Raw genomic sequence first — 1,153,433 nt, 5'->3', positions numbered from 1 at the left:
GCATTGCAGGTGGATTCTTTACCAGCTGAACCACAAGGGAAGCCCAAGAATACTGGAGTAGGTAGCTTATCCCTTCTCCCTGGATCTTCCCAGGCCAGGAATTGAACTAGAGTTTCCTGCATTGCAGGCAGATTCTTTACCTACTGATCTATGAGGGAAGTAAGCAACATAACTAGGACTTAAATGCAGTTATTTTTACCCTAAACTTGGATTTTTCTTTCTTCCCAGTATTAAAAGAATAATCCAATTGTTACACTTTTCTTTCATACTTATATATAGAAAACACAATTGGCTGATATAGCTTCTAACATGCAATGTTGTGATCCCAATACATACAGATTCATTTTCTCAATCTTCTATTCAATGTTAATAAGTGCCCCCCACCACTTCCTCATGGTCTTTTAATGTTCCTAGGTAAGAAAGCATGACTCTGAGTTATTAGAATCTCATGCTGTGTTGCACTTATTATGAATTATAGTTATTAAAACTAACTAAAGCATGAGAAAAGTTTTTATTTATACAGCTATAATTATTTTCAACTTTATAAACATTAAGATATTTTAATTATCCTTCAAAGAATTTGGATATTTAGAAATGATAGACTTATAGGTTTGTTAAGCAAAAACTCTTAGAGCAAGAATTTTTTTCAGTCACTTTCAAGTTCATTTCTGGTCTGTTATCTGAAGAAGTCACCATCAGCATTTTGTTTGTTCTCTAAAATGCTGAATGTGTTAATTACAAGTCACCTACATAAGGTAAAATAATTTTGACTGTGTTTTGAAAAGTTTTGTTATGTGGGTCTTGTGGGATTTTAGAAAAATTAGAAACATGTTGTAGTGAAATGTACATTGATTTTATGTTCCAGGCCTTGGCTTTAGCATGTGGCTTTACCAATGTGACTAGATGACCTTAAGCTTTATTTACTCATAGGAGAGATTTATTTTGGAGAAGGAAATGGCAACCCACTCCAATATTCTTGCCTGGGAAACCCCATGGACAGAGAAGCCTGGCCAGCTACAATCCATGGGGTCAGAAAAGAGTCGGATACAACTTCATGACAACAACAGCAAGATTTATTTACTAAGTTTCATTTACTCGTAGGTAAGATTTCTAAATCTAGCTAAGATAAACATTTATAAATAAGTATGAAAATGAAAGCAACACATCCCATCAATATAGAACTGTTGGTATCTTTTGCTTTACACAGCCATCGTGATCTTGGCATTACCATATGCCACTCAGTGTATAGTGTAGAAGATAGTGATACAACTTCAAGAGTGCCATGCCAACCTACACTTTCAGCCGATGTCACCTGATGACTAGAAATCATTAGAGTTTCGTATTTTTGTCTTATATTTGCTTCCCAGTTAAAATGCAGTTAAATAGAGAATGTTAAGCTGTTATAAGTCATTTATGCCACTGTGTGAAGGCAGAAAGGGAGAAATCTATTTTTGAAGAAGAAGTGAACTACTTTGGATCTTATTGTCCCAAGTTGGAACATGTGTATTGAGATTAGATATCACCAATGATGTTAAAGACTTTTTTTGGTCTTTGGTTATAAGAAACTTATATAGAGGAAAAATTTGACAAAAAACTTTCCAACAAATAATGACTCTATAAATTGAATGGCACTGAAAAATTTAACTTTAATAAAAGCTATGCATGCATGCTAAGTCATGTCAGTCATGTCCAACTCTTCGAGACCCCATGGACTATAGCCCACCAGTCTCTTCTGTCCTTGGGGTTCTCCAGGCAAGAATACTGGAGTGGGTTGCCATTCCATCCTCCAGGGGATCTTCCCCACCCAGCTAGTGAACCCACATCTCTTATATCTCTTGCCTTGGCAGGTGGGTTCTTTACCACTAGCGCCACCTGGGAAGAGCCCCAAATAAAAGATAAATTTGACATCAAAACTACATCATAGGAAAGAGTGCAAAAATCATATTAATATTTGGATGTTATAGCAACATCCCTGTGATATGGAAAAGATTCCTCTTAAAGGGAGGTTCAGATGTCAAAATATGACAGGTATCCTTTGGGACAATCAGTGGACAAATTATTTTGATTCACAAGAATGGGATATCCCATGACCAGGGGCAAAGGATGGGAAGACATCAGGAAAGCAAGCCAGCAAAATATGCAGTCATTTCTGGAGGAAAATCTTGCTGCTGGAGGAACTGAAAAATTTCATATTTGGCACCAAATGTAAAAGAAACAGCAACATAGCATAAATGCTTGTATGTGTTTATGTGGATGTATAGTGAATAGCGAAAGGTACTCAGTCATGTCCAACTCTTTGTGACTGTACAGTCCATGGAATTCTTCAGGCCAGAGTACTGGAGTGGGTAGCCTTTCCCTTCTCCAGAGGATCTTCCCAACTCAGGGATCAAACCTGTATCTCCTGCATTGCAGGCGGATTCTTTACCAGCTGAGCCACAAGAGAAGCCCAAGAATGCTGGAGTGGGTAGCCTATCCCTTCTCCAGCAGATCTTCCCAACCCAGAAATCAAACTGGGGCCTCTTGCATTGCAGGCGGATTCTTTACCAACTGAGCTATCAGGGAATATCAGGTATTTAATATTCCTACATGGGTGTAGGGGGCTTTCTCAGAAAACTAGAGAGATGATGGGCCAGGATATAGAGAGGAAATGAAGCTTAAAGTTTGCTGGTTGAATCAGTTCTAATGCGATGGATGAAACTGGAGCCCATTATACAGAGTGAAATAAGCCAGAAAGATAAAGACCAATACAGTATACTAAAGCATATATATGGAATTTAGAAAGATGGTAATGATAACCCTATATGCAAGACAGAAAAAGAGACACAGATGTACAGAACAGACTTTTGGACTCTGTGGGAGAAGGCGAGGGTAGGGTGTTTTGAGAGAACAGTATCAAAACATGTATATTATCAAGGGTGAAACAGATCACCAGCCCAGGTTGGATGCATGAGACAAGTGCTCGGGCCTGGTGCACTGGGAAGACCCAGAAGGATGGGGTGGGGAGGGAGGTGGGAGCGGGGATCGAGATGGGGAACACATGTAAATCCATGGCTGATTCATGTCAATGTATGGCAAAAACCACTACAATATTGTAAAGTAATTAGCCTCCAACTAATAAAAATAATTGGAAAAAAATAAAATAAAATGGAAAAAAAAAAGTTTGCTGGTACTAAATCAAGAAGTCAGTTGTTCAGTCAGTGGGGATCCTAAAATGTTCCTTTGGTCTCTGTATGCATATTTTAATTATAATGATACTATTACTAATTTGATAAAATTAATAGCAATAGCATTACATATTTAATCAAAAGAAAGCAAACGCAGTGGTGCACCATTCAGATTATAAAGCTGAAACTTGCTTATATCTTAGAAATATTCTGTTTGCCTCTTCTTCCACTGCCCAGTATAAATCACTGAGTTCTGTGTTTATTTAGTTTTGCTTATTGTATCTTCAGTATATAAGTATATTAATATCCATCTCTATGAATTCCATATAATGGTACAATATTGCATGCATAGAAGCTCATTTCCCTTAACGTTATGTTTTTTGAGTTTCAAACACAGTGATACGTGCAGTGATAACTATAGCTTATTTATGTCTTTGGTATATACTATTCCACTGTGAGGAGGGCGTGGCAACTCACTCCAGTACCCTTGCCTGGAGAATCCCGTGGACAGAGGAGCCTGGCAGGCTGCAGTCCATAGGGTCTCACAGGATTGGACATGGAGAAGCAACTTAGCATGCACGCATGCACATTCCACTGCACAAATACATGGGGATTTGTTTACTCATTCTGAACTTGAAGAACTCTTGTATTGTTTTCAGTTTTAACCTATTTCCTGTACAGGTTATCACACGTTGTTTTATATGATTTCCTGTGCTATACAATAGATCCTTGCTGTTTATTTTTTAAATTAATCAATTTATCTTAATTGGAAGATAATTACTTTACAAAATTGTGATGATTTTTGCCATATATCAACATAAATCGGCCACAGGTATAATGTCCTCCCCATCCTGAACACCCACCCAATCCCTCTGGGTTGTCCCAGAGCACTGATATAGTGAAAATGTTTATCAATTTTTTACATAGTAGCTTTTATCTGCTAATCCCAAACTCCTTATTTATTCCTCTATCCACCCTTTCTCCTTTGGGAACCATAAATTAGTTTCCTACCTCTGTGAATCTATTTCTGCTTTTTAAATATGTCCATTTGTATTACTTTTTTTTTTAAGATTCCGCATATAAGTGATATCATATGATAGCCGTCTTTTTCTGTCTGACTTACTATGCTTGATATGATAATCTCTAGGTCCATCCATAGCCTCAAACACTATGCAAATGAATAAAGTTGCTATATATTTGTCTTTCAAATGACACTTCTCTCTTGATCCTGTCTGTTCAGATAAGGAAATCTAATTAGGCAGGACTAGACAGTGTCCATCTAATAACTGCTTCATATCACAAATGAATAGTATTTTGTTCTTTAATTAATTTTATGTTGCCATATATGTCCATCTTTTAACAGTTTTTATTCAATTGCTTCTGAATTTAGGAGGGTATTTCCCCACCAAAATTGTAACATTAATTTTCTTTCTTTCCTTTTTGGGTATGCTATTTAAAGTTGTTGCTACATTTGTAATTTATTTTATTGTAGAAGTAAAGTGAAGTTCTCATTCTTTTTCAAAACTGCTGGTATGAAAGGATAATGTTATACTACCAGACTCATGTTTTGACCCATTCTTCTTATCATAGTAAAGTAAAACAAAAATAAAGGGACTGACAGATAAGAGGAAAGGGTACAGTTGCAGTTTCCTTAATCACATGGGAGTCATTGTCCTTTTTCTGGCTTTTTGACTTTCCTTAGATTTAAAGTTTGTAACTTACTGTTCACTTAAATTTTAGCAGTAAGGATCTTTAATTAGTAGAAAAAAATCCCTGGAATTCTAAAGAGGATTAAACAGAAAGATTATTTAAGAGTAGAAAACACCCCTCTGGTGCAGGAATATTTATTGATTAAAAAAAGTTGCAAGCGAATGTATTAGTGAATTTGTTTTGAAGACCTGAACTTTAGGAATTGGTGTTAGGTAATGTGCCCATGAAGTCTGTCAGTCAAGGAGGGACACTATTGGGAGTGAAATGTGTTATTACTTTGAACTTGGACACTTTATATCCAAGAAACTAAAACACATGGTTATTCTTTTTTAAGAGGATGACTTTGACCTTGCAAGCTTTAAAGGAAGTCATTTGTTCTCGGTACACAGCACAATGCCTGTGGGATAGAAGGTACTTAAACATTTGTTGAAAAAAATAATGTTGCCACAGGATTCAGACATTCTATGCATCTCCAAAAGAAATGAGAGCAGTGACTCAGACAGGTATTTGTACACCCATGATCATAGGAGCACTATTCACAATAGTCAGAGGGTAGAAGCAACCTTGGTTTTATGGACTGCGAGCCTGGCTCCTCCCCAAATGTCGTGTATTGAATCCTTTAACCTTCTGTGTGTCTGTATTTGAAGATGAGTCCTCTAAGGAGGATGACTAACGTTAATAGAGGCCATAAGTGTGGGACCCTAATCCAATAGGATTCATGAATATGTGTGTGTGTGTCTATATATATATATATATAGAGAGAGAGAGAGAGAGAAGCTTTCTCCCTGTTTCCCTATGCATAATCTGAGGAAAGGATACATGAGGCATCACAAAAAGATAGCCATCTATAAGCCAGGAAGAGAGCTCTCTTCAGGAACCAAATTGACCAGCACCTTGATCTCAGACTTCCATCTTCTAGAACTGTGAAAAAATAAATTTCTGTGTGTTTGCCCACCCAGTCTAAGATATTTATTTATACTTTAACAAATACCTTAAAAAGTGGAGGTGACTTTCAACAGGCTGATGGGTTGAGACTAGAAGAGTTTTGAGATGTCTATATAAAACAGCCTAGATTACCTGAAGGGACTGTTCACAGAAATGTGGACATCAAAGACAATTCTGTTGAGGGCCTAGGGTAAAAAGAAGAGAGCCATAGAGAAAGCCTCTATAATTTTAGAGAATACATATATTATTATGAAGAAATATGAACATTAAAGGCCTTTTTTTTGGTGAGGTTTCAGATGGAAATGAGTAATAGGTTATTGGAAACTGGAGGGAAGGTGATCCTTGATATAAAGTGGCTATGAACTTGTCTAAATTCTGTTCTACTATTGTATAGAAGGTAAAACTTGCAAAACAGAAGATTGTATATTTAGCTAAGACTATTTCTAAGCAAAATTTATAGGAGCAACCTGGTTTGTCCTTACAACTTACAGAAAGAAGTGAGAAGAGAAAAATAAATTGAAGGAATTCTTTGTCAAAAAGAACAAGAACATAAAGATTTGAAAGTTATGTTATAAAAAAAATGAGAAAGTGTGTTGTGAAAGCATTAAGAGTGTGACTTATCAACCATTTGATAAAGAGATCTGTATGAATGTGAACTGAAATTTTAATCTGCTGTGTCAGCGGAAGCTAGGGGTAGAGATGGGATTATACCAGCAGAAACACTGTTAGGTGGGAACAGAGGAATCAGAATGGGACAAAATAAAGGCAAGTTGCTAACATACTTCATCCTTCAAAAAAGGAAAGAATGACCCAGAAGGTGATTGAGAGATCAATAGAGCTGTCACCGCCACTGCAGGCCCAGGGAGCAAGGTTGCTTCAGTCTCAATTTCAGAGGGCAAGGCCTTTGAAGGCAGTTTTAAAAGAGGGGCTGCCCTGAAGAGTACTGGGGGATATTGCTGCTGGCCCTGTGGGCCTGGAGAGCAGAGCATGGAACAAAAAAATTATTCTCCAGCCTTAAAATCAGTTGAATCTTAATCAGATAAATCTTAGTGAACCTAAATCCTAAAAGCAGCAAGTGATCCATTTGAAGGATTGTAATCAGATTAGACAGACAGGTAAAATTTCCCTCTTCTATAAGAAGGGAATATAAGTTTGCCACAAAGGAACCAATTCCATTGCAAGTGTTTTTAAGTCCATTTTGTTTTAAGTCCAACAAAGTTAGCCTAGATACCCAGCTAACACAATAGGCTATATAGTTCTGTACTGTGATGAGTTTATAATGCTTTTCACACAAATAATACTAAAAACAAATATTTTTTTTAAATGTTTAATTTTACAGTAAAGTGCTTTGAAAAGTACAGTAGTACAGTACAACACTTGGCATACAGGAGATGGCATTGAGTGAACAGGCAAGAAGAGTTCCTGATTGGAGGAGGGAGAGGAGATGGGAGATGGTAGAGCTGAAGGATCCTTAGCAACAGGACACAGAGGGCAAGCCTCAATTTCACTCGTGCCTGACGCTGATGGCACAGGTTCTGGTTCCTCGGTGGAACCAGGTGCATGTTCACGTCTTTGAAAATTCGCAATTGAATGTTTGTATGTAGGGGACTTACTGTACAGAATTGAAGGGAAATGTTCTGTTCAGACTGAAATGTACTCAGTCCCTGTATTGCTGAGAAAAATGAACAAACTGTCTTCATGGAAAAAAATCTTTTTTCTTTAAGTGTTAGGTTTTGGATTTGCATAGGATCCTTTTCTTCCTGAATTGTTACATATCCAAAGATTTTTATGATTTGTCTCCCCGGTCTTACAGTTAATAAATACAAATCACATGTTCATGCCTACTATCCATAAGACAGAGAGGGATAAGTAGGCTATCTGCCTGGAAAATGGAGAAATAGGAACTGGAGAAAGGCACTGATAAATAACTCTATGGGTTTGGAAGGAAAGGAGATGGACTTGTGAGATCATCTGTCATATTTCACTGATCAACCCTATCAATCCATCACATTTAAATGAATGATTAGTATTCATGATCTTACACATAGAGAAATAGAGTCTCTACAAGGTTATATAATTGAAAAGATCACAAGACAGTGGCAGTTTGTTAAGTACTATCAAGTAATTTCTCAACTCCATCCTCTTGTTCATTGTCTACTGCTCCCAACTCACTCCAAATAATTATAATCTCTTCAGAGACTAGCAGGTAACTTCTGAACCATGTTCATTACCATCATGTTGTATCCCCTCCACATTTTGAAAACATGTAGGTTATGTAACGTTAGCCCACTTCGGTATTACAGACTGGGAAATCACACAGACAGGAGCCTGTCGGGCTGCAGCCGGCAGGGTCTCAAAGTGTCAGACCCGACTGAGCACACACGTACTAGGTACTCTTGTGGCTTAAGTCCATTTCGTGACTTAACTGACATTTTAGGACTGAGACCAGTACCCTGCCTGGACTGCACTCTGACTGCCTCTAAACTTCATGTTGTATAACTTACTGTTCCCATTCCCTGATCTTTTAGTTTGTCATGTTCTCATAACAGAATATTTACATGTAAAGTTCATATTCTCAGTAGAGTTTTTCTCCCTCATTCTTTGCTCATTTAATTTCTTTCTCATCCTTCAGATTTCATGTCAAGGGTTGCTTTCAAAGGCATCTTATCTGAGCCTCTTCCCAGGGTAGATTAGATTCCTCTGTGTATCTACATAAATTTATTAGTTTTGTGTTTTTCCTTTCATTATGTTGTTATTTAATTAATCTCTCTCACACATGCTGTATAGTAAACTATAGGACTAGGACTGTTTACTAATCACGTATCGTCTATAAACTGGAATTGAAATTACCCTTATCTTTTGTAAAATGTTTAATATGTAATGGATACTCAATAATCTATTGCTAAATGAATACCAGAGCCAAAAGAGAAAGTACATGTCAGTGCTTATTATTATGCTATATCTAGTGCAGAGTACTTCCCCAGAATAAAAATGAGGGCAAGTGGAAATCTAAAAAATAAAATATTTTATCAGTACCATATTAAAATTTGGAATAAAATACCACATTCTCATTATTTCATAGTCTTATTTTAATCTGTTATCATATATCAGTGGTATAGAATCTATAAAAACAAGATCCCTTTCAAGTTACATAAAAATGTTTATGTAATAGCATGATTTATAGGGGCATTGGAATATAATTTTTTGGACAACAATCTCTATACTACCTGAGGTATTTTAGCCATTAACTGATTGTTTTATATTTGTGATGTATCTGAAAATAATTATAATTGAAATTACATTATTTCCTAGATAAAAATCAAAGTACATTCTTGAGAACATCATTGAATGTTCATAAATGTTTTTCTTGCTCAATGTATCTGTCTCAGTGGGATAGACAAATAGAAAGATTGAAAGAAGTTTAAATTGTACTGTCCTTTTGTCATTAAATGTTATTTTAATATGCCCCTCCCTTACTTATGTCTCATCAGCATAGACATAACGAAGCTTTAGGTTTGTTTTTGATGTCACAGAAACCCTGCAGGACAAAGAATAATGTGGACTTTAAAAACAAGCTTTTTTTTTTTTCCAAAAAGCCAGAATATTACAACAGCATTCATTTGTTTTGTATCAAAACAAAGGTTGTTGTGATTTAAACTGAATTGTGTGTGAGAAATATATATAGTGTCCCTTGGAAAGGAAAGAACTACGTAATTTTCAAATCTAGTAACAAGCTATGTCACCTATTTGGAAAATGTGTCATTTCTATGATGAGTTTATGTCAGCACAAGGTGTCAGATGGGTAGCTCTGGGGAGTGAAATACTGTTTGTCCACCTACTTTACATCCTATTTTTGATCTTTAAAAACAGACTGAAGTGATATGCATGTGTTGTGATTCTGTGGCTCTGTTATCTCTGACACCTTCCCTCATATGCACTTCTTAATATTATAAGGATGTCAGAAAAGGAAACTTTACATCAGCAGCAGCAGCGCCTCTACAAATGCTACAGGGAAATATTAAAAAAAAAACAAAACCTGGACTTCTTACACAAGCCTTTATTTCCCAGACATTTACATTTCTTCTGCTTTGCCTAGAGATAACAGATGGCTAGATGGTGATTTGGGATGCTAATTAGGCTGCTGAGTTTTTCAGCTAACCTTAGGTAGACACAGTCCTTTGAGGGCTGATTACCACTATGCCATTTTAAAATGCTAGCAGATAACCATTAAACACCCTTTCATAATGAACTTTTTATAAACAATAAAGAAAACCATGATTAACTCTAGAATAAAAATATATATCAGCAAGATAGTAATGAAATGTGCTATAGCATTATAAGAGTGATTTTGAAGTTTATTTAAGCTCCAGAACCAGTAGGTTAAAAAAAAAAAAAAAAACCTAGTATGTAGTATTTTTATGTGATTCAGACTCTCTATAATATGGTAACATATTGATGTCCACTGGCAGTGGACAGACTCTCCAGGGGAAGAGTTAAGGGATGGGAAAATTGAGTCTAACTTAGTTACCTTGAATAAAACATTAAAAGCTGGAGGGAAAAAATGTGCACATTATTTTTGGTAGGATGTGTTAGGAAAGAACTAAGATTAGATTCATGAATAGGTAATGATATTCTATACAAAGGAACATTTATATTCAATTAGAGTATTCAAGTTATTAATATACCACCAGGATTGTAAATTATATTTACATCAATATTTATTATATAGCATCTTAATTTTATTAATTGATCAAAATATCCATGTTATATATGGAAAACATACTTAATTCAAAAATTGCTACATATTGAAATAGACTGCCTTTTTGTGAGCCCAAAACAATATTTTTAATAAATATGAGCAATTTTTTTCAAGGATTGTGATAAAATTATTTAAAATTTAAGTTTGAACTCAGGTCTGAAATATTTATATATGCACAGTTTTTGCAAGGTTAACACTGGAGGTAAGCCTGATATCTGAATCACTGCTGAACTTAGTTGCAGTGTAAAACGACCTCAAGTCTGCCATACAATGTACTTATCTGTACAGAAGCAAGAGCAGAGTAAAGAAGTTAAGAGAAAACCTTCTGGAATTAAAATCCCTGGTTCAAATTCTGTTTCCACCATTTATCATCCATGTGAAATTGCTCAAATTCTGTAACCTACGTTAACTTCACTGTCCTCAAGTGACTTAACTTGATATGGCCTCTGTGAAAACTAAATAAGACAATTTACATTAAATATTTAGCACTCAGCCTAAAACATGGTAAATACTCTCTAGATGATTCTAGGTATTATTATTATTATCATCATTTTTGGAGGTATGTGAGAGGTAAAGTTATGTGTAAGTGTAATATGTGTTCTAATAGCAAGCACAGATTAGAAAAATAATGTTTTCTAGGATAGGAATTTTACAAAAAAATTCCTCCGATGATTTATATATTTAAGTTTACGTGTTTGGTGGTGGTGTTCAAGAAAAATTAAAAAGAACTAGAAAATTTCAAAGGTACATTAACCGGATTTGAATTAGGAAAAATCTTTCTTCTCAATATACCTAGAAAACAGGATATGTTTTAGTAAACTGAATCAGACATAATGTGTTTCCAATATATGGAAAATTTCTGTGGAAAGATGTTTTAATTTATATTTCCCACCTTTGTTAATATGTTCTCCTTCTAATATTTGTGTTTCTATATCAAGTATAGTTTAAGCAATATCCAGTGAAGCAGAAACCTCGGGGATCAAATAGTGTTGATAAATAGCTTATCTTTTTATAACTTTGGAATAAATTCATCAAAATTAGAATATTGGGGATTCAGTTCTACTTAGCACCAGTATTTTGCCTGTGGAGTTTAAAAGAGAATTATATGACAATATATAAATCATATATATGTAAGCATGCAAATATAGTAAATACATTAATATGTTTCCTATTTTAAGTTAAATTAGTATATGCTACCAAAGAATTTCATTATTTCAAGTAAAATTTCACATGTGATCTCATCTTGTTTTCCAAAGGATCATTACCTGTGTTCTATTTTACAGATTAGATTTCTCTCAGAGGTGTAGTTTCCGTTCTAAGATCATTGATGCTCAGAGGAGCTAAATGACTTGTTCTTAGAAACACAGTAAATTACGGGCAGACCCGCAATGACAGTCCAAATATTTTTAGTTCCCATGTAATGTACTTTCTACCACCTGCTGTTCGTTGACTGTGTGTGTGTGCATGTGAGCATGCATGAATTCTTACAAGGGATGTATTTCAAGTCTCAACTGATGTACATTTGTCATACTATTATACTGTGAAATCATATTCGTGAAATACCCTAAAGCTTGAGAAGATTGCCCACCTTCTCTTTATGAGTCACTTGATTACTCTCTATGCACCATCCACACTTCTTGATATTTGTCTATTTCGATGACAAGAAACTTACTAATTTACTTCCTTTAATAAAGAGAAAAATTTTTTTAAAAATAGCCACAGACTGATATTCATTTTAATCCAGGATTCTGAGTTAGCTAGTAACACCAAGAAATAATTGAAGAGTATGTTGTTTTTTAGGAAAATATTCAAAGCTCTTTAATTTCAACTTTTTATGAAATTAGCATAATATGAATTTATCGTGTCTCTGTTGCCATGTGTTGTGACTGTATTTATAGTAAGAATGTATGAAATGCTTAGAAATAAATGACTACTCACTTTGGCTTACTTTAAGATGGCTTTTACCATTTTAAAAAGTACCCTCCCAGTTAGTTAGACCTGAGGTTTGGTGAGTATGACAATTAGTAAGACTTAAACGGCAACCCACTCCAGTGTTCTTGCCTGGAGAATCCCAGGGACAGAGGAGCCTGGTGGGCCGCCGTCTAGGGGGTCGCACAGAGTCGGCCACGACTGAAGCGACGCGGCAGCAGCAGCAGCGATCTTCTAAAAGTCTTCTTCTGACTTTTAGGGGCTTAAATCTAGTGCAGCTGGGGAGATTTAGACATCTTTTTGTGATTCAATGATTTAGGAAAATGAATGAGGAGTGTAGTAAATTTGGCGTTAGGAACACTAATTAGTAGACTGCCATACAAGAGAAGATAAGATTCAAACTCTATCTGTGGTTGTGCAATGAAAAAAGAAGGATCACACTAAGGGTCATTTTAGATACATTCTAATCTGGCTCACTCATGTTTAATTAAGCCTTGTTTATTTCTTGCTTGTCTGTTCCCTGAGAGGGACGTATATTCTAGCTTTCCCCCCCATATTACAGAAAATAATAATAATAACCATTAGATATAAAGGGAAAAAATGGCTGATTTCCAATTGTTTCATTTTTTAATTTTTAATTTCAATAATTCCAGACTTACATTAAAATTATAATAGTATAGAAATTCATAATTCCCAAATATTTCCCAAATTACCCTTTATCACATTTACATTATCATTCTACTCCTTACACACACACACTTGCAAACACAAACCCATGTATAGACACACAAACACAATTTTTTGGAGAACTTTTTGGGTGTGAAGTGTAGATATGGTGTCCCTTTATCCCTGGGTTGAGAAGATGCCCCGGAGAAGGGAATGGCTACCTACTCCAGTATTCTAGCCTGGAAAATTCCATATAATTACTTGTCTGTGTGTTTCCTTAAAACTAGGACAGTATCACACAGGGGGCTCTACTCAATACTCTGTAATGGCCTGTATGGGAAAAGGATCAACAAAAAGGCTAGATGTGTGTGTGTGTGTTTGTGTGTGTGTGTGTGTGTATACATATATATACATAACTGATTCATTTTGCTGTACATGAGAAACTAACACAACATTGTTAATCAACTAGACTCCAAAAAAAAAGGACAGCATCCTACCTAACTGCATACAATTATCATTTTTGGGACCAGCCCAACAATGAACCGACCAGAGGGAGCAGTGCTGCAGAAGAATAAAGAAAAACAAGACTAAGAAATAAAGTGGGGGTTGGGGGGCTGATGCCATTTGCAGGCAAAAGCCCAGATCCTAATCCTTGCATGCCTTTTATTGTTAACTTCTACCTCCTTATTCCTGCTCTAGCTATATCTGTTCTTTACAATCTCAGATGAGGGATAAAGATATACAACGCACAGTCCTCAATGTCAAAGGTTCAGGCCTTTCACGACTTTGTTTAGCCCTTTGGCTAGTGATGCCCTTTCTCAGCGATTCCCTCAGGGCTCTGGTTACCGGAACAGTCACTAATGGTTCTCCATCAGTCACATCAGTACCTCAACATCTTGTTTTCAAGATGTCTTTCCATGATGCACTTTTTACTGCTCCCAGCCCTTTGCCTGGGGGTGATGAGAGAGTCATTCTTATTTTCAAAGAAGCCCCGTTAATTATAGTACAGGCCTTTGCATAGCATGTTCCCTACAATCAAATTTCCTCATGTTTCTGTGTTTCCAATCCAGTCTTCAGCCACTTAATAGTCATTCCCAGGACAAGTACTTTTTATCATCTTTTCTGTGCTTACCCATTTATTTACCATTTCATAAGTTGGATTTCCAAGCACAAGCTTCTACATAACTTCCAGCAAATGATGCCTGGCCCTAAATAGGATGCTAACCGCACCTAACACATTCCACAGAAAAAAATCTACCCTGACAAGTAGAGTCTCTGAGCTCTCCATCCAAGACAATGACATGAAACTAATAGTCATCTGGCCAGAAATGATGCTTCAGCCTTCATGAGTCTCATCTGTCTTAAGGAGGAAAACCTTTCCTATACCAACGTCCATGAAGAGGAACTATGCTAAAGCCTGTGCCCTTGAGCACAAAAATGGGAAGTAAGAAAGGTGATTTATTCAATACAAGTCTAACTTCTGCCATAGGAAGAAGTTTCTTGTGGAAGAGAGTATGGTAAATCAACTTCATTTTTATTCTCTCTCTCCTTCCACACACCCCCAACCTTGAGAATTTTTTTCATAATAAAACCAAAGGAAAATATTGCAAATACAAACAGTAATGCTCTCTTAAAAAAGTTCCTTTAAAAATACAAGTACAAAATATAGCTATTTACATATATATAAAGCACATATTCTCAATAATCTGTAACATGCATCAGTTCAGTTCAGTCGCTGAGTCGTGTCCGACTCTTTGCGACCCCATGAATCGCAGCACACCAGGCCTCCCTGTCCATCACCAACTCCCGGAGTTTACTCAAGCTCATGCCCATCGAGTAGATGATGCCATCCAGCCATCTCATCCTCTGTCGTCCCCTTCTCCTCCTGCCCCCAATCCCTCCCATAATTATACTTTAATTATGCACCTTATATAAATGTATTCTTCAGTAACAGAATATGTATCTTTCTCTCTCTAACCACGATATAACTATTCACATAATTTATGCAGGATACATTCCAAACACTGTGTAGTTGAATAATTGTACACTAAATATGTACTTTACATAAATATTTCCCACTGGTAAAACACCTTTCCCATATAAAAATGAGTGTACTGCCCTTTCTCATAAAATTATACTTAAATTCTTATTTGTTTTTAAGGTAGGAGAGAGTACTTATGGAACTGGTTCTAGTCAGAAATCAGTTCATGCATTATGTCTATTGTTCTGGGTGTCTCAGTTTACTAATTTGACTCTAATATCTGACTTGTTGGAATATCTTAGAAACTGGCCATCTCACTCCCAATTTACATGCCATTAATTGGTAGTTACATTTCATTGCAAGAAATAAAATCAAGATCTCAAGTGTGATGCTGCTTTGGATATTCTTCCTGTTTGGGTTCACAAGTTTAATTCACCAATTTATGGCTACATTGGTGATAAAGTCGATAGGGAAGCTATTTTCTTTTCTGGTTTCTAGATAAATAAATAAAGCATTTCATATACTTTTACTTTAAAAATACCTCCTATGGAAAAAATAAATAAATAAATAAAAATTTAAAAAAATAAAAATAAAAATACCTCCTATGTATGGTGTTGAATGTGTTCAGAATCCTGACAGTAGTGGTGGATATAAAAACCTACACATAATAAAATTGCATAGAACACAGTAAACACACGCACGCAGATACATAGAAAAATGACTACAAGTAAAATGGAGCAAATCTGAATAGATCAGAATATTGTATCACTATCAATACTTTGGTTTTGATATTACACTAAAGGATTACAGTGTTACCCATTTAGGGAAACAGAAAAATGTATAATGGATCTCCTTGTACTAGTCTTAAAACTGCATGAAAATCTAAAATTATTCCAATGAAAGTTTCAATTAAAAAAAAACTTCATATTACTCTTAAAAATTTTTCTTCCTGTTGAATGTAACTACGAATAATTTTTGACATTACATACATATTTATTCTTTGTCATTTTGAAGTCCATCTCAAGGCATTTTATTAAATGTATCTAGTTTGCAGTGAGACTCTAGGCAAATGAATATCATAAAATATTTAAATTTAATATCTGATTATTTAAAATAAAGCACAACTATTATTTATTATATTTTGGGAGAAAAAATATATATATTTTGCCTTTAGCTTTAAAGGAATTTATTACGTTGCTATTTGGGCTTGTTTTGGGAGAAGAAATATGGACATTTTCTTTCTTATATTTTAGTCTCATTTCTCTTGCATTTTCCCCCTTTTCTTTACTCCCAACTTCTGTACCTCCATTTTAACCCATTCTCCACAGCACATCTAAAGTAGTCTTCATTTTTTTTTGTTTTTTTAAAATGCAAACTCTGCCGCTCCTACTCCATGCCAAATTTATCAGCAAGTTTTATGGCAAGAAGCAGATTTGCCATGAAGCTAAGTCAGTTTAAGCTTCAAGGTCTCTCAAATGCATGGATTTCTCCCACAGCTTCATGCTTATTTTTACGTCTGTAATTTTCTATTCTGTTCTTAAAGAGAGAAAAATATGATTATACTTCAAGTCTCATGAAGCTGCAAGTCAATGTTGTCTGTCATTTTAATTTCTAGGCTACTTATCCCACTTTTTAACTTCTCTATATTGCTTGTGGTTTAATTTCTCTATATTGCTACCCTCCCAGTCTCTCATTTTCTTTTTTGCCTGGATTGCATAACTGACCAAATTATCTTATCTTCCCATGCCAAATAGACCAAACCTCCCTCAGATTTCTAGTTCTAAACCTGTGGTTTTATTTGCATCCACAGCCATTTCCTATTTCCCTTCCTTAAAATTGGAGAAGCCCCTTTTTCTCTAAAGGTAATGACTTCAATCTTCTCACTTTCTCCTCTCCCTTAGTCAATTTGCTCATTAATCATCTATGTGTTCTGATTTTCCTTCAATTTAAAAATTTTTATGTCTATTGAAACTTATTCTGGTTTGTTTCTTCTCAAACGCTGTAGCAGCAATACAACAATGAAGTGCAAACAAAAAGTTCTTAGAATTCCTGTCCTTCATGCACGAAGAACCCAATTACTGTTCATGTCACAGACTTTCCAAACTAAACTGTGAACAATTCATATTTCTCAGTTCTCACCTCTCCCATTAATCTCTGATTCACTCCCAAGATTATTAATAATCTCTCTATGTTAAATGCAATGATTTTTCATCAACCCTAGTTTACCCTTTGTCATGACTGATTTCTCCTTCAAATGCTCTTCCTTTGGCTTCTGTGACAGCATCATCCTGGTTTCCTTACTGGCCTGAGCATTCCTTTGGGTTCCTGTTTCATTGTTCATCACTGAAATGTCCCCATACTCATATTTTTAACAGACATTATTTTTAGAGCAGTTTTAAGTTTATAAAAATACGGAGAGGAAAATACAGAGATATACTCTCTCTCTACATAGCCTGAGCCTCCTCTATCATCAACATCCTCCACCAGAGTGCCACATTAGTAACAATTAATGAACTTAACATGGACACATCATTATCAAATGTCCCTAGATTACCTTAGAGTTCACTCTTGGTCGTGTACATTCTATGAATGTGGCCCTATTTATAACGACGCATACACACCATCATAGCTTTATACTTAATGCTTTCACTGGCCTAAAAATCCTCTGTGCTCTGCCTACTCATCCCATTCTTCTCCCTAACCTCTGGCAACCACTGATCTTTTTACTGTCTTCATAGTTCTTTCCTTTTACAGAATGTCATGTAGTGGGAATCATGCAGTATGTAGTCTTTTCAGATTGGTTTCTTTCACTTAGTAAAGTGGACTTACAGATTTCCCATGTCTTTTTATGGCTTGACAACTCATTTCTTTTTAGTGTTGCAAAATATTCTATTGTCTGGATATATCACAATTTATTCATTCACCTACTGAAGTGCATCTTGGTTGCTTACAAGTTTTGCAAATTATGAGCAAAGCTGGTATAAACATTTGTGTGCAGGTTTTTTGTGAATATGTTTTCAAATCCAAATTGAGCAAATACCAGGGAACATGACTGGGATCATATGGTCAGAGTATGTTTAATTTTGTAAGAAACTACCTCACGGTCTCTGAGTGTCAATGAATGAGGGCTCCTGTTGCTCCTTGTCCTCGTCAGCATCTGGCATTGCCAGTGTTCTAGGTTTGGGCCATTCTAATAGATATATAGTCGTATCTTAATGTTTTAATTTTTATTTCTCTGATGACATATGATAGGGTGTCTTTATATGCTTATTTGCCTTCTGTATATCTTTTTTTTTTTTTGGTAAAGAATGTGTTAAGGTCTTTTATCCATCTTTAATGAGGTTGTGCTCTTACTGTTGACTTTTAAGAGTCCTCTGTATAGTTTAGAAAACAGTGCCTTGTCAGATATGTCTTTTACAAATATTTTCTCCTCTTTGTGGCTTGTCTTCTCATTCTCTTACGCAGAGCATACGTTTTTCATTTTAGTGAAGTCCAACTTACTAGTCCTTTCTTTTGTGGATCTTATATCTAAAAAGCAATTACCAAACTCAGGGTCATCTAGGTTCTCTCATATGTTATCTTCCAGAAGTTTTATAGTTTGCGTTTTACATTTAGGTCAGTGATACTTGGGGGATAAACGTTTTTGGAAGGGCATAAGGTTTGTGCCCCGATTCTTTCTTTCTTTCTCTGTGTGTGTGTGGATGTGCAGTGTTCCTGTACCGTTTGTTGAAAAGACCATCTTTGCTCTTCTGCTTTCGTTCCTTTATCAAAGATCAGCTAACTATATTGGCCTAATTCTGAGCTCTCTATTTTGTTCTGCTGTTCTTTCAACAATACCACACTGTCTTGCTTACTTGATTCCATTCACCCTCATGATATCAAAGAGCAACTACATGCTTATTCATTTATTCAGCTAGTGTATGTTGAAGACCTGCTTCGTGAGAGGTACTATGTTTGGTACTTGGAATACAATTTGGAAAAATAAAAGTGATATACTCGTTGTGGTTGTTCAGTTGCTAAGTCATATCCAACTCTTTTTGACTGCATGGACTGCAGCATGCCAAGCTTTCCTGTACTCCACTATCTCCAAGATTTTGCTCAAGTTCAAGTCCATTGAGTCAGTGATGCTATCTAAGCATCTCATCCTCTGTTACCCTCTTCTCCTTTTGCCCTCGATCTTTCCCAACACCAGGGTCTTTTCCAGTGAGTCAGCTCTTTGCATCAGGTGGCCAAAGTATTGGAGTTTCAGCTTCAGCATCAGTCCTTCCAATGAATATTCAGGACTGATTTCCATTAAGATGGACTGGCTGTATGTCCTTGCAGTCCAAAGGACTCTCAAGAGTCTTCTCCAGAGCATTCAAAAGCTTCAATTCTTCAGCACTCAGCCTTTTTGATGGTCCAACTCATTAACCTTAATCAAATAAATATAAGAGTAAATTGCTAAGTGCAATCTGTGATCATTGTTATACAGGAAAATTACACTAGACCCAGTGAATATATATGAAAGTTAGAATTAATATGGGAAGGGTTTCACTGGGAACATATATTTGATATTAATACAAGCAAAAGTGGGAATTTACTTATTAAAAGGAAGATAGAATATTTCAGGCAGTGATGGCAGCAGAATAAAGGTCCTGAGCCAGTATATAGGGTTTTAAAATTTTGGCCGTCTACCATGAATTGCAGACTCTTTTGTAATAACCCTTTAATTTACTTATGGAGAGTTATCATGTCTCCTCCGTAAGGTGCCAGCAGTGTTGTTGATCAAGGGTCCTGCCTTTCACTTGCCAGGGAATTTGTATATAATCCGAGTTAGGCCAGTCATATGTTCCCTTCTGGAAACATGAATTTTGAACAGAATTTTTAAAATATGAAAGTAAAATGGAAGCTCCTTCATTTTTGTAAGGATGCTGATATGAAACTGTTGAATTGATTATGCTGTGTAGATTCCAGGCAACCACATTACTCTGTTTTATCCTGTACCTGTTTCTCTGGCCTTTCTGTTAGTTCTATGAATGCTCCCATATAATTCCTGATAATTTCTTTTTCTACTGAAGGTAGCTCAATTCAGTTTCAATTTTTTACGTTGAAAGATACCTATCTATCTATTTACTGCCTGTGTATTCATACTCAATTGGGTTGGACTCTTTGCAACCTCATGGACTGTAGCCCACCAGGCTCCTCTGTCCATGGAATTTTGGGGGCAAGATTACTGGAGCAGGTTGCCATTTCCTACTTCAGCGGTTCTTCCAGACCCAGACATTGAACCTGCATCTCTTGTGTCTCATGCACTTGCAGGTGGTTTCTTTACTGCTACATCACCTGAGAAGTTCTAGTGATTATATATATATATATATATAAAGGGAGCATCGAAGTTTTGAATTAAAAATTGGTCATTGTGAGTGAAATGAAAGAAAGGAGAAGTGAATCAAGATAAAGTAGGGTCACAGGAAGGGATAGATATTACCCATTTTCAGTCCAGTTTAAGAATTAAGTAGTATTCTTGCCTGGAGAATCCCAGGGATGGGAGCCTGGTGGGCTGCCATCTATGGGGTTGCACAGAGTCAGACATGACTGATGTGACTTAGCAGCAGCAGCAGCAGCATTTATCCTAAGATCACAGGTAAGGCATTGTTATAAAATTTTGTAAGTATTATAGGATTCCATAAGTATTTAGATGGCAAAGCTCTCAGATCAGTCTTTCATGGTAGCACAAAGGAGAAGCAAACATGTAGGAGGACCCTTGAGTGTTTGAAACCCCAGAGTGTCAGAAATGGCTTTCAGGCAAGAACTCCTTAAGTCCCTGGCCTATAGACCAGATGATTAGAAATGCCATTTGGTAATGAAATGGTGAATAATGGTTTGCAGGTTTAGGTAATGGCATATTTGGGGTTAGGTATTGAATCTGCTAAATTATTAGGTTTTTTTTGAAATGTAAAAAATGTTCATAGGGCATTGACTATTTGTACCTGAGAGCTGAGAAATAGTTTTGGGGATTATCTCCAGCCTAGACTCTTTGGAGTCCCAGATCTAAGGAACCAACTTCTTATTTGGCATCTCCAAGTGGAGTCCTCCAGTACACCTAAACTCTATGTATTAAAAAGAAAAATGAACTCTGTTTGCACACCTCTCAAAAAGCACACTCTATTCTTCCTTCATTACTGCTCATCTCAGTGCAATTTATTACTATTCACTTAGTTGCCAAAGCTAGTAACCTAGGGAATATAATTATTTGTTCTTTCTTCTACAGTTCTCATTTAAAAAACAATCAACAAAATCTCTCTACATTGAAAACTGCTCTTAAATTAAGTTTGATTTTATATCCTTATGTCATACCATAATTCTTTGCATTTATTATGTAATTGTGAACATTATAATTTGCATTTTATTTGGAAGTCGAATAGGTTCCAAAGAGTGATATGTGTTCTCCTTTTATGTCAGTCATTATTCTCTCTGGTTTTACTATTGTTATTAGGTTGCTATATTTAAATTTAATGAAGCATTTATTCTCAATCAAGGAGACCATTGAGATGATACAATTCTATAAGTCTGTGGTGTGAAATCAGAGTAATAAACTTTATTTGGTGTGAGATGAGAAATGATTGAATATGCTTTCTATTCATTAAAGTTCTTTTATTCTTCCTCTATGATATTTATAAGTGAGGTAAATAATAAAAGGTGTTAGATTTTTTCCCCAGTCTTCTCTTTGAACTTCTGATAAAGTGTTGAAGACAAAACTTCCTGGACAAGGACAATCTGTTCTCTTTTATGATTCCAAGGCTGCAACAATATAATACAGGGTTCACTCCTGACATCCCATTGTAAAGTAAGTCTTCATCAAATAAGTCTTCTCCTAAATATGTTCTTTTTTTTAAAGAATAGAGTAAGAAACAAAATGAGAAAAATTACCATATGTTGTTTAATAAAGCCTAGGTTTTGAAATAGTTACATCAAATACCAACATAGGAAATTCAGAAATTTTGTAACCAAATGAAGTAAAAAACTAGTGCATTATTTGTAATATGTAAGATCCATGTGACATTTATTCTATTGTTCCTGAATTACCTAGGATAATTAAAAAAACAAAGAAACAGGGACTTCCCTGGTGGTCCAGTGGTTAAGAATTTGCCTTGCAATTCAGGGCACATGGGTTTGATCCCCTGGTCTGGTCAGGAAACCAAGATCCCACATGCTGTGGAGCAACTAAGCCTGCATGCCCCAACTAAGACCTAATACAGCCAAATAAATAAATAACAGCAACAAACAAACAAAAAAGCCTGAAGAGGCAAACAAAAAATATTTTTTATGCAACTGTTTTTCATTTTCTCTAAGCACACAAGCAAAAGCTATCCATAGTTTGAAAATTATTCACCCAGTGAACTATTTTTCGGTTAAACAGCCTTGGGTATTTCACCTTTTAAAGTATCTTTCACATGCTAAGTATTTCTTAGATTTGATCCATGAACCACTATACCTACTTAAAAAAATAAAATCAGATTTCTGATTCTTGCCCCAAACATACTTTAGTAGAATTTATAGATATGGAACCTAAGAATGCATTTAAATAGTACTGTTGACCAATGCTTGTAGTCTTCTAGAAATGCTGAGAAGACTCAGAAAAGGTTATTGTTTGGTCATTCAGAGAGTAAGACATAGAGTAACCAACAAGCAAGAAAAAGTTATCAAGTTTACATTGAAAGTGAAAGTGAAGTCGCTCAGTCGTGTCTGACTCTTTGTGACCCAATGGACCGTAGCCCACCAGGCTCTTCCGTCCATTGGATTTTCCAGGCAAGAATACTGGAGTGGGTTGCCATTTCCTTCTCCAGGAGACCTTCCTGAGCCAAGGACTGAACCCAGGTCTCCCTCATTGTAGGCAGACACTTTACCATCTACATTACTAAGAAGTAAAACTGATAAATGCTTGCTCCTTGGAAGAAAAGTTTTGACCAACCTGGACAGCATATTAAAAAGCAGAGACATTACTTTGCCAAAAAGGTCCATCTAGTCAAAGCTATTGTTTTTCCAGTAGTCATGCCATTTTTGTAAATCAAGTTTTATTGGAAAGTAGACACACCCATTTGTGAATGTATTGTCCCTGGCTAGCTTCACGATACAACTCCAGAACTGAGTAGTTGTTACAGATACAGTATGTCTAGCGAAACTATCTAGCTCTTCGTAGAAAAGTTTTCTAAGCTCTGTGGAGTGTACCTAGAGTATTGTACAACTGAAGCAGATCAATTTGTATTTCTTCCTATTATGAAAGTTTATATACAGTAATACCTGTGAAATGAACTGAAAATAATGGCTAGAAAGGAAGTGCAGGCAGTGAAATTTTTCTTTTGTTGCATTTTATTTTTATATTAGTACCAGTAGAAAAATAATTAAGTAAAATTTTTTTGAACAATGAAATAATATATCATAATTCAAAAAAAGAAAAGAGTACTACTTCTACATTCAATTAATTTGTTTTGAAATGAGAAAGTATCTACCTGCCATCAATCCATTACAGCCATCAGTAATAGTTTCACAATATCATAATAACTCATTCTGAACGAACCCTGCTTCTTAGGGCTTCCCAGGTGGTACTAGGGGTAAAGAACCTGCCTGCCAATGCTAGAGATGCAGGTTCAATCCCTGGGTCAGAAAGATCCCCTGGGGGAGGGCATGGCAACCCACTCTAGTGTTCTTGCCTGGAGAATCCCCTGGAGCCGGGTGGGCTACAATCCATGGGGTCACAGAGAGCCAGACATCACTGAAGCAACTCAGCACAGCATACACAATAACTTATAAGTGAATTTTAATAAAACTGGAGTATCTCTGAAATATATATTTTAGGCATATAGCAAATTGTACCACTGATGCACATTTTCTTAGTTTTACCAAACACAAAGAGTATAAAGAGGAAGGAGTTTAAATATTAAAGAAATTACTAAAATAATCTGTAGTAAAGGAAAATTATTGCATCCACAATTTCCACTCACTGCTTTAAATTTTAAACACAAGTTAAAACCTTCATGTAGACTCATGAAGGACTTAATGAAAATTAAGAAACACAGATTTTGTCTCATTGTCTTTACAATCACTGTATGATCATTGTTTATTTCTAATCTATTATTTAAACACTAGAATGTGAATTACTACAGGAGCTTGAGACACAAACTGTGCCCACAGCAACACTGAATGACTTTGAACTGTTGTGAATTTGTTCTTTAATGAGTGTACATATTCTTCCAGATAGAATACAAAGTTTTTTAAGGTAATAAAAATCTGTTGTTTTAAGCTTCCATATATTTTGAAACTCAGCAGCTACTTTAGCAATTATGTAGCAGTTGTTAAAGTTCTCTATACACTGCACCTTCTCACGGCCTACACTGCTGCTGCTTATTCTTGCCTCCTTTGGCCCTGTCTATTCTTGAATCTTTGCAAGTGTCTATAATTCCTTATCATTTACCTGTTTAGCTGTTTAATTTTTATTTTTTACCTACAACGTAAACCTGCCACAAATCCTAAATATTCTTCCTTTCCATTCTACTTTTCATTCCATGCCCTTTCCTTTCCCACTTGCTTTTCAAATTTCAAGCCCCAACACATGTCATTTCATTTATTTGGTTCTTTATCCACCCTCATAGGCAGAACTAACAGCTCTCTCCTGTTCCTCCAACACCTCTTTCACACTGCAAACCTACAAGTTGTCATATTAAGACCATTCTCTCTCTCTCTCTCTCTCTCTGACTTCCGAGGCTAGATAATGTACTATGATCATATGACCTTCACCAGATGAAGTGAAGTGCTCAGATGATACATAAACATTTGGGACATTTTCTGGAGATAAATGGAATCAGTCTATATAAAGACTGCTGGTATATCTTATGGTGGCAATTACACCTCTGTAATTTGCAGTATTGAATCTTTAATTTTATAGCATTAGAAGGTGCTACATATTTGAAAAGATAATGTACCTCTTGAATTCTGAAGAATAAGAAACAGCACAAACCAAAAAAAAAATAATAAATAAAACAGATAAAAGAAATTTCTTAGTTTCTTATCCAAGTTTGCTATCCTCCAATTTTCATTTTTTCACCAGCTGAGAAATTTATATGAAAGCTTTTGCCATGAACACTTATATTTAGACTTTTCTTTATTTGCTTAATTATTATTATTATTACTGAATGTTAACATTATGTTTATTATGTATGTAAGTGGCTGCATTCATTTTTAAATAATTTAAAATTATTAAGGTAACTTTACTTAATGCATACTTTGTCATTCTATGAACAAATGGGAAGAAAGTAATTACTTGCTACAAGAAATTATATATCATTAAAATAGAACAGATTCATTATGTGTATTAGGAACATAGAATAAAATAGATTCTTACTATGGAAAAAATAAAGGAAAAATACTATTTCCATATTATTTCAGAAGCTTATAGTTTACTTGATTTTTTCTTTTTCTGGAATTCATTTTGTCCAATTCTCTATTCTCATCTCCTTTATTATCCTTGATTTTTCTTGGAGAATGAAGTGAAGTATTTTCTTTTAGATGGTAAATATGAAAAGAGATAAGAATATTCTGTTAGCATTGGAATCCTGGCCCTAGTCTAGTTGTGAAAACTACTTTATAATAATGTCTTATCATTTGGTCTAAAATATATATATTTTTTTCTTTCTGAAATATACATCTATCTCAATCTAAAGAAAGTAGAAACAAACAAAAACAGATCTGTCTTTCAATTATACTATTAATAGAATATTAGGGAACTATACCAATTTAATGCTCAAAACTATTCATTTCCTTGAATTATACTTTGGTGTTTTTTCCACAGTTTGTACTGAAGGTAATGTGTTTTCATGTTTTCCCTTTATGAATATGGTGGAAGATTCAGCAGGTAGAAAATCAGGGAGGGCATAGTGGAACTCAACAATATCATCAATCAACAGTGTATAATTGACATCTCTAGAGTACAACAGCATGATACGCATGCTTCTCAAGCTTACATAACATTCACCAAGATATACCACATTTTAGGACATAAAACATGTCTTAACAAACTGAAAAAAAGAAAGAAATACAAAGTCTGCTCTCACATGTTCTCTTAGTGGCAATACTTCCTAACTCATTACGTGAGGCCAGTGTTAGCCAAATATCAGAAACAAAGATATTTACAAGAAAACTAAAGACTAAGATCTTTCTTGAACATGCATGAAAAATTCTGAAAAATTCTTAGTAAACTGAATCCAACAACATATAAAAAGAATTATACACCATGACCATGTGGCTTTTATCCCAGGTGTGCAAGGTTACTTCAACATTGATTATTGTGATGTATCACATCAATAAGATAAAAAAGAAAATCACACAGTCATATCCATAGATGCAGAAAAAGCACTGGGCACATTCCAACCCCCATTTGTGATAAAAACTCTCACTAAACTAGGAATAAAGGGAAACTTCCTCAACTCAATAAAGAATATGCACCAAGATGACTCAGATAGTAAAGAAACCACCTGCAATGTCAGAGGCTTGGGCTTGATTCCTAGGTTGGGGAGATCCCCTGGAGAAGGGAATGGCAACCTACTCCAATATTCTTGCCTGTAAATATCCCAAGGACAGAGGAGCCTGGTGGGCTACATGGGGTCACAAAGAGGTGGACATGACTGAGCAACTAACACCTTCACACTAAGATCAGGTGAGAATGTATTTTCTTGCTGCTTCTTTTCAACACTGTGCTGGAAATTCTAGCTAACACAGTAAGAAAAAAGGAAATAAAAGGCATACATATTGGGAAGAAAGAAATAAAACTGTCCTTGTTTGAAGATAAGATCATCTACGCAGAAAATCCCAAAGAACTCACCAAAAAAAAGTCCTGGAATTAATAAGCAATTATACCAAGATTGTATGATACAAGGTCAGCAAGGGAAAGTCAATTGCTTTTCTATATATCAGTAATGAACAAGAACACAATACCATTTACATTAACACTCCCCCAAATAAGTACTTCAGTGTAAATCTAATCTGATGCTTGGTGCATCTCTTCAAATTGTGTTATTTATTTATTTATTTTGCTATGCCTTGTAATTTTTCTTGATCAGCTGACATGAACTGGTAGGTAAAAATAGCTGCTGCAAATAGGCCTTTCCTAAGGTGGTAGTAAGATGTGGAGGGAGGGGAAGCAGTCTATAGTCCTATAATTAAATCTCACCTTTTACTTAAGCCTCAGCCTCTGGACTGTATCATGAATGGATATCATGAATGTTTTCAATTTTTTCCCTCTTCCTTTTTAGGTGGGATAGGATGGCTAGAGCAGGCTAGAGATGGGTATTTCCTTTCCCCAGATCAGTTAGCTTGTTGTGTTGTTATTGGTGGTTTAGTCACTAAGTCATGTCTGATTTTTTGTGACCCCATAGATGGTAGCCCTTGAGGTTCCTCTGTCCATGGGATTTCTCAGGCAAGAATGTTGGAGTGGGTTGCCGTTTCCCTCCCTACAGGGGATCTTCCTGGCCAAGGGATTAAACCCTCCTCTCCTGCTTGCAGGCAGATTCTTTACCACTGAGCCACCTTGGAAGCCCAGGCGTTGGTTCATTAGTTTCCCTGGAGGAAATTCCTTGTTAAGAACAGAATGCTCTGGCATATTTTAAAATGGTTCCTTTCCACTCCACTGCTGGAAGACTGAGGGAATTTTACTCTGATATCTACTGTGGAGTCAGTGGAAGCAGTACAAGGCAAATCTCACAAAATTGTAGGGGCTCCCCTGTTAATTGGGTACCCCAGAGTTTTGACTGAGGTGTCTATGCTGAATCTCCAGCAATTATAGTTCAGGTTTTCCTAACTCTATGTGGATTCCTGTGATGGCTTTCATGCGGGTAAGTCATGACTTTCCTGTATTTGCTGGTCTGTCTCACCAGTGTTGGGGGCAGCAATTTGCCTTATGTTCAACTCTTTCTTGTGGATCCAAGAATTGTTGATATTTCAGTTTGTTCAGCTTTTTACTTGTTAGGAGAGAGTGGCAGCTTTCAAGCTTCTTACATGTGGAAACAAAAAAATGAAAGTTTAATTTCTTCTTGAGATGTTAATAATGTATAACTTAGGAAAAGAGAATTTTGGTACAGTGTATGTTGAAAAGTAACAAAGATAGCAGACATTATTCAGTGAGCACTATTTTAAAGCAGGCACTGGAGTAAGTGCTTTCCCTGGGATTTCCTATTAACAGAAACAGTAATAACACCTGCTCTGAGAGTTAATTCATTTCAGGTTAAAGTATACAAACTTTTTAATACAATTTTGCCATATTGTAATATGAAATCATAAAATCAAAATTTAACTTCATTAATAAGGGAGGAACCATCTTATAGAGAGTTACACATAGTTTTTCTGAAAATGTCAAACTTGTTCCAGATCATTTCATTTAAAGTAGATTGTTCAACATTGAAACCTTGATACCTAGCTCATGGCAATGCATTTGTCATACTATGTTCTTATTAAAATATTTTCCTAGCAAGATAAATGTGTCACTTAGAAGATAAATATCAGAATCAATCTTTGCCCTCAAACCTAAAACACTTTTTCTTAAAGTAGAATGTAACTGGAAAATACCACTGTGGAAAAAACAAACAAGAACAAATATCTCCTAGAATACTTGCTTCTGACCACATTTTTAAAATGCCTCTTAACAACATTTGTAAATATTATAAGCTTTGATAATATACCATGGTGATTTCTTAACGAAAGTGATTTTTTAATTTCAGTGTCATTGAAAATCATATATTTAACTCAGATCACATTCATTTCGTTGATAAAAATATCTCTTTCCATAAAAGCTGGCAATCTTGGGGGGGAAGAGAATTCATAGAACCATTTCTATACTTTTCTTTCTTTATGTATGTTTAAATACATTATAGAGCTCACATAAATGATTCCAATAATTTGCAATAATAGAAAGTGTTTGGTGTACTTTAGTGGGTAATATATGCCTGTGGAGATAATTTTCTGAACCCTAAAATGATATACTTTGTTGGTATCCAAAGGCAAATGTTTGTCTTTCATTCTTTTCATATAATAAAAGATGTTTAAAATAACCAACACTTAAGTTTAACAATAGTTTAGATTTATAAATATTTATCTTGCTCTTGCCATATTGCCCAATATCACCACCTACCCAACAAACAAGAACACTGCCCAAAATGTTGGGGAAAAAACACAAAGGATTGAAAATATGATGATAATAGGCAAAAATAGCCAATAACTTATTTTCAACCCCCCAAAATAGCCAGCAATGATCAAAATAAATAAGAGTGATGTGACTAGCCTTCTTTTCAACTATTCCTTTTATATATATAGTGTAGAGTTGCTTTACAATATTGTGTTAATTTCTGCTGAATCACAAAGTGAATCAGCTGTATGTATAGTATACATATATCCCTCCCTCCTGGACCTCCCTCCCACCCTCCTGCCCACCTCCCCATCCCACCAATCCAGGTTACCACAGAGCGCTGAGCAGAGCTCCCTGTGCTATATAGCAGGTTGCCACTAGCTATCTATTTTAAACATCAGTTCAGTTCAGTCGTTCAGTCATGTCCGACTCTTTCCAACTCCATGGATTGCAGCACGCCAGGCTTCCCTGTCCATCACCAACTCCCAGAGCCTGCTCAGACTCATGTCCATCGAGTCAGTGATGCCATCCAACCATCTCATCCTCTGTCGTCTCCTACTCCTCCTGCCCTCAATCTTTCCCAGCATCAGAGTCTTTTCCAATGAGTCAGCTCTTCGCATCAGGTGGCCAAAGTATTGGAACTTCAGCTTCAGCATCAGTCCTTCCAGTGAATATTCAGGACTGATTTCTTTTAGGATTGACTGGTTTGATCTCCTTGCAGTCCAAAGGACTGTCAAGATTCTTCTCCAACCACAGTTCAAAAGAATCAATTCTTTGGTGCTCCGCTTTCTTTATGGTCCAAATCTCACATCCATACATGACTACTGGAAAAACCATAGCTTTGACTAGATGGACTTTTGTCAGCAAAGTAATGTCTCTGCTTTTTAATAAAAGATGGTATATATGTCAGTCCCAATCTCTCAGTTCCTCCCAGTCCCCTTTCCCCTCACTCTGTGTACATACATCTGTTCTCTATGTCTGTGTCTCTATTCCTGCCCTGCAAATAGGATTCTCTGTACCATTTTTGTAAATTCCCCATGTATGCATTAATGTATTTGCGGTTCTCTTTCTGACTCACTTCACTCTGTGTAACAGTCTCTAAGCCCATCCACATCTCTGCAGATAACCAGATTTTGTTCCTTTTAATGGCTGAGTAATAGTCCATGGTTTATATGTACCACATCTTTATCCATTCATCTGTCAATGGACATTTAGGTTTCTTCCAAGTCCTGGCCAGTGTAATACAGTAGTGCAGTGAGCATTGGGGTGCAGGTGTCTTTTTGAATTGTGGTTTTCTCAGGGTATATGCCCAGTAGTGGAATTCCTGGGTCATATTCTTCCCTGGTGGCTCAGAGGTTAAAGCGTCTGCCTGCAACGCGGGAGACCTGGGTTCGATCCCTGGGTCAGGAAGATCCCATGGTGAAGGAAATGGCAACCCACTCCAGTATTCTTGCCTAGAGAATCCCATGGATGGAGGAGCCTGGTGGGCTACATTAGTCCATGGGGTTGCAAAGAGTCTGACACGACTGAGCGACTTCACTTTCACTTTCATGGTAGTTCTATTTCTAGTTTTTTAAGGCACCTACATACTGTTCCCCATAGTGGCTCTATCAATTCACCTTCCCACACCTTCTCCAGCATTTACTGTTTGTAGATTTTTTGATGATGGCCATTTTGACAAGTGGAAAATGGTGTCTCATTGAAGTTTTAATTTGCATTTCACTAATAATTGGTGATGTTAATAAGCATCTTTTCATGTGCCTCTTGGCTATCTGTATGTCTTTCTTGAAGAAATGTCTGTTTAGGTTTTCCTCCCATTTTTTCCTCCCATTTTTTGTTGTTGTTATTGAACTGTTTGTATATTTTAGAGATGAATCCCTGGTCATTTGCCTCATTTGAAAATATTTTCCTTCATTCTGAAGGTTGTCTTTTCATCTTGTTTATGGTTTACTTTGCTGTACAAAAAGTTTTAAATTTCATTAGTTCCATTTGTTTATTTTTGTTTTTATTTTCATTACTCTAGGAGGTGAGTCAAAAAAGATCTTGCTGTGATTCATGTCAAAGAATGTTCTTCCTATGTTTTCTTCTAAGAGTTTTATAGTGGTCATTTAGTTATTTAATCCTTTTTGAGTTTCTCTGTGTGTGTATGTGTGGTGTTAGTGAGTATTCTAATTTCATTCTTTTAAATGTAGCTTAATAAAACAAACAAATGGCTACTTTATGTGCTTTGAAGATGATTCAGTAGTGGCTCACAGGCAGAGCAGATAGCTATCACTAGGACACAGGTGTATACACTGATTTCTTATTTGCCTGCAGTCCTCAAGTATTTAAGTAAATAAATATCTTAGAATTAAATTTTTACATCACACAGAGATACATGCAATTTTTATTATCCCATATTTCAACATTGTCAGCTATTTGGCTAAAATAATTAGAAAGAATACATTGTTTTTTTTTTTTTGAAAGAATACATTGTTGAAATAAGCAGACATTAAAAAAAATCACTTCTACAGTGTGAGTGTTCACTTGTACAACCATATGCATTTATTTCCATTTTGTCCAGCTCTGTGCATGCTATGATTTTCTAGGTCAAAAATCTTTTCACAATGTAGTTTTCAAAACACGCAAACCACATTTTTGTGCCTGGAAGCTAGATGCTGATCTTCTAGCTTCATATCTTTTTCATTCCTCACCCTAATCACAATCAAATTCTTCACTTGGTTCCATGATTGGCTTGAGAACGATTTGGATTGAAATCAGATGAGCAACACAGATGGTATCTAATATTGCATCTCAGTTTTTGGCTTTACTCTGTAAGCTGCTTACTCAGTGGTAGAGGAGAAGGGGAAGGCTGCTGACAAATGACACTGTTATGACCATCATAGCCAAGCTAGACTGGCACCATTAGAGTGCTCAACAATCTGTTTTATATCTCTATGTTTCTAAGCCCATATTCTTAAACAAAGGTGTTCTTTCCTCATGTAACATAATACCTGGGACTGGGGACACTTTTTCCTCTTGAAATGGCTTATTAAGCATAATGATTTTTAAGGATGTTTATATTGAGAGGCTGTATCCTTTGGAGATTAACTCTATGTTGTAGTAATATATTAACTTCTACTAACTTGTCTCATTTTCTCATTTAAATCTATAATATACATTTATTTGACATATTTTGAAGAAAAAAAACTTTGTTATAAACTCATGAAAGCTAAGGGTGGGCATATAATATCAATAGTTGACTATTGATTTTAAATAAATATGCATTATGATTTAAGTGAAAGTGTTAGTCACCCAGTCGTGTCCAACTCTTGTGACCCCAAGGACTGTAGCCCGCCAGGCTCCTCTGTCCTTGGAATTCTCCAGGCAAGAAACTGGAGTGGGTTGCCATTTCCTTCTCCAGGGGATCTTCCTGACCAAGGGATTGAACTCAGGTCTCCCACATTGCAGGCAGATTCTTTACCATCTGAGCCACCAGGAAAGTCCTATGATTTAACATGGATATTATTTTGAGAAAATGATATGCATTTCAAAAGGGTATTTCTTTTAAGTAAATTATAATTAAAGTCTCTTTTCTGATTATTAGATTTGTGTATATGCCATGAAGAATATGCTTTTAAATAAAAAATACAGAAAAGAAAATGCAAGTCAATCATATTTCAATCATAGTGTTAATTTAATGATATAGTTCCTTTTGTATTTTATGCCTATTTCTCAATATGTATGACATACAATTTACACTGTTTAGGAATATTATCTCTAATTTTATTTGTAAGATAAGTTAGAAAATGAGAGAATTTGGTTGTGAAAATGTAGCAATTTATGCATAATAACAGTTGCAACCAGAGTTGTGAGGTTCTGCATATAAAAGAGTAAGATGTCAACAGTTGTGTTTATCATTTACTAAGAAATTTTTCGTATTCATATCATCTGATTTTTTTAAAATGTTTATTTTTAGCTCTGCTGGGTCTTTGTGGGGGCTCAGGCTTTTTCCCTAGTGGTGGTGCAGGCATCTCATTATGGTGGCTTCTCTTGTTGCAGAGCATGGGCTCTAGGGCACGCGGGCTTCGGTAGTTGTGGCCTGCGGGCTCAGTAGTTGTGACCCAGGCCCCAGAGCACAGGCTCAGTACTTGAGGTACACAGGCTTAGTTCCTCTGTGGCATGTGGGGTCTCCCCAGATCAGGGAGGGAACCCATGTCTCCTGCATTGGCAGGTGGATTCTTTACCACTCAGCCACCAGGGAAGCCCTTCATCTCATCTGGTTTTGATAGCCACTTTCTGAGATGAGCATCCCATTTTTCACTTTTAACTCGAGAAGACTCTTTTCAGAAAAGATAAAGGAATTTACCCAACTTGATGTAGCCTGGAAATAATGAAGTCAGAACATGATGCTGGTTTTTCCAAATTTAAATACTGTATTCTATCTCTACACTTTGGTGTAGAAGAAATGAATAATAATTTGTGAATTTAATAAATAATAATAATTTGTGAATTTTGAAGAATACATCAGCAGAATGAACTAACCAGTAATATTTTAGGGAGTGCATTAAAGACAAAGAAATGTGTCTAATTTTGTGTCTGGGAACTCTACAGTTGCTTGGGGTGACTGAAGATTGTAGGTACAATCCAGACTTGATTACCTTCTATTCCACAGAAGAGCTCCTCCAAACTTTCCCTAAGCTAGATTATTACAATTGTTTGTAATAAATTTTCTGCTTTAGCCAATGAACAGTCAGCATAAGTTGCTTTAATTAGCCATCTTTCAGAATGAAAATGATGAAAACTCAATGACCCAGTCTGCCACACAATAATCATGTGTGTGCTGTCCCTCCAGTCATGTCCAATTCTTTGTGACCCTGACCGAAGCCCGCCAGGATCCTCAGCCCATGGGATTCTCCAGGCAAGAATACTGGAGTGGGCTGCCATTTCTATCTCGAGGGATTCTTCTAGACCCAGGGATGGAGTCTGCGTCCCTTACATCTCCTGCTTTGGCAGTCAGGTTCTTTACCACTAGCACCACCTGAAAAGCCCAGAAAAATTTTAGTCTGCTTAAATGCTGAATTTAATGTTTTCTGTTGGATATAGAAAATTATATAAAAACCTGATAATATGTGATGCCTGTTTCAATATATCTTGAAGCTAAAGTTTGATTTTCCCTCCTCATGAACATGTTAATGCTACTTTAAAGAAATATTTCAAAGCAAGTTTTCAGTGGCACATGAAATGAAACCTTATTCTCACATAGAAGCTGATGTTGTTGGAATATTTGTACTTTTTAATAAGGTTTCCATTTACTTATTTCATTGATTCTATTTTCATATAATTACAAAGTGAATAATTGGAGCAATTATTTGTATAATAGATAAAAGTCTTTTTATCTGTGCAATGTATACATTTTATTTTAAAAAGTAAAATTAGAGGATTATATCATTATTAGTAATAACTATCAAAACTAAAATACTATTATAAATTTATTCTTAAAGGTTTGTCTTCATGAAGCCCTAGGAAGGAGTAGGACATAGTTTTTATTAAAGATACTTCAGAGGAATTCCCAGCAGATGATTCTGAGCATATAGACTTAAATAAGATGCTCCACATCATACTTAACATCAAAACATGTACAACTTTCCCCTGCTTTCCAAAAGAGGACCTTCCTATGAAATCTTTTGCAAACCAAAATGGTGTAAAACAAACAATTGACTTTTATTATGAAAGTGAAAATCCTCTTGGAATTATTTCAGTTAGCAAAAACAAGTACTAATATAGGTCTTGTAAAAGCCTGGTGCTAAAAAAAATAAATAAATTAAAAAAAAAAAAAAAAAAAAAAAGCCTGGTGCTATAAAGTGAACTTTCAAAAAGTGGAGGATACCTGTAACTGCAAATTAAAACATCCAGGAGCTGTGACTACACACTTATAAGAATGGCTAAAAGTAACACCACCAGATGTTGGTGATGTGGAGCAATAGGAATTTTCATTCATTTTTGGTGGTGATGCAAAACAGTACAGCCACTTTGGAAAACTCCCAGTTTCTACAAAACTAAGTATGCTCTTACTTTAAGAGCCAAAAATCATGCTCCTTGGTATTTTAAAAAAGGAACTGAATGTTCATGCCCACATAAAAAGCTGTACAAGAATGTTTATAGCATGTTTACTTACAATTGCCAAAACTTGACAGCGATAACAATGTCCTTTAATAGGTGAGTGCTAAGTCACTTCAGTCATGGTCAACTCTTTGCAGCCCTGTGGACTGTAGGCTCCTCTGTCCATGGTATTCTCCAGGCAAGAGTGCTGGAATGGTTGCCATTTCCTCCTCCAGGGAATCTTCCCCACCCCAGGATCAAACCCGCATCTCTTTTGTCTCCTGCATTGGCAGGCAGATTCTTTACTGCAAGCATCACCTGGGAAGCCCATTTAATAATAAATGAGTAGATACATAAAAGGAGGTACATCCACTTAGTGGAATAGTTAAATATACATGAGCCACGAAGTTACAAAAAGATAGGGAAGAACTTCAAATGCTAAGCAAAGGAAGCCAATCTGAAAAGGCTGCATATGTAATTCCAACTCAATGATATTCTGGCAAAGGCAAAAGTATGGAGACAGTTTAAAGATCAGTGGTTGCTAGGAACAGAGTAAAAGGGATGGAGGGGTGAATAAGTGGACCATGGGAGATTTGAGGACACTGAAGTGTCCTGTATGATGCTATAATTGTGTATACATATTACACATTTATCAAAAGCCATGGAATGCAAAACAATGAATGAACCCTAATGTAGACTGTGGACTTTAATTAATAATAACTGACATCAATTGTAACAAATGTCTAACTACTGCAAAATGTTATTAATAATATCAGAAAATGTGTGTGGAATGGGCAGTAGGAGAATGTATGGATTTTTTGCATTTTCTGCCCAATTTTTCTATAAACCTAAGACTGTTCTAAAATATTGTTAAATTGTGTAGTAAGAAAAATTGGGGGAAACATCATTTTAGGTTAGAGTTGGGTCATAAATTCAGTGATCTAGATATTTGAAAAAGTTTTCTCTTTATACTCCACATCATGTTTCAACAACCATTGATTGCTCATTTTTTCTTTTTTAAAAAATTGAAATATAGTTGGTTTATAATGTTTCAGTTATACAGCAAAGTGATTCAGTCAGACTTAGAACCTACACAGTTGTAAGCAACCAAATTTTTGTTGCTTTATGTCACAAAGTTATATATATTTTTATATATATATATTTCAGATTCTTTAAAATTATAGGTTACTATAAGATATTGAATATAATTTCCTGTGCTAAAGAGTATGTCCTTGTTATTTATCTATGTAATACATTCTAGTGTATATCTGTTAATCCCATTGTTAATTTATCCCTTCTCCTCCCATCCCTTTGGGTAACCATAAATTTGCTTTATGTGTTTGTGAGTCTATTTCTTTTTTGTACATAAATTCATTTGTGTCTCCTCTTTTAGACTGCACATAAGACAAACAAGTGATATTTGTATCACTTAATAATAAGTAATCACTTAATCACTTAATAAGTCTTCCACTGTCTGACTTAATTCACTTAGTATGATAATCCCTAGGTCCAACTATGTTGCTGGAAATAGCATTCTTTCATTCTTTAAATGGCTACTATTCCATTTTATATACATATTATAAAACACACCTTTAGCCATTCACCTGGCAGCAGGCATTTATATAGCTTCCATGTCCTGGCTACTGTATATAGTGTTGTAGTGAACATTGGGGTGCATATTTCTTTTCGAATTAGAGTTTTTGTCTTTTTCGGATATATGCCTAGGAGTGGGATTGCTAGATCATGTGGTAACTTTATTTATAGTTTTTTAAGGAGTCTCCATTGGAGAAGGAAATGGCAGCCCACTCCAGTGTTCTTGCTTGGAGAATCCCAGGGATGGGGGAGCCTGGTGGGCTGCCGTCCATGGGGTCACACAGAGTCGGACACGACTGAAGTGACTTAGCAGTAGCAGTAGCAAGGAGTCTCCATGCTGTTTTCCATAGTGCCTGTACCAGTCTATGTTCCTACCAAAAGTGCAGGAAGGTTCCCTTTTTGCACATCCTCTCCATCCATATGGACTGACCATCATAAATGTCTACAAATAACAAACCCTATGTATGGATGTGAGAGTTGGACTGTGAAGAAAGCTGAGCACCAAAAAATTGATGCTTTTGAACTGCAGTGTAGGAGAAGACTCTTGAGAGTCCCTTGGACTGCAAGGAGATCCAACCAGTCCATCCTAGAGGAGATCAGTCCTGGGTGTCCATTGGAAGGACTGATGCTGAAGCTGAAACTCCTATACTTTGGCCACTTCATGTGAAGAGTTGACTCATTGGAAAAGTCCCTGATTCTGGGAGGGATTGGGGGCAGGAGGAGAAGGGGATGACAGAGGATGAGATGGCTGGATGGCATCACCGACTCAATGGACATGAGTTTGAGTAAACTCTGGGAGTTGGTGATGGACAGGGAGGCCTGGCGTGCTGCGATTCATGGGGTCGCAAAGAGTCGGACACAACTGAGTGACTGAACTGACTGATGATGGTCAATTTACTTCACTTAGCTCATCCAAGGGATTCCAGAGCTCATTTCAGATCATAGTTGGGTGAGGTGGAGGGCCTGTTCTTGACACGGTTGAGTATGGTCCTGGTTGTCCTAAAGCTCGTGTTGGTCTGCAAGTGTGGAGTGCGTGTGCCTTGCTCGTTCCAGGTTAGGGTCTGGCCTGCTGTGGGCAGTCTGGGTCCCAGGCTGCAGGATTCTGGTTTTCTTATGTCTGATGTCTGACCCCTACTGGGCAGAGATGGTCTAGGAACCGTTGCAGGCTTCCTCGAGGGAGGGGGCTGGTGCCTGTCCCCTGGTGGGCGGGTCTGTATCTTGGCCCTCTGGTGGGCAGGGCTGTGTGAAGTGGCATGTCTTGAAGTGGCTGTGGGCTCAGGAAGACTTTAGCCAGCCTGTCTCCTGATGGTTGGGACTGTGTCCTTACTTGGTTGTTTGGCCTGAGATGTGCCAGCACTGGTGTCTATGGGCTCTTTTGTGGGGCCAGGTCTTGGTGCTATGGAGCCAACACAGCAGCTGCCAGGAGTGTTCACACATTCGAGTGTTCCCCACTCTGTCTGCCACCAGCGTCTATGTCCCCAGGTGAGCCAGAGCAGAACCCCACCTGTCCAGTACACTCTCCACGACCAGCAGGTAGTCTGGCCCAAGCTCCTATCAAATTACTGCTCTTACCCTGGGTCCTAGTGTGTATGAAATCTTATGTGTGCTCTCTAATCTGTGTTCAGTTGCTGAGTCGTGTCCAACTCTTTGCGACCCCATGGACTTCAGCATGCCAGGCTTCCCTGTCCATCACCAACTCCTGGAGCCTGCTCGAACTCATGTCCATTGAGTCGGTGATGTCATTTATTAGGTAGTTAGAATAGGAAAAAGGAGTCTAGAATGGTGGAGGCTAAAAGACAAGGAAGGGAAAAGCCTGTGAAAATAGAACAAAGGAGGGTCCAAGGACCAGAGTGAGGACCTCAGGTCAAACAAACAGTGCTCCTGGCTAGCCCAATTTACATAGGACAGGCCCAGGAGGAGAGAAAAAACATAAAAAGAGGAGCCAAAATTGGGCTGGGGGGCCTCTCCTCTCTTCGCATCTTTTGGGTCGGCATGCCCTCACACCTCGAGGATGTATTTTCCTTTACTTTCTAAAGAAACTGAGCTGTAACAGAGCTGTAACACTGGTCCATCCATCACTTCAATTTCTGTTGCAAGAAGACAGAATCGAGGAAATTACAAACTCCCCCGACACATGCAACCATCTCATCCTCTGTCATCCTCTTCTCTTCCCGTCTTCATCCTTTCCTAGCATCAGGGTCCTTTCCAATGAGTCAGTTCTTCACATCAGGTGGCCAAAGGATTGGAATTTCAGCTTCAGTGTCAGTCCTTCCAATGAATATTCAGGACTGATCTCCTTTAGGATGGACTTGTTGGATCTCCTTGCAGTCCAAGGGACTCTCAAGAGTCTTCTCCAACACCACAGTTCAAAAGCATCAATTGTTCAGCGCTCAGCTTTCTTTATATTTCAATTCTCACATCCATACATAACTACTGGAAAAACCATAGCTTTGACTAGATGGACCTTTGTTTGCAAAGTAATGTCTCAGCTTTTTAATATGCTGTCTAGGTTGGTCATAGCTTTTCTTTCAAGGAGCAAGTGTCTTTTAATTTCATGGCTGCAGTCACCACCTGCAGTGATTTTGGAGCCCCCCAAAATAAAGTCTGTCACTGTTTCCACTGTTTCCCCATCTATTTGCCATGAAGTAATGAGACCAGATTCCATGATAGTTTTATGAATGTTGAGTTTTAAGCCAGATTTTTCACTTTCCTATTTCACTTTCATCAAGAGGCTCTCTAGTTCTTCTTCACTTTCTGCTCTCTAATAGTGAAGTGTCTTTTCCCCCGTTTTTTGTGGCTCCTGCAGTTAAGCCCTATTTTGTCAAAGCCAAATATTCTAGGGGCTTCTCTTCCCAGTGCCAGACCCCTGGGCTGGGGAACCTGAGATGGGACTCAGAACCCTTACTCCTGTGGCAGAACACCTCTGCAATAGAGATAGTTGCTATCCTGACACCACCTCCTCTACCTATTTTTCCTACTAGCAAAACTCCCAGAGAAAGTTATCACTATTCACTATCTCCATTCTTTCTCTGTTTCTCTCTTTAACCCATTTCATTTATAACACTTAACCAAAGCTTACCAAAATCTTTGATAATTATAGACTGCAAAATACATTGACCGATTTTTAGATCTCTTCTGAACTATTTGACACAGAGCATCATTCCTGATTCCCTAAATTTTTTCTCTTACTTTCCACCCACAAATTTCTGCTTTTCTTCCTTCCTCACTAGTGTGATCTTCTCAGTTCCATTCACTGGTTTTCTCTCATGTCTCTGACCACTAAGGTTAAGAGTGCACTGGGGCAGTGCTTCAGAATTGCTATCCTTCTCTTTCCAAGTTCATTCATTCATTCTGTGAGCTTTATATCCCACTTACAGGCTAATGAGTCACAAAAGTGTAATACTCAGCCCCTGTCTTACTTCTGAAAAATAGATAATTTATCCAAATTTTTACTCAAGATTTTCAATCTTACCATGTCTCAAACTGAATCCTTACATGAAATCTGCTCCCCTTCGGGCCCTCTCCATCTCAGTAATTGACACATTCTTTCAGTTGCCTGAACTGCCTGAACTGAAACCATAGGCCTTTCTTCATAATGCACTTTCAAAATATCCACAAATATCATTGGCTCCACCCTCAAAATGCATGCAAAATATGAATACTTCTCACCACCTCTATTTGTTACTGAGAGGGTAACAGGCAGGAAGGCCAGGGGTCTCCAAACGGAGGAAATAGGCTGCAAGTGCCAGACATTTTTATCTCTCTTAAGCAGCAGGAGGAAACAAACCAGCGATATTTTTTTCTTCTCTATACAAATTTAAAAGGAGGTTTCTCTTAAAATGCTGTGTTTGCCATGACACCTGGTTTCACCTGAAGCTAACTATTCTCAAACCTTGAGCTAACCAATACATTTTTTTCTTATGGAAATGTTTGTCTTAAGATATGTTAATTTACCCCAGACTCTGTAAATTCTGTCAAATGGCCCAACCTACTTACTCAGATATTGTTCCCCTAATCTATGTAAATGAAATTATTTGTTTGGTAATCTGCCCTTCTACAAGATTCAAGTCAATCGTTTTATGGCTGGGGATGAATTATCTGATGCCATTCTGAGTTTTAAGACATTCCTTTCTTTTCATTAACAGACTGCGAGTGACTATATAACATCCAGCTGAACACTAGAAGCGGGGTACTCTTTCTGCCCCCTTCTGATGCCTGTGTCAGAAGCTTTCTCTATCTCCTTTATACTTTAATAAAACTTTATTACACAACAGCTCTGAGCGATCCAGCCTCGTCTCTGGCCCCGGATTGAATTCATCTCCTCCGGAGGCCAAGAATCCCGGTGTCTTATTGTTCAGCAACAACCTTTCATTACCTTCTTTCTATTCCAATTATCTGTCATCTTTTGACATATAACACATATTATCATTTCAACATGTAATTAGCATGAAATTTATTGAGATATTAACATTTATTTTTTCATTCTAAGTCTTCAAAATTTGTGATACATGTTATATTACCATAACATCACACGTTGAACTAGCTGTATTGCAAGAGCTCAGTATTATCTAACTTATCGGTCAATACGTTATAGAATCTGTCACAGTACTCTTCACAGCAACTCATTGCCTCTTTGCTCTCAGCCTTTATTACACTTCTTACTTACTTTTTTCTGTGGGTTTTCTGCGGTTTGAACAGATCAGACCTTAATTTAAGCCTACTAAACTTGCCATTTCTTCTTCTTGAGCCTGTTTTCTTATCAGCTACAAAGCTCACTACTTTATCTGCCTCAAGTGTTTGCTTGAATTTACAGTGATTGTGCTGCCTCCCTAATTCCCCCATAGCATCTCAATTGCATTGGGTATAATTCTACATTTCACCGTGTGAGGTTATAAGTCAGTAATTTTCCTACATGTGCATATGTATATATCATATGTGTATATGATGTGTTTGTGAGGGTAGATTTGTATTGTTTGTCATTAAGCCCTAGAAGTTAAACTGCATGAAGGAACGTATTTTTGTCTGTGCAACTCTGTATCACCAGCATCCGATGCTGGGATGGTTTATGATAGGTACTCAATAATGAAACATTTGTTTAACAGATTGTTGTAAAATCCAAAAGTCTAGATTTATTATAAATTAGAAATAACAAGACAATGTAATATTATATTTAATGGAAGCAACGATTTCTGGAAATATATATAAATGAATATATTTACTTATTCCTGGGCAACAGTTCACCTCAAAACATAGTGGCTTAAAATAGGGGTCAGCAAATATCAAAACATAGTGGCTTAAAATAGGGGTCAGCAAATATTTTCTGTAAACGACTAACTAGTTGGTGATTATTTTAGGCTTTTAAGGTCATAAGATCCCTGTTGTAATTAGTTGACTCTACTGTTATCGTGAGAAAACAGCTTCAGACAATATATAAACAAATGGATGGGGCTGTGTTCTATTAAAATTTCATTTATAAAAACAGAGGCCAACTGGTAGGCCATAGTTTTCCAAACCTTAAGGCAACAATCATTGGTATCACTCATGAGTCTGTGGGGCAGGTGGATAGCTCTGCACATCTAGACCAGACTTGGCTGACATAAGTTTTCAATGTGTCTGAGATCAGTTGGCAGGTTTCCTGAGCTGACTGTCTACTCTGGCCTCGCTCATATGCCTGGTGTTTGTCTGTGGGCTGAGGCAATGTGAGTAACTGGGCCAAGTGTCTTCCATCTTCCAAAAGTCTAGGCTGGAAATGTTCGTATGGAGTATTGGCAGTGAACCAGGGAAGAGAATGGGACCAAAGGAGGCCTCTTGAGAACACATTTGACCAAAGTCACAAGGCCATCCCAAATTTAATGACTAGTCTATTATGTTCACTCTTATTGGAAGAGAAGCAGAGTAAAACTGCAAAGAGGTATGGATACATAGAAGTGAAAAATGACATCCTATTTGCATGCGACCTACCATTACAGGAGTTTCATATTTTAAGCCAAACAAACTAAATCCCTATGAAGTGGTTCATTATCAGAAATGTTCTATTGTGTCAAGTAAATAAATATGAACCCAAGATGTTTTCCTACTTAAAACAGCATTGTCCTAGCTTAGAGCATTGTTTGAATTTGGTGAATATTTATCTTTGCCAATACTTATAGTTATCTCTGCACTGCTTTAATCATACTTCCCCTATTCTGAACATTATTTGACTCATCAGAACCATCTGGACCTGTACTGTGACTTTCGCTTTGTCATTTCAGCTAATGATTGTTAGGATTTCTGTTTTATTATTTACATTACGATAGCTGAAACCCTTCTCATATTAAGTACGTTAGTTAATTCTCTTATTTTGGTAAAGAATGCTGATTTTTCAACTTCTGAAAATAAATAATTCTAGATTTTGATCTCTAGTGTTAAGCCCAAATATCACCACAGCGCCTTTTTATTTTGGTGGTACCCTAGAGGTACTGATTCAGTCAAATATTTTATTACCTGCTTATCTCTGTTTGCCTCACCAGGCTGTTTGGAAAATGAAAGCAGATGGAGCTGGCCAGAAGTGTAGTTCATAAACGCAGTTACTTGCTCATTAAAGTTTGTAATAGATCTAAACAGGCAGTGCAGAAAGGACTTGTTTTTTATGGCAGCAATTGATTTTTTCAAACATACACTATCTTATCCCCAAAGTAAATACTCTCCAAAATTATCTTCAGAGTAATTTACTTTTCATAAATATGTGTAAAAGTTATAAAAGGTAAGATCTACTAAATTTACATTTTAATCACAGGAAAAAAAATCACAATATATTATTTTTAAATGAAAGATATTAATCCAATTAACAGAAAGTTGCCTAGCCTATATTCACTCAAGGCACATCTATATTAGGAGAAGTAGAATTAAGGTGAAATGGAAATAGAAATTAATTATGCAAATAATTCTAACTGATCAAGGCCTTTTTTCTCAATAATCTAAATATTTTGAATAACTTGTTTTGAAAACTGTCACATTTCTCCTTATGATTTTGAGTTAAATTTATATTTCTTTCAATTTGGTGAATTGATATGAATATTGAGATGTACTTTGGTATGCTTGAATGGTGAGTGATGATTATAACAGTTATTTATGGAAACATGCAAAATTAATTTAACCTGAAAGCATTTCTGATTCAAGGAAGCCACAGTAGGGACAAATAGTGATTAGAACTGAATGTAGTGTTAAAAAATTTACATATGTATTTTCCATTAAAAAAAAAAGTCTGAGAATTCAATCCTGAAAATGTGTATGGCTTAGAATATTCCTCAAAGTTTCTTTTATATGTGTTGTATCATTAGTAAAATGAGAAACTTTACATTAGGACATTTTCCCTAGGAATAAATGGTTACAAATTATTGAGAACATAAATTCCCCGTTTATTCTTTATTCAGCAACAGCGGCTTTAGCTTCAAAAGTACTCAGGCACTCCTATGTTCATACATATATAAGCACACACATGCACACACACATAAACCACACACATACATACCTATATACCTATATACCTGGCATATATTGTGTTTATAAGTTACTTTTGCGGTTTTGAATTTGAAAGAATAGAGTTCCTTAGACAGTAATTTTAATTCTAGTATTTTTAGCTTCTCAGTCTATCTAAAATGATCATATGACTTTATTGAAAGAGTTAATTGGCTTATTTAAAGTTGATCCATATTATTACAATAAGAGAAAAGGAACATAATCATGAAATATTATACTATAATAATGTTTACTCTGCATTTTCTTTGTTTCTTTTTCCTTCGTAAACTTAAAGACAAATCTTACCTGATTATTATTTTTATGTTAAAATTCCTCTTACTTTAGATCTTGGGGGGATTGGATTCCACTGAAAAGGATTTTATCTTCTTTAGCTTGGGTTAGCTAGTTACTCCCTAACTTAGCAAAAGCAAAACAAATAGCAAGCTCACATTAAAATGTAGAAATAAAAAGAGAAGCTTTCCAAGATCTTGTTTGCTTTCACCACATCCTATTAGCAATAAACCATATGAGAAGAATATGTTACATATTATTTCTGCTTATCAGTTATTAAAACTCTGAGACAGTCTTTTCCATGTAAAATGCCACATTTCATGTCATGGTGCAGAAAACTTCCAATTTTTATTAGATATCTCTCTATTTCATTTCACTTTGTGTTAGCTGTTACTGATTTAACTATAAAAAACTATAGGTTTTAAAGGATTTCTGGATTAAAACCTCTGCAACTGATTTGTTTAAAGTGAAGTGTTTAAGTCTCTTTCAATAGAATATAATTCACTGTTAAAAAGTAAAACAATAACTTAATATCCTGAAATCAAATAATCATCTCACATTTAATTAACCTCTATATATCTTACAGAAATATCTATGTATGATCTCATAAGTAATAATATAAGCAATCTTTTAGGTAGTTTGAACTTTCAGAAACTGAAAATTTTTAATTCTCATTATTGTTGTCCTGCCTTTCCATGATTTCTATTAGTTTTTATATCATTTAATGTCCATGAAACTAAAAAAGCCAATGTCTATGCATTATCACATAATTTAAATTATGAATATATTGTTCAGACATTTGAGTCAACATCTAGGAAGACTTCTATAATAGTTTTAAGCAAAATGGTTACTGAAGAGACAGAGACACAAACAAAATTGGAGAAAAGTTACAAGAAAGGCTATGGAAATCTTGTCTTTGATTATGCCATTCCTGGAGTATCTGCCAGTGGCAAACAGACACTCAATTGCCATTTATGACTTGCTGAGCAGGAAGCCATGATGCTCGGTAGGTGTTCAGTGAGTGCTGGAAGACTGCCGTGCTGTGAATTAGTTTCATCCTCTTACTAAACGAAGGCAAAAGAGTACATAGTATGAGGGAGAGAAATGAGAGAAAGAGGTTGTGAATATTAGTGAATATTGCTACATAGGATTCATGAACACTTGTTATTTTAAACATATGGATTATTTTGCATACATTATTTTATATTCATACATTATTTTAGATACATTTGTGATATTTTTCCATATAGACCATGTTTTATTTTGTCATTTGCCTACTGTTATATTATTTTATAATGGGCTATAAAGGGAATTTAGGACTATACTGTTCCACTTTAAAGATGCTATTGCATTTCAGAGTTATGATACTATAAAATGTAAGCATTATTTTTTCTAGTGAGATGGAATCTCATGAACTTGACAAAATAGAGTCCAATGAAATCTAGAACAAGAGAGATGGGCAGTAGATTTGAAGAAGAAAGGAAGACAGCAGAGGGACTTTCTGGTTAACTATCCTAAATGCCCATTCTAAGGGAAGGTGAGTCAGATGACTATTCTCAAACACCATTTTACCTACAGAAAACACAGAAAACCTAATCAAAAAGACACTCAGTAAATAGACAAAACAGAAGAGCTGGAGTCAAAAGTATCAGGGAAGTCTGCCTTTCTCCTTCACAGAGTGACTGCAGCGTTTATCCAGCTGTTGTTTTTGTTTCTTTTCCTGCTCAACTCAATAATCTTTTCCTTTTTATTTCCTGTCCTTTTAAAATAATCTATTAAGGGCCTCTGCTCACTTTATATCATCCAGTTTTTTTTTCATTTTTATGTATAATTTACCTAGTTTTCTTCTCCATCTTTAAATATTGCCTGTTCCTTTTTTTTATTCCTCCTCCAACATACAAAATAAAAATAGCGAACTATGTTGTTTTATAGGTAATATTTTCCCAAAGTGTATGAATGAATTTAGAAAAAGTTTCCCTAATTCTGGTTAACAATTTCATATTATGATGCTTAATATGAGATGTAATCTACAATATTTGAAATTCTACATCAGAAAGACTTCCGAGAAAAGACATACTTCTTGTATATTGAAATTTTTGAGATCTAGCACATCATTATTTATAGAGTAGTGCCATATATTAATAAATTGTCTCTGTAATTTAATATTTTTTCTCCTAAGATGTACGTTTTCATAGTAATACCAGGGCATAGAAGTACTTAAATGAAGAAAATACATCATCTTTATTAGTATTTTGATTATAATGGTTAGTTGCTGTCTTGATTAGCATTATTAAAAATATTGGTAAGCTACAGCTTACCTTTTCTCTCTGGATATCATATACAGCATAAAAATTTGCAATAACTTATTTTATTTGATGTTGCCTGAGGCAATTTATAAAATAACTTGGAATTCTTTAAAAACAGTAAAGGTGATAGTCTAAAAGAAAAATGGATGTGATTCAACACAAAAGTAAACTGATGTCAAGGGCTAAGGGAAAAAATACATTGTCTGCTTAACACATAATAAGTACTTCATAAATGTTGAGAGTAATGATTATTATGAAGATAATGATGATCAAAGACCCACTAACTTGATGGATGTTCAAGTAAATCACCCTTAAAGGTGATGGAATAATGTGTGATGAAATATATCCTGTTAGATGAAGAATATAATCTAAGTAAATAAATGGCATACCTATAAAAGGAAGTAATATCAGAAAGTTTGAGAATTTAACACAGTCCTGGACTACATTTTGCTGTTGTTTTATTTTTGAAGTGCCATGGTTTGCTTTTAAAATTAATGTATATGCACACACATCTATTTTTTTGTCATTTGTTCCACACGTTTCAGTCAGAGATTTTTTTTCCCTCTCATTTATTTAGAAAAACTGTGTTATAGTAATGAAAGTCTGGATCTATTTTTTTTTTGACATTATAAAAATGATATAAGCTTTAGTATTAAAATAATAGTCCCAACATTTAAAAACTCATACAACTGCTGAATTTAATATGTGAAATAAAGGACAAGCAGATATTACTAATCATCATTTTACTATGCATGCTTAGAATGCTAATACTCATAAATCATTTCAAATAGAGAATTCTCTACTGTTTCTTCTTCCAAATAGAAGGAATCTAATTTAATTCTGTTTCATAAACTAGCATCTTGTTGATTTTTCTCTAATCAGACCAAGCATTATCTGTAGTTACTTCTATTTAAAGCCTTAATATGCTTTCTACTGACCAATCTTTATCATTAATTATTGAGTAAATTGTATTTTTTTTCTAATTAGTTTTAACATTAATAGTCAGGAAAATACATGTTTGTAGATCTTCGGAGTCGAATTCATAGAATGGCTTGATGAACATTTATTTCAAACTATACAGTGCCTTAGAAGTTAAGATTATATTCTAGTATGTGTAGTTCAAAATCATGACATTCCTTGAAGCAATTACTTCCGATGGAATAATATGTATGACTGGAAAATGTCTATTACAGTAATGAGACAAATTTTAAACAATGCTGGAAGTATTTGTGTTTATTTTGTGTGGCAACATCTTTCAGATTTGCCTTCCAAATTTAAATTTTGCTGGATGTTGGCTCTTATCTAGCTTTCAATGGATGCTGTTTATGTGAACCAATTAACCTGGAGTCCATATAAAATTACTATTCTTTGCTTTTTTTTATATGAATCACGCTTCTGTGTTACCTAAGAAGCATTCTGAAATATCAGGTCTGACACTTTCTCCAAGTTAATGAAGATAATTCAGTATATAGGAGGCATGTATTTTATAGTTCTAAGTTCATAGATTTAAAAACTAAGAGAAAACATCAGTTAAAACTATAACTTGTATAACTTATTACCATTTGTGACAGACCCATTGGAATAAGCATATTGGAGGAGGCTGTCAAAAACATAAATTACTTTCTGAGAACAAGTCTTTCACTAAGGAGTTTTAACTACTGTAGTTCTCTAGAAAAGCACTTACTAAATTAGTATTGTAACGTTCGGGTCTAAAACACCAATGTGTTGGCTATATTCTGACACTTGATCTTTTTTCATCTAGCACATAGGGGTTGAAAATATTTCTTCTCTGAAGGTTTTGCTCTATCAAGATGTAACTGTATTTAGTCAAGAATATCCTTGAAAAGCCTCTTGGATTTAGAACTCCTAAAGTTTTATATTTCTGAGAGTTTTGAGTCTTCATGAAACCCCAGGTTAGTCACATAACTTCTCTGTACCTAGATTTATTCTATGTTGAACTAGTAGTGTTGTATTAAAATGTCTTGAAATTCACAAATTTAAAAGTTTTTACAGAGTAAAACCCTCGTAGTTTACTTACAGGCAAGAGAAAGTTTAGACTCGTTAATATGAAATAAGTCAGTTCTGTGTGCTTGCCAGCAATATCAAACCAGGCCTCTGCAGTGACTGGGCCCCTGGCTAACTTTCTTGTTCTGTTCTAGTTCATGACTTCTATCTCTGGCATGAGTATAGATTCTCAATAAATATTTTCTAAATAAAATAATTCACTACTCATCCATTTATTCGAAAGATATTTATCAAGTGGCAAACATCAGCCCATTGATAGCAGAATGTTATATTCCATTAATTCTGAGGGTTATTTTTTCCCAGTTTTTTAAAAGGTGAATTAATAACTTTATTTTTTACTGAAGTATAGTTGACTTATTATATTCAAGTGCACAATTTTGTGATTCAAAATTTTTATAAATTATATTCAATATTAAGTTATTATAAAACATTTGCCATATTCTCTGTACTTTACATTAAATCCTTCTAATTAGCTATCTACAAACAGAACATTTGGAGAAGGCAATGGCACCCCACTCCAGTACTCTTGCCTGGAAAATCCCATGGAAGGAGGAGGCTGGTAGGCTGTAGTCCATGGGGTCGCAGAGTCGGGCACGACTGAGCAACTTCACTTTCACTTTTCACTTTCACACATTGAAGGAAATGGCAACCCACTCCAGTGTTCTTGCTTTGAGAATCCCAGGAACGGGGGAGCCTGGTGGGCTGCCGTCTATGGGGTCTCACAGGGTCGGACATGACTGAAGTGACTTAGCAAACAGAACATTTGTTCATTAAATTATTCAAAACATTATTTATGATAATTCAAATAAAATATACCTACTTCTTCAACAGAGGCATAGTATTCATTAGTTATTTAAAGGGATTATAATAGTCCACACCTGGTGTCCTGCAGTAAATGGGTGTGCTGAGTGACTGAACAACAACTGCCAATTGAAAGGTATATTAATCAGGGGTTTTTATTCACTTTGGAAGATTTTTTGGAAAAATATACAACAGTGCAGTGTCTTCGTAGTATATATTCAATGTATAGAAGAGTTTTGAACCTGACATCTGAAATATGATTTCTATGAGTGATGGTATTACAGGCAAGCTGTTCTTTACTTTTTAAATTGAAGTATACTTTATTTACAATATTACATTAGTTTCGAGTGTCCAATGTACTGATTTGATATTTTTATAGATTATACTTCATACAAAGTTGTTATAAAATTTTCGCTATATTTCCTATGCTATACATTACATTCTTGTATCTTATTTTATGCGTAGTTGTTTGTAACTATTAATCCCTTTCTCCTATTTTGCCCCACCCTTCTCTCTCTTCTCATTCAATTCAGTTCTATCGCTCAGTTGTGTCCGACTCTTTGTGGCCCCATGGACTGCAGTACGTCAGGCTTCCCTGTCCATCACCAAATCCTAGAGCTTGCTCAAATTCATGTCCATCAGTGATGCCATCCAACCATCTCATCCTCTGTCGTTCACTTCTCCTCCTGCCTTCTATATTTCCCAGCATCAGGGTCTTTTCCAGTGAGTCAGTTTGTCACATCAGGAGGCCAAAGTATTGGAATTTCAGCATCAGTCCTTACAATGAATAGTCAGGACTGATTTCCTTTAAGATGGACTGGTTGGATCTCCTTGCACTCAAGGGACTCTCAAGAATCTTCTCCAACACCACAGTTCAAAAGCATCAATTTTTTGGTGCTCAGCTTTCTTTTATAGTCCAACTCCTACATCCACACATGACTACAGGAAAAACCATAGCTTTGACTAGATGGACCTTTGTCAGCAAAGTAATGTCTCTGCTTTTTAATGTGTTTTCTAGGTTGATCATAGCTTTTCTTCCAAGCAGCAAGCATCTTTTAATTTCATGGCTGCAGTCACCATCTGCAGTGATTTTGGAGCCCCCCAAAATAAAGCCTCTCACTGTTTCCATTGTTTCCCTGTCTATTTGCAATGAAGTGATGAGACCAGATGCCATGATCTTAGTTTTCTGAATGTTGAGTTTTAATCCAACATTTTCACTCTCCTTTTTCACTTTCGTCAAGAGACTCTTTAGTTCTTCGCTTTCAGACATGAGGGTGGTGTCATCTGCCTATCTGAGGTTATTGATATTTCTCCTGGCTGTCTTGATTATAGATTGGGCATCATCCAGCCCAGCGTTTCTCATGAAGTACTCTGCATATGAGTTAAGTAAGCAGGGTGACAATATACAGCCTTGAGGTACTCCTTTTCCAGTTTGTTGTTCCCATGTCGAGTTCTAACCGTTGCTTCCTGGCCTGCATACAGATTTCTCAGGAGGCAGGTAAGGTGGTCTGGTGTTCCCATCTCTTGAAGAATTTTCAACAGTTTGTTGTGATCCACACACTCAAAGACTTTAGTGGTCAATAAAGCTGAAGTAGATGTTTTTCTGGAAATCTCTTGCTTTTTCGATGATCCAACAGATGTTGGCAATTTGATCTCTGGTTCCTCTGCCTTTTCTAAATCCAGCTTGAACATCTGGAAGTTCACAGTTCAGATTCTGTTGAAGCCTGGCTTGGAGAATTTTGAGCATCACTTTGCTAGCTTGTGAGATGAGTGCAGTTGTGCAGTAGTTTGAACATTCTTTGACATTGTCTTTTTGAGATTGGAATGAAAACTGACCTTTTCCTGTCCTACTGTGTTCTCTGTATGTGTGAGTCTGTTTGTTTTATTTTTTATATTTTATATTCAACATATAAGTGAAAATATACTGTATTCATCTTTCTCTATCTGACTTATTTCTCTAAGTATAATACTTTACAGATCCATCTGCATTGTTGCAAATGGCAAGATTTTGTTCTTTTTCTATGGCTGAGTAATATTCCAGTATGTGACTGTCTGAATATAACATTCATATAACACATCTTTATTGATTCATCTGATGAACATTTAGGTAATTTCATATCTTGGCTTTCATAAATCATTCACTATAAACATTAGGGTGCACATATATATTTCAATTAGTGTTTTTGTTTTCTTTGGGTATATACCCAGGAGTGGATATGCAGGATTGAATGATAGTTCTATTTTTAGCTTTTTGAGGAAACTACATACCATTTTCATTGTGCTATACTGATTTATGCTCCCACCAACAGTATGGTAGTGTTCTCTTTTCTCCACATCCTTGCCACCACTTATTTCTTGTCTTTTTGACAATAGCTATTTTGACAGATGTGAAGTAACCTCTCATTTGTATTTGTCTGATGATTAGTGGTACTCAGCATCTTTTTCTATGCCTGTTGACTATCTAAAAGTCTTTTGGGAAAAATGCTTATTCAGATCTTATACCCATTTTTAACATTTTTTATAATGAATTGTATGAGTTCTTTATATATTTTGAATATTTACCCCTTATAAGATATAACACTTGCAGAAATCTGCCATTCAGTAGGTTGCCTTTTCACTTAGTTAATGGTTTCCCCAATGTGCAAAATTTTTAAGTTTTATTATACATTACACCCATTTGTTCATTTTTGCTCTTATTTCCCTTGCCTGAAGAAAATGGAAAGAAATATTGCTAAGACTTATGCAAAAGAGTGTACTGCCTGTGTTTTCTTCTAGGAGTTTTATTGTTTCAGGTCTTAGATTTAGGTTTTTAATCCATTTTAGGTTTATTTTTGTATGTGGCATGAGAAAATATTTTTATTCCATTCTTTTATATGTAGTTTTCTGGCTTTTCCAGACCCAATTTTTGAAGAGACTGGCTTTCCCTCATTGTATATTCTTGCCTCCTTTGATCTAGATTAATTGACCAGATGTTCATGGGCTTATTTCTGGTTTCTATATTCTGTTCCATTGATCTCTGTGTCTGCTTTTTTTGCCAGCACTGTTCTGTTTTATTACAGAAGCTTTGTTGTATAGTCTGAAGTCTGGAAGCATGATATCACCCACTTTATTCTTACTCTCAACATTGCTTTGGCTACTCAGGGTATTTTGTGTTTCCGTACAAACTTGAGTATTTGTTCTAGCACTGTGAAAAAGTTATGGATATTTTGATAGGGATTATATTACATTTGTAGATTGCTTGGGGAAATATGGACATTTTAACAATTATTCCAATCTATGAGCATGAAATATCTTTCCATTTCTTTGTGTCAGCTTCAATTTCCTTCTTCAGTGTTTTATAGTTTTCAGAATATAGATCTTTCACCTTCTTGATTAAATGCATTCCTAGATAGTTTATTTGTTTTTATGAGATCCTTAAATAAGAGGGTTTTTTTTTCCTTTCTCTTTGTGATATTTTATTTATACTATATAGAAAAGCTACAGATTTATCTATATTAATCCTGAATCCTACAACTATATTGAATTACTTTGTTATCTCTAAGAGTTTTATGGAAGAGTCATTAGGGTTTTCTATATAATATCACATCATCTGCAAATACTGACAGTTGTATTTCTTCTTTTCAATTTGAATGCATTTTCTTTATCTTTTTTTTTTTTCTGATTATAGTGGTGGGGATTTCCAATACTATGCTAAGTAGAAATGGTGAAAGTAGGCATTGTTTTATTTTTTAATATTAGAGAAAAACTTTCCAGTTTTTCACCCTTGAGATACTAGCAGTGGGTTTATCATATACAGCCTTTGTTATGTTGAAGTATGTGTCCTCTACATCCACTTTGTTGAGAATTTTTATTAATGGATGTTGAAATTTGTCAAGTACTCTTTCTTCATATATTGAGATGACCATATGATTTTTATTCCTCACTTTCTTAATGTGATCTATCACGATGATTGATTTGGGGATATTAAGTCATCCTTGTATCACTCAAATAAACTGTACTGGATCATCATGCATGATCACTTTAATATATTGTTGGATTTAATTTGATAATATTTTGCATCTTTATCACTGATATTGGTCTGTAATTTTGTGTGTGTGTGGTGTTTTTCAGAGTGAGTTTGGGAGTGTTCCCTGCTCTTCAATGTTTTGGAATAGTTTGAGGAGGATAGGTATCAACTCTTCTTTAAATGTTTGATAGAATTACCTTGTGGAGCCATCTAGCCCTGGACTTTTGTTTATTGGGAGCTGATTACTGACTCCATGTCAATACTAGCAATTGATCTCATCAAATTATCTGTTCTTCTTGATTAAGTCTTGGAAAATCACATATTTCTAGTAATTTATCCATTTCTTCAAGGCTGTCCATTTTGTTGGCATATAACTGTTCAAAGGTTGTTATAATTGTTTATATTTCTGTGAAATCAGTTTCAATATCTTCTCTTTCAAATCCTATTTATATGAATTCTTTTTTTTCTTGATTCTGGCTAAAGGTTTATCAAATTCATCTTTTCAAAGAATTAGCTTTTCAATGAATCAGTTTTGTTAATCTTTTCTGTTATTTTTTGGTATCTATATTATTTATTTCCACTCTTTTTTTTTTTCCCCTTGTAATTCATTTAGGTGAAAAGTTAGGTTGCTTCTTTGAGATTTTTCTTATTTCTTGAGGTCGACCTGTAGAGCTATAAACATATCTTAGAACTACATTTGCTGTATGCTACATATTTTGGAAAATTGTTTATATTTTCCATTTTGGCTCAACATATTTTCTGACTTCCTCTGTGATATTCTCTTTGGCCCATTGGTTTATCTGCAGATTGTTTAATTTTCACATGTGTGTTTTTTCCCCATTTTTATTACTGTATTTGATTTCTAGCTTCATACCATTGTGGTAAGAAAAGATGCTTGATATTAGTTCAGTCTTCTTAAATTTACTGAGACTTGTTTAGTGGTTTAGCAGGTGATCTATCCTGGAGAAAGTTCCATGTGCACTTGAAAAGTTGAAAAGAATGCTTATTCTGTTGTTTTTAGATGGAATGTCCTATGGACATATATTAAGTACACCTGGCCTGATGTGCCATTTAGGCCATGTTTCCTTACTGGTCTTCTGTCTGGATGATCAATCCATTGATGCAGTATTTTAAACAGCCATACTTATTATTGGATTACTGTCAATTTCTTCATGTCTGTTAATATGTGCTTTACATATTTAGGTGCTTCTATAATAAGTGCATATGTTTGTAAATGTTATATCCTCTTCTTGAATTCACCCTTTAATAATTATAATGTCCTTTATATTCTTTGATTATAAACTTTAAAGTTTAGCTTGTCTAATATGAGTATTGCTAACCTTTCTTCCTTGTCACTTCTATTTGCATGAAATATCTTCTCCATTCCCTCACTTTCAGTCTGTGTGTGTCTTAGCTCTGAAGTGAGTCTTTTATAGGGAGCATGTAGATGGATCTTTTATCCAATAAGCCACCCTATGGCTTTTGATTGGAGCATTTAGTACATGGACTTTTAAAATGATTATTGATAGGTAGGTTTTTATTGCCATTTTGTTACTTGTTTTCTGGTTGTTTTTATAGTTCTTCTCTGTCCCTTTTTTTCTTCTATTAGTCTCTTCCCTTAATGATTTTCTGTAACATTATACTTGGGTGCTTTTCTCTGTAGTATTTGTATATTTATTGTAGGTTTTTGATCTGTGGGGTTACCATGAAGTTTATATATGGTGAACTATATCTATTTGTCTTAAACTGATGGCCATTTAAGTCTAAACACATTCTCAAGATCTACACTTTTTACTTCCTCTCCATGTTTTGCATTTCTGGTGCCATATTTTACATACTCATATCTATCCCTTAACTATTTATTGTAATTATAGTAGGTTTTACAATTTCTTTTAGCTTTCATACTAGCTTTTTTCAATGGTTGATTCACTGCTTTTACTATATAATTGCCTTTATCAGTATTTTCATGTTATTGCCTTTCATTTTTCAATTAAATAAGATATTTGAATATTTCTGATAAAAATATGGTGATAACTTCGTTTTTGCTTCTCTGGAAAACTTCATCTCTCCTTAAATTCTAAATCATAACCTTGCTAGGTAGAGTTTTTGGTTTTTTTTTTTTTTTTTTTTGCTTTCAGCACTTTAAATACATCATGCCATTGCCTTCTGGCCTGCAAAATGTTTTGCTGAAAAATCACTTCATAGCCTTCTGGGGTTCCCCTTGTATATGACTTTTGTTTTTCTCTTGCTACCTTTAGGAGTCTCTATTTATCTTTGAGTTTTGACATTCTACGTCTTATTTTGGATCTTTTTGGGTTCATTTTGTTTAGAACCCTCTGCGCTTCCTGTACCTGGATGTTTGGTTCCTTCCCCGTGTTAGGGAAGTTTTCAGTCATTATTATTCAAAGTACGTTTTCTGTCCCTTCCCTTTTCTTTTTTCTGAGACCCCTATAATGTTAGTATGCTTAATGTAGTCCCTCAGGTCCCTTAAATTCTCATTTAAAAAATCTTTTTGCTATTGTGATTGGGTGATTTCCACTATTTTATCTTCCAGGTTGCATATACATTCTTTTTGTATCACTTAGTAAAGTAAGTAAGTAAAGTCACTCAAAGAGTTGCGTCCGACTCTTTGCGACCCCATGGACTGTAGCCCACCAGGCTCCTCTGTCCATGGGATTTTCCAGGCAAGAGTACTGGAGTGGGTTGCCATTTCCTTCTCCAGGGGATCTTCCCGACCCAGGGATCAAACCTGGGTCTCCCACATTGCAGACAGATGCTTTACCATCTGAGCCACCAGGGAAGATACAATCACTTAATCCACTCTTAATTCCTTCTAGTATATTTTTCATTTCCGTTATTGTATTATTCAGCTATGGTTGGTTCTTTTTATATTGTCTACTTCCGTGTTGAAGTTCTTGCTGAGCTCTTCTGTTCTCTTCCAGAGTTCAGTTAGCATTTTTGTTACTGTTGTCTTGAACTCTTTATCCAGGTAAGTTATCTCCATTTCATTAGTGTTCCCCCCCTCCTCCCCAGGTTTTATGTTGTTCTTTTATTTGAAACATATTTCTCGGTTTTCTTTGTTTGACTTTCTTTGCTTCTGTGGATTTTGGTAAAACAGTTACCTGGTCTTAAAAGTTTTATATGAGAATGCCCCTATGCAATCTGTGTATGCCGAGTAGCTTTGGTGGATGACTTGCATCTGAAGTTTGCAGAGGCTGCATCTTCTCCCAGGGTACAATGGCAGCCACTGCCTTGGTAGAAAGTAAGACTGGGAGTTGAAGGGGCAAGAACTAGAGTCAGGAGCTAGCTGGGGTTTCTCTTGGGGATAGAGGTGGTTGCAGCACTATTGGGTAATGGGCCTGAGGGGCTGGAGCAGGAACGCTGAGAGAGTTGGGCTTCTCCCCAGCATGATGGTAGTTTCTGCCTGGTCAGAGCATGGCCAGAGCCTGTGGTCTTGGAGCTGTACCTTTGAGTTGGTTCTTCTTCTGAGTGTGTGTACCTTGGTTAGGGGTAGAGTTTGGGCCCAAGGGATTGGGTATGCACTACTGAGTGTGTTGGTTCTGGGTTCCTGCTTTGGACAGAGGCAGAAAGGGACAGGGCTGGAGCTTGAGCTGGTGCTACTCCTTCCCTAGTGTGTGGATGTATTGACGATATTGGCCTCTGCACTAGCAAGGAGCAGTGATAGAGCAGGTGGGACTGGAGCAGGATCCTAGTGTGGCCTGGGGTGCACACTAGTGTGCTGATGCCAGACAGACTTGAGCACCAGAAAGTTTTCAGTTGGCTGCTTCCATCCTGCAACTTGGAGCAAGCAAATCTATGTGCGTTCTCAAGAGCTCAGCCTGTTTCTTCCATCCCTCTGGTATATGCCACTGGTTTTGAAACCACCTAAGGTGAAGGGGGAGCATCTTCCTCAGTATTGGACCCCAGGACTGAGGTGGGTCTCCAACCCTTTGCTCTTTAGGGCGGATCACCTACTTTCTGATATTCCCCTCCTCTTATGGGTTATCTGCTAGGGGCATAGGTCATATCTAGATCATTTCTCCTTCCTTCCTACCAGATTCTGTGTAATTCTTTGTGGCTTTTGTTGTATAACAGCCATTGTTCTAGTCTATAGGTTGTTTTCAGCGAGAGTTGCTCTGTATGTGTTTGTAGTTTTGATGGGTTTATGGTGGGAGGTGAGCTCAAGATCTTCCTGCTCTGCCATCTTGATCCTGCTGCCTCCTAAAATCAATAATTTTTTTTTAGTTGATATTGAATACTATTGACAGATACCACACAGAAACAGATTTCGTGATTTCCAAAAAGATCAATAGTAAAGTAATATGTTTTGTCCCTTTATTAAATACAAAACCCCATAATTAATGACCTAAACATATTGACACCATATCTGTATAAGATGCCTTTATGAACTATTTACAGATGAAGGAAATGAGAACAAAAGGAGTTAAGCAATGAACTAACTTCATACATGTGTAACATTAGAATTGGTAATCAGTGGTCATAATATAGACTACAAGTTCTCAAAAAATCATAGTTGGGAAAATATTTCCATTCCTAGAATTTTTTTTTACTATTTATGTGTGTATTATTATCTATAATCACTCTCTCCTTCTAATAAATGGGCAGGTAATGTAGAATATACTTCAGCCTGACTGGTTAATAGACCAGAGTTCTCCTGTTAGCCAAAAATTTTAAACTTTACCCTTTAGCAAGAAGATTGTAATTATAATCAATTGGAGGTAAAATTTTTCAAGTTTGGAAAAGCAAGATTTAATAATTTACTGGGTTAGAGTTGAGTAAGGAATCTTTAAAAAGATCAAATTAAAGAGTTTTGGGGGAATGAAACAATGTTTTTCTTTTTTCACAATTTTATACTGAAGCTGTCTCAAATTTTATTAGATAAAGCAAAATGTTTTCTTCCAGTTGATTAATACAAAGATGGAGTTAAACGTCCAAATGGCGGCTCTAACTACTAGTGTGCGTCAGTCAGAATCGGTAATTTGTTACTTTAATAAAAGTTCTTCAGAGATTATAGTTTATAATAACAGCAGTACTACTAGTTATACAGATTTATTTCTGGATCACTCTGCTCTACCTTATTCTGAGTCAAGGATGAAGGCTAAGGAGAATGCACCTCAGTGTTCGCATGACTGCTGAGGCAGAAGAAAGAAGAAACAAACCACAATCTGGCTTCTAAAAATCTCTTCTGGGAAGGGCCATATATCATTGCCAATCATGTTCTATTTGCCAAAGGAAGAAACACTGCTGTTACAAACTTCAAAAGTCACAGGTAAGAGAAATCCTACCATACACTTAGGAGAGAGAAAACAGAGAATGTCTGGAGAACAGTGCAAATACCTCATGGTGCCATTTCCAAAGAGAATGAGTGAACAAAAGAATTCAACAGGAGAAAAAAAAGAAAAACTTCTCAAGGTCAACTGAGGAGAAAAGTTTTGCTTAGCCAAGGCATCTAGGATGCCACTAGGTCCATATTTTATAGTTTTTAGAGGAACCTGGATGTTAGTTTCTAAGAAATGACTTTTATTAAAAAAAAGTTCAGTTTCACAAAACTATCAAAACAAGAATCTGTCATTTTTCAACTGTGCTGCAAACTTGTTTCTAACACCACCCTACCCCCAGCCCAAGAGCACACTCCTTCACATATATGTAGATTATCATTGTAAAGAAGTCAATGATTTAAGGTGCTTGTCAAATTATATACAACATGAAGGTACTAATTATTTCCAGTCATATTTCACAACTGATGGCTGTACATTGTTTATTTTCTCTTGCCCAAGAACTGCTGGTCAGTGAAATTCCTCCAAAGACAGCTTTTGAATATTTTAATAGTAACAATTCTTGAATTCTTTAATCAATATAATATTTTTTATTGTTTTTAGAGTCTATGCTAGTGTTATTCTTCTCCAGACATAAAATTCTACAAAAGTCAATAGACTTACTTGAAATTGTTTCTCATAATTCCCCAAATAGCTAAGGGCGAAAGTCCATTTTTGAAAATTTGCTTTCGGCTTATGGAAAACTTGAGCAGACTGTTCAGAGAGTTCCAGTACTCTCTCTGTCCCCTACCAAATCTCCCAACATATGTAGTTTCTCTTGTAATGAATGTCTTGCCTTGGTGTGGCATATTTGTTAACAAACCAATAGTGACACACTATTATTAACTAAATAGCATAGTTTATATTATAGTTCATTTTTACAGTTTATGGTTTTGATTGATTTATTATGCCACGTAGTCACTATTAGAGTATTGACATGGATGGTGTCCCCTCAAAATTCTATATTTCAAAGTCCTAACTCCTCATGTGGTAGCATTTGAAAGTGGGGCCTTTGGGAGGGTTACATGATGTCATGAGGGTGGGGACCTCATGATAGGATTAATGCCCTTATAAAAAGACAACGAAAATTTCCACCCCGCCCCCCCCCCCCAGTCTTTCTCTCCATCTCTCTCTCTCTCTCTCTCTCTCCCCTTGCCTACACTAGGGATAGCTGTGTGAGGATATAAACAGTCAGAGTGTCCTCACCAAAACCCAACCATGCTCTCATCCTGACCTCAGACTTCCACCCTCCAGTACTGTGAACAATAAATATTTGTTGTTTAAGTCATCCAGTCTAAGGTGAGTGTTAGCAGCCCAAGTAGACTGAGTACCATAACACCTGTGATGTTCCACCTATTCATCCTGTCCTCCCTTCCCCAAACTCCCAGCGACCAGGATTTGCCTCCATAGTTTTGCCTTTTCAAAAACTGTTGTGCAGTTGAAATCATGTAGTAGGTAGCCTTTTCAGACTGCCTTCTTTTATTTAGCAAAATAGACCTAGAAGTCACTCATCTATTGATATGGTTTGGTAGTTCATGCCTTTATATTACTTATGAGAACACCATGGTATGAATCTATAACAGCTTATTCATCCATTCGCCTATTAAAGCCTTTCTATTTGCTTCCAGTTTGTATTTGTTATGAATAACACTGACATTAACATTTGTGCAAAGTTTATCTAGAGATAAATTTTCAAATCAGTTGGGTAATACCTAGGAACAAGAATGCTAGATTCTATAGCACTAGTATGCTTAGCTTTGTATGAAACTGCTATAAACTGTCTTCCAAAGTGGTTGTAACATTTTGTATCCCACCAAAAATGGACGAGTCACTGTTGTTCTGCATGTTGTCCAAAATTGGCATCTGTTCTTTCGTTTTTGGATTTGTACATTCAAATTGGTATGTAATTATATCTCATTTTTGTTTTAATTTGCATCTTCACAATGACAAATGGTGTTGAGCACTTATAAAATGCTTAGTTGACATTTACAAACCTTCTTTGATATAGCATCTTTTGAGGTCTTTTTCCCATTTCTTGGCTGTTTTCTGTTTTTATTTTGAATTTTAGGAGTTCATGTATTTAGGATAAAAGTAATTTAACTGATCTGCATTTTGCAAATATTTTCTCTCAATTGGTATCTTGTCTTTCATTCTGTCAAGAATATATTTTGTGGAATAGAACATTTTCATTCTGTAATTTCTATAAGTAGAAATAAACTAAAAATTGTCTCCTTAAGTTGTTCAGAACAAACAACTGCAGTGGTTGCTTGCTCTTTTCTGCTGAGAAAGCTATCTTCCAGGATGGTATTAATTCTATGAGTATTATAAGGGAAGGGGATGAAGAAAGTCACATCACAACTGGAATTCTAGTATGGCCTTCATGCCTGGTCTGCTGATTATCTTTATTTAAATATGAATTAATATGGTTATAGTGCTTCATCATAAACTTGATATGTGGTGTGCAAGCATACCTTGTTATCATCACTTACCTTAAGTGGGTGGTTTGGGATAATAATTCTCTCATATGAATCTTATGATAAATTTTAATTCTGAAAAAATGTTAACATTCAAAATTTTTAAAAAATCAAATAGATTTTGTGTATTTATTGTTTAGCTTGGACTTATGGATAGACTAGAAAACCAAAAAAGCAGATAATTATGAGTACAGACGGTTTGCAACTCATTTCTGCCACTTAATAGCTGTCTGACCTTGAATACCTCTTTTAGCCTCTCTGAAACTCAGTTCCACAGTCTGAAATATAGAATTAAGAATAAAACATACATTATGTCTAAAATGGGGATAAGTTACCAGTGATAAAGTGTTTAGTGGCATATAGTAATTTACCAATAAATTGTAAAGATTACTGCAGAATATATATACTAGTCATTATTTAAATAAAATTTTCTATTTTTATTTCTCACTATTTATTGATGAGTGTAAACAGGAAAATTTGGGCTTTGTTTAATTATGTCTCCATCCACTCATTCAGGTTCTCCTGTTAATTCTAACAGGTTTTATTTTTTTATTGGAGTATAATTTTTCCAGGTGTAGAATTATGATTTAAGTGATTATTTTAGCCCATCTGCTAGAAACCCCAGAAATCCACTGAAGTGTAATGACCAAAAAGTGAATCTCTCTGATGTTCATAATATTAATTTTAAGATGTCTGATATTTAAACTGCTTCTCCTATAGCCTTCTATTCACATTTTACTTTAAAAATGACTGTACAACTTGAGGAATGCCTTTTAATCACCAATTAGCAAGGTCTTTTCATTGGGTCATTATTTTTCTTTGTAATAAATAATGATATATTATTTCTGATATTTAGCAATCTTTTATACTGTAATATTTCATATGTAAAATAACCTCCTAATAATATATTCACTCATTGTTTCACTCTGTTTATGGTTTTGTGGTATTAAAATTGTGTAGGATTCAGAAAATTAAACATGAAGCTCTCAGATTTCCTGCCCTCTCTCCTTGCCATGGAATAATTTCAAATGTAAGTTTTTTGTTTTTTTTTTATTAACTGGAGGCTAATTACTTCACAACATTTCAGTGGGTTTTGTCATACATTGACATGAATCAGCCATAGATTTACACGTATTCCCCATCCCGATCCCCCCTCCCACCTCCCTCTCCACCCGATTCCTCTGGGTCTTCCCAGTGCACCAGGCCCGAGCACTTGTCTCATGCATCCCACCTGGGCTGGTGATCTGTTTCACCATAGATAGTATACATGCTCTTCTTTTGAAATATCCCACCCTCACATTCTCCCACAGAGTTCAAAAGTCTGTTCTGTATTTCTGTGTCTCTTTTTCTGTTTTGCATATAGGGTTATCGTTACCATCTTTCTAAATTCCATATATATGTGTTAGTATGCTGTAACACCATGGAATATTACTCAGCTGTTAAAAAGAATTCATTTGAACCAGTCCTAATGAGATGGATGAAACTGGAGCCCCTTATACAGACTGAAGTAAGCCAGAAAGATAAAGAACATTACAAATGTAAGTTTTATTAGAGAAGGATCCTTGGTTTATTTTTCACTGCAACATTCCCATCACCTCAAGTGGCTGACAGCAAAATGCTAAACAAATATTAGTTAAAATAATTAGCATTAAAATCTTAGATATATTTTGGCTAGAACTCACTTGTGAAAGATTCTAAACCTGTTTTTTTTTAATTTTTTTTTAAGGTATCACTTTACTTTTCTAGGCCAGTTTATGGTAATTGGCCTTTTTTTAAAACTTGGATCAGTTTTGGTATTTTGCCAGAGAAAGTATCTATTTCTCTAGGTGATACATAAAGTGCCATGTATCTTTGAAGTACTTTTCAATGTAACAGTTTAACAGGTATTTTCCTATTTTCACAATATTTCTGAATACCTCATGAAAAAGTACTTTTGTAATTTTCATATATAATGCTAACACACTACTACACTTTTACTATAGTTTAATAAAATATTATAAATGTTTTATTTGATGATTGTGCCCTAAAGTCTAAAATGAGGAATCATTTTATTTTTTGAAGCCTACATGTACTTCCTCACATTCATTCCTTTTCTTTTTCAAAGACAAAGAGAAAAGAGAAACAAGACAAAGTCTGCCTTTACTGAGTTGCCTGAGTGTGTGTGTAGTGTATGCATGTGCTGTTATAAAGAGAGATAACTGTCATCTACAATTTATTATTATAAATAAGTTTAACATTTAAGCATATTTTTCTCTCTTCATCCTAAGCTAGGATTTTCCTAGGCACCCATTTCTAGGCACCTAGGTTTTCCTAGGTTAACCTGTTATGCCCGCTGGGGGCAGCAGGAAAAGAGAAGACCTCCAGGACAATGCAACACGCAAAGGAAGGGAAATTTATTGCAGACTCGAGTCTGGGCCCCTGCTGCAACCAACGCAGTGGTGCAAAGTCAGAGAGCCCCGAGCCCCAGTTTCCACGCACGTTTATAAGGTGCTCGATTTCAAACATAAGCAGTGGGTAGTGGGCGCAAGCGGATTGGTTACATGTTTGCAAAGCAATTTTATTGATACAAACTTTCCTGTGTGCGGGACTTTCCAGGGGACCTTCTCTGAGGTTTACTGGGTACGTACTGATTAGCTGGTCTCTGGTGGCCTGTTGAGGGCAGATAATTACCCTACCCTCGGGAGAAACTGAAACTTACTCCTAGTTCAGGGCGCCTGTCATGGTGCTAGTCTTGACAGTCTCACAAACCCATCTTAGGCACGTGGATTTTCATTGGCTTTCTCTATCAAAAAATTAGCACAGAAACTCAATAATAAAATAGTAAAAAAATTCCTATATAAAAAGTCTGCCTGAATGGAAGCATCTTTTAAAAATGTTGACAGCCCATTGAATAGCCAATTGTAACAAAAACCTTTGAAAAATGTTGACAGAAGAGATATTTCACATATACCAGTGTAGCTTTTACATTTCTTTGATAAAATGGAAAATTTTATTTTCATATTTCTTTTATTATTATTAGAAATTATTGATTTACCAATTTTAGGATTAAAAGTGGGCCATTTAGTTAAATGTGTAATTTACATGAGATTTTGTAACAAAGCCCAAATATGCATTTGATCTTACAGCTTTGTAAAAAGGGATTTTCATTTTGATGTCATAGTATTACATGTAGGAATTATTTATTCCCTTTCCTTCTGAAGAGTTTTCAGAAAGCATCAGTGATTTAGCATTTTATGCCCTTTGATCATTTTGAACTGTGAAACTATCTCTTCTGATGAGATGCATTTTATTTTAGTTTAGTTTTATCAAAGTAACGTTATATATCCACATCATTTTACAGTCAAAGAGTACCATAGAACTCATGACCATTAAAAAAAAAAAAACAAAACTTATTCTCTCTACTCCCTGGTTTTATTTCTCAGAAACAATCATTTTCAGTGCTTATATACTTGATTCATGGTATTTGTTTTCTATTTATGTAGTTTTGCATCTATTTATTGGTTTATTCACTTCAGATAACTACTGACTTCTGATTTTTACTTCTACTAACCAGTAATAATTTGTGTTTTTTATAACATATACTTCCATCCTTTCATATATCCATGTTACAGTGTATGATTGGTTTCATATAATTGTGTTTATTTTTAGTGTGAGATGTATTTTGAAATTTTGCCCATGTCAGTAATAACCTGCTAAGATTATTTAATTACTGTATAGTATTTCACCATGTGGCTGCTTCACATTTTTAAAATAATCTAGTGTTGTTAATTTATACTTCATTCTATTCAATTATTTTTCATTCAGTTACAGTGATACATATCTGTCCATCAATGTGCTGAAAAATTTAATTATTCAGATCATAGCCAAGAAACTGAAACTATTCAAAAAAGCCCCCCCTCTCTACCTATACCCACAACACATCATAGAATCTATGTTAGGACACTCATCTTTGTTTTAAAGGTAAAGCCTAGCAGACACTCAGAGCTTAATTATTCATATGAATTACAAGGCCTCCACAAATGCTGTGTTAAGAGGATGCCTTTCAAAAGTAGATAGCCTAGTTGTTAATTTTGGCTGTTATCTAATACCAAGAGGAAAAACAAGTTGAGACAGATAAGACCTAACACCAAACAGATACACCAAGACAGATACACTAAACACCAACAAATTCGATGGTAAAACCATATGATCATCTCAATAGTTGCAGAAAAAGGTTTTGACAAAATTCAACATCCATGTATGATAAAAACTCCAAGAATAAGATAAAGTTGTCTACTTTCATCACTTTTATTCAACATAGCTTTGGAATACATAGCCCCTGCAATCAGAGAAGGAAAAGAAGTAAAAAGAATCCAAATTGAAAAATAAGAAAAACTGTCATTGCTTGAAGATGACATGATACTATACATAAAAAATCTTAAGGATGCCACCAGAAAATTACCAGAACTCATCAATGAATTTGTTGAAGTTGCAGGATAAACACAATTAATACATCAAAATCTGTTGCATTTTTCTACACTGACAATGAAAGATCAGGAAGAGAAATTAAAGAAACAACCTCATTTACCATGTCATCAAAAAGAATAAAATACCCAGGAGTAAACCTCCCTAAGGAAGCAAAGGACCTGTTCTCTGAAACCTGTATGATGAACAAAATCAATGACACAGATACATGGAAACATATACTATGTTCTTGGATTGGAATAATCAATATTATCAAAGTGACTACAACACCCAAGGCAAGCTACAGATTCAATGCAATCCCTATTAAATTATCAGTGGCATTTTTCACAGAACTGGTAACAAAAAAATAACTTTTTTGTATGGAAACAAAAAAGACCCAGAATAGCCAAAGTAATCCTGAGAGAGAAAAAGAGAGCGGGAGAGCTGGAGGCTCCCTGAGCTCACACAATATTGCAAAGCCACGGTCATCAAAACACTATGGTTTTGGCAAGCAACAGTCAGAGAGATCAATGGAACAAGACAGAAAGCTGAGAACCAACCCCACACACCTGTGGTCAATTAATCTGTAATACAATAAGAGAGTCAAGAATATACAATGGAGAATGTCTCTTCAGTAAACTGTGCTGGGAAAACTGGACAGCTACTTATAAAAGAATAAAACTAGAGCATCCTCTAACACCATATACAAAAATAAATTCAAGGTGGATTAAAGACCTAAAAGCAAAACTGGATACTATAAAACTCTTAGAAGAAAACACTGGGAGAACTCTCTTTTGACATAAATTGCTATGTGCTAAGTCGTTTCAGTCTTGTCCTACTCTTTACCACGCGATGGACTGTAGCCCGCCAGGCTCCTCTGTCCGTGGGATTCTCCAGGCAAGAATACTGGAGTGGGTTGCTACGCCCTCCTCCAGGGGACCTTCCTGACCGGGATTTAACCCTTGTCTCACATCTCCTGCATTTTCAGGTGGGTTCTTCACCACTAGCACCACCTGGGAAGCCCTTGACATAAATTGCAGCAATATCTTTTTGGGTCTACCTCTTAGAATAATGAAAATAAACAACTTGATCCTAATTAAATTTAAAATCTTTTGGATAGCAAAGGAAACCATAAACAAACAAAAGACAGTCTACAGAACAGGAAAGATATTTGCAAATGAAGTGACTGACAAGAGATTAATCTCCAAAATATACAAACAGTTCATGTGGCTCTATATCAAAAAAAGAAAACACACAGAAAATAGCAATCCAATCAAAAAATGGGAAGAAGCTCTAAATAGACATTTCTCCAGAGAATACATAACAGATGTCCATGTAAAAGAATAAAAGAATAGAACATGGAAAATAAATAGAAAATAAAATAGAATAAATTAAATAAATAGAATAAATTAAATAGAAAATAAAAAGCACATGGAAAGATGCTTAACATCACTAATTATTAGAGAATCATGAATCAAAGCTACAATAAGGTGTAGTCAGAATGGTCATCAAAAAGTCTATAAAAAATAAATGCTGGAGAGGGTGTGGAGCAAACGAAACTCTCTTTTCTCTTGGTGGAATTGTAAGTTGGTACAGCCGCTATCGAGAACAGAAGGAAGATTCCTTTAACAACTAAAACAAGAGCTACCATATGATCTAGCAATCCCACTCCGGGGAATATTTACAGGAAAAAAAAAACAAACAAAAAAACGACAAACATGATTTGAGTAGTACATGCACTCCAATGTTCACTGCATGCCTGTGTATATGTTCGGTCCTGTCCAACTCTTTGTGACCCCAGGGACTGTCAGGTGTCAAGGCTCCTTTGTCTATGGGATTCTCCAGGCAAGAATACTGGAGCAGGTTGTATTTTCTCCTTCAGGGGATATTCCCGACCCAGGGATCAAGCTCATGTCTCTAGCATCTCCTGCATTTGCAGGCAGATTCTTTACCAGCTGAGCCACCGTGCTGTGCTGTTTATAATAGCCAAGACATGGAAGCAACCTAAATGTTCATCAACAGAGGAACTGATAAAGAAGATGGTACATATATATAATGGAATATTACTCAGCCTGAAAAACAAATGCAGTAACTCCATTTGCAGCAAAATGGATGGGACCTAGAAATTATCATACTAACTGAAGTAAGACAGACAAGTATAAATAACACATGATATGACTTATTGTGGACTTAAAAAAAAAGATACAGATGAATTTATACATAAAACAGACTTTGAAAACAAATTTAGGGTTACCAAAAGGGAAAGGTGAGGGGAGGGATAAATTAAGAGCTTGGGATTAACATATACATACTACTATATATAAAATAGATCATTAACAAGGATCTACTGCATAGCAAAGGGAACTCTGCTCAATGATCTCTAATAAACTATACAGGAAAATAATCTGAAATAGGATGGATATATGTATAACCAAATCACTTTGCTGTATATCTGCAACTAATGCAACATTGTAAACCCACTATAATATAAAATAAAAAATTATAAAAAGAATAAAAGGAATTATAAAATAAAATACAGAGAGATAGGAGAATGATAGGAAAGTCTGCCATAGAACTTCTAAATCCCTGGAATTTCCTGGGTGATAGAAGTTTCCTTTATTTGCATGATGTGACACTTTGTGGGCTCCTTGATAGGGGCTGGTTACCAGGAGAAGCAAGACATGGTTAGAAGCTTGGAAATATCAGCCCTGCCTCCTATTCTTTGGAGAGGGGACAGGGGCTAGAAGTTAACAGCCAATCATACCTATGTGATGAAACCTCCATAAAAATCCCTAAAGTACAGAGTTTAGTGATCTTCAGGGTTGGTAGCCATATCCACATGATGGGAAGGGCCACGTTCCAATTCAACAAAGACTAAACTCATGAGCTCAGGACACTTCCAGACCTTCTACTATGTATATTTTATCTGTATTCTTTAACATATTCTTTATAATAAATTGGCATAAATAGTTAAACTGTTTTCTTGGGTTCTGTAAGCCAGTCTAGCAAATTCTTCAACTCAGAGAGTCTTGGGCCGCTCTGATTTGTAGCTAATTTGAGGTGAAGTTGTGGGTAACCTGGGGACACACTCGTTATTGGAAGCTGAAGGAGAAGCTCATCTTGTGGGACTAAGACCTTAGCCTGTGTCTCTTATGCTTACTTTGAACAATGTGAGAAGTGAACTGTAGGACACCTAGCTGATGGCAGAGAACTGATTGATGTGGAAAATCTCCCATACATCTGGTTAATGAAGCATTCTGTGTGAGTTGTATAGGAGAAACAGGGCTCCCCCCACCCCACTGACAATGTAAAAAAAGAAAAGAGCAGAGACTGAAAAAGTTAGGTTTGCTTTTGAATCAGATGTCCACTGTGTAATATTGTGCACAAAAATGAGTGTCCTAAATTTCAATCTTTTCCAAATTAGAATGAGCATATTATATTGAGAAATATGGGTATTGTAAAAAAAAAAAAGTCCTGGCCTATAGTAAACATTTAGTGAATGAATCCTATCATAATTATTCACTAATATTGCATTTTTCACACTCTGATGACAGTGGAATAAATGTAAAGCTACAGCAGAAAGAAAAAAAATGTTAAAACTTTCCATTCACCTCATACAGGATAGACATGTCTTCATAAATGATTCTTACCAAATTGTTCTTTAAAATATTTTTTCAATTACTTCTACCTGGAGCTAGACTATCTATTCCTCTAAGGCTGAAGTAAATCACTATATTTAATTATGTCAAGCAATTCAAAAACTCTTCAAAGTGTTCACTTCTACTTAGCATTTTGTTGTCCATATCAGATAAACTTCTATTTGGTCCTGAAAGTGAAAGTGAAGTTGCTCAGTTGTGTCCAACACTTTGCGACCCCATGGAGCATAGCCCACCAGGCTTCTCCATCCATGAGATTTTCCTGGCAATAATACTAGAGTTGGTTGTCATTTCCTACTTCAGGGGATCTTCCCAACCCAGAGACCGAACCCAGGTCTCCCACATTGCAGGCACTCTCTTTACCATCTGAGCCACCAGGGGATCCCTATTTGGTCCTGCAACCTAACAATAAAATCAGAGACCAATCTGCAGTGCTTTCAGACTGGAGAGTTCCCTTCAGAGACTGTTCACATGAGCATTCTGCCTAAACGGTATGAGGATAAATGCAGCTGGCGTGTCCACAAGGATATGAGATCATGAAGTCGGTGGTTTAATTATACCAAGAAGAGAATTGGAGCCAGTTTCCAATGGACTGTATGGACTGTGGCCCCCCAGACTCTTCTGTCCATGGGATTCTCCCCATATTTGCCAAATAATTCCTATAGAGTGTAGGGAAGCTGTGAATTAGATGTGTAAAAGCTATTTCATTGAAAACCCTATAAATTTATGAGGAAACAAGCAGTGCAGTTTGGATAAGAGCACAAAGACATGGTTCTTCTCAGTCACCCTGTCTGTTGCCTCAGATATTTGTCACATTAGCAAATACTGATACTCAACAATTATGAACTTATTCATGACCACAAGAGAGATGCCTTCAGCAAAGTACCAGGTATGTGAGGAAGGCTGTTCTAAATAATATACACAAAATTTCAGTCAAATCTGATTCCCCATAAACCAATTAGCATTACTGGACTGGCAAGAATTAGGGAAACATAAATTTGGAAATGGAATGTGTTATACCTTAAATCTAAACAAAATAAACAGGACCACATTGTAAACTTTAGATTGAGTTCTAGTGTTTAAAAGAATGAAGCATATAACCTTATGAGATCCTTCCAAATTTATGTCTGTGTTTGAAAAAAGCTAATATACACATGAATTATAAAAAGCTAAAAATGGCATAATTTTGAACTTGTTAATACAAAATCATCATAGCATGACTGAGATGCATAGGAACATGCAATATACATTTAAATGAGAAGATATCAGTACAAATTATTCCTAATGTTCTCCCAAATGGCTAGTCTAAACTCATGAGGATTATAACAAAAATGGTATGCTCCTTTACATGTTGAAGTGAAGTGAAAGTCATTCAATCGTGTCCTGTATAGTCCATGGAATTCTCCAGGCCAGAATACTGGAGTGGGTAGCCTTTCCCTTCTCCAGGGGATCTTCCCAACCCAGGGATTGAATCCAGGTCTCCTGCATTGCAGACAGATTCTTTACCAGCTGAACCACAAGGGAAGCCCTTACATGTTATTTGGTTTTATTATAAATCTGCATAATCTTTAGACTATACGAATCTAACATTTAGGGAGAAATGTAACTAGCTAGAGAAAATCACAAATAACTTTTAAATTATCTTCTTAAATTTCTGGATTCATAAATTTAACCAAAAGCTAGTTGATAAAGTTGTAAGGGGACGATGTTTTCTCCTAAAGTTTCATTTCATTATAATCTGTCAGAGAAAAATGGCTTTCATTTATTCTTTACAAAGATTGAACCTTTATGTATGGCGTTCTCTATTCCTTCCTAGCCAGGAGATCAGAGGCACAAAGTGAAACTAAAGCTTCTGAGGAAAGCATTTCAAAGTTTATTATTATTACCTGTGGATTTATATTACAGTTGTTTCCTAAGAGTTTATTCCCATATTCTTTTGAGTGAATTATCTATCCAAATGCTTGAATGAGGGAAACTAAGATACAAAAAGTACAAGGAAGGGAAAACTTAGGGAAGATCTTCCTCATAAAATAGAACAATCCCCTTTTTTCATGAGTGGCCATCCCTAACATGGTGATTTTCCCAGGAAGTAGTAAAATGGAATCACCCAAATGTAGACACATGTGATCTGCTGTTTGGTTAACTGCCATTTTCCTTCACCTCAAATGTTACTTTCCTAGGAAATCCTTTCCTGCTCTCTGTGACAATATCAGTTCAGTTCAGTCACTCAGTCATGTCCGACTCTTTGCGACCCCATGGACTGCAGGACGCCAAGCATCCCTGTTCATCACCAACTCCTGGAGCCTGCTCAAACTCACGTCTATCAAGTCTGTAATGCCATCCAGCCATCTCCTCCTCTGTCATCCTCTCCACCTCACTATTATTCTCCAAGAATCCTGTGTTCTTCTTTTTAGAAGCACTTATCACAGCAATGAATGACATGGAGTGTGAGATCCTTTGGTGTCCATCTCCCCCGTAAACTTCAGCCTCAAAAAGACTGGCTAGTGTATATATCTGCTCCACTTGCGTCTGTATCTCTTAGTATAAAACCAGGGCCCTGTTAGTTGAATAAATATAAGAATGAATGATTTAATATGTCTCAAGTTTTCCATCCAGTACTTGTACTACTCACTTGATACAGACAAAATAGATATCAGACCATGCATAATTATTCAATGAAAACATCTAGTACACACACAAATACATACACACACACAGTGCATTTATCAATTCACCTGCAGAAACTCCCTGACTGATTGGAGCCTGGTGGCCCTACAGTCTATGGGTTCACAAAGAGTCAGACACAACTGAAGTGATCTGGTATGCTCGCATGTATGTATGACATATCTAAATAAAACAACACAGTCACTCAAAATCACCTTACTGCCTGGTGCGTTCTTTCCTGGGTCCAGCTCACCCCACTGATTCCTGCTTTCTTTAAGATGAATCTTTCAAAGAGGCTCTTTGATCTTGCAGATAAAAAAGTGAGGTTACCCACTAGTTAATCTGACATACTCAAACATGTTTGAATTCTAGTGTGGGCTACCTGAGACTTTCACCAAATGCCTACTATGTTTTGGAAACCACGTCTGACCTGAAAATTCAGAAATATGAGATATGGCATCTATCCTAAAGTAACTTAAAATCTATCTGGAAATATAATCATGCAAGTAATTCCAATGGCTTCCCAAAAATGGAAGTGGTAAAGAATCACCCGCCAGTGCAGGAGATCCCTGGGTCAGGAGGATCCCCTGGAGGAGGAAATGACTCTCCACTCTAGTATTCTTGCCTGGGAAATCCCATGGACAGTGGAGCCTGATGGGCTTCAGTCAGTGAGGCCTCAAAAGAGTCGGACACTACTTAGTGAGTAAGCAACCACATGAAAGTCACACCAATATAAATACCATGTGCTATGGGTGTGCAAAGAAGCTGATCACTACCTTTTTCATAATTATTTCCAGACTTAACTTGGGGGAGGTTATTATTTTGTCTGATATGTGATTTGCTTCATCTAGGAGTCTCACAAAATCTTAAATGAAATTGATGGATCAGTTTATTTATGAAAGAGAAATCCGATTTGTGCAACAAAAACAAATAAGTATGTGTGTGAGAGAGAGAAAGAGAGGGAATAGACTTAGTGTGTACTGTGTTAAATAGTGTTCCCTCAAAACCCATGTCCACCGAGAACCTTAGAATGTGACCTTATTTGGAAATGGGGGCTTTGTAATGTCAAAGAGAACCAGAGCTATGCACTAAAGTGGTAAAAAGAGATTTTATTCCATAACTATTGTAATAGTGGGAAAGGGAATTTAATATAGAAAAGAGATCAATTCTGGTATACAGCCAAGGAGCCTCAATTGGGATGTATCGCCAAAGAGCAGGGAGAGGGGTTCGGTGGATGGAAGTTTACTGAGTGGGAGACATCAAAGGTAATGGATTCTTGAAAAACATGATTAACAGGATTTTTCATCCTTGATATCTGGCCGCAGCAATCAGATATCAAGGATGATCATATACAAAGGGTGGGAGGGTTGACTTAGCACAATTATTTTCTAAGCCTGGATTGTGCAGGCCGCAGACAGGATTGGGGCCAAGGAGGAGGCTCAGTGATAAAGAATCAGCCTGACAAGGTAGGAGAGATGCAGGTTCCATGCCTGGGTGGGGAAGATCCCCTGGAGGAGGAAATGACCAGCCACTCCAGTATTTTTGCCTGGAGAATCCCATGGACAGAGGAGCGTGGTGGGCTACAGTCGTGGGGTCACAAAAAGTCAGACACAACTGATACAGAGTATGCACTCACAGAGACCTTGTCCAGAAAAGATCTCAGAGGAACCTGACTGAAGTTTGCTCAAGGAGAGAGTTGTTTTTTTTTGTTTTTTTTTTTAATCAGATGCAATTAATTAAGATGAGGTCATACAGGGTTAGGGTGGGCCTTAATTCCACTGGGACTGAAGACCTTAAAAGACCACAGAGCCACAAACACCCAGGGAAGAACTTGTGATTATGGATGCAGAAACTGGAATGACTCATCTACAAGCCAAAGAATTCACAAGGACTGCTGAAGACCATGAGACACCATGAGAAAGCAAGCAAGTTTCTTCCCTAGAGCCTTCAGGGGAAGCACGATCCATCTGACACCTTAATCTTGGATTTCTCACCTCCATAACTATAAAAGGCTAAATTCTGTTGTTTTAAACCTCCCAACATGTGGTACCCTCCCAACTTGTGGTACTAGAAACCCAACATAGGGTCCTGTATCTACAAGAGCCCAGGGACAGCAAAGATTAAGAATATGAACCATCATAGCAACAAGGCTTTCTGTTTGGTGAGGAAGGTTGGAATGAGGAGTAAAGGAGGTGGTTTCACATTGTACATTTTCTGTAATTCTTTTACATGGTGGACTCATATGTGCTTTATCCTTTCAGAAGTATGTGTAAAGCATTACCAACAAAGAAAAAAAGAATTTATGCAATGGATATGGGAAAAATTTAAAACTTTTCTCTGAGGAAGGCTAAGGACATCTACATATGCATTAGTTTAGTGAATATTACCATGTTAGGATGCCTTGGTTTTACCTCTTTACAATTACCACAGACAGACCCTGAGATATCATGAATATATGGATCTGGTAGCTTTTTGTTTTCTATTTTAAAATCCTGTTATTTTGTGTTCCTAATGTAAAGTGACTCTGCATATTTTGGCACCAACCTGACAATTCCCATCAGAAGGGAAAAAGGCCAGTTTTCTTTCTTTGATTTTGTGGCTTATATCTGGTATCTTATTCACCACATACTTATATGGGTTATGATGAAAATACAGAAAATAAATATTTGAACCTTTAGCTTCAGAGAGAAAACTATAAAATTGCATGTTATGTGAAGACAAGAATTGTTATCCATTTTGTTTACTGCTGTATACTCAGCACATTGAACACATTTTTGCACATAGTTGCATTTGATAGCTGTTGATGAATGAAAGAATATAAGTTGTTATCTTTGCTTTTTATTGAGAGTGCGAGGGAAATGATATAAATGACATTGACCCAGATATTCAAACAGAAGCAAAATATCTGCATAAAAGCATTCAGGTAAGATCCTAGATTGAGAACATCAAACTTTAGGATGATTTACTTGTTAATTATACCATGTAGTGTGATCAAAGACACACGGGTCATGGTAGAGAGTTCTGACAAAACATGGTCCACTGGAGAAGGGAATGGCAAACCACTTCAGTATTCTTCCCTTGAGAACCCCATGAACAGTATGAAAAGGCAAAAAGATAGGACACTGAAAGATGAACTCTCCAGGTCAGTTGGTGCCCAATATGCTACTGGAGAAGAGTGGAGAAATAACTCCAGAAAGAATGAAGAGATGGAACCAAAGCAAAAACGACAAGTGATGGATGTGACTGGTGATGCAAGTAAAGTTCGATGCTGTAAAAAACAATATTGCATAGGAACCTGGAATGTTAGGTCTATGAATCAAGCTAAATTCAAAGTAGTCAAACAGGAGATGGCAAGAGTGAACGTCTACATTTTAGAAATCAGTGCACTAAAATGGACAGGAATGGGTGAATTTAATTCAGATGACTGTTATATCAACTACTGTGGGTAAGAATCTCAGAAGAAATGGAGTAGCCCTCATAGTCAACAAAAGAGTCCAAAATGCAGTACTTGGGTGCAATTAAAAACGACAGTCAGTGATGGCATCAGTGAGTCAATGGACATGAGTTTGAGTAAACTCCGGGAGTTGGTGATGGAGAGGGAGGCCTGGTGTGCTGCAGTCCATGAGGTTGCAAAGAGTTGGTCATGACTAAGTGACTGAACTTAACTGGAAAATGACAGAATGATCTCCGTTTCAAAGGCAAGCCATTCAATATCACAGTAATCCAAGCCTATGCTCTGACCAGTAATGCTGAAAATGCTGAAGTCACACATTTCTATGAAGACCTACAAGACCTTCTAGAACTAATGCCCAAAGAAGATGTCCTTTGCATCACAGGGGACTGGAATGCAAAAGTAGGAAGTCAAGAGATACCTGAAGTAGCAGGCAAATTTGGCCTTGGAGTACAGAATGAAGCAGGGCAAAGGCTAACAGAGTTTTGCCTTGAGAATGCACCAGTCATAGCAAACACCCTCTTCCAACAACACAAGAGAAGACTACACATGGACATCACCAGATGGTAAATACTGAAATAATATTGATTATATTTTATGCAGCCAAAAATGGAGAAGCTCTATATAGTCAGAAAATACAAGACCGGGAGCTGACTATGGCTCAGATCATGAACTCCTTCTTGCCAAATTCAGACGTAAAGTGAAGAAAGTAGGGATAACCACTAGACCTGTCAGGCATGACCTAAACAAAATCTCTTAGGATTATACTGTGGAAGTGACAAATAAATTCAAAGGACTAGATCTGATACACAGACTGCCTGAGGAACTGTGGGTGGAGGTTCATGACATTGTATAGGACGCAGTGATCAAGATCATCTCCGAGAAAAAGAAATGCAAAAAGGCAAAATGATTGTCTGAGGAGGCCTTGTAAATAGCTGAGAAAGAAGAGAAGCAAAAGGCAAAGGAGAAAAGGTAAGATAAACCTATTTTTATGCAGAGTTCAAAAAAAAAATAAAGGAGAATTAACAAAAGCATTCCTCAGTAATCAGTGCAAAGTAATAGAGGAAAAAAACAGAATGGAAAAGACTAATTTTCTTCAAGAAAATTAGCGATTCCAAGGAAAGATTTCACGCAAAGATGGACACAATAACGGACAGAAATGGTATGGACCTAACAGAAGCAGAAGACATTAAGAAGAGGTGGCAAGAATACACAGAAGAACCATACAAAAAAGATCTTCATGACCCAGATAACCATGATGGTGTGACCACTCACCTAGAGCCAGACATCCTGGAATGCAAAGTCAAGTGGGCCTTAGGAAGCATGACAACAAACAAAGCTAGTGGAGGTGATGGAATTTCAGTTGAGCTATTTCAAATCCTGAAAGATGGTGCTGTGAAAGTGCTGCACTCAATATGCCAGCATATTTGGAAAACTCAGCAGTGGCCACAGGACTGGAAAAGGTCAGTTTTCATTCCAATCCCTAAGAAAGGCAATCCCAAAGAATGCTCAAACTACTGCACAATTGCACTCATCTCATATGCTAGCAAACTAATGCTCAAAATTCTCCAAGTTAGGCTTCAAAAGTATGTGAACCATGAGCTTCCAGATGTTCAAACTGGATTTAGAAAAGGCAGAGGAACCAGAGATCAAGTTGCCAACACTGTTGGATCATCAAAAAAGCAACAGAGTTCCAGTAAAACATCTACTTATGGTTTATTGACTACGCAAAAGCCTTTGACTGTGTGGATCACAGCAAACTGGAAAATTCTTCAAGAGGGGGATACCAGACCATTTTACCTGCCTTCTGGGAAATCTGCATGCATGTCAAGAAGCAGCATTTAGAACCAGACATGGAACAACAGACTGGATCTATATAGGTAAAGAAGTATGTCAAGGCTGTATACTGTCACCCTGCTTATTTAACTTATATGCAGAGTACATCATGTGAAGTGCTGGACTGGATGAAGCACAAACTGGAATCAAGATAGCCAGGATAAATATCAATAACCTCAGATAGGCAGGTGATACCACCCTCAAGGCAGAAAGCAAAGAAGAACTAAAGAGCCTCTTGATGAAAGTGAAAGAAAGAGTGAAAAAGTTGGCTTAAAACTCAACGTTCAAAAAACGAAGATGATGGCATATGGTTCCATAACTTCATGGCAAATAGATGAGGAAACAATGGAAACAGTGACAGACTTTATTTTCTTGGGCTCCAAAATCACTGCAGATGGTGACTGCAGCCATGAAATTAAAAGATGCTTGCTCCTTGGAAGAAAAGCTATTGACCAACCTAGACAGCATATTAAAAAGCAGAGACATTACTTTGCAAAAATGGTCTATCTAGTCAAGGCTATGGTTTTTCCAGTAGTTATGTATGGATGTGAGAATTTGACTCTAAAGAAAGTGGAGCATTGAAGGATTGATGCTTTTGAACTGTGGTGTTGGAAAAGATTCTTGGGAGTCCCCTGGACTGCAAGGAAATCACACCAGTCAATCCTAAAGGAAATCAGTCCTGAATATTTGTAGGAAGGACTAAGGCTGAAGCTGCAAGTCCAATACTTTGGCCACCTGATGGGAAGAACTGACTCATTGGAAAAGACCCTGATGCTGGGAAAGATTGAGGGCAGGAGGAAAGGGGATGACAGGATAAGTTGGTTGGATGGCATCACCTGACTCAATGGACATGAGTTTGAGTAAACTGCAAGAGTTGGTGATGGACAGGGAGTCCTGGAGTGCTGCAGTCCATGGGGTTGCAAAGAGCTGGACATGATTGAGAGACTGAACTGCCTTATTAATTGGTATTTTACAAGTGTTTCTTATTTAACTCACTAGTTTATCTATCTAAAATATGTTACTATAATAGGTAAAATAGGTTACTATACTAATAAATCATCATAATTTGAAAATCTCCAATTAACCTTATGAATTATTAAGGGTGTGATATTCTACAGAGGCATAATTGCACTAAAATAATCTCTCCATCTCCAAAAGACTACTTTCAGTGACTTGCAGTTTTTCAACCTTTTAGCACGCCTATTTTATTGGAAATTACTTGCTCTATATTCTATTTTATTGTTCTTATAGCTTGATTATATTTTACTACAAACGATTAAGAATCCTAAATACTTATTAAATCAATGGTGCTTTGAAAGACATTTTTTTAGATTCACAGAAGAATGCAAATACATTTGAAAAAGCCCTCATTTTAAGCATTCTTATTCATATGTACATATATGTATATGCATGTGTGCATGCATGCTAAATTGCTTCAGTTGTGTCCAGCTCTTTGCGACCCTATGAACTATAGCCTACCAGACTCCTCTGTCTATGGAGATTCTCCAGGCAAGAATACTGGAGTGAGTTGCCATACCCTCCTCCAGGGGATTCTCTAGACCCAGGGATGGAACCCACATTTTTTATGTCTCCTGCAATGGAAGGCGGGTTCTTTACCACTAGCACCACTGAGAAGCCCATATACATGTATCAGTTCAGTTCAGTTCAGTTCAGTCGCTCAGTCATGTCCGACTCTTTGCGAGCCCATGAATCACAGCATGCCAGGCCTCCCTGTCCATCACAAACTCCCAGAGTTTACTCAAACTCATGCCCATTGAGTCGGTGATGCCATCCAGCCATCTCATCCTTTGTCATCCCCTTTCCTCCTGCCCTCAATCTTTCCCAGCATCAGGGTCTTTTCCAATGAGTCAGCTCTTTGCATCAGGTGGCCAAAGTATTGGAGTTTCAGCTTCAGTATCAGTCCTTCCAATGAACACCCAGGACTTATCTCCTTCAGGATGGACTGGTTGGATCTCCTTGCTGTCCAAGGGACTCTCAAGAGTCTTCTTCAACACCACAGTTCAAAAGCATCAATTTTTCAGCACTCAGCTTTCTTCACAGTCCAACTCTCACATCCATACATGACCATTGAAAAAACCATAGCCTTGACCAGATAGACCTTTGTTGGCAAAGTAATGTCTCTGCTTTTTAATATGCTGTCTAGGTTGGTCATAACTTTCCTTCCAAGGAGTAAGTGTCTTTTAATTTTATGGTGGCAGTCACCATCCACAGTGATTTTGGAGTCCCCCAAAAATAAAGTCTGACACTGTTTTCACTGTCTCCCCATCTATTTGCCATGAAGTGATGGGACCAGATGCCATGATCTTAGTTTTCTGAATGTTGAGCTTCAAGCCAACTTTTTCACTCTCCTCTTTCACTTTCATCAAGAGGCTTTTTAGTTCCTCTTCACCTTCTGCCATAAGGGTGGTGTCATGTGCATATCTGAGGTTATTGATATTTTTCCTGGCAATCTTGATTCCAGCTTGTGCTTCTTCCAGCCCAGCGTTTCTCATGATGTACGTATAGTGAGGTCTTATTGATTGCTAGTTTTTAAATAGAAAGAAAACATGGCATCTTTTATATAATTCCATATTTCATAACTAGTTATATACTTTTATGTGTCACATTAGAAGATACAGATTTTGGGGGACTACAGTGTGTATCATGAGGTCTCATTAGAAAATAAATTCCTTCTTTAACAAAACAAGAACATGTAATAGGAAAACTTCAGTGCTCAGAATGATTTCTCCCATTGCAGTAAAGACTGGCTCAATGATAATTAGTTAACTTACATTTCAATAGTTTCTGATTAGGGCTACAATGAGTTTTTCATGAGAGATCAAATATTAAAAACAAGGTGTAATAAAGAACAAATCTGACTCCACATTGGATCTGTTTCTTTTATTTTAACCTTTATATTCTGTTAGATTTTGCTACAAGTTAATCACCAAAGGGATATTTCCTATAAGCTTAAAGTATACATAATGGCCCATCTCAGGGAATTCTGCCATTGGTGCTTAAGTTTTAACCTAAGATATCTTTGTTTAAGCTCACAGGGAACATCTTGACCAGACCCCCCAGTGAAATGCTGCAGGAAAGAAGAAATTAACACATTCTCGCCAGAGACTAGCCAGAACAAGGAGACATTTGCAAAAATGTGTCACTGTTCTTTTTTTATGTTGCTTCCTCACCTCCCCCATTTTGTTCTCTGAAAGAAATTATCATCCAAACCTAGGCAAGATGGTTCTTTGAGATAGTCCACCATCTTCTTGGTCTGCTGGCTTTCTGAATAAAGGCACTATTCCTTGCTCCAACAACTCATCTCTTAATTTATTGGCCCGTCATACGGCAAGTGCTATAAACTTGGACCCAGTAAGAAAACAAAAGTACATGATGTTCATCCTAATTTTTTTCAAGGAAAGCAAACATTCTTGCTAGCCTCATAGCATATGGAAACCTCAAGTCAAAGACCAATGCATTGTTGTTGGACTATTTCTCCTTTGATTGAGTGGAAAAGTCCTGGCTTGTTCACAACATGTGGTAGAAGAATGTTGCCACAGTCTGAGAATGAGGTTGTGGATCACAAATACCTATTGTTTCTGTCCTCAGTTAATGGTTATTGAGCTCTAAATGCAGTAGAGAGCATATAATTAGGGATGGTTTCTGACCATGGATATTAACAACCAATGTTCAAGGGAAACTGTCTAGGCGCTAAAACTATTTATTCTCCTTATCTTTGGTAACCTTAAAGCATATCAAATTAGGTGCCTATGAATAATAAATTTTTTTCAAAAGGTTTTAAAGAGTTCATAGGGCTTCAGAATCAGACTTTATCGAATGACCTCAATCTGGCTGTCAAACACCATTAAAACTAAAATATCACATTACTTGGATTAAAGTTGATTCTATTTTAATTACAGAGTATAAATTTCTTCATTGGTTAGCCTCCATAAAAAGTTCAAGATATCCCTTGGGCATTTATCAGTCAATATATCTCCTTTGTCTTAATACATTGGGAAAGAACTAATACATATTAGCTAAAGACTATGGACCACCTTATATTTTTCTAGTATGGCCAAATGTAACAGAAGATAGAGGTGACAGCTGGGTAGACAGTAGTCAAAAGAGGTACTTTCTTACCATAAAAGATTGACTATTTGTACACGGGAAAAATAATGCAAAAATATATAAACAAGTTTTAAAATTTAAAAACTATATATAGTAAAAATTCCATCCCTAACTTTTAAGATACAATAATATGAAATTTTAAAAAATCAGAGGATTTAACAGCAGTATGTAATGCAAATTATAAATATTAAATTATAGAATATATTTTTCTAAGAGGAAATAAATACATGTATGTTGATTTATAGTCATTTGTCAATCTTTATATCATCTATTTCCTAGAATAAACTTCAGTTAATCACACCTCTGTCAGCATGTATAGTGGAGGCTGAAACTGCCAGTATAGAAGCTATTGCAGGCAATAACTGAAGCTGAATATGATAATAAAACATATCCATCATACAATAATTTGGCTTCTAAGAATTGTCTCTCATAGTCCCTTTGCATACTTAATAAATCTTATATCTAATTTCTTGCCTTTGTTTTACTAGCTTGAAATTTTTCAAAAACATTTTGCAATTTTTAACACAGTGTATGATGTACTGATGCTAAATAACAGTTTTAATTACTTTTTACCTTAGAAATAGGAATACAAACCCCAATAGAAGTAAAGTAATAGAAATAATTTAAAGTCAATTAAATGAAAGCATGTTTTGGACACTTCAATGATAATACTTGTTTCCTGAGTTTAATTAGACTTAATTTGCTTCTTCTACTAGATCAAAATTCACTTAAAGATACTTAAATTGATTTTTTTTTTTTTTTACTAAGTTCAATTCTGGGAAACCCGAAGATTTACCTGCAATTGGGACAATAAAATAGGGTTTTGAGTTTAATGCTAATAACACAATCTATATTAAATTTTAAATGACGGTTAAAGCCAAAATATGTGTCAAAAACCTGTATCAGGTAAAAGTACCCACTATTAGAAAAAGTAAGAAATAACAAAACAAAACAAAAAAAAAACAGTGGAGTCATTACAAAAAGTGGATTCTTACAAAATTTAAATAAGTATACTAGAAAAAGAACTTCCCCCAAGGGACAAACTATTTTATTTTAACAAAAAGTTCCTCATGTATCAGTGTGGAACAGGTGGGAAAAATCTGAAATAATGTGAGACTTTGTTGAAGACTAAATTATCAGAGTGACATACAACTTCAGTCCAGAATTACACAATTTTTATAGTTTTTAGAATTTAAGAGAATTAATGTTCATTGAGAACATATTATTGACCAGAATTTATGATACACAATTTCCTTTGGAGTTACCACGGTGATTTTCTTTTTAAAAATGCAAGTATGCCTGGTAGTGACAACGTATTTAAGTAATTATCAGATCACTTTTCCTTAGATAGGTGACTGATAGAGTTGGAGTTTCCTGGGGAGAAATATGGGGGAACCAAATAAAGAAATAAAAGGCACAGTCAAATTTTGAGCTTGATTGTCACAGATTCAGTGGATTAAGAATCTAGTATTCTGTGTCAATGCAACAATGCCCTATAAATATACAACTTATTCAGTGGTATCACTAAAAGGTGAGGGAAGTTTGTGAACAATATTAATTTCTTATCACAATAATAATTTCATGCATTTTAATTGTTCTTGAAATTATGCCCATTTTCTACTTTTACCATTTTGAAATGTATTAAATAAACAAATATTTTGTTTTAGGTATTAGAATCTTCCCCAGAAATATGGGACCTAATAGATGAGATTCCAGGAATAAGCAGCCTACAAAATAAAGCCCACTCATGTTAATGGATGGAGAGGATAGAATAAAGGGTTAAGATGACTTTGAAATTGCAGACACAGCCCAAAGATATACTCCATATAGGTCATTTATAAAAGCTAAATAAAATAAAATAAAGCAAATAAATGCATGTTTAGTGTTGAATAGTGGGAAAGCTAAGTTCTGGATAATGAATAGAAGGTGGATTTGAGGTTCTCATTTTCTAAGATATCATTAGTTTATCTTATCTCCTGTATTGCTAAAAGCAAAATCAAAGAGGGAGTTGCCTTTGTGATAATTTTAAGTGCTAGAAATATTTTCATATTTATATTTTGTTCTGATATATAGTTATATGGACCTGGACAAATTTTTGAGTCTTTTAAAAATGAGTTTATTAATTAAAACAAGAACATACCACTTAGTGTTCCTAAGAGAGTTATATAAATGCTTATAAAGTGTTTAGCACAGTGCCTGGAACCGAGGGAAAAAATGTTAAGCGGTTATTATGTCACATTACAGATTGTTCCATTCGCTATAATCTGGTTCTGTAATCAGACTTAATTTATATAACAAAACTTTATCCTAGACCTCTTAATTTCAGATACATTGAGATTTGTGCTAACTTTATGGGCAGTTTAACTGTAATTTGCTTCTGTCTACAAATAAAAGGTTTAATTTTTTTCTTCATCTTTTAAAAAATAACACATTTAAGTGCATATTTATGCTAGTGTTAATACACTTAAATTGACATACTAATTAAAGAAGGTTGACAAATGTTTCCTTGTAACATTAGAAAATGTCATTAAATAATACTTGTCAAACACCTGACTCCCTAAGATTTTATTTTAGAGAGAATGATGGGTTTTTACTTGCATCTTTTGTTTCTTCCCTAAGATGAGCCATCAGGGCACTTTGATTGCAATTCAATTCTAGCAGAAATTTTGAAAAATGACACTGCAGAGTTTGGATTATGTAGAGCTGTGGCTCTGCAGATGGCTTATCAAAACATTCTTAAGTTATTTTAGGCTTTTCTCAAAAAATATTTTTGGATTAACATATCATTTGTTAACTAACCACTGCCAAACCACTCGAGGGAGGGAAAAAAAGCACTATCATTCATTCAAGGAAATAGATCAATAAAGAAATATAATCTTTATGTAAACACTTGTTGTTATACAGGAAACAAAGGAAGCCTTATGGATAGTTATTATGGAAACTGTTTGAAAACTGCAGTTGCCCTAAATTTATAGCTTTGCTGTTTTCTATATCACTTTGCAGTTTGCAGCTCAAGAGAAAATACTGTTGCTTAATGACAGAGAGAGTTTTGTTAGGGCTGCATTTTCTTGGTGGAACAGAATTAGCACTATAGGAAATATGAAATTATATTTGCTTTAAACTGGCAGCTTCAAAAACATAGGAAAAACAGAAGATTAAAGTACAAAGGAAAGGTAATGTAGGGAAAATAACAGGTTTGTATGTAAGTAAACCTTCACAAACTTAAGATGTCCATTTAAAGACAAAGGATGTATTTTATGTCTGAAGTGCCTTACTCAAATAAGCTGTCTACAAAACTTCTGCACCTAGATATCTATCACCTTAATTTATTGAAAGCTAAAACTATCAATGTCTTTAAAAAATAATTTCAATCTCTGGAGCAATTCATTTCTGAGCACTCATTTTCATGATCTTTTTAATTTGTGAAATGTGCTTATTTGCTAACATTCATACAGAAATTTTATTAGCAATGTTATGTGTACTTTTTCTCAAAAAGTTATTTTTATTTTAGTCAATTTTCAAAGGGAATTTTCCTCCAAGACAACTCTATGTTTGTCATTGCACAAAACTTGAAAAAACAATAATAAAAATAAAATGATCTTCAAGACGACCACAACAGTTACTGTTTTGCTCCTAACATTTTAGAAATTATCAATAATCTGTTGCAGTGGTTGACAATTTTTTTTTCTATAAAGGTGAAATACTAAATTTAGACTTCTTGCACCATATGGTTGATCTCAACTCTCAATTATGCTACAGCAGTGCAAGAGCAGCCATAGACAATATATAAATAATGGTGTGGCTGTGTTACAATAAACATTTAATTATAAAAACAGAACATAATTTTGTCTGATCTATACTATGAAGTATTTATCCCAGGTATCAGAAGCTGCCTCTTTATTATGTGAGATATCTGTTTGAAATAATTTTTCTGTGGATAGTGATAAGTTGGTGTGTATGTATATAATGGATAAATGTCACTGCTTTTTGTTGCTCTGCATCTGAACTCTCTTCCAGTTTGGATTCTTTTCCACTTTGAATATTGACTGGATACACTTCTTCTTATAGGAAAATGAGATCCTCTCTTTCCCACTCTTGCACCTGAGACACCAGTGTTTAAACTTAGGTATATCTGGCAGTGAAATTGAATATACAATTATCAACATAAAGAAGCAAATTTCAGGGAGAGTTCATTTTAGCTGAGTCTGGTATCAGAGACTCAATGGCACAACATTGAGTTTCCAAGTAAGAAATTATTGAGGTACAGCAGTTGATTCCAAAGACTGGGGCTGTCATAGCAGTATAATTTGAGGTGTGCTCTGTTAAGCAATGGAAACATTAATGTATTCAGCAGATTTGATTTATGCTAAATCCTTGTTTGTTTTGCAAATCTCATGCTGTCATTTACCTTGCAAGTGTGCTCACTATCAAATTTTCCTCAAGGAATTACTTTGAGATAATTATTCAGTGGAAGATCTTGTTGTTTGAAACCAATTTCTATGATACAGAAATTTGTAATCTGAGAAGTTGTGGTGAGTCAAGGAATGATAGATTAGTGAATTGGAATCAAGGCTAGTAAATTCACACTAATAAGCTAAGAAATTTGTCTCTGAAATCTCAAAGTTTTTAAAAATTGTAATAGGTCAAATTGTTACGTATTGTGACCTAAAATGAATTAACCAGCAAAGATAAAATTTATCAAGAACTTGTAGCTGCTGTTATAGAATACAATGAACATAGGACTAATTTGGCATCACTGTGGTGGAGTAGTTATTGCTAATTCCAAGACTGAGGAGGAGAAGGGCAACTTTAACTTTCTAATTCCAAAATTTTATCCCATAGTACAAACTTCCCATTATTTTAGGCAATTTCTTATATATGAACCTAGAATGCCATAATATCAAAAAGAAAAAAAAATTCTGTACGCTTCCAAATTATACTATTAATCAGATTGACAATCTCATGAATTATCTCACATGAAATTCAGGGAATTGATAGAGAAAGGGTGGGACCCAAAGAACAGGAATGCACTATATGGAAGGGTCAGAGAACTCAGGTTTATCTGAATTCATTAACCCATTAAGTTTCTCTTGCCCACTGTGTAAGTTGTCATATCTTTGTCTATTGTGGCAGTCCCCTCTTCCTTAAAATACTGACTGTCCTCACTTAAGGGAATTGTCTAATAAAAGGAAGTCAATATGCCTAATGTAACCACCTAAACACATACTGTTTTAACACAGTTTCTAACTATAATCAGTTTCCATCAAGTGCATGGAAACATTTGCAAGATTTGGCCTTTTACCGTGGAATATTGTATTATTTTTAAAAATGATTTGGTCGTTCCAAATGACGAGAATTACACATCATCATACGAAACTTCTTTCCTCACCTTATTGTTAGGCATGGACACATGACTTGTTTTGCTCAATACAAAATGAGAAAACCCAAAGTGTACCATATCAAGTAGAACCATTTAATGCATATGACTGAGCTTCATACATTGACTCTGTCCACTGCCATAAGAACAGAAAGTATTGACTACTGATTCCTGCTTCAGTCTTGGTCCTAGAATCGGTCTGTACATGGAGCAGAGACACAGCTGACCCACAGTCCATGAAGAATATGATCGTGTTTTTGAACATGAGTATTGATAATTATTTTTGTTGTAAGCTACTGAATTGTAGGGATTTTTTTCTTACTGTAGCAGCATTGATAAAAAATACGAGGAATAGATTTCAGGAACAGATTATAAGTGTGATTCCAAAGACAGAAGTGTGTAATGTTAACTTGGATTGAAATTATCAATGTGTGTTCAGTTTCTACTTATTCTAGACTGTCTTTTCTAGAGTAGCAAATTTGAACTATTAACCTAGTATGTTGACAGAAAGTAGTTTAAATACTAAAGCTGTCTTTAAGTAACTAACACTGTCCAAGCAAAGTGGTCATGTATAACCTGTTAACCTGTTTATAAATACGTCTTCCAGGAAGGTCCAGAAGATAGTATTTTCTCTAAAGCCTTAAATGCATTGGAGAGATGATCACTAGCATTCATTAGATACATATACATACATTTAATATACAATGTATATTAATTTCAGGGAGTGAGGGACACAACATATGCCTATTGACATCAATACAGATACTAGGATCTTGAGGTGACAGAAGATAAGTAATGATTTAACTATGGTTACAAGGTGGGCAAGGTTACCATAACGGGTAACTTATCCAAAATTTCCCCCATTGTACATAGATGAGCATTCCATTAAAGTCTTAATGATTTGTATAAAGAAAAACACTACGCCTAATTTAAGCTGTACTATGGAGAGTCAAGGAACCATTTTTTTCTTTGCAGTCTTGAGTTTGTCCAATACCCAGAGCTCCTTGACAGAAGGGATATAATGTACATAATATAGAAGCGCATAAGAAGCAACTGATAAAATACAGCGTATAAAATGATTAGGTATTTCGCATTTCTGGAGGGGAAAAGCAAAAGGAGCAAAACTTATAAAAGATAAATTATTTAAGATGGGAAAAGCTTGAACACAATAGAAATGACTTGGTCTAAATACTTAAAGAGTCATTATGAGCAGTGGTTTAAACTATCAGCTTCAAGAACAGTGAAAAAATATTTTTATTAGGTTGGTGTAAAAGTAATTGTGGTTTAGCATTGCTGAACTTCACCTTGATCTTGGAATACATTCTTAAATGTGGTTATGTTATACATCATTTTAATGCACATTTCTCACTTTGTTTTTTTGCTAACGACTTACTACTTGCTGTGCATTTTATATCAATTTTAAACTATGGAAATGATGTTAGACTAAAAAGCAAATCCAAGCGATTTTCTTATTTGAGTTCAAAATGGGACATAAAGCAGCAAAGACAACTTGCAACATCGACAAATTTGGTCCAGAAACTGCTAACAAATATACAGTGTAGTGTTCATTTTGAAAAGCAGACAACAGCCTTGAAGATGAGGAGCATAGTGGCCAGCCATTGGAAGTTGACAAAGACCAATTGAGAGCCATCATTGAAGCTGATCCTCTTACAACAACATAAGAAGTTGCTAAAGAACTCTACAGCAACCATTCCATGGCTGCTTGTCATTTGAAACAAACTGGAAAGGTGAAAAATCGAAAAGTGAGTGCCTCATTAGCTGACCGAAAATCAAAAATAGTTGTTGTTTTGAAGAGTTGTCTTCATTTACTCTATGCAACAACAAAGGACCACTTCTTAATGGGATTGTAACGTGCAAAAAAAATATATTTTATACAACAACCTGAGATGACCAGTTCAGTGGCTGGACGAAGAAGAAGCTCCGAACCACTTCCCAAAGCCAAACTTGCATCTAAAAAAGGTCATGGTCACTGTTTGGTGGTCTGTTGCCCATCTGACCCACTGCAGATTTCTGAGTCCCAGCGAAACCATTATAATTGAGAAGTATGCTCAGCAAACCAGTGAGATGCCCCGAGAACTGCAGCGCAGCCAACATTGGTCAACAGAAAGGGCCCAATTCTGCAGGACAGTACCTGACAGCTTGTCACACAACCAATGCTTCAGAAGCTGAGTGAATTGGACTAAGAAGTTTTGCTTCATCTCCCAAATTCACCTGACCTCTTGCCAACCAATTACCGCTTCTTCAAGGATCTCAACAATTTTTTGCAGAGAAAATGCTTCCACAACCAGCCGGAGGCAGAAAATGCTTTCCAAGAGTTTGTCAAATCCTAAAGCGCGTATTTTTACGCTACAAGAATAAACAAAATTATTTCTTGTTGGCAAACATGTTGATTGTAATGGTTCCTATTTTGATTTATAAAGATGTGTTTGAACCTAGTTGTGATTTAAAATTCATGGTCCAAAAGCGCAATTATGTTTGCACCAACCTAATAAAATGCTAAATTGTTATTTACATGAAGGATTTTGTCCACTTATCTACTAGACAATTTAGCAAATTGAAATAATCGAAATAGGAACAACATTTTTAATTAGTAATGGATAGAACTAACTTGCCTTAAACTACATAGATAATTTTAGAAATTATGGATGGTGGTGTGAATATTGAATGATTCACATTATTATACTGATATAATTACTGTTTTAATTATTTAAATCCATAGAGCAAATCCATTTTTAATCTTCTTAAGTTAATAAATCCCATTTAATATGGAGAAACAATGTTTAAGATACATTTTTTGGCTAAGATTGAGATTTATGAATTGCTGCCCTTTTTGGTAAGATTTATGCCCTTTATTGTGGGGCTTCCCTGGTGACTCAGAGGTTAAAGTGTCTGCCTGCAATATGGGAGACCTGGGTCAATCCCTGGGTCGGGAAGATCTGCTGGAGAAGGAAATGGCAACCCACTCCAGTATTCTTGCCTGGAGCATCCCATGAACGGAGGAGCCTGGTGGGATACAGTCCATGGGGTCACAAAGAGTCAGACACGACTGAGCAACTTTGTAAGAACTAGATAAAATATCTTTTACTGGTATCAGTATATAAGATCGTATGTTTCCTTGTTTGCATGTTATCATATGTGTTTTAATCTTAAATCCAGTGGATAGTTTCAAATGAAAGGAAATTATTTTATGACAAATAGTCTTTCAAGTCATACATTAATAATCAAGTTAAGAATTTAATAACCTATGTAAAATTGGTTTTATTTAAACATTGCAACCTTGATTCTTTTCTGTTAACGTAAGAAAGCACTTTGCTAAAGTTGAAAGGAGACCTTTGGTTGGATGGCAACAATATCACACCATGGGTAAGGACAGTAAGTCTGGCAACAAAATGTCTAAGTTTGCATTTTATACATACATATTACATATCTGTACATATTATAAATGTATTATAAATATTTGTAACCAGATCATTTGAAGGCTTGATAAAATTTTATCAAAGTTTGTACATATTTTATGAAAGTTACCAGTTATGCTTTACTAACTAGTGCAATGGATTCTCAGAGAAGGCAATGGCAACCCACTCCAGTACTCTTGCCTGGAAAATCCCATGGACAGGGGAGCCTGGTAGGCTGCAGTCGATGGGGTCGCTAAGAGTTGGACATGACTGAGCGACTTCACTTTCACTTTTCACTTTCATGCATTGGAGAAGGAAACGGCAACCCACTCCAGTGTTCTTGCCTGGAGAATCCCAAGAATGGGGGAGCCTGGTGGGCTGCCATCTATGGGGTCGCACAGAGTCAGACACGACTGAAGTGACTTAGCAGCAGCAGCAATGGATTTTTACTTTTAATCCCTGTGCCCAATTTTGGAGTTAAGAAGATTGTTGGTAATAAATGTATGATGTACACTTAAGAAAAAATAAAAACCTGCTTACTCTTCCCTGATATATTTACATTTAACTCCCTCACAGTGTTGCTGTCATTGTTAAGTTTGCAATGCATCTAAAATGCTTATAGAAGTACCCAGTACATATTAAGACTATATATGCTATAAGCTAAATCTCGATCTTAATCTTGGCAAGAAAGGTATGTGCAACTAAGACATACTTGGTAAATTCAGGTATTAATTTTTACATTCAGAAATACTAAAGGCTTGAGCAGCATCAAAATACCAGAGTGATTCCTGTGGTGTGTAGAGAAGTCTAGTTTAGGATTAGAATAAATAAATTCTCATGACACTATTTACATAATATACAATTTAAAAAATCATAAGCCCTTCATTACTCTAAATAAAAATATGAATAATGACCCTAAACCATATAATTAGGAGAATCTGATGAAATAACCACGTGTTTTATAAACTTCTGGTTATTCATTCTTGAAATGGGAGCTCAGGAGCCAGTTTTCTGCAGCGGGATTCTAATATTTAGGGTTGGATATCCGAGTGCAGGGGCTTCCCTGGTGGCTCAGAGGTTAAAGCGTCTGCCTTCAATGCGGAAGACTCAGGTTCAATCCCTGGGTCAGGAAAATCCCCTGGAGAAGGAAATGGCAACCCACTCCAGTATTTTTGCCTGGAGAATCCCATGGACGGAGGAGCCTGGTTGCAAAGAGTCAGACACGACTGAGCGACTTCACTTATCAGAGTGCAGGACCTGGCCCTGCTCTTGGGATAAAAAGGATGGCAAGGTTGGTTTGAAGCCACAGGAGAGGCAGGTGGAAGGAAAGCACAGGATCAGAAAAGATGGGTCTGTAAAAGGCAGACAAAGTGAAATGTACAGGTTCAATGACTATTCTGGAGACACTAAGAAGGGAAAGACTTTTTAAAATCCATGAATAGAAAGAGAATACTTTAGTGTACTCAATTGGATCAACCTGAACACTCTAAACCATGAAGTATAAGTCATATGTATTAAATAGCAGCTCCCCACCCCATTCAATGGTGTCTTAAGCAGACTCTTATTCTCTTCCCTAGTAGCTCATTGGTAAAGAATATACCTGCCAAGCAGGAGATACAGGTTCAATCCCTGGTTTGGGAAGATCCCCTGGAGGAAAAAAATGGCAACACACTCCACCATTCTTCCTTGGGAAATCCCATGGATAGAGGAGTTTGGTGGGCTACAGTCCTTGGGGTTGCAAAAGAGCCAGACACAACTTAGCAACTAAATAATAATTATTATTTTCACAGAAGGGAAGCATCTACTGTCTTCCCCCATTAGTTAATCCACATGAAACAATACATTTAAGGTAGAAGATTGCTTCAGCTCTCTGCTGTGGATCCCCTGTTTTTTAAGGCTAGCTCCTCTTCAAGGCATGTAGACACAAGGCATACAAGCGAAGCGGGTATCAGTGCTGTTTTTCAGTGAATTCTGGGTAATTCCCATCACAGTAGACTATCAAAACCTTCCTGGACCTGCCATACTTTCAATTAGGGGCTTCCATTTGTGACCTAGTGCTGATCCTGATCGTCTTATTTTCTCCTTTAGACTAGGTTGCATTTACATTATGTATATTTTTTTTCTTCTTCTTCTTTCAGCATCTATCTTTTCTACTTTGGAGCTTAAGACAGATGATATTTTCTAAAAATGTACACAGTAACAAATATATATATATGTATTTTTCTTATCATTTCATGTTAATACCCTTCTTTTGAGAGATGAAGGTCTCCATCGTCTATTCTTGAAACAGGTAGACCCTGTAACTCTTTTGATCAATATATGATAATGAAAGTGATGCTATGTGACACCTACGGTTTCTGCTTGACTCTCCTTTAAAAAGTTTTTTTTGTTTGTTTAATTTATTTTAAATTGGAGAATAATTGCTTTACAATATTCTGTTGGTTTCTGTCATACAAGTGGAACCGGCCCTAAGTATGCGTATGTTCCTTCCATCTTAAACCTCCCTCCCACCCCACTCCCCACCCTGCCCCTCGAGGTTGTCTCAGAGACGGGTTGAGCTCCCTCTTATGCACAGTACATTCTACTTGTTATCTATTTTACATATGGTGACATATACATTTCAATGCTGCTCTCTCAAGTCATCCCACCATCTCCTTCCCCTGCTGTGTCCACAGTTCTGTTCTCAGTGTCTGTGTCTCTATTCTTGCCTTGCATCTCGGCCTCTCTCTTGAAGAAGAGTTTGAGGAGCCGTGAGTTGGAATATAAGAAATGTGATGACATTGATATCACTATCCTGGACAGCCCCCATGAGGAGGCCACACAGAGTCGGAGCTGCTGAGGAAATCCAAGAGTTCTGTCCCCCAGGTGTTCCCTATGTTCTCAGCACGCCTTCAGATGATTCTAGTCCCATTCTCCAAGACACCTTAGGTTATACAGAGTACTGTCCTAAGCAAAATGGCTTTTGTTGTGTTAAGCCACTAAGTTATCGAGTGATTTGTATACAGCCCTAATAACTGGGACTGGGCTTTTTAGAAATTGATTTGTAGAATGAATAATGAGTGCCTGTTTATATTTGTGACAGCATAATACTGCATTTTCCACTCTGATTTGGCTCTCTTTTTTGGGTCATTGAGCAAAAAGACCTTACTATTAAAGCTTGTTTAACTTAAGGTGACATTTGGATGTTAACTGTACTTATCTTACATCTAAACTTTGTTCTCTCCCTTTTATGACCATCGTATGAAGAGGTGTTTACCAAGCATATTTAAATTTTTCACACGTATTTATGAAAAATCTAGTAGAACTTTTCTAGGATATTGTGAGCAGTAGCACTGTTCAGATCATTCTAATTTGAATAGGATGACAGTCCTGTCCAACTGTTAAAGTAAATATAGCTAAAATAATACCATGTATCTAACAAAATGATATATTTAACATGACCTGCATTTTCTTATGGATTAGGTCCAGCAATTTATCAATTGCCTTCTGGCTAGCAACGCTTAGTGCAATTGAAAGCTTTGACAAAATTCCAAAACTAAATCTGAATTTAATATAATTCAGCAGCAATATATCACTTCTATTAAAGAATAAGATATTAAAATTTAATTCAAAATTGTATACCAATTATATTTTATTTTCTATATATTTCATGGTTATATTAAACACATATATAAATCTATTTATATATATATAATTCTATTTGATAAAATATTATATTAACAAACTCTCAAATAATAAAGTGTGAGGTTGTGTATGCTTTGATAAATTGACCAAATCAAGTGAAGAGATAAACATCAAGACGATGTGTAGAAGTAAAGTTAATTGTGGTTTTGTCAAGGGTGAACTTCCCTTTGGTGAGTTATGTGTATTAGTTGCAGCTCAGTGAATGGACTTAGGAAGTAGGCACTTTTACATCTGGACACAGGTATGTTTCTTTGAAAGAAGAGGCAGGTGAAGTTGGACAGGGTTGTACTACAAACAGAAAATAAAATCAGTTCTTATCCTTATTTAAACTCTGATAAGTCTCAGATATTGAAGCAGAATTTTAAGACTACAACACAAGAAAGAATGTGTAAATGTAGGAGACTTTTGTGGTTAAAAATTTTCAAATACATACTTTACTAAGAAATATCATTTGTCTTCAATGTCAGAAAAATAATTTGCTATATAGTCAAATGGTAGAATGGTAGACATAATATAATATCAGATTTATCTTATTCTTAAAATATCTTTCATTTGATGCATCTATGTATATAATGCATCCATGTATTTATCTATGTGTTACTTGATATTCATAAGAGAAATAGTTCAGTGATATAAAATACCTTTAAATTTCTGTACCATCTCAGTTTGTCACTAACTTAAATAATAAAATATAGTAATAAATAAAAACTGATAAAAGTACTACAAGTATTTAACATAGAAAATTAAAATACAAAGGAGTTAAATGACTTTGCAAAATTTATGCATTGCTGCATGCAAAATCCAGTGTCTGAACAAGTGTTTTAATTCAATATTTATTTGTTCATTTATTAAATAAGTATTTACTGTGATCTGGGAGAATATATTTGCAAGATACATATCAAAACAGATTAGTATCAGACTAGTATCAAATGTATGACAAAATTAAATAAATAACTAAGAAAATTATAAATATTCCAAGAAAAAGTGGCATTAAATATCTATGTTGACATGCACATATCTGTATCTATCTATCTATTTGGGACATGCACATGGCCAAGAACATATGAAGACATGTTCAAGCTCATTAGTGTTTAAGGAAATAAAAATCACAGCAATGTTAGTATAATATTGTATACTCATGTTATTAGCAAAAATTGAAAGATTATAATGAAAAATAAACCTGATGAAAACACATTTGAAGAGAATATATATCCACTGGAATCCATTCTTAATGAGAGAGTTATATAGCCACTTTTAAAATGTTCAGTGCTACAGTGTAACATGTTCCTATAATTATGACTCTATACATGCCCTTCTCTGGAGGAATGTAACTGAAAGGTGTCTGGGTGCCTGTCCAGGGGAACTATTTCCCACATGCTCCATGCCACAAGCACAAGGATTTCCATAGATTACTACTCTCAAAAGTGAATTCCTGGGGACAATGTCAAACATTCACAAACATTCATGAGAAAGTAATGTAAAATAATAAAAAACAGGTGTGCATTCACACAACTGAATATATCAAAATATCAAAAATACAGAGGATTCTTAGCAATAAAGTGAATAGTTCTCAAATACATAGAAATGTGATACCAAGAATACAAAGTTCCTTGTGAAAAATTAGCCTATAGCTGAAAGTAACTGTAACACTGAAGAAAAGATATGAGGTAACAGTTCCAGGCACGATACAGGGAGAACTGAGGAAGTTTTACCATTGAAAGAAGGGAAATGCCCAAGGTAAGCCTGAGGGAGATTATGACCGCTGTGTTTCTCTCCAGGGACACTTCCTGGGGTACAGAGTGAGGAATAAGGAAGTGGTGATTTGATCTTGTGATAAACAAGCTCTAGTATAAGACCCTCTGCTTAAGAGTGGGCTAGCTCTCTTGAATTGCTTTTGTGGGATAGTATACAGAAAATGTGATGATGTCTTTTCTGAGATTAGGTTAAAAAGAATGACTTCCATTTTGCAGCCAACTCACTGTACAGCCTTGCTGGCTTGCACAGTTTGATGAAGCAATCTGCTATATTGGAAAGATGCATGGGACAATATATTGATGGCAGCATCTGGCCAAAACCCAGCAAGGAACACAGGTCCTCAGTCTAACTGCCTGATTAGCATTTCATTCTGCCAATAACCACATGAGCTTGAACGTGATTCTTGAGATTCAGATGACTGCAATGAAATGACATTTTGATTGCAACTTGTGACAGATCCTGAGATAGAAAACCCTGCTAAGTTTTGCCTGGCTACCTGACCCATAAAAACTATGAGAAAATCGGTGTATGTTTTAAGTTTCACGGTAATTTGATATGTAGCAAAATATAACTAATACACCTCTTAAGTATTACAGTGGATATTCACTAAGGTATATCATATTCAGAGTCATAAAACAAGCCTCATGATATTTAAAAGAACAAAAATTATACCAAGTATGTTTACAGAGCATAATGAAATTAAACTAGAGATTAGTAACAGAAAGATATATAATAATACACATATATCTGACAATTGAGCATCACATGGAACAAAGGAGAACTATGCAGGCAAATTGAAACACATTTTGAATTAAAATCAAAATTCATTGTACAGAGATTTGTGGAAAGAAAGGATCAGCCAAGCCAGTGGAGTAGAAAGACCCCAAGTTCTCCTCTCAACAACCACAGCAAAACCATAACTACTTGCAGAGAAACATCTAAGAAAAAGACTGAAACCGGTGAAAACAAACTGCCACAGCTAGATATAAAGAGAGAACCATAGTGAGACAGGTAAGAAGGGTGTACTCTCGATTTAATGAAGCCCCCTCAGGTGGGTTACCCACAAACTGGAGAATAATTTAAAGCACAGAAACTCTCCCACAGGAGTAAGTGTTCTGAGCTTCAGACTCAGTTCCCCAGCTCAGGAGTCCTGCACTGAAAGAAGAGCTCCCAGAGCATTTTAAGGTCAGGAGGGCTTAATTTTGGGGCGGGGGGTACCAAAAAACTATCAGAAATAGAAACTTTACTCATAAAGGGTGTATACAAAATCCCATGTGTACTGGGACCTCAGGCAAAAGTAATTTGAGAAGAACCTAGGTACTTACCTGCTGGTCTCAAAGAGTCCTCAGGTCAGACAGCTAACTGGATGGGGACACAGCCCCAGTCATCATCAGACAGGTGCCTAAAAACTTCCTAAGTCCTCCAGACATGCCTCCTCACACAGCCCTGTGCACCAGAGGGCCAAATCCCAACTCCACCCACCAGTGGGCAGGCTCTGCCCTGCCCTCAGCCTCTAGACTAGCCTTACCACCAGGGGGCTGACAACAGATGGGAGGAAACCAAAGTCCAGCAGCCTGGGACCCAGACTACACAGCAGGCTACACCCTAACCTGGGACCAGTGGGGCACTGGCCTTGTCCACTAGCAGACCAACACAAGCCTTGTGACAACCATGGCCTCATACCCAGCTATGCCAGAAATAGGCCCTCCCCTCCTCAAAGATCTAATATGTGCTCTGGACCCCAGAGCCCCGCGGCCAGACTCTAGGACCTGACTCTGTCTGCAAGTAGTCCGGCACTAACCCCAGGACCTTGTTTCACCTGCACGCGGTGGAAGGGAATAGCACCAGAGTCTTCTGAACCCTGACTCTACCCACTAGCTAGCCAGCACTAGCCTCAGAGCCCCCTGGGGTCCTTCAGTCAGCAGTCTCATGACCAGACCCCTCTAACAAGCAGCCAGCACCATCCACACGAGGCATCCACCTGGCAACCAATCAGGATAAGGGTCAACTAAGCCTGTCAAGACTGACCACATAGCTCCCCAAAACAGAAGTACCCACACAACCCTCTGAGGGGGAATCCCTAGAGCATATACCTTGGGTGATGACAGAGGAGTGTGCTGCAGGGACACATACATACACAAAGATGTAGGGTGCCTCTTATATACAAAAAAATACCAATAGCAACTTAGACAAAACGAATCAGCTGAGGAACATGTTTTAGATTAAAGAATAAGATAAAACCTCAGAAGAAGAACTTAGTGAAGAAAGATAGTTTACCCAGGCAAAGAGTTTAGAATCATGATTGTAAAGATGATCAAAGAACTTGGGAAAATAATGGATGCACAGAATGATAAGCTAGAAGTTTTCAACTGATAGTTAGAAAATATAAAGAATAACTAATCAGAGATGCAAAATACAATAACTGAAATTAAAAATATACTAGAAGGGATCAATAGTAGACTAAATGATAAAGAAGAATGGATCAGTGAACTGGAAGACAATATAGAAATCATTGCCACTGAACAGAAAAAAGAATGAAAAGAAAGACATGAGACACCTATGGCAACATCAAACACACTAATATTTGCATTATAGGGTTCCAGATGGAGATGAGAAAGAAAAAAAACAAAAAGGGCTAAGAATATATCTGAAAATATAATAGCTGATATTTTTCCTAACCTGGGAAAGGGACAGTTACCCAAGTCTAAAAAGCACAGATACTCCCATACAGGATGAATCCAAAGAGCAAGACTCCAACATGCACTGTAATTAGAATGACAAAAATTAAAGATAAAGAATAGTAAAACCAACAACAAAAAAAAAGTAACAAATGATAAACAAGAAAACTCCCGTAAGGTTATTTAGCTGATTTTTTGGCAGAAACTCTGCAGGATAGAAGGGACTGACATTGATATATTCAAAGTAATGAAAGGGAAAAACCTGTGACCAGGGACTCTACCCAGCAAAGTTCAAAGTTTGGTGGAAGGAAAGAAATAAAAATCAGAGCAGGAATTAATAAGATAGCAAGTAGAAGACAATAGAAAAGATTAATGAAATTAAAAGCTAGTCCTTTTGAAAAGATAAATAAAACTGATAAGCTTTCAGCCAGAATCATCAAAAAAAAAAGAAAGAAAGAAAGAAAGAAATAAAGGGAGAGGGTCCAAATCAATAAAATTGGAAATAAAAATGGATAAGTTACAGCTGACATCACAGAAATACAAAGAATCACAAGGGACTACTATGAGCAACTATGTGCCAATAAAATTGGCAACACAAAAGAAATTGATGGATACTTGAAAAGTACACTATCCCAAGACTGAGCCAGGAAGAAATAGAAAATATGAACACCTCAATTACCACTGCTGAATTTGAATCAGTAGTTTGAAAACTCCCAACAAAAATCCAGGAACAGATGACTTCATGGGTGAGTTCAACCGAATGTTTAGAATCAAAATAACACGCATCCTTCAGAAACTATTCCAAAAAATAATTTCAGAGAAAGGAACACTCCCAAACTCATTCTGTGAGGCCACCATCATCTTGACACCAAAACTAGACAAAGATGTCATAAAAACGTTATAGACTAATATCACTGATGAACATAGATGCAAAAATCCTCAACAAAATAATAGTAAACTGAATCCAACCATACTTTGAAAGGATCACACACCACAATCAAGTGTAATTTATCCAAAATATGCAAGCATTTTTTCAGTACTTTCAAATTAATTAATAGGATTAACCTCATTAACACATTGAAGAATAAAAACCATATGATTATATAAATAGATGCAGAAAAAGCTTTTGATAAAATTCAACTTTTCTTTATGATAAAAGGTATCCAGAAAGCAGGCATAGAGGGAACATACTGCAACATAAAGTCAATATATGACAAAGCTGCAGCTAACATCATACTTAATTTTGAAAAGCTGAAAGCATTCTAAGATCAGGAATGCCCACTCTAGCCACTTATACTAAATATAATTTTTGAAGTCTACCAACAACATATAGAGAAGAAAAACAAATGAAAGGAATCCAAATTGGAAAGGAAGAAGTAAAACTGTCACTGCAGATGAAATGATAATATATATATATAATCCTAAAGATGTCACCAGAAAAGTCCTAGAGCTAAGCAATATATTCCGTAAAGTTACAGGATACACAATTAATATGCATATATATGTTGCTTATCTATACACGAACAACAAAATAACAGAAAGAGAAATTAAGGAAATAATGCCCCTTTACCACTGAATCAAGAAGAATAATATACCTTGGAATAAACCTACCTGAGGAGGCAAAAGACCTGTATTCTGAAAACTATAAGATGCTGGTGAAATAAATTGAAGACAAGATAAATGCATGGAAATGTATTACTGTATTCTTGGATTGTAATAATCAATATTGTTAAGATGACCATATTACCCAAGGCAATCTACAGATTTAATGCACTACATATCAAGTTACCAATAGCGTTTTTCATAGAATGGGAACAAAAAAAAAATAATTTGTATAGAAACACAAAAGATACTGAATAGCCAAAACAATATGGAGGAATCATGCTCTCTGACTTCAGACTATACTGCAAAGCAAAAGTAAGCAAAACAGTATGAGACTGGCATAAAAACAGACACATAGATTGGTGGAAGAGAATAGAGAGCCCAGAGATAACCTCACACACATATGGTCAATTCATCTACAACAAAGGAGGCAAGAATATACAAAGTAGAAAAGAAAATTTCTTCAATAAGTGGTGCTGGGAAAACTGGACAGCTACATGCTAAATAATGAAATTATAACATTCCCTAACACCATATACAAAAACAAACTCAAAATGGATTAAAGACCTAAATGCAAGACTGGATAGTATAAAACTCCTAGAGGAAAATATAGGCAGAACAGTCTGACATAAACCACAGCAATATTTTTTTAATCCATCCCTTAGAATAATAGAAACAAAAGCAAAAATAAACAAATGGGACCGAATTGAACTTAAATGTGTTTCATTAGCAAAGGAAGCCATAAACAAAGTGAAAAAATAACCTATACAAAGGGAACAAACATTTGCAAGTGATGTGACTGATAAGGGCTTAATTGCCAAAATAAAATATATGAACAGCTCACAGCTCATATGACTCAATAACAAACAACCCAAACAAAGAATGGGGAGAGGAACTAAACATTGATTTCTCCAAAGAAGGAATACAAATGGCCAGCAGGCACATAAAAAGATGCACAGAATTGCTAATTATTAGAGAAATGCAAACCAAAACTACAGGGTATCATATCACATCAGCAGTCTGGCTAACATCAAAACATCTGCAAATTATAAGTGTTGGAGGGAGTGTGGAGAAAGGGGAACTCTCCTACACTGTTGATGGGAATGTAAGCTGCTGAAGCCTCTATAGAGAACAGTATGGAGGCTCCTTAGAAAACTAAAAATTGATTTACTATATGATCCAGTCATCCCACTCCTAGTCATACATCTGGAAAAGATAGAAACTCTTAATACAAAAAGAATATTGCACCCCAATATTCACAGCAGCACTGTTTACAATAGCCGAGACATGGAAATAATCTAAATACCTAAATGTTCATTGACAGATGAATGGATTCACAAGATGTGGCATACACCCCCACACTCACCAATACACATATATATAATTAAATTCTGTTTAGTTGTTAAGTCGTGTCTGACTCTTTTACAACCCTATGGGCTGTAGCCCTCCAGGCACCCTCTGTCCATGGGATTTCCCAGGCAAGAGTACTGGAGTGGGTTGTCATTTCCTTCTCTAGGGGATCTTAGAGAACCCACATCTCCCATGCTGGCAGGCAGATTCTTTATCACTGAGCCACTGGGAACCCCTGAAGGAAATGTTATTCAACCATAAAACAGAATGAAATAATGCAATTTGGATGGACCTAGAGATCATCATACTAGGTGACAAGTCAGGCAGAGAAAACCAAACATATGATATCACTTATATGTGGAATCTAAAAAAAGATACAGGTGAACTTATTTATTGGAGAAGGCAACGGCACCCCACTCCAGTACTCTTGCCTGGAAAATCCCATGGACGGAGGAGCCTGGTGGGCCGCCATCTATGGGGTCGCACAGAGTCAGACACGACTGAAGTGACTTAGCAGCAGCAGCAGCTGCCATTTCTGAGCCCTCCAGGATCAGAGCAAAAATAAGAAAAATGATACATAAAATTCCTAATGATGGCTACTTTCATGAAAGAGCTTAAAATATTCTGTTCTTTACTAATCATTAAAGCTCACTCCTTTTCTCCTTTATTCATTCTGGTCCCATCTACATAAGCAGCACTGACTTAATATTGACCATGCATTCCTTTCCCTGGGAATTCTTTTCCAGAGTCTAACTTTCCAGCAGTACACTCCATACAATTTTTTTTTTTCCATTAGGACAATTCTCTTGACCTGGACAGGACTTAACCCCATCCTGGTTATCTGCCAAATGAACGATACGTGGTCCACAAGAAATATTTCTATGGTCTTTGGCCTGATTAAAAATAAGAGTAGCATCTAAATCCAACCCAGAAGCAACTTGCTCCTTACTCCAATCACTGGAACACCTAGTCAAACTAGCTCATCCTCTTAGGTTTCCTCTGTGAAATTTCTTATCTCAACTAATGAAAATATCTTTGTTTCTTCGGTCTGACACAGCAGAAAAACACAAACTGAGCAACTGAAAACAGTAAGAAATTTGTCTCACTGTTCCGAATGCTAGAATTCAGAAATCTTAGGGAGAAATGGTTTTGTGCTTTTTTCTAGCTTCTAGTGGCTTGCCAGCAATCCTTGTATTCCTAGGCTTACAATGGCAGCACATCAATCTCTATCTCTGCCTCTTATCATGCCATGGCATTCCCCTTGTGTGTCTTTTCCTCTTCTAAGGACAATGGTTATACCGAATCAGACTACCTTAATAACCTCATCTTAATTTGGCTACATCTGCAAAGACCCTGTTTTCATGTAGGTCACATTCATAACTACCTGGGACTAACATTGCAATGTATCTTTTTGGAGGACACAGTCTAGCCGATAACAACATCTGACCAAGCTCTCTAAATGGTCCCTCTCACGTTGCATTTAAAGATCTCTCCACCCATTCTCTCCTTAGAGTACAGATGTGATAGTAGTAGTAGTGGGGTTTAAGGGAAGGACATGAAAGTGAAAGTTGCTCAGTTGTGTCTGACTCTATGCAACCCCTTGGACTATACAGTCCATGGAATTCTCCAGGCCAGAATACTGGAGTGGGTAGCCATTCCCTTCTCCAGGGGATCTTCCCAACTCAGGAATGGAACCCAGGTATCCCGCATTGCAGGCTGATTCTTTACCAGAAGAGCCACCAGCAAAGCCCAAGAATACTGGAGTGGGTAGCCTATCCCTTCTCCAGCGGATCTTCTCAACACACTGGAGAAGGGATGGGCAGGCATCAGTTCAGTTCAGTTCAGTTGCTGAGTTGTGTCCAACTGTTTGCGACTCCATGGACTGCAGCACACCAGGCTTCCCTGTCCATCAACCAACTCCCAGAGCTTACTCAAACTCATGTCTATTGAGATGGTGATGCCATCCAACAATCTCATCCTCTGTCATCCCGTTCTCCTCCCACCTTCAATCCTTCCCAGCATCAGGGTCTTTTCCAGTGAGTTAGTTCTTTGCATAAGGTGGCCAAAATATTGGAGTTTCAGGACTGATTTCCTTTAGGATTGACTGGTTGGATGTCCTTGCAGTCCAAAGGACCCTCAAGAGTCTTCTCCAATACCACATTTCAAAAGAATCAATTCTTTGGCACTCGGGTTTCTTTATAGTCCAACTCTCACATCCATATATGACTACTGGAAAAACCAAAGCTTTGACTAGACAGAACTTTGTGGGCAAAGTAATGTCTCTGCTTTTTTTTTTTTTTTATGTCTCTGCTTTTTAATAAGCTGTCTAGGTTGGTCATAGCTTTTCTTCCAAGGAGCAACTGTCTTTTAATTTCATGGCTGCAGTCACCATCTGCAGTGATTTTGGAGCCCCCCCAAAATAAAGTCTCTCACGGTTTCCATTGTTTACCCATCTATTTGCCATGAAATGATGGGACTGGATGCCATGATCTTAGTTTTCTGAATGCTGAGTTTTAATTCAGCTTTTTCCTCTCCTCTTTCACCTTCATCAAGATACTCTTTAGTTCCTCTTTGTTTTCTGCCGTAAGAGTGGTGTCATCTGCATATCTGAGGTTATTGATATTTGTCCCAGCAATCTTGATTCTGGGTTGTGCTTCATCCAGCCTGGAATTTTGCATGATGTACTCTGCATATAAGTTAAATGTGCAGGGTGGCAATATACAGCCTTGACATATTCCTTTCCCAATTTTGAACCAGTCTGTTGTTCTATGTCCAGTTCTAACTGTTGCTTCTTGACCTACTTACAGATTTCTCAGGAGACAGGTGAGGTGATCAGGTATTCCCATCTCTTAAAAATTTTTTCACAGTTTTCGTGATCCACACAGTAAAAGGCTTTGGTGTAGTTAATAAAGCAGAAATAGATATTTTTTTCTGAAACTCTCTTGCTTTTTTGATGATACAACAGGTTTTCGATCTCATTCCAATTTGATCTCTGGTTCTTTTGCCTTTTCTAAATCCAGCTTGAACATCTGGAAGTTTGTGGTTCATGTACTGTTGAAGCCTGGCTTAGAGAATTTTGAGCATTACTTTGCTAGCATGTGAGATGAGTGCAATTGTGCAGTAGTTTGAACATTCTTTGGCATTGCCTTTCTGTGGGACTGGAGTGAAAACTGACCTTTTCCAGTCCTGTGGCCACTGCTGAGTTTTCCAAATTTGCTGGCATATTGAGTGCAGCACTTTCACAGCATCATCTTTCAGGATTTGAAATAGCTCAACTGGAATTCCATCACCCCCACTAGCTTTGTTTATAGTGATGCTTCCAAAGGCCCACTTGACTTCACATTCCAGGATGTCTGGTTCTAGGTGAGTGATCACTCCATCATGGTTATCTGGATCATAAAGATCTTTTTTGTATAGTTCTTCTGTGTATTCTTGCCACCTCTTCTTAATATCTTCTGCTTCTGTTATGTCCATACCATTTCTGTCCTTTATTGTGTCCATCTTTCCATGAAATGTTCCCTTGGTATCTCTGATTTTTTTGAAGAGATCTCTAGTCTTTCCCATTCGGTGGGAAAGGATTCTTTGCATTGAATCCTGAGGAAGGTTTTCTTATCTCCCCTTGCTATTCTTTGGAACTCTGCATTCAAATGAGTATATCTTTCCTTTTTCCTCTGCTTTTTGCTTCTCTTCTTTTCACAGCTATTTGTAAGGCCTCCTCCAACAACAATTATTTTGCCTTTTTTGCATTTCTTTATCCTGGGGATGATCTTGATCCCTGTCTCCTGTACAATGACACAAACCTCCATCCATAGTTCTTCAGGCACTCTGTCTATCAGATCTAATGAATTTATTTGTCACTTCCACTGTATAATCATAAAGGATTTGATTTAGATCATACCTAAATGGCCTAGTGGTTTTCCCTACTTTCTTAAGTCTGAATTTTGCTATAAGGATTTCATTATCTGAGTCACAGTCAGCTCCCGGTCTTGTTTTTGTTGATGCTTTTGAGCTGTGGTGTTGGAGAAGACCCTTGAGAGTCCCTTGAACTGCAAGGAGATCCAACCAGTCCATCCTAAAGGAGATCAGTCCTGAGTGTTCATTGGAAGCACTGATGTTGAAGCTGAAACTTCAATACTTTGGCCACCTGATGCAAAGTGCTGACTCATTTGAAAAGACCCTGATGCTAGGAAAGATTGAAGGCAGAAGGAGACGGGAACAACAGAGGATGAGATGGTTGGATGGCATCACTGACTCAATGGACATGAGTTTGGGTAAACTCCAGGAGTTGGTGATGGATAGGGAGACCTGGCATGCTGTGGTCCATGGGGTTGCAAAGAGTCGGACACAACTGAGCGACTGAACTGAACTGGACTGATAGAGCCTCTCCATCTTTGGTTGCAAAGAATATAATCAATCTAAATAATTTTCTGATTAAAACTCCTTTCTTAAATATATGTAACCTTGTCCTGTATTTTCCAAGTCTCTAGTAAATGGGTTGTCATACTTTCATAATTTAAATAAGTAAAAAGAGAAAAATAATTTTTTTAATTTAAATAATTAAAAAGGAAGTAAAAAGAATTTACTCTTCTCTGTATTTTTTCCAGTCTTTTTTTTTCTTTTTTAGAGTGGTGAAATTTTGCATTTCAAAAGTTTTAATACTGAATCTTTTGAAAACATTCAGTGAGATTTGGTCACAGTTTGGCATTTTATACAGGTAACATTGTTTAAGTCAAATAAACCCATTTCATGTAAGTATATGTGTGTATGTGTGTGTGTGTGTGTGGTAGTGACATACTTATATACCCAAGTAACTACTAAAGAAGAAATAAAGCTGAAACCAAGCCTTTAACCCAAATATTTAATATTTCTCAACCATTTCAAGAGTACGTCCCAAAACCATCACCACCACCACCCCTTTGTTGTCCCACCACTCGCTTGGCCCAGGAGAGTAGTAATCTCATTTCTGTTATTAAAAAGATTAGTTTTGGTAGTTTTACAATTTCATATCAGTGGACTTATCTACTATATATTCATTTTTATGGGCATATATTTTCATTTCTTCTTTATAAATATCAGTAGGATTACTAGGTTTTATGGTCAAAGTCATCCTTTTTTTAAAAGACACTTCTAATTTTTAAATGTTTGTCATTCTAATGGGTTTATATTGATATTTCATTTTAGTTTTAATTTGTGTCCCTGACTAGTTATATGGAATATCTTTCTATAAATATTAGCTATTGTATACATACTTTTGCCAAATATCTGTTCAAATATTTGCCTATATATAACTGGCTTAGTTGTGCTATTAGTACATTGTAAGATTATTCTAGATACAAGTTTGAATATATGTATACACACACATACATAGACATACATAAAAGAACATTCTCAAGTAGAAGAGGTTTTAAATTTTGATGACAAAATTTTAACAGTTTTTTAATAGTTCATGCTTTTTGTGGTCTGGTTAAATGTAATCTTTTCATAACCTAATATGTCAAAAGATTTCACCACTGTTTTCCCCTAGAAATATTATAGTTTTAGCTTTTAAATTTAGTTCTCTGATCTATTTTCAAGCTAATTTTGGTGTATGTTTTGATGTGTGTTTCAAGGTTTATTTTGTCTATATGAATGCCAGTTGTTCCAACACAATTTACTGAAAAGTGGAGCCTTTCCTTCTTTGAATTGCTTGTTTAAAGTCAATTGACTGTATAAGTGTGGGAGTGTGGGTCTATTTCTGGACTATCTATTGTGTTTCATTGATCCATTTCTATCTTTATACCAGTAATGCACTGTCTTGATTATTGTAGTTTTATAGTATGCCAGTGAATTAGATAGTGTTAGTTCTTTAAATTTGTTCTGTTTTCAAAACTGTTTTGACTAAGCTGTGTCCTTAGAATTTCCATACACATTTTGGAGTAATCTTGTTGATTTCTACAGACTTTGATGGAATTTTTGTTGGCATATCAGATAATATATAGATTATCCATGTGAGGATAAATTACATTGTAACCATATTGAGTCTTCCAATCAAGCAACAAGGTATAGCTCTTGGCCTATTTCAGCATTTGTTACTTTCTGTCAACAGAATTTCATAGTTGTCAGTTTAGGGAGTTTGCACATATATGTTGTTAAAATGAAAGAAAGTGAAAGTCGCTCAGTCGTATGTCTGACTCTATGAGACCCCATGGACTATACAGTTAATGGAATTCTCTAAGCCAGAATAAACTGGAGTGGGTAGTCTTTCCCTTCTCCAGGGGATCCTCCCAACCCACAGATTGAACTCAGGTCTCCTGTGTGGCAGGCGGATTCTTTACCAGCTGAGCCACAGGGAAGCATGTGTTGTTAAATTTATTCCTAAATACTTCATGTCATTAAAATCTAAGTAATAGTTTACTTTTTCAATATTAAGTTCTAATCATTTGTATATATAATTGCTTTTCATAAGTTTACTTATCATTTTATGACATGATAAACCATGTTACAGTGTATTAGGTCCAGTAACTTTTCATAGATGCCTTAGAATTTTTCACATACTTCATCACATCTTCTGTAAACAAAAGAGGTTTGCTCTTGTGTTCCAATCTGTCTCTGTCTCCCTTACCCTCTACCATTCTCTCTCTCCCTCTCCCTCTCTTCCTCCCAGTCTCCTCACTCACTCTGGTTTACTCATTGCCTAGGATCATGGTGGGGTTCCCTGGTGGCGGAGACAGTGAAGAACCTGCCTGCAATGCAGGAGACCTGGGTTCAATCCCTGAGTCAGGAAGATCCCCTTCAGGAAGGAATGGCTACCCAGTCCAGTATTCTTGCCTGGAGAATTCCATGGACTGAGGAGTCTGGTGGGCACCGTCCATGGAATTGCAAACAGTTGGACACAACTGAGTGATTAACACTAACAAGATCATAATACAACACTGATTAGAGATAGTGATATCCATCCTTGACTTGTTCCTGATTTTAAGCAGAAAACATTTCATATTTATCATTAAGTATACTGCTAGCTTTATTTATTTAATCTTTTTAGTTATACCTCATTAGGTTGAAGGAGTTCCTCTTATCTGAGTTTTCTGAGAATTCTTATTACGTATACTTAATTTTGTCAGATAATTTATCTGCATTTAGTGAAATGATTGCTTTTGTTCTGATTTATTAACATGACGTGTTTCACTGATTAGTTTTCAAAGTTAAAACAATCTTGAATTCCAGGAATAAATTCTACTTTGTCATGTTGTAATCTTCTATACTGTAATTTAGAAGTGGGTTCTAAATACTGTTTTATGAAATATTTTACAGATATATTCATATATATGTAAATATATATATATATGTGCATGTACACAGACACACACATATTGAGCTGCAGTTTCCTGGTACTATCAGTCTGGTTTTGTTCTATCAATATCTGAAATCAGCATTATTAAATCTCCAACTGTGATTGTAGATTCTCTAAATTTCTTCTTTTAGTTTTGTCAGTTTTTACCTCATTTATTTTAAAAATCTTCCTAAAAATGATATTTATTTTATAATATTACCATACATATTGCCAGCTAGTGTTAATAACTTTTAGAGTTTAAGACAAAACTTCTTTGGAAGTTTTCAGTCACATATGTCAAAGAAATATGAAAATTTTATAATATTCTTCCTTCAAACATAAAATGTGTTTATTAAAGCTATATAGAAATATGAGATAGAGTTTGTCACCACAACTCTTTACAATGTTGTCTTCAATAATAAATAAGCCATTTGGTAAGTGAAAGTCACATATATCCTGGTATGGGAGTAATAGAAAAGCAGCATGGGTTGAGTTTAGGTGAAATTGAAATTAATTTTCACAGTTTAGTTGATGGGTGGTCTCAGATGACATGGTTGTTTAATCTTAGCTAGTGCAGGTGTGAAAGTCATAATATGAAAACTGACACATTCAAATAGAAAAAGAGACAATATTATAATTAGACTTCATACTCATAGTAAAGTGTGAAAACAAAAACTTTTATTAAAAATAATTTCTCTGTATTGTAGAAAAGCTACAGAACTTTTTGTAAGATAAATATGGACATTATGTAGCTTTTATTCTCTGCATTACCCATAATAAAAAGCATTGTTTGGCCAATGTTTATGTTGAAGAACTTTCATTTTACTAGTGCCTCAAATCAGTTTTTTGAGCCCTTGCAGCAATGGAAATATGCCTAATTGCCCCGTGCAAGATCTTTCCCCCCCACTGTGGAGAGTGCTGTTTTTAAATTAGAGCACATTCTGTCCCTTTCTCTATCTAATTAAGACACAAGTTTGATTTGGCCTACTCACCACAAGGCTGGATGAGGATATATATCTATTAGTTGCTCTTACTTTGTTACTTAGTTACTTTGATAAGCCTTTACAAACAAAGTTATATAAATGATATTTATAAAGTAATATACAGTGAACAGCATGCTATATATTAGACATGCTGAGTATTGGAAGTATGTATTAGTGGCTGTGTAGATGACACTGTGCTTCAAGAACATTCATAACAGTTTGCCTTGAAGTACATATACAAGTGTATTGAGTTTTTCTCTATGAACAAAGTTATATTACATAACAGAAAAGTATATTGTTATTTTGACTAAAATATCACATTTTAAAATTCTACTACAAAAAAAAAAAAAAAAAAAAAACTCTACTGAAAAGGCTGCCGTTAAAACCATTGTTTTCATCTATCCCAGGTTCATTTCTACACATATAATACGTTGTAAGCTTATTATTTCTCATGGAAAAAACCCACATTATGTAATTCCCTAAGCCATAAATTTCTTAAATTGAAGGCTGTATCAATGGTAACTTAGTATAAATTACCTTTGAATTGGTAGAAGACTCATCTATGATTAGGTAAATTTGCAGGCTAAAAATAGCATTCAAGTATACAAAATAATCCTAATTCTTCATTATTAATGATGCTAAATTGAAAATATATCAAAAGTGTTTCCAAGACTGCCTACTATGATTTAATTCATTTATTCAAATTATGAGAGTAACAGGAAGTTTTATATTTGCTCTTTATTTTATATGATCCTTAAAATGACCTCTAAATGTTTATATTCACTAAAATTTACTTAAAGTATCATAGCTAGTGGAGGTGATGGAATTCCAGCTGATCTATTTCAAATCCTAAAAGATGATGCTGTGAAAGTGCTGCACTCAATATGCCTGCAAATTTGGAAAACTCAGCAGTGGCCACAGGACTGGAAAAGGTCAGTTTTCATTCCAATCACAAAGAAAGGCAATGCCAAAGAATGCTCAAACTACCACACAATTGCACTCATCTCACACACTAGCAAAGTAATGCTCAAAATTCTCCAAGCAAGGCTTCAATAGTACGTGAACTGAGAACTTCCAGATGTTCAAGCTGGATTTAGAAAAGGCAGAGGAACAAGAGAGCAAAATGCCAACATCTACTGGATCATCAAAAAAGCAAGAGAGCTCCAGAAAAACATCTATTTCTGCTTTATTGACTACACCAAAGCCTTTGACTGTTTGGTTCACAATAAACTGTGGAAAATTCTTCAAGAGATGGGAATACCAGACCACTTTACCTGATGCCTGAGACATCTGTATGCAGGTCAAGAAGCAACAGTTACAGCTGGACATGGAACAACAGATTGGTTCAAAATTGGGAGGGGAGTACGTCAAGGCTGTATAATGTCACCATGTTTATTTAACTTATATGCAGAGTACATCATGGGAAATGCCGGGCTGGATGAATCCTAAGCTTGAATCAAGATTGCCAGGAGATATATCAACCATCTCAGATATGCAGATGACACCACTCTTAGGGCAGAAAACAAAGAGTAACTAAAGAGCTTCTTGGTGAAAGTGAAAGGAGAGTGAAAAAGTTGGCTTAAAACTCAACATTCAAAAAACAAAGATCATGGCATCCAGTCTCATCACTTCATGGCAAATAGATGGGAAAACAAAACAGTATAAGACTTTATTTTGGGGGGCTCCAAAATCACTGTAGATGGTGACTGCAGCCATGAAATTAGAAGACACTTGCTCCTTGGAAGAAAAGCAAACCTAGACAGCAAATCTAGATGACAAACATATACAGCATGTTATAAAGTAGAGACATTATTTTGATGACAAAGGTCCGTATAGTCAAAGGTATGGTTTTTCCAGTAGTCATGTATGGATATGAGAATTGGACCATACAGAAGGCTGGGCACTGGAGAACTGATGCTTTCCAACTGTGGTGTTGGAAATGATTCTTAATAGTCCCTTGGCCGGCAAGGAGATGCAACCAGTCCATCCTAAAGGAGATCATTCCTGAATATTCATTGGAAGTACTGATGCTGACACTGAAGTGCTGATACTTTGGTCACATGATACAAGGCGCCAACTCATTGAAAAGGATCCTGATGCTGGGAAAGATATGAGGCAGGAGGAGAAGGGGACGACAGAGGACGCGATGGTTGGATGGCATGACCAACTCAATGGACATGAGTTTGAACAAGCTTCAGGAGTTGGTGAAGGACAGGGAAGCTGGCATGCTGCAGTCCAAGGGGTCGCAAAGAGTCGGACATGACTAGGCGACTGAATAACAGTGAGGTTATATAGACTTTGGATACATAATGCTAGTTGTTGTATTAAAAGATCAAATTCTCAGTGAATTAACACTGAAAATTGATTATTCAACTGTCAGTATTAATTCAATGTCATATGGTTACCATTAGAAAGCAAATCCTTTCTATCTGTTCTTTTTGTTCTATAGATCTCCTTTTGCATGGTCCGGGAAATAGCAGCAGAGGAGCCAAGACAGAAAATGGAGGATTGTGTGAGAGAGAGTACAGTCCAAAATTGACTGTGGTATATCCCTTCTCACATTTTAAATGCGAAATGAAATTGGTCACAAACTAACACCTAACTTTATGCAAAGGATGGAGACTGTAAAATGTCACACTCTCATGGGATTTCTAAGGCAGCAGTATCTGTGCAGATACTAGATATGTTTAGAAAGAATAACGAGAATAGCTAATTGATAAACCACAGTGCTCTATTCACTTACTTTTCTTCAGGAAATAAAAATTAACTTCTTAAAAAGTGAGAGCTTCTTCTTCTACTTTTCAAAATAGTGTTATGTATTCATTATTACTACAAAGTAATTCATTTTGATTTTTTTTCATTTTTACTAGTTTGGTATTTATTCAATGAAAAATTATCTTTTTAAATTGGAAATGTAATTTTCTTTTATTGTGGATAAAAATCTGATTAAAAACACACTTCAATCAAAAGTTAATGGGTTCTAATAAAGTGTCACTAAACAATTACAGTTAGAAATACTGTGTTAAGTATTTTCATACATCTTTTTAATATACATGTGATATTTATACTGAAATGGATTTCTATTATTAAAGGAAATAAAAAGATCATTTTACAGTTAATAAGGCCCAATTTACAAACTTATACTGTCATGAACTACAAGAATAAAACAATAATTATTCTTTATTGAAAAATATTTTACCACGTAATTAATTTGCCATAATTTTCCATGGTGATACATTATATTCTTCATTCAGAGTACTCGAGTCTTGCATTATGGTTGTTTAATAACCACTATAATGTTCAAAAAGTATAAAAATATTTTCCCCATTATTTTATTTACTGATTTTTATAAAATCTTAAAAGCAAAAAAAAAAAAAAATCTTGAAAGCAAAAGACATACTAAAACTTGCTGGATGCACTCTTATACTATCTATAAGACTGCATATTTCTATAGAATACCCATTAGGGTTATTTATATAAAACTATTTATGATATTTACTTGAATCATAGATATTTTTCTAGTAACATAGCACTAAAGTAGAAGTAGCATCTCCATGAAACAAATGGAAGCTAGAACTCCAAAGATTATAAAAGATTTTTCAAATGAACTACCAAGCTACTGAAATGAGATGAAAATTAAAAATAAATATTTGGTTATTACAGTTTTCTTCTATATGCAATGTATGGTTACCCAAAACTTCAACTTTTCTGGATATTTTTTGAGTAATATTGCACTGCATATGATTGAATCAGAATATAAAAGGGAGGTAGAAGGACTTGTGCTCACCTTCCCCAGCCAGAGCACCAAAATCACAACTAGCTGTTGAACAACCATTGACAGGAACATACTGGAACCAACCAAAAAAATATACCTCACATCCAGGGACAAAGTAGAAGCCATGACAAAACAGTAGGAAGATCACAATCGTGATAAGATCAAATTTTATACCCACCAGTTGGGTGACCTGCAAACTGGAGAACAAAAATACCAAAGAAGTTCTCACACTGTTGTGAAGGTTCTAGACCTCACATCAGGCTCCTTAGCCTGGGGATCTAGTCAAGGGACTGGGAATCCCCAAGGAATTTTACTTTGAAGGCTAGTAGGATTTGACCGCAGGACTTCCACAAGACTGGGGTAAACAGACTCCACACTTGGAGGGCACAAACAAAATTTTGTGTGCACCAGGATCTAGGGGAAAGGAACAGTGGCCCCACAGGAGACTGAGCCAAAACCTGTGTGTAAGTGTCTGAGGGTCTCCTACAGAGGCTTGTGTTGGCAGTGGTCCACCATGGGGATGGGGAACTGGCAGCAAGAGTCCCTGGAGATATGTCTCAGCTAAGTCCTCTTGTAGGTCATCAATAGCCCTACCATAGAGCCTGTGGACTCTGGGAGTGGGTCACTGAGGCCAAACAACTAATGGGAATCAGACAATTGAATTCAAATTTCACTGAGCCCTGCCCACCAGAGCAAGATCTAGTTTTCCCCACAGCCAATCCCTCCCATCAGGAAGGTTGCACAAGCCTCAACCTCATCCACAAAAGCACAGACAGAAGAATTAATAACTACAATCCAAGCAGCCTCTAGAACTAATACCACAATCACAGAAAGCTAATCAAAATGAGAAAAATAGAATTATATCCCAGATGAAGGAACAAAATAAATCTCCAGAAATGGAGATAGGCAACTTCCCAGAAAAAAATTCAGAATAATGATAGTGAAAATGATCCTTGATCTCTGAAAAAGAATGGGAAAAGATACAAGAAATGTTTATCAAAGACCTAGAAATTTTAAAGCACTAATAAACACAGATGAACAAAATAAATCAATAGCAGAATAACTAAAGCAGAAGGATGGATAAATGACCTGGAAGACAAAGGTGGAAATCAAGGCTGCAAAACAGAATGCAAAAAAAAGAATGAGAAGAAATGAAGACAATCTATGAGACCTTTGGGACAAGAGCAAATACACCAATATCCACATTATAGTGGTCCCAGAAGGAGAAGAGAGAAAGGACCTGAGAAATATTTGAAGATATAATAGCTAAAATTTCCCATCATGGGTAAGGAAATAGTCAAGCAAGTCCAGGAAGTTCAGAAAGGCTCATGCAGGATCAGCCCAAGCAGGAACACACTGAGACACATAGTAATCACACTTATTAAAAGCAATAAGGAAAAAAAAAGAAAAAAACACACACAAATAATATACAAGGGAAATTCCATAAGCTTATCAACTGATTTAAAATAGAAACTCTACAAGCCAGAATGGAATGCATGCATGATATATGTAAAGTTATGAAAGGGAAGAATCTACAACCTACAAGAATGCTCTACCCAGCAAAACTCTCACTGAGATTTGGTGAGAAAATCAAAACTTTTCCAGAAAGCAGAAATTAAGAGAATTCAGCACCATGAAACCAGTTTTACAACAAATGTTAAAGGAACTTCTCTATGCAGGAAATACAAGAGAAGGAAAAGAACTACAAAAATCAACCCGAAACAATTAACAAAATGGTAATAGGATCATATATATAGATAATTACCTTAAATGTAAATGGATTAAACGCACCAACCAGAAAACATATGTTATCTGCAAGAGACTCACCTCAGACCTACAGACACTTACAGACTGAAAGTCAGACGATGGGAGAAGGTATTTCATGCAAATGGAAATCATAAGGAATCTGGAATAGCAATGCTATCAGACAAAATAGACTTTAAAACAAAGACTATTATAAGAGTCAAAGAATGACATTACATAATGATCAAGGATTCATCCCAAGAAGATATAACAATTGTAAATATATATATGCACCCTACATTGGGAGCACCTTGATACATAAGGCAACCACTAACAAACAAAAAGGGAGAGATCAACAGTAACACAGTAATAGTGGGGAACTTTAATATCCCACTTTCATGAATGGACAGATCATCTAGACAAAAAATCAAAAAGGAAACGCAGGCCCTAAATGACACTTTAGATGAGTTGGACTTAATTGATATTTATAGAGCATTCCACCTAAAAGCAGCAGACTACACATTCTTCTAAAGTGCTCACAGAACATTCTCCAGGATTGATCACATGCTTGGCAAATTTAAGAAATCAAAATCATAATTTTTCTGATCACAATGCTATGAGATTAGAAATAAATTGCAAGAGAAAAATTAAGGAATACAAACATGTGGCAGCTAAACAATATGCTAATAAACAACCGTTGGATCACTGAAGAAATCAAAGAAGAAATTAAAAAAAAAAATACCCAGAAGCAAATGAAAATGAAAGCACAACGGTCCAAAACTTATGAGATACTGCAAAAGCAGTTCTAAGAGGGAAGCTTATAGCAATACAATCTTACCTCAAGAACGAGAAAAGTCTCAAGTAAAAAGCCTAACCTTATATCTAAAACAACTAGAGAAAGAAGAACAAACAAAACCTAATGTTAGTAAAAGAAAAGAAATCATAAAGATCAGAGCAGAAATAAAAGAAACAGACAGAAAACAATTGCAGGGATGAAAGAAACTCAAAGCTGGTTCTTTGAAAAGATAAACAAAATTGATAAACCTTTAGCCAGACTGATCAAGCAAAAGAGAGAGAGGACTCAAATCAGGAAAATTAGAAATGAAAAAAGGGAAATTACAACTGACTCCACAGAAATACAGAGGATCATAAGAGACTACTATCAACAACTGTGTGCCAATAAAATGAGCAAACTGTAAGAAATGGGCAAGTTCTTAGAAAGGTACAGTCTCCCTGGACTGAACCATGAAGAAATAGAAAATATGAACAGACCAATCACAAGACTGAAATTGAAACCATGATTAAAAAACTCCCAACAACATAAAAAAAAACCTCCTAACAAACAAAAGCCCAGGACCTGATGGCTTCACAAGCAAATTTTATCAAACATTTAGAGAAGAGTTAACACCTATCCTTCTGAAAGTTCCCAAAAGTCACAGAGGAAGGAAAATCCCAGCTCATTTTATGAGGCTACTCTCACCCTTATAACAAAACCAGACAAAGATACAACCAAAAAATAAAATGACAGGCCAATATCACTAATGAACATAGACGCAAAAATCCTCAACAAAATATTAGCAATCTGTATCCTACAATACATTTAAAAGATCATACACCATGACCAAGTGGGGTTCATCCCAGGGATGCAAGAAATTTTCAACATCCACAAATAAATCAATGTGATACACCACATCAACAAACTGAATAATAAAAACCATACAATCATTTCAGTAGGTGCAGAAAAATCTTTTGGCAAAATTCAGCACACATTTATGATTTAAAAAAAAAAGCTTCCAGAAAGTGGTCATAAAGTGTACATACCTCAAAATAAAAAAGGCCATATATTACAAAATTATAGCTAGCATCACACTCAATGGTGAAAAGCTGAAAGAGTTCCCTCTAAGATCAGGAACAAGACAAGAATGTCCACTCTCCCCACTTTTATTCAACATGGTTTTGGAAGTCCTAGCTACAGCAATAAGAGAAGAGAAAGAAGTAAAGTGAATCCAAATCGGAAAAGAAGAGGTTAAACTGTCTCTGTTTGCAGATGACATGACGCTATACATGGAAGATCCTAAAGATGCTACCAGAAAACTACTAAAGCTCATCAATGAATTTGGTAAAGCTTCAGGTTACAAAGTTAATACACAGAAATCTGTTGCATTTCTATATACTAACAATGAAAGACCAGAAAGAGAAATTCAAGAAGCAACTCCATTTACCATTGCATCACAAAGAATAAAATACCTAGAAATAAACCTACCTAAGGAGACAAAAGACATGTACTCGGAATACTATAAGATGCTGATGAAAGAAATCAAGGACATAAACCGATGGAAAGATATACTATGTGGATTGGAAGAATCAATATTGTCAAATAACTATACTACCCAAGACAATCTACAGATTCAATACAATCCTTATCAAATTACCAATGGAATTTTTCACAGAACTGGAATAACTCCAAAGAGCCAAAGCAATCTTGAAACCGAAAAATGGAATTGGCAAATCAGGTTCCCTGACTTCAGACTATAACACAAAGCTAAAGTCATCTAAACAATATGGCACGGGCACAAAAATAGAAACACAGATCAGTGAAACAGATAGAAAACCCCAAAATAAGCCCATGCACCTATGGTTGATTCAGTTCAGTTGCTCATTCATGTCCAACTCTTTGCGACCACATGGACTGCAGCACGCCAGGCCTCCCTGTCCATCACCAGCTCCCAGAGTTTACTCAAACTCATGTGCATTGAGTTAGTGATGCCACCCAACCATCTCATCCTCTGTCACCCCCTTCTCCTCCCACTTTCAATCTTTCCCAGCAGCAGGTCATTCTTTGCATCAGGTGGCCAAAATACTGGAGTTTCAGCTTCAGCATCAGTCCTTCCAATGAATATTCAGGACTGACTCCTTTTAGAATTGACTCATTGGATCTCCTTGCAGTCCGAGAGACTCTCAAGAGTCTCCTCCAACACCACAGTTCAACAGCATCAGTTCTTTTTTTTGCGGGGGGGGGCAGGTTATACTATTAGCTTTATTATTTTTTTTTCATTTATTTTTATTAGTTGGAGGCTAATTACTTTACAGTGTTGTAGTGGTTTTTGCCATACATTGACATGAATCAGTCATGGATTTACATGTATTCCCCATCCCGATCTCTCTGGGTCTTCCCAGTGCACCAGGCCCGAGCGCTTGTCTCATGCATCCAGCCTGGGCTGGTGATCTGTTTCACCCTAGATAATATACATGTTTCGATGCTGTTCTCTCGAAACATCCCACCCTTGCCTTCTCCCACAGAGTCCAAAAGTCTGTTCTGTACAACTGTGTCTCTTTTTTTGTTTTGCATATAGGGTTATTGTTACCATCTTTCTAAATTCCATATATATATGTGTTAGTATACTATAATGGTCTTTATCTTTCTGGCTTACTTCACTCTGTATAATGGGCTCCAGTTTCATCCATCTCATTAGAACTGATTCAATGAATTCTTTTTAATGGCTGAGTAATATTCCATGGAGTATATGTACCACAGCTTCCTTGTCCATTCCTCTGCTGATGGGCATCTAGGTTGCTTCCATGTCCTGGCTATTATAAACAGTGCTGCGATGAACATTGGGGTGCACGTGTCTCTTTCAGATCTGGTTTCCTCGGTGTGTATGCCCAGGAGTGGGATTGCTGGGTCATATGGCAGTTCTATTTCCAGTTTTTTAAGAAATCTCCACACTGTTTTCCATAGCGGCTGTACTACTTTGCATTCCCAACAGTGTAAGAGGGTTCCCTTTTCTCCACACCCTCTCCAGCATTTATTGCTTGTAGACTTTTGGATAGCAGCCATCCTAACTGGCATGTAATGGCACCTCATTGTGGTTTTGATTTGCATTTCTCTGATAATGAGTGATGTTGAGCATCTTTTCATGTGTTTGTTGGCCATCTGTATGTCTTCTTTGGAGAAATGTCTGTTTAGTTCTTTGGCCCATTTTTTGATTGGGTAATTTATTTTTCTGGAATTGAGCTTCAGGAGTTGCTTGTATATTTTTGAGATTAATCCTTTGTTGCTTCATTTGCTATTATTTTCTCCCATTCTGAGGGCTGTCTTTTCACCTTGCTTATAGTTTCCTTTGTAGTGCAAAAGCTTTTAAGTTTAATTAGGTCCCATTTGTTTATTTTTGCTTTTACTTCCAATATTCTGGGTGGTGGGTCATAAAGGATCCTGCTGTGATTTATGTCGGAGAGTGTTTTGCCTATGTTCTCCTCTAAGAGTTTTATAGTTTCTGGTCTTACATTTCTTCAGCGCTCAGCTTCTTTATAGTCCAACTCTCACATCCATCCATACATGACTACTGGAAAAACCATAGCTTTGACTAGATGGACCTTTGTGGGCAAAGTAATGTCTCTGCTTTTAAATATTCTGTCTAGGTTAGTCATAACTTTTCTTCAAAGGAGTAAGAGTCTTTTAATTTCATGGCTACAGTCACCATCTGTAGTGATTTTGGAGGCCCTCAAAATAAAGTCTGTCACTGTTGCCATTGTTTCCCCATCTATTTGCCATGAAGTGATAGGATCAGATGATGTAATCTTAGTTTTCTGGATGTTGAGTTTTAAGCCAACTTTTTCACTCTCCTCTTTCACTTTCATCAAGAGGCTCTTTAGTTCCTCTTTGCTTTCTGCCATAAGGGTGGTGTCATCTGCATATCTGAGGTTACTGATATTTCTCCTGGCAGCAGAAAATTGGATTAAATATTTACTGGGCATGGCCCCACCCATCAGAACAAGACCCAGTTTCCCCCTCAGTCAGTCTATCCCATCAAGAAGCTTCCATAAGCCTCTTATCCTTATCCATCAGAGGGCAGACAGACTGAAAACCACAATCACAGAAAGCTAACCAATCTGATCTCATGGACTACAACCTTGTCTAACTCAATGAAACTATGAGCCATGCCATGTAGGGCCATCCAAGACTGAATGGGTCATGGTGGAGAGTTCTGACAACGCATGGTCCACTGGAGAAGGGAATGGCAAACCACTTTAGTATTCTTGCCTTGAGAACCCCATGAACAGTATGGTCAATTAATCTATGACAAAGGAGGCAAGACTACACAGTGTGGGAAGACAATTTCTTCAACAAATGGTTATAGGAAAACTGAGCAGCCATATGTAAAAAGATGAAATTAAATCGATCCTTAACTCCATACACAAAAAGAAACTCAAAATGGATTAAAGCCCTAAATGTGAGGCTGGACACTCTAAAACACTTAGAGGAAAACACATAACTCTCTGATATAAATCATAGCAACAACTTTTTCAATCCATTTCCCAGAATAACGGATATAAAATAAAAAATAAACAAATTTAAACTCAAAAGCTTTTTCACACCAAAGGAAACAATGAACAAAATGAAAAGAAAATCCACAGACTGGGGGAAAACATTTGCAAATGATATGACCAATAAGGGACTGCTGCTGCTGCTGCTGCTAAGTTGCTTCAGTTGTGTCTGACTCTGTGCGACCCCATAGACGGCAGCCCACCAGGCTCCCCCGTCCCTGGGATTCTCCAGGCAAGAACACTGGAGTGGGTTGCCATTTCCTTCGCCAATGCATGAAAGTGAAAAGTGAAAGTGAAGTCGCTCAGTCGTGCCCAACTCTTAGCGACCCCATGGACTGCAGCCTACCAGGCTCCTCCGTCCATGGGATTTTCCAGACAAGAGTACTGGAGTGGGTTGCCATTGTATTCTCCACAATAAGGGATTAGTCTCCAACATTTACAAACATCATATGATGCTTAATAGCATCAAAATAAATAACTCACTAAAAAAAATGGGCAGAATAATTGAACATACATTTCTCCAAAGAGGACATACAGACAGTCAATAGGCACATGAAAAGATGTTCAGCATTGCTTGTTACAAACTGAAAGTCACTTAGTTGTGTCTGATTCTTTGTGACCCCATAGACTATACAGTCCATGAAATTCTCTGGCCACAATACTGGAGTGGGTTAGCCTTTCCCTTCTCCAGAGGATCTTTCCAACCCAGGTGGCCCACATTGCAGGCATATTATTTTACCAGCTGAGTCACAAGGGAAGCCCAAGAATACTGGAATGGGTAGCCTATCTCTTCTCCAGCGAATCTTCCTGACCCAGGAATTGAACTGGGGTCTCCTGGATTGTAGGCAGATTCTTTACCAATGGAGTTATTAGAGAAATGCAAATTAAAACTACAATGAGATATCACTTCACATAGGTCAGAATGGCTATCATCAAAATATCCACAAACAACAAATGTTGAAGAGGATTTGGAGAGAAGGGAACCCTCCTGCACTGTTGGTGGTAATGAAAATTGGTACAGCCACTATGAAGTACAGTATTGGGGTTCTTTAGAAAACTAAAGCCTTCCTCAGTGATCAATGCAAAGAAATAGAGGATAACAACAGAATGGGAAAGACTAGAGATCTCTTCAAGAAAATTAGAGATACCAAGGGAACATTCCATGCAAAGATGGGTTTGATAAAGGACAGAAATGGTATGGACCTAACAGAAGCAGAAGATATTAAGAAGAGGTGACAAGAATACACAGAAGAACTGTACAAAAAATATCTTCATGATGCAGATAACCACAATGGTGTGATCACTCACCTAGAGCAAGACATCCTGGAATATGAAGTCAAGTGGGCCTTAGAAAGCATCACTATGAACAAAGCTAGTGGAGGTGATGGAATTCCAGTTGACCTATTTCAAATTCTGAAAGATGATGCTGTGAAAGTGCTGCACTCAATATGCCAGCAAATTTGGAAAACTCAGCAGTGGCCACAGGACTGGAAACGGTCAGTCATCATTCTAATCCCTATGAAAGGCAATCCCAAAGAATGCTCAAACTACCGAACAGTTGCACTCATCTCACATGCTAGTAAATTTTCTCAAAATTCTCCAAGCCAGGCTTCAGCAATACGTGAACTGTGAACTTCCAGATGTTTAAGCTGGTTTTAGAAAAGGTCGAGGAACCAGAGATCAAATTGCCAACATCCGCTGGATCATCAAAAAAGCAAGAGAGTTCCAGAAAAACTATTCTGTTTTATTGACTATTTCTGTTTTATTGACTATGCCAAAGCCTTTGACTGTGTGGATCACAATAAACTGTGGAAACTTCTGAAAGAAATGGGAATACCAGACCACCTGACCTGCCTCTTTAGAAACCTATATGCAGGTCAGGAAGCAACAGTTAGAACTGGACATGGAACAACAGACTGGTTCCAAATAGGAAAAGGAGTACATCGAGGCTGTATATTGTCCCCCTGCTTATTTAACTTATATTCAGAGTACATCATGAGAAACTCTGGTCTGGAAGAAGCACAAGCTGGAATCAAGACTGCTGGGAGAAATGCCAATAACCTCAGATATGCAGATGACACCACCCTTATGGCAGAAAGTGAAGAGGAACTAAAAAGCCTCTTGATGAAAGTGAAAGAGGAGAGTGAAAAATTTGACTTAAAGCTCAACATCTAGAAAATTAAGATCATGGCCTCTGGTCCCATCACTTCATGGCAAAAATCGGGAAACAGTGGAAACAATGACTGACTTTATTTTTTGGGCTCCAAAATCACTGCAGATGGTGATTGCAGCCATGAAATTAAGAAATGCTTACTCCTTGGAAGAAAAGTTATGACCAAGCTGGATAGCATATTTAAAAGCAGAGACATTACTTTGCCAACAAAGGTTCGTCTGGTCAAGGCCATGGTTTTTCCAGTAGTTAGGTATGGATGTGAGAGTTGAATGGTCAATAAAGCTGAGCGCTGAAGAATTGATGCTTTTGAACTGTGATGTTGGAGAAGACTCTTGAGAGTCTCTTGGACTGCAAGGAAATCCAACCAGTCCATCCTAAAGGAGATCAGTCCTGAGTGTTCATTGGAAGCACTGATGTTGAAGCTGAAACTGCAATACTTTGGTCACCTGATGTGAAGAGCTGACTCATTGGAAAAGACCCTGATGCTGGGAAAGATTGAGGGCAGGAGGAGAAGGGGATGACAGAGAATGAGATGGCTGGATGGCATCACTGACTCAATGGACATGAGTTTGGGTAGACTCCGGGAGTTGTTAATGGACAGGGAGACCTGGTGTACTGCGATTCATGGGGTCGTGAAGAGTCGGAGACAACTGAGCGACTGAACTAAAGGCATTAGGATGGAAAGGACAGCTCACCCTGTTTCAAAAATTAATTGATAATAATGAGAACTTATTTTTAATTAAAGAAGACCATGAGATGAAATTTAGCTTTACTACAAGAAATAAAACAAGGTCATGATCATCATGTGATCCATTGTGTGAAACTGGAGATGGGTTAAGACAGTGACTGACTTTTTCTCTCCATTATACTCTTATCTGGTTTGTGCCTCTGCACAATGATCATTTTAGGAAGACATTGCTTAAAAGTAAGTACACATTATAAGAAATGCTCAAGAACCCAATACTAGCAATATATACTCTCATTTAAAATGAGTAAGGTTATGTTGCCAATATGAAGATATTTGCTGCATTTCATCTACTGTATATCTATCTACACAGCTAATATTTTCAGTTTATTTTTATTTCAAAAAACAAATCATTTGGCTTTCTGGTTCAATTTCTAATCTATATTTGAATTTATTGTATAAAACTTAAGGTTTTCTACTAGAATTCTAAACAATATGAACAAGTTAAAATACTTTTTGCCTGTTTTTCTGCTAAATCTTCCTATAGTAAATAAATACCATGCAAGATTACATTCTTAACCAAGTTTTTTTTAAATACTTCAAGTACCTTCAACTGGAAATCTCATGTTGATTTGAATTTCTCTTCAAGATATTTTGGGACGTACAAACTAACTATAATTACAGAATACCTTTCAAACTTATGTAATGAATGTGAAATCTGTAATAAAATATCCTTTATGTATTACCACTGCACTAGAGTAATAAGATAAGTTCACTCAGGAATATTACTGTGATGCTGCCCTCTCTCTATTGATTAAGTTACTTAAATGTAACAGAGGCAAGCAAGGTAGTACCAGTCCAGAGTAATGTAGTACAATAGATACAAAAACAATTTTAAGTTTAATAATTTTATACAATAATCAAAATGATTTAGCATAAAAATCTTCAAAAATCACAATGTTGACTCTAATTTTTAATGTGGAGAAATTCTTAATTTAAATAGCAGGGTATTCACTAAACAGCTGAAATCACAGTTTATTTTAGGAAAAATTATTTCATTCAGAAATATTTAACTTGGCTTTTTTTCTATTGTTATTTCATTTAATCTGATGCCTTACTTTATGGTATCATAGCCTCACAATTTTATTCACTTCAGCAAGGAACACCACATAAAAAGAACTGCTTGAAAGGGTAACTGCATCACTAATGTGAATGGCATCAACTGCATTACTAATCTGTTCTTTCAACCACTGATTAGCATTGAAATTGATTTTGAACTTCTTGTGACTAAAATGACATTAATCTAGCATTTGCTGTTAGAAACATAACACCTATTTCATGTTTGCAGGTGATGACACATCATTAATTTGATAACTTGATGTCGAAACTCTTTACAAGCCATTGGAAATGTTAGTCCAAAAGAACTCTATAAGATAAAGTAACTGTAAATGTCTTTGAATACTAAGAAGTGAAAGTGTCTTTTTTTTTTTTTTTTTGGAAAGTGGACTAGGCAGTTCTGGAATTTACATTAGTATTTCCTTTATTATAAGTCGGGAATTCTCAGCTGTAGCTGTGTGTTGTCATCACCTAAAGAAACTTTCACATATTAATATATTGACTGCAAGCTCAGTGGTTCTGCTTCATTTGGTCAGGTAAGAGACCAAAGCATCAGGATCATTTTAAGCTTCCCAGATTAATTTAACTTGAAAGCCAGTTATAAGAATCAGTTTTAATCCAGCATTCAAATATCCACACTAATTTATACCTATTATCATGCAAATACTCATGCATATTCCAGAATCTTTTTTAAACATCAAGTATAAATATTTTCAATCTCGATTCTTATGAAAAACTCTTGTGCAAGTGAAGAGTACAGTAATATCTATAGTTACATTATAATATCCATAACAAAGAATGCTTTACTTTAATGCTAAAGATTTTCAATACTTTCAGTACAACTTTTATTCATGTGGGGGAAAATACCACCATAAAATATTTTAAATCTCTAAAAATATTTTTAAAACATAGAATTATATTAAAAATATTTTTTTCAAAAATATGAATCTCTGGCGTTTGAATGAAATGCAAGAGAGATGTGCATGCGAGTTCAGTCGCGTCAACTCTTTACGACCTCATGGACCCATCAGTCTCCTCTGTCCATAAAATTCTTCAGTCAAGAATACTGGAGTGGGTTGCTATTTCTTCCTCCAAGGGATCTTCCCGACCCAGGGATTGAACCCACAACTCTGGCATCTCCTGCATTTCAGGCAGATTCTTTAACACTTGAGTCATTGGGGAAGCCCATTTGAATGAAATATTGATTTTCAATATTTCTTCCATTGTTCTTTACAACTATTCATGTTTTATTCTATTAGAAAAAACTTAGGAATAACTATTCCTGAAATAATAATTGTACATACAAACAACTATTTCTTAAAAGAAAATATTGCCCTAGATATTCGAGGCCAGGCTTCTAGGGATGGCTCTGATGCTTGTTTACTTTAAGGCCTAGGTAAACTATTAACTCTCCCTCTCTCCACTTGTATAAAACATGAGGTTCACACTAGGTTAATTTTAATATTTTTTAGAGGCATTTATCCCCCTTCCAGTTCTATTCCTAATACATAAGGAACATTTAACTGACTTTTCCCAGGTAACTCAGCAGTAAAGAATCCGCCTGCCAAGCAGGGGATAGGGGTTTCATCCCTGGGACAGGAAGATACACTGGTGGATGAACGGTCAGCACACTCCAGTATTCTTGCCTCAGAAATCCCGTGGACAGAGGAGCCTGGAAGGCTACAGTTCATGGGATTGCAAAAGAATTGGGCATAACTTAGCAACTAAACAACGTTAGATCAACAGCCGAACCAAATTTGATCGGCACTTGAATGGTGCTCAAAAATATTCAAAATAAATGAATGAATGCTTTCCTCTCTCTGAATATTTTACTTTAAAACCCACACATTTTCCAAAAGTTAGGGTTTCATCTTTAGCTTCTACTAGTAAAATCTAAAATATTGCTTGGCAAGCTCCTTATTCAAATCTCATCCCATATATGTCACTTCAATAATACTATTAGACTATTAAATATACTGCTAACACAACAATAGCAATCTTGCTAATTTCACTTTATATGGTACTTATGCTGCTAACATGTTTTCATGATGTTGTCAAGGAAAGTTATTTTGATCCCACCTAACAGGTGAGAAAACAGTCTTGTTTGCAAGTTGGGAAGTGGTTGAACTTTCTTCCCTTTCTCTCTCCATCTCTTATAACTTGCTTGCTCTTTCTTTCTGGTAACCATGTGGTGAGTTACCTTATAAAAAGGTCATTTGGCAAGGAGTGAAAGGCAATCTCTGGCTAACAGGCAGAAAGGAATTAAGGCCCTTGTGACAGCACATAAACTGAACCCAGCCAACAACCAGGTAAGTGACCCTAGATGCAGAGCGTTACTTAGGGTTTAAGAGGCCTGTAGCCCAGCTGACTTGTCTATTGAAGAGAGAGATCCTAAGCCAAAAGACATAGCTAAACCACACCCAGATTCTTGGGAAGAAAAATAGAAACTGATATAACAAATATTGTTATTTTATGACACTAAGTTTTGGGTAATTTTATATGCAGGAATAGATCACTAATACAACCAATCTGAGTCCGAGCTTAAATTATTTTCACTATGGCTATAATTTCTGTGTTTCATTTAGACACTCACATGATACTCCTTAACTATTATTTGAGTGTCCACTTTCTATTGTAAATAATGGCACATAATTTTTCAAGTGTCAATATAATAGAAAATAAGAGTGTTTTTCAGAAATTATATCCTTGGTACTATTAAGAGTAACCATTCTTCTAATGCAAGAGTTGGACCATAAAGAAGGCTGAGTGCCAAAGAATTGATGCTTTCAAACCATGGTGCTGGAGAATACTCTTGAGAGTGCCTTGGACAGCAAGGAGATCAAACCAGTCAATCCTAAGGGAAATCAACCCTGAATATTCATTTGGAGGGCTGGAAGCTGAAGCTGAACCTCTAATACTTTGGCCACCTGATTCAAAGAGCTGACTCATTGGAAAATACCCTGATGCTAGGAAAGATTGAAAGCAGGAGAAGGGGGCAAAGAAGATGAGATGGTTGAATGGCATCACCAATTCAATGGACATGAGTTTGAGCAAACTCTTGAGAGACAGTGAAGGACAGAGAAGCCTGTCTTGCTGCACTTCATGGGGTCATAGAGAGTTGGACACAACTTAGCAACTGAACAACAACAACCAGTGTAGAGGGTCATTGAACTGCTTGACACACAACAGTCAAAGAACATGTCTTTGACTCTCTGGATTGTCGTATCTGATATGTGAATGCATGAGTTAGAGAAGTCGCTATCTGATCCCTGTTAGCAGGTAGTGTGCACTTTGGGGGAAGTCTCAGGTCTCAAAATGTAGACACGCTGTTCTTTCTCACATACTCTCTTTGGAAGGTAACATTATGCAAATCTGAGATACTATATGAAGACGTCTTGTATTGTGAATTCTGAAACTGCATGGAGTCAAGTTTCTCCACATGCAGTCCTCAAGTCTCGATTTGAGGCCTCTGGTAGGAAAACCTCATCTGACCCTAGCTTGAATTTGTGCACTGTATCTTATATTTAATAATGAGTAAGAAAATTTGAGCTATTGAGTCACTATTATAAAGTTAGATAACCATACCAATCTGTTTGTTTGTTTTTTAAATATTGTTTCTAAGAGTAGAAACCAGTGATCAAGGGAGTTAAGATTCTGAACAAAGAATCTCCCACACATTCCATATGTACTGTTTATTTCTTAATGTTAGGTAAGTCATAACTCCTTATCTCCTCATCTATAAAATTCACGGACACATTTATTTTTAGAATTGCAGAGCCATTGTCATGGCTAAGAGAATAATATATGCTATTTTTGATACTTAAATTATTACATAGTGCTCCAAGAAAAATTAATAATCGATATGAATGAACAGATAACATTCATGTAGTATTTTAAAAGATCTCAAACTCACATCTCTGAAATGAGAATTAAAAATGTCATTTACATCTATTTGATTTCAAGTATTTTCTTCCCAAAGGAAGGCAATGCAAAAGGATGTTCAAATTACCATACAACTGCACTCATTTCACATGCCAGCAAGGCGACGCTCAAAAATCTTTCAAGGTAGGATTCAGACATCAAATCTGTATATTGTCACCCTACATATTTAATTTGTATGCAGAGAACATCATGCAAAATGCCAGACTGGATGAAGCAAAAGTTGGAATCAAGATTGCCAGGAGAAATATCAATAACCTCAGATATACAGATGACACCACCCTAATGGCAGAAAGCAAAGAGATACTAAAGAGCTTCATGATGAAACTGAAAGAGGAGAGTGGAAAAGCTGGCTTAAAACTCAACATTCAAAAAATGAAAATCATGGCTGCTGCTGCTGCTACGTCACTTCAGTCATGTCCGACTCTGTGCGACCCCACAGATGGCAGCCCGCCAGGCTCCTCCATCCCTGGGATTCTCCAGGCAAGAGCACTGGAGTGGGTTGCCATTTCCTTCTCCAACGCATGCATGCATGCAAAGTTGCTTCAGTCGTGTCCGACTCTGGGCGACCCCATGGACAGCAGCCCACCAGGCTCCTCTGTCCACGGGATTCTCTAGGCAAGAACACTGGAGTGGGTTGCCATGTCCTTCTCTGGAAAATCATGGCATCTGGTCCCATCACTTCAGGCAAATCATAGGGAAACTTAATTTTCTTGGGCTCCAAAATCACTGCAGATGGTGACTGCCGCCATGAAAATAAAAGACACTTACTTGCTCCTTGGAAGAAAAGCTGTGACAAACCTAGACAGCATTATTAAAAAGCAGAAACATTACTATGTCAATAAAGGTCCAGCTAGTCAAAGCTATGTATGGATGGAGTCATGTATGGATGCAAGAGTTGAATCATAAAGAAGGCTGAGTGGCAGAGAATTGATGCTTTTGAACTGTGGTGTTGGAGAAGACTCTTGAGAGTTCCTTATACTGCAAGGATAACAAACCAGCCAATCCTAAAGGAAATCAATTCTGAATAGTCATTGGAAGGACTAATGCTAAAGCTCCAATACTTTGGCCACCTGATGAGAAGAGCTGACTCATTAGAAAATGCCCTGATGCTGGGAAAAATTGAAGGCAGGAGAGAAGGGGACAACAGAGGGTGAGGTGGTTGGATGGCTTCACCAACACTATGGACTTGAGTTTGAGCAACTTTTGGGAGATGGTGAAGGACAGGGAAGACTGACATGCTGCAGTTCATGGTGTCACAAATAGTAGGACACTACTGAGTGACTGAACAACAATAAAAAGGATAATGCAGTCAAGGTGTTGCATTCAATATGTCAGCAAATCTGGAAGACCAAGCAGTGGCCACAGAACTGGAAAAGGTCAATCCTCATCCCAATTCCCAAGAAAGGTAGTACCAAAGAATGTGTGAACCATCAGACTATTATACTCATATCCCATGCTAGTAAGGACATGCTTAAAATCTTGCATGCTAGACTTCAGCATTATGCAACCCAAGAACTTCCAGATGTCCAAGCTGGGTTTAGAAAAGGAAGAAGAGCCATCAAGTTGCCAACATTCCCTGGATCATAGAGGATGATAAAGAATTCCAAGAAAATATCTATCTCTGTTTCATTGACTATGGCAAAGCCTTTGACTGTGTGGACCATTTAAAAAAAAAACAAACCAACTATGGATAGCTTTTAAAGAGATGGAAGTAGCAGGCCATCTTACCTTTCTCCTTAGAAACCTGTGTGTGGGTCAAGAAGCAACATTTAGAACCCTGTATGGAAAAACTGAATGGTTCAAGACTGAACAAGGGATATGACCAGGCTGTATGCTGTCACCCTGTTTGTTTAACCTATATGCTGAGCACATCATGAGAAATGCCAGGTTGGATGAGTTAAAGCTGGAATCAAGATGGGCGGGAGAAACATCAACAACCTCAGATATGCAGATGATACCACTCTAATGGCAGAAAGTGAAGAGGAACTAAAGAGCTTCTTGATGAGGGTGAAGGAGGAGAGGGAAAGAGCAGGCTTAAAACTAAATATTAAAAAAAACAACAACTAAAATCATGGTATCAAGCCCCATTACTTTATGGCAAAGAGAGGGGGAAAAGGTGGAAGTAGTGACAGATTTCCTTTTGTTGGGCTCTAAAAATCACCGTGGATGGTGATGGCAGCCATGAAATCAGGTGTTTGCTTCTTGGCAGGAAAGCACGACAAACATAGATGGTGTGTTGAAAAACAGAGACATTATTCTGCAAATTAAGTGGGGTTTTTTTTTGCCAATTAATATAGTCATTTTTCTGCCATTTTTCTGCCAATTAATATAGTCAAATCTATGGTCTTCCCAGTGGTCATGTACAGTTATGAGGGCTGGACTGTAAAGAAGGCTGAACACTGAACAACTGATGCCTTCAAACAGTGATGCTGGAGAAGACTCCTGAGAGTCCCTTGGACAAGGAGATCAAGCCAATCAGTCTTAAAGGCAATCAACCCTGAATATTCCTTGGAAAGACTGATGTTGAAGCTGAAACTCCAGTATTTTTGTCACCTGATGCAATCAGCTGACTCATTGGAAAAGTCCCTGATACTGTGAAAGATTGAGGGCAGAAGGAGAAGAGGACATCAGAGGATGAGATGGCTGGATGGCATCCCCAAAGCAATGGACATGAACTTGGGGCAAACCTCGGGAGATGGTGAGGGACAGGGAGGCCCGGCATGCTGCAGTCCATGAGGTCACAAAGAGTAGGACAGAACTGGGCGACTGAACAACAACAACAAAGTATATCTTATCTCCAGCTATCGAGTTCCTCTGAACCGCAAAGTCAAACCAGAAGAGAGTTGGTTTAGCAATTACTAGGTGGAGATATAAACTGGCACCAGAAAATTGGCTTTGCAATTCTGCATCCTAATAAACTGATAGGTGTTAAAAAAAGGATGAATAAAGGTGTTAAAATAAGGTGTTAAATAAAGGTGTTAAAAAAGGTCTGATATTAAGGTAGTGATGTTAGTCAATAGTCAAGAAGAATATAAAGACACTGTCATATAACATATGACAGAATTTAAAACCGCATGATACATGGGTAAGCAAAAAGGTATAGAGGGCAACAGGATACAAAGGCCCTCTGAAGAAACTCAAGGGACTTCAGAAAGTTTTAGAAGGACAAGGGTAAGAGAGCAAACATTAGGGACAACAGGAAACAGAGGGAATGCCATTACTGCCAGGTAAAATCTATTTATCTTTAGTAGCTATTGAACAAAGTACTCCCTATCTCTTAGTGACCCACCATATCTGGGTATTTTGATACCCCAAATACCAAGATTTGGTGCTATTTCATTTTAAACCAACAAACCTTGTCCATCTAAAATCAAACTACTCACAGGCACTTTTAGCTCTTCCTGAACCCCAGTCATTGACACTGTTTGACATACAAGAGATGCTCAACAAATGTGGACTTGAATGATAGGCACAATTCATTTACTTCTGATCCTAGAAGAGCTTCACTTCTTTCCTAAGAAGGTATTTAAGCTTTTTTTTTTTTTTTAAGAGTAGAAGAATTAACAGAATGGAACTGTACTAAAGATTAAAGTCTTTTTAGGAAAAAAGGATTCAAGACAGACTTGTTTTTCAAATAAACCATCAGAAAAGTTTAATCCTTTTTATTAAACAGGACATTTACATTCTTTAATCTCCTCATATAATCCAGAAATTTCACAATGCTAATGTGGGTTCAATTTGAAAATAAAAAGACTGAAATGCTACCTTACTCTGAAAATGATCATTCTGACAATGCTTTTGTTACATTCAAGGTGAAAATAATAGCAAGGGTCTATAGTACTGCCATTTTAAAATAAGTAAACTAGTAAAAAATAATGAAAGAATCCTATGAAACAACTTGGTGATCATAAAAGTGGGAAAGCAACAATAAAAACCTCAAGAAGACAAACATGTAAGATATGTTAGAAAACAAAATGGAACCCAAGAAAAATCTGATATGGCCATGAACTTTAAAAGTAGCTATAAAATGAATAAAATAAATAACAATAAGAACATATACTATTAAATATGTGACTCCCTTCCAAAAAGTGCATGTGGGGGTGTGGGGGGAAGGTTCTCATGCACAAATGCAAGTATACCAGAAAATAGCTTCCCACTTACCACCATGTGGTGCAAGACACAATCATTGTAGCAGAAGCTTGCATGATACTTCAATAGTTAGAAATTTACTATAAAAATAAAGGACTGATTTGGAATTTCCAGCTAAGTATAATATTCTATACGTTACGATATGTAATCACTTCCTGATACTGAATATATAGATGAAGGCCGAGATGCACTTTCTGTACTGAGAGTCTAGTATTTGGAACAAAGCACATAGTTTAATGGAATAAAAATGAGTTTTTTCACAACAATTGTACTGACATGTATCTTGATTATGGCAAACAGCTTGGCCCTAAAGACCTATGATCAGGACCATCTTACCTGTAGTTACTCAGCTAATGATTATAATATATTTGTAATTTAAAGGATGATATAATAAAGAGAAACTGTTCTCTATAAAATATTTTTTCTTGAAAGGAAGGGAAGACTTCTGAAATATTTCAAAATAAGCAAAATAAATATTAAATGATGAGTCAGTTCAGTTGCTCAGTCGTGTCCGACTCTTTGTGACCCCATGAATCGCAGCACGCCAGGCCTCCCTGTCCATCACCAACTCCCGGAGTTTACCCAAGCTCATGTCCATCGAGTCAGTGATGCCATCCAGCCATCTCATCCTCTGTCGTCCCCTTCTCCTTCTGCCCACAATCCCTCCCAGCATCAGGGTCTTTTCCAATGAGCCAACTCATCGCATGAGGTGGCCAAAGTATTGGAGTTTCAGCTTCAGCATCAGTCCTTCCAATGAACACCCAGGGCTGATCTCCTTTAGGATGGACTGCTTGGATCTAATGATGAGTAAATGTAAGTTATATAAATGCTGAAAATATAGACTATTAATCAAGAAAAGTATACAATTAAGTACAATTAAACATGAGATGATAAAATAAAGACTGAATTGCGAAAAACAAAGATTACTGCTGAATATCAAGGCTAGAATCCCGGGGAGGTCACTAAGCTTTGAGTTTAGGCAAACACAGTACCTTAAGAGCAGAAGCTTATTCAAGTGTTAGCCTTTTTAAAAAATACTTAGAATTACTTTTCCATTTACTTGGAATTCTGGAAATTAAAGCTCTCATAAACTTTTCCTTTATGCTTATTTTTGCCTAGTATTTTTTTAAAATAAAATCAAATTGATATTTTTCATACTGATGTTGGATTTTGAGTCATGACTGGAAGTCCCCATACTCCTTGGCTAGAAAGAAATTCACTCATTTTATTGTCTTAATTTTATGGTACATTTTATACATTTACATAGTTGATCCAAAGAGAAAAGATTTGGAATTCAACTTCTTATAAAATGGGGAAATATTCAATTTTCCCCCCAACATTGGTTATTAAAATGTCATTCGTTCTCTGCTAATTTAAGATGATATATTTAGGGTGAATATTTTCATTGACTGATGCTGAAGCTGAAACTCCAATACTTTGGCCAGCTGATGCGAAGAACTGACTCATTTGAAAAGGCCCTGATGCTGGGAAAGATTGAGGGCAGGAATAGAAGGAGACGACAGAGGATGAGATGGTTGGATGGCTTCACTGACTCGATGGACATGAGTCTGAGTAAGCTCCAGGAGTCCGTGATGGACAGGGAGGTCTGGCCGCACTGCAGCCCAGGGGGTCGCAACAAGTCAGACACGACTGAGTGACTGAACTGAACTGATTTTCATTAGTCTCTGTTTATGTGCCATTCTCCTTGTTCTTTTCCCAGGGTTTCCTGGAAAGTCTCACTTATTTGTTCTTCAGAGTACATTTTCTAATCAAAGTTGCCTAGCTCAAAGTTGGAGGCAGGGACTTGACACTACTTTAGTTGAAATTTTAAAACACTCAAAAATTAAGGAATACCTATTTTTTATTTTGAACTTTTCTATCCAAGTAAATGATATCTTTTCCATTTTTAAGTCTAGTTTTGTGTCTTTAAATATGTGTTTTACAGCTATCTGTTGGTTCTTCAGTATTACTATTTATGCATAAGAATATTTAATTTTTGCTAATAAAATACCTTCTCTTTTAATATTTTAATATTAATATTAATTATTAATTAAAATTATTTTTAATATTATATTTTAATATTTCCTCCTACTCATTTTTTTTTGTTTTTGGTTTGCATTACTGATGGTTATTTGTTTTTGGAATGTTGATTATAAAGCCATAGGTTTGACTGAATTATCTTGATACTTGTTTTCACTTTGTAATTGATTTCGGGGGAGATTCCCAGACATATTTTTTCAGGTTATATGCAGAGAGATATGAGGCTGTTTTCCTTTCCAATTCTAATTATGCTCATTGTCTTGTTTCATCTCATTGCAATAGCTAATATCTCCGAAACCATGTATCATTAACTGTGAAATGTCTGATAATTTACCCTACTTGCAAGCTAACAAATTAGACTGACACACTCCCAGGGATGTTGACAGAAGGCATGCAATTCCTGGGTCAGACACAAAGGAATTTACAACTCACAACAAAGCAGACAGCATAGGTTTCATATATCTAGTGGTTTTCCTTGCTCTCTGAGTTTTACAAGGATGATATGGAGCAGGCTAAGTGGATGCTGGACATGCAGTGGGTCTGTGTTACAATTGTTTAACTTCCAGCTTGGAATACCCCCAAGAACATAAGGCTTTCCTAGTAGCTCAGTTGGTAAAGAATTTGCCTGCAATGCAGGAGCCCTGGGTTAGGAAGATACCCTGGAGAAAGAAATGGCAACCCACTCCAGTATTTTTGCCTGGAAAATCTCATGGGTAGAGGAGCCTGGCAGGCTACAGTCCCCGGGGTATTAAGAATCAGACACAACTTAGCTAAACCACAACAACATAAAGAGAAAAAAAGCAAAACTATTAACCCTTTCATCTCAGAGGAAGACATATTATCTTTATTCACCTGGTTAGTAAACAAATCTGGCCCCCAGCTCTGCGATGAGACATTGTGTCTATATTCCAAGCCTGCTTACTCTACAAATGCAATTGAGAGTATGTTCTGGAACAAAAGTTGATATAAGATCTGCAGGAAGACCATGGACAACTTTTTCCAAACACAAGGTTTAGTGAAGTTAAAACATATATTTTCTTGTTTCTGACTAATAGAAAAATTCTCAATATTTCTCTATTATCTGGCTTCAATACTGAGATATATTGAGTATATAACATACGAGATATGTTAAATGCATATCTGCTGATCCAAAATGACTCTCTTAAAAAAAAAAGGAAGTAATATTTTGTCAATTAACTTTTAAGAATATGCAGAAGATCACATGCTATTTTATGTCAATTAATATATAATAATGCATAAATGAAAGGCTCAATGGAGAAATTAATGAATTTTAATATATTTCTATTATTATTATAGATATTATATATTGGGTTGGCCAAAAGTTTGTTCCATAACACAGAAAATCTTGAAAGAATTTTTTGGCCAACCCTATGTTATAGAAAGAAATCTATGACCCACAATCATCCATGCCCTGTTCAATCCCTTCAAGTTGATTATATCCGGGACCTGTAACTTCACTCTAACCAACAGAATATTGTAAAGGTAATGGAATATTCATCAAGTGATTGCATTCCATTATATGAAATTTTCAAAAGGGATTTTGTAGACACAAGATCCTAATAAGTTTATATTAATTAAAAGGGAGGTCATCTTGGGTAGGCCTGATCTAATCATGGTAGTCATTTAAAAGAGTGTGTAGAGGTCAAAAACAGGAGTAGAAACTAAAAGCAACACAGATGTTCTCTTTCTGGCCATGAAGATGCTAACAGTCTTGGTACAAATTACCTGTTGAGAGAGGTGGCCTCTTGGAACTAAAGCCTCAGTTCTACCACTGTGAGCAAGTGAATAACATCAGCAATCATGTGATCTTAGGATAGAACCCTGGAAATCACATGCGACATTTCAACTGCAGCCATGAGAGACCCTGAACAGAGGAATTGATTAAGCTGTGTTTGAACTTCTGAGTCATGAAGCTTCGAGATAATAAATGTACATTGCTTTAAGATGCTAAGCTTGTGATAATTTGTTGTGCAGTGTGTGATAGATGTATTAAAGGACTTAAAGTACATAATGGATTTTTATGACTCCTGAAATAAACCATATTTTAAAATATTTTTGAGGATGTTGGTTTTGGTGGATAATATTTTATTTCAGGCTTTTACATACATTTTCATAAGTGAGTTTGGCCTGTAGTACTTTTTAATGGATAGAACATGCATATATTAGAGATGGATAGAGCTCTCAATAAATTTGATAAGCATTTTACTTGTATTACCTATTGCCATATTTATATTTCCTTTGCAGCAAGAGACAAGGTTTGCTGTCATTTGCCCAAGAGTAATAGCCTGATATATATTTTTTTTTATTCATAAGAAAAACATAAGATTTAACATTGATTTCAGAAGATAGTTAACTTCTCATTCTTTTCTTTTGGGGGCTTTACATTTTTGTCCATCTGAATATATAGTCTAATAATTCTTTCAACTTAGACTATGCTTGATAAATCTCCTGACTTTCTGAATGCTAAAAAAAAGATATTTATTTTACACTGCCACTTGAATGCTCATTTGGTCATTGGCAGTTAGGTTCAAAATGACTGATGATAGAGGGCAGGTAGGAACATTTTTTCTGTTTTCTTTATAGATATATTTCAAGCACTTGGAACCATGACTGAAAAATAATAGTTGCTCCATTAAGTGTTTTGATGATGGAGTGGCTATTTCATTATCGCTTTTTAAGAGCCTTATACATGATTTTACTATCTTTATTCTTTTACCATGTTCTCCATTTAGCATGTGCATATGCATGTATTTACTTGTTTTTATTGTAGTTTCTTTTTTTTTTTTGTAGTTTCTCTTTTTAAGAAATACTTAGAGTTGTATACCTAAGGCCTTTGTATTCTTTCCATTCAGTACTTGGATATTATTGGATGGTATTTAATACTTTTCATATGAAACATAAATTTCTTCACCTCTGGAGAATACTTCTTGTTGTTTCTTTGATAACATTATTTTTCCTCTTTGCTGTCATTGTTGTAGCTTATATTTATATCTTATATTTTTAAAGTTCCCTTCATATTTTCATGTCTTTGTCCTCTATTTTACTACCTTTAAAAAAAAAAAATCTAGCTCATTATTTCTAATACATTCCATTCTGCTATTAAGCCCATATATATTTAGTTTTATTACTATGATTATTAGATATATTTCAAGTAACTCTAGTGGTCCCATCTTATGTTTGGTTTGAACTATTTTAGTTTTTAAGATGAGGTGTCTGCTACACACCTTGTCTATTAACACATACTATTTATCAATGTTAATTCAACAATTATATATTGATGAACCAGTACATTTCAGACTTTCCTAGCACTTGGTTACTGTGATTCACTAGAAAAAAATAATTCTAATATTTGTGTTATGCAGCTTAATTTTACTGAGGAAATATTATTTAAAAAAAAACTTATGTGTTTGTGTATGCATGATACACACAGAGAGAGGGAGACACACACAGATGTTTGAAGGGAATATTGTTAAGTAATGAGGAAAAAAATAGGTGTAATCCTTGAGGAAGAACCAGAGAAAGTGAAAAAGCAAGTCATGCAGAAATTAGACAAAGAGATTTTTGAGGAGGAGGAACAGTATGTAAAAAGGTCTTTTTGGTGTATTTAGCATTACTGATCTTGTACAGAAAATGTTAATAACATTTCCCCCTTGGTATACCTGTTAACTATTTCTAAGTTAAGTTTATTTACATACATGATAACTTAAAACAGCAACTGGCTCTTGTTTTTCATGAATTAGATTATCCTACTGATTTGAGGGAGGCTCAGTTTACCATGTCTAACGTTATGTGTTTGGGAAGAGCTGGTGGATTAGTTAGAGGCTGGTTACCTTAAGATATCTCCATCTGGGATATTTTCCTGTTCTTCCTGATCCTACTTTAGTGTACTTTTGTCTTCATGGTAGTGGCACAGTTTTAAGAGAGAAAGTAAAAATAAGTATTTTCTCAAGACTCTAAGTGTATCAAATTTGCTACTCTTTCATTGCGCAAAGTAAGTTACATGGCTGGACCCAAAGTCAAAGTGAAAACATGATACAAAATTATAGAAGGGCATACATACAGGGAAACTCCTTAATTAGGGCCCATAATACAATTAAACACAATGTCTTAATTTGTGAAATAGAACTTTTTTCAACTATCATTAACTGGGTCATTCTAGGCTTTGTTATCCCAGATTGTTTGGACACCAATGTGTAGATGTTGGGTTTGTGTTATCATAGTAAAACTGTTAATTATAGAGAGAACATGCTTCTTTATAATATGAATGCATTCTACATCTTAAGTTCATTTTTGAAAATACTTTTCAAAGTCTTCCAGTTTTAGCTGATGGATTAGCTTATATTGGACTGGCTTTTCTGTTAAAAATAATTATAAATATAGACAAAATATGCAAAATACTTTTTAAAGTTTTGGAAAAGAGTCAATAGAAGGAGGATCTGTGCATCTACAATCATTAAGAAAGCATATAAAGCATGTGAAATAAGCCATGCTTACATTTTTTCCATAAGGGTAGGTTTATTTTTCCCTAAATTATTTTGCACAGAAATAGAATACAAGCTAAACATACCAGTATTACTGGCTTGAGGAGACAGATATTGGAGCTCTGGGTGGCCAAAGACACTTTGAAAGGAGAAGGACCATGCATAAGAAATGAGTCACAGCCTAGGAGTTAGAACTACACTTTATAAGTAAGAGGAAAACTAAAATAAACCCAATTCAGCAAAGCGTTGAGGATGAAAATGTTTTCACACATTTAAGCAAAGACTGATTATTTTGTAGTCATTATAAATAGTCATCAGAATTTGTTGTTTAATCCATCACTGGAAACTCAGTGAACACACGCAAGCAAACCAATCTGTGTCAGCCTCTCACTTGGGACAGTCAGCTAATCAAGGGCAGATGATTCCAGTAAAGGTATATCGGCTTAGAAAGAAAGTGAAGTCGCTCAGTCGTGTCCGACTCTTTGCAGCCCCATGGACTGTAGCCTTTCAGGCTCCTCCCTTCTTGGAATTTTTCAGGCAAGAGCACTGGAGTGGGTTGCCTTTTCCTTCTCCAGGGGATCTTCCAACCCAGGGATGGAACCCAGGTCTCCTGCATTGCAGGCAAACACTTTACCGTCTGAGCCGCCAGGGAAGCCGAGCTTGGTAAGTAATAAATAACCTGCTTCTGAGTAGTCAGACTTTTACATTTGATGTGGGTCTACTCATACCTCTGAAAGCCTACCAATCTATAAATGTTTCTCTCAGATTTATTTGTAAAGAGTGTGCCTAACAAGCAAATTCTCCCTTAATATTGTAAATAATAATTTCAACTTTGTCTTTTTAATTCAGATTATCAGTGGTGGCATCGTGGTCCTCTGACACTAGAACCAAGCCAAGATAGTACCAGGATGATCCACTATTTACTTGGTAGGAGAAAAATTAACCTTGCATTAAAAATAACATCACCCAGATCTTCTAAAATGTTTTTATCCACAATAGCTGGGATACTATTGAAAATGCAAAGGCCTGAAGAAATCTATAGCTAGATGACTGAAAAACAATACAAGAGACTGGAAATAGATCCTTGGGTGATGCATAGAGAAATCAAACAATTAATTTTAAAATATTGATAATATATTTCAGAAAAGACCTAAAAGGACAAATTTTAAATGTGGAGGTTTTTAATAGAATTTCAATCTACAAAAAAGTGTTGAAAGGACATTTAAAAACTACAAACACACAATATCTGAAATTAAAAACTTTCTAGATGAAATGTGCAGCTTGGAGACTGAAGTTAGAATTAATAAACTTGAAGAAACCTATTGTAATAGAATAACTGTAATAGCAAAAGATTGGTAAATTGACGATATATACTAAAATTAAACAAAGTAATTCCATTTCTAGGTATATACCTATAAAAACGAGTGAATATATCCAACAAAATATATGCCTTAAAACATTCATAGCAGCTTTATTTTAATTTATTTATGCGCTGTGCTCAGTCGCTTCAGCTGTGTCTGACTCTTTGCGGCCCCATGGACTGTAGCCCGCCAGGCTCCTCTGCCCATGGGATTCTCCAGACAAGCATGCTGGAGTGGGTTGCCATTCCTTTCTCCAATTTATTTATAATTGCAAAAATATAAGAAAAAATCCAAATACTGCAAAAGCAGTTTATATATTACATAAAATGAAAACTATGAACTAATGCAAAGTACCAAAATACAAATATGCTAAATAAAAGAGGGTATATGCAGTTAGGTTTTACTTATACTACATTTAAAAACAGAATCAATGTATGATGAAAAGTGACATGTATTAAAGGAGAAAATGGAGTTACATGACTGCTGCTAAATTCATTCCAAAGTCTGAAACAAAAGTAAAAACACGTATCTAATCCTTCTTGTGTGAAAAAAAATGCAAAACAAACACAAGAATTCTAAAAAGAAAAGGAAAGAGAATTAAAGTAGCCAGCAAGAAACTACCCTTTTCTCTAACTCTATTTTTTTTTTAAGTGCTTAACCTCTTTTCTTCTAGGACCCAATTAAATGAGAGTCAAAGGTACATCTAGATTATAATATTCTGAAAATTATCTATTTTACAATTTTATTTTACATATTTTCATTAAAGACTTTGGGTAATGCTGTTTTCTTCCTTAAAATGAATTCTTTGCAAATGGTATTTAAGAACTCTGATAACAAACAATGAACTAATTCTGAACAGTTGAGAAAGAGGTGATGTCCCAGGTAACATCTCAAAGGGACAGAAAATGAAGCAGCTATTTCCCATTATCACTCACCTTTGAGGTACAATAGTGATATTTCTTCACCATCCAAAGATCTAAGGTGATAATTAGATGGTATGGTCTCTCTCCTTTTATCATAGACAGCATAGCCTATAGAGAGGACTGATTCAACCTTGTTGACTATATTACTTTCAGCTATTAAAATGGCAAAGTATTTTCTGAAATGACTTACTACACATCTGGGTTTGGTAGATTAAATTATAAGCTCATCTGAACTTTGTATGCATAAATTAGAAATACTGATAGATGAAACTGTACCCTTAAAAGCATTTTATATTTTTTTCTATGAAAACTTTTTTGAAAAATCAGGTACTGTGAATGAATGATACTTTAACACAATTGACATTGAAATAGTTCCCATTCCAGTAGCATCACTCTGACTGTAGTTTTTCACGGTAGTTTTCGTCAGGATGTTTGCATTCTGTGTGCTACGCTCATCCCTGTCTGAGTCACTCAGTCATGTCTAACTGTAGGCTCTTCTGTCCAGGGAATTCTCTAGGCAAGAATACTGGAGTGGAACACCATTCCCTTCTCCAGGGGATCTTCCTGACTCAGGGATCATACCTGGGTCTTCTGTATGGCAGGCAGACTCTTTACCATCTGAGCCACCGGGGAAGCCCCCTACCCTGTCTATAATGATACTTAAATGAACGTATCCAAGGTTTTATATTTTTTAAATGTATATCCAGTAGAAATTAATGAAAAAAACAGATGAGGTATTACAGAATAGTCTATACATTTTATTAAAAAATAAGAAAAGGTATTCTATTTTTATTTCATTATATATAGAGTATAAAATCAAAATTTTCAAAAAAATTTTGGAAAAGAGTTCTAAAATTTCCTTCTAAATATGACATTTTACACTTAAATATTTTGAAGCAATGAGGATGACTTTTGTGGCTGTTTTAGTTGCATGCATGTGTTTGTGTAAGACAACAATTGTTGGATGATTAATAAAAAAAGTTTATAATTGCAGATAATGTGTGAATTAAAACAGGAGTACAAGAGTAAAATAACTAATAATTGTCTAAAGAATCAATTCCCATAGGAAGAAAATACCTCTTGAAATAGAAATTTGGTATTTATATTCATTAAAAAGCTGAGAGACATTAATATTCACTGGCAATGCTATTCTCTTTAGTTGGAAAGATTTTCCTCATGTGACTTTAAAAATCACCACTTAGAAGCTTTTTATTCTCATAGAAATTAAATTTATATTTGGTTATGGTAGATATACTGTAACATCAAGATTTCAAAAGGCATGTTCAAGGGAATAGTCCCATCTCTTCACCAGTTCTAATTTACATGTAAAACCCCAGAAAAGCACCCATTTTAGCTAATGCCTAAGAGTCAGATGTGTTAAGTAATTTTCAAATAAAATATGAAAAGGAAAGATAAATTCTTACAACTGATCATCTTCTGATTGACCTGCTAGAAAAGGTGGTTTTCTTCTTCAAAATATTACTGAAAATGACTTAGGCTCATGGCTTATGATAACTCAATCTGATCAATTGAAAGTAAGGGGCAATAAGACTCGATTCCCACCTCTTTTTTAAAAGGGAATGTTTGATTCTTTAAGAAATAAGAAGCTGATATGGTCACGCCTTTGCACCAGGTAGGCTATTCCCACCAGGTGTGAAGAACTGACTCATCAGAAGGGACCCTGACATTGGGAAGGGTTGAGGGTGGGAAGAGAAGGGGGCGACAGGGGGTTAGGTGGTTAATGGCATCAATGGATATCAATTTGAGAAAATTCCAGGAGATGGTAAAGGACAGCAGAGTCTAGCATGCTACAGTCCATGGGGTTGCAAAGAGTCAGACATGACTTAGTGACTGAAGAGCAACATGGTGACATCTGCCACTTGTGACTCCATCATATAGATGCAGCCATAAAAGATTGAACACTAATCCCTTGATAATGTCATAAAAGTGACTGGTTCTTCCACTAAGCACTAATTCTGACCTTTCAGGATGAAGCTGGAGCCAATATTCTGAGGAGTCACATTGCTAATATATCCTGGTCCCTACCACAGGAGGCAGGGGACCAGTACGTAACAGTCAGTACAAAATTCCTTACAAGTTGGGTCCAGTTTTAAAAATCTTAGAATTTACTGAGAAACCTTTTTTTATTTTTTCTTTTTCATGATCTGTCAAATATCTTGATATTAACATTTATTAGAGGCTCCTTATGTAAGTAGCTTTGCAAAAATATCATCATATACTCAAACTTGAAAAAAATACATTCAAAAAAAAATAAGACCAGTTACCATATCATTGATACATTTAATACTATTTTATCAATTTGAATTAACTATAATTTTAATAATGAAAACCATTTCCTAGATGCCCTATTGCTGTCAGTTCATCTTTAATGTATATTGATATATATTGATACATGTGTATATATGTTTATAGTTACATATAATATGTAGTATTCACTATTGACTCCTCTTTGTCTTTATAAATAAAACAGACTTAGTTTCTATAGCGCTAGGACAGATATTTCCAGAACACCTAGCTAAAAGAAAAATAAAATAGATTTTTTCAGCCAAGCACTGTTTTATTATTCCAGACAACACTTTGTATTGATCCTCTCCTATTTATTTCTAATTTTGTTGCCACTGATTGAGTTGAGCTCTAAATCTTGTGATGGCTTACATGCTGTTAGGATGCTGCATTGCTACCAAAAGAACAGGGTAGCAATGTTCTCATTTTAAACTCTAATTTAGTCTTATTTTCAGCCAATTAAGGCACCTGATGCAGCATTTTAAAACTAAAATTGTTTTATTTTATGTCTTTCTTTACTCACCTTCACAGAAAACAGAGTGTACACAATCAATAGCAATTTGTGCATTACATACCCCGCATTGAAATTGTGAAGCAGATAAACACAGAAAATTTTCAGCAATCTACCAATATACATGGCAGATAATGTGTGCCTATATGGCTATATTTCAAGTTTTCTGTTTAAAGTTGTCAGAAAAGTAAAATGTGATATGAAAAGGGTTGCTGCTGCTGCTAAGTCGCTTCAGTCGTGTCTGACTCTGTGCAGCCCCACAGATGGTGGCCCACCAGGCTCCTCTGTCCCTGGGATTCTTCAGGCAGGAACACTGGAGTGGGTTGCCATTTCTTCCTCCAATGCATGAATGCATGCTAAGTCACTTCAGTCGTGTCCGACTCTTAACGACCCCATGGACTGCAGCCCACCAGGCTCCTCCGTCCATGGGATTCTCCAGGCAAGAATACTGCAGTGGGTTGCCATTTCCTTCTCCAGAAAAGGGTTGAAAGACACACTAATCTAAAGATTTCCTTCTCTCTTAGACTGTAAACTCTCTCAGTGAAAGACTGCATCTGTGGTATATTTATTCATCAGTACACATTGAGGGTATTGATTTCTCATACTAGCAAGTTTCAGAATATACAAAATTGAGGTAGTAAAATTTGTAAACAATATAATGATAAAGAAAAGGAATCTAGGAAGAAGACAGAATGTAGGCTATTGCTATAAGCATTTGAGTAAGGTTCCCTGCAAAAAATACAGTATAGGTTTTTGTTTGTTTGTTTGTTTGTTTGTTTTTGCTACAAGGAAACAACACAAAATAGAAAAAAAAAGTAGACTTTTATAATTATAGAAAATATAGTTAAATATATATTATAAAAACTGGTTTTACATTTTGCCTTCTGATGTGCGATATTACAAGTGCAGCATTGACTTTTTTTCCTTTTAACTTCACTTCTTGTTTTCCTTTTAGATGGCCTTATTAATCTTTCGTACAATTTTATCAAATGCTACTTCATTGAGGCTAGGGGTCAGAATTCAGCCATTTTATTTCATGAAAACTAATAAAATAATTAATAGGAAAAAAGTAAATCAGAGATCAAGTTGTTAGCATCTGCTGGATCATAGAAAAAGAATCATAGATCACAGAAAAAGCATAAGAATCCCAGAAAAACACCAACTTCTGCTTCATTGACTACACTAACACCTTTGACTGTGTGGATCACAATAAACTGGAAAATTCTAAGACACAGGAATATATAACCACCTAACTTGCCTCCTGCAATATTTCTATGCAGGTCAAGAAGCAACAGTTAGAACCAGACATGGAACAATGGACTGGTTAAAAATTGGGAAAGGAGTACTACAAGGGTGTATATTGTCACCCTGCTTATTATATGCAGAGTACATCACGTGAAATGCCAGACTAGATGAATCACAAGCTGAAATAAAGATTGCTTGGAGAAATATCAATAACCTCAGATATGCAGATGATAAGACCCAACCGGCAGAAATGAAGAGGAACTAAAGAGCCTCTTGATGAAGGTGAAAGAGGAGAGTGAAAAATCTGGCTCAAATGTCAACCTTCAAAAAACTTAAGCTTCCCTTGTGGCTCTGGTAAAGAATCTGCCCACAATGCAGGAGACCTGGGTTCAATCCCTGGGTTGGGAAGATCCCCTGGAGAAGGGAAAGACTACCCACTCCAGTATTTTGGCCTAGAGAATTCCATGGACTGTACAGTCCATGGGGTCGCAAAGAGTTGGACACGACTGAATGACTTTCACTTCAAAAAACTAAGATCATGGCATCCAGTCCCATCACTTCATGCCAAATAGATGGGGAAACAAAGGAAACAGTGACAGCCTTTATTTTCTTGGGCTCCGAAAGCAATGTGGATGGTGACTGAAGCCATGAAATTAAAAGACATTTGCTCCTTGGAAGAAAAGCTATGACAAACCTAGACAGCATATTAAAAAGCAGAGACATCACTTTGCTGAGAAAGATTTGTATATTCAAAACTGTGGTTTTTCCAATAATCATGTATGGATGTGAAAGTTGGACCCCAAAAGAAGGCTTAGTACTGAACAATTGATGCTTTCAAGCTGTGGTGCTGGAGAAGACTCTTGAGAGTCCCTTGGACACCAAGGAAATCAAACTAGTCAACCCTAAGGAGATCAACCCTGCATATTCATTGGAAGGACTGATGCTGAAGTTTCAATACTTTGGCCATCTGATGTGAAGAGCTGACTCATTGGAAAAGAACCTGATGCTAGGAAAGATTGAGGTCAGAATGAGAAGGGGTGGCAGAGGAAAAGACGGTTGGATGGCATCACTGACTCAATGGACATGAGTTTGAGAAAACTCTGGGAGATCGTGAAGGACAGAGAAGCCTGGCATGCTGCAGTTCATGGGGTCGCAAAGAGTTGGGCATGACTGAGCAACCGAACAACGGCAACAAAGCAAAACAATTATTAGACCAAATTTACATCTCTTGACAATCGAGACAGAGTCTCTTGATCTTTTATAAGGAAATTAAAACCCAGACATAATGTTTGTTAAACATTTTTCTAATTACATTTAAAAAATGTCATGGGAGAATGGCATTGAAACATCTAAATTATCATATGAGAAACGAATTGCCAGTCCAAGTTCGATGCATGATACAGGGTGCTAGGGGCTGGTGCACTGGAATGACCCAGAGGGATGGGGTGGGGAGGGAGGTGGGAGGGGGGTTCAGGATGGGGAACACATGTACACTCATGGCAGATTCATGTCAGTGTATGGCAAAACCAATACAATATTGTAAAGTAAATAAATAAATAAAACTGAAAAAAAAAAGTCTCAAGCAAACAAAATTATTCCATATTTACTATCCCAGAATAGTGAAGAGCAAATGACTTTTGCCACAAAGGGTAACACATGACACATGACCTTCAGCAACAGGAGACTTCATAGCATTTTTACATGACACTCTCCTGTGGCTTTTGTCATCATGCCATGTTATAGCTGTGGGAACTTAAGTGCAGAGAGGGCCAAAATCCAAAACTAATTTTTCCATTACTCTTACTTTTAGCCCCAAATCTCACATTCACTTCTACCATCATTGTATTATCTTCAGTGTCCTATTGACTGATTCCAATGATCAAAACCTATGTGAATTTGCATACCAACTAGTAACCCCTGGGATGCATTATTCTTAAAGATAAGTGAAGAATTACGATTTTAAAATCATCCTTTAAAAGATGAAAGATTTATCTATGTTTACAGCTGGGCCATTAAATATTAAATGGTACAAAGAGAATTGCTAAACAAATGCAAATATTCAAAGTAAAATAAAATGACCAGTTTATATTAATCAGACTTAAAAAGTATAAGATCTATTTGTGACAAGAATTTATACATTATTGTTGGTAGAATTGTGATTTTTATAGCTTATTTGGAAAGCTACCCTCAGTTATTCTCCTGGTTATATCCTACCAAAGCAGAAGTAAGGCAAGTTTCCAGGACGTTTTGAAGAATGGATTGTAGGGCTAAAACATGGAAATAGAGGATATATTCTTAAATAGAGAAAATGCTTTAAAAATGATGGTATCATATATTCTCATGTGGCTACTAAAAAGGTTAAAGGAGATGTATATTAGTTGATTGATTCTATAAGGTCTTCTTGAGAAAACAGACTCAGCATGTAATCGGATATAGTCCCATATGCATTTGCTTATAATTATGTAACCATGGATAAATACATTTACAACACATTCCAGGAGTGAAAAGAAGTAGATGGTGGTAATATTGAGAGATGAAAAGTGAAGAGGCTAATGGACAGACAATAAAGAAAGGAAAATTAAGGAAGTAAACTGTACATGAAAACTGCACAACCTAATCCCATTTATGGAATTTTAAAATACATAGACTGTAAATTTAAGAACGATCCCAAAGTTTAAGGTGTAATGCATCACATTTTATAACTCAACATGAAATAGTTTACATTTTCAATTAAATTGCCATCATACACATATTAGGAGGCAAAAGGTATAATGGATGTCTGTATATATAGCCAATAAATAGTAAGGAAACCTACAAATAGTTCTTTTTTAAGACAGAGGAGGGAAAAAGAAAAATAATCCATTAACTCACTTATTAATCATACAATGAAGTCTGGCTCATAGACAAAGCTGGAAACTACATTAGTTGAATGTTTCTTATTTTTCAGACATTTTATTCAATATTTCTTGGCTTCTACTGTTTCCCATGTGCCAAGTTCAGCATAAGACATGTGGAACATAGCAGTGAACTGGATAGGCATAATCTCTATCCTGAAGGGAAGTGTAGGACACAGGAAATAAAAATAGACAAAAAAGGTCACAAATATAAAGGCAATAAACATAGTTACTGAGACTTATAACAGTGGAAAGTTATATATGGAAGTCAGAAAAAATTTACATAGGCCTGCAATCTTCAGGTACAAGGAGGAAGAGGCAAAATGTTTCAGGCATTCAGTTAAAGAGTTGTGATGGTCAGTTCTATGTGTCCATTTGTTCAGGCTACTCAACCAAACACCAGTTATTTGACCACTCACTAATCTAAGTCTTGCTGTGAAGTTATTTAGTACATGTGATTAACACCTACTATCAGTTTACTTTAAGGAGAATATCTTCAATTTTTTTGGTGGACCTGATCCAAGTAGTTGAAAGACCTTTAGTACAGAACTGAAGTTCCTTCTGCAAGGAAGAAACTCCACCTATGAACTGCAGAGTCAGCACATGCCCAGGACTTTCCAGCCTGCCCTTCCTAGTGACCTGTCCTACAAGTTTTGGAATTGCATAGCCAGACTTCAGGCTTGTAAACCAATTATTTGCAATAAAATGTGTATTTTATATATTATCCTTATGAACCTGTTTCCCTGATGGAACCTTAATTGATACAGAGATGCAAAGGCTTTGATGTTAATAAATAAATATTTTCAAGGACTTGAAATATTTTCAAGGAATTTTCAAGGAATTGAAATATAGCACAAGGCTGGAGCAGAGTGTGAAAGGGAGAGGGCTAAGGATAAGATGGGCCAATCCATCATTTTGTTAAGTCCACATGATGCTCTTGAAGTATTATAATTGCCATTTCAAAGAAGAAGAAAGTACACTTAGTGAAATTGCATAATCTTACCACTAATTAAATGTCAGGCAAATGATATAGAACGGGGATTTGAAGCCAGGTTTTTCTAGCTCCACAGCTCATGGATTTCCCATTTATTCTGTTACCTTCTCATTCATACATAGGGGAAATGATAACGTGCCAATGATAGACTGAAATATAACCAATGTAGTTGGTTCATAAACCTAATCTTAAAGTTGGTTTTCAAACCTATACGTTTCTCCATCTCTATTTTTTTAAGGGTCATTTCTCTCTTGATTATTTCTACTATTGTTTAATGTCTATCCTTTATCAAACTGTTTTCCTACAGATTATAAACTTATAATCTTAAGTGACCTCATCATCCAAATTGTTTTCTGTCCTCAGCTATATTGCCTTGACTGAACTCCAGTGAACCTACAAATCTACATCCACTTCCGGCATACCCTGAGCTTGTCTGCAACAAGAACAATGCCACCTGTGAAATCTTAAAGTTTCCTCACTCTGACTACTATCTTTCTAGTTTCTTCTCTGTTATTTAGCCTCATCAAATGCCAAAGTCCTTGGCATCTTTAAGCGTCGCTAATGCATCAATGCTTTCCAATTCTCATCTCTCTATATGCAGACTAGGCTTTACAAGACACATTTTTGCTTTGTTTTAGCATCCATCTCCTGTTCTGCCCAGGGGAGCATAATGGCAGGCCTGGAGCCACTTAAAAGAATGCACTCTCAGCCTTTGCTCCTGGGTTGCTGAACACCATTGCAGACAAATGACCCAACTCGAATCAGACTGATCAGTAGAATTTTCTGCAGTGATGGAAATGTCCCATATCTGTGATGCCCAACAGAGAACACACCAGTCACTGGTAAGCAGTAGGTATGTGACTAGTGCGCCTAAGGAACTGAATTATTACTTTATTTAAAAATTTAATTTAATAAACATTGATGGCTACTGGCTACTGTATTGGACAGTACAGCTCTAGACTGCTATTATTACACATCTGTGGCTCCAAACTTACATCGACTTTCAATACAGCCCAGAAATCTTGCTGCTTCCCTTCTGAGCGTTCCCTCTCAATCTTTACAGCTGTAGCTCAGAGTTGGGCTTCCCTAAGTTCTTTCAACATAACCTCCAGTTTCTTCCTCATTTTCAGTAAATGACTTAGACTTTTCAACACAACAAATATTTCATTAAATTATTGCCACAAACACCATGGACTTACTTATAGACACCAGTCATTTTTATCTATCTAGGCATACCAGATAGTGTCCTAAATATTCTTCAAAAAATAATTATCCCATATGTGGTTTGGGGCTCTTTGAACATTTTTCACTTCAGCTAGTTCCCCTTCCCTCTGTATCTTTAACATATTCCTTTATTCTGGATATTTCCCGTAATGTTTTAATATACTCGATTTTCCTGATAATTGACCTGAAAAAAACTTTTTTCACTCCAACCCATATTCCACTCTAACATTCTTTCTCATTTTAAAATGCAGTCAAAAACTTGCAAAATAAAACAGTTGCCCCATAAATCAGTATTTTTCAATCCCTGCACTTTTAAATTTTGAATGAAACTCCAAAATTTACCTTGAAAAACCCCCAAACTTCTAATCTTCTCGCTCTACACTTCAGACTCTGCATCCTCTGTTGGTGCGGTGTTTCCTCAGGGCTCCTTTATTAGCTCGCTCCTGCTCAGCTTTCTTGTGCAACGTCAAATCATGATTCCCAGCTGAGGAAGAGAGATGCCCTACTCCAATCCCTTTTCAGAGGCAGACTTTTAGCCCAACTGTGGGGAGTACACTCATGAGATATACTCCAGGTCCGCTACCTCAGGATCCGCCCCAGCTGCAGAGAAGCCCCCGTCTGAGGTCCAATCCCAGGCAGACCTGCTGAGCTCCCGACCAGCTAGGCTGAGGCGTTGTCAGGCCTGCATCACAGCACAGTTGCTGCTTCTACCCAGTCCTACTTCCTTCACAAGCAGTTACAAGATAAAATGGAAGAGGAAAACACATTGTAAAAACAGTAAAAATATATGATGCCAAAGAATCAGTATTTTAAAAATGTGCCAGTTTTTATTTCTTTCATCAGTACCTTATAGTTTTCTGAGTACATGTCTTTTTGCCTCTTTAGGTAGATTTATTCCTAGGTAATTATTATTTTTGTTGCAATGGTAAATGGGATTGTTTCCTTAATTTCTCTTTCTGATTTTTTGTTGTTAGTGTATAAGAATGCAAGAGATTTCTGAGCATTAATTTTGTATCCTGCAACTTTACCAAATTCATTGATTAGTTTTCTGGTGGCATCTTTAGGGTTTTCTATGTACAGCATCTATGACACGTACTGTGTACAGTATCATGTCCTCTGCAAATAGTGATAGCTTTACTCTTTTCCAATTGAGACTGTCATACAGAATGAAGTACGTCAGTAAGAAAAACAAATATTGTATATTAATGTATAAATATGTAATCTAGAATAAATGGTACAGATGAGCCTATTTGCAAAGCAGAAATAGAGACACAATATAGATAAAAAATGTTTTGGACACCAAAGAGGAAAGGGGAGTGGGACGAATCAGGAGGTAGAGGTTGGCATGTATACACTGTGTGTGTGCTCAGTCGCTTCAATGTGTCCAACTCTTTGCGACCCCATGGACTGTAGCCCGCCAGGCTCCTCTGTCTGTGGGGTTTTTCCAGGCAAGAATACTGGAGTGGGTGGCCATGCCCTCCTCCAGGGGATCTTCCTGACCCAGGGACTGAACTCCCATCTCTTGGGTGTCCTGCTGGTGGATTCTTTACTGCCGAGCCATCAGGGAAGCCCCATGTATACACTACTATGTATAAAATAGATAACCGGTGAGAACCTACAGTATAACACAGGGAACTCTCCCCAATGCTCTGCGTGACCTAAATGGAAAGACAACCCAAAAAAGAAGGGATATATGTATGCATAGAGCTGATTCACTTTGCTATGCAGCAGAAACTAACACAACATGGAAAAGAAACTATATTCCAATAATTTTTTTAAATGTGCAAAATCTGTAAGAAAAATATTACTGAAAGTCTTATGAGTATATTCAAACAAATGGGAAGTCATCCTACGTGCACAGAAAAGTTTATTGAACATCTTAAAGATGTAAAGATAAAATAATAATAATAATAAAAAGATTTAAAGATGTATCTGATTAATTTATTTTTTCTGGTATATCTAATCATCTCTGGTATAGATATATCATATCCACTGATCCCAGAAACAGCCTAAGTACAAAAGTACAGTTTACTTAAGAAAATATATGAATCTATCAAAATCAACACAATCTCAAGACAAAAGTCTCTTGCGTCACGGTTTTATGTATTTTTACATATAATTTACCCTGGAGGAGGGCCCAGAAACCCACTCCAGTGTTTTTGCCTGGAGAATCCCATTGACAGAGGAGCCTGGCAGACTACAGTTCATTGGGTTGCAAAGAGTCAGACAGGACTGAAGCAACTTAGCACACACATATATAATTTAACCCAAGTACAAATGTCAACAACCAAAATTAGGATTTTTCTAGAACAACAAATATTAGTAGTGAAGCTCCTATGGGAAAATAAACACTCAAGAAGTTAATACCTTAAAAAAGAAGAGCTATAGCAGGTACTGGACAGTCTAGACATCACAACATGCTATTACTGTCTGTATAAGATTACGGCTATATCATTGATTTGTATCTTGACCTCATATCCTAGGTTAACAGGTTTAAATGCATTAGCCTTTGTAGATAATTTGGAATTATTTATATAAAAGGAGATCTGTGAATAGATTTAAATTTTCTTTACAATCTGTATTTTTTCCTTTTTTTCTCACTGCCCTGGCTTGGACTTCCAGTACGATGTTGAATAGCAGTGGTAACAGTGAACATCTTGTCTTCTTCCTGAACTTAGGGAAAAAGTATATTCTTTATTATGTTAAAGTCATTCTCTTATTGTTTGCTAAGAATAATTGTCATAAATGAGTGTGGAATTTTTTCAAATGTTTTTTCTTCATTAATTGAATGACATTCTTCTTTAATTATTAGTATGGAGAATTACATTTTTTTTTTTTTTTCACTGATGAGCCTGTTTTGCATTCCTGGAATGCATCATCCTTGGTGGTAATGTTTTATCCCTTATACATGGTATTGAATTTAATATGTTAATATTTTGGTGAGGATTTTTACATCTATTTTCATAAGGTAAATTGGTCTGTAGTTTCCTTTCATTTTAATGGTTCTGTTTGGTTTTGGTATTAAAAAAATATTGGCACTTTAGAGAAGTTGAGATTGTTTAATTCCCTTCTATTTCTGGAAGATATTGCTTAGAGTTGGTATAATACCTTCCCTTCAATCCACTGTAGTGAGTTTCTGAAACTGCCTTAAGGCAGCAGATTTTTTTGCTTTCTCTTTGCAGATGAAATCATTTATTCTGATTGGGAAATAGAGGAGGTGGGATCTGGATTAGGCTTCAGGAGTCAGTGCTGTTCTACATTCCCAACCAGTACCAGAAAAATAACTCGCTTGGATTCTCTCTGATTTTTTTTATTGAGATCTCCCGTTTGAGTTCAAGGAGGTAGAATCTGCAAAATGTTGTGACTCCTCAGGTCTTCCTTTCCACACTGGTCTAGCCCACACTTGGTCTTTAGCAATTTGTTTAAATTTTTAACTTGTATTTCTTATCCATTCCAAGTAAGCAAATGAGAGAGTTCTGTTTCGCTCTCTTTCCCAAGGCTTCAGATTACTTAATTGCCCTGAAATTTTAGTTCTGTGCTGGGTGCAAGAAAAGTAATTATTGTGCCCTTTGTCCAGCTTTATCAACGTTGTAAGGACGAGGATAATTCTCTTTCAGTTCTCTACATCTCTGAGCTGAAACCAAATAGACTATTTTCACAGAAAATAAATCTAGCCTTTAAATTTGTCTTGACAATTTATTTAACGAAATATGTTAAGAACTCATCAAAATCAACACAATCTCCATGTGAATATTTTCTGCTTCTCTGATTAATCCTTTATAAAAATCACCAAATTAAGCTTTCCTTTAATATTGAACTAGGATTTTTCAACCTATTAAATTTCAAGTTAACTGAAATAATAAAACTTTGTGTTTTCAAAGATATTTTATTTAATACTTATTTTAATATTCTATAAGACATGGCACATGTATTCAAAAACTTAATTTTAAAAGCTGATTATGAATATTAGAATAAGCTTTGTTTATTAGAAACAAAACTTTCACTAAACATAATTTTGCTTATGCATTCATTTTTTAAAATATTCTTGGAAGCTCATTATTTATAAAAATTGAGAATAGCCTAATACATGCCTAAAATGTTTTTTATTCAGATACATTAGCCTAGTGTAGACAATATTTTGAGACAGTAATTTATTATTTTTTTATATCTACATTGTATCATACTACATTATAGTATATTAGCATTTTTCTTTTCCAAATTCATGAATTTAAGTGACAAGTAGCAAAAACAGCTTGTCATTCTTCCTGCCTTTTTTTTCCCCTAAAAGCCAAAACTTGTGTCTAGGAAGAAGTACTTGAATAGGAAAAAATATCTGTATCTACATCTATCTATCAATTTATATCTATCTATTATCTGTCTGTCTCCATGAGGAGGCATAGCAAGTGTAGGTTCAATCCTGGATTAGAAGATTCCTCAATTTGAATTCAGAGATGGCAAGGAAGCCATGAGAAGATGGGTGAAAAAAGAATAACTGGACCATGCTTCCTGGAAGTGCTAAGTGAATTCAACAATACCCTTTGGTTAACTGGATAAGATGGAGTTTCACAATGCCAGTGAATTGAAAGGGTTCAAAGAGGAATGATGTATGTTTTAACACTAGACAAAACCACAGGTGATCTTATGAAGTTTTCCCTGTGGTCTCTTGAAACTGAGGCCTTAGACAGGTGCTGAATCTGAACATTCATTTGACTGAGGGGTGTTCCAAATGATATTTTCTATAGATAATGGTCTTTGCCCATGTCTCAGCTCTCTGAAATGTCTCTCTGAACTTTGACACCAGCCTGCCTGTGGAACCCTGAGACGCTGGAGTTATACAATAGAGTAGGTGTTGAAAATAGTTATTACCTTGAACTTTATAAAATATAGCTTTTATATAGATATTCACATGGTTCATATGAGATGGTTTATTCTGGACTACTAAAATCCCAATGTTTTGATTGACTCTCATCTTTGAAGAGACTAAGAGATATTACAAATGACTAAAATTATGTTTCTCAGCAGGCAGGAAAGATGGGAGCTCAAAATTAGAATTAATTTGAGTTTTAGGATACTGCCACAGTTCTTGCTCCTGTGTTTCAATATTATTGCTTTATTAAAATAAAATTTATTTTGGTTTATATAATTCAGCTAACGAATTCTTCTATATTTTTCCCCACAGGATTTCCTTTTTTTATTCCAAATGAATACTTTAAGAGAACTGAAAGAAAATAAAAGAAAAATCAAGTATTTGTCACTTTCCCAATGGTATTGTCAAGTTTCTCCTTATTCTTATTACTATACTAAGGCATTTAAACATTTTTCTAAAATTCTCACAGTGACAGAAATAGTTTTTTTAAAGGGCTGTCATTGCCTTTCCTAATATAGATTGATAGCAATGTTTTTATTAATCTTCATATTTTTAAAATGAGCATTATTTTTATACTTCTCAATGTATGTACCTTAACTGGCAGTTTGAGATATTAATGTTAATAATTGGTGGCTGATTTGTGCTTTTTATGGCCCAATAAAACATTGGAAGTATATAGATGAGAATCAAATAACTTAAACATATTATTTAAAAATAATTCTTAAAATTCTGGTTTCCAACAAAGTAAAAATACAGACCCAGCTCTTGGTTGAAAAGGCATTTACATTAATGGTAAATATTTTATTTTTTATATATTAAAAGTCTTGGAATGATTAGAACAATTTGCTAAAGTTTTTTTTAAAATATAGTAATGGAATCATAGAGCTTTTGATGTATTAGTTTTTGAAGTGTTTGGTGTTTTAATTTCTTTAAAATGTTGAAGGTACCATAAACTAGTGAGAAGGTATATAGAACTTTGAATGCTACATACCATGTATTTCTCCCCTGTTGCAAATCCTGATTTTAACTAGTTTTTTAGTTGTCTGATCATCCACCAAACTTCTTTCCCTCAATTTTTTACAGCATCTTAATTGACATGTAATTCATATATCACAGAGTTAATCCTTTTAAAGTGTAGCAGGTATCAAGACTTCATCCCCCCAAACCTTATTGTTTTGGGAATTCAGTGTTTCTTTAAAGAAAATGCATTCACAGTTATGCAACCATCACTTCTAATTTTAAAACATCTTTCATCACTCTCTTCCTCCAGCAAGCATTTACCTACTCGTAGTCTGCATACCGTATTTGACTTACTGTGACTGGCTTCTTTAAATTAGCATAATGTTTTATGGAATAGTTCAAATAATTCATGTTGTAGCAGGTAATAATACTTCACCCCCCGGACCCTGTTGTCTTGGGAATCATGGTCCAAATATAGATACTCAAAGCAGGACATAGTCAAATACATGAGCAAGTTCATCTTCACTATCAGAGATACAACACAGCTAAAAGGTAGTCACAAAGACCATCCATTACCTGTGTTGTTGGTTAAGTAGTGGTTCCTCCCACAATTTGGCACTCATCATTTACTTTAGTCCTTTATTCTTGGGGATGGGGGTAAGGAAATAGGCTGAAGGTTGGAACCACTGGAGTAGTTTCTTGTATTTTTGTCACTTATATTACTTCTAATAGTTTTTGTATTTCTTCCCTCTCCCTGTTCTCTAGATATCATTGAATATGTACTTAAATGTAGGCAGATCTGTGATCTCTATCAATATTATAGTTGTATTCATTACCTTTTCGTCTTCATTTTATATTTCCCTACTTTAACATCATCTATAAAATGAATCTACTAAAAAAAAAAAATGAATCTACTCATATCAGAACCTGTTTCTATGCTACAGTGAAATGAAGTTTTCATTTAAATTTATTCTTTAAATTTGTATTTTATGTCAACTATGTGGCCAGGTATGGAGTAAGATTCAATACAATATCTGGGGACATTGTGATCAATGAAATGTAGTATCTGACTTCCTCAGAACCGGAACTGTCTGAAGGAGCTATACATGTAAATTCGTAATTTTAACAGTGTGATAAGTGCCATAATAAACAATTGACCAGCACATGATAGGAGACCATTGTAAAGGATGATATTGAATTGTGTTTCAAAGGATAAGTAGAGTTTTGCTAAATGAATGTATGGAAGACAATTTTGGAGAAAAGATCACTTAAGGATGGAGAGATATTCTGAGAACTTGAAGTCTCTGTGTCTGAATTATGTCCCAAACTCCTAGGAGAGTGACATTATACTAAAAAGAGAAAGTTAGAGAAAGACAATAATCTATTAAACTTGTGCTAAAACATGCCCAGAGGCACAGTCATTAAATTGATCCATTCAACTCTCCAGGTTTGACTAAATTTGAAACAACTTTCATTCTCACCTTGTCTGCTCTGGCCCCCTAATACAGGCATTCTATAATTTTTTTCTTCAGAGATTTTCTTGGTATTTTTGAAGTCTATTTTCCATAATATAAACATGCTTGCTTTGTTAAATTTTAAATGCTGCTATTATGCTAGGCTCCAAAATAAGTATTTTACACTCATTATTTCAGTCAGCTGTTAGTCTGATGTTGGACTGGCTACATCAGACCTCTGTGAAAGCTTAAAGAAAAACAGAACTATTCCTTTCTAACCTTATGTTATATGCACACTTCATTTATTAACCATCTTCAGGGTACCAAGCTTTTCTTCATGGGATTTTATGGACTGTAGCCCACCAGGCTCCTGTCCATGGAATTCTCCAGGCAAGAATACTGGTGTGGGTAGCCAATCCTTTCTCCAGGGGATCTTCCTACCCAGGGATCAAACCCAGATCTTCATTGCAGGTGGATTCTTTACCATCTGAGCTACCAGGGAAACCCCATATTGAAACACATTTGAAATAAATATAACTAGGGAGTAGTTCATGATTAGAGATTAAGCTGTACTTAGTCATAAATGTTTTATTGTAGCATTTATGCACCTGTTAAGTATAAGCTAGTGTTCTTTGTAAGGATGAGAAGACCTACAAGCTGTTGAAATTAGCTCAACTGTGCCCATACATAATGTAATGCATTACGTTTTGCTGAGGTCACAGACTCCAGCTATGTCTCTCCCCCCTCTTCCCTCCTTTCCTTGATTTTATTTCTTTTTTCCCCTGAGAATAATTTGAGAGCCAAATGAGATGTGGGGCTTAGAAGGACTGAATCAGTGAATTCTAGGCATTTATAGCAGGACATTATATATTCTGAAGTGAAAATCAGTATGCTTTTTTAATTGTTTCTTGCCACTATGGAAAGATTCAAATTTTCACAGTAGCACTGCTACATACCTGCCTTACCTGCAGAATGTATCTGAAAACTGACTATTCCTTATGTTTGAAAAAATATTTAAATGTGTGTCTGTTGGTTGACTTGTCAATTTTTAATCAACTTTTATTATATCTCCTAAAAATCTATAGTGCAAAAATAGAAAGTCTTTATTTATAGATATAGATGGATAAAGAATAAGTAGCCAAATGAAAGAAAAAGTATCCATGACGGCTTATGAATTGGGCTTTACAATGTGAAGACTTGAGGCTAGAAGAGTGACAAAGGGCATGTGGTGATGGGGATTCCTAGAAAGTAGTTGGTTAAATAGACCAAGAGAGGTACCACTCTGAATAACTACATATTTTGAGGAGTTGCATTGGGTAGTGGTCTTTACCTGACTAGGAGCTTTCATCCTTCAATTCTTTACTCCAGCTATCAGCCAGTTTATCACGCCACATACCTCAAAGTGAAATTCCATTCCTTTGCTACCAAAGTCACAACTCCGACCGACCAGCAATAAGGGATGGTCACTTCCCTGCCTATTCTGATGGCAGTTCACCAGAATCTTGCTCAATATCCATGTGACTACTATAGATGCTGCCTTCCCAATACTTCTTAAGACATATGTAAACCCCAAGTGATCCCTGAATTTCTAGCAGAATGTTGGGGAGGAACTTTTTCCTGATCTCAGAGGTTTATAATGGAACAGACTCCAGACTCTGAAGTCAGGATGAGACATAGCATTGTATAACTAGTGTCAGCTTCACAATGCTGGCCCTGCCTTTGGCCACCATGTATATCATAAAACAGTCATGGTAGAAAAAATGGGTCGTCTTGTTGTCTGAGGCACTTGGGTTAGAATTCAGAAAGCATTAACATGGCAACGAGGGGGGAAAATGTTTTTCAGTAATTCACAGGCACTGAGATTACCATTAAGATCCAAACATAATTTTAAAATAGCTAATGTTCTTCTCTAGATCTTCCAGTCTCAGAAACTTCTCACATTTCTCTTTTGAAAAAGCATTTGAAATACTAACTTGCTTTGAAAATTCAGTAATGTAATAAACATAGCTAGTCCCATACCATTTCAATACATGGTAGCTTTTACTACTAATGATATATTATTATTGGAGAAGGAAATGGCAACCCACTCCATTATTCTTGCCTGGAGAATCCATGGACAGAGGAGTTGGCAGGAAACAGTCCATAAAGAGTTGGACAGTGAGCAATTAAGAACCAGCAGCATATATTATTATATAGTGACATGGGTGATCAGTTGTGCTTGACTCTTTGTGACCCCATGGATTGTAGGCCACCAGGCTCCTTTGTCCATGGAATTTTCAGGCAAGAATACTGGAGCAGGTTGCCATTTCCTACTCCAGGGTGTCTTCCTGACCCAGAGATCATACAGAATCTATACATACAGCTTACAAAATCTGTACACACTCATCTACTAGAAAAACAACTTTGTTATATCAAGTGATTTGCAACTATGAGTGGCTTGAAAAAAATGTATACTGTCACTTCTTACTGTTGGGGGTCTTTTTTCCTTTTCTTGCCTTCCAAACCTTCAAAGATACTAATCCTGGACGTTAGAATCTATAAACTATGATACTCAACCATATCCTTTCATTTCTATGAGTAGCTATATACCCCCATTGCTTGATAAGATACTTATTGAAAACTACATGCTAGAATGTGTAAATGTGAGTAAAGATCTTATTGAAGACAAGAAAATTATATTGAAGATCTTCATAAATAAGAGTACATGTGTTGTGGTTTCAGACTGTTTCCCTTCTGATCTATTTTCCATTCTGGAGTCAGCATGATCAATTATGAGTAAAGCTGGAACACCATGACCATCTCAAAGCCAAAAGGCCACATTCATTTGCTGCTCTCTAAGCATGAGTATAGTTTTGGTGCATTCTGAGCGTTGTGATATTTAAAGTTACAGTTCTTTCCCAACTGTCTTTGTTGTTCTTTCCTTGTTCTTGCTGTCGTGATCACTCTACCCTTTCCATTAATCAGAAGGCTTTTGTATATTTATAGCCAACCCCATTCTGAGGAACTAGTTTATTCTTGGCAAATATTCATATTTAGCATCTAGCTCAATGTCACATTTTATATGTATTCTTTAAATTACTTATCATTTTGGAATATCAATAAATAAATAACCATGGGGCAGCTGGAACTATGGTTAGAATTCAAAATCACCTGATGTGCCTCTTACTACATCCAGATCTAGACATGAAAGTTAGTGAAAAATCTTCAACTCCATAATGGCAAGACTATTGAAACTCAGGCCTTTGGGAATGTGGGTTTGAGTAACACAGTCAACTAAAGACCTCTGACCAAAAAAATGCAGGTTGAAGGAAAAGTGACATAAAATGGGTAAGAAAGACAGCAGAAATATTTGGAACCAGTCTCTTCTGATCACTTGTCCTGGCACATTATTTCTTTTTACATTCTACACTTGTCCTAATATGTTATATAAGGAGAAGTGACTTTTTCTTTTTTGCAACTTAGTTTATGGCTATAGAATATCCAGATGGGGGTGTGACTACAACAGTCAAAAATTATGATTATCTTGTGATATCCAGTGTACTGAGGATTTCTAGCTTCTATCAGCTTGATGCTTTAATATTTGCCCTATAAGCCCGTGTCAAGTAGACCTGGTTTTAGACAACTTGATATGCATCACCATGCTTTGGTTTCCTGACTCTTTCATGTCACCCCTGTTCTTGAAGAGAAGTCCTCTTTCTTGGGGTTTTTCAAATACTAACCAACCCATCCAGAATCCACACTCCCAATCACTTCTTTTATTGGGCTCTCACATTCTTGGTTACTATAAACCTGCCCTAATCACCTCAAAACCAGGTACCAGACAATTAGGGACAGCCTCTATGTATCAAAGCCTGAAAGCCAATTCTAAGCCTATTTATCCTTGTCCGTTACTTCCTGAGGAAAACAACGCTCTTTCCATCTGCTTAGTGACCAACCCAGGCACTTTCCCAGGCCCGTGACTCACCATTCCCTTTTATCTTGGGAACTGTAACGAACTATCTTTCCAATGGCAACCATTTCCCAATCTTTCGACCTTACTCTACTTCACGTTTTCCAGTAATACATTATATTTTAAAACATTCATGTTGGGAGACGGTCAGATATCTTTAGTTGCATAAAAGAATGGTTGCATCATGTAATGAAGAAGATGCTGTTATCATTACTGTCTAATGTATGGGTAGAAGAGAGAGAAAGAGAGAGAATACTGGGGAGCCAAGCGATGGACGTTCTATCACTTATCTGTAGGTGCTCAGTCCACAGATACACTTTTCTATGCTAATACCATCACTTAACTTAACTTAACTTAACACTTAACTTAACTTAACTTAACACTTAACTTAACTTAAAAAGCAGTTGGCTTTGATCTCTGGGGCACTTTATGTGCATTGAAGATAACTGATGAATTAAGATATAATTTATATTATGAATTACATTATTTTAAAATCAACAGTTGAAACAATAGGACCTTAACTTAACTTAACTTAACTTAACACTTAACTTAAAAAGCAGTTGGCTTTGATCTCTGGGGCACTTTATGTGCATTGAAGATAACTGATGAATTAAGATATAGTTTATATTATGAATTACATTATTTTAAAATCAACAGTTGAAACAATAGGACCTAAAGTCACAGAGAGACATTAAATAATTTCACCAAGTCTACAAGCAAATCATTTTGGAAGTCAGGATTTGAACATAGGCAATCTGATCCCAACTTTCATATTCTTAGCAGAGTCTACAATATATTAAAAGCATTTTACATGCTTTAATTGTTTTCTTAACGTACTTATGAACAGTATATGATTGCATTATTTTTATCATATTGTCACATTACTCAACAGTTATTTTCAAAACTGCAAACAAAAATGCCACAGGGACAGCACAGTTGGACATACTATGAAAAATACATTCACTTGTATTCTTTTATAATTTATCTACCACTACTAAGTTTGTTTTTTTAACAAAAAAATAGAAGTTTATTCTTTTATGGTCCCACTGGTTGATATAGTAACTATTGGCAGGCTATAGTAATGTATGGTATAGCAACTATTTAAAAATATTCATGAGACTTCCCTATAAAACAGTATTTGTACCATTTATATATTGAAAATACTCATTACAACTATTCATACAACTTTATGATGTAATTCAAGTAATTATTTTTTACTTAATTTTTTAAAATTTCACTATGGATCTGATAGGTCACTTTACATTTTTGATACTGGACTATTACAATGTTGTGTATAACACTTTATTCCTTAGCACTAAAATATTTTTTATAATTTCTGCAATAGCCCTTTTAAGATTTAAAGTAATAATTTTTAATCACCATAACTATATGAAAGATATATATTTGGCTGAAACACAAAATCGATTACTTTATGTAAAAAGATGCTTTTAAAGAAGAATTAATTGAGTCATGACAGATTGAGTTAAAGGAAAAATTACCTGCTTTTATAATATTTTCTTTTCTGTTATCCTCATAGGATTGAGAGGGATCATTAATAGGAAAACAGGTAAACAGGAAAATAGAGTACTATGCATATGTCATAAACTTAAACACATTTTTGCTAGAGTGAGATTATACCAGACTGAAAGGCATTTCAGGGTGACTCATATTCCCAGTTTTGAAAAAGTACCTCAGAAAAATGACCCAAAATCAGAATAATCTCCATTAACAGCTCCTCAGACAGAGACATGAAGATACATCAGAAGAAGCTAAGCAAAGAAACAGAAATGTGACTTCCATCTCCAGTGAATAGTGATTTGTGAGAAGCTAATGTAGCGAAGATTTCTCTAAGGCTAGTTGAGCAGGGAAAGTAAAAATCTGTAGGCAGGATTTTAAAAAACAGGAAAGAATTGCAGAACACCAAAGTACAATGATTGCCTCTAACAGAAATTAGAGACAACAGCTTTCCTAGAAAGGATACTCATAAAACAAGAAGTATTCTGAATATATCAAAGCAAATATCATTCTGATATATTTATTGTAACTTACTCTTTCTATCCTTCTGGAGTTTTAAATACCTTTCCTCTTTTTGTAATCGGTGCTATACTCAGTATATTTTGTGCCCTGGACCAATCTACATATTCTTAACCACAGATCAGGCAAGAAATAAATATAGAAAATAGAGGAAGCACTTAGAAATGTTTAAAGCAAATTGGCATTCCTATGACATTATTATTGTAATTCATTCTTATGGTTAGAATTCAATAGTTTAGAATTGTGTGACCCTCACATTCATAAGTTGATGGCCTAACCATCAGTAACTCATAATGTGATCTTTTCTGGAAATAAGACCTTTGAAAATGTAATTTATTAGGATGAGGTCAGTGAGCCCTAAAGCAATAATACTGGTAATCTTATAGGAGGGGAAATTTGGACCCAGAGCACACACATAGGGAAAAAGCCATGTGAGGATGAAGGAAGAGATCAAGCTGGACTTTTGTACACCAAGGAACATCAAAGATTGCCAGCAAACCACCTGAAGCTGGGATGGAACAGATTCCCCATTACAACCCTCAGAAGCCAAACCTGCCAAGAAATACCCTGGTCTCAGATTTCCAGCCTTCATAATTGTGAGGCAAAAATTTTCTGTTTAAGACACTTAATTTGTGGTACTTTGTTACAGCAGCTTTAGAAATCTAATATATTTATTAAACTGCAAATTTTAATGTGAAATTAAACCTATATGTATATTATCTATCTATCTATCTATCTATATATATATATATTACAAAATGGGGCTTGTTCCTTCATCAAGATATTTTGATAGGATTTGTTCTCAAGTATGTTACATTCACAAATCAAATGCATGTAATTTGGATTTCCCAATGCTTCATAGCAAATAGAAGGGGAAAAAGAGGAAGCGGTGACAGATTTTATTTTCTTGGGCTCCAAAATCACTGCAGATTGTGACTGGAGCTATGAAATTGAAAGATCCTTGCTCTTTGGAAGGAAAGTCAAGACAAACCTAGACAGCATGTTAAAAAGAAAAGATACAACTTTGCTGACAAAGGGCCATATAGTCAAAACTATGGTTTTTCCAGTAGTCATGCACAGATGTGAGAGTTGGACCAGAGAGAAGGCTGAGCACTGAAGAACTGATGCTTTTAATCTGTGGTGCTGGAGAAGACTTGAGAGTCCCTTGGACAGTAAGGAGATCAAACCAGTCAATCCAAAATGAAAACAACCTGGAATATTCATTGGAAGGATTGATGCTGAAGCTGAAACTCCAACACTGTGGCCATGTGATGGGAAGAGTCAAATCATTGGAAAAGACCCTGATGCTGGGAAAGACTGAAGACAAAAGAAGGGCGGCAGAGGATGAAACATTTAGATAGCATTACTGATTCAATGAGATAGAGACTGGTGGCTCAGTCTCTATCTGGTGTCTGTCTGCAATGCTGGAGACTCGGCTTCCATCCCTGGGTCGGGAAGATCCCCTGGAGAAGGAAATGGCAACACATTGCAGTATTCTTGCCTAGAAAATCCCATGGATTGATTCAATGGACATGAACTTGAGCAAACTCCAGGAAATAGTGAAGGACTGGGAAGTCTGGCATGCTGCTCTCCATGGGGTTGCAAAGATTCAGGAACAACTTAGCAACTGAAAAAGAACAAGTCCTAAGACTATCTGTTGTTTTCATCTTAAGCAAGGCTTAAGAACCGAAGTAACTTCAGTAGACATGCAGATAACATAAATTAGTGAAGGCAATCATGGTAAGACAACAAATGAGTGGGAAAACCTACTAACTGGAGAATATAAGCCATACCTAAAATCAAACATGTTGATTTTTTATTCTTTTTTTTTTCTTTTTTAAATTTTTTTTAATTTATTTATTTTTTTGTCATACATTGATATGAACCAGCCATAGATTTACACGTATATATTACATTAAGCAAATAAAACACAAGTGCAGAACCACCAGTTTGAGATCACTGTTACATTTTTTTTCTAATTATCTCAAATATAGCTTTTATTTCACTTATTTTGTTCCCTCAAATATTTACCTAAGTCCTGATTTCTAAACTATGCAGTCAGCTTCTTCATTTGATTGTACTAGAGGTAGAGATATAGAGTTCTACAGAGGTACAGAGGTTCATGTCCCAAAAGAAAACAATGTTCAACTCCATAAAATCAATTGGGTTCTACCTTGTACCAGAGACTAACGCCTATGGAGAAGCTGTGAAGCAATCTGCCATACATGACTACTGGAAAAACCACAGCTTTGACTAGATAGACTTTGTTGGCAAAGTAATGTCCCTTTTCCTGTCATGGACTACTGAATTCAATGTTATGTGATTGATATTTTGGGGGGAAAGTCTATGGTGAATAATGATGAGTTTATTTTCTTGTGAAATATTCATAATTATGTTCTATCTCTTCCTGATTAAGAGCATCTAATATCAATTCAGTTCAATTCAGTCGCTCAGTCGAGTCTGACTCTTTGCGACCCCATGGACTGCAACACACCAGGCCTCCCAATCTATCTCCAACTACCAAAGTTTATTTAAGCTCATGTCCATTGATGCCATCCAACCATCCCATCCTCTGTTGTCCCCTTCTCCTCCCTTATTCAATCTTTCCCAGTATCAGGATCTTTTCCAATGAGTCAGTTCTTCGCATCAGGTGGCCAAAGTATTTGAGTTTCAGCTTCAGCATCAGTCCTTCCAATGAATATTCAGGACTGATTTTCTTTAGGATGGACTAGCTGGATCTCCTTGCTGTGCAAGGGACTCTCAAGAGTCTTCTCCAACATCTTAGTACAAAAGCATCAATTCTTTGGCACTCAGCTTTCTTTATAGTCCAACTCACATCCATACATGACTACTGGAAAAACCATAGCTTTGGCTAGATAGACTTCATTGGCAAAGGAATGTCTCCGCTTTTTAATATGCTGTCTAGGTTGGTCATAGCTTTTCTTCCAAGGAGCAAGCGTCTTTTATTTTCATGGCTGCAGTCACCATCTGCAGTGATTTTGGAGCCCACAAATATAAAGTCTGTTACTGTTTCCACTGTTTCCCCATCTATTTGCCATTAAGTGATGATCTTAGTTTTCTGAATATTGAGTTTTAAGCCAGATTTTTCAATCTCCTCTTTCACTTACATCAAGTGCCCCTTTTAGTTCTTCACTTTCTGCCATAAGTGTGGTATTATCTACATATCTGAGGTTATTGATATTTGTCCCGGCAATCTTGATTCCAGCTTGTGCTTCATCCAGCCCAGCATTTATTGTGATGTACTCTGCATATAAGTTAAATAAGCAAGGTACAATATATAGCCTTGACATACTCCTTTCATGATTTAGAACCAGTCTGTTGTTCCATGTCCAGTTCTAACTGTTCTTTCTTGACCTGTGTACAGATTTCTCAGGAGGCAGGTCACGTGGTCTGGTATTCCCATCTCTTTATGAATTGTGCACAGTTTCTTGTGATCCACACAGTCTAACTCAATAAAGCATAAATAGATGTTTTTCTGGAACTCCCTTGTTTTTCCATGATCCAATGGATGTTGGCCATTTGATCTCTGGTTCCTGTGCTTTTTCTAAATCCAGCTTGAACATCTGGAAGTTCACAGTTCACATACTGTTGAAACCTGGCTTAGAGAATTTTGAGCATTACTTTGCTAGCATGTGAGATGAATGCAATTGTGCAGTAGCTTGAACATTCTTTGGCATTTCCTTTCTTTGGGATTGGAATGAAAACGGACCTTCTCCAGTCCTGTGGCCACTGCTGAATTTTCCAAGTTTGCTGGCATATTGAGTGCAGCACTTTCACAGTATCATCTTTTAGGATATGAAATAGCTCAACTGGAATTCCATCACATCCACTAACTTTGTTTGTAGGGATGCTTCCTAAGGCCCACTTGACTTTGCATTCCAGATGTCTGGCTCTAGATGAGTGATCACACCATGTGATCTGGGTTGTGAAAATCTTTTTTTATAGTTCTTCTGTGTATTCTTGCCACCTCTTCTTAATATCTTCTGCTTCTGTTAGATCCATACCATTTCTGTCCTTTATTGTGCCCTTCTTTGCATGAAATGTTCCCTTGGTATCTCTAATTTTCTTGAAGAGATCTCTAGTCTTTCCCATTCTATTGTTTTCCTCTATTTCTTTGCATTGGTCACTGAGGAAGGCTTTCTTATCTCTCCTTGCTATTCTTTGGAACTCTGCATTCATATGGGTATATCTTTCCTTTTCTCCTTTGCTTTCCACTTCTTTTCTTTTCACAGCTATTTGTAAGGTCTCTTCAGACAGGCATTTTGCTTTCTTACATTTCTTTTTCCTGGGGATGGCCTTGATCCCTGTCTCCTGAAAAATTTCACAAACCTCCATCCATAGTTCTTCTGGCACTCTGTCTATTAAATAATCCCTTGAATCTATTTGTCACTTCCACGGCATAATCATAAGGGATTTGATTTAGGTCTACCTGAATGGTCTAGTGGTTTCCCCCACTTTCTTCACTTTAAGTCTGAATTTGGCAATAAGGAGTTCATGATCTGAGCCACAGTCAGCTACCGGTCTTGTTTTTCCTGACTGTCTAGAGCTTCTCCATCTTTGGTTTCAAAGAATATAATCAATTTGATTTTGGAATTGACCATCTGGTGATGTTCATGTGTAGAGTCTCTTCTTGTGTTGTTGGAAGAGGGTATTTGCTACGACCAGTGTGTTCTCTTAGTAAAACTCTATTAGCCTTTGCCCTGCTTCATTCTGTACTCCAAGGACAAATTTGCCTGTTACTCCAGGTGTTTCTTGACTTCCTACTTTTGCATTTCAGTCCCCTATAATGAAAGGACATCTTTTTGGGGTGTTAGTTCTAGAAGGCCTTGTAGGTCTTCACGAATCGTTCAACTTCAGCTTCTTTAGCATTACTGGTTGGGGCATAGACTTTGATTACTGTAATATTGAATGTTTGCCTTGGAAACAACAGAGATCATTCTGTCATATTTGAGATTGCATCCAAGTACTGAACTTAGAACTCTTTTGTTGACTGTGAGGGCTACTCCTTTTCTTCTAAGGGATTCTTGCCCACAGTAGTTGATATAATGGTCATCTCAGTTAAATTCACCCATACCAGTCCATTTGAGTTCGTTGATTCCTAAAATGTCGACGTTCACTCTTGCCTTCTCCTGTTTGATCACTTCCAATTTGCCTTGATTCATAGAGCTAACATTCCAGGTTCCTATGCAATATTGCTCTTTATAGCATCAGACTTTACTTCCATCACCAGTCACATCCACAACTAGGTGTTGTTTTTGCTGCGGCTCCATCTCTTCATTCGTTCTGGAGTTATTTCTCCACTGATCTCCAGTAGCATATTGAGCACCTACCATCCTGGGGGGTTCATCTTTCAGTGTCCTATTTTTTTGCCTTTTCATAGTCTTCTTTTGGTTCTCAAGGCAAGATACTGAAGTTTTTTGCCATTCCCTTCTCTAGTGGACCAGGTTTTGTCAGAACTCTCCACCATGACCCACCAGTCTTGGGTGACCCTACACGGCATGGCTCATAGTTTCACTGAGATAGACAAGGCTGTGATTGTGGCTTTCAGTCTCTCTGCCTTCAGATGCAGAAGGATAAGAGGCTGCTGGAAGCTTCCTGATAGGGGAGACTGATTGAGGGGGAAACTGGGTCATGTTCTGATGGGCAGAGCCATGCTCAGTAAATCTTTAATCCAACTAATATACTTGTTGTTGATCAGTCACCCAGTCATGTCCTACTCTTTACCACCCCGTGGACTGCAGTTTGCCAGGCTTTCCTGTCCCGCACTATCTCCCAGAGTTTGCTCAAGTTCATATTCATTGCATCAGTGATGCCATCTAGCCATTTCATCCTATGGCACCCTCTTCTCCTTCCGCCCTTGATCTTACCCAGCATCAGGGACTATTCTGATGAGTTGTCTGTTTGCATCAGATGACCAAAATACTGTAGCTTCAGCTTTAGCATCAGTCCTTCCAGTGAATATTCTGGGTTGATCTCCCTTAAGATGAATCGGTTTGATCTCCTTGCTGTCCAAGGGACTCTCGAGAGTCTTCTCCAGCACCACAGTTCAAAGGCATCAATTCTTGGGCATTCCACTTTGTTTATGGTCTAGCTCTCACAACAGTATGTGACTACTGGGGAGACCATAGCCTTGTCTATACAGACCTTTGTCGGCAGAGTCACGCCTTAGCTTTTCAACACACTGTCTAGGTTTGTCATCACTTTCCTGCCAAGAAGCAGTCATCTTTTGATTTCATGGCTTCAGTCACCATTTGCAGTGATTTTGGAGCCCAAGTTGAGGAAATTTGTCACAACTTCCACTCTTTCCCCTTGTATTTGCCATGCAGTAATGGGTCCAGATGTCATGATCTTAGTTTTCTTCTCTCTCTCTCTTTTTTTAATATTTAGTTTTAAGCCAGCTCTTTTACTCTTCTCCTTCACCCTCATCAAAAGGCTGCCTGTCTTGATTCCAGATTGCAACCCAGCCAGCCCAGGATTTCTCATGATGTACTCAGCATATAAGTTAAACAAACAGGGTGACAGCAGACAGCCCTGTCATACTCCTTTCTTGATCTTGAAACAATCAGTGGCTCCACATAGGGTTGAAACTGTTGATTCTTGACCTGCATACAGGTTTCTCAGGAGACAGGTAAGATGGTCTGGTATTCCCATCTCTCTAGGTGTTTTCCACAGTTTGTCATGATCTATGATGTCAAAGTCAAGTCAAAGTCTACTCAAGGCTATGTATGGTTTTTCCACTGGTCATGTATGGATGTGAGAGTTGGACTGTGAAGAAGGCTGAGCGCCGAAGAATTGATGCTTTTGAACTGTGGTGTTGGAGAAGACTCTTGAGAGTCCCTTGGACTGTAAGGAGATCCAATCAATCCATCCTAAAGGAGATCAGTCCTGGGTGTTCATTGGAAGGACTGATGCTGAAGCTGAAACTCCAATACTTTAGCCACCTCATGCGAAGAGTTGACTCATTGAAAAGACCCTGATGCTGGAAGGGATTGGGGGCAGGAGGAGAAGGGGACGACAGAGGATGAGATGGCTGGATGGCATCCACCGACTCCATGGACATGAGTTTGAGTGGACTCCAGGAGTTGGTGATGGACAGGGAGGCTTGGCTTGCTGCAGCTCATGGAGTCGCCAAGAGTCGGACACGACTGAGCGACTGAACTGAACTGAGGCAGTCAGAGGCTTTTGTGTAGTTGATGAAACAGAGATAGATGTTTTTCTGAAATTCCCTTGCTTTTTCTATAATCCAGCGAATGTTGGCAATTTAATCTCTATTTTCTCTTCCTTTTCTAAACCCAGCTTGGACATCTGGAAGTTCTTGGTTCACATAATGCTGAAGCCTAGCATGCAAGATTTTATGCATGACCTTACTAGCATGGGAGATCAGTGCAACTGTCCAATGGTTAGCACATTCTTTGGTACCACCCTTCTTGGGAATTGGGCTGAGGATTGACTTTCTCCAGTCCTGTGGCCACTGCTGGATCTTCCAGATTTGCTGATATAATGAATGCAAAACCTTGATGGCATCATCCTTTGGGGATTTGAATAGTTTGCTAGAATTTCATCGCATCCACTAGCTTTATTAACAGCGGTGCTTCTTAAGGCCCACTTGACTTCATTCTCTAGAATGTCTGGTTCTGGGTGACTAACCACACCGTTGTAGTTAGTCACACCACACTAGTGCAGCTCCTTAAGACATTTTTAATACAGTTCTTCCATGTATTCTTTCCATCTCTTCTAGATCTCTTCAGCATCTACTAGGTCTTTCCCATTTTTACCCTTTATTGTGCCCATCTTTGGGTGGAAATCTCCCTTGATGTTTCCAATTTTCCTGACGAGATCTCTAGTCTTTACCCTTTTTTCTTTTCTTTTATTATTAAGTGATGTTTATTGAAGAAGGCTTTCCTATATCGTCTAGCTATTCTTTGAAACTCTGTATTTAATTGGATGTACCTTTCCCTCTCTCCCTAGCTTTTTGTACCTCTTCATTCTTTCACTATTCATAAAGCCTTCTCAGGTAACCACTTTGCCTTCTTGCTTTTCTTTTTCTTTGGGATGGCTTTGTTCATCACCTCCTGTATAATATTACATACCTCTGTCTAATATGTATGTAGTTATAAATTTTTTGTTCTATATAGGGTGCGAGATATTTATAGCAAGTTAGGTCTTTAATAAACATTAAGTAATTCAGCATTCCTACACCTCACTTCATTGTGTCTATGCTGATAGAGCAAAGTTCATTAGTTTGTTTATAGAATATATTTTGCAAGCTATTTTATGATCTATTATCAACAAAGAGGCATACAGTCCAATTTAATGGCAAAAGGGTCAGCCTCAGGACCTAGTCTTTGTATCCTAATAGAAAGTTGCAACATAAGTAACAAAGTGACCAAAGATGATAAAATAACTGATGCATATTTGAGAAATATTTAACATAAATGAGCCAATGACGATTTATGATGAAATCAATGGTACAAAATTTAATATAATTCAAGTCTTCACATATTAACAAGCTTATAGTAGGAAAAAGAAAGAATGACATTTGTGATTAATAAAGATTCATTTAAAATTTCCCCATCATAATTACTAAAAAAAGTGTGAAATTACAACTTTTCATCTTGCTAATTTTTCAATATATGTCAAATTTTAATTTTCATATGCATAGATATCTTTTATGGATATTCTCCTCGTTGTAAACAACCAGAAATTCTCAGAATGACTTGGATTCAAATATTCGTATATTAATTCCATTTATAATGGTGACCATGAAAAATGCAAGATATGAAGAAGTTTATTCCTGGCCTTTTAAAACCTTCGCCAACCTATGAGTCACAATGTTTTTATGTCAAAATCACAATGCCAGGCCTCAAACCTGATTTTTTTTTAACATGATGTCTATATTCCTGGATGTTTTCCTTCCACAAATGCTTATGAGAATCCCAAGGGTGTGATTTAGTCTTGGTCATCTTCAGGCATGTCAATAGAGAGGGAAAAAAAGAAATATTCCAACATGAGAATGGTTATTTTTACTGGGTTTTAGTTTGGTTGGTTATTATTTAGCATTTTTTTTTATTTCCTAATCTTTTCAAATTGAATAAATATTTCTAATATCAATGAAAATAAAAGATGCTATTTAAAAAGTATAATCAAATACATATAGTAGACAAATTACTTTTAATATGTACCTATTTCACAAAAGTTGTTCAATTTATGTACTTGGTTTTAAGCCTCTAAACTTTAGTTTCTTGTTCTACTTTTTCTTTAATATTCTGTTAGTTGGCCTAAAATTAATGGTGCAAGAAACAACAATCACTGTGTGACAGATATGGAGTTCTGCAAGAATCTTACTTAAATGGATCTGTCCTTATTATAAGGAAAAAGCTTAGCTCTGACATAAATGAGAACTAATCATGTTAAATTTCTCAGCCTACAGAATTCTAACACTGACTTGTCTTATCAAAGGGATAGCTGTAAACAGACATCCAGTCATGAATAACACTACTGAAATTCCACACACTATTATCTCTTATTTATAATATGAAATTGAAAAGTAAGAAAATGCATAGCTTTTTAATCTTAATGAAAATCATTTAAAATGATATATAATTATGTGTTTGCTTGTTTAATAAGATTGTAAAAAATAGTATTATGTTAAATAATTAAATAGTGTTAAATAATTAAATATGTTAAATAATGTTAAACCACTGAGGTTCAGAGCAAGATCTATTTATTTCTAGAATCATTATTTAATCCAGTATCATGTTAAAAGCTGTGTAATTAATTGTACAATTAGAATTGTAATAAGTATATATTGTACTTATAAATATGTATTTTCTTTCATGGACAGAGTAATACAACTTGTAACCCAGATGAGTTCAAGAATCATCTAAAATGCACATGGGAAAAATAAAGTGGAAATTAGCATAATGGCTGTCACAACATATTGGGTTAGCCAAAAAGTTTGTTCGAGTTTTTCCATATGAAGTTACAGAAAAACTCAGATGAACTTTTTGGCCAACCCAATATATTGTACAGTAATACTTGATTCATTTGGTTAATTCAACCAATATTTATTTAATGACCATTGTTTATGTGGTACCTGATAGGAGTTGTGGGCATATGCAAAAAAGAAAAAGACACAAAAATATCCCTAACTTCATGGAGCTAATTTTCAAGAGAGGAAAATTGTAAGAAAAAATGAATATAGAATCCAGTAAATATCTGTCACCTGCAAATTGTTAAAGGTGATTAGAAGGAAATAAACAGAATGTATAAGCAGAAAATGAGGGATCAAAATACCTCAAATAATCTGGTCAGTTCCTTGGAGGATATGATAAGAAAGCTAAAATCTTAAGACTAAGGACTGAGGCACATGAAGAGGGAAAATCATTCAGACCAAGTGAACAGCAGCTGTTGAGAAGATGATGGAGGAAATAGCTTTATGTCCACATAAAGCAGAGATCTGCTTCTGTTTGTGGTTCATGTGACTTTTTAGTGGCCTCCAAGACAGGTGCAAGGTGATGCCTTTAGCAATGCATATGCTCTTCACAAATCAGAGCTTCAGAATTATTTGGAAATATTTGAAAAATGTTCAAGGACTGTTTTCATTATTATTAGAAATGTTAGAATGAGATAGTTGCCAATAAAAGAAAAGGATAATTCTGAGGATTTTAAAAATAAAACTTTAAGCTTTGTCTTCAGAATTTCCCAGCCAAGCTTTATATGATTCTCCTTCTCACAGAGGTTCAAAATCTGAAAAATATATTGAAGGGATTCTGGCCATGTGCTAGAGTCTAGCTGCTTCCCCCCGGGAGGATTTTGTTTGTTAACACCCAGGATGGCAGGGACATTTCAGTCTATCTTTCAGAAAATTTCTCTTAACTCCCCAGACTCCCACGTGGTCCCAGAACTCAGAAGACATCCTATGGAGAGAACTGGTCAAGCATTTGAGTCCCCTCAATTTTCTGCTTTGTTATTTTAATACTGCATGTCAACTGAAAATGTTCTGGTTTCTCCTTCCTCCAGCAGAGTCTCTCTGCTTGAGATAAGTCTCAGTTAAGCCTGTGCCCAGAGTCAGTGAATTATCTACAGGGGACTAAAAAAGACTGCAGTTTATCAGCTCATCCAAGAAAAGTTAGCACCTCCCAGGAATTTTTTAAGTCTAGATTTTCTTTCCTTGATAGCTGTCTCATTACTTTGAAAATATTATTTTTGTGATACATACAATTTTTGCTAGTTTTTGAAGCAGAATCATGGCCTGCTGCTACCTACCTAGAACCTACATAGAAACAGAAGTATTCAGTACTGTTTTAACTTACTATTTTGATGTGAGAGGGTGAGGTTCTATAGTCTTGCACTTGGTTATCTTTTTTGTAATAGCTCTCAAAATGTAGTCTGAGAGTCAACGTTGCTTTTCTGCTAAGGTTGCATATTTCTATTCTAATTAATCTCTTAAGAACTGAGGAAAGAACCAAAAGGCATATATATTGACATACATTGTAACAATGAAATGGATTCAAGCAAAATTTTTAGTTATCACCTGATCCCCGTAAAGCTTTTTCCCTCTCTTTTAGTATTTGTATTCAACAGGGGTTTGTGATTGCTAGGTATCAGTGTTCCAAAGTCTGAAGAATGACCACGTATTTCATTTCCCCTAATGTACCATTACTGTTTAATGCCTGTAAGTCTTTTTAGGGGAGATAAAGAGGGAAATACAAACTATGTACTTCACATGTATGTCTCCCTCGATGTATCAGTCTTACACTCAATGAAGAGACTTTAGGTCTTTGAACTGACCCAAGTCTGGGAATTACTCAGGGACCATAACTACGGGTGCTTCAGTTCACACTGGCCACATTAGATGCATGTTGTTGTTGTTATTGTTAATATTTGTTATTGTTGTTGATGATATTGTTTTAGTTTTATAGTCCAAACAAGGCCTTAGTGTATAGCGCATCCATTTTATTCCTGGAGACCTCATAAACAGCTAACTATTGAAGATCTGTGTGGGTAAAACCATTCAGATTACCAGACTTAATAAAATGTTACTGCAAGAGCTGTCAGATTGTTATGGCAGTGGAAAAGAAATGCAAGAGCAGTGGTCATTAAACAGAGTAAGTGCTATGACAACTGTAGATTTTACAGTGGAGGGAGCACATAAATATATGGAGAGAGAAGAATATTTATTTCTAATTTGTGGGTGGGAAAATGGCTGAAGATTATATTTTTATGGAAATTAGAAGATACAGTCCAGTTTCCATGACTATTTGAATTATAGTTCTGTCATCTGTCCCTGGAAAAGCAAGAGGGTATAACCAAACTACAGTGTAGAAGCCTGAGGTCACATCTTTTTCAGATCATCTATACTCTGTTTTCCAGTTGCAGAGACACGAGACCTTCATTGAAATGTTACAGAATGGAGGTAAAGATGACAAAAATTTGCCCTGGCTCCACCTTCAACAGAAAGTGGAAGAATACTTTGTAGATAAGTGGCAGAAGATAAAATGACAAAACAAGGTAAGAGAATAGTGATCAAATATGTGAATGGGAAAAGGACTGTTAGCAAAAATAAGACATTGTATTTCTTCACTGACCTTCCTGAAAAGAGCGCCCAGAGGGAAAACTAGTTCCAAGCTAAGGTTTATAATAGTGAGTAAATCTATTTTAAAATCTGTGCTATGTTTATTTGTTTAGGTAGCATTGACCTTGAGATTCTATTTGTGCATATGTATTAGGAATGAATTGAGTTAGTATTCAAAGGTTAACGAGTTTACATAAGTGAGAACATATTTCCAAAGGTAAATTGGTAGGCAAATTATTTATGATGCTTAAATGATAACAAGTTTGTGTGTTTACAAACATAATCTTGAGTAGATTTTTAAAAATAAGTTTTATTATTTCCAAGGTAGTCCATAATTTCTTAGTGATTAAATTAAAATAGGCTTATAGCAATTAAACAATAACCATAAATTTAATTACGCTACTGTGGCAGATTACATGATGGTTCCCAATTATGCATGCCTCCCTGTAGCCACACTCTTTACATAGGGGTTGTTTTAACCAAAGGGATGGTAGCAGATGCAATGGCAGAGGAACTTTAAGAGTGTCTGAGTAGATGAGCTTGGGCCCTATCATTTCTGATTCTGCATGAGAAGAGCTTCTCTCAAACAGCTAAGAACCATTTTACCCTCATCCTCAGAATGAATACTTTTGGGGCCTATCTGAGCCCAACATAGTCAAAATCTCAGCCTATTTAGAGCTATAGTTTGAAGAAGAGCCACTCTGTGAAGGCTCACTTGGTTAGCTGATTCACAACAGTATTGGAGACCCGTGATGTGGGAATAAATGCTTATCATTGTTTTATGTAACTGAGGTTTGGGAATCCTTGTTACTAAGCATTTTTGAGTCAGTAGCTGACAGATCAAGACATTGGCACCTAGAAGAAGTAGCCATAACAAAAGTTTAAGATATACGGCACATAGGCTTTGGGACCGGAGAGCAGGAGTTATGAAAACTGTTATAAGAGATTTAACAAGGAACAGGCTAGTTTACAAATAGAATTAAGAAGTATTACTATGAACTTAGAAAGGCTGACACACGATAGATTTGAAAATAAGTAATAAAGCTTATTTTTTTCATCTTTGTTCTCTCCAGCCAAAATAATTCAAAACTTGAGATACATCCAGACTTGGGGCAAAGCTCAAAAACTATATACCCTTAAAATACTTCCTGTGGGTAAAAGCAAACAAAACCTAGGGGTTGGCTGCTCCACTGCTTGTGAAGACTTCTGATTTACATAGGGTGGCGCCTATTAAATGCTCATAACTAGGTAAACAGACATCCAGTAAGGTGAAGTATATGGTCCCACAAAACATGATAAGAAAAACACCTCTAAAGGATTTGTGGGTGAGGCTTTAGCACGTATTGCTTACTGGTTTTGAATCTATTTTAAAAAAACCCAAATTTTGAGAGATCTATATTTGTGAGAAGATCACCTGTTTGTCCAGCATATTACAAACAAACAAGAGAAGCAAAGAGCTCTGGTCCTGCCTTAACTATAGGCAGAGAATAATAGAAAATGCCCAGGAGGCAAAAGAAAAGATTCATAGAGAAGAGCCTCTTTGAGGAAGTAGATCCAGGCTCTGGTCAAGAAAATTTTCTGCCCCAAGATTGGGAGTACATGATAAAGCTTGCCCAGCGGGATTTCAGAATTCCTAGATCAGAGGCTCCTGTCTGTCTCCCATTTCTCTTTTCAGAGTAAAGTGCTAATTGCAGCTTTTCTGTCCCTAGTCCACAGTCATATGCTGGATATGTGGGTGGAGAATAATGTGTCTTTTTAGTTAATAGGTTAATAATAATAACTAATTCCAGACATGATATAGACTTGAGATCCTAAGCAACAATAAGTAAATCTTGAAAAGAGCAGATGAGTGAACTTTGTGTGTGGAAGGATCATAAATAATTATGATGAAGAGAGTAGGCAATGGTCGATTTAATTAATTTTGGCAATTCCTAAAGCCTGTCTCTGAATCTGTGTTCCATGCCATGTAACTTTGGCCAACTGAGTTTTAATAACAACATGCCTGACAGAGTAAGGGGTTAGAAACATGCTTCGATGAACGGGCTTTCTTTCTTGCCCCACTGGCTTCCCTTGAGTTAATATAACACAGGCAAAGTCTAACTTAGCTGAACCTGTAAGGAAAAAGCCCAGCCCTGTCAACCTCTGGTATGAAGAAGAGCTTTACAACTGAGCTCAACTTAAATGTGCTATCCTGTAGCTGCATTCAGATTCATGAATATAGGTATAGAGGCTTATTGACGCATGAATCTTTGTTTTGGAGTAGCTTCTATGCGATAGCATTGTGACAATAGCTGACTGACACAGTTAAAACCATAACTAAAATTTTATATTGGAGGCACAACTAATTTTAGAGAAAGATAAAGCTTTTTGACTTTAAAATAGATAAAAAAGACACTTTTATGTTAATATAATCAAATATGATAATCAAAATGTTTTCCCCCAGAGCTCAACACTTTGAAAAAAGTGTTTTTTTTTCCCTTGGGTTATTTTAGAAAATTAGCTTTAGGCCATGGATGGGAGAAATAAAAACTCAAAGAATCTATCTTTCTATGAAAATAATTTGTCTCTTCTTAGTACTCCCAGTGTTAAAATTTTTTAAAGTAAAAATTTAGTGATGGAAGTATATAAAGTTTATAGAATAAAACTGAAGAAATCAATATATCTTAGTTTTGATTTCCCTACCTGATACCACAGCTTGAAGAGAAATGTTTTTTGGTATAGTAGGTTATTATGAGAAGTTTAAGTTTGTCAGGTTGGCTCTGTATTCTAAATTTCATGTCCTTGAAATTACCTCAGAAAGCAAATAATAATGATCATCTTCCTCCTCATCATATATTTCTTTTAAAATTTTCTATAGCTATATTAAATACTTTCTGTATTCATACCATATGTGTATCAAAGATTTAAGGGCATTTATTTTATATGGACATTATCTAAACATAATGTAAGTTTATAATTGAAAATTACGTAATTGAAGACTATTTTGGACAAACAAAAAGTGAGGGAGCTCATTTCCATCAGACATACCCTGCAAGAAATATATAAGAAAGTTCTTCAGTTAAGAAGGGAAACTCTACTGGGTATTTTAGTGCATTAATAGTTTCCTCAAAGGAGTATGTCCAAATGCTAAACCCTGGTACATGTGACTGTGGTCTTATCTGAAAATATGATCTTGACTATGTCATTAAGTTAAGGATGTTGAGATGAGATCATTCTGGATTAAGCATGGGGCCTAAAACCAATGGCTTTTTTCATAAGTTAAAGGACACAGAAACTAAAATGATACATCTAAAAACAGGAAAATCAAGACAGGCTGACAGTCACCAGAATCTAGGAGAGAGGCCCAGAACAGACTATTCCTAAGAGTCCCCAAAAGGAACCATCCCTATTGACACATTGATTTTGGACTTATGGCCTCCAAAATTATGAGAAGATAAATTTGTGTTGTTTTAAGTCACCGTTTACAGTAATTTATTATGACTGCCCTAGGAAACTAATGCACATTCTGTCACTAGTAAGTGAAGTGCTACCACAACAAAGTTTTATCAATCTGTAAATGGCTTTGGAATTGGATAATGAGAAGAGACCGAGAGACTTTAGATGCACATGATGGGAAAAGTCTAGGTTGTCCTGAAGAGATGGCTGGTTAAAAACATGATCACTGAAGATGACTGGTGAGAGTTCACAAAGAGATGATAAATGTGTTACTAGAGACAGCAGGAATGGCAATTCCTGTTATGAAGCAGCATTAAACTTGGTTGATTTTATTTTACTCTTAAATGGTAAACAGAATTTGTAATAGATAAAATTAGCTGAGGAGATTTCCAAGAAAAATGTTGAAATCATCAACCTGGTTTCTCCCTGTGCTTATAGTAAAATGTGAGAGCAAGTTAAATTGAGGAAGGAATTTCCCAACAAAAAGAAACATCTGGTGACTTGGGAAATTCTCAATCTACCCAGATTGCAAAGGAAATGAGGAAATTTAAATTTCCTAGCTAAAACTATGAAATTTAGCCTTGGAAAAGCATGCTCTGGAGGGAAGGCAAGGGTATAACTGGAAAGATTTTTACCGAAAGATTAAGTATATCATGTTTGTCTCTAATAAACCATTTCAGCAGAAGGAAGGATTAAAGATTGGATTATCCAGGAAGGATCTGTAGAGAACTCTTGCCTAATGATGTGGCCCTTCATGTATTACACGGGTGACCAACAAGGTTCCTGGGAATATTATGCAGGCTGAAACACTGCTAGAAAGAGACTAAGACTGGAAAAAATCATATATTTTTAGACTCCTGAAATTCTACTTCATCTCTGTGAAAGACACTGTTAACAGAATAAAAATTACAATCCACAGACTGAGAGAAAAAACTTTCAAAATATATATTAATAAAGGACTTTTGTCTAAGATATACAAAAATGCTCTTGAAAATTAACAATAACATTTTTAATAACAGGAAAATATTAGTACAGACACCTCACCAAAAAAATTGAAAGGTCAAATAAACCTGTGAAATACTAAGTCAACATCATTTTTTCATTAGGGAATTTTCAATCAAAATAACAATGAACTATTACTACATATCTAGTAATAAGACAAAAAAAAAACACACAAAAAAACCTGATAGTACCAATTGCTAGCAAGGATGCAGAACACCAAGAACTCATTGCTGGTGAGAGTGACAAAAGACAGACCCTTTGGAAGACAGTTTGGTAATTTCTTATAGAGGAAAACATAGTTTATATCATAATTTACTTTAGAGGTAAACATAGTAAACACAGGGCTTCCCTTGTGGCTCAACTGGCAAAGAATCCGCCTGCAATGCGGGAGACCTGGGTTCGATCCCTGGGTTGGGAAGATCCCCTAGAGAAGGGAAAGGCTACCCACTCCAGTATTCTGGCCTGGAGAATTCCATGGACTGTATAGTCCATGGGGTTGCAAAAAATCAGACACAACTGAGTGACTTTCACATTCACTTTCACACATAGTTTTGTCATAGGATCTAGCACACCTAGGTATTTACCCAATTATTTTTGAAAGCTTACTATTCACACAAAGACCAAGACATGAATGTTTATGGCAACTTCAGTGGTAATTGCCAAAAAGTGGTAGCAACCAACATGCTTTTCAATAGGTGAATGGGTAATTTGATACATCTATACAATAGAATCAGGAAATCAGTCCTGAATGTTCACTGGAAGGACTGATGTTGAAGCTGAAACTCCAATACTTTGGCCAACTGATGTGAAGAACTGACTCATTTGAAAAGACCTTGATGCTGGGAAAGATTGAGGGCAAGAGGAGAGGGGGACAACAGAGGATGAGATGGTTGGATGGCATCACCAAATCAATGGACATGAGTTTGGGTAAGCTCTGGGATTTGGTGATGGACAGGGAGGCCTGGCATGCTGCAGTCCATGGGTCACAAAGAGTTGGACATGACTGAGCCACTGAAATGAACTGATACAATAGGATATTATTCAGTAAAAACAGGAAATGAGCTATCAAATCACAAAATGACATACATGAATATTAAATGCATATTTAATACAAAGTGAAGAAAGCAAATGTGAAAAGACTACCTACTGTATGATTTCAAATATATGACATCCTGAAAAAGATGAAACTATAGACATGGTAAAAAGATCAGTAGTAACCAGGTTTGTGGGTAGAGAAGGAGAGGATGATTAGTAGGTGATGTAAAGGGGATTTTTAGGGTGTTTTAACTCATGAGAAACGCTAGGCTGGATGAAGCACAAGCTGGATCAAGATTGCCAGGAGAATATCAATAACCTCAGATATGCAGATGACACCACCCTTATGGCAGAAAGCGAAGAAGAACTAAAGAACCTGTTGATGAAAATGAAAGAGGAGAGTGAAAAAGTTGGCTTAAAACTCAACATTCAGAAAACTAAGATCATGGCATTTGATCCCATTTCTTCATGGCAAATAGATGGGGAAGCAATGGAAACAGTGATAGACTTTATTTTGGGGGGCTCCAAAATCACTGCAGGTGATGACTGCAGTCATGAAATTAAAAGATGCTTGCTCCTTGGAGGAAAAATTATGACCAACCTAGACAGCATATTAAAAAGCAGAGACATTACTTTGCAACAAAGGTACATCTAGATGAAGCTATGGATTTTCCAGTAGTCATGTATGGATGTGAGAGTTGGACTATAAAGAAAGCTGAGCACCAAAGAATTGATGTTTTTGAACTGTGTTGTTGGAGAAGACTCTTGAGAGTCCCTTGGACTGCAAGAACATCCAAACAGTCCATCCTAGATGAGATCAATCCTGGGTGTTCATTGGAAGGAGTGATGTTGAAGCTGAAACTCCAATACTTTGGCCACCTGATGCAAAGAACTGACTCATTTGAAGAGACCCTGATGCTTGGAAAAATTGAGGGCAGGAGGAGAAGGGGACAACAGAGGATAAGATGGTTGGATGGCATCACTGAATCAATGGACATGCATTTGAGTAAGTCTGGGAGTTGGTGATGGACAGAGAGGCCTGGTGTGTTGCAGTCCATGGGGTTACAAAGAGTCGGACACAACTGAGCAACTGAACTGAACTGAAAGTATTATCATTCATTTTTAAGGACATATATAATGTTATAGTAGAAATAGCAACTCTCTGTGTATTCAATGACTTGAGGTATGCCTGGAAGAGATGAAAGAATGGAATGAAGAATGTGAAAAAAGTGGTATAACTATACTGCAAATATGTGAATCCACCTCACTGACCTAAGTAACTTTGAAAAATGTAGATTTTTTTAAACCAACACCCAAAACTGTACAAAACCACTATATTCTGGTTAACAAGCTTGTTTCATGTAGTGGTAAAATTCCAAACTGATATACATATTAGAGTTAAACAATTATGTACAAAATGGTGATGGTGGGAACCAGGTTTTTCACATTTGCTGGAGGGAGATTAACAAGAATAGAAGGTAAGATTTATTCATTTGGTGACAGATTAGAATTGGCAACAAGAGTGGAAGGCTAGATTAGAATTGGCAAGCAAAACTGGAACATTAGATTTATTCATGTGGTAACAGATTAGAACTGGCAACATTAGTATAAACTCATGAGAGGCATAAGGTAGATACAAATGATAATGTGTATGTGTTTATGTGTGTGTGCTTAAACAAGTGACTATCCATTTATAGGTTTCCTTTCTCTTTCGCTGAGTTAATTTAGCAGTAATGACACCCCAGTATCCATGAGTACATCTAAAACCAGATCTTGATTCCTGATAGAATTTTCCAACAAAAGAAATGAGGAATCTTTGGGGAAATGGCTGATTCTGGTAGTAAAAAAAATGCACCATATGAGTGCAAAGCATATTGTAGTACCAGAAGTGCATGCAAAGAAAAACAGAAAAAGACCAGAAAAGAAAGGAAAAGAATAAAACACCAATGTAAGTCTATGTCAAAGGGGCAAATGAGCCTACTGAAAAAACTACCAATGGGAAAAACTAGAAGCATTTAAGCATAAAATTAAGAAGCTTTGGATTATAACCTAAAATATAAAATGAAAATCTATTAATCCAAGCCGATCTCAGATATCTGCAATGAATAAAAAATCCAAATTAATCATATATTTTAGAAAACTAATTATGATAACACTTATTATTTATACAGTTTTGACACTACAATTTGTTTATCCTAACTAAACCTCTCCTTGGAATGTAACTAACTCCAAACTAAGCAACTCTGATCCACTTCACCAATACCACATGTTCTCTCACCTATGCTTCCTGTTGCTCAGATTAAAATCCTTGGAGATATGTCTTACTTTTCACTTTTATTATATTGCATATTCACTATATCTGCAAATTTTATTGCTTGTACCCTCAGAATATAATCAGAATATCATCATGTATTTACTCATCTGTATTAATATTCAGTTCAGTTCAGTCACTCAGTTGTGTCTGACTCTTTGTGACCCCATGAATCGCAGCACGCCAGGCCTCCCTGTCTATCACGAGCTCCCGGAGTACACCCAAACCCATGTCCATTGAGTCGGTGATGCTTCCAACAATCTCATTCTCTGTTGTCCCCTTCTCCTCCTGCCTTCAATCTTTCCCAGCATCAGGGTCCTTTCAAATAGTTAGCTCTTCACATCAAGTGGCCAAAGTATTGGAGTTTCAGCTTCAACATCAGTCCTTCCAATGAACACCCAGGACTGATCTCCTCTAGGATGGACTGGTTGGATCTCCTTGCAGTCCAAGGGACTCTCAAGAGTCTTCTCCAACACCACAGTTCAAAAGCATCGATTCTTTGGCGCTTAGTTTTCTTTATAGTCCAACTCTCACATCCATACATGACTACTGTAAAAACCATAGCCTTGACTAGACAGACCTTTGTTGACAAAGTAATGTCTCTGCTTTTTAATGTGCTGTCTAGGTGGGTCATAACTTTCCTTCCAAGGGGTAAGCGTCTTTTAATTTCATGACTGCAGTCACCATCTGCAGTGATTTTGGAGCCCCCCCAGAATAAAGTCAACCACTGTTTCCACATCTACTTGGCATGAATCGATGGGACCGGATCCCATGACCTTAGTTTTCTGAATGTTGAACTTTAAGTCAACTTTTTCACTCTCCTCTTTCACTTTCATCAAGAGGCTTTTTAGTTCCTCTTCACTTTCTGCCATAAGGGTGGTGTCATCTGCATATCTGAGGTTATTGATATTTCTCCCAGCAATCTTGATTCCAGCTTGTGCTTCATCCAGCCCAGCGTTTCTCATGATGTACTCTGCATATAAGTTAAATAAGCAGGGTGACAGTATATAGCCTTGACGTACTCCTTTTCCTATTTAGAACCAGTCTGTTGTTCCATGTCCAGTTTTAACTGTTGCTTCCTGACCTGCATACAGGTTTCTCAAGAGGCAGGTCAGGTGGTCTGGTATTCCCATCTCTTTCAGAATTTTCCACAGTTTATTGTGATCCACACAGTCAAACACTTTGGCATAGTCACTAAAACAGAAATAGATGTTTTTCTGGAACTCTCTTGCTTTTTCAGTGATCCAGCAGATGTCGGCAATTTGATCTCTGGTTCCTCTGCCTTTTCTAAAACCAGCCTGAACATCTGGAAGTTCACGGTTCATGAATTGCTGAAGCCTGGCTTGGAGAATTTTGAGTATTACTTTATTAGCATGTGAGATGAGTGCAACTGTGTGGTAGTTTGAGCATTCTTTGGCATTGCCTTTCTTTGGGGTTGGAATGAAAACTGACCTTTTCCAGTCCTGTGGCCACTGCTGAGTTTTCCAAATTTGCTGACATATTGAGTGCAGCACTTTCACAGCATCATCTTTCAGGATTTGAAATAGCTCAACTGGTATTCCATCACCTCCACTTGCTTTGTTCCTAATGATATTTTCTAAGGCCCACTTGACTTCACATTCCAGAATGTCTGGCTCTAGGTGAGTGATCACACCATTGTGATTATCTTGGTCATGAAGATCTTTTTTGTACAGTTCTTCTGTGTATTCTTGCCAACTCTTCTTAATATCTTCTGCTTCTATTAGGTCCATACCATTTCTGTCCTTTATTGAGCCCATCTTTGCATAAAATGTTCCCTTGGTATCTCTAATTTTCTTGAAAGATCTCTAGTCTTTCCCATTCTATTGTTTTCCTCTATTTCTTTGCATTGATCGCTGAGGAAGGCTTTCCTGTCTCTCCTTGCTATTCTTTGGAACTCTGCATTCAAATGGGAATATCTTTCCTTTTCTCCTTTGCTCTTTGCTTCTCTTCTTTTCACAGCTATTTGTAAGGCCTCCTCAGACAGCCATTTTGCCTTTTTGCATTTCTTTTCCATGGGGATGGTCTTGATCCCTGTCTCTTGTACAATGTCATGAACCTCCGTCCATAGTTCATCAGGCACTCTGTCTATCAGATCTAGTCCCTTAAATCTATTTTCACTTTCACTGTATAGTCATAAGGGATAGGTCATACCTGAATGGTCTAGTGGTTTTCCCCACTTTCTTCAATTTAAGTCTGAATTTGTCAATACAGTGTTCATGATCTGAGCAACAGTCAGCTCCCGATCTTGTTTTTGCTGACTGTATAGAGCTTGTCCATCTTTGGCTGCAAAGAATATAAAATACAAAGGTATTAATATTACCATGCTACAAATCACCATCTTATACTTCTTTGGTTATCCTAAAGCTTCCTAAATGCTCTCCTATAATATGTCCCAGTCCTTATTCAGTTTATTTTTAACAAGGAATCAGTGTTATATTTTTATAGTCATATATGTGTTCAGTTTCCCCATTCAAAACCATCAACTGCTATAACTTTATAATAAAATATAATATCTAATATATAATCTCTTCTTTGTTCTTCAGTATTTTCTTAACTAATTTTGTCAATTGGCATCTCAATATAAATTTTAAAAAGATTTTGAAAATTTTCACTGTATACCAAATTTTATACAGTCATTAGGAATGTGACACTTTTAGCAACATTCAATCGTTGTGTAGGAGAATTTTGTTGGAAATAGAAAGATTTTATGTATTTCAGACTAGGTTTTAATGAACATCATTTTGCAGTTACATTCTCTATGACCCTACAAAAATGTGAATATTCTTTTATTGTTCCATTAATAGTATAGCTTAAATAAGTTTACTGGTTGCAAGAAGTAATGTGACCTTTCCATATACCTTTCATTCCTGCAGAAGATAATTTCTATTAAATAAAAATGAAAATAATCAGAATAAGTAAGTGCTCACTATAGGTATCTCTTCATCATTCATCATTATGATACAATTAAAGGATTACATGAAGATTAGTCTTTGATTTTAATTTAAATGGATTTTACTGGTAAATTGGATTTTGTTATGCTTCATAAAGATATATTTCCTGTAGTAAACTGAGTTGCCTACCTTACAAATTGATATGAATCATGGAAGAAACATCATTTCATGCAAACTTTTTAATATCTAGGCAGAAATGTAAAATTTACTCTTGCAATCATTTGTGGTTCTACTGCATTAAGAATTCTATTTATCCAAGCAAATGGAATAGCTTGTATTTAGGCATGCTCCTCTGTGCTTTTCTTCAGTATTACATGTTAATATATTTACTCTATTCAACATCTTTGGATGTTTTAATCATAATCACATGCATTTATGCTAGAGCCTTAGCATACTTTTACTACTTGTAATGAATTTGACCTATCAGCAAAAGCTCTGTAAGCTTTTGTCTAGTAATATACATAGATTAGCATTAAACACATTGTTTTCTTGGAAATTTGCATTTTCAGTTTTTCTTCATGTTATATATACAGTATTTTAAACAATTTTTATGGAAGTCTAAGTCACTGTTTTATTGTAAAATCTCTAGCTCTTTCTCCTCTTAAAATAGCAATTAGCTATTAAAAATTATGTTTCCACATTGATTACAATTAATATGGCATTAAAATTAATTGGATATAAAAGTATATAATCTTACTTTACAAATAAAAATTACACAGAAATGCTGTTGATACTACATTTACCAAATAATTAACATTCAGCTCTTCTATAGAATCTGCTCACTGCAAAAACTAATTCTTAGTTTTATTTAAAAACTAACTTCTTTTACTGTTTCAAAGTTTGGAAACCAAATAATAAACATAAATAACAATGGCTACTATTTGGGTTAATAATAATAAAAAAATAATAGCTAACATTTATTATACAATTGTTATGGTTCTAGTCCTTTTGCATAGGTTATGTCCTGTAATCAGCATAATAATCATATACATAATTTCTTATATCTGCTTTACAGATGAAGAAAAGAAGGCATAGAGAGGTAGATAAAGTTAACACAGACTAGAAACTGCACATTGTTATCTAAGCAGTCACACTCTAGAGCTCCAACTCCTTGACAAAGCTAAATACTATGTGATTTCATTTACATAAGAATCTAAAAAACAAAACAAATGAGCAAATATAACAAAGCAGAAACAGAGTCACATATACAGAGAACAAACAGGTGGTTGTCAGAGGAGATGGGGAGGAAGGGATGAGTGAAATAGGTGAGGGAAATTATACCTCTGTATAAACTTCCAGTTACAAAATAAATGAGTCATGAGGATGAAATGTGCAGCACAGGAATACTGTCAATAATAAAGTAATATACTTGGATGGTGATAGATGGTAACTAGACTTACAGTGGTGATCACTTTGTAGTATAGAGAACTATTGAATCACTATGTTGTGTCCCAGAAACGAACACAATGCTGTAGTTCAATTATACTTCAAAACACAATCTTGTAGAAAAAGAGATCTGCCTTGTCGTTTTCAGAGGTGGGAGGTTGGGAAGGAAAGAGAATTGGATGGAGGTGGTCAGACTTCCAGTTGTGAGGTAAAAACGTCCTAGGGATGCAAGTTACATGATCAATATAATTAACACTTCTGTATGTTATATTCGAAAGTTGTAAAGAGAGTAAATCCTGAGTTCCATCACAAGTAAAATGTTTTTCTTTTCTTTTGTATCTGCATAAAATGATATATATTTACTAAAAGTATTGTAGTAATCAGTTCTTGATGTATGTAAGTCAAAGAATCATGGTACACCTTAAACTTATACGGTGTTGTATGTCAACTATATCTCATTAAAACTGGAAGGGAAAATTAATGCAAAATAAAGTTGGAAGGTTATATTTTGTAACATTTTCTATTGCTATTACCTCTTGCAATGTATATACTAGATATTTCACTTCAGTTAATGTAGTTTAGGCATAGATGTTTAAAAATAATTTAATGTGACTTTTGCTTTTTTTGTGCGTGTTTATGTGACATTTATTTTTACCCAGTATGACTTCCTCTAACAAAGGATAAACCATCTGTATTATTTTTCTTTTTTTCTCCCAGTTTTATTGAGAAATAATTGACATGCCTCACTGTATAAGCCTGAGGTGTATAGCATGATGATTTGATTTACCTGTATTGTGAAATGATTACCATAAGAGGTTCTTAAGATGTTAATTCATCTTCTCATAAAACAAAGCCAAAAGAAAAACAAAGAGGAAGGAAATGTTTTTCCTTGTGATGAGAACTCTGAGGATTTATTCTCTTAACAACTTTCCTATTTACCATACAGAGGTGTTAGTTATAGTCATCTATTTTTTATTTCTTTCATGAAACATTTTAATAGGCATTAGAGAAACCTTGAAATGCTACTTACTGCAATACTTAAGTAAACTTGAATCTGTGATTCACTATACCTCTGGGATCCATTCCTTCAAGAAACATGTCATAATAATGACATATTCAAAATATGGAATTAGAAGACATATTTACCACTGGTTAAGGAATATATAATGCTAAGTCCCTAAACCAAATTTCATGACTTCAGCTTCACAAAGAATGAATGAAATAAGAACAACTTGATTTATTTCTTATTTCCTCATAGACTAGAGTTCTATTTACTAAGATATTATAGGAAAGAAAACACGTGGGTCACTTTCCTAATGCCTGAGATAGTACAAAGAGCATACTACACAGTTCATCTATACAACTGTGAATTTTAAAATATAATCTCCCCAGATCCTGCTGCTGTAGTAGATAACTCTGAACTTTTTATCCGGTGATCTTACATTTTATCATGTAACAGACAATCTTCATTCCCTTTTCCATTTCTCCCGGGAAAATTAGTGTCTGTTTCTTTTTATGGTTCTAGTCTTCCCCTCTTCAGCTAATCCTATGTTGATGCTATACTTTTATAATAATTTTATAATATAATAATTTATAAGCAAATTAAAGAATAATGTGATTCTTACATTATTCTTATCATGTGATCGAGTTGTTTAACTATATATTTCTGAGTATTTTCAGCATATATTAAAAGTAATGTTTTTACTGACTACTCAGTTTGATTACACATTTCATATTTAGTTTTAATGATAACTGTGCTGCCAAAATCACTACTGGATGGAAAGAAATTTTGAACCATATATGAAATTGTTTGCACAGCATACATAGTATTTTCATTTACAGAATTCTGCCATTTTGAAAGCATGGCTTGATAATAAAATATGATAGCTCAAAACAGATTGAGGGAATGCTTTTTGGGACCACACAGAATTGCATTTATGGTCAACAAAAACACTTTCAGGTCATTGCTTAGCAACCTACATGCAAGGAACAATTTGCATTAGTGCTTAAAGAATAAAGGTTGATAATATTAAATTATTTCACATTGTTATTTTTAGTCTTTAAAGTTCACCAACAGTGTTAACTTGGCTGGTTTTCTAAATTCATTTGTAACTCTCAACTTAAGTATTAACTTTTACATGAAAGCACAATAAGACATATGCCTATAAAACTTTGGAGAGAGACAAGAGGGAGAAAAAGAGGGGAAAGGAGGAAGGAGAGAGTGGAGAGGGAAGGAAAGAAGCAATAAAAGATGGGAGGAAGGAAAGGAAACAAGGAGGAAGGGATGGAGGGACAGGGAAGGATAGAAGACAAAGGATCTCATCTTCAGAAGCAAACAGCCGTTTGATTATCTCTTAGGGAAAGCAAACTCTGGTTATAGTTACTATAACTGGAAGGTACTATTTTGCCCTCTTTTTTTTGACTCTATTTTATAGTAAACACCAGTATAGCAATATCTCTTTAGTGAGTTTCATGTAAGATAATTCAAAACAACAAGATAAGAAGAAATACCTACAACTAGAAGTTGTGAATATTGGCTCCTTTAACACACTTCCTCTTCTACTGGGATAGGAGGTCAAAGATGAGCTATATGTTTCTATTTGCAACACGTGAGAAACAACGGTAGCAGTGTTAGAGAATAAAAATGAATCACTTTTATTTTTATTTTCTCCTTAAGGTTTTTAAAGAAATCATAGAAGCCAAACCAAGTAAAATACAATATAAGCAATATTACAAAATCATGATAGTTGTTAACTCATTAATACCATAGATGATTTCTTTACATAAAAGTAAGATTTGCACATTCCAGTGCCTCTCATTATCTCTACTGTTATCAATGGCCCCAAGATGATGTTGGCTAAGTCTGAAATCTCTTGTTGTTCACTTACATGTTTCTGCTGCTCATACATAATAGGCAACTGAATCTTGCTTAATTCTAGTACCTGTATTTTCCCTCAAATCCAAACTATTTTTCCCAAACTTACTGCACTTTTTTTTTTTCAGTTAAATCCTCCACCAATCTCAGAATTGGTTCTAAATTGGTCTTTCTATCCTAATCTCTGCTCTCCATCATGTAGATACTGCCAACAGAGTACTCTTTTTACATTAATTTTCATATCACTACATTATTTAAAACCTAGCAAAGACTTTCTATTACCTGCACAGAAAAGTCAATACATTTAGCATGACATAACACATGACCAAGAAGATCCCCTGGAGGGGTTCATGGCAACCCACTCTAGTATTCTTGCTGGAGAATCCCATGGACAGAGGAGGTTGGGGGGCTACGGTCCATGGGATCGCAAAGAGTTGGACATGACTTAAGCGATAGTACGCAAGAAGTATAGCCTCTGATTACCTTAGCTGCATATCCAATAAGTAATTTCTCTCTCATTATGTGCTACATCCAAACCCTATTGAGAGAACTACAGTTTTCTAAATGTGTTTAATGTTTTAAATCATTTTTTCCATTACCTTAAGCATATAATCCCTATGTATATATTTTATTTTCCCTCCTTATTTTAAAAACAACCAATTTTTTACTATCAAATTTACCAGTGATTCTCCCCAAAGCTTCTGTTTAACTCTCCTTCACAGTGGACTTGAATATTCCCTCATCATTGTTAATTCTAGTCACAAACATCTGCTTCTACTTCATATTATATTCATTTACAGGTCAACAGCCAACATTTTTTCTACACTTAGGGCCTACACCAGTACGTTTTAGGTTCTAGAACTTGATGTTTAACAAATATTCAGTTGCTCAATTATGTGATGTTGAATAAATGAATCAATTCATCTATTAAAAATATGATTTAAGTGGTAGGGTAAATCTTAAAAGATAATGTCTATGGAGATTTTTGATTTCTGAAACACTTGGGATATGTTTTTCAGTGAAAAGAATAGTTGAGTGAGTTTCTCTGAATCAAAGCCAATTAGCCATTTATGTTTACTCAATAAATACTTATTGACTACAAAGTCTATACCCTGCACACGACTGTAATGGTTTTTCCTTAACATGTTTACAATCTCATAGACAACGGTTTCTAATAGAGGAGAAATGTACTGATATTAGCTCATGAACCAGTTCATGAGCCTGAAAAGAGAGCTAGTTACCCTAAACTTGCAAAGTTGACGCATGCCTCAAGGAAAAGGTACATCCTGATATGTTTAGATAATGAAAAAGTCTGGCCTAAATGCAAAAAGATATGGAGGACATTTCAAGATGAGCTAGTAGTAGGGACAGAGGCTTAGGAGTAATAGTGAATAACACTTGAGGAAAATGTCAGGTACCAAACATGTCCTTAGGTTTTTCCCATGGCAAGAAAGCCACAGATCCAGATAAATCAAGGTAAAAGGAACTTATTGTAAGAATACATGTAGAAGCAAAGAAGTATTCATTAATTCCTTAAATATTTATTGACAACCAATAATGCAACACACACTAAGATCTAGGGATATAATGTTACCCACAACAGCAATCAGCCTTGAGTTTATCACCTTCCATTCCAGTGAGAGAGAGAGAGAGAGTTATATATCTAGTAATCACAAGCAGAGATAGCAGTGCTGTGACAGAAAAGGGTGGGGTATGATTAACAAATGTAATAAGGGAAACTAAAGCATAAACAATTTATCTGGTAGTGAAAAGCAAGCCTTCATGGATACTTGATATTCACTCAAAATTCAACAGCAAGCTTAACAGATCATTGCCATGCTGAAATTCTAGAACAGGACACCGGGAGAATGAGTAACTGAGTTCCGGACCAGAGGTATAAGTTTGATTTGCCTGTGGGGACTTGCAACATGATACTCCAGAGTGAGTTCTCAGCTGAAATATTTTCAACAAGATATAGATGACAGGTAAGACCATGAGAATGAATGAAGACAGAAGAACAAAATCTTTAAAATACATACTGGCAAATAAAATTGAATGGTTGACTTCCATTGTTTCTATTATAAATCATAGATTTTACCAGTATATTTGCTATCCTTTTGAAGATGATATTTATATTTTCTTTTCCACTTGTTTCTTTTAAAATTCTTAGTTTCTGTGTTGTTCTTTACAGTTTACTCGAAGGTGTCATTATGGGCTATTCTTTATATTCATTCACCTTGCTATAGATGACTTTGTCCTTGAATGTATAGGTTAATATTTTAATTTTCTTTTTCTTTTTTAAAGCTGTTAGCTTTTTGCTACTGTCACAATATTATAGGACATAATATTTTATGGAGCTTCAATTAAAAATAGGTTAGACTTTTGTATTTATATTTTTCAGTATTTATCTATTTTTCCTGTGTGCTTTAATTTGGATATTTCCTTTGAATTTGATTTAAAATGTTCTAATATTATCCTGAATTTATTATTTTATTAAAATCAAATATTGAGTCTAATTTAATTCATTCTATTTTTCAGATCTAGAATGTGAAGAATATTCACTTAATATAAATATTATTATTTTTTTTTTGGTTCTAGTAAATTTTTGATGTTTTCTATTTTCATTCCCCATTAATTTTTCCCCTTAATGGATCACAGCTTTGTCATAGAAAATGGGCTTGTATAACTCGATGAAGCTATGAGCCACGGCTCTGCATGAGCCCTGCAGATTCACACAAGATGGTGGATCATAGGGGAGAGATCTGAAAAAACGAGGTCCACTGGAGGAGGAAATGGCAAACCACTTCAGTATTCTTGCCTCGAGAACCTCATGAACAGTATGAAAAGGGAAAACTATATGACACTGGAAGATAAACACCCCCAGGTCATAAGCTGTCCACTATGCTACCAGGGAAGTTCAGTTCAGTTCAGTCACTCAATCGTATCTGACTCTTTACAACCCCATGGACTGCAGTATGCCAGGCCTCCCTGTTGATCACCAACTCCTGGAGTTTACTCAAACTCATATCCATTGAGTCACTGATGTCATCCAATGATCTCGTCCTCTGTCATTCCGTTCTCCTCCCACCTTCAATCTTTTCCAGCATCAGGGTCTTTTCCAGTGAGTCATTTCTTTGCATCAGGTGGCCAAACCAGGGAAGAACAGAAGGCAATTACTAATAGCTCCAGAAAGAATTAAGTTGCTGGGCCAAGCGGAAACAACGCTCGGTTGTAGACGTATCTGGTGGTGAAAGTAATGTCCAGTGCTATAAAGAACAATATTGAATAGGATCCTGGAGTGTTCAGTCCATGAATCAAGGTAAACTGGAGGTAGTCAAGCAGGAGATTGCAAGAGTGAATATTGACATCTTAGGAATCTGTGAATGAAAATGGACAAGAATGGGCAAATTTAATTCAGATGATCATTACATCTACTACTGTGTGCAAGAATACCTTAAAAGAAATGGAGTAGCCCTCAAAGTCAACAAAAAAGCCTGAAATACAGTATTTGGGTGCAGTCTCAAAAAAGACAGAATAATCAGTTTCATTTCCAAGGCAAACCATTCAACATCAACAGTAATCCAAGTCTATGCCCCAACCATTAATGCCAAAGAAGCTGAAGCTAACTGGTTTGATGAAGTCCTACAACACCTAGAACTAATACCAAAAAAAGATGTCCTTTTCTTCATAGGGGATTGGAATGAAAAGTAGGAAGTCAGCAGATATCTGGAATAACAGGTAAGTTTGGCCTTGGAGTACACAATAAAGCAGGAAAAAGGCAAACACACTTTTGTCAAGAGAACATCCTGGTCCCGGCAAACACTTTTCCAACAACCCGAGAGACACTCTACATGTGAACATCACCAGATGGTATATACCAAAACTGGATTGATTATGTTCTTTGTAGCCAAAGATGGAGAAGCTGTATACAGTCAGCAAAAACAAAACCTGGAACTGACTGTAGCTCAGATCATGAGCTTCATATTGAAAAATTCATGCTTAAATGGAAGAAAGTAGGGAAAACCACTAGGCCATTCAGGTATGACCTATATCAAACCCCATATTATTATACTGTGGAGGTGATCAATAAATTCAAGGGATCAGATCTAGTAGACAGAATGTCTGAGGGATGAGGGATAGTGGTTCATAACACTGTACAAAACCATCTCAAAGAAAAAGTAATGTAAGAAGGCAAACTGGTTGTCTGAGGAGGCTTTAAAAATAGCTGAGGAAAGAAGAAAAGTGAAAAGTAAAGGAGAAAGGGAATCATATACTGAAGTTAATGCAGAGTTCCAGAGATGAGCAAGGAGAAGGCCTTCTTAAATGAACAAAGCAAAGAAATAGAGGAAAACAATAGAATGGGGGAAGACCAGAGATCTCTTCAAGAAAACTGGGGAACATTTCATGGAATGATGGGCACAATACAGGACAGAAATGATAAGGACCTAACAGAAGAAGAGATTAAGAAAAGGTGGCAATAATACACAGGAGAATTATACTAAAAGGTCTTAATGACATAGATAACTGGGTGATGGTGTGGGGTCACTCATCTAGAGCTGAACATCCTGGAGTGTAAAGTCAATGGGCCACTCACTACAAACAAAGTGAGCGGGGGTGAAATTCCAGCTGGTTATTTTAAAACCTCAAAGATGATGATGTTAAAGTGCTGCACTCAATATTAGAGCAAATTTGGGAATCTCAATAGTGGGCACAAGACTGGAAAAGGTCAGTTTTCATTCCAATTCTAAAGAAGGGCAATGCCAAAGAATGTTCAAACTACCATACAATTTGTTCATTTCACATGCTAGCAAGGTTATGCTCAAAATCCTCCAAGCTAGGTTTTAGCAGTATGTGAACTGAGAACTTTCAGAAATACCAGTTGGGTTTCAAAGAGGTAGAGGAACCAGAGATCAAACTGTCAACAATTCGTTGGATTGAAGAGAAAGCAAGGGAGTTCCAGAAAGAATATCTGCTTCACTGACTACAGTAAAGCCCTTAGCTGTGTGGATCACAACAAACTGTGAAAATTATTAAGGAGATGGGACTACCAGACCACCATACCTGTCTCCTGAGAAACCTACATGAAGGTCAAGGAGCAACAGTTAGAACTAGACATGAAAAAACAGACTGGATCAAAACTGGGACAGGGGTACAAAAAGGTGGTATACTGTCACCCTTATCAATTATCTTCTATGTAGAGGACATCATGCTAAATGCTGGGCTGGATGAATCAAAAGTTGGAATCAAGATTCCCAGGAGAAATATCAACAACCTCAGGTATGCAGTTGATATCATCCAAATGGCAGAAAATGAAGAGGCACTAAAGAGTTTCTTGATGAGGGTGAAAGAGGAGAGTACAAAAAGCTGGCTTAAAACTCAGTATTCAAAAAACTAACATCATGGCATCTAGTTATATCACTTCATGGCAAATAAAAGGGGAAAAAGTGGAAACAGTGACAGATTTTATTCTCCTGGGCTCCAAAATCACTTTCGACGGTGACTGCAGCATGAAATTAAAAGATACTTGCTCCTTGGAAGGAAAGCTATGACAAACATAGGCAGCATATTAAAAAACAGAGACATCAATTTTCTGGCAAAAGTCTGTCTAGTCAAAGCTGTGGTTTTTCCAGTAGTCATATACAGTTGTTAGTGTTGGACCAGAAAGAAGACTGAGCACCAAAGAATTGATGATTTTCAAACTGTAGTGTTGGAGAAGACTCTTGAGTCACTTGGACTACAAGGAGCAAAAACCAGTCAATCCTAAAGGAAATCAACTCTGAATATTCATTGGAAGGACTGATGCTGAAGTTGAAGCTCCAATACTTTGGCCATCTGATGCAAAGAACTGACTCACTGGAAAAAACCCTGATGCTGGGAAAGATTGAGGGCAGGAGGAGAAGAGGAAGACAGAGGATGAAATGGTTGGATGGCATCAATGACTGAATGGACATGAGTGTGAGCAAATTCCAGGAGATAGTGAAGGATGGGGAAGCCTGGCTTGCTATAGTCCATGGAGTTGCAAAGAGTAGGACATGACCTAGTGACCTAACAACAGCAACAGCAAGGCCCTAGAACTGGCTCACATTGAAAGTTCTATGTCTAATATTTTCCTATTCCTGCTTTTGTTTTCCTTAAAAGAAGAGGGAATAATTGGCTATCGACATTTATAAAAAAGACTGATTTTAGTTTTATGTATAATTCATGGAGGAGAACATACTGTGAAATGGAAACACTAGCTGAGTTCAGGATAAATGTTTCTTCTTTGCAGTAAATCTTAATGTTTAAATGATTCCTATAATTTTAAGAAAAATGTAAAATATTCACTGTAGAGGTAGTTTTTTTTAATTACATATTTTAATTTCAGATAGAATTTATTGTCCTCTTATATCACACATTATCCCACTTACCCTTCTTTCTAATTGATCTAATTCTTTCCTCATTCTGGCTTAATATAAATATTTATATGTAGTAAGTTGTTTATTTAAGTATTGCATTTATAACAACAAAACATTTATTTAGTAAAGAGAAAAATTGTATACCATTTCAGAAGACAATCTGTTTATTTCAGATTGTTATGTCAAATAACATAAAGCAATAATCTTTTCACTTGAGATTTTTCCCTAGAACTTTATTTGGGGTGGATGTTAGGTAGAAGGAATCAGAATGTACCATATCATTTTTTGAATAGCTTTATCACTAAAGGCTTAACATCTTTGGTTAAATAGGTGGCTTTATATTTCAATCATCTATTATTGAGTTGTGAGGCATAAAATACATTGTTACTTCTTGAAAAAATTATCTATCTAAAATTTTATGCTTAGGATATTATTTGGCAGTTATTTAATAACATCATAAACATCAAATTTCTGAGTTATATTATTAGAATTTCTAAAATGTTGTTACATGATCAAAGATAACCTATCACAAATATCATCATTAATCAACATTTGAATGCACATATTAGAATTGTCCTTAAAATACTTTGATCTTATATACTTATGTAATTTTAATGAAATCAAATGTTTAAAAAGAAGATTTAAAGCATATTTTAGTCTGAGAGTAACATGCTTTCTCTGTGATTTTGTAGATTTCTTAGGATAACAGAAAAATAGCAGATAAAAGTAGCCCATAGAAAAGGCAATTGGAGTATAAAATGACTCCCAAAATATAAGAGTTTTGATCTTCCCTTGGAGAACATGTCAACTTAATAATGGATCAAATAATTTTCTTCCCTTAAGTTGATAACAAAACAAAATCTACTTAGTTACAAAAAAGCAGAGCTGCATATTTCTAAACATAAAATTTGCCTGTTAGCCAAAAAAATGAAAAAAAAGTTTTAAATTTAAAACTGAACATTACGAATAGATTTAGTAATTCACCAAGACATTGAAATAAAAATAAGCTACCCATCATCTAAAAAGGAAAGTGTGACTTATTCATCTTCATAACATTTAAATGCCTACTCTATCTGCCACACAGTAGACAATTATTAAATATTTGCTCAAATGGTAATAACATTTTCTCTGTTTTTGAGGAAAAATACAATATTCATACCATCTGTTTCTGGATTTGATATTTCCATTTCCCATAATGTTATCTTTTAATACATTATCTTATATATAATTGCAGCCATTCTGTTTAACATAATCTGAATTAAATTATGCACTATAAATTAATAATATAATTTTATTGTACTAGTTATTTAGTTTTGAAAAACACTTTTGGATCCTGTATGATAAATTACTATGGGCTGTATAGAAAAGACAGGACATTGATAATTCAAGAATCTCACAATTAAGTAGGTTATCAATTGACTATAATATAATATATTTTTCAGTGTTCTTTACCAAATTATAAACTGAGAGCTGGGAATGTAGTAGTAGCCCTTTAAAAAAGAAAAAAGCCTTATGATCTCCTCCGCATATAGTTTAAGAACAAAGTAGCAAGAGCAGCCTCCCTCCCCACCCCAATCTAAGAAATTAAAAGTATGTGCTCCAATACTGGTAAATTTTTCAATAATAAAATGCCATACTATTTTATCTATGGAGTCTATTATGTAACAAACATCATTACTTATTTGAAAAACAAGCAAAAAGTAATCTAATTACTTGGCCCAAATTCTATATACTGGCTACAGGTTTTTTTTGTTTTGTTTTTATTCTCATAATCAGCATGCAACAGGTTAAAGAAATACTAGAAAAATGGAGAAGGAGAAAGAGAAGAAGAGGGGAAGGGAGGCAGGCAAGAGAGAGAAAGGGGAGAAGGAAAAACCCCAGAAATAAATAGCTAATAGAATCAGAGTCTGGAATGATAAAGATGTTGGAAATGATCATTCAGAGATTAAGATCACTACAGATAACATCTTAAAAGACCTAGTGGAAAATGTAGAGAACATGAAATGCTGAATTTAGTAGACATATAAGTCTAAAAAAGAAGAGTAAAAAGGAAGTCTCACAAGTAAAAAGACAAATTAGAGAGGAGAATTTCCTTTGAGAGTTCTATCACAATATTGGACACTGCATGGGTGTGTGTGGGGGGGAGATAAATTAAGATAAATCATTGAAAATTATCCAAATAAAATGTAAAGAGGGAAAAAGAGAGAGGACAGAATTTTTTAGCCAATATTCAAGTTTTTAGCCAATATTAAAAATGTGCACTAGATTTATACTCCCTCCTTAAACAACTAAAAATGCATAAAATATATGAAACAGAAATTTTCAAACATTGTACAAAACTCAGTATAGGACAGGAATTTCTGAAAGAGGGAAAAAAAAAATGAGCTGAGCACAGTCATATCCCCAACATCCTGCCTGTAGAAAATCCCAATGGCCTAGAGCAAGAAGGTGGAATCAAAGTAGAGTTGACTGGTTTCCCTGAGTGGAGGAGACAGAGAGGGAATTCCAAGAAATTGGAAAGTTGGGAGGTCGAGAAAATTAGAGTGTGCAGAACAGAACCAGAGAGGAGAGAACTGCAAGGAGAGATAGTTCTTGGGTTCTTTACAAGGTCACCCTTATATCTACAAATGAGCAAAAAGTAGCAACATGGGTGAAGAAACTACACAAGGCTTTGGCGGTGGTTGGGAGCAGGGGTGTGGCGGGGAATGGAAGCACAAGGACCAGTCAATGCAGTCAGTGGAGTTTTCAAAGAGCCATCAATAGTTTAGTTCCACAGTGAGAGAGCCATAGCGAAAACAGTCAGTGGGGACGGGGTAGTGGACTCGGAAGACACTCAGCAGTGGGACAAAATTAGCTCTAGAATAAAGGTTGCTGAGATCCTACCTGAGAAACAGAGATGTATATATCCTTTCTTCTCACCATGGACAAAAGTTAATTCAGAATGGATCATGAACCTAAATGGAATATAAATGTCTGTTCTGTGTTTTGCAAAAGCACAGATAACTACGTAAAGTGACAAGTATTATTAGCCTTTGCCCCCATAGGGAATCTATTCTGAGCACTGTTTTAAACCATATGCTTAGTAAACATAGATTTTTATTATGTCCCTCAAACAGAGAGTAAAGTATTCCTATCAAAGAACAACTTGGGAATAATTAAATGAGGAGGAGTGACCTGATATCTGATTCCAAAATAGTCTACCTTATAACTTAAGACAAAAATTATATATCATGCAGAAGAATGAGTATAGTGTATGCATATTCATTGTAAAATCCTGAATAAATAGGTTTTGTCTCTGACACTTTTTAGAACTGCTGAATCTTCTGCTCTAAGCCTAGGAAATATTTTTTTTTTTCCTCCTTGAGGAAACTTTTTTCCTCATATCCCTTTTTCTACCAAACTTTAAGATCTTGAGAACCAAACTGGGGTGAGAACCTAAAGAAATTGGTCAAGGGGGAAGTGACTCTACCTGATTCTAGTTTCATCCAGAGATTAAATATCCAAGTTAAGTCTGTGTGTTCCAACTACAGTCACCATTTTGGGCAGCTACAAAGAAGTTTGAGGCCAAAGCTCAGCTTGTAATAAAGATAGTGCATTTATTTAGTCCTCCACTGGTTCATCTGTCTCCCTCAGGGACTTTGCAAAGTGCCTAAAGGAAGCAGGTGAGTTTTACTTCACCTTGTATCCATCATTCTTTTTCTACTGAACATGGCTGAACAGAATCATATTATGTCCATTAAAATGTAATTTAGTTTCCAGCCAGTAATTTGTTTTACATGAAAAGTAATGATTTAGGATTTTTCACCTCTTTACGAACAGTTTCACATATGACTGTCTGCCACAGGAATGACATAGCTTTTTCAGCAGAGTTAAGATTTGAGAGTCTTTCATAAAGTGAGAGAGGTTTTATTAAGCACTTCTTTTATTAAGCTCATTCTTAAATAAGCTAAATGAATCTTAGCTCTTTCTATGAAGACACTAAAAGGATTAAAATTTGTTTTATCCTGACTGCATTTTACTTATCACTGTCTCTTGACAGTATTCTAAAGTCACATCCATTTCAGTGAAGATGTTGGTATAACTAAACCCTGGATAGCTTTGTTTCAGAGCAATCTCCTCCCTAATTATGTCATATTAACCATGACCTCAGTGGACCCAGTAGTCTTTTTCACTGTTTTAAAAATACAGTTTACCTATATCACTTCTAATTTTAAATAGAATTTTCTTAATATAGAGCCAGTTCAGTTCAGTCACTCAGTTGTGTCTGACTCCTTGCAACCCCATGGACTGCAGCATGCCAGACTTCCCTCTCCATCACCAATGCCCAGAGCATGCTCACACTCATGTCCATTGAGTTGGTGTTGCCATCCAACCATCTCGTCCTCTGTTGACCGTTCTCCTGCAGCCTTCAATCTTTCCCAGCATCAGGGACTTTTCCAAGGAGTCAGTTCTTTGCATCAGGTGGCCAAAGTATTGGAGTTTGAGCTTCAGAATCAGTCCTTTCAATGAATACTCAGGACTGATTTCCTTTAGGATGGACTGGCTGGATCTCCTTACAGGCCAAGAGACTCTCAAGTGTCTTCTCCAACAACACAGCTCAAAAGCATCAATTCTTCAGCACTCAGCTTTCTTTAAAGTTCAACTCTCACATCCATATGTAATAATGGAAACACCGTAGCTTTGACTAGACGAACCTTTGTTGGCAAAGTAATATCTCTGCATTTCAGTATGCTGTCTAGGTTGGTCATAGCTTATCTTCCAAGAAGCAAGCATCTTTTAATTTCATGACTGTAGTCACCATCTGCAGTGATTTTGGAGTCCCAAAAAATAAAGTCTCTCACTGTTTCCATTGTTTCCCCATCTATTTCCTATAAAATTATGGGATCAGATGCCATGATCTTAGTTTATGAATGTTGAGATTTAAGCCAACTTTTTCACTCTCCTCTTTCACTTTCACAAGAGGCTCTTTAGTTCTTCTTCACTTTCTGCCATAAGAGTGGTGTCATCTGCATATCCGAGGTTATTGATATTTCTCCCAGCCCACGAAGCTATGCTTCATCCAGCCCAGCATTTCTCATGATGTACTCTGCATAGAAGATAAATACGTAGGGTGACAAGACAGCCTTGACATATTCCTTTCCCGATTTACAACCAGCCTGTTGTCCCATGTCCAGTACTAACTGTTGCTTCTTGACCTGCATACAGGTTTCGCAGGAGGAAGATAAGGTGGTCTGTTATTCCCATCACTTTCAGAATTTTCCACAGTTTGTTGTGATCCAAAGGCTTTGGTGTAGTCAGTAAAGCAGAAATAGATGTTTTTCTGGAACTCTCTTGCTTTTTCGATGATCCAACGAATGTTGGCAATTTGAACTTTGATTCCTCTGCCTTTTCTAAATCCAGCTTGAACATCTGGAAGTTCATGGTTCACGTACTATTAAAGCCTGGCCTGGAGAATGTTAAGCATTACTTTACTAGCATGTGAGATGAGCGTGTGAAACTACTGCAATTGTGTGGTAGTTTGAACATTCTTTGGCATTGCCTTTCTTAGGGATTGGAATGGAAGCTGACCTTTTTCAGTCCTGTGGCCACTGCTAAGTTTTCCAAACTTGCTGGCATGTTGAGTGCAGCACTTTCACAGCACCATCTTTTAGGATTTGAAATAGCTCAACTGGAATTCCATCACCTCCACTAGTTTTATCTGTAGTGATGATTACTAAAGCCCACTTGACTTCACATTCCAGGATGTCTGGCCCTACGTGAGTGGTCACACCATCATAATTATCTGGATCATTAAGATCTTTTTTGTATAGTTCTTCTGTGTATTCTTGCCACCTCTTCTTAATATTCTGCTTCTGTTAGGGCCATACCATTATTGTCCTTTATTGTGCCTATCTTTGCATGAAATGTTCCCTTGGTATCTCTAATTTTCTTGAAGAGATCTCCAGTCTTTCCCATTCTATTATTTTCCTCTATTACTTTGCACCTGATCACTGAGGAAGGCTTTCTTATCTCTCCTTGCTTTTCTTTGGAACTCTGCATTCAAATGGGTATATCTTTCCTTCTCTCCTCTGTCTTTAGCTTCTCTTTTCTCAACTATTTGTAAAGCCTCCTCAGACAACTATCTTTCCTTTTTGCATTTCTTTTTCTTGGGGATGGTCTTGGTCACTGTCTCCTGTACAATGTCATGAACCTCTGTTCATAGTTCTTCATGCACTCTGTCTACCAGATCTAATCCCTTGAATCTATTTGTCACTTCCACTGTATAATTGTAAGGGATGTGATTTAGGTCATACCTGAATGGTCTAGGGCTTTCCAATATGGGAGATCAGTGGAGAAATAACTCCAGAAACAGGGCAAAACAAAAACAACACCCAGTTGTTGATGTGACTGGTGATGGGAGTAAAGTCTGATGCTATAAAGAGCAATATTGCATAGGAACCTGGAATGTTAGCTCCATGAATCAAGGCAAATTGGAAGCAGTCAAACAGGAGATGGAAAGAGTTAACATGGACATCTTAGGAATCAGCAAACTAAAACGGATTGGAATGGGTGAATTTAACTCAGATGACCATTATATCTACTACTGTGGGCAAGAATCCTTTTGAAGAAATGGAGTAGCCCTCACAGTAGACAAAAGAATCCAGAATGCAGTACTTGGATTCAGTCTCATAAATGACAGAATGATCTCTGTTCATTTCCAAGGCAAACCATTCAATATCACAGTAATCCAAGTAATCTATGCCCTGACCAGTAATACTGAAGAAGCTGAAGTTGAATGGTTCTGTGAAGATCTACAAGACCCTCTAGAACTAACACCCCCAAAAAGATGCCTTTTTCATTATAGGAGACTGGAATGTAAAAGTAGGAAGTCAAGAGATACCTCGAGTAACAGGCAAATTTGGCCTTGGAATACAAAATGAAGCAGGCCAAAGGCTAACAGAGTTTTGCCAAGAGAACACACTGGTCATAGTAAACACCCTCTTCCAACAACACAAAAGAAGACTCTACACATGGACATCACCAGATGGTCAATACCGAAATCAGATTGATTATATTCTTTACAGCCAAAGATGGAGAAGCTCTATACAGTCAGCAAAAACAAGACCAGGAGCTGACTATGGCTCAGATCATGAACTCCTTATTGTCAAAATAGAGCCAAAGACATGATAAATATTCTTTACAGTGAAAAACAGGATGATATGACTTTTTAAAAAAATTAAATAAATTAGAGACTCCTTTGTGATATAACATTTACCCATGTGCTACCTTAACTTAGAGAAGGCAAATCTTCTTCCCCCACTACTTTCATTTTAACTTACAGGCCAATAACTCCAAATTGAATTAACTTAGTTTTCAATAAGATTGTTGATGCAATTGAATAATTATGCTAAGTTGCTTCATCATTATTCTTCTCAGCTCTGCATATATAACAATGATTGAGCTAAAACTTCTATTTACATATTATAATCTGTGGTAATCTAGACTGTCATATTTTTAATTTTGAGGTAACATTAATTAAAAGACACCTAAGAGATGTCTTTTAAATTAAAATTCACCTAAGAGATCAGCCTAGAGAAACTACATTTTATATATTTATATACACATAAAGTACATGTGTATAACTACTTTCTTTGGAGTAACTGAGCTTTCCAAATAATACTAAGAAGAGTTATCCTTTTTTTTTTAATAATGTTCAGCACTATATTTTGAAATTCCTTCAATAGGTCAATAGTTCCAATTAGCAAATAGTATACAACAAAGTACAAGTTAGTTTCTAAACTTGATCTAAATAGTTGCTCTTGCCTCAAAAACTATTCACCCTCTTCCACACAAAGTACTGTGGTTCTGATTGTAAAATTAATACATCTGATGCAGTCGTGTTCTTTGGAATCATCTGTACCAAGGTCCTGAACAGCCTTTGATCCTATTCTGACTCATCATAATCTTTATCCAGTGTTTAATGCCCTTTTTTCATCAACTAACCACATATACATTTTTATTAAACACATGGCTTGCAGGATACAATAATTTAACTTGAATTGGAAATTTTCTGTGTGCCATCCATTGAGACACTTGGTGAAGGCTTAGAGAGTAACAGGGCATAGTCAATTTATGGACAGAACATGGCATCCAGTCTTGTTCAGATAAATAAACAAATGGCAAAGTCAAGTGTGATGAATGCAAAGCAGGAAAAGCATACAGAGACTGCACAGAGAGAGAGTGATTATTGCTGCTTGGAGAATATCTGGGAAGACTTTGCAGAGGAAGTGATACGTGATTTGGGGCTAAAGAATAAATAAAGTATCCATCAGGTGGATAAATGGACATTTTAAATAATGGAACTTAGATACTCAAAGAAATAACAGTTTACTATACTTCCCAAGTATAAAGAAAGCTGAGCACCAAAGAATTGATGCTTTTGAACTGTGGTATTGGAGAAGACTCTTGAGAGTTCCTTGGACAGCAAGGAGATCCAACCAGTCCATCCTAAAGGAGATCAGTCCTGGATATTCACTGGAAGGACTGATGCTGAAGCTGAAACTCCAATACTTTGGCCACCTGATGCAAAGAACTGACTCATTTGAAAGGACCCTGATGCTGGGAAAGATTGAAGGTGGAGGAGAAGGGGATGACAGAGGATGAGATGACTGGATTGCATCACTGACTCAATGGATTTGAGTTTGAGTAAGTCCAAGAGTTGGTGATGGACAGGGAGGCCTGGCGTGCTGCAGTCCATGGGGTCGCAAAGAGTCAGACATGACTGAGTGACTGAACTGAACTGATACTTCCCAAAATAGAACTCAACTCCCTTTCCTAACAGACCCCATGCTAGTACTACTAGTGGATTATTCAAACCCTTATTCCAGTTTATATTACACCTCTTCAGAGCTCCTACATGGACTGTGTTTTGTGATAGTAGTCAGGAAGTATATAAACATTTATTACTTCTGGATAAATGCTAGGATTGCACTCACCTCATTTAATGGTAACTCTGAACAAGTAAGTTTCTTTGAGTGCTGAAATAAGAATGGAAGTGGCATGTATTATATTAGGCAACTGGTTTTGAGATTTGACATTTTACTTGATAGACATCAGATCCTTTCCCCCTGTCATGGATGTACGTATTGAGAGGGAATCTGTGTAAGCCTGAGTTCTTGACTGGCAATGACAAGGAGATCCCCAACCTGCTCCTGGATTGACCTTTCATATGAGGGAATAAGGAACTTTTAGTCTTATATCTTGATAAGATTTTAGGTTGTTACCACAACATAACCTATTCTGCCCAATAATGGTTTTAGATGCTTTAAAATTAAGACTTTGGTACCAAAATAGAGTGGGTAAATGGGTGAGAAGTTGCTTATATATATATATAAAATATACATTGTTTTATAGAGTATCTCCATATTGTAATGATTCTCCTCATAGTAGGCACTACTCATAGATCATTTATTTATCCCTGGGCATGCGTAGCCATTATTAGTCCCCTGATTTTATATGCTTTCTTGGCATTCTGCATTGTGTTTTCATAGTACTTACTGTAATTTATAATTATGAAATTACTGATATAATTATTTCATTATTGTTTGCCTCTTATGTATATATATTGTGATCCCAAGTAGATAATGTCATGTCTGTATACCCTAGTTAATAGAAAACATACTGGATCAGGGTGAGTATCTAAGTAAGTGAAAGTAAAGTGAATGAATGCATGAGTGTATGAATGCATAAATGATGTAGAAAGTTAAAATTATTGACTTACAATAGATAAAAAGAGTATCCACATGATATAATATGATTTTCTCATTTTACAGATTAGAAAACTGCAATCTATACTGGCTTGTGATTCAATAATGACAACAGAGAGAATCAGTAACATGACTTTCAATTTTATATTTTTTATTTTTAGAATGCAATTTCCATAATTTTTGTAAAGACTTAGAATGAATAGCTGCCATTAGATAGCTGTATCACCTTGAACAAATACTTAACACTGTCATACCACAATGCTCTTATCTCTAAAGGCAAAATAATATTATCTACTGTGGGGTAAAGGAAGCAATATATGTAAAATAAGTAAGAAGATATCTTGCATACTATTTACATGTAGACATGCAGACTTACACTATACAAAATGAATACTATATATGTGCATACACACATATTTACTCTGATGTGATGATGTTGATGATGAATGTATATAATCGAGTAACAAAATGTGGAATCTTTAACAAGTTTCAAATTCTAATTATTCTTCATACATTCTAAGTCTCTTGAATAGTCATGCATTTAGCTGAAATTTCTGAAACTGAATAATTTTATGAAATAGGGTAGAGGAATTACATGTATTATGAGTAGCTTCATAATTGATTTTATACATTTTAATTTTTATAGTTATATCTCTATGATATTTTTGAGTTATAATTTCAAAAATTACAGGCTTTTTTCCAGTTGCAGCAAGCAGGGGCTACTTTCTAGTTGCAGTGCATGGTCTCATTGTGGTGGCTTCTCTTATTGCTGAGCATGGGCTCTAGGATATGCGGGCTTCAGTAGTTGTGGCTCCTGGGCTTTAGATCACTGGCTCCATAGTTCTAGCATTCGGGTTTAGTAGCTCCAAGGCTTGTGGGATCTTCCTGGACTAGGGATCAAACCCACATCTCCTGCACTGGCAGGTGGATTCTTTACCACTGAGTCACCAGGGAAGCCCTCTTTCCTAGTTCTTAATTTTTAAATTGAAATTTTCAATGCTTGAGAAAAGTCCATTTTCAATTAAAATGCTTCTGATTAATTTTTACTTTAAAACACATTCAGTATGTCTTGATTTAAAGTTCTTGATAGAGATTCATATCTACATATATATTATTTTCTTTTAAAAACTCTTATCTTTAAGCATTGCATATTAAGTGTTCAACATTGAGAGTTTGTGAAATGAATAAGTGCTGGAACATTCATTACATATTTTGAAATTTGCATAATTTGAGATTAATATCCCTAAGGGAATAAAGATATATTTGAGGCAATGCATTCTTAGATATTATAAATCTATTATAATGAATGTGTTTATTTTGTTCATAATGCTGTTCTTTATTTTCTCACCACTATCAGTATGTAATTTATTAAGAGGCCCCTATTAAATTATGAGTATTCTTTATTCTTTTAGCCATAAGACTATGTAAATTTGCCCAAATTTTTTATTTTGCTCTTTTGATATATTTCTTCTTTAGCTCTTGATGTGAAAGCACCATCACATAATAGATGCTTGGATAACATTAATTTACCTTTGGTTCAGTTCCTTTGTATTACTGCTACTTTTGCATACTGATAGTAGACTCACATTAAATAATGAGATGAAAGCCCCATTAAAAAGTATAAAACAATATACATGTAAAATTTGAAAATAATGTGCATTTCCATATACTTATTTACTACATAGACACAACCTATTTGCTTGAAGGGATAAAATTCATAGGAGCAAGAAAGCAAAGAGAAATGAAGAATTAATAAGTACTTCTGACATTCAAAAGAGGAAAAAAGTCATGTGTAGAAGAGAGAATCCATAGTTCTACCAAAGGTAGCCCTATCTCCAACATCACAAGGGTATAAAAGTCTCTGATTCTTTCATATATTTTCTAAATAAATGGGAGGAATAAAAGACAAAATTTTTGTTTAAATAATTATACAGAAATGTATTGCTGGAAATATTTTAAGGGATCAAACATTTTATATTTGACTAAAACTTTTCCCACTGCCATTCCATAGATAAGAACTTATGAGAAAGAAAAGGAAGTTTTATCTTCTTTGGGTATGGTCCAGTATGTTAATAATCATTGAGGAATAGTATATTTTGGCATGCTTAGAAATAATAATTACTATATTTCTTGGTATTTTAAAATAAATATGACATTAAAGTAATAAGTTTGAGCTATCTACCCTCTATGACAGAACACTACAGAGATGCCCAAGGACATTTGCATATATGTGGCTGATGGCATGAGAAAACTATAACAGTGAACCAGAAATTCATAGAAAACATTTTACCATAATGATCAATGATTATGAAAATTGTTTCATTGATAAGAACTTATCAAATCAATTTATTTTATATACCCACTAAAGTGTTTTTATATTTAATAAAAAAGACAAAAATACCAATTTCCAAGATAGAAAATCCACGATGAATATGAATTTTCATAACCCAGCGTTTACCATCATTTAAGATATGAAAATATCTCAGTCCATCAATTGCTATTTTATTATTGTAAAATTGTTATTGCTTTTATTTAAAAAGATACATGGTACTTATGCAATTAAAATTTAATAGAAAACTAAGCTGAATAAATTTTGATCTTTATGTATATATAACCATGCTTAATAACATGAATAGAACCCTCATGCTTGTGTTGAGTCCATCCTAAAATTTTTTGATGGATAGAGGTGACTTTGAAAATTAACCCTGCTTATCCTCTCTGCCTTATTTTGTTGTTATTCAGTTGCTAAGCCGGGTCCAACTGTTTGTGAACCCATGGACTGCAGCACGCCAGTCTTCCCTAGTCCTTCACTATCTACTGGAGTTTGCCCAAACTCATGTCCATTGAGTCAATGATGCCATCCAACCATTTCATCCTCTGTCACCCACTTCTCCTCCTGCCCTCAATTTTCCCCAGCATCAGGGTCTGTTCCAGAGAGTCAACACTTCCCATCAGGTGGCCAAAGTATTGGAGCTTCAGCATCAGTCCTTCCAAAGAATATTCCGGGCTGATTTCCTTTAGGATTGACTGTCTTGACCTCTTTGCTGTCCAGAGGACTCTCAATAGTCTTCTCCAACACCACATTTCATAAGCATCAATTCTTCAGCTCTCAGCCTTCTTTATGGTTCAACTCTCACATCCATGCATGACTACTGGAAAAACCACAGTCCTGACTATATGGACCTTTTTTGGAAAAGTGTTGTCTCTGCTTTTTAATATGCTGTCTAGGTTTGTCATAGCTTTTCTTCCAAGGAGCAAGCGTCTTTTACTTTCATGACTGTGGTCACCATCCACAGTAATTTTAGAGCCCAGGAAAATAAAAATCAGTCAGTTTCCACTTTTTATTCATGTATTTGCCATGAAGTTATGGAACTGACTGTCATGATCTTAGGGTTTCAAATATTGAGTTTTAAGCCAGCTTTCTCACTCTCCTCCTTCATCCTCATTAAGAGGCTCATTAGTTCTTCACTTTCTGCCTTTAGATTGGTATCATCTGCATATATGAGGTTGTTGATATTTCTCCAGGAAATCTTGATTCCAGCTTGTGATTCATCCAGTCTGGCATTTCACACCTCTGCATATAAGTTAAATAAGCAGGGTGACAGTATACAGCCTTGATGTTTGACACAGGTTTCTAAGGAGACAGGTAAGATGATCTGGCATTCCCATCCCTTTAAGAATTTGCCACAGTTTTTTGTGATTCACACAGTGAAAGACTTTAGTGTAGTCAGTGAAGCAGATATTTTTCTGGAATTTCTGCATGATCCAACAGAAGTTGGCAATTTAATCTCTGGTTCTTCTGCCTATTTTAAATCCAGTTTGTACATGTGGAAGTCTTCAATTCACATACTGCTGGAGCCTTGCAGTAAACTCTAATTGAGCATTTCCATGCACGTATGGATATTAAATGAGAACAATTGTAAGGTAGTTTGAATATTCTTTGGCATTGCCTTTCTTTGGGATTGGAATGAAAAAATGACCTTTTCCAGTCCTGTGGCCACTGCTGAGTTTTCCAAATTTGCTGACATACTGAGTGCAGCACTTTAGCAGCATAACCTTTTAGGATTTCAAATGGCTGAGCTGGAATTCCATCATCTTCACTAGCTTTGTGCATAGTGATGCTTCCTATGGCCCACTTGATTTCACATTGCAGGGTGTCTGGCTCTAGGTTGATAATCTTCTATTTTTTTTTTAATGCTGTCCATGGTTTGAAGGTTTTCGTATTTATGTGTCTCAATGAATAATGGATTCTGCTGGTGAATACCTTTGCTGATATTAAATATTTTGATTAAATTAGTAAAAAGAAATACCATGAGAATTTCTGAAATGTCTGTGATATCCACTTTATAGCTGTTTAATAAAAATTTCCTTTCAGAAGCTAGACAGATTTTCATTTCTTTTTTTTTAACTTTCAGGATTCTAAAAAGTCAAAGATTTTTATTTTTCTTTTTGTTTTATTGTGACATGTATCATAGACATGAAAAATAGTAACGTTTTACAGATATGAAAAGCACAGTAGAGATACTTACTACCTTTTTCTATTTCAATTGATACTTTAAAAGAAAAAGTTTTCTAATATCCCTTTTCCCTTCCCATGTTGCCTTTTTACTTTGTTTCTATTTCCCTTTTTATAAAGGCTTTTTGAAATAATATTTTCCACAGAGTGGAAATAGTCTCTCATAGCCTGGCTGACACTTCTCTGGGGGGGGTTCCTGTTCTTGGAATATAGCCTTGAGATTATTAAACCAACAAATAAAACATTTTAAGACATCCCATAAATTGTTGGCCCAAACCCAGAAGTAGTTGCATTGTTTCTGGTCAGGCTGACATTCTGAAGGATAGGTGTGAGAATTGCTCCAAGCAGAAGGAAATTGTCATGCGGAGTCAGTTTGTTTTGTTTATTTTCCACTCAGCCATTAGTAGCATGAAATGTGGTCTTTTCAACACAATTTCAACCTGAATACCTCTCTGTTCTAGTGCTTAACCTAGAGAACTTAATGAAGCAGTTTTTTTTTTTTTTTCTTTTTCATTTGGTGAAAGTTCCCTTTATAAGCACTTTTAAACAGAATAGATAATTCTGACATACTATTTGTAAAGTATTTGAAAATTCAAATTCCATCATTTAAATCTCAAGCATATCTATTATATAGTTTAAGTAGAGAAGAAGGTTAGAAAATTTGAAGAATTTCATGTCCATTATCAAGTGGGAGACTCCTATTGTATCATCTTAATTACCTTTTACAGATTTTTCAGAAAACTGCACTTTTGCTTTAAGCTCAAGAGAAGAAACAAGTCAGAAAACTTCCAACTTGACCTATTTTGCTTAAATCTACAATTTTTAAATTGGTCATTCAAATGTCACAGGTTTTATCTAGTGTTTCCTGAACCTAAAGTGAACTAATCCTTTATTTGACTTTCAACTGCACTTGTCTATTACTCCCTTTCAGCAACGATTGCCTTCAACTATAATCATTTGGAATGTTTTAATATTTCCCAATCACTCTAATTATACATTTTATCTTTTTCATGAAAAACTGAAAAGGACAGAGTTTTAGGAAAGTGAGACAAAGTATTATATTACTAATAAGAAAAATAAAAATCATTTGATACTGTATATTAGTTTTCTGAGAATTAATCATCACAATGATCCCCTTTCCTAACAACTCTCTCAGTAGGTAGATATTATTAATATACCATCTTATCTCTGAGGAAATTGAATTGCATAGGTTCAGTAACCGTCCCAAGGCCATATACTTAGTGAATGGTAGTGCTGTGAATTCAGTCAGGCAAGCTTACTTTTAAAACCAGTTTTTCTGTATGAAATGTTTTATTAGAAAGTGCCAGAGTTGACACTAGAAGCATGTTTAATCAGAATTGGAAAAGAATAATAATAAAAAAATTCTTAAGTTTTTGATTGATTATGCTAAAATCGATACATTAATTATTATGTGTGCTGTAGTCCATGGGATCTCAGAGAGACATGACTGAGTGACTGAACAACCAACGTTTTATACATATATAAATAAAGAAAAGATCTCTTTTAAAAACAACTTAGAAAGATCAATCTCTAGAGGAATAACATGCATGAAGAAGTGTACAAGTTCTATGCGAAGAAAAAAAAAACTCTTGTAGGCTGTATAAGTAGAATGGACAAGCAGAATGCTATATGATGGTTTTAGATAGAAAGGCACAATAGTTTAAATATATTGTCTCCCTAGACTTAGTATTGCTGACACTGTTGTTTGCTTGCCCAGCAAATCTTCATTGAAAATAGAAACATAAATAAACATATGAAAAATGCTCCATATCACATGGCATCAAGGGAAAATTAATACCCATTTAAGCAACAATGAAATATCAGTACACACCTATTGTTGTTGTTCAGTCGCAAAGTCATGTCTGACTCTTTGTGACCACGCGGACTGAAGCACACCAGGCTTCCATGTCCTTCACAGTCTCCTGGATTTTCTCAAACTCATGTCCATTGAGTCAGTGATATCATCCAACTATCTCACCCTCTGTCACTCCCCTTTTCCTCCTGCCTTCGATCTTTCCCAGCATCAGGGCTTTTTCAAATGAGTTGGCACTTCACATCAGGTGGCCAAAGCATTGTAGCTTCAGCTTCAGCATCAGTCATTCCAATGAATATTCAGGGCTGATTTTCTTTAGGATTGACTGATTTGATCTCTTTGCTGTCCAAGGGACTTTCAAGATCCTTCTCCAGCACCATAGTTCGAAGGCCTCAGTTCTTCGCCGCTCAACGTTTTTTATTGTCCAATTCTCACATCCATACACAACTTCTGGAAAAGCCATAGCTTTGACTATATGGATGTTTGTCAGCAAAGTAATGTCTAGGCTTTTTAATATGCTGTCTAGTATTGCCATAGCTTTTCTTCTAAGGAGCAAGCGTCTTTTACTTTCATGGTTTCAGTCACTGTGCACAGTGTTTTTGTAGCCCAAGAAAATGAAGTCTCACTGTTTCCAGTGTTTCTCCATCTGTTTGACATGAAGGGATGGGAACAGATGCCATGATCTTAGTTTTCTGATGTTGAGCTTTAAGCCAGCTTTTTCACTCTCCTCTTTCACTTTAATCAAGAGGCTCTTTAGTTCCTCTTCACTTTCTGCCATAAGGGTGGTGTCATATACATATCTGAGGTTATTGATATTTTCCCGCTCACTCTTGATTTCAGCTTATGCTTCATCCAGCCTGGCATTTCACATGATGTACTCTGCATATAAGTTAAATAAGCAGGGTGACAATATACAGCCTTGACATGCTCCTTTCCCAATTTTGAACCAGTCCATTGTTCCATGTCCAGTTCTAACTGTTGTTTCTTGACCTAGAATCACCAAAATCTGGAACTCTGCAACGTCAGACACAAGAATATTGAACAATGGGAACATTCATTGCCGATGGGAATGCAAAATAGTATGGGCACTTTGGAGGATAATTTAGCCAATTTTTACAAAACTCTTACCATGTAGTCCAGCAATCCTAGTCCTTATTATTGACATAAACAAGTTGCAAACTTATGTCCACCCCCAAATTTGTACACATATGTTTACAGAAGCTTTATTCATTATTGCCAAAACTTGGAAGCAATCAAGAATAAGCCCTTCAGTAGATGAATGGATAAATAAATGTGATACATACAAACTATGGAATATTACACAGCATTAAAAAGAAACGAGTATAACTTGGAATAAAAGTTGACAACATTTATAAAAATTTTAAGTGTCTACATTCTTTGAGTCAGACTTTCTCCTTCTAGCAATTTTCTTGCAAACACATTTGTAAATGTGCCCAATGACATACTGAAGAAACAACGGTGCTCATTTATTCTATATGTAGTCATATGGTACAGTCCAGAGTATAACCTAGAAGATGTACTGTTACATGAATAAAACATGGTATCTAATAGTAAGAAGATACTGTGGACTGTAGTCAACCAGAAAGCATGAAATTTACCAGAGAAAAAATTACTTAACAGCATAGAAGGGAAAAAAAATAGTCTCATTAATAATCCCATGGTTTTAGGAAACACATCAGGGCAAACAGAAAGAAGAGGAAGAGTACAGCTCTTTCCATCATTTCTATATTTCTTTTTATTATCTTTGTCTCTTCATTACCTTTTGATTTTTATGCTGAAATCTATAGCCTGGAAAGCTGTTGCAAATGACCGTTCATACGCTGGAAAGAAAACTTAGTTTTAATTTTAATGTAATGTGGTATGTGTGTGTGTTTGCAGAACTCTAGACTGAGGATCTCCTGAGAATAGCAGTCTATCACCAATATAATGAAGGCATTGGAATGGAACAGTGGACACTTTATGTTTGCCATGCTGAAGAGAAAATTTTTAGAAAAAGAAAAAACACAAGTTCTGTCTGTTTATAACATTCTACTTTCATTTGCCTTTGCTGCAGAAGGCCTAAGCATGGGAATCTTTTAAAATTAAGTTATCTAAGCCTCAGCCTACACATGAGTCGTTTTGATGGAATACTGATTAAACTTCAGTATAGCAATCTTGTTTGAAAACTTCAGAGCAAGAAGCACTTTATTTTCCAGGTATCAAGAATAAACACTTTGAACTCTTTAGCACTGTAATAATTCTCTGAAAATGTCAAGTTCTGGTTTCCAAATTCGCTATGCTCCTAAGAGGATGAGAAGTTACAGTGTGCACAAATGGCCTTCTCCCTAAGCTACATTAGTAGCTTATTCAGCACGGTGACCTTCCCATCCACAGACGTTTCTATCAGTCAATGATGAAGATGTCAGGTCCAAGTTCAGAGTTCACTGTCACCATTTTCTCTTCTTAATGGAAGAGCCTAAACACTGTGACTCCTACGTTTTCCGTCAAATTGAATATCCTTGCTATCTAACACAATGAAACATGTTTTTACTCCTTGTTATAGTTGATGTTTGTCCTCTGTTAACCACCGAGAAGTGACAGAGATTCTCTCTCTCTCTTTCCCACTACATATCAATCCATGTTTTAAAACACATAACACAGTCAGGTGGTTGGGACAGGAGGAAAAGAAGATAAAAATTTCTAAATATGTTAAGACATTTTAGAATAAGGTAACTACATTATGTTGAATTTAATTTACCTTACTGTAATTACCTTTTATCCATCACTGACTAATGAGTACTAAGATATAGAGATGACCTCAGACTTTATAAGGAAAGATTGTGACCCTCAAAGCAAATCAAAAGGTTGTAATGATTAGCTAACAGATGAGGGAGAATTTTCATGTTTACATCCTATCCTATTATGATGATTATAAAGTAGAGTCCATTATCGCACTGAGGAGTGTCTAAATATTTCCAGCCTTTGTAAAAAGGAAGGTTTGTTGGTATAATTCACCAGTCCTAATTTGCAAGGGAAGAGTTTAGTATGTAAAATACTTAAACATGCGTACATTTTACTAAGACTACTTTTGATTTTTTTCTTTTAGTTTCTGATTATTTGTGGGTAATATTTGAAGATATACTATTTAACTTATTTAGACAGCTCTATTTTTAACTTGTATTTTGAAAATCACTAAGTCTAAATGAATGAACATGATAAAAACTAGAGAAAGTACTTTATATAAATAAAAGTTGCATTTGCTGACACTATGGTATATAGAAATTATAACTGTCAATGAAGCACAAATTTTCTTAATATTTTCTCTAAATGTCATAATCCTCATCAATTTTATTGCTATACTCTTTACAATTGTAAAAGCTATAATTTTGTCTTACAATAATTTTCCTTTCATTTTAATTACTTTATTAACTTTTAAAAGTAATGTCATTGTTATAAATAGCTTTAAATATATAGAAAAGTACATATAAAACAAAACTTCATGATTCTAATGCTGAAAGGAAATCACTGCCATGATAGTTATTTTTTTCTAATATTTCTTATTAGCAAACACCAGTATACTATCTTTGGATACTAAATTGGATCAGATTTCATATAAAAATGTGTATTTGCTTTTCAAAATTAACATTAGATATTTAATCATTTTCTGTGGCATTAAGGAATCTAGAAAACACCATTATATTTCCCATATAATATATACCTTACCCATTCTATTTTTTGTTGATTGTTTATAAAATATGCCCTCATGAATATTTGAAACCCAATAGTTTTATTAGTTTATTCTTTATTTCCTACATTCTTATTATTAATCCTGAGATGAACATCTTTGTATTTAGATTGCCATATGAATCTCTAGAAATATTAGCTTCTTCTATGCCTACTAATCATGTATTATGGTGTTTCCGTTTCACTGCAGCCAACAAGTGTTGGACAATATCATTTTCAGACTTCTGTTTATTCTATAAGGTGGGAGTGTGATATTTTAATATGGATCACCAACCTTAGCTTGTGTTATTTTAACATCTGTGGTTTACACATATGCATATAAATTCAATGAAATAATTGGGAATACAAGCCCTTAAGAGTCTATCTACAGGGAAACATGTATGAGAGATGATTCTGCTTAGGGAAGAAGAAAATTTGAGGAAGAAAAAGGAAATGAGAAGAAAAGTACATGTCTTTATTTAATACTGATCTAAGGCACAGCCAAATACATCTATTTAAGAGGGGTAATGCCAGTACCTTTACTGATGATATTTGAGATAAATTATTTAAAATTTAATAGCAAGGATGCATTTTTGAGGGGCCTAGGGCTTCCCAGGTGGCACTGGTGTAAAGAACTGGCCTGCCAGTTTTTCTCTTATACAGGAGATATGAGGCACAGGTTCCATCACTGGGTTGGGAAGATTCCCTGGAGGAGGGCATGGCAACCCACTCCAGTATTCTTGCCTGGAGAATCCCATGGACAGAGGAGTCTGGCAGGCTACAGTCCATGGGTTTATAAAGAGTTGGACATGACTGAAGCAATTTAGCACACATGCAGGAAATAAATGGCCAGTTGATACAGAAAGACATTAACTTTTCTAAGAATGTAGAAACTTCTATTAACTTATCCTCATACACCACAATTTGAATTCATATGATATGTATCATCTTCCCTTAATTTATATATTTAATATTGTCTGTTTATGGGTTTGTTGATGAGTTCTCTTTATTCATCTATTTTTGCAGCAATACCAGCTAGTATTAAAAAGCTTTCCCTAGGGTTTTATGAAAATAGAGAAGGAATTTTCACATTTATCCTGCCCAGTGAGCTTAAGAAAACAATTTTATTTTAAAATTAATATGAGGAAGATAAAAAATTAAGTAGAATAAACTATATATATTGACAGGTAATTTCTGTATCACTACATATCCCAGCCCTTTCTTCCTTTCACAAGATTTGCTTCCAGTATTATATCTATCCTTCATAAAATATTCTATGTATGTGCAAGTAAATATATGTATTTATTCTAATGCATATGCATATGTAAATATGATGATACAGATTTTTTTAACACATTAGATATTTTCATATCTTCTTCTTCCCTTTTGTTTACTTGTACAGTATTAAATATGAAAGTTAATTTCCTCGGTGAACTCACATCTTGATTAATTTATCTAAATCTTGTTTTTAAAAAATTTTTCTGCCAAATATTTTGGTGTTTCCTTGAAAAATTCTACTATATTTTGCTAAAACACTATTCAAAGAAATGTAAACACTATAAATTCATATGGTTATACTTAAATTCTTCTTAGAGCTACATTAATAACTGCAAAGAAGAGATTTTAACGTTTCTTTGAATTCAGTCTCTCGTTATTCGGGGTACACTGGAGATTAAATTCTCTTACTGCCTGCACCGAGAAAAATAAAGGCAGCAGCCCTGAGACTGCTCTCCTTGGAGTGGATTGCTCACAGGGCTGGACCTGGGCCAGGAGCCATCAAACTTGGCTCTCGGTGTGCCTAACCAGCAACTAACAGATAAGGATGATTTGCTGTTTAGGTTTTTAAGTAAACAATATGATTTTATGCTGAACCCTTCCTTTTCCTTTCTGAGTCTGGAATTTTGATATCTTCTAAGGAGTGGGTACCTGTGTGACCACCCGAACAAAAACTCTGAACACTGAGCCCCTCATTAACTTCCCTGGTAGACGATAGTTCACATGTGTCATTGAAGCTCATGGTTGGGGGAATTAAATGTGTCTTATGTAACTCCACCGAGGAAGGACTCTTGGAAGCTTGTGCAGGACTTCGCCCCATGCATCCTTTCATTTTGATGATTTTACTTTGTATCCTTTCATGATAATAAATATTAGCCATGAATACAACTATATGCTGAGTTCTGTGCATCTTGAATTACCAAGGCCAAGAATGATCTTGGGAAACTGAACGCATTCTCCCTTGCACTGGGTAGGGTCATGTAACTAGAGCTGACCACTATGTTGTTGGGAGTAGTATGGATCATCCTGGGCTGGAACATTAAATTATTGGTGTGAACACCACTTTGTTTCTTTCTCTCTCAGATAGTGAAAAACAATATCCCAGAGAGTGAAGATTCTTTAAAGCTGATGTTGAGAATGAGGATGATGTATAGCAAAGTGTCCAACTGACCCAAGGTGGAATGTGCATTGTTAAAAATGAAACTGTTTTCAATAACTGAAATTTTAGAGTTTTATGTTATTACCACACAAGCAGGACAATACTGAATGATATAAATACTAATAAGATTTTTATTACCCTGAAAATAAGGTTACATAGCATGAAGGGTATTTATATCACAGATTAATAGCAATAATTACTTGTCATGCATGTAAAATTGTACTACCTGTCACTCATACTTAAAATTTTAATGGCCATAGTTTATTAGAACAGATTATCCTCTACTGCATATTTTGCCATTTTGTGACAAATAATATTGATAGCCTGGACTAATTATTATAAAGAGTATACATAGATCAAAATACACTATAATTTATTGAGTTTTTTAAGAGTTGAGAAAATTTTCAAAATTAAGCATAGGCAGATATTTACAGTCAGTCACTTAATAAAATGATGAACTGAAGTGGCATGGAAGAATATGTTTTTATCACTAATTCACATATTTTTCAAATGTAATAAGTGAAATTAAATTTTACATGAATATTTTTGTTATGATATAAACACTATGCTTAGGATGTGCATTTAGGTCATAAACATGTAATTGATAATGACAGCTTTTCCTAATTCATGTCTAAGGAATGTGATGTTTTCTGACTCATTGGGAAAATTTGCTGAATGTAAAGTTCTCCCTATGTTATAATTTTATAAGCAGGTTTCATTTAAAATTAACATGAATTTATTACAATGCCTTTATTCTATTTTTATATCATAGAAAATTATGGTTCTATTTATGCAAAAGCTACAGAGATATATATTTAATTAACTTAGTAAATAATGTTTTTAAAATAACAGAGTAGGTTTAGATTTACAAAAAATTATGAAGATAGAACAGAGAATGCCTATATATTTGCATTATTTCTCCTATTATTAACATCTTATATTAGTATCCCTGATAGTTCAGTTGGTAATGAATCCACCTGCAATGCAGGAGACCCGGTTCAATTCCTAGGTTGGGAAGATTTGCTGGAGAAGGGATAGGCTACCCACTCCAGTATTCTTGGTCTTCCCTTGTGGCTCAGATGGTAAAGAATCCATCTGCAATGCAGGAGACCCGGTTCAATTCCTAGGTTGGGAAGATTTGCTGGAGAAGGGATAGGCTACCCACTCCAGTATTCTTGGTCTTCCCTTGTGGCTCAGATGGTAAAGAATCCATCTGCAATGCAGGAGACCTGTGTTCTATCCCTGGGTTGGGAAGATCCCCTGGAGAAGGGAAAGGCTACCCGCTCCAGATTCTTGCCTAGAGAATTCCATGGACCGTATAATCCATGGGATCTCAAAGAGTCGGACACAGCTGAGTGACTTTCACTTCACTTCATTAGTATAATATGTTTATTATAGTTAATGATATTGATACTGTATTCAGCTTTCCTTAGTGATTATCTAGTGTTCTGTACCTGGATCCCATTATCAGATATTATATTATTCATTATGTCTTCTTAGGCTACTTACGCAGTGATAGTATCTCAGAATTGGTGTCTTACAATATCAATAGTTTGGGAGACTCCTGGTCAGTAGAATGCCCTTGAATTGGGATTTCTTTGATGTTTCTTGCAGTTAGACTGGGGTTATGGCTTATTTTTTTTTTACTTTTTTTTTTTGAGGAGAGGGGAGAAATATCACAGGGGTAAAGTATCAGTTTCATCACATCATTATCTTCATATAAAGCTACATACTATTAACATATCATTGCTTGTATTCACAGTTGCTTGGGGTAGTGTCGGTGAGGTTTCTCCACTGCAGTTTTTTTTCTCCTTTACATGCCATACCGTTTTAGAATGAAGTCACTAAGCATAGTCCTCACTTGAGTGGGAGTTATGCTGCACCTCATCAAGGCTAGGGTAGCTAAATATATCATTAAGTAATATTTTAACTACAACAAAATACTTGGAACAAGTATTTGCAGTCATTGCATAGTTGTTTTGACTACTAAAATGATTCCTTTAAGTTAATTTCTAAAGATAATAGTCTACTAGTAACTGTTCACATTTCCATTGTTGGGAATATTTTTCCAGACACTGAAATCCAATCCAGAGTTCTCTATACAAGACGGTATCGGACAAGTATGCAAAAAAATCAATATGCCTGATGTTTTCCCACGGGGGTGGGGCTGGGTACAGCAGAATTTGGATGCTCTCTGATGCTAGGAGAGAAGTAGACAAGCATCTGAGATTCGAAGCTTGAGACGGGAGATTGGTGTGCTCTGAATGTGTGTGTGTGTGTGTGTGTGTGTAACAGCTTCAGTTATGTCTGCCTGTTTGCAACTCCATGGACTGTAACCCACCAGGTTCCTCTGTCCATGGAATTCTCCAGGCATACTGGAGTGGGTTCCCATGGCCTCCTCCAGGGATCTTCCCTACCCAGGGATCGAATCTACATCTCTATGTCTCCTGTATTGGCAGGCATGTTCTTTACCACTAGCGCCATTGGGAAGCCCACTGTGCTCTGAATACATCTGATGACAGCTCTAAGGAAGAGCCATATTGAGCATGAATAAATTAAGCTCATTTTGTTTCTGGAATTAGAAAAATGTTCTTATTATATGTGACATAGAATGATGGATTTGTAACCAAACAGTTCCATAAGATTCTGGAAACTAATTCTAAGTTAAAGAAACAAATTGTACACACATGCACATGTCATGTATGTGAGAATGTGTGCAAATGCACACACATACCATCTACATAGAGATTAGTCCATAATTAAGAAAATAAATTATTTCTTAAAGCTTGTGACAAAATTCCACAAAATTTTTCTCATGAACCAATGAAATGTTCTGACTTTACTTATCTGATACAAATTATTGGTACTCAAGGTTAATTATTATTGATTGAAAATCATGAATCCCATGTATTCACATCTGGATAACAATATCTGCTATCTGAAAGACAGCTGCATATTGATATGTAGGCTATGAAAAGACTGTCTGGATTTCACACATAACCTTTACCTGTTAATCCACCTCAGTGTTTGCATTATCCTTCCATTAGGCATCCATTTTTCTGGCAGTCATTTTCCCCCATATGTTTCAAATGCTGGAATAATCACATTGGCAGGGTATCCTCTCACCGGGATGCTTTCACAGGTCACCAAATGATGAAATCTTTAGCTTTTGGACTACCACCTTGAGACAGAGATTACCCATGTCTCACATGCACTTGGAACATGACCAATGGGGTCATAAGTCAGCCACTCTTAAAATCCATTTCTCTAAACATTCTCAGAACTAGCTGTGCCACTTCGTGTTATCTGTAAGCCAATACTGAAACAGGGTGAATATGATAGATCTTTCTGGTAGGAATGCCTATAAAGGATGAATTATAACAAAATGAGCAGTGCAGATTGCCTTCAGAACACAATATAAATATGAAGTTGGTGAAAGGAGAGGAAAAGGAAGGAATGGGTAGGAAGTAATTCAGATAGCTGCAGAGTTCTAAGAATGTTGCAGGCAGACCAATGTGGGGTATTTAAGCAAATCGTGCTCATTTCAGAAATCCCACATCTGGCAGAAAGAGACCAGTACTAAAGAACCTGTATGCTTAATCAGTAGCTGAGAACAGCCCAGAGGGAAATGTGACTTTGGTAGGAACTCGATAGTAGATCCGCAGGTATGTGTAGTTGCCATCTGGAGCTCTCAACTATTCTACATCGCAGTTTCTCTTAAGTAGAACACTGAGCAGTGCATGTATCATGACCCTCTCTCTTTATGAGGTATAACCCGCTTTTAAGATTCAACTTAGGTATAACTTCCTATAAGGTCATCTCGAACATCTTCCACAAACTACATCATCTAGGTTAGGAATCTTTCTTCTATTCACTCTATATGTGATCTTGTCCTAATGTCTTATTTTATTTTCAGATAATCATTTACTTATACTGTAGTCATACACTACTGAATGTAAATGCTTTGAGGCCAGGAGTTATTTTCTCTTTATCTTATATTCTACAGAATCAGACAAAGTTTATTACTGAAAGGAGAAATGAAAGATACACAGAGTGGGAGATTTTATTCCCACTAGATCATTCGGGCGTCCCTGGTGGCTCAAACAATAAAGAATCTGCCTGTTAAGGCAGGCAATCTGGGGTTCAATCCCTGAGTTGGGAACATTCCCTTGAGAAAGAAATGGCAACTCACTTCAGTATTCTTGCCTGGAGAAATCCATGGACAGAGGAGCCTGGTAGGCCACCATCCAGGGGGCTACAGAGTCAGACAGGACGGAACAGCTAACACACACATGCAATCACTTAGAATATACTTAAACCTGGAGATAATTGATACCCTCAATGCGATAATTGTGGCATCTGTGATGTGAAAGCAGTTCTGCCATGGAGCCAGATGATGACTCTAGATTAGACATATACTGATATGATGCAGTTAAGTGGAATTCTACCCATCACAGTTTCCTCATATAGGAATATTAACATGCATTTTGATTCACTGCCATTAAAATAAATAATCTTGGTTGCCGGGGTCCAGCCTAGGCAGGATCCAGGGGGTACCCTCAGGATGAACTGCGTCGGCGAGAGAGAGAGAAGACACGTGAGACTAGCCTTGATAGGGCCAAGTCTGCGAGGGGGAGAGAGAGAGAGAGAGAGAGAGAGAGAGAGAATGACCAGACGGGAGTGCGGGAGTGCAGAGAGTCTGGCAGAGTCTGGCAATGCTTTATTTTTTACCATAGCTTTTATACCCTAAGTTAGTACATTTCTAAGGAGAAGATAGTTTAACATTACGTCAGCTTGTCCGTCACGAAACCAGGGTGTTTTCTGCATACTTCTTTGTTTATGAGGGTCTTGTACATTATCTTCTGGCCTTGGGGCCTATTAACATTTTTGCAGGTCAGGTGAATGTAAACCTATTTTCTGTTTTTATGTTGACCTTAACTGAAAGGTAACAGTGTCACAGGGAAATAGTACAGAGTAGAATTATATCCTTGTTAATACAAAAATTAATCTTTCTGCAAAAGTTGTCAGTTGCGTTTATCTAAGAAGTTTACCCCATACTGACTCTGAGACTTTGGTGAGGCAGATTCTGCCTAGCACTCCTGACTGACAATTAACAACCATCTCATTGTTACCACACTAGGGCTAAGTTGTTATTTCTCTAGATCTTTAACTATATTAACAATGGTTTCTATAACACAACCTTAGCACATTAAAGGCAAAAACACAGCAAGCAAATCACATCCCAATAACCACCTATAGAATAATTTTTCTTATGTTTTCTAATAGGACTCCTTTACCCCTTAAAAGGGCTCTATATCTATTAGGGCTTTTATATAATCAGGTTCTTTATGCTATTTTATGATTAGGATATTATAAGCAATCATGCATATTAGTACCAAGTGCATAAATGCATTTGGCTAACAAACTACCAACAAAGGAGTTTGAATTAAAACACTCCTTTCACCCTGGATAATCTCATAAAATACCACCACCTGGGAAACTTATTGATTAAAGTTCTAAATTGATTCTTATTTGGGAAGAGATTGGGGAAGGCCTTCCTGCCTGTGTCAGAGAAATTAGGGAGTAGTCCATTGAGGCAGGCATCAGAAAGACAGATATCATCTTTAAGGTGAGAGCCGGGGGCAGCTTTTCGAAATCCCTGAAAACCTGATCTGCCTTGCCTGTCAGGCTTTCTCCTCGTGACCTTCTCATGGGTGGGATCTCGTGAGCTGGCCTTTTCGAAAACCCCTGAAAACCCGATCCACCTTGCCCATCAGGTTTTCTCCCTTATGGCCTTTTTAGGGGTAGGGTCTCATGTGTTGGCTCCCGGCACTTGGTTAGAGATAACAAAGATAATAAAGAAAGCCTATAGCCAAAACTCCATAAATGTGCTTGAATATATACTATTAGTGTTAAAAACAAGGCAATAGGTCCAAAATGGAGTTACTTATGCTAAGACCCATGTCACCAAAAGGGAGACTTAAGAGTTTTGGCTCTCTCAGAAATGGAACCTTAAAAAGGTCAATCAGGAATCACCTTGGGGAGGTCATCTGCCTGACGGACTCCTGCCATTCCCTAAAAGAAAGCAACTTTGTAATAAACAACCCAGTTTTTGACTCCTTTATTTTCCTTCTGTTTCATTTTGAACAGCTCCCTGGAGCCCCTTCTATCTGCTAAAGTGGATGTTGCCTGATTCAAATAGATTTTTGCTCAGTCTTAAAAAGGTAATATACCTCAGTTTATTTCAATGGTTGTTAGTAACAACAGGAAGCGGGAACGGAAGGAGGCCCCCACCCCCACCACAGCCCCGAGAGCAATGAGCCATCCGAGGCGGTGCCTGCTGACCCCTGCGGTCCTGGCCTCTTCCGCCTCAGGAGGGGCTGGGTGCGACCCTCTCCAATCCCCTGCTGCTTTTTACCTAGGACAAGGGCTGATGCTGAAGCTGAAACTCCAATACTCTGGCCACCTCATGTGAAGAGTTGACTCATTGGAAAAGACCCTGATGCTGGGAGGGGTTGGGCGCAGGAGGAGAAGGGCGACAGAGGATGAGATGGCTGGATGGCATCACCGACTCGATGGACAAGAGTTTAAGTAAACTCCGGGAGCTGGTGACGGACAGGGAGGCCTGGCGTGCTGTGATTCATGGGGTCGGAAAGAGTCGGACACGACTGAGCGACTGAACTGAACTGACTGACTGATGGCTTTACTCAAGCGTTTCTTTTCCAGACTCGGTACAGAAACTGGCCGGAGTTGAACTGGGTCCAACTTTAAAAAGAGACGGGGCCTAAGGGTGGACCAAGTCCGATTTAGCAAGTGGACCGGGTGCTCCTTCAGACCGCAGACAAGTTAGAAACAGGCCTGGTTCCGACTGACGCTGCAGTGAACCCACCGTGCGGCGTCAAGTGAGCCTAATTTTGTTTTGAGGCCGAACAAGCACTTAAACCTTGCCTACGATAATCCTGAATTACAGTGGCCACAGCGGAGAACGGTTAACGGAGCTGTTTAGCTGTTTACGAGACGCCTCAAAGATAAAGGGGTCCCAGCTGAGCACTCACGAATAAAGCGTAGAGGGAAAACTTACTTTCCTCCTCTTCAGTTACTTGTGACCAGGATGAACCCCGGCACACCCCATTCGCGCCGGAGTGTGCAGAATCCTTGGGAGGCTGGGAGAAGACAGCGAAGGGTAAGGATTCTTATCAAAGTCAGCTGTCCTAGGTCTCTGCCTCTGATGCCTGGTTGAGAGAAGGGAAATCTTCACGTTGTCCTTTCCTTTCAGATTGGCAGGCAGAAGGCCTGTGTAAGAATTCAGTGTTTGAATCCTGACTTGTGAATTTGCTTCCGGGTACCCACTGGGGGTCGACCTGTTCTCTCCCAAGGGCAGACATCGCCTTCGGGTCTCGTTTTGTGTCCAGAGAGCTTAACTTTCTCCCTACCCGGGGCACTCGGTTGCTGTGTGTGCGGGTAGCTCCACTGTCTGGTTGGGGACCCCCCAAAATATGGTCAGACAGAAATGTGGGTTTCACTGCTTTGGCGGCCAGGGTCATTTTGCTGGCAGCCCTGGCAGAATCGTCTGAGTCTTTCAGTTGTCTTTTGGTTGCTCTGGATCTTGGGGGAGGGTAATGTCATATGAGCCTCTTTGGGAGTGCCTCTTCTGTCTGTGGGGTTGTGGAATACTGCCATGGAATATGTGCTGTTTATTCCTGCTGACACCTGATGAAGTATTTGAAAGATATTCTTAAAATTCTTAATATGCTTCAGTTTATCTTTTAACAATAGATAAGAGAGAGCGGAAAGGAGAGGGCAGAGAGAGAAAGGGAAAAAGAGAAGGCAGAGAGAAGAGAGAGAGAGAGATTACATGTACATATACCCTTTCAAGAAAGAAAGAGGTGTCTCGGGTCAGAATCAAATAAGAATCTGAAAAGGAAGGTGGTAGAAACATGGACAAATGTAATGGCTGCCCTGTGGCTGTTACCAAAACCTGTACCCCAGAGAACTCAGTCATATATAGTTTGTTGATACTCAGTAACTTCCCGTTCATTCAAAGCACTTCCTATAATCATAAAGGCTAAAAAAAAGTGAACTCCATTTCCTTCCTAGGGGGATTCTAGATAGATTCTTACAAGTAAAGGAAATAATTTGGAGCATGAAGATATACATGGATGTTAAGTATTCCTACTACTTTTGGGACCCTCAGAAGTATATTCTACCTCTTCCAACATGTGTGAAAACCTTCTGTTTTCTGAACTAAATCTCTCTTTAAAAAATGTCTGCATTGGTTTGTGTTTTCCTGCTTCATAAATTATATAGCATTTGGTATAAGAAATAGTTGCCTAGAAAATTAACCACAAGATAGAAATCAGAGATTATTTACTTAATTGTGTATATGTGTGCTCAGTCATGTCCTACTCATTGCGACCCCATGGACTGTAGCCCGCCAGGCTCCTATGTGCATGGGATTTTCCAGACAAGAACTCTGGAATGGTTTGCCATTTCCTCCTCCAGGGTATTTTCCGGACCCAGAGATTGAACCCGTGTCTCTTGCATCTCCTACATTGGCAGGTACATTCTTTACCACTAGCGCCACCTGGGAAGCCCATGGATTAAATTAGGTTTAGATTGGAAGGTGTAATAAATATATTGCTAACAGACAATGGTATACTGATCATTTATTGGATGTAGTTTCTATTATGAAACTAATTATTTAACTTATCACCTTTCAAGGCAGCACTTTGGAAAGCAAACTGGCTTTTTTATTGGTATAATATGAAAGAAATAATAAACATGAGCACAAGTTTGATGGCCATCTTTCTGTACTAGCGAGTGTGCAAAAAGAAAATTAAACACTCAAGATTAGAAATACACAAATCAGAGATCAGAGAATTTCTTTACTACTGAATAGTATATCTTATCCACTGTAATCACAGGGAACAATGATCTGAACACCAGACTCAGGACTTGATCTTGTGGTTTACGGAATTAACAACACATTGAATTCAAAGTATCACTGGGTCTCTTATTTGAAAAATCAGAACCTTTTTGTAGAGAAAGTAAGAGCTGAAATTTGGAATGAGAGAATTTGAGAAAATCATAATGACTAAATAATTTGAAGTCTCAAGACACTGAGTCCCCTTGTCAACAAAAGCAAGCTTTCCTTCTGTTTTTGTGGAGGTTAGCTTCTTCATATTCAGTAAAGACAACTTAGGACAGATACTGACCTTGGAGAAGGGTGGCAAAACTTTGAGATTATGAATGATCATGTATCTTAACGTTGTTAGAACAGGAAATAAATATCACAACACTGTTAACGATAAATTAACGATAAAGATAAATGAATGATAGTGGCTTACATTCAATAAAGATACAAGGCAGTAATGTGAAAGAATTAATTCAAAATCTTAGGCAGCTAGGAATTGTTTGTCATGTGTGACAGGCTCAGTCACACCCTACCTATATAAATTTGAGTACTCATAAGACATATCTTCATCACTGAAGTAGTAAATATATCTCAGTGAGGAGAGCCCCAGCATTGTAGAAAAATCTGTAGTGGCTGTATTATGAAAGCTAAAGATTGCAGTGGTAGATGATGTTGTTTAGTCACTAAGTCCTGTCTGATTCTTTGTGACCCCATGGACTGTAGCCTGCCAGGTTCCTCTGTCCATGGGATTTTCCAGGCAAGAATACTGGAGTGGGGTGCCATTTCCTTCTCCAATAGTAGTAGATGTCAGCATTGAAATGAGTTTTCTGTGGTTTGTGGGGCGATGATGTGACCCTGGAATCCCAGAGTTCGAGTAACAGAGCTTACACATCAGAGAAAAAGTATGCAAATTGCATAATATACAGCAGAGCAAATTGAGGCATTCAGTGATGTAATGTGTTGACCTTGTTGTCACTGAACTGTCTAGTAAAATGTTGTTTAGTCTGTCTAGATCTAGATCTGTTGGAAGAAATCTAAAATGAATTTCTAAATTCATCTAAAATGAGTTTAGATGAATTTCCAAATTCATCTAAAATGAATTTCCATAATGGAAAAATCAGTGTCCCACATTAAATTTCCAGATTTGAGCCAGTTCACACATGCAGTTTGCCTTAAAAGATGTAAAGACTGAATCTCCTTTACGGACTGTGTTGCAGTTTTGCAGCAAGTATGTGCTCCAACTATTTCTCCTCAGCTTCCTTAAAGAAATACTTAGCACTTAAGATGATGACTGTGCTTCAGGTGAATTCAGGACAAAACAGGCTGAGGCTATACATTTACAATAATCCCTGGGTACCCCAAACACCAAGGTGATCTGTTGTCAAAGAGGAAAATTATGAAGGTCTAATGATCAATAGAGTTGTGAGCTGAATCCATTTTACAATAAGTCTAGATGGTCTTTGATTTACCCCTAGTTCCTGAATACATAGTCTTACTCACCAACTTGCTGAAGGGGCAGTTGGCTTTCAGACACATACAATAAAGCCAATGTCATAGGGAAACACAGGTGGAAACCACTAGATCTTCCATTACATAGCAAGATAGCTAAAATCAAATATTACACTTTTTGGTACTGGCTGAGTATAGTACCACCATGGTATAATTACAAAATAGTAAAGAGTCTGCCTGCAATGCAAGAGACCTGGGTTCAATCCCTGGGTCAGGAAGATCCCTTGGAGAAGGAATGGCAACCCACTCCAGTATTCTTGCCTGGGGAATTTCATGAACAGAGGACCCTGGTGGGCTACAGTCCATGGGGTTGCAGAGTTGGACACGACTGACCAGCTGACACTTTCACAATCATAAATATAGATTTTAAACAATGAAAGAGAGGAGACAGATTTTATTCTAAGTAATGACAATTAGATTTATACAGACTTAATACCTTAGCCATAAGCCAAAAATTATTACTAAGGTAAATAATACCTTAAAAGCACTAAGTGGAAATAAATATCTATCTAAAATTAGACATGTGGTTAAATATTGAAAAATAGAAATGAGTATTTTAAGTAAAAAAAAAAAAAAATTGAATGTGTTTATTACCAAAATGCCTTAACAAAAGCTATTTCTAAAGAATGGCATTCAATCAGATAGAAAAAAGACCAGAAGAAAACTATAGATACAAAAGGCACTGGTAAGCAAATAACTTGAGGAAGGGCAAGTTACAGTAATGGCCTAAGGCTGCAAAATAACTCTCTTTTAAATGCTAAAATCTGTTACCTTGTGAACAATTGGTGTAGAATGAGTATGTAAATAAGAGCCATCTTGTCTCATCCAATATAATATCCAACATTAAGCAATCTGTTTTGGTTTCATTCTCTATACAATTTTTTCAGTTACTACTGAGTCTGGCATTTTCATACCTGTGAACTGTCATTGAACACTTCAAATTTCAAGTAAAATGCTTTTATTTCCTTAAAGATCTTGTTTGTGTTTTTCCTTAAATTATCAAGGTCTAATTTTCTTTCTTGGTTTACTTGTTCCAGGTTTAAATGCAACTTGATAATTTTACTTTTACTCTCTATTTGTTATGGACTTTTTTTTCATGCAAACAAAAGATAGTAAGATATTTTGCACATTTAACAGCTTTACAATATGTATGTTAAATAGGCCTTTTTCTGTTCTCCCAATCTAACTCACTTTGCAGGGTATTCATTTCTCATCACCTTTCCAAATTTATTTGCCAAAATTGGTTTAAATGAAGAAAAAAAAAAATCACAACTCAGTATTACTTAGGTCAGAACTGGTACTCAGAAAGAGGAAAAATATGCACATAGGTCCTAGGCATAATGGAATATAGCATCATTGGAAAGAATACTGTATGATTGATAGGGCCCTTGGGCTAAGAACAGTTTAAAAGTAGGAGTGAGGGAAGAAAATCTGACCTAAGAATTTATATCTGAAAATATGTCTAGTTCTGTCATTTCAAAGATTACAAATAAGCAGTGAAAATTTGTCACTATTTCAATAAAAAAAGAAGAAAATGTATGCTCTACTGTTAAAAGGTCAATGTTATTGTCCTTTTAACAAAGGGATCGTATGTTTGTAAACTGAAGGAGACCTTATTACATAAAGTTTCGGTTGGATACACAAAGTATGAGTTTTCAGTAATTTGATACTATAGGTGCATAATTATAATAATGCCTTGAGTTGATTGCTTTGGAAGATGGATTATGATGTAACTAATTGAGTTGGATCCTTTAGATAAATTCCATTAATTTGAATTACTGAATGCTAAAGATTGTGTAACTCGGGATTAAAAAGGTATTATTATACCAGTTATTATAATTTATTCCAAGACGTATATCATTTCATTTACTGGAGAGTGAAATACTAACCAGGACAAAAGATCAAAGGTACAATAGAAGCAATTACTTTCTCTTGGACAAGAGTTAGTGAGAATATGAACGTAACTATCACACTTCATTCCCTAGATACACTGAGCTACAGGGCCATGGTTGTATATCTGAAATGAAGCATTGCCAGATATTTCACACAGTAAGGTCTTACATGACCTGATAAGTTATTAAGGAAACCTCATAAACTTCTTACATGAAAGATATATTGAGCAGTCCATCTTTCATGTAGAGTATTTGGAATTGAAATATCAGCATGCATTCCGATCCCTCATCTATGGACAGGCTATCAATTATATAATCCAGATAATATTTTTCCCACATGTGCAACAGGGCAAGTTGTTTTTTTTTTTCCTCCCCCTAATCAGAGAAGTGTTACTAAATGACAATATTTGAATAGCATATAATTATATAAATCTTTGTAAAATCATACCCTGGAAATGGCAGCTCTTTCTTCAATGCCAATTTCATAAAGAGACAAGAACAGATTTAATCTTGAAAGTTTTAATCAAATCTGTGGGATGTCCTTAACCAGGCTTCTTTACTTGTCAAATTACAGTCCTTCTCTACTATTCTTGGAGAGCAAAGTACTTGATTCCTGTGGTTCTTAATTGTCTCTTTCCAAACTTCAAAGGAAAATTAAAGCCTTTTCATATCAGTTGAGAAATATAAAATGTAGGCTAGATGAACTAATAAATATTAATACCATAAAAAGAACAGCAGCAGGAATAAAACACTCATTTAGACTGTGCACCATTTAAATGCCATTTTTTATTTTTAATTTATTTTTTTTATTGAAGGATAATTGTTTACAGAATTTTGTTTTCTGTCAAACCTCAGCATGAATCAGTCATAGATACACATATATCCCCTCCCTTTTGAACCTCCCTCCCATTTCCTTCCCCATCCCACCCCTAAATGCCATTTTTTAATATGTGTGCTTTAATATGTTGCAAAAAGTCATCTTATATGTGAAATAAATTATCTTCATATGAGAACCATAGGCATTTCTGCAAATGCTCTAAAATATTATTTTGTGAGGACTTGGCTTCCCTAAATAAAGTATTAGCTGTTTTATTAGCATAGTTTATGAAAGTTTACATTTTGAATGTGTGCAAATCTGAATATTATGAGTCCAGTATCCTCTATGGTCAATGACAATGGCTAATAAGAATAACATAAAGGCAGTGCGATTAATATGTGATTGGCTTTTGCCAGTTTTATCAAGATTACTTCCAGTATAACATATATAAAATCACTTTTGCTCTTTTGGTTAAGACAAATGCCATGTGATTTTTTCAAGGTAAATATATTTGATTTTTATTTTATGAACCTTTACTGTTTTTTATTCTGGTATAAAAAATCCATTCCTTCATAGAAATAATATTTACTTCACTGACAGTGAACAAGTTAGATACAATTCCTTATCTTGTGGAAATTATACTTGGGTGGAAATAAGAAACAATAAACAAAGAAGACATAATAAGACATGACATGAAACAGTATTTGAAAAGAAAATAAGTGGATAGAGAAATTCAAAGGTACAATAGATATCTCTTGGATGATAGACACAGAAGATATCTGTTAATATTTAACCAGAAAACTTGAAAATGAAAAATCATACAACACTTAGACTAGTCCAGGCAGAGGAAGTGACAACTGCAATTTCTGCAAGATAGAAAAACACTTAGAATGAATAAAGAAGAGCAAAGAAGTCAGTGTGTCTGAAAAGTAAATGAAAGAAGAAGAAAAGGAAATTAGATACAGGAATAACAAGAGGCCAGATTTTCTAGGATGCTATAGGCCGTGTTAAGGAATTTGAATGTTATTTGGAATGAGATAAAGAAGCAGTGGAAGTTTTTGAGCAAAACAGTAACATTATCCAACACACATTTTAATGCATATTTGCTTTATATGGTGGCAGTAGAAGTCAAGAAAGGAATCAGGGATAAGAATTAGAAGGCTTCTGGGTTAATCTAAACCAAAAGTATGGTGGTTTATAACATGAAATTAATGATAGAAATGGGAAACTTGAATTGAGGTATATTTTGAGTTAATAACAGTGGGATTCACTGATGTGCTGAGTATGAGGTGTGAATGTGGGATGATGAGAGGCATAACATACCAAAATAGCTTTCAAATTCACCAAGCCAGTTATATGCATAACCAGCTTTGAACACAGGTAGCCTGGCTTCAGAATACATGATTAAATTATACTTACTTAAGTGACCCAGAAACACTAAGTATTTAATTATAGCTCATAGTTTTGTAGCTCAAGAATTATAGAAGTTCTTATTTGAATGATTTTTCTGCTTCATGTAGCACTGAATGGTATCTGTCAATGATTTCAGTTAGTTCATTGTTTGGTGTGGAAAGTCCAACATGACTAAAATTTTCATATACCTAGTCCGTTATTTGATGACAGGAAGACTGGGGTTCCAAGAAGCTCTCTCCCTCTTCAGATGATCTCCAAGTTTCATGGCATCTCTGCACAAATGTAGTTAGGATCCTTAAACGGAGATACAGGGCTTCAAGAATAGTTTTAAGAAACAGGAAGAGGAAGCTGCTGTTCCAAGGTAGATATTGGCATATCTTTATTTCTGCTTTATCTCACTGGTCTAAGAAGATACAGAGCATGTCCCAGACTCACAGATTCAATGAAAAAATATCAAAGAATTAGTAGACGTCTTCCAAATACACAAGTATTTAAAAATATTAAAATTTTTTCAGAAACAATGATGGCTACTTTGCTTCCATGTTGCTTAACTGAGTGGGTATAAATTCCTCTAAATTATGAAAGAAAATTTGGAAAGATATAAGTTTTAGGGTGGATAGGGGAAATTACTTTAAAATTAACATAATTTGAAATCACTTCAAAGGCCATTATATCCAGTATTTAAGTTTACTATTTTATGGAATATGGAAATGTGACTATATAGAAAAAAAATGCAAATCAGGATGTTTCTTTAGTTTATCTATTCCTCGCAAATATATCATTTTGTATCTATTAAAAAAATAGTTGCACCAATGTCTTATCAGATGTTGCATTGCTAAATTAAAGATAGAATAGTGTGAAATCAGTTTATGATCTCATTTTCATCACTAAATAACTGTGTGACTTTGGATAACTTATTTAACTTTCCTAAAGGTGAAGTCCCACTTTTATAAAAAAGGCAATAGTAATTGTGCCTAAAATGCAATGCTGTAACAAAATTTAAGTGATGTAATAAATTCCAAGTATTAAATCCAGTACTTGGCTCTGACTGAGGGCCTAACAATAGTGACTATTATTATTCACACATTCACACTATCCCTGTAATCAGTTCAGTATGAAGAATAAATAGTTTACTTGACAAAGAATGAATTTGACAAATTCATTAAAAAGTGAATGAAATAATTTTATAAAAAAAAAAGTCTATCATTAAGTCCGGCGCTCACCAAAATCTCCTGTTGAAATATATACGTATATCACAAACACAGATTTCTACAGCAGAAAAGATTATTATTTGTTTATAGTAAGTAATCATTCTAGCTCCTCAGACCCCAGTTTCCTCTTTTGGTGAAATGATGTGAGGCAGATTATAAATCACTATGCAGGCATGGGATTTTGTATTACAGGCAAGTAATTCTTAAAAGATTAATCTAAGTAGTTAAATAGGAGAGAAACAGCTGTTTCTTCTTTTTTTCTTGAGGAAGACAGAGAAACCTTTTCTCCCTAGTATAAACAATGTAGCTTGGGAAGATAAGACTAGTTTCACTAGCTTTACAATTTAGGGGATGTCCACATAGTTTCAAATCTCATCCCTACTTGAATAAAGGCACATGTCTCTGGAGTGGTAAATGTCTATGAAATAGGTATTCCATCATAGTATAATTTATAAGGCTTTTCTCTCAGCCCAGGTCCCAAGGTTTACTAAAATTTGTTCAGAAGAAAAGCCCTGAACAGAAGCACAGAAATATTTCTAGTACAGTACCATAATATGTTAATTTGCCATGGGTATTCTGCTAATTTACAAAGGAATAGCCTAGATATTCTCAGTATGTTTTAATTCTTGCAAAAACAAGTGAATATTATAAATTTTAGCTCTAACTGGTAACATTGGTAAATCCTTTCATTTTCCCTTTTATTTGTATCTTCTAAATTTTCTTCAATGGCTGTTATTGTTAACTTTGAAATAACTAAGAAATACTTATTATTTTCTGGGTATTGCATAATATTTTTTTCTGCCAACTTTTTTTCCTAGAATCTAAGAAAAATAATTTGTATACTTAATTGCTAAATATTTTTATGAAATTTCTTTGTTCTTTAATAATTCATCAATTTTCTATGCACAGATATGAAAACTTTCAGCATTTTCTTCAATAGCTGTAAACATTGTTACATGCACTTTAATATTTTCATACGTATCTGTTCATCCCAATATGTTCAGGTTGGGTAGTAAATGACTGCTCCTTCATTCAGGCTCATGTTAGCAGAGTTGCTTCTCACCAAACAAGAGTCTCTACTATTAAAAGCTGACATTGTATGATACAGTCCATGCAGTTTTCAGAAGACTAAGGAAAGGGGAAACACTTCAGTAATTCAAAACCTGCGTGACTAAAATTGAACACTGACTTTGGAGACTTTTTAAAAGTTAATTTATATTTAGACTCTTCCCATACACCCCTTTTGGGGGTTATTTCCACATAAAGAGATATTTTCAAATTAGATAGAAAAGTCAAAGTTTACATACATGTGTTTTTGCCAAAAATCTTGTGGAACATACAAATTGGAACTTATCAACATTAGTCTGACAGCATCCTTTTAGAGTACCATTTGATCCAGCCCTGTACCAAGTAGTGGATGAAAATATTCATAGCCTAAGTAATTATTCATTGTATACAATCTATTCTTGAGGTAACAAGGCGTAGTTATTGTCTGTGGCCTTAGTGTACAAAGCTCTCTATATGACATCACACGTCATCAAAGATACTATGTGAAAGGTAAATCCAGGCCTTCTTCTGCAAAAGCAGTCTCTCAGTTGTCCTTGCTTCGAAGAGCTTTCACAATTTTTTCATTGAGTTTTACAAAATTGAGAACACTTTGCAAGCATTTTAGTTTTTACTGTCAATTGTGGACTTAATCCAAAACTATTTAGGCAGCAAATTCCAGACATAATCCCAACTCTGACATAGACTCTAAAATGAATAAAGAAATACCCCTAAATTTGTTTTGAGTAGAGATTATGCATGCTTGATCATCATTCTTACAAATTAATAGCAGAGCAATTTTAATTTCTTGTTCTTTGACCTTCACTAATATGCATCTGAAATTATTCAGAAAACTCTCTTTAGTAAGGAACTTGGGAAGCTATACTGTAGCTGTCAGATGACCAACTGCATGGAAAATTGAAATAGATGAGGAAAAGTGTTTCCACTGAATGATTTTGCACCAGAGTGTGGTAATCACCTTGGTAATGTTAGGCTAATGCCCTTCTTTTCTCCATTACCTTCCATCAACTTCCATCATGCTTCACTTCCTTTCCTGGACTCAGGGTGGCTCTCACTCCTCCCTACACCAATTTCATTTGGTAGCAGCCCATTTCACACCATTTCAACACTTTGTTCTCATCGGTTTATGCTCACTCTCTTTTCAAATATCTTACAAGTGAGCTATACCACTATTTCACTTCCTCATTCATGTACTTAAAGCACCCTCAAAATTCATGAACAAGTAAGGAGTATATAATAAAAGAGATCTTAAGATGAATAGAAAAATCAGAAATGCCTGTTAAAATAACAGACCAAGTCAAAAGGGAAAATTTTACCTATCCTACTTAATACTTACAAAATCAGGTTATATTAGAGAGTAGATGGCAGCCTATTGATCATTTAGACCTGTGTTCAGACTACTTAGTTTATCCTCTCTAGTCCATAGGAGATCTAATAGAGTATTTCAATCCTTACCCAAATCTTGTAATTTTAAAAAACCTCTAAAGGAGAAGCTAGAAGACTGTTTTAAATTTATAGTACCAATAAACAAGTCTTATTCACTACATGGATTTATTAATCAGTCATCTAATGAGTACCTAAATGTGTCAGAGAAATATATTTGACTTGAGAATACAAAGATGAATAAAACATAATCCTTATCCCTTTATCTTAAAGTCTAGTCTAGGATTAAAATGTTATTGAAATATACTACATTTGCATTTATTTGCACTATCTGATTGTTAAATTTAATAGTTTATGTTTATCTCATGTTTTCTCAACCAGATTGTAAACGTCAAAAATATATAATTTTAAATTACATATGTGTTACTGATACCATGACATACTTCCACTGCATCCTACTACTAGGATAATGTAGTAAGGCCAGAGAAAGTTGCTGGAGACTCTTATGGGAAATATAGAGCCAATGAAAATGATAGGAGTAGGTAATATGATCTTCTAAATCAGAAATTAAAATATATTCTCTATATTTACCTATTCTAGGCTTTTCTTCATGTGGCAATAATTTCTCAGTACCTTATAATTAAGGATATATATTTAAGAAAACAATCTGTATTTCATAACCATAAATTAGAAGCTGTTTTTCAGTGTTTAAGAGACAAAATTCTCATTTACCTTATCTAGTGATTTTTCTTTCCATGTATATTCTTTGTATTTTGTGATCTCTAGTGTAGACTGATTAACAATGAAAGATTTTCCATCTGGTTATGGATGTTTTGGCATATTAAATCCAAGGATGTCTCAAAAACACAGTATCATCTTCAACAGCCTACATACATATGTCTTATGTATTAATAGAAGAAATTAAAAATGATATCAATTATATACAGGTGATATACAGTAGGTGAAAGACATACACATTTATACCCTAATTTCAAAGGAAAGTATAACATTCTCTAAAATAAAATAAAACCAGGTATCAGTGGGGAGTATATAACCCAATGAAAAGACCTATCCAATAACAGACACTAAAATAATGTGGAAAATACAGAGGAAATAATAATGCAAAAGAAGCCAGAATAGCAGATATGAGATTAAGTACTTCACCCTAATTTTCTTTTACTCTACTTTTTAAGCTTCTTATGCTGGATTATGAGTTACCAACTCAGTATCACCCCACTTCTATATTATCTACGAAACTATGGAAGAAAGTGAGAAATTTTTTTAGAATCTCTTTTCCTAGAATCTGGATTAGTTTCCTAAGAGAGGAAATTCCCAGAGAATTAGAAGGCATTACAAAAGAAGGGGTCATTTTTTTTTCCTTCTTCTTTTTTTTTTTTTCCTGTGGTATTAGTAAACTTACTTCTGAGCAGAGATGAGATTCACAAGAGCAATCTAGTGAGGATTTGAGGACCTGCAGTTTGAGAGGATTGTTATTAGTTTCCTAGAGATTCGCTGGACTAGCAATGGCCTTTCACAGCATCTGGTCAAACACAATTCTTGGTGCTGTAAACTGACTGTTGGTATCTGATTGCTTTCTTTGCTTTTCCTAGGACTTTCCTTACATTAGAATATTTAATACATAGAGAATATCAGTGGCTTCTGTTTTCCTTACGGAACTGTGATTGAAGAAATCATGATTGGTGGATAATAAACTATTACTGATGGAAAACAGGAGCTATCAAGAGAGAAAAAGGCATGGTTAGACCTTATATGCATATTTCTAAGTGAAAGAAGTAAGACTCAAAGTGCTCCATACTATATGATTCCAACTAGAGTATAAAATTCTGGAAAAAGTATAGATGATGAAAAGGTCAGTGGTTGCGAAGGATTTGAGATAAAAGAAGGAAAGTTTGAATAGATAACGTTTAGGGAATTTTTTAGGGTATAGTAATACCCTTTATGATACTTTATGATATTGTAATAGTGGTTATATGATGATAGGCATTATAGCCATAGAATTTTATGCTTTGAAAGCTATGGTTTTTCCAGTAGTCATGTATGGATGTGAGAGTTGGACTATAAAGAAAGCTGAGTGCCTAAGAATCGATGTTCTTGATCTGTGGTGTTGAAGACTCTTGAGAGTCCCTTGGACTGCAAGGAGATCCAACCAATCAATCCTAAAGGAGATCAGTCCTGAATATTCATTGGAAGGACTGATGTTGAAGCTGAAACTCCAGTACTTTGGCCACCTGATGCGAATAACCAACTCATTGGAAAAGACCCTGATTCTGGGAAAGATTGAAGGTGGGAGGAGAAGGGGATGACAGAGGATGAGGTGATTGGAAGGCATCACCAATGTGATCAACATGAGTTTGAGTGGTATCTGGGAGTTGGTGATGGACAGGGAAGCCTGGCGTGCTGCAGTCCATGGGGTCGCAAAGAGTTGGACATGACTGAGCGACTGACCTGAACTGATAGAATCTTACAGCATAAAGAGTGAACCTTAATGTATGCAAATTTAAAAAATAGTTTTGGAGATTGGAGGATTCCAGGATAGTGTGAAGAATGTGACTCATCAATCTGTATTATAAATGTATGAAACACGTCACAGAAGTAGTTAGGGGACATATGCACTGGTCTACGTATTTATGAAACAAGTGGAATCTGTAAAGCTAAAGACAAAAAAATTAGCATCAGCAATAAAAACTGCACATAACCATTGCAGTTGCTGTAATTATTTTTCGTGGTGTATGGGGTTAAGAATTCTGATACTGCTATTTACATACTTTAGATTTGAACAATTAAGCTAATGGTTGGTATATGGCAGAAGTAAAGTGTCTCACACAGTGGAATTTCCAGATAAGCATGGGGAAGTGGGTAGAATGATTCATGTGGTAATGGATTCAAGTTGGAGGCTTCAGTGTTAAATTATACAGATTGTTACATGTAGAAGTATTTATAGATATCTGTATATACCCTAGTTAGTGTACACAAGCAAGTGTATTTCCTTTCTTTCAGCTGAGAAGACTTAAAACAAAGACGCCTCAGTGGCCCAAGAGTATTCACCACGCTAATGTTTCTAATTCCATTCTCAAATAAAAGGAACAAGGCTTCTTAGAGAAACAGCCAATTCTATGTAAAGTCTATTTAGGAGATAAGCCTGGAGTATCCTAGAGTGTCAAAACATAAGAAGATACTAAACAAAGGAACCGTTTGAACAATGATGGGATTAACAAAGGGACACTGGAGGCAATAGCAGAGCTCCCAACAGCCAACAGCATGGGAAACACAATGAATAATATAATATTGCATTGTAATCACACTCTAAAATAAATATCTATGAGCTCCTATTGATATACCTAAAGAAATAAAAATAATAAATGGAGGAAAAGAAACAAATCTGTTGAGAATTCCAAGTAGTTTCTGCAGATACACTACCCTCAAGGAGGAGTGTAACTCCCTCCCAGTAAGTACCAGCTATGCATAGTGACTTCCGTACAGACTGCAGCTTAAATTGGTCTAAAAAAGAGTTAACTCTGCAGCGACAAATCTGACAAACACGGTTTCGGCTGCGTGATCAAGGTCCACATCAGACTAATAAGTCATTTTGATAATGTACTTCCCAGGTGGTGCTAGTGGTAAAGAACTATCCTGTCATTGCAGGAGACTTAAAATACAAGGACGGGGTCAATCCCTGGGTTGGAAAGATCCCCTGGAGGAGGGCATGGCAACCCACTCCAGTATTCTTGCTTGGAGAATCCCATGGACAGAGGAGCCTGGTGGACTATATATAGTCCATAGAATCACAAAGGGTCGGATACAACTGAAGTGACTTAGCATGCATGCACCCCCTTTTTATTCCACTTTTTCTTTTAATACTCCAGTACCCATGGTTTAATTATTTTAACTTCATAAAATGCTGTAATACCTAGCAATGGCAGTGGTTTTACACCCACATTCCTTTGTTTTAAAAAATGTCCTGAACTATATTTCCTAATTTAAAGAAATAAACCAAAAACCCCATTGAAATTATTAAAATTTCAAAGTTGAGGTCATCTACATCTTCAGGGCTCTGTCACCTAACTAACCTCATATTTAATGCTATTTGCTTTCCTTTCAAAAAAAATCAGTTTGGCAAGGATTGACATCTTGCAATGTGTGACGCTTCATCCGGGACATTAGCATTTCTGCCCATTGAGTCAGTTTCAGTTCAGTATGGTTATTTAACACCCACTACGCCAAGTCCTGTGCTTTACGCTTGAGGTATTCTGAGTCACTCAGGAGAGTTGGGTTTTTTTCTTTTTGTTTGTTTTGACCCTTAACATACGATGTGATGAAATGGCACTTTGATTCCAGTCCCAGGTGGTTCAGTGGTAAAGAATTCACCCATCAGTTCAGGAGAAGACACAAGAGATGTGAATTCCATCCCTGGATCAGGAAGATCTCCTGGAGGAGGGCATGGCAACCCACTCCAGGGTTCTTGCCTAGAAAATCCATGGACAGAGGAGCCTGGCAGGCTGTAGTCTATGACTGAGCATGCACACCCAACTAATCAAAATGGTAAATAGGTGACAATTCCAGATGGAGGATAGTCTATTATTTACCTGGCCAATACTCCTTGAAAATTGAGAAGCCATCAAGAGCAAGGAAATTTAGAAATTGCCAAAGCCAAAAGATGCTTAAGGAGACATGATTAATACATGTGGATATACTGGATAAGATCCTGACACAGAAAAAGGACATTAGCTCAAAACAAACAAAAAGAAGTCCAAGTATTTCATTAGTAATAATATATTATTACTGGTTCTTTAATTCTAACAAATGTACCATACACGTGTAAGATGTTAATAATTCTCTGTACTGTCCTATGATTTTTTCTATTTAAAGCTGCTCTAAAATTGAAATTTTATTTCAAAAACACAGATACTAAACTGACAAGTATGTAGTCAAGTATGTAGGACTACTTCATATATGACATTTTTAATACTTCTTTGCTTAAGTATCTTTGGTCTCAATAAGCATGTGACTAAAATGCATGTTCAACAATATACATAGCCTATCACTTTAAGATAACACAAAATTTACAGATCAAACTTAAGTATGGGAGATGGTGAAATCCACTTTATTTTATTTTTTTATTTTTTAATTTATTTATTTATTTATTTTTTTTTTTTGAAATCCACTTTAAATGAAATTAGAAATACATATCCAGAGGAGAATAATACAAAGCAGATGGTATTAAAGAACAAAACAAGTTTCAGATCATTGGCATATTTAACAATACAACATTTTCAAATTACTTTATTGTTTAGATTACCCATCATATACAGCACATAACTTTCCAAAAGCTTTTTCTAGAAGAAGCAAGTCTTATGTAACATTATATGGTTGAGTACTTTAGGGAAATAAAAACTGTTACCATTCTATACCCTACTTTTGAAAGGTTGGTATATGCATTGGTTTAATACCATTTCTGATAAATTTGACAATTAAGTACTGCATTGAATAACTATGCTATTTTTCCCGTACTTCCTAGAAATATTTGATCATGTGGATCTGATTTTTTTTCGTAAAACCTACAGATTTCTTACAAAATTAATATATCCATAAATATATGGCAAACATAAAAATCCTACAGATTTTTTTCTTGAACAAAATGATTTGATCCTATTAAATCAAAATTTAAATATGAAACATCTCAACTTAGCATCATATTGGTTCTTGTATTTTCAACATAAAAGATGAAGACTTCTGAGAAACAAACACAAAAATAAGCATTGACCAATGTTTTAAAACCTTGAAGCAGTTCCAGTTTGAATGAAAGCAACATGTTATTTAGAAAATTATCTGTGTTAAATCAATTTTATAATTTGTTTCCATTTTAATGTTCTGTGAAATTATTGCATCTCTAGAAAAATGTGATTTCTGAAATAAATGATAGATGAATAAGACTTTATGTCCTGTAATTACAACTGTTATTACCAATCCTCAATACTAAATAATCAAGTTTACTCCATTCACAGTAAGTTAGCCTGAGGCTATAAGAAAAAATTAAACGGGGCAGCAAATTGCTGTGCTTTTTGTAAGATAATATGTTTCAGAATTCCTCTAAGAAACTATTGATCTATTCCTGGAAAAGCAGAATGGAAAAACCCTCAAAATCTGAAACTAATATACTAATGCAGATTTATGTGGAACAGAAATCAAATTTCCCTCAGGCTAGACCTAATCACCTTGGGAAGAAAAAAACATATAAAAAGGATATTCATAAAATATTTTTCAGTACTTTTCCCCCCGTGTGGAATTGTTCAAAATGTTTAATGCTTTTATATGTTGCTTTATAGTTTTAATAAAACATTTTCCAAATGTCTTCCTAACTTTACATTGTGTAAGATAATACAAATTTCTACTGAATGAGTGAATTCTTAAGATTTGGCCTTTACTGAACACTTGAGTACCTGCTGTATTTGACCCCAATAGTCCTGCAATCCTGAAAACCCAAAGTGCCATTTTGGCAAATGGTAAAAAACAAATGAACTGTTTTTCTGACTAGTGAAAACAAACCCTTTTTGAGGAATATGCATCTCTTTGGGATGGTCAAAAAGGTCAAGAAAAGGATTTCACTGTTAATTCCCAAAGAATGTTGATAATGAAGCAGGATATAAATGTGCAGGGTAGGGAACATGATGGGAGCTCTCTGAGACTTCCACTCAATTTTCCTGTGAACCTAAAACTGCTTTAAAAAATAAAGTCTATTAAAAAAACAAAAGAGTCATCCTATACCAAGATGTATGATAATACATATTGAACCTTGGATTAAGATTAATTCAATTTTGAGTAATTAAGCTTCATTTTTAAAAACTATCAGAATAATTGATTAAATTATAAATTGAAAAATAAAAATAAAATTATTATTTTTAAAAATGCAGAACTTGTAGCAATTCCACTTCATTTTAAGAACCTGAATTTTAAAAGCAAAACTTAAAAATATTCGAAAGAATATAAGTACAGACCAGGGAAGATATATTGAAAAGAAGCAAATAGGACACATCTAAAATAAAATATGAATAAATTTAACATTATGATAATTTTTCTACATAAAGTTTTTATTATTAAAGATCAAAACAAAAGCTGAAGTCTTAGCAAAGATATTTACAATGAATCCAGTAACAGAACATTAATTTCCTAAATAGAATAATCACTGAGATCAATAAAGGCAAATGGCTCAAAAGAGAGAGCAAGCAATGAATACGTTTATTTTTTTAAAAAGACTACAAATATAGTAGGAAAGGAAATGAAAATCCAACCACAGTTAGATACTATCCTACATCTAGCAAACTGAAAAAAAAATTAAAATCTGACATTTCCTTTTGCTGCCAAGAGTGTTGAGTAATTGAACGTGGTTTCCGCAGATCTAGAGAGTATACCAGTCTGAAGAGCAATTTGGCAAGATCTGGTGAATTTTAACAACATGCATAAAGCAATTCTTGGAGGATGGCAGTGTGACAGTTTTTTTAACGCCTTTGATCTCCTTTGTTGAAAGGAGAGTATAAAAAAGAAAATATGACTCCACCTCAAAATTTTTGGACATCAAAAATAAAAGCTAACTGAAAATGTATACCCATAAACCCCAAAATACAATAGAGAGAAATCACCTACAGCTTTAAGGTATATGTTATATTACCAGGGAGAAGATAAATGCATCTGCCAGAACAGAGAACATAAAGTCAAATGTACTCCCTAAAGAGTGCAGAAGGCCAATTAATGGAGAAGAGTAGTTGAGGCTGAAAAAGCTTTGCATATCCACATGTAATTGAAAGGGGTTCTGAGGCAGTATATGAAGGAGCTTGTATTTGTTATCTACTGCTGCTTAACAAATTGCTGTGGTCTTAGTAGCTTAAAATAACTAAGATTTATTATCTATAAGCTCTCCTGGGTTTAAGAGGTTAGGAGTTGAAACATTATCAAATCATTGGCTCTCAGATAGTCTTTGTGGCATATTTCTGTTTATTCCCCACAAAATCCATTCTCTCCTTCTCCTGTACCAAAGTATATTTAAATGTACTTGACTTCCAAGCTAAATAAGGTATTCCCTAGCCTTCCTCCTAACTAGGCGTGGCCATGTGATTAGGTGGAATCAATGGAATATGATAAGAGTGAGGTAGACGACTTCTCCATTATTTTGTGTAAATGGTTTGTTTATTCTCCATTTCACATTTTTTTCTATTCTAATACACTAAAATGTTAATATGATGATTGATACCCCATTTGCTGTGAGAAAACAAGAAAAAGAACAAAAGAACAATCAAAGTAACTACAGCTTTATAAATTGGTCTTAGGGGTGTAATATTGGCAAAACCATTTGGGAAAACTGCAGACATTTTGCAACAGGGTCTGTTCATACCACTTATCCTGTTTTATGAAAGGCAAATGCCAAATCACTGTAGCTTGCTGGGGACTCTCTTTCATACCAAATTAGTTTGGTACCCTAAGACATCCAATAATATCACTTACAAATTGGTTAAAAATAAAAATAATATTTCATAGGGCAAAAGCGGGCTAATTATATAATAGATACCAGATAGCATAGGACATTTTATGCTACACTCTATTGTCAGGGCAACAACCTTAACTCTGTGATTTTTCTGTGCTGTTAGTGAAAAGTTTGGTTTAAAAAAATTTAATACATACGAAAATTTGTAAAGTGGGAAGCATCAAAATTGTGAATCTGTTTTCTAAGAAGAAATGAAAGCTCCAATGTGTTGGACCTGAGAACTCAAAACAATAATGTGATAACAAAAATCCTAAATGCTTTTACATTCTAGGCAGCAGAACTGGTCGGTAGGTCCATATCTGAGTGTTTCCACTGGTCATTATTGTATCTAAAAGTTGTTATGCAGTGTCTCTTTCATCCATAGTTACCAGTCTAAATTGTACCCAGATTTCCTTATGTGAGCCAGATAATCATAGAAAATATTTTAAAGATCTTTGACAATTTTAATGTGTATCTTCCGCAGTAATTCAGCTACGTCTGGGCATAAGAGTATCTCTCATTTATGTCTAGAAGCAGCCAAATTGTATTAAGTATGCTTCATTAATGACTCATTCAACACAAGACATTAAGCACCTAAAAAATTCATATTAATAGAGAAAAACCTGTAATTATAAAGATAATGAGTTCTCCAGGTAGTTCAAGCCATGTCTCCAATATTTTCAGGTGTATCAAATAGAAGATTTATAACCATTTTGGGAATAGGCTGGTTTTTCTCCTTGTTTACATTCCATCATCATGCCTGGAAATGCATCAAAATATAGATTGCTTTTCCTTCACAGAAAGACTAAATAAAGATGAATGTATTTTGCCCTTTTCAAATGTTATAAGTCCCCCTCCTAATTTGTATATTTACTCCTTTGTGAACTCCTTTGGATGCTTTTGCACGGATGATATTATTTCAAATGTTATCTTTACATAATGTTTTCTTCCTCTGTGGCCCCCACATCGAAACACATTTGTGGAATCCAGCCATGCATATGAACAACAATTTTTCAAATCCCTGAATCACAGAAAAAAGAAAAAAACAAAACCAAAATCAGTATCTGGTTCTTCCTTAGCACTATGTCGCACTAAGTTGCTGTTAAAATCATCTTTTAAATGATAACCAAAGCATGGATGAAACTGACAACATGAAGAAAACACAAAAGAAACACAAATAAATGAAAGAGACCAGCTATGGAACACGTGCAGATACATGTAGCTTTTTGTTTTTTAAAGAATGTAATGGTAAATCATAGAGACTCTGACTTTTTAAATAGCTGCTTTCTTTTCTATTTTTCTTTAAATGCTTTTATTCTCTTGGCCCAAAGAACAATAAATTCTCTCCATTTTTCTATCTCATGGCTTCTCTCGCTCCTTCTCTATCCCTGCATCTTCATCCTTCAACACTCCTAAGTATTGAAGTATCTCAAAACTTGTTTTTCAGACCCCCTCCCCCTTCTTTTTTTCCTTTACTTGTTCTCTGGGCTATTTGTGGCTTGAAATGTTATCTATAAACTGATGTCTTTTAAATTAACATCTCTGTCAATGACCTCTCTCCTAAGCTGTAGAATCTATATCCAGTTACCTAGTTGCTATGGAGGTTACTTGGATCCTGAATAAATAGTGTAAATTTAACAATATTCCAAGCAAATTACTAATTTCTATGCCTTCCTTTAACCTATCCCTGCCCTATCTTTCTTAAATCAGTAAATGGCACTTCCAATAAGTAATTTGCTCATGTCTAAAACTTTATTTACTTAATTTTATTTGTAGTGAAATATAATTGACTTACGATGTTGTATTAGCTTCAGGTTGCAGCAAAGTAATATATTGGGATGCATATAAGATTGTTTCTGAATCAAGGCTGTGTTTTCTGACACAGGTAATTTAGAATTTTCTACCACCTAGGAGGATTCTGAGAAATCATATCGTTTGCCCCAGTTTTTATCCAGGGGCAGAGGAGATACCTACAGAACAATTTTTGAAGAATGTGGTAGAACAAAAATATTCTGCTGTGATCATATTTCATGGGTTTTAATTGTTTATACACAACTCTTAGAGGCAAAACTCAAATAATCAGGAGTTGTTTGTTGGATCATGACATGATGAGAATGCGTCTGAGAATAATAGACTAGTGGGTGATTTTCAACTCCATCAGATACTTTTTTTGGAGGAATTTAAATGTGAGATGCAAAAAATGAGACTCAGTAGTGTGGTAAGAGAGACATAGATAAGATAATGGAAAAATCAAAAGATAATTACAGTTATTAGCAAGCAGAATCTGTACATAGAGAGATAGAGATGAAAGTTGATAATTGCATTTGAATACCTCAAATCTCTCCACTGTCTTTGTGTCTGTTAGAATAAGTAGCAACTGATTTCTTTAAAGTTTCGAATACCATATTTCTTATTGGGAAACAGTTGTCTTTGTATTCTGGATAACAACAATAATCACTGTCAGGAGACCCAAGGTTTATTATCAAGGAAAATATTTTTGTATTTCTTTACCATCCTGTGTTTTCTTAATTATCAGCTCTCTTCCAAAGACATAATCTCCAGAGATGGCCCAGGTTTCTGAAATTTTATGTACATAATTAACTACTTATGATAAACAACATATAACCAACATATTTATATTGGTCATTAATTTTTTTCTACTCTCTCTACATGCACTCACACCTTTAGCAATGATGATAACTGCACAATATCAGCATTTTGATATATGACCATTTAATTAACTTTCATTTTGATGAACATTTAAATTATTTCCAGCTCCTTTGTCATTATCAACAATTTTTCATGGATACTTATATGTAAATATTTGTACCTGTCACTTTTTTATGATGTATTTTTATATACCTATATACTGTATTACTCAAAAAAAAAATTCTCACAGATAATTGAATCAATTTATACACACTCTAGTGTATTCTTTTTCTCTAAAGCCCTTTTTTTCTTGGGTGTGAGCTAGATAAAATTGACTCAGTATAAAAATTATATAAATTATATTCTATAATCAATGTGATGACAGTTTTGGCCTAAAAATTCCAACTCAGTCACTGTTTTGATACAATGAACTACATTTGTTTAAAATTTTAGGCAACTTTCATATTTTGCAGTAGCATTTGAATATATATATATGAATATAAATGATTAGCTCATCTTTAATGCATGTTTGACAAAAAGTTTGTAAATATAAGTGTACAGAGTTAAGATTTTATACTCTTAGATAATTTGAATGCAAATTCATTTACTTTTTAGGTAGAGGGACTAAAAATTAGAAACTTTTGAGAGTATCCTTAAAATGTGTGGTGAGTAGAAATGTCATATATACACACAACTGTGCAAATGATAGTCAAACAAACAGAAAAAAAGGTAACACTCACATAAAGATAAATATTTTCTTTACTCTTCAGTGACTAATAAGGCAGGCATAATGCTTGCAAGTGGGTATTTTAAGTATAAGCATACCTTGGATGTCTTATGAGTTTGGTTCCAGACCACTGAAATACACTGAATATTGCAATAAAATAAGTCACAAAACTTTTTTGGTTTCCCAATGCATATAAAAATTATATTTATATGATACTAGAGTATTAAGTATGTCTATAGGATGTATATAAATAAATACCAAACCAATTACAATAGTAACATAAAATATTACTGATCACAGGTCACCATAGCAAATATAATACTAATGAAAGAACTTGGAGTACTTTATGTGCCTCAGAAACATGAAGCAAGAAACTATTGAAAAACTGGTGCTGATAGACTTGCTTGATATAGGGTGGTGACAAACTTTGAATTTGTAAAAAATTACAGTGTCAATAAAATACAGTAAAGAGAAGCACAATAAAATGAAGTATGTCTGTATTAACATTATGCATTTCTCCTGTAAATATTTACTAGCTTTTATCCTAGGAATCCTTTTAGAAAAAGGAGAAAAGGAGATGACAGAAGACTGACTTGTTACATCTTAAGGTATCCATTCATAGAAAAATATATTGCAGTATGAATTATAGACAAACACAAGTGGATACAAACTTATGTACATGACATCTTAAAGTTATCATTTTTCATTCTTTAACCTTTTTCTGGGCAAGATGTAGGTTATGTAATTGAAAGAAGACTTTAAAAGAAGTTGAGTTATTTAGCTGCAGTAAGTAGAGGTTTAAGTATAATGTCATAATACTGCCTAGATAGAAACTCCTGGGATTCTTTCTTACCTAACATAAATGTGACTCCAACAGTAGGATTTTATTACTGGAAGAACATTCTTGAAATATTTTAAAAATGAGCCTAATAAGAAAAGATCCAGCTATTTTTAAGAAGCTATTATAGTCGGCTTCTATTATATTACAATAGTTAAAGTGCTCTTTCTCAAAATGTGTGGGTGAGGGTAACTGAGGAAACGCAGTTAAGTCTGCTAGTTTTCTGGTTCCTATGAGATCAGAGAAGGGAATGGCAGCCCATTCCAGTATTCTCGCCTGGTGAATCCCATGGACAGAGGAGCCTGGCAGGCTATAGTCCCTGGGGTCGCAAGAGTTGGTTGGACACGATTGAGTGATTCAACCACCACCACCATGAGATCAGAAATTTTGCTCTCTTTTTACTAACCCATACAAATGAGGGTTTGTTTCCTAAACCTTGCCCAGGCTCTTCTCTTCTTCAGAAAAGAAGACAGGAATTTGATGCTATCAGTCTGAATCTCTGACTGGTATTTGCTCCTAGTTTCCTTTTAAGAGCCTCCATCTCTTATTCTACTTATTGGAAGCCTACCCATTATAAAGGCTTATTTCTTCTGGATGCTAAAATCTGCATTGATATCTCTTAATGACCTGCAAACACATCATCTCCATTCTGGGTTCTATATATGTATAAACTTTATCCAGTAACATGATGATGAATTCTTGATAAGTATCTACCTCATGCTCATCAACATATCTGATTTCTAGTTTACCCATCCTATTACTTATTGAACTCTAAGCCCCCTCTTTTCTTAGTTCTACTCCTTGGGTTTTGCAAGAAACTAGTAAATAAACTGTTACCTAAGTCATATCATGCGAGAAAACGTGGCTAGATTGTGGGAATATGGAATAGGTGTAGCTGGAACATAGAAAAAAGAAAGTGGAAAAACAATTCAGATGTTAAAAAGGGGGAACTAATTCATGCTTCCAGGAAAGTGAGGTATGTTAACAGGTAATAGCGATGTGCTTAGTAAGTGGTTATCACCATAGTCGAACCCAGAGTATGGATAAAAGTTAGAGCCCTACCAAAATTTAAAATCAACGTTTATAAAATGTTGATTTAAAAATCTGCCTCAACCAATTTGAACCATGCAAGAGTTCTAGTAACAGTTTCTTGGAGGGAGTACGGATAGACTAAGAGTGGAACTTAGACTTGTAATTCTCATAATAAGTAGCCATGGGCTGAGAGAAGAGTGACCTCATGATTCTTCTCACTGTAGACAGTGCCGGCACTGGCATGATCAGAGGACCACCTCCAGGACCCCCCAGCCAGAAGGTACCAGGGAACATGTCAGAGAGAACAGGAGAAAACATCCAGGCAATTTTCATCCTTTTCTGAAATGACAATTTCATTGGATTTGTAATCCCTAAGTTTATGAAAGTGGATGATAAGCTATAGAAATCTAGAGAAATGAAATTTTGATTGCTTTGTTACCCCAAACTAGGAGTCCTAGGAACATCTGCTGCAATTCAGCCTATATGAATTGAGCATTTTCTAAGTGCTTTCCTTTTACATATTATAATGAGAACCAAGTACAAAGAGGACTCATGGTAAACCAAAATAAAGAGAAGTCTAATGCTTTCTGGTAAATGTAGATTGTCTTTTAGTAGACAATTAACAAAAATATAAAATACTTAAGACCTTATTCACATTCAAACTAGCATTTCTTTTTTATAGTAAAGCTTAACTCAAAGTGGTGAAACCTTAAAGTTTGATCCCTGAAGTATTTTTAGCTTTCAGAGGTACCTTATACATAAAGTAAAATTCACCCTTTTTAACTATAGAATACGCTTCTAATCATCGCTTCCAATCATGTAACCTCTACCACAAACGTGTTATAAAGTTTTCATTACCCTAAAAAGTTTTCCCTTATCCCTTTGAAATTGATTCCCCCAGTTAATAGGCGGAATGTTGAAGTCTTAACCCCCTCCAGTCCCTCAGAATGTGACTGTATTGGAGATAAGACTTTTAAATAGGCAATTAGGTTAAAATGAGGTCATATATATGAGCCCTAATCAAATATGACTGGTGTGTTTAAAAGAAGAGGTGATTAGGAGAAAGAAACACTCAGAGAGAAAACCTTGTGCATATAAAGGGAGAAGGTGGATGTCTATAAACCAAGGTGAGAGGCCTCAGAAGAAATGAGCTCTGCCAGTGATGCCTTAATCTCCGACATCTAGCTTCCAGAACTGTGAGAAAATAACTTCTGTTCTTTAAGCCTCCCAACCTGTGGTACTTTGTTATGGCAACCCTCAGTTCAGTTCAGTTCAGTCGCTCAGTCGTGTCCGACTCTCTGTGACCCCATGAATCGCAGAACACCAGGCCTCCCTGTCCATCACCAACTCCCGGAGTTTACTCAAACTCATGTCCATCGAGTCAGTGATGCCATCCAACCATCTCATCCTCTGTTGTCCCCTTTTCCTCCTGCCCCCAATCCCTCCCAGCATCAGGGTCTTTTCCAATGAGTCAACACTTCGCATGAGCTGGCCAAAGTACTGGAGTTTCAGTTTCAGCGTCAGTCTTTCCAATGAACACCCAGGACTGATCTCCTTTAGGATGGACTGGTTGGATCTCCTTGCAGTCCAAGGGACTCTCAAGAGTCTTCTCCAACACCATGGCAACCCTAGCAGACTGTTAATAGTATATTCACTCTCACTCTCAAGCCCAAGCAATCAATGGGATCTACACGGTGTCATAATGTTGACCTTTCTTGAATTTTATGTAAATGAAATGATAACAATATGTAGCATTAAACAGTTAACTGTTTTTATTTATGATGGTTTGAGATTAGTTCATGCTGTGGCTCTGTTCATATTTTCTTTTTTTCGGTGAAGAGATTTTATATTATGTAACAATGTTGTCATCTATTCTCCACTGGTTGGATAGAGCTGTTACAAAATTATGCCCTTGTGAACATTAATTTTTGTTGACATGTGGACGTATTTCACTTAGAAAAATGCCTAGAAGTGGGGTTTCTAGATTCTATAACATACACTTAATCCTAGAAGATATCTCCAAACTGTTTTCAGAAGTTGGTATCTGTGTCATTTTGTGTTCCTACAGCAAAACATAACAATTACTGTTGTCCCCCATTCTTGTAAACACTAGGTAGGTCAGTCGCTTTATCTTTATTCTAGTGGGTGTTTTGTGATTATAATTTTGATTTGAATTTCTCTGAGCAGTGATATTGACCATCATTTCATATACTGATTTGCCTGATTATATCTTTTATTGTGAAGTGTCTAAGTTGTTTGTCCTTTTAAAATTGTTTTCTTATTAATGAGTTCTGAGATTTCTTTATATATTCTATATATAAATCCTTTATCTGGAATGTATATTTCAAATTTTTTTTTTTTTTTTTTTTGCAAATGGATTGGAGAGTACATGAGTGAAAACAGTTATACAACTTAGGTGATAAATGCAGTGATCAAGGTAAGATGTCTTCTGTTAGTCTAAGAAAATGGTTTTGAATTGAAGAGATCTGAATTGGTTTGAAAGATATTAATAGGCAAAATCAGTAAGGTTTAAAGATTGTTGGCAATGTGGACAAAGAGGAGAAGTAATTGTTGAGGATACATTTAATGTAAAAATTTGGGTGGTAGCACTTGTCTAAGCTAAATACTGAAGTATGACTCTTTGAGGAGTGATAGAATAATTATAGTTTTGGATATATGGATTCCAAGCTAAATAAAAATATGAATATCTTAATAAAATATGAAATGAACAATTGGCTATATATATATATGGAACTCAGGTGAGAAATAAGTGAGTATAGCATGTTGAGAATTATTGGTATAACAGTGTAAAGCTTTGATAAAGAAAAAAATATTTTCCTCTTTTGAATCTCTTTTTGCCTTAACTGAGCTCGTGTTATTTTTATTCCTACTTTATAAGCCACACTTACAAAATAGGTTAATTTTGTCCTTAGCAGCTCTTGGACCCTTTTCCTTGTATTACTTTTTTTTCCTTTTTCCTTTTCCTTGATCCAACTATCCCATTTCCCCACTGATTCTCTTAGAACCTTAACTCTTGTATAGAAAACATAGATTTGGCAAGCTTCTTTTGTAAAAGACCAGAGACTAAATATTTTAGATATTTTGTGCCACAGAATATCTCTATTCTTCTATTTTTTTGATAGTCTTTAAAAATGTAAAAATTAGTTCATGGATCAATATAAAAACAGTTCACAGACTAGACTTGACCAATGGGCTATAAAAAATTAATAAACCAAAACCTCAGTTACATAGAGTTGATATACCAGAAGGGGGAACTCTCACAATCTGCTCCAACAGGAGAACTCAATAGGAAGAAGACTCCTAACCCCACCTCCAAGGGCTTAGCCAATGAAAGGTTATGCACTCTATGTTATAGTTCTCCCAAACTCCTTTTTGTCTCAATGTAAGTGTTCTTCCCTTGCTGTGTGTGGAAATTCGCATGTGGCTTGCCCATGGTTGCAGACCCCAGAATGCAATTCTTTGCTGATCTTGACTGAATCCATCTTTGCTGGAGAAATAACTATTTGTTTCAGATCATTAGGGTCATAATTCTCCAATTCCTGCTATAAAGCATCACATTACTGGATGCTGCCCTCTTGGGTGGCATGTTATACTTTGTAGACTTTTGCCTATCTTCTTCTCATTTCCAGTAACCAGTTCTGAGTACTGTTTCCTTCTGAGCATGTTTTCCCCTCCATTACCTCAAATTTTATTTACTCTCTAATAGTGACCTTTAAAGACTTTATTGACCCTACCCTCAAACCAAGTTAATCATGCTCTTCTCTATGCTTCCAATGTGCTTTTGGCGCATTCCTTTTATTTAAGCATGTCTATGGTAAGTTTTGTAAATATCAAATGAATGGAATTGAATCTTTCTGAATCTCTTTACACTGACCCTTGAACAATGCAAGGGTTAGGGGTGCCAACCCTCTACACAGATGAAGACCCCTAACTTATAGGATCATGTAGTACTGTAGCATTTACTAACAAAAAATAATTGCATATAAGTAGACCTGTGCAGTTACAACTTGTTAAAGGGGAAATTCTGTTTGTGACTAATGCTGATATATAGAGCTAATGATGTCATTAAATTGTGAGAGGCAGCATAACATACGTATAGTCGGCCTTCCTCATCTGCAGCTTCCACATCTGCAGATTCAGCCAACCTCAGATCAAAAATATTTTTAAAAAATCCATAAATTTCCTAAAACCAAAACTTGAATTTGTTTCATACTGGTAACTGTTTATATAGCTTTAACTCGATATTATAAGTAATTGAGAGATGATTTAAGGGCTTCCCTGATGGCTCAGACAGTAAAGAATCTGCCTGCAATGCAGGAGATCTGGGTTTGACGCCTGGGTCAGGAAGATCCCCTGGAGAAGAAAATCCCGCTCCAGTATTCTTTTCCTGGAGAATTTCGTGGACAGAGGAATCTGTCGGGCTACAGTTCAAGGGGTCGCAAAGAGTCGAACACCACTGAGCGACTAACACTTTCAGCTTTCAGGGATGATTTAAAGCCTGTGGGAAGATATGCATAGGTTACATGTAAGTACTACACCATTTTATATAAGGGACTTGAGCATCTGTGGATTTTGGTATTCACTATGGACCTGGAACCAATCCCCTACAGATACCAAGGGGCATAGGGTCTACTGCTGTGATTTGAAACATGAAAGAAGCTTTATTTCTTGAAAGAAGCTTGACAGAAGCTTTATTTCTTGTGTTGTATAAACCTCAGCCTTTGTTCTTTGCCTATTAAATACAGATAGTTATATTTTCATCTTCATGGTGTGATTAAAAAGAGTATTGTTGTTATATTTGTCTTAAGTATCCTTTTATCCAAAAGATATTTGCATTTTTAACTAGGATTTTCAATGGCTTAGCTCAAATGCATTATGCAATTAAGCACTATGGTTAGTCACTCACAACCATATTTTTGGTCAGAACATTTCCTCCCCTCCACAATCTTAAAATTTAAATGTTCTCGATTTTCCTAATTTTGAGACAACCCTTAGTGTCACATTGATAGTAAACAAGTGACAGCTAAGCTTATTGTCAACTTCATGGGGAATTGATTACTCTACAATAAAACTGTAAAAATGAAATATTGCTTAGTCTAAAAATACAAGAGTAATTTAATTCCGGGAGCTTTAAATTTTTAAAGAACTCTTCAATCTCTGCTGACCTACGATACACTCAATACCTACTCCTTGGGGAGGGTTAGTAGTGAAAAACTATAAAAAGTCTGAAATCTGTAAGGTTAAATTAGATTGGGAAAAGCTACAAAATTCTCAAGTGTTCAGGTGATATAGTTATTCCAGAAACAAACTTGATTGTATCTAATAACACAGAGATTTCTTTATATGATGTTTCTGGCACTGGAGATATTATATCACTATAAAAGTTCTTTTTCAAACCCATCCAAGTAAATTACTTTAGAAAAGATTTAGTAGTTGTTTAATTTAACTCATAAAAAGCCATAAATAAGTATCAGCTTATGGAGAATAAAATGTCCACAACCAATAATAACATTTAATGCATTGTGAAATGTAATGCCATGAAAAATACAGTATAATTACATTTACTTACATGCTGCAGTTTAACTAGGGTTACTTAAAATTGAACTATTGGCAATTTTTGCTTATTTTCTTTGTTTAAAAAGATCACTATGATTTAAAGTTTAATTGCAGAATATATAAGATAATAAAATTGCTTCTCCATCAACTATTTTTCATATAAATACAGATGGATAATTTTGTCACTCTAAATAAATTTGTGGATTTATTATTTAACATCATGCATTGAATGTAATGGCAAGACAGTGAATATATATGTTTATTTTAAACTAATGATTGCTATATTGCTCTTTCCTTTGATTCAGAGAGATAATTCTTAAAGTTCAGGAGGGTGGTCTTTTATGGCTATGGAGCCTTCTTTTGGGACTATTCTATTAATATCACTTATGATAACATTTCACTTATATCTGTTTTTATTTAGCTTTTGTATGTTCTCCAATTCATTGATTTGTTTGAAAACTCTTTACCTTACTTTCTGAGATTTCAAACCAAAGTCCTAAACTTCATCATGTTCATTGGCTACTGTCAATTCTTTTATAAAACTGCTGCTTCTCTAATGTGCACCTGTATTCTTTACAAATTATCAGCTCCACTGTTGCATGTTTCACCAGCATTTCATCACCTCTAAACAGCATGACCTACTCCTTAAGTCATGTATTTTTCCAAAACTTTAGAAAACAGAGATCCATTCCAACTACTAGTAGAGAATAAGGATGAAAATTGCACACCAGTTCAGGATGTCTGAGTTTGAATGGTAACTCTCCCATTTATCAGCTCTATGGGCTGATACTTATACTGATATTTGGGCAATATACTCAGGAGCTCTAATCCTCACTTCCTTCAAATGTAAATAAGAGTAATGATAATATTTAAAGATTCAATGAGATCATGCAACTAGCTAATGCTCTAATTCATATTAGCTAATATTTGTATAACAGGCTTTGGTCTTCTGTGGTTAGCTTCTCAGTCAATTCTACATATTTATTATCCTCATATTTATCATATTATCATCTTATTTATTATCATTGTCAACCTGTCCATTCTGTATGCAGATACACAGAACAATGACTGATGTCACATCTCAAAGTCTATTTTAAATAAATGTGTTTAAGGAAGGGGAAGACAATGTCTTTTTGGCCCGAAAGGCAAGTTAGATAATTACCAATTATGAAGATGTATTTACTTTTTACTTTTTCTCTGTTTTTCCTCTGAAGTCATGACCATTTGATTTCGTGCAGCTGTAGCTCAGGCAAATGGTCAGTTATGGTTACAAGAACACAAGTTCAGAGCCTGGATGAAAATTATATAGATTTAGCATTCAAACTATTGAATATTGAAGCAATGCTTCTCTTCAGCAATGCCACAATAAAACCAAGTGATTTTATATGAAGAGACTGCGCAAACCATTATAATATTAGCTGTCTCTGGTCAGAGACTAAGTATTTTCAAAAAAAATGTGATTGAATGAAGTAGCTAATGACTTTTGGGATAGAGAACCTAATTATGATCATTTAAAAAAATATGAATTGGATTTTTTTTCTACAGTCAGTATATTACATACAGTATAAAACCCAAGCTCATATTTTCATTTTTTAGCCTATAATCATGTGTCCTTGAATAGAAAACTTAATACTGACAAATAGACAGCTAAATGTTACAGTGCATTTTTCAATAATGATAAGGCAAAAATCTCATATTCCATGTCTTGAGATTTTGTTTTACAGTCCTTATAAATTAAAGTGTTTTAAAAATACATTGGCAAGATTTTCACTGGAAAGATAATCATTTCAGTTCATATCATCTTTTAATGATGCACTTAAAATTTCTAGCATTATAATGTGATTTTAGATACTGCTCATTCATTCTGTGATTTACAGATATAAAAATACTATTGAAATAATCACAAACATATAAGATGCTGAAATGATTCTTTTAAAAATATTTTCTTTAGAATGTATTAGAGATCATGAATATATATTTATATAATTAATATAATACTGAAGTTGTATCTGCTTAATACTGTCACTAATAGTAATTGTAATTTTTCCTTTGCTGTTTCACTAGAAGATGTGAGTACATTAACAATGAAAAGCAAACAATTAACAGTGTTTGAAATAGAATTTCTTCTTGAAAATCCGTTTCTCCTTGGGAAAGGACATGATGATTTACAAATTATTCATATGGCTTGTGTGTCTGAATAATTTACCCTAGTAAAATTATGTTTTACAGTTGAACTTGATACAGCACATTTATTCACAGGTACATATGTGGGTATGTACTTAGACACATTTACCTAGAATGACACAAAGTGTATTAAAAACATGAAAACGTTTTGCAACTTCTGTTTAAATAATGCAAATGTAGAAAATTTCAACTTTCCAGTATACCATAGATATTTTAGTGCAGCTCCCAGTTTTAAAATAGCCTGAAGTGATTAATATTCATCAAAAAGAAGTGGGAAGATAGGCATTATTTAATTTTCAATTAATAGAAAACACAGCATTGTCTGTTTTTCGTCACCTAGCTATTTATCCATTCCCTATGGAAGGGAACAGGCTGCCACACTCTTGTCTGTTTTCTTGCTGAGAGTGCTTGCCTGTGCTGCCAAGCTCACCACACAGTTTCTGTCTGGCGTTGAAGCACTATCTTTTTCAGCCATGCAAGTCTGTGTTTTGTGATAAAGTACAGTTATGGGCAGCCTTGCGGACTTGACTCTGCTACAGAAAGAACTCTCCTGCTGCAGTATTCCATTTGAAAACTCTCTTCTGATGCTTGATTTTCTTCTGAAACTGGACTTGCAGTCATAATGGTTCTTTCTTTAATATTTTAACAAATTTTACCTGTTTAATATGAGCCAGATATTCTAAATTGAACAGCAAGGGAGTTTTTAAGGCTGAAAGTAAATTTTATGGTGAATAAATCACAATTTATATACTTGATCTAACATTGCTGCTGCTGTAAGTCACTTCAGTCATGTCCGACTCTGTGCGACCCCAGAGACGGAAGCTCACCAGGCTCCCCCATCCCTGGGATTCTGCAGGCAAGAACACTGGAGTGGGTTGCCATTTCCTTTTCCAATGCAGGAAAGTGAAAAGTGAAAGTGAAGTCATTCAGTCGTGCGGGACTTGTAGCGACTCCACGGACCGCAGCCCACCAGGCTCCTCCGTCCATGGGATTTTCCAGGCAAGAGGACTGGAGTGGGTCGGCATTGCCTTCTCTGATTTAACACTGTGCATATCACTTAAAAATGTGGGAATTTATAGAGTTTCCATGCTACTGTGGAGGTGATCTGATTTGTGATATGTTGATCTGTTCATTTCAATTTCTACAAGATCTACAATGATTATTTCAGTCTCTAAGATGGCACAGTAGTACTATGCCATTTATTTAGTGTGTGAATAGGTATCACCTTCAAGCATCCATTTCTGGTATTTTTGTAGGAATCGCTGTGATTCGGACACCTAGAAATAAATTTTAATGCACATCTGAGTTAAGATGTACATTAAAATTTAGGAAGTATCAAAGTATAGGTAACAGAATTAAACAGCATTATCTCAGTAACTTATTGAGCAGTGTTAAATTAAATTAAAAAAATAACATAATCAAAGGAAACAATTCTGCAGAAGTCCTAGAAGTCCCAGGATTGTGCATTTTACAGGATGGATGAAAGTAGGATTTGTGCTTTACTGACCATATATATAGAGAAAAAAAGGCCTTGACAAAGTGCCTGCATATTAGGAGAGCATTAGAAACGAGATCTTCAACATAGCCAAGTCCTTCTGAAGACTATAACCTCAAAGAAAGCGTTACCGTGTATGGGGAGGCAGGTCAAAGAGGACCCTTCCTCATGGGCCTCAGTTCTTGGTAAGGACACGAAGAAGAATCTGAGGTCTTACCTGTGGCATAAATAAGTTTTTTAAGGAAAGAAAAGAATACCTCAAGGGAGAGATGGGCCGAGTCCAGAGAGGCACTGACACAGGAATGATGAGGTATGGGGTTTTCAAGGGTTTTTTACTTATTCATCTAGGTGGACACAGACTGATAGTTTGAATTGACAGTTGCAAATGACAGAACAACAGGCTCTGTTCAGCAAGTCTTCCTATAATTCAGTCTGTCATAATCAGATATATGTATGTATAAGATGTGTGAACCTATAATGGGCTCCCGGCTGCCTAAGGTCACTTGAGGGCACAGCTGCCCCTCAAGGGCACATGTGCCAGAGTTGGACAAGCCTTTGTGGTTAGTTTGTATCCATTGTGTGTCTAGGGCATACACGTCAATGTTGGAAAAGTTTCTGTGGTTTTTTGGTAGCATATCTGTGAGCTCTCCTGGGCTGCATTGGGAAGTGTCTGGGGTGGGGTTTAGAGATCAGCGTGAAACATTTTTGGCTAGGCCACCCCTCCTTTTTCATGTCTAACTTCATACCTAACAGAAAGTGTGGATTAGAAATAAAATTCAATCACCAAAGCAAGTAGATGTCAGGAAACCTTTCATAAATTGGCCTGGCCTTTGACAAAAAAAATGAAAAAATAAATGAGTCCCCTCATAACATTGATCCATTGTCAAGTGGGTTTAACTATTTGAATTACATAATATATGGAGGGTTTGACAATGTGAGCTGAAATTATCAGTATGAGTATTCCCTCACCAGTGATCTACTGGGTGCTCAGTAGAAGCAAAATTATAGTTGGATATTTGAACCCTAATCCAACATTATACAGCATTTCCAGAGATTAAACATAAACTGAAGTATCAATAGAATTATACTTATAGTACAGTATTTAAAACCATATGATTGATGATTCAGTCATTAAGGAGATATAGCAGAAAAAAATACAGAAAGGGGTATCTGAACTTCATGTATTTCAACTAATGAAATTATCAGATAAAAACTATAATATAATTATAATAAAATTAGATAATAACACTAAGTTATAGGTAAACATAAAATAAAATGTTTTTGTTTATAAAAACAAAATAGTTTACAATAATGTTGTAAATATCCCAGAGATTATTATTTATGAGATTACCTCGATTAAAAAACTTCTTTTTTGAGACTTTGGAGAGCTGCTATGGCAATCAGGACTTAAAGGTCAAAATCTGCATAGAGGGGGACTTACTGAGACCCAACTTTACCTTTCTGGGCTGGGGAGGCCAACTTAATGCTAATGGAAACAGCATAATTTCAGTTGCAGAAGAACCAGTATAGATTCTGTAAATTTCACAGAACTCAGGATACAGAATTTAGAAGTCTAATCTCTAAAGGCAGTAGGACTTGAAAGCTCAATATATAGGGGGAAAAAAGGCAGTTAAGAGAAATGATCATGACCCTCAGTAATTATATATTCATTTAGACATTTGTTGATTAAATTGTCCAGTGCAGTAGCCCAGAAAGCATAAAAAGGGCCTCTTAAAGCCAGGCCTTTTCAAGAATGCAGTTTCATGGAGCTAAAAAAAAAAACTTAAATGAATTCAGAATTTTCAAATTTGATAGAATACTAGAAAATACCTCTAGTCTTAAACAGCAATATATGGTTAATGGTAAAATATTGAAAGCTTTGCCCTGATATTGAGAAAATATGGGTGTGCTAATTAAAACTATTTCCATTAACAATTATATTGAAATCCCAAATGAATAAAATAAGGCAAGAAAAAATAATAATTAAACAAGTAAAACTATGATTGTTATCAGAGTCCCTGATTAGTCATATTAACAGTATAAAGCTCATAAGCAATGTGAACAAGATTAGGCTTCTATACAACAATAGATTCCGTATTTAAATGATTAAATCAGAAAAAGGTCACAGGATACAAGAGCAAATATAAAAATCAAATTTTTTCTATAAGTTAAATCTGTGAACTTTTTTGAAATGTATCTCTCTCAATTAATAAAAGTAAAATAATAAAGGCAGTTAAAAGATATTGTCTAGAGGTGTCTACTGCATTTTCAGACTGCTTAAAAAGTTTCGAGGCACATTATCAGCAATAAAGAGAACTGCTACTTAATAGGAAAAAGTCTCTAGGAAGATATTCTAATACCAAAATTACATGCACTAGGATGAACGTCTTTTGCATATTCAAATATTTCAATGCAAAAGTAAATGCATAAAATTAATCCTGTATATATTAAATTTAATTAATGGTATTATTTGAATGTTTATGGAAACTAATAATTTTGTATATTAAATTTTTACTCAAGTTATTAACTTATTAATATAATATGGTAAGAATCTTTAAGTTCAACTTATGAAATTCATTTTATAGTTTTCTTACATACCAAATAATTCTTCCAGCAAGACTTTTAAATGTTATAATTTTAACTGAACAGAATAGAATACTTTAAAAAATTCTACTTATAATTTTTAAATGTTTTTCCTGTTGTAAAAGTCATTTATAAATTTAAGTAACAGGTTTTTTAAACTATTTTACTTGCATTTATGTATTAGGTATATTTAGTCTTCTTGTTTAGGTATCTAACAATCATGACAGAGAAAACTCAGAAGTTAACAGAAAAATCTCTCCCAAAACCTCTTAAAAATTTTTTATATAACAAACTTTAATTTTAGCAAGTTAAATCCCTTTAGCATTCTAATAATGTTAACAGAAACCCAAATTATCATAGATATTTTAACTAAAAATAAAATTAAAATAGACCATACCCCCCTAAATATCACAAGCACTTTCATTAAAAAAAAGACACTGATTTTTCTAAACTTAATAATGGAGTATTAGTGATTTTTACTTCTCTGTCTTCATTATATCTTAATTATCTTACCTTACTAGTGGGCATACTGAGGTTACTTGGTGGAAAATTAAAAACCACTATACTGTTTGCTCTAGTAAGTTCATTGTAATTATTAATATATCCATTTATCATTCATAAATTTGAAATCACTTAACAAGAACTGGGTATATGCCTGGGTTCCTCCCAGGTCACTGATTAGACAGGTGGGACCATTTTTAAAGCTGCCTGATTTGGTAGATGGAATTTCCCATTTTTATTTATTGCCTAGTTGAATTCAGCCTTCTTGCTGTGGTCTTATCTAGTTATGATTTTAAGAACATTCTTTAGCACTGCCACAATTTAAAATATGTTTTAATATCATTCATTGGATTTCAGAATTCTTCATATGGCTTTATCTTCTGTAGCTATAATTCTGATGTCAGGTTAATAACATTTCAGAAACAAAAAGGAAAGAAGGTTATGATTAGTAGAAAAGAAGATATTTCTTCCCCCTCTAATACAGACTTTTTCTTTCCAATTGCTTTATCAAGTTGGTTTTCAACTCCTTATTGGATAGTAGCAAGTTCAATATGTTATTCATGTAGGGAAAAGGTAATGTCAGCTAGCCTTTAACACTTAAGCAATACCAGTGTTCAACTGAGACCCTGAAGTTACAGTGTAGACTGGGATAAAGAACTTGGCTTTTAATGTTAGATCTGAGTGCTAATCAATCATCACCTGTATGACTTTGAATATGCTAGGTACTTGTTAATATCAGTTTCCATATCTTTACATCTGGGTAACTAAATGTACCACACCATTTCTGGTGAAAATAAAGTCACCTTTCATCTCTAAAGTACATTTTAAAGTGCTTGACCCATAGATAATTATTAAATTGTAGTTGCAATTAGTTAATCTATCAAAATGATCTTCTATATGCTAGGGTGGAGTGGTTCATTAATGATATTAAATGTAGTTTCTAAAATAGATTTTACATTTAAGCTCACTAGAGCAAAGAATTTACTTTTACATCTGCCATCTTTCATACCAACATCAGGATCTGTGAAGGGTCTGAGATTTTACCCTATGTGTAAGCTGATAAGTTAGTCTGCCAAAAGTTCATGTGTACCAGCAAAAAGGCAAGCTGATGTATACTGGTGGACTGCATGAGACAGTGGAGAAGCAATGGTACCCGCTCCAGTGCTCTTGATGGAAAATCCCATGGGCGGAGGAGCCTGGTGGGCTGCAGTCCATGGGGGCACTAAGAGTCGGACACTTCACTTTCACTTTTCACTTTCATGCATTGGAGAAGGAAATGGCAACCCACTCCAGTGCTCTTGCCTGGAGAATCCCAGGGACGGGGGAGCCTGGTGGGCTGCCGTCTATGGGGTCGCACAGAGTTGGACACGACTAAAGCGGCTTAGCAGCAGAAGCAGCATGAGACAAAGGGAAATTTATGATTCACAACACCAGCAGTGGTCATTGTTATATCATTTATCAGAAATTCCCCAAACCCTAATTCCCACACACTTACATGACAAGGTCCAGGTGATGCCGGTGGACACAGTGCTTCGTGTTAGAGGGAAAAACTGAGTGTAGGAAAATGCCAGTCATTTACAAGGAGGCTTCTAGAAAACTTATCCAAACTTTGCCCTAGGAAGAGGCACTGTCATTATTAATGTGAGCAGCAAACTAATATGCCCTCAGTTCTGGAAGATTCTAATGTCCAAGGCTATTTGCTTTATAAAGAATTTTGAAATATGAAGCTAAACTGGTAATGCTTCTACACAGAAAAGAGACAGAAACAAGAAGTTCATAGGGATTTGTCTCCTTACAGCAAATGGAAACTTTGCACTTCTGGAATAAAAAAAAAAGGACAAAAGATTCAGAAACATAATTTTGACACAGTTGTTTTAAAGCATTTGGAGTTTTAAATTCTACCAAAACAATGTGTTGAAAGATAAGGTAAATGAGATCAATTACTTGTAAATGTCATAATAGTGTTTCAGAGTGGCGACAGGCAAAATTGAGATATTTATGAGGTTTGGGGGTCCCATGGCTCAAGGCATGCATTTTAATAGGAGAGGTGGTTTAGTGTTAGCTCATGACATAATAGTTACAGATTAGTGGATAGGGCAAATCTAAGGTTTTGAGAAAAAGGTTCCAATGTCAGTGTATTTATTAAAGGTTAGCTGTCTGATGTTTATCTTAAAGAGTTTTTCATCCCTTTCATTCTGAAAGGAATAGTAATGTTATTTGCAAAGGTTTCGCTGGTGGCTCAGATGGTAAAGAATCTGCCTGCAATTTAGGAGACCTGGGTTCAGTCCCTGTGTTGGGAAGATCCCCTGGAGAAAGGAATGGCAACCCACTGTGGTATTCTTGCCTGGAGAATCCCAGGGACAGAAGAGCCTGGCCGGTTACAGTCCACGGGGTCTCAAAGAGTTGGACAGGACTGAGAGGCTACACTTTCACTTTCTTTTCATCTTTCTGGGCAAGTTTTCTGGAATACAAGAGTAAGTATAAGACTAGTGAAGTCATGATAATGTGGACTTAAGCTATGAGCATAAATTATTTTGGTTCTTCAAACCAAGTAAATTGTAGCCAGAACCTGTTATTATTTGTATATGAGATTGGTCTGGTGGCAGAGAGGGGTCTCCTCATTTTTAGTAGATTAGATTTGCATCTTGAAAAAAATAGTGGGAAAAGTGGTTAAACAGAATATATCAAGTAGAGAAATAAATTGACCATAGTGTCAAGAAATAGCTGATTTAAGATTTTAAATAGAGGGGAAAATAAATAGGGAAGGAATATTAAACAGAAAAAATGTTAGCAAAATATTGGAATCTGCTATAAGGATGAATATAAGGATGGAGTCACCTTAATATAAAGAAACTTTCTCAGATTTAGGGCAATGAAGAAAATTCTAGTCCTAATACTTTATCTTAGTATTTATACATATTTAATATTATTATAGAAAATACCTGTTTAAATAATATTTTAAGAAGGCAATTACATTGGTTCATAGTTTTAGACAGTTGAGTGTTAACTCATGTCTCTACAGGTATTCTTACTTTTATTTCTTTTCCTATTTTTCTTTTAGTATAGATCTGATTTTTTCAAAGTCAAAAGTTGCAAAATCCCCATAGACAAAGGTGATTTATAAGCAAAGAGGGACATCAAGATTAGGGTAGAGTTCAAGAGAAGCAATAAGAAAGAAACCACTTGAGAAAACATAAGTCATTTTATGTTCCAATGAGAGTTCCCCAAGCCTATCATTTTCAAAGCAGGCTGTCTAGAAAATAAAATCTTTTCTTAAAAACAAACTTTCAGATTTGAAAAATAATTCTTGTTGCTTGTGACAAAATTAGAACTCTATGACCTGATGGGCTTCCATTTTCCTGAGATAATTATTAAAATGAGAAAACAAGGCAGCAAAAATAGGTATAGATTTAATATATTTAGTTTCTCCCAAACAGAAAATTGGCAGCTATTCATATAGTTTGGTGGACAGCTCAACTTACATTCTGATTTATATCTCAGTTTCTGTATTGAAATAGTGGTCTAGTGTATTACTAGGAAACTCATTATTAAAACACACAAAAGTTGCATCCTTCAAATTCACTAATATCTGTAATAAAGGTGTTTTATCTCTATCATTCTAACTCTCATCAGACATTTTTTCTGAATTTGGACCTGTTAGAAATGCAGAAATGCAGACCTAACAAAGGACACAGAAGCTGAAAGAGCAAACTGGGATAATTTCTTCAGAGGGAGCTGAGATCCAGGAGAAAAGGGAGGTGAAACCTCATTGTAGCAGATTGAGATCCAGTAACAACAGCAGTTGAGCAGCAACTATTTAAATACCATCACAGCTGTGTCACAGAACGTCTAGACAGACTTTAGGGTGGATGACTAAACATATCAATGCAAAAACTTTAAAAAGGATCATGTGAGTCTCAAGATAAACTTTTATTCTGGGTAGAGAAGCAAGAACGTCCTTGTTTCTGTTACTGAACACAAGTTCATGTGTCTGATGCACAGTGAGGCCACACAAACGGAAACTTTGGAGTTTGGAGCAGAGATAGCTTTATTTTAGGACCATGCAAGGGGAATGAGTAGCTCATGCCCAGAAGAACCCTGCACTCCCTGATGGGTTTCTGCAAAGCATTTTTAAAGGCAAGATGAGGAAGAGTGTCCAGGATATGTGATCAACTTAGGCACGATTCTCTGATCGGTAGGTGTTGAGGTAACAGGGTGATTTACATTATCAGTCCTTAGGTTCCAGAAGTTCTGGGGGTTGTTTGTTCATGATCATCAAGTAGTTAATTTTTTTCCCACTTGGTAGTGGTTTTTAGCATCTGAAAAATTCAAGAAATGTCCATGAGATACTATTGTCTGGGTACTTCAGAGGGGAATTACAGCAGAGGATACAGGGGAGAGGTCTGTCACAGGAAGGCTCCATCGGTTTCTGCTCAGTTATATTTCCTTATGAATTAAGTCTGATAAATGAACACAAATCATCCTCTAAGGAGTGATGCAGCCAAAATGACACATTAAATGTTCCACAGCTCAAGGTCCACCCTGGAAACAGAACCTGAGTCAAAGCTAGTTTGGTCAAATAAACTCGTGAGGCTAGTACATTTCAGAGTGTGATGTAGAGGGCATGGAGACCGAAACAGGGAGGAAGAGCTAACCGGAGGGTGTGGCATTGACTTGGTTGCTTTGCAGGCAACTGTGATCCATTTCCACTGGGACCGTCTGAGGAACTTTATAAAATGGACCACAGAATTGTCCACCTAAGAAAACACAGAATGTTTGTCAGATACTCTTTATTCCCCCTTGGGCCAGGATGTCTCTGCTAACATTGATTCCTTTTACTTCCAGGCTACTAGGGCAATCTGACTAGATGGGAGTCCACACAAGGGTATCAGAAAAGCTCTAGGGAGGACTCGTCGTAAGATCCTCAGTCCAAGGCAAGGCTCTCAATGCAAAAGCTGTTTGATGTTTGCATGGATTTGGTTATTGCAACCAGACCGCTTTAAAATAGATACAAGTCATGTCCAATATAGAGAATGTTCTAATTAGACTGGGGTTAGATGTTGTTTAAGAAAAGATAATTTGGGGAGAAGATTTAATGATTTTAACAATCCAAAAGGCAGCAGCATACTAGTGTATCTGATTCCCAGAACCAATCTCATTTTAATACACTTTCCTTCATGATAAAATTATTTTCTGAAATAATTATGAAATTAAATAAGTAATAATGATCCTAAAAAGAGCACACAGTGAATTTTTTCCTTAATTGAATTTTATATTTATAATAATACCAGTAAAATAACACAAATATTAATAATATAAAATAAACATTACAACACAAAGAGGAAAACAAAATGACCTTTTATTTTAAAGTGAATAAAACACTTAAGAATCTGTTTTTATAAAAGATAATTTAAAACTCCCAGTTTATGTCTACCTAGTGATCTATCACAGTAATTAATGATAACATATTTTAGTTTTGAGTCTTATGGTCTGCAAGCTTAGCAGTTAAAATATGTACTTTACATAATAATGTTTAGTAAATAGTATAGCCAGATCAATTTATTCATGACAGAAGTATTTTTGTAAATTTTTATTTTCAATGAGTTTCACTTGTATATGACTATTATCCAAATGAAAAATTCTTAAATGCAATAATTAGTTTAGCAGAGATTCATAAAAAGATAAATTTCGCAATAAAATACAGACATCTCCACAATATCTGTATTCATTTCTTCAGAATTGACTCTGGCATATTTTCAGTATCTATAGTCCAAAAATATCTTTGCCACATAATTTATCATGCAATTCTATTACATTTGGTAAAAATATGTTTGAAATTTTTTTCAGAGACAAATCACTACATGTTAGTGTACATCGACTTCATTTGATCCACTGACTTAAAACAGTTATCTAGTTGGTAGTAGAAACAATTGAGGCATTCAAATACCGTCTATCTGATTTTTCTGATGACATAAGTCTACTATCCTTTACCATTTCTTTTGACATGTTTCTTCTAAATTTGATTTTTTTCCCCACAAAACACATTCATTTCCTTGTATTTTCTTGCTGCAAATTTAACAGCTTTCTCTGTGTTTTTCTGTGAGCCAGTCTTCAAGGATTAATTTCAAAGTTTGATATTTCCCCATCAGTGACTCAAGTTTTATTCTGGCTGTTTGCTATACATATGTCTTTTTAATATTTATATCTCAAATTTCACCTTCAGTTGAAAGAATACTCAGAAGAGACACATACAGCAGAAAGTAACATCTGAGCTGAGTGTGGGCACAGCAGAAGTGCGCCCCCGTTTTCCTTTTGCTAACTTGGTTCATCATAGGTTTAATTAACTTTCAAAATTTATCTTTCCTGTACACACAGCTCCACAATGAGCACTCTGCTTTTTAAGAAAGTCTTTGGTAATTATATCTACATTCTGTAGCATTTTCTATTGATAAAATGGAACTGGAAAATATGGATTTACTTCTCACAATTCCAGGAATATCACCAGAGGAAATCCCTGTAAAGGAGTGAATTCTGTTAAGCTTTAGAGAACAATGTGTTCAAGGGACAAATGAGAATTTTAAACTTTTTTTTTTTGACACTTTTCTTCATTATCATCATGCATGTTGGCCACAGTTAGAGCATTGTCATATCCTTGACAATTGTGTACTTGTTTCAGGCAATTGCTGGGAAATAGAATGAAAGCTCAAAATTAATCCCTTTATTTCATCTTGACCATCTTCAAGATTGATGTGTCTGATCAGCTTGCATAAATGGTCAAAGTATAAAGCTTTATACTATTAAGAATTTCAAACTACTATGCATTTTTAATATCTTTAACTATCTGTTTTTTGAGGTAATTTCCCAGAAGATGAACATAATTATTTGGATCAATCTCTATTCAGAAAAAAATAACATACTAATTCTTACAAAATGTTCTTTCAACTTTGGGTTATAATTTAAGAGCAAGTCTTCCAACATCAACACAATGTCCTTTATTTGCTGATGATATATAGTTTTTGTGAATAGGGAAAGGAATTTTTTTTGCCTGAAAGCATAATTAAGTCTAAATAAGATGTACAAAGTCATTTTTTTTTACCCACTTACATATAGTTTTCAGTTCTGTTGCCAGAATCTATTTTGTAAGAAGATAGATATTCAGATATCTCAAGATTGGAGATTTTAGGGTACACTTTTAATCAGATGTTGCTCTGATTTTTTTAATGTCTACGTTCAGTCTTTTGTCTCATTACCTACAAATGGATTAAAAAACCAATATTTTAGTTTCAAGCAGTTCATACATAAAAACTGTGAACATTTTCCACCATATGGAAAATATATGTAAGTAAACACTATAGAAACCATGAAGCTGACAAGATTTGACTTCTTTCTTTTGTTCTTTTCATTAGTGTTCAACTGTATAATAGTCTATTACGAGGTGATTTACAGCTTTTAACCAGGTTAACTCTCAATCACCTCAAACCATTATTAATCAACTAATGGCATCATCATACACTAAAATTTCACTTACCATATCTTTTCATTAGCCTTGATCTTTGAAAATATCTCTATTTTTATTATCACTATAGCATTAGTATTGACTCAGTAATACTTCTTTTCTCTTAAACATTATCAAGGTTTAGAGAAAATGATTCATTGTCATCTTTCACCTGTATCATTTAAATAGTGTTTCTTGTATGGATACTTGGAATTTGCAAGCCTGAATTTCCTACAAATTTTCACTAACTATATGCAGTATTTCATGTATTACACTTTGCAAGATAGATTCAGAAATGATTCAGTTACCTCTGTTTTTTTTTTCTTTGTTGTACTCCAGTAGAATGGTGTCCTTTCATATTGATGATGGTAGGTACCTGATCTACAAATTCTTTACAAAACTTAGAGTAATTATAAACTAGTTATTGGTTTCAGAATAATACTACAAATGAATTCAGTCTTCTCCAAATTCCTGTAGGAAATGAAAAAAAAATGATGTCAGTTTTATATTAAGTAAACATCGTGAAATTTGACCCTTTGGCTACAACTTATATAAAGATCACTTATTTTTAATAAGTTACTAAATATATTTTATTGTTCAAATATATTTAATATGGGTAACTATTGAATTATTCCAGGGGTCTGAAATTTTCTTTTCATAGTTTGTTTTAGGTTTTAAACAAAATAATAACAAAACAGAAGAACACCTTTCAATTTTAAACATTATTGAAATTGATAAAGTATGATATATGTGAACTAATTTAAGTTTACTAAACAGGGCTTCCCTGGTGGCTCAGATAGTAAAGAATCTGCCTGCAGTGTGGGAGACCTGGGTTTGATCCCTGGGTTGGGAAGATCCCCTGGAGGAGGACATGGCAGCCCACTCCAGTATTCTTGCCTGGAGAATCCCCATGGACAGAGGAGCCTGGTGGGCTACAGTCCACGGGATCGCAAACAGCTGGACATAACCAAACACACACAAAAACAAAAGTTGTATACTTCAGAGTTTACAGATTATTTTCCTCTAATTATGTCTTAAGATAAAAAACAAAACTTCCAGCAGTCATGTATGAGAGACTTGAAATAATTTGTTTCATGATCAATGCAATCACTGTGCTATCACTTTATTTTGAATCTACATTTGAAAAACAGTCATATGTAGTACCCTATTTATTGGCAACACAATAAACCCAAGGGAATTCAAATGATCACAGACCCTTACAAACTTATTTTAGGAAATGACTGTATCTGAGTACACTGTATAACTGGAAGTTCTCTGAATTAACATCAGTAGAGTATACATTATTTAATAGAAGACAAATGATAAAATATATGAATTGGTAGCTTATACACATTTTTTAAACTTGACTGGAACCACAAAAATTTTTTGTACTTAACTAAAAGCAGGTTTTTACAGGGAAAATTATTTTGTTATTGCCATTATTTAAAACTGTTAGATCATGGTGACAATAAAAAATATAGTTTAATTTATTGTTTTATTTTATTATTTAAATTAAAATTTTTAATTTAATTTTTTATTATTAATGGTTTTAATTTAATTATTTTTATAAATAATGAACAGTCATGCACCCCTTCACTGTCTGCACCACAGCAGAATGCTGGGTCTGTGTCCTCCATCATATGATAAAATGGAAAGTGACATGGAGTAGGGTTTTCTTTAATAATCATTGCTTTAGCAAGCTTACTACTGATTAACTTCACATCTCAATTTTAGGCTGACTTTAGAGAAAGTTAGGAAAAATAAATATCTGGGTCAGAAATTAATGGGTAAAAGAATGGAAAGATAATATTCAGATCCAGCTAACATAATGAACAATTTAAGTAGACTACTAATTTAAGAAGCATATTTAAGGTCATGAACTAATCGCTTCTTGTACAATAAGAAAGAGGCAAAGAAAGAAAATAATTGGTGGATGTTTTTTGATTACAGTAAAAAGATAAAGAACAAATTGCCCTAGAAATTTCAAAATCTATGGAAACCAATGCTTTGGGATTATATGTCAGAGATGCTGGTTTTAAGCATAGCTTCAGATATGATGAATTCTCTAGTGTAGGAAACAGGAAGCAGAAAACCGTCTTCCCAGGCCTAAAGCAATTCCACAGTAAGAGCTAATGATGGTAGGCCTCATTTTACCCAAATTTGAGTAGGCAATTTTGTTTTTTCTCTTGTATCAAAAGTACTTCAAATGACAATTACCAAATAGAATGCCCGTAACCTGCTAGGTGTTCTTAAATGGTAAACATAAGCCCCACGATTATTATTACTGATACTATCTTTCAACAGATTCTACATTGTATCAAGACATTCAGAAGATTTAATCAGTTTAAGCTCCAGGATCAAATAGGTTATAATATATGTTTACTAACAACTTCCTGATACTTCCAGGGTCTTCCCTGGTGGCTGAGATGGTAAAGAATCTGCCTGCAATGTAGGAGACCTCAGTTTGATCCTAGGGTTGGGAAGATCTCCTGGAGAAGTGAATGGCTACCCACTCCAGTATTCTTGCCTGGAGAATTCCATGGACAGTGTAGCCTAGTGGGCCACAGTCCACGACGTTGCAAAGAGTCAGACATGACTGAGCAACTAACATTTTCACTTTCACTTAGCCATTTATTATTTTAGCTGTGGTTCTCATTTTCAAGTATGTTGATGAATTGAACACAGATATATGGTCAAATCTTTTTTATTTCCCCTTCTTCATATCCCAGTCTTCATTGCAATGCAGTGAGATGCATGCTTGATATGTGCCTAGTAGTAGCTAGTGCGTTTCTGACTCTGTTCACTGAGCTTAAACAGCTCTCCTTGAAATTGGGTTGCCTTTTCTGAGGACTGTTGACTTTGTTCTTAACTAGTGTATTCTTTCAAAGCCTTCTTACAATCTACATGTTGCTGACATAGAAAATGAAAGTTAAGCTACAAATTTGGAAGTTTGCCATCCTTACTTATGAGAAATAGAGGAAGATTTCAAAAAGCTGTTCCTGCGAAGGAATGCTGTGAAAATGGTATATTTTAATAATCTGTTACAAGATTATAGCCTTTCAATAGATGACATTCAGCAAAAAATATTCAGAGGATATATAGATGTCTATTATTTCACAGTTATTGGCAGGATTGTTGTATTACTAAGCCAAGGAATCCCTTCATTTACAATGTTTGAATTACTTTTTACTCTTCCATTCTTTTAGGATTTATTTTTAAATCTTAAGAAAATGAAAACTTATGAAATTGTTCACGATAAACTTTTAGAAAAAAGTACTACAGTACTTTTTCCTTTTTTTCCCTCTCTCTTGATGATCATCTCTCTTGATGATCAGGTCCCTCAGTAGAAACTGTAGTATAAGACAACATTCTTCTGAATTGTAAGAACTCAGAAGAGTGTTTAAAACAATGTCTCTAATAGCCTGGGTTTATCAGGAGGAAAGTTAAATTTGTAGTTAAACTCGTAGTTGAAGTTTTCTGCACTGTAGACTTTATAATCTCATTGTCCATGCATGAACCATGCGCTTTCTGATTTTCAACCCACAGCATTTTGGATCTCTTTAGTTCTGTAGATTTCTGTTCCCCACTCTTGAATTGAAAGTTCATTAGAAATAGTTCTCTTGAAAGTCTTCCAGAGCTCTTAGACTCTTAGATTTCTCCCTATTTTGTGCTTCTGATTTACCCTGCCTTTTTCTGTAGTTGTTCAAACATTTTAAAATGGTCACTTCTGAGAACTTACAAGCAGCCTCTCTGGTCTTGCCTCCTTTCTGCTCCATGTTTCCCCACCACCAAGAACAACATCTGATAATAAGGTGTCAATATTTGTTGAACAAGTATTTAAATGGATGAATAATAAGGGAGCAAACATGTTGAGTGGGATGACAAGGGCAGTATCCTGGAGTCCAGTTTACAGAAAAAAGAACTGCTTATGCAACTAATACTAGCCAAGAATAAAGCCATAATAAGAAACTAGGTTTTCTGTTTTTAGTCCAATTCTGATTCTACCACAGTAGACTGCCTTAATTAATCTTGATATTCTGATTATATATTATGGAAGCTGAAAGCAAAAAAATAATAATTATTTAATAAACATTTTCTTTAAAGTCAACTTTGGGGTTAATATCTATGTTCATTTTTACTCACTTTAGTAATTCAGATGAGTAAAACTTGATCCAGAACTATAACTCATTGGTTCTAATTTACATCTATGAAGAGCAAGAATTCTACTACCAATGAATAATGAATCACAGCAGCTGGACTTTTACAGCTGAAGAGATATATATAGTGCTATAAATAAATTAATATTTTTAGTTGTGTGTTATGGCCAAAGTGGTTTTATTTTTCCTTTTAAATTAAGCCTTAATGGATTATGTAAGTGATCTTGGATTTCAATGAAAAGTTCATCTGTAAACCATAAAGGTATTGCTTTGTGAGATATTAAAATAGAAATATAGCAAAATTAGATAGCCTGCCTAGGAGAAAAGTACCTAGATTTTAAAGACCCAATTTGATTTTACTCTCTGATTATTCTTCCAGAAAATTTGTGAGCTAAAAATAGAATAGCTCATTGTAATGGTAGAGTGAACAGTGATGGATGTGAGATCAGGGAAATAGCACAGCATCCTTCCACATGGAGAAAGGAAAGATCTCTTACAACACCTTTTGGTGACACGTATGCCAGCTAATAAGTATTTCTTTAAATTTCCAACTTCTCTCATGAAGAGAAAATAAAAATAACACAGACCAAGAAAAAGAGGTCAGAAAGGAGATTTTTTTTTCTCTCCTGAGTTCTTCCTTTCAAAGGAAATATGTAAAAAACTTGTAAATACACTTCTTAAAAGATACTTAACTACTAAGCTGCTTAGAAATGATTCCTTTCTGAAAGAATCACTGTATAAGAGAGAAACAAGTAATGTTTTTTCTTCATTACCTTGTAGTTGGAATATATTCTGTAGGTGGCATATGCTATTTTACATCATTAGACTATCAAAAATAAATCCCAGTGTGGTACTTTTTCATACTAATTAAATTTTCTTACAAGTCATTTGATTACATACCTATATTAATTTATTATTGTACACCTGTTTTATAGACAAAAAAATGAAAATCAGAGTAATACCTAACCACAGTCCCTTTTTTCCTTTTATTAAAAAAAACACAAAAATTTGTTAACGGTATCTAGGCAGAAAACAGATGTTACTTACAAAGGATCTAATATTAGTTTCATGTCAACATTTTTCTGAAATTATTTTAACAAAATCAGTAAACTAATTTCCACAGAATTTGTGGGAAAATATTTTTCTTCAGTACATATATACCCATTTCTAGTCTTGTTTGAAAGAATAGAATGGACTCAGGCTAGTAACAACCACAGAATTGATTGAATTCTAATTAAACACTGTATCTTTTTCAAATCACTCTAATATTTTATTATAATTTTAATGGTGATTGGATTTTTATTGAATCATTCAATTAGATTTTTAAAGGAGAAGCTTGATTTTAATGCTAACATCTTATTTTTAATAGTGAGAGCAAATTAACTGCATTGAAATATTCTTTTTGATTTCCCAATAGTCAACTAGTCATCTCTTTTTAAAATTTAACCATTGGAACAAACTAACAGCATGAATTGAGTTTGTTACTAAACCCTGAATTGCTTCTTGCTAGGACCCCAGGAGACTAGAGTTTTCAGTTTGACAAAGTAATATGTGCCCTGTATATCTTAACCGTATCTCCATTAATGTAGGAAGAAAGAGTTATCTAAATTAGTGTGGAAAAAATGCTCAGCTCTCCATGGTGTCCTGTCTATAATGAAGGCAATGTGAACGTTCTGACTTTGTTTACCTCTTTTTGCCACTCATATTTTTCTGAAGTGCCATGAGCTTCTCTTAAGACTTGATCATCTAGAACACTTTACTACCCTCCTACATAATCTTTTAGAGATGAATGGAAATACTAAACTGAATTTGTTACTTCAAACATATTTCTTCAAATATGTGTGAATATATACTCTATACCAGGCATACTGAAGTATTAATGAGAACTAGTTTGCTTTTTTTCTATGTGAAAAAACATATCAAATAAATAATTACATGGAGCAATTGAAAATTTTAGTAAGAGCTACCCCATAAAGGATGTAAGAGGGAAACAGATTTGGAAAGAGCAAGGTGAAAGGGAAGAAAGAACCTATGACTGTTGTAATTATGTAGACACATCAAAGTTTGAAGTGAAATAGAAGAGAGAGGGAAAAAAAGGAAAATGTTTCTTTACGTGCCTGATAGAGAAATGGGAAAATCTATATTTAATTTGCATATTTAGAATATTTTTAAGCATTTGATAGCAAGGGGTGCCCAAATAAACATGGCTTTGGGTTTTAAATTATTTGAACACTGACCCCCTCTTATTTTATGGGATCTTTATTGTGCTATGATAATATTCTCTTCTCACACTAAAGACAGATATGTCATTTTTGCTAAAAATCTGAGTTTATGTCAGAGTTTGTTTATGTTCCAAAAAGATTATTCATTTTGTATTAATAGAATGTATTGGATCTTGGACAAAACAGCCTCAGAAGGCCTATCTAAATTTGACAAACTAAATTGTTTTAAGTTGCTGGATGCATTAAGAACATCCAAGTTTATAATGTTTGTGTGTCTTTTGAAAAGAAATTCTATATTATGTTTTAGTTTGATAATTGAACATTTTTATTTAGTATAATATATACTTGCATTCTAATCTCTGTCTCCCTCTGTCTCACACACACTTGCATACATCTATGCACCTGCAGGCCTCAGATGAGATTATTTTGGCCATTATGTTGGATTATTCATGAAGGTGCAGTTGGAATCACCAATTTGATTTTTCTTATTAGTCATCATCATCAGTGTCACTGTCTTTCAAGCCAATTCCTTAAAGTCATTTTACACTGTGCTTCTACCTAAGTCTTTTTAAAAAATATTTCTTGAGTTGGCTATATTATACTATTAATTTCATATTATTTTTGTGACATTTCTACAACTTTTCTCTTTAATGGATGACTTAAAAATTTCTTGACTGAAATAAACCAAGAATGTGACTAATTTTGATGGAGATTATGAAATAAAATATTGTTGCAGATTTTCACAAATGAAAGAAGCAGTGTGGTAGAGTGAAGAGAACATTGGGTTTGTGATAAGGTCTCATTTTTTGTTTCTGATTTCTTACTTATTAAGACCTTTATGACCTTGGACAAAGCACAGTATACATTGATTCCCACAGTATTGTGGTGAAGGGAATGTGATAAGATTACGGTGGAGCATAAAGAGTTTTACAATACAAGGTTGTAAAAATGAAAAAAAGTGATTTTATATTAAATACTCATAACAAAGTTCCTCAGAAAGCATTTTCTTATCTGGGATTAGGGCAGTGGATGGTTATGATTGGTGAGAATCACTTACATTGCTATAGTGATGGCTCTTATTTATTCCCTAGTGGCTCAGATGGTAAAGTGTCTGCCTGCAATGTGGGAGACCCAGGTTCGATCCCTGGGTCAGGAAGATCCCCTGGAGGAGGAAATGGCAACCCACTCCAGTACTCTTGCCTGGAAAATCCCACAGACAGAGGAACCTGGTAGGTTAAGGTCCACAGGGTTACAAAGAGTCAGATGTGACTGAATGACTTCACTTTTTTTATTACAGGTTGTTCTAACTTCCATAAAATCATTTATTTTTGATCATTAAGGATATAGCATATATGAGTTCGTATTTCAAAAGCTGATCAGGGTTCAGATAACACAGAATAAAATGACTAACATCTAAGACTCCAAATCAGGCTACTGAAATTTGAATGCTGCTTTATCACTAACAAACTGTACCTTTGGCCATATTACTGCATGTAATTTGATCATAATCAGTAAAAAGCAGGATATGGCACGTTTGATGATATGTGATACATTTTAAAATTGAAATAGTGTCTGTCATAGAGAAGGAGTCAAATTTCAGCTATAGCAATTAATGTTGGTTTTGTTGTTGGTTTTATTACATTTTTTAAAAGACAAAACAATGTAGACTTGAAAATGACCTTCTTTGGAACTTTAGGAAGCCATACATCTTTGTTCTACAGCTTATCAATTAATAAATCACATTAAAATGAATTAAATCCTTTAACAACTGCTTATCTCATTGAATTCTAAAGATTAGCTTATTACTTGCTACAGCATGACTAAATGTGAAACATTTTCCAAGTTTCAAGTGGATAATGGAGAAAGGATAAAAGAGAAGATATTTAGAGTGTTTTATAGATCCTTTGGGATTTTATTTGAAGGAATAATTAATTCAGTATTCACTTAACTATGTCCAGAACTTAAAATACTTTGATCATTCTTGGATTTAATGAAGGCTCATTTGGCTGTACTACATTCAACTGTATTATGAAGTAGAGTATCTTTAAATTTCTAATTAGACAATAGTGCAGATAATTACCCTTTAAAAGCTTATATGAATACAGAATATGAGTATTTGATTCTAATTCCCAAGTTTTCAAATCAAATTTTATTACATGTAGGATAGCCATTTATCAATAAATTAGGCACAATTTTTTTTTTTAATTTAAAAGTTGTTTTTCTTAGTTAATGTTTATTGTGTTTGAGGCTGCTTTTTGAAATGAAAATATATAACTTTCTACCCAAAGGAATATGTTTGGATTCCATTTTGTCTTTGTAGAAAGTCCTATACTTCTGTTTCCTGTGCTAGCAAAGATAATAGTAGATGAAGGGAGTTGAAAGTGTTAGGTTTACACATGGCCTTCCCTGATAGCTCAGTTGGTGAAGAATCTGCCTGCCATGCAGGAGACTCCGGTTTGATTCCTGGGTCAGGAAGATCTGCTGGAGAAGGGATAGGCTACCCACTCCAGTATTCTGACCTAGAGAATTCCCAGGAGTGTATAGTGTATGGGGTCGCAAAGAGCTGGACACAATAGAATGACTTTCGCTTTCACTTTCTTTCAAGTTTACATGTATAAGTTGAAGTTTAGGTTTCTTTTTTTAATATTGGAGTATAATTGATTTACAATGTTGTGTTAGGTTCAGATATACTGCAAAATTAATCAGTTATAATATACATATATCCACTTTTCTTTTTTTTTAGATTCTTTTCCCTTTAGGCCTTTCTAGAGCGTTGAGTAGAGTTCCCTGTGCTATACAGTAGGTTCCTATTAGTTATCTGTGTATATGTCAATCCCAATCTTCCAGTTTATCCACCCCCTCATTATGTCTTGGTGAACAGAAATTTCTTTTCAACATCTGTGACTCTGCTTCTGTTTTGTAAATAAGTTCATTTGTACCCTTTCTTTAAATTCCACAAATTGGTGATATCATATGATATTTGTCTTTCTGTGTCTGCCTTACTTCACTCAGTATGACAATCTCTAGGTCTATCCATGTTGCTGCAAATGGCATTATTTTGTACTTTTTATGACTGACTAATATTCCATTGTGTAATGTAACACATCTTTTTTTTTTTTTTCTCTTAAAGCATATTTTATTGACAAATTTGTTCTGTTGAATCAGCAGGACTAGGGGCTTGAAGGCAATAGGGGATCACTATAGAAATTAAATAAAGCTGTCTTTTCTTCACCTGCCACAACTCCTTCCCCAGTGAAACATTTGTGTTACAGTGAGTAAAATCTGATTCTACTATATGTAACTTATTGATCTCCTCTCACACTTATCCTGGAGTTTCATTTTTGGGTCAGAAGGATCTTGCCATATTGACAGACTCACATTTTCTTTTCCAGCTGTTGAATTACATATCAGCTGCTGAGCTAGAAGAAAATCAGTTAGTTTACACAAAGCAGGTGGACAGTATTCCAGTGGTTCATCAATTTCTATGGGTATTTATCTGGCTTGTATTTTCGGCCTCTGGTCCGGTGCTTGGTTGTTGTGGGATTGTCTGTGGCTTTCAAGATTCATTTAATCACTTACTGTTTATATTAAATGCTGGGAAGGAAATGGTGAATCAAACCCTAGTTTAGTTTTGTTTTTTTTAACAACTTGTTTTCTTTTTTCTGATTGAATTCTAAGTCTATAGGGAAACAGGCAAATATAATAATTTTGACAGGATTTTTAAATTTATTTTTCTTAGTTTTTTATTGAAGTATAGTTGATGTATAATATTGTGTTAATTGCTACTATACAGGGAAGTGATTTAGTTATATATATACACACACACACACACATATAAAAATTACTTTTTAATTATTTTTTCCATTACTGTTTATCATATCATAAACACTGCTATACAGTGTTTATCTCTTCTATATATAAAAACTTACATCTGCTAACCCCAACATCCCACTCCATTCCTTTCTCAGTCCCCTCCCTTCCTGACATCCCACTCCATTTCTTTCCAAATACCCTCCCTCTTGGCAACCACCAGGCTGTCCTCTATGTCCATGGTTCTGTTTCCATTTCACAGAGAGGTTCATTTGTGTCATTTTTTTCTTTTTTCTTTTAATTGAAGTAGACTTGCTTTGAGTAGAGTTCCCTCTGATATGCATTAGGTTTCAATAGTTATGTATTTTATACGTACTAGTGTATATAGGTCAGTCCAAGTCTCCCAACTAATGCATCCCACTCTTCCCTCCCTTGGGGACCATAAGTTTGTCTTGGACATCTGTGACTCCATTTCTGCTTTGCAAATAAATTCATCTGTACCATTTTTCTAAATTCCATGTATAAGTGATACCACATGATATTTGTTTTTCTCTCTTTGACTTCACTCTTTATGACCATTTCTAGGTCCATCTGCAATTCTACAAATGGCACTATTTAATTCTTTTTTCTGGCTGAGTAATATTCCATTTTCTATATGTACTATGGCTTTTTTTATCCATTCTACTTGTCAGTAGACATTTAGGCTGCTTTCATGTCCTGGCTATTGTAAATAGTGCTGTAATGAAAATTGAGGTACATGTATCTTTTTGAATTATGGCTTTCTCAGGGTATGTGCCCAGTCGTGGGATTTCTGGGTCATTTGTAGTGATGTGCATGAACCTAGAGTCTGTCACACAGAGTGAAGTTACAGAAAGACATATCATATATTAATACTTATAAATGGAATCTAGAAAAATGCTACTGATGAACCTATCTGCAGAGCAGGAATAGACATGCAGACATAGAGAATGGACCTGTGGACACAGGGAGGGAAGAGGAGGGTGGCATGAACTGAGAGAGTAGCGTTGACATGAGTACGTTACTGTATGTAAAATAGGTAGCTAGTAGGATGCTGCTATCGGAGAAGGCAATGGCACCCCACTCCAGTACTCTTGCCTGGAAAATCCCATGGATGGAGGAGCCTGGTAGGCTGCAGTCCATGGGGTCGCGAAGAGTCAGACACGACTGAAGTGACTTAGCAGCAGGATGCTGCTATAAAACACAGGGAGCTCAGCCTGGTGCCCTGTGATGACATAGAGAGGTGGGATGACCAGGTGGGAGGGCGGCTCAAGAAGGAGGAGATGTATATATACATACAGGTGATTGACATTGCTGTACAGTAGAAATTAAACAACATTGTAAAGCAATTATACTACAATTAAAAAATAAATTAAAAAAGACCTTCCTGCATGGTTAGAAATTAAAATAATTCTTCATAGAAAAAACTTAATTACATTTGGTCATTTTTCATACAATATGTATATTTGCTTATATGTCAATGGCATAAATGTATACATTTATGTACATTTTAAAAATTATGCTTATTTTCATATATCCACCAGAATTTTAGCTATAAATTCACTTGATTTTTAATAAAATTTCAAATATATAGTTGAATATGAATAAAGATATTTCACTTTAAATAGTACTTAAATATAAAGTGTACTTATATGTCAAATATAAGTATATGAAGTTATATAAACATTCTCTTATAGTTAATTTGTAGCCATTTAGTGTGTACTAAGTGTAAGAATTATTGGTATATAAAGGTATATAGACACATAGAGTTTAGTATAAGAGTTCAGTTTAGTTTAGTCACTCAGTCATGTCCAACTCTTTGCAACCCCATGGACTGCAGCACGCCAGGCCTCCCTGTCCATCACCAACTCCCAGAGTTTACCCAAACTCATGTCCATTGAGGTGGTGATGCCATCCAACCATCTCATTCTCTGTCATCCCCGTCTCCTCCTGCCTTCAATCTTTCCCAGTATCAGGGTCTTTTCTAATGAGTCAGCTCTTTGCATCAGGTGGCCAAAGTATTGGAGTTTCAGCTTCAGCATCACCATCCTTGAGGATGGACTGGTTGGATCTCCTTGCAATCCAAGGGACCCTCAAGAGTCTTCTCCAACACCACAGTTCAAAAGCATCAATTCTTTGGTGCTCAGCTTTCTTTATAGTCCAACTCTCACATCCATACATGACTACTGGAAAAACCATAGCTTTGAGTAGACGGACCTTTGTTGGCAATGTAATGTTTCTGCTTTTTAATATGTTGTCTAGATTGGTCATAACTTTTCCTTCAAGAAGCAAGCATCTTTTAATATCATGGCTGCAGTAACCACCTGCAGTGATATTGGAACCCCCCAAAATAAAGTATTTCACTGTTTCCATTGTTTCCTCATTTATTTGCCGTGAAGTGATGGGACTGGATGCCATGATCTTAGTTTTCTGAATGTTGAGTTTAAGCCAACTTTTTCACTCTCCTCTTTCACTTTCATCAAGAGGCTCTTTAGTTCTTCTTTGCTTTCTGCTATAAGGGTGGTGTCAACTGCACATTGGATGTTATTGATATTTCTCCCAGCAATCTTTATTCCAGCTTGTGCTTCAACCAGCACAGCATTTCACATGATGTACACTGCATATAAGTTAAATAAGCAGGGTGACAATACACCTTGATGTACTCCTTTCCCAATTTTGAACCAGTCTGTTCCATGTCCAGATCTAACTGTTGCTTCTTGATCTGCATATCGACCTCTCAGGAGGCAGGTCAGGTGGTCTGGTATTCCTATCTCTTTCAGAATTTTCTACAGTTTGTTGCGATCCACACAGTCAAAGGCTTTAGTGTATTCAATAAATCAGAAGTAGATGTTTTTCTGGAAATCTCTTGCTTTTTCCATGATCCTACGGATGTTGGCAATTTGACCTCTGATACTTCTGCCTTTTCTAAATTCAGCTTGAGCATCTGGAATTTCTTGATTCATGTTCTGTTGAAGCCTTTCTTGGAGAATTTTGAGCATTACTTTCCTAGCATGAGATTAGTGCAATTGTGCAGTAGTTGGAACATTCTTTGGCATTGCCTTTTTTGAGATTGGAATGAAAACAGACCTTTTCCAGTCCTGTGGCCACTGCTGAGTTTTCCAAATGTGCTGGCATATTGAGTGCAGCACTTTCACAGCATCATCTTTTAGGATTTGAAATAGCTCAACTGGAGTTCTATCATCTCCACTAGCTTTCTTCATAGTGATGCTTCCTAAGGCCCACTTGACTTTGCATTCCAGGATATCTGGTTCTAGGTGAGTGGTCACACCATCATGGTTCTCTGGATCATGAAGATCTTTTTTGTATCATTCTTCTGTGTATTCTTGCCACCTTTTCTTAAGATCTTCTGCTTCTGTTACGTCCATACCATTTCTTTCCTTTATTGTGCCTATCTTTGCATGAAGTGTTCCCTTGGTATCTCTAATTTTCCTGAAGAGATCTCTAGTTTGTCCCATTCTATTATTTTCCCCTATTTCTTTGCATTGATCACTGAGGAAGGCTTTCTTATCTCTCCCTGTTAGTCTTTGGAACTCTGCATTCATATGGATATCTTTCCATTTCTTCTTTCCCTTTTGCTTCTCTTCTTTTCTCAGCTATTTGTAAGGCCTCCTCAGACAACCATTTTGCCTTTTTGCATTTCTTTTTCTTGGAGATTGTCTTGATCACTGCCTCCTGTACAATGTCAGGAACCTCTGTCAATGGTTCTTCATGCACTCTGTCTATCAGATCTAATCCCTTGAATCTATTTGTCACTTTCACTGTATAATCGTAAGGGATTTGATTTTGGTCATACCTGAATGGTCTAGTGGTTTTCCCGACTTTCTTCAATTTAAGTCTGAATCTGGCAATAGGGAATTCATGATCTGAGCCACAGTCAGCTCGTGGTCTTGTTTTTGTTGACTGCAATTTCTATCGGCTCTATGGTGGGGTTAATGGCTTCCTCCTCCAAGAGGTCTTACGTCACACTCACTTCTGCTGCATCCAGAGCCCCTACCCCTGCGGCAGGGCACTGCTGACCCGCACCTTCACAGGGGACAGTCAAACACTGAAAGGCGGGTCCTACTCAGAACTGTGGGGTCTCCTGGTGCACATGAGGTTTGGTTTGAGCCCCCCTATCATCTCTGGTGGGTATGAGGTTTGATACTAAATGTGATTTCACCCCTCCTAACATCTTGCTGGGGCTTCTCCTTTGCCCTTGGGCATGGGGTATCTTTTTTTGGTGGGATCTAGCATTATCCACTGGAGTGGTTAGGCTATCCCTTCTCCAGAAGATCTTCCTGACCCAGGATTGAATCAGGGTCTCCTGCATTGCAGGCAGATTCTTTACCAACTGAATTGTCAGGGAAGCCCCTCACTTCAATAAAAAGAACAGTGTATCCATTATTTTTCTTGAGACAAGGAAAGATGTCATTATAATTTAAGGAATAATCAATTTTGATTATAAACAAGTTTTCACTGTAACTTTGGAAATGTATGATTATTTTATTTATGTATGGGTATCTAACAAAAAATCCTCTAACCTATTCATATATTTTTCTTTAGTGAAATAGTCATAGATTTAGATAAAGTTGCTCTACTTAAATAATTAAATTTGGGGCTAGAAATCTGACTTGGGTTCTAAAGAAATTATTAGAAATGAAGCAGGATAAATCAGATGGACTAACGCACTGTTTGAGAAAACTGCCATGTGAACTCCCACGAAACAATATGTCATGCTGACTTTCATGAACGAAGTTATCTGGGCTTTGTGGGTGGCAGTTGTGGGGGTGGATAGAGGAAACAGTTTTCAAAATATTACATGTTCTAGCAATAAAATTGTTCTACATGTGCTAAGGAATCCTTCTGGATATAGTAATACAATTTGACGTAACAAATCACTGTGCATGAGAAGGAATGCACACACACAGTTTATTTCCTTAGACTGATATGTAGACCACATTTGTTAGGAATCATACATGCTAGATGTCTGCAGTGCCAAATGATGTACTTTCAAAGGTAAAACTATGTGCTATTTCACTGGTGGAAAAATAAGCCTCTTACTCTATGTTGGCTCCTATCTATATGGCTCTTCCTTAGCACAGTAGTAGCAGGATTGTAGGACTGTGTTTACTACAAGCATGGATACTATAGTAATAGGACTTTTTATTGTTTTTTAGTCACTAAGTTGTGTCCAACACTTTTGCAACCCCATGGACTGTAGGCCAGCAGGCTGTGCTCTCCTAGGCAAGAATACTGGAGTGGGTTGCATTTCTGGAGTGGGTTGCATTTCCTTCTCCAGGAGATCTTCCTGACCCAGGGATTGAACCCACATCTCCTGCATTGGCAGGTGGATTCTTTACAACTCAGCAACCTGGGAAACCCAGGAATAAGATTAGAGTGATTGAATGTTGAATTTTTGTATCACTGCCAATACTTTAGTGAAAACTTACAAAATTGCTATAAATTATGTTTAATAAGGGAGTGCTTTTATGGGGTGTAACTTGTTTAAAGGAGCTTTTGAACATTGCCTATCTCTGTTATTCTGTGAATCTCATTTTGCGATACTGCACTTCTCACCTTGTCCTCTCCAATGTTTCTCTAACCTGTGAGAAGCCCTGCTAGAGAAAGCAACTAATTACACTCCAGATATACAGACCTAGTTGAGAAAGGGCAATCCAGACTTCTCTCATAAGTATAAGTGGAAAAAATGTCTGTAAAAGTCAGAATTAGCACAAAAACAGTTTTTATTAGTGTCCTCCCCCACCATCACATGCTTTTTAAATGCTTTTAATGAAATTAAGGGAAAAAGCTTTAGAGCTTATAAAGAATAACAGTATGGGATATGAGTGTTTGGCTGTTGTTGTTCAGTGGCTAGGTCATGTCTGACTCTGAGACCCCATGGGCTGCAGCACACCAGGCCCCTCTGTCCTCCACTATATTCTGGAATTTGCTCAGATTCATGTCCATTGATTTGGTGAGGCTATCTAACCATGTCATCCTCTGTCCCCCCTTCTCTTGCCCTCAATATTTTCCAGCATCAGGGTCTTTTCCAATGAGTTGGGTCTTTGCATCAGGTGACCAAAGTATTGGAGCTTCAACTTCAGCCTCAGTCTTTCCAACTCAGGGTTGATTTCCTTTAGGATTGACTGGTTTGACCTCCTTGCTGTCCAAGGGACTCTCAAGAGGCTTCTCCAGCACCACAATTTGAAAGCATCAAATCTTTGGTGCTCAGCCTTCTTTATGGTCCATAAAGATCTAAAAATCTAAGCCTATTTTTAAGGGCTTCCCTGGTGGCTCAGACAGTAAAGAATCTGTCTGTAATGCAGGAGACCTGGGTTCAATCCCTGGGTTGGGAAGATCCCCTGGAGAAGGGAATGAAAACCCATTCCAGTATTCTTGCCTGGAGATTCCCATGGACAGAAGAGCCTGGCAGGCTACAGTCCATGTGGTCGCAAAGAGTTGACACAACTGAGCAGCTAATGCTAACATATCCTTAAGAATTAATGAATCATATTATAAAAGAAATATTTATTTTTTAGCAGCAGTGCTATACTTAGCAAAATGCATGATAAAAATATACACAATAATGATATTTGGTTTGAAAAAAAGAGTAATGATTTAAAATATAAGTTAAACTTACCACCAAATGTAACATTATATCTGATGGAAAGGTGCTTTCAGGAACAACTTGGAGTTTAAGTGATAAAAATAATTTGGATGTTAATTTAATGTATGTTGCTGTTTTAATCTCTAAGTTGTGTCCAACTCTTTTGTGACCCCAGGGACTGTAGCCCACTAGGCCTTTCTGTCCATGGAATTTCCCAGGTAAGAACGCTGGAATGGGTTGCCATTTCCTTCTCTAGGGTACCTTCCTGACCCAGGGATTGAACCCATGTCTCCTACATTGGCAGGTGGGTTCCTTACCACTGAGCCACCAGGAAAAGCCCAGTTTAATATATTTTTACCCACTTTAATAAAATAAAATACTTTTAGAATTACATGTTTAGTCAACTAGAGGTGAATCCTGACGTCATAGGTGAAATTCAATATATCAAATATTAACTGTATATATAGTTGAATTTTCTATACATGTAAATATGCATAAATATATATAAATGCACTCTTACATGTGTCCATATGATACTGACAGCTACTGTAATACAGTTACTATATACTTCTAAATAATACAAGTTTTGTCTATGTAAAATCTAGTACTTACTAGAAATATAATTATTTCTGACATGTGATCTTAAAATACTTCAGTAAGTTTCATAATCTTGTGACTTGTAAGATTCTTTTATATATATACAGTTATAATCATGTGATGCCACCTAGATATATTCACATATAATTTATCAAAAACATCACATGCCATATATTGGTTTTAAAATTATTTTTGGGAAAAAAATTATTTTTGAGCAGCACAGGATTAAATTTTGAAGGATGATTCTGATGAAACTGAAAAATAATATACTTTTAAAAACAATGATTTTTTTTCTGTATATGATTAGCACTATGCTTAATTGATTGTTATAAAAAACTAGGGCATTCAGAGGCATGATTTGAGAAGAGGTATGAGACATGAGATGAAATACTTCTAATATTCAGCAATGAGTGTTGTGCTAATTAAACTGCATAATCAAGTAATGTCAAGGATTTAAAGATTATTATGCAGCTGCTTCAGAATGAGTGTGGAAAATAAGTGAGGATTAGTTACTCTTTATTCCTTTTAACTCCTTTAAAACTTACATGCTTTCAAGCTGGAGGTGGTAAGCAGGAGTGTAAGAAGAAAGGAGTACAGCGTAACCCATCTTTGCACTTGAAAACTCCTCTTTCCATCATAATCCAGTCTTGTTTGGTCTATTTGAATTTGCTTTTCTTAGTATCAATCTATTATTTCACTAAATATTGTGGTTTATATTTAATCACTCCTTTAGTTTCAAACTCCAAAAATATGCCTATTCCAAGGTACCTCAGCTCCTCATCCCATTTAAGACCTAGAAGTTCACCACAAGCCCACAGCACAAAATTCCTTTACATATATAGAGTGAAAAAACAAATGCATGGGATACCATTTGACTGCAATCATCTCTCTTCATTCACATTAGATGTTTAACTGAACTTTCATTTTTATTTGGCATCCTTATAGTGAAAGCATTATATTTTAAATACAAAATTTAAGCAAATTTGCTTTATTTGCATTTAAAGTAAAATTTTTTTACGATTTGAAGTCAGAAAAATAGTGGGTACATCCTGCTGTAGCCACTTCAGCACTGAATATCTTAGTTCCAAAACCTTTGTTACACACATTTATGAAAAGGTGGACTAGAGACAAGATTGAATTCCACCTCATGTTTCTTCCTGAGAATGACTGGATGCTAGAAATTAGCTGTAAACAATTTTTGCAACGTAAAGAAGGCTAATATTCGATGAGAAGAGAATTTGTCTACACTGGAGTATAAACTATGTGAGAAAAGGTTATTTTTGTCTTATTTAATGCTGAGAAGTTGTGCATAACCTATTACATGGAACATAGTTATCACTCGCTATGCACATAAATGGGCTTCCCTGGTGACTTGGTGGTAAAGAACCCACCTGCAATGTGGGAGACACAGGAGACTCAAGTTCCATCCTTGAGTTGGGAAGATTCCTTGGAGGAGAACATGGCAATCCACTCCAGTTTTCTTGCTCAGAGAATCCCATGGATAGAGGACCCTAGCTGGCTACAGTCCATAGGGTTGCCGAGAGTCAGGCATGATGAAGCCGCTGATCACGCAGTCACAAATACTTAATAAAAGGTGATATTAGGTAGAAGTTTGATTTAAGTGACAATAACTTATTTCTGGAGAACTTTTTGACATGATGTTCTTATTGTTAGTGATGACGGTAGCAAATAACACTAGTATCTTAGAGTATTTTAACAAGAGTTATGCACCAACCATGTACAGTGCATTATGCTAGTGCCCTGTTGCTTACTGATAACTATACCTCTGCACGGGCTGTGACTTAAAGGGAAGTGTGCAAAATGTGTGTGTCTGAGAGTTCCATGTGTACATATTTACAATGACCATGCTCTTTGCATCTTATATAATTTGCTTAGCAGATAATTATAGTATATATGTAGAATTACATATTGATGCAGTTTTTCATACAGATCAAAACAAAACATGACTGATCTTTTTGAAATCATTTTCTTTAACAGACTAATGTCTATTTTACTGTATGGGCTATGACTCATGTTACCATGAGAACATAAAATGAAAATAATGATTGACAAAACAGGGTGAGTTACCTTGCATAGAAAAATTATTACCATATATAATTTTTTTTAATTCAAATCACATTCTTAGAATTTGTAACCATTCCTTCTCTTATTATTTTACCTCTTATGACTCCTTTGCTTTTTATTGTGTCATAAATTTTTAAAATCTCAGTACAGAGAGATTTTATTCTGATATTGCACTCTAGCAACAATTCTATAATCTGAAATCTAAAGCATGTATTTAATAATTTAAAGCATTTTAGTGACTAAAAAAAAAAAAAATGGAAGGACTTACAGTTTCAGCTCCAACATGCAAAGATCTTGAAAGCTATCACCCCTGTCTTTAAACAACAAAAACTGAACAAAATGGGAATGAAGAACTTTCATTGAATCTTCTGATAAATGAGACTGTAGGACACACCACCACCCTGAAATGTGAAGAGGGAGTAAATGTTGAGATCATAGCCAAGGTTAACTTCCCTTTGGAGCTATAAGTGAATAGGACCATGTAGATGGCAATTTTGATGAGCTGTTGGAGGCTGAAGGTAAACAAGCTTGAGCTGTGAAAAAAACATGGGACCACAGGTTTGGGAGGCAGTGTCTATAGCTTTTGCCCTCAGGTACACCACCAGGTTCTCATGGTGAAGAGCCAATAAAAATTCTCTTGAGACTTTGACAGGACTAGAGAAATATAGAACTTGATATTAGCCTAATCGCCTTACTTCCCATTACCCCCTTATATCATAATTGTATTTTACCAAATATTACAAGGCATGCTAAATGGCAAGAAAAATATAATCTGCAAGATAAAAGATATACAGATTAATCAGTGAGATTTTAGCTTATAACACCAAAAAGTATAATCTGTGGAAGAATAAATGATAAGTTGTTATTATTAATATTAAATACGTATATGCTCTGAGGAATACACTGTTAAAATAATAAAACAACAAAGCAAACATTGGGAGAAAATATTTTCAAAACACATATCTGATAATTTGTAGCCAAAATATGTAAAGAACTCCTAAAAATTCACAGTAAGAAGATAAACAGCCCAATTTAAAAATGGGCGGAAGATCTGAGCAGACATCTTCAGCAAAGAAGATACACAGATGGCAAACAGGCCCATTAGAAAAATGCTTGCTATTGTTTGTCATTAGGGCATTGCCAAAGCAACAGTGAGGTACTACCACACAAATACTAGGATGACTAAAATTCAAAAAATTAAAAAATGCTAATGAGGATGTAAACAGCAGAAATTCATTCTTTCATTGCTAGTGGCTACTTTGGAAGACTGTACTACAGTTTCTTGCAAAGCTAAGCATAATTTTACTATATAATCGATCAATCATACTTCTTGGTATTTACCTAACTGATTTGAAAAATTATATCCTAAGAAAACTGTTACATAAATCTTTATAGAAGTTTTATTCATAATCAACACAAACTGGAAGCAACCAGTATGTCCTCTAATAGGTATTGAATGGATAAGCATATTGTGAGTGGCTCAATATATTGAAATATTATTCTCAGTAGAAAGGAATGAACTGTTAAACCATGAAAAGACATTAATGAATTTTAGAAGCATACTGCAAAATGAAATGTGCTAGTAACAGAAGGATGTGTGCCATAGGTTTCTAATTATTTGATATTTTGGGAAAGGCAAAATTATAGACTGTAGAAACAGCATAGTTTCTTGGTTTTCAAGGGGAACTATAGAGTTGAAGAGATGCAGCAGTATTTCTGGGCTGTTAAACTATTTTTTATAAGTAGTTAATGATGGATACATGTTACTATATATTTCCAAAGCACATAGAAATTTACTACACAGAATGAAGCCTAATATATGCAAACATAAAATTTGTGAGGAAGGTCAAACATCCCAGGATGGATTGAGAAAGTGATAAACACTCTTAACTCATTACAAATGCATGTAACAGTCTCACAGAAAGAGAGGTGGAGCAAAAAGATGCTGACCTAATTAACTTCAGAGGTGATTAGAATTTGTGTATAAGCACTGTACTTTAGATAATAAATTTGTTTCTATAGGGAGTGCATGTTAATAATTCTGATACCACTACTCATGTGTAATGGATTTAAACAATTTAGTATGTGGTTGACTCATGGTAGGTACCAAAATTTTCATGACTAGAATTGGAGTTGACAGATAAACAAAGATTTCATTACTTGGAACAGGTGTAAGTGTGATAGAATAAGGTAATAGAGAGAGGAGGGAATCAGTATAAAGTTATCTGTAGCAAATATAGATTGTTACATATAGAAATATTTATCAATATTTGTTTATACATGGGTTAGTAGACACGCACATATTTCCTCGTTTATCAGCTCAGGGAGCTAAGAAACAAGAAAACCCCGGTAACAGTGAGCACCCTTAGAATCTAGATATTGGTTTCTTAATACCAATCTCAATAAACAGAACCAGCAATCCTTGGGTAAATGGCTGACTGTAGGATGGAGTAGGAAATATGTAAATTAGTCTAGGGCATTTTGTATTTCCAAAAAATAAGTCCTCAGAAAAAACCCAACAAAACAAAAAACCTCAACAATGGGAGTGTGACAGGACACAGAAGGCCTACTAAAATGTTCCCAATGTTCAAAGCTGGACAGTTTGATCAACAAAATAAAGTGGTATTGGATTATAGCCCAAGCTTTAAAACATATTTATAAGTCTATACTGATAAAAATGATTAGGTAAATAAACAGAGACAGCTGAATAAACAGAAAATTTCCAAATAATTTGTGTACTCTAATTTCAAGCTAGGGAAGAGTAGCACCTCATTCCCTAAGTATGAGCTGACCATAGTAACTTCATTCCAAAGAGTACAATATGAAAAGAAGCATTATTAAAAAATTAACTCTATAGTGAAGAAACTTGACTAACATTATCTGCCAATTGATCAAATTCAACGTCAACAGTGATAAGTCATGTCTATCCTATGCACTCTTGGTATGAAAAACCCATAAGTCAAGGCGTATCATGAGAAAAAACATTAGACAAATCCCAGTTGAAGGACATTGTTCAAAACATCTGACCAATACACCACAAAACCTTTAAGATCATCAAAATCAAAGAAAATAGGAGAAACCGTCACAATCAGAAGGAGCCTAAAAAGACACAAAAAACATGTGAAGTGTGGTATTTCAGGAAAAGAAAATTAGTTTAAAAATGAAAGAAGTCTAAATAGATTATGCAATTTAGTTAATGTATCAATATTGGTTTCTTAATTTTGAAGATCATACTATATTAATATAAGATTTTAATTATGATGAAATTAGTTGAGAAGGTATATGGAAACTAAAATCTTTACAATTTTTCTAAAAATGTAAAACTCTTCTACAATATAAAGTATATACTATGTTATATTATGTATATTCATAATCATCTATCTTTTTAAAAACTTAGGAAGTAACCTTATAATTTTAATATTTTGCATAGATTAGTAACAAATTAAGTAATATCCATTGGTTCTAGATATCTGTAAGGTGGCTTTTGAATGTGGCTTACCTTCCCAATTTTTTTTGTTATGGCTATATCATATTTATTTAATTTTTAAAGATAAAAGTATTTATTCCTTGAGAGAACAATGTTAATTAGGATGTTTTGGAAAACTTCAACTAATAACAGGCTTAGTGTATATTGCCAACAAAATTGAATTTGAAATTATTAGGATAATAATTGAACTACCTGTAAACATATTCAAACATTTAGAATGATAACTTGGTAGTGTACTCATAGTTAAAATGAAGAATCTAGAGAGCGTAAACTCCTTGTATGCCATGTACTCTTTTTCATTAGATATCTTTTAAAATTGGCATGGTGATTCTAGGTTTGGCATATTTCATTAAACCAACTATGTGATTCAAAGTTGATTGTGTTGTGAAGTTGCAAAGTGTTGCGTGTGGTCACTGGCATATCCAATTGTATAATTTCTAAAAATAGCTCCCATATTTGAGAACTTTTATATAGCTTTCTAAAGGCCTTTTAATATTGTTCATCGCCTGTTGGATTTTGAAAATATGCTGGAGAACTAGAAGCATTTTAATAGTTTCCATGCCATTGTGTGTTTTACATGGCTATTTTCAAGAGATTGAATAAGATTTTTCCTAATATACAGTGTTTCTTCACTCTACTGGTGCTGAAGAATAGATTTGACCTTACTCTTTTAAGTAGAATATAACCGTCTATCGTTATGAAGTGATTCTAATTTCTTATCAGATTTGCTTCTTCACAATATATTTGGTGACTACCAAATCCCTGCTATAGATTCTTAATTGTTCTTTGTGTATTTTATTTTTTTTTATCTTAAGACAAGCAACAAATTAGAGATTTTATTTTCAGAAGACTTGCAAGTAGAACTTTTTTTTGGTTGTTGTTTGGTCTGAGGTCCTCATTTTATTATTATTTCTTCTTTTTTTAATATTATAGTTAATTCAAAATGTGTTACTTTTAGATGTACAGCAAAGTAAATCATATATTATGATTCATAATAATGCATATCATATTATATACATATATTTTTCATATATGCATTCATATCATGCATATCATATTATGCAGATTCATGTATACATCCACTCTTTTTTGTTGTTTAGGTTCTTTCTCATATAGGTCATTACAGTTAATTGAGTAGAGTTCCCTGTGCTATACAGCAGGTTCTTAATAGTTATGCATTTTCTATATAGTAGTGAGTATGTGTCAACCCCAGTCTCCCAGATTTTTTTGTAAATAAAGTCATTTGTGGGAATGTAAATTGGTATAGCCACTGTGGAAACAATATGGGCCCTCCTTTAAAAACTAAAAACAGAATTACCATATGACCCAGCAATCCCACTCTAGGCATACATCCAGAGAAAACCATAATTCAGAAAGATAGATGCAACTCAGTGTTCACTGCAGTACTATTTACAGTAGCCAAGACATGGAAGCAACCTGAATGTCCATCAACAGAGGAATGGGTAAAGAAGATGTGGTACATATATACAATGGACTATAACTGAGCCATAAAAAGGACAAAGTAATGCCATTTGCAGCAACAGGGATGGACCGAGAGTTGTCTTACTGAGTGAAATAAGTTGGACACAGAAAGACAAATATGATATTGCTTATACATGATATCTAAAAAAGGATACAAATGAGCTGATTTACCGAACAGGAGTCACAGATGTTCTTTGTTTATAACTCTCTTATGTCATGGCATGCTTTGCCTTGAGTACAAACTTTTTTTTGTCTCCTTTGATCAGTTTTAAGCATTCCTACTGATTTGTGTCTATGGTCTTAGAGGAATGGGGCTTCTCTGGTGGTTCAGATGGTAAAGAACCATCTCTTCTGTGCAAGAGAGCCAGGTTTGGTCCCTGGGTAGAGATGATCCCCTGGAGAAGGAAATGGCTACCTGCTCCAGTATTCTTGCCTGGAGAATTCCAAGGATATAGGAGCCTGGCAGGCTGCAGTCAATGGAGTCTGGAAGAGTTGGACATGGTTGAGTGACTAACACTTTCACCTTTTTATACATATAGTATTTTTCTTACTTTGTCACCTGGATTGCTTTACACAGTGATTCAGTATAATTACTAAAATTTTTGTCTGGCTGGAAAATACTATGTAAATATATTAATATTTCCAGGTTTTTCATAGATGAAGGCATAGAATGATATGGTGGAATAAGTATTGAACTAAAAATATTCATTCTAGATCCTCTATCACTGACTTCAGAGAAGAAAACAAACTAGGGAATAAAGAAGAAAGGTTTGAAGTACATGATCTCTACAGTTCTTTCATAAATTTAAATGTATACTATGTTAGATTGCACCCCACAAAAGATATCACATGTCCCAGATTTCACTGGAGCCTTACAAACATGCCAAAATGTTAGAAAGTACTATGAAATAGTTGTCTGGAAACCCTTCGTACAGTTATTTCTCAAGAGGGCAGAATATATTGTTTTCTATTATCACACTTAGCTTTCTCACCAGTCTGGGAGAAGATCCAATAAAGTTGGCTTATTGGTGTATAATTTTTAATATTTTCTCCACTCTCCATAGAAAAATAAACTTTTGCATCTTTCCCAAATTTTCTGCTCTATAATAACAAGACATCATTCCAAGTCTCTTGGCCTTGAGCATGGCCTTGACATACTTTTATTTGAAATTGTATTATTTTCTCTGCATGAAGTTCATAGTTCTCTCTTATACATTGTATTATTTTAACTTTGAAAATTGACTCAAATACTTTTTGAATCATTAAAGAACATAGATCATAAAAATATTAAATTTTAAAGGTTTACTGTAGAGTGTTCACGGTTTTGACAACAAATCTGATGACATATGTTGTAATTGTCACTTTAGAGTTAAAAATCTAGCTGAATATCTTTCATAATTGATTTTAAAGCTTTCATCTAACACAAGGCTTATTGATACATAAAATATTTCAAGTAGTTTATTTGTACCCAGAAATATATCAAAGTGTTCCTATATGACATATATGCAGACAGCAATTCTGAAGGCTGGAATCAGCTCAGATCATTTGGACTGGAAATTGATTGCCACAATTTCCTGTATATATTTATTCTAATTGAAGAATTATGCTGTTTATTTTTTATTTGGTGCTTTAATAAAGCTTGGGTACCTGCAAAGGAGTATTATTTCTCAGTGCAGTTTAAATGAACTCTTAAGCTGTGTTTTACTTTATAAAATATTTAACACTGATTTAAAAATGCTTTCAAGTAGCTTAACAATTTTAAAATAATATTTTCTGACAGAACAGTTTATTTTTTATAATAAAATCGAATTCCCTTGAATCAGAGATGTCAGTTCTAATAGGATTAGGATTACATTTTTCTCAAATCATTTTTAAGTACTCTATTTTCATGGAAATCAGTAATAACTTTTGACTAGGAAACTGGGCTGAAGGTCTTTAGTGTTTGACTATAAAGAATAAATGAGGAACTAATTTATTTTTGAAGAAACAAAATGTAGTTTGCTAATCCTATTGAAATTTTTTTTCAAAGTCAGGGTTCACATGTTTAAAGAAACTTGAGACATCTCCCGTGTCTTTTGCCTTAAGCTACTTGTGAGGTTCCTATCATTGGATCTCTTGATGGGGTCTTTGAAATATTCATATTTCAGCTTTCTTGAATACTCCAGGTACTTGAATTTATGCTCTTCAGGTTATAATGTATAACATAAAATACTGCCAAATTTAGTATAATTATCAAGAACATTTTACTTTGAATTAAAAAAAAGTTAATAAAAGTTAACTCATTTTTACTTGGTAAAATTACTTTGAATTTACAAAAGAAAAAGATGCTTACTTGTAGGAAATAGCTGAATTAAATTTCTTTCACATGGATTTTAATTTACCGTATTAATATGAATTGACTCTTGTTCTTTAAATACATTATCACATATTTTGGTAATAATTTTTAAAATTCATTTTTCCACAGGAAACATTCTTTAAGATGTATTTATTATTATTTTTAAATTGCAACAACATAAAATTACCACCTTAGTCATTTTTAGTATATACTTCAGTAGTGTTAAGTACATTCAGATAATTGAGTGATCAATCGCTAGAACTCATTTCATCTTGAAAAGCTGAGATTCTGTGTGTGTATGCATACGCTCCTTGTATATATACAAAGAACTTATATATGTATACAAAGTGAGCAAGTGAAATCTCTCAGTCATGTCTGACTCTTTGTGACCCCGTGGACTGTAGGCCACCAGGCTCCCCCGTCCATGGGATTCTCATGTCAAGAATACTGGAGTGGGTTGCCATTTCCTTCTCCAGGGGATCTTCCTGACCCAGGGATTGAACCCAGGTCTCCCACATTGCAGACAGATGCTTTAACCTCTGAGTCACCAAACAAAGGAATTTATAAATGTATGTATATATAAATCCTTATATGTGTATGCATATTTCATGCATATGTTTTTCTCAATAGAGATTGGAAGGAAAGATAAATCTTAAAATGTTAACAATGGAGAATTTATGTATATTATTCTTCTTAACATTTGTATTCAGATTTTTCTACAATTTTTTTTCTAAGAAGCAATACAACTTATGTTTGTTTAGATATCTACATTGTTAACCCAAGAAAATTAATGTTTTTATTCCACTATTTTAAGATAAAGAGTAATATATTCATCTCCAGAACTTCTTAATCTTCACAATGAAGCTGCATACTCAATATAGTCCATATTCCTACCTCCTCCAGTTCTGACAACCACAATACTACTTTGTATCTCTATGAATTAGACTAATTTAAGTACCTCATATGGGAAGAATCTCAGAATTTGTCCTTTTGTGACTGGCTTGTTTTTTATATATTATTTTTTATGTGATGACATTTTGTGTGTGTCTGTGTGATGACATTTTGTGTCATCTTTTTTTCTTTTCTTGCCATGCCGCAGAGCATGCGGGATCCTTTGTTGTTGTCCTCAGTTGTGTCCTACTCTCTATTACTCCACGGACTGCAGCATGCCAGGTCTCCCTGTCTCCCACCATCTCCCAGAGTCAACCATACTCAAGTCCATTGAGTTGGTGATGCCATCCAACCATCTCATCCTCTGCCACCCCTTTTTCTCCTGCCTTCAATCTTTCCAGCATCAGGGTCTTTTCCAATGAGTCAGCTCTTTGTATCAGGTGGAGCCTTAGCATCAGTCCTTCCAATGAATATTCAGGGCTGGTTTCCTTTAGGATTGACTGGTTTGATCTCCTTGCAGTCCAAGGGACTCTGAACAGTCTTCTCCAACACCACAGTTCAAAAGCATCAATTCTTCAGCACTCATTATTCTTTATGGTCAAACTCTCATTATCGGTACAAAACTACTGGAAAAACTATAGTGTTCACTATACCAACCTTTGCTGGCAAAGAAATGTCTCTGCTTTTTAATATGCTGTCTAAATTTGTCCTAACCTTTCTTCCAAGAAGCGTTTTTTAATTTCATGGTTGCAGTCACCGTGTGCAGTGATTTTGAAGCCCATGAAAATAAAGTCTCACTGCTTCCATTTTTTTCCACATCTATTTGCCATGAAGTGATAGGACCAGATGCCATGATCTTAGTTTTTTGAATGTTGGTCTTTAAGAAGCTTTTTCACTCTCCTCTTTCACCTTTATCAAGAGGCTTTTTAGTTCCTTGTTGTTTTCTGCCATTATGGTGATATCATCTGCATATCTGAGATTATGGATATTTCTCCCAGCAAATTAATTTCAGCTTGAGCTTCATCCAGTCCAATATTTCACATGATGTACTCTGCATATAGGTTAATTATGCAGAGTGACAACATACAGCCTTAACATACTCCTTTCCCGATTTTGAACCAGTTTGTTATCTGGGAACTAGGATCCCAATAACAAATTGGATTTGGAAGTAAAGAAAGAGGAGATGAATCCTTTGACTACTAAGAAAGGTGTTCCCAGGTAGTACTACTGGTAAAGAAGCCCCTGCGAGTGCAGACCACGCACTGCACAAGATGTAAGATCCCCTGGAGGAGGACATGGCAGCCCACTCCAGTATTCTTTTTTTTTTATTAGCAAATTATCTTATTTTTTAAATTTTCATTTATTTTTACTAGTTGGAGGCTAGTTATTTTACAATATTGTAGTGGTTTTTGCCTGGAGAATCCCGTAGACAGAGGAGCTTGGTAGACTACAGTCCATCAGGTCACAAAGAGTTGAACACAGCAGAAGCAACTTAGCACGCACACACTGAGGGTCTAGCTTGGCTAACTAGGTGTGTGGTTTCATTCCAATCCCAAAGAAAGGCAATGCCAAAGAATGCTCAAACTAACACATAATTCACTCATCTCAGATGCTCAAAGTAATGCTCAAAATTCTCCAAGCCAGGCTTCAACAGTATGTGAACCGTGAACTTCCAGATGTTCAAGCTGGATTTAGAAAAGGCAGAGTAACCAGAGATCAAACTGCCAATATCCGTTGGATCATCAAAAAAGCAAGAGAGTTCCAGAAAAACATCTACTTCTACTTTACTGACTATGCCAAAGCCTTTGACTGTGTGGATCACAACCAACTGTGGAAAATTCTGAAAGAGATGGGAAAAGCAGACCACCTGAACTGCCTCTTGAGAAATCTGTATGCAGGTCAAGAAGCAACAATTAGAACTGGAATTGGAACAACAGACTGGTTCCAAATAGGGAAAGGAGCACATCAAGTTTGCATATTGTCACCCTACTTATTTAACTTATATGCAGAGTTCATCATGAGAAACATTGGGCTGGATGAAGCACAAGCTGGAATCAAGATTGCTGGGAGAAATATCAGTAACCTTAGATATAAAGATGACACCATGCTTATGGCAGAAAGAGAAGAACTAAAGAGCCTCTTGATGGAAGTGAAAGGGGAGAGTGAAAAAGTTGGCATAAAACTCAACATTTGGAAAATAAGATCATGGAATCTGGTCCCATCACTTCATGGCAAATAAATGGAGAAACAGTGGCAGACTTTATTTTATTTGGGCTTCAAAATCACTGCAGATGTTGACTGCAGCCATGAAATTAAAAGATGCTTGCTCCTTGGCAGGAATCTTATGACCAAACTAGACAGCATATTAAAAAGCAGAGACATTACTTTCTCAACAAAGATGTGTCTAGTCAAAGCTATGTTTTTTCCATTAGTCATGTATGGATGTGAGAGTTGGTCTCTAAAGAAGTATTGATGCTTTTCAACTCTGGTGTTGGAGAAGACTCTTGAAAGTCCCTTGGACTGCAAGGAGATCCAACCAGTCCATCCTAAAGAAAATCAGTCCTGAATATTCATTGGAAGGACTGATGCTGAAGCTGAAACTCCAATACTTTGGCCACCTGATGCAAAGAACTGACTCATTTGAAAATACCCTGATGCTGGGAGGGATTGGGGGCAGGAGGAGGAGGATGAGATGGTTGGATTGAGTTGGCATCACCACCTCAATGGACATGAGTTTGGGTAAACTCTGGGACTTGGTGATGGACAGGGAGGCCTGACATGCTGCAGTCCATTTGGTTGCAAAGAGTCGGACATGACTGAGCAACTGCACTAAACTGAATACTTTTTACCTGACTAGTGTGATATGAAAGTAATCTTTTTGTAATGTATTGATCATTTATCCTTCCCACTTTGGAACTGTCAAAGAGAAGTCCAGACTCCTTTATATAGTATAAAGGACGCATCTCCTGCCATGTCCTTCATACCTCACTCTACACTCCAGCCAAACTGAATTGTTTCACTTATCCAAATGTGATATGCGTATTTCCCTTTGGGCTTTGTTCTCAGTGCCTGGAAATATTCCTTAACTTTTTAACCAAGGCTCTCTTGCCCCTTTCTAAATATTACTTCCTATAAGAGCCAATTCGTAATATTCCAAGAATAGTTTAGGCATCACTCATATTTAACTGTTTATAACCCTGAATTTATCACTGCAATATATTGCTAGTAAAATGGGCAGTTTCTAAGTGTAGAGAGACATCTGAATTTCTTAAAAGCATGTGCCTACTTTTTACTATAATTATCTATTACATTAGTTGGAATGAGCACACATTTGTGCGTAGTAGTTGGATTTTCGATCAACCATTGGTTATTGGAGATCTTAACTTTTATCCTTTTTTCATTTGCTTTATGTATATTGAGCACTAAACACCTTAGTTATTTTAAAAATGGCAATTAAAAGTCATAAAGAGTCTTCTTCCTTCCATTCTTCTCTCCCTTCATCTCTCCCTTCTCTCCCTTGCTTTTTTCCCATGGTCTTTGAAAATCTGCTACATACCTATATTTCCTAACTGGGATGCTGAGGCTGCTTCTTTCCAACTCCCCTATGCTTTCTCCTCAGAAATATCTAGAGTTTCTACTTCTGAAGAGAGCGAAGGGCTTGGGGGCATTTTCTTTGTGGTGTTTTATGTTGTTCCTCCCGTTTCTTCTCCTTTCCACCTTCCTGAGTAAAGTGATCAGCTGTAGCTACAGGGTGGGCGTAGAAAAAATAAAAATGTTCATTTACTTCTTCCGTTGGTTCCCAGGTGATTATATTGTCATTGCCTTCCTTACTATATATATATATATATATATATATATATATATGTGTGTATGTATATATGTACACCCTATTCTTGCTGTGGAAGCAACAATTTGGTTATCTATCAAATAATTGGACATAGAGCATTAGAGAATGCCATGTAGAAAGTTAGAGAAAAATGAGGTTCTATATTTTAGCCAACATTTTAAAAGACATCCATATATCAGTGGATTATGATGCTTTTTAAATGCTTTTTTAAAATATGAATATTGTTTCATACAGAGATTCTGAATAAGGAAATGGAACTGAAAATTCCGATGATCCTTCCTCTTATGCTTTGTGTGTTGCTAATATTCCAAATAAAGTGTTCTATCTCTCAATTCCAGAATATTATTAAAATTCTAAAATAATTTTGTAATTTACAAGGAATTGTCATATCACAACATATCATTCAACTGAAACAGAATTCAAAAATGACTTGCTTTTATTTAGAAGGGAATAATTCATGCAACTTGGTTTTATTTGGAACATCTTATTTCCTTTAGGAGGATATTCAAAGTCAATATTTATGCCTGTGGTCACATATTAGGGATCTACATTCCCTTTGTTTATTTTTATCTAACTTCTGCATTTTAACTAATGTTTAAAAATGATATACTTCTACATTGCAACAAGTAATAAGTGTTAATAAAAATACATTTATCTATCTTCAGAACTGTAACTTAAAACCAAACCATCTACATATTATAAAATTCAATACAGTGGTTTTAGGACATAAAGAGGAACTTCCCTATACATGAATGATTCTTAAAACTGCAAAAAGGGATATGATTTAATATGTTAGCTAAAAACTTTACATGTTTCTCTCAGAAATGTATATATGAGGATAGTATGGATTCCAGACTGTAGTTTGAAAGAAAGCAATAGTGAAAATGAATTTCATGCCAGTAGACACTTTAAAAACTAGATTTAGCAGCAGTCACATTAGCTTAGATAATGGGAGGATTTTTCTTCATTGAAAATGTTCTGTGTCGCTTAAGAAGAACTTACTGAGGCAGCCTGCCATCTAGCTTTTTCACAGAAAAACAGGCTTACAGACTGCAGATGAGAGAGTCTGGAGCAGAGACAGTTTTAACTTAGCCATTCCTAATTTATCTCAAGCATATTCAATTCATCTTCACTGCTCTATGCACACAGGAACACCAGATTGTCATCCCTAGGGAACAGAATGCAACCGGAGATCTAGAGAGCTGTCACATTCCAAGAAATATTTAAATTGTGCTGATTTTCTTCTGGAGAACTGAGCCCAGGGAATGAAACTCTCCATCAAGTCATAGCTTTGCGGGCAATAGATCAGAGGATATTGCCAGTTTTCTAATGGATTATTGTTATCGGGCAGGTTTTCTCTGAAGGTACGTAGTTATTTTCTCAATTCATTACCCTTTTCCTGTTTATCAGGTAATGATCTAATGAGCTGGGGAGCCAACCCTGTGAAAAAGAGAAAGATCTTAGTCTGTATTGACTAAAGAATGACACTTCATGGCTGCATGTTTATAGGTGAATTATCTGATTGCTGTAGTAAAGATTAGTAGGGTATAGTTAGAATTGCATTATCAGCAAAAACAGGCAAAACAAAACCAAACCGTGCTGCAGGCTGCATTATCATAAGTTCATATGAATTCTCTTGAGGATTTTCTTTTATAGCTGCACTATATAATAAAGGGAAATACAGACTTTGGAAACTTACTTAACCTTATACATGTTTTATTCATTTTATATAATCAGGATATTTTATCTATATATTCCAAAATACAAAACTTTGTCTCAAATGCTGTTATTGATTTTGATGTCATTGATGCTTATGACATTTGAATATATGAATGGCAAGAGTATTTAAAGAAACTCTAGTAGAAGTATTCCTGAGGATATTATATCAGTGTACTTTGTTGACTTACAGCTCTATATTTTTGAGTTTGGAATCATCATACTAAGATAAATTGCTCTAATTTTAGTTAAATACACATACTATAAAGATTTATTATCCAACTTTGTTCTGTGAAGTAGAAACCTCAATACATTTATAGAAAACATGAAACTAGCACAGTAAAATTTTAAAAGCCGACAAACTTCTGAATATTTATTAAACTAATAAAAATAGAGAAAACCTTATCCTAAACTAGAATCTAACTGTGAAATATTAAAACAGAAAGGGGTGACTTCTATGCATGGTTCCTAAAAGTTAAAGATGTATATGTAGGGGTTGTTCTGTGTCAAGAGTGGGTGGGAGTGTAAGACAGAAAGTAAGCACGTAGTAGTGACAGTGAGTTTATGAAAACTGAAGAAATATTTTAAAATATTGTATGAGGGCTTTTGATGTGTCTAAGTACTTTATTGTTGTGTGAATTCATTCAATGAAACTTACTGTGGCTTTGATATTTTTATATGTCAGAAATGACTATTAGGGTAGGTAGAGTAGTCGGTGCATGTGACCTGCAGCATAGCATTGTGGACCGTTTCACAGACTTTGTGGACCCATCAATGGGTTAATCACAGACTTGAGAGAGGAAATGGTGGCTGAGCTTCATGAAAGCACTTGTTAAATGTGTTCTAATTTGTTTGGGGCATTGGAGAGACTATTAGAAGCTTAAAGGAGACAGTGAAGGAATGAGTCACCCAAACAGTAACTTTAAGTTCATTCTCTCTTATCCTCAGAGGGATTGTAAAAAGCCAAAAGTGTAAATGAAGGAGATTGAGTCCTCAAAGAGTACTTTTAAGTGCTTCTTTTTTCATGAATCTTACAAGAATTGAGAAATAGGGGCTTAAATTAAAGTTTCCCTATGATCCCTCCATTTTACAAGTTTTCTCTTTCTTTTATGGAACGTTTTTGCTCCACTCACTTAAGAAAAAAAGTGAGCTTGCTTCCAGCCTGATTTCTGCCCAATAGCTTGCATCTCTAATTTAGCACTCCACAAATGTGCTCTCTGAAACTGCATACACTCCTGAGTCTCAATTTGATCATTCATTGAATTATATATGCCAAAGGAAAATGTACTTAACATTTTTTAACATTCTTTTTAAATTATTATCACAATTAGCATTTCTGAAAATCTCAGACTGTGTGCAAAAGAGGGCATAAGTAGGGGAAAAAATAAATAAGGTAACATACTTTATGTTCTTTTAGAGTAAGATAATACCAATAGATAATGAAATATATTCACTTCATGTTTGAGTATGGGGCAGAAATGACAACAGCTTAGAAATATACCCCTTAATTTACATTTAGATGTTAGATGAATATAACAAATCTGAAAATTAGGAGGAGTAGTTTCAGTTTTCAGATTGGAATGTTGTTTTTTTTTTTTTTTTCCAACCTCATGTTAACTTTTTCTACCACAACATGTTAATGTCTTTTACCTCCCTAGAGGGATCATTCACTTACCCAGCTATCTAAATCTGCTCATCTTCCAGGTCTTGTTTTTTATTTCATCTTATGGTGAGTTAATTGTAAAATATATTGCCATAATTTCATTTTATTAGCTGCTGTTAAATATTTAATATTTATTGAGTGCCCATGATATGTTTGGTGCTTAAAAGCAATATGTAGGAAGAAAATACATACTGATATTTCTCACAAATCAGCCAGTTTATTAATATTTCAAGATTTCTAATTGGTGCCCACAGAGGAAAGCAATTATGCCTGACTCTTTAGTAGCTACTTACATGCACATAAGGCATGGATAGTCCTATATTCAGTCAATAATTTGCATCCACCTTTACTGAAGATTCCAGACTAGTCATCCGGATGCTTTCAAATTCTCCCCTAACTCTGTTTAATACGTTAAAGTATCACTGAAGACAGAACACTGAATTGTAGATAAGATAAACTAGGTTTAAATCTGTTAAGCAAATTTGTGTAGGTTAATCATCTCCTCCATACCTCTGTCTCATCGGTGGTATAATGGTATCTACTTTTTAGATTCTTGTCGGTAGTAAAGATCAAACACATTAAGTAACAGAGAGTTTGTGCACAACATATGCTTGATAAACAGTACCTGCTTTTAAACCCATTTTATTATAATTTCACATACAGAATGTTCCATTTGAAATCATCTTGACTCTTTCTTCAATGATGTGTGTATATGCATGTGTTCATTTGTTATACAGTTTTAGTAATCAAAATAATGCATTGGTTATGTGGTTATTACTTAGCACTAAAGTTCTCTATAAAGTTACTAAAGCAAGATTACTAAATTCAAGATTAGTTTGAGAAATTAGTTGGCATATTCCCCATGGCTTTCAAATAGCTAAATTATCAACCATGATTTACCAGGGAAAAAAGATAGAACTATATTTCATTTGCCCACTTTTCCCTTCTCCCAAAAGATATGGAAATAGAAGACAAAACACTAAATCCTCTTGCTCATTTTAATGTGCCCTTTGCCCCTTTCATTTGCATTTACTTTGCTATAATGATTTGTCTAGTGAGATGGCCTCAAATTCCAATTGCATATGGTAGTTCAAGCATACAAATCCACCCCTCACTGAACAAAGCAAATATATGAAAACTTTTATTCAAATAAAAGAGAGTTTTTGCTTTGAAAAAAATGCTAACCATTTTTTAATGAGAATGAAACTGTTAAAATGCAAATATTAAATCCAGCCAGATGTTGACCTTAACTGTGAGTCTGAATCTTTACAGAAATAGTATGCAAATCCAAGCTAGAAGCTGTTTTCTTTAGGTGACAAGACTGCTGGAAAATCCTGAGTCTGAATTTCTCAGATACATTTCATATTGAATTAAGCATGTACAGAAAGCCTACTTTAATATCCTAAGTTATATAGAGAGGGAGATTAAGCATAATATAAGTTGGTCTTATATATCTGTATGTATCTGGATTTGTATTGGAATTTGGAAATAGATACATGAAAGTCTTCTTATAAAAAGGAACCACCAAGTAATTATTTTCAAAGTGCATGACAGCATTCTAACTAGATCAAAATGTGGACGCAAAAGCAAGTACCTGCTGAGAAACTATTCTTTCTTCTTTTTTTTTTTTGGTCAAGGTCTGTTGTCAGTACCAATTCTGTTTTATATCTGTGAATTTACTTACTCGTCAGTAAGGAGAAGGTGAAGGTTTGGGTATCTGACTTCATTTTCCAGATGACCCTTGAAGTTCTATTGTTTTTTGATCACCAACTTCAGATATTTTGGCCCAGTACTTAAAGGAGACTAGAATCTATATTCTAATTTCAACTCAGTTTTCTAATTTGTATGTGTGTGTGTAAGAATAATAATAATGGTCACATGGTGGTGTAGAATAAATGACAATGTTGTAAAATAGTATTACAGGGGCTTGTTCATAAGTGTGGAGTTGATCCTCAAACCACGGATTTGAACTACACAGGTCCACTTATATGTAGATATATTTTTATTAGTAAACACTACAGTACTACATAATCCATGGTTTGTTAAATCCAAGGAAGTGGGACTGAGGATATGAAGGAAATTTCCTCCATGTATACGAAGGCTTAACTGTAAGTTATATGCATATTTTTTATTGTTTTAGATTGGTGTTTCTAGGCCCCAAGTTATTCAAGGGTCAGCTATGCTAATAAATGCTAATAAGTATTATTGTTTCTCTTATGACATCACCATCTGCACACCCACTCCTGATATTAGGTTTCCAGTTATTCAGTTAGATTATCAGGCTACCTTTGGTCAGGGGGAGGGGCGCAAGGGGGAGGGATCCAAATTCATGTTCACCTACGTATTTCTCCTACATCTAGCTTTTCTAAGTAAATATTCTTGTTTACTAAGCCCTGCTCCTTTGACCTAACCTTAAAAAGCTTAGCCACAGTCCGTTGAGGTGTTTTTTCCCTAGTAAGTTCTTAAGCTTAGTAATTCTCTCCTGATGTCTATTTTGTATAAAGGAAGCAGAAAGAAAATATGGTTATCTTGTGGCAGATACAACTTCCACAGGCTTCTCTATGGCTTCTTCTTTCTTCTATGCTGCTGCTGCTGCTAAGTCACTTCAGTCGTGTTCAACTCTGTGTGACCCCATAGATGGCAGCCCACCAGGCTCCTCTGTCCCTGGGATTCTCCAGGCAAGAACACTGGAGTGGGTTGCCATTTCCTTCTCCAATGCATGAAAGTGAAAAGTGAAAGTGAAGTTGCTCAGTCGTGTCTGACTCTTCGCGACCCCATGGACTGCAGCCTACCATGCTCCTCCGTCCATGGGATTTTCCAGGCAAGGGTTCTTCTATGAAAGGTGTACTAATAAGAATTATGAACTGAATTGTCTCTCCCTAAAATTCATAATGGCAACCCACTCCAGTATTCTTGCCTGGAGAATTCCATGGACAGGGGAGTCTGGCAGGCTGCAGTCCATGGGTTCAAAAAGGTCAAACATGACTGAGCGACTTTCAAAATTCATATGCTTACGTACTAACTCCCAGTACCTTGGAATGTGGCTATATTTGGAGATAGGATTTTTAGAGATATAATTAAGTTAAAGTCAGGTCACTAGGGTGATTCCTAATCCAATATGACTGGTGTCTCTATAAGAAGAGGAAATTTGGATATAGATTCATACAAGACACTGGGAAAAGATGGCCATCTATAAGCCAAGGAGAGAAGCCCCAGAAGAAATCAACCCCCCTGACACTTGATCTCAACTTCTATCTTGCATAATTGTGAGAGAAAAAACTACTCTGTTCCTTTAGCCACCCAGTCTATGGTGCACAGTACTTTGTTATGGCAACACTAGTAAATTAATACAGATAAACATTTTAGACTTTGTGGACCTCATGAAGTTTCTGTCACATGTCCTTCCTTTTCCTCCTTCCCTTCTTCTCCTTATTCACCCTTTAAAAATGTAATGCAAAACAGAAAACCAATAAAAACAAATGTTCTTAGGGGCCATATTTGCCCATTTGCATAGTTTCCCAACCCTTGTTCTAGAAAACAAGAGATCTTTCAAAGCCTTCCAAAGTTTGGGCAGAAGATAGTCCTAACTTCCATGTTCTTGCGTCTGATAGTTTACTTTATTGAGGGCATCACTGATTTTTAGCCTAAAAATGTAACTTGGCCCTTTCCTTCTGCTAAAATTCTTCCAAATGCTTCAATTTAATGAAAAGTATTTTGATTAGAGATTTTTACCTTCACTCTGAAATGACCCTTTCAAGTCCTAGTGGTAGAACAGCATCTGAAAAAATATATATATATAATAACAATAGCAGTTTGCACTCGTCGAGTACATCTGTAAGCTATTCTAAACACTTAACATACATTTCTTCATGATTATCCTACCAACAACCTTGCAAAGTAACTGCTGTTATAATCATTTTACAGATAAAGAAATTGGAACACATAGAGATGAAACAACTGCCATGGGTATTTAGCATAAATGGCTTAGATGACTTGTAAATGTTTGGGTATAGGATCTGTGGCCCAGAGTCTGTCATGTAATCACTCTACCATGATGGCTGTCAGATCATGGCAGAGTTTCACGTTTACTCTAGAAACAGCTATGAAAATGTTGGGAAAGTATTTACCAAGTAGCAATTCAGGTGAAAGAGAGGGGGAATGATACAGTGTTTATTTTAATCCTACATGTTATGTGAATGAGGTAGGTATGGTGGTTCTCTCATTAATTATGTTATTTCTGTGTGCCTTTTCTTATAGAAAATATGATTTAGGACTTTTTTTCTCCTTAGAATATATAGTAAGAGAGTATGGATTTAAAAAACCTAGTTTTATTGTAGGCAAATCTAATGAACAAAATGGTACAATTTTGAAACACACAGGAAATTCACATTTAATTTCACATGTAAATATGTTAATATGCTTATTTTAATAATCCCTGTTAGATGCAGAAATCCATGAAAAACTAAACCAATAAATGGTTATAAATGCTCCATTATTTCTGGTTATTTTAACAGTTATCAACAGGTAGTAGATTTGAATGTGTTTGTATAAGAACCTGTTGGAGTGAAAACTTTGCCAGGTGGCAATTCTGCTTTAATTTTAAGAAACATATGTTGTGTACCTAGGTTGTCCTTTTTAATTTCATCAATACATGTGATATATTTTCAGTGTTTTGTGTAGAACTGAATTGTATTTTCTAGCCAAATTTGAATTGATAGAACATCTTTGAAAAGAAAAGTAGGCCAGCACTCCCTTGTGATGTAAGGACAGCTGACCTATTTCATAAATTATTCTTCCATCACCCCATTTGCATAACTGAATCCTTGTTGTTTATGTTCCTATTCCTACTAAAGAAATATAACCAAATTAAGTGGAAGGTTGTCAGTCACATGCCAAAGTGAATCAATGTTAAAAAAAAAAAAAAGCTGTTTCCAGCTTTTAGCTATAATTTCTAGTAATTAAAGTATATATTTCTATACATGAAGAACATTAATAAAACACTTATTGTTTAGGAATTTATTATAATAAGCCCTGTTATTTTAGGCTCTGGTAGATTCCTAGTTACTGTAGAGCAAACCTAAAATAAAATACCTTCACATATTTTCATTGGGACTGGTGGATAACTGTGGGCCTTCTCTTTTTTGGGAATTATTTTTTAAGTATGAATTTATATTTAGTCTCTATAAAAACGGTTTTATTTATCTTTAAGAAGTATGTGAGTAGACATATAAATATATGTATGAGGGTATTTGTGTGCATGTCTGTGATTGTCATGTTTGTCTGCATTTTTTTAAATGGAGCTGTCCACAGAAGACTTGAAATACAGATCTTCAGGTCAAAGCAATGTATTGAGAAGCATCTTCTCACTAGTAAGTGGACCCTGAAATATATAGGAATTAGAGCAATAAATCCCACCCTGGATTATTTTACAACTCTCTCCCACCCTCCTTTTACTGAAAGTTACTCCTTACAGAAAATCCTTGTGTTAGAAAATATCACACCAGGGATTTGTTTCCCCCCTTGGATTATGCTCTTGAGGTCAAAATGGGGAATATTCTAAAAGGAAATCTTTAGGAGCATTGGTGGAATTTATCTGAAGAAATGAAGACTACCACTGAAAAGAAAATAATTATTTCTAGGTTGTCAGTGGGAATAAGGATGGGCTAGATATTGAGAATAATGTTGGGAACTGGGTTACACCAACAGGAATTCTCTGAAGGGTTTATGTTATTTTGTAATCTCATTTGATAAGGAGAACAGTTGTATTTATTTTCAGCTTCAATTCTTGTTTTCCTTTTGAGACCCCTAATAGCTATCCCCAAACCTTTGGTAAATACCCACATACACCATAGGGTAGAGTATAGACTAAATCTACACTAAAGGGAAAAACCCGTACATATAGACAGCAAGGGGATCAAACCAGTCAGTCTTAAAGGAAATCAACCCTGAATACTTACTGGCAGAACTGATGCTGAGCTGATTCTCCAGCATTTTGGTGACCCAGGGTGAACGGCTGACTCATTGGAAAAGTCCCTGTTGCTGGCAAAGATTGAGGGCAGAAGGAGAAGAGGGATGAGATGGCTGGATGGCATCACTGATGCAATGGACGTGAACCTGGGCAAACTTCAGGAGATGGTGAGGGACAGAGAAGCCTGGCGTGCTGCAGTCCTTGAGGTCACAAAGAGTCAGACACTCCTGGGCGACTGAACACCACCACCACCAAACAGACAGAGTCATGGGTAGATAGAATGCCTTCAAAGCAATATGTACAGTCCAACAGGTAGGCAAGTAGGAACAGGCTGACAGACAAAGACAGGCTGACAGATAAGAACTGGCAATGAGACAGGGGTGGTAGACCCATATACAGGGACAGGCAAACTGACAGCCAGCCAGAAACATACCTCAGTGAGAACTGGATGAATACACAGGATGGTAAGCCCACACTGGCAGATACAGACACAGAGATACTGAACAGACCGGAAAAGTCTGAGGCTCAGACCCATGTCTAACATGGACGGGTAGGTCTGGCCACTGAAAGCCACAGATGTAAACATAGTTGTATGGTGTATACATACACTGTACTCTAGAATGTTGCCTTTACATTCATGAGGCAAAATTCAGGAATAAGCCGTTTTTATTGCTTATTAAAGGATATTTTTGAAGAGTATTCATCTATGCATCTTTTCCCATTACAGAGATGAATCATAGATACCTATGTGAACAGTTTTGTCATTCCCTTTATCTGATATTTCTTTATTTGGGTAAGAGAAACAAATAAAAATAGTCAAGTTATTTTGAGGTTCCTGTTGAAAGGTTACCTTAAGCTCTTTTTGAGCTCTGTAATATAATAGACAAGTCAGAATTCAGATTAGAAAATGATCAATTTTCTTTCTCTAGAGGAAGCGACAACAATTATAACAAACAAACAAAAGAATAAAACACTTGTGCCTGAAAAACATTATTAATGCCAAGCAATTATTTTAGTCTCAGTCTTTTGCTTTGGGTCACTGAAATTACTTCTAAATTATAAATGCAGTTGATAATTTTTGCAGCAATAAATTGAGAAAAGCAAGGGAAATATAATGCTTCCATGATTGAAGGGAATGTTAATAGCTTGAATGAACATGTGTCAACATTTTAAAGTCTTGTAGAAAATTCTGATTATCACATGATATTTAATTGTTGATTTATTTGAAATATTAATAGCTACTCAATTCAAAATATTTTAAAATTGTAAGAATGTTTCAAGAATGGCAAAGTCTGCTAATTTAGCAGTTTCTTTTAGAGGCTTGGAAGGATACACACACACACTCACACACACACACACATAGGCTATATATTTAAATGCATGTTTTAGAATATTATTGTTAAATAAATACCTTGTATGCAATATCTTGCTGATATTTGTAACTGTTCTTTAGTTTCAGAAGTAGGTGGGCATAATAAATTAGCTTGAATGTTAAACAGTCTTTTATATTATTTTAAAGCTACCATTGTGTACCACATCTGGTACTTTACAAGTTAATACAAACAAAATTGAGATTTGTGTTTTCCTATGAGGTTGCTTTTGGTGGGGAGGTATTTTCCTTTTTATTTTAATCTCTGAAAAGCACACATAGCTATATGATAAAACCATTTTAAACATCTTTATTGAGGTATAATTTATATACCCCCAAGCCAGGCTTCAATAAGACGTGAACCATGAACTTCCATATGTTCAAGCTGGTTTTAGAAAAGGCGGAGGAACCAGAGATCAAATTGCCAGTATCTGCTGGATCATCAAAAAAACAAGAGAGTTCCAGAAAAACATCTATTTCTGCTTTATTGACTATGCCAAAGCCTTTGATTGTGTGGATCACAACAAACTATGGAAAATTATGGAAGAGATAGGAATACCAGACCACCTGACCTGCCTCTTAAGAAACCTACATGCAGGTCAGGAAGCAACAGAACTGGACATGGAACAACAGACTGGTTCCAAATAGGAAAAGGAATACGTCAAGGCTGTATATTGTCACCCTGCTTATTTAACTTATATGCAGAGTACATCATGAGAAACGCTGGGCTGGAAGAAGCACAAGCTGGAATCAAGATAGCTGGGAGAAATATCAATAACCTCAGATATGCAGATGACATCACCCTTATGGCAGGAAGTGAAGAACTAAAGAGCCTCTTGATGAAAGTGAAAGAGGAGAGTGAAAAAGTTGGCTTAAAACTCAACATTCAGAAAACTAAGATCATGGCATCTGGTCCCATCACTTCATGGCAAACAGATAAGGAAACAGTGGCAGGCATTATTTTTCTGGGCTCCAAAATCACTGCAGATGGTGACTGCAGCCATGAAATTAAAAGACGCCTATTCCTTGGCAGGAAAGTTATGACTGACCTAGACAGCATATTAAAAAACAGCGACATTACTTTGCCAACAAAGGTCCATCTAGTCAAAAAAAAAAACACTGTTATGGTTTTTCCAGTAGTCATGTATGGATATAAGAGTTGGACTATAAAGAAAGTTGAGCACTGAAGAATTGATGCTTTTGAACTGTGATGTTGGAGAAGACTCTTGAGAGTCCCTTGGACTGCCAGGAGATCCAACCAGTTCATCCTCAGGGAGATCAGTCCTGACTGTTCATTGGAAGGACTGATGTTGAAGCTGAAACTCCAATACTTTGGCCACCTGATGTGAAGAGCTAATTCATTTGAAAAGACCCTGCTGCTGGGAGGGATTGGGGGCAGGAGAAGAAGGGGATGACAGAGCATGAGATGGTTGGATGGCATCACCAGCTTAATGGACATGAGTTTGGGTAGACACCAGGAGTTGGTGATGGACAGGGAGGCCTGGGATGCTTCAGTCCATGGGGTCTCAGAGAGTTGGAGAAGACTGAGTGACTGAACTGGGCTGAATTTATATACCATGAAATTCATCCGTTTTAAGTGTTCGGTTGCTTTTTGCACATTTACTGTTATGTGCATCTATCACCACAATCCAGTTTTAGAACATTTCCATCACCATAAAGAGAAATCTTGTTGTGTACTTAGAGTCACTCTCCTTTCTTACCCCAATGCAAGACAACTTCAACTCTGTTTTCTGTCTCTACATTTGCTTATTCTGGAAATTTCACATAAATGGAATTAGACACAGTCTTATGTGTCTGGCTTCTTTCACTTAGCCTATTGTTTTTGAGGTTCATCCACGTTGCAGCTCCTTTTCATTGCCAAATAATAGCTTGCTGCTTGGGCATACCATGATTGGATTTCTTTTTTAACCAGATAATGTATATATGGATTGTTTCTGAGTTTAGTTTTTGGAGTTGTTCACTATCAAAGAGTGAAGATTGTGTATAATTTTCTAGAGTCTCTATTCATATCATGAATGATGAATATGTGCTTAGAAACTAATGTTCAGCTTAATTTATTCTGTGTTGAAGTTTACAGGGCTTTTTTTCTAAAAACCATGAATGAACCAAAGCTAACACATTTCATAAAAAGTTTGTATTTAGACGTGTATTTCACTTCAGTTGTAAGGCCTCCTCAGACAGCCATTTTGCTTTTTTGCATTTCCTTTTCTTGGGATGGTCTTGATCCATTTCTCCTGTAGAATGTCACGAACCTCCGTCCATAGTTCATCAGTCACTCTGTCTATCAGATATAATCCTGTAAATTTATTTCTCACTTCCACTGTATAATTGTAAGGGATTTGATTTAGGTCATACCTGAATGGTCTACTGGTTTTCCCTACTTTCTTCAATTTAAGTCTGAATTTGGCAATAAGGAGTTCATGATCTGAGCCACAGTCAGCTTCTGGCCTTGCTTTTGCTGACTGTATATAGCTCCTCCACCGTTGGCTGCAAAGAATATAATCAATCTGATTTCAGTGTTGACCATCTGGTGATGTCCATGTGTAGAGCCTTCTCTTGTGTTGTTGGAAGAGGGTGTTTGCTATGACCAGTGTGTTCTCTTGGCAAAACTCTATTAGCCTTCGTCCTGCTTCATTCTGTACTCCAAGGCCAAATTTGCCTGTTACTCCAGGTGTTTCTTGACTTCCTACTTTGCATTCCAGTCTCCTATAATGAAAATGACATCTTTTTGGGTTGTTAGTTCTAAAAGGTCTTGTAGGTCTTCATAAAACCGTTCAACTTCAGCTTCTTCAGCGTTACTGGTTGGGTCATAGGCTTGGATTACCGTGACATTGTATGGTTTGCCTTGAAAACAAACAGAGATCATTCTGTCGTTTTTGAGATTGTCTCCAAATACTGCATTTCGGACTCTTTTGTTGACTATGATGGCTACTCCATTTCTTCTAAGGGATTCTTGCCCACAGTAGTAGATATAATGGTAATCTGAGTTAAATGCACCCATTCCAGTCCATTTTAGTTAGCTAATTCCTAAAATGTCGATATTTAGGCAATGCAAAATGACATATTCTCTCCCCCCAAACCTAAGGTACTTGTTTCAAATATACATAATCTATTTACTTGCCAATACACAAACTAATTTTTAAAAATTATTAGGTAGGTAGTTCAGTCACTCAGTCATGTCTGACTCTTTGTGACCCCATGGACTGCAGCACGCCAGGCTTCCCTGTCCATCACCAATACCTGGAGCTTGCTCAAACTCATGTCCATCAAGTCAGTGATGCCATCTAACCATCTCATCCTGGCACTCATTGTTTGGCACTCAGCTTTCTTTATAGTTCAACTCTCACATCCATACATGACTACTGGAAAACCATAGCTTTGACTAGATAGACCTTTTTTGGCAAAGTAATGTCTCTGCTTTTTAATATGCTGTTTAGGTTGGTCATAACTTTTCTTCCAAGGAGCAAGTGTCTTTTAATTTCATTGCTGCAGTCACCATCTGCAGTGATTTTGGAACCCCCAAAATAAAGTCTGTCACTGTTTCCATTGTTTCCCCATTTATTTGCCAAGAAGTGATGGCGCTCAACTGAGTGCCGAAGAATTGATGCTTTTGAATTGTGGTGTTGGAGAAGACTCTTGAGAGTCCCGTGGACTGCAAGGAGATCCAACCAGTCCATCCTAAAGGAAATCAGTCCTGGGTGTTCATTGGAAGGACTTATGTTGATGCTGAAACTCCAATACTTTGGCCACCTGATACGAAAAGCTGACTCATTTGAAAAGACCCTGATGCTGGGAAAGATTTAGGGCAGGAGAAGAAGGGGATGACAGAGGATGAGATGGTTGAATGGCATAACCGACTCGATGGACATGGATTTGGGTTGACTCCAGGAGTTGGTGATGGACAGGGAGGCCTGGCATGCTGTGGTTCATGGGGTCACAAAGAGTCAGACACGACTGAGCGACTGAACTAAACTGGTGGACTAGGTGCCATGATCTTAGTTTTCTGAATATTAAATTTTAAGCCAACTATTTTACTCTCCTTTTTCACTTTAACCAACAGATTCTTCTGAACAGATTAGTTCTTCTTCGCTTTCTGCCATAAGAGTGGCATCATTTGCGTATCTGAAGTTATTGATATTTCTCCCAGTAATCTTGATTCCAGCTTGTCCTTCATTCAGCCCAGCATTTTGTATGATGTACTCTGCATATAAATTAAATAAGCAAGGTGACCATATTGAGCCTTGACGTACCCCTTTCCCTATTTGGAACCAGTCTGTTGTTCCATGTCCAGTTCTAACTGTTGCTTCCTGACCCGCATACAGATTTCTCAGGAGGCTGGTACAGTGGTCTGGTATCCCTGTCTCTTTAAGAACTTTCCACCATTTGTTGTGATCTACACAGTCAAAGGCTTTGGCATAGTCAATAAAGCGGAAGTAGATGTTTTTCTGGAACTCCCTTGCTTTTTTGGTGATCCAGCGGATATTGGCACTTTGATCTCTGGTTCCTCTGCCTTTTCTAAATCCAGCTTATTGCTTGTTATATTCCTACTGAAGATTAAAAAAAAGTTCTTGTAAAAGTTTAAATGTTTTCTGAATGAATAAGCTATTATAGAAATATAAAGTGTGTAGATAATTAGTTTTAATGAACCTTTTGTTGGTAACATATTTTCCATTTTAAATGAATTTTTTCTATTGCAAGAATTTTTTAAATCTTTTAATCTTGACTACCATGAATCACTATGTGAACGCTGTTTAAGTTTTGATATTTAGAGCTTGCTAACTTAATGAAAACAGTTTAGATATCAATTTCCAAGTCACATGGCTGACTGAGGCCACCTATAGGTTAGCCTGATTATCTCTATGGTTCCTGTCATTATCTAAATTCTCCCGTGTTCCAGAGAGCTTGCGAATCTTAGGAGGCTTATACTTCATGATGAGATTTCTAAGTCATTTATCTGTGACCCATTGACATGGGGCCCTGTCTTTATTTTGAAATAGTTATCTTAGATATGAAGCAAAATTTATTTGCTTTTAAATGGATTTTTTTTTCCTGCTACTCACCATGAGTCAGAAAACCAAACATATGGTTTACTACAATACTTTCTATTAGTTTTAGTGTGTGAAATTCACATTGTCCCAAGATACTTTTCTTTTTTCATCTTTTAAGTTTTATTTTTGCCTTCACATTTTTGTTCTGTACTTACTCAGACTGGGTGGTTTTATACTTTGCTACACCTTCAACTCTGACTAGTAGGACTGTAGTCATGGCTGCTTTTCTTTGATTCTGACATGGTAGGTTGTTGAAGCTTCAATATCCTAGTAATTTCTACTTACATAAAACCCTGTAAAATGTTTATTCAATAAAATATAAAGAAATATGCATATGTTATTTAAGAGAATGCAAATATTTTTCTATTTTATAAGATTTTGGGCCACGTCTCTGATTGCATCATGAGCCTCCCGTATGGCACAGTGGTAAAGATTCTGTATGCCAGTGCAGGAGACACTGAATTTGCAGGTTCAATCGCTGGGTCAGGGAGATCTCCTGGAGTAGGAAATGGCAACCCACTCCAGTATTCTTGCCTGGAAAATCCCATGGACAGTGGAGTCTGGCAGGATATAGTCTGAGAATACTGGAGTGCGTAGCCTATCCCTTCTCCAGCAGATCTTCCTGACCCAGGAATCGAACCAGGGTCTCTTGCATTGCACGTGGATTCTTTACCAACTGAGCTATCAGGGAAGCCCAGGTACAGTCCATGTGTTTGCAAAGAGTTGGAAATGACTGAGTGAGCACATAATTGCACCAGAATGCAAATTTTGGATGTAATGCTCTGATTTTCATCATTATTCTCCTGGATACTGTAAATGCAACTTAGGCTCTTTCTGCTTTCAAAATGGCCTAGACTGTAAATGCAACTTAGGCTCTTTCTGCTTTCAAAATGGCCTAGACTTTCAAAATGGCCTAGTGCTCTCATACCCAACTAGTTTTCCAATAAGTAAATAAATGTCTTGTATATTTTAATTTATTACCATGAAATATTTTTTTAGTTCTATGAATTATATTGTTAAGTTTTGTCATCTACTATAATTTTAACGGCTTTTCTAAAAAAAGTACCATATTCTCTTGGTTATCATAGAAATGCAGAGAATTCATAACAGAGATGACTAGAGTTTCTTTGCTTGGCTTTGGACTTTTTCTTTTTGAACTGAAATGGAAATTTTATTGTGCCTTACATTTTAGAAAAAATAAACATTGGCTAAATTATAAAACTACAAAATTAACATTTGACTTGAGATTTGGCAGACCATACCCCTCTCAGTATGTTTCAGTTTAACTCAGTTGCTGATCTCCAGAAACAAACTGTAATTGTTGTAATACATTGACCTAAGGAGAGCTCCACATATTCTCACAGGAACTGTCCCATTCTGACCCATGCCCACTACCACAAAATGCTATTTCTGAGAGATTCTTTTCGTTATGATCCTTAGGTATCCATGGAGGGGTCGAAAATGGAATGAAGTGTTTGGGTAGAAAAGACATTGTTAGGTTTTACTCCTCAGGCATCATTTAAACAAACACCATTGCAATGACATTATTGAAGGCATGGATAGATCAAGAATACTCTGGGCATACTTTTAAAAGTTCACTTGAATAAGTAGCTTAAATTACCAAACGTCCAAGATGTGAGATACTTGCAGTAGAATTTTGAGGTTCCTCAATTATACCCATTCTTTTTTTTTTTTTTTTTTTGGAAAGCTGATCCTGCCTTGTATCCCACCAGACTAGTATGGGGTAAACATGACCTCATGACCTGAATTATAGAAACAAGATTCTCTTTCCCTAGAACCTAGGGTAGAGTTATCCAAATTCTAATTAATTTTAATTTGGTGTCAAAGCTGGGTAGTCGAGTACAGTGGAGTTTGCCAGCCATAAGTTGGCTACGTGCAAATGGGACTGAGCAAAGCACTTTGCAGAGAGCAGGATGAGAGAATGAAGCCCAGGAGATGGAGGCCCAATAGTCACAGTAAGAGAAAGACATAGTGATAATCTGGGTAACTTCTCTGGCTCACTTTCTGTGCCTGGATTCTTGGAACCATCAAGAAACCTCGTATCGTTTCAACTGACCTGAAGTAGTCTCTCAGTACTGTTGCCAATCACACTAACCTCCTCATTAGTGCAGTCTATTGCTCTCTCAGAAAAATGTTTCAATAGTTGTTGTTGTTGTTTTTCTGTTAAACCTCCAACAGCTCTCATTTCTGGTTTTAATCAGAAAAGAGATTTTCATCTCCTCTTCGGGTCATGTTAGTAGCACACTATAGGATGCAGATAAAGAGCTTATTCTCTGGAGCCAGTGATGATGCATTTGAGACTCAGCTCCACCATTTATTAAAACAATATATAATTTATACTTTAAGTATTCTGTGTTCCTTTGATATGTTAAAGGTCAAGAGAGGTGAAATTAAATATTCTCTAATAGTGTATTTTTTCTCCTTGTATTCCCTATAGATTTGTGTATGCATTTCAAACTGCTTGTTTTATATGTAGATACTCATAACTGTTTGATCCAGTGTTACTTATACCCTTGAATGTTATAAAGACCCCTGATCTGTCTCTGTAGATGCTCTGTGGCCAGAATTTACACTTGTTTATTATTCATATAATGGACTCTGCTTCTTTATGTTTGAATTGCCTACATTTCTGCATATTTAAGAAATCTTTATGAATCACTTTGCTGCAGGTTTATCTCATATACAGCAGAAAGGATACTTTTACATTTAAATTCCAATGTGAAAAATTTCCTCTTTTAAAATTTTAGTTTAGCCAATTTATTTATTTTAATTACTTTTATTGGAGCTTAATTGCTTTACAGTGTTGTGTTATCCAATTTAAATGTAATAATTTGAGAAATGTTTATGAGTTCTATCTTTTTGATATAAACTATTATCAGAAAAGTGAAGAATGAGTATACCTCCTGCTTTCTTTATTATCTTTCCTCCACTTTGCTGTTTATTTCATTTCTTCATTGAACATACTTTTTAATTCTTCACTCCAAAGTCCCCACATTTGTTTTAATCTTATATCAGTAGATTAATATGTAAAATACCTCCACAGTTGCTGACTACCTGGGGTTTTCCTAATAATCTTTTGATTGGCTGATTAGTACCTATATCGGAAACAATTCATAGAAAATATTTTATTGCTTTTGTTCTGAAATATTATTTGACTCAAATGCCTTGATTCATAATTTATTTCCTTGAGTATTTTTACATATTACTCTCACAATAAAGACTCTTCAAAAGAATTCCGAGATTAACCTATTTTTTCAGTAATCAATTTAAGAGATTGTTTTTTTTTTTGTCCTGACTGCCTATAGCATCTTTTTATGGGATTTTTATGTTTGATGTCAAGTAATTTTACTAGTGCCTGCCAATCCAGGAGGCATAACAAGATGCTGCTTCCGTCCCAGGTTGGATCCCTGGGTTGGAAAGATCCTCTGGAGGAAGGCATGCCAACCCACGCTAGTATTCTTGCCTGGAAGAGCCCACAGACAGAAGAGCCTGGTGGGCCACAGTCCATAGGGTCTCAAAAAGCTGGACACAGCTAAAATGACTTAGCATGCACGCATGCAATTTTATTAGGATTTCTCAGTTTTTTCAGTGGTAAAAAATCCACTTGCCAATGCAGGAGTGGCAGGAGACAGGAGTTTGATACCTGGGTCAGGAAGATCCCATGGAGAAGGCAGCAGTGACCCCCTACAGTATTCTTGCCAGGATAATCTCATGGACAGAGGAACCTGGCGAACTACAAACCATGGGGTCACAGAAGAGTTGGACATGATTGAGCACCTGAGTGTAGTTAGTGCTTCATACAATTCATACAGTTTTACTAGGGTACACCTCAGTGTTGACAATTTGGGATGATTTTTTTTCCCTTAATATGTGATACCTTCTTTTTAATATGTAGTTTCAAGCCCTCTTTGCATAATATGTTAGCCTTGTTCCATTATTTCTATTTTTTAATGGGGATCAACTTATACAGCTATTGGCTCTCTTATGTAAGAGCATCCCCTGTGTACACTGTGTGTTCTGGCAGCTTTGGCAGAAAGACCGGAACTAGAGTGGGTGCAGGTCAGGAAGTATCAGGGCACTCACCGTGTCAGGGCTACTTTGGCTGGATGGCTGGGGCTGGGTGGGCATGGCCTGGGGTGATTTATGGGGGTGCTGCCAGGGCTGCCTTTTGGGGAATGGCTGAGGTTGATATAGGCCAGGGGCTTGGGGTATCTCTGGCAGGCCAGCTAGACTATTTGGGCCATATTCTCACCCATGCCATCAAGAGAGAGCGGTACACCCAAAATGGTGGGGTTTCACCACCCCCGCTCTTGTTTGGCAGATGCTCTGGGGTTCGTGTAATGATTTCCTTCATGTATTGGTTAGGTGCCCTTTAAACCTAAAACCTGTACTTTCCTTTTCTTTTTCTTGGCTGTTTTTTGCCCCAGTGTGGGTGAGTTTACACACAGGCCCCTCAGTGATGTTTCCGCACTGCAGGTCTCCATTCAGTACTGGGGTCGGTATGGATACCACGCCTTCCTCTTTTCTACCCAATTCTGTTGTTTGCTATATAAAAGCTGTTCTGGCAGATCGCAGTGCTTCTTCAGGAGGAAGCATTCTGCACATAGGTATAAATTCTCTGTGTCCGTAGAGGAGGTGAGTTCAAGATCTTGCATCTTGTACTGTGAGCCTGAAATGCTTGTTTTTATATTTTGTACTCTCTCCCTTATTTCAGTGTAAGTTCTATGAGTGCAGTGATTTTTTTTCCTCGTCTTTCATGTTAGTTTATAGAATAATGTCTGACCTTTATAGATATATAATGTTGGAAATAAGATATGCTATTGGACATTTTTACTGTTTTTGTTTATTAAAATAGCATTCTTTCTGACATACTAATAATCAGTTAATAATTTATGCTATTTACAAGGTATTCTTCTAAGAATGTTAAAAAGTACTTATTTATCTTTAAAACTCACTTGTTAGTTAGTTAATATAATTATGTTTATTTTACAAGTAAAGGAATTGGGGAAAGAGAAATTAAGTACTGTTTATAAGTGATGGAGAATGATTTAATGTAGAACTGTGAGTCTTAACCAGTTTAATATATATCTATATATCTCTCTATATAATCAGACTGATTGAAGCATAGCCTGTCCTTTTCAACTTTTATGTTTTTGCTCACACAGCTGGATCCACCTAGAATCTCAGATTTTTTAAAAATCACATTTCTGCAAAGATCTTTCTAAGTGCAAGTCAATAATACCTCTTTAATAACCATGTTAAAGTCTTCTCTATCACAAAATTATCTTCTGTTACTCTGATACTGGTGTTGCTTCTTTTATTCATTTATTTCAAATAATTTTTTAAACTGCATTTCAAAAGCTGTATCATGGTTAGCAGGCTTTTTAACTCTGCTCTGGACCTAAGATTCCATTTTTTGTTGTTTTTCAGTCACTAAGTTATGACTGACTCTTTGTAACCCCAAGGACTGCAGCATGCCAGGCTCCCACATACTTCACTGTCTCCCAGAGTTTGCTCAAACTCATGTCCACTGAGTGCATCATTCTATCTAAACATCTCATCCTTTGCTGCCCTCTTCTCCTTCTGCCTTTATCAAGGTCTTTTCCAGTGAGTCAGCTCTTTGCATCAGGTGGCCAAAGCATTGGAGCTTCAGCATCAGTCCTTCAGTCCTTCCAATGAATATTCAGGGTTGATCTCCATGTAGTCCAAGGGACTCTTAAGAATCTTCTCCAGCAACACAATTTGAAAGTATCAGTTCTTTTGGCACTCAGCGTTATTTATGATCCAACTCTCATATCTGTACATGACTACTGGAAAAAGCATAGATACCATAGCTTTGACTATATGGACCTTTGTCAGCAAAGTGATGACTTTGCTTTTTAATATACTGTCTAGGTGTGTCCTCGTTTTCCCTCCGAGGAGCAAGCATCTTAATTTCATGGCTACAGTCATTGTCTGCAGTGATTTTTGAGCCCCACTAAAGAAAATCTTTCACTGCTTCCACATTTCCCCCTTCTATTTGTCATGAAGTAATGGGACTGGATGCCATGATCTTCATTTTTTGAATGTTGAGTTTTAAGCCAGCTTTTTCACTCTCCTCTTTCACATTCATCAAGAAACATTTTAGTTTCTCTTCACTTTCTGACATTATAGTGATATCATCTGCATATCTTGTTGTTGATATTTCTCTCAGCAGTCTTAATTCCAACTTGTAATTCATCCAGCCTGGTATTACACATCATATACTCTGCATATCAGTTAAATAAGCAAGGTGTCAGTGTACAACTTTGTCATATTCCTTTACCAACTTTGAACCAGTCAATTGTTCTATGTAAGATCCTAACTGTGGCTTCCTGACCTGCGTACAGGTTTCTCAGGAGACAGGTAAGGTGGCCTGGTATTCTCATATCTTTAAGAATTTCCCACAATTTGGATTGAGAGGTCAACCAGGAAGAAGATAGGCGGTAAAGCTGTCAAGTCTGTCTCCTGGATCCAGGGTTCAGTGTGAGATAGATTGAGGGCTTCTGCAGAGGACAAGAGGCACTCCAGGAACATTGTGGGGTCACACTGCCTGCCACATCCTCCTAGGATGCTGAACCCCACAACAATCCAGCCTTGGGACCCAAGCCTGCCCAGTCTCCAGAGATGTGATTCCAGCCAAGGAAACCAACAGGTATGCAAAGCCATTGCCAACATAATCACGATCTGCTGTGTGGGGCCTTAAGTGCCTCAGGGAAAAATAACTCTGAATTAGAATTCTTCACAAAAGCAGACTTCATTAATGCTTTGACAACTGAGCACTCTGTGAAGAACTAGGAGATAGTTCCAATCTGTGCTTTGCTGCTGATGAAGCTGAGGTTTAGCAACATTAAGCAATTTGCTCAAGATCACATAGCAGAGATAAAGCCCTGGGCATTGGAGTGGGATCACTGACTCCAAGACCCTAGACTACCAGAGAACTAATCCTAGGAAGTATCAAATAGTGAGAACTCACCCAAGGGAAACTACTTGACTACAAGACCCGGCATCACCCAGCCACCAGTAGCACCCTCTGCAGGATAACTCATCTAAACAACAAACAAAACAAAAATACAAACCCAATAATCAGCAAACAGGATTACCACCTCACTCAGCCTTACCCATCAGAGGAAAAACAAACAAATAAACAAGCAAAAAAAAAAAAAAAACACTCAGCACAGATCTCACCCTATGCAAAGCTCACATAAACCACTGGACCAACCTTAGGAGGGAAGAAACCAAAAGGAAGAAAGAATTCAACCTTCCTCAAGGAAAGAATTCAACTTTCCTTGAAGCCTGGGATAAGGAGACCTCAAACACAATAACTTCAAAAAAAAAATGAAAAGGCAGAGAAATACTGCACAAATGAAGAAACTAACTAGGAACACAGAAGTCCAAATAAATGAAGAGAAAATAGACAAACTACCTGAAAAAGAATTCAGAATGATGACAGTAAAGATAATCAAAAACCTTGAAAACATAATGGAAAAAATGCAAGAATCAATTAACAAAGACCTAGAAGAATTAAGGAATAAACATATAGAGACAAACAACACAATTACTGAAATTAAAAATACTCTAGAAGGAATCAATAGCAGAGTATCTGAAGCTGAAGAACAAATCAGTGAGCTGGAAGTGAAAATGGTAGAAATAACTTCTGAAGAGCAGAATAAAGTAAAAAGAATGAAAAGAACTGAGGACAGTCTCAGAGACCCCTGGGACCATATCAAATGCACTAACATTCGAATTATAGGAGTCCCAGAAGAAGAAGAGAAAAAGAAAGTGTATGAGAAAATTTTTGAAGAGATTATAGTTGAAAATTTCCCCAACATGGTAAAAGAAATAGTCAATCAAGTCCAAGAGGCACAAAGAGTCCCATACAGGATAAACCCAAGGAAAAACATGCCAAGACACATACTAATCAAACTAACAAAGATTAAACACAAAGAAAGAATATTAAAAGCAGCAAGGGAGAAGCAACAAGTAACACACAAGGGAAACCCCATACGCTTAACAGCTTATCTTTCAGCAGAAACCTGTGGGCCAGAATGGAATGGCAAGATATATTTACAGTACTAAAAGGAAAAAAAATCTACCACCAAGATTACTGTACCTGGCAAGGATCTCATTCAAAATTGATGGAGAAATAAAAAGATTTATAGACAAGCAAAAGTTAAGAGAATTCAGTACCACCAAACCAGCTTTACAACAAATATTAAAGGGACTTACATAGTCAAGAAATACAAGAGAAGAAAAGGTCTACAAAATCAACCCCAAACAATTAAGAAAATGGCTATAGGAACATATATATCAATAATTGCTTTGAATGTAAATGGATTAAATGCTCCAACCAAAAGACACAGACTGGCTGAATGGATACAAAAATAAGACTCCTATATATGCTGTCTACAAGGAAACCACTCCAGACCTAAAACACTGAACATGAGAGGATAGAAAAATATATTCCATGCAAACTGGAAGCAAAAATGCTGGAGTAGCAATCCTCAAATCAGACAAAATAGACCTTTAAATAAAGAAGGTTACATGAAATAAGGAAGGACACTACATGATGATCAAGGGATCAATCCAAGAGGAAGACATAACAATTGTAAATATCTATGTACCCACCATAGGAGCACCTCAATACATAAGACAAATACTAACAGATGTAAAAGGAGAAATTGACATTAACACACTAATAGTTCAGTTCAGTTCAGTTCAGTCACTCAGTTGTGTCTGACTCTTTGCGACCCCATGAACCACAGCACACCAGGCATAGGAGACTTTTAACACCCCACTCACACCAGTGGACAGATCATCAAAACAGAAAATTAAAAGGGAAACACAAGTCTTAAATGATACATTAGATGAGATGGATCTCATTGATGTCTTCAGGACATTCCATCCAAATACAGAAGAGTACACCTTCTTCTCAAGTGCACATGGAACATTCTCCAGCATAGACCACATCTTGGATCACAAGTTAAACCTCAATAAATTTAGGAAAATTGAAATCATATCAAGCTTCTTCTCTGAGCACAATGCTATGAGACTAGATATCAATTACAAGAAAAAAAGAGTAAGAAACACGAACACATGGAGATTAAACATGTTTCTAAATAACCAACAGATTCCTAAAGAAATCAAAAGGGAAATCAAATATAATCTAGAAACAAATGACAATGCAAACACAGCAACTCAAAACCTATGGGATACAGCAAAAACAGTTCTAAGAGGGAAGTTTATAGCAATACAATCCTACCTCAGAAACAAGAGAAACATCAAATAGACAACCTAACTTTACACCTAAAGCAACTGGAAAAAGAAGAAGAACAAAAACAACAAAAAATCCCAAAATTAGTAGAAGGAAAGAAATAATAAAGATCTGAGCAGAAATACATGAAAAACAAATGAAAGAATCAATAGTAAAGATTAATAAAACTAAAAGCTGGTTCTTTGAGAAGATAAACAAAATTGACAAACCTTTAGCCAGACTCATCAAGGAAAAAAGAGAATTATAAATGAAAAAGGAGAGGTTACAACAGACAATGCAGAGATACAAAGGAGTATAAGAGACTATTATGAAAAACTATATGGCAATAAAATAGATAACCTGAAAGAAATGGGCAGATTCTTAGAAAAGTGCAATCTTCCATGACTGAACCAGGAAGAAAAAGAAATTATGAACAACCCAATTACAAGCATGGATATTGAAGCTGTGATCAAAAATCTCCCAAAAAACAAAAGCCCAGGACCAGATGGCTTCACAAGAGAATTCTGTCAAACATTTAGAGAAGAGCTAATGGCTATCCTTCTAAAACTCTTTCAAAAAATTGCAGAGGAAGGAACACTTCCGAATTCATTCTATGAGGTCACCATCACCCTGATACCAAAATCAAATAAAGACAACACACAAAAAAGAAAACTACAGGCCAATATCACTGATAAACATAGATGCAAAAATGCTCAACAAAATTTTAGCTAACAAAATTTAGCAACAAAACCTAACACCACGATCAAGTTAGGCTTATTCCAGGGATGCAAGGACTTTTCAATATATGCAAATCAATCGATGTGATATACCATACTAACAAATTGATAGATAAAACCCATATGATAATCTCAATAGATGCAGAAAAAGCCTTTGACAAAATTCAGCACCCATTTATGATTAAAACTCTTCAAAAAATGGGCATAGAAGGAGCCTACCTCAACATAGTAAAGGCCATATATGATAAGCTACAGCAAACACTATTCTCAATGGTGAAAAACTGAAAGCATTCCCCCTAAGATCAGGAACAAGACAAGAGTGTCCACTTTCACCACTGTTATTCAACATAATTCTGGAAGTCCTAGCTACAGCAATCAGAGAAGAAAATAAAAGGAATCCAGAAGAAAAGAAGTAAAGCTCACACTGTTTGCAGATGACATGATGCTGTACATAGGAAACCCTAGAGATAGTTACTAGAGCTAATAGTTACTAGAGTTATCAGAAAGTTACTAGAACTAATCAATGAATATAGCAAGGTTTCAGGATACAAAATCAACACACAGAAATCACTTGCATTTCTATATTCTAACAATGAAAAATCAGAGAAATTAAGGAATCAATCCCATTCACCATTGCAACAATAAGAATTACATATCTAGGAATAAACTTACCTAAGGAGACAAAAGAACTGTACACAGAAAAGTATAAGACACTAATGAAAGAAATCAAAGATGATGTAAATAGATGGAGAGATATACCATGTTCCTGAGTAGGAAGAGTCAATATTGTGAAAATGACTATATTACCAAATGCAATCTGCAGATTTAATGCATTCCCTGTCAAATTACCAACGGCATTTTTCACAGAACTAGAACAAAAAATGTCATGATTCAGATGTAAACACAAAAGACTCTGAATAGCAAAAGCAGTCTTGAGAAAGAAGAATGGAGCTGGAGGAGTCAACCTTCCTGACCTCAGATCATACTACAAAGCTGCAGTCATCAAGACAGTATGGTACTGGCACAAAAACAGAAACATAGACCAGTGGAACAAGATAGAAAGCCCAGAAATAAGCCCAGGTGCCTATGGGTACCTTATTTTTTACAAAGGAGGCAAGAATGCACAATGGGGCAAAGACGCCTCTTCAATAAATGGTGCTGTGAAAACTGAACAGCTACTTGTAAAAGTATGAAATAGAACACCTCCTAACATCATATAGAAAGATAAACTCAAAATGTATTAAAGACCTAAATGTAAGACCAGAACCTGTAAAACTGTTAGAGGAAGACATAGGCAGAACATGTCTTCTGTTGATGACATAAATCAAAGCAAGATCCTCTGTGACCCATCTGCTAGAGTAATGGAAGTAAAAACAAAAGTAAACAAGTGGGACCTGATTAAACTTAAAAGCTTGTTCACAGCAAAGGAAACTATAAGCAAGATGAAAAGGCATCCCTCAGAGTGGAAGAAAATAACAGCAAATGAAACAACTGACAGATGATTAATTTCCAAAATATACAAGTGGCTTATACAACTCAATACCAGAAAAGCAAACAACCCAATCAAAAATTGGGAAAAAGACCTAAAGAGACATTTCTCCAAAGAAGACATACAGATGGCTAACAAACACATGAAAAGATGCTCAACAATACTCATTATTAGAGAAATGCAAATCAAATCTACAATGAGATATCACCTCACTCATCAGAATGGCCATCATCAAAAAGTCTACAAACAATAAATGCTGGAGATGGTGTGGATAAAAGGGAATGCTCTTGCATGTTGGTGGAAATGTAAATTGATACAGGCACTATGGAAGACAGCATAGTGATTCCTTAAAAAACTAGGAATAAAACCAGCATATGACCCAGTAATCCCACTCCTAGGCATATACCCTGAGGAAACCAAAATTGAAAGAGACACATGTATCCCATTGTTCATTACAGCACTATTTACAATAGCTAGAAAATGGAAGCAACCTAGATGTCCATTGACAGATGAATGGATTAAGAAGATGTGGTATATATACACAATGGAATATTACTCAGCCATGAAAAGGAACACATTTGAGTTAGTTCTAATGAGGTTGATAAACCTAGAACCTATTACATGGAGTGAAATGAGTCAGAAAGAGAAAGATAAATACTGTGTTCTAACACATATATATGAAATCTAGAAATATAGTACTGAAGAATTTGTTTACAGGGCAACAGTGGAGAAATAGACATAGAGAATAGGCTTATGGACATGGGGTGAGGGGAGGAGAGGGTGAGATGTAAAGAAAGAGTACCATGGAAACTTACATTACCATATGTAAAATCGATAGCCAATGGGAATTTGCTGTCTGGCTCAGGAAACTCAAACAGGGGCTCTGTATCAATCTAGAGGGGTGGGATGGGGCGGGAGACGGGAGGGAGGGTCAAAAGGGAGGGGATATATGTGTATCTATGGCTGATTCATGTTGAGGTTTGACAGAAAACAGCAAAATTCTGTAAAGCAATTATCCTTCAATAAAACATGAATAAATTATAAAAAAATAGAAAAGAATTTCCCACAGTTTGTGGTGATCCACACAGCATCCATTATTCTTCTACATTAATGACCCATCAACTGAATGTTGTCTTTTGTTTATCCCACATTTTCTCAATTGAATTGTTGGTCTGTGCAGATTCCATTCTTGTTGATGTCCTTCTATCCATCTTACCTCAGTTGCATTCTGCTTTATTGAAATACACAAACTAAGTATCCCTATATGTGTGTAAATACACACACACACACAATGTAGTGGAGTATTATTCATCCATGACAAAGAAAATACTGATTTTACAGAGAAAGACACATAGTGCCTGGTATTTATGTGTGGAATCTTAAAAAAGTTGAGTTCATTGAAATAGAGAGAATTATGGTTACCAGAGAGAAAGGGATTAGGGGAAAAGCTTGGCAAAGTGTACATACTTGTAGTTGAAGATGAATAAGTTCTGGGGATCTATTCTTTCTCCATTCATCTGTTAGCTAATGCATTAGACCATTTCCATATCTCAGCTCTTGTGAATAATACAGCAATAAACATGGGAGTGCATATATCTTTTTGATATCCTATTTTCATTTGCTATAGATATATACCCAGAAATAAGACAGCTGAATCATATGGTAGGTCTATTTTTAATTTTTTATAGAATCTCCGTAGTATTTCTCATAATGACTGATTGAACCATTTTACTTTCCTACCAACAGTGCACCAGGGTTTTAAAATTTAAATTAAAATTTAAAATTTTTGTCAGTTTAAAAATTGACAGAAGAACCAAACAGACTTTTTTTTCCAAACAAAACATACAGATGGCCAACTGGCACTTACAAAGTGGTCAACATCAGTAATCATCATGGAAATGCAAACCAGAATCACAGTAAGATATATCCTCACACCTATTAGAACGTTTGTCATTAAAAAGACAAGAGAGAAAAAGTATTGGCCAAATTGTAGACAAAAAAGAACCATGGGTACCTGCTTCTTTTTGTAAAAGATACCTAAATACATATGTTGCATCTGCTTATGGACCAGAATCAGTGAAAAGATTTAGGTTAATAATCTATATTCCCTAGTGTCCTAGTCAGCTTGGGCTGCCGTAAGAAAATACAATAAACTGGGTGGCTTAGACAACAGAAATGTTTTTCTCTCAGTTCTGGAGCCTGAAAATCCAAAATCAGGATGCCAGTTGGAGGCTAGATGAAAGCTTTCTTCCTGACTTGCAGATGATTGCCTTCTCACTGTGTCCTCATATGGCAAAGAGAGAGAAAGAATGAGAGGCCAAATGAGGGGCAGGCTACTCTCTGAAGTCTCTTCTTATAAAGGAACTAATCCCATGATGAGTGCCTCACCCCTGTGGTCTCACCTAAACCTAATTACCTCCCAGCCTCCACCTTCAAATGTCATCAGTAGGGGTTAGGGCTTCCACATATAAATTCTGCAAAGACATAGTTCATTACGTAGCACCCTAGCTTTGGCCCACCTAGACACAATAATTTTAAGAAAGGCAAAGGATCAAAAATTTTTATGAATCTGTGTTATAAGAGATTCATTTATATCTGTTTTTGTGAGTGTGATAAAATTCTATACTAGAAACTATATAGAGAGGCATTCTGACTATAGTGATCCATGAATATTTATATTGTTCATACTAGTTATTACTGATATTATTTATTTCTTTAATTATTTCTTCATGTCTATTAGATAAAGCAGTTCAAATTCTTCCCAGTATGGGGTAGCTTCATACCAGATATAGCTCAGAAAATCTTTAGAGCCTTACAACATCCCACAACCATTCTATAGCCAAAGTGTATTTGTAATGATTCTAATACTTGTAGATCTATGTTATATCTTTATACGCTGTCAGCAGCAATCATACAAAGCAACAAATATTTATTGAAAACTAATTATTGAGAATACAAAATAGTGTCTAGCCCCTGCCCTTCTGGTGCCTATAAGGAGTGACACGTAATATACTAGGCAGTGGTGCAGAAATATAAATCGGCAGAGCCACAATAGGAGTATATAGTAGGGACACGTAGTTCAACCTATTAGAAAGTAAATTAGGGGAAACTTCCTTTTGTAAATGATGGCTGAGCTTAGTGCAGTTTCTTTTGAAATAGCAACTCCACTTCTAAGATTTTATACTAAGGAGGTATCACACAAATATGGAAAGATGTGTGTCCAAGTAGCTTCATTGTTATATTAACAGAAACTTTGGAATTAACCTAAATGTTCATTACCATAATGGAGGGTAAGTAAATTATGTGCTCAATGTAATACTATAAACCAATGCTAATTGAAAAGCCATAATTTTCAGGATACAGTTGGAGGAAAAATATTACAGAATATATGTGAGCTGCCTTTTGTGGGAAATGGAATAATAATAAAGTGTAACCACTCTGTGTGGTATGGTTTCTGATCATTTTTTATTTTTCTTTTGTTATATTTGCATTGTTCAGGGTTTAGTTATTTTGCAAATCTAAAAGTTACTTAAAATGTATAGAAATAATAGATATTTTTAAGAAAATACATAATATTATCTAACATTCATTCTAGTAACTAAAAGCAGTATTTGAAAGACTTTTAAAATCCTCACTGATTATTGTAGATAAATTCATGAAGGAAAACTTAATTAATACTATTAATAATTTATATACATGAATAATGATTATTATGATTGTATAAAAATAGAATTTTATTGCCAACATTACCAGAATAAGAATTAATTTTGCCAAGATGATCTAAAGCATTCAATATTTAAAGAATTAAAAACTCTAATTCTATTTTTTATACTTTTATTTTCATGTATTCAAAAATAAGAATAGCATATCTATTTTGTGGTGGCTTCCCTGATAGCTCAGTTGGTAAAGAATCTGCCTGCAATGCAGGAGACCCCAGTTTGATTCCTGGATCGGGAAGAGCTGCTGAGGAAGGAATAGGCTGCCCACTCCAGTATTCTTGGGCTTCATTTGGGGGTCAGCTGGTAAAGACTCCTCCTTCAATGTGGGAGACCGGGATTTGATCCCTGGGTTGGAAAGAGCCCCTGGAAAAGAGAAAGGCTACCCACTCCAGTATTCTGGCCTGGAGAATTCCATGAACTATAGTCCATGGGGTCATAAAGAGTCGGATGTGACTAAGCTACTTTCACTTTTTCACTTCACATCTGTTTTACAACTAATATGAAATGCCTTGAAATTTACTTTGTGGCTATTACAAAACAATTTGAATGGATTTTTTTTTATCAAAGAACATTTAAAGCAAATGTAAATTTGAAAGGTTGGTGTGTTCAAAGCATTGGCATTTCTCTGAGTTAAATAGTTAAAACTTCACATGCAGTAAGTTAAATTTGAAATAGGTTATTCCTTGTACACTAAGAAATATAATTTTGTTATTCTTAAAAGCTTTTTTGTTTGGCTCACATGAACAGTATTGTCCTCAATTTGCAAGTAGAAAACAATATGTAATAGATGGTCATCTAGTTCTTTGATTCATTAATAAAAAATATTAAATTTCTTTTTCTGCTCTATTTGGAGTTGTGGCATGAGAAATCAACTTATCTCCTCTTCTTAAGAAATTCAGTCAGTTTAAAAATTTTCTTTTGTTCTCTTGTTCCTTTGTATTTTCTGCACCTCAGGATAGCCTGGCTAATTTCTAATTCTCTTTTAGTCTCAACTCCAGCACCACCTTTTGTTTAAAGTGTTTCTTGATGTTCCTGCCTTGCTCCATATATAAAACTGAGTTAGGAAATTCCTCCATGTGCAGCAAACGTCATGGGCCCCCATCTTCTGTAACAGCAATCTTTCTAGATTTTATGTGTAACTTGTTGACTTATTATTTTACTCTAACTTTCCACTCGACATCTCATTATTTGCTCAAAAGGGCTGCCCATTCTTACAGATTCTTAGGGCATCCACTTCTCTTTCTGCTGCCTTTTACTTCTCTAACTTCCCCTTCTTCCTTTTGAAACCCCTTTTATTTAACTTAAGATGAAAGTCAGTCTTTCACAAGTTATATCCTCTTTGAATTGCTGAATGGCAGATGAGAGAGATTATCAAAATAATAACTATCCCTTTTTTCCTCTTTTAGGATTTTTAAAAATATGAAAACAGTAAAAATAAAAGCAAGTGCTCATATTCCAATTTCCCAGGTCTATCCACAGATATTATTTTGACATATTTATTCCTTGTCTTTTCCTGTGTATGCATTAATACTGCATTGATAGAACATGGCTGTATTTCTCTTTAAAATGTATAATATTCTTAAATTATCCCAGGTGCATGAAGCAGTCAGATTCTCTCCTCATTTTCCAGATATGAAGTTTCTGTCCATTTTTAAACATTCATATTCATATAGGAGTGGCAATAGATCTTATTTAATATTACTTTGTGTGTTTAAAAAAATATTAGCTTTCCTTAAATAATATTATGAGATAGGAACAATATTATATTTTTGATTTAGTATTTTCCCAAGGATTCTTCTGAATTATTACACATTGTTTTATTTTCTCTAATTTTGATAGCATATTTCAGTCAATAGATATTTCGTAATTCATTATTCCTTGCTCTTATTTATATACATGTAGAGTGTGTCCTGTTTTTCACTATTATAAACAATGTTTTAGTAAAGTTCCTTTTAATATTTTGTCATATCTTAGTTTCCAGAGATGTTTTGCTGAGAGGGATACTTAGAATTAATTAATTTTTTGAACATAGTGAATATGCTTTTTCAAACTACTATTTTCCCCAAGTTAGATCAGTTTATATTCCTGTTCAATGCCTGATTTTTCAGCTCTTTTTCAAAGCTTTCCTTTTCTCTTCATCTCCTAAAGTAATTCGTAAGCTATAATAGAAGTTTATTTTTCCTATAAAGTAAGAAGATCATATGAGAAAGACTTTATAGAGAAGATACCACAGGGTTGATCATTCTTAAGGAATATGTATGGGAAATTCCAGGAAGTACAAATTGTATCTGCTTGGCAAATTGCGAGTTTACATACATACTACTCCATGTATCATTTTAATAAATACTTATTCAGCAAAAATATATTTTTGTGTCTACTATAAGAAGGGCTGTGAGCTATGTGAGTAGGAGGGGAAAGACAAGGTATGCAGACTGTGGATAGAGATAGATTTTGGTCATCTAGAGCTTTTTTTATCTTGTAGCTAATTCTGTTAGCAGCACAATTTATGTCTAGGCAGAGGTCTGTCTCTTATAGCACCAAATATCCAGGCTAACACCTTGCCCTCCCTTTGCAGCTTAATTTGATTCTACCGCAAATGTCTTATCTTCCCAGGACCTTGAGCATCATCACTAAAATTTGCTGAGCCTTAAAAATAGCATTGACTGAGCCAGAGGATGAGATGGTTGGATGGCATCACCAACTCGAAGGACATGGGTTTGGGTGGACTCCGGGAGTTGGTGATGGACAGGAAGGCCTGGCGTGCTGCAGTTCATGGGGTCACAAAGAGTCGGACACGACTGAGTGACTGAACTGAACTGAACTGAGCCAGGGGTCCCCTGGTGAAAATGAACATATACATAATTCAATCAAGTTTGTAAATTTCAAAGCCATTTTCATATTCTGCTTGCTTTTCTACACACCCACTATTAAACAAAATGGAGATTTTCTTGCTAGCATTTAATTCTATTTGCTTTCTTATCTACATATAATATATACCATTTTGCTCTTTATGTTTATACATGATAGCTGAAATGAGTAGATAATGTAATTGCAAGAATGTACCAGTTGCCTTCTTCATTATATCTTAAAATCAAAGCCAGAAATTTAAAACTTTTTTTTCAATGCTTCTTTTAAACTCTCTTCAAATATTTATTAGGCACTAGGCTAAATCAGCCACTGGGCTAAATGCCAGTAGCTCTAAACACTCGCTCACATTGCAGTTTTCTATTACTATAAACAGGAAAATAGCCTAAACCTATAATAAGATCTTCCCTACCGCATTTAAAATCGTTACTTTATTTTGTCCTCAGGGGTTCACCCATTCCTTATTCATTCATCAGCATAGCCCATGCACATTTACAAGGTGCCTGGTCAAGCACTTTTAAACTGGCTGGGACTTCATCACTATCGAAGAACAAATTTCAAACTCTTTGAGGACTATAGGGATCTTTCCCATTATTAAAATTTTATTTTCATGTATTGCTTATTTATTCATTTTTAATGCATGTTAGATAAGTAATTTTTTCTTGAATGTCTTATTTCTTCATGTTTAACCTCATTTAAGATTTACCACAGAGAATACATGGCTTAAAGAAAGATTTCCCATATGGACTGAGAATTGCTGCTTGTTTCTTGTCTCCTTTAAAGCTCTAATGTAACTGGGGATATGTCACCATTGGATATTTCCATATTTTTCTTCACTGAACCGAACATGCTTGGAGTTCTGTTTAATGTTCTATGAAAATATTCTGAATTAGTGCTAAGTTAATCCTTGTGGTTCATCCAGAAAAGAAAATACATTCTTTGTAGTAAAATACAAATAAGATTTGCTGCTTACTATATGTTGTGTTCATTAATTAGCATGAGGAAGTTTTAGAAATCTAACAAAAAAGAAAGTATCTTTTATACTGTTTACCTTGGTTTTTCCTAAATAGATTGGTCACAGTACCCTTTTATTCACACACCACCTGTTGACAGCCTAAGAAACTAGTATTTTGCACTGGATAATTTGAGAAATTTTAGTATTATAAATTTATACAGAAAGAATAAATTCACATAATTTTTAGTGTAGTGAGTTTTATGTATTTTGGGTTCTTTGAAACCTGAGAAAAATGTGCAGCTGTTGAAATTTGATTAAATATAAAACTGTATACCTTGTCACAGTTAAAGTTCATATCATGTCTGTACCACTTTCCTACCATGAGGACTTGGGAATTCTTTTGACTCTAATTTTGACTTTCTTTTTTAAATGGAAGTTGCTGTGGGTAATAAAACATATTGAGTTAATAAATATTTGAGGCCTTTTGATAACTTGTAGTAAGTCTGAAATATGAAATATGCATTTCCTCATCTATTCAGAAAAAGACACTAACCGTGTAAATCTAAGTTTTCTGTTTTCCAAAGTCATTGTATCATTTTACATTCACACCTGCAGTGTGTGAGTTTACAGTTCCAGTATATTCTTGCCAGCACTATTTTCAGAAGTTTTAGTTTCAGCAGTTCTAGTGGGTGTGAAGTTGGATCCAACTGTGGTGTTAATTTGCATTTCTTCAGTGAGCATTTATTCATATTCTTATTTGCCATTCATATAATTATTTTGGTGTGGTGTCTATTCAAATATTTTGTTCATTTTTAAGAGTGTTGTTTGGAATGATATTATCATTATTGTATTGCGATAATTCATTATGTTTTCTTTATTCAGGTCCTTTATCAGATCTGTGTTTTGCTACTATTTTCTCTCAGTCATATTTTACTCATTTTCTTCAATAGATTTTAAATTCTAGAATGGGCCTTTCAACTCCTGAGGATAATTGTTCCATTTATTTTGAATTTCTGAAAATCCAGTTGTTTCTGCTCTTTTGAATGTAGTATTTTGTTTTTCTCTTCAGCTTTAAGACTTTTTATTTGTTTGAGATTTACCATTTCCTATTATGTGTCTAGCTGTAGATATATTCTACTCAGGAGCTGTTGTGTTTCTTAACATGACTAGGCAATAATTTTATCAATTCTTGCATATCTGTGATTGTTACCTTTATCAAAATTACCTTACCCCATTTTTTCTAATTCCTGTTTTGTCAGGCCTTCTCATTCTAGTTTCCATGCATTTTCATGATTTATTTTTATTTTTTATCCCTCTATGATTTTTCATAGCTGTTTAGTTTACTAAATTAGCTTTGTAAGCTGTGCTAAACTTACTTTTATCTATAAATTATTTAAATATACTTTCTTAAATTTCCTTGTAATGCTTAAAAATTATAACTTTTGACTTGTTATTATACAGTTTTGCTTATAAAATATTTTCTATGGTCTTGATTATGGTTCTCTTACTAATCTTGGGTTGCTTCCTAAATGGCTCAGTGGTAAAAAATCCGCCTGCAATACAGGAGATGCAGGTTTGATCCCTGGGTTTGAAAGATCCCTCAGAGAAGGAAATGGCAACCCACACCAGTATTCTTGCCTGAGAAAGTCCTATAGACATAGAAGACTGACAGGTTACAACCTATGCAGTCACAAAGAGTTTGACATGACTTAACAGCTAACAGTAGCAACAACACATTATATGTATTACCTGTTAATTCTTAAAATTGTCTCTCTGCTCTTTACTCTCCCTACTAGGGAGCTTACATTTTCAGTTTTTTGTTAGATTTTTATTTCTTTCTTTCCTTCTTTGTTTTGCTACTAGTGTAGACTCAGGAAGTACCCAAAACTAGTTGTTCAGTAAATATTCACTGAGGAACTAAATGACTCACTTTCCTTTTCTCTTCTTGTTTCTCATAGTCATGGTCTGAATTTTGCATTCTTGTATGCCACACACACACACACACACACACTAGTAATGATCTGCATCCAAGTGTGTATTGTAAATTATCTGAATTAAAATTTTAATAGGACATCAACAATTTGAGAAATGTCTGGTATGTTTGATACAGTCTTTTAAAAAGATCACTTTGTTGAGTCTCCATAGTGTGAGATAAAAGCCAAAGAGATCATGCTGGTAATTTAAATATAGTAATCTAAAAAAATAAAATGAAACTTTTTGAAATTGAACCCTTATGGGACATATTTACTTTCAATATAATATTAAAATATGCACCGAATATAAATTATGCATAATGAAATTCAGTAAGTGAGTAAATATGTCTCCTGGTTCTCATACCGAACACTTCTTTGAATAATAATAACAAAAATATTCTTCTGATTTCAATAGTGCTTTAAGGCCTCAGACCTAGAAAGAATATTCTCTGAAAAGCATTTAGTACATGGATATTGCAGAGGTTTCAGTTAAAAATACTTGCCACCTCACAGATGTTCTTTAAGTTATCATTTTATCAGTTTTCTTTTAAAACATTATTTATGTTGCAGACATAGCTTTTATAATTTAAAGAGTGTCTCAGATGAGAGAACAATACTAGACTCTACTTTAAGAGTGAAGAATATATTATATGTGATCTTTCCTATAACTTAGGTTTGCCCATAATGTAGATACATGTGTTAAGAATGTTACAAATATTACTGCATGTAACTTAAATGACCAGCATGGTTGCATTTTGTTTTAAATTATCATATATTGTGGGAACTCAACTAAGTGATCTTTTAAAAATTTTATATCAGATAGTACCAAAAAAAAGTACAAAAAAAAGTACATTAATCTTTGATTAATGTAAATACAAAAATTCTCAAAAAATATTAGCAAACTGAATCCAGCAACACATAAAAAAATCATGTGCCATGATCAAGTTGGAATTATCCAGGGTAACAAGAATGTTTCAACATATGCAAATCAAACAATGTCATAAACCACATCAACAAAAGACAAAAACTACATGATCATCTCAATGGAAGTAGAAAAAGCATTTGATAAAATTCAACATCCTTTCATGATAAAAACTTACCAAAGTGGGTATCGAGGAAACATTCAACATAATAAAAACTGCTCATGATAAACCTACAGCCAGTATATAACTCAACAGTGAAAAGTTGAAAGCTTTCCTGCAAAATCTGGAATGAGACAATATGCCCAGTCTCAGCACTTTTATTCAAACTAATATTATAAGTCCTAGACACAGCAAACAGACAAAAAAAGAAGTGAAAGTAAAGTATCCATATTGGAAGATTCAGTTCAGTTGCTCAGTTGTGTCTGACTCTTTGCCACCCAATGGACTGTAGCATGTCAGGCTTCCCGGTCCATCACCAACTCCCAGAGCTTGCTCAAATTCATCTTCATTGTGTTGGTGATGCTATCCAACCATTTCAGCCTCTGTCATCCCCTCCTCCTCCTGGCTTCAATCTTTCCCAGCATCTAAGGAGTCAGTTCTTCACATCAGGTGACCACAGTATTGGAGCTTCAGCTTTAGCATCAGTCCTTCCAATGAATAGTCGGGACTGATTTTTGTTTTGTTTTGTTTTTTTTTTTTTTTGATTGACTGCTTTGATCTCCTTGCAGTCTAAGGGACTCTCAAGAATCTTCTCCAACACCACAGTTCAAAAGCATCAATTCTTTAGTGCTCAGCTTTCATAAAGAAACTGAGCAACTCTAACATCTATACATGACTACTGGAAAAACCATAGTTATGACTAGATGGACTTTTGTTGGCAAAATAATGTCTTTTTTTTAATATGCTATCTAGGTTTGTCATAGCTTTTCTCCCAAAGAGCAAGTGTCTTTTAATTTCATTGCTGTAGTCACCATCTGCAGTGATTCTGGAGCCCAAGAAAATAAAGTCTGTCACTGTTTCCATTGTTTCCCCATCTATTTGCCATGAAATGAAGTCCTGGACACAGCAAGCAGACAAGAAAAGAAAAAAGTATCTCAAGTGGAAGAGAAGAGGTAAAAGTGTTATTATATGCAGATGACATAAATTATATACAGAAAACCCTGAAGACTCCAACACAAACTCCTAAAACTGATAAACGAATTCAGTAAGGTAACATGATAAAAGATTAACATACAGAAATCTGTTGCATTTCTTTACACCAACAATAGAATATCAGAAAAGGAATGTGAAGATACTCCTCTTAATATCATGTCAAGAGAGAGAGAGAAATAAAACACTTATGAATAAACCTGACCAAGGAGGTGAAATATTAACATGCCAGGAGCTATAAGATATTGATAAAGGAAACTCTGGTGGTGGTGGTTTAGTCGCTAAGTCATGTCCAACTCTCACGACTCTGTGGACTGTAGCCCGCTGAGCTCCTCTGTCCATGGAGTTTTCCAAGCAAGAATATTGGAATGGGTTGTCATTTCCTTCTCCAGGGGATCTTCCCAACCCAGGGATTGAACCCGTATCTCCTGCATTATAGGTGGTCTCCTGCATTGAAGGCAGATACTTTACTGGTGAACCACCAGGGAAGCCTTGAAGATGATTCAAGAAAATGGAAAGATCTCTCATGCCCCTGGATTGGGAGAATAAATACCATTATAATGACCATACTAACTGAAGCAATGTAATGTTTTATGTGATCCCTGTAAAATCCCCATGACATTTTTCACAGAACTAGAACAAATAATCATATGTAACCATAAAAACCCCAAATTACCAAAGCAGTCCTGAAGAGGAAGAACAAAGCTTAAAGGCATAATACACCAGGTCTTCAGACAATACTACAAATCTACAATAATCAAAACATCATGGTATCGGCCAAAAACAAACATATGGATCAGTGAAATGGAATAGAGAGTGCAGAAGTAAGTCCACACACCTATGGTGAATTAATCTTTGACAAAAGTGGCAGGAATATACAAGGTCTCTTGTCTCTTCAACAAGTGGTGTTGGGAAAGCTGGACAGCTGCATTTGAATCAAAGAAGTTAGACCACACCTTTACCCCATACGCAAAAGTAAACTATAAATGATTTGAATACTTAAATATAAGACACATATTTAAACCTCCATAAACCTCCTAGAAGAGAATAAGGCAAAACATTCTCTGATGTAAATGACAGCAATGTTTTCTTAATTAGTGACCCAAGGCAATAGAAATAAAAGCAAAAATAAATAAATGGGAACTAATCAAACTTATAAGCTTTTGCACAACAAAGGAAACCAGAAACAAACTGAAAAGACAGTCTACAGACTGGGAGAAAATATTCACAAATGATGCAACTGGCTAGGGATTAATTTCCAAAATATCTAAGAAGCTTCTACAACTCAATGCAAAAACGTCAAACAACCCAGTCAAAAAAGAGGCAGAAATCCTGAATAGACATTTCTCCAAAGAAAATATAGAGAAGGCCAGTGGGAACATGAGAAGATGCACAACAATGCTAATTATTAGAGAGATACAAATCAAAACTACAATGAGGTACTACCTCACACCAGCCAGAATGACCGTCATTAAAACATCTACAAATAACAAATGATGGAGATGGTGTGAAAAAAAAGTAACCCTCCTGCAGTGTTGGTGGGAAAGTAAATTGGTGCAGCCATTATGGAAAATATTATGGAGGTTCCTTGAGAAACTAAAAATAGAGCTGACAAATGATCTAGCAATCCTACTCCTGGGCATATATTCAGAGAAAACTATAATTAGAAAGATACATGCATACCAATATTCACAGCGCACTATTTACAATAGCCAAGACATGGAAGCAATCTAAATGTTCATCAACAGATGAATTGATGAAGAAGATGTATATGTACACACACACACACGCACACACACACACAGTGGGATACTACTCAGCTATAAAAAATAAATGCCATTTGCAGCAACATGGATGGACCTAGAGATTTTCATGCTGCTGCTGCTGCTGCTGCTAAGTCGCTTCAGTCGTGTCCGACTCTGTGCGACCCCATAGACGGCAGCCCACCAGGCTGCCCTGTCCCTGGGATTCTCCAGGCAAGAACACTGGAGTGGGTTGCCATTTCCTTCTCCAACGCATGAAAGTGAAAAGTGAAAGTGAAGTCGCTCACTCATGTCCGACTCTTCGAGACCCCATGGACTGCAGCCTACCAGGCTCCTCCGTCCATGGGATTTTCCAGGCAAGAGGACTGGAGTGGGTGCCATTGCCGTCTCCAGATGATCATGCTAAATGAAGTAAATCAAAGGACGACAAACACCATAGAATATCACTTATATGTGGAATCTGAACTATGATACAAATGAACTTATTTATGAAACAGAAATAGACTCACAGACATAGTAAATAATTTACGGTTATGATAGGGGAAAGGGAAGTTGTGGAGGAGTAAATTAGGAGTTTGGGATTAGCAAGTACAAGCTACTACATATAAATATATATAAAACAAGGTCCTAGTATAGTACGGGGAACTATATCCAATATAGTATAATAAACCATAATGAAAAGAGTATGTGTGCATGTGAATAACTGAATCACTTTGCTGTACACCAGAAACTAACCACAGTGTAAATAAACTATACTTCAATTTAAAAAAATGTTTATAGCAAACAATGTAACAGACATTTCTTCAAATTTTGCTGTGGTTATACTCAAATTTGAATTCAGGTGAGTTACATGATGCAATGATTATGTGCAGATTATAGCAAGCAGAAATCATTTTTAAGAAAAGTAAAAGAACAATTCATGTTGATCATGCTGGTGAGGGCAAAACAAGGAGTTGTCAGGGATGATAAAAGATAAGCATTCTAAATATCTAGGCTACATTTATGAAAATCAAATCTAATAATTTTATACCTATTGATTTTCATATTCTAAACTTCTTAATATACTTCAAACTTTGTTAATTAATTAGTCACTGGTTCTTTGAATTGTTGCATAAATTCTGCTGGGCAAATTGAATTATTTAAACACAGATCTTTCCTTTAAAGTGATTCTGGTTTAACACAGGTTGTGCTTTTCCTGCTAAAGTTTTTCAAGCTTTAGCAGCACCTAGATCACTTGGTTCTTTTTTTTTTTTTTTTAATTTATTTATTTATGTATTTGGCTGCCCTGGGTCTCAGTTGCAGCACGCAGGATCATTAGTTGCCGCATGTGGGATCTAGTTCCCTGACCAGGGATCGAACCCGGGCCCCCTGTATTGGGAGCACAGAGTCTTAGCCACTGAACCGCCAGGGAAGGCCCCCACTTGGTTCTTATACATTAGAAAATTTAAGTTGCTAAATAAATTGCTAAATTTAAATTACTAAATTTAAACTTAAACTTAAATTGCTAAATTTAAGTTAATAAAATAACTTGACTTTTATAAAACATTCAATTTAATTCTTCAAGACTTGATATCTATAACCAATTGGTAACATGATGACCAATTAATGTAAAATAAGGTATATATTTTTTAAATGCCAGGGAATAACCAGTGTTTTAAGTTCCCACCACTCAGCCTTTATTACAATGGTATACTTTATGCATTTTTTCACTTTCCCTGAAAGAAAGCAAGACAATTGTGCCAGCCTTTCTATACATGTTGCTTATATTTAGGAGCCCTATATATATATGTTGAACAACTGCTATGCAGGAAGAAAAAGAAAGATAAATAATGTTAAATCACTGCAACCAGAGGAATTCAGAGTATACTAGGAAATACTCTCATATAAAATTATAGACTTTAGAAGTGAATGAAAAAAAGAAATGCTCTTAGTTAATCCTGGGCAATATCTAGGTTTATTCAGTTTGTATAAGGAGGAGGGGGAGTGTGAACTGGTTTCTCAGGCAATGACACCTGCCATATTTTAATGTAGAACATTAATTAGGAAGTATACTCATCAAGGAGGGTAGAAAGAACATTCCTTGCAGATGAAACAATGGAAATTAAGAAAAGAATGGAGTACAGTCAGAATTGTGAATAAAAATTAAAAAGATTAAATAATGTGTGCATTATGGTTAATACAGGCAGTTTTGTGTTTCATCATAGCATGTTAGCAGCGCTGGCTTCATGGGCATGTAGTGTGTGATGGTTTCCTGTGTCATGCAAAGGATCTAGTCAGTTATCCCGACAGAGGAAGCCACTAAGTTGTTACGGTATAGAGAAAAGATATTGTTATGGTCTGTATGTTTATATTACCTCACAATTCACATGCTGAAACTCTAATGCCCAATGTGTTGATATTAAGAAGTGGGGCCTCTGGGAGAAGCTTAGGTCATGAGAGTGGATCCCTCATGAATGGGACTAGTGCTCTTATAAAAGAGACCCCACAGGGATCCCTTAATCCTTTCATCATAATAAGATACATAAGAAAGAGTCTGCAATTCTAAAGTTCTCACCTGTCCATGCTGGCACCCTGATCTTGAACTTCTAGTTTCAAGAAAATTGAAAAATAAATTTCTGTTTGTAAGTCACCCAGTTCTTGATATATTTTTTATAGTGCCCAAACAGACTACAATAGATATGATGCAATTTATACCTTGGCAGCTATTAGAGAGAGAGTTATAGTTATGAGTAAGTTATGTACACATTCAAATGATAAAGAGAATATAAATAAATGGCATGGTGATAAAGATGAATAAATCTATTCAAAACTGTGTAAGAGGTAAATATATGTGAATTGAGCAATCAATAGGTTGTAAGATTGAATAAAGACTTCAACAGATTGAAGCATCTTGATTCCCCAAGATCTACTTTGAGTGACTTGGTTATCAGTAACCACAATAAAGAACATCAGAGGATGAGAGGTTATACAAGGATCAAGGATTTCAAACTTGAACTTTTGTTAATAAAGTGCTTTATTTCAATGGACAATATATTATAAGCTTGTTTTCATTAATCAAAATCAAGAGAACAGTTTAAATTTTCTAAAGAATTAAAAGAGGGTTAGAGGGCATACTTACAGATGTGTAAATAAAGATAAGAAATATCCAAAGGAAAGCAGATAAACTAGGAAGTGATAAGAGCCGGCAGCTCCATAGCAGCAATGGATGTATGAAAAATACGTTTAAAAAGCACAGCCAGTGATTCTGGGATAGTTAGTAAATTCACCTGAAAGAAGTATCTGTGGCATTTGGCTATTGTTGACTTTCATGTGTGTGAAAGTGAAAGTGAGAGTCGCTCAGTCGTGTCCAACTCTTTGCAACCCCATGAACTACATAGGCCAGAACACTGGAGTGGGCAGCCGTTCCCTCCTCCAGGGGGTCTTCCCAAGCCAGAGATGGGACCCAGGTCTCCTGCATTGCAGACAGATTCTTTACCAGCTGAGCCACCAGTGAAAAAATAGTAATATGATGAATATAGAAGCCAGAGGTAGTGAAATGAAAATTGAATGAGATGTAAGGAAGTATAAATTGTAAGAAAATTTGTGAGATAGCTGTAAGAATATATAATCGTTGTTGTATTAGGCTGTAGTATTATAGGCCAGCTTTTTATTTATTTATTTTTTTTTTCATTTTGGAGGCACTTGAGAATGCTCAGAGCCTATGGGGGAGAAGTCAATAGATAAGAAGGGACAAAACATGTAGAAGAAAGGGGGTTAAACAGATGAGATGAATGACAGAGAAAGAGAAGAACCAGTGTCAATAGCTGTAATTTTTCTCAGCCTGCACTTTCTTCCCTTTACCAAGAAGAGCGATCTCAGGTAATGATACCAAACCATGGTTGGGATTTTCACTCACTTCATTAGACAAAAAGAGAAGTCTTTTTTTTTTGCTGCCCAGAAGCCAAACACTTCTTCATTTCCTTTCCACATTCCTCATGATTAGGCCATGAATCCTGCTTCTGCCAACAATGTGAGGGTGTGTTTTGTATCTATTTCTCACTATTCCATGAGTACTAGAAATGGCATTTAGTATGTGCTCATTAAGCATAAAGGCAGAAATGGAAAGGAAGAAAGAAGATAATGAAATCACAGGGTAATAGAGTTATTAGCATGTATGACTGTAATTTAGCGTGACTGGTAGTACACCAAGTATGAGACTGCAGAGATGAGAAAAAATGCAAAATACAGAGCAGCTTAAAGGTCAGGTTAGTTAACAGACACATTTTCCTATATAAAAGTAATTGTACTCAAAACCAAGTAATTCAACTGGCAAACTTGCACATTTATTTTTTCCCTCATGCTCAGGGTCAGCATATCGTATTTTTTTTTAAAAGTTCACATGAAGATCTGTTTTTTGATGTTCTTAAAAATAGCAAGGTCTCATATGATTCTGCTTATAATTTTCCATATGGCAATATATGATTCTGCCTTCAAACTTGGTTTTGAGGAGTTTTGGAGGCTTCATGTGAAGATCTCCAACAGACTGTGGTTTAAATCTAGGCCAGGAATACCTGTGAAATTCTATATAGCCCAAATATTTATAAAAGCAGGCACCAAATTTTTTAAGATGAATGTAGGAATTCCTAGAGAAGTCTTGTGGGGCAGTGGAGGGTTAGAAGCTGGCTTATATCAAGCAATGATTTATATAATCAGGGATGATTCAGCTGTATCCAGTCTCTTTCTCCCTCCTCTCCAAATCCCTCCATCCCTATCTCAAACATACTTAATTCCCAAATATTTTGACTCACTACTATATTTAAGCTTGTGTCTACAAATTAAAAAGGAAATTAAGTTGAATTTTAAAAATTGAATATCAATTTAGGGGGCTATGATTAATATAATGCTAAAGATTAGATGAAAGAAGTTTCATTATACTATCTATACCTGATACTGTAGATATAACTTGTGTTATTTTTGTGGAGAAGGCACTAGAATGTCGTTGGGAAATACTCTAGCAGAATTTCACAAATTTAAGTCTAATGAAAGTGTAACTTTTCAATGGCACGCAGTTTATTTCTTCTCCATCTTTTCTTGTTATGAAAGTGAAAGTGAAGTCGCTCAGTCATGTCCGAATCTTTGCAACCCCATCGACTGTAGCCTACCAGGCTCCTCTGTCCATGGGATTTTCCAGGCAAGAGTACTTAGTGGGTTGCCATTTTCTTCTCCAGGGGATCTTCCCAACCCAGGGACTGAACCTGGATCTTCCACATTGCAGGCAGACACTTCACCGTCTGAGCCACCAGGGAAGCCCAAATTCATTATTCTTACATTAAATGAAAACCATAACAAACAAAGCGAAATTAGAAAATAATCATGTGGAGTTTCTATTAGAAAATAATTCTCTTAATTATAAAGGAAACACAGATTTTAAAAAAATTAAATGGTTTATATATTTTGAAAACAGTAATATGTTAAATAATGTTATATTTTTGCACAAAATTCTATTATAACTCTAAGAATGCAAATAAATAGTCACTTTCTACTGTTGCAAATTTTTTACTTTATCATTTTTATTATGGCAAATAATGACATAATTTCTATAGTTATTTATCTGTATAAATGTGCATACATTCTTCAATATTTGTTTGAGTTTATGATGTTATATCTAAATGGAAATATAAACCCAAACATTCATGCTTCTCTCACTTTCCTATTCATTTAATTTTTTCAAATTTTTTTTTACTGTTAATGATATGTGGAAGTTTTCCAACTCTGTAACATTTGCCTATTCTTCATGTTTTAGTTTTTAATTCAGCTTAATCTATAAAAAATAATAGACACCAACTAAGCTGAAAATTATGACAGGGAGAAGGGGTGCAAATATTTGCATTGTTAACCACTTAATGAGTAGAAAATGAAATTAATAAAATTATGACCATTTGTATGTTGTATCAATACAGATTTACTGTTATATATTTATAGAAAACATTGACAGGTAGGTAAATGTGTACTCAGAAGAGTGTTAACTGAAAGTAAATGAGGGTGTATATAATTTTAAATCATTATTTTATTCAGAGTTTTAAAATCATCCAATATTTTTTCTGTCACTATGCCTAATTTCAGTGAAAATACTCATATTTTAAGTGTCTTTTACTTTTTCTTAGAAAGCAAACATAAATTTAAAACTAACGAAAATATTTAGTAAAACCCAACAGGATTAGAAGTACTAATAGTAGCAAGATAAATTGTCTTTCACATTTAAGAAAGATTGCAGAACTCAGACCAAGTTACTATTCACTTATAATTTGCATTGAGTTGGTATAGATTTAGTTTGCTTTAATTACTCAATAAATCACTTCCTTTCTGAGTAATGATACACTCCTCTGAACAGCAGTAGCATCTTTGGATAACACTGAGCAAAATTAAACTAAAAAATGAACTTCTGAGTAATTACCTTTAAAACAATTGTTAATCAAATCCAGATTTGACCAGGCAATTAAATATGTCAAATTTTAAAGTTTGAAGACAAATGTAAGTTATTTTCTAACAGATAAATGATAGACTGTGTTGTGAAACCTGAAGTAACTGCAATGTTGGAGAAATGGAATATCCTTAGACTGTCATTATTAATTAGTTTTCCCAGGCAATTAAATTTTAGTCAGAAAAAAAAGTATTTCAGCCATTTTTCTAAAATGCACAAACTTGTACATTGTGTGAGTTTGTATATTTGTTCAAAAAATGTTTTTAATTATGACTTAGTATTTTGTTAATGATCTGACTTCTGCATATGGATATATTAGGAGAATAATATGTTTATATGGAAATACCAGGGGTGTTTGTTTACTCTTTTCTGATGAAATCCATGATAGCAGCCTATTACCTAGTAAATCTGAGTGTATGTTGGATCATCTTTCTGTGCAAGTGCCTCATTCATCTCTCAACATTTTGCTCAAGAATCAGTTCAGTTCAGTTCAGTAACTCAGTCATGTCTGACTCTTTGCGACCCCATGAACCGCAGCATGCCAGGCCTCCCTGTCCATCACCAACTCCCAGAGTTTACCCAAACTCATGTCCATTGAGTCAGTGATGCTATCTAACCATCCCATCCTCTGTTGTCCCCTTCTCCTCCTGTCCTCAATCTGTCCCAACATCAGGGTCTTTTCAAATGAGTCAGCTCTTCGCATCAGGTGGCCAAAATATTGGAGTTTCAGCTTCAACATCAGTCCCTGCAATGAACACCCAGGACTGATTTCCTTTAGGATGGACTGGTTGGATCTCCTTGCAGTCCAAGGGACTCTCAAGAGTCTTCTCTAACACCACAGTTCAAAAGCATCAATTCTTCAGTACTCTGCTTTATAGTCCAAATCTCACATCCATACATGACCACAGGAAAAACCATAACCTTGACTAGACGGACCTTTGTTGACAAAGTAATGTCTCTGCTTTTTAATATGCTGTCTCAGTTGGGTCATAACTTTCCTTCCAAGGAGTAAGCATCTTTTAATTTCATGGCTGCAATATATTTTATTATATTGTTGTTGCTTAGTCACTAAGTCATGTCTGACTCTTTGCGACCCCATGGACTGTAGCCCATCTGGCTCCTCTGTAGCCCATCAAGCTCCTCCTTGCCATTGGATTTCCCAGGCAAGAATACTGGAGTGGATTGTTATTTCCTTCTCCATGGGATCTTCCTGACCTAGGGATCAAACCTGTGTCTCCTGCTTGGCATGTGAATTCTTTACCACTGAGCCACCTGGGAAGCCCTTTGTTATTATATACTTAATGTTTTAAACAATCAATGGTTATTGAAGATCTTAGTGAATATTATGAACTTAGTCCATCAATGTAAAATTATGTTTTCTGTGGTAGATATGAATAGTACCTAGATGTATAATGAACAGAATTTTACTTTCTTTAAATTGATCTCATTTTAACTGGGCTGTTGAGCCTACCAGACCAGACAGAATTACTGCCTTGGTTGCCTATGAGACCTTCGCTAGATCTGGAAATTTGGGGCTCTTTCCCTGTCAACTGTGTATATAGGAATCTTTGTCAACACTTGCAAGCACAAGTTACTATATAGCTCACTTTCTTTGTAAGCACTGTTCATCTGGGTGTTTTGGCCCCTCTTCACTATGCTGATAAGTATCTCCAAAACCTACCTCTCCCTTCCCTCTCTACTTGCAGTTCATGCATGCTCTTTTCCCAGCCTGAGATCAACCTCCTCTCAATTAGGCAAATTCTCCTCTTGATGTCTCATTCAAAGGTGCTTCTCTCTCTTTATAGTTTCCTCAGAGGCACTTTGTAAAATCCCCTCTGTGGGTTTAAACTTCTGGAAATAATAGCTGAAAAAAGGATGTGTTTATCTGCAAATTTGCTTTCGTTCTAGTTGTAAACCTATCCATGGCATAGAAATCACTAATTTCTAAAATGGAGAAGAAAAAGTGAAAAATCCAGAGAGGTAAAAAAGAACTTTTAAAATTATATAAACTGAACAAAATATGGACATATTTCCATTTAAAAGAGAACAGGAAATAAAGTGTTTTATTATCTGTAAAAAGTGATGTTTCAAGACTTTCACCCTGATAGCTAAAAAAAGAAAAATACATTCACCTGGTATGTAAAAAAAGAAAAATAACAAAAAAAACTTATTAAAGTACCATTGTTTAAGCTTAAAAATTCTCATATTTGTAAATGCTCAAGTGCTCAACTTTCATGATGTTCTGTTCCTTTCAAGATCATGTTGGATCTCAAGATACATATGATATTCTGAATATTTGTTGGGGAGTGACTCTTCTGTTCTTGAACCTGGATTGACCTTGGCAGAATTCTTATCCTCTCTGGGTTTTCAGAGTGATTTTCCCACACCTCTTATTGCTGTCTACCTATGGTCCTGATCATTTCTCTTATTTATTAAACCCCCAAATTCAGAGGTCATTTGGTCCTACCCCCACTCTTGACTTATTCTTTAGACCTCCCAACACCTAACGAGCACACAGGGACTTCTGGATCCTTGTAGACTGTGTTTAAGCTATAAAGTTAGAAGAATTTCCTCAGACTCATCTCCCTGACAACTTCCGAGTAATGTTGTTGCCTACTTGCTATGGTAATTTGTTATGCAATATTTTTTTTTCTAGAGCAATCTTTATCAACACTGACTTAACATTAAAAGAAAAAAAAAAACAGTAACTATTAAAAACATATGGATGCTTAGAACTCATTACTAAAGGTTGAATCTAATTATCATGTAGCAGATTCTTGTATTGACACTCTTGGGCTTGCCATTACCTCTCGCCCTGTGGCATGGATTTCTCTACATCACACATAACTTCTTCTCAGTCAGTATTAATAGTGTTGGGAATTATGTCACTATTCATAATGTCCCTTCAAAGTTATGGAACAAAATTGAGGATTTATTTTGCAAAGATTGGTTCTTGATATGTGAATCAAAGCTCATGGAACATAACTTTATCTTTTTTTTTTTAATAGAGTCCATATTTCAAGATCATTGTCTTACTATCCATTTAAAAGGAAGCAGAAACAACATAAAAATACCCATCGAAACTTAAATCTAGCTGATTACTGGTTTTTTTTTTTTTTTTTCAGTCAGCACTGTCCCACTGTCTTATCCCTGGGTTGGGAGACTTATGAAAAGTCATAGACTATTAGGGAACATGATTAATGGAAGATATAAAATTCCATCAAGGTAATGCACTCCAAATTTCTGGCTAACTTAGCTGTGTAGAAGTACATTTAATAGCAGTAATAACATGATTTACATAGTCCAGTAATTAGGACTTCCAACTCTGCCATCAGATCAATCTAGTCTGAATTTTAGCTCAACCATTGACTGGTTAGTCACTTCAGAACAGTTGTTTAGTGTTTTTGTACCTCAGTTTTCTTACCTTCTGGAAAATGGCACCTCAGGTTTTCTATATTACTACTTTCATCATATTGGTTAGCAAAAGAGTGTCCTTATTATCCTCTCCTTGGAGGATATGAGTGTACAGTACAATTGACCCTTGAGCCCCAGAGTTTGAGCCACACAGGTCCACTTAAAAGTAGATTATTTTCAATACTAAATACTACAGGGCTATATGATACACATTATTTGAAACCTTGGATGAGGAATTGAGGATATGGAGGAGCAACCTATAAGGAGGACTGTCAGTTACACGTGGATTTTCAACTATGCATAGTGTCAGCACCCTTAACCTGCAGTGTTCAAGGGTCAACTTGTTTAATGGCTGCTTTGTATGCTTTGGGGCCTGACAACTTCTTTTTTATTGAAGTACAGTCAGTCTACAATATTGTGTTAGTTTCAAATGTTGAGCAAAGTGATTCAGTTACGTATATATCATTTTTTAGATTATTTTTCATTGTAGATTATTGTGTGTATGCTCATGTTCAGTCGTGACTGACTCTTTGTGATCCCACAGACAGTAGCCCACCAGGCTCCTCTGTCCATGGGATTTTCCAGGCAAGAATACTGGAGTGGGTTGCCATTTCCTCCTCCAGAGGATCTTCCTGACCAAGGGATTGAACCCGTGTCTCCTGTGTCTCTGCATTGGCATATGGGCTGTATCACTGGTGCCACCTAGGAAGCCCTGTAGATGATTAAAGTACATTAAATATTGTCCCCTGTGCTGTATAGTAAATCCTTGTTGTTTCTATATTTTATATATGGTGGTATGTATCTGTTAATCCCATACTCCTAATTTGTCCCTTCACCACTTCCCTTTCTCCTTTGATAACCATAAGTATTTTTACTTTGTGTTTTCTTTGTGTGTGAGTCTATATCTATTTTATCGTTCTGATTTCAATATGTCTTTCTGATTGTGTCAGGAATGAATACCATTCAATTTAGACAATGAGATTCAAGTCAAGACATTAACATGTTGAAGGGTAAGAAGTTACTCTTTCCCTTAGACTTTGAGTTCGCAGAGTGTCCAGCTGGACTTATGTAGCCATCCTATGATCATGAAAGGTTACGATGACAACTAGTAAAAGTGAGGAGGTTAAAGGTGAGAAGCTGAAACTAATTTTTTTTAATAGGCTTTAAGTCCATGAATTTGCCTCTTAGGCCAAACTTCCAGAAAATTCTGCATATGTGAGCAGAATGTCCTATTTGGTAAACGACTGTGGATCAGGTTATCTGTTCATATGTGATCAGAATCCTAGGAATTAAAAAGCATAACCCATAGCAGTCTTCTCAAACATAAATAGGAGAGTGCACGTAGTGTTTAGAATAGACTCTGCTACAGTTTCTAAATACTTTTAAACTGTTATTAGTAGTAAAAGTTGTTGTAGTTTAATGTGACAGGTTTGATGGATACCCGACATATAAAACATTTTAATTTATGAAAATTTTTTATCCTGAAAATTTTTATTGCTTTTATCCTGAGTCTGCCCTGCTTTTAGTTTTTACTCTTAACCTTTTATTCTTTTACACAAAACTACATGAATGTGAATGCTTTTTTTTTTTTTTGCCAGCTACACATTTTCAAGTAATTGAAAATATCTTCTTCAAGCTCTCCAAGGATAACCTAATTCTGGCTTGCTTAATATAAATTGTTGATTTTATGGACTGGCTACAAAGTCATGGGGGATTTATTCTTTCAGAAATACTTTCCAAGTTACAATTACTTTGTACACAGATTTATGATGTGTTTCAAAATATAGCACAGTTTTACATAATAATGCCTTGAAATAACATCAGTACTACAGTTACTCTTTCACTGGACAGATCTTTTGATTTTTCATTCTTTCTTTGAAAACTACCTATGTGAAACAAAATGTTTTCATCAGACTTTTATGTGAGAGGCTTGTATAATATAATTCTGTTGGTTTCTGAATAAAGGTACTTTGCTTTTAAGTAACAGAAGTCAACCCTAGCCTACTTAGGGGAAACCAGCAATTTATTGAAAGAATTCATAGTAATTCATAGGCCAAAAGGAAAAGCAAAACCACCAGCTCGTGGAAAAACAGAACACAGGAAGTGTAAAGAAATGAGAGAATACTCTGTCCATGACACTGTGATTGGTGAGCTTCAGCTCTTCCCATTTACTGTCCTGTGTCATTGATTAACATTGAGTTTCTTGGGATAGAGGTCACAATGGCCCTTCATGAAAAGGGATATTTTCAGAAGACATTCTAGCATGATCTTACACAAAAGGAAAAATAAAAAAAGAATCAACTAATATAAAAACTGGCAAGGGATCCCAAAACAAGAGTTAAAATACCTAACAAATCTTCAGTCTGATGCATTAAGTTCTTGTTCCTTCATAAGCCTAATCTTTTCTTTAATCCTCATCATATTTAATGTATCTACCCATCATGCATACTCAGTCCAAACTGCAGATCATTCTTCATTTTAAGCACAAGCAATCCCACCTTGGCAACTTTGGTAGCTTTTATAGAATTTTCCTATCCCTTGAATGAGCCATATGATCTATTGAAATTCTTCCTTTCAAGTTTCAGCTTGAATTCCTTTTTCTTCACAGTTCTTTTCCCATTCTTACTTAAACTTCTTGAGAGCATGACCTATATTTACCTAAAATTTTTCATAACAAGTAGTATTGTGCCTAGAGCAAACACATTATTGAATGATTAGTCAATCGTGGGCACGTGCATATTAAGTTTCTACAGTCGTGTCCAACTCTTTGCGACCCTATGGGGTGTAGTCCACTAGGCTCCTTTGTCCATGGGATTCTCCAACAAGAATATTGGAGTTAGTTGCCATGGTCTCCTTCAGGGGATCTTCCTGACCCAGGGATAGAATCCACATCTCTTATGTCTCCTGCTTGGCAGGCGGCTTCTTTACCACTAGCACTGCCTGAGAAGCCTGAATAGTAGATCAGTTCAGTTCACTCACTCAGTCGTGTCCGACTCTTTGCAACCCCATGAACCACAGCACACCAGGCCTCCCTGTCCATCACCAACTCCCGGGATTCACCCTAACCCATGTCCGTCAAGTCGGTGAAGCCATCCAGCCATCTCATTCTCTGTCGTCCCATTCTCCTCCTGCCCTCAATCTTCCCCAGCATCAGGGTCTTTTCAGATCAGTCAGCTCTTCACAACAGGTGGCCACAGTATTGGAGTTTCAGCTTCAGTATCAGTCCTTCCAATGAGCACCCAGGACTGATCTCCTTTAGGATGGACTGGTTGGATCTCCTTGCAGTCCAAGGGACTCTCAAGAGTCTTCTCCAACACCACAGTTCAAAAGCATCAATTCTTCTGTGCTCAGCTTTCTTTATAGTCCACCCCTCACATCCATACATGACCACTGGAAAAACCATAGACTTGACTAGACACCTTTGTTGGCAAAGTAATGTCTATGCTTTTTAATATGCTGTCCAGGTTGGCCATAACTTTCCTTCCAAAGAGTAAGAGTTTTTTAATTTCATGGCTGCAATCACCATCTGCAGTGATTTTGCAGCCCAGAAAAATAAAGTCTGACACTGTTTCCACTGTTTCCCCATCTATCTGCCAGGTAGTGATGGGACCAGATGCCATGATCTTAGTTTTTTGAATGTTGAGTTGTAAGCCAACATTTTCACTTTCCTCTTTCACTTTCATCAAGAAGCTCTTTAGTTCCTCTTCACTTTCTGCCATAAGGGTGTTGTCATCTGCATATCTGAGGTTATTGATATTTCTCCCGGCAATCTTGATTCCAGCTTGTGCTTCTTCCAGCCCAGTGTTTCTCAGGATGTACTCTGCATATAAGTTAAATAAGCAGGGTGACAATGTACAGCCTTGATGTACTCCTTTTCCTATTTGGAACCAGTCTGTTGTTCCATGTCCAGTTCTAACTGCTGCTTTCTTACCTGCATACAGGTTTCTCAAGAGGCAGGTCAGGTGGTCTGGTATGCCCATCTCTTTCAGAATTTTCCACAGTTTATTGTGATCCACACAGTCAAAGGCTTTGGCATAGGCAATAAAGCAGAAATAGATGTTTTTCTGGAACTCTCTTGCTTTTTTGATGATCCAGCGGATGTTGGAAATTTGATCTCTGGTTCCTCGACCTTTTCTAAAACCAGCTTGAACATCTGGAAGTTCACAGTTCACGTATTGCTGAAGCGTGGCCTGGAGAATTTTAATAATCACTTTACTAGCGTGTGAGATGAGTGCAACTGTGCAATAGTTTGAGCATTCTTTGGGATTGCCTTTCTTTGGGACTGGAATGAAAACTGACCTTTGCCAGTCCTGTGGCCACTGCTGAGTTTTCCAAATTTGCTGGCATATTGAGTGCAGCACTTTTCACAGCATCATCTTTCAGGATTTGAAATAGCTCAACTGGAATCCCATCACCTCCACTAGCTTTGTTCATAGTGATGCTTCCTAAGTCCCACTTGACTTCACATTCCAGGATGTCTGGCTCCAGGTGAGTGATCACACCATCGTGATTATCTGAGTCGTGAAGATCTTTTTTTGTACAGTTCTTCTGTGTATTCTTGCCACCTCTTCTTAATATCTTCTGCTTCTGTTAAGTCTCTATCATTTCTGTCCTTTATTGAGCCCATCTTTGCATGAAATGTTCCCTTGGTATCTCTAATTTTCTTGAAGAGATCTATAGTCTTTCCCATTCTATTGTTTTCCTCTGTTTCTTTGCATTGATCACTGAGGAAGGCTTTCTTATTTCTCCTTGCTATTCTTTGGAACTCTGCATTCAAATGGATTTATCTCCTTTTCTCCTTTGCTTTTCGCTTCTGGATCAGAGTTGCCAAATCTTTATAGTTCAGCCTTTACAAGCCCTCCTGTATCTGTCTTCTCTGATATCCCAGTCTTACTCTGTCAGTCCACATCCTGTATTATTTCTCCTACTAGTCTCTATGCACATAGATTCTTCCCACTGTAGTCTTTATTAAGTACATCAATGCCTCACTCAAAATTTTATCTTCCTCTTACTAATTAATTGAGAAACTGACTTTAATCACACAAATTTCAAGAGTCTCATGCTCTAATAATAGTCTGGATTTCTAGTTCTGTTTACTAATTATTTCTGTAATGTATTCATTTATAAATTATTTCACTCATTTCTTAACTATTTTATTAAGCCTACATTCCAGCATAGCAGAACTCCTTTCTACCCTCTATTATAAACAATGTTTTCCTACATTTTCAACTGCATTTTGTTGTTTCCTGTATCTAGAATAGCTTTTGAATCAGCACATTCAAATTATAGCCATGTGTTTCAAGGGCTTTCTAGAAAAAACAATATATATATATTCATTTTTTTAAAGAAAAAACTTAAGCATTACTGCAAATGAATATTTAGGGATACAAAAATAAACAGTCTTCAGTCTGTTTTCCTAAATTGAGACAAGAAAGTAGGAAGAGAATTGTAATGTGGAGTCTTAAGTGCCCTGACAGAGGTGTATTATTAATACAGTTATATATAAACATTGAAGTGTGATATCTGATGGATGTTAGGGGATAGGGAGATTTATGGGAAGAAAAACATGTCTAAATTAATGTTTGATAAACTCCTAGGACTGGGTCAGACTGTTGGAAGTAAGGGTATAGAAGGCTAGGACAGGAACGTGTGCCAGGATTGGGGGGGGTGGATGGGAAGAGAGAAACACACATAGACAGACAGTTTTTCACAAGCATGCATTTTCGTAGGTCTAAGGTTTAGAGCTGAGAATTATAATTCTAAGGTGAATGTACTGTTTATGAAAAAGAGAAAAAGACTTAAATGCAAAAATATTTGTTTAGAACTTCTCTGTGCATAGCATTTTACATAATATTTTTAAATATCAGTGTTTTTACTGACTAATTAGGGATATATGACAGAGTGCAAGCTGAGGAATATATGGACAGGGTTAATATAAGTAATTCAGAAGACTGTTGCTTAGAAATGCAGAGAGTGTGGGGGCAGTGGCGCTCAGAGATAAGATCTTTAAAAGGGCACCAGGCTAACAGGTGTTTCCAGCTGATTTGGATTTGAGACAGACTTTTGGGGTGAATTTGTAAATGGTATTTCAGGAAAAAAAAGAGTTTGTGCAGAATATTGAAGGTAAAAAAAAACCTACTGTATTTTGTGAAAAACGAAACCCTTGACCAATCAGAATAGGTATTCCAATCACACCAAGATATGTAGTTACTTGGCATCTTCACCTCGTTCTTTTTCCTGAAACAAAAGAAAAAAAAAATATTAAAACCTAATTCTTTTATTAAAAGTTATTCTTGACCATATACTGCATTCCCTACAAAATCAGTCACTTCCTTATCTGTGTCACTTTATACATTATTTTTCATAGAATGTACCATGTAGAATTTAGTTTACTATTTTCCTATCAGTCTTCACCTACTGCTTTTCTGACTATTCAAAATGCAAGGATAATGTTCTATTCATCCTTTTTCATCATAACATGCAACATTTGACTGCCTATAACAGGTGTGAATGTTGATTATAAATCTTAAAGGGCTGTAAGGGGAGAATTATAGTGCTACAGATAGAGAAAGCAGAGAAGCAGTTTGTCAGATGTTGGAGGTCTTTGCTAAATGATCTGAAAAGCCTGAAAAATAAGAATTTAAGTTGCATACTGATTCTTAAGTGTTAATACTCCTTGGTCATTTTGTAATGTACTTTCAATCACCAGAGGGAAGGAGAGAAAATTGGAGTACTTCAAATAGTCCAAGCTTTTTTTCAATGCTATATTGTATCATGGTGATAGATCATAATTTATGTGAATTAGCAGACAATTTTAGTATCAGTTATTGAAATAATAGCACCCTTACTTAATATTGTGATAATAAAATAACATTTTATTTTATATATATCACCTTAGTCACTTTTTATTGAATAACAAATATTATTTTCATTAAAACATAAAAATAAATTATCTTAATAGATTACATTTGATATTTCATTTTACATTTGATATTTCAAAAAATTGTGTGTGTGACTTACATATCCTATGTATAATTTTCATAGCATCTGTACTTTTCTGCATAGAATTTGATTTTCTCTGAAGATTTAAAATTAATCCTTAATAGTATTTATCTAATTTTTATGCATGAACTTAACATATGTATATGCTAAGTGTTGTCTTACCCTCTAAATATAAGAAACTTGGGATGCTATAGGAACTATACCATGTGTTTATACCATGGGTGGTATAAACAACAAACATTTATTATCATAGTTCTAGAGTCTGAGAAGTTCAAGATCAAGGTGCTAGCAAATGTAATGTCTGGTGAGGGCCCTCTTCTTAGTTTGAAGAAAACCATTTTCTCGTCGTATCTACATCTGGCTGAGGAAGAGAAAGAAAGCAAGCTCTTTTCTGCCTCTTCTTACAAGGACTAATCCCATCCTGAAGGCTCTAAACTTACTGTCTAATTACTTCTCATGTCCCCCATCTTCAAATATACTACTACTGTGGGGATAAGGGTATTAGCATGGATTTCACAGGGATACCAACATTCAGTTCATAGTAATTGTATTAGCATTTTCTATAGATTTTACTTTTTGAAATACTTCAATGTTTCTTATTGAACTATCAATTTGGTAGTTATTAAGTAACAGAGAAAATGCACAAAAATAAAGAATAGCTATTTTGGGTTTGGACGGAGGGAATATTGCTGTTTATTATCTTGGAATCAATATACTGCATTCATTTCCCAAGCAATAGAGAAAGACATTTATGATAGCTTAGTTTTCTCATATTTAAATGATAAACAGTACATGAAATAGCTGTAAATTTAGCCACTGTATTTGTAAAGTTATTAGTAGCAGCTAATACTACTTTACCTGTAAAGAAGGGCAGAAAAATTATTTTAGCATTTAATGAACAATTATCCCAAATCCATATGATGCATTGAGTAGACAACCCAGATCTGAGTAATTCCAATTGCTTAATAACTGTTTTCCCATACCCACCTAAGTCTCTACACTCCCTTCACCTAAGTTTCCCTTTCTCTACAGCGCTGCATGAACTGTTTTTTCAAAACACAAATTTTGTATTCCCCCTTCTCTCTTGGGTTTCCCCTGTGACTCAGCTGGAAAGAATTCGCCTACAATGCGGGAGACCTGGGCTCAATTCCCAGGTGGGGAAGACCCCCTGGAGAAGGGAAAGGCTACCCACTCCAGTATTCTGGCCTGGAGAATTCCATGGACTGTATAGTCCATGGGGTCACAAAGAGTTGGACACCACTGAGTGACTTTCACTTTCCCTTTCCCTTCTCTTTTACACTTTATGATCCCTTCTCTCTTACACTTTGTGATGTACCCCTTACACCTCAAGGTGTGTGAACAGACACTGACCTCAAATGCTTTCCTTTTTTTCAAGGTTCAGTTAGAAACTTGATTTAAACTTCAATTTAAACTCAGTCTCTGCTTACTCTTATAGCCTCCTACAGGGTCAGTCCACTCCAACTCAACTAGCCTACTTTGAGTCTCTTTCACCCACTGTTACATTCATTGATTCATTTATTCACTCATTTAATGAAAGTTTTTGCCCATGCTATTGCCTCTGTCATCATAAATGTTGATATGTTGCAGTTCCACTTCCCTTTAGAAGTATGTGATTATTTTTCCCCTTCTTGGTTAGAATGTGCATTTCTTGAAATCGTGCATGGCATCTCTTTTGCTTACTATTTTACATTCTCTGTATTGAGCCCAATTGTCAATACACAGACAACACTTTTTGTTTTCAAGAGTAGTGAATTGATTAATAAATCCTTTGGGTTCCATGTGCTCTGCATACTGGTTGTGATAGAATGATCTAGTCACAGAAATTCTCTCTTGTCATCTCTTCCCAAACTTCTCTGGAGACAGTTCTTGTGGTTGTTAGCTGGTAGGAAAAGTTGCTACAGAATAAGTCTGTTCCTAATGTCGTAGAAGATGGACTATAGCATCATTTAATTGTGATGAATGTCCTGGCTAGGCAATTAAGCACCATCAGGAATCTTGCAGTTGAATATTGGAAAGGAAGTAAAAGTGGGGACAAAGATCAAGACCTGCATTACAGTTATTGTCTGTCGCCCTATCACCAGGCTGTCATCAAATTTGATAAGGTATGGAATCACCTCAAGGAATGGTTCATAGCATTGGAATCATCTCTCCTGCATTAAAAGGAATTTTGATAAAGCCTTTTACCCTTACAATATTAAAGAACAACTTTATACTCCAAAGAATTCGACAATCAGTACTGCTAATTTATTCCTAGCCAGTTTGAAGACTAGATTGATTGTCTTTAACATAGTATTTGAATTTCATAAGTGTATCTATTTTTACTCATAAATGATTAAGGTGAATGCCATTTGATACTACTTTCATTATGAAAGAAAATGAATGAAGCTTCTCAGTTCATTCTCCATAACATAAAACTGCCAGGACCAATGGAAGATAGAGAAGTTAGGTATTTAGAATAGTTTACATTTAGTTTACATTAAAAAATTGTTTTTTTAATTTGGATGCAATGGAAAGAAAACAGAGAAATTAAGTCTGGATCTTGTCTAATGGTGAGACAGGCAATAATGAAAGAATCATGTGAATAATAATAAAATGGTAATTGTAGTTTTCTTGAAGGGAAGATATATAAGAAACTTGGAGAAAAAAATAGGATGTTTATGTGAATATTTTTATGACTTTCTCTAGGTTTGGGGATATAATTGAGATATGCATGTGACATTACTCTCTTTCATTTATGCTAAACTATATGAATATATGACATTCATAATAATTATTTGCCTTTTGTCAATCAGATTTTCTTTATGTGCCTGCTTCTGGATTCATACTGTCTTCTAATCTTGCGGCCTCTCTTTACACGTTAAAAAACTGTATATGTAACTATAACATCACAAAAGATTGGTATCTTTACTTTTGTGGTAAAAGTCAAGATGATCATGAAGTCAAAGGTTTCTCTGGTTAATACAGTGTACTCTAAATTATTGATATATTACCAGTATTCTTAATATTACAATTGATATGTTAACAGGATTCGTGAAACTTATTTCCATTTCACATCTAAAATAGATCGTATTAAGATAACAGATCATTCAGAAGAATATAAAAGCGCAGTCCTTAGCTGGTCTGTTGTAAATTAGACTTCTTGGCCTAGAGACCTGGTGAGTTAAACAAGAAATTAAGTTTTTTCACTATTCTGGAAACTGGAAGTCTACTATCAAGATGCTGGTTTCTGGTGAGACCCCTCTTCCTGACTTTTAGATAACCATCTTCTCTCTGTGTCCTCAATTGACTTTTCCTTTGTGTGCATGCAAAAGGAGAGGGGAATATCTGGTGTCTCTTCATTTTCTAAATAGGATACCAGTCTTATCAAATTAGGGACCCACCCATATGATTTCATTTAAACTTAATAACTGCTTTAAAGGGCACAACTCTAGATTTATCTCATAGGAAGAGAAGAATGTGGGATGTAAACTATTGAATATTGAGAAGTATACTGTCTAAGATTATATCATGAGAATGGAATTTCCATAAGGACAGGGTTGTGGTTTTTTTTTTTTTTTTTGACCACTGTATTTTAAGAGCCTGAAACAATGCCTTGTTCAAAATAAAGTCCTCTAAAGTGTTTGTCAAATGAAAAAATAGCACATCATTTAGTCACACCAACTTAATTTCCTATAAGGACTTTACAATTCAACTGAATAGTTACCGTAATACCGTGAGGTAAAGAGAAATATGGTTTTGAAAATCTGTACAGTTTATTGGAACAGACACTTTCATGCTGTCATCGGTTTTCTTTGTTATTGTCGTTTTTCTAAGCTAAGGATGTTATTAAGATGTTAACATCTTAATACTCTGTCTATTTTTTAACATTTCTGATGATGACCTAAGATTCAACATTCTTGACTTCTTACTTAGAGAACTGTTAACGTATCCTAACTTTAGGGCTTCCCTGGTGGCGCAGGGGGTAAAGAATTTGCCTGCAATGCAGGAGACCTGGATTTGATCCCTGGATCAGGAAGATCCTCTGGAGAAGGGATTTAATGTTAACATTGAAGTCTTAGGCAACACAAAAATGAATACATTATTGTTTGAGAAACATTTATTTTACAGTTTTGAGGCCATATATAATCAGGTAATAAATAAATGGAGAATTGGCATTTGTTTTATCTGTTTTCTAAGAAAAACTCTATAGTATTAATTTGAGCACACAATAAAAAAAAGCCATTGCCTTTTATTAAAACCATTCTATTTATTTTGATGATCTGTATTGAAAGGTGGTTTATTAGTTTCCACAAAATTCGCAAGGAAATTGCTTCAATTGTGATTGTTTTCCTTCACCTTTTTAAATCATTTTATAATTTGTCTTCTATATGAGGTAATCAGAATGCAGAATAATGTAGAGACAAAAGCCTTGATTTTAGAAATAAGCATGACTACATCGTAATCCCTGACAGCTAAACTGCTTCTTAGCTGTGTGTTCTCTGGAAATGTATACATACTTTTTTTTTTCCTCTCCAGGCTATATGAGAAATAAAAAAGGCTCCCACTCTGTTCTTTTAACAGAGGTTCTTTTTGTTTCATTTAGTTTTTGTTTTGCAGTAATAACTGTTTTATATTGAACTATTTAGACATTTATATATTGATCTTTGTATTTTATTAAAATCAATTTAGATTTTATTGACTAGAAAATGAATAGTATCAGTGTATGTTTCTGTAAATAATACAGTCTGCTGCATACTATGCAGGAGAATTTTTAAAGTTTTGAAAATAAAAAAATAAAAGACCTGTGTTTGGTAGGAAAGAAGCCTCCTAGAGATCTTGTACTCTACATTGGTAAATGTGTATTTTCAAAACTAGGCTGACTCAAATCACGTAAGGTTGCGACCTTTCCCTTGTTATCTGTCACTAACAAGCTTAACAGCAGTGAGGATGTTAGTGACAAATGTAAGAAAATAGGTCACCTTTGCTCATTTTGAATATAGTGGGTGCCGCTTTTCATATGTGGTTGTCAAATTAACCCTGGGAATATTTTTCAGGTGTCAAGTTTACATTGTTAAATTTTGATGTATGAATATTTGGCTTTATTTTGATGCCAACAAATTTAGTGTTTCTTAAATTTATTCAAGTCTCTCTTCCACCAGCTTTTATTCAATTAAATTTTAGTACAGAGATATTTAACGAAGAAGAATATACTATAGTCTTTGCTGTCTTTTGTAAAATGCATGCTGTGTGTTTTCTAAAATAGGCATCTTTTCTGTCTTTATGCAGGTTATCTCTTTTACTGTCTGACTCTCATTTTTTTCCTCTCACACACGTTGCATGTACACACAAACCCACACTTGTGTTATGATAGAAAATTGCAAATACTCTTCGAATTAGAACTTTTGACATTGATCTTGAGGATGTACATACATTTTCTTTATCCTTCAACTCTTCTGTGAGGATGGTATTATCCTCATTTTACTATGGTAAAAAGATATTTTGTGAGAGAAGGAGGTTTGATTCCGTTTTCTTGATGAATAAGTTTTGGACCTGGGATTTGAATCTTAGTTCATCTGGATTCGCAGGCTGTACTCATCCTATTTTCCTCCCTGTAGAGGTGAAAGGATAAGAAAAGATATACAGGGGTTATTTTAAAAGAAATCATTACTATAGAGGCTGGTTGCTGAGTATTATTTCAAAATTCAAAATTTTGAGTAACACATAGAGAATTTATTTTAAAATATTTTGGAGACTAACATCTCAGTAAAACCATTTTTTCCCTAATTTTATCAGTGTTTCTTTTATGACTTAAGGTCGTTCTCTTATTTCAAATACACAGAAAGCAGTTGAAAGTATATTTCAAAGAACCTTTGGAGTGGACCAGTAATAGGAGAAACCAAAAATTTTGCATTTATTCTTAAAATGAAAGGTACAAGCTTTCTTCACTACATAGTCCTCTTCTGATGGCCCCCAATCCCAGTTCCCTGGCTTTCCAAAGCTAACACCCTTGATTAAGAGGACATCTGTGCCAAAGACTGCTTGGAACTTTTCCAGTCACAAAATTCACAGGCTCTGGCTGCTTTTTATTCATTATCTCTTACATATCCATCAATGACTCAAGCCAGACACCAAGCAAGCCAGCACACTTTTTGATCTGCCAAAACAACCCATGAAAGAGGTAAATCAGTCCAAGTCTGATAAATTATCTGTGAGCAAATTAGATATTCTTCTAGCAAGTGTCAACACTGTAACCAAGCAGAGATGACAATTCACAGGCTCCTCATTGGAATACATCAGCAAGAACATTTTTGTAACCATGGTAAATGTACTAAACTATTTTTGAAACGTTAAACTAAGCTTATATCTGAATTTAATAAGAGGGATTGGGCCACATCACTAAACACAAAGCAAAATTGTGATTTGACAATTTGCCATTGAATTTCATATGTTAATCTTACAGAACTAGTTAGGTTAATCCTCTAAAATTATATATTTATATGAAAACCAAGATAAACAAACAAACAAACAAAAAACCAAGATAACTTCTAGGTATAATTTTAGTTGGCTATGTTTTTTAGTTAGTCGAGTAGGCAAGTTTTAAAATATAATTTGTTTTATATGGATAATGACCAGTCAGGAAAAAACTGTATCTTTTCATAATTGATATTTTTGGCTGTGTCTTAATAATCATCTTTCTAAAAAGATATTCATGTGTCTCACTTGATTTAGACACAAAAGAAGAGTGGGAGGGAAGTAATCGAACATGTGTAAAACTCTGTGTTGGGAATTTGCATATATATGTTCAGCTATTTAGTTCTGGAAAATAATTATTATTCATATTTTATATATGGTAAAACTTAGGCTTATAAAATTATGTGATCATGAATTAGCAAATGGATCTTATTCTGTTCAGTAGTTTGAATTCTCTCCTATATCATATAAGGCTCTGCTAAAGCTACTGATTAAAATGACTATTTAGAAACTTACTTCAATATTTTGCATAAGTTTTACTTCCCATCTTAAGCTATAAAACACTTTGGGGGGGTAAGAGATCTTAAATAAACGTATCCTCCATGTCAGCTAATAAAAGACATTGTACCTGGAAATAGTTATCTGAATATAAACTACAAACCAATATAGATTAATATAAGTGTTCTTACACATCCATAACTTTTAGTACCATTAAATTAGTATAATATTTTGTAAGTAGCCACTTAAATGCAATATATCCAAAATTAAAGTTTTTTGTGAGTTTTCTATTTCTGTCCTCTGAAACTGTTTCCCAGTATTTTCTACTGTGGTAGTTGTTTCTATTGCCTACTTGGTCCCTGAGCTAAGAAACTTTTAATTATGCTACACTACTCCTTTTGCTCAACTCCTATACGTAATCAGTCATCAAGTACTATAGATTCTACCCTATTAATATTCCCAAATCTGTCTTACATTCTCATGTTTATAACAGACACTCAACAATACGTTTTCATTAAATTGTTAAATAAAGTGCTGGTTTGTGAATATGTATAGATTATTTTATATCACACATTGCTATATCTGATATATGAATTACTTATAGTGTATGGATAATTGTTGCATATGCTAATTATACATATGAATGAAACAGCGAACGGATGCTTTTACCATTATCCACACTTCAGTTCAGTTGCTCAGTCATGTCTGACTCTTAGTGACCCCATGGAATGTAGCACGCCAGGCTTCAATCTCCATCACCAACTCCTGGAGTTCACCCTAACGCATGTCCATAGAGTCGGTGATGCCATCCAGCCATCTCATCCTCTGTCGTCCCCTTCTCCTCCTGCCTTCAATCTTTCCCAGCATCAGGGTCTTTTCCAGTAAGTCAGTTCTTCCCATCAGGTGGCCAAAGTATTGGAGTTTCAGCTTCAGCACCAGTACTTCCAATGAATATTCAGGACTGATTTCTTTTAGGATTGACTGGTTTGATCCTCTTGCAGTCCAACGGACTCTCAAGAATCTTCTCCAGCACCAGTTCAAAAGTGTTAATTCTTTGGTACTCAGCTTTCTTTATAGTCCAACTTTCACATCTATACATGACTACTGGAAAAAACATAGCTTTGACTAGATGGACGTTTGTTGGCAAAGTAATGTCTCTGCTTTTTAATATGCTGTCTAGGTTGGTCATAGCTTTTCTTCCAAGGAGCAAGTGCCTTTTAATTTCATGTCTGCAGCCACCATCTGCAGTGATTTTGGGGCCCAGAAAAATAAAGTCAGCTACCGTTTCCACTGTTTCCCCATCTATTTGGTGTGAAGTGATGGGACCAGATGCCATGATCTTAGTTTTCTGAATGTTGAGTTTTAAGCCTACTTTTTCACTCTCCTCTTTCACTTTCATCAAGAGGCTCTTTAGTTCTTCTTTGCTTTCTGCCATAAGGGTGGTGTCATGGTTTTTCCACATATTTTTGTGTTAAATTGCATGGTTTATGGCTCAGATGGTAAAGCGTCTGCCTACAATGCGGGAGACCTGGGTTCAATCCCTGGGTCGGGAAGATCTCCTGGAGAAGGAAATGGCAACCCACTCCAGTACTCTTACCTGGAATATCCCATGGATGCAGAAGCCTGGTAGGCTTACAGTCCATGGCGTCGCAAAGAATCAGACAAGACTGAGTGACTTCACTTTCACTTTTCACTTTCACATGGTTTATCCACATGGTTTTGTGTTAAATTACATAGTTCTCGCTATGTTTGGTAGAATAGTTAAGTTCATTCTAAACATTCCCCAGTTAGGGAGACAGAGAGGTGACTAACCAGTTTGCTAATCCACAAGAGGAATGTTTGAGCAAACTATTTTAGAGAGTTATTTGCAACTCTTTACTAAACAGACATCTGTTTATGTTAAGGATTTCCCAGATGGCTCAGTGGTAAAGAATCTGCCTGCAATGCAGGAGACCCAGGTTCCATCCCTGGGTCCGAAAGATCTCCTAGAGAAGGAAATGGCTACCCACTCCAGTAGTCAAAACTGGGAGAAGTACATGGACAAATGAGCCTGGTGGGCTACAGTCCATGGAGTTCCAAAGAGTTCATGTTAAAGGCCTACTGTCTTTCATAATTAAGTGTATGATTTTTATAAGTTAAGGTTTTGGTGTATTTATACCAAATTTTGAAGTAAATTAAAAAATTAAACACCAAAAATTATTTCTGTTTAAGTTCACTTGACATACAGATAAGCTATTATGTTGATTCTTTTCTCATCAGTATTTCTCTTATTTCCCAGAATTGTTTGTATTTCGGGTATTACTTTATTACAAAGTTATGTACTCATGAGACTTCATTATATATCCAACTTTATTTTCAGTCATCAAATTAATGTTTTTATTAAGATAAAGCATCATATTGCCTGAATAGTTACTTTCTACAAAATGTGTCTTGAAATATTTAAAACTCTTTAAAATAAAAAATGAAACTTTTGTAGTAATAAAGAATGATATTTTAGGTTAAGGAAAGCTAATTGGAATTAAATTGATATATGTAGTGAATTATTTCAGATACAAACAGAATAGATGCAAACATGATTTTTTTTCAAAAGGAGAGAAACATGAGAATAGCGTAATTATAAATATTTGAAAATAGAGTCAAGCCCAACTGTGAGGTGTATAACTTTTCAAGGAAGTATATCAAATGCCTCTGTATTTATGTATTTGTTTGTTTCCCTTCTCTTATGTTTAGTTGCCTGGATAAGAGTTAAGAGTTGAACAAACAAAAAAAAAGCACTTTAGAAGTTGTTTTTATTTAACTTGGATGTTTTAAACTATTATGTTTTGGCAAAATCAAGTTAAAAGTCTAATATAAATTAATTAGTATATATTTAATTATTTATTTTATTCAAACATGAAATACTGTATATGCATATTATTATAATATGCTATATTATGTATAAATATAAGTAAGGGTTTAAAAAGTTCTTCCCCTGAAGAAGCTCAAAATCTATTCAAAGGATATGTGCCTATACAATTTCTATTATAAAAGATGTGAATAAATATTATTAGATTTATTATACAGTAGAACCACAAGGCCCACTGTGCTTGTAAATGGCTGAATTCACTGTTTCTTTTTCCTACTCAATAATAGGGAACATTTTAGGAAGTGTTTGAGTTAGTTGTCTTATCTGTTTTCTGGTGCCACCATAACAGCGTATAACAGACTGAATGGATTAAACAAGAGACATTTATTTTGTTACATCTCCAGAGATTCTAAACCCAGAATCAAAGTGTCAGCTGGGTTGCTTCTTTCTGGTAGGCAAAAGGGAAGGCTCATATTCCAGGCCTCCATCCTTGGCTTGTAGATGGCTGTCTTCTCCCTGTATCTTCACATCATCTTCCCTCTATACACGTCTGTTCAAATTTCCTATTCCTAACCCTATTATGTTAGGGTTTACAAAAATATCCCATTTTAATTTAAATACCTCTGTTATCTCCAAATATGGTCACATTCTGAGGCATTAGAAGTTAGAACTTCAGCAAAGGAATTTTAGAGGGATACAGTTAAGTCTACCGTACTCCACCCTTTGACACCTTAAATGTTACACCTTCTCAAATACTAAGCACGTTTACCTCATCCCAAAAGACCCCAGAGTCTTAACCCATTCCACAAACAAATCTAAGTCCAAAATCTCCTCTAAATATCATGCACATCAGATATGACTGAGACTTGAGGTCTGATTCATCCCGAAGGAAAATGTCTCCTCACCTGTGATACTGTGAACCAGATAAGGTCTTCATTATTAAAATACAGTGCTGAGATAGGCATAAGATACACATTTTCACTTCAAATTGAAGAAATCAGAAAGGAAAAAAGGGTTAATGATCCCAAGGAAGACCAGAAAGCTGAAAGTGTCTCAGTCACATCTGACTCTGCAGCCCTATGAACTGTCGCCCATCAGGTTCCTCTATCCATTGAATTTTCCAGGCAAGAAGACTGGAGTCACTTACCATTTCCTTTTCCAGGTGATCTTCCCAATCCAGGGTCAGAACTAAAGGCTCCTGCCTTGCAGGCAGATTCTTTACCTTCTGAGCCACCAGGAAAGACCCAGAACTATGAGGGGAATTTCCATTAGATATTAAGGGTCTGGAATAACTCCTTGGATCAGTGCTCTGACCTCTCAGCACGCTGGGGTGGCAGTCATGTCTTTATCCCACCAGGGTGGTGTCCCCCCTCACCCCCATGACCTTGAGTGGGAAATAAAATATGTAATTACTGTAAACCATAAATATTTTCTCAGAGAGTTTAAAGTTTGTATCAATATAAATTTCTCATAAAGGTACATTAATGTAGTTACTTTTTGATGTACACACTATTGTTATCATCATACATTGAAATTTATAATGAAACTGTGCTTTATTTCCCCCTCTGCTTATAGGAAACTAATGGGCTACAAAAATTTTTGCTTTTTTTTGGGAATATAGACGAATTTATTCTCTTTAGATCATTAAAAAAAAAACACCACCAACTGCTAAACACAGTATTCAACAGGATGTAGCAAATAACTCCATTATTCTTACTGTGTTTTAGATTTAAAAACCTTAATTAAATCCTAGGTGAGTTGATCTTTAAGTATAATTATAGTTGCCAATTATAGAGCAATTACTATATGCATGCATTTTGCAGATGTACCATTTGTTGTTGTTTAGTTGTTAACTCACATCGTACTCTTTTGTGACCTCATGGACTGTGGCCTGCCAGTCTCCTCTGTCCATGGGATATCCTGGAAAGAAGGCAAGAATACTGGAGTGGGTTGCCATTTCCTTCTCCAGAAGATACACCATATATAACACACATAAACATATTTATGTGTATTATTGACTGCAAGTTGGTATGTCTGACCCTCTATCAATGAAAATGTGTGCCTATATTACAAAATGCTTAAAACTGTGTGAAATAATAAAATTTATTGAAATTGTCTACAGAATCATTATATATTATTTTTGGTAGTATTCAGAGCAGGTATATAGACACTAGTGAAAAAACAAATATAATTTCTCCCTTTAGTTCATAATTTATTTTGACATGTAATATATATGTAAAATAGTAATTAAAATCCAGTAGAGCATATAAATGAGATATCAAATAAGGCCTATATTCAATCAGTATAGATTTAAATATGGTTGTGATTAAAAAAAATCTATATAAGAATACAGGTCTGAAAGAAGTAGATTGTAGAGTTATTATCCTATCTAGCTTCCAATAAACCTTTAAAGGCAGAAGTTAATTAAAATTGAGAGAATAGATTCATCATTTTGTGTGGTAGCCAGAGAGAGAGCTCACTTTTGTTGTTTCCCCTTATTATTTATATACAAATTTGTGTTTTGAATCATGCTTGATGTTTTTCTCTTGATAATTTCTCTTTGTGGTTTCAGTAAAATTGAACATGAACATGAGGATGTATTTCATTATGCTTTTTTTGAACCAATGACAATGACTTAAGATAAGCTTATTTTGTCATGTTTTATCCATTCTTCTCAAAGTATCAGAAAATTCAATAATGTACATTTTGTAACAAAGTGTCCTGAAGAAGCATAAATTCTATAGAGAACAGAAACATATGAGTATTTTATTTATACTGAACACCTGCAGACTAGGCTTTTTTCCACTTGCTTTTCATTTGGAAATGGGAGAAAAGAGCTCTGAGCATCATCAGTGTCTCTTATTTGTCTACTTTGAACCTGCTACTGCTTTATGCTGGTGGGCTTTTTCCACTTTGGAAACATTTTCATTGTTTATTTGTTAGCATGTGTGGAGACTTTAAACAAGAGATTAACATATTTAAATGTTGAAAGTACCTTACAAAAGGCTTCTGATTTTTCCTAAAATATATAATGAAATATTCAAAGGGTTTTTTCATAACGTACTTAACTGAGGGAAAATGCTGAGTACCACAGAACTAAGGTGATGTAAGTTACCAACCATCATAATAATAGAAAAAGTTTTCTCTTGCTGGTTTCAAAAACTGAGCTGCCTCATGTGAGGGTAGTCATGATGCCAGGTCACAAGGATGGCCTCTAGCTGCTGATACTGACTCCCGCAGCTGGAAGCAAGTGAGAAATCCTAGTCTTGATTTTATCAACAACCGGAATGAGGTTGCAAGACCTGTGGCCTCTTGGAAGAGTTGACGCCCTAGCCATCACCACGAATTCTTGCTGTTCAGACCTGAACACAGGACCTAGCAAATCCATTGTGGTAGGCTGAATGACAGCTCCTCAAAGATAACACGTGTTAATCCCTGGAACCTATGTGTGTCGTCCACTCAGTCGGGTTCACCTGTTTGTGACCCCATGGACTTCAGCCTGCCAGGATTCTCTGTCCATGGATTTTCCAGCCAAGAATCGTGGAGCGGTTCGCCATTTCTTCTCCCTTGATATTACCCCAAATGCAAAACGACTTTGCAGGAGTAATTCAGTTAAGGATCTTAAAATGGGAGATTGGCCCACATTATCCAATGGGAGCTATCTATTGTCAAATGCATGACCAAATAAATCAGTGATGAAATGGTCTCAGATCACACACACACACAAACATTTTCAGATGAGTGAGTCAAAAGTCCCAAATACCTCATTTAGTTGAAGAAAATGGGAAAAAAGAACACCGTAAGCTAAGTTCACTATTAAGGGACAGAACAGAAACATGTGAGTAGAAGCTCTTAGCAGAACAAATAGGCAGCAGTTTCAGCATTAGTAAGGAATGACTTCATCTTCCAGCAAGACATAGCAGCCCCGGGGCAGACCTGTGTGCATTGTTTTCACAATGCCGTGCTGACTTCAAATTTATTTTGCATTTTGGAGACTGATATTCTATAAATAAATTAATAAACAAGAGGAAATGTTTTTAAAAGATTACCCCAGTGGGAACTAGATGCAAGGGTTCTTAGGAGAAAGAGCAAGAAAATCAAGATATTAGAAGACAGAGCAAAAGTGGAAACAGAGAGTGGAGTGATGCAATTTGAGAACAGAGGAAGGGGCCACAAACCAAGGAATATAGGAAGCAACAGAAACTCAAAAAAGAGGTAATGGAATCTCCCCTGAAAGCATGCAGCAGGAAACAGTCTGGCCAATACCTGACCTCAGCTTTAGTTTAGTGAAATTGACTTCAGGTTTCTGATCTCCATAAACATAACGAATATAAATTCGTATTGTATTAAGCAACTAAGTTTGTGGAAATTTATTGTAGCCATAATAGGAAATGAATACACTCATGCTGATTCCTGACCCATGGAAACTGTGCAATAATAAATTTGCATTGTTTTAAGCACCAGATTTGTGGTCATTGTTATGCAGCAACAGAAAACAATGTCTGTAGATAATTGCAGTTATTCCACAATGATATTTAATCTCAGACACCTTCTGTTCTGTCTCTCATATGACCCAAATTAACTAATATTCAAGCCAAATTAATCAAGGTACAGACCTTTAAAAACAATATACTGTTGCTTGCATGTAATATTCACTGAGCAGAGCATAGCCTTTCCTTTTTATTTTCTTTTATTAAATGCCATCATTCAATGAAAACTATCTTAATCAGCTTAGACTGCTATAACAAATTACCATAGACTGGATGAATTAAACAACAGACATTTATTTCTCACTGTTCTGGAGGCTGGGATTTCAAGATCAGCTTGCCTGCATGGCTGGATTCTGGTGAACACTGTCTTCCTGGTTTATAGGTGATGGTCTTCTGGCTGTGTCCTCACCTGGAGATGAGAGAGAAAAAGACAAAACTTTTTTTTTTTCCTTTAAGGCCACTATAACCCCATCACAGAGCTTCATCCTCATAACTAATTACTTCCCAAAGGTCCATTGTCCTTTTAGGGGTTGGGGTTTCAACACATGAATTTTGAGGAGACACAAACGTGTCCTTAACAAGGACCATTTGTCAGATCCAACTTTCCTAAAACATTATGCCCACACCAAAAATGTTTTAATATTTTTCTTGAGGTATAATTGAATACAATACATTACGCATATTTTGGGTGTACAATTTGGTAATTAGTGACATATTTATATACCTGTGAAAATATGACCAAAATTAAGGTAGTGAATATATCCATCACTCCCAAAAGCTGCCTCATGCCCTTGTGTAATCCTTCCCTACACATCTTCTTTGCACTGAACCCCCCCCAGGTAATCACTGATCTGCTGTCAAAATAAGTATGCTTGTTCCAAAATTTTATGTAAGTGGAATTATATACTATACTCCTTTGTCTACCTTCCTTCACTCCTTATAATTATTTCAAGATTCATTCCGTGTTGCTGTATTAGTTTCCTCCCCTAAACTGAGTACTTTCAGCAAAAAGTCCCTAGTTCAGGGGATCTTTGCAACTCCAACTGGATCCTCCTTTGCTATGGCCTAGGCATATACTCTCAGTAAGCTGAAGCCATGTGGGATGTAGCATTTTCTTTCTTATTTCCAGTGTGAAACTCACTATTTTGTTTCTCATTTCTCAGGGATCACTCCCCTTCCTTGCCTGATGTCTTGAAAACTGTATTATATATTAATATTTGTGTTGGATATTTTTTTCCTTTGTTTCAAGCAAGAGAGTCCTTAATAATCCATCTTGGATGAAAGTGGCAGCTCCAAACCATTATGAATTCTCATAGAATTTATTGCTGTAACCACTCATTTTACATTTACCACTTGCCATTTTGAAAAGATGCTTACCTTTTCATCTATAAGCTAAAATATATGAGTGAGTCCTTATATTTTATTCTAAATCTGTCACCAGTACAGTGCTTTGCTTAGGAGTTTGTATTAAGGAAAACTCAAAGCATGTTATATTAGAAACGAAAAGGTGATGCAAGTAAAGTGAGCTTTTGTGGAGACATATGATGTGATTCTTAGAATTACTGATTTTCCCTGTGAAATATCTACCGTTTATGATTTGTTTGAATTTGAGAGTTATGGCAGCGTGTAAACATGAGCACATGGAGAAATCTCCAGAACCAAAAAGCCTCTCTTTGAATTTTGATTTTGTCAGTTACCATCTGAATGAATTTTTAAAATTTCCTGAGTCTGTCTGTGCCTCAGTTTCCTTATCTATCATGGGGAGAGATGATTAATAAATGAACTTAGCACAAAAAGTTGTGTAAGAATTTGGTAAGTTAACAAAATTAAAGTAATAACAATTGTGCCTAAGAATTTACCTAAGTAAGTGTTAAAGTTATTTCTTTAAAAAGCACTTAGAACTGAAAAAAGTGCACTAGCTTTGTTTTCTAAGGGTTTGTGGCATATCAAAATTTCTGTGTCCAAATATGTGTTTCTGTGATAAGCTGCCAAGTTGGTCTGGCAAATCCATTAGTGATGCACGCATGTGTGCATGCTAAGTCGCTTCAATTGAGTCCGACTCTTTGTGACTCTGTGGACTGTATCCTGCGAGGCTCCCCTGTCCGTGAGATTCTCCAGGCAAGAATACTGGAGTGAGTTGACACCCCCTCCTCCAGGGGATCTTCCGTAATCTGGGGATTGAACCCAGTGTCTCATAGGTCTCCTGCATTGGCAGGCAGGTTCTTTACCACTAGCACCACCTGGAAAGCCCCCCCTTTAGTGGTATATGATTGTAAAGTTTTAAAGAAGCCTATTTTTGTGATCCTGATGTAAAAACCAAAGGAAACTTGTGTAACTGAAATGCAGTTTATTGAGTCTCAGTAGAAACTCATGATGTAAGATCTTAGTCAAAAGTCTGCCACCTATTGTAAGATAATATAAAATGTTCTTTGGAAATTTTGAAAAGAAATCTTTTGAGAAAGGTGTTTTTCCCACACATTTTTCAGTTCACCCTGGGGATACAATATGTGATATCCATTGGTTCCATAGTAACCGAATTTAAGAGGTTTTAAAAGTGACCAGATATGACCCATACAAGACATGAGAATTTCAGCTGTTAAAATTGAGGTGAAGCTATGGTTTTAGCTGAATTGGAAACTGAATTACTGCTTACTGTCAGACAGAACAGTTATCTTATTTAATGCGTTGGGGTTAAAGTCATTGGGAAGACAAGCATCACACGGTTATATTATATCACAGTGAGCTGTCTCGATTGTGGCAAGGGAACAGTTCCATTTTTGACTATCTTTTACATTTTTAAAGCAAAATACATACACTTAGAAAAAGGATAATCCTGATATTAAAAATGTTAAACTGAAGGCAGGTATCAAATCTGTAGGCAGCATTGTAAATTATTTTAATAGCCTGAAAGAACAACGGGTTCCAATGATGAACCTTGAGGAAAATGGATGGAGAACATGCAAATCCAGGTCCCTGTACTTACATACATGCATACTATTTAAAAGTACCTCTTTAGTATGTTTAGCCTGCTGGATTTCATTACAGGCATTTAATTAAAAAATAATATACATGTTTAAATTTCAAACTATCTCCATTACAGAATTTTTTCCCCCTTACCTGGGGCAAATATACATTAGTACAGTGCACAAAATACATTTTAGGGTATTTTTGCATGTATTTCATACAGATTTACTGAGAACTATCCTGATCATAACTTATAGATAAATCAATCAATGTCAATATTAATATAACTTAATTCAGTTTGGCCAAGACTTATTGCCATTACTTTATTACCTAATTGAAGTGACAGAAATGGTAGGGACCTAACAGAAGCAGAAGATATTAAGAAGAGATGGCAAGAATACACAGAAGAACTGTACAAAAATGATCTCCATGACCCAGATAATCACAATGGGGTGATCACTCACCTAGAGCCAGACATCCTGGAATGTGAAGTCAAGTGGGCCTTAGGAAGCATCACTACGATCAAAGCTAGTGGCAGTGATGGGATTCCAGTTGAGCTATTTCAAATCCTCAAAGATGATGCTGTGACAGTGCTGCACTCAATATGCTGGCAAATATGGAAAACTCAGCAGTAGCCTCAGGAATGGCAAAGGTCAGTTTTCATTCCAGTCCCAAAGAAAGGCAATCCCAAAGAATGCTCAAACTATTGCACAGTTGCACTCATCTCACACGCTAGTAAAGTGATTATTAAAATTCTCCAAGCCAGGCTTCAGCAATATGTGAACCGTGAACTTCCACATGTTCAAGCTGGTTATAGAAAAGGCAGAGGAACCAGAGATCAAATTGCCAACATCCGCTGGATCATTGAAAAAGCAAGAGAGTTCCAGGAAAATATCTATTTCTGCTTTATTGACTACGCCAAAGCCTTTGACTGTGTGGATCACAATAAACTGTGGAAAATTCTGAAAGAGATGGGAATACCAGACCACCTGACCTGCCTCCTGAGAAACCTGTATGCAGGTCAGGAAGCAACAGTTAGAACTGGACATGGAACAACAGACTGGTTCCAAATAGGAAAAGGAGTATGTCAAGGCTGTATATTGTCACCCTGCTTATTTAACTTATATGCAGAGTACATCCTGAGAAACACTGGGCTGGAAGAAGCACAAGCTGGAATCAAGATTGCCGGGAGAAATATCAATAACCTCAGATATGCAGATGACAACACCCTTATGGCAGAAAGTGAAGAGGAACTAAAGAGCCCCTTGATGAAAGTGAAAGAGGAGAGTGAAAAAGTTGGCTTAGAGCTCAACATTCAAAAAACAAAGATCATGGCATCTGGTCCCATCACTTCATGGCAAATAGATGGGGAAACAGTGGAAACAGTGTCAGACTTTATTTTTCTGGGCTGCAAAATCACTGCAGGTGGTGATTGCAGCCTTGAAATTAAAAGACGCTTACTCCTTGGAAGGAAAGTTATGACCAACCTGGACAGCATATTAAAAAGCAGAGACATTACTTTGCCAACAAAGATCTGTCTAGTCAAGGCTATTATTTTTACAATGGTCATGTATGATGTGAGAGTTGGACTATAAAGAAAGTTGAGTGCTGAAGAATTGATGCTTTTGAACTGTGGTGTTGGAGAAGACGCCTGAGAGTCCCTTGGATTGCAAGGAGATCCAGCCAGTTCATCCTAGAGGAGATCAGTCCTGGGTGTTCATTGGAAGGACTGATGCTGAAGCTGAAACTCCAGTACTTTGGCCATCTGATGTGAAGAGCTGACTTATTTGAAAAGACCCTGATGCTGGGAAAGATTGAAGGCAAGAAGAGAAGAGGACGACAGAGGATGAGATGGTTGGATGGCATCGCCGACTCAGTGGACATGGGTTTGGGTGGACTCCGGGAGTTGGTGATGGACAGGGAGGCCTGGCGTGCTGCAGTTCATGGGGTCACAAAGAGTCAGACACGACTGGGCAATTGAACTGAACTGAAGTGAAGCTAGCACTTTGGTTCACCAGAAACCTACTTACTACTTAGTTTAGAACAATTATCTTTCAGTGCTCTGAGGGTTAACCAATCGAAATGCCAAAACTAAAACCTTTTATTGAATCTGTCCCTATACTCTGTATTCCATAGCAGTATATAAAGAAATGTTGTAGTGATGTGGTATAGCAAAATTATAATGATGTGATAAATTACAGAAAATAGTTTCTACTGACAGCATTTGGTGAGCAGCATTTAACTTTTTAGTTTTAGGTGTTTTGTTTTTGTTTTTTTGTTTTTGTTTTTTTAATTTTCTTCCTATTAAAAACAGTATAATGAAACTTGGTCCTTATGCTTGATATAATGGCTGTTAAAATCAAATAAAACAAAATATATGATAATATTTAAAGAGGTATAGAATTCCAAGGCAAATGGGTAATTAGTGTGGTTTGGAAGAGGGGGGTTTCCTTATTACTGTGAACTGAATTGTGTCTTCCCTCAGATTATATGTTGACGCTCCAACCCCTAATGTTATGTCTTTTGGAGGTGGGGCATTTAGGAGGTAATTACGTTTAGATGACGTTGTACGGTTGAGGCCCTCAAGATGGAATCACCACTGGTGCCCTCACAAGGAGAAATCAGAGGCTTGCTTGGGCTCTCTCTCTAGATATGCTGAATGTGCACTGCAGCAAGATGGCGGCCGTCTGTAGTACAGGAAGAAGGCTCTCAATAGAAAGCTAATCTTGATCTTGAACTTCCTGTTTTCCAGAACTGTGAGAAATAATTTTAATATAATTTTCATAACCTAGATTTTTGATGGTGAGCATGCTATAGCATATTCAGAAGTCAAGCTGCAGTGTTGTATGTGTGAAACTTATACAGTGTTATAAACTAGTGTTACCTCAATTAAAAAAAAATAAGGGAATAATTTTAATAATAAAAGGCCCAGTCTTATTGACTGAATCAGCATCCTTGATATTAGGACATCTGTGATAATAGTGATTAGCAGTTACAGCTTTTTCAACTGAGCTATTTTACTTCTTGGGAGACATGTTACTTTTCTATGAGGCTCTACTTAAGCATTTATGTAAGGATTGACTGCATTTGGATAGAGTTACTAGAACCCTACTTATGCCAAATTATTTCTCCTATCTTTCAATAGACCCTTTTCAAAGGGGCTGCTGCCATTCGTCTGCTCAGTCATGTCTGACTCTTTGTAACCCCATGGACTGTAGCCCACGAGGCTCCTCTGTCTATGGGATACTTCCCATTTATGAAGTTTTGACAATATATACTTCATCTCAATTTACTCACATGAGAACCAAGGGGAGAAAATCAACAGTCCAACAAATATGGTGACTCCTACTACTAATATGCTCAAACTGTATGCTATGTACTCTGTGGGCTTCAAGATGACCAAAATTGTTCCTATGATTGAACTGAATAAACATTGATTATCAATATTAAATCCAAACATATTTATATTCTCAGTAGCTCTTAACATACATGTGATACAATGGTACTGACTTCATTTTGAATCTCTGTTCAGAACCTTCTTTTACTGAAGGGAAATCTTTCTTCAAATGTACAGATGTCTTTAGATTTTATGCCCCGAGAGTCATGAGCTTTGAGTTTCACTCAATGGTCTTTCTCATGTAACATAGTGTTTCCCCAGCCTACTTAACCAAGATTTTTGATATGGAAGTCATGTTTGTTTAACATTATTTATTTGATTTAAAAAGACTTAAGGATGCTACTTTTTAAAAACCATTTTTGAAATCTGATACACCAAACTTTAGTAATTTTTTACTTCATTCTTTTTCTTACCAATTTTATGATCCTTGGAGGATTAAACCATTAGGATTGTCTTTAAAATGGAAAAATCACATCAGAGGAAAGCTAGTACTTTGCATTCAATGACATTTATTGTTTCTTTATAAAATAATTGAATGAAGTTACAGATTTTGCATTAGAAACTTTACCAAAGTAAAAATATTTTTTGTATTTTATGCCAATTAATATGGTGAAAAATAAAATTAAAACAAAAGACATGTTGTTAAAGTGCTTACGAGTTTGTATGTTGACGTAGGTTGTTTCTATATAACACTAAGCATTGAATTAAATATAAAAAGAGCAAGCCTGTTACTTAGAATGGAAGATAAGGAGAGAAGTATCTAAGTATTGAGAAAAGCTGCCATTCAAGATATCTAGTTGCTCTTAAGATTACTCTAAACATGTTTGTTTGCAGCTACGTTTGATGGCAAGCTCATCTAAATTGAAAGAGAGTTGAGGAGGTTTGTTATGTATAAACCAGGTTGAGTGAGGTCCTTAATGAGAGACTAGAAGGAAGAGAAAGCAGTAAGTGTCAATCACCTTTTCAGAGGGCTTCCTTGGGGGCTCACATGGTAGAGTCTGCCCACAATACCAGAGACCTGAGTTTGATCCCTGGATCTGGAAGATGCCCTGGAGAAGGGAATGGCTACCCACTACAGTATTCTTGCCTGGAGAATTCCATGGCCAGAGGAGCCTGGTGGGCTGACACAGAGTCAGAAATAACTGAGTAAGTAGCAGTTTTACTTTTTCAAAAAATTTGGGTATAATTAAAGACCGAAGAATTGATGCTATTGAACTGTGGTGTTGGAGAAGACTCTTGAGCGTCCCGTGGACTGCAAGGAGATCCAGCCAGTCCATCCTAGAGGAGATCAGTCCTGGGTGCTCATTGGAAGGACTGATGCTGAAGCTGAAACTCAATACTTTGGCCACCTCATGTGAAGAGTTGACTCATGGGAAAAGACCCTGATGCTGGGAGGGATTGGGGGCAGGAGGAGAAGGGGACGACAGAGGGTAAGATGGCTGGATGGAATCACTGACTCAATGGACATGGGTTTGAGTAAACTCTGGGAGTTGGTGATGAACAGGGAGGCCTGGCGTGCTGCAATTCATGGGGTCTCAAAGAGTCGGACATGACTGAGAGACTGAACTGAACTGAGCTGAAAGAAGAAAAGGCTGAAGAAAATGCGTATTCTGTCAACTTAAAATTTATAATTAAATGCTCAAAGCTTTAATTTTTAATTTTTTAAGAATGTTTAGCTTCATTGGGTCTTTGTTGTGTGTGGGCTTTCTTTAGTTGCAGAGAGCAGGGGTTACTCTCTAGTTGCAGTGTGCTGGCTTCTCATTGATATGGCTTCTCCTGTTGTGGAATACTGGCTCTAGGTCCTTGGGCTTTAGTAGTTCCAGCAAGTGGACTCAGTAGTTGAGGCTCATGGGCTCTAGAGCAAAGGCTCAGTAGATGAGGTGCACAGGCTTACTTGCCCAGGGGCATGTGGAATCTTCCCAGTTGTTCAGTCACTCAGTCATGTCCAACTCTTTGAGACCCCATGGACTGTAGCTGGTCAGGATTCCCTGTCCTTCGCCATCTCCCAGAGCCTGCTCAAATTCATGTCCATTGAGGCAGTGATGCCATCCAACCATCTCTTTCTCCATTGATCCCTTCTCCTCCTGCCTTCAATCCTTCCCAACATCAGGACATTTTCCATGAGTTTGACCACATCAGGTGATCAAAGTATTGGAACCTCAGTTTCAGCATCACTCCTTCCAATGCATTTTAGAACTGAATTCCTTTACAATTGACTGGTTTGATCTCCTTGCAGTCCAAGGGATGCTCAAGAGTCTTCTCCAACACCACAGTTCAAAAGCATCAATTCTTTGATGTTCAGCCTTCTTTATGGTCCAACTCTGACATCCATACATGACTACTGGAAAAACCATAGCTTTGACTAGATGGACCTTTGTTGGCAAAGTAATGTCTCTGCTTTTAATATGCTGTCTAGGTTGGTCATAGCTTTTCTTCCAAGAAGCAAGCATCTTTTAATTTCATGACTGCAGTGATTTTGGAGCCCAAGAAAAGAAATTCTGTCACTGTTTCCATTGTTTCCCCATCTATTTGCTATGAAGTGATGGGACTGGATGCCATGGTCTTAGTTTTTTGAATGTTGAGTTTTAAGCCAGCTTTTTCACTCTCCTCTTTCACTTTCATCAAGAGGCTCTTTAGTTCCTCTTCACTTTCTGCCATAAGGTTGGTATCATCTGCATGTCTGAGGTTAGTGATATTTCTTCTGGCAATCTTGATTCCAGCCTGTGCTTCATACAGCATGGCATTTTGCATGATGTACTCTGCGTATAATTTAAATAAGCAGAGTGACAACATATAACCTTGACGTACTCCTCTCCCAATTTAGAACCAGTCCTTTGTTCCATGTCTAGTTCTAACTGTTGCTTTTTGACCTGCATACATATTTCTCCAGGAGATAGGTAAGGTGGTCTGGTATTCCCATCTCTTTCATAATTTTCCATACTTTGTTGTGATCCACACAGTCAAAGGCTTTAACATAGTCAGTAAAGCAGAAATAGATATTTTTCTGGAATTCCTTGCTTTTTCTATGATCCAACAGATTTTGGCAATTTGATTTCTGGTTCCCAGATAATCTTCCCAGACCAGGGATCAAACTGGTGTCCCCTGCATTGCAAGACAGATTCTTAACTATTGGACCACCAAGGAAGCCCTGACACTTTAAATTATTAATAAATTAATGTGAACAACTGTCAGCTTGCTTTGCCTGAATTTTCTAGTGATAGAATTAAAATTTTTAACTTTCTCCATTTCTTGATGGAGATTTTGCAAGGTATAGCTTTGTAAACATTAGGAAAAATATTTTGACCCTAGCTCCAGTTTGCAGTACACATTCCAACTCTTGAGATCTCTGTAGATTCTCAGTGATTGATTACCATTTCCTTTTCTATCCTTCTTTGGTTTACGTGAAATTATACAATATATTTCTGACCCTGACTATTCCTCCCCTACTTGACTTCCATTCTGTCCTCAGAACTCCTCTCTCTTCTTTCTACACATTACTCCTCAGTACCCTCATTCAGTCACAACTTCATCTAGTATTTTCACTCACATGATTCCCAAATCTTAAAATCCTTTATCCTTGAAGAGATTGGCATGTTAGAAACATGAACCAAAATCTCTAGTGATTCTGCTTTCACTGAAGAATATAGATCTGAAAATAAAATGTTGAATTCCTGACTCTTTGTCATTCTTCCAGTTTCCATAATGATAGATTCTTGATATTATGCAGAGATCATCATGCCTGTCGAAGGCAATTCTAGGATCAGAACTGTTTGCAACATTTCTAACTGCCCGTATTACCTGAAAATGAGCTGATGACAGCATCTAATGAGTGTGCTTGATAGTCATCCATTTGGTATTACTGTTTAGCATATTAATAAATCAAAATAACACTCTCTTATAATCTACAAAATGCATGGTCAAAGCAATTTTGTGTATATTTATATCTCCTTAGCCAAATATCAACTGCTAAATTGATAAATGAAATGACAGTGAGTAAATAGGGTGTGGGTTTTGTTTATTTTTAAATCTACATAAGAATTGATGCTAATCAAATTAAAAATCTTGGGTAGCATGTGTTATAAAGCTTATTATTAAAGATTTCAGGATTTCCAGTTCATCGTGTGGGTAGGAGTTTTTCTTCCTGATTTGCCAGTTTTGTGCCATACTTTCCCCGTGTAAGTGACCCAGGTCTGTGATCTTTCATATTGAACATATCAGCCATTTATTACCAGCTCTAATTTCCTTTCCAGCTTCCACTGAAAGTGAAAGACTGCTGGCAGTTTTTAATTTCATGTTAGACAGCGAAAGACATATCTGCATGCTTAAAATGCCAGATATCTGTATAACTGTTATCAATTACACTAATTAAGAGAAAATTGTAGTGAAATTTGCTCTGAGGAGGACAAAAATATATTGTGCTAAAACCTTTCTTAATGCACAACTGTCCACAGGCTATTTTATTTCTCAAAGTATAGCTATATTTTGCCCAATTTTAAAGCAAAAAATGTCAGAAGACTTGGAAAAAATGTAGTTGTAAGGAGAAATAATTGTGAAATTGGTACCTGTGAGCATTATGAGTAACTACTTTGATGTGAATTGAAACAACCTTCACACAAGTGCAAGCTGATTAAATAGTTGAATTGACTAATTGTTTTAAAATATATGCCTAGTTGCACAGCCATTTAAATTCTCTAACAAGCTCCAGAGTTCAGAAAGTTTTTAAGCCTTTTAGGAAAATGAACCTTATGGCTTAACAGCGTTTTTACTAACATTTAGAAAATTACAGTTTAAATTTAAAATAATCATAGCTTGAAATCAGTATTTAAAAAGATTTTGCATACATTTCCTCATTTAATCCTCATTGAAGTCCTGCAGGGTAGGGGATATCAGAGGATGCTATGAAATTGAAACAGCTTGTACTGGAGTACAGATTCAAAATCAGGTCATCTAGTTTCAAGTTTCGTGTCACCCTCAGCTATTCATTTATGTTTAAGTACCCAGTATACACCAGTACCTGGTAAGTATATCATAGGTTGGGAATGGAGGGCACAATTCTAAATAGGTCATTTTTCTTTTTTCTTTTTTCACTTTCAAGTAGCTCTGGATGTAGCAGATGAGATAAGTAATTAGGTCATGTGATATTTTTAAAGTATCATATGCAGGGCAAGTATAAGGTGTTTTGATAGAACCTAGAGAGGATATGAAATCTGCATTTAGAGGGGGCACTGAGACAATGATATCTAAAATAATATCTTTTGGTCTTGCTCTAATTAGATCTGTGGAAATTAAAGATCCAGAATAGTAAGGAGCATGTAAATGTAAAGTAAAAGAAATGTTGCCTATTAAGTGAACTCTGAATAACTCACTGTTGGTGGAAGTTCAGTACTTTACTGAGAAGTCGTGTAAACTGAAGAAATTCTCCAGTCTTCCCACCGACATTTAGAAATCTCTGGAAATATTTTTGTGTGTCCAAATGACTGAGGAGTAGCATTACCAAGATCAAGTAGGTGTGGGGGAAGATTTCATTACAAGGACAGTCCAGTACAGTAAGTAATTTTTCTCACCTCAACATGATAATTATGGGCTCCTGAGAAACGCAGAGAACAGATCAACAGCCTTGGAGGGTCTAGTGAGGTATTTGGGTTCTCTTTAGAGACACTATTCTGGCCCAGTGAAGGGTTTTTAGGAAGAGTGAACACGGTAAGATTTCTGCTTCAAAATTTCCTATTTGCCTTGTAGAAAGTGATTTAGAGGGTGAACAGTTAAACACTAACACTGTACATGCTGTACCTTGGAATGGGCAAGTCTAAGACAGCAAGAAAAATCTGGTCCGCACTGATAGAATTTTACTGCCTTGACTATTTCCACTGGAAAGTGGAGACATTAGCTTCCCTTGAGCAGAGTACATGAGAAGGGAGACGTGAACTAGAAGTAACCCTAGTAATAGTCCCGATAGAGTCTCAGGACTTCCCAGGTGGCACTAGTGGTAAAGAACCTGCCTGCCAATGCAGGTAGGTATGAGAGACCTGGGTTCGATCCCTGGCTCTGGAAGATCCCCTGGAGGAGGGCACAGCAACCCACTCCAGTATTCTTGCCTGGAGAATCCCCATGGACAGAGGAGCCTGGCGGGCTACAGTCCATAGCATCACAAAGAGTCGGGTACGACTGAAGTGACTCAGAGAGAGAGTCATAGGGCAAAAGTCACTCCAGAGAGCAGTTGCTCTCTCTTCTCTAGGAACAGACACCTCTGCAATCCTGCCTCATTAAAGCAAATAAATACATAAAGATATCTCAACTCTTTGTCTAGTTTAACTTCCTGACATTAGATTTCTCTTTATGCAACTGAAAAATCTTCATTGAGTCACATGGGGATAATCTATCAGAGTATTTCTTGATTCTGAAACATTACCAGAGACAGTGGCACTCCATTAATATTTTAGCATTTTTATGAAAAAGAAGACATCTTATGGAGCCAAATGTGTTAATCCATTTAGTAATTCAGCCATGAATGCAAGCATCCATCCATCCATTCAATATCGTTCTAAAAGTGTATGTTGCAGGCACTGGTTAAGCACTAGAGAAACATTTGCTTTTCACAATTTGGTATTAAGGGCAGATATCTCAGGAATTCATCTATTTTTCTCCACATTTTTAAGGATAATGTACAAATTTGTTGTTCATACTTCCTTTACATTCTTACTTGTTTATGCTTTAAGAACCTGTGTCTATTATATTGTGGAGCTTGGACTCCAATATCCAAATCACAAATGTAAAACATAAATTGCATTCGTAGAAGTATGTGAATATCTTCTGATGTTGGAACTTCATTTCTATCAAATATCTCTTTAGCTTTTAGAAATACTTTGGTTCCACAGAAATAGGAAATTTCTTCATTCTCCTGATGTAAACTGCTTCATTTGCATGACCATTTGAATATGAATATATATATATGTGCTTTTCTTTGTACAATCTAGTAAGTCTGGACCTTCTGTGCCATTTTAAAAGATGGGATGGCTTCCGTAGGTGGTGAAGAGCCTGTTAAAAACATTTTTATTTCACACAGGTGTAACACAGGTGGTACACCCTTTCCTCTCTGCCCCATAGGGTGTAGCTCTAACTACCCTCTAGGGAAGAGAAGGTTGGGTGAACAGCCTTACTATTTCTCCAGCTCTGTAATTACCTGCAGGTACATTCTCTTCATTGCCCAGGAGTTCATAAGGGAAGTGAAGGCTGGTGCATACAAAATACACTTGCTTCACGGTTCTTCTGTGAGTCAATTCAGCCCAAATCTTATATGTATTTATAGCTGATTGTTTCCTGTCTTTTTTATTTTAATTGAAGGATTCATGTCACTCTCATGAAATTGTTCATTTTTTGATGGAGGAGCCTCAGATGTGCTGCCTTGACTTAATTACTTTGTTCTTAAAGACACATGAGGAGGCAGGTTTTCACATATAGAATCTCAGAGAGTTCCTATGAAGATACACCATCATCCACATTTACAGATTAACAACTGGCTTTGTTATGCTCAGAAAATCCTCAGTTTCATAATAAAGCTACATCAAAATAGTTAAAAATACATGATGAAATGTCAAATCACTTCTGATTTTTTACCTCATTTTAAGAAATGGTCATGGCTGGTGGGTAATTCACAACCAGAGGTTACTTCAGTCCACTGTACTACCCCATGGAGAGGCAGAGTTCCTTTTGAGTTTTAAATGTAACAAAAGATCTTTTGAGTCTAGACTGGGTGAAGGAGAGCGAGAGATCTAGAAGGATTCTCTTGCTTCTGTCTTGAAACCCTGGATGAATGTTAGGGACACTTTACCTCTCCATATCTAATTTTCCAAGTCACCACCCACTTCTGGCACCAGAAGACCAACTTTTACTAATTTCATCAATGGCCTTTTCTTTAACCTAGCCTCCTGTGGAATCTGGTTAATAGAAGCCATGATGGGAAAGGGTGCGTCAGGAGGAGAGTGAAGTAGAGACACTTGGTTCTGTGGTTGTCTCTCTACCTGGTCACGGATTGCCCTTTTCTGAGTTCCTCTACAAAAGTCCACAGTTTCTGTTGAGCAAGACTCCCTTGTAGTTGCTACAGACCCGCATCAGGCCTTTCTGTCTCATAAGTTCTTTCTCCTCCTGCCTCTTTGGGTCAACTAACGTTGAGGACTCCCTGCTTCTGCTTAGCTCTGGGTGCTTCAGTGTGCTGCTTACTCTCTTTGAATCTGTCATATTTATTAACTGTCCTTGTATTGAAGTCTCCTAAACTACTGCATTTGAATGTGGCATTGTTTCCTGTTGTGATCCTTGCTGATACCAGTGTTCATCCTACTTAGTATTTAACAGCTACTTAATAGAGTAAAAAATAAAAGGACCACACTTAGCTGGAGAAGGTAGAGCTGCTTAGACTTGTTAACTTTACATGTCTGACAAGTATCCCAGAAGTCAGATGTCTGACTAGTGTGTCTATAGAAGTGGAAGTGAAAAGAAGTATTTGGGATGTGTAGGGTAAGGGAGTTAGAGAAGGCGAGGTTTGGAAAAAGAACGAGTCCAGCACTTTATAGGAAGAGATCACCTTTAATGAGGCGATTAGGGGCAGCAGTCAGATTAGTGAGCTGCAGCACTTACCCGAGAAAAGAGTGAGGATATATGGGCATGTATGTGGAAAGCTACTCTCTTAAGGGGGCCTGTTCTCCTCCAAGGTTGTGCGGAGTAGTTATCTCTTAAACGGCTGGGCCTGTTCTCCTCCAAGGTTGTGCGGAGTAGTTATCTCTTAAACGGCTGGGGCAAGGAATTCTGGAGATCAGCCGGAGGCTGGGAGCTGCTGGGAGCTGGGTGTAATCAACCATCCATTTTTTTCTTCTGGTGCGAGAGTTCTTTGTTTTGCATAGAATGGTGGGGAGGTCCGGGAGGGGAATTTTAACTCCAAGCTATTTTGAGTCCTGTAAACTTTCCTTTAGGATGAATATTTGATTTGGAGATCTAATGAACTTTATGAACTTGGAAGAATCTGAGCTTCATTTAACAATGCATAAAATTAAGGTGATGCCTTGGTTATTTTCTTTGTGCTTCATCTTTGTGACCCTTTATTTTCACTCTATAGAGCTAATTAGAAAAGCAGGAACTTGAGACTCAGAAATCTTTCAAAGCCAGAAATCTCATGTGAAATATCTTATTTCATGCTAAACCTATCATTTACATCAAATGTGCAATATAATCTCTTCAAGGGAAACCTCATCTTCCCCTGAGACATATTAACCCTTCAAAACATAGAAAGTATACACACCATACATTATTAAAAAACTGAAATATGTGATACATTTTAGGCAGTATATAATTGAGTAATGCATTTTCTTTGTTTATAACATTCTCCTAATACTAACATTTTAAAAACATATGACTATTTCTCTATTTCTCTGTACATTGAATCTATAGTACCAATAGTATGTGAATGAGAACCAAAGAGTGATCTGAAAAAGACACCTGAATGAAAAACACACACACATGTATGTATGCATGTATGTATATATGTATGTATTTATGTGGATATATATATATTTTTTCTGTACAATTGAGCTTTTCCCTTAGATGATTAACTATTTATAGGTAAAATGTTATACCTTGATTTTGAGAATAACTCGTCTATGCACACTATTTATCATGTTGAAAGATTTAATGCTATTTTTATTAATAATGTTCTAGAGTGGTTACTATCTTTCTATATTTTTTTAACAGTTGTATAAAAGTCTCTGAATATGTGTTCACTTTCTCTGCTAAGGAATGGAATATTAGTCCTTTTTCTGCTGGGATAATCCTGCATAACAAATATCTGCACCCAAACCTCTATGGCTTAAAACGATTATTTCTTTAAACCTCAGTTGCCCGCAGGTCAGCTATCTCAACTGGGATATGCTGTGCTAAACTGGACCACAAGCTTTTGGTCCATGTGTTTTCATTCTGATATTCTGGCTGTAGCAACAAAAGGTTTTACAGGGGAAGCATTTTCAGGGAAGAGGTGGAAGCAGAAATACATAGTGTTACTCTGTTAAGACATCCACTCAGTAATGACAGTCTGTCACTTTTCCATTGGTTAAATCAAGTCACATGGCTATGTCTAATACTATTTATGGACGTTTTTAACCTAAAATAAATAGACGGCAGATATTTCTCCAGAAAAAGTGAGTTTCCTTGGCATTAGCCAAGAGTTGCATTTCACAGTCTGTAACTATGGAAAGTCATATGTTAGTCTGTATCATGACCAGGGAAGGAGAACACTTTTAGAAAGTGAAAAAGGAAGTTGGGAGGGCTAGGACAAACAAAGTCCAGGGCTTCTCTTTGGCTGAGCCCTTGCTAGGAAAGAAGAATCTTCTCCCTGTTGGGCTCTGCTATCATGGCAGATTGTGAGAACTCACCCTTCTGGTCTCCTGACTTTATTTGATTGAAGTTTCTGTTTTTGTTTGTTTGTTTGTTTCATTTTGTTTTGTTTTGTTGTTTGTTTCTTATAAAGTACACTATAAATAAATCTTGCCAGTCACTTGGAGGAAAGGAAGAATTTATTGACAAATAATATAATCTTCCAATACGGTTTACAAAGAGGTATGTGCTCTCAGTTTTAGCTAATCAGTATTTGTTATGCTTTTTTAGGCTTCTGAAAATTTTAGAAGGGAGTGTACAGTTTGAGGTAAATAATGTGTGAATGCTTAATAAACTTACGCCTACAAGAAGACCCAAGAACACAGCACAATTAAGAATAAATTCAGGATAAGTACAGCAAATGAATAAAGAGAAGAATATAGTAACTGCAGTCATTAATTGCCATAATAAATAAAAGGATAAACCTTAGTAAAGATAAATATTCAAAGATGAGGAGAACATTTTCTTGAATTAAACATAGGAAAAATTTTTGGAAGCTCTTATGTTGAGTTACTTTTAAATATATAATTGAAAAACTATAAAAGGCTGAATCAATGCTGTTGTTCATCTTTGGTTCCCTATTTGGTAATCTTATGGGGCTTTTTGTTGAAAAGAAGAATCTCAGAATTGCAAGAGTGCTGCGATGATGTGAGGCCCTCATGCAGTCATGCAGGAATAAGAGCAAATGAATCATTGTGCATGCTGCTGCTCTGTCGATCAGCCGTGTCTGACTCTGCGCAGCCCCTGCAGCCTGCCAGTCTCCTCTGTCTATGGGGATTCTCCAGGCAGGAATACTGGAGTAGGTTGCCATTTCTTTCTCCAATCATTGTGTATAAGCAGAGCCATTTTTGTGAGTGTAAAATATCTGACATTTTCAAGGATAATTTCTCTGCCTTGACTCAGGCACTGTTCCTGGGTGGTCATTTTGTATTCTAAGTTAAAAGTAAGTTTTATTTTGCCTTTTGCCAATTATATAACACAGTGTTCAAACATTATTTACTCTTTAGATATTTTAAGTTGCGTCAAATAAAGCACATTGGTTTCCCCATTTTTAACTTGGCATTTATAAGACATCATTTAGAAAAAGCAGAGAAATTTGACAGTTAAACCCTTGAGAAACTCATTGAGGGAAAGCTTTGTGGTTGTTTTTAACCTGTTTAATATTTGTTTTATTTTGTGTCTGTTATGCTAAAAGGGGAGAAAATTATTTCATTCAATGTGTTTTTTATTGTAAAAAGGAATATGTTTCATACCTTTAAAAAAGAAGATCATGCAGCACATAGTCTTTTTATGTATGGTAACTTAGAACAACCTAAAATAAAATCAAATGTTAAAGTATAGTATGGACAGTTTTAAAAATCATTTATATTAAGATTTTTGGAGGCAATACTATTGGCTTAAAAACTATGTGGATCCAAATAACAAATATGAAGTGTATGTGTTAAGGTTACTTGTTTTGACTTCATGTAATTAAGAATAAAATAGGATTGATATTTCTTTTCAAGAGAAAATTTCTTTAAGGAAGACCATCAAGACATTGTGGTTTTTCTGATATCTTCTAAAAACTAAGAAACCAAATATATAAATGTTAATAAAACATTCATTGGCATTTCATTATAAAGACAAAATTCTCTAGGAGATACACTGTGCAGGTATACTTATGTACACAAACTAAGAAATTAGGAGACAAGGTATACACTATGCCTTATACTAAAATGAGATAAGTGGTAAAAAAAAAAAAGAAGAGGGCAGGGTAGATTGATATTAAGTATAAAAGATGGGGTGAAATTTTTAAGTTAGTAGGCCAGAATGTCTCACTGAAGATGGGAATTTTTAAAATAATGATCTGAAGGAAATGGAAATATGTGTGGGAAGAGCATCCCAGACAAAGACAGTAGTAAGGGCAAAGACCTGATGGTGGGTGGGTAGTTGGCACATTTGGAAATTATGGAGGAGGAATGAGGAAGAATAAAGAGAAGAATTGTGGTAGAGGAGGTCTGTGAGGGAGCCAGGAATTACATTATATGTGATTTTACAGGTAAAATTAAAGATTTCAACATTAAACTTGAGAGGTAAAACAATTCTCAATTAAAGCTGTTTAGGCAGAGTGGACAAATCTAACTTAAGTTTTCCTGGGATCATGCTGGCTTCTCGTTTAAAATAAACTGAAAGGTCAAGGGAGGAGAAAAGGGAAAATTGCTAGAGCAATGTCCTTAATAAAGAAAGAAGGATGAAATGGAGCACATAGTGAGAAAACTGTGTTTACTTGGAGTGCAGTCCATCCTAATAACAGAAGAGAAGTTGGAATATTCAAGCACAAATGCAAGAAAATAGATGTGAAGGGGCAGGTGGTGAATGACATTTCTCTCTTTTTTTTCTGGTTTATATTTTAGTAACATAGAAAGAATGATCACAAGCTAAAAATGGAAAAAGAGGAGAAGTTTGAGGCAAAGGGTGTGGTATAAAATAGTCCTATAGCAGAGAAAAGAGGGAATGGACTAGGGGAATACAGTTTGAGTCAGTGCTTATGAGCTTATTGATGTCCATCTAGATGGTTTGGAATTTCCTCCAGGCTACCCCAGTGGGGTAGGTGCAGGTGTGCGGAAGATGGAGAATTGGATTTAACTATGGTTCTGGTTTAGCCTAAAGAGTGAAGAATAAACAAATGTAGTTAAAAAAAGGAGTTCATGCTGCAGTTAAGTGAGTGATTTTATAATGACTAACAGTGAAATATAAGTTTGATAAGACTGAGGGGTAAGAGATAAATAAAAAAATTATAAAAATAAAAAAAGTCTCTCTGGCTTCATACTATTGTTGTATATTGAGTTTTTGAGGGAGTGAACTGGAAAGATAGAAAATTGTGTAGAAAATGGTGACTGTAGCCACAAAATTATAAGATGCTTGGAAGGACTGATGCTGAAGTTGCAATACTTTGGCTACATTGATGCAAACAGCTAACTCACTGGAAAAGACCCTGATGCTGGGAAAGATTGCGGGCATAAGGAGAAAGGGGCGACAGAGGATGAGATGGTTGGATGGCATCACCAACTCAGCGGATGAGTTGGAGCAAACTCCGGGAGATAGTGAAGGACAAGGAAGACTTGTGTGCTGCAGTTTACAGGTCACCAAGAGTCGGGTGTGACTTAGTGACTGGATAACAACAGTGAACAACAACAAATGTTTGAAATTGAGTTTGAGGAGAGTGATTGTGGTTAGTAAAAACAAAGTCATATATGCTATTGTAGAGTGATTTGGTGAATTAGGTGGGGGGCCAAGATGACTGAGAAGAATGAAGAGGCTAGGTCTTGGAGTTTGAATTCACCACTACAGAAGTGGTATTGGAGATAGTTCAAGTAGGCCAGGAGCTAACCAGTAAAGAAAATAAAAGAGGTGACCTAGAGGATTTTTAGATGATAGCAACAAAGGGAGGTATTTTATAGAGGAAGGATATAAGTTGTCTGGAATAGGATGATGAATATAAAAAGGGCATTTACCCTACTATAAGTCTCAGACTTCTTCTGTAGAAGAAGAAATGTCATCAGGAAAGAACTAGGTTTAAGTTAGCACTTAATCTATGGGGAAGAATTTTAGGAAGATTTTCAGGATATAGTTAATTTTGCTCATGATTGAACTTCAGAGAAAAAGAAAATAATGAATGGTGGATGGATAAACATTCAGATTCAGAAATGATCTTGAAGTAGGAAGATACTTCAGAGATCATATAATCTAAAATTTTTATGTGTTGAAGTCTCTTCACAATATAACCAATAATAAACTAGTCTCTATTTGAATATTTCCTGTGACTGACTCCTTACAGGCAACCCATTTCAAAAATGAGATTTTTTTTTAATGTTTAAAGATATTTCCATTTGTTTGAAAATTAAATAAAATTTATACAGAATAGGTTTCTTAAATTAGGACTCACCCATGCTACTCTCAGACTATTACATTTGTTCCCTCTTCTGATCATCAGATTTTAACTCTGGGTGGTGTGCCCTTCTATGTCCTCCCTTTCTGAGACAGGACATTTACGGACCTTCTGGTTACTTGTTTCAACACATTGATAATTTAAACAGCTAAGCACCCTAACAGTTACCACCATTTTAAGCAGCTTTAATGAGAAGGTGCCCAAATTATTGAGATCCAGTTGTTTCACTACTCCTCAGTTGCCTTCTACTTTTACATTCTTTCTCCATGCCTGGCTTCTCTTTCTGGTTGTACCATATTTACTATTTTAAAAATATTCTTGTCTCCCTTGCTCTAATTTCATACACTCTTGTCTTTGGACAAGAGCTTTGGACAGATCCATCTTTGTGCCTGTATCCCAATAGCTAAACATCAAGCAATATACCGGAAGCACTAGAGTTACATATTCACCAAACTCAAATGGACCTTGCACAATTCATTCAAGAAAAAATGTATCTCCAGAAAGTTTACTCTATTTCCACTATGAAATCTCATCTTTCCACTCTACTTAAATCTTGATTTCTTTTTTTCCTCCACTAATCACAGCCCATGGCTTCACATCTTCCCAGAGTGAAAACTCCAGATAGCAAGTTAGTATTTTTGCTACTATTCTAAACACTGTCCTGATGCCTCCTGTTCCCATTACAATGAAGAAAGCACTGCTCAACTTAAATGCAGTCCGTTCACATGTATTTCTTTGCTCCTGCTACACTTTCAGCTGTCGCCTGTTATATTCAACTTCTTGATTTGTCCTATATATTTTCTCTGATCAGTCAAACATGATCTAATAGCTATAACCTTAAATAAAACAGAAGACTTTCCTTGACCTCGTATGCCCCTTTAGATACTACTTTTATCTGTTTTTTTGTTTGTTTGTTTGTTTCCTATTTCCCTTCATAACCAGTTTTTCAAGAGTTGGTGTATGTGTGTGTTTTACATATATCACAAATTTTTTTACCTTCTAGCTGATTTTTCTACCCTTGTCATTCTAGGATTCTCCTTGCAGAGTCACTGGTTAATAACTTACTGTTGAATTCACCATCCTAAGTGAGTTGGCAGCCGTATTTTACACAGTTGATCACTACTTTCTTCCTGATAGATCTTTGTGGAGATCAAGAGGATGTGTAGTTGGATACATATTCTCAGGCTCTAAAATTCAAGTGATGATAAAATATGCCATTAGTTTAATTTTATCATAACCAGATTTAGCTTGTGAGTTACCATTCTGCTTTATAGTGAAAAATGTTAACTGAATCAAGTCTAGTGAATTTAATTGCTTCAGGGTATTCCCAAGGCCAGGTTTTAATTCAGTCAAATCAGAGTTGCTCCTCCCCCTCCTTCCTTTCATCCTGGATAGGTTTAATTTCTGAAAAGTTTTCATAATACAATATCAGATGGTGAGGCATCTGCGCTTCAGCCTTCCTTTGTCCTACACTGACATTTGTTGCAATGTACAATCAAGTCCCCTCTCCCCACCACATTTGCATCTGTTGAGGTTTCTCTATTCCCACCTGGTTTCTTGACATACATCCTGCACTGCTCTTTGTTATAATTTACTCTCATCATGACCACAGATCCCTTCGACATCTGTCTGTTTTCTCTTTCTCAGCCAAGTGTCTTGTTATCAGTGACAAAGGAAATCCTGTTGTTTTCTCTTGTCACTCAGGGACCACAGGGAACTTGCTATGGCTGCCTCTTGCCTTCTCCTTCTCTAGGAGCAAAGAAACCTCTCAACCCTCTTACTCTTATTTTCATTGGGTTACTAGGGAATCCTGAAATTGTATTTTTTTCTCACATTATTTCAGAAAAGCTTAAGAGTGAATGCATTCTTTACTCCTGGAACGTCAAACAATTTAGTGCTTTCTGTAAATATCCCTTTTACTTTGTATTGATTTAAGAGCAGAAAAGAGAGTCATAAAACTTCCCTTTAGGCCTGAACCAGAGTGTAAATGCTTCTGTTCAATACATAGTTCAATGTTTCTCTGTGCCAAAGCAAACAAGTATTCTTTTTATTCTAATAAAGAGAAAGAGGGATTTACTCTTTTTATTCCTCCAACTCTTTGTCTGTTTTATCAGTAAGATAGCTTTCATTAAAACAGAACCCAGAAATTTACCATCTCTACATTTTGGTTTCTCTTTTCACTTTATCCCAACTTGCTCTTTTTGGGGAAAAGGACCACATGTTAAAAGTCAAGATATTTTATGAAGATTAGAGGAAGAGACTTACAATTCTATAGCATGGCAGAAAGGGTAACATGCTTATCTCTTTGGCTTGGGGAAAATATTAATATTATAAATGCTGAGTAGATTAACACATTTTGATGCATTGATGAGCTAAGTGGAAAGTAAAGAATACTCTAAGGCAAAACTAAATGAAAAGAGAAAAGTGGTAAGTAGAATGCTAACTTCCATTTTGACAGCAATTGCAAACTTTAGTGAATTTGAGTTTAATTTTCATAGATTTACAGAACACGGAGAACAGAGAGATAAATCCAGTAGTTGCTTAAATTAGGAAGGCTAAAAGAATATAAAGCTAGAATCCACCAAATTGGCCAGTCTCTTAAGTGTAAAGTATATATAAATGTACATTTCTGGATAGTGTTACAAGATGTTATTTCTATCTTGAATTCTAGTAATAGTGCTGAATGACAGGGAAAAATGATCATTCTAGTTGAAAACAATCCTAATATTGGACTGTAGCCTGAATTATGGGATGTGAAAAGCTTCAATGCTATACTGTAAAGTGGCCATAGGTTGGTATAGCCCCCAGTCACCTGACAGAAACAATTGTAAATTTTCTTTGAAATAAACTGTTTTCAATCTAAGCCACAAATAATTATCACAAATAAAATTTTAAGAAATATAAATTTATAATAAAAACAAAATACCCAAAGAAACAAGGCATCACAAGCTAGAGCCTTCAGAAATCGTGTGTGTCTTAGTTGCTCAGTCATGTCTGATGCTTTGCAACCCCATGGACTGTAGCCCGCCAGGCTCCTCTGTCCATGGGGCTTCTCCAGGCAAGAATACTGGAGTGGGTTGCCATTCCCCTCTCCAGGGAACCTTCTCAACCCAGGAATCCAACCCAGGTCTCCTGTATGGCAAGCAGATTCTTTACCATCTGAGCCACCAGGGAAGGCCCAGAAATTAGACAGAATATCAAAACCGAACATATAAAAGGAAAATGCTTTATGGGATGCAGAAAGTACTGAGAAAAACAAATTAGCAGGAAAATGTTAAAAAAACAAAGACTGAGAAGACTTAACAAAGGACTCAAGAGAATGGTTTGATATTGAAACTATTCTTTTACGTCAGGGTCCCTAGAAACAAACTCTTGACATAAACACTTGCATGCAAGTGATTTATTTGGGTGTGTTCTTTGAGGAGGGTGAACATTTGCATGGCAGTACAAAAAAGCCTGATTGAGTGATACAGTTTGCAATAGGAGCCTTAACTGATCTTATAAACTCTGAACCCAATCCTAAAATGACTATTTAAAAAAACATACTTTAGTGTTTCTGTTATATAAAACAATGACCACCCTCTAGATTGAATATAATGGTTACAAGTGGGAAATGAGATCATAAACATGAAAATTCTACAGTAATTCTAAAACTTCTACCAAACAGGTTATCATGGCCATCTGTCTAGAAATCAAAAGAACAGTCACTGGAGTCAGATAATCTCAATTTATTTCTGACTGACACTCACTAGATAGTGGACCAAAGGCAAACCACTTTCTCTCTAGGCCTCAGTTTTCTCACATCTAGAGTAAAAATGAATAAAAATTACTTTGTAGCATTGCTGTGAAGGACTAAATAAGATGAACTTATCTGGAGATTAAGTATAGCATTTATTCTCCAGATAAACTTATTATATAGCAATAGTTTACTAAATATTATCTGGTATAACAAAAGTACTTTAGAAAAGAAAGAGGAGGATCATGATCATAATCCCTATGTGAGCATCTGTCTCACTTTTACTATATTTATGATATGCTATTTAATCCCCTGTCCCCAAGATATTTTCTGATCATGGCACATGCAGAGCCTAACTCCCATGCTGAAAGCAAAATAATATTTTAATGAAGCTTGCCTTTACTGGAATATACACATTCTGCAACAGCATGAAGTCCTTGTCTTTTTCTCTGACTCTGTATACATTTTACAGGAGAATATGGACTTCCCAGGTAGGGGTAAATAATCCACCTGCTAATGCAGGAGATGTAGAAAACATGGATTTCATTCCTGGGTAAGGAAGATTCCCTGGAAGAGGGCATGGCAACCCAGTCCAGTATTCTTGCCTGGAGAATCCCATGGACAGAGGAACCTGGCAGACTACCGTCCATAGTGCCATAAGAGTGGACATGACTGAAATGACTTGGCATGCATGCACAGGAGGATATAAATGCTCATCCTACTTTTGTTATGGCAACATGTCCCCAGAAAGTTTATGGTGGTTTTGTACTAGAGAAAAGGAATGGTTGCTTACAATGAAAATGAAAAAAAGAAAAAAAAAAGTTCTACTTGTATAATGATGAATAAGACATTCACAGGAAAAGAGAGAAATGGGTTATTCAAAAACAGAAGAAGATTCAGTGTTTATGTGCTGAGGATTTCAAAAGAAAATTTATAACCCGGTAATGATGAAAGGGCTAGTTTTCTAAGGTAGAGAATTTATGTAGGAGAACTGCAGGAGGTAAAGTTGAAAAATTAACATTACCTAGCTGATTAAGATTACTGGGTCACTATTAGATTAGACGGTAAAGAATCCGCCTGCAATGTGGGAGACCTGGGTTCGTTTCCTGGGTTGGGAAGAACCCTGGAGGAGGGCATGGCAACCCACTCCAATATTCTTGCCTGGAGAATCCCATGGACAGAGGAGCCTTGCATGCTACAGCCGTAGGGTCACAAAGAGTTGGACATGACTGAAACAAGTTAGCATACATGCATGCACAGGAAAATATAAATGCTCATCCTACTTTTGTTACAGCAACACAGCATATATTTACAAGGTGATACTATTCCTTAGACTAAGCATTTTAGCATATATTTGGGTTGATTCATTTTATTTTACTACTGTATTTACAAAACAAGTATAACACTGAGATTTTTATTTGCAAAAACATTCATGGTTAATCGAATAACACTAGAAAATATGTTTTGTATCTGTGCCCTGAAAAGACTATATATGAGTTTCTTCTTCTGTGGGTTGTATTTGTTTTTCCACACTTAGAACATGCCAAAGGGCAATTGTTTCTTTGAATAAAATTCCTTTATCTTGGTTCTTGAAAAGAGCAAAATTACCACTAATTTTAATGGCTCAAATTTTCAAGCTATCCAGTTGCAATTGGAATAAATCGCATATAGAATCTGATCCACAGGTTGATTCCTTTACAGCAGTAAACAAGTCTTATGTTTCATTCTTTATGTTTGACAAGATTTAACCTGTTCTTCTTTAAAGAAAGAAAATCTGGGGCAACTTGGCTTCTATGATAAGCTGTCAAGATGAAAAATCCACACTGTAATGTCAATTTGCAATGCTTGTGGTTCAAAGAATATTTGAGGCACATGTGATTTATTTTTCAATCATCTGAGATTTAACAAAGGCTATTCCATGATTAATCTAAAAAAATTGAGAGGTAATTTATTTCTATGAATTTTAGTTGAACAGCAGAAGCATATCATTTCTAAAGGTGCTATTAGGAACAACAGTAAAACAACCAGCTATTGAAGTATGTATACAGTGAATATTTTAAATTACAAAGGAAAAAAAAAAAAACAACACGGGGGAAAAACTAATGCAGATCTCTGCTGACATTTTGGGTAATGATTTCGTGAATGTTAAATGATGGAAGTGATGTATCACATGTTTTCAAGGCTTCATTATGAGATTGAAAGTGAAAGTGTTAGTTGATCAGTCATGTCCGACTCTTTGCGACCCCTTCAACTGTAGCCCACCAGGCTCCTCATTCCATGGAATTTTCTAGGCAAGCATACTAGAGTGGGTTGCCAACCAGGCAAATTTTTTACCATCTGAGCCACCAGGGAAGCCCCTATTATGAGATTAAAAATCTCTTTTTCAAATGAATGTCATCCTATTGAGTCCTTCTAACAGAGGATCATTTTAACGCAGATTTTAGTTATTTCAATAAGTAGCAAAAATGGAGGTTGAAATGTAAATTCAACAATGTTGGGATGACTCCTGTGTTTCAAATGCTCTGACACTCGTTCAACTTTGGCAAGTGATTTCTTGCAGCTTTCAGCATCAGTTTAAGAAAATCTACTTTAGAATTAATCTCCTAATATTCATTTTTCAGCTGTATTCTATTCAGAATCAAACCTGTTAGACCTGCCTTCTGCTGAGTAAGTCCTTTACTTCCTTACTTACACAATATTATTTTCTTAATGATAACATCTGTGATTACAAATCACACCTGACAAATTCTTCTTAAGGCCTTTTCCCTTGTTGCAAAACCAGTTAAGTCTTGTTTTAGCTATACAAGCTAACTTAACAATCAATTATTGTTAATTGCAGAAATATTCTATTTTCAAAATTCCATATATGAATTAATCATTTTTACTCTTTCATTACAAGTATATAATCATTAAATAATTGTATGTGTTTTAACTGATATTGAAAGATATTTAAGATACAATTTTATGACAAAAGGTGAGTTAGAAAATACTGTTTTATACTTATAGCCATATGTATAAATATATTTGAACATGAGAGAATAACGTTAAAATATGTTAGTATATACATGGAAAAATCTGACAAAATACAGAAAACAATATTCCTTTCTTAAGTGGGTTCATAATGAACATTCATTTTTATATCTATATATGTTATTTTTGGTAAGTGCAGTTTTGTTTTGATTTCTTATAATAAAACATGGGAAAAAGAACAGATGCATGTGAATCCACATATTAATGTTAACATGTGGATATCTCCACATATTAATGTTAACATGTGGATATCTCCACATATCTCCAGGAGATAGGATAATGCACAACCTTAATTTTCTTCTTGACTGTGTTTAAAATATGTGTTTAATGAATAAGAGCTATCAATTTAGGCAACACAAGGTAGAATTATATTAATGGACCAAAATTTTTAAAAATCCTTAATTATGGTACTTATAAAAACATCTCATTCTTTATACACATTTTATTTGTGTCTTATTTTACATATATGGCTAATTTTATTTCAATTGAATTTATTGATTAATAAACTGCCCTAAGTCTGCGATCATTGTTAAATCGCCAAACCAAATGAAATACATCACAACTAAGTTATTGTCTGACTTTCTCAAAAGCTTCTGTTTCATTGCCTGGAGATTGACAATTAATTTTTTAAATTATATTTTTGGTTCTTTATTTAGTTTTGTTGTGCCATTTTTCATATAGGGTCACAGATAATTGACAGTGAAATAACAGTATAGCGCCTTTCATACAGAACAGGGAAAAGACATTAGGAAGGTTAGTTACTATTTCTGAGAAACATTAAAACCATAAAAGAGTAAAAAATCATATTCAATAATCCCTTGTTTTAGATATTTCTTTCTCTTGCATAGCAATGTGCTCAATCACTTTTTTTCTTATGAACCACATGAACATTTAGATTTTATGAAATTATTTTAAAATTCTTATGTTATCAAGTGGCATGAGACTTATATGTCATAAAATGTTGAAAAGACACTTTATTCCTAATTATACTCTTAATTTTTCTTCCTGTTATTGTCTTTTTTTGCCTGTTCAATCATTTCCAGTGATATTTAAGATCTCTGATAGCTAATGGTAATGTTAGAGCACATTTTCTGGATCCAAGCCAATCATAACATCTTTCAGTAATGTTTATATGTACCAAGCTTGCCAGCTACTTACCAGTGCATAACAGAAGATAAATGTACTACTAGCAAGGCTAAAAGAAGCCAAGCCATCTGACTGCTAGCTACCTATTTTTACATAGCTGTTTGCAATTCGCATCATCATGTTATAGCAATATGATTTATTAATCTTTCTGACATTTTTCTCTTTGACAGCTTCTCAGCTTCTGTTATATCCTTCTTGGATGGGTAAGTACTATGTACTATTCTGAAACTGTGAATCACGTTTTGTATGTTGAGACTTTATTTTAGGCACTTAGTCTACTGAAGTGTTAACAACTTGGATTTAACCCTATCAAAGATAAAAATAAGGCTCAAAGGTTCATGAAAAGTGAAATGAAGAAAAGTGAATTTGAAGATGTGATTGCAGTGGAACCTTTCAATATTTTTGACTCAAAGTGTGTTAAGCTATAACTCACATTATAATTTCCACAGGCAGGACTTAGGATTTTATTCCAAAGGGATATGTATTTTTAAGACAGCTATATTCTACCGTGAATATTCAAATAGTTTAAGAATATTTTTGCTATAATATTTTGAATTTTACACCTTCTTAACTCTACTTTTACAATTTCAAATTAATTTCAAATCATCAATAATTAGATAAAGCCACCAATGCAAAGTGATATTTGTTTCTTTATTATATATCTATAAATTTTATTTAATTGCTATTAAATAAGATTTGACAATATATATTACACACATTAAACAGTGAAAACAGAATAATGTGTATGTCTATGTGTAGATCCACATACTAACAATGACCGACTCCAGGAGATTGAATTACAGGCAATCTTTATTTTCTTACTGCACATATATATATACATGTACATACCTTTGTGTTTATATAAACAAACACCTGGATTAATGATTGATTATAGTCAAGCTCTTGACAAGGTTATGTTGCTAGAATCTATAGGAAAAATGAGAGAAAATATTTAAATTCTGTTGTTCCCTTTGTCTAGTAAAAGAAACCAAGTATTTTGTTTAATGTGGACAAACACATTTCTTCATGCCAGTGAATCCAGAAGCAGTTCAGGCACATAAAATATACTAGTCAGACTCATGCTGTCAAACATAAATTTACACAGAAATTTTATTCAGATGGGTACTTTATATTTTTGGATCTTTGTCTGATCTGCGGCTTGAAAATTGACATACTATCTTAGTTTTCTCTTAAGTTAGTATCTTAATGAAAATGTTGCTATAGAAAATAAAGTTGATATGGTTTCATATTACTTCCTTATGATCTAATTTAATATATTGAGTTTATAATTTTTAAAGTATAGTTATATCATGAGATGGTATCACTCAGATTTTAGATATTTCAAACTGTCTTTTGTCAAGTGATAAATGATGTTTCTGTTATGATTATTTAAAAATTTGAGATGAACTAAAACTATATATTCTCTTGTATTGTTAGAAGGAATCTGTAATCTTTAGATACTGATGTTCTTCTATGAAAGTTTTGGAGTATGATTATATGTTTTCTTAACTATTCAGATGATTTCTATCATATTCTTCATAGAAGTAAAATAAAGGGTTAATTCCTAAACATGTAGGGGAAAAAACAGATATTTGATGCATTTGATGCATTTGATGCAACTAGAATCTGTTTTAATTTTAGAAAGGAAGTTGTTTGAGATGGCATTCTTCACCATCTTATTAGAAAGTTGTAATATTTGTTCAAAATATTTTGGACACAGGGGTGGCTGTTGCACAGGGGTGTACTGGATAAGAAGGGCGTTGGTGATTTTAATCCCTGTGTCAATCCGATTTCCTGTGGAATCTTTTGTCATATAATTTAGCTCAAAATCATTGCCACTTATAGCCATATTGTGTAATTTTCAGAGATTCGGAAAACTGGTAAGAACTAATGGAGAAACAATCAAGTAATGATTAATTTTCACATACTCTCTTATTCATTAAAAAATGGGCAAAAAAGGAAAAATTATTATATACTCTAGATTCCTCAGTTTCAATCTCTTTGCACAGTATACAATAACGTAAAGTTCTAGATAACGTCACAAGATTCATGAAATTTGACTTTTATGTCATTCGTCTTTAGTAATGACTATCAGAGATCCTTTTAAAGTGAATGTCTATTTTAAAATTTTAAGTAATTTAAAAGTAATTTATGTGAATATAAATTCATATTATTAAAATGACATTTCACCAAGAACATTTCTGTTTTTACAAATGAGCACATGGGTATTTTCTTTCTGAAGTCACATAAATATTTTGTGACTATTGTCACTGCATGTAAGGTAGAAAAGTTTGGGTCATTATTATAATAATTATTAAAAATTTTATATACATATATGAATCTATATATAAAATTTATGTGTAAAATGCCTGCTTAAATACTCCCCATAAGATATTAGACCAGAGAAAGTAGAGGCCACAAAAGGTAGCTCTGGAAGTGATAGAAACGAACTTAAAGCTTTAGATTCACCTAGTTTTGTAACACATTAATAAATAAAGATTAATTTCAGAATATTATCAGGATGTCTGTAAGTCTTTCAAAATTCAACCTCATAGGGCTTCAGAATTTGAGAAGGGTCAGTGGTATCGAAGAGGTCATAAAGATTGTTGCGCTTCACATATAATGAATTCATGACTTTAAGACAATAATGAATAGTTGGGATGCTAATTTTCCATTAACCATTTTAAATTGTAATTAATACCAAAGTGTGTATTTTGAATCATAATAGAAATATTTCACATTTTCAAAAATCATATATATGATGACACCTGTGAATATTTATTTTTGTTGAGATTTGGATTTTTTCAGCATCTTATAAAAGTCAAATTTAGAATCTACAATGTACCTTGTAGAACAAGTGCATCTCCAGGCAAAGGAAAAGCTTACATACACTTACAAAGAGGCCTCAATGCCCTAAAGCTCCAAAGGATCTTGACTTCCTTTTGTATTCTCTTTTATTCTTTACCTCAACCAGTTAAGACATACACATACACAGTTAGCAGACATGCAATTTCAGAAATACTTTCAGAGATGAGAAATTGAATTATACACTTTTTGCATATTTACCAGGGAACTTAATTGCAGTTGTTATATTTTACTTTTTTATTCTCTAGAGAATTTTGAGAGATTATAATAATATTTGAAGCATTTAATTATGGATTTCTAAAAAGCAGTGATAAGCATTGCAACATTAGTTTCGTGATATTCTCAAAATTCAAAGAATGACAGAAGCCAAATTTCTCAGTCAAGCATTATATAAATTAATGGGTAAACACTATGTGATGAGGCTATCAATGTATAAATTGTTGTAAAGATGTGGAACATGAAGTAAACCTCAATGCAGTATATATGTCTCCATATTCTTCTCAAGAATCAGAATGTGCTTATTGTCAGCATATACAGAAATATGGTGAACCCACATTTTTCACATGAACACCGTATCTCTTCCAGTAAAATAACTGTGTTCATTCCATGTTTGTTAATAGGTGAGGGCCCAGATTGCATCCCTTCAATAATTCCAAGAATGGAATGAGAAACATATTATTTGGGTCTCATATATAATTAAAGTTCACTGTGCTGTTGGTCAGACGGATCGGTTTAGGGTGTGTGAATAATCCAAGTTAGGTCACTGCCTTTGTTCCTGATTGCTTCTCTAAAGAAACAGAGTAATGCAAAGCTGAGATATGATAGAAGCAGAGTCATTATGTCATTGTTTGTGACCTAAAGTCTTTTCAGTAATGTCTGCCAATATATTCTAAGATAGAAATGACCTTTCCCAATATAAATCTGTGATAGTATATTTTCTCTAATTGGAAGAATCATAAATCAATTCACAGACACACACACACACACAAACTCACATAATTTTAAAGAAAATTTACCCGGATGAGACTGAAAGGACAGAGGCAGTATAAAATTATAAGACTTAGACTCCAGAATTTCTATGGACTGGAATCAGGCTGAGAAAATGTTCAAATGCAAACACAATTTCTTTACCAAAAAAAAAAAAAAAAAAAAAAAGGGAAGCCAACTCAGAAACCAAAATCAGGACCCAGAAAGCAAATCGAAGTATTGTGGAAAAACATTTCTGGCAATAAGGCTAAGCCATTATCAATAAACTGGCAACAGGAACCCAGCTGGATTTCAGAAATGCTATGAATCTGTGACTCTGGCTTCCATTTGATTTATTGGTTGGCCAAAAAGCTTGTTTGGGTTCTTCTGTATTGTGAAAAACCTGAATGAACTTTATGGTCAACGCAATATTTTGAATGAGAGGGTACAGAACAATCATCCCACAGCTGACCCACTGGTATATGTTGGCTGTGTGGTGGGGAGATAGGTTGTCTCTTCAGTTCACAGGTCTTCAGACTGAGACAAACAGTACTGAAAGAGCAACACCCATAGAGCCTCGTCTCTGCCCAAATCTGATTTAGACAAGGTGCTACACTTGGGCCTGAGTCTGAGGCTCTATATATGAGATATTTGGGGGGTTTTGAGTACAGTGCATGTACTTTGCGTGTAAAAAAGGTACTTTATGGAAAGTAGATGGACTGTGCCTGCAAGTTCTTTGACACTCACCAGTTCAAGAAGTGAGGGGGCTTATGTCAGCTCTCCTAGAACCTGGACAGGACATTGTGACTGCCTTGTAAAGCAGAATGTACGAGTAGGAATGCGATGTGACTTTGGATAAAAACTCATGCAGCTCCTGCCAGTCTTTCTTGAGACACTTGCTCTGTAAATCATCAACCATCATATCAAAAAACAAAGCAAAATAAAACAAAAAACCAGTTATCCTGAGGTCACTACAAGGAGATAGCAGGTGGACAAACCATATATAGGAAGAAGTGATGACCAGCCAGTAACCCCAACTGTTGTGGCACCCATTGTTTCCATCTTTCCAGCTCTGTACCAGCTACTCAGGTGTTGAAGTCATCAAGATAACCCCATGCCTGAAACGAGACCCTGCTCCGCTGCTGCATGGGAGACCCAAGGCAGGGGGGGCCTGACTAGCTGACCCCAGTGAAGTGCTGGATTCGTCAACAAAGTAAATGGTGCTGTTGGCTCCAGCCACTATTTTGGGCTATTAACACAGTAATAGATAATCTGGGCTATTAACACAGTAATAGATAATCAGAACAACAACAACAATCTAGAGATTTTTTTTTTCTTTAGAAAAATACATGAAAAATAAACTAGTTACAGACTTTATTTTACGATTGTGGTTTAGATCAAGATCCCTGATGGCAGCACTATGGACATTTGGGGTCAAATAATTTTTCTTATGAGGGGTTTCTCTGTGTTGTATCAAATGTTTAGCAGCATCCATGCCCTGTTTTCACTAGATGCCAATGGCATATAATCTCCCAAGTTGTGACTATTGTGTCTCCAGACATTTCCAGGAGAGACAAAATCTTTCTTAGTTAAGAATCACTGATTACATAAATTTCAGGAAAGAATGGAGAATGGTAGGAGAAAAAGAAATCCTAGAAAATCTTAGAAAAGAAGAGTGTGAAACGTTTTAGCTTAAATGGCAAAGCATTTATACCAAGTCCTTTAACAATAAACCATAGTGACAGTTTTGAAACAAGCATATTCTAGAAATAAATGTTCTGTTTGCAAAATTATCAAATGTCCATGCTATACATACTTTTGTAAATGCATAGAGTTCAATTAAGGTATGTGATTATTGATGGCCACCTTGACTAATTGTTTTTCTTGCTTCTGGCAATTTTTTATCTCTTCTTTCATGCTTCAGTTGATTTTTCATGTTATTTTCTATTGTTTCAGTAAAAACAAATAATTTTAGAAACTAATGGCTAGTCAAGAGATGAGTTTTGTCCCTCAGATAACCCCACAATTTAACATTTGAGCTTTTAAAAATACTTATCAAGAAACAATTGCTAATTGATACTAATAAGCTGTGTTGTGCATTTCTGACAGAATAATGTACCTCTTCAAATTCTGGTGCTACTGATTGCATGGTAACTTACAATTCAGAAAGTAAACACTATCAGAATATTTATTCATGGAAAAAAAAAGAGGATTTGGAGTGAGGTGGCATTAGGTTTTAGTAAGAATTCTTGTTTTCTCCTATAGTATGAATATTTTAAACTACTAACATAGTTATGATTTTTTATTTTCATTGAACCCATATATTTATGTAAGTCACTTAAGGGGCTCTGTGTAGTTTGTTGTAGATTATTAGATTTATTTCAAACTTTTCTTTCTGAATTACAGTTGTTAGGATAATTATAACTATATATATATAATATAAATTATATATATATATAATATAAATTATATATATATATAATTATAATTACTAGTTTACCTTTTTTCTAATTGTTTAGTCATCCAGAGAAGGTTGGTTGGCCAAAAAGAGAGTGAATGAATTGATTTTGTTTCCATCTTGAGCCTAATAATGGTGCCATTGTGCTATGCTCAGTCATGTCCGACTCTTTGCGGCCCAAAGGACTATAGCCCAGCAGGGTCCTCTGTCCATGGAATTTTCCAGACAAGGATACTGGAGCGGGCTGCCATTTCCTTTACCAGGGGATCTTCCCAACCCAGGGATCAAACCTGTGTCTCTTGTGTCTCCTGCATTGGCAGGGGGATTCTTTACTACTGTGCCGCCTGGGAAGCCCTTAATGGTTCCATTGTCTCCTAACAGTTCTGTTTCAAATGCTGATTGTCCTAAATGTGAGGAAATTAGTGCAAATTCATTTTTACAATTGGACAGTGAAAATCTATCAGCAGAACAATGAAAACGTCAAGGTGTGTAGTATACAATGCTAGGTGGTGAGAAGTATTAACTACGGGTTTAATGGGCAAGGAGTTCCCCTATGCTCCCAATACACCATCATATAATTTCTACTAGAAGTCTAGGTAAGCTAGTGCCTTATCATATAATGGACTGAACTTTCAAATATACAAGGTGTTATCTTTTTCTTGGTAATTGGCATGTCACTATTATAAGGCATGTGTCTATTATCAGGTGACAGTTACCACTTATCAGAGGAATAGGACATTCTTTGCACAGAGCATTCAAATAGATTAAATCAATTTTCTCCTTTTTACAAACTTTACATGGTGCAATGACATATAAATTGATTTGTAAACTATTTATAACTTGTAGATGGGTTTACCTCTTTCATTTTTCAGGAAGTAAGGAATTGTAAAGCTGGATAGATCTGGCATGCCAGTACATTAGCCCTTCTGTAACTGATTTTCATTTTAATGTTGCTCTCTTTCTTGCAAGGGCAAGATGCTAAATGAGATGAGATAATTTACGTTTTGTCACATTTGCTTTCAAAGATTAATGAACACCAATAAGAGGAATCAAAAAGGTAATATTAGGTAGAGTGAATTCATGAAGCACAGTTACTATTTAAAAGCAGAATTAGATGGCATGCTGTTTATCAAAATGGTTTTTTATCATTTATTCAAAATAAATGAACAGAGGAATGATATGTAAAAGCCTATGTTTTGAAATGTGGCAGATTTGAGAATGAAACCTGGGTCTGCAATTTTATGATTCTGTGATATTCATTTGTTTTTCCGGCTCTTTTGTGTTCACACATACCCCAGAGAGAAACAAGGTTAACTCTTTAAAAGGCTTTGTGTGTGTGAATGAACATCTCTAAATCAATTTAAATGTTAATATTATTAACATTATTATAGTTTTTCAAGTAAAGGAACACTTTGTAAATTATTATATGTAATTATTTAAGGTTTGATTCTAATATAGTGAGGTAAATTTTCATGTGACTTATGAAAACTTAAAACTTCATGGATTATTTGTCAAATATGTCAGATGATAGGAAAAAATACTGGTACTTTTTTATTCACTTTTGACTGTAGCTATCTTATTCAACTCATAACATATCTAGAGTATTTTAATAGATTCTGAAATAGTACCTTTTGATTTCTCCTTCCTTTCTTCTCTCTCTCCATTCTTCTTTCCTTTCTGCCTCCCTCTCTAACTCCTTCCATTCATCCTCTTTTCTATATATTCAGTGAGGATTTGGGCTTCCCAGGTGGCACTTGGGAACCCACCTGCCAGTACAGGAAATGCAGGAGATGAGCGTTTGATTCCTGGGTCTGGAAGATTCCCTGGAGGAGGGCATGGTGACCCACTTCAGTGTTCTTGTCTGGAGAATTCCATGGACAGAGGAGCCTGGTGGGCTGTAGTCAATAGGGTCACAAAGAGTTGGACATGACTGAAGTGACTTAGCACGCACGCACAGTGAGGGTTTAATGTGTCATATACAGAGGTAGGACTTTCCTGGTGGCTCAGATGGTAAAGCGTCTGTCTACAATGAGGGAGACCAGGGTTCAATCCCTGGGTTGGGAAGATCTCCTGGAGAAGGCAATGGCAACCCACTCCAGTATTCTTGCCTGAAAAATCCCACGGACAGAGGAACCTGATAGGCTACAGTCCATGGGGTCGCAAAGAGTCGGACACGACTGAGCGACCTCACTTTCACTTTCACTTCCATACAGAGGTAGACACTGCAAGCAGCACTGAGAACATTGGAGCATTTGTTCCCAAGGTACAATCCTTCTAATAGGAACAGAAAAGCCATGACAAATGAGAATAATGAAACACTAGCCTGTCCTATGGAAAACAAACAAAAAATCATGAAGGAGCAAGACACTTCATTCCCCAACTTGTCTATCTCTGGAATATGTATATTTCTCTGTCCAGTGGATGTCTATCAAGTTTATTTTTTAATAATTTCATTCTGTTGTTCTGAATATGTAATTTCTCTAATGTTATAATAACTCACAGATACGGTGCAACCTACTCACTGTGTGTGCTCACTACATGTTTCTTCCATAGCCTGCTTCTACAGTAACTAAGACTATTTTGTATGCAAAATATTTTTAAAAATCCTTATTTTTATTTATTTCTGTTTGGCTTATATTTTGTTCTCAACTCTTGTCATAGATCTTAGTAGATCACAGTGCTTTTGACAAAGTAGGGCTCAATATCTTGATAAATCAGTCAATAAATGATGAAATAAATGAACAAACACATGATTCATAAACTGGATGATTGACTGAATGAGAACTATATGGCATATTTTCCTTGGTGTTCTCTCTGACTAAAATATCTTTTCTCTTCTTCCTCTATTTGTGTATACTTTCCAGGCTTCAATTTCCTGTTATTTCATTCTACTTTGATCAAATCAGTTGATACCAACATTCTAATGTTATTGCTTTTATTAAGCATTTTTTTCTATTAAATTTTTTTGATGTTGTTATTTCATCACTAAGTCATGTCTGACTCTTTACAATCCCATGGACTGCAGCACACCAGGCTTCCTTGTTCTTCACTGTCTCCTGGAGTTTGCTGTCTCATGGCCATTGAGGTGGTAATGCCTTTTTGACATACCTTATGATAACTTTTTTTGTATTATATATATGCCCCCTCAATAGCTAACATGTAGAGAATTATTCATTGCATGCTTTCATCGTTTTGATAAAACTATCTTTTTCTAAAGCTAGAATCTTCCAAATTGACATATATACATGTATAAATTATATAGATATATAGATTTCTCTCTCTTTGTATATTATCTATCTATATATATATATACACACACACAACAATAAAAAAGCTTGTGTGTTTGTTTTTTATACAGGCATCCCTTTATAGTGAAGGTATACCATAAATACTATTTTATTTCAGAGATGTTACCCCCTTATAAGCCTTTGGCTCTAACAAATGCATTTTTATCATACGATAACCCAAGAATATGAATTTTCAGAATAAGATATTGTATCCTCAGAGCATAGGGTCAACCTAATACTTGTTGATTAAAATGTTTGACAGATGCTGGAACATATTGTCATTTGAAAGGGGAAAGATGAACCAATTCATCAAAATCAACAATGTTCACAAAGGGGTTTGTACAGTGCCAGAGGTACCTTTATATTAAATGTAGCCTTAAAAAAAACCAGCATTTAAACCATCTATTGTCCAGAAGAAGCCATTGGTTAAGGGCAGTGTTCTTATCTTCACCAGAAGCAGAACTGCCAAATGTCATACGATATATATTGTGTGTGTGTGTTTTGTAACCTTGTGTATTTGAGTGGAACATTTCACAGTAATTAAATCGAATGAAAACTTGTTCTACAGAGATTTTCAGAGTAAATAGTTGGCAATTACTTACAGAATAAAGTGTGGTACTGCTAACCTTTTAACAAAATCTCTTTCCTCCAAACAATTTTATCAGCGTTCTTTATTACTCTCATGGTGGGAGGATGCCTTTTCATTCTTTTGATGTAATGGCTATAGATCAATATGTATTGAGTTGTGGAAACATATAGACTCTATTAGGGAAGGGAATCAAAGTAGGCAAATACTGTCTACAACTGACAGCCACCTTTCATGTGAAAACTCAAGGGAGCTTTTCCTGCTGGATACCTGAATAGAAGAGCCAGTATACCCCATTCTCATTTCTTTCAAAGTTAATTTTGCTTATGTTGTGGCTAAAAGATGAAAATCTGAAAAACAAAACAAAACAAAACAAAACAAAACACTATGTTCTATACCCAATTTTAGTGATTAATGCTCAAAGAAAATTCCAGTTGTCAAAAATAATGATTTTGCCTTGAGTCACAGTGACATCAGATGACTCAATAGCTTCATCAACTGAAATATTAACTCATGAAATGTTGGATATAACTATACCCTTCAAATGACTCATTTATTCTGTGATGATAATATGCAGCCTAAAACACTGAATACACTAAACTCTAGTGAGTTTTTGCTTTGGGCATATACACTATGAAGATGTTTTTAAATTTATTGTGGTCAAGTATTGATTGGTTTTTTCATGGAGCACGGACTGGTAAACATCTTAATTTTGGAAAACGTTTATCCTATATCATCATTTTATTTTTTCTTTGATTGAGATATTATATTTTATTGTTATAAGGTGAAAAAGAATAAATTTTATATTTATGCATTTCAAAATGTTTAAACTTTAAATAACTTTGGATATCTTTTCAATACATAATGCATTTTTAAGTTCTTTAATTCTCCAAACTTTTTTTTTCCAACTAAAATCTTAAATCTGTTTTTTTAAATTATCTTATTTTAATTTTATAAGTGGGTAAAGTACTGAATTTTATCCATTTAACTTTATAAATGGATAAAAACTACAAATTTGAAGTAAAGAACTTTATAAGTAGGTACTTGTACAATATGAGAAGCTATATCCAGTTTATGATAATATATCAGAATAGAAAACTTCTCCATTTAAAAGTGTAGTATCCATTCTCAGGGTTGGGCAGGCTTCATGGATGGGCATGTGACTTATGAAGTTGAAACAGGGTCACACACTTAGAAGGACCCCATCCTTAATCTGTGGTTCTGCTGTTGCTGTCTTGAAATTCTTAAAAATATTTTAGCTAGGAGCCCCACATTTTCCTTCTGCACTGGGCCACTCAGATTGTTCACTGGGCCCTGACACAGAGTTATAAATATACCAAATTTTCAAAACTATTCATGTTTGCATAATTTGATATATTAGCAATTTTAAATATGAAAATGCTAATTTAAATAACTAAGTTTGTGAGGTGAAATCCTATCCAGTTTCTATTTATTCCTCCTTCTGTGTTTTGTTCCAAATTAATAGGTGTCTTCTACAACTGGACAAACATTTGAATCCCTGAAATGACAATAAGCAATAACCATGTTTTCACGAGTATAACAGTCCTGTGACCATCTAAACACAAAATTTTGAATTCACCTTTGTTCTTATAGTTGATCCTTTGAACAGCATGAGGTTAAACTGCTTGGATCCACTTATACACCAGTTTTTGTTTTTTTTTTTTCCCCAGTGGTAAATACTATAGTACTTACTAAAATTGTTTGAAACTAAGGATCTGTGAAACTGCAGGTACAGAGGATCCTTGGATAAAGAGGGCCAACTACAAGTTACATTTGAGCATGGAGGGTTGGTGTCCCAACACCCTTGTTGTTCAAGCATCAACTGTATTTCCAAATTCTATGGTAGACCTGCTTTCGTACCCTTCCTATATTCTATTCTTTAGGCTAATATTCCCATCTCCCAGTTATTAAAAGTGTTGCAGGCTAATGTTCAAGGTTAATCCACCCCAACACTTGTGCCAACTGGTAGGGGGCAATACTATGGCAAGATCCAGGAACAGATGTTACCTTGGACACACTTTAACCCTTTTTTGACTCTTTCATCTTTCCCTGTCTGCTTGATATTTTCCTTTAGAAGTCAGAAAATTCCTAAATTTCTTCTCAGATTTAACTTCTGATTTAAGGCAGAAGAAAATTATAACAGTTTAAGGAAGTTGATTTAAGACAGAACATTGTAGATAGAAGTGGAGCCCAGGAGACAATGATTACAAATATGTTTTGAAAAATTGCTTTCTATAAAGATTATGTAATGTCTTATTTTCCACATTAGATGTTCACGATTATTTACCACATCTTTATCAGCAGAGGAAAAGGGAATCCAATCACAGGTATCCAATTTGATTGTAAAAAGCAACTCATCTTTAATTTAATTTGCTATATAAACAATTAATGCAGTTGAATGTTTTTAATATTTTTATTTAATATTTTATTAAATATTTAATAATTAAATAATTACTTAAATAATTAAATATTTAATAATTAAAATATTTAATATTTTTTAATATTTTGGCTGCTCTTATGCCTTCTTAGCTTTTTCAATTGTTATGGAAGTTGGAGTATTTGCCTGCAATGCGGCAGACCTGGGTTCAATCCCTGGGTCAGGAAGATCCCCTGGAGAAGGGAATAGCAAGGCACTCCAGTGTTCTTGCCTGGAGAATTCCATGGACAGAGGAGCCTGGCAGGCTATAGTCCATGGGATCCCAAAGAGTTGGATACAACTCAGCGACTAACATTCTATAAAAAGCAGTTAATATCATAACCATAACTTTTATTTGAAGGAAAGTTTTACATAGGTCAGTGATTAATAATCCTCAGTTATCACCAATATCAGAAAAAAGAAAGTAGACTCAGAGAATTAGGATTTTGTGTGCATATGTGTGAGAACTTTATACCAATTGAGAATATTAATACAGAAATAGGTGAAGTGCGGTTCTAAAATTTACTTCTCTGATGATGTATGCATATACATACATACATACATACATACCTGTCTCTTTGAAAATGTTTATAAGTAGATCTATAAAATACACCAAGTCCCTTTAAAGATCCAGGATCTGTAATTATGAATAACTCTTAAAAATGTTTATAATGTAAATAATCATAAATCTACTATAGCTATGATAAAATAACCTTCTCTTACGGTTCATAAAGATCAAAATTTTTCTTAGCATATCTGCCTATAGATATAAAAGTGTAACACATCTTATATTTATTACTACCAATACGCACATATTCTGGAAATATAAAATATAATGAGCAAAGGACATTTCTGTCAAATAGAGACTTCAAAAGAACGATATAGTCTGGTGCTTTTGCTCTTCTCACTTATCATATGGAGATTCCAGTGTGTTTCAACTTTGGGAAATAAATGTGCCAGTCCCTGAAACAGGAGACATATTAAGGTGCCTGCTTTATTTCCCTAGCTGCTATAGAATATATTATAAATGGAAAATACATATTTTATTAGAAATAAAATAAAATAATGTTATTTTCTTATGTGCTGAATAGTTCCATATAGAAAACTCTCCAAAACTCAATCTGTAAAACCTTATCCATCTCCCAGTAGTCCAATAGGTTGCAATTCCTTTGTGAAAACTCCCTCACTTCTCATTTTCCCTTGAGTTATGACATTACTTAATCAGGTCAGTTCAGTTGCTTAGTTGCGTCCAACTCTTTGCAACCCTATAAACTGCAGCACACCATTCTTCCCTGTCCATCACCAAACCCCAGAGACTACTCAAACTCATGTCCGTCGCATCAGTGATGCCATCCAACCATCTAATCCTCTGTTGTCCCCTTCTCCTCCGAACGTCAGCCTTTCCCAGCATCAGGGACTATTCCAATGACTTGGTTATTTGCATCAGGTGTCCAAAGTGTTGGCTTTCTGCTTTAGCATCAGTCTTCCAATGAATACTCAGCACTGATTTCCTTTAGGATAGACAAGTTGGATCTCCTTGAAGTCCAAGGGAATCTCCAGAGTCTTCTCCAACACCACAGTTCAAAAGCATCAATTCTTCAGCGCTCAGCTTTCTTCACAATCCAACTCTCACATCCATACGTGACTACTGGAAAAAACAATAGCTTTGACTAGATAGACCTTTGTTGGCAGAGTAATGCTCTACTTTTTAATATGCTCTCTAGGTTGGTCATAGTTTTTCTTCCAAGAAGCAAGTGTCTTTTACTTTCATGGCTGCAATCACCATCTGCAGTGATCTTGGAGCCCAAACAAAAAAAAAGTCTGACACTGTTTCCATTGTTTCCCCATCTATTATCCAAGAAGTTATGGGTCCAGATGCCATGATCTTAGTTTTCTGAATGTTGAGCTTTAAGCCAACTTTTTCACTCTCCTCTTTTACTTTCATCAAGAGGCTCTTTAGTTCTTCTTCAATTTCTCCCATAAGGGTGGTGTCATCTGCCTATCTGAGGTTATTGATATTTCTCCTTGAAATCTTGATTCCAGCTTGTGCTTCATCCAGCCTAGTGTTTCTCATGATGTACTCTGCCTATAAGTTAAATATTCAGGGTGACAATATACAGCCTTGACATACTCCTTTCCCAATTTGAATCAGTCTGTTGTTCCATGTCCAGTTCTAACTGTTGGTTCTTCACCTGCATACAGATTTTTCAAGAGGCAGGTCAGGTGGTCTGGTATTTCCATCTCTTTAAGTGTTTTCCCCAGTTTGTTGTGATCCACACAGGCAAAGGGTTTGGCGTAGTCAATAAAGCCAAAGCAGATGGTATCCTGGAACTCTTGTTTTTTGATGCTCCAACAGATGTTGGCAATTTGATCTCTGGTTCCTCTGCCTTTTCTAAAATGAGCTTAAACATCTGGAAGTTCATGATTCACATACTGTTGAAGCCTGGCTTGAGGAATTTTGAGCATTGCTTTGCTAGAATGTTGGATGAGTGCAATTGTGCAGTAGTTTCATCATTTTTTGGCATTGCCTTTCTTTGGGACTGGAATGAAAACTGACCTTTTTCAGTCCTATGGCCACTGCTGAGTTTTCCAAATTTGCTGGCATATTGAGTTCAGCACTTTCACAGCATCATCTTTGAGGGTTTGAAATAGCTCAACTGGAATTCCATCACTTCCACTAGCTTTGTTCGTAGTGATGCTTCCTAAGGCCCACTTGACTTCTCATTCCAAGATGTCTGGCTCTAGGTTGGTCACACCATCATGATTATCTGGGTTGTAAAGATCTTTTTTGTATCATTCTTCTGTGTATTCTTGACAGCACTTCTTAATATTTTCTGTTTCAGTTAGGTCCACACAATTTCTGTCCTTTATTGTGTCCATCTTTGCATGAAATATTCCCTTGGTGTCTCTAATTTTCCTAAAGAGCTCTCTACTCTTTCCTATTCTATTGTTTTCCTCTATTTCTTTTCACTGGTTGCTGAGGAAAGCTTTCTTATCTCTCCTTGCTGTTCTTTGGAACTCTGCAATCAAATGGGTATATCTTTCCTTTTCTCCTTTGCGTTTAGTTCCTCTTCTTTTCTCAGCTGTTTGTAACGCCTTCTCAGAAAACCATTTTGCCTTTTTGCATTTCTTTTTCATGCAGATGGTCTTGATCACTGCCTCCTGTACAATGTCATGAACCTCTGTCCATATTTCTTCAGGCACTCTCTCTGTCAGATCTAATCCCTTGAATCTATTTCTCATTTCCACTGTATAATCATAAGGAATCTGATTTAAGTTATACCTGAATGATCTACTGGTTTTCCCTACTTTCTTCAATTAAGTCTGAATTTGGCAATAAGGAGTTCATGACCTGAGCCACAGTCAGCTCCTGGTCTTGTTTTTGCTGACTGTATAGAACTTCTCCATCCTTGGCTGCAAAGAATATAATCAATCTGATTTTGGTATTGACCATCTTATGATGTCCATGTGTAGTCTTCTCTTGTGTTGTTTTAAGAGAATATTTGCCATGAGCAATGCATTCTCTTGGAAAAACTCTGTTAACCTTTGACCTGTTTCATTTTGTACTCCAAGGCCAAATTTGCCTGTACTCCAGGTATTTCTTGACTTTCTACTTTTGCATTCCAGTCCCCTATAATGAGGAGGGCATCTTTTTTGGGTGTTAGTTCTAGAAGTCTTGTAGGTCTTCATAAACCATTCAGCTTCCTTAGCATTACTGATCAGGGTATAGACTTACTTGGATTACTGTGATACTGAATGGATTGCCTTGGAAATGAAGAGAGATCATTTTGTCATTTTTGAGACTACATCCAGGTACTGCATTGAGGATTCTTTTCTTGACTGTGATGGCTACTCCATTTCTTCTAAGGGAGTCTTGGCCACAGTAGTAGATATAATGGGCATCTGAGTTAAATTCACCCATTCCAGTTCATTTTATTTCGCTGATTCCTAAAATGTTGATGATCACTCTTGCCATCTCCTGTTTGACCACTTCCAATTTACCTTGTTTCATGGACCTAACATTCCAGGTTCCTATGCAATATTGCTCTTTACAGCATCGGGCTTACTACCATCACCTGTCACATCCACAATTGGGTGTTATTTTTGCTTTGGCTCCGTCTCTTCATTCTTCCTGGAGTTATTTCTGCATGATCTCCAGTAGCATAATGGGCACCTACCAGCCTGGTGAGTTCATCTTCCAGTGTCATACCTTTTTGCCTTTTCATTCTGTTCATGGGGTTCCCAAGGCAGGAAGTTTGGTTAGTCTTCTGTGATTGTGGTTTTCATTGTGTCTGCCCTCTGATGGCTATAGATAAGAGGCTTATGGAAGCTTTCTGATGGGAGAGACTGACTGAGGGGGAAACTGGGTCTTGTTCTGATGGGCAGAGCCCTGTTCAGTAAATCTTTAATCCAATTTTCCGTGATGGGCGGGGCAATTTTCCCTCCCTGTTGCTTGACGTGAGGCCAAACTATGGTGGAGGGAAACTTGTGTACACCAGGACCCAGAAGAAAGGAGCAGTGACCCCACAAGAAACATTCCTTAATAGTGTATATCATAAATTGTAGCATTTAATTATGTGCCGTCACTTGGCTAATACAGCTTCTTATAGGCAAATAAAGCTATCCACTCTAGTTAGTTTAAGCAGAAACTAAGCAAGACAAAGAGAGTATGTAGTTCACAGAATCTTATAAGACTGAAGCATCAGTGTTTGAAGTTTATGCTGGCAGGATCAATGCTTCAAAAACAGACACTTTTGGAAAAGGTAATGATTTTCTTCCTAAGCCTCCAACATATCCCAGAACCAAAGTAAAGATCTCTCTGTTTGAATATGAATGGATGGGTCTGAAGGATTGGCCTGCACTATTCTACAAAAAAGGTCTTAAATGCTAATTCTGCTTACAATGTGAGAACCTAAGGCAACGACACGGAAAGTCACCTAAAACAAGAGGCTGCTCAGTGTGAATGAGGGAACACAAAGGATGAAAAATATTGTCTTCTCTAATAGGATTATTACAGCAGGTGTGTTTATTTTGTTATTCCTGAAAGCATTTAAGTCTCAGAAGTATTAAATCATGTGTCATGCTTCTTCATACAGACCCAGCATCCTATTTACCTGGATTCAAGGCTCTGTGCTATTAGTGTGAAATTGAAAGAAAGAAAATTGATTTCACTGTCAACAATCAAGTTCTTGTCAACAAATGTTGGATAACAGAATCTGTCTCATAGGGTGATTGTTAGAACTGAAGGAAACAGCCTAAATGCCCAGTACAAAACCTAGATACTTTATAACCTTTGTTTTAACCATTCCTATATAGCGTTATAACCTGTGTTTTAAAGTGGTAAAGAATCCACCTTCCAATGCAGGAGACATGGGTTCAATCTCTGGGTCTGGAAGATCCCCTGGAGAAGGAAATGGCTATCCACTCTGGTATCCTTGCCTAGAAAATTCCATGGACAGAGGAGCCTGCTGTACTTCAGTCCATGGGTTCACAAAGAAGTCAAACATGACTTAGTGACTAACCAAACAATAAGCGTTTACTAGTACAGTAATGAACACATAAAATTTACTGAAATATTTGCTCTACTTTTTGCTACATATGCTTGTTAACAAAAATTATGGAATAATTTGAAAGTTAGATGTGGTAAACATATTTTATTATCCATCATACAAAAACTCATTTCTAATGGTATTCAGTCATCCCAGTTTGTGTTGTGGTGAGTACTTCCTCCCATAATAGGAACTGGAGGGGTCATTCCAATCTTTTTAGCGCAGCACAACCAGAGGGCTGACGCATAACATAAGTCGAGAAATGTGTTTTCTCCCAACAAGGTAATACTTGTTCTCCAAAAATGCAGAGAAAATATTCAATGGGAGGATAACAATAATAACTTTTTAATAGTTTTCCTAAAAAATGAAGTAACTTAAGTGGAGTGCTTATAACAGAGCCTCGAATCCACTTAAAAATCGATGTAACTTAACTATTGTCATTGTTGCTTATGGAAGGTTTTTCTATATTGAGCTTGAAGTGGTTTGACCAAACCAGTGTCTCAAACATTTCCTTCTAGAGCTTCCTGGCTACTTGGTTTTTCTAAGTGTGTCATAGATTTTGAGAGCACTTGATATCTTTGCAATACTTATATCCTTCATCTTAAGTTAGATAGAGTTAGAGTCTGTTGCTTACAAACCAATAACTATGACTAATAAATATAACAGAAAGTTAGCCTTTGAGAATTTAGTATTGAAGAGGCTCGAGTTTCTTTTTTTTTTTTAGAAGATAAATATTTTTATTCTTTTTTTTTTCATTTATTTTTATTAGTTGGAGGCTAATTACTTTACAATATTGTAGTGGTTTTTGTCATACATTGACATGAATCAGCCATGGATTTACATGTATTCCCCATCCCGATCCCCTCTCATACACACCGAGGAAACCAGATCTGAAAGAGACACGTGCACCCCAATGTTCATCACAGTACTGTTTATAATAGCCAGGACATGGAAGCAACCTAGATGCCCATCAGCAGACGAGTGGATAAGGAAGCTGTGGTACATATACACCATGGAATATTACTCAGCCGTTAAAAAGAAATTCATTTGAATCAGTTCTAATGAGATGAATGAAACTGGAGCCCATTATACAGAGTGAAGTAAGCCAGAAAGATAAAGACCATTACAGTATACTAACGCATATATATGGAATTTAGAAAGATGGTAATGATAACCCTATATGCAAAACAGAAAAAGAGACACAGATGTTCAGAACAGACTTTTGGACTCTGTGGGAGAAGGCGAGGGTGGGATGTTTTGGGAGGCTTGAGTTTCTACATTAACTATTTGAAGTATTTGGATTTTTTCTTTTAAAGTCATCTTTTCCATGGCCAAAATGTGTAGAAGACCCTGAAAATACAATAGCAAAGCCTGGTCTTTATTTAACATCCTGAAACAATAGGAATGATCCATAATATTGATAGTTTCTTACTTTATTTAATTTTTATTAAATTTCTTAATAGATTTTCTATTAAATTTACTTTTGTTACTTTCTACTTGGAGTGCTGCAGCCCATGGGGTTGCAAACAGTCAGACATGACAATTGAACAACAACCTGTATATTGTTGAAGAAGTTTCCTAATATCAGTAAAGCTCAGTTTTGTCACTTCTCAAATCATTTTATGAGATGATTTTGTAAGGATTACATTAGCTATTATATACAATGCACTAAGTAATGTTAGTTTTTTTAACCAAAATAATTTGAATTAATAATATTTGCAGTAACAAGGAAGGTCTTATCTTTTTTTATCTATTGAATCAGGTCAAACTAAAGTTGTAGTCATATAGTTTCTGGGCTTACCAGGTGGTTCAGTGGTATAGAATCTAACTACTAATGCAGGAGACTCTGGAGACGCAGGTCTGATCCCTGGGCCAGGAATATCCTCTAGAGGAGGAAATGGCACCCAATCCAGTATTGTTTCTTGGAAAAGTCCATGGACAGAGGAGCCTGGCAGGCTACAGTCCACGGGGCTGCAAAGACTCGGACCCAACTGCGCACAGCATATACTTTCTAGTTGAATTGGAACACCCTGTCACTGTGAATACAGATGTAACTCTCTTCATATTAATGTTACCGAACCAAACTTGAGTCCACTTGCCCACATTGTAAAGCCGATCCACCGACACTGGGGTGTGGTGAAGGAAAGTGCCGCATTTATGTAAGGAAGCAGACTGAGTCTGGGGCAGCCAATGCTCATAAAGCCCAAACTACTTGCTGGGTCTCAGGGAAGCAGCTCGAAAAGCAGTGTGAGGGAGGCATGTCTCAGGGTATGTGATCAGCTCGTGCACAGTTCTCTGATTGCTTGATGGAGGTACCAGGGTGGTATCACAGGGGTTAACATCAATCCTCAGGCTTCAGTAGGTCTGAGGGCCACGTGTCCATCATCATCAAATAGGTAACTTCTTCCATTTGGTGGAGGTTTTAGGATCAGTGAAACAGTTCAGGAAATGTGCATCAGATCCTGTTATCTAGGTACTTCAAAGAGAAGCTAAAGATTCTGTGACTGACATATAGCTCATTCACCATTTAAATTTTTACAAGTTCTTCAAGCCCAGCTACTGTTTTTCTCAATATGTGTTTACATCCTTAGAATGGTCAATTCATGGGCCAGACTTTTGTGACTCAGGGGAGAGCTCTTCTGCAAACAAGAGGTGAGTCGAGGATGTGGAGGGAGGGGTCTGTCCTGGGAAGGCCCCACTGTGTCCTTGGTCGTTCAGTCACTCGTCACGCAGTCGTGTCCAACTCTTTGCAGCTCCATGGACTGCAGCAACCAGGCTTCCCTGTCCTTCACCGTCTCCCAGAGTTTCCTCAAACTCATGTCTGTTGAGTCAGTGATACCATCCAACCATCTCACCCTCTGTCGTCCCCTTCTCCTCCTGCCCTCAATCTTTCTCAGCATCAGGGTCTTTTCCAATGAGTCAGCTCTTCTCATCAGGTGGCCAAAGCATCGGGGCTTCAGCTTCAGCATCAGTCCTTCCAATGAACATTCAGAGTTGATTTTCTTTACATAGGGCCCTGCTCTGTTACATTAACATATCTGTATGCTCTTGTCATTTTTTTTCTTTATCTTACCTAGAAAGAATAAGATTAGAATGCCATCTCATCTCATTTAAATACTTTCATTTTGTCCATTCTTTTCTTTGAGATGTATGAAGTTAAGGCACAAAGACATGTCTGTGAAAAGCTTTATTTTTCTTTACCTGAAGTTTCTGTGTATATCTTACATTTTAATGGCCCCATAGACAAAAAATAGTATTTGTCAGTAATTTAACTTTTATATGCGTAAGTTTTTTGGCTGTTGCTTTGGCAATTGTTGCTTTGATTGTTGTTATTATTATTTTTTGTTTGTTTTTAATTTGGAAAAATTATAAGAGTGGTTTAGCTATTTATCATAAAAGATTTTGACTCTTCTAGGAATGGTTCGCTTTTTCCTTGAGAGAATTTTTTCATATGCTCTAACACTTTATATGCCTGTACTGGATATTTATATAAAAACTTTTATGATGCACAGTTTTCTAAATATTAACTTGACTTTCTTTAACTATATACCTGTCAGATACTACTCACCTGGTCCAATATGGGCATATTTACACAGATGTACTTTAACTTTGCATTTTGTCTTTGTTATCTGCTTTTTTGGCTCTCTTCAGTGTTTCTTCACAGTTATTAGTAAACAGAGAAAAACAATTGTTTTGATCATGAATAAATAACAAAGCTTAAAGCATATAGGTGGAACATACATATTAGAATACATATAAAATGAACTCTGCCATGGTAATGTAATACACACACACACACACACTCTGATGACCCAAGTTAGTATATAAATTATATACCCATTTATGGTAAATATAATCAGAAATACAGTGAATAGATGGAAAAATACATTTTCTTTTCCCTCTTGAAACACATGAAAATAATACTCTCTGGTACACAAGAAACAATCTAAGTGCTTATATTGCTGCAGCATATTGATTTTCTGACTGTAGAATCCATCATAATTGAACAGTAAACTATCCTATTTCATTTCTGGCAGTGTTGTCAGAAGTATATAATTTAGAATTATATATTAAATGAATTTAAACAAGTCCCTTGGATTTATTTATTTATCTACCTTATTTGAATTAAATATGCCTTCTGTATACTAATGAGAAGATATAGGATCCCCACGTAATGATGAAGAATGATTAGAATTTTAACAGTTCTTTTGGAATAAAAATTAATCCTCTAATTATCAAAAATGGAGAAGAATAAGCTTTGTTGCTCTAAAGCACTTAACAGAGAATGCTATCTTGCCCATTAACTATGCGCTTACTGCGTCTTTTTTCCTTGCATGTTTTTCTAATCAAGGACATACTTTCTCCCCTGAGGCACGTGGGAGCTTAGCAATTACTTGCAGCTCTAATACTAGGCAATTTCTTCTGGGACTGCAATCTGTTAAGAGTTCAATTTTCTCAACCACAGACAAAATGATCAGAATGAATTCGTTCCTTCAGAATGAAACCAAGTGAATAAACTAAATGTGATTGAAATGAACTTAGGTGGCACTCATACATAAATCAACAGACAACCCTGTCACATAACCCAACTGTACATACATAGGGCATGTGTTTCATATTTCAGCAACTTTAAAATGTTTTTTTAATCTTCCAAAGAACATTTTTTTAAAGTCCCAGTAAAGCTCAATTAAATGTAATAATTGTAATTATGTATAGATATTTCCATATCACTCTGCAAAAAGGTTGTATTACATTATGTGGACTTTAACAGTATAAGAGAACCACTATGATCACCTGACTTTACCATTGCTCAGTGATGACAAATGTTTTTGTCTATGTCAATCTGTTAGGTGCAAAAGCAAAACAGAACACATTTTTTAAAAATATATACTTATTTCAGGATGAATGAGTTTACATAATTTTCAGTTTTACTAGCCATTTTTTTGAGATGTTTTTATGAATCTATTCACATTAGTTTTACATTATTCACATGGATTCTTCTCTTTTTTTGTGAAAACTCAACTCCATTAAAAAAAATTGAATCTTTTGTCACATGTGCTGCAGATTTTTTCCTCCAGCTTTAACTGTTACACAGACATCACTCATGGGAATTTATCTAATTAACATGTTGGGCAGATTTATAAAGCTATATCCATTATTGCACTATTGGTAAAAAGCTAAGACTAAAATTCACATAAATATGGTGAATGAAAAACAGGTTTGGATAAATTTTGATACATCACTTCAATAGAATATTAAGTTAAAGAATGAAAACAGATCTGTTTGTGGTATCCAAGATCTATCGTGGGAGAAAGGCAATTCTGAAAAATGATGTTAGTTGACAAATAGAATTTAAGGGCAGGGTTGAGAGTTTTATATCATATATAACCTTTACATTAATTTAATTCATTATCATGAATTTGCATTATCTTTATCATCACCTTCATCACTGTAGTTTGCCATTGTCGTCATAGTCATTCAAGTGTAGAATCATTCTTGTTTAGATTTTAATAACAAATTTATGTTTACATAAAATTTATAATGGACTCTTTTTTAGTATTTTGATGGGGATGGGAGGGTTGTTTGTTTTTTGTAGAGGAAAATATCTGCACTGGCAATACGTTTTGAAAGGAAAGGATCTGTGGGAGACTCTGTGGATGGCACATTTGTGTAGCTCCCTGAAGGATATGTTCTTATTCTGAGTTTTCTAGGTGCAGCTTTGTCTCATGACACAGGTATCTGGAATACAATGTCTATTCCCTAGGGTCCTATAACATGAGAAGTTTGGACTTCGTAAACTTTAGGTTGCCATTTTCTCCAACTATTTATGACTCCTTGCTCTTCTACTTTAATATCATCATATAATCAAGATTGTGGAAACACTCAGCATATACAAATGGTGAAGTGACAAGATCACAAAGGTAAATTGCCTTACTAGATCATGAGACTATAAACAGGAGACAGTTGCCAATAGTCTCTGGCTAATGCACGTGGGAAATACTAACTCATACTGCTCACCAGGTCTTGATCTTTATGTGACCAGTCCCTTATGTTAGTGCATGGAACTTCGCAGAGGACTGGCTGAATTGCCAACAAAAGAAATTATTTCTTGTACATAGGAATTACTACATGAACACTTGTCCCATTTAAATTCAGTACCATAAGAGTTTATCAACTACCTTATGTAAAATATAAGGAAGTTAAATAATGAGTCAGAGAAAAAGACAGAGAAAGTTTAGTCACCAATTGTCTCCTAACATTTATTTGGTGAATATATTACAGTCCAGAATTTAGTCTTTTCCTTAGTCTCAAAATATGGTTTGTTCTGCACAATGAAAGAAGATTTCTCTCTGTATAGTGCACACATATAAACCAGGCTCACATAAATGATGTTATTCAATCAGAATACCACATCACCAGTGTTATTGTTAATCTCAGCAGACCCATAGAGGAAGCTAAATAAGAGTTGGAAGGTTGTATGGAGATTATAGCTTTGGAATGTAGAAAGTGAATTTAAGTTTAATGCATTAACCGAAATAGCCGGCTGCATTTCTTCAGCTGCATTTCTTTTTTACAGATGGGATGGTTATACAAATGGCACGAGAACTGGCAATATCCTTTCACTGAATCTTTTGCATCCACCTTCAGAAAGGGATGGGTTTGCTACCAGAATACTGTTTCTCAAAATCTTCTCTCAAAAACATTTTCTCGAATAAACTGATATATGGTAGAGTAGCACTTGAGAAGGCCATTCTGCATTTTACTTAATCACTCTATTTTACAGAATTTTGTTCAACCAAATCTCATATTTTGACTAACAATTTCTTTTTGATACGTAACTCTATAGAATTCAAATCTTACTGGAATGGGAATGCCACAGTCACTTCTGAAAGTGACCCTGAGTTTGAATTCTTTGATTGTTTATGCACTGACATCAAAGGTAAATATTGAAAGAGGTATCTCATTTGATTTATCATCAATCTACAGGAAAAAAAAATCATCAAGCCATTCAAATACTAGTAATGTACTGTCTTCGCAGGTGTTATAAAAGTAAATGTGATTTTCATTTTCTAATACCTCAATCTAAATATTTTTGCAGCTTTGGTTAGAGTGTACTCATTTGAAAATTCTAAAGAAAAGTCATGTTAAGGAATCTAAGAGTTTTGATGATATTCTTCTGTTTTGTCATATTCAAAATCTATTTTAAATGCTTAAGAAAACCCATTTGTAAAAAGTATGGTGAAAGTAGAGAAAATGACTAGCTTGCAAAGAGTAATTGAGGTACAGGGAGTACCTAAAATCAGGGAAAAGGAAATTGAAATATCTGATTTAATATTCACTAACAAAGAGGTGGAAAGGTAGAACAACAACTCTTCAATCAATTTAATTTGGAAATTCAGAAACACTACCTGTGGGAGAAGCATCTAGAAACTACATGTTTTAAGTATTCTCCTCCCTCTTACAAACAAGACCTAGAAAAGAAGCATTTTTTTTTTTTAATTATAAGTTTCAGAAAAGGAGCTGAAGATAATGGATGCCATTATCTGACAGCTAAGGCTGTCAGACATTAGCATTTGTTGGTAAAAGAGAGAAACTAACTAGAGTTTTCAAAACAAAATGAACAGAACTTCACAGGACTTCATGTCAGACATGACTCCTGGATGGGACAAATAAAGTGTCTTACGTTTGAAATAAGCCAAAGTCAAACATTTCTCCCCATATTTAGAATGTTGAGATTAAATATGATCAATTAGGGGTTGATGGCAGAATAAAATTATTTACCTTCCTTTAATATTAATTATAACATTTTCTTTGCTGCTAATAATTATATAAATGTTTTATAAGGATACTTTATTTTTTATCTCTACACCAAATCAAGTTTTTTCACCAAAGAAAAAACTTTATGCCCAAGGTCAATTAGCTAATACGGCTGATCTTTGAATAACACATTTAAACTGAGCAGGTCCACTTACGCATGAATTTTTTCTAGTAGTCAATACTATAACACTACACAGTCTGACTTTGCTGTAAGTCACAATCTTGACTGTGCAGGAGGTTGGTGTCCCAACCCCTGGATTGCTTAATGATCATGTCAGCCCTGGAGATTAAATTATTTAGATTAGATTAAATTTACTTGTACATTTCATAACTGGAAATTAAATCTAACTCCATCTGGAATCAAAGAAGGTTGGAATTAGATAAAACATATTTGTAAAAATACATATATATCATAACTTTTTCTCTAATTTTTCAGTTTCATTCATCATCTAAAAATATATATATATTTATTGGGCACTGGTTTTAACACAGTTCTTCTTATTACAGAGAGTGACCAAGAGATGAACTCCTTGTCCTCCTTATGTATATAAATCAATCAGTGACTCAGTCAATGTATAAATGACAAATCTAACAAATGACAAGCTAAAAAATAACAAACTAACAAATCATATAAAAAAAAAAAAAAAGCAGATTGAGGTAGATCCCTTGGTGAGCCTGCCAGGTCTCTCTTCTTTCATCTGCTGGGAATGTCATCACAGAAGCCTTCAGATGTCAGTTCCCTCAGGGATTAGTTCAATTGCAGAGTTCTACTGCACCCTCAATTATACATCTGCCTGGATTACAGGTCGAAACAAGAGTGTAATGACGTGGCCACCTTGGTGTGCTGGAGGTCCACTCTAAGAGTTCTATGGAATGCCATGGAAGGGGCTCGTTTGAGGTCATTGTTGGACTTCACTGTGGTCCTGTTTCTTCCCCTTACCCAATCATGTTTCATGTCCTTCCCTGACTCACATGTTGGTCTCAAGCAAACGCCTTAACAAATACCTTGCATTCTAAACCCCTTCTCAGATAGGAAGCTAATGCAGAACTCTTTTTGAGAAGATCATCCTTTCTCTCACAGCTCAGCAGTTTCACTTCTTTCCAAATCAAAGGACTGTACTTGGGTGGATGTGATTCTGGAGGCTCTATTCTAATTTTAAAAACCCTGGTACCATTTCCATTCTCTCTTAGTTACTCCAAATTAATAATAAATCTTTTTTTTAGTGTAGTAACATCACTTAACATGAGATTTACCCTCTTAAGTTTTTAAGTATAAAAGACAGTATTGTTACCTATAGCCATGAGATTGTACAGCAGACCTATTACTTATTGATTCTGCAATAACAAAAACTTATATACACTGAACAGCTACTCCCCATTTACGCCTCCTCCCAACTCCTGACTACCATCATTCTACTCATTGCTTCTATGTATTTGATATATTAGATAACCTAATATAAGTGGAATCATGCAGTATTTGTACTCTGGGACTGGGGCTTGTCTTACTTAGTATTCTGTCCTCAAGGTTCATCTGTGTTGTTGCATATGGCAGGATTTCCTTCTTTTCTGAGGCCAAATTGCTTGTGTGTACAATTTAATGAATCCCATTATGTGTACATACCACATATTATTTACCAACTTACTGATCGATGAACATTTAGATTGCTTTCACATCTTGACTATTGTGAATAATGCTGTGATGAACATAGGACTGCAACTATCTCTTTCATTATCCTGACTTCATTTATTTTGGATGAATACACAGAAATGGGATTTCTAGATCATTGATAGTTTTATTTTTAATTTTATGAGGAAACTTCATATTGTTTTCTCTAGAGGCTGTACCCCCTTTCCCAGTCTTCAACAATCTACCCAGCCAGAGATTTGGGGTCTCTCAAACCTTCTCTCTATATATGTGTCTTATCTGGACTTGTGTGAATAAAATCTCAGCTGTAGAGATTTTTCAGTTTCTTTTCTTCTTGGAGGGAACTTGTCATCTTTGCTGCCCCTAATATCTGATATCCCGCAGGTCTTCTTGGGCAACAGCATACCTTGACCTAATTTTTCTGTTCTCAGGAGACTTTGGTTTCCAAAGTATGCCAGGTCCCCTCCCTACTCTGAGACTGGCCCCCAAAAAATCTGAATGCTGTGGGCATATTAGACTGTCTCCTTTCTAGGAATTACGCAAGGGCAGGGTGTTTTGCTGATGTGGGAGAAGAAGTTCTGGTGGTAGATTTTTTATAGGCCCTTAGGTGTCTAGAATATCTTGGGTCCTTTCAGTACTCAAAGACTGGCAAGACTGAACCCTGCTCCTTGGGATCTCCCAGCAATCAAACAACAAAACAAAACAAAAACAAAACAAAACCCTAACAAGGTAAGCTCTCAACTCCAAACCCATCCATCTCTCCTCAGGAGAAGCTGGGAGTTTCCTTCCATTCTCATGACAGCTTACTAGAAGAAAGGAATTATGGCAAGATTGTATCTTGTATTTTATTACCAGCGTCAGTATGATTGTTTTGTGTTTATCCAGAGTGTAGAGTCTGTCAACTGTTTCCTGGATTTCTCATAAAACAAATGGGTCTGTGCATTGTTGAATCTGTGTGTCCATGGAGAGAAGGAACTTCCTATTCTGTCATCTTGCAGACATTACCCCAATAAATCTTGGTATCTATGGTGGTTATCTTCTGATTTTATTTTTCTTCTTCACAGTGGTCTTAGGTATTTGTGGCACTTTTCATTTCCATAAGTATTCAGTTTTTCTCCCACTTACGCATGGGTTTTATTATGATTGCATTGAATTTAAAAGAAACAGGTAAGAAAAAAACCCTTAATAAATTGGGTCTTTCCATCCATATCATGATATGTCTTTCCATGTATTTATGTTTTTGATAATTCTCAATAGTTTAATTTTTGTGTATAGGTCTTGTGCACAGTTTTCATCAGATTTGTTTGTAAGCAGTTGATATGTTTTTGATAATTCCTTTTGTTTTTTTGGCCATACTGCACAACTTGTGAAATTTAGTTCCCTGAACAGGGATTGAACTCATGCCCTCAGCAGTGAGAGCAGAGTCCTAAACCGTGAACAACCAGGAAATTCCCATTAATTCTTTTGTATACCTATAAAGACATAGTTTTGTAATATAACTGGTATAGTTTTCTTTGACGCAGATATGCCATTTGCATCATGGACTTAATGTGTCTTTTATCTTTAAAAATCCTTAAATATTCCGTCTTTAAATATTGTTTTTGCTCCATTATCTTTCTCCTCCTTTTACTAGGACCACAGTTGCAAATATATTTGATCATTCTACTGTGACACACATATCTTTTGCAATTTTCTTTCCTTTTATATGTCTCTTCATACTTCTGATTCTTTCTTTCTATTTTCCAATATAATGCATTTGGCTCTTGAACAACAAGGTTTCAAACTGTGCAGGCCCACATACATGCCATTTTTTTCCAATAAATACTATAGAACACCATGACATGTGAGGGTGGTTGAATCCACAGATGCGGAACCATGCATATGGAGGAAGCACATATATTTGAATGCCAACTATAAGTTACACATGTGTGCATGTGTGTGTGTTAAGTTGCTTCAGTTGTGTTTGACTGCAACCCTATGGACCTTAGCCCTCCAGGCTCCTCTGTCCATGAGATTCTCCATGCAAGAATACTGGAGTGGGTTGCAATCCCCTCCTTCAGAGGGTCTTCCCTACCCAGAGATCCAACCTGTGTCTCTTCTGTCTTCTACATTGGCAAGAAGTTTTTTTTGTTGTTGTTGTTGTTGTTTTTTACCACGGAAGCTACCTGGGGAGCCCAAAAGTTATACAAAGATTTTCAAGTGTACAGGGCTTGATACCTCATTGAAAATTTAGTACAATTATACCATGGAAGCTCTGCTCATATGTCTCAGCATCTCATCTGCTCCTTTCAGAACCCACAGTGCAGAGGGAAGGGCTTCCTTTGGCTTTTCTCCTCTCCCTGATCCTTCCCCTGCTACTTCTCACTCAACAGTAGCTCCACTCTGCCTTGCTTTCAAGAAAGTGAAAGTCAGTTAGTGGTGTCTGACTCTTTGCAACCTCATGGACTATACAGTCCATGGAATTCTCCAGGCCAGAATACTGACCCAGGGATCGAACCCAGGTCTCCGGCATTGCAGGCAGACTCTTTACCATATGAACCAGGAAGCCCTTGCTTTCTAGAGGGTTGTTAAAAAACATGCTGATTTTTCGTTGCCAGTGTATAGGTGGGGAGAAAAAAAAACAAAAAACCTTTCATTCTTCCTTTCTAGGTCATTTGGCTAGTCTAATAAATTGACATAAAACAAATTAACAGAAAAATAAATTTTGTGTGTATGGGAGCCCCATAAAATACGAAACTTAGAGAAAGCAGGCAGCTTTTATACTTTTTAGACAAGGAAGCAATGCATTTATAAAGAATTGACAAGACAAAGGAGCTTGGGATAGTAAGTTAGTGAAGAAGTATTAATGTTTGTATATACAACTTTCTCGGCATTAAATTCCCTATTTCTGGTGATAAAGATGCCTTCCATCCCCCTGGTACAGGGAGGGTACCTTTCACCTGGTACATTTATTTCCTGTTTTCCGGGAGATGAAGGAAAGCCAACATTTCCCACTTGCACCAGTTCTTTCTTGAGTAACTTTAGCTCAGAATAATCAATATGACAAAATAGTGTATTTTTGTTTGGCATTTGCTGTTCTCTTTCACCAGTAATTGGAAATAGTAATAACTATAGATGCACTGAGTAAGGAATGGAATAGAAGATAAAGTGATCAACTTGCCTCTCAGGTTTGGGGCTTGAATGGCTTGTCATTTATTATGGTAAAAATGAAGAAGAATGGGTTTAGGAGTTGTTGAAGATAAAAGTATATGGTCAAATATATTCAATTTGAAATACCATATAAATACTTGAATATAGAAGTCTAGAATTAATGAGAATTACAAGGGTTGAAATAATACATTAGAGAATTTTTAGTATAAATGATAATAAAAAACCACTTAACTAAAGGAGAACAAAGACTGTTGTAGGTAGAAAAGGGACGTGATTACAAGATTGAGGTCTGGGAACTCCAGTGTTTAGAGGTTGAGATCAAAATCATAAACAAGAAAAGAGAATGAAAAGCTGTTTCCAGAGACGTAAGTGGATGAGTAGAAGTGTGGAATGTCTCAGAAACCACTTAGAGTGTCAGTAAGAAGTTAATATGGAAATATCAAGTAATGATCTGTTTTAAATCATAAAGTATATAAATTGAGAAATATTTATTGGATTTGGTGATGTGTTAATCATAGGGGATCTCAAAAAATTAGTTACAGACAGGGGACAGGAAGGAAATTATAAATTATAAACATAAAAATTTTCAAGAAAGGGAAAAGAAGAAACACAGACAACAAATACAGACAATATAGTTGAGCAGTTTCCTATAACGGAGCAAGCAATTGGGGAGTTGCTGGAAGGATATAGGGAGTTTCCTTTTTTAATTAAGTTGGGAAATTAAAAAAAAAATTCTACTGATAGGGAAAATCTGATAATGTCAGAAAGAAAGGAGAAATTTTACAAAAGGATATTCCATGACTAAAAATAGAATATGAAATGCAGGGCATAAGTGGTGGTTAGCATTAGATAAGACAGAAGTCATATCACCAGCTGCAATAACTAGAAAGGAAGCATATGGCTACAGATGCAGGAGTTACTGGGGCTGTGGTTTTGTGAGGTTTTAGGGACAGAAAAATTTATTACTTTTGGTTTTTCCCCTAATCACTAAAAAAGCAAGTTTATCAGAGCATGAGAAAGGGAAGGATTATAAGTTTGAAGAAAAGAAAATGTATGAACAAGTACTCAAATGAACAGGAGAGAAAAGTAACTAGGAAGATGTGATAGGATGGTCATAGCAGGGCTGGGGCACACTTCACTTCTGTGATTATAGATTTAGCATGAGAAAAATTAGCATGGTGGTGAGTACTTCTCCAGCCTCATTCATCTTCACAGGGGCACATAATTCAGCTTGGATTTAACAAATGTTGAGTTTCTGATAGAAGAGTAGGTACAACAAGTATAGCTAGTAGGGGGCTGGGGGTTGGGGGAGTACCTAACTCCCCCAACTCCCTATCCTTAGGAAGTACCTAAGGATAGATAGTAAGATTTAAACTAAGCTAGTATAGAGTTGAAGATGTTAGGACGCTGATAGACAATATAGAGGTCAGAATCTCTGGAAAATTTTCTGAGATTTGCTTTATGATTTGGAAAATTTAAGTTCACATAGAGAGATGGGCAAATGATTAAGTATTTTTATTAGATCTTTCCTCTGTGCTAGTACAGAGCTCTGTCTTCTTTTTTATCATAGTTTGATTAATTTAATCCTTACAACTCTATCCATTTCATAGATAAACTAAGACACAGAGATATTATCAAATTTACCCTAAGTTGCACAACCAGCAGTTACAGAGCCAAGTCTCAAATCTAGCCTGTCATGATACTGGAGCCTACTTTCTTAAAATCCACTCAGTTCTTCTGACCCAGCAAAATGGGGAACATTAGAACAATCTTTTTAGTTGCTAGACCTCTATAATAAAGAAAATTGATTAAATGTCAATGTTTTAAATATGGGAGATGCTCCTAGGGGAGTTCAGACAAGCTCATTCTTCCTATCTCCTAAAATTATAACCAGAGACAAAACTTGATCCAAGTCCAACTTTTTAAACAAGAAACAGCTCTGTTGTAAAATATGTTTGATAATGTTTCTCCTTACGCTATGATATGCACAAATGCATTTTATACTATTAATAATTTCTTTCATATTGAGCTCAGAGATATTGAATGTATTAAAATGGAAGCATAACACATCACTTTGTAATATGACCAGCAACTTATCTTTGGTTTAGTACAGCCTACCACTTCTAGTTGTCATAATAGCTCATGAAGAGATCTTGAATTACCACTGTTTAATATGAAAAGGGCTTCCCTAGTGGCTCAGATGGTAAAGAATCTGAACATAGGAGACCCAGTTTTGATCCCTTGGTCAGGAAGACCCATTGGAGAAGGGAATGACTACCTCCGTTATTCTTGCTTGGAGAATTCCATGGATGGAGGAGCATGGCTATAGTTCATGAGGCCGCACACATAGCTAGAGCTAAATATACCACTTGTCAGTGAAAAGGTTCAAAGTTGCTTTTAAATACAGATCTTATTTAGTGGTTCAGAAAAAAGAAAAATGGTTTTGTATCTTACTCATTGTTGCAGATTAACTTTGACTGTGGATCACAATAAACTGTGGAAAATTCTGAAACAGATGGGAATACCAGGCCACCTGACCTGCCTCTTGAGAAACCTGTATGCAGGTCAGGAAGCAAGAGTTAGAACTGGACATGGAACAACAGACTGGTTCCAAATAGGAAAAGGAGTATGTCAAGGCTGTATATTGTCACCCTGCTTATTTAACTTATATGCAGAATACATCATGAGAAACGCTGGGCTGGAAGAAGCACAAGCTGGAATCAAGATTGCCGGGAGAAATACCACTAACCTCAGATATGCAGATGACACCACCCTTATGGCAGAAACTGAAGAGGAATTAAAGAGCCTCTTGATGAAAGTGAAAGAGGAGAGTGAAAAAGTTGGCTTAGAGCTCAACATTCAGAAAACTAAGATCATGGTATTCAGTCCCATCACTTCATGGCAAATAGATGGGGAAACAGTGGAAACAGTGGCTGACTTTATTTTTCTGGGCTCCAAAATCACTGCAGATGGTGATTGTAGCCATGAAATTGAAAGACACTTACTCCTTGGAAGGAAAGCCTAGACAGCATATTAAAAAGCAGAGACATTACTTTGCCAACAAAGGTCCATCTAGTCAAGGCTATGGTTTTTCCCGTGGTCATGTATGGATGTGAGAGTTGGACTATAAAGAAAGCTGAGTGCTGAGGAATTAATGCTTTTGAACTGTGGTGTTGGAGAAGACTCTTGAGAGTCCCTTGGACTACAAGGAGATCCAACCTGTCCATCCTAAAGATCAGTCCTGGGTGTTCATTGGAGGGACTGATGCTGAAGCTGAAATTCCAATACTTTGGCCACCTGATGCAAAGAGCTGACTCATTTGAAAAGACACTGATGCTGGGAGGGATTGGGGGCAGGAGGAGAAGGGGACGACAGAGGATGAGATGGTTGGGTGGCATCACCGAGTCAATGGACATGAGTTTGGGTGGACTCTGGGAGTTGGTGATGGACAGGGAGGCCTGGCATGCTGCAGTTCATAGAGTCGCAAAGAGTCGGACACGACTGAGCGACTGAACTAAACTGAACTGACAGATTAAATATTTGTTTAAGTAAAGAATCTGCCTGCAATGAGGGAGACCCGGGTTGGATCCCCAGGTTGGGAAGATCCCCTGGAAGAGGGAATGGCAACCCACTCCAGCATTCTTGCCTGGAGAATCCATGGACACAGGAGCTTGGAGGGATATAGTTCTTAGAGATGCAGAGTCGGACACAACTAGTGACTAGCACTTTCACTTTATAGATTTTACACAAAATCCACATTTTGAAATACTAGCCCTCAGTGTGATAATATTAGGCAGTGGAACCTTTGGGTTGGTGAGTAGATCTGAAGGATGGAACTTCCATGAATGAGGTTAATGACCCTGTAAAAGAGACCCCAATAGCTCTCTTGCCCCTTCCACCTTGTGAGAATGTAGGGAGAAGATGACTAGCTGTTAACCAGGAAGTGGTTTTCACTAGACACTGAATCTTCCTGAGTCTTCCTCTTGGACTTCTCAGATTCCAGAACTGTGAGGTATAAATTTATGTTGTTTATAAGTCACCCAGTCTGTGACAGTTTCTTATAGAAGCTCGAACTGACCAAGATGCACATTAATTGTCTGAGGTTTATTTCAAGGCTAAAACAAGGTTTCTTGAACTACCCTGAGACATTCGAAAAACTCCCTAAAATGCAAGGTCTTGAGTCATAGAAAGTATTGGACAAAACATTTTGTCCTTTTATGGTGATTTCCCTAAGTAAGTGTTAAGGCTGCTGCCTGCTTCCACATAAGATATAAGTAAATCGTAAGGATGGAACCTTCATAAATGGAATTAATGACCCTGTGAAAGAGACTGTGTGCTCACTTGTGTCCACTCTTTGCAACCCTATGGACAGACTATAGCCTGCGAGGTTCCTCTGTCCGTGGGGATTCTCCAAGAAAGAATACTGGAGTGGGTTGCCATTTCCTCCTCCAGGGAATCTCCCTCAACCAAGAATTGAATCCTTGCCTCCTGCATCTTCTGCATTGGCATGCAAATTCTTGACCACTGAGCCACCGGGGAAGCCTAAGATAGATGGATATCTATTATCTATTTAAGAACTTTGACATTAGAAAGCCTTCATTGTTGTAAATTAATTATCTCTATAACCTCAGAAATTTATTTTATTATTTAAATATTTGTATTTAAGGCACTGGAAACACAAAGAAAAGTGATAATAAGGTCTTTCTCTCATTGAATTTATCATGTCAATAAACAGCAGGTGAGTCTCTTAACTTTTCTTCTTAAACAATTTTCCTCTTTACTCTGACTCAGCTAACAATTTTTTTAAGATTAAATCAAATAGTGTATTTAAAATAAAAATAAAATTCTATGCCATTTAAAATTGTTCCTATCTATTGCCAGGGTTTACCCCTAATAAAATTTAGAACTATAAATTTTAGAACTAGACATGTATTTTCAACAACTTATATTTTTCATTCTGTTTTATGTATATTCAGACATAAATTTAAAAATCTGAAATTGGTGTTTACAATCTAGTGAGGATTATTTTGGATCATTCCACCATTTTTCACTCTCCCATTTTGAACTATATACATGTTGATTATGCTCTGAAGACGGTGAGGTGGAATAACAGTACTAGCAGGGAAAATTGCTTGGATTTTAAGTCCTCTTTCTCCAGTAAATTTCCACTCTCCAGGTTCTAGGTCAGAAAGTTGATTTTCTTTCTTGAAACTGAGAATGAATCAGTCTTTCATGCTTGAATCATGCAAGCTTTATAAAAGTTTTGTAGATCAGATTTCTAAGGATTTAATTAATGACAAAATCTATAATTATTAAATGAGCCAGAATATACCTGCATTCTCAGCAGGTGTGGAAAGCCATACCACATGAAAATTGTTGCTTGTCTTACTCAGGTATAGTTTTCATTACAGAATTGATCATTTATTATTCATATTTTTATTCCTAGCAACTAACGTAGTACTCAATAAGCTTGCAGGTGTTGATGAGTGAGTTTACGTGATATTATCATTTACAAGTAAAAGAAAATCTAACTAATTGAACTCTCAGGGCACAATATATGTAAGCTTTCAATGTAAATATACTGTGCAGAAAGGAAAAGTGCATACAACAAGATTGAAAATGTCATAGCCTGTAAAGTAAGTGTCATAAGAGATCTGCCTTCTTTAAATCAAACTATAATTTACACCTTTTCTGATATATAGTGTATAATTTTAAATCATATTACTGGCAATCTTGTTAGTCCTGACATGGATATTATAGAGACTATTACTGATAAATTCCTAATGAAATCTAAATTTTAAGAGAGATGATGCTAAAATATTGCATGGATAATAGAGTATCTGTACATAGAACCACATATATCACAGGATTTCTAAGTAGTGTATATTTTCTTCTTGATAAGAAATAGGTCATTTCTCATAAATTTTATTTAAATAATATGCTAAAGAGGTCTTGAAATAAATTACCAACGTCTTGGAAACAGAATGCACAAAGCAATCCCATGAGCATGATGTATCATACACCAACAGTGCTTGCTGATATATAACAAATAAGGTTGCTTTCTTTTCCTGTTTCCTCCTAAAGCCTTGGATTCAAACAGTTCTTAATTCATAGCCATTGAAAGAAGAAATGAAATGAAATATAATGTAGATTCTTAAAATTCATGTTATGCCTAATGGTTTTCCTACCTCATTCAGTAATATCAATCTCATTTTTACTCAAATGCATAGTTATTAATTTGCCTTCAGCACACCCTAGCAATGAATATAACTTATCTTCTACACTACACTAGGAAAATTAGGTAAGCTAATTGCTATTTTGTCTCTAAGTCCTTGTTTACTTACAGGATAAGTTATTTGAAGAACTTGCTTTTTAAAAATGCAGTTTTGTCTGGGAAACTGTTTAACCATATGGTTAAGAATTATATTCAATATATCTTTTATATTGGAAGGAACACAAAACAATTACACATCATTCCTGAAGCTCAGCTGGATAGGAGGTTATGTAACATCAAGAAATCCATCAGGTATGGGATTCCTCCTCCCTTGCCCCAACAACTGATGAGATGTGGATCCTGTAGAAAGTTTCTCTACCCTTTTTAGCCCCTCTCTCCTCATTTTGTAAAGTGAGGATACTTAACTCTGTTTAAACTATGGATGATCATATGAGATAACCTGTGAGAATACTTCATAAAATGCAATGCATTATACAGTTCCCAGTTGTTAATTTTAAGAACTGTAATCCAACCACCACCATGTTATTAAGAGTAGATTAGTGATCTTAAAATGCAGTGTGCCTTCATGAATTCATTCTTCCAACAATAGTTATAAATCCCTGCATGCGTGCCTGCTAAGTTGCTTCAGTTGTGTCCAACTCTGTGTTGCTCTGTGGATGGTAGCCCTTCAGGCTCTTCTGTCCCTGGGATTCTCCAGGCAAGAATATTGGAGTGGGTTGCCATTTCCTTCTCCATAGATCCCCTGCTGCTGCTGCTGCTAAATCGCTTCAGTCGTGTCTGACTCTGTGTGACCCCATAGACGGCAGCCCACCAGGCTCCCCCGTCCCTGGGATTCTCCAGGCAAGAACACTGGAGTGGGTTGCCATTTCCTTCTCCAGTGCATAAAAGTGAAAAGTGAAAGTGAAGTCGCTTAGTCGTGTCCAACTCTTAGCGACCCCATGGACTGCAGCCTACCAGGCTCCTCTGTCCATGGGATTTTCCAGGCAAGAGTACTGGAGTGGGGTGCCCATTGCCTTCTCCCCATAGATCCCCTAGAGCGTGTCAAATACTTTTCAACATACTATATATGGTCAGATATAGTATATGATCAGATTCTCTGTCTTAATTCAGTGTATTTTTAGTAGAGGAGATGGTAAGAAATAAAAACTATATATATATCTATATCTATATATATATATAAAAGTTCAGAATCAGTGTATAGCAAGAGACAGCAAGAACTAGGAAGAAGGAAGAACAATCTGAATCAGTGACATTTTTTCAATTTCCTGAATAAGGTGAGGGTATTCTATACAAAAGAAACCTTACTTTCAAAGGCCCAAAGAAGGAATAATCTTGGCATATTTAAAAACCATGAAAAAACCATAGAGTTAAGGGCTGCAGGTCAAAGTTGAGTGTTTAGATTTTATGCTAATTATTTTTGGAGGCTTTTGGAGAACTTTTTAGTTAGAAGACATGAATATGTTTTGTTTTAGAAAAGATCATACTGGCTATAGTGCTTAGAAAAGCTTTTAAGGAAAGCAGAAAAGGAAACAGGGTGGCTTGGGGGTTTTTGAGTTAGAGAGATGGTAAATGACACTACCAGCACCAGGACTGCTAAGTCGTGTCCGACCCTTTTGTGATCCCACAGACCTTAGCCCTCCAGGCTCCTCCATCTATGGGATTTCCTAGGTAGGATTTCTGGAGTGGGTTGCTGTTTCCTTCTCCAGATGGTGATAGAAATGACGGCCAATAGGCTCAGTGAGCCATTGCATGTGGGCACAGGGTGAAGAAACTAAAGAATAAAGCATGAGTCTGATGCTTTTGGCCAAGCATCTGTGAGGATACTGTTACTATTTATGGAAATGGATAAGCTAAAGGGAGGAATGGATTGTTTTGTTTCATTTATTCTGTGTGCGGTAGAAATCAGGAGTTCTGTTTTAGATATTTGAGATTCTCATTATGTAGACAGAATAATCAAGGTGGTTGAAGTACAAGCAAATCTGGAACTCAGGTTGAGTTCAGAACTGGTGATATAAATTAGAAAGTCATCAGCATACATTTAATATTTAAAGCCATGGGACAGGATTCTGTTTCTGAGAAAGAGAATGCAAGGAAAGAATGAGATCTAGGCGCTTAGCAATGGAGAATGTTGGTATTTGAGACTTTAGTGAGAAGACTAATGTTTTCTTATGTTTAATAGTTCCAATCATTTACTTTCTAAAGCATAAACAGTGGTTTATTGGAAATTAACATGAATCAATTAATAATTTCATTGGTATTGCACCTATCTTAGTATTTTTACCACTTTTGACCACTATCCTATTAGCTATTTAATCACAAGAAAATTAAGTTTATGTGAAACCTATTAACTTGTTGTTCCCAGTAGCCCACCAGGCTCCTCTGTCCATGGAATTCTCCAGACAATAATAGTGGAGTCTGTTGCCATTTCCTTCTCCAGGAGATATTCCTGACCTGTGTTTTCCTCTAAGAGTTTTATAGTTTCTGCTCTTAAATTTAGGTCTTTAATCCATTTTGAATTTATCTTCATGTATAGTGTTAGAACTATTGTTTCAAATGAAATGGAATCAGGAAAATTCAACATCACTCCTGACTCTTTAACTACACAGAAGAGTAAATCTAATAAGAATTTCGGCTTTTGGTTTTTCTTCTTGAGTAGCCATTGTGCAAAAGCTCTATAGACATTAATTAGAATTTTTCAAAGAAAATGAGAGATGTAGTTAGTGCTAACTCCCAAAGTGGGAATTTGCAGTCTAATAACCAGCAGGATATTGGTGACTGAACAGGAGGTATATTGAAACTTTCTGAGATAAATGAAGTTAAGTGATCTCAAAGATTGATGGAAGAAGAAAGTAACTTTTTTATTGAATTCAAGAAGGCCATTATAGTGACTACATAGTTTCTCAAATAAGAAATTATGTGATTAAATATTGCTTGAAAAACCTATAACTAAGTACATGTAGAACATTTCTTTTAAGAAAAAAGATGCACTACCTCACATGCTGTTTATTTCTCAACTCTGAGCATTCTGGCTATTCTCCTCTGCTATGTCGCTATAAACAGTCTCTCCGCTGTTGTATAGCATTTGATGTTCCTCACAACTCACAGTCTGGAAACATTATCCTATTGGAGATTCCCTAATATTGGTCTCCCTTGGTTTTTCTCTTACCTTTCTAGTTATTTCTTCTTCAACTCTTACAGAGCTGTTTCTCTTCACCTGCCTATTACGTATTTATGCTTCTGAGAATGCTGTCCTTTAATCTCAATCTCTATATTCACTTTATAAAACTATAGTATCAAATACCCTGTAGACTTGTCCTCCATGTTCATATGCTCTTTTTCTCTCTTGGGTTCAGGTCCTTAGTATTGTTGCTGAAACTCAGCCTGTGTTCGCAGTGCCGAAGAGAAACATGAAGATAGAGTTTTGAGTGAAGTAGAAAAGAATAGCTTTTATTTCTTTGCCAGGCAAGAGGGACCACACAGGATAATGTCCTCAAGACTGTGTGACCCAGCCTGGAGGGGTAGTGAGGCGTTTCATAGTATTCAAGGAGCAGGGCGTGATCAGCTCATAGGCAATTCTTGGATGCCTTGGCATCAAGGTGAAGCTTCTAGCATCATCAGTCTTCTTGTTTCAACCAGTCTGGGGTCTATATGCTTGTGGTCCTCAGTTCTCATCTCATAGTGGTGTCTGTTTCCTGTAAAAACAATATAAGAGTGTGTGTCAGGCCTATATTTGTATCTTTCAGGGAACTGGGAGTTTGGTGATTCTGCTGGGTGTCAGGATCATAGTCTGAACTGTCCCCAGTTTCCCAGCCGAAGAGCTGTTCTTGGTTTATACATCTCCACATTTTCCAATCATTAACTCGTGAGTCAGCGTTTCACTTCAGAATACAAGGACACAGAGGCTTGTACATGGCTTCAGTATTCACCTATGTGCTGAGCGTATTCTCTCAGTCATGTTCAAATCTTTGCAACCCCGTGGACTGTAGCCCGCCAGGCTCCTCTGTCCATGGGGATTCTCCAGGCAAGAATACTGGAGTGGGTTGCCATGCCCTCCTCCAGGGGATCTTCCCAACCCAGGATCAAACCCAGGTCTCCCATGTTCAGGCAGATTCTTTAATGTCTCAGCCATCAGGGAAGCAATGTATACATATAGAATGTGTTTAATTGACGATATCATTGTCAGTATCAACAAGATGAAATGAAAATTACCTGTTCCATCCTCTTCAGTTTTACTCCTATGTTCCATTCCTCAGTGCTTATAAATAGCAAATTCATCTACATAAATTCTCCAAAAAGATAAATGATTATTGATTATTTATGATTATTACAATGACTTCCAAATGGTTAATCTCCAACCTGGGTGTATCATTATTTTGTTAAAATTCATAAATGGTAATATAGTTAAATAACAATCACGTTTGAATGTTTTGTCATGAAATGTGGATTACTTATATATTTGGATTGTACATTAAGATTCTTCAGTGCTCTCCTATTGTGATTATAGTAAAAATGTAACATCTTTGACAGGACATTTAGGTTCCTCCACAAACTAGCTCCAAACAAACTGCTTCTTTAAGACTCAACTTTTTATATTTTATTCTGTTTTTTTTTTCTACCCAACACTCATATCTAACCCATACTTGAAATCTCCCAGAGTATTCTATACTGCTAAATCTTTTTAAAATGGCACATATTTTTCTCCTGATAGTGTCTTTCCTCTGACCCTTTCCGTCTTTACCTGGATGAGTTTTTCAAGATTGAATTCAACCTTAACTTCTTCTAGGAATCCTTATCTTTGCCGAGTTGGTTTAGTTGCACCCAATCTGCACTGTTACCGTAATCTACAATATCTCTAGCACATAAATCACAACTGTCTGCTTACATGTTGCTTTTTTCATATTCACCTATAAACTCCATTAAAATAGAAAGTTTTTTTTTTTTTCCCTGTATTTGTGAATAGGGAACAATAGCAATAGAAATAAAAAGTTGCTGAGGAAAGAAGGGAAGATTATTGTCACAATAATTTGTTGTAATGTTAAAGATGTAAAATTATATATATGGGGACACTTTCAAAGTGTTAGACTGCTACATTCATTGCTTAAGTTTTTGCAACCTAAATCTAAGAATTTAATTGGAGAAATGTAGAGGGTAATTTTAAAAATTAGAAAGGAAATACTGAGTAGGTTTGATGAAAATAGGAAGACGTTACCTAACTATGTAGAACTGTGTACTAGTTCCAAATGATGACTTGAAGAAAAATATGTATATATATATATACATATATATACACACACATACATATATCTGTGTGTATACATATGTATGGGCTTTCCAGGTGGCTCAGTGATAAAGAACCTACCTGCCAATGCAGGAGCGGCAGGTTCAGTCCCTGGGTCTGGAATATCCGCTGGAGGAGGAAATGGCAACCCGCTCCAGTACTATTGCCTGGACTACAGTTCATGGGGTTGCAAAGAGTCAGACCCTACTGAGCAACTGAGCATGCACACACAGACATAGACACACAAACACACACATATATATATTCTACTTAGCCAGAAACTAAATAGATTATAGGGTTTAGACCTTCATTTAGAGATTTATTGATTCTTGTAATTGTGAAAACAATATATTTCAGATTTAAAGATATTTTATACATTATCTACTGCTATCACAAACCTGGCTGAAAAACAAAATAGAGCAAAACATAACATTTTAGGGGCATTTTGAAAATACCAATGGTGAAGCTCCATTTCAGATCTATTAAATAGAATCTGCTGTGGAATCTGAGCAGTATTTATTTATTTATTTTTAATGGTCCCCAAGTAATTCAAATATTCAGTCAGCATTGAGAAACTACAGGTCTGGTATAGCAACTTTATAGTTAGGAAACTTGGGATCTTTACATATAATCTTTAAAGCCTTGGTCATTGGTTCTCTGGCCCAGAGTCATTGAGAGGAATTGGAACAGAAGGTTGTTAGAGGCAAGTAGGATGATGGCAGACTGTGACAGGTGACAGCTTGACAGGTGAGACATTACCACAGGGTCTGGTGGATATTCAAGATGGAGGCTGTGAATGATCAAGATAAGAGCAAATTCCCTTCAGTGGCCTCTTTTTAAGAATGCAGGGAAGTATTAATAGTCTTCCAGAAGATTTCTATCAAGAAAATGATTAAAGTAAATGTTGCTCTGGGACCCAAAAGTCAATTTCCACTTTTGAAAAATTCAGTATATGTATTCCCCAATCATGTCAGACAAAAATGTCATCATCAGATTATGCTGTAGTATAATTTAATACAGGTCATCTCTTGTATAGTGGGCAAGAGACTTGGACTAGCAATGCAAACTTTGCATTCAAATTCTATGACCTGTATTTGCAGCACAGTCTTAAAGACATAGCATAGGCTTTAAATTCTTTTTAAGTTCTATCACCTAAGAACAGGAAGAGTAACAGATACCTAATAGGTAAAAAAAAAAAAGATAAATTTAGGTTAAGTGTGTTTTGTGTAAATATTTATATCCATTTCTGTTCTGAAAAGGATATAAGAAACTGGACAAACAAATGTGTGCATCATATGTGTATGTGTGTGTGTGTGTGTATGTTTGTATGCTCAGTTGCTCAGTCGTGTGTGACTCTTTGTGACCCCATTGATGACCCCATTGATTGTAGCCCACCAGGCTCCTCTGTCTATGGGATTTTTTCAGGCAAAATACTGGAGTGGGTTTCCATTTCCTCATGCAGGGGATCTTCCTGACTCAGAAATCAAACCTGTTTCTCCTGAATTGGCAGGTGGATTCTTTACCACTAGCACCACCTGGCAAGCCCCATGTATATATATTTGCAATTTGTGGTTTATCTGGATTTTTACTATGTTTTGTTTTTGTGGTTGCTTTATTAGTTGTATCTCAAAAATTGGGTTTTGTATAATGTTAAAATGTAAGCATTCATTTTAGAATTTATTCTTAAAATGATAAAATGATGGTAAAATGTTTTATACTTTAGTGGGAGTGCTGTCAAATACCATATGTAAATATTTTAATCTGAAAACTACAACTCGATTATTGAGATAAATGCTGTTCAGTCGCCAAGCTGTGTCCAACCCTTTGTGACCCCATAGATTGCAGCATGCCAGGCCTCCTTGTTCCTTACCATCTCCCAAAGTTTGCCCAAGTTCACACCCATTGCGTCGGTTATGTCATCCAGTCATCTCATCCTCTCATGCTCTGTTCAACGTCTGCACTCAATCTTTCCCAGCATCAGGGACTTTTCCAGTGAGTCAGCTGTTCTCATCAGATGACCAATATATTGGAGCTTCAGCTTCAGGATCAGCCTTTCCAATAAGTATTCAGGGTTTATTTCCCTTAAGATTGACTGGTTTGATCTCCTTGCTGTCCAAGGGACATTCAGGAGTCTTCTTCAGCACCACAGTTTAAAGGCGTCAATTGTTTGGTGCTCAGTCCAGCTGTCAGGACCGTATGTGACCACTGGGAAGACCATAGCCTTGATGACACGAGCCTTTGTTGTCAGAGTGATGTCTTTGCTTTTCAACAAACTGTCTAGGTTTGTCATAGCTTTCCTGTTTTCAAGAAGCAATCACTTTCTGATTTCATGGTTGCAGTCACCATCCACAGTGAAAGAAGAGCGCAAGAAGAGGAAATATGTCACTGCTTCCACCTTTTCCCCTTGTAATTACCATGAAGTAATGGAGCTGGTGCTACGATCTTAGTTTTTCTAATATTTAGTTCTAGGCCTGCTCTTTCACTCTCCTTCTTCACCCTCATTAAGAGGCTCTTCAGTTCTTCTTTGCTTTCTGCCATTAGAGTGGTATCATCTGCGTATCTGAGGTTGTTGATGTTTCTCCCACCCCTCTTGATTCCACCTTTAACTCATCCAGCCTGGCATTCCTCTTGATGTGCTCAGCATATACATCAAACAGACAGGGTGGCAGCAGACAGCCTGCCATACTCCTTTTTCAGTCCTGAGGCAATCAGTTGCTCCATACAGGATCCTAACTGTTGCTTTTTGACTTGCATACTGGTTTCTCAGGAGACAAGTAAGATGGTCTAGTATTCCAATCTCTTCAGGAGTTTTCCACAGTTTGTTATGATCCACACAGTCAAAGGCTTTAGTGTAGTCTTGAAACAGAGGTAGATGTTTTGCTGGAATTCCCCTGCTGTCTCTATGATCCAGCGAATGTTGACAATTTGATCTCTGATTTCTTTGCCTTTTCTAAGCCCAGCTTGGACATCTAGAAGTTCTTGGTTCACATAATGTTGAAGCCTAGTGTGTAAGATTTTAAGCATGACCTTACTGGCATGGGAGATGAGTGCAATTGTCTGATGGTTTGGACATTCTTTAGTACTACCCTTCTTGGGAATTGGGATGAGGATTGAATTGTCCAGTCCTGTGGCCACTGCAGGGTCTTCCACACTTGCTGACATATTGAATGCAACACCTTGATGGCATCATCCTTTGGGGTTTTGAATAGCTCTACTGGAATTCCATCACATCCACTAGCTTTATTAATAGCAGTGCTTTCTAAGGCCCACTTGACTTCACAGTCCAGAATGTCTGGCTCTGGGTGACTGACCACACCATCATAGTAATGCAAATCATTAAGATCTTTTTTGTGCAGTTCTTCCATGTATTCTTTTCATCTCTTCTTGATCTCTTCAGCATTTGCTCAGTCTCTATTGCTTCTGTTCTGGTTGAAATGTTCCCTTGATATTGCCAATTTTCCTGAAGAGATCTCTAGTCTTTCCCCTTCTGTTGCTTTCTTCTAGTTTTATTCACTGTTCATTGAAATACCTTACCATAAGACTAATTCATGTCTATGAAAGTTAGGGGGCCATTGCTTATATTCATAACCTCTCAATGAATTTTGATGTAAAATGAATATAAATATTATGCTAAAATTAGAAATGCACATATAATGTTCAGAATACTGAGTCATTAAATAAGAGGAAGAGTAACCTGTCAATAAAATAAAATTATCCCAGTACTTTCAGGCAAAATTTTCAGTGTAATTAAAGGTAACTGATTTTGCTTAAAACCATATACTTGAACTAACCATAACTGTATATTCAGTGTAAGATATAACTTCATCTCATATTATACCCTCTAAGAAATTAAATATTTTTTATATTTTAAAATGAGTTCTATTATTCATATTGAAATAAACACTATAGCTAGGACATTGGTGTTATAGTGATGGCTGATCAAGATAAGTGTTAAATTTCACCTAAAAGAAGTTTATCTGGATCACTTAATTTATCATGCCAACCAAAATCGTGTGTTTGTGTATGTGCTTCGGCGGGGGGAGGTTATTATTTGCTTACTCTAAAGGACTTTCTGAGAATGAAGAAATTAGATGTGAGAGGGTGCTTCTGGCAATGACAACAAACCAAACAAGTTTATAAGGTTTACTTTGTGTCAGTCCTTTTCCTAAGCATTTAATATAGGTGAACTCAAAACAACCCTTTGGAATATCTCCACTTTGTAGACGAATAAACTAGGGCAAAAGTTTATGAAAGTAACCTGTTCAAAGTCACATGGTAATAAATGTGAGAATTTTTGACTTATGTCTACACAATCTGTTTCTATAAAACATTCCTTTAACCACAGCACATACTATCTTAAAATTTTAAATGTCCTTTAAAATTAAATATGCTACTTTCATCTTGGCACTACAGCCTGAAATTCAAATAACTACCATATAATAAGACACATTTCCCCATTTTTTAGACTTACGTTATATCTATATGTATTTCATAGAATAAGGCATAGCTAAGTATTTAAAAATATCCTCCTAGTCACTCAGTTTTATAATAGTAGCTATAGTAGTTGGAGCAAGTCCAAACAAATAGAAAATGTCCTAGGACAAGCTGCCAAATCTGTTTAAGTTCTTTTTTGTCACTAAATTAAGTCACAGGCTCTTGTGTCAGAAAAACTGAGACTATTTCAAGTTGCTGATGCTACTGTTTTGTATATTCCCAGCATCCAACATGCTCACTTATAGCATAGGTTTTGTAATATTTCTCTAGATCAGGAGCCAGCAGCTACAGCCCATAGCTCAAAGCTGGCCAGTGTCTGTCTTTGTGAATTCCGAGAACTAAAAAAGTTTTTACATGGTTTTAAATAGTTGAAAAAAAAGACATGTGCTGTGCTGTGCTTAGATGCTCAGTCATGTCTGACTCTTTGCAACTCCATGAACTGTAGCCCACGACGCTCCTCAGTCCATTTTGTATCATATGAATATTCAAATTTGTGTCCATGAAGTTTTATTGGGGCTTCCCAGGTGGCACTAGTGGTAAAGAACCTGCCTGCCAATGCAGGAGATGTAAGAAATGCGGGTTTGAGCCCTAGGTCAGGAAGATCCTCTGGAGAAGGGCCTGGCATTACAATATTACAATATTCTTGCCTGGAATATCCCATGGACAGAGGACGGGTGGGCTCCAGTCCATTGGGTCATAAAGGTTGGACACAACTAAAGCAGCTTAACACACAGCCATGTTCATTTGTTTATGTATTGCTTATGGTTGCGTTCACACTGCAAGGATAAATTTGAGTAGCAGTAACAGAAACTGAAAGGCCTATAAAGCCTGAAATATTTATTATCCGAATCTTTATGGAAAACATCTACTGACACCTGCTTTAGACATTGAAGTCTCTTTTTCTTATACTAAGCCATGATCCAGTTCACTTGATTATTCAAGACGGAAAAAATAAACAAAAAAAGAGTGTGGATTCTAGTGATTTGCAAGATTTTTCAGTCTGTGTCTTTGTGTTCTAACCAGTGGTCCTACTGGATCAAAATGAAATCCCAATCATTTACACAGTGACCTGGTTTTTCCCTTGGCCATTGGGCTGTTTCTACAAATCTAGTGTGTCTGTTGCATGACATATGTGTTTCATCATCTCCCTTTCCTACTACAAGTCTTTCTTGTGATTTCACAGTGATTCTGTTCTTACTTCTTAAACCCAGCTTTGCTTTTAGGTCATATACTTTCCCTCTTAAGGTTTTACTTTGTATGTGTCCAAAAAAATAAAAAATCTCCACTGTGCACATTTCATAGACTATACTAAATAGCTATTCTTGGTCTCTTTTGTACTATGGAAGTTTAATAAAATATAAGAGACATCAAGTGGTAGCATAGATCAAATTCCACATATAACATGATCAAAAGCTTCCCAAATGCTTATAGTGCATCCCTTAACCACTAGGTAACAGATCATTCACTACTGTTGATTGTTGAGGACAGCTGTGTCTGCTAGGAGAAATGCTGGACTTTAGCTCTGTTAAAATTAAATTGAATGGAGATAATATCATTTTAAGAACTAGTTTTTATTTTTTAAACTCATACAATCTGTTTAATGATTATTAGACTGATAAAGGTTTGGCAAACATTAGTTTGGGGGAAAAAGTGCTGCTTCGTTACTTAGGGATATCTGATTCAGATCATGTCATGAAGACTGGTTGGTGTACTAAGGCATGACAGCTCAGAAAAATATACTTGAAACATTTTCCTCCGAAGTGTTCTTAGAGAACAAAGCTGTCTTCATGTTTCTAATTACCAGAACACTTATGGAGAAACAAAGGTGTCCCTTGTTATAATTCTTGTTGCTTTTCATAAAATAATAATTTTGTGGGTGAATCGTGTCAGAGAAGATAAGAGAGTCTATAGAAAATGAAGATTAATAAAGTAATAATACTCAGTAATGTTAGATCCTATTTTTCTTCAATTTTCTTTCAAAAAAGAGCAGGGAATAAAATGCCAGAAGATGTTAAGGAAAAGGTATTGTGAAAAAATAGAATGCTTTGTAAATGTGGCATGCCACATCAATAATATTTTAAGGTTGAATGGATTACTGATTGCTTTAGAAAATGATTTATGTCGTTGAAGATCCAAGGATTTAACAAAGGTTTGTTCTTAGTTACCAGGTTTTCTGAGGATAAATACTGTTAATATCATATTTAAGTGTGTAAATTTAAATGACACTGCTGATCTTAGAGCTCTAAAGAGGAATTAGACTACTGGTGTCTGGGTGCAGGTCTTCAGTAGAAGAGCAAAATTTAAGGTTTGTGACTGGTTATGATCTGCTTGTCTGCTTTAGAGATCTTCTTTCATGTATAGTACCTTTGTGACATTGTAAGCAAAAGCAGGTGCAGTTCAGTTCAGTTCAGTCACTCAGTCGTGTCCGACTCTTTGCAACTCCATGGACTGCAGCATACCAGGCCTCCTTGTCCATCACCAACTCCTGGAGTTTACTCAAAATCATGCCCATCGAGTCGGTGATGCCATCCAGCCATCTCATCCTCTGTCATCCCCTTCTCCTCCTGCCCTCAATCTTTACCAGCATCAGGGTCTCTTCCACTGAGTCAGTTCTTCATATCAGGTGGCCAAAGTTTCGGAGTTTCAGCTTCAGCATCAGTCCTTCCAATGAATACTCAGGACTGATTTCTTTTAGGATGGACTGGTTGGATCTCCTTGCAGTCCAAGGGTCCGTCAAGAGTCTTATCCAACACCACAATTCAAAAGCATCAGTTCTTTGATATTCAACATTCTTTATAGTCTAACTCTCACATCCATACATGACTACTGGGAAAACTATAGCTTTGATTAGATGGACATTTGTTGGCAAAGTAATGTCTGTGCTTTTTATTATGCTGTCTAGGTTGGTTATAACTTTCCTTCCAAGGAGTAAGCGTCTTTTAATTTCATGGCTGCAGTCACCATCTGCAGTGATTTTGGAGCCCCCCAAAATAAAGTCTGTCAACTGTTTCACTGACTCCCCATCTATTTGCCATGAAGTGATGGGACCAGATGCCATGATCTTAGTTTTCTGAATGTTGAAATTTAACCCAACTTTTTCACTCTCCTCCTTCACTTTCATCAAGAGGCTCTTGAGTTTTTCTTTGCTTTCTGCCATAAGTGTGGTTTCATATGCATACCTGAGGTTATTGATATTTCTCCTGGCAATCTTGATTCCAGCTTGTGCTTCATCCAGCCCAGCGTTTCTCATGATGTACTCTGTATGTAAGTTAAATAAGTGGGGTGACAATATATGGCCTTGATGTACTCCTTTCCCTATTTGGAACAAGTCTGCTGTCCCATGTCGATTTCTAACTGTTGCTTCTCAACCTGCATAAAGATTTCACAAGAGGCAGGTCAGGTAGTCTGGTATTCCCATCTCTTTAAGAATTTTACACAGTTTGTTGTGATCCATACAGGCAAAGGCTTTGGCATAGTCAATAAAACAAAAGTAGATGTTTTTCTGAACTCTCTTGCTTTTTCAGTGATCTAGTGGATGTTTACCATTTGATCTCTGGTTCCTCTGCCTTTTCTAAAGCCAACTTAAACATCTAGAAGTTCACGGTTCACATACTGTTGAAGCCTGGCTTGGAGAATTTTGAGCATTTCTTTGCTAGCGTGTGAGATGAGTGCAATTTTGCAGTAATTTGAGCTTTCTTTGGCATTGCCTTTCTTAGGGATTGGAATGAAAACTGACCTTTGCCAGTCCTGTGGCCACTGCTGAGTTTTCCATATTGGCTGGCATATTGGCTAGCATATTGGCAGCACTTTCACAGCATCATCTTTCAGGATTTGAAATAGCTCAAGTGGAATTCCATCACCTCCACTAAATTTGTTCATAGTGATGCTTCCTAAGGCCCAGTTGCCTTCACATTCCAGGATGTCTGGCTCTAGGTTGTTGATCACACCATCATGATTATCTGGGTCGTGAAGATCTTTTTTGTATTGTTCTTCTGTATATTCTTGACACCACTTCTTAATATCTTCTGCTTCTTTTAGGACTATACCATTTCTGTCCTTTATTGTGCCTATCTTTGCATGAAATATTCCCTTGGTATCTCTAATTTTCCTAAAGAGATCTATAGTCTTTCCCATTCTGTTGTTTTCCTCTGTTTCTTTGCATTGATCATTGAGAAAGGCTTTCTTATCTTTCCATGCTATTCTTTGGAACTCTGCGTTCAAATGGGTATATCTTTCTTTTTCTCCTTTGCCTTTAGCTCCTCTTCTTTTCTCAGCTGCTTTTAAGGCCTCCTCAGACATCCATTTTGCTTTTTTTGCATTTCTTTTTCTTGGGAATGGTCTTGATCATTGTCTCCTGTACAATGATATGAATCTCCACCCATAGTTCTTCAGTCACTCTATCAGATCTAATCCCTTGAATCTATTTCTTACTTCCACTGTATAATCATAAGGATTTTGACTTACATCATACCTATATGGTCTAGTGGTTTTCCCTACTTTCTTCAATTTAAGTCTGAATTTGGCAATAAGGAGTTCATGGTCTATGCCAGAGTCAGCTCATGGTCTTGTTTTTGCTGACTGTATAGAACTTCTCCATCTTTGGCTGCAAAGAATATAATCAATCTGATTTCAGTATTGACCATCTGGTGATGTCCATGTATAGAGTGTTCTCTTGTGTTGTTGGAAGAGGGTGTTTGCTATGACCAGTGCGTTCTCTTGGCAAAATGATATTAGCCTTTGCCCTGCTTCATTCCATACTCCAAGGCCAAATTTGCCTGTTATTCCAGGTGTTTCTTGACTTCCTACTTTTGCATTCCAGTCCCCTATAATGAAAAGGACATCTTTTTTTGGGTGTTAGTTCTAGAAGGTCTTGTAGGTCTTCACAGAACTGTTCAACTTCAGATTCTTCAGCATTACTGGTTGGGGCATAGACTTGCATTACTTTGATTTTGAGTGGTTTGTGCTGGAAATGAACAGAGTTCATTCTGTTATTTTTGAGACTGCCTCCAAGTAATGCATTTTGAACTCTTGTTGACTATGATGACTACTCCATTTCTTCTAAGGGATTCTTACCCACAGTAGTAGATATAATGGTCATCTGAGTTAAATTCAACCATTCTAGTCCATTTTAGTTCTCTGATTCCTAAAATGTCAGTGTTCACTCTTGCCATCTCCTGTTTGACCACTTCCAATTTGCTTTGATTCATGGACCTAACATTCCAGGTTCCTATGCAATGTTGCTCTTTACAGCATCAAACTTTACTTCCATCACCCATGACATCCACAACTGGGTGTTATTTTTGTTTTGGCTCCATCTCTTCATTCTTTCTGGAGTTATTTTTTTCACTGATCTCCTGTATCATATTGGGCACCTACCGACCTGGGGAGATCATCTTTCAGTGTCCTATCTTTTTGCCTTTTCATACTGTTCATGGGGTTCTCAAGGCAGGAATACTGAAGTGGTTTGCCTTTCCCTTCTCCAGTGGACCACGTGGAGAAGTCAGAACTCTCCACCATGACCCGTCCCTTTGGGTGACCCTACATGGCATGGTTCATAGTTTCATTGAGTTAGACAAGGCTGTGGTCCATGTGATCAGATTGATTAGTTTCCTGTGATTGTGGTTTTCAGTCTGTCTGCCCTCTGATGGAAAAGGGTATGAGGCTTATGGAAGCTTCCTGATGGGAGAGACTGACTGAGGGAAAAACTGGATCTTGTTCTGATGGGCAGGGCCATGTTCAGTAAATCTTTAACCCAATTTTCTGTTGATGGGTGGGGCTATGTTCACTGCCTGTTATTTACCTGGGGCCAAACTATGGTGGAGGTGATGGGAACAATGGTGACCTCCTTCAGAAGGTCCCATGCATGCGCTGCTGCACTCAGTGCTCCTAGCCCTGCAGCAGGCCACCGCTGACCCACGCCTCCACCGGAGGCTCCTGGACACTTTCGGGCAAGTCTTTGTCAGTCTCTGTGGGCTCACTGCTCCTTTTTCCTGGGTCCTGGTGCACACAAGGTTTGTTTGAGCCCTCTGAGCATTTCTTGAGGGTATGGAGTTTGATTATAAATGTGATTTTGCCCCTCCTACCATTTGCTGGGTCTTCTTCTTTGTTCTTGGACGTTGGGGTATCTCCTCACAGTTGGTGCACTATGTGAGAAAGAGAGTCTGTTTATTTTTTAATGTTTGAATCCAAAATCGCCTCAAGCTTTCCTGAAGATCCACAGTGAATGTGGTCCACTGGAGAAGGGAATGGCAAACCACTTCAGTATTCTTGCCTTGAGAACCCCATGAATAGTATGAAAAGGCAAAAACATAGGACACTGAAAGATAAACTCCCCAGGTTGGTGGGTGCCCAATATGCTCCTAGAGATCAGTGGAGAAGTAACTCCATAAAGAATGAAGGGATGGAACCAAAACAAAAACAATACCCAGTTGTGGATGTGACTGGTGATAGAAGCAAGGTCTGATGCTGTAAAGAGCAATATTGCATAGGAACCTGGAATGTTAGGTCCATGAATCAAAGCAAATTGGAAGTGGTCAAACAGGAGATGGCAAGAGTGAACGTCGACAGTCTAGGAATAAATGAACTAAGATGGACTGGAGTGGGTGAATTTAACTCAGATGACCATTATATCTACTACTGTGGGCAAGAATCCTTTAGAAGAAATGGAGTAGCCATCATGGTCAACAAAAGAGTCTGAAATGCAGTACTTGCATGCAATCTCAAAAATGACGGAATGATCTCTGTTCGTTTCCATGGCAAGCCATTCAATATCACGGTAATCCAAGCCTATGCCCCAACCAGTAACACTGAAGAATCTGAAGTTGAATGGTTCTATGAAGACCTGCAAGACTTTTTAGAACTAACATCCAAAAATGATGTCCTCTTCATTATAGCGGAGTAGAATGCAAAAGTGGAAGTCAAGAAACACCTGGAGTAACAGGCAAATTTGGCCTTGGAGTACAGAATGAAGCAGGGCAAAGGCTAATATCATTTTGCCAAGAGAATGCAGTGGTCATAGCAAACACCTGCTTCCAACAACACAAGAGAACACTCTATACATGGACATCACCAGATGGTCAACACCAAAATCAAATTGATTATATTCTTTGCAGCCAAAGATGGAGAAGTTCTATACAGTCAGCATAAACAAGACCATGAGCTGACTCTGGCATAGACCATGAACCGCTTATTGCCAAATTCAGACTTAAATTGAAGAAAGTAGGAAAAACCACTATACCATTCGGGTGTGACCTAAATCAAATCCCTTATGAATATACAGTGGAAGTGAGAAATAGATTTAAGGGACTAGATCTGATAGACAGAGTGCCTGATGAACTATGGACGGAGATTCGTGATGTTGTACAGGAGGCAGGGATTAAGACCATCCCCATGGAAAAGAAATGCATAAAAGCAAAATGGCTGTCTAAGGAGACCTTACAGATAGCTGTGAAAAGAAGAGAAGTGAAAAGCAAAGGAGAAAAGGAAAGATATTCCCTTCTGAATGCAGAGTTCGAAAAAAATAGCAAGGAGAGATAAGAAAACCTTCCTCAGTGACCAGTGCAAAGGAATAGTGGAAAACAACAGAATGGGAAAGATTAGAGATCTCTTCAAGAAAATTAGAGATACCAAGGGAACATTTCATGCAAAGATGTGATGGATAAAGGACACAAATGGTATGGACCTAACAGAAGCAGAAGATATTAAGAAGAGATGGCAAGAATACACAGAAGAACTGTAAAAAAAAGATCTTCACAACCCAGATAATCACAATGGTGTGATCACTCACCTAGAGCCAGACATCGTAGAATGTGAAATCAAGTGGACCTTAGAAATCATCACTATGAACAAAGCTAGTGGAGGTGATGGAATTCCAGTTGAGCTATTTCAAATCCTGAAAGATGATGCTGTGAAAGTGCTGCACTCAATATGCCAGCAAATTTGGAAAACTCAGCAGTGGCCACAGGACTGGAAAAGGTCAGTTTTCATTCCAATCCCTATGAAAGGCAATGCCAAAGAATGCTCGAACTACTGCACAATTGTACTCATCTCACACACTAGTAGAGTGATTATTAAAATTCTCCAAGCCATGCTTCAGCAATACATGAACCATGAACTTCCAGATGTTCAAGCTGGTTTTAGAAAAGGCAGAGGAAAAAAAAAAGAAAAGGCAGAGGAACCAGAGATCAAATTGCCAACATCCGCTGGATCATCAAAAAAGCAAGAGAGTTCCAGAAACACATCTACTTTTGCTTTATTGACTATGCCAAAGCCTTTGACTCTGTGGATCACCATAAACTGTGGAAAATTGTTAAAGAGATGGGCATACCAGACCACCTGACCTGCCTCTTGAGAAACCTGTATGCAGGTCAGGAGGCAACAGTTAGAAGTGGACATGGAACAAAAGACTGGTTCCAAAGTACGTCAAGACTATATTGTCACCCTGCTTATTTAACTTATATGCAGAGTACATCATGAGAAATGCTGGGCTGGGAAGAAGAACAAGCTGGAGTCAAGATTGCCGGGAGAAATATCGATAACCTCAGATATGCAGACAATACTACCCTTATGGCAGAAAGTGAAGAGGAACTAAAAAACTTCTTGATGAAAGTGAAGGAGAGTGAAAAAGTTGGCTTAAATCTCAACATTCAGAAAACTACGATCATGGCATCTGGTCCCATCACCTCATGGCAAATACATGGGGAAACAGTGGAAACAGTGTCAGACTTTATTTTTTGGGGCTCCAAAATCACTGCAGATGGTGACTGCAGCCATGAAATTAAAAGACGCTTACTCCTTAGAAGGAAAGTTATGACCAACCTGGATAGCATATTTAAAAGCAGAGACATTAGTTTGCCCGCAAAGGTCCATCTAGTGAAGACTATGGTTTTCCCAGTAGACATGTATGGATGTGAGAGTTGGATGGTGAAGAAAGCTGAGCGCTGAAGAATTGATGCTTTTGAACTGTAGTGTTGGAGAAGACTCTTTAGAGTCCCTTGGACTGCGAGAAGATCCATCCTAGAGGAGATCAGTCCTGGGTGTTCATTGGAAGGACTGATGTTGAAGCTGAAACTCCAATCCTTTGGCCACCTCATGTGAAGAGTTGACTCATTGGAAAAGACCCTAATTCTGGGAGGGATTGAGGGCAGGACGAGAAGGGGACAACAGAGGATGGGATGGCTGGATGGCATCACTGACTCGATGGACATGGGTTTGGGTAGACACCGGGAGTTGGTGATGGACAAGGCGGCCTGGTGTGCTGCGATTCATGGGTTCGCAGAGTCGGACACAAGTGAGCGACTGAACTGAACTGAACTTTCCAGTTTCATTGGTCAAAAAAGGCAACTTTGTATAGTATGCCTTTTAAAATGTTCTTGTTTCTTTGAATTGGAAGACTGCTGAAGATTAGAGGAAACAACCATATACATAAAGAATTATTACTCGTTTTCAACTACTTCCTTTGGTACTCACTCCTAATAATTTGTTTTTAAATAAATGTGCAAGAATAAATAAATTCAACCTTAGACTGTATAACTAATAATCTTTAATTTTGCTTTAATTTTGGGAAAATCAGCTCCTTGAGTATCACTGTTTTTGACACTCTTACTGTTCCTTCACCATAATTCCAAACAGGAAAATCGAGGTTGTATAAAATTTATGACATAATCACTTCTCTGTAATAGGTTCAAGTTATTTTACCTTTTCCCTAGAGTTATGCAGAATGAAATTGTAGAGGGACAGAGAATTGCTTTTCAAATCCATTAAAATTTTGTCACCTCACCAGAAGCTGGCCTCCCACTGACTACCATATTCCATATACAACTCCTACTTATATTGGAAGGTGATCTCATTGCCTGACTCTTCTACTTACTTCTTAATTTAAATAAGCCAATTTTGTATGCCATCTTCTTAAAGACAGTATATCCAATTTACAAAAAAAAAAAGAGCAACCAGACTGATAGAGGAAAATGAGTAAATTATTGCTGTTTGACCACAGGTAATCTACATTATCTCTGTTCATCAAGCATACAATGAGGGCTGAAAAGTTAAGTCACTCAAGTATGCCCAACTCTTTGTGACCCCATGGACTATACAATGCATGGAATTCTCCAGGCTAGAATACTGGAGTGGATAGCTGTTCCCTTCTACAGGGGAGCTTCCCAACCCAGGGATTGAACCCAGGCCTCCGGCATTACAGGTTGATTCTTTACCAGCTGAACCATCAGGGAAGCCAACAATATTTGAATAATAGGTGTCTGACTTTATCCAAAACAGCTTATGTAAATGATACTACTTAGTTAACGAATATGTTAATACAGAAACTTGAGACTTTTCTTCTATAGAATAGAATATATTTTAAGGAATATTTTAAACCTCATAGTTAAAATTTTAATATTGTGAATGATAATAAATTCAATGTTCTATAGTTTAATAACTTGTCCAGATATTAGATGCGTTTTTGTTCTTGTAATCTCTCTTCCTTTCAGGCAGTAATCAATGTCTGGGAAAAGATAAATTTAGTACTCTTAACTAAAATATTCTTTTGATAAGTGAATCTAAAAATTCCCAGAGAACTTTAAGATTTGCTTAAGAGGTGATTATTTCATGGCACAAAGCTAAAATCATAAGCTATTGAAATAAAGAATCATATTTATTATCATGTTAGCATAATTATCTTTGCAATTTCATTCCATTCTGTTCAAATAATAAATTTTATGTCTTGAAAATCCTTTTCCACAAATATTGAAGTTTTACGTAAGTTATTTCTTTGGAGCTTTTAAATTTGAATGAAAACAAGAAAGTCAGAAAAGATGAAGGAAATATGGGAGCAAAGGGAGGACAGAGAAAGTGAAAACAAAGCAAGTAAAGAAAGGAGAGAATAAGAGAAAGAGAGGCAAGAAAGAAAAGCAGGAAGGATGCACAGAGAAAGGCATTGTAGGCATTATCTACAGAGGCTACTCTGGGTAACATTATAGAAGTAGGTTCTTTGAAGCAAAACGAATATTGACTCTGCAGTGCCAGATGATAAGCAGTGTTCTTCAGAATTCCAGCCGTTTTGTTGTTGTTTGTTTCTCACACTGATTGAATAAATGCTTTTCCAAATGCTTGAATGCCAAGTCTCAACATGCGATAAAGTAGAACCAACTAATGACAGCTGGGAGAAACAAAGCCTGATTAAAAGAAACACAGAAATTCAAACAACCAGCTCCTCCAAACAACTGAACACTATTTCTGGCAGAAACCCTGGAATTATTTGTCCCAAAGCATAGATATTGGGAAACAGCAAATTCAGTTGCTTACTTTTTATACTTGCCACATGGTTTCAAAAAGCTAAGAACCTTATTTCCCACTATAGAAATAAGTAGCACTTTGATTGGAAAAGACCCCTATGCTGGGAGGGATTGGAGGCAGATGGAGAAGGGGGCGACAGAGGATGAGATGGGTGGATGGCATCACTGACTCGATGGGCATGGGTTTGAGTAGACTCCGGGAGTTGGTGATGGACAGGGCGGCCTGGCGTGCTGCGTTTCATGGGGTCACAAAGAGTCCGACACGACTGAGCGACTGAACTGAAGTACAATCATGTGTGTGTGGTAGGGAGCCCTTTTAGGTAGTATTTCTTAAAGCCTCATTGTACCCTTTCCCCACCTGAATCATCATTTCCATCGGTCATCATTATAGACAAGAATGGTGTATTAAAAGCCATACTTAAGGGTCTAGATGGAAAAATCAATAGGACACATTTTCCAAATAAAAATCAATGGTACTTAAAACAACTTTTCTTACCTTAAAGGCAAATCCTATTGTGCTAAATGACTAAGTTCCACATGTGCTATGCCCCTGTTCTGTCTGACTTGCTGTGTCCCCTTGTCTTTTTAAGAACAGTCATCTGACCAATTAATTTGACAACACTAGCTACTAAATTAGAATGCCCTAATGCAAAAGACACTTGAATAAATGAATTAGCATGGAACTTATTTTAACTGCGATGATCAGATATGTATTTTGTTGTATAGTGACTACAATATAATCTAAAAGGAAAGTCAGTGGAATTTCTAAAGAGCAGGAGTGTTCATTTGTGACACCAATTGGTAGAGTTAATTGGCTTGCTTGTGGCCTTTCAAAACCTTGTTAGTAATCAAGTTAGTTTATGACTGAAGATTAATGCTGATTCAGAGCAGTGCAAACTCAGTAGCTTTAAGTGTAACAACAAAAATGAGGAGTGTAATTCACTCTCTGTGCTAGATGTATTTGTATTATTCATTTGTATTATTTTTAATCTTCAAAATAGCCCTGCAAGATGCATTCTACCCTTGCTTACACATTGAATCCTATGGGATGTGATAGTAGGGGGTAAAACTCATAAGCAGCTTAGAGCAGAATTAAAGTACATAACCACAACTTTGTAATGTAGAAACATTTTGTTTCAGTCTAACATCACAAATACTCCTGTGACTTATTAAATCATGGAAAAAACATGAGTCAGTAATTGAAATTGCACATAGGTCACTGCCTAAACTGCTTTGCTTACAGTGTTCATAGGGAAATTACCTAGAAATTAATTAAGTCATTTTGAGATAAGTATGTAATACACAGATAGGAATTTTCCACCATAAGCTATGTCAGGACTAACTGCCAGGGATTCATTTTTTTTTTTTTTTCATTCTTTATGTTTTCACTTTTTTCCCAACAATGCAATTCTGTGATTATGCTTAGCATGCACTAAAGACTTATAATATGTATGAGTAAATCTCCCCTTTCTCCATTTCTGAGACTATTGGGATTTCTGAGAGCACTGAATGTCTGGATAGGTGACTGAGGTTTTCATGTTTCTCTGATTTGAAATGAAGGCTGAAGTAGCAAGACCATATGCCTGCAGGCCATTGTTCAAATTGATTAGGCCAAGTTAGTTCAAGGTGGTGGACAGTACACCAGAAATCAGATACATAGAAGACATTACTGAGAATTCAAATCCCTGCCCTACTTATGTTTGATTTAGTCATTTTTATCCTGTCAGCCTGCCATTTGAATATACTTCATAAAGTCACCTTGGACTTCCCTGTATGTCTTTAATATTTATTTCATCAACTAGCATTTTTGACATTTTAGAAAATATATTTTATAATTTTCCTAACTTACAGACTTATAGTTTTATATTTTATAATTATTTGATTATTAATTTTATATATTCATATTAATATTTTGCTGAGGATTTAAAAAAATACATCTTTCACACTGTAAAATGTGCATTGCTTTTGTTATAATGATTATTAAATCTCATTGCTTTAACTTTTAACTTTGGTTATGTATTTTATTTTTTATTTATGTTTACTTGTTTAAAATTACTTCTTAATATTTTTATTATATTTTGCTCTGAAAAATCAGTTTTGATATTATCTATTTTTTCTTATTAATTTTCATTTGGCATTTCTTCTGTTCATCTCTTCTTGTTGTTCTTTACAATTTTTGCTTTTGTAATTATTGACAGAGCTGTGAAAACTGACGGTAACAAGGAAAGAGTCCAAACCTGGGGTACTCACAAGAGGAGACAGTGGGCCTTCTTGCCCATGGGCTGTCTAACACCATTGACTTCCCCAAGGGATCTTCTAACCCATTTAGAAATGGTTCCTCAAGAAATCCCACCCTTGGAGAGCCAGTTAATTCTACCCAGAGCTATAAATCACTATGCAGATCTCTCTCTTGATTTATTAAGATGATATTGCTTCCTGCTGGTTCACATCATTCAGTCATTATATGAGAAATTGTAAAAGTCCATTGTCTACACTGTGGGTAACTATTGGTTTTAGGTACTGGAGCACATATGCTATAGTTTGCCATAGTTCAGAAAAAAAAGATATAAAAATACATGGAATGTCCCAATTGGGATAAACTCTCCATATGCCGTATAATTCCTGACCTGAATACTTGGTACTAAGCTTCCTAACTGGCAGAAACTAAGAGAACTAGAGGGCATTAAATACTAATGTTCTCTAGGGTGCCTGTCTTTGGCAGCCTTCTATTTTCATTCTTTTCCCTCTCGGTTTTTATAATCCAACTCATACTATATTACCTAGCAACTCTCTGCTGATATCTGTATCCGGTATTTAACAATTATTTTAAATAGGAAATGTAAAATCTGCATGTGTTTGTATCTCTCTCTTGAGCTCCAGATCTTTGCATTCAATTACCCATCGTCTACTTCCATCTAGATATTGAACACATATCTTTAATCAAATGTGTCTACAACTTTACTTCCTTCCTTCCCCGTCAGTCTTCTTGATGAGTTTCCAAGGGATCATTTCTTCTTGAATTTCACATCTCAGGGAACCAATAATCCCTGATGGAACTGCAAGAGTCTTTACTCTTCTTTCCTCTTCAATTCCACATCCAATCTGTATCAAGTCTGTTAAATCTACTTTGTTAATGGTTCTATATCTGTCAAAGGTATTATGCCCCTTTTTTTCATTCTCTTGGAATGATCATCAGGTTCTCTCACCTGACATGATAGTTACCAAATATTGCCTCTTGACTCCAGATTCATCCTGTATTGCCTGATCTGTGAAAATTATCCAGGGCCTTTAATTATCATCTCAAGTTGGAATGATTTTAAGCTTTGGCAGTAGAGGGTGTTGGACAGATGTTGTAAGAGAAAATAGTTTTCTTCTTTGTTCTGAATTGGTGGCATAGGTGGCTTCTTCATCACCCAGTCTTGTGGTTCATAGCAACCAGAATTTCCTTTGGCATACTTTCATAGGTATTTTTATAGCAGAGTGACTCAGTAAGACACTGCCAAGTCAACAGCTTTCTCAGCATCTTAGAGGACATATTTCCAGCAAGTTCTACAGGTGCAGTACCATAGTAACTTCTCTGCCATGCAATGAACCAGAACCATGCCTTCAAATGAGGTCTATGTCTCAGTCTTGGATAGAAGGTGGGAGAGTTGGGGGAAGGAGCTGACTCTCTTCCTTGGGACTGTTATGTTAGTGCTAGTACTATTTTGTATTTTTAGTTGTTCTTTACACTTGCTATTCCTATATTCTTCATAGTTCTCTTTAACTTTTACTATCTTCTTTCCCATCACTCCACCCCTGTACTACAGTTAATACATCTCTATATTATTTTTAACTCCCCCTGTTCAAACAAATTATTTTGTGATGTTACTCTCCAAATTATTTCCAAACTTCATAGATAATTATAATAGATAATCTAGTTCTCCAGTTTCCTTTCTTTCCCACTTTGATTCCTTTTCCAAACAAAGTTGATACAGTTCAGCACTTTGCATTTCTCCTCTGACATTTTGGGGAGATTTCCACTTGAGCTTGCAATGCCCTTCTCTTTCCATGTGTCTTTCATTTGACTAATAGTTACTATAGTCACTAAACTAGGTGCTGGGATTCAACAATGAAAAAAATGAAGCCCTTACCTTCATAAAGCTTATATTCTTAGCAATGAAAATAACAGACAAGAAACAAATATAGATGTATATGTTGAAGGGCAAAAAAAATGAATCAGATTGGAGGATGTGTAACTACTGAGGTTACATCCATGTAACTTGTATGAGGTGGTGTGTCCCTGAAAATGGGGTATGTTATAATGTGATATCAATCAAACTGCAAATTTTCAAGGTTTGTTATAAGTTTAATTATTGCTAACGTTGTACATGAATTACAGGGCAAGTGTGACTCTTTTTCATGTCTTCCTCTGGAGCCCAGATTGACAGAGCAGCTTCTTCAAAGATCATTACAGGCATGTAGACAGAGGGAAGTGAGATGAGAGTAACCATGTGAAGATGCTTAAAGCTTCTGCCTGTGAAAATATGCGTGTCATTTATCTTTTCACATATTGAACAAAACAAGTCACATGACCAAACCTGAAGTCAACTGCACAAGAATGTATAATCCTCCTGGGAGAGTAGATAGTTGTAAACAAAAATGCAGCCGAACACAAGTGAAAAGAAAATAGTTAATGAGAACATGATATTTGATTAGCAAGACCTGAAAGAAATACAGTGGGAGCTGTGAGGATTTTAGGGGCAGATCATTCCATGACAGGTATAGGATGACTACTTTTATTCTTTCTGTTTTAAGTGAAAACACTATAAGTACAGGGGAAATGATTCTTTTAATAGTAATTCTCTTGACAGTAATTGCTGTGATTTGCCATCCCATGTACAGTTAGCATGTGAGGAAAATGAATCCGGCACATTTCCGAATAATAATTATCCTAGTGAATGACGATTTGAATAGACAAGAGGATAGGAGCTTCCTTAAATACTTCTCTCTCTTGAAACTTAGTCTAAGTCTTGTGTTTTAAATAAAATATCTTCCAGGTTGGGTTTTGGTGAAATATTTTTTTCAGATCTGATTTTGCCACTAAGCAAGTCTTATTCAAGTCCTTGCTACTTAATTGTTCCTTTTGTAAAATGATTTCTTCTGATTATGTGGAGACAGTATTTATGAATCAATATAAATTGAATTCAATATTATATAAACATTAAACTTCATATAAATGCTTTAATGAAAATTGTGTAGCTGCATAATCTCATATTGGATGTATTAATATTCTGCTTTGAGTAAATGTGATCTTTCATTAATCTAAATATTCTACTTTTCAAGTTTTCCAAAAAATAATTTTAAATGTTTTACTCCAGATTCTAAAAAGCAGGCTATATATTTTAGAGAATATTGTAAAGGTAATGAATAGCTTATACAAGTTTACCTGATATTGTAGCAATCAGCAAGTCTGGGGAACCACTGTTTACAGGTTATTAAGTGTTCTTATTTTTATGAAAATCTTGAGCATAGTGCTCTTTGAGTATTATATTTCACTATATTTTAATTTTCTTTGTTGTATTAGAATTCTAATGACTATACTTTTCAGCTGCATTTTTAATAAAATCATCCAGTAAATTTACTAGCATAGAATTCTTCATAATATTCTTATATTTTCTAATTGCTCCCATTCTAGTTATAATTGCTTTCATTCCAAATTTCATAACTCTGCTTTCTCTCTTGATTAGAGTTGTCAGCAACTTATCAATTTAATAGATCTTAAAGAACAAAACTTTGGTTTTATTTGTCAATTTCGTAGTTATCCAGATTTCTCAGCATTTAATTCCTACTTTAACTTCCTCCCAATTTTCTGGTTGGTTCCCATTTATTTCTTTTCTGTATCCTCAAATTAAATGTTTAGGAGTGCTACCTGAGACCCTCAAGGACTCTTCATTACCCCCTCTCTTTCTTTCACTGTTTTATCTCTATGTACTATATTGAGAAGGTAGTATTTATTCCCTTAACTCAAAAATTTATCTCTTTGTTTCATGCATACTCCTTCAGTCATGTTCAATGTATTGACTTGTATGACCAGATTTCCTCTTTACTTAATCTTTGCCCCCTTTTGTTCATGAATTCTCAAAAAGAGAATTCAGCCGAAGATAAAGATATTAGCTCTCTATATCTTAATATCTAGGAAAAATTGGTCAGTGTGATTATGAATTTTTTTTTCCTTTGAAATCTCTCTCTTTCTGTCTCTCCACATGGACACACACACAAACCTATACACATATGTTTTTAGAATACTACAATTAATAGGGCTCTCTGGTGTTAAGTGGTTCCAAACTGACTAAAATAGAAGTACTTTAAAAATATTTTCAAATACTAAAATTAAAAGGAGAAACCAAACATGATTTTAAATGTGTTTAGAAATCTTTAACAAAGCTCTATTTGTGCAGAAGTCAGTTAGAAAGAAGTTAACAAAGCTCTTGGGTGTTGAGTTTGAAAAGCAAAGGCACCCTAGGCTAATAGCATTCTTACCTGAATATCAAAATATATACTTGCTCCATTACTCCACAAAAAATCACAAAGTTCAGGTTATTTTCAACTTGGAAAGCATCTTTCACACTTAACTCTATTCTGAAAGTGTTTTCTGAAATTGTTACATAAATTTTGAATATTAAATCAAGGAAATGGTAAAATATTGTGAAAAGTTCCAGTACACATGTCTGAAATATTTCAGTTTAGGAACATAATCTTCATGTGGTTCTTTTTTTAATGCTTTTTCTGAATCAGCCAAGCATGTTGATTCAGAAATAAATCATCAGGGGTTAGAAGACTCACAGTCAAGGATTTGCTAGCATCTCAGGTCTCTGGTATTGCTCCTTTGTTGACATCTGATTTTCCCTTTTTCAGTATTGATCTTAAAGCTTCCAAGTATGCAAATTATGCATCAGATCCTGCTTTTGTTAAAATGCTCTTAGAGTTAAATATACTCACGTTCAGGCTTCCCCGAGGCCCAAGAGGTAAAGAATCTGCCTGCCAAAGCAGGAGACACACGAGCCACAGGTTCCATCCCTGGGTCAGGAAGATTCCCTGGAGGAGGAAATGGCAACCCACTCTTGTATTTTTGCCTGGGAAAATCCCATGGACATGGAGTCACAAACAGTTGGACATGACTAAGCATGCAAATACGCAGATGCACACATACTCAATTTCTTCATGTTGAAATAATCTTCTGACTTATTTTCAAAAGTATATATGTTGATAAACATCACTAATATATTATGCTTGACTATAAAAGGTTGTTTATTATTTTTATTATATCTCTAAGTAGTTCTAATGATTTGTCTGAGATTATCTAAAAACTTTATTAATAAGACTATACTTTTCTCCTTTATATCTTTTCCAGATTGCTTCTATAAGCAATGAAAGGCCACACCCTTTTTATTTTACATGTTTTAGACTATTCCTAGAGAACATAGAGAATGAGCTGAATAAGAGTAAAGGGTAAAGTCTGATGCTGTTCATGGTCTAATGCTCAGCTTTGTGGCAGGACCTTATAGGCAGGCAGAAAATATTTGTTAAATGAATGTTAACTCTTAACCTTCTTGCATTTTTTGTACTGTTACTTAATTTTCTTTGTATCTCCCACTTCTCTTAGTTTTTCATCCTTAGTTCCTACTGAAGACAGTAGTAACTACCAATTATTTAATGGCGTGTGCGTGTATGTGTGTAAGCACCAATCCAAATGCAAAAGCAAGGTTTATATTTCCCCCGGTTTCCTTGCTAGGCTTATATTTTCCCATATTCTCTCTCTCTCTTTTTTTTTTTCTGTTTATTTTTATTAGTTGGAGGCTAATTACTTTACAATATTGTAGTGGTTTTTGCCATACACTGACATGAATCAGCCATGGATTTACATGTGTTCCCATCCCGATTCCCCCTCCCACCTCCCTCCCCATCCCATCCCTCTGGGTCTTCCCAGTGCACCAGCCCTGAGCACTTGTCTCATGCATCCAGCCTGGGCTGGTGATCTGTTTCACCCTTGATAGTATACTTGCTTCAATGCTGTTCTCTCAGAACATCCCACCTTCGCCTTCTCCCACAGAGTCCAAAAGTCTGTTCTGTACGTCTGTGTCTCTTTTTCTGTTCTGCATATAGAAGCTGTGGTACATATACACTATGGAACATTACTCAGCCATTAAAAAGAATTCATTTGAATCAGTTCTAATGAGATGGATGAAACTGGAGCCCATTATACAGAGTGAAGTAAGCCAGAAAGATAAAGACCAATACAGTATACTAATGCATATATATGGAATTTAAAAAGATGGTAATGATAACACCATATTCTCTTATGAAGAGATCTTCAATGATAGCAAGTGGTTTTTCCTAGCTCATAAAAATGAGAATCAGGGCCAGGGTTAAAACTCAGCCCTACTTCACTGAGTTTTTCCACTGCCCTCTGCTTCAACAATTCAAGTACTAGTAATGACAAAGAACACTTATGTTACCTCACTAATAAATGGAAGAGTTAGGATTTTAAACCAAGGAATACGGCTTTAGAATTTGTTCTCTTAACCATTACTCCTTATAATCAGAGGGTAAATATGAGCATGCATAGTCCCGTGAAAGTAGGTTGTTTAATATTCTACCTATGGTACAATGAACCAAGTCACACATTCTCCTACTTCTACCACAGAAGCTGGTTTGAGAAATACTAGGCAAAATACATTTGGCTGAACAAAGTCTTATGTCATAGAATGTGACATTCACATTGTGAGAATGAAGTTACGTTGGGGTCATAATGGCTGTGTGCGGGGAGGACTGAGAGGAAAGCCTTGGTGCTGAGTTCCGGTGGCAGTGGAGCGGGGTGGGGGGCGGGGGACTGAAGAGAGAAAGATTTAGAAGGCAGAAAAAGATATCAGTGGATTTTCCGTGTGCAGTGTCTTTGGTCTCTATGTGAAATGTGTGGTAAAAAAAAAAAAAAAAGGGTGGTCTCTGGTAAAACCAGAACTTTTGAAGTCACAAGGGGCTAGCGTGGGAAAAGGAAGAATAACTATTGAGAACTGAATAGCATTACAAGATGTGTGCAGGTCAAGAGCAAAAGCTGCCAAAGATGGGCGAAGTCACAGACTTCTTATATAATTTATCCTGCCTTCCACAAAAACTTCAAGTAATTGGCAATCTGAAAAAAAAAAGTTTCCTCCTTAGCTAAGGGTTTTTCTATCTCCATTGCAAAACTCATCCACAATATGATGCAGCGTTTTTAATAAATATGCCAAAGAGAAAAATAGAACTTATCAATGTATCATTTAAGGGTATATGCATATATATTCACATGTATGTATTCATACACACACACACACACACACACACACACATATATATTAATATGCATACATATACATACAGGGAAATAAGGCCTTGCCCAAATATGTAGCTATAATGACATTTCTGGATAAGAATTCAGGATTCTAAACCAATATTCTTATAGCTAAAAGGAAGAAAGCTTCCATAAAGAGGCCAGGTATAGGATATAAAACTATACTTATTTGAAAAGCTAATCTTTATACTGACTCCAAAATCCAAATGGAGATTTTTGTTTTCCTTTTAAACATCTGAAGCTTAAAACTAAAACCTTCTTTCGAACTGAAGTGAGACATATTGCTGCTGGTACATAGGTCATGCATATTTTTCTGCTTTAACGATTTTTTATATCATTCTGCCTTTCTAAGACTTAAAAAGAAAACTGATTTACACTGCTTTAAAAAAAGCAACTCAAATTTACTTTCCATTAGGTTCTAACTTCTGCTTTAGAGTTTTTCCTATCTTTCTCACATCAGCAACAATTTTTAGACTTTAGTCTCTTTGTCTGATGTAATCAGTGTAAATGAAATGGAGAATCGAAAGGTCAATACCTTTCTAATCCAGGAAACACCATCTCATTTTTACTTTCTCCAATTTCTCTGAAGCCATAAGTCTTTGTTCATCAGTGATTAAAAATTTGGAACTGTAGTGATTTTGAAAGTATAGACATTTTCCTCTTTAATGTACTCTAATATTAATATTTTCTTAGAACATTATGCCAAAAATGGCAGCTCACCCTATTTTGTATGATATTAGTGTGGTTTTATTTTTTATTTTAAAGCACATTTATTATTAAAATAGAAAATTACAATAGTGTGATAATTCCAAAAAAAATGTGCACTGAGAAAGATTGGCCTTTAAGATAAACATTTTATTTAATATTTTACTACACTAAAATACATTTCTAAATTTATGCTTGCTCAATAGAATACATTTAAACGAGTGAAAAATATTTAATTAAATATTGATAAAGTCTCTGGTATGGTTACTTCTGCCAACATAGGGTTTCTAACCCTTTTTGTTATCAAGAAAATATATGTACAAAAAGATTACAACAGCAGATTATTCCCTGGATTTAGCAGGTCCTATGGCTAAATCAGGAGGCTTCCCAGATGGTGCAGTGGTAAAGAATCTGCCTGCCAATGCAGGAGATTCAAGAGATGCGGGTTCAATCCCTGGGTGGGGAAGATCCCTTGGAGTAAGAAATCGCAACTCCCAAATTCTTGCCTGAAAAATTCAATGAACGAAGTCTCATGGCTACAGTCCATGGGGTTGCAAGGAGTTGAACAGGACTGAGCACGCATGCATAGTCTGGAGAGTCCTATAACTGCTACCTTACACAGAGCAGAAAAACACTTTTGAGGAGAGAAGTAACTGCCAACTTGGATCTATGAATGAAGCCATTCAGTTGGGCTACTCTTGGCTACTCTTGGCTACCTAGAAAATTACATGAAAGAGAAACTTTTATATTGCTATACTTAAACTGCATACACTAAAAATTTGGTATTACAAATGAAAATGGTTGCATTGCAAATGACAAAAGTTAGCATTATAATATTCTTTTGTTTCAAAGATAATTCTACTGTACACTTCAAAAGCAAAATATCAAAGACCTTCCAATTTAAATGTCAACAGTCAAAAGTAGTATATATAACCTTTATCTCTCTAGAAGAAAGTTATTAGGACTCAAAATAATATAAACTTACATATGATTATCTTTGTTAATGTAGGGTTATAATCATGGATATTTTTATTATAAAATAATAGATACCACACAAATGAGTTTAAGATTATGAATATATTATAATATGGGAGACAGAAACGAATGAATTGCAAAAAATACATTGTGTCCACAATAAAAGAATAAGTTTGCAGTCTTTTCATCTCTTTAAGGGGCAGCGAGTCTTTTCATTTCATCTCTGCATACATTTGTTTGATTTTTCTCTCTGGAAACTGGCTTCTTAGGCAGAGTGTTTCATTTTTGTTTTCCAGAATTTTTAATTAAACATTCATAATTTGGCATTTGTCTACTCATTGATTGTAGTGTTACTCTAAATGAAATCCAGTGATTTTTATTTAATGCCCGTGGCATTAAATAAAATGCCAAATTATGGAACAGTATAACAGCTGAGTAATTTAGATTCATAGAAAAAGATTATGAATTACAGAAAATATATTAAGGCTATTTTTAAAGTAAATGCAGTAAATCAAGTAAAATTCTTAAAAAAGTATTTATTTGAGACTGTGACTCAGTGATTGAGTGAAGGTGGATAAAGAGGAGTTTAACTGAGAGGCAAGCCAGGCCAGTTGTTTCAAGACACATATGATTGCTTTCGAAATATTTTCAGATAGCCATAACTGCTTAACAAATACTTTTCTTGCAAATGATTTGTAGTGCTCACTTTTATGGTAATCATTACCTCTTTCTCCAGACATTCTCTTTCAAACTTCAGTTGATCATAATCAGCACAATGACAATGAATATAGGAGAAATGCACACCAAATTCTTATTTTAAATAATGATCATGGATACTAATAATTACCTATGTATGTATTCCTTTGCCCCATAGACACATTTTATGCTTTGGAATATCTAAAAGTTAACTATAACATAATTGCCTGGATCCCATATGATTTTTTTGCCTTAAGTTTCTTGGTAAAGATCCCAGTTGCCCTCTCCATAGATAACATACCCATGCCTAACCTCCAACATAGCTTTAGTCAAGGGAGAGGATTGGGACATCTGGGAACAAACGTTTGATCTAGTCTGAGAGAATAATTTTGTTTTTCTTCTTGGAATTTGGAATGTTGATAGAGAATGAGTAGTAAAATGTAAATATCAGTGTTGAGTGTCCATATGATTGATACCATTGTATTTGAGGAACCAGTTTTCTTTACACAGTGAATTAGGCATTTGTGGGGAGGGAAATAAATTGGGTTTTTTTTGTTTTGTTTTGTTTTCATAGTTATTTATCTACTTGAGAGAAGTAAGCAAGCCCATACTTAAGATTAAGTATATCAGTTTAAAATTATCAAGTAAAAAATTCCTTATTATAATGGAGTTAGGTGTCATATGGGTCTTTGAACTAAACAATTTCATGAAGACATTAATGACTAAGCTACTATATATGAAACTTAAATGATTTTTTAAAATTTATTTAGCTACTCAATATCTGTCTACCTGTGATATTCAGCTTTTTATTGATATTGTGTCTACCAATGATTTTTTTTTTTTAGGTAAATGTATCTACAGCAATATGGATTCTGGCCTCAATTACCCTAATATTCCATTTGGTTCATATACCATGAAGAGAAACCCTGTACTTCTCCAGTAGATTATTGTAAAATAGATGGGTTGGAACTTTTTCCTAAGGTAGATAGTGCACAAAAGATATTACTTCTTAACACATCTTAAGTCAGCTTTATTTTTCAGGGCAGTTTTAGGTTCACAGCAAAACCGAGCAGAGTTTTCATGTACCCTGTCACCACACACACGGCCTCCCCGACTATCAAACCGTGTGCTGTAAAATTTCTTCTTTTTGCTTTCTTTTAATCTCCAAATGATGAGTTTGTAGAACTTTGATAACCAGAAGAAAAATGCCTGGTTTTTCTTAAATGTGATCAGAGGACAGTTCGTCCCCAGGCTCTGGACCCACCCAGGGCGTGTGGCATGCAAGTGTCTGAGCCCCAAGGCCTTGTCACCACGTGGGTCCCAACAGTGAGCGGTTGCTGCTGAGCCGTGAATGATGCCGGGATTCTTGGCCTCCGGAGGACAGGAATTCAATGCAGGGCCAGTGTTGAGGCTTGATGGCTCAAAGCTTTTGTGTGATAAAGATTTATTAAAGTATGAAAGAGAGAGAGACAGCTTCTGACACAGACATCGGAAGGGGGCAGAAAGAGGGCCCCCCTGCTGCTGCTGCTGCTGCTAAGTCGCTTCAGTCGTGTCTGACTCTGTGCGACCCCATAGACGGCAGCCCACCAGGCTCCCCTGTCCCTGGGAGTCTCCAGGCAAGAACACTGGAGTGGGTTGCCATTTCCTTCTCCGATGCATGAAAGTGAAGCCGCTCAGTCGTGTCCGACTCTTAGCGACCCCGTGGACTGCAGCCCAGCAGGCTCCTCCGTCCATGGGGTTCTCCAGGCAAGAGTACTGGAGTGGGTTGCCATTGCCTTCTCCGTTAACACATCTTAATATTACATATAATTAGAATGTTAAATGCCATCAACTGCATTTTATAAATTATAGCTGATGTACCTCCCACCAAGGAGTTGCTCACCTGCAGAGAAACCATCATATTTAAAGCCCTTTTCCAAGTCTACTTATGCCCTCAAGGATAAGACAGGCTAAAGTAATGATACTATTGGAACTGCACAAAATCAGCTCCTATAAAAACATGTAGTCCTGACTCCAATTATGTTAATTCATTGCAGCAGAACTGTACATTTCAATCACTGAAAGATTCAGTGGCTTTCTGAAGCCCCTTTGGCAGCACACATGCGGTCCCCATGAAAGTATTTAGCAAATCCCTTTGTGAAGCGTGAGGGGCTTAAAGCAGTAATAGACAATCCCTTTTACATTGATATATTCTTCGTAAGTCAATGAGGGCTTTGCTGGGGACTGAAGACGGAGGATTTTACTTCTCCAGTTCACTCTTTGGAAGAATCTTGGATAATGTATAATAATATAGACATCCACTTTCAAGGTCTAGAGCCACTAGAGGACAAGGGGATCATAATTCATAGTGGAGCAAGATTTTAAATTGGAGCCACCCAATTTTAGCCCCTTAAAAATGCTAGGAGTGCTTTTTCTACAGCATTTTATTTATATATATATATATATGTATATATATATATATATATATATATGTAAATGTGTCACTTCTACATTTCTGCAAACTTAATAGACCATTCAAGACATATTTGTTTTCATATTATGGAAAGGGGTACATTGAAATATTTTTGCCTTATCAATGAAGCTATTTTTGTAATAAAGAGGTTGATTTTTAAGTCCATATGTAGAGTTTGTAGCATAGAATCCTACTGAAGCAAAAGTGCAATTACATCTGGACACCCAGAAAAAATAAACTTGGCGTAGCTATGAGCTTAGTGCGAGTATTAATGTGTTTCTGATGTAATTCTTCGTTGCAGAGTAAGTGGAGAATTTATTTAGATTTTTTTTTTCTAAACATAAAGCCACTCATTAGTGATAAATATATCCAGTGTTGTCAAAGAAGTATATGCTGAAGGGAGAAACTATTGTAAACTATAGAATGCCATGAAAAAGTATATTAAAGTTTATAACTCCAAAAGCATGACTTAATGAAGAATTATAGTCTGCAGCAGTTATTTAGCAAACCTTGACTTTTTTCAATTTTCCAGACTGATGGTGCATTGCAGGAGGGCAAGTCTGGCAAGAGTTGTCCTACAGACTTTAAAATTCTTACAGCATTATTAATATTTTAAAACATTCTAATTGTTTGAAATAGTATGGTGCTTTAAAACACGTGATCTAAAATATACTGGGCAGAAATTTTGATGTGTGTAAATTATCGATATCCTACAGATGTATTATAAATATTTTGCTAATTGTAGGACTTTTCATTCAATGTTTTAAAAGAATCTGTAAAATAATGGCTCTTAGGTTTAAATAAAATCAGGTTTTTAGTTTAATATTACTATTTTCTTCAGTCTGGTTCTTGGTCAAGGATGTTTTCTGGAGGAAATAACACTTTCGTTGTCTCTCACAAGATGCTTAAATCTAAATATTAGATACATGAGGAGCAAGCAGTTGTTTAGGAAAGGCCACCTGATAGATGTTGTTTTTGTTTTTATACAACTGAAAATTGAAAAAAAGAGTTTTACTTGTTATTTTTCTGTATAAGTATAGCAGGATTTACCATAGAAAGGACCGAAATAAAATTTGTTGTGTTTTTAAAAAGCATGCAGTGAAATCAAGAGCTACACATTTCAGAGTATACATAGAAATAAAAAGCTATAGAGAACAATTTTTAAAAAATTGTTAGTATTTTAAAAAAAAGGTATTATTTACAATTTTATGAAATTTTTAAGAAATGATATTAATCAAAATAAAAATGAATTTAAAAGATTATACAAATTATTGACCCTGGATCCACGATATGACTTATGATTGAATTAAAACGCCCCAGGTATATGTGACTACAAGTGTATGTGTTTTGGGTTCAATATCCATAGTTCATGCAGAAGTGTCTAACTGTGAGTTCTCCATATGTCTCAAGTGAATAGTGTCTTTCACGTTGCAGTGCTCTCAAAGGTCCTGGTGATGTTGCCAAACAGTCTCCTCTTCTTGCCACCCATACATTTTTCTCTTCTTGAAAAATACATTTTCTTCTCTTTCTTTTGGAGTAGAAGACTAAAATGTGTAAAATAGATTTTAGGAAAAAAATATGACAAAGGTGCAAACTTGAGAAAAGAGAAAAATCATGTCCTGCTGGTGGGTTTCATTTGAAACCTTGATTAATTTAAACATATAAACCTGGTTGTCTCTGGATTTATCAATTTTGTGAAGCCCAAATTCCTTGATTCCTTGAGAAAGTCAGGTTTAAGTTTGACTTGATTTTGATTTTTAAAAATGCTGAATGGTGATACATGCAAGAAGCAAAGTATTTGTATTAGTTGGGTTTTGCTGTACAAAACCAGGTCAAGAATTAGTGATTTACAAAGAAACAAAGTTGTTCTTTGTGATTCTTTGGATGGCTGGAAAGTTTGTCTCTGTCCTCTCCTGGGCTTATTCACAGACTGTGGTCGGCTGGTGGGTCACCTGGGGACTGGTCTCAATGGACTAGCTGGGATGCTTGGATTAGGGAGACATGCTTTCCATAGGTCTCTCATCTTGCATGCAGCTAATTCATGCTTAATAACACCATTGTCCTAAGGTTGTCAAGAGTAGGAGAGCAAGCCTCAATGATCAAGTGTTTTGAAAGACTTTGCTAGTGTCACTTTGGCTAAATTCCCACTGGTCAAACAAATTCACACAGCCAAGTCAAAATTTGAGGAGTAGAGATATACCTACCCTTCACCTTTTAATTCGAGGAATTTCAAGGTTGTATTGTAGAGTGTAAATACAGGGATGGAAGAAAGGTGTAATCATTTTTGCCATCTAGCACGGTGAATTTTAAGGTAAATAACAAGTAAAAAAGAGAACATATTTATAGAAAATAAGGTAAAATAGAATATAAAATGGTCAGGGCCATGTAAATGTGTCATTAGCTAAACCACAAGATTAAATAGAAATGAGATGACCTTATTGTCATCTTCAATGTCCTTTTTTCAGGAGTATTTGTGACTGACCTGTAGTTGGATTGAATTATAATAGCTATTTCTGGAATTTTGAGATCTCATAGAAAGTATGTTTTACAGCCATGTTTTCATAGTATTTCTAAGTAGACATCCAATATTACCTACTATCTTCCCATAACTCATTAAATATCTGAAATATGGTGCATGCCAAAGAACAGTTATTGAATAAATTAGGTGATATTTGTTTATACCAGGCAATATACTTGAAAACCAAAATAGTAATATTCAGATGAAAACCTACCTTACTCTAATTTCTAACTATAGATATTTACCACTTTTCTTGTCAGTCCTGCTTGGCAAATAGATTTTGGTTGAATATTGCCCACTCTCATATTTTTCTTATTAGTAGAAATCTTAAAGGCCTTGATGAAATATCTCCTATTATCTCAATTATCTCACAGGGAAACCTTAGAAATAATGCTACATTCAATCAAAAGAAATGCTATTTTTCATCTTCAATCTTGCTTTTAAACTAAACTCATGAGACTCCAAAAAAATGTTATCCATAGTTCTAAGTAAAACTAATTGGGACATGACCAAATATATAGATAGGAAAAGAGAATACTTTTGAGAAATTCTGATAATTGTGGAATAGGACCAAGGAGCATGCTATACATATCATTACCTATTTTAGAAGGAAAAAAAATAACTTGAATCACACCGAACAATATTGTTTTGAACATTCTGATGAGGTTAGATTTCACTTTTGAAAATAAGTGTAAAAGGGCACTGCTGTCAAGATGAATGAAATGTAGAAAGTATCGGCCATATAGATTGGTGTAGGATCATAAAATATTGAATTGTAAAATTTAAAAACAGATTTATGAGAGAAAGGCTTCCATGTAATTTTATAGCCCCAGATACTTTAAAAACATGATGAGATCTTAAAGTTTGCAGATTTTAGGATGTACAGCAGATAGGAATAGAAATTAGTACCAAGATTTCACTTTATTGCTTGCTGAATATTGTTCATTGTCCAAAAACGCCTTGACACAGGTGACTGATTTTTACCACAAATCATTCCTTCAATAATGGCCACAGGTTACATTGAAATGATTTAAACTTTATAATTACAAAAGCATAAATGAGAAAAAAAATATATTTAACATTGCTTATAATTTTGCATTTAAGCATTATATACATAATATATGAATGAACTTAGTAAAATAAAAATGTAATGTTTTGAGACTAAGCAGTAAATCTCTATTCTCCATCCTGGGCCAATACACAGAGATCAGCACTGCTAAAGAGTGTGTTTGATCCAATTAGAATTTTTCTTTGTAGTTTTAAATAATATCTATATTTGCTGTTTCATACATATGTGATGCAGTCATAAGTTAATATCTATATACTAGTATCATGTATTATATAATTTATGGATACAAGTTTGGTTATTATTCACAAATATAGGATCATGTGTGTATATTTATTTGCTGATGTGTATTTTAAATATATATATATATATAATATAGATAGATAGATTTACAAGACACAGATAATGCAGAAATCATAACTGGTCATTTCAGTGACTGTGTAAGCACCACCAAACTCAAGATATAGAACATAATTTTTGTTGCTATTCATTAGCCCATGAGAATTTCTTGTCTGTCTTCCCTTCTTTGTACACTTAATTAGAAATCAAGACTTCTAAAACCATAGGTTAGATTTGCATGTATTTTTAATTAAACTGAAAAAAGCTGTCTAGCTTACTTACATTCATAGACACTATAAAGTGAGATAGTTTCATTTTTATATATATAATTCATTCATTTCATTCATACTAAATATATTACATAATCTATTCATTTTACAATTGATGAACTTCGGATTGTGACAGCAATGCAATGAATATTCTTGTGTATTTTTTCTCAATACACACTGGCTTACACCTTGAAGGTTAATATTTAGAAGTAGAATTGCTGAGTCATAGTGTAAGATTACATTGAAATTTTTAAGACTACCAAAGCATTTTTCAAAATTCTGCACCATTTTACATTCCTAAGCAGCAGTGTATGAAGGTTCAAATTTTTCTATATCCTCATCAACATTATGTTCTTTATTTTTTATTATAGTCATTCTAGTAAGGATGTGGCATCTCATAGACATAGACATAGAAATAGAGGAATAGATATACACATACCATTGTTGTTTAGTTACTAAGTCATGTCCGACTCTGTGACTGACTCCATGAATTGAAGCATGCCAGGCTCCTGTTTCCTCGACTATCTCCCAGAGTTGGCTCAAATTCATGTCCACTGAGTTGCTGATGCTATCTAATCATCTCATCCTTGGCCGCTCTTCCCTCCTTTGCCTTCAGTCTTTCCCAGCACCAGGGTCTTTTCCGATGAGTTGGCTCTTCACAGCCGGTGGTCAAAGGACTGGCAGTTCAGCTTCAGGTACAGGCCTCCCAGTGAATATTCAGGGTTGATTTCCTTTAGGATTAGCTGGTTTGATCTCCTCACAGTCAATGGGACTCTCTAGGAGAGTCGTATTCAGCCCCACAGTTCAAAAGCATCAATTCTTCGAAACTCAGCCGTCTTTATGGACCAACTCTCACATCCATACATGACTACTGGAAAGAAACATAGCTTTGATTATATCGACTTTTGTCAGCAAAGCGATATGTTTGCTGTTTAATACGCTGTCTAGGTTTGTCATAGTTTTGCTTCCAGGGAGCAAACATCTTTTAATTTCATGGCTGCAGTCACCATCCACAGTGATTTTGGAGCCCAAGAAATGAAAATCTGTCACTGCTTCCACTTTTTCCCCTTTTATTTGCCATTAAGTGATAGAACCAAATGCCATGATTTGGTTTTATGGCTGTTGAGTTTCAAGCCAGGTTTTTCACTCTCCTGTTTCATCAAGGGGCTCTTTAGTCCGTCTTCTTTTTCTTCCATTAGAGTGGTATCATCTGCATATCTAAAGTTGTTGATATTTCTCCCTGCAATCTTGATTCCAGCTTGTGATTCATCCAGCTCAGCACTTCGCGTGATGTACTCTGCATGCAAGTTAAATAAGCAAGGTTACAGTATACAGCCTTGTCATACTCCTTTGCCAGTTTTGAAGCAGTCAGTTGTCCTGTGTCCAGGTCTAAATGTTGCTTCTTGAGCTGCATAAAGGTTTCTCAGCAGACAAGTAAGGTGGTCTGTTATTCCCATCTCCTTAAGAATTTCCCACAATTTGTTGTGATCCACACAGTCAAAGGCTTTATTGTAGTCAATGAAGCAGAAGTACATGTTTTTCTGGAAGTCCCTTGCTTTCTACATAATCCAGTGAGTGTTGCAAATTTGATTTCTGTTTTTTCTGCTTCTTTGAAATCCCGCTTGTACATCTGGAAGTTCTCAGATCATATACTGCTGAAGCCTAACTTGAAGGATTTTGAGCATAACCTTACTTGCATGCAAAATGAATGCAATTGTAGTAGTTTGAACATTCTTTGTCATTGCCCTTCTTTGGGATTGGAATGGAAACTGAGCTACACATACATTTAAAAGCATTTAAAATGTGTTGAGTTACCAGACCAACAATGATGTGATCAGTTATGTCATCTAAGATGGAAAGGGAAAGAAACAAAACAACACAAAAGCAAAAACATGAGGCTGACTGTCAGAAGGGTTTGAATAATATCTCTAATGTCAGATTTGCAGTAACTTGTATAATTAGGTATCCTGATACCTTTGTAGGTGTCCTATGGCAACAATATTAATTTCCATTTAATTATTAAAATCCTCTTTTTTGGGTGGAATGTTAGAGGTTACGACCTTTAATTTTCCAATACTCAGAATTACTATTTTAACATGTTATTTTCTAACCATAACCCTTTTCACAATTACTGAGATAGCTATTCTAAATGCTTCATAGCTGTCTAGCTCTCTATCTGTAGAATTTTTTTTCTATGCAGGTTTATCAGTGGGCAAGGCTGATGAGGCAAAGTACATTCACGTACATTTGGTCATAAGTATACCAGCAAGGGAGAAGGCAATGGCACCCCACTCCAGTACTCTTGCCTGGAACATCCTGTCGATGGAGGAGCCTGGTAGGCTGCAGTCCATGGGGTCGCTAAGAGTCGGACACGACTAAGCAACTTCACTTTCACGTTTCACTTTCACTCATTGTAGAAGGGAATGGCAACCCACTCCAGCGTTCTTGCCTGGAGAATCCCATAGACGGGGGAGCCTGGTGGGCTGATGTCTATGGGGTTGCACAGAGTCAGACACAACTGAAGCGACTTAGCCCCAGCAGCAGCATACCAGCAAGAGAAATGTCATGAGAAACTAATATCCAAGATAATTTTAAATTATAGGTTAAACTGATTTCTTCTTATCCATACCTCAGATTCTTGCCTATGTAATCTCCCATCACTTTTTTCACAGCACTTATTTCTCATTTCCATAAAATTATTCTTCTTTTTTGAGTCACAGTAATGATGGAACTGTATACATTTTTCATCATTCTCATTATAGTTTTGTATTTTTTAAAATATTTTTTATTTTAATTTTGTTTTTATTGGTGTATACTTGCTTTGCAGTATTGTGTTAGTTTTCTGCTGTATAGCAAAGTGAATCAGTTATATGTATAGTCTTGTATTCTTAAGTGTTAACAGCTTGTAATAAAGATATGTTCTTCCTGATCCAAACAACTTCTTGTTGACAGAATCTTTTATTGACTGAATACCTATTGTTTTATTACAGTTGTCTTTAAAACAATCAAAATATCTCAAAGGCCATACCTGGAACCACTGGGAATTTTTCTTATATATAAATGACTTAAACTGATGATTTCTCATTAATTTTTTATTTTATTTTATTATTTCCTTTTTGTGAGGGATATGTGTTTCCTTTTGCTTTTCCTAGATATTTTCTGCTGATTTGCTGATTACATGCCTTTCTGACTTTATCACAGCAATTCTGTCCCCAGCTAAGCATGGTTGCCTATAGAATTTTTTAATACTTTTCTGTTCTGTTTCTTCAGTCAGCCAGAAGAAAGCAATCAAAATCAATGCTATCATTCTTTCTTCTCATATGAATCTAGCAAAGATCAGTGTTTCACCTTAGAATCCTTGAAATTTAGTGTTATAAGCAGCTTGAAATAACTGCCCATTTGTTTTAGGACTACTATTAAGTTTGACATGTTTCTATATAAGCTTTATTCAATCAAAACTACTCTAGTGTTTATCTCTATAGGCAGTTATACTATTAGTGGTTTTAACTTGAGAATAAATGGTGAGTAGTGATTATTCAAACCTGTCCTAATGGAATATGAAATACTTTCCTGAAAAGTGAGTAAAACTATATTTTTGAATAATTAAAATGAGACAAACTGGAGCAGAGCTAAAAAAAAAAACAGGGTGACCACAAACTACATTTATTTGAAAAAATAATTATAACTATATATAACTATAATGTGTTGAATAAAATGTCAGGACATATATCTGTCACAGTCTGTCACTAGTTAATCTACTTGTTAGCACAGGAAGACAGTTAGTGGAGAAAAGTGATCATATAATTTTAAAGTCTTGATGTTGCCAAATTTTCTATTTTAGTGTTGGAAAATTTAGAGTTACTGATTCCAATCAAAACTAAAATTAAAGAATTAGAAAACATTAACAACTATGGGATCCCTATTATGCAATATTTTTAGTTGATTTTCTCCAGATGTGGTGAGAAATTTTAAATGAACGTATAATATACAGACATATATTATGAGCACTATACACTGAATGTTTTTAAAAAAAAATTCTGTGTATCTTAGTTTAATCTGCTATTTAAAAAGAAGAAAAAAAAAAAACCAAAACCCCACCATTCACCTAGTGGCTTACACAACTTTTATTTCTCACACTTCTGAACACTGGAAAGTTTAGGATCAAGATGCTGGCAGATCTAGTATTTGTTGAGATCATTGAGATACTGCTTCCTGGTTATCGGGTGGCCTTCTTTTGTGTTCTCACATGGTAAGGGAAAAGAAAACAGCCCTCTGTAGTATCTTTTATAGTGACACTTTCTCATTCATGAGGTCCCCGCCTTCATGACTGAATTACCTTTGAAAGATCCTACCTCCTAATACTATCACTTTGGGAGATAACATTTCAACATATGAATTTGTGGGGGGACACATTTAGTTTGTTGCACTAACTGATCTAGGAAGAGGTAATTTTTAAGGTTCAAAAACTTAAATCATTTTTTAAAATTTTTATTTCTTCAAATCAAATAAATATATCATTGCTATGGTTCTGGCTGCCTCCATTTGTGTTTTCCTATCTTTGATAGGCTAACTTTCTATTTCCTCTTTATTGTTTCACCTGAATTGTCTTCATTATCCATACAAAAGATTTGCTTTTTTGTCCACCAACAGCGGCCCCAAAGCAGCAATATAAAATTCTTCTACAAACTGCTCTTATTGACAGCTATTTGCAAATTTATCCACTTTATATGATCCTTTGAGTGTCTTGTGATGAAATAAAATTAGTGTTAAACTGAGGAATGGATTGATTGATATAAAATGTAAATTAATACACAGAAACAGTCTGGTTGTTTTGACATTTCTCTTTCATTATCAGATGAATTTTTACAAGAAACCCAAATATCATTTTATACTAAATAAATCAAAATAATTTTGGTGAATTGACACTGTGCAGTAGAAAGCAGAGCAGATCAAAGGGCGAAGAGACTGGGATTGTATCTAGATAACAGGGCCAAAGTGATACGTAGGATCAAATTGCTTTTTCTTTATAATACTAATGTATTCGAAATAATCTTCTCCATGGTCTTATGTCATCTTGCACAGTGATGGGAAGAATTTTAGGGCTCTCAAGGAATTACCATGAATAACTGGGAAAAGAAAATCAATAACTGAATCCCACATGAAAGTGAAAGTGTTAGTGGCTCAGTTGTGTCCAACTCTTTACGACCCATAGACTGTGGCCCGCCAGGCTCCTCCATCCGTGGAATTCTCCAGGTAAGAATACTGGAGTGAATTGCCATTTCCTTCTCCAGGGGATCTTCCCAATCCAGGGATCAAACCCAGGTCTCCTGCATTGCATGCAGTTTCTTTACCATCTGAGCTACTGGAGAATTCCTGAATCCCACATAATGAATGTTACAATAGAGGTATGACTATAGCACAGAAATAAAGTAGAACATGGCTTTAGGCCTTAGAGAAAAACACATTTTCATAATATACAATATGCTCAAGGAGAAAGTACTTTAATATAGTCTTAATATTTATTCATTATAAAACCTTGCTAATGGTTACATATAGTTTCTGTAATAAGATTTCTTAGGTACTAATCATGGTTCCTTTAATTGTTAATTGATGCAATAAATCTAAACTCTTTATCAATTTCCTAGTCTTTGAAATGGGGAGAGCATTTTTTGCCTAACTCAGAATTGTGTGACAATTGACTTTACTAACATATTATCGGGGTGGGAGGGTGTAATTTCCTTAGTTCTGTCTTGCCACAGCAAAGATTTGAAACTGGACCAGTGTTACAGCTTGGTTGCAGCTCAGTTTTATTTGGAAAGCAGCTAGTACACCCTCCAGGCATGAGGGCAGGCTGACCCAAAAAGGAGAGGCTCAATCTTGGCTCCTCTTTTTATATGTTTTGTCTCCTTCCTCTGAACCTACCCTATGTAAATTGGGCTAGCCAGGAGGGCTGTTTGTTTCACCTGGGGTTCTCACTCCAGTCCTTGGATTTTCTTTTGTTCCAATTTCACAGGCTTTTCCCTTTCTTTGTTTTCTAGCCATTGCCAGTTTGGACTCCTTTACCTATTCTAACTACCTAACAATATGGAAAGCATTTAGAATAGCCTGATACCTAACAAACACTAGGTAAATGTTGGTTATCTGTTTTCCTTAGCATGTATCCTAAAATAGAGCTTTGCACAAAGTAGATGTTCAATTAACATCTGTTTCCAGAACTAATACAGTGAATGAATGGATGGCCCAAAATAAAATCTTAAATTAGAGAAAATTTGAAATCTATTTGCCTCTAATTAAATCAAATCGACCTTTTTCAGTATCATTAAAAAAAAATGACATTTTTCAGTCACTTGCCATATCTACTCAGGGACTCCATTAACAACTGAAATCAAACATTTTGGCTATGTGTTATATACATCCTAACTGGCTCTAATATAATAATCTACCAAAATTTTCCCTAAGAAGTAAAGTATAAATTTTTACCTTTATAGGATGTTTTCCATTTTAAAAAGAGTTATGTAACTTTTTCTACCCCTAAAGTGAAGAAAAGTAGCAGAAATGAATTGAAATGTTGGGTATGTCAATCAAGAGTATCTTACACACAAGCACACAGTATCTTAAACAATGGTTAAGTGCTTGAAGACTCAGTCGTGAGGCGGGCAGTGAGATACTGTAACTGGTGACCACCTACTAGATTCATGACTATAGTAGGTGGGCAAATTGTTTTCTGATATCAAGGGAGTGAAAGTAATCATATTGAAAGTTTGGAAGAAAGAAAGGCTTCTGGGCAAACAGAATAAAAAATATATATCTACTGATTATAATTCAACTATAAAAGCCATGGAACTTTGATAGATTCATTCAAGATTTCATTTGTGTATTTATAGACTTTGCTATGAACAATTAACATTCTAGGACCTAACAAACAAATATAAGTAAAACCTGAGCAAAGGCACAAAAGAGATAAAAGCACAGAAATCTTATTTTTTCTTTTTACAACTGTATTGCAGAGGAAATTTAAATCCCATTTGTCTTTGGTTAGATATGCAATAATTTTTCATGATGTTTCTTCAAGGATACCTACTGTAATCAACTGGTGTCAGATGGCTTGGAATCAATGATAGTATCATGAAAGGTACTCAACTATATTAACTATATAATAATTCTTAAATTCAAAGGAAAAAATAGTTTAAAAACTGATGGAAGCTTAAAAGACTGAGTAGAATTGGCTTAAAATTATATAAAGATCCAACAACTTAGCAAAGGGAAAAATAATAGGTTGGAGTTGCTAGAAACATCTAGTAATTTATTAATTCATTTCTTAAAATGTGTTTTTGGTTATTTTATTTTGTCCAGTTTTATTGAGGTGTAATTATCCCTAGTAATTTATTTTTATTTTTGGACTACTCCAATACTTTTGTTGTTGCTGTTGTTTAGTCTCCAAGTCGTGTTGGACTCTTTGTGACCCCTTGGACTGTAGCCTTCCAGGCTCCTGTGTCCATGGGATTTCCCAGGCAAGAATACTGGAGTGGGTTGCCATTTTCTACTCCAGGGGATTTTCCCAACCCAGAGATTGAACCTGTAACTCCTGCTATGGCAGGCAGATTCTTTATCACTGAACCATGAGGGAAGTCTGGACTCCAATATTTACTGGGTTATATTTGAATTTTGGAAAATCTCAAAGTGTATTTATAAATATTTTTGAAAACCCTATAGGTCATCTCAGATTTCAGTAACAAAAATTCCACAGACATAATAGCTTAAATGATAGAAAGTCATTTCTTACAGTTTTGGAGATTAGAAAGTCTAAGATTCAAGATTCTGGTCATTTTGGTTCCTATTGAGTGTTCTCTTCTTAGCTTGTGAATGACTTCCTTTGCTGTGTGTGCTATAATGGCCTTCCCTCACTACAAAAGAAAAGGAGAAATCTACCTAGTTCTTTTCATTTAAGGACACTAATAGCATCATGAGGACCCCACCTTCATGACCTCATCTACTCCTACTTATGTCCTAAAATTTCCATCTGTAAATGCCATCACACTGAGGGTTGGTGCTTTAATATATGAATTTTGAAGGAAAACAACATTCAGTCTCTCTAACAGGGACTCTTTGTGTGCTAACATCACTTTGAGAGATATGGATAAATGTGTTGGGTGATATTAGAAAGGCTTTCTCATAAGGAAATTGCTGATAAATAAAGCTCTCTAATTAATTGAAATGACATATTCAGGACGATACTGGGTCCATGGAACAAGAGGCTAACACATGCCTTAAGATCCCATTTCCATTTTTTCCAGTATATACAGTCATTTTGTACATTGATTCTTTGTCAGATTCAAAGCAAAATGTGAGGGGTTTATAGATGGGAGTTGTTGTTTTCAGTTACTAAGTCACATCCAATTCTTTGCAACCCCATGGACGGCAACAGGCCAGGCTTCCCTGTCCTTCACTATCTCCTGAAGTTTGTTCAAACTCATGTCCATTGAGTTGGTGATGCCATCCAACCATCTCATGCTCTGTCACCTGCTTCTCCCCTTGTCCTTACTGTTCCCCAGCATCAGAAGCTAAGACAATTAATGGGAAAAAAGGACCAAAGAAGTTGAACAAAGAAAAAGTAAGTCTTCTTAAAAGGTCAAAATAGACATTGTCTATTTAGCTATGTTTGTGTGTTCACTGAAATTAACTATTCACAAATGGTACAACTTTTTAGTCACTTGATCAGAAAAAATAAAAAATTGAACACAGAAAGAAGGGATTATCTAAAGTTCTATATCATAGAGACGGGAATTGTGAAAGTTTCTGTAGTCTTATCAGACCAAGGTTTATGTAGATAATGAGGATGAGATCTGTCTGCTCCTATGAGAAGAAATGCTAGTGATTGAAATAGTTTTGGTAGGTTATGAGTTTATATGATTTATGGGAAAAACATTTATTGAGGTTTAAAAATCATTGATCAGGTGATTATAGGGAATAAAATCTGGATGTCATTTTAACTGACCTGAGGGAATCTCAACTATACATATATATAATATTTGAAAATTAAGTAATGGAAAAGAAAAAAGTGTCATAAAGCAGAGAGAGTCTTGAGAAGATTTTGTTTCAGAAATTGAGTTCTGGAGAGGAAGGGAGCTTTATAAATCTGATCTAATTATAACCTCAAAATTTAGTGCTACTTGACTAGAACTCAAACACTGAAATAATTTGTGGTTATTCACTCAGGGAGAGATTTTTATTATGTTAACAGAAATGAAATCAGAATTGTATACTATGAAATCCTAGAATACCAGGCTCCCCCCAAAAATTATGAAAATGGTATAGAGTTCAGAGTACTTGAAAATAAAATATAAAAACTGTAACACAGGACAGCTTCCTAGCGATTTCAGTAGCCTGAAGAAATATTTCTGTTCAGTATTCAATTAGTAAGAATAATCCAGACTGTAGACTATCAGAGGTAAATGCTTATGGGAAGTCAGTAATCTGTAATTAATGAATACTATTTTGCATCTCTTTTCTTTACAAAACTGTCCTTATATAATGAGTCAAGTGGTTTTTACTCCAGAAATATTTTGGACTATAATCACTGAAACTTGATCTCTTATGTATAATCCTCTTTCTACCTGGTACAAGGGTCAAAAAAGAGGATATTTCTGGAAAGGAAATATCTTTCATAATGACACACCCTTGGTGCGAACAAATTACTTATGACAGTGTTATAATTATGGGTGTATTGTAGGATACAATGAGTGCACATGAAATAAGTATTTTGGTAATATTGGCTGTGTAACTGATTAACATTGGTAACTTGAAATGATAAACTCTAACTTTACAAAATGTAGAAAGCAATTGTCCAAGTTACACATGGTTGAAGATAAAGTCACAAATCAGCAAATCAATCTAGTTTTAAAAGCAATACATGTTCTTACAAAATGTGAAGAACAAATTATTCAGTTGATTAGACAATATGAAACTCTCTCAAAGAGAATAGTTAACTCTAGTTTCTTGACTACTACTATTTCCCCCAAACTAATTACCCCATTGGATAATTCATGTACATATTGACTTAGTAATAAAACATGTTTGGAATGTTAAAAGGGATATTGTCTTTATTGTAGAAAGCTTATAAATAAAAGGCTGATGAATTAACAATGTAACTATAGGAAATTGTAAGGCAAGAGATGTATTTGAGAGTTGAATTTCATGGCTGCAATCACCATCTGCAGTGATTTTGGAGCCCAGAAAAATAAAGTCAGCCACTGTTTCCCCATCTATTTGCCATGAAGTAATGGGACCGGATGCCATGATCTCAGTTTTCTGAATGTTGAGCTTTGAGCCAACTTCTTCACTCTCCTCTTTCACTTTCATCAAGAGGCTTTTTAGTTCCTCTTCACTTTCTGCCATAAGGGTGGTGTCATCTACATATCTGAGGTTACTGATATTTCTCCCGGCTTTCTTGATTCCAGCTTGTACTTCCTCCAGCCCAGCGTTTCTCATGATGTACTCTACATATAAGTTAAATAAGCAGGGTGACAATATACAGCCTTGACGTACTCCTTTTCCTATTTGGAACCAGTCTGTTGTTCCATGTCCAGTTCTAACTGTTGCTTCCTGACCTGCATACAGGTTTCTCAAGAGGCAGGTCAGGTGGCCTGGTATTCCCATCTCTTCCAGAATTTTCCACAGCTTATTGTGATCCAACATTCAAAGGCTTTGGCATAGTCAATACAGCACAAATAGATGTTTTTCTGGAACTCTCTTGCTTTTTTGATGATCCAGCAGATGTAGGCAATTTAATCTCTGGCTCCTCTGCCTTTTCTAAAACCAGCTTGAACATCTGGAAGTTCATGGTTCACATATTGCTGAAGCCTGACTTGGAGAATTTTTAGCATTACTTTACTAGCGTGTGAGATGAGTACAATTGTGCAGTAGCTTGAGCATTCTTTGGCATTGCCTTTCTTTGGGATTGGGATCGAAACTGACCTTTGCCAGTCCTGTGGCCACTGCTGAGTTTTCCAATTTTGCTGGCATATTGAGTGCAGCACTGTCACAACATCATCTTTGAGGATTTGAAATAGCTAAACTGGAATCCCATCACCTCCACTAGCTTTGTTCATAGTGATGCTTTCTAAGGCCCACTTGACTTCACATTCCATGATGTCTAGTTCTAGGTGAATGATCACACAATCCTGATTATCTGGGTCGTGAAGATCTTTTTTATACAGTTCTTCTGTGTATTCTTGCCACCTCTTCTTATTATCTTCTGATTCTGTTAGGTCCATACCACTTCTGTCCTTTATTGAGCCCATCTTTGCATGAAATGTTCCCTTGGTATCTCTAATTTTCTTGAAGAGATCTCTAGTCTTTCCCATCCTATTGTTTTCCTCTATGTCTTTGCATTGATCGCTGAGGAAGGCTTTCTTATGTCTCCTTGCCATTCTTTGGAACTCTGCATTCAAATGAGAATATATTACCTTTTCTCCTTTGGTTTTCACTTCTCTTCTTTTCACAGCTATTTGTAAGGCCTCCTCAGACAACTGTTTTGCCTTTTTGCATTTCTTTTCCATGGGGATGGTCTTAATCCCTGCCTCCTGTACAATGTCACAAACCTCTGTCCATAATTCATCAGGCACTCTATCAGATCTAGTCCCTTAAATCTATTTCTCACTTCCACTATGTAGTCATAAGGGATTTGATTTAGGTCATACATGAATGGTCTGAAGTATACTTTAATTAAATATCTTCATTAAGTTTATATAGCTAGTAAGTGGTAGAACTATCATAGGATCTGAACCCAAGTGACATCTGGTACAAAGAAAAGATGAAAATGAGTGTCTATAATCTTGAATTAACACATAGAAAACTAGAAAATTTACTATTAAATAACCAGAACTGCTATTAGGCTACAAATCTGTTATGTCCTCTAAAGGTGAGTTATTTACTAATTCTCAACAAGACTGTTAAGATTATTTTCTTAGTTTTTATATCTCCATATATATTCACAATAAGTTCCTCTTAATTAGGTTCACCAGAAATTTTTTTTCCACTTTTCTTTCTTTTTTCACCTCAGTGAGTTAGGAACATCTATGGAAAGGTACATTTATATTTTGCCCATTGGTCATTACAACAGTAAGAAACACCTTGGATAAAGTGAAAGAATTCGCACATCGTATATGGAATTACTGGGCATGTTAATAATCTAGGGATTTCATTTTACCTCTCAGCTTCTCAGATCCACTCCTAGAATGATGGCTGAATAGCACAATATAATTTAATTCTAAGACCTAGTTTGTGTGTGCCCAGTCTCTCAGCTGTGTCCAACACTTTGTGCATTGGGTTTTAGGTGAAACTAACATTTTAACACAAGCATAGTAGGAGCCAAATTACTACAGGTTTAAATATCCACTTAACACATTTTTGAACTAAACTGACACAATATTAAATAGTCACAAAGCTAAAATTTTGACAGGAATTTTGCATTAATTCATTAAATATTTAATTATAATTGAGATCACTGGCAGTTTTATTGAATCTTAAAGGGGAAAATTCAGACTAAATTGTTTTATTTTCTTAATAATAAACATTTGAGAGGATTTTTATCATAGTATTTGGCTACTCACTGCAACTTTGAGATTTAGAAGATGTTGAGAGGATAATATTTAAGTATTGCTGCAAGTTTAACCTGGGCTTCCCTGGTAGCTCAGTCGGTAAAGAATCTGCCTGCAGTGCAGGAGACCTGGGTTTGATCCCTGGGTTGGGAAGATTCCCTGGAGAAGGAAATGACAACCAACTCCAGTATTCTTGCCTGGAGAATCCTATGGACAGAGGAGCCTGGCGGGTGACAGTCCATGGGTTCTCAAGAGTTAGACATGACTTGTTGACTAAACCAACACCACAAGTCTAAAGAGAAAAGGCAATTCCTGTGGAAATCATCTGTGGTTCTTGAAATGACTGGAAACAAAGGGCTAGTGCATACAGCCTAATTATATGTTTTAGAATTAGTAGGGGTGCAAAGAGCCAGCTCATCGGAAAAGACTGTGATACTAGGAAAGATTGAAGGCAGGAGGAGAAGGGGACGACAGAGGAAGAGATGGTAGAATCGCGTCACCAACTCAATGGACATAACATTGAGCAACCAGGAGATGGTGAGGGACCGGGAAGACGGACATGCAGGTCTTGGGGTTGCAAAGAGTTGGACACGACTGAGCAACTGAATAACAACAATTTAGAATATGTTATGGTCATAGAATTAAAAATATTATAATAATAGCATAGGTGGGAAGGGAAATAATCATATCATTCATTGCCAACGTTCCATTATGTCTTCTGTCCTCTTAGCTAAAAATCTGAAATAGTAGATTTTTAAACATAATTTTATTACCTCCTGTTATAATCATCTCTGATAGAATACAAAATAATTCATCTCATAAAATGTGATGTGCTATCCATTTAAAGCTTATTAATAAATATTTAATATACCTATATAAAGATGCACTTACAGTATGCAGTACAGTAATAAAACTCTCTCATGTGTTGGTACTATACCTTAGAAATTAAATCCCAATTTTCCAGTGCTTTAAGACTGTGTGTGTGTGTGTGTGTGTGTGCGCGCACACACACATGCATGTGTGTGCACACACTCAGTTGTATCCAACTCTTTGTGACTTGATGAGCTGTAGCCCACCAGGTTCCTCTGTCTATGGAATTTTCTCCACAAGAATACTGGAGTGGGTAGCCATTCCCTTTCCAAGGGATCTTTCCAACCCAGGGATTGAACCCTGGTCTCCTGCATCTCCTGCATTGGCACAATACTAGTTACTATTCATTTAGTTCTAACTACTTCCCAATGTTTTATTAATTATTTGGTGTTTGTAATCCTAACACTAATACCAGGAAATATCAGAAAGGTCTAGTAATTTGCCTGAACAAGTACATTATACAGCTGGAATTAAAACTCTAGCCTGGGTTACTTCAGTTTAAGGCCTTTGCTCTGAATGCATGAATGTGAAAGTGTTAGTCACTCAGTCCTGTCTGACTCTTTATGACCCCATGGACTAAATCATGCGCCATGATCAAGCTGGAATTATCCAGGGTAACAAGAATGTTTCAACATATGCAAATCAATGACCCCATGGACTGCAGCCCCCAGACTCCTGTGTCCATGGAACTCTTCAGGCAGGAGTACTGGAGTGGGTTGCCATCCGCTTCTCCAGGGGGTTTTCCTAATCCAGGGATGGAACCTGGGTCTCCTACATAGCAGGCGAAATTTTTACCATCTGAGCCACAGTAGAGTAAAAATAGCCATAATCACAACAATAGAAGTTGTGTAATAAAATTAGAACATATTAAGTTTGTCTGCTTTGGAGAGAGTCAAAATTACTTTACTCAACTTCATTTCATCTATTTGGGCATAATTCTTTTTTAAGAAAGTGCTTTAAGGTTTATTTTAAATTTAAGAAGTACTTCAGGAAGGGAATTAGTTTACTTACTTTTCATGCACACATTGCATTTAATTTTATTTTCTGTTTATGTATTCTTATATGTATTGGATTCTTAGAGGCATAGATAGAATAAAGTCTCCCTCAAAACAAGATTTTTTCATATAATAATTTTAATTCATTACTTTATTTGGTGTAAAGTAATGAAAAGTAAAGTCATATAAAGTAATTTTAATTCATGCTTGTATTCTTCCATGCTTTTTCTTTTAATTATTTGTATCTTTTTATTTAAAATAGACTGACTTATTTCACTTAGCATAAAGCCCTCAAGATTCATACCTATTGTCACAAATGGCAGCATTTAATCTTTATTCATGGTTAAGTAGTAGGGTCTTACTTTTTATTCAACTTGACACTCTTTCATTTAACTGAGACATTTTGTCCATTTAATTTAACATTATTATTTATATAGGTGTCAGATGGCTCAATGCTAAAGAATCTACTCTCCAATGCAGGAGACATAGGAGCTGCAGGTTCAATCCCTGGGTCAGGAAAATTCCCCTGGAGGAGGAAATGGCAACCCCCTCCAGTATTCTTGCCTGGATAATCCCATGGATAGAGGAGCCGGGTGAGCTATAGTCCACAAGCTTGCAAAGAGTCAGACACGACTGAGCAAACACGGAAGGAAATATTTATATTTAGCACATTTCTGTTAGTTTTACTTTTCTGTCATATGTTTCTGCTTCCCCTTTTCCTATTTTTAATACTTTTTTGATTAATCAAGGATTTTTTAATAATTCTCTTTGCTTTCAATATTGACTTAATAGATATAATTTTTGTTGTATTGTTTTTGGTCATTACTTTAAGATTTATAAAATAGTTATCCTAGCCCAGGACATGTAGAGTACAATTTACCACTTCAGGTGTAGTACTTAATAGTATCTTTCAATATGTACCTTGCCACTCTTTGTACTATTGCTGTGTAATTTTTCTCTATATATATTTTGAACTATACAACACATATAATATTTTTTGTTTGCTTTGAAACTTTAAAAGATAATTTTAGAGGGACTTCCCCAGTGGTCCATTGGTTAAGACCCTCTGCCTCCACTGCAGGGGTGCAGATTTGAGCCCTGTTCAAGGAACTAAGATTCTCATATGTGCACACCACCGTCCCACCAAAAACAAAAATAATGTTAGAATTAAAAAAAAAAATAGATTTTCTCTGCTGACACATATTTACTATTGGTGGTGTTCTTCATTTCTTTGTATAAATTCAGATTTCCATGTAGTGGCATTTTTCTTCCCTGAATGATATAATTTAATATTTATTTGTGTGTATATATATTTATATATGTATATAGGTCTGCTTGTGGTAAATTCTGTCATTTTTTGAATATCTGGAAAATGCTTTATTTTATATTTTTGGAGGGAACAGAGAGGATTTTTATGACAGTTTTCTTAAGGTATAATTCACATATGATAAAATTTACCCTTTTAAATTGTACAGTTCATTAGTTTTTAGGATATTGAATAGTGCAAGCATCATAGCTGATTTTAGACTATTTTCATTACTGTGAAAAGAAACTCCATACTCAAGCCATCAAACCTGATACTCTTCTTACCCCAGTTCATGACAACCATTAATCTACTTTGTGTTTCTATAGACTTACTTATTAAGGATACATTGCATAAATTTTATCATATGTGATCTTTTTCAATTATTGTCTTTTTTAGTAGTTGTAACATTTTTAAGTGTCATTTATGTAACAGTATTTATCAATATGCTGCTCCATTTAGTTGCAAATAATCTATTGTATGGATATATTCCATTTTGTCTGTCCATTTAACTATTGATGAATATTTAGGTTATATCCTGTTTGGGGCTACTATGAATAATACTGGTGGCTCAGATGATAAAGCCTCTGCCTGCAATGGAGGAGACCCGAGTTTTATCCCTGGGTCAGGATGATCCCCTGGAGAAGGGAATGGCTACCATTCAGGAATTCTTACCTGGAAGATTCTATGGACAGAGGAGCCTTAGGAGCTATTTTCCATCGGGCTGCAAAGAGTTGGGCACGACTGAGCAACTAACACTTTCCCTTTCTTTTTTTTCCAAGAATAATACTGCTATGAATATTGATGCACAAGTCTTTCTTTGAACATATGGATCCTCTTTGTTTTTGTTTACCCAGGAATGCCTAATTTCCCCTTCATGTTAGTATGATAGTTTGGCTGGGTTAAAATCTCAGTTGAAAAATCTTTCTCTTTCAATACTTTGATTATCTCATCCTTCTGCCCCTATGGCTTCTAATAAGAAGGGATGGTTTAATCACTAAGTCGTGTCTGACTCTTGCAACCCCATGGACTGTAGTCTGCCAGGCTCCTGTGTCCATGGGATTCTGCAGGCAAGAATACTGGAGTGGGTTGCCATTTCCTTCTCCAGGAGATCTTCCCGACAGAGGAATCAAACCCTGATCTCCTGTATTGCAGGCAGATTCTTTACCAACTGAGCTACAAGGGAAGCCGTCTAATAAGAGACAGATAGTTAATCTTACTGAGGATTCATTGTATGTGATTGTTTTTCTGTTTCTATTTTTAGACTATTTTTGACTTTAGCTTTCTACATTTAGCTATGATATGCCTAGATGTGACTTTCTTGGAGTTTCTTAAGCTTCCTGGGTGTTAAGATAATATTTGCCATTGAATTTGGAAAGTGATTCAGCCATTATATCTCTTCCATGGACTGAATGTTGTCTCCCCTAAAATTCATGTGTTGAAACCTAATCCACATTGTGATGGCATTTTGAAATGAGGTCTTTGGCCAGTGATTAAATATAAACACAGAGCCCTCATGAGTAGGGTTAGTGCCCTTATAAAAGATCCCAGATAGCACTGGGATGAGAAAATGACTGTCTACAAACTAAGCAAGATTCTCACCAGACAAAGAATCTCCTAGTACTTTGTTCTTGAACACTTCAGCCTTCAGAACTATGAGAAAATAAATTTGTATTGCATATAAGCTACTGAGTCTATGGTATTTGGTAATAATAACCCCGAGTAAAGCAATCTTCACATATTTTTATTTCTCCTTTCTTTCCTCTCCTTCATGGACTCCCATTATGTCTATATTGATAAATTTGTAGTGTCCTACAGGTTTCATGTTCTGTTCATTTTTTTTTTTTCTGTTCTCTTTTATTTTTGTTTCTCAGTCTGAATTTTATCAGTTGGCCTATCGTCAAGTTTGCTGATTTTATTTTCCTACCAGCTCATGCCTATACTTGAACTCCTCTACTGAACTTTATAAAAATTTTGATAATATTCCTTTTTAATTCCAAAATTATTATCTAGTATATTTTTTATAATTTCTGTGTCTTTACTGGTATTCTGTGTTTGTTTCCATCTTGTTTTCATGAATCCTTTTAATTCTTTAGACATGGTCTCCTTTAATACTTGTAACATATAGTATATATAATCATTTAAAAAATTAAATTCATCATATTTGCTTCTTTATGGACAATTTCTATAGAGTGTTTTTCTTTTTTTCACTGTGTATGGGTCATATTTTCTTCTTTCTATGTGTATCTCATCACCTGTCTTATTGTTGAAAGCTGGACATTTACAAAGTAAAATGTGGTAACTCTGGAAGTTAGATTTGTCCCACCTCTCTTCTTCCCCATCAATGTACTTATTAGCTTTATTGTTTTGTTTTATTTTCTGTGTGTTGCTGTTGTTTGGTTATTTAGTGACTTTTTTTTTTCTGGCCCAATTTTTTTTTTTTTAAGTTTGTATTCATTTGTTACCTGTGGTTGCAAAATCTCAACTTCATTTGTGCTAATGATCAAATAATGATTTTTCAGAGATTTTATGAAATGCCTTAAACGGAAGGATTTACTATCTTCTCTCTCTGGATTCCTACCTCGATCTTCTCATCTTTAGGGAAAATCCCAGGCTTGGCTTCATTTCCCTTTGCTCATATTAGGGCATGGATACTTCTCAATGTAGTAAGATATGGGCATTCCTATGGTTCAGCTCTTTAATTTCTCCTTGTTCAGAGATCGGTGTCCTGTACTGCCTACTGTCCCAATATCTAAAAGTCATTCCTTCAAGTATTTTAACAAGATATTTATTATCTCAAATAAGAGGATAAATCACTTATTACCATTTTGGGCTGAAACAAACATCTTTTCCCTACAGTTATATTTTTATCTAAATTTTTATTCCTTTAAAATATTTTAATATCTGTGAAGTAGCTAATAATTTGTTTTTTACCATAGAAAATTATTGGGCAATATAAAATTGTGTTTCTCAGATTTTTTATCAGGTGTTAACTAACTAGGCCAGTCTGGTTCATTTCATGAGGGGAAGCAGGTTCTTTAGGTTAAATGGTTATTATATAATTTAAAAGATAGTACATTATGATAGGTATTTAATCAATGAATTGTATCTTGTTATTTGCTAAAATTATTATTCCTTGCTGATTTATATTTTCTCTAGTGACATATTCCCAAGAATTGAGTCAAACATTACATGTTCTTGCTACGTGAACTTAGTGTGGGTGACCTAGAAGTGAAAAACTAGTGTCCATCTGCTGGTCTTCTAAACATCTATGCCCCTCTCTGAACAATTTGTAACATCAAAAGATTGATAGATGTGTATATACCTTTGTTTACTTTTTTCTGTCTGGGTTTTTGTGTGTCGAAATGTTGTGGCAAACATTTTGAGAGAAAACTGTTTTCACTGAACTTGAGGGAGGGGGAAAAAAAAAGCACTGTCAACTTATAAAAACCAGTTCATACAAACAGCATAAAGCATACAGGAATAAATGAGTTGATGATTGATGTAAAAATTTCATTTTTAACAGGATTTTTACTGTTTTTAGTACTCCAATAAGATCTAAACTGAAATAGTATATTTTCAGTTTATTATATTAAATAGTATATATATTATTAATATAATAATAGTATATAGTAATATAGTTATTGTTATAATAATATATTATTGTTATAAAATTATAAAGTTATTATATTAATAATATATAATATAATAATAATTATATTATTATTAATATAATAATAGTATATTAAACAGTAAATCATATATGAAGTAAATTTATGAAATGTCCACACATACATCAAAAGCTGCTCTTCCCCACTCCCTTTTCTCTTATTGATATAAGGATTTTAATTCAATAGTTATTTATTTATGTTTATAGATATTTAATTATACTTATTATGCTTTTACTTTTAACAAAAGTTTTATTATAAAAGATGATCTAATAAATTATGGATTTTTCTAATTCAGAATCATTCTTTTGCAAAAGACAGATATCTATTCAACAATCCCAAATGTAAATGAAAGATAGCAATTTGTTTTCAGTTACAGTAGGAGTTCTTAATACTAGACCTAGAAATTATAAATCGAGCACGTAAGTCTCCCAAGCTGGTAGTAACAAACACTGATACTTTAAATTCTATCAAATCATTACTCTAGTCTTCTATGAATGCTAGTTTCAGGTCTGCAACATTACCATCTAGTCTGTTCGTATCTTTACTTGTGAAAAGGATAAAGAGTATGAACTTAAATAATATAGCTAACCAGAATTTTGTAGACATTTTACAAGTTTCTTTCTGGAAAATGGCTTAAAAGATCAAGCTTAAATAAAATATTTCAGGCTTATTTTATACCTAGAATTCTGCAAGAGTTTCTCTCAATGGTAAATTTATCATTTATTATTTTTTATGTTTATTCATTCTCTAGCTGTGTTTCTCGCTAACCACTTTGAGTCTGATCTAGTTTCAGCTATAGTGTTTTACATGGATTTGAAAAAATACTGAGATAATATATTTGGAGAAATCCTAAAATTTAATTTCTCCAGTAATTTCACTGAGCCAGGGGTTTGATAATGTGACTTGTGATTCCCCAGTTTTTCATATCTCAAAATTGCATAATATCTCACAGGATTAATGTTCCTTGAAATATGATTTGGTCTATGATGCTCCATTTCTACTTAAAATAGAGTCAACTTTTTTCTTCCAAATCGTGTTAGTTTATTGAATATCCCTCCAACACTCAAAAATATCAAGCTAAGTTCCTCTTAAAATGCAAATCTGGACTTCTCAGGAAAACATGAAACAAGATGAGCTATTGAGTTTTAGTACTGTTTTTCCACTGTTGGTTCTTTTTATCACTTCAAGGAAATGGTGCAAGATGATAGTTTTCAGTGGATATTTGTTCATAACTAGAATTAGAAAAAGGAAGCATTTGTGGGCTAAATTATATTAGTCCATTATAAATATCTAATCTATTGATACTTTTATAAATGTTATGCATTAATTTATTATTATTTTATGTAAACAGTTCTTTCACAAGTTAGATACTTTTTAATGTGGTAAATCAAGACTAATTTTAGGTGGCCTTCTTTTATATTTTTATTACTCCCTTTAATTCCATCTTAGAGTCTGCTCACCACAATAGCACTATGTAAGGTAAGCCACAGAAGATGTGATCCACTCATTACCAAATGGCCTAACATAGAACCCACTGGAATTGTGTGTTAGAATATAGAACCAGAAAATACTGCCTGGATCTAACAATCTGGTCTAGATTTTACATCATGGGCAATGCATCTTTGATCTAATTATGCTTCTCTGTCTTTCTATTAGGAAGTTCAAAGCTTACTCTGCATTTGATTTTTAGCAATTGTAGAGGTTGTTGTGGCAAAAATTATGCACACTTAAGTCAGCTTGATTTCTATTCATTTTGTACTCATTTATAATCCCTTTGCAACAATCTCTGCTCCTCTGTCTTTGGAATTTTCTAGGCAAGGATACTGGAGTGGGTGGTCATTCCCTTCTCCAAGGATTGAACGTTGGTCTCCTGTGTCTCCTGCATTGGCACAATACTAGTTACTATTCATTTAGTTCTAACTATTTTCCAAATGTTTTGCTAATTATTTGACACACCAATCTCTTTATATGTCTGTTTATGTTGTATTGCTATATATCTTTCACTTTCCCTGGTGACTCAAATAGTAAAGAATCTGCCCACAATGCAGGAGACCTAGGTTTGATCCCTGGGTTGGGAAGATCCCCAGGAGAAGGGAATGACTACCTACTCCAGTATTCTTGTCTGGAGAATTCCATGGACAGAGGAGCCTGGTGGACTAAAGTCCTTGGGGTCTCACAGAGTTGGACACGACTGAGAACTACAACTTTACACTTTTGGTGGGTGAGGGTTGTAAAAAACAGTTCAAGAAATAAACATTCCCTACTATGTTTTAAGGGGCTTCCTTGGTGGCTCAGTGGTAAGGAATCCACCTGCCAATGCATGAGATATGAGTTCGATCCCTGGGTCCAGAAGGTCCCCTGGAGAAGGAAATAGCAATCTATTCCAGTATTCTTGCCTGGGAAATCCTTGGACAGAGGAGTCTGGTGGGCTCCAGTCCATGTGGTCACAAAAGGGTCAGACACAACTTAGCAACTAAACAACATCAACAACTGTGCTTTAAATGTCTTTTTCCAATTGATCTTTAGTTTTTTGCTTTGTTAGACTACATATCTATAATTTTGTAAGCTTACTTTATATGATGTGTTTATATACATAAGTACACATAAGGCTGTGTAATACCCACTGAATCTAGAATACAGAATTTTTTATTCTATTGAAAATCATATAAAATATTGGCTAACTTCCTTTTTAAGGTGCTTCCAGTTGTAATATTTGTAGAATCTCTATAATATTCTTTGATAAAATGTTGAAAAAGTTTTTTAAGTATATACTTTAAAAAGTCATATTTCAAGAATATGCCTTTTGACAGCCGTGAAATAACAATGTAATTGCATCATAACTGTGAAATACAACCTTTTCTTGCTTGTAGAAAGCATATATTTTGCCAATTCTGACATGTATACAACAATTTTGGAACATCTCATATTTCCTGATTAACTAAGTCTCACCTTGTCAGATTCATTGCCACCATATCCAAACATTAAGATAAGCAGATTAAACATATAAAATTAAAGTAGGTGGCTTGAAAAATACAGGTGTAATTTCTTTTGTGATTATACACTTGGAGATACCATATATAGGAAATACACATTAAGTAATTTTAATTTTCAACAATTTTAATCAACAGGAGAGATTTCATATGAATTGATAGAATCATCTTCAAATATTAGTTTAAAAGCATTCAATTATCCCCAAGTGACTCTTTTAATTTAGAAATATTACTGTGGAAGTTCACATTATTAACTTATATATCAAGTACAGTTAAACAGATTATATAATTAATCCTTTTAGAGAAAAATGAACTTCAGTTACAAGTTATGTAGTAATATTTGATCAGGTATCATGAAGGAAATGTAAATGTACTGATTCATAAAATTTAATTCATTTGATTAATAGATTAAAAAAGAGAACATTAGTTACAGCAGGCTTTGTAATTTTAGAACAGCTTTGTAGAATTAAAAGCAATAAGAGAGTGATTTTTGTGAGGAGAATTTCTTGTACAATTAAACTTTTCTTCTCAAAAAATGTTTGATTTTTTTTTTTTTTTCTGATATGGCACATCTACCATTTTAATTCAGTCTTTTTTTAGAACATTTGATTCAGTCTTCTTTAGAACATAAGAGTAAGTCTTTGTTCTTGACCTCAAAAACTAAGGAATAGGATAAATAAATAGCAGACATCTACGAAGTATGAAGAATGGAGAGAATGTGCAGCCAGCTAGGATTAGTGATAGTTAAGCCAAGGATTTGAGTATGTGTGTGACTTAACCAGTTTGAGGAAGAAGAAGGATAATTGGGAACATTCTAGTGTTCCTAATACTAAAGAGTAACATAACTAAAGAAATGCAGATGTGAGGTATAATAAGGCTTTCAGATAACTCTGCAATCTCTTCAGTATTAATATGGGATAAAATATGAGGTAGTAGATCAGGTTAACTGCAGAAGCGAATAAAGATGAGATGTTTATAAGTTTGAAAGTATCCTGAAGCGAAACTCCCTGGAATTTAAGACAGCCTCCAAGTTGCCAAAGACCTTTAAACCAATAATGACAGTGTTTTTCCTGTCAATTTCCCACATAAGTCCAAAATGCCAAATTAATTTCCTGAAGCTTTAAAAATATCTATGTATGTATCAAGCTATCCTAATAACATGTAAAGAATATAAATTTTGAGTTTTTGATATCTGAAGATTAATATGGTCATCAAAAATTGCATTCAAAATACTTCAGTTTACACATGATTCTGTAATACAAAATTTATACTTAAAATAAGTATATATTAAAATATAATACATTTATTGAGAGGATTCAGAAAATTAAATTGAAAGTGATTTTTTATATTGAACAATTATTAATTGAGATTAATAGTGAAAAAAATCCCATAGTAGAAGCAAGGAGTGTTGACTGAGTCAGTGGATGAATCACTGTAGGTGACAGGCAGAGAAGGTAGATGACGAAGGGGAAACTTCAGGCAAATATCAGACCCAGAAGAACTGACAGTTTCCCTATGCTTTTCCTATATATGTTGCTGCTACAGAGAAGACCGAACAGCAAGCTTCAGGCTGCTTCTCACCCATGAATATGCACACCAGGGGTACTCACCAGCCTCAGCCATTTCTGATCAACAGAAAGTCTCTGCGCTGCGTCTCCTCTCCTCATCAGCTGCCCAAGGCTTTCTCAGAGTCTGAAACTCTGCCGGCTCAGTCTTCCTTCCTTTTCTTCCTCTTCATCACACATATCAGACCTGCATTATGGTCTGAAGGTACTACCTAACCAAGCATACGTCCCCATCCCTTGACTTTCATAGCTGTTTCAGTAAATGTGTGGCCTTTTTAATTATTGCCTGGTGTCTGCTTCCTGGAGAATCTGAGCTATCGTCCTAAGAGACATCATACAGTATTTAAAAGAGGACTTTTCATTATCTAGCTGACACATGTAAGATTATTGGTTAGCATTATTTTTGTGTGACCCACATATTTTGTCACAGTACATATATGTCACCTGTGGTTTGACTGTGCACCTCTTAAAGTTATCATCACTTCATCTTCTTCAAATGAGAGTCATACACTCTCCTGAACAAGTGTGGCTGTTAATTTCCCTACATGAGACTTCAAGAACTCTCCAGCATCTTTTTCATCAACCTCTTCAAAGTTAACATCCCTCTTCAGAAACAATAATTTTCACTGTATCCTCAACCACTTTGACAAACCCTTTTAAATCAACCACAAAGTGTGGCATTAGTATGTTATTATATCTCTTGGCATTGACTTAGAAAAAAAAAATTTGCCATATCGGGTTGATAAGTTATAAAACCTTTTGTGTGTCAAAATTTTCCAAAATATTTTAGTAAAGCTTCTTACTTGACATCTGTATCCTGGACCATGTTTTGCATAGATTACTGAGAATAATAACTTTTGATGACTGTGAAAATCTCATAGATAATAAACATATGGTCCATGGGTTATAGATGCAATTTTATATTTGGAGGGGAGAAAAACCATGTGGATAGTAGGGCTGCATTCCACATTCCTGGCTGAATGTTAAGAGGTCAAAAATGTTTAGTACCTTGTTTGTAAGATTTTTTAAACATAAGGGTCAGAGATAAGCTTGTACATAATTCTCAAAGACTCTCCCTTGTCAAGTAGGCTTTGAGAATTTACAGACAATTTTCCTTTGGTCATTCCTTTGAGTAAATGTATTTTTTCAGAATACATGATAGACTTATTTGTATTTAACATAATATTATTAACACAAGTACCTGTATATGTAGAGCCAGCCAACTGGAAGACTTCATAACCATATAAAGATGGTTATCTTCTCCTGAAAGATAAACCTACCAGAGAATACTGCTTCCAAAACAGTTCTGTCTCATCAACAGCAACATTTTTGTTTATTTTGATTATTTTTTAATAGAGCAGGAAAATAGCATTTCTTCACAGAGAGATAAATGTGGCTTCCACTGTTGTTTTGATTGTATGAGCTGCCTCAGGCTGCTATAACACAATATCGTAGACCGGATGACTTAATCAAAAGATATTTGTTTCTCACAATTCTGGAGGATGAGAAGTCCAAGGCCAAGATCAAATGCCAGCAGATTTGATTTTCAGTGCTGGCCTTCTTCCTGACTCATGGACAGCCTACATTTTACATGACCTACTTTGTATACACAAAGCGAGGGAGCGTTCTGATCTCTTGTCCTCTTTACAAGGACACTTATCCCATCATGAGGGTACCACCCCCATATCTTCATCTGAACCTAATTCCCTCCCAAGGCTCCAATTCCAAAAACTGTCACCTTGGGGCTTAAGCCTCCAAAATATAAAATTTGGGCAGATACAAAGAGTCCATCCATAACATGAGCATAGCTTGAATCTTGATTTTGTGAAGCTTCTCAGGCTTGCTTTGAAAGACAACTTTTTTGCTAGCTCATTTTCTTCTGAAATTTCCTTCATCTTGAACTTCTCTGACATTGTTATTGTCATCTAAATCAACAATAGTAAAGAATCTGAACTCTTGAGTAATCTATCAATTTTGCCAATTATTTTGCCTGCTTTTCCAATGAAGAATACTGTATTCTTGTTCATTTCATGCATGAGAATGCTAATTCAAAATTTTGTTGTGTTATTTTATTGCTATCATTATGGTGCACATCCTGAAACTGTGTTCTTCAGCATGCATGCAATTTAAGATTTCCAACTATTTTCTGATTCATCATACAACAGTAGATGAAAACAAAAGCTAAAATTAGAATACACCGTGGAAAAGTATTTGAGACAAGAGTAGAAAGCCCAGTGAAGGCTCATACCAAGGGCGGTGTCCTGATACCTTTATTATTCCTTTCAACATCAGAAAAGTTAAAGCACATTTCAAATAGTCTTCACATAATTATGGAATTCTTCCAATTGTACTGGGAATGTAATTCAAATTGGTTTTTTTTTCTTTCCACAAATTGTTTTATTAAAAATATGGCATTTAAGTTAATGGAGTAACGTTTTTTCCTCTATAAAGTTTAGCAAGAGTTTTGAGAAAGATATATACTATCTAAAATATAGGCACATTTTGATAGCTTAAAAGATTACATCTTATTTATCCTTTTAATTTTTCCTGTCATATTATATCTTTTTATAAAATATCCTTACCTCATACACCTCCTTTGCATCTGTTTCCATTATTTGATTTTATCATATGACATGATAATTAAGTTTCCATATTTGTCTTTTCATCAATTATTAATAAATTAAAGGTAGGGATTATATTTACATTGTATTCTCAGTTTTCATCTAACATAGAAAATCATAGAAGACATATTAACCTCAAATTAATATCTCCTAAACCGAATATAGAATCCACAGTAAAGTATTGATGGTTTGTGAGTATAGAATAAGTGCCGCAACTCAATCTGCTTTAGTGAGCTTCAATATCAGGGAGAATTCATGGATTGAAAAAGAGTATCCAAGGAGAAGTTAGAATGATGGATCATATCAAGCAAAAATAGATCATGTCAAATAAAAATCTACTGAAGTAGGTTTCCAAAGACTAGCCCTTCTTCTAGTTTCACCCTTCTGTTTTTTTTTTTCTTTCTTTCTAATCATATCCTTTGCATAATAGAGGATACAGATGTTCGAAATTTGATTTAGCATATTTCAGCAACACCATTTACATTGTCTTCTGAACTTGAAGTAAAATTGTGCATAGAAGAAATCTTGTGTGGTTAAGAATAATGTCTTGCTAGTATAAATTTTGTTACTAACATGACAAAAGGAGGTACAAACTCCAAAGAGAGGCAGGAGATAGTCGCCATATATTTAAAGCAAGGCTGAATTTAATTCAGTATGTCATACATACTTTAACAGGGATTTTTAATGATAAAAGAGAATTCAGCTTAAATATTTAGCAGCATTTTAATGCTTATTTTTTGTAGTCATTGCCTGATATCTACTGGGCAAAGATTAGTTCAAAAAAGTAATGGTTAAAATGATTTAAAAAATAGCTAGCTGCTGAGGGCTGGGAAGGAGCATGACTAGGTGCAGCACAGAGCAGTGAAAATATACCATGTATGTTATTATAATGATAAACACAAGTCATTATACATTCGTCCAAACTCAGAATAAAGAACAGGAAATGTGAACATTAATGTAAACTATAGACCCTGGGTGTCGTTTAAGTTCATCCTTGATTTAAATAAATGTATCATTTGGAAGAGGGATGTTGATAATGAGGGATGCAATGCATGTGTGAAGCCAGGAGGCAGGAAGTATATGAGAAAGCTCAGTATCTTTCTCTCCATTTTGCTCTGAACTTTTAAAATCTGCTCTAAAAAGAAATAAAGTCTTTAAAATAACAAGAACACGTATATCTAGTAGAAGAAAATATAAAAAAACATTGTTATAATCTTGTGGTACAGAAGATCTTCTTAACCAAGTACATCAGGAACTATAAATGAAAAGACTAACAGAACTGACTATATGAAAATATCAAACTTCTGAAATGGAGAAAATCCACACTGGCAAAATAAAGAAAATTGAAAAAAAAAGTTAAACATTATTGCATATACAAAATGTCTACATAATTTAGAAAATATTTTAAAAACTAAAATATCATCATAAATGTTAATAATAAAATAGACCTCTGTGTATCCATAATACAATTTATAGAATAGAGGTCATAAGTCTTTTAAGATTCCCATATATTCTACTTCGACTTTATCTACTTTTCCCTCTATAGAGAGAACTATTATCTTGAATTTCTTTATTTTTGTCACAAGGTTACCAAATGAATTTTCCCCAACATACTTTATTATTTAAAACTGTTCAGTTCAGTTCAGTCACTCAGTCATGTCCAACTCTTTGTGACCCCATGGACCGCAGCACGCCAGGCCTCCCTGTCCATCACCAAATCCTGGAGTTTACTCAAATTCATGTCCATTGAGTCGGTGATGCCGTCCAACCCTCTCATCCTCTATCGTCCCTTTCTCCTCCTTCTTTCAATCTTTCCCAGCATCAGGGTCTTTTCAAATGAGTCAACTCTTCACATGAGGTGGCTAAAGTATTGGAGTTTCAGCTTCAACATCAGTCTTTCCAATGAATATTCAGGACTGATCTCCTTTAGGATGGACTGGTTGGATCTCCTTGCAGTCCAAGGGACTCTCAAGAGTCTTCTCCAACACCACAGTTCAAAAGCATCAATTCTTCAGTACTCAGCTTTCTTTATAGTCCAACTCTCACATCCATACATGACTACTGGAAAAACCATAGCTTTGACTAGATGGACCTTTGTTGGCAAAGTAATGTCTCTGTTTTTTAATATGCTGTCTAGGTCATAGCTTTCCTTCCAAGGAGTGTTTTTTTAACTTCATGGCTGCAGTCACCATCTACAGTGTTCTTGAAGCCCCCCCCACCCACCCACCCAAAATAAAGTCAGCCACTGTTTCCACTGTTAAAACTATTAGGTAAATAAAATCATTTCTATTAATATATAAAAACTACTATCATTTGTATTAAAGCCCTTGTTGTTCAGTCCCTAGGTTGTGTTTGACTTTTTGAGACCCCATGACTGCAGCATGCCAGGCTCCTCTGTCCTTCACTATCTCCTTGAGTTTGTTCAAACTCATGTCCTTTGAGTCCATGGTTGCAATCCAACCATCTCATCCTCTGTCATTCCCTTCTCCTGCCTTCCATCTTTCCCAGCATCAGGATCTTTTCCCATGAGTCAGTTCTTCATATCAGGTGGCCAAAGTTTTGGAGCTTCAGCTTCAACATTAGTCCTTCCAATGAATATTTAGGGTTCATTTCCTTTAGGACTGACTTGTTTAATCTTCTTGCTGTCCAGGGGACTCTTAAGAGTCTTCCCCAACACTGCAGTTCGAAAGCATCAATTGGTTGGCAATCAGCCTTCTTTATGGTCCAACTCTCACACCCATACATGACTACTGGAAAAAAAAAAAAAACACAACTTTGACTATATGGAACTTTGTCGACAAAGTGATGTCTCTACTTTTTAGTACACTGCCTAGTTTTGTCATAGCTGTTCTATGACGACGCATCTTTTAATTCCATGGCTACGGTTACCATCCACTTTGATTTTGGAGCCCAAGAAAATGAAACCTGACACTATCTCCACATTTTCCCCATCTATTTGACATGAATTGATAGGACTGGGTGTCATGATCTTTGTTTTTTGAATGTTGAGCTTTTTTTTGAATGTTGAGTTTTAAGACAGCTTTTTCACTCTCTTCTTTCATTTTCATCAAGAAGCTATTTAGTTCCTCTTCACTTTCTGCCATTAAAGTGGTAACATCTGCATATCTGAGGTTGTTGGTATTTCTCCCAGCAATCTTGATTCCAGCTTCATCCAGCCTGGCATTTCACATGATGTACACTGAATAGAAGTTAAATAAGCAGGGTGACAATATACAGCCTTGACGTACTCTTTTCCCAATTTTGATCCAGTCTGTTGTTCAATGTCCAGTGCTAACTGTTGCTTCTTGCCCTGCATACAGCTCCTGTATGGTGATGTGGTCCAGTATTCCCATTTCATTAAGAATAGTTTGCTGTGATATACACAGTCAGAACCCTAGCATAGTCAGTGAAACAGAAGTAGAGGTTTGTTTAGAATTCCCTTGGTTTTTCTATGTTGGCAATTTGTTCGCTGGTTCCTCTGCCTTTTCTAAATCCAGCCTTTACATCTGGAAGTTCTTTGTTCACATACTACTAAAGTCTAGTTTGAAGGATTTTGAGCATAATCTTGCTAGCAAGTGAAATGAGTGCAATTGTACAGTAATTTGAACATTCTTTGACATTTCCTTTCTTTGATATTGGAATAAAAACTGACCTTAACCAGTCCTGTGACCACTCTTGAGTTTTCCAAATTTGCTGGCATAATGAGTGCAGCACTTTAACTTTATACATGTATGTATGTATAAAGCCACATACGCATCATAAGTGAGGAAATCTGTATAGAAACCGTGTGTCAGAGTGATCTCCAAGTGAGCAGAGATTCAGTGCCAAAAGGTTTGCTTCATCTAAAGTAATGTACTATTTTTTTTTCTTTCTGGAAGTCCTGGTAGTTGTTTCTTTTGATCATGTGACACTGAATTCCAATGAAGGCAACGACTGTTAAAATGCATCTTTTTTGAGGCAGACATTCTGAGGTAACATGCACAGCTGTGTTTTCTGAGTGAGTTTGCAGGACTCTAGTGGCAGAAAGTGAAGAGGAACTAGTCTCTTGATGAAGGTGAAAGAGGAGAGTGAAAAAACTCGGGACTTAACCACAGCCTTAGGGACTTAGGGACTGAACAACAGCCACAGCAGGGACTGAGCTGTTCTCAATTGGCAGCGCAAGCTGCTTATACTCTGCTCTGCCCTGGGAGGGGAACCACACAAGCCAAATGAAATCCCAAATATCTGGTACTCTACATAGTTCACTGATAATTAGAAAGGAGGGACAGAAGAGGATGGGAATCTATGTCTTTGTGTTTCTTTTACAGATTTGCATGTCCTATGGCATTTAAAGTGATATGAAAGAAAAATAATGACTTAAAGTTTGTAAAATGGAAGTATGTTTTCTCTGTGCCACATCGTACTAATTCCAGTGGTACAGAAATGCAGATTAAAGACACTAACATTCAGAGTTCCTATTTCGCTAGTGCCTACGTATAGTACATAGTTGGCATGCTTTCACTCAAAAAAGGACTTCCTTCAAGTGGTCAGAACTTTCAGAAGTACTTATCTTTATCCAGTTTTCCTACATGTATAGCCCTAATCCAAGAACTGTATTACATTCAGGATAACAATAGTTAAATATAAATGACTTTATGGGAGATAGTTCAAATTAAAAATTGAGTCAGCTCTAGAAATGGATTCTCAGAAAAACTAAGAGACTAGAAATATTTTCGATTGATTCAAAATATTTTTGAAGGTTATCATTAATAACAACCTTATGGTCAGTATAATCTATTCAGTAAATGGCAGTGATCATGTGAAATTATCAAAAGTTAAGTACTTATTAAATAGGTGAAAAATGTTGATAATAATTTATAGATTAAGAAAATCTTGATTTTAATAGCATAGAACTCCCATCCCTGAAACTGACCAAGATATGTGTCTGTACAAAAATGAGGAACCAGCTTCATAAGTATTCATAACTCTTCTTACCAACCACATTTAATCCAAAAGCATCTAGCCTTATAGAAGTGAAACATTGAAAATTTAGATAAATGGTCAATTAAAAGCAAACCACACCTTGTGAGGATTGACAGGTATTTTTCAGGATTCACAATATCCTTTGAAACAGTGGCCCTTTGAAACAATGTCTCTTAATCAAAATAAACAGGCCAGAATCCATGTAGTAATATTTTTTAGCATCAGAATTAATAGTCCATAAATTTTAATTCTTATACTGGTACTATACAGTTAGCTAATGGTCTTAGAAAGAAATCCCCCAAAGAGAAATACTTCTACCCCATCAACTAAAATAAGAGGTGAAGGATGTTGAGAGGAGAAGAGACATATGCTCTTATGGTTTTGTGACACTGGCATACATTAAGACAAAATGGTTTTTGTTTGTTCAGTTTGAGTAATGTTTTTCATTTTGAATGAAATAGTACATATTTTATGCATTTATTCTTCTCATTTTTATTATATAATATAGAAAAGGTGTTAAATTTTTATTTCTAAAGTTTTTTTTTAATATTGAGATGGAATTTGAGGACAGTTGGCTCTACTGGATAATTTAAAGATACATTATGTCATCTCTAACTAGAGTAGCTGACTGTTGACTTCCATTTACCTCCTCCTTTGTGGAGGAAGAGTGCCTATGCAGAACGGTTGAATTGTGTTAGGCAGGTACACTTTGGATAGAGGAGAATAACTAGGGGTGTGTGTGTGTGTGTATGTGTGTGTGTGTGTGCACGCACATGTACGTGAACAACATCTATCTGGCAGAATGCAGGAGATGCCAGTTGGCTTGAACTTCTGTCATATAGAAATTCCCCATTGTCTGAAAGGATCCCAATTCAAAGTCTTAGGCCTCTTTTAAAGTCTTGCATCTCCAGCCCTAGCTGAATGATCCAGGGGTAGACAAAAGCCAAGACATCAGATTATCTCTGCTGATGTTTTTAAACCTTGAATGGAGAGACCTGGCAAGGAAATAGTGTTGAGTTTTGATAAAAGCAGCACTGAAGGGAGAAGGTCTCCCATCCCCAGTGACTGTGGTTCCTTCAGCTTTCATCATTTCGTCTCAATCCAGCTGGAGGGTATTTTCTTAACTGTTGCTGGGATTCTTTGTTGAGCTAGGCTATTTTTCCAATAAATTTTTTTTTTCTTATAGAATCAGTTTCTGTTGTTTATAACTACTGGGATCTTCATTAAGGCAACTCATTACAAGTTGTAAAATAATGCCAAAGAACCATTTCTCTTGATTAAGAACTTGAAGAAGTTTTCCTGGTGCTGAAAACCTCAATTACTGTCCACAAATGTGAGAAGGAAGATTGTTAGGGAGACATAATATTAGAGGTTCAAATGACAGGAAAAATGTTTCCAACAGAATTTGAGTAATTTGGGGGCCCTGTGAGGAGCCATGATATTTGCTGGTTGAGAGTTCAAAGAGTAGGACATTCCTTAGTGACTGAACAACACCAACAGAGAGTTCAGGGGCCAGAGATGAGGTGTTGAAGATGCCGGCCCAGTGCCAATACTTCTCTAGCCTTGTGACCTGTATAAGTTATTTCTCTCTGCTGGTATTCTTATCTGCAAAATGTCTATAGATACAGTGAGGTCTGGGAAGAGATATATTAATGGACATGTAAATAAAGTATGATCTTGGCATGGAGTGCTTCATTGTTATTGGCTATCATTCTTTCTTTTCCCTACTTACATTACTTATCTCTAGGATGGCAGTCCTTTTGTGCCGATTGCCCTGCGGTAATTACTGGAAGTCCCTTCTATCTCTCTCAAAAGTATGCCTGTTTAGATGATAAATTATATATTGCCTTTGCCATCTTAATTTAAGTCCTCATCATGCCATGGATCTATTTTTTACCATGTGCCCCAATCAGTAAATGGCATTATCCTCAAATTAAAAAAAAAAAAAGTAGTCATTACTCTTTCTTCCCGTTTCCTCATTCCATAACTCCAGTCCATGGAGATAGTCTGTCAGTGTTTCCTCCTAAACATATCTCTCTTTTATTTACCTCTCTGTACTGCATCTCCCCTCATCCCCAATCCTAGTCAAGGTCAGAAACAAATCTCACACTCAAAGAACCACAAAAATCTCCTGAATAAATTCCCCCACTAACATTCTTTTATGACTCACATAGTTTCTCTTCAAGATGGCCTTTTTGTAATGTGAATGAGGTCATGCCATGGTCCTATTTAAAAACATTAACTGGCCTCCATCAAATTGAAAATAAAATCTTAATTTCTCACTGTCATTGATCTGCTCCACCTCCAACCTGCTCCCCCAGGCTCGATCTGGGCCCCTCTTCCCAGTCTCATCGTTATGTTAGCAGGCATTCAGTTGTTCGACACGAGCCAGTATATGTCCCAACACAAAGCTCTTCTCGTAACTGTCTTTGTCTGAAATGTTCTCCTTGCTTATCCTTCTCTGTCATCTTCTCATCCATATCTTAGCTTAAATTCCACCTCTAGCTGGTAACATTCCTTTATTGTCCCCTCTAGAGCATATAAAGTTCCATTTACCCCAACTGTGCCTCTTTTCGCTTGGCAACTTGTTTGCTGCTTTCTTTAAACTTACCACATGCAGTATGATATGAATTTTGTTTGCTTTATTATGTATCTCCTGCACTACTGTAATCTCAGAGAGGAAAGAAACGCTGCCTGCGTTGCTGTCCACAACAACAGAGAGAGCTGAGCCCGTGGAAAAGCACCCAGTCCTCGGTAATTATCTTTGAATGAATATATTTAGAAGACCTTATGTAAGACTACTTAATCAGTTCAGTTCAGTTCAGTTGCTCAGTCCTGTCCGACTCTTTGCAACCCCATGAATCGCAGCACGCCAGGCCTCTCTGTCCATCACCAACTCCTGGAGTTTACTCAAATTCATGCCTATCAAGTCGGTGACGCCATCCAGCCATCTCATCCTCTATCATCCCCTTCTCCTCCTGCCCCCAATCCCTCCCAGCATCAGGGTCTTTTCCAATGAGTCAACTCTTCGCATCAGGTGGCCAAAGTACTGGAGTTTCGGCTTCAGCATCAGTCCTTCCAATGAACACCCAGGACTGATCTCCTTTAGGATGGACTGGTTGGACCTCCTTGTAGTCCAAGGGACTCTCAAGAGTCTTCTCCAACACCACAGTTCAAAAGCATCAATTTTTCGGTCTCAGCTTTCTTCATAGTCCAACTCTCACATGTAAGACTACTAGTTTCCCTTTATTTCTCTTCAAAGTTTCCTTCTGCTATTTTTAATTCTGTTTTTCTAAAACTGTTATGGAAAGAACCGACTTCTTTATCTGTGAACTTAGAATGTAGTTTAACTTCTTTTTGTCCCAGTTTTCTAATATCTACCCCAATCCTCCTGCCTTGAGTTCAGTGTAACACTAAACTTTAAACTCTAAAGCACTATAACAATATAAGTTCCCACTATTTGACAAATAGCAAAAATTAGCAACCACACTTAACATCTCACTTATCATTATTAATTTTTCAAGCTCAATCAAGTTAAGTAAAATATCCGTAATGGCTTAAAATATTTGATCTCATTTGGGTTCCGTTATCATACATTTGTAGATAGGTATTTATTTCTGCAAATGAGGTACTTTTCCATTGAAGAACTAGAATTAAAATTATAGTATTCATATATAGCAAAAAGAAAATCATAATAATAGCCAGCAGTTTTAAATTCACATAATGTGCCAGGCACTATGTGAATAAATTTACATACCTTACCTGCATTAATTTAGTCAACTGGGAAATACGTACTTTTGTTATTTGTATTTTACAGGTGAGAAAATAGACTGACAGAACTTATGGGTCTTGCCCAAGTTTCCAAGGCTACTAAGTATAACTTGATTTCAAGACTAGGTATATTGACAAAAATAGATAACCCTCGCCTCTTGCTACTTTTAGCAGTTTGTATGCAGTGAAGAAGGAAAAGTATATTTATACTTTTTTTATATACTGTATATTCTTCAAGAGAAACATGTCTGCTTTTATACTATTCACAGATTCTTTTATCTGTCAGCAGATATTTATTTACTTACTTCAATGTATCTAGTATTCCTTGAGTAAACAAAATGCTGTACATAAAATGTATAGTGCTTATTTTATTGTGTTAATATATTTGAACATAACAATAAAAACCAAAAGAGATAATTAGTAGGCCTTTCCCCACAGGGAATTTAAACTTTATCCACTACATACCATGGAGGCACTGAACTAAACAAGGCACTAAACAAGAGTTTTTGTCTTATTAGGAACAGGATTAAATTTTGTTATTTTGGAAACATCACTATAGTAATACTATTTAGAGTGGTTTAGAGAGAGTTAAAGAAAATGAATTTCCTTACTAAGCTTATATGATAATCATATCAATATACATGTAAATAATTACAGTACAACCTGTTTAAATTTTGTGATAGAAAGAAACTTTTGACAATTTTTACCATTGGGTAGTTTTTTCTTTATTAAGTCTTAAAGACTAACTCTTCCTAGTTTTATCAGGATATAAGGAAGTATAATTCATGGCTAATTTATAGCAAATAGACTTTGTATTTATATATTATTAACCTGAAATAAATAAACTGCCAGTTATTTCTCGAGAAAATATGAGTTTATTTGGGATAAGCAGAAAATTGCAATTCAGGGTCTGTAACCATGGCAAGTAATGTGCAAGTTCTCCTGCAGCAAAGGAAGGAGAAAATTTTACAGTGAGAAATAAGGTGTTGAAACGTAAATACTTATTATTGCCATCTTACTAATCGTTTCCTGTTTTTTGGGTTTTTTTTTCCTCATTTATCCCTCTTACTGTCTTCCTTTGTGACTTGGTGATTTTCTGTATTTTCATACATTGATATCTTTTTCTTTCGTGCATTTACTGTAGGTATTTGGTTTGTGGCTACTGTGAAGCATACATAAATATTGTTGTAACATTCTGTTTTAAGCTGCTAACAATGTGTGTGTGTGTGTGTGTGTGTGTGTGTGTGTGTGTGTGTGTGTGTGCGCATGCGCAGGTGTGCGCACTTAGGCACTCAGTCCCGTCCAACTCTTTGCAACCCCATGGACTATAGCTCGCCAGGCTACATGGGTGCTCTGTCCATGGGATTCTCCAAGCAAGACTACTGGAGTGGGTAGCCATTCTTTCTCCAGGGGATCTTCCTGACCCAGGGGTCAAACCTGTGTCTTGTGCATTGCAGGTGGATTCTTTACCATTTGAGTCACCAGGGAAACCTGATAATAATTTAATCAACAACAAAATCTGTACCCTGTTAATCCTCCCTTTTTGTATTTTTGATATTATAATTTACATATTATTTTGTGTATCTATTAATAAATTATTATAGCTATAGTAATTTTAATACCATTACCTTTTAACATTTTTACTTGAGAAGGAAATGGCAACCCACTCCAGTATTCTTGCCTGGGAAATCCCATGGACAGAGGAGCCTGGCAGGCTACAGTCCATGGGGTTGCAAAGAGTTGGACACGACTGAGCGACTTCACTTCACTTCACTTCAGTGATCTACATACTACCATACTATTATGGCATTAGACTATTCTAAATTTGACCATATACATAACCTAATAACCTAATCTAGTGTATTTTTTATGTCCATATGTTTTCATGTGAGTAATTAGCATCATTTCATTTTAGATTAAATAACACTTATTAGTATTTCTTATAGGACAATAGGTCTAGTGGTGATTAACTCTCTTTCCTCTGTTTGTCTTGAAAAGTTTTCTCTCATTTTGTAGGACAGTTTTGCCAGGTAAAGTATTCTTAGTTGGCAAGCTGGTTTTTTGTTTGTTTGTTTGTTTGTTTTTTCATTTAGCACTTTGAATATATCATCCCACTGTCTCTTGATCTGCAAAATTTTGCCTGATAAATCTACTGATAGCTGTTTGAGATTCCGTTGAATGGAATAAGGTTTTTGTTTCTTTCTTTTTTTCTCTTGCTAAATTCAAAATTCTCTCTTTGTCTTTGATTTTGAACAATTTTATTATAATGTGTCTCAGAGAAGTCCTCTGTTGGTCAAACCTGTATGGGCTGTTATGTTTTTATGTACCTGAAATACCATATCTTTCTCCAGCTTTCAGAAGTATTTGGCCATTGTTTCTTTAAATAAAAGTTCTGCCATTTTCTCTATTTACTCTTTTTGGGATGCCATAAGAAGAATATCATTTCTTGTGTTGGTGTCCTATAACTAACTTGCTTTTTATTTGTTTGTTTGTTTTACTTTTTAAAATTTTCTTACACTCTTCTTCTCTGAAAAATTTCAAATGTCCTGTCTTCAAGTTTATAGAATCTCTCTCCTGCTTGTTCAAGTCTGCTGTTGATGCTCTCTATTGCATTTTTCAGTTCTTAAGTTGTATTTTTATGTGGAATTTTTGTTTTTTAATTATTCTCTCTGTTGAATCTCATTTTGTTCATGTAATATTTTCTTTTTTTTTTTAATGTGGATGTTCTTTTACCTTTCTGAGTTTCCTTAAAACAATCATTTTAAGCTTTCTTCCTTCAACTCATAAGCCTCCATTTTTGAGGGATTAGGTACTAGGCATTCATAACATTCATTTGGTAGTGTCATGCTTCCTTGACTTTTCGTGTTTCTTGAAGTCTTGCATTTGCTGTCTTCACATTTGAAGAAGAGGTCAACTCCTCCAGTTATTACTCTCTGGCTTCAGAAGAGAGTTACCTTCACCTGTTACTCTATCTAGGGGTTTTGAGACTGCCACAGATCTTTTCCAAGAAGATGCCTGCCCCACACTTCTTGTTCCCTCTTGAGTCAGGAATGGTGCTGGTGGTGGTAGTGGGATTCTTAGGATTGTATGCCTCCTCTCAATCTCACAAATTCAGGCCAGGTGTTGTGAGTCTGTTGTTTATTATTTCCTAGGCCCTAAAAGCCTCAAGTTTCTCTATCTTCTCCCAGCCCCAGAGAGCTGGGCTGCCTTTCTGCATTTGCTTGCTAGCCATCTGCAAAGGCTCACTCTTGTTTCCGCAGGAGCGCATGATGGCAGCCAGCCATTAAGGAGTAGAAGAGGTATGTGGAATATTAGTATGCCCATGGGCCAGTTAACGGGTCCACAGATAGATGTCTCCAGTGGCCTCTGGGTAGACTCTTTAGTAATGTCCCAAGTACATTATTTTAAATTCTATCATTTGAATTTGAGTATTTAAAAATAGGATATTTTAAAATTCCTTGATAATACTTTCATTATTATTGATAATAATTTAGATTGTGCCTCACAGTATAAAATTTCAAAATAAAAAGTCAGGTCTATTTTCTGGTGGTAGACCTAGTAGTCATGACTGCTATATTAAAAAATACAGATGAAAATATGCAAAATACAAATGTTTAAGAAGTATCAGACTCTGTGGGCTTACAGAAGATGAAGAGACACTTATTTAAGGAAATCTAAATTTGACTGAGAATGTGATTCTGTGGTATTTGAACTAAGACCCACACCATCTCTATTCATACAGCTTAGTGATATGTAACTCCACTCCAAGTTAACGTAATAAAAAATCCAGGGCTTTCTCTCCCTCTTGACTCCTGGTTATTAAAGCAGTTTTCTCAGGAAAGCAGGACATAATAATTTCTCTTCCTTCCACTAGCTACCTATTCCTGAGGCTAAGTTCTGGGTGAATACAGCTGAGAGGTGGGGACACCCTTCTTTTGCTCAGTCCTTAATCATGGGACAGAAGATCTATGTTGAATGTGGCACTGCTGAATAATCCTGATCCCCAAATACCCTTGTTCCAGCTTTTGTGGTGGGGGATTCACGCTGAGAAAGGCAAACCTAGATCTGTAGATGCCACCTCTTCATATACCAAGTTCTCACTTCCTTATAGTGAAAGTATCCCTCAGAGAGAAGCAGGCCATTATTCCCACCTTCACCCACCTCAGCATAACAGATTTTATCCCAGAGAGAGGAGCAGGATGTGGAACAGAAACTTCAAATTCCTGTCAAATAGACCTAGTGAAAAATTTATAGACTATACTATGCAACAAGCGCCAAATACATGTTCTTATCAATAACACATGGAACATTCACCAGGAGACACCATGTGCTAAAAAAAAAAAAACTTCAATATTTTTAAAGTTTAGTGCCTGATAATAGTAGTATGTATGAAACTAAAACTAAGTTATTAGAAATAAACTTGGGAATCTTACAAATATGTGGAAATCAAACAACATACTCTCAAACAACAGATGGATCAAAGAAGAAGTCACAGATGAAATTAGAAAATATTTTGATATTGATGAAAATGAAGACACAGTGCAGAAAAAAAAGAAAAACTTTTAGAGTGCAGTTAAAGCAGTGCTTAGAGGGAAATTTATAGCTCTAAATGCCTATGTTGGAAAAGAAGGAAGGTATCAAATCGAAATCCTAAACTTCAACCTGACAATAAAAAGAAGAGAAAGTTAAACTTAAGCCAGCATAGGATGTAAAGGATAAAGATTAGAGTTATCTTAATGAAATATGGCAACCCACTGCAGTATTCTTGCCTGAAAAATCTCCTAGGCAGGGGAGGCTGGTGGGCTACAATCCATGGGGTCACAAAGAGTCAGACATGACTGAAGTGACTGAGCATGCCCGTGTGAAAATGAAATAGAAAAGCAATAGAGAAAAATTAGTAAAAACCAAAAGCTCATTTTTGAAAAGATTTTTTAAAAAATGACAAACCTGTAGCTGGATTCACCAAGAAACAGAGAAGACTTAAGTTCCTAGAACAAGAAATGAGAGAAGAAACATTACTATGGCTTTGCTGAAATAAAAAGTGTTATTAAAAATATTAAGAATACTATGAGCAATTGCATGTTAATGAATTAGATAAATTAGAGGAAATGAAAAAAATTTCTAGAAAATCAAGGAAACTAGATTTACACACACACTCACAAAGGAACCTATGTTGAGAATTAAAAGAGCACAGGAAGAAGTTAACTCCACCGTGGTTTATGAAAATGCTAAGTTAATGAAGTGTTGTATTAGATAATTAAAATCTTCTCAATATTGCTGGTTACTTTGTATTCATAAATGACTACTATGCATGCCCCGAGTCACCAATAGTGGATATAGACAGAAAGAGTAAATGTTGATATATCATTCATTGTTTGGCCAGAAGAAAAGTCATTCAACATAGTTTAAATAAAAGTATTAAAGCACTGAAAAGAAGCACAATATATAATCTTTGGAAAAACTAAGGAATCAGAAATTGTGATGGAGTCAGGGAAGTTTGAGAAAGTTAAGAAAAAAGATATCAGCCATTTATGTCATCTCCTCCAGTTTCCAAATCTTGGTCATGTGCCACCCATTGACAGATTTGAGTAGAAACCTATAGTAAGTAGATTCTGAGAACCCTACAGGAACTTAAGATTGTGGTGATAGTGATGCCCTCAAAAAAAAGGAGGGGGGGAATAAAATGATGCAATACTTAACATATTTATCTACATAACAGTTTATTAAAATAAAACATACTTTAAATTATTTTATTAAATCAGATTCCAAATTTAACTCCTTTCCAAATAGGAGTTAAGTTGTAATAAAAATGATTTTTGAGTATGAAAGCACTTCTCTATCCTTATTTTGAAAGGATTATGGACATCTTTTAATAAAACTGCTGACACATCTATCATTGTAATTTAATATACTCAAGAGAAATAGATACAAAATATTAATAAAAATGTGCAACCTATTTTACTCTACTGGCTATAAACTCTCTGATGCATTTCTAGGTACTGAAAATTAGCTTCCTTCATGCATTTCAGAAATAAATCCTTTGTATCTGATTAAAATGCAGATGAGCATCATAAACTATTATAATTTGAAAGGACTGAACTCATGATGCAGTCTGCCTCCATCTGCTTTCAGGTGTTAAAGCAGGAGGGAGTTTTGCTGAAAGTATCACTGAATCCAATTTAGGTTAAAACTCAGGGAATTAAACACACCAGTCTGACTCCCCTCAGCTTTTTTGTTTGTTTGTTTCTACATTTATGTCATTTTGTTTTGTGCCTGTGTAGGTTTAGGCCATCTGCATAATCATATTGCTGTTAATTATAACAAGGCATGTTTAAAAAATTTTTCAAAAATATGTATGGGGGGAAAACAGCTAAATTATTGGCAGGATTTTGAAAGAGCTTTGGAATTAACATGGAATGCCATAGGCTCATTTCTTCACTAAGGTGGTTCCCCCTGCTAACATTTTTCAGCCAATATGAAAGCAGTGAAATGAAGCCATATGTAGCGAGCAGGAACAGGTAAATAGCAGATACCTGAAAGTCATTGCCACAGGGCTGAGAGCAGAGAGATGAGGGTTTGAAAAAGATGCACTTAAGTATGAAACCAAAGTCTCCTGCCTAATAATGCTGTAGTTGTTAATATTTCTGAGTTTAAATTTCATCTTTGGTAAATGATTATGATTAATGTGCATCTGTAGGATTTATGAGAGGATCAAGTTTAGAGATCCCCTAGTAGAATGTCTACATATTGCTAGTGAAACAGTCATGTCAGCCTGGTTTTCTTCTGGACAGCTGTACTGTAGACCTTTCTTAAAGGTAATGAAAAAGATGGTGTGGTCATGCACATAGAGTCAGACATCCTGGAATGTGAAGTCAAGTGGGCTTCAAGTCAAGTGGGCATACAGTCCCATTACTTCATGGAAAATAGATGGGGAAAATGTAGAAATAGTGACAGACTTTATTTTGGGGGCCTTCAAAGTCTGCAGATGGTGACTGTGGCTGTCAAATTAAAAGACACTTGCTCCTTGAAAGACAAGCTATGACAAACCTAGACAGTGTATTGAAAAGCAGAAACACTGCTTTGCTGACAAAAGTCTGTCTAGTCAAAGCTATGGTTTTTCCAGTAATTATGTTCGGATGTGAAAGTTGGACCGTGAAGAAGGCTGAGCACAGAAAATTGATGCTTTTGAACTGTGTTGTTGGAGAAGATTCTTGAGAGTCCCTTGGACTGCAAGGAGATCAAACCAGTCAATCCTAAAGGAAGGACTGATATTCATTGGAAGGACTGATGTTGAAGCTGAAGCTCCAATACTTTGACCACCTGATGCAAAGAGCTGATTCATTAGAAAAGACCCTGATGCTGGGAAAGATTGAAGACAAGAGGAGTAGGGGATGACAGAGGATGAGATCATTGGATGGTATCGCTGACTCAATGGACATGAGTTTGAGCAAGTCCAGGAGACGATGAAGGCCATGGAAGCTTGGCATTCTGTAATCAATGGGGTCACAAAGAGTCAGACATGACTTAACGACTGAACAACAATGAGGAGGAAACTCACACACACACACAAAAAGTAGGCTTTTAGAATTATAGAAAATATATATTATGAAAACTGGTTTTACATTTTGTCTCCTTATGTGAAATATTACAAGTGCTGCATTAACTTTTTTCCTTTTAACCTCACTTCTTGTTCTCCTCTTTGATGGCCTTATTAATCTTTTGTACAGTTTTATCAAATCCCACTTCACTGAGCTTAGGCATCAGACCTCAGTCATTTTATTTCATGAAAACTAGCAAAATAGTTAATAGCAAACAAACAAACAAACAAAAACAGAGATCAAATTGCCAATGTCCATTGGATCATAGCAAAAGCAAGAAAGTTCCAGGAAAACATCTGCTTCATTGACTATGCTAAAGCCTTTGACTATGTGGATCACATCGTGACTTAGCAGCTGAAAAACAATGAAAAAAGGCTTGTGCATAAGTGTTCTACAGTTTCCTGAGCTTGTTTCCATGTTTTTAGAAGTTCTCTACAATAAATTTCTCATCTTGTATCTTTTGTTCTAATATGAACAATAAAATAGAGAAACATTCTGAATCACTGAATAACCATCTCATTTTGGACATTCCTTTGTACTTGGAAACATTATTTCCATATAGTGTTATTTTAAAACATGCAAGCTGTGGAAAAATCATGGAGATGGTCTTCATGAAGCCATACAGACAAGTGGCAGTGATAGCACAAGATACTGTAGATTGAGTATAGGTTTCATAAGCCAAAGAGGCTGAGAACAGGGCCATTACATGATCCATGGAATTATGGAGAAGCCAGTTCCATAAGAAAAGGAGCTATAGTCATCAGTGTCATTCCCACTGCAAATGGTACTTTAACTTAAGACCAAATCATCATTTAGCAGATTTAATTAATGTGGTTTGTGCTAACAGTATGGTATTTTAAAATTTCAACTTAGTGATCGGTTTGCATTTCACATTATATAGAAGTTGTAATCATGAGAAAAGTAAAAAAAATAAAAAATTTGTTTATTCATTGTACATATTTAAATAATTTTAAATGTTAAATTAACTCTAGAAGCGTGAAAGAATTATTGATTAGAATCATTTTTCTAGTTTTGTAGATAAGTTGAAATTTATTAATAATGAATTAACTTTGAAGAACTAAAAACAGCCATCTCTTTGAAAGAAAGGAAGAAGTCCCATTTAATACTATATATGAAGCTTAAACTATAATAATATCAAATTTTAATAATATTTTAAAACTATGAAATGAAAGTTTTTCAGTCGTGTCCAACTTTTTGTGACCCCATGAACTGTATAATCCATGGAATTCTCCTGGTCATAATACTGGAGTGGGTAGCCTTTCTCTTCTCCAGGGGATCTTCCCAAGCCAGGGATCAAATCCAGGTCTCCCATATTGCAGGTGGATTCTTTATCATCTGAGCCACCAGGGAAGCCCATTTTAAAATTATTATATAATATATATGTGTATATATATATTATAATTAAAACTATAATAGTATTAAAAATAAATGTAATATTAACATTAAAGTACAGATTACATAATATTGCATATTTGTGTGGTAAAGAAACTATAAGCAAAGACAAATGACAGAATGATAGGCTAAAATAAAATATTTGAGTAAACTGTACTTGATCACCATTTGGTAGATCAAACATTGTCACAAATTGACAAATGCATATGGTTTGACTTAATACATACTTAATATTTGTGATACTTAATACATAAAAATTTAATATTTCTACTTTACACCCAAAGTTATACACATTAATGAAATAAAGAAACTGTCACAAGAAAAGCTAGCATGGAATATAGTTAGGAAATTCACAGAAGAAAAAATACAAATGGGCTTCTGATGAAAATATGTTCCACTTCATTAGTCATCAAGGACAAGATGATTGAAACACTGAAATCTTTAAAAAAAAATTAGGATGATAGAAATATGAAAAGTTTATCATATTCAGTGCAGCCAAGGATGTGGCACAACTATTAGCTCTACCCAGTGGAACTGGATATCACTTCAAAGTTTGTGGAATTTGTCTAGCAGCATTTTTAAACATTAAAGTGTACATACACATTGAACCACTATATGGGCCTTATCCAGTAGAAATTGAGGGTGTCATTACACAGAAATAATGTGCTAAGTGGATTTGTATTATATAATAATTTATTTGAAATAAATAAAAGAAAAAAATCCCAATATCCATCAGTAGAAAAGACTGAATAAATTTTTATATATTTATTTTGAGAAAAATGCATTGCTAAGTAAGAAAAGCAAAGTATAGAACACAGTTTTTCTATTTTTATTTCTTTAAAAAAGTGTTGTGCTTCTATAAAAAATTGAATAGCATATCTTCCAAATTGTTACTCTGCTTTTAGTAAGAAATGGAATTTAAATAGAAGAGAATTTTCTCATACCTCATATTTCTGTATTGTTGGCATTGGTACAATGTGCTAATATTACAGAAATTAGATGTATAGAGAAACCAATTTAAGAATATGAAAGAAAAATTGCAAGGAACTTCCTACTTTTACCTATCTTTACAAAATGTCTAAGATTGTGAATGCTGAGTGAAAGAAGACATAATTAAATGTTTTATTAGATGTCTGCATTCCATTAAAAATATTGTAGCTTTTTGTAATGTAATTCCTATTGAGATTTCTGAATTCCCCATTGCAGTTGTGTCTTACTTTTTTTTTTTCCTATTCTAATAAGCAAGACACTATTCCTATGTGTCTTGTTTCTGCTTCACCTGTTTTACAAATACATGTCACTCAATCCATTCATGGATATCTGTTGAATTTTTAAGCAATTCTTAAAATATTTGAGTTTAATATTTTTCTTTCTTGATTATCTGTCTATAACATGAACCAAGTTATCTACTGAGAATGCTTGACTTGTATTTTTTTAATCTCAAAATGATACATATTAAACCTACATTGCTCTTTTGTTGGCAGTATGAGGTAAAGAAATCTTACTTGACATCTAGCTGCTAAATTGGAGAAGGAAATGGCAACCCACTCCAATATTCTTGCCTGGAGAATCCTGTGGACCGGGGAGCCTGGTAGGCTGCTGTACCTGGGGTCACACAGAGTCGGACACGACTGAAGTGACTTAGCATGCTTGCATGCATTGGAGAAGGAAATGGCAACCCACTCCAGTATTCTTGCCTGGAGACTCCCGGGGACAGAGGAGCCTGGTGGGCTGCCATCTATGGGATCACACAGAGTCAGACACAACTGATGCGACTTAGCAGCAGCAGCAGCTGCTAAATAATTTTAAATGCCCTCTGAATATTGAAGATTGACTAGATTCAGAAAGTCTAAGACTTATCTAAGAATATAATAAATGTCTTTTAAAATATAGTTTCCACATTGGAGAACAGTAAACCACTTTATACACATAATTTTATGTTAATTTTGATTCTTGACTTTTTGAACTATTCATGAAGGATAATTGAACTCATGTACAGAGTATATTTTCACAGAAAGAATGCTTAAATAAACTAAAATGGCTTACAAAATTAAGTGAAGGAATAGTTAAGCTTTTTAGTACTAAGTACAGTATTAAACTTGGAAAGGCAAAACTTGAAAGCTGATGTTAGTATTTGTTAGTACATGTGTTGACCCTGATAAATGGATTTCAGTTATTCAATGGCAGGTAGCATCACTGAAATAAAGAAAGAAAAAATAAAGAGCTTGGGCTGGAAGGAGTTTTACCTTTATTTATTTATTTATTTTTTTGTTCTTTCTTTTCTTTTTTTTAATTTATTTATTTATTTTTTTTATTTTTATTTTTTCCAGTGGGTTTTGTCATACATTGATATGAATCAGCCATGGATTTACATGTATTCCCAATCCCGATCCCCCCTCCCACCTCCCTCTCCACCCGATTCCTCTGGGTCTTCCCAGTGCACCAGGCCCGAGCACTTGTCTCATGCATCCCACCTGGGCTGGTGATCTGTTTCACCATAGATAGTATACATGCTGTTCTTTTGAAATATCCCACCCTCACATTCTCCCACAAAGTTCAAAAGTCTGTTCTGTATTTCTGTGTCTCTTTTTCTGTTTTGCATGAGTTTTACCTTTAAAATGGGTTACTGCTGCCAATGGTTTCTTTATTACTTTTGTTATTGAGAGAAAAGTCATCGAATATTTCATTTGCTTTCTTTTCAGTAGATGTTTTGATAGCCCTAACATCCCTTTATGGGAAGCTCATTTCCTCGAAAAAAACATTTTAAACTAAATCTATGAGATCTGAAGTCCCCAGGGGTCTTTTACTTTTCTCTAGTTTCTTAGTGTTTCATGTGAAATATATAGTCCTGGAGGCATAATGCTTTTAAAACATAAACTTTCTGGAAACTTGTTAGAAAGGAAATATTCTGATTTTGATTTTCTAAAATTTTCTACAAAAGAGGCCATTGGATCTTTGAAATAGTTTGTGTAAGCCAGAGGCAATTTAATACAATTTTAACATCCTTATTTTCCCTTTCATATTCTTGCCCAGTTTATGCCATTTTCTTATCTGTGTTTATATGCCAAGAGAAGTAGTATGTTATTATTTATGTAGTTTTTAACTGTAAAAAAAAAAACTTCTAAGGTTCAAATGCCTCATTTTAATTGATTTGCTTGGTTAACTTCTCAGAATTGGCCTGCTGTTGGGGTCACATTTGTTCTGCCATCATCAGTTACAGTCAGGGAATCAGTTTTCTTGGGACTTCATTTATTAAGCATAATTTAATCAGTGCTTTATGTATCAAGAGTATCGAGAATACTCGACTAGATTGTCTATCTCAGATATTTGCTTTAGTATATAGTAAATATTCAAATATCAGCAGAGTTACCTTCTGGGATGAAAGGTTAGAGAGAAGTTAAGTTCACTATACTTTCTGTTGATGTTTATTGAAACAACTAGCCCGAAAACAAAATTAAAATCTTCCAAATTCTACCATTCTATGAAATCAACTGCAATGACATTTCTGTTCCCTTCCAACTGCTGTCTGTTTGAATTCATGAATTTTACATATTTCTAATCAGAGTTTAGGCACAATTGGATTTCATTCAATCTTGAAGCCAAACAATTTGGCCCATAACAGCTTTGTTTTCCTGACTCTGGAATCTTAACATAAACTGTAATAAGTTCTCATTGGCTCAGCTTCACCTAAGACTGAAATATTTTATTGAATTATTGAATTGCTAAAGTTTTGCTCATTTCACATTGCTCTGAATCACAAAAATATAAACTATTTCTTGAAGACTCATTTCTAGCCACAGATGCAACATTTTTCTCACCCATGAAAATCTGAAAATATTGTATATGATCTATGTATACTTTAATCTTATACTATAGTTAACAAATAGTGCTCTCTGAGCATCTCTCATATAAACAAAAGCAAATAAATATATTGGCTTATGAAAAGATCTTAATTAATGTGCATTACAATGACCTAAGAACTTGAGGATATAAGCAAGAGCTCTTATTTATCATAGATACTTAAGCCAGAAAACCTATTAAGACACTGATCCTATTATTTTCTATTAATGAAAGGGGTGGCCTGAGGTAACTACTAATTAAAGATTGTTCCTATGGACATATTATGCTGACTTTCTAGAAGGTGAACATAGTTTTGTCTAGGCAACACAACACATCCAGTTAATTGTTAACAACTTGGCTTAATTTGTAGTTTTGTATTTTGTACATCAGAAAAACTGTTTAGACAAGAATGCCCATGAACCTGTGTAGGTTTTCCATGTAATTTGACAGGTCATGTATTCCTCCAGAAATATTTATTTGTAACAGCTGTATCTGAAGTAAAACCTCCTGAGGGGCTACCAGTTAGAGAAAGTGATAATTCTTCTAGATCTACGACTGAAATTAAGACATATTTCAACATTCATTAGTATACCATATGTTTAAGCAGATCAGCTAAGACCACTTATGAAAATATTGTACTTTCATTAATTAGAGAAGCAACATGGTAAATTAGGAGGCCGTGTGGTACATCTTGGTTTGTTAGCTTTCAGTTGCAGGGAACAGCTGCCTAAGCAATTACTGGCAGAAAGAAATTTGATAAGAGAACTTAGATGCTCACTGATCACTCAAAGGGCCCCTAGGCCTAACACTCAGAGCTACTTTATGCAGCACTAGCTTTCTAGAGGGCTGTAACCTCTGTCTGACTTTAAGAAGATACTACTATGACTGGAATCCAGGACCTGGAAACCACCAGTGCAGTGCCTTCCTCTCAAGAACCACGGAAGGATTCTTCAATATACACATCAATCAATGTGATACACCATATTAAAAAATGGAAAGACAAAAATCATATGATAATCTCAATAGATGCAGAAAAAGCCTTTGACAAAATTCAGCACCCATTTATAATTAAAACTCTTCAAAAAATGGGCATAGAAGGAACCTACCTCAACATAGTGAAGGCCATATATGATAAGCCTACAGCAAACATTATTCTCAGTGGTGAAAAACTGAAAGCATTTCCCCTAAGATCAGGAACAAGACAAGGGTGTCCACTTTTACCACTACTATTCAACATAGTTCTAGAAGTCCTAGCTACAGCAATCAGAGAAGAAAAACAAATAAAAGGAATCCAGATAATGATACTATCCATAGAAAACCCTAAAGATAATATCAGAAAACTAATTACTAGAGCTAATCAGTGAATTTAGCAAGATTGCAGGGTACAATACACAGAAATCACTTGCATTTCTATATCCTAACAATGAAAAATCAGAAATAGAAATTAAAGAATCCATCCCACTCACTATTGCAACAAAAATAATTAAATATCTAGGAGTAAACTTACCTAAGGAGACAAAAGAACTGTACACAGAAAATTATAAGACACTAATGAAGGAAATCAAAGATAACATAAACAGAGAGATATTGCATGTTCCTTGGTAGGAAGAATCAATATTGTGAAAATGACTATACTACCAAACACAATATGCAGACTCAATGTGATCCCTACCAAATTACCAATGGCGTGTTTCACAGAACTATAACAAAAAAAATTCACAATTCATACAGAAACACAAAAGACCCCTAATAGCCAAAGCAGTCTTGAGAAAGCAGAATGGATCTGGAGGAATCAACCTTCCTGACTTCAGAAGCTGCAGTCATCAAAACAGTATGGTGCTGGCACAAAAACAGAAATATAGACCAATGGAACAAGATAGCCCCAAAATAAGCCCAGTCACCTATGGGTACCTTATTTTTGACAAAGGAGTCAAGAACAAACAATGGGACAAAGATGCCTCTTCAATAAACGGTGCTGGGAAAACTGGACAGCTACATGTAAAAGAATGAAATTAGACACTTCCTAACAGCATACACAAAGATAAACTCAAAATGGATTAAAGAGCTAAATGTAAGGCCAGAAACTATAAAACTCTTAGAAGAAAATGAAAGGTTGTTGCTGAACCTCGAAAAGACGCTGGGATTATTGGCCTCTGGAGGAGAAGAATTCAATCCAGGGCCAGAGACGAGGCTTAATTGCTCAGAGCTTTTGTGTAATAAAGTTTTATTAAAGTATAAAGGAGATACAGAAAGCTTCTGACATACGCATCAGAAGGGGGTAGAAAGAGTACCCCCTTGCTAGTGTTAGCAGTGGAGTTATATACTCTCCAATGAATCAAAAGAATGTCTGGAGGTTGTAAAGACCTCACCAGACCTACTCCCATAATTTACATTTTAAGATAACAGGATTAGCCAGAAGGTTTAATCCAGAGACTGTCCTCAGGCAGGATACATTATTGTTACGTAATCTTAAGGAATGTAGAGGGAAGAAAGAAAAAAAAAAGTTTGTCCTTTCTTCCTCCTTGAGAATTCCAGACCCCTCTCTCTTTGGGGACCCCTAGACTTTTTATCAACCTGCCTGGGAAATGACTCTCTCAAAAACTTTTGGCATACACACTGAGGAAACCAGATCTGAAAGAGACACGTGCACCCCAATGTTCATTGCAGCACTGTTTATAATAGCCAGGACATGGAAGCAACCTAGATGCCCATCAGCAGATGAATGGATAAGGAAGCTGTGGTACATATACACCATGGAATATTACTCAGCTGTCAAAAAGAATTCATTTGAATCAGTCCTAATGAGATGGATGAAACTGGAGCCCATTATACAGAGTGAAGTAAGCCAGAAAGATAAAGAACATTACAGCATACTAACACATATATATGGAATTTAGAAAGATGGTAATGATAACCCTATATGCAAAACAGAAAAAGAGACACAGAAATACAGAACAGACTTTTGAACTCTGTGGGAGAATGTGAGGGTGGGATGTTTCAAAAGAACAGCATGTATACTATCTATGGTGAAACAGATCACCAGCCCAGGTGGGATGCATGAGACAAGTGCTCGGGCCTGGTGCACTGGGAAGACCCAGAGGAGTCGGGTGAAGAGGGAGGTGGGAGGGGGGATCGGGATGGGGAATAAGTGTAAATCTATGGCTGATTCATATCAATGTATGACAAAACCCACTGAAATGTTGTGAAGTAATTAGCCTCCAACTAATAAAAAAATTAAAAAAAAAAAAAAAAAAAAAAAAAAAAAAAAAAAAAAAAACATAGGCAGAACAATTGATGGCATAAATCAAAGCAAGATCCTCTATGACGCAACTCCTAGAGTAATGGAAATAGATATAAAAGTAAACAAGTGGGACCTGATTAAATATAGAAGCTTTTGCACAGCAAAGGAAACTATAAACAAGGTGAAAAGGCAACCCTCATAATGGGAGAAAATAATAGCAAATGAAACAACTGACAAAGGATTAATTTCCAAAATATACAAGCAGCTCATACAACTCAACACCAGAAAAACAAACAACCCAATTCAAAAGAGGGAAAAAGACCTGGGCAGACATTTCTCCAAAGAAGACATACAGATGGCTATCAAACACATGAAAAGATGCTCAACATCGTTCATTATTAGAGAAATGCAAATCAAAATGACAATGAGATATCAACTCATACTGGTTAGAATGCTCATCATCAAAAAGTCCACAAACAATAAATTCTGGAGAGGGTGTGGAGAAATGGGAACACTCTTGCACTGTTGGTGGGAATGTAAATTGATACAGCCACTATGGAAGACAGTATGGAGATTGCTTAAAAAACTAGGAATACAAAAAAAAAACTAGGAATACAACCATCAGATGACCCAGCAGTCCCACTCCTTGGCATATACCCCGAGGAAACCAAAATTGAAAAAGACACATGTATCCCATTGTTCATTGCAGCACTATTTACAATAGCTAGAACATGGAAGCAACCTAGATGTCCATCAACAGATGAATGGATAAAGTTGTGGTACATAAACACAATGGAATATTACTCAGCCATAAAAAAGGACTGCCTTTGAGTCAGTTCTGATGAGTTGGATGAACCTACAACCTCTTATACAGAGTGACGTAAGTCAGAAAGAGAAAGATAAATATCATATTCTAATGCACATATACAGAATCTAAAAAAAAATGGTGAATAATTTATTTACAGGGCAGCAATGGAGAAATAGACATAGGGATACCTTTGTGAACATGGGGAGAGGGGAGGAGAGGGTGAGATGTATAGAGAGTAACATGAAAACTTACATTACCATATGTAAAGTGGATAGCCAGCAGGGATTTGCTGTATGGCTCAGGAAACTAAAACAGGGAATCTGTGTCAAACTGGAGGGGTTGGGGGACAGGGAGATGGGAGGGAAGTTCAGAAGGGAGGGGATATATATATATACACCTATGGCTGATTCATGTTGAGGTTTGACAGAAAACAGCAAAATTCTGTAAAGCAATTATCCTTCAATAAAAAAAAAAATTAAAAAAGAAAAAAGAACCACAGAAGGAGTAGACACAGACCTCTATTGCAGGAGATCTCTACAATTCTGTGCTTCTCACAGGAACAACTAAAGAAAAGGAGAAGTGATTTCTCCTATACTTCTGCCTTCTAGATCTCACACTCTTCAGGTAACTGGCAAAACCTAATGCATGCTCAGAAACCGAAGTGAAAGAGAGTCTCAGGAAGTGTGTTTCATCTTCCAGCCTCTGGACACAATGCAAATGACACCAAGTGCTAACCCACTAAACCCAGCGCACTCGATATGCTTTGAATTCATTTTGATATCTGAATGTGTGTCTTCCTGTTAGGTAGACTAGATCCTGTTTTGCTCAGAGCCATACTGATTTGTAGCTGTCATCCCCCTATAGTTATAAATATTGCATCCTATCACTCTTAATGAGTTCTGGTTTGGAAGGTAGATTCCATTTTCACTTTACCTTTACATATCTGTGTATTACCCTAACTGGGTATAGGAAAGAAAGAGGGAAATGTCACTAACTCGACCCAAAATAGGGCTGTGAAGGAATTATTAGCATTTTAACTTAGCAGATATAAGCTTTGAGGATCATAACTAAACATGGTTGTATAGAAAATAAGAGATAAAAAAGATTTTAAATTTAAGCCTGTCTGGCTGCCAAGGTCATATTTAATTGTGTAGCTGTTATTTGTAATCAATTCTGTGCTGATAACTATTTCTTCTGTAAAATTTTATGGACTTTATGCATTTTGTTTGTACTTATTAATTAATTTTCAAGTATTATTTGAACATCTACTCTGAGCCAAACATCAGCCTTGCCATAGGAATATAGTGGTAGGCCATACAGACAAAAATTCTTATCCATCTGAAGCTATAATCTAGAGAAAGGACTTATATATATTTTTTTTTTTGCAAAATGTACCTGGTGATAAAATGTTCTATGGATGAAAATACAGCAGATAAGTATAATAGGGACAGCTGAAGGTGGGGCTGCTATTTAAATGCAGTCATTGATAAAATTTCATTAGCTACTAAAATAGATCAAATTATCATGAAGGTATATATACGAGTAATTAAGGCTGAAAAATGTAAATCATGAGACAAGAGGGAGTCTGGAGAGTTTGAAGAAGGACAAAGAATATACAGATGAATAGGGTACTATGGATGAAAAGGAAATGGATAGGAGGAGATGAAGTCAGACAAATTGTGTGTGTGTGTGTGTGTGTGTGTGTGTGGTGTGTATGTTGTGTGTTGCTAAAGGAAAGATAAGAGCCCTAGATAGCCTAAGTCTAGGGCTTTGGAGTGAGCTAGAAAGCCAATTTACTGATGTAGCACACTGGAATATTTCAAACACCTATAGATATAATCACTTTGCAACCTTAGTAAAAGAGTGTTATTCAAAGATGAGCTTTAGAAAAAAAATGAATAATATTATGCATATTATCTAACTGATTTAATATTCAAATACCTCACCAATAAAAATAAGATAATAATAGAAATGTGGCAAAGATTCAATGCAATTATTAATATACTTGCCTAGTACACACTAATTTCTCAATCAATGGAGGCAGTTTTTATTAACTTAAATGAAGACAATTTTTAATCAGATAAGCAGCATATATGACTAACTGCATTCACTTCACTGTTTATGAACCAAATAATATGATTAATAAGTCCTATGAAAGATTTAATCATGCATCTGTAGTTTTCTGTATATGTACATCACTAGCCTTAAACATTTTAGCATGCACAAAAGAGGAATCCAGCAGGTTTCACACATAATGGCTGAAGATAATATTATAAGATTAAGAGGATAACTTGATTGTAAAAGAAATTAGGGAATTGTGGTTTGGGGTTAGAAACTATTTTCTGGAGTTTAGATCCAACAATAACTATTTGAATATCTGTGCTGTCTGAGGCTCTGAGTCAGGTGCTGACACTGCAAAAATCAGTAAGTATATGTCAATCAACAAGTATATTTCATCAATAATGATCATTTGATTATTAACCAGTTAGTAGTAGTTCATATGGTAGGTGATAAACTTGGAGTTGTCACTGGGTACTTTGGGAATCAAAGGAAATATCTTTTCCAGCATTGTCTGGAACAGAAGGTTTATGCACAGAGGTTTTCTGAGGTGGTGGATCCCAACTCTACCTATTTTACCTATCTATCTATAGACAGGGACTTCCCAGGTGGCACAGTGGTAAAGAAGCCTCTTGCCATTGCAGAAGATGCAAGAGACACAGATTCAATTCCTGGGCCAGGAAGATCCTCTGGAGTGGGGAATGGGAATCCATTCCAGCATTCTTGGAGGGTGGGATTCCATGGACAGAGGAGCCTGACGGTCCATGGGGTTGCAAAGAGATGGACACCACTGAGCACATGCACACACATCTATAGACATCCTGATACCTGTATTTCTCTACCCCAATTATGACTGGCAGATATGAGAAAAATCAGGGGTAGGGAAAAGAAGATATTAGACATGCTCATACATATATGGATCGAAAGTGAAAGTTGCTCAGTCATGTCTGACTCTTTGTGATCCCATGGACTGTACAGTTGATGGAAGTCTCCTGGCCAGAATACTCGAGTGGGTAGCTGTTCCCTTCTCCAGGGGATCTTCCTGACCTAGGAATTGAACTCAGGTCTCCTGCATTGCAGGTGGATTCTTTACCAGCTGGGCTACCAGGGAATCCCATAATATACATATACATGCTCTATATGTATATTAGACATGCAAATGTGTGTGTGTGTGTATATATATATATATATATATATAAAATAAAATGAAAGTCATTCACTGGTGTCCAACTTTTTGTGACCCCATGGACTATACAGTCCATGGAATTTTCCATGCCAGAATACTAGAGTGGGTAGCCATTTCCTTCTCCAGGGGATCTTCCCAACCCATGGCTCAAACCCATGTCTCCCACATTGCAGGAAGATTCTTTACCTTCTAAGCCACCAGGGAAGCCCAAGAATACTGGGTTGGGTAGCCTCTCCCTTCTCCAGTGGATCTTCCAGACCCAGGAATCGAACCGGGGTCTCTTGCATTGCAGGTAGATTCTTTACCAGCTGAGCTACCAAATGTGTGAGAGTGCCTGAAATCCATAGATTACTCAATTAAATGGACCCTAGTTCTCTTTCATAACCCTGAATTGCAGAATCACAGGCAAGTTACTTAACTCCACTGTGCCTCAATTTTCTTATAGATAAAATGAAAGTAAAGCTCAACTTTCAATAACACTTTTAGTTCCTTTGCCATTCTGTAATTGTATCTTGTGTATAAAAATTACATGTAGTATTATGACTACATAATAAAATAGAATTTCTTTCACACTTACCATGTATCAAACTGTGATATTTTATTTATTCTAACAGTCTTGACAAGTTAGGTATTTCTAGGTACTAATAAAGAAACAGAAGAAAATAAGTTGTTATTACAGCCTCTGTTCTTATACAGTTAAAGAGTAGGTTTGGGGGAAGATATATATCAAAAACTAACATTCTTTAAAAAAAAAAAAAACATTCCTTTTTGGATGCTGGCAAGTATTTGATATCTATGTATCATGCTATTGATTGTTAAAGTAGGAAATATGTAAGATCTTTTCCCTCAAGGTGTTCACTGTTCTTAGGGGAGAGAGAGGAAGGAGGGGACAGAGAGAGATTGAGGTTGAGATATGATTTGTTAATACACATGAGGAAGAGCACAGAACTCTGCCTGACTACATGTGGGAGAGCCAGGGTCAGCCTAAGAGAGGAGCTGACATTGCGCTGTTCTGCACAATAATTAGAGTTTATTCAAGGAAATAAAACAAGCTGGGGAGAAGACATTATAAATAAAGAGATGGTCTATAAAAAGATAAGGGCCACATGAGTGAGCAGGGCACAGTGGAAAAGAGAAAGTAGTTCAGGACGTCTGCACAGGATACATATGAGCAGGCTGTGGGAGATGCAAATATAAAGGTGGGCAGATACAAAAGGACAAAGTGTGTCCTTCAATGGCATTCTTAAAAGGTTTTGAACAATGGAGTGATTAATCAGAATCATACATTAATAAGAAAAAAAATAAAGGAGTAAAGCAAAATTTGGGGAATGTATTGTTTATAGAAACCACATAGTTGCATGCCTGATTCAAACAAAAGGGATAGGATGTGAAGGAGAGGAAGTAGATAAAGTTTATTCCCAGAATTTGTGAAAGTACTTACAAGAAAGAAATTGACTGAGTTGATTTACATTTTTTATTTTGAACCAAGAATATGTATGCATATTATTTTAAATCGCCACCCTGAATTTATTTTAATCTACACATTGTTCAAGTGGTAGAAACTGATATTTAAAGTAAAAAATATTCTTCAAGTTCAGAAAGTCTCTTTATCTAGTTTAATGTGGGGAACATGGAAAAAGTATCCATTCTTGCTCTGTGCAGTAAAGTATGGTTGAAATGGCATCATGAAATACCACAAATTATCACTGTAAGTTTTTAAAAGGGCCATGATTTTATTGATAAAAGTAAAAAAAAAATCTACAGATAATATAAAACTTAAAGTGAGTTATTTTAAATAGGATTTATAACTGTGCATTTAATGGAACTGTCGTCTTAAAAGGGCTTCTGAAAATCTAGGTAGAAATATAAGTGCTTCATCTATATTTTATCTCTTTGACCTTAAACTTACAGAAGAACATTTAACATTTTAGCAGAAATGAGGAGCTAATCTTTGAGTTTCTTATTTAGCTAAAGTTAAAGTTTTTAATAGTTAACTCACTATTTTTTCAGTCCTGTGTACAATTAAATGTGATAACACAAATAATACATGTATGTATATACATATTAATATGCACAAATACACACACTCTATTAAGGAAGAATTTAGCACATAATCCTAATCTATCCAAGGATTTTTATTCAGAGAGTAGGTAGGCAACACACCATCACAAGTTCAATTAATTTGATTTCCAATTTTGACACCTATTCAAGTTTTTCTTTAATGCATGTTTTAATATGTATGCCTTTCTTGTACTTAATACACTATTGGCAAAAGGACAGTGCATCATAAATATATTTTATATATAAATGGTGTATAAAATATAAATTTATATACATTTATTTGTATGTATAATGTATATGTATATAATATATAAAATGTATTTTTAAATTAAAAATTATTTTTCATTTAAAATACAGTGAAAAATGAAACATATCAAATTGATGAATCAATGAATATTATTAATAAAATAAAGATAGAAAAGAGTGATTCAAATTAAAGGAAATTATTAAGCAAATAACTTTGAAGTAATATATGGATATGGCTAAAATTGGAGCTATTATATATGGACTAAAGTTTATACTGCATTTAAACAAGTTCTATTACATGGAAAAGATGTGTTTTGAGATAGAGATTTGAAGCTGCGTACATCTTCCTGCTAAGACATGCCTATAGGTATAGAAATTTTTATTCTGTAAAAACTCACTTGAAAACTATTTTATCATGTTAGTCAATAAGAATTCAGTTCAGTTATCAAAACTATTATTATTATTTTTTGCCTGGGAAAACTTGTTGCTTCTAGGAAAACAATATTTATAATAAGGAACTCAACTCCTGAATCTTTAACTTACTTTTGCTCTACTTTTATTTCCATTGGTCTTCTTCTTGCTTTCCTTTTATCTGTTTTTAAAATGATTTTCTTTCTAGGAGAATACTTACTAAAATAAAGCTAATTGAAGAGCTGGAAATATGAAGATCTCAATAGCACAACTTGAAATATTTATTCTTGAATAATTGAACTTTGTTCTTTTTTTATTTACCTGGACTCATTTGTTACTCATTCACAGGAAAACAGTGAGGTATATCAGAAAAATATCACCTTAATTAAGAGTAGAAGTCTGGCTCTTAGTCTGTGCAGTAGCTTAAAATAAATACAGTAGATTTATTAAAATTCTAAAATCATGATAAACTGATGAAAAAATAATTGGTATTAAAGAAACAATGTTATAATTAAAGTGTACATTAGGGCTATTTTTTATTTTGAAAATTTAATATCATTTTTGTCAACTTTGTCCACTTGAAAGTAACTTACACTAAATGGAAATTCAATGACCAGATAGTATGAATCAATAGAGATACAGAAACAATTTTGTGATTGGACTTAGAATTTTTCCTTTGGTTTCAAAATCTTTTTGGTTAAGAGGTTTTTCTACTTTTTTTAAGTACACAAATAATAAGCATAACAAAACCTCTAAAGCACAGTAAACCTAATGGAGATGGTGCTTGTAAAACACCATGTCCTCTTATGGTCCAAGTAGAAGACAGCAAAAATATCATTAGTATTCTATCGTAACTTCTACTATGAACTAAACAACAAAAGCAAGTTTTAAGGAATTGATAGACTGAACATTAGGGCCTAAACTTTCCTAAATAAGGAAAGTTTAAGAAAAGCAACAGCTGCATGAGACCTAGAAGACAATTCAGAAAAAATAAAATAAAGCAGACTGTGGTGAAGTCAGGAACAATGCTTAGAAGGCTATTGTATTTGTATTGTATTTGTAAAAAGCCTTAGAAGGCTATTTCCCCTCCAGGTGAGGGGAAAGGAAAGTCAGTGGTGAAGAGTAAGGAGATAGGAATGACAGCACCTGGTGACCATTGATTTCTCCTGTGCTGGGGAAAAATGTTAAGATGAACTTCTAGGTTCCTAATTTAGAATCAGGTAGATGATGGTCCATGTCACTGACTTATGAAGAGAAAGAAGGAAAAAGGTGTAAGGTAGTGATTTTCAGCTGGGGACAATTTTGTCCCAAGTGATTTGGTAACATATGGAAACAATTTTGGTTGTCATAGCTAGGGAAGGGTGTTACTAACATCTTAAATAGAAGTCAGGGATGCTATTGAACATTCTGTAATGCACAGAACACCCTCTTATCCCTAACCCAATGACAAAGAATTGTCAGTCAACTATCTCTAAGAGGCTGAGAAACACTGGTATATGGTAGAATCTTTAAAAAAAAAAATAACAATAGTAATAATAATATGAATAAATATTTAAGTTTCTGTTTTGGATATTGTAGCTGGCAGAGTAATGGTTCCATAATATCATTTGTTCTAATCCCTGGACCTGTGAATATGTTACTTTACATGGCACAAGGGACTTTGCATATGTGATTAATGATATCAAAATTAAGATATTTATATTGAATTCTCAAGACAATAAGATGGTTAGATAACATCACTAATTCAATGGACATGAAGTTGGGCAAACTCCAGGAGACAGTGGAGGACAGAGGAGCTTAATGTGCTGCAGTTCATGGGATCTCAAATAGTAAGACATGACTTAGTGACTAAACAACAATAACATCAAGGTGGGATTTAATGTAATCACAGGGGCATTTAGAAGAGAAAAAGGAAGGCTGGCAAGTCAAATAAAAATATGACAATAGCATCAGATCAGATAAAGATAGACATTTAAAGATGTTGCACTTCTGGCTTTGAAGATAGAGAAAGGAGGCATAAACCAAGGAATTGAGGTTGTCTCCAAAAGCAGGAAAAGACAAGGAAAGAAATTATCTGTCAATACCTACGAAAGAAATAGAGTCTAGAATTTTAAATGAAGTATAATTTGAAGCATTGAGTTTGTGACAATTTATTGCAACAGCAGTAGGAAACTAATATAGAAATGTCAAGTCTGATTTGGACACAGTAGAGGTATCTTGTGGTGAAGAAGAGAATTTGGCTAGCAATATTGTTTGAGAGTCCTCAGTACATGTGATGAAACTACACAAATTAACAAGATCTTCCCCATGTGAAAGCTGAAAAGAAGATAGAGTCAAGTAGAATTCCGGGAAATATCCATGATTAATAAGGAACTTGGTGGACTACATTCCATGGGATCACAAAAGAGTGAGACATCACCAAACAACAACAGCAACAAAATGTGAGGTAAGAGAAGAAGGTATGCATCATGAAAAAGGACGGAAAGATAGGATGGCGAGAAACAGGGGTGAAAGGCATTATGGCATACAAAGGAGGAGAGATTCCCGAACAGGAAGAAGTAACAAATAATAAGTGTGCTTTAGAGTAAAAGGTTTGTTGAATTTCACAGGTAGGCGATCGCTTGAGAGCTCATTCAAAGCAATTTCAGTGGTATATCAGAGACAGAGAACATGCAGCAGTGGCGCAGAGATGATCTAAGGATTAGCAATGGAAGCAAAGATAGTTTTACCTTTTAAAAATACATGACAGAAAGATTTGATAGAGAAGGGCATTGGGTTGCCTCAACATTTGGCATTTTTGTGTGTTTGTGTGTTTACATGCATTGAGTTCTTAAGAGAGCATTGGCTCTGTGGAAGGTAGAGAGAAAGAGGTTGAAAAACATGAAAAACAGAGAAGAAACAAATGAAAGGTCCTTGAGCTGTGAGTTGCATTAAGTGGAAGGGGCACTTCAATGCTGAGATGGAAAGAAGGAGTGGGAGAATGGGTATGAACAGGATGTGTTCTATGAATGAGTAGGGCACAAAGAAATTCTGGATATTTCTCACTGTCTTTATTTTCTTGCTAACTTGGAGGCCGGTGATCTCAAATAAATTTATGTTTAGATGAATGAAATTATAAAGGATGGTGCAACTGGAAGACAAGCTTCAAATTAACATTTCTTAAAGTGAGCTTGTTAAGCAGTAATGCTTTAGTTTGAGAGAGCTAGCTGGCATTGTGAAACTCTATTATCAAAGTCCTTTCAGTGAAAATATAAGTGAGCTTATATTAAGGGAGCTTAAAGAAGATGGTAGTGTCAGGAAGAAGCAAGTTTTCAGCTTAAGTGAAGAATTTTGTTAAACTGTAATATTTAAAATACAATTTTAAAAATATAGAGAATAATAAATAAGGTTTTAAGAGCATGTGAAACTAATTCTATGGAAATAATAAAAAAAAAAAGTAGTGTTTTTCATGTTTTTCAACCTTTCTACCTTCAACAAAGCCAAAGCTCTTAACTCAATGCACATAAACACACAAACACACACAAATGTGTAAATGTTTAGTTTAGTTATGTGCTTTAAAGATTTATGCTGAAGTTCTTACAAAACTTTATAAATACAAGATAATTTTATTTTTCTTTTGTTTAGAATTTAGGGTATGTGTGAGTTTAAATATTTAAAGTCGAAATGACTCATATATCTTTATTGGTCACATGGTCACCCCTTAAAGGAAATGGTCCAAGGTCAGTTAGAGAATATTGAATCACACTTTCATTAAGTCTGTAACAATTAGAATTAATGGAATTTTCTGAACGGAATAAATGTTATGCCAAGGTTTTGCTGACTGGACTGCAACTTTATTGCCATGGATTAGATATAAAAATAACCTTAAGTAATTTTTCCTGATAATTATGGACTGGTATGCAAGCTTTCAAGTTACTTTATAGAAGTACTAACCTAGATAATATGATATGTAAAAAAGCAAATATTTAGTATTTAAGTATTCCTTATCACTAAGAAAAAAGTTTATGGCTAATATTAAACAAGAATATGCATCGTACTAGTACATATTTTTTAAGCAACTCATTAAAATCAAGAGAAGTGTTTCTGCAATTTATTCCACAATGGTTGCCTAGCAACCTTCCAGAAATCAATAACTTATTTTACAAAGACTTTAATTTATATCTCCCTTCATATTATGTTTTTTCATTTTTTATACCTACCCTACTTTAATTTGAAGTTGCCATTCATCATCTAAATCTCTAGCTAGTAGTAATGTTAAAGTTTTTTGTAATAAGAATAAGGAAAAAAAATAGTTTTTCCAGTAGGGAAATAAAGCATCATCAAATCTAAAATTGTAATGAATGGACTTTAAAGTAGCCTCTTCAGATTAACTAGAAAGTCACATCATACTTCCAACCATAAGCCAACTGGTACAAGTGGCAATTGAACTTAATAACTAAATGAATTTGACAAGAATCTGGTAAGATACATTAATGAATAACTGTGTGATTCTTTCTAATGAAACATTGGCAGTCAGGAAAGTTTCATGTACAAAAATTTCCTTTTTTATCTAGAAATAAAACGTCTTATAAACACTACATTTTAAGTTTTCACAAAGTCAAAAATAAAAATTGACCAGTAATCTTACCATGCTACCCTTCAAATTTTGCCATGTATTTTGGATACCTTTCTAGGATCACTAGCAGAAACACTATCAAAATAGCTCACTTTTTAAGAGTGTTACTATGTACTTGGCCCTGTTTTAGTAGCTTTCATATTGTAATTAATGAAATCCCTATGAAGTAGGAAGCATTACTATAATATCAATTTCACAGATAAACTAGGATAAATAGAAGTTTAAAAACTTGAAACTGTTATTAATATATAGATAATATAGTACAGCCACATTATAACATGGCTAGACTTCTCCCTCAGAATTAATCTCCTCCAGTCTTTTTCTAGAAGTTTCCTTCTTGGAGTATAAATTTAAAAGTAATAGATACTGTTGTTCTTCAGTCCCTCAGTCATGTCCCACTCTTTGCATTCCCATGGACTTCAGTACACCAAGTATCCCTGTCCTTCACCATCTCCTGGAGTTTGCTCAAACTCATGTCCATTGAGTCAGTGAGGCCATCTAACCATCTTATCCCCTGGCTTCCCCTTCTCCTCCTGCCTTCAATCTTTCCCAGCATCAGGGTATTTTCCAATGAGTTGGCTCTTCAAGTCAGGTGGCTAAAGTATTGGAGCTTCAGATTCAGCATCATTCCTTCCAATGAATATTCAGAGTTGATTTCCTGTAGGATGGACTGGTTTGATCTTCTTGCTGTCCAAGGCACTGTCAAGAGTCTTCTTTAGCACCACAGTTTAAAAGTATCAATTCTTCAGAGCTCAGCCTTCTTTATGGTCCAATGCTTACATCCATACATGACCACTGGAGAAACCATAGCTTTGACTAGATGGGCCTTTGTAGACAAAGTAGGGTCTCTGCTTTTTTAGTATATTGTGTATAGATTTGTCATAGCTTTGCTTCCAGGGAACAAGCTTCTTTTAATTTCATTGCTTCAGTCACCATCCACAGTGATTTTGGAGCCCAAGAAAATAAAGTCTGTCACTGTTTCCATTGTCTCCCCATCTATTTGCCATGAAGTGATGGGACCAGATGCCATGATCTTAGTTTTTTGAGTGTTGAATTTTAAGTCAGCTTTTTCACTCTCCTCTTTCACCTTCATCAAGATGCTCTTTAGTTCCTCTTTGCTTTCTGCCATACGAGTGATGTCAATTGCATATCTGAGGTTATTGATATTTCTCCCAGCAATATTGATTCCAGCTTGAGCATTTCATCCAGCCTGGCATTTCACATGATATACTCTGCATAGATGTAAAATAAGCAGGGTGACAATATACAGCCTTGATGTACTCTTTTCCCAATTTGGAAACAATCTGTTGTTCCATGTCTGATTCTAATTGTTGCTTCTTGCTCTATACAGATTTCTCAGGAATCAGATAAGATGGTCTGGTATTCCCATTCCTTGAGGAATATTTCATAGTTTCTTGTGATCCACACAGTCAACGGCTTTATTAATAATATGCTATCTCTCTCTCTCTCTCTCTTTCTCCATCAGTTCAGTTCAGTCACTCACTAGTGTCTGACTTTTTGCAACCCCATGGACTGCGGCATGCCAGGCTTCCCTGTCCATCACCAGCTCCTGGAGTTTACCCAAATCCATGTCCATTGAGTCGGTGATGCTATCCAACCAATCTTTCCTAGCATCAGGGTCTTTTCAAATGGGTTAGCTGTTCGCATCAGGTGGCCAAAGTATTGGATTTTTAGCTTCAACATTAGTCCTTCCAATGAATATTCAGGACTGATTTCCTTTAGGATGGACTGGTTGGATTTCCATGCAGTCCAAGGGACTCTCAAGAGTCTTCTCCAACATCACAGTTCAAAAGCATCAATTATCTGTGCTCAGCTTTCTTTATACTCCAACTCAGCTATTCTTTGGAACTCTGCATTCAATTGGGTATATATTTCCTTTTCTTCTTTGCTTTTCACTTCTCTTCTTTTCACAGCTATCTGTAAGGCCTCCTCAGGCAGCCATTTTGCTTTTTTTCATTCTTTTTCTTGGGGATTGTCTTGATCCCTGTCTCCTTTACAATGTCACAAACCTCTGTCCATAGTTCATCAGGCATTCTGTCTATCAGATATAATCCCTTGAATCTATTTCTCACTTCCAGTGTATAATCATAAGAGATTTGATTTAGGTCATACCTGAATGGTGTAGTGATTTTCCCTACTTTCTTCAATTTAAGTCTGAATTTGGCAATAAGGAGTTCATGGTCTGCCACAGTCAGCTTCTGGTCTTGTTTTTGCTGACTGCAGAGCTTCTCCATCTTTGGCTGCAAAGAATATAATCAATCTGATTTCAGTGTTGGCCATCTAGTGATGTCCATGTGAAGAGTCTTCTCTTGTGTTGTTGGAAGAGGGAGTTTTCTAAGACCAGTGTGTTCTCTTGGCAAAATGATATTAGCCTTTGCCCTGCTTCATTCTGTACTCCAAGGCCCACCACCCCCAGTTGTTTCTTGACTTCCTACTTTTGTATTCTAGTCCCCTATAATGAATAGGACATCTTTTTGGGGTGTTAGTTCTAAAAGGTCTTGTAGGTCTTCATAGAACCATTCAACTTCAGCTTCTTTAGCATTACTGGTCAGGGCATAGACTTGGATTACCATGATATTGAATGGTTTGCCTTGGAAATGAACAGAAATCATGCTATCGTTTTTGAGATTGCATCCAAGTACTGCATTTTGGACTCTTTAGTTGACCATGATGGCTACTCTGTTTCTTCTAAGGGATTCTTGCCAACAGTAGTAGATATACTGGTCATCTGAGTTAAATTCATCCATACCAATCCATTTAAGTTCGCTGATTCTGAAAATGTTGGCATTCACTCTTGCCATCTCCTGTTTGACCACTTCCAATTTACCTTGATTCATGGACCTAACATTCCAGGTTCCTATGCAATATTGCTCTTTACAGCATCAGACCTTGCTTCTATCCCCAGTCACATCCACGACTGGGTGATGTTTTTGCTTTGGCTCCATCCTTTCATTCTTTCTGGAGTTATTTCTCCACTGATCTCCAGTAACATATTGGGCACCTACTGACCTGGGGAGTTCAGCTTTCATTGTCCTATCTTTTTGCCTTTTCATAATGTTCATGGGGTTCTCAAGGCAATAATACTGAAGTGGTTTGCCATTCCCTTCTCCAGTCGACCACATTTTGTCAGAACTCTCCACCATGACCCATCCATCTTGGGTGGCTCTACACGGCTTGGCTTAATTTCCTTGAGTTAGTCAAGGCTGTGGTCCATGTGATCAGACTGATTAGTTTTCTGTGATTGTGGTTTCTGTCTGTCTGCCCTCTCATGCCCTCTCTCCACGCCTACTGTCTTCCTGGGATTTCTCTTACCTTGGATGTGTGGTATCTCCTCATGGCCGCTGCTACTGACTATATATATATATGTGTGTGTGTGTGTGTGTGTGTGTGTGTGTGTGTGTGTGTAAAGTTTCCCACAAGGAAAGCCCCATAAAGTTACCTAATATTCACTAAATATGTATGAGTAGCTTCTATAGCATTTTACAGAGAAGCAGACTATGATACAACATGTGACCAAATTAAGTTGCTGAAAATCTTATATCTGCTGATGGGAGGGGCACTTTCCAGGTGGCGCTAGTGGTAAAGAACCCACCTGCCAATATGGTAGACAAAGGAGACATAAGAGATCAAAGTGCGATCCCTGGGTCAGGAAGACCCCCTGGCGGAGGGCATGGCAACCCAATCCAATATTCTTGCCTGGAGAATCCCATGGACAGAGGAGCTTGGTGGGCTATAGTCCATAGGATTGCAAAGAGTCTGACATGACCTAAGTGACTTAGTACATGTGCACTCATGCAATGATGGTAAGAGCCAGGATTTGAATTAACTTCAATGTGGCTGATTTGATCCCTGGGTTGCGAAGATCCCCCGGAGAAGGGAAAGTTTACCCACTCCAGTATTCTCACCTGGAGAATTCCGTGGGCTGTATAGTCCATGGGGCACAAAGGGTCGGACACGACTGAGTGACTTTCACTTTCAACGTTGGTGCAGAATCTATGCTTTTTATGAGTTATCTGTTGGAAAGATTGAGGGCAGGAGGCGACAAGGGCAACAGAGGATGAGATTGTTGGATGGCATCTCCGAGTCAATGCATGTGAGTTTGAGCAAACTCTAGGAGATAGCAAACAACAGGGAAGCCTGTTGTGCTGCAGTTCATGGTGTTGCAAAGATTCAGACACAACTTAGCAACTGAACATACCTTATTTTAGATCTTGACTAAGTTTTCAACTGGCTGATGTTCTTTATTTCACATTCTCCACATTAGACCCTTAAGATAGGCTGCAATTCATTCCGTGATCCAGACATAATTATTTGGGGGTTTGCTGTAGCTTTAGAGAATTGCAGGCCAACGAAAGGGAATTAAGAGAAAGAAGGAGAAATTTTTAATCAGGAAGTTATTATATTTTTACCCAAGGGAAATATACCAAAGAAATAGACCCCTTAAGAGATGATACTATTGGGGACCTCTTGATTCAAACCAATAAATATTAGTTGAGTACCTTCTACATTGCTAGCATCAAAGGAAAAACAGCTCAATAAAGACAACTTCACCAGTGTGGAGCTTGTTTCAACTTAAGTGTGCTTTCTTCACTTTCTTACCATAATTTCATGTGACCATCCATTATATAGATGCTGAGGATACAATGGGATAAGCAGATAATGATTCTGTATGGCCTTCATGAACTTAACTTGTAGTGCGGAAGGCATCACCATAAACCAAACATACACGTGCATGAATGTATCAGTATGTGTGCATGCATTTATTAATATAGTAATCTGAAGATATTAAGTGATGGAAAATAACAAGGAGGTAGGAAATTTCTTTATTTGGAATAATGAGAATAGTATTCTCTCAAAACTGACATTTGAACTAAGATCTAAAATACAAGAAAAAGTCAACAAAGTATTGTATTCTCATTTCCAGCAGAGAAGGTGTCCTATACTATGAAGCATCGTAATGTATTCTGACAGATGTGAGAAATACATTCTTCCCCCAGAAAACAGGGAAAGTCATTCATTCATTTCTTTTTGTGGTTAGATTGGCCTATTGAGACATGACCTAGCAAAACTGAGGGTGCTTTCACCCTAATGACTTGAATCCACTACTTTGTGGTATTTCAACTATATTGTGTTTCAGATTAACTCTGCTCTAAAACATAGATTAAAATTATCAAATATTTCTTTAATTTTGTGGGGAAATAACATGAAACTGACTGTACACTGTTGTATATGATATTTATGATATGATACAATATGATATCATATACATGTCATATATGATATATGATATATCATATATGATATGTAATTGAAATTTGTCCGAATAGTTTTGAATGCTTTCTGTGACAGACATTTGTAGAAGCAGAAGCAGTTAAGTCACTGGGCAAAGTGGCTGTAAATCCCTGTCCTAGTAGAGATTATAATTTCTTGGAACATTTTTATTTGTTAGAAATGAGTCAGGAATATTGGACTTGATAAGAATAAAAGGACAGAAGGGAGAGCAGAGGTAGGAAGATAATGAAGAAGAAATAGAAGGAAAAGCAGTCTCACTTCAGCAAAGGCTAAAATTATAAAAATTTGACATAAGCAAAAAAAAATACTGATATATGAAATTTTATACTAAAATTGACGGAGAAAGATATTGACCCTGATGAAAATAATTATAGTAAACTGAAAGTAAAATGAAAAATAGAAAATTGTGGTTTATGGAAAATCAATCAAGAACTGTATTTTCTTATTTAATATCCTTGGGTAAAATTAATTTTTAACAAGTAAATCAGTGATGACCAAATGCCTTTTATTGCTTGGAATGTGTTCACAATTTCCTTATGTTAAAATGTCAGAAATAATTTCAGAAATAGACTCAGTCTGCTCTGTTTTCCTCATGCCTTTTCTCCAGCATCTGTTTTTTTTTTATTTTTAAATTAATTGTTGTAGGAATATAATTGATTTACAATGTTCTTTTGTTAGTTTCTGCTGTACGGCAAAGTGAATCAGTTATACATATATGTCCATTGACAGATGAATGGATAAAGAGGATGTAGTACATATATACTGTGGAATATTAGTCATAAAAAAGAATGAAATAATGGCATTTGCAGCAATATGATGGACCTAGTGATTGTCATACTGAGTGAACTAAGTCAGACAGAGAAAGGCAATATTTTATGGTATCACTTATATGTGGAATCTAAAAAAAATGGTACAAATGAACTTATTTACAAAACAGAGTCACAGATGGTGAGAACAAACTTATGGTTACCAAGCCTGGATGTGAGGAGGGGGTTAAGTTGGAATTGACATATATGCACCGCCATGTATAAAATAGCGTTTCTGTTCTTAGCGTATCACTTTCATGTGGCATCTAGACACTGACTTTTTAGGGATGCCTTCTTAGCTACGAGTATCTCCACACATTATTTTGGAAGGCTTCTGTGATATTTCTGTTTCCGAATCCAGAATTTCTTTTCAGATAAATGTACATTTGTCCATGTATTTACAAATTAGAGAAAAAGGAATTTTTAAATAAGTTTTCTAGTAAGTAGACTTTCACAGAAGGTAGTCTTTAATCATATAAATTTTTTCCTAAAATGTACTTTTTATTTGTCTTTGCTTAATTTTCTGACCTTTAAGTCAAACGCTAGCATAACTTGAAAACTATAAAAGAAACATTTTGCATATTCAAGAATGTTCAGAAAAACATTTTTCAAAGTGGTTCCATGTTTTTTCTTCACCAAATAATAAAAAAATCTTCTCTTACAACGTTTGTGCTCATGCAGAGATGCAATTAAAAAAATCCAAGCATTCCCCTCCTTATCCCATATCTGTGGCTATTAGATATATGAAATAATATATGCATATTTAAGCATTTTTTTCTTTTCCACTTTAAGATACAGTGATTTACGGTGATAAAACTGTTTCACAACTTTAGACAAGAAAAAAAAAGTAAAGAGTTCTTTTTAAGGAATGATGATGGAAACTGCTGAGTATTAGATACAACAATAAATATGGAAGAAGAAAGGCAAGTACATAAACAAGCTTCAAACTTAAGTACAGGTATACAGATTTATACTATTCCAGAATTCTGTACTTTGGATATGATCAAAATAGGAATATAACCCTGATTCAAAGAGCCCAGTCATGAGCACTGGGATCTATTCCTTTAATTAATTTCATTGTGGAAAACATGGTGTAGAAGTTAAAGAAGATATCTCTGACAATTTTATATTATGCATTGAGATAAAAGAAAGCCCTCTGAAAATTGTTTTTTGAAATGAAAGCAGTTTGAAGCTTCCAGTATTGCTACTATGCACTGACACTTTCATAAAAGAAACAGAAATGTTCTTCTGGTGACACTGTTCTTACTACATTTATTTTTTTATATTAATTTTGTGCCTAAATGTTTTTTCAAGTACATTTCATTTTTTTTCTAGGTCAAAATACTATAATTCTATTCTATCAAGCTGAGATTTAAAGATCATTTTTCATCTACTTTCTAGCATTTGTGCTTTCAAATATTACCAAAATAAAGATTTATTTTATTTGATTGCTTTCAGGAAAAGGCTACACTGTTTATAAAATCCCAAATAAACATTTAGAAACATATGGTAACTGAAAAGTCATAATCTGGCACTATAGTAACAGCCTGTTTATACAAGAGGATTTTGTGATTTGAATATTGCTTGTCATCTGATCTGGCAAGAAGATGTACTATCAAATATGTGCTTTATTTAGAAAAGACACAGCCTGTGGTTATGTAAAATTATTCAAACAATATTGAACTATAGACCAAGTTCTAGTTGAAATAAATATTTTGTGATATAGCATCTACCTTGGTTATCAAAGTTACCATTTCATATAAACCATTTTAGAAAAAAATCATAATATGTTATCCAATTATCACTGCACCTATTTACAAAAAATAGATTCATATTTAATGAGGTTTGCGATTCAGTCTTTATGTCAATAAGTTGTATTACTCTTTAGGCAAGTGTATTAATCATCATTTATAAATCAATTTATATTTTAATATGACAGAGGATGGCTATTGGAAAGAATACTGTGACAAAGAGATATGTAAATTAAATGATCATTACCTAATTTATCCTTTTAGATCCAGATAGAAAAATGTTTATTAACCTTCAAGTTCAAAGCACATTCTAGATCTAGAATTTCTGGACACTCACTAGAAAAAATTAACAGGCTTAAAATGAGTTGAAACAAGTTAACAGTGATTATAAAGCAATAACTGTTAAATACAAAAAAGGTTGCATGGTGAATATAAAAGTAGAAACAGGTGCTTCCCCAGTGGTCCAGTGGCTAAGACTCTATGCTCCCAATTTAGGGGTCCTGGGTTCTATCCCTGGTCAGGGAACTAGAACCTGCATGCTGCAACTAAGAGTTTGCATGCTGTGACTAAAGAGCCCAAATGCCACAACTAAGACCCAGCAATGCCAAATAAATAAATATTATAAAAAGTAAAAGTAGAAACAGATACTATACCTGTGTGAATATAACAGTTATCTGATCATGTGATGCTATTCACTAGTAAGGTAATCTATTTCTAAGTTTCAGTAAATAAGCATTTGTCCTCTTCTCCATAATGCTATGCTAAGGCTTTTATGTCTTCTTCATAGCTAGCTGTGTCCTGCTTCCAAACATTGATTTGCCTGGCCAAGTGATGCTCTATTTAATAGACAGTATTCTAACTCTCTTCTTACTGTATTTGGTATAGCAAAAACACATTGTATACATTGGAGATAAAACACTGAAAGGTTTCCGTGTTACACTATGTTCTCAAGCATACTGACTGACCACCAACCAAAATGTCTGTATAGGGGATATATTTTAATCAACAACTCTTTTGACTATAGAATGTTTTTCGCTTCTCAATTACAATTTTTCATAAACTTTTGGAAACATAAGACAATCCTTATGGAAATGAAGTATACAATATTATAGAAAAATAAATTAGGGTCCAAGTCATTTCACTAAGAAAGTATATCAGCCTAAGTTTTGTAAATTTTTATTAAAATGTAAATGAATAGATTAAACATATTTCTGAGTAATTACATATGTCTCCAAACAAATAATTATCAAAATTTGGTCTCCTTCCTTGAGTATATTGGATGTCTTCTCAGTTATACGTCCAGGAATTTAATTGTATCTTGAGTATGTGCAATTGAAATTATTTGGATAAAAACACAATTCAGACCTTATTCTAAAAACTGTGTAGTAGAAAGTTTCTCCTTTCTTTGAATGTAGGCTCTGCCATATGACATGATTACAGTCATTCTGAGTTCAATGTGTTCTCTATGTAAATGAGGTATTAGCAAACATGATGCAAGCAGAGGTCTAAAAGTATGTACTGGGGCTTGCTCTCTTTTTGAACTTGGACTTCTGATATAATCACATGAACAGCCTAAGCCAGCCTGATGGAAAGTCCATGTAAAGACGAAAGAACTGAGGCACTGTGGTTGATGGCCAACTGCTGGGCCTGTGAGTGAGTTTATACTATAATGTGTAGATTCAGTCAAGCCACCAACTGACAATAGAGATGAGCTAGAATCTAAAATCCAGCCTAGACCGAAAGAACCATCCATGCCACGTATGATAGAATTGTGGAAAGTATCAAATGTTGACTGTTCTAAGGCACTAGATTTATTACACAGCAAGAGATAACTCATCTATTAGAGGAATCAAATAGACTTAAGTAAATTTCTTAGATGTAAAACATACTGGTGACTTCACCTTAGACAAATTACCGATATTTTCAGACACTTATTTTCCTGTATTATAAAAAGGGAGGATTAAAAATTCTTTCAGAACATTATAAAGTGCTTAATATTATGCCTGGCCAAACAACATGTTTTTAATCCCATTACTTTATTTCTAAAATCCTATAAATTGGATAACATGTCTTTTAAAATAATAAAGAAGAAAATAAGGAAACATCTCAACTTTTATGATAATTTCTCTTCTATCTATGTTTGCAGTCAGAGCCTTCTCTGACTTAATCTTAATCCTTCTCTGAGTTAACCAGGGAGGTTTCAAGGCTTATAAAAAACCAGAAATGTGACACTTGTCCATGTCAGGTCAGAATTATAGAAAGAAATCACATAAAGGGCAAAACTATTTCGGTACATGTAAATCACTAAATATCTATAACTTTATTTATTTTTTTTTAATTTAAAGGAAAAGTTAAGACAGGGAAAAGTAGTCTCAATAAATTAGCAAAAATTTTAATTGACCAAAAATGTGTTGCATTCCCACCACGTGTCCAATACAATAAAATTCAGAAGAACTCAGTGAAAAATGAGACAGACAGCCAAGCATTTATTCACCTCGTTTATTCCTTCATTCCACATATATTTATTCTGCCTACAATCCTGTTGTTCAGTTGCTCAGTTGTCTCTGACTCTTTGCAACCCCGTGGACTGCAGCACACCAGCCTTCCCTGTCCTTCACTATTTCTCAGGGTAGGCTCAAACTCATGTCCATTGAGTCGGGGATGCCGTCCAACCATCTCATCCACTGTCATTGCCTTCTCTCCCAGCTCTCAGTCTTTCCCACAGAGTCTTTTCTAGTGAGTCAGCTCTTTGTGTCAGCTGGTCAAAGGATTGGAGCTTCAGCTACAGCATCAGTCTTTCCAATGAATATTCTGGTTTGATTTCCTTTAGGATGGACTGGTTCAATCACGTTGCTGTCCAAGGAACTTTCAAGGGTCTTCTCCAAAACCACAGTTCAAAAGCATCAATTCTTCAGCACTCAGCCTGCTTTGCGGTCCAACTCTCATATCCATGCGTGACTACTGAAGAAACCATAGCTTTCACTATTCAGACCTTTGTCAGCAAAGTGATAGCTCTGCTTTTTATTACACAGTTTAGATTTGTCACAGCTTTTCTTCCAAGGAGGAAGCATCTTTTAATTTCATGGCTGCAGTCACTTTCCACTGTGATTTTGGAGCCCAGGAAAATAAAGTCCATTGTGTTTCCATTTTTTCCTCTTCTATTTGTCATGAAGTGGTGGGACTAGATGCCATGATCTTTGTTTTTTGAATGTTGAATTTTAAACCAGCTTTTTCACTCTCCTCTCCTCTTTCACTTTCATCAAGAGGCTCTTTAGTTCCTCTTCACTTTCTGCCATATGGGTGGTGTCGTTTACACATCTGAGGTTATTAATGTTTATCCCGGCAATCTTGATTCCAGCTTGTACTTCATCCAGCCTGGCATTTCATGTGATAAACTCTGTGTATAAGTTAAATAAGCAAGGTGATAATACACAGCCTTGATGTACTCATTTCCCCATTTGAACCAGTCCATTGTTCCATGTCCGGTTCTAGCTGTTGCTTCTTGACCTGCACATAGGTTTCTCAGGAATCAGTTAAGGTGTTCTGGTATTCCCATCTCTTAAAGAATTTTCTGCAACATATCAGGCGCTAATCTAGTTTCCAGATACTTGATATAAAGAAAAAGGATATGGACACTGCTCTGAAGAAACTGTGGAGGGAAAATATATATATATATATTAAATAATAAGACACACAAAAATGTATATCACACTCTTTTAAGTTTTGTGATAAAAAAAAATAGAGATAATTAAATGGCCAAGAATAAAATGTGGTAAGGGAAGGATCCCTTCATAGGGACACAGGAAAGGAGCATTGAAGATATTTTGGGGTATTGAGAAGAAAGATAATGAGGTGTCTGTTTGGATGTACCTGCAGCAAAAATCAGGTTAAGGTTTAAAAACTAAAATTTGATTAATTTTGTTAGATTGTTTCATGGTGCCACAGAGATCTTTGGTCACTGTTTCAAGAAAGTTTTCTTAAGCTTGTGTGAGTCTCTGGAATGTAAGACATTAGGTTTGCCTTTATTCTTACTTGGCTTCCCTGGTGGCTCAGTGGTAAAACATTCTGCCTGCCAATGCAGAAGACCCAGGTTTGATCCCTGGTTCGGGAAAATCTCAGGATAAGGAAATGGCAGCCCACTCCAGTATTCTTACCTGGGAAATCACAGGGACATTGTGGCTGGAGTAAAAGTCTCTGTATTTCTGAATTAGGAGTGGTTAGTGGATCTGAGCCAAAACTTCTTCCTATTTATCTCTGGAATGTAAGATTCTTTTTTGCCAACAAGCATTCATAGTTCTGATTGTGTGTGTGTGTGTGTGCATTTTTTTTTGGCGTTCTCATTTGTCCTCAATATTTACCATTTTTTGAATCACATGGATGACATATTGAAAGAAAGATTACTGAGCCCTCTCTATGAGGTTTCACATTCTGTATGTCTAGATTGGGGTCCAGCAGTTTACATTCACAACAGATAGCCAGGTGGTTCAGAGACCACACTTTGAGAACTCTGTTCCAGTTAGTGAAAATTCCCCTCAGACACTTGCAAAGGTTTAAACGTCATGTTTTTATTAATGAATATTGATATTGTGGTTTTTTTTAATCTATATCATTGGGGATATTTCAATAAAAATTTGGGTTACCTACAAGGTAGTGCTACCTCTATAAAAACTTACCTCTACAAAAGCTATAGTAATTGCATTTGACTAAAGGCCCATATTGATTTGTCTTTAAAGAGCTAAAGATCATAAAATTTAAGATGATAGTGAAAATCTGGTTGGGGAATGAATCAATTGGCATCCATTGTTGACATCAATTGTTGAAACATATTTTTAAACCATTACAAATATATGCCTTTCAAAGGTTATCATTAAGTTACTATCATACAGCTACTATAATAGCTGTTGACAGAGTGACATATAGCTTAAAATATAATTTGATTTCTAAAGTTACATAAATGTATAGTTTCACTGGGTTTGTTATAACTGTTTCATAAAACTTAGACTTCGTGAGCAATTGATCAATGTTACTTTCATTTTTCATTTAAGCTGCCTATTTTATAAGTTGCAAATACAGTAATGTTTACATATGGACTACTTCAGGTTAAATCAATAGCAATAAAATCAATGAATTTCTTTGGGAAATAATTTTGAACTTTTTAATCTGTTTTTGAACTCTTGCATAATCCACCATCTAGTATTTAATAGTCACCAATAAGTTCAATTAATTGCAGTACACAAATTATGTGATGCTCAAATTCTGGCTGTCTTTTATAGATTTAGTCTAGTTTTATGTGAACTGATTTTGATGTTCAAACATATTTACACTAAATTAATTTTAGAATTTTCCAATTGGAGAATTTTTTGGAAGCATTTTCCCCTACAGTGTAATGGTTTATCTCCCTATTGAGAAGAGCATGAAGGATTGGGAAGATTAAGTATATTTATTTTATTTTCAAATATCCTATGTCAGTCTTTCCCTGTGTTTGGGCTCCTTTGCAAAGAGCTAACTCAGTAGAAAACATCCCGATTCTGAGAAAGATTGAGGGCAGGAGGAGAATGGAGTGACAGAGGATAAGATGATTGGATGGCATCACCAACTCAATGGACTTGAATTTGAGCAAACTCTGGGAGATAATGGACAGGGAAGCCTGGCGTGCTGCACTTCATAGGGTTGCAAACAGCGGGACGTGACTTAGCAAATGAACATCAACGACAATTGACTAATACACTTAGTGGAGTCATAGATAGGTTCAGTGAAAAATGCCTTAGATGGTAACTCTATGATAGCTTTTGTGTTTCAACCTTGAAATCTTAGTTTGCATACTTATGGTGAAAATAGACCAAATAAAAATATGACTGCTTAAATAGTTTTGAAGTTCCTCCCTACCCCAGCGTACTTCTAAATGGATGCTTCACTTATTATTTACGTATTGTTTATTGCTGCCTAACAAATTACCTCAAAATGTAGTTTAAAAGAACAATAAACATTTATCACTCCATGGTTCTCAGTGTCACAAATTTAAGAATAATTTAGCTAAGTCATTCTAGCTCAGAGTTTCTCATGAGGGTCAGTCAAGATGTTGGCATGGATGCAGTCATATGATAATTAACTTGGGCTGATATATCTGCGTCCTATGTGGCTCACTTACTTGCCTGGCAAATTAGTGCTAATTGTTGGTAGGAAATCTCAAGTTCCTCATTATGTTGACCTTTCCTTCGTGTAGCTGGTTTCCTCAGAGTGACTCATCCACAGAAGGCATGGGGGAAACTACAGACACCTTAAGGACCTAGATTCAGAAGTCATACCCTGTTATTCCTGTAATATCCTGTTTGTTCCACAGGTCAATTCTCTTCAGTAGAGGAGAGAACTACTCAAGGAAATGGATACCAGATGGCAAAAATAATTGAAAATCATCTTGGAGGATAGTTATCACAGATTATAAGCAAAACCCTAGACAGTTCTCTTATTTATCTTAATTTTGTGGGAATAGACCAGGATATTGAAAATCATAGAATCTCACCCATTTTATTTACTTTTTTATAGAATGCAGATAGATTTTCTTATGCTTACTTTAATCTCTCCCCAGAACAGCTCATCTTACGTTTATTATGCAAAGAGTCGGACATGACTGAGCGACTGAACTGAACTGAACTGAAAAATTACTTACATCATATTCAGGTCATACCTCTGTTTTTTATTAGGTAATATTTTATTAGGCCAATAAATTAACTTGTGGTCATGTGTTAATAAATTCTAACAGGCACATAAACACACAAACCTTCTGGAGGAAAAAATTTTACTGTGAATATTTCACAGTAGGAATAAGACATCTGGCAATCAGCAGAGATCAATGACATAAATATCACCACAATGATGTTTTGATCAGGTCAGTTGAGTTGGTTTATATGGGCCACTTTATCCATGGGGAATTCTAAGATCTTATATTTTCTGTCAGAAAGTAATTTTTCTTCTTGAGACTAATAATGATACTGTTTTTCCTAAGTGAATGAAACTTATCTTGCACAAGTATGGATTCATCTACCTTCTGTACACTGTGTTGACTCAACCTATATGTCTTGGCCAACCAGTCTTGAGCTTGCAATTCAACTTGCAACTGCCAGCTGGAGAACCTGAAGTATTGAAAATAGAATGCAGTATGGAGTCAGACAGACATGAATTTAAATACTGGTATCATAACTCTATTAAATTTGCAGCACTAGCCACATTATCTAATTATTTATGAGCCTCAATATCTCATTTATATAATGAAAATGATATTTTCCTAGCAATATGTTATGAAGATTAAAGACAATGATATATGATAGTTATCAACCAGAAACTTTTTTTCACCTGGAGGATGTTTACAATGCTTAGAAACCTTTCGTTGGTGTTTTGTTGTCACATCTGAGTAAGAGGGGTATTTAGAGGCTAGAGTTGATGCCAAACATCCTCCAATACATAAGAAAACCTTCTGCAGTGTAATGGTTAATATTATGTGTCAATGTCACTGGGCCACAGGGTGCCTAATTATTTAATTAAAATTTAATTTGTGAAGAGTTCAAGAATAAGATTAACATTTAAAGTGGTGAACTAAATAAAGCTGTCCCTAAAGTGTGTGGCCTTAATTCAGTCAGTTAAAGGTCTATCCAGAACCTCAAGGCCTGATCCTCCTCCAATAAAAGAGAACCCGTCCTACCCAACGACCTTCAAATTGAAACTCTAGCTTTTTCCAGTCTTTGAATTTGCACTAAAATATTAGTTCCTGCTATCCTCTGAACTGAAAATACACACTCTCAGCTCTCCTGGGTCTCTGGCCTGCCAACTCATCCTGAAGATTGCACACACACTTTTCTCATGTCATCAAACACAGACATAGAAAATAATAATGAATAAACCAACCAACTAACTTACAAACAAACAAACAAACAAAAAAAACACTAGAAATGAACAAAAGTGAAGATTAAGACTACCAAAACATCAGGAAATCAAAATTTTATAAATGATTTAATTATAAAAATCTACATATGCATTTGATGGTAACTGTCATTTCAGTTCAGTCACTCAGTCATGTCCAACTCTTTGCCACCCCATGGACTGCAGCATGCCAGGCTTCACTGTCCAACAACCAGCTCCCGCTGCATACTCAAATTTATGTCCATCGAGTCAGTGATGCCATCCAACCATCTCATCCTCTCTCATGCCCTTCTCCTCCTGCCTTCAATCTTTCCCAGCATCAGGGTCTTTTCAAATGAGTCAGTTCTTTGCATCAGGTGACCAAAGTATTGGAGTTTCAGCTTCAACATCACACCTTCCAATGAATATTCAGGACTGATTTCCTTTAGGATGGACTGGTTGGATCTCCTTGTAGTCCAAGGGACTCTCAAGAGTCTTCTCCAACACCGCACTTCAAAAGCATCACTTCTTCGGTGTTCAGCTTTCTTTATAGTCCAACTCTCACATCCATACCTGACTACTGGAAAAACCAAAGCTTTGACTAGACGGACCTTTGTTGGCAAAGTAATGTCTCTGCTTTATAATATACTGTCTAAGTTGGTCATAGCTTTTCTTCCAAGGAGCGTCTTTTAATTTCATGGCTGCAGTCACCATCTGCAGTGATTTTGGAGCCTCCCCAAAATAAAATCTCTCACTGTTTCCATTGTTTCCCCATCTATTTACCATGAAGTGAACGGACCAGATATCATGATCTTAGCTTTTTGAATGTTGAGCTTTAAGCCAACTTTTTCACTCTCCTCCTTCAATTTCATTAAAAGGCACTTTAGTTCTTTTTGGCTTTCTGCCATAAGGGTGGTATCATCTGCATCTAAGATTACTGATATTTCTCCTGGCAATCTTGATTCCAGCCTTGTGCTTCATCCAGCGTGGTATTTTGCATAATATACTCTGTATACAAGTTAAATAAGCATGGTGACAGTATACAACCTTGACGTACTCCTTTCCTGATTTGGAACCAGTCTGTTGTCCCACATCCAGTTCTAACTGTTGCTTCTTGACCTACATACAGGTTTCTCCAGAGGCAGGTCAGGTGGTCTGGTACTCCCATCTCTTGAAGAATGTTCCACAGTTTGTTGTTATCCATACAGTCAAAGGTTTTCGCATAGTCAATAAAGCAAATGTAGATGTTTTTCTGGAACTCTCTTGCTTTTCCGATAATCCAACAGATGTTGGCAATTTGATCTCTGGTTCCTCTGCCTTTTCTAAATCCAGCTTAAACATCTGGAAGTTCATGGTTCACGTATTGCTGAAGCCTGGCTTGGAGAATTTTGAGCATTACTTTACTAGCGTGTGAGATGAATACAATTGTGCGGTAGTTTGAGCATTCTTTGGCTTTGCCTTTCTTTGGGATTGGAATGAAAATGGACCTTTTCCAGTCCTGTGCCCACTGCTGAGTTTTTCCAAATTTGCTGACATATTGAGTGCAGCACTTTAACAGCATCATCTTTTAGGATTTGAAATAGCTCAACTGGAGTTCTATCACCTACACTAGCTTTACTTGTAGTGATACTTCATGAGGTCCACTTGACTTCATATTCCAGGATGTCTGACTCTAGGTGAGTGATCACACCATTGTCATTATCTGGGTCATGAAGGTCTTCTTTGTATAGTTCTTCTCTATATTCTCGCCACCTCTTCTTAATATCTTCAGTTTCTGTTAGGTCCATACCATTTCTGTAAATTATGATAAATGTTATTTTATAGTGGTTTCATCACTTTCACCTACAATTTTGGGCATTGTGTTGAAATATAGATTTGTAATAAATAATGTTATTTATAACTAAGTAGTTGACTTGATTTTCCAATACATACTATAGATACTTTCATTCACTGACATTTATTTTTCAATTAAAAAATTTGTTAGTTTATAGACAGCTTTATCAATGTTTCTTAAGATGGCCACCAAGGATATCTGGGGCCAAACAGTTCTTTCATTCTTTGTTGTGTGTATTAGTTAGGATTTTCCAGAAATCAACAGGATACAGAGGTGTGTGTGTATGTGTATGTGTGTGTGTGTGTGCGTGTATGCAGGGGGCTAGTTTCTGTGCTCAGATAAACAACATTATTTCCAGTAATGAATAAGTAACTTCATTTATTATGAGTTATACAGATCTCTATTTTTATTGATAAAACTTATGGCTGTCAATCTCTTAATGAGGGTTAGCAATATACTATGTCTCATTTACTATTACAGAAACATTTATTTTCTTAACCATGATAACATTAAGAAAACTTTCATTGTTGATTCCTTTTTATCTTGTATATATATAGATATAATATTTGAGTATTTCATTTTGATTTTACTCTCAAGAAAAAGGCACATGGGTGTCATATTTCCTATAAATTTGCCTGTGAATGACAACTCCGTTGCATAGAAAATTATTGAGTCATCATATTTTCAGCCTGAAACTCTCTAGAGATAATTGCATTGTCTATTGTCCTCAGTTATGTTTTATTTCTCAGTTATGTTATTTCTCTCTATGTTTATTTATGTTTTATGTCCTCAGTTATGTTTGATTTCACATGTAAGTAGTAACCTGTGTCTCACTGCCCAAATATTCAAAGGAGTTTTCTTATTTTATTTCTAATCTTCAGTATACATGGTTCATCATTCTTTGTTCAAGTTGTGTTTATAGAAATATAGTTGATATACAATGTTGTGTTAGTTTCAAGCAAGATAGTACAGTGATTCAGTTATATATCTATTCTTTTTCAGGTTTCTGTTATACGTTATGGCAAAATATTGGATATAGTTCTCTGCTCTGTACTGTTGGTCCTTGTTGGTTATCTATTTTATATATATAGTAGTATGTATGTGTTAATCCCAAACTCCTAATTTATCCTTCTTTACCATTTCCCCTATAGTAACTGTTTTTTTGTTTTCTATGTTTGTGGACCTATTTTTGTTTCTTACATAAGTTCATTTGTAAAATTTTTTTTTTATTTCACATGTAAGCTAAATCATATGATATTTTTCTTTGTCTGGCTTTCTTCACTTGGTATGATAACTTTAGCTCCTTCTATATTGCTGTGAATAACATTATTTCATTCTTTTTAATGGATTAGTAATATTCCCTTGTGTGTATGTGTGTGTGTGTATCATATCTCCTTTATCTACTTAACTGTCAATGGATGTTTTGGTTGATTCCATGTCTTAGCTATTGTAAATAGTGCTGCTATGAACATTGGTATGTATGTATCTTTTTAAAATTATGTTATTCTCCAGATATAGACACAAGAGTGGAATTACAGGATCATATAGTAGCTTTATATTCTTATTTTTGTTTAATGTACGGTAAATTCTCAACTAAAGACTCACTTCCAATAGAATATTTTTTTCCTCACTTCCAATTGAATAATTTTTATGTAACTATAACATAAAATATTATTTATTTTCTTTTTTTCAAAATAGATGTTGAGAACCTGTCTATGATCAGGTTACTATGCTTCCACTAAGGATTATTAAGAATAAGAATACATGTCACTTGTACGTCCAAAGGTTAGACCCAAGGACTATGTCCTTTATGAACTTGGGAATTCATATTAGCTGTATAATGAATTGTAATAGTCACATATGTTGCAGTATCTAGTAATATGTTTTCCTTTTTCTTTGCATAACACAATTTCCTCACTGGAAGGCATCATTGATAGTATTAAACAGTACATACTTTAAAAAAAAATGTTTATTTGTTTATATTTTGGCCGCGCTGGATCTTTGTTACCTGGGAATTTTCCTGCTGCAGCTTTGGGGCCGCTCGTCACTGCAGGCTCCTCGTTGTGGTGGCCTCTTATTGTGGGGCACGTGCTGTAGGGAGCCCAGACTTCAGTACTTGTGGTGCATGCGTTTAGTTGCCCCACACATAGACTCTTCTTGAACCAGGGGATTGAACCTGTGTCCCCTGTACTGGCAGGCAGATTCTCAACTACTGGACCACCAGAGAAGTCCCAAATGGTACATTCTTAACATGGTAAACAAATTAAAGGTCAGCTTGCCATTCCCATGAGATTGTGTACACTTGATAAGGATGGTCCTTTTAATGTAGTCAGAGAATTTTCGCTTTTCATGTGCATACTACTCATTTTTTTTTCAGTTTTCAAATACTTATTTGTAGTTATATTTCTATAAATTCCATTTTTATTAAGAATATGACTTCATAGGCATTTCCTCAAAGAAAAATTCAAGAAGATTAACAATGAAATATCTAAAATAACTTTATGTTTATTTTGTTATATGATTTTATTTTTACACATCTCTTTCAAATTCCAACTTTAAATAAAGGCTTAAGGAAATGTAATTATTAATGAAACTAACTGTTCTTAGGATAGAGAAAGAAATGTGGCAATCCCAAGCTTGAATTCACAAAAGAATAATTAATGTGTGTATTTGCCTTCCTGGGTACCTTATTAGTGATTTCACTGGAATGCTTCAGAAGGATTAATTGCTTGGATTTGCAGAAGTTCTTTATTTATCATCATTAAAAGGCCTGTTGAGGGAGTATTTTTATGGTACAATGTATCACTCACTAAAATTCTTTTTTGGCAAACTGACAAAAAAGAATCTTAAATGTTATGCAGTCTGATGACATGGCTTGAATCTAACAATTATTTCTAATTTGTTTGACTTAAGATATGACGATGAAGAAGCTGAGTGAATCAGGTGTTACATCTTCTTGCATGAGAGCTATACCTACATGTTGTAAGCAAAGAATCTTAAGAACTTTAATATGTAATGGGTTGACACTGATGCTGAAAATCAGATTGAATTATCCTTTTATGAAACAACTATTGATAAAGAAAATTATGAACTAATATAATCACTTTAAGTTAATTCATAATTATGAGTCATAAAATAATAACAATAATGCATAACATAAATATTGGTTAAAATTCCATAATGTTTCATGTTTCCTTTATTGAGTTAAAATAAGTCATTCTTGTGTGCATAAAATAAATGGGCAATTGGCAAGTGATATTAGTTTAAACAAACATATTAAAGATGTTTCCAAGCAACAGTTACTATTATATGAATAATTAGACTAAAAATATTTCCCCTCTTAATTATGTATTTAGAATATTTCCTCATTTGATGTTTGCCTTATTTTCACAGTGTCCTTCTAATTCAGGGTTGATTGCATAATATTTAGAGCTTATTCTACATAAATCTTTTCCTAATTATTCCCTTTGTATGGGTTTTACTCTTGAAGATAAGAAAGAGAAATCAATTTGACTGAAGCATTTATTTGAATGCTCATATTTCAGTTGAGGAGTCAGAACTAGCTTAAGTTATTTGCAAACCTAAAGCAGAATATAAAGCCAAATTGCTAGATCAAGGAAACTATTTAACTTCATAAAAATAATGCTAAAATATAGATAGAACAGCTAGAAATAGAAAATGAATGGCAATTATAAATACATCTATTGTGAATCAAAATTTATTGTTATAAATTGGTAAGAATTATATTCTAGGGTAAAATGGATTTGGAGTCAGAAGATATAGGTGCCCTCTGAGTTCTGCCATTTATTTGTTCTATAACCATTGTCCAATTATTTAATTTCTCTTAGCCTTTTTAAAGAAAATAATAAAATTTACTTCATGTAATTATGGTGAAGAATAATGAGATAATGTTTATGAAATAAAACTCTTACCTAGTATATTGCCGATCCTCAGCAAATGTTAAGAGAGCCTGAGATGAGAAAAGTCCTCCTTCAGAGTTAAAAGAGATGGACTAGGATACTCTGAAGAGAGGTGCAAGTAGGCTAAAAATAATTATGAAAAATAACTTTTTAACAGTTCAACTCTTTCTCCACTGAATGGGCCACACTTGGCGCTAGTGAAGACTTCAGTGGAAAGTTGTTTGAGGTTTGGGTGACAACCTCGTTGAAATTACAGAGAAAGTTATTAGAGACTGGAACATGCCAAGGTCTTCTCCAACCCCAAGATTCAATGGTTCATGAATATGTTCATCTGACTATTTTGCAGACACTTATTCTACCAGAACTAGGAGCAATAGAACAAGATGTTTAAAATTTGAAACTCTGGCATCTACACTGACTGGGTTCATATTCTGACACAGTCTGTCATGATTATATGAATTTGGGAAAATTATATGACCCTCTGAGGTTCAGATTTCTTATCTATACGTGGTACTAATCATTTCTATTGGATGTGAAGATAAAATGAAATAGTGCATGTCAAAGGCTTAGCCTACGACTTAGTAATAGATCTCCATAATTACCAGTGTTTCATCTTTTATTAATCTACCAACTTGATGGAACTGATAGACCGAGGCCAACTCTATCTCTATCACTATGTGAGGAATTTTGAGAAAACAAGGTTTAGAAATACAATGACTATTTCAATAATGAAACAGGATCAAGCAGTAAGTTGTTTACAAAAAACAAATGCATAAAATATCATCCATATTAATCAAAATATGGTAATCCAAAGATAGTCAGCTTTTATGATGCAGCTTTATTAGGAGTGTGCCCAATGTGTAGTTTTCAAATCCATACTATTGCTTAAATTTACAAATATCTACATTGCTGAGCTCTTAAAGTTATGAGCATTTTAGTGTACAACCCAATCTACAGGTCATCTGATGAATGTACAATCAATTATTACTGCTGGTTATTGCAGTTCTTGTCCCTTAAATATACTTTTTAGCTTCTTTTCCTTCTTAGGCTTATCTAAAGTACAGAGACTTCAGTCACTTATTCTAATGGCTAAAATTTTGTCCTATTCTAAGTTAAAGAAACCATAAAAGTAACTGAAGCATATTGACTGACATTATTTTTTTCTAAGTAGAAGTTCAGGTGTTAAGAAAATTATGTTGATTTGCCATTCACCAATTAGATGATTGCATAGGGCTGAATAATCCATTAAACAATTTATGAAGCCAGTTGTCCAAGTTCCATTAACTGGTATGCCAGGGCACTGTGAATTTCACATTTGTAAGAAAATTTATTATTTGTCTTAATTTTAAAGTTTGAGCTGCTACCCAAAGCTGTAAGAGCAAAACTCTTAATAAATATTAACTGAAACATTTAATTTCAGAAGTAATTAAAATGAAAAATGATGTGAGTAAAGTATTTTCCCTATTATGCTACCTGAAGGAAGAAATCTGTGAAAAAGAAAGGCAAGGGGAAAAACAAAAACAACAGCAACAAAAACCTTCTCTTCTGAGTTCCACAATTCTGTATTGGGGTAGAATGTTTGAAGAAAAGTGTCTTGAATATAAACTTGAAAAGTTTGAGAATTAAATTTTAAACCTGCAATTGGTTGTCTTCCTTGTCTTAACTGTGAATGAAGGAAAGGGCAATCAGTAAACAGTGAAGCCTTTTACATATACCGCATTCATAACTGCAGGCAATACCTCGCATCACACTGGGAAGCAAATTGGTAGTCATTGAAGACTGCTGTGCCTGGGTGAGAGATTCCCTGAGGCTAAAACCAGTCAGCAGTCAGGCTATTCTATACCCCATGAAGCCTAAGAGTGGTTATCGGGGGTAACCTCTTTGAGAGCACATTTGAATAATCTAATTTAGAGTTTTAAAAGTGGGGAAATGGTGGACAAATCACATGCTAACTGGCAGCATCCCTTGAATTGCAATAGAAGGGCTCTCAGGCCTGAAATAGTTTATAAGGCATGTTTGAAACAAAACCAGTGTCGCATGAGCCATTTGATATTGTAGGGAAAAAATTCATTCTTAGTGCTCTTCTCGTTTCTCTGAAGATGAATTTACTTCTTCCCTGAGTACTTAAAAGGTGACCCTCTCTCTTTGAAAATCATGGAGGGGGAAGTTATCATTGTCCCTAATAGCTGAAACTCCCAATACTTTGGCCACCTGATGTGAAGAGCTGACTCATTTGAAAAGACCCTGATGCTGGGAAAGATTGAGGGCGGGAGGAGAAGGGGACGACAGAGGATGACATGGTTGGATGGCATCACCGACTCAATGGACATGGGTTTGGATGGACTACGGGAGTTAGTGATGGACAGGGAGGCCTGGTGTGCTGCGGTTCATGGGGTCGCAAAGAATCGGACATGACTGAGCGACTGAACTAAACTGAACTGAATAGCATTAAAGAGATTTTAGAAACAAGAAGATTGAAAATTTGAAAACTCTTATGCATTAATTATGTTAGGAGTTGGATGTTTCTATTTGTGTAAAAAATATGTATTAGGTGCTACATATTTTGTCTAGTTTGCACGGTTATATCACTCATAGAAAGCATATTATTTTCTTCAAGAAGATTGAAAAACAAGTGATGTTGAAACCATTAACAGAGCGATGATTCCTCTTCCAAAGGACTCATCACAAAAGGGGAAAAGTGAGCAAAATGCTTGTTATGTGAAACTGTTCAGGCTATTAAAATGCCTGTTGAAAGATGACTGCTTTATTAAACTGATATATGCTTTAAAAAACCCACCAAGAACCACCAGAACTTACACAGGACTGGGGAAACAGATTCTTCTAGGGCACAAACAAAACTTTGTGCACACCAGGACCCAGGAGAAAGGAGCAGTGACCCCACAAGATACTGACCTAGACTTGCCCATGAGTGTCCAGGAGTCTCTGGCGGAGGTGTGGATCAGCGGTGACCTGCTTCAGGGTCGGAGGCACTGAGTGCAGTAGTGTGTGCATGGGACCTTTCAAAGGAGGTCATTATTACCTTCATTAACTCCGCCATAGTTTGGCCTCAGGTCAAGCAGCAGGGAGGGACCACGGCCCTGCGCATCAACAGAAAAATGGATTAAAGATTTACTGAACATGGCCCCACTCATCAGAACAAGACCCAGTTTCCCCCTCAGTCAGTCTCTCCCAACAGGAAGCTTCTATAAGCCTTTTATCCTTGTCCATCAGAGGGCAGACAGAATGAAAACCACAATCACAGAAAACTAACCAAACTGATCACATGGACCACAGCCTTGTCTAGCTCAGTGAAACTATGAGCCATGCTGTGTAGGGCCACCCAAGACGGACGGGTCATGGTGGAGAGTTCTGACAAAACGTGGTCCACTGGAGAAGGGAATGGCAAACCACTTCAGTATTCTTGTCTTGAGAACCCCATGAACAGTATAAAAAGGCAAAAAGGTATGGCACTGAATGATAAACTGCCCAGGTCAGTAGGTGCCCAATATGCTACTGGAGATCAGTGGAGAAATAACTCCAGAAAGAATGAAGAGATGGGGCCAAAGCAAAAACAAAACCCAGAAGTGGGTGTGATGGGTGATGGAGGTAAAATCTGATGCTGTAAAGAGCAATATTGCCTAGGAACCTGGAATGTTAGGTCCATGAATCAAGGCAAATTGGAAGTGGTCAAACAGGAGATGGTGAGTGAACACTGACATTTTAGGATTAAGTGAACTAAAAGGAAATGGAATGGGTGAATTTAACTCAGATGACCAGTGTATCTACTACTATGGGCAAGAATCCCTTAGATGAAATGGAGTAGCCATCATAGTCAACAAAAGAGTCTGAAATGCAGTACTTGGATGCAATCTCAAAAACAACAGAATGATCTATGTTCATTTCCAAGGCAGACCATTCAATATCACGGTAATCCAAGTCTATGCCTTGATCAGTAATGCTGAAGTAGCTGAAATTGAACAGTTCTATGAACACCTACAAGACCTTTTAGAACTAACACCCAAAAAGATATCCTCTTCATTATAGGGAAATGGAATGCAAAAGTAGGAAGTCAAGAGATACCTGGAGTAACAGGTAAATCTGGCTGTGGAGTACAAAACAAAGCAGGACAAAGGCTAACAGAGCTTTGCCAAGAGAAAACACTGGTCATAGCAAACACCCTTTCCAACAACACAAGGAAGACTCTACACAGGACATCACCAGATGGTCAATACTGAAATCAGATTGATTATATTCCCTGCAGCCAAAGATGGAGAAGCTCCATACAGTCAATAAAAACAAGACGAGGAGCTGACTGTGGCTCAGACCATGATCTTCTTGTTGCCACATTCAGACTTAAATTGAATAAAGTAGAGAAAACCAGTAAACCATTAAAGTATGACCTAAACCAAAGCCCTTATGATTATACAGTGGAAGTGGCAAATAGATTCAAGGGATTAGATCTGATAAACAGAGTGCCTAGAGAACTATGAACAGAGGTTTGTGACATTGTACAGGAGGCCAGGATCAAGACCATCCCCAAGAAAAAGAAACGCAAAAAAGCAAAATGGTTGTCTGAGGAGGTCTTAAAAATAGTTTTGAAAAGAAGAGAAGTGAAAGGCAATGGAGAAAAGGAAAGATATACCTATTTGAATGCAGACTTCCAAAGAATAGCACTGTTCACTGTTCCTCCGTGAATGACACAAAGAAATTATGGAAAACAATAGAATGGGAAAGACTATTGATCTCTTCAAGAAAATTAGAGATATCAAGGGAACATTTTATGCAAAGATGAGAACCACAAAGGACTGACATGGCATGGACCTAACAGAAGCAGAGGATATTAAGATGAGGGGTGGCAAGGATACACAGAAGAACTATACAAAAAAGATCTCCATGACACAGATCATCACAATGGTGTGATCACTCACCTAGAGCCAGACATCCTGGAATGCAAAGTCAAGTGGGCCTTAGGAAGCATCACTACAAACATAGCTAGTGGAGGTGATGGAATTCCTGTTGAGTTATTTCAAATCCTAAAAGATGATGCTGTGAAAGTGCTGTACTCAATATGCCAGCAATCTGAAAAACTCAGCAGTGGGCACAGGACTGGAAAAGGTCTGTTTTCATTCCAATTCCAAAGAAAGGCAATGCCAAAGAATGTTCAACCTGCTTCACAATTGTACTCATCTCACACGCTGATAAAGTAATGTTCAAAATTCTCCAAGCCAGGCTTCAACAGTACATGAACCATGGACTTCCAGATGTTTAAGCTGGACTTAGAAAAGGCAGAGGAACCAGAGATCAAATTGCCAACATCTGTTGGATTATCAGAAAAGCAAGAGAGTCCCGGAAAAACATCTACTCCTGCTTTATTGACTGCATCAAAGCCTTTGACTGTGTGGATCACAATAAACTGTGGAAAATTCTTCAAGATATGGGAATACCAGACCACCTGACCTGCCTCTTGAGAAATCTGTATGCAGGTCAAGAAGTAACAGTTAGAACTGGACATGGAACAACAGACTGGTTCCAAATTGGGAAAGGAGTACGTCAAAGCTGTATATTGTCACTCTGCTTATTTAACTTATATGCAGACTATATCATAGGAAATGCTGGGCAGGATGAAGCACAAGCTGGAATTAAGATTGCCAGGAGAAATGTCAATAACCTCAGATATGCAGATGACACCACCCTTATGGCAGAAAGTGAAGAGGAACTAAAGAGCCTCTTGATGAAAGTGAAAGAGGAGAGTGAAGAAGTTTGTTTAAAACTCAACATTTGGAAAACTAAGATCTTGGCATCTGGTCCCATCACTTCATGGCAAATAGATGGGGAATCAATGAAATCAGTGAGATACTTTATTTTTCTTGGGCTCCAAAATCACTGCAAATGGTGACTGCAGACATGAAATTAAAAGACACTTGCTCCTTGGAAGAAAAGTTATAACCAATCTAGACAGTATATTAAAAAGGAGAGACATTACTTTACCAACAAAGGTCCATCTAGTCAAACTATGGTTTTTCCAGTAGTCATGTATGGATGTGAGAGTTGGACTCTAAAGAAAGCTGAACACTGAAAATGGATGCTTTTGAACTGTGGTGTTGGGGAAGCCTCTTGACAGTCCAGTGGACTACAAGGAGATCCAACCAGTCCATCCTAAAGGAGATCACTCCTGGGTGATCATTGGAAGCACTGATGTTAAAGCTGAAACTCCAATACTTTGGCCACCTGATGTGAAGAACTAACTCATTGGAAAAGACCCTGATGCTGGGAATGATTGAAGGCAGGAAGAGATGGGACAACAGAGGATGAGATGGCTGGATGGCATCACTGACTTTATGGACATGAGTTTGAATAGGCCCCAGTAGTTGGTGATAGACGGGGAAGCCTGGCGTGCTGCAGTCCATAGGGTTGCAGAGAGTCAGACACGACTGAGCAATTGAACTGAATTCAACTGATGCTCAAATAATGCTTTGAAATGAAGTCCTACTACAGAAATACTTAACCTTCTAGAAAAGTAGAATGTAGAAAAAGAAACAGCACAACAAATAGGTATTAATTTGTTCAGTGTGCTTCCTGAGAGTTGGTGTTCTTTCTGAAAGCATCCTGTTTATTCCTGGCAATATATTTATTTATTTCTAAGAAACACTTGGTATACCTTTGATTTACCCTTAATGATATAAGAACTTGGACTGGAGCATATGTACTGGAGCAGAGGTGGGACACAAATAAGAGACTGTGCAAGTCCTGAGGCTTACGAGTGGCTATCAAAAATGGGACAGTATAGGAAAAATCTACATTATTAGATAAAAATGAGGGTAGGTTTCTGATACCAGGGATTAAAGGGTCCCCTGTTAACTCAGTGGTTAAGAATCAGCCTGCCAATGCAGGAACCATGATTCAATCTTTGTGTCAGGAAGATCCCCTGGAGAAGGGAATGGCAGCCCACTCCAGTATTTTAGTATTGGCAGAGACCAAAGAGGAACTAAAGAGCCTCCTGATGAATGTGAAAGGGAGTGAAAAAGCTAGCTTAAAACTCAATATTCAAACAACTAAAATCATGGCATCCAGTCCCATCACTTCATGGCAAATACATGGGGAAACAATGGAAACAGTGACAGACTTAATTTTTTTGGTTTCCAAAATTGCTGCAGATGGTGACTTCAGCCAGAAAATTAAAAGACACTTGCTCTTTGGAAGAAAATCTATGGCCAACATAGACTGCATATTAAAAAGCAGAGGCATTACTTTGTCTACAAAGGTCTGTCTAGTCAAAGCTATGGTTTTTCAAGTAGTCATGTATGGATATGAGAGTTGGACCATAAAGAAAACCGAGCACTGGATAATTAATGCTTTTGAACCGTCGTGTTGAAGACTCTTAAGGGTCCCTTGGACGGAAAGGAGATCAAACCAATCCATCTTAAAGGAAATCAACCCTGAATATTCATTGGGAGGAATGATGCTGAATCTGAAGCTCCAATACTTTGGCCACTTGATGCAAAGAATTGACTCATTGGAAAAGACCATAGTGCGGGAAAAGATTGAAGGCAGGAGGACACGGGGAAACAGAGGATGAGATGGTTGGATGGCATCACTGACTCGATGGACAGAAGTTTGAGCAAGCTCTGGGAGTTGGTGATGAACAGGGAAGCCTGGCGTGCTGCAGTCCATTGGGTCACAAAGCATCGGACACGACTGAGTGACTGAACTGAACTGGTATTCTTGCCTGGGAAATCCCATGGATGGAGTAGCCTGGAGGGCAGCAATCCATGGAGTCGCAAAGAGTCAAGAAACAATTTAGGGACTAAAGAATAACAAAGTAGGAATTTAAAGGGCTTAGGTTTCAGAACAGGTCTGTAGACTTAAAAAAAAAAAAAGTGGAGATAGTGCAATAATGACCAATGGTTAAAAAAAGGTTGCATTTCAGTAGGTAGCTATATAGTTCTATATGTATTCCAAATATTTATAATTCAATATGTATTCCAAAAATACATATTTTTCTGTGCAAAGAGAAAAACTAAAATAAATATTTATGATCTTTAATTTGGAAGGGTCTGCCATAGAAGAATACAAAAAGAAGCCAGTTAGGGGACCTAAGAGGTAAGGTGGTGTAATGATAAGAGGCAACAAAACAAATGATATGGATTAGAACTGAGGTATCATTTAAGTGGTGGTTGATAGTGCAACTGATTTGGTGCTAAGGTAATTAATAATTGCCTTTACAGTCCTTAAATCTCCCAAAGGAAATGATTTTTTTGCCAAGTTTGGAGCAAGGCTGATGTCTGGCAACATGCATTAAATAGGCAAGAAATCCGTTACCTAAGAATATATTGCATTCCCTATCGTGTCCCTAGAGGAAAGGAGAAGGTAGACTGCCCACTCTGCTGCTCATGCATCTCAGTAATAATGGTATGTTCTTCAGGTACAGCAAATTGCTTTCTATCCGAAGAGTACAATGGCATTTATCCCTAAAGTAGATTTTATTCAACTGCACGCAAAGTTCATGAGTCGAGGCATTTCTCCCTAAGCACATAATCTAGAATTGAAAAAGGTATTTTATGGAGCCAAGTGCAAGTCTGTATATCTAATGCACTTGTCCCTTTGGATCATGATCAAACCTAGCAAACCAAAGCAGAAAAACAGTGTGTTTCCTACTCTAACATTGGCCTGTTTGTCTTAGCAAACTTGAAGGGAGTTTTATCTTTTATATTGATATTTCTTTTAATATAAATTAATGTTGCTCACATTGCTTTCATGTAATAGCTTCCATTAATAACTGTCAAAAGCAGAATCACAAGTTAATAATAAAGAGTTAAGTGAGTAGTAAAAAGGAAAATAAATATGTGAATAAAAAGACTGAAGGATACACCAAAGTCTTAAACCTTTGAGAGTATCTTAGGGACCAGGGATGGAATATTTATGATTATATTTCTCCAAGAATGATAAATATACTTCCCACAGTAATACTTAGGTTTTGTTTAATTTTTCTAAGTTTAAGTTATTAATGAATTTAGTTTCCTACCACTCATCAGCAAAATGAATAACAATTTAATAGCAACAGGATGCACAATAAAATAATTGTATTGTCAACTAACTTTCTAAGCTAAAGAGTATTTACATTTTAATACTGTGTATTCTTATTTAGGATGAATACCTAAAAGATAATGTTTAAATCTGTCTTTTGAGCATTTATATTTCCTAGAAAGTCAAATACATATTTGACTTTAAGAACATTACATACTTTGCTGTTGTTTAATAGCTAAGTCACGTCTACCTCTATGCAACCACCTGGACTGGACCCCATTTGGCTCCTCTGTCCATGGGATTTCCCAGGCAAGTATACTGGAATAGGTTATATTTCCTTCTCCAGGGGATCTTCACCACCCAGGGACTGAACCCAAGTCTCCTGCATTGGCAGGCAGATTTTTTTTTTACCACTGAGCCACCCAGAAAGCCCTACTAAATACTTACAGATATAAAATTTCCTGTTTCAGGAAAAAAGCATGAAATTGTCAGTACAATAAAGCCATCTCTGTTATAACTTAGCATTTGGTTTGTTGGTCTTGCATTCTTCAGGCTGACACTATAATTTCCTTATTTGCAATAATAATCTTGCTTTAATTTTGATCTCATAAAAAATATACATTGATTATTCTATATATTTTCAAAACCGTTTCTGGTCTTATTCCCTTATTAAGAGGGTAATATTTTATAGAAAATAAAATTATAGTATGCCAGGTGATGTTATCTTTAATACTTAAGTGAAGTATAATTTTTATGTGGTCAAATATATTTTCAGTAAACATTTTGATGAGGGTTAACCAATTCACACACCTGAGTAAGCACAATTTATTTAGAAAATTTTTTTCTTTAAATCAAAAAGTCTTTTGCTCAGATGGTAAAGATCTGCCTGTAATGTGGGAGACCTGAGTTCGATCCCTGGGTTGGGACGATCCCCTGGAGAAGGGAATGGCAACCCATTCCAGTATTATTGCTTGGGAAATCCCATGGACAGAGGAGCCTCGCAAGTTACAGTCCCTGGGATCGCAGAGTTGGACAGAACTGAGCAACTAACACTTTCACTTTTACAACCAATTCAGACACCTGAGTAAGCACAACAATTTATCTATAAAAATTTTTCTTTTCATGAAAAAGTCTTTTGGTATTCTCTCACAGACAATACCTACCTTCTTTCCTGTTCCAAGATCAGCCAACTGTCTATTTACTTTCATTCTGCATGAGATTTGTCTTTTCTGAAATGTCAAATAAACTGGAATCATTAGGTATGTGCTCTTTTATATCTGGCTTATTGTGAGCAGCGTATTTTCTTGATTCATCCATTTTGTTGTCTCTATCAATAGCTTATTTTTATTACTGAATAGGATTCCATTGAATGAATAAACCACACTGAATTGCAGATTTACTTCTTGATGGACATTTGTTTCCAAGAGGGATCATACTGAATAAATTTGATATAAACATTATTATGCAAGTTTCTGTGAGGAAATATGATTTAATTTCTCTTGGGTAAAGTCTAAGATGGGTCAAACTGTAAGTATATCTTTAATTTTATTAGGAACTCCCAAATGATTTGCCAAATTGGCTGTGTCATTTCACATTTCTTTCATTAATGTTAGAGACTACCGGTGCCTCCCCATCCTCTTCAGTATTTACTATTGAGTTTTTCTGATTTTAGCTAGTATAAAGGATGGATAGAGATATCTCATTGTTGTGTTAATTTTCATTTCACTCATGAAATGAGGTTGAGTATATTTCATGTGACTACTAACTATTTGTATAGCTTCTTCTGTGAAGTGACCATTTAAAATTGATCTATTTCTTTAAAAAATCAAACAAACAGAAAAACTCTGACCTATTTCTTTACTTATGTGGTCTTTTTATTGATTTATAAAAAGTATTTATTTTGGATACAAGTCTATTAAATATATATTTAGAATTCCTAGTTTGTGACTTGAATTTCATTTTCTTAGAAGTTTGTTTTGAAGAGCAAAAGTGTTTAAGCTTGATGAAGTGAACTCTGTAGATTTTTGTTCTTTTATTGAATCCACAGTGTGTGATCTAAGAAGTCTTTATTCCAAGGTAATGAAATTCTGACTCCATCATTTTATGTGTGTTGATAATTTTTAAGTCCTACTTCTTTAGCTCCCCATTTTGCTTCATATCTTAGCAAGTTGATAAGGTCCAGATTCCCCTTTAGCAGCAGTGGAAAGTTCAAACCCCATGTGTAAGGGAACCCTACTCCTGGCCCAGCTCTCTCTACCATAAAAACACCAAGTCAATCTCCTTTCCTGACTTTCTCAAGCTGTTTTTGCACTGGATTAGTAAGCCTGACCTGCTCTCCCCTAATGTCTTATCTTATGATTAATAAACTGCTTACTTTCAAATCTTCGGAGTCCTTTTTCTGCCACTTTAAATTAGCTATCAGACCTCTCCAGTGCATATTTAATTTCTACTTCTGTACTTTTAAATTCTAGGATTTCCATTTTAAAAATAATTTTATCTCTTTATTGATATTCTTTAATTGATAGATATCATCTTCATATTTTCCTTTAGTATATTAAACATGATTTCCTTTCATTACTGAACATATTTCAAATAGCTTATATAAAGTATTTCCTAGTAACTCTGAAGTCTGGTTTTCTCAGGAATAGTTTGTATTGACTTCTTTTTCTAGTGTATGTGCTATATTTTCCTGTTTGTGTGTCTCAAAATTTTTAAAACTGGAGTTTAATAATAAGGTGAAAACTCTGTAAGTTACATTTCTCCTGCCCAAGTTTTTTGTTTTTGCTCTTTGTTTATTTAATGAATTTATTGAACTAATTCTATTAAGTCTGGTTTTTGTTTGTATGTTTTTGCCCTGTGTGCCCACAGATTTCTCTGCTCAGTTAGCTTAGGGGTCAACTGGCAATTAGAAATGTCCTTCAATGCCTTGAACTAGTAATTCTCTTAACCTTGATTCCGGTGCACTGTGTGTATGTGTTGGGGTATGCGTTCAGCACTCAGACAGCGGTTGACAATCTGCCTTATCCTTTATGCTTGCTTGCTCTTTCTGCATGTCACAGGATGACAGTTTTCTAGGGATTTAGTTTTTGGAGACTTCAAACACTTTGTGTTCCCTCCAGTGATTCTGAAGCTGCTGGTTTTCCCGGCTACCATGATGGTAAAAACGGTTAGTCTTTAAAGCTACTTTGAAGCTGAGGAAGATGGGAATAGGACTAATTAAAATGCCATAGAACTCACCTTTCTATGTTATTCTGATATTTTTCTTGATTGAACACTCCAAGAATCTAGTTCATTTACAGAGTTTTGGGGGGAAAAATTGACTTTGAGCATTTTTCCCAGTGTTTTTATTACTGTTATGAAGGAGTAGATTTGGACATCCTTCCTCTATCTTTCTGACCTACTGGAGAAGGGAATGGCAAACCACTTCAGTGTTCTTGCCTTGAGAACCCGATGAACTGTATGAAAAGGCAAAAAGACATGACGCTGAAAGATGAACCCCTCACATCAGTAGGTGCTCAATATGCTACTGGAGAAGAGTGGAGAAATGACTCCAGAAAGAACGAAGAGACGGAGTCAAAGCAAAAACAACACCCAGTAGTGGATGGAATCGGTGATGGAAGTAAACTCAGATGCTCTAAAGAATAATGCTGCATACAAGAGCTGGAATAATCTTCCTACTCATTAGCCCATGAACTTACCTGTAAAAACTGACCATGATATATTTTAAGACCTCTTCTGAGATGGCCCACAGTCTGTGGAGTGTGTTTCTCTGTAAATAAATCTACTTCTTACCTATCAGTTTGTCTCTCATTGAATTCCTCCTGCAATGAGACATCAAGAGCCTGAACTTCACTGAAGTCCTAAGACCACGAGTGTGATCTCAATTAAAAAACTGTCGGTTCAAATCCCAATGTAGATTTTGGCCAGGTTTGAGTCACGGTGTGTGGTTTCAAGTCCCAGTTTGAGTTGCATGATTTCATTACTGTGTTACAAATTTTACAGTTGATGAACAAATTAATACACTATTATTAACTAAAGTTCGTAGTCTATAAGAAGGTTCACTTTTTGTGTTGTACTGTTTATGGATTTTGTCAAACGTATATTGTCATGTATTTGCCATTACAGTGTCATACAGAATAGATTCACTGCCCAAAAAACCCCCTGTGTTCCGCCTATTGACCCTTCCTTCCCATCCCCAAGCTTCTGGAAACCACTGATCCTTTACTGTCTCTATAGTTTTGCCTTGGAATTCCAGATGTCATAAACTTGGAATCATAAAGAATTTAGCCTTTTCAGTCTTGCTTATTTCACTTAACAATAAGCATTTAGATCACTCCTAGTCTTTCTGTGGCTTAGCAGCTGATTGACTTTTATTGCTGAATAATATTCCATTCCAAAAAATTTCTATATCCATCAAGTGATAAACAGCATGCCTATCGATTTACCTATTGAAGGGTATCCTGTATGGATTATTTTTCATTATTTTAGTGGTATTTTTGTCACCCTGAATTTTAACAAATTCCAATTTTTCATATCTTTATATCATTATTATTTTGTTTTCTATTTATGACTTTTCCCCACTATAACAATGCAGTAAAGATATTTTTCTATGTTATAGAAGTTTTTCCTATCTTTTAAAAAATTTTTTCCCATGCCATCTAATTAGAATCTTTGTTTACGTGATGATGTAGAAATTAATATTATTTATTTTTTGTGTGTGAATAGACAATTAAATAAATTCCATTTTTAAGAGACCATCCTTTCCACCACAGCACTATAAGAAAGCTTATTCACAAACCTGGTGACTGTATAGGTCAGTTTCTGAACCCTATTCAAGGCAGTGTGCAATACAGACAAACATAAAAAAAAAAAGTCCTGAAAAACCCTGTGGAGATTTGTCTCTCAATCTAGATATCATTTTCTATTCCTGAAGTTATAAAACAAATATTCAGTGGTACATCATTGAGTATGACATTTCTTTAAAGCTCATTTTTCCTAAGTAGACTTTTATATCAAGAAAGCACCACCTATTTTTAATTTGCTTGTTATTTTAAAATTATTTAATTATAATAAGGATTTAAATTTTTATCAAAAGACTATTCTTCATCCATTATATTATTTTTCTCTTTTATTCTTTCAATTTAATGACTTGCTTTGGCTCATTTTTTAAATGATAAATTAAATTTGCATTGAAGGAATAAATCTAATTTGATTGTAACATTATTTTTACATTTTGCTCAATTCAGCTTATTAATATTTGATATTTTTGTGTTTATATTCATACAAGATGCTGGCTTATAATTTTTGTTTCTTGTAATGGCTCTATTCAGTTTTGATAAGTAGGTTCTACTGGCATCATTGATTGAAGTAAACAGTGTGTCTTACTTTTCTTTTGAATTGAAGAGCTTATATGATATTGATGGGTTCTTTCTTCCTCAAATATTTGAGAAAATTAACTATAGAGCATTTTCTTTGTGGGATGATTTGTATTAATGGATTAATTTCTTTAAAGATCCACTCATATCTTCTCTATTTTCTTGTGTCAGTTTTATTACGTTTTGTTTTTAAAGGACTTTTTCCATTTCAAATACAATTTAAATTATTAGACTGATTTTTCATAATCTCTCTATATTTGGGCTCTAGAACATTTATGTGTTTTCTTTATTCCTAATGTTTATAATCTCTTCTCTCTTTGATTGATTTTGCTAGGAGTTTATTTATTATATAAATAAGTCAGATCTTCAGTATTGCCTTCCTTCTAGATTTTTGGATTTAGTTTGCTGTGCTCATTATATTTGGAACACAAACCCACATACATACACACATATTTAAGACTGTAAAATTGCCTCTAAGCTTTAGAAGCACTGTACAAGTTTTTATATGTTAATAAAAAGCAGAATGTTTTCTACTTGATCTCTAGGCCTTAGAAATTGGAAAGCCCTAATGGGAAAAAGAATAAAATTCCTACTTCTCTGTACTGGCAGAAGATGCTGTCTGGTGCATTTTATTTTAGTCTATTTATTATCTTCTCTACTTGATCATGGGAGAATGTTATTTTAATAAAAGTTATTGCATCATAGTCAAAAGCAAAAGTTCTGGTTTATGGGTTGCTGTGTGAAATAGATTATTCTATGCGTAGAAAAATGAGAATTATTAGAAGGCTGTTATATTAGTTGAGATAAACATTGTATGTAGCATTGACTATTTGGGTATAAGGGTGGCAAATAGTTATTTTTGGTATGTCTTTTAAAATAAGTCTGGCAGTAAGTGCCAGGGTATTAAAGAAAAAAGATTGAAAATGACTTCAAATATTTTTGCCTTAAGAACAAGAGAGATTGTTTTTTTCACTTTGCTCAGTCTGAGACAGATTCTCCTATCATAGAGGCAATATGGCTGTGAAGGTTTGATTTTCTCTGTTTTCTGTGTTTTATATACATACATGTATGTATGTATACATATATATATACATATATATATATGTATGTGTATGTATACATATATATATACATATATATATATGTATGTGTATGTATACATATATATATACATATATATATATGTATGTGTATATATATAACTCTGATTAGGTTGACTGTCTACCCTGAGGTAATAACCATGATCAGAGATTTTTAAAAATTTCAAACCGGTTTGTACACAATGGAAGAGAAAAAACATGCCCCAGAAAGTTATGGTGGTTTTGTATTAGAAAAAAAGGAATGGATGCTTACAATGAAAATACAAAAAAAAAAAAAAAAGTTCTACTAGTGTAATGATGAATAAGACAATCACAGGAAAAGACAGAAATAGATTATTCAAAAACAGAAGATGATAATATTTACGAGCTCAGGATTTCATAAAGTGAAGTGAAAGCTGCTGGGTCGTATCTGAATCTCTGTGACCCCATGGGCTACACAGTCCATGGGATTCTCCAGGCCAGAATACTGGAGTGGTAGCCTTTCCCTTCTCCAGGGGATCTTCCCAACCCAGGAACTCAATCCAGGTCTCCCACATTGCAGGCGGATTCTTTACCAGCTAAGCTATCAGGGAAGCCTGAGGATTTCATAAGAAAATAAAAAACCTGGTAATGATGAAAGAGCTAGTTTTTTCTTCATCATGATGATTAAGATTAGTGGGTCACTATTAGACTAGATAGTAAAGAATCCACCTGCAATGCAGGAGACCTGGGTTCCATCTCTGGGTTGGGAAGGTCCCACCCCAGTATTCTTGCCTGGTGGGCAGTCCATGGGGTCGCAAAGAGTCAGACAGGAAGTAGCGACTAAGCACGGCACAGCACATTGGATTAAACTTCATGAAAATGTATTTTGTGGAAAGAATATGAAATTTTACAGAAGAAACATAATTGTGCATCCTGGAAGCTCTATGAAGTGATTGATTATTATGAGAACTATTCCAGCATATTCTAGGAGTGTCCTGAAACTTATTGATATCTCTTACAGCTTCTAGTGTTACTATCTAGAGATAAAGGTGTTTAGTGTGATTTAGAACAGAGCATCAGAATCCATTCCTGGAAAAGAGGGATTTGAGCAGTTTCTGTCTACTGGAAGTAAATATTAGAAATAAATTTAACAATGAAAATAATAAATATATCCATTCAGTTCTATTAAATATTTTTATTCAGTTGCTGTTACACAAAACATTGATAAAGGCAGTTTTTATATTCACTTTCTCCTCTCCTGGTCAAAGAAAAAAACTGGCTGCTTTAATTTTGAAATAACACGGTTCATGGGTATATATTCCTAAGAGGCAAATGTATCAAAGCTTAATTCTTTGGATTATTTTCTTAGTGGCAAGTTGGTTTTGTTAATGACATAAATAATGCAGGAAGGAATTAAGCAATTTAAAATCAATTATAAGAAAGTGTGCATTTTGAATTCAAAATAATTGCAGCTAACTAAATCCTCAGCAATTAAAGGCACCTGGATTTTCTCAGAAATACTTGAATTTTGCTAATAGCTGATATTTAAAAAGCTATGCAATATGTGTTTAAATTTTTAATACCCTTAATTCAACACTGTAAATGGAGGAGATAAAATTTGATAATTTTTTTCACTTTAAAAATAAACCTACTAATATATACTCAAATTAGATCTGTCTGCTAAGATTATTTTAAAAGCTTTATAAATATGATTTTATGAGAGACCCATATGGTAGCAGATACATTTTCTAGCATGAACTACAGTGCTTACAAAATTACTCAGAGCAATTACATGATTCATAAAATATTTAAAAGCATTTAATGATGAAAGTTCTTAAATGGCTAAATGGCAAACCCAATTACACTGAGCCAATTAGCTAAAGAAGTGTTTTTCCATAATCAGTGTTTACCTTTAAATAGAACTTCATGTATATACAAATATTTATTGTGTGACTTTCTATGCAATCAGGTTTGTTAACAATTTTTCAAATACATAGCTTCCATTTCTTGAAAACAAATGTTTAATGAATGAATGACAAAAAACACATTTATCTTATTTTCATAGGCATTTTTAAAAATCCTGAAAATATGATATTTTTCACCTCATAATTTTGGATATTGACACTCATATCTCTGTATCACGTACTTTACTTTAAACACATTGAAAAAGTGACTTGCAATATTTTCTCAGAGTTCATTTTCTCTTTCAGGTATATTGCCAGTAACCTATCTAATTATTTTTATTATATGCATTCATTTATTGAATGGCTTTTATGAGATAACTACTAGGCAAGTAGGATAAGTAAAATAAGAAATGGGCTTGAATATCTAAGAGATCAAGTCAGTCTAATTTTTTCTTATCCATGTGGTAGTTAGCAGAAGAGCATTCAAGGCTCCTTCCACTCTTGCATTCACTGTGGATCATCATTAGCCAGAGCAGGAAACAATAGGAAATTTTTTAAAAACTCAGCTTGGAAGTGTCTCACATAATTTTTACTCACTTTCTGAAACTTAGTTGTACAACCACACTTACAAGCACGCAAGATTGGGAAACTTGGCCTATTTACTTGTATGCCTAAAATAAAGAAGGGATCTACATTTGTGAACAGTTATGTAAGCTTCACCATGCTAGGTAATACATTCAACTATGTATTTATATATAGGAACTACTTTTTACTATCAAGGAACTTGACTTAGTGGTAGGAGACAGCGGAATGAGATTACTGGAACAAAGCAGTCTAAGTGATAAAATAAGAATAAGGTGTACCTGAAGTTCTTTAGAAATAACAAGGGAATGGTTAACAAGGGACTACAATGGGAAAGGGAAGATGTTTCACAAAGCAGATAGCAATTCAGTTTTGTTTTGAAAGGTTAATATAAATTCAGACAGTGAATCTGTTTTAAAAAAAAGTGTGTAAAATTATGAAAGATGTTGCAGCTTAATAACTAGTTAATTATGCTATGGTTAATTTTAAAATTTGAAAGTAGTTTTAAAACACAGAAAAGCAAATGAAAAATAATATGGACCCCACCCCTTAAGCGTCCTCAAACCAGGATGAATAAATATTGAGATTTCTCACATTTGCTTCAAGTGTGGTGAATTTAATTATTGACTTATATTTTTCAATTCTTCATTCAACTTTATCTTGTTCCATTGTGGTTGAGCCTGTCCTCTGTGTCTCTGTCATCCCCATGAGAATTTCCTCTCCGTACCTCCTTGGGTCCCATTGTTTGTTTTTTTTTTTTCTTTTTCCTTTTCCCAGGAAAAAAATGGTATGCAGATAATAGAGGCTTTAGATTTTTATTAAGTTCAGTTTAAGAATGTGGCAACTTCAAGTTTTACCTCTTAAGAGAATATCTATTTCTTTATCTGTTGATATGTAAATATATAGTTTTTCAAGAAACCCTAGTGCTTAGACTGAGCATTTTTCGTGAGTAACTTTAGTGCATATTATTAACAGTAGAATCACTAGAACATTAAATGTGCATTTATTCAAAGTTATTAGAAACAGCTTGTGTTTCCACTTCATTCTCTCCAACTCTTGGTAATATTAGGCCTTTCAACTTTTGTCCTCAGATTTTTATGCAATGATTATCTTATTATTGCTTCCAGTTAAATTTTCTCTAGTTAATGTAAAGTTGAGTATAGTTTATACTTTCAAGGAATTCTTTATTTTCCTTCTGTGAACTGCTTGTTTTTATTGCTAGCCATTTATTTAATTTCAATTCTGTTTGTGTTATTCCTATGTAAAAATAATTTATATTTTCTGAAACTAAAGCTTTATGTTAAAATATTTTCTCCTTATCTTTATTTTTGCTGTAACTTTTAATTTTAAAATACTTGTTCTTGCTATTATATTTTCTGATTTGTGCTATTTGTGTTTTCTTTTTAAAGTATTTTCTTTTCTTAGATGCCAAAAGTTTTTAAAATATTTTTTCTCTAATACTCTAATTTTTTAAATGATCAGTCTTTTGAAATTATTTTGATTTGATATGTGTGTAATGAATTTAGTTTAATAAAACTAGAGATTGTGTACATGCTAGAGAGAGGAAGAGATATGACTGAAAAGACAAAAATGAAGTGAACCAAAATCTGAAGAGTCTTATTTTAAATAAGTGTTTGGATTTTATTCTGTAGATCAGTGCATCTAAACAAATATATGAAAATTTCAAGAGGATGGAATTAGGTTAGGCAAAGTTTTTGCTTGTTTGTTTGTTTGAATAATATGACCCAAGCAGCCCAAATTATTAAAGAACAAAATGGATAACTGCACATTATTAAAATTACAATTTTTGATCTTTGGAAGACGTAGTTTAAAAAAAGACAAACCTTTTGAAATAAAATATTTGCAAAGTATACCTGGCAAAGAGACTAAGGGGTTAGAGGGCATCCATGATTGTAAAGAGGCACAAAGGTACTTTTTAACATGAATTAAATATTTTATATCTTGATTATAGTGGTGGTTACTATGACTGTATAAATTTACCAAAATGTGTCAGTTTTATACTTACAGTGAATATATTTTACTGTATATCAAACACAACTCAAAAGCAGTATTAAAGTTTTCTGTAGCTAAACAAATTTTGTTCATATGTACAGATGCTAATTTTCAAATATATATTTATATTATTTGTTGCTAAAATACAATAAAAGTATCTTAGAATATTGCTAATTAAACTTTTAAAGATTTTAGTATTTTAATACCATGGAGGTATTTTAGAGTATTATTAAAGTATTTTAGAGAGTATGCATTTTAAGGTATTACTCATTTTATTGCACATTTTACAGTAGCTGGTATAGCTACATTTGCATGGAGTGGTACACGTTGATATTTCTTAATGTTAAAAAGGGCTCTCATTTGAAAAAAGTGTGGAAAGAATGTTGTCGCTGAGAATAATATTCAAATGAGAGGTAACATGTTTCCTCACGGATTTTAGAATGATGATTCTCATTAGGAGAAAAAAATCAAAGGACTGGAGACTACTGAAACTTACCATATTATTGGAAATATAACTTCCATATTAACTTCCATACTGTTGGAAATAAAATGTCTAAAATGTCAGGATAAATAAAATTTTCTTACTTACTCTCTGAAAAAGAGAAGTCTAGGTATTTCTGGGATTATTAATTTACATCATTCTGAAGTCACCACTGATTTCAAATAAATCTGTCATTCTTAAATTGTAGCCTATGAATTATGAATTAAAGCAGACATTATAATTGTTTCAATTCTGAGTTCATTCCTAATGGATTTCTCTAGTTTACAAATAATTTAATTGTTCAAAATATATTTGTTTTTGTTTTCTAAAAATGAACTGATGATTTTAAATACATTTAGTCTTAATGCATATGTAGACAAACTGATCTCTATCCTTTTATCTAGTAAAATTAGAGAAATAAATATAAAATAAAGTAAACCTCAAAGGAAACTGCTCAGGAAAATGTGACATTTAAAATAATACAGGAATCTTGAGTTTCTTTGTTGTTTTGCTTATAATTGTATTTGTACTTTCAACTGCCATAAAAGTCAAGTTACCTTAAAATGACAAAATGTTAATTTATTGACATTTATTCTGAGGTAGTTTGAAATGAGAAAATCTTCAGATATTTCTTGTGCCACATATTAATGTAATCAGCTTTTGGAAAATTCAGAACTTCTGGAATATAATGCTGGGCATCACAATTCAGAAATAACTGTTTTGTAAATGTGATAATTTTATGACAGCCAAAGTAAATAACCACTCTGAAACTTAAGAATAAGAAATAAAGACCATCTTCTGAGAGTTCAAGTAATGTAGAGAATGAAATCTGACATGCAATTTCACCTTTTGAGGAAAAATAATTTCCAAGGCTGATTAAGACCTAACTGGATCTATTCAAGGGATGAATACATGTATAAGAATGTAGAGTTGGGGGGGGCAGGCAGGTGGAAAGGAAGAATTATGTCTCAGTACCTAATAATACCCTACTTAGGAACAAGAGTGCTCTAGTCCCTGAGATAACAGATCTCTTTCACAGAAAAAAAAAAAAAAAAATGATCCCTTAAACACTGGGACCAACCAGCTGACACCAATTATTTTTTAAGAAATCATCATCCAGTCATCCTACAGGGAGATAAATGCCTGGCTGTGACACAGAAGTATTCCTGTCCTTCTGTCATAGTTCTTGTTATAAGTTAAAACATGATCTGGAATCTCGGTTTATCCACAAGACTCTTGTGAGCATCTGATGATATTGGTCCTCCGTCTGAGAGATGTGCCTATTTTATTTATTTATTTATTTTTGAGATGTGCCTATTTTAATGTTAAAACTGTTCAACTGAGGCCACACATCTGAAGATTGATTAATTCAGCACAGCTAGGCTCTTGGCAGGGACTCCTAGGGTCTACTCACTGGACTCAGTGAAAATAGTAACTTTAATTGGCTTTCTTTAAAATTTATAAAATTATGTTAGAGGTCATAGTCTTAGCTATGGGAGATTTTATTACATTTCATAAGTCAAACAATATTATAAGATGAAAAATAAGGGATTTACTTCAGTGATTTTTTTTGGTAGGATGGATATTTTAACATCTTAATTATTGACAATGTATCTGTGAATTTTTATTATTCCCATTATAAAATAGCAAACTGAAGTACTTATTCTCTAGCTCTCAATCAGATCTGGGACAGATCTTCTGATTCTGAAGTATGTTTTTCTTCTCTTACAAAGTTTCCTTCTTATTGTGAATATTTTACTTGGAGCCCACAAACATCTAGCAGTACTTTAGACCTATATTCTTTTAATTTTGATCTCTGAAAAAAGGGCAAATAAATAAAGGTCAAATAATACAATGAGTTTGAGAATTGTTGATCTACATTAACAAATAAATGCAGTCTTTTTAATTTGTTCTCATTTTTTAATTTAAAATGAAAAGCAGTATTTGTGCATTTTTTTTTCTATTACAAACTACAACTTAGGTGCTTTTAATCTGTTAAAAACTTACTAAAATTCTAGACTGATTGTGAGTACCAGAGCTCCCATTCTTAAACTATGGACCTTTTTCAGAGAATTTTAAGTGGGACTAGAAAGCAATAGTCTAAGTTCCAAACACTATCCTAGGAACTTTCAATATTTAATCTGGTGCTAATGTTTTAAGGAAATTCCAAGCAATGGGTCTTCAATAATTATGTTAATGATTTTTTTTTTTTACTTCAAATATTATGCTACAAACTATTTGACATTTACGGACATATAAAATATCTTGTTAATTGTTAAATTTCCAGTGGGTTAGCAGAGTGGCTGCCATATCCAGTCCCATATTCTCTGCACTTCTGAATGGACGAATGAATAAAGCATTTATAGCCTGTGTATAGACTTCTGAGTGACGTGACACAGACTTAAATGGATCATTTGTTCTTTAACATATTTTAGACCATCTTGTTCCTCTCCTTTGTTGTCCTGGGGAAAAGGGAAGGAGAAATTTACTCAGATATAATAAGTTGGACAAAGAGACTTTGGTAGAAAATAAGATTCTCCAAAATGCAGGGTTTTGCGTTGAGCACATTAGCAATGCCATTTAAACTAGTTAGTGTAATGTTGGGGGACATTTTGGATGAATGGTGTTACATAGGATGCTGTCATGAAGTAATTACTGAAATTAATTCACAATAAGTGTAAAGACAATAACCTAGTCACAACAGAAGTATGAGAAAAAATATCCCTTGAAAGAAAATCAGGTAGAAAAATGGAAGATAAGCCAGCATGGCTACCATTTCGCAATAATTCCTCTGTCTCATCAATTTCAAGTTAAGTTCTATCACAAAAAGCTTCTAACATTTTATTTTGTCTTTTTTATTCATATGTTCAATATTATTGAGCACTTATTATCTAGAAATGTATGATTTACTGGGGAGTACAATGACATTCCAGACAAAAATCTGCATTCTTGTATGGGAAATAGATAAGTAAATGACCAATTAAAATGACAAAGTTTACTTTTGAAGTGTAAAGAAAGTGCTGTGGTAAAATATGTAAATGAGTTGCTAATTGTTTTTAAATGAGGAGAAAGTTTAGAAATGGTTTCCAGAAGAAATAAAGTTTTACCCAAATCTTGAAAGAAGAATTGGTTGTAATAAGCAAATGAGAAAGTGGAGTGGAAAGGCTTTCTAAGTGTTGCAGACACACTTATTAAGGAATACTGATATGTTTATGACACTATGGTATCCAATTTGTTTATAAGCATAGAATGCATGGGAATGAGAGGTAAGCTGAGAAGAATAGACAGGACCATAAAGAGTGGGTTTCATTCAGTGTTCCGGGAAAGACTATTTAGAATTTTAAGCACAGAAATGAATTTATTAGACTCACATTTCATAAGAGATCATTCATCAGACCATGGAAAAAGGTCAAAAAGGCATGGATGAGCAAGGCAAAAATTAAACCAAGCATGAGACTTACAATGTCTGCTAAAGATTGAAGTCCCTAAAATAAAAGTTCCATATGAGAATGAAGGAGTAGATTGATTCAAAAAATAAGAGAATCACTCAAAACTGCAAATGAGTCCTTGTTGTCTAATGAAAAAAAGTACATTGTCCTGAATTTCACACTTGAAACCCTTAATTTTCTCCTCTCAACATATCACTAGCTGAAATGTACATTTTTAAGAACCTTGAGCTCCAAAACTCCTATTGATTTTTTCCTGAAGAATCTTAATTTTTAATTTAGATTATAAATACCACACAGTAATCAAATGATCCTTTTAACAAGTATTTTTAAGCATAGTTTTTAAAATTAAACTTTAACCTCTGTTAATGGAGAATCATATTCTAATTTTTTGTTCCATCTCACTCAAAGTAGACAGAATGCCTTCAACTTCTGTGTATCAATACATACATGAATATATTCAGGTGAGTAGGTCAGTAGGTGCCCAATATGCTACTGGAGATCAGTGGAGAAATAACTCCAGAAAGAATGAAGGGATGGAGCCAAAGCAAAAAAAAAAAAAACAAAAAACAAACAAAACACCCACTTGTGGATGTGACTGGTGATAGAAGCAAGGTCTGATCCAGTAAAGAGCAATATTGCAAGGAACCTGGAATGTTAGGTCCATGAATCAAGGCAAATTGGAAGTGATCAAATAGGAGATGGCAAGAGTGAACATCGACATTTTAGGAATCAGCAAACTAAAATGGACTGGAATGGGTAAATTTAATTCAGATGACCATTATATCTACTACCATGGGCAAGAATCCCTTAGGAGAAATGGAGTAGCCATCATAGTCAACGAAAGAGTCCGAAATGCCGTACTTGGATGCAATCTCAAAAATGACAGAATGATCTCTGTTCATTTCCAAGGCAAACCCCCATTCAATATCAGGGTAATCCAAGTCTATGCCCCAACCAGTAATGCTGAAGTAGCTGAAATTGAACAGTTCTATGAAGACCTACAAGACCGTTTAGAACTAACACCCAGAAAGATGTCCTTTTCGTTGTAGGGGCCTGGAATACAAAAGTAGGGAGTCAAGAACACCTGGTGTAACAGGCAAACTGGGACTTGGAGTAAGAATGAGGCAGGACAAATGCTAAGAAAGTTTTGCCAAGCGAATGCACTGGTCATAGCAAACACCCTCTCCCAATAACACAAGGGAAGACTCTACGCGTGGACATCACCAGATGGCCAACAACGAAATCAGATTGATTATAGTCTTTGCAGCCAAAGATGGAGACCCTCTATACAGTCAGCAAAAACAAGACCAGGAGCTGACTGTGGCTCAGATCATGAATTCCTTATTGCCAAATTCAGACTTAAATTGAAGAAAGTAGGGAAAACCACTAGACCATTCAGTTATGTTTTAACCAAATCCCTTACAATTATATGGTGGAAGTGAGAAATAAATTTACAGGACTAGATCTGATGGGCAGAGTGCTGATGAACTATGGACAGAGGTTCATGACTCTGTACAGGAGACAGGGACCAAGACCATCCCCATGGAAAAGAAATGCAAAAAAGCAAAATGGTTGTCTGAGGAGGCCTTACAAATAGCTGTGAAAAGAAGAGAAGTGAAAAGCAAAGGAGAAAAGGAAAGATATACTCATCTGAATGCAGAGTTCCAAAGAATAGCAAGAAGAAAAAAGAAAGCTTTCCTCAATGACCAATGCAAAGAAATAGAGGAAAACAATATAATGGGAAAGACCAGAGAACAAAATTAGAGATACCAAGGGAACATTTCATGCAAAGATGGGCTCAATAAACAACAGAAATGGTATAGACCTAATAGAAGCAGAAGATATTAAGAAGAGGTGGCAAGAATACACAGAAGAACTTACAAAAAAGATCTTCATGACCCAGATAATCACAATGGTGTGATCACTCATCTAGAGCCAGACATCCTGGAATGTGAAGTCAAGTGGGACTTAGGAAGCATCACTATGAACAAAGCTAGTGGAGGTGATGGAATTCCAGTTGAGCTATTTCAAATCCTGAAAGATGATGCTGTGATAGTGCTGCAGTCAATATGCCAGCAAATTTGGAAAACTCAGCAGTGGACACAGGATTGGAAAAAGGTCAGTTTTCATTCCAATCCTAAAGAAAGGCAATGCCAAAGAATGCTCAAACTACTGCACAATTGCACTCATCTCACAGGCTAGTAAAGTAATGCTGAAAATTCTCCAAGCTAGGCTTCAGCAATACATGAACTGTGGACTTCCAGATGTTCAAGTTGGTTTTAGAAAAGGCAGAGGAACAAGAGATCGAATTGCCAACATGTGTTGAATCATGGAAAAAGCAGGAGAGTTCCAGAAAAACATCTACTTCTGCTTTATTGATTATACCAAAGCCTTTGACTATGTGGATCACAACAAATTATGGAAAATTCTGAAAAAGATGGGAATACCAGACCACCTGACCTGCCTCTTGAGAAATCTGTATGCAGGTCAGGAAGCAACAGTTAGAACTGGACATAGAACAACAGACTGAATGCAAATAGGAAAAGGAGTATGTCAAGGCTATACATTGTCACCCTGCTTATTTAACCTATATGCAGAGTACATCATGAGAAACGCTGGGCTGAAAGAAGCACAAGCTGGAATCAAGATTGCCGGGAGAAATATCAGTAACCTCAGATGGACAGATGACACCACCCTTATGGCAGAAAGTGAAGAGGAACTAAAGAGCCTCTTGATGAAAGTGAAAGAGGAGAGTGAAAAAGTTGGCTTAAAGCTCTCAAAATTCAATATCTAAGTTCATGATATCTGGTCCCATCACTTCATTGCAAATAGGTTGGGAAAGAGTTGATACAGTGGCTGACTCTTTTTTGGTGGGGGTGGGCTGCAAAATCACTGCAGATTGTGACTGCAGCCATGAAATTAAAAGACGCTTACTCCTTGGCAAGACAGCATATTAAAAAGCAGAGACATTACTTTGTCAACAAAGGTCCATCTCCTCAAGGCTATGGTTTTTACAGTAATCATGTATTGATGTGAGAGTTGGACTATAAAGAAAGCTGAGCACTGAAGAATTGATGCTTTTGAACTGTGGTGTTGGAGAAGACTCTTGAGAGTCCCTTGGACTGCAAGGAGCTCCAACCAGTCCATCCTAAAGGAGATCAGTCCTGGGTGTTCATTGGAAGGACTGATGTTGAAGTTGAAACTCCAATACTTTGGCCACCTGATGTGAAGAGCTGACTCATTTGAAAAGACCCTGATGCTGGGAAAGATTGAAGGCAGGAGGAGAAGGGGGATGACAGAGGATGAGATGGTTGGATGGCATCACCGACTCAACAGAGATGAGTTTGAGTAGACTCCAGGAGTTAGCAATGGACAGGGAGGCCTGGCGTGCTGTGGTCCATGGGGTCCTGAAGAGTCGGTCATGAGTGAGCGGCTAAACTGACTGATATACATGAATGAAACATTAGTATTTGACCCTATTTTCTCCTTTCAGATTCCTAAATAAGTATAATTAGCAAGATAAGCATCACAAATGTGCATTCTCTGTTTTATACACACACACACACACACACACACACACATACATATAAGCTAAAATTGTAAAGTCTGTGACATATCCAAAATATGGAGTTCATACATTACTGTAACTTTACCAGACCTCTTTTGATCTCTGTGATCATCTCAACTAAATCAGTAAAAAGCTACAGGCTCTAAGAATCTGAGAAAATGGGTTTTGAAAATCTGATCCCTTCTAAATAAGAAAATGTTCTGAAAATCCTATATTTACAAACAATGCATTTCTTCCTAAACCCTGTCTTGAGAATAAGTTTGGAATTCTTTTGAACATAGATATGAATCAGGAAGGTAGAAAATGGAAATTATTGTTATCATACTTATTTAAACCCAAATCCTTTGACTATTCCATCATTTCTTATGAGATTATACTTATCCTGAGTTTCTTTGAAATTTAAAAATATACATTCACTTGGTCAAGTTGATTATTGTAGAAAATGTTATAACTCTGACTATCTCCTAAGAATAAAGCACTGAACTGACAGAAGCATTTGGATTCTCTTTTCAAAGGATTTTCACTGGAATGTGATAACATTTATACATTTTCTCACTCTGGCATATTTGCAGACTGCAATTTTCATGAAGCTGATTAAAATTGTGTATAAAATCAGAATAGCTTTGCTCTAATACTTATAAGAGTAGAAATATCCTAATGAAATCTGATAATGACTTAACAATTCTTTTGGAATGTAAATACAACTTTACATTTATTAATTTTGTTCCCTAAAGAGCAGATGTGTAAGTGTGTGTGTGTGTGTATGTGTGTAGTGAGAAACTTAAAAAATACAAATGATAAAAATCATTTCACTTACTAAGGGTGCCCTTAACTGGCTGGGGATTACTCATAACAGACAGTGAATATTCTGTATCACTCTAGTTATTTGCTAATCATTCCTTTTATCATCTAAATCAGATTTGGTAATAGTTGTTACTGCTCAAAATACTTAAAGTATAGAGGGAAAAAAAAGATTAACATAGTATGTGACCTTTTAGAAGATAAGTCAATGTGAATTTCTTTAGAATTTGACTATAACACTTGTATTACGTCCAAAAATTTCTGCTATGCTGGTGGTCCAGTAGTGTAAAAATCATGACACTTGTTTTCCCACAGGTGGTTTTGTCAATTTGTACTTATAGCAAGCCTATTAAAGACTTGCTCAGTTACTCAGTCGTGTCCAACTCTTTGTGACCCTGTGAACTGCAGCATGCCAGGCTTCCCTGTCTTTCGCCATCTCCTGGAGTTTGCTCAAACTCATGTCTATTGAGTCAGTGATGCCATCCAACCATCTTGTCCTCACTGATGCCATCCAACCTTCTGCTCCTGCCTTCATTCTTTTCCAGCATCAGGGTCTTTTAAAATAAGTCGGCTCTTCACATCAGGTGGCCAAAGTATTGGAGCTTCAGCTTCAGCATTCAGTCATTCCAATGAATATTCAGGACTGATTTCCTTTAGGAAATCTGATTGATATGATCTTCTTGCTGTCCAGGGGACTCTCAAGAGTCTTCCCTACCACCACAGTTTGAAAGCATCATCTTCAGCACTCAGCCTTTTTTATTGTCCAGCTCTCACATTCATACATGACTAATGGGAAAACCATAACTTTGACTATACAGACCTTTATCAACAAAGTAATGTCTCTGCTTTTTAATAAGCTGTCTAGGTTTGTCATTGCTTTTCTTCCAAGAAGCAAGCATCTTTTAATTTCATGGCTGCAGTCATCATCTGCAGTGATTCTGGAGCCTAAGAAAATAAAGTCTGCCACTGTTTCCATTATTTCTCCATCTATTGACATGAGGTGATGGGACCAGATGCCATGATCTTCATTTTTGAATGTTGAGTTTTAGGTCAGCTTTTTCACTCGACTCTTTCAACTTCATCAAGAAGCTCTTTAGTTCCTCTTCATTTTCTGCCATAAGGGTGGTGTCTCTTGCATTTTTTAGGTTATTGATATTTCTTCCAGCAATCTTGATTCCAGCCTGCGCTTCATCCAGTCCAACATTTTGCATAATGTACTCTGAATATAAGTTAAATAAGCAGGGCAACAATACACAGCCTTGACATACTCCTTTGCTAATTTTGAACCAGTCTGTTGTTCCATGCCCGGTTCTAACTATTGCTTCTTGACCTGCATATAGGTTTTTCAAGAGGAAGGTAAGGTGGTCTGGTATTCCCATTTCTTTCTTTTTTTTTTTTTTTTTGTATTTACATTTTTATTTTATTTTTTTTCCCCATTTATTTTTATTAGTTGGAGGCTAATTACTTTACAATATTCTAGTGGTTTTTGTCATACATTGACATGAATCAGTCATGGATTTACATGTGTTCCCCATCCCGATCCCCCCTCCCACCTCCTCCCCATCCCATCCCTCTGGGTCTTCCCAGTGCGCCAGCCCCAAGCACTTGTCTCATGCTTAAGAATTTTCCACGTTTGTTGTGATCCACACAGTCAAAAGCTTTGGCATAGTCAATGAAGCAGAAGTAGCTGTATATTCTAAAATTATCATTTTTTTCTATGATCCAACGGATGTTGGCAATTTGATCTCTGGTTCCACTGCCTTTTGTAAATCCAGCTTGAACATCTGAAAATTCTCAATTCACATTCTGTTGAAGCCCAGCTTGAAATATTTTGAGCATTACTTTTCTAGCATGTGAAATGAGTGCAAATGTGCATTAGTTTAAACATTTTTGGCATTGCGCTTTTTTAGGACTCGAATGAAAGCACCTTTTCCAGTCCTGTGGCCACTGCTGAGTTTACAAATTTTCCTGGCAGATTGAGTGCAGCACATTCAGAGCTCATCCTTTAGGATATGAGATAGCTCTGCTGGAATTCCATCACCTCCACTAATTTGTTCCTGGTGAAGCTTCTAAGGCCCACTTGCCTTCACAGTCCTGAATGCCTGGCTCTAGGTGAGTAATCAAACCATTCTGGCTCTCCAGGTCATTAAGATCTTTCTCTGTACAGTTCTTCTGTGTATTCTTGCCACCTCTTCTTAATATCTTCTGCTTCTCTGAGGTCCATACTGTTTCTGTCCTTGATTATGCCTATCTTTGCATGAAATGTTCCCTTGGTATCTCTAATTTTTTTGAAGAAATCTCTAGCCCTTCCCGTTCTATTGTTTTCCTCTATTTCTTTGCACTGTTTATGTAGAAAGAAAAAAAAAAAAACTTTCTTATTTCTCCTTGCTATTCTCTGTAACTCTGCATTCAGATGAGTATATCTTTCCTTTTCTCCTTTGCCTTTCACTTCTCTCTTTTCTCAGCTAATTGTAAGGCCTCCTCAGACAACCATTTTGCCTTTTTGCATTTCTTTCTCTTAGGGATGGTCTTGATCACTGCCTCCTGTACAATGTCATGAACCTCCTCCATAGTTCTTCAGGCGCTCTGTCTGTCAGATCTAATCCTTTGAATCTATTTAGCACTCCCACTGTATAATCGTAAGGTATTTGATTTAGATCATAACTGAATGGTCTAGTGGTTTTCCCTACTTTCTTCAATTTAAGTCTGAATTTTGCAACAAGGAGTTCATGATCTGAGCCACAGTCAGCTCCCGGTCTTGATATTGCACTGTATAGAGCTTTGCCATCTTTGGCTACAAAGAATATAATCCATCTGATTTTGCTATTGTCCCTCTGGTGATGTCCATGTCTAGACTTGTCTTGTGTTTTTGAAAGAGGGTGTTTGCTATGACCTGAACATTCTCTTGGTAAAACTCTGTCATAATTTGCCTTTGTCCTCCTTCATTTTGTATTGCTGACCAAACTTGCCTGTTACTCCAGGTATCTCTTGACTTCCTACTTTTGCCTTCAAACCTCCTACGATAACAAGGACATATATTTTTGGTGTTAGTTCAAGAAGGGCTTGTACGTCTTCATAGAGCCAGTCAGCTTCAACTTCTTTGGCTTCAAGTTAGTGGTTGGGGCATAGACTTGGATTACTGTGATATTGAATGGTTTGCTTGGAAAGGAACTGAGATCATTCTGTTGTTTTTGAAGTTGCACCCAACTACTGCATTGTGGAACAACAGACTGGTTCCAAATAGGAAAAGGAGTACGTCAAGGCTGTATATTGTCACTCTGCTTATTTAACTTATATGCGGATTACATCATGAGAAACACTGGGCTGGAAGAAGCACAAGCTGGAATCAAGATTGCTGGGAGAAATATCAATAACCTCAGATGTGAGGACAACACCACCCTTATGGCAGAAAGTGAAGAGGAACTAAAAAGCCTCTTGAAAGTGAAAGAGGAGAGTGAAAAAGTTGGCTTAAAGCTCAACATTCAGAAAACTAAGATCATGGCATCTGGTCCCATCACCTCATGAGAAATAGATGGGGAGACAGTGGAAACAATGTCAGACCTTATTTTGGGGGGCTCCAAAATCACTGCAGATGGTGATTGCAGCCATGCAATTAAAAGACACTTGCTCCTTGGGAGGAAAGTTATGACCAACCTGGATAGCATATTAAAAAGCAGAGACATTACTTTGCCAAAAAAGGTCTGTCTTGTCAAGGCTATGGTTTTTACAGTAGTCATGTATGGATGTGAGAGTTGGACTATAAAGAAAGCTGAGCACTGAAGAACTGATGCTTTTGAACTGTGGTGTTGGAGAAGACTCTTGAGAGTCCCTTGGACTGCAAGGAGATCCAACCAGTCTATCCTAAAGGAGATCAGTCCTGGGTATTCATTGGAGGGACTGATGTTGAAGCTGAAACTCCAATACTTTGGCCACCTCATGTGAAGAGTTGACTCATTGAAAAAGACCCTAATGCTAGGAAGGATTGGGGACAGGAGGAGAAGGAGACAACAGAGGATGAGATGGTTGGATGGCATCACCGACTCGATGGACATGGGTTTGGGTAGATTCCGGGAGTTGGTGATGGACAGGGAGGCCTGGCGTGCTGCGGTTCATGGGGTCGCAAAGAGTCGGACATGACTGAGAGACTGAACTGAACTGAAGTGAACTGCATTTTGGACTCTTTTTTTCACTATAAAAAAATAGTCCATTTCTTCTCAGGGATTCTTGCCCACAGTAATAGATATAACGGTTACGTGAATTAAATTTGCCCATTCCTGTCCTCTTGAGAGATTTCCATAAAAGCAGGACCCAAAATATCAGTTGTCCCATTTCCTATCTGCTGCTTTTCTGTTGAAATAGAATGTTTAGAGCAACACTGAGCAATATATTATAGAACACATTTTATGTTTATTATTTAAAGAAATATATAAGACCAGAACAAATTTTAAAAAATGCATACTTTTTTTTTTATAATATATAGACTCTGCCTCACACAATTATGCCTTCTTAAATAAATCTTTCAAATTAATGAAGAGCAATTTATTATTATATATATATCATATGTAATATATATAATATTGTATATACTCTATACTTGGAGAAGGAAATTCAACCCACTCCTGTATTCTTGCCTGAAAAATTCCATGGACAGAGAAGCCTGCCAGGGTACAGTCCATGCAGTCATAAGAGTTGGACATGGCTTAGCAACTAAACCATCACCACCATATACTATATATTAATACATATATAGTCCATTTAATACTAGTTAATAGATAAAAATAACATATATTTCATTATATATATTATATATGTGAAATTACACAGTCCGAATAGTCTAGTTATGATTATGATAAGACAACAGTTTTATCAATTGATAGTTTATATATTTACAAATTGAGGTAACATTGATTTATAGCATTACATAAGTTTTATTTTTACAACTTTACATTCCTACTTTTGTATACCCTATAATGTGCTCACCAGCAAAATTTATTTTCCATTCATCACCATAGATTTGTTTCCCTTTAGTCACTTTGCCCTCTCTGCCACCCTCATCCTGGCCCCTCACCCTCTGGTAACCACTATTCTCTTCTCTTTGCATTTGTTTTGGCTTGTTTCAGTTTTTTCACTTATTTTGCTTTTGTTTGTTAGCTGATCAGTTGTTTTATATTCTACATGTGAATGAAATCATAAGGTATCTGTCTTTCTCCATCTGACTCATTTCATTTAGCATAATACACTCAGGATCTATCCATGTTGTTTCAAATGGCAAGATTTCAAGACATCAATGTTATAGTGCAAAATTATTCTCTTTGCAGCTTAAACGTACATCCATTTTGAAGGAATATATAAATTCTTTGTTTATCATTATGTTTTCAGTACACCAAACAATTATTTTTCTGTGGTTATTCTGTATCCAAATTCCATTTAGCAATGATTTATGGAATACATATTATGTCCTGAGAATTATTCCAAGTACTAACAAACCTTTGAGTTAGTGAGTTTTTATTCCCATTTTTCAGTTTGATGAAGCTAAGTTTTAACAAATTTAACAATAGTTATACAGCAAGTATGATTACTAGAATTTGAAAGCAAGCATCCTAACTTTGAGTTTAATTTTCAAGTTATTCTATTCCTGTTATATGGTTTATTATTTTTCAAAATGCACAGTAACATATATGCAGTTGAAATCTTAATTTCTAACTTTTCTTATTTTTATTGTTCTTTTAGGATGCTCAGTTAACATGTGTGTTTGAGGACATGACTTTTATCTTGTATTTTAACTGTTGACTAGTTATAAATGAAAGAACCCACATTTTATTTAATTTCTGCAGTACAGGGAAACAGACAACCACATTAATGAAGTAGTTCATATCTCAGCAAAGTGCAAAGATAAGGTACAAAATATGCATAATTTTGAATTCAACATTAACCTGACCACATCCCCATATGCCTCTATGGGAGACCTCTGTTTGCCATTAAACAATGGGCCTCCATGTCAGAAAAATAAATCTGAATAGCTACAGTGTGAATCTTCTTCAGTAAAATGGAGAGTTTTTGTCAGTGAAGCAGTTCATAAAAGCAGTTTAACCTCCCCAGACATGAATGTGTATTTATAATTTAGATACTTAATTACTTCCAGTCAAGAGGGAGGCTTAAACATTTCTGTCCCTGACTTTCTGTTTGCTAAAGAAAGAGATCTCATTATTGCAGGCTATCCTGGGGAGACCCTGGGAGAAGATCAGAAGGGAGTATGATATTGTATAGCAACACAGAGGGAAAAAAGCTATAGCACGATCTTGTTTTTCACTTTATCCATTGATAGAAATTTCTGGTTTCTGTTGAACAGTAGATCATTTTCTATTAATTCTCCATAGTCTGAAACAGATTTTGTGAACTATCATGCTTCAGTATGTTTGGTATGAAAAGGCCCATTGTCACATCTGAAATGTCTAGTATTTCCTCCCACTTGTAATTGGCTTTTTTCATTAAACCAGAAAGGAATGAGTATGCCTCTATCTTAGAAAAACAAATTTAGAATATATTAATACAAAGTTCAATAATAAATGATGTAGTGAACAGAATTGCTAACCTTTTAAAAATAATATTGTTAAGGACTATTCTGTTATTTTAATTAATCCTCTTAATACTGCTTTACACAGTTTCTCAGTGCTCCTGAAGCCAGTAAATGGAAGATTCTTGGACTTCTTATTTCAAATTGTGTCTTTTTAAATGACAGGTTCAAGATTTTTTCTTATTTATAACATTGTTGTCTCCATATCTCTCTGGAAGTGTCATCTTTGGAAAGTAAGTACCAGAAACATATGGCATGCGTGAGCAAAGAATCTCTGTCTCAAATCTTGAGAGGTTTTGTTTTTCTCTCTTTTTTTTTTTTTTTCAGATTCTTTATAAATAGTGTTAGCAGGTTTTCTTCCATAGAAAAAGTGAAAGTGAAAGTTAGTTGCACAAGCATGTCTGACTCTTTGGGATCCCATGAACTGTAGCCTGCCAGGTCCTCTCTCCATGGAATTCTCCAGGCAAGAGTAGTAGAGTGGGTTGACATTTCCTTCTCCAGGGGATCTTCCTGACCCAGGGATTAAACCCGGGTCTCCTGCATTGCAGGCAGATTCTTTACAAACTCAGCTACTAAGGAAGCCCCTCGTCCATAGAAAAAGTGAGTATAAAAAGTGAGCATTGCTCAGGAACCTACATTTGTCATCTTACACTAGAAATCTTTCTATAAAAACACATTTGAAGCAGTACTTCTTTTGTAAGAAATGCACAACATTTTATTTTATGAATATCCCACAGTGTATGCATCTAATCCACTAGTGGGGGAAGTTTGCCTGAAGGTGGAGTTTTAAATCTTAGGGAGTTTGATTTTCTGACCCTAGGTTACACAGCCACAGCCTTTTGCTTTATCTGGAAAAGAAGCGTTTTCTATGACATTGGCACTAAATTAAGTCTCCAGCTCTCAAGTCCTGACCTTTTGCCTCTTTTCTGAAAATAAGTTAAGGTAGAGTCTATATTCAGATTACAGTATTGATTTACCCATAGCTTGTCATTGCCTCTTACGTCGGTATCATCTCAGATTTTTTTGAGATTGTCTTTCATTCCTACTTAAAGGAAAGCTTATTAATATCTACCTTCTTTTCCTCTCCTTTTCTCTCACTTATAGCTACTTATCTACTATCCAGTAGTACAATTTGTTTCATTGGAAAGATCTTCTTCCAGTTATTACTTTTTTCTCCATTTTTAACTGAGACCTTAATTATTTTTTGACTGAAAGCTTACCTTTGTGGATCCCTTAAGCAATAGTTATTTTACAAGACTATATAAAAATTACTTTCTTGTTTCGAAAGAACAGCATGTATATTATCTATGGTGAAACAGATCACCAGCCCAGGTGGGATGCATGAGACAAGTGCTCGGGCCTGGTGCACTGGGAAGACCCAGAGGAATCGGGTGGAGAGGGAGCTGGGAGGGGGGATCGGGATGGGGAATACGTGTAACTCTATGGCTGATTCATATCAATGTATGACAAAACCCACTGAAATGTTGTGAAGTAATTAGCCTCCAACTAATAAAAAAAATTAAAAAAATAAAAAAGGAAAAAAAAAATTACTTTCTAATAGAGAATTTGAAGCTTCAAAATTCTTAATCTGTACTAAAATTATTTGTTACAAGATCATGTTCTCCAGAATATATCATATTAAAATGACTAGGTAGTAGTACACTTAGAACTTGTAACCAGGAAGAAAAATCTTTTTAAAACAGTTAGATTTTAGCTGTAGAATAAAACATGAAAATAATTTACATATTGATGGATGAAAAAAGTTGCAACTTTATTTTTCTTATTCAGGGTTTCGTTAATGAATACAGATTGTTAATAGAGTTTAATACCATGCTTAGCTGAAGATGAGACTTGCACAACGTTTAGTATCTGAGAAGCAATGGTGTACCCAGATATAAGGCAAAAAAGTCCTCTGACCACTCATGAACATAGTTGCTAAAGACCCTACACTTCCTAAGGCACTTGCCTTAAGCCAATTTACTGAAAATCCTATGTAAACAATGTTAAGTCTTTTCCTGAACCTTATGATTCAGTTTTCTAGGAAGCCAGAATACTAGCAGTAGTAGTTCAAGAATGCCTGTTACTGCTGAAGGCATACACACAGAAAGAAAAGATAGTGTAGAAGCAAAAGCTTTTGAGGTCATCACTTTATCCCAGCCCATTGTATCACTGGGGCTTCACTGGTGGCTCAGATGTTAAAGAATCTGCCTGCAATGCGGGAGACCTAGGTTCGATCCCTGGGTTGAGAAGATTCCTTAGAGGAGGGCATGGCAACCTACTCTAGTATTCTTGCGGGGACTATCCCCATGGACAGAGGGGCCTGGTGGGCTGCAGTCCATGGGGTCACAAAGAGTCGGACACTACTGAGTGACTAAGCATAGCATAAGCATATTGTATCATTAGTTTCATTAATGGAATTTTTTTTTAATTAGAGAATTAATTTTACTAGGAAGCAAAGTCTGTTTTATGAAAATTTCTGCAACATGCAGTTAAAATACAAAAAAAACTCTTGTTACTTAAACATTATATTCCAAATGCTTGCATTGTAGATTGCTATATTAAAAATTGGCTAATGTTATAGTCATTAGAAATATCATAATTAACTTAGGTATCTGGAAAAAGCCCTGCTATGATTCATATAGCATTTTCATAAACAGTAGATAAATTACAGTGCTTGTGAATAATAGTTAATAAAAGGCAGTATCCTGTTTGCTCACCATAATTCACTGTCTCCCCAACTCAGCTCCTGTCTCCTACATTATGTTAAGGGCTCACTCATCTGCACTGAGGCTTCCATTCCGTGCTGTCTTCATTCCCTCCAAAAGTTTCTCACATCACTCGCTCATCTTCAGGTCCAGACTTTATGGTTTGGTATTTCAAATACTATATTTGTACAATGTATATTCTAATTTTACCCCTTGATTTGCCTTTTTTTCCTTTCTTATCTGAATATATTTAATTACTATTTTAAGTAATTATTGGCTTTTTAGCTGTAGATCTTTGTATTTTTTTTCAGTTTCCTCTAGGAATTACAATATGCCTATGTAAATTATCACAGTTTATCCAGAGTTAACAAAGTACTACCTCAGTTAAACTTAGAAGACTTATAACCATGTAAGTCACATTACCCTCCCCTATCGATGGAGGTTTCCATGATCATATGTATGATGCATGTATACATAGAAAATTCTACCCTACTTTTGTTTTCACTATTTATATATATTTTAAAGAACCTCGCAGTAGAAAAATAGTTATTTGTATCCATATGTTTACCATTTCTATTGGTTGTCCTTCATTCATGGAGATTTAGATTTCCCTCTGGTCTAGAAAATCTGATCTAGATTTTCCTTTTGTCTGAGGAATTTCCTTTAGCATTTATTTTAGATTAGGTTTTCTGGAAATAAATACTTCAAGTTTTTCTTTATCTGAGATTCTCCTTAATTTTTCTTTCTTTTCTGAAATTTTTTTTGTTGACTATAGAACAAAAATGGTTCTTTTCTTTCAGAGGTTTAAAGATGCTATTCCATTGCTTTCTGGCTGTCTTAGTGTCTGAAGAGAAATCCATGTCATTTTAATAACGTTTTCCCTTCCCAAGAATTTAAGAATAATACAAATGAAGTATTTGTATATATTTGTTTATATTTGTATTTATGAGTGTGTGAATATATATACACACACATATGCACATGCATATGTAGGAAGAGAAAGAAAAGTGAACTAAATGTATGCTATTATTTTGATAAGAATATATGGATTTAAATGACAGGAATTTTTTTTAATATATCATTATTCCAATAATAACTATAATAATGCATATGTCATAAAGGAAAAAAGCTATAAAATTGCAAACATTCATAACATGATGTAAATTATGATTTTGAGTATTGAATTAGGTCTAAATGGTCTGTGTATTTTTTGCATTGATCCAAGAAGTATTTAAAGTTGATAGAGATATGTATCAGTTTAAAATAGGTACAGTTCATAAAATGAAAAGCAAGTAAATCACATGAAAAAAATTTCTCTCTCACTTATAAAAATTTGGCCATGGTTCATAGATCCACATTTAGTGGAGGTGAAGGATAAGCTAGCTTACTTCATCCTCGCCATGAAATTCCTTCCTCCTCAAGTTCAGCTGTCACCCAAGATGAAGTCCTGTTGTCATATCTGAACTTCAGAGAAGTAAAAAGAAAGAGACGACAGAAAGAGTTCAGTTCCCAAATGAGTCAGTTGTATTTAAGTACCTCTCCTGGGAGACACCTAGTGGTCATCTCTAGATGTAAAGATTGGAAATTATGGTCCTTTAGTTAGTCTTGTAACTTTTGGAGGAACTTATTTGGAGTTTGAAAGGGAAAATGCAAGTCGTTCAGTCTTGTCTGACTCTTTGTGACCCCATGGACTGTAGCCTACCAGGCTTCTTTGTCCATGGGATTCTCCAGGCAAGAATACTGGAGTGGGTAACCATTCCCTTCTCCAGGGCATCTTTCTAATCCAGGGATCAAACCCAGGTCTCTGCATTGCAGGCAGATTCTTTACCATCTGAGCCACCAGGAAATTATAGTCCTTTAGGTAGACTTGTAACTTTTTGGAGGAACTTAGTTGGAGTTTAATTAGTAAGAAAGCAGGGCAGGATGGAGATGGGGCAGTAAGTTGTAGTTATTTTTAATTTGCTTTAATTTTGATAATTGAGATATGTTTAGTGTTAGAAAAAAGCATTGAGAAATTATCCATGTGCTCTGGAATTTCACATCCTATGGAGATAATAGTTCTAAACATAGTTGCAAAGTCCTATAAAACCATAGGTCTTGTATTAGGAAGGACTCCAAGAGTAAGGAACCCAGATGCTACTTGATTAGATCAGGGAATAGAATTCCACAAAGCTTTTGGATTGGCTAATCTCTCAGGGTCAGAGTGGGAAAACAGAACACCGTCTCTTTATTTAAGTTTGATTTTATGTCCAGAACACCATACTTAACTGAAAAATCACTGCATTTTCTAAGAATGTACATGTGCTCTCTGAGGTAGGTGATAATTTAAATAGTGTTGTTCTTAAATTGTTGTTCAGAAGCTTTATCTGATGTGCTTTTCCTTTATAAAATTTTGTTAAATGATAAAGAGATGTTGAGAGTCAACTAATTGATCTGAATGCCAGTTGTAAATAGTTACTTCAAAAGTAAGAAGAGGGGAGGCATGCTTGCATATGGCTACATATCTCAAGTGTTTTATCACTAATGAAAGTCATCTTTGGAACCTTTAAAGTGTTAGTCTGTTAATAATGTCTGACTCTTTGTGATCCCATGGACTGTAGCCTACTAGGCTCCTCTGTCCATGGAATTCTCCAGACCAGAATACTGAGTGGGTAGCCTTTCTCTTCTCCAGGGGATCTTCCCAACCCAGGATCAAACCCGGGTCTCCTGCATTGCAGGCAGATTGTTTACCATCTGAACCATCAGGGAAGCAGACTATGAAAAGAGGGAAGTACTATAATTTAGCATAAGTTTTAAGTAGTATTTTATGTTTTATATAATTTTTATACATGAGCAACTAAAAGAAACAATAGAACACTAAAAATTTGAACACTATATTTAACCTTTAAGATTTATGTTTAGGTCTAATTAGCAGAAAAGCGCAAGACAAGATGGTGGATGTGAGTTGGCATTACCCTGATGTGGGTTAAAAGTTGAGGCATGCCTTCACTAGATATAAACTTTACATTGGAAGAAAAACTAAACACTGTTTCCAAAGTTCCTATAGGATGATTTGGTCTTTATGCAAACATACATTTTTGTGTTGAGAATTATTTTAGTAACCTTCTCTTATGTAACAATTAATCTCAAAGATTAGTGGTTTAAAAAAGCATTTTTTGTCTCACAGTTTCTATGGGTCAGGAATCCAGGTGCTGCTCAAGCGGGCCATTAGGTTCTCATGATGCTTCAGTCATGTCAAGGCTCAACATGGAAAAATAGTTTCTTACTTCATTTGCATGACCGTTGGCAAGATTCAATTCTTGGTGACCGTTCCAAGACTCTAGTTGCTAATTGTTGGCCAGAGGACTCCTTCAGTTTCTTTCCATGGGCACCTTTCCACAGAGGATCACATAACATGGAAGCTTAATACATCAGGGAGAGTCAGGGAGAGAAGAGAGGGCCAACAAGATATAGAATACTAGCCAAACAGAAGGCACAATCTTCTGTGACTTAATAACAGATGTGACAGTCCGCCATATTGACATTTTCCATCCGTTAAAACAAGTCTCTAAGTCCCGCCTACACTTAAGGTGAGGGATTATACAAGGATTTAAGTATCAGAAAGCAGGGATCACTGGACACCATCTTAGAAACTGCCTACCACAGGATTAACTGATATTATATACTTTAAATGAATAGTACTATGACTCAAATACATCAGGTATTTACTTATTTCAATAAATATATTTTTGGCAGATCCAGTGTGTCTGGGGTATGTGAGACATGTCAGACAACAAACTAAACAAATCCCCTGACGATAAGAGAGAGAAAGGAAAGAGACAATGAATGATTAAAATGAACAGTTAATTTTATACAAGAGGAGGGTATTTGTTATGGAAAGAAGATGGAGAGAGTCTGGAATACAGATGGGAAGTTGGGGATGAATTATTGTATTAAGAACACTATTTATTGAAAGCATAACGTTCTAGCAAATACTTGACAGGGTGAAGTAGGTAATGAAATAGGTATCTGGGGGAAAGGCACACCAGACAGAGAAAAAGCTAGAGGAAAGCACCAAGATGGGGATGTGACTAGAGTATCTGTGAAACGGCAAGGAAGCCAGTGTGACTAGAGCTGAGGGCAGGGAAGATTAGTGGAAGACGATACTGGAAAAACAGCAAGGGATAAGATTGCATAAGGCATTGTAGATAAGGTATTTCAAGGACTTGGACTTTTAAATGATGGGAGAAGCAATCATAGTGTGTTGAACAGAGGAACTTAACATGACACAACTTACATTTTTGAAAGATATCACAGGCTCCTGAATTTCTGTGTGTGTGAGTTTACACATAATTTTATATATATATGTAAAATATATACTTACAAGAGAATGAAGACAGTTGGAGCAGAGAGATAAGTTATGCGACTATGGAAGAAATCTAGGAAGATGTGATGCCTTATTGAGCACAATGCTAGAAAAGAAATTTGAATGATTGTATTCTAGAAAAGCACTTAAAATAGAGTTTCCTTGTGGCTCAGATGGAAAAGAATCTGCCTGAAATGCAGCAGACCCCAGGTTCAATGCTTGGGTCGAAAAGATTCCCTGGAGAAGGGCGTGGCAACCCATTCCAGTATTCTTGCCTGGAAGGTTCCATGGACAGAGGAGCCTGGTGGGCTACAGTGCATGGGGTCGCAAAGAGTCATACAGGACTGAGCAACTGACACCTTCACTTTCAAGATAGGCGTGTAGGATTAAGAGATAGAGACTACTCTATAAAATAGATAAGCAAAAGGATATATTGTATACCATAGGGAAATATGCCATTATTTTGTAATAACTTTAAACTGAGTATAACCTACAAATTATTGGATCGTTATTTGTACACATGAAACTAACATAATATTGTAAATCAATTATACATCAATTTTTAAAAAAAAAAAGAGAGGTAAGAAGGTTTTTTTTTTCCCATTTATTTTTATTAGTTGGAGGCTAATTACTTTACAATATTGTAGTGGTTTTTGTCATACATTGACATGAATCAGCCATGGATCCACATGTGTTCCCCATCCCGATCCCCCCTCCCACCTCCTTCTCCACCTGATCCCTCTGGGTCTTCCCAGTGCACCAGGCCCGAGCACTTGTCTCATGCATCCAACCTGGGCTGATGATCTGTTTCACCCTAGATAATATACATGTTTCACACGTGCACCCCAATGTTCATCACAGCACTGTTTATAATAGCCAGGACATGGAAGCAACCTAGATGCCCATCAGCAGACAAATGGATAAGGAAATTGTGGTACATATACACCATGGAATATTACTCAGCTGTTAAAAAGAATTCATTTGAATCAGTTCTAATGAGATGAATGAAACTGGAGCCCATTATACAGAGTGAAGTAAGCCACAAAGATAAAGACCAATACGGTAAGAAGGTTTTATGATAGACTAAACGGTTAGTATGAAGGAAAAGAAGACAAAGACAATCCCAATGTTTTTGGCCTACATTTCTTGAACAGTAAAACTACAAGGGTGGGATCATCATCAGCTGCCATGAGGAAGGCTGTGTGTGTAGCATGTTTTATTTCAGGGTGGAAGGATGCAGTATTCTAGTTTTGAATATGTTTAGCCAAAGTGCCAAGTAGACAATAGGGTATATGAATTTTGAGCTAAGGAAATACTTTATGGCTGTGCATATGTATTTGAGACATGCCACTGTATAGAAAGAAAATAGAAATGAATATAGCTAGTGAATAGAAGAACTGCAAATGCAGAACTATTGGTCACTTAATAATGTGGAGAAACACAATAGCTTAAATTAAAGCTATTCTGAATTCTTAAATTATTGCTATTCTGATTAAACAGCAAATTAAGCTATGTTTTATTTAACTGAGCTTTGCCAATCTTCCGTGCATTTAGCTTTGGCTCAAGAGCTAGAGTACATTTAGATTTCCCTGAAGTAAGAGAGACTATTTCCCTTTTCCTCTAATGTTACAGAGAAGTCTGGAAACATTATTTAAATTGATAGTGGAAAAGATAAACATATCTGTACTGAATAGAAAGCTGTTTTCAGTTATTATTTATTCATTTAACTATCTAAAATATATATTTATTGTTGCAAAAATATGTTTAATATAAACATATGTTACAAAATAAAATTAAAGCATATAAAAATAGAATTCCAAATTAACTCTATTTTTGACTTATTACACGTGTGTATGTAATAATAATTTAAATTATGGACTTGGAATGTTATTACAAAGGTCCAAACATAACATTGATTATAAAATACAGCACTTATTTTACAGTGTGAAAGTATATATTGCAAAATTTTCCCAAAGGCTCATGTGCTCCTTCCTACTCCATTGTACTCTGTTGTACTGCCATCCTCAACATGGGACTTGTTCTTTTAGTCTAAAAGAACTACTCTGACTGTCACAACATGGATACACTAAGTCTTTGGGGAAGAGAAGTTTTAAAAAGGTTTATTTTTCTTTTAAGGACATATATGGGAAGTTGAGCATGTTATTTTCATTTACTTTCACTGACCTAGCGCTAGCCTTTGGTCAAGTGGGGCCTCAAGGAATAATGGGAAATAATCCGTAGTTGCATTAATGAAATTAGGGGGAGTTTTAATATCAGCTCAAAAAGCATTAGCCATAACAAAGCCTTGTTGTCCATATATGTGAATAAAATATATGAAAAAATATTGATGTCTTACAATTTGGTAAATTCACATAAATTTCTGCAGATTAGTGAAAATTGCACAACTTTGAATTTTATAGAGCTGAATAGAAATCATATGAATTTTCAAATACTTGGCATCACATAGAAATGAAAGTATGTTTTCAGTTGAAAGAACCCAGGTCCATTGACTCCCTCAGTAACTATCTACTTAACTTGTGCTAATTATCTTACAATCATGAACCTCGGTTTGCTCACCTGCAGTAAAAGGTAAACAGTAATTCCACTGCTTATATCAAAGTGCTGCTAAATGACCCTACAAAATATTGCGGACATGAAGCATTTTATATAGTATAATATATGTATAAATAAAATATATTATTCACATATGAATATTGCCTGACCCATATCAGTGTCGTAGATTTGTTTGCCAAGAGTGAACTGGTGTTCAGTTCAGTTCAGTTCAGTCGCTCAGTCCTTTCTGACTCTTTGCGACCCCATGAATCGCAGGCCTCCCTGTCCATCACCAACTCCCGGAGTTTACTCAAACTCATGTCCATCGAGTCGGTGATGCCATCCAGCCATCTCATCTTCTGTTGTCCCCTTCTCCTCCTGCCCCCAATCCCTCCCAGCATCAGGGTCTTTTCCAATGAGTCAGCTCTTCGCATCAGGCGGCCAAAGTACTGGAATTTCAGCTTCAGCATCAGTCCTTCCAATGAACACCCAGGACTAATCTCCTTGAGGATGGACTGGTTGGATCTCCTTGCAGTCCAAGGGACTCTCAAGAGTCTTCTCCAACACCACAGTTCAAAATCATCAATTCTTCAGCACTCAGCTTTCATGACTGCTGGAAAAACCATAGCCTTGACCAGATGGATCTTTGTTGGCAAAGTAATGTCTCTGCTTTTTTATGGGAAATAGTTGAATGTTTATTACTCAAAAACTAAAACAAAGCAAAACATTTCCAAGACCAGGAATGGAAACCTTGGAACTTCCATAATTTCATAAGGCCTGACCACCAAAATTCTATATCAAATATCTGTGCTTTTTAATATGCTATCTAGGTTGGTCATAACTTTCCTTCCAAGGAGTAAGTATCTTTTAATTTCATGGCTGCAATCACCATCTGCAGTGATTTTGGAGCCCAGAAAAATAAAGTCTGACATTGTTTCCACTATTTCCCCATCTATTTCCCATGAAGTGATGGGACCAGATGCCATGATCTTAGTTTTCTGAATGTTGAGCTTTAAGCCAACTTTTTCACTCTCCTCCTTCACTTTCATCAGTAGGCTTTTTAGTTCTTCTTCAGTTTCTGCCATAAGGGTGGTGTCATCTGCATATCTGAGGTTATTGATATTTCTCCTGGCAATCTTGATTCCAGCTTGTGCTTCTTCCAGTCCAGTGTTTCTCATGATGTACTCTGCATATAAGTTAAATAACCTGGGTGAAATGGTGTTAGTACTCAATAAATAATTAATTTTTATTTTTCAATAAAAGGGGAGCAGTAATGTTCTTTATATGAATGTTGTTGTTGTTTAGTAGCTCAGTCATGTCTGACTCTGCAATACCATGGACTGTAGTCCACCAGGTTCCTCTGTCTATGGGATTCTCCAGGCAAAAATACCGGAGAGTGTTGCTATTTCCTTCTCCGGGGGATCTTCCCAACCCAGCGATCGAACTCAGGTCTCCTGCATTGGTAGGTGGATTCTTTAACACTGAGCCACCAGGGAAAGCCCAATATGAATGTTAATTCAGTATTAAGAACTTTACAGGATACATTCTCTATGTGGAGAAATTAATTGAGTAAACAAGTACTTATTTGGAAAAAGAATATATTTGGATAGATAAGCTTATTTTGCTTTTACAAATTTTGAAGGGTAATATCTTGAGGACTTATGTTCCTAAACATTTTCTCTACGAACATCTGCAGAAATTTGAATGTACAATCATCAAAGTAAAATTTTAGTGCAAGTGAATTAGGTGTATATTGAGTATAGATGGTTATTTGAAAGGCTGATGTTATGATCAAATATAAGCAGGTGCACATATTTGAATGATCATGACTTCCATATTCACTGTTTTTAATATAAAATCACTTTAAGAAGTACAGATATAGTTTTCTCTATCCCCACTGCTCATTTGTTCTTACTCAAATACTTATTCAAATGATTCTGTAATGTTTAAGTATATAGTTTGCCTGTAACTCTAGAGAATTTCATTAGATTGGCAGAAGACTGAACACCAGCCCTGTATGATACTCTATGGCTTAAACTACTGCATATTCTCCAAATAACCTAATAAACTTTGCTCAAACTCATCAATGAGGTATCACGGAAAAAATAATGCAAAACTACCTCCCAGTCGTACCATCTTATAGTATGGCAACACCTGTGAATAAACTAGATGATGAACCAAGCTTAAAAAGTGCCCAGAGAGAAGGTTGGCTAAATTAAAAACTCATTAGCTCTGTGGTTCTGATTTCTTAAGCAACAAAAACATTTCTGAAATAGCATAAAGAACTGGATATAATTAGTAAGTTACAAGAAAGATTATGATATACTGATTTAAATAAAGTATTTTACTATGCATTTTATACTCTATGTTTTGCATTTATTTCTTCCTTTCAATGTTGGCAGACTACTGTCTCAATACATACAGATACAAGAGAAAATTAGCCAAATAAGATAGCATTTTACTTAATCTAAGAGGGAAAGTATACAATGTTTTTCTTTTTTGCTATATCCATTAAGCACATAATTATTATGTTTGCATTCTTGCTACACATGGTGACTATTAAGCAAAGAATTAAAACAAAGTAAGATGAACATTCTTAGAGAAAAAACTTTCAATATGAAGGTGTTTCACATGAATCTGGCCTAATTTATGTCGGGGAAGATATACCTGAAAAAGTCAAGTACCGGTGGATAAATGGGAGCTTGCAAAGACTAAGTCCCAGCAGGATAATGGGGATGGGCTGCCCTGCCAAGGGCAATATCACATAGAAAAGCCTAGAAGCAAAGTAACTTCCAGAAGTATTCCAGGAACTATAGAAAACTCAATAAAACTTAAAGTGAGTGTTACTAGCTCAGTCGTGTCCAGCTCTTTGCAACCGCATGGACTAGCCCACCAGGCCCCTCTGTCCATGGAATTCTCCAGGCAAGAATCCTGGAGGGATCGCCGTGCCTTTCTCCATGGGATCTTCCCGACTCAGGGCTTGAAGCTGGGTCTCCCTCACTGCAGGCAGATTCTTTACTATCTGAGCCCCCAGAAAATCCCCAAATAAAACTTAAGCCTAGTTCAAAATTGATGAAAAGATATGACAGAAATCATCTACTCCAGGCAAGATAAATGCAAGATAAGATCCCAAGAAAGATACTAATACAGATTTCCATTATGTGAAAAGTTTTTATTTTTCAAATTTCTCAGTGTTTTATTTTTTAACTTATTTTTTTACATATATATTTTGATGAAAACTACATAGTGAATGCATGACTATTAATTTCTTCTCAGTTGTCACTGTCTACAAAATAGGGCAAAATATTTCCTAGGTTCCTGATCTTATAGAGTTGGCTCTATGGCCAGTTTGGAGCAACTATTAGGGTTGCAAGTCTAGATCCCGGAAGGTCTGAAAATGCCACAACTCCATTCACCACATATAGAGGTGCTCCGATGCTCTGTTTGTTGTCAGTGTTTTCTATCTTCTGTCTCCATCCTCTCTACCAGATCATGATCTCATCATAAAGGCAGGGACCATGTCTTTTTCACCTTTAAAAGCAATTCATTTCTAAGCACAGTGCCTGAAAATAACAGGTGTTCAGTATATATTTATTGAATAAATGGCTACATTTTTTTTTAAGCTTGAAAACTCTTAGGAGTAAATCCTAACAGTGTATTTCCTCATGTAGAACAACTATTGCTGAAAACACATTATGTGTAATATATTCCAGAAAGTCACAAGCTCATTTTATAGTGAACTAAACTTCTGTTATATTAAGGAATGCATGCAATACCAGTTATTTTAATGCCCATATTATTTTAAACTGAGCCTTTCACCATCTGTTCCAACTCTTAAGCCATGGATACAAAAGAACACATTTCCCTATTACATTTGTAAAATGTAAATATAAATGATTTAAATACATTTATATACCCATGAAGTAATGCCGCATGCAGCTGGCATGGGGCTCACTTATGCTGCAAAAAGAAATAATAAAGGAGAACGCCTGCTTATCCCTGACACAGAGAGTTTCACGCTCTATGACTTTTTGTTATGGTATTGGAAGGTCAAGTCTTTACTATAGAAAAAAATTGATTTTTCTCAGTAATGAATTTCATTTACAAACTATAATTTCTCTTTTGTTCATTTTGTTGAACTGTTCTTGAATGGATTTTAATTTCTCTAAAGAAGTCACAAAATTCTATGAAGTCCAAAATAATGAATATTTGGGTCCCTAATAGAATTCTGAGTGCAGTTTGTGAGCTTTTATTGATTTTGCTTTGGATTCTTTGCATTGAGGCATAAAGTCCTACCAAAAGAATTGTTTACTGAGCCTAATTAAAGCATAGTCATCCATATAATCTTTGGCAAGAAGCCACTTTAAAATTCAACAAACATGCCTTTTTTAACCTATCTGCATTGGGAAGTTACTGCAAAAATAATCAAAAAGAAACATAAAATATGTGCTCTAGTGCTGCTTGTTACATCAATATCCATTCCCCATAGTAAACACTTGAAAGGGTTTGAGACCTATAATTTTCTGGAGAGGTACACCCATATAAAGGATATGAGGCATAATAAATATGTATATTTTATATTCTAAGCAGTAGAGGAAGTGAGAATTGACCAAAAAAATATGCCAGAACTTTGAAACTCTTTAGCACTGTGTTAAAATAGCATGTTTATCCTCATCCTCTGAAAAGAATGAAACATAATTCTCATTAAAGTGTAGTTAGTCCTGTGCGCTATTTCGGCCATCACCTTGTTTACTGCCGTCCTTTAGTGATAATATTTTAAAAAATGGAAAGGACAAAAAATTAATAGCTTAATATCCTTGAATTAGACTGGTGGCTCCCAAAACCTTTATTCACAAAATGCATTGCTCAGGGAAAGAAAAGCCTAAGAGATTATATTCTATTACTTACATCTGAGTTATCTTCAGATACAGACAACCCATAATGTGCTATTTTCTATCATTAAAGATAAGCCTTGCACATGCAAACACATATAGACACACACACTCACTATCCTGCAATGTGGCAAAAATATTATAAGACCACAGAAAGTAGTTCAAAAAAGGGGTCATAGAAATTCTACCAAGAAAACTACTAAGTATCAGGTTTAAACATTTATTTGTAAAGTATTGGCTTCTATTTTTGTTTTAAACATGACAATTTAACTACCTATACATTGGTGGTGTACTTCTTCATTTTCTATATTCCATAATGAAAACCCAAAACTTGTTGATCTATTGGATTAGGCAGCATAGATTCAATTTAAGACAGTTAGACTCTTTCTCCTATTATCACTCCTGCCCAAGAGGTTGAAGTCTTTAGAAAACAGGTATATTTCATACAAATTCAGCTGCTTTATCACTCATAATGTTTCTAGGATTGAAGAACTAGAATTACAAGTCTTCAAAGTACAATGTCAGTGTCTAACTAACTAAAGATGTCTAAAAATCATAAAATATAAGGAATAAACATTTTAAAATAGGAAGCTTCTGAAGAGTAGGTTCTTTATATAATTGTTGGTGTTACATAGTATTTATTCAGAAAGTTGTTAATCTCTCTAAGCCTCCATTTCCTTGGTATCCTGGGGTGAGAGAAGAGGAAGGGAGGACAAGCAAAGGGGATTTAAAGAAAAGAAAGTGAAGTCGCTCAGTCCTATCCAACTCTTTGCGACCCCATGGACTGTAGCCTACCAGGATTCTCCGCCCATGGGATTTTCCAGGCAAGAGTACCGGAGTGGGTTGCCATTGCCTTCTCCAGGGATCTTCCCAACCCAGGGATCGAACGAACCCTGGGCTTGATCTCCCTCATTGTAGGCAGACACTTTACTGTCTGTGCCACCAGGGAAGTCCAAAAGGGGGTTATTTCTGTGGATAAAGTTGTGGATGGTTCTCCTTAACTCAAGTTAGATTTACTTAGACCCAGGAACTGTGTGGGTCTTTACTTATAGATGTAGGCTCCTCTGCTCGGGTGTTTTCAGGCTGACATGAAGGTATCAAGGTACACTTCTCATCTAGGGGCTTGAGATTTTCTTCAAACATGACTAGTTGTTTGCAGATTCCATTTCCTTGTGACTGTGTGAGTGAGGTCCTCATTTCCATTCTAGCTGTTGGCCGGAGTCTGTTTTTAGCTCCTAGAGATCACCTGCAGTTCCTTTAGATGGGGCAATTTGCTTTTGGGCGAATTTACAACATGGCAATTTGCTTTCTCCAAATAATCAGGAGAGTTTTGTGAGGGTTCACTTTCTTTTAAAGTATCATCTGATTAAGCCAGACCCACCCAGGAAAATATCCCTTTTGGTTAATTCGAACTGAACTGATTTGTAACCTAATCACTGTTGTGATGTTCCTGTCATAGTCTTACTTAAGGGAAGGGAATGTCACATCAGGTACAGAATACTTGGGGGCCACTTTAGAAATCTATCACCTTAATGATAGCATAGAGCTATCTTTATTAATATTTGGCTTTAAATTCTATCTCATTCTTCTAAAAGTTCCAGTTATGTATTTATTTAAATGTATTATTAGCATAGTCTATTAGCATAATAATTTTATGATATAGATATGTTTTATGATATAGATTTATGTTTATATGATATATAGATATATAATTATATGTATATGTTGGGATATGTTTTCAAAATATCTTACTATTTGACTACTTCTCTAAAAATTTAGTGTGGTAATGAGGTTGTAGTGATATGTGAAAATATTTGTTTTAGAAAACCAAAAAGTCATTTGAAGTGGAATCTGAAAACCTGCCTCACTCTTTTCATGACCATCTCTAAAACTGAAGCCAAAGTTAAATAGCCTGGCTTTGTTGTCCATACATTTCAAAAGTATTCTACATATTATTAAAAATATTTTCTTAAACAAGTTCCATAAAAAGAGGAGAAAAATTTGCCTGCAGGAATCAGTATTATAAGATAATTGCAGTTTTTCCATTTTTTCCATTTTTCTCAATCTGAAAGAGCTCAATGATACTCATTACACGTATATAGATCAAACCTATTTATGGCTTTTCCACTCTCTTAAGTGTGGCCTTCCTGAGTCATGAAGAGTAGATTGAATGTGCATGAAATAATCTTACATACTGACACGCACATATTGTGCACCCAGTGAGTAATTGTTTTATTCCTTCCTGTTCCATGCCTATAAGTAGAAATTTATGACTGCCCTCATGTATATAAATATTAAATGCAAATAAGACATAACAACAACAAGGTTGAGAGAGATTCACGATGATACTGTACTGAGAACTGGGAAACTGGGGGAATCTGACATTGCTAAGAAGGAGGCTGGTTGCATATCTGAGTTTTTAAGGAAGGAATGGCAAGGATTATGGGGATACTCAGGCAATCAAGGCAGTAACAACTAAAAATCGGATGGGGATGTGGAATAAAATAAACACAAAAATGAGGTATGTTTTAGTTTCACAATCTCTAATGATTTTAAGTATTTTTAAATGTATTCTAAAATGCATCTAAGGTAGCTGCTAAAATAGGTAGCAAATAGCATATTACTTACCTATAAGGGTAATATTCTATTCAGAGTTTTATGAGTTATTTTCTATGCTTGCTGTTAGTAATAGTTTTTCTTTTAATTTTGTTCTTTGTTTTATATTGGTGATAAAAAATCTAATCTAAGATTTTCTGACTTTAAAATTCTAGCTCTTTAAAATTACTATTTAATAATATTTTTATAGTATTATGGCTGTAGATATTCACTTGGGTTATTGCAAACTGAATCTGTTATTTTCATTACTGTTATTGTATTTTTCATATTTTGACAAGGTTCTGCTAAAACAGAATATTGATTTTCCTAGAGGTATCATCATTCCTTTAGCAGATGGGAATCGGAGTAATTGCTAACAGAATCATCATCAGCCATAGCCCCTACAGTCTAAGATCTGTGACCAGAATTCTCTCTGGCTGAATAAATTAGCATGCTATTTTCTTTTCCTTTTAAGCTAGGATGACATTTCAACTAAACTATACTGAAAATAACTTTCCAAATCAAGCGATCTCCCACATATATATATTCTTTTTATCACGACCTGAAAGAAGATTGATAGCCATAAATCAGAAATAACGTTGCTTTTCTACCAGGTTTTGGTATGGCTTAGCTGAAATAAAAGTATTCAAAAGTAAAATTGACCACTTCATAGAGACAAGCAGAAAAAAAATGATCATTTTAATCCTGGTTTTATGCATTTTTCAAATAGGTCTGTAGGATTGAATATTAATTTGCATTTCTCTTCCACTAATTATGTTATGTGCTTTGAGAAAGTAAGTAATGGAAGTTAAATAATGAAAACAGATATGCTAAAATTGGGCAAGAAAGTGTTATAGTACTGTAAATAGTATGCCAGTTATGAAATTGTTTTATTTTTTTTAGATGAAATGATGGTCTATTAGATTTAATAATTTAAGGAATTTTTTAAAAAATTGAATCTCTTCTAAGATTATAATCCTATCTTAGTTTTCTATTATATGTATATATATATATATTTAATATATTCTACAATTAACAACTGTCATAGTTGCTTAAGTTCACTGAAATAGGGGTTGCCCAATATACTGTTTATACCTGAGATTCCAATGCAATCAATCTGCAGTAGGATCCAGGAATCCAGGAATCTGAGTTTTGAAAATGCTCTCCAGCTGTTTCTTATAAAGGTAGTTAGTTGAATGCCTATCAGTAGACTGATAGTGGAACCACTATTCTATCAGACTGTGCTAAAAGTTCTAACAGACATTTCTGATAGGGCACAAGGTAAAGAGCTAAGATACTATGGGATTCTTTCTTTCTTTTTTTTTTACTATAGGATTCTTATGAGATTTTACATTATGTAATTTTTAGATGTTCATTTGCTGCTTGATCTACTTAACTTCCCTCAAGTGTCATACTAGTATCCTCTACCTGTGCAGGTAAATTTACGTGCCCCCCAAGTTTTCCTCAGTAAAAAGATTAAATAGAAGTTGGCTGAAGTAGACATATTCTGAGTCAAAATTTTAAAACAAATAAAGCTCTCCCTCTGTTTTGTGACCTTTTTATCAGGATTATATTGCACTATCAAAACTCTTAATATGTAGAACTCAATTCATTATAAACCTTAGCTATTGTTGAAAAATTTCCTTTCTGCCTGGGTGCTGAGGAAAAGACCAATGCCAGACTTTGCCAATAATGATAGGAATGTACCTGGGTGCCTGGAAACTATATACTATTAATTTTAGAATTAAAAACACCATTTTAATTTAATATGTAAAGTTATCTTCTTTTCTTTTTTTTGGCCTGCAAGCATGGATATGTGACTTTACTTGCATATTTGCAATGTTAAGATTATATGGTTTTGTGATTTTATATGGATGCATATTCAGTCCTTTCAAATGTAAAAGTGGGAACTTCTAAGTGATGCTTTTCATCTGATTATTTTCCTAAAATCAGATTTTCAGAGAATTCTCTTTAGGAACACTTCATTGTCCCTATGAAGGAAGAGCCTTCCTTTTGTGTGTGTGTGTGTTTTACTTTCAGAAATAGTAAGAGGTTTAAAAAAAGTCCCATTTCTCCAGTAAAATAATATGAAAGAAATAAAGCTTTCAGTTTGGTAAAAGGAATTGAACCAGGGTCAACCTCATCCAGAGGAGCAAAAACTTTTCTCAAATAAGTAAGTATTTCTCTCACAAAGAGTGACTCAATTACTGTATTAGTATATATACCCTGGGTTGTTGGAAAAACAGAGAATTGTGTTGAATAGTTGGGACATGTCTTTGAAGGACATTCTCCTTTTGTGGCTGAGTTATTTGATAATCAAATATATCAGAAATTAATCCCTTTTCATTCCAACACATTTACTACTCCTTATTTTTCTTTTTTTCTGAAGCTATAGATTTAAAAAATGATGAAAGTGTATTTTCAGTTAAATAATGGATAAGAGGACTCATAATCAGCCAAGCAGGTAATCTGAAAATGGCATTAAAGCCAGTGTAATAAAATAACTCAGTCATCAACTCAAAAACAGTACCGGTCCCTCTGTACTGTTTATTGATCTAGAAATAAATAAGAAGAGATGTGTTAAGAGAAGAGGGAATGCAGAAACATGTTGAGACAGAAACAACATAAAATGTACTGGATAAAATGCCTCAATGTTAGAACTTGAAGTTCCTTATAATATATTTAACATGAATGCCTTCAGACTTTGGAAAGTTCATTCCTTTTATGAATTTGTGATTTTAGAAAACCAAACCACTACTGCTATTTTTAAATTGTTCTCCAATGTCATTGAATTTCTTCTTTGCTTACTGCCCCAGTGCTGAAAACACTAGGTTCTCAGTGACTATTTTATTCATTTCACTGCTGATTTAAAAAAATTTATGTTCAAATTGTTGAGCCAGTACAATCTATGTGACATTTGTGTAGTAATAGCTTCATCATCTATCTCTTTGCTTATATGTAGTTACATAAATAAGTACATATATAATTATGTACTTTTAGTATAAACTATGATATCTAAACCATGTTACAGCTTCCCACTATAATACAGTGTCTCCTAAAGAGTAGTAGCCCTCTGTATTTATAGTATCTTACCAATAATAAATACATTTTCTAAAAAAAAATTGTGAGAATGAGAAAATAACAAATAATGTTTGCAAGTATTTTCTATTTTATCAGCTTTTTAAAAACATTATCAGACAAGTCCCAAATGTGAGTCATGCAGTTTCTCCCTCTACCATGATTCATCATAATTTGTAAGACAATAGATAATAATAATTTAATGATGTGCTTGGCACATATAAGTAATTTGTGGAACAAATTTGGTTTGGGCAGATAATATACCTAGTTAAAAGGGTATATATTCCAGTGGTCTTTACAGTAATGTAAAAAGTTTTGGTAGGAATCCAGTGAGCAGACGTCTGTTTTTTATTTCTGGGTAACTTAGTTTCCTTGACTTAGGGGTGACCATCTTCTTGCAGCCAACTTCTATAATGCCTGTAGGGGGCTGGAGAGGGATAGATTCTATGCCAGAAGAAGGCAGAGTTGACAAGACAATGAAAAAGCCACGGCTGTAAATAATAAAATTGAAAGTTTGAGGGACTCAAGTTCCCAATGGAATCTTAGAACCACTACATCAGTCTCACTTGCCCACCTGAGATTGTGGTGGTGGTAAATTGTTATTAGTATTCATTAATGTACAAAACTGGTAATCATAACCTCTGCCCTTTATTAATCATTTACACTGTGTTAGGCAGTGCACCTTATGTATGAGATCATGCATGTTATTTAAGTAAATCCTCTGAGTGGTTATATTTATTCTCATTTAAGAAAAGGGAGCCAAGAATTATAGAGTTGAAATAACTTGCTCAAACTTTCATTTCAGAATAGAGTGAAGGGCAGATAATAGTCTTAATCTCTCATAGAACAACAATAAGAACTTGGGCTACATTAAGAGAAACTAAGTAGAAAACAGCTGCTACGGGCTTCAAAAATAGAGAACCTGGCAGTCACAGGGAATTAGGAAGTAAAAAATTGGAATTCAGGACTAACAAGGAAGAATGACTGGTTAATAGACCATATTTTCAGTGGAGACTGCAAGTTCAGTTCAGTTCAGTCACTCAGTCGTTTCTGACTCTTTGAGACCCCATGAACCACAACACACCAGGCCTCCCTGTCCATCACCAGCTCCTGGAGTTTACTCAAACTCATGTCCATCGAGTCGGTGATACCATCCAACCATCTCATCCTCTGTCGTCCCTTCTCCTCCTGCCTTCAATCTTTCTCAGCATCAGAGTCTTTACAAATGAGTCAGCCTTCTCATCAGATGGTCAAAATATTGGAGTTTCAGCTTCAGCATCAGTCCTTCCAATGAACACCCAGGACTGATCTCCTTTAGGATGGACTGGTTGGATCTCCTTGCAGTCCAAGGGACTCTCAAGAGTCCTCTCCAACACCACAGTTCAAAAGCATCAATTCTTCTATGCTCAGCTCTCTTTAGAGTCCAACTCTTACATCCATACATGACCACTGAAAAAACCATAGCCTTGACCAGACGAACCTTTGTTGGCAAAGTAATGTCTCTGCTTTTTAATATGCTGTCTAGGTTGGTCATAACTTTCCTTCCAAGGAGTAAGCGTCTTTTAATTTCACGGCTGCAGTCACCATCTGCAATGATTTTGGAGCCCAGAAATATAAAGTCAGCCACTGTTTCCCCATCTATTTCCCATGAATTGATGGGACCGGATGCCATGATTTTAGTTTTCTGAATGTTGAGCTTTAAGCCAACTTTTTCACTCTCCTCTTTCACTTTCATCAAGAGGCTTTTTAGTTCTTCTTCAGTTTCTGCCATAAGGGTGGTGTCATCTGCATATTTGAGGTTATTGATATTTCTCCCAGCAGTCTTGATTCCACCTTGTGCTTCCTCCAGCCCAGCATTTCTCATGATGTACTCTGCATAGAAGTTAAATAAGCAGGGTGACAATATACAGCCTTGATGTACTCCTTTTCCTATTTGGAACCAGTCTGTTGTTTCATGTCCAGGAGTTCCACCTAAAACATAAAAACAAATAAAAATTAAATCATCTTTAAATAAATCAAGTGATCTGTCTATGAATTTCTACCTGCTACTAAAAGTAATAAACACAAGTAGTTGGTTCCACTAGAAAATAGCACCAAATGACTGAAAACCAAGAAAATGTGTATAACGTGAAAAAAAAATCCTAGAACAAAATTCTGATAACTCAGTAAAGAACTCAATCAGTGGGTGTAAAAGAAAATTAACATTGCCAAAGAGAGGATTACTGTCTAATCTTCTTTTAAAGCAATCTATTGAATTAAGCAATGAATATCTGTCATGAAGAACAGAGACCCAAAAAATAAAAAAGAGAGAGAGAGAGAGTTACATTTAATTAGAATCATAAGAGAGAGAAAAGAATAAGCAGAAGCAAAATCCAAAGAGATACTTAGAAATAATATTGCAAATCTGACAAAAGATATGAGATTGAAGAAACTATAAAAATAAAAATGAGAAGACACTCCAGTTACTTCATATAAAACTGCTGAAAAATGAACACAGGAAATCTTTATAAGGAGCCCAAGGGAAAGGCATCTTGTCTTCAAAGGAACTAAATGAGATTGAGAGTGATAACTGATCCACATTCTTTGTAAAATCACCAGGTGCACAACAAATATAACTGCAATAAAGTAAAAATGAAAAAATGATGTTTTTAATATCTGCCACATTTTATAAAAATGCATATAATACATATATAACATGCATTATATATGGTGTCATTCCAGTATTAAAAATTTCAAAAGCAGATGAAGTTAGTCTATGAAAACAGAAGTGAAATAAGTGGTTACTGCAGGATCGTGGGGAAGATTGATGCCTGGAAGGGAACATAAGGCAAGATTTCATGCTCCTGGAAATAATCTATAATTTGATTTGTTAAAAACCTGGATCAAAAAATATGTTAAGTTTGTAAAAATTCATCAAGCTATATAGTTAAGAATTGTGCACATTCTTATGTGGTTTTATTTTTTCATTATCTTTTTCAAATTAAGATTTTATTTTTATAAGTTTTATGATCACAAGAAAATTGAGTAGAAGGTACAGAGATTTTTCATATATGCTGTTTGTCCCCACATTTAAAATAGCATCCTGCATTATCAACATCCCCCATTGGAGGTGTATATTTGTTACAATTGATGAATCTACACCGATGTAGCATTATCACCCCCAAATCTATAGTTTACATTATGGCTGTTCTTGGTGGTGTACATTCTGTGGGTCTGGAGAAATGTATAATGGCACATATTCATCATTATGATATCATACAGAAAATGTTCTCTGCCCTAAAACTCCTTTGTGCTCACTTGTTCACCCTTTGTCCCTTCACTTAAATGCTGATTTTTTTTTCCTAACTCTGTAGTTTCACTGTCTCAATGAATTTTCCAGAATGTCATATAATTGGAATCAGACAGTGTGTATTTTCAAATTGACTTATTTCACTTAGTAATATGCATTTAAAATTATGTCTTTTCATGGCTTAATTTTAGCGCAATATGTTAATAACATTCTATTGCATGGATGTACCACTGTTTTATTTTTTTTTATCATACATTCAGTTATTAAAGAACATTTTGGTTAATTCCAAGGTTTAGCAATTATAGTTAAAGTTGCTGTAAATATCTGTGTGCAGGTTTTTGTGTGGACCTCACTTTTTAAGTCCTTTAGATAAATACCAAGGAAGGCTGCTGGATTATATGCGAAGGGTTTGTTTAGTTTTGTAAAATGCCATCTAACTGTCTTCCAGCATTGCTGTACCATTTTGCATTTCTATCAGCAATATATGAGAACTCCTGTTGCTCTGTATCCTTGCCACTATTTGGTATTGTCAAACTTCTTTTAATTTGCATTTTCCTGATGACGTATGATATGGAGCATCTTTTCCTATGCTTATTTGCCATCTGTCTATAGTCTTTGTTTAGGTATTTGTTATTAAAATTTTTTCCCTACTTTTTAATCCAGTTGGTGCTCTCTAGTAAATTTTAAGAGTTATTTGTATATTTTAGATAATAATCCTTTCTCAGAGGTGTCTTATAGAAACATTTTCTCCCTGTTTATGGCTTGTCTTCTCATTGTCTTGACATTGTCTTCTGAACAGTTTACTTGTTAGATGTTACATGTGAACGTTTATTGATATCCCAAAGTGTAACTGAAACTGAGGGAGATAAATTACTTTGAAAGTGAAAACTGAAGGACCTAATAAAGAATGAGATACGCAGACAAAAGAAAGAGAATAAGTTATGTATTATACTGTGTAAAGCAGTCAAGCTAGCACCTGTCTCATCAGAAGGATTCAGTAAATATTAGTTGCTACAGTAATGAGAAAAAGTAGACAGAATAAAGAAGAAAATGCAGCAAGGAGAAGGGTTTGATTGAGAGAGAAAAGTCAGAAGAAAAAAAAAGGAATTAAAAAACAGAAAAAAGAAGCAATATTAACTGTGACAATTGCCATTCAAATTCAGTATTCATTTAATTATTATTTATTTTTTGCTTGCCACTTTTTAATGTTTCTTTTTTATAGTGATACTCAGTGTTGTTACATACTATTTATGTGTTTGTTTAAAATCTTTAAAACTAATATGAAGACCAGCTTGTTTATTTTGATGGAGTTTATTGTAGCTGATTAAAAGATCATTATCATAAGCTTTTTATACAAGCACAGTTTTGTACATACTTAGTTTAAATTTTGGAGTCTGTGCAAATGAGATAAAAGGAAAAGAGTGTGCATCTGACAAATGTTTCATAGAAACTATAGAGTTCTAAATGATATGAAAGAACAAAGTATGGTGTAAAGGACCATTGTGTTGCATAACTTCTTGTGCACTATTTCCATTTGTAAAAAGCAATTTTTTGGAGTTGTACACTACTACTGTGATCCATCTGAGATTCAACTTCTTTTATTTTTTCTGGCCTAGCCCTTATAATTTTTCTTAGTATTAATAATTTTATTGAGATATGGCTTAAATAATAAAATATAAAGTATAACCATTTCAAGTACACATTTTGATGAGTTTTGATAAATATATGCCACTGTGTAACAACCTCCACATTATGATACTGAAGTTTCTTCATTTTAAAATATGCCCTTTTCAGTCTACATTTCTGTTCCCAATCCCTTTGCAGCATACTGTTAATCTACTACTCTCTGACATAATCTGGATTTTTTTTTAATTATATGAAATATCACAAAAGTTATTTTGCTCTCAGGGATTGGTAATACAATGTTAAATGACTTAACTATGAGATGATTAGTCATATACCTATAACTCATATTCCGAAATACAAAGTTGATATAATGTCATGGCATATACATATCATGGCCCACAAAATTAGTAAAGACATAACCCTCAATGGGATTTTATTTATATATTTCTTACTCCTCACTGCTTTTATTTCTCTTATGTATTTTCTTTTTTCTCTCTTTTGTTTTTTCTTGGTCTCCTCACTATTTAAAGAGATCCCGTTTTCTTCTAAGGAAATTTCGGAGGAGACCAAGACTACTTAAAGCAAGAAGAGTTACAATGAGATCAGACCTCAATCCATGGGGTTATTATTGAAAGCAATTCCATTAAACTTGTTTACTTTTTACCTATAACTGATTCTTGTGCAGTGCAGTGACTTTGTGATTAATTTAGTAATGAATGATTTCAAATGTTATGACTCTATTGACACAGTTTTGTTATTTAAGTATGGCTGTGGTGTTTCCACTTACTATTTTTAACTCAGACCTAAATGTTCAGTCACAATTGTATAAACAGAATTCTGCTTATTCAGAGAAAACGTGCCCTTTGGAATACTGTTTTTGCTTTAGGGCCATTATTCTATACTATGTTCTCCTTGGTATCATTCATCTCTTTATTCATTTGTATCATTTTATTTCAAATTTATCCATTATGTAAAACACTACTGATGAATGATCAAACAAGCCATCTTCTTACTAGTGTATGATATGATAATGGTAAATGTTTAGATTGGAATTTAACTTGTAGGTTTGCATGCAATGCTTTCACTTCCAATATGTCAGGTCTGTTCTAGGCATTTCACATTTTTTATTTTATTGTCTCTTTACAGTCAATCAAGAAAATGAGTGGTACTATCTCCTTTAGATAGATGAGAAAAATTTAGCATAGAAAAAATATAAAACTCATAAAAATTTACATATATTCAAACATATTTTGTTATCAGTGTGATAGATACATTTTTCCACCATAGCTAATTGCATTCATATATATCAGAAGAGAGAGTTACATGATTAAGCCATGATAGCAGTTTTCATCTTATTGTGTGAACAGTAGATAACATAGAAAACAGTACATAAAGTTCAAATTAGTAACATGAGGAAAAAGCATCAAGATAATACAAATGATAAGGTACTATTTTATGTTTCTCCTTTGTTCTAAGACATTCACTTTGTAAATCTGTCCCTATAAGCAAGTTTTTTCTCTGTCGAATCTCAAGAATTTTTATAAAAAGGTAATGCAAAATGAATATAAAGTAATATCTGCGCTATACTGGTATATTATTTTGAAAAAATAAATGCATTGTTTACCTTGACAATGTCATCTGTAACATCCTTTCCAGGGATAAATATGATTATTCACAGGGCTATTTTTCTACTGGAACATTTTAACCTTATCTGTATGATTGTTTTCATTATCAGGACAAAATGGCCTATTGCCTTAGCAGTGTGTTTGCACAAACCTTTCAAATTCTAAAGAACACATATCATATGATTTTATTATATATTGTAACAAGTAAGCTGACCTCTATTACCATAAATTAATTTTGACTGTTTCTGAAACCTATATATATGTAATTATAAAAGATAACACACTTTGTGTGTAACATCTTTTCTCAACATTATATTAAAGAGACTCACCCGTGTTGTTGTGTATAGCAATATTTAATTCTCATTGACAGATTTTATTATATTATGTGAATATTCTGAAACACATTTATCTGTTTTACTGCTGATGGACAAAGTTGTATAGTTTGCAACTTTTGGCTATTGCAAAGAGTTCCTGCAAACAAGATAATGTACACCTTCTTATCCCATTTTCCGATATTTTTTGAGTATGCAATTAGAATTGTGGTTATTGGGTTATAGGATAAATATATTTTCAGCTTTGGTGTACACTAACAGATTTTCAAAGTACTTGAGCCAATTTGCTAAACAATAACTTATATAAGTTGCCCTTGTTCCACATCCTTCCCAAAACCTGAAATAATGTTTTAGACTTTTTTTTTCAATAAGGTGATCATGCATTTCCCTGATAAGAAAATACTGTTGATCACACTTTCACTTGATATTGGCTGTTTGGGTATCATTTTACCTGGAGTGCCTGTACAGTTATTTTTCCCTTAAAATATTAGATTGAATATATTTTTCTTGTTAACTTCAGCAGTTTTATGAATATGTTTACTATAAATGTTATTGCAGCATAATTGACATAAATTGATCTATATATAGTTAAAGTGTGCAAGTTGATTAGTTTTAATGTATTTATAAACTCATGAAACCATCAAGACAATCAAGATAATGAACTCATCTTTTACCCACAAAAAGTTCCTTATGACCCTTGACTATTCCTAAGCTCTATTACCCCTTTTTCTAGTTTCCAGACAACAACTGATCTGCTTTCTGTCACTATGAATTAGTTTACATTTTTAGAATTTTATATGAATTAAATCATGGAGTATGTACTCAATTTGTTTCATTTCTTTCATTCAGCATAATTACTTAGAGATTGCTCTATATCATTGTATATATCTACAGGCCATTGCTATTGGGTAGCTGTTGTTTACTGAACACAGACTTTTGGTTTTGCAAGATGAAAAAAGTTCTGGAGATGGCTGTACAATGGTGTGAATATACTTAACACTATCAAACTTAAAAATGATTAAGATGGTAAATTTTATATTATGCATTTTAACACAATAAAAATAAAATTAAAACATCCTTTTGGGTTTAGCTTAAACAATTGGTAAATTTTGCAAATAGAAAACAAACAAAAAAAATAAACTGGAGAGAGGCAACGACTGTGAAGACATAGTAGAATCAATTGTTTTGTTCTGGTCATGTTTGAATTTAAAAATTCATGTTAGAGAGGCAAGAATTGACATCACTAAGCAGATGGAGAGTCTCCTTTGGATTACAGTGGAGATGTCAGGCTGTAGATGTAAGTTTGATAACCAAAAGGATATAGATAATAATTAAAGCCATGGACATGAATGAGAACACCTACAGGACAAGTATAGATTGAAAAGAAAATGAATTTCAGGATCAACAAAGTAGTAGTATTCAGGTAAAGGAGGACAAGCCAGCAAATGAACCTAAAATGGAAGGCCTGGAAATTGTGATAAACATCACAAGCATATGGCATCACTAAAGCCAACAGGAAAAAAAGCTTCAGTAAGGAATTAGGAAACCAAGTTCAGAAACTATTGACTGATCAGGTAAAATGAGATTTATTTTAATGACTCCTGAGTATGGGCTCTATAAGGTTTAATTGAGAAGGAATTGAAAAGTGAAAAAGATCTTTTGAGATATTTTCAAATGAAGAACTATATTAACACAGGAGAGTCTGAGTATATTAAATTGAAGAAATACATTGTTGGTGGGAGGGTTTTATCTCTAAATACAGGAAAATGTTAAAACAGCTTTAAATGATGAGAATGATTCAGTTTAGAGGGGAGAAATGATGTGAATGAGAGATTAGCAAGAGAAAAGTTCTCTGATCATCTAAAAGAGTTCATGGTTAAAGTTCAGAGGAGTTTGGTAGATGGTTAGAGTGGATTAGGTGAATTGGAATCTTCTATAAGTGATTACTATTTTCTCCATGAGGAAAACTTAGGTCAATTCTGTCCATTGTAATTAAGAAGATTAAGATAGAAAGTGACATAAAGAGAGGAAACATACTTACCTTGTTCACTATCTTATCCTAAAAACTTAAAAAAGAATATGTTACCTAGTAGATATTTAAATAGGTAATTCTTAAATTAAAAAAAAATGCTTAAATTAAATCACAAGAAATTATCATTTCAAAGTTCACTTGCTAATCATTTCCAAAGTCATTATGTGTAGGAAGAGACCTTGTGTTTCTTCAGTTTACAGCTGCAGATACATTAGAATTCTCTAAATGTTTATTCCCCATTTCACATCAGCAGGCTAAATCACATAAACTTTTCTGTCTCATGAAATTGTTCATTTTTAGATTGAGACATAGCAGATTTACAATATTATTACAATTTTATTACATTATTACAATATTGACACAATATTATTGAAACAAGTTGACTTACATATTGACTTACAGTATCAGTTGTTCAGCATAGTGATTTGATATTTCTGTAGACTCTACTTCAATGTCGGCTATTTCGTTATATATGTGTGTGTGTGTTGTGAGTCGGTCAATCGTGTACGACTCTTTGTGACCCCATGGACTGTAGCCCACCAGGCTCCTTTGTCCGTGGGATTCTCCAGGCAAGGATATTGGAGTGGGTTGCCATTTCCTTCTCCGTACATTATATCTCTGTAACATTTATCTTATAGCTAGTAGTCTGTACCTCTTGATCTCCTTCACCCATCCTCCCCCTCCTCCCACACTTCTCCCCTTGGGTAAACACTAGTTTGTTTCTGTGAGTCTATGTCTTGTTACTTTTGTTCTTCTATTTTTTTTTAAATTCCAGACATAAGTGAAAACACAATATTTGTCCTTCTCTGATTTATTTCAGTAAGTGCAACACTATCCAGGTTCATCCCTCTTGTTGTATATTGGATAATTCCATTCTTTTTGTGGCTAATATTCTGTTGTGTATGTATGTATATCTTTATCCATTCATCTGTTTCTTAGATTGCTTTCATAGCTTGGTTATTTTAAATAATGATACTATGAATATTGTTGTGCATATATCTTTTTGAAGAGCGTCACCTCACACCAAAATGGTTATAGGCAAGGATTTGGTAAAAAGGGAATCCTAGTATACTATTAATGGGGATGTAAATTGGTTCAATCACTATAGAAAACAATCTGGATGCTCCTCAAAAAAGTAAAATTAGAACTACCATATGATTCAGCAATTCCACTGGTGGGGGGGTGGGGAACTGAAAGCAAAAACTTTTTTTTTTTAATCTTGGAAATACTGTTTTAGAAAAAGTGATTTAAGACCTAGTTGAACAACATCAGAAGATCCTATGTTTAAGAATATACTAATTTGTCAAATCATTTCTTTTTTATGAGCCTTATTTTTCTCATGTGTGAAATGGAGAAACTTAACACCCTCTTCATTATTCTGATGAAAGAATTAAATGAGGATATGTTAGTGGAAATTTTTGTAAAGACAAATGAGATGATTGTTCACAGATACAAACCTTAAAATAAGTATGAAGGGCTTCTTCCTCCACACTCTGCCTCTCTAAGTAACATAATGAGAAGATAAGCCGTCTGTGTTCTTGGAAGTGTAGTATATGTATATCCATCTGTAGTATCCTGAATTAGAATTAAATTTTTAAATGGCACTGGTATCTACAGATAAAAATAAGGAATGTTCTGCTTTCAAGGGTTTAGGTTCTTTAAATTTAGTTAAAGATTTTACTTTTAAAGACTCAGAAATACATAGAATTTTATGCTTGTAGAATATCTAAATTTTTACCTAATTCTAGGAGACATATCTTATAAATTATAATTTGTAATTTTTAGACCTTTATACAATTATAATTTGTATAGTTGTAAATTATTTTGGTATACTTAATTTGTATGATGAAAAATAACCTATCAAATATGAAAATGCAAAATAACCCTACAACCTTCTATGTAGTTAATTCATATTTTTCAAAAGGTGACACTGCTGATTGATTACTGTTAACCAGACTTTACACTCATGGGAAGAAAGGCAAAGATCCCATACTCATGTAAGATCGATGTATTGCTCAGATATTGTTAGAAATGATACAACTTGAGACTGTTTTTTATTGAGGCGTATTTTTTGATCTAGTGTTCACATTTTCTTGGTAACAGAAATATGCCTCTCATAGTTATGATCAGTTAATCTCCTCAGTTCAGTTCAGTTCAGTTCAGTTGCTCAGTCATGTCCAACTCTTGGCGACCCCATGAATCGCAGAACGCCAGGCCTCCCTGTCCATCTCTAACTCCCGAGTTTACCCAAACTCATGTCCACTGAGTTGATGATGCCATACAACCATCTCATCCTCTGTCGTCCCCTTCTCTTCCTGCCCTTAATCTTTCCCAGCATCAGGGTCTTTTCAAATGAGTCAGCTCTTCGCATCAGGTGGCCAAAGTATTGGAGTTTCAGCTTCAACATCAGTCTCTCCAATGAACACCAAGGACTTATCTCCTTTAGGATGGACTGGTTGGATCTCCTTGTAGTCCAAGGGACTCTCAAGAGTCTTCTCCAACACCACAGTTCAAAAGCATCAATTTTTCGGCAATCAGCTTTCTTCACAGTCTAACTCTCACATCCATACGTGACCACTGGAAAAGCCACAGCCTTGACTAGATGGACCTTTGTTGGCAAAGTAATATCTCTGCTTTTCAATATGCTGTCTAGGTTGGTCATAACTTTCCTTCCAAGGAGCAAGCGTCTTTTAATTTCATGGCTGCAATCACCATCTGCAGTGATTTTGGAGTCTCAAAAAATAAAGTCTGACACTGTTTCCACTGTCTCCCTGTCTATTTCCCATGAAGTGATGGGACCAGATGCCATGATTTTAGCTTTCTGAATGTTGAGCTTTAAGCCAACTTTTTCACTCTATATATATGCTCAGTCGTGTCCAATTCTTTGTGACCCCATGGACTGTAGCCCACCAGGTTCCTCTGTTCATGGGGTTTCCTAGGCAAGACTACTGAAGTGTGTTGCCAGAAAGCAAGTTTTGTTTATGTGTGTGTGATTTGTCTGTTTGTTTTGCCTACACAACAAGTAGAGAAAATGTATGGTCCTCTACTTAAACACAACTCCCCACATACACACACACTACACTTGACTTTTAAATATATTCTGTCATATGTATGTATGTATGTATATATATATACAGACACATATATGCCATGGTCTGGGCATGGGTTGGAGAAGAATTTCCAGACATGAGGCAGGATGAAAGAAGAATAAAGTTTGTTAGAGTGGGGTGGGACGAGTCATTCCCAGCACAGCGGGCCAGCTTCCCAATAGTCAGGGAGAGTCGATGTTGAACCGGGGTTCTTGATTCATTTTTATACCCTGGGTGTAAGGAGTGGGATAGGGGTCTGATGGGTCATTTGCTGATTGGATGAGGTGGGCTTATTGTGGGGGGAGGGAGAAAGGCAAATACCTTCTCTCTGTATGGGGAAGGAGGGGAGACAGGTTATACTGGTCAGGAAGACCTGGAATTCTTCAATAGTTACAACATTGGGGATGGGAGGGAAGGTGGATAAGGGTCTGGTTTTTCCATTCTTGCATTCAGTCTCACACCATGCTAAGTTTTTATTCACTCAATGCCATTTTACTTAATTGTTGTGAGACTTTAGCTGATAATCACAAGCTCTTAAAAAGATTAGTTAAAATACTGTAAAGAGGAGCACAGAGTTCTTATTACTGTATCTTATACTGTATACTGTTTGTAGGGAGAAGGCAATGGCACCCCACTCCAGTACTCTTGCCTGGAAAATCCCGTGGATGGAGGAGCCTGGTAGGCTGCAGTCCATGGGGTCGCGAAGAGTTGGACATGACTGAGTGACTTCACTTTCACTTTTCACTTTCATGCATTGGAGGAGGGAATGGCAACCCACTCCAGGGTTCTTGCCTGGAGAATCCCAGGGACGGGGCGGGGGGGGGCCTGGTGGGCTGCCGTCTATGGGGTCGCACAGAGTCGGACACTTAGCAGCAGCAGCAGCAGGTTGCTCATAACTTTCCTTCCAAGGAGTAGGTGTCTTTTAATTTCATGGCTGCAATCACCATCTGCAGTGATTTTGGAGCCCCCAAAATAAAGTCTGACACTGTTTCCACTGTTTCCCCATCTATTTCCCATCCTATAAATGTTTAAATTTTTAAAAATAAGAAAAAGGTCCAGGCTGTTTAACCCCTTCATTACTTCATAAAAATTGAAGGGTATGATTGTTTTTGGACCCCTTTGGAGGTCTCAGCAGAGGAATAGTGGGACATCTAACAAGACTTAAAAATCCAAGAGAGTTGGTCTCAGATTCTAAGGTAAATTGTATGCATTATCGGTATGGTTTCTGTGCAGAACAAAGATGTGATAGGTCACTTGATTTTGATCAAATTGTGGATTTTAGAAATCTAATAATATTGGTTTCCCTTAGCATATAAAATAATAGACTGAATATTGTCCAATTTAAAAATGAAGACATACAGATACCAAATAAATTTATTTACTGATGCCATATTGATTTAAAGTGCTTTTTTAAAAAATCTTGAACCACACTTTCAGAACCCAAAGATATTAACATAGTATTAATAGTATAACTGACACTCACAATTTTATGGTTCTTTAAAGACACTAATCTCAGCAATGAATAGAAGAAATCAAACAAGAAATATTGAAAGACTCAACATCAATTGGCCTGTTTAGAAAAAGTCCACCAGGATAACAGTGACTAGATTCAACATGCAAGTACCATCATGATGAATGTTTATAACACTTTTTTGGAGCCAGTTATACTGTTTTTTGTGTTGTGTTGTGTGTGTGTGTGTGTGTACAGAGACTGGAGATCACCCAGATCAGTCATATGCACAAAGCCGCTTTGGGTCTGTCTTTTCAAACACGAGCTGCAGAAAACGTAATAGCAAGGTTGAAGCTGTATTCCACTCTGGTAAAAGAAGCTTTCTTTTTCTTTGCAGTGTTGAGAGTTTGATAAGAAATCCTTTTAAACCATAATGTGGTCAGGGAGTCCAGAAGCTATTCTATGTAACGAATCATAAAATGTTGCCTTTTCTTTTGAACTGTTTTTTTCATGATGCTTTTTGCCTGTATGTTATAGTGAAATAAAACTGGAACACTAAGTCATACTGCACATGTTAAATTTGTACTGGAGGTAGGGAAGCCTTAAAGTACTCGTTTGCAGAATGCAATGTGGTGTTATTTTGTGTTTTATACTCTAGATCTCTTGGTCAGGACAAAAGGAAAAAAGTCAGCATTCTGACACTGGCTGAGACCACTGAGACCAGTGTTGCTATTAATGCTCTGAAGCTCACCACCATAAAGCTTTAAGAACCCAACCAAATTTGGTGTCTGGGTTTACTTGCAAGCGTTTCCAGCCCACTGTAATGTCTTTTCATTTTAAAAATTGGAAAAGCTGGGGAAAGTAATTCTGGGTGAGTTTGTCTACCTATGGCTTTTGTCACTTTAGCTCTAAATAATATAAGTGCATATATATATATATATATATATATATATATATATATATATATACACACACAGAATATGAGGTTTTGTTTTTCATAATAATTCCATTTATCTGATATTTCCAGAAAAAAAAAATCTCCCTATTATTAATTCTACTTGAATTCGTGTCTGTCTAAAATGACAGGAAACATTTGAGTATATCAATATATGCATATACATATATACACATGAATATAAACAAATATTTGATGTATGCCCACTTAATTTAAGATAATGGAAGATGTATTCGTTATAGTAATATGATTCCCACAGGAACTAATCATTTTAAGTTTGCATTCATGTAAATCATCATTTTCTTGGTAAGCATTTGTTCAGAAAAAGATACATTAAATATCAAAAAGACTTTAAAACCAGTCAGCTGCATTAAATGCTAAATCTATGTTTTAAGGTGAACTTTGTAGTTTCCAGTAGTTTGAATATATCTGTCACTATATAAGTACCCATGAAATGTGAATATGAATTTTTTTAGACTTTATTCCATAGTTGTGCTAACAGCTTCAAAGATATAAGCAACTGGTAATGTCACTATACAGTTACAGTTCAGTCACTTAGTCATGTCAGACTCTTTGTAACCCCATGGACTGCAGCACACCAGGCTTCTCTGTCTATCACAAATTCCTGGAGATTGCTCAAAGTCACGTCCATTGAATTGGTGATACCATCCACTCATCTCATCCTCTGTCGTTCCGTTCTCCTCCCGCCTTCAGTCTTTCTCAGCATCAGAGTCTTTTTTAATGAGTCAGTTCTTCACATCAGGTGGCCAAAGGATTGGAGTTGTAGCTTCAGCATCAGTCCTTCTAATGAACATTCAGGACTGATTTCCTTTAGGATGGACTTGTTGGATCGCCTTGCAGTCCAAGGGACTCTCAAGAGTCTTCTACAACACCAAAGTTCAAAAACATCAATTCTTCAGTGCTCAGCTTTCTTTATGGTCCAATTCTCACATCCATACATGACCACTGGAAAAACCATAGCCTTGACTAGACGGACCTTTGTTGACAAAATAATGTCTCTGCTTTTTAATATGCTGTCTCGGTTGGGTCATAACTTTCCTTCCAAGGAGCAAGCATCTTCTAATTTTATGGCTGCAGTTAACAGTGATTTTGGAGCCCAAGAAAATAAAGTCTGTCAAAAATTCCATTCTTTCCCCATCTATTTGACATGAAATATTGGGACCAGGTGCCCTGATCTTAGTTTTCTGAATGTTGAGTTTTAAACCAGCTTTTTCACTCTCTTCTTTCACCTTCATCAAGAGGCTTTTTAGTTCCTCTTAGCTTTCTGCCGTAAGGCAGAAATGAAAAATCAGAATTGAAAAATCAGATATATTATTTTCTTTGCAGCTGAAGATGGAGAAGTTCTATCCAGTCAACAAAAACAAGACCAGGAACTGACTGTGGCTCAGATCATGAACCCCTTATTGAAAACTTCAGACTTAAATTGAAAAAAGTAGGGAAAACCACTAGACCATTCAGGTATGACCTGAATCAAATCCCTTACAGGTATACAGTGGAAGTGACAAATAGATTCAAGGAATTAGATCTGATAGAGTGCCTGAAGAACTATGGGGCAGGAGGAGAAGGGGATGACAGACAAAGAGATGGCTGGATGTCATCACTGACTTGATGGACATGAGTTTGAGTAAATTCCAGGAGTTGGTGATGGACAGGAAGGCCTGGTGTGCTACGATTCATGGGGTCGCAAAGAGTCGGACATGACTGAGCAACTGAACTGAACTGAACTGAAGAACTATCAACGGAGATATGTGACATTGTACAGGGAGCAGTGATCAAGACCATCCCCGAGAAAAAGAAATGTAAAAAGACAAAATGGTTTTCTGAGGAGGCCTTAAAAATAGCTGAGAAAAGAGAAGTGAAAGACAAAGGAGAAAAGTAAACATACATCCATCTGAATGCAGAGTTCCAAAGAATAACAAGGATAGATAAGAAAGTATTCCTCAGTGATCAAGGCAAAGAAATAGAGGAAAACAATAGGATGGGAAAGACTAGAGATCTCTTCAAGAAAATTAGAGATACCAAGGGAACATTTCATGTGAAGACAGGCATAATAAAAGTCAGAAAGAGTATGGACCTAAGAGAAGCAGAAGACATTAAGAAGAGGTGGCAAGAATGCACAGAACTATACAAAAAAAGATCTTCATGACACAGCAAACCATGATGGTGTGATCACTCACTTAGAGCAGACATCCTGGAATGCAAAGTCAAGTGGACTTTAGGAAGCATTGCTATGAACAAAGCTAGTGGTGGTGATGGAATTCCAATTGAGCTATTTCAAATCCTAAAAGTAGATGCAATTAAAGTGATGCACTCAATATGCCAGCAAACTCAGCAGTGGCCACAGGACTGGAAAAGGTCAGTTTTCATTCCAATCCAAAAGAAAGAAAATGTTAAAGAATGTTCAAACTACTGCAAAATTACACTCATCTCACACACTGACAAAGTAATGTTCAAAATTCCCAAGCGAGGTTTCAACAGTACATGTATCAAGAACTTCCAGATATTCAAGCTGGATTTAGCAAAGGCAGAGGAACCAGAGATCAAATTGCCACCATCTGTTAGATCATCAAGAGAGTTCCAGAAAAAAATCTACTTTTGCTTTATTGACTACACCAAAGCCATTAACTGTGTGGATCATAGCAAACTGTGGAAAATTCTTAGAGATGAGAATACCATACCACCTTATCTGCCTCCTGAGAAATCTGTATGCAGGTCAAGAAGCTACAGTTAGAACATGGAACAATGGACTGGTTCCAAGTCGACAAAGGAGTGCATCAAGGCTGTATCTTGTCACCCTGTTTACTTAATTTATATGCAAAGTACATATAAGTACATGTACATGTGAAATGCTGGGTTGGATGAATCACAAGTTGGAATCATGATTGCCAGGAGAAGTATCAATAACCTCAGATATGCTAATGATACCCTTTATCACACATATAACTCTAATAAGTCACTAATAAATATTCATGCTCATTTGATCATTTTAATAAAAATTTATTGAATATCTACCCTGCTTAAGATCAAGGATAAGAAATATGCAGCTTATTAAAGAAATGTACATGCACCCCAATGTTCATCGCAGCACTGTTTATAATTGCCAGGACATGGAAGCAACCTAGATGCCCATCAGGAGACGAATGGATAAAGAAACTGTGGTACATATACACAATGGAATATTACTCAGCCATTAAAAAGAATTCATTTGAATCAGTTCTAATGAGATGGATGAAACTGGAGCCCATTATACAGAGTGAAGTAAGCCAGAAAGATAAAGACAAATACAGTATACTAACACATATATATGGAATTTAAAAAGATGGTAACGATAACCCTATATGCAAAACAGAAAAAGAGACACAGATGTACATAACAGACTTTGGGACTCTGTGGGAGAAGGCAAGGGTGGGATGTTCTGAGAGAATAGCATTGAAACAAGTATACTATCAAGGGTGAAAGAGATCACCAGCCCAGGTTGGATGCATGAGACAAGTGCTCAGGGCTGGTGCACTGGGAAGACCCAGAGGGATGGGATGGGGAGGGAGGCAGGAGGGGGGGATCGGGATGGGGAACACATGTAAATCCATGGCTGACTAATGTCAATGTATGGCAAAAACCACTACAATATTGTAAAGTAATTAGCTTCCAACTAATAAAAATAAATGGGAAAAAAAGTAATGTATAACACATGTAGATTTAAGAATGATTCAACAGATGTACTTGAAAATAATTTTTATTGAGGTTTTATCTAAAGAAAATTAGGTGAGAGTATTTTACATGCAGCGTCAGGGACAGCAATAAAGGCAATGAGAATTAATTTTTCAGGTTAAAAAATAATTTGGGTCTTTAATCTATGATCCCGAACTACTGTTGCCATGCCATTTTCCCTTTTTATCCTCTTTTAAATTATGCATCCATTGAATACAACCCATTTTAAGTACTTGCGCTGTGTACATTGTAGTACAAGAAATAAAAAGCAGTCCTGCCCCTGAAAGAGAGTCTGGTCTAAAGGGTCGCTTAGGTCAAAGAAAAATTATATCACCATGAGTCCTTATAGTTAAAATAACAAAATGATAACAATATCAATAATTCAGTTAGCATTCTGTGGTTTCTGCCCTCTTATAAGTGTGTGTTGCCCTTCAGCTCCTGCAGCAGGCAACAACAACAGCAAAAAGTACATATATATATATTCATTTTTACCTTTACCTTTAGAAATTATATTTATCACACACACTCAATTTCACAAGTCAGGAAAGAAAGCAAGTGTCTAACACATGTCCCCCTGATGAGTATAGCACAGCAGGACCTCCCAGAATTTTTTACATTTATCCCTTTACTTTTGCTATTTATGCCAAGAACATGTTTTTTCTATTGTCTGGTGTCCAGGTTTTATGTGTCCTTTATAGCTCAGAGTAGAGGCTACTTTGTATCTTGATGTCTTCCCAGCACCCTCATGCTCACTTCAGGTAAAGTTATCTCTTCCCTCTTGAAACATTCTTATCAGTTTATCATTGCTGAGAAAAGGCTGAAGTTTATGAACAGCATGCAAATGTCTTACTTCATAGTCACAAAGACAATGAGACACCTGTGTCACACATTCTCTCCTTCCAGGCATTGTTTTCAAAGTCTGCTCTTTACTTGTTAGATATTTCTTTCCCTTCTTTTCATTTCCTTCAGCTGATAGTCTTTCCTTCTGTTTCACTGGGAAAGTAGATGTCATCTGGTGGGGCCTCCTCATGTTCTTTTACCTCCAAATCTAAAAAGCTTACTTCAATCTACACCCATTCTTCTCTCTCCACTTTTCATAGGGAGGAAAGCCCCAAACATCTATCGGTGGTCAACCTCTCCTCCATTGCTGACTTCTGGGGTAGTCACCTCAGGCATGTCAAACCTCTTCTCCTTATCGTCAGGTTTATTTTCTCCATAAAATCCTTCCCACTGGAAGTCTGTGTTCACTCTGTATTCCTACGAATTCATGGCTGGCATGGCACGTTCCCCTCTTTCTGCATCCGGATTTCTGCCTGTATCCACAAACTCCTCAAAGGGTTTTTTGTTTTTAGATACCACTTTCATCACCCTGTCTCCCTCCACTTCTCTCAGTCTTACTCTGCCGTCATGCCTCTTCCAAACCTTCTCAGGTAGCCACTTGACTTTCCTGTTGAAAAATCCACTGGACACTTTTCAGTTCTCATCTTGCTTTCCTGCTGGTATATAAAGGTTGACTATTCAGCCCTTTTTGAAACATATCAACGTTTAATTCCCTGATTCCACATTTCTATAAATGTGCTTGATTTGTTTGATTTTCCTACTTTCTGGTAGTTTCTTTTTCTATTCTTTCTCTTTTACTGGACCATATGTTTAAAAAGGCTACAAAACTCAGTCATGGGCCTCATCCGCCTCTCCTTGTTTTCTCTTTCACTCCCTCCCTTTCTCCATGATCTTCATTACTCACATTTAAACACATTTTGAAATATCAGCAATCTTACAGTGAATTGTACCAAGAGCAATGTTCACCCTTTGATAAAATGGAGACATACCCAACAAGCATATTATATTTTGGGTCAACCAATAAAATACCCTCCATTGTAAACAATATTTGATTAAAATGTACCTTGTTTCTATTTTTATTTTTTTATTTTACTACTGAACATCACTGTCTTGTTTCATATATTAACTATTTCTTAAGATAAATTAATGAAAATAGAGAAAGCATATTAAGGGAGTAGAATAAACAGATTTTTTATTATTGTATTAATAAGATATTCTTAACTTTTGACAAAATAAGTAATAAACAATGAGTCAACATATGAGAAACGATGCAAATGCTGATGTGGTTATCTTTGTTTTGAGGTCTGTGAGATTCAAGCAAAGATTCCTGGTGGAGAATTTTTAACCAAATTGAGAAACAACATCTGAAAAAAAAATGTATAGATATGAAAGTTATACCAATTAAGCTCTTTTGGGTTACAATAAATAGGGAGAAAAATTAATTGCTTCAGCCATTATTCTAGAGAATATATTTCAGAATAGACTTCACTTAAAATCAAATATCACTTTCTTTTTAATATTAATAATTATAGAGTAAATACCTTCAGATATTACAGTATTTGGACATTTATCTAGATTAAAAAATTACAGAGAAATAAGACTAGAGATAATGCAGCTATGCTGAGAAATTACTGGGGAGGGAGATAATGACTTGTAACTAATGACTGAATACAACCTACTCTGAAATAGTGAAAATTTCAGCATGGGAAATAAGAGGTCAAGGAAACTTTAGTCAACTGCAGGTTAGAAGAAAGGAAGAGAAGGACACTAAGCACAGAGCTAAATCTGTCTCTAGGAGAAAATAAAAGGATTATATGATATATCAGTGAAAGTAAAAAGGTTAGCATATGTATATGTCTGTGTGTGTGTAGCATGTACTCTGATGTTTAGATTGATCTCTATCCATGATAGACATGCTTCATATTGCTTTGACTTGATTTTTCTAAGTGTATTATTTCTGGTCTTAAAATATGATAATTCTAACTTTCCTTGTGTCTTTAAAATTCAGACTATATTCTAGGAATTATAATGAGTTTTCTTTTTTTTTTTCTATATTTCTTTCAAATGTGGTTAACCCCATACAACAGATTCTTGACAGATAAATTTGTTATTATGTGTGATCCACTGATAGATAAACTTAAAAGTTTGTTAGCAGTTTTTATAGAATCGGATGAACAATACTCAGGAAGATAAAACAACTGATTTCTGTTCAAATGAGTTAAGCTGGATCATGGAGACCAAGAGAGATATTCTAACATCTTTAGGAGTATCTCTGATAGCAGGGAACATGGGATGGTTTTTCTCTAGGACAGTTAATAAGCTGACAAATGATCTCTAGGTGTGCATAAGTAAGTTTGGCTTAAAAATTTTTAAGGCAAATATCCTTACTGATAACTCCCTCATTTATCTATATACCTCAAATACCACATCCTCAGAAAGATTGCTGTAGCTTCCCCCTTCTCTGGTCACTCTGCATACCATTACCACACTTTCTCTACTTGATATTTTATTATTTACTTGATTATTATTGTCTATTAGACTACGGGGAACTAGGTTTAACACTGTGTGGTAAGTCTGTGGTATTAACAGAAAAAACACTGATTATTCTGTGTTGATAAGCATGGCTATTCTTTTGCGGGATGGTCCATTATGCAATTATTGTGACACATAGAAAACGCTCATAACATTATTTAGTTAACATTGACACTTTATGTCCAACACTAGCTGATACACACACACACACTCATACACACATATACACAGTATACTAAAAAAGCCTGTGGACATTTAATTAGAAAAGTTTTATAAAAAGCTGGATTTTTTGATTCTCATTAATTCATGTATCTTTTGTGAGAAAATACTCTATATCATGACAGGAAAATAAAATTGATCCCTATAAGTAACTTGGAAATTGTTTTCACTTGTTACTTTCAATTCTTCAGGCAAGGCTGTTTGCTATGGCTGCAAGGTCCTTTGTTTGACAAACTTTATTTTAGTTCTTCCATCACTATTTGCGAATTTAGACAAAGGATATAAACTCCCCCGTCATTGTAATGAATGTAACATCCATCTCTACAAAATGATTAAGATTAAATAAGAAAAATTATATATATAACAGCTATAAGAATGCCTGGCATACATTACTACAAACAGGTTAGTCATTATTCTTTTGAGGTATTTTTTATGTTTCAGATATCCATTAACAATAGTCTTTATGTGATAATTCTCAAAAGGCAACCATATTTTCTTCCGTTCCTAATATTTTGATTAGGTACCTTTGCACTAACCATTTTGCAACCATAATTTTAATAACCATCATTCCCACTGTCAGTCTGTCCCTAAATATTATCATAGTCTTTTCCTCTGTCGTATATGACAGACATGTGTGGGTGCTGAGCTGTTCATTCATGTCTAACTCTTTGCTCCCCCTGGACTGCAGCCCACCAGGCTCCTTGGTCCATGGAATTTGCCAGGCAAGAATACTGGAGCACGCTGCCAGTTCCTCCTCCAGGAGATCTTCCCGACCCACGGATCAAACCAGCCTCTCATGCATCTCCTGCATTGGCAGGCAGATTCTCTGCCACTGAGCCACCTGGAAAGGCCCATATGACTGACACAATGCCCTATAATCAAATATTAAGTCATGCAATTTCTTTTTCTCAAGGTCTCTCACACCTGGTTCATTTTTTCCATTTCCATAGTATCCCTTTGATTAGAAATAGATTTGGAAAATATATTCAAAGAAGTTTTTGAAGAGAAGCAAGGGAGGCTTTTATATTTATAAAAGACTGTTTGCCTCAGGGAGTTTTGTATCAGAGAGTGGAAACTGAAGACTACAGACTAAAGAGAACCTGAAATAGAACAAGAATCAATGGTTTCAGATCCTTCATCAGAAATTGAACGGAGAGTAACACTCTGAAATCTATAGAGGTGACGTGGAATGGTACCAGTACTGTGTGTGGACTTACAATTTTCACAACACACGATGTTTGAAGTCCCCCATTGTAAATATAACATTAGAAAAGATCCATGCCTATTTTTTTTTAATATATTTTCTCCTTAAAGTATCTAAATTATGCTGGTATAACATAATTTTGGATTCATTAGTTTGTTGCTTTGAGATGAGAAAAAATTCAAAACATTTGACTCATTAGGATGAAGTTTGTAAATATTTAGGAATGATATTCAGATTTTAAAAACATCTTTTATTTTCAAATGTGACTGTAGTATAAAATCCAAATATAGCCCCAAAAGCTTCATGGAACACTGTCTGAAAATCCCTATAGTTCTAGTATGCAAGACAGAGGATGTGTTTCAAGGACCAAGAACATAAAGAAGCATCCGGAATATAACAACTGGAGGTCAGGCTGAGGGTAACATTCAGTGAAGGCGGAAGCTGCTGGTCCTGGTGATGTTCAGGTTTGGACACCAAGGTAAAGACTGAGAAAGGTTTCATGCTTTAGTCAGCAAGCCTTGGGAGTAAAGACAGAAGACTGTAGTTTTTATACTAGACTCTATTTTACACTCTTACTGATTTAGAAATCTTGATAAAATTACCTTAATTGGTTGAACCTCAGTTTATTCAGTAGACACATATAAAACAATTACTCTCTTATAGGTTACTGCAAAGATGGAGTATAAAGTTTTAATAGTTATTTAAAAATGTTAGTAGGATTTTGAATGGAACTGTATGGAAAGAAAGAGAAATCATATGTGCAGATATTTGGAATTACAGATATTGCAGTTGCAAGGAAATTACCACTTTTCTTTCAAGTTAATGGTTAAAACTTAAATTTTGTTGAATACCAAGTACATCAAATCATCTGTTTAACCTAGTTTAACCTGAAAAACCACATATAAATGTATGGATGATGACTCAAGGTGACCAAAAAGAGTTAGTCCAAAATGAATTATTCCTAAAAAAGATAAAAATAGATCGGTAGTTGATGTAGGTTTTAAAATTTCATATCCTATGTATCTTTCTTTTTTTGTTGTTTTTTTTCCCCATTTATTTTTTTATTAGTTGGAGGCTAATTATTTTATTCATGTCAATGTATGACAAAAACTATTTACCTTTCAGTAATATATATTTAAAATCCTAAATTTAACCTGGTCGTGAATTAAATTATGTACTTCATTGTTTGGAGCAGAAAAAGTCTGATGCCAAATATAGGACTTTATACTATATTTAACTTTTATAGTTGCTAATTACTTTTTAAGATTTAAAATAAAAATTTACCAATTATTTAATTGTACAAATACATATATAATAAACAGATTGCTGAAAGCTAGATGGGTAGATGGCATCCCCTGTATTAGATAGTTAAATATTAGATATACTTTTGATGAAATTTTATTGATTTTTAACTCTGAAAAGTAAATGACTGTATAAACAATATTACTTCCTTCATTACTTGAATTACATTTACCACTAAAAAAAAAAAAAAAATCAGGATGTTTTAGTACCAGGATCTTGATGCCTAATTCTTTACTGTACCATCAAGATGACAGAAACAGGACTTTGCAGCACTTTCTGAACAAGTAATGATGAAACTGAGGCCTGCCTTCAGAAATTCTTTCCTGTTATGCTCCCAACTTGCTCTCTGTAGATGCAGAGTTAAAAACAAGTATGTGAGGATCAGGTAACCTGAGTTCAAACCCCAGTTGCAACACCCACCAGTGGCGAGAAACTGAACATGTAACCTAAACCCTTGACAACTATATTTCCTCTTCTCTAACATGGAGATAACGGCATCTACTTTATAGAATTTAATGAGATAATCTAGATAAATAATTCAGTCATGAATTATATATAATGCATATTTTCCCATTTCTATAACCTAATATAATGTAATTTGACACCGATTTTATACTATACTAGATTTAAATATTCTATATGGGCAAAAAGATTCATCTTTGTGACACTTTAAAACATGTGTGAGGATCGTGTATTTCACTTCCACCAATATAAGTGGAACAAAATGTTCTATTATTTGACATCTCAAAATATGACTACTAATGATATGGGGGCAAGTGTGTAAGTATGTAAGTGTGCATGTGTGTGTGTGTGTGAGGGGGCTGAGAGAACCACATTTTTCTATAATTTAATTAGAAAAATACTTCAATTGACAAAGCACAGGCTCTGTGGTGTTAGAAACTCTTCATTTTGAAGGGATGGAAAGTGAAAAGGGGAAAATTATTTTAATATGTTGAAACCTTGTCTGTGTGTTGATATGGCATTGTAATGATACAGTGTATAGTAGTCCTTAACTTTCCAGTAAGTGGATGATTCAAATCTTAGATATAAGCGTGGAGTACATGTCAATTTATACTGCATACCATTCCACAAAGAAATCTAGAACCAGAGCATCCAATCTGCACACCAAGGGATAAGGTGACCCTCCTTAGGAAACACACCCTCTTCTTTCCTAGAAATACACAGAGCAAAGCTATAAGAGTAGGATCCCAAAGCTGTTGTTTTCCTTCTTTCTCAGTACCATCAGCCCCTGTCAGCTGACATTAACAAGGCAGAGACCCGTTAAATACGTGCAGTTCTTTGCATGTCAGTTATATCTCAATAAAGCTGTTCAAAAATAAACAAATAAATAAGACACAGACATGCAAATCGGACAATTACAAAAGAAGATATTTTTCTTTATACCTTACAGCTATAGATATGTTTCTATAGAGCAGTGAGGAAGTGCTCATTAGGAGCAGGGGCTTACTCCCAGAACCATTTCTGCTGCCCAGGCTAGCTGTATAACCCAAGTTGCCTAAAATGCCTAAGCCTCTGTTCTCTTATCTGTGTTAAGGTCGGTGATGCTTGTTTATTCTACATATGATTGTTATACTTTATATGTGAACATAGTCTGAAATGATATGCATATTTAATATAGTTCCTGGTGCCTTACAAATGATCAATAAATAATAAAAATTATTAGCATTTTATTGTGACGATATGTTCCCTCTTCTACTGTTCTCGATGTTTAGTAATAAGGCAACAGGCTTTGAGTCAAGGGGTAAAGGAATGACAGCATAAGGTTCTCCATTTTCTTCAGATGAAAACATACACTGATGCTCCAAGAACACTGCTGAAACAGAAAATACTGACAATCAGTGACAACGATGGCGCCCACATTCAGAGCAGTGAAGAGGCAGATACCACATTACCTATCTAGATAAGCATTAAATAGGTGGTGTCCCTCTAATATTGAATATATGGTAGTTTCAAAGTGAAAGATCCTCATTAGATTTTAAAAATGTATATTCCATTTACATAGGTTGCTTCTATTATGGACAGAAGAAAAGGTTTTACCGTCAAATAGAGTATATAGTTATTATTGCAGGAATGTGTGCTAAGTCACTTCAGTCATGTCTGACTCTTTGAGACCCTTTGGACTGTAGCCCTCCAGGCTCCTCTGTCCATGGAATTCTCCAGGCAGGAATACTGGAATGGGTTGCCATGAGCTCTGTCAGGGGATTTTCCAGACCCCGGGATCAAACCCACATCTCTTATGTCTCTTGCATTAGCAGGTGGGTTCTTTATCACTAGCGCCACGTGGGAAACCCCAGGTACTGATATATGTGTAGATTATTATTACTCTCATTAGTGAGCATACTAAGAAATAGAGTATATAGTTATTGATATAGGTATAGATTATTACTATTACAATCATTAACTTTATTAACATATTTAAATTACACAGAGACAGTAAATAAGCTGTAAAATCCCTCTTTAATCAAATGTAAACTCTGTTAAACAAATTCAAGTTTAATACCCTTCCATTGACCTTGCAAAACTCCAAGGTATTGATGAAGTTATATGCATCCAGTACTTTAATATTTTCATTGGCATAGGAACATCACGTAATTTTCTTTGGTATTTGGTGCAAAAAACTACAGGTCTGAGAGAATGGACTCAGTGCTAAAATGTGCCACCATCAGGACCCAAATCATCTAAAACAGGTGTAATATTTGCAACAGGTTTGAAAGTACTGGGCTAGCGCATTTCTTATTCTTCTTAAAGTCTGGTGAAAATGTGCTTGGTGTAATGTTCAAACCAAGACATCTGGAGCCACTGCTTCGTTGCCTGAGCTTGAATTCAGGTTATGCTACTTAAGGGCTATGTTGCTTTCAACAAGTTACTTTATCTCTATGTGCCCCAGATTTACCATATGTGCAATGGATATGTGTTCAACAGTTGTAAGAATTAAAAGATCTAATAAACATGATCTTTAGAATCTTGTGCCTGGCATAAGAGACTATACTACATAGACGTGTTTGTAATGATGATGGTGATGTCCATGTCTAGCCAGTCACCTCACTCATGAATCAGTTGACTTCAATGTTTTAGAAACCTCGAACAATCAGATATTTCTTAGTTGTGACTATCGAATATTAATTATTTTGTAAATCAATCATAATAAAGAAAAACTTGAAAGCTGATCCTTAAATGTAATACCATCAAGCAAACCAGTCAATCCTAAAGGAAATCAACCCTGAATATTCATTGGAATGACTGATGCTGAAGCTCCAGTACTTTGGCCACCTGATATGAAGAGCTGACTCATTGGTGAAGACCCTGATGCTGGGAAAGATTGAAGGCAGGAGGAGAAGGGGATGACAGAAAATGAGATGGTTGGATGGCATCACTGAATCGATGGGCATGAATTTGAGCAAGCTCTGGGGGTTGGTGACGGACAGGGAAGCCTGAAGTGTTGCTGTCCATGGAGTCTCAAGGAGTCGGACATGACTGAGTGACTGAACTGAACTGAGCTGATGTGTGCTGAAATAATTAAAAACAAATTTGTCTGCCATATGTTTTCTGAAACTTCCCACAGGTATTTTTTTAACTTAAATAGAATATTTTAGGCTGATAAAATGTTAAAACTATGGCTTAAATAATGTCATATCAGGTTAAATGACAATGACAATAATAAAGCTTTAAAGCTTTAAAAGTATTTGATATTTAATATTACTTTATTTATCCCACTCTGACTACATAATGCAGTGAAACACATAATATTTGACACTAATGGGAAATATTTGTATAGTCTTAAAATGTTCATTAACTTACTAAAATAGTAAAATTAGGAGTAATTTACATTCAAGCACACAGCAGTGGCAAAGAGAGAGCAGCAAAAAGAATCTCATAGAATACAGTGACTAATTTTTCTTGAATTTTTCTTATAACTGTGCTCTAAAAGGCCATTTATTCTGACGTTTGTGCTGATTACTTTCTGCCCATTTTCCATCTTTCTCTCTGCATGGCACAAGAAAATGTATAGGTGATAGCTCTCAGCATTTTAGACTGGTGGAAGAGATTAGCAGGAGTGGTTTGACTTTGACAAATCAGATATATTAAGCCTTTGCTGGCGGGATCTATTGCAGAAAAGCTGGTCTGTCAATGTAACCAAGAACCTTTACTTCTTTCCCCCCAAAAGGCAACATTTTTCAGAATACTATATTGAAACTGAACCTAATTGCCTGTACATCAAATTATTGTTTTGCAATATCCTTGTAGAGCTTTGTAACATTAGCCAACTATTGACCTGTATCATTTTATAAAGAGAAAATACAAATTTTATGTATCATTTCAAAATGGGAGTTACCATGGGCATAAAAATTGATTTAAAAATACTACTTCTTGGACACAGAAGTTGCTCGTTGGTCAGAAGATTTAGGCTCTATTGCACTCTTACAACCAAAGCTATTGACATGTTTGTGTTTTTATATGCTACAGCAATTTTTAAGATTGTCAAGAGTTGAAAAATGATATTTTTCCAAATGCATGGCTCTTTCAGAGATATTGATGTTCTTTTAACTGATCTGTGAGTAAGTTTGGAAAAGAAATTGGTTTCCCTTAAATTCCATTTTTAATGGTTAAGGCAGCTACCCAGGGCTTCTCACAGTTCCAAGGTTTTGAACATTAGCTATATATCTGCTGATAGAATTTTGTACTTCAGTTAACTGTGTTTAAGCCAGCATGAGAGTAGGATAAAGGAGCAATAGGGATGGTGGAAAAGCAGATTTGAGAAGAGTGTTTAAATGGTAGAATATTTATTATAAAATCTGTCTCCATTTATCATAGTGCTGAGAGTCCTTGATTGTCCTCATTCTGTCATTCTGTATCATCCTATCTCTGAAAGAAATTCCATTCAAGAAAAATCATATTTTGCATCTAACCTTTAGTAACCTTAGTGTTTTTCTCTGCACTAATCTTGTCCATATACTGTTATTTGAGAGTGGTTCTTGTGAATGATTTACAGATTAAAACATGATTCCTCTGCATACTCCATATTTACATATTTCCTTAAGCCTATGCTAGATATATTTGATGTTATGGGATGTTATATGGGACATATTGTATGGGGTTTATATATTTTTTTTCTCCTTAATTTTAGGTTTGGAAAAGGCTTCTTGATAAATTCTGAAATATGATTTTTGGAATAAAATCTCTCTAAAGTTTATTCAGAATAAAATTACTACATGCAGAAGATAGATTTTTGAGAACCAAGGTTATAAGACTCAGTCGAATTCAAAATTTAAAGACTAATGATAGATTTGATAAATGTAACTAAGAGCCCAATATCTGGACATCTAAATATCATAGTTACTACATCAGCAAGGGTATAGGTGATACTCTAGTCACTGACACGTACTAAACTCTTTTTACTATAATTGAGTATTTGATCATTACCAGTACTTCATAAAAAGCTTTCTCCTTTTTCAGCCATGGAGAGACACTTAACACAAAGAAGACCCAAGTTTGAGATATGTTTTATCCAAAAGAACTGTTCAGATTTTGACCCAAATTACATTTTGTCTGGTTCACTTGAAGGGAAAAAAAACAACACTGAAATGTCTACCAATTTCATGGTATATTCAGAGCTTTAACCTAACATTGAGTTGGCTATGATTCAGATTTTACCAGAAACATTTATTAAGTAAAGAATTGTCCACAAGGCTAAATTATTCAAGCTATAGGTCATGTGGCATTGAATTATATTCCTAGAGTTGTTATAAACTATAGATGATTTTGAATGCAAGTTGTTATATGGCACAAATTGCAACGTGACTTGTAGGATATTGTGAATGTTTTCATGGTTTATTTCTCAGAGAAAGAGAGACATAATGTTTGGAATTCATCTAGAGAGTGATTTCATATTATGAGCTGGTAAGTCTTGGCCCAACCTATTTTGTGGGACCATAAATTTTGCTCAGATTTAGAGAATTTATTAATAGGATTTGCTACCCAAAATTGTTGTTCAATTGCTAAGTCGTTTCCGACTCTTTGCAACCCTGTAGACCCTAGGCTCCTCTGTCCTACATTATCTCCCACTTGTTCAAATTCATGTCATTGAGTTGGTGATGCTATCTAACCATCTCAACTTCCACTTCCCCTTTCCCCTTTGCCTTCAATCTTGACCAGCATCAGAGAAAGACTGACTTTTTCAATGAGACACCTCTTCATATCAGGTTGGAGCCTCAGCTTCAGCATCAGTCCTTCTTATGAACATTAGGGTTGATTTCCTTTAGGATTGCTGGTTTGATCTTGCAGTCCAAGGGATTCTCAAAAGTCTTCTCCAGCACTGCAATTTGAAAGCATAGATTCTTCAGCGCTCATCCTTCTTTATTGTCCAACTCTCACATTCATACATAACTGCTGGAAAAACCACTGCTGTTGTATTTACACTTATCAAATCTATCATTAGGCTTTATATTTTGAAGCCAACTGAGGCTTATTACTTTGGTTCTCAAAATCTATCTTCTGCATATAGTAATTTTATTCTGAATAGCCTTAAAAATTTTTTATTCCAAAATAATATTTCACAATTTGTCAGAAAGCCTGATACTTTTAGAAAGGGCATAGTTTCAGATCCAAGGAGAAAAAAAAAAATGTAAATCCCATACAACATATCCCATATAACATTCCATCATGTCAAATATATCTAGCATAGATTGCTCTTTGCGACCCCATGGGCTGTAGCCTGTCAGGGTCCTCTGTCCACAGGATTCTCCAGCCAAGAATACTGGAGTGGGTTACCATTCCCTACTCCAGAGGATTTTCCAGACTCAGGTCTCTTGCGTTGCAGGCAGATTCTTTACCTTCTGAGCTATCGGGAAGTCACCTATGAATTAGGTTAAACAGTAAACTCTTGCAAAGGGTATTTTCATGAAGGCTACATGAATAACCCAGAGTTTCACAACCAAACAAAACAGTTAAATTAAAAAAAATTTTTAAATGTGGCTTTATTGGCAATTCCTTCACTAAAGGGAACATAGTCATATTTGTGTGAAGTATGGGCAACTTTTTCTATCACACTTGACTTCATATTTGCCTCTCCACTCAAGGCATACATACAAAGCAATCTCCAGCCCTGGTTTACCATATCCTACAACAATTCCCTTAAGTGAAGTAAAAGTTTCTCAGCCATGTCTCAGTCGTGTCCAACTCTTTGCGACCCCATGGACTGTAGCCTGCCAGGCTCCACCATCCATGAAATTCTCCAGGCCAGAATACTGGACTGGGAATGGGAAGCCATTTTCTTCTCCAGGGGATCTCCCCAACCCATTGATTAAACCCAGGTCTCCCGCACTGAAGGTGGATTCTTTATCATCAGAACCACCAGGAAGTCCAATAATAGGAGTGGGTAGCCTATCCCTTCTCCAGCAGATCTTCCTGACCCAGGAATTGAACTGGGGTCTCCTGCATTGTAGGCAGATTCTTCACCAGCTGAGCTACCAGGGAAGCCCCCTAAATGAACTTTCTTTCTCCCATATCACCACACACTATTACACTAGCACAATCACATTGATTCCTTGAGCATTAAGAGCTATTTTTTTTTTAATTAACCAACTACTGCAAGACAACTATGTGAAATAAAATGGTTTTATCCATTCATCTCCACTTAAATTTATAAATATTACTGTCCATTGCTGTGTGTGGATTCTGACTTTCCTGTTCCCTGTGGTTCATTTCCTAAGACTAAAATGTCATCCTTATTCTCTTCTATTCTCCTTTAAAAATTCAGAATAAGGCTCTTACTTCATTCCTTGGTATAGGAAGCTGGAAAACTGGCTGAACCGCAAAATTGTCGATGTGACTTTTTATAGTTTATATATTTATATATGTCTACATTTATATATGTCTACATACACACACACAGAGAGAAGCTGAAAAAAAAAAATAGGTTTCTTTTGCTCCGTTGGGTTTGAAATGGAGGACTTTCAGTAGGGAATTTTAACAGACCTGTAAGGTTAAAGCCTTCCCAGGTGGTTCAGTGATAAAGAATCTCTGCTAATGCAGGAGACCCTGATTCGATCCTTGAGTCAGGAAGATCCCCTAGAGAGGGAAATGGCAACCCACTCCAGTATTCTTGCCTGGAAAATCCCTGAAGGGCTACAGTCCATGGGGTCACAAAGAGTCAGACACGACTTAGCAACTGAACAACAAAGAGGATTTGTACCTAAATCCTCTTAATTTAGGTACAAGAAATCATACAATTTAATACAATTCTACATTTTTCCACATATTTAGATAGTAATTATATAATAGATCATGAAGCTTTGAAATATGAAGAAAAAAATATTTTTTCTTTCCCTCATGATTTCTATAAATACATTTGATTGAATTACAGTACCTAGTAAATGCAATATTTTGAAAAAAATTTACTGTTCTCTAATGTAAACCTTTTTGCAATAACCTTAATGACTCCCAAAACTAGAGAGATCTGACAGTTGTTCTGGATGGACAAAAAAATTGGGATTTTCTGAAAAGTCATTTCAGCAGAAGATTTGACCTCAACCTTCTATCAGCATTATTTTACAGAGTCATAAATAGTTTCTTGGCAAAACCTAGTCAATTTTCTTCCTTTTCCCAGTTGTATTTGCAATGTTTCTAATACTCTTTTCTTCATTATTTCACCTGAAGCTTTACTGGTTTTTTTTAACTTTGTTTTTCTTTACTAGCTCTTCTTTTTAAAATCAGTTTTTGATGTACTCAGTTCCTTGCAATATCCTCTAAACATCAAACATTTGTGAACTCATTTTTCTAAAAATATTAGTAATTATTCATTGTCTGTTTTGTGTTAAATACTTAGGCAATCCATCAACTACTGTCCCAGACTTAGGTTTGTTTATATTTATGGCTCACAAATCATATGGTTTGATCAATCAATCTGTCTCCAATTAGTTACAAGTAGATTGGAAATAAGAAAATTAAGATCATAGAATATTTTATCAAAATCCTTTAAAATGGCTTCTTCTATTTTAACAAAGGCAAGGAACTAGTTCAGTGAATGTATGAGCTTTGACTCTATAATTATGTAGTTTACTCAAGCTGTATAGTGACTAATAATAAAAGTTCTGGCATGGGAAAGGGCTGCATAATATTTGCAGCAACTTCAAAGTTTTGTTTTTTGTTTTTCAGAAATAAATGATAAAGGTCTTGTAAATTGTGTGATATAGTAAGCACTCTTTAAAGCCTAGGTCTTAGATCATCACAATTGCCTTTATAAGTGTTATCAAGAAATCCATCTCTAGTCCTCTCTGGATTATACATACTCTAAGGTGACAATAAAATCCTCAATATCATATACTGTCTATAATATCTATACTCAATACATATACTCATTCAAATTATAGAATTATACAAATAATTAGTTATTTTTAGAGTCAGGCATTTATTATTCAAAAACTATGCACAAGTACCCACATTTAAAGTCAGGATAAATGTTTAAACACAAAATACTTTTGTCCAATTTATATAAACTATAATTTAATTAAATAAGTGTTACATAAAGGTGTGTGGGGGTGCTCAGTTAAGTTGGACTGTTTGAGACCCTATGGACTGTAGCCCACCAGGCTGCTCTCTACATGGGATTATCCAAGCAAGAATACTGGAGTGGATTGCCATTTCCTCCTCCAGGGGATCTTCTGGACCCAGGGACTGCGTGTCTTGCACTGGCAGGAGGATTCTTTACCACTGAGCCACCTGACATCTGCAAAACTCTATTTCCGAATGCGGTCACACTCGCGGGTACCAGAGGTAGCATTTTCATCCATCTTTCTGGGAGACACGATTTAACTGGAACACTGAACATCTTGTTTTATTGTTCCTTTCTTCTCCCAGTCTTTCACAGCCTTTTCCTGGATGCACTATCTTATCTAACATCAAGCAGTGTGCCAACAATACCCATAATGTTTGTTCTTCCTGTTCTGTGGGATCTAGTTCAGTAGTCCTTTGTTGTTGTTGTTCAGTCTCTAGGTCATGCCTGATTCTTTGCAACCCCGTGAACTGCAGCACCAGGCCTCCCTTCCTTCACTCCCCTGGTGGGCTGTGTGCTTAGGCACTCAGTCAGGTCCGACTCTTTTGACCCCGTGAACTGTAGCCTGTCAGGCTCCTTTGTCCATGAAATTCTCCAGGCAAGAATACTGGAGTGGGTTGCCATGCCCTCTTCCAGGGGATCTTCCCAACTCAGGGATCGAACCTAGGTCCTGCATTGCACGTGGATTCTTTACTGTCTGGATTCTTTACTCCAACAAGCCCCCTGGAGTTTGTTCAAATTCATGTCCATTGAGTCAGTGATGCTATCTAACCATCTCATCTTTGGCCGCCCCCTTCTCCTCCTGGCCTCAACCTTTCCCAGCATCAGGGTATTTTCCAATGAGCTGGCTCTTCCCATCAGGTGGCCAAAGTACTGGAGCTTCAGATCAGTCCTTCCAATGAATATTCAGGGTTGATTTCCTTTAGGACTGACTGGTTTGGTATTATTGCAGTCCAAGGAACTCTCAAGAGTCTTCTCCAAAACCACAATTCAAAAGCATCAATTCTTTGGCTCTCAGCCTTCCTTATGGTCCAACTCTCACATTTGTACTTGACTAATGGAATTACCATAGCTTTGACTCTGGGGACTTTTGTCAACAAAGTGATGTCTTTGCTTTATAATATGCTGTCCAGATTTGTCATAACTTTCGTGCCAAGGAGCAAGTGTCTTTTAATTTAATGGCTGCACCACTGTCCACAGTGATTTTGGAGCCCAAAAAAATAAAATCCGTCATTGTTCCCACTTTTTCCACTTCTATTTGCCATGAAGTGATGGGACTGGATGCCATGTAGTTTTTAAAATGTTGAGTTTTAAGCCAGCTTTTTCACTTTCCTCTTTCGCCCTCATCATTTAGTAACCTCCCTGCCCCCAAATCTGGCAAAATGTCTTCTTTTCTTTTACACATATGTGACTATAGAGTTCTGGAGGCAATTTTGAAACTTTTAAGACAGCTACCGCTACCCAGGTGTAGTGTCAGTCTTCAACTGGATAATCACTTCCATTTGTCAATAGTTCTTGATGTCACAGTTGGCTCCTCTTCTGGTCTCTACTTAATCATTTAAAAACCTTAAGCATTTTCTCTTAAGTCCTCTACCATTTCAAGATAAGCTTAATTCATGATTAAATCAAATACTGGTTTGTAAAGAAAACTTTGAACCTCAGAAGGTAAATTCATCCACCTCACAGACAATTTACCCAGAAAAGCTATAACACATTTATTTCAACCCCAGAAGAATACCTATTTTTCTCTTCTAATAACATATGCATCCCACTGGTTTTACATCTGTTCTCTGGTGGTTCAAACAGTGAAGAGTCCACCTACAATGTAGGAGACCCTGGTTCAATTGCTAGGTTGGGAAAAGCAACCTAGCAAAGAATTGGATACGACTGACCAGCTAACACTTTCACTGTTTTCACTTTTGATTAGCAATCTCGATTTAGTTAATATTTTCTCTCTTAGTGCATTATCAATCTCTGTCTCTTTTGGATTTTTTCCCCTTAGCATAAATATTTGTGTGCGTATCCCTCAATACCAAAAAAAAGAAAATCTTCCCTATGAGAGCCTGGGCTTCTCTAGTGGCTCAGACGGTAAAGAATCTGCCTGCAGTGCAAGAGACCCAGGTTCAATCCCTGGATTGAGAGGATCCCCTTGAGAAGAGAATGACAACCCACTCCAGTATTCTTGCCTGGAGAATTCCATGGATAGAGATATCTGACAGGCTACAGTCCATGGGGTCACAGAGTCAGATAAAAGCAAATAACACCTTCACTTTTCATGGGAGCCTAATTTTCCACTCTACTATTCTGTTCCATTTTCTTTCCTTGCTGTTGTGGTTCATTCACTCAGTCATGTCCAGCTCTTTGTGGCCCCATGGACTGCAACATGCCAGGCTTCCCTATCCTTCACTATTTCCCAGAATTTGCTCAAACTCATGTCTATTGATTCAATGATGCCATCCAATCATCTCTTCCTCTGTCTTTCATTTTATTCTTTATTAACTAATGTAATAGATTGCCTACTTCAAAGGCTTGTATACTCATTAATCCTATCACAGTTTTGCCAGGATGATTTTTCTGAAACTCAAGTATGAGGATATCATTCCTTGGCTATTAAAATCTTCAGTTATTTGTGAACTCACCATTGTCTACTGATAACAAACTCTAAACTTATATTGTTATCAAGATCTTAAATATTATGGAGCTTGTCTACCACTCCAAACTCATGTTCCCTCACTTCTTAAAATATGCTACCTGTGTATGTATTTATATGCCCTCAACCTTATTATCACCTCTCCCCATTCCCCCCCTCTCCTCATAGACATCATGTTGTACTTATCTTTTTATGTGTCATTGTTACCATAATATCTAGTGTGCCATGGATATTAATCAATGTAGAATGAGTAATAATTGAGGAAAAGAAGTCTGATATCCATGTCATTCAAGAGGCCATTCCAAATTTGCCCCAATTAGGGCACCTGAAGGTGACTGTCCTCTCTTCTAGAATTCAGACTTTCTGATGTAGTGAAGTGATTCTTTCTTGCTAGATTTGAAGAATAAACATTTTATCGGGGTCCAGTGTCACCATGGTGCTCATCCATTTCTTTTCCTCCCCACAATTTTCACATAGGTTACTCATTCATCACTGCTGCTAGGGTGGGGACATAAAGTAAAGAACAGATATCTTGGCCTAGTTTCAGTTTCACCAGCTGAAACTCAAGATGCGTCTTGCCATAGATCATTATTATAAATTCTTAGGTGTGGCAGTACAACTAGAACCCAGTCACATTATGGGTTAAATTTGCTTTGTAGGGAAAAGGAGCATTTGGCCTATAAAATGAACAATCATTTATTACACTGAATTCAGCTTCAAATAGCTACTACTTCTGCTGATTAAATTAGGAAAATGTCAGTTTGGGAAATGTAGCTTGAATTAATAAGCAGTTCTCCCCATCTGGTTCAAAGCGAGACAGCCCTGTAACAAGTACACTTGTAGCACCTATTGAGCAGTCAGCCAATAAGGTACATAGTCAGAAAAACCAGAAAAGACACCATGATTAAGATTATAGATCTTCAACATGGACTAAATTTATTTTTGCTCAAAAAAGTGACTAATGGTTGTTTTAAAACATCTACAGTTAAGGAAATTTTGTTACAGCTCTAAAAAATGAGATTTTTTTGACAACTCATATATTGTCTAAATCAATAAAAAGTAGCTAATATGTGCCTAGCATTTTATAAAGGAGGCTCTTGGGTTTGAAATTATTCTTACGAGAATAGGATTAACTTGCTACATTTTGCTGAACAAGTACAATATTGTAAACACTGTGTTCGTGAGGGGAATAATGAAAAGCAAGAATCTATTTTTCTGTACAGTTTTTCAATTGATGCATGTGATTTCCTGGTCTGAGAATTTGTCTAATGCTAATTAAAATCCATTCTTAGAAGCTCCAGGTTTATTTCTCACAGTAGTCAATTTAGTTCAAGGCCTTGATTCTTAAAATTAATTTAGCTGCATGGAAATTAACAAATTGTTTGTTTTACCTTTTTCTCTCTTCTCATACTTTATTCAAATTTTTCCTTAAATACTTGTAAAAGAAAAAAAAACACTTTTGAGTTTTCTTGATCATTTTCTTGAAGAATTTCCTCCTTGAAATGCTGTCTTGTTTGAGACAGTTAAAACTGCTGTTAGCTACCATTAGTGTGCAGGTCTGGTGAGTATAAAAGTTATCGAACAAAAATGTTCTCTCTCTCTGTCTCTAAGTTTCTTTCTCTCCTGCTCTGCCTCTGCCTTCTTCCCCCTCCATTCTTCCTTCCTATTCCTCACAACTTCTGTTATACTAACTTGGTCAAGTCCCAGCCAGGTTAAATCTAACCTTCATGACTAAGCGGGAAACTGAAGAGGGCAGATGAAAATTGCACTTTGCTGACTGGTTTCATAGTCAATTCATGAGCATAATTTAGATAGACCCCTTGGTGTGACATCATGGTCTTACTGCATTTTCCCAAAAAAAATTAGTTTCATAAATCTATTATTTTATAACATCTCTGATCTGTTCAGATGTCCCATACCACCCCTGTCTCCTACCATTCAGCTGCCTCCTCTTTTTCCATTAATGCTGAAACAAAAACTCTCGGAAGAGAGCTTGCACACCGTTTCAATCTACCATTCATACCACTCAGTTTATAGATCTCATTCCTTCCCACGTAATTTAGAACATACTCCCAGCAATTTGTCATTTGCAAACTGGTGTTTCTGGCTATGAATGCTCTGCTGAGTTTCAAAAACTTGTTTTCATGTATTAGGCATTCTGTCTTCAGGTCTGACATTTCATTTTAATCTTTTGCCTATGAACAATCTTCTTTGCTTCTTGTTATTACCTTTTCACTTAGAGTTTTGGCTAGAATCTAGAAAAGTCAAGTCATTCTTCACTGTTTCCTCTTCTTCAGTAGCACCTTCCACATTAATTTTAGTTCTACCTATGAAATTACTGTAATTATTTTGCAACCTCTCTATTCTTATTTCAAGTGGTTTTTTAATACTTGGATATATATCCGGGGTGTTACAATGGCTCCACAACCTGTGACTTTGCCTCCATTCTAGATCTCAAGTGCACCTTGCTCATCACTGTAAATAGTTATCGATCTAACAACAGAATATGAACAGGCACATTTCATAGCTAAAATGTTTTATACTAATTCATTTTTAAAATTATTTGCCTCATAGGGTATACTAGGAAGTAAGATACATTTATGAAGTAGTTCTGCCATTCTGGTGTCTTTCTTAAAATTTTAAATTTTCATGCTCCTGTTTTCTTGCAAGTTAGGAATAAAAAGAATAACCTTTAAAGGCTGGTTTTAATGATCAAATGATATGATACATGTAAAAATCTTAAGAGCCCAGAATACACAAGCATTATATAAATGCTAATTTGCATGATTATAATTAATTTTTTGTCTCTGGATTCTTTAGTTTCTTCTATCATAGCATATTATTCTTGTTGTTATTGTTTTTAGTCTTTAGTACAGTTGACAGAACACAGTATTTCTTACATAAATTTGGTTGTCCCAGTGAATAAACTTGGAGTTATTCTTCATTAATATTTGCATTAACTAATTTCGAGAAATAAAGTGACCTAATGGAACATAACCATGATGGTGTGATCACTCACCTAAAACCAGACATCTTGGAATGCTAAGTCAAGTGGGACTTAAAAGACTTCACTATGAACAAAGCTAGTGGAGGTGATGGAGTCCCAGTTGAGCTATTTCAAATCCTAAAAGATGATCCTGTGAAAGTGCTGCACTCAATATGTCAGCAATTTTGGAAAACTCAGCAGTGGCCACAGACTGGAAAGAGTCAGTTCTTGTTCCAATCCTAAAGAAAGGCAATGCCAAAGAATGTTCGAACTACCCCACAGTTGCACTCATCTCACATGCTAGCAAAGTAATGCTTAAAATTCTCCAAGCCAGATTTCAACAGTACAGAGCCATGAACTTCCAGATGTTTAAACTGGATTTAGAAAAGGCAGAAGAATGAGAGATCAAATTGCCAACATCTATTGGATCATTGAAAAAGCAAGAGAGTTCTAGAAAAACATCTACTTCTGCTTTATTGACTATGCCGAAGACTTTGACTGTGTGGATCACAACAAACTGTGGAAAATTCTTCAAGAGATGGGAATACCAGACCACCTGACCTGCCTCCTGAGAAATCTGTATGCAGGTCAAGAAGCAACAGTTAGAACTGGACATGGAACAACAGACTGGTTCCAAATCGGGAAAGGAGTACATCAAGGCTATATATTGTCACCCTGCTTATTTCACTTATATGCAGAGTACATCATGAGAAATGCTGAGCTGGATGAAGCACAAGCTGGAACTAAGTTTGCCAGGAGAAATATCAATAACCTCAGATACTCAGATGACACCACCCTTATGGCAGAAAGCGAAGAACTAAAGTGCCTGTTGATGAAAGTGAAAGAGGAGAGTGAAAAAGTTGGCTTAAAGCTCAACATTCAGAAAATTAAGATCATGGCATCTGGTCCCATCACTTCATGGCAAATAGATGGAGAAATAGTGGAAACAGTGGCAGATTTTATTTTGGGGGGCTCCAAAATCACTGCAGGTGGTGACCAACCTAGACAGCATATTAAAAAACAGAGATATTACTTTGCCAACAAACGTTCATCTAGTCAAAGCTATGGTTTTCTAGTAGTCATGTATGGATGTGAGAGTTGAACTATGAAGAAAGCTGAGCACTGAAGAATTGATGCTTTTGAACTGTGGTGTCGGAGAAGACTCTTGAGAGTCCCTTGGATTGCCAGGAGATCCAATCAGTCTATCTGAAAGGAAATCAGTCCTTAATATTCACTGGAAGGGCTGATGCTGAAGCTGAAACTCCTATACTTTGGCCACCTGATGCAAAGAGCTGACTCATTTGAAAAGACCAAGGTGTTGGGAAAGATTGAAGGAAGGAGGAGAAGGGGACAACCGAGGATGAGATGGTTGGATGGCATCACTGACTTAATGGACATGAGTTTGAGTAAGACCTGGGAGCTGGTGATGAACAGGGAAGCCTGGCGTGCTGCAGTCCATGGGGTCACAAAGAGGCGGACACGACTTAGGGGACTGAACTGAACTGAATGGAAACAGTAAGTTGGCAGGCCACAGTTCATTGAGTCACAAGAATTGGATATACTTAGCAACTAAACAACAATAGCAATGAAAACAGAATTGTAGAATTGAGTTCATTACAGAGCGTGTGATGAAGTGGAAGCCTTTGCTGTCTCTCTTACATGTTCACTGTTTCTGTTCATAACCTTAGTCCTGCTTTCTCTACTACAGCTCTGCAGCCCAACTAGCAAACACACCGTGGGCATCAGGGGCAATATATTCAAATGAAAATGTCTAAAGTCTTTTCCCAATCTTTGCACAAATTCACTGAATGACTGAACCTAAAAAATATATCAGCCATTCTGGAAGAAGATTCTGAAACTTTGAAAAAAATAGCTATATATTGTTTAGCGAAGTCGCTCAGTCATGTCCAACTCCTTGCAACCCGATGGACTGTAAACCATAGGGTTCCTCCATCCATGGGATTTTTCCAGGCAAGAATATTGGAGTCGGTTGCCATTTCCTTCTCCAGATACTATTTAGAGGACAGCAGAAATAATCAAGGGTCTAAAATGGGCATTTTATTCTGGGAAAATGAGGACTACAGTTTTATCTTTCAAATAGCAGTGCAAATAGTGAGCCTCAATTTAGGTGTATCTTCAAAGAGGAAAAAGAAAAATAAATAGTTTAATAAGCTTTATTTGTGGAGAGTCAAATATTGTAGGATTTATTTTTGATATATCCCTACCTATCAAAATTTCTTATAATTCTTCTTTCAGTGATAGACTATTCCAGAAAGAGAACCTAGCTATGATAGACCAATTAGGAAAGCAAAAATAAATAAAAATAAATAAATCTCAAATATGTAAGAAGTTATGTGCATACCATTTCATTTATTCCACTTACATGAATGATTAGAAAAAAAAGATAATTTCAGTTTGTTAAAGTTAATATTTTCTCTACCAAAATTTCCTAAAACAGTGATACAAATCCCCTAAGAATACACACTTCTTCCCAGAAAATAAATGGTTTTACCCTTTAAATTTTGAGTGACTGAAAGTCTATGGATAGGTCACATTTCTATTAAAGGCTCACGCCAAGGAGCATATATTTTATAAAACAATTTCATTTTGATGTCACCCATGTATGTATTCGAATACATTTTATGGTCACAGTATTTGTTTTAATTTGATTTGTGTATTTATTTCTGGCTGTGCTGGGTCATTGTTGCTGTGTGGCCTTTTTTCTCTAGTTGTAAGCAGGCAGCTACTCTCTAACTGCGGTGTGCAGGCTTCTCATGGCAGTAGCTTCTCTTTTTGTGGAGCAAGGCTCTGGGGCAAACACGTTTCAGGAGTTGCAGCAGGTGGGCTGAATAGTTGGGACTCCCGAACTCCAGAGCAGAGGCTCAAGAGTTGCGGTGCATGGACTTATTTGCTCTGCATGAGGGATCTTCACTGGATCAGGGATCAAACCTGTAGCTCCTCCATTGGTAGGCAGATTCTTTACCACTGAGCCACACCAGAAAAGCCTGGTCACATTATTTTTTAAAACACAAGTTTTGGTCATTCCTGCAAGTGTGTGTGTTTCTTGTTACCATCAAATTACAGGAAGTATTTTTAATCTATCCTGGGAAGTTGCTTGGCAACAACATTAGAGTCAATTGCATTGCAGGGTGCAATATGTACCCATGTTTGGATTGCTATTTATCTTCATTATAACTAAGTAATTTAGGCTGTCAAGTCTCTTGTGACTATTGGATATCTGTTAACTATACATTAAATGCTTGACTACGCTGTGCTTCCAAAACAGAAAAAAAGCAGCTATAAATTTCTGTGTTGGGTTTAAACCTTATGGCAGATATAATGCTACAATATGTCTTCATCTTCTTGGAAAAACATTGTCTTTCTACCAAGTGTATACTAAATGGACCTTACAGAGTAGTGAGGGGTGTGATTTATTCACAAATTCATACAGAATAAACAGTTTTATGATGCTGTATCCAGTTGCACTTGAGGGAATTGTTAAACCAAACAGCAAAGTGACTAAACTTAAAAAAAAAAAAGCAATATCCAAGTCTAGGAACCTCCACTTTAAAATGATATTAATCCTACTGAATCAGAATAGAGTGCATTTTTAAGCATATAAAAACTTTACCCAAACTTTTTTTATCTTCCTCAAGAATACTGAACTCTGCATACTCAATATTCTCATATTTCACAATAAATAAGAATAGACAAATGTGATGAGATTATTTCCTCTTTATACCATTTAGTTATATCATAAGAGCATTTGTTATCTTAAATAGCATCTTCAATTATAATCTGTGTATAACACCCCAAGTTATAATACTGAGAAAAGATGCTTTTTATATACCCTATAAACATGCTTTAAAAAGATACTGAATTCTATCATACATTTTAAATCACAATATCAAATAAATTAGATCTAAATTTGTTCTCTATAAGTAACATTTTCTTACACATAATAAGATTGATAGAAAATATGTGAATAAAATGAAAACCCTATTTTTAAGTGTTTGCATGTTGACAATATCATAAACAAAGAAAAAGATAATTTTATTTAAATAAATTATGGCACCTTTAAAATTTTGTGGAGTAATGTAAGTTACTTTGGTTTTTACATCTAATAAAGTAGTACTAAGTACTATTTATTTTCAAATCTTAAACACTAATGTCTTTGGTCATCTTTAAACTATAAAATGCTAAACATCAAGGTACAGAATATGGGAAAATAACATAAAAGAAGAGCAGAGGTATAACTGATTGACTTTGCTGTTCACTGAAACTAACAATGCTGAGAATCAGTTGATTTACACTCCAACAAAAATGCTTTAAAAAAAAAAGTAAGTTATGGTAAATGAATTTGACAAAATGATAATAGTTTATAAACCTTTAGTTTGCTTTGAAATAAACTCATTAAATGTTACAAACTATTTCAGCCTAGTGAAGTGCAAGTAAGTTTTTCTAATTAAAGATATGATTCTATGAGGCCAGCATCACTCTGAACTAGACCAAAAAAAAAAAAAAAAGAAGAAAATTATAAACCAATATCACTGATGAACATAGATGCAAATATCCTTGACAAAATATTAGCAAACTGAATCAAACAATACATTAAAAGTATTGTACACCATAATCAAATGGCATTTTCCCAGGAATGCAAGGATTTTAAAATATTTGAAAATGAATCTATGATATACCATAATAACAAATTTATAAAAATCATGACCATCTCAATAGATGCAGAAAAAGCTTTTGACAAAATTCAGCATCCATTTATGATAAAGAACTCTCCATAAAGAGGGTATAGAGGTAACATACTTCAACATAATAAAGGCCATATATGACACAATCACAGCTAACATCATCCTCATTGGTGAAAAACCAAAAGCATTCCCTCTAAGATTAAGAACAAGGCAAAAATGCTCACTCTTCATCACTTTTATTCAACATAGTTTTGGAAGTCCTAGCAGTAGCAGTCAGAAAAGAATAATAAAAGAAGTCGAAATTGGAAAGGAATGAGTAAAACTGTTACTGTTTACAGATGACATGATACTATACATAGGAAATTCTAAGGAGGCCACCAGAAAACTTCTAGAGTTCATCAATGAATATGATAAAGTTGCAGGATACAAATTTACAGAAATATGTTGCATTTCTATACACTAATAGCAAGCTACCAGAACCTGAAATTAAGGAAACAATCTCATTTACCATCACATCAGAAAGAATAAAATACCTGGGAATAACCTATCTAAGGCTTCCCTCATAGCTCAGTTGGTAAAGAGCCTGCCTGCAATCCAAGAGACTCGGGTTTGATTCCTGGGTCGGGAAGATCCCTTGGAGAAGGAATTGGTAACCCACTCCAGAATTCTTGCCTGGAGAATGCCATGGACGGGGGAGCCTGGCGAGCTACAGTCTATGGGGTCTCAAGAGTCGGACATGGCTGTGTGACTAATACATATAAAGGGAGGAGAAAGACCTGCATTCCCAAAGCTATAAGACTCTGACTAAAGACAATGAAGATGACACAAACAGATGCAAATTTATACCATGTTCTTGGGTTGACAGAGTTAATATTGCCAAGATGACCATATTACCCAAGGCAAACTATAACCTCCATCAAAATACCAATAGCATTCTTACAGAGCTAGAACAATTAATTTTAAAATTTGTATTGAAATGCAAAAGACCTTGAAAGAAAACAAAACAATCTTGAGAAAGTGGAAAAGAGCTGGAGGAATCATCCTCCCTGACTTCAAACTATGCTACAGCATTGCAGCCATTAAAATAGTAAGGTACTGGCACAAAAAGAGACACATAGATCAATGGTACAGGATAGGAAGCGGAGAAATAAACCCACACACTGATGGTCAATTAATCTAGACAAAGGAAGCAAGAAGATACAGTGGAGAAAAGACAGTCTCTGCCATAGTGGTGCTGGGAAAACTGGGCAGATACATGTAGAAGAATGAAATTAGAACATTCTCTAACACCATACACAAAATCAAACTGAAAATGGATTAGACCTAAATGCAAGACCAGATACTCTAAAGAGGAAAGCATAGGCAGAACACTTTGGGGCATAAATCACAGCAATAAATTTTTGGATCTGTGTCCTAAAACAGAGAAAATAAACACAAAATAAGCAAATGGGACCTAATTAAACTTAAGATCTTCTACAGCAAAGGAAACCACTGACAAAAGATATCCTACAGAATAGGAGGAAATATTTGCAAATGATACATCCAATAAGGGGTTAATATGTCACTTTTATAAACAGCTCATGCACCTCAACATTAAAATAAAAAAAAGAAGGACAGTAGAACTTAATAGACCATTTTTTTCCAAAGAGGAAATGAAAATGGCCAAGAAGCATATGAACAGATACTCAACATCAGTAATCAGCAGGGAAATGCAAACCAAAACCACAGTGAGCTATCACCTCACACCTCTCAGAATGGCTATCATTAAAAAGAGCACAAATCGTGCACCCCCTCTGTTGGGCCTGTACTCTGGAGCCCAAGAACCCCAACTACTGAAGGCCACGTGCCCTAGAGCCTGGGTTCTGCAACAAAAGATGCCCATGCTCTGCAAAAAAGAGGTCTGTTACTCTGTAACCAGAGAAAAGTCCATGCGGCCATGAAGACCCAGAACAGCCAAAAATAAAGAAAGTAAATTAAAAAAAATTAGAAAGAACACAAATGAGTAGAGTTGGAGAAGATGTGCAAAAATGGGATCCCTCGTATGCTGTTGGTGGCAGTGTGAACTGACTGGCACAGCCACTGTGGAAAACACTATGGATGTTTCTCAAAAAGCTAAAACTAGAACTAACATATGCCCCAGCAATTTCACTCCAGGTTATATACCCCCCCCCCAAAAAAAAAAAAAACCAAAAAAACACTGATTTGAAGACAAACATGCACCCGAATGTTTATAGCAGCATTATTTACAATTGCTGAGATATGAATGCAACCTAAGTACCCTTCAAACTAATGAGTAAAGAAGATGGAATGGAATACTACTCAGCTATAAAAAGAAATGATATTTAGCCATTTGTGGCAACATGGAGGGACTTGGAGAGCATTATGCTCAATGAAATAAGTCAGAGAAAGATGAATACTGTATGATATCACTTATAAGTGGAATCTAAAAAATAAACTAATGAATGTAACAAAAAGACACAGACTCACAGATACAGAGAGCAAACTAGTGGTTAAAAATGAGGAAAGGGAAGTGGTGAGGAGCAATATAGGGATTGGAGATCAAAAGGTACAAGCTAGCAGGTGTAAAAATTGTACAAAGATATATTGTACAACATGAGAAATATATATATGCATATATATATATATATAATACATATATCATAGATAACTAATAAGGACCTGCTGTATTGCACAGGGGACTCTACTCAATACTCTGTGATGGTGGGATGCATGAGACAAGTGCTCGGGCCTGGTGCACTGGGAAGACCCAGAGGAATCGGGTGGAGAGGGAGGTGGGAAGGGGGATCGGGATGGGGAATAAGTGTAAATCTATGGCTGATTCATATCAATGTATGACAAAACCCACTGAAACGTTGTGAAGTAATTAGCCTCCAACTAATAAAAAAAAAAATAAAAAAAAAATACTCTGTGATGACCTATATGGGAAAAGAATCTAAGAGACTGAATATATGTATATATTTATAACTGCTTCTCTTTACTGTACAGCAGAAACTGACAGCATTATAATCAACTATATGCCAATAAAATTATTAATAAAAAATAATTCACCTGAAAGGATTGTCAAAGTCTATGCACAGTTGGCGTCCTTTCAGCTGTTTCAGGCTACACGTTTTTTTAATAATGGACTATTTCTTCAAGGCTCTAAAACCCTGTTATATTTTGGTGTCAAGCCTCCAATGCACTTTTCTTTAATAAAAATTAATTTTGAGAAATTTAGGTTTCATGAGTTACAGAGTAACAGAGAGAGATGCCGTGTCCTGGTTGCCCAATTGTGACATCCTGAAAAATTTTAGTACGCCATCACAGTAGGGATATTAATGTTGATACAATCAAGATACTGAATGTTTCATCACCTCAAGGGTCTCTCATGTTGCACTTTTTAACCAAATACACTTTCCTTTCATTCCCACTCTGGATTTATCCTGACAAACAACTGATCGGTTCTCAATTATATCATTTTGTCCTTTTAAGAATGTTGTATTAATATAAACTGAATAATGCAGTATATCTCCATTTGGAATTGACTTTTTAAATTCAGCATTAAACTCCCTGGAGATTCAACAAGGTTGTACCATGTAGCAATAGTTTATTTTTCTTTGTTGCTAAGCACTCACATTAAAGGGCTTCCCAGGTGGCGATTAAAGAATGGTCCCCTTGTTCACATACCATACAGTCACGTTACTAAAGGATTATTTATAGCAGTTCTTTTTACCCAGTATATTATTAATATGTCTGGCTTTTAAGAATAATTACAAGGCATACTAAAAGGTAAACTAAATAAATAAATAAATAAAGTTTTAATAAACACACATTTTGAAGAGGAAGAGCAAGCATCAAAACTAGACTCAGATGTAGCAGGGATGTTCGAATTATCAGACCAGGAATTTAAAATAACTGATTAATACACTGGGCTTCCCAGGTGTCACTAGTGGCAATGAACCCACCTGCCAGGGCAGGAAACATAAGAGATGTGGGTTCAATCCCTGGGTCAGGATGATTCCAAGGAGGAGGGCATGGCGACCACTCCAGTATTTTTGCCTGGAGAATCCCATGGACAGAGGAGCCTTGAAGGCTACAGTCCTTAGGGTCAGACATGACTGAAGCGACTTAGCAGACATGCACACACTCGCATTAAAGCTATACCTTATTTGTTTACTTGCTCGTTTATAGATCCTGGGTTAAAAATGATAAATAAATCTGATATAACATTCATGTAGAACTTGCTTGTTCATTTTTATAAACTTAGATCTTAATTTCTCTATTAAATGCATAAGATTTAATTGCTTGGTATGTGGTAGTTGCATGTCTGGTTTTTAAAGTAAATGCCAAACCGATTTCCAGGTAGCCTGTACTGTTTTTTTTCCTACCAACAATGTATGAATGATTAGTTTTGCTGTATCCTCACCAGCATTTGGTTCTGTCAGTTTTTTTTGTTTTTTTTTTTTTTGCATTTTAGCCATTCTGACAGAATGTACTAATATAACTTGCTTTTCTCTAACTGCTGATGATGTTGAGCATCATTAGCTTATTTGCTTATTTTACGTGCTTATTTGCCGTTTGCATATAGCGTTCAGTGAAATGTCTCTTAGTGTCGTTGGTTCGTATTCTGATAGGATTGCTTGCTTTTTACTACTGAGTTTTGAGAGTTTTTTATATATTTTAGATGCTATGGTTTTGTTGGATAGGTGCTTTGCATATATTTTCTTTCACTTTCAAATGTCTCTTCCTCTTAGTAAGTAATTTTACAGAGCAAAAGTGTTTAATTTAGGTCAAGTCCAATTTATCAATATTTTATTTTGTTCATCACCCTTTTAGTGTCAAACCTAAGAACTTTATGACTAGTCCTAGATTCCAAATATGCTTACCTACATTCTATTTTTTTCTAAAGATTCTATAATTTGCTTCATATCTTACATTTCCACATAAAGTTAATTTTTTTTTTCAAGATATAAGACTTAGGTCAGAATTAAATTTTGGGGGAGGGGAGAGGGGCAGGCAGTGTCTGTGTCTGTCAAGCTGTTCAACCATTTGTTGAAAAGCAAAACTTTCCTTCGTTGAATTGTTTTTGCAGTTTTGTAAAAACCTGATGGGCTTCCCTGATGGCTTAGCAAAGAATTCTCCTGCAATGCAGGAGACCCAGGTTCCATCCCTAGATCAGGAAGATACCCTGGAGAAGGGCATGGCTACCCACTCCAGTATTCTTGCCTGGAGAATCCCATGGACAGAGGAGCCTGGCAGGCTCCAGTCCATGGGATCTCAAAGAATCAGACACGACTGAGTGACTAACACTTTGGGTGAGATACGGTTATGTGGATAATTTCTGAGCTGTCTATTCTGTTCCATTGATCTTTGTCTATTCCTCTGCCAGTCTGTAACTTTGATTATTGTACTTATATATTAAATCTTGATATCAATGGACTAGTTTTTTCCCACTTAATTGTTCTTTTTCAAAATTGTTTTAGACATTTGGGCTCTTTTGCCTTTCCTTATCAATTTTAGAATAATATTATATTATAGTAGTTCTCTCCACTTTTTTGCGTCTTTTTTCTTTCAATAGTCTTGTATAATTTTATTGTATAAAATCTGTGCACATCTTGTTGTCCTTATACCTAAATATTTTTGAACAGTTATTAAGTGATACTTTTGTAATTAAAGACTTTATTTTTTTTTTAGAAAAATTTAAGGTTCTCAACAAAATTGAGTGGAAGATATAAAGGTTTCCCATATATTTATTGCTCCCACACATGTATAACCTCCTCTATTATCAATGGTGTATTTTTAACTTGTGTCCACATGCTAGTGTATAGAAATATAATTTATTTCTGTATGTTTATCTCACATCACTTGAACATACTTTTTAGTTCTATGAGCTTTTTGTAGATTTCTTGGTATTTTCTACATAAGTAATCAAATCATCTGCAAGTACAGTTTTATCCCATCATTATTCTTCTTGCTAATAGAAATAAAATAGACATGAGATATAGATATTAGTTTGAATGGGCCCATGGGCTCCTTTATGAACCTTTAATTGGTGGCAAAAAGTCAGGGGAAAATCTCAGAGAGAGGTGACTATGAGGCAGAAACATATAAACTGCGGAAAATGGTGAATATAAAGATGTTTAAAACAGCATTTTGAATGTGAACATACTCGGTTGTCTTTGAGCTTAAATGAACATGAAGCTGATTGTTTTATTGAGCCATCCCTTTATTCTGTACATATATATTAATATGAAAAAGGACCATACTAGTTTCAAGAATCCATTTCTGCTCCCCATGAAACTCTTCTGTATTTTGAATCAGTTCAGAAGTGATAGTGGGCAATTTGATACTGCTAAGGAGAATAGTGTTTTAAAAGATTAGCAAGTATAATAGTCAATAGAATAATAATAATTTTTAAGCAGCCATCAATCCTTGAGAATTTGTATTCATTATGTGTGAATGAAGCTTTTAAATATGTAGTTTTGGTAGCTTGGATACAAGTGGTTTTCAAACTGTACTTTGAAAAATGGTCCTGGAGAGCAATTAATGAGTACATGCCAAGGAACATCTGTGAGTTAAAAGTAAAAAAAAAAATTAGAGCGAGAGAGAGAAAAGACTAGCCAGAATGACATAAAATAAGTAGGTAAAGATAACTGCTGGAAAACCACAGAATATGGTGTCACAAAGATATTTTTTATTATAAATTGCTACAAGCCTGCTTTAATCTTTCATGAATGGAGCCAATTAATGTTAGTTTCTTTACTCTAATGGGATAATTAATTTCACAGTAACGAAGTATGTAACATGATATCATAGCTTCATCTCTCTCTACCCCACCTGCCACTTCTTGCTTTCCAGCATGCTACCTACTCCTCCAGTGAAACGCAAAGCTATGGCGTTTGGAGGAAAAGATGCTTGATATATGGATAACAGCCTTCCATAGAAATGTGATAGCTGAATAATGGGTGGGCATCTAGATAATTGCCAACAGAGTTAATTTCCTGCTGGTGATCAGATGCGACAATGTCCTTTCACCAAAAGGTACAAAGGAAAATCAGTCTTTTAAGATGTGTGAAACTTGATAATCTTCAAGTCTTTTATGCTTTCAAATTCTTTAGACTTGAAGCATAAAGGCACTTATTTATATAAATGAATGATTATAAATGAATAGGTTTTTTGTAAAGATTCTCAATTTGGCAATGCATAAGAATCACCTGGAATGCTTTTAAAAAGCATGCAGACATGTTTCACTCTGGAACAATTAATTAGAATTTTTGGAATGTGAGTGAGGCATCAATATTTAAAACTATATCCCAAATGAGTCCAAAATACATCTATTTTTTTAAATCCAAGAGTTGAAAATGAAGATTTGCTTTTTACTCTTTTACTCATTTTACATTTACTCTTCATTTTACAGTATCTGGTCATCATAGAATTAAAAGCATTGTTGTTTAACACTAGTTATTATCTGGAGAAATTATTCTACAGGAAAACATAGCAAAATAAGCACAAATAAATAATTTACATTTCAATATGGGCTAAGAGAATTAGTTACAGGAAAATATACTAACTAAAAATGTCCGGCATACAATATGTGAAGTTACATTAGACTATATTTCCACATAATAGTTTTCTGTCACATTTTTGGTTAATGATCTATTTGTGATAGCAAATTAATTATTTTTGTGAAACTTTGAGACATATTATTAGCACATTCCACAAACACATATTACTACCAACAAGCACACAAAAAACACATGGATGTTGTGAAGGCACTCACTTTAAGACTATGTTGTACGATTCAAGGAAAAGAAAATCAAGGACTTACTATGGTATTATAGTCAATGTGCATTGAATTGTACATCCAAAAGGCCACTGCACATTAAGAATACAAGATCTCAGTGATACTTTGGTTGACTATGCATAGCAAGGCACAAATTTTACTGAAAGATTTTCCTTGAATATAGTTTTGGAATTTTAACCTGAGCTTAATAATTCAGCTCAGTGCATTCTAACTTGTTGGGTAGTATACACTTCTGAGGTATGTGGAATAGTTTCCAGTTTATATGTTTACATTAAAGCAGATTTTTTAAATGTGTTGAATATGCATCAGTTTAACTATTATGACATTTTTTGTTATGAGTGCTTAAATTGATTGGGAAAGATAAACCATGAACTATATGATAAATTAGTATTTTAGTATTATAATTAATAAGTAAAGTACTATAAAATAAAAAAGTAATAAAAACATTGTTAAAAAGAAACAATGATCTTTTTCTCAGCTCTAAAATTTAGCAAGATTTTCTCATATGTGAGAAGGAAACTGATTAGGACTCAAATTATAAATCTTTAGTATCTAACTTAGTTGGATTCTCTGTTTTCTGGAAGTCATTTATAATGTGCAAGTTTTTGTTTAATCTTACATCACTTTACTAAATTATTTAATGTCCCTATTTATCATCCAAAAGATTATATTTTTATTTTTTAAGCTCTTAGACATATTGTTTCTTGGCAAGAGAACATTGATAAAAGTGAGGAGGAAGGGACTTATGAATGTACTCCCACACTATCCTTTAAATTGTTCTTCAGTCGCTAAATCATGTCTGACTCTGCGACCCCATGGGCTGCAGCACATTAGGCTTCCTGTCTTTCACCATTTCCCACAGTTTGCTCAAACACACATCCATTGAGTCAGTGACATCATCCAACCATCTCATCCTCTGTTGCTGCTTCCCCTCCTGTCCTCAGGCTTTCCCAGCACCAGGGTCTTTTCCAGGGAGTCCGTTCTTCATATTAGGTGGCAAATGTATTGGAGTTGCTTCAGCAGCAGTCCTTCTAATGAATATTCAGGGTTGATTTCCTTTAGGATTGACTGGTTGGATCTCCTTGCTGTCCAAGGGACTCTCAAGAGTCTCCTCAATACCACAGTTTGAAACTATCAATTCTTTGAAACTCAGCTTTCTTTATACTCCAACTGTCACATCCATACATGACTACTGGAAAAACCATAGCTTTGACTATATGGACCTTTGTTGGCAAAGTGATTTCCCTGCTTTTTAATATTGTCTAGGTTTGTTATAGCTTTCCTTTCAAGAAGCAAGCACTTTTCATTTCAAGCCTGCAGTCACTGTCTGCAGCAATTTTGGAGCCCAGGAAAATAAAGTTTACCACTGTTTCCATTGCTTCCCCCTCTATTTGCCATGAAGTGATGGGCCTGGATGCCTAGATCTTAGTGTTTTGAATGTTGAGTTTTAAGCCAGCTTTTTCACTTTCCTCTGTCACCCTCATTTAGAGGCTCTTTAGTTCCTATTCACTTTCTGCCATTAGGGTGGTATCATCTGCATATCTGAAGATGTTGATATTTCTCCCCCCAATCTTGATTCTAGCTTGTGAGTCATCCAACCCACCATTTTTCATGATGTACTCTGCATAGAAGTTAAATAAGCAGGGTGACAATATACAGCTTCCCCAGTTTGGGGACAATATACTCCTTTCCCAGTTTTGAACCGGTCTGTTGTTCCATACACAGTTCTCACTATTGCTTCTTGACCAGCATACAGGTTTCTCAGGACGCAGGTAAGGTGGTCTCGTATTCCTATCTCTTAAAGAATTTCCCACAGTTTGTTGTGATCCACATAGTCAACGGCTTCAGTGTAGTCAAGAAATTGTGAAATGAAATTGTCTTTCTTCACATATAATATTCCTCAAAAAGTAAAATAACACAATCAAACATGGAGCCAGGAAAATATTCAGGGGCCTGATATCAGTAAAGTTCACAGCTTTTTTTAAAACAAGCAATAACATTAGAATGGCTTAACAACAGCTAAACAATGTTTACCTATCTTATTTCCAAACAACAGATTTACCCAAGGTATCTATTGTGTCATATCTATTGTGTCAGAGCAAATGACAGATACCGTAACCAATATCATATAACCAAATGGCTATTTTTTGTTAACTAAGAAGAACAGAGGTATGTATTCCTTGCGTTCATTTTGTGATTTTCTCTCCTTTTCTGCCACACCGTTACTTTCATTATCCTGTCAGAGACCTCATCATCGCACAGTGGCTGTTCAACTCCAACTACCTTATCCTGTGAGGAGGGTGCACACAAAAATGAGGCAGATTCTGAGAGAAAAGAGGAGTTGTCTTCACAAGACTATCTCTTTATTTCAGGGAGAAAAATCACTGAAATCTATGACAGACTTTACTTTCTGTTTCTTTTGGTCTGAACTGGGTAACATGCCCATGCCTGTACTCATTCCTGGCACAGTGGGACAAGATTGCCATGATTAGTTTAGTCATTGTTTCCAACTGGCAACACTGGCGTTCTGGATGAGGCAGTTCTTTACAGGGTAGGACTGTCCCTGGATCCCTAAGCACTAAATGCTTGTAGCTAATCACGACAGCCAACATCATTCTTCATATTTCTTGGAGGAACACTACCGCCATCTGTTGAGAACCAGTAATTAGAACATCCGTGGTTTATTCTCTTGGCAACCAGAGAATAAATTCATTTATTGTTTATCACAGAAAAAGGAAGATTGGTCTTGGGTAGATGACCAGCTGTGTCTGCCATATCCTAGAAGGAAATAAGTTAATGATTTGATTAACTTAAACAGATAATAGAGAAGAAAATAGTAGGGTCCAACTTTTGTTGGCTAGTTGTGTTTTATTGTTTCATCTCGCCAAACTTTAATTTTCTCATCTCTGAAACGATGGCTTTGGACTGTATGATATCTTGCATTGCTTCCAATCCTAAAGAACCTCAGGTGTTAGATATATTGTAACTTAGAGGTGATGCATACAATAATTTAGAGATTTTTCTATGAGATTCTATAGCTTTCCACAAAAGGACACTTGCCACAGCAATCTCTGGGGAGTAAAATAAGAACATTTACTTATCCAAACAAATTTAGAAAATACATACTGCCTAGTTGTAATGATAAGAAAAACAAAGTTACATAAATGTTTTTTGTTTAATTTTCCAAAAAGCTAGAAATATAATAATGCTTTACCTGGGAAATCTGACTATATAAGTTTTGTTAAATTCACATTTGCATAGATATGTGAATACTTTAAACAAGCAAATATTTTTTCAGTTAATTGTGTATTGAAACACTTCAAAATAGCAGTGAAACCTTAAAAGCTTAAGTCACGTATGTATCAAATTTATCTAGATTTTTTGTAATAAGCTTATTTATATTATACAAGTTACAGAATGTTTTCTCAACAATGATAATTTCTTCTAACAATTATCATAGGAAAAAGAAATTTTGTCAATAGGAAAAATCTTCATTCAATCATTAACACATATTTATTATATTTATATTTATAATATATTTATCAATCATATATTTACTGGATGTTTATTGCATATACCAAAGACTGTGAGCAATTTGACTTCACAGCTTCAACCGTCTGGCATGCCTAGCTCCTATACATTCTTTAACTCAGGAAAAGTGTCATTTGCTCTCAAATAATCCTCTCAATACCTTGCCATGATTAAATATTCTCCTTTGTGGTTTTTGTTTAGCTCTGTGCTCCTTAGGCTGTTAGGGCACTTACCACCTACCACCTAGAAATTCCCTAGCTACTTGCTCTTCCTCTATAAGATCATAACTTTTGTCTTGGTATCTCTATTGCCAAACCTTTTGCTTACCTTTTAGATACATATTATTTAATAATCATCACAATCCTATAAGACAGGGTTTTATTATCCCCATTTTATTGGCAATAAAACCAGGATATAAAGAGGATTGATAACTTACTGGTTAAACACTGCTAATATGTAGCAGAACTTAGAGCAAAGAACAAATGAACTTTGCTCCACAGTTACTTATAAATGCCAATTTTTTATTTGTTATATTAAGATGCCAACTTCCTCCGTGAATATTACTACTAGACCTTATCAGACACACACACAACTTCCTTTAATCCAGAAATCAATGCTATTTCTTCTCTCTAAAGAGATAAGCATATTTATATATGCCGTGCTGTGCGAAGTCACTTCACACGTGTCCGACTCTGTGCGACCCTATGGACTGCAGCCTTCCAGGGCCCTCTGTCCATGGGTTTATCCAGGCAAGAATACAGGAGGGGGTTGCCTTACCCTCCTCCAGGGGGTCTTCCCGAGCCAGGAATCCAACACGCAGCTCCTGGGCCTCCTGCAGCGCAGGCGGGTTCCTTACCGCTGAGCCACGGGGGAAGCCCTACTTATATAAGCATCTGCTTAATATTGGGGGCGTCCGCGGTGGCTCAGCGGTGAAGAATCCAGCTGCCAATGCAGCAGACACGGGTTCAATGCCTGGGTCAGAGGCATCCCCTGGAGAAGGAAACGGCAACCCTCTCCAGTATTCTTGCCTGGATAAACCCATGGAAAGAGGAGTCTGGCGGGCTACAGTCCATTGGTCAAGGAATCAACATCTGAGATCACCTTTTTGTTTTACCATGTGAATTTCTACATCTTGGTGTCTCATGTCAGTCTTCTTGAGCTTTATTTTCTTATATGAAGTTCTAATCCCTTGTTTTATAACTGCTTTTTGTTGTTGTTGTTATTTATAACTAAAACTTTTAAAGTACAGAATTGGATTGATTTACCTGTTTATCAATTAGGAAATATATGTAAAGAAAAAGTTGTTTATATCGGTCACCATTTTGGGGGGACCTATTTATTGGGCAGTGATTCAAAGTTTGGCTTCGAAGCTGGCGTTTCAAAACATTTTCTATTTCTGTATTAAACATAAATGTGTCCTCAAAATCATTGTTCTTTGGAGACTGCAATGATAAAATACACATAGATTATGTTATCTTGTTTTAAAATGTTAGTTAAATTTTATACATTGTAATATGAAACATTTATGCTATTATTCTTTATTTCCCATAATTATTTGCCTAAATTAGACAATAATTACTAACCTATTATCCAACAATAAAATATAAAATATTAAACCTTAAAATATGAATTTAATTAACAAAAATAAATCTTTCTTAACTGCAGTAGTTAAGAAAATGTAATAGTCTCTTAACAATAATACTCCGGAAAGTCATATATTTCTAAACTACACAGTTATAATGCTGTATTATAAAAAAAATTTTTTTTTAAATTCTGGCTTACAATATAGTCACAAATCTATGAGTCAGCTGTGGCTCTGGGGATTCTGCTGGAATCAGCTCAGTGACTCTACATCAGTCTATGGTTCAACTGAGCGTGATTCCAGAATCTCAACTGTGTCCAAATCTATTTCATTGAGTTTGCATCATGAGTCTGGAGCCAGGTTGAATGTCCAGCTGATAATGGAGTGAATGCTGTCACACAGAGGATCCCAGGAGGACATAATCAAATCAAACTGCGTAAGTGCATTGAAAATATCCACACTCTTGTGTTTCTTTCGTGTGGCTGAAGCAAGTCACGTGCCCACCTCATTGTTATGAGGAAGTATACTGTAACTTGAGAGAAAAGAGAAAAAGCAAACATTTATTAAATAATAACTTCATTAATCACATATAACATTCATTTGGAAATAATATAGAATTTGACAATCATATTTCGGAAGAAAAAACCCTCAGCATTAGACATAAAAAGTTGTGAAATGTTAATATTTTATATTTAGACTCAACAGCTTCAGTGATATTCACCTTATACCTGTCATGTTCTTTCCAAATACTAGAGGAAAAGATAAATCTCATGTTTAGAAATGAAACTAAGAAGTTTATTAATCATCAAGTTTCAGCGATAGTGTGTTTCAGTGGATATATTTCTTAATTGGGAGGCAGTTCTTACATAATTTCTATTATCTCCTGTGATAAATCTAGGAGGCTCATGTATAAAGTAAGTTTCATGATTTGATATCTAGGAACTGCTTTAAAAATTATATTTGCTCTTTAAAATATTACTTCATTGCCACCAATATTGCTTTTCATATGAAAATAAAGAATCCTAATGAGCTAACTTCTCATTCCAAATCTTTAAAAAATACATGCAAAATGAAGTAATTGTTCTCCTGTTGGAAATCATAGTACATTTCCTTTCCTAGAAGGATGATAAAATTAAAAATTATGCAGTAGGTATTGGTTTCTTTATCACATTCATATTTTTTGCTCCAAAACATATATTCACATCTAATTAAATACAAATTCATAAATAATGTGGTAAAAACTTCTGACTTTTCCACATTTTTCTGATAGAATACAAAATCTAATATTTTAATAATATATTACAGTCTTCCTGCTGCATTTATAAAAATGCTTTGCAGAAATCATTTAAGATAAATGTTTTGAATATTTATATTACTGAAGGAGAAAGAAGTTTCAGCACCCATGTCTGAATTATAAGCATCTATTTGGTCTTGCACATAAGTGCCTTAGCATTAATATCTTGAAACTGCACTCTTTCTGAATTTCATAATACTAGTTCATGTTCCTGCTTTGTAAAACAATAGGGCATTTTGTCATAGTGCCTTTGCAATATACACATTCATCAAATTATGATTAGCTAAGGTCAAGCTTGCAGCTACAAATAACATTCACAGTATTTGATAAATAATGCAATAAAATATCATTAACTGCTCAATGTAATGGATGATCTACTTCTTTCCCCTTCTCTTGCTCAGCTATAATCTTTGGGCTGCAAAAGTCACACTACAGCTCCGGTAATAATGACTTGTTATTGAATCCATTAACTTAATATTTTCCCATTTTATTGCACATTTTAGATAAAATAACCAATTGGCAGCATTTATAAATAATGCCATTGAACATTTGTTAAGTAGATTTTTACCATGCTTCCTTCCTCAGTTGCTCTTTGTATGTAGCCCATGGATTTATTTATAGATATAAAAGTCATAAATGCAGAATATAAATATAGAAATAATATATAATCTAAGCATGAATATTCTCAAAATTTCTTGAACTAAAAAAGTCAACATAATGTGGTTATAAGTGTTATACATATTTAATTCTAAATTGATAATAATAGTATAGATATTATTCATTGGTGAAATAAAAATACACATTTCTTACTACTATAACAATCCATATGTGAGTGTATATATATAGATATATATACACACACTCATATATATCTAGTAATATATATGTAGATGCACACTCACACATAGATTGTAATAATAGTAAGAAAAAGAGGATGCCCTGAATATTAACTTATATGAATCTTGAATTCAAAAGATGCACAATCATTACCTCTGGGGAGATTACGACTAGCAAGAAGTAGGCAGTAAAATTTTTATTGCTGTGGACTTACAATCATTTGGAAATTCTTCAAGACATGAAAAAATTAATTCAGACAACTATTTATATTTGGTTTTGAGAAAGAGTCTGTTAGAAGGGAGAGAAGCTCATTATAGTGCCTGAAATATTGACATTAGATAATATTCATAAAATTGCAACAATATTTAAGCCAATTTATATAAAATGAGGAACAAATATGATAAATTTTATCCATGTAACTCTCTTCAAATTTTAATCATTTGGTAGTTTAGGCTTCTGGGAGGAAATTTATGTAAAGTGATAAGTTTAAATAGCTATGCAAACACAATAGCTAAATTGAACATTTATGAATATATTTGTATTATGTATTTAAAAATTCAAGTAGAAAAAGAGAATTCCTCTCAACACTTGGCATATACAGTGGCATACATGACGTGGCATGCTCAGTAGTGTCCAATTCTTTTGCAGCCTCATGGGCTGTAGCTCTTGCCAGGCTCCTCTGTCCAAGGAATTTTCCAGGCAAGAATACTGGAATGGGTTGCCTTTCCCATTCCAGGGAATCTTCATGACCCAGGGGTCAACCTGCATCTCTTGCATCTCCTGCATTGGCAGGCAGATTCTTTACCACTGTGCCACATGGGAATCTCTGGCATATACAATGATGTAATCCAATTTTTATTAATATTTTCCTGAGGTCCACCAAGATCTTTTAACCATTATCAACTTTATTCTATAGTGATTTTTTTTTTCCTTTGAGAATAGTAATCCAAAATATTAAGTTATTTGAGCTTAAGCAATTTCTTACAATTTTTTGCCGTAGTCACCACATGGGACAAACTTTGAAATAAGCAGAAACAATGTAATTGCAAAGAAGAGGAAGATGCTATGTACGCAATTCTGTTTTAGAGTGTGAACCTGAGGTAATCTTTCAAAATGAAATATGTTTCACTATGATGGTGAAGTCCCGAAAATGAGTGAAGAGTACCTTGAGCAGGACATGGAAGCTCATTCACCAGTGAGCACCGTCTGTATATGCCAGTGACTAGGAACCTGAGGATCAAAGGGAGGTCCCACAGCTTCATACTTTACTGCACAGTGGAAGAAAATAGGCAAATGCAGACTCTTCCCAGCTACACTATGTTCTGTGAGGACAGGCCTTGCAACCACCTGTTTTTCACTGTATCCCTTGAGTTTTGGGGGACTAACACAGAGTTTTGTACATAGCTGATTCTCCAAAATAAGTATTGATGGATAGGAACTATACTGTTCCTACACAATTGAGAGAGAGCATGTTGAATGCACACCTAAGCCACAATGGAGGATAGAAAAAGATGCTGTGAGTAGGTGCCATCCAGATTTAGTTTTCAGCCATGTGAAGGAACTAGCCAAGTAAGTGAAAGGATCTCAGCAAGACAGATGTGAGTAGAGGCACTGTGGCATACAGGCAGGAGGAGCAGCAGATGAACAGGTTCAATCCCGCAAAGCTCATGGTGAATTTTAAGTCATGACCTGTGGCTGGAGTGGACTGTACATGGTGGTGAGTGGCCAGATGTAAAACTGGCAATATGTGGTGACTCTGATCATGAAAGGTCATATACGCTGTGCATGAGCCATTCAGTTTTAATGTATAAATGATGAACAACCCATGAAAGACTTAGAAAAGTGAGATTCAGACTAATATTTTGATTTTTTTGTAAAATCACTCTGGTATCCAACTGGAAGGGAGGAGTTGAGATGAGCAACTAATGAGGAGTTTATTTCTCTAATTGTGACATGACATGAACAGGGCTCATAGTAAAGAGCAGATACTAAGAGAGGAATATTTAGATGGATTTGAAAGTTATGATTTTAGAGGTGGAAGGCATAGGGTTTATGCTCCAGGAAACCATTTCATTATATTATGTTAATCTCTCAATTGTGTCCAACACTTTGCAACCCCATGGACTATAGCCAGCCAGGCTCCTCCGTCCATGGAATTCTCCAGGCAGGAATACTAGAGTGGGTTGCCTTTCCTTTCTCCAGGGGATCATCCTGACCCAATGATCAAACCTGGGTCTCCTGTATTGCAGGTGGATTCTTTACACTCAGACCCACCAGGGGGAAACAACCAAATGAACTAAAATACATAGGTTACTTTGTTTAGGGCTTCCAGGTTGTGCTAGTGGTAAAGAACCTGCCAGTGCAGGAGATGTAAGAGACACAGGTTCAATCCCTGGGTCTGGAAGATCCTCTGGAGAGGGGCATGGCACCCCACTGCAGTATTCTTGCCTGGAAAATCCCATGGACAGTGGAGCTCTGGGGGCAGGCTACAGTCCATAGGGTTGCAAAGAGTTGGACATACCTGAAATGACTGAAGAGACTTCCCCCCTCACACACACATTAAATTATTTCATTTCATTGTTGTTTTAATTGTTTTAGATCACCATGCCAGTCACCAGTTAAAAGTTATGTAACTCTCTGCCAGATCCATTGCTTCAGCACCTACTGTTTTAAGAAATCCTCTACCATGCTGTGGAATACTGTAGGAAAGTATGCAAAAAGAAAAAAAAAAATAAGACATTTTCTCTAGTTGTGTTTTAAATGGTAGCATACAATTTTCAAAATATTTTTCTTACTAGACATGGGGCATGACTTCCCCATGTGGGAGTACATGGGCAAAAGGACAGGGGGTTAGGAGAAACTGAGTGGGTCAAAAATTGTTAAAAATTGACACTGAATCTAAAAGAGAGCAGATTACTGAGTAGAACCATTGACAGGTATCCATACAGGTAGGAGAACAGGGGAGCTGATTGTGAGAAGCTGCAAAGAAGAGACCATAGGAAAAGCAGCTATTAATGTAGCAGCTATTAATTTACACAGGGGTTGAGATTCTGTCCTACCCAGAGCACTAATCCTTAAATAGGAAGTTAGTTTTATATTAATTTGGTTAATGTGATTGGTGGGCTTTCCTGGTGGCTCAGTCAGTAAAGAATCTGCCTGCAATACAGGAGACGTGGGTTCAATCCCTGGGTTGGAAAGATCCAGTGGAGAAGGAAATGGCAACCCACTCTAGTATTCTTGCCTGGAAAATCCCATGGACAGAGTAGCCTGGCAGGTTACAGTTCATGGAGTCACAAAGAGTCAGACATGACTTAGCAGCACCAAACCACAACCTGATTGATATCTTGATTATGCTGGTATAGAAAGGAAATAAGAATCTGTAAGGATTTTGTTACACTTTAGTGTAAAGTGGATAACAGAGATTAATTAAGTAAATCTTATTCTCTTAAAGGCAGAATATTTTCACAGTTTACATTTGATTCTTTGCCTCTTCATATACTAGTTTATAAATTTGGGCAAAATATTTGAACTCTTTTAAGCTCTATCATTAAATAATAATCATAGGACAAACAGACCTTATTTTGTTTTCATGAGAATAAAATGAAATAATTCATATAAGTGGTTTAGTACCTTCTATTTGACATAGTGCTTAGGTTTAGTCTCATCATAATTTTTCACCGATTTACTATTTTAGGTGCTGAAGAGACAGCCCTGCTTTAAGACAGAAGTCTATGCCCTCATGGTACTTAACTTCTGCTGAGTAAAATCATATTTATTGTCCTGTTTTAGCATTCATAATGTTTTTCATCACTGAAATTCTATACACAGTATTCCAAGATATTGGGTTGGCCAAAAAGTTTGTTCAGGAGTTTTCTGTAAGATGTTAAGGAAAAACCTAAGCAAAATTTTTGTCAACCCAATATGTAGAATTATTGCTTAGATAATAATTCCAATTAGCAGAACAGTTCTGGTTTTTTTTTTTTTTTCTGTTAAAAACTGTTAAGAGAGTAAATATTTTTAACTAAGAGAAAGGAAAGCTAGATAAAACAGCATTTCAGAAAACTGATGAATTTCTTCCATTTTTTGCATTGTATCCAGTATCACTAAAGCCTTCTGTAGTAGCTCTATTTCTTAGCATTTTCTACATTACAGGAAGAATGTGAATTGTGATGTAGATCAAGAATTATTAAGCAGAACAGGCTTAAATATATTCTAGTGTTACAGCACATTAGTCAGTGTTATCACAAAAAAGAAAGAAAAATGAATCATGTAAAAAATAATTGTACTAGGCCTATTCATTTCTAGTCTTTGGCCTATCCAGCAATATCTAGGCAACCAGGACATTTAGAAATCACTGAGTAAAGACTAGAATAATACTTGACTGTACTAGTCTTCCTACAAAATGCTCTCTGTGAGTCCCCATACATTTTTCCATGCAATGATTCAGTGATGTGTTTATGAATTTGCCTTGGGTGTTAAAGGAGTATATTTAATAAGAACATCTTATGCTAAGTCAGGGAAAATGAAATCCTTCATTCGAGAATGTCAGACTGGAAAAAAAGATACGAGGACAGAGATGAGATCATTGAAAATTATAGTAGGAATGAGCAAGCTTTAAATCATGGTGGTTGAAAGTAAAATTTTAATTAATTTTACCTATTTTAAACAAAAAGAAGCCTATTCTTTCCTATAGATTATATGTTACCCCAATAATGCTTAAAACTAGCAATTTTTTCATTCCTTCATTCAACAAATCTTTATTTAATTCTAACTAGGCGCATGTACCATTCTAAGCAATCTTGCTTTCGAGTCTCAAGATATCTGCTCATATTATTTATTACCATTTATCTTAAAATGATGGGAGGATAAACCCAGTAAGAATGTAAATAGCCAAAAACTGGAAATTATATTTATGGTTTCTTTTAATAAAAAGGATTGCACATTTATTGTAGAAAAACCTGAAAATAAAGGTGAAAGAGCAGAGTGAAAAATATAAATTCTACCAGTGTCAGTATGTTAAAGTTATATCCCTCCCTCCAGTTTCTCTCTAGGTAGATAGATAGATTATAAATATATACACACAGCTATCTATGTATATAGGCACATAATTATGTATATACACACTCAATTATGTATAGGTATAATGAGATCACATGGAAGTTGTATATAATTTACTTTTCACTTAAAAATAAATTCTGTAACTAATCCATACTGAATATAAATATTCATGCAACTCTATTTGAACAAATATGCAAAAAAAAATGTTTCTTCTCTCATTTAACCAATCTATGCACTGTAGGGTCATAAAGATTTTCCAGGTTTTCTGCAATTTCAATAGTGCATCAGACAATATTCTTGTAGATAAGGATTTGCTCAAATTCTTAATTAGCCTCTCAGGCAATTTACTTAGAATTGAGTCAAATGATACATATCACTTTAAGAAATCAGTTCATATCATTAATTTATGTACAAAAGATATTATAACACATACATAATAAAAAAGAACTTGGCCAGAAATTTTGTCAGCATTGAAAATACCATTGCCAATCCAAGAGTAGTAATAATCTTGGACAGTGGGCTAGTTTGCAAATATTATTTTAATTTTTCTTTGGATGCCCCAAGGAAATCCCTAATTTGCAAATTTTAAATCACTCTCACTATAGATCATCCTTTCATATTTGATTGAATTGATATCTTTCTCACTGTCTGAAATACAGGTATGTGGAGGCAGCTGGTAGAAAATCAAATTAACTGAGTGCATGTGTGCTATGTCACTCAGTTGTGTCCTACTCTTTGTGACCCTTTGGACTGTAGCCTGCTAGGCTATCCTCTCCATGAAATTTTATAGGCAAGAACGCTGGAGTGGGTTGCCATTTCCTGCTCCAAGGGATCTTCCCAACCCAGGGATCAAACCTACATCTCCTGTGTCTCCTACATTGCAAGCAGATTCTTTAGGTGAAGCCCAATCATATTAACTATTCTACCCTACTTATCCTTTTCCTATTGATTTAGTAATAAATTTCTTAAAGACTCCTCACCTATCTTATCATTCTAAATTTGTGGTTATTTCTCCCATTTTTCTTATGATCCATTTTTGTTTCTATTTACTGTATATAGGATGGCCTCTCCCCTTTAGTCATTGTACAAATATTTATTTAGATCCTACTGTATTGTGCAAATTGTTCTAAGCACAGGGAAATACGACAGTGTACATAAGTATCTTTTTTCTAAATTAAAAGTTACATTAATATGCAATAAAATTTTGATTAATTTTTAAAATTATCATATACAGGGACTTCCCCGGCGGTTCAGTGGTTAAGGCTCCTTGCTTCCAGTGTAGGGACACAGGTTTGATCCCTCGTCAGGAACTAAGATCCCACATGCCACGAGGTGCATCCAAAAATAAATACATAAATAAATACATTTTCATATACAGATTTAAGGCTGGGGAATAGTGTAATATGGAGATATAGTTTTACTTTTCAAAATAATTACATAGTCATCTCAAAACAATTTCCCTTAATTTTGAATGTATTTGCAGTGAATAATGAAACTTTATAATAAATGAAGGTGTTCATTCACTTTTCATATTTTCCATTGATCTTCATCTATACTTTCACATCAAAATATCATTGTTTGTTGTTCATTCACTGTCATGTCTGACTCTGCCACTCCATGAACTATAGCATGCCAAGCTTCCCTGTCTTTCACTATCTCCCAGAGTTTGCTCAGATTCATGTCCATTGAATCATGATGCCATCCACCCATCTCATCCTGTGTCATCCCCTTCTCCTATTGCCTTCAGTCTTTCCCAGCATCAGGAAAGTTAGCTTTTTCAGTGAGTTAGCTCTTCATGCCAGGTGACCGAAGTATTGGAGCTCCAGCTTCAACATCAGCCCTTCCAATGAATATTCATTTAGTCTTTTTTTAAAGGTAACATTGCTAGAAGTATATTTATTGTTCAATCAGTAAAATATATTCCAGAAATTTTAACATGCAAGGTTCTTATTTTTGTTAATGTCAATCTTGATTTTCTTTTTGCTTCAAAGTTTATATGAGATTATTTTTGTTCATTTCCTATTGTGTATTTAAGTTAAATTTTTAAAAATGAAATTTGAAAATAGAAATATAAATAACTATAGAAGATTATACAAATATTTTGATTCTATAGAGTGCAAAAATGATAGTTCATTAGAAATCTGTCAAATGTTAACTTATGTTTGTGCAAATTCCTCTTTCTCTGAAAATTCTAAACCTTGAGGAAACAAATTTACCAGATTATAATTTTTTAAAAAATGAATCTGATTTGGTAAATTTGTTTCCTCAAGTTTTAGAATTTTCAGAGAAAGAAGAGGAATTTGCACAAACATAAGTTAACATTTGACAGATTTCTGATGAACTATCATGACTAAATTGGTCAACCTAACACTAGTAGTCACCACACCTATTCAAATGTTGTTTTTCTGTTCATGTTTTTATATATTTAAGGTAGCCTAGAAGGAGTTTCCCTGCAACTCAGCAAATAACAAAACACAGCATTTTTAGCATAGACTCTCAAGGAAATTTGCCCATTCTCTTTCTATTACTAACTCTAATAGTGAATACAACACAATGAACACACTAGTCTTTGTATTTCCTATTTATGTATCTCTGAATGCAAGGCACTTGCATGGACTGCAAGGAAGCTTAGAAATACTAAGCTTTATTTATTTATTTATTACTTTATTTACTAATATTTATTACTAAATAATAAATACTTAAGACAGCACTCATTCTCTTATGCTACTCATGAAAAATCATAATTACATGAGAAAAACAACATTTTAAAGAATTTGTTTTACTTATAAGGGGTAGGGAATTCTAAACATAGGAAAGTATTGTCAAAATAAGTAAATTAGAATTCCTAGCAGTGAAAAATGTAATTGTCTTCCCTTCAGTTATCCTAGAGATATTTGCTTAAAAGGTCCAGTGCATCCTGTTGAAGGTCTGTGTTCAAAACGTTACTCCATATAACACCAACAATGTCGTTGAATATCCATGCTTTATATATCTTCTGTGAGTGTTTGCTTATTTATCTATGAATGCTTATATATAAGTGAAAAGAATGACAATAATGATACAAGGGGTGAGATGAAGGAATTATAGCTATCATTTTATTATAAGATATACTACCTACAAATGGTGTAGTTTAGACATGATTATTTGAAAGTGAACATGCATTAGCTATAAAAATATATTACAAAACACACACACACACACTATATATATATATATATATTAAACAAACTCTAAGGCAACCACTTTCAAGAAAAAAAAAAGTAAAAAAAAGATGTATAATCAATTTGCCAAGAAAAGAGAGGAAATATGTCATACAAAATACTCAGCTAAATTCACAAAAGGCAGGAAAAGCGTGGAAGACAACAATGGAAACAAAGACAAGAGCAAAAAATATAGGAGCAATTAATCCAATTATATTAACAATTAACTTAGCCAATGGTATAAATGCACCAATTAAAAGACCGTGATTGTTAGAGTGAATAAGGAAAAAGACATAATCATATGTTGTCAACAAGAAATCCATTTTACATATAAAGAAAAAAATGTAAGTTAAAAGTAAACAGGTAGAGAAAAATATACCATCCCTAACAGTAATCAAAGGAAAGCAGATAGCTCTAATAATTTCAGACATTGCAAACTTCAAAGAAAATAAAGTTATTTGGAAAGAAAAGGGTACTATGTAATGGATAAAGGGCTCAATTCTCCAGGAAGGAATAACAATCCTTAATGTATGTAGGCCTAACAATAAGGCATCAAACTACTAGAATTGCAAAAAGAAATAGATGGTTTAGCTCTCAGAAATAGATGACTTAGCTCAGAGTTGAAGACTTAGTCTCAGAGTTGAAGACTCAACACTCTCGTAATCAGAAATAGGCAGATCCAACAGTCAGAAAATCAGTGAGAATATCATTGAACCCAATAACAGCATCAATGAATTGGATATAGTTGCCAATTATGAACAACGTTATTCAATAACAGCAGGATACCTATTCTTCTCAAGCTGATGTGGAACATTCACCAAGATAGGCCACATTCTAGTGTTGGTCCTTTATTGGACCGGAACCTGGTGATCCGGAGTCAACAATGAGAGAGTGAAAGAAGGAAAGAGGCTAATATTCCCTGGGTTACGCAGCTGGCTTTCACGCTCCAGGGAATCAGCCAGAAATAGAGAGATAGAAAGAGAGAGAAAGAAAGAAAGACACGGGGACCCAAGCTCTGATGGAACAAAGGTGTTTTAATCAACATGGTGTGGGCATATATACTGTCTTACAAGGTAGTTATTCTCAGCAAAGATAAAGATTAAAATTCCAGACTTACAAAACACAAGGTGATCCCTATTAAAGAGAGAAGAGGGTACTTATCACCATAATGAGAAACTAACAAAGGGAATGCCTGGATTCCTCAGCCCCAGGAAAGGTGTGCCTCTCCTCTTAATTCCTGAATATTCAGGAATTAAAATGCTTCCTGACATTCCAGGCCATAATATACACCTTAAAAAATGCAAAAGAAGTCATACATTGTCTGCTTTCAGAGGAATTAAATGAGAAATCAGTAACAGAAAGAGAACTGGAAAATCCCAGGAATACATGAAAATTAAGTAACAAGCTATTAGCATATGAGTCAAAGAAAAAATCCTAAATTTTAAAACATTTGAACCAAAAATGAAAACACAGCTTATCAAAATACATGTGATGCAGAAAAAGCAGTACTTAGAAAAAATATAGCATTGATAACATATTAGGAAAATATCTAAAATGAAAAATCTAAGTTTCCACTTTAGAAAACTAGAAAAAGAAGAACAAATAAAATACAAAGTAAGCAGAAGGAAAGAAATAATAGCAATCAGAGCAGAAATCAGTGAAATTGAAAATAGGAGGTCAATAGAGAAAATCAATGAAATTGAGTGCTGATTCTTTGAAAAGATCAGTAAAATTGATAAGCTCCAGCCAGGATAACTAAAAAATAAAGAGAAAACCTGAATTACTAATATCAAAAATGAGATAAAGAACATCACTATAGATTCCATGAAAATTAAAAGGATAATTAAAAGTCTATGAACCACTCAATACCCATAACTTTATAACCAAAATGAAATGATAAATTTTTTGAAAGATACAGTCCATCAAAACTCACACAAGAAGAAATAGACAGTTGGAATAGGCCTATATCTATTAAAGACATTCAATCAATAATTGATAACCTTCTAAAACAGAAAGCACCAGACATAGATGGGTTATTCAGTGAATTCTGCTAAACATTTAAGAAGAAATTATATCAATTCTCTATGCTGATCTCTGAAAGATCAGAAGCAGAAAGAGGCAAGCATAACCTTTGTAGCAAAACAAATCAAAACCATAACCAATAAATAAATTAGGTGAAAAATACTCAGGAAAATAGTGACAAGTTAAATCCAACAACATATAAAAGGAATTATACAACACAATTAAGTGGGATTTATTCCAGATATACAAGATTGGTTTGATATTGGAAACATAATTAATTTCCTCTATCACATCAACAGACTAAAAAAGGAAAATCATGTTATAATATCAACAGATGAAGAAAAAAAATTGATGAAGGTGAAAGTAATTCATGAGAAAAAAACTTAATAAAATAGAAGAGAGCTTTCTCAAAACTGATAAAGAATAACTACAAAAAATGCACAGCTGACATCATACTGAATAGTGAGAAACTCAAACCTTTCCCACTTGTTCCATCAGGTATGAGATAAAGATATTCTAGTACAATTAAAAAAAAAAGAGAGAGAGAGAGAGGAGAGGAGAACGGAGGGGAGGGAAAAGGAAGAGAAGGGAAAATAGAGAAAAAAGAGTGGGGAGAAAATAATTGGGAAGGTAGAAATAAACTGATTTGTTCACAGATGACATGACTGTCTATGTAGAAAATTTTTTAAAAAAATCAATTCAAACAAACAAAAAATAAAACTCCTGAAATTAATAAATGATTATACAAAAGTTGCAAGATCCAAGGTCAATGTAAAAAAGTCAACCACTTTCCTATATACCAGCAATTAACAGCAGAGATTTGAAGTTAAAAACAATCTCATTTATATTAGCAACTTAATATAAATAAGTAAATACATGTGCACGTGCATGCTAAGTCACTTCAGTTGTATCCAACTCTTTGCAGCTCCATGGACTATAGCCTACCAGGCTCCTCTGTCCATGGGATTCTCCAGGCAAGAATACTGGAGTGGGTTGCCATTCCCTCCTTCAGGGAATCTTCCTGACACAGAGATCAAACCACATCTCCTGTGCCTCCTGCTGACAAAGGTCCAAGTAGTCAAAGCTATGGTTCTTCCAGTAGTCATGCATAGATGTGAGAGTTGGACCATAAAAAAAGCTTAGTGCCAAAGAATTGATGCTTTTGAACTGTGGTGTTGGAGAAGACTCTCGAGAGTCCCTTGGAAAGCAAGGAGATCCAACCAGTCAATCCTAAAGGAAATCAGTCCTAAGTATTCATTGGAAGGACTGATGCTAAAGTTGAAGCTCCAATACACTGGCCACCTGATGTGAAGAGCTGACTCACTGGAAAAGACCCTGATGCTGGGAAAGATTGAGGGCAGGCGCAGAAGGCAACAACACAGGATGAGATGGTTGGATGGCATCATCAACTCAACATCCATGAGACTGAGCAAATTCCAGGAGATAGTGAAGAACAGGGAAGCCTGACTTGCTGCAGTCCGTGGGGGTCACAAAAAGTTGGACATGACTGGGCATCTGAACAACAAAATCTGAGTTTATTACAATTTGCAGATATTGTATTCTTTAATACAGGTTGAAGGTTCATGGCAACTTTGTGTTGAGCAAGTCCATCGATAATTTTTTTCAACAGCCTTTGTTCGCTTTGTGTCTCTATGTCACGTTTTGGTAATTCTCACACTATTTCAAACTTTTTCATTATTATTATATTTGTTATAGTAACCTCTGGTCAGTGATTTTTGATGTTACTGATTATTTTGGTATATTTTAGTAATAAAGTATTTTTAAAGTATTTACATGGTTTGTTTCTCCGCAGAAGGCAATGGCACCCCACTCCAGTACTCTTGCCTGGAAGGTCCTATGGACAGAGGAGCCTGATAGGCTGCAGTCCATGGGGTTGCTAAGACTCAGACATGACTGAGCGACTTCACTTTCACGCATTGGAGAAGGAAATGGCAACCCACTCCAGTGTTCTTGCCTGGAGAATCCCAGGGATGGGGAAGCCTGGTGGGCTGCCGTCTATGGGGTTGCACAGAGTCAGACATGACTGAAGCGACTTAGCAAACATGATTTGTTATATATAATTCTGTTGAAAAATTAATAGGCTGAATTGTAGTACTAACATAACATTTGTATGCACTAATAATAGAAAAAAATTAATATCACTCACTTTATTGTAATATTTGCTGTATTGTGGTGGTCTGCAATCAAACTCACAAATATCCCTGAGGTATATTAAACACAATTATTGGAATAGCCAAAATTCAGAACACTGACAACACCAAATGCTAACAAGGATATAGAACAATAGGAATCTTCATTCATTGCTAGTGGGAATGTAAAATTGTAGGAAGACTTTCTGGTGGTTTCTTACAAAGCTAAACATATTCTTACCAGGCCGTCTAACACTTGTACTCATTGGTATTTACTTAAATGAATTGAAAATTTATGTTCACACAAAAGCATGCACATGGATATTTATAGCAGCTTTATGCACAATTGCCAAAAACTTGGTTGCAATCAAAAGATGTCCTTGAGTAGATGAATGATAATTAAACTGTAGAACATCCAGACAATAGAACATTGTTTAGCACTAAGAAGAAATGAGCTATCAACCTATGAAAAGACATAGAGGGATATGAAATGCATATTACTAAGTGAAAGAAGATGATCTGAAAGGGTTATATATTGTATGATTCCAACTCTGTGACATTGTGAAAAAGGCAAAAATATGGAAACAGTAAAATTTAGTGGTTTTCGGGAACTGGGATGAGGGAATGAAGTGAAGTACAGAGGATTCAAGGGACAGTGAAAATACTCTGTATGATACCAAAATAATAGACATGTGTCTACAACATATCTAACAACAAGAGTGAACCCTAATAAACTATGGACTTGGGTGATGAAATATGTCAATATGTTTCATCAATTGTAGTAAACACACAACTCTGGTCAGAGACGTTGATCATAGGAGAGGCTATAAATGTGTGGAGGCAGGAATCATATGGGAAATCTCTATGCCTTCTCCTCAGTTTTCCCATGACCTAAATGTGCCTTTAAGCAGTAGTCTCAATTTTTAAAATGCTATCTGCCATGGAGGCTTTATTAATTCATGCCTATAATACTAACAGTTCTATTTTTAATATCCTTAATAATTATAGTTTCTACCATTATGAGAGTAAGCCCTCACTAGTGTACCATGAAACAGAAAACTTCTGCACAAAATATGAAGGTGTGCTCAATTTTCTTCTTGAAGGGCATATGCATGGTAAAACAGCTATATGGCCAGAAATGCCTCATTTCAAATCTCAGCTTGGTAATATGTTTAATTTCCTCATTTATAAAAATGTAATAAATAGTAAGATATCTGTAAAGGATGTAATGCATATAAATCCAACCTATTTTTTTTTTTTTTTGCTAATAGTATTTAATAAATGGCAACTGCTCTTTTTGCTGTTATTCTCTAAACTCATCAAAGAATATAATCGCCTTCAAGTGTCTGTGAAGACTCTGTTCTCTTTATGGGACTGTGGCTAGCACCTATTGGATATACAATAAAGTCTTCTGAGTGCTAGATATGTTACCTTATGTGTGGTTACAAAATTATTCTCACCACATCATCATCTTCAGTACACTCTTCCAGAGATCAAGGTCCTTCATCTGTGAGCTAAATTCAAATCTTTTTTTGCATGAAATTTAAACACTATGTAATCTGGCTTCAACACCCAGTGTATTTTTAGTTTACACTATTGAACCTTGACTATGTTGTAATGCATCTCATTTTTTTAATATGTATTCTTTGCCATATCTTTTCTACCTTTTTTTACAAAAAGCAGAATAATCTTGACATTGTTCCTCAATGGTAAAGTGATAGTTGTTTTTTTTTTTAAAACTTTGTCATCACATCATCACAACCTAACACAACATTTGAAACCTACTAAAACCTCAAACTATTATTTGTTGAATGCATGAATAAAATTTGCAACTATGTAAACCAGAAGTTGTCAATGTGAAGATTTCACTGAACAAATTGACAAGATGTTGAAAAGAATGTCAGTGAAAATGGGGCAGAAAGGATGCAGATTAAGTTGTTCAGTAGTTATTATCCATAAAAGATGCTTAGTTCATGTCTTATTGACTCACTCACTGTGATTTTTCTCAGCTGTTCAAATCTGCTCTAATATGGTTCATTAACTCCATGCACAATAGAGAACTCTATCACTTTCAAAAATACTGTTTTCTTTTGTGATGGAGTTTTCTCCTATAATCAAATTTAGTTTGGAAATACACAGAAATATTACACATTTCTTCTTTTGATCTATATAGGAGGAAGACATAAAACAAAACAAAAATTCAACATGAACTGTGTATAATAAGAATGGCATAGATTTATTCTGTCTATTATACTTTCACCATATCCATCATTGAACAATCATGATAAATGCTTACAATAGGATCAGTCCCAGACTGATATTTGAATCCTTAAAGCTGAGTCTAAAGAATTGGATACATTTAGTTTAGAAATGTTACAGTGAAAATAAAAATGGTGTTGAGATCATGCACATTTCAGATCTGCTTCCTCTTGAATCTTAGTACTATTAGTTACTAACATGAACAATGTTCTTAGTATCTCTTGGCCTTAGGCTTCTCATCATTTATAAAAGTGTAATAAGGCTTAGCATTTATTTTTACCATGAAAATTAAATGAGTTAACATATAAATACTGTTGACACTAGAAGTTACATAAATAATTGTCTTCTCTTGCCTTTTATGGCAATTTTATTTTAATAATTAGTTATTCATATTGCATATGTGTGTATTTATGTGTACTTAATTTCATTTGTAATTCAATAACTTCCAAAATAGAATATGAGGTTGCTTAGCAATATAGCTATTCCATCTTTTAAACTGCTTATTTGTTGAGCATCTATAATATGCAAATTGATGCCCTGGATGTGCTAAATCTAGTAACAGAAGAAAATTTGGTACTAAACACAGGCAGAGGAAAAACCATAATAAGAAATAGAGGTTGAGGCAATCCATTGTTATTGAATGTAAGACTGTCTGAAATAAATGGCAAGTCACAGTTTATCAAATATATTTGATTAAATGCAACACTCCATTGTCTAATTCCTTTGATTTGGATTGCCACTATCCAAGGAATGACCATATAAAAACATAAAATACCTCACATAAACTTGGGTTGTCTATCCATAGAAGCTTCAGAGGAGAAGTATGTCCTATTCTTACAGTAGATGGATTGCATAATTCATCATTTTTCTAATAATATCCAAATAAGAAACTGCCATTGTTCTTTATTTATACCCTGTATATAATAGGTAAGAATAGAATATGTGATTTTAAAGTATTAGTTTTGTTAGAGATTAATTGCTTTTATCAATAAGAAGTAGGAGACATTTTATAAGATTAAGATACTCCAGGGTGTATTTTATTGATCCACTAATACATGATTTGGGTAGTTAAAGCACTTAGCCTTTAGGTTTATAGCTGAAAATGTACCCTAGGCATGAATAAATGGAATAATAGAATGTACCCTGGAGTGTCTTGATGTCATATTAAAAATAATAAAACACATGAACTGATATCTTCTGAATTCAAATAAAGAAGAGGATAGCAATGCAAATATTCAGTACTCTGAAGTGAATTAAATTGACACTTTGTAAAAGCCTAATAATATGGTTACTGTACATAAAATTTTATTCCACTCATTATATTTTGTTAAATTTGTTTTCTAAAAATCACTTAATGGACTTGGAAAAAACTCTTGTTTAACTTTGAAAAGCCCAAAGGCAAACATTGAATACTTAAGTACAGAGGTATTCAACAGAAACATTCTTAACATCTCTGCTTTCCAAAAGAATGTTTCTTTCATGATTTATTGTCTTATTTAACTTCTAGGTCTTGTTCTCAACTCTGGGTTAATTTATTTTTATTTAATTCACTTCAAACAGTATTGTGTACTTTCAACATGACAAAAACTAGACCAGGAACTTTGCCAAGTACCGCGGACTCAAAGATGAATAAAATACATTCCCCACCTTTAATTATTCACAGTCAAGTGAAGAAAAACAACATATAAGTAATTTCATACAAAGAGAAAAGTACTATAATTCAGAGTCTTCTCTAAATTCTACCTTCAGGGTAGAAAGGACAGCTTTATGAATAGCATATTAAAAAAAAAAATATGTGAAGGATTTAAAAGTAAATGAAAAGACAGCAAGCCGTGCTGACGAGGCGAATCACCATCACCAGTGAGAAGTGTCCTTTGACCTGCTCAGAGTTTTCGACTTCTCCCACAAGGCATCAGGAGACTGCCAAATGCTTCTGTTGTTTTATTTTATTTATTTATTTATTTTTACCAAGGGAACATTAAGAGAAAAATTCATCTTTTGGAAAGCTCCCTCTAGCAGCAGTATGGAAGATTGATTGTCCTGGAGTGAGGTAGTTACCAAAGCTTAAGTGAGAGACGGTAGAGGACCAGAGAGAGTGGGAAGGAAATGAAGAGTGGAATCGTTACAGCTTGCCTCCTTCACAATGATAAGGCTGGACAGCGAATCCTAGCGACTATAAAGATTTAGGATGTGAAAGAGTAGCATGGAAACACATACATTACCATATGTAAAATCCCTGGCAATTTGCTGCGTGACAGTCTGGTGCTCTGGGACAACCTAAAGGGTGGGATGGGGTGGGAGGTGGGAGGGAGATTCATGAGCTAAGGGGATGTACTTATCCTACGGCTGATTCCTGTTGCATAGCAGAAACCAACGCCATAGTGTAATGCAATTAGCCTCCAATGAAAAATAGATTTAAAAAATATTTAGGATGTGGAGGTAAAGGGCAGAAAGGAAAGGAAGAAGACTTTTAGAATATTTGCCCCTCTTTAACTGGAGCAGTAAGTAACACTAGCCCAAGGGAAGTAAGCACCTTTCGAAGCTTTATTAATCTTGCAAGTCTTAGTGTAATTTGTTTTTTTTCCTTACAGGAAATAGTTCCTAAGTCAGGTTCTCTGACATCCTACTTTTTCTTTCTCTCTTTCTCTCTTTCCCTCTCTCTCTTTCTCTCTCTCTCTCTCACACACACACACAACTTCGCATACTTTTGTGAAGTTATGCTATTTAAAGGGGCTACCCTCCCCCAGTAAAGCAATAGTCTTTGAAAACAGGAAACCTGTCTTATTTATCTTATTATTTCTAAGACTTAGCACAATGCATGTCATTAGACATAATCAGTCAGTACTACTGAAGTAAACGTACCTGAGGAATTATGAATGCATATTGACTCAGGGAACTTTTGGATATTAAGCAGAAAAGCAAATGCTGAGAAGCAGTAGAGCTGCCATGATGTGGTAACCGTCATTCATTGGGCATTTTGCCCTTAGTACTCTGCACGGCCCTCACACTTAGCTTTCAACTCTGTCAGCTCTGTATATCTGCTTCCTTTGTTAGAACCCATCTATTCTCCACTACTTTCTAAAGGAGATTCAGCTCCTTTGGTAGAAACAAAGTCATTCAAGATCTGATAACTGTTTACATCTGGAGCTCACTGAAGCTCATCACCAGCCAAGTTTTCACACGTAGCACATAGTTCAGTTAAATTTAGTGCTTGTGTTTCTCTTACCCATCATGTTTATTCACTCCTTAATGTTTGATATTTTGTACATGTTGCTTCCTTAAGTTGAACGTTTCTATTTATCTTTCAATTCTGAGTGCAAGTATCAAACCCTGGTGGAAGATTTCCTCATCACTCCCTGTCTGAATAGGATATCCTGCTCTTTGTTCTCATAATGTGTCAGTATTCTAGCATCTAACACTATATTATTCAGTTCAGTTCAGTTCAGTTGCTCAGTCGTGTCTGACTCTTTGCGACCCCATGAATCGCAGCATGCAAGGCCTCCTTATCCATCACAAACTCCCGGAGTTTACTCAAACTCATGTCCATTGAGTTGGTGATGCCATCCAGCCATCTCAGCCTCTGTCATCCCCTTCTCCTCCTGCCCCCAATCCCTCCCAGCATCAGGGTCTTTTCCAATGAGTCAGCTCTTCGCATGAGGTGGCCAAAGTATTGGATTTTCAGCTTCAGCATCAGTCCTTCCAATGAACACCCAGGACTGATCTCTGTTAGGATGGACTGGTTGGATCTCCTTGTAGTCCAAGGGACTCTCAAGAGTCTTCTCCAACACTACAGTTCAAAAGCATCAATTCTTCTACACTCAGCTTTCTTCATAGTTCAACTCTCACATCCATACATGACCACTGGAAAACCCATAGCCTTGACCAGACTATATCACTACCTCCTCATTTTTGGCTGTAGAGTCCATCTCACTTTTACCTTAGTAAATGTTACAAAGTCAACATTCAATAATCACTTTGGAATAAAAGGGAAACTAAGTTTCTTATTGATGTCCTGTTTCAACTAATTTCTAATAAATCAGTAATTTATGTATCATGTATGCCACTATTGTTTTCTAGTAGAAAAATAGTAAACACAAAAGAATAGGCCACTATTTGTTTTTAAGACTTAGGACACAAAAATTAGAAAAGGAAGAGGAAGCTATTAAGATCCAGAATGTTACCAATTAGCAGCCTAGTCTATATCTTTCCAGATCACAGAAAATACTACTAAATCTGTGTCCACAAAGTGTATCAAATACCATAAAAGAATCTCAAAGAAGAATCTATTAAAATTATAAAAGAGACAGTGCTTTAAATTTAACAGCAGACGTGTTGTAGTTATTTTTCAAATCAGCAAGAAAAAAAAAATGCATTACCTAAGATGAAACTACAGAAATGCATTAAACATTCTATTTTATATATTATCAATGTTGCTGAAAGAGAATAATATGTAACTTTACTATATGTCAGGTGAATTCCAAAAGAACATGGAAGTCATCAACATATATTTATAACAGAGAGAAGAAAGGAATGATTTGGTCTTAGAACCATATGTAATTCTTGTCCTGTCAACATCATGTTCTGATTCAATATGTACCTCTCACTGTTGCCATGAACACTTGACAATATTGGACAAACTACCTTAAACTGAATAGTAAACAGCTGAATAAAAAGAAGAAATAAAAGGGAAATTCCCAGGTATCATAAACAGAGAAGGAACTTGTAGCTAGAGCAGTAATATTTTTAACTGATACAGTTGAAGCTGATAGCCAGGTATGATACGAGTCAGATATACTTCCTGAATGAGCTATGTTTTTAAAGCCCGGAATAGAATGGAGAAATGGGCTTGTAATGGAGAGGATCTTGTAAGTGTACCACAAGAAAGAAGCAAGAAAGTTTAACTGTCCTTGAGGAAAGTTGTTTATCTTTTTAGGAAAAACAGCTATGCTGTGAAAAGTTAGCAACAAAAGTTTACATTTTTTGGGCACAAAGATCATATATATATATGTATATATATATATATATACACACACACACACTTGTTGTTCAGTGGCTAAAGTTGTGTCCAGCTCTTTGCAACCCCATGCACTGTAGCACACCAGGCTCTTCTGTTCATGGGGTTCACCAGGCAAGAACACTGGAGGGGGTTGCCATTTCCTTCTACATAATTTAAATGCGCATGCACACGCACACACACACACACACACACACACACACATTATATAATGTGCATATTTGAAGCCAAGGGATCAACAGCAAAAATAACAAAATCAATAATGACAAATGGATCTTTATTTAGTGAAAGCCCTGAAATTCAGGAGAGAAACAAATGCAAAACAAATCCGAATGGAAGCATCCCTGTATCCCCCAGGTTCATGCAACTGCACATTTAGAAAGAGTCAAAATAAAAATGTCCAAAGCAAAAGACAGAATGAGATTGAAGAATAAATGAAGGACTATACCCTTTAAAATCATTAACAAATTTGAAAGAGACTATGAAATCAGGAAGCATTTTATGTTAAAAGGAATAAAAGGAAAATTTAAACTCACATATAATGACAACAATTTGGTTTGGAGAGAAAGGAATATATCTGAAAAACAATTAAACAGAACTTTTAGCAATGACATACATAGTCAAAAATAAAACATTAATTGATAAGCTAAACAGCAGATCAGACATATCTAAATAGAAAGATTGTTTAAATGTAATTGATATTTTAGAGAATTTAAAATATTCAGCATAGAGGACTGAAGCACGAAACATATGGTGGAAAAAAGGTTGGGAAATACACAGAATGGAATTAGAAGTGTCAACATATATGTAAAGGAATTTCCAGAAAGAGATGATGTGTGAAAAGCAATATTTAAAGTTACAGTTGCAGAAGGGTCCCCAGAATAGATAAAATAATAAATTCTCAGGTTAAAGAATCAAATGTTATCCTCACCAGAAAACAAAGGCAAGAGAGTCACATCTAAACATATAAAACTGAATAAATCTGCAAAATAAGAGAATATTCAAGAGAAATTGTATATTATTTTTAAAGATATTAGAATTTTAACAATAGCTGACTTCTCAGGAAATAGAATCCTTAATACCCAGTATCCTCAAATGTCTGAGGAAAGTAGCAATCAATCTGAAATTCGGTATCAGGAAGATAGTGGAGAGAAGTTCTCTTTCCTTTGATAATTTACTGACTAGTGAACCGAGTGAAGAGCACACAACGTTGTTCCCAGCTGAAGCTAAGCTCAGTGAAGACAGGAGGAATATATTTGTCTATTTTTTGTGCCCTAGTATCCACTGCAAGCCCTGAAACTAACATGTGCCTTATTGATAGTCAATTCTCATAAATAAGTATTCTGGGGACAGAAGAGGAAAAAAATGGTGAGGGCAAAATAAAAATATTTTTTAAAAGGTCTGAAAAATATGTTAAGATCTTTATTCAGAGCCATGTAAATTTGTACTATAGTTTGTAATAATTAACACAAAAAGAAAAATTAAACACAAAGTAATGGTAAGCAAATAAATTAGTAAACACTTTGACCACAAAATGAAGGATAAATGTATATAACCAAAACACCCATACTGATTAGTAGCAGAATATTTATAAGTCAGATGTCATTTTAATACCAACTGACATGAAATAGGTAGTTCTTTTGCTTTTCTGATTCTTGGAATATGCTAAAGCAGGACAAGATACTGAAGTAACTTGAGATTTAGTTGACTAAAATTTGCAAATTTCAATTTCCTAGTAACTAAACTAATAGAGTCACTGGGCTTCCCCGGTGGCTCAACAGTTAAAAAATTGCCTGTAATGCAGGAGACTCTGGTTCGATCCCTGGGACAGGAAGACCCACTGGAGGAGGGCAGGGCCACCCACTCTAGTATTCTTGTCCAAGAAATCCCATGGATGAAGAAACCTGGTGGGCTATGATCCATGGGGTGCCAAAGAGCTGGACACAACTGAAGTTAAAGCTTTCTCAGCTGCTAATTGATGTTTCAGTTTGTTTGTCTTCACTGTGTTGTGCACACAAACTTGGATTTGACAACAAAATGACTATTCTGAAGTCAAAAGATAGTTAAGTGTTGGCAGGATACAGAAAAATGCAAACCTTTGTGCACTATTGGATGGAAATGTAATTGGTATGTGCATGTGTGCATGCTAAGTGGTTTCAGTCATGTCCAACTCATCATGATCCTTTGGACTATAGCTCAAAAGGCTCCTCTGTCATTGGGATTATCCAGGCTAGAATACTGGAGTGGGTTGCATGTCCTCCTCCAGGAAATCTTCCCAACTCAGGGACTGAACACGAGTATCTTATGTCTTCTGTATTGGCAGATAGGTTCTTTACCACTAGCACCACTTAGGAAGCCCCATAATTGGTATACCTATTATGAAAAACAATATGAAAATTCCTTAAGAAATTAAAAATAGAGCTAGCATGTGACTCAGAAATTCTACTTCTGAGTATATATCCCCAAATACAAAATTATTATCTTGAAAAGATTTCTGTACTTTCATGTTGATTGTAGTGTTTACATTAGCTAGTACATGGAAATAATCTAGATGTCCATCAACAAAAAGGAAAAGTGATATGTGTGTATATGTGTGCACATACATGCAATGAAATGGGACATAATATACAGTAAAGTATTTATTATTCAGCTTTAAAAAAGTAAGAAATCCTGTCATTTGCAATGACATATATAAACCTGTAGGACAGTAGTCTTGTATAGATGTGAGAGTTAGACAATAAAGAAAGCTGAGCACTGAAGAATTGATGCTTTTGAACTGTGTTGTTGGAGAAGACTCTTGAGAGTCCCTTGGACTGCAAGGAGATCCAACCAGTCAATCGTAAAGGAAGTCAGTCCTGACTATTCGTTGGGAGGACTGATGCTGAAGCTAAATTTCCAATACTTTGGCCACCTGATGCAAAGAACTGACTCCTTAGAAAAGACCCTGATGCTGGGGAAGATTGAAGGCAGGAGAGAAGGGTAGTACAGAGGATGAGATGGTTGGAGGGCATTACCAACCTGATGCACGTGAATTTGAGTAAGCTCTGGGAGTTGGTAATGGACAGGGAAGCCTGGTGTGCTACAGTCCATGGGGTTGCAAAGAGTCAGACATGACTGAATGACTGAACTGAACTGAACTTAACCGAGGACATACTGACAAGTGAAATAGGCTCAGCACAAAAAGACAAATACTGTATAATTTCACTTACATGTGGAAACGGAAAATGTCAAACTCATATACAAGTAGAAAGTAGAATGGTGGTTACCAGTGTTGGGGGTGTGTGTAATTTTCTCAGTTCTGTCTCATCACAACAAAAATTTGAAGCAATGGACCAGCATTACAGCCCTTGAACAGACCATGTCACAGCTCTCAGACAGATCAGTGTCACAGCTCTGTGTTACAGCTCAGTTTTATTTAGAACATAAAGGAAAATACATCCTCAAGGTGTGAGGGCATGCCGACCCAAAAGACGTGAAGAGAAGAGAGACAGAGAGACCCCTGGCCCTTTGGCTCCTCTTTTTATATGTTTTTTCTCCTCCCCCTGAGCCTGCCCTTTGTAAATTGGCCTAGCCAGGAGTGCTGTTTGTTCTACCTGAGGTCCTCACTCTAGTCCTTGGACCTTCCTTTGTCCTATTTTTGCAGATTTTTCCCTTCCTTGTCTTTTAGCCACTGCCATTCTGGACTCCTTTTTCCTTTTCTAACTACCTAACATTCTCACCTCAAGAAATAGGAGGTCCAATTCTTTGGGAGTAGGAGCATCGAGGTCTTTCTGGCTACTTCCTGCTGAACTGGGATGGCGAGGGGCATTGGGCCTCCCCCTCTTGCTAGTCTCAGGCCTCAGCATCCTTATAGCAGTGTCCATCTAAGGGTGAGTGATATTTTCCGTGGTTGGCTATAGTTTTGTATATCCTTGTTGAACTGGCACTGCATGTTGTAGCTTGTTGACCTGGGCAGAGACAAAATGGGGTAGACAATTGATAATACATGGAGCAATCACAAGCAGCATCAATATGGTATAAAAAGGACTAGTAGGGGCCAACTCCAAGTTTCCATTGCCAGGATGGCTCAAGTCCCTCCTTGTTCAGGGATCAGAAGATCTATCTCCTGTCTGTTTTGGAGTACAACCCCTGCCAAGCTGTGTTGGCTCTTTAGAGCTGTCCTGAGAAATCTAATCCCCAGAAACTAGATTTTGGGGGTGTTCATTAGAATGGCACTCATTTGTAGTTCTGAAGAGGTATCTGAGATCTCCCAGGGGCTCACAGGTGTATTGAGTGTCCTCTTCTGTTTTCTTCTATGACTTGACTCTTGAGTAGTGAATTCAAGAGTCATGTTGGTACCTTGACTGCTGTGGGGGTAGAAAGTATTACAGGGTAGGGGACCTTCCATGTGGGCTGGAGTTGAGCCTTTGGGGACCCATCTTTCCAGATTTTAATTAGGACTTGAGTCCCTGGAGCATATAGTGGTGACTCCTTAGAATCTTTAGGGTCCTGGTTCACACCCCACAAGCATATATCCTGTTGGAATTGACCAATGGCCATGGTATAAGACTGGAGGGTCTGAGCCTCTGGATCTAGGAAGAGGTCATTGACATAAACAAAAGGTCTCCCATATAGCATCTCATAAGTATTACGACCAACCTGTTCCTTAGGGGCAATACGGGTGCAGAGGAGAGCTATTGGTAAAGCACCTGTCCATCCCAGGGAGGTCTCCTGGGTTATCTTTTTTATCACTGATTTTAAGAATTGGTTGGCTCTTTCTCCTTTTCCTGAAGACTGAGGCCTCCAGGCACAATGGAGATAAAAAGTAATGCCCAGTGCTCTAGAGACCCCTTGGGTGACCTTAGAAATAAATGATGTCCCATTGTCACTTTGTAATGACCTGGGCAGACCAAATCTCGGAATGATTTCATGGAGCAGTTTTTTACCACCTCCTCAGCTTTCTTAGTCCGGGTTGGAAAGCCTTCAATCCATAACCCCATGATGTATCTATCATGACTAATAGGTATTTATATCCTTGAGAAACTGGCATCTGTGTGAAGTCCATCTGCCAGTCCTCTCCTGGGTAGGTCCCATGCCATTAGATGGGCTGGGACAATTGGGGTCTTCGAGGTCCTTGGGGGTTGTTTAATTGGCAAGTGTGACAAGAGAAGACCACTTGGCTTACAGTCATTTGGAGGCCTGTTCCTCTGAAGGACCTTTCTAGTAATCTTTGGAGGGCCTTCTCCCCTAAATGAGTGGTGGCATGTAAAGAGTTAACCAATTTCCACTGCAGGTTCCCAGGCAGAAAAAGGCTCCCCTCCTTTTGGAACCACCCTATGTGATCTTCTTGAAAGACCTCACTCTTAGCTTTAAGAGTCTCACCTTCAGTATATGAAGGAGTTTCTGGCAGATTAGTCTCTGGAACTAAGGTGATAACCCCTATTAGGTCATAGTTCTGTAATGCTGATCTTAGCTGCCTGATCAGCTGCTTGGTTCCCTCGTGCCACTTCTGTACTCCCTTTTTGATGTTCTTTACAGGGGAGACTGAAACCTCAGTGGGCAGATGGACTGCCTCCAAGAGCCTAAGGATTTGATCACCATATTTGATTGGGGACCCTCAGGTGGTCAATTGTCTTCTTTCTTTCCAAATAGCAGCATGTGCATGTAGCACCAGAAAGGCATACTTGGAGCCAGTGTAAATGGCTACTCTTTTTCCTTTTCCCAGCTCTAAAACTCAAGTCAGGGCTATGAGCTCAGCTAATTGAGCTGAAGTACCTAGTGGCAAAGTCCAGATTGGTAAGCTTCTGGAGGGCCTCTTTTAGCCTTTCCAGAAAGGCAGTGGGGTTCTCGTTGGGCTCCTGAGTTATTGCTGAGACCTGGGCATAGCTGATTACATTTTGCTGGGCTGCTTTCAGTCCTGCCTTCACACAGATCAGGAAATGATCCCTTTCTCAGGGATCATGCTCACGGTCATTTTAATTCCAATTAGGATCTGAGGAGGGGACTACAGTTTCCCCTACTAAGTAATTATCGCTTGACATGTGAAGCCCCGTTGCATACCTTCAGGCTTCCTTTAAGACCCTAGGATGCTCAGGGTCAGATAAAGTTTGACTAAATATGACCATGATGTCCTTCCACGTCAAGTCAAAGGTCAAGGTAATGTGTTGGAATGTATCTATATATTTGCCTGAGTCATCTGTATAGCTTCCCAGGTCTTGTTTGATCTGTCTTAGTTCTATGAGGGAGAAAGGCTTATGGGCCCGGGTTGGTCTGAATTCTCCTGCAGTTTCAACTAAGGGACATACTCGTGTTGGCATTTGTGGGGGGGATGCTCCCAGATATAGGGCACATTTGGATATAAGGAAGGAGCCCCAGACAACTAGGGAGCTGTGGGAGGTGAGCCTTGGCGCGGGGTTGGGGGGGGGGGGGGAGGTTCCTTCTCTTGGCTGTCTGTGCCTAACACCGTTTGCCTAGTAGGCTCACTTTTAGGGCATACAACAATCCCATAGTTAAAACAGAGTTCCTTCATATCTCTTAGTCAGAAGAAAATGTGGACGTAGGGGATCTCTGTCCATTTCCCTTGTCTTTTGCAGAATAATTCTAGCTGCAGGATGGTATTGTAATTTAAACTCCCATCCTCAGGTCAGTTTTTCCTGTCCCCCAGAGGATACTGTGGCCATGCAGTGGCACAAAAGAATTTTAAGCAACTTCTCCTTAGAGTTAGAAGATCACACAGCTTCCAGTTATCAAGGATGCATCTCAAGGGCATCTGCTGGGAAGTGGATTGGTTTTTTCCCATCTGAAAGACAGTCATGACAGGGAGGAAAAGAAAAAAGAAAAAACTAATAGGCATCCTTCAGTTTCCATGGGTGGACTTCCTTATGGGTGTCTTTTTGAGACTTATCCTACCCAGTACTGTTGCAACCTGAGAACCAAGCGTTCTCCGGTAAGGGTGCAGATCCCCAGGAAAGCTGAGACATGACAGCCTCCTGGAGATTGAATCCCCAGGCAGGCCGAGGCAGGTTGGCCTCCCAAGAACTGGGTCCCTGGGCAGGTCGAGGCGTGATGACTTCCTGGGACCCCTGGACTGGCGGATCCCCAAGCAGGTTGAGGCATGACAAAGTTTTGAGGACCAGATCCCTAGGCAGGTTGAGGCAAGTCGACCTCCTGGGACCCCCAGACTGGAGTTGGGTGTCCCCAAGGTCTCCAGCATGACCAGCGCTGGGTAGGATTAAGGGGTTGTAATTTTAACTCATTGCCAGTTTGTTCACTGCAGATGGTAACAGATTTCATGATGTAAAGTAATCCAAGGCTGTGCCCTGAGACTGGGAACCTGGTGAAAAGCCATAAGCCTTATCCTCTTATTGCTCTGAGGGAATGTAAGTCACTGATTTCTTCCTCTAGTCCTCCATAAGAGAAGTTTAGGGTGTTTCCAATGGTAAACATTTCATTGTCATAGACCCACTTTAGGTTATAACAGAAGTAATGACAAAGGAGTGGGTTATCTGGCCCTCTTAGGGGCATTAAGAGTATTTTAGTAAGAAGTGGGGTGGAGCAATGTTGCCTACAAGGGGGCAGGGTCCTTGTTGTAGGAGTTAGTAATTGGCTTAAGAACAAATTGATAAGAGGCAACAGACCAGATGTTCCATAAAAGTGGAGTGGAGATTTGATTGGGGGGTATGTTTGTAACTTTAGGAGAAGGGTGGTAAGGGTTTGGGCCCAAACGGCCTGCAGGGCTAACTCCCAAAGTGGCAACCATTATCCCTGGGAGCCCAATTGCCTTTGAAGGGATGCCACCAACAGATGGACTTCTCACAGGCACTGTGTGCCCGTCACCCACGCTAACAGGTTCACTGAGAAATGCTGATGTTGCAGGTGTTGTAGGAAACATGAAAGGCTAAATATCTAGAGGGATTGGATAGTATGTAGTATTGCCCTCCAAGGACCAGCTATTTTTGGGTTGTCCCTCCAGGAGATTGTAGAGGCAACATTGTGGGCCTGGACAGGGCTCAGGAAAAGAGCATGAAGCAGGAGGGAAGGGGGCAGGGCACAACTTTTGAAAGAATGACATAGCACAGGGCATAACATAAACCAATTAAAATCAATTGGGTCCAAGGTGACAAGTCAAATTCAACTAAACCTTGATCCCCAAACTTGATGTAAGCTAGATGTCACACCCAAATGGCAGGACAGTTCCAAGCCACTGTCAACAGACAGAGGAGTGGGTGGTTCTCCAATGGTTGGGATGATTTTCCCACTCATTAGCATATGAATTCACCCAGCTATCAAAACCTAGCCACACTACATTCCATGGCCAAAGCACTTGCCCTCTGCAATGGCCCACAGCCTGCAGAGTGTGCTTCTCTGAATCCAAATAAATCCACCTCTTACCTGTCGCTGTGTCTCTAACTGAATTTTTGCAATGAGACATCAGAGCCTGAGCTTCATTAGGTCCAGATGCCAGGCATCGTGGGTTTTGGCTGGGCTCAAGTCCTGGGAGAGAGAGCTGAAGGATGGATGGAAAAAGCAGTGGGGAAAACGTGCCAAGGAATCCCCTTCATAACCTGCCAGAAAACCTGTTAAATACCTGACCTGTGCTCATAGTTTTCATTGGCCTGATCCTTGGCACAAAGAAGATTAAGGACAGAAGAAGCCCCACTGTCTTGGGCAACAGCTACTAGAGCACAGAGGATAGTGGAGCCTTCAGGATACACTGAGGAGTTGCCTCTCCAGAGTCCCTCAGTTGCACCCACTGCCACTCGCCTGTTCATGGGGGTGGGGGTTCAAGGAAATAAGAAATGAGATTTTAAAGGAATTAAGATTTTGCTAGGCATATGTCCTTCCAGCATAGGAGCGAGGACCTCCTATCTTAACCGGAGGACTTCTGGAATCTGAGACTGAGCCGCAAGAGCTTTCTGCTGAGCTCCTTTTCTGCTGTCCTGCTTGGTTTCCAGCACACTGGGCTTCTTATCACCCGCCCAGTGCGGGGTTTCCTTCACTTTCCACTTCCACTGCGGGAGCTTTCGCTGAGTCGGGCTCCTGCTGTGCTAGGCCACCCACCCCCCCTCCTTGCAGGGGCCGTGCTGAGGTTGTTTAGCCAGGTTAAATTGGAGTCATGGCACCATAGATGTTGGTGGAGTGTGTAATTTTCTCAGTTCTGTCTCCTCACAACAAAAATTTGAAGCAACCCCAGCGCTTCACCCCAGCGTTACAGCCCTCGGACAGACCATGTCACCTTTCTCAGACAGATCAGTGTTACAGCTCCGTGTTACAGCTCAGTTTTATTTAGAAAATAAAGGAAAATACATACTCGAGGTGTGAGGGCATATGCTGACCCAAATGAAGAGAAGAGAGAGAGAGAGACCCCTGGCCCTTTGGCTCCTCTTTTTATATGTTTTTTTTCCTCCTCCCCCTGGGCCTGCCCTATGTAAATTGGGCTAGCCAGGAGTGCTGTTTGTTCTACCTGAGGTCCTCACTCTGGTTCCTTGGACCTTCTTTGTTCTATTTTTGTGGATTTTTCCCTTCTTTGTCTTTTAGCCACCGCCATTCTGGACTCCTTTTTCCTATTCTAACTACTTAACAACTGGAAATGGGGATCATAGATATTAGTCAGATGTTACAAACTTTCCATTAAGTAGCATGAATAAATTCTGGAGATTTAATATACCAAGTGATAACCAAAGTTAATACCACTTTTGTTACCTAAAATTTCCTAAGAGGGTAGATCTTTAATATTCTTATCACATACACAAAAAAAAATAATAACTGTGAGTCTGTGGATATGTTAATTAGCTTGATTGAGGTAATCATTTAACAATGCATGTGCCTATCAAAATATCACATTGTAAATTTAAGTATATACTAATATTGTCAATTATATCTCAGTAAAGCTGGAGTGAGAAGGAAACTTAAGGCCAGTCACAATTTTATGAATGATGTTCTTACATTTTTTAAAAATGAGTATATTACCTTGAATGTATATGTGATAATTATATTAGTATGTCTAAAATATTTTGTGTTAAAAGTTTCAAAAGAAAAAAATGAAAGTCTGAGATTATGATGCATAAGTAATGTAATATTTTTCATGATTTCATTAGTATTGTCCTTAAGAATTTTTATAGAACTGAAAGAGATTTTTAAACTAAAAGAGATATATGCACCTATAAATAGTTATCCCAATAGTCAAAAACTAAATAGAAGCAAGCTGTTATTTGAAAGCCAAAGGTGTCACATAATTAATCCAGTGGACAGTAGCTTTCTCTTGGGAAAGTTTATGTTTGGTCCTTTAGAAGCTATCCCACCATCACCCTTACACACTCACTGAGGAAAGAGACAGCTTTATTGCTGACTATTTAACACTTAAAAGAGGTGACATTTTCTCAATTATTTGTATTTTAGGGATTTTAAAACACACCTGGGTAGTCTCTATTCAATGTATATAAGGTACAATCAATTGGAAGCTTTCTGATACTTGTAAAAGGCTAACAAGAAATAGTAGAGAAAAATAATTTAATTTTGTTTAACTATCTTAACAATGTTTGGCAAAAACTTTTAAAGTGCTGTTTTTCAAAGTCAGCTTTGTTTGGTAATGGGGGCAGGTAAACTTTTCTTCTTTGGAGTAGCAAAACTGTCAAGGAGTGAAAAAAATTAACCTTTTAGTTCTCAGGGCCTTACCTAATCAATTTAAAACAAATTATCTTTCAAGAATAAAAATAAGTTTACATAAAACACTAAAATGAATTTAAAAGTAAGAGTGCAAATATAGTTTCTTTTCAAATTATATTCACTTTTTCTTTGAACAGACATCTCAAATTTAGTGAGAGAACCCATATCCTTCTTAAAAGGTTATTTCCTTGATTTTTTTTTTTTTTTTACCCTATCTGTTCAATTTTCTTGACGAGATTGTCTTTAAAATTCAGGCTATGTTTGGAGAAAAGAGGGTATAGGGGTAAATTGGAGAATCTGCAATTCTCATTTTATTATGGCAAATAACTCTGTTTTCAGTGTGGAACAAGTATCAGGAAAATTTAGCAAAGAAACAGAATGAAGAAATGGTACAGTTGCCAAAATTCTCCCAAAACAGGTCATCATTGTATGGATTTATGTTTGGTATAAAAAGAATAGTCAAAACAGCAAGCATTCAATTCAAATGTAAGCACACAGACACCTAAAAAACTGATTTAAAAGACAAAGAAGAATGAATGCATCCCTTCATCTAGATGCAGCTTCAGTGCCTGGGTTTTGTCCTGTCCGTCTCTATGCAACCCCAAGGACTGTAGCCCACCAGGCTCCTCTGTCCTTAGAATAATCCAGGGAAGAATACTGGAGTGGTTGCCATTTCCTACTCCATTGCATGTTCCTGACTCAGAGATTGAACCTGTGCCTCTTGCATCTCCAACTGGAGTGGTTGCCATTTCCTACTCCATTGGATGTTCCTGACCCAGGGATTGAACCTGTGCCTCTTGCATCTCCTGCATTGGCAGGCAAATTCTTTACCACTACACCACCTGGGAAGCCCCTTAGCTTCAGTAGCTTTAACACTAAGAAATGATTGAATGAAGTTTCATTCGAGTTGAAAAGAAGGTTGTCAGGGACTGGTGATAGGTAAGATGAAGTTTCATCAAGTGCTGATGGGGAAGTATTTGAAAGTGGACAGATTATAAAAGCGAATCTTTCATTTTCATACGTGTATCTGGAGGGTACTTGAGGTTTGTCTTTGCACTTGCTATTATAAATTCACAGTTCCTGATATTTCAAACCATGAGTTCAATTTTAGTCCTGAGATTCCCTTGTTTAGTGTTGGTGCAATAAATTTAAAGGAAAATATGTAATAAAAATTATTTTGCCAAGACTTATTTATTTCAGTAAAAACAAGACAGTTGTATGACATAATTAAAAATGGATACTTTTCATAAGAGGAAAGAAAAACTGTATTTCTTCCATTTACCTTAACTAATGGATCATTTCATTGTTTAAGGTGGCAATATAATCATCTAAATATAGTTATTCAGCTTCAGTTCTGAAAGTGTTTCACATAAGATATAAGTTGAAGTTATAAGTCAGTTTCTAGCATAGCTCTTTTTACCAGTCCTTCTAAAGCTAGTGGACGTGTCATTTTTACATCCTTCCCTTATTTTCTGCTTCCTGAAACCTGAAAATGCTGGGATTGAAGTAACAATATTCCAAACAACGTAAAGGTGGAAGCCATTTGCTTTAAGTGGAAAATCAGAAGAGTTCCTGGTTCTTTGATGACCACAAAGTTGCCAAGCAGCCCTGAACTTCTTATCTCAGTATCACCTGAGCTACCTCTGTATCTATCCATCTAGCTGTCTGTCTATATTTGTGTTTATTATTATCTGTGTTGTTTGCATTTGGACCTCATCTAGCTTCTGGAAACAGTCAAGATGATGAGGACAGCACTGAATACAGTACACTCTGTTTGCACCAACCTTTCTTAGAATTTGATAATTTCAATGGACAGTTTTCATTTGCTGATTCCTATGAATCAGTTGCTCCAAATACATGGTTCCTGCCAATTCCACATCATTTATTCATCAGATATTTATTGAGTCTGGCATTGCTTTAGGTGCTGGAGATAGTAGCAGAAGAAAAAAAACTTTTCCTCTACCCTATAAGGTTTAACACTGGGACTCTCAAATTAAATTGACAAAACACAAGTTAAACAGATTTATTTTATTTGTATGTGTTTGAAAGCTCCATAGAAAAGAAGTGGATTCCCAAGAAGTGGTTAGACTTGGAAGCTTATATTTTTAATAAAAGGGAATAAGTGGTGGACTAGACAAAGAAAGGGAAATTTGGGTTTCTGGGAGGGTAAATATAAGGGGAAACTAATGGAAAATAAAGGCTATTTTAGTAAGCTTTTTGTTTGTTTTGTGGGTTTTCATTTTTGATTTTGTTTTATTTTTGGTGATGACTCGTCTTAATGTTGATTCTCCATCTTCTTCATGGCCATAAAAATCTCGCAGAGAAAGGATTTTGGGCAGTCCTCATTTCTCTGAAGTTTCTGTCTCTAGTCACAGAAGGGAAGTTCTGAGAAGGCTTCTTTCTGGGTCTGTTGATTCTCAATTACCTTCAGCTCAGAATAATCCATATTCAAAAGTGGCATATGACAGGGTGGTGTATTTTGATGTTCCTACAGGATAAATTATAATATAAAAATAAACAGGGCCTCTGCCCCTTGAGAGACCTAAAAGTGGTAATAATTTTGTCACTAATGTTAGAAGCACATATAGAATGGACTCTGTGGCACTTTCTAGGAAAGAGAGAAACTCATTAGCATCAGATAGTGTTAAAGGAGGTGGGGAGTGTAGCAGGGCTAGGGATGAGACAGCAGGTACAGTTCCCTCAACAACAAAAAAGCCTTTAGCAAAGAATAATTATCAACCCTAGAAAAGGTACCACATATTTCTTAAAGGATATTCTAAAACGAGATAGAAAGTGGACAAAGAAACGTGTGAGAAAGATCTGATAATACAAGATTTGTACCAGCAAAGAAATAGTGGAAGCATTCTGTGTTTAAGGAACAAAAACTATTATGCCTGGAATATCTTGGATATGGCATGTACTGTGTATGTGAATATGTGTGTGTGTGTGTGTGTGTGTGTGTGTATACACAACAGGAAAGTATAATCAGAGAGGCCATAAGAAGGAGTTTGAATTTTAGATTTTTATTTAGGTATGATATAAATCCATCAGAATGTTGCTGATTGTAGATTTATCTGAGATGGATAAACATTTTTATATATGCTTTGCAAATACTAATACAAATGAATTTAGGAAATGGAATAATCATATCTAGTTTGGAAGACAAAGAAAAATAAGTATCATTACAGATTTTTCTTTAAAGTAAAGTTATGTTTGATTTTCAAGGAGACAGATATCCAATTCATTCTTTAATATCTACCTGAAATATGTCTCTGTATTTTTTTAAGTTACTCTGATATTATCTGATTTGTGCTTTCTCCTTTGCTAAAATAGTTTTTCTCCTATTGCCCCAAAGTTCTTTGATCTTTAATATCCTCTTAGATTATAGTAGAGATTTATTATATCTCTCTAAGCTTCAGGTACTCCAAAAACGACTCTATTACAGCACTATTCACACAGGGCTTAAGGATAAAACTTCTGGATCCAGACTATCTGGTTTGAATCTGTGCTCTCCATATGCTATGTGGATTGGGCAAATTACTGAACTTCTATTTGCTCTAATTTTGTCATGCTTAAGAATAACAGTATTACCTAATAAATGAATTAATACTTGTAAGTACTAAAAAGCAGTGTCTGATAAATAAATATGCTAAAATACATATTAACTCTTTCTCTTATGATTACTATTGCATTTTAGATATGCTGGAGATGACATATGATTTGTGTGACCAAACAAACTCCCCTTATAAAACATACCAACTGACAATCACCAAGACATCTACTACATAGTTCATCCAAACAGAGATTACAGCATTCACTTTTCAACTTTAGAAACATTCTTCTAACTAATCAGAATGCTATTTCAAAATGTAAACTTGATCATATTTCTCTATTTTTAAAATGGTTCAGTTTCTCTTTTCTTTAGAAAATTCTCTGTGACCCTTGAGTGGCCCTCATCATTGATATCATCATAGGTGACTATCATTGTCTTTTTCATCATCATCACCATTGATCATTTTCTTGTCCTAAAGCTCATACTGGGCTTCCCTAGCGGCTCAACTGGTAAAGAATCTGTCTGCAGTGTGGGAGACCTGGCTTTGATACATGGGTTGGGAAGATACCTTGGAGAAGAGAACAGCTACCCACTCCAGTATTCTGGCCTGGAGAATTCCATGGATTGTATATCCATGGGGTCATAGAGAGTCAGACATGATTGAATAACTTTCATTTTCAAGGCTTGTACTGAATATTTTATCTAGAATTTTTCTTTTAATCCTCACAAAACTTCATGAAGTGAATATTTTTAATATCTTCACTTATGAAATGGGGAAACTGCATAAATCATATAACTTGTGAGAGATAGAGCCAGATTTCAAAGCCTGACAGTCTGATACCAGAGCCCTTGGCATTGAACTTAAGTTGTATTACCTCTCCATAAACGTGTTGATTAAAAGAAAAATGAACTATATGATTAAATGCCTTTTCTTATCTTCTTTCTTCTACATCTCAGCCACATTTCCTGTCCCCTCCCACATCACTGTGTACAATGCAGACCTTCTGATATTATTTTCTTTGCACTGAAATGTTTATTTTGCCTCTCAACTTTCACACATGCTGGATCCTCTTCCTGGGGCATTTTCCCTTGTGCAATTTCCCTGAATGATACCTCATCTTCTCTGAAATAATAACTTCAATGGTACTTGTTCTGTTACACTTTTTATTATGTACTCCACGTGGCTCAGACAGTTAAGTGCCTGCCTGAAATGCAGGGGACCTGTGTTCCATCCCTGAGTCAGGAAGCCATGGAGAAGGAAACGGCACCCCACTCCAGTACTCTTGCTTAGAAAATCCCATGGACGGAGGAGCCTGTAGGCTACAGTCCATGGGGTTGCAAAGAGTCGGACATGACTGAGCAACTTCATTTTCTTACCACTTTTATTTGGTGCCCCATTCTGTTCACACAGTTATAATATTAATCACATTCTAAGAATCAATTTACTTATCTCAGCCTCCCAACTAGACTGTAGGTTCTATTAAGACAAGTAAGTGTCCAACTTCTATACCACTGAATTACGACTGTATTGGCACATAATAAATGCTTGAGAATATAAAGGAAAACTTGCAACAGATGGAGTTAGACAAGGAAGACTTTATTCAGACTATTGAAAAGGGGGGAGATATTTAACTTAATTAACTCTGCTGAAATACAGGGTAAGAACTTTTTAAAGGTTGAGATGAGCTGGTGAAAAACTATTAGAAGATATTGAGGAGAGGTTAGTCAATGTGATGAGGTCATTTGTGCTTGTGACTGTTGCAGGAAGGGGGACCCCTTCCAGGCCCCGAAACTGACCTCTTATCTAACACTCGGAAATGAATTGTCCAAGGAGACACATGTGCTGACAAAGCAAGAGATTTTATTGGGAAAGGGCGCCCGGGTGGAGAGCAGTAGGTAAGGGAACCCAGGAGACCTGCTCTGCTGCGTGGCTCCCAGTCTCGGGTTTTATGGTGATGGGATTAGTTTCCAGGTGGTCTTTGGCCAATCATTCTAATTCAGAGTCTTTCCTGGTGGCGCACGCATCTCTCAGCCAAGATGGATGCTAGCAAGAGGGATTCTGAGAAGTGGACGGACACGCGGTGTCTCCTTTCAACCTTTCCCGAACTCTTCCAGTTGGTGGTGGCTTATTAGTTCCGTATTCCTTACCAGGATCTCCTGTCATAAAACCACTCATGGGAATGGTTACTGTTTCCTGGTGGGTTGGGCGGTTTCAATCAGTGTGCTTCCCCTAACATGACTAGTGCTTATTATTAGGCTCAGATCCACATGTAAAAACTGGGAGATAGAGGTGCCATCTTTCTTGATGATTACATCTCGAAAGGATGGCTCCCAAGTCCTTGAGAAAGACATTCCTGGGTCGGTAAAACTGGTGAGACATAGGCAAAAGACCTCAAAGGACCAGAGCAATAGTTCACAATTGCAAGCTTAAAGTAAATGCTCTGAGAAAAGGGAGGTCAGGAAGAAACTTGTGTAAAGTTTAGTGAAGCCAAAGGGAATTGTAAGGCCAGCTTAGTCAAGATCTATTTGTTAAATAAATGGATAATAAATCAGAAATTTTGAACACTCCATCCTACACTTTAAAAAAAAGTATGACATGTACTGATTGAGGACATTTTTTATATGACTTTGTATTTATAGAGTTTAGATAGGCACATGACATTTGCTTTTAAAATATTCAAACTAATTGTTCTGATTACATTTGCATATTTTTCTAAATCATAAAAGTAAACTAACATTATTATAATACAGTACCTCACAAGTGGATTAATGTTTTGGTTGTATATTTTAGTTCTCAAATACTGCAGTTTCTAAGAAATTACTGATGATGTTAGAACACATGGTAAATAAGTAACTCAATATAAACAGTCCTTGATTAGAGCACAAAAAATTTTTAAAGGTGTTTAATATTGCTTAAATTATTGTAGCTGTAAAGAACATACATCTAATCTAATTAAACCTGCATAATTTCAAAGAGGGTAAATTTAACAGCTACATTAATATTCCCCAAAGTGTCGTTGAATATGGTATTGGTTATGTTTTCAAAGTAGTTTTGCTTTCATTTTTTGGACATTAAGAATTTTATGAATCATTACAAGTATAGGACAGCAGTTAGTTTAGTTACATATATATCATATTGTTCAGTTTAGTTGAGTAGCTCAGTCATGTCCGAATCTTTGGGACCCCATGAACTGCAGCATGCTAGACTTCCCTGTCCATCACCAACTCCCGGAGCCTGCTCAAACTCATATTGTACATCCTTTAAATTATATATATATAGATTTTTTTTTCTTTCCAGCATCACCCTTTTCTCTCCCAATTCCAGAAACCCAACCATGTGCATGTTTATAGAGATTCATCTCAGACCTGAATTTCATTAACTGACCGTAGCCATAGTTGAGTTTCTACAGTAATGAGTTCATTGGGCAGAAATTTTACAAAGGTATGGGGGGAAGGGAGGGGTAAACATTATCTACATTTGAAAGGACCAAATTTACAAATCAGTAGCTTTAATGAAATTTTTTTCTCCTTGACTAACTGGCGGTTTATTTGCATGCATTCTAAGTGGCAGTGCATGGGAAACTAAGATTTTTGTTATTTTGGTTTAACAGATTCATCCAGAAAGCACAACCCTGATTTTGCATGAGCAGGACCATCGACAGAACCTAAAACGTGAGTCCTGTTGACTTACACTATTGAATTCTATGCTATATTACTGCCCTTGTAAAAAGACATGGCATTTATTAAGATATATAATGAAAGTCTTGATTTAAGTGTTAAGTCTAGACTATAAGAGGTATAGAAAGTAAGAACTGATATGTCTTCCTATCAATTTAAAGAATTCTAGTAATCAGGAGATACTTAGCTTTGAAGAAGATAATATATCTGTGCCTTCATTGATACTTAATTTAAAGCATATAGCTTTATATAGTTTTAATAGTCCAATTTATTTGTGGCTGATAAAATATATAAATATATTACATTACAAACAAACATCTCCCATGCTATTTTATGCATAAATTACTTTTTCATCTTTTCTATGATTATTATCCCTAAGTACTTAGAGTACATATTTAGTGTCTCAATTTTTCTCTGAGTTTTTTTCAAATGGAATAAGGAGTTGTTTCAAGATAAAAAAGATCGGTGCATCTTTCTTCATTGTTCTGCCACAGATCTTTCAGTTACTGACTAACTGTTGGCATCTCTTCTCCTGTTGGCTGCTGATAAGTTGTCTTTGATAACCTGCTGTTTTTTCTTGCACTTTGCCATGGCTACAACTCTAGGGTATCAGAACCGTCAAAAATAAAAGTAAAGAGTAGAGGCACAGAGCTTATGAAAGTTAGAGAAGACATAAGGCCTGGGATCAACTGATGAATTTTTCTGCTTGCAGGTAGTTTTCAGTTTATCCCATTTGCTGTCACAGTGTACAGTACCTGAAATAATAAGGGAATTTTTCCGCCAATAATGGACGATGGGGGCTGTTTGCTTTGTGAGAATCTGCCAAGACAACATGCCATGTGGCTTTATCTTTGGAAGTGAGGGTGAAACAAGCTTGCCTGGCTGCAGATAAGCTACTTAGAAGGAATCCTATTCAGATGTACCTGTCACTAATTTATCTGGAGGTTTTGTGATTCATACACACTGCTCTGTGTGCGATGAATCATTAAATTGGTTTCCTCCCGGAGCAGGTCACATTCAGGGGTCGTCAGACCTGTGCTATGAGATGGCGCATACTTGATTCATACAACCTCTGACTACTGAATTTTTATCTGTTAGAAGACTGGTAGTGTGAACATATGTTAGATGATCTCTTGCAAAGTTTCAACATCAAAGAGATTGACAAAAATTTATCTATTAATATGCAAGTGTTTGTAACAAAAACTTAATCAGCCTTTCTGCTGTTAGCACAGTCATTTATTCTGATAATTGAGTACAGCTATGTTTCCTTATAATGGCCTAACTCTTGATAAATGTATTTCCATGGCTCCTTTATTTAGTGAAACACAGGGATGTGTACTTAAGTGCTTTACTGTATAGTTTAAAAAAAAATGCACAGTTGATTTGAAACAGGTCTCATGAAAGAAAAACGTTAGGGAACAAAGAGTTTTCCCATTCAAAATGTAGTTTTCCACTGTGGCAATTCTACCTTATTACTCTATATATTTTGAAAGAAAATGGCATAACTTGGAAAATGAGACAGATAGAGACAAACGTTTCAAATTTGAAAGGAATATAAAAGAAAGAGATGCTTATTTATGTGTTAACATTGGGCTGAGAAACATTTATGCAGTTTTTTTTTTATTTTTTTCTGGATGTCAGATACTTAACAAATGCAAAAACAAAACCAAAAAACCCCATTCTTCATTTTATTATTTCCATGATCAGGTACATAAAACTAAAACCTAATATCTTCCCTTGGATTTTTAACTGTTCTCCATTTTGTGTAAGATTAAGTCAATAAATGGCAAAGAAGTAGTTAAATGAAAGCAAACTGTGAAATCTTTCTAAAGTGTTTTTTGCATGCATGACAACAGTCTTAACAGTGCATAAATTGGCAATATAAACTGATAGATTTTCCTTATATTTTTAATTTAAAATTATTTCTTCTGTATCACAATTTAAAAAAAACACGGTCATTTCATGAAGTCGCAAAATGAAAGCTCTTGCAATTGAATGAAAATGATGACTTTATGCTACTTTTATATGGTGTAAGTCTTTTGATTTTGTCCTAGTTGTAAACATGTGGAACATTTAATAAGAAAACTGGAATTTTCTTATTACTGAGTTAAGCATAATTAAGCTATTACTATAGGAACCAATAGGTCTTTTATGCGTAATTCAGATAAAATGTTCTTCAAACTTCACAATCCTCAAATTCAGCTGTGACCTTAAAATCTTGTAAGGCCTCCTAATAAACAGGAGTGTGAAATAAATGTATTTAAAAATATTATTTTAAGATTTCAAAACAGTCTACTAAGCATTTTGTTGGGGGAGGGGGAGAAAGAAAAGTAGTTCATGAAACTAAGGGGAAAAAATGCTATTATACTATAAACAAAGTATACATGGTTAGGCATATTCCTGTCCCCTTCTCTCCATTCTGTACTTTTTGTCTATAGACAATAAAACAATGTGTAAACTTTTAATTTCCCATATCCTTATTAAAATCTATTATATGCCTCTATATGAAATATTTTCTTAATTTCTTTTAAGAAAAATCTTTATAAAATACAGACTAAATTCACATTATTTTCAGAGTAATTAAAATGAACCATTTTGTTAGAGACATTTAAAGGATCTAACAAGCATTTTGCTGCTTAGATTATAATGGTACTTTTAAACACTGTTCTGTATCTATCGTCAGTTTTTCCTCTGTCCTGTTTCTGTAATTAATTTTTTAATGATATATTTCAGGTGTACAGTGTTATAATTTAATGTCTCTATACACTACAGAGAAATCACCACCAGAAGTCTCATTACAATCCAACTCCACTCAATTGAGCCTGTTTTGCTTCTTTTGCCTACTCTCAACTTCCTTGCCCTTAGATAATTACTAATCTTATCTCTGTATCCATATGTTTATTTATTTATTTTTAGATTTGACTTATAAGTAAAATCACAAGATATTTGTATTTTTTTTGTCTTATTTCACTTAGCATTATTCCTTTAAGGTTCATCTATGTTGTGGCAAGTGGCAGAATTTCATTCTTTTTATGGCTGAGTAGTATTCTCTTACATAAATATACCACAGCTTCTTTATCCGCTCTTTTACTTATGGACACTTATGTTGTTTCCACATTTTAGCTATTTTAAATAATGGTGCAGTGAGCATAGGGGTATGTATATCTTTTTGAATTAGTATTTTTTTTGTTACTCAGTATTTTGAATTAGTATTTTGAATTACTTAGTATTTTGAATTAGTATTTTCTTGTTACTCAGAAGTGGAATAGCTGCATCATATTATAGTTTTATTCTTAATTTTTTGAGGAATTTTTTGTCTCCATAACTATTTTCCATAATGACTTCACTATTTTACAGTCCCATCTACAGTATATGAAGATTCCTATTTTCTACATACTCTCCAACATTTGTTATTTCTTATCTTCTCAATAAGGGCCATACTTTTTGTCTATTCTTTATGTGGTAACTCCCCATATTTTAGACTCTGCTTACAGAGCTTTAATGCATCTCTTCAAAAAAGTGTTTTCTAATAGTCATTAGTCTTAATCTCTTGTAGGCTTCTTTGATCTCATAACATTTGCCATAATATTTAAGTATTTCCCCTATATTTTATAAATATAAATTATATAGAAAATATGCTATATAGATTGAGAGCAAGAGAATATTATATACCTGTTTGTATCCGTTCTACAAAACTAAGCATAATTTCAAGTGGCTAGGATAGTGCCTTGAATATAATAAACAGTCAATAAAATTTGTTGAGTGAATAAAATCATATCATAAAACCAAATATTTCCATAAATAAGAATATAAGAAATATAATGTATATATTATATACAGAGTAAAAAAGTTATATAATAACTGGTTTACTTAACAAAATAATTGCAGATGCATATCTATACAAATAGAGAAGTTGGCAAGCTTGACTCAGTACCTTCTGCACAACACAACTGAAGCCTACAAAAGCCTATTAGATGTTAAGTGCCATGGAATCCATAGCTAATATTGTCTTAGAATAATTACAGATTTTCCTGTGGCTATTTTTAAAATAGTTTAAAGAGAAGCAAAAATATCTATGATTTTTAGAAATGTCCATTTATTTTACAAGCACTTATTGAGAATTGTCTAGGTGTGCACAGGTCTAGGAGATTTATTATTGTGAGTGGTTAACTCTCACCTCATGAAATCAATATGTATAGTCAGAAAATTCCATATATACTTTTTAAAATATAGTAGAACAGAAGTTGAAAATGTTAACAATATTCAGCAGAATTAGAGTTCATTTTCAGCTGAGGGAAAGAACAGCAGCATATTGCAGAGGTTAATTTGACACGAATCTTCGAAGAAAGCTGAAGGAATTCTTGGCGCAGGGAACAGCATGAAGAAGGTGTTTTGTGGGAATTAGTTGCTCGTTTCAACAGGTATGTCAACTAAATGTAAGAGGATATGTTAAGGTGTTTGGTAGATGTTATGGATGGAAGTTATATCTGAAAATAGATTAGGACAAGATTGTGGAAGATTAAACGTTAGTTTAAGAGATTAGGATTTTGTTGGCATATAGTTATGTCCCTGGATCATGTTCAATCTCTTATTATCTTAGAAACATATAAAAAATAAGAATGTGATTATTTTGAATGATAGTTTACACAGAAAAAATTGGCATTAGGTAATGTAAGATCTCCCTTTTTTGTGTGCTATACATTTGTATACATGCATACATTTACATGTATGTCCCAACACACACAGGGGTGTTTGTCTGTCTGCATGTGTGCATAGATGAATGTATACCACTTAATCTGGCTTTATTTGACAAAATACATTAGAAGAGAAGTTAGTGTCATGTATAGAAACTATTAATGACTTTAACAAATACTCAATAAATTCGTAAAGCAAGGAAACATGAAATAAAATAGCAGTAATGAAGGGCTTCCCTGGTGGCTCAGTAGTAAACAATCTGCCTGCAATGCCAGAGATGCAGGTTCAGTCCTTTGGTCAGGAAGATTCCCTGGAGAAGGAAATGGCAACCTACTTCAGTATTCTTGCCTGGGAAATCCCGTGGACAGAGGAGTTGGCGTGCTGCAGCCCGTGAAGTCACAGAAGAGTCGAAGAAAACTTAGTGATTAAACAACAACAAACAAATGAAGGGCATATCTTTCAGAGAAACACTTGGGGGAAAACTCATAAGAATGATAACTTGTAAAAAATTAATGAGAAAAGAAGAGAAATCAAATGTCTTTTTACACTCCAATTGTGTATTTATTTTAGTTTTTATTGGAGAATAGTTGATTTACAATGTTGTGTTAGTTTCAGGCATATAGCAAGTGAATCGATTATACATATAAATATAGTCATTCTTTTTTAAGATTCTTTTCCTATATAGGCCATTACAGAGTATGAAGTAGAGTTCCCTGTGCTATACACTAGGTCCTTATTAGTTATCAGTTTTATACATAGTAGTGTGTTTATGTCAGTTAATCCCAATCTCCCAATTTCTCCCTCCCACCCTTATGCCTTGGTAACCATAAGTATATTTTCTACATCTGTGACTCTACTTTCTGTTTATAAATATATTCATTTGTGCAAAAGTCAAAGTCTTCAATTAGACCTTGATGAATAAAAAACCAAGATATCTGTAACTGATTACTTCCCTAAATGTATTCTTTATAGCACATACAATGCAAGATATAAATAGGAATTTTGTGGTTATTTTCTTTTTTTGTGATTGATAATTTCAAATATCAGTCATGGCGGAGAGGTCTGATAGAATGTGGTCCACTGGAGAAGGGAATGGCAAACCACTACAGTATTCTTGCCTTGAGAACCCCATGAACAGTATGAGAAGGCAAAATGATAGGATACTGAAAGAGGAACTCCCCAGGTCGGTAGGTGCCCAATATGCTATTGGAGATCAGTGGAGAAATAAGTCCAAAAAGAATGAAGGGATGGAGCCAAAGCAAAACCAGTACCCAGTTCTGGATGTGACTGGTGAGAGAAGCAAGGTCCAATGCTGTAAAGAGCATTATTGCATAGGAACCTGGAATGTTAGGTGCATGAATCAAGGCAAATTGGAAGTGGTCGAACAGGAGATGGCAAGAGTGAATGTCGACATTCTAGGAATCAGTGAACTGAGATGGACTGGAGTGGGTGAATTTAACTCAGATGACCATTATATCTACTACTGTGGGCAGGAATCCCTTAGAAGAAATGGAGTAGCCATCATGGTCAACAAAAGAGTCTGAAATGCAGTACTTGGATGCAATCTCAAAAATGACAGAATGATCTCTGTTCGTTTCTAAGGCAAACCATTCAATATCACAGTAATCAAAGCCTATGCCCCAACCAGTAATGCTATAGAAGCTGAAGTTGAATGGTTCTGTGAAGACCTACAAGACTTTTTAGAACTAACACCCAAAAAGGATGTCCTTTTCATTATAGGGGACTGGAATGCAAAAGTAGGAAGTCAAGAAACACCTGGAGTAACAGGCAAATTTGGCCTTGGAGTACAGAATAAAGCAGGGCAAAGGCTAATAGAGTTTTGCCAAGAGAACGCACTGGTCATAGCAAACACCCTCTTCCAACAACACAAGAAAAGACTCTACACATGGACATCACCAGATGGTCAACACTGAAATCAGATTGATTATATTCTTTGCAGCCAAAGATGGAGAAGCTCTACACAGTCAGCAAAAACAAGACCGGGAGCTGACTGTGACTCAGATCATGAACTCCTTATTGCCAAATTCAGACTGAAATTGAAGAAAGTAGGGAAAACCACTAGACCATTCAGGTATGACCTAAATCAAATGCCTTATGATTATACAGTGGAAGTGAGAAATAGATGTAAGGGACTAGATCTGATAGACAGAGTGCCTGATGAACTATGGACGGAGGTTCATGACATTGTAAAGGAGACAGGGATTAAGACCATCCCCATGGAAAAGAAATGCGAAAAAGCAAAATGGCTGTCTGAGGAGGCCTTACAAATAGCTGTGAAAGGAACAGAAGTGAAAAGTAAAGGAGAAAAGGAAAGATATTCCCATTTCAATACAGGATTCCAAAGAATAGCAAGGAGATAAGAAAGCCTTACTCAGTGAACAATGCAAAGAGGAAAACAACAGAATGGAAAGACTAGAGATCTCTTCAAGAAAATTAGAGAAACCAAGGGAACATTTCATGCCAAGATGGGTTAATGCCATGGACCTAACAGAATCAGAAGATATTAAGAAGAGGTGGCAAGAATACACAGAAGAACTGTACAGAAAAGATTTTCACGACCCAGATAATCACGATGGTGTGATCACTCACCTAGAGCCAGACATCCTGGAATGTGAAGTCAAGTGAGCCTTAGAAAGCGTCACTATGAACAAAGCTAGTGGAGATGATGGAATTCCAGTTGAACTATTTCAAATCTTGAAAGATGATGCTGTGAAAGTGCTGCACTCAATATGCCAGCAAATTTGGAAAACTCAGCAGTGGCCACAGGACTGGAAAAGGTCAGTTTTCATTCCAATCCCAAAGAAAGGCAATGACAAAAATGCTCAAAATACCATACAATTGCACTCATCTCACATACTAGTAAAGTAATGCTCAAAATTCTCCAAGCCAGGCTTCAAAAGTACATGAAATGTGAACTTCCAGATGTTCAGGCTGGTTTTAGAAAAGGCAGAGGAACCAGAGATCAAATTGCCAACATCCGCTGGATCATTGAAAAAGCAAGAGAGTTTCAGAAAAACATCTATTTCTGCTTATTGACTATGCCAAGGCCTTTGATTGTGTGGATCACAATAAACTGTGGAAAATTCTAAAAGAGGTGGGCATACCAGACCATCTGACCTGCCTCTTGAGAAACCTGTATGCAGATCAGGAAGCAACAGTTCAAACTGGACATGGACCAACAGACTGGTTCCAAATAGGAAAAGGAGTATGTCAAGGCTCTATATTGTCACCCTGCTTATTTAACTTATATGCAGAGTACATCATGAGAAACGCTGGGCTGGAAGAAGCACAAGCTGGAGTCAAGATTGCCAGGAGAAATATAAAAAACCTCAGATGTGCAGATGACACCACCCATATGGCAGAAAGTGAAGAGGAGCTAAAAAGCCTCCTGATGAAAGTGAAGGAGGAGAGTGAAAAAGTTGGCTTAAAGCTCAACATTCAGAAAACTAAGGTCATGGCATCTGGTCCCATCACCTCATGGGAAATAGATGGGGAGACAGTGGAAACAGTGTCAGACTTTATTTTTTTGGGCTCCAAAATCACTGCAGATGGTGATTGCAGCCATGAAATTAAAAGACGCTTGCTCCTTGGAAGGAAAGTTTTGACCAACCTAGATAGCATATTAAAATGCAGAGACATTACTTTGCCAACAAAGGTCCGTCTAGTCAAAGCTATGGTTTTTCCAGTGGTCATGTATGGATGTGAGAGTTGAACTGTGAAGAAAGCTATGCACTGAAAAATGGATGCTTTTGAACTGTGGTGTTGGAGAAGACTCTTGAGAGTCCCTTGGACTGCAAGGAGATCCAACCAGTCCATCCTAAAGGAGATCAGTCCTGGGTGTTCATTGGAAGGATTGATGCTGAGGCTGAAACTCCAGTACTTTGGCCACCTCATGCAAAGAGTCGACTCATTGGAAAAGCCCCTGATGCTGGGAGGGATTGGGGTCAGGGGGGGAAGGGGACGACAGAGGATGAGATGGCTGGATGGCATCACCAACTCAATGGGCATGAGTTTGAGTATACTCCGGGAATTGATGATGAACAGGGAGGCCTGTCCTATTGCAATTCATGGAGTTGCAAAGAGTCGGACATGACTGAGCAACTGAACGGAACTGAATTGAACTGAATTTCAAGTAAATTTAGCAAATATTGTATCAAGTACCTTTTTTAGAAATGGAAAATTCACAGTAGCCTATTAAAGCTATGACAAATTCCTACACTAGTAAATTTGTTTGTGTTTAACTCAGTATTTTCCAAAGTTGTTCAACTAGGTAATCCTTATTTCAAGGCCATGATCTTTCCATGATTCTATGTTGCTTCAATATAGATTTACAGTATCATTTTCTAAAAGCATTTACAGTAGGAAAGTTAATGCAACCTTTTTTTTTTTGTTATTTTTGAACTATTTAAGAATCTTGGCATATTTCAAGATCACGTTATTCTTTTCTTTTCTTCTAAAATTTTTTTTACTGCTGGCTTTATGTTTAGTCCTATGAACCAACTAAATAACTTTTGTATTGAAAAAGTAGAGATCAGCAATAATTTTTAAATACAAATATCCTGTTAATTCCAGCATCATTTCATAAATACTTTTCTTCCTCATTGAATTTGCTCAGGCCTCATTCCAAAATTAATTGAAAATAACTGAGATTTTATTGTTCTATTGATCTTTTTGAGTATTATTAAATTCTTAAAATATGCTATGGACACATCTATTACTGCAGATTAAGAGCAAGTTTTGAAACCTTAGTGTACCTCTACCAAATGTTTTCATTTTCAAGATTATTATGAGTATTCCAGATTCTTTTCCATTTCATCTTAGAATTAGTTAATATTCTCTTGATATTTGACTGAAATTGTATTAAAGCTAACAAATCAGAAAATCTGGCATCTTAAAAATATTGCGTATTCTCATTTATAAAGATAGCATCGCCCTCCCTTTATTTAGGTCTTATTTTATTTCTCTCTGAGGCAGTTCCTACTTTTCATAAGAGAGATCCTAAACATATTTTTTAGATTTATTCGTGCTTGATATATGTTGATACTATCATTAATGGAAACATTTTAAAAAGTTTATTTCTCATTGCTAGTATATAGAAATACATGCAATCATTTTTTTTATACCAATCTGTATCCTGTGAGCTTGCTAAATTTACTTATTACTCCAAGTACATACTCTAAGTAGATTCTGGAGGCTTCTCTGTAAACAGGCATATTATCTGATATTAAGTTTTTCATGCCAACCTTTGTATTTTTATTTCTTTGTCCAGTTTAACTAGCTAGGACTTCCATTACAACATTAAGCAGAAATTATGAAACCTAATTCTTTAGTAACATTCTAAATGGTAGAAGAGAAACACTAAAAATATGATTTTAGTTTTCACATATATTCTTAATGGGATTGAGAGAATTCTACTCTCTTTCTTGTTGTTTGGTCACTAAGTCGGGTCCAGCTCTTTGCAACCCCATGGACTGCAACACGCCAGGCCTTCCTGTCTTTCGCTGTCTCCTGGAGTTTACTCAAACTCATGTTCATTGAGTCCATGATGCCATCCAACCATCTCTTCCTGTCACCCGCTTCTTGTGCTGCCCTCAGTCTTTCCCAGCAGCATATATATTCTTGATGAAATTGAGAGAGTTCTGCTCTCCTTCTAGGATTTTAAAAGGCTTTATCATGGATGAGTGCTGAATTTGAAATTTTTTTCTGCACCTTTTTGGATGATCTTAGTTGTCTTCTCTATGTTATATATATGGCAAGTTGCACTGATTAATTTCTGAATGCTAAACCAGTCTTGCATTCCTGGAATATATCCCAATTGATTATCATGCTTCATATCCTTCAGCCTCCTTCATATATATGACTGGATATGATTTGCTAGTACTTGTCTTTAAAAATTTTGTGTTTATGTTTATGAGAAATACTGGACTATTAATTTCTTTTGAGTCTTTATATCTTTTGGTGTCAAAACATAAAATAAGCTTTGAAAGGATTTCTTTTCCTCTATTTCCTAAGTTTCTGTCCTATTTCTTCTTCAAGTAATTGATAAAATTCACTGGAATAGCTACTTAAATACTGGAATAGCTATTAAAATAGCTCTTTAAATAGCCTAGAATTTTCTTTATGGAAAAGTTTTGAAATGTAATTTCCTCAATGTGTTTGTGTGTTCAGTGGCTCAGTTATGGCTGACTCTTTGCGACCCCAAGGATTGTAGCCCAACAGGCTTCTCTGTCCATGGGATTCTCCAGGCAAGAATCCTAGAGTGGGTTGCCATTTCCTACTCCAAATTTCCTCAATAGATAAAGGGATATTCAGTTTATCTTTATTACTTTATGTCAGTTATGGCAATTTATGTCTTTCAGAAAATTTGCCTATTTTTTCTAAATTATTGCATCTATTTATATACAATTATTCATAAAATATTATTTTGAAATATTATAAAATTTTATTGTTGGTTGATTTGTAGTATTGTTTGCCTCATTCTTAATATTGGTATTTTGAATTTACCCTTCTTCATTTTCCACAAATATGGGTAATGATATAAAAATTTTATTAATCTTTTCAAATTTCTTTAACTTTGCTGATTTTAAATATTTTTATTTTCAAATTCATTGACATTAATTTTCCTTTCTTTTAATCTCTTTGAATTTTAAATAGGTTTTTGTCTTCCATCTTCTAAATGTAGGAGATTAGATTATTATTTTTGTACTTCACCAATTTAAACTTACCATATTTTCTCCATGTGCTGCCTCAACTGTTACATGATTTTTGGCATGGTCTGCTTTCATCAGTGTACAGTTTGAAGTGACATCCAAATTCTTTGTTTTCTTCTTTGAACCATGGATTATTTACAAGTTTAATCTTTAAATTCTAATTATTTGGAGACTTTTTTGTTGGTTCCTAATGAATAGCTTTGTGATAAAATAGTATACTGTACACTATTTAATTATTTGAAGTTTATTGGGAGTTGTTTTATAGGCCACTATATGGTGAATGGATGCTCTATGTACTAAAAAGAATATATATCTCACAGTTTGGGAAATAGTGCTTTAAATGTCAATTAGTTAATATAAGCTGATAATTTAATAGGTTGATTTTTTTTATCTTGCTTTCAATTATCAAAACAGTGTTAAAATCTCCATGCAGAAGTGTAGATTCTTTCTTCAATCCTGTCAATTTTTGTCTCATGCATTTCAAAATTTTGCTATTAAGTACATATATAATTGGGTTTGTTATGTCTTCTAAATGAATTGACCCCTTTTATCACTAGAAAATATTTCTTTGGTGTCTGAGAATACTCTGTTTTGATGTCTACTTTGTCTATAATTTTTTATCTCGTTAAGTACAGGTAGGAAATTAAAAAAAAAAAAACAAACTTAAAGTGGTCCATTTTCAAGCGTGGCTGGCTTTGAGTGGAAAAATTACTTCCAGCCACACTTGCCTCACACCTTACTAATGTAGTAACAGTAAGGATTACAAAACTGGAAAGTTCTGGCAAACAAAGGGAGGATGGGATGCCTAGAATTTTCACATGGGCTCATTCTATTGGTGAATTCAAAACATATGAATGGGGATAGGTGCTCAGGAAAGGAGGAAACAAGATGTCAAGGCGGAGCCAGCCCATAAAGAGAGAGAGAATAAACCTAGGTGACATCGGGGAAGATTGTTCACCCCACAGTACTGAGCCAGTGAGAAACTGGGGGTACTAGGGTAAAAATTACTTATTGAGTGACACGGTGTGCCTGCCCACCAAACACTGATCCTGCAAGATGGTCATTAAAGCCTTGATTCCTGCTTCACTTCATCTTGAAGTCCATTCTTTGGGTTTCAGCTGGTGGACTTTATTTCCCACAGTGAATACTAAATAATCAAAGCATTAACTGAAAAAAAAATTCTTATAGTAATTATAGTATTATAATAATTACTAATTATAAATTAAAATATTTATTTAAAAATTTTCCAATGTGATTCAGTAATGTTTTAATACTCATCCACAGTAACTGAATTAAAAACACCACCCAGACATTATTTTATGTAGAAAGGCATTTGAAAGATTACAAGATAAAAATTAAGTCAGAATATGCTTATAATATTTAAATGAGAGACTTTAAGCATGAGTGAATAATTGAAAGCTGTGTGTTGAAATCTGCAACTAATAGGGACATTATTGGTCACTGTTTCACTTTACACATTGAAAAATTAATTCTGTGAGAAAGCAAAATCTAGTTTCAAATGCAAATATTGTTAAGGTTTAGAGTATCAATGTTCTTTGTTCTACAAACTATTGGTATAAGGTCCTTGTGGAGATTTCAAAACTGAAAGAAAGAAATAAAGGTTTCAAATATTTACTGATAATAGGAAAATGTAAAATATCAATGTAATACTATCTTTAAACAAGTTCCTAAATCTTCAAATCTGTCATCTTTTTAGTTATAAGAATGATCATAATTCATAAAGGAAAAAGCTCTATCTTCATGTTTCCTTCTAGCTTGGGGAGAAAAAAAAAGTTATTTCAATTCGGGTGTCATTGACTCAGAGCAAAATATTCTCAAGAGTAAAACAGTAAGTGCTTACATGTATAATGGAAAAGTGAGAAGAGAATAGCCAGGATAAACATCATTCATGTTAAACACCAAAACATTCTTCTAGGTGAATAGAGATACTTCTCTGATTATATACATAGAAGAAAAAAGAGCTATTTAGCCTATGTCCTTGCTCTTGAATGTTTATTCCCAATGTGATTATTCTTACCTTTTGTACCTTAGACCATGACTCCCCTGCCCTTTAATTTAAAAAGTATATGTCAAAATCTCCATTATGTTATTTTAATAGGGTAGGTAAGGAATTAATCACACACACACAAAGACATGAAAGGGAAAAAATTTGGCAGAAAACAATTAGATTGAAATGCCAAGTTAAGCAGTGCATTAGGATTGTGGCAATTAGTTCAGTTCAGTTCAGTTGCTCAGTCCTGTCTGACTCTTTCCGACCCCATGGATGGCAGCATGCCAGGCTTCCCTGTCCATCACCAACTCCTGGAGCTTACTCAAACTTATGTCCACTGAGTCAGTGATGCCATCCAACCATCTCATCCTCTGTCGTCCCCTTATCCTCCTGCCCTCAATTTTTCCCAGCATCAGGGCCTTTTCCAATGAGTCAGTTCTTTGTGTCAGGTGGCCAAAGTATTGGAGTTTCAGCTTCAACATCAGCCCTTCCAATGAACACCCAGGACTGATCTCCTTTAGGATGGACTGGTTGGATCTCCTTGGAATCCAAGGGACTCTCAAGAGTCTTCTCCAACATCACAGTTCAAAAGCATCAATTCTTCAGTGCTCAGATTTCTTCACAGTCTAACTCTCACATCCATACATGACTACTGGAGAAACTATAGGCTCGACTAGATGGACATTTGTTGGCAAAGTAATGTCTCTTCTTTTTAATATGCTGTCTAGGTTGGTCTAGGTTTGTTGTTTTCCACAAAGTCAAAGGCTTTGGCATGGTCAATAAAGCAGAAGTAGATGTTTTACTGGAGTTCTCTTGGTTTTTCAATGATCCAACGGATGTTGGCAATTTGACGTCTGGTTCCTCTGCCTTTTCTAAATCTAGCTTGAACATCTGGAAGTTCACAGTTCACGTATTGCTGAAGCCTGGCTTGGAAAATTTTGAGCATTATTTTACTAGCATGTGAGATGAGTGCAATTGTGGGATAGTTTGAGCACTCTTTAGCATTGCCTTTCCTTGGGATTGGAATGAAAACTGACCTTTTCCAGTCCTGTGGCCACTGCTGAGTTTTTCAAATTTGCTGATATATTGAATGCAGCTCTTTCACAGCATCATCTTTTAGGATTTGAAATAACTCAATGGAATTCCATCGCCTCCACTAGCTTTGTTCCTAAGGCCCAGTTGACTTCACATTCCAGCATGTCTGGCTCTAGGTGAATGATCACTCCATTGTGATTATCTGGGTCATGATGATCTTTTTTGTGCAGTTCTTCTGTGTATGCTTGCCACCTTGTCGTGATATCTTCTGCTTCTCTTAGGTCCATACAATTTCTGTCCATTATCAAACCCATCTTTGCATGAAATGTTCCCTTGGTATCTCTAATTTTCTTGAAGAGATCTCTAGTCTTTCCCATTCTATTGTTTTCCTCTATTTCTTTTCAACTTCCTCTATTTCGAGGAAGGCTTTCTTATCTCTCCTTGCTATTCTTTGGAACTCTGCTTTCAAATGGGTATACCTTTCCTTTTCTCCTTTGCCTTTCACTTCTCCTCTTTTCTCTGCCATATTTAAGGTGTTCTCAGACAACTATTTTGTATTTTTACATTTCTTTTTCTTGGAGATGGTCTTGATCACTGCCTCCTGTACAATGTCAAGAACCTCTGTCCATAGATCTTCAGCCATTCTATCACATATAGTCCTTTATTTCTCACTTCCATTGTATAATCATAAAGAATTTGATTTGGGTCATACCTGAAAGATCTAGTGGTTTTCCCTACTTTCTCAATTTAAGTCTGAATTTGGCAATAAAGAGTTCATGATCTGAGTCACAGCCAGCTCCCGGTCTTGTTTTTGCTGACTGTATAGAGCTTCTCCATCTTTGGCTGCAAAGAATATAATCAATCTGATTTCGGTGCTGACCATCTGGTGATGTCCATATGTGGAGTCTTCTCTTGTGTTGTTGAAAGAGGGTGTTTGCTATGATCAGTGTGTTCTCTTGGCAAAACTCTATTTGCATTTGCTTGCTTCATTCTGTGCTCCAAGGCCACATTTACCTGTTACTCCAGGTATTTCTTGACTTCGTACTTTTGCATTCTAGTCCCCTATAATGAAAAGGACATCGTTTTTTTGGTTGTTAGTTCTAAAAGGTCTTGTAGGTCTTCATAGAACCATTCAACTTCAGCTTCTTCAGCCTTACTGGTCAGGGCATAGACTTGGATTACCATGCTATTGAATGGTTTGCCTTGGAAACAAGCAGAGATCATTCTGTCATTTTTGAGATTGCCTCCAAGTACTGCATTATAGTACTTAGCCTCCCTGGCGGCTCAGACGGTAAAGCGTCTGCCTGCAGTGGGGGAGACCTGAGTCCGACCTGTGGGTCAGGAGGATCCCCTGGAGAAGGAAATGGCAACCCACTCCAGTACTGTTGCCTGGAAAATTCCATGGATGGAGGAGCCTGGTAGGCTACAGTCCATGGGGTCACAAAGAGTCGGATACGACTGAGCAACTTCACTTCACTTCACTGCATTATAAACACTTTTGTTGACTAGGATGGCTGCTCCATTTCTTCTAAGGGATTCTTGTCCACAGTGGTAGATATAATGGTCATCTGAATTAAATTCACCCATTCCAATCCATTTTAGTTCGCTGAATCCTAAAATGTTGACGTTCACTCTTCCCATCTCCTGTTTGACCACTTCTAATTTGCCTTGATTCATAGACCTAACATTCCAGGTTCCTATGCCATATTGCTCTTTACAGCATTGGACTTTAGTTCGATCAGCAGCCACATCCACAAATGGGTGTTGTTTTTGTTCTGGCTCCATCTCTTCATTCCTTCTGGAGTTATTTCTCCACTGATCTCAAGTAGTATATTACACACCTACTGACCTGGAGAGTTCATCTTTCAGTGTGATACCTTCTTGCCTTTTCATACTGTTCATGGGGTTCTCAACGCATGAACACTGAAGTGATTTTCCATTCCCTTCTCCAGTGGACCACATTTTGTCAGAACTTTCCACCATGATCTGTCCGTCTTGGGTGGCCCTACATGGCATGGCTCATAGTTTCAGTGAGTTAGACAAGGCTGTGGTCAATGTGATCAGATTGGTTAGTTTTCTGTGATAGTGGTTTACAGTCTGTCTGCCCTCTGATGGAGAAGGATAGGAGGCTTATGGAAGCTTCCTGATGGGAGAGACTGACTGAGGGGGAAACTGGGTCTTGTTCTGATGGGCAGGGTCATGCTCAGTAAATCTTTAGTCCAATTTTCTGTTGATGGGTGGAGCTGTGTTCTGCCCCTGTTGTTTACCTGGGGCCAAACTATGGTGGAGGTAATGAGGATAATGGCGACCTCCTTCAAAATGTCCTATGCACACACTGCTACACTCAGTTTCCTCAACCCTGTAGCAGGCCACTCCCAACCCAAGCCTCCACCTGAGACTCCTGGACACTCACAAGCATGTCTGGGCCAGTCTCTTGTGGGCTCACTGCTCCTTTCTCCTGGGTCGTGGTATGCACAGGGTTCTGTTTTTGCCCTCCAGAGTCTATTACCCCAGTTCTGTTTGAGTTCTAGCAGCTCTATGGTGGGGTTAATGGCGACCTCCTCCAAGAGGGCTAATGCCATACCCAGGTCTGCTGCACCCAGAGCCCCTGCCCCTGAGGCAGTCTACTGCTCACCTGGACCTCCACAGGAGACAATCAAACACATTTCTGTGTCAGTCGCTGCGGGTTCTCTGGGTCCTGGTGCAAACAAGGTTTGCTTAAGCCCTCTGAGTGTCTCTGTCGAGTGTGGGGTTTGACTCTAAACGTGATTTTGCCCCTCCTAGCATTTTGCTGATGGCTCAGCTGGTAAAGCATCTGCCTGCAATGCAGGAGACCTGGGTTGGGAAGATCCCTGGAGAAGGAAATGGCAACCCACTCCAGTATCCTTGCCTGGAGAATCCCATGGAAGGAGGAGCCTCGTAGGCTACAGTCCACAGGGTCGCAAAGAGTAGGACACAACTGAGCAACTTCACTTTCACTTTCACCATCTTGCTGGAACTTCTCCTTTGCCCTTGGATGTGAGGTATCTCCTCAAAGTTGCTCCAGCACCATGCAGCCGCGGCTCCTTATGACCCCTTAGTCATTTTGTTTTACTCCACTCCAGTATCCTTGCCTGGAGAATCCCATGGACAGAGGAGACTGGCAGGCTACTACAGTCCATGGGTCGCAAGAGTGAGACATGACTTAGCGACTAAAACACAGCCAACTTGGTGGCTCAGTGTGAGACAGTCAATTCCTAGGAAGGTTGATAAGAAATGTGAGCCCTTAGTCATTTTGCTTTCTAACAAGTAACAGAGACGAAGCAGTAGTACTTGAGCATAAATATGCTATTTTCTGAAAACCACGACTTTTTAAAAATTATATTTACTGCTAATTCCTAAAAAAATCTAAAAGCCAAACCTACTGCTTGAGCAGCTCAAGTAGAAAATTTATCCATTTAAATCTTTTTTACAGCACTACTGTTAATGTACAGTGTTCTAATTTGGTTAGGACCTTGTTAATAATGGCAACCCACTCCAGTATTCTTGCCTGGAAAATCCCATGGACAGAGGAGCCTGGTAGGCTATATATAGTCCATGGGGTCACAAAGAGTTGGACACAACTGAGCGACTTCACTTTCACTTTTCACTTTTGTTAATAATGTTAGGAATTGGTGACTTATCTCTTGGAGGAAATATCTTAACAATTCTCAGACTTTCTTGCCTTTCATATCTTGCTTTAAATATCCTGAATGAACTATTTGAGGCTTCCCTCATTGCCATGTTCTCTTATCTTTCCACAATTTCATGTGCATTAGTGTTGTATTTAGCTGAAGCTGTCTCTCTCCATTCGTTATCATGTTTCATTACTTTGTTCTACATTTTTTATTTAATGATTTGACTTAGATGCCATCTCTTCTAGGCTTTGCCTGAACTACCAAGCTACAATCAAACCTCCTTCAGGTTTCTAGCACCTTGAGATTTTCTCCATTATAACACATTTCAGAGTAAAAATAATGCTCAGTGATATGTCTATATTTCTCAAAAGATTGTATACTCAATAAAGAGTATAGTACCTGATACACAGAAGATTCTACACAGAAGTGTATACACAGTGTATACACTGCTAGAAAATGATTATGTTTTAAACATCTTAAGCCTCATTGTAAAAATTTTGACTGATTTCATTTTGTTTCTGTGCTGGTAATGACTAGTATTTTATAAACCCAATAAATGTTTAAAAAGGAAATTTTAAATAAAGATGGTAGACTAGACACTTACCTCTGCTTTCTTTCCATCCTCAAACTCTAGTGAAATGATAATAAAATATATATTTTGTTTTCATTTCAAGACACAGACTTTTAGGTCAGGGAGATTGGGAGTTGAGAACAATGCAACAATACTTTGCAAGCTGGGATATCTCTGGGTTAGAAGTAAATAACAAACACATCAGAAAAATAAACCCTAAGCTAACAATGGGGAAAGACAAGAAATGATATAATTGACTTGATCCTGAAGAATTCCCCAAAGTCTTAGTTATTTGAAACACAAGATATCTCTGATTGTTGGGATAAATGATGGGGTAGGATAGAAGTAAAATTCGATTATTAACACTGAAAAACTGTTAGTTCTCTGAATTGTCTGTGTTTTGAAAATAGCACCCAGTTATTTGTGGCAATGTCTTCATATATTTCTAATTAAGTCAGAATTTTTGTTTATTGTGAAATCCTATTTTATTAATCATCTCAATTTCCTCCAGTTTTTGTTTTCATATTTTTTAAAGTTTGATTTTTTAATCACAGTTCTGTTGTACTAGCCATCAAGTCCTTGGTTTGGATTAATAACTCAGTGCATGAAACACAGAAGGCTTTACCCAGCACCAGGTGTACTTTGCTCTAAGAGAGAATATATGGCAACTGACATTAAACAGAGATGAGACTAGGGTGAATCAAATGAAGCTTTAAGTATTGAAGCTAAGGGTACAGCAATCAAGTCAATAATCCAAACAAAGTACATTTTAATAAAATATTTTTAAATTAATGCTTAAATCTCAAATTAACAAAATAATTTTTAAAATGAAGGCAGTATAGGTATTGTTGATTATTTTTTTTTCTTTTGTTTCAGCTCTAGTGTGGTTCAGCACAGGACTACAATAAAATGTCAGAAAGTAAATGAGAAGAGTTCCCAGGAAGCAAAGCAAAGAGACAAAAAAGTGAGAACTAAAAGAGAAAAATTAAGCAAATGAGTGTATTCATCTAGGAGTTCCAATATCTGAATTAATGACTTTCAAAACAAGAGAAATAAAATGGATGGGAAAAAGTATCAATAAAATAACTCAGTACAGTTTTCAAAAGTTGAAAAACAATTTCCCACATTACAAGAGTTCACTAAGTACTCATTACAGTGGATGATAATAAAAGTGAATCTAGTCATGGTAAACTTTTAGGAGTATGAAAGTTTGTGCAGACTTTTCGGGATGAGGAAGGGGAGTAAAGTTATCAGATTCAAAACACCAAAAACCAGAAGGGATTGGAATTTTTGAACAGCACTTATTTTCTACCAAATTCAGATGTTTTTACAAAGCACAATTTTTTTAAGGCAAAGATATCAACATATATCTACAGGTGATAAATGTTTGTGATGGAAAGAACAGAATAGTTAATGAATAAGATCCAGGGAAGGCCCAGCTGTGCAAGTATGAAGATGTTGAGCAAAGCCAAAGGTTAATTTAGTTAAACCCAGACAGTAGGGGGAACTCAACTTTCTGGTGCGGGTCCCCCAGCCTGGGAAGCCCACAGTGGGGATCTGAGCCTTTGCTCCTCAGGGAAGGCCTCCAGGATTGTGGTGTCTTTCCCACCTGTGGGTCACGGCACTGGGAGTGTGAGCCCTGTCCAGACTGTCCTTGCCCCTCCTATCCATCTCAGTGTGGCTTTTTAAAAACCTTTAGTTGTGGAATATTTTTTCTGCTAGTCTTCAGGTCATTCTCAGAGACAGCTTCTCCAATTGAAGTTGTCATTTTGGTATTGAGTTCAGGTGGGAGCAGGGCTTAGGCTGCCAACCAGAGATGAAGGCTGAGTCATGGTGGTGAAAGCACCAAATCCTAGCTACTAGACCAGTGTTCAGTGACAAGGGCCCTGGCCCTTCATCTTTGCAGAAAAGAATTTCCACAAAGACAGGAAGTAGTGAAGCAAGTAAATATTTATAAAGAGAAAAAGGAGTATAATACATGTGGATAAGCACATGGACAGACTCAGAGGGAGAATCCCTGAGTTGCGCCTTCGTGGCAGTTTAAATAATTATGTCGGAGCATTTTTTTTTATTTTCCTTTGGTCAGTCATTTTGATTTGCCTGGTTCACAGTTCATCTGGTATATCTCAGGATCCTTCCGTGTTTGTGCATGCATCTCTTAGCCAAGATGAATTCTACTGCAAAGGCCTCTGGGTAGAGCATCACTTGACAATGCTCCCCCGTTGGCTTACAAGACTTTTCTGCATATGTATCATCTGGAAAGTCTCCTGATTTGAGGAATGAGAGATATGTGATTTGGGTAGGGCCCAGCCTCCTCCCTTAACTTTCTGCTATTCTCATCTTGGCATATCAGTCAATAGAGAATGAATCTCCAATTGCTTTACCCTCATGGGGAAAGGGGCGACATCTGCCTCTTTCCTCAATATGTCCATGGAAGAAGGCAAGTCCAGGATCTTCCTACTCCATCAAGTTGTTCTACCCTGCTACTCAGTCTAGAATTCTGTCTCCAAAATGTTGGTCAAATGTAAGCATAGGTTAGATTAAATACCTTGTTAAACATTCAAGGTCTCAAAACATTAATTTTCATGCATCATTTCTCAGAAAACTACTAAAGGATGCCATCCACAAAAACAGGAGTGCATACCAAGAAAGAAATACACAGAGAGAGAGAAAGAGAGAGAGAGAGAGAGAAATGGGAGGTTTAAATAAGAAGAAATGGACATTCCCAGGATAATAGTGTAGGGGAAATGAGAACACCTGTGTGTCAGACACAGAACAGGCCAAATGTGAGCACAGTGGAGATCTCTGTGAAAAATTTCTACAAAAAGAGAAAATTGATAGAATACCTACTATGTCAGATCATTTTGAGAGAAGATTTAGACAGCTGGGGGAAGGTTCAGATGAATAAGCAATAATAACAACAAAAATAACAGCTATAAGAAGTCCAAGCAAGTTTACTGCTAGGAAAAATTAAAACCGTGGGTTACATATGATAAGAAACATTATGTAACTGTGATGTGAACAGTATCTACATGGTCAAAATCTGGGGGGGTTTTTAGCCTACATTAAAATAAAATTAAATTAGGAGGAAAAAGTAGAAAGGTTGTCCATGGTTATTAGGGTAGGGAGAAGACAAAGTGCTAAATTCTTTACTGTCCTGGTGAATTGTTGTTAGAAGGTGCCTAAAATGGAAAACAAAGCAAGAAGTAGCATCAACAGAGCAGTTACAAAAGTTGAAAGTGTTTTTGGGTTTCGGGGGGCTGATGAGGAGGAGGGGTGACTGGTAATTCTATTAGTAAAACAAAAAGTAGAAACTAATTTAATGCCAATCCTTAAACAATTATTCTGATTACTGCCATAAAATTCACCTGTTGGACTAGTTATTAATATATTATTTCGGTATGCTTTAGAGAGTCATGCGTAAACATGAATACACACCCAAATGCATAAGCACTTATACTTACAATTGAGCCTAATTAAAATGTTTTCTGGGCTTCCCTGTTGGCTCAGTCATAAAGAAACCGCCTACAATGCAGGAGACTCGGGTTTGATCTATGGGTGGGGAAGATCCCCTGGAGAAGGGTATAGTAATGCGCTCCAGTATTCTTGCCTGAGAATCACATGGAACAGGGGAGCCTGGTGGGCTACAGTCCATGGGATTGCAAAGAATCAGACATGGCTGAAGCAACTGAGCATGCATGCAAAATGTTTTCTAAGTATTCTTCTTTCAGGTCAGTTCAATTCAGTTGCTCAGTCCAGTCAGATTTTTTGTGGCCCCATGGATTGCAGCATGCCAGGCTTCCCTGCCCATCACCAACTCCCAGAGCTTACTCAAACTCATGTCCATCCGGTCAGTGATGCCATCCAACAATCTCATCCTCTGTAATCCCCTTCTCTGCCCGCCTTCAATTTTTCCCAGCATCAGGGTCTTTTCCAATGAGTCAGTTCTTCACATCAGGTGGCCAAAGTATCGGAGTTTCAGCTTCAATATCAGTGCTTCCAGTGAATATTCAGGATGAATTTCCTTTAGGATGGACTGGTTGGATCTCCTTGCAGTCCAAGGGACTCTCAAGAGTCTTCTCCAACACCACAGTTCAAAAGCATCAGTTCTTCAGCACTCAGCTTTCTTTATAGTCCAACTCTCACACCCATACATGACTACTGAAAAAACCATAGCCTTGACTAGATGGACCTTTGCTGGCAAAGTGATGTCTCTGCTTTTTAATATGCTGTCTAAGTTGGTCATAACTTTTCTTCCAAAGAGCAAGCGTCTTTTAATTTCATGACTGCAGTCACCATCTGGTGATTTTGGAGCCCCCCAAAATAAAGTCTGTCACTGTTTCCACTGTTTCCCTATCTATTTGCCATGAAGTGATGGGACCAGATGCTATGATCTTAGTTTTCTGAATGTTGAGTTTTAAGCCAACTTTTTCACTCTTCTCTGTTACTTTCATCAAGAGGCTCTTTAGTTCTTCGCTTTCTGCCATAAGGGTGGTGTCATCTGCGTATCTGAGGTTATTGATATTTCTCCTGGCAATCTTGAATCCAGCTGTGCTTCATCCAGTCCAGCATTTCTCATGATGTACTCTGCATATAAGTTAAATAAGCATGGTATTAGCAGTTACTATTAACTAAATTTTAACTAAATTATATTAAAGATAACTGGATCTATAGTATCACAAAATGCTTGTCTGTGTTTGTCTTCCTACTACAAATAAACATGTTTGATATTGATCCAGTAGCTTCAAATTGTTATTCATACTTGTGTGAGGCATCAATGAAGTAGGCAACATTTATATCAAAATAATTGATCTGCTTCTAAACGTCTACTTAGGTCAGAAAAATTGACATTTATCCTATAAAACATATTAGAATAGCTGAAAGAACTTAAAAACTCTCATCTGGAACTGAACTTGTCATTTTAATACTTCAGAGCTGAATAAAAATCATTAGGAAGTTGTTCTTTGGGAAAAATAAGCAATTATCACTAGATTCATAAGACTTCCATCCAAGTGACTAATAAGCCACATCTCCTGAGGATGATACAAGCCAAGTTAACATCTAGACATAAATTTGATGCAGAGAGCAAATGTTACTGGAAAAGAGACATTGACTGTTTTCCTAATTTGTTTTGCACAGACAGGAAAAAAAAAAAACAAAAACTCAATTCTTTATGGACATGTTACCAAAGTATTTATTTTCTTACCACTTTGCCTACTAATAGAACATTTGAATTTCTAAATGGTACAATACTATGTTGCTCTAATAATTTTCCCTTTAAAATCCACACTAAATAAAATGGCATATTTGAAACATGCTCTAATTACTCCTGGATTCAGATCACATGTGTAGCAATAAAATCTACTGATAAAAGTAAAGCAAAAATGAAATAAAGAAACATCAAAATCTAAAAAAAAATACAATATATATAAAATAAATTTTAATCAATAGGTATCTAAAATGCACAAAAGGATGAAAAAGATGCAATATAATAGACATATGTATCAGAAACCATTTCTTGATTACACCAGGCAAAGTTATGTTTCCTAATACAATATAATGTGTTTTCTTAATATGCAGTTACATACACAGGAGCATCAACCACTATTTTGCCTCCCATGAGTATCTGCAGAAATTTGAAAGACAGCTAAAATAAAGTAGAAATATATAAGCAAGCTTCGAATAAAAATCTTTATTTTGTTGTTACTAGTGAAGATTTAATTTACCAGTTAAGAGAAGATCAATGAGTTTATGACAATACACCTAATTTTCATTACTGTATTCAATTGAAAAGAAGTTCTGTTTCTCGTGATAAATCAACTAAAGAATAAAATTCATTGAAGTCTATTTTTATTCCTAATTTTCTTTTGATTAGTAAAGGTTTATAAAGAAAGTTTAACATTATCTGCATTCAAAGACAGTATTTTGTCTTCTACTGGTTTCTACATTTTATAACCTTGAATGATTTCTGTGAATAAAACCTGATTGATTCATTTAGACTAACGGGTAAGATTTAGTAGTTTACTGTAGCCTTTAATTTTAAATACCATGTTGGTTTGAAAGGGATTATGGAAATCATCAATAGTTTTATTGGGATATTTTTCAGTCAAAAGGAAAAAACATGCATATTTATTTTGAATGCTTTTAATGAGTAATATAGAAAAAAGATATTGTGACTTTTGTTTCTTTTTTACTCTTATAGTTATTTTTTAATTCCTATAAAATTCCTGTGGGTGATGACTTGAAATATAACTCCTATAGGACAATATTTTCTTTTCTTAAATATACTTTTCTTAAAGTATAAAAGCTGAATTATCATTGTTTTACATACTTAATTTTTTTTCTTTGCCTACTGTATATTAAAACTGCTTTGTTTTATGACTCTTTAAAAAAGCTACTGGTTCTTTTCATATTTCTACTTCTTTAATCTTATTTTAGGAAAGAGATGAAATATAACTGTAACAAATTAACCACTAAAAGATTAACAAAATCAAGTAAAACTTCGAAATACAGATTGTGATAATTTACTCTCAATTCCTGGTGGCTCAGATGGTAAAGAATCTGCCTACAATGCAGGAGAGCCAGGTTTGATCCCTGGTTTGGGAAGATTCCCTGGAGAAGGAAATGGTTACCCACTCCAGTATTCTTGCTTGGAGAATCCCCTGGACAGAGAAAGGTTGGCAGGCTACAGTCAATGGGTTCTCAAAGAGTTGGACACAACTGAGTGACTAAACTTTCACTACTTTCACATGTAACTTTAGAGTGAGAGGCAAGTTAACTTATGGGCTATGTACATTTAATTCTTATACTTTATCATTCTCTGATACAAAATAAAAACAATATGACAAAAATATATATTTCCTTATTTTATACAATTCTTCAGCCACCATACCTAGGAACAAAATTTTTAGACACAAAGAAGCATGTGGTATTTTAAAATATGTTTCATATACTTTAAATCAGAAGTGTAGTCTTTCTTCAAATGTATTCACAATGATGATATTCAAAAATAATATTTATAATTAGCTATTATTATATCTAAGATATCAACTTTTCAAATCTTTTATGCTCTGAAACTGTGATTGTCTTTGAATGGATTCCTTTCTTTTCTTTATATAATTCTTTTGTACAATTTAATTTTGTGATTGGCTAATGATGATGTCAAAACCAGATTTCATCTTAATTCAATAAAATGTTATGGGCATAAGCAAGTAAGTTAAGTGTTTAAGTCATCCTTTAATACTATCATTTATTTTTCTTAAATTCTATTTTTTTTAATTTGAGGATACTTGCTTTACAATATTGTGTTGGTCTTTGCCATATATCAACATGAAGCAGCCATGGGTATATATTTGTTCCTTCCCTCTTGAAACTCTTTGCCACCTCCCACCCCATCCCACCCCTCTAAGTTATCACTGTCACAGAGCACCTGCTTTGAGTTCCCTGCATCACACAGCAAATTTCCACTGGCTATCTATATTACATATGGTAATGTATATGTTTCCATGCAATTCTCTCAATTCTTCCTACCCTCTCCTTCCCCTACTCTGTCCAAAGGAATAAGTTAACTAAAACAAAATGTTTATTATGAAACTTAGTATTTCTTTAGCTGATGAGTTATATCATCTACAGTCTAGAAAATCATGACTATGTGATTAATATGTATATAAAGATAAACATATTTATTATTTACCTAGTCAGGTATAAAAATTAACACAAACATATATAATTATTAAGATTTGATAACAAGATATTTTATTAAGCAATTTTTATATATCTTATCTCAGTGGCATAAATATTATATTAATAATATAATTTTTCATATAGTTGCTTAAATTATTATTCCCATATACAGATTACTAACTATCTAATGCATGTGTTGTTGTTCGGTCACCAAGTTGTGTCCTACTCTCTGTGACCCATGGACTGCAGCATGCCAGGCCTCCCTGTTCCTCACTATCTCCCAGAGTTTGCCCAAGTTTATGTCCATTGCATTGGTGTTGCTGTCCAACCATTTCATCCTCTGTTGCCCTCTTCTCCTTCTGCCTTCAATTTTTCCCAGCATCTTGGTCTTTTCCAACAAGTTGACTCTTCGCATCAGATAGCCAAAGTATTGGAGCTGCAGCTTCATCAGTCCTTCCAAAAGATATTCAGGGTTAATTTCCTTTAGGATTGACTGGTTTGCTCTCCTTGCAGTCCAAGGGACTCTCAATAGTCCTCCAGGACCACAGTTGGAAAGCATCAGTTCTTCAGTGCTCTGCTTTCTTTATGGTCCAGCTCTCACATCCATACATGAGTACTGGAAAGACCATAGCCTTGATACATACCTTTGTCTTTGCTTTTTAACACGCTGTCTAGATTTGTCTTAGCTTTCCTGCCAAAAAGCAATTGTCTTCTAATTTCATGGCTGCAGTCACCATTCACAGTGACTTTAGAGCCCAAGAAGAGAAAACCTGTCACTGCTTCTACCTTTTCCCCTTCTATTTATTCTAAATGCATATAATAGAGATTGAAATGAATGTACTAGGAAGTTAAATAAATGATGAATCTGGATGAAGAAAGGACTGAATACTATATAGTTTTGTACGTCATTTTGCTCTAGTCCCACGGAAATAGAAATGGGAGACAAAGAGAATAGGAGTGTTGCAGGAAGGGGGACCTCTGCTAGGGCCCAAAACTGGGTTCTTGTCTAACACTTGGAAATTAATTGTCTGAGAATGGATGGTTTCAGTCAGTGTGCTTCCCCTAACAACTCCACCCTGAGAGACTTCATATTCAAGATACTTCTTGGGAATTAGGGCCAAGGTTGCTTTCTTCTGTAACTTCTTCCTGTTGTGCATGGGCGTAGGCCTGCCTAGCAGAGCAGAAGCCTCTCTCTACATGATCTAAGTCAAGGTATTTTTTTGCCTGAAACCAGCATTCACCCTTGTAATAACATCCTTCCTCTCAGAGATGAAATAGACAGAGACCAAATAGGAGACCTAACAGGATGGTCATCGCTGGTCCTCAGAAACAGAAGGCAATATTTGGGGTGATGGTTACAGGGTTTGTAACTTTTTTTGGATTGGTTGGTGGTGAGGCAACAGAGCTGTGCTCCAGGAATCTTGTGTTCAGTCTGAAGTTACCATCCTCCACCTGGGTGGGGGCTCCAGTTCTGTAGAAGAACTCAAAGACATTGTTATGCATATTTTTTTGAGTAGGAACCAGGACCCTGTCTCAAGGCTGTACCACCATTGATCCTTTCCCCTCTGTTTCTGTGTCCCCTCCCTTCCCTGATTAGCAATTGTTTGAATCCACCCTTTGGAACTCAGGGAAGGTCAAGGAGGCTGAATGAAGCCTCTATCCTACAGACAAGAAATGGAGAACACAGAACAAATCTGTACTCCAGAGCGCCACAGAGTCCTGCTCAGTTTTAATTTAGGGAACTGGGCAACTATGACTGATAACTTCCTGTCAAAATGAGGCATAGGACTGCCTCAGCTTGGAGAATAGACACTGAATTGGAAGTATTCCTCAGTTCCAACTCCTAGATCTGAGTCTTGTATGATTAAAATCTCAATCCTTTGGTCTGCCATTTTGGTGTAACAGACCCAATTAGAAGTAGCTGGAAGAGTGATAACTGGAATTTTAATAGACAAATCTCATTTCTTTTAGAAGAATAGGCCTAAAACCCAGTCTGGACCTGGCACTTCAGGGAGACTTGTAGCCAGGTAGCCAGTTGTCTAGTTTTATAAGAAGTAAGGTTGCAGTTACTAGCTTCCAGTAGACATTGTTTTGAGAATGGCAGCATCCAAGCCTGACATGACTCAGAAAATTCAAGTGTTTAGCAATACAAGGTCTAGTCTGAAATTATACCCATAGTATCACTAGTTATTTCCCAGGATTTCTGAACCATAACTACTCTATTTTGACTTTTAACTGTAAAAGTTTCCTTAATAGCCAAAGCAGATGTCACCATTAATGATGTCAGTGTTTCTCTAAGTATGAGAAGATGTAAGAATTGAAACTCATAAAATCTCCTGAAAAGATCTATCTGAAAGCCTGTTCTGCCAGTTTTTCCCAGAGCACGGTGTGCCTCTTCACTGATTTTCACCCTGAACTCCTTCCAGGGGAGTTGAAGATCAGCAGTTGCAGTGGCCATGATTTAATCTTTGTAGATGTAGATGGCAAGCGTCAGTTTTCATTTGGCAGAACCCTTTTTTGCTCACAAACTTGACCATGATTTTGAGGGGGGCATTTCATGACCATTTTATCCCATGGTGCTGAGAATGTTCATTCTCAGGTTTGGCAAATATTTTGTTGACAGGTCACTCAATGAGCTGTTACTGGACTAGGCCTTAAAACAGTATCCAAAATTCTCTGGACCACCTGTCTTACTAGCCTCTTAGCCCAGGAAAACATGCCCTCTTGTTGCTTCTTCCCATATCTAGAGTTACATGGTTACTATCATTGATCTCATATGGAACTATACATTATTTTATCAGAGGCCTCAGTCACACGTTTGGGAGTGTAAGAAACAGCAATTTTATACAACAGGTGAAATACAGATAACATAGCCAGCAATATTAGTAAAGCCACAAGTAAGACTTAAGTTAAGAACTTCCATTAGATATAGCCCAGTATATCCCAGGTCATCTGACTTAGTCTATTCTGAACGAATCTTTATCTTCCAAGGAAATTATATATTGACACTATCTATAAGGCACATAGCCCAGTTTTCTAGTGCTACTAGACTGACTATCGTCAGTATGATTTAATTGTTTCCAACATAGAGAAGACTTTAAACCTAAATTACCATAGCCTGCTGTTATCTATATAAATCCATCCTGTAATTGTCGGAGATTTTTTTCCTTTGCTGAAACTTTTCTTGTTGCTCTGATTGAACTTGAGTAATAGAAGAAAACTCAGATTTATGGCCAGAGTCAGAGCAGGCATTATTAATTGGCCCAGTGAGGGAATCCCATCTAGTAATATCAATAGTGACATGAATATGACTATATATATATATACACATATATATATATATATATATATATATATATATATATATATATTTTTTTTTTTTTTTAAGTAAATTTTCTCAGGGCCAACCAATTAGAACCTTGTAGTAGAGAAATTTACCAAGGTAACCCAGAACTAGACACAGGTAATTGGACACAAACCCAACAATTGGATTGATTTCTAAAACTAGCATACGATCAGGCCTATGATAGAAAAGCATTTGATTTATATGCAAAGGTCTAAGAAATCAAGAAAACATTATAAATGATCATATGAATCAGGTCCAGCATCTTGGGCAAGCTGTCTACCTCTGATGTCGTCATCTTCTCATCCTGGTGTAGTGTAGTTGCTCCTCTGTTTGAGCATCATTTTAAGGTGAGATCAGGTCAGCTGTCTTCTCTATAGACCAGTCCAGTGTAGGGGTCTTTGGAAGTGAAAATTAATCTGTCCCTTCAGTTTCAATGTGCATGAGCTAGTTAAGAGCACCTGATTTTTAAAAAAGTCCTTCCATCCAGGTTGGAGACAATCCCTTAAATTATGTCTTTTTCAAGTCCTGGTTGCAGGTCATGAAGCATCTGATCTTCATCCAAAGATAGATTACTGAGATAAACTTTAGAAACAAACTTAGGGTGTTCTTTAAGAATTCAATTAAATTTTACATTAATATCACATGACAGCAAAGAACTATCCAAGAAATGAGTCTTACTAGATGCAGACCTCCATTAACAAACTGGGATTTAACATTTATTGAAACATCTTTTTCTCCCTAAAATTACCCCCATTTTTATCAAATATAACCAAATTAAAGCTAGTTTGTTTGCAAAAATAGGTCTGCTCTCACTAATTTTGGCCTGATGATTTATTTAACCATAATTGACCACAAACTTTTTACTTTGCTGAAACATTTATAGAGTCTCCGACTGAACTTTTAAAATAAAACAGGGCTGGGAAACTCACTCCAAAGGCTTATCACAGATTTTGCCTAACAAATCTAGGTGAATTCTTCCCTTTTTAAGGTCTCAAAATTTCCTTGAGATTTTTGTACCTGTTAGTGAGATAAACTTCCTAACTCATTTGATAAACTTACTGGAAACCTAAGAGTTTCCAATTTCTGGAGGAGTCAGAAAATATCATTGTTTTGTTTACAATGTATAATTTTGCCAAATTATTGTCATAATTAGCTTGAGAGGAAGGTTTTTCCTACTCCCAGAAAACACAAGATTCATGCCTGTAATTTTTCAGATAGAAACCATAAAAGTCACAAGCATATTCCCTAGTCCATTCAGTCCTTTTGTTAACTTTTGTGAAGTCATCAGGTTTTCTATTAGAATACCAGGACATATTAGAATGTTAAGAATTCCATCTAATTTCTATAGTAATTATATTTGTAATATTTACCATACATTATAACATGAGAGGATTTATTACTCATTTGATAATATTTTTCATGTAATTTCACCAACCAAATAAACACAATTAGTTTAATGTCTCTGTTTGGGATGTTTCAGGGGCCCTCTGAAGCACCCCAAAGTTAGCTAGAGTCAAAGGAACTTCAAAAGAATTTGATTTAGGAAGTTTTGTCAAAAAAAAAAATCAATTAAAAGGGTTTAGAACATTTGGTCAGATTTAGTCAATGTTGATGTATATATCATTTAGCTTGTTGATATGTCACAATGGGCTTATATACTGAGGCTCAGGGTCTAGTGAAAGTCAACTCCACCATGTTGGTCTTAGTTGGCTCTAACTGGTTTTCCTATGGTTGTGTCATTCCTAACAAAATCCATTTATATAACTAATTGTAATCCAATTTTAGAAAATCCTGATCATGTATAACTCTTTAGTATTTTTTTATACCTTTTTTTTTTTTTTTTTACTAAAAACACACTTTCTACTTTCCTTTAGCAAATAAGAACTAACTTTTAGCATTTTATAGATTGGTGAGCATAAATACCAGTGATAATTTCTAAAACCCTTACTTTCTTAGAACATTTTAGGATGGCACCAACATTATCCATTTATAATTCCAAATCTCTTTAGTTTTTCTGTAAAAGGAAATTAGTATTTAGTACTAAATGTTTCAAAATTTTATTTTATTTGGAAGTGACCTAACTATTCAATAGACTTCCAACACTTAGTTTAGCACAACCCTTAGAAATTCAAGTTACCCCAGTCTAGAGAGACTATTTTAGACAGATATTGCTAAAGCATAATTATTCCTAATAGAGTTTATCTAAAATCTCATATCTCATTTACATTTTTTTTGGAAGTTTCTTCACTTGAGGTAATTTCCTTGTTGACAAACTTGTAACAGATATGATAATAATTATATTACACCTAGGTACAATGAAAATATTCTACTTAATGTTAATTACTTTAAGACATGTTTATATTAGGTCAATAAACAAACATTAATATCACATATTTTATATTGAATATGTCCCAGTTCACATAAACCTAAAATTTATTATTTCATTTAGAATTATTTGATTTGTAAGTGCTTACTTTTCTTTAAGCCAATTAAATAGAGCTCATTTACAAATTAATCTCAAAAATATTATCCAAAGACAAAGACATACCAAGACATATTTAGATAAAAACAACACAAGATCTAGCTTCATTTTCTAAGCTTAGTCATGAAGTAGATATTACAATATAAAATTTACTAGTTTATAAAAAAACAGTTGGAATAAATAAAAATTTTAAAGGCTTTTCCCCATTTTCCCTCAGTCTCAGGAGTTAGAGATGGCCTAGATAAGTGTTCCTGAGAGCCATGGTCTCAAGGCACAGGGGGAAATAAAATCAAGCTCTAACAAAATGGTGGCAGGTCTAAACCAAATGGTGGCCAGACGAAGCAAAGTGGCCATCAAAAATCATAACACAAAACACAGAGTTAAAGCACACACATAGACCTGGCAGTACTCATCAGACACTCCCTGAAATACAAGAATGCAGTCTCTCAGAAAACCTCCTATAGAGGCACAGAACTTCAGATTGAAGTACTAACAGAGCAAATGAAAATATCCCAGGTCTTCAAAGATTTCAAAGGGAGGAAAGGAAGCCAGGTTGAAAGAAGAAGCAGGAGGAGGCAGGATAGGGGAGCAAAAGGGATGGTCTTACAGACATCTCCTGCCACCTGCAGACACCCAGGCATTATGGGACTTTACCCTGAGCCTCTAGAGAAGGGAGGACTGAAACTTGGCCCTACCTGAAATCACACCAGAACAGAACCAGAATTTGAGTTCTCTGCCAAGAGGAGGTGATCAGTATCCAATCCTCAGTTCAGGCTGAGGTCCTTTGTCCAGATTCCAGTGTCCAGGACCAGGGGGCTAGAAAAAAGGGGAAGGATAGGAAGGGTTAAGGAGAGGAAAGAGAGAGGGAAGCGGAGAGAGGTCAATAAAGTCTCTTGTTCCTTATTAGTTGGGGCACTCTGGCCAGTTGTCCACATCAGGAAGAGACCAGGGACATAAAGGTCCCATTTGTGGCCGCTGGGTCTGGTCCATCGGGAGGCAAGCTGGTCCCTGGGTACCCCAAGTGGTCAGGATGTCAGTCGCAGTGAAGAAGAGTCCCCGCCAGAGTCACCATTTATGGCAGGAAGGGGGACCCCTTCCAGGGCCCCAAACTGGGCTCTTGTCTAACACTTGGAAATGAATTGTCTGAGGAGATACACGTGCTGACAAAGCAAAAGGTTTTATTGGGAAAGTGCACCCAGGTGGAGAGCAGTAGGGGAAGGGAACCCAGGAGAACAGCTCTGCCACGTGGCTCACAGTCTTAGGTTTTATGGTGATGGGATTAATTTCCGGGTCATCTTTAGCCAATCATTCTGGCTCAGAGTCCTTCCTGGTGGTGCACACCTTGTTCAGCCAAGATGGATGCCAGAGAGAAGGATTCTGGGAGGTGGTCAGACATGTGATGTCTCCTTTTGACCTTTCCTGAACTCTTCCAGTTGGTGGTGGCTTATTTGTTCCACGTTCCTTACCAAGACCTCAGGTCGTGAAACAACTCATGCAAATGTTACTATGGTGCCTGGCCAGGGTGGACGGTTTCAGTCAGTGTGATTCCCCTAATAGGAGGAACAAAGGGAATGGATGTGAGGAAGTAGGGTATATATTGAGAACTCTGTCAGACATTTTTTTTTTTTTTTTTTTAGAGAACGCTCTGCTTTTATTAGCCAGCAGGTTACTTGAGGGGGATGAAGCCGGAGAAATGGGTAGCCCCGATACCGGGCCGGCCATGTTTCACGGGCTTGTAGGTGATGGAGAACTCGCCCAGGTAGTGGCCGATCATCTCAGGCTTGATTTCCACCTGGTTGAAGGTCTTGCCCTTGTAGACGCCCACCATGCTGCCCACCATCTGGGGCAGAATGATCATGTCGCGTAGGTGCGTCTTCACGACCTCGAGCTTCTCCATGGGCGGCGCGTCTTTCTTGGCCTTGCACAGCCTTCAGCAGCGAGTGCTGCTTCCTCCACAGGCCGCGGTTCAGCCGCCGTCGCTGGCGCGCACTGTATAGCTGCATCAGTTGCTCACAGGACATGTCCAGCAGCTGATCGAGGTCTATGCTGTGGTAGGTGAACTTGCGGAAGGTCCGCTTCTTCTTCTCTTCCACTTCCGCCATCTTGCTGGTTCTTCAGAAAGGATCTTTCGTTCTGCCCTGTCAGACGTTTTTACTTACATAATTTTATTTTATAAGAACATTCTGTACACTACCATCTTTCCTTGCTTGCTATCACTATCTACTTATCTATCGCTCTATCTATAAGTGAGGTTTCTGGGAAAAAAAACACATAAAATTTTTGAAAATTTGATAGATGATGAAATGGGGAGAGTTAAGTTTCCATCAGTTTTATTACTTTATAAATTTTTACCTTAAATTTCTATTAATATAAGCAATTTTAATATTATATCCATTTTATCTAGGGTTTCATTGAGATCTTTTAAAATTCCACAAATTATTTTCTTTCTGTTTTCTGTCAATAAGTATGCATATGACTAGTGGTATTATATAGATAGTTAGCGTGATAACCTCCATGAGAATATTTTTGTGGGCTTTATTAATTGTCTTCCAAATCCCTCTAAAATTATACTATGCATGGTACCTCATGTGTTGTTGAATTTTACAATAACATTTAAGGGACAAAGCCAATAAAAGTGAGCAATGTTTCTGAAGAGCTTATAATCTTTTAAATAATTACTTGAAAAATGATTAAAATCTGAAATTAACTCCCCTCCCCCTTCTGACTATGTACACAGAAACTGAAGCAGGCATTATTGTAAATTTGATGTATTTACAAACTCAGTCTAAAGTACCTTATCTCACACTACTGCAATTTTAAAGTCTTAAAACTGGATGCTCTATGACTCCTATTTGAGCACATTCCTGAGCTACCAAAAATGAGGGGAGGTAGTTTCTGGAGAATATTCTCTCTGATTTTCAAGTCAAAGCAAATGAAATGACTTTCTTACTGATCACTTCCACTGAATTTCAACAAAGCAGAAATACTTACAGCTCTAATAGCAGGAACTCTAATAAAAATAAATTTAAAAGAAACTCTAAATTCTTTTTTTCTAACAAATTCAATATATTATTAATCTTGCTTTCATCTCTTAAAAAAAGACAAGAAAAAGATAAAAGATGTTGATAAGATGATAACTCTAAAAAAGGAATACTAGCCATGTTAGTTCAGTGTTTTAAAGCAGTGATTTAGAATAGAGAAACATGTAAAGAGCTGTCTGATCTCAAAAGCAAAAATTAATAATATGTTTCAAAAGAGCATAGTACTAAAGAACATAGTAGTACTTGAATAAATATAATTTATAAAAGCCATTTCAAACATTTCATTAAAATATTCATCTGGGAACTCCCTGGTCGTCCTGTGGTTAACAGACTCCATTCTACCAATGCAGGGGGCTTTGGTTTGAACCTAGTTAGGGAGCTTGGAGAAGGACATGGCACCCCACTCCAGTATTCTTGCCTGGAGAATCCCATGGACAGAAGAGCTTGGTAGGCTACAGTCCACAGGGTCACAAAGAGTCGGACACGACTGAGTGGCTTCACTTTCTTTCTTTCTTCCTTTCTTTCTTTGGGGAGCTAAGATCCCACGTGTGGCAATGTGAAACCAAAAATTAAAAAAAAAGAAAATTAACATATATACAAATAGAAGTGCAAAAAAGGAGAATAACTGTATCATTTAAAATATTTTTTAAAAGATTAATATACTAAGGTTTCAATGATGTCTCCCAATATTCTCCTTAACTTTTATAATTAAAAAAAAAAAATTCAAACTGTCAAGATACTTGCTAAAACTTTATAAAAGTCAAATTACAAATTTCACTTTGTCTGGAATTTTTTTTTTTAATTCTTATATTTGCATCCAAGAGGAAATTTTCTTTTTTATGTCCTAGCAAATCTCAAATTAAATAAAAATTAGGACCTGGAAGAACAAGAATATGAATGTTGTATGTTAGGCACAGGATATTGTAGTCTTTAGAATGCACACTTTAGATAACTAGGTATTCAAATAATTTAATTGATTTGATGTTATTTATTATTTATTACAAAATGATGAATGACTGAACTCCATCCCCAGAAGAGCATATTTGAACTCTTGATAAAAACCACAATCAGATAAATCATATTTTAAAAAATTAAAAAAAAAAGCCCCATGCATGTAGAAATTGCACTTTAGATCAAAATGTCTAACAACAAAACTGAAATGACCTTGTATTTTAAAATAAAAAGTATCACATAATTTTTTCTATTATTTTAATTGTTAAATTTTTAAAACAATTTTTACACAAAGGTTTTAGAGACTGTTGAAAAGCAAAACATAAGGATAGATACCTTAAGACTCTTTTATTATCAAGGAAAATTATAGTGTATCTTGGAGAATTTAAAACATATAGAATTAATATTAAAATGTATCTAGATTTTTTAAATATCTATAAAAATTGTTGACCTAAAACAAACTACCAGGTATTTTTCCAGCAAGGATGGGCTTCTTTGAGATCATCAGAGAGTTATAATTTGGGGTCTGCAACCATGGTGAATCACATCCAGGTCCTCTGACAGCTCTGCTGAATGAGAACGCTTTATAATGGAGGGAAAGGAAGCTGAGAGGACTGGTAAACAAGGTATCCCTAGCTTTTCATCAGCGGAGTCTTGTTGGGAAAGAAGAGGACTCTTTCTTCTTCCTGTTGGCCTCTGCTGTAACTGCAGGGCATGAGAGGTCTCTCTTCTGGTCTCTTCACTCTATTTAATTGAAATTTCTGTTTATTAATTTTTCACAGATTTTCTAGTTGCGGTGACTTTTCCCCCCTTAGTGCCAAGAGGGACATTTCCTGGATGTCGTGTTTCATATTCAAGGAAAAGTGCACTGATTGGAAACTTATTGAATCTCATATGAGTAACTAGGAGGGCTAGTAGGAAGAGCTCTCTGCACTTTTTAATCTAAACTCCTTCCATTTTATGTAGATCATAGACATGGGAGATTGTCTGAGTGTTTTGCCATCATCAAAGGTTTGAAGGTGAACTTCCAACAGAGCTAGACTGGACAACTTTGGAAAGCAGTCTCCTCAGATGTTACCTGCTCCAATTCTGGGAAATATCTCTTTTTAGGTCTCCAGACGGTGTATGGGTCTAGTCAATGTTTGGCACTTTTTTAGATGTGTCACCTGAATCCAAAAGTCTATTCCCTGGCCTTTGCTGGCACAAGATTTAGTTAGAAATACTTGATTGGGGCCTTTCTAGTGAGATTGAAGAGAGTTCTTCTTGAGGTATCTTTTCCAAAAGACAATATCTCCAGGCTGCAAGGTGTAAAGTTTAAAGTCTTCACCTTCCAAAAGTGTACTGTGTTAAGATTGCCCTACCAAAACATCGTTATTTTTGATCAAGAAATTAGACCTTTGCAATACTGAAGGATCTCTTCTTTTTTCAGAAAGGAAACAGGATCCAAGCGCTTTCAGTGTCCTTTGACTATCTCAAAGGGTGAGAGTTTACGAGTTCCCAAAGGGGTGGATGTGAGATTTAGAAAGATCAACAATAGTGCTTTTGACCAAACTATCTGAAGAACCTCTATAAACTTTTCCAAATGAGTCTTAATAATGCCATTACTGTGTTTGACTAAACCAGAGGACTGAATATAATAAGTGCAGGGAAAGTATTGTAAAAATCAAACTGTTAACTTCTCAAAGTAATCTGGTCAGTAATATGTGTTTATTAATCAATGTGAGGTTCAAGAGGCATTCCCCTAATTGGTGTACTATTTTCCAAAAGGGCTTTAGCCACAGAAGAGGGAGTGGCCTGTCTGCAATGGAAGGCTTCAGTCTAGTGGGAAAACATACAGCCCATGACTAAAACATATTTTATTTACGATATGGTGTAAGTCATATGAAATCTATTTGTCACACCTCCAATGGCCTATTAGCTTAAAATGTCCAGGAGAAGTGCAAAAATAGGCTTCCATGTATTTTACTTCCAAAACGGAAGCAAGTGAAGGACGCACTTTTCATATGCTAATGGTTAATGTTTCCCCGCCAATGTTGAATCATGAATGTTATCATTTTGTCAGAAGATCAGTGACTTAATGCATCTACAATAGAAAGGAATAGAAATTTTATAGTCTTCATTAAGACTAAGTTGTTATTTGGTCCAAACCAGAGCTTTTTTTTTTTTTTTTTTTATCAGCACATATTGAGTTTCCAATCTTGTTTTTCCTTTTCTGAGGCCAGTTGATGGGTTTCTCTACCCAAGTTTTAATTATCATTTGGGTCAATATTCCTTTGGACCATAAAGGAGGTTTGGGTGCTGTAAGTTTCTTTAAGGGCAGCATTTCTTACAAAAATATCAGCAAGGTGACTTCCCTTTGCTTCCAGATAGTCAAGTTTAGAATGCTCCAGAATCTTAAAAATAGCTAAAGCGGTGGGTAAAAGTGTTGCATCCAATAATTACTGAATATTTAATTTTATTTATTACTGATAGTAAGGTAGCTATGTATCTACCACAGCATCCCCAAATCATGAGCTACTCCAAAAGCATATCTGCCATCAGTATATATGCTGGCAGTTTTATGCTTTTATAAGTACAAGCATGTATAAGACGGTATAATTCAGCTTGTTGGGCTGAAGTAGCCATAGATAAAAGATGCAACCTCAATAACATCAAAAAGAGTTGCAATCATACTCAGAACATTGTCACCTTTTAAATAAGAACTGTCAGTGAACCATAGGAGGCAGCGTTACCCAAAGAAATTTCTTGCAGATCATCACAAGCAGTCAAGAGGTGGTCTGTGAGCATCAGACAGTCATGAGAGACTTCTTTGGTAATAGAAGGAAGGAAAGTAGCAGGATTAAGGTTAATAACAATGTAGAAGAGTTACATGATGGGTGGTTAAGAAAAAGACTTCATAGGACTGAGGTAGGGGAGGTGAGGTAGCAGACTGAGAAATACCGTGTGGTAAGGAGTCAAGAGAGCTTCTACTGAAGGGTGTACAAAAAGGTTTAAAGAGGATCCCACAATGATTCTCTCAACAATCTTAACCAAGAAGGCAGTGGCAGTGTTGGCTCTAAGGCAAGGGGAGTACCCTGGAGCCTCAGGGTACAGTTGCTGGCTATAATACCCTACATGGGTCCCTGGTGGTCCCTGTGTTCTTGGGTGAGTACCCCAAGGGAATTCCTTTTCTTTTCATATGCGTGAAGGAAAAAAAGGAATCTGATCACTGGGATGCCCAAGGGCAGGTGAGCTCATCAAAACTCTAGTGAAGCCATGAAAACTATATTATCTGATTCTTACCATAAAAGTCCTTTGGTTGTTGTTGCCTAGTAAAATATACAGAGATTTGGCCACAAGAGAAAATTTGGAGTCTAATTTCAGCAATAATCAATTAGGCTGAGAAAACCTCATGGTTAGTGCTTAGCTTTGGGTTTCAGGAAATTTAGAACACTATCTATCTGAATTTACGCATAGCCTTTGTTCTCATATTAGATGCCTTAAACATTAAACCTAGGTTTGGGCCAGCTGCAATTTTTCTTTGGTGAACTTCTGTCCCTTTGAGGCTAAAAACAAGTGGATGCTGTCAAATCATCCACATATTGCAGCAAAGTAGAACCTCTAGGGAACTTTGTATCATCCATACCAGCCTTTCGAATTTGCAGGAAATAAGGGCTCTCAAAAAAAAAAAAAAAACCAAAAAAAAAAAACCCTGAAGCATTACCGTCCAGGTGAATTGTGTTTCCTCCCAAATGAAGGCAAAACGGTACTGTTTAGCTTCATCAACTAGAATACTAAAGAATGCACTGTGTAAATTAATTATAGTAAATAATTTGTTTCCTGTGAGAACGGATGTTAATAAAGGTATGGAAGTTAGGAACAACAAGTTTTGAGGGGTAGGAGTGTTTTTTATTGTTTGGAGAATCTGAGCAAACTTTCACTCTTGGCCTTTAGGTTTTCTTACTGGTAAAATGAGAGTGTTACAGTATATAGCACAGAGCATAATGATGCCCTTATAAGCTGTTATGGGCTTTATGCCTTGACAGGCTTCTTATATGAGACTGATTAATTCTGGGAAGCAGTTTCAAGGAGTCTTTTGAAACCTGATGGGAGATGTATGATGAATTTTGCTGATAGCAGTTGAAGATTTTGTCCATCAGGAAGGTGGTTGCTAATTCAATAGAAGCAAAACCAAAGGCTTTTCAGCTAGTTTCTAGAGTACAGACTCTTTTCCAAAGGCTGAACTGGACAGTTTCAGTGAAAGCAGCCCCTGTTCTTTCTTTCTTTCTTTCTTTTTTTTTTGTAGCCCCTGTTCTTGAAAGAATGGGACAAAGCCTAACCAGCTTCAATTGAAAGAATGTTATCTCAAAATTAGACCAAAGTGCCAAACAAGTACTTGCATCCAGAACAAGGCATTAGCCAGAAAGAACAAAATCTTAAAACAGATCTGGAATAAAGTTTGGAGAGTTTCAAATGCAAGGAGGGTGTGAGCTCAAATTCAGAAGAAAGATGTGCCTTCAAACCCTGGGCTCAGCAAGAAAAGCAGTGAGGGAAAATGGGCTCAAGTATTGGTACTGCATCTGTTTGCTCACCAGCAAACAAACCTTTGGGAGTCTTCTCTGGTTCTCACAGAGGCCAACAAAATGTTGACCTACAACAAATTTCCAGACATTTCTCCAGCAAAGATGGTTTTATTCAGGATCATCAGATTTGGAATTTGGGGTTTGCAAACAGTGAACCTTGTTCAGGTTCTCCTGCCACCTCCCCTGATGGCAAGGGAGGAACATTTTTATAGAGGGGGAAAGAAAGTTGAGAGGGCAATAGTAAACATAGTCCGTGGCTTTTCATTGAGTGAGTCCCTGCCAGGAAAGAAAAATCTTCCTTCTTCATGTTGAGTTTTGCTATCATCACATGACATGGGAGCTCCCCCTTCTGGCCTCTCAATTCTATTTGCTTGAGATTTCTGTTTATTATTATTATTATTTACAAAATGTTTACACTTTTAGAATGTCAAATTAGAAGAGTTTTCTTTTGTTCCTTGGAAATCCTCTATTTGATTTTACATATCTTATCAGTTGAGGAACAAAAATAGGATTAAATGATCCATATTATTTAGGTGATAGATTTTGATCCAGTAAGGAAAATGATAATTAGAGCTAAATAAAAATTTAAATTTCACTTTATGATGTCATAAAGAAGGGACTTTACTACCTGATTGAACTAATGCAATCAGATTTGCATTATAGTCAGATAAGTTGAGCATCGTGGAGAATAATTTGGTATATGGAGGAGATAGGAAAATCATGTAAGGGTTATAGTAACAGGTTTATCCTTGACAGTTATACATGTGAGGTACAAAGGAGTGAATTATATTTGGAGGTGGGTTAAAAAATACATTTAACTGTGAGTTTTCTAAGAGGAGTAGGTGCTACATCTTGAAAAACAGGGATTGGGTGATAGAAGTTAAAATCCCAGGCAGAATGGAAAGAATAGCAAAAAGCACATGGAAATCATGTCTTTATCGCTAACTAAGGCTTTCTGGCTAAGGTGTAAGACCACAATGGTAAAGGTCAGAGATAAAACGGCAGTCTTATCTCTTAAGAGTGATAAACACCAGCAGCCTAAAAGCCATTAATAACAGGAGCCTGGAGTGATTCTGAACAGTGACTATAACAGTGGAATTTTGTACTAATGCAGAAGATGTACCATTATGATGTTGTGATGAATGTGAGAGGAAATGTATTGCATTTTACAAAAAAATATTATATAGTTTACTGTAGTGTAATATAATGCAATATAGTCAATAATTTTTGTTGGTATCTTAGATCTAGAATCTGTCATTTAATCCAACTACATCGTAAACTCATGGTATAAAAGAATATCATAATATAGAAATAAAACCTATATACTTAATTTATACTGTCTAGAAATTGGGTTTAATATGAGTAAGCGTGTGTGTCTGTGTGTGTGTGTCTGTGTGTATGTGTCCGCGCTCTCTCAGTGTCTCCAACTCTTTGAGGCCCCATGGACTATAGCTCACCAGTCTCCTCTGCCCATGGAGTTTTCCAGACAAGAATACTGGAGTGGGTTGCCATTTCCTATGCCAGGGTATGCTTCAACAATTCGAGGGGCCCAAGAGTGAAGTGGGCTGGCTAGTGCCAGTACCACCCAGTCTAGGGAGCCAGCTTGCACACAAGATGCTGTGAGACATCAGGGCGATGATGCGTCATTCAGCTGTGTTATGGTTGCTCCCTTAAGCAGGGGCAGTGCTGTTTAGTACTAATATTTCTTTCTGTGAAAAGTATTAGAAAAGAAAGTTCAGGCTAACCAGAAAGATTCAACATTGTCTTTTCCTCTGAGGGGTGAATTTGAACTGAGTATGGACAATAAGAAAATTCTCATAAAATACATTACATATTTCATGTTACCCAGGGAAAGCTAAACCAAATAAATCTTTCCTCACAGAACCAATTTCTCCTTCATAACTTGTTTATATAGTTCTAGCTTCATTTTTCCTTTGATTTCTCTAAGAGGTTTTCAGTGAAAGTACCTTCAATGTAAATTTAATATAGGGCTTTATTTTGCCTGGAGTTAAGTTAAATTTGTTGTTTTATTTCTAAAAGCTGAACATAAGAGGTACACAGAGAAGGAAAATGGGGTTTATGAGATTTATTATTACAAAAATGCAGTTAAATATATTTTTTAAAAATAATTTGGTTGTGGCATCTAGTAGCAGTTATTTGAAAATATATCTGTTAAAAGGCATATTAAACTATAAAATGGCAGATTCCTATGTCTCTTACATATATGAAACACTCCTCAATTACCTTATTGAAAATTCACTCCTTGACAAGATGGTTTATTCCAATGGTGGTTTACTCATTAGAAAAAACGTCCATATTTTCAGCCAAAGTTGAATTATATCCCACACTCCAACTTCTCATATCCTAATTCCTTAAAAAAAAAAAAATGTTCATATTGTCATCAACTTAATATATATGGGCTTTCCTGGTAGCTCAGGTGGTAAATAATCCACCTGCAACGCAGGAGACCCTGGGTTGGGAAGATCCTCTGGAGAAGGAAATGGCAACCCACTCCAGTATTCTTGCCTGGAAAACTCCATGGACAGAAGAAACTGGCAGGTTACAGTCCATGGGGTCGCAAAGAGTTGGACATGACTGAGCGACTTTCACTTCAGTAACATATATGTAGTGTGTGTGTGTGTGTGTGTGTGTATGTGTGTGTGTGTGTGTCTGCACACGCACTCAGTTGTGTCCACCTCTTTGCAGCTCCATGGACTGTAACCTGTTAGACTCTTCTGTCCATGAAATATTCAGGCAAGAGTACTGGAGTGGGTTGCCATTGTCTTCTCTAGGAATCTGCCTCACCCAGGGATCAAACCAACACCCCTTGTGTCTCCTGCCTTGTCAGGCAGATTATTTACCACTAGTGCAACCTGGATATATTCCTAACATCAGACCTACCATCCCAGGCATACTTTCTCCCACTCTCAACCCCATTCTGCAGAAGAAAGAACTCTACCCTGCACTTGTTTGTTATTCTTTTCCATGACATATTCAAATCCTCTAATAAAATGCATATCTATGTTGTATCTTTATCATTTTTGAGATAATACCTGCCTTTCTTCCACCAGGGATTTATATCTATCCCAGAAATTTAGATTCTCATTCTTAGCCTCAAACTTTCATTTCTTGTATTTTCAACTAGTTATTGTCTTTTGACTCTTCTCTTTACAATGGTATTCCTTTCCTTTCTGCACCTCTCCCTTCCCTTCAGTCTCACAACCTCTGCTATCTATAATTACATTTTTGCTTTTCTTATGTTGATAGCAGTTAAATACTCTTCTAACATTATCCTCATCTGCTATCCCTTGCTGAAAGATTGAGTATAACAGTTGAAAGTTAATATACAAATTAGCTTTATGTAAGTGTGCTTACCGTAGTCAATGACCACTTCATTTTTCTTTCTGTACAGCTGTGCTTTTCTTGAATTTGCTTTCTGTTTGCTCTCTCTCTCTTTTAGACATTGTACATGTGTTCAGTGTTTCAGCTCAAGCTTTTTATTTTTTAATTCCACATGCTTTTGCTTTAGGGGCCCTCATCTTCCTGTTCCAAGCCAGGATAGATATTTCTATGTCTGATGCACAAGTGATAATGTATAAATTCCCTTTCTTTATTTCCTGTTTTTGAAGCTACTCTCCCTCAGGTTACATCTTTTTTTTTGATGTACCCTTTACTCAAGTTCAGTCCCCTGGAAGGCAAATTCTGAGATAGATTAGAATTTAAGAGGTTTTTTAGAGTGTTCTCAACACCTACAAAATAAAAGGAAACAGGAAGGAGAAGTTGAGTGGTGATGCAGTCTTACTGAAGATTCTGATGGAATGATCCTTCAGGAATTTGTACCTCTAAACCCTACTTCCATTTGGCTCTTTGGTTGTTTTCAACTGTCTGATGAGTTTCTTCCTCTATTTATTCACATAGTTGTGTTTTTCCACTAGAACCTTTAACACATTAATCACTATGAATTGCCTAAGTTTTTTTTTTTTGTGTTTACTCTATTTGTCCAAGCATGTTTTTGTGTCCTGTTTTTGTGTGTTATTTGGGGACTCTGAGCTTTTCAACCTGTGGATTGATATTTTTATTGAAATTTGGGAATACATTATTTCTACTATTTTTGCCCCAATTCTATCAATGTTAAATGGCTGGACTTTGTCCCATGTGTCTCTGAATATCACTTTAACTCCGGTTTTCAGATGGGATGGTTTCCATTTCCAGGTCTTTGTGCACACTGATTTTATTCTATGTAGTTTCTAATCTGATGTTAAAGCCACTATATATATGAAAGAAGTGAAAGTGTGAGTCGCTCAGTCATGTCTATTAGCTGACTAGGCTTCTCTGTCCATGGGCTTCTCCAGACAAGAATACTGGAGTTGGTTGCTATTTCCTCCTCCAGGGGATCTTCCCAATGCAGGGATCAAACCTAGGTCTCCGGAATTGCAGGCAGACTCTTTACCATATGTATATACTATGTGTGTATATACACACTCACACACAAAACACACACACACACACACACATATATATAACATGTATTGGATGTTAAATTGATTAATTATTCCTTTCATCTTGAAATATGTTTCTAATTATTGAGTTTTCTTCTGATCTACCAGAGTCATATTTTCCTGTTTCTTCTAGTAACATGAAGTATATTTTGACCCACTGCATTTTTTTCTTATATTTTTCTTAAAGGTGTTGAAGTTTGTGTCAGGGAGTTCATTTATTTTAAAAACAGCTTGAGGCTTTCAAAGCTTGTTTTTAAAATATGCTAGTGTGTCTAAACAGTAGTCTTTACTTTAGAAATAGTGTAACTCCTGTCTTAAGGTTTATTCTTTCCGATATCTTTATGGAATGTCCTAATAATAGTCAGTTTGGATCCTAAACATCTTGCGGTCCTATGTCACCTAAGAGAATAGTTCAGTTTATTGTCCTCAGTTGTTATTTTCCATAGTAGTTGTTCTTTATCTCTGAGCATCTCAAATGCAGAATTCTAGAGCTTTTTAACTATATAGATATTTCATCCATGATAATTTATCTTCAGTTCAGTTCAGTCACTCAGTCGTGTCCGACTCTTTGTGACCCCATGAATTGCAGCACGCCAGACCTCCCTGTCTATCACCAACTCCCAGAATTTACTCAAACTCATATCCATCGAGTCAGTGATGAAATCCAGCCATCTCATCTGCTATCATCTCCTTCTTCTCCTGCCCCAATCCCTCCCAGCATCAGGGTCTTTTCCAATGAGTCAACTCTTCACATGAGGTGGCTAAAGTATTGGAGTTTCAGCTTCAGCATCAGTCCTTCCAATGAACACTCAGGACTGATCTCCTTTAGGATGGACTGGTTGGATCTCCTTGAAGTGCAAGGGACTCTCAGGAGTCTTCTCCAACACCACAGTTCAAAAGCATCAATTCAATGCTCAGCTTTCTTCACAGTCCAAATTCGTTTCCAAGGCAAACCATTCAATATCACGGTAATCCAAGCCTATGCCCCAACCAGTAACGCTGAAGAAGCTGAAGTTGAATGGTTCTACGAAGACCTACAAGGCCTTTTAACACCCAAAAAGGATGTCCTTTTCATTATAGGGGACTGGGATGCAAAAGTAGGAAGTTAAGAAACACCTGGAGTAACAGGCAAATTTGGCCTTGGAGTACGGAATGAAGCAGGGCAAAGGCTAATAGAGTTTTGCCAAGAGAACGCACTGATCATAGCAAACACCCTCTTCCAACAACACAAGAGAAGACTCTACACATGGACATCACCAGATGGTCAACACTGAAATCAGATTGATTATATTCTTTGCAGCCAAAGATGGAGAAGCTCTTTACAGTCAGCAAAAACAAGACCGGGAGCTGACTGTGGCTCAGATCATGAACTCTTTATTGCCAAATTCAGACTGAAATTGAAGAAAGTAGGGAAAACCACTAGACCATTCAGGTATGACCTAAATTAAATCCCTTATGATTATATAGTGGAAGTGAGAAATAGATTTAAGGGACCAGATCTGATAGACAGAGTGCCTGATGAACAATGGACGGAGGTTCATGCCATTGTACAGGAAACAGGGAATAAGACCAACCACATGGAAAAGAAATGCAAACAGGCAAAATGTTTCTCTGAGGAGGCCTTACAAATAGCTGTGAAAAGAAGAGAAGTGAAAAGCAAAGGAGAAAAGAAAAGATATTCCCATTTGAATGCAGAGTTCCTAAGAATAGCAAGGAGAGATAAGAAAGCCTTCCTCAGCGATCAGTACAAAGAAATAGAGGAAAACAATAGATTAAGAAAGACTAGAGATCTCTTCAATAAAATTAGAGATACCAAGGGAACATTTCAGGCAAAGATGGGTTTGATAAAGGACAGAAATGGTATGGACCTAACAGAAGCAGAAAATATTAAGAAGAGGTGGAAAGAATACACAGAAGTACAGTACAAAAAAGATTTTCACGGCCCAGATAAACACGATGGTGTGATCACTCACCTAGAGCCAGACATCCTGGAATGTGAAGTCAAGTGGGCCTTAGAAAGCATCACTACGAACAAAGCTAGTGGAGGTGATAGAACTCCAGTTGAGCTATTTCAAATTCTGAAAGATGATGCTGTGAAAGTGCTGCACTCAATATGCCAGCAAATTTGGAAAACTCAACAGTAGTCACAGGACTGGAAAAGGTCAGTTTTCATTCCAATACCAAAGAAAGGAGATGCCAAAGAATGCTTAAACTACCACACAATTGCACTCACCTCACACACTAGTAAAGTAATGCTCAAAATTTTCCAAGCCAGGCTTCAGCAATATGTGAACCATGAACTTCCAGATGTTCAAGCTAGTTTTAGAAAAAGCAGAGGAACCAGAGATCAAATTGCCAATATCTGCTGGATCATCGAAAAAGCACGAGAGTTCCAGAAAAGCATCTATTTCTGCTTTATTGACTATGCCAAGGACTTTCTGTGGATCACATAAACTATGGAAAATTCTGAAAGAGATGGGAATACCAGACCACCTGACCTGCCTCTTGAAAAACCTATATGCAGGTCAAGAAGCAACAGTTAGAATTGGACATGGAACAACAGACTGGTTCCAAATAGGAAAAGGAGTACGTCAAGGCTGTATATTGTCACCCTGCTTATTTAACTCATATGCAGAGCACATCATGAGAAACGCTGGGCTGGATGAAGCACAAGATGGAATCAAGGCTGCCGGGAGAAATATCAATAACCTCAGATATGCAGATGACACCACCCTTATGGCAGAAAGTGAAGAGGAACTGAAAAACCTCTTGATGAAAGTGAAAGAGGAAAGTGAAAAAGGTGGCTTAAAGCTCAACATTCAGAATACTAAGATCATGGCATCTGGTCCCATCACTTCATGGGAAAGAGATGGGGAAAGAGTGGAAACAGTGTCTGACTTAATTTTTTGGGTTCCAAAATCACTGCAGATGATGATTGAAGCCATGGAATTAAAAGCTGTTTACTCCTTGGAAAGAAATTTGTCTTCAGCTTCCCTGAATTCTGATTTTTGCCCCAAACTTAACAAGGTTGCCATATTTATTTTGACCCCTTTCTTATGCCACGTTCTTGGTTGGAATTCCAGGCTGAAAGAACACACAGAGACGTCAACTCATTTATTTTATTTTATTTTTTCGTGGACCAAAGAATGAATGAACTCCATTAGTCAAATGTTTGAAAACTATTGTTTAAAATATTACATGGTGTTTTATAGCTATTTCCTGAGTAGGGCTGAAATTAGTTAACATTTTGTCTTACTTTCAGTTATTGGTGATTTCAAATAAAAATGTTATGTGAATTCATGTGCACATCTTTCTGCAGACATATACTTTCATTTCTTTTAAGTAAATTCTTAGGAATAGAATGGCTGACTGAAGAGACAGGTCAGTGTACATTTAAAGTTTTAAGAAACTTCCAAATAATTTCACAAAATGTGTGAGAGTCTTCCAGTGTCGCCATATTCCACTCCACACCTGGTATGATATTTTCTTCGCTTTCTCTTTTCTACCTTTCTTCTTTCTTCCCTTTCCTTCCTTCCTCCTGCCTTTCTTTCATAGTTAAAACACACACACACACACACATAACATGAGATCTCCCCTCTTACAGTACTGTTAACTCTCAGGACAAATGTGCAACAGATCTCTAGAACCTTTTTTTTTTTCCATTTATTTTTATTAGTTGGAAGCTAATTACTTTACAATATTGTAGTGGTTTTTGCCATATGCTGACATGAGTCAACCATGGATTTACATGTGTTCCCCATCCTGATCCCCCCTCCCACCTCCCTCCCCATCCCATCCCTCTGGGTCTTCCCAGTGCACCAGCCCTGAGCACTTGTCTCATGCATCCAACCTGGACTGGTGATCTGTTTCACACTTGATAATATACATGTTTCGATGCTATTCTCTCAGATCATCCCACCCTCGCCTTCTCCCATAGAGTCCAAAAGTCTGTTCTATACATCTGTGTCTCTTTATACAGAGTGAAGTAAGCCAGAAAGATAAACACCAATACAGTATACTAACACATATATATGGAATTTTAAAAGATGGTAACGATAACCCTATATGCAGGATAGAACCTTTTTATTTTGCATGATGGAAACAAAGATGTAAAGTTTCCTGCAAGGTGGACTTCCTTTTTAAATTTAGAAATTTTACTAGCTGTGCAGTTGCTATGGACTGAATTGTATTCCCTGAAAATGTGCATGTTAAAACCCTAATCAACATGATGCTCCTTGAAGATGGATCCTTTGGAAAATAATTTGATTTAGATGGAGTCCTAAGGGTGGGATCCTCATAATTATAATTAAGTATAAAACATGTGTAGTTTTGTTGCCATTGTAAATGGAGTTTGATAAATGGCTTTATAATATTTATTAAATTTATCTTTTGATGTCAACTGATAAATTCTTCCTGAGAGTTTTCCAGATATCTTAAAGTGCTTTTCAGTGATATCAATGAAATGCTTATATTTTTGTTGAAATGTTTTAAAATTGCCTTCTTAAATATCAAAGTCTGATGCTATTTAAGCTGCCTTCTTGACTATCAGGGATTCTAGAAAAGAAGTCTTATCTTTCTCAAACTTTTTCAGAGTTTTAAATCTTGTCATCTCTCTGTTGAATATCGACTTTATAATTCTCAAGGATATCATGTCATTATTGGATAGCACATATTGCTGGTAAAAGAAAAGAGAGTTAGAAGAGAAAAAATGTTAATATATTCATTAATATATTCATTAATATTCTTTATAAACCAATAGCTTGAAAACAAAATAACCATACTTTTTCTTAGTTTTTGAATCAGGCAGATTTTGGAAGATTTTATGATTTCAAACACAGTGGTTTTCACATAATGGAGATCAAATGGCTTTAGATTCAGTATTTTTCATTGGTTTCAACTGTAGGTTTCTTATTCTGCTTTATGTCTCTCTTCTTTATCTTCTATTTTTATCAGCTCTACTCTGTGCTGTTAAAGCGTCCTACAAACTTCATTCTTTTGTGCTAAGCTTTAAATGAGCTCTACAAGAAAGCAGAGAGTGAATGGAGTCAAAGGATAGAAAAAGATAATGTGAGAAATCTGAGGGGGTGGTACTATATTGCTTCCTGAAATAATAAATATAGAAACTATTTGTCCCTTTCCAGTGAGTACAGAACAAGAAAACATAGGCTTACATGGGAACAACTATGGTTTGGTTTAATTCATTGAAGCAGAAGTGATTTATTTAGTTACTTCAACTGGAATTAATTCCAAATACTGCTTTGGTCCCTACAATTTCAACAATGATTTAAGCTTGTTTCGCATTTGTGCATCCCATTTCACAGGGCTGGCTCTTCTTCCATATAATTGTAGATCATTTGGAAAATGTTTTTAGAAACACATAAGCTTTCCCTTTTTGTTTCTAGCATTTATCAGAAAACAAAATATTATTTCTAACAATCTTGGTCATTAGGACCTAGTTATCTTTATCATATTAGTTTCCTTGCTAAAATGTAATTTAGTTAACCTAGTCACATGCAAATATTGAGTAAATTATATTAACAAAACCATATTGCCCCATCTTTCCAAATAAGCTCTGTTCTTTATTGATTGCACAGTTTTTGTAAGTTCATGAAAGACTAATAAATTGTTTTTTTCTCCTGGCTTTTCTCATTTATAAAAATGTGATTTGTTCTGCTTTTGGTTATGCCTTAGAGGTCTTATGTTGCCTTCTGTTAATCATTACTTTTCTATACTTGAGTTACAGTATAGTATATACTGGAACTATTAGAAAATGATTTACATGATATCTTTTAGTAAGCAGATTGTGATTCTTATGGCTAAAGTCACAGATTTCATGAGCTTGAAAAGAGGACCATGAAATTTTAATAGCAGTACAATTTGTCTCTGCACAACTTGTTTTTCCACAGTTCTGACCTAAGCTGTGAGATTTCATTATAAGTCTACCTGAGTTAGGTGCTGCATCTGTAAATACCCTCTGTAATTTCTCAGAGACTATTTAGAGGAAACCACTAAGAAATTATAGCTATTGGAACTTAATTTTATTATATTTCAAATTACTATAATTTCACAAATATTGTTTACCTCATAATAGAAGTGAAGAAGATATTCAGTATTATGTCTCACTAATTGTGGATTATCATAGACATTAGCCACTACTCTAAATCTATTAAAGCATGCCTATTAAGTTAATATAGAACCACATTCTTATATATCAAAACAATCAAGGAAATTATATATAAGAAAAAACTATGGCATGTGAAAGACTTCAAATACTTTGCTTGGAACCAAGGAGTTCCAAACCATTGGAAAAATTTTAGATTTGCCACTGAAGGACATTCTTTGCCATCTCGACTCTTCCACATAATAATAGTTGATGGGCTTATCCAGATTCAGTGGACACAGCTTTAGAAATACTATAAATAATGTGTGATCATTCCAAACTAAATTACAGATTCTTATACTTCATGTAAAATGAGTTTACCCCTGTAAGAATTGAAATATTAAAATATAAAATATTCTTTAAATTGTATACGTATATTTTTCAGGAGAATGTGCCTGTACCATATGCTAGGCATTATACAATGCATTTATATCATATTACACCATTCAATCAGAACAATACTGCAAGGTCATTATTATAATCATTTCATAGAAGAGTGAAACAGGCTAAGAAGGGTTAAGTATTTGCCCAAGTGGCAGAATTGGAATTTGAATAAGATTTGTCTGAGTACATCACAGCTTTGCTTTATACACAGTATTTGCATGAGAAAACTGAAGTGAACAAGCAAGTGTGTTAAAAAAAAAAAAAACAGTGATAGCTTTACAAGGGACTTGCTATTCACACTCTCCAGATTTGGGGTGTAGAGTCATGCCTGATTCTAAAAGGAAGTTGCCTCCCATTTCTCTTAACTCAACTTTTTTAAATGTTCAGTTTTTGCTGGACTTCTCATTTGATACTGCATGTTTTAGGAAGAGGAGGAGAGGTCTGTAAGGGGCAAGGGAAAGACTAGGTAAGCAGCAATAAAATACCCTGGTAACCAGAATAATTTTCAGGGCCTAGTATAAAATGAACTTGTGGGACTCATTAAGTAGGGAGAACAAGTCTTTTCTTCTGTGGTTTCTCTTGAATTGTCATGGAGTTTTTCATCTTCTACCTAATACCATGTCCCTCAAGCATGGGGGTACTTTCAGGATGAATATAGTGGCTCAATGGTATGTGGAGACAGTCCCGTGATGCAGCTCCTGGATTTACATGGTTCACCCAATCCATGGGTCAGGAAGATCCACTGGAGGAGGAAATGACAGCCCACTTCAGTATTCTTGCCTGAAAACTCCCATAACCAGAGAAGCCTGGAAGGCTATAGTCCAAAGGGTAGCATAGAGCTGTACACTGTTGAGCATGCATACACGTGTGCATGCACACACACACACATGCATATATATAATATATATATGTAGGGTGTGTGGCTGGGTAAAGGAAAGATAAAACTATTCTTAAAATTTTGACATCTTCTGGAGTCTATTGATTAGTATCCAAGGTGGCACAGTGATAAAAAGGATCCCCCTGCCTATGCAGAAGCACAGGTTCAATCCCTGGTTCAGGAATATCCCCTGGAGAAGGAAATGGCAACCCACTCCAGTATTCCTGTCTGGAGAATTTCATGAACAGAGAAGTCTGGCAGGATACAGTCCAAATTGTCAATAAGAGTTTGATGCAGCTGGTGACTGAGCATGCACACACTATGGGGGTCCGTTCTAATCTGAGCAGTTTACTGAAGAGCAATAAAGTTATCAGGAAAAAAGACGAATGACACCGTCACTTCTTAATAATTTTGTCCCTAGGTTTTTTACTGTTTCCAAGGAAGTTGCAAGCACTGCAGCCACTGACTTAGAATACTTTCTTTTGTCATTTACTGGCCTGCATCTAAAGATCCAGTTACTGAGTATCACTGAGTTAGCTGAGTATGCTTCACTGATCCAGGTTGTTGTTCCATCCTGCACACATTAGCAGGGCCACACCATAAACAAAGATCAGAATACTTATTTGCTTCAGTTTTGGATTCAGTTCAGTTCAGTTACTCAGTCATGTGTGACTCTGTGACCACATGGACCGCAGCACGCCAGGCTTCCCTGTCCATCACCAACTTCCAGAGCTTACTCAAATTCTTGTCCATTGAGTTGGCCATGACATCCAACCATCTCATCCTCTGTCGTTCCCTTCCCCTTCCACCCTCAATCTCTCCCAGCATGAGAGTCTTTTCCAGTGGGTCAATTCTTCTGATCAGGTGGCCAAAGTATTGGAGTTTCAGCTTCAGCATCAGTCTTTCCAATGATTATTCAGGACCAATTTCCTTTAGGATAAACTAGCTGGATCTCCTTGCTGTCCAAGGGACTCTCAAGGGTCTTCTCCAACACCACAGTTCAAAAGCATCACTCCTTCGGTGCTCAACCTTCTTTATAGTCCAACTCTCACATCTATACAAGACTACTGGAAAAACCATAGCCTTGACTAGACAGACCCTTGTTGGAAAAGTGATGTCTCTGCTTTTTAATATGCTATTTAGGTTGGTCATAACTTTTCTTCCAAGGAGCAAGCATCTTTTAATTTCATGTCTGAAATTTTGCAGTGATTTTGGAGCCCCAGAAAATAAAGTCTGTCACTGTTTCCCCATCTATTTGCCATGAAGTGATGGGACCAGATGGCAAGATCTTAGTTTTCTGAATGTTGAGCTTTAAGCCAACGTTTTCACTCTCCTCTTTCACTTTCATCAAGAGGCTCTTTAGTTCTTCTTCACTTTCTGCCATAAGGGTGGTGTCATCTGCATATCTGAGGTTATTGCTATTTCTCCCAGCAATCTTAATTCCATCTTGTGCTTCATCCAGTCCAGCATTTCTCACGATGTACTCTGCATGAAAGTTAAATAAACAGCATGACAATATACAGCTTTGATCTACTTCTTTCCCTATTTGAAACAAGTCTGTTGTTCCATGTCCAGTTCTAACTGTTGCTTCTCAACCTGCATACAGATTTCTCAGGAGGCAGGTCAGGTGACCTGGTATTCCCTTCTCTTTAAGAATATTTCATGGTTTTTTGTGATCCACACAGTCAAAGGCTTTGACATAGTCAATAAAGCAGATGTTTTTCTGGCATTCTCCCTTTTTTGGTGATTCAACAGATGTTGGCAATTTCATCTCTGGTTCCTCTGACTTTTATAAATCTAGCTTGAACATCTGGAAGTTCATGGTTCATGTACTACTGAAGCCTGACTTGGAGAATTTTGAGCATTACTTTGCTAGTGTGTGAGATGAATGCAATTGTGGGTAGTTTGAGCATTCTTTGCCATTGCCTTTCTTTGGGATTGGAATGAAGACTGACCTTTTCCTGTCCTGTGGCCACAGCTGAGTTTTCCAGATTTGCTGGCATATTGAGTGCAGCACTTTCACAGCATCATCTTTTAGGATTTGAAATAGCTCAACTGGAATTGAGGATTTTGGATTAGGAGGCAATTTAAAGAGTTGGGATGATATGGTAGTTGTCCTAATACAATTCTAACAGCTGACTGAAGGAGCACTTTTTGATAGAACTGGATCTAATAATATTATGGAAGCACAATTAGTATTAATATATCATTGATATTACTTTTTATTATTAAGTCAAATACTTAATAGTCAAATCCTAAACAGTCTCTTCAAAAGAATATACTGTTCTAGTTACAGTCAGTTCAGAATTCCCCTGTGAATGTAGATAAGTCCTTTCTCCTTGAAGTCCTCTTTGAAAAAATTATAAGTAAGGATAAAAATCCAATATCACAAACTTATTTTGAATGTCAAATAAAAGAATGACTATAAAATACTTAGCACAGTGTATTAACAAAAATAGGTTCATACTAAGCATTATTACAAAAGAATTAGCCCCTGAAGACTTCTGTATTTGATTTAAGCAGGAGAAGAAAATGCCTCTGTGTTTACTTCTCAGAGTTTTTGTGTTTTTCCATCCTGTTTCTTTGTTAAATGGTTTATTTACTAAAATCACAACCATCATCGTTAGGCTGTTACATGACCAAGCAAGACACCAAGGTTTTCTTCAAACAGCAAATACTTGCATAAGACTTTTGGTGATTTTTCTTTTTGTCCCCCCCCAAAAAAAATCTTTTTCACTCCTGTTCCCCAGATCCAAAGTGAAATTGCTATTCATCTCATAAGCCTTTATAGATCTATACAGATTCAAAGTTTTCAGCGATTATATTTAGAGAGAAATTAGACATGAAAACTCTAAACACAATAAGGGTAAGGTTGCTATTTTGTTTATATTTTCTCTCTAAATGTATTTGGCACAAAATAGGAATTTAGACATTTTCTGAATAAGTAAAATGAACAATAAAATCCTTACACTTTTTTAAAAGTAAGATTTTCAAACATACTGAAAAAAAGGGATGAATTTTATAGTACCTCTCCCAGGTGGCACTAGTGGTGAAACCCACCTGCCAGTGCAGGAGACATAAGAGACATGGGTTCAATCCCTGGGTGGGGAAGATCACCTAGAGGAGGAAATGGCAACCCACTCCAGGATCCTTGCCTGAAGAATCCCCATGGACAGAGGGAGCTTGATGGGCTACAGTCCATGGGGTCACAGAGTTGGACACAACTGAGGCAACCGAGCATGCATGCATACGCATATGAACATACCCACTATTAATATTTTACTATACTTATCATTTATCCCTCCATCTACCTATAGTTCAATCCTCAAAAAAAAAAAAATATTTATGGACATCAGGTATACATACTCCTAAAAACCTTAACATATATATAGTCATTTAAAGGTCAACTATTTGTTAATTAGTGGCACAGTGATGAAGAATCCACCTGCCAATGCAGGAGACACAGGAGACTTGATTCAATCCCTTGGCCCTGGAGGAGGAAATGGCACCCCACTCCAGTGTTCTTGCATGGAAAATCCCATGGACAGAGGATCCTGATGGACTACAGTCCATGGGGTTGTAAAGAATCGTACATGACTGAGCAAAGGTCATTTTTTGTGAATTTATTTTAAAATAAAATGTCTGTATGATAAACTGCAAAAATCTTAAGTGTACTACTTCATAAATTTTGACAGCTATGCACAACTTTGCAATCCAATTGACTATCAAGGTAGAGGACATTATCATTACACAGAAAAGTCCTCATGCTTTTTTATAGTCAGTCTCCTTCCCCATCAAACCCCAGATGTAACCACAAACCTGATTAATTTCACCTATTTTAGAACTTCATATAAATGAAACCATTCTACATGTACTTTCTTATACAAACTTCATTCTCATCTCTTGAGATTTATATATGCTATTGTGTTTATTGATAATACCTTCATTTTTATTGCTGAGCAGTGTTCCATCATATGAATACGACTTACTTTTTAAAATCCAGTCTGTTGATGGCAACTTGGGAAGTTATCCGTTTTTACCAGTTTTTCTTAAATCTGTATGAGCTTTCTTGACAAGCTGGTGTGGACATTTGCTTTTACTGCTCTTGGGTAAATATGTGTGCATATTAGTCATTCAGTCATGTCCAACTTTTTGCATCTCCATGGACTGTAGCCCAGTAGGCTCTTCTGTCCTTGGGATTCTCTGGGCAAGAATATTGGAGTGGATTGTGATTTCCTTCTGCAGGGGATCTTCCCAACCCAGGGATCGAACCTGGTCTCCTGCATTGCAGGCAGATTATCTACTGTCTGAGCCATTGTGAGTGAGTAAATATCTAGGAGTACAGTTGTAGGGTCATATGACAGAAGTGTCTGTAGGCTTGTCTTTAAAAAGACACTGCCAGATCTTTTTCTCAAAATGGTTGTAACTTTAGTTTTATTTTCTTGTTAAGTTATAATTTAGAAATTAGGCTTAGCTACTCATTCCTTTGCTTCTATTACCAGTCACATCCACAACTGGGTGTTGTTTATGCTTCGACTCTGTCTCTTCATTCCTTCTGGAGGTATTTCTCCACTGATCTCTGGTAGCATATTGGGCACCTACCGACCTGGGGAGTTCATCGTTCAGTGTCCTATCTCTGCCTTTTCATACTGTTCATGGGGTTCTCAAGGCAAGAATGCTGAAATGGTTTGCCATTCCCTTCTCCAGTGGACCACATTTTGTCACAACTCTCCACCATGACCCGTCCATCTTGGGTGGCCAACACAGCATGGCTCATTGTTTCACTGAGTTAAACAAGGCTGTGGTCTGTGTGATCAGACTGGTTAGTTTTCTGGGATTGTGGTTTTCAGTCTGTCTGCCTTCAGATGGAGAAGGATAAGAGGCTTATGGAGACTTCCTGACGGGAGAGACTGACTGAGGGGGAAACTGGGTCTTGTTCTGATGGGTGGGGTCATGCTCAGTGAATCTTTAATCCACTTTTCTGTTGATGGGTGGAGCTGTGTTCCCTCCACACTATGTACCTGGGGCCAAACTGTGGTGGAGGTATGAAGATAAGGGCAATCTCCTTCAAGAGATCTCATGCAAAAAAAAAAAAAAAAAAAAAAAAATCCCATGCTTGTACTGCTACACTCAGTGCCCCTGACCCTGGAGCAGGCCACCACCAACCCACGCCTCTGCTGGACTCCTGGACACTCACAGGTAAGTCTGGGTCAGTCTCTTGTGAGGTCACTGCTCCTTTCTCCTGGAAATAACTCCAGACAGAATGAAGAGACGGAGCCAAGGCAAACACAGCACCCAGTCATGGGTGTGACTTGTGATGGAAGCAAGGTCTCATGCTGTAAAGAACAATATTGCATAGGAAGCTGGAATATTAGGCCCACGAACCAAGGCAAATTGGAAGTGGTCAAACAGGAGATGACAAGAGTGAATATTGACATTTTAGGAAACAGCGAACTACAATGGACTGAAAAGGGTGAATTTAACTCGGATGACCACTATACTACTACTGTGGGCAAGACGCCCTTAGAAGAAATGGAGTAGCCATCATAGTCAACAAAAAAGTTTGAAATGCAGTACTTGGATGCAATCTCAAAAATGACAGAATGATCTCTGTTCATTTCCAAAGAAAACCATTCAATATCATGGTAATCCAAGTCTATGCCCCGACCAGTAATGCTGAAGAAGCTGAATTTGAACACTTCTATGAAGACCTACAAGACCTTTTCTAACTAACACCCAGAAAAGATGTCCTTTTCATTATAGGGTACTGGAATGCAAAATTAAGAAGTCAAGAAACACCTGGAATAATAGGCAGATTTGGCCTTGATATGGAATGAAGCAGGACAAAGGCTAATAGAGTTTGACCAAGAGAATGCACTGGTCATAGCAAACACCCTCTTCCAACAACATGTGTAGAGAAGACTCTACACATGGACATCACCAGATGGCCAACACCAAAATCAGATTGATTATATTCTTTGCAGCCAAAGATGGAGAGGTTCTATACAGTCAGCAAAATAGACTGGGAGCTGACTGGGGCTCAGATCGTGAACTCCTTATTGCCAAATTCAGACTTAAATTGAAGAAAGTAGGGGAAACCACTAGGCCATTCATGTATGACCTAAATCAAATCCCTTACGATTTTACAGTGGAAGTGAGAAATAGATTTAAGGGACAAGATCTGATAGACAGAGTGCCTAATGAACTATGGACAGAGGTTCATGACATTGTACAGGAGACAGGGATCAAGACCATCCCCAAGAAAAATAAATGCAAACAAGCAAAATGGCTGTCTGAGGAGGCCTTACAAATAGCTGTGAAAAGAAGAGAAGTGAAAACTAAGGAGAAAATGAAAGATATACCCATTTCAATACAGGATTCCAAAGAACAACCAGGAGACATAAGAAAGCCTTCCTCAGCGATCAATACAAAGAAATAGAGGAAAGCAATAGAATGGGAAAGACTAGAGATCTCTTCAAGAAAATTAGAGATATCAAGGGAACATTTCATGCAAAGATGGGCTCAATACAGGACAGAAATTGTATGGACCTAATAGAAGCAGATGATATTAAGAAGAGGTGACAACAATACACAGAATAACTATACAAAAAAAGATCTTCACGGCCCAGATAATCAGGATGGTGTGACTACTCACCTAGAGTCAGATATCCTGGAATGTGAGGTCAAGTGGGCCGTAGGAAGTGTCACTACGAACAAAGCTAGTGGAGGTGATGGAATTCCAGTTGAGCTATTTCAAATCCTAAAAGATGATGCTGTGGAAATGCTGCATTCAATATGCCAGCAAATTAGGAAAAGTCAGCAGTGGCCCCAGGACTGAGAAAGGTCAGTTTTCATTCCAATCCCAAAGAAAGGAAATGCCAAAGAATGCTTAAACTACCACATAATTGCACTCATCTCAGAAGCTACTAAAGTAATGCTCAAAATTCTCCAAGCCAGGCTTCAACAATATGTGAACCATGAACTTCCAGATGTTCAAGCTGGAATTAGAAAGGGCAGAAGAACCAGAGATCAAATTGCCAACATCTGCTGGATCATTGAAAAAGTAAGAGAGTTCCAGAAAGACATTTATTTCCACTTTACTGACTATGCCAAAACCTTTGATTGTGTGGATCAAAATAAACTGTCATTCCCATTCTGAATGACATGGGAAACCCAGACCACCTACCTGCCTCTTGGGAAATCTGTATGCAGGTCAGGAAGCAACAGTTAGAACTGGACATGGAACAACGGACTGGTTCCAAATAGAAAAAAAGGAGTATGTCAAGGCTGTATGTTGTCACCCTGCTTATTTAACTTATATGCAAAGTACATCATGAGAAACGCTGGGTTGAATGAAGCACAAGCTGGAATCAAGATTGCTGGGAGAAATATCAATAACCTCAGATGTGCAGATGACACCACCCTTATGGAAGAAATTGAAGAAGAACTAAAGAGCCTGTTGATGAAAGTGAAAGAGGAGAGTGAAAAAGTTGGCTTAAAGCTCAACATTCAGAAAACTAAGATCATGGCATCCAGTTCCATCATTTCATGGCATATAGATGGGGAAACAGTGGAAAGAGTGACAGACTTTACTTTGGGGGCTCCAAATTCACTGCAGATGGTGGCTGCAGCCATAAAATTAAAAGATGGTTACTCCTCAGAAGGAAAGTTATGACCAACCTTGACAGCATATTAAAAAGCAGAGACATTACTTTGCCAACAAAGGTCTGTCTAGTCAAGGCTATGGTTTTTCCAGTAGTCATGTATGGATGTGAGAGTTGGACTATAAAGAAAGCTGAGTACTGAAGAATTGATGTTTTTGAACTGTGGTGTTGGAGAAGACTCTTGAGAGTCCCTTGGACTTCAAGGAGATCCAACCAGTCCATCCTAAAGAAGATCAGTCCTGAGTGTTCTTTGGAAGGACTAATGTTAAAGCTGAAGCTCCAATACTTTGAGCACCTCATGTGAAGAAATGACTCATTTGAAAAGACCCTGATGCTGGGAAAGATTGAAGGCAGGAGGAGAAGGGGACAACAGAGGATGAAATGGTCGAATGGCATCACCGACTCAATGGACATGAATTTGAGTAAACTCCGGGAGTTGGTGATGGACAGGGAGGCCTGGCATGCTACAGTATTTGGGATTGCAAAGAGCCAGACACGACTGAGGGACTGAACTGAACTGTACTCATTCCCTGGTAAAAGAGAGGTCCACATTAAGTGTAAGGTATTGCACAGCAGAGTGACCCTGTCAGTAAAGCCAGTTCTTTTAAAGATGCATAAAAATGGATAAAATATAAATTTATGAAAAAGAAAATGTCTTACTTTTTAAATGTATTAAATTTCAAATCACTCTGTGGAATATTCTAGAATCTTATTAAAAGTAATCAAGATAGGCTTTATTCCTATAAAGAAAAATAAGCAAAATATTATTTTGATTATAATCATAACAGCATTTATTTCGATACATTCAATTAAGTGCTGGATATCTTCCTGTATTCTTTTGAACCAAACCTAATTTAGACCATAATTGAAATTAAATTTCTTTTTCATATAGACCCAGTAGCATATATCAGTTTCCTAGAGTTGCTTACCAAACTGCTATAAACTGTGTGACTTGAAACAACAGAAATGAATTGGCTCACAGTTTTGAAGGCTCAGAAATCTGAAATCAAGCAGTCCTGACTTGCTCTTTCTGACCTGTAGGGGAAAATTCTTCCTATTCTATCTTTTTCTGACAGTTTGATAGTAGTCCTCAGCACCCTTTGGCTTGCAGCTTAAGCATTTATGTCTCTGCCCCGTTTCACATGGTGTATGCCTGTGTGTCTACTCTTACCTACAAGAACAGCAGTCCTATCGCTTTGTGGCCTGCCCTAAAGACCTCATCTTAACTTGATTACATTGGCAAAAACTGTATTTCAAAATAAGGTCACCCTCATGGGCACCAGTGGTTAAGAATTCACCATATCTGTTTAGGGATCACAATTCAACTCATACCATAGACCATATTTTTAATTTATTTCCCATTGTGAGTGTAGTGTGATATGGTGACAACATTTAAATGTTACTCATTTCCTTCTTGAATATATCAGGATGTTTGATCATGCAGAAATGATTTGACTGTTGGAATAAGTATATATTTTGGATTTTGCAGTTTTATTTTTTAATATTATCTTCCTAGTCTAATAGTTTTAGAAACAATCATATAGAATGAAGATTATGGAAATGACTGTTTCCTTCAAGCTATTACATAAAAACACTAAACAATAACAGTTCATTTCACAAAATCAGCAAAACATTACTGACTGAAAATAACCAGCTTAAAGAGTGAGCTTGTACAACTCTGCATCAGGAAAGCCTATTTGCCACCAAAAAATATTTGGGATAACTGAAAAATAACCTTTTAAAAAGATTGTGCTTATTAGTTATAGTTCTAGCAAAGCCATTCATTTTTTCCTCTTGCTTTGAACTAACGGAAGTTTCAAATCAAGTAGATTCAAAATCTCCTAAAAGTACTTAAATTTCATAAAGAAATAGAACTTCCTCACCTCATGCCATTTTGAGACCTATTAGAAACTCAAGTTTTATTTGCAATGCTCACCATCTATCCTAATAGAAAAAAAAAAAAAAGACAGACATAGAGGTGAAGAGAGAAAAAGAAAGAAGAGTTTGATTTCAAGCAATGTAATGAAGTATAAACTACAAAGTGTCATTGGTAAATAAACCTTTGAAAATAAATATATTCTAGCAAAAGTAAACAAAGAAAAACGAAACATACTAATTAGCCATGAATTTTGGACAACATTTTAAGTCCAAGACAGAATACATTTTTATGTTCTGTGTACAGAAGCAAAAAGTGTAATAGCCTGCCTTACAGTATGCAGAAATGGAAGGTCAGCATTACCTAAATTGACACAACTAAATGAGGCTAGAGACCTGAATTTGATTGATTTTTTTTTAACTCTAAAGGTTAGTAATTTTACTTGAAAAAAATCTTACTTTAACCATTCTCCAGAGTTTAACTACAAAGTTAGATTTTAGGTCCCAGCTGTAGAAGAAAGTAAGCCAAGGTAGACAGATGAAATGAGTTCTATCATAAGATTCTGATTTCATCTATGTCTGTTGGCACAATGCAGGTAATGGTGTCCTTCAAAAAATTAGTGGTTTGTAAATGTGGGTAGGTAATTCCATCAGATTCTAAGTCTTGATTTCAATTAAGAAATTCAGAGAAGCCAGCATGGTTTGGAGGATGAAAGGTCAGCATACAGACATAATCAATAAATAATAAAAACAACTTAGAACATTTACTTTAAAAAGAATAGGCCTGTATGTTTAAATTAAATTATAAATTCTTCTGCCTTCACTTATTATTAGAGTAATATAACTGAAATTAGTTCCACAAAACAAGAGGATTAAAATGTTAGGAGTTACAGTAATAGTACTGGAAATAGATATGAACAAAAGAAAAAAAGAGGTGGGGGGAGGAAAATTATTATCAGAAAACTAAGGGCAAAAATTTGAAGCTCTGCTCTATGAGCTGACGGCAAAAACTGTGCACCTTCACAACGTGAAAGCAATTAAGCCCCCAGATCCTTTCCTCAGAGTAAAACTTGTCATTGCTTCTCAGTATCTTGACCTCTCAGCTTTCATTCCGCATACCACTATCCCTCAGTCCAAAGAGAGATAGTGAGAATGTGTCAACTTTTGAGATCATTGGTTGACGTGATTTCCTAATAATTTTAAGGCAGAGAATAGATCAGCTTAGAAAAGTAAATAGCTAAACAAACGAGCGAAAAAAAAAAAAAAAAAAGATTGCAGCTATTGCCTCTGTTTCCCTGACAGATCCCTACAAAATATAGATCCTCATACAGCAGAGGCAACCAAATTATCCTAAAGTTTATTTACAACTTGACCTAAAAAAATATGCAGCTTTTTAATCAGATGTGTCAAAGTTTATATTTATTTGAAGCATTTTAGAAAACCTGCATTTATTGACTTATTTCTATTACAAGAAAGTTTAGATCCATGTTTAATTACACATTGGAGCAAAACATCAATTCAGGAAAGAATAATTACAATGAATATTAAAGCTACATTGAGACTGAGACAAGAAATTTTTATTCAGGTATGGATTAACCCTAAACTTTCATAAGTGAATAAAATAGATTAGTGAAACAGAACATAGATAGTTTTTTTCTTTGGAAAGTGACAGGAGTTGCTGCTGCCTATTCAGCTAGTGGTAAATAGGTAAATATTCTTATAAATACTGTATCTTAATCAGTTCTAAGATTCTGCCAATCATAGGGTATAGTATAAACTTTGATTAGTACCTTTTTGTGTGGAAAGTTGGACCAGTGCACACAGCAATTTATAATGAAGCTTGATTGGAGAAATATTAAAGTGAGAAAACACTATTTTCACAAGAAAAGAAATATCATGTAACTTTTTAGAATCCATTTCTTTATTATTTATTTATTAAAGTGGAAACACTGTACCAGGATGGTACAGTCATCTGTGTTATAGCATTCCATCTATCAACACAGGAGAAACAAATGAAATTAGAGAAGATTATGTCTTTCAAAAACTGAAAGAAAAAGCCATGCAAATGCTATGCCATACATTTGGTGGGAGAGTACATAAATGTAAAACCAAAAAAAAAAAAACCTTCTGTTCTGAGAAACACATCACTCATTAAATACCATGTATCCTAAGTTATGCTAATTTGTAATTCATAATAAATACCGTATACTGACTGAAACTTACTTTCTACACTGTAAAAGATAAGAAAAGGTTTTCTAAGCAAGTTGATAATGTAAACAAGGAAATCATTGATCCTACTTAAGAGTGAAAGTCAGGAAAGTTTTCGAAGTTTTGGCAACAGTATTGTTAAAAAATAAATGAGCTCATGATAAATCTTCTGTTAAAAAGTGCTGACCAGACTGCCTGAGATAGGAAGCCGAGCTAACCATGACCTGTTTTCCTTCCTTCAAGTTTGGAGATGGTCAGAATTGTCAGTTTGTGAAGATTCCAGTGTGGATGAGTTAATAAGGACCTAACATTGAGCTGCTGCTTGATAAAATGTAAAGGGCTGAGAAGTAGAATGAAAGAGAGTTTCTGTCTCTCAGGGCTCCCCCTTGCCCTTGCCAGATTAGATCTTCTGTCTCTCCTGAGTCCCCCGGGGCTTCCCTTGGGGCTCAGCTGGTAAAGAATCCGCCTGCGATGCGGGAGACCTGGGTTCGATCCATGAAGAAGGGAAAGGCTACCGGCTCCAGTATTCTGACCTAGAGAATTCCATGGGCTACAGTCCGTGGGGTCTCAAAGAGTCAGACACAACTGAGCAGCTTTTCATTATCTCACTCTCACTCCTTGAGTCCCAGTATCACGAGCAAATATTTCATTTAGATCACCTGGCCCACCGTTTTGAATTAATTTAATCGTTATTAGAGCTCTTTTTAGACTAAATTTCTCTATTTTAGGATTATATTTAGCATAACTTTTCTATCCTAAGGCTAATGATTGCCTAGAATATTGCAAGTGCTTAAGAAGTGTTGAAATGACTTAAATAAATGTTATTTTGAATTATTTATGAAAGTATCCCTCTGGAGAAATTTCAGGTGAATTTTGGCAAAAAAAAAAAAAAAATCAGACGACTTTCATCTGAGGTTCATGTCAGTTTTGTAGTCGCTAAGTCGTGTCCTACTCTTTGTGGCCCTGTGGACTGCATGCAGCATGCCAGCCTTCCCTGTCCTTCACTCCAGAGTTTGCTCAAACCCATGTTCATTGAATTGGTGATGCCATCCAACCGTCTCATTCTGTCACCCCCTTCTCCTCCTGTCCTCAATCTTTCCCAGCATCAGGGTCTTTACAAATGAGTCAGCTCTTTGCTTCAGGTAGTGAAAGTGTTGGAGATTCAGCTTCAGCATCAGTCCTTCCACTGAATATTCAGGGTTGATTTCCTTTAGAATTTAATGGTTTGATATCTCTGTTCTACAAGGGATTCTCAAGAGTCTTCTCCAACACCTCAGTTCAAAAGCATCAATTCTTTGGCGCTCAGCTTTCTTTATAGTCCAACTCTCACATCCATACATGACTACTGGAAAAACCATAGCTTTGACTACACTGACCTTTGTTGGCAAAGTGATGTCTCTGCTTTTTAACATTCTGTCTAGGTTTGTTACAGGTTTTCTTCCAAGGAGCAACTGTCTTTTAATTTCATGGCTTCAGTCACTATCTGCAGTGATTTTGGAACCCAAGAAAATAAAATCTGTCATTGTTTCCAAATTTTCCCCATCTGTTTGCCATGAAGTTATGGAACTGAATGCCATGATCTTTGTTTTTTGAATGTTGGGTTTTAAGCCAGCATTTTTACTCTCCTCTTTCAACTTCAGTAAGAGGCTCTTTAATTCCTCTTCACTTTCTGCCATTAGAGTGGTTATCATCTTTATTGGCTTTAACGTAAATTGAAATTATGAAATAAAATTAACAGAATAGTAATATTTTTAAAGATCAGGTCTTTTTCTTTATTTGGAAGAATGCATTCAATTTTATATTTTTAAAACAAGATACATGTTTTAAAATAACACAAAAGTATGATCTACTTGTGTCTTCCTCATGCAGAAGCAGGTTAATAGCTCTATTCAGTCCTAGACATGGAGGGGAAGTGAGTTCTTCTGCATCCTGCCTCTATATTCCTCTGCCTGAAATTTCCAACTTTGCCTAGAGGGACCTCAAATATCATTTGTTCCAGGACTTTACTGAGATCTCAGTGTTCTGGATGGAGCCAGTATAATCTCCCAATCAACTTGATAGTGTTATGCAGTGCACATTTATTTTGTGCTCAGTGCATGAAATGAAAGTACAGCTGAGTTTTCATAGGAATTCAGATAGGGAGAGAGAGGGGGCAATTGCTCCTTGGCAGTTTATACTAAATAAAACCATAAATGCACACTGATGTTTTTCAATAACAGCATGTTGACAAGCTGATTATATATGGAATTTGAGGATGTGCAGTAGTTCTGTCACTTCTTGGATAAAATAATCACTCCAAATCTGTGCTTGTAATAAGAGAACAACTCTTCTCAGTCATTCCCAACTCATTTCTAAATTCACACTCTATAGATGTAGACAGGGTATGATCAATTTCTGGTCAACTGATATAAATTGCTATCTTCAATTTCATTATTTTAAGAAACAGTGGAGTTTCTGAAATATATGTATTTTTAAAATCTCAGGACCATGTCTTGATGGTCAGGAGCAGACAACTAGTTTCTGCTACAATTTACTTTCTAATAGAATACAGTATGTTTTCCTTCCATGGTAGGTGTTTTTGATGACTTTCATGTCAATGTGAAGATCCTGTCACTTCTTAACTAACAACAAAGAAAAAGAATAGGAAAAAAAAAATGCACAGGGACTAAAATGCCATTTCACACTGGGTGCTTTGTAAATGTGAGTCAGCTCTCACAAATCCTTTAGGCATCAGTAGAAATGGAGCTGAGCCAGAAGGGAAGAAAATGTCCAAACAGAGAAAGTTTGCTGAGCAAATTAAAATTCACACCTGAAACTGAAAACTTAGTTAAACCTACTCTAAAGGGTAGTTTTTTTTATTAATTTTTACTTTACTTTAATTTTAATTTTACTTTACTCATTTTTTCCTAAAATGAAAATTTATTAAATGTTGATTTTTGTTACAAATTCCTTGAATAATTTCAGGTTTTCCTTCCACTTAATCTTTTTACATAGTAATTATCACACAGGTAACTGGGAATAAAAACATAATGCTAAATAGTTGAACAATTTCCTCTGAGTTTGCACACAGAAAATTAAAATATACTCTTCTGTGTAATTACAGCTCAATATGACAAATATAATCTGGCCTTATTTTCCCAAAGCAAAGTCCTTTTATATTATTACATAATATGTTTAATGAAAAACAGTTTTGGCATAATTTAGAAAACTTTTACATTGAATACTGTGTGATTTCATTACTTGAGTAATGAGTATCAAGCTCGTGAATATGAAAGTATTTTGTAATCTGAAAGTAAGAATTTATATAGGAGGAAAGATTAAATTTTATCAAAAGGATAGGAAGAATTAATAATACATTAAATATTATTCCCTTGGGGCTCAATTTGAAGTATAAATATATTTCTCTTCATTTCTAAATTTGATTGACATTGTCATTTACTAACATTGGGGAGATATATTTTTTTGGGGGGGGATATTTTTTGAGGTAGAACTTTACTGGCAAAACTCAACACACTCTATATATGCTTTTATATCTCTCTTTATTATATTTTGTTCTTCATGACCAATTAAGTGGAAGTATGATTAGTAATGATTTGGATTTTCACTTCTTGTCTCACTGAAAGCCAGCTATAACATAGTGATTTTAGACTTTGCATTTTGAAACCAAATCTTTCCAGGCTACATACTGACTAGCAATGTATGAAAATTACCATTTCTTCACATCCTCACAATATTTGATTCTGTTGAAATTTCTAATTTTTTTATACCAGTGAGTTTGCCTTCAAAGTTACTTCTTCAGATTTCTTTTTTATACCCTTTGCCCATTTTTTATTATTTTCTTCCTCTTTTCTCTTTCATTTACTATTGTTTTTGTTCAGTTGTTAAGTCATATTTGACTTTTTGTGATGCCGTGGACTGCAGCATGTCAGGCTCCTCTGTCCTCCAGTATCTCTTGAAGTTTGCTCAAATTCATGCCTGTTGAGTCAGTGATGCAATCCAACCATCTCATCCTCATCTCCTTTTACCTTCAATCTTTCCCAGCATCAGGGTCTTTTCCAATGAATTGCTCTTTGCATCAGGTGGCCAAAGGATTGGAGCTTTAGTTTCTTTCTTTTTTTTTTTTTTTAAGAAATGATTTATTTTCCATTTTGGTTTCAACCTCAGTCCTTCCAAAGAATATTCAGGGTTGATTTCCTTTAGGATTGACTGCTTTGATATCTTGCAATCCATGGGACTCTCAAGAGTCTTCTCCAGCACTACAATTAGAAAGCTTCAATTTTTCGGTGCTCAACCTTCTTTATGATCCAGCTCTCACATCTGTACATGACTACTGGAAAAATCATAGCTTTGACAATTCAGACATTTGTTGGCAAAGTAATGTCTCTGCTTTTTAATATGCTATCTAAGTTTGTCATAGCTTTCCTTCCAAGGAACAAAAGTCTTTTAATTTCATGGCTGCAGTCACCATCCGCAGTGATTTTGGTACCCAAGGAAATAAAATCTGTCACTGTTTCCTCTATTTCCCCTTCTATTTGTCATAAAGTGATATGACTGGATGCCATGATCTTTTGTCTTTAATGTTGAGTTTCAAGCCAGTTTTTTCACTCTCTTCTTTCACCCTCATCGAGACACTTTAGTTCCTCTTTTCTGTTTACCATTAGAGTAATATCATCTGTGTATCTGAGATTTTTTATATTACTCCCAGCCTGGCATTTCACATGATGTACTCTGCATATAATTTAAATAAGCAGGGTGACAAGATACAACCTTATTGTACTCTTTTCCCAATTTGGAACCAGTTGTTCCATGTCTGGTTTTTCTTTTTTTTCCCATTTATTTTTATTAGTTGGAGGCTAATTACTTTACAATATTTTAGTGGTTTTTGCCATACATTGACATGAGTCAGCCATGGATTTACCTGTATTCCTCATCCCGATCCCCCATCCCGCCTCCCTCCCCACCCCATCCCTCTGGGTCTTCCCAATGCACCAGCCCCGAGCACTTGTCTCATGCATCCAACCTGGGCTGGTGATCTGTTTCACCCTTGATAATATACATATTTCGATGCTGTTCTCTCAAAACATCCCACCCTCGCCTTCTCCCACAGAGTCCAAAAGTCTATTCTGGACATCTGTGTCTCTTTTTCTGTTTTGCGTTCTAACTGCTGCTTCTTGATCTGCCTACGGGTTTCTCAGGAGGCAGGTAATTGGTCTGGTATTCCTATCTCTTTAAGAATCTCCCACAGTTTCTTGTGATTCACAAAATCAAAAAGGCTTTAGCATAGTCAATGAAGTAGAAGTAGATGTCTTTCAGGAATACCCTTGCTTTCTCCATGATCCACTGAATGTTAGCAATTTGAACTCTGGTTCCTCTGCCTCTTAAAACCCAGCTTGTACATCTGGAAGTTTTCAGTTCACATAGTGCTGAAGCCTCGCTTGAAGAATTTTGAGCATAATCTTACTAGCATGTGAATTAAATGCAATTGTATGATAGTTTGAACATTCTTTGGCATTGCCCTTCTTTGGGATTGGAATGAAAATCGACCTTTTCCAGTCCTGTGGCTAATGATGACTTTTCCAATTTTGCTAACATATTGAGTGCAGGACTTTAACTGCATCATCTTTTACTAGGATTTTAAATAGCTCAGATGGAATCCGTCACTTCTAGTCACTTTGTTTCTAGTAATGCTTCCTAAAGTCTACTTGACTTCACACTTCAGATGTCCAGTTCTAGGTGATTTTGTGATTATCCAGGTCATTAAGACCTTCCTTGTATAATGCCTCTGTGTATTCCTACCACATCTTCTTAATCTCTTCATTTATCAGAGATATTCCAATGTTTTAAACAAAGGTTAGGGCAAAGGTTAACTGAATTCTGCCAAGAGAATGCACTAGTCATAACAAATACCCTTTTTCAACAACACAAGTGACAAATTTACGCATAGACATAACCAAATCACATAATCCAAATCACTGCAGATGGTGATTGCAGCCATGTAATTAAAAGATGCTTACTCCTTGGAAGGAAAGTTATGACCAACCTAGACAGCATATTAAAAAGCAGAGACATTACTTTGCCAGCAAAGGTCCATCTAGTCAAGGCTATGGTTTTTCCAGTTGTCATGTATGGATGTGAGAGTTGGACTGTGAAGAAAGCTGAGCGCTGAAGAATTGATGCTTTTGAACTGTGGTGTTGGAGAAGACTCTTGAGAGTCCCTTGGACTGCAAGGAGATCCAACCAATCCATCCTAAAGAAGATCAGTCCTGGGTGTTCACTGGAAGGACTGATGTTAAAGCTGAAACTCCAATACTTTGGCTACCTGATGTGAAGAGCTGACTCATTGGAAAAGACCCTGATGCTGGGAAAGATTGAGGGCAGGAGGAGAAGGGGATGACAGAGGATGTGATGGCTGGATGGCATCACTGACTCCATGGACATGTGTTTGGGTAAACTCTGGGAGTTGGTGATGGACAGGGAGGCCTGGCATGCTGCGGTTCATGGGGTCGCAAAGAGTCAGACATGACAGCAACTGAACTGATAACCAAATGGTCAATACTGAAATGAAATTGATCAAATTCTTTGTAGCTAAAGATGGAGAAGCTGTATACAGTCAGCCAAAACAAGGCCTGGAGCTGACTGTGGCTCAGATCATCAGCTTCTCATAACAAATTTCAGGTTTAAACTAAAAAAAAAAAAACAAAAAAAAAAACGGAAAAACACTAGGCCAGCCAGGTGTGACTTAAATCAAAGTCCGTATGAATTTTCAGTAGAGGTAATGAATAGATTCAGGGTTTAACTCTAGTTAATGGTGTACTTGAAGAACTACAGACAGAGGTCCATAATATTGTACAGGAGGCATGAATAAAGTCATCCCAAAGAAAAAGAGAACACGAAGGCAAAGTGCTTATCTGAGGAGGCTTTACAAATAATGGGAGAATGAAGAGAAGTGAAAATCAAGGGAGATAAGGAAAAGTACATCAGTTAAATGTAGAATTCCAAAGAACAGCTTGTAGAGACAGGGAGGTCTTCTTCAATGAACAGTGCTTAATAATAGAAGAAAACAACAAAAGGGGAAAGACTAGAAATTTCTTCAGGAAAACTGAAAACATCAAGGGAGCATTCCTCCCAAAGATGGGCACAATGAAGTATAAAAATGGTAGAGACCTAGCAGACACTGAAGAAATCAAGAAAAGATGGAAAGAATACACAGAAGAACTGTATAAAAAAGATCTTAAAGAACCAGCTTACTATGATAGTGTGGTTAGTCACCCAGAGCCAGACATTCTGGAGTGTGAAGTCAGGTAGGCCTTGAGAAACACTGCTGTTGATAAAGCTAGTGGATGTGATGAAATTCCAGCAGAACTATTCAAATCCCTAAAGGATGATGCCATCAAAAGGCTTTGCATTCATTATGTCAGCAAATCTGGAAGACCCAGCAGTGGCCACAGGACTGAAAAATGTCAGTCCTCATCCCAGTTCCCAAGAAGGGTAGTACCAAAGAATGTGCTAACTCTCAGACAATTGCACTCATCTTCCATGCTAGTAAGGCCATGCTTAAAATCTTGCATGCTAGGCTTCAGCATTATACAAACCAAGAACTTCCAGATGTTCAAGCTGGGTTTAGAAAAGGAAGAGGAACTAGACTTCAAATTGCCAACATTTGCTGGATTATAGAGAAAGCAAGAGAATTTCAGAAAAGCATCTACCTCTGTTTCATTGACTACACTAAAGCCTTTGACTGTGTAGATCATAACAAACTATGAAATGCCCTTATAGGGTGGGAATACTACATCATCTTATCTGTCTCCTGAGAAACCTGTATGTGAGTAAAGAAGCAGCAGTTAGAACTCAGTATGGAGCAACTGAATGGTTCAAGATTGAGAAAGGAGTGTGACAGGCTGTCTGCTGTCACCCTGTTTGCTTAACCTATACACTGAGCACATCATGAGAAATACTGGGGTGGATGAGTTGCAAGCCAGAATCAAGATAAGCAGGAGAAACATCAACAACCTCAGACATGCAGATGATACCACTCTAATGGCAGAAAGTGAAGAGGAACTAAGGAGCCTCTTGATTAGGGTGAAAGAGGAGAGTGAAAGAGCCAGCTTAAGACTAAATATTAAAAACACTAAGATCATGGCATCTGGCTGCATTCTTTACATGGCAAATAGAAGGGGAAAAGGTGGAAGCAATGACAGATTTCCTCTTCTTGGTCTCCAGAATCACTGAGGACGGTGACTGCAGAAAAGCGATGACAAACCTAGACAGTGTGTTGAAAAGCAGAGACCATTACTCTGCTGAAAAAAGGTCCATATAGTCAAGGCTATGATCTTCCCAGTGGTTACTTAACAGTTGTGAGAGCTGGACCTTAAAGAAGGCAGAATGCCAAAGAACTGATGCCTTCCAATTGTGGTGCTGGCGAAGATTCCTGAAAATCCCTTGGACAGCAAGGAGGTCAAACCAATCAATTTTAAGGCAGGTCAACCCTGAATATTCACTGGAAGGACTGATGCTGAGGCTGAAGCTCCAGTATTTTGATCATCTGATGCAGACAGACAACTCACTGGCAAAGTCTCTGATGCTGGGAAAGATTGGGGGCAGTAGAAGAGAGCATCAGAGGATGAGATGGCTGGGCGCATCACTGATGCAATGGACATGAACTTGGGCAAACTCCGGGAGATGCTGAAGGACAGGGAAGCCTGGTATGCTTCAGTCCATGTGGTCGCAAAGAGTGGACATGACTTAACAACTGAACAGTAACAACAATGTTTTAGATATTAAACTGGTAAGACCAGTTTTGTGTTGCAAATGTGTCTTCACATAATTTTGTCCCTCAGTGAATAGAAATCAATGTTTTGATATGGTTATCCCATCTCTCTTTGTCTTTAATGTTTTTCACTCATTTGGACTCTTATAGGGCTTTCTCCAAACCATGACCGTAAATATGCTGCCCTACATTCTCGCCTATCACTTTTATTATACATTAATGTACATGTATCTATTTATCTATCACGTACATGATTTATCTGTCTTTCTTTTATACTTTTCTCCACAAAGTGAAGCATTGTTTTCTAATATCCTTTACTTTAAAATTAATTGTTCTCCACTGAATTTTGGTGCTACATTTATCATGGATTAAGTTCTCATATTTACATGGCCTCCCTCTCTGTTCTATTTCATTATCTGCATTAGCAACACAATATTTGTATTCATATGACTTTATAATATGTCTAGATAGGATGAGGAATTCCAAATTTTTACTCTTCTTTTCTCAAAGTTGAATTAGATTTTCCTAAATCTCCTAAGCTCTTAAATTGAAAAACATGATCAAGGGAACCACATACTCACAAATCTCATCAGGATCAATTCTGTCTTTTAAAAATAGACCCTTCTTCTGGTTCTGAGTGGTGTCCTATAGAAATCTCATCAGTCCTCCACACACAGATAGTATTATCAGACAGAGATTTAGAAAGTGTTTACACTCAGGCTTTGGGTCCTAACCCTTCTGCAACTAAATTGATTCCACAATTTTCCCCATAAGTAATATTCATAGATTCAAATGTAGTTTAAATAAAACATCAACAGATAGATAGAATAAAATTCTAGATAAAATTCATTTTAAATAGTTTCTTTTGATAAAGTTTGGTATATATTCAATATATGTATGTATGTACATATGTATGCATATATACACACACACATATTTCCTATCAACTGTGAAATTACAATATTATTGTGCATCAGAAATTTAACTATATACACCCCTGCTTACCCTTTTTTATAAGAATAAACTCCAGGACACAATCATCATAATTGTTAAATATTCACAAGGTAATGTCATAACTCTTACATATTGATAACTCAGAGCTTTTGTGAGGTATTCAAAAGCCCAGGTCACCTTGTCAATGGTGAAAATATAGAGTGTTACTTTCCCTCCCTATGGATATCTTTTCTATTCATTTCATTGAGGTCATATCTTGTGTCAAGTTTTTCACTGTAGAGTTAACCTTTCTTTTTTCACTTGGGAAATATTTTCTGGAGAAAATGGAAATCTACAATTTCATTTGTCTTCACCTGGCTTCTTTACAAGAAAATATTTTAATCTTTGACTGTTACATTTTTGTAAAATGGTACAGAATAAAAGTTATCAGAATTATCTGTCTAATTTGAGTTTCTTTCTAATTTGTAAATTTAATTTTAAAAGAATATTCAAATTAGGGGGAAAAAGGTGAAATATATATCTATTATTTTAATATATTTTAAATAATTTTAATATTTTAATTTTATTTATAATCATTTTTCATGGAACTGCAGTACATTTAGGATGAAATTAAAGTATAGATAAACAGGATGAAACCAAGGATAGCAAATAGTTAAGGAATTTTGTACAAGGTTGTTATTATAGGATCATATTTTGTTTTTAAAGGATCATCTAACAATGTGGTGAGTTGGTTCGAAGTGAGCAAGACCAGTTGAGCAATTTTGAAATGATTGAAGTAAGAGATTTTGTCTCAGGTGTTGCTGCAGTAGAAATGAGACTGATAAGTGGACAAAGATATCTAGGAAGTGTCTTTGATAGCACTTATGGTTGATTTAGTGTTGGGAGGGATGGGTGGGAAAGGAGTACAAACAAATGATGGAAGACTTGCAAGTCTGTGGCTTAAACAGCAAAATGCTTTGAGATTTTAGGAGTGAAGATGATGTACTCAGTGTCTGACTCTTTGGCTTTATCTGAACACTGCTCACATGAGGTAGCCACTAAGGAGCTGGAAATATGAGCCAGAAAGTCGAGCATAAAGCTAGAAAGATTCGGGAAGTAAAGTCACCATTTCTCCTTACCTGGAGTTCTGCAAAAACCTTCTCTGGAATCTAACATCTGTCTAGATCTCTTATGTCATCTCATACCTTCTTTCTTTCTTGAGGGTCAAAGACTACTCCAGGAGTTTTTCATTTGTTTGTTTGCCAAAGAACATACCAAGTGTTTATACATCTCAGGGGTTTTGCCTTAGCTGATCCTTCAGTATAGATCTTCCTCACAGAAGACAATTTCTGCCCCTCTTCCTATGCATTTCACCACCTATATTTACTATAGTTTGTTTACTCATATCACTAGTAATTAGAGAAGTATCTGGACTCAACATATATTTGTTGAATGAAAGAATCTACATCTGGATGTAGGAACAGACAAGATTAACCAGGGAATGTTGTCAGAGGAAAGAAGTGGGCTCCTTGTAGAACCATCAATAATACTGTCTATTGGTAGATAGGCAGAAGAAAAGTCTCTGAAAGATTGGAAAGAGGAAGCCTAAACTGGAGGAGAAAACCCATAAAAAGGAAAAAACCTAAGTTGAAATGTGAATATATATTAACTTCATAAAAGTTTATTGTATGAAAGGAAACGATAGATAAAAATGTGGTATCTGGGAAGAGATGTCTCTGTATTTGCTTTTTTTGTTTGTTTTATTTATTTTTGTTTGTATTAAATACTGTACAATGTAGAGTTTATTAAAATCCTGCCCAGGATGAACTGGTTGAGTAGGGGGAGATAATGATTCTAAGTCCAGGTATAAGAATTGACCTTAGTCTTGAGAAAATACAACTATGTCTTCCACTGTAATAAAGAAGGAAATGAAAAGAATGTGAGCAGATGCAGTAAATTTGCAATCTTGGAAGCAGTAAGTTAAGGGAGTTCTTACAAATAAGCATTGGTTATCTGTAAAATAACGGGGTTCCCCTGGTAGCTCGGTTGGTAAAGAATCTGCCGGCAGTGCAGGGGACCCAGGTTCAGTCCCTGGGTCAGAAAGATCCCCTGGAGAAAGAATTGGCAAGCCACTCCAGTATTCTTGCCTGGGACATCCCATGGACAGAGGAACCTGTCGGGCTACAGTCCATGGGATCACAAGAGTCGGACACTATTTAGCAACTGAACCACCAATCTATAAAATGATAATCAATGTGTTCAGATTGATACTAAAGGTGAAAGAATCCTAACGTTTAGAAAAGTGAGTAATAAAAAGTATTAACTCTTGTTCCCAACATGTAGTTAACTATAAACCAAAGATAATGAAACTTTACTAAAGTATTTCCCACTGCCTTATAAAGACCATCACAGGGTCCCCCAAAGCCACCTTTTGCGCTCAAGATATTATATCTATCTTTTGGGGTTGGAGAGGGCCTTCTGGTCCTGCTTTCAGTCCCATATTGGACCTGTTCTTTAGCTTCCCCAACCCAACAGAAATATTATAAGTAAAAATTTGAGAATTTGTCATCTTGCCCAATATGGTAAAGAAAAGAAAGGGTTAAAACACGTTTGATTCTGGGAATTGATTAACATGATGGTATGAGGTGTGTCCATTGCACAAAGGAAAAAGAAAAAAAACAGATTGGAAAGCAGTGTAGTAGGATAAAATTAAAAATACCTTTTGCTCCTTTGGTTTTGTTTTTCAGAATATTTAAGCCCTGTGAATATTTGCAGGCAGAGGAAAAGAAGTATAGTTGAAGAGGCAGGGTGTGCTAGACAGGAAGAGAATAAATTTGGAAGCAAGGTTCTGGAATGAGAAATTATAAAAACAAGAATTTAAGAAGAAAAAGCAGTTTTAATGAGTGTGAAGAACACTTTTTCCCCTTGTGAAAAAGGGGAAAAGATAGGAAAGTAGAAATAAGCTTCGTGAGATTTGAATTAGAGAAAGCCATGGGAGGACTGGGATAGGAGACCCAAGGAAAATATTAGTTAGAGTAGGGATTTGACTTGATATTGGTTAACTAAATAAAAGAGCTTCCAGAAGAGTCTCAGATACAGTTGAGCTGTATAGTAATTATTTTTTATTTATTCTTATTTTGTAGTTTCTGTAATACCACATGCCAAGTACACATCTAGGTCCTGGAGTATTTGTCTTGGTCTCAGTCTACCCAGGTAGAGTTAACACGACCTGGTGGGAAAGGCTGTTACCAAGCAGTAGAGCAGAAGAATTAAAGAAGAAAAGTGATATGGTACTGTGGTGTGGATTGCCTACCCCTTTTTGCACTGAACTACAAATAATGGACAGTGACTCAGTTGTTAAAACCCTGGTTTAGAGAGTAAGACTGTTTCTCAAATTAAACAAACAAACAAAAAAACAACAAAGAAGCCAGGAATAGGTGATGCCACAGCATCCAGAATTCAGAATTCTTCAATGGAAAAAAGAGAGCAAACATTCCTCAATTCCCAAAGAAAGTTCAGGTTCTGAGTTCTAGAGTTTCTATAATTGCAATGAACATGCCAAAGAATGGTAATAAAGGTGAAAGGCACAATGCTTTTTTAGAATAACCAGCTCATCATCCCCTAATAATCAAATGATATTAAATATTAAGTTAGCAATATCTATTTTCTTTTCCGCATCCAACTGCTCCCTTCACTCCCCACACACATGAATAATCCATCCAAATCCATGAGCACTGAAGTAATCACATTCAAAAATAAAATTATTTTCAGTCTTTATGTCAAAGTAAACATTCAAATAATAAGACCTTAACAGTTTAGCATAAAAATCTTGTTTATTCAGGGTTGCACTAATGTTTAAAACATTTTCAAACATCCTTTTCTCCTTGGATCATTTGTGTGTATCTCTAACCTGTCCAACTAATTTTCTCATCTTTTCCTTTGTGTTAAATTACACACCAATTAGCTTTCATTAATTGTTTGGAGATTAGCCCAAACTCTTTATAACCATTAATAAATCGCTAGTTATGATCGAAAAGCCTCAAAGTCTCAGGTTAAAATAGCAAACAGTCATTTGTTTCACCTTTCTGTCTCCCTAGTAATAACAGATAACTCACAGCAGCTTTTTTTTTTTTTTTCTTCTGTCAGGAAAGCTGTGCCTACATGATTAAAATCACACTCCAAGCTCTGTTATCAATTATACCAATTAAGGTCAAATAGAATGGAACAGTAGTCTTTGGGGAAAACAATATGAGCAATATAAACTGTTATTAATTTAAAGACATCATAGGTACTGACAGCTTCTTCCAAAATTGTCATTAATTATCTCTAGACAGTCACCTATAACCACATGTCCAAAATCCACATGTTATTGTGTGTTCTTTGAATTGTGGGGAAAATTAGGCCCCAGAGAAATTCAATGTTTGCCAAGAGGACTAGCTCACTTTCCTGATGTCTTTGCTGAAACAGGAGTAGTAGGGTTATTTTTGTGTTTTTTTGTTTTTGCTTTTTTAATAATAGACATGTAATAAGTATGAATGTTGCTGTCTTTCCAAAAAAAAAGAAAAAAGAAAAATTACCAAGGTTCAGCCTCTTTGTAGTAAATTAAAAGAATTTTTGCATGTTTATATCCTATAAAATATTTTATGTTTATTTTGTTATATTTGCTTACCTAAAATATACATATATTTTTATTTAAAATAATATTTTAATTCCATTATAATATGAAATTATTTTTGTTAAAAAGTGTGTCTATACTCAGGGTCATTAATGCTAATGCATGCAACAGCAGCAAAACAACTAATCCAGAAGTCCTAAAGGTTTAATGCAATTAAAGTTTATCTGTTGCTCATCCCTTTCTGTGTGGTTTGCCTATAAACAGATTCCAACCATCTTTTAATGCCTCCATCTTTGTCTTAAAGAAGTGAGGAAGTGTGGAGGATCAGGTGGAAGATTTAATGGACCAAACTGAGTCATAAAATTCCAAACTGATTGAAATGCAAACTGAACAAAGTAACTCTGCATTCAAGATACATCAGAAACAGTTTGATAATTCTCTAGCAGTATCTTGCTTGACAGTCTACACTTCTGATCACCAAATATTCCTTTCACACTATCTTCCATATTCTCAACTTTCTCAGATGAATAATCCCAAATCTCACCTCGTCACAGCATCTGGTTTATATTCTGGGATGTTTGAATGATGACAGTTATCTTCATCAGATTCATGTATGAACCAAAAATGTGGTTCTGAAATCTGAAACCTAAAAAAATCATGCTTCCCGCCCCTGATCCTCCATGTACACCTACCAACAGACAGAGTCAAAATTTTCTCAACAACTCTTATTTGGAAAATGAGAGGACAGAAGATACACAAAAGTAATTAATCTATGGCATTTATGGACTATAACTAGGCAGATATTGTAAAGTCCCACTTTCTGGAGAAAAAAACAAAGATTCTCAGTTAGGCACCATTATATTCCCTTGGAAGAACTCCTGTGTTAAGAAGATCAAATTCCCTGGAGGTTGGTTCATCTTATCCTTCGTCGTCATATCTGAAGTAGCTATTGAATATGTCTTTCTTGGCTGCATATAACATACAGAACCCACCTCATGCTCAGGGAAATATAGATGTCTAAAAGTCATTTTAAGGATTGCAGAGTCAAAGACTTTTTAACATGGATTTGTGGTTGTTTAGCCATATGATTATTTTAGAAACTTGCAAACTATTCACTTCCGGTCAGTTTCGAACACACAAAGCAAGAACTGCTAGACTTTGTTCCCAAATACCTTTCCTTTCTTTGGTGTCTTGCTTATCATCGCTCTCTCCATCTCAACTTAAAGTCAGATAATCTTGAACCTGTCAAGCTTGAATTGTCAGAACATGTCCTTCATTTGATCTTTGGCACAAATCTGAATCACTCTGTGTAGCTGAGAAATCTCACTGGGTCTTAGTTCTTCAAAGTCTTTTATATACCATCTCTTCATTTTCTAAACTTTTCTTTTCCCTTTCAATTCTACTTTAAACTTGCCAATTATTTTCTCAGCTTATATCTTTCTTATCATACTTTGCTAAAACCATCCATAATAATACATACATACCACTAACATCTATTTTCCAAACATCTCTAGAACTACAAGCTCCTTGAGCTTTGGACTGTCTTCTAAACTATCATAGGTGACGGCTTTTAAATGCCTTTTCACCATACTCACCAATTAACCAACCTGTTTTATTCTACTATTCCATAAAGATGCCCACTCCTAAGCCAGTGTAGCATATTCTAACTTTTGTTTATAAGCATCTCACTTGAAGGTACTATTTTTTTGTATTAGTCATTGTGATTAGTACTATCCGCTGCGATAAGTAATCTCAGTCCCTCTGTGCTATTCTCTTATGCAAAGCCCAGTGTCAATGTTCCTGATTGCAAAGCTTTCCTAAGACGTTCTTATACAAAAAATGATTTAGAGATTCAGCATCCTTGAATCTAGAAATCTCAATATGTTTAAGCATATCCTGAAATGACTCCTCTTAAGGGGGGAAAAAAAGAGAAATTGGGCCTGGAAGTTCACTTGTTGTTTTCCAGTCATATGTTTTCAATGTAAATGCAGAGAAGGCTATGAAATATAGGTTAGGTATGAACCCAGGGGGAAATATCAACAACCTCATATCTGCAGATAACACCATGTTAATCGCAGAAAGCAAAGAGGAACTAAAGAACCACTTGATGAGGGTGAAAGAGGGGAGTGAAAAAGTTGGCTTAAAACTCAACATTCAGAAGACTAAGATCATGGCACCCAGTCCCATCACTTCATGACAAATAGATGGGGAAACAATGGAAACAGTGACAGACTTTATTTTCTTGGGCTCCAAAATCACTGCAGATGGTGATGGAAGCCATAAAATTAAAAGACACTTGCTCCTTGAAAGAAAAACTATGACAAACTTAGACAGATATTAAAAAGAAAAGACATCACTTTGCCAACAAAGGTCCATCTAGTTATGCTATGGTTTTCCAGGAGTCAAGTATGGATGTGAGAGTTGGACCATAAAGAAAGCTGAGCACCGAAAAATTGATGCTTTTGAATTATAGTGCTGGAGAAGACTCTTGAGAGTCCCTTGGATTGCAAAATCAAACCAGTCAATCCTAAAGGAAATGAACCTGAATATTCATTGGAAGGACTGATGATATGCTGAAGCTCCAATACTTTGGCCACCTGAAGCGAAGAGCCGACTCAGGTGGAAAGGACTCTCATGCTGGGAACAATTGAAGGCAGAAGAAGGGGATGACAGAGGATGAGATGGTTGGATGGCATCGCTGACTCAATGGACATGAGTTTGAGCAAACTCGGAGATAGGACGAAGGACAGGAAAGAGAGGTGTGCTGCAGTTCATGGGATCGGAATGAGACAGGCACAATTTAACTGAATAGCAACAATGAACCCAGGAAAACAAATGACATCAGTGAATACCTCAAATAGAAAAGATAATAAAGCAAACTTTGGTAATCCAATGGAAAATGTTCTTATTTCATTTTCTATAATTTAACTTCCTTTGGAAAAAGTAACTTTCCACTTGGAAATTATTGTCAAACTTCATGACTAGTCAATTTATAAAGTATTCATGCTTAATAAATATTCAGTTTACCGACACATTTTAAAATGCAAATACTGTTAGCATAAAGAGTTTTGGTCCATTAGCTGTATTATTTTCTACATTCCAGTTCTTGTTTCCCAAACAAGTACAAATATATGCCGATTTTGAAAAACGCTTTCATTGAAAGCTTAATGTGGAAATAGTGCATGGCCACTTACTGCTAAAGATGGAGGTTTAATTAGGGCATCTCTAATGTTCTTTTTACTGCTAACATTTTATCAAATGTGACACCCTTGAATTTAAGCAAAAGTCATGCTAGGCTAGCATTTTAATGTGTATGGAACTTCATAGGCTCTCTCCAGCTCACTAAATAATCTAAATAATCAAGATCTGTATTCTGATGACAATTTGAAAGAATGAAACGATTGATACAGGAATTACAATGAAAAGGCTTTTAAGGTAATTTTTGTCCTGATTTGTAAACAGTATGCTCATTACCAAAAAAAAAAAAAAGAGAAAAATAAGAATAAAATAGTAAACAAAATTTTTCAAAGAACTTACCACCCTCCAAACAGATAAGTTTTTTCTATTTTATTGTTGCTTCTCTGTGTGTGTGTTTTATAATAAATATGATTTTCTAAATACAAAGTTTTCCATTTCCATTAAGTCATTAAAAATATATTATTTAAATGTGCTAACAATATTTCACCCTATATATGTCATGTTATCTACTTAATCTTCTGTTAGAGATATTTATGCAAGTTGCAATATGTTATGGACATGACTATATCTGTAAAACATCTTGATACATAAATCTTCATATATGTCTCTGAAGAATTTAGGGTATATTAATGTTTTTGAGGCTTTTAAGTACAAACTATAAAATCATGTCCTCTGAATCAATGTATCAATCTATACTTCTTCCAGCAATGTACAAGAGTGCTTATTGCCATCATTCTTGTCTCAATTATTACTATCACTTTCTATACTGTCAATTTAATAGTTGGATAGTTTTTTAAATGGTTATTTGATTTCTATGATGTTGTATACTTTGTACATTGTCTGCATTCTATGTTTAGATGTGTCATATTATAAATGGCATGTAGAATCATGGCTTTTCTTCATTCAATTTATCCTGATTTTTTGCTAGTTACAAGGTATAGTAACTATACACTGAAGATGCAGTGGTAAACAAGACAGACAAGATCCCTATCCTTAAAAAGCTTATAGTTATCAGGATAAAGGACATTGAATATGTATCAAAAAACTCTCTTAACACATCTCAACATAAATCACTCTCCAACTCAATCAACACCTTCATTCCTTCAGCAAAACATAGCAACTTATGAGGCTGAACGCTTGTGGTTAGGAAGCTAGTGTCTGGCAAGAATGTACATTTCTGCTCCCTTTACTTGTTTTATATGCCTACCAAGACTCAAATGAGTGTGATCACAAATTTCCTCTTCCAAAATGTTCTGGTTATGGTAATTTTGTACTTTCATGAATATATTTAGACAAAGAAAATATGAGTACAAAAGAAATACAGTTTTGCTTTTATAAAATTTTGGTCTAATATTTAGAAAAAATTGCTAAGATGATTAATTTACATTATATGAAAATGATTTAAAAATAGTGCATGTTTAGAAAGCATATGCACTTAGGATTTTCTGATTAAATTTTTCTTCCACCTAAAATGAAAAGAAAGAGGAAGTTATCATATATTCACAAAGTGTATTTTTAGTTGGTAGAGACTGTATGGACCTCTACTCAACAAAAACAGAGTGTTGCCAAAAGAAAAAGCCTTTAGCTATAAACTGAAGTAAATAAATAAACAAACATAAAAACCATAATGTACATTTATATGGTTTATATCACAATAAACACCTAATACATACATATATAATTGTTCATGTTTTTGTCCTATTCTACTGTCTACTTGTAATTAATCAAACTGTTTGATAATAAGATTCCTATTGTAATTAAGCAATAATAATCATGAGAGACAAGAGAGAACTATAAAATATTTTCACCTAGGAAGTATGATTTGCTTTCTGACTTGATTTTTGGCAGATCTCCTCACGCTAGTTTAAATTCCAGCCTCTAATAAACAGGAAGATCCTGGTCTAGATTTTAGAACTTGGTGAAATCCTGACTACTTAACCAAGTGCCTCTGGAGAAGGTTTCCAAGGCCACAGTAATTACTTTTTATCTTCTCTAGCAATATGTGTTACACATTACTTCCCAGGTGGCCCTGGTCGTAAAGAACCTGCCTGCCAATACAGGAGAAGTAAGAGACCGATTTGATCCCTGAGTTGAGGAGATCCCCTGGAGGAGGGCATGGCAACCCACGCCAGGATTCTTGACTGGAGAACCCCATGGACAGTGGAGCCTGGCTGGCTACAGTCCATAGGGTCTCAAAGAGTTGGATACAACTGAAGCAACTCAGCGCACACACGCATATACACACATGTATATCTCCAATCAGGACACCAATAGGAATTTTTGTTTTTAATTATTACTATTTAAGTATCTGTCTCTTCTTTACTTTAAAAAGAGTTTTTATAAAGAACAATCCATTGTATAATTATTGGTTTGTTTCCCAACTCTGGATAATGTATTGGTATGCATCTATGTTGTATTTTACTTAATCATATAAACATTTTTTCGGCTCCTTCATCACAGCATTTTGCTTAGATAATACAAATACATTTATGTTTGAGCTCACTTAAGAAAACTTTGTGTTTACCGTTAATTCATCCATAAACTTCAGAGCAGCCAGCAATGTTTGTTATAGTGGATTCAGTAGGTACAGAGAGGATCAAATTGTAAACATTTTGAAGCAGCAATGCCTTAGCACAAAGTGTTGGACATGCTTTGAATTCTATACAATGATATACTGTATCTCTACAGAACTGTCAGGGTGAAGAAAGGGAGTATTGCAACAGTTATAAACATATCACATACAGGCATTTATTCAGACAAATAGAGATGTAGCTAGGTGTCATTTTAAAGCTCAACTATTTATGCTTTTGGCAGATAGTTGAAAACAGAATGCATTTATAGCTCAGAAATGTAAAAACAACCAACAGTACATTGCCAATGGTCAGTGTATCAGGAGTAGCGTAAGTACATGAAACACTGATAGTTCTATTATTTTTACTTCATATTTAATCATTTTATTCATAAAAGCTAGAACAGCTAAAAGGAAACTAAATGTGTTTCATTGTGAAGGCTTTTTAAAAAAATTTTTTTATTCTCTCATTTCCTATCTTATTCTTATAAGAAATATAATCAATTTTTTTAACTGTCAAATTTACCTAGTGCATTTCAGAGATGGAAGGAAGACTAATAATTTCCAAAGATAATGGAAATTGACTATATATGTATTTGTATTTGTGTATATTGTCAATGCATCATATTCTGCATGTGCACACATGAAACCTGTGAGGAACAGAGATGAACCTTACGGCAGTGTCTGTTCTGTGTTTGCTGTAGCTTTCCTGACCATGGGACAGGACAGGGAGGTGAAGTCCACGTGAGTCTGGTGACCTGTCCTTCCTGAGGGAGCAAAGACCAGGGTTTGACAATGATGAGGTGGTTGGAACGGGTATCGCAGTCTACAGAAACAAGAAGCTTTGGCACTTGGCCCAGGGGTTCTAATTATGTCTTTTGCCAAAGACTGAGCCATTCTGTACCTGCCCCAGGTAATGTTCTGCAAAGTTCTGCTCAGGAAAAAAAAAAAAAAAAGAATGAACAGCTGGAGAAAATATCAGGTATAACAAATCGGGTTTCATCTGAACACTCTAATCATTTCTTTGAAAAATCCAGAAAAAAGACATGATCCAGAGAATCTCTTGCAGAAGGGTTTCTATTAACCCAAAATAAAGGCTACTCATTCTGTAACCACATTTTTAAAAGCTGAAAAACAAGAGTGGAGATAATTACACTGAGATATCAGTAAATTAGCTGCTTGCCAGAGCAACATGAAATACATCAAAGGAATACAAATAAATCAGATTTTCAACAATACAAAATTCACAATGTTCAGCATAGAGTATATATTGGATAGCTGAAGAAACAGAAAAATGTAATTCAAAACTAAGCAATAAAAAATCATTCAAAACAAACACAGAAATGACAGGTCAGAATTAGCTGCTTCAGCATCTTAGACTGTTATTATAATAATTGAAAAGAAGGAAAATCTTAGTAGAGAAATTGTAACTATGAAAAAAGAGCTAAAAAAAATTCTAAAACTGAAAACTATATTATGTCCAAAGTGAAAAAATGCATGCACTGGATGGACAGAAGACAGGATATTATAAAATATGTTATCAGTTATCTGGAAGATAGAATAAAAATCATTGAAACCAATACACACAAAAAATAAATTTTTAAAAATTTAAGAGGCAGTCAATGACCTGTGGGGCAATATCACGCAGTTTAATATAGGTGTCATTGGAATCCCAGAAAGGGAAGGAAAATATATGAGGTAAATAAATAGTGGCTAAGCATTTTTTTTGAATTTGAGAAAAATAATACCAACCTGTAAATTAAAGAATTACAGCAAACCACAAGCAAGATAAAGTTTTTAAAAAGCCACACATAAGCATAATAGACTCAAACTGCTGAAAGCCAACTATAAAGAATATTTTTAAAGTAGGTGAAAGGGAAAAACATACTGCCTACTTAAGGGCATAATGATGACTAGGACTCATACCTATCATTAAAAAAAAAAGTGAAATAACATCATCAAGGCTAAAGAATAAAAAAATTAAAATATAATTCAAAGTCCAGAAATGTGTCCTTCAAATATCATCCAAAAACAAAGGTAACATAAAGATATTTTCTCATGAACAAAATATCAAGAATTTACCACTAGCAGATGTGTATTATATGAATGGTGGAGTAGGTTAGTTAGGCTAAATGATGATACCTGATGAAAATTAGAATCTATATCCCAGAAAAGGTGGAGGGTAATGTGGTAATTATGTGTCTAGTGTAAAAGTCTTTTTAAAATCATGTTTTTTTTTTAATTTCCCCAAAAGATAATTGATTGTGAAAATAATGAAACCTGTAAGGCATTATTTATAGATGATAGGTGGATGCATAGATAGCGGGATTGGCAGGAGGAGGGAATGAAATGTGTGACAACTGCATAAAGGACTGGAAAGAAAATTGAAGCTCCTTAAATTGTTCATAAAATAACCTTCAAGACAGACTACTATTTTAAATAGAGGGTGCATATTGTAATTCATATAAGAATCACAAAAAAAACATGGAAGGACAAAATAAAAAAACAAAAGATAAGATAAAATGGAATAATAAAACATACTCAACCCAAATGAAGACAGAAAAGGAGGGGGTAAAAAAAAGGAAATGATGGAACAAACAAAAGATAAATAGTAAGATGGTGGGAATGGTTTAGTCACTAAGTAGTGCCTGACTTTTATAACCCCATGGACTGTAGTCTGCCAGGCTCCTCTATCCATGGGATTCTCCAGTTAAGAATATGATAGTGGGTTTTCATTTCCTTCTCCAGAGGATCTTCCCAACCCAGGAATCAAACCCTGGCCTCTTGCATTGCAGGCAGATTCTTTACCAACTGAGCTACAAGGGAAACCCAAATAGTAAGGTAGTAGACATAAAACTGTCAATGATTATGTTAAGTGTAAATGAACAAAATAATCTAATTAAAAAACAAAGATTGCCATAGTGGTTGAACAAAGAATGACCCAACCGTATGCTGTTTATAAGAGATGCATTAAATATAAAGGCACAGAAAAAATTTAAAATAATAATATGTAGAAACACAAACCATAACAAAGCTTGAGTGGTTTTAATAATTTCAGACAAGGTTAACCCCACAATTACTTTATTGCAACTCTATAATAATGAGTATTAACAAAGATCTGTTAAAAGTCATTTCACAATAATGAAGGGTCAACAGATCAAAAAGGATAGAAATCCCAATGTGTAACTAGTAACTGAGGCTCAAAATGTAAATAACAGTAATTGACAAAATAGCGAGAGAGAAGTAGGCAAATTTATATAACAAAATCTAAAAGTCATATGATACCACTTATATGTAGAATCTAATATATGGCAAAAATGAACCTATCAACAAAATAGAAACAGATTCACAGACATGGAGATCAGATTTGTGGTTGCCAAAGAGGAGAAGTGTCAGGAGAGGGATGGACTGGGGATTTAGAACTGGTGGATGCAAACTCTTACATTTGGAAGGGATAAACAACAAGGTCCTACTATCACAGGGAACTGTATCCATTCTCCTGGGATAAACCATAATGGAAAAGAATATTAAAAAACAATGTATGTATGTATAAAACTGAGTCACTTTGCTGTACAGCAGACTGAAACAACATTGTAAATCAACTGTAATTCTATGAAAAAGATTTAAATTTTTTAATTAAAAAATAAAACCTATAAATTTGAAGAAAGACTCTAAATATTTTATATAAAAACATTTTTGAAGGCGCATACAGGAATTAACAGGAATATGTTAATAAAATTATTTCTAGAATGGAGGCCATAGATCCTGAATGGAAAGAGCAGTTTGGATTTTTATGATATGTAATTTGTTTTATTTTCAAGTGCTTTATAACTACAGGTTTTTTCATAATATAAATATAGCTAAAAATAAAAATAATTCCTTCCTTTAAAGAAATAGATCCCTTATGTAGCACTGACCATGTCTTTTTTTTTTCATTTTTCAGTCATAGTATCAGCTGATATTTATTATAGTATAATTAAGTGCTAATTTATTCAGTTCTACTGCTGTCTAAGTTAAAAGGTCTCCTCTTCAACCTTTCAGGGTTTTAAGTTTCCACATAAACTATAATGGCTTAAAACTGTACAATTTTTTTATTTTATAGCTTTGTATGTCACAATTTTAAACTAGGTCAGTACAGCTGTTTTTCTCCTGGAGATTCTAGGGGAGAACCGATGTCTTTCCTAGCTTCCAGTGGTGGTCTCATGGTGTGGCTAATGGCCCTAGGTTACTTCAACTTCCGCTTTTATCCTGACCTTTCCTTCTCTAACCATGACCCTTGCTCATCCCTCTTCTCAGAAACTTTGTCATTACACTGGACTGACCAAGGTAGTCCAGAATAATGTCTCCATTTCAAGAACCTTGATTTAATGACACTTGGAAATTTCCTTTTGCTAAGTAAGGTAATATTCACAGGTTCCAGCAATTATCTGACTACCTCAGCTAAGCATTGTTCTAATTACCTTCATTATTTTATTTAATCGTTACACAGTTTTATCAGATGGGCTTTATTCAATCAAGGAAACAATTTTAGTGGGATGAAGTTCTCATGGGGGTGCACAGACGTTTAGCTAAGAAACTGGAAATGGAAAGTTTATCTTAATGGCTTCAGAACCTTTACTCTTGACTGTTATAATATATACTGTCATTAATATTGGGTTTTCCTGGTGGCTCAGATGGTAAAGAATCTCCCTGCAATGCAGTAGACTCAGGTTTGATCACTGGATCGGGAAATTCCCTGGAGAAAGGAATGGCTACCCACTCCAGCTGGAGTAGTTTGTATTCTTTCCTGGAGAACTCCATGGACAGAGGAATCTTACCCAGTGGATCAGTCGGTAAAGAATCCACCTGCAATATTGGAGACCTGGGTTCAATCCATGGCTCAGGGAAGATCCCCTGGAGAAAGAAATGGCAACCCACTCTGATATTCTTGCCGGGAAAATCCCATAGACAGTGGAGCCTGGTGGGCTATAGTCTATGGAGTCGCAAAGAGTCAAACACAGCTTAGCAACTAAACCACCACCACTCATTAATATTATCATATTGCTTTTAGGCATATATAATTTGTGATACTAGTTGTTGATTATCATTTAAACTTTCAAGTGACACTTCTTGCTTGTTCTGACTCTTTGCGACCCCATGGACTATATAGCCTGTCAGGTTCCTCTGTCCATGGAATTCTCCATTCAAGAATACTGTAGTGGGTAGCCATTCCCTTCTCCAGGGGATCTTCCTGACCCAGGGATGGAACACGGGTCTTTTGCATTGCAAGGCAGATTCTTTACTGTCTGAACCACCAGGGAAGCCCAAATAATACATGTGGTATTAAATTAAGCTAAGCTAAAGTCACTGCAGATGGTGACTTCAGCCATGAAATTAAAAGATGCTTACTCCTTGGAAGGAAAGTTATGACCAACCCAGATAGCATATTTAAAAGCAGAGACATTATTTTGCCAACAAAGATCCATCTGGTCAAGGCTATGGTTTTTCCAGTGGTCATATATGGATGTGAGAGTTGGACTGCGAAGAAAGCTGAGTGCTGAAAAATTGATGCTTTTGAACTATGGTGTTGGAGAAGACTCTTGAGAGCCCCTTGGACTGCAAGGAGATCCAATCAGTCCATCCTAAAGGAGATCAGTCCTGGGTGTTCATTGGAAGGACTGATGCTGAAGCTGAAAATCCAATACTTTGGCCACCTCATGCGAAGAGTTGACTCATTGGAAAAGACCCTGAGGCTGGGAGGGATTGGGGGCAGGAGGAGAAAGGGATGACAGAGGATGAGATGGCTGGATTTCATCACCGACTCGATGGGCATGAGTTTGGGTAAACTCCGGGAGTTGGTGATGGACAGGGAAGCCTGGAGTGCTGTGATTCATGGGGTTGCAAAGAGTCGGACACGGCTGAGCGACTGAACTGAACTGAACTGAAGGTGGATGAACTGTTGAGTATAGATTAGTTTTGATTTTCTTGAACAGAACAGCCTTATCAACTTCTTCAAACAACTTTAGTACCGTAGTATCCAAATGACCATACATCTAAATGTCTGTGAGCCCCTTGACACATTAAACTACACTTCAGCCAATCTTCAGTCACATGATCCAAGACTTTTCTCTTTAAGAGGAATTTTTGTAATTTTGTAGCAGTTCAATTTTCTCACATTCTTCTTTGCAGAGAATGGTGTTAACTCTTAGGCAGAGATTGATTTTCAAGTCCACTTATATATTCTGCCCTGACATGTTTGGAGGCAAACAACTGACCCCAATGTTATTTTTCACCTTAATATAATAAAATGACTCCAGCAAGTCTGGGTATATAATATGGATGGAGGACGGCTAAGCATTCTTATGTAAATACAGGTTTTGCTTCTCATTTAGTCCCTGAAAAGTCGCATTTGGAATATACTATTTGAAACTCTGCCAAGGAATTCTTGCTTATAATTTGATAAACTTTTTATGTCATTATTTGGTGCAAAACCTCAGTAGTCCAAAAGTTTTCGAGGATTAATCTATGACATTCATGTAGGCTCAGGGAAGAAGGATGTAGAGAACTATTGTTTAATGGGTGCACAGTTTCAGTTGGGGAAAATGAACAAAATTCTGGAGAGGGATGATAGTGTTGGTTTTACAACAATGGGAGTGTACTTAATATCACTGAGCTGTTTAACAAAAACATAGTTAAAATAATAAATTTTTATGTTATGTATATTTTACCATAATACAATTCTTACTCTAAGAATAGCTGAATAACACTTTCAAGAAAGATGGAAACAAGGGAGCTTCAAAAACATGAATAGTAGAACTTTATTGACTTTCAGTGTAGTCCTTTTCCAATCAGTATACTCTAGATTCCATCACCTCTTAGTTCAAATATTCAAGTATTCACTTGCAGTCAATGAATCTTCCGGAAGGTGAGGTCATTTAGCCTGAAGGAAGTAGAGCCCTTTTCAGAGCAGTTCCTCTGAGAAATGAGTAGACAAACAAAAATTAATGGAGATCTCTAATACAACTGACAACCAGGCCAAAAAAAAAAAAGAAAGAAAAACTGAATTGGAGAGTTTATAAATGAGTTAATACTGAAAAACTGCCTAAGTAACACTGACTAAAATGCACTAACAATTATCTTTCATGATTGAAGTTAACTGGGATTTTTTTTACTACTGGCAAGAAATGTCAATAGATCTTAAGGAGCAGATCTAAATTTAAGTGACAATCAGAAAAAAAATTAAGAGTGAATCTTATTTTTGTTGGAAATAAATAGAAATGTCAGGGGAGTTCGTAATTCCACCAGTTCTGTCTTGCTGCAGCAAAAATTTGAAGTGGTGGATGGACCAGTGTTACAGCTCAGTTTTATTTGGCAAGCAAAGGAAAATACATCCTCCATGTGTGAGGGCATACCGACCCAAAAATGCAAAGAAGAGAGAAGCCCCTGGCCTCAATTTTGCCTCCTCTTTTTATATGTTTTTTCTCCTCCCCCTGAGCCTGCCCTATGTAAATTAGGCTAGTCAGGAGTGCTGTTTGTTTCACCTGAGGTTCTCTCTCTGGTCCTCAGACCTTCCTTTCTTCTATTTTTGTGGGCTTTTCCCTTCTTTGTGTTTTAGCCACCACCATTCTGGATTCTTTTTCCTATTCTAACTATATAACAGAAATAAATCCTATGTCTCAATATTAAAATAAAGACAAATTTACAGATCAGAAAAGACCTATACAAAGATATTTTAAGTCAATGTTATAGAAATTGTATGCATGTTCTTTCCAAACAGTATGCTGCTGCTGCTGTTAAGTTGCTTCAGTCATGTCCAACTCTGCGACCCCATAGACGGCAGCCCACCAGGCTCCCTTGTCCCTGGGATTCTCCAGGCAAGAACACTGGAGTGGGTTGACATTTCATTCTCCAAAGCATGAAAGTGAAAAGTGAAAGTGAAGTCACTCAGTAGTGTCCAACTGTTAGCAACCCCATGGACTGCAGCCTACCAGGCTCCTCCGTCCATGGGATTTTCCAGGCAAGAGTACCGGAGTGGGGTGCCATTGCCTTCTCCCTCCAAACAGTATACAGTATAAGATACAGTATAAGAACTCTGCTCTTCTTTACAGTATTTTAACTAGTCTTTTTAAGAGCTTGTGATTATCAGCTAAAGTCTCACAACAATTAAGTAAAATGGCATTGAGTGAATAAAAACAGCATGGTGTGAGATTGAAAACACATGTATATATATATGTATACACATATAAAACGTCATGTTCTGGGTGTAGGTTAGAAAAGAATTTCCAGACATGAGACAGAATGAGAGGGAAATAAAGTTTATTAGAATTGGAGACACTGTTAGAACAGTGGGCCAGCTCAAGGGAGAATCAACATTGAACAGGTGTTCTTGACTCATTTTTATACTCTAGGTGTAAGGAGCAGGGTAGGGATCTTGCAGGTCATTTGCTGATTGGATGAGGTAGGCTTATTGGGTAGGGCAGTGGAGATGGAGAGTAAGGTAAATGACTTCTTCCTATATGGGGAAGGAGGGGAGGCAGATTATACTGGTCAGGAGGACCTAGAATTCATTAATAGACATGGAATTCATTAACAGTTATAAAATTGGGGATTGGAGGAAAGGTCAATAAGGGTCTGACTTTTCTTTTCCTGCATTCCAAGACCCTCCTTGGTTTCATCTTCTCTTGCATTCCAAGACCCTCCTTGGTTTCATCTGCTCTTTTGTCCTTGGGTCACCACATTCCTAGTCTAATTCTTTAGCAAAAGTGGTAATGGACAACCGAAGGGCCTTAGACTATCTCCTAGCCAAACAAAGGCAAGTTTGTGCAGTCATCAACAAAACTTTTTGCACATATATTAACAGTAGTGGCCTAGAAAAAGAGGATATTAAGAAAATATATGAACAAGCTAAATGGTTACATTCCTTTGGGAAAGGGACCCCAGATGCAAAATACCATTTGGCAAACTATCAAAGGGGCCCTACCTAACATGGTTTTTACCTCTCCTTTGACCTTCCATCACCTTCCTCCTGATATTACTGTTCGGTCCATGTATTATTAACGCATTATCTAAGTTCATCTCCTGAAAGGTTCAGAAGATCCAATTCCAAATGGTCTTACAAAAAGGATACTAGCCAGTGGATACTCGGACAATGTTATATCGTTCATGGGTATATTATGCTATATTGTTCCGTGGAGTCCCACCTTCCTCCTTAAGTATACACTGACAGAGAGCAGGCAAAGGGAACCCAGAGCCCCAAATAATTGGCCCTAAAAATAAAGAGAGGAAGGAATGTGGTGACCCAAGGACAAAAGAGCGGGTGAAACTAAGAAGGGTCTTGGAATGCAAGAATGGAAAAACCAGACCCTTATCGACCTTCCCTCCCATCCCCAATGTTGTAACTATTAAAGAATTCCAGGTCTTCCTGACCAGTATAACCTGTCTCCCCTCCTTCCCCATACAGAGAGAAGGTATTTGCCTTTCTCCCTTTCCCCACAATAAGCCTACCTCATCCAATCAGCAAATGACCCATCAGACCCCTATCCCACTCCTTACACCCAGGGTATAAAAATGAATCAAGAACCCTGGTTCAACATCGACTCTCCCTGACTATCAGGAGCTGGCCCGCTGTGCTGGCAGTGACTCGCCCCACCCCACTCTAACAAACTTTATTCCTATTTCATCCTGCCTCGTGTCTGGAAATTCTTTTCCAACCCATGCCCAGACCACGACATATATGTGTCTGTATGTGTATATATACATATGATAGAATATATTTAAAAGTCAAGTGTAGTGTGTGTGTATGTGGGGAGTTGTGTTTGAGTGGAGGATCATATGTTTTCTCTACTTGTTGTGTAGGCAAAACAAACAGACAAATCACACGCACAAACAAAACTTGCTTTTTGGCAATGCACTCCAGTAGTCTTGCCTAGGAAACCCCATGAACAGAGGAACCTGGTGGGCTACAGTCCATGGGGTCACAAAGAATTGGACACAACTGAGCATATATAGATATATACACACATATACATATACATACACATACACATTGAAAACATAAGATGGAAATTACTTCCCCCAAAGATTATAAAATGGAAATTACATAGGAAGTTAAATATAACTACATCCTGCCAAAGACTTTAATTTTACATACATATTTTGTGTAGTATACTGAAATAGCTAGATGTTTGTTTAATCTACAAATCATATTGAATATCTAACCTGGCAAGCAAAATCAGACAGATGGTCTTTTTGCAAGGGCCTTATATTGTAGTGGAAGATACAAACATTTAAAAAGAGAAGTAAATCTATTTATTGTAGTAATAAGTACAATGAAAGAAAAGTACCTGGAATCAGAGCATATAATTGAGATTTGGCTTAATTAAGGAGATCAGGAAAGACTTCTTTGAACAGGGAATGACAGAGTGGGATGAGTAGAGACATTTAAATAAAGAAGGAAATGGGGTGGATAGAAAGCATTTAGACAGACTACAAAAGATGTTTAAAGACCTAAAGCTAAAATATGTAACATGACTATGAATGAATAACGGAAGATTCAAATGACTTATTGTGATAACAAGGAGTAATATGAAAACATGCATGCAAAGCACATTTCAATCACTAGAAACTGATTTTACAAGCAGGTCCTCTGGGAAAAGGTGTTATGGCAAGAAATGGGACTAAAATCTGTTATTTGAGATGGACAAGAAAGAGAATAAGAGTGAGGTCAAGAGGCTGGTAGCAGGTGAGGCGAGAGAAATTAGAGCTAGATCAGACAGGACATTGTAAATTATCCTAGGGAGGGTCCCTTTATTTTTATTTTAATAACAAGGATGCCTGAAGGGTTTGAAACAAGGCATGGAGGTGGTAGAAGTGGGAAATTAAGGGTTCGATACACTGGAGCTATGGGACTTTCCTGGTGGCTCTGTGGGTAAAAAATCCTCCTACAATGTGGGAGACCTGAGTTCGATCCCTGGGTTGGGAAGATCCCCTGGAGGAGGGCATGGCAACCCACTCCTGTATTCTTGCCTGGAGAATCCCCATGGACAGAGGAGCCTGGTGGGCAATAGTCCATGGGGTCACAATGAGTCAGACACGACTGAGTGACTAAGCACAGCCCAGCATGCTGGCCTTACAGGTCTCATTCACTGTGATTCTTACTCTCCTCCAGCACAGATCCAACTCTAAAGTACAACACACTTTTGATATGCCTCTCAATTAATCATGGATTCTATTACATCTAATCAATCCAAAATAATTCAGAATGTGCTTGAGTGTCTTGATATCTTCTTGGTCATGTTTGTGTGTACTGAAAATCAATACAGTACTATATAGATACAGGTTGCAACATATTGCTCTTAATCAATCACAACATTATTATATATCTTAAAAGTTGCTTTTCCCAGGAAATTGCTTCTAATAGTTTGCTGATTTGCTTTATGTTTTCTATGAATACAAGTACAAAACAAACATTTAATATTTCAGCCTTCTAGGTAAACATGCTTATCTTAACTGACCAAGAAGAAAACCTATCTGCTATATTTTATTTAATGTTTCAAACTCTCACTTGACTGAGAGTTCCTGAAGACCAAAGTATGGATCCTATTCATATTTGTATCATAGCAGTTCACACAATTTCAGGCCATCCATATTTGTTGATTGAATGAATGGAAAGGAAATTCATGCAATTTCTTTTGTATATAATCTCCTGCAATATTTAACTAATTCTTAAAATGTCACTTCAGTTCAATAAATATTTAATGAGTGTATACTCTCCACAAAAAAGTGTTAGGTAAGTTTTGATAGGTCCCTCACACAAGTGTTTTCAGATATTTCTTCAATAAAAAGTTTTGTTGAGAACCATCATTGTTTTAATATATACCCCATTGACCCTCTGGATTGTGTTGATTATTTTCAAATATTTATAAATGTTTTTACAAGTATTTACAAGTATTTATATACGTGAGTAAACGTTCCTCTTTAATTAAAACACAAAAAGTACAGTTTTCTCTTGACAAACATGATGTTGAACTTCATGGGTCCACTTATACATGGAATTTTTTCAGTAGTGAATACTACAAATTACAAGAGTTGAGGTTGATTGATTCTAAAGATACAGAGGAATCACATGTATAGAGTGCTGATTATAAATTATACACAAATTTTCAACTTTGCCAGGGGTTGCATCCCAACACGTGAGTTGTTTGAGGGTCAATTGTGTATCCATATTTGGTCTATAATTTTTTTGTTTCCAAAATAATTTATTATATAAAAGAATATAATGAAATTTGGAGAAACTGGCTGTCTCTTCTTTGAGCAATTAGCAAGTGCTAAGTAATGGCCTAAATAATTTACAAAACCTTTTTCTCCTTTTAATAACTTTAAAAATCTTTTGAGATAAATTACAATTATGACTTCATCTGAGAGTAAGTTAGAAAATCCTGTTCAGAGATGGTAAATAACTTACTGCTTTCCAAGATGATATAATTATTAAGTATAAAACCAGTAATTGAACTGAGAATCTCTGATTTACACTCTGTGCTCTAATTTGATTTTACTATTGGACGAGAACCAGGGAAATTAAGTAGATCATACCTAAATCTACTTTATCATTTCCGATGGAAACACACACTGCTTTAAAAATCATTTTTGAGTCAGGTATTTCCATCGGGAACTTGGCAATTTGTGGATTTTTAATGTTAGCTATTTGCAATAATAGATGTCATGTTATTAGGATACGGTCATTCCTGTTTTAAATTTCAGTTAAAAGGGCCCTAATTAGCCACATAGCAATCAGGAAGGAATAAGTTGAAAGACTAGCTAGAATTAAGATAGGATTTTTTTTTTTCATTTATTTTTATTAGTTGGAGGCTAATTAGTTTACAATATTGTAGTGGTTTTTGTCATAGACATGAATCAGCCATGGATTTACTGTGGTAGAATTAAGATAGGATTTTAAGACACGGGTACAGGGTATTTCTTAGTCTCATTGGAAGACTTAAACCTGGTGGAATGGCAGCAAGTGGGTGAACCAATAAAAGATGAAACAGGAGCCAGTGATCAAGAGTGGACCTCTTCTCACAAGCATATTCTGTATCTCTTTTCATGTGTTTTTAGGTATCTTATTATCCCCTTCCCCACCCACAAATTTATGAGATTTTCAACATAAATTTTAATTTTATGTTGAACTCATCCATCCACTATTTCAATAAAGACGTTTTTAGAGCAGTTTTAAGCTTACAACAAAGCTAGAAGATACAGATTTCCCATATACAGCATCACTGGGAAATAATGATTTCCCATTATCAACATCACTCACCAAAATGTACATTTTTTATGGCTATCATGAAAAAAATCCTCAAACAAAAAAATATTCAAAAAAAAAAGTCCTCAAAAAATTTCTTAAACATATTTCCCATATACAACATCACTGGGAAATAATGATTTCTCATTATCAACATCACTTACCAAAATGGTATATTTTTATGGCTATCATGGGAAAAAGTCCTCAAACAATAAATTCTGGAGAGGGTGTGGTGAGAAGGGAATCTTCCTACACTGTCAGTAAGAATGTAAATTGAGAAAAGTATGGAGATTCCTTAAAAAAAGAAAAATAGAGCTACCATATGACTTTGCAATCCCATTTCCTAGGCATATATCTGGAGAAAAGCATGGTCTGAAGGATACATGCACTCCAGTGTTCAATATGATATCAACCTATATGTGGAATCTAAAAAGAAATGATGCAAATGAACTTAGTTTTGAAACAGTTTCACAGACTTAAGAAACTGAACTTCTCCCTTGGGGAAAAGGTGGGGTGAAGGGATCATTAGATAGATGGGATTCACAGGTACTCACTGCTGTATTTAAAATGGATAACCAACAAAGACTTACTGTATATAGCACAGGAAACTCTGCTCAATACTATGTAACAACCTAGTGAGAAAAGAATTTGAAAAATAATAGATATATGTATTAATACATGTATAAATGAATCATTTTGCTATACACCTAAACCTGTCACAACATTGTTTATTAACTATGCTAAGTCGCTTCAGTCATATCCGACTCTTTGTGACCCCATGGGCTGTAGCCCACTAGGCTCCTCTGTCCATGAGATTTTCCAGGCAAGAATACTGGAATGGGTTGCCATTTCCTTCTCCAGGAGATCTACCGAACCCAGGGATCAAACTCACGTCTCATATATCTTCTGCTTGGCAGGAAGGTTCTTTACCACTAGTGCCACCTGGGAAGCCCCTTAATCAACTATCCTCCAATACAAAATAAAGAGTTTTAAAAAGAGCACTTTTTTTAGTCAAGAATAAACCTCCATTGGCACGAGCATAATCACCCAGTTTATAACTTGCAGTTCATTCTTGGTGATATGTATTCTATATGCGTGCTTGTCGCTCAGTGCGGCCCCATGGACTGTAGCCTGCCAGGGTCCTCTGTCCCTGGAATTCTCCAGGCAGGAAAACTGGAGTGGGTTGCCATTTCCTTCTCCAGTGTATTCTATGGGTTTGGACAAATGTATAATCACATGAATCCATCATTATAGTATCATACTGAGTACTTTCACTGCCTTCAAAATCCTCTGTGTTCTATTCATCTCTCCTTCCCGGCCCTCAATACGACACATCAAAACCAGGAAAAGGCTATCCGTTTCTCTCTAAACTACTTTCACTGCATCCCACAAATCTTGATAAATAGTATTTTCATTTTTATTTGGTTCAAAATATAACTTTATTTTTCTGAGATTTCTTCTTTAGCCCATGTGTTTTTCAGCCGTGTGCTGTTTAATCTCCATGTATTTGGGCATTTTTCAGCTATCTTTCTCCTGTTGGTTTCTAGTTTAATTGCACCATGTTCTAAGAGCAAACATTGTATGATTTCTATTGTTTTAAATTTGTAAGGTGTGCTTTATGGCCCAGAATGTGATCTATCTTGATGAGTGTTCCATATGAGCCTGAGAAGAAATGTATTCTGCTGTTGTTGGATAAAATAGTCTGTACATACCAATTATATCTTATAGATTGATGATGTTTTTTAATTCAACTGTGTTCTTACTGATTTTCTGCTTGTTGGATTCATTTCTGAGAGGTGTTGATGTCCCCAACTGTGATAGTGAATTCGCCTATTTCTCTATGAAGATCCTGTGATTTTTGCCTCACACATTTGGATGCTTTGATATTAAGTCCATATCATCAATGACTTTTATATCTTCTTGAAGAATTCTCCCTTTATTATTGCATAATGCCTTGGTTTATCACTGGTAATTTTTCTTGCATTAAAATATGCTCTGTCTGAAGTAATATAACTAATCTCACTTCTTTCAGTTCTTGTTAGTATGGAATATCTTTCTCTATCCCTTTAAATTTATATATGTCTTTATTTTTAAAGAGAATTTTCTGCAGACAATGTATAGTTCAGGCTTGTGTTTTAAGCCACCCTCATAATCTCTTTTAATTGGTACATTTTGACCTTTAACATTAGAAGTGGTTATTCATGTATCAGTAACTGGATTCAGTTCAGTTCTGTCCCTCAGTCATGTCTGACTCTTTGCGACCCCACGGACTACAGCTCACCAGGCCTCCCTGTCTGTCACCAAACTCCCGGAGTTTACGCAAACTCATGTCCATTGAGTCGGTGAGTTGATACAACCATCTCATCCTCTGTCATCCTCTCCTCCTCCTGCCTTCAATCTTTCCCAGCATCAGGGTCTTTTCAAATGATTCAACTCTTCTCATCAGGTGGCCACAGTATTGGAGTTTCAGCTTCAACATCAGTCCTTCCGATGAATATTCAAGATGGATTTCCTTTAGGATGAACTGGTTGAATCTCCTTGCAGTTAAAGGGACTCTCAAAGAGTCTTCTCCAACACCACAGTTCAGAAGTATCAATTCTTTGGCACTCAGCTTTCTTTATAACCTAACTCTCACATCCATACATGACTATTGGAATAAACCAGTCTTGACTAGACGGACCTTTGTTGGCAGAGTAGTGTCTCTACTTTTTAATATGCTGTCTAGGTTGGTCATAACTTTCTTTCCAAGGAGTAAGTGTCTTTTAATTTCATGGCTGCAGTCACCATCTGCAGTGAATTTGGAGCCCCCAAAGTAAAGTCTGTCACTGTTTCCACTGTTTCCCCATCTATTTGCCATGAAATGATGGAACTGGATGCCATGATCTTAGGTTTCTGAATGTTGAATTTTAAGCCAACTTTTTCACTCTCCTCTTTCACTTTCATCAAGAGCCTCTTTAGTACCTCTTCACTTTGTGCCATAAGTGTGGTGTCATCTGTGTATCTGAGATTATTGATATTTCTCCAGGCAATCTTGATTCCAGCTTGTGCTTCATCCAGCCCAGCGTTTCTCATGATGTACTCTGCACATAAGTTAAATAAGCAGGGTGATAATATACGGCCTTGATGTACTCCTTTCCCAATTTGGAACCAGTCTGCTGTCCCATATCCAGTTCTATTTCTTCCTGACCTGCATACAGATTTCTTAGGAGGTAGGTAAGATGGTATGGTATTCCCATCTCTTTAAGAATTTTCCACAATTTGTTGTGGTCCACACAGTCAAAGGCTTTGGCATAGTAAAAGAAGCAGAAATAGATGTTTCTCTGGAACTCTCTTGCTTTTTCCATAATTCAATGGATGTTGGCAATTTGATCTCTGGTTCCTCTGCATTTTCTAAATCCAGCTTGAACATCTGGAAGTCCACAGTTCATGTACTGTTGAAGCCTGGCTTGGAGACTTTTGAGCATTAGTTTGCTAGTGTGTGAGATGAGTGCAATTGTGCCGTAGTTTGAGCATTCTTTGGCATGGCCCTTCTTTGAGATTGGAATGAAGACTGACATTTTCCAGTCCTGTGGCTACTGCTGAGTTTTCCAAATTTGCTGGCATATTGAGTGCAGCACTTTCATAGCATCATCTTTTAGGATTTGAAATAGCTCGACTGGGATTCCACTAGCTTTGCTTGTAGTGATGCTTTGTAAGGACCACTGAGTTTGCATTCCAGGATGTCTGGCTCTAGGTAAGTGATCACACCATCATGATTATCTGAATGAAGCCAGGCAAGAGCTCTTCCAACAACAAGAGAAGACTCTACACATGAATATCACCAGATGGTCAACACCGAAATCGGATTGATTATCTTGTTTGCAGCCAAAGGTGGAGAAGTTCTATACAGTCGGCAAAAACAAGACCAGGAGCTGATTGTGACTCAGACCTTGTTGATGAACTCCTTGTTGCCAAATTCAGACTTAAATTGAAGGAGGTAGGGAAAACCACTAGAACCTTTGGATATGACTTAAATCAAATCCCTTACAATTATACAGTAGAAGTGAGACATAGATTCAAGGGAGTAGATCTGATAGACAGAGTGCCTGAAGAACTATGGACAGAGGTTCATGACAGTGAATAGGAGGCCGGGATCAAGACCATCCCCATGGAAAAGAAATGCAAAAAGGTCAAATGTTGTCTGAGGAGGCCTTACAAATAGCTGTGAATAGAAGAGAAGTGAAAGGCAAAGGAGAAAAGCAAAGATATACCCATTTGAATGCAGAGTTCCAAAGAATAGCAAGGAGAGATAAGAAAGCCTTCCTCAGTGATCAATGCAAAGAAATAGAGGGAAAGAATAGAATGGGAAAGACTAGAGTTCTCTTCAAGAAAATTAGAGATACCAAGGGAACATTTCATGCAAAGATGGGCACAATAAAGGACAGAAATGTTATGGACCTAACAGAAGCAGAAGATATTACGAAGAGGTAGCAAGAATACACAGAAGAACTATACAGTAACTGGATTAATCTACCATATTTGTTGCTGTTTTGCCTGTGTTCTTTGTTTCTGTTTGTATTCTCCTACTTTTTTCCTGTCTTTGTGATTAACTGAGCATTTTATTGTTCAATTTTCTCTCCTTCTTAACATACTTTTTAATATTCTTTTTTGTCATTACCCTTGAGTTTACAATCTATGTAGAATTAATCCAAGTCCACTTTCAAATAGCATTATACCACTTCATAGATAGTGTAAGTGCTTTATAATAGGAAAAAATGCTAAAATCTTCCTCTATCCTTTGCATTCTTGCTGTCATTCATTTCACTTATACATAAGCATGCATATTTTAGGGACTTCCCACCCAGATACAGTGGGAAAGCTTCCTCCTGCCAGTGTAGGAGACACAAGAGGTTTGATCCCTGGGTCCAGAAGATCCCCTGGAGTAGAAAATGGCAACCCACTCCAGTATTCTTGCCTGGAGACTCCCATGGACAGAGGAGCCTGGAGGGCTACAGTCCATGTCGTCGCAGAGTCAAACACGACTGAGTAGACACTTGTGCGTATTCTAACGTGCACCTGCCACATGTGTTATACATGAGCATAGATATTCAGATGTGTTGTTATTTTGGACAAACTGTTATGTTAGATCAATTAATAAGACAAGTAGAAGTTTTATTTTGCCTTCATTTATTCCTTCTCCTATGCTTTCCTTTCTTTATGTATATCTGAGTTTCTGATCTATATGGTTCTCCTTCTCTCCAAAGAATTACTTTTAATATTTCTTGCAAGGAAAGTCTACTGGCGACAAATTCCCTTGCTTTTTGTTTTTCTGAGCATGTCTTTATTTCTCCTTCACTTTGAATGATAATTGCACAGAACATAAAATTCTATGTTCTCGTTGGGTTTTTTGTTTTCCTCTCAGCATTTTAAATATTTCACTCATCTCTCTTGTTGCTCACATGAATTCTGAGGAGAAATCAGATGTAATTCTTATCTTTGTTCCTTTACAGGTAAGTTTTCTCCGAACTTCTTACAGGAATGTTTCTCTAGTTTTGATTTTCTGTAGTTTGAAAATGATGCCCAGATGTTGGCCTTCATCTTGTTTGATGTTCTCCGAGCTCTCTGGACCTGTGACTTAGTATGTGCCATTAATTTGGGGGAGATTCTGTTATTATTGCATCAAATATGTTCTTCTGTTTCTTTATCTCTCTTCCATCTCCTTCTGACATTCCTATTATCTTTATACTATATTATGCATACACTTATGTAGTTGTCCCATAGTTCTTAGATATTCTCTTCCTTTTTTTTTTTTCTGTTTGTTTTTCCCTTTTGGAGGTTTATATTGAGATAGCCTCAATTTCAGAGATTCTTTCCTCAGCCACATTCAGGGTACTAATAAGTCTATCAAAGACATTCTTCATTACTGTTACATACTGTCTACTTATCCATTAGAGCTGTAATTTTATTTATCACAGTTATTTTAAATTCCTGGTCTTATAATTCCAACATCCCTGCTGTATCTGAATCTGGTTTTGATGCTTGCTCTGCCTCTTCAAAATGTGTTTTTTATTTTTTTAAGTTTTATTTGCTTATTATTTACCTTTGAGTATGGCTTATAATTTGTTTTAAAAGTCAGACATATTAATAATATACTGGGTAAAAAGAGCAACAATAATCCTTGAGCAATGTGACTGTATGGTATGTGGGCAAGGGGCCCCTTCTATAAGCTTATGATTAGGTCTCAGTGTTTTAGTGAGGCTGTTCCTCATGACTGTGACCTTCACATGTGTTTCTGAGTCCTGCCCCACTCCCACCCCCGTCAGTGGGATGACATGGCTGGAGGGGCTTGTCACTAAGTCATGTCCAACTCTTTGCAACCCCATGAAATGCAGCACACCAGGTTCTCTATCCTTCAGTATCTCCTGGAGTTTGCTCAAACTCATGCCCATTGAGTCAGCGATGCAATCCAACCATCTCATCCTCTGTTGCCCTCTTCTCCCCTGGCCCTCAACTTTTCCCAGCATCAGGGTCTTTTACAATGAGTCAGCTCTTCGCATCAGGTGGCCAAAGTATTGGAACTTCAGCTTCAGCATCAGTCCTTCCAATGCATAGTCAGATTTGATTTCCTAATTAATTTTGGTGAAGGTTTTTCCCTTCCCCCAGTTAAGTTAGGCTCAGATAAAACCACTGCAGGCTATGCTCCGGTGTAACTATTGGCTCCAGAAAACTGACCTTGTTAACCTTGTAAAAAAGAACAGAATATGTAGATTTGTTTCAGAATAATTCCTTTTCCCATCCCCCTACCAGAAATGAAAACCCACTCCAGTTCTCTTGCCTAGAAAATCCCATGGATGGAGGAGCCTGGTAGGCTGCAGTCCATGGGGTTAGGAAGAGTTGGTCACGACTGAGCGACTTCACTTTTACTTTCACTTTCATGCATTGGAGAAGGAAAGGGCAACCCACTCCAGTGTTCCTGCCTGGAGAATCCCAGGGACGGGGGAGCCTGGTGGGCTGCCGTCTGTGGGGTCGCACAGAGTCGGATATGACTGAAGTGACTTAGCAGCAGCAACCAGAAATACACTCTTTGTTTCTCCTTATGTTCACTGTGAGTACCTGGCAGAACTCCAGAAAGTAAAATCACAGAAGCGTGCCATCCCCACCATCAGTGACTGAGTCCCACCATGGCTTTTGTCTCTCAGACTTCTCCCTGCTGAGCCTCTGGCAATTCCTCAGTCAGAGTTCAGGTTCTCCACCCTGATGCTGGTTCCTGTGGTTGGGTCAGCTTTTGGATTTCTGCCCTGGTAAGTAGTGAGTCTCTGTATCTTCCTGAGTATCTAAGATTTGTTCAGTTTCTGGCTTGTTTAACTTTTCATTTGTTAGGATGAAGTGACTACTTTCAAGGTTCTCACAGGCTGGACTGGAAACCAGAAGTCCCCTCACTAATTTTTAAAAAAACCTGAATGCAGTAATTTTGCCTTTGGTGATTCCTACCATTCCAATATAGTTATGTCACATTTAAAACTTAAGATTTGTATTATCGATTAGTAGAGAAGGGGTAAATTCCCTTCCTTTAAATAATGTTTAGCTTTCCTTGCCTTTTACATGCCTCATTTTCCATTGGTGTCCTTAGTTTTCTATTACTCGTCTCTAATTTGGACTTAAACTCTCAGAAAAATACACCTCCCTTCAATATAATAAAACACATCAAATACTCTTTTGGTTTTCTTTCTTTTTAGTTACTTTTTATTACAATATTCTCACTGGAGATTGCTGTCTTTCTTTTCTAATTTGTTCATGGTTAGTCCAGGTCTGCTACCTAGCTGTCATCCTAAAATTGCTTTTCATCATCATCAACTGGAAAATTCTCATGACGTCTATCAAAAGTTAGATCACCTATTTCCTGAATGCATATTTTTCTCTTTCTTGCTTTACCCATTGTTCTGATGGAGCATATCCTCCAGCAGCTTCCTGAGAATGGGTGTGGAAGGTGCTTTTTTATGAGTGTATATCTGAAGATGTCCTGACTAATTGCCTCAGATTTAGTAGGTAATGTTGAGGAGTATAAATTTATGTATTGAAAATCATTTAGCCAGAATCTTCTGTTCCATTGGTTCCTTTCTTAGTTTGACTATAGAGAAATCTGGTACTGGTCTGATTCCTGAAGTTTTTGATGTGGCTAGATTTTTTTTTTTTCAATTCAGACTTGGAAGATCTCTTCATCCCCAGTGATTTTAAATTGCATAACAATGTGTTTTGATGTGGTTCTTTTTCATTCATTTTGTTGGAGGCCCCATGGGACCTTCTAATATAGAAATATGTGTTCTTCCAGGACTTTCATTCCATCAACTGCATAAGGCAGAAAAAAAAAAAATCTGTCTCCATTTTTAAAGAATCTTTGTGCAGAGTCCTCAGGTACCAAGGGGATTTTTTTTTTTTGCCAAAACTCCCCTAAAAGGCAGCTTTTTGCCAAAGCTCCCCCTAATAGTCACAGCTAAACACAAATGTAACAGAAGCAGGTAGCCTCTGGCAGGAAAAAACAGCTTCTTGTTATTGCCTATGTTTTCACACTGTTCTCTCAATGATTTTTTTTTTTTTTATGTTTTTGTTGTTCAGTTGTTGTCATGTCCAACTCTTTGCGACCCCATGGACTGCAGCACGCCAGACTTCCCTGTCATTCACTATCTCCCAGAGTTTGCTCAAACTCATGTCCATTGAGCCAGTGATGCCATCCAAGCATTTCATCCTCTGTTGTCCCCTTCTCCTCCTGCCCTCAATCTTTCCCAGCATCAAGGTCTTTTCCAATGAGTCAGCTCTTCGCATCAGGTGGCCAAAGTCTTGGAGCTTCCCTGATGGCTCAAATGGTAAGGAATCTGTCTGCAATGAAGGATACTCTGGATGTGAATTCAATCCCTAGGTTGGGAAAATCCCCTGGAATAGTGAATGGTATTCTTGCCTGGAGAATTCCATGGACAGAGGAGCCTGGTGGGCTACAGTCCATGTGGTCCCAAAGAGCTGGACACCTTAACTGATATAATGTGAAAAGAGATAATGTTTTCTAGGTATACAGTTTCAAAGATGGACTGATAGAGATGATAGATAAATATGCCAGTTATATAACAGATGCTTAAGTTGCACCCATGTGTCATTTATCTTGACAAAGTTTAAGTTTCTTGTAGCCTTTATAGCAATAATTTACCTTTGGTGAGTCCATGGATTAAGTTGAATGAGTTCCTGGATAATGATCAAACAAGATTTGTTTAAAGGACCTTAATTCATACTGCATCTCTACAATGCCCTGAAACAATGGCTATAATTTAACTTTTAATAAAAAAAAAAAAAAATGACCAGAAAGAAACTCCAGCATTGCCAGATTGTTGACCATGGTTGTGTGAATACAGTGTTACTGAATCACTTCATTAAAATGTAGTGGACAATACATTTCCTAATAAGAAAATCAGTATTAAAAAAAAGTACAGGAATACAAAGGAGGTTATTTAACAACATTTGAAAAAAATAACAAATTTAAAGGAAGTCGTTTTAGTCCTACACTGCTGAAGATAAGAAAGCTCTGAAAAAAGCCTTAAATAATGTCAGGTTTATATGAATAGTTGAAAAACAACTGCTTCTTACAGATCATTATGAAACAAAGATAAGAGAATTAATTTTAAAGTAATTTTAAGCTTTAAATATAAGAAGAAAGGAGCTGATTATATATATATAGGTATACAATAGTACTAAATTAGACACTTGATCCTTAAAATTCTTAAGGTGTCTATAAGTAGCTTCCTATTAACCTGAGCAATTATTTGCAACTTCTTTTTTTACATTTACTTAATTGTATACCCAGAGAGATAAATATATGTGCTCATTATAGAGGCTTTAACAAAAGTACTATTCTCACTTGTATCTTTAGAAATGTACTATAATCCAACTTTATTAAGATGATGCTTAATGGTTAATTCTGAAGATATGAGTTCTGCTATACATATGAGAATAAATAATTAAAATAATGCATATCTCAGACACAAAGCTTGATTTGTTAATGTAATTCAGTGAAATCAGAGAGAGCTATTGAAAAATTAATCAGTTATTTTCTGTCATAGGTTGTTTGCTTTTCACAGAATCAATTCACTCCCAAGTACAGATACTAGGATTTTTCCATTCCACACAGAACTACTATCCATTTTGGTACCATCCTCTGAATCAATGGCCTTGTAAGCATCCTAGATCTTTCACAAAAAAATACATAGGACATTTAGGGTGAAGCTCAGTATTGTCTTATGTCAACAGAAGGCATCACTTGTGCCAGATTATATGCAGAAGAAATCTTGTCTCGGGACCACTGGTCTCTAGATGTTGTCCTGGCAGATCAGGGCACTTTAAGATTAGTTTCCAGTGTTGCTGGGCAGTTTCTGAAGGCTGAATCTCCTCCTCTTCCCATCACCCCCTTACTTCTTATCCTTTTGTCTTCCTCACCTACCACTGATCATGCTTCATCACCATTTCTTCCTCAGACTTACCAGATAGGTGATGTTCATCTCTTTACTTTGATGTGGCAGAGTAACCTGTATTTTTCCTTATTCATTCTCCAAAGTATGTTTTAACATATACACTCTGCCGTGTTTCCTTCACAGACTTCACTTCAGATTTTTGAAACACTTTTTACTTATTTCAGTAAAATCTGATATTATACATCAAAACCTTTACCTCACATATGCAAAGGTTTTGGCAAAGAGTTTAAACCTGGCAACAGAGACAGATATTTAGATGTGAACTTATACCAGTGCTTCCCATCCCCCACACTTTGATATTCTCATGCAGATAGTTTGGTTGGGACCTGTCTTAGTCTGTGAAGGCTGCTATAACAAAGTACCAAAAACTAGGCAGCTTATAAACAACAGAAATGTACAGTTTCACAGTTCTGGAGGTGAGGAAGGTCAAGATCAAGACACCAGAAGATTTAGCACCTTATAAGAGCAAGCTTCCTGGTCCACTGATGGCCTCACATGGCAGAAAGAACTAGGGAGCTCTCTGTGGTCTTCTTATTATAAGGGCACTAGTCCCAGTCATGAGGCTCTACCCTCATAATTTAATCACCTCAAAGGCCCACCTCCTAATACCATCACATTGGGCTTTTGGTTTCAACATATGATTTTTTTGGGGGGGAGGCACAAATATTCATACTGTTCTCATACTGTTCATGGGGTTCTCAAGGCAAGAATACTGCAGTGGTTTGCCATTCCCTTCTCCAGGGGACCACATTCTGTCAGACCTCTCCACCGTGACCCGTCCGTCTTGGGTGGCCCCACACGGCCTGGCTTAGTTTCATTGAGTTAGACACGACTGTGGTCCTCTAATCAGATTGGCTAGTTTTCTGTGGTTATGGTTTAGTGTGTCTGATGCCCTCTGGCAACACCTACCATCTTACTTGGGTTTCTCTTACCTCGGACGTGGGGTATCTCTTTACGGCTGCTTCAGCAAAGCATAGCCGCTGCTCCTTACCTTGGATGAGGGGTATCTTCTCACAGCCGCCCCTCCTGACCTTGAACGTGGAGTAGCTCCTCTCGGCCCTCCTGCGCCCCACAGCAGCCGCTCCTTGGAGGTGGGGTTCTTCCTCTCGGCTGCAGCCCCTGCCCTCAGGCGTGTGGTAGCTCCTCTTGACCGCCGCATGAAATTAAAAGACGCTTACTCCTTGGAAGGAAAGTTATGACCAACCTAGATAGCATATTTAAAAGCAGAGACATTACTTTGTCAGCAAAGGTCCGTCTGGTCAAGGCTATGGTTTTTCCAGTGGTCATGGATGGATGTGAGAGTTGGACTGTGAAGAAAGCTGAGCGCCGAAGAATTGATACTTTTGAACTGTGGTGTTGGAGAAGACTCTTGAGAGTCCCGTGGACTGCAAGGATATCCAACCAGTTCATCCTAAAGGAGATCAGTCCTGGGTATTCATTGGAAGGACTGATATTGAAGCTGAAACTCCAATACTTTGGCCATCTCATGCGAAGAGTTGACTCATTGGAAAAGACCCTGATGCTGGGAGGGCTTGGGGGCAGGAGGAGAAGGGGACGACAGAGGATGAGATGGCTAGATGGCATCCGGTGATGCCATGAGTTTGAGTAAACTCCGGAAGTTGGTGATGGACAGGGAAGCCTGGCATGCTGCAATTCATGGGGTCGCAAAGAGTCGGACATGACTGAGGGACTGAACTGACTGAACTGACTGACAAATACTCAGCTCATTGTGCATGCATGCTAAGTCACTTCAGTCGTGTTCAACTCTTTGCGACCCCATGGACTATAACCGACCAAGCTCCTCTGTCCATGGAATTCTTCAGGCAAGAATACTGGAGTGGGTTCTTTGTAGGTCCCTATATTTTGGCATTTCCCAACTGAGATTTCAAATAAGTAGTTTTGACTGAAAAATTCTAGCTTATAGTATATAATAGCCCTTTACAAATTCTTTACATTAACCTCTCTTGGCACCTGTTTCAGGAAACAGAAAAGAGCAAATTAGATGCTCAATGTAAAATATTTAGCAGAGTGTCTTAGAACCAACTAAACGCTTAAACCAGTGATGATGATATTTTTCATTCTTTTACTATTGCTATAATCCTAATTTTCCTTGTAGTAATGTGGATTCTTCTGAATGATTTGAAGAGTCTGTACCAGAAAGGTAGGGATGATAAAATACTATACAATGATTAGTGATTTATTTACCATTATCTTTCATGTGTAAATATCCGTATGTGTGAAGCAATGTTTTGAGCACAATGGGTTCTACATTAATAACCCCTTTCTCTTAAAAAATGTAAAATGGTTGCATTCAGATATTCCTCATCAAGAGCTAAATTGAATTCCAAGTTTCTGTGAGTTTAATGGTGTTCTGTATTTGTCAAGATAGAAGTAGTAGGCCTTGATTTGATCTAATTTGGGTAACATGAGACAAAAGTGGGGGAAACTGAGGTGAAAGGGAAAGGTCATGAGTGAAGTTGTAAAATTTATATCAGGAGCAAAATAAAATATATTTATAAGAAAGCAAGCAAAGCCTTGTTCATTAAGGAGTAGTGGGCAAACAGAATATTTATTCAGTGAACCTGGTGGAAAAAAATCTTTTGCCCATTGACTTTTAGATCTATCACAGAGATTAATCGTGGTGTTCAATAGAAATATAGAAAAATAAAATAGAGTATATATTCAATAGATATATCTTCCATAATGAGTTAATGTTTTCAGTTTGCATTTATTATTATTTTTTTTTAATTGTGCACTGGCTTTTAATGTTGCTGCCTGAAAGTGATACATATTTCATGTCCTCAAGATTTGTTGGCCAAAGCAAATTACATGGTCATGCCAATTTGCAAAGAGTGCATTTAAAAAGGTGTTCTGAATCACAAAGACAGCATGGGCTTCTTACTTTCATGTCTAAGAATTCACATTTCTTTAACATACAAAAGGGGAGAAATTTCTTCACTTTTATTTAGGCATTTTCTTCTCCAGAGTAAAATTTACTGACACATAAACATAGTTAAACATCTTGGGAATATTTATCCTCAGAAGAGAAGGTGATATGGCCTAATAATTCCAAGTATTTTCAAAATTTTATCTACCTAGGAAACAGAAATAAAGATAACGTACTAAAGCTGCCACACAATAGATTTAAGGTAGACATAAAGAAAAAAATGACAGTGAAGATGACTAAGTATGAAAAAAGGAATACAATCAAGGTCAGTAAATAGATATTCTTATCAGTATATGAAAAAATATAACCCTCAGAAATCTCTTACTGTACCATTCAGTTATCATTGATTCACAAAGTTATTTTGAACATTGTTTGCATTTTAAAAAGCAATATTGATGTTTTATGAGACAAAATAAAACCATTTATTATGAATAGATTAACATCTGAAATGTGGTCGGGATGAAGCATTTGGGCATGTGTTAGCAAAAAGTTGTGTTTTGAGGTGACACATTTAAAGACGATTTAAATGATTCTTGCTTTTCACTTGGTTTTAACTAGTACCCTTAATTACTTGGGCTTCCCAGGTGGCTCAGTGGTAAAAAATATAACTGCCAATACAGGAGACAGGGGTTTGATCAATGAGTCGAGAAGATCCCCTGGCCAAGGAACTGGCAACCCACTCCAGTATTCTTGCCTGGGAAATTCCATGAAAAGAGAAGCTTTGTGGGTCACAGTCTTTGGGATTGCAGAGACTCAGACATGACTGAGCATGCATGCCCAATCAACCTCTTATTCCTCCTAGAATGAAAAGTTTCCTAATATAAACATTCAGGCATATATTTTATATATTGTATTTCTCTAATAATAATAATAGTAACAACAAGGCAAAGGAGAAAAGGAAAGATAAACCAATTTGAATGCAGAGTTCTAAAGAATAGCAAGGAGAGATAAGAAAGGCTTCCCCAGTGATCAATGCAAAGAAACATAGGAAAAAATAGAATGGGAAAAACTTGAGATCTCTTCAAGAAAATTAGAGATACCAAGGGAACATTTCATGCAAAGATGGGCACAATAAAGGACAGATACAGTATGGACCTAGCAGAAGCAGAAGATATTAAGAAGAGGTGGCAAGAATACACAGAAACTACACAAAAAAGATCTTCATGACCCAGATAACCATGGTGGTGTGATCACTCACCTAGAGTCAGACATCCAAGTGGGCCTTAGGAAGCATCACTATGAACAAAGCTAGTGGAGGTGATGGAATTCCAGTTGAGCTATTTCAAATCCTAAAAGATGATGTTGTTAAAGTGCTTCACTCAATATGCCAGCAAATTTGGAAAACTCAGCAGTGGCCACAGGACTAGAAAAGGTCAGTCTTCATTCCAATCCCAAAGAAGGGCAATGCCAAAAAATATTCAGACTACAGCACAATTGCACTCATTATCACACACTAGCAAAGTAATGTACAAAATTCTCCAAGCCAGACTTGAAAAGTACATGAACCATGAACTCCCAGATGTTCAAGCTGGATTTAGAAAAGGCAGAGGAACCAGAGATCAAATTGCCAACATCCGCTGGATCATTGAAAAAGCAAGAGAGTTCCAGAAAAACATCTACTGGTGCTTTGTTGCTTATGCCAAAACTTTTGACTGTGTGGATTACAACAAATTGTGAAAAATTCTTAAAGAGTACCTTAAAGAGGTACTCTTAAAGAGTACCAGGCCACCTGACTTGCCTCCTGAGAAACCTGTCTTCAGGTCAAGAAGCAACAGATAGAACCAGACATGGAAAAAGAGACTGGTTCCAACTTGGGAAAGGAGTATATCAAGGCTGTATATTATCACACTGCTTATTTAACTTATATGCAGAGTACATCATGTATAATGCTAGATTAAGCATTTCCAGGCTGGACTAAGCACAAGCTGGAATCAAGATTGCCAGAAGAAATATCAACAACCTTAGATATGCAGATGACACCACCCTTATGGCAGAAAGTGAAGAGGTACTGAAGAGGCTCTTGATGAAAGTGAAAGAGGAGAGTGAAAAAGCTGGCTTAAAACTCAACATTCAAAAAACTAAGATCATGGCATCTGGTCCCATTACTTCATGGCAAATAGATGGGGAAATAATGGAAACAATGAGATACTTTATTTTTGGGGGGCTCCAAAATCATTGAAGATTGTGACTGCAGCCATGAAATTAAAAGACGCTTACTCCTTGGAAGAAAAGCTATGACCAACCTATATAGCATATTAAAAAGCAGAGACCTTACTTTGATGACAAAGGTCTGTCTAGTCAAAGCTATGGGTTTTCCAGTAGTCATGTATGGATGTGAGAGTTGGACTAAAAAGAAAGCTGAACACTGAAGAACCGATGCTTTTGAACTGTGGTGTTGGAGAAGACTCTTTGAGAGGCCCTTGGACTGCAAGGAGATCCAACCAGTCCATCCTAAAGGAAATCCATCCTGAATATTCATTGGAAGGACTGATGCTTATGCTGAAACCCAAATACTTTGGCCACCTGATGGGAAAAACTGACTCGTTGGAAAAGATCCTAATTCTGGGAAAGATTGAAAGCAGGAGGAGAAGGGAACGATAGAGCATGAAATGGTTGGATGGCGTCTCTGACTTGATAGACATGAGTTTGAGTAAGCTCTGGGAGTTGGTGATGGACAGGGAAACCTGGAGTGCTTCAGTCCGTGGGGTTGCAAAGAGTCAGACATGACTGAGCGACGGAACTGATTTAAAAGATGAACTGGTGTATTAAGAATATTAGTGACCACAGAAATAGAGCTGTCATCTTGTGGATAAATCAGCAGTGAGTCTATTGCTGATGGCTATAAGATAGAGTAAAATGTTATACTCTTAATATTTTTAGCTGCTCAGAGTATCTAGTAATGTTCACAAGAGTTTAAAACTTTATTTATTTTTTTTTTCTATTTTAAGTTTTTTTTTTTTTTTTTTTTTATTTATTTATTTTTTTGTCATACATTGATATGAATCAGCCATAGATTTACACGTATTCCCCATCCCGATCCCCCCTCCCACCTCCCTCTCCACCCGATTCCTCTGGGTCTTCCCAGTGCACCAGGCCCGAGCATTTGTCTCATGCATCCCACCTGGGCTGGTGATCTGTTTCACCATAAATAGTATACATGCTGTTCTTTTGAAATATCCCACCCTCACATTCTCCCACAGAGTTCAAAAGTCTGTTCTGTATTTCTGTGTCTCTTTTTCCATTTTGCATATAGGGTTATCGTTACCTTCTTTCTAAAACTTTAAATTTCTAAGGCCTGCCTATAAAATTATCACCTGAAAGATATGTTCATTTCTTCTAAAGTTAGCATTAACCTAAACCTTATTAATATGTGCTGGGAAACATAGGGAGGTTGGTTTCTCCAGTTTAATTAGCCTTGAGTGCTGATTTGTTTTGATAATATAAATAATTAGTTTAAACACAAAATTGATGTAACAGAAATAATTGTCAGGCAATTAAATACTGCAATGATTTCAACTCTTGGGAAATATATAGTAGTATGTAAAGATGTTAATAAAATTGAGATACACTTGGGCTGAAGTACAAAAACATATTTTGCTTGATTTATCAAAAATAATTTTACAGATGCCATATTGTTCGTATTAAAAAATTCACTAGTGTAAATTTACCACATTTATTCCTGTCGGTTTTTCCCTTTATAATAATGTTTTACATGTTTGCTAATGTTAAAATAATTGTTCTTTGGAATTCACAAGTTAGTAGGCCATTTTAGTGGGAAGAATGTAACAAATAATGAAGCTATGTGGTAAATTCAATATAAATTGTATGTGTAAGTTTCCTTTTTTATGAAATTGAAATTTTTTTAGCTCTACAGAGAAGTATATTTTCCTTTTCTACATGTATATAATATAATATAGCCCAAAAAAGACACCTTTTTTTTGGCAGTCCCTTAATGTTTTAAAACTTTTATGTTTAGGTTTGTTTTTTTTGTGTTTTTTTTTACATTATGCAATCAGGTTGCATCTTTTACTAATAATATTTTATGATAGTGGTAAGAATTTTTATGTCTCATCATCAGTGTTCACATTACATATTGACAGTCTTATTTTTGGCTTTAACTCAGATGTATATGCAGACTGATTTCTAAAAGGATATACTGCAAATAAATCAGTAAAAGGCCCTGATCTTTAACATATCTGCTCTTCCTAAAGAATCACTATCAAAGAATTACTAAAACTTCATGACTTCCACTCATCATTAATTTCAGATGATTAGTGTCCACCATAAGGAAATATACTGTTTCAGTTCTCACATGTAAGGTACCCCACTAGAGTAATACAACTGATTTCCACATATAATATATCATTTCTAAATTTATCTGAAGATTCCTTGAGTGTCTAATTAAAATTATTTGAAACTAACATGAATTCTGTCCTAATGAATTGTGATAAAATTTAAAATTAAGTCTATGGGGTAAAGATTCATTCACTTATTGTTAGCCAGTATTATTTTAAAATATATCTGCTACATTTTCTTTCTCTCCTATTCATTCTCCAAGGGATTACATTATATATTATATCCATTCATTTTTCTATTTTGTGCACAATTTAAATATTTATGCTTTCACATTTAATAAGTGAACTCCCTTAAAATTTATGATGTATTAATTAGTCCTGATCTTGTGTAATGTGTAAGAACAGAAATATATATTCATAAAAATCTTATTTATGTATTTTAATAACACAAAACTAAGGGCCCTTTACCAAGGCATTAAGTTATTAAGGAATCGTGTGAAGGGTGTGGGTATTTGATCAAAGTGTTTTCAAAACACTAGGAATACTTCTATTTCTGTCTTCACAGTGTCTGATGTGTATGTGGCATGGCATCACCCAACCAAATGCAAAATAAAATATGAAACATTATAATCTGAGTTTATTCAGATCACCAAAATATACATTTATCTTAAAAATTAACTAAATGAGATACTCTAGTTAATTTTTAAGATAAATGGCCACCATATATATGGCCTTCCCTGGTGGCTCATATGGTAAAGATTCTGCCTGCAATGCGGGAGACCTGGGTTCCATCCCTGGGTCTGGAAGATCCACTGGAGAAGGAAATGGCAATCCACTCCAGTACTCTTGCCTGGAGAATTCCATGGAGGGGGGACCTGGCAGGCTACAGTCCATGGGATAGCAAAGAGTCAGACATGACTGAGCGACTAAGCGTGCGCGCGCGCGCACACACACACACACACACACACACACACACACACACACACATATGTATAAACATGGTTTCTATGTGCAAAAAGATGTCATCTAATTTTGCTAGTTATCTATCTATGCCATTAAATATTTAAACGATTAAAATTGTATATAATGTATAAAATGGAGGGACATAGTTTATCTCATAAATAATTATTTTCTCCACGACATCATGACATATCTTCTTAGCAGTTACAATGTCTAAGTATTATCATTTGTCTACCAGAAATACTAGTTGACATTCCCATTGTCCAAACTGATCTTTCTGATCTGTAATTCAATTTTATGTCACTTTGCAATGCAATGAATTTTTCTTTAATGCGTGTTTCTATCTAAACTCCCATGTTTTTAGTCAGAAATAAATGAACAGTGTCTTTCGTGTTGGCCCAAAGTATAGTTTGATAGTCTTCTCAAATTTAGATTTGTGAACTTGACTAGTATGATTAAACTCCAAATAATAGCAGAAAAATCAACAAGTTCAAAAAGAGACCGCTGAGTGAACCAGTCATAAATCAAGTTAATTTGCAACATTATTTTCTAGTTGAAATTACAAGAGCTTAGGATAATTATATTTCTTCCTTAACTATTTTGAAAGTACTGACTTGAATATGCATTTTAAATGACCCAAATGCCTTTAAAATGAACATTTCATCTTTTACATAACAACAGTAATATTAATTGCATCTTATTATTTATGTAATAGTTTTTATTTTACTTAATACAGTCCATACATTACCTCATTTAACCCCTATATCAACTTTTTTGGTGTAAGTAGCATTGTCATTCTCATTGTATACATGAAAGTTATTAATTTTCTGAAGTTCTTACTGATAGTATGTGATAGAGCATGGATTGGAGGCTGGTGCTCTTGAACCCAAATCTAAAATTCTTACCCCTATACCAGTACTAACTTGCTACTAAGAATAATCAAATAAACTAATAGGCATGAAAGTCAGGACTTGGAAGGAACATTTGAATTTGTCACCTACGAAAATGTCTTTTCATGTATTTTCAACTTTTAGAATTCTCATTGTGCCATACAATAAAAATAGTTTTCTGTCTTGGGAAATGTGGAGGGGATATAAGAACTCTTTGTCCTGAGTTCATTATTCCGAAGGACATGAACCAATATAATGGCACACAAAGGCACTGTTGGTGACCTGCCTTTCCCTAAAGATGGGGGTGGATGCTGAGAATTTCTCTCATTCTGTCTCCAGGTGGGTCTACTATTTGCATGCTCCGCTGCACAGCTTTCGAAGGGCTTGCCCTGGGATATGACTGGGCTGGATTTAGAAGGAGCTGGTCATTGAATAGCTCTGGTAATGCTTGCATCTCACAGTTATGCGGCTGACAGCTCCTTTTGGTGGGGAAAGCTTGGATATATTTCAAGGTGATTGTAGTTTTGTCCCTCTGGCAGCAAGCTGCTGCAACCAGCTTAGCCCATTATCCTCCTCTCCCACTGGATTTAAGCCTAGGGAGAAGTCTGGGGCTTTTGTCAGAATGGAGGGTAAGGGAGAGATAATTATCCCCCATTTGCGCTCAAAGAGTACTGCACTATATTATAAAGTAGCCTTCAATTACTGAAATGGGCTTGTCTACAGTTCCAGTGACTTATAAATTACTCTTTGTAAAACACAAAATTTAGCTTTATTGCTAGTGATGTTGTACTTTTAGTATCTCATACTTTAAGCTTTATTAAACAAAACTTTAACATTTAACATTTTTAGCATTTAGAGAGTAATATTTAACATTCAGAGATCAATATGTATTTTCATTTCAAAAATTTTATTAGATTTTGCAGTACACATGGTTACCGTGACCAAATTGATTAAAAGCTCCACAGTGCAATTGTCTACATTGTAATTTTTCTCAATTTGACCCTCTTAATCTCGTGGGGGCAGTTCTGTAAAATCAATGCAAAGTAATTAGAAAATTTTAAATTCTAGGTGTTGTGAATATATTAATTGTTTCCTTTAATATCCATTCAATGGAATACCTTTTAGAAATACTATTATTTAATAAACATATCTGGAAAATAAAATTCCCATAGATCCTAATTAATTAATGATGTAAATTTGCCTTAGCATATTTGGGGGAAAGTATTTTCAGTTTTCTATCCTCCAGTAGCTCAGCATCACTTTCACTCCCCTTTTGAGCAAAAATTATAGTCAGAGATGAGCATTTCAATTTGCAGCTGACAGTTTAGGGTTAAGATATGATTCCAGGTAACAGAAGCCAATGAGAGTACACCCAGTTGATGTTTGTGACATCATCTTCCAGTCGGAGTACATAGAAGCGCTGAGGTAGCGTTCAGTTTCATCCCCAGTGCCATTATGATGGATGTTTACATCTCTTCATTGAGAGCCAATTATCTCGCTTTTGTGTGAGGCCCAAGGATCACTCACGCTGCCAGGCTGCACGGAGCCCTGTTGGATGTAGCTGAACCAATTGTTTTCTCTGTCTCTGGTAAGAGCCTCTTCTGTTTTACCTTTTCTTTCAAAATAAGGGGAGATGTATGTAACAGGGGAAACAGTATGAGAAACTGGTGTCGGGGTTGAAAAGGCTTACTATTTGGTAAGCTTTTAATCAGAGCACTGTTTAGCAGCATTAAAAGGAAGTGTGGATTTAGCAAAATGAATTTTAAAAGAGCATACTCACATGCACCTGGAAAACTAATTTGCAGTAGAAAAAGGACAGCAGGTAATTCAGCTTTTCTTTTGAAAAAGGAAAGTAACTTATATTATGAGATTATTATTTTGAATGTCTTTAAATATATATGCATATGTATACACTCTGCTCCATCGCTTTATAATCTGCTGTTAGTAGCAAAGAGTAGAAGTAAAACTGGTCAATCAGATAGTGTTGCTATAAATTTAAAATGAGTTAAAGTTTCTAATTGTTAAATGATAGTTCTTTGGAACAGTTTTTGAAAGTTGTATCTATCTGGGAAAGCAGGATTTACCAAGTAAGCAAAGGCTTTAGCTTCTGAAATGAAGTTGTAGTACTTTATAACCATATTTATTATTTTTAGCCTAAGGAAATAATACTAGCAAATAGTGTTAAAGAATGGTATGTTTTTTTCTGGAATTGAGAGATGTTAAAATCATATATTTCATTAAGTGCTTTTGAATGCATACCAAATTATGTGTTTTATTTATCTGAAAAATATTTAAGTCCTGAAATTAAAGCTTTCAATCATTTAATTATTTATTAGTAGTGATATTTATACCTGGGGATCCTTACGGTATTGTAGCGAAACAGATATATTTATAGCTGTTGAATTACTATGGCCATAGATTATTAAATCTGACAGGAATCCTGAAAAATCAAATACAATAAAAGCTTTCAATTGACTGAGAATTTTCACATGCTACCAAATGAAGAATTCAGAAACACTTTTAACTCCTCAAATATTGTCTATTATCACAGTAGAAAGCAGAAAACTATTGTTATCTCAAAGTTGAATGATATTTATGAGATGAAGACACAGAAAAGTGTAAATAGCTGTTATTTACTAGAAGATGTTGTCTTATTTTAATAGTATCTCCACTTCTTCTAGGGTAATAAAACTTTTGAATAATGACTTGTCCATCAAGCTGTGACACGTTCATGTTTTTCAGATTTATTTTTTACTCGACTTTAACATAGAATATTTCTGCCTGTGCAAACCAGTAATTTGGACAATTAGAAATCAGAGTTTGGAGATGCTCAGTTTGTGCTTGGAGACAGCAGGGACTTCTCAGCTATGTCACACTTCTCTCTCTTCTACCAGCCCAGTCCTGCTCGTCACTGCTGGACATTACTGTTGTTCGACTTGTCTCCTTCAGTCAATTCAGGACAGAACAAAACTGAGTTTATAGAAAGTGTCAGACATGTATTAATGGAATCTAAAGAACTGAGATTGTTGTCTCAGTCTGGACAATTTATAATCAACCAAACCTCAAAAGCTTATAAGCATGATCTGGGGTTAACTTTTTTACAGGGAGATTTATGTTGGCCTACTCTGTAAAATTCAAAAATCTAAAATTGGGAGTCCAAAAGTTTTGATAGGATGAACTTGAAAACCTGATCCACAGCTTCAAAATGATTTTTTTTTCCCATTAAGTACCTCAAAGTGGAGTCGAATAACTCAGAGGTATTGACTCTGTCTTTTTCACAGGTGATCAATCTTGAGTAAGGCAAAGCATTTGTTTCCTAACACTTAATTCTCTAAAAATCTATTTATAGCATCTGTCAACAATGGAGAAAATCTTAGCCAATTAACAGTCTACACATTTAAAATTGTATTTTCTGCTGTGTATAAATGCTTTCCTCAGTGGTAAAGTCTCTAATCACAAATGCACTGTTTTGCTAGTGATTACAGTTTTAAAATTGTTTCTCTTCGTTTTCCTTTGAACAACTTTGTACAATATGAATATACCTGATATGATACCTGGATGGTAGAATTCATTGACAGAAAGTTTTTGCTTTTATTAAGGGGATTATAGCGATTTTCCATGCCACAAATCCCTAGGAAGAATTCTTAGTGCAGGGCAACATAGGTGAAAGACACATGTGCTACATGTATCCCTATGTTAGTTGCCTTCTTTCCAATACATATGTTTTTTATCTGAGTTGTTATCATCATCTTGTATCATTTTGCATTTTCCTTCTCCATATTTTCTTATCCAATTTTTGTAAATGGTGTAGCAAGTGAATGTTACTAAGTGACAGGTTTTACCAATTTTAAGAAGAGATGGAGAAAGTGCACAATGATAAAAAGATTCCTATTATTCCCTTCTGAAGTTCTTTGCATTTCCAACAGGCTGAGGGTTATATATTGATTTATTTTGAAAATTGTTCCTCATATTATGTTATTACTTATTCCATAATAACATTTTTGCCTCTTAAACACCTTAATCTTCTCCTACAACTTAGTTTATGTAAGCACCTTCATTAGTGTCTTTAAATTATTGAATGCATGTTACCATTTAGTTTTTCACTTTCTCAGTTGAAGTATTTGTAAGTGTGATGAATTCTTCACTTGCCTTAACAATGTGAAATTCTGGACTTGCATGGCCAACTCTTTACTGAAAAGCATAATTTTGTAACCACAATGTCATCTTAGTGTAGACTTATATTAGTATGCGAATGTATGGATATTTAGGTGTATACATTGCATGTATAAACATAATTCTTACAAGTACCTTAAAAATTTAACAGTTGTTTATATGGATATACTCTCATTTGTTCTTAACATTTGATATATGACAATGTTATTGATACTATGGTACTAAGAAAGCAGAGACTAACAGGTTTTAACTTATTTCCAAGATCACCTAGTCAGTACATCAATATATGGAGAAGACGCAGAAATAGGTTTTCAAATTTTAATGTCCCCAATCAATCAGTATCTTTTTCTCTCACTCTCCCTTCGTCTTTCCCTCCCTCCCACCATGTATCTGGCTATCTAACTAGTCTACTACTAGTTTTATTTTATTGCCTACCCTATGTCATGTACTCTTTAGGTGCTTGGGATTTATTTATAATTGAACAATATAAAAGATCATTGCTCTTGTTCATGTTTATATGTTTTTCTGTCTGGCAAGCTCTACTCTTTTAAATTACTAAAAATATAGAGTGTATTTCAAGGTGTGACTAAAAAAAAAAAAAAACAGAGAGCTTGCTAGGAAACAGGAAACAGGAATTAAAGGATGGGCTTATTTGCATTTCTTATGTATTTATGTATCTTTAAGTTTGCAGGTATGTTCTAACCTAAACTAGATTTGCAAAACTCTATGTTTAGATGTTTTGAAAATGTCTGTCAGTCATTTTATAACATATTTTATTCTGAATGTGATCAATGCAACTTTACAAAAATAAAATGCTTAAATTACAATGGATTCCCCAAAGAGCATTTTTGAATAAAGTTATCTTGTACTACAGAGCATATTCAAGCACTCTAACTTTATATTTATCCTCTATAATAAATTTCCTGAGGGTCATAATGTATTGAGTTTACAGTTGTTTGGCTTTAGAGTTTAGATAGTATAAATAGAGTGAGAAATGGATGAATTTTGTCTTTCTTCTCATTAAAAAAAGTTAACAATATCTTCCAAATGATAGTAGTCTGTGTTTGAATAAAGCAAAATAGAGATAATCTGAAATCTAGTACCCATTATTCAGTAGTTTGGCATATATTAATACTAGTTCCTAAGACAGTTGAACTGAAGGTAAGATTTACTACCCATTGAATTTATTTACAGATGCCCAGTGATTTAAAAGAAAAAAAAAAAGAGAGAGAGAGAAGCCTGAAATCTAGCCTCCTCAAAGAAAATCAATCTGTACACAGAACCTACCAGTTGAAGATAAACCACTTTTAGATGGTATCATTTAATTAGCCAGTGAAGAGTTTATCTAATGACATACACATAAATTGTAAAAGAACTCAAAGTTGCCTGCATGAGCTTGATTTAGCACAAAGTATTTTTTGTTGTTAATATTGGATAATAATAAAATTATATCACTGAACTGAACTTAGTCCTTTTGCTAATGTGCATTTGAAATGGGCAGAATGAGGGAGTAAAATTAGAATGTAGTAATAGTATGCATTAGCTAAATTCAAGAGATATTAAGCCATACATGATTTGCCAAGACAGCGAGCCTTGAATTTAGCTAATTTTATCTAATAATATTCCAGAATTAGTTTTGCTAACGTTTATGGTAAATAAAATGTAAACTGACATCAAAGTGGGTGTTTTAAATGTAAGAAGGGTCTACTAAAAGCAGAGGATTGTTTTGTAATACTGAGTACAAGGACAGTTTTGGTCACAGTCTCCATTCATAAGTGACCCTCTGCCCTTATGCCGTGGTACGCTGTAACTCAGAGGTGTACTGTAGCATTTGAATCAGTGTGAAAATGTATTTTTCCTAGAATAGAGTATACATATTAGTACTGCCAACTCGGAACTGTGTGAAATTTATAATGTGGAGTAAAACATGATAAAATCTGCTGTAATTGATCAAGAGGCATGATGAAAAGTTCAATTCCAGCAACTGTTCTCAATTTTAAGTGCATGAGAGACTATGAATGGGTGAGCAAATAGTTCAGCTTAGCAGATAATAGCAGATGCTCTTAAAGATAATTTTTGTTTGTTTCTGTATCTGTTTTGCAAGCACTGTGGTAAAAGTATGGTTTCTGGGACCACACTAGCTGAGTATTAATACAGTGTCTTGCTTCCCCCCTTTCAGGCCTCGATTTCTTCCTATAAAAACTGAGGGAAATGGAATTATCCACTTCATAGGGTTGGTGAGAAAATATTGTGAGCAAATCTTATGAGCACTGGGAACAGTGTCTGGCATATAGTATATGTCTAATCAGCGTCACCTCCTTTTAGGATTTTTATCATTACTGACTTGTTTAGTATTGTGTGTGTGTTTATGTATGTATGTGCATGTGGGCATGTTGTAGTTAATTCAGGAGTTTCATTAAAAACCAATTTTATAAACAAAAAGCTCTGATATAGCACAAATGGAAAAACTTTGGGAACTATTCCTTCTAATGACTGTTTAAAACTTGATACTGATCTCAGAGGATTTTAGTACTAAATGTATAACCTTATCCACCTGCAATGTGGGAGATCTGGGTTGGATCCCTGGGTTGGGAAGATCCCCTGGAGATGGGCATGGCAACCCACTCCAGTATTCTTGCCTGGAGAATCCCCAGGGACAGAGGAGCCTGGTGGGCTACAGTCCATGAGGTCACACACAGTCGGACATGACGGAGCAACTGAGCACATAGCCTTATCACTTATTATATATGAGATTTTTGATATGTCTTAGATTTCACATTTTTAATAAAAATGAATTAAATAAAAATGTATTAAATAACATTTAGGAGATTTTTCTAACTTTAAAATTGCATGATATGGGATGTTCCGTGTGTGTACACACCCACACATATATATATGTATAAACATACCTATGTGTATTTAACACCAATGGAAAATCCTATAGATTTACATTTTGCTTTATTCACCTTTAACTTTTTAATTTTATTATTTGTTGTGAGTTGGTTAGAGTTTGAAACTTGTAATTATAAAAGGCTTTATTTATTCTGATATTTGTGGAGGTCAGCACTCTCCATCTTTACTACAACTCATGTTCTCACATGGGTGATGGAGTGGTGATAGAATGAGGCTAAAGTCCTTTTCTAGTGCATGCCGTTCTGAATCTCTAACACCCTGAAAGGCAAAATAAGTGTGTTTTGATTTTAAAAGTCTCTCTGTGTGTTATGTGTGTGTGTAGGTGTTTTGCTTGATTTTAGTGGAATGTGCCTAAACTTACATTAAGATAGATACAAACAGAAAAAGATAAAAATATTAATTTCTCTTCAGTTCACAATTTTGTAGAATCAAGGTGTAAATATGTGGGTAAAACATTTTTAAAAAACCCAGTCATTTTACTAAGGTATTTTTTTCCTTTACTTCTAAATGCTCTGGCTTATTCCACAAATTCTTTAAAGCATAGACACACAACTATTGAGCACCTATTGTTTGCCAACAATGCACAAACCAGTACCAGTGCTCTCAAAGGGCTCATGGTCTAGAGATCAACATAGAGTTGAATATAAATAATTACAATATATTGTGATAGTGTTATAGTAGAGTATGTGCAGAGTGCTGAGGGAACATTGACAAGAAGTGACTTATTCTATTAATACCTGGAGAAAAAAAATCAGAACTTTTCAAAAGAAGCTATCATTTTAGGTGACTTTTTAAAGATGAGTAAAGAATTTTCCAGGTGGAGACCATTAGAGGCTATTTCATACAGAGGGGCCTCCAGTAAGGATGGCATCCCCTCCTGTGGGAGGAAAAAGCACAGTGTATTCAGATAAGGACCAGTGTTTGGAATGACTGGAGGCAGGGACCAGGAGAAGATAATTAGCAACTAATTATAAGAACAAATGCTGGTTGTAAAAAACCAGTAGGGACAACCTGGTCATAACCGCATAATTACAAGTTTTGGCCTGAAGGTTAAATTGAGTTTTTTTAAACTTAAATACTGTAGAAAGTCTATGATGAGGTAGATCACTGTGGTTTTGAATAAATGCTCCTGGAGAAGAGAATGGCAACCCACTACAGTATTCTTGCCTGGAGAAATCCATGGAGAGAGGGACTGGTGGGCAAAGAGCTGGACATGATGGAGTGACTGAATGCTTTATGCTGGAATGCTTTCTAAAAGAGACTGGAAGCAAAATTACCTTGGGATTACTTAAAACAGTTTGACCCATCAAAGAAGAAGAAAGGGCAAAATAATCTACTTCATTACATTTTAAATAGCATTATTAGATTCCCCTTTCTATTAGTTTATTTTAATTTAATTTAATTTTATTTTACTTTATTTTAAAATATGAGTGATATCCAGTAGGGTGACTAATTACATAAGAATACTGAAGAGGGTCACACAAAACAACATTGAAAAGTGTATCAGAGTTTGGGAAAGAGTTCCTTTATGATACTGATCAAACCTCAGCTAAAGATAGAAAATGTCTGATCCTAAATGACCCAGTGTTTCCATAACTGGCTAGCTCTAAGGTCAGGGGAATGGACTCTCTCTTATCTAATGACTCAATTCACTGTATTTATTTTTAAATTACTTAACATTAAATAAAAGCTATTTGTTTTTCAATTATTTTAAAGGAAAAAAAAATGAAACACTATTTCATCCCCTTCTTGATATGATTTAGGTGGCATGTAGTTTATATTAAGGGCTTCCCTAGTGTCTCAGCTGTAAGGAACCTGCCTGCCAAAGCAGAAGATGCAGGTTAGATCCCTGAGTTGGGAAGATCCCCTGGTGAAGGCAATGACAACCCACTCCAGTACTCTTGCCTGGGAAATCCCATGGACACAGGAACCTGGCAGACTACATGGGGTCGCAAAAGAATTGGACATGACTTAGTGAATAAACAGCAGCAGCAGCAATGAAACCATTAGAGAAGTGGTGATCCAGGAAAGAAAACATTTTAGGGAAAGTGAAAAAAATAACATAACAAAAGTATCCACTAGCATACAGGATTGTGCTCGTTAATCACAGGGAATATGACAACTAAGGTTCCTCTTCATGTACTGAATTCCTACTCATCATTCAAATTGCAATTAAAGAAATACACTGTTAAGGTAGTCCTCCTTGAGTTCCTTGGCCAGGTCAAATTTTCCCATTATAGGCTTTTAAGAAGAATATTTAACATGTGCAAGAGTTGCAGGATTTTTTGATTAATGAAACTTTTAAATTCCAATCTTTCCAACTAGACTTTTAATTTTCATGAAAATGATGGTCGAGCCTGTTTTGAATCATCACTGAATCTCCCTCACCTAGCACAATGTCTAGTGTAAGGATAGCCACTAAATAAAAAGTATAGGCACTTAGAAGATGGGGAAAAAAAAGAATAGTTCTTTTCCCAGATAAAAACAAAGGCACTGAGATATTAGTGGATCTTAATAATAAAAAAGTTGAATGGACTTTCTGAGAGTATTGAAATACTGGATTGGCCAAATCTCATTCGGTTTACCCTGTTACATCTTACAAAACACTCAAACAAACTTTTTGGCTAACCCAATACTTGCTCATCTCTGCAGCCTCTTCATCACTGATATGTGGATGACTTATAAGTGGTACACTTTGAGTTGTATGTCAAACAACAAAAATACTATCAATGTCTACTTGTAAATTGTGATATAAATATAACAAAGGTCCTTTGGAATACAGATATTTGGATATGGATACAGATATGAGGAAATGTAGACCCTGCAAAGGGTATAGAAATTGAGTAACGATATGTACACCTTGTACCAGGTATAACTGGTTTTACTGAAACTAGAAAAAGTGTAATTGAGAATGTTCTGGCCAACCATATGAAAGACAGCAAAAAGGCTCAAAATACAGGAAAAAAGGAAATTGTACTTTAAATTGAAGAGAAGGTCACTGGTGGCCTTAAAGAAAGCAGTTTGAGATGCTAGGCAGCAAAGAAATTGATTGTTAGGAATTGAAGTCATGTTCAAGCAATTTAGAAGTGAAAAAGAATGAAGACCTGCTAGACAGAACTGTCAAATAATGACTTCTTCCTAAATGGAAAAAGTTTATTCCATGGGTAGATGTGTGAAATATTAAGTAACATTTACCCTTTTAAACCGGTCTTCATAACTTGTGCCAAACATATTCATAAAAAAATAACTACATGCTGTACACGTTTGTTATTATGTTTAAGACATCATCATGGTTTAAAGAAAAGGACAACAGCTTATCCAAAATGTAGGAAATTGTGGGGGTTATTTATTCAGAAGTTAATTTATTCTCATAAAAAGTTGTTTTAATTGAAGCTTTCTGTAAGCATCTTTATAGACAATAAGCAGCTCTTGCTTTGTAAGTAAATACATAAATAAACCTCCTGACAGTAAGACTTGAACCCTCCAGAAGGCCAAAAAAATATTTAAAAATAAAAATCAAGCTGTACCAGGAAATATCTACAACCTGCTATATAGAAGAGCTCCCATACCATAAGAGGTTGGAGAAATTAGCTGAAACCCAAAAGAGAGAAAGATACGCGGTGGATACTGGTTTAAAAATCTGTATGATTAGAGAATAAGATGAATGTAAAATAAATGTAAATACATAAAAAATTGTATATTTTGATATATGCAAAACTACACATTTACTGTTAGAAAATTTTATTTTCAAAGTTGGCCACACAGTGAGCTATTTATTCTGGTATCTCTGCAATGATTATACAAATCTTAAAAAGAGATTTGTGATTTGCCTAGAAAAAAAACCATTGTTTAATTTACTTGTTCTTGTGATTTTGGGAAGGGTCAGGGTATCTTTAAATATTCTAGTTAGGAGAGAAATGAGATTTTTCCTCTTTCCAAAATAGTATCGAAAAGAAAGCAATAGAATTTGACTACTAATTCTAGCAACCTACAGGAAAGGAGGATGTAATGCCCCAGATTCAGAGAACAGTGAGGTCAAAAAAGGGTTTTGAAATTAGAAAAGTCCACAGTACTATGCCTAGGGAAAACCATGGTCACCTCCGTGTAAAAAGATGTTCTCTCAGCGTTGTTTTGTAGTCAGACTAGACTCCAGAGAATCTAGAAGCAATCTGAGGATTCTTGTGAAATCAAAAATAGAAAAAGTCCAAAAAAAAAAAAGGCAAAACATGGTGTCTGAGGTCCGAGAAGTGGGAATCTAGGCAAGGTGACTGACCTCAGAGACAAGATTCTTATTTTCAAAAAGTCTAGGGAAGCGGCCTCAAGGTGAAAGCCTGGCTTTCTGACAAGGGACCTGAGAACTGGGAGAGGGCTGACTTGTCCCCACTTATAAGCAAAAACTCAAGAACTGGTTGGAGGTGCTGAGGTCAGAGAAATCCTAGAATCTGGGGTGGATTTGAACCTACAGTTTGGCTAGGTGGCTCCATCAGTGAAGAATAGAGGCTTCACCTGAAGCCCCATTATTTGATCTATTCATCTGAGCTACTGACTAGGGTATGAAAGCTGGGGTTTAAAATTGTGTGTGGCCTGTGAAGCCAGTCAGGTACACATTCATTTCTGGCTTCACCATTTACCAACGGTACAGTCATGGGCAAAGCATGTCACCTGTCTTCATCTCAGCTGTCTCATCTGAGGGGCACTGTGGGGATCATATGAGATGATATTATATAGCATTCATTTAGCACAATAATGGTGTCCAGTTTGTGCTGGATAACTACTGTACTTTATTTTTATGACTAACCTGCAAACTCTACCCATCAGTTCCATTGCTCCTCAAACACACCTCTGGTGTGGGTACATATTCCCTCTACTTGGAACACTCTTTGTTATCAATTCCTCTTCATCCTTCATGTCTCAGTTCAGAGGTCATTATTGGCAGAGTAGAGAGATTCCTTAAGACTATTTTGCAGTGGGGAGGCATCTCTCTTTTGTGCTCAGACAGCACCTTTACTTTCCTGAGCATATATTTTAATTGCCATTTCCTTCTCTGTATCTCCCATTAGACTCAAAACTCCACATGTTTGGAGATTTCATATGTTTTATCTGGGACTTCCCTTGTGGCTCAGCTGATAAAGAATCCACCTGCAGTGCGGGAGACCCGGGTTCAGTCTCTGGGTTGGGAAGATTCCCTGGAGAAGAGAACAGCTACCCACTCCAGTATTCTGGCCTGGAGAATTCCACGGACTGTATAGTCCATGGGGTCACCAACAGTCAGACACGACTGAGTCACTTTCACTTTTCCTGGTAGCTCAGCTGGTAAAGAATCCACCTGCAGTGCAGGAGACCCCAGTTCAATTCCTCAGCTGGGTAGATCCCCTGGAGAAGGGATAGGCTACCCACTCCAGTATTCTTGGGCTTTCCTGGTGCCTCAGACGGTAAAGAATCCACATGCACTGCGGGAGATCCGGGTTCCATCCTTGGGGTCAGGAAGATCCCCTGGAGGAGGGCATGGCAACCCACTCCAGTATTTTTGCCTGGAGAATCCCCATGGACAGAAGAGCCTGAGGGTGCAAAGAGTCGGACGCAACTGAATGACTAAGCACAGTACAGCATGTTTTAGCCACTGTGGTTTCAGCAGTGCTGGCATAGAATAGATCATTAAATGGTGATTAAATGAATAGATGGTGAACGACCCCAGACTTAGATTCCTTAGGAGAGCCATAATCTGAAAGGAGTTTTCTATTACACTTTAATTTAGGGGCTGGTAATTGGGGAGTACAACTAGAAGATCTGAGGTCCTTCAGAAGGTGGCAGTGGGACTCACTCCTCTGTCAATCCTTGGCCCACTCAAGATGAAAGCTTGAGGTATCGTGCACAGCCCAAAAGCTGCCATGTCAGTCACTATCTTCCTCTTTCTAGATGGTGTCAGCATGCCTGAGGACCGGGTCAATGAAGGACAGCCCAAGATCAGTCAGAGCAAAGCATTCTGGGAAGCACGTTATGGATGCTTCTACTTGTGGGCCTGTGGGCACACCTTGAGCAACCCACTGTTCTTCTGAGTATTCAGAAGCTCTCCCCTTACATTTATTTTATTTTTATTGACTTATTTTGACCATGAAAAAAAATGTTTAGATGCTACCAGCAGTGCTACCTACTGGAATCAGTTTGGGAACTTGAAGAATGCATGCAGAGCCTTGAAGAGCTGCAGATAGAAGTCAGAGGGGCTAAGCTAGGCTATGGTCCTCTTTTCTTCTCCTTGGGTTATGTTCTCACTGCCCTGCAGGAATGTAGTTGTCTTTTAATGCTCTGTGACAAATTACCCCAACCTTAGATGCTTATGGGATTCCTAGGTGGTGCTAGTGGTAAAGAATCTGCCTTCCAATGCTGGAGATGTTAGAGAGTGGGTTTGATCCCTCGGTCAGGAAAATCCCATGGAGGAGGGCATGGCAACCCACTCTAGTATTCTTGCCTTGAGAATCCCATGGACAGAGGAGTCTGGTGCGTTAGAGTCCACAGTGTCACAAAGAGTCAGACACGACTGAAGCGACTTAGCACACTTGCACACATACATATAAATGCCTAAAACAATAGACATTATTGCACAGGTTCAATGGGTCAGTGATACAGGCGCAGCTTAGACAGATCCTTTGCACAGTCTTAAGAGGCTACAATAAAGCCATGTGCTTTTCTGGAGTTTGGTTTCTGTTTCAGGCCCAGGTGGTTGCCAGCAGAATTTAGTTCCTTGTGGCTGTAGAATTGAGGTCCTTATTTATTTTCTTGCTGGCTGTCAGCTGGGAGCCACTCTCAGCTCCTACAGCTGCCTGAGTCCCTTGCTAAGTGGCTGTCTCAACCGGGCTGCTTAGTTTTCCAAAATAGCAGGGGAGTCTTTGCTAGAGTCTGCTAAGATGGAGTCTTATGTAACAATATAATTGTAGGCATAACACCCTATCACTTTTGCCATAGTCTATTGGCTATGAGCCAGTCACAGGTTATGCCCATACTCAAGTGGAGGGAATTATACAAGGATGTGACCCTTTGAGGGTCACCACTGAGGGTCACCTTGGGATGTATCTACCACAGGGAGCAATCACAGAATATTCTGAAACCTCTATGTGACTGTGAGCCACCATTACCTAACCCCTTAAAGACTTTCTACAAAACTCTCTAAACTTACAAGTGGCCGGGCTCACAGGAAAGAGCTAATTTTGAGTAAGGAAGGTGGATCAGTAATTGAAAGAAAGTGATCGTTAGAGCCAAAAAAAATGGTCAATTGCCTCCTCCTAATCTGCTCAAGAAGGAAAAAGTGTAGCAACATGTACTTAACCATCAGTCTGGGAGCTAGGGCAATAGCTGTTGTGTTTGACTGTCTTTAGACATTTTACATTAGGGATTCCTATTTTCAACCCATTATGAAGAGAAGGACAGTTGAGTGTCACATGGCCAATGTCATTACTTGGGGCCACCACTATTGTTTGTCTGCTTATTAAAAATTGGGGCTTCCCTCATATCTCAGTTGGTAAAGAATCCTCCTGCAATGCAGAAGACCCCGGTTCAATTCCTGGGTCGCGAAGATCTGCTGGAGAAGGAATAGGCTACCCACTCCAGTCTTCTTGGGCTTCCCTTGTGAATCAGTTGGTAAAGAATCCACCTGCAGTATGGGAGACCTGGGTTCGATCCCTGGGTTGGGAAGATCCCCTGGAGAAGAGAGAGGCTGCCCACTCCAGTGTTCTGGCCTGGAGAATTCCATCGACTGTATAGTCCATGGGGTCGTAAAGAGTTGGACACGACTGAGTGACTTTCACTTCACTTTAAGGCAAAATACCTGAGAGTCTTGCAGTTCCTGGGCTCCTTTAGCAGCTAGAGTCAGTTTTCCTCCTCCTGCTTTGCTGAAAGCTCTGAGGGGCCAGCAAAACCCTTAAGAAGCTGGGAAGTGTGTGTGTGTGTGTTGAGCAGGGGTGACTGCCTTTCATAAGCCATAACATATGAGGTATGTGTTAGTCTCTCTGTCATGTCCAACTTTTTGCAACCCCACAGACTGGAGCCTGCCAGACTCCTCTGTCCATGGAATTCTCCAGGTCAGAATACTGGAGTGGGTTGCCATTCCCTCCTCCAGGGGATCTTCCCAACCCAGAGATCAAACCCAGGTCTCCCGCATTGCAGGCAGATCCTTTACTGTCTGAGCCACCAAGCAGTTGCACACAGCTGGGGTTTGTTGGCACAGCTCAACTTTCAGCAGTCCCCTTCCACTTTTCTTCTTCATTTATTCTTTCTATATGTCTTGAAATATCCTAATATTTTATTCTATTTTCCCTGACAATAAAATCAAATCAGTAAAGGTCCTCGAGGTTTCAAGTCCTAAGTCAAGTGTCCTGATATACAGAAACTGCAGGATTGAAAAAAAAGTCACTACATGTAGAACACACAGGAAGAGAAACAGTGAAAATGATAGCAACTCTTGAGAATCTGAGAAGACCATCAGGGCTTCACTCAAGCATTTAATTTAGAGAAATGATGCAGTTTCAGATGAAAGAGAGATTGAACCTGCAGCAGCATCAGTGGTTGGCAAAGACAGCGTTGGGGCCAGTGAGTTAAAAGAGAGTACTGTGTTTTTTGCATTTATCTTGCAGACTCCTGTAATGAGAGGGGCTTTGCCACATGTTCTCCAAAGTTCAGCTGAATGGCTGCATTGCTCTGATCTCCTTGGACAGTTCACAGCGTAAAGAGGAACAGGCCTAACTGAAGCCTGAAGCCTTGGAGAAAACTCAAATTCACTCAGTGATCTTTAAATGCTCTTCTCAGGAAGAGCATTTAAGAAGTCTTAGGAAGCTGTAAAAGACTCAGTCAAAGGGAGATACCTGGGTGATTTAATGGGCTAGTAAAGAGAAGAGGGTGGGCATTGAAGGCAGAATAACTTCTGAGACACTGGGAGGCCAACATCAGTAACATGGATGGTTTCGATTTCTTCCTGTCCCTCAGTCTCAGGTGATGTGAGGGCCGGGTGGCCCAGGCATGTTGAGTAGGACCAAACCAATCAGTACAGTTAGTCAGACTGAAGTGAAAGCCTGTCAGCACGTCAGAACAGGCTGGGCAGCCATGTGGGGAAACTGCTGCAGTGAAGACTGGGGAAGGTTCACTTGGCATTTGGGTGACTCCTTGTTGAGCGCTTTCTCACATACGGCTAGTCAAGCTGTTCTAGGATCTGAGACCAGTCCTGGCCCAACTGCCACTGGAGATTCATTGCTGCTTTTCACTGTCTCTTCCTCTTGGGAAGGATAGTTCTGGCCTAGAGGAGGTAAGGGATGGTCTTCCTAGACTTTCATGAGTCAAATCTTGACTCAGTCTGGGAAAATATGGGGACCAAAGTAACTAAGCACAGTAATGAATTATAAGCTATTGAATGAAGTAAGAATTCAATATCAATGACTCCATATCAATAATAAATAGATAATAAAGAAATAAATAAGGGAAGAGTTATAGCCTTTACATTAAATTCAGAGGACCAACTAGGAAATGGAGAGAGTAGAAGTTGCAAAATTGTCATTTTGCTTCCAAAATAGTAATGATTGGATCAAATAAATCACAAATAGATGCTATATCTTGGAGGGGGGAGGGTGTGGATGTGGATCAGAATATCTGTACAGCTGTAAAATGGCTTGTAGAGACTGTTTCTCAGTTGCAAGGAAGAACAAAAAGAATCATAACAGTGGAAAATCAGGCAACACCTTGACTGTTGTTTTAATTTTCAAAATTAACATCACTAGTGAAAGACAGATGGCTACTGTGCATCCCCAGATTTGATTCCTAGAAAAGAACAAATTTACCTATGTATTATTTTTGCCTGGGATCATCAATCTAAAACTAATCAGGAAACATCAGACAAATCCCAAAGGAGAAACATTCAAAAGAACAGACATTGAGGTTTATATTTCTCAAAACTACCAATCTCATGACAATCAGAAAGGCTCTGACATGATTCAGAGTAAGGGAGGCTGAAGAGATACAGTAGCTGAATGCAATCCCCCATCCTAGAATAAAGAATATTTTTTGGTCCAAATACTTTTTTAATGTGGACACTTATTATTTAAAGTATTATATCAGTATATAAGTATTTAGTATATAAGTATTAATACTTATACATTATAAATATTAATATATAATAATATGTTATATTATTTAAAGTATTGTGCTGTGTGCTAAGTCACTTCAGCTGTGTCCGACTCTTTGTAACACCATGGCTGCAACCCACCAGGCTCCTCTGTCCATGGATCCTCCAAGCAAGAACACTGGAATGGGTTGCCATGCCCTCCTCGAGGGGATCTTGCCAACCCAGGGGTTGAGCCCTTGTCCCTCACATCTCCAGTATTGGCTGGCAGTTTCTTTACCACTAGCGCTGCTCGGGAAATCACATTAGTATTAAATTTACTTAACTGGAGAATTTTAGTGTGGTTATGTAAGAGAATATCATTATTCTTAGGAATTAAAGATCAACATATTTAGGAGTAAAAGGCCATGGTGTGTGCAACTTCCTTCAAATGATGAGAGAGAGAGAAAGAAAGAGAGGGAGAAATAGGAGAGATTAAGCAAATGATAATCAGGGTAAAATGCTAGTAATATTTGAATCCAGGTTAAGAGTGTATTGATGTTCTTTATACTATTTTTATTCCTGCTTCATTGTTGTTGTTCAGCCGCTAAGTCATGTTCAACTCTTTGCAACCCCAGGGACTGCAGCACTCCAGCCTTCCCTGTCCTTCACTATCTCCGAGTTTGCTCAAATTCATGTCCACTGAGTCGGTGATGCCATCCAACCATCTCCTCCTCTGTCACCACCTTCTCCTCCTACCCTCAACCTTTCCTAGCATCACAGTCTTTCCCAGTGAGTTGGTTCTTCACATCAGGTAGCCAAAGGATTGAAGCTTCAGCTTTAGCATCAGTCGTTCCAATGAATATTCTTGGTTGATTTCCTATAGGATTGATTGGTTTGATTTTGCAGTGCAAGGGACTCAGGGGTCTCCTCCAGCACCACAGTTCAAAAGCATCAATTCTTTGGCACTCAGCCTTCATTATAGTCCATCTCTCACATCCATACATGAGCACTGGAAAAATGATCGCTTTAACTATATGGATCTTTCTTGGCAAAGTGTTGTCTCTGTTTTTTAATACACTGTTTAAGTTTGTCATAGCTTTTCTTCCAAGGAGTAAGCATCTTTTAATTTTACGACTACTTTTCTAAAAATTTTTTCATTGTACTGCATGACATGTGGGATCTTAATTCCCTGACCAGGGATTGAATCCCCCTGCATTGGGAGCACAAAGTCTTAACCACTGGACTGCCAGGGTAGTCCCTCTTGCTACTTTTTTAAAACACAAATTTAAAATTATTTCCAAATGTAAAGTTCATAAATGAGTTATCCAATATATATTTCTAAGTTAAAAATATCTAGTATGGTGTATTTATTTGCTCTCTCACGTGTTAAAAAATGAATATAAACACTAAGACACACATACTCTTTAATATACGTGAAAGTGCCTGGAAAGATACACATGACAAGAAAATGTTATTGGTTTTTGCTTCTGGGTCAGGGACTGTGTATCTGAATAGGAGAAAGACTTAGTTTTTACCATATAACCCTTTTGTAATGTTGGAATTAAAAAATACATGTACCTTTAAAATTGAAAATGATCGCTTAATTTAATTCAGTTTAATACATATTAATTGCTATGTACATGAGTCTAGGCCCTAGAAATATAGTGAAAAAGCTTCTTTTGAATCGTTTGCCCTCAAGTAACACATGTTCTACTTGGAAAGACAAGGAGAAGATCTTTTAATCAATGAAGAAAAGCAAGAGAACTGAGATCCTGTTATTAAGATGAAATAAGGGAAAAAGAAGTATAGAACCGTGTGGTCCATCTGGATCTCCCACTGTTTTAACTGTACCTCACCTGAAGCATTTATACTTTATTTTTTTCACTTTGTCAGAGATTAAGTAACATTTTCCCCACTGCTTTCTACATAAGGGTGTTCTAACTATTAATAAAATTATTTTTATGGAGATTCTTGAACTTCATTTGAAAAAGGTCTGAAATAAACACAAACAAAGGTAATAATATTAATGTCGGTTATGAAAATACTTCTATGAAACATGCTCAAGTGTGGAAGGAAGGAGAGAGGGAAGAGGAAAAGGAAAGAGAAGGGATATAAGCCTTCTTATATTAACCTCTTTAGACCTTCACCTGCTCTCTGAAATTTCTGTGTAATTTGGCATTTTACAGCAAATGCAGTCATGTTCCTTCCCTCACAGGCTTCCAAGAAAGCAGTTTTCATGTTTTCAAGGCCAGTTTTATTGAGACATACAGAAAGTGATGATTTGGGGACAATTACCTTGCAGTTATTCCACTGAGATTCAATCAAAGTTTGCCACGGTCTCTGATAACTCTTTTGGAATACATCCAGTTTAATAACATAGTTACTGTGGAACATTTCCTAAAGGAAAAAGACAAGAACATCAGCAGAATACCACTATATAAACACAAAGTTAAAATGATAGTGTGTAGAAAGGATGTTAAGGGTCAACTTTTAAGATCACCAAAGCAATAGATTCTAAGTTTGAAGTTGAAACCTGGGACTTAGCTTTCCATGGTACCGTATATTACTGCCTGTATTGAATAATTTTTGAATGTTATTCTGATAACCTCAGAATACATGAGGTCTGCTAGAAATGAACATTTTTTATTTTTAACATTAATACCATTTGCATAATACTTTTCTCCCCAAGTGCTTTCACGTTTATTATCTTTCCTAGAACATTTACTTCTTGTCCAATGACATTTTCATTAAATCACATCACCTCTCCAGTAACCTATTCTTTCATTTTTTAAATGGAAAGTACACTTTAATTGTAATCATAAATAATTCTTTGATTTATTATTGTGCTGGATGCTATATTGATTACTGAATATAAAGGTTTAACAATTTGAGGATGGTATATGATACAAATTTAAATATGTTACAAAGCAATGCCTACGCTGCCTAGGTTTTCTGGCACAATTAGAACTGTCCTTTCAGCAACACCTTTGTAACTGCTGACCCTGAAACCCTATAACCTGAATTCAAATAAATTCTATAACAGAATGCGTAGTATTCTACACATGGTAATTTGCATGGTAATGCCTTTTTTATGTTTTGGTAAATGTGAAGATTATAATAGAAAACGTCAAATATTGTAGTAAAATAAGGAAATTATGAAAATGTATAAAACAGAACAAGGTAACCCTCAAGACAGTTCTTTCAATCATGGATTATTCTTTTCAGATAGCCTCAAGCATCTTCTATGTGTTCAGACCTTTGTATTACTTTGCTATGCAACATGTTGGCCGAAGACTATCTCAAATTTTTCAGCATGAAAGAACCTGAAAGTTGATTGCTAGAAGCAACAGGAGTGGGCAGTATAATATGAGCAAATCTATTCTGTAGCCATGATTCTAAGAAGTTGTGATTATCCTGATAAATAGTTGCTAGAGATGGTTTCCCAACTAAGGAGTTTGCAGTCTTCTGCCAGTACATCATACAGTTCAGTGACAGAGCCTGGAAACAAGGGGTCAGGGAAAAGGTGCAACTGGAGAAGCTGGGGAGGAGCAGAGGGAATATTACAAAAATGAATCTCATAACGCCTTGTATGAACTTTGTGTTGTTCATATGTCCTCATATGGAGGAGGAAGTCACCAGAGTCTCAGCTTTATTAAAGGAGTGACCAATATATGTTTATATTTTAGGGGGAAAAAGTCCTGTTTGATTCTCTGTTAATGAAATGAAAGTAGACACCTTTAGAACAGAGATGTCAGTCAAGTGCATGTTAAGGGTTATTGAGGAAATAGATAATATGGCCTGGACCTCTGTGGCATGTGACTTGTGGCATGGGGAAGAGAAGGAGATGAATTTGAGCAAGAAGGATCAAAAGAATATGCATTATTCAAGTGAACTGAAGTTCATGAGAAAGAGCTGTCCTGGGAATCATAAGGATATAAATAAACCTGTGAAAATTGGTGAAATATCACAGTGACGTGAGAAGAGCCTTTTTTAAGCAGAAAAGAGTTAAGGACTGGTCTTTGAAAAATAACAACACTTAGGAAAGGCAGAAGGAAATAAATAGATCAAAGAATGAGACAAAAAAAATCTAAAATAAAAGTAATATAAAAGGAGTTAAGAGAAAGAATATTTCATGAAGGTGGGAGGAGGCAATAGTGTCAATATAGTACTAGTTAATGTGAGGGGAAAAAATAACAAATTGACAAGTGTCCATCAGTTTTAGCAAAAAGGAGGTCATTGGTGACCTTGGGAATAGCAGATTTAGTGGAGCAGTGAGGGAAGAATGCAAATCAGTATGGGTTTAGGAACGAATTAGAAGTAAATTGGGGGAGACAAAACTCAAGCAACTAATGTGAAGGGAGAAGGAAAGGGAATTAAGTAGAGGGGACAACTGGTGTCGGCCAAGAACTCTGGACTGATGTATGTATTTGTCAAGAATTCTGACTTATGTACCCAAGAACTGTCAGCGCAAACTGGGACTTATGCTTACATATACTGTTTACCAGACACAGATTGGTACCTATTTTGCATTTAGAATGATACTTAAACCACTACAGCATGCTGACTCAGCAGAGTGATTCATACTTGATGGAAAGTTTCCCTCAAGTGTGCATGCAAAATGCAGCGTTAGGCATACAGTCATTCTTCAGAAAGCATCCACATGGCATGGTTAAAGGACTGGCTCTATTAATCTTGAGTTGCCTATCACTTTTGGAAAATCAATTCACATCCTTAGTTTTCTTTGCTTATAACTTTTCCCCCAAATGATGCTTCTATATCAACGTAACTGTTGATTTTGAAATTAGCCCTCATACACAAAGGGCTAAGAGAGACTGAAGGAAGAGGCAGATCACTCTGTATTGGTAGGTGGCAGTTTTAATAAGCAAGGGAACTTACTTACTTAATAAGCAAGGGAATCTTAAAAGTTTATGTAGAAGATTTGACTGGGCTTTCCAGGTGGCTCAGTGGTGAAGAATCTGCCTGCCAATGCAGGAGTCCCAGGAGACAAGGGTTTTATCCCTGAGTTGGGAAGATCCCCTGGAGTAGGAAATGGCAATGCACTCCAGTATTTGTGCCTGGAAAATTCCATGAACAGAGGAGCCTGACGGGTTATAGTTCACGGGGTCACAAAGAGCTGGACTGAGCAAATGAGTTCTTGCATGCATGTGCATAAATGTCACAAATCTCACTCGAATGGTATCGACATTATGATTCTCTCAAAGCTGCATCTTGGGCAGCTTCTAGTGTGGGAGAGAAAAGTGAATGCACACTCCAAGGCCAGGGGTGAGGAGAGAAGGAGTCTGATTGTCTGGGTCCAGCTTGAGAGGGAACTGGCAGGCATGTCCTCTTGATTACCTTCTCCAGCATTTTACCCCTTCGTGACCAACTTTTACAATTTTATATGGCCCCCTGGCATGAAGTGTGCCCTGAACTGTCAGCCTGGGGTTTAACTAGCATGGAGGTGGCTCAGCTCGGGGTGCTATCTTGCTGTTTTGGAGACAGATGCCGCAGCAACTGTATGGACACATGTAAGAGAAAACACATTCAGATAATGATTTTCAAAACAAGTAATTTTTTTTTTAACCAAGAGTCCCATGATCCAAAACACTGATTTACTAAGGTGTTGGTCAGATCACTCAAGGCATTTACTTGTGTTTTTATGTGATTTAATAAAGATGACACATTGGCCAACTGATTAGGCATGAACACACAACGTTCTCTTTGGATAATGGTGCAGGTGCCTCCTTGCAGGGTAGTAATAACGTGCAAGGCTGTTTCACTTTGGAGGAAAGCTTTTTTATTAGAGACGTTTTAGTGTTCAGTATCGACAGGTTTTGTTGGCTATCACTTGAGGCTTACTGAGGGAATTTAGTAAAGGTTTCTATGTGTGCTGTAAATGTCCACTAGGCCATGGAGGAGACAAAGACAGTGTCCAAATGATTGTACCCGTGGAAAACAGAATGTGACCACCTGGCCTGGAAGAGAAGGAGGTTGGCGGCTTTAGGAACTTGACCTGGTTGGCATGTTGTGCATGCTGGCCAGTGGAGGCCATGCTGTTGGTGTGAGATGATAGACTGGGGGTGGAATATGCCAGACCAGGTCTCCCATTTTCTCCCCTCTTTCAATAACACATGTTCCATTTCTGGTATAATGCATTTTAAGAGGTCTGACTTACAGCAGTAAATACTGAGTTGTTTCTTTTCACTCAGGGGTGCAATATAACTTACCTGCCCCGATGTGACATCTCATAAATTTTAGTGGATAATGTCTTTCTCAGGTATGATGGAGCTTGGTGGTCTCAACGGCATAATGCATTGATCCATGGTAAGAATAAGGGCAGAGGCTGTTTTTTTGCATGGTTTCTCTACCTTTGTAGCATTGGATATATTGGCCTGGGTCTCCAGTCTGGTATGTGGGGCAACAAGTCCCACTGGTTGACCATTCAAAGGTGTTAAAGCCTGGAGCAGTACATTAGTCCACCCAGCCAAAGTGGTTTTACTTGTTAGTAATTTAATCTACTGCTTTAATATTCTACTTTGCTTTCCATTAACCCTGCTGCTTGCAAATTATAGAGGAAATGGAACTTTCACATCCTGTTCTGCCCAATTTTGCATATTATGACCTTTGAACTATGACCCCGGATTGCTATCTATTTGATGAGGCTTTCTATACATGGTACTCAGCTCTTCTAGTCTTCTAATGGTGTAGCAAGGTCTGTGTGGCAATAGGGGAAACTTTGGGTTAGGCTAGATACAGTGTCCATGCAAACCAGGGCCTATTTAGAACACTCACTCAGAGGAAAGAGGCCAAGATATTCAACTTGCCAATCCCTCATCAGAGGGGGACTCCAGTGAACGGCACGAGACTCCATTGGCAGTTATCTTGGGCGGTGTTTGGAACACACAGAACATGCTGTTACTGCATTAACCAAGAAACTGTGTCTGAAGAATAATCTGGCATCCTTGGCAATACACTACCCTCTGGAGGCACTACAGTGGACACTCCTCAAGTGCTCTGTCTGCGGTACTCATGTGTCAATCACCAGGGTTCATTTTCAGGTGGGGCAGAAGTTCCCTGATTGCCAGGGGGTATCAGTGCTTTATAAGTGGGAAAGTGGAAGACAGTGAAGGCTGCCTCAGGCTCTTGGAGGTGAACCCAAATGTCTTTCTACATTCCTTGACCCCAGAGGGCTCATTCATGATCTTCCACCCTTCTGCTTTGCATTGTCTAAACCATAGGGTTAACCCTTTTAGAATAGCTCAACTCTCAGTGCAGAGGATTAACAGCCAGGGCTTATGAGTGATTACCAGCCAAACCACTGAGTTCAGCCCATTGGCTGTGGCGATTCCTTTTTTTCCCAGGCATCTATACACCAGGCTTCAATAGGAATTTCCCCTGCTCCATGTCTGAAGGCCACAGAGACTGCCCTGGAATAGGGGTGGGGGCTCTTGGAGGACATGCATACTCTTCAGAGCCTGGAGGCACCTGCAGTTTTAGAGACAGAGGGCTGGTGGACAAAGTACTCCTGTGCAGCCAGTGGGCCACTTAGTCAAAGGGGGAGTTTAAGCCATGACACAGGTCAGTCCACAGAATGTATTTTCAACCCACCACCCCTTGATAGGAAGGGAAGTTCTTACCAGGCTAGGCTTTCCCTTTGTGAGAGGATATATGGAGAAATGCGGTGTCCACTGATAGAAACTGTTGCTCTATGGGGATATATTGGGATGTTGTGCCCTACCAGAGCTGAGACCAAAGTCTTAAGAGTACTCTCTCCTTCTGTTTTCTCTGTCATAGTGTACAACCCATACCTTCTGGAATCACAGACACATCAAATTCAGATGGTAGTCCTGTGCAGGAGATGCTCAGAGCTCAGCTGGTAAAGAATCCACCTGCAATGCAGGAGACCCTGGTTCGATCGCTGGATCAAGAAGATTCCCTGGAGAAAGGGATAGGCTACCCACTCCAGTATTCTTGCCTGGAGAACTCCATGGACAGAGAAACTTGGCATTTTACAGTCCATGAGGTCGTAAAGAGTCAGACACAACTGAGCGACTTTCACTTTCACTAGTAGCTTCACCTTCTTAGAGTCAGCTTGTTTTGATCCCCAGTCCCATATGTGTACTTTCTTTACCAGGTGATATAAGGAATGGAGGCTCTGTGCCAAGTGGGAAATAAAGATCTTTCAAAACTCCCAAAATCATTACAAAGTCTTGTGTCTCTTTCACATTTGTAAGGGTTGGATAGAATTGCATCTTCTCAATTACAGATTCCAGAACAGGGCATGTATTAGCCATCTAAACAACTCCCCAAACTTCTGGCTGTGCCTGGACCTTGAATTTTCTGGGAGTTCATCAGCCTTCCTCTCCCTCTCAGATGTTCTAGCTAAGTTGCAAACTGATCTGCAGCAGAGGCAAGTCTTCATGTGTTATGTCATCAATGAAATGGGCCTAATTTATTGCTCAGGGAGGGAAAAGAGGGAAAGATCTTGGATTACTTCCCATGACATATTGTAGGTAACCTTGAGGGAGCAATTGAAAGGTCCATTGTTGCCTCTTTCATGCGATCTTAATTTTTAGACACCTACTAGAGTCTTTTCCATAAATCTTCTCAAAGATGAAGCACTTTTGTAGGAAAATATTATCAGAGTAAAACAAAATGATCTCCAAACCACTTTATGATCCCAAGGCTACAAAAGGAATGTAGAACACACATTCCAAGGATGGGTAGGGATGAGGCGCCTCTGATTTGGTGCACTCCTGGGTCAACCAGCAGACCTGTCTTCTTGATTACCTCCTCCAAGAGTAGGATGAGCTTATATCACTTTCTATTTAAAATGACTCTATTTAAATATATCTTTTTCAGATGTTATTTAGAATTCATATATATATGTACATATTTAATAGGTACATAATTCACAAATTTACATATTTTTATAATATAGCAGACTAGATGATTTTTCAGAGTGAATTGTGTGTACCAAATAAGAAATTTTCATCTTAGTAGACTTCCATGGCTTCTTAGTGTTCTTACTCGTCCCACCATGATGACATATATTATTTTTAATGATTAGCAAGTAAATGATTATCAAGTACCAACTGACTGTAGTATATCCAGTTTTGGATAAGAGCACTTAATCAATTACAAAATATTTCTGATAAACCTATATATATCAAAAAATAAACCGAAAACTCTTGAAACTATAATGGAATAACAATAACACAGCTGAGTTGTCTTTAACTGATTTTGATAGTAAAAATAAGCTAGATATATAATTTATATATATACTTATGAGAATTTCATTTCACAGAGGAAATTTATTATGAAAGATTATATATAGTTCCCAAGAAAAAAAAAATCAGTTCTTGAGTTATTTAAACAGAATTTATGAATATTGTTAGATGCTCATACAATACATGCTTAGAAAGGGAATTCCTAATCATAATTTTAAAAAGCTATGTAAAATAAATGAAATTATAAGTCTTCTGTTTTGCTATTATCAAGTCTGCTTAATTCACCCTTCACTCTAGTCACAGCATAAAGTAATTGTCTGAGAATTCACCAACAAACCTTTGAGACTATGGTGATACAACTGTGAAACCTAACAACTCAGAGGGAGATTAAAGTTTCCACTCCTGAAACACAGTAAGAATGTCACCTATCAAAGGCTGCACCTTTGGAGTCCTTGTAATAAAAGTCTCAGTCGTAATCTAATGTGCCATTAACATCAGAGTGTCTGCCAGCCTACGATATTGGTTTTGCTTTAAACATGTTGAGTACTAACCACCTGGCTTGCTTCCAGATACCTAGTTGCTTGCAGGGTAATGACTGAAACTTTATCAGAGAAACTTAGCTCTTTGAAAACAGACTTGCATGTAAGCGGCTTATGGAGAAATGTTTTTTGCAACATGTCACTTCATTTCTAAAATATGTTTAATTCACATTGAGCATCAAAGGCATTCGTTTTGCAAAATTCCTAAGATTACACCACATTTGTTGTTGTTTAGTCGCTAAGTCATGTCCAATTCTTTTGTGACCCCATGGACTGTAGTCTGCCAGGCTCCTCTGTCCATGAAATTTCCCAGGCAAGAATACTGGAGTGGGTTGCCATGTCCTTCTCCAGGGAATCTTCCTTACCCAGAGATCTGCCTGCTTGGCAGGCAGATTCTTTCCGTGAGCCATCTGGGAAGTCCAACTGACCAATTAGGTACACATATGTGATAAAGCAATAGTTTTGCTTGTATTCCCCATATATGATAATTCACACATACAAAAAATAAAAATATTTTTAATGGATCTTGCCTCAGGATAAATTATCTCTCTTAGCTTAAAAGTTGCTTAGAGGCAGAAACATTCTCTTTTCAACATTGTGGAAAATATCATCCTTGTCACTTATCAAGCAATTAATTTGCTTAAAGAGGATGTTTTAGAAAATTTCTATTAGTGGCTAAAATCTGATTTATAATCTCTATAGATTTCTAACACATTTTATCTGATTACCAGAACAATCAGTGATACTAAACTTCAGGCATAAATTTTTAGATAATTTTATTTCTATTTGAGCAAGTCTTTCTACCACCTCAACTATTGTAGGCAACCATTACTGCTCAGGATCATGTTGACCCTGGGAAAATGCAGTAAGGGAAGGGATGACCAATTCATAATGTAATGGAAATTACTTTTTCTTTTTGGCACATGTATTAGGAAGTAAGAAAAGGAGAGTGTTTGAAGTAGTCATCTGTTAAAGGTCACATTTTCAGTGACATCTTTGCTACAAATCTGGGAAAGAAATTCTTCAAAATCCTTTGCTTCATCCTGTAGATGGCAAAGGTGAAATTCCTTTTGTATTGTTCAGATTTTTTTTTTCTCTTGGCGTGTTACCAAACAAACACATGAAAGTGCAACTTATTGTGCTTTCAAGTCTTTTCCTGCTCAAAATAGCAATATGTTGGCATGATCAGCTTCACCTTTGTGGCAAATTCTTATTTTCTACCATATAATTAGATCAACTGACTGGATATATTTATTTTCTCCCAAAGATAACTAGTTCAACTGAAATTCATTTATATAAGCATTGTAGTTTAGTTCTAATAATGCCTTTGTGTTAAAGGATGGATGAAATCGAAAAGGTCAAAACCTATTTGACTCCCTTTAAATGTTTGATAGCTTGTTTACTTAAATTTATTCTATTTGAAATGCCAAGACATTTGCCCTTTTCACTTAGCTTGCGGGGCTACTCATTAATATTTTTTTTTCTGAAGTCCAATCATTTCAAAATATTAAACATTTCCCAACATATCTATATGTTTATAAAAGTCAATTAAGAAACAGTTCCTACCTTCAAAGAGCGCTCAGTCTGATGGATGTAAACAACCAGTTAAAAATGCATCATAGCCGCCATTGTCAGTGCCTTTTCATTCGTTCGATACGTACTTATAAGCACCTATTATATACCAGGTACAGCTCTAGGGTTTAAACACATATCAATAAATTCAACCAACAAAAATCCCTGCCCTCACAAGGAGCTTCCATCTTGTTGTGTAGTTACTAAGTCGTGTCTGACTCTTTGAGAACCCATGGACTGTAATCCACCAGGCTCCTCTGTCCATGGGATTTCCAGAGCAAGAATACTGGAGTGGGTTTCCATTTCCTTCCCCAGAGGATCTTCCTGAACCAGGGATTGAACCCACATCTACCTGCATTGGTAGGCAGATTCTATACAGCTGAACCCCCTGGGAAGCCCTTCATCCTAACAATGAGCAATTAAACTGTTTAACATTCTGATCAATAAGATTAACATCTTCTCTCCCCATGGGAACTTGTCAGGGCATGAATAGACAGAGATGGAGGTAAGAGAAAGGAAGTAGTCTTTCTTCTCTTTATTTTTTTTTTTTCATTTATTTTCATTAGTTGGAGGCTAATTACTTTACAATATTGTAGTGGTTTTTGCCATACATTGACTTGAATCAGCCATGGATTTACATGTGTTCCCATCCCGATCCTCCCTCCCACCTTCCTCCCCATCCGATCCCTCTGAGTCGTCCCAGTGCACCAGCCCTGAGCACTTGTCTCATGCATCCAACCTGGGCTGGTGATCTGTTTCACCCTTGATAGTATACTTGTTTCAGTGTTGTTCTCTCAGAACATCCCACCCTCGCCTTCTCCCAGAGTCCCAAAGTCTGTTCTGTACATCTGTGTCTCTTTTTCTGTTTTGCATATAGGGTTATCATTACCATCTTTTTAAATTCCATATATAAGGACAATATTTTGTATTGCTCATCTTGAAAATTCTTCTACATGGTCATATTGTGCTTTTTTGAAACTGTGCTTTCTTACAAATTATAAGCTGATAATTTGCTTATAGAAGTTAAGTCTAATACTATTTCCTACTTATAAACTAAATTATGATTTTCACTTTCACCATGACTGTTCCTGACAGAAGTCTATTCTGCTTTATCCTGGAAAACAACTCTTTATTAAAAACCTCTTTTATGATGCTCATTTTGTTTTTAATTTTGTAATTAGCCCTTTCTATCCTCACTTTCCACATCCTCCATGGATTTAACCAGCTATAGATCAAAAATATTTGGAAAAAAATTACAGAAAGTTCCAAAAAGCAAAACTTGGATTTGCCATTCACCAGCAACTACTTACATTGTATTAGGTATTGTAAGTCTAGAGATGTTTTGAAGTATACAGGAGGGGTGCATAGTCATATGAAAATACTACACCAGTTTATATAAAGGATTTTAGCATTGGCAGACTTGGGTATCTTTGGGGTGGAGGGGATACCTGAAACCAATCCCCCGCAGATACTGGATGCCAAGAGATGGCTGTATATGACTGTGTGCTTTCTGGCATCATTATTAGGCTGTAAGCTGTGCTGGGCTTAGCCGCTCAGTCGTATCCAACTCTGCGACCCCATGGACTGTAGCGCTCCAGGCTCCTCTGTCCGTGGGGATTCTCCAGGCAAGAATACTGGAGTGGGTTGCCATGCCCTCTTCCAGGGGATCTTGCCAACCCAGGGATCAAATCCAGTTCTCCCGCATTGCAGATAGATTCTTTACTGTCTGACCACCAGGGAAGCCATACTTACAGGCCAAAACTATGTGGTAGTCATTCCATTATCTCTGAGACCTAACCCAGCTTATGGCTCCTACTGAAAAACATTTGCTATATTAATTTGTGATATAACCAACCTAAATTAAGAATTAGAACAAAGAACACATATGCACACATTATATTCTCCATTACTAGTCTCTAATTCTCAATTTGAATTTTGGTGTGATTTTGAATTATGTGTGTTTGCATCTACTTACATACCTAAATGCTCTGACATATTCTCCCAATATGTTAGAAACAAAAGTACAATTTCTGATTTCTATAACAGCCATTTTTCCCAAGAAGCAAAAAATAGCTAATTAAAATATCTTATTTTTATATTAATATAATATCTTTTTACTCATTATTCTTATAATTCATGTTTTAAGAAATATGCATTCCTAAAGTCATCTAGATTGTATTTTGTGAACACATGTACCTCTATCATTATGTGAGAAGTTACAACTCTATTATGATTGATTATCCAAAATTTATAACTATTTTTCATTTGCTTTCCAGTATATTTGAATATCTCTGGTCATTAATATTCAGGTTGGTCATTGATTTATGAACAATACTAGTTAGAGTATCTGAAACAAAATTAGGAAAAGCATCAGCTCATTTTTTCTCTTTCCAAATCTTTATACGTTTCATGATCCCCCTGGATATAAGAAAGCATAAGTTCACATTGATAATCCCTGATAGCATTCACTAGTTAGTGGAGATTGGTTCCCTGAGGAGTTAGTCAGTTGACAGGCTCTGTTTGTTTAGTTTGACTTTGCTGATCTTAACAAGAATTAATTCTCCTAGCTGTGGCGAATATATAAGTATTGTAATGATTTACATCTAACAGTTCCTTGCTGACTTTATTTTTTTGTTTTGTTTTGTTTTATATGAGTCTTATATACATAAACCGAAAACAGGATTTATTGGCATGAGGAATCAGTGTCAAAAACGCAAATCCTACTTCCTTCTGTTTCGAAAGGAAAGTTCAACGTTCCCTATATTAAAGTGCAGACAAGTCCTCTGAACGTGAGCTTACTCTTGTCTCTCCCCTCCCGACCCCACCTCCATCAGTATTGATTTATATGTTTCCCCTGATTAATAGAAAGCTCCAGAAACTCTCTTTAGGGATTCAAAGGGCTCTTGTTACTTCAGGCTAAAGATATTTATTCCATTGGTTTAAATAAACATTTTTCTAAAGAATGCATTTATTGCATACATTTTAGATTTGTTGCATGCATTTTAGATTTGGTATAAAATATACATAAAAAGACATCTTAAAATCATCTGCTGATAAATAATGGTGCACTCAGGTAAAATTTTAGGCTATTGATCTTTTTTGATCTTCCTGTTTTTTCTAGTCAAATGAGTTTCCCTAAGGAATATTTAATTGATTCCTTCTGGTTTTATTCTCCTTTTCTATGAGATTGTTTTCCTTGTCTGCAAAAAAGTCAGTAGATAGAAAAGATGGATGTGGATACACAGTTTCAAGAGAAAACGAGCCATATGAAGGGCCTCTATCTTATTCTTCCTTTGTACCTGCAACATCTAATGTAGTGCTTGATGCATAATGTAGTTCAATAAATATTTGTTGACGTGAACAAGCTGTACAAGGAGGTCATGCATAAGATCTACTGAAACAACATGTTATTGTACTTGAAGGAATAGGTACATGGAGAACATTAAAGTCATGACTCAGAAACTGAGAACATCAAGTTCTAGTCTAATACCAAGATGAGGAAAGATTCTGGCTCATGTTTCCTGCTGTGCTACCACATCATTTAACTCCATTATGGAATAGTAATGCCAAAACATTTATTATTTTATTTTCCCCCTACCATACTCACAAAATAATGTTAACACATCAGAAGAAAGGTTTATTTGAGTCAGATACTCCTATTTTTGCCCTGAATTCTCTCAAACACAGATTCCAAACTATTACAATTATGAGCAGTACATTAAAATACAGATTCATGAAAGATGCTAATTATGTAATGCTAAGTAAAAACTATCAGCATAATATTCTATGATCATAACTTTATTTAGCAAGGACCAAAATTTGAAATTCTATTCTATATGTTAAAATACTGAAATCTGATGCATAATAACAGAACTGCCATATTGAACCTATCAAGAATTCATTTACATGAGGGGATAAGTCACTTGAAATATCAGTTATTTTATCCTGAGAATACTTGTGCCTGACTCTAAATGGAAAGCTGCTATTAAAAAGGAGGAATATTTACTAAATCTTCTATTGAGGCTTTAGGAGCACAGGACATGTTAATATTTAGAAGAGTGTAGTGGAGAACTTACTAGGTAGACTGTATTGTGGAGTCAGAAGAGGTTCTTTTTTGAGGTGGGAACCATTACATAACTTTATATTCCAATATGAGCAGTACAGTAGAGAAAAAAAATCATCCATAAGAGAGAGAAAGAGTGAAGCCAGTTGGAAAATGTATACCCAGGAGTACGCATAAAGGGCTGAAATCCAGGCCATTAGATAGAGGAATTGGTTTTAGGCACATGATCCTTTCTTTTTCTTTTTAACAGGAGAAAGGACAGATATGTGGTTGAGTGTGTAGGTAGGTTAACAGACTTGATAATTTACATTGAGGTGAAATCTAAGATGAAATCTAAGAAATCTAAAATGTTCTTATCCAATTTCTCCTATTTGCTCAATGACGAAAAGAACAAGGATATCAAGTGAAAAGGAGAGAGGAAATGTTGGAGGCTTAAGGAGGTAGTGATAAAACTTTTACCAGAATTGAGTTATTATCAGGTATTTCCTCACCAGTAAATACAGATCCTCAGAAAGGACTCCTCATAAACTGTATTCCAGCCATATGGAATTCTTTCCTTACTCCTCAAATATATCAAACCTTAAGGTCTTTGAAAGTTCTGTTGTCCTGATATGAGAATTATCTAACTTTTAAAAAATAATGTATTGTTTTCTTAATTTGTATTTATTATTATTGACTGTGCTGTGTGGCATGAGGGATCTTAGTTCTCTGACCAGGGATTGAACCTGGGCCCCCTGCACTGGAAGTGCAGAGTCTTGGCCACTGGACCACCAGGGAAGTCCCAAGAACTATATAAATTTTAATCATTTTTTAAACCTCAATTTAAATTCCAGGAAGTACTCCTTGTACTTGCTTCTACCATAGCAATTATCATATTGTACAAACTTCTTTGCTTTCTCCTAATGACTGTGTATTCCTCATATGATGGCATTACATCTCCAGTAACTATGGGGAAAATATTGCACATTATAAAATCACAAATATCTGTTATTACATGCAGCTGATTTTGTTTCATTTTCTTCCGCTCTCCAAAATTTAATTCAGTGAGTACCTACAAATTTGTATAGTAAATTTGTATTTAAAATTATATGTTTTTTTTAAAATTGGAGACTATTAGAAGCACTTTTACTCAACTTAATGACTGGTGACACAAGTTGCAATAGTCATTTGAAAAATGCACATGTCCACTATGGTGTATGGAGATTTGAGAAAACAATAGCAATGATGATAACAACAGAAACTAGGAGGTAAGAAAGCAATAATAAAGATTATATAATTCCTAAACTTTGAAAGTTCATTTTGGGTTTAATTATTTCTGAAGAGATTAAAATTAAGTACAATTCATCTTCTACCTGAGATTTTTTTAATAGTGTTCCATAATTAACTCAAGCCTGTTATTCAAACTTTGACTGCCATACAAATATAAAGGTATAATTTAGATGGATAGAAACAGACTTTGCAAGAAAACAATGTAACAATAAAAGCCATTATTTTCTTATTTTATTCAGTGTCAGGAAAGTATAATAGAAAAATCTGTCACTTTTGATGGAGAAGAGAGTGTAATTAAATTTAGTTCTACTTGAGAACTTTGTTTCAATTTGATTTTCAGTTAACCAAAGCTCATTGTTTAGTTTAAAAACCTGGAAATTTGGTTGTCTTATCTGCACAAAGGGATACATTTGAAGTACCGCACCTGATTTTAAAATATATTTTCAGTTCTCTCTGATCTATAATTTTACTTAAAGCTGATTCTCTTTTAAAAAAGATAAATGTTTTTTCTCACATTTCTTATTTTCCTTTTTCAGACAGCTTATATTTTGGATTTTTATACTGTGGATTGCACTGTGTGATGTGTACAAGAGCAGAGTTTCTTTGAGAATTCCTGTTTCTAACTTATGTGTGTGTGTGTGTGTGTGTATTGTTGAACAAGATGGAGGATGCAAAGTTACCCCATTTATTGTTGAAAGATCTTGCTTTTTTTCATTATGATATGATAGAAAGTACCAGAAACTGATTAAAGAAAAAAAAGAAAGAAACCTAAAAATGATACACATGAACTTACAACACAGAGAGAGGCTCACAGACTGAGAAAACAAGCTCATGGTTGCCAGGGAGAAGGGATAGTTAAGGACTTAGGGAAGGTCATGTGCACACTGCTACATTTGAAATGGATTACCAACAAAAACCTACTGAATAGTACATGGGACTCTGCTCAGTGTTATGCACCAGCCTGGATGGCAGACGGGGTTTGGGAGAGAATCAGTTCAGTTCCGTTCAGTCGCTCAGTCGTGTCCAACTCTTTGCAACCCCATGGACTGCAGCACGCCAGGCTCCCCTGTCCATCACCAACTCCCGAAGCTTACTCAAACTCATGTCCATTGAGTCAGTGATGCCATCCAACCATCTCATCCTCTGTCATCCCCTTCACCTTCCTTCTTCAGTCTTTCCGAGCATCAGGGTCTTTTCTAACGAATCAGTTCTTCTTATCATGTGGCCAAAGTATTGGAGTTTCAGCTTCACCATCAGTCCTTCCAATGAATATTCAGGACTGATTTCCTCTAGGATGGAATGTTTGGATCTCCTTGCTGTCCAAGGGATTCTCAAGAGCCTTCTCCAACACTACAGTTCAAAAGCAACCATACATCCTCTTTTAATCTGAAAGATATATATACCCTAATTTACTCCAGAATGCATGATCCAGGGGAGATCTTGTAAATTATAGCATTCTCATAGAAAACAATCCATACTCCATAATGAAATCTAATGTGGAGTTCTTCCAGGCTTAGGAAATTAAAGGTAAATCATGAAGACCCTTTGAGGCCATAGAATCTGAGACTAGAATCCACAAGAAACTGATACTGAAACTACTAAGTGATATTTTGGTGGCTCCAAGGAGCTCTGTTTTTTATGTGTCAGTGCAGAAATTCAGTGAGAGACAAAATGATAGAAAAGTGGTTTATTAGAATAGGATGTTCATAAGTCTTGCAAATGGGCAGGTGAGCATTGTGCTGCCCCAGGTACTTAGTGGGTTACATTTTTATAACCAAAGGGAAAGAGGAAAGGGTGAGAAGACCACCTCCTTCCTTGTTCTTCCAGTCTTCCATCATTAACTCCTCCTACATGTTGGGCAGGGGAGGTTTGAAAAAATTATTTGAGGCCTTTGTATAATGAGCGTCTTTCTCTTTGGAACGTTGCCTTTCCCTGAATTATTGTTTTATATGTGCAGAGAGCATGTCATTGGGGTCATTAACTTGTTGAAATCATTGGACAAGGTATAGGCCTTATTTATCCACTATTGTTATATTGTCTTGAGGCATGACTTACGGCTGCATTGTATGGTTTTTTTGCTAAGCAAGTTAGCTTGGTTTTGTTTTTAGGCAAGCCTGTCTGACTTTGATGCTAAGTGACTTGCCCTGCTTTATAAGCCAAGCAAGCCCACATTGTTTCAGGATTTTCCCATTGCTTTCTTGAATGATCATTCACTTACTTTGGTTTCCCATAGCCCCTTAAGGTTTTTTCTCTGGTTACAACCCCCTAGTGGGACTTCTGAGCTATTTGCTTACGCTGCTCAGTCCCTATCAACATGATACAATTTGACCTAATGTTAGAATCAGATTATTGGATCCAAAGGAAAGAAACTTATATCTATTATTTAGCAAATATTCATTGTGCATGTATTATATTTCAAATATTACCCTAGACACTAGGAGTAAAGCAATGAATGAGACAGACCAGGTCTCTACCCTCATGAAACATTCAAAAGGTAGGTGGAGATGGACCAGAAATAAAAATCAGAAAGTAACGAGTTTTCTGAAGAAAATAAAACAGGATAATATAAGAACTGGATGTTCTGGGGGAAGAAATGGATGTTTCTGGGGGAAGGTCTTTCTGGTGATTTGATCTTAACAGAGAATGACAAACACAATCCAGAAGGGAAATGGCCTATGGCTAAGAATACAGGAAATGCAAAGACAGGAATGAGAGAGAGCTTGAAGAGTTACAGAAACAGAGAAATTCAGTTTGTCTAAACTATAGAGATAATTGGAAGAGTAGTCAGAAATGACATCACACAAGAGAAGAAGATATAGAGCCTGGAGCCCAAGAGTGGGACACTCTGTGGAATGCAACCAGAACTTAAGGGATGCAACATAGCCTAATTAATTTTTTTCAAAGATTACTCAGACCCGTGGAAGGGGAGTGGATTCAGTTCAGTTCAGTCACTCAGTTGTGTCCGACTCTTTGCGACCCCATGAACTGCAGCACGCCAGGCCTCCCTGTCCATCACCAACTCCTGGAGTCCACCCAAACCCATGTCCATTGAGTCGGTGATGCCATCCAACCATCTCATCCTCTGTCATCCACTTCTCCTCCTGCCCTCAATCTTTCCCAGCATCAGGGTCTTTTCCAATGAGTCAGCTCTTTGCATCAGGTGGCCAAAGTATTGGAGCTTCAGCTTCAACATTAGTCCTTCCAATGAACACCCAGGACTGATCTCCTTTGGGGAGTAGATTTCATGGGCACATAATGAAAATAGAAAAGCTATTTAGGATAGTCCAGTAGACGGATGATGGGGATTTGATTTTAGGCACAGAGATGAAGAAACTTGAAACTTGCTCTAAACATTTTATCACCACATAATCTTCTCTCATTTTCAAACTGCATCTGTGGTTCTCTTTCACTTTTAACTTTCATTTGGATGGGCAAAAGCCCTTGTTAAGCGCATATTATACAATCCGATTCCATATATGAGATATGTGAATATTGTTGCATATAACTTTTGAATAAGACGTGATCAGTGTCTCAGTTCATTTTCACTTGATCTTAGCCAAAAGGCCGAGAAGCAATTCCATGCGTTTTCAAATTGATATGCTAGTTTCTTTTAATTCATCTGTGCTGAAGGACCATTAAACATAAACTATTTATTTACTTATTTGGCTGCATCGGGTGTTGGTTAGGGCATGCAGGATATTCATTGCATCATGTGGACTTTTCGTTGCATTGAATAGACTCTCCAGTTGTGGCTTTAGATCAGTAGTTGCAGCATGCAGGCTTAGTTGCTCCAAGGCATGTGGGATCTTAGTTCCCCAACTGGGTATCAAACCCATATCCCCTGCCTTAAAAGACAGATTTTTAACCTCTGGACAACCAAGGATGTCCCAAACATAAACTCCTATGACGGTTGTTCTTTGGATTTTAGAGAATAATGACATAACTATTACCTATAGCAGTGAAATAACACAGTGTGGTATTATTGACTATTTCTATTCACTGTGAGATTTAAAACTACTGAGTGACAAAAGAGGTGTTTATTTCCTTGTATTGCTTTATGGTACTGGCATAACTTTATCACCAAGCAGTCATTTTGCCCCGTATCTGTGAACCCATCGATCTATGGCAGCAAATTCTAGTGGAGATGGCCTCGAACAGGCAGAGCAGCAACAGCTCTTGGGAAGGAGCAGTAGGTCTCTGACTCGCTTTTGGAAAGAACCTGACAAGTGCATGTCTGCCCCCCAATCGATCTGTCAATTTAGATCACTGATGCCAAAAACCAGAAAGGCAAAGTTATGAGGAAATCTTGAGTAAATTAGAAAGATATCCTCCAGCCACCAGTTCTTGTATCCTTCAGCACAGGAAGCTAATAGGAAGCTAATGTTTCAGGAGTTTAGCTATTGAGCTAGTAAAGAAGATGTCATACCCCAAAGTCCATGGGGAACGATGTCAAGTTGAATTCACAGAACACACCATTAAATGCTTTCTCTTAGAGATACAGTCCCTGAGAGAAACTTTTGTTGCAATTTATAAAAAACAATAAACTCACTGAAAAGCCATAAGTGCCTTTCTTTTTCTTTTTTTATAACCATTTAATTTCATATAGCTATCTGCAATATGAGTTGATACTAAAATATCAAGTATCAATTAGGTGATGAAAGTAAAATCCAATAAATTAATCAATCATTAAAGTTTCTACTGTCCCATTTTTTTAAATCTTTGGCTGTGGTATAACAATGTCATAGTGATATTTTTCCTCCTGTCACAGAATGGCTGTACTTGCTTTTCAATGATTCTGTCTTGTTCAATGATATATATCCTCTGTATTCAAAAACTGTGATAACAAAAGAACTATATTATAAGAAATTTAATATAATACCCTGTATCCTTGGGTAGAATAGATGAGAATATTTGTAATGTGATTTCATAGGTAGTTTGATGAAACAGTATTTCATTTGAGGAAAACCTGTGCTTGCTAGAAAAGGATGATTTAGTGGATATACAAATGAGATGACTATTCTTACTTTATTTTCTTCATCTTTATACTAGCCATATTGGAATGGGAATTCTAGGGCTACAGTCTTTGAATTTAGAGAAGCAATTAGTATCTTTCTTTGATGGAAATGCTACTGCTACTGCTGCTAAGTCACTTCAAGTCGTGTCTGACTCTGTGCGACCCCACCCCTGGGATTCTCCAGGCAAGAACACTGGAGTGGGTTGCCATTTCCTTCTCCAATGCATAAAAGTGAAAAGTGAAAGTGAAGTCGCTCAGTCATGTCTGACTCTTTGCGACCCCATGGACTGCAGCCTACCAGGCTCCTCTGTCCATGAGATTTTCCAGCCAAGAGTACTGGAGTGGGGTGCCATTGCCTTCTCCAGATGGAAATGCTAGGAGGTAGCATAAAATTTTTTCCCTCTTTTGAGAAGACCAAAACTCTGAAAAGTTACCTGGTTTATTAACACTTAAGTCACACAGATGCTAAAACTTTCAAGGACTAAATATGGATCTGAGGATAATCCCTGAAAGAATTCGAACTTGGGCAAAGAAAATGACTAAGATCACATCTACAGGACTCACTTTAACAGGTGCACAAATAAAGTCACTTAAGAAGAAGCTCTTGTCTGGGTCACCTCCTCTGGGAGTAGGATATGAATAGCAAAAGAAACTAGTAGAAGATATGGGGGAGATGTTGAAGAGACAAGGAGTTAAAGACCAAGTTAAAGATTAGAAATAATTGTGGAATTTTTTCTTACAAAGACAATGGAAGCAAAGGGGCATATTGCCATATGCTAATCCCAATCTCTTGGCTTATTCTGTGTCTTCTATGTTCTAATAAAGCTGTGCTGATATACTTACCACTTCACACCATATTATTGGCTGACCTCCCTCTCTAATCACATTAGAAGCATAAGAACAAACAGGGAGACTCTTATTTCTTTATTCCCAGTGCCTAGCACAAGATCTAGAATATATCACGTGTCAACTCTCTGTCAAATGAAGGAACTAGGTTCGGTACCATATGATCTTGAGAGAGACAAAGTAACTAAGTAAACATTCAAAACCAAAATAAGTATTACTCTAGAGTAAAATCTGAGGTAATATGGAAGCACACATGATTGATATAATTCTAATTAAACACAAAGGCATTTGACACTATTTAGCCTGTATGTAAATGATGCTTTATAGAAAATGATAATTTTACATTAGGTATTTTGAAATATTGAAAATATTTTTAAATGCTTTTAGGTGACTTTATTGATTCCTAGTTGGATGCTAGTGATCTAGAACTCAAGAAATCCATGAGAACCAATGCCTAGAGTGTTCCTGGACCTAGACTAAAGTTGAGTTTATGGGTGAGTGTTAGATGGTGCCACTTTCAGGACAGGAAAGCTCCCAACCCTGGGGAACAAGACAGAGCCTGACATCTCACATCACAGTTCTTTAGAGTTCACTGGTTTATTACTGACAATTCTGTTTACTGAAATTCTGAACTTTATTACCAGGGAAAGAAAGCTGCTGAACAGTATATCTGCAAATCAGTGTTTGCCCCAGGGTGAATCTAGACATTTAGAAGAGATATATTTTGAAGGTAGAAATGAGCACCACAACTTGACTAGGAAATATCTATTGAAGAAAGGTAGAGACACCTAAGATAAACCAACTGCTATTGTTATCTGAATGTATTTATCTGTGTATAAAATCCTAGATTCAAATAGAATATCTGTAATGCATGGGACTTGGTGATTAATGGGCAGGTAAATGGAGAGCGAAAAGGGTTTCTGAGAAAGTTGAGCCTAAGTTTTCAGGCTTCATCTTTGAAAGGATAACAGAATTACAATCTGTGTTACTATCAGAAGGCAAGATAGAAGGCAGATGAGTGAGAGTATTAGAATTTCTATCTTAGCCCAGAAATGATATTCAAGAACTTTTACCCAAGAGGATTTTTTTGGTTGTTTATAGAATAATAGTTATTTCTCACTTTCATCTTTAGTGACTGTGGGATAGAGAACTGAGAACTGGTAGGAGTGATTGAAGAGTGAAAGAGAAAATTCATCTTCTTCTCATGTGTGTCAAGCTAGATTCCTTAATCTCATGCTTCTTTCTTTCTTATGTCTAGTCTTGCTATTGAATTGTTTGCCCATAGGGAGATGGAAAATACAGATAATTTTTATTTCAGTCAACTTGAGAGATAAAATTGATTTGCTTAAGATCAATTAAATTAAACAATAGGTTGGGAAGAATTTCATGTGCTCTAAAAGCTGATGCTGATGCTAACTAAGAATATTAAGAATGTTGAAAGTTTCTAAAGTTATTTCAGTTTAAAGCTAAATATGAGTCATATGAAAAAATAACTCTCAAAAGTTATAATATCCTTTAACTAATGTTTTCCTTAGAAGAAAGTAATTCCAAGGGCTAAAAATAAGATTATGGCTTTAACAGTATTACTAATAATAAATCACAATGTAGATTTATCTTCATTAAGCTTTGCATGTATTTTTTTTCTGAAGGATACCTGACTTTAAAACAATAAAATTTCTAACAATTTAATTCTTGTAACTGCTGTTAAATGTTTTCTATATTCAGAGAAAAATTAATATGTATGCTGTTAATATTGTGCAATATTGAATAATATGAAATACAAACATCAAAGAATTATGTTCAGAAAATGTCATCAACTTTTGTTAAGTTATATTTTCTTTAATTATACATATCTATTTTTAAAAATCTATTAATGCAAAGTTTTTATGCATAGTTTTAATAATACTCTTATTGGAATAATGTAATGTCATTTTACTACAAGATTTCTATTGAAAAGGTATATATAGATGAAAAATAGAAAGGAATTTTTGAGGTTAATGCAAGTTGTTAAAGAAGGAAATACTGAATTTATAGGCTCTTGCCAAGTTTATTTTCTATTTGCATAGTCTCTTATTCAGTTCAGGTCAGTTGCTCAGTCGTGCCCAACTCTTTGCAACCCCATGGACTGCAGCACACCTAGCTACTTGAATAGACCTAGTTTGGTGACAATCAATCTACTAGTTAAGAGTATTAACCACATAGTTGAAATTTGGATTTTAGATAAAAAAGAATCTAGAGGTTAACTCTCTAAAATGTTACTATCTTCAGGCCTTGAGGGATTATAATTATGCCAGGGATATCACTTTGCTGACAAAGTTCCATGTAGTCAAAGCTATGGTTTTTCCAGTTGTGATTACGGATGTGAGAGTTGGACCGTAAAGATGGTTGAGTGCCAAAGATTTGATGATTTTGAATTGTGGTGCTGGACAAGACTCCTGAGAGTCCCTTGGACTTCAGGGAGCACAAATCAGTCAATCCTCAAGGAAAATCAACCCTGAATATTCACTGGAAGGACTCATGCTGAAGTTCCAATATTTTGGACACCTAGTGCAAAGGACAGATTCATTGGAAAAGACCTCAATGCTAGGAAAGATTGAAGACACCAATGGAGAAGCAGGCAGCAGAGGATGAGATTGTTAGATAGCATCACGGACTCAATGGACACGGATTTGAGCAAACTTTGGGAGGTAGAAGAGGACAGAAGAGCCTGGCATGCTGCAGTCCATGAGGTCACAGAGGTCTGATACAACTTAGTGACTGAACAACAACAATAGAAGTTAAACGGGTAAAGAAGACTTCATTCTAGGCTATTACTATGGGGGATAGAGCTCAGAGTAGAGCTCAGATAGAGCAGTCTGAACTCTACTGAAATGAAAGGTTAGAGAATTTTAAGAAACTCAGGGAATAAAGACCAACTGTGTTGGTTAACTGACCCTTCCCCAATAAAAAGTAAACATTTTCTTATCTTCATAGGAAAGGAGTTTACATTTTGGAGTGAGGCTCTGACCCACCTAAGCCCATTGAACTCCTGCCTTCCCAGAGTCTAGGGGTTGGTTAGGGGCCCATCTTGATGACTCCATATCACAAGAATGCCTCCCAGTTCCTTAAGAAAAACAATCCTAGGGTATAAACTTGACAAGAGGCTACTTAAAGAGATTTACATCTCAAATAGACAGAGAGAGAACTGTTAACTACAAATTTTCTAAAGTAAGTTCCCTAAGAAAAGAGAGGCTCTCTGTATTCAGGCTGCCTGGATTTGTTAGGATTGGAGAGAGAAAAAGAGATTGCCTGAGAGGCAGAAAGGAGACTTTCAAACTTTAGGACTCTTCCATTCAAGGTGACATTCACAATATGTAGGATTAAATAAAAATTAGCTTTCTAAGAAAACAGAAACTTGCTACATAATTAGTAGCAAAAGCAGTGGGTGAAAGCAGAGGCTAGATGAGATAGGTATTGAATTAATACAACCATTAAAATATGTTTAAAGAGTTAAATATATATACATATTAAGGAACAGTTGGTAAAACTGCAAAGAAATAGATATTTAAAATGCAAATGGAAATACAAATACAAAAAATGTAATACATGAAGAAAATTCATTACATAGCTAAGTGACATTTTAGACATGGGGGAAAAATGAATCAGTAAAATTTATGACAGATCAATGGAAATTATCTAAATTGAAGATTCAAAAATAGTGAAAAAAGTTAAATGGAAATGTAGGAAAATATCAAGCAAGCAAGATAATTGACTAATTGTGGTTCTCAAAGGAGTGGAGAGAAAAGACAGGGCAAAAAATATTCAAAGGAAAAAATGATCAAAATTTGCTAACTTTTGTGAAATATATTAACTTGTATATCTAACGATTCGGTGAAACACAAGCAAAATTTTTAAAAATCCTCAAAAAATGTTAGCAAATTGAATCCAGTAATAAAAAGCATAGCTCATCATGACCAATTGGATCTTATTAATGGAATTCAGGGTTGGGCTAACATTTAAAGAGTAATAAGTCTAAGTTGCAACATTAATACAGGAAAAATAAGATATGAATACAGTCTTTGTGGATATATCACTTGGCAATCTTTTAGAATCTATGTAATAAATATCAATCACACAATAAAATGAGAAGAGATGAGGAAGTTCTCAATCCGATGAAGTATATTTCTGAAAAACCTAAAGCTAATGTCATATTTAATGACAAAATACTGATCCTTTTCCCCTGAAATTTGAAACATAGATGTGAGGTCTTGTGATCTTATTTAGCATTTTACTGGTGGTCTTGTGATCTTGCCAATGTAATCAGGCAAAAATATAAAAGGAAAATTTAATCAAAAGCTGAAAAGAAACTAGGAAAGCGTTCTTTATTCACACAAGACATGATTGGATATGTGAAAAATCCTGAAAGGTGTATACAAATATTATTGCTGCTGTTGTTTAGTTGCCCAGTCACGTCCAACTCTGCGACCCCATGGACTGAAGCATGCTAGGCCTCCTTGTCCCTCACACTCTCTCGAAGTTTGCCCAAGTTCGTGTCCATTCCATCGGTGATGGCATGAAGCCATCTCAACCTCTGATGCCCTCTTCTCCTTCTGCCCTCAATCTTTCCCAGCATCAGTCCTTCCAATTAGTATTCAGGGTTGATGTCCCTTAAAATTGACTGGTTTGATTTCCTTGTTCTCAAAGGGACTCTCCAGAGTTCTCTCCAGCACCACACTTCGAAGGCATCAAATATTATAAATATTAAATATTTACATTTCACAGGATACACAGTCAATATGTAATAATGCAATTGTATATAATAGTAACAAGCAATTGAAATATTAAAACAAAATACCATCTTCAAAACATTAAAATCATAAAGTCTTATGAATATATTTAGTGAAAAGCATGCAATTTCTCTATACTGAAAATTAAAACATTTATGAAATTAAGGAAAATCTATGGGAAGGTAAATCATGTTCATGGTTTGGAAGATCAATGTTTTTTACATGTTTGTCTTTCTGAAATTATTCTAGAGATTCAAAACAACCTTTGTAAGAATCCCAGCAGCCACTTTGATACAAATTGACTGACCAGTTCTCAAATTACTCCAGAAATTGGAAAGTACCTAGATTAGTCAGAACAATTTAGAAAAGCAATCATAAAATTGGATGACATACACTGTCTGATTTCAAGATTTTTATATGCCTCTATTATTCAATACAAAATGTTATTGACATAGGGTTTACAAATAAAACAATGGAACAGAGAAATCTGCACATAGCAGATAATAGTAAATACACGTGTATATAATCAACAGGTTTTCAACAGAGGTGTGAAGACAGTTCAATGGAACATGCAAATTCTTACTTCACATACAGAAGTTATTTTGAGATAAATTATATGTAAATTTAAAGCTTTTAGGAGAAGGGAAAGGCTACCCACTCCAGTATTCTGGTCTGGAAAATTCCCTGGACTTTATAGTCCATAGGGTTGCAAAGAGCTGGACATGATTGAGCAACTTTCACTCCACTTAAAGCTTTTAAAACCTTATGTTTTTAGGAAAAAAATACAAAAAAGTTTACCTCCTTGAAAATACAAGCTTCAGACTACACACTATATAATATCACTTTTATGAGGTTTAGAAATATGCCAGATTAATTTATGAGAGATAAAAATATAGATTGCCTATGCAGAAAAGAGTTTGATAGGAAGTGATCATAAGGAAACCCACTTGTGATGGAAATTTTCTATATCCTGATTTGGTTATTAGTTACACAGTACATACATATGCCAAAACACATCTTAATAAACACTTAAGGGCTATACATTTTATTGTATGTAAACTTTTTAATGGAATGATTCTATAAACTCTATAGTACTTAATGATTTTCAAAAGTTTCACACAAATTATTTCATATGATCCCATAATAACTCATCTTTCCCTCTACCCCTTTTTTGCCCCTCCTCCTCTGGTAACCTCTTCCCACTGGTCATCACTACATTATTCTCTATATCTGTGATTCTGCTTTTTTGTTTTGTTTTGTTTTTAATTTACTAGCTTGTCATGGGCTTCCCTGGTGGTTCTGTGGTAAGGAATCCGCCTGCAATATAGCGGACACAGGAGACATGGTTTCCATCCCTGGGTCGAGAAGATCCCCTGGAGGAGGGAATCTTGTCATATTTTTTAGATTTCACATATAAGTGATATCATACTGTATTTATCTTTGATTTATTTCACTTAGCATAATGCTCTCCAAGTTCATCCATGTTGCTGCAAATGGCAAAATTTCCTTCTTTTTTATGGCTGAGTAGTATACCACCATGTGTATATGTACACAGTATCATCAGTTGATGGACACTGAGGTTCCTTCCACATCTTGTCAATTGTAAATAATGCTGCTGTAAATATTGGGATACCTGTATCTTTTCAAATTAGTGTTTTTGGGTTTTTCGGATATATGCCCAGGAATGAAATTCTTTGGTCATAAGCAGCTCTGTTTTTAGTTTTTTGGGAAACTTTCCTACTACTGTTTTCTACAGTGGCAGCATCAGTCTACATCCCCGCCAACAGTGTATATGGGTTGCATTTTCTCCACATCTGCTACTGTGTACAAACTTTAACTTCAATTTTAAAGCATTTTTTTAAAATGTTAAATGGAAATTTTTATCAGATAGTTTAAGTTTTTTGCTTTCTTATATAGTACTAATGGTATCCATTCTCCAAAAATAAAAATATTACATTTCTTGAGAAATTAACATTTACATTTTGCACATTACTGAGTATTTTACATGCATTGTATTAGTAATTATTCTACCACATACCAAGTTTATAGACCAGAATACAAACTCCATAAGGGAAGATATTTTTAAATACATTTTGTTTTTACCAATTTATCTCCAATGTCTTCAACAGACCCAGGTGATATAATAAATACACATTAATTGCATACTGAATGATGAAATGAAATACAACTTGGAAAAAATTTTTAAAAACCCTTTTACAAAATTATAATTGCCTCTTTGCTGAATTTAGAACAACATGGGCAGTTTATTCAAAGTAAAATTCTTTCTTCTTCTCCTAGACTGTCTCATAACACCATCATCTGTACCACTGATCCTTCCTTTTTCTCTCTGCTTCCACTCCCTGCTGCCATAAGCCTTAATGCTCCAACTGCTCCTCACTGCTCCTTTTCCCCTGAGGTTTCCATGGATGTTCAGACTCGTCTGTAATGATATGGTTTCTATTGGTATATCAAAAGTAATAGACACATGAAGAAAAATCTGGAAATGCAGCAACAGCAGTAGTCTATCAGGATGTTTTAAGCCTGAATAAATTTTGGAAAAGATCAATTTGAAATGATCATTAAGATATAACCATTACAAATTACACTATTAAATCCTTCAACAGAGCTTTATTTCACACAGATGGCATTTTACTTTGAAGGTCCCAGTGAAGTAAAATGAGCAGATTCTGGCACAGAAATGAGAATTTATTCCACATTTGTGATAACCAAGCTTACAAAAGTCCAGTATTCTCTGTGGCATACTCTACGGTACACCCTTGATGCCTTGGAAACAGGAAATTTCCACCTGAGAATGGAGATGTGCGGGAGCTTAAGCATTTTAGAGGGATAAATGGGTGGAGTTAAAGCTAATACTTGCAGAAATGCTCTCAAATAAGTATAAGAGTGTCATAAAAGCATCAGTCCATTGTGAACTGCATTCATACTCAAAGAATAAATTCTACCCATGTGTCACAATGAATAGAAAGAAAAATCTGAAATGACTCAAACTGACTAAAACATCACAGTATAATGAGAATAATAGATGGAATAGGAAGAACTTTCTGTGCTCATGAGCAATGAAAATGTGAGGAAACAACATTATACAAATCCATCAAAATAATTTTCATAATAAACTCATCTAAAAAGACAATGCTTTGTAACTGTAGAAAAGGTTGTAAAAAGAAAAACAACAAAAAAACATATCAGAATGGCAAGTGCTATAATAATTTTAAACAGAAAAGTATATCATGGAATATATTCATTTGAGGTTTTGTAATAAAGTTGTTGTTTAGTTGCCAAGTCATGTCTGACTCTTTTGTGATCCCCATGAACTGTTGCCTGCCAGGCTACTCTGTCTATGGAATTTCCCAGGCAAGAGTACTGGAGTGGGTTGCCATTTCCTACTCCAAGGGATCTTCTCAACCCAGGGATGGAACCTACATCTCCTGCAGTAGCAGATGGATACTTTATCACTGAGCCACCAGTGAAGACCCCTGTGATAAAGTAGATATTGAAAAAATGAAAAAAGTATCTCAACGGCCTTTAGACTCTACTGACAAAAGGAAACAATTTTGGTTTCAGAATTTCTGATTGGTTATGGTGCTGAAGAAGACTCTTGAAAGTCCCTTGGACAGCAAGGAGATCAAACCAGTCAATCCTAAAGGAAATCAGTGCAGAATATTCATTGGAAGAACTGATGCTGAAGCTGAAGCTCCAATACATAGGCCACCTGATGTGAAGAGCTGACTCATTTGAAAAGACCCTGATACTGGGAAAGATTGAGGGCAAGAGGAGAAGGGGATGACAGAGGATGAGATAGTTGGATAGCATCACTGATTCAATGGACATGGGTTTGAGCAATCTCTGGGAGATACTATCTGGGAGATAATGAAGGACAAGGAACCCTGGTGTGCTGTAGTTCACGGGGTCACAAGGAGTGAGACACAAGTAAGCAACTGAAAAACAACAATACTTATACATCCACTTAGACCATATAATTCAATTAAATGCTTGGTTAATTGGTTTTGAATGTCTCTCAGTGACAACATGTTGGGAACTTCATGTTTAAAATATTTTACTAAATCTAATTGCATTAGCTAGTAGTTTGAAATATAGTTTCTCATACAATTCTGATTTTATCCCTGAATAAAACGTGATCCATGCTTTGAGCTTCAAATTTCCATTTACTGAGCTATTTAATATAACAATATTTAAATTTACCTATTTTTGACCTTTGTTTCTTGCCAACTGTCAAGCAATACAAAGTGTATATTTCTCAAATAATAAATTATGTTTAATGTTTATCATATTTCACTGTTGCACTTAGACATTTCAATTGACACAACAAGGTATGCCTATACTTAACAGTAATTCTAAGATTCCATCATCTTTTCTCACTCAAAGTAGATCACAGTATTTCTACTTAAAAATATAACACTATTTTTCTACTGTTAAGTCTGTCATCTCTACTTTAAAGAAGAGAAGAAAAAAAACCATCAAAGTAAATTTTATATTTACATAGGAATTGTGAATATATATGCATTATATGTTATTGGGAAAGAAAACCACTATTGTCCTTTGCAATGTAAAAGGCCATAAATTAATAGCAAGTATAATTATCTCTATGTAGTATACCAAAGTTTGTGTAAACAAAGCTATGGCTTGCTTTTTATGAGTGTGTGTGTGTGTATTTGCATGTGCTACATAGAATGTTGTATCTTAGAATATTTGGGCTGACTGCACATAAAACTTTCAGTTATCAAAAAAGATTATTGTCATTATTGGTGTAAGGTACAAGTCACAAATTTAGAAAAAATCCACAAAAAACTGTCTAACTCTTTAAGTCCTAGATCATATTAATAACTGAATTAAACACACTGATTTTTTATGTAACAGATTTTGTTTCAAGTTACAGCAGTTCTCAGTTATTTGAATGATGACAGCATTCATAATTGACAATTTCCTTAATTTAAACATCAGTTTCTATTAATAAAACTCTTTAAAGCTACCTTATTCAGTGTTTTGATTGGACAGCTTATTCAAATCATCATTTATTATTTTGATTTTTACTAAACATTCATGTATACCAAATGCTAAAGTTTGAATATCTTGAATCATTATGTTAAAAGTCAACCAAATGTTTGAGTTGAAATAATTAGAAAGTTTCATGGATGCAACAATTGATTTATCAGAATCTGTCCTTGATCTGTCAGACAACTTGCCTGATAAGGTAATTAGTAGACTTTGTCATTGTATTTTTCACTGAACTGTGTATAACTTAGTCAATATATTATCTGCATATTTCTTCCAGTTCCTGTCTTAGACAAGATCATGGTCAATAAAGATATGTGATCAGATTTGCATTCCAAAACTGTTCATTTAAACACCTAAAGCTCTTTTGGTATCTTCCCCAAAGCTGATGTATTTGAAAATGTTATATATTTCCAAATATATTCTCAGAATTTCATTTTTATCTTTTAGCTTCCCTTTTTAGAATATTTAATTATTAGAATCTTATTAGAATAATTTATAGAAATATCTTTTTTCTTTTTATTTTAATTGGAGGCTAATTACTTTACAATATTGTAGTGGTTTTTGCCATACATTGACATGAATCAGCAATGGGTGTACATGTGTTCCCCATCCTGAACCTCTCTCCCACCTCCCTCCCCATCCCATCCCTCAGTGTCTCATGCATTGAACCTGGACTGGGGATTCACGTATGATAATAAACATGTTTCAATGCTATTCTCGCAAATCATCCCACCCTCACCTTCTCCCACAGAGCCCAAAAGACTGTTCTATACATCTGTCTCTTTTGCTGTCTCGCATATAGGGTCATCGTTTCCATCTTTCTAAATTCCATATATATGTGTTAGTATACTGTATTGGTGTTTTTCTTTCTGACTTACTTCACTCTGTATAATAGGCTCCAGTTTCATCCACCTCATTAGAATTGATTCAAATTTATTCTTTTTAATGACTGAGTAATATTCCATTGTGAATATGTACCACGGCCTTCTTATCCATTCATCTGCTGATGGATACCTAGGTTGCTTCCATTTCCTGGCTATTAAAAACAGTGCTGTGATGAACATTGGGGAACACGTGTCTCTTTCAGTTCTGGTTTCCTCTGTGTATGCCCAGCAGTGGGATTGCTGGGTCATATGGCAGTTCTATTTCGTTTTTTAAGGAATCTCCACACTGTTCTCCACAGTGGCTGTACTAGTTTGCATTCCCACCAACAATGTAAAAGGGTTCCTTTTTCTCTGCACCCTCTCCAGCGTTTATTGCTTGTAGACTTCTGGATAGCAGCCATTCTGACTGGCGTGAGATGGTACCCCATTGTGGTTTTGATGTGCATTTCTCTGATAATGAGTGATGTTGAGCATCTTTTCATATGTTTGTTAGCCACCTGTATGCCTTCTTTGGAGAAATGTCTGTTTAGTTTTTTGGCCCATTTTTGATTGGGTTGTTTATTTTTCTGAAATTAAGCTGCATGAGTTGCTTGTATATTTTTGAGATTAATTCTTTGTCAGTTGCATCATTTGCTATTATTTTCTCCCATTCTGAAGGCTGTCTTTTCACCTTGCTTATAGTTTCCTTAATTGTGCAAAAGATTTTAAGTTTAATTACGTCCCATTTGTGTATTTTTGCTTTTATTTCCATTACTCTGGGAGGTGGGTCATAGAGGATCCTGCTGTGCTTTATGTCGGAGTGTTTTGCCTATGTTTTCCTCTAGGAGTTTTGTAGTTTCTGGTCTTACCTTTAGATCTTTAATCCATTTTGAGTTTATTTTTGTGCATGGTGTCAGAAAGTGTTCTAGTTTCATTCTTTTACAAGTGGTTGACCAGTTTCCCCAGCACCACTTGTTAAAGAGATTGTCCTTCCTCCATTGTATATTCTTGCCTCCTTTGTCGAAGATAAGGTGTCCATAGGTTCGTGGATTTATCTCTGGGCTTTCCATTTTGTTCCATTGATCTATATTTCTGTCTTTGTGCCAGTACCATACTGTCCTGATGACTGCAACTTTGTAATATATCCTGAAGTCAGGCAGGTTGATTCCTCCAGTTTCATTCTTCTTTCTCAAGATTGCTTTTGCTATATGAGGTTTTTTGTATTTCCATACAAATTGTGAAATTATTTGTTCCAGTTCTGTGAAAAATACTGTTGGTAGCTTGATAGGGATTACATTGACTCTATAGATTGCTTTGGATGGTATACTCATTTTCACTCTATTGATTCTTCCAATCCATGAATATGGTATATTTCTCCATCTATGTGTGTCATCTTTTATTTCTTTCATCAGTGTTTTATAATTTTCTATACATAGGTCTTTTGTTTCTTTAGGTAGATTTACTCCTAAGTATTTTATTCTTTTCATTGCAATGGTGAATGGAGTTGTTTCCTTAATTTCTCTGTTTTCTCATTATTAGTGTATAGGAATGCAAGGGTTTTCTGTGTGTTAATTTTATATCCTGCAACTTTACGCTATTCATTGATTAGCTTTAGTAATTTTCTGGTGGTGTGTTTAGGGTTTTCTATGTAGAGGATCATGTCATCTGCAAACAGTGGGAGTTTTACTTCTTCTTTTCCAATCTGGATTCCTTTTATTTCTTTTTCTTCTCTGATTGCTGTGGCTAAAATTTCCAAAACTAAGTTAAATAGTAGTGGTGATAGTGGGCATCTTTCTCTTGTTCCTGACTTTAGGGGAAATACTTTCAATTCTTCACCATTGTGGATAATGTTTGCTGTGGGTTTGTCATATATAGCTTTTATTATGTTGAGGTATGTTCCTTATATGCCTGCTTTCTGGAGGGTTTTTATCATAAATGGATGTTGAATTTTCTCAAAGGTTTCCTCTGCATCTATTGAGATAATCATACAGTTTTTATCTTTCAATTTGTTAATGTGGTGTATTGCATTGATTGATTTGTGGATATTGAAGAATACTTGCATCCCTGGGATAAAGTCCACTTGGTCATGATGTATGTCATAGAAATAGAGTTAACAATGAAGCCATTTTAAATAATATGAAATCAGGGTGCTTGTTGATTCAGGTAAAATCAATGTACAGTATCAAAACACAAAGTGTAAATACCTGGCATTAGGCACTCAAAGAAAAATTCCTCAAATTTAAGTAGAAAAAGCACAGAGATTACTGGTTTGACAAACCATTACAAAAATCTTTATTCAGATGGGAAACCTTGTTGCAAGCAACTGCTTTTTACCCTTTATATGTTACTGTTGGTATGTATGTTTGTGAAGTTGTGTGTGTTTGTACAGTTGGTATACACACACATATGCTATTGTTGTATGGACTTCCCAGGTGGCTCAATGGGTAAAGAATCCACCTGCAATGCCAGAGACACAGGAGACATGGGTGTGACCTCTGGGTTGGGAAGATTCCCTGGAGGAGGAAATGGCTACCCACTCCAGTATGCTTGCCTGGAGAATCCCATGGACAGAGCAGCCTGGTGGGCTGCAGTTCATGGGGTCACAAAGAGTTGAACACAACTGAAGCTTCTGTGCACACACGCTCATGTGTGTGTGTGTGTGTATACATGTAGACAGAGATGAGTGAGAGATAGGAGATAAGTGAAACAGAAAAAGATTTGCACTTAGTTATACTAAAATAGCTTTCCAATTCCTGTAGGCATTAGACAAAAATCACAGTAGTTTCAGATATTTGTTTCCTGTTATTATTGTAAACTTTCTTATATATCAATGAAGAAAGATACCTATATCTACATATGGTAGAATAGATATCTTTTCATAAGATAGAACTAATAAATCTTAAATATTATAGTATTTTCATTTTTAAAACATACATTATCATATTCTAAAGTGATTATTGTGCAGGAAATGAAATATATTAACTCATAGGAAAAACTCATTTCTTTTATAATTTATAGTGATGAGTATTACCATTATAAAACAATTTGCTTTATAAATATTCTAATACAATTATTGCAATATAATATATCTTATAGAATGCCAGATTATGAAGAACAACTATGAAAACTAATTTTAAGAAACACTTAAATCTGTTTTGAGATATTGGAGAATTCTATTAGCAGACAGCTCTTGAATTAAGCCCCTTCAGAAAGGGGAACTAGATTGAACAGAGACCAAATTCCTGTGCCACTTTTTCTTTACTAATTTCTACAAAAATCAGGGTGCTGAGGAATTCATCAGTGCTTTGGACAGTCTCTTGGGACTAGTAGAGTGAAAGTCAGGATTGATATCTCTCAGGGAAGCTGGAACTTGAGGGACCAAGGTCACAGAATGAATGAGGATCACAGAGATCCCAAGTACTAGGGAGCCTAATACATGACACCTTTCTAAGCATTTGCTGATTTTTAAACTTTAGACTAAAAAGTAGGAAGTTGAAAGAGCTTTTGCCAATTGCACAGTCTGTGAGTCAAGCACTTGGTTTAGGCTTTGCCAAAAATGATGGGATCTGGTAAATACTTCAGTTTCAATTGGGGTAAGAGAAAACCCAAATAAACTCTCCTAAGGCAGGGGGGTAAAAAATACCCATTTGAATGCAGAGTTCCAAAGAATAGCAAGGAGAGATATAAGAAAGCCTTTCTCAGTGATCAATGCAAAGAGATAGAGGAAAACAATAGAATCGGAAAGACTAGAGATATTTTCAAGAAAATTAAAGATATCAAGGGAATATTTCATGCAAAGATGGGCACAATAAAGGACAGAAATGGTATGGACCTAACAGAAGCAGAAGAGGCAACAATACACAGAAGAACTATGCAAAAAAGATCATCATGACCAAAACAACCACGATGGTGTGATCACTCACCTAGAGCCAAACATCCTGGAACACGAATTCAAGTGGACCTTAGGAAGCATCACTACGAACAAAGGTAGTGGAGATGATGGAATTCCAGTTGAGCTATTTCAAATCCTAAAAGATGATGCTGTGAAAGTGCTGCACTCAATATGCCAGCAAATTTGGGAAACACAGCAGTGGCCACGGGGCTGGAAAATGTCAGTTTTCATTCCAATCCCTAAGAAAGGCAATGCCAGAGAATGTTTAAACTACCACACAATTGCACTCATCTCACACACTAGTGAAGTAATGCTCAAAATTCTCCAAGCTTCAACGGTTCATGAACTGTGAGCTTCCAGATGTTCAAGCTAGATTTAGAAAAGGCAGAGGAACCAGAGATCAAATTGCCAACATCCATTAGATTATCAAAAAAGCACGAGGGTTCTAGTAAAACATCTACTTCTGCTTTATTGACCACACCAAAGCCTTTGACTATGTGAATCACACCAAACTGTGGAAAATTCTTAAAGAGAAGGGAATACCAGACCACCTGTCCTGCCTCCTGAGAAATCTGTATGCAGGTCAAGAAGCAACAGTTAGAACCAGACATGGAACAACAGACTAGTTCCAAATTGGGAAATGAGTATGCCAAAGCTGTATATTGTCACCCTGCTTATTTAACTTATATGCAGAGTACAGCACGTGAAATGCCGGGCTGGATGAAGCACAAGCTGGAATCAAGATTGCTGGGAGAAATATCAATCACCTCAGATACTCAGATGGCACCACCCTTATGGCAGAAAATGAAGAAGAACTAAAGAGCCTGTTGATGAAAGTGAAAGAGGAGAGTGAAAAAGTTGCCTTAAAACTCAGCATTCAAAAAAATGAGTATCATGGCATCCAGTTCCATCATTTCATGGCAAATAGGTGGGGAAACAATGTAAATAGTGATAAACTTTATTTGGGGGGGCTTGAAAATCACTGCAGATGGTGACTGCAGCCATGAAATCAAAAGATTCTTGCTCCTTTGAAGAAAAGCTGTGAGCAACCTAGACAGCATATTAGAAAGCAGATATATTATTTTGCTGACAAAGGTCCATCTAGTCAAAGCTATTATTTTTCCAGTAGTTATGTATGAATGTGAGATTTGGACTATAAAGAAGGCTAAGCACTGAAGAATTGATGCTTTTGAACTGTGGTGTTGGAGAAGACTCTTGAGAGTCCCTTGGACTTCAAGGAGATCCAACCAGTCAATCCTAAAGGAAATCAGTCCTGAATATTCATTGGAAGGACTGATGCTGAAGCTGAAACTCCAATACTTTAGCCACATGATGTGAAGAAGTGACTCATTGGAAAAGACCTTGATGCTGGGTAAGATTGAAGGTGGGAGGAAAAGGGGACAACAGTTGGTTGGCATTACCACCTCAATGGATATGAATATGAGCAAGCTCTGGGAGTTGGTGATGGACAGAGAAGCCTGGCATGCTGCACTCCATGGCATCGCAGAGTCAGACACAACTGGGTGACTGAACTGAACTTTCAGCAGAAAAATGGCTTTGAATCAGTTGTATCACAAACTGATTAAAGTACAATCATTGGAATTATTACATGTGAGTATTTAAATAATAATGAATAATATACATAGGAATATATCTGATAGACAATTTCAAGAGCAGATTGAAATTTATAAAATGAATCTTGTAGTAATTCTAAAACCAACATTAAGAGCATAGTTTATGATATAGCTAGAGTAGGGGTTAGTGAATAGGAAGACATTATTAGGAAACAGACTGAAACACAGAAAGATATATTGCATATACAATAAAGAGCATATAAGATGTTTACATGATGAAAAGTTTTTGCATATTTTTTAGATCCTCAAGGTGACAGGGAGGCTGCAGTCCTAAGAGGGTGGAGGAGGAGGATGGGGAGACTACTTTATCCCCTGCCAATACATCAAAAGATCATCTGCATGTGGAGCAACCTCCACAAAACAACTTCACAGTGCTGATGGAGAACCCTGGATACCCAGAAAGGCAAACCAATCTCTTTCAAATGAGATAGGACAGAAGATAAAGATGAAAAGAGAGACAAAACATTTAGGGATGGAGACCCATCCTGGGGAGGGAGTCGTGAAGGAGGAGAAGTTTCCACACAATAGGAAATCCTCTCATAGGCAGGATCAGTAGGGAACGTTGGAATCTCAGAGGGCAGGATAACTGAAAAAACAAAAACAAAAAACCTATGTTGTCCATCCACTGTGAGCACTCCTCACACATGCCAGTAGTGTTTGTTTGCAGTATCCCTCCCTCTCCACAGCACAACTGAGAAAGTGAGCCCAAGTAAATGCCACTTTTGCCCCCTCAAGTGGGTGGAGGTTAGACACTGAAGAGAAGTGTAAGCAGAAAAGAAAAGAAGGAGGAACCACTCCAAAAGTGGCAGGTAAAACAATCCTGCAGCTAAACTGAGATTGTGCATATGAGGGGCAACTGCAGACTTTTATAACAAGTGGGAACAAGGGATTATCTGACACTGAACTGAATCCATTTTTTTTTTAAATTTTCGTGTTCAATTTTTTTTATATTATACTTTTGAGAGCCTAATATCTATTCTAGATTTTTAATTTTTACTTTTTTATATTTGTTATTAATTTTGCACCTTTATGATTCTAATTTTTAGTATACTTAGGGATTTGATTACTGGCTTGATTGCGCACTTCCCTTTTGAGTTTCCCTTTTCTCCTCCTGGTCACATCTATCTTCCTCCTCCCTCTTCTCTTCTTTATATAACTCTGTGAATCTCTTTGGGTGTTTCTGGCTGCAGAGAGTTGTTTCACCATTACCCTAGGGGTTTTGTCTTCTGTGCTGTGTGGACAGAGAAGTCTTGATGCTCCTGTAGGAGGGGGACTGAAACCCAGAGGCAGGAGGTGCAACTCCAGAATTTTGGACCATCATAGAATGCCTGACCCCAGGGAGTTCTACCCCAAGAGCCCATCCAAAATTCTCCATATCTATACTTAGACCTAGCTCTACCCAAGACCAGCAAGCACCAATGCAAGACACCCCACACTAATCCTCCAGCAAAACAGGAACACAACCCTCAACACAAAAAGACAGGCTGCCCAAAGCCATACCAAACCCACAGATACCTCAAAACTCATTACTGGACACTGCATTGCCACCAGAGAGATGAGATCCAGCTCCATCCACCAGGACACAGACACAAGTTCCCCCAACCAGGAAACTTTCATAAGCCACAGGCCCAACCTCACCCACAGGAGGCAGAGCCCACAATTAAAAGGAGCTATGACCACCCACCCTGGAGAAAGGAGACCCCAAACATAGCAAATTAAGCAAAATGAAAAGGCAGAGAAATATCCAGTAGGTGAAGGAACATGATAAAGACCCGCCAAACCAAAGAAAAGAGGAGATAGGGAATCTACCTGAAAAAGAATTCAGAATGATGGTAAGATGATCCAAAATCTTGAAACAAAGCTAACAAAAATCAAGCACAAAGAGGAAATATTAAAAGCAGCAAGGGAAAAGCAAGAAATAACATACAAGGGGATCACTATAAGGATAAGAGCTGATCTTTCAACAGAAACTCTACAGGCCAGAATGGAATGGCAGGATATACTTAAAGTGATGAAAGGGGAAAACCTACAACCAAGATCACTCTACCCATCAAGGATCTCATTCAGATTCCAAGGAGAAATAAAAAGCTTTACAGACAAGCAAAAACAGAGAATTCAGCACCACCAAACCAGCTCTTCAATAAAGGCTAAAGAATCTTCTCTAGACAGGAAACACAGAAATGTTTTTTTAAAAATGAACCCAAAACAATAAAGTAAATGGTAATGGGATCATACTTATCAATAATTACCTTAAACATAAATGGGTTAAATGCTCCAATCAAAAGACAAAGACTGGCCAGATAGATACAAAAACAAGACCCCTATATATTCTGTCTACAAAAGACCCATCTCAAACCTCAGTATGGACACACAGACTGAAAGCGAGGGGGTAGAAAAATATATTTCATGCAAATGGAGGCAAAAAGAGAGCAAGAGTAGCAATAATCATATCAAATAAAATAGACTTTAAAATAAAGACCATGAAATATACCGTGAATTATACCATGTTCTTGGACTGGAAGAATCAATATAGTGAAAATAAGTATACCACACAAAGCAATCTAGATTCAATACGATCACTATCAAACTGCCAATGGTATTTTTCACAGAACTGGAAGAAAGTAATTTCACAATTCGTATGAAAACCCTAAAGACCCTGAATAGTCAAAGCAATCTTGAGAAAGAAAAATGGAGCTGGAGGAATTAATCTTCCTGACTTCACACTATACTGCAAAGCTGTAGTCATCAAGACAGTATGGTACTGGCACAAAGACAAATATAGATCAGTGGAACAAAGTAGAAAATCCAGAGATAAATCCATGCACCTATGGACACCTTATCTTTGACAAAGGAGGCAAAAATATACAATGGAGAAAAGACAGTCACTGCAACAAGTGGTGCTAGGAAAACTGGTTAACTACATATAAAAGAATGAAACTAGAACACTTCTTAACACCATACAAAAAAATAAACTCAAAGTGGATTAAAGATCTAAATTTAAGACCAGAAACTATAAAACTCTTAGAGGAAAACATAGGCAGAACCCTCCCTGACATAAATCACAGCAAGATACTCTATGACCCACCTCCCAGAGTAATGGGAATAAAAACAAAAATAAACAAATGGAACCTAATTAAACTTAGAAGCTTTTGCACAATGAAGGAAACTATAAGCAAGGTGAAAAGACAACCCTGAGAATGGGAGAAAACAATAGCAAATGAAACAACTGACAAAGAATTAATCTCCAAAACATACAAGCAGCTCATGCAGTTCAATACCAGAAAAATGAACAACCCAATTAACAAATGGGCAAAAGACCTAAACGGACATTTCTCCAAAGACATATAAATGGCTAGTACATATGAAAAGATGCTCAACATCTCTCATTATTAGAGAAATGCAAATCAAAACCACAATGGGTTATCATCTCACGCTGGTCAGAATGGCCATTATCAAAAACTATACAAACAATAAATGCTGGAGAGAATGTGGAGAAAAGGGAACCCCCAAACACCATTGGTGGGAATGCAAACTGGTACCACCACTATGGAAAACAGTGTGGAGGTTCCTTAAAAACCTGGGAATAGAACTGCCATATAACCCAGCAATCCCACTACTGGGCATACATACACTCTGAGGAAGCCAGAAGTGAAGGAGACACATGTACCCCAATGTTCATTGCAGCACTATTTACAATAGCTAAGACATGGAAGCAACCTAGATGTCCATCCACAGATGACTGGATAAGGAACTTGTGGCACATATACACAATGGAATACTATTCAGCTATATAAAGGAACACATTTGAGTCAGTTCAAATGAGGTGGATGGACCTAGAGCCTACTATACAGAGTGAAGTAAGTCAGAAAGAGAAAGACAAATACTGTATACTAATGCATATATATGGATTAAAAAGATGGTACTGACGCTTCTACATGCAGGGCAGCAAAGGAGACACAGATGTAAAGAACAAACTTTTGGACTCAGTGGGATAAGCCAAGGGTGGGATGATTTGAGAAAATAGCATTGAAACATGTATATTACCATATGTAAATAAAATGACCAGTGCAAGTTTGATGCATGAAGCAGAGCACCCAAAGCTCGTGCTCTGGGACAACCCAAAGGGATAGGGTGGGGAGGGAGATGAGAGGGGGGTTGGGATGTGGGGGATACATGCATACCTGTGGCCAATTCATGTTGATGTATGACAAAGAACCATCACAATATTGTAAAGTAGTTATTCTCCAATTAAATAAATTAAAATTTAAAAAATAAATGTAATTTTATTTAAAAAAGATGAAAGGGGAGAGAGGGAGAGAAAAGAGAAAGAAATGTGAGGTAGGTGAGGTGAAATAAAGCAATAAGAGGGAAGAGAAGAAAAGAAACAAAAGTTATAATGGCTTAGAATTTTCCCAAATGAATGAAATAAACTCAAGTTAAGAAAAGTTATGTATCTCAGGCCTCCCAGGTAGTGCTAGTATAAAGAAACTGCCTGCCAATGCAGATGTAAGAGATGTGGGTTCAGTCCCTGGGTTGAGAAGATCCTCTGGAGAAGGGCATGGCAACCCACTCCTGTGGGTTTTCTGGAGAATCCCATGGACAGAGGAGCCTGGTGGGCTACAATCTATGAGGTCACAAAGATCCGCACATGACTGATTTGGCAAGACACACCTCAAATGAAATATATACATATAAAACCTAAGATTGCTAAAAAACAAAGACAGAAAGAATGTCTCAGTTTTAAAAAGATGTAGGATTTACATGTTTGCTTATGAAGGTGTTTTGAAAGGTGGTGAGTTTTCAAACAATAAAAAAATTTTCATTTGGCAGGAGCTCAGAAAAGATTATTCTTCTTATTTATATTTATGAGAAATCAGTGACTTCAATTTCTGCTTATGATAAGAAGTGCTAAAAGAGGAAAATCTTTAAATTAAAAAGCACATTATAATATTTTTGAGCATCTTTTGATTTCTTGTTTTTCCTAAGATTCCTCATTCAATAATACAAGCTTCTCTTTCTCTTTTTGTACAGCTTATAGTTTTTATTTTCAAGTGGGTGGCTACCGTACTTGAATTGAAATCCAATCCATTGGCTACCGTACAATGGATTGAAAAGTTGGAAGTTCTCTTTGGAATGTTATTTTGTAAATAGAAAAGATAGCTGAAATCAACCTTAATCTAGACATAGAAGGTTATGATTCTTTTTCTCTTTTTAATTAAAAAGAAAAACTTGTATCATAAAGAATAAGTCACTGGTTTCTAAAGTATGTTCCTCTATTTCCACATAAAACTTAAATTCAGTCCAGTCATCCTAACATAACTTCTTTTAAAATCACATTAAAAACTTACTTAAAATTTACTATTTATTTGTAAATTCATTTGTTTATATGATTTATTTAACATTTAGAATATAATTATTATGATATTCAGTAGGCATTAAAAAATTTCATTATAATGAAGTTTTAGTGACTTTTTTTCTTTCAGTAAATTCAAGTGGATGTAAGGTCTTTGGTGTCCCTCAGTCTTTTATACTGGCAGTGGGATTTTAAAATTCTATTAATTAATTCCCCATAGGACATAACTATAAACTCCAATGCAAAAACCAATTATTTCAAATTTCACAAATGCTGTCTCTAAAACAAATTGTGGAGAGAATTAGTTTTCCTTCTCTGTAGAATTAGAGGTTACATGGTACTGCATTTCTTTCGCACTTTCAGATTATCTAGGTTTTTCCTCTAATGCATATGTTTGTGCATTCTATCTCCAGCTTGTCTAGGGTATGAATAGTGCCTCAGAATCTGTAGATTAAATTGGAATCACAGAGAGGTAATGAGTAAATTTCTCCAATTGGGAAGTTGTTCCTCATTTTGTATGTATGTTCCATATGCTATGCCCTGTTGCCCATAAGCAAGGAAAATATAATGTTTAAACTCCTGAGCGAGTTTTCAATGCTGTTTCAAATAATTTCTTTTGTATTTTGCCACCAAACTATCACAGTGCATGCAATTTCCAGTCCTCTTTTTCCCACTAGAAAGTCCAGTAGCCAGAGTGAACTCCATCCCCCTAAAATCTCTGGAGTTTTCTGTCATTTCTCATCATCATTCTGTTTAGTTGTTTCATGCTCCTCTTTGAAAAAATACATCTCCGGCAAAAATTGAGCAGAAAAGTTGCAGCAGAAAAGAGAAATCCAATCTCTGCTCACTGGAAGAAATGTAGTTTAAGACAGGCAGAGGCCCAACAGGTCCTTATCTCAGCAAGGCACATGCCTCAGCTTCCATAGCAGTGCACTTTGGATGTGAATGCATTGGTTATCTAATATGGGAAACATCAGATAAAACTGCCATTTGATTTGTCAAGGTAATTTTCTCCTAATTCAAGAATATTTTTGGCTTTCTGGAGGTCCCCTAATCTCAAATTATGCAGAGTATTCTTACTGAGGTGCAACTTAGGTAACTAACCCACTTTCAATATCTTCAAGCCTGTAATAGTAACTATAAGAAATGACATTTTCTTTGCAATGGGAAAGTAGGAAGACACAATGTCTATGGTCAAAGTAGACTATAGTTGAGTGTGGATAATTGAAACTGAAAAAAAATAGAAACCATGGATAAGGGGACACTATTGTACTGAAATGTACTAATTGACTGTTTATGCTGCCTTTCCTTATCACAAAGGATTACCATAATTCTATGTCTCCTTCAAATCTTATATTGATATGAATTTCAATGCCAGAATTGAGTAACTACTGCTGCTGAGGCAGGATAAGTTTTTTTTTTCCCCCCATTTATTTTTAGGATAAGTTTTAAGTGACTGTCAATATCCCCTTCAGTTTAGAAACAAGCAAGTAACAAGGAAGCAGGTCAGACTAAGGATTCAGGAGAAAAATCAGAGGGCAGGATCATAACAGAGGTGGGATCACAAAGGCCAGAACAGAATTCAGTGGTATTGGTCAGGAATAAATATAGGGCTTCTCTGGTGGCTCAAAAGGTAAAGAACCTGCCTGCAATGCAGGAAACTCAAGTTCAATCCCTGAGTCTGGGAGATTCCCTGGAGAAGGAAATGGCTAACCACTCCAGTATTCTTGCTGGAGAACTAAATGGGCCTGGCAGGCTACAGTCCATAGAGTCAGAGAGCGTGAGACATGACTGAGTGACTAATACTTAACTAAGTCAGATAACCTAGGTATTGTCGAGAGACAATATGGCTGTGATAAAAAAAAAAAAAAACAAAAACCTCAAAACATGATTAGCAATGAAATGACATCAGTCTCATTATTAATGTAAGCATCTTACTATTACATTAATGATTTTGAAACAAGAGTTTTACACGTGTTTCTCTCTTAGTCCAGGTGTAGTGAAAGGAAGCAATTGTCTTAATGAACAGGAATTTCTGATTAAGGGAGAGAAGTCTGGGAGGGAAATTTCTGCAAAAGTTGTTGTTTAACTATACGCAAAAACAGTAACAATAAAAATGTGATGAATAAACAAGATGTAATACGGCAAGAAATGTCATTTTAATCTTCTGAGAATAGTAAAAACAAGGAGGAGGAAAAAAGAAATTGACATTCTGCTTTTAATTAAATTCTTAGCATAACTGAATATCCATGCCCTCTACCTTATTCAGCTGCTCAAAGGAGTACTGACATTGCAAATGCTCTGCACAGCCAATATATTCTGTGCAAATTGTCAAGCTAATCTTCTTTCCATCAACATATTTGTTATACTTACATTTTATTTCATATTTTCAAATCATTTTGAATATTCAGTGATAAGTATAAGCAAACTGCCATCTGCATTATTAGTGGCAATTGAATATATTTTAAATATGAATGCTTCAAAGAGGCTAAAATTCTTATTCAATATTATAAAAATTATAATTCTTAGTCTAGCAGATTCATCACAATGTAATAAGACTGTTCTTAGCATAACAATGGAATGCTAAGATCCAGATGTAAATGATTAATAGAACAAGACATATTCAAAAACATATTGTATTAGACAGTGTAATCACAGGATATTTTTGTAAATCTTTTAGCATTATATTAATTATTTTATGAATAATACTTCCATTTTCTCAAATAAGTCCCTTTTGCATATATATTTGTTAAATATTAGGATATTGGTAATATAATGAAAAATTATTTTTATGAATTTTGAATACATAGTTTGTACCACCTCTATTAGACACTTGGAAAAATCTCATAGTTAAGATAATTTGGTTCTAGTTCACAGATGTACTTGCAATAATTTCTCTACGTGTATTAAAATGGGTCATTTTTCAACTTTTTTGTTTCAAATTTGTCAACATTGACAGATTTTCTCTTGTTTTATTAAAAGTTTTATGCATCAATTTCTGGTTAAAGAAAGTTAAAATAAAAGCCTATTAATCTCTATAAATAGCAAAGGTTGCTTGTACGCTATTTTTGAGAATGTAAATTGAAAAACAGTATAGAGTTTCCTCAAAAAATTAAAACTAGAATCACCATATCATCCAGCAATCTCACTTCTGGGTATGTATGGTGAAGAGAATGAAATCAGGGTGTCAGAGTGATGTCTGCGCTTCCATGTTCATTGCAATATTAGTCACAGTAGCCAAGATTTGGAGATAACCTAAGTGTCCATCAATGGATGAATGGATAAAGAAAATATGATATGCATATATTATTGAAAATTACTCAGTGTGAAAACATAAATTTTGCCATTTACAATAACATGGATGATTCTGAGGGGCATTAATCTATGTGAAATAAGCCAGACAGAGAAAAGCAAATACTGTATGACCTCTTTTATATGTAGAATCTAAAAAAGTTTAACTCATGGTAAACAGTAGAATTCTGATTACCAGGGGCTAGGGTGGGGGATATAAGGAGATGTCTGTCAAAGGGTACAAATTTTCTGATATAAGATGAATAAATCCTAGGGATCTAGTGCCTAGCATGGTGACTGCAGTTGATATTACTGTCCTGTAAACTTGACATTTAATAAGAGAATTGATCTTACGTGTGTCACCACACACAGAGAAAAAGGTAACTATGTGGGCTGATGGGTGTTACATTAGGTTGATTGTGTTCATCACAGGCTTCCCAGCTGGTGCCAGTGGTAAAGAACCCGCCTGCCAGTGCAGAAGATATAAGAGATGAGGGTTTGATCCCTGGGTTGGGAAGATTCCCTGGAGGAGGGCGCGGGCCACCCACTGCAGTAGTCTTGTCTGAAGAATCCCGTGGACAGAGGAGCCTGGCAGGCTACAGTCCATGGGTAGCAAAGAATTGGACATGACTGAGCAACACTTTCACTGTCATACTATATATAGTAGATTCTACTAAGCCTATATACCTAGGAATCATTTTTGTTAAAATGTAAAAGTGGTTATTAATATACAACTAATTTAAAATACCAGATACTCTACTATAAATATGTATTTCAAGTAACTGCACTAATATTAATTGTAAGCTTATAACAGAAAATGTAAATAAGAATTAGAATGATGCAATGTACTTTCTTTTCCTTCACTTCCTATCTCTAAAATAATAAATCCATTCTTGCTTCTCAACCTTTTAAAATCAATAATATCATTTTATCTTTAAGTGGAGTTTTCTAAACTTTATTTTTATATTGCTTCATCATGAATGCGTAGGTTGTAGGAACTAACACTTTTACAACAAGTGGAGCCACATACTTGAACCATAGAAATGGAAAATCGCAATGAAGGATAGAATCTTAAGGAAAGATTGGTTTTCAACAGCCAAAGGTGAGTCACAAGTAAACAATAATACACATACCTGGTGACATCTTGCCAAGTATGGTACAAAATGTTGTATGCATGATCTCATTTAGCCTTCAAGTGAGCTTCCAATTAGGGAATAACATTATCTAGATTTTGTAGATAACAAAAATTAAGATTTAAGTAACTTATTCAATTCATTGAACTGGTACAATAAAAATGACAGAATGTGCATGTATGTCCAGCTGTGTCTTCTTCTGGGTCCTTAACAACTATACTTTACCATCATATAAAAAAAGAAGATGGAAAAGAAGTGACTAGGGAAGTGCATAAATACATAAATTCATTGTAATAGTGAAAACAAAGAAATAGAAATATCCAAAATGAAGATGAATTTATTCAGTTGTGTGTGTGTGTTATTTGATGAGAGTAACAACTTCTAATTTTGTTGTGAAAAACATAAATCATGGTATTAGAATTCCTATTAAATAATGTACTACTGGATATTTTTCTTTCTATGTTTAAATGTGATATTTCTCTAGCTGAATAAATAACTATTTATTGGAGGCAAAAAAAAATTATATCATGATACAAGCAAGCATAAACACAAACAGGAAGAAGGGAAAGAATTAATGCAATATTGTAGATCATAGAACACAGTGCAAACTTCAAAAATAAATGTAAAGGAGTCATGAATAGGGAAAGAACAAAAGTAAGAAATATCAACCCCACTTCTTTTTACTTTTTCTCCGGCTATTTTTCAAGAAAATGTATCCTAATGCACACATCTCCCCTACACCGTTATCACCAAACTATATATCAACATTTCTCAATCAAATGACACTGTTTAGAAATATTACCATGGACAATCAAACTAAGTATTGGATTACTATTTTGATTAAACATGTATTTTGAGAGATGCAAATAAATATGATATGCTTATAATTGTGTAAAATGCTGGAGCTCATTGTGACCAATTTCTACTTTCAGGTGTATATTACTTTTAAAAAGAAACAATGACATTTAAAAAATAAGGCAGCTAATTAAAATATCCTTAAATAATTGTTCTATTGTGGGCCTTACTGCTTGAGGTATAATAATAATTACACAACACACATCAGCATATGTTAAATTATATCCTCCTAGTGCAGTAAATTGAAGAGAAAGTCATATTGTTTTAGTGATCTGCAGAATATATAAATGTTCACATATAATAAATTTAGCTGCCCAATATAAAAGTTGCTGATACAGAGTTAAACTAAGTGTTGTAGTATTAAAAATCACTATTAAGTGAGGGGTAGCAGGAAGCTCTTCTAAAAAATATGGGGAATCCTGTTTAGGTTATTCTCTCCCTGGTACTAAGTGACCACAGTGATCACAATTTATCCCAGCCTAAACTGGAAGTCTCCCACAGAACATTAATGCTTGCTTTACTGTAGATTTTTGTAGCTAACATTTTTCTCTGTGACAGTTTCATATTCAGAATTGAATATGCATGGCTCTGTATGCATATAATTTTATGATTAAGTTTAAAGTATAATGACCATAATTTTATACCTGGAAAATTCATCAATGATGCTAATAACTTTAATAAATTGAATCATTAATATTGATTATTAAAAGATATGGTGGAATACATTGAGTCAGAACACCTGGGTTTAAAATTCTATCAGCTTCATTAGAGATGATCTCATTTTCATTTGCTTTATCACTACTAATCTAAGAAGAAAATCAAATAAATCCTAATCAGCAAAAATGTGTGATCTACAGAATAGATGGAGGCTGACCATTTTCGCCCAGAGCTGAAAAGCTAAAGCATGCCCTTAGCAAACTTAAAAGATATACAGACAACTGACAGACTCCATAAATCAAAATTTCAGTGGATGGTAAATTTTGTGTTGCAGATATTAGCTCTAACTGAGTATTCTGGTTGAATATGGATTTGCTATATGTAATTACATCATGAAAACAGTTTATTATGTCTCTGCTGCTGCTGCTGCTAAGTCACTTCAGTCGTGTCCGACTCTGTGCAACCCCATAGATGGCAGCCCACCAGGCTCCCCTTTCCCTGGGATTCTCCAGGCAAGAACACTGGAGGGGGTTGCCATTTCCTTCTCCAATGCATGCACTCATGCTAAGTCGCTTCAGTTGTGTCCAACTCTGTGCGACCCCATGGACAGCAGCTCATCATGCTCCTCTATCCACAGGATTCTCCAGGCAAAAACAATGGATTGGATTGCCATTTCCTTCTCCATATTATCAGAAAACAATAATTTTACCTGTTATAAAAACAATTCTATCCTCAGAGACTAACAAATGGTCTGATACACTATATTTATTAAGTGAAATGAAATATTTGATCAATATTAAATAAAATGAAAATTTAAAATATGTAAATTTTATTGGGAAGTTATATTTTATTAAATACTGTTTTCAGTATGTTAATTTGAAAACATGATCCAATAGTACAGATGAAAAAATTGATCTTCGTGATATAAAACCCTATTCTGAAGGTCAAATATGTGGCTGAGCCTGTATTCAATCAAAATTTTCTGAGTAAAATAATAATAATAAGCAATAGCATGATAATAATAATAGCTAAAACACATGATGATTGCTAAGTGCCAGACCCTTTCCTAAGCCCCTATTTATATTAACTCATTTAATCCAATTTATTTAGCACCTCCTACTATACATAGATTCTAACTCTTCTTTCGCCAGAGGGGAAAATGGAGTGTGCAGAGAGGTTATGAAAAGTAACTTCCACATAGTGACTCAGGTAGGAAGTTGAAAAGCTGGGATTGTAAAGCCAGTCTGGTTTGAGAGTCTTTCTTTTAGACACTAAACTTTACAGTTATTCAGGGTGACCATTTCTGTTTATAAAACAACTTGGTCCTTCTGTGAATCCACTCTGAATAATTACTAGATGTGGAGCAAATAAATAAATACTCTAGAAATGCAGATCAATTCATCTAGCAAACATTTATGAAGTTTAAGCTACATGATGAGATTGGGGTATGCACACCACAGATTTCTGACATTCTGACATTCAAATTTTTATAATGTAATTATTATTTGGTAATGTTTTTGAAGCAGCATGGTAGACTACAGTGAAAATTAACCTGTAAGAAAAATTGTCCTATCCTGGGTTCTAATCTCCAGTAATGAAATCAATAGCCATTGAACGAATGTTTAGCAAATGTGAACTTTAGATTCTTGATTTGTTAAATAGGGATTCTAAACTCCTAAGGAAATCAGTCCTGAATATTCACTGGAAGGACTGATACTGAAGCTGAAATTCCAATACTTTGGCCAGCTGATGAGGACTAGCTCATTGGAAAAGACCCTGATGCTGGGGAAAGATTGAAGACAGGAGGAGAAGGGCACAACAGAGGATGAGATGGTTGGATGGCATCACTGACTCAATGGACATGAGTTTGAGTAGACTCCTGGAGTTGGTGATGGACAGGGAGGCCTGGCGTGCTGCAGTCAGCGGGGGTGGCAAAGAGTCAAACACGACTTAGTGACTGAACTGAACTGAACTGAAACTCCTAATATGCTTGCTTAAATGAGCTATTAGAATAGTTGATTGACTTAATGTTTGTAGAAAAGGCTCTGTCTGTGCCACCTGGGAAGCCTCCTGTATCACATAGTGTTATGCAAATTGTTGTACTATCTTTATTGCTTATTTACAGTTGGTCACCAATGTCTACCAGGTGGCTCTGGTGGTAAATATCTGCTTGCCAATGCAATGTAAGAGACATGGGTTTGATCCCTGAGTTGGCAAGATCCCCTGGAGAATGAAATGGGAACCCATTCCATTATTCTTGCCTGTGAAATCCTATGGACAGAGGAGTCTGGCAGGATACAGTCCATGGGGTCACAAAGAGTCAGACATGATTGAGTGAGCACCAGTGTTCAGAGAACTGTAGACTCACAGGAGTCCTCTAACCAGAACTGAATGAAACTCTCTTCTGCGCTCTAACACATCAGATAGCAAAAAGTCCCCTATCTCTTCCTCACTTCTGAAGCGGGTATTGGAGTGGAAAGAATAACATTCACAGGGAACTCTTTTGGCCTGGAAAACAATCACACAAGGTTTTTCTGTCTACACAACCTTTGCTAGGTTCTGATGTGAGGAATTGTTGCAAAATTGGGGTATCATAAGATTTGCTACTCCTTTGATTTCTCTTTTGGATATATTTTCATTCTGTGAATTTTTTCCCATTTTGCTTCTCCATATCCTTTTTCTTTCTTAGTTTTGTTGTTCTTTGAATGTGAAATATACTCTAGTTTTTCTCCCCAAAGACAAGAGTAGATTAGAAAATTTTTATTTGAATTGTTTATATGTGTTTTATCTCTACCTCATTTCTTTAACTATTCATTGAGCATCAGCTATGTGCTTGGCTCTCTGCTAAGTATAGGAGATAGAGATATGAGCTACTAATGGAGCTTCATCAATAAGAATATCAATAGGTAAACAAAAAATGTATACTAGATAATCATGGTTGAATCTGCCTGTGTAGGGAAAAGAGTAGGAAAGGCTTGTACATGGAGATGAAGCTTGAGCTTGATTTGGAAACTGAATAACTGTTATTCAGTTGGAAGAAGTTTAGGGAGGAGAAACTGTCATCTCTAATGGAAGTTACAAGATATTATGGTCTATTCAGAGCAAGTAGTTCAAAACAGAGAATAAGATAAGGGGAAAAGTAAGACTCACTGGAGATTAAGCTACAAATTAGGCAGAGGCAAGTCTATGAAGACTCATGTTAAGGACAACATCACTCTCTTCACTGTCTTCATCTTTACTGTGTTTATCTTCTTATTCATTTGTGATCCTCAAATTTCAATTTTGAGTGGAAACAGAAGAAGAAAATGATGCATTGTTTTTATCTGTTGTCACTAAAAATCGATAAGTACGACATTCACATACTAAAAAAAAAAATAGTGAAAATGCTAGCAGCTGTATTTATATTTTGACTAGCATATTATAACACTTCATCTTTCCACAGTCTCACCTACATCATAAAATTAATTTTAAAAATAATGCAAAATAGAAAAAAGTGCTTCCAAGGGCCATGAGTTGAGGGATTCTAGATCCTGCTTAGATTCTCTAACATTACACTCATTGAACAATGAAACCACAGAGAATGAAGCCATAGTGTGTATCACTATGGGCCTAAAGTGTGTGTCATCAGTCATGTCCGACTCTTTGCAACCCCATGGATTGTAGCCCGCCAGGCTCCTCTTGCCATGGAAGTTTCCAGGCAAGAATACTGGAGTGGGTTGCCATTTCCTCTTCGAACCCATGTCTCAAGCATCTCCTTCATCGGCAGGCAGATTCTTCACCAGTGTGCAAACTTAGAATCCCCCACTGTGGGCCTCAGTTCAGTTTAGGTCAGTTCAGTCGCTCAGTCGTGTCTGACTGTTTGCGACCCCATGAATCGCAGCACGCCAGGCCTCCCTGTCCATCACAAACTCCTGGAGTTTACCCAAACTCATGTCCATCGAGTCGGTGATGCCATCCAGCCATCTCATCCTCTGTCATCCTCTTTTCCTCCTGCCCCCAATCCCTCCCAGCATCAGGGTCTTTTCCAATGAGTCAACTCTTCACATGAGGTGGCCAAAGTATTGGAGTTTCAGCTTCAGCATCAGTCCCTCCAATGAACACCCAGGACTGATCTCCTTTAGGATGGACCGGTTGGATCTCCTTGCAGTCCAAGGGACTCTCAAGAGTCTTCTCCAACACCACAGTTCAAAAGCATCAATTTTTCGGCACTCAACTTTCTTCACAGTCCAACTCTCACATCCATACTTGACCACTGGAAAAACCATAGCCTTGACCAGATGGACTTTTGTTGGCAAAGTAATGTCTCTGCTTTTTAATATGCTATCTAAGTTGGTGATAACTTTCCTTCCAAGAAATAAGTGTCTTTTAATTTCATGGCTGTGGTCACCATCTGCAGTGATTTTGGAGCCCAAAAGAATAAAGTCTGACATTGTTTCCAGTGTCTCCCCATCTATTTCCCATGAAGTGATGGGACCAGATGCCATGATCTTAGTTTTCTGAATGTTGAGCTTTAAGTCAACTTTTTCACTCTCCTCTTTCACTTTCATCAAGAGGCTTTTTAGTTCCTCTTCACTTTCTGCCATAAGGGTGGTGTGATCTACATATCTGAGATTATTGATATTTCTCCTGGCAATCTTGATTCCAACTTGTGCTTCATCTAGCCCGGCGTTTCTCATGATGTTCTCTGCATATAAGTTAAATAAGCAGGGTGATAATATACAGCCTTGACGTACTCCTTTTCCTATTTGGAACCAGTCTGTTGTTCCATGTCCAGTTCTAACTGTTGCTTCCTGACCTGTATATAGGTTTCTCAAGAGGGCCTAGGCAGTAACAAAAAAAAAAAAAAAAAAGAAGGAAAGAAAAAGGCACACATTAAGAAGACATCACGCCAATCACTGCATTTCAGGTCATTTGTACTTATCAGCCCCGCATGATCATCCCCCTCATGATCCAAGCAGCAGGAATGATAGAAAGCATATAATCACAGTACAACTGTGAAAATCAGGAAATTAACAGTTTTAAAATATTGTTATCTATTGTATAGATTTTATTAATGTTTTCAATTGTCTCAAAAATGTGCTTTATTGCAAAAGTAAATTCCAAATTATGCATGGCATTCAGTTGTTATAATTTCCTTTAACTTGGCATACTACTTTGCCTTTTTCTTTCCTTATCTCAGTTTTTTGTTATTTCTTGACACATATTTTTGAAGAGTTAAGAGTTATTTTGTAAAATATCACTCAGTTTGGGTTTGCCTAATGTTATCTCACAATGAGTTTCAGTTTAGTCTTTTAATAGAAATATTTCATAAGGGTGTTGTGCGTTATGTAGGCAGATACATATTGTGGATTTATTTCATGACTATGATAATTGGTCAAGAAGAAGTTTAATAAGTCAGCAAAATAATTTAGCATGATAAAACTATGGCTGATAAGTTTAAGTTTTCCAGTTAATTAAGACTAAATTTGGATTAATTCATGCTGTGGTGTAACAAAGGCTTCCAAGGTGGCTCAATGGTAAGGAATCTGCCTGCCAACTAGGAGATGTGGGTTCAGTCCCTGAGTTGGGAAGATCCCTGGAGGAGGAAACGGCAACCCTCTCTAGTATTCTTGCCTGGGAAACTCCATAGACAGAGGAGTCTGGCAGGCTGCAGTCCATGGGGTCACAAAGAGTCAGACACTGCAAGCGACTAAACAGTAGCAGCCGTACTATAATACATGCATTGAAAAGAAAACTCATAAGAATTTGTACTTAAAATGCATTTGTAACCATGAAGTAGCACTGGAATAATGCTGACTATTTTGTGAATTATCCAAATTCTCTGCCACAAATGGTATTTGATAAAGTGACCACTGTTTTGACTATTGAAATTCAATGGCAATTTTATCATAAAGTCATCCTAGTTAGTTCTGACATCTTGTTTTGCAATACTTCATCCACACATGAAATATATTTGGAAAATATTATAAGGTCACTGAGGGCAGAAAAATATACCTTATGCCCCATGTATCAAAGCCTAGATGTTTCTAAATTATTTAGTCGAAATGTTATATTTTTTTAAAGATACCCTTACATTCAGAATGTTCACTTTCTCCAGTAAGTTTTAATTAATGAAGTTTTCCCAAGTTGATTAATTCTGTAATTAATTATTAACCACTTTCTGCTGCTGCTTAGACGCTTCAGTCATGTCCAACCCTCTGTGACCCTGTGGACTGCAGTCTGTCAGAGTCCTCTGTCCATTGGATTCTCAAGGCAAGAGTATTAGAGTGGGTTGCCATGACCTCTTCCAGGGGATCTTCCCAACCCAGGGATCAAACCCAGGTCTTCTCATTGGAGGCAGATTCCTTACCACTGAGCTGCCAGGAAAGCCCAAACCTCTATCTACATCAGCGCTCTTCAGAATACATGTGACAAACACTGAATTGAAAAATAAAATATGATCCCTGACTTCAAAAAATGTACAATTTTAATATGAATAAACCATAAACCATCATGACTATTGTATTAGTATACTGGTGTCATAATCTTTAATTCCAAGTTTAATATCACTTAGTGGAAATGTGTTTTTCAACACCAAAATTGCAATAGGCCAGTTGTTAAGGACAGGCTTCAGTGAATGAAATGAAATTAATTATTTAATAATTTCATGTGGAAATAATTTCTCATGGATGTGAGAGTTGGAATATAAAGAAAGCAGAGCACCAAAGAACTGATGCTTTTGAACTGTGGTGTTGGAAAAGACTCTTGAGAGTCCCTTGGACAGCAAGGAGATCCAACTAGTCCATCCTAAAGGAGATCAGTCCTGGGTGTTCATTGGAAGGACTGATGCTGAAGAACCTGAAACTCCAATACTTTGGCCACCTGATGCGAAGAGCTGACTCATTTGAAAAGACCCTGATGCTGGGAAAGGTTGAAGCCGAGAGGGAAAGGGGACGACAGAGGATGAGATGGCTGGATGGCATCACTGACTCAATGGACAGGAGTTTGTGTAAGCTCCAGGAGTTGGTGATGGACAGGGAGGTCTGGCGTGCTGCAGCCCATGGGGTCGCAAAGAGCTGGACACGACTGAGTGACTGAACTGAACTGAACTGAATAATTTCATACATTTGCCAAAAATGAGTTTGACATTTTAAATTCCCTGACTTTTATTTTGCTTCCTTAATTAATATGAGGATTGAGTATGTTTTCTTAAATTATTCTCTTAAATATTTATTATTAGGATTTATTTATTATTATTTTGAGTAGTTTTTCTTGTATACTATATAATACACTGTTGCAACACTATGAAGAATGAGACAGTAAGGGTTATGCAGTTTTCCAAATGTTGTTACACCATGTTAATTAAGGACATAACAGTAGTTTAAGGCTACTTAATAGTCTAATTTTATTCCAAATACAGAGTTGCTTTTTTTTCCCCTTCAAAAATAAGATTCATCCTTGAAAATGCTATATCATGTTTGGATTTAAGTTGCATTTTATTACCTTAATAATTTTGAAAATAGTTTTCAGCTTGTCAGAAGATATACTTATCCTCAGCTGAGTACCTAATCCATTATAGTTGACTGTAATTCTATGCCTATGTGCCCTTGCTTCTCAACCTCCAATACATTTAGATAATTTTGGCTGTGGCACAAAGGCAATAAAAATAAGTTGCAGACAGCAAGCCAGCATACAGTTTCTTTAAGCATAGTATTTTTCCTTGCGTGTATAGTGCACCTTCAAATCTAAGTGTAAATTTTTTATATTATTTCATTTTAAAAATTATTTAGACATGTGCAATAATCTGTAAGCACTAAGCTTTGCTGTTTCAAACCCTGGTATTGATGAGGCCAGAATCTACTATGACCAATACCAGACAGAAAAATAGATGAAGCAATAGATATGACATATTTATCATTATTTATCATTTTGTAATTATTAGTATTTTTGGTATCAAAATAAATTTATAAAATGGGATATTTTATATTCCATTTATATTCAAGAAAGGTATAAATATCCCAGATTTGTATCTCAGTCTTAATTTGATTTGGGTTCAAATCTCTTTGGGAATTTTATTGTACTTGATAATATGATTCTAAAATGTTGAAAGTGATTAAACAGCTTAAGAAACTGGAATATTTTGAGGAGGAATAATGGAAAAAGAATTGTCCTACCACATACACAAAAACATTGTGAAGTTTTAATTAAACAGTTTTAGTAAAGTTTCATTATTTCACAGTTCGCTCTGTGAAATAATGTACAATAGGAAATACTTTTAAAGGAACAAAATATTTGGTGTTTTGGTACAGAAAGCATCTGGTTTTTAATCCATCTCATATTAATTTACTATAGAACTAATAGATCAACAAAAAAATACATGAATAATTTTTTAAAAATTCTAAAATTATGCTAAGATTATGTGTAATAAAAAACCCCATAACCTATGAATCAATGACATTTTTAATTTTTAAAGTATATTTAACTGTGTAATTTGTGATATTGTAAGCAAACACATTCTTTATATTTAAATCTTTAATGTATTGCTGTACATGGAAACATTAAGATATACAATAATATATAAAATTCAGATATCTATGTATTAAGGTATATTATATACGTCTGGCGTAATGAATGAACCTATCATTCTGGTCTAATTAGTCTGTCTAGAAATCTAATTGTCGTAATTGAAATCTTTTTTTTTCTTTCACTTCCAATAGCCACTCTGGCTAAATTTTACTTTTTAAAATTTTTTTCCATTTATATTTATTAGTTGGAGGCTAATTACTTTACAATATTGTAGTGGTTATTGCCATCCATTGACATGAATCAGCCATGGATTTACATGTGTTCCCCATCCCCATCCCCCCTCCCGGCTTCACTCTCTGAATAACCCTGAATACCTCTCGCTTTTCTCCTATCAGGTTATAACCTCCAAATTCAATATTTTTACCTGGATGGATTACTCATTTTAGTAGCCATGTGTCCCACACATCCAATGTGACCTTCCCATATGCTAGCCTAATTGGACTGTTTTAAGTTCACTGTCAATCTTCTATTAACATTCTTCAATGACTCACTACCATTGCTCTTTTTCATTGCAGTGCCATTAAAAGGTCCTAGAGAGCCTTGCTTCATACAACACCCACCTCCCTCTCTAGCTGCTTGACTTATTTATTTTATTCCCTTTCTCTTTTATACACTAGCATTCTTTCAAAATCTCAAATGGATCCTGTTCCCTGGCACATCAGGACTATTGTGCATGTTCTTCCATTTGTCTATAATTTTTTTCCTCAATCCCATATCCCCACCTATTTAGCCAAAACATCTCTGCAATCCTAATATATGCCCATGAAACACCATGCACTTTTCCACTGAACTTGTCACAGTTTTAAGTTAAAAATATAGTTGTGTGACTATTTGATTAGTGTCTGTCTCTCCCAGTTGAATTTAAACTGCTTTATTAAAAAAAATAATAAACTGCCTTATATATGGTAAAGAATTTGTCTGCCAATGCAGGAGGTACAAGAGACGCAACTTTGATCCCTGGGTTGGAAGATGCCCTGGAGGAGGGCATGGCAACCCATTCCAGGCAATAATGATCCTTGCCTGGGAAATTCCATGGACAGAGGAACCACCCAGAGGGCTATAGTCCATGCAGTCACAAAAGAGTCAGATACAACATACATGTCAGCAACAACATACCTGTGCTTTTGCTCAATGCTGTATTCTCATTACCTGGTAGAGTGCCTGGATAGAGATAAATATTCATTGATTGAATACGTAATTGAATGTTAATAACAAGATACATGCATCTCAGTTTTCCAAAGTATTTTATATCATCTAGTTCTGGTTACTCTTCTGGACAGTTACCTTCACCAGAATAGTCAAATTTACACAGAAACTTCAATAAAACAAATCCTTTGGCCTGGCAGACATAAGTCTCACAGCCATCACAGAAGCCCTCTTAAAACACAACTACCCTTTAAAATTGACTCTCTTTAAAATTTATTTCATACTTCAACTCTTCAAACCCTCTGCTTTTGCCAAATTGATTCACACTTTATCTCGCAAAGGCGTCCCACATTCTTTTGTTTCTAATGCATCTAATACCCTTCTTACCTCTTTGCTTATCTAATTCCTGCGTGCGAAGTCCCTTCAGTTATGTCCAGACACTTTGTGCCACAATGGACTATAGCCTGCCAGTTTCCTCTGTCTATGGGATTTTCTAGGCAAGAATACTGGAGTGGGTTGCCATGCCTTTCTCCAGGAGATCTTCCCAACCCAAGGACTGAAACTATATATTAAAACTTAGTTAGGGCACTTTAGCTTTACTAAGCATTCAGTTCAGTTCAGTTTAGTTGCTCAGTCGTGTCCGACTCTTTGCGACCCCATGAATCGCAGCACGCCAGGCCTCCCTGTCCATCACCAACTCCTGGAGTTTACTCAAATTCATGCCCATCGAGTCGGTGATGCCATCCAGCCATCTCATCCTCTATCGTCCCTTTCTCCTCCTGCCCCCAATCCCTCCCAGCATCAGGGTCTTTTCCAATGAGTCAACTCTTCGCATGAGGTGGCCAAAGTATTGGAGTTTCAGCTTCAGCATCAGTCCTTCCAAAGAACATCCAGGACTGATCTCCTTTAGGATGGACTGGTTGGATCTCCTTGCAGTCCAAGGGAATCTCAAGAGTCTTCTCCAACACCACAGTTCAAAAGCATCAATTTTTCGGCACTCAACTTTCCTCACAGTCCAACTCTCACATCCATACTTGACCACTGGAAAAACCATAGCCTTGACCAGATGGACTTTCGTTGGCAAAATAATGTCTCTGCTTTTTAATATGCTGTCTAGGTTGGTCATAACTTTCCTTCCAAGGAGTAAGCATCTTTTAATTTCATGGCTGCAATCACCATCTGCAATGATTTTGGAGCCCAAAAGAATAAAGTCTGACATTGTTTCCAGTGTCTCCCCATCTATTTCCCATGAAGTGACGGGACCAGATGCCATGATCTCAGTTTTCTGAATGTTGAGCTTTAAGCCAACTTTTTCACTCTCCTCTTTCACTTTCATCAAGAGGCTTTTTAGTTCCTCTTCACTTTCTGCCATAAGGGTGGTGTCATCTGCATAGCTAAGCATTACCTAAACAAAATGCTTCCCATGGTGGTTTAGACAGTAAAGAATCTGCCTGCAATGCAGGAGACCCAAGTTTGATCCCTGGGTCAGGAAGATCCCCTGGAGAAGGAGATGGCAACCCATTCCAGTATTATTAACTGACAAATCCCATGGACAGAGGAGCCTGGCAAGCTACAGTCCATGGGGTCGTGAAGAGTCAGACACAACTGAGCCCAACACTTTCACTTTCAAACAAAATGGTAATTGTCTTCTACCCTATATATATATTATGCTTGCTGTTCACCGTCATGCACTTCCATATTTTATGTGCAAGTTTGTCTTTTGAAATTACTTTTTTAAAGTACCATGTAAGCAAGGGTCATGTTTCATATAAAATCATATTTATACCTAATAAGCATTTGCAAAAATAATTAACTAATTAATTGATTAATGGATTGAAATTAAAGAAGAAAGGACTGAAGTTAAGGAATTATGAAATATAATCTTGGCATAAATGCAAGCTTAATGGTTTCAGGAGATGTCTTAGTCTATCTAAGTCAACATCATTTCATATTGTCGAGTTAGGAAATTTCACTTTTCTGACTGACTGCCAATAACCATTCTTAAACAGAGGGTGATTAAAACAATGATTCTCCAGGACTGATCCAGTGACAAGATGAAATGATTCAATAAATAAATCTGTTACATTCCAGGCAAAGGATCAATAATGAGGATGTGAAAGTTTATGAAATGGAGTGTCTGGAACTCTAAGAAATTTCATCCTTAAAAGTAAATAATACTTTCAGTCTAGAATGTTATAGGGAAAAGCTGCAGCAATTTTGTTGAGTTGATAATTGTTGCATTAAAATGGAGTTATATTGTAAAGAAATTGGCTATGGGCTAGAAGTTTAAAAAAGTATTGCAAAGGGAGATTGGCAGAATTTAGGTACTAATTGTAGAGATTTCACTCAGTTTAGTTCAGTCAGTCATATCTGACTCTTTGAGTCAGATGACCCATTGACTGAAACATGCCAGGCTTCCCTGTCCATCACCAACTCCTGGAGCTTGCTCAAACTCATGTCCATAAAGTCAATGATACCATCCAACCCTCTCATCCTCTGTCATCCCCTTCTCCCACCTTCAATTTTTCCCAGCATTAGGGTATTTTCCAATGAGTCAGTTCCTCCCATCAGGTGGCCAAAGTATTTGAGTTTCAGCTTCAGCATCAGTCCTTCCAATGAATATTCAGGACTGATTTCCTTTAGGATTGACTGACTGGGTCTCCTTGCTGTCCCAAGGGATTCTCAAGAGTCTTCTCCAACACCACAGTTCAAAAACATCAATTCTTTGGTACTCAGTTTTCTTCATAGTCCATCTCTCATATCCATGCATGACTATGGGAAAAACAATAGCTTTGACAAGACAGATCTTGTTGGCAAAGTAATATCTCTGCTTTTTAATATGCTATCTAGGATGGTCATAGCTTTTCTTCAAAGGAGCCAAGTGTCTTAATTTTATAGCTGCAGTCATCATCTGTAGTGATTCTGAAGCCCACAAAAATAGTCTGTCACTGTTTCCATTTTTTCCCCATCTATTTGCCAAGAATTGATGGGACTGGAGGCCATGATCTTAGTTTTCTGAATGTTGAGTTTTAAGCCAACTTTTTCACTCTCTTCTTTTACTTTCATCAAGAGTCTCTTTGGTTCTTTGGTTTCTGCCATAAGGATGGTGTTATCTGCATATCTGAGGTTATTGATATTTCTCCAGGCCATCTTGATTCTAGCTTGTGCTTAATCCGGCCTGGCATTTTGCATGATATACTCTGCATATAAGTTAAATAAGCAGGGTGACAATATAGAGCCTTGATGTACTCCTTTCCCAATTTGAAACCAGTCTGTTGGTCCATATCCAGTTCTAACTGTAGCTTCTTGACCTGCATACAGATTTCTCAGGAGGCAGGTAAGGTGGCCTGGTATTCCCTTCTCTTTAAGAATTTTCCACAGTTTATTGTGATCCACACAGTGAAAGGCTTTGGCATAGTCAATAAAGCAGAAGTAGATGTTATTCTGGAACTCTCATGCTTTTTCAGTGATCTGGCGGATGTTGGCAATTTGATCTCTGGTTTCTCTGCTTTTTCTAAATCCAGCTTGAACATCAGGAAGTTCTCAGTTCACGTACTGTTGAAGCCTGGCTTGGAGCATTACTTTACTAGCGTGTGAGATGAGTGCAATTTAGCAGTGGTTTGAACATTCTTTGGCATTGCCTATCTTAGGGACTGGAATGAAAACTGACCTTTTCCAGTCCTGTGACCACTGCTGGGTTTTGCAAATAGGCTAGCATATTGAGTGCAGCACCTTCACAGCATCATCTTTTAGGATTTGAAAGAGCTCAACTGGAGTTCTATCACCTCCACTAGCTTTGTTCATAGTGATGCTTCCTAAGACCCACTTGACTTCACATTCCAGGATATTTGGCTCTAGGTGAGTGATCACAACATCGTGGTTATCTGGGCCATGAAGATCTTTTCTGTATAGTTCTTCTGTGTATTGTTGCCTCCTCTTGATATCTTCTCCTTCTCTTAGGTCCATACCATTTCTGTCCTTTACTGTGCACATTTTTGCATGAAATGTTCTTTTCAGCCAATGATGGAGACACTCTCTACAGTCAGCAAAAACAAGATGGGGAGCCAACTGTGGCTCAGATCATGAATTCCTTATTGCCAAATTCAGACTTAAACTGAAGAAAGTAGGGAAAACCACTAAACCATTCTCGTATGACCTAAATCAAATCCCTTACAATTATACAGCGGAAGTGACAAATAAATTCAAGGGATTAGAACTGATAGAGTGCCTGAAGAACTATGGACTCAGGTTTGATTTTATTCAGAGAGGGTTCCAATTAGAGTCTGAATCAAATTTGCCTTCGATGTTTATTAAAATACAGATTGCTAGGGCCTATTTCACTCAATCAGGAACTACCCTACTGAATCGTAATCTCAGGTGAATGGCAGACATGAAGTCTTTTTACATAGCTGGAACAACTTTAATTTTAGGATTAAGAAATGATATTTAAGATCAAGGTAGGAAGTTTGATTTCTACATTTGTAGGAAATCTGAGTAGACTATCCCACAAGTTATGAAGATGTAGGGCAGGCAATTATTTTTAGTATGAAAAAAAGTCATTTAAACAAATAGTTTATTTAGCCTTTACACAACTTAAATGTATTTTTTGCCAATAATGATTTCCTAGTTCATAATATTAGTCTGTCACATTAGTCTAGCTGTCTGTAAGATTCATTGGCCTAGCTACTTACACTAAGGCCTTATAATCTTTAATTATATTTTTGTGAATTATTGTAATTAATTTTCAATATTTAATATTGTTTAATGATATAGTTTATGTATTGCAATTATTATTTTCCTAAATTTTCATTTTTAGTTTTTATATTTTGTGTAATTCTCTACAGTTCTCTTAAATGAGCATGAAGAGTTGCAGACCCTCAGGATCTGGTTCTGTGTTGTTGATTCTTTCAATATAAAATATTTGTACCAAGAGATATGTTATATATATTTTCCCATTTTATTTATATATTGTTTTAAGCATTTACTTTTTCGATATTTTTAGTGATTACATTTTAATTTTTTATTCCTAGTTTAGAGTAACCAAATTCCACCATTAATTTGCTCTATTTTTCTGTTAAAGAAGCATCTCACATGTCAATTAGTAGATGTCTCCAGCAGGTAAAAATGACCAGAATTCTGTTTACCCTGTTATGAATTTTATATTTTAAGAATTATAGTAAGACTTAGAAGATGGTCATAATGATGTATAAGACACATACACTAAATAAATAACACAGTAATGTATATTTATGAGGGGCTCACCACATGCTCTAAAAATGCATAGTTGAATAACATCATGATCTCTGCCCTCAAACAGTTGTAGTTTACCAAAAGATTATTTATGTAAAGTCAATGACCTAGCATCTACCATAAATGTACCATTGCCAGTGAAATATGTATTATTTTCTAAATTTTCATCCAGTCAATAGGATGAGTTATTTATCATTTCAATCACCTTTAACTACTCCAGCCTTTTCAAGGAAATTATGCTTTTCTAATCATTTACTATTCTTTATCACTAAATCATTGACATCATATAAGTGGATTTATCCTTTTCATAAGCTTCTTGAATCTATTTTTGTGTACCTGTATAACAAGAACATGAATATTAAAGAGTGTGATGAATAAGAAGGCATTAATGACATTTATTTAATTTGCATTACATATTTTTATGCATTGCCTTTAATCTCATTATGAGCTGATTCTTTTCAACTGAGGAAATAATGATTTAAAGTAATCATATTTTAAATTCTATATGGATATAATTGATTATAATTTTAGTTTCAAGATTAACCAGTGGCTATTATGCACATTTTTATAATTATACAATGAAAAATCATAAATTAAAAGAGGGAAATGTAATCATCTACTTAGTTCATGAATACTGTTTCAGTTAAAAAATTTACAATTGTTATCTAAAAATCTTGTAGTATATGCAAGCTTGTTTTTCATTTGTTGCCTATATTAAAATACCTCATGCCATGGCAGTATTTGCATTTCCTGCTTGATCTGTACTTAAACCAACTTTGAAGTAACTCTGTTGGCTAAGATAATATAGGTTAAGAGATTGTTTTTCAGTGTACAGAGCATAAATTATAACAATCATACACCCCAAGGGGGGGGTGGGAATAAAGACAAGGGAGATTGACTAAACTGCTCATTAGGTCTATAACAAATTAAACTATTTTCATCTGGTGAATTATCTTGCTCTTGTGGGAAAAAAAAAAAATAACATGAAATTTTGAGTCAGCAGACCAGGGCTACATTTGCATTCTTCCGTCTTTTAGTTGTGAGATTTGAGGAGAGTTATTTGAGCTTTCTGATCCATAACTTACCTAATAAAAAATGAAAATATCAAAACTTCATGGATTTTTTGAGTCTATAATAAAATTTACACTTTTTTTTCTGTACTCTGGAATCAGAATCATTCTCACATTTTTTTCTGCATTATCTCTTTATATAATCTCTCCCATTTCATAGCTATTGTGTATATGCCAATGACTTCCAATATATGACTTCAATCATTACATTGATTACATTATAATTGTCAAAAGATAAATTCAGTAATCTCATGCAAATGTAATAAGCACATACCAAAGACTGTTAGCTTATTAATGACAGGATGCTAAAATTGGTCCAAAGAACATATGCCAAAATAAATGTATATGTTTAAATATGTGTACATTCATGTATATATAAAATGCAATTTAATAAAAGAATTTTAGGGTAACATTTCTAAGTCAAAACTGATAATTGTCTCATAAAGCAAAAACATATTTTTTTTTTCTATTCCACTAGACAGAAATTATATTCATATATACTTAACAACAACCACAAAAACAAATCAAAAGTTAACCTCTGCCCCTACAGAATTGGAAAATAGCCTAATTAATAGCAAGTCAAGGCCAGCACCACACTGAAAAAACACACAATAATCTTTTTTGTGTAAGTTTGGGATAATTTTCCTGGAACACATACACACACACACATACACACACACACACACACACACATATATGTGAAAGTAGAAGTCATTCAGTCGTGTCTGACTCTTTGCGACCCCATGGACTATAAGGTCCATGGAATTCTCCAGGCCAGAATACTGAAGTGGGTAGCCTTTCCCTTTTCTAGTGGATCTTTCCAACCTAGGGATCAAACCCAGGTCTCCCGCATTGCTGGTGGAGTCTTTACCAGCTGAGCCACAAAGGAAGCCCAAATACACACACACACACACACACACACACACACGTACACGTGCATATATATATAATTTTTTATTATATGACATTATATATACATATACATATATATATATATATACACATATATATATGCTTCCCTGGTAGCTCAGACGGTAAAGCGTCCACCTACAATGTGGGAGACCCGGGTTCGATCCCTGGGTCGGGAAGATCCCCTGGAGAAGGAAATAGCAACCCAGTCCAGTATTCATGCCTGGAAAATCCCATGGACTGAGGAGCCTGCGGGGCTACAGTCCATGGGGTCGCAAAGAGTCAGACACAACTTCACTTTCACTTTCATATATATATATGATATATATATTTATATATTTTTATAAATATTTTATATTTATAAATATAAATATATTTTATATCTATATTTTATTTATAAAATAAATAATTTATGATATTTATATTTATATTTTATAAAATATATAAATATTTTATATTTATATATATAAATATATATATATATTTTTTTTAACCAAGTTGGCATTTCCAGTTGGATCAAGTAGTGTCATCAAGCACTATAGATCCTTCGATTATCCTTTTTCCTTTGTATCCACATATTGCCACCATCATGTTCTGTTTTCAGTACTTAAGCCATATTATAAACAATCACATTTTGCACTTTTTTATTCCTTCCTCATTTGGGCTTCCCTGATGGTTCAAGTGGTAAAGAATCCACATGCAACTCAGGAGATGCAGGAGATAGAGGTTTGACCCCTGAATCAGAAAGAAAGTTCCCCCAGAGGAAGAAATGGCGACCTACTCCAGTATTCTTGCCTGGAGAATCCCAGGAACAGGGGAGCCTAGGGGGGCTGCCATCTGTGGGGGTCACACAGAGTCAGACACAACTGAAGTAACTTAGCAGCAGCAGCAGCATCAGAGGAACTGGGCGGGCTACAGTCTATGGAGTTGCAAAGAATTGGACACAACTTAGTGACTGACCAACAACTATGATACCATTATCTTTCACCTATATCACCTCTGTGTCTGCTTAACTTGGTCGCCGTTGCCTTCAGCCTTAACTCCTTACCATCCACTTTCCATACACATGCCACCAAACCATCCAGTTGCTATCCATCTTGCTTAGATACAAAATCCCTACTCCTGTCTACAAGGTTTTCGTGACCTGGCTCTGAACTAACTTAGCAAGTTCACCTCATACTCTTCTCTGCTACACACTTACTGCCCTTCCATTACTTTCATCTTTCTGTTTCTAAATGCTCCAAGATCTCCCACACCTTAACAATAGTTCATCCCTCTCCCCATGATGGACTTCCTCGGTAGCTCAGATGGTAAAGCGTCTGCCTACAATGCGGAAGACCTGGGTTCAATCCCTGGATCAGGAAAATTCTCTGGCGAAGGAAATGGCAACCCACTCCAGTACTCTTGCCTGGAAAATCCCATGGACGGAGGAGCCTGGTAGGCTACAGTCCAAGGGGTCGCAAAGATTCGGACGCTACTGAGCCACGTCATTTTCACTTTCACTTCCCATGGTATTCATCCAAGGATTATTATTTCTTTGGATTTTTGCTTAACTATCACCTCCTACTAGGGGCCTTCCCACTAGACCACTCCATCTACATTAGCACTCTCCCAGGAATTCCTTGATGTCCAGTGGCTAAGACTCTGGGTCCCCAATGCAGGGCTCTGTGATCCTTGGTCAGGGAACTAGATGCCACAACTAAGAGTTTGTATTCTGCAACTAAAGATCCTACATGCAGCAATTAAGACCCAGCACAGCCAAATGAAATAAATAGGTTTCAAAAAGAAAATCAACTCAACTGTATAGTTTATGATTAGTCAAGTCAGTGGTTTTAAATAAATAAATAAGCACTCTCCCATTGGGCTTCCTTGATAGCTCAGTTGGTAAAGAATCCAACTGCAATGCAGGAAACCCTGGTTCAGTTCCTGGGTCAGGAAGATGCTTTGGGGAAGGGATAGGCTACCCACCCCAGTATTCTTGGGCTTCCCTTGTGGCTCAGCTGGTAAAGAATCCGCCTGCAGTGTGGGAGACCTGGGTTTGATCCCTGGGTTGGGAAGATCCCCTGGAGAAGGGAAAGACTACCCCCTCCAGTGTTCTGGCCTAGAGAATTCCAAGGACTCTATAGTCAGTCCATGGGGTCCCAAAGAGTTGGACACGACTGAGCAGTTTTCACTGTCATTACTCTTCGTCCCACCATCCCACTTTATCAGAACACAACTTTTTTGTTTTTTACTAATTTGTTCCATCTTCACTGGAATATAAGCTCCATGAGAACAGCTGTTTTATCTGTCTGATTCAGTGCAGTGTCTTTAGTGTCCAGAAATGGACTAGTCACATGGTAGAAACAACATATGTTTTCAGAAAGAATGAATGACAGATTAAGTGCTAGATGAGTTAAGCTCTCAATAAAAGTGAGTTTCTTGCAGAAAATGGTTGGGTCTACTAAATACTAAATTAATTTATGTGTTTTCTCTGATTTTCTGGCTACAGCTAAGATTGTAATTAGATCTAAACATACCGTCAGAACTAACAGGTCACTCTCTCAATTACCACTTGTAATAATGGAGCTTGGAATTTACTCAAGAAATATTCAACATCAAATAAGTACTGCTCCATGGTAGTAAGTGTTATGAATTTTGTGTGTATGGTATGTGTGTGTGTGTGTGTGTGTGTGTGTGTCTGTGTGTCTGTGTGTCCCTATCACTTGCCTTATCTTTTCAACATGGTATGATTGATGTTATTCTACATCACTAAAATGTTTTTGTCTACAACATCAAATGTCTTCTTAAAGACATGGTTATGTGTCTTAAAGACACATGATTATGCTCGTGTAAAAAGAGAATGCTCACAGTGAGAACAGAGCATATTGAGTGTTTTGACTTTTAAGCAACAATTTTAGAGATAACTGTCTTTGTGATTTTTTATGTATATTTTTATTGAGGTATAGCTGATTTACAATCTTGTGTTCATTTCAGGTGTATAGCAAAGTGATTCAGTTCTCTGTGTGTGTGTGTGTATATATATACACACACACATATATGTATATATACTCTTTTTCATATTATTTTCCATTATAAATTATTACAGGATATTGAATATAGTTCCCTGTGCTATGCAATAGTCCCCTGTTGTTTATCTATTTTATATACAGTAGTGTGTATCTGTTAATTCCAAACTCCTAATTTATCCTTTCCACCACTTCCCTTTTGGTAACTGTAAGTTTGTTTTTTATGTGAGTCTGCTTCTGATTTGTAAATAACTTCATTTCTAGCTTTTTTTACATTTTATATATAATATATGGCATTTTTCTCTGACTTACTTCACTTAGATTTAATCTAAGTAATCTCTAGATCCATCACTGTTGATACAAATGGTATTATTTCATTCTTTATATGGGTGAGTAATATTCCATTGTGTATGAGTGTGTGTGTGTGTGTGTGTATCCTTTTTATCCAATCATTTGCTAATGGACACTTAGGTTGCTTCCTTGTATCTTTTTAACTGAACATGTGAGATAGAAAGTAAACTAACTTTTCCGAAGATTCAATTCTGTGTCTGTTTTTTGTGGTTTTTAGGATTATACTTCCATGATTTCCTTCATGGACAATCAAGTGCATTTATATATTTGTCTAGTGGGTGTATGCTGACATATTAATTTTACAGTTGACTTTTTTTCTACTGAGTTGATTATCAGTGAATTCAAGAGATTCCCTCCAAAAGTAGGAGAACTAGAGGTCAAGTACTTGTTGGATTTACAGCTATTTGTATTGAGAGAGGACAATTTTATCTTTTTAATATATTTTTTGGTTTTAATGTCAGGGAACTGTGACCCTATGGCTTTCTCCACCTTTAGGGGCACGCAGGTACAAAGAGTGTTAGTTCTATAACCAGTGGTACAGATTAGAATTTGTGGAGTAGAAAACATAACAGCTTGTACTGTCAGGACCATCATATAGTATCTTTAGCAGGATTGAAAAGTGATGTAATCTGGATTGGACACATTAGCAAAACCCTAAAGGGCCCATGGGAGTAATGAGAAAGTCAGTTCTATATACTGCTCTCTTTTCATTTCTTATAAAACATACCTGGACCTTATACGTATGTACATGTGTTAATGCAATATGTCAGCATAGATTTTCAACTCAAATTACATACTCACGTATTTCCTGGCATTACAACAGGAGGCTCAGAGGGTAACAAATCTGGCTGCAATGCAGGAAACACAGGAGGCATGGGTTCAATCCCTGGGTTGAGAAGATCCCCTGAAGGAGGGTATGTCCCTCTACTCCAATGTTCTTGCCTGGAGAACCCCATGGACAGAGGAACCTGGTGGGCTATGGTGGTGGGATCACAAAGAGTTGGGCCCGATTGAAGCAACCGAGTATACACGCACACACTAGATCCCTAAATATATCTTGAATGCATGCTATATGAATAAGAGATGGATTTCTTTCTAAACAGACTAGCCCTGTGAGATCTACCATGACAGAATAGGAAGCTGTGTATATTAAGCATTGTAGGGTAAATCTTCCAGGGAAAGCAACAAGGAATTAAAAAAAAAAAAAAAAACGCCCTATATCACCTGGCAAAAGGTGGAGAGGCTGAAGGTAGAGAGGCAGTTCAAGAGAGTTTTCAGGAAGGTCAAGCCTGAGGTCAGTGTTAGGAGGACTGCTGAACCTGACAAGTGTGAACCTGGTGGTAGATGTGAGCCTAGGATAACGGCATAGGGCTGGGAGGTCTGGCCATAGGACCTAGAAATTTCATGTAGAAATTTGAGGGGATGAAGGTTATAGAACAGCCTTAGTGGCAGGAACAAGGTGAGGGTCCATTTGAGGAACCAGAGCAAGAAAGCATGAGCCAGGGCTTAAGCTACAAGCCATCAGTTATGCCTACTATTGAATGAAGTGCCTGAATTATGGAAATTGGTCAATCAATCAGTAAGAAAGTAATTTGAAACAGGATATTATTTAAAAGTTATAATTAGGTTACACAATTTTATTTTAATAAAATACATAGAAATATTCTTTCATCAATCTTTTCATATGGTGCCAAGATATTTCCCCCCTCTGTGTGCTAGTCCATTGATTTGAATTCCATTTTATATTTCAGAGCAGAAAAGGGTTAACTCGGCAAGCCTGGATTGTTCAAAATCTGTACATTCCAAAGAAAGTTTTATCTTCATTATTGATCATTGGCTGGCTTTTAAGAGATAACCCTAAACCCTTGGAATATTGTACTTGACAGGAGCATTTTTATATGCCTGATGCCTTGGGCCAGTCTGTTTTCGTCCTATAAGCGCTACATGCCTGTATTACTGACTCTCAATAAAACTCTGGATACCAACTCCTGGCTGGGCTCACCACATTGGTAACATTTAGTATGTGTTCTCACGCGTCACTGATGGGTGATTGTCCCCATGTTACTGCACTAGGAGGGGACACTTGGAGGCAGCATCTAGTTTCTCCTAGACTTTGCCCCATGTAACTTTTCCTTTGTTGATTTTAAACTGTTTCTTTTCTCTGTAATAAATCATAACCACGAAAATGACAGCTTTTCAAAGTCCATTGAGTCCGTCTAGAGAATTATTGAGCCTTCAGGTTGTCTGGGGATCTCTGACACAACTTTATGAGCCACACCTAAAACTGTGCAATTCAGATTGCAACTTGAACCCACAGTCTTAGGACTTCATTGAAGCTCAGTTTCTGGATGTCTCATCACAGAAAGAAGTCAGTGAGAGACAAAGCAATAGCTAAGAAGTGGATTTATTTAGAGAGAAATACACTCCACAGACAGGGTGGGGACACCTCAGAAGGCTAGAGGGCCCCATATTTGGGGTGATTAGTTTTTATATAGGCTGGGTAATTTCATAGGCTAATGAGTGGGAGGATTATTCCAACTATTTTGAGGAAGAGGTGGAGATGTCCAGAAATTGGGCTCTTTTTTTTGTTTTAACAGGTAGCCTTGGAATTATCACGGCACCTGTGTGTTTCATTTAGTAAGCTAATGTATTCAAATGACCACATAACAAGGATCAAGGTCCACTGAAAATCAAATCTTCCGCCATCTTGGACCTAGTTTTTTCTAACCAGTTGTTGCCATGTCCTATGATTGTGCGTGCTAAGTCGCTTCCATCGTGTCTGACTCTTTGTGACCCTATGGGCTAGCCCACCAAACTCCTCTGTCCATTGAGTTCTCCAGGCAAGAATACTGGAGTGGGTAGCCACTCCCTTCTCCAGGGGATCATCCTGACCCAGGGATGGAACCCAGGTCTCCTGGACTGAGGACAGATTCTTTATCATCTGACCCACCAGGGAATCCCATCCTATAGTTATGTTGCCCTTTTAAAGGTTGAGCCCTGCCCCCTTCCCTCTTGTTTCATACCCATAAGCATTATCATTGATTTCTGGGGTTTGTTTTTGAAGAAGAAGAAAGGGAAATTAATGGCACTTGAAAGCTGGGTGCAAAGCTTTACCAAATTTATGATTTTTTAATTAAAGGAAAAATTCATTTTGCAAAATCACGTATGATGAGTGATACATTGACTTGTGGTGGGCAAGAGGGAGTTGAAAGGCAGAAATACTTCCCAAATAACAGCTAGCATTTACTGAACATGTATCATTAGGGCTTCCTTGGTGGCTCAGTGGTAAAGAATCTGCCTGCTAATGCAGGAGAAGCAGGAAACATGGGTTTGATCCCTGGGTAGGGAAGATCCCCTGGAGGAGGAAATGGCAACACACTCCAGTAGAAATTCTTGGCTAGAAAATCCCATGACACTCCAGTATTCTTGCCTAGAAAATCCCATGGACAGAGGAGTCTGGTAGGCTATAGCCCAAGGGGTCACAAAATAGTCAGATGTCACGGAGCACACACGCATTATTTGCCAAGCCTTTTTGTATACACTTTATGTTTTAACTCACTTAATCTTCAATTTTGTCATAATAAGATGTGTCTACTTGGATACACTGAGATGAACACCAGTAAGTAGGGTAATTCTACTTACCTGCTTACAAAGAAGAAAGAAAGTTTGAGTTTTTAACTTAGCTTACTAATAGAATATTTTCCCTAAATACTCCCTAAATTTATGGATTTAAATCTCCATTTTGTTGGGAACTACGGTACTTCTTTATAAGTTATATTTGGAGATAGAATTTGATAAAGTGAAAGTCATTCAGTCCAGTCCAACTCATTGTGAGCCCATGGATTATACACTCTGAAATTCTCCAGACCAGAATACTGGAGTAGGCAGTCTTTCCCTTCTCCAGGGGATCTTCCCAACCAAGGGACTGAACCCAGGTCTCCCACATTGAGGCAGATCCACAAGGGAAGCCCAAGAATATTGGAGTGGGTAGTCTGTCCCTTCTCCAGAGGATCTTCCTGACCCAGGGATCTAACCAGGGTCTCCTGCATTGCAAGTGGATTCTTTACCAGCCGAACTAACAGGGAAGCCCCAAAATTTGATACTGGTGTTGTAAACAACCACAAGTCATTTATTGAGGGAATGTTAATACAATTTGAGGCCTCTGTTTAAGAGTTATGGTCAAAGATATCATCTCACAAGGAGCCTCCACTTTAGCTTTTTGTAGCTTTCTTTTCCAGTACAGGTTTAAAATGGAAGTTGAAATTTTGTGCTTTTTACTCTTCCATATCTATGGGATGACTAAATGTTACTAGACTTTGTATGAAATGTGTAGGGAAGTGGGTACTATCTTACCTGACATGCTTAAATTTGTTTTAAATAAAACCTTAGACAGTTAATTCACTTCAAAAAGCATATAAGGAATTATATTTATTCTGGAATTTAAATTTTGAATGTAAACCTTAGTTAATAAATGAAAATCAACTATTTCTATTTTGACTGATCTTGAAAGGACATATCCATGATATGTTTGTCTCCTTTAATAGTACAATTTTAAAATTGGAATTTGAGGAAATACCAAATTTTCAGAAAAAGTCCAATTAAATCTTTGAAAATGAAGTGTTAATCATTCAGTCATGTCCAACTCCTTGTGACCCCATGGGCTTAGCTTGCCAAGTTCCTCTGTCTACGGGATTCTCAAGGCAAGAATACTGGCATGGCTAGCCATTCCCTTCTCCAGGTGATAATTAAACCTATAAGTGTCAATAATTTAATATTAACTATTATCATGCTACTATTATTTCTTTGGTATGTGAAAATGCTTTAAAATATAAGCATTTTATATTAATGTGAAAGGTTGAAAATATCTCTCACATTGTATTTAGCATCAAGAACTCATTCTTTATTTTTTCTAATATACAAGAAAATTTACATTGAGCATGAGAAATAAGAACTTAAAATATCATGTATTACAGACCCTCCCACTGATAAATCATATCACAGCTATACTTCTATTTTCTCTTCTATAATTGTTCATAAAATAAAAAGGGGGGCTCATCAGTGCTTGAGGAGAGATATAAAAATTGAACATTAATTTTATTCAGATGAGATGATTTGTATGCAAGCTGATCAGGCTACAAGTTTATCTCATTACAAGCTCAAGGCTGTAAGCATTTCATCATTTCTTGGGTGCCATTAAGTTTAATAGTATGACTGCCTACTTGTGTATTAAAAATGTGCGGCTGTTCTGCAGTTCTGTATGATGATGAAGTGTTTGTGAATATTTATTACTTCAGTCTTTAGTGCTCTCAACTTTATACTAAATAGCAAAGTTAATTGCCTGTACTGCTCTAATTGCATTGTTTAGAAAATACCATCCTTTTCCTCTTCAGTTGCAGAGATATTTTTGAAGTGCAATAATTGGCATGTGCAATAATTTGCACCCCAAAATGAAGCACAGTAGGTCCACTTAGTCTCTGGCAGGGTCAATTAGCTCCTTGCCCTTTTCTCTGGTAATGCAAGTTCTGCTGATCTGAAGCAGTTACTGGGGCACTGATTTGCATATACAATTTGTTTTAAGAAATTTTGATAAGAATACAAATTTTTTAGTGACAAAAAAGGTGTGTTTGCAAGAAGCCTTTAAAAGACACACTGTTTAACTAGCATTCACTTCATTATTCTCTTCCAAACTGGTAGTTCATATGAAATGCTTCAAAATGCATTTTATTGTTGTTATTTACTGTTTTGTTTTGTTTTTTTTGCCTTGGTTCTTCAAATGTTTCTCTTCCGTTTTTGCTTTCACTGGAACCCTGTAGCTTTTCTGTTTGGAAATAAAGCTCTGAAATCCAGAGATATGAGATTTAGCCTTTAGTTTTGTTTCTCAAGTCTTGTCCTATAGAGACCATTTTACCTTTCTATTTGTGCTTCTACATAGTCCAAATAATGGGTAGCACACATATATGTTACAATCCAAGCTACTTTCTCCCTCCATCACTAATTTCACTGTAGTCACATGGAATTGTCCTAGTGGTTTAAACCTTTGAGTATAAACAATTTCACCCAATATAATCTGCATCTTTTCCCCTTCTCTGTGACTCACTGTGGTTTAGCAATTTCTCTAACTTTGAAGGAGAGGCAAAGCTAAATCTCCTTATGTAAATATCTTTGATGCCACACTCAAAAGAGATTTATACTTAATCCAGGTACATGCTATTTAGGCAGAAAGCATTATTCTAAACAATAGGAAAATTGTAGTATTTTAATTTTTTTTGTATATTGCTGCTATCTTGCCTCTTCTCTTCACCTTCACCTCATTGAGTCTCAGACCCCTCAGTATTTAGACCCACCTTTCTCTGGATCCAAGATGATACATATGCACTTCAAGATGAAAACAAATAAACAAAAATTACAGCAGCATACACACACAGTTCATAATTTCCATAAAGATAAAGAACCCATCCCCTACTGTTTAGATGGGCCTATGCTAAGTCAGTTTGCTGAGAGCTGTGTAGTAGATGTGTAGTAGACTCTTATAGACTAGATAGTGTTTAAGATAAGTAAAATATGTCTGTGAAAACAAGAGGGATAAAGGCAAATTGATATAAAAGTGCATGCTACAATCTGGAAAAAATAATATTAGAATATACAAAGATAGTATCAAGTAAGGTAGATTGATGTCAAAATTAAAGGTTCTGAATCTCAGTGATAATGACTTTTAAGTTATTCTGGTAACTACTGATAAGCCACACAATTTTCACCCAGTGAATAAAATGTGAGTGCAAGCTCAGTCACACAGTGTGTCTGACTCTTTGCGACCCCCTGGACTGTAGCCCGCTAGACTCCTCTGTCCCAGGGATCAAACCCATGTCTCCGGCAGCTCCTGCATTGGCAGGTGGAAACTTTACCACTGAGCCACCTAGGAAGCTCTCAATGAATAAAATAATTCTGTGTAATTCATGGGAAAGAAAGCTTTTAAAGAACTGGAAATGTTTACAAATATTCCATGCTATATATTAATGTAAAAGCTTGAAATGGTCTCTTACACTGTATTAATAGTTAACATCAAGAACTCAGTCTTTACTTTTTCTAATATACACTACAACATGCATTGAAACCCAGAAATAAGAATTTAAAACATCATGTATGCTAGAATGAGAAGGTTGTACAGCTTGCAATTTCTATGAGAGATTTAAATAGAGTGAAAGAACATGAAGCAGAAGTCAGAAAATAATATTCTACTTAAAATACTTTAAAAATAACTTCAAAAAACAGGTGATAGATATAACTTCTAATTATAAGTACATAAGAATGAGTGTGAGGTGAGGTGTAGAAATCAGGAAGACTCATGTGAAAACAACAACAAAAAAAATTGTATCTCCCTCAGAGAATAGAGTACACATTCTCTAGGTAATTGAACAAATGAATATGCATTAAAGTGAAAAATAAGATAGAACAGATGGGTTCCTTGAAGCGAGTGTGGATATTCATTTTACCTGTGGTCTTCTGCACAGAATAACCTGTAGTCACAAGCAAGTAAGCCTTCCCTGATAGCTCAGTTGGTAAAGAATCTGCCTGCAATGCAGGAGACCTTGGTTCGATTCCTGGATCAGAAAGATTCGCTGGAGTAAGGGATAGGCTACCCACTCCAGTATACTCGGGCTTTCCTTGTAGCTCAGTGGAGAAGGAAATGGCAACCCACTCTAGTACCCTTGCCTGGAAAATTCCATGGATGGAGGAGCCTGGTAGGCTACAGTCCATGGGGTCGCAAAAAGTCGGACGTGACCGAGCAACTTCACTTTCTTTCTTTCTACAGTTCCTTTTGGAGAAGGAAATGGCAACCCACTCCAGTGTTCTTGCCTGCAGAATCCCATGGACGAAGGGGCCTGGTGGGCTACAGTCTATGGGGTTGCAAAGAGTCGGGCAGGACTAAGCAACTAACACACACACACACACACACACACACACACACACACACACACACACACACACACACACACACACACACACACACACTTGTGGCTCAGCCGGTAAAGAATCCACCTGCAGAAAAAAAAAAAAAAGAATCCACCTGCAATCTGGGAGGTTTGATTCCTGGCTTGGGAAGATCCCCTGGAGAAGGGAAAGGCTACCCACTCCAGTATTCTGGCCTGGAGAATTCTACGGACTGTATAGTTCATGGAGTCACAAAGAGTTAAACAGGACTGAGTTTCACTTTCACTTCCAATAGAACAGTTGGATTGTACCACGACTGGCTGATAGGAGAACGCATAGATAACTGTCTCGGGTGTTCAGATCTATTACCAACCTGTTGAAATTTAAATATATTCTTCAATTTCTGATCAGAAGGAACATCTGTAACATACTTCGCATGTCTCAAAGAATTGCTGTGGGCTTTTTAAATTAATTATTATAATGAAATTTTTCATAAACTAAAAATATTTTTCATGTAAACACGTTTTCATGCCCCACCTGATAGTACAAGCCTATTCTTTTTTTTTTTTTTTTCAAATATTTATTTATTTACATGGCTGCTCTGAGTCTTAGTTGCAGGATGCAGGATGTTTCGTTGTGGCAGTCAAGCTCTTAGTCACAGCACGTGGGATCTGGTTCCCTGACCAGGGATTGAGCCCAGGCCCCCTGCACTGAGGTGGCGCCTTAGCCACTGGACCACCAGGGAAGTCCCTACAAGCCTATTCTTAAGGCTATAGGCTGGCAGTGTGCTGTGACAGTTCTTCCCTGGGATCTAATATTGGATGGGATTTCTTTGTTATAGTGAAAGTTACTTACTGAAATTTATTTTTCTCCTGTCTCTTGCTGTTTCTCTCTTTAACATATTCATTAATGAGACTCTATATTTTTATATACTGTTAATTTTTATTTCTTTGTGTACCAGAGTTTTAATGTGATCAAATAAAAACAGGTAATGTAGATAAATTACTACCAAACTCTGAATCCTACCTCACTAATTTTCTGTAATTATTAGATCATTGTCAAATGTAAACATATTTAATTTCCTAACACTAACAATCCATTATGAAATGAAAAATCTATAGGAAGAACCTTCTGGACACCTGATTATCTCAGGAACATAGATGTTTTCACAGCATTAAAATATAATTAGGTCTAGCTTTAGCCAAGTTTAGAAGGGCTTGAAAATCTGCTCCTCCTAATTAATGTCTAATTGTTGGTAATTATGTTGTTCAGCTTTGTGCACAACCCAATTTATTTATTATTTTTTTGCACCAGGGCCCATGCCAATTATACTTTGGCCACAACTGTCAAGGCTATCAACAAATTAAACACTGATTGCCAGGGTTGTTTGATAATGGTCTCCTACCAGTCTGCATAAAGTAACTAGGTTCTTAAACCAGAAAAATCAAGTCTGCATTAAATGTTGGATCTCTTACATCAATTCTAATTAACCACTAATGGCTAGCCAGGCCCGAATTTCATTCAGAAGCTAGAAGTGACTATCCACATATGTTATAGATATCTGCTCCTTATAATGTTTAAAATATTTAGAAACTGCTTAAATGTTGTAGGGCCTGACAGAGAATTTAGCAGGATTTTTGCATTTAAATAGCTTTATGTTTCTGCAGTTGCTTATGATTTACTTTACTGTAGCAAAATAGAACCTTTAAGATTTTTCTTTCCTTTATGTTGTTTTCCTGTTAAACAGCTACATGTCGCAAGCTGAAACAGTGCAAAATGAAAAGCATGCATTGAAAGTTTTTACAGTTTTATTGATTTTTTTCTCATTAAAAACCTCTTAAAATGAAAATAATTTAAATCCCTAAGGACAAATTTTACAATATAACCTAAGAGCATTTTTAACTTTCTTGTTACAGAGACAACTTAGATAACTTTTAACACAGGAATTAAAACATAAAATCTCTTGTAAAAACCTTCCTATAACGATAATTACTCTACTCTTGCCTATAGCAACCCATAAAGATATGTCACTGAAAATATGTTACACATTACAGTGGTGATATATAATACCAAGATCCGTGATAAAATGAATCTTCAGGGTGAAGATATTTGGGGTTATAATTCATGGGAACAATAGCATTTAGTGCTCCAAAGTATATCATGAGAGTGGCAACTCTGTGATGAAATGCAATACATAATCTCTTCAGTCACATACACCAATTTTTTTCTGACCTGAAGAGTATTTTGTCTCTATTTTAATGTCATGATTCTTAGCATTGTAGCAAAACTAGATATAAGACTTGTACTTGAGGGTATATAACCAGCATTGCAGTTTCAATTAGAGGAAGCTATCAGCAGTTTCACTGCATATAGGCTTCCTGGTAAAAGAAATATTTCACCTGCTGAAATAAAAGAATATTCATCAGCATAGCCTACAATGACTGTGTAAACCTGTTTAAACAGTAATGACTGTTTAAACCTGAAATGAAAAATTTGAATTCTAAGCATAACATGGACCAGGTCATCAATAATGTGTAAGAAAGTCTAAGGTACATGCAAGATTGTCCCTCTTTACATTCCCCTGATGGTCTCACCTGGATGCCCAATGTACCTTACTGACTCCCTCTTCAACTAACCCAGAGTTGGACTTTATTATATTCTTTATTCTTGTCACTGGAATTTACTGAACACGTATTATGTGCTAGGCAGTATCCTAGGGGCTGAAATCACAAAAAAGGAAGTCAACATGGTTTGCATTCTGGAAAAGGCTACCATGGGAACAAGCCACCATAAATCATTTACTATCACAAGGGATCCTTGATCTATGATTTTTTTTTTCTTAATTTCTCCTCCCTCCACCCACTAGTTCCTGCTGCTTTTATGTGCTAGGATCAGCAACCTACAATATGCCATAAAAACATGTTTAGTGATTAAAATTTCTGTTAAGAATACTTTCTGTTTCTTCCTTTTCTTCTTCTTCTTCCCTTTTTTTCTATATTCTTCTACCCAGGTTTTCAGATTTCCTTCTTGTTGGATTATCTTGATTTGTTCTTTGGTTCTCCTCTCTACCAAATCAACGCTGATATAATAAATTAAGATAAAAATCTCAATATCAAAGGAGAGCAAAATTGGAATAAATAGCAGACTGTGGTTGGGATTACAGAAGTTAGATTTTGATGTGAAATATCTCATTTGATCACAGGTAAGTTTGACAGGCAAATGGTATTGAACCTAGTATTGAAGTCTTTTCTCCTTGTAGTTATCAATCCACGAAAAGAAGTATGTGTACATAGGCCTCTTGTTAAAGGAGTACAAGGAACTGAAAAGCCCTTTGGAAACCAAATGAGAAACTCCATCTGCAATCTGTCTCTGTCTGCTCTATTAGCTTGATTGTCTTCTAGGCATACGACCTTTTTTCCTACCTTCAGCATCCACATGATTACCTTAAAGTATTCATGCTCACATCACTTGACTTCTGGATGTAGACAGTAGATCTAATTATCCAACCCTGAATTTTAGTCTTAATTTTTCAGAGAGAATCAACCTGGCGTGGCTCAGAAGTTTGTCCCTAGAAGGACTGATGATAACTGGGGCGGGGTGGAGGGGCGCAGATCGTAAAGTTTATGAGGTTTTCTTAGAATTCCTGCTTCTGCATGTGAGTGTTGTTTGGATCCTAGCACAAAGCCACCACCCTGAGAAAAATGGATGCTGACTCTCATAACAAAGAAGGCGAATTCTGATAAACCTTATATTATGGGATAGTACAAAGATTTTTCAGTTTAACTCTCCTTGGTCTAAGAGTTTGGAGATAATTTCCAGATTGCAGAGGCTACTTTAAACCAAGAATAAACTTAGCAGGTATATCTTGCATTTGAATTGTGCTATCTGCATGACTCAAATTATATGCTTTTAGTTATGATATACTTGCTGTCTCTGAAATGTAAAAGGCTTTTTTTTTTTCCTTTATGACTAAAATGCTAAGCTTGGACATTAGGAATAGTTGATAATTGGTTAAAATTATTTTATCTTTCAGCTTTGAAAAGTAAGGGTCATCACAAAAAAGATTATAAAACCTTTTGTGAACATCTAATGGAAAATGTTCAGCTTAAAGCTGGCCCTTAAAATGTTAAGAGAAATTGTCAGTTATAGCTCATAATGGCCATGGTCCTTATTGTTTTACACTCAGACACATGAAAGGATTTATGAGGTAAAAGGCTCATAACCAGAGCCTTAAAATAAAGAAGTCCACCACTTAAATATTCTAAAGTTTAAATTTATATTTTATCCTCATCTAAGTTATTTTGAAAAAGGATCTGAGCAGCTATTTATATGTCAAACTAAACTGGATTCATTTTACATTTTTGATAATTTTTTTGGAGAAAGCTTAAATCTGTTAATTAATTTTGCATATGTTCCGCGGCACCCTGCAGGCATATAAGGCCTATACTTGCCCAGATTTAAGACTGAAGAAAGATCCCAGAGTCAGCAACAGAGACATCAATGGCTTAATGGATGAAGGGGGCTTCCCTGTCTGAAGGAAGACCCTAGAGCGACACCCCACTGCGTGTGGCTGACACGGTGGCAGTTTTTGCTTGGGAGGACAGGGAGGTTACCTGGGGAGGATTGATGTCAGGTTGGCTCATTGGTTACTAGGGAAACCAGCAGAGGGGCACACTCCTCACTGTCCCGTTAGATATCACGGTGGCTAAAGTTAGACCAGTCATTAGCTGGTTCCTGAGGCAAGTATGTAGCAAGATCAGTCAGATGAGCAGGGCGTAGGTGAGCAGGCACTGGTCAAACAGTGGGTACAGAGAGCAGCCATCTCGGGTGGCCTGACCATTCTTTTCAAGTTCCATTCTTTTAAGAGTTTGGTGTGCCCCTTAACTTTTGCTGCCTGCAATTAACCACCGAATCTCAAAAAGCTTATCAAAAGAACCACTTATATCTTAGTCTATGGATTAGTCTGTGGTATTTGCTCGATCTGCACTTCACCCAGTTCTGCCTCATATGACTCCCACATTTTTAAGGGACTACAAGCTGGCTAAAGGATGTCCTTCTCATGGTGATGGTAGAAGGCAAGATGGCATCCCTAAAAGAGCAAGAAACATTCCATGTTTCAGCTTTCATCATACCTTCCACATTCCATTGATCAAAGTGGTTCATGGCTAAGATAAATATTAATGGCACAAAAGAATATCCTCCTCATTTAGAAGCTGGGGGAATTGGGAATGTAGAGAGGACATGAATATTTGCTGAATAATAACTTACCACTTTGGGATGAAAAATTAATATAAAGTATAATGTGTGTGTTTGTATGAATATAGAGATTAGCCATTCCCATTCAATATATATAATGAGCACTGACTATCAGAAATATATGCCAGTGGCTCCAAATAATTTTGTGAACAACATAGAACGAGAGACTGCAATTGGCCTCATTTGACACTGGATGTTACTAGCAGGTGCATTAAATAACAGATGTAACATTTCTTAATTATTTTTTGTGATAAATGCTGTATTTAGAAAAAAACTGCATGCAATGGTAGTTAATGAGAGGGCCTAATAAACTCTAAGGAATCAAAAAAAGCTTCCTTGAAGAAGTGACATTAAACATAACACTAAGGGAGTGAATTAATCAGGGGGGGGATAAAAGGTTAAAAAAAAAAAGAGTTCCAGGAAAAAGTATCATGTATGAAGGTCTTAGGGCAGGAAAAAAAAAAAAACTTAAGGCCAGTGTGGATATAGAAAGCAAGGAGAGTGTTATAAAATATTAAATGATGGAGAGGTCAGAGCAAAAAGATTCTTTTACAATGTTAAACTCTTAGAATTTATTCTAGGATCAATGAGAAACCATTAAAGGATTTTAGGCAGAGTTTGGGTGACTTAATCAGATTTGCATTTGTAAAAGGTCAAAGTAGCTGCTGGATGAGGAATGGATTAGATCACACTATCAAATCTTGCAGAAAATGAGAGCAGCTGAATTTCTCACACACGACTGCTAGGATTATAAATATAAAATGCTTTGGAAAATTATTTGGCATTCTTTAGTAAAGCTGAAGACATATTTTCAAAGACGTAGTGCTTCTACTGAAGTGTTTGAAGAAACCTCTATAATATGTATGTTAGAAGACATGTATAGAAACGTTCATTGAAACAGCATTTATAAATATTAATTCATTATTTAATGTTTAGAAAGGAACAACCTCCAAAATTCTGACATTAAAGTGTATAAAGAAGTTGTATTATATTTATATACAATGGAATATTATATAACAGTTTCGTATAACATATATGCATATCAGGAATACAATGTTGATCGAAAAGGTGAGTCATAGAATAATACTTACAGTATTTTTGTATAGCTAAGCACAGGGAAAATAAACAATCTGCCTTAGAGATACAGACAGAAATGATGTTTTAATGACATAGGCATAAATATTAAAGCTGAAAGTTGGAATAATGGTAATTGCTGAGTGAAGACAACATTGAATAGATCAGGGAGAAGCACATAGAGGTTTTCTTAAACCAACTGATGGAGAAATGAGTAATTTAGTATTTTAGCTTTATGCATTTTACAGCCTTTTATAATATCTTATATTAACAAATATTTAATAAAACTTATAAAATAGACTATAGAAGGTTCATAGTATATAGAGACCATTTGAAGATTATTGGAATAACCAAGGAGAAATATAGTGAACTGCTCTTTAGGGTAAGGCAAGTGAGATGTAGGACAAGGATGTTGTGAGAGATGGAAAAACAGAATTTTCCTTTGTGACCTTTGCATATACTTGAAAATGTCAACTCTTCCTTCCATTTTCTCTTGCACATAAATTATCTACTGTCTCTTCATCCCTCTTGATATAAACCAAATTGTTTAATGGCTGCTAAACTGTATAAAGTGTATCTATTCCTGAAACTAACCCAGTAAAACTTTCCACACTGCTTCCTCAAGTTTTAACTTTGAAGCCTTCTCACATCTATAATTTTTGTTAATAGAATTCTTATGGTAACAATTACCTCGCTGATTGTCTTCCACAATGTGATTACATGATATATGGAATGGAAGTTGAGATAGATTATATGCAGATGATACCACTTTAATGGCAGAAAGTGAAGAGGAACTAAAGATCCTTTTGATGAAGGTAAAACAGGAGAGTGAAAAAGCTGGCTTAAAACTCAGCATTCAAACAACGAAGATCATGGCATCTGGTCCTATCACTTCATGGCAAATAGACAGGGAAAAAGTGGAAACAGTGTCAGATTTCATTTTCTGGGCTCCCAAATCAATGCGGACAGTGACTGCAGCCACAAAATTAAAAGATGCTTGCTCCTTGGAAGAATAACTATGAAAGAGAATAACTATGAAAGAATAACTATAAAAGCAGAGATATCACTTTGCCAAGAAAGTTTCATATAATCAAAGTTATGGTTTTTCCAGTAGTCATGTAAGGATGAGAGAGTTGGACCATAAAGATGGCTGAACATTGAAGAATTGATGCTTTCAAACTGTGGTGTTGGAGAAGACTGTTGAGAGCCCCTTGGACTGCAAAGAAATCAAACCAGTCAATCCTAAAGGAAATCAACCCTGAATATTCATTGGAAGGAGTGATGCTGAAGCTGAAAACTCTTAATACTTTGGCCACCTGATGTGAAGAGCTGACTCTTTGCAAAGAAAACCTAATGCTGGGAAAGATTGAGGGCAAGCGGAGAAGGGGGAGACAGAGGATGAGCTGTTGGGATGGCATCACTGACTCAATGGACATGAGTTTAAGCAAACTCTGAGAGATGTTGGAGGATAGGGAAGCCTGGCATGCTGCAGTCCATGGGGTCCCAAAGAGTCAGCACAACTTATAGACCTAACAACAACACACTTTTCATTCTGAGGTATATTGAGTTTGAGTTACTTGTGAGACAGCCAAGTAGGAATACTGAGTAGAGTGTTAGATATATTGTGTAAAGCTTAGAGGAAAGTCTAAGTTGAAAGTGAAAAAATTGCTACTAGCATTAGCCATCGGAATAGATGAAATTGTCTAGGGAGTAGACAGTGAGAAAAGCATCTAAGGTTAAGTGCTGATAAACTCAACATTTATATGTCAGAGGGAGAAGGAAAAGCTGGCAAGTGAAAGCAATCAAGAGGAGCTAGAGGGTATGAGGTAAAACAGAAGAGGATGCTGTCTCAGGTTATGTCTTCAGAGGCTACCCTTGAGATGTTCTAGTGATTTATCAGAAAAGTGCTCCTGAAGACACTGGTAAGGAAGTAGGAGCAAGTGTGCAATTTCAGGCAGTCTCACGGTCTCTCTTTAGCCTGAATCCTTAGGAAAGACCTAAAGGGAATTGCTTCTCAGAATTTTTCCCTATTCAATGCAAATAATTTAGATTTTTACACTTCTAGAGTGTATTTGCCAAACTATGTTCCATGAGGTTTTTGACTACTGGGTGCTGTTTTTGCAAAACAAGAAAAGCCGCCAATTGCCTGCAAGTGGCCTGAAAATATAATTACATGTGAAGGAAGTTAGAAGTAAGGATAATAGAAAGGGAAGGATGGTATGTGTGTGTGTGAGTGATAGTTGCTCAGTCGTGTCTGACTCTTTGCGACCCCATGGACTGTAGCCTGCAATGTTCCTCTGTCCATGGGATTTTCCAGGCAAGAATACTGGAGTGGGTTGCCATTTCCTTCTCCAGGGGATCTTCCCAACCAAGGAATCGAACCCAGGTCTCCTGCACTGCAGGCAGATTCTTTACTCTCTGAGGACGGTATACAGGAATGGTAAAAGCCATCAGAAGGAATCTGGGTATAGCATTTACATGTGTTTGCTAAATATGAAATCACAGAATCAAAAAGGAGAGTTTCAAGACACAGTAGATTTTGCTAAAAGCTCTTGCAAGTTTGAGGTAAACTCTGAAAAAACAAATATTTATTAGGTTTAGTCACAAGAGCATACTTAAATTTAGACCTGATTGTATGATAATGTCATATAAGGAGCTTAGACTTTATCCTTTAGTCAAGAAGAAGCCACTGAATGGTTTTGAGAAGGAGCAAAATAAGGTCCTAAAGATAATTATCTCAATAAGGACAGTGTAAGAACAGACAGGAGGATGTAAAATTGAAGCCTAGCTAACCATTTTAAGAGCTGTTGCAAAAGTTCAAGCAAGAGGTTGTAAAGGTTTAGGGAAAGTAACAAAGGACAGAACTTGCTTTTTTATTTAAAAAATATTTAAGAACAAATAAATAGAGACATATTTCCACAACGAAAAACAGTCATGGATGGTTTCTATATTTGGTTACTAAGTTAATAGAGAAATATGAGGATGCTGAAAATAGTTTCTTTCAGCACTTATAGGATGTATAACAGGTTTTCTGGAACATTCCTACTGAGCTATCAAGCAGTTGAGTATAAAAACTTCCTGAAGTTTGGAAGGAAGATAAAGATATCAGATAGGAATTTGTTCATTGTTATCATATTTACCATAGATAATATGAGTGGATAAGAAGTCCCAGGGAAAAAAAAAAAAAGAAGTCCCAGGAAAAGTTTATAGAGTAAGAAAAGGAATAAAGCAGTAGAATTTTGGGTAATGAAATGCTTAAAGACTAGTAAAGCTATGCATGCTCGTGTGCTAAGTTGCTTCAGTCAAGTCCAACTCCTTGCAACCCTATGGACTGTAGCCCACCAGCTCCTCTGTCCATGGACTTCTACAGGCAAGAATACTGGAGTGGGTTGCCATTTCCTTCTCCAGGGGATCTTCCCAACCCAGAGGTCAAACCTGAGTTTCTTATGTCTCCTGCACTTGCAAGGGTGTTCTTTACCACTAGCAACCAACTGGGAAGCCCACTAAAATTGTATCAGACATTAATTGACCAACTCTTTAAGGTTAGATAATATATATGTGATTTAACTTCTTGTCTTGTCTCTTTATTGTCATTATCAAATGATAATTTGTTGTTGTTGTTGTTCAGTCACTCAGTCCTGTTGGACAATTTGTGAACCCATGGACTGCAGCATGCCAGGCTTACCTGTCCTTCACCATCTCCCAGAGTTTGCTCAAACTCATGTCCATTGAGTCGGTGATGCCATCCAACCATCTCATCCTCTGTCATTCCCTTCTCCTCTTTCCTTCAATCTTTCCCAGCATCAGGGTGTTTTCTAGTGAGTCAGCCCTTTGCATCAGATAGCCAAAGTACTGGATCTTCAATTTCAGCATCACTCCTTCCAATGAATATTCAGGGTTGATTTTCCTTTAGGATGGACTGGTTGGATCTCCTTGCAGTCCAAGGGACTCTCAAGAGTCTTCTCCAACACCACAGTTCAAAAGCATCAATTCTTCAGTGTTCAGCCTTCTTTATGGGCCAGCTCTCTCATCCATACATGACTACTGGAAAAACCATAGCCTTGACTATACGGACATTTGTTGGCAATGTTATGTCTCTTCTTTTTGATATGCTAAGTTTTCCATAGCTTTTCTCCCAAGGCACAACTGTCTTTTAATTTCATGGCTGCAGTAACTGACTACAGTGATTTTGGAGCCCAGGAAAATAAAGTCTGCCACGATTTCCATTGTTTCACCATCTATTTGCCATGATGTGATGGGGCTGGATTCCATGATCTTTGTTTTTGAATGTTGAGTTTTAAGCCAGCATTTTACTTTTACTCTCCTCTTTTACTTTCATCAAGAGGCTTTTTAGTTCCTCTTCACTTTCTGTCATAAAGGTGGTGTCATCTGCATATCTGAGATTATTGATATTTCTCATGGCAGTCTTGATTACAGTTTGTATTTCATCCAGCCCAGCATTTCTCATGGTGTACTCTGCATATAAGTTAAATAAGCAGGGTGACAATATACACCCTTTATGAACTCCTTTCCCAGTTTTGAACCAGTCCGTTTTCCTCTGGTTCTGACTATTGCTTCTTGACCTGCATACACCTTTCTCAGGAGACAAAAAGTGTTCCCATCTCTTTAAGAATTTTCCACAGTTTGTTATGATCCACACAGTCAAAAGCTTTAGTGTAGTCAATGAAGCAAAAGTTTTTCTGGAATTCTCTTGGTTTTTCTATGATGCAACAGATGTTGGCAGTTTGATCTCTGGTTCCTCTTTCTTTTCTAAATCCAGTTTGAGCATCTGGAAGTTCTCCATTCACATAGTGTTGAAGCCTAACTTGGAGAATTTTGAGCATTACTTTGCTAGCGTGTGAGATGAGTGCAATCGTGTGGTAGTTTGAGCATTCTTTGACATTGCCTTTCTTTGGGATTGGAATGAAAACTGACCTTTTCCAGTCCTGTGGTCCCTGCTGAGTTCTCCAAATTTGCTGGCATATTGAGTGCAGCACTTTCATGGCATCATGTTTTAGGATTTGAAAGAGTTCAGCTGGAATTCCATCATCTGCCCCAGCTTATGATGCTTCCTAAGGCCCACTTGACTTTGTACTCCAAGATGTCTGGCTCTAGTGAGTGATCACACCATCATGGGTATCTGGGTAATTAAGATCTTTGTTGTGTATTTCTTCTGTGTATTCTTGCCACCTCTTCTTAATATCTTCTGCTTCTGTTAGGTCCATACTGTTTTTGTCCTTTATTGTGCCCATCTTTGCATGAAATGGTCCCTTGGCATCTCTAATTTTCTTGAAGAGATCTAGAGTCTTTCATTCTAAATGCCAATTATAGATGCCTTTCCTAATCACTGTATTTATAATTTAATATCTGTCTTCCATGTTACTTCCAGCCCATTTTTTCCTATTTCCTTACCTTCTTTTTTTTTCATAATAATACAAGTGGCTGACATTAATTATAGCATATACTCACGGGGATATTTATTTTGTATCTTCTCTAGTAGAATTAAAGTTCTATGATGACAGAAACCCCTCTCACTCCCACCACCACCAAATATACCCTTTTTGTAGAGAGCTGTTGCTTATCCGCTCAGTCACTGTCCAAATCTGTGCGACCCCACGAACTATAGCCAACAAGTCTTCTCTGTCCATGGGATTTTCCAGGTAAGAATACTGGAGCGGGTTGCCATTTGCTTCTCCAGGGCATCTTCCTGACCCAGAGATCAAGCCTGTATCTCCTGCATCTGCAGGCATACTCTTTACCACTGAGCCACCTGGGAATCCTTTTAAAGCACTACTTTAATGTAAAGAAGAGTCATTCATTATTTATTTTTTATGTATTTATTTTTTAGGCTGTGCTGGGTCTTTGTTGCTGTGTGGGCTTTCCTCTAGTTGCTGGGAATGGGGGACCACTCTCTAGCTGCGGTGCACAGGCTCCTCATTGCAGCGGCTTCTCCTGTTGCGGAGCACAGGCTCTCGGGCACATGGGTTTCAGTAGTTGTGGTGCCCGAGCTCAGTTACTCTGTGGCATGTAGGATCTTCCAGACCCAGGGATTGAACCCATGTCTCCTGCATTGGCAGGCTGATTCTTCACCACCGATCACCAGGGAAGCCCTCATTCATTCTTAAGTGATTGGATGAAGTGACCAATACATTCAACCAACTTAAGGGGATTATTTTATTGACTCTGTTTTCTTTTTATTTTTTTTAGATTTATTATTATCATTTTTTGCCACACTGTGCAGCTTGCAGGAACCTTGTTACCTGGCCAGGGATAAAACCGATGCCCTTGGCAATGAAAGTGGGAAGTCCTTCTAACAATGGGCTGCTAGGGAATTCCCTATTTTCCTGTTACACAATACTGTTTGCAAAATCGAATTCTCTTTGCATATTAAAAATCTATAAAAATTAAGCCACATTTTATTCCCCAATCATAATACAAATTTTTGAATTATTCTAAAGAATCTAGAACTATAATTTTGGTCCCAATGAATAAAATTGCTTTCTTCTGTAATCTTTCTTTAGTTAGACCATGTACCTAAGCCAGCTAGTCACAGTAATGATTCCTCGAGCATTTACTTGGTAATTAATTTGTGTCCAGATTCCAAACTCAACTTAGCAATTATATGCTTGGGATTAATATATTGACAGATCACCTCAGTCTGAAGTTCATTCATTCTTTTGGTAAATTAGATTTCTATATGGTATTAAGGTGCTGCTAGATCAAAGACAGTATAGACATTATTCTATAAAGGCCAGATCCTGATCAGTCTCACTTTGAGGCACATAGTTTAGGGACAACATATAAACAGTCAGTGTGCTTTTGTAATTATTACACACACTCAAATAGATCTGAAGGAGATTGGGTCCAGGTGTAGTTCATAAGTTATTTTTATCCTTCCATCATTAATTTCCTTTTCTTTTTTTTTTAAATAACACTATCTCAATACCCCTCCTTATGCAATTACACTTGTCAACCTTTTCATGCAGACTTACAAATAAGGTCATGAACACACTCTCCTTTGATGATCACATGGCTATCTCTCCCCAGAACTTGGATTTTGAACTGAAAAACATTTAAACAAAAATAAAACTCCTAGAGGAGAACATAGGCAAAACACTCTCCGACATAAATCACAGCAAGATCCTCTATGACCCACCTCCCAGAATATTGGAAATAAAAGCAAAACTAAACAAATGGGACCTAATGAAACTTAAAAGCTTTTGCACTACAAAGGAAACTATAAGTAAGGTGAAAAGACAGCCCTCAGATTGGGAGAAAATAATAGCAAATGAAGCAACAGACAAAGGATTAATCTCAAAAATATACAAGCAACTCCTGCAGCTCAATTCCAGAAAAATAAATGACCCAATCAAAAAATGGGCCAAAGAACTAAAATGGGCCAAAGAACTAAACAGACATTTCTCCAAAGAAGACATACAGATGGCTAACAAACACATGAAAAGATGCTCAACATCACTCATTATCAGAGAAATGCAAATCAAAACCACAATGAGGTACCATTACACACCAGTCAGGATGGCTGCTATCCAAAAGTCTACAAGCAATAAATGCTGGAGAGGGTGTGGAGAAAAGGGAACCCTCTTACACTGTTGGTGGGAATGCAAACTAGTACAGCCGCTATGGAAAACAGTGTGGAGATTTCTTAAAAAACTGGAAATAGAACTGCCATATGACCCAGCAATCCCACTTCTGGGCATACACACTGAGGAAACCAGATCTGAAAGAGACACGTGCACCCCAATGTTCATTGCAGCACTGTTTATAATAGCCAGGACATGGAAGCAACCTAGATGCCCATCAGCAGATGAATGGATAAGGAAGCTGTGGTACATATACACCATGGAATATTACTCAGCCGTTAAAAAGAATTCATTTGAACCAGTTCTAATGAGATGGATGAAACTGGAGCCCCTTATACAGAGTCAAGTAAGCCAGAAAGATAAAGAACATTACAGCATACTAACACATATATATGGAATTTAGAAAGATGGTAACGATAACCCTATATGCAAAACAGAAAAAGAGACACAGAAATACAGAACAGACTTTTGAACTCTGTGGGAGAATGTGAGGGTGGGATATTTCAAAAGAACAGCATGTATACTATCTATGGTGAAACAGATCACCAGCCCAGGTGGGATGCATGAGACAAGTGCTCGGGCCTGGTGCACTGGGAAGACCCAGAGGAATCGGGTGGAGAGGGAGGTGGGAGGGGGGATCGGGATGGGGAATACGTGTAAATCTATGGCTGATTCATATCAATGTATGACAAAACCCACTGAAATGTTGTGAAGTAATTAGCCTCCAACTAATAAAAAAATAAAATTAAATTAAATTAAATTTAAAAAAAAAACTTAAAAAAAAAGAAAAGAAAAATATCAGGAGTTGATTCTTAGTAACGGAGCTATCCTAATGAGAACCATTATTTCCTCCTATCATGATACCAGAAACATTTTTGGATCTTTCCCTTCTTGATCTTCAGTCTTTCCTGGAATTCTGGAAACTATTCTAAGTCCTTGTAATAAACTCATGTTATGTTTTATTAACCCAAAGCTTGTTTCCTTTACTTATAGTCAGAGAATCACAAATGCAGAGGCCCTTCTTATGATTCTTTTAGTGCCCACAACTTGAGGAACATATATGTGAACTGGTAGGAGAAAGGAAATAAAAGCGTAGTTTTATGGCATTACCTAAGTCCTATTTATTACTTTCTAGAATTTGTATTGTTAATGGGCTTTAAAAACATTTCAGTTATCCAAAGATATCCAACGGATTTGTTCTTGGTGATCTGAGAAGTCATGAATGATAACTCACATGTAATAAAAGTTTCTTTTTCTAAATTCAGCTGAAATGCCTCATTCTAGGCAAGTCTGCTATTATATCTTCACATATGACAAACGGCTTTCTCTTAGCCTCTCTTTCCCTCTCCACTGTCCATCTTCTTAGCCTTGGAGATCAGCACTCAACTCCTTTGAATGCATTAGCCATTCATGAATAATGACATAAAAGCTTTGTGATGCTCTGAAAAGGATATCCTTTATTATACTTTTCTAACAACCATTAATATCTATAACACTCAGCGGTTTTCTAATTTTCTTTTATAAAAGAGCAAGCTGTAACTACATGACAAAATGGCATGGGGTCCAAAATTATTACCAGCTTCAATAGTGAAAGTAAGAGAGCAAAAAATAGAAAAATGAGCTATACTGTCATCAGATATAGAAACCTTTGATTAAAAAATATAAAATAATGTTTTGGAAGTGAGGATATTATTTGATTTATAAAAATTAATTACAACAAAAAGAACACTATATTTAAAAGGGATTTATCAATATTTTCCATCCAAATCTTGTGGGAATTCTACAAGAAATTAAACACTTTAAGTTTATCATAGCTAAAATTTTTAAATGTACATATTAATAAAGTTATATATTTTCATAATGGTGTTGACAATGGAATAAAATTACTAGCTAATAAAATATATTTTTGTAATTATATTTTTTGATAATTTCAGCAAGAATATTAAGAAACAAAATAATATTTGAATCTAAGTGAGAGGCTATCATAATTGAAAACAAAAGTGGTAACAGTTGTGGGAGTGTTATAGTCACATATACCATAATTAGGACTAGTCTGTTTATGTGTTACTCTCCTTTCTTGAATTTAAGAAAAGTAGAACATTCAAACACAGCACCTATATTGTTTCATGTTTCTCTTAGACATTTAAAGTAAAATTGGGAATAAAATCTTTTAGTTTGGAGTAAAATCTAGATTTAAGAGCTAAATTGCATCCCATTAAGTTCTCCATCATATGTGTTACATTATTTTTGTTTTTTCCTAAGTGAATATATAGCTTTCAAGACAGCCAGGGCAATACCAAAATAAAATTTCAGATATTTCTCTACTCAGATAGACTTCATCTCCTTTACTTACCTGAGTGTTTACTAAAGAATATTTATTAAAACCCAAACTTTGTTTTTTATTGTTAGTTCCAGTGTTTTTCTATTTTAAAGATATTTATGCAAAAGAATTTTAAATCCATTTACAAGGAGAGAAGGCAACATAGGTAGTTACAGAATGACCTGCATTGTAGCAATTATAATAAGTCAGTGTGCTAAGCACTGACTTAATTCTATTTATGACTCCACTAGAGTAGCCCTGGTATTTTTAAAGAATGCAAAAGCAGATGAGGAAAAGAATTTATCCATCTAAACTATTGCACTATTCCAGTGGAGGAAAGATCTTCAAATGATACATCACACAAACTCATTTACTTCTAAATGACTCCAAAATTTAGAAGGCAGGACAAGTAGGAATGTCCTTATTTACAAATAATTCATCATTTGTATCTCCAGCCCTCAAAAACCACTGGTTTAATTTTTATGTGTTTGCATGATGGGAGATTTTTATGAATATAAATTCTGCGATATGATTTTAAGGAACATAACTTTCATGCTTTTATCTGTTCGGTTCAGTTGCTTAGTTGTGTCTGACTCTTTGGGACCCATGGATTGCAGCATGCCAGGCTTCCCTGTCCATCACCAACTCCTGGAGTTTATTCAAACTCAAATCTATGGAGTAGGTGATGCCATCCAACCATCTCATCCTCTGTCAACCCTTTCTCCTTTACCTTTAATCTTTCAAAGCATCAGGGTCTTTTCCAGTGAGTCAGTTCTTCTCATCAGGTGGCCAAAGTATTGGAGTTTCAACTTCACCATTAGTCTTCCAGTGAATATTCAGGACAGATTTCCCTTAGGATAGACTCGTTGGAACTCCTTGCAGTCCAAGGGGCTCTCAAAATTCTTCATGTAACAGTTCAAAAGCGTCAATTCTTTGGCTCTCAGCCTTCTTTATAGTCCAAATCTCATATCCATACGTGACTACTGGAAAAACCATATCTTTCACTAGATGGACCTTTGTTGGTAAAGTAATGTCTCTGCTTTTAAATATACTGTCAAGGTTGATCACAGATTTTCTTCCAAGGAGCAATCATCTTTTAATTTCATGGCTGCTATCACCATCTGCAGAGACTTTGGAACCCAAAAAGTTGTCTGTCACGGTTTCAACTGTTTCTCCATCGATTTGCCATGAATTGATGAGAGCAGATATCATATTAAAAAGCAGAGACATTACTTTGTCAACAAAGGTCCATCTGGTCAAGGCTATGATTTTTCCAGTGGTCAAGTATGGATGTGAGAGTTGAACTGTGAAGAAAGCTGAGCGCTGAAGAATTGGTGATTTTGAACTGTGGTATTGGAGAAGACTCTTGAGAGTCCCTTGGACTGCAAGGAGATCCAACCAGTCCATCCTAAAGGAGATCAGTCCTGGGTGTTCATTGGAAGGACTGATGCTGAAGCTAAAACTCCAGTACTTTGGCCACCTCATGCGAAGAGCTGACTTACTGGAAAAGACCCTGCTGCTGGGAGGGATTGAGGGCAGGAGGAGAAGGGGATGACAGAGGATGAGATGGCTGGATGGCATCACTGACTCGATGTGCATGAGTATGAGTAAGCTCCAGGAGTTGGTGGTGGACAGGGAGGCCTGGTGTGCTGTGATTCATGGGGTCACAAAGAGTCGGACATAACTGAGCAACTGAACTGAACTGAACTGATGAGACCAGATGCCATGATCTCAATTTTTTGAATGTTCAGTTTTAACCCAGCTTTTTCACTCTCCTCTTTCACTTTCATCAAGAGGCTCTTTATTTTTTTTTAATTTTTTTTTCACTTTCTCCCAAAGGGTGGTGTCATCTGCATATCTGAGGTTATTGACATTTCTCCCAGCAATCTTGATTCCAGCTTGTGCTTCATCCAGCCCAGCATTTCTCATGATGTACTCTGTATATAAGTTAAATAAGCAGGGTGACAAAATACAGTCTTGACATATTCCTTTTCTTATTTGGAACCAGTCTGTTGCTCCATGTCCAGTTCTAACTGTTGCTTCCTGATCTGCACACAGATTTCTCAAGAGGAGGGTCAGGTGGTCTGGTATTCCCACCTCTGTCAGAATTTCCGACAGTATTTTGTTGATCCACACAGTCAAAGGCTTTGCATAGTCAGTAAAGCAGAAATAGATGTTTCTCTGGAACTCTCTTGCTTTTTTGATTATCCAGCGGATGCTGGCAATTTGGTCTCTGGTTTCTCTGCCTTTTCTAAAACTAGCTTGAACATCTGGAAGTACATGGTTCACGTATTGCTGAAGCCTGGCTTGGAGAATTTTGAACATTACTTTACTAGCATGTGAGATGAGTGCAATAGTGCAGTAGTTTGAGCATTCTTTGGGATTGCCTTTCTTAGGGATTGGAATGAAAAGGGACCTTTTCCAGTCCTGTGGTCACTGCTGAGTTTTCCAAATTTGCTGGCATATTGAGTGCAGCACTTTAACAACATCATCTTCCAGAATTTGAAATAGTTCAACTGGAATTCCATCACCTCTACTAGCTTTGTTTATAGTGATGCTTCCTAAGGCCCATTTGACTTCACATTCCAGGATGTCTGTCGCTAGGTAAGTGTTCACACCATCGTGATTATCTGGGTCATGAAGATCTTTTTTGTACAGTTCTTCTGTGTATTCTTGCCATCTCTTCTTAATATCCTCTGCTTCTGTTAGGTCCATACAATTTCTGTCCTTTATTGAGCCTATCTTTACATGAAATATTCCCCTGGTATCTCTAATTTTCTTGAAGAGATCTCTAATCTTTCCCATTCTATTGTTTTCCTCTATTTCTTTGCACTGATCACGGAGGAAGGCTTTCTTATCTCTCCTTGCTATTCTTTGGAACTCTGCACTGATATGGGTATACCTTTCCTTTTCTCCTTTGCTTTTTACTTCTCTTCTTTTCACGGCTATTTGTAAGGCCTCCTCAGATAGCCATTTTGCTTTTTTTTTTTTTTTCTTGGAGATGTTCTTGATCTCTGTCTCTTGTACAATGTCACAAACCTCTGTCCATAGATCATCAGGCACATTTTCTATCAGAAATAGTCCCTTAAATCTATTTCTCACTTCCACTGATAATTGTAAGGGATTTGATTTATATCATACCTGAATGGTCTATTTGTTTTCCCTACTTTCTTTAATTTAAGTCTGACTTTGGCAATAAGGAGTTCATGATCTGAGCCACAGTTAGCTCCTGGTCTTATTTTTGCTGACTGTATAGAGCTTCTCCATTTTTCAATGTGATTTTGATTTCCATGTTGACCACCTGGTGTAGTCCATGAGTAGAATCTTCTCTTGTGTTGTTGGAAGAGGATGTTTGCTATGACCAGTGCGTTCTCTTGGCACAACTCTATTAGCCTTTGACCTGCTTCATTCTGTGCTCCAAGGCCAAATTTGCCTGTTACTCCAGGTCTTTCTTGACTTCCTACTTTTGCATTCCAGTCCCCTATAATAAAAAGGATATATTTTTGGGGTGTTAGTCCTAAAAGTTCTTGGAGGTCTTCATAGAACCACTCAACTTCAGCTTCTTCTGCATTACCAGTTGGGGCATAGACTTGGATTACTGTGATATTGAATGGTTTGCCTTAGAAATGAACAGAGATCATTCTGTCATTTTTGAGATTGAATCCAAGTACTGCATTTTGGACTCTTTTGTTGACTATGATGGCTACTCCATTTCTCCTAAGGGATTCTTTCCCGCACTAGTAGATATAATAGTCAAAAAAGAGTTAGTTGCATATCTGAGGTTAATGATATTTCTCCTGGCAATCTTGATTCCAGCTTGTGTTTCATCCAGTTCAGCATTTCACATGATGTACTCTGCATATAAGTTAAGTAAGCAGGGTGACAATATACAGCCTTGACATACTCCTTTCCCATTTTGGAACCAGTCTGTTGTTCCATGTCTGGTTGTAACTGCTGCTTCTTGACCTGCATACAGATTTCTCAGGAGGCAGGTAAGGTGGTCTGGTATTTCCATCTCTTTAAGAATTTTATAAGGTTTACCCATTCTCTTATCGAGTTGGCCAAAAAGTTTTCTTGGCCAACCCAATATATGTGGACACTAATCCAATCCAGTGACTTCTACCTTAAATAATGCTACATAAAGTCTTCAGGAGTCTAACTTAATGATTTCTGAAGAACACACAGGAGGTTTCTTAGTTATGAGGTGTACACATACTTTTTCACTGAAGATCTACAAATTTTCTATAAAAATAACTAAACAATATACATAGGTACTGACAGTTTTTGAAGTTACTGGCTTCAAACATAACCAAAATTTGGTAGTATTGGATTTTCTTAAGTTATTAGCTATTTTATCAATATAATATTATTGTTTTAATTCTCAGTTGTTTCATTATAGATGAAATGAATATCCCTTTGTATGCTTATTAGCCATTCAGATTTCTTCTTCAGTGAATTTCATAATAACTTTCTTCTTCCATTTTGCTGTTATATTTTTTATGCCTACATGCTATTGCATTTCTGTCACTTTGCAAAAGTACCCTGTATATTCTAGTACCAACTCATGTTTTGTCAAATCAGTTCAGTTCAGTTCAGTTCAGTTCGGTCACTCAGTCATGTCCCACTCTGTGCGACCCTATGAACCACAGCATGCCAGGCCTCCCTGTCCATCACCAACTCCCAGAGTCCACCCAAACCCACATCCATCGACTCTGTGATGCCATCCAACTATCTTATCCTCTGTCATCCCCTTCTCCTCCTGCCCTCAAATCTTTCCCAGCATCAGGGTTTTTTCAAATGAGTTAGCTCTTTGCTTCAGGTAGCCAAAGTATTGTAGTTTCAGCTTCAGCATCAGTCCTTCCAATGAACACCCTGGACTGATCTCCTTTAGGATGGACTGGTTGGATCTCCTTGCAGTCCAAGGGACTCTCAAGAGTCTTCTCCAACACCACAGTTCAAAAGCATCAATTCTTCAGCACTCAGCTTTCCTTAGAGTCCAACTCTCACATCCATCCATGACTACTGGAAAAACCATAGCCTTGACTAGATGGACCATTGTTGACAAAGTAATGTCTCTGCTTTTTAATATGCTATCTAGGTTGGTCATAACTTTCCTTCCAAGGAGTAAGCGTCTTTTAATTTCATGGCTGCACTCACCATCTGCAGTTATTTTGGAGCCCAGAAAAGTAAAGTGAGCCACGGTTTCCACTATTTTCCCATCTATTTGCCATGAAGTGATGGGACTGGATGCCATGATCTTAGTTTTCTGAATGTTGAGTTTTAAGCCAACTTTTTCACTCTCCTCTTTCACTTTCATCAAGAGGCTCTTTAATTCTTCTTCAATTTCTGCCATAAGGGTGGCACCATCAGCATATCTGAGGTTATTTATACTTCTCCTGGCAATCTTGATTCCAGCTTGTGCTTCCTCCAGCCTAGCGTTTCTCATGATGTACTCTGCATATGAGTTAAATAAGCAGGGTGACAATATACAGCCTTGATGTACTCCTTTTCCAATTTGGAACCAGTCTGTTGTTCCATGTCCAGTTCTAACTGTTGCTTCCTGACCTGCATATAGGTTTCTCAAGAGGCAGGTCAGGTGGTCTGATATTCCCATCTCTTTCAGAATTTTCCACAGTTTATTGTGATCCACACAGTCAAAGGCTTTGCATAGTCAGTAAAGCAGAAATAGATGTTTTTCTGGAACTCTCTTGCTTCTTCGATGATCCAGCAGATGTTGCAATTTGATCTCTGGTTCCTCTGCCTTTTCTAAAACCAGCTTGAACATCTGGAAGTTCATGGTTCACGTATTGCTGAAGCCTGGCTTGGAGAATTTTGAGCATTACTTTACTAGTGTGTGAGATGAGTGCAATTGTGCAGTAGTTTGAACATTCTTTGGCATTGCCTTTCTTTGGGATTGGAATGAAAAGGGACCTTTTCCAGTCCTGTGGCCACTGCTGAGTTTTCCAAATTTGCTGGCATATTGAGTGCAGCACTCTCACAGCATCATGTTTTAGGATTTGAAAGAATTCAGCTGGAATTCCATCATCTCCCCCAGCTTATGATGCTTCCTAAGGCCCACTAGACTTTGCACTCCAAAATGTCTGGCTCTAGTGAGTGATCACACCATCGTGATTATCTGGGTCATGAAGATCTTTTTTGTACAGTTCTTCTGTGTATTCTTGCCACCTCTTATTAATATCCTCTGCTTCTGTTAGGTCCATACCATTTCTGTCCAATATTGAGCCCATCTTTGCATGAAATCTTCCCTTGGTATCTCTAATTTTCTTGAAGACATCTCCAGTCTTTCCCATCCTATTGTTTTCCTCTAGTTCTTTGCATTGATCACTGAGGAAGGCTTTCTTATCTCCCCTTGGTATTCTTTGGAACTCTGCATTCAAATGAGTATATCTTTCCTTTTCTCCTTTGCTTTTCACTTCCCTTCTTTTCACAACTATTTGTAAGACCTCCTCAGAAAGCCATTTTGCTTGTTTGCATTTCTTTTTCTTGGGGATGGTCTTGATTGCTGTCTCCTGTACAATGTCATGAACCTCCTTCCATAGTTCATCATGCACTCTGTCTGTCAGATCTACTCCCTTAAATCTATTTCTCACTTCCACTGTATAGTCATAAGGGATTTGATTTAGGTCATACTTGAATGGTCTGGTGGTTTTCTCCACTGTCTTCAATTTCAGTCTGAATTTGACAATAAGGAGTTCATGATCTGAGCCCCAGTCAGATCCCGGTCTTGTTCTTGCTGACTGTCAGAGCTTCTCCATCTTTGGCTGCATAGAATATAATGAATCTGATTTCGGTGTCGACCATCTGGTGATGTCCATGTGTAGAGTCTTCTATTATGTTGTTGTAAGAGGGTGTTTGCGAAGACCAGTGCATTCTCTTGGCCAAACTCTATTAGCCTTTGCCCTGCTTCATTCTTTAATCCAAGGCCAAATATGCCTGTTACTCCAGGTGTTTCTTGACTTCCTACTTTTGCATTCCAGTCCCCTATAATGAAAAGGACATCTTTTTTGTTTTCTAGAAGGTTCTATATGGTTTAGAAGGTCTTGGAGGTCTTCATAGAACTGTTCAACTTCAGCTTCTTCAGCATTACTGGACAGCTCATAGGCTTAGATTACCATGATATTGAATGGTTTCCTTGGAAACGAACAGAGATCATTCAGTCATTTTTGAGATTGCATCCAAGTACTGCATTTTGGACTCTTTTGTTGACTATGATGGGTACTCCATTTCTTTTAAGTGATTCCTGCCCACTGTAGTAGATATAATGGTCATTTGAGTTAAATTCACCCATTCCAGTGCATTTTAGTTCACTGATTCCTAGAATGTTGATGTTCACTCTTGCCATCTTCTATTTGACCACGTCCAATTTGCTTTGATTCATAGACCTAACATTCCAGGTTCCTATGCAATATTGCTCTTTACAGCATCGGACCTTGCTTCTATCACCAGTCCCATCCACAACTGGGTATTGTTTTTGCTTTGACTGCATCCCTTGATTCTTTCTGGAGTTACTTCTCCACTGATCACCAGTAGCATATTGGGCACCTACCGACCTGGGGAGTTCATCTTTCAGTGTCCTATCTTTTTGCTTTTTCATACTGTTCAGGGGGTTCTCAAGGCAAGAATACTGAAGTGGTTTGCCATTCCCTTCTCCAGTGGACCACATTCTGTCAGACCTCTCTACCGTGACCAGTCCATCTTGGGTGGCCCCACATGGCATGGCTTAGTTTCATTGAGTTAGACAAGGCTGTGGTCCATGTTTTCAGATTGCCTAGTTGTCTGTGATTGTGGTTTCCGGCTGTCTGCCCTCTGATGCCGTCTCTCAGTTCCTACCCCCTTACTTGGGTTTCTCTTACCTTGGACATGGGGTATCTCTTCACTGCTGCTCCAGCAAAGCACAGCCACTGCTCCTTACCTTGGACATGGGGTAGCTCCTCTCAGCCACTGCCCCTGACCTTGGACGTGGGTTTTTGTCAAATAGCTTTTATTAACTTATCACTATTAATATATCTACCACAACTATAATTGAACAAACATCAATTAGTTTTCATGTCTTTCTAGATCTCTTTTACACAAAATTGTGCAAGCATGGCTATGAGTAAAGAATTAACAAAGGCACTTCTTTCACACATTTAGAAAGATACTTACATCTCAAATAGTCAGGAGATAATTCTCCCAAGTAAAAAAGAGAATACGTCACTTTGTTCCATAACTAAGACTATATGTAGACTCAGTAAAGAAAAAAATCTATCTAAATAATAAGTGAATGATGCCATAAGTAGAGATAAATGCATAATTTGACTTAATATGACATACCGATTTGGAATTCTTTTGAAAGTGGAAATGATAGCAGTTAACACTGTCTATTTTTCATTTGTGTTTTAGTTACAATTTCTGCAAATAGTGTAATCATTTTATTTATTTCCTGAACTATGGAAAACCCAGTAAGAAGAGTGAGTCTAGGGAAAGTTCAATAGAAAAGTCAGGGGGGAAAAGCCAAACATTTTTGAACTTTAGAATCAATTTATATTGACAAAGTAAAGTTCATATTTTAGTTATCATGAAGCTGCTCATTCCATTCCATTAAAAGCTACCTATTGTATTTGCCTCCAAATAAGGCAACTATTTCAGATGTTCCAGACAGTCAATCAGAAAGTATTTATTTAGTAGTTACTAAATATACTGATGTTAGTTTCAGGATAAAAACATATGTTTTTTAAGCTTTAGCATTTCAGGAAAAATTCATGAACCTACACAGACTAGCAATTCCTGAAATAAATCGATGTTGAAAGCTATCCAGAGAGAGATCAGCTTCTTATAACAAAACATATTATGGAATTATTCCTTTTACTCACTTTTGCCACATACGGTTTTACTGCCTTTAGTATTATCCTTGCTTGAAATTATGCTAGATGGTTTGATTCTTATAACTGAATTAAACAGGCTACATGATAGTTGATGTTTGAAGAATACTATTAATTATAGCACTATATTAACAAATCCAAAATTTTATGTATATAGTATACATTCAACATTCTTTATTTTTTCAAATTAAATTGAGTGTTTCCTTAATAGTTGTGTTATACAGACTGAAAAGTAATCTGTTACACATACCACCTCTTTAGTGTTAGTTGCTCAATCGTCTCCAACTGTTTGTGACCCCATAAACTGTAACCTGCTAGGGTCCTGTTTCCATGAGTTCCTCCAGGCAAGAATACTTGAGTGCGTTAATGGGTTGCTATTCCCTTCTTCAGACGATCTTCCCAACCCAGGAATTGAACCCAGGTCTTTTGTGTTGCAGGCAGATTCTTTAACATCTGAGCTATGGGGAAGTCTTTATGACCTCTTTGAAAGTGAAAATCACTCAGTCATGTCCAATTTTTTGCAATCCCATGGAATTCTCCAGGCCAGAATACTGGAGTGGGTAGCCATTCCCTTCTTCAGGGAATCTTCCCAACCCATGGATCAAACCCAGGTCTCCCTCATTGCAGGCAGATTTTTTACCAGCTGAGCCACTGGGAAGCCCTATCTCCTCTTTACTTTAGTACTATTGTGTTAAGTGTTAGTCACTGAGTTGTGTCCGACTTTTCGTGACCCCACAGACGGTAGCCCTGGAAGTCCATGGAATTCTCCTGGTAAGAATACTGGGTGAGGAACCATTTCCTTCTCCAGGAGATCTTCCCAACCCAGCGATTGAAACCAGGTCTCCTGAATTACAGGGGGATTCTTTACTTTCTGAGCCACCAGCAAAGCCCCACTATTGTCTTCTTTATCATTAAATTATCAATAAAGGATTTGGAGTCAAGAAAGATAAACATCAAAATCTAACCAGTGACATGAAGCCAACAAAAATTCACTAAGTTACTTTTCAGCACATTTTTCTCTGGAGAATATTTAAAGTGATTTCTATTGAAAGAAGACATATATAACAAAAGAATAAATGCTAAATTCAATACATCTTTGAATAGTTGCAAAACGTCTACCATTGATGAATATGTATTATGTCAGCTATTTTCAGATCCTTTGCTACAAGAAAATTAACGGATCTAGATAATATCAAAATGTGGGTATACAAAGTTATGAAAGAAATGGAAAACTCACTATAGCAAGAAGATCTTAAACCAGGGAGAGGAAGATAAGAATCAACTGTCAGGAAAAGAAATAAATAAATAAATTAGTATTTATTGATCTTCAAGCATAACATATACATTATCAACTTCTAGATCTAGACATTCCATACACATTATCCTACTGCTTTTTACCAAACCAAAAGATAAATATTATTGTTACATTTTAAATATGGAGGATAAAATAGAGGCTCAGAAAAATTTTGTTAGTAAAACAAAGCTAAACACACAGTAACTGGCAAAATCTATGTGTTTCTGATACTGCATTTTCCTCTGTAGCTGTATTTCACATAAAAGGATATTAGTGAGATTAGGAAAGCTTGAGAGAAATCACTACAATCAAAACTAATGAAAAGTAGAAATTATTTAGTGAATAACCACAGTATTATCACTTGCAGCAAAAGAAGAAAATATTATAACAATAGTAGTACTAGTAATAGTAATCATAGTAAAGATGTGATAGTTGTAGTGGTGGTAAGGAAATGACAACCTACTCCAGTATTCTTGCCTGGAAAATCCCATGGACAGAGGAGCTGGCAGGCTACAGTCCATGAGGTCACAAATGTCGGTCACAACTTATTGACTATCCATGGAATTCTCCAGGCAAGAATACTGGAGTGGGTAGCCTTTCCCTTCTCCAGGGAATCTTCCCAACCCAGGGATCGAACCCATGTCTCCCACATCACAGGCAGATTCTTTACCAGCTGAAGCACAAGGGAAACTCTGGCAACTAAACCATCACCATTAATAGTAAAAATAATCATAATGAGGAGTACTGATTATGTCAACATATATTCAAATTAAATAAAATGTAGTTTTAGTTCAGTGGTAAAGTTAATTTAAGTGGGGAATATTTTGACCATTTTTACTGTAGTTTTGTAAATTTAAAGTGAACACTATATCCAGATATTAATATAAACTTTAATATTAGATAATACATATATTATTATAAACTGAATATCTATTTCAAAGAAAAAATAATGAAAAACTTTATTTCTGCTAGAGTCCAGATTAAATCATATTCTTGTATTGGCTTTTTTTATATATGAATTTCTATCAGCTTTCTTAATAAAGTAGAAGGCAATTCTGAATTTCCTTATCTCAGGATACTGTGTTTAAGTAAGCAATTTATATTGAAGGAGGAATGTATTGCCTTGTATTTCCCATTTTTATAATATATATATTTTTTCTATAGTGGTATTTAATTTAGAATATAAAATTCTATATTCCTAAATTCAGGTATTATTTTGTATGCATTTTATCAGTCAAAATATTTTTTGTTTCTTTTTACCTCATTTTTTTAAATTTAGGGTATACCAAGGACCTGTAACAATCATAGATCCAACTATGTACTAGCCCAACATTACAGAAGGTTTAGGAGCTTAATTCGGTATTAAAATCAGCAGAGTGGTTGATTAGGTGAGAAAATTAGTTTATCACTTTAATATTCAGAAAGGAAAGAAATTTTAGGCCATTGGTTTCCTTAGCAATAAAGAATCTTCACAAATTGGTAGACTTCTGATCCACTTGCTTTCGATGAATTTAATATGCAGTCGACTATATTCAAAGTTTTTTGCTTTCTCTTCTTACAATCCAGCACAGGCAGGAAACTCTGGCTCATATTTTAAATAAAATATTGTGTTGATTTGGTTTTCTGTGGCTTATTGAGTTTTTTTTTTTTTTTTTTCTTAATCTTTGAATATGGGCTTCCCTTGTAGCTCAGTCGGTAAAGAATCTGCCTGCAGTGCAGGAGACCCGGGTTTGATCCCTGGGTTGGGAACATCCCCTGGAGAAGGAAATGGCAATCCAGTATCCTTCCCTGGAAAATCTCATGGACAGAGGAGCCAGGTGGGCTGCAGTCCGTGGGGTTGCAAAGTGTTGGGCACGACCGAGCGACTAACACTTACTTACTTACTTAATCTTTGAATATAGCTTCATATGTTTTGTATGTTTGTCTGCCGTTATTTCTAATTATTCTGCAATGGTAGCCTTGAACTTCTCTTTGACCTGAGTAATTCCAGTAGTGACTTTCTCTCTCTATATATAATATCTATATATCTATACCTATGTTGATACCCAGTACTATATATATATATATATATATATATGTATATATGTATACATATATACACACACAAATCAGAATTTGCTGTTTTGCTTTAAATTGTTCTAAATTTCTTGGTATAGTGTTCTCTTCAATCATGTTTTCAAAAATGATTGAATGTTTTTCTAAAATGTCCTTCTATTTTCTGCAATAATTCAATTTCATAGGAAAGAATTGCTCCTCTTTCCATAGGTAGCCCTTGTGTTATGCACCTGGCAATTTTAACCTCTTAGCTTATCCTTCTTTGTTGCATATCTTTATCCTGTTTTTTACATAATCTAATGAACTGCGCTGTTCTGTAACACGTTATACGGGGCTTCCCAGGTGGCGCTAGAGGTAAAGAACCCTCCCGACAATTCAGGAGACAGAAGAGATGCGGTCCCAGTCCCTGGGTCAGGAAGAGCCCCTGGAGAAGGGAATGGCAGCTCACTGCAGTATTGTTGCCTGGAGATTCCCTTGGACAGAGAAGCCTGGTGAGCTATTGTCCATAGAGTCACAAAGAGTTGAACATTATATAGGTCAAGAAAGGAAAAGTGGGAATGGTTACTTTCTGGTTAAACTTCATTAATTCAAGAATAAGAATGGATGAGACCCAAAGGCACCATGAATAGGGAGCTTTTATTTTGGCTATAAAATGCTTCCTGAGTATCATGTGACTGCCTAGATATACCAAATGCAACATGATATTTATTTTTTAATAGATATAGTTGTCTATATCTAATGAACATAGGGATAATTCTGCTTATAATTAACTCCATTATCTGATGTATTCTTCAGAGGTGCTGGAGAGATTCAGATTTGTCCTTCAACCTTCTACTACATTCAAAAAGAACACTGTCATACATACCCAGCTTCGTCCTTCCAAGTAAGGTAGTTAATGAGTTTTGATTAGAATTCAGCCTACATTCCCAGGGAGAATATTTGCCACACAAATAGAGAGTTGTGGGTTGTGTAAATGTATTCCTCATTCTGGGCACATCTATATTCTCTTTCATGGAAATTTCCTCAAGTATGTAACATACATATATCATCATTTCCCAGTTCTTAGAAATAATACATTTTTTTTCTTAGAACTTAGAGAATAAAAGTGGCCCCAAAGATGGCCCCTTTCAAAGATGTACCATAAAAATGGTCCCTCACTCCCAAAGGGAAATTTGTTTCAGCATTATGTCTTCTCTGTGTCTGGTAAAGATATTACACTAAGGGGAATATATTAGATTTACTGTATGGCCCTATCTCTGTGCCAGGTAGAAACTGTGAGTTTTCAAAAATTTATCCTAGTGCCTGGTAACTTCTTTCAGCTTTCTGAATAGGGTATCTGCTATTGCACCACAGAGGCTCCTATTTTCAATAAGTAACAAAATGATAGGCAGTCCAAACTTTATGAGCCAAATCTGTTCTACTGGTCCTTAACATTTCCCCTACAAATTAGGGTTGTTTTGTGAGCCTTGTCAGGATAGGACTGACTGATTTCTCAGCCATGCTGTTGCTTCCTGAGATAGAAAAGTATTTTTAAAAATCCTTCATGCTTCACATTTCTTTCATTATTTTAACTTTCATCAATAGTTCCTCAAATTTTTTTAGAATGTGAAACATCTCTTTCATGAATTCACAATGTTTTTATGGCTTCTTCACTTTACAAATTTGGGTAGTAACTCAAAAAGGAATTTAGGGGAAATAATATTAATAGGACTTTTATTTCAATTTATCACAACTATCCTTGGATTAAGTAAATAAAATATGCCTATGAAAGGGCTATCTAGTAATTTTCCCTTTCTCTGAAGTCTTAGAAACAAACTGATTGAAGTATTTCAAAACTTTCTTAAGCCTCACAGATTTAACAAGGTAATTTAACAAGATAGCATGATAATTTAACAAAGAATTGCTTTGAAGGCACATGATTTGCCTTTTTTCAGACCACATAACTGAGCCTGGTGTAGAGTGGGTGTGGTGGTTTAGTCGCTAAGTCATGTCCTACTGTTGCGACCCCATAGACTGTAGCCCGCCAGGCCCTTCTGTCCATGGAATTCCCCAGGCAATAATAAGGAGTGGGTTGCCATTTCCTTCTGCAGGGGATCTTCCTGACCCAGGGATTGAACCTGGGTCTCCTGCATTGCAGGCAGATTTTTTTTTTACCGTCTTAGCCACCAGGGAAGCTCCTGATGAGATCTTTCTGGGTAGTTTTCTTCAAAATATATTTTAATGCAACTATCAAGTCATTATGAATCTTACTTTCTTTTTGCAGTTAGCTTGAAACATGTAGAAATAAAAATGTATTTTTGTTGACACAAATTTTACAACTTTCAATACTGTATTGTGTCTGAATTCTTTACCTTGGGCTGATTTTAATCCAAAAGTTTCACAGAAAGTCACTATGTTTTCCTCCGGACAAAGTGAGAATATAAAATAGCCTAGTCTAAATCATTGTCTCATTTATCTTTGCATATTTCAAGATCATATCAGGGTATTTTGCCATCATTTCAGGTACTTTAAGTTATCAGTGCTGAAAAATCAAGAGTTTTCTCATTGTTAATTATTACTAAAATTCATTCAAACAGAATAATGTTTAGAGGATACTAAAGACAACATATACTTTGGGATATATGTATACCTGATATGAAGAAACAGCTCATTGGAAAAGACCCTGATGCTGGGAAAGATTGCAGGCAGAAGGAGAAGAGGGTGGCAGAGGATGAGATGGTTAGATAGCATCGCTGAATCAGTGATATAAATTTGAGCAAACTCTAGGAGATTGTGAAATACAGGGAAGCCCGGCTTACTGCAGTACATGGGGTCACATAGTCGGACACGACTTAGTGACTGACAACAACAAAATACATTATTGTGTGAGAGAAACAAGTGGCAGACTGACGTATTGAGTGACTTTTTCAGTAATTGGACACATACAACGGTTTTACCGCTATAATTATGATGAAATTATTTCAAAATAAGAACACTATCTTTTTTTTCAAATTTACACACAAATATGCACGCACATGCACATGCACACACACACACACTGAAAGAACTTTCAGCTATTTTTGTTTATTCCTGTTTTTTGTTCAGTTTGTTCCACTTTTATACACTTTATAGCATCTCCTGGCAGATTAATTGGAAGCTTAATGGAGCCACTTCCATCTGAGTAGATCAGCTTGCAGTGTTTATATTTCTGTAGTGTAATGTTTACTTTCTTAATTTATGTAATTAACTTAAATGAAATGCTTGCATACTACTTTAGAGATGTTATGAATTAATTACTTATTTAATTACTTATAACTCAGATAAGATGAAAAATGCCATAAAAATTTTAAGCACTTCAATTATAACAACTTCTTGCATAAAGAAGCTGTAATTATAAAAAAAAAGTACTAGAAAATATGAAGTTGTCACATAAAAATATAAAAAATAGAGTGTAATAATAGTAATGACAAAAGAATATTAAATTTTACACCTCGGGATAGCAAAGAAAAAATGGCAGAAAAAAAGTGATTGTGTTTCTATAGTGCCTGAGTAAATGCCTAAGTTTTTCTTTATTTTTACATGAAAAAACAGTAAAGTGTGTATTTTGGCTAATAAAAAGCATTCAGTTAAAAAACAAATGCATTTAATTAACTCTTCATGATTCACAACTTAAAAACTTGAGTTTCCAAATTATTGCAATTATATCGCGTTTTGGGAAACATGATATTGATTTTTCTAATAGCTATGAACAACAGCATGGTATCTCAACATTTTCTAATTATAATAGCAACTGCAGTTTAAAGACTGTAGCTATTTTGCCAAAATTTTAATTATTTCTGAGCAATTTCAATAAAATCTGCCAACAAAGAATTTAAAAATAATGTATTCATGTTAGTGTCTTACATGCCTCAATGCATTATTCATTTTTTGAACAGGAAGTTTATAACCACAATTGTAAAATATTATTAAAATTAATGATTCTCATAATCTTCAAAGGAAAATTATGTTCCAAAGATATAGGTGGTTTCATTAAGTGGAATCAATTGTTTATAGAAACATAGAAGGTTAAAAATGTAACCTACTTTTAACAAATAATTATTTCTTGTTACAAACATGTAACCTATTGTCTCCATTGTCGATTGTCTCTTTTATACTTTTTTTTGTAAAGAAAACAATTGAGTGTTTTTCTAAAATGCCCTCCCCTTCACTACAATAATTCTATTTCATAGGAAAAAGAAATCTTCTCTCTTTCCACAAGATTGTCATATACTTGATAATTTTACTCTGATAAAGGATTGCAACTTTCCATGTGAGTGGCTGTAGTTTGCCTTCTGCTTGCAGTTTGTAATTTTTAGGTATGTTAAAATCATAGGTAAGTCAGAATCACTCTAGACAGCTGTTCAACCCTCTTTCCCTACTGGGAACATTATGATAGATTAGCCATCACCACAGATTCCTGTAGTTCAAGGCACTTTGATTGTCATTCTGCCCATGATGCCCTCCCTCCTTTAGGGTAATTAAGTCCACCCTATATCTGATAGGTAAGTAGCACCACATGATAACTAGGGAGACCAAAACAGAGGAGGAAAAGCCAGTACAAAAACACGTTTATTAGATTGACTGCCACCCTAGGTAACTGAAGGTCCACAGGGACCTTCTGATAAGTCATATATAATGAAATCTCAAAAGATAGTAAAAAAAAAAAAAATATATATATATATATACAATTTTGGTTTCTATTTTTATGCCCCAGAGAGAAATTAACTGTTTAAAGACTCCCTGATGTTGTCTACAGGATTTCCTATATTTCTATTATTCTTGAAAAGGAGATTCCACTGTGGTCATACAAAATGGTTTTGTGATAAGTGCTCCAAGTAGCCCTTCTTGTCTTGAATTTCAAGTACTAATTTAACATTCTACCCTGGACCACAATGAAGCTTTAGTCTCTCAGTCGAACTCCTTTAATTAATGGCACCAGATACATGCCATAGTGCAAATTTTTAATAGCGAATAAAGTGAGACAATGATAGAATCTCAGAGTTTTAGTAAATAATTTACTTTTTGCACTCCTGGTTCTCATTATTCTTAATCTCATGATACCTCTTTTTTAACCATTAAATACAGATATCTCTAAATTGCCATTCTCAACATTCTCTCTTTTACTTATATTATATTTGGGAGTAAATTCATCAACTTCCTTGTCTTTATCTTAGATATTTGACAGATACATGCTAAATTCCCATCTCCCTCTTCTATTGAATACTGGTATCCAGAAAAATTTACTGTAATGTCACTTATTCCCCAAATCTTTGAGATTGCTACCATGGACATTCCTGATTTTTTCTGGTTATATCATTTTTTCCATAAAACAGGAGTGTTAGCAAGCACTAAAATGGATGAATTCTGTAAGGTTATCTACAGTCTCCTGGAGTGGGCTCAAAGAGATTTATAATGTCTGGTTATCCCCAACTACCATCATAAATCTCAGTGCCTTTCTTGAAAGGAAACATCACAATATTTCCTTAGGGTAGATAGACTTCAAAACTTCTACTAGTGTCTTTGAAACTGTGATAAAGGAAGGAGAAGAAGGAAGTGCAGTGGGAAGGAGAGAAATTGAAAGTAGACTTTTAAGGTCAGAAATCTATGAAAATTAAGAAGCAACAGTTAGAACTAGACATGGAACAACTGACTGGTTCCAAATTGGGAAAGGAATACATCAAGGCTGTATTTTGTCACCTTGTTTATTTAACTTATATGCAGAGTACGTAATGCAAAATGCCAGGCTGGATGAAGCACAAACTGGAATCAAGATTGCCAGGAGAAATATCAATAACCTCAGATATGCAGATAACACCACCCTTTGGCAGAAAGCGAAGAACTAAAGAGCCTCTTGATGAAAGTGAAAGAGGAGAGTGAAAAAGTTGGTTGAAATCTCAACATTCAGAAAACTAAGATCGTGGCATCTGGTCCCATCACTTCATGGCAAATAGATGGGGAAACAATGGAAACAGTGACAGACTTTATTTTGGGGGGCTCCAAAATCACTGCAGATGGTGACTGCAGCCATGAAATTAAAAGACGCTTGCTCCTTGGAAGGAAAGTTATGACCAACCTAGACAGCATACTCAAAAGCAGAGACATTATTTTGCCAACAAAGGTTCATCTAGTCAAAGCTATGGTTTTTTCCAGTGGTCATATATGGATATCAGAGTTGGATGGTGAAGAAAGCTGGATGCTGAAGAGTTGATGCTTTTGAACTGTGGTGGAGAAGACTCTTGAGAGTCTGTTGGACAGCAAGGAAATGGAACCAGTCCATCCAAAGGAGATCAGTCCTGAATATTCATTGGAAGGACTGATTCTGAAGTTAAAATTCCAATACTTTGGCCACCTGATGTGAAGAACTGACTCATTAGAAAAGACCCTGATGCTGGGAAAGATTGAAGAAGGGAGGCGAAGTGGACGACAGAGGATGGGATGGTTGGATGGCATCACCGACTCAATGGACATGAGTTTGGGTAAATTCCGGGAGTTGGTGATGGACAGGGCAGCCTGGCGTGCTGCAGTCCATGGGGTTGCAAAGAGTCAGACACGACTAGTGACTGAACTGTGAGATGTATTAGTAAAAACTGAAAAAAAAATAAACTGCAAAGGAAACTGAACCCATAAAGAGAGTTAAAGACATAATTAGGCAGACACCTTGGGGAATGTCTTGGAGAAAAAAGGGGTAGACACAGAGCAAATAGAGAAAATCTAACCCAGGAGTTTAGCAACCCACAGGTATGTTAGATTTTGCACCACAAAATCCCTGTTGTATTTTAAATAGTGAACGTATGCTATTTCATTTTCTCTTGAGATTCAGCTTTGAGTTTGCTGAGATAGTTCACATGTCTCTTATTTTGCTGGGCATTTTTTTAATCCATTATCTGAACTAACGTGAATGTGTTTCTGTTTCTCCAAATGTGACAGATAGATCTTAATAGAAACAGGACAATTAGACTAGTCTAGGTTTCTTAGTTTATTGATGAGCAGTTGTTTTTACCGCTGGATGCAGACAATAGGAAACCTGAAACCTGGTTTCCATTCTAGTTCAGTGTTCTTTCTGCTCCATCTTCTTGCATCTTTTATCTTTTCACAACACCCAGCGCTTCCAGAGTTAAGTAACAACTACATTGCTCTCTTGGCTTTCACGCTGTACTTATCATCATTTTAGTTTTGAGTTCTCTTTTTCATCTTTATATTTTTTCCATAATATTTCTCCCATCTTGTCTAAAAGTTCCCATCCTCAAATGTAAATTTTAGTGTGGGGAGGGGGGGGGATGAAAAACTTATAAACCTGTAAGTCTCCTCTACCCAAAAGAACAACTTTCTTTTGAGTACTTGTGATTAATAATCAACTTGGACAGCAAAGGGAATATTGCACAATACCTAGAGTCTGTGACCATAGTACACTTCAATATTGCTTAAGTCACTCTAGAATAATGATTGTCCTTAACAGTTCTTTCTTGTAATTTCTTCTGAAAGCACTTAGGAATTTATTTTACCATGTTTCTTAATTTAAATTAAAAAACAAATTAAATTAGTTTATTTTACTTAATAATACCTGAATAAGTATGTAATGAATTTAGTTAGCTGCTAACCAGTGTTATATATTTACCACACTTTGGCAATTACCATTAATTTCATTGGAGGCCAGGATCTCACTGTACAAGTCCAGATTATTGCAACAGTTTTGATTCTCTTGTTTCCAACCTCATCCTTCTCAGTTCTATTTGTATACTTCTGGATGAATGATTATAAAGCAAAACATAATGTGTTTCCACTGGCTCCTTTTTTTCCTCCCCAGTATCTTCCCAGTATCTCAGTAACCCTTTCATAATCATTTCTTTTTTTTAACTTTCTCTTTATATTTCACCATATGATGTTCCATAATGATTGTTTCAAAAAGATTCATCTCTTTATTATCATTCTCACACGTCACTTTCATTCCTGCCACACTATTACTCTGTTTCCTCCTATTTGGGAGACACATCTAGTCCATGAACTATTTAATGGCTACTGCAGCCCACAATCATCTCCCTAATTATTAATCTTTTGCCTCTTATGTCCTCTTTATGACTCAGCTTTAGTCCTTAGATGGTCTTTAACTATTTCATGTATGTTCATTTGCTATGAATAAATAGTACATAACAGAAACCATGTAAGATGCGTGTGTGTGTATTGTCTTCAGTTTTTAGCACAGTAGAAAGCATCAATAGATGTTTAATAAATAAGTTTGGCTAACAAATCAATTTCATCATTTCCTGCAAATGTGAACAAAGACAGAGTTAGCACTTTCACTGCTGATCTTTTTCAGGAAGCTATGAATATGTTTTAACTATTTCTATTAAGAAAAATGGACTCTTCAAGGACATTTAGTACACCTATAGCATTAAATGTAACAACAACAATAAAATGCTGGAAATTGGGAACCAAGAAGAAAGATTACATAGCACCACTTAGGGAATACTGAAATGTCAAACAACCTTTCAAGGTGATAGAGATTTTCACTAGAGGACTAAATGTTGCTATAAACCTGAAGCTCACTACACCTTTGGCCTAATCACAAAATTTTCCATGTATGAATAATATGTAGATGCTATGAATCACAGTTTTCATCAATTCTTTTGTATTTAGACAATATGCTTCAAAGTGTGGCTTCCACTTACATGCATGTGTATCCTTGTACAGTGTATACATGTGCATATACATTTGGCATTTTGTATCTACAGCATTTTCCAGTAGTTATATTTTTCAAATAATTGCATTACTAAAATGACTGGTAATACACTTTCAGCCCCAGGTGGCTCTATTTTCCATTTAGAAGTGATTACAGAAAGATTGAAAAGATATTTTGCATTCCATTTGTGGTTGCCTTTTATTGAACTTGGTTAATGTAACATGCTTCTGTGATTTTAGGTTTTTAAAGTAAGTGCAGTCCCCTTGGAGGTGTTTGTGCATAAGTGTGGGTGAAAAATATGTAGCCACTCTAGTTAAGCTTTCAAATAATGTCTTTAGGAAATGTTTGAAATTGAGGCTTAAGTTATAGTCTTTTCTTAAATGTGCAGACATAACTCCCACTAATCTTAAAGGGAACTAGACACATCCTGGTGGCTCAGACGATAAAGTGTCCGCCTCTAATGCAGAAGACCCGGGTTCAGTCCCTGGGTCGGGAAGATCTCCTGGAGAAGGAAATGGCAACCCACTCCAATGCTCTTGCCTGGAAAATCCCATGGATGGAGAAGCCTGGTAGGCTACAGTCCATGGGATCACACAGAATCAGACACAACTAAGCGACTTCACTTCACTTATACAAGAAAGAGTAATCTTAAATTCTTTTGGTTCAAAGATTTTCTAAAATCCCTCTTTCTAAAATAATTGAATAGAACAAAGTTAAAATGTGTTTGTCTTCTCTGTGGAAAATCTAGAAATTAATCTGACTTTATATATCTTCAAATGTAAAGTGAAAGTGAAGTTGCGCAGTCATGTCCATGTCCGACTCTCTGCGACCCCATGGACTGCAGCCCACAGGTTCCTCCATCTATGGGATTTTCCAGGCAAGAATACTGGAGTGGGTTGCCATTTCCTTCTCCAGGAGTTCTTCCCGACCCAGGGATTGAACCCGGGTCTCCCGCATTGCAGGCAGACGCTTTACCATCTGAGCCACCAGGGAAGTGACCATCAAATATGAAGGGCTTATTCTAGAGTCTTATGCTACATATACAGATTAACACTGACATTATTTTGCAAATACACAAGAGCAAGATTTGATTTCAGTTACAGAGCCACAAATAGCAAACTTTCTTATATGATTACAAAATCCTGATAGATGCTTGATAGACTGTCTAAAAATCTCTGTCTTAATTTTCTTCAGTCCTAATGCCATTAATTTCTAGGTAGTATACTGATACATTTATATTTTTATACCTGCATAATAATGTTTCTTGTGCAATATGGGAATATTGCTTTTTGTACACAAAGTTAGTCTCCCTAAAGTGCCAGAAACTTTATATAGTTTAAAAATTATAACAGTTACTTTGACATTTTACCAAATTTATAGAATAAATGTCTATTTCTTAAAGTTTCATGATATGTATATATTTTTACTCTTTTTTTAAGTATTTATTTATTTGTTTGCTTGTATCAGGTTTTAGTTGCAGGATTCAGGATCTTTTATCGCAGTATGAGGGCTTTCTAGTTGTGGTGTGCAGACTCCAGAGCTTGGGGCTCTTTAGTTGCCATTCACGGCCTTAGTCGCCCCATGGCATGTGGGATCTTAGTTCCCTGAACAGGGAACTAAGGAATCAAAGCTACATCCCTTGCATTGGAAGGCAGATTTTTAACCACTGGACCACCAGTGAAGTCACTGATACTTATATATTTAAAGAAATAAAAGTACTGCATTTCAAATACCTGAAAAATAACTATCTTTAGTATCTTTAAACTTTGAAGAGGATGTGGATTTAAAAAAAGAAAGAACAATAGTTTCACTACGGAAAGATTACGCATTTCAAATTCATAGTAGACCAGTAGAACCATGACTTTATCTTTAACTGAGTCCTACAAGTCCTGTAAATGATTGTTAGAACTCTTTAAACATTTTAAATCTTTCATGAGCATCATTTTTGTCACAGGTAGAGTGATAAAACATTTTTAGATAAAAGTTTTATTAAAACTGAGAAAATAAATACAAGGTTTAGGGATTATGTTGTGTATGCTCCAGTTGCTTCAGTCCTGTCTGACTCTGCGATCCCATGGACTATAGCCCTCCAGGCTCCTCTGTCCAGGGGATTCTCCAGGTTATGTTGTAGAAAATTTTATTTGTTGGAATTTCCTTTAATACTTAATGTCCTAAAAAATAGTTAACAAATTTTAAGAATTACTGTTATGAAAAAAAAAACAAAAAAAAAAAAAAAAAGAATTACTGTTATGTTTTAAGAAGACTGGGTTTTCAGAACCAAATGTAAATACAATTGAAAAGTTAACAGGGCATCATATGCTAAACTTTCACTTTCTCCTATTTTTATTTTTTAATTGAAGTATAGTTGACTTAGAAGATTATATTAGTTTCAGGCCTATTCAATATTTTTATAGATTATATTCCGTTGTTGTTGTTGTTCAGTCCCTAAGTCATGTCTGACACTTTGAGACCCCATGGACTGCAGCATGCCAGGCCTCCCTGTCCATCACCAAATCCCAGAGTTTACTCAAATTCAATCCATAACTTGGTGATGCCATCCAACCATCTCATCCTCTGTCATCCCCTTCTCCTCCTGCCCTCAATCTTTCCCAGCATCAGGGTCTTTTCCAATGAGTCAGCTCTTCTCATCAGGTGGCCAAAGTATTGGAGCTTCAGCTTCAGCATTAGTCCTTCTAGTGAATATTCAGGACTTATTTTCCTTAGGATTGACTGGTTGATCTCCTTGCTGTCTAAAGGACTCTCAAGAGTCTTCTTCAACACCACAGTTTGAAAGCATCAATTCTTTGATGCTCAGCCTTCTTTATGGTCCAACACTCTCATCCATATATTACTACTGGAAAAACTTTAGCTTTGACTATGCAGACCTGGATTGGAGGCTGCACAGCACTGGAGTGGCTGTGAGGAGATACCCCACATCCAAGGGCAGAGAAGCCCCAGCAAGCAAGACGGTAGATGCTGGATCAGCTTCTGTGCAGTGCTGGAGTGACTTTGAGGAGATACCCCCTCCCCATCCAAGGGCAAAGAAGAAGCCCCAGCAAGACAGTAGAAGGCGTGAAATCATGTTTAGAATCAAACCTCATACCCACCAGAGACTCTCAGAGGACTCAAACATACCTTGTGCACATCAGGTCCCAGAGACCCCACAGAGATTGAGACAGAACTGTCTTTGAGTGTCTCCTGAAAAGGTATAGGTCAGGTATGGGGCAGGCAGGGGCAGGGGCTCTGGGTGCAGTAAACCTGGGTATGGCATAGGCCCTCTTGGAGGAGGTCACCATTAGTTCCACCATAGAGAGCCATCAGAAATTACACAGGACTGGGGAAACAGACTCTTAGAGGGCACAAACAGAAGCTTGCATGCACCAGGACCCAGGAGAAAGGAGCAGTGACCATTCAAGAGACTGACCCAGACATGCCCAGGAGTGTCCAGGAGTCTCTGGCAGAGGTGGGGGTTGGCAGTGGCCTCCTGCAGGGTCGGAGGCACTGAGTGAGGCATTGGACCTTTTGAAGGAGGTTGCCACTAGCTTCATTACCTCCTCCATGGTTTGACCTCAAGATAAGCAACAGGGAGGGAACACAGCCCCACCATCAACAGAAAAGTGGTTTAAGATTTACCAAACATGTCCCAGATCATCAGAACAAGACCCAGTTTTCCTGTCAGTCAGTCTCTCCCATCAGGAAGCTTACATAAGCCTCTATCCTTCTCCATCAGAGGGCAGACAGATTGAAAAACACAATCACAGAAAGCTAACCAATCTGATCACATGAACCACAGCCTTGTCTAACTCTGAAACTATGAGCCATGCTGTGTAGGGGCCACCCAAGACAGACAGGTCATGGTGAAGAGTTCTGACAAAATGTGGTCCACTAGAGAAGGGAATGGAAAGCCACTTCAGTATTCTTGCCTTGAGAATCCCATTAACAGTATGAGAAGCCAAAAAGATAGGACACTGAAAGATGAACTCCCCAGGTTGGTAGGTGCCCAATATGCTACTGGAGATCAGTGGAGAAATAAAGAATGAAGAGACGGATCCAAAGCAAAAACAACGCCCAATTGTGGATGTGACTGGTGATGGAAGTAAAGTCTGATGCTGTAAAGAGCAATATTGCATAGGAACCTGGAATGTTAGGTCCATGAATCGAGGCAAATTGGAAGTGGTCAAACAGGAGATGGCAAGAGTGAACATTGACATTTTAGGAATCAGGGGACTAAAATGGACTGGAATGGGTGAATTTAACTCAGATTACCATTATATCTACTACTGTGGGCAAGAATCCCTTAGAAGAAATGGAGTACCCATCATAGTCAACAAAAGAGTCTGAAATGCAGTACTTGAATTCAATCTCAAAAACGACAAATGAACTCTCTTTAATTCCAAGGCAAACCATTCAATATCACAGTAATCCAAGTCTATGCCCTGATCAGTAATACTGAAGAAGCTTAGTTGAACAGTTCTATGAAGACCTACAAGACTTTCTAGAACTAGCACACCAAAAAGATATCCTTTTCATTATATGGTACTGGAATGCAAAAGTAGGAAGCCGTGAAATACCTGGAGGAACAGGTAAATTTGGCCTTGGAGTACAGAATGAAGCAGGTCAAAGGCTAATAAAGTTTTGCCAAGAGAAAGCACTGGTCATAGCAAACACCCTCTTCCAACGAAACAAGAGAGACTCTACACATAGACAACACCAGATGGTCAATATTGAAATTAGATTGATTATATTCTTTGCCACTGAAGATGGAGAAGCTCTATATAGTCAGCCAAAAAAAGACCGGGAGCTGACTGTGGCTCAGATCATGAACTCCTTATTGCCAAGTTCAGACTTACATTGAAGAAAGTAGGTAAAACCTCTAGACCATTCAGGTATTACCTAAATCAAATCCCTTACCATTATACAGTGGAAGTGATAATTAGATTCAAGGGAATAGATCTGATAGATAGAGTGCCTGAAGAACTATGAACAGAGGTTCGTGACATTGTACAGGAGACAGGGATCAAGACCATCCCGAAGAAAAAGAAATGCAAAAAGGCAAAATGGTTGTCTGAGCTGGCCTTACAAATAGTTCTGAAAAGAAGAGAAGTGAAAGGCAAAGGAGAAGAGGAAAGATATACCCATTTGAATGCTGAGTTCCAAAGAATAGCAAGGAGAGTTAAGAAAGTTTTCCTCAGTGATCAATGCAAAGAAATAGAGGAAAATAATAGAATGGGAAAGACTAGAGATCTCTTGAAGAAAATTAGATAACAAAGGAACTTTTCATTCAAAGATGGGCACGGTTAAGGACAGAAATGGTATGGACCTAACAGAAGCAGAAGATATTAAGAAGAGGTGGCAACAATGCACAGAAGAACTATACAAAAAAAGATCTTCATAACTCAGATAATCACGATGGTGTGATCACTCACATAGAGCCAGACATCCTGGAATGCAAAGTCAAGTGGGCCTTAGGAAGCATCACTATGAACTAAACTAGTGGAGGTGATGGAATTCCAGTTGAGCTATTTCAAATCCTAAAAGATGATGCTGTGAAAGTGCTGCACTCAATATGCCAGCAAATTTGGAAAACTCAGCAGGGGCCACAGGATTGGAAAAAGTCAGTCTGCATTCTAATCCCAAGGAAAGACAATGCCAAGGAATGTTCAAACTACAGCACAATTGCACTCATCTCATGCTGGCAAAGTAATGCTCAAAATTCTCCAAGCCAGGCATCAACAGTACATGAACCATGAACTTCCAGATGTTCAAGCTGGATTTAGAAAAGGCAGAGGAACCAGAGATCAAATTGCCAACATCTGTTGGATCATTCAAAAGGGCACAAGAGTTCCAGAAAAACATCTGCTTCTGCTTTATTAACTATGCCAAAGCCTTTGACTCTGTGGTTCACAACAAAGTATGGAAAATTCTTCAAGAGATGGTAATACCAAACCACTTCACCTGCCTCCTGAGAAATCTGTATGCAGGTCAAGAAGCTACAGTTAGAACTGGACATGGAACAACAGACTGGTTCCAAATCAGGAGAGAAGTATGTCAAGTATTGTCACCCTGATCATTTAACTTATATGCAGAGTACATCATGAGAAATTCTGTCTGGATGAAGCACAACTGGAATCAAGATTGTTGGGAGAAATATCAATAACCTCAGATATGCAGATGACACCACCCTTATGGCAGAAAGTGAAGAAGAGCTAAAAAACCTCTTGACGAAAGTGAAAGAGGAGAGTGAAAAAATTGGCTTAAAGCTCAACATTCAGAAAACTAAGATCATGGCATCTGGTCCCATCAATTCATGGGAAATAGATGGGGAAACAGTGGAAACAGTGTCAGACTTTATTTTTGTGGGGCTCCAAAATCACTACAAATGGTGATTGAAGCCATGAAATTAAAAGGCACTTACTCCTTGGAAGGAAAGTTATGACCAACCTAGACAGCATATTAAAAAGCGGAGACCTTTGTCAACAATGGTCTGTCTAGTCAAGGCTATGGTTTTTCCAGTAGTCATGTATGGGTGTGAGAGTTGGACTGTGAAGAAAGCTGAGCACCGAAAAATTGATGCTTTTGAACTGTGGTGTTGGAGAAGACTCTTGAGAGTCCCTTGGACTGCAAGGAGATCCAGCCAGTCCATCTTAAAGGAGATCAGTCCTGGGTGTTCATTGGAAGGACTGATGTTGAAGCTGAAACTCCAATACTTTGGCCACCTATGGGAAGAGTTGACTCATTGGAAAAGATTCTGGGAGGGATTGGGGGCAGGAGGGGAAGGAGGAGAAGGGGACGACAGAGGATGAGATGGCTGGATGGCATCACTGACTCGATGGGCATGAGTTTGAGTAAACTTCGGGAGTTGGTGATGGACAGGGAGGCCTGGCATGCTGCGATTCATGGGGTCGCAGAGAGTTTGACACGACTGAGCGACAGAACTGACTGATTGAGAATAAATTTATTGAATATAATCCAATCATAACAGCATTTCCTCAGTTCCATCTGAAAGAATTAAAAAATCCAAAGGTACATAAGGCAGTTTTAATGATGCATACATTTTTAGTCATGTAAAATAAGTAGTTTTTCTCTTAATAAATTCATTGGAAATCCCTAAGAATGCAATTTGCATTAATGACTTCATTAAGAAAATCTGTCAACTTTAATTGGTTTTGCCAGGAACTAGAAATGATAGTCCATTTACTAAGATCGATTTTAGGTAAAATTCAAGTATTTTAGTAATATCAGCAATAATAATTACCAAACCAAAAATATATGAGATATCATTCAATACTTTGTTCTCTTAGTAGAGGAGAGGCAGGTTACAAAGCCTAACAAAGAAAAAAAAAATTATATTGACATATTTTGTGTCATCTGTGCAAATAAATACTAAAAATCTAGGAATGTAAATTTTATATTTTGTTCTGTCATATTTGGTTTACTCAGGTGGAGCCAGTGGTAAAGAACCCACCTGTCAATATAGGAGACACAGGAGACCTGGGTTCGATCCTTCAGTTGGGAAGATCCTCTGGAGAAGGAAATGACAACCCACTCCAATATTTTTGCCTAGAGAATCCCATGGACAGAGGAGCCAGGCGGTCTACAGTCCATGAGGCCACAAAGAGTCAGACGTGAATGAAGAGACTTAGCACAGAACAGCACAAATTAACATAGCTGATTTATACTTGACCTGTAGTACTGACTGCATGCCAGCGTTATATCTGGATTATCATCTTGTTTCTTAAAAAATAAAAAAGATTCTCACAATGATGTTCAGGAATTCTATTTAAGAAAATAACTCTGGATTGAATACTTAAACTCTTATTATTCAATCTTTCCTCTCATTCATCAATGCATGTGATTTTTAAATATGCTTTAAACTAGAATTTTTAAGTACAATTAAAAATTTAGATTTGCACTTAAAGTGAATATATGAGCTATATTATCAAGTCTTGCAATGTTCTCAATTTCAATCTACACTTGTTTACTGAAGTAAAATCTTTAAATATAAAGCATATTTAAATGATTTATTTTTTAATTTTCCAAAGCAAAACACCTATACTTCAAGTTAAGCATTCACCAATACATCAAAAAGGCAAAAACTAAACCTATGACTAGCACCATCCTGAGTTTTATGAATAGGAGAAAAATAAATACAATCCATGCAATTTAAAACAGTTTGGAATGTATGATGTACATGATAAGGCAGCATGCATACAAATTCATGCTGTATAGAGGAATTTGTAGAATTTTGGATTAAAACTAGGAAGAATGTAATACTAAAAACGTTTTCTGAAAATGATGTTAGAGACTATGGCTATCATTTTCCAATTAGATTCAGTACTACATACTTTTTTGTTAGTCACTCTGCGAACCCACTGCATTATAAGCATTCGATAAATATTTTTAAAATTAGTGAGAAAATACACTTCCCAACTACACATTTATTTTAGTGAATTGTTTGAGCCGGATTCTTACGCTGAAAGAGTATTCTACCGTATTTTACATCATCTGCTGACCATTCTCCTAACACAGTTGTTGTTTAGTCTCTAAGTCATATCCAACCATATGGACTGTAGCCCACCAGGGTCCTCTGTTCATGGAATTCTCCAGGCAAGAATACTGGAGTGAGTTGCCATTTCCTTCTTCAGGGATCAAACCCAGGTTTCGTGCATTGACAGGCAGATTCCTTACCATCTGAGACATCAGAGAAGGCTTCAAAAGATTGCAGGCAAAAGGAGAAGGGGGAAGCAGTGAATAAGATGTTTAGATAGCACCACTGACTCAATGACCATGAATCTGAGCAAACTCTGGGAGATGGTGAGGGACAGGGAAGACTGGTGTGCTGCAGCCCATGGGGTCAGGAAGAGTCAGACTTGACTTGGCAACTGGAAGACAACAACATCATTCACATCAAAGAAAGACTAACTTAAACAGACAATTTGCTCATCAAATATTTATTAAGTACCTACTATATGATTGACATGACTAAATTCTCAAGATGCAAATTTGAATTAAAGATGAATAACAAGAATCTTATACTGGAGGCTGTCTGATCCAGGCACTATAGCTATCCACTATCGTCCTCTATCCACCTGGCCTCATCCATGAATTAAGTCTAAAAATATGGTCACCAGAAGCTCCCCGACTCATATTTACCACATTTGCCACTGGGAGAGGGTGATACAAAAATGCTCTAAATTAAGACAGGAAAAAGAAGCCACTCAGAAAAAATATTCTAATTTCCTCAGCTTTTGGCAGGTTTGTAGCCTGACTAATCAACTAAATCTACATGGTTGATGAAGGAAAGTATATTAGTGGCAGAGCCTGGGCCAAGTGTTGCCTCCTTACCCCATTCTTGGTCTATAAGAAGATGCCAACTCGCATTCAAAACAAGGTGCAAAGGGATGTTAGTTTAGATAAACCAAGAAACACACAGGAAATCTATATTAGTTACTGAAGCTGCTGTAGCAGATTACAACAAAGTTGTTGGCTTAAAATAATAGAAATTTAGGGACTTCCCTGGTGGTCCAGTGGTTAAGACTACACTTCCACTACATAGGGTATGGGTTCAATCCCTGACTGGGGAAGTTCCATGTGCCACACAATGTGGCAAAAAAGAAAATAAATTTTAAAAAGATACAAGAAAAAGAAAAAAAAAGAAATTTATTCTCTCACAGTTTTGGAGGTCAGAAGTCCAAAATTAAGGCCCCAGCAAAGTCACAGAATGGCTAGGAGAGAATCCATTATTTGCCTCTGCCAGCTTCCAGTAGCTATTGGCATTCCTTGACTCTGCCTCTGTGTTTATAGCGCCTTTTCCTCTCCTGTGTGTGCTGTGTTCTCTTCTGAGTGCTTGTTTTAAAACTCACTCAACCTCTAACTTAAAAGAATACATGTATTTGTATTTAGGGCCCATGTTGTAATTCATGGTGAACTTCCCTTATCAAGATCCTTAGCATAATCTTTTACCAAATACAATAATGTTCCCAAGTTCCAGAGATTAAAATGTGGACATCTCTTTCAGACCACCATTCAGCTCACACAGGATTCATCCTTTTAGCTGAAATATATTATCCATGCTAGTCAAAATACCAGCCATAACTTGTACACCGTAAGCACACCAGAAAGCCAGTGATTCAAAGTATACTTTAAATGCAGCTCTTCTTCTGAATATAAAAAGAGATTACATCAAGAACTTAAAAATTGATACTCACTTCTTTTTACCAACACATTAGTTGCAATGTGGCTTCCCTGGAGGCTCAGATGGTAAAGAATCTGCCTGCAATGTGGGAGACCTGGGTTCAACCCCTGGGTTGGGAAGATCCCCTGGAGAAGGAAATGGCTACCCACTCCAGGATACTTGCCTGGAGAATCCCCATGGACAGAGGAGCCTGGCGGGCTTCAGTCCATGGGGTCACAAAAAGTTGGACAAGACTGAGTGACTAAGCATAGCACAGCACAGTTTCAATACTGAAATTTACCTTTCCTAGTCAAGATAAGTGAATGCAAAATCTTATACATTGCAAAAACTTTCCTGTTTTCCATTGCATGTGGTAGAAAAAATACTAAGTAGTATTAAATTGAAAGGGCTAATCTCGAGGGGGAAAAGGGTAAACAATAAATCTGTAAGGTTTGTAATGGAGTTCTCAAAGTGAAAAAAATGCCATTTTACTTTAAAATAGGTTAGTGTTGAATAAGACTACAATATAAGAATACCTTTATATTGATCTGTCACTTCCTTCTCCATGATGAAGATTATTTATTTTTTAGGTTAGGTAATGCTGACTCTACACATGGACATCACCAGATGGTCAATAACAAAATCAGATTGATTATATTGATTACATTCTTTGCAGCCAAAGATGGAGAAGCTCTATACAGTCAGCAAAACAAGACCAGGAGCTGACTGTGGCCCAGATCATGACCTCCTTATTGCCAAATTCAGACTTAAATTCAAGAAAGTAGGGAAAACCACTAGACCATTCAGGTATGACCTAAATCAAATCCCTTAGCATTATACAGTGGAAGTGACACATAGATTCAAGGGATTCGATCTGATAGACAGAGTGCCTGAAAAACTATGGATGGAGGTTCTGACATTGTACAGGAGGCAGTGATCAAGACCATCCCTGAGAAAAAGAAATGCAAAAAGGCAAAATGGTTGTCTGGCCTGGCCTTAAAGTAGTTATGAAAAGAAGAGAAGTATGAAATTATGGACAGAAGTAAAAGGCAAAGGAGAAAAGATACACCCATTTGAATGCGGAGTTCCAAAGAACAGCAAGGAGAGATAAGAAAGCCTTCCTCAGTGATCAATGAAAAGAAATAGAGGAAAAGAATAGATGGGGAAGACTACCGATCTCTTCAAGAAAATGAGAGAAACCAAGGGAACATTTCATGCAAAGATGGGCTCAATAAAGGACAGAAATGATATGGACCTAACAGAAGCAGAAGATATTAAGAAGAGGTGGCAACAATGCACAGAAGAACTCTACAAAAAAAATCTTCATGACCCATATAACCATAACGGTGTGATCACTCACCTAGAGCCAGACATCCTGGAGTGTGAAGCCAAGTGGGCCTTAGGAAGCATCACTATGAACAAAGCTAGTGGAGGTGATAGAATTCCAGTTGAGCTGTTTCAAATCCTAAAAGATAATGCTTTGAAAGTGCTGCACTCAGTTTGCCAGCAAATCTGGAAAACTCAGCAGTGGCCACAGGACTGGAAAAGTCAGTTTCCACTCTAATCCTAAACTGCACGATTAAACTCATCTCACACACTAGCAAAGTAATGCTTAAAATTCTCCAAGCCAGGTTTCAACAGTACATGAACTGTGAACTTCCAGATATTCAAGCTGGATTTAGAAAAGGCAGAGAAACCAGATATTAATTTGCCAACATCCGTTGGAACATAAAAATGCAAGAGAGTTCCAGAAAAACATCTACTTCTGCATTATTGACTATGACTTTGATTGTGTGGGTCACAACAAACTGTGGAAAATTCTTAAAGAGATGGGAATACCAGACCACCTGACCTGACTCTTGAGAAATCTGTATGCAGGTCAGGAAGCAACAGCTAGAACTGGACATGGAACAACAGACTGGTTCCAAATCAGGAAAGGAGTATGTCAAGGCTGTATATTGCCACCCTGCTTATTTAACTAATATGCAGAGTGCATCATGAGAAATACCAAGCTGGATGAACCACAAGCTGGAACTGAGATTGCCAGGAGAAATATCAATAACCTCAGATAAGCAAATGACACCACCCTTATGGCAGAAAGTAAAGAATTAAAGTGCATCCTGATGAAAGTGAAAGAGGAGAGTGAAAAAGTTGGCTTAAAACTCAACGTTCAGAAAACTAAGATCATGCCATCTGGTCCCATCACTTCAAGGAATAGATGGAGAAACAGTGGAAACAGTGACAGACTTTATTTTGGGGGGCTCCAAAATCACTGCAGATGGTAACTGCAGCCATGAAATTAAAAGATGCTTACTCATTGAAAGAAAAGCTATGACCAACCTAGACAGCATATTAAAAAGCAGAATCATTACTCTGCTGACAAAGGCCCGTCTAGTCAAAGCTATGGTGTTTCCAATAGTCATATATGGATGTGAGATTTGGACTGTATAGGAAACCGAGTACTAAAGAATTGATGCTTTTGAACTCTGGTATTGGAGAAGACTCTTGAGAATCCCTTGGATAGCAAGGAGATTCAACCAGTTCATCCTAAAGGAAATCAATCCTGAATTTTCATTGAAAGAACTGATTCTGTAGCTGAAATTTCAATGCTTTGGCCACCTGATGTGAAGAACTGATTCATTGATCAAGATCCTGATGCTGGGAAAGATTTAAGGCAGGAGGAGAAGGGGACAACAGAGGATGAGATGGTTGGATGGCATAACCAACTCGATAGACCTGAGTTTGAGTAAGCTCCAGGAGTTGGTGATGGGCAGGGAAGCCTGGCATGCTGTAGTCCATGGGGTTGCAAAGAGTCCGACACGACTGAGTGACTGAACTGAACGTTGTCTTAAAAACTTCTCTCTTAAGCTATTCAAATGTTTGTCAAATAAATGGATTCAGAGAGTTCAAACTACTACTTCATTTCCAAATCACTTTGATGGACTAATATGAACTCATTAGCTTTTTGCAATATTTCATATGTTAATTTTTAATTTTAATACGTGTTACTTTTAAATTGCTCCTAAAATTATTCATAAAAGTATAGATTTTTCTGTGGTTTTAAAATGTAGCTAGATTAATAATTTGACTTTATAAAACATCTATTACAACAGGTTAACATATTACTTTTCCACTTTTTTTCAACATCTATTATGACAAGTTAACATAATGTTGGTTAGGTAAATAAAACTGCTTAACACAAATAGGAAGTAGCAAATGCCATCTTTGCTTCACATGTGTCACTTTCATCTCGCTTAAACATTAAAGAAGTTTTAATTTGCAGTTACAATGAAAGCATACACTCTATTCTATTTCTATATCAATAAGCATGATCCTTTATTTCCTGTATTTAGTATTCAAGTTTTCATCAGTATTTGTCTCATTTTCCACTAATAGTTTTTATTTCAAAGAAGTGTAATGGCTGATTTTTTTTTTTGGAATGGCAGATTTTTAAATGAAATGTAAGGGACATTAAATAGTCATAATTCTTTTCTTTACTCTGTCATTATTAATTAGTCTGCTTGATGGCACAGATTTTAAGTAAAAAACATTGTTTTTTTCAAAGATGTTTTTATTAGTAGAAATATTTTGGAAAACTATTCTTCGATATATGCAATGCCAAAGAGGTTTTCAACTTGGGGATTTAAAATGTTTATTCCATTAAGTTGAGTTCAAGAACACTAAAACTCATAATGTACACACAGCCTTTAAAGTTCACAGTCAGTTGGTAGAGTATCAAGGGTCGATTAAGTTTCGTCATACTTAGTCTCAGGCACTACTCTGTTATACATACCTCTCTCTCATCAGCATCACCCTAAGCTAAATGCAAACTTTACTGTACTGCAATTTTGGCAGCCTATTACTAGGTAGTTTTGGAGTGCCTACTGTGATTTAGCCTGACTGGAGCAGGCAGGTTGATGCTATGTGTCTGAAGGGAGAGCTATGCATAATTAGCCATCTCTAAATTTAGAAAGGTAACACTTTAAAAGATATTTTTACCCTGGAAATTATGGAGGCTTACTTTCTGTCTCTGAACTATTTTCTGTCCATTTACTTTTGCTATGTCAATTCATCCACAGAGAAAGATTTTCTGTCCTCTACTCATATTTCAATGCACAGATAGATTTTGCTTCCAACACTCTTATTCTCTGGGAGGAAATGGTCTTTCACTATTTTGAACTCCACTAGTAGTCACCCTCTCTGTAACTAATCATACGGCAGTAAGTGATCTGTGTTCACATAGATTTTTTCATTGGTATTCTACAGGTGAATGGAGAAAGAGAGAAATAATATACATCTATGTCATTACTTTAAGCTCTAATTATTAATTTAGCAACAGTAAACTAATAAATTAATTTTTATTCAGTAGTTTACAATTTGATGCAGAAATCTTGGGAACCATCTTGCAATTCAGTATGCCAAAAATATTTATTTATTTATTTTTTAAGTTAAAGTATGCCAAAAATATCTAAAAGAATATAGTCTACATTGCCCACCCCTCCTTCTCAACTAACACTCAATTGTACTGCTAGCCCAGTTATTAATATTTAAGTCAGAAAAGAAAGAAGCAGAAAAATTTGCAAAATTTTATTGAACCAAGTTTGCCTGGAAGTGACTAAATTTTTTCTTGCCTTGCTTAGAATGGGTTTCTTAAAATTAAAATTGAATCCATTTGAATGAAAACTTTTTATGTATGCATATTTGAATTTATCAATTATAAATAATATACAATCCACACAAGGAGTGGGGAGCAATAAAAGTAGTAAATTATTTTTATACATCAAAGTAATTTCTGTTACATTATATTTTAAAAATCAACAAAAGTTACAGATGATCTTATCATGACAATGGGTGGCAGGCATTAGGGAACAGGAAACAAGGGAGGGTTTTGTCTTCTTTGAAAATAGTGTATAGATACTTACAGAAAGCGGAGAACTAAAGAGCCTCTTGATGAAAGTGAAAGAGGAGAGTGAAAAAGTTGGCTTAAAACTCAACATGACCCAGAGGGATGGGATGGGGAGGGAGGCGGGAGGGGGGATTGGGATGGGGAACACATGTAAATCCATGGCTGATTCATGTCAATGTATGGCAAAGACCACTACAATATTGTAAAGTATTAGTCTCCAACTAAAAAATAAATGAAAAAATAAATAAATTGAAAAAAAAAGAACACTAAGATCATTTTGGGGGGCTTCAAAATCACTGCAGATGGTGATTACAGCCATGAAATTAAAAGACACTTGCGCTTTGGATGAAAAGCCATGACCAACCTAGACAGCATGTTGAAAAGCAGAGACATTACTGATAAAGGTCCATCGAGTCAAAGCTATGGTTTTTCCAGCAGTCATGTATGGATGTGAGAGTTGGACTGTAAAGAAAGCTGAGTGCTGAAGAATTGATGCTTTTGAACTGTGGTGTTGGAGAAGACTCCTGAGAGTCCCTTGGACTGCAAGGAGATCCAACCAGTCCATCCTAAAGTAGATTAGTCCTGGGTGTTCATTGGAGGGACTGATGTTGAAGCTGAAACTCCAATACTTTGGTCACCTTATGTGAAGAGCTGACTCATTGGAAAAGACCCTGATACTGGGAAAGATTGAGGGCAGGAGGAGAAGGGGACGACAGAGGATGAAATGGTTGGATGGCATCACCGACTCAATGGACATGAGTATGCGTAAACTGCAGGTGTTGGTGATGGACAGGGAGGCCTGGCGTGCTACAGTCCATGTGGTCGCAAAGAGTTGGACATGACTGAGCGACTGAACTGAACTTATTAACCTTCAATGTTCATGGGAAATCTTTTTTTTTTTTTAACATTTTATGTTTAATAGTTTAATCACAACTCTAAGAAAGATAGAAATTACTTGTTTAAATTCTGAAGTATTCTAGTAAGAGGAAATTATTTCCATGAAATCCTGTCAACTCAACAAAATTAAGAAAGAAAAGGCAAAGGACAGCAAGTAAATTATAGAAAATAAGATACCATTCCTAAATCTATCAGATTGTAATTGCAATAAATAGCAATAAATTTAATAGTGATAAATGTGAATATGAATTAATTCCCTGAATAAGAAATCTTATGTTATGATTTTTTTAAATTCTGGTTTACACTATTTTTCTGGAGGGATATATGAAATAAAGAACCCCAAAGAAAGAAAATGGAGGGAAAGAAAAAAATGTAGCAATATGATAATATAAAAAATGCAAGAATCTAAATTAGCTTTTATGCACTTAAAAATGAGTTTCAAAATGTAGAGGGCAAACACTAATTGAAATGAAAGGAGACATTGGTAAATATTAAACTATATTTAGTAAGAAAGCAGTACACCTTACAAATCAGTAGAAAAAGAAGACAAAAAGAGAAAAATTTAAGTAACAGAAAACATACATTTTAAAAGATGTAGTGATATATTCATGAAAATTAACTGTGTATCAATCACAAGATTATTGCCGCATACCTGAAGTACACAAAACACACCTCTCATATGTCATGGCAAAAAACAAATAAAAAATTAGAAGTTGATGGTTGGAAAAAAAGCAGAAAGTATAGACATGAAAAGTATTTAAAGGGAAATTCTCTTCTAAATAAAATCTTAGCTTTAATAGAATGGAAAAACAATGAAATCTTTATAAATGAAAGAACTTCAAATAAAAAGACTCATGGGATCATCCAAACCATGATATAGTTAATAAGAAGCTTCAAAAGCAATATGCAAGTCCTATATAGGAATAAATTAAAATATTGATCTTTATTGACAGAAATGAAGCAATCTTAAAATAGTGCAGCATCACTCTTGTGGGACATGGCAAATTGTATAAATTTTCTCTAGGCACAAATGATAAAAATATGTTTATACCATAAAACTAATGAATCTGTATGGCACAAGCATAGAAAAAAATATAAGTAATTTGAGAATTCAGATATAAACTGTCATATAAAGTACAATATCATTTATTTTAAAATAGTAGAATTTCAATAAATGCTGAACTATTGCAAAAAGGAAAGTTTTCTGTCACTGAACAATATTTTGACATTTGAATTTTCACAGCATAGGTATGCATGGTTTTTTCTGAAGAGAAATCAATGACTTATGGAATATTGCTATTTACTTTAAAAAATAAAATTGGTCTGCTCATATATATGCAATTCAGACAAATGTTATATGAAGTAATTTGCAGCCATTTCACAATAAATGAAATGTATAAGTTAAAAACAGCAAAAAGCTTATAGAAATATATTTATGTACATAAGTGTGTTTGTGTAAAAATATATATATGTGTTTGTGTAAAAATATATATAAAAAATATATATATTGTGTAAAAAAATATATATATATAAAATACATTTTTACATTATAAGGTCTGTCTGCATATATTAGATGTGTATGGGAAAAGAATTAGAAGGATTAACTGTGCAGATATTACTGATCAAGGAGAGGAAGAAAAGGAGGGTTGAGTTCTTTATATGTCTCCTAAAACTGCGATAGGAACAGTGGGATTACCTAAAGCATCTAATATATTGTCTCTGCCTTCTAGCAATTCACACGCTGTGGTGGCAAGCCGAACCCAAATAAAACAATGCATGAAACGAAGGCAATATATGACTGTGCCAGAATCCTGGCCCACTGGTGCTCGGTCACACGTGCCGCAATGGTTCCAACTTAATGTAAACTTTCAGAAAGTCACATCACAACTTTTCTCATAGCATGGGGTCAAATCATTTGGGCAGTTTTATAATTGATAGCAAGGAAGGAACAAAATCTCAGATTACCTGGAAAATACAATACCATGATATCCATGTTCCAGCATTGAAATTTAGAAAAGGAAAACAAAAATGAAGGGCCAGGTAAAAGGAGAACGGAGGGTGATAAAGTAAAATCATTTTAACTCTTTTATAAGAATATTTTTATCCCTTAGTAGACATTGCATATTATGTATTATATGCAATATGACTTAAGTACAGAAAATGCTTCTCCTAGGAAATGGTTTTCTAAACAAAGCAGTATTTAAAAAGAGTAGAAAAAGAGTCTATCAACTGATACTAAATGTAATTCAAGCAAATGTTTCTTCCATTAGTATAGGTGTCAAATGACAGATTGCGGCCTTCTGTTTTGCTAAAATTCTAGTTAGAATTAGCTTGGAAATAAAACATTCAATGGTTGAAAAGCCGAAACTTTTTTTCGGGGAAAGATGCAGTAATGGCATAGAGTACAAGCAGTTCAAAGTACCCACTACAATATTGTAAAGTAATTAACCTCCAACTAATAAAAATAAATGAAAAAAAAAAAAAACAAAGTAGATAGCATTTCTTTCTTAATAGGTACCTGCAGTTTTCCATTTTTGTAGAAACTAGTTTGTATAAAACTTCTCATGAAATTACTCCTAATAATGAAAATAATAGGCTAATTTTAAATGAATTAAAGGTACTTAAATACACCTATCTAGTTTCTTTTCTTATTAAATACTATCTCTGATAAGTTAAATACAGATGTATAATGAAATTTCTGCATCTATGGTTAAGTAAGATGTCAAAGATATGTATTCTATATCCCTATGGAAACTTGCAGTATGTATTTCTGTAGATATTTTCCACCAAATTTGCAAATGCAGTGTCTTCAGGTCAAAGCCATTTCCATTACACAAACTAAAAAATGTAATAAATTTTGTTCACTATGCTATTGAAAAGAGCAAAAGCTAGAAGTGATGTGGGAAGCAGTAAATAATTCACATGTTAGTATCCAATATTGCAATATGATATCAGTTGCATTGTTATTTAAAGTCAATGTAAAGATTTTCAGGCAAAGAAAGGGCAAATTCAAGCCAAATTATTTTCTATAAAATTCATATATGTTATTTTCTCTTATTACTTTCCTCCAACTTATTACTTTTTAAACAACACTTGATATTCACATAATAAACTGCAACACTATGTGTGAGGGGATGGTATAAGAAAAGTAGAATAAGTTTAATACTTGACTTACAGGAATTAACAAGAAGTAGGACATTAAAGTTAATAGTACAGAGATGGAGAGAAGGGGGTGATTACTAGCTAATTTCAATATTGCTCATAGGCAGGAAAAATTAGGAAATAGTCTTCCTTTCCCCTACCTTCCAAAAAACCAAAGAAACTAGAAGTTTTCATAAAAGCATTAATGTATGGATAATATCTAGAACAAAATATAACAATTCCTAAATAATACAATTCAGTTCAGTCGCTCAGTCATCTCCAACTCTTTGCAGCTTCATAGACTGCAGCAGGCCAGGCCTCCTTGTCCACCACCAACTCCCGGAGCTTGCTCAACTCATGTCCATCTAGTTGGTGATGCCATTCAACCTTCTCATCCTCTGCATCCCCTTCTCCTCCCACCTTCAATCTTTCCAAACATTAGGATCTTTTCCAATGAGTCAGTTCTTCACATCAGGTGGCCAAAATATTGGAGCTTCTGCTTCAGCATCAGTCCTTCCAATGAATATTCAGGTTGATTTCCTTTAGGATTGACCAGTTTGATCTCTTTGCTGTCCAAGAGACTCTCAAGAGTCTTCTCCAACATTCATGATGCTTCTTCAAAAGCTTCAATTTTTCAGCGTTCAGCTTCCTTTATGGTCCAACTCTCATGTCCATACCTGAGTACTGGAAAGACCATACCTTTGACTATACAGACCTTTGTCAGTAAAGATGTCTCTGCTTTTTAATGTGTGGTCTAAGTTTGTGATATCTTTTCTTCCAAGGAGCAAGCATATTTTAATTTTATGGCAGAAGTAACCATCTGCAGTGATTTGGGAGCCCAAGAAAATAAAACCTGTCACTATTTCCATTGTTTCCCCATCTATTTGCCATGAAGTTATGGGTCTGGATGCATGATCTTAATTTTTTTGAATGTTGAGTTTTAAACCAACTTTTTCACTCTCCTATTTCACTTTCATCCAGAGACTCTTTAGTTCCTCTTTGCTTTCATAAGTGTGGTGTCATCTGCATATCTGAGGTTATTGATATTTCTCCCTGAAATCTTGATTCCAGCTTGTTCTTCATCCAGTCTGGCATTTCACATGATGTACTCCATTTGCATATATATGTATAAAATTCTAAAAATATTTGTGAATAATAGGAAATAGATTTAAAGGACTAGAACAGGCAGCTAAGACATCAAAACCAGGTAAATATTGTACATTAGTACAAAAAGTAATTTTATTTTATTTTTTTTCAAAAAGTAATTTTAAAACATTCTTTCAAAATCAAAAGTAAGATGACAAAAATTAAATACATATTCAGAAACACAACACAGGAAATTATCTCAAGTGATTTTAAGTATCCTTAGGAGTATGTATAAAATGGGAATACTTAACTGGGATATATTATAGGATAACATAATAGAGTTGAAACACCTACTGTGTGAAATGATTCTAGAGGTATCCATAGATGGTAGAGCTAGAAATACAGAACTCATCTACGTCTAGATGCTCAGTGATGCACTTTATAGGATACTGCACAAGGAGAGCAGGGAAAAGTAGAAGATCTAGAGTCATTTACCAGTCAGAATGAAGGGGCAGAGGATGGGACGAAATTATAAAATAAAGAGGTAGTAAAGTAATAGGAGTATATATTTACTGTGCTGTGCTGTTCTTAGTTACTCAGTCATGTCTGACTCTTTGTGACCACCTAGCCTGTAGCCCGCCAAGCTCCTCTGTCCTTGGGGATTCTCCAGGCATCAATACTGGAGTGGGTTGCCATGCCCTCCTCCAGGGGATCTTTCCAACCAAGGGATAGAACCCAGGTCTCCCACATTGCAGGCAGATTCTTTACTGACTGAACCACCAGAGAAACGCATAAATGTACCACAGCTTCTTTATTCATTCATCTGTTGATGGACATCTAGGTTGCTTCAATGTCCTAGCTATTGTAAATATTACTGCCATGAACATTGGGGTAAATTAAAAAAAATAGGATCAAGAAGAGAGTAGTGCTTTAGAAATTATAAGAAGAGTGCATTTAGAAGTTAGATGGTATTCAAGAGCACCTAGGGCTTCCCTGGTGATTCAAGTGGTAAAGAATCTGCCTGCAATGCAAGAGATGTAAGTTCAATCCCTGGGTCTGAAAGATCCCCTGGAGAAGGGAATGGCAGTCCACTCCAGTACTCTTGCCTGGGAAATCCCATGCACAGAGGAGCTTGGCGGGCTACAGTCCATAGGGTCCCTAAGAGTTGGACACGACTGTGCGACCAACACTTCCACTTTCCTTCACTTTCAAGGGCACCTAATACTACTGAAGATTTGTGCTCAATACAGTCTCCTAAACCAATAATTATTTGCACTATAATATGAGCAATGCCTTTTATTAGGTATTAGCCTCATAATGTAATTTCCTTGTTATTAACCACTGTGCATAATTTATACGACATAGCAAAATTATTTCACATATTAAACTTCAAAGAAATAATTAATGAGAAGCAATGTGAATTCTAAATAGATCTTGGTATTTTCTGTGTGGTCAGTTCTACCAAATGGCTATTGAGAAAGTTTTGTCTTTCAGGAACTTCAGGAGCCAGTTGCAAAGGAAAGGGGAAACATACTATCAAGTGATTTGATAGAATGCTGGTGAAGAGAGAAAGTGTTCTATATGCAAAATAAAAAAAGTCAAGGAAGGTTTGAAAAATAGGAGAACTTTAGTTTTAAAGAGTCAGTAGAAAGGGACATACTAATAAAAGACATTTAATGATAGAAAAAGTGAGGTTTTAAGGAGAGGACAAAAGAGCTCAGGGTTAGCTTTGAAAGAAGGGTATCTACATTTACCTCTGATATTGCATGGTAGATGAGAGTATGGAAACAAAGGTTTGATGGGATATGGAGGGGATCATGAGAGATTGGTTTATATGTTGAGTTGAAAGAGCAATCACATGTCTCTGAGATGATGTGTTCCTGTTACAGTTCTATGGATGCTTGCACACTGCAGCGCTAAAGATTCAGCTTAACTAAATATCATGGCAAAGGGAAAATGGCTTTAATCTTTTTTTAAATTTTATTTATTTAATTTTTGTTGCAGGCTTTCTTTAGTTGCAGCCAGCGGGGACAACTGTTCCTTGGGTGGGCATCTTCTCATCGTGTTGGCTTGTCTTGTTATGGAACACGGGCTCCAGGTGCATGGGCTTCAGCAGGTGCAGCACGCAGGCTCAGTAGTGGCACATGGGTTTACCTGCCCCAAGGCATGTGGAATCTTCCTGAACCAGGGATGGAACCCATGTCTCCTACATTGGCAGGTGGATTCTGCCACCAAGGAAGTCCTGGATCTATTCTTGAGTAGAACGGTTAATTGAAGGTTAAAATAAAGAGTTCATTTGAAATCCAAAAATACAGGATTAACTGAGAATTTAGTTAAAATGAATCTATATGAATTAGTGCTAATTTTTCCCTAGGGCACACATGTTCTACATATACAGATCCCCAATGTTAATATAATATTTTCACTTCCCTTTTTAATATTTTCAATCTCTAATTATAATGATGAGCTTGGGACATTAAATCACATAAACTCTTTAAGCCTCAGTTTTAATATAAATAGAAGAATAGGGTATGATAACTTATCTGCATCTTACTTCCAAGTTGTGTGAGCATTATTGCCTAATCAAACATGTTGTTAGTGGAATGTGCAGTAACATGATAGTTGCTCTTGCATACTAAAAGACAAGTTTTAAATTCTTTTTCATAGCCTGTGATGACTGATTTTTTTATGTGAACCAGGGTGATTGTGTGGTTATGTGAGAGAAATATGATCTGCAATGAAAGAAAAAAACAAAGATCCCTTTTCACTCTGGCAAATATTTTTATCCTGTCATATATCAGAGAAGACTAGAAAGCCAAGGGTTATTGTAGGGTGACAAGAAAAAACTACTTACTTCTTGAAGCTAAAAAAGAGAAGGAAATACAATTTCAAGTTCTTCCTGTGAAACTAGGTTGCACGGCTTAGTGCCTTGGGGGTCCTCTCTGGGGAACTGTTATGTGATAAAGGAAAGGCTAGCTTCTTTCTCATAATGCCTTTGTGTGTCTGATGAATGCCAGAGGCACCACTTACAGGTTGTGTGAAACTTCCGTGGCAGCATCAAGATGTGATACACTTCCAGGGCTCCTTATCAAGCTATCAGGACCCAGAAACAAAGCTTTTGTCAAGAAACATCTTTTTTATCTTTTTTTCCCCTCTGAAACTCTGTATTTAAGTTGTAGATTTTTAGTGCAATCACATAAAATAAGAGAGGAAGTGCAAAGCTATGAGTTTCAAGCGCTCATTATTTCTTTGTGTTTGCTGTTTGTTAGTTGCCTAACTTCCAGCCATTTCAGGACAAAGTCTACTAGTCTCCAGATACTGTCATTCATACTTACATTCTTCCTGCCTGGTTAGCCATTTTATGTTCTGCTTTCTTTTGCATTTGGCTAGCGCAGAGTCGGACATGACTGAAGCGACTTAGCAGCAGCAGCAGTGATGTTGAAATTCACTAATACTTCCTATAAAACAAAAATATCCTGAGGATTCTCAGAGTAATGTTAATATATGGAGTCAGTGGGGGAAAAGTGGTTAACAACCCATCACTATATTCATGTTAAGAAATTTTGACAATTATACATCAAGGTTTTGTGTTTCTGCCTCATTTACCCAACTCTTAGGATATAGCTGTTATTCAAGGCTACTGCTTTTGTTCTTTCCTTCCTAACAAATCTTTTTAAAAATATTTGAGGCAACATTTTTTATTTTATTATATCCCTGCTTTAGCATCAAGAATTAGAATAAACCCTGAGCTCAGCACTTCAATTTACTTTGAATGCTTTCCTTTTGGTTTTTCATAGTTTTGTTGTGAGCTAATTTGGTTTGGTACATTATGTGACACTTCATAGGAAAGAAGAAACTGTAGGATACATGTTTAACTTTTTAGATAAATCACTGCAACCGGGAAGTAAGATGAATCTGTTTTCCTCTGAATTTTTGTTATCCAGTAGTAAATTAAACAATAATCTGTGGCTATGGGTTTAAGAAAATACAGTTTAGGAAAAGTCTAGGAAGGCAACCCAAACACATGCTAATTTTTTCTCCGGCCCAGATGACCTATCTAATGGGCCTGGAAGAAGAGTCTAAAGACATTGATGGCTTTCGGTTTTTAAGAGACTGGTGGCAGTAATTCAGTTTCTAAGTCATGTCCCACCCTTGCAACCCCATGAACTGTAGCCTACCAGGATTTCCCAGGCAAGAATACTGGAATGGGTTGTCTTGCTTTTTCCTTCTCCAGGGTATCTTCCCAACTCAGCAGTCAAACCTGCATCTCCTGCATTGCAGGCAGTATGATGCATTGCAGTTAGTCTCCTGCATTGTTAAATCAACAGATATCTTCCTGAAAAATTGGATCTTAAAAACATTTCCCTGAGAACTGATGATCTAATGATTGGGTGGGGGATGGAGGAGGAAGGACATCAAAGATTTTAATTAAAAGCAAACAAGTTCAATCTAATACAGACAAATATGCACACAGTGTTTTATTGATCCTACAATAGTTTAAATTCACAACTATATCTATATGTTATTGCATTATGCCTATGAAACATATGCAAGAAGTTTGCTACAAATAAATGCAATGTATTAAAAATATAGAGATCCTAGAGAATGGTTCTTTGAATGAAAATGCAAGAAAACTACACAAAGTGTTTCAGGAATTTGTTGATAATTCTTCAGATAAAAGAGGAAGAGTCTAAGCATATTTCACATCATTTTAATAATCTGATATTATTGTTAGGCTCTCTGAGAATTGTGTATTGAATCTTACAATTTAACATTTGTAACCTGTTTTCTCTTTTCCCTGAAGATGCCTAACCTGTAGTTTATATGTTAGTACTACATTTTTTTTCACACAATAAAGATTATCCTTTAGAAAGCATCAGCAAACACTATATGATTGAAAAAAATCTAAATAGTCTCTCAATAAAATTAGGAATAAGACAAAGATACCCCCAGTGGCTACTAAAATTCTGTATTAATTTTAAAGCTTTAAATCAGAGAAGACAAAAAAATAAGTCATAAAAATTCAGATGAAGAAGAGACTAATTTGTTGTTAGTTACAGACGTTATACTGGGATACAGAAAATCTGGAAGAAGTGGCTGCAATGGCCACGGGGTCCTCAGTGGTACCTCTGGGTTCAGCGGCAAGGGCCCAGGGCACATGTTTGGCTTCAGCGGCCTGCATGGTGCAGGGGCTGGTGCTGGCCCACGCATGGCGACACCAACTGGGGCTGATGTGTGTACGTGAACAGGTCCAGGTGCCAGGCATGCACTTGTGTGGCTGCAGGGACTAACCGCAGGCTCAAGTACAGTAGTGCAGGCTGCTGACACGAGTCACGGTCGGCGGCATACAGGTACACAGCCCCTGAGGACCCCCTCTTCCACAGCTCTCACCATCCAGGATCATGCAGTTGTGATGTCATGGACCCCAATTGCTTGAGCTAAGGAGACATCATACCCCCCCCCCCAAGATGGAGAGTTGCCATGCCCCCCTGCACTTGGTACCCCCTGCTATTGGATGCAGGTCAAAGCACACTCTAGGATGCTCCCATCCTCAGTGAAGCATCTTCTTACCAAAGCCAGTCCAGAAAGTCTGGAAACAGTGAGTGCTTCTTCAAATGCATAGACACTGACCTGGGGCTGCAGAGCTCATGAAATCAGGGAAATATGACACCACCAAGGGGACGCAATGGAGGTCCAGTAACTGACCCTGCAGATACAGAGTTCAATGAACTTACCAAATCTTCAAATTCAGCTTCCCTTTTGATCAATAATCCAATTTTTAGGTCATTTCTTTCTTCTCATGGTTAACTACACGTAGTCAGGTGGAACCAGGCTACTAACATTTTGCTTAGAAATTTCCTCAGCCAAGTATCTGGTTTTGCTCATGAGTTCTACATTCCATAAAACATTTGGAGAAAAACTCTTTGCCACTTTATAACAAAGATTGCTTTTCCTCGAGTATCCAATAATATATCTCTCATTTCCATCTGAATCCCATCAGAATGGCCTGTAATGTCCACACTTCTCCAGCATTCTGCTCACAAGTACTTTGCTAGTCTCTAAGAAGACCGGGCTCCCTCTTCAGCTCCCCTCTTTGCTTTCCGAGGTCTCACCAGAATCCCTTGTAAAGGTCTATTCAGCTATGTAATTTTGTTTTGTTTTCTTTTCTTTTCTAACATGCACCTCAAAACTCTTTCAGCCTCTGTCTATTAAACAGTTCCAAAGTCACTTCCATATTTTTGCATCTTTATAAGAGTAACATCCCTACTTCCAGGTACCAATTTCTCTCTTGGTCTCTTAGATGGCTTGGTCTCTTAGATGGCTATCATGCTTGTGCCCCATTGCTCAGTCATGTCTGACTCTTTGCAACCCCATGGGCTGTCCATGGAATTCTCCAGGCCAGAATATTGGAGTGGGTTGCCATTTCCTTCTTCAGGGGATCTTCTTTACCCAGGGATCAAACCCCTGTCTCCTGCATTGCAATCGGGTTCTTTACCATCTGAGCTACCAGAGAAGCCCTTAGACTCCTATAACAAGATACTACAGACTGAGTGGGTTAAGTGACAAACATTTATTACTCATAGCTCTGGAGGCTGGGGATTCAAGATCAATCAAGGTGCTAGCATATTTGGTGACCTATGAAAGCCTGCTTCCTGGTCCATCTTCTCACTGTTCCCTCATGGCAGAAGCAGCCAGGGAGCTTTCTGGCAGTACCTTTTTAAGGGCACCAATCCCATCCATGAGGGCTCAATCCTCAGTACCCAGTCATCTTCCAAAGTCCCCACCTCCATTACCATCGCTTATTGGGAGTTAAGTTTCAACATATGAATTGTGAGGGGGCATAAACATTCAGTCTATGGAAAATTAAAGTACCAAAAAAAACAAATCAGGAGAGTAAAGTCAGTCAAACATGTTAGAATTATTTTGCTATTGAAAGATTCAAATTAACTTTGGGTTTGTAAACAGCCTCTCATTTTTCCCCACACCATTGATTTTTATAATGAACAACCCCCTCCAAAAAAGGTATTTATGTCAGGAGAAGTTTCAAATATATTTTTGTATCATTTGTAATAGTTTAATCCTTACATTAAACTTTCCTTTTAATAATTTTTGTAGTAAAACTTACAATTTACCATTTACAACTGCACTGGAGTGATATTCTGTTTTTTCAAAAGATGCCTATACTGTGGTTGATGCATGTCAGTACTAAATCTCTCTTAAGAAGACCTCATATTTGACAGAAAGATATGCTCCAGAATGTCTCCAAAGAAATATAGTAAGACAAATGAGTTGTTGCCTACCAATTCCTTTTTTCCAGGATAAGCTTTTATTTTATTTCCAGTTAGTCAAAGGAATCTTCCCACTGGGAAAATAAAAGACACATAATAATGCTGAAAAGAATCATAGGACTCTAGTGGTGAAAAGACCTTAGAGAGGGTTCAGTCATGAGCCCTCAATTTGCCGATGAGGAAATTGAGGCCAGCCTAAGGTTGCACAGCTGGCTTAATGGCAGCGCCAGAAGTAGAAAGACCATTTCCTGGTTTTCAGCCCAGCGCTCTTTTGATTATACTGTGCTGTGGCCCACTTCATGACACCTCTAAAAGAGGGCTCTCATAAAGCATCTATGCATGACTCACAGCATCTCTAACAGAAACACTTTTTCTGCTGAAAAATGCCTGCCAAGGATTCTGCTACTAAGATCTCCTACTGGGCAAGGGTCCTTTAGACAGCACACTGAACAAACTGTAATGACCTATATAATGTCTCCATTCTCTAGTGACATGGAGCCTTCACAACGTAGGCTTTTTTTTTAATGAAGATTTTAAGCAATCATCTCAATCGTCTATTTTTCTATACCAGGTCCCATGAGATAGTCCACAGCCTCTCGCACTCAGGAATGTTATGTTTTGGGGTAAGAGTAGGTATTTCAGTATAGTTGATCTGATCTGTGTAGATCTCATTTTTTTTTCTTTATCCTTTTAGAACCCAGTGTGATCTCTCTGGCCCTTTCTGTAACTGAGCAATTGAGCAAAGCCTGGATGTAAGAGCTGTATTCACAGCAATAGTGCAAAATGTCACTGAGATGCCAACCCAGAATTCAGTCAATTCCTGTTCCCAAATAACAGATATTTCCCATTCTGTGCTCCAGGAGCTGTAATAGACATTGTTCCCCAGTGTCATCAGTGGTGCTAGATGAACACCATTCTCTTGAATATTACAGAAAGTTGGATTCCTGATGAATTTGTAAATTCACGTGGACAAAAAAAACAGAGCTATCAAAATAAATGTGATGCTATCTATGATAAATAGGATGTTTGAGAGATTAAAAATGAGGCCCTTGATTTCTGCCCAATGATAGCTCATTCTCTAGTTTGGATCACAGACTCTCATATTTAAATCACTTTGACTATGCTGCCTTCCCATCATCCCAAAAAGTCACCATGGCAACAAATCAATGGCAACGAAAACCATTTTGCTACGTATTGTTCTTTAACATCTATAGGTTACTAGGATGTGTTTTGGAATATAATCCATCATCTAGGAACTTTTCAAAAACTTTATTCTTATTTCACTATTACTGCTTCCTTATCAACTGTAACTACATATATTTTCTCCAGTGTGAAGTACTAAAACAATCTTACTTTACAAAACACACTCCCTCTGTCCATGTTCCCTTGAATAACAGAGAAACAATAGTGATTTCTATTTCCATCAAAGAAATATTATTTACTTTAAAAATTTTTTCTTTAAATTGAATGCCTAAGATATATCTACACAATTTACAGCCTTAATTTCATGTATAATTTGTTTTAAAAATACATAGATATTTCCATGCAGAGAGCATAAGCCTATTCTAAGAATTAAACACTTTAATCTTGTTACCTAAAAATTTTACCAGTTAATGGAAAACCATAATTGTATTTTAAATCATACTCACACTAGGAAGCTAACTTTATGGGTCAGCGTATTTATTTTAATATGTCCTCCCTTCAGTTAATAAATGTCTATTTCTCTTTCTCCACACCTATTAATTTTGAGTAGAATATACAACTCCAACCATCCACTGTTATTAAAGCAGTAATGTTAACCTTTGGTTGCAGTGTTTTGATTCTGATTGAATTTATGGTACATTTGAAGTGTGTGTGCATATGTGTATTCACAGACTAGTTTTTATAAGCAGATTGAGGCATACTCAAAAGGGATAATCCTTTAAGCTCTTTTGCTGCTGATTTAATAACACTTCATATATTTCCAAATTTTTTTAATGTTCCATTTGTTGATCAGGCAAACATATGTTGCCTACTTCCCTGATAATCAAAATAAAATAGCAAAGTCAGAAATATAAAGGAAACTTTAAAAAAAAAATCAAAACATGAAAGTATGATAAAAGCCTGAGTCAGTTCAGTTCAGTCGCTCAGTCATGTCTGACTCTGCGACCCCATAAGTCGCAGCAGGCCAGGCCTCCCTGTCCATCACCAGCTCCCAGAGTCTACTCAGACTCATGCCCATCGAGTTGGTGAAGGGGCTAAATTAGCTCAAGTGAATTACCTATGAAAGTGAAAGTTTTAGTCACCCAGTCATGTCCATCTCTTTGCAACACCATGGACTGTGGCCAGCCATGTTCCTCTGTCCATGGACTTAGCCAGGCAAGAATACTGGAGTGGGTTGCTATTTCTTCCTCCACAGTATCTTCCTGATGCAGGGTTTAAACCTGGGTCTCCTGCATTGCAGGCAGATTCTTTATAGTCTGAGCCACCAGGGAAGTCGCTTTTCCAGCAAAAGGAAAGGAGTAGGATTGTGAAAGACAAAGCAGTCACTTTAGTTGAAACCAGAATACTAAAATACAGCAGGTGGCAGAAGGATGACCAAAAAATATGGGTAGTAAGATTAGAGTGGAGAGAGGAGAAACGCAGGTCACACTCTGATAAGAAAGATGCTTTGTCAATAGTATCAGAAAACACAGGACTCAAACAGTGGTATAATATTGGCTCTGTGAGTCACTCCTGGTAAAGAAGTATCTGGAAGGTTAGAGATCTCTTATCCAAGGCTAAGAGCATGGAAGGCTTGAGCTATGGTCCCTGGTGTAACAGAACAGATAACACAGCAAGAAGAACTTCTGGGTGAGAATAGAGTAGATCAACTGGAAATTTTAAAAGGAAAATGGAAAGAAAGGGAGAGGAGAAAAGGTGGGGGGCAAACCCGATGATGACATAGTCATTTCATTCAGTGACCACATGCCCAAAAGGAGAACCTGTCCCAACAGTATCCATTTCACTTCATCTTCAATGTTTAAATATCTTAGTGTTTAAAGATACAAAATTGTGACTGTAATTATAGCACATACATATTTTTATATTTACCTATTTTGTATATGTACATTGTCCATTTCCCATGCATGCTATATGTGTCTGTATATATATGCACAGTTGCACTCATTTCACATGCTAGCAAGGTCATGCTCAAAATCTTCCAAGCTAGGCTTGAACAGTACATAAACCAAAAACTGCCAGATGTTCAACCTGGATAGAGAAAAGGCAGAGGAACCAGAGATCAAATTGCCAACATCTGCTGGATCATAGAAAAAGCAAGAGAATTCCAGAAAAACATCTACTTCAACTTCATTGACTATGCTAAAGCCTTTGATTGTATGGATCACAACAAACTGTGGAAAAATCTTAAAGAGATGGGCATACCAGACCAACTTAACTGCCTCCTGAGAAACCTGTATGAAGGTCAAGAAGCAACAGTTATAACTGGACATACAAAAACAGACTGGTTCCAAATTTGGAAAGGAGAAATTCAAGGGTGTATATTGTCACCCTGCTTACTTAACTTATATACAGAGTACATCATGTGAAATGCAGAACTGGATGAAGCACAAGCTTAAACAAGACTGCTGGGAGAAATATCAGTAACCTTAGATAGGCAGATGATATCACCTTTATGACAGAAAGCAAAGAGGAATTAAAGAACCTCTTGATGAAGGTGAAAGAGGAGAGTGAAAAAGCTGGCTTAAGACTCAACATTTAAAAAATTAATGTCATTGTAATAAACTAAGAATAATATGTGTGTCAGATTTCCCTCAGGGTTTTAAAAACTTACCCTTCAGTGTATGTGCTTCTCCTGCTTTAGAAAATCCTTGCTTTGCCATTCTTCAGATGAGTTCAGTGGAGTTGCTCAGTCATGTCTGACTCTGCAACCAAATGGACGGCAGCAAACCAGGCTTCCCTGTCCACCACCAACTCCTGGAGCCTACTCAAACTCATGTCTGTCTCATCAATGATGCCATCCAACCATCTCACCCTCTGTTGTCCCCTTCTCCTCCCACCTTCAATCTTTCCCAGCATCAGAGTCTTTTCCAAGGAGTCAATATTTTGCATCAGGTGGCCAAAGAATTGGAGTTTCAGCTTCAGTATCAGCCCTTCCAATGAATATTCAGGACTGATTTCCTTTAGGATGGACTGGTTTGATTTCCTTGAAGTCCAAGGGGCTCTCAAGAGTCTTCTTCAACACCACAGTTCAAAAGCATTAATTCTTAGGCGCTCAGCTTTCTTTATAGCCCAATGCTCACATCCATATGTGATGACTGGAAAAACAATAGCTTTGACTAGACAGATATTTGTTGGTAAAGTAATGTCTCTGCTTTTTAATATGCTATCTAGGTTGGCCATAACTTTTCTTCAAAGGAGCAAGCATCTTTTAATTTTATGGCTGCAGTCACCATCAACAGTGATTTTGGAGCCCAAAAAATAGTCTAACACTATTTCCATTATTTCCCCATCTATTTGCCATGAATTGATGGGACCAGATGCCATGATCTTAGTATTTTGAATGTTGAGTTTTAAGACAATTTGTTCACTCTCCTCTTTCACTTTCATGAAGAGGTTCTTTATTTCTTCTTCGCTTTCTGCCAAAGGGTGGTGTAATCTGCATAGCTGAGGTTATTGATATTTCTCCTGGCAATCTTGATTCCAGCTTGTGCTTCATCCAGCCCAGCATGATGTAGTCTGCATATAAGTTAAATAAGCAGGGTAACAATATACAGCTTTGATGTACTCCTTTTCCTATTTGGAACCAGTCTGTTTTTCCATGTCCAGTTCTAACTGTTGCTTCTTGACCTCCATACAGGTTTCTCAGGAGGCAGGTCAGGTGATCTGGTATTCCCATCTCTTTAAGAATTTTCCACAGTTTGTTGTTATCCACACAGTCAAAGGCTTTGGCATAGTCAATAAAGCAGAAGTAGATCTTTTTTTCTGGAATTCTCTTGCATTTTCGATGATCCAGCAGATGTTGGCAATTTGATCTCTGGTTTCTCAACCTTTTCTAAATCCAGCTTGAACATCTGGAAATTCACCATTCATATACCATTGAATCCTGGCTTGGAGAATTTTGAGCATTACTTTGCTAGTGTGTGAGATGAGTGCAATTGTGCCACAGTTTGAGCATTCTTTGGCATTGCATTTCTTTGGGATTGGAATGAAAACTGAGCTTTTCCAGTCCTATGGCCCCTGCTGAGTTTTCCACATTTTCTGGCATATTGAGTGAAGCACTTTAACATCATCTTTTAGGATTTGAAATAGCTCAACTGGAATTCCATCACCTCCACTAGCTTTGTTCATAGTGATGCTTCCTAAGACCCACTTTACTTCGCATTCCAGGATGTCTGTGTCTAGGTGAGTGATCAAAACTTCATGATTATCTGGGTCATGAAGATCTTTTTTGTATAGTTCTTCTGTGCATAGTTGCCACCTCTTTTGAATGGCCCATACCATTTCTATCCTTTATTGAGCCCATCTTTGCATGAAATGTTCCCTTGGTATCTCTAATTTTCTTGAGGAGATCTATTGTCTTCCCCATCCTATTCTTTTCCTCTATTTCTTTGCATTGATCACTGAGGAAGTCTTTCTTATCGCTTCTTGAATTCTTTGGAACTCTGCATTCAAATGGGTATATCTTTCCTTTTCTCCTTTGCCTTTGCTTCTGTTCTTTTCTCAGCTTTTTGTAAGGCCTCCTCAGACAACCATTTTGCCTTTCTTTTTGGGGGGAATGGTCTTGATCACTGTCTCCTGTACAATGTCATGAACCTCCATCCATAGTTCTTCAGGCACTCTGACTATCAGATCTAAACCCTTGAATCTATTTGTCACTTTTACTGTATAATCATAAGGGACTTGATTTAGATCATACCTGAATTGTCTAGTGGTTTCCCCTACTTTCTTAAACAATTTAAGTCTGAATTTGGCAATAAGGAGTTCATGACCTGAGCCACAGTCAGCTCCCTGTCTTGTTTTTGGCTGACTGTATAGAGCTTCTCAATCTTTGGCTGCAAAGAATATAATCAATCTGATTTCAGTATTGACCATCTGGTGATGTCCAGATGTGGTTTTCTCTTGTTAGAAGAGGATGTTTGCTATGACCAGTGTTTTCCCTTGGCAAAACTCTGTTAGCCTTTGACCTGCTTCATTTTGTACTCCAAGGCCACATTTGCCTGTTACTCCAGGTAGTTCTTAACTTCCTACTTTTGCATTCCAGTCCTCTATAATGAAAATGACACCTTTTGGGGGTGTTAGTTCCATAAGGTTTTGTAGGTCTTCATAGAACCATTCAACTTAAGCTTCTTCAGCCTTACTGGTCAGGGCATAGACTTGGATTAGTGTGATATTGAATGGTTTGCCTTGGAAATGAACAGAGATCATTCTGTCATTTTTGAGATTGCATCCAAGTACTGCATTTCATATTCTTTTGTTGACTATGATAGGTACTCCATTTCTTCTAAGAGATTCTTGCCCACAGTAGTAGCTATAATGGTCATCTGAATTAAATTCACCCATTCCAGCCCATTTTAGTTCACTGATTCCTAAAATGTCAATGTTCACTCTTCCCATCTCCTGTTTGACCACTTCCAATTTGCCTTGATTCATGGACCTAACATTCCAGGTTCCTATGCAATATTACTCTTTACAGCTTCAGATTATACTTCCATCACCAGTCACATCCACAACTGGGTGTTGCTTTAGCTTTGGCTCCATCTCTTCATTCTTTCTGGAGCTATTTCTCCACTGATCTCCAGTAGCATATTAGGCACCTACCGACCTGGGCAGTTCATCTTTCAGTGTGATACCTTTTTGCCTTTTCATACTGTTAATGGGGTTCTCAAGGTAAGAATACTGAAGTGGTTTGCCATTGCCTTCTCCAGTGGACCACGTTTTGTCAGAACTCTCCACCATGACCCGTCCGTCTTGGGTGGCCCCTACATGGCATGGCTCATAGTTACACTGAGCTAGACAAGGCTGTGGTCCATGTGATCAGTTTGGTTACTTTTCTGTGGTTGTGGTTTTCATTATGTCTGCCCTCTGATGGATAAGGATAAGAAGCTTATGGATGCTTCCTGATGGGATAGACTGACTAAGGGGGAAACTGGGTCTTGTTCTGATGGGCGGAGCCATGTTTAGTAAATCTTTAATCCAAGTTTCTGTTGATGTGCAGGGCTGTCAAACTATGGAGGAGGTAATTGAGATAATGGCAACCTCCTTAAAAAGGCCCCATGCTTCACTCAGTGCCCCCAACCCCGCAGCAGGCTGCCTCTGACCCACGCCTCTGCCGCAGACTCCTGGACACTTCTGGGCATGTCTGGGTCAGTGTCTTGTGGGGTCTCTGCTTCTTTCTCCTGGGTTCTGGTACACACAAGGTTTTGTTTGTACCTTCCAAGAGTGTGTTTCTTCAGTCCTGTTTAAGTTCTGGTTCCATAGTGGAGTTTTGGCGACCTCCTCCAAGAGAGTTTATGCCATACCCAGGTCTGCAGCACCCAGAGCCCCTGTGGCAGGCGACTGCTGACCAGTACCTCCACAGGGGACACTCAGACACAGTTCTGGCTCAGTCTCTGTGGGCTGGGCATGCGTTTTGTGCCCTTCCCAGGTCTGAGCAGCTCAGGCGACCAGGTGCTTGGCAAGTGCACTGTCCCAAGTGGGCCGTGCCTCTTGCAGGATGTCAGCCCTCCAGGCCTCAGGAAGATGTGGTTAGCAGCTGGGAGCCTGCTCACAATTTGATGGAAGATGCCTTCTCTGGGGCTGAGATTTTAGGAGCCCCTTGCCTTCTGGCTCTGGCTGTCGCAATCAGGCCTCTCTGCCTCTGGGCAGGGAGTGGCTGGTATGCAGCGGGCTAGCTCTCCTTTGATATTTGTTCATTGCTTTGTTCTGTGAGTGGGCCAGGCTGCAAGTTAGGTTGTTAGGTTTGAGCCTTTCATGGGAAAGTTCTCTTCGCAGTTGCGGTTAGGCATGTATTCTGTGTTGTTGCTGTTTCCTCCCAGTTATGTTGCCTTCTGAGATTCTAAAACTCCCCACAGACCCTCCTGTGAGAGGGTTTCCTACTGTGTGGAAACTTCCCCTCCTTCATGACTTCCTCACCATGACAGGTCCCCATTCTTAACTCTTTTGTCTTTCTTTTTGTCTTTTTATTTTGTCCTGCCTCCTTTCGAAGAGAATGGGCTGCCTTTCTGAGTGCCAGGTGTCCTCTGACAGTATTCAGAAGTTGTTTTGTGGAAGTTGCTCAACATTCAAATGATCTTTTGAGGAATTTGTGGGGGAGAAAGTTGTCTCCCCGTCCTATTCCTCCGTCATCTTGCCATTCTTACTGAGAGAATTATGACTGTCTTTGACATATGTTAGGGTTGAAAAAAATTGAAAACTAATCTCCTTGGTTCAATGTTAAGTTCTTGAGTCGATTGGGAAATCATTTTCAGGAAGTTAGCCTTTGGGAGAACAGACACATCAGATCATGCAATTTTGGTTGGTAGAATCTTGGTGAAGTAGAACTATAAGGTCATCAGGTTAAAATCTGATGAACTGGTAATACCCTACTTAACTTCCCGTGGGTGTTCTTCAGCCTGCAGAAGAAAAATTTAAAAACACAGCTATTTAATCTAAATTTATTTGTCATTAAGTTAATAGGTAAAACATTTTATATATTTTAATTACCAAATTAAATATTAAAATTGAAAGAACTGATATCCATTACAAAATTTTTTTTCCTTTTGTCTTCTATCAAATTACAGAATCGTTTCCAGAAAGAAGACATAGATAGATCTATACTGGCCTCCAGTATGGAGTATGAGATGGAAGTTTGAACTGAACATATATATGTAATCTCATTTTCAGAAATGGCAATATCCAAAGTAACTCTTCCTTTCATGATTTTAGATGAAAATGGCAACAGAAATAAGAACTCCAAAATAGCTATTAAGCCTTCATTTGAGCAAGTGTTGTATTCTGATGCTGGAATGCACACTTCTCAAATCACTAAAAAAGCTTTTTATGAAAAATATTTTCTAGTCAACTAGAAACACTTATGTAAATCTCAAGAACTTCACTTGCAAAAGTACTTATTAGAAATACTTTAAAAAAAAAAATCTCTGTTACTAAATAGTATATCATAATTAATAAAAGCTTATAATTCATACTTTGTGAAATAACTTGTATTTTTATAGAAAAAGTCAACATTTCAGTTTGAGTTATGGATATTTATGTAACTCAAGATTCTTCAGAGTCCTCAAAAACTAAATTATTCACTAAAGTGCTTTTGTTGTTTGTTTTGTATAGAATTGTCTTGAAGTATGTTTTGCATATGGAAATGAAAATGTAACTCCTAGTGCTCTCAGATGTCCCCATACTATAATACTGTTAACAATGGCCTTTCGTTTTTGTTCAGTCTCTCATCTGTGTCCAATTCTGCGACCCCATGGACTACAGAGCCCACCAAGCTCCTCTGTCCATGGGGTTCTCCAAACAAGAATACTGGACTGGGCTGCCATTTCCTTTTCCAGGGGATCTTCCCCAGCCAGGGATCAAACCTGCATCTCCTGCATTGGCAGGTGGATTCTTTACCACTGAGTCACCAGGGAAGCCGATAAGTAGGTCTGAGCATAGTATAATCCATAACTTAATTCCAGAACTTCTCAGACTAAGCTGCAGGCCGATGCCGAATACATCTTGATCTGATACCAATCTTTCTCTTCTTTTATTGTTCATGCTCCAATCCTGTTTTGTGTCTTGTTTACATTGATCCATGACAAGTCTGCTAGAGAACCTGCCTGCCAAAGCAGGAGACATAATAGATGTGGGTTAGATATCTGGGTTGGGAAGATCCCCTGCAGGAGGGCATGACAACCTACTCCAGTATTCCTGCCTGGAGAATCCCATGGACAGAGAAGCTTGGTAGGCCACAGTCCATGGGGTTGCAAAGAGTTGGACATGACTGAAGCAGCTTAGCATGCATGCACGCACACAACAGGTCCATCACTTCTTTGCTCCAGGAATGGGGATCTCAGACCACAATGACTCAGTGTTCACTCAGTCTTGACAGCATTTATTTTTTGGTATGGTTTTCAAACCTCTGTACCAAATTCATTCCCTTCAGAAATGCATTCTCTTCCAAGCTGTCTGATGCAGCTGCTCCTGACCTTGGGTGTGACAAGTCAGCCAAATTGAAGGTGACATCCAAGAAGGCTTAAAAAGTCTTAGATATTTTTCTTTTTCAAAGAGGAAAGCTACCCGGATAATGACATATGAAACTAGCTAATTCTCCTGTATTTATTATCATGAGTAAAAAAGGGGGTAATATGTTGACACAATGTTCTTTTTCAAATTCAATTTCAATTCTCTTCAGTTATCTATTTCTCTTATTCAGTTTGTTGGTATATTTTAGTTATCTCTTTCTCCCTACCTACCAACCTGCCTACCTATTGATCCATCTAATTAATTCATTTCTATATCCATTTATTCAAATATCCTTTGCTGAAAAGAAGAGAAATAAGGAGAAAATGAGGAGAGAAGGAAGAAAGAAAGAGTGCTAATTATAAGTCTGTGTGGTTGCATGAATCTATCTCATCAGTTATGAAATTCACAGAAGTATATAGGCTCATTTTTATACTCACAAACATATTTTACTTTTTATTTTATTTTTATTACTTCTACTTTGTCATGTGGACAAGAACAACAAAAGCATTTTCAACATGGGATTTTGAAAAGTATGAGGGAAGAAACAGATAATAAGAGAAATTCAGGAATTTCAAAAAAGTTCTGTTTCTTTGTTTTAAAAAGTTTTTTCTGAATCATTAGTTAGTGATAGGAGTGTGCTTGGGTTATTGCAACAGAGCCAAGAGAGTGTAACAAAGTATTTATGAGTAGGGGAAATGCCATTTACTAGCTCCATAACCTTGGGCAAGTCACTTAATCCTTTTGTTCTCCACTCTATTGTCTGTAAAAGAAGGATAATAATGGTAATAATGGTGATAATTATTTCATCGGGCTCTTTTGAAGTTTGAATGTTTTAATATTTATAAAGAGCTTTGAACAGTAGTTGGCAAACAATAAACACACTATGTACTAGCTGTTACTTGTCTGAATACCCTTACAGAATGAAAGCTCAGGAGAGCAGGAGATTTGTTTTTATGTTCATTGCTGTTTCCTAGAACTAAGAATTATAAGTATTCAGTAGGTCTCATTTTGAAGAGGCAGTATAGTGTCCTAATTAAGAATAGTGATCATGAAGATAGACTCCTTGCATTGAAATCCAGGCTCCAATAATAGCTGTTTTACTTTTTCAGGTTAGCTAATTCTACTCTTTAGTTTTTGATTCTGCAAAATGAGGAAATAATCGTTAATTTTGTGTGTCAACTTGACAGAATCTCAGGGTGACCAGATGTTTGGCTAAACATTATTTCTGGATGTGACTGTGACATGTCTCAAGATGAGATTAGTATTTGAATTGGTATAAGAAGTAAAGTAGACCACACTCCCCAACATAGGTCGGCTTCATTCAATCTGTTCAGGAGATCTGAAGAGAACAAAAAGGCAGAGGAAGGGAGAATGTACTCACTCTGCCTACTGTTGAGCTGGCTCGTCAATCTTTTTGTGCACTCAGAACAGGACTTAGACCACTGAATCTCCTCCCTTGGGCCTTTGTACCCAGCGTGACACCACACCACTTGCTTTGCTGGTCTTCTCACTTGCAGATGGCTGTGCTACGCGGGGCTGTGCTCAGTCACCCAGTCGTGTCCGACTCTGTGTGACCCCATGGACTATAGCCCACCAGGCTCCTCTGTCCATGGGATTCTCCAGGCAAGAATCCTGGAGTGGGTTGCCATGCCCTCCTCCAGGGAATCTTCATGACCCAGGGATCAAACCCAGGTCTCCCACATTGCAGGTGGATTCTTTACCATCTGAGCCACCAAGGAAGCCCTTGCTGATGGCACATCACTGGAATCCTCAAATTTCGTAATTCCATTGGCCATGTACATCTATAAATAGAGAGAGAAAGAGATCTTCTGTTGGTTGTGTATCTCTGGAGAGAAACTAATACTGGGTTAAAAATAAAAATCTTCAACTCATGCAATTATTGAGATGATAAAATGAATTAACTTATGTAAAACCATGTCACAGTGCCATTTCTACCCCATCACCTGATGCTAAGGAAAATCATTCTTGTAGTGTTATTTGTGACTAGGAAGTGCTTACTGGAGTTGCACAACCCAGAAGCCCTCATGAGAGTTACATAAATGTAAATTATTTTTGCTATTGTTGATAACCGGAAGTCAAGTTAATAAATATTTTATCCCATAAATGATACTGTTATAAGCCAACTGCAAAGGAAAAAAAGCAGTTGGGGCTATCTCTGTTAATATCATCTGTCTAATTTGATCCTCTTTTGTGTTATAGAGCTTATTTTATTTTTTTCCCTCCAAAAGAGACTGCCCTTTTGAATTTTGACTTTCTTTTGGATCCAAATTTTTCATTACCCACATATTCTCATGATGCTTTGGTACTTTCCTAACCTCCAAAAATCAAATAGTTTCCTGCTTTGGTATTTTCACAATGCATTTAATATGATTGAGTGCACTTCCCTCCTCTCTTTGTTCGTTGCCATATCATAGTCTCCATTGCCTACCTCTGCATTTAAAAGCAATATTACTTTGGAAAGTTACTTTGGGACTATCTGTATTATTTTGTCAGCTTTGAACTTCAGCTATAATATAGAGTAAAAAGTAATATTCTACATGATAATCTAGTTTTCATCTTTGTTTAGAAATACCAGCATACTCTTGAATAAACACATTGGGTACATGTTATCCCAAAGATTTTGGGAAAATAAGGAGTTTGCTTATTGGTTGGTCAATTTATTAAAAATTGGTTATTAACCACATTACTAGAACTCAGTACATGAATATGATTCTAAATATGATTGCTTATGAACCTTTTAGAAGGTAACTATTCTAGATGTGTGTGTTCTGACAAATATACCCCTGTATGTTCTAGTAATATTTTTTATCACTTTTCTAAAAAAATATCTCTTCAGGGATAGATATAGCTTTGAAATTCCAACTTATTAACATATAGAGAGCACTATTACCTTTAAAAATTATATTGCTATCTATACAAATAAATATTATTAAGGAAATTTTAATTAGAAACTGTCAACTTAAAGTTGAAATTTGGAGAAAAAATATGCATTGATAAATATTTTGATTGAATCTATACACAAGAAATTGACTGGTTGACTAATTTTTTCCTTCATGTTGTTTCATTCTTTCAATGTATATTTACTATATCTATTATTTATCAAATATTTGCAAACTATCAAAGAAAAAATATGTTCTTGTAAAGTTTGGGATCTAGTCTAAGTAGGTAGATATTAAAAATAAATAAATAAGTAAACTACATAATAAATGAGAAGGTTACTAATGTCACAGAAAAGGAAAAGCCAGGACATGCTGAGTGATTCTGGAATGCATGTTTGAAGGAAGGAACTCAGAATTTGATAGTTAGGATAGACCTCATTGAGAAAGTTATGCCTGAATAGTGACTTGACAGAGGGTAAGGGTTAGGGCCATGAGAGTATTAGGAAGAGAGATTTTTAGAAGGAAAATTGGAACATCCAGTGCAAAGTCTCCCTACATCAGGAGGCTCACAGCATGTACAAAGAACAAGGAAGATAGTGTGTCTGCTGCTGAAAGAAGAAGGCAAGTATAAGAGACCAATGAGGACCTTTTTATATCATTGTTAACAGGCATTTCAAAAGAAGTGAGGAGGTAGTATAATGTTTGTTTAATGATAAGTATATGTGTAATGAGGCTATTTGATTTTCATTTTAATAAGCTAGTTACTCTATTTAGCATAGGTTGTAGAGTGGGCAAGGAGGCAAGGTTGAGCAAAAACCATAGCTAAATCTAGGTAAGAAATCATAACTTGGAACCAAGGTGAAAGTAGTTTTAGTGAGGCATGGATATACTATGGATATAGATTAAATCCAGCAGGATTTCCTAGATATTGATTTTAAGGTGGAATGACAGTAAGTGGCCTCAAGTCCTGGAAAAAGAAATAGAGTAGATATTGACTGGGGAAGGGAATATTGTATAGATTCCTCTGCTTGCTCAACCTCTCATAGCCTTTCCAACCAACAAGGCCTTTTCCAATAAGTCGGTTCTTTGCATCAGACGGCCAAAGCATTGGAACTTCAGCTTCAGCATCAGTCCTTTCAATGAATGGTCAGGGTTGATTTCCTTTAGGATTGACTGGTTTGATCTCCTTGCAGTCCAAGGGATTCTCAAGAATCTGCTCCAGCACCTCAATTGAAAAGCATCAATTCTTTGGTGCTCAGCCTTCTTTATGGCCTTTCACATCCATACATACCTACTGGAAAAACCATAGCTTTGATTATACAGACTTTGTTGGCAAAGTGTTATCTCCACTTTTTAATATGCTGTCTAGGTTTGTCATAGCTTTTTTTCCAAGGAGCAAGTGTCTTTTAATTTTATGGCTCCAATCACTGTATGCAGTCATTTTTGGAGCCCAAGAAAATAAAATCTGTCACTGCTTCCATTTTCCCCCCTTCTATTTGCCATGAAGTAATTGGACCAGATGTCATGATCTTAGTTTTTTTATTGTTGAGTTCTAAGCCAGCTTTTTCACTCTCCTTTTTTTACCCTCATTAAGAGACTCTTTAGTTCCTCTTCACTTTCTGCCATTCGAATGGTATCACCTGCATATCTGAGGTTGTTGATATTTCTTCAAGCAATCTTGATTCCAGCTTGTGATTCATCCAGCCCAACATTTCTTGTACTCTGCATAGAAGCTAAATAAGAGTTGCTACTACTCCTTTCTCAATTTTGAGCCAGTCAGTTGTTCCACTCTAAGACTCTAACCATTGCTTCTTGACATGCATTCAAGTTTCTCAGGAGACAGGTGAGTGGTCTGGTATTCCCATCTCTTTAAGAATTTTCCACTGCTTTTTGTAATCCACACTGTCAAAGCTTTAGAGAAATAGACCAAGTAAGATCTAAAACTCATACATATACTCTAATTATTTTCTAATTTCACATGCTGTTATTGACCTAGTCACTTGTGGAAGAATCAGCATTGATGGTGGTTTCAATATTTGAGAAATAAATCTATATTATCTCAACTTTGACTTGAATCAATATTTTTGTACATAGAATTGCCCAAATCAAGAATACGAGAAGTTTTGTAGGGAGATGCTTATTAAAAGAATACTTGAAGATAAGCCAGATAAGCTAAAAAGTCATACATTTTTAACTCCTCAGAGAACTGAAGGTACAAAATTAAATGGCTAAATTCAGCAAAAGAAGAGCCTTTCCAGGAGTAAAAGAATCTCATGATTTTTTTTCCCTTCCTAAGGGTACTACAGCAGAAGGAGACTTTATGCCTTAGGAGGAATAAGGAGGAACCAACACAATTTTTAGCAAGCTGTTAATGGTTGTGCATAAGTTGGAGCAATGGATTAGAATTCTCAAGGGTTTCCATCACAAATCAGTTCTATAGCATTGACCAAGTGGAGCATCACCAAGTGCAAGAATGTGGCCTGACAAAGATTGGGGCAAGGAAGGAGAGCTAAGAAAGCCCACCCACAGCCTACAGGGCTTTCCAGTACTGCAGTGCTAGAGCTGGCTGGCTGGGGGCAGGGTAGCAAATAGAGAGAGATCTTCAGAGGCATGGAAAGTTGGGATAGTAAGAAGAAAGCCTCAATAATTCACAAATCCCAGACAGCCAGCTCAACTACAGATTACCAAGACTCAGGCCCTCACACAGCCAAAAGAAGCCTTTTAATGACTTAAAAGAACACACAGAGTAAACCAAAATTAACTGAAGTGGATGTTAAATTTGAAATTTTCGAGAAGTAATTCAGTTGTGGTATTTGGCAGAGACCCAAGGGAATCAGGGAATCCTCTGAGTTTTTAGTAAGGCACATGTCCAGTTGAGAGGTCTTATGGATCCATAATCTATGTGCAGTGTTAACCAGCTAGCACTTACACTTCTGCTCTTGATCTTACTCTGTATGGCAAGGAAGTTCACTCCTGCTTTTGTCTCTAATCATCAACCTGGACTAACAGGACTCATAATCTATTATACGCCTTTTACCCATGGAACAGATGATCCAGTATCTTTAAAAATGAAGTCCAATGGATCAGATACTAAAGATGCTTTTGGCAGTTCTCATTTTCACTGTGTATCTCTTTACTTGAAAGCTATGCACCTGGCCCAAGATTTCTTGCTCTACATCATCACCAAGTTGGAGGTCTGTATTGGGAATGGAACAAGGGAAGAAATTGATGGGAGGAGGTTCTCTTTCCTTCCCCCACCTTTCTCCAGGAAGCATATGAAGACTGTCCTCCAACTCCATTATTTTCTACAGATGGATTTTTGCTGACCAACCCCCTCCCCCATCAGTGTTGGTAAATATCTGGCATTTACCAGTGACATTCCCTCATCAACCTTGTTCAAATCCAGGATTTCACTCCCTACAGTTATTTCCTGAATAGAAGTCCCTGTTGGACTGAATTCTTCCCATGAATTATTTGGCATTTTCTTTCTTTTGCTTTAATGACTATAAATTAATACTTTAGACAGTAGCTCAACTGGATACTTGATAAAATTGCAATTCTTAGAACAGAATTTCATAGTTAAAATTGATATTTTAATTTAAATTATTTGAAGGAATTATTTCCAATCTTATGGACTCTCTAGATTGGTAAGTGTTGTATTCTACTGTGATTAAATACCCAATCATGACAAAAGCTATAATAGGCATTTTACATGAAAAGTTAAGCAATTAGATTGACTTGAAACTTTAATAAGCCATATATGTTTCCTAAAAATGACAACTGAAAGTTTTCTGAGCTTTGCCAAAATAATTTTTATTCATTAAAAAAAAAATAGACATAGAGGCTCTGGTAAAATACTATAAAGGAAAAACTATTCTTTGAGTGACGTGAAAACTTCTAAGGGTAGTCTGTCTAGAGGCTTCCTGTAGTGTATCAAAAAGTGGATTAGACTGCTTGAGCCTCAGATAGATCTGTCATCCCAAGATCTCTACTTCTTTGGAAAAATAGAAGCTTTAGGCCTCCTTTTAGTCAATAGCCTAGCCTCTAGGGAATTGAGAACTAAATTTTCAAAAGAAAATGCTTTGTGTCCATTATCTTGCTTCCTGCTTCATTTCTGTTTCAATTCCAAGTAAGACTGCTATCTCCCATTGCTCTGGTCAGTTTCAGGCACTGATATGCATCATAATGTGTGGAGATGATGACTCACTCCACAAATGCTAGACTCCTGTTCAGGAGTTGCTGCTCATATGCTCTTACAGAGAGCTGGTCAAGTGGGAGGAGCAAGAACCAGAAGGACAGAACCTTTGTCATTTTAATTCATGGTAACCAGCTCAAATTGAAGATTTACACTATGGTTTTGTGTCCAAGAGTACACATACCTGGCTGCCACAGTCTAGGGAGAGGAAGCTTTATCAACTATACAGGACACATCAGATTGAGACTTGAAGGATCCTTTGTCTGCTCTTCCAGGATGGGTGTATCCTCCGGGGGAGGGAAGGAGTGGGCAGGAACTGTCTGCATCCACAAGAGAACAGAGGAGACAGTTGTTTCCAACCAGCAGAATGGAAACTAGAAACACTGGTTAGCCCAGCTTGTCAATAGAATTATAGTCTCTCTAAAAGGAGAAGAAATCAGCAAAGGGATGAATATTAATGTGAACAAAGAGATGGACAGACCATGAAGGAAGAGCTAGTGTAAACATCTTAAGGGGAGATATCGATCTTCCAGACTTTCCTAGAATTCCATTTCCATGGAATGCTGCAGCATATGAATTGAATGAGATGTTTGTATAGACATTCACAGAAAGATTGCAGTAAGATGCAGTTCACCTTCTAATTGAAGTCTCAAGAAGAGGATGCTACAGGGGTTACAGACCTTTCAACAGAAGTGACATTTGATCAGGGTTTTGTCTATGAAAATGGAATATATGTTCAAAAGCACTGAAGCTTGAAAGTTCATATGAAATGTGTTTGAAAAATGGCAGGTACTTCAGTGTGGCTGAGGCATAAAATGCTTGATGGAAATAAAACACATAGCTAAGAAATGTATCAAACCAAACAGACAGTGAGAAGAGAAAACAATAAAGGAGTCAAAGTCAAAAGTGTTCTGACCAGATTCACATTTTAAGACATCATTTTGGCAACAGAGTTATCTGATTTGCTTATCTAATTGGCACCATTAGACAATAGACAGCATTTATAACAGGGATATATAGAAAAGCCAGGAAGATAGCTGCTATGCAAACAGTAATACTACTTGGAACCTGAGTGCTTGGGAAAAAGAGCTCTCAAAAGTTTCAGTGAGAAAATGTCTTCCTTAATCCACAACTTTTCCCCAAAATCATTGTTATGTCTCTGCCCTTGGTGCATAAAGAGTAGTTAACAGACATTATTCCCCCTTCCTCCAACCAAGATTCACCAATGAACTCCCTGCCCTTCTCCTGAACTTGACTGTATGATTACAATTTGGAGTTTGTGAATTTAACATTCCTGATTTTTAAGCTGTGAAAGTCCACATCGTGTAGTGATTTTTATACACATTTTAAAGGCTTTAAGGCTGATATGCAAAAAGGAATCAATTAGGGGTGTTACACACAGCCAAACCACCAGTTTTTATACTTCAGTTTAACTTTTTTAAAAAGTTCCTCCAGTCTTTGAAAATAAGTATTGCAAAGTAATTAAAAAATAAGAAAAATGAGTCAATAAGGAAACAACAAAAAATTGTTATGTAATAAAATGTGACCCTTTAAAAAATCCATTCCTAAATATAAATAATTGAGATGATAAAGGAAAAACTAAATCTAGATAATTAATATTTTAAATAAAAGATGAGAAGGATATGGGAATTACAGTGGGTTATAAGTAATGCTCAAAATTCTCCAAGCCAGGCTTCAGCAATACATGAACCATGAACTTACAGATGTTCAAGTTGATTTTAGAAAGGGCAGAGGAACCAGAGATCAAATTGCCATCATCCGCTGGATCATCGAAAAAGCAAGACAGTTCCAGAAAAACATCTATTTCTGCATTATTGACTATGCCAAAGCCTTCGACTGTGTGGATCACAACAAACTGTGGAAAATTCTGAAAGAGATGGGCATACCAGACCACCTGACATGCCTCTTGAGAAACCTGTATGCAGGTCAGGAAGCAACAGTTAGAACTGGACATGGGACAACAGACTGGTTCCAAATAGGAAAAGGAGTATGTCAAGGCTGTATATTGTCACCCTGCTTATTTAACTTATATGCAGAGTACATCATGAGAAATGCTGGGCTGGAAGAAGCACAAGCTGGAATCAAGATTGCCGGGAGAAATATCAATAACCTCAGATATGCAGATGACACCACCGTTATGGCAGAAAGTGAAGAGAGACTAAAAGCCTCTTGATGAAAGTGAAAGATGAGAGTGAAAAAGTTGGCTCAAAGCTTAACAATCAGAAAACTAAGATCATGGCATCTGGTCCCATCATCTCATGGAAAATAGATGGGGAGACAGTGGAAACCGTGTCAGACTTCATTTTTGGGGGGCTCCAAAATCACTGTGGATGGTGACTGCAGCCATGAAATTAAAAGACGCTTACTCCTTGGAAGAAAAGTTATGACCAACCTAGACAGCATATTAAAAAGCAGAGACTTCACTTTGCCAACAAAGGTCCATCTAGTCAAGGCTATGGTTTTTCCAGTGGTCATGTATGGATGTGAGAGTTGAACTGTGAAGAAAGCTGAGCGCCGAAAAATTGATGCTTTTGAACTGTGGTGTTGGAGAAGACTCTTGAGAGTCCCTTGGACTGCAAGGAGATCCAATCATTCCATCCTAAAGGAGATCAGCCCTGGGTGTTCATTGGAAGGACTGATGCTGAAGCTGAAACTCCAGTACTTTGGCCACCTGATGCGAAGAGTTGGCTCATTGGAAAAGACCCTGATGCTGGGAGGGATTGGGGGCAGGAGGAGAAGGGGACGACAGAGGATGAGATGGCTGGATGACATCATCGACTCGATGGACATGGGTTTGGGTAGACTCCAGGAGTTGGTGATGGACAGGGAGGCCTGTCATGCTGCGATTCATGGAGTCGCAAAGAGTCGGACACAACTGAGCAATTGAGCTGAACTGAACTGATATTAGGTTGGTGCAAAAAGTAATTGTGGTTTCAGATCATGAATTTTAAATCATTATAACTAGGCTCAAGCACATCTTTATCAACCAAAATAGGAACCATGACAATCAACACATTATTGCCAATAAAAACTAAATTTGTTTATTCCTGTAGCATAAAAACCCATGCTTTGGGATTTGACAAACTCTTGGAAAGCATTTTCTGCATCCTGTTGGTTGTGGAAGTATTTTCCCTGCAAAAAGTTGTCAAGATGCTTGAAGAAGTGGTAGTCAGTTGGTGAGAGGTCAGATGAATATGGCGAATGAGGCAAAACTTCGTAGCCCACTTTGTTCAAATTTGGAAGCACTGGTTTTGCAATGTGTAGTAGAGCATTGTTGCGGAGAAGAATTGAGCCCTTTCTGATGCCAGCTGCAGGTCTTGCAGTTTTCAGTGCATCTCATTGGGTTGCTGAGCATGCTTCTTAGACATAATAGTTTCACTGGGATTCAGACTGGCAACAAACTACCAAACAGTGACCATGACCTTTTTTGAGTGCAAGTTTGGCTTTGGGAAGTGCTTTGGAGCTTCTCCTCATCCAACCACTGAGCTTGTCATTGCCGGTTGTCATATAAAGTCTACTTTCCATCACAAGGCATAATCCAATTGAGGAATGGTTTGTTGTTGCATAGAATAAGAAAAGATGACACTTCAGAACGATGATTTTTTTTTTTTATCATCTCATGAGTCACCCACGTATTGAGCTTTTTCACCTTCCCAATTTGTTTCAATGCTGAACGACCATAGAATGATCTACATTGAGTTTTTCAGAAACTTCTCATTCATTTGTAAGAGGATCAGCTTTGATAATCCTCTCAATTGGTTGTTGTCAACTCCTGATGGCTGGCCTCTACACTCTTCATGTTCAAGGCTTTAGTCTCCTTTGCAAAGCTTCTTGAACCACCACTGCACTGTATGCTTGTTACTGTTCCCAGGCCAAATGCATTGATACTGTGAGTTGTCTCTGTTGCTTTATAACTCGTTTTGAACTTGAATAAGAAAATTGTTCAAATTTGCTTTCTATCTAACATCATTTCTGTAGTTCAAAATTAATATAAACAGCAAGTAATAAGTCTTCAGCAAAAAAGCATAAAGCTAGAAATGTCACAGATGAGTCTATTTAGTTGGCACCATAGCCTACTTAGATGGCCTCCTTAGTTCAGCTAAGGCAAGCCATGATCAATGAAGGGGCAAAACATCCTATCTTTCCAGTGTGAAGTGTTTGAAAATCATTAATTTACCTTTTCATCATCTCAGTCCAGTCACTCAGTCATTTCCAACTCTTTGTCACCCCATGGACAGCTGCAAGCCAGGCTTCCTTGTCCATAACGAACTCCCAAAGCTTGCTCAAACTCACATCCATTGAGTTGGTAATGCCATGCAACCATCTCATCCTCTGTCATCCCCTTCTCTGGCCTTCAGTCTTTCCCAGCATCAGGGTCTTTTCCAATGAGTCAGTTGTTTGCATTGGGTGGCCAAAGTATTGGAGTTTCAGCTTCAGTATCAGTCCTTCCAATGAATATTCAGGACTGATTTCTTTTAGGATGAATTGGTTGGATCTCCTTGCAGTCCAAGGGACTCTCAAGAGTCTTCTCCAACACCATAGTTTAAAAGCATCAATTCTTCAGTGCTCAGCTTTCTTTGTAGTCCAACTCTCACATCTACACATGACTATGTTGTTTTCACTTTGGCACCATCTTTTCATTCTTTCTGGTGTTATTTCTCCACTCTTCTCCAGTAGCATATTGGGCACCTACTGACCTGGGGAGTTCATCTTTCAGTGTCATATCTTTTTGCCTTTTCGTACTGTTCATAGGGTTCTGAAGGGAAGAACACTGAAATGATTTGCCATTGCCTTCTCCAGTGGACCTCGTTTTCTCAGAACAGTGAAGGAAATTTTCAAGGCTAAGCTAATGATTTTCCAACACTCTAAGCACTAAATTTACTTGCAAATGTTTAAAAAATCACTGTAGCTAATCATCTCATTTACAAGTCAACTTAAACGTGTGGGCAGTAACATGTGTAGGCCAAGATATGTTAGAATGGAACTGACACTTCCTAGTTCCCCAGGGATCTTTCACTTTGCTTGGCTGGCTCTGCAACTCCAGTAAAGGGCAGCCAGACTCCAGTAAAAGAACAATTTGCCTGTTCTTACCTTTGCTGCTGTTTGCTTTTCAATACTCAACTTACAGAGATGAAATCTATTACTCAGCAGGAAGTGCTTGCACAAATGAAAGATAAATTTTCCTTCTAGATAGGACAGATCAGTGAGACTCATAAAATATTAATGATGAAAGCTTTGGGAATTAGATATATCCCTGACCATAGGTTTCTCTTGACAGTGAAGCACAGTCAGTTTAACCCACTTTTTTTTTTTCCTGTAAGATTCCCATCAAGAATGATATGAAGGGAAAATAATGCATGATTTAAGATTCAGATGAGCACAGATTTTTTTGAGAAAGGTAATTTTTCTGTCTTTTATTTTCTCTCATGTTTTGCATTCCATACATGCTGTAAATTTCAATGAGTGATGTAGTGTGGCCGATCTGATTCTTAAAGCTGCTCATGTGCTCGTGACAGATACTGCTTGAGAATAATACAGAAAGTACACAGTTCTTCTTATTTAATTTAATATACAATAGAATAATAGCTCTGTGTGTGTGTTAGTGGCTCAGTCCTGTCCAACTCTGCAACCCCATGGACTGTAGCCCAACAGGCTTCTCTGTCCATGGAATTCTCCAGACAAGAATACTGGAGTGAGTAGGCATTCTCTTTTCCAGAGGATCTTCCCAACCCAGGGATCAAACCCAGGTCTCCTGCATTGCAGGCAGATTCCTTACCATCTGAGCCACCAGGGAAGCCCAATAATAACTGACATTTATGTAATTGGAGCAATTCATTTATCCAAAACTTAATGATCTGTTGAATATGTATTCAAATATATATATTAGTAAAGAAGTGCTCTGTATTCTTCAGAAAGTAATTGTTACAGATAATTTTCACTCGCAAAGACTTATTATCTTGAAAATCCTTCCAAGACTATTAAAAATGTATAATTAATTTTAGGTTTTGTAGAATGCTTAGTCAATTACCATTACTGTGAGATTTTTTTCAACATACATTTTCACTTTATTCAGAAACAAAATTTACACTTATAACATTTAAGGATCATAGAAATTTATCATTCTCTTATTATGGCAACCTGAATACTTACATGTATTTATAAATATGTATTTATATTATATATTTAAGTATCCATAATGTTAAATATTTGAATATTCAAAGTCTAAATATTGGACAGTTGTTGAAAATGATAAAATAATATTATTAACCAATAATTTTAAAAATTATTTGATTTTTATGCTAACAATAATTTTTTGCGTGATTCATAATGTTTTAATCATGCTAAAAAACAGAAGTATATTAAAAGTAACTATTGTTCATAGTAATGCCTCACAAGAAAGACAATCACTAAAAATGAAAGTAAATACAACTAAATCATATCTATTAGAATTTGGCATATTAAGAATGCCATTTAACATGCTATATATTAATAACTAGAAAAATAAAGTATATTTTTCATTCATGCACTTTATTTCTCTAAATAGAATGAATTTATTTTTGCTTAATTACCTTTATTTAGTTGAATATCTTGTTTCATGAATCTTTTTCAGTGATACTTTTCCTCACTATACAGGTACAATTATACAAAATCCAAATGGAATCCTTATAAACCACTAATGTGACCCTAATTGGGATCCTGTGTTTACAAAGCATGTTTGAGTCTTCAGTTGGTGATATGCATACAAGAACAAATCAGCAGATTCCATTTTGTAAATCAGCCTTTTACAAAATTCATCAACACACTATTAAATATCAGATCTTGTTAAAACTTGTCTTAACGTATATTTAAGGTCACATCACTAGTAAGTGAAAAGACTCAAGACAGGTCCATAACAAGATGCCTCGTCCTGAAGCATATCATTATATTCTCAAAACCAGTAATTTATTCATAGTTGCCTGGTCATCTGAACATCACCTCTAGGGTCTAGAATCCCTTTTATCAATATATTCCATTAATAAGTTTGAAAATAAACTCTATAGCCCAAATGGCCTGCTGTAGTCAAGTACCAAAGCTTGCATAGTATTAAACTCATTGTTACGATAGCTTTCTGCATGCCAAATTTCTGGGGATCTAGACCTAGGCCTCCTTAAGTCCTACCTCCTTTCTGCCTCACTCTAATAATTGTAGATGCCACACTCTCCATGCTGAGGTATCACCAATCATCTATAATAATAATAACTCCATATTTAGAAATGAATTTACTTGAAATGAAAATTCTAAAATGACTACTACCATTTTAAAATATTAATATCAATCTCCCATTGCAACTCTTTTTGCTATATCTGGAAAATACAAAAGAAAAAGCAAAGTAGAAAAAAAAATACAGAGATTCTAGAGAGGGTCTTTTTGACCACAGAAGCTAACCACATCACATCTAACTAGAGATGAAAGAAGCTGATGGAGATTGCTGGAGGGGCAGAGAAATCTGTGCCTCAGGAGCATCTGAATTCTCAGCATTAACCATTGTATACAATAATAAATGTTTATATAGCATCAAACTTCAAGAAATAGCATTATTGGTTCCTTGGAGGTATCTAAATAGCCCAGGAAAGCATAAAATATTGAAAAATAGAAGTAATACTTTTAAGCCCAGTTGAGAAAAATGCAAAATAACAATATATTTGTCCTCAAACTATCTTTGCTTAAAGAATATGCACATGACTTTTAAGACATTATTAGAGACTTTTCTTCATGTATTCATTGTGTTATAGCCACACAATTTTCTTCTAAATACCTTTGTTAACAAAATCTGGCAGACAATCAATAGCAAACTGTGTTTCAGGCAATGAATTTATAATGTTGTAGCAGGAACAATTTCTTGAATGTTCTATGCCTTTATAGCTGATGGAAAAATCAAAACATGGATAAACATTGAACAAACTAGCAGATACACTTTTTAGGTGATGTGAAGCTAGGTAACATGAACTGCAGTTACTTTCTAAAGACAAATAATTCTGTGTTTATGTGAAATATTGTAATGATGATGTTGAAAGACATATATGTCCGTATTTTTATAGTATATAATATAAGCTTCAAACATTTAATATGGCTACTTTTAATGAATAATTTAACTTAATATAAAGAAATATTCTGTGAGGTACATTTATTAAATAGTTATAGTAAATGTTTTTTCTATATTTTTCTCTCAATTTGGAAAACTAGAAAATATTAATGGGAATAGCAAATTATCTAGATTAATTTTTATTTTATTTCATAAATAACAGGAGGATTGAATTAGTAATATTGGACTTTCTTTTTTCCAGTATATCAACAATTTCTACACAGGACAGATTGTGACAACTTCTTTCTTAAGGTGAGATTGAGTGTAATTCACAGTGGAATTTTGAGGGGCTGTACTTTTTATATTTATTGAAGATATTTATCTTTTTATATTATCAAAAATATTCCATAAGTCAAATTGTCTTAGGGTAGTTAGTGGTGGTGGTTTAGTCACTTAGTCATATCCAATTCTTGCAACATCATTGACTGTAGCCCACTAGGCTCCTCTGTCCATGGGATTTCCCAGGCAAAAATACTGGAGTGGGTTGCCATTTCCCTCTCCAGAGGATCTTCCTGACCCAGGGATCAAACCCATGTTTCCTACATTTCAATGTGATCTCCTGCATTGCAGTCAGATTCTTTACCTCTGAGCCTAAATCTGAGGGCATCTGCTCATTAGTTTTATATGCATACATTCTATTTGTTCAACAGTACTTTTTTCACTATAAACTCTAAGGGATGTTTATCGGCAACGTCTGAGTTTATCAAAGTATGTAAACTGATATTTTTATTAAAACTTGGAAATTTATTGATGTTAAAAGAAAAAAAAATTACAAGTCATAGTTAGAACAATAATAAAATATTATATTACAACTAATACAATTAAGATACCTCCTGAAGCAAATGAATACACACACACACACGCACACACAGAAGCATAATATCTTTAACTTCTTCCTAAAATGCAAGTATACTATATTAATTACCAGGTGACATCAGATTTTTTTTTAATCAATGCTGTGGCTATTTTTGCTCTATTATCCCAAGAATTAGATATGTTATTATTGTATCATAAATTAAGTTTATTCACATATTCATCACTGTTTTTTCAGTATTCCTTCTTATTAGAACTTCCACCTTATCTATTTACCTGAAGTACATTTTTTAGACTTTGCTTTAGTGAAGATTTTTCATTTTTTCTTTGTCTGAAAGTATTTTGTATTTGGTTCTTGTCCTTAGAAAATAATTTCTCTGAACTGTGAATCTACATTGTCAGGGATTTTTTTCTGATTGAAAGGGGGTACATACAAGGAAGAATTAGGGGCATTGCTTGTTTAGAGTCTCTTAAAATGCTAATGGTTAATTATTTATATTTTACAGATGATGTAAATAGTGACATTTTTCTCTTTGCTCTCAACTTAAAAGGCTGTCCTCTGCTAAAACTTTAATTCAAACCAAGTGTCTACCTCCACAGGTCTCCAACCTTTTCCTTCATAATTCTGATATGATTCTGTTACTTTTTTCTCTTCCCTGGAGCAAGGACATTGCCATATTAATATTACTAAACTATTAAGCCCTGTCAACAGTGAAAAGGAGTATGCGTGCACATGTGCGTGTACGGTCATGTCCAACTCTTTGTGACTTCATGGATTGTAGCCCTCCAGGTTCTGTCCATGGGATTTCCAAGGCAGGAATACTGGAGTGGGTTACCGGAGAAGGAGTATAGTCTTTGTTTGATTCTGCTTTTGAAGAAAACAAAAACACGTACTTTGGGTTCCTCTTCTAATCTTTTAGACTCCTTGAACACACAATATTAATTTTAGAGGCTTTGGGATTCTTGTAATTACTATTAATGCTTACTGTTTAACTAAGCAGGCAATTAATAAAGTGCCAGTGTAGACTCTCTAATGAGAAAGTATGGTAATTGGAAAAGGTGGCTAAAATTGGAGAAGACACGTTCACAAGTTTTTCTCCTCTTTATTCATGTGAAAAATGTGTATATAAAGCAGCTGTTGTTGGCATTTTCCAGCATAAACATTTCAAACATTTTTGTTTACTCCCTTTGGAGCCTGGCACTTTCACACTGGTTTAAATTAGTCAGATTTATTTGTGGAAAATAGTATTAAAATGTCCATGTTTTCAGTATGAAATCCGTTATTATTTTTTACTTTAAAATATAGCACATGCTATTTTTTCCATTTTTTTTCAAAGATAATGTGAAAATACCATTACAAAAACATTCAAATATTCAAACAGTTATAACAAACTGTTTCTTGGGGTAGAGAGATTTTCAAATATAAATTTTAATCCATCAGAACTGAGATCACTTTCATAAGCTGGTTTACTGTGTAAATTTTATTTTTCAAGTGTCTAGTAGCAATTAAAATTCACAATAATTTGTGTTGTCCCAAACACTTGTAATGTATCGAGTTCATTTTTCCTTTCAACGCATTGAAGGGTAGGGCCCTTTAATTACATATTCTACTTCATGCATTTCCACTTTTCCGACTATCTACAGCTAACTCAAAGAGTTAAAGAAATAAGCAAAAGAAGCTATTGTAGTCAAATACAGTTGAATTATCCAACTTCATGTGTAATATTTTAGTGAGCTATTGCGCATTGCAGTATGCAGTATTAGCCCACAGAAAATTTTAACTCTTTATAATCCTTTCGTCAGAGTAGACGTGTGGTTCCGTATTACCTGTCTTTTGTTATAAACATGGACTTCTCAGAAACTGAGTAGTCATCTCTCACATTTTATTTCAATTCTTTACATAATTTTAGAGCAGTGAGGCATATCCAGTTCAAAATCTTTCATTTTGATCTTCAAAGAGTAAAATTTATGAGTAACTTGACCTCCCCAAGTGCATCATTACCACAACTCCACTGGGATTCTTCAACCTCAAGCTAAATTTCACAAAATTTTGAATGGATGTTCTTTTAGTTAAAAATCTCAACTTCTATATTTCTATACTCCATGGAAATTATTGCCTTCTATAAAAATGGCAAGAAAATATTTGCTTACAAATTAGAATGATATTGGTCTGCATGTGTTTTAAAGAGGAAGTAAGCCTCATTTTTAAAATATGGAACAATAAGACTGAAAATGACTCAGTATTAGTATAGAAATGAAAATACATATATCCATAGTCTATGGATCACAAGGCTTTAGAATTGCAGTATACTAGGGTAATTATGTCATGAAGGACAAAACAGTGATTTTTACCTGAGGAACAAACTGCTATTCTAATAATGTAGAAATGTTAAATAAATAAGAAAAGTGTAGCAGTTCTCAGACTATTTTGTTATCAGGATCCTTTCTTAAAAATTATCGAGGACTCCAAAGAGGTTTGTTTATGTGCATTTTACATTGATATTTACTGTATTAGAAACTAAAATATAAATGTTAATATATTTATCATTTACTTAAACACTATTACTTATAAATAACATGTTTTATGAAAAATAGCTGCCTTTTCTAAGCAAAGCAAAATTTAGTGAGAAGAGCAGCATTGTTTTCTACTTTTGCTAATCTCTCTAACGTGTGGCTCAATAGGAGATTGTTGGGTCCTCCTCCTTTCTGTACTGGATTCATTCTTTCGATATCGCACCTTATGAAGACTTTGGAAATCTCCACTGTATGCTCTTGACAGAATGAGGACTAAAAGACAAAGTCTTAATATGATTATCAAGCTAGTTTTAACCTTGCAGTTGCACAGAAAAAAGTGATGGAGATCCCAGGTGACCGTTGATGACACTTTGGAAATTGCTGACTGGTGGCTTCAAACAGCAATGTACTTTCCCTCTGAGTTTCCAGGTCCCCTGGACCATTCTGCCATTCTGGACTGGGCTTGACTGTGCTCCTTGGCTTACTCATGTGTTTGCATTCAATTCCTCCGTGGTCTGGAAGCTGGCTGCTCTAGGAAGGCCTTGGCTGAGATGATGACCTTTGTTCAGCAAGCTAGCCTGGCCTGTTCCGATGGCAGTCACGGTTCTAGGAGGGAGAACTGAAGCATGAAAGGCCTGAGTTCTAGGCTTAGATCTGAATACACTGTCAGTTCCATGGCATTCTTTTGGCTGCTGCTGCTGCTAAGTCGCTTCAGTCGTGTCCGACTCTGTGCAACCCCATAGACGGCAGCTCACCAGGCTCCCCGGTCCCTGGGATTCTCCAGGCATGAACACTGGAGTGGGTTGCCATTTCCTTCTCCAACGTATCAAAAAGTCAACCCACATCCATATGTGGAAAGTAGGCTCTACCTCTTGATGAGAGAAGTAACAGTCATATTGAAAAGTGGGTACACTACACAGAATAATTTGGGGCATTTTGTCAATTAACCATGGCATCCTAGCTATCCCTTCTCCTAAAAAAAGGTAAAGGTACTTCTTTGCCTCATTTTCAATGTATTTAACTCTCTTTTATCTACTGTAGGAATCTGTAAGGACATACTTCGAAATAATAGTATTATCATTTAAAATTTATTAGTTTGGGCTCTACACTGCCAATACTTACAGGTAACCAGGGCTTCAGATATAACCAGGTCCTAACACATGAAAGTGAAAGTGAAAGTGAAGTCGCTCAGTTGTGTCCTACTCTTTGCAACCCCATGGACTGTAGCCCACCAGGCTCCTCCATCTATGGGATTCTCCAGGCAAGAATACTGGAGTGGGTTGCCATTTCCTTCTCTAGGGAATCTTCCCAACCCAAGGATCAAACCCAGGTCTCCCACATTGCAGGCAGACACTTTAACCTCTGAGCCGCCAGGGAAGCCCCCTGACACATGGGTTCACGCTAAGTAAGATACATAAGATGTTGAAATGGATGACAATTTTGCCAAGTTTTGAATTTACAATTAGAAATATAGATATTATTTGAGTTGGATATATATGTATGCATAATCATCAATACCACTTATTAAAGTTAACTACTACTATATAATACAATGGATAAATCATCAAAATTCACTCTTACAGAGACCAGAAATAGGCAAAAAATATAATTTGAGCACACTTCCACCTTATAAACAGTCAAATATACAATCAGAATGCTTTTCTCTAATTATCAGGATATAAAATATGAGGTCAGATGAGTAAAGATCCAGTGAAATAAAGCTCAGAGAGTCACATTTCATGAAAAGACTTTTTATTTTTTGCTTTTTTCTCTTCTAACAGGATGAAAATGCTTAAAGTGTATATGTTACATCTCTCTCCTCCTCAAGGATACGCATACCATTAGGAACAAAAATACCCCAAACTTTTACAGCTTGGGTTCCCTTTCCTCCTGATCAGATGTTGCATACTCAACTGTCTAGAATCATGTAAGAAATATAAATGAGTAATGCACTTCAGTAGTAAAATATTGAGAAATTGGAGGTGGGGAGATTATATGAAAGAGAAAAGGCTTCCCCATCTAAATGTGCTTAGTCACTCAGTCATGTCCTACTCTTTGAGACCCCATGGACTATACCCCACGGGGCTACTCTGTTCATGGAAGGCTCCAGGCTTCCAAGTATTCTCCAAGAATAGTAGGGTGGGTAGTCATTCCCTTCCCCAGGGGATCTTCCCTACCCAGGGATCAAACCCTGGTCTACCTGCATTGTAGGTGGGTTCTTTACCTTCTAAGCCACCAGGGAAGCTCGTCCCCTGCCTGCATCTAAATGAGGATTAGTTAATGCTTAAGCCCAGTCAGTTGTTGGAATGTGGGAGTGAAAGTCCATTATTACTGTACACTCTAATTAAAAAAAAACTAGACATTTATATAAAATTCTTTCTTTTTCACATATTTCATGGACCAAGTCACTTCTGTTAGAACCTAGAATCTCCCCCAGCTGGCCATTTTTGTGAAACTTGGATCATTTGAGCATTGCAGATGTTGTCATGAAATTTCCATTTTTATGCTTTGTTTCAATTGATATATTGCTTCATTATTGCTGTTCCTTCATACTGATATTGATGTATGAATATTGATATCATACATATTCATAATCTAGTCTTGCTCTCTCTTTAAAAATTTATGCAATCTTTAGCTCTCATGCATTAGAATGTAGGAACATCCTAAACAAATTTAACTCAAATAAAACTGTAAAAGGTCAGCAAAAGCCAGAGAGAATGTGATAGAAACAGAAATAACAACTTACATAAATTTGTGTTAGGCAGTTTTACATTCCATTTCACTTGGTATACCTCAGTGACATGAGAATGAAATGGGAGATGTAAATCTGTTATTCCCAGTGTTATCACTAGTTCCCGTAGGTGAACATCTTACTCACCAAACAGAATTTGGTTCTGGTGCTTAAGATGCATGTATTGCATGTTGTTGTTTAGTCACTAAGTCGTATCCAACTCTTACAACACGGACATAACTCAGCAGTCTCCTCTGTGCATGGGATTTCCTAGGCAAGAATACTGGAGTGGGTTGCCATTTCATTCTCCACAGGATCTTCCTGACTAGGAATTGAACCTATCTCGTGCATTGCAAGTGGATTCCTTATTACTGAGCCACAGGGGAAGCCCTCAAACCTAGACAGACTACATTTGATTCTCAATAGAAAAAGCACAATCATTTATAATGTGCAAAAAAACTACTGACTATGGTGAATCCAGTTTTAAGCAGATTATCAATCTGAAGTGTAGCGTAATAGTTCTATTCCTTCCATATTTGATTATATATGTTTTATATTTTACTTTGTGACTTTGGATATAATGGCTACATAAGACACTATGATTTTAGACTTTAAAGGCAATTTCAAATCTTGAAAAGGAAACCTCAACCTAGCTTTTTTCCTATCAATAAGTTAAATCTCCCCCTTGGAGTCCCTAGAATTAATATTTTTCCTTATGCATAAATTTGTGGTTGAACTAATCTTCACATTTCGATGTATCTTGACTATCCTATGATTATCAACTTGACTTTTAGGTCATTGTTTAAATAATTTAGAACTTCCCAGGTGGCACTAGTGGTAAAGAACCCACCTACCAATGCAAGAGACATAGACACAGGTCCGATCCCTGGGTTGCAGAATTCCTGCCTGGTCTCCTGATCATGCCTGGTCATACTGCCTGGTTGACTTAGTGACTAAACAACAACATGCAATACATGCATCTTAAGCACCAGAACCAAATTCTGTTTGGTGAGTAAGATGTTCACCTACGGGAACTAGTGATAACACTGGGAATAACAGATTTACATCTCCCATTTCATTCTCATGTCACTGAGGTATAGCAAGTGAAATTCAACTTCAATATCAGTCTGCTGCTGCTCCTACTGCTGCTGCTAAGTCACTTCAGTCGTGTCTGACTCTGTGCAACCCCATAGACAGCAGCCCACCAGGCTCCCCTGTCCCTGGGATTCTCCAGGCAAGAACACTGGAGTGGGTTGCCATTTCCTTCTCCAATGCATGCATGCATGCTAAGTCACTTCAGTTGTGTCCGATTCTGTGCGACCCTATGGACAGCAGCCCACCAGGCTCCACTGTCCATGGGATTCTCTAGGCAAGAGTACTGGAGTGGGTTGCCATTTCCTTCTCCCAATATCAGTCTAAAACACAATATCTTAGCCTTTTCAAGATACCTTCACAAAATACCACAGCCTGGATAGTTTATCAGCAGACATTTATTTCTCATTAAAAATTATATTTTTGATGCTGGAAAAAATAAACTTGGACTTCCATAATGTTCATTTTAATAGGATTATAGGCACAACAAATGTTTGTCCAAGTCAGTTGCTACTTGTAGTTAAGAAATTTGCTTATTATCGTTAAGCAGTCATTTCTAAGCTGTCCATCCAATTACAGTTATATGCAATTAAAATTAACCCCTAGACACAACCTATTCTGTTCTATTCTGTAACCATTACACTTTCACATTTCTTTCTAATGTTAATGAGAAGTTACACACATTCGTCAGTGAATAAAAGGAAAACTCTGTACCAGGATCTAATTGCAATGCAGCCATCTTGTAAAGTTCCTCATTAGGTGAAATAGACTGTCATCACGAATGTCACAGGCAATAGATTCAAATTAGGTAGGTGACTCCTTCCTCGCTGAAGAAAATGAATCCAAAGAAAAACAATAATTACTAATCATCAGGAAATATTCGGCAAGTTCTCCTCTCCTCTTTTCTTCTGGGACCCAGCCTCCTGACACATTGTAAAGCAGGAGATGATGACTGCCATGAGAAGCAGAAGGGAGATTTTGTGTTATCACACTGCTAGAAGACTCAGCAAGTTTTTACCAGCCAGGATCTCTGCTCAAGTGGTTGAAAAGCAGTTTGTATATATTTAAATACTAGGTTATTTACAAAGCGTACTGAAATCAGCACTGGACCAGAAATATTCCCATTATATTAAATAGCTGTTCTCATGTGTGGTAGCAGATCTGGTCCCAGCCTCCGACTGGCTGTGCACTGCCTTTTTTTCCATGACTCACCCTACTTTTTAACCCTATATTTGTTGGCCTGACATTGATGTTTACATTTGCCTTAAACTATAACAAGGCCTGATGGGGCTGGAGACCTTTTCTAGTATGAGTCATTCTGTTTAATTCGTTTGATTTCAATGCTGAACTGTGTGGTACTATTGATGTAAAAGGTGTAGAAAGCTTATGAAAACACAGAATCAGTCACCTCTTTATTGCTAGTAGTAAATAATAATAAAACAGCCCTCACTAATTATATTTGGCTTAAGAAAGTATAGTATACTTTGATTATATATAATTATATCTCAGAGTCATCAAGAAATTCAGCATTTATATATCTGCAGTCTACTCTGTGGCTGCCAGATGGTTAGATTTGGAAATTTAGACAGGTATAATTTCTGCAGGTTTTGAAGAACTATGAACTAAATGGGAGCAGTTTATTCAACTGATTCTGTTGGGGTACAGAATTGATCTAAAGGACTTTTCTGGGGTATGTGCCAAGTTCCAGTTGCTTTGTTTTCTCCTATAATCAAAGAAATAACCCTTGAACTAAGTTGTCAATGTGCCAGTTTTAAAATGAAGAGCCTGAGGATTAAGACCTTACCTAAAATCACACAGCCAGTAGTAGAAACTCCGGGATGCAAATTCAGGTGTATCTAGCTTCCACAGTATCTCTTTCAAGCAAATGAGGATGAGATTTGAAGTTGAATTTTAAGGGTGAATTGGGGCTAATTAACAAGGCATATGCTCAGTCATTCAGTTGTGTCCAACTCTCTGTGACTTCATGGACTATTGCCCACCAGGCTTCTCTGTCAAGGGGATTCTCCAGGCAAGAATACTGGAGTGGATTGTCATTTCCTCCTCCAGGAGATCTTACTGACCCAAGGATCAAACCCTCATCTCTTACATCTCCTGCACTGGCAAGCAGATTCTTTAACACTGAGTCACCTGTTTTCTAAGAGTTAGGAAGCAATTAAGCAGGCAAGGAGAAAGTAATTCAAGGCACAGAAAACAACAGAAAAAATGAAAGGGCACAGATGATAAGGTAAATGGAATAATTTAGGGAGTAGACCCTCATAGCCATAATATTAATTGTTAGAAAGTAATCCCAGAAAAATAGACTAGAAATGTAGGTAGTAGCCCAGTTACAATGCACCTCACATGAAATGTCAAGGAGGTATAAATCATTCAAAGTTTTGTTATGTTTTGTTTTGTTTTCCATTTATTTTTATTAGTTGGAGGCTAATTACTTTACAATATTGTAGTGGTTTTTGCCATACATTGACATGAATCAGCCATGGATTTACATGTGTTCCCCATCCCGATTGCCCCTCCCACCTCCCTCCCCACCCCATCCCTCTGGGTCTTCCCAGTGCACCAGCCCCGAGCACTTGTCTCATGCATCCAGCCTGGGCTGGTGATCTGTTTCACCCTTGATAGTATACTTGTTTCAATGCTGTTCTTTCAGAACATCCCACCCTCGCCTTCTCCCACAGAGTCCCAAAGTCTGTTCTATACATCTGTGTCTCTTTTTCTGTTTTGCATGTAGGGTTATTGTTACCATCTTTCTAAATTCCATATGTATGCATTAGTATACTGTATTGGTCTTTATCTTTCTGGCTTACTTCACTCTGTATAATGGGCTGCAGTTTCATCCATCTCATTAGAACTGATTCAAATTAATTCTTTTTAATGGCTGAGTAATATTCCATGGTGTATATGTACCACAGCTTCCTTATCTATTCATCTGCTGATGGGCATCTAGGTTGCTTCCATGTCCTGGCTATTATAAACAGTGCTGCGATGAACACTGGGGTGCACGTGTCTCTTTCAGATCTGGTTTCCTCAGTGTGTGTGCCCAGGAGTGGGATTGCTGGGTCATATGGCAGTTCTATTTGCAGTTTTTTAAGGAATCTCCACACTGTTTTCCATAGTGGCTGTACTAGTTTGCATTCCCACCAACAGTGTAAGAGGGTTCCCTTTTCTCCACACCCTCTCCAGCATTTGTTGCTTGTAGACTTGGATAGCAGCCATCCTGACTGGTGTGTACCTCATTGTGGTTTTGATTTGCATTTCTCTGATAATGAGTGATGTTGAGCATCTTTTCATGTGTTTGTTTAGGTTTTAAATAAAAAAACAGAATTGTAATGAATCTTTAGAAAAATAATATTATAACAATATGTTTGATGAACTGTAGAAGTGAAGAGATGTTGGTGGGTCTTTTAGACTCCTGGACCCAATTCCAAGGTTTGTGTGTGCCGAAAGATATGGGGTGCTTTTCTCATAACATCAAACAATTCTCAGACACCAGCAGACTGTCCAAGAATTCAACCTAATTTTGACACTGTCTAACGGGAAATAGCATCAGATCCTGCAGGTTGGGGGTTCACACTGCTTCACACGACTGCTTCACAATACCCACCTCCCCACCATCACCACCACTTCAGATGCCAGTCTCAAGCCCAAATTCTTACCTATGCTTCTAACAAACTGGCTGAAGCTCAAAGGTTCCCAAGACCCCTTCCCAGGATTGATTAATTTGTAAAATGGCTCAGTACTCAGAAAATCATTTCACTTACTAGATCACCAGTTTAATACAGATTGATACAGAGGGATTTAGTACAAATGGAAGAGATATCTAGAACAAGATACAGGGAAAGGATACAAAGTTTCTACACCCTCTCCAGGTGTGCTTCTCTGCCAGCACCTCACGTGTCCATCAGTCTGGAAGCTCTCTGAACCCCACTCTTCTGGGTTAGTTTAGAGGCTTCATTACAAAGGCTTGATTGGTTAAATCATTGGCCATTGGTAACTGATTCAACCTCCAGTCTCTCTCATCTTTCAGGAGGTCTGGAGGTGGGACTGAAATTTCCAACCCTCTAATCACATGGCTGGTTCTCCTGGCAACCAGCTCCCATCTTTAGTGCATTCCTCAACTCACCTTGTTAACACCAGAGACATTTTAAAGCTTTTAGCACTTAGGAAGTGCCAAAGGTTTGGGGAGCTTTAAGCGTGGAACTGCGAACAAAGACCAAAGATAGATTTCTTATAGATCATAATATTGTAAAAGTGATCTCAAGTGACCTTGGCTGAAGGAGTTGAAGCAGGATTTTGGTTCCCCACCAGAGAATGAGGTCAGGCCATGGCAGGGAGAGCACTGAGTCCTAGCCCCTAGGCCACAAGGGGTCAGTGGCCAGTGACAACATCCTAGCCCATCAGCTGTGTAAAAATGAATTTCCACACACACACAAAAAAAACCCAAAGTGGTGAAGCAAGGTTTAGGTATTTATTAGGATATAAAAAGGGTACCTGTGGATAGACACATGGGTGGGCTTAGAGAGGGAGTTCAGTTCAGTTCAGTTGCTCAGTCGTGTCCAACTCTTTGCAGCACGCCAGGCCTCCCTGTCCATCACCAACTCCTGGAGTTTACCCAAACCTGTGTCCATTGAGTAGGTGATGCCATCCAACCATCTCATCCTCTGTCGTCCCCTTCTCCTCCTGCCTTCAATCTTTCCCAACATCAGGATCTTTTCAAGTGAGTTAGCTCTTCCCATCAGGTGGCCAAAATATTGGAGCTTCAGCTTCAGCATCAGTCCTTCCAATAAACACCCAGGACTGATCTCCTTTAGGATGGACTGGTTGGATCTCCTTGCAGTCCAAGGGACTCTCAAGAGTCTTTTCCAACACCACAGTTCTAAAGCATGAATTCTTCTGTGCTCAGCTTTATTTATAGTCCAACTCTCACATCATACATGACCACTGGAAAAACCATAGCCTTGACTAGACAGAGAGGGAGGGAGAGAGTCAAGACCTAGTGGTAGTTTGAATTGCTTTTATGGGGCATTCCTTCCAATTTCCTTTGGCCAGTCATCTTGCTTTGCCTGATTCTGAGTCTGTATTTGGTATATCTCAGGGTCCTCCCATTTGTACACACATATCTCTTAGCCAAGATCAATTATAGCCAAGAGGCCTATGGGGAGGTTGGCATCACTTACTATGATGCGATACCTTCTCCCTATTGATCACCAAGGAGACTTTCTGCACATGTGTAGTCAGGAAGGTCTCCATGACCTCCAGAATGAGAAATATGTGGTCTCTTACCTGGGCAGAGCTCAGCTTCTCCTCCCTCCTGTTATTTTGGAGTATCTCCACAGTGGACAAAAGCCATTCATCCTGGGGCCCATCTATCTCCTGCCTCAGAAGGGCAACTAAGAAAAACTAAACTGTATGTGCTCAGTCATGTCTGACTCTGCAATGCCATGGACTGTAGCCCGCCAGGCTCCTCTGTCCATGGAATTTTCCAGACAAGAATACTGGAGTGGGTTGCTATTTTCCTCTTCCAGGGGATTTTCCCAACCCAGGGATCAAACCTGAGTCTCTTATGTCTCCTGCACTGGCAGAAAGATTCTTGACCACTTGTTCTGCCTGGGAAGCCCTGGTTAAGTAAAACCTATAGCTATCAACATGGGCATCTGAGTCCAACCAACCTTGTTAAGCCAATCTATTCTAGAGTAATTCTGAGGATTAAATAGAAAATCTTTGCAAAGCACATATCTCTATTCCTGGCAGATAATGATCCTCCAAAAATATTAATTGTTATGTTTTTTGAAATTAGGAATTAATTTGATCATATAACAGATATTTGTTGACAGCTTATTATATGCCAGGAACTCTTCAATGAACTAGGTGTACTGCAGTGAATAAAACAGTTAAGGTCTTTGCTCTCAAGGGACTTATATTCTAGAGGGGGTAGGAGAGTCAGGGGAAAAAATGGTAAAAATATTAGCAAAAAATGTCAGACATTTCTGAGAGAATTGATAGAACTTGATTACTTACAACATGTGTGATGGCAGGTGTCGTAAGTGAGGGCAACAGAGGAAGAGTTAGGGATGATGCTGAGATTTTTTTCGTTCAGGCAGCAGTGAAGAGGTATTGTGTTGTCATTAGCCAAAATAAGACAGCAATCCCAAGAGCACAGATAACCAGAGATGAGGAGAAGGGCAGCAAATGAATTCATTTCTCTAATAGAACATGCCAAGTTGCAAATATCTGTACATCCAGGTAGAGATGGTGGGCTACAGAAACTGGCTTCTACAGATAGTATGCTGTAGTAAGTTAAAAACAATTTTATCTTTGTTAATATCTATCTCCAACTCCCAGCAGAACACTGACACATAATTGAACATGTGCATGACAATTTTCTTGTAGAAAATAATATATATTTTGAAGGCAATACTGTCTGTAACTCCATGACTAACTCATAGTAAGATTGTGACAAGGATTCTGTTTCCCATCTTTACTGTCAGTATTTGACTATATTACCTCTCAGATGCATGTAGCAAACTTTGAGTGGTTTGGTTACCTTATTGTGTTTACAGGTTCCCCCTGATAGGATCAATGTTCTTCCTTTCTAGCCCTGCTAAACAGAGATACATTTTTAGGCTGAGTTTAATTAGATACTTAATTAGAATTTAAAATCTCTTTATTGACACTCTAAGCTTTTTGAGAAAAATATTATATTCATATTTGCATCCTCATGGTTTATCCATGTGACACTTAAATTAATAAATGAAAAATTAAAAAAAGAATGTGATGTGACACACAAGCGAATGAATACACAGAAAAACAGATCATTGTAACTCTTCACCTAACCTTATCTGAATAAAAGTGCTCAACTATATGATTCTAGAGATCACTTTCTAAGATGTAATTCTGATATTAAAATTTGACTATTGAAAATAAGTGAGTACATTATGTAAAGAGGTCTTACATTCAGAGACCTTTCATGAGTATAACAATGAACATATTCAAATTAAATTAGAATAAAATTATTTTAAAGAAATATAAAATAGCAGACTATTTAATAAAAAATCCATAGATACAGAACAAAATAATATACTGAAGCTTTGGATTGTTCAAACTGGTTTTACAATGTTTTAAACTTCTATGAAAATGAAAAAAATAAACACAAGTTACACTGGAACTTTGATTTTTTTAAATCCAGTTTGTCTGCCTCCCTGTGTATTTACAAACTTACTATAGAGACAGCTACTTAATTATTCCAATAAAAATAGAGATAATCTTCAGGAACTAAGAGATCATATTTTCCCATTTATATAATTTGATTTCAAAAAGCATGTGTGTGTGTGTGTGTGTGTGTGTATGTGTGTGTGCTCAGTTGCTCAGTCACGTCTGACTCTTTGGGATCCTGTAGATTGTAGCTGACCAGGCTCCTTGGTCCATGGGATTTTTCCTATGTAAAATGGTAACTCGATTACTCATCCACTGTCAATATTCCATTTAGAGTAATTTCCCTATGTCTCTGCATTTAGAGGGAATTCACAGGTGGCTCAGTGGTAAAGAATTCTCCTGCCAAGGCAGGAGACATAGGAAACGCAGGTTCCATCCCTGGGTTGGGAAGATCCCCTGGAGAAGGAAATGGCAACCCACTCCAGTATTCTTGCCTGGAGAATCCCATGGGCAGAGGAGCCTGGAACTCTGCAATCCATGAGGTCACAATGAGTCTGATACGGTTGAGCATGCAGGCACGCACCCTGCATTTAGGGACTAATTTGTTAAACCTATTTTCTGATTTTAATTCATTTTTCGTTTCCTAAATTAATCTTCAATCTCAAAAACGTGCAAAGTAAAAGTTTTAGTATATGGCATTCTATTACTGAAATAACCAGAAAACACCTTTCCTTCCAAGTTTAAAGTAGAAAGAATGCAGGTGGTTATGATTGTGGGCTCTGAAATCCACTTCCTCTGAGTTGAGTCCTTCCTGCCTCTATCACTTCCTGGTGATAGACATTTCTTTGTGTGTGCATGTGTGCTAAGTCGATTCAGTCTTGTCCAACTTTGAGACGCTGTGGACTGTAGCCCACCAGGCTTCTCTGTCCATGGGATTCCCCAGGCATGAATACTAGAGTGGGTTGTCATGCACTCCTTCAGGGGATATATCTTTGAAAGTCATTTAACCTCAATAAACTTGTTTCCTCATAAGTAAAATGACAAAAAATAATAATGGTGCCTAATTCAGAGGTTTGTTGTGAAGATCAGATGAATGACACCACATAAAATTCTTAACACAGAGCCTGGCCCTTACTAAAAGCTCAATGTGATGGTTATATTAGTATATAAATTTGGATATTATCTGCCTGTAGTGTTCATCAGGCATTTTGATACTTCTCGCCTTTAATTGGGATTCCCTGGTAGCTCAGCTGGTAAAGAATCTGCCTGCAATGTAGGAGAGTTTGGAAGATCCACTGGAGAAGGGAATGGCTACCGACTTCAGTATTCTGACCTGGAGAATTCAGTGGGGTCGCAAAGAGTCAGATATGACTTTAATTAGTTATGTCTCTTAAAGGTCTTTTGTAAGTGCCAATCATATGACTATCACTATGTTAAATGCTACAGAAAATAATAAGAAAATTGAAAATATAGTGTTTGATACACCAGTGTGAATGATGAAAGGTATAATAACAGTAAACTTTCATAATAGTTACATGAAAAGTAAAAATATACATAAATGAGGGTGTGCAGTGAAAAGTCTTTGGTCATTTATTTTAGCTATGATATGGATTTTTTCTTATTTCCTTCACTGCAGCTTTTGTTTTAATGCAATGATCTTAACTCCTAACCTCCAGAATCTCCTATAGCAGGATCAAACTCCCACCCACACTTCTGGAGACAGCATAGTAAACAGAATAGTAAAATAGTGTCTTATAGTTAGAATCATACTTCTTGTAGTTTCACTAAGGATTATTCAGATTTTAATTAGAGATGTTTTTGTCTGCATTCTCAAATGGCAAGTTCATTTATTAAAAATCCATCAAAATGTTGGGGAATGTTTGTAAGGTATACATTTTTCTAAATAAAGTAAATATGAAGACAGTTTCCTTGACTGGAAGAAACCCGCAGTCTGTTAGAAAAAAATACTATGTAAAGAAATCCGTGCAATGAAATGTTAAACATGATATAATGGATAAGTTACATTAGTTTCACAGATGACCCATAGATAATACTGACTACTTCTACCTAAAAGAGGGAAGAATTTCACACTGTTTCATAGGGGAAGTATCACTTGAGCTGCTGGGGTGGGGAGTAGGAAAAATGTTTGAACAGATGTAGCACATGGTCATAAGATGGAATGCTGTCAACTGTAGAGAAAGTGACAAGAGCTTTCAATGAATTGTGAAAAAATTTGAACTCTGCATCATCAGCAAATGAAGTCATGAACTATCTCATGCTTGGGAGTGATATGGTCAAATTTGTTTTAAGAAAGATGAAGACCCTATATGTGAGACAGCAGAAGAGACACAGAAGTATAGAACAGCCTTTTGGACTCTGTGGGAGAAGGCGAGGGTGGGATGATTTGAGAGAATAGCATTGAAACATGTATATTACCATATGTGAAACAGATCGCCGGTCCAGGTTAGATGCATGAGACAGGGTGCTCGGGGCTGGTGCACTGGGATGACCCTGAGGGATGGGATGGGGAGGGAGGTGGGAGGGGAGTTCAGGATGGGGGACACATGTACACCCATGGCTGACTCATGTCAGTATATGGCAAAACCACTACAATATTGTAAAATAATTAGCCTCCAATTAAATAATTTTTTTTAAAAAGGCAGATGAGAAAAAGGAGTGTGGAAAGTGATATGAAAACTACAAGACATTCTTTAAAGATGGCAGTTGATGGGTCAGTTTTAACAACATGTGTTTAATGCTTTCTGGCCTAGATACACTAGCTTTCGAAGGCTGGAAAATTTAAATATTTTAAGTCATTGGATAATGTATAAAATCAAATATTATATTAATTATAAGTCATTCATATCTATAATATTTTATATTGGTGAGTTATTACTGCACATGTATAATATATTTCTAGGAAAAATGAGCACATTAAACCTAAACTATTATTTCAAAGATAAACTTAGCAAAATGAGATGAATTTTAGAATTAGCCAAACCTCTGAAAAATTATAGTAAAAGCAGTTATGGCCATGGGGCATCAAAAAATTCTAAACTGTTTTATGAAACATGCACATTTTCTGTGAAAAATCAGTCTACTTAATAAATGCTACCATACACAAATGCATTGTTGTTGCCACCTTAATTAAAAGGACCCCTTTCAGTAATGTCTCTGGCTCTGGAGGAATTAAAATCACACAGACTGGAAGAGCTAAGAAAGCTTATTTAACTAAGCTGTCAACAACAATCTCACAGATCTGCTTAAATTATTGGGAGGTGGTGAGGTCTATTTGAAATGCTGACAATAAACACAGAACCAGTTCTAAATGTGTTACATTTAATACACAGAAATATATTACAAGGTTAAAAGAAGTTGGCAGTATCTATCATAAATGCACCTACCCTTTGACACAGAATTTCACTTATAAGATTATATCCAAAAATTATGCATAAAACTATATAACCCAAATGTTTATTTTACTGTAGCATTTTTTTATAATAGAGAATATTTGGAAATAGCTAACAAATATATTTATAAGGCAAGGGTCATATGATAAAGTGTTTCAACTAGACTGTTCAGCTATATAAAAGAAAAAAGTACCCTACTTGTACTGAATATGAAAGAATTTCCAGCGTATATGAAAGATTAAAAAAACAAGTTAGTACATATAATGACTCAGTATATGTGTTATTTTAAGAAGAAGGTAGGTGGTGTGTGTGTGTGTGTGTAGAAGAAAAGGCCCTGGAAAATTAACTTACCTGGTTGGGGTTGGGAAGGGGATGGTTATCTCCAGCAGGAATTTAGGGGCATGGTAAAGGAGGGCATTCACTGCTTCTATTTGTGTATATCTTTGCATTATCTGCATCATTGAAAAATGAAAGTACTCCTTGAAAAATGAAAGGCTCTCTGTCTATCCCCATTTCTTATGCTGGGACCTGAACATTTCCTTTGTTTATTAAAATATTTTAGAATTTACTTTGATTTATTTTTACTTATTTATTTGTTTTTGGTAGCGTTGGCTCTTCATTGCTGCAAATGGGCTTTCTCTTGATGTGGCAAGCAAGGGCTACTCTTATTGCAGTGGCTTCTCTTGTGGCAGAGCACAGGTCTAGGCGCACGGACTCACTCGTGGTGACTCCCCAGCTCCAGAGGGCAGGCTAAGCAGTTGTGGCACATGGACTTCGCTGCTCCGGGGCATGTTGAATCTTCCTTGACCAAGGATTGCACCCAGGTCTATTGATAGGCAGATTCTTACCTGCTGTGCCACCAGGGAAGTCCTGTTTTTATTTTTATATTAGCAAAAACATGACATTTCAGCACTAGTGACATAAACATGCCATCATAGCTGCAGAACATTATTCCTCCTAATGAATCATTGCCATTTACTACCATGGGTTAGTTTGGCAGGTGAAATTTATGCATAAGTATCTTTTGTCATATGAATGTATACTTTATTTTGTACCGGAAAGCTAAGCATTAGAATCTAGTTGATAATGAATCACTGTCACTATATGAACAGAAACAAGATAGTATGATGTTTGAGCATAATATATAAAGTCGGAGCTTTGGCTTGAATCTCAGCAAACATGTGACCCAGGACACGTTTATTAAACATTCCCTAAAGCCTGATATTTTTCTTGATTGAAAAATTAATATCATGGTGTCCACTTACTAGAGCCTTAGGAGGATTAAAATAGATAATGCTTGTAGAAAGTCCTGTAGCACATTGCTGTTCATACAATTCCCTAACATTTAGAATTCTTTTAGTGCTTTTTCTTAACTTTACATTAATAGCCTGTTTTCCTCTATAAAGTATAGAATTCCTGAAACAACATATGAAAATATTATTGTATGAATTTTTCAATAATGGTACATATTCAAAGCTGTTTAATTCTCTAACAATATCTTTTGCTTCTGAATATAGAATATAACTATGTTAATATGAGAGAGCTAGATGTTAGCCTTGAAGAAACATATTTTATACAATTATTTCATTTTATTTGATTATCTGCACAGTTCTAAGAATCAGTGATCTTTGGAGTACATGTGGGAAATAATGCAAAAAGATGACAAGATTGAACACAGAAAAATTGGGGTTTCACTATTGAAACTCTTAATTTCATTCTAAAATGTGTTTTTCATGTGAATTTTCATTATGTATTCAAGCTGTAGCTTCCTAATCAATAAATTAATTCATACCATGGAAGAATAAAAAAGAAGGAAGATGAAAAAGTTGGTTTAAAAATTATATTTAAGGAACTGATAATTAATCTAGGTTAAATGGCTATTTTTAAATTCATTTACTTCTTTTTTAAAAGTTACCTAACAATCTACTTTAATAAATCAGTAACTGAGGGGAAAAGACAAAGTCTTGATTCTGTTTCCACATGAGAGTAAATCAAATGAACCAAGATTGTCATACAACTGCTAATATTATTAGGCTTAATCCTTACCTTAATGGTCTGGGAATTGAAAAAAATAAACTGATACATTTAAAATTGTTAAGACTTCTGACAACAAGGTGGATAAAGGGAATTGAGACTTTAAAATACATTTTTTAAAATGTCAATTATACCATGGCTAGAAATATCCCTAGGCCACAGATACAGGTTTCCCATTTGAGCATTTAACTATGGAAATGGCTGTCAATTTCACCATGACCAGGTTACAGGACAGTTAATATAGGACAAATATATTTGTCTTCTTATATCTACATTATCACTTTAGTCAACCTGAAATTATTTATCAATCTGTATGACAGAAACTTATGGCCTAAGTTGTCCTTTTAGGCACTGGACTATAGTAATAAGTTTTTATAAAAGTGAAAAGTTTATGTTCCATAAAATTCATATATGAGCAGTAGTGTTACAACACATGAAGAGAAAAAAAAGAATTGAAACATTCTTAGGCTCAGAAAACATTCAACCTTTGCCTTTAGAACTAATTCCATCTAATATTTTTGCTTCACACTATTTTGCATAATTTTTAAAATATATGTAGAATTTTACGTGCTTTTTAAACAAATATATGCCTACTAACAAAACTGAAAAATATAGAAGAATATAAGGAAGAAAATAACAATCATACATAATTTGTATGAAGTGCATACAGCTAGTATTAATATTTTATTGTAGTTCTTTAATATTTTTCTCTATGCATTTTAATTTAAAGTTTTATGTGTATTTAAGAACAATAAATATATGAGAATATTTACAGATCTTAGATGAAAGATAATATTATACAAGGTAATAGGTGACTTATTGACACATAATATAGGACATTTTCACTCAGAAAGAGTTTTTAAGATAGAGAAAAAAATTTTCATTCCTTAAATTTCTTGACAAGGAAGTGACCTTTAAGTTACTTTCAGATGGGTATAAACAAGAACCAAAATTCATTGGCAATTACCTTTGAAAGCTCCAAACTGCATTAAAGTTATAACCATCATAAACAAGTTCATGAACTGAAAAATATCCAGTTATGGCTTCAAGTGGCCATAAACAACGGGTAACATCCTATTTGAACATTGGGTACAGTTTTATAAACAGATTTCTTGATTCTAGAAAATCCAAAGTTACAAAAGAGGGACTGAGTTTTGTAGTACTTAATATAAAGTCCAACTTTATTGCTCAAACTTAAAGTCAATTTGAATATTGTTGTTTAATCGCTAAGTCTTGTCCAATTCTTTGCAACCCTATGGACTGTAGCCCGCTGGCTCCTCTGTCCATGGGATTTCCCAGGCAAGAATACTGAAATGGGTTGCCATTTCCTTCTCCAAGGGATCTTTCCTACCTTCCTTCACCAGGGGATCTTCCCAAACTGGCATCTCCTGAATTGGCAGACAGATTCTTTACACTGAGCCACCAGGGAAGATGTTAGTACAATTTTAGGAAAAAAGAAAACAACTTCAGGGACTTCTTTGGTGGTGCAGAGGGATGGTGGCCCAGTGGCTAGGCATCCACCTGCCAGTTCAGGGGACACAGGTTCGATCTCTGGTCTGGAAAGAACTAAATCGTGAAACAACTAAAGCCCACACAAAGCAAAGAATACCCAGCACAGCCAAAAATAAATAAATAAGTTATTTTTTATAAAAAGAAAACAGTTTCATAAAACAGAAATGTTATACTCTACAAGCTGCTTTCTGCTCGGCCTTTTCCTGGAATCTTCCCCACCCTTATCCTGTTATCTGTCACCTCTTCTATGGGATATTTCCTGAAGATATCACTCCAAAGTAAACAGCACACCTCCCTTCCTTCCGTCTTTTGTGTTTCTGCTGTAATTTGTACACATTTCTAAAGTCATGGGCTTCCCAGGTGGCGCTAGTGATAAAGAACCCATCTGCCAATGCAGGAGACACAAGCGATGCAGGCTAGATCCCTGGGTAGGGAAGATCCCCTGGAGCATGAAATGGCAATTGGAAGTAGGATTCTTGCCTGGGAAATTCCATGGACAGGGGAACCTGGTGGGCTACATTCCATGGAGCCACAGAGTCAGATACAACTGAGCAACTTTTTTCTAAAGTCATACGTGTAATACTTTATGGATTGAATTTTGGCACGTCTTCCTTCCATTTACCTTACACTAAAAAGTGGTGCAAAAACATGGACATATTAATCTTTTCTTTCAATCACAATGTCATATGCATACTGAAACATAAATAAATGCCGAAAGGTCAAAGCAATATTTAACATCTAGGGCAACATAGATCAAACAATCACTTATGACGTTTCTAAAAATTCCTGATACCAGCTATCAGGAAAGTATTTCTATCCACATCATATGTTTTCTATTGCATTTCCCTCTGTAAGGTTTTATTTTGTTTTGTTTTCTGTTCTAGTTAAGCTAGATATGAATTTGCAGTCATTGTGCCTAGTATAGATCCCTGGTACTTAACTGAACTCCATGTTTGAAAGAAGGATAAATAAATTGGTGATGAATTATGTATAATATACTTAATCATTCTGATTTTAGAATTAAAAAACAAGCTTAATAAAAATAATTCTCACTTAAAGAGAAAAGCAATTGCTCTTCTAATACAGTGTATTATTTAAATAAAAAATATTTGTCCATATATCATATTGTTGTTGTTTAGTCATTAAGTTATGTCCAACTCTTGTGACCCCATGGATTATAGCCCACCAGGTTCCTTTGTTCATGGGATTTCCCAGGCAAGAATACTGGAATGAGTTTCCATTTCCTTGTCCAGGGTACCTTCCCAACCCAGAGATCAAACTCGTGTCTCCTGCTTGGCAGGTCAATTCTTTACTACTGAATCACATGGAAATCTACCATATATTAGACTGTTATCTACTCAAATTGGCATTTGGTATTACTAAATTCAAGTTAAAGTTTACCTGATACATTGGCATACAAAAATGTGCGACAATTTTACTGAGCCAACATACTATAATCTTTTATACTACACTAGTGTACAAATGTTTGTACAATTCCTTTGGGGGAAAAATAATCATCTTATGTATTAGTGACAGGAATATGATCATTAATATTCCTCAAGAGTGTTGCTTTATCCAAATTTTAACCTGATCTGGAAGCACCTTTTACGTCTCTCAGATGAACTCTTTGAGCAGACTGGAAAGCATTAAAAGTTACAGATTTAGAAAGAAAATCTATCATTTATCATACCCATATAGCATACTTGCTCAATAGTGTACCTGGACACAGAACTTTATCTAATCCTCAGTTCTCTTATTTGAAATGTAAGAATGACTGTAAATATACTCTTATCTACCTCATGAATTTTGTGGAAGATTAAATGCAATATACCTCACAACCCTCTGAATGAATTAGTTATCACCATCCCTATCATTATTCTTTTCTTCCTCACTGCGACTTAAAACAGCTTTCAAAGCTATACCTTTCCTTAGCACTAACTCCTGCATCCTCTCTAGTTAGTTCAGTGTTTGTTTTTATTGGTTCTACTCTAGCCAGACCTTTTCTAGCTCATTGGAAAGAAATTATAAATCTGTAAGAGACACTGGTAAATTAAGTACATGTCTTAGCTTTAGTGTTGAAAATGACTGCTCTTTATTCCCAATCCTCATCTCAAGTTTTGCTATTTTTATAGTTAGTGGCAGAAACCCTTCAGCCTATCAATGTTAGACATTTTCTATCTGCACTGAAGCTTAAAGGAACCAGAAAATAAATCTTGCTGGTCATCATTGTGATCCCTACGGAATCATCTAGCCTCTATAATTTTCCACTTCGCTACCACCTATAGCTACACATGGATAGTACAACTTGGGATTGTTAAAAAAAAAATGGAAGAAACAATTACATTTGTTCCTATCAGTATCAGAATATCTGAACCTTTTGTACAAAACATGATAATCACGTTTTATAAGACCCTTTTCATTTTCATGGGGTACTGAAGCATTTGCTCTGTCAGCAACCTTCTTTTCTGTTCACTGGAAAGTATTGGATACTGCCCTAAGGGCATGTGTAGCCGTCCACAAAGCAATGTAGGAAAACAAACTGGGCACACATTAAACAAGGCAAGCCAAGCAAGTCAGATGCGCGTCATGGCACATGTCAGACAGAGGAACAGCTGACTGCAAGACTTCCCTGTTTGCTGACAGGAGGTTAAGTACTGGATACAAGCCCATGTGATGTGAAGAATGTAATTGACTTTTGCATTCTGTTGATTTTTAAATAGACTATTAAATGTAATATAAATTAGAAGCTTAATAGTGCCCTGGGGGAGATTAATGTAGTCACATTCATCCAGATAGGTAGCAATATGGTTTTGCTTTCTTCCATCTTTTTATTTATGGGCCATGAAATAGTTTGCACTGGGAAGCGTGATTTTACCCTAAATAACTGGAGGGAGAGAACTGAACTCATTAACATCTGGTGGTTTGTCCAGGTAATATAATCCAGGAAACATTCCAGAAACATGATAATATGCATAAGCATATGCACTCTAAGCAAATGGTTCTACTGTGTAATAATTCACTTGTCACTTTGTATCAGCATAAATTCTTTACCAAATGAAAGGATTTTCTTAAGTTAATGAAAGCTAACATAAGATTCTCCCCGAGTGTCTTCCCAAGAAGAAATGTAAGGAAGTTTGTACAACCAACACTTTATGTGCCTCCATGAGCAATGATTTGAGGTCAATTATAGATATTCATAATGTCACAAAGAATCTTTATTCCTATACATATGTATGCAGATATGTGAAGTGTGTGTGTTAGTTACTCTTTGTGACCCTATAGAGTGCAGCCCACCAGACTCCTCTGTCCATAGGATTCTCCAGGCAAGAGTACTAGAGTGGGTTGCCATTCTTTTCTCCAAGGGATCTTCCTGACCCAGGTATTGAACCCAGGTCTCCTACATTTCAGGCAGATTCTTTATCATCTGGGCCACCACGGAAGCCCCATGTGAAGTAGTAAAGATAAATAGATAGTCCCATAGGTCCAATGACTATCAGTTCCCAAATTGCATGCCTTCTAAAACTTTGTACCATATCTGAGTTCAGATAAGCAACAGATCAGAATACATCTGTTGGAGGTTCCCGAGCACAAGTCATTTATTTTGCTAATGGTCTTCTAAGTGTTCACAGTGTGAAGATTAATTTTTTTCTGCTACATTAAATGTCCCCCAAAACTTTTATTTATCTTGCATATAAAATATTTTAATCCATTAAATAATAAAACTAGAAAATGTCATTATATTCATTTCTCAAATAAATTGTAAAAACAAGCATTAAAGAGTCTGGTTCTTTGATAATGGACAAAGTTAAGTTTAGTGTGCTTATTTGCATTTCTGCAACCAAAGAGCCCAGAGATTACATTGTAGGTCTGGGTCATAGCAGTGAAGCTCTTAGACAAACTTTTTTGAGTGCTGTGCTATGAGAAAGAAATGTAAATATTCACATGTTGTTAGTTTCTTCCATCAGCAAAAATGCACACAGACAACAAAAAGTAGAAGCTGTTTGCTTTTTTTCTCTTTAAGACTTTCGTGATGTGTATACATGTGTTAGTTACTCAGTCATGTCTGATTCTTGGCAACCTCATGGACTGTAGCCCACCAGGCTCCTCTGTCCATGGAATTCTCAAGGCAAGAATACTGGAGTGGAGAAGATCCCCTTCTCCAGGGGATTTTCCTGATCCAGGGATCGAAACCAGATCTCCTGCACTGCAGGCAGATTCTTTACTATCTGAGCCACCTACCATTTTAATCTGTCACAATATTGCTTCTGTTTTACCTTTTGGATTTTTGACTGTGAGGCATGTGGGATTTTAGCTCCCTGACAAGGAATTGAACCCACATCACCTGCTTCGGATGTCGAAGTCTTAACTGCTACTGGACCACCAGGGAAGTCCAGGGAAGATTGTTTACAATCGTAAAAAAAAAAACAAAAAAAACTCCACTAAGTAATCAAGTACTATGATAGAAGTTCAAAACAATGTTTTACATATAAGAAGTTCAGAATCCAGCAGGAAATAAGACTTACAAATACAATATGAAGAAGCAGAAACTATTAAGTTGATTAAGAGACATATAGATAAAATCTTAAGAGTTAAAAAAAGTGATGAGCAATTTTTGGCTGAAAATGAGATTCAGAGAAATCTTAATCAAAAAAAGTACCATCATGGTGATGTAAAATTAAATTCCAAAAATGTAAGCACTGGTAAGAGAAGAGAGCAAATCCATAAAGATTAAATAGAAAGAAATGTGGAGATTGGTACTTTTCTTAAGCTAATGCTTAGAATACACCGAGTTTCAGGAGAAAAAGGAATTATGTACAAAAGTACATCCACACACACAGCAGTTTATAGTAAGGCCTGTGAGATACAAAATAAGCTGTGCTGCACCAAACAGTAATCTTCTTGGTCTTATGTACTTCTAAATAGTTCAATTCCTAGTTTTTTCTAATTAGGAGCAAGAATTCCAGAACTAACACAGATTGGTTTTCACTTCTATGTGACTCTAATGCAAGACTGATGACACTCAATGTTGAGTTCCAAGAGAGAATCTAACAGACCTTACATGAAGGTCTGCTCTATTTCCCCAGGAGCCATCTTCATCTTCCCCAGGGCCAGTTACACTTTTGTGTCTGGAAATTGTATAGCTCCCCTGGGATTCTCCTATCGGCACACAATATGACTTTCAGTAGCTTGGGTCTTGTCTCAACCAAGTCCTAGTAAAATCAAATCATCTTGCCATGATTCAAGCAGGACTTTCAAAAATCTTCTGGCTCTGAAATTTTTCAGAGGTAGGTGATTTTAAGCCTATGACAAAACTTGAAGACACAGGAGCATCTGACTTGTTGGATGGAAAGTTCCAATAAATGTATGAATATTTTTTTTTCTAAAAAAGGTATTGTCCTATTTTAATAACTGTTCTCCATTCCACTGATACGTGTATGGTAGTTCATCAAAGATTTTGAACCCAAATCCAGAAAGGGTTATTATCGTTAAGTTTTACTTGATCCTTCCTTTTCACTGATCCATCCTCCAGGGAAATTAATTCCTTGGGTCTTTTTCCTGAACTGTCCAAAAGAATCGGCAACTATTCCACTGGTGTTCAAAGTAGAGTTATAGTAGTTTAAGGGTTGCGTGTATGAGAAAGTGGTATAGCCCACAACCACTCACACTCTAATGAATCCAAACTATAGAGATGGTCAGCCTTGTAGGACTTCAAAATTAGTTGAGCTATAGACTTGTGATCACTTGCTTTGCATTTTAAAAAGATGTGAATTGTATACAAGTGAAACATTATGAGAAAGCAGTTTAACCTCATTAAAAGTCAGAGGGAGGACACTGGGGTTGGCAGCCTGATACCTTGGGTTGCCATACTGAAACTCTCTGGATAAAGCTAGTAAGGTTTCAAAATATTTCTTCCTCCAGTTATTATAGCAATTGCTGAAGCTCCAGTTTCAAGCAATCCAAATTACACTGTGGTGGCAACTTTGCAATGTGCTTCTTCCAGTTAGGTGACTTTGTATGAATTTCCATGTCCTCAAGCAAAAGATGTCAGGCTTCTGCTTTCCATACAGTCCAGAAAGGTGATGCTATCCTGCGATGTATTCTCATCTGGCCCTTTGCCTCCTCGTTGAACTCTAGGTGATTGTTCACGGCCTCAGCATATACAGCTAGCAGCAAAAGGAGACAATGCCTGAAGCCCTGGAGCCACCACCGTAGTGGACCCCAATTATTTCGTTATTTCCTATAGAGAAGAATTTTTTTTTTCAATTCAATATAAAACTAGTCTTACAAGAACAGGGGTTACAAAAAGTCTGACGTGACTTAGTGACGATGACCACTCATCACAAAATAGGACGAACTTTGGTTATTTTAGCTCAGGAGTGGGAAGTAGAAGTCCAACAGGATGGATATAGAAACTGTAGTTTTGACCCAAAGGAACTGCCCAGGTCTTCTACCTCCTCGGCTCTTCCCAGTGTCCCTTTCTCATGAAATGCAGCGTAAAAATTAAAGTGCAACTAATTCTACAACTTGAAAAATGAATACATAAAATCGTTCTGAAAGAGGCATTAGGTTCTTCTTCCCTGATTTTTTCCAAAGAGCGTTACTGAAACAGATCAACTGAATTTGTCTTGGGCAGACAGTTTCCACTATGTCAGTCCTGGGGTTCAGTAGCATGGGGATGATCCTGTTTGAATGCACCGGCTGGTTAGGCTCTGAACAGGGGGGCTATTCCTCCTTGCTAACCGAGGTACCCAAGGGGGCATTGTTTTATCATTGTGACACAGGTGATTTGCTTGACTTCTGCCTGCCCGGGGGCACATCAGGACCTTGTTGTTACGTTTTTTGTTTTTTGTTTTTTTTTTTTCTAATAACCTAACCAAGCAAGCATCTTCTAAACACCGCAGGACTGGAAACGCATCCTGACATCTCCGCCGCGCCATCTCACCACTTCCGGTTTAGGAGCTGATACTTCGAAATCCTCTTCCAGTTTAGATTCTGATCCTTTAGAAACATGCTAAATAGCGAAAAGGTAGGGAAAACCATCAAGTAGTCTATTGCTGTTTCCAAAGTTAAAGTATTAACCTGAACTTCAATGATGAGAGTACGAACTGAACGGGAGAAATTGCGGCAGGTTGTGAGAGAGAAATTGAGGTCTGCAGACAAGGTTCTCTGACTACGGGGGACCAGGAGACTTATTCTTCTTTTTTTTTTTCCCCCAGATAATTTGACTAGGAGATTAGAAAGCTAGGTCTACCAAAAATGAGGCAGATAGGTGGAGCAGGCTGGAAGGGAAACTCGGCTGTAGTTTTAGATTTGCTGGTGTTTGAGTGTGTGTGTGTTAGTTGCTCAGCCGTGCCCCACTCTTTGTGACCCCATGGTGTAGCCTGCCACGCTTCTCTATCCATGAAATTCTGCAGGCGAGAATACTGGAGGGGGTCGCCTTGTCCTCCTCCAGGGGATTTTCCCAACCCAGGGGTGGAACCTAGGTCTCCCACATTGCAGGCAGATTCTTTACCGTCTGAGCCACCAGGTGTTTGAGTAGGCAGAGGGAAATCTACACAGAGGTAATAGTCCTCACTGAAAACTTAGAATTAGGCTCGGGAAGAAGTGCTACCTGAGAATCTAAATTTTGAATTTTGCTCAAAAAATGTTTGTAGGAGAGGTCATGTAATGTCAAAAGTTTGCAAAGGGAGACAAGAAGAGAATATTAGATGGGGCAGTGAGAAAGAATACTACAGAAGGGAAAGGTGATTATTAAGAAGACCCTGGATATCTTGGTGTGAGTGAAGTGAAAGTCGTTTCATGTCCGACTCTTTGCAACCCCTTGGACTGCATAGTCCATGGAATTCTCCAGGCTAGAATACTGGAGTGGGTAGCCTTTCCCATCTCCAGCAAATCTTCCCGACCCAGGAATCCACCTGTGGTCTCCTGCATTGCAGGTGAATGCTTTACCAACTGAGCTATAAGGGAAGCCCTTGGTGATTGTTTGTAAATTGAGAAGACCAAACTTGGATAATATCAGTTTTAAATAGTGAAAAAGAATAGTACCTTCTCACGACTTACCTGTTTCATTGTCAGTGAATACAGCTATATTTTTGATTGTATAACTATGTGTATATACATCTAGAGGAGTATATGCCACCCTATAATTCCAAAATTCTTTGTGAGATATATGAATATATGATATACATTTTATCTGTGAGTATATTTATCCATGTATTTATATATGATGATGGGAATTATAGAAATGAATGCTTTCTATTTAAAAATGAATTACCTGGTCTGGCGACATATCAAAATAATTTTACACAGTTGTGTATTTGATGTTTTGTTATAGTAGTTTCATATATATAAACATTTAGCACCTGGGTCTTCCAAAAGGAATGTGATTCTTCCATAAACAAAAACCAGTGAAGTCTTACTGAACCAGAAGTGCCAACTTTGCACATAGTTGGGGTGGAGCGTAGGGTTAATATACATTCTTATTTCCATGCATATGTGCCTGCATAGTTGCTACAGTTGTGTCCAGCTCTTTGCAACCAGATGGATCATAGCCCCCCAGGCTCCTCTGTCCATGGGATGCTCCAGGCAGGAATACTGGAGTGGGGTGCCATGCTCTTCTCCAGGGGATCCTCTCTGCCTAGGGATCAAACTCCAGTCTTCTGCATTGCTGGCAGATTTTTTTTACTGATGAGCCACTGGGGAAGCCCTCATATTTCCATAACTGTATTCAAAATCAGTAGTGTTGTATTAGAAACTTGTGACAAAGGGACTGTTTTTGAAAACACTTGCAGTAAATCTGCTAAACAAAATATGTTCAGTATTTCCCATCATATGTACAAAATATAAAGTATATTGTAGCATATGTTGTTAACAGATGAATCTCTGGTGACATTTAGGGTATATAAAGATGATATATCAACTTGAGAAAATAATTCACTCAAGCCATGATAATAAAAGTTCCTGTTTTTCTAAATAAGACTAATCTGTAGCAATCAACCCATTACCTTTGAATAACACTTTCACACCTTTCTGAAGTTATTTAAGGCAAAGTGGTAAATTTCTAACAAATAAGACATTGTTTGAATATAGAACCAAATACTCTTCAAGTAACTTATGTTCATTTGTGAGACTAATATTTTCAAAGAGCAATATTCTATATGTAAGTTTATATTATCAGGATATGGTCACCTCCTAAAAAGTTTGAAACCAAATTTTTACTTTTTTTTTCATAATTGCAGTTTAAAGGATAATGAATTTGTGTATGGCTTGTTTGATTTAGTGGTTTTCTATAGATAATCAGTATTATTAGTAGCTTTTAACAACATGCTGTCTTTTTATACTGGGACCTAAGAGACATATTGTTCCAGCATCTGTGGATTAAATCTAAGTTTCAACGGCTACCCAGTAACTCTATCTTGCTGTCTAGCTACCTTGCTTTTAAATCTCTCCCCTAGCTATCCGATTTCCACCTTACTATTGTAGACCACCATATCTCTTTCAATGAATAGGGCTCTATCCTGCTGTGTTGGATTATTTTATTTTATTGTGCAGAAGCTTTTAGTTTTTGTGACAGTAATAACTGGTTTAATTACTATATCTTTGTTCAGTTCAGTTCTGTCACTGTCATATCCAACTCTTTGTGACCCCGTGGACTGCAGCACACCAGGCCTCCCTGTCCATCACCAACTCCCAGAGATTACTCAAACTAATATCCATTGAGTCGGTGATGCCATCCAACCATCTCATCCCTCTGTTGTCCCTTCTCCTCTAGCCTTCAATCTTTCCCAGCATTAGGGTCATTTCAAATGAGTCAGCTCTTTGCATCAGCTGGCCAAAGTATTGGAGTTTCAGCTTCCGCATCAGTCCTTCCAATGAACATTCAGGACTGATTTCTTTTAGGGTGGACTTGTTGGATATCCTTGCAGTCCAAGGGATTCTCAAGAGTCTTCTCCAGCGCCACAATTCAAAAGCATCAATTCTTCGGCACTCAGCTTTCCTTATAGTCCAACTCTCACATCCATACATGACTACAGGAAAAACCATAGCCTTGACTAGTAATGTTGACAAAGTAATGTCTCTGCTTTTTAATATGCTGTCTAGGTTGGTCATAAGTTTCTTTCCAAGGAGTAAGCATCTTTTAATGTCATGGCTGCAGTCACCATCTGCAGTGACCTTGGAACCCCAAAAAATAAAGTCTATCACTGTTTCCACTTTTTCTCCATCTATTTGCCATGAAGTGATGAGACCATTTGCCATTATCTTTTGTTTTCTGAATGTTGAGCTTTAAGCCAACTTTTTCACTCTCCTCTTTCACTTTCTTTTTTTTTTTTTTTAATTTTTTTTATTTTTTTAATTTTTTATTAGTTGGAGGCTAATTACTTCACAACATTTCAGTGGGTTTTGTCATACATTGATATGAATCAGCCATAGATTTACACGTATTCCCCATCCCGATCCCCTCTCCCACCTCCCTCTCCACCCGATTCCTCTGGGTCTTCCCAGTGCACCAGGCCCGTCAAGAGGCTTTTTAGTTCTTCTTCACTTTCTGCCATAAGGGTGGTGTCATCTGCATATCTGAGGTTATTGATATTTCTCCCAGCAATCTTGATTCCAGCTTGTGCTCTCTCTGGCCCAGCATTTTTCATGATACTACTCTGCATATAAATTAAATAAGCAGGGTGACAATATACAGCCTTGACATACTCCTTTTCCTATTTGAAACCAGTCTGTTATTCCATGTCCAGTTCTAACTGTTTCTTCCTGACCTGAACACAGATTTCTCAAGACACAAGTCAGGTGCTCTGGTATTCCCATCTCTTTAAGAATTTTCCAGTTTATTGTGATCCACACAGTCAAAGGCTTTGGCATAGTCAATAAAGCAAAACTGGATGTTTTTCTGGAACTCTGTTACTTTTTTGATGATCCAGGGGATGTTGGCAATATGATCTCTGGTTCTTCTGCCTTTTTAAAACCAGCTTGAACATCTGGAATTTCATGGTTCATGTATTGCTGAAGCCTGTCTTGGAGAATCTTGAGCATTACTTTGATAGCATGTGAAATGAGTGCAATTGTGCAGTAGTTTGAGCATTCTTTGGGATTGCCTTTCTTTGGGATTGGAATGAAAACTGACCTTTTCCAGTCCTGTGGCCACTGCTGAGTTTTCCAAATTTGCTGGAATATTGAGTGCAGCACTTTCAGAGCATTATCTTTTAGGATTTGAAAAAGCTCAACTGGAATTCCATCACCTCCACTAGCTTTATCCGTAGTGATGCTTCCTAAGGCCCACTTGACTTAACATTCCAGGATATCTGGCTGTAGGTAAGTGATCACACCATTGTGGTTATCTGGATCATGAAGATCTTTTTTGTATAGTTCTTCTGTGTATTATTGCCACTTCTTCCTACTATCTTCTGCTTCTGTTAGGTCCATACCATTTCTGTCCTTTATTGAGCCCATCTTTGTGTGAAATGTTCCCTTCTTATCTCTAATTTTCTTGAAGAGATCTCTAGTCTTTCCCATCCTATTGTTTCCCTCTGTTTCTTTGCACTGATCTCTGAGGAAGGCTTTCTTATCTCTCCTTGCTATTCTTTGGAACTCTGCATTCAAATGGGTATATCTTTCCTTTTCTCCTTTGTTGCATAGTGTCAATTAAGAAGTGTGATGCCTCTAGCTTTGTTCTGCTTTCTTAGGATTATTTTGGGGTCTCAAAGTCTTTGTAGTGTCATATAAATTTTAAGGCTTTTTTTTTTCTATTTCTGTGAAAACTGCCATTGGAATTTTAACAGGATTCATATTTGATTTATAGATCACTTTGAGTAATATGGACATTTCAACAATATTAATTCTTCTGATCCATTATGAAAGAATATCTTTCTATTTGTGTCCTCTTCAATTTCTTGCAGCAATATCCTGCCCTGCCTTTTAAAAATTGCCACCTAGCAGCAAACTGGAGAAATTATGTGTCTTACTTCTTTTGTTTCTCTTTTTCTTAAGAATAATTGCTCTATTCTGCCAGTATCTGAAAAAAGAAAAAAAAATCACCAACTGTTGATGAAACACATTTCCTCCTGGAAAGTGGGGAAACTTTAGTTCTTTTCTTTCAGTTACTGATTTTGGGAATCAGATGATGCTGCAGTGGTCACATCCAATTGTAGCAAATAGGTTTCTTACTTTCTCTCTTTTTTTTATTATCACAATATACTCATGAATTCACACTAATTCAGTATTTTACTATCAGAGTCATTTTTTGATCACTGTTTTTTCCCCAAGTTTTCTCAATATAAACCTTCTCAAGTTGTCTCCTGTGACCCCACTAACCTCCAAGAGCTTCCTTGCTTCATGGAACAAGGAAAATCCAAATATCAGAGTTCCTTCAGATATTTCAGTTTTCTTCTCAGTAAATTTGTTTGACGTTGGTCTGAATTTTTTTTTTTTTTTTTTTTTTTTGCTGTTTGTATGTTTTCTTGTTCTTGAATGTTCATTTGTTTTTTCCCGGAACCATCTAATTCTGTGTTTAAGGTGACAGAGAACTTTGGGTAGCTTACTAGCTTTCTTAATCTTTCTTTTTTTATGATATAGTTTACTGTTGTTTAATAAATGACACATATTTTGCCCTGTCTGTTGACCTCTAATTTGGGCTCCTCAGCCAGTTCTGCTTGTCCTTAATGTTATTGCTTTCATTTACATATAAATTGGATTTTGTGTTATTTTATTTTTCTCTTGGTTGTGCTGAGGGTATATACTACAGAAGGTTTATTTGTGCTTTGATTGCTTTGAATGAATTTTGGAGGCTTAAAAGTTGGAGGATTGCATATTAGAACTTAGGTGACTACCATTGATCTCTAAGGACTTTATTCCTGTTTTTGTTAACTCTTGGAACTATATTACAAGGTTTGGTGGTGTTGTTTTGTCTTGTTTTGCATTAATGCAAAATGCACAAGAGTATTATCTTCAAAGCTTTATATTTTCCACTTATACCAGTTGAAACTTCCCTGATTGTTCAGCAATAAAGAATCCACCTGCACTGCAGGAGACACAGAGCACGTGGGTTGGATCCCTGGGTTGGAAAAATCTTCTGGAGGAGAAAATGGCAACCAGCTCCAATACTCTTGTCTGGAAAACCCCATGAACAATGGAGACAGGTGGGCTACAGACCATGGGGTCACAAACAGATATAACTGAACACACATACATCCACTCATCAAAGAAGATAAACGATACTACTTGAAATATCATGTATGACCCACCTCATCATGTTATAGGGGCTTCCCAGGTGGTACTCTAGTGGTGAAGAACCTGCCTGCCAATGCAGGAGACATAAGAGACGCAGGTTTGATCCCTGGGTCAGGAAGATCCCCTGGAAGAGGGCATGACAGCCCACTCCAATACTCTTGACTGGAGAATCCCATGGACAGAGGAGCCTGATGGGCTCTAGTCCATAGGGACACAAAGAGTCAGACCTGACTAGAGTGACTTCACAGCAGCAGCAGATTCATATTCTATATTTATGTGTATTTTAAGTTAAATAGGTTTAATCACAATTTTGCTTTCTGCCAAGAAAATTATATTTATATTTATTATATTATCTTTATTTTGTGCAACAGATCAATGTCACAAGTTATTAATTGTCTATTGGCAACAACATATTTAAAATATCTTAAGAAGCCTAATTAATAAACTATATACCAATAGTAGTTAATAGAGCAGACTCTGATAATTCTAAGATTTGAAAGTTGGCTTCATAGCTTATAGAGACACTTCAAGAAAGCTTTGTTTTTCTTAAATTGTAAAATTGGTCTAATAGTAGTATTAAAGTTTTAGCATTGGTATGAAGATTCAATGAGCTGCCTATGCCAAGTGTATCACCCATCACTTAAAAATATTTAATAAATGTTAGTAGATATGCTTATTATCTTTATATATAATTATCTACATTTGAACTTTGCAAATGCAATTTGTGTCACATTATTTGCATTTTCTCTTTGTCTCAAAAGAATAAAATTAAGACAGAATTCTTCCTGACTTAGCATTTATATTGAACTTAAAACATTCAACTTTCAGAAACATAATTGTAAAGTATTATGTATTTTTTTATCCTATTTTCTTGAAAAAAAGTTTGCTGTTTTTGCTTCTGTGTCCAGGAAATAAAATGTCTTTTATTTTCTGACAGACAATAGAGAATTTTGAAAATTAAAAATAACATTTAAAAATATTATGATATATATGCTTTTAAAAATATGGAAAGTTTAGAAAAGTAAAAAGAAGATTGAAAATTCCTGATCATTCTGCTACTTTGAGATAATGACTCTTAACATCTTATAGATTGTTTCCAATTTGTTTTACAGACATCACTGCTTTACCATACCATAATAAGACTTTGGCTCACAAATACAATTGTTTTATCTTTGAAAAGATTTTTAGAAGTATAATGGCTGAGTTAAGGGGAATAAATGTATTCCATGCTATTGTCGTCTTCCCAAATTGACATTTAGAAATATTGTGTTACTTGTGTGTGATTAGATTATAATTCTTTGTCATTTCAAAATTCAGATAAAAATCTTTTTGTGTTATTATAACCCATTTTATTACTTAGCCGTGCTCATAAGTTCCTTCGTATACCACCAAATATGCATTTAGGGCTACATTGTGAATGGCTTCAATCTAGTAACACTACATATTATTGAAACATCTTCTCTACTTTCACTTGTTGGTTTTCATTCAAATTTGTGATGAAAACACCCCCACATGTATGCTGATGACAAAGCGTGAGAAAAGTCCATGGGCAATGTGGAGCTGTGGTTCTAAGAGCTCTGACACTAATGTTGAGAGCCCCCAGTGAGATAAGCCTGGTTGGAGGGAAGACACGCACCAGGGTGGATAGCTGTGGGCCAGGAGAGAAGGTCAGGCACAGGCTCCTGGGCCGAGTTTCCCCAGTAGTGCCTTGGCTTGGGGACTCAGGCCTGCTACATAGTTGATGGGTTCTGGAAGCCTTGCTCCTAGCCAACACTTAAGGCTGCATTCAGCGACTACCTCTCTTCTTCACAGAACCTGACTCTGAGGCTGAAAATCCCTTCCAAACACCTTTTCTGCAAGAATCTTCTCTCTCAATGTTGTCAAGACATCCCCAGGTGCAGAATATACACTTTTAACCCAGTCTCTCAACCAACCAAGGGTCCTGGACCATCTATCCACAATACTTTTATTTTGTATTTAGATACGCCAGGTCTTAGTTGAGCCATGTGGAATCTAGTTCCCTGGCAAGAGATTGAACCCACACCTCCTATATTGGGAGCATGGAGTTTCAACCACTGGACCATCAGGGAAGTCCTACAATGCTTTTATATTCATGTTCACAGATCTGAGTCCATATTTCAGCCCTCTCTGGAATCAGAATGTATAACATAAACTTTATACTAACCCATGGTATCCCCCAGGATGGGTCCTGAAACACTCAACTCCACTCTTCCTTCCACCCAAACCCCATGGGTGTACACCCTCAGTGTTCCTGGAGCATCCTCTCCCGGACCTGAATCAGGCACATCCTAAACTAGAGAGGGCTGCACCAGAGTTCTGTGCTGCATCCATGAAATTAAAAGACACTTGCTCCTTGGAAGGAAAACTGTGACAAATCTAGCCAGTGTATTAAAAAGCAGAGACATTACTTTGCCAACAGACATTTGTATTGTCAAAGCTACAGTTTTTCCAGTAGTCATATATGGATGTGAGAGTTGGACCATAAAGAAGGCTGAACGCTGAAGAACTGATGCTTTCAAATTGTGGTGCCGGAGAAGATTCTCAGAAATCCCTTGGATGGCAAGGAGATAAAACCAGTCAATTCTAAAGGAAATCAACTCTCAGTATTCATTGAAAGGATTGGTGGCAAAGCTCTAATGCTTTGGCCAACTGATGGGAAGAGCTGACTCATTGAAAAAGACCCTGATGCTGGGAAAGATTGAAGGCAGGAGGAGAAGGGGACGACAGAGGATGAGATGGTTAGATAGCATCACTGACTCAATGGACATGAATTTGAGCCAGCTCCAGGAGACAGTGGAGGACAGAGGACTGTGGCATGCTGCAGTCCATGGAGTCACAAAGAGTTGGACACAACTTAGTGACTGAACAACAACAACCCCAGAGTTCTGAGACTGGCCACTGAATATAAAAAGATAAGTCTTTCACCAGACCTACTTCAAAACAGTCCTTCTCAGGTGACCCTGAGACTTCTGCCTTAAGTATCCAGACTCATGAGCATTTGTGCTAACAGACCTCAGCTGCATCTAGACTCTGTACCCTGTAGGCAGCCCCTCCAGGTCCTTGGGGCCTGGGGCCCTACCAGAGTATCCTTCTCTTGAAATGAGCCAGATGGAGAGTCTATAGCATTAATCTTGCTTCTTATCTTTGCTGGGCAAACAGGCCAGTTACTGCTGCAGTGAACATGAAAGGGTGTCTTATCCTACCCAAATCCAGACAAAAAACCTTTTACAAGCAGAATATTTTATCGGTAGATTCAGGACCAGGTTACAGTAGTACATTTCAGATTATAGAATGAGACAACAGAATTTAATGTAACAATGTTTTGGTTCAAAAGCAATATGCATGTATTTTCTTATTGGAAAAGATAAATGATGAGTCTGTTGACACACTTTTGACACATAAATGCAAATTAGAAACTGACCCTATTCTAAAACTGACATCACAAACCAAAAGATGAGATGATTTAATATATGGTCTGGTATTAGGCCTACTCTGATGACCCAGATGGCACAGAATCTGCCACCAATGCAAGAGACTGGGGCTCAATCCCTGGGTTGTGATGATGCCATAGGGAAGGGGATGGCTACCCACTCCAGTATTCTAGCCTGGAGAATCCTAAGGACAGAGGAGCCTGGTGGGATACAGTCCATGGAATCACAAGAGATAGACATGACCGGGTGACTAACACTTTATACATTATTAATGTTTCATTTCAGTTCAGTCACTCAGTGGTGTCCAACTCCTTGCAACCCTATGGACTGCAGCACTTCAGGCTTCCCTGTCCATCACCAACTTCCCGAGGTTGCTCAAACTCATGTCCATCAAGTCGGTGATGCCATCCAACCATCTAATGCTTTGTCATCCCCTTCTCCTCCTGCCTTCCATCTTTCCCAGAACAAGGGTCTTTTTCAGTGAGTCAGTTCTTCACATCAGGTGGCCAAAGTATTTCACTTTAACTTCCGCATCAGATCTTCCAATGAATATCCAGTACTGATTTCCTTTAGGATTGACTGATTTCATCTCCTTACAAACCAAGGGACTCTCAAGAGTCATCTGCAACACTACAGTTCAAAAGCATCAGTTCTTCAGTGCTCAGCTTTCTTTAGTACAACTCTCACATCCATACATGACTACTGGAAAAACCATAGCTTTGATTAGATGGACCTTTGTTGGCAAAGTAATGTCTCTACTTTTTAAATGCTGTCTAGTCTGGTCATAGCTTATCTTCCAATAATCAAGCGTCTTTTAATTTCATGGCTGCAGTCATCATCTTCAGTGATTTTGGAGCCAAAAAAAAATAGTCTGTCACTGTTTCCATTGTTTCCCCATCTATTTGCCATGAAGTGATGGGACCAAATGCCATTATCTTAGTTTTCTGAATGTTGAGTTTTAAGTCAGCTTTCACTTTCATCAAGAGGCTCTTTAGTTCTTCGCTTTCTGCCAAAGGGTGGTGTCATCTGCGTATCTGAGATTATTGATATTTCTCCCAAAATCTTGATTCCAGCTTGTGTTTCATCCAGCCTGGCATTTCACATGATATGAAGCTCAGTCGGTTAATCATCCGCATGCAATGCAGGAGACCGGGTTCAATTCCTGGGTCAGGAAAATCTACTGAAGTAGGAAATGGCAACCCACTCCAGTACTCCTACCTAGAAATCCCATGGACAGAGGAGCCTGGTGGGCTACAGACCATGGGGTCACAAGAGTCGGACACTACTTAGCAACTAAATCACCACCACTCTGCATCTAAGTTAAATAAGCAGGGTGACAATATACAGCCTTGACTTACTCCTTTTCCTATTTGGAACCAGTCTGTTGTTCCATGTCTAGTTCTAACTGTTGCTTTTTGACCTGCATACAGATTTCTCAGGAGGTAAGTAATGTGGTCTGGTATTGCCATCTCTTTCAGAATTTTCCACAGTTTATTGTGATCCACACAGTCAAAGGCTTTGGCATAGTCAATACAGCTGAAGTAGATGTTTTTCTGGCCCTCTCTTGCTCTTTAGGTGATCCCACAGATGCTGGCATTTTGATCTCTGGTTCCTCTGCCTCTTCTAAATCTAGCTTAAACATCTGGAAGTTCACGGTTCATGTATTGCTGAAGCTTGTCTTGGAGAATTTTGAGCATTAGTTTGATAACGTGTGAGATGAGTGCAATTGTGCAGTAGTTTGAGCATTCTTTGGCATTGCCTTTCTTTGGGATTGGAATGAAAACTGACCTTTTCCAGTTCTGTGGCCACTGCTGCGTTTTCCAAATTTGCTGGCATATTGAGTGCAGCACTTTAACAGCATCATCTTTTAGGATTTGAAATAGCTCAACTGGAGTTCCATCACCTCCACTAGCTTTATCCGTAGTGATGCTTCCTAAGGCCCACTTGACTTTGCATTCCAGGATATCTGGCTCTAGGTGAGTGATCACACCATTGTGGTTATCTGGGTCATGAAGATCTTTTTTGTATAGTTCTTCTGTGTATTCATGCCACCTCTTCTTAATCTTCTGCTTCTGTTAGGTCTATACCATTTCTGTCCTTTTTTGTGCCCATCTTTGTATGAAATATTCCCTTGGTATCTCTAACTTCTTGAAGAGATCTCTAGCCTTTCCCATTCTATTGTTTTCCTCTGTTTCTTTGCATTGATCATTAAGGAAGGCTTTCTTATCTCTCCTTGATATTCTTTGGAACTCTGCATTCAAATGGGAATATCTTTCCTTTTCTCCTTTGCCTTTTCAGCTATGATAAGACCTCCTCAGACAACCATTTTGCCTTTTTGCATTTCTTTTTCTTGGGAATGGTCGTTTTCACTGACTCCTGTACAATGTCACAAACCTCCATCCATTGTTCTTCAGCAATTCTGATATCAGATCTAATCCCATAAATCTACTTGTCACTTCCACTGTATAACCGTAAGGGATTTGATTTAGTTCATACCTGTATAGTCTAGTGGTTTTCCCTATTTTCTTCAATTTAAGTCTGAATTTGGCAATAAGGAGTTCATGCTCTGAGCCACAGTAAGTTCAGTCTTGTTTTTGCTGACTGTATATAGCTTCTTCATCTTTGGCTGCAAAGAATATAATCAATCTGATTTCTGTTGACCATCTGATGACCATCTGGTGATGTCACTTTGTCAAGTCTTCTCTTGTGTTGTTGGAAGAGGGTGTTTGCTATGACCAGTGTGTTCTCTTGGCAAAACTCTGTTATCCTTTACACTGCTTCATTTTGTACTCCAAGGCCACATTTGCCTGTTACTCCAGGTAGCTTTTAACTTCCTACTTTTGTATTCCAGCCCCTTAGATTGAAAAGGACATCTTTTGGGGGTGTTAGTTCTAGAAGGTCTTGTAGGTCTTCACAGAACCATTCAGCTTCAGATCTTCAGCATTACTGGTCGGGGCATAGACTTGGACTACTGTGATATTGAATGATGTGCCTTGGAAACCAACAGAGATCATTCTGTCATTTTTGAGATTTCCCCCAAGTACTGCATTTTGAACTCTTTTTTTGACTATGATATTTACTCCATTTCTTCTAAGGGATTCTGGCCCACAGTTGTAAATATAATGGTCATCTGAATTAAATTCACCCATTCCAGTCCATTTTAGTTCACTGATTCCTAAAATATCGACATTCACTCTTGCCATCTCCTGTTTGACCACTTCTAGTTTACCTTGATTCATGGACCTAACATTCCAGGTTCCTATGCAATACTGCTCTTTACCGCATCCGACTTTACTTCCATCACCGGTCGCATCCACAGCTGGGTGTTGTTTTCACTTTGGCTCTGTCTCTTCATTCTTTCTGCTGTTACTTCTCCACTCTTCTCCAGTAGCATATTGGCCACCTACTAACCTGGGAAGTTCATCCTTCAGTGTCATATATGTTTGCCTTTTCATACTGTTCCCGGGTTTCTCAAGGCAAGAATACTGAAGTGGTTTGCCATTACCTTCTCCAATGGACCACATTTTGTCAGAACTCTCCACCATGACCTGTCTGTCTTGGGTGGCCCTACATGTCATGGCTCATAGTTTCATTAATTAATTATTCTTTTCCAGTGTCCAGTTTTGCTTTATTTCTCAGTACACAGGAGATTATACCTCCCCACTCCCTTGAACTTAGAGTGGTAATACTATTATTACTTATGCCAGCGCACTGTGAGCAGTTTACACTGCACAGCTCTACATATGGAAAAGATAAATTGTTTCACTTTCACCTCATAAGAGACACAAAGGTAAATTCCAGGTGTACTAACAAAAGTCTATCTATTAAAACAAGCAAAAAAAAAAAAAACACTGAAGAAAATAAATGAGACTGTCTATCTGTCATCAAGATAGGGAAGAATTTTTTAAAAACATTATACAAAAAAAAAGTGCATCTCTACACATATATTTATAGCTACAAATCAAGAAAAAATAACTCTCAAGAAGAATATGGCCAAAGAAAATGGGCTTTCATTAACATTCCTTTCTCCCAGTTCTTCATCTTCTTTCCCATAATTTTCAAAGATTCAGAAATGCTTTTTTGCATTAATTCATGGAAGAGACACTGTTAGCTGGATGTGTTCTAGACATTGTTGTAAGGGTTGGGGCACAGGCCTTTTTCACCTCTTGAAGTTCTTCATGCCCATGAATACTTCATCCTAAAGCTGAACCCAAGAAGACATAGTACATAACTCAACAAGGTATAATTTCCAAATATTGTTGATTATGGACAAAATATGATTCCACTAACCTCTTGATCATTCTAGGTTTTCTATATAATTTTACAAAAATATCAGTAATCTAAATGAATTTGTAGTTGGACTGGGTCACAAAATGTAGAAGAGTGAAATGGAAAATTATTAGGTTCCACTAACCCTACCAACTCCAGTTTGCCTTTTTGTAGTCCATAAATCATAATAAACAGTAGATTGAGCAAGGCAATGTTGATGTGCCACTCCAGGAATTACACTGATTTAGCAAGAATTACTGGAAAAATTAACAAAGCAATTATAACTGAGTTTTTGTGTGGACTCACCCCCAAAACTTTAACTTCCTTTATGACTTCTCTTTCTTTCACCCAAATTTTCTCCCCATATTTCTTTTCAGTGGACCTACTCTGAGATCAGTATTAGCCCCAACCTTCTAGTGTCTTCTATTTTTATTACATTATAATAATAATGTAGAAGGGAATGTAGATGTTACCTTAATGTTTGCTTTTCTCTCTTATTTTCATTCTTTCTCATCAGTTCAGTTTAGTCCCTCAGTCATGGCTGACTCTGTGCCTTCATGGACTACAGCACACCAGGTTTCCCTGTCAATCACCAACTCCTGGAGCTTGCTCAAACTTATGTTCATTGATTTGGTGATACCATCCAACCCTCTCATCCTCTGTCATCCCCTTCTCCACCTGCCTTCCATCTTTCCCATCATCAGGGCCTTTTCTTTCTTTTTTTTTTTTTTTGTTTCCATTTATTTTTATTAGGTGGAGGCTAATTACTTTACAATATTGTAGTGGTTTTTGCCATACATTGACATGAATCAGCTATGGATTTACATGTGTTCCCCATCCCGATCCCCTCTCCCACCTCCCTCCCCATCCCATCCCTCTGGGTCTTCCTAGTGCACCAGCCCTGAGCACTTGTCTCATGCATCCAGCCTGGGCTGGTGATCTGTTTCACCCTTGATAGTGTACTTGTTTCAATGCTGTTCTCTCTGAACATCCCACCCTCACCTTCTCCCACAGAGTCCCAAAGTCTGTTCTATACATCTGTGTCTCTTTTTCTGTTTTGCATATAGGGTTATCATTACCATCTTTTTAAATTCCATATATATGCGTTAGTATACTGTGTTGGTCTTTATCTTTCTGGCTTACTTCACTCTGTATAATGGGCTCCAGTTTCATCCATCTCATTAGAGCTGATTCAAATGAATTCTTTTTAATGGCTGAGTAATATTCCATGGTGTATATGTACCAAAGCTTCCTTATCCATTCGTCTGCTGATGGGCATCTAGGTTGCTTCCATGTCCTGGCTATTATAAACAGTGCTGCGATGAACATTGGGGTGCACGTGTCTCTTTCAGATCTGGTTTCCTCAGTGTCTATGCCCAGAAGTGGGATTGCTGGGTCATATGGCAGTTCTATTTCCAGTTTTTTAAGGAATCTCCACACTGTTCTCCATAGTTGGCTGTACTAGTTTGCATTCCCACCAACAGTGTAAGAGGGTTCCCTTTTCTCCACACCCTCTCCAGCATTTATTGCTTGTAGACTTTTGGATAGCAGCCGTTCTGACTGGCATGTAATGGTACCTCATTGTGGTTTTGATTTGAATTTCTCTGATGATGAGTGATGTTGAGCATCTTTTCATGTGTTTGTTAGCCATCTGTATGTCTTTGGAGAAATGTCTGTTTAGTTCCTTGGCCCATTTTTTGATTGGGTCATTTTTTTCTGGAATTGAGCTGCAGGAGTTGCTTGTATATTTTTGAGATCAATCCTTTGTCTGTTGCTTCATTTGCTATTATTTTCTCCCAATCTGAGGGCTGTCTTTTCACCTTGCTTATAGTTTCCTCTGTTGTGCAAAAGCTTTTAAGTTTCATTAGGTCCCATTTGTGTATTTTTGCTTTTATTTCCAATATTCTGGGAGGTGTGTCATAGAGGATCCTGCTGTGATTTATGTCAGAGAGTATTTTGCCTATGTTCTCCTCTAGGAGTTTTATAGTTTCTGGTCTTACATTTAGATCTTTAATCCATTTTGAGTTTATTTTTGTGTATGGTGTTAGAAGGTGTTCTAGTTTCATTCTTTTACAAGTGGTTGACCAGTTTTCCCAGCACCACTTGTTAAAGAGGTTGTCTTTTTCCCATTGTATATCCTTGCCTCCTTTGTTGAAGATAAGGTGCAGTCCTTCCAATGAATATCCAGGATTGATTTTCTTTAGGATGGACTGGTTGGATCTCCTTGCAGTCCAAGAGACTCTCAAGAGTCTTCTCCAACACCACAGTTCAAAACCATCAATTATTTGGCACTCAGCTTTCTTTATAGTCCAACTCTCACATCTATACATGACTACTGGAAAAACCATAGCTTTGACTAGACGGACCTTTGTTGGCAAAGTAATGTCTCTGCTTTTTGATATGCTGTCTAGGTTGTCTTCTTAGGAGTAAGGGTTTTAATTTCATGGCTGCATTCACCATCTGCAGTGGGGACTATTATTTTCTTACATTATTGTTATCAATATTTATTTGTTCAGAAATAACTGGGGTTTTTTTTCACTTTTACTTACACTACATCAAGATAAACCACTGCATTGTCTTTATGTTAATGTATTAATAAGTTATGCCAAGTTCTATTGTGAAATTGTAAACTATTTTGGTTCAAATATTTGGAGAGTAAAATTTTATAAAGGCCTGTTGATTGATGTGGTGAAGAAATATTTGCATGCATAATTAATTGTTAGTAATTCTGTGCCTCTTTTCCACAGGAGAGAATGCTTAAATTTCACCAAGTGAAACATATTTTTGATATACTAGATAAAATGCGATGCCTGCGAAAACGTTCTACAGTCTCATTCTTGGGAGTTCTTGTCATTTTCCTTCTGTTTATGAACTTGTACATTGAAGATAGCTATGTTATGGTAAGTCTTGGAGATTGATTACTTTTTGTTCAAAGTAAGGCCTAAGTCAGACAAGACAGTCCACTTGCAACATAACTTCAGTCCCAGGATATTGAAATAGTCTTAGTTTGAGCAAAACTATAACATATATCTTTCCCATCTAGCTACTTTTTTATATTAATTATATATTGCCAACATTATAATTTTTTGGCTCATGTTGCAATATTTTATTTAATGCTATATGCTATATTTAATGCAAATCTGCACATCTAATTACAAGTAAGTTAACTATCATCCCTATCTGTATTAATTGTATGTGTGTGTATGTGCCTAGTCCCTCAGTCATGTCCAGCTCTTTATCACCTCATGGACTGTAGCCCACCAGGATCCTCTGTCCATGGGGTTCTCCAGGCAAGACCACTGGAATGAGTTGTCAGTTCCCTCTCCAGAGGATCTTCCTGATGCAGGGATGGAACCCGTATCTCCTGCATTGACAGGCAGATTCTTTAGCACTGAGCCACCAGGGAAGCTCATAGTGGTATATATTACATATTTATTGAAAAAAATACACTTATACGTGGAACTGACAGAGTTGCCTGTAAACAGACTAAACAAATTTTTATAGATATTACTCCTTACTTTCTTTACTTTTCTATATTATCAAAAATTTTCAAATCCTATTGTCTAATTAATGATACTAATTGTGCTATTTTGTTAAGAAGGAATGCTTTATTAATGTGTGACATCTCATTTGGATCTTGAATAGCTGTAAATGACCACCATGTTTTACCCTTATAGTCACTGAAAAGTAATAAAGAACTTCAAGAACTAAAGATAATAATGTGAAAACCATTCAATAGTTTAAAACAGGTAAAATTAGTAAGTTAGTAGATTTTTCCCCATGTCTGGCAGCATGCAGGTATCTTAGTCCTCTGTGCATGCACGCATGCTAAGTTGCTTCAGTCATGTCTGACTCTTTATGACCCTTCGGAGCCTTCCAGGCTCCTCTGGCCATGGGATTCTCCAGGCAAGAATACTGGAGTGGGCTTCCATGCCCTCCTCCAGGGGATCTTCCTGACCCAGGGATCAAACTCATATCTCTTGTGTCTCTTGCATTGGCAAGCAGGTTCTTTATGCCTAGAGCCACATAAGAAGCCCCCAACCAGGGATCAAACCCATGTCCCCTGCAATGGAAGTGTGGAATCTTAACCTCTGAAGAAACTTACTAACGATATGCACTGGGACACCAAGGAAGCCCCTAATATTATGTTTGGTTTTTTTACTTCTTGTGGGAGTGGGGTGGTTTTCTTTTTTTTTTGGCCTCACCACACAATTGTAGATACTTATTTCCTGACCAGGGATTAAACCCATGCTCTCTGCAATGGAAGCACAGACACTTAACAACTGGGCTGCCAGGGAAATTCCCTGAATGCATTTTAAGTGAATTATGAAAGTATACAAAAAGACACGTTCTGACTAATTGTGAGAACTCAATATGTCTCTATTATTTATTTTTGTTATTATTGTCACATAATTCATGTCTGATGAGAATAATTATGGACATTATTTCTTATTTACTTTTTCCATCATAATTGATGTTAACATATCTGGGAAGATTCTAATACTTGTGCAATTATTCCTGTTTACATATTTCAGAAAATCAAAGCCTTTGAACATACAGAGGACTTGAAAGTACTTTCTTTTCATACAAGCATGCTGAAAACTTTCAATTAATATCTTAACTAGAGAGACTCTGACAACAACTTCAAAGATCATTTGCTAGTAAAATGTTTTCTTTTATTAATTGAAAATGATTTAGTAACTACCAGTTACTTGCCAGATACTATTCTATATCCTACAAGCCAATCAAATGATCTTAGTTGGTACAGATTTTCTTAGGAGGTCTTCTGTAAAGCATCTTGCCTCCCTTAGCATTGTTCTTTGATGGTGAAATTCTGTCACCTTCCTAGATCTTGACTCTGCCTATGTCTTTTACCTTCAATTACAGGTTTATTCTTGTGGGCTTTTACCTTCAAGTATAGGTTTAATTCTACCATCCTTAGTCAATTTACCATATTGAAGGTACCACAGTTAATAGAATTTGACTAGGCTTGATCTAGTTAAACATAGCAAACTGGAAAGACTTACTAATGATATGCATTTTAGACTTTTTTCACCTGACTATTAGGTTTATGAAATTTAAGGACAATAGAGCAAGACCTAGGTGATCCAGCTATTTTTTAATTAGGGGAATTGAAGAATGTAAATTAATTAGAGGAGCTCTTGATTAATGATTTAATTTTGTAATAAACATTTATTTCTTGCATCTGTGTGTACTGGTAAAAGTAAATCATGTCTTATAAATCAAAAACATGGTATTGGTAAGATGCTTGTTGCATCTAGTGATGTTAAGACTCTTTCAAGTGCAATTTCAATATTTAACTTTAAGTAGACAAAATATTATTATATGCAGCAAACATCCTTATGTCTTTTTGGAAGAGAACCACTTCAAATTCACCATAAAATGTATAAGAAGTAATAGAGTTCATATCCATAAGAAGATCAAATGCTATTGCTCTGTTTATACATTTATGTCTAAACATCAGTCGTACCCACATTATTTAAAAGTGTGATTTAATGAAGTAGCTCTTACTAAAGAGTACTTTCTCAATGAAATCTGGCTACATTAGCCATATACCACCAGAGAAGCCCATATATATCTAATCAGATTTGCAAATCATCCCAGGTACAGAGAAAAGATTGCTTCTTAGCTTAAAAAACTGAACTTATTTTTAAATATTTACCTTATGTTAGAAAAAGTGAATTAAAATGGATGGTAAATATAAAAGCATCCCTCCATTTTGAAAATTTAGTGACAATATTTTTATTAGTTTAAATATTCACTCTTTACTAGAGGATGTTTTCTACTAAATTACATTTTGAACTAAATTTATCCCAAGGCTTAATATGTATAAACTTTAAAATATTCATTGTCATTCATGTACAATTACATTAAAATTGTTCTTCTCAATGTGTTAATACCCATGGAAAACTGGCCTCTGAGTTGTGGCGTGAGGAACCTAGTTCTCTGACACAAGATTGAACCCCAGCCCCCTACGTTGGGAGCACAGTCTTAACCACTGGACCACCAGGGAAGTCCCCTGTTTTTCTTAAATCGGGAGGAAATTGTAGTTATAATTCAGAGAACTCAGATAAACAATTACAGTCATAAGGCCTCTAGGGTTATTTAGCACATGTATTCTCCTCTTCTTACTAGAGAATCCATCAACGGCCCCAAATCCCGGGCGTATAACAGCTTAGTGTATTGCTTACATGATGGAGGCATATGTGCCTTTCAGTAGGAAAGAAAGCCAAGTTCAGTGTAATAGACAAATTGTGTTACAACGCAAAGTAAGTAGAAGAGACACTGCATGCCCAATCAACTTAGCCTCTCGGCTGTGAGCATCTTCAAAGTAGCCACTAGGGTATATATTTAGCCTGTAGCTAGTCCATTGAATTTCATTCCCATCCAGAAAATGATTGTCATAAAGCTTTGTCTTATTACTGAAAAATACACTACAGCATAGTAGCTATAGAAAGAAGGTATCCAGGGAGAGCCTGGCTGTTCAGGTAGATGCTTCTGGAAAGCAGCCAACAAGGCTGACTCAGGTGAAAGTTGCATTATTTATTTATGCTGAAAGATGTAAAGACTTGGTCTTGAGAATTTAATAAAGTGCTTTCATATGTCTCATTTCATCTTATATTCTGTTATGTCCTTCAATCAGGATGAGTGTACTCTATATTATCACAGAAAAGGTCTAGATTTTTACATGTTCAAGATAGAATTCTTAAAGAGATATTCAGTATCCTGCACTTCCTTTAGAATGTGACATCACATAAGAACAGAATGGTAAAATGAATTCAGTATTGTGACTACTGCATGATTTTATAAATATATTTTCTAGATCCTATTAAATATGGACATCATATTTACTATTAAAGTAGCTAATGCAAAATTGAGTCTCCAGTTACCTTTTGAAAATTCTAAGTTTGTTCATTTAAAAACTTTCATGATTTTTTTTAGGTTTTCAGAAATACAAAGATGAAAATATTTATGTGCAATGAATTTAAAATAATTAGAATTCAATGGATATTAATTAGTACATTTATACAACTAGCCTCCCAAGTTTAATGTCATGTATTTTAAAATTTTGTAACTTATAGATGGCAAACACATTATAAATCAGAATAAAGTATTTTTCTTTGTCCAAATTATCAAGGCAATGTAAAATATAGAAATACACCATTAAAAAGCAAATATAGGTTCATAAACATACAGAAAAGATATACAGAATGCATATTCATTTATCAAGGACCAGATTGAAAGCTCTTGCCATTCAATGTTCACTATTTCAACTTTTATTCTAAGACAATTTCAGCCTGGCCATAGATTTAAAACTCTGAGTTAGTCACCTTTTCCATTGATATCTGAATTTGAAATAAAGCAGTAAATGTTCCAACTAAAGTAAAATTTGTATTTGAATCCATTCTAATATTTTAGGACAATGTTTAATTGATTAAAGTTTTATTGACCACAGTCAACTTGTATGAGGACCAAATTTACTTAATACATTCACTTTCTCTGTTGTCTTAATGGCATTGCTCATACCTGACCTGCCAATCATATGCTGAAGAGTCAAAATATCCACCAAACTCACACAGCACAATAGAAACTTTGCCAGAAAAGAAAAAAAAAATCTAATTAGGTTGTCCTAATATTCTACCAGTGATAATAAACCATATACGAAAGTCAAGCAGGTCATCATGAGGCTTGTTCAAATGATGATTAGATAATCAAAATCTACAACTGAATTTATATCAGAGGGAGATAAAAGGAAGCAATTAATTGTTAGCAGGATATTTTTAAGCTGAATAAGAATATCTTCTTGAATATAAACCATCCTGAAGATGGTATGACATAATTTCATTATCAAATTGATACTAAATTTTTAAATATAAAAGAACTAAACTTCACTTTCATCAGGACACTCCCTCTCTCTGTCTACACTCACAAACAACAAGCAAGCCTCATGGAAAAGACCTGTACCAGATCTAAAGACATTTCCTTGAACACTTGTTACAAATGTCTCCTAATCGAGTTATCTTGAAGATATTTGTAAAAACTACTATCATTTCACAAACACCATGGCTGTCCATTCTCAACAGCCTTCAATTATAATGGCTACATAAGTGACTGACTAAAACTTCTTGATTAATAAGTTATTCAAACTCCAAGTATTATGTTCACTGTTGCATCCTTCTAATCATTCCTAAAATTTCAAAATCTTAGAAATAATGTGTGGTTTTTTATTTGACAGGACTTGAAGAAAAGTAGTTTAATATGATTCAGATATGGGGAATCTAGTGAGAATTAGCTTTACATGAAACTGTGAAAGATCACTGTCAAGTTTGAAGATTCTTGTAAAGAATTTGAATTTTAATATGAAGGAAGTGGGAATTTTCAATTTTATTTTTTATCAAGAGAATGCCATCATTAATGTATGCTTTAGAAAAGCAACTGTATGCATAAAATAAAAAGTGGAAAATAGTGACCAGAATCTAGAATTCAGGTGAAAAATAATTATCTACAGCTTCTAATACCAGTAATTGATATTTATATAATACCCATATTAAAGACTCTTGAGAGTCCCTTGGACTGCAAGGAGATCAAACCAGTCAATCCTAAAGGAAATCAACCTTGAATATTCATTGGAAGGACTGCTGCTGCAACTGAAGTTCCAATACTTTGGCCACCTGATGCAAAGAGCCAACTCATTGGAAAAAACCCTGCTGCTGCTGCTGCTGCTGCTAAGTCACTTCAGTTGTGTCTGATTCTGTGCGACCCTGTAGACGGCAGCCCACCAGGCTCCTCCATCCATGGGATTGTCCAGGAACGAGTACTGGAGTGGGTTGCCATTTCCTTCTCCAGACCCTGATGCTAGAAAAGATTGAAGGCAAGAGGAGAAGGGGACGACAGAGGATGAGATGGGTAGATGGCATCACAACACCAACTCAATGGATGTGAGTTTGAGCAAGCTCTGGGAGATGGTGAAGGACGGGGAAGCCTGGTGTGCTGCAGTCCATGGGGTTGCAAAGAGTTGGACATGACTGAACAACTGAAGAACAACAACAACATATTGTATATCAGATATATATATACCCATTATATATACACACACATATTATTATTGTGTAAGGAGAAAGTTTATTTAATCCATGACTATCTGTTATTTCTCTCTTCCTCCTTCTTGACATTCAGGAAGGAGACAAACAGATTTTAAGGGAAACATCTACACATCAACTGAGTCCAGAACACTACATCCATACTTTCAAAGATTTGTCTAATTTCTCAGGAGCCCTCAATGTCACCTATCGCTACTTAGCTGTCATGCCTTTACAAAGAAAGCGTAAGTAAAGTATACTTATACTTTTAAAATCAAGAACAATAAAATACTTTGTTTTAAAATAATGATAATATGCTTCATTTGTATAAAAATAAATTTATGGGCTTTACTAACATAATATATATTTTGGGAAACATTCAGCGTTTCTTCACAAATTCAGTTATTCACCAATCCAATTTCATTAATAACAACACTAAAAAATTAAATGCCTAATTGTGACATAAAGTTTTTAACAGTTTGCTATAGAATTCACGTAGGGAGACTAGGAAAAAGCAATTCACTTTAACTTTTTTGAATTAGCTTTTAAAAATAATTATTCCCACAGTGATACATTTTCAAACATTGGTTTTATGACATGCCACTAGTTTGAAGTAGTGAAAGTCATTGTGTTAGTTTCCTAAGATGTCATAAAAAATGATCACAAACTAGGTGGTTTGAAACAATGGAAATTGATTCTCTCACATTTCTGGAAGCCAGAATTCAGAAACCAGGATGCTGGCAGCACCAGACTCCACCTAGAGGAGAATCCTTCCTTGCCTCTTCCAGGTGCTAGTCGCACTTGGCATTCCTTGGTTAGTTGTAGCAAAATTGCAATCACTGCCACTCTCTCCACATGGCCTTCTTTGTCTCTCTATGTCCTCTTCCATCCTTATAAGGACATTAGTCATTGAATTTATGGCCCAATCTAAATCCAATATGATTTCATCTGGAGATCTTTAACTAATTGCATCTTCAAAGACTATTTCCAAATAAGGTCACAGTCTAAAGTTCCAGGTAGACATGAAACTTTGGAGGCAATTATTCAATCCACTACAGGCACTTTGATCCAAGAAGTAACATACTACATTTCATGGACTTGAAGACATTATAAATTATAGAAAATATCATGATCTAATTGATGCACCACGAAGAAAGTACAAGCATCATCCATTATAAGTTGTAAGATGCTATCAGTCGTGATATACAACCTGCGTTTAAAATATTTCTGGGTGAAAAATATGTCTTAGAATCAGTGATACACAGTGATATCATGAACTTCTTAGTAGATGGTGTGGAGACCACAAAAATTGAGTTCCCTGTTAAGAAGTGTTTATGTAAGTGAGTTTGTGATCACCAGGTTGAGGAAAAATTGCAATAGTTTAGCTTTCTTTAGATCTTTTTTTCTTCCATTTCAAATGTCTGCTTCTCTTAAACTTCCTCCTAATTTCAAAGACTGTCACTGTTTTTTAAAATCTCCATCTATTGCACCACCTTTGTTCACACATTACTAATCTCTTTCCATACTGTTTACAAATGTGTGCTGGCACGTATACCAGCTGCTTTATACTAAAGAGGCAATATAAAACAGAGAGTTTGTGTGTTAGTCACTCAGTTGTGTCTGACTTTTTGAGACCCCATGGACTGTAGCCCACCAGGCTCCTCTGTCCTTGGGATTCTCCAGGCAAGAATACTGGAGTGGTTTGCCATTTCCTTTTCCAACTGCTTTATACTAAAGAGGTAATATAAAGCAGAGAGTAAGAGCAGGCAAGAATATTGCAGTAACTTGCCATTTCCTCCTCCAGGGGATCTTCCTGACCCAGGGGTCGAACTGGTGATTCCTGTGTCTCGTGCATTGGCAGGTGGTCTTTATCACCGTGCCACCTGGGAAGCTTTGTATATTTAGCATAATTCTTTAATCACAAAATGCTCTATATATGATCATTCACTTAGATGTACTTAATAGAGTAGAAGGCCTAAGGGGAAAATAACTTTTTTTTTTCTTTTTTCTATGTTATTCAAAACCCAACTTCGCCTTTAATTTGTCTTCATTCTGGATTCTTTTGTTCAGGATTTCTTACAATTGGACTTTCATCAGTGAGACGAAAAAAGGGAAGCTATTTACTTGAGACAATCAAGTCAATTTTTGAGCAATCCAGCTATGAAGAATTGAAGGAAATTTCAGTGGTGGTTCATCTAGCTGACTTTAACTCATCCTGGCGTGAGGTCATGCTGCAAGATATTACACAGAAATTTGCCCACCATATTATTTCTGGAAGGTTAATGGTTATACATGCTCCAGAGGAATATTACCCAATCCTGAGTGGCCTTAAAAGAAATTACAATGATCCAGAAGATAGAGTCAGATTCCGTTCCAAGCAAAATGTAGATTATGCTTTTTTGCTCAACTTTTGTGCCAATATTTCATACTATTATGTAATGCTTGAAGATGATGTTCGTTGTTCAAAAAATTTCTTAACTGCCATCAAGAAAGTCATTGCATCCTTAGAGGGAACTTACTGGGTAACCCTTGAGTTCTCTAAGCTTGGCTATATTGGAAAACTTTATCATTCTCATGATCTCCCACGCTTGGCACATTTTTTATTAATGTTTTATCAAGAAATGCCTTGTGATTGGCTATTGACTCATTTCCGGAGTCTGTTAGCTCAGAAAAATGTGATTCGTTTTAAACCATCTCTCTTTCAGCACATGGGTTATTATTCATCATATAAAGGAACTGAGAATAAGTTGAAGGATGATGATTTTGAAGAGGAGCCATTTGACCTCCCAGATAACCCTCCTGCAAGTCTATATACCAACATGACTGTTTTTGAAAATTATGATGCAAGCAAAGCTTACAGTAGTGTTGATGACTACTTCTGGGGGAAACCACCTTCAACAGGAGATGTCTTTGTGATTATATTTGAAAAACCAATTGTAATCAAAAGAATTAAAGTGAATACTGGAACAGAAGATCGACAAAATGATATTTTGCATCATGGAGCCCTAGATGTTGGGGAGAATATTAGATATTTTAAACAAAATAGACAATGTATTACTTATATTAGACTAGGAGAATTCAGAAGTGGAAACTTTGAAGTATCTGATGTAAATCAAAAAATTCCATTTGATATACATTGTATGAGGATATATGTTACCAAAACACAAAAGGAATGGCTGATTATTAGGAGTATTAGCATTTGGACTTCTTAGCCAATTAAATCAATGTGTCCAGTTACTGAAGCAGGTCTTCCTGTTTCCTGCGTTGCTACTTCTTCTCTTGCTCCCTTTGTCCTTTAGAGGGAAAGCAATGGATCAGATATTTAAAAAGTCAATCATTTTGGCAGTTTTGATCTACTCGTTGTCAGCATACTTTTACGCACACATGTATTTTAACTTTTGAAGCTGAGTATCAGTTCATAGTTATTATTTTTTGTTTATATTTTAATGTTATTGTGTTACTTTCAAAATTTCATCTGCATGTCAAAAAGGTGACATGAAGGATTTAAAATGAGAAAATGTGGTTTGTTCAATGGTGAATCTTGAAAGATAGTTTTCACTGTATGCACTTAGTCAAGAATTTATTTCATTATATCATCAGATAAATTTTATTAAGCATCTCTGTGACTATGCAGTTGGTTAGAATGATAATCTGTCTTTTTTTTCTTGTAAACTTAGGTTTCCATAGACTTCTATACATCTACAATGAATACCTCCTCATAGAAGTGATGTCTTTACAACAGAATTTTGTGTCATTGAGGTGATGAAAAGAAAAAAAAAAAGACTTAAAAATATCCTCCCCTGATTATTGATATAGGAGGGGAAATTGTTCAGTGTATAAAAACTTGAACACCTACTGTCAATAAATTTTCTGTGGGAAGCAATCTTTTTCCCGGTTCCCTTTTGCACAAATAAAGGTTATGCTCAGTATTTTCAGGTTCCACTGGGTACCTGCATTTAATAGAAAAAATGGAGAAGGCTTATGGTTAGTCCAATCCTAATGAACATTTTTAGTATATGCAGAAAATTTTTGAAATTGATTTTATATGTTTGTATTAAAATTCATATGCTTAAAATCCTTGTGATTTATCATATACTTTTTCGGAGTTCAAATGGACATTTTATGAAGGAAGAACATAAGAAACAGAAATCAATCATTTTTTCTACACTCATAACAAGTCCAGGATGAGAGATCAAGTGTTTTAATATCCAGACTATGTTCTTTCTCTTAGGAAGAGATTGGGCTTCACATAATTTATGCTTTTCTTTCTCTGGTACATGAGTCTCAGTTAAAAAGTCATTCTGTCTGAAAATAGTTTGCATAATTTTTCCATAAGTCATGTTGTCATTCTGTAAAATAATCCTAAAGTGTCCTAAATGATGCTCTTGTGATATATGCACCCAAATGGTAAGCAAACTTGTCTAAATTTTACTGTGAGGGACTTCACCATTGTGTCTACACCATAGAGTCATTAAAGCAATTCAGGACACCTACATTAGTGCATCCTAAAATCATTGTTTTTTCAGAATGTCCTGAGCTTGTCTCATCAGTTTCCTTTTTGACAAACAGCAAAGATGAAGTGATTTATTGTTCATTGTTGTTCAGTCATTAAGTTGTATCCAACTCTTTGTGACCCCCATGGACTGCAGCATACCAGGCTTCCATGTCATTCACAATCTCCCAGGGTTAACTCAAACTCATGAAGACAAATATATATACTATTACATAGGTCAATGTACAATGTATACAATATGGAGAGATAGATGAAATACCAGACTTGGGATAATGAGAAGACATAAGGAATTCCTCTTCTTCTTTCCATCCTGAAACAAAATTCTTAGGAATTACTTGTATAATAGAGTCCAGGAAAACACTGGAAAATATTTTATTAATTATATTCAAATAAATTAAATTAGAAACTCAGATAAAATTATTGGGAATTTTTTTTATTGATACAATAGCTAATGTGTACTTTCTTTGCACACAGTTGCTACAGTATTAGAGAAAACAATGAATCTATAATATTCTGTGGCACATTTAAGTGTCAAAGTCATAAGAAAAATACTGCCACTAAACTGCCAAGCAGGAGACATAAGAGATGCAGGTTGTGTCCTTGGGTCGGGAAGATCCCCTGGAGAAGGAAACGGCAGCCCACTCTAGTATTCCTGGCTAGAGAATTCCATGGACTGAGGAGCTGGGTGGGCTACGGTCCATAGCGTCACAAAGAGTAGGACACTACTGAAAAGACTTAGCACACACGCCTGCCACCAAACTTTACCTTTATTTTGATTTGGAGGATGCTTGCCAGATACTTAAAGATACTCCATATTCCTGACTTTTCACACTCTCTTTTATTACCTGGCTAATTGTATAGTATTCTACACATACCTTAGAAATTAGAAATAACCTTTTATGAAAAATTGAAAGCATTTCCCCTGAAATCAGGAACAAGACAAGGGTGCCCACTCTCACCACTACTATTCAACATAGTGTTGGAAGTTTTGGCCACAGCAATCAGAGCAGAAAAAGAAGTAAAAGGAATCCAGATAGGAAAAGAAGAAGTGAAACTCTCACTGTTTGCAGATGACATGATCCTCTACATAGAAAACCCTAAAGACTCTACCAGAAAATTACTAGAACTAATCAACGAATATAGTAAAGTTGCAGGATATAAAATTAACACACAGAAATCCCTTGCATTCCTATATACTAACAATGAAAAAACAGAAAGAGAAATTAAGGAAACAATACCATTCACCATTGCAACAAAAAGAATAAAATACTTAGGAGTATATCTACCTAAAGAAACAAAAGACCTATACATAGAAAACTATAAAACACTGATGAAAGAAATCAAAGAGGACACAAACAGATGGAGAAACATACCGTGTTCATGGATTGGAAGAATCAATATTGTCAAAATGGCTATTCTACCCAAAGCAATCTATAGATTCAGTGCAATCCCTATCAAGCTACCAATGGTATTTTTCACAGAACTAGAACAAATAATTTCACAATTTGTATGGAAATACAAAAAACCTCGAATAGCCAAAGTAATCTTGAGAAAGAAGAATGGAACTGGAGGAATCAACCTGCCTGACTTCAGACTCTACTACAAAGCCACAGTCATCAAGACAGTATGGTACTGGCACAAAGACAGAAATATAGATCAATGGAACAGAATAGAAAGCCCAGAGATAAATCCACGAACCTATGGACACCTTATCTTTGACAAAGGAGGCAAGGATATACAATGGAAAAAAGACAACCTCTTTAACAAGTGGTGCTGGGAAAACTGGTCAACCACTTGTAAAAGAATGAAACTAGAACACTTTCTAACACCATACACAAAAATAAACTCAAAATGGATTAAAGATCTAAATGTAAGACCAGAAACTATAAAACTCCTAGAGGAGAACATAGGCAAAACACTCTCCGACATAAATCACAGCAAGATCCTCTATGACCCACCTCCCAGAATATTGGAAATAAAAGCAAAACTAAACAAATGGGACCTAATGAAACTTAAAAGCTTTTGCACTACAAAGGAAACTATAAGTAAGGTGAAAAGACAGCCCTCAGATTGGGAGAAAATAATAGCAAATGAAGCAACAGACAAAGGATTGATCTCAAAAATATACAAGCAACTCCTGCAGCTCAATTCCAGAAAAATAAATGACCCAATTCAAAAATGGGCCAAAGAACTAAACAGACATTTCTCCAAAGAAGACATACAGATGGCTAACAAACACATGAAAAGATGCTCAACATCACTCATTATTAGAGAAATGCAAATCAAAACCACAATGAGGTACCATTACACGTCAGTCAGGATGGCTGCTATCGAAAAGCCTACAAGCAATAACTGTTGGAGAGGGTGTGGAGAAAAGGGAACCCTCTTACACTGTTGGTGGGAATGCAAGCTAGTACAGCCGCTATGGAAAACAGTGTGGAGATTTCTTTAAAAACTGGAAATAGAACTGCCATATGACCCAGCAATCCCACTTCTGGGCATACACACTGAGGAAACCAGATCTGAAAGAGACACGTGCACCCCAATGTTCATCGCAGCACTGTTTATAATAGCCAGGACATGGAAGCAACCTAGATGCCCATCAGCAGATGAATGGATAAGGAAGCTGTGGTACATATACACCATGGAATATTACTCAGCCGTTAAAAAGAATTCATTTGAACCAGTCCTAATGAGATGGATGAAACTGGAGCCCCTTATACAGAGTGAAGTAAGCCAGAAAGATAAAGAACATTACAGCATACTAACGCATATATATGGAATTTAGAAAGATGGTAACGATAACCCTATATGCAAAACAGAAAAAGAGACACAGAAATACAGAACAGACTATTGAACTCTGTGGGAGAAGGTGAGGGTGGGATGTTTCAAAAGAACAGCATGTATACTATCTATGGTGAAACAGATCCCCAGCCCAGGTGGGATGCATGAGACAAGTGCTCAGGCCTGATGCACTGGGAAGACCCAGAGGAATCGGGTGGAGAGGGAGGTGGGAGGAGGAATCGGGATGGGGAATACGTGTAAATCTATGGCTGATTCATATCAATGTATGACAAAACCCACTGAAATGTTGTGAAGTAATTAGCCTCCAACTAATAAAAAATTAAAAAAAAAAAAGAAATAACCTTTTATTCTGCACTTTCAAGGATAAAAGTGCACAACAGAGACATATAATACCAAGACCTAAGTAGACTCCATGAGGTGAGTTGTTAACTTTTACATATTCTTCTAAGAGTGTTTACAAAGATGAATTAAATCCTGGAAAATACCTCAAGAAACATTACTTAATTGGAGTTTTGCTGGAAAATTACAAATGCAAATGTGAACTACTGAGGTCACATTTCATCTTAAATTTGAGCCTTTCATTACTAAAACTGGGATTGCCTAAGCTGATCAATCACCTAAGAATGTCTCTGTTTTCATTACAGGTTGACCGTGGGTCAACTTTCTAAGGAAAAGACTTTGACAAAGAATGCTTCTCCATTATGGATCAGTGGTACAAATAACCTTTCTCTTTCAAAAAATATCTGTCCAAACATTCTTTATCTTTACATGGTTCAAGGTTAATCCTATATATATTTTTTTAATTTTTTATTTTTTTTATTTTTTCAGTGGGTTTTGTCATACATTGACATGAATCAGCAATAGATTTACACGTATTTAATCCTATATTTTAAAATGCTGCATAAGATTCCAGTAATCTTGTCTCAGAAACACAAAGCAAAAAAGAGAAGTTTAATTATATTCTGTTATTAAGCATTATGTGATCTCTCTCTTTGCAGTAATTTTAAAAACACATACATCAAATTCTTTTTGCAAATGCCCATTGAAAATGACTGGAATGTGACATGAATTGTTGAGTTATTTAATTGCTATAAAATAAGATACTGACAGGTTTCAAGCACAAAATATGGTATGACCATAAAAAAAAATCTTGATTTGTATACTTTAAACTGACTGAAACATTACTTATGCTTAAAATTCTTAAGAGACTCTTTTCATTATTTATAAAAATCAAAGAAAAGCATCTTGTTAAAGCACAATACAAATTGGAAAATAAACATTTTTAGAAAATACGTATTTTACCAGCGATAATAAAGTTGGATATAAAATTACATAAAACTTGTAATGCAAGCACTTTTACATTCTCTTTGAAAAGTGATAATCTTATGCAATTTATAAATCAGATGTTTTCCAATTATAAAAATATAATTTGGAAACCAATATGTCATTTAGAACTGTTTCTGTCATACAACTGCACTCATGACACTGGAACATTCCATTTCTTACTGAGCAATATTCTTTGGGAATTTTTATAAAGCTATCATAGCAAAACTGTACAATAATGGTGTATAAATGAAGCAAACATGAAATATAAGATATGGCAGGGAAAGCACTTGCTCTTCTAGATGTTCATATGGCACATTTGACTCAATATTTGTCAGCTGGCAATATGCCCTTTAGAACATGGCACCTAGAATTAACATTGCAAACACTACTTGTAATCTCCTCCTACAGTTTAAGATAATAATGTAATTCTCTACTTTTGCTATATCAATATATCCATTAATTCAACACTGTTATTTTTTATCACCATACTACTCTATGTATCACATACATACCACACTAAACTTCATGATATTTATTACATAATCTACTCGTAAAAAATAATTTTCCATTTTGTACATGTTCAACTGATTCTCTGAAGAATTCTTTTAAGATTTAATATTAATTTCAAAAAAACATCATTTTGTTTCTTCTGGCCATGATCCCATACATTTCTGCTCTTGATTCTGTCATTCAGTATTTTAACATAATCTCTCAAATGCATGCTACCACAAATTTAATATGTGTCTTTTGTCCTCATAGGAGATACAGTGGAAGAGTTGTGCAGATCTGAGTTTGACACCCAGTTTTGCAATTACTAACTTCTAGATATGAGAAAAGTTGTTTAATTTCTTTGAAATTCAGTTCCCTCATCTGTGAAATTGGAATAAGTTTACCTCGTAAGGTGTTAGAGCTGGTGATCAGATAACATAAACTCATCAAGAAACTTATGTTTCCTTTATTTTTAGCCATGTTATATAAGTGTAAAGGATTTGGTCCTTCTACACTCTACCAGAGGCCTTCACTCTGATCAATAGGAATCATAAACTGCACTACCCATTAGAAATGTTCCACCTTTTTTATATTATGTCCAAAAGAATGTCATGTAGGATTATGTAAATGCCTTCCAAAAATAAAAATATATTATATTTCTGTCATTCTAATCTATGATTTTAGAGATCTTATTCAAAATTTGTTACATCTGTTCCTAACATTTCCACTGTAAATATTAATGACCATTTCTTTTTTAAGAAACCTAAATTAATTTACTTTGAAAAATAAAAAAAAGGCTTTTTATATTTCAAAAATTTTTCTCAGAATCTTTATTAAGCTCATAGAACCACGGTTTTCAAAAAAAAAAATTAATGTTGACTTCCTGTTCTCTGGCTTATTTTCCATTGCTGGCAGAAGTGACCAGTGTACTGATATAAATTACTGAGGCTATGATGTTCAAACTTAGGACACAGGGGGCTTATCTCCTTGACTATTCTGAGTTTCTGTGCTTGTATTTCTACTGCTTTGAATTTCTTCTCTATTTCAGAATTTTTCTTCTTTTTAAAAATTAATTTGTTTATTTTAACTGGAGGCTAATTACTTTACAATATTGTAGTGGTTCATTAATATAATGTATTGGTGTTTTTCTTTCTGACTTATTTCACTCTGTATAATGGGATCCAGTTTCATCCACCTCATTAGGATTGATTCAAATGCATTCTTTTTAATAGCTGAGTAATATTCCATTGTGTATATGTACCACAAATTTCTTATCCATTTGTCTGCTGATGGACATCTAGGTTGCTTCCATGTCCTAGCTATTGTAAACAGTGCTGTGATGAACATTGGGGTATGTGTCTCTTTCTATTCTGGTTTCCTTGGTGTGTATGCCCAGCAGTGGGATTGCTGGGTCGTGTAGCAGTTCTAGTTCCACTTCTTTAAGGAATCTCCACACTGTTCTCCATAGTGGCTATACTAGTTTGCATTCCCACCAACAGTGTAAGAGGGTTCCCTTTTCTCCACACCCTCTCCAACAGTTATTGTTTGTAGACTTTTTAATAGCAGCCATTCTGACTGGTGTGAAATGTTACCTCATTGTGGTTTTGATGTGCATTTCTCTGATAATGAGTGATGTTGAGCATAGTTTCATGTGTTTGTTAGCCATCTGAATGTCTTCTTTGAAGAAATGTCTGTTTAGTTCTTTGGCCCACTTTTTTGATTGGGTCGTTTATTTTTCTAGAATTGAGTTGCATGAGCTGCTTGTGTATATTTGAGATTTTTTGTCAGTTGTTTCATTTGCTATTATTTTCTCCCAGTTGGAGGGCTTTTTCACCTTGCTTATAGTTTCCTTTGTTGTGCAAAAGCTTTTAAGTTTCATTAGGTCCCATTTGTTTATTTTTGCTATTATTCCCATTACTCTGGGAGGTGGGTCACAGAGGATGCTGCTGTGGTTTATGTCAGAGACTGTTTTGCCTATGTTCTCCTCTAGGAGTTTTATAGTTTCTGGTCTTACATTTAGATCTTTATCCATTTTGAGTTTACTTATGTGTATGATGTTAGAAACTGTTCTAGTTTCATTCTTTTACAAGTGGTTGACCAGTTTTCCCAGCACCACTTGTTAAAAAGATTGTATTTTCTTCATTGTATACTCTTGCCTCCTTTGTCAAAGATAAGGTGTCAATAGGTGTGTGGATTTACCTCAGGGCTTTCTATTTTGTTCCATTGACCTATATTTCTGTCTTTGTGCCAGTACAATATTGTCTTAATGGATGTATCATTGCAAGTATACTCTGAAGTCAGGCAGGTTGATTCCTCCAGTTCTATTCTTCTTTCTCAAGATTGCTTTGGCTATTCGAGGTTTTTTGTATTTCCATACAAATTGTGAAATTATTTGTTCTAGTTCTGTGAAAAATACCATTGGTAGCTTGATCGGGGTTGCATTGAATCTATAGATTGCTTTGGGTAGTATACTCATTTTCACTGTATTGATTCTTCTGATTCATGAACATGGTGTATTTCTCCAGCTATTTGTGTCATCTTTGATTTCTTTCATCATTGTTTTGTAGTTTTCTATATATAGGTCTTCTGTTTCTATAGGTATATTTATTCCTAAGTATTTTATTGTTTTCATTGCAATGGTGAATGGAATTGTTTCCTTAATTTCTCTTTCTGTTTTCTCATTGTTAGTGTATAGGGTTGCAAGGGATTTCTGTGTGTTAATTTTATATCCTGCAACTTTACTATATTCCTTGATTAGCTTTAATAATTTTCTGGTGGTGTGTTTAGGGTTTTCTATGTAGAGGTTTTCTATGCATGTCATCTGCAAACAGTGAGAGTTTTGCTTCTTTTCCAATCTGAATTCCTGTTGTTTCTTTTTCTTCTCTGATTGCTGTGGCCAAAACTCCTATAACTAACTTGACTAGTAGTGGTGAGAGTGGGCACCCTTGTCTTGTTCCTGAGTTTAGGGGAAATGCTTTCAGTTTTTCACCATTGAGGATAATGTTTGCTGTGAGTTTATCATATATGGCTTTTATTATGTTGAGGTATGTTTCTTCTATGCCTGCTTTCTGGAGGGTTTTTATCATAAATGGATGTTGAATTTAGTCAAAGGCTTTCTCTTCACCTATTGAGATAATCATATGGTTTTTATCTTTCAATTTGTTAACGTGGTGTATCACATTGATTGATTTGTGAATATTGAAGAATCTTTGCATCCCTGGGATAAAGCCCACTTGATCATGATGTATGATCATTTTAATATGTTGTTGGATTCTGTTTGCTAAAATTTTGTTAAGGATTTTTGCATCTATGTTCATCAGTGATGTTGGCCTGTAGTTTTCTTTTATTCTGGCATCTTTGGTTTTAGTATTAGGGTGATGGTGGTCTTCATAGAATGAGTTTGGCAGTTTACCTTCCTCTGCAATTTTCTGAAAGAGTTTGAGTAGGATAGGTGTTAGTTCCTCTCTAAATGTTTGATAGAATTCACCTGTGAAGCCATCTGGTCCTGGGCTTTTTTTTTGCTGGAAGATTTTTTTTTACAGTTTCAATTTCCATGCTTGTGATGGATCTGTTAAGATTTTCTATTTCTTCCTGGTTCAGTTTTGGAAGGTTATATTTCTCTAAGAATTCATGCAATTCTACCAAGTTGTCCATTTTATTGTCATATGGTTGCTGATAGTAGTCATTTCTGATCCTTTGTATTTATGTGTTGTCTGTTGTGATTTCTCCATTTCTATTTCTAATTTTGTTGATTTGGTTCTTCTCCCTTTTTTTCTTGATGAGCCTGGCTAATGGTTTGCCTATTTTATTTATCTTCTCAAAAAACCAGCTTTTAGTTTTGTTGATTTTTACTTTAGTCCCCTTTGCTTCTTTTTCATTTATTTCTGCCCTAATTTTTATGATTTCTCTCTACTAACACTGGGGTTCTTCATTTCTTCTTTTTCTAGTTGCTTTACATGTAAAGTTAGGTTATTTATTTGATTTTTCTCTTGTTTCTTGAGGTAAGCTTGTATTGCTATGAACCTTCTCCCTAGCCCTGCTTTTGCTGAATCCTGTAGGTTTGGGGTTGTCATATTTTCATTAATTTCTATGCATATTTTGATTTCTTTTTTTATTTCTTCTGTGATTTGTTATTTATTCAGAAGTGTGTTGATTAGCTTCCACACATTTGTATTTTTACTAGCTGAGCCACAAGGGTAGCCCACACACGTTTGTATTTTTAATAGTTTTTTTTTTTTTTCCTGTAGTTGACATCTAATCTTACCACATTGTGATCAGAAAATAAGTTTGAAATGATTTCAGTTTTTTTGAATTTACCAAGGCTAGATTTATGGCCCAGGATGTGATCTATCCTGGAGAACTTTCCGTGTGCACTTGAGGAAAAGGTGAAATTCATTGTTTTGGGGTGAAATGTCCCATAGATATCAATTAGGTCTAATTGGTTCATTGTGTCATTTAAAGTTTATGTTTTCTTTCTAATTTTCTGTTTAGTTGATATAACCATAGGTGTGAGTGGCATATGAAAGTCTCCCACTATTGTTGTGTTACTGTTAATTTCCCCTTTCATACTTGTTAGCATTTGCCTTACATATTGTGGTGCTCCTATGTTGAGTGTGTGTGTGTGTGTGTGTGTGTGTGTGTGTATGTATATGTATATATATATATATATATATATATATATATATATAATTGCTATATCTTCTTCTTGGATTGATCCTTTGATGATTATGTAGTGTCCTTCTTTGTCTCTTTCCACAGCCTTTATTTCAATGTCTATTTTATCTGATATGATTACTGCTACTTCTGCTTTCTTTTGCTCTCCATTTGCGTGAAATATCTTTTTCCAGGCCTTCACTTTCAGTCTGTATGTGTCCCTTGTTTTGAGGTGGGTCTTTTGTAGACAGCATATATAGGGGTCTTGTTTTTGTATCCAGTCAGCCGGTCTTTGTCTTTTGGGTGGGGCATTCAACCCATTTACATTTAAGGTAATTATTGATAAGTATGATCCCATTGCCATTTATGTTGTTTTTGGTTCAACTTTATAAACCTTTTCTATGTTTCCTGTCTAAAAAAGATCCTTTAACATTTGTTGAAAAGCTGGTTTGGTGGTGCTGAATTCTCTTAGCTTTTGCTTATCTGTAAAGCTTTTGGTTTCTCCTTCATATTTGAATGAAATCTTTGCTGGGTATAGTAATCTGGGTTGTAGGTTTTGCTCTTTCATCACTTTAGGTATGTCCTGCCATTCCCTTCTGGCCTGAAGAGTTTCTATTGAAAGATCAGCTGTTATCCTTATGGGAATCCCCTTGTGTGTTATTTGTTGCTTTTCCCTTGATGCTTTTAATATTTGCTCTTTGTGTTTGATCTTTATTAAGTTGATTAATATGTGTCTTGGGGTGTTTCACCTTGGGTTTATCCTGTTTGGGACTCTCTGGGTTTCTTGGATTTGGGTGGTTATTTTCTTCCCCATTTTAGGGAAGTTTTCAACTATTATCTCCTCAAGTATTTTTTCATGGCCTTTCTTTTTGTCTTCTTCTTCTGGGACTCCTATGATTCATGTGTTGGGACATTTGACATTGTTCCAGAAGTCTCTGAGGTTGTCCTCATTTCTTTTTATTCTTTTTTCTTTTTTCCTCTCTACTTCATTTATTTCCACCATTCTATCTTCCACCTCACTTATCCTATCTTCTGCCACAGTTATTCTACTGTTGGTTCCCTCCAGATTGCTTTTGATCTCATTATTGCATTATTCATTATTGATTGACTCTTTTTTATTTCTTCTAGGTCCTTGTTAAACATTTCTTGCATCTTCTCAATCCTTGTCTCCAGTCTATCTGTAACTCCATTTTGTTTTCAAGATTTTGGATCATCTTTACTATCATTATTCTGAATTCTTTTTCAGGTATACTCCCTATCTCCTCCTCTTTTGTTTGGTTTGGTGGGCATTTATCATGTTCCTTTACCTACTGAGTATTTCTATGCCTTTTCATTTTGTTTAGATTTCTGTGTTTGGGGTGGCCTTTCTGTATGCTGGAAGTTTGTGGTTCTTCTTTATTGTGGAGGTTGCTCCCTGTGGGTGGGGTTGGACTAGTGGCTTGTCAAGGTTTCCCGGTTAGGGAAGCTTGTGTCAGTGTTCTGGTGGGTGGAGCCAGATCCCTTCTCTCTGGAGTCAATGAAGTGTCCAGTAGTGAGTTTTGAGGTGACTATGGATTTGCTGTGACTTTGGGCAGCCTGTGTTTTAATGCTTGGGGCTATGTTCCTGCATTGCTGGAGAATTAGCATGGTATGTCTTTCTCTGGAACTTGTTGGCTCTTTGGTGAAGTTTGGTTGCAGACTAGGTATGGAGGCTTTTGGATGAACTCTTGTCAATTTATGTTCCCTGGAGTCAGGAGTTTTCTGGTGTTCTCAAGTTTTGGATTTAAGCCTCCTGCCACTGGCTTTCAGTCTTATTCTTACAGTAGCCTCAAGACTTCTCCATCCATACAGCACAGGTGATAAAACATCGTGGTTAATGGTGAAAAGATTCTCCACAGTGAGGGACACCCAGAGAGGTTCACAGAGTTACATGGAGAAGAGAAGAGGGAGGAGGGAGATAGAGATGACCAGGATGACAAGAGGGGGAATCAAAAGGGGAGAGAGCAATCTAGCCCGTAATCAATTCCCTATGTGCTCACCACAGTCTTGAACACCCAGAGAAGTTTACAGAATTACATGGAGAAGAGAAGAGGGAGGAGGGAGACAGAGGTGACCAGGAGGAGAAGAGGGGGTCAAAAGGGGAGAGAGCAATCTAGCCAGTAATCAGTTCCCTAAGTGTTCTCCATAGCCCAAAACACCCAGAGAGATTTACAGAGTTAAGTAGAGAAGAGAAGGGGGAGGGAGGAGATAGAGGTGACCTGGGGGAGACAAGGGAGAGACAAAAAGAGAGAAAGCAATCAAGCCAGTAATCACACCCCTAAGTAAAAATGGGTACTGAAGATTGGATTCTTACAGGTACAAAATTGATGGCAAATACCAAAAAGCAGATTAAAAATCTAGAATAGAGGTCAGACTCTCAAAAATACAATATTAAAAATACAAAACAAAATCAATCACAAAAATTATAAAATATATATATATATGAAATTTGCTTTAAGAACAGGGTCATTTTTGGCAAGGTAATAGTAGGTTATAAAAATGAAAATTGAAAAAGAAAAAAAATGAAAATTGAAGGAGTAATAAAAAACTTAAAATGAAAAAAAATTTTTTTTAATTAAAAAATGATAATAGTAAATATATATCTAGGAATTTCTCTGGAGCTCTTGAGGGCAGTGTAGGGTCAGTTCAGTTTCAAATATTTCCTTGTTCCAGCTTATACTTCTTCTCAAAGTCTATAGGCCTCTTCCAATGCTTGCTGCTGCTGCTAAGTCACATCAGTCGTGTCCGACTCTGTGCGACCCCATAGATGGCGACCCACCAGGCTCCCGTCCCTGGGATTCTACAGGCAAGAACACTGGAGTGGGTTGCCATTTCCTTCTCCAATGCATGAAAGTGAAAAGTGAAAGTGAAGTCCCTCAGTCCTGTCCGACTCTTCGCAACACCATGCACTGTAGCCTACCAGGCTCCTCTATCCATGGGACGTCCCAGGCAAGAGTACTGGAGTGGGTGGCCATTACCTTCTCCAGTCCTTAGTCAATGCTAACTACAGGGTTTTAATCTGTTGCACCTGTCGCTTCCAGAGTGGTTCCCTCTTCTTTGTTTATTTTGGCTTCCTCTGTTTACAAGTCTCTTCAGTGTCTAATTTCCTCCCTGACACAGGGGGGCGAAGGTGGTCACTTATTTAAGCTCACTTGTTCAGTTGTGCTGTGGGGAGGGAGAAACACTGCAAACAAATATCACTGGCATGTGCGAGGAGTGTATGGACCTATTGTATGGACCACACTGGGTTTGCCCCAGCTCATGGTGCATGTGCTCTCCCGGTCTGCACTACTCAGGCTCCAGGTTGCTCTGCAGGGGAACTGCCCAAGGTGGGCTCTGGGTTTTGTGCACTTCCCAGGTCTAAGCTGCTCTGGTTCAGGTTCTCAGGTACCCACAAAGACTCAGACTCAGGTGGGCATGCATTTTGTGCCTTTCCCAGGTCAGAGCAGCTCAGGTGACCAGGTGCTTGGCGAGTGCTCAGTCCAGGTGGGCTGTGCATCTTAATCACCTCCCCGGTCCCAGCCACTCAGTTTCCTGGGTGCTCCACAAGAGCACCGCCTCAGGTGCGCTGTGTGTCTCCTCTGGGGAGCTGGTCTCTAGCTGCAATGCTCTTGGCAGATGTCAACCGTCCAGGATCCTGGGAAGACTTGGTTAGGAACTGGGAACCTGCTCACAGTTTGGTGGAGGATGCTGTCTCTGGGGCCGAGATTGCCCCTGGCCTTCTGGCTCTGGCTGTTACCGGCCTGCCTCTCTTCCTCTGGTGGGGGGATAGGCCAGTCCACAGCTGGCTACCTCTCCTTTGGTATTCACTCAACCCTTTGTTCTGTGAGCAGGCAAGACTACACCTTAGGTTAGAGCATTTCACTGGAAAGTTTTCTCTCTTGCTCTCTTTTTTTTTCTCTTTCTGGCTCAAAGTTTGGTTGCTATCTCATGTTAGCTCCCTTAGATTGTCCAGAGGGCATTCAGGCCCTGTCCTTACCCTACGCGTGCAACCTGCATCCCCGTGTTCAGCCCCCGCTTGCTGATGGCAGATGTAAGCATCTGGGCTCTGGGCTACTTCACTGGTAGGTGTGATTAGGCGCTTATTCTGTGGGTTTTCTTTTTTTTTTTTCTCTCCCAGTTATATTGCCCTCTGAGATTCCAAAACTCCGCACAGACTCACTGGTGAGAGGGTTTCCTGATATTTGGAAACTTCTCCTCCTTCACGAGTCCATCCCCGGGATGGGTCTCCATCCCTAACTCTTTTGTCTCTCTCTGTGTTTTATATTTTCTCCTACCTCCTTTTGAAGAGAATGGGCTGCCTTTCTGGGTGCCTGGTGTCCTCCGCCAGCATTCAGAAGTTGTTCTGTGGAAGTTGCTCAGTATTCAAATGATCTTTTGATGAATTTGTGGGGGAGAAAGTGGTCTCCTCATCCTATCCCTCTGCCATTTAGGACAGCTCCCCACCCCCGAATTATTCTTGATAGAAGGGAAAAGACTGAAATGAAATATATTTAGATTAGTTCTTAAGTTTTGTTTTTCCATTGGTTTTAACTGTATTTCTTATGCCCCCAGAGAAAGCATCTCTTTTTATTATATTCTATATGTTCCAAAAATATTTCTTCATTTCATATGTGTATATCTACCTATCTCTCATGATTGTTCTCTCTATATATTTTATGTGTAGGTATACACACAAACCTATACATGCTTATATATAAATATATCTTTATGTCTCTGTGTATATATTTGCCTGCATACATGTGTACTTATGTAGCTGAAAGAGAGAGAGAGATGTATCCTTAGCATTATTTTTAGCTTCCACACTTGCTCTTATTCTTGGCTTCACCTTTCCTGACACACTCTCTCCCTGGTTATGCTACCCTTTTAAACTTGTTTTTTGTGTTTTTTTTTTTTTGTTGTTGTTGTTTTTTTTTAGTTGAAGCATAATTGCTTTACAGTTGCATTAGTTTCTGCTTTACAAAGACATGACTCAACTATACATATACATATATAGGTCCCTCTTGGACCTCCTTCCTACCCCTGACAAGCTGGTTTTTGGTTACATGTCCTTACCACGTATTTTGTACATGATATCCTCTGAAAACTATAGCTCATTGGAGATTTTGTCTAACCCTTTAGATTCTTTAAATTCCTTAATCTTTTGTTTAAATTCTTTAACATTTGAAGATTAAAACAGGAGTTGCAAGGTGTTGCATTTCCAAACTACAAAGATATTCTAGTAACAAGGTCATACATCCCTAAAGTTCTAGTCCCTTATACCTTATTAATCTGCTTATCACGGTAACCCCAGTTTAAGTACAGAGTAGAAATCACTTGCAAAATCTTCTGAAATGCTTTACTGATTTATTTTTTACATTGAGATTGAAATGTTAGATTTGAGACCATGTTCTGGACAATTGGTTATGAACATCTATTCTGAAAAACATACATTTTGGAGGCCAAAGCAGTTTTTTTATTTGAACAATCACTTCAGCTTCCCATCTCACTCTGTCTAGATAATCTCTTTGGAGATTTACCCAAAAGTTAAATTCACTGTCTAAGAAAACATGTAAATTGTATATGCTTATAGAAAAATACAATCACATTAAGAATACAGAATGTTCTAATTTCATGTCCTATAGGAGGAACAAACAATACCCTTAATAGCTATCTCTTTAAAATATCTGAATCAAAGAAACAGTGTAAGATTCTCAATACTGTTTCTATTAAATGAAAAATTTCATGAGGCATATGCTTATTAAATTGAACATATAGGAAATTATCACCTTAACAGGTAAACAATGACAATGAATAAAAAAAACTTAGAAACTCAGTTTATACTTTCAAAATACAATAAGTTTGTTAATACAACTTAAACTACAATAGCTAACATAACCTACAATCATTCTGCCTAACTATGGATAAATACAATTTTAATGTATAAAAATCATTAAAGAAAAGGAGAGATAAAGTAATAGAGGCTGTTAGAACTCTTAATGGAAAGCTAATTATAGCAAAGACATTTAAAATATTTAATTTATAATATACTCAAAGGTATGAAAGAGAATGTTAATAATTTTTCTCTCTTACCTACCTCCTGCCTCACGTCATGGTGTGTCACCAAGGAAATACAGTACCTGAATGTCACAAGAGATAAGTGGCTTGCCCATTGTCAGTCTCCAAGGTTTCAAACTCTGTTACAAACCATATATTTAAAAACCATTTTATTACAATTTAATCTGAGTCAACTTTCTTATCAAATACTAATCTATCATTTTCTTCATGGTATTTCCCCAATTACTTGAAAACTATGAAAATATTACATGCCTCTTTCCTACTTATGAAATATACTACATTTGATTAACTGCTTGACATTTCCTGAATTCCCATTTTAAAATAACATATGTAGTTCCCTCCAATTTTGCAATATATTTATATTCTGCCACATACTATTATTTCACATTTTTTTACTTTATCAATGAGTGACAGTATTTTTCTAGAAAATTAAAATAATGATCTCAACTCTTCTAACAACTTTGTCTCTTTTAAAGCAATCTGGTTTTTACTACAAACTGCTTCTCTGATCTTACAACTGTGTGTTATTGGTCATTACAGGACTACATAAGAGAGTGTCAATAGTTGGCAGAAATTATTCACCCATATTAGAAATTAAACTCTTTAACATACTACAGCTCACATTTTAACAATGAATAATACTATTGGAAGGTATTGAGGGTTTGCACCTTTCTCGTTTTTTATAATGCTTTGAATATATTCTTGAATTATAATTCCTTACCTATAAATAATATGCCTAGAAATGTGTTTGTGCGGGTTCATCGTTTGGTCATGTTCCACTCTTTTCAACCCCATGGACTGTAGCCTGCCAGGCTTCTCTATCTGTGGGATTCTCCAGGCAAGAATACTGGAGTGAGTTGCCATTTCCTTCTCCAGGGGGTCTTCCCAACCCAGGGATCGAACCCAAGTCTTCTGCACTGCAAGCAGATTCTTTACCATTTGAGCTACCAGAGAAGCGGTGTTTTACAGTGGTATACAGCAAATATGGGACAAACGTATAGTAAGGAAATTTTAAAATATGAAGCAATGAAGATGGGCATTTAGTGGGACTTTTATGCTAGAAGTGGGAAGGGAAACCCTACTAACTTCAAAGTGCTTCTCTAATTTTAAAATAAAAGTAAATAAGGTTAAACACAAAGAGGGAAATGAGAAAAACTGGGATGAAAATTAAAGGAATGATGTAACTTGTAGAACATAATTTGGCATCTTAATAAGTTAAAATTTTTACTGCCTTGAAATTTAGTAATTTTATATCTATAAATTCTAGATTATTTTATAATTTTAAAAATCTCAAAAAAACCCAAATATCCCACAGGAGATCAGAGAAAAAATTCTAGTATGTCAAACAATGGACAGTTACAGGGAAATGAAACTGAATGAGCTATAGTCATATAAAATAATAAGGGTGAATCTTAAATAGAAAAAATTGCAGAAAAATACACATACATTTTATATTATTTTTAAAGCTAAGTACTCTTGTTTAAAGATATATGCACATGTAATAAAACTATTTTTAAGAAGAAATGGAAAACAACACAGGATGGTAGTTACATCTTGGGAGAATGCAGAAGGATGTGACTGCCAAAAAAGATTGATTCAAAATTATTTATAATGTTCTAGTTCTTAAAGATTGCGTTGGGTTTGTAAGTGTTCATTTGTTCGTTATGCTTTATAGCCTGCATATATTTTGCATGTATTCTTCTATGTTTTCAAATACAATACAGTAAAATTTATGATATATAAAAGGTTGGTAATACATCAGAACATATGGATGGGTGATATTAGGTATGTAATGATTAATGAAAAAAGTCCCTGACATTGTATCTTAATGATCAAATACTAGAAAGAACTGGTTTTTATATTTTGCAAAGGGAAAAATCCTCATGAATTTTAAACCATAAGAAACTAATTCACTAATTTATAAATTCCCAAAAGTTATTGTTGTCTCTATGTATGTTATGTGTAGGCTAACATGACTATTTATCTTAAGGCTACACTCAATGTTCACTATACATAAATTTTATTCTTTCAGCCTTCAAGATATGTTCATATGTTATGTATAACTGACAATGTTACAAATGAAGTCTTCTAATATCTTGAATGGGAAACCTGCAATTTTTATTTTTAATCAGACCATTTACTCCTACCACCTTATTGATTCCCCCAGCACAGGAATAAGAATATAGAAGCCTGTTTCTGCTGCAAAACTCCAAAACAAAAATTTCCATGGAAATTGGATTAAGAGGTAAAATAACAAGCCACACTTATATAATTATACCATTATAATAATACATACAAATAAATATACCATTAATAAAGGATAAATTTAAGAAGAATAATTTCCTAAAACTGAATTTCTTTGATTCACAAATCAACCTGCCTAAGTCAGTTATTTTCAAAAGGGCAAACCAATCTCTCCTATTAGAATGAGCAATGGCTTTCCCCTAAATGAAAACATCTATAACCTTAGCTTTTTATAGAATTACAATGAAGAAGCTTTCCTATTTTTTTTATTGAAAGATAATTGCTTAACAGAATTTTGTTGTTTTCTGTTAAACCTCAACATGAATCAGATATAGGTATATTTATATACCCTCCCTTTTGCACTTCCCTCCCATCTCCCTTCCCATACCATCCCTCCAGGATGATACAGAGCCCCTTTCTGAGTTTCCTGAGTCATGATGCAAATTCCTGTTGGCTATCTATTTAACATATGGTGATGTAAGTTTCCATGTTACTCTTTCCATACCTCTCACCCTCTCCTTCCCTCTCTTCATGTTCATCAGTCTATTCTCTAAGCCTGTTTCTCCATTGTTGTCCTGTAAATAAATTCTTCAGTACCATTTTTCTAGATTCTGTGTATGTATGTTAGAATACAATATTTACCTTTCTCTTTCTGACTCACTTCACTCTGTATAATAGTTTCTAGGTTCATCCACCTCATCAAAACTGACTCAAATGTATTCCTTTTTATGGCTGAGTAATGTTCCGTTGTGTATATGTACCACAACTTCTTTATCCATTCATCTGTTAATGGACATCTAGGTTGTTTCCATGTTCTAGCTATTGTAAAATGTGCTGCAATGAACAATGGGATATACGTGTCTCTTTCAACCCTGGTGTCCTCAGGATATATGCCGAGGAGTGGGATTGCTGGGTCATATGCTGGATATATTCCTAGATTTTAAGGAATCTCCATACTGTCTTCCATAGTGGCTGTATCAATTTACATTCCCGCCAACAGTGAAAGACCATTCCCTTTTCTCAACACACTCTCCAGCATTTATTGTTTGTAGACTTTTTGATAATGGCCATTCTGACTGGTGTGAGGTGAAATCTCATTGCAGATTTGATATGCATTTCTCTAATAATGATCAATGTTGAGCATCTTTTCATGTGTTTGTTAGCCATCTGTATGTCTTCTTTGGAGAAATGTCTGTTTAGATCTTTTCCCCTCGTTTTCATTGGGTTGTTTATTTTTCTAGAATTGAGTTCTATGAGCTGCTTGTATGTTTTGGAAGTTAATCCTTTGTCTGTTGTTTCATTTGCTATTATTTTCTCCCATTCTGAGGGTTGTCTTTTCACCTTGCTTATAGTTTTCTTTGCTATAGTGCTATATATATAGCACTCTCTCTCTCTCTCTCTATATATATATATATAGTGCTAAAGTGCTATAGTTTGCACTTTGCTAAAAGTGCAAAAACTTTTAAGTTTAATCAGGTCCCACTTTTTTACTTATGTTTTTATTTCCATTACTCTAGGAGGTGGGTCATAGAGGATCTTGCTTTGATTTATGTCATCAAGTGTTCTGCTTATGTTTTCCTCTAAGAGTTTTATAGTTTCTATTCTTACATTTAGGTCTTTCATCCATTTTGAGGTTACCTTTGTGTATGGTGTTAGGAAGTTTTCTAATTTCATTCTTTTACATGTAGCTATCCAGTTTTCCCAGAACGATTTATTGAAGAGGCTGTCCTTGCCCCATTGTATATTCTTGCCTCCTTTGTTAAAAATAAGGTAGCCATAGGTGCATGGGTTTATTTCTGGGCTTCTATCTAGTCCATTGGTCTATATTTCTGTTTTTGTGCCAGTACCATGCTGTCTTGATGACTGTAGTTTTGTACTATAATCTGAAGTAAGGAAGGTTGATTCCTCCAGCTCCATTCTTCTTTCTCAATACTGCTTTGGCTATTTGGGGTCTTTTGTGTTTCCCTATGAATTATGAAAATTTTTCTTCTAGTCTTATGAAAAATGCTATTGGTAATTTGATAGGGATCACATTGAATCTGTAGATTGCATTTGGTAGTATACTCACTTTCACAATATTGATTCTTCCTACCAAGGTACATGGAATATCTCTCCATCTCTTTATGTCATCTTCGATTTCTTTCATCAATGTCTTATAATTTTCTGTGTATAGGTCTTTTGTAACCCTAGGTAAGTTTATTCCTAGATATTTGATTTATTTTGTTGCAATGGTGAATGGGATTGATCCCTTAATTTCTCTTTCTGAATTTTCATTGTTAGTATATAGAAATGCAAGTGATTTCTGTGTATAGATTTTGTATCCTGCAACCTTGCTAAATTCACTGATTAGCTCTAGTAATTTTCTGATACTATCTTTAGGACTTTCTATGTACAGTATCATATCACCTGCAAACTGAGAGATTTACGTCTTCTTTTTTGACCTGGATTCCTTTTATTTCTTTTTCTTCTCTGATTGCTGTATCTAGGACTTCCAGAACTATGTTGAATGATAGTGGTGAAAGTGGAAACCCTTGTCTTGTTCCTGATCTTAGGGGGAATGCTTTCAGTATTTCAACATTGAGAATAATGCTTGCTGTGGGCTTATCAATGTATGGCTTTTACTATGCTGAGGTAGATTCCTTCTATGACCATTTTTGAAGAGTTTTAATCATAAATGGGTGCTTAATTTTGTCAAAGGCTTTTTCTGCATCTATTGAGATCATCATGTGGTTTTTAATCTCTCAATTTGTTAATATGGTGTATCACATTGATTGATTGGCATATGTTGAAGAATCCTTGCATCCATGGAATAAACTGAACTTGATTATGGTGTGTGAGCTTTTTGATGTGTTCCTGAATTCTGTCTTCTTAAATTTTGTTGAGGATTTTTGCATCTACATTCATCTGTGTTATTGGCCTGTAATTTTCTTTTTGTGTGTTGTCTTTGTCTGGTTTTGGTATCAGGGTGATGGTGGCCTTGTAAAGTGAGTTTGGAAGTGTTCCTTCCTCTGCAATTTTTTGAAAGAGTTTTAGAAGGATAGGCATTAGCTCTTCTCTAAATGTTTGATAGAATTCTCCTGTGAAGCCATCTGATCCTGGGCTTTTGTTTTTTGGGAGCTTTTTTATCACAGCTTCGATTTCAGTGCTTGTAATTGGGTTGTTCATAATTTCTATTTCCTGGTTCAGTCTTGGAAGACTGAACTTTTCTAAGAACCTGTCCATTCCTTCCAGGTTGTCTAATTTATTGCCATATAGTTGTTCACAATAGTTTCTTATAATCCTTTGTATTTCTTCATTATCTGTTGTAACCTCTCCTTTTTCACTTCTAATTTTGTTGATTTGATTCTTGTCTCTCTTTTTCTTGATGAGTCTGGCTAAAGGTTTGCCAATTTTGTTTATCTTCTCAAAGAACCAGCTTTTAGTTTTATTAATCTTTATTATTGTTTCTTTCATTTGTTTTTCATTTATTTCTTCCTGGACCTCTATGATTTCTTTCCTTCTACTAATTTTGGGGTGTTTTTGTTCTTTTTTTTTTCAGTTGTTTTAGGTATAAATTTCGGTTGTCTATTTGATGTTTTTCTTGTTTTTGGAGGTAGGATTGTATTGCTCTAAACTTCTCTCTTAGGACAACTTTTGTTGCATCTCATAGGTTTTAAGTTGTCGTGTTTTCATTGTCATTTGTTTCTAGAATTTTTTCATTACCCTTTTGATTTCTTCAGTAACCTGTTAGTTATTTAGAAACCTTTTGTTTAATCTCCATGCGTTTGTGTTTCTTACTGTTTTCTTCTTGTAATTGATATCTAGTCTCACAGTGTTGTGGTCAGAGAAGATTCTTGATACAATTTCAATCTTCTTAAATTTACTGAAGTTTGATTTGTGACTCAAGATGTGGTCTATCCTGGAGAAAGTTCCCTGTGCAGTTGAGAAGAAGGGGTATTCTTCTGAATTTGGATGGAATGTCCTGAAGATATCAATGAGATCCATCTCATCTAATGTGTCATTTAAGACCTGTGTTTCTTTATTAATTTTCTGTTTTGATGTGATGTCCATTGGTATGAGTGGGGTGTTAAAGTCTCCTACTATTATTGTCTTTCTGTCGATTTCTTCTTTTATGTCTGTTAGTGTTTGTCTTATGTATTGAGGTGTTCCTATGTTGGGGCCATAGATATTTACAATTGTTATGTCTTCCTCTTGGATTGATTCTTTTTTTTTTTTTTTCTCTTCTCTTTTTTTTTTTTTTTTTTCTTCTCCCCCGTCCCTGGGATTCTCAAGGCAAGAATACTGGAGTGGGTTGCCATTTCCTTCTCCAATGTGTGAAAGTGAAAAGTGAAAGTGAAGTCGCTCAGTCATGTCCGACTCATAGCGACCCCATGGACTGCAGCCTACCAGGCCCCTCCGTCCATGGGATTTTCCAGGCAAGAGTACTGGAGTGGGGTGCCATTGCCTTCTCCGTGGATTGATTCTTATAAACACAATCTTAACTTTTATTATCAACATTTATTAAGCCCTAAATAATATGTAACTGAGCACAAAAATTTTGCTTATTACATGTGCTATTTTTATCCAACATAATTTGATAACAATTATGACCTCATTAGTGTCCTTAAAAATCTCTCAGAAAAAACAATTATTTTGGAAGAATACTCAGAAAATTTGTCACTTACAGTCAAGAAGGCTTCTAAGAGTTAAGTGTGTATTGAAGTGTATATGTATTCAGTTGCTCACTCATGTCTGACTCTTTGTGACCCCAAGGACTGTAGCCTGGCAGGCTTCTCTGTTCATGGGGATTCTCCAGGCAAAATTAACAGAGACGGTTGCCACCCCTTCTCCAGGGGATCTTCCCAACCCAGGGATCAAACCCAAGTCTCCTGCATTGCAGGCAGGTTCTTTACCATCTGAGTCACTCTGTAATTTAATGGTTGGAGCTTTTTTCCATTAAACTCATGAACCAAAGTGCCTATTTCTACCCTGTAACTTTCTGCTGATTAATTATAGCCATTCTCATACACAGAGTCATTAAAAAAAATTCTTAAGATATTCTCTAGCATATTCTTAACAGTACAAGAACTGCAAACTTCCAGATGTTCAGGCTGGTTATAGAAAAGGCAGAGGAACCAGAGATCAAATTTCCAACATCTGTTGGATCATAGAAAAAGCAAGAGAATTCATGAAAAAAAAAATCTACTTCTGCTTTATTGACTGCATGGATCACAGCAAACTGTGGAAAATTCTCAAAGAGATGGGACTACCAGACCACCTGACCTACCTCCTGAGAAATCTGTATGCAGGTCAAGAAGCAACAATTAGAAACGGACATGGAACAACAGACTGGTTCGAAATCAGGAAAGGAGTATGTCAAGGCTGTATATTGTCACCCTGCTTATTTAACTTATATGCAGAGTACATCATGAGAAACACTGGGCTGGAGGAATCACAAGCTGGAATCAAGATTGCTGGGAGAAATAACAATAACCTCAGATATGCAGATGATACCACCCTTATGGCAGAAAGCAAAGAAGAATTAAAGAGCCTATTGATGAAAGTGAAAGAGGAGAGTGAAAAAGTTGGCTTAAAACTCAACATTCAGAAAACTAAGATCACAGCATCTGGTCCCATCACTTCATGGCAAATAGATGGGGAAACAATGGAAACAGTGACAGACTTTATTTTCTTGGACTCCAAAATCACTGCAGATGGTGACTACAACCATGAAATTAAAAGACGCTTGCTCCATGGAAGAAAAGCTATGACCAACCTAGACAGAACAGCATATTAAAAAACAGAGACATTACTTTGCCAATAAAGGTCCATCTAGTCAAAGCTATGGTTTTTCCAGTAGTCATGTATGGATGTGACAGTTGGACCATAAAGAAAAATGAGTGCTGAAGGGCTGATGCTTTTGAACTGTTGTGTTGAAGAAGACTCTTGAGAGTCCCTTGGACTGCAAAGAGATCCAACCAGTCCATCCTAAAGGAAATCAGTTCTGAATATTCATTGGAAGGACTGATGCTGAAGCTGAAACTCCAATACTTTGGCCACCTGATGTGAAAAATTGACTCATTGGAAAAGACCCTGATGCTGAGAAAGATTGAAGGTGGAAGGAGAAGGGGATGACAGAGGTCGAGATGGTTGGATTGCATCACCGACTTGATGGACATGGGTTTGAGTAAGCTCCAGGAGTTGGTGATGGACCCGGAGACCTGGTGTGCTGTGGTCCATGGTGTCACAAAGAGTTGGACATGACTGAATGACTGAACTGAACTGATTCTCTAACATATTAAATTGTTATCAAATGAGTGATATTAATAACTGATTTGCTATTAACTTGTACTATTGATAAGATAATCCTTTCAATATTGTGGTAAGGAGAGTTTCCTGGGCAACCAAAGAATGTTAAAATCACCACAGGAAATACTGCATACAGGAGCTGGAAGGATTCAGGTTGAAAAGCTTTGCCTCATGATTTTTCCTAAAGCAAGTTTTTATCTTTCCTCCTGGTGATATAAAATTACCATGGCTCAGCTATTTAGTTGACAATACTCCTCAAAGTTTTGAGCAGGCAAATCAAAATTTGATTCTTGAATGATGTCAAAAGACAATGTAAGTGTCAAATCTGGTGTTTTCACTTACTTGACCAAGTAGATCAAACTCATTCTTAATGAAATAAAAATTCCAGATTAGACTCAAAACTGTATTTCATTTGCCATTTTATAAAATGGATACATGTTTTTCTGCTATGGGATGCTACAACAGGCTGTCCAAATTAATTTGTGCAATGATGAATTTGAGTCATGTGCTTTCCATAAAATTGATTAAAAAAAATAAGTGCCCTTTTAATTAAAGCAACCTAGAATGATCATCTTTGAAAAATAAAAAGATCCTTTGTAATGTTTTCTTTCCTGATAAATCCTTCAACTGGACAAATCAATTTAATGTATGTAACACAACACAATATCAATCAACACATCACCAAATAAGCAAGTACTTAATAAGCTCTAATATGTTGCACTACCAAAATAGCTATCATAAATATCATTTATAGTGTCACTCTAACATTAAGTAATTTTACAAGAAGAAAGTGACATTTATTCAATACTTTTGATTTTATTATTTCAAATATATTTATATTACTATTAATATAAATTATATTGCTATGATTAAATATATTATAAATACATTAATTTTCACCATTTTCTGATTTTATCAGTAAACTTAATAACTGCTGCAATGAAATTTATACATCACTCTCACAATATATAAAAGATTTTACAAGGCACACTTTTTGTTTAACTTAAATAACAATTCCCATGCCACTCCTTTACTCTGTTTTAGTCTCATAATCTATGTGATTAATTTTGCTTTTTTAGCCACTCATGTTTCAGGAGTGATAAAGATTGCACAGGTAAAGAAGCTATTTTAACTAGCTGTACAAAATATGTCAGCATTTTGGTAAGTTATGTAACTAGCTCTACAAAATATGTCAGCATTCTCAATTAGTCAATTTATTGATCTTACCATATAAAATATAATATAAAACAAATCATTTTTATTTAAATTAATTACAGTTTCTCTATTTGATTTCAAAGCAAAATAGTATCTGGACTATGAAGGCAGTAGGAACTTGGAATAGTCTTAAAATAGTAAATTCAATTTGTCAAATCAGTAATTTTCTTCATAGTATTCAAGACAAGCACTTTATTAAAATGAATACATACAAGAAAGTCAGTTATGCCTACATAGACTTAAAAATAACAAGGAATACTTGGTCGTGTTAAAACTGAAGCATAATGACAAAGCATTCATGGGTTCTAAAGTAGTCGAGAGGAATTAAGTAATGTGTCTACATTCATATCACTTTAACAGCTTTCACTGACTTAACCCAACAGTTGAGGTTATATTTCTAAGAAATACAATAAAAATACCTATTTTTTTCAATTTTGTGAAAAATTCAAGTTTGATTTTTGTTAGAATTTGTTAATTATGTTAATATACTGTATAATTCAAAATTTATCATTTTGATTCATCCCTTGATAAAATTGCCTATCAATCTGTTAGAGAAAAATAAATATATTAAAAAAAAAATCTTCTGTTGGTCATTATGCAAGCCACATCCCTATAGGAATTACTGAATTTTACCCCAAATTAATAAGTTCTGAGTGACAGTGGAAAGACACTCAGTTTCATCTGTTAACACTTAAATTTAACACATTAATATATCCTTACAAGCTGAGACATTAAATCCTGATGTTAATAATTCATATTTAATGGAGGGTAAAAGAGGAAGCCAGAGAGTGACTAACTTATCTGGGTTCCAAAGAAAAGACACCTGGGCTGATAAGAAAAGAAAACAAAGCTAACAAGTGTACTTTAATTTATAGATTATTTCTGTAGCCTCGGCCTAAAACAGTGCTTACAGATAAATAACACACTCTGAGCAACTGAGAGACATGGTGCAGTGACTTCACATACATTTCATTATCTTATCTAATAAGTGAAACAATCGTGTAAGATGAGAGCTACTACTGAACCTAACAGCATAGGAGGAAATTGAAGTTTAGTAACTTGTTGACAGTTGTGTAACTATATATGATGGAAAAGAGATTGTATCTTTCTTTTGTGTGACTCAAAAGTCCATGCTCTTAACCACTATTGTATATCACCTCTTTCATATGAAATGTTTTTCTCACTTTTAAAAAAAAAAATTTGAACATCTAAGATGTTTCTACAAATTATTTACTATACTCAGCCACAGCCTGGAAGTCCAAGGTTCTGGATTTTTTTAAACTTTATTTTTGTTTTATCCTAATTCCAGTTATTTGAGAAAGAAACAAAACTTCTGACTTGGTACATTAAAAGACTTCCAAAGTTGTAAAGTTCAATTACTGCATTCTGTGATAATCTTTCATAACTCTAACCCCAAATCTGCTTAACTGGTAGTTTGGCTATATATGTGGAATATCTTTGATTAACTGACTTTTTTTTTTAATTTTAGCAAATATTTTGGAAAGATTAGAAAATGCCAACAAACTTTAAAAGTTGCAGTTATCTGCTTAGGGCTTACATGTAATAGTTGCCTAATATGTATGGGGTATTCATCCTAATAGGTACTTCTCTTATTCATTGAAATAATGCATATTACAAGTCATTATGGAAAAGAATCACCTGAATATTTCATTGAAAATGCCTAACAGATTATTGGATTCTTATGGTAGACATGATATGGGTCTAGGAACTGGTATTATTTTCAATGAATTTCAGTTAACACTGATGCAAGTGGTACAGGAACTCCTTTCAGAAATACTGCATTAAATGCTTACAGCTGTAGCCAGTAGGAATGACTGTTATTCCTACTTTACAGATGTAGTGTCTCAGTTGAGAATTATGCAATTTGCTGAAGCTCGCACAGTCCAGGTGGATCAAAATTCTGACTTTGTTAGTGAAATCACAAACCCAATTCTTCTGAACATTTATTATTCACTTACATTTACGAAATTAGTAACTTTTAAAACTGACTGCTTGTTGACATCACCACAGAAGTTATTTTGCTCCCTTCTGAGCTCCACTCTCAGAGAGTCTATCATAGGTGATCTGTGGTTTCCAGGAATCAGTATTAAAAAAAAAAAAATCCTAAGTAATTCTAATGTGCAGCCAGAATGGGGAATGATTCAAAAATCACTGTACCTCAGTAAGGGCTTCCCCAGTGGCTCAGCAGTAAAGGATTTGCCTGCAATGCAGGAGACCCAGGTTGGATCCCCGAGTCTGGAAGATCCCCTGGAGGAGGGCATGGCAACCCACCCCAGTATTCTTGTCTGGAGGATCCCATGGACAGAGAAGCCGGTGGAGCTACAGTCCATACAGTCGCAAAGAATGGGAAGCAACTGAAGCAACTGAGGAGGCACATACACACCTCAGTAAAATTCCAGTTTCTCATTTATCTACATTAGAAAGGCCATAGATTAGGAAATAAGATAGAAGGCATACATTTTCCTTTATTTTTCCTTTGTTCCCTGTCTTTGCAGTTATTCCAACACTGTTATAGTTGGATTAAAAAATACAAGTTCCAGCCAACTTCCTGTTGTCTGGTCAGGTTTACAGAGGTCTACATGCTTCACTTTTTATTTAATCTGGGATCCTATTAATAGATTTTTTAAAACTGCATAATTTTATATCAATCTTGACATATACAGCTTTTAAATTAAAAACTAGGAATCTTCATTTTAATACAAAAATATAATGATGTCATCTTTGTAGTTTTTTAAAATATAAGATGTGGTTTTATTTAATGTAACCTGGCATACCTTCCTCTTTCCATAAGTAAAGTAAACTTATTCAAGAAGGGAGAAAAACTACCACTTACTTGAACTTTGTTTCATCTTTTCAAGAGTGGACTTTTTTTCATAAATTCTCCAAATGTCAACATTTATGTCTTTCTTCATATTGTCATAGCCCATATTGTCCAAATTTGTAACTTGTTTGCTTATCTTTTTCTAGGAACTGGGTACTCTGAAGATGTAGTTTTTAAACTTTCAAATTTCAGGTAATAGAGAAACACTGACTTGCTCTGAATGCTTAAAGAGTTTGAGATAAGCCTTGATATATATTCCAACAGAAAAATTAAAGAGTTTACTCAAACATCTATAAAGTATCAGAAAGCTTGATGATGGCTTATTGAACCAAAAAAAATCAAAGGCAATGAATAGAATAAATTATGCACATGTACATACATAGCTTTATACACACATTCACACATAGTTACAAGGAGTCCAATACATCAATTTCAACTCACAAACTCTCAGTGGTATCTGCTGAGGAGAACAAATATAATTAAATTCACTGATAAAAAAAAAATCTAGTCACTTAATCTTTTTGAGGCTAATCATACATTAATATGTTGAAGTTTTGTTTTATTCAAAAATGTAATTTTTCCTCCACAGGGTTTCTAGTTAAAATGAAATATTTTTATGAATGAGGAGATCTCATACATAATAATCTGAGGTCAATTTTTATGTTGGAATCACAGGATTTTCAGATTTGATCTACTTAAAATTAGAGTTTTTGGAGCACTCATTCATATTACTTTTTTGCCCTTTGCAAATATTACTGGCAATGTCAGATACTAAGCTTGAACTTAGGGACTTCATATACTTAAAACATAATGTAGAGAGATTTCTCATAGTTATTTGATAGTCTCACAAAGATCAGTTTTATCTTTAAACTTTCCATTGATTAGTGAAAAGTGAAAGTGAGAGTCACTCAGTCGTGTCCAACTCTTTGCAGCCCCATGGACTATACAGTCCATGGAATTCTCCAGGCCAGAATACTGGAGTGGGTAGCCTTCCCTTCTCCAGGGGATCTTCCCAACCCAGGGATTGAACTCAAGTCTCAAGCATTGCAGACAGATTTTTTACCAGCTAATTGAACCCAAGTCTCCTGCATTGCGGGCAGAGTCTTTACCAGTAAGCCACAAGGGAAACTCAAGATTACTGGAGTGGGTAGCCTATCCCCTCTTCAGTGGATGTTCCTGACCCAGGAATCAAACCAGGGTCTCCTGCATTGCAGGCTGATTCTTCACCAACTGCACTATCAGGGAAGCCCTGAATAACATTTTCCTTTAAGAGGAAATGAAACTTGTTTTTTGTGAAACATCATTAAATCAGATGATTTATAATTGAATACCCTTGATTGATTATGAATCTGAAATGCTAAAGGTTTAACAAATTTATTCAAAGTTTTACTCCTTGTTACTACCAAAGACAACAACATAAATCAATGTTGTTTCTTCAGAATCTAATGGTCTGTCTGTGATTTATCAAGTTTGAAAATTCAAAAATATATATAGATGCATTCACAGTTCAGTTCAGTCGCTCAGTCATGTCTGACTCTTTGCAACCCCATGGGCCACAGCGCACCAGGCCTCCCTGTCCATCACCAACTCCCAGAGTTTACTCAAACTCATGTCCATTGAGTCAGTGATGCCATCCAATCATCTCATCCTCTGCTGTCCCCTTCTCCTTGTGCCTTCAATCCCTCCCAGCATCAGGGTCTTTTCAAATGAGTCAGTTATTTGCATCAGATGGTCAAAGTATTGGAGTTTCAGCTTCAGCATCAGTCCTTCCAATGAAGATTCAGGACTGATTTCCTTTAGGATGGACTAGTTGGATCTCCTTGCAGTCCAAGGGACTCTCAAGAGTCTTCAACACCACAGTTCAAAAGCATCAGTTCTTCTGTGCTCAGCTTTCTTTATAATGCATTCACAGATTATATTAAAAAAGATTACCTTTGGTAAGCACTTAGGGTGCACAGTAGGATGAAAGAGTTGGGTTTAAGAGTTTCTCTATCAAATAATAAAATGGTTATTTTGATTAAATATGCTAATACTCTTTTTTAAAAAGCTTTATTTAGGCAGGTGGCATCTTTATTTATTTATTCTTGGCTCTCCTGGGTCTTTGCTGCTGTGTGTGAGTTTTCTTCAGTTGCCACAGATAGAGACCACTCTTTGTTGTGATGCACAGGCTTCTCATTGCGGTGGTTTCTCTTGTTTCAGAGCACCGGCTCTAGGAACACAGGCTTCAGTAGTTGTGGCATGTAGGCTCTTGCAGCTCATGAGCTTTAGAGCACAGGCTCAGTAGTTGTAGCACATAGGTCTTGTTGTTCTGTGGCATGTGGAATCCTCCGGGGCCAGGGATTGAACCCCTGTCCCTTGCATTGGCAGGCAAACGCCTATTCAATGTACCACCAGGGAAGTCCAAATACCTTATATATACTAGAAATTTCAAACTAGGTAGATGATGGTACTGGATTAGGTAGGTAGATAGATATAGTTTTGTTAGTTTTAGAAAAAGTAACTTTTAGCTTCTTCCATACACTTAGTAAGAATAAAAGAAACTGAAAGATGTTGTCAAATAAGATAGGAATAAATATGAATGAACAGTTAAAGAAAGGCCTTTAAATTAATAATTAAGTGATAGGACATCATTTTTCTATCTTGGTATTATTATTATTATTTATATTTTTGATAGTGTAGAACTGAATGCCTCTTATTTTGGATATAATCACACATAATATAACCATAATGCAAAATTTCTGGATAACAGGAAAAAAAAAGCACTGATAAAATTACTCAGTGTGGCTAAATATCATTTATTTATTAGCTATGTAGTGAGAACTCACTGCATTCCAGGTGTATCCCTTTCTTCGTATAACCTTGGAAATCAGTTTTGTACACCTTCAGAGATATTGTATGAAATTTTGTCTATCTTTAAATGTCAAAAAAGTTCAGATAATTGAAAAGGTGATTAATTTAATAGTTTTACATCTGTAGAGTTGGCATGAGCCATGTCACACACTTGGACAAAACATGCCAATTTTAAGTAAATTTAAGTTAATACATAGCTGAAAGTTCTAATCATTCAGAATATAGGACAAGTTCTGCTTCCAATTTTCACATATGAAAGTCATATTTGTTCATAATTATATCTTCTCCTGCTCTCACTTTGGTTCTCATCCACTTGTTGAGAATGTCCTTTTTCCAAGTTCACAATTTTCATTAGCAGTTAGGAAGTAATAAGAAATGTTAAAAGCAATGGATTTCATAAAGAATCTTCCGTCAACATTCAACAAACCTCTTTCATTTAAAGAAAATATGTCTACAGAGGTTAATGCAGATTTCATGAGCTTTCAGCCAGGTTCCAGGAAGGATTCATGATTGACCTCCACATTTGACAGAAAATAAAAGGCTCCAAGCTCCACATAATAATCTTAGGGAGATCAGTGATAGTACATTTGCATTTCACAAGGGCATTCTGGAGTCTCACTAGCATATTTAAAAGTCAGTATAATAATAGGAATTTCAGGCATCAGCCCACAGATGGGGTATCTATTTTGGGACGGAGGACTTTTATCAAATCACATTTACCTAGGTGGCAACTAATTCTACTTTTCCATATGGCTGACTCCGCAGGGGGAAAAAAATATTGCTGCTGATAATAGTTTCTCCTTTACCATTGAAGTGTCAGAAGAAACAGTAGATGAGACCTTAAAACTAAGCTACAATATTGGGAGAAAATAATTGCAGTTTTCAGAGGAGCTGCCGTTTTCTCTGGCCTATGTATGAGATAAGGGTGTGTTATCTTCCATAAATAGTTAACGTTCTCTTTATCAGTAAATATAATTACCCTCATGTAGTCAATTTCCATTACTTGGATTCCCCTTTATGGTTAAAAGCATAGTTTAATCAAGATAACTTTCTCATCTAATGGATATTGCTTAAGGTTCGGAAATAGAATGCTATTAGTTTGTGTGTGCATGTGTGATCAGTCGCTTCAATCATTTTCAACTCTCTGCGACGCTATGGACTGTACTATACCAGGCTCCTCTGTGCATGGGATTTTTCTGACAAGGATACTGGAGTGGGTTGCCGTGCCCTCCTCCAGAGGATATTCCTAACTCAGGGATCGAACCCGTATCTCTTATGTCTCCTGCTTTGACGGATGGATTCCTTACCACTAGTGCCACCTGAGGAAGTGTTAATCACTCAGGCGTGTCTGACTCTTTGTGACCACATGGACTGCAGTCCACCAGGCTCCTCTGTCCATGGGATTCTCCAGGCAACAATACTGGCCTGGGTTCCTTCTCTAAGTGCCACCTGAGAAGTCCCAACTATTAGTTCCTCCAGGTATAAAAAAAAAAAATCACTAAATTCTCTCCATGAGTAGCATTCTGTGATTCAATGGCCAGTGTTATCATAAAATTCGTGTTTAACCACAAAGCAAATAAGGCTTATTGACTTGGAAACGTATTCTTTCCTAAATGACTCTTTCAAAGTCTTTAGATGATATTTATAATTATAATTTTAAAAGTTGTTAATGGGACCACAAGTATATTCTATGCTTATGTTTTCCACATGTCTAATTGAGATAGACAAAAAGAGTGGGAAGAAAACTGGTCATATGTCATTACTATTCTGTTCTGATGATAGAGAGTGATTTTTGACAATGGGTAATTAATTCTTACTGCTTAAGCTTCATCATCACAGAATAACTTTAAAATCTTAATGAATTCTTGGAACTTCAAATTGTATTTAAAACTGCCAAATCTGAGCTGTCCCACTATTTTAGGGTCAATGAAGAGTGTATGTAATTTTGCTTGTATTTAGTATGAAGTGAGTATGAACTCTCACATAAGAAAGGTCAGATTCAAAAGATGAATTCAGGAAAATAGAAGACTGTTTTGCTGTTTTCATCAATTGCGCATATTGTGTCTAGTATGGAAATGTCTTTAGGGTAGTTTGTATAGAGACAAACACATGAAATATTCCTGAGGTAGTAAGACATAGAAAAAAGAAAATATAGAAGGAATCATTTTATGGAAGATGACTGTAAATTAGAAATTAAACTATACATATGTATACATATGTATAATATATATAAATATGTATTATATATTATATTTATATATTATATTATATATTATTTATTATTATTTATATATTATTGATTATTATTATATATCATATGTCATATTATATATATTATATAATATTATATGTATTGTATATTATATTATATATTATACATATATATGTAATATACATATGTATAATATGTAAACTATACATATTATATATAATATATAAATATATGTAATTCTTCTGATTACAATCTAAATCATGTAATTTCATTATTTACTAGTACCATCCTCAGATACATCCCTTTTGTTTCTGAACTTTTCTCACTCTCTGAAATGGAAATAACAAAAAGGAGATGTCTAAATGTTCATGTTAGGCACTTTTTCTGAGCTCGTAAAAGTTTATTTTTATCATTTAATTGGCTTTTCTCTGAAATAAGACAGTAAAAATCTCAGTGTTTTGAGGTTGCTAAACAATGCCTTTACAGTTGACAGCCTCAAGAATTATTATAAAATGAAGGAGTTAGATGCTATGGGTCACACTTTGTAAATCTGACTGCGCCAGGACTAGAATACTAATGACAGTCAACAGCCATTTCCTTACATGATCCCAATTTGTATTTCTTGACCTTGTGGCCATATGTTACAGAAAGAATATTTTTTTCTAATTTATAGTCAAAAAGTCATTGGAGTGACTAAGTGACAAAGTGACTAATACCTGTTCTTTAAACAGATATTAAAAAATGTGTACAGCTCTGTAAATTTGTGTGAATAAAATGATTCCTTTTACGTGAGGTATAGTCTCCTAAAATAAAGTGTCATATCATATAAATAAATACTTACAGGTCCAGTAAAAATCAAACTATTGATAGGAGAAAATTGTCTCAACTTATGATTTTCACATCAAATTATTACTTTTTGGAAATTCAGATTAATAATAGTATATGGTATGGGCCCATTCATGTCATAGGCAAAGAAACACTGACTATTAAAAGTCAGCCATTCAGGACTTCCCTGGTTGTCTAGTGGTTAAGACTTGAGCTTCTTCCAATGTGGGGAGCACAAGTTTGATCCCTGGTCAGGAAACTAAGATCTCATATGCAGCACAGCCAGAAAAAAAAGTCAGCCATTCAATTCATTCAAGGCTTCAGAGAATTTTCCCTATTCAGTTTGCAAAGTATCCACAAATATAGAACAGTACAGCTCATTCTACCTATGAATTATGAAGTGAAAGTAAAAGTCGCTCAGTCATGTCCAACTCTTTGAGACCCCATGGACCCACCCCCCATGCGACCCCCAGTCCATAGAAGTCTAAAGGCCAGAATACTAGAGTGGGTAGCCTTTCCCTTCTTCAGGGAATCTCCCCAACCCAGTGATCAAACCCAGGTCTCCTGCATTGCAGGCAGATTCTTCACCAGCTGAGCCACGAATTATGGAAGGGAGAGAAAATAAGAGTGAAGGACTGATTTGCTGAGTTTGCCTTTTGCTTATCCTTTTCCTAGATTTCCCATCTATTTCTGTCACTCTATTCAAATCACAAATTTGTGTGGTAAGTTAGTTATCCTTATTCTAGCCAATGAAGACACAATATTTAGTAATAGAGCTGGGATTCAGACATGAAGATTCAGCACCCTCCCTCTGTCAATTTCTCCCCAAAGCTGGGATGTCCCCGTTTATTGGTGGGGAAGCAATGGAATCAGTGACAGACTTTATTTTTGGGTACTCCAAAATCACTGCAGATGGTGACTGCAGCCATGAAATTAAAAGACGCTTGCTCCTTGGAAGAAAAGTTATGACCAACCTAGACAGCATATTAAAAAGCAGAGACATTACTTTCCCAACAAAGGTCTGTCTAGTCAAGGCTATGGTTTTTCCATTGGTCATGTATGGATGTGAGAGTTGGACTATAAAGAAGGCTGAGCACCAAAGAATTGATGCTTTTGAACTGTGGTTTTGGAGAAGACTCTTGAAAATCCCTTGGACTGCAAGGAGATCCAACCAGTCCATCCTAAAGGAAATCAGTCCTGAATCTTCATTGGAAGGACTGATGCTGAAGCTGAAATTCCAACACTTTGACCACCTGATGTGAAGAACTGACTCCTTGGAAAAGACCCTGATGCTGGGAAAGATTGAAGATGGGAGGAAAAGGGGACAACAAAGAATGAAATGGTTGGATGTCATCACTGACTCAATTGATATGAGTCTGAGTAAACTCTGGGAGCTGGTGATGGACAGGGACGCCTGGCGTGCTGCAGTCCATGGGGTCGCAAAGAGTCAGACACGACTGAGCGACTGAATGAACTGAACTGAGATGTGCTGGATGTTGGATCTAATTTTGTTATTCAATGAGAAAGTCCCTTCTTTTCTGGTCCTATCTTTGTCTGTGTAGTATGGAGAGAGAACAAAGATGTTTGCTGAAAATAGATTCCAGTTGTAGCATGTTTATGTTCTACATGGTAGTCCTTTGTAAGTCTGCCTAGAACTAGCTAGTGAGGTACTATGGCCAGCAAAGGCAGTAAAATAACTGAAATAAGCTATATCTCATGAAAATCAGAACCCAATCAATGCAGTCAATGCAGCAATTTCCTTTGAAACTGAATTGCAGGTTTAAAAAGCAGTCTTGTCCAAAAAAGAAAAAAAAAAGCAGTCTTGTCCTAATATTATCACAGTGAAACTGCAAGATAAGGAAAGAATATTATTTTTATAATTTTATAAAGGAGTAAAATATTGGTCATGAACTAAAGTGATTTAGTGTTGATTTTTTTTCCTTTGATAAGATGACTAGATGTCCTCTTATTTTTTTAAATTGAAGTATACTTGATTTAGAGGTATATATTAATACTTGAATAAGCACATAATTTATAGTAAATTTAATTAATCAACACCAGCATTTTACTTAAAAGTAATTTCATTGTTTCAGTTAACTTTAAAGAATGCTAACTTAGAAACTAAATATTGATCTCAAATTCAGCAAGTAAAAATAGAAAAATCTAGAAGCTATGAGAAATGGTTAAGGTGAGTGATGAATAGCAGAAGTTGCTCCATGAAACTGCAGCGGGACTTAAGAGTATTTGCTCATGTTGGTGTAAGGCTTAAAAACAGTTTCCTCTAGAAAAATCCATTTAGAACAAAGCTGGATATGGATTTTCCTCCTTAAATTCAATTAAATATTCAAGGTTTAAAATTATAGGAGCTTCAGAGAAGAAATTGCAAACATTAATAGGAAGGAAGGAAAGAGAGAAAAAAGAAAAGAGAGAAAAAGGAAAGAAAAAAGAAAAGCAAGGAGGGAAAGGGAGTGAGGAAGGAAGGAAGAGGGTAAAGAGAGAGAAAAAAAATCTGTAACTTGAAGCCTGGAAAACAAAGATTTAATACACTTGCCAAACTTCACATATCATACATCTTTTATTAGCATACCTCAAAAAATTGAAGGAAATTCATGGAAGTATAAATCATCTAGTCCTCATGAGACTTTCCAGTTTTTCTGACTTTTATATTGATATTGCAATTTACCTAAGATGTCTCACTGCCTGGAAATGAACATATGATTATAATTAAACAAAATTATGAAAAAGATTCTCTTTATTCTATCATATTATGAAGTAAAACTTGAGGAATAAAGTTTATATACTGTCTGCTTATAGTGAATTAAATAGTAGAGATTTAATTGGGCTTTCCTGCTGGTTCAATGGTAAAGACTCTCCCTGCCAATGCAGGAGATGTGGGTTCAATTGCTGGGTCAAGAAGATCCCTTGCAAAAGGAAATAGCAATGCACTCCAGTATTCTTTCCTCTTATTTTTGCCTTTTTAAACAGTTCACAGGGTTTTCACAGCTAGTATACCGGAGTAGTTTGCCATTTCCTCCTTCAGTGAGTCACATTTTGTCCATCTATCTTGGGTGGCCCTACATGGCACTGGCTCATAGCTTCATTGAGTTACAAAACACTCCAGTCCCGCTCTGTACTATGTGCTAAGTTGTCTCCATCGTGTCTGACTCTGTGACCCCATGGACCGTAGTCCACCAGGCTCCTCTGTCCATGGGATTCTCTAGGCAAGAATACTGGAGTGGGTTGCCATGCCCTTCTGCAGGAGATCTTCCCAACCCAGGGATTGGACTTGAATCTCTTATGTCTCCTGCATTGGCAGGAGGGTTCTTTGCTATTAACACCATCTAGGAAGCCTGGTACGTTGCAGTACATGGGGATGCGAAGAGTCAGACAGGACTAGGTGACTGAGCAACAACTAGTATTCTTGCCTGGGAAATCCGATGGACAGAGGAGCCTGGCAGGATGAACTGAGGAGCCAGTTCTGTGCTATGCATGCCTGCTCAGTAGTGTCTGATCCTTTGTGACCCCAGGGACTGAAGCCCACCAGGCTCCTCTGTCCGTGGGATTTTTCTGGCAAGAACACTGGAGTGGGTTGCCATTTCCTTCTCCAGGGGATCTTCCCAACCCGGGATCAAGCCTGGGTCTCCTGCACTGAAGGGAGAATTCTTTACCACTGAGCCACCTGGGAATCCTATGGGGTCCCAAAGAGCCAGACACAACTTAGTGTTTAAACCACAGAGATTTAATGACATAGCAAAGTAATCAAACTTTTTCTCTTCTGCCCAATTCAGTTGTATTTTTCTTATTTCAAAATGTGAAGAAGATAGGTATATACCAAAACATAGATTTTTGTAAGATTATGTACAATTTAACAATCTGCCAATTAGTTGGTCAATAGTTAATTGAGCTTGACTAAACTGAATATCCATGCCACTGCCATCTTAGTTTTTTACCCCTATGATATACTTAGTTCTTGAAGGAGGCTCAATTTAGTAATAAGCATCTTTAAAATTTACAGTTCTAAATAAATTTTTTAAAGATTAATTCGTACCTACCCATACTCACTGGACAAAAAGTAGAATTATTCTTGCTTACTTAACAGTCAAATAACTTGGGGTTTCCAAGGTAGTTTTTAAATATTAATTAACTGTTCCTCACATTTGTTTCTGTTCTTCACAGTATACAGTCAATTGTAGACACTTAATGTGAAGTATGATAATTTCTATCTCTGAGGAATTAAAAAGACTGATCTCTAGAGAAGACTGGAATTAAAGTCTGATCTCTTAAAAGACTGATCTCTTAAAAGTCTGATCTCTTAAAAGACTGATCTCTTAAATAAATTTGAGACATGAGTAAAATTTGATTTCTTAAATGTGCATGATATGAAACATTCCAAAAATATGAATGGTTAATTAGGTCTGATATTTGGGAAAATGTTGAGTTGCATATTTTGCTATAGGTTAAGGACAAGTCCTTCACATAGTTCAAGTGAAATCATTTGGACCAAGTAAAAAAATTCCAAATGTATATGAAAAAAAAGCAACTGAAGTCAGTACACAATGGTGGCTCCCATTACCCAGGATCTACTTTCATATCCTAAAATCTCTTGTACCATCTGAACTCTGCTGAATGGATGAAATCTTTAGCTGGAGGATTTCAGATAGTATTTTTACTGTATGATCTTTCTGGACTCACTCTTCATGACTGATAGGTTTTGGGCTTTCTCTTTCAACTCTGCAATAAAAGGAAAATCCGTGGTTTTCTTCTACACAACTGAGCTATCTTCAGAAGAAGGAAACTAGGATAAACGTCAATTTTCTTCTTTCTTCAGAGCTAACTGCTATTTTGCAGGATACTTAAAAGTATCTCTCAAGGACTATTGCCCAGCCTTCAAAACTCTTCATTCGTTTCTAGCTACTACTGGAATTCATGTGTATGGTTGACAGAAAGGCTGGCTGGCAATTTCTGTACATGTACTTCTGATCCATGCTTCTTCAAAAATACCTAAATATGACTAACTTTTAAATTTTTATTTATTTATCTTTGACTGTGCTGAGTCTTTGTCACTGTTCTCCAGCTTTCTGTAATTGTGGGCAGAGGAGGTTATTCTTCATGCCATGCACGGCTCCTCAAGGCAGTGGCTTCTCTTGATGCCAAGCATGAGCTCTGGGACACGCCCTCAGTAGTTGCTATGCACAGGCTTAGGTGCTCCACAGCTTGTGGGATCTTCCCAGACTAGGGATCGAACCTGTGTCCCCTGCAGGTTTGGGGACAGGCAAATTCTTAATGACTAATTCTTATTCTTAACTTTTGAAATTTTGCAATGAATGAAGGGACATGGCCTCATTACAGAAAGGTCTGAAAGATCCTTGATTTGGGTCCTTCACAAATAATATGCCTTCACTCACAGATTAAAACAAAAAGTGAAAATGAATGCTAATCATAAACATTGTTCAGAAAACAAAAAATATAGGCTTAGTTCATTTCCTTGCCTTGAGTCACGTAGGAGGTTAACACTATTTCTTTGATAAATAACTGAATCCTGAATGACAGTCTTTAAGTGGACGGCTTTGAGGAAATATAGATAACACAAAATGACAGCTGATACTCTTTAAGCTTTAAAACTGGCAAAGTGCTTTCACCTAGATTCTGACATCATTTTGTCTGACTGATCAATGATTCCGCACCTGCTTGAAAGACCTGTAACCATGAAATCAGCTTTCATGAAAAGAAGACCTCCACTGAGCAGTTTGTAACTTATTTCAAAATTGACTTTGGTTTTTGCTTAAGGGTATATTTCTATTTTTTGTGTCACCTTAATACAGCTTCTGAGGCAAGGTTATCCCCAAAATAATTTGGGTGCTGGAAAACAAAAATAAAATACTGTAGACTTAGATTTTTTTTTTCAATTTCATGTCATAAATTCTGTTTTTTCCTGGTCTTTGGCTCTGTTTCATTTTTTTATGATTAGCATTGGCTGAGGATGGAACAGGGTCTCATGATTCATTATCTAACTATGTGGTTTGCTACCTGGGGTTTGGGTTAAATCTTACACGACAAGCTGAAAACTAAAATTTTAATGACACTTCTGTTTTTTTTTTAACAACGTATTGCTCTTTGAGTTTGATCTTTTCTACAGACTAAGAATGACCTTCTCAAGTCTTGAAATCATATTGTGGAAAGCTTATCAAAGTGCTTCAGCAATTTTAAAACCTTAACATTGAGGTGTCTGAAATGCAAACATAATGTATATATTATTTCTGTTATCTCAGCATGAACAAAATACCAAAGCTATAGAGAAAGAATTCTCATGTTAGCATAAACAGTTTCGTCTACAAAACTGAGTAATAGAGCAATCCACAATTTCCTTCCTCTGCCAGTGTCACAGATGGTAGCCAAGTGGCTTGATAAAAATGTGATGCTTGTATGTCTGCATAGCCAAAGAGAGTTTTCAAAAAATTATTTCAATTCCCACTATATTCTCCACACAAAGTTGAAGATTATGTCCAATTTTTTAAAATCCAATTCATCAAAACTACCTGCCACTTAAAATTAAGGGTTCCCCAACATTTTTAGCACCAAGGACTGGTTTTGTGGAAGACAATTTTTCCACGGAAGGTGTGAGAATGGTTTCAAATTGATTCAATCACATGACATTTATTGTGCACTTTACTTCTTATCTAACGCTGCTGCTGGCATGACAGGAGGTACCAATCTGTGACCCGGAGGTTGGGGACCTCTGACTTAGATGTATCAGTTTTCACTTGAAAGAGAAGTTTTATTTGTGTTTTTTCCCCCATGAAACTGGTTTTTTAAAAATCACACTTCTGTTAAGCTAACTGAAAAACCTCTACTTTTTAACCACTGTGTTCATGGACTTATTTTCATCATAGATAGTAATATTGATTGTGCCCTAAAGAGTGTCACACCAATCTCACAGTCAACATGTACTGATCAAACTGTATACCTGTATAAAATATGTAAAACTAATGACATAGATGCTTTCTTCATTAGGTAGCACAATTAATTGTAAATATGTGTTGCATATTTTTTAAATTCTGTAACATAATAGGATAGATGCTTGCTGTTTTTATACCTGTGCTTATGATTTGATATTCATTTGGAGCAGCAAACTGAGATTTGCTCAAAACTGTAAAGACTGAACAACATAAAAACACTGTACATACTTTCTATAATAATTTGTTTTCATCGACTAAATCTTGTACTAGAACTCAAAAGGCAAAAAAGCTGTCATTTGTCTTAAGCATAATTTTATGGTAATCTGTGAGACAATCTTATGAACCAAAATGGGAAGAGAATATTGTTATTTCTAGTCTTTCATTCTAAATTGTGTGGGTATATAAATCACAAAATTCCGGTCTGAGAGTAATATTGATGGAAAATATAACCATAAATGGCTAATATGCTGGATTAAATGTTTTATGCAATTAAAAGAAGAGTTGACTTAAAACTAAAATATGACTCTTGTTTCCAAAAGCTAAGATCTTGTGAAATCTATTCAATTAGATACTTGGATTAGGTTCACCATCTAGTGGTCAAATTTCAAACTCCCACTATAAGTGTCCATAGACCCCTTTTCTTGGTGTTTTACTTTGAATATCCTTTTTAGCATTTGATAAGTTATGATTTTTTCTGAAAGCATCTGAAAGGTATTCGAATCCTGTAACCAAGATTTCCTTTGAAAAGGAAAAACATAAATACATAAATCAACAATTGCATCATATAAAACAAGAATTTTATTTTGTTTCATTCCTTGTTTTACCATTTTAGTATTTATTTTAGAAAAAACAGACAGATGTAAAAGAATATGGCATGAGAAACTTGCATACTAAAATGTAAAAGCTTATAACACTCAGTCAATGCTATTCAAAATTTATAAATGAAAACACTAATGGAGTTTGATATGAACAGTTCTCATCAAACATCATAAATGTCATCATGCTTCACAAAGAGTAAGCTGACTCGAAAAAGAGTTTTTTATTCTCTAAGTAATAATATTAGGTAATTTTACTTAAAGTATATGGTGGCTTTATTGCAAGTCATAGACTATTCTCTTGTGAAACTGTGGATTTTTTTGTTGTTGTTGAAATAGTCCCACATAGCTATAAGGAGCAGAAAAGATTGAATCTAAACTTTTAGCAGCATTTTAAATTAGAGGATAAATTGAATTTCTAGAATTCCAGAAGAAAAAGTAAATGTCCATATGTATTTTAACTAAGACTTTTTCATTAAGTTCCAATTATTTACTAATATGAAATAATAACAGAAAGATCTCTCTTAATGACCAAAATTTTCTTCCACTTTTTTCTTAGCCTGTTCCACAAAGAAATGGCCCAATGATTCAGATTCTACCTAACTAAAATGCTCAGCATATCTAGTCCATTTTTTCTCATATTATCTTCAGAGTCCAACTCATTAAATATAGCCCACAAGGATTCCTTGATCCAACAAATAAGACCAACCAGAAAAATTAGGAAAAGTTTCAGGGACTCCTGCACCTCTGAGGCCCATGAGAGGGTATAGTTCTTCCCAAAATTAGCAAACAGGATCAAAGACCCCTGGTTCTGAGAAAGACAAAAGGACAAGCACACACATGCATACGTATATAAACACACCCTTGAAGTCTCACTCCCTCATAATAACCTCTCGTCACTTACCCTCATTTTATGTGTTGTTGCTAATCTACACAAGCAACATTTAGCTACGCTAGTTTAAACCAAAACAAAACACATAAACAGCAACAACAACTAAAATGTGAAAGATTGACTATCCCGAAGGCCATACATGATATTCAAGCACATCTTGTTGAGGATGATCTAAATGTCTTCCCTGGTGGCTTAGTGGTAAAAAGTCTGCCTGCCAATACAGGAAATGCAGGAGACATGGGTTCAATGCCTGGGTCAGGAAAATCCTCTGGAGAAAGAAATGGCAACCCACTCCAGTATTCTTGCCTGGGATATCCCATGGACCAAGGAGCCTAGCAGGCTACAGTCCATGGGGGTCTCAAAATTTGAGTCAGATGCAACTTAGTTGAAGAAGGAATTCATAGGGCCTGGACTCCATCTCAGGCCTGTCCGTGCTGGCCGTGCTTGGCTGCCTCTCCAGTGGACTCTGAACTCTCTGCTTAGTGCCTGTGGGGACGACAATGGAAGGATAAGACCCCCTCCAGACAGGGGAATCTTGAAGATCACATCCAGGCTACTCATTGCCTAAGAGGAAGCATACCGTAATCACCCCTGTCTCCGGACAGGTCATAAACTTTCTTCGTATCTATCAGGATGTAATCACAGGCTTATCGATTATTAACTGGTTGGAATGTAACTGCAGGCTTATTGACTATTGACTGTTTGGACACGTACACATGGGGTAGGTGGTGGGTTTAGACATGTACACATGGGGTAGGTGGTGGGTCTGGACACGTACGCATGGGGTACAAAAGATTTTCACAAATGCTGGACGGGGTCCTTGGCTAAGAGGAGACTCTGCCTTGGGCCCACGGGTGTAATAAACTGCACTTCACTATCTGCATTGTCCTTCTGAGTGAGTCTGTTTCCCGGAAAGCGTGGCTATAACATAGTGACTAAACAACAAATATGTTGGTAGATGCTAAAAATACAGCCTTAAATATTCCGAAGTAAAACTGTCTACTCTTAATAGTTTTACCGTGCTGAAAATGGTTACTAATGAATGGGTGATCAAGTCAATAAATGAACCAACAAACAACAAAGGCAAAAATACATTAGACTAAGGGAAACTGCACTACTATGTAGAAAACTATAAACAATACTGCTTAGTTCAATAAAAGAAAAAAGAATAGTTATCACAGTCTCAAAGAACTAACTTGTGTAAACAGTCAAAATGATGTTCAGGAAAGTGTGAGCCTGAGCCATTGCTAGGGTAACCACGCAGTCAGGTTTTCCCGAAATAGTGCTGAATTCCTCAACTTGGGATGTGTACTGACCTTTCTTCCTCTTGCTCTACGTTTGCAAGTTTTTTTTTCACAAAGAGGGAGATATGACAGCATGATGTCATCATTAGCAACAAAATAAATATTAATCAAATTTAAACTTTCACATTTCAATCAAATTTTCAGAAAGAAAATACAAACGAGGGGCTAATAGGGTAACAAAATGGGGTGTCTGCAGCCTTCTGGAACATCCCTACCCCCACATCCTCTGCTTCAGCTGTTCTCCGAAGTACTCAGATGATAGCATTGGAGGCACATTTCCTGAGTTGCTCTGCATATTTGAAAACTCCTCCCACCGCATGGAGATGTTAACTACTTGAAGACTGTGAGCGCATTGCCCCAGGCCTAAGGACTGATAATGTTAACCACTGCAACTCCTGTTACCTCACCATCAGCCAGTTAGAGAACTGGCTTTATCTGGCTTTTTTTCCAATGAAAACTTTATTAAATAAATTCATGAAATTGAGATATATTCTATCTGGGGATACAAAGACTCACTACTACTATAAAGATGTCAATACCTCAAAATTAGTAAATTCAATACAGTTTAATAAAATTGCCAAATGGATTGTTAAAGTAGAAATCGACAAGCTCATTCAAAAGTTCCATCTGGCTTTTTAAAGTGCTTTTCCTGAAACCCTTAAGGGAGTTCAGACTTTTTGGGCAGGAACCACCTTTCCAGCCTCCTATTGTCCTCCTGCAATAAATCTTTCTGTACTCCAAACTCCATCATTGCGGTTTGTCTGGCTTACTGTATATGATGCACATGAACTTGTGCTTACAATAGGAAGGATTGTCTTCATAAATTCAACTTTATTTAATGTTTTTTGCTTGGTGCACATTCAACCAAAATTTGACAAACTACCATGCCCACAATGCTTTTGAGTTCTCACATACTTGATATAAAATTTTACTTTGTAAAACAAAGTTTAATGTCTCAAAATAAATTTAATTTGTACTTAAGACAAAATTTGATAACTAGAATGCCTTATTTTATAATTTCCCAATACAAAAGAGATTTTCTTTAAGTTTAACTGTAATTTCAATACCTCCTACTAACATATCCAACAAAGTTTGTGTTATTATGTAATTGCACAATAACTTGGAAAAGGACAATGTAAAGATCTGTTTTTTGTTTGGTTTGGTTTGATTTAATTTGTTATGCTTTTCCAGAAGTGAGGCTTTCCTGCAGTTAATCAAACTATGAGACTTTAAAGTGGAATCCCCATGCTAAAAGTTCTCCTATTCAATCAAAGCAGACTCTTCCTGGATTTGACAACATTTCCAAGCTAAGGAAGCTGCTTGTGAATAAACACTAAGAATTGAGCACACTGGAGGCTCAGGAACCAAGAAATACTGATCAGGGACCTTGCTTGTAGCTTTACTGCCTTTGTGCCTAAGGATTTCTTCCTCTTTCCAGTCTTAAAATATTATTTTAGGACCCTGGGCTTAAACCGATACCATACATTATATTCCTATCTCTCATATTAAATCTATATTCTTGATTACATACAGGCCCTCTGATGATGAGGTGTTTTAACACCTTTATTTTTAATACTTGTATTAAATACTTGTTTTAATACTTTATTTTTAATACTTGTATTAACCACTAGATGGCAATATAATGCAAATTATTAATATAAGTCAGACAAAAATGAAAGGACTAATTTTACTTGGTGAATTATCTAGGTTTCATTTTCTCACAATGTTTTCTTTAAATCTACGTGTTTCACTCAAAAATTGGACCCTGTTATTCATATTTATCATCCTTCTCAAGTCCTTTAAATTATTATGTTAAAATATAGAAAACATTATCTTGTATACAAAAAAATATTTTCTAACTACTTGATCACAACAGGAATATTTGTGATTATTAATCTCAACATCGTATGTAACCCAAAGAATAGTCATAATGTGTGCTAGAGTTACAGAAAAAATTTATATATGACTCTTCTTGAAAAAGAAAATGCGTCTTTTGAGTTACAATATAGTCTATTTTTCAAAATAAATAAAAGGGAATAAGAATATCCTTTTCTGTCCATGGCCATACCACCCTGAACGCACCCAATTTTGTCTGATGTCAGAGGCTAGGCAGGGCCAGGCCTGCTTAATACTTGGATAGGAGAATATCCTTTGCTTAAAACTGACTACATATAATTTTATCTTTGTTAATTCCAAAGGCACTTTATATGAATGCTTTGGGAATTGTGGGTTTGGATCTCAAACAGGACACTGAGGCAGGCTGTAGCCAGTTGAGAATAAGGCTTCCATAGTCAGTAAGCTCCACCTCCCATAAATCCTGCTCCCACACTGCCCCATGCCATGAGGTTTGAATAACCTGATTGGTTTCCCCACACAGTCTTAAAAATATATCTATGTTATTTGTTTTCTCTTCAAAATATTCCCTGAATATTCATTTTCACTTTATTTCACTGCTTTAAGAGTATTCAGAAAAATCAAGGAGATTCGTACAGGGTGAATTACCAGTAGTTCCACACATTTCAATCTTTCCAAAAAATCATGCTGGTAAATATAATTGGGGCTTCCCTGGTGGTTTGTATGGTAAAGAATCTGCCTGCAATGCAGGAGACCAAGTTCAATCTCTGGGTTGAGAAGATTCCCTGAAGAAGGGAATGGCTACCCACTCCAATATTCTTGCCTGGAGAATTCCATGGACAGAAGGACCTGGTGCGCTATAGTCCATGGGGTCGCAAAGAGTCAGACAAACTGACCCCTTCATGGATCACAGCCTTGTCATGGCAAAGGGGCTTGGATAACTCAATGAAGCTATGAGCCAGCTGGTGTAGGGTTACCCAAGACAGATGATGGGTCATAGCAAAGAGTTCTGACAAAATGAAGTCCACTGGAGGAGGGATTGGCAACCCACTGCAATACTCTTACCTCAAGAACACCAAGAACAGTATGAAAAGGCAACAAGATATGACACCAAAAGATGACCCTCCCCTCCCCACTCCCAGGAAGGTGTCCAATATACTACTTTGGAAAAGCAGAAGGCAATTACTAATAGTTCCAGAAAGAATGAAGCAGCCGGGCCAAAGCAGAATACATACATTTACACAGTTGTGTATGTGTCTGGTGGTGAAAGCAAAGTCCTAGGCTGTAAAGAATGATATTGCATAGGAACCTGAAATGTTAGGTCCATGAATCAAGGCAAATTGGTCATAGTCAAGCAGGAGACAACAAGAGTGAAGAGATACAGACAACACCACTCGAATGGCAAAAAGTGAAGAGAAACTAAAGAGCCTCTTGATGAGGGTGAAAGAGGAAAAGGAAAAAGCTAGCTTGAAACTCAGCATTCAAAAAACTAAGATCATGGCATACAGCCTCATCATTTCATGGCAAAGAAGGGGGAAAAGTGGAAGCAGTGACAGATCCTATTTTCTTGGGCTCCCAAATCACTGCAGACAGTGGCTGCAGCCATGAAATGAACACTCTTGCCCCTTAGAAAGCTATGAAAAACCTAGACAGTGTATTAAAATTCAGAGACATCGCTTTGCCAGCAAAGGTCCATATAGTCAAAGCTATGGTCTTTCTAATAGTCATGTATGGATGTGGAAGTTGGACTATAAAGGCTAAGCGCCAAAGAATTGATCCTTTCAAACTGTGGTGTTGGAGAAGACTCTTGAGAGTCCCTTGGACTGCAAGGAGATCAAACCAGTCCATCCTAAAGGAGATCAGTCCTGGGTGTTCATTGGAAGGACTGATGCTGAAGCTGAAACTCCAATACTTTGGCCACCTGATGTGAAGAGCTGACTCATTGGATAAGACTTTGATGGTGGGAAAGATTGAAGATGGTAGGAGAAGGGGACGACAGAAGATGAGAGGGTTGGATGGCATCACTGACTCAATTGACATGAGTCTGAGTAAACTCCAGGAGTTGGCGATGAACAGGGAGACCTGGCATGCTGCAGTCCATGGGGTCATAAAGAGCTGGATATGACTTAGTGACTGGATAACAACAAAAATAAATATAGCTGATTTTAGATAATGAAATGTGATAAAGCATAAGTAATAATAGAGACTCACATTTGGAAGAATAAATTAAATATTCTTCTTTATTGTGGGTCTTGTATCTCCTTATAATTCTGCTGCATTTTTTGACTTTAGATTGACAGCTTATCCACTGTGGAAAGAATGTTTTGTCTGTAGTATCCACAGTGTACGCATAACATTTTCCAACATTTACACAAGCTAAATTTTATTTTTGTTTGCAACAGTACCAAAGTATTATAAAGTTCATCAAATTACATAATATCTTGATGATTTGGTAGAATTGTTGGTCTCTTTGGGTAACTTTATTTTACTCAAATTAAAGCATTCTGCATGTAAGATTTGGTCTCTTTGTGACCCCATGGACTATAGACTGCCACATTCCTCTGTCCATGGGATTTTCCAGGCAAGAATACTGGAGTGGGTTGCCACTCCCTTCTCCAGGAGATCTTCCTGGGCTAGGGATTGAACTCACATCTCCTGCATTGCAGGCAGATTCTTTACCGTCTGAATCACCAGGGAAACCTGGATATAAGACTCTGGGCAAGTTTCTCATTCTTAAGATTAAAGGATTCTATTTTGCCTATCTGTAAAAATTGAAATGATAATATTTAAATTATGCAATTGTGAGGAGTCAGTGAATTAGGACACAGATTAGTTCTTAAAAACTTGGATTCTCATTGCCCTGTGTCTTTCTTCCATACTCCTCACCATACTTTTACTTATTCTCATTATAGGTTTTAAAACAAACAATGTTTCATTGTCTATTTCCTCAGAATATAGTCTTTTAGGGCAGAGGCTCTAGCTTATCTATGTTTCTATCCACTGTACATGGCACATAGTAGACATTAAATATGTTGATGAAAAAAAGGTATATGATCAATGAACATTGCTCCTAATTTGTGCTCAAAATAAAATGTTAATACATGCTCCAGTTCACACTGAAGCAGAGCAGGACCCCATAGTCCTCCCCCACCCACACCCCACCCCCTCCACGTCCTCTGCCTGCCTCTGGTCTGTGGAATAAGTTTAATCAGAGAAGTAAGAAATGCTGAAACAAAGGAAAACAGTCAAAGGAGACTAAATAATGATGTAATCTCTAAGCATAGTCAAGGACCTTCAGTTCTTTCTCATGGGCTATAGATAATATTCTAAGCCATATCCTATGAGCTGTCTTATAGCTACTAAAATACTAGGTGGAAGAAGTTAACTATATGACGACCGGACTGTCCCAGCACATGAGCTGCCATAATTCCAAGCATTGGCCAAAAAGAAATGGGAACACACCAACCCTGGAACTGAAGATTAACTGTACCTGAAACAATCAAGATGACGCTGGTCAGACCATTGATGACCAATCTGAAGATGACTGTCAGAGATGACTATGAATGTACTATTTCTGCATGTAGCCATCTACCCCTGCTCTGTCTATAAAAGCTCTCATCCCCTGCTTGTTGGAGGGAGAGGGGAGTCCGCCTTTGAACAGATGTCTGCCACCCTGCCCCCCTACCCCTGTTGCCAGCATCGGAAATAAAGCAAACTTTCCTTTCCACCAATCTGGCCTGTTTATTGGCTTTTCAGCAGTGAGCAGCTGGACCCCAGACACTTTTGGTAACAACATCACAATATAACATTCTCTGACTTACAATGTTACTCAGGTAATTCATTTAACACACAGAATATAATCTATTTTATTCTTTGCTTACATTTCTGTTATCTTTTTAGCCTTTATTGACACTTATCTTGCAGGAACAACAATAAATGCTTAAAATATTTTTAAAATCTGTTCATATTAAGTTGTTTGGAAAACAACTTTATTTATGTTGGAACTTGGGGCTTCCCTGGTGGCTCAGGGGTAAAGGATTCTCCTGCAATGCAGAAACCACAGGAGACCCTTCCCTGGGTCAGGAAGATCCCCTGGAAGAGAAAATAGCAACCCACTCCAGAATTCTTGCCTGGAGAATTCCATGGACAGAGGAGCCTGGCGGGCTACAGTGTCATAACTGAAGCAACTTAGCACACACACATGCATGCTGAAACTTCTCTCTATATACCTCAGGAAAGTGAGGCATAATTGGAAGTTTTCCAATCATTTCTCCTGTTCACTCGGATGAAACTTTTTATATACAAATACCTATTTTTATAAGCAGTATAAAATGTTTCCACTTAAGAGTGTAGAAAACACAGCACCATGTCGCACCCACCTTTTCCTTTTTTTTTTTCTAACATTTCAGAGTGGTATTGTACTGCACTAAAGGAACAGCAGGATGGTTATACAATGTTCTCTCATTCAATCTGGAAAATCTAAAGTACTTGCAAATTCTTAAGAACACCTTTACCATCCAATTAGAACCGTAAGGATAACAACCAATTTCTTAACAAGCAATGCCTTACAGATAAAAGCACATTTAAAATAGCTTTAAATGCACTATTCTCAAATAGTTCAGCATATATATTTATATCATGTTCCCTATGCTTAAGACTTAAACCAAGTATATTACTCTGATGGAAATAAGGGAAATGTTTTATTCATGCAACATACAGAGATAATATTCAAGTCAAAGAGAATCAAAACCTCACTCTTTTTATTTTTGTTACTGTATCTGAGACAGGCTGGGACCTGAAACCCTTTAATGCAATGCTTACTCCTAGACAAACATGTCCTTGAGCTACAAAATTCAAAGAAACTGAGGGACTAAAGATAACTGCATGTGTGTGCAGTTGGAGCAAGTAATGAACAAACTACAAAAACGCCAAACCCAACTGCCATTCGGGAGGTGTCTGGAGCAAAAGCAGGGTACTGTGCATGCCCCCTGCACAAACACCACAAACGGCATGGGCTGGCCACCTACGCCACCCCTCCAGCCCAACGCACAGATCTACCGCCACTATTACCCCTCTAAGGGACCATTTCACCACCCCCTCTGAGAGCAAGCAAGGGACCTCCTACTTGTTCTTGCTGCCTCGTGCTGCAGCATGAGCCGCAGTAGAGCCTTGCCTAATCCCTCCTCTAGGTTTCCATTGCTTAGAGAGCCCACCCATGTATGACTATCTACATGATAGATGAGGAGACTCAGAAAGTTTCCCACACATCAGACACATATATTCAGTTCATCAGAAGCACCTGATATCTACAGCTAGTATATAGTCAGATGGCATTTCAATAAAACCAAAATGAGTCCTATGAATTCCAATCAACAGAAGCTTCCAAGGAACTAAGGACAGTCCATAATGGACCTAATAATTCAGAGAATTATGGCTGTTTTTAAGATGTGCAGGTTGAAACCTGCCAACACTAGAAGTAATCATTTTATATTAATTTGTATGTTATTCCATTTAAATTCTTTATCCCACTATAATATATGAAACTAGTCTTTCTAGAACCAAAAAATGAAGACACATTTTAAAAAATATAGGGTCATTTCTTAAAGTACCTGATTGGATTCCATAGGCTACTAATGGAAACAGGATCTTGACGAATAGAATTCATTGGTAGCTTTTTGCATGCACTTAACTGTTAATTGGACAAAAATAAAATTTTTTTTTTAAATTTTGCCATGCAGGCTGTGGGGTCTTAGTTCCAGAACCTAGACTTGAGAGCTATGAGTCCTAACCACTGGACAACTAGAGAATTCCCTGGACCAATTCTGTATGCTTCTCTAAGAGTTCACAAAAGCATAGACCATGCCACATAGGTAAATGAGATGGTTGGATGGCATCACCAACTCAATGAACATGAGTTTGAGCAAACTCCGGGAGACAGTGAAGGACAGGGAAGCCTGGTCTGCTGCAGTCCATGGGGTCTCAAAGAGTAGGACACGACTTAGTGACGGAACAGAAACAACAATATAGGCATTAAAAACATGCTAGAAGATAAAAACCTAACTTGTGCCATCCTTCTAACTTTGTTAGAATATCTGCATTCTTGATGAAACCCACGTTCATGTGATGCGTGCAATCTCCCTAAAACTGAGTTCCTCTGCTAAGTTTATGATTAACTTCTCTATCCAAAATGTTATTCCTTTTGTGTCTGATACCTGTTCTCCTTAAGATTGAGGAGAATCAAAGAAAACATGGGATTGATAGAGAGCAGAACCCTGTGGGCCCCTCCTGGGCATGAAAGCCTTCCTGTGTCCCCAATTTCTTGTTTGTAAGAAAAGGCTTTCAGGCTCTTGGACCTTCCAAAGGGCAGTTCAAACAGTCACAGTTAGGAGAGTGAGGGAATTAAAAAAGAAATAATAGTGCGGGGATGGGTCCTGTGTATTCAACCACACACTAGTGTTGAAAGAAACCCACTAAAGAAGAGGCATGTGGTCAAATGAGTTCAGCTAATGCTGTGTTCTGTGCTATGTTCAGTTGTGTCCGACTCTTTGCATCCTCACGGACTGTAGTCCACCAGGCTCCTCTGCCCATGGGATTATCCAGGCAAGAATACTCCTCTTTCCCACAGCAAAGTTAAGCAATCTTTTTAAAAATCAAAATTATTGCAAAAATTCACAATGAACTATATATCAACATTTTAAATAAAAGCAGGAGGCAGTGCTGCAAAAAAATATATATATTTATCATGTGAACTCTAATGCATGCATGCATGTTAAGTCACTTTCACTTGTGTCTGACTCTTTGCGACCCCATGGACTGTAGCCCACAAGGCTCCTCTGTTCATAGGATTCTCCATACGAGAATACTGGAGTGCGTTGCCATTTCCTTCTCCAGGGGATCTTCCCAACACAAGGATCAAACACACGTCTCATATGTCTCCTGCATTGGCAGGCAGCTTAGGCTATATAGCCAATGTATATGTAGGACTCTGTTTCTGATTGAACTTATCAGTTTAATAAAGTTTTTGTCAAAATTCAAAAGTAAAATTATATTTGATAGAATGCTTTACTTGTCACAGAACTATTTTGCAACTATGGTCAATGTCAGCAAATTATCAGGTCGCACCAATCTAGAGGTAAAACTTGAGTTACATTTTTTTTTTTTTTACAAAATATTCAAATAGTCCCAAATGTAGTATACTCAATTTTCCTTTTGATAAAAAATTTTGACACAAAGTTTCTCTCATTGAAACACAGAAATGGAAGTAAATGCAGCCTTCCTTCACGTTTCTGAATTGACATAAATTCTTTCATTTCCTTTGTAAACCATAAAGACTCCTATTTCTCTCTAAATTTAGGACTTCCTTTCTGATACTAAGGATATAGACAGTACCCAGTTGAGTGTATCATTCTGCTTAATCGAATGTAGATGCAGAGCTAGAATGCATCTAGGAATTATTCATAAGCTTTTATTTTTTTTTTCATTTATTTTTATTCGTTGGAGGCTAATTACTTTACAATATTGTAGTAGTTTTTGTCATACATTGACATGAATTAGCCATGGATTTACATGTATTCCCCATCCCAATCCCCCCTCCCACCTCCCTCTCTACCCGCTCCCTCTGGGTCTTCCCAGTGCACCAGGCCCGAGCACTTGTCTCGTGCTTCCAACCTGGGCTGGTGATCTGTTTCACCCTAGATAATATACATGTTTCAATGCTGTTCTCTCAAAACATCCCACCCTCGCCTTCTCCCACAGAGTCCAAAAGTCTGTTCTGTACATCTGTGTCTCTTTTTCTATTTTGCATATAGGGTTATCATTACCATCTTTCTAAATTCCATATATATGTGTTAGTATACTGTAATGGTCTTTATCTTTCTGGCTTACTTCACTCTGGATAATGGGCTCCAGTTTCATCCAACTCATTAGAACTGATTCAAATGAATTCTTTTTAATGGCTGAGTAATATTCCATGGTGTGTATGTACCACAAGAATTAGCCTGGAGGACAGAGCAGGCAATACAAGCAGGCGGGGCTGGTGTCAGCCCATTGGAAGGTGGGTAACCCCCATCACTTTTAGGCTAGAGAGAGAATTCCAAACTGGCCCTTGCCAGCACATGACAAGGGTTGTCATGACAACATGACAGAGTTCTCCAAAATGATGTTGCCAGGTCCTCTGTCCCAACATCTCCATCCCCAGAGGGAGTCCAGGTGACTTATGCCTCCCTGGGAGGCTTTCCCAGATCAGCAAGTGAATGGGACCCAGGCTGCTTGTAAACTACCAACTCTACATTAGGACCTGAAGCATGTGAGATTTTCTGCACACCCTTTAAGAGAGGTGCCTCTGTTTTCTATAAGCCTCTGGTTTTCCGGAACGGAAACCCATCTGGTTTTCAAAGCCAGACCTTCCAGAGTTCGTCTTCTTGATACAGAACACTTGGGTGAGGAGTCCACTATAGGTTTCTAGGGTAGGATCTCTCCAATTGTGGTATTCTTTTCACTGGTAGGTCACCCATCCCGGGATGTGGATGCTGACCATATCATGTCTCTGCTCCTTCTACCCATGTATTGTGAAAGAGAAAGTCCTGTCCTGTCCAACTCTTTGCGACCCCATGGACTATACAGTCCATGGAATTCTCCAGGCCAGAATACTAGAGTGGGTATCCCTTCCCTCCTCCAGGGGATCATCCCTTCTTTATGTCTTTAGTTGTGGAATATCTTCTCTGCTAGTCTTCATGTAGTTCTCTTAGGTAGTTGCTCTGTGAATACCTATAATTCAGGTGTGCTCGAGAAAGGAGGTCTTGGTCTTCCTGCTCTGCCATCTTGGCTCCCCAACATGTATCTTCTTTTTTGATGTGGTTATATGTCTTCAGTCCATTTTTATATGGTGTTTTTTTTTTTCCTTACAGGTAAGTGTTCAGTATGTTTTCTGCATACCAGCATTTTGTCTTTTTTATTCAATAAATATTTATTTACTGTCTCTGAGCTTGCCTTTTGACTCTTAATTGGTGAGTTCATGACAGATAATTCTTAATTGGAAAGCCATGTATAACTATAAAACTTAGATACAAAACAACAAAACTTAGATACACAAAACAACAACAACAAAAAATGACAACAAAAATCACACTATTACTTCTGCTCCCTTACCAAATAATTCCTCAGGTAAGAGTTTGAAGACAATATAACATTAGAAGAGACGTTCTTTAGATTATCATTTATGAACTCTTGCATTAAGGACTAGGAAAACCTGTGAAGGAGGATGTTTCTTTCCTATTTTCATTGATTACTGATAAGAACAGGACTTTCAGAGCTCTAGTTTCCCCAAAGATGTTGGAGAAGCCAATTTGTTCCAAAACAATGGATGTTGGAGGTTGTGGTGGTGATGAAGCAATGGTAAGCAGGTCATACTGTGATTTTTCTTAATGTTTTATTTGGGCTTCCCTGGTGGCTCAGACAGTAAAGAATCTATATTTATTAATTAAACATACTTATTAGGCATCTATTATGTGCCATTCATAATTTTATGGGTCTTTATAAAGATTAGGTTTAACCACAGGTCAACCGTATAAACCTCAATCGGTCCTTTTGTTCTGTCTGCTGTGAAACTCCCACTAATGGAATTGCTGGCTGAAAGGTTGCTTGAAGCTATCTATGCACTTTGTTAGTGTAAATTTTAAGATTCCTGAATCTTGCAATCTAGGCCTTTCTATTGAGTAATGCTTGTATTAGGTGGTGGTGTTCAGTCGCTCAGTCATATCTGACTCTTTGCAACCGCATGGACTGCAGCATGCCAGTCTTCCCTGTCCTTCACCATCTCCCCAAGCTTCCTCAAACTCATGCCCATTGAGTTGGTGATGCTTGTATAGTATCTCTAATTCCCATGCCTTGGTACTGATCTTAAGACTCCTACATGTGATTATCAAAAGCCGGTTAATTCATGGCCACTGAAACTAGCACATGTTGAAAGAATTTTACTAGCCATGATTTATAGACACTGATAGCACATTAGAGCGACTGATCAAAGGCGATTTTTATTTCTAATTTTCCCATTTTTTTCCCAACCCAGGTAAGTACTATGAGAAACCCACTAGGTCAATAAGATCAATGTGGTCAGTCAATGTTCCTCTGTCTTTTCCTACTAGATAAAAAGCATTATATATGACCTTGAGATAATCTGGACTTTTAAAATATTTTTTTAATCATTGCAGGTTAAGTATAGAGATAAAAATGACATCACATCTGATAAATAAATTGAACAAAAGCTCATGAGACAGTTACAATCCTTATAAACTTCACTTTATAGGACATTTTCAAGTCACAAAGAAACTTTATTTACAGGAAAATCTCTACATTGATTTCTTTCTGAAATATTTATGCCTCCAAAGTCACCATGAGCATACTACATAAAAATAGTGTAGAAGCTAGCCATAAGAAAAGTAAATTCTATTATCCTTTATAAGCATCAGATTTCATCTTAATATAAAGTAACTTTTAATGATACAGTTCTTCTGATGGAATTTCTTCTGAATGATAAATCCCTGACTGTAGTGGGCATATATCCCTAAATTACTGAACAAAGAAACCTATTCAAAAATAAAGAAAATTTACTTCTGTTCTTTAAAAACTGAACTCAATTTTGTGTATTTTTACTAAGTTAAAAAATAATATGAAAGAATAAGATTTTTATAAGGGGGACAACTTATTCTGAATTAATTAAAAATTATTCTTTATTTTAGTCTGTATTCACAATATCAGTATTTTCTGAGTACTTTGTGCATTGTGCTCAGTAGTGTCTGACTCTTTTGCGACCCCATGGACTGTAGCCGGCCAGGCTCCTCTGTCCCTGGGATTTCCCAGGCAAGGATACTGGAATGGGTTGCCATTTCCTTCTCCAGGGGATCTTCCCAATGCAGGGATTGAACCCATGTCTCTTGCATCTCCTGCATTTTCAGGCAGATTCTTTACCACTGAGCCACCAAGGAAACCCAATTTAAAAATAATTATTGCTAGAAATACTGGAACTTCCTTGGTGGTCCACTGGCTAAGACTCTGTTCTTCTAATGCAGGGGGGCCTGGGTTCCATTACTGGTCAGGGAAATAGACCCCACATGCTGCAACTATTAGTTTGAATGCCATAACTAAAGATACCGTCATCTGACAATACAGGGTTACCACAAAGCTTCAATTTGCTTCAATAGAGCAGAACATAATAAAATGGATGTGTAAAAATGGATATTTGTGTGTAGTTTTAAAAACATTTAAATGATCCCCACTTCGTCAATTTAGCTTTTGTGAAAAATGTAATAAGAAGTTAAATTGGCTACCTGCAACAGATACGGGAAAATTTTAAAAGTTGATACATACCTAATTATTTCAGAAACTGTTTACACTTTTTATTAAGACCATCACTGACTTTTAGTCTTGTATTCATATTAATATGATTATATGACTCAAATTATCTTGAGATACTTTATATTTTATTGGAGGTAAAATGGGTAATTAATTCAAAGCCTGTGCTCCACATCCCCTAGAAAAAGTAAAAAAAAGAACAGAAGTGTGCGTTTGTGTAGAGGCAAAGAAATTTCTTTCAGGGCTGAGCCTGGAGGATATTCCTGATTCCCAGGCCCATGGTTGTTTCTTAGCATTTTTGTGGCCCCATAGACTTGTGTGATTTCTGTTCTTTGGTCGCTGCATTGGTCTCCAGCAATAAGTTAAAGTTTCAGGGGGCAGTAATATAAATCTTCAATGAATCATGGAATTGAGTTTTATATTAATCCTGAATATTCTAAATGATGCACTGTAACACATATAAGTCAGATATGAAGCAAGCCTACTAAGTTAATTTTGAGGACTATGGCTTTATAATGTCCTAATTACATCACAGCCATCCTTATCGTTGATTGAGGAGGCAAAGTTGAAGGTGATGGATAGAAATTCTACTCACAAACTTAAACATATGCTTTGTTGTGTAAATAAATGTACATGCAATATTTATTGGCAGAGACTAGACCATAATGTAATGTTAACAGAAGTCTGGTCTGCTTCTCCTTTGTACTCTCAATAATTTCTTCTATCCACAGGTTTTTCATAATCCAAAACAGACATTAAAATAGTAATACTCAAAATACCACACAGCAAACAATGAACTGTTTATTTGGCATCTCTAATGAGAAAACACTCAGATGCCTTAGGGTTTATTTTCACCTTGGAACCAGCTGTTTTGTTATTAGGGAGATGCAGTGGGGGATTGTTTTGAGAAACTAAATACTAATATTTGGCATGTGTTGCTATCAAAGTTACAATTGACTGGTAACATTCATTTTTATTTGGAGAATGTTTCCTATTATACATGAACTTCCAGATCTTTACACCTCTAAAAACATTGCATCTATTTAAATTCCCACCTTGATTATTTTTGCTATATGAAGTTCTACACATGTGGAAGAAATTGCACAAGGCAGTTTTCCTGTGCTATCAATAAATTTTCACATACAACTGACCGTCTAAATATGTGAATTCTTGTCATAATCCAGATTTTATATGACCCATTATTTTATGTTTGTTTTGGTGTATACTTCCAGATAACCACTATTGTATCTAGTAAATCCTAGATAATTGCCTCAAAATGACTGCCACAAGAAAATTTGTATTCTGAATGCATCAACAGAAAGCCGGATATTTACAATACAACACTCTTTAATTTCCATGTAGAATATGCTTCCTCATAAATTTGATTCCTTCAAATCAAACTTAAATATATTTTTGACAGTTGAATTAAAAACAAATATACCTAATGGCATTTCTCTGTGTGCTTTTCTTTTAAGTTGATTCTCTTAACTCAAAAAAATAGAAACCCCTGATAATTAAGGCTTTTCCTATGAGACAAGCAAAATCAAATTAAACGTTATGAATTGACATAAGTTGTATTTTCTTTGTCTGAGATGCGTAAATTTCAAACCCAAGCATCTGATTTCCCCACTATGGAGCAAAAGAAGCTTATTTAGCTTAGTGATCTTTAGCATGTTAATAAAGAATACTGAAATCTCTATTGCTTTTTCTTTTTTTCTTGCATAGTATTTTAAATTTTAATACTAATTAAAAGCTCTTTACAATGACACTGCACACGTGAAGAGTTGTCATCTATGTTAATGTATATATGAGAGATTTTCATTATGAAACAATTTCTGCTTTTTATAATTTGAAACTGACAAAACTCATGTTTAAAATTACTCCTTTAAAAATGTCCTCAGCAAGCATGTATACATCAAAGAAAAATTAAAAATGTAGAGTATGCACTTTTAGTCACAATGACTGGGTAGATATGACTAATTTGAAAATGATAATGCTAATATTTTAGAATTTTTAATCTGCAGCTTCTGAAGTATACATTGTTAGAAGGTAAAAATGTATCTACATGTATAACACTTCATCACTCTTCTTATTAAGCCAGTGTTGTTTGTGAAATCCTCAAAGATCTGTACAATTGTATCACTCACTCACAAGTGGAAAGGACAATAAAGGAACCAGAGATCACAAAGAATCAGACATGACTAAACTACTGAGCACACACACAAAGTGAAACAGACATTTAGATGCCATGATACATGTGTAGAAGAGGAAGTACATGGTTTTGTAGAGCCTCATGTGCTATCATTTACTACATATTTTCTAACTTAATACTTATCTTGAAATCTAGAAAATGACGTATAATGTTGCTCCTGATATCACTTTATAGGATTATAACACTTTTCATCAATGGCTAAAAATTCCATCTCATTCCTTTTGATCCATGATTAGATGAATAAAACTGTCCAAATGTTCTACAAACATAAAACAAACACTCTGCTCAAATACCTACTTCATAGTGACTGCAGCCACGAAATTAAAAGGTGCTTGCTTCTTGGAAGAAAAGCTATGACAAACCTAGATAGCATATAAAAAGCAGAGACATTACTTTGCTGACAAAGGTCCATCTAGTCAAAACTATGGTTTTTCCAGTAGTCAGGGACAGATGTGAGAGTTGGACCATAACAAGGGTGAGCACTGAAGAATTGATGCTTTTGAATTGTGGTGCTGTAGAAGACTCTTGGGAGTCCCTTGGACAACAAGGAGACCAAACCAGTCAATCCTAAAGGAAATCAACCCTGAATGTTTATTGGAAAGACTGATGCTAAAGCTGAAGCTCCAATGCTTTGGCCACCTAATGTGAAGAGAAGACCTTGATGCTGGGGAAAATTGAGGGCAAGAGAAGAAGGGGGTGACAGAGAATGAGATGGTTGAATGGCATCACTGACTCAGTGGACATGAGTTTGAGCAGACTCCAGGAGATAGTGAAGGACAGGGAAGCCTGGCGTACTGAGGTTTATGGGGTTGCAAAGAGTCATAGGGACTGAAGAACAACAATGTCACATCCAGCCCTGCAGTTCCAGCTGAGGCTATCACAAACTGGTAGAGTTTGTGATAGGTCATTGTTACATGCCATGAACCATCCAGTTTTTACATGGATATAACTGGTGAATTAAATGAAAGCTATGGAGAGAACTGGGCTTCCCGGGTGGTGCTGGTGGTAAAGAACCCACCTGCCAATTCAGGAAACTTAAGAGATGGGGGTTTGATCCCTGGGTCAGAAAGATCCCCTGGAGGAGGGCATGGCAACCCACTCCAGTGTTCTTGCCAGGAGAATTCCATAGACAGAAGAGCCTGGCAGGCTTTTATAGTCCATAGGTAGCAAAGAGTTGGACACAACTGAAGCGACTTAGCATGCACACACATAGTGAGAACTACCACTCTTGCATCCTTTATGATATTAAGGGTGGCATTTGTCATTCCTGTTGGGATCCAGTATTGTTTTTGATTTGCCAACTTGACTTGGGGTTGCAGACTCAGGAGTTTGCATTGGGCTTTACTGCTATTATAGCTCTCACTCTAATGAGCAAGAGACCAATGTGAGAATCACACCAGCAATAAAGTATGTCCATTACAAAAAGCAATTGAAGAAATGACCATTGGGTAGCTCTACGGAATTACTGGATCCATTAAGACAGTGTTGGGCCAGGACTCCAATTACACCTGATCTCTGCACATCCCTTATCTGACAAGGGAGAGTGTAATAGTTCCTTGGATTCTCACAGGACATAATCACATCAGAATTTGTGCCACATCATTCTCAGAAAACAAGTATTTTATTTCCCTAGAATACAATTGTCTGAGCAAATGGCTGGAAGCCCTTTGGAGAAACAGAGGATGGACTATATACATTTTCCATTTGCAGCAGAGTTTTTATTCAGTTGCCCGATTCTGATAACTGGGTCCAATCACTATTGCAGGTCTAGAAACTAGGTATGGGAAGATGACTTTTTCTATTGTGAAATCCTGCCTCAGGCCTCTGCTCTCATCTATTTTTGAATCTTTTTTATCGTATGTATATATTGTTAAATTGCTTGTTTATTTCATTTATTTTTTGTCTGTGCTGGGTCTTCATTGCTACACTCAGGCTTTCTCTAGTTGCAGCGAGTGGGCCGCTCTCTAGCTGCGGAGCTCAGGCTCCTCACCGCGGTGGCTCCTCACCGCGGTGGCTCCTCCTGTGGACCATGGGCTCTAGGCACATGGGCTTCAGTAGTTGCAGCTCCCGGGCTTAGCTGCTATGGGGCACGAGGGATCTTCTGGACCAGGGATCAAACCCATGTCCCCTGCATTGGCAGGCAGATTCTTAACCGTTGGACAATCGGAAGTCCCATGATTACATATTTTAAGTTAACATCTTTGGGCTGCTCATTTATCTTGTCCCTAGGAACAAGTACCCATTCCGTATGTATTTCATACTTGGGCATGATATGTGGCCCGCTGAGCACCACTCCAAGCTGCTGATTATTATGAGAATTTCACTCAGTTATTTTGCTAATATTTAAGTGGTACCACCTGGCCTCTTATTCCCGGATCCTCTCATTCTTATTGCTATTTATGAGCCTAGATAAGGTAACAGCACATTCTACTATCAGCCCTAGATTATGGAGAACCACTGACACGGAACTTCTAAGATTCTTCTAGAATGTTCTGCCACCATAATCACAATATCTCTTATCTTCTTGATAAATATATGTCTCCTCTGCACCATCTCAAGGGATATAGCATCTGGTGAGCTTTCTAATCATAGGGAGTAGATTCCTTCCTGCATGCTCCCTTCTCTGAGCCTTTTCATCCCTTTCTGCTTAATCTGTCAACGGCAGTTCTGGCATCTCTGCTTCGTTTATGTGAGCCTTCACTTTTTCCGTGCTTCTAAGAACCATCCCAGCAACAAATTAGAAGCAACTTATGGGGCCCTCGTCAAGATGTTAATTCTGTCACAGGAGAGTCCTACATAATTAAACTCTCTCATCAGCTTTACATTATGTCCCCCCTGATGCCACACCCCCAGGGACCACTGCTAGGCATATTCTCCAGCTCCTGCCTGTGCCCTGTGAGTCAGACAGTGCAGCCGCTTTGGTGTAACATCCCTGTCCTCCTTTAGCAGGCTCAGCATTTTCCCAGTTAGACTTTGCTGAGTTTTCAGCAGAGTTATGGACTTGATGGGGCTTCCCAGGTGGCTCAGTGGTAAGGAATCTGCCTACCAATGTAGGAGACTTGGGTTCGATCCCTGGATCAGGAAGATCCCCTGGATGAGGAAATGGCAACACAGTCCATTATTCTTGCCTGGAAAATCCCATGGACAAAGGAGCCTGGTGGGCTACAGTCCATAGGGTTTCAATGGGTCAGCTACAACTAGGCAACTGAGCTTGCTCACATGGACCTGATGGTCAGAAAAGAGGTCAGGACAGATCCTGAAGGCAGGGATGCCTTCTAAGGCAAATGTCACTTTTGAGGTCTCTGCATAGACTAGCAGCAGTGCATTTCTAGAGGAAAACTGGACACTTCCACAGACAGGAAGATTCAGAAGAATTTGAGAGATCTCAAGCACATCTACCAAACTTGATTTCAAAGTTCAAACCAGGTTTCAGGGTTCCAATCCTTCCCTTTTAGAGCTCTAATTGTGGGGTAGGAGAATTCTTGCCAACAGTTTATTTGGCTTCATGGGGTCTTAGTTGTGCTTTGCAGGATCTTTTGCATTTCAGGGACTCTAGCTGAGGGGTACAGGATTCAGTGGCGGCAGGCTGAGGGCTTAGTCTCCCCGTAGCAAGAGGGACCTCAGCTTCCTGGCCAGAGATCAAACCCGCGTCCCCTGTATTGCAAGGCAGATTCTTAACCACTGGATCACCAAGGAAATCCCAAGAATGCATTCTTCACTGAAGTTCTACCACTGTCGCAAGCAGGCCTTCACTCTTTTTATATTGGTAAGACTTTCATTTGGGGTGAAATTTTGACAGAGTAGAAAGGAATGCACTAACCACTGCAACATCTGCTATTTAACAGACAAGAAGGAAAGAGTAACTATACAGACTACATGATTGGGTGTAAAGCAGAGATAAAATGCTGCAAAGCAGAGATAAAATAACAGATTCCCACTTACTAACAATTTAAGCAAATTTTGAGAATCAGAAAAAAAAGTGAAAGTGAAAGTTGCTCAGTCGTGTCTGACTCTTTGTGACCCCATGTACTATACAGTCCATGGAATTCTCCAGGCCAGAATGCTAGAGTGGGTAGCCTTTCCCTTCTCCAGGGGATCTTCCCAGCCCAGGGATTGAACCCAGATCTCCCACATTGCAGGTGGATTCTTTACCAGCTGAGCCACAAGGGAAGCAGAGACCCTCCTTAAACATCAGAAGAAATCTCTTGAAATCAAAGGGCCAAAAGTGTGAAGGCCTACTTGAAACAGTGGTAGAAATTCAGGGAAGAATACCTTCTCCAGACTCCCTGATGGTTCAGTGGCTAAGAATCTGCCTTGTCATGCAGGGGAGGTGGGTTCCATTCCTGGTGAGAGAACTCATATACCACTCGCTGTGGGACAACTGAGCCCTCGAGCTGGTACCAGAAGCTGCTCCTGACCCCAGATATGCTGAGTATCTCACTACGAAAGACCGTGCAATTAGTTTTACAGTTTGCAGTGACCGTGGGGGTCTGCCCCATCTCCTGCATGGTGCTGGAGTCCCTTTGAGACACAGGACTGAGTTTGGAGCCCTCGTTCAGGAGGTGGGACGTCTCCGGTGCTGCCCTCAGCGCAACCCAGGGACTGTACAGGAGCTCCAAGGTCCTCCTCAGTGCCGCTCGGCCTGTGTATCTGGGGAAGCTGCTTTGGGGGCTTCCCTCATAGCTCAGTTGGGAAAGAGTCTGCCTGCAATGCAGGAGACCCAGGTTCAATCCCTGGGTTGGGAAGATCCCCTGCAGAAGGAAATGGCAACCCACTCCAGTATTCTTTCCTGGAGAATCCCATGGCCAGAGGAGCCTGGCAGGAGTCTATGGGGTTGCAAGAGTCAGACGTGACTGAGTACACACATTTTGCGGCTGTTACAATAGGTCTGTAACAGCTGGGCTTCTGCGGAGGACAGGGTCCAAGAGGACACCGTGGAATCCTGAGGAAGAGGTGTTCACTGAGGAGAAAGGAGCGCTATCAAGGAAGGCCTTGAGAGACATCTTGGATCAAGTGTATCAACCACTGGCCACCCAGGAATGACTTACCCTCCAGGGAGGAACATCCAAGTCCTGCACTGATGGGAAGACTCAAGTTAGGGGCGAGGCCCCAGGTTGGCCCCCACGTCTATGTGAGTGGCTCCTGTCTGGAAGGTTGAGAAGACCCAGTGGTGTTCCGGCAGTAGTCTGGGGCATTTTGGAAGGAGCAAGGTGTAGGGGAGCCTGGTGAGAGTGATGCGGAGGCCATAGCTGCCAAATGGAAGACATGGGACCTGACTGCAAAGATTCTGGCCTCTGATCCCCAGCAGTCTTGTTCAGCAGAGGACTGTTATAGAGATATCTGCCTCCAGACTCGGGGCATATTTCATGTTCAAGACAGCTTGACAGCACGGGCATTTCAGAGAGTGGCCACCACTAGCTCTATAACCATGTGGAGGGAATGGCCATAACCGGCAGGAAAGTACTTCCAGCAGTGTTAGCTCCTCTTCACCAATGTTTAAATACAGCAGAGGTTCTGGAGAGTTGGCATGGTGCTCAGGGACCATTCCGGTGACAGAAGAAGAAGTTAGTAGATGTACTGAGGGTGAATGTAAAGGTGTGCAGAGTGGTCGAAAATGAAAACTTCAACAGTTTTGGTGGATTCCCTGCTTCTGTCCTGGGAGGGCTCTTTTGTCTTTACTGTTCTACCAGGGTATGTCTCACATAAGGTAAATAATCTAGAGAGCTTGGTTGTTTATAAATGGGCTTCCCTAGCGACTCCGTGGTAAAGACCCACCTGCCAACGCAGGGGACACAGGTTCGATCTCTGGGTGCAGAAGATCCCCAGGGGGAGATGGCAACCCTCTCCAGTATTCTTGCCTGGGAAACCCCATAGACAGAAGGAGCTGGGAGGGCCGCAGTCCACGGGTCACAGAAGAGTCAGACATGACTTAGGGACGAAACAACAGCAACAATCAATTCCATTGCTGCAGCATGCTTGGGATTATCTATACTCTACCTACCACCCTTAAGGGAGTTCTTTTTTTTTTTTTTTTTTTTTTAATTTTTTTATTAGTTGGAGGCTAATTATTTCACAACATTTCAGTGGGTTTTGTCATACATTGATATGAATCAGCCATAGATTTACACTTATTCCCCATCCCGATCCCCCCTCCCATCTCCCTCTCCACCCGATTCCTCTGGGTCTTCCCAGTTCACCAGGCCCAAGCACTTGTCACCATTTGGCCAGCCCCTGGTTCCTCTCCAGAATACCAACTTTAGACTCGGCTTCTTAGAACAATTCCTGGTACTCACTATCTTAGGTCAGGTTTCCTAGAAGCAGAGATGGGGGTGCTTGAGCAAGCAGTTTATTTGAGAAGTGATTTCATGAAAAAATGAGAAGAGCAGAGATGGGGGCGCTTTATGATTTCAAATGAAAATGAGCCTCAGCTTGATCCCAGGGGGAGAGCTCTAGCAAAAATCACACCTGGGAGTGGGTCTCACCATGTCAATCAGTCATTGCCAGCAGGCTTTGAGTTGTGATGGTGCTCCCAGGCAAGGATGCTGTCATTTAACCAAGAGCAGGTCTCTCTGGCAGTCGGCAGACAGAAGCCTGCCAGTGCCCCAAGTACCTGGGAGATGAGATATCTGCTCAAGCCCCCAGTGATGACCACTACACCCATATCCACCAGCACCAGCCATAGTCTTGAACATTTAGTCCTTCAATTCTCCAACAATCCTGATAAATGGAAGCAACAAAAGAAACATGCCTGAATATTCATTTGAGGTCATATATTTAAAGATGAGAATTTTCTCATTTACTATTATTTCTTCCTAAAATAAGACTGATTTTAAAAAGAAAGGTGGGTGATACTAAGATGCTATATATGGTCCATACTGTTCTTGGCTTCATAAATGATTGTAAAATAATGGAGTTACATACCACATGTCATATTTTTTTAAAAATCTATCTTTAACAGGACTAAAATGCTAATGAAAATCAACAAGAAGACCAGTATCTGCTCACAGTTTTTCATTCTAAGTTTTGTGATGTTTAGGAAGCTGCAAAAATATTCCTTTCCAATTTGCCATAAGAAACTCCTTGGAGTTATATTGGAGTAACTGAATTTACTTCTGTATAAATAGAAACAGAATACATATTTTATGTATTTCACAAATGCATCAGTTCAGTTCAGTTGCTCAGTCATATCCGATTCTTTTTTTTTCTTTTTTTTTTTAAAATATTTATTTATTTTATTTATTTATTTGGCTGTTCCCAGCCTTAGCTGCAGCATGTGGGATCAAGTTCCCTGACCAGGGATTGAACCCCGGCCCCCTGCATTGGGAGCACAGAGTCTTAGCCTCTAGACCACCAGGGAAGTCCCTCAAATCCGATTCTTTGCAACCCCATGGACTGTAGAACACCAGGTTTCCCCATCCATCACCAACTCCCGAAGCCTACTCAAACTCATGTCCATCGAGTCAGTGATACCATCCAATTATCTCATCCTCTGTCATCCCCTTCTACTCCTGTCCTCAATCTTTCCCAGCATCAGGGTCTTTTCCAATGAGTCAGCTCTTCGCATCAGGTGGCCAAAGTATTGGGGCTTCAGTTTCAACATCAGTCCTTCCAATGAATATCCAGGACTGAGTTCCTCTAGGATTGCATATATCTCTGGAAATAGTCAAATATTTTGCTGTTAAATAAAATATAGCATTACAGAAAGGATCACCACAGCTACCTATGATGCAAAATTATCTGGTTCACTAACCAGTCAACCAATAAAAGAATTACTTTACCACATGATTTTGCTTCAGGTTCTTTTTGTTACTATTATTTTGCTATCTTAGCTTGAAAGAACTTAGGATTTATTCATATTTACATCACAGTGAAAGGAAACCCACCCAAGTCAGAAATATTTGTCCAAATTCTCCCATGACAGCTTTCAGAATGAATTCCTAATCACTTTGTCAAGTGTTTCAGCAGAGAAAATTAACAGTCTACCTTGATAGTGGTAGGCTAAACAGGATACTAAGAGTATGCAATATAAATTAGATAGCAAAAAAGAAGAAGGTAGGGTGGGGGGGAGAGAGGAAAGAAGGGGGAAGGGAAGGAGAAGAGGAAAGAATTAATTTATTTAAAGACATTATATGATGATAATGTCTTTGTTTCCTGTATGTTTATTTTTCTGTTTTTGAACTATTGTTTAATTCTTAACATGAGTATAAAACATTGTTGTTCTAAATTTATAAATGAAAAAATGGTTTAGAGTGTCATAACTATTAAATAGTAATCTGGATTCTTACTGAAAATTCTAAACAATCCCCCCTTACTTCCCCTCCCCATTCCAGGATTTAATGATCTGAGTCCAATGCTGTCTTTGCCACTTATGAGGAAGTCATATTATCTCCTTGGGCCTCACTTTCCATCTGGAAAATAACATCTGTTCCAGTTGTATCACGCTGTGATCTTATTTGGTACTAGCAAAGGAGAATGTACAGTTGAAAAACTATTTTTATTATCTCTAGTCTCAAATCAGTGTACCTAGGAATAGTACTTCTGTAATTACTATAATTTTTTATATAATTTCATAGAATTGTGGCCAAAAAGCCCTTATAATACCACTCTGCAATCACCCTGTAAATAAAGACATTGTTATCTCCATATTATAGTAGATTGAGAAGTTTCCCTGGCCACATTTAGAAATTAACTTTAATTATTAAGCAGGCATAAATCTACAAATCAGATCATCCAATGAGGATTAGTGACCACATTTTCTGTAAAAAGAGTTATCATAAAACTACAAAATTTATTTTGCTTATATTTAAGCAGAATAAATCTAAAAGAAAATAGTAAACCTTTATTCCAAAATTTCATTTGTTAAAAATAGAAAAATCCAGAAAACCATGAAAAATTAAAAGTAAACTAAAAATCTAGAGATGGCTCTAGGAAACTAGACTATGACAGCAAAGTTCCAACTAAAGGAATCAGTTACACATGGACAGTGAGAGATCTTGGGGAATGAATGCAGTGGGTAGAACATGGACTCTTATGGGGAGAAGTGGGTCCAGAAATGTGTCTGGTGAAGGAAACCATCAGGGAAGGAAAAACCGTGGACCATCCTTAGTGTCCTTTCCAGTTGTGAGTGACTACAGTGGAACTCAAAGTTAAAGAGTGTCGACATATAAAAAGTGCCTGCAGGTCCACAGAAAAGAGATGGCTATGAGTCAGAGTTCTGTTGTTGAAAGGCAGTCCAGTTTTGGCTACTGGCATCTTTTTAGTAATCTTTGATGGCTGTAACTACAAAACTCATAATGCTGAGCAAAACCCACAGCTAAAATCTTACGATTTGTTCAAGATGGTGAGTGAGAGATTTGAAATCCAGCAGCAGATATTACTGGGCTTCCTAGGTGGTGCTAGTGGTAAAGAACCTGCCTGCCAATGCAGGAGACGTAAGAGGCGCGGGACAGAGTTGCAAAGAGCCGGACATGACTGAGCGACTGCGCACGCATGGAGCAGTTGCCACTGAAGAATGATTTTATTGTTCTCTCAGCCTCCTGATCCTCAGGACCTCATACTCTTCCCTGGTGGTTCAGACCATAAAGAATCCACCTGCAATGTGGGAGACCTAGGTTTGATCCCTGGGTTGGGAAGATTCCCTGGAGGAGGGCATGGCAACCCACTCCTGTATTCTTGCCTGGAGAATCCCCTTGGACAGAGGAGCCTGGTGGGCTATAGTCCATGGGGTTGCAAAGAGTCGGACATGACTGATCAATTAAGCACACACAAACACAGGCACACACACACACGCATGCTTATACCAAATGATAAATCTGTGTGATGAATTTGTCTGAAGATGCCTACCTTGCTGCTAAAATAACAATTGAAATATCTCTTTAGGCTCTATTACAAGTTATTATTATTAGGGTGGTATAGCTGCAGTTAATGCAAGTTGGTACACATGCAGCTATTAATCTGGGAAACATTTACATTATATTCCATTTCAAATATACAGGATATTTAAATGGTCTTCCTGACATTGTATCATATTTCCTCACGTTGAAGGAATTTTAGGTCCACTGGAAATGCTTCCTGCATGAATCGTTCCAAGAGGAATGAAAACAATATCTTTGGAAAAGATCTAGGCTCTACTATCATGAATGACATAATTTAACAAAGTAGTTTTCAGAATATCATCTATTGTCTCAATAGAGCGAATTGATAGCAGACACATGAAGCAGCAACACAAGTTTCCTGAAACGATATTGAGCATTACCACTTGTATTGAACCCTGGTATTTTTCCCTTTCCTCTACTCTCTTCCTGAGACTCCTAGTGAATAGATATTTAAACACATTCACTGTAGCCTCTGTGTCTCTTTTGCCTTTTTCTATAATTTTCCAAATTTTGTTTCTCTGTACTTCATTCGGGATATTTTTTTCTGACCCATCTTTAATTTTGTGATTACGCTCTAAAGCTTTTGCTAATCTACTTTACAATCTACTTTTTATTTCACCTATTGTAATTTGAGTTCTATTTTTTAATGTTTGTTAACTGCTTTTTTTTTTTACAAAAACTTCTTTTTACAGACTTTTTGTGGTGCTGGAGAAGACTTGAGAGTCCCTTGGACAGCAAGGCGATCAAACCAGTCAGTCACAAAGGAAATCAACCCTGAATAATCATGGGAAAAACTGTTGTTGAAGCTGAAGCTCCAATACTCTGACATTGCGAAGAGCAGCTCATTAGAAAAGACCCTGATACTGGGAAAGAGTGATGGCAGGAGAAGAAGGGGGCAACAGAGGATGAGATGATTAGATAGCATTATGACTAAAGGACATATTTTTTTTTTTATAAATTCCAGGAGATAGTGGAGGACAGAGGAGCCTGGCATTCTGCATTCCGTGGGGTCACAAAGATTTGGATATGACTTAGCAACTGAACAACAAAACAAGCTGAAATTCTCAATCTCATTTATTATTTTTGGAACTTACACATTTATTTCAAACCTTCCGTGATGGTTCTATCATCAGGATCTGCTGTGGCTCGGTTCCTTGTCTCTGCTTCTAGTAGTTATTATTCAGGTCTCTTTTTTCTGAGCTTTCTTAGTATATGCTACATGCTAGGCATCAAATATGAAAAATTCCAGAGCTATTTTGAGGTCTGGGCTTCCCTGGTCTGGGGTCAGATGGTAAGGAATCTGCCTGCAATGCTGGAAACTGGTTCCATCCCTGAGTTGGGAAGATCCTCTGGATCCTCTGGGAGATCCTCTGGAGAAGGGAGTGACTACCCACTCCAGAATTCTTGCCTGAAGAATCCCCATGGACACAGGAGCCTGACAGGCTACAGTCCATGGGGTTGCAAAGAGTCAGACACAACTGACCGGCTTCCACCTCACTTCACATTTTGAGGTCTAGAAGGATACTATCTTTCCCTAAAGAGGATTTGTATTTGTTTTTATAATGCAAATAAAGGTCTCTGAATCCTAGCTTTCAGACCTACAAGACACCAAGATGTTTCTAGACTGAGCTTCAATCCCTGTGAGAGCCTGTCTATTTCAAGTTCACTTGTAAGTTCCCCTTACAGTGTGTGGTCCTTCAGGGTGAGTAACAAATGTCTGGGATATTTACCAGGGACTGGGTATCAATTAAAGGAGAAAAAAAAATCCCCAGAATGAAATAATTCCAAAATCCAGCTCACTTCTCTGGGTTTCTTTCTTCTGAATCTTTGTAAGCCGTCACTGAACTATTAGCTCTTCCACACTTTTTGTTTTCATGTTCCAGTGTTTCCAATCATTTTCAGAACAGGATCAGTCACAGTTGCCTTGTTGTTCTCCTACTTGAGCTGGAAACATCTCAATGTATTTAAAACACAAAACTGAGTCAGAAAAAAATAGCACATAATTTTTTTTAAGATTTTTAAATTTTATGTCCTTACATCATCAAAAAAACGGGGACTTCCCTGGTGGTCCAGTGGTTTAGACTCCAGGCTTCCGCTTCGGGGGACACAAGTTCAATCCCTGGTCTGGAACTAAGATTCTGCATCCCACTCTGCACAGCCAAAAAAAAAAAAAGTAGGAAAACAACATCTGTAATTGTATTTTCACAAGTATTTAACTCTGGCAAAGATGATAACACTCACTATGGCCTAAAGAATGTAGTGCTGCTGGACCTCGGGACTTATTAGGGACACCTTAGGCGGCTGGGGCACCCCGAAGCCACATGAAAGACAGGTGGCTGCCCCAAGGCGCAGGAGGAGGCGCGGGAGGAGGCGCCGGAGGACGCGGCCCCGCGTGGCGGAGGAGCCGCCACTGCTGCAAGCCGCCGGCATCTGTAAGTGGTCCAACGTGCGCTTGGGGTTGGGCTTCCTGTCCATGACCGCCCGCTCAGGGGTCGCGCCCGACCCCCGGCGGATGCCTTTGTGCGCCAGAGTAAGCTGCACATGGAGGGCTTCCGGAGCCTGAAGGTGGGTGAGGCCGTGGAGCTCACCTTGAAGAAGTCCGCCAAGGGCCTGGAATCTATCCGAGTCACCGGCCCTGATGGGTGTTCTGTATTGGGAGTGAAAGGCAGCCCAAAGGTAAGAATATGCAGAAACACAGATCAAAGGGAGACAGGTGCTACAACTGTGGAGGTCTAGACCATCATGCGAAGGAATGCAAACTGCCACCCCAGCCCAAGAAATGCCATTTCTGCCAGAGCATCAGCCATATGGTAGCCTCGTGCCCACTGAAAGCCCAGCAAGCTCCCAGCTCCCAGGGAAAGCAGCCTACTTTCGTGAGGAGGAAGAAGAGATCCATAGCTCTGCCACGCTCCCAGAGGCTCAGAATTGAGCCACAGTGGGTGGGGGCTATCCTTTTGTGATCAGAAAGCTGTGAGGAGCAGGCATCAATAAGCAGAGTGGAGAAAGTGGGGACAGGGTGGGCAGGGGGCAGCTGGCACTGCTGTATATCTGAGGCTGGAGTCCACAGCATCACCCCCTCTTCCCTCTTGGTGGGAAGAAGGGGTGAGGCAAAGAAACTCCAATTAGCTCTTTCCAAATGCATATGAGGGCTTTGGGGGTTAACCCTCCCTGCATGCTTTATATGAGTCTCCACCCCCAGAATCTCCAGCTTTTGAAAGTGGCCTGGGTAGGGAAGTTGTTTTACTCTTAAAGAAAAATATGGAATAATATTTCCCATATCAGAGTGTAAAGATTAAGAACAGATTGATGGACCCAACCAACAAGCCACTACATTCCACGGGAGGAAACATCTCAGGGGGGCGGCAGGGTTTTCCTCTTCTCTCCTCATAACCCCCTATTGGGACAGAATGCTAAGAACTGTCCCAAGTAATGGATTATGATGACAGATAAAGGGGTGATCGAGGGAACATCTGCACACTTGCTGCTTCTAAGCTCACTCTCACCCCATTCTGGGCCAACTCAATTTTATTTATTTGCTGCCTTGGGTGACTGTACCTTGGGTCCCACTTTCTCCAGGATGCCAACTGCACTAGCTGTGTGCAAATGACATATCTTGTGCATTTTAACCTTTTTTTTTTTTCGTAATATAAATATTCTCGTTTTGTATTTTTGTGTATTTTAATCTAAGGCCCTCATTCCTGCACTGTATTCTCAGGTACGTGAGCAATCTCAAGGATAAGTCAGCAGCAGCTCCGGGTCTGCATGGCAGGAATGCTTTTTGTTGCTGTTATCATCAGAGAGAACAATATTTGGAGTGTATAGCCTATTGAACTACCTCATTTTTGCCAATTAGAGCTGGCTCTTCCACCATAGTGTCCTCTTGAAACCCCTCCATCTTCAGTGTTTCATGAGAGACTGGGTTTTAACTGGGTTGCCCCATGACTTGGTCTCCTTCCTACTGAAAGATTGGAAATTGGTCTGAACAGGAAAACGTGGTGCAGAGAGGTTAGGAGAGGCTGGGCCAGGTAAGAAGTGCAGAGAGAGGAAGCCAAGATTAGGCAAAGGTCATCTGTATGTGTGATAAAGGATTCCTGTTCCAGGTCTATAATCCCAGGACTTGCTTTATATACCAGATCCATCCTTCACCTGACTGGGCTAGGCTGACCATGCACAATAGGGGGTGTGTGTTTTATAAAAAATGAAAGTTGGTAAGGAGAGGTTTTTAAGAACAGTGCCTCTGTACTCTTCTTGAGCTGCCCAGGGATGGATATGTGAAGTAAGGACAAGATCTTTAACGATTCTGGGCTTTTCCTCCTTGGCTTCTGGAGAGACCATCAGCAGTGGCTTCTTTGTGGTTCCCAGAGCCAGGGTCCTACCCTGCTGCAGCAGTGATTAGTATCATGGCAGCTAAAGGAGAAAGGGCAGTGGCAGGTGAGGGGGGAGGTTCGTTTACAAGCTGTGAGATCACTGCAGACCTACCTCACTGTGTTGTCACGGGGCAAATGCAATAGAACGCATTGGGTGATGTGTGTCTGATCCTTGTTTCCCCCAACTGCTGACCCCCTCTAGTTATTATATTTGTCTGGGCTTTGTAGGACTTCACAAGTAGCTGATTTGGTGATTGCTAGGTGGCCTAGTTTATGTAAATATAATGTGTTGGTCTTCTCCGTGTTCTTTTGGGGTTTTATTGTTTACAAACTCCTTTTTATATTGAGAAAAATAGCCAAAGCATGTTTGACAAAATGTTCTGCACCAGGCAAAAAGATCTGAAACATAAGCTTGGGGGCCCCTCTTCTTGAAGTTGGGGGGGGGGTCTTGAACTACACTTTCTTTTGTGTTCCCCTTCCTCTATTTCCTATTTCAAACAAGATCTGTCCTAAAAGCTAGATTCCTACTCCCTCTTCCATGTTTGTGCCCCCCAAAATAGACCATATAGACCATACGTTTAATTTGTGGGGTATCTGTGATTAAGTGATTTGTGCAAAAATCCTGAAGAAGCTAAGATCTCTCTATCCCTTGCTCCCAATCTCGAGTCACGTCCATTCCTTGATGTGATTCATGCTAAACAGACTGCTATATTTGGATGGATCAAGACCAACTTTAATTTCTAATCCAAGGGTAGAGAGGAGCAATGAAGGGGGCCTTCCATGTAGAAGGTGGGGCTGGGAGACCACGAAAGGAAGGATGAATGTATATCCACGTCACTCAGGAACTTTTATGCAGGTGCAAGAAACTTGTGTCAAAGTAGCCACAAGATTGTTTAATAGCAGACGGATGAATGTAACTCCATGTTTACTGCTAGAAACCAAAGCTTTGTATGAAATCTTGAATTTATGGGGAGGGAGGGAGGGTAGAAAAGGGTGTACCCATCTGTTCTTTTCCTCATCCCTTCTTCTCATTCCTGAACTGCCGGAGACGTAGCCCCTTGGGCTTTGGTGACCCCATCTGGGCAGTGTTTATTTGATGGCTGATTTTGCTGTGCCAGTTACTTCCTTTCCCATTTGCTATCATTTTGTGGTACACACGCTGACGCTTTTCCCTTCCCTTTCTTTTCCTTGGGAATATACAATAAATAAAAATTTAATGGTATTGAAAAAAAAAAAAGAATGTAGTGCTGCTGACATTGCTGTAGCAATTTACACTTTGGAGATGTATGTATATAAACGTGATATTTAGTGCTCTGACAGTAACACGAAGGTCAGTTGCATACAATGGCCCTGCATTGTGTTAGAGCTGTGAAAATACTGTAGGAATATATTATATATTTTATTATCTGGCTTAAAGTATCATTTATCTGGAACACCAAAGTAGGTGGTGGTTCAATTATTTAACTGTATTGAAATCTGAACATATATAATACATATTATTATTTTGAAAAGGCTAATTTTTCAGTATTGATGCTTGGTTGAATCCTCAAAGGAGTGGCTAACTATCTTTTGGTTTGCACTAACTTTATGGTACTTCAATTCAGAAATTATATTAATTTTTTAAATGGATGAACTATTACCTATAAGGGCTTCCTTGGTGGCTCGGAGGGTAGAGTTCGCCTGCAATGCGGGAGACCTGGGTTCGATCCCTGAGTTGGGAAGATCCCCTGACGGAGAGCGTGGCAACCTTCTCCACTTTCTTTCCAGGAGAATCACCATGGACAGAGAAGCCTGGTGAGCTTCAGACCATAGGGGTGCAAAGAGTCGGACACGACCGAGCGACTAAGCACATCACCTGTAAACTGTTCTATTCCTTCACTTAAACGCATGATTGTATAAAGTAAAATATATACATGTGATATTGAAATTCAATGGCAAGGTACTATGTCAGAAACCACTGATTGATATAAATCTTTCATTAGAAATTAGGCCACAGATAATAAAATGGCTAAAGTTCTGGCGGGCTACAGTCCATGGGGTCGCAAAAGTCGGAAATGACTTAGCGACTAAATCACCACCACCAAAGTTTTGAAAGGAATGAGATCATTAGAGCGGTTTCATTATAGTTCTGTGGATTAAGAGCACCACCTCGTGGTCAAAAATATTTATGCTTGTCTCTATGTGCTTTGGGCTTAGTTGTTCAGTTGTGTCCGACTCTTTACAGCCCTTCGGACTGTAGCCCAGCAGGCTCACCTGTCCACGGGGGTTTTCAGGGAGGAATACTGAAGTGGGTTGCCATGTTCTCCTGCAGGGAATCTCCCCAACCCAGGGATCGAACGTGCATCTCCTTTGTCTCCTGCATTGCAGGCGGATTCTTTGCCAGCTGAGTCACAACAAAACAATGTTGGGCTGGTGTTCAGTGGCTCAGCCGTGTACATCACCAACAACAGTAGGCTTCCCTAATTGTTCCTTAATGTAGATGCCTCATATCTGCCCCCTTCTTTCTTCATTTTATTTCCCTTGAGCATAGTCTTTCTTTATCATTTAGAGTTTTGAATTTTCAATAAAAGTTAGGGTAAAGTATTTTACACCCATGAGGGCTTATTTGCTCAAGAAATGAAGTGGCAGAAATATGTGTAGAAGAGAATATGTGAAAACATTATACAGTTAACCTTGAACAACGTGGGGGGTTAGGGACATGGACACTCCACACAGTTGAAAATCCTAGTATAATTTATAATTGGCCTCCATATGCTCAGTTCCTCTGTATCCAGACTTCTGCATGCATGTATTCATCTAACAGATCATGTAGTAATAGTAGTCATATTTACTGCTGAAAAAAATCTGTATATAAGTGGATTCATGTAGCTCAAATCCATGTATTTCAATAGTCAACTGAATATTTTTATTTTGCACTATGGTTTAGTTATTTTTTTTTTTTTGGTTTAGTTAATTTTGATAGAATAAAAAAATAAAAAATAAAAGAGAGTAAGAATTAAACAAAAAATGCATAAAAATGTAAGTACCATCTATTGTTTGACTTTTGAGCATTTGAATAGGAGACCAATATTGATAACTATCAATTTTCATGAATATCTCTATGATCATTAAGTTGTCAATGGACCTCCAAATCATTGCTGTTAAAATAAATAATCATAGCTATCTACTTTAGCTACCCGGGAACAGTGATAGGCTGAAAAATTCCTCTCAGATATGTCCATGTCATAACCCCAGAACTTGCAAATGTTATTTTATATGGCAGGTGGGACTTTGCAGAGGGGAATAAGTCAACAACTGTACCATCAAGAGACCTTCTTGGAGTAACTGGGTGTGTCCAGCGTCATTGCAACAGTTGTCATAAGAGGGTGACAGGCAAAGCAAGAGGCAGCAGAGACGGTGACATGATGTGGGATACAGAAGGTGGGGTGACGAGCTTTGAAGACGAGAGGAAGGGCTACAGAACTGTATACAAGGAATATAAGCCACCACTGGGAGCTGAAAAGACAAAGACACAATTTGTTTTTTTTTTTAAAGTTTGCAAATTTGGTTATTTTTTTCTTTCTCTTTTTCTTTGGCCACACCTCACGGCAGGTGGAACTTCCCCCACCAAGGATTGAACCTGCATCCCCTGCAGTCCCCCTAAGTGTTTCTTAACCACTGAAACACTAAGGGAGCCATTGTATTGTTTGAAGATACTGAATTCATGGACATTTGCTATAGCGGCAATAGAAAACTTATGGAAATATTTTGCTACAGATTGCGATTTATACAGCAATGACAGTTTTCATTTGAGCCAGAATAGCCCTGTGATTTCAGTGAGGATTTTAGTTCTGAATTGATCTTGATGCTTTGTCATTAATATTCTTAAGAAAATAAACATTTATTAAGCATTTTCCTAAAAAGTTTTTTTTTTTAATGTTGAAGTTCTAGATCTCTATTAGTGTGGTTTATTAGAAGAAATGTTGACAGAAGTTTCCACTTAACTCTTAGAGTTATCTTCACACATGCTACTTAAAAGTGCTTCATTAATATGGGGGCTTCCCTGGTGGCTCAGAAGGTAAGGAATTTGCCTGCAATGCAGGAGACCTGAGTTTGATCTCTGAGTTGGGAAGATCCCCTGCAGAAGGGAATGGTTACTCACTCCAGCGTTCTTGCCTGGAGAATTCCATGGTGCTATGACCAGGTACATTTGGCAGGCTTCCCAGGTGGCTCGGATAGCAAAGAATCTGCCTACAGTGCAGGAGACTCTGGTTCAATCCCTGGGATGGGAGGGCCTCCAAATGCTTTCCTAGCATCATGTATCCACTGGAAATAGCTCACCTGCCCTGGTCCACCTTCCATGGTGGGGTTGCCAATTTTTATCCTTCCTTTATTGTATACTGTGATCTTCCCATGTGGCTCAGCGGGTAAAGAATCCGCCTGC

General features: G+C 36.2%; 1 protein-coding gene, 1 non-coding gene and 2 pseudogenes across 7 annotated transcripts; 2 read left to right on the top strand and 2 right to left on the bottom strand.

The window, feature by feature from the left end:
* The first annotated feature begins 304,912 nt into the window (after window positions 1–304,912).
* Window positions 304,913–1,074,291, top strand: MGAT4C (MGAT4 family member C). 5 transcript variants are annotated; one of them, XM_043880736.1, is made up of 9 exons: window positions 304,913–305,197; window positions 402,726–402,771; window positions 404,451–404,483; window positions 716,761–716,821; window positions 821,798–821,899; window positions 1,019,921–1,019,970; window positions 1,064,696–1,064,848; window positions 1,071,147–1,071,294; window positions 1,073,120–1,074,291. In XM_043880736.1, exons 7-9 carry the CDS (start codon window positions 1,064,702–1,064,704, stop codon window positions 1,074,259–1,074,261), a joined length of 1,437 nt encoding a protein of 478 aa, XP_043736671.1. In that variant the 5' UTR covers window positions 304,913–305,197; window positions 402,726–402,771; window positions 404,451–404,483; window positions 716,761–716,821; window positions 821,798–821,899; window positions 1,019,921–1,019,970; window positions 1,064,696–1,064,701; the 3' UTR covers window positions 1,074,262–1,074,291. The 5 variants fall into 5 exon arrangements, 4 of the variants coding, with proteins under 4 accessions (XP_043736671.1, XP_043736660.1, XP_043736682.1 ...); XM_043880725.1 differs by lacking the exon at window positions 821,798–821,899; XM_043880747.1 differs by lacking the exons at window positions 821,798–821,899; window positions 1,019,921–1,019,970.
* Window positions 750,654–769,039, bottom strand: LOC122679912 (annotated as a pseudogene). Its single transcript, XR_006336578.1, has 2 exons — window positions 769,034–769,039; window positions 750,654–751,149 (listed from the first exon to the last, which is right to left on the bottom strand). The product of XR_006336578.1 is annotated as a 40S ribosomal protein S15-like (transcript).
* TRNAG-UCC lies at window positions 867,477–867,549 on the bottom strand. Its single transcript has one exon. It is a non-coding gene; the product is annotated as a tRNA-Gly (tRNA).
* A 14,492-nt stretch (window positions 1,074,292–1,088,783) lies between the features above and the next one.
* LOC122685971 lies at window positions 1,088,784–1,147,572 on the top strand (annotated as a pseudogene).
* Window positions 1,147,573–1,153,433: the final 5,861 nt, after the last annotated feature.

The sequence above is a fragment of the Cervus elaphus genome, chromosome 3, assembly GCF_910594005.1.
Source record: "Cervus elaphus chromosome 3, mCerEla1.1, whole genome shotgun sequence".
In the NCBI taxonomy this organism is placed as follows: domain Eukaryota; kingdom Metazoa; phylum Chordata; class Mammalia; order Artiodactyla; family Cervidae; genus Cervus; species Cervus elaphus.
The sequence above is the reverse complement of the archived record's forward strand: the minus strand, read 5'-3'. Positions and strand labels throughout refer to the sequence as shown.

What these genes read in the sequence shown, in the direction of transcription:
- MGAT4C (XM_043880747.1), top strand. Translation starts at nt 1,064,702, where the DNA reads ATGCTTAAATTTCACCAAGTGAAACATATTTTTGATATACTAGATAAA. An exon ending in TTGAAGATAGCTATGTTATG is followed by an intron (nt 1,064,849 to 1,071,146) that starts GTAAGTCTTGGA and finishes CTTGACATTCAG; the next exon opens with GAAGGAGACAAACAGATTTT. An exon ending in CATGCCTTTACAAAGAAAGC is followed by an intron (nt 1,071,295 to 1,073,119) that starts GTAAGTAAAGTA and finishes TCTTTTGTTCAG; the next exon opens with GATTTCTTACAATTGGACTT.